The following is an 899,554-nucleotide window of genomic DNA, read 5'->3' as shown; positions in this document are numbered from 1 at the left end:
TCCCATCCTTTCTTTCATCCATCATGTTCAACAGGAATGAAGGACCTCCTGTTTGCTGGGTACCATGTTCCCCCCTGGGGAGTATACAGAGATACCCTGAATGCTGTTCTCCCTCAGCTCACACTCCAAAGGGTAGCCAACCTGAGAAGCCCATCTGTGGGTCACCCAGGGCACCTGTGCTGGGTCAGCTGATTGAAAATGTCCGTTCAGGCAAGAATCCTAAAAATAGGTTAACCTTGATTAGCTTGTCTTTTCAACCAAGGCCAGGTTTTTTCGTCTGCTGATTGTGCTGTATTATCCTGCATAGACATCTCTCATTATCCATCTTCTGTGGTTCTCTGATTCCTTTCCTTGAAGGGCGAGCAAGAACTTAAGGACTCTTACAAAGCAGGTGAAGGACAGTCCTAGATTTTTATGGTCTCTCACCCACAACTAATCTGACAGCCACTTTTTAAGGGACTTTTTTTTTTTTTTTTTAATCAAGTTGTCCCAAAGCTTTGGCTTGCCTTTCATAGAAATAGCAACTCTTTTTGCATTCTCCTAATTCAGAGAATATTTGAATACATACATTTCCACTTACATTATAAATAAAAGTGGCATCAAAACACATTTGGCAACACACAGCTCACTGTTGGTAAGCATAAAGCTCACTCTGTAGGAGCAGACGTACTCCCACATCCTACCAGACAGGAGCTTACCAGCCTTGGGCATCTATCCTGCCCTGGGTGTCAGTAGAGAAATTTATGCTAAGAAGAGATTGGTTAAGGACACAACTAAGGGAAAAGTGGTTTCACTGACAAAGGGGAAGAAGCATATGGGCTTTTGGAGCCAAGCAATCCCTTACACTCTAATGCCTGTTCGACCTCTTACCAACTGAAGGACTTGTATAAACCACGTACATTCTCCCCATGTCAGTTATGTTCTTGTAAAATAGAGGCCATGATTTTTGGCCCTGTTATCAACCAGGCCCCTTGAGTACTCTGTAGAAATGCACTTGACTTTTTACTTCAGTCTTTGTGTTTCAAAGACCTTCATTTTTATCTTTCAGTCCTAAAGCTTGATGACTCAACCTTCCCTGGCTGAGTCTTAAATAAAAAGAGAAGGACCCAACGGAGCATCTTTTTGTCTTTTCACCCAGAGCACAAGCTCTTAGGAGATGAGCAAAAGGGCTGTGCATTGGCTGGGAGAAGGTAGATTGGGAGGGTAGCTGTGACACTGTGTTCTAGTCTTTGAGTCTTCAGTAGGCGTTTAGAGAAGGAAGTCCTGGCCACAAACAGTGGGTGATGGTCAGGAGATAGCAAGCAGGGCGTCCAGTCCTTGCGTCTATAAGAGTTACTGGAGCCCCAGGGCTGAGTAAGCCACAGCTCCTGGCTCTCAGGAGGGTCACAGTCTAGTGAGAAGCAAGCATTAAGCAAACAGAAGATTCCAAGTACAGCCTGCTAAATGCTGCAGTGGAAGGAAGTAAAGGGGGCCTGGGAGAACCGGAGGAGGCCCCTCTTGGGAGAAAATGTGATGCAATCTGTGTCTTGAGGGATTCTATAGGATGTCCAAGCTCAGTCGTGATACCAAGTCTCTTCCTTCCTAGTCTTCTGCCCTCACGTCATTCCTCAGCCCCCAAACACCCTTGCCACTCCTCTCCCCAGTCCTTCTGTGTAACCACTTTTTTTCCCCTGAATATGACCCTAGAGAATGGGAAGGAGCAGTAACCCCCATGCAAGTTAGGAATAGTGAACCGGGGGCTGGTAGATACTTGCCTAGCAGGGACCACAGCAGTGCTCCAAAAACATCTGCCCGGAATGCACTGATCCTTTCTGGGATTGACAGGAAATGCCTCTCAGAGGAAGCAGGCTGTGGCCAGGACCTCAAAGGATGACCTGGAGTTTTCAGGTGGATGGGGTGGGGGTGGTGTGCCAGGCAGGGATCACTCAATCTTTACAGAAGCATCACGGGCTGAATATTGGTCTGTTTTATACATTGGAAAATTAGGGATCATATGAATGAAGTCACTTAGTTGCTTGCCCAGAGTCACACAGCAAAATATGACAGAGCCGAGGTTTGAACTCACGTTGGCCTGACCCTAACTCTAGAGCTCTTTCCTCCGATACAGGGCTGAGTTCCCACCTTAATATAGTTTCCCAGGAAAGCATTTTACGTGAGATAATGCTTCTGTAGGATTATTCTATGTGAGCCCTCTTTGCATTCAATGGCTTTTTGAGGGCTGACCCCAGAACAGAGACTCTCAATATAACATTGCCTGCTTGAAAGAACATTTGGATTTTAAGCAACAGAGTCAGAGACTGGATTTTTGACTGCCATCCATTCATACATTGGGAGCTGAGTACACTTAAAAGAAAAATCCTAAAGAAGAGAAAAACCAAGAGAAAACGTGCCATCCATATGGAGAAACGATGCATGTGCCTGGAGGCAATCTGTACCATTTGCATAAAAGGAGTAGCACATAACTCAAGTTTTAAAACATTTTATAATACTTAGAGAGGTGTCAGTTTTCACATCTTTTGAGGAAGATGAGGGGCTGCCGTGCATTAGCATACTGAGCGTGCCGTAGCTGAGCAGACTACAGTGAAAAATGAGGCCGGGGAAGCCAGAGCGAGGGTAATAAGAATGATGAACGGTAAGGTTGATTTTGGAAGATTAGGATGGATCAGGAATAAAAAACAGTTGCTGTGGGGGAGAAGATCTAAAATCTACAATTACCACCTCCCAGCCAGACCTCTCTTTACTCCAGGCCAGGGCCTGTTCAGTTTCATCGCATGACTCTAGTCCAAGGGGCTATGTATAAAGCAGTTGGTACCGAGCTGGGAGACACATAGTAAGCCTCGTTTCCTTCTTACCAATAATTAATAATTAGTAATGTTCCCACTCTCTCTTAGAGTCGTTTTCAGTCAGCTAGTGAGCATGTAAACAAGGGATCTTCTTCCTCGTCTGTCCCAATGCCCTCATTTCACAGACCAGAAATAGGGACCTGAGGAGAGAAAGGGCTGTCCCCCGAGATTAAGCCCTGGTTTGTGGCACTTGGTCCTGGGCCCTACTAGTGTGCTGGAGAATGGCATACCCAGTGTCGGAGACTTTGGAGAATTTAAGTTTTTGGTCTTTTGTCTTCCTTCAACACTCACCCATTCTTTGCTCATGAGGTGATTTTCAGAACTTAACTCCTTTGGGTGTTAGTGATTTAAGTTATCCATCATTGGCTTTTGTTATACGTAGCTGATGAAGTTGAGATGCAATTATTCCTGGAAACATCAACAACATTCCTAGGAGCAAGGTGTTGCCTCTGGAGGGTCTGCCCTATGTAGCACTGTTTGGGGTATGTATCCAAACAAGTCTAAGAATTGTTAATGGGATTGCTTTAAACAGGGGGGAGCTGGGGAGGGCTGCAGAGGGGGAGTTCTGTGTACTGTGTATACAAAATAGCACATTATGAAGTCCTGCAGTAAGGAATCCTGATGGGATTGGTGGACCCTCAGCATTTCTGCGTCAACACACAGAACAGATCCCTTTGATCATAGAATATCTTGTGGGACTGGTTCCTTAAAAGCCCACTGTAAGAAAACACTTTCCTAAATAGTCTGGGCTCTCGAATGAAAAAGATTTTGAGAGAGGGAATTACCAATTAAGCAATATTGGGTGGTTGTGGATATCAAACCACTGAAATTTCTAAGTATGTTGAAATGAGAGTTTTGATAGGTAGCACAGCATTTTTTTTTACCTCAAAATCCCCATAACAATGGCAACAGTTTCAAACATTTACTTTCTAAAAGCCCTATCTATATCACATGTTCTTTCTAAAAGTAGTTACTTCTCCATTCATTACCTTGACATTGAAGGGTCAGATTAAAAGTATATTTTTTTTTTCAAAAGTACGAGATAGCATACGAAAGATAACCGGGTTTGTTTGTTTTTTTTTTCATGAAAACATGCATAAATCACCTTTATGTATGCCTTCTAAAGGGCTTTGCTATGAACTCTGTATTTTACAAAAGATATCCATTGTCGTTCCTGGTATCATTCCCAAGTATTGTAAAAATTCTATGATATTTTCAGTCTTGCCTTTATAAAAGTAACCAAATCAGTGACATTCAGTGTGCAGCTGGCTTCAAGGGCTTTGTTGCAAACTTTACTTCACTAATGCGGTGAAAGAATTCAGTATCACTTTGTAACCTTACTTGGAATCTGGTTATTCCAATTAAAGCAACTGTACCTTTCATACATGCACTTTCCATAAAAGCACTGTCATCATGAAAGCAGGAAGTTGCTGTTCAGATTATAACTTGTCTTTCTTTCAGTGCTCACTGGAAGGTTGGTCTTTGGGTATTTCGTTATTGAAACAGAATCTTGCAAATAGCCTAAGCTGACACACACCGGGATCCTCTATGCTTTGATTTAACTCGGTAGCAAATCTCCCATGTAATTTGTTCTCCTACGTGTATCTTCAGGCCTTCATCATTTGTTTTCGTGACTCTTCTCACAGCATTTGCTGACAAAGGAATTTACTTCATTTGTTACTGTATTATCTTGTGTATTTTTTCAGCCATTTTTGCCTAGGCAGGAAAAACCAGTGTTTCCCTTATTGGATTTTATTATCTTTCATTGTTACGTATAAATCCCCAAAGGGACTGCTAAACTTACTTTTCATGGGGGTTAGTGGAATGTTATAAAGTTCTAGACTGACTTTCACAAGACTTTAAACATCATCAAAAAATTATGGAGGCTTGTCTTCATATTCTGGATGCTTTGTTTTTAAATGTCTTGCTAATCATGCCTCTTTGTACTAACATCAAATGGTATCTCGAGGCATTATACACACTTGGGGTGAAGCTCTTCCTTAATGATAGTGGTTGTAAATCCATATTTGAATTAAATTTTTTTTTTTTTTTTGTAGCTTCTTGTCAGATCTAATGAGGTAGACATTTCTGTACTTGGGAATGTAGCTAGGAGGTGCTCATATTGGAAACAGAAGCATCAGCTTGGCTGTTTTCTTGCTGGTCACCTGAACTTGTCTCACTGGTGTTCTCGATCAGTCGATGCTTTGTAGGACTGTGTTTTGTTTTAAATATTTTTTTTTATATATATTTGAGAGAGAGAGAGAGTGTGTGTGTGTGTGAGGGAAGGGCAGAAAGAGAGGGAGAGAGAAAATCTCAAGCAGGTTCCTCACTGTTCGCGCAGAGCCCGATGTGGGGCTCCATCCCACGAACCGTGAGATTGTGACCTGAGCTGAAGTCGGACACTTAATCAACTGAGCTACCCAGGCACCCTCTCTTTTGTTTTTAATACACACTTTTGTTTGGAAGGATTTTTGAAAGAAAAGGTTGTAAAAGCTGTGCTGAGAGTCCTGTATCCCCAGCCATCTAGTGTCAGTTTCCCCTAATGTTAACATCTTACAGGATAATGGTGAACTGTCAAAACTGACAAACCCACGTTGGTAGATTGCTCCTCACTGAACTGCAGGCTTTCGGTACATTTTGCCAGTGTTTCCATTAGTGTTCTGTTTCCTTAGTCTCCTCTAGCCTCTGACACCATCTTAGTTTTCCCATGTTTTTCATGACCGACCTTGATAGTTTTGAGCTGGACTGGTCAGGTATTTTATAAAATATCCCTCAAACTTGGTTTGTCCAATGTATTTTTTCTCATGATGAGACTGAGATTGTGAGTGTTTGGGGAGAGTATCGTACAGGCTAAGGGTGCCCACCCCCACAAGGGCATCACATCATTTCAGGGAGGACCTGAGTTTCACACACGACTTCACTAAGGGCTCTCTCTGTACTTGGTTAGGAGAGCGTTTCCAGGTTTCTGTACCACACGGTGATTATTTTCCCCTTTCATGCGTCATTTTTCGGAAGTGAGTCCCTACACCCACCCCACACTGGAAATGGGGAGATTAAGTTCTACTTCCCAATAAGGGATTCGAATCTACATATTAGGGCTGTTCTGTAAGGAGATCTGCTTCTCTCCTCCATTTATATTTATTTATATCCATGTAGACGCATGTATATTTATTTTATACTTTGGGCTATCATGCAGGACTCCTTTTAAGCCATTTTTTCCATTTTGTGAGGGATATTTTAATTAAATATTGATATTATTAAATATTATTAAATGTACTAGCAATAGCTGTTAATGGTTGGTGGAACGCTTACGCGCACACATTTAAACTCCAATACGTCTCAAAATGTGACAGCTCCACATTCCGCCCTCTGCACTGACACCGCGAAATATGGGCGCTCACATGACATAGGAACTCATTCTCTCCCTTTCTCTGTCTCTCTCGGGCTGCCTGTGTTTCCGCAGGGTAACTTTTAGCAGTCCCCCCACCGGTAAGTGCACAGAACTCAGTTCTTCAACAAATACGTGCTACATGTGTGCGGTAGACCAAGCACTGCCCTGAGCACTGGTTATACGGTAGTGAGTGAGACTGCATAGGCCCTGCTCTCCGTGAGCTTATGTGCCAGCACAGAATATAGATACCAAACAAGAAAACAGACGGTCAAATGGGGCATTCCAGGCAATCGAACTGGCTATGAAGAAATCAAAGCGAGTGATGTAACCATGACTGGCACTCATAATCCCAGTGTGGAGAAAGAGACCCTCTTTCTCTCAGTGCCTCAGCTAAATGACTCTGTTGATGCTTCTTAGGACACATGCTCACACCTGAACCCAACTGTTTGTTCTTAGGGATGGTCAGGAATGGCTCATTGGTCAGTGTGAGTCACATGCCCATGCTTCTGGCATATGGGGCATGACTGATAGTCCCATGAGAATCATCCGAAGAGGACCAGGTCTGGTTCTGTGATGGAATGATGTAGGGCACAGAGAAAAGCAATAGCCATCACGGAAGGTGTCTGCTGGGAACCAGGAAGCCAGCTGCCTTTCCTGGAGCAGAGATCCATGTGGTGCCCGCCCCTAAGGACATTAATTACCCCCTACGGGCAAAATCCCACTGGACTACAAACCCAGCTGCTCCTCAACCAACCTTGGGAGAATCCCTCCGCTAAAGATTCCATGCTGTCCCTACAGGTGGGATCTGCTTCCCTCTATCCTCCCTGTCCCCACATCAATAGACACACTCCCCAGGAGGACACTGTGAGAAGTCTGTGAAATGTGAGTCAAGTCCTAGTAATTAGTTAATTTCATAGAGAGGAAGAATATGGGGCCAGTTATCATCCACAAGTCTTAAGTCAGATGTCTGCAGAGAAGCCACATTAAGACAACACTCACTGAGGGACTCTTCAGTTTGGACGGCTTTGCCATTTCCTGCCATCAGTGGTCCATCAGGAATTCCCCACACATACCAAAACCCAGTTCAAATTGATTAATACCCCCATTTTATAGCAAAAGAGAACTGAAAACATTGAGCGTGATGAACATGAGAGAAGATGGCTAGACCTTCTCATGGATTCCTGACCCTGTCGTCCCTGAGCATTAGCAAGGGTGTCCATTTTCCTATTGTTATTTTCCCCCTCCCTATCCTCTCCCTCCTCAGACAGGGAGAAATAATGTTACAGAGACAGAACAAGAGATGGAAGGATGTAGGACAGGGCCTCGGATTCATGCAGGAGCCTACGTGTCTACCTTCTCCAGATGAGGAGACTAAATAATCACTGAATTTGTTCTGTACTCTGCTCCTTTCATGGGTAATGATGCACTTTTGTCTGGGAAGAATTTTTTTTTCTTTCTGGGATTTGTAAGAACCAAGGAGCAACAAAGGACCTGTGTAAAAAGGAGACAAAGAGTCAACAGAGCCTTTGCGGCTTGAAATCTGAGTTTCAGACACACTGTTTTTGTTTAATAGCTACTCCCAGTAATTGTCAGGAATGGGAACAGAGAAGGACGAGAGCTGGAAAAGAATCTTCGACAGTTGGTGGGGGCAATAAAAGAAGTGAGGTGGATTCCATTGTCAGTCGACAAACATTGGCCAAGCCTGTCACTGCACATGCGGAGGTGGACAAACACAGGCCTCGCATTCAGGGAGCCGGCAGTCAGGCGGTTAGAGACTGAGGGATAGCGTCACTTTAAAGGACATCCCATGGGAACAGAGTGTGTGTGTTCCACGCGAACTGAGCGCCAGTCTGCTCCAGACTCTGCAGTGGGGGCCTTGACACTTCTTGTCTCGTGGATCCTCTGAAGCAGGCATTCTTATTTCCTTGTATCGGATTGGAAAATCGAGGTTCATGCACATCAAGTTGTTTAGGGGACAGAGTCGAGAGGAAGCAGAGGTGAAATTTGCTTTGTTCCTCTGCCCATCAGCACTGCTCAGTGTCCGCTCAGTATGTTAAACCTATTTGCCTTACTGAGTAGTCCCTCTTCAAGCCTCTCCGTGTGGTCCAGCCAGGACCGCAGCTTCTTCTCTGGGCTGTGTCGTCCGACCCATCCTACCCTTCTGCCTCAGCCTGCGACCACCTGTAGTCCCCAGCTTCCATTCTTGTTTCTCGTTCCCCCTTCCCACACAGAGACTCCATTTTCATCCAGCCTTCCTAGTTCGTAAGGTGGCCATTTTGTGAAATCCAAACCCAGATTTCTTTTGTGACTTGAGGTGCACATGCGACGTACCTTCATGTGCATCGATCCATCGGTTCTGGGCTTGATCATGAACTACAGGGTGGTTTCTGTGACAGCCCTTTTGTAGATGAGGGGCTGTCTCCATGGTATTAGGCAACTTAGCACAGGCCAGCCGCTGATGGCAGCCGGTGTGTGGGTGGGTCTGTGTCTCCCCTCTCTCCCATGCAGCGTAATCCTGAGGATGACAGGGAAAAGGACTTGTGAGACTATCATCCCCTCCTGGAAATACCAAACAAGGGGGGAGCACAGAGGGAGCTTCAACTCCTTCAAGAGAACATGACAAGCTGTTTGGCCCTTAGACAAAGAAGAGGGGAATATATTTCTCCATCCTAAAGTCCACATTAATAGGGCTTTTATAAATGATTTGCTGTAGACAGAATGTGAAGATTATTGAGAATGTCATCATCATGATTTCCATTCTTGAAGCAAAGGGCAGCGATTGAATACTAAGTACCTGCCAGGCACTGTGGCACTCAGGAAGAATAATAAGTCATGCTCCCTGCCAGCCCAGAAATTCACATTCCATTGCTGCCAGGTGCAGGCATGTAAATAAATAACTACAAGAGTGTGCAATGAGTCCTCCATAGAGTTAAGTGCAAGAATTCTATGGAGCATTGAAGAAGGGCCCAGCAACAGCCCTAGGTGTTACATTAAGAATGCTTACAGGGGCGCCTGGGTGGCTCGGTCGGTTAAGCGTCCGACTTCGGCTCAGGTCATGATCTCACAGACCGTGAGTTTGAGCCCTGCATCGGGCTCTGGGCTGATGGCTCAGAGTCTGGAGCCTGCTTCCCGTTCGGTGTCTCCCTCTCTGTCTGCCCCTCCCCCGTTCATGCTCTGTCTCTCTCTGTCTCAAAAATAAACATTAAAAAAAAAATTTAATAATAAAAAAAAAAGAATGCTTACAGTGAGAATCAGAAAACCCAGTATGCAGGAGGCTTAAACTAAACCCCCTATATTGGGGGAGTTTAATTTCTTAGCTAAGAATACTGCAGTAGATACAGACATTGGTTTGTGGATAGCAGTGCGTTGAGCTCTTTCTCATAGTCACAGGATGGCTGTCATGGTTCCAGTCATCACATCTCTGTTTACTGCAGAAAGGTGAGTGGGGTGGGAGGAGAATGGCACTTTAACTGAACCTTATTATTAGGAAATCAAATATATGCTTCCCCGTGTATCTTTTTGGGCAATCCTGAATCATACGGCCCGCCTTGGCTGCAAGGGAGTCTGGGAAATCAGAGAACAGGATCATCATGTTTAGCTTAGATCTTAAATGGATCATGATCCATTCACAGGAGCTGGCAGTTGCAACTACAGAGTTAGTGTTCTGTCAGGAATGAAGAATGGGTTGGAGAGACAGACCTACTGGGAGAGAACCTTCTGCCACAAGCGGTCAGGCAGAGATTTACAGAAGAGACATGCATTTGAACTCAGCCCTTCAGGACGAGCAGGTCTTCGCGTGAAAGAGAAGAAGTAAGGACTTCTGGGGAGGGGGCTAGAGCATATGCAAAGGCACCAAGTCATGAAAGACAGGCTCAAGAAATACCAGGAAATTCTTTTAGCCTGGAGATAAGAGCAGGAATTGTAAGTGGGAACCATTTTGCAATAGGCTTAACTACCAGGCCAAGGAGGGTAGGGGTTATTCTGTGAGTCATAGAAAATCAGGGGAGGTCTTGAGACACATACCCACTTGCCAGATACCCCTTATCCCCGTAAACTTGGAAGACATAAGGCCCATGTTCTTGCTCACCTGGCACTTGCATGCAGGCTCTGATGTCTTAGCATTTTGGTACCATGCGTTATTTTTATGAACCCTCTGGGTTCTGAGTGCTTCAGAAGCTGAATTTTTGAGCTCTTTCCATAGCCTTGTCCTTGTTTTGAGGTCTCGTTTCTACCTTTAAAATGCCTTTTCCTTGATGGGCAATAGAGTCTCCTGTTTCTCCTTTAAACAAGTTGACTTCTGCTGTCTTCCCAGATGATGTTTAAGTTTCCCGGACAGTAATCAATTTCTGTCAATTTCTCTAGCTCACTCCAGGCTGACTCCAGGTCTGCACATACACTCAGCCTTTACAGACATTTCAGACCCAAGCAGATCACGCCCACGGGGCCCCTCGGTGCCGGGCAGCTTCTGCAGCCCACCTGGCCTGCAACCTGGGTACCTCCTTCTCTGCTTCCTTCCAAGCTGGAGGTTCAGCCCCTGTATCTGAGAAGCCCTAAACCATCCTTCGGCCTCAGTATCCCAGGGATGGGTGAGGTCCCTGTGCTTGGAAGGGGAAAGTAGGCTTCTTTTATGATCCTATAATTTTTCAGTAAAACTCACGTTCATTGCTGTGAATGGAGTCATTTGATGATTATAGACATGAGAGAAATGAGAGAGGAATCCCTAATGTCTCTCTCCCTCAGGTTCAAATCCTGACTCTCCTGTTTCCTAGCCATGTAACTTAGGGCAATTCGATGGATTTTCCTCACCTGTAAGATGGGATAAGGAGACGATCACTTGTAGTGTTGAATGCACGTGTTAAGTGAGCTATGACAGCAAAGTATTCAGAGCAGTGCCATGGCACGTTCGCAAGCCTCCCGTATATGTTAGCCGCTGATACTGAGTATTCTTGCCACGCCAATGTGCCTCAGTGAGTGGAGTAAGTTATGATGGGTTTTTACCACAAGTCTTGGGAGACTCACACGCACTTACCAGCAACTTGCAAAAATCTAATTTTGGGACACATTCTCCAGTGTCACTCCATCTCATGTGTGAAAACTTGTCACCAAATGTCATCTACACCGCCAGCTTGCTGCCCCCAAGCCAGCAATGATGGGTGATTCTGTCCCTCAAGGGACCAGGAAATGACATTTCTCAGTCGTCAGACAAGCGCTGATCAAAATTACCAGCAATACTAATCCTGAGTCAGATTTTCAGAGGCAGGCATATGGTTTAGTGGAAGGAACAGTGCCCCAGGAGACAGATCCTGGGCACAAATTCTCCCTCTGCTGTGTGGCTCTGGACAAGTCACTTTCTCCCTCTGGGCCTTGGTTTCATTATTATAGCTCAGGAACCATCAATAACCGCCTGTCTTTAACATGTCTTTAAGAGTACACATCATACCTGTAATTTAAAATGGACAGCTATGTAATATCTGCCTCTCTCTCTCTCAGTTGTAAGTTCCAGAAAGAGAGTCATGATCTCTTGTGTTCATCTCTGCATTCACGGCCCCTCTCAGTGCCTGGCACACAGTCAGTGCTCATTTTTAATATATATTGAATAAATGAATGATGTGAGAAAAAGAAAAAGATTTGGGAGCACGACAGACCTGATTTTGCATTAGGATTGGTTACTTACTGAGTGACTCTGTGTTAGGCTCAGCCTCAGAATTATCATCTGCAAAGATGGGGATAATAGAAATAACTTTACCAAGTTGTTTTGAGGGTTGGATGTGAAAACGTCACACATGCACACACACGCCAACCGTGGCCTAATGTCTAGGGTATGATGGGTATTAGATAAACATAGCTATCATTTACTTCTCTGGAGCCTAGCACAGGGGAAGGGAGTATGCTGTGTCTAGCTGATTAAAAACTAAGGAGAAAAAGGTAAATCCGAATATACATTAAGTTTCTCCCCGTTGAAGAGGCTCAAGTTTTTTGAGTCAGATGTACATCCCTCAGCCTTCCTGCTGGCTTAGCACTTGGCAAGCACCAGGATCTTTGGGTGAGCTTCCCTGTCACAGGCCACCCAGGTGGAAAGGGTTTCCCAGAATCCCCTTGGCCTGCCAGTGTCACCACTGTCTTCTCCCTCTAACTTTGGCTAATTTTTATAGAACACCAGTCACCAGTATTTACCTGGATGCAACAGGCAGACCTAACTCACTCTGCAGACACAGAACAGAGTGAGGCATGATGGGTTAAGAGGTGGCCTGGAGTGGGTCGGGGGCATCTGGAGGCCTGGGTCCTCACTGTAGCCTTGACTGAATCCATACTCACCACGTGATCTTGGGCAAGCCACCTCCTCCATAAGCCTCACTGTCCTTGTCTGCAAAGCTCTCAGCCCACAGCGCCGTGTGTGATAGCAGTTAGGAAGCTGGGGTTCGGGTTTAGAGCTGGCTTCGTGTCTCAGCTCTGCCACTTACCCGCTGTGAGACACGGGCAAGTCAAGTACCATCTCCGTAAAATGGACACTAGGACCCAAATGGGCTTATTTGGGGGATGTGATGACGCAGTGTCTCCAAAGTGCCTGGCAGATTTGTGCACCGAGAGTGAAGATTTGTTTGTCTGGGGACACAGAGGCTAGCCCTGATTTTTACTTAGTGTAAGTTTCTCCCTGTTGAGGAAGTTCAGGTTTCCTGAGTCAGATGCATATCCATCAGCCTTCCTGCTGCCTCAGCACTTGGCACACACCAAAATGTCTTGCAGCAAAGACATGATCCCCACAGGGTGTGAGTGACACCAGCTCGTACGCAATTATTTTAATGTGTGGCCCAGGACCTTCTCCTGCCCGGGTTGTGTGTTCTCAGGGGAGAGCCTTCCCTCTCCTTCCCTCTTGCATCCTTCAGAAGGCACAGGAAGAGAACGCATTGTGCACACTCCTGCTTCCCTGAAATGCAAGTGCCACCAAGTGGCCTCATTCCAGGAAGGGTCTGCTGGCCGTTCTGCACTGTCCTGAATGCTAAATACTCTCTTCCTGACTTACTGCTCCAGTGGACTTCAGGCTGGCAGGAGGAGAAGGGAGGGCAGGATGCCAGCAGGCAGGCTGCTGCCACCGTCTTTGAGGAGAGAAGAGAACCCACATAAGGTGGGCCCACCCCGGCCTATAGGCACTAGGCCAGGTAGGCATCTGTTTAAACCTCTTAGCTACTCTGTGGAGTCAGGGTTACTGATTCCCACCTTGCACACGAGGAAACTGAGGTCCCAAGAAACAAAACGAGCCGCCCTGGGACACACACAGCTAATGAGGAGTGTAGCTGAGATTCAAACCCAGGCTGGCCTGACATCCCGGGTTCTTGCTCTGCCATCACCCCATTCTGGTCATGGGAGGGCAGGGGGTGTGGTTTGCACCAGTCAGGTCTCCTGTTGTTCCCTTTGCCTTGAGAGAGGGACTTGGTCTTGCAGAGTATTTGCCCAGCCAGCCTCAAGGGCTGTGGCTGCCATACCTCCAGAGGACCCTGAGAGAGCGGGCAGGGGGAAGTAGGCCTTCCAGACCTCTCTAAATGGCAGCCTGTTGAGGCTGATGCAGAAAGAATGTGGTTAAAGGAGGAAGCCAGGAAAAGACTGAGCTCTGACACCCCATTCCCTTCCTCTGTCTCAGTGTCAGCTCTGCTGGTCCCCCCACCACGTGAGGCGAGTTGGAGAAAGGTGAGAGCTAGTTTATTTCTTCTGCGATGTGACAAGGCATCAACGGGGAAGTTTTTACAACCTGGCTTCTCCTGTTCTCTGCCCTGTGGACAGAAGAACGTGGGCTTTGGAATCAGGTTTATTCAGACTTAGGTTTGAATCCCGGCTCCCATGTTTACCAACTCTGTGGCCTTGGGCAAGTCACTTCTCCGGTTTCTTCTTTACAATTGCATTCCTGAGATGCCTGGGTGGCTCAGTCAGTTAAGCATCTAGGAATCTTGGTTTCTGCTCAGGTTATGATCTTGAGGTTTGTGGGTCCCAGCCCCGCATCGGGCTCTGCACTGACAGCATGGGGCCTGGCTGGGATTCTTTCTCTCTCTCTCTCTCTCTCTCTCTCTCTCTCTCTCTCTCTCTCTCTCAGATAGATTTAAAAAAACATTTAAAATTGCATTCCTTGTTCAGGTCACCATAAGGATTAAAAGACGACAAATACAAAGCTGATGGTGAGGGGTCCCCCCTGCCAAGAGCATGAGCTGTGCCTGCTGGGAAATTCTCCTAACTGGCGTCACTTGCTGCCCGTCCACCCTGCCACTCCTGTCTTGTCCAGTATAGTCAGAGGATCCTACTCAAACATGGAGTTAGTAATTTCCTCCTCTATAAAATCTCCAGTGCCACAGCTGAGTTCTGAGCCTTCATGGAGCCAGGCTCTCCCTGCACCCTGCTCACCTCTGCAGCCTCATCTCCCACCCACCCCACCCAGAACCTGGGCTCCGGCTGCAGCACGTGACTTCTCATTTCCCACCGGTCTTCCCTCTGGCTGGACTGTGCCACCACCATCCCCTCCGTGCCCGCCCCTGCCTCCCAGGAAACTCTGCTTCATCTTTCAGGCCCCAGCAGGTGCACCTCTGGAGCTCCTCTTCTAGAGCTTCCATTCTCCACGCCCCTCCCTCCATGGTCACATTCTGAGTCCTGTTTGTGGATGCCTCTCCCGCCCACCGCCAGCCAACCAAGGGCGAGCACTGTCAGCAGGGGGCGCTGCCCCTCTCCCAACCTGGTACAGGGTTGGCACTTACTAGCCAGCCTTTATTGAGCGCTCACACTTGGCCAGACACTCCTTACATGCTTTACATGTATTAACGAGTTGAAGGCAGCTCTGAGACGGAGCATCCCTCAGTCCAGCTGGAGGCAGGAACCATACTAAATATTTAAACAGAGAATTTAATTTTTAAAAAATGACAACTACACATAAAGTGTTGATTTGGTAAACTAAGAAAAAATAGAAACTCGCAGGAAACCATTACCACCCCCCGGGGCTGAAGGAACAGAGGGAGAGGTGGGGGGATTCTTACAGCTTGGGGCTGGAACCCAGACCTGGGCTGGGGAAAGCAGGCAGCTCCAGGGCAGACGAGGAAACTTGTTCTTAGTGTTGGGGAAACTGCAGAATGATTCTAGCTGCTGCTAAAGGGAGGACGTGCCACTGCCACCTTGAAGAAAGGAGGGGGGTGGGGCGCCCTGGTGGTTCAGTCGGTTGAGCGTTGGAGTTCGGCTCAGGTCATGATCTCACGGTTTGTGGGTTTGAGTCCCTCGTCAGGCTCTGTGCTGACAGCTCCACGCCTGGAGCCTGCTTCAGATCCTGTGTCCCCCTCTCTCTGCTACTCCCCGGCTCATGCTTTGTCTCCCTCTCAAAAATAAACATTGAAGAAAAAAAAAATAAAAATAAAGGAGGTAGGGTGATGCTTGCAGAAACAGGAAGCAACAGGAGGGCCACATTCCTTTTTCCTTCTCCCAGATTGTCAGTCAGTCTCCCTGTCACGGCCCCTGCTGGCAGCATCTAATGGGAGGCGACTGGCAAGGCAGAAATAGGGTTTGCAAAGTCCCTGCCTCAGCATCACAAAGCAAGCTTGGAGCTGAGAGACAGAAGCTAAAATGCTGGCACGGGCGGCAGCTGTTGCTCTCCCCATTTCACAGATATGGAAACTGAGGCACAGAGAGAGTAAGTCACTTGTCCAAGATGAAGGAGCTACCTAGACCAGAGCCGGGATTTGAACCCAGGCAGTCTGGCCTTCGCGCCCTTCCTCTTCAGCACTGTACCATAGATGGTGAGTGAGTGAGTGAGTGAGTGAGTGAGTGAGTGGACAAGCCACCAACACTGCTTAGCCCGGCGCCCAGCCGAGTCTTTGCACAGTCCTCCCGGCCTGACGGCCCCTTGTCGCCCGGGCAGGTCATTCACTGGAACTCCCCCAAGAAGCTGCGGGTGAAGAACAAGCACGTGGAGTTTTTCCGCAACCTCTACCTGACCTTCCTGGAGTACGACGGGAACCTCCTGAGACGAGAGCTGTTCGGCTGCCCCAGTGAAGCTGATGTCAACAGTGAAAACGTAAGTGGCTCGTGGGGCCTGGGGGTGCAGGGCAGGGCCCCCGAGATACACAAGCCACCACCCTTGCCCCAGGCGGTGGGGGAGGCAGGCGAGTCAGCACATCCCTGCCATGCTCCCCACTGTGGGTGTAGAAGGGCCGTGCCGGCCCAGACGGGGTGAGGTCGGAAGTGAGTGTCCAAGCAGAGGAATCAGGATGAGCCGAGCGCCAGTGAAACAACAGATGCCGTGTCTCTCCATAGCCAGGAAACTCTGACATCCTTGTGGACCTGGCAGCCACAGGGGAGACCCTGGCTTCAGTGGTCAGTGCCCGGGGGGCATCAAAGATTTGCACAAGTAGCTGGCTCCTTTAGGGTTAACAGAGGTGAAGAGAGTGTTAGGTACATGGCATGGCTAACACCTCTACTTTCCTGTCTCTTCACTGTTTATAATCGTTTATATGTTCTGTCTCCTTTGATGTTTGTAGAAACCCTCTCCCCGCCCCCCATCAGAGTCGAGAAGTTGAGGCACAGAGAGGTTAAGCAGGTTGCGCACAGCAAGCAAGGGGCGAAGTTGACAGTGACTTGAAGTTCTGGGGAGCAGGAAGGGGGGAAGCAGCAAGCTGTCATGGAAAAAGCAGGGCATGTAGGGTCAGGCCGACCTGGGTTTGGCTTTAACCCCTTCCAGTTACCAAGTATGTGACCTCTGGCAAGTTACTCGACCTCTCTGTGCTTCCGTTTCCTCAACCGCCAAATGGGGACAAAAACCTTAGAGGCATGTTTGAGACTAAGCACGAAACTGCATTTGAAGCACCTGGTTCAGCGTCTGCTGTGTTAGACGCTCAATGAATATTTCCTCCCTTGCCTTGACCCTTAGTATTAGACACAGAAGTAACTTGTTCATGTAGTCAGTCGACAAACATTTACTGAGGGCCTTCTTATGCTGAGCACTGAGTATTCATAGGTAAAAAAAAGGACGATGGTCCTTGCTCTCACTGTGCTAATATTCTCATGGGGGAAACATAGTTGATAACTACAAGAACATTCAGGAAAAATGATCAGCCAGTGGGAAATACTACATAGTACTGAGCATATTAATGACGAGCTGGCTACTCCGCTGGTTTGCAGGGTCTGGAGGGCTTCTTTGAGGAGGTGATGGTCCATCTGAGACCTGAGTGACAAGAAAGAGCCAGTCATGGAAGAGCAAGGGATCAAAGCCACAATGAGACCCCTCCTCACACCTGTTAGAATGTCTATTCCCAAAGAGCAAAAGGTAACAAGAATTGTTGGGGACGAGGAGGAACCAGGACGGTTGGTTGAACGTACAATGCTGTGGCCGCTGTGGGAATCAGTATGGCAGTTCCTCAAGAAATTACAAATAGAACTGTCCCATGACCCCGTAATCCCACTCTGGGATGTGTCCAAAAGAATTGACATCAGGATCAGGATCTCCAGGCAGTGTCTGCATTGCCGTGGTCGCTGTGGTATTACTCTTGACGGCCAGAGGTGGAAATGGCCTACCTGCCCGTCGACAGACGAGTGAATAGAATGTAGTGTATATATATGATAGAGTATCGTCCAGCCTTCAAAAATAAGAGGAAATGTTAGCATTCGTGACAACGTAGGTGAACCAGGCAGATATGATGCCAGGTGAAGGAAGTCAGTCCCAGAAGGATAAACACTGCATGATGCCTCATGTATGTAGATGCATCTAAAATAGTAAAAGCTGGAGATGTAGACCACAGAATGGTGGTTACCAGGGGGCAGGGGGAGGGGCCGTGGGGAGCCATTGTTCAGTGGGTGTAAAGTTAGTTGCACGGCATGAATGAGTCCCAGAGACTTGCTGTACAATGTAGTGCTTACAGTTAACAGAGTATTGGGCACTCAAACGTTTTAAGAGGGTAGACCTCATGTTACGTGTTCTTAACACACACATACACATACACACGCACTCAAAATCTAAGAAGGTTTTGGGGGTGATAGATTTATTACCTTGATTGTAGTGAAAATACATGAATGAATGTAGTGTATGTCCAAAGTCACCAGATTGTTATCATTATGTATAATTTTCTGTCTGTCAATTATACTTCAGTAAAGCTGGGGGGGCAGGGGTGGGAGGGCAAAGGAAGTACACTCCAGGTGGGGGAAATAGCCAGTGCAAAAGCCCTGGGGTAGGGCCAGGCCCACAAGAGGACCTGAAGGATGGCCAGAGTGGCCAGGGGCTGGAGGGGGAGGAGGAGAACACGAGAAGCTGAGCAGCAAGAAGGCAGGAGGCAGATTGGAAGGATGTTGTAGGCAGGCTAAAGAGTCAGGATTTTATTTTGTTACTATTATTGTTATCGTTTATATTCTTATCTTGGATATCATGAGAATTCTTTTAGGCTCCCAGTGGCAGGGGAGGGTGTGTGTGGAAGGTCTGGAGGATGCGCTCGGCTGGACCTTTATCAGGACAACTGGTCCCAAGGCCCCCCTGCCCTCTAGTATTTGACCCCTGAGTCACAGTGGACTCCCCTCAAGCTCTGGCTCTCCTCTGCATCACCCCATGCCTTTGTCAGTGTCTGCCCTTCCCTACCACTGGCAGTAGAGGAAAGAAGACCATTAAGCACTTGAACTCTGGCTTGGATTCTGGGAAGCACTTAGAGGTTTCGACAGACACCGTGTTCTGGTTTTTCCTTCCACTCTCTAATCAGTATTTGCCATCATTGTCAATATCTAAGTGCCCATTCGGCACTTTTGTCCCCAAATACTAAATGGAAACTGTTCTCTTGCCTTTGTTTCTTCCTGCATAGAAGAGGCTCAAATAAAAAGCCTTGCAGGATGAAGCCATCGGTTAGCTGTCCCTATCAGTGAGTTCCCCAGGTGCGCTCTTCTGTGTTTTAGGAGGTGAGACTCCCTTTATAAATGACCCACCTGGTTCTCCTACCACCAGCTTCCCCCGGAGGGTCATCAGGGTGCGGAAGTCGTCAGTGGTCCTTCTCAGAATCTGTAGCCGCATTTATTTGCTCGACAAGCAGGTGTGAATGCCAGCCATCTGCCAGACCATGCAGGACACCGGGGTTGAACTCAGAGGCTGGCCCAGTCCCTGTACGTTAAGTCACTTGCTGTGCAACAAGTGTTAGTGCTGCCAAGGGGGTGGTCTCTCCGAGTAGAGGGAGGGCCACAAAGGAGAGAACAGCCCTCTCGATTGCTCACTGCAGCTGTTGTCCCAAACACTCTGCCCTTGACTGTGCACTAGCCACACCCACCTCCTTCTGCTCCTTCTGCTCCAATCTCCTTCCCATGGCAGGGCCTTTGTGCTTGCTTCCTTCTGCCTGGAACACCCTGCCCCCAGGTGCCCAAGTGTCTCAGATGTGGCGTCCTCAGAAACTCCCCTTGACCTGCCCCTAACCTCAAGTAATGCTTCAAGTCACTGTCTGTGATGTGCTCCATTTTCCTTTCATCTGAGCACATGCTACTGTCCACAATTAGTTGGTTCATACAGTTGTTTCGTTTTTCTTCTTCTTCTTTTTTCCCTAATAGAAGACCAGAATATAAGACCTTTAGAGACTTTGTCTTGTTGTTCCTCTCTTGGGACTCCTTCCTCTAGCAGAGAAGCAAGGACCTCATAAGCACTTAACAAATATTTATGGAATACTTGAACAAATAAGAGAGATGAAGGAAGTCCCAGGTAAAGGACAGAGCGGATAAAAAAGCAGGGCACTCACAGAGAACGTGCAGGCAGCTGGTATCCTGGAGCACAGACGTGTTGACAGTGATGAAGAATGAAACCGATTAGAGGGACCTTGGCTGTGCTTAGGAGTTTTGACTGACCTGTCAGTAGTGAAGACCCACTAAAGGGCTTTAATCAAGGTCACATTTATATTTGAGAGAAATCGCTCCATATAGAGAATACAATAAGAGGGACAGGCTGGAGGCTGGGAGGCCAGTTAGACCATTGCCACATCCCAGGCAAAAGTGGAGGTGGGGCTCTGACCTAGGGCAGCAGCAGCAGGGACCGAGGGAACAGCTCAGAACGAGGAGCAGTAAAACTAGCACTCTAAGTCAATAGGACAGGTTCCTGTGCCCTGCAGCTGCCAGGTTCCTCTGGCTGAGCCCGCCCCCAGTGGCAAGGGCGGGGGCAAGGAGAGAGGCTGTAACATTGTGTCCCTGGAAAGGCGTCCCTGTAGGGAGTTCCAGCCCTGGCCCTCTAGCATGTCAAGTGTCACCGGCAAACACAACTAGAAGGAAAGGGTAAGATCTTGGACGTGGGCCGAAGCCAGATACTCCCAGCTCTGTGGGAAGAGGTCATTAGTAGAGCTTTGACAAGTGCAGTCTTGAAGAAATGAAGTCGGGAACCTCTTCATGGGACTGCAGGTCCCAGAGGGGAGAGGGCTCCAAAGGGAGTATCTGCTGGGCAGATAGTTGTTCAAACAGTCACCGGCCACAGGACTAGTGATCCAGGGGGAGTGTTGCAAATCGCAGCCTGTTCTAGTGAGGGATGCAGACACGCAGGGGTCGTTCTTCAGTGTGAGAAGTGACAGAGCAAGGTTGTGCTTCGATAGTACACGAGAAGGCCATTCCATACACTACAGGAGAGCAGGTGCATCAAGGAAACCTTCCTGGAGGAGGTAAGAGTTGAAGGCCAAAAAAGGAGGAATGAGGGGGTACAGAGAGTAGACCTGGTGGGAAGGAGGGAACAGCACAGGCAGTGGAGACCAGAGGTGAACACAACAGGGCACATGTAAAGGAAGGCAATGTGAGAACATAAAAAGCCACACGAATTCACTATTATTTCTTCACCGGGGCGGTGATGAGAAGACAGTGGGCTCCCTCATGACAGATCACTCATTCAGCGGACATATGACTCAGAGAATTCATGCAAGGCCTCCGAACCTCAGTTCACCATCAGACAAGTGGGGACAGTGATGCCTTTGTCACAGTGTTTTATGCATAATTTATGTTAAATCACCAAAAACGGGACTCAGCACCAGGAACACAGCATTCACTGAGGTGCATTTTTTCACCAATTGCGATTCCAAATCCCTCTGATACTGAGTCCAAATCTGTTGTTCCACAAATGGTTTTCAGATTTTATGAACATTTTTCCCGGGCAGGCCTGGCAGAGAGAGGAACACAGCGTTGCTTAGAGCCCTTGCTGTAAAACATAGCAGGGGACTATCACCTTTGCTCTGGGCCAAACAATCCCAAATGGATTTCCCACCAGGTAGGAGATTCTGGGTGAGAAGGAGAGCCCATTTGGCTGACTTTGCTGCCAAAGAGTAAATACATTCAGAACCCAATGTGATGGAAGGAGCAGACCCCCATTTTAGACTGTGTTTGAGGTTCTTGCTTGAGGACAAGATGGTTTGGTTTGAAGAGCAGGTTCCATTTGTGGTTTAGATGAATAGCCAATGGGACACACGGTCTCTCCTGTCCCATAACATCTCTCCCTGGAACCAATAATTTATGTAATGCAGTAAGCATTCAGTGGGCATTGGTTGTTATCTGAAGGTCCAGTGGAGTCCAGAATTCTTTACCTTAGCATTTCCGTCCCTTTTCCTCAACAACCCCGTCCCTCAAGTGTATCCAGGAAACCCTGGGGCTCCTCAGAACACAGTTGGATGATCACAGATACTCCCCACCCCTAATCCATGCAAAAATCCTTCTACAGCAACTCTAACAGGCTTGCATCTGGCCTCTGTTGGAATCCTCCCAAAGACAGGGAGCTCATCACCTACAACAGCTTACTCCACTGTTGGAAAGCTCCAGATGCTAACCTGTTCTTCCTTATGTTGAGTGTAGCCTTCCCTTCTGAGTCCTGTCCTCTAGAGCAATGAAAATAAGGATACACCCCTGTTGTCCCTGACAGCCTACCAGATAGGGTGGCGTGTTTCCATACATTGGTGATTCAGAAACCGGCAACTCTCCCTAAGCATTGCATTTGTAAAGTGATGTTTTATCATCAAGAGTGCCTTGTTCTACCTAAGGGAATTATCCAGATAAAGGAAGCTCACCTTTTCAAATGCAGAACCATTAGAATACAGGTGTGTTCATCAGTTTGGATGGCAATCTTCGTAAAGTACACGTGCTTCCTTTAATAACTAAAGTATACTAACCTCAGTTTACAATTTTCAGTGACTAAGGCGGCCCTGACTAGACTGAGGAGGCAGGAATTGGCCAGAGGAAGGAGGATGCTGTTTATCCTGGCAGGAAATGGCCTCAGACTCTCCTGCTTATTCTGCAGATTCTTTTCTGACAGCTGTCACTTTGAGTTTATCAGCTTCAGAACAACCTTTTCTGGGCTCACCTCCCCGTTCATCCTTCCCCTGGCAGCTGAAGGAAAAAAAGTAAAAACAATTATATGTAAGTCAGAAAGACCCTAGTAAAAGAATCACACATTATTGTGTGAGAAGTTAAATTATGAAACATAGCAAACATCCACAATGTGCCAAAAAAAGAAAAAACAACAAAAAACTGGACACTGATGAGTTTTCACCTTTATGTGGAATTGTAAGTCAATGGACATTGCAGACTTGGAGCTTCCTTAGCACATGTCCACAGCAGACATCACTAATCAATGACCCCTCTCTTTGTACTTGGGCTCAGCCCCATCCCCAGCATCCTCGCCAGGACAGCGCTTCAGGAAACCAGCACCGGTCTCCAAGTGATGACATAAGAGATGCTGGAGCCTGTTGAGTCTCCCTGTGCCAGGCATTAGTCACTCTAGTGTCTCCTAAATGGGGACAGCTCTCTGTGTGGCTTCAAGACTTTTATCTGCTTTTTCTAGCAGCCTCTGCCAATTGGGGGTTTCCTGCAGAAAGGGAAATGCAGCTTTAATCTTCACTGCAGTCGAGGGAGGTAGGCTTTATGAGTCACATTTCACAGATAAGGAAAGCAAAGCTCAGAAGGGATGAGTTACTTGCTCAAAGTCAAACAGCTCCTAAGTGGTGGGGCCATGATTGGAAACCAGGTCTGTCTTACTCAGGAGTGATGAACTGGGGCCGTGATTCCCATGTGGATGGAGCTCCGTATAGAAAATGAACATAATGAGAACTGCAGGTTATTCGGTGACTGTCCTCATGGTTTTTACTTATCACCACTTCTTACTCTTAGGCGAACCCTGCAAGGTCGTTACTGTCTCCATTTCTGGAGAAGGAGGTAGCGGGTCCGAGGAATCAAATCATGCAACAGGTTGATGGCAGCGCTGGAACCTGTATGCAGCTTGACCCACAGCCGAGTGGCCCTTCTACAAGTATTTAAAACACTCCCTGATCCACAAGTGTAGTACCTGCCCTCTACCCCAGCATCCCTGTCTCCCAGGGCTCCTGCCTTTATTTTTCCCCACAGCACTTCTCACCACTAGATATATTATAATCTTGACTTTTTTATTTTGTTGATTATGTCTCTCCCCACTAGACAGGAAGCTCTGTGACTGCAAGGATTTTTGTCTGTTTCATTCATCAGTGTATCTTCATGCCCATAAACGACCGCCTGGCACCTGGTATGTGTTCAGTAAATTTTGGCAAACACATGAGCTATTATAAGTCCTTCTCTGGAAGCACCTGTGGTGTACTGGAAGGACCCCTGTGCTCGAAATCAGAACAACTGGCCTGAGGACTAGATATGGGGCTTTAGGTATAACTCTCACCTCCCACGGCCTCAGTGGTCTCACCTGTAGAATGGTCCATAATAAATAAGCCCAGCTCAGGCTGTTGTGCGGGTTGATGGGTTTAAGGTGTGTGGAGTGCTGCACATCCACAGGAGGCCAGGTTCAGCGCGCTGGCCAGAAAGCTTGTCCTGATACCTTCCCTTCCAGCTGCTCTGAGAGCGCCCCCTCACCTCTGAAAGGACAGTTTCCAGACTCAACGCCCTCATCCTACGAGGGTGGCAGGCTGCCTGTGTGGGCCACGTTCCCTCATACCAAGCCCACCAAAAAGAAAAGACCACAGCATCACCGTGGCTCAATTAGAAGTTAAAAATAAGACATATATAAGTGGATTCTATAAACACTTTACAGCATCCGTCTGCGCGACAGGGCCGGGGAACAGATGGCTCTGGAAACAGCTGTATCCCAGAGAAACCCCAGAGGAAAAACCAGAATGCATTATTGCCCTCACGTGCGAGCCGCATGTCACCAGCTCTTTGCTCACGCGGTGGGCAGAAGAGCCCTTGGGTGGATGGCACCAGGGCCCTAAGACAGGCTGCCCAAGGCCAGCCTCTGGTGGCCCTCCACGGGCATATTCCGTTCTGGAGGAGCCCGGAAGGATCACAGTGTTTGCCTGGGAGGCGGGGGCAGGGAGAAGAGGAGGAGCCACGGGGTCCTGGTGCTCAGGGGATGTGTCTGGGTGCTAGGCACGCCATGGTGGCCTATCTGCTTTGTTCCCATCCGGCTCCAACTTGCACACATCCCTCCTTCCCACCCCAAGGCTCTGGCTGGAATCTGTCCCAATGTGCCAGGTGCTCTCCCTTCATGTGCTTTTTTTTTTTTTTCCATGTGTATTTCTTTTTGAGAGAAAGAGAGACAGAATGTAAGCAGGGGAGGGGCAGAGAGAGAGGGAGACACAGGAGACTAAGAATCCAAAGAGGCTCCAGGCTCTGAGCCGTCAGCACAGAGCCCGACGCGGGGCTCGAACCCACAAGCCATGAGATCATGACCTGAGCCGAAGTCGAAGTCGGCTGCTTAACTGAGTAAGCCGCTCAGGTGCCCCTCCCCTCGTGTGCTTTTGCAGCAGCTCTCTGCCTTCTTCTCCTGGACTTTTTCTCCACTGGCCAGCTCCTGGTGCCGTACCTAATAGGGCAGCTCTGGAGCAGGGTTGCCACATGTAAAATCTTTGGAATATTAAATATGAGATTTCAGGCCATTTACTTAAACTCTTTGTGCCTCAGTTTTCCCTTCTGTTAAATGGGCATCATAACTAGTGCTGCCTGATAGGCTCAGTGAGAACTAAATACAAGAGAGCTGAGGAACTTTGGGCAGCATGGCACACAGCACATGCACCCCCCCACCCCCCCCCCCCACACACACTAGGTTTTGTTGGTATTTTGGATACACAGCATTGTAATTGCTAACTTGCTCATTTATTTCCCCACCCAGACCCTATGAACAGTTTAGATGTAGAAATGGGTTCATTCCCCATTCCTAGCACACAGCTTGGTGCATAATAAGCGCCTATTCATTGTGTGTGTCACATACGAATTAATACTGATAACCTGGGTGGGAGACCAGACCTTTTCCTCATTATTTCCTCAGAGCCTGAGCTCTGGGAAGACTCCCTGAATAGACCTAAACCCATGCCTTTCCCATCCCACAAAAACAGGAAAGTGGCACATGGGTTTTTTTCCTTAGTAGATGTTTTGAGTTCCTGGAACTTCGTTGATTAATACACACTGCAGGCAGCCAGTGTGAGCTAGTAATCTTTCTCTACCTGTCTGTGTGGTTTAATAAAGCCTAATTGCTTCACGGAAAACCACAGGGAAGAGCCTTGAGGTAGGTTTCAGGAGACGTGCATTAGAGTCCAACTTCTCGGAGCAAATCTCTGGGGCCCTGGTTTCCTCATCAGTCACCTGAGGGCAATAGGGCAGCCCCGCCTGTCTCATTCAGAGATTGAGAGGAACACATAAGGCCATGGGTGTCGAGGCCATAGAATACCGAAAGTAAGTTGAAAGTATAAAGCAACATTCTGGAGTGTTATTTTACCCACCAGGTATTTCCACCTGTGCTGCCAAGGCATCCGAAAGAGAAGTGTCCTAAGAAGGAATAGACTTCTTACTTGGTCTGTTGGATTCTGTCTTCATCACTCAGTGGCTAGAAGAGGCAAGTAGGCTTGTTAGTTAAAGTAACACAAGCAGTTGTAAAATGGGTTCAGCATGCTAGCTGTTTATTACTTACGAAAGTCCAAATGGATGTTTTTGATTGGCCGTTGTGTTTTTTCCAGGTTTAGGGACCCAGACTCCTTCCATCTTGTGGCTCTTCCCTCCGTGGAGCTTTGAACTCTACTGGATGCCCTTGCTCTCTCTGACAGAGGTGCATAAGTTAGCCTCGAAAGTGGTGCCCACAGTAGCCAGAACCTGCCCACATTCCACTGACCAGACTTTGCCATGCAGTTAGCTTACCTGCAGGAAGGTTGGGAACACAGCCTGGTTGTGCACCCAGGAAGAGAAGAGAACATGAATATTAATGAATGCAGAAGGCCTCTGCCACTGTGGGGAATACATGTGTTCAGTCTCCTATAGTCACAGAACTATCTAGCATTAGAACTAGAAAGAGTCCCAGAGATTGATTAACAAGGTATTGTAGTGACTTGATTACTTACAAGGACTCAAAGGAAGTACACCTGGAGGTAATATCCCAGCTCCGTCCACTCACTGTGTGACCTTGAACAAGTGGCTATACCCTTCAGATGATGAATGCTTTCATTTGTAAACAGGCAGATAGCTGTCCCTAACCCATGGAGTCTGTGTGAGTATTAAAAGAGAAAGTGTCTGCAAAGCTCCCAGCACGTTTGCTGACCCTAGTGAGCATTTGATCCTTGAGAGCTCTTTTATGAAGCCCAAACTCTTGGTCTTATGACTCGGGGAAATGACTTGGTCAAGGTCACATAGAAAATGGATGTCAGAGAGATTAGGTCTCAGTTTCTGGTTATCCCCATAACCTCTCTCTGTAGTTTTGCCTGACTTTGAACAGAAGGCCATTAGGCCAGAGCCACGGACGCACTTGCAACCCCTCTGAATTCTCAGGAATGACCAGCCGTCATCTCTGACAGCTCAGAGGTCAATCCAGGCCACTGTCTTTAAGGATGGGAAGAAATAAATGCAAAGTGCTTAAAGGGCCATTTTCCCTTGAGTCCAAATCTCCCTGTGCCTCAGCTGGCTGCCCAAAGAAGCAATTTAGCAAATGCATTTTATCTCAGGAGAAATCTGTCTTTTGTTTCTGTGACTTGCTTGTCAGGAGCCCCCTGCTCCTTCCCCCGTGGCCAGAGTACGGAGTGCGGGCGCACTCAGGCCCTGTTAATGAAAGCCCTCCCTCCAGCCCAGCATCTCCCTGGAGAAATTATGCCTACCCTGGGTGAAAAAGAGGTAGTTTTAAGCAGTTTTTAAGCTGTTCCAGTCTTCCCCTTGAGATAACATCAACCATGCAGTCAGCACTAAGAATTCCTAGATTAGAATTTGGAAAGGTACATAATGGAATCATAATAACATTGCTTAGGTTTTGTGTAGCACTTTACAGTTTATAAAGCACTTTTACGTGCATTAGTTCCTTTGAGAAAATTGCAGGGAATTTGTTAAATACAGAAAAGTATAAAGAAGCTAATAAAATTCACCTGTGAATCCACCAGTCGAGAGAAAAGCTTTAGTTAACATTGTAATGTGTTCCCTTTGGTCTGTTTTCTGTGTGGCTTTTTGTTTGTCTTTTTGCTGTATTGGGATCGTACTGCATACGCATTTTTGTGGCCTGCTTTTTCATGGAGGACTGTGTCTTCCACCATCTCCCTTGATCCTTGTATCTGTCCCCTGGAAGAGGAGTCACCAAACTGCGAAGATGTCCCTGTTGTGAGGTCTGAAGACTGGATTCTCAGTCTGGACTGCTCCTTAGCTGTGTAACTGGCAGATAACTGAAACCCTCTGAGCCTCAGTTTCCTCCTTGGTAAAACGGATGTGTGCTGAAGGATTAAATTAATAAAACAATCCACCTGAAAACATTTAGCACCGCACCTGGTCCAGAGCGGGTGTTTCACTCCTGTTAGCTGAGCAAAGGTACAGACCACCATGTTGATAATGAAGAGAACATTAAAGCTCAAGGAAGGCAACAGTATTCCCTAGACCCTACCCCTTAAGCCACAGGTGACCTAGGGATGGATGCCACTGAACCACATTGTTGTTACTATGAAGTTCATAGAGGCTACTTATCCCTCAGGACTATTGGTAGACCCTCCCAACTTGGTCAGACCATGCTTTGAGAGTTCTGGAAGCGTCACTGGTCACTGTTCCCTTTTTTAACCTGAGTACATGGCTATGAGTACATCTAGTAGAGACTATGTGAACATTCAGGATGCTCTAGATGTTCTAGGTACAGGAAATTCAGAGATGAATGGGCTACAGCCCCTGCCTGGAGGAGCCATTTACCTTGGGATGGTTTTTGCCCCTAACTCAAGGATATGTGCCTGCATAAGTAAAGAGAAACCCCTAAACACCCATGCATTTCTTATGTTCTGCCCACTAATTTCCTTTCTCACATGATCAAAATAACCTTCTCTTTTTAAAGCTCATCAAAGACGCTTTTCTCCATGCACACGTGTGTGGCCACCCTTACACACATGTCCACACCTATCCTCACATGCGACCCCACACCTGTCTTCACTGAACTGGAAGCCATGCACTCCTGTCAACACATTAAAAAACACCACACAAATCAACCCCCACCCCCGCCCCAAACAACCCTGCTTTTGCAAAGAACTTTGCAGATGTATATTCTCTGAAAGGGAATAATTGCTTGTGTTCTTTTGCAGTGTGGGTGGGAGAGGAGGAGGATATGAATTGGTTAAGTTTCCTCTTGGGGGGTGACACTGTGGTTTCTAGGTATATTTGGGTTCCTCAAGGAGGAGGAGGTAGGGACTGTGTTTGACAGAAGTGCTATCCAGGCTCACCCAGCCCCTGCCTCCCCTGCCCTCCCTGTACTGTCTCCTTCAGGTGGTGGTTGAGGATGGAAAGAATCCACCCACGTGTCTCCCTTTCCTAACTGTGATAACAACCTTGGTAATAGACAGCGTTGGCTGTGTCTTTACTTCCCTCCAAACACTGCACTCTGCATATGCAGGATCTCTTGGAGTCCTCCTACAGCCCCCTGGGGTAGTTACTATTATCAACCCCATTTTACAGTTGAGGAAGTGGAAGCTCAGAAGGGTTAAGCAGCTCACCCAAGATTGTAGAGGCGGGAGTGGGATAGAACCAGTAGCCTCGGCCACTGTGCTGCATCTGCTTCTTGACCCAAGGCTGAGTGAGCATCCTTCCCGGAGAGGCAGCTTGGTGGCAGACCCCGGTTCGGCCTCCCTGAGTGACCTCAAGATCTCGAAACTGCTTTTCATCTGTCAGATGAGGCTGTACATGCCTCATTGGAGGGCTCCAAGGGATCACATGCACCCACCACCTTGCAGAGAGCCTGGTGCATGCTTGTTTGCTGTCCAAAACGTTTTCAGCCATTACAGACCCTTGAACTGCAAATATAGGAGCAAATAAAGGGCTTAAGGAGGATCACCTTCTATGTATAGCATTAGAGGATATGGAAGGAAAATTAGAAGGACAAGCCTTAATGCACAATGATTACAGTGTATGTGCAGCAAACATTTCTCATTTGTGCAGCACATGAATATTAAGCACCTGTCATGCAATGGGCACAGTGCTAAGGGCAATGGTAAAGTGTCACCATGGTCCCACGGAAGTTACCCTTGATTAATTTCGGTTCAAACTAATGAGTGCTTTAGCAGAGTTATGAATCAAGTGCTCTTGGGGCACAGAGAAGTGGACCCAGCTCTACCTGGCAGGGCCAGCTAGGGTCTCACAGACAAAGTGTCCTCCGTTTCCATCCCCCAAAAAGCTTCTCTCCTGCTTCTGCCCAGTCCATCTACTCTGCCCCCACACGTCCACTGATCTAATTTCTATCCCTGCTGAAGTTCTTTTACTTTTCATTGTAAATCTTTGTCAGTGAAGTAGACACAGTCACCCTTGCCTGGGAGGGACATGGTGGGATTGGCATGACATGGTTGTGTGTCAGGCAATTGTGCATCCTCAGACAAATCTGGATATTGTGCATCTGCATCTATCAATGTTAGATGCTAAGTCTTTGGTTCCCTATTGGCAGGTCAGCCTGCTCTTACACACTGGATTTGGAAGGCAAGTAGAGCTAAGAACTTCTACAGGCAGATTAAGAGAGCACAACTTCCTGAGAGTTAGAAAGAAGAAAGAAGAGTGGATGCCAAGACTCTGATTAAACTTGGATAGAATGAAAGAAACAGATTTTTAAATTTTGTTTGGGGTTGGTTTTGCTTTTCTCTCACAATAGCTGGTATAGAGCTCTAGGCGGGAGAAAAGCATCAGCTCACACAAAGGCACTGCTGCATTTGGATTTCAGTACATTCTGCCCTGTTATCTGAAATTGTTGTACTAGGTCATCTACCAAAACATTTTTCCGTTTATAAGAAGTTTGTGGTTGCTTATATGTTTGTTGATGATAACCACCATCATTCTCAGCTGAGAGAGGCTTGTTTCTCAGATCGTGAGATCTTCATGGCCTTCATTTCTTCATCATGGCCTTTATAAAATTAAATTGCCAAGGAAACTAAAAACAGTGATCCTGTCTTTCTATGTGTGACCCATCAACAATGTCTAATGAGTAACCACCTCAGGCAAGGGCAGGCTCCTGGCTCCTTGGGGCTTCCCTTCCTGGTCCCATACCCCTTTCTTCTATCTTTCAGCTCCAGAAGCAGCTCTCTGAGCTGGATGAGGATGACCTGTGTTATGAGTTCCGGCGAGAACGATTCACTGTCCACCGAACTCACCTGTACTTCTTACACTATGAGTATGAGCCCGCTTCAGACAACACGGATGTCACCCTGGTCGCTCAGCTCTCCATGGACAGGTATGCACATGGGCCCTGCCTTCCCCACAGGGCCCTCCCTGCAGCTCTATACCCAGTCATACGGAGAAGGGAGAGATGGCTTCACAGGCTTAGGCTCAGGTCACAGCCCTCTCCAGCCCTGAAACCCAAGGGCTCTTGTCTTCCAGTGAGGGTGGTGGTTTTGAGGATAGAGTAAGAAGAACAGTGCTCTACTCAGACTATCTCAAGGAAGAAGGGGTGTGTTATAGGGAAACACATATTCTGGAACCACTGTCACTGCTGGAAAGCAATTGCTGTTCCTTTTCCTTAGTGGATTGATGCAGCAAACATCCATCAACCCCTTATCAGGAAGTACTGACATGATTCCACCCTTATGTGGCTTACACTCTAATGCACTGATTCTCAACCTTGGCTGGGGACAAATTGAATCATTTTGGGAGCTCTTAAATTCACCTTCAAGCTCTGTTGCACACCATTTAAGAATATTTGTGTGGTAGAGACCTTGCATTGTTTTAAGTTTGAGATGTGCAGCCAGGGTTGAGAATGTGGGGATAGTGGTATAAATAGCAACAAATAGTTGAGTAAAATGATTATAATTGTGATACGTGCTTGGAAGGAAAAGAGATTGATAATAACTCTGATAAGAGAGGGACCTTCTTTAGGTAATGTGGTCAGGGGAAATCTTTATAAGGACGGGACATTTCTGCAGGGATCTAAAGGATGAGAAAAGGAGGCAGGTATGTGGGTTGCTGAAAGAAAAACGTTTCCAGGTGGATAAAATAGCGAGTGTAAAGGCCCTGTGGTGAGAAGGGTCTTGCAACATTCAAAAACGTGATAGAAGAGCAGTGGCTGAAGCCTAGCAGGAAAGTGGCATGAGAGTAAGATTATAGAGCATTAGAAACTCACAAAATATTCAGATTTTATCCCAAGGGTGGTGAGAACTTAGTGAAGACATTTATACCAAGTTATATGATCCAGGTTAGGTTTTTGAAAATCTCTCTCTCTGGCTGCCAGGAGGTATATGGGTTCAGAGTCCTGAGGTCACGCATTCAAGGCTATACTTTTCTTTGCCTGGGTGTCCTATGTGTCTCCTTCCCACCTTGAGTGATTGGCTTTCTCTTTGATTTACACATGGCCCACAGTGGCTCCCTAGCCCCAGCCTCCTTCATATCGTTCCCCCTCACCTCCCACAGTTGGGAAGGGAATTTGATTGGCTCACTCTGTCTTTGAGTCACCTTGGAGATGCCTGTCCAGCCTATGGATGAGATTCCATGAGGTTGTTTTCAGTATTAAAGGAGTTAATGCCTGTTTTCAGGATTAGAGTTAAAACAGTACTTGGCACACTTGTTAGGTGTTCAATAAATGTCAGTTGTTATTAGTTGGGACTGATTGAAGACTGTACAAGACATGAGAAGGTTCACACATCGTCCAAGGAGTGAGTGAGCGGAACCTGGCATCGAGAGACATCTGGAATGAGTCGAGTTCAGTGTGGCTTATGGAAGCAGGCTTCTCACTGTGGGAGTGCCACTGTGTGTTGGTGAATGCTTGCTTGTGGAATTAAGTGGCTCCATTGGTTGGGTGTTTCCTGGAGATGCACAGGCTCAGGGCTCCTGTGCAGAAATACACAGAACTTGCTGAGCATAACAGGTGGCAGGTAGAGATGAACTGGGACTCAAGAGGAGAGCACAGAGGTCCTTGTACCAGCTCTGTCCTGACCTACCGTGTGACCTCAAGCAAGATTTTCCCTTCCTATGGCCTCAGTTTCCTAATCTCCAAAACTCGTGTGACCACTCAGCAAATATTGTGTCGGCATCTACTCCTGTGTTGTACCAGGCTTTTGTGAAGCTGGGGATATTTATGAGAAGACCCCATGTTTGCCTTCAAGGAGTGTATAGCGTATTCATGGCTCAGACGGTGTGTATGTTATCTATTGTTGTAGAACAAACAACCACAGATGGAGCAGCTTAAACAGATACTTAGTATCTTCCAGTTTGGGAGATCAGGACTCTGGATACGGGCTGGCAGGGTCCCCTATTTGGCTCTCAGGACTGCAATCCAGGTGTTGGCTGGGGCTGTGATCTCATGGGAGTCTGGGTCCACTTCCCAGCTCATTTGGCTTTTGGCAGAACTCAGTGCTAGGACTGAGGTCCCCATTTCCTTGCTGGCTTTTGGGTTGAGGTCCTTCTGAGCAATAAAAGGCCACCCCTAGGTCTTAGCCTTGTGGTTTTCTCACAGCCTGGCAGCTTACGTCTTTCAAGCCAGCAGGAGACTCTGCAGTCTGTTATATCACGTAATCCATGGGAACAATATTCCATCCCTTTCTCTGGGTTTGGCTCACACTCAGGGAGGAGGTTATACAGGTCTATATGTCAGGGGGGCAGGAGTTGGGGAGCCCAGCTTAGAATTCATCCTTAGAATTCTCACTATAGAGAAGATGCTATGAGAGGAGCCCCCATCCCAGCCTGGGGGCAGAGAAAAGAAGAGACAGGGAGTGCATCCGAAGGGAGGTGTTGCCTACATTGAGCTGGAGGCTGAGTAGGTGGGCAGGAGAAAGCGCACAGGGAAAGAAGGAGGCTTCCCGAGGTGGAGCTAAGTGTATTCATGGGACAAAGAGGACCCCAGGCCCATGGGGAACACACAGGCTCAAGTGTGGTTAGAGTTTCGGGGGTTGGTGAGGAAGAGGAGATCAGATGAACATGGCCAGGTAGGATTACAGAGGGGGTTGGGGATGCCAGGGCCGGTGCCCCCTGCCCCTGCTCAACCCTGTCAAGCTCCCTGTGAGGCTCCATAAGGGCCTGACCAAGACCTGAGCCCCACAGTCACCCCTAAACTTCTCTGTCCCTTGAGCTCCTCACCCAGCCTTCGGTTGGGGTATGCACGCTCTCCCCTCACCAGGCAGCACTTTAGTGAGTGACATGGCCATTCCAGTCTCCTCATTTCTTTTTCCTTTTCCTCTATGCCATTTAAAATGAAAATAAAATCTAATCCTTAATAATCATGCTGAATGATGTTTGAGATTGGCCTTCTATATTCTTCAGGCAGCATAAACGCATGTCAGGCCCCTCAGATGGGTTCCCTGAAGCTCAAATACTGTAATCTGCCCAGGTGAGTGAGTTTCAGACAATTCCAGGTTCTCAGCTCTCAGACCATCCCTGGTTTTTCTTGGTCCAATTCATGCCTCCTGTTAATACATTCAGTTTATCAACAAAATATGCTGAATCAAGATTAGTAGCTATCTGGTACCTCCAAACTCAGGAGAAAATGAAAGAGGTAAATCTGGCATCCTTTCTAATCTGAATAAAGTGGTCTGACCTTGAATAATTTGGTCTCAGGAATCAGACACTGTGGGGTCTTGGTGGTACTGCCACTTCTTGACTTTGACCCTTGAACAAATCACCTCTTTTTTTTTTTTAATGTTTTATTTATTTTTGAGAGAGACAGAGTGTGAGCGGGAAAGGAGCAGAGACAGAGGGAGACACAGAATCTGAAGCAGGTTCCAGGCTCTGAGCTGTCAGCACAGAGTCCTATGCGAGGCTCGAACTCACGGACCGCAAGATCATTACCTGAGCCGAAGTCGGACGCTCAACCGACTGAGCCACCCAGGTGCCCCTGAACAAATCACCTCTTAAGCATTGGTTTCCTCATCTATAATCTGGGAATGCTAATGACAGTAGCTCCCATCTAAGGTTGTTGTAATGATCAGGTGAGATAGTACATACCCAGGACTTAGCCCTGGTGTGTGGTCAGAGGCTCCTTATCATTTGATAGCACCGTTGGCCAAAATCTTAATATTTGTGGTAATGCACAAAAGGACACTCGTCTCACAAAGAGCTCTGGGTTCAAATCCCACCAACTCCATTACTCTTCAGCTGGTGATCTTGTGCAAGATCACCACTTGCACTTTGGTTATCTTTCTCCTTCTATAAAAAGAGTTAAAAAAAATATTTGCCTCATAGGGTCCCAATTAGGATTAAATGAGAGACTGTCTGTGAAAGCCCTTGGCATATATTTGCCTTCAATAAATGCTTACAGATCTCAAAACCCTGACCACAGCATCTGCACATGGTATGTATTTAGGACAGGTGAAGTGATGTGGGAACAACAAAAAGAAACATGTGGGTTCAAAGCCCATTTGCACCACTTACTAGCTGTATGAACTTGGGCAAGTTACTTAGGCTTTTTGAGCCTCATCTTACTTATCTGTGAAGTGGACAATACTGTCAGGGTCACAGATTGGTGTCAGGTGTTCTGAAATAAGAGGCTCTGGAGTGCTCAGTGAGATGTAGGTCTACAACAAATGCTAGTTTCCGTTTCCTTAGGTTGTTTTGTTTTTTTTTTTTTTTTAACCTCTATGCTAGCTATGGAATTCGCGATCTGGAATTTATAGACAACTAGAAAATTGTTTAAGTGATTAACACCCCACAGCCATCCTTCTGTATGCAGTAGCCATCAATAAAAGGATCCAGGCAAAACAGAACTGCTCCTGCTAGTGCTGGCTGGAAGCATCCTCCCAGCTGGGGCTGCAGGACCCCGGCAGGCCCCCCTCTCTCAGCCCTCTGAAAAGAAAACCCTGGCCCCTCTCGCATCTGCCACAAACACTGACCACAGAGACCTTCCCTTCAAAGCACGCACATCCCTCGGCATAGCAGGTGCATGATCCCCTCCTCTAATGTGTTGTGACAAGTGTTGCCATCCTAACAATACCCCAGAGAGCCCAAGGAGTTCCACACCCTAACGAGAGATGCTTAGCGGGACATAATAAAAAATTATAGAGCAGTACCACAAGCCGATGGAGACGGTAGGAATTCCTCCTTCCGCTTCATCCTACACATCCAATTATGATGCAGCAGGCTGACTGGTGCCTGTTGGATTGATTCTTAATTGAAGAAACATTCCGGGTGTGTTTGTAAACCTTTGAGTCAGAAGTAGGCCCTACGTGAACGCCACAACGAATTAGGGGAGCCGGCACACAGGCTCCCGTGTCCGGCTCCCTCTAGAATTCCGTTCAGAAAGAATGAATGTCGCCTGCCACAGCTATGAAACTGGCAGGTTTGCTCTCTCCCAGCACACGGGAGATATCCCTCCCGTCCTAGCAGCACACGAGAACGGTCGATAGGAGGGATTCTGGTCACAGCATCCTTGCCACCTGGCCAGGAGAGCTTGCTCTTTCGTGTTCCTTTGACAAAGTTATCGACATACTGAATATAGCTCCAGGGAATCCTGTGGTTGATGGGTCTTCTCTGCCTTCTGTGAGTGGAGGAAGGGATGTTAGCTGAGGTGAAGGGGGCCCTGCTTTAGATCACCCAGGAGCCTGTTAGAGAGACAAATTCTTGGCCCCACCCAGACCTAGCCAACAGCAACCTCTAGAGTGGGGCCCAGGAATCTGTGTTGTAATAAACCTCCCAGGTGATCTTGAACATGCTTAAGTTTGAAAAGCATCGTTCTAGAGAGTGGAAGGTAATCCCTTCTCCATGTAACAGCCAGAGTGATCTTCTAATACAGATCTTCCTTAACGTCCAGTGGCTGGGGCTATAGCTCAGTAAACCCATCATAAGCTGAAAAGATCGTAAGTCAAACATGCATTTAATACACCTAACCTACCACACATCCTAGCTTAACCTCGCCAACCTTAAATGTGTTCAGAACGCTTACCTTGGCCTGCAGTTGGGCAAAACCATCTCACACACAGCCTATTTTATAATAAAATGTCGGATGTCTCATGCAATTTTTGGAATAGTGTACCAAAAGTGAGAAGCAGAATGGCTGTCTGGGTACAGATTGGTTGTCCGTGTATCAGTTGTTGACCCTTGTGACTGTGCAGCTGACTGAGTGTCACAGCCACGGCTGCCCAGCATCACGAGGGAGCATCACACTACATGTTGATACCCCGGAGAGGAAATGCAAATTCTAAACCCCGAGGATGGTTTCTACCGAATGCACCATCATAAAGTTTAAAAATTGTTTTTTGTTTTGTTTTTTAAACAATTGTTCTAAGTTTATTTATTTTGAGGAGGGGCAGAGAGAGAGAGAGAATCGCAAGCAGACTCCGCGTGGTCAGCACAGAGCCTGATGTCAGGCTCGAACCTACCAACCGCGAGATCATGACCTGAGCTGAAATCAAGAGTCAGACGCTTGACTGACCGAGCCACCCAGGAGCCCCAAGTTGAAAATTTGTCAAGTCAACCCATCATTAGCTGGGATCTGTCTGTACATCAGGTCACCATCTTTAAAACTCTCTGATGATTTCTCACCACATTCAGAACAGTATTACAGCAGCCCACCGTGGCCTTCCGGGCCCCGCGTAACCTGGCACCTGCCTACTCCCCAGCGTCTTCTGACCTTCTGCCCCTCACTCACCCATCTTCCCTCTCTTCTTGCTTGAACATGCTATACCCAGTTATCCCAAAGACTGCTCCCTCTCCTTGGAAAGCTTCTCGCCCTGACTCCTCAAGGCTGGGACCTTCTCCTTACCCAAGTCTCAAATTCATGTGCCCATCAGGCCTTCCCCGGCCAGCCGTCACAGTTACTCCATCCTGTTTCCTGTCTTGGTTGCCTTCTTTAGCCCTTCACTCCCTCAGAATCTACTTTGGTTTGTTCTGTCTTTTCCCTCCACTGGAAAGAAGCTCCAGGAGCGCAGGAACCTTATCTTTCTTGTTCATCGCAGGGCCCAGCACGTTCACCTGCACATTATAGATAATAAGTATCTGTTGGCTGGGTGCATGTTTGAAAGGCAGAAACAGAACCTAAGGAAGAGTACAGCTGCCATATATTGACTACCTGCTGTGTACCTTGCTTTGTGCCAGACGCCTCATAGAAGCGTAGTAAGTAGGCTTGTCCCATGGTGGTTGTCACAAAGCTAGAGGCAAGCCCCACCATGTCAGCACGGTTTAACACCTGTGTTTGTGTCCTGTTGGAAGCAAGTCACGTGGCCATCCCAGAATCGGTGTGGGGAGTATTAGCCAAGGGTGTAGATTGAGAGCGAGGAATAACTTGTAGCCCTTTGGTGATCTACAGAGGTTATCACTGTCCACGCTGTGCACGTGTGGAAATGGAAGCTCAAAAGAACCATCATGACTTGCTCAGGGATACTGACACAGCTCAGAATTCCCACCCAGTTCTGACTCCAGAACCCACGGTTGCACTGCCACACCATGCATCCTGCCTTGCTCTGGTGAACCAAATTGGCTGTCTTGTAGGGAGTGAGTTCCCCATGTCAGCAGAGGCCGACTGGCATTCTAGAGTCCCTTCCAACCCAGTCTTACAGGTTTCTGACCTGGCTGTCTCCTTGCCTGCTCCCCTGATTCTAGACAGAGCACACGAGGCTTCCTGTCTCAGTAGGACTCCCTGGGGTGGCCCTGGCCTCAATCTAGCCCTTCCCGCCATCTCTTTGTCCTTTCCTGAGCCTTTGCCCTCCCCTTCCAGACATGAAGCAATGGTGGAAGTGGAGAAGAGCATGGGGCAAGAGAGTCGGGACCATGGGTCCTAGCGCTAACGAGCTCTTCCATTCGCTCACTACATGCTCGCCAAGCCAAGCCCCTCTCCGAGGCTGAGCTCTTTGATCATAAAGATGGCATAATCTAAGAAAACCTCTATGATTCTTGCCAAACTGAAAATTCCATAGTTTCAGAATGAACCTTTGTCTCTTGAACCATTCTCCATTGTCCCCAGTCCTTGCTGTGACTTTATCTTCCAGTGTAAGAGACCAAAGAAAGAGCAACTCAGCACAGAACTTTGTGTGGACAAGAGCTGCACAGGGGGACCCTAAGGAACAGGTGTGGGACATGTAACCAGGAGGAGGGTCAAGAGAATGGTGGGGTCTTTGAGACAGACCCAAGACTGAGGAGGAGGAGGAGAAGGAAGGAAGGAACGCATAGAAGCTGACACCAGGGGAAGAACACATTCATGTTTGGGGAAACAAAGAGAAGCTGCTTGGGGACATTTGTCTCAGCCTGCCAGCCATCCGCATGGAATAACCATCTGTGTTCTACGCCCTGGAGTCCAACAGACCTGGGTGTAAATCCAGCTTCCCCACTTTGCAGCTACGTGACTTGAAAGAGGTCCCTTCACCTCCTGAACTTCCTTACCTGTAACACAGTGGTTAGAACCTCAGCTTTAGGGGTGCCTGGGCGGCTCAGTTGGTTAAGCAGCCGACTCTTGATTTCAGCTCACGTCATGATCTCATGGTTCGTGAGTTCAAGCCCTGAGTCGGGCTCTGTGCCTGCTTGGGATTCTCTCTCTCTCTCTCTCTCTCTCTCTCTCTCTCTTTCTCTCTCTCTCTCATTAAATAAACCTTAAAAATTTTTTTAAAAGAATCTCAACTTTATGGAATTAGTGTGAATGTTAAAAGCCAGTAACTGAAAATGTGGCCAGCACACTGGAAGCAGCAGAGAAATGGTGGAGATTTATTGTATCACAATCACATTTTCCGTAGTATCATTATGATAGACCTCAGTCTCCCACTATTGTTCAGGTCCTGCCAGAAAGCTTAGTTTTGAGGCAGGAGAGGTGGGAAAGCTTAGGGCTGGTGGCGGACAGGCAAGGAGTGGCTGGGTCATTGTTACTCTTTGTTCGCTGTACCCTTTATAGTAAAGCCCATGTGGGTGTGATGTATACCACATCAGCAGCACCTGAGAACCTGGAGTATTTGTGTCTCTGTTCTCATGCTAAACCTTTGGCAGAGCTGGCTCCCCACGCAGAAAGCTCAGAGTCAAAAACCCAGGCAGTGGGGGACTCCACCACAGGAACTGACCTCTCTTCCCAGCAGACACGCACGCCTCCCACATCACTGTCCCTCTAGCAAGCTCTTCCTTCCACATGTTAGAAATTATTCTTGCCCTTCACTCCCCAGATCTCAAAGGATTTGTACAAACAGCTGTCCCTTCCAAATGCACGGTCCCCGCCCTGCTTCACAGATAGCAACAGTGCAGTGCACGTGGGATCATTCAAATTCCCAGGTTCTCTGAGCCCAGTGGAGAACAGGGTCTGTGGCTTAAGCCAAATGCACATTTCAGGGAAATCAGGCATTGTGGAGAATGCAGACCCTCTTTGAAAACTGGCTGTGGTCAATTTGATTAGTAAGTAAAAAGTATGAGAAATGGAGGGCATTTTATCCTAGTGAATATCTTAATCCCCTGTCATGAAAGAGGAAGCAACTCCAGGCAATAGCAATTCACAGAATTACTGAGAGGAAACTCTGAAAGTCCATCGAGAAAGCCATTGACACAAGATAGGTGTGCCTGTTTTCTTTTGTTTAGAAGCAGGGAAATGCATGGAATCTATTTCCTGGTAATTGTCCGAATAAAGTGGGCATCCGACCAGGAGACTGCTGATTATGTACCTCTTGCTGGGCAGAGAAAAAATTGAAATAGGCTATTGCTGTCTCTTAACCATAGATCCTATCTGCCAGGCACTTCTAATGCCTTTGGGGGGTAAAAAATCTTTATAGATTTCTCTTCATTTTTGTAGAATCCTCTCCATTGGAAGCACCTCTTGTTTTTTCTCTGGGCTTTCTTCTTCCTTGCCCATAATCCTTGGCTTGGTGCCTGTCATGTCGCCTCGCAAAATTGGCTCAGACCCTGAGGCAATAAGGACTCTGACAAATGAAGACAGCGTAACTCCAGGCAAACTTTTGTCCCTGGCATTCACATGTTTTTCCGTTCCCAGTATTTGTTTCTTCTCACTGTCTCCAAGGCCCTGTCCCAGTACCCATCTGTACGGGTCTGGTCCACATCCAAGAATCCAAGCTGACTGGACATCTGGATTCCCCGGTTTCTCCATCAGAGAAATGATGGTCATACACAGGGTTGTTGAGGGAGTTCTGGAAAGGGTCTGGTGCATAGTTAATGAGTCGGTGATCATAGTTGTTATCACCCCTGTTTTAATGCTCCTTGTAACTTATGACCCCAGTTTGGCTAAATCTTCTATGGCTGGTCACTGCTTTAGCAGAGCAGTGTGGCTCTTGTACATCTTTGCTGAGAGAGGAGAGGCAATGGAGTTTTGAGCTGGAAGGGGATCTTTATATCATTTAATATAATCATCCCCACCCCTGTGGAAAGAGGAGTCTGAAAAGAGAAGGCTGATAGTAGGATATGACTCTGTCAGTATCACACCTTCAATTGGAAGCAGATAAAGACAAGAACCAGAAAGGTAAGTGTCTTTATGGCCATTTTATAGATAAAGGAACTGAGGTTTGGGGATTTGCCCTCATTGCACCGTGATTAATGTTAGAGCAGGGATTTGGATTGGGAGCTGGTTGACCAGGTGTCTGTGGAGGTGGAGTTGCCCCCACCCCCTCAGGAGGCTGGGTGGATGGTGTGTGGACCAGGTCCCCGTGGCTCACCTTCCCTGTCTTGTCCAGGCTCCAGATGCTCGAGGCCATCTGCAAGCACTGGGAGGGACCCATCAGCCTGGCCCTCTACCTGTCGGATGCCGAGGCCCAGCAGTTCCTCCGCTACGCACAGGGCTCCGAGGTGCTCATGAGCCGCCACAATGTGGCCTACCACATCGTGTACAAGGAGGGCCAGTTCTACCCCGTGAACCTGCTGCGCAACGTGGCCATGAAGCACGTCGGCACACCCTACATGTTCCTGTCAGACATCGACTTCCTACCCATGTACGGGCTCTATGAGTACCTCAGGTGAGGACCATGGGGACATCAGCTCGTGCAGGATGGTCCCTAGGCGCTAGTCCAATCCTTCCCTCTTAAAGATGGTCCTCTCGGGTTTGGAAGGGCCATCAGGCAAGCCAGCGTCTTCATTTTCCTGACGAGCAGGCTGGAACCCCACTTTGCATACGGAAATGTTAGTGGCAGAGCTTGGTCTCAGAAACATCTCTTGTGCTCCCAGTCCAATGCTCTTTCTGTAGCTGCTATGAAAACGTGTCGTCCCTCTTCCAGTTTTGGATCAGATGACCTTCATCTAACCATTCTAGAAAGATCACTGCCTATTCTGTAAAACAGATCAGAGTGATAGTGAAGGCTAACATTTATTGAACTGCTTGCTGAGTGCCAAGCGCGGTTCTGAGTGCGTGACAAGTAGTTCATTCCCACCCCCTGCAGTCCCTGCGCTGGGGACTATTATTATCTTTATTTTCCGAATGGGAGTGTGTGCAGCTGAGATCGCGAGCTGTTAGCACAAGGTTATACACCTACTGCGGGAGCTGGGGTCAGCCGGCCCGACTCCAGAGCCACGTGCTGAATTTCCATCTTGGCTGCCTCTCTGACTGTCCAGTGACCCTTTCCAGAAGCTCTGCCCATGTGGAGGGGCAGGCATCCAACAGCTGGAGAGAGCCCTCGGCTCATGTCAGGCATAGATGGCTGTGTGGGGAATGGCATTTATTATGAAATAACAACCAATCTGAACTGAAAGGGACTGTTGAATTCATATAGCCCTAAAGTCCCCATGTGAGAAAACTAAAGTCACAAGATGTAAGCGGTCAAGCCTTTTGTTTTAATTCTTTACTGCTGGCTTTTGTCAGCACGAATTATCTCTGCTACCCAGTGAGTGTTTGCCTGGATCCAGGTACCATGAGAGGTGGTTTGCACATATGAATTATCCCGCTGGAGCCTCACATCAAACCCAAAAGGCAGGCATGGTTACCCTCCTCAGACTGTGGGCAACCGTGAGGCTCAAAGGGGCAGAGTCCTCTGCTTGCTCCAGAATTTGAACCAGTGTCTGTTAAACTCCAAGTGGGCAAGCCTCCCTGCTTCATACATGCCTGGCTACACCCAAACCAGGTAGGATCTGAATCCTTTCTCTCCTGCTCTCTTGCCCTCCCTCCCTCCCTCTGTGTGTGTGTGTGTGTATGTGTGTGTGTGTGTGTGTCCATCTGCCTCTGTCTCTCAGTCTTTCTCTTACTGTCTCCATCACTCTTTTTTTTTTTTTTTTGAAATGTTTGAGAGAGAGAGAGCACGCACAAGCTGGAGGTGGGACAGAGAGAGAATCCCAAGCAAGGCTCCCTGTTGTCAGTGCAGAGCCCGACATGGGCCTCGATCTCACGAACCGTGAACTCATGACCTGAGCTGAAATCAAGAGTCAGATGCTTAACCGACTGAGTCACCCAGGTGCCCCTGTTGCTCCCAGTGTTAAAAAAGCCTCTTCTTCCAAAACACTTTCAGCCATTTGTCCTGAAGCCAAAGCACAGGTGTGATCTAAGCTCCCTCCCCACCCTACTCTCTGGAGCAAGGGAAGGCAGCCTGTGTTCTCTGTCCACTTTTCTGAACCAGACTTCCTTCCAGGGTGATCTTGGGGTTTCATAACTTCAATCCCTCCCCTATGCACAGGAGGAGCCCCTTCCAATCTCCCTCTGTCTCCACCAGCAGGGTCTGCGACCCTGAAGCAGCATAACCCTCGGCCAGGGAGGATGGGAGGTGTCTTCCCGAAGAGCATGGGCTTTGGGGCTCCAGGAATGGATCTGTCCTCAGGCTCTGCTCCAGCTGGGCCTTGGAAGCCCAGTGTGTGGGCTCAGGGTGCCCCCGTGTGGCCAGACTGTGTTCTCAGCGCCTGAGTCGTGTAGATCTGAAGCTGCTGCAGCCTGCAGGCTCTGGGAGTCCCTCAGGAACAGACAGTGGTCGGGCCGCCCTCCACCAAGAAAAGAGAGGAATCAGGGTTAGACTGCGGGGCCCGTCCTCCCCCTGTGGAGCTATTCTGCGGGAGCACCTGAGGGGCCTCCATTCCCAGGAGTTAAGGTGAACTGGTCCTCTCTTAAGAGTGTGTGGTCTGCTCCCCACCTCCAAGCACTATTTTATTATCTTACCTCATGGGCATAACGGTTTTAAAAACCATCACACATGAACAGATATGTTTCTATGTTGTACTCCTATGTTGTACTGATCAAAGACTCTATTAATCTCTAATCAAGACCTTACTCAATATGAGGTAAGCAGTGTTGCCCGCTAATTAACATTTTCTTAACACCCAGTCACCTGAGGCTTGGTTGACCTTTGCCACCTTGTTACAGGAAGGTGTGTGGTCCCCTCAGGGGTTTTGAAATAGTGCACATGGCTTCTACTGCTCTGCTGCTCTCTTCACAGGCCCTTTAGCAGCCCAGAGACCCTACCCTGAGTGAGAAGAAATGATCTTGTCCAATCTTTTTTTTTATTAAGTTTTTCATTTTAATTCCAGTATAGTTAACATTCAGTGATATATTAGTTTCAGCTGTACAATACAGCGATTCAGCAGTTCTGTACATGACTCAGTGCTCAACATGATAAGCATATCTTTAATCCCCATCACCTATCCTCCGTCCCCCCACCCACCTCCTCGCTGGTAACCATCAGTTTGTTCTCAATAGTTAAGAGTGTGTTTCTTGGTTTCTCTCTTTTTTTTTCCTTTGCTCATTTGTTTCTTAAATTCTACATATGAGTGAGATCATATGATATTTGTCTTCTACTGACTGACTTATTTCGCTCAGCATTATATTCTCTAGCTCCATCTATGTGTAATAAATGGCAAGATTTCATTCTTTTTTATGGCTGATTAATATTCCGTTGTGGGGCATGTGTGTGTGTGTATATATGTATATATATATATATATATATATATACACCATATCTTTTTTACCCATTCATCTATCTGTGGACACTTGGACTGTTTCCGTATGTCTATTGTAAATAATGCGGCTATAAACATTGGGGTGCATGTACCCCTTTGGATTAGTGTTTGTGTATTTTGGAGGTAAATACCCAGTAGTGCAATTACTGGATCGTGGGGTAGTCCTATTTTTAACTTTTTGAGGAATCTCCACACTGTTTTCCAGAGTGGCTGCACCAGTTTGCATTCCCACCAACAGTGCAAAAGGGTTCCCTTTTCTCCACATCCTCACCAACACCTGTTGTTTCCTGTGCTATTGATTTCAGCCATGCTGACAGATGTGAGGTGGTATCTCATCACGGTATTGACTTGCATTTCCCTAATGATGAGTGATGTTGAGCATCTTTTCATGTGTCTGTTGAGCATCTGGATGTCTTCTTTGGAGAAGTGTCTGTTCATGTCTTCTACCCATTTCTTAGTTGGAGTATTTGGTTTTGGAGTGTTGCATTGTATTATCCAGTCTTCTCTTTAAAGTATACATGTGGAAACTGAGAACAGGGAAGCTGTGACTTGCCCGTCTAGAGTGAAAAGACATTATGACTCTCCTGATTCTTCTTCCCCTCCATCTTGTCATTCATTTAGTGTATGAACTTTTGTAAGGCACCTACTATGTGTCCCCATGTATGTGAGCCACACAGAGAGGAACTGTGAATCCCAGCATTTACAAGCCAGCAGGAATGACCATTAAAGATGTAAATTCTTGAGGTTCTGTGAGGGACTGTGCCCCCTCCCAGTGGAATTCACCTAGTCTGGGGTGGGAGGAAGGATGTCCTGAAGAAGATAGATCTAAGCGGAGGCTGAGTGGGAATTTGCTGGTAGAAGTAGCGATGTTCCAGGTAGAAGGAGCTGTCCATTCCAGAGGTGCAGGGTGGTGAGAGCCTTGATGAAGAGAACAGCAAGAGATGATGTGGCCAGAAATGTAAGCCAGAGTGGGTCCCGCAGAACTTCGTGTAAAACATGCTGAGGAGTTTGGACTCCGTGAGGGAGGAAAGCAATGGAAGATCATGGAGAGAATGGCCGGATTAGATGTTCATTTCAGGAGGATCATTCTGGTTGCTTTGTGAAGGATCTCAATCAGCAGGGCCAGAGGAAGGGGGATAAGTGAGGGGACGATTGCATTAATTCAGGTGGGAGGCACTGAGGGCCTGACCCAGGGATCAGAAGCAGCAGGGCGACAGTTAGATGGACCAGTGAGGGATCCTGCAGCTGAAATCAGTAACTTTCTGCAAAGGTGTCTAGACGTTGAAAGGGAAGAGGAATCTCTTCCAAGTGCTGCCACCCAAGTCTTCCTTTGCAAAGCCTTCACCCAGAAGTCCTGCCTGCTTTGGCCCACATGCTGGCCACCTGTTGATCTGCTGTGCCCATTCCTTCCAGGACTGGGCAGGATATCTTGGCATTGACTTTGAGTGTTATGGTGGACAGGACGCTGGCTGAGACCCAGGAATCCTGTTCCCACTCACCCCGTGTGCCGTAGTGAACTGTGTGACTTCCAGCAATCCTATTTTTAGCAGCCTGTTTCCGCATTGTAAAATGAAGAAATGAACTTTTATCAGGAGGCAGAAATGCAGTCTTGGCCTAAAAGAGCCAAGAATGCTGAGCCCAGCCCCCACCTCTGGCTGCTGGCTTCTCTCCACCCTAATTGTGGCATGATTGCTTTGGGAATGGGGGACAGGGCTGAGGTCTTCATATTTTTCAAGAGAACCTGGAAACTTGGATTTTTGTGTTTTGATTTTTAATGTTGACAACTAGTTTAAAGAACAAAAACAAAAACACTATTGAGCCCCAAATCAAATATGTCTTCAGGCTGAATAGAACTTCCCACCCCCATCCTGTGCCACCAGTTTGTGACCTCTGACCTAGGTAATTCCTAGGCACCAGAACTGGGGGGACTGGTCAGGAATATGATTCTATCAGGAGCCCCAAATAAGCACGTACTGTTCTTTTCATGTGAAGGTAACCATATTGGCTTGCCATCAGCTTCTGGAAAATTTTGTCCCCAGTGAACGGGATGAATGTGTTTCTGATCCAGACACTAAAAGTGGATGTGCTTCGTGACCAGTATTATATCACTACTTTGGGATGAGGTTAAGATTATATCATTACTTTGGGATGAGCTTGCCATGAGAGTTGTGGACCCCAACAAGGCCGGCGGACCCTCTTCGAGACTGACTTCTTCAGCATCGATTTCCAACAAAACGCTCTCCCCAAACTCTGTTAAAACGTTAATATTAAAAATGAGGATAGTTACAATTTCTTGAGCCCTTAACATGGGCCAGCAAGCCTGCCAGCTGCCTTGTTATACGTCACCTCTCTTGTTCACACTTCTCTGTGAGGTAACGGTTATTACAGGTGACCAAACTGAGGCCCCAGCGAAGTTAAATTTTAGTGTCAGCGGAGGAAGGTGGGCTTCCCTCTGTGACAGCCTGCTCCCTAATGGAAGGGGCCAGACCACTCTCAGACCCCGGGACACCAGCACAGGCTGACTGGCAGGCCTCTCATTGGACCCCCCCAGACATTCGTATCGTCCTTTTGGGGGGACCTTTCCCCACACAGTCCAGCATCATGGCTCCCCTCAGCAGTTGCTTACCAACCAGCTAATATTATAGCAAAAACAAACAGATCAATTGGAAAATAAGGAAATCAGTTATTCGCACGGACACAGCTGCAGGATTTCACTGAAATCTCTCCCCCGCCTCTTCGCCAGTTCCTCCTAAAGGAGCTGGTAGATGTGTGGCTTCCGCTGGATCTCAGAAGCGTCAAGTGGGATTCAGCGGGGCGCAGCAGACCTGCATCCGAATCCTGGTTCTTACCAGGTGTGTGACTTGGGGCAGTATCGTCTGTCCAATCCTATGTTTTCTCAATGAATAAAGGGGCTAACGATAGCCTCGTGTGAGGGAATGGTCAGTATACAGCACTCAGAATTGCTCACAACACTCAGAATTGGACTTCATTGCCAGGCCCCCACCCCCACCCCTTCCCACTGCAGACTGCCAGCTTTGGTGCCCCCGGGTGACTTCATATAACCGTCTCCACTTTTTTCCTTATAAAATGAGAAGCTGTGTAGTTATATTCACTTATTCAAAAAAATATTTAGTGAGTACCTATTATGTGCCAGGCAGCGTGCTGCATTGTGACAGTGCTGTCCCCGGAGTCATTCAGACTTGCCTTTCTTTTTCTTTTTTGTTAAGTTTATTTATTTTTGAGAGACAGAGAGAGAGGGAGTGCACAAGTAGGGGAGAGGGAGATACAGAATCTGAAGCAGGTTCCAGGCTCCGAGCTGTCAGCACAGAGCCCGACGTGGGGCTCGAATTCACAAACTGTGAGATCATGACCTGAGCCAAAGTCAGACGCTTAACCGACTGAGCCACCCAGGTGTCTCCAGCCTTGCCTTTCAATTCTGAGTACGCTTTACTCAGCTTTTAGTTGGCCTCCAGAAAGGTACTTAACTTTCTGTAACTTTTTTTTTTCTTCATTTGTGAAAAGGGGATCATATTATTCCTTTCCTCTTAAGGTCCTGGGAAAATTAAATATACTAGTATTTGCACAGCACCTGGCAAAATGCCTTGGAACGTGCTTCATTCCCCGAATTGTCATGGCTGCCGCAGCCCTGCACTGTTCCAGGTGCGGGGCTATCTCGGTGGGCAGAACAGGCCCCGTAGGTTCCTGCCCTCATGGGGTTTACATTCTAGGGGCTACTCTCAACTGTTGTTGCTGTTGCTGTTCTTGTTACGGGTACAGACAGACAGAGAAGATCCAGGAGCTCAGACTCACAACCAGGTGACCCAGTGTGGTGGACAGGGGAGGCCTCGAAAAGAGTTGGGTAGTCAATAATGGACTTGAAGGACTAACAGGCGTAGAGGCCTGATACATCCTGGCACTTTCAAGGGCTGTTCCGGAAGGTAGAGGGAGATCCATGAGACTGGGCAAGCTTCCCGCCCCTTTCACTAATCCTGAAGAATCCTCATCTTTGTTCACTGCCTGAAACTTAAAACATCTGCTTTGCAAATGTTGCTTTTGCTTTCTAGGGGACGAACATGCCACCCTACGCGGATACTGTATTCTGACAGCGTGCAGGAATGACAGATTTCAGTTTTATTCTGTTCTCTCCAGGATGATGTCTAACCACCTTCCCGCATCAAATTTCCCTTGGCACGCATAGCTTCTCTATAAATACTTGTTGAACGAGTGCAGAAATCTGAAAAGACCAGGCCGAGGTAGCACCAAGCAAGGCCGACTGGCTGCCTTCCAAGAGCCATGACTACATGGCACTTCCTTGGGTTAATTCATCATTTAATCCTGCTATCTCGATGACATTTAACGTTTATTGAGCACTTACTATGTGCCAAGCACTGTTACCAGCACTCTGCCTGTATCTTCTCATTTCACCTCATCACAACTCATTTTAGAGACGAGGTGGGTTAGATTAAGAAGCATGCCCTCAGGCACAGCATTGCCAAGGGGACAATTCACTTATCTTGGGCTTATCCCAAGGGTTCTACGCTTATGCTGTTTATTGCTCCCATTGCCTGATGGGCCCATGTCCACCGCCATCATGATGGCCACGCCCATCATCACGGGTTGTATTTGTCAAGTGCTATTCCATGCATTGGAGAGCTGTCTTCACCTCTACATGAGATAACCCATTTAAGCCTCACAACCGCCCCCCCCCCCCCCCCACCACACGCACAGAGAAGAGAAAGCTGTGGCACGACGGTGTAACTTGCTCGAGAGCACAAGCTGGTGAGGGTCCAGGTAGGATGTGAATCGGGCAGCCTGCCCCAAAGCTGCCCTCCTAACTTCGGGGGTATTGACTGCCCTCCCATAACCCACAGCCAACACTTAACAAAGTGCCCTCACAGAGAAAGCGCTCCCCGAAGTTTAGCCCTGATTGCTAACAGTAAATATGGTGGCCATGGGGTAGTTAAATAGGGGTCGGTAGGGATGTTGAGAATTAACGTGAGGTGGTGAATATGGAGTCCCTAGCGTGGAGCGTGGTGTTGTAACTATAGCTATTTCGTTGTTTAAAAATTTGCCCCCAAGACTCATTTTCAGCTTCTCTTTCTTCCTGACCCCTCTCTGACTGACAGGTTCTCTCTCTGGATATGTTAATGCCACCAATTTCGGAGCCAGGGGATCTTGCTGGGGCCTGGGAGCCCCCTGGCTCTCCAGACCTCATCCATTATGTGTGTCTTTTACAGTCGCATTCTCTGTGGGCAGCCTGATCACCCTCATTTGCAAGTCTTTGCTGTTGTCCCCACATACCTCCTGGAAGCCTGTCTGCCAGGAGCTCATTTCCTAGGCAACTGGAATAGGGTCTGAGTCCACCCTGTTACCTGCCTCCCTGTTCAGAGAGGAAGCAGGGCTGGCTGTGTGGGGCCTGCCTCTAAGGTTATCAGCACAGTAATCAGGACAGCGGCACTCTGCTCCTGCCTTCCCCCGCCCTGAGGGAGGCTGCTGAGCCCTCAGAGATGCGGTTCAGGTGAACCTGAACCTGGTTCAGAGCCCCAACACTCTGGTTAAAGCCATGCTTACATCTAGTGCTACTGAAGCTAGGTGGTTTAAGGGGTGGGGGTGGGGGCACCTGGAGACAGGGGCCTTTCCTAGCCTCCCTGAGACACACACACACACACACACACACACACACACACACACACGATGGGGTTGTGGAGTGGTGGGGGTGTGGAGCTGATGGCCAAGAAAGAATTCTTGAAACGTCTTTGGTGCAAAAAAAGGTGATTTTATTAAAGCACGGGGACAGGACCCTTGGGCAGAAAGAGTTGCATTATAAGTGTGAGGGGTGACCATTTATATACTATGGAGTTGGGGCGCCTGGGTGGCTCAGTCAGTTAAGCATCTGACTTCGGCTCAGGTCATGCTCTTGTGGTTTGTGAGTTCGAGCCCCACGTCGGGCTCTGTGCTGACAGCTCAGAGCCTGGAGCCTGCTTTGGATTCTGTGTCTCCCTTTCTCTCTGCCCCTCCCCTGCTCATGCTCTGTCTCTCTCCCCAGAATAAATAAACATTATAAAAAAATTGTATACTAGGGAGTTAGGGGAGGTAAAGACAAAAAAAAGGGTGGGGGGAGGAATTTCCAAATGAGCTTTCTATGCTAAAGAGGACTTCTAGGATACTGGAGACCTTGCTATTGTCAAGTTAAAGTTGTTTTCTCTCTAGTAAGACATTAGCGTTGGGACAGGAGGGGGTTGCTGGAGAAATGTGTGACTCTGTTCTATCTCAAGTATCTATCGGTGGGCTGCAGGTTATAAAGCAACTTAACTTTACCTACCATTCCCTCCTTGCCTGTTCCCCACATCACTGTGGAGGGGAGGGTGATTTGGGGGCTCCAGGAAACTAAGTCTGAGGATTTCTGGAGATTAGGCTGTTGAGAAGATTGCCTTTTTCTTGTAGTTTACTAAGACATTTGTAAACTAATGAAGACATGGGTCCTGCAGGACTGTGATCTCTATCAGTTAACCATTTGTTTTCTTTCCTTTCCTGTGTCCTTGGGCAGCCAGGAGTGCCTGAGTACTATCACACACATCCCACGGAGTGGGGGAGGGGTTGCGAGGTGTCAGCTTGCCTTATGCTCCCTCACCACACACACACACACACACACACACACACACACACACACACGAATGCCCTTCCTTGCCCCTACCCTGTTGGTTACACTTGTGGCCACACTAGCCTGCTGCTTCTCACCATCTGAGCTCACTTAGGGGTTTGGTTTGCACCCTGCCCACCCACTAGCTCCAGGAAGAAGCTGAAATCAGGAAAGGGTCTGAGGGTGAGCCTCAGACGTGTGCCTCAGCTTTCTCTTCAAGCAGGGACCACCTCAGCTGTGCCCACGTACTCCTGGAGAACATCACCAGAGAATGTGACCGCACAGCAGTCTGCGAAGGAACAAGGAAGGAAGGAGCGTTTTACAAGTGCCTTCTGTGTACCAGGCACTGTGCTACGTGCTCGATAAATATTCTCCTTTTTATGGCGACCCAGTCAGTGCACAGGGCTTCCATTCCCGTTATCCAAGCGAGAGGATGAACGTGCAGAAGATAAATGTGCCCAGAGGTCCTGTGGATTAAGGGGCAGGACCAACCACAATTTCAACCCAGTTTTGGAAACTCCATCATTTCCAAAGGATAACCTTCGAAATATCATCCTCTCCTCCATAGGACAACCATAGACGAATTCCTTCATTCTCTGTACACTTATTGAGTGCCTACTGTGTGCCAGAGCTAGATACACAGCCGTGGACGAGGTGCGTCCCTGACCTCAGGCCTGGCAGAGCTGACAGGTTACACACGCAGGCTGTCTGCATGCTGTGACAGCTGCCACCTCCCACCATCTCTAGCGAGCAGAACTGTCCAGAACCACCTCCCACGATCCCCAGCGAGCAGAGCTGTCCAGAAGGAAGCAGTCCCCAAGAAGATGTGGGCCCATCATCCGAGGGATGCGTCAAGGCCAGCAGAGGTGGGCAGGAGAGGTGCAAGGGCAAAGCTCCTCCTGCCGGCTGTGCACAAAGCCTTAAGAGAAAGCGTGAGGCCGTTCTGGGGTTTCAGAAATAGGTGCACACTCCAGCATAACTTTCCTTCCCGCCTCCCATCCCTTTTGAATATGACTTTCACCTAAGTCCCCAGGAGCCCGTAAGAGCTGCTTGGACTCCTTACAGCTCAGGTTTGATTAAACAGCATGCTCTCTGATATCGGAGCTGCCGACTGGGCTGTGCAAATGCAAGGCTCCGAGAGCTGATGAGCCTCCTCCTTCTCTCCTGGCATTTCGACGCCAGCCCCAGTGCCTTCAGCCCGTGGTTCCCAGCAGTCTGTCACTGGTCAGCATTGGCCCCAGCCATTCATCGCACTGCCACAAAATACCAGCTCAGCCAATTCTGTTATGGGAGCAGAAGTTCGCACGAGCAGAAATCAAGGATTCCCCCCCACCCCCACCCCTGCCCAAAGGTAGACAGAACAAGAGATATCCAAATGGTAACCAGCACCACAAGGGCTGATGCCCAAAGCAGTTCCCCGATCAAAGCCGACGCAAGGGGGAAGCTGCTGTCCAGAAATTCTGGGATGGAGTTCTCCAGCTGAGGGTAGAGGGCGTGGTCTTAGCACCAAATGAGAGAGGAGTCGGGGAAGATGGAAATGGAGAAGTGTCAGATTTGACAATGAAGGGACACCACTGATCGTGGCCAGATCCGGGGCCTCGATGGCAGACTCCACTTGTTTGAAGAAAGGAAATCGCCAGTGTGGGAGGCTCAGTAAGCCAGCACATCGGTGCTCACGTCTCCAGACACCGCCTGCGCTCTGGCCTCTGCCCCACCTGGCTGCTGTGAGGAAGGGTCTGCCGTGAGGATAAGCATACGGGCTGTAGCCACCGGTGTCTCCCTCCTTCCCGTTCCCACTGGCTCTTCCATCAGCTGCCTTGACCCATGGACTCCAAGAGGCTCAGTGCTCCAGGTGTAAAGTCCCCACGTGAACAGAGTTGGCTGAGACAGATCCCATGATTATTGATCTTTCCCAGTTATTTCTAAGCTGGTGCAGCCTTAACTAAAACAGTGATTGTCATCACCTTCACTTGATAATGATGATGTGATGACGGTGATTGCACCTGCCAGCTGGGTTATAAGGCAAATTGCTCAGCCTCTTGGAGTCTTAGTGGCTTCATCAGTAAACTGGAAATACTGGTGCCTGTGTCCTACATGGCAATGATTCAGGAAGTGAAGCATATAAAGTGTTTAAGATGCTTGGTACTGAACATACATAAGCATTCTTTACTACCGTCTCTTAACCACCTACAGTGAATGTACCAGGCATTTCTAAGAAATTCAGTTTCCCCAAACCTTATGTGTTTTCTCATTTTCAGAGCTTTGCAAATATTTAGAGCCCCCTCCCCTAACCAGGTAACTCCTGCTTCCTCAAACACAGTGGTGGGAAACTCTCTGTGACTCTGCACCAGAGAGCCCTGCACTCCTGTCTTCCTCCCCCCCCTGCACTTTGAGCTCTGTGCAGACAGAGGTTATATCTGTTCATTCAGCTCTCTACTCCGTTTCTATGCCTGGTTTCATAAATGTCCATTAATTAATGAGTGTAGTATCTCAGTTCTGTTAATAACCAGGTCTGTGAAGTGTTTATTATCAAGATAAGGAAACAAAAGCCCAGAGAGTTGAGCTAATTGCCCCGATTGTACAATTAGTGAAGGGGTAGAGTTCAGATAGGATCTCTGTCATCTAAAAGATCACACTTGGGGCGCCTGGGTGGCTCAGTCAGTTAAACGTCCGACTCTTGCTCTTGCTTAGGTCATGATCTCAAAGTTCATGAGTCTGAGCCCCACATCAGGCTCTGTGCTAACAGTGTAGATCCTGCTTGGGATTCTCTCTCCCTGCCCCCTTCCCCTTCCCTTGCAATCTCTCTCTCTCTCTCAAGATAAATAAACTTAAAAAAAATTTTTTTTTAAATAAAGATCACGCTCTTTCTTACTATTCAGCCTCCTTCAAACTGGCACCCCCCTGAGGGAGATTCAGCCCTCAAATGCATTGAATTTTAGCTGGCTCCTCCTGAAACTTCAGGCTACCTGGCCACAGGGATGCCACAATGCCATGTGGCTACCACACAGCAGGAGTTGAAGAGCATCTCAGTGAGGGGTGTGGGTCCCGGTTCATCCCATCCCCTGCCCTTTCCCCCTTTTGCCTGCCCAGCACTGACACCTGATGTCCGCTATCCTCCACCGCCCTGCCTGCCCTGCGGCTGTGCCCCCCTCCCTCCCACCCAATATAGACCGAAACAGGCGATAATTCCAAAACCATTTCTTCCTATTCAAATTTGACTGTGTTGTCTCCTTTTTAAAAAATTTTTTAAGTTGTATTTATTTTGAGAGAGAGAGAGAGAGCATGAGCAGAGGAGGGGCAGAGAGAGGGAGACAGAGAAAATCCCAAACAGGCTCTTCACTTCAGCATGGAGCCCAATGCAGGGCTCGAACCCGCAAACCGTGAGATCATGACCTGAACCAGAATCAAGAGTCAGATGTTTAACCGACTGAGCCACCCAGACGCCCCTCTCCTTTTTATGTACATTGGAGATAGATTATTTTTCTCATTTTGTTTTCCTAAAAATAACATCAAATGGGGTTGGCAGTGCCTAACCCCACACCCGTGAGAGAGGAAGCTTTTGTTTCAGGGAATTCTGAACAGAGCAGAGTGCAGGTAAGTAGAGAGGAAGGAGTTAGCTAATCCTTTGAGGGAAACTGGCAAGTAACTCAAGTCCCATTTGCAGGCAAATCGTGACCCTTTGTGGGACCCCTAGAGGGTCTAAATGGAAAACTTGGCCTCCTCTCCTGGCTCCCAGCACACTGTTAAGAGGTCAGGTGTCAGTGGGGAGGTTTTACTTATTTCCTCTCCACCGCACCATGCCAGTCAGTTCTTTCCAACCTCTAATCACATAAGGTGAAACTAAACATTTTTCACAGCAAAGATACTCATGACAACAAGGTTGTATGTTTTTGCCAAGTGTAAGGTCCCATTTCTTGGCGAGTGACCCTGGCCTCTCTGAACACCCCTGCTTCCGCCATAGCCAGCCTCTTCTGACCATCAGCGTGCATGATGGGTGGGGGACGAGGGGCCAGCATGGTGACGTGGATCCCGCTCCTGACAAATGATTTGACCCTCCTCTTACGTTGATTTGGTTCGTTTCTGCAGAAGTACGGGCAGGCCGTGCCAAATGGCCATGGCTCTCACACCCACCCATTAGCTGGTCTTGGCTGCTGCTTCGGGTCCAGGTGGCAGCCAGCAAGGGAGAAACCACGTTGCCAAAATCCAGTGGTCAGTGCCCGCTTCTCCTCTTCACTCCTCCACAGCATTTGACCGCTGATGGCTGCTCCATTTCTTTCTTCGTGGCTTACCAAAGTACATCCCTGTCTCCCGGTGGTTCTTGACTTTATTAGTCCCTCTCTGTAATTCTCGTCGCTGGCTACTTCTCTTCTCACTCCACCGTCCCTCTGTGATGTTCAGTCTTGTGGCTTTAAAGGCATCTGCCACTGATCCCCAGTATAGCTCCACCCAGCCCTGTCCCTTGACCTCAAAACTCCTATGTCCCAGTGGCCTTCTCGGTGCCTCTGCTCAGTTCTCCCATGAGCATCTCAAATGAACTGTTCAAAACTGAAGTCTCATCTTCCCCCAAAAGCCCACACCAGCATCTCTGTTGATGGCAACTTGTCTTCCCATGATGCAAGCCAAGAGCCTTGGGTCACCTCCTGTACTCCACTTTCACAGCCCACGCCCAGTGGGTCAGGAAATCCTGCTGGCTCTAAAACCAGGCTAGTCTTTTTGCCTTCATTGTTACTAGCTTGGTCCAAGCTAGCTCACCTGCATCACCTCAGGAGCCTCCTGACTGATCTCCCTGCTTCTGCCTGTGCAGCACTGGAACCTCTTACCAACAAGGCAGCCAGAGAGACCCTTCTTTTTTAGAGAGTGAGAGAGAGAGAGAGAGAGAGAAAGCAGGGGAGAGGGGCAGAGGGAGAGATAGAGAGACTTAAGCAGGCTCCACTCTCAACACAGAGCCCAACACATGGCTCAATCCCATGACCCTGGGATCATGACCTGAGCTGAAGTCAAGAGTCAGAAACTCAACCAACTGAGCCACCCAAGCACCCCTGGAGGGATTCTTTTAATATAGAAAGCAGCCCATCTCACCCCTTAGCTCAGAGTCCCCAGTGGCACTGCATCTCACTAAGTAAAATCCCAAGACCTCTGTATTGGTCTCCTGTGGCTGCTGTCACAAATCACCACGAACATACTTGAAAACAACACAAACGTATTATCTTACAGTAGTGGAGGTCAGGATCGGAAATCAGTCTTTCAGGGCTGAAATCAAGGCACCCCAGGCTGCGTTCTTTCTGGAGGCTCTAGGGGAGAATGTCTTGCCTTCTAGGGGGATCCACATTCTTTGGCTTGTGGCCACCTCACCCCTACCTCTGCTTCCATCATCCCGTCTTTCTTTCTGACTCTGACCCTCCTGCTTCTGTCTTATAAGGACCCTTGTGATTACACTGCACTCACTCAAGTAAAACAGGATCATCTTTCCATCTCAGCATCTTTAATCACATCTGCGAAGTCCTATTTGCCAAGTAAGGTTGCGTGTTGCCAGGTTTCTGGGATTAGGACATGGACACTTTCGGAGGAGAGGGAGTGCCGTTCTCTTGCCCACCTCAACCTTCAGTGATCTACACGACCCCATGTGACCTGCAGCACCCCTTCTTCCCTCGTTGCCTCTCTGGCCCCACTTTTAGGGACTCTCCCTGTTCCTTATTGTGCTCTTGTCGTTAGGACCTTTGCACTGGCTGCTTCCTTAGCCTGGAAAGCGCCTGCCCCAGATCACATGACTGCTCCCTCACTTGCTGCTCACCCTTCTCCGTTAGGCCCTCCTGGACCGCCCTATCTAAAACTGCCACCCACTCCCCACCCCTGGCATTCCTAATAACCCTCACCCAGCCCCTTCCTCTCTCACAGAAATTCTTGCTTTCCAACAGTAATTCACTTACTGTTGTGTCTCCGTCCTGGAAATGTCAGCTCCATGAGGACAGGAATGTCTGCCTGTTGTATTTACTGATGTATCCCAAGTGCTCACACAGCCTCTGGCACGTGGTGGAATAAGTGAGGACATGAACAGATGAGTAGCAGAGTCAGACCTTGGCCAGTGCTGGCGCCAGCCTTTGGGACCCCAGTCAAGCCGCTGTGAGAAGATGGGTGGGCAGTCGTGCTAGTGGCCGTCGTGCATGGTGTGGTTACCGTCTGCAGGGCTCTGTTTAAGTGCTGTGTGGTCCTCACAGACCCCCTCTGAGACTAGTGCTGTTGTCACCTCCCCTGTGATCACAGATACAGAAACTGACAGAGAGGATAAGTGATCCACCAGGATGCAATGCTAGGCAGCCCAAGCCCTTGTCCTCACCACTGATGGGGTGAAGTGAGAAGAGCTCTGCAGTGCCCTGCTCCTTATTTCTCTGAGATGCTCTTCTGTAATCTCTTCGTGCCTGGTACCTGTTTCCCTGGTGACAGAGACCTGCCTCTTGGGCAGAGGATGGGGTGAAAAGAGGTTGAGAGAGATGGAGGGAGGGGTGTATGTGCTTGTGTGTATGGATGTGCACACGCATTGGTCAGGACCAGTCTTGGGGTTTGGTCATTCGAAACCCTAGGAAGCCTGTCTACCTTACAGGGTACCCTTTCGTGCTGTTCCTTTGACATGACACTGAGCCCGGGTGAGCCTACAGTCCGCTCTCTGCCACCCCGTCAGCTGGTATAGGAATCCTCACTGCTCATGTCCTCTCCCCTGCTCACCACTTTTCCCAGGCAAGAGCAAAGCAGGCGGTATTTGTAGACTTGAGCAGGCTATGGGGAGATGCCTAGGGAAGATGTGCAGGAGAGAGCACTAGTAGGGCTCGAAGACAGACGCTATCCGGCGCACGGTCTCCCTCCCCCCCCCCCCCCCCCCCACCGTCAGCTCGGCCGGATCAGACGGGGCCAAACTTAATCTGCCGGGAACACCTGACTTGTTTTGGACATGAAGAAGGACCCAGAGAGCTGGCTGGAGACAGAGATCTAACACAGTCTGTCTCCGTAGATAAGCAGCTTGGCAGCCAGAGTCCCGCCCCAGGTGTGAGAGTGTGTTGTATTTCCCGCCTCCACTGCACTCACGCATCTCCTGCAACAGGCCCATCAGTAAGCTGAGCCGGAAAGGGGAAGGGGGTTGTTTGTGAAGCAGCTATTCTAAGTCAGGCACTGGGTCGGGCTCTAGAGGGACTGTCCTGCTTCATCCTTTCAGCAGCCCTGTTGGTAAGAGTCATCATCTCCACTTTGTAGACGGGGAACCTGTGAGCAGGAGAAATGGAGCATCATGCCCAAGGTCATAAGAGAGTGGCAGGCAGGATTTGAACCCAGTGCTGGCTGGCTCCAGGTCACTTGCATGTGCTGCACAGGGTTCTGAACTACTTCAGTAGAAGCCTAAGGTTTCTTTTAAGAGTCCCTCAGTCCAGGGGCACCTGGGTGGTTCCATTGGTTAAGTAAGCATCCCACTCTTGATTTCGGCTCAGGTCATGATCTCACAGTTGTGGGTTCGGGCCTTGTTTTCAGGCCTTTATTTCCAGTCAGCTGATTGTAAACGTTAATTATATCCATGAAATATTTTCATTGCAACACCTAGATGAGTGGTTCCACCAAACAGCTGGCAGCATTGCCTCCCTAAGTTGGCACATAAAAGCAACCGTCATAGGCTGAACCATCACATATGCAGTGCTTAACGCGTGCTAGGCATGGCACCAAGTATTTCCATATGCACGTGTGCTTTTCCTCACCAAAATATTTAACGAGAGCATGAACTCTGAATCTCAGAATGGTTCAAGTGACTTTCTAGAGTCAGAACTAGAAGCTAAGTGTGTCTGGTTGCTCCTGTACCAGACTGCCTTCTAGAATCTTCAGTGTTAATCTAGATTTAGGATTCTAAGAGGAATGAGTGAAGTCACCAAAAGTCACTCAGCCTGTCAGGGCTGGCTCCAGAACTCAGGTCTCTTGGCTCCCGGTCTAGCCTTCTTACCTCAACTATATTGCCCCTCTGTTCCCTGAAGATTCTGCATTGGAAACACTCATCTCCTGCAGGACTCACTTTCCAGGTAGATAGTGGAGGCATGCTGTGCATCCCTAGGTGGTCCACAAACCCCCAGCAAGGGAAGGAAGCCGTGTGGAAGGATCCAAGCTGTCTTTGCCATGTCCATGAGCAGATGTGCTCAGAGTCAGTATCCTGGAACCACTTTACTGCTGCAACAACTTCGTAATGAGACCCATTCAGGACATCAATATCAGAACCTCTTTGAACTGAGTCTGTAATGGGCCTACCTAGGGACAAACCCATCTTTGTGGCAGTGCGTGTTTCAGGGAGATTAAAGGGAATTTGCAGAAAGCACTCCAGAATCTGATGCTCTCTATGCAGGGAAATAAGGCTTTCTCGGGCTGCATTTTGTGAAGCATGCTGCTTACTGGGTCTGCTTACTCTGGGCCTTGCAACTTATCGATCAGGGTGGTTTGGCTGCAAGCAACAGAAACCAATGGCAGGCAGCTTAATAAAAATGAAAAGAAATCAAAGGAAAACAAGACAAAAACTAGTTGAGTGGTATTTCTTATGGAATCAAAGTAGAATCTGGAAAAAACAATACCTGAGACCATAATTAACCTGGGCAGCTCTGGGCCCCTCTGCAGCAGAAGTTCAGAAGCCTCGGGGCGCCTGAGTGGCTCAGTTAAGCATCCAACTTCGGCTCAGGTCATGATTTCATGGTTTGTGAGTTCGAGCACCACATCAGGTTCTGTGCTGACAGCTCAGAGTCTGGAGCCTGCTTCGGATTCTGTGTTCCGTTCACTCTGCCCCTCCCCTGCTTGTGCTCTCTGTCTCTCAAAAATAAATTAAGATGTTAAAAAAAAATCTTTTTCGAAGTTCAGAAGCCTCTAGAGTGCTGCCTGACATTAGTACATGTCAGCTCTTTGGTTTTCAGTCTCTGCATCTCCGTTCAAACTTCCAAGAGTGAGAAACTGATTTGCTCAGCCTGAGTCAAGTGTCTGCCCCTGAACACTGCCCTGGCCGTGTGTTCTGGGAGCTGCTCCTCCACACAGGGACGACGAGAAGGGGAGTCATCTTTGAGCAGGCAGCCTGAGAAGTGGTCACCGTGACTGTGATTATAAAAGTAATAGAGATAGACACACGTGCATTCCTGGATCTCTGTTGTGGCTGTGTATGCACGCTTCGCCCATCCCTTTGTGGTTCAGAGCTACTGGCCTCCCACGCTTTTTCCAATTATCTTAACACAATTATCTGCAAATGCAATCTTGGGCTTTTAGCATCCTGAGATATTTGAGACGAGAATGTAAATACCAGGCAGGAAAGATGCGGCCTATTTTGTTCAGCCTGTGTCTCCCAGTGTCTAGTGTGGTGCCTGGCACATAGTGGGTGTGCTCAGTGATTGTTCAATAAGTAGCAACTATCTATCCATGCTGGGAGGGGGGGACCTCCCAACCCCTCCTGCCTGGTAGTTGCAGGGGCTCTGCTACCTGGTGAGTCCAGGGAAATTCTGTAGATCCATGTGTCCCATCCTCAACACCCAGAACCAGTAGATAAGGTATCTAGTTTTCCTGGAGGAAAGGTGACGAGCCTCAGTTCTGCTGATGTCTAATATAGGATTGATATAGAAGAGAATGCTTGGCCGTGGATGAGGGAATCTTTGGTGTTTGAAGCCATGAAGTCATTGTTCAGAGACACAAAGCAGGAGAGGAACGCAGACCAAAGCTGTCTGACTCAGACTACTTGTCCTCCAACTGGCTAAATATAGCTCACCCAGATTCTATCTTGGTGTCACCCTCTATGAGTCTCCCCAGAAATAGTGCCATCGGGACCATATATGATTTGGTATATAGTGAACATAACACGAGCCTAATTCTAAAGAATGAACTACAAATGATATTCAGAGCATTCTAAAATGACCTTCTGGTCCATCTCTCAGCCACCTCTACTCAAGGGGACACTGGTGCTACCCCTTAAGCAAGGGTAACTTCTGAGACCTGTCCTTATTCTGACCTCATCATGGATGGATACCAAGCCCTGCCTCATCCTTCTCAAACTGCGGCTCTGTTCTTGCCCCACGCTGGCCCGGGCTAACAGTTTCTAAATGGTAGCATGACTTCCCTTTGCAGACCAGTCCCTGCTTACGCATAGGCTCAAAGTTGTGTCGAGTGAAGTGACTTTAACAATACGGTGATTGTATTGCTATGGAACTGCTGCTTCCAGTATTTTGCAAAATGCCTTCCAGTGCCTCGATTCCCCCAAGGAAGACTTCAGAGATAATAAGCAAATAGCCCTTGCTGGTATTGAGACCCGAGAGTCAGTGGTCTGAGCAGGAAGCCAGAATGAAGTACCATAGTTGTGGCCAAAAGGGCTCATAGGAAGACCAAAGCTGGAATACTGATGGTGTCGTGGCAGAATAGTGACCTTTTGTTGCTACAAGTCAGCCATGTGCCGAGTGTACCGAACAGCATTTGTATTTATATTACCTCGTTCAGCCTCCACAACAGCTCCAGGAGGGAGAGATCATTGCCCCGTTTTAGGGAGGAGGAACTGAGGTAGTAAGAAGCTAAATTACTTGCCTGGTACAAGACCCATCATCTTTCTGTGCCCATTACAAACCTCCTGCTCTTCTCCCCTTCAGAATGGTGGCCACAGAGCTAGGCAATGGCAGACGAATTTAGAAGGGCAGGAGCTGGGTCTCAGGGGAGTCGAGCAGAAGGCCAGGGTCAAAGGTAGGAGTGAGTAAGAGGATGGAGAATGTCCCACCCTTGCATGGAATACCAAAGTTCTATTGTATTGGGTGCTGGCTGCAAGGGGCAGGCCTGGCTAGTTTAAAGGTTCAGGGTCTGGGGGATTCAAGGGGTTGAGGAGTCCAAGAGAGGCGACCCAGAAATGCCCAGGTTGGTGATCACGTCATCAGCTTTACGTCTGACGATGCCATGTGGCCAGTGGCACAGCAGGAGTGTGCGGCCAGCGCAGTGGCTCCTGCAGGCTGAGCTCCAACCCCCCGTGAGTCCTTGGAGACCTGCCTTCTGCACTTGGCTCAGAGGTGACATTGCTTCTCTGGACTCCTGAGTGGTATTGGACTGGCTGCTTGGCCTCCCCAAGCCTCGGTTTCCCCATCTTTAAACTGAGAGTTTGACTTGGGCTTTCTGTCCTCCACCCCCTTGTGCCAACCCTCTCCCTGTCCTCACGTGGGAAAGGCCTTTGCCTGGTATCATGAGACCCTGTTTCTGCCTGCCCTCTCTCTTCAGGAAGTCTGTCATCCAGCTTGACCTTGCCAGCACCAAGAAAGCGATGATTGTCCCTGCATTCGAGACACTGCGCTACCGGCTGTCTTTCCCCAAGTCCAAAGCGGAGTTGCTGTCAATGCTGGACATGGGGACTCTCTTCACATTCAGGTGAGTTGCCCTCGGTGCCATCCCTCCTGGGGGTGTCCGGGACCTTCTTGGAAACCCAGGCACCAGAGCTGCTGGCCCAGAAGTTTGTTGCTACATTAAACCATTTAAAGGCCAGAAGAAGCACCGTTGGCCCCCGCTAGGTCTTTGGAATATTCTTTCTCTTCCCACATGCCGTGTGCTCTGTTTTGCACATGGGTGGTGGACATCATGTGTCCAGATGGAAGGATCGGGTCATCAGGTAGGAAGTTCAGCTTACACTTGATCCCATCTCCTCTCTCTGAATTCTCTCTTTGGTTTGTTTGTTACTTCATTCATCTGGGAAATGGGTTCGTCCTGTTAGCATGATGACCCCTATTCCCCCTTTTCCTTTTTCTGTGAGTGGTCTGGTCTCCAAGGTCCTCAGGCCTAGGATGGGCTCATGTAGCTTCAACAACTAATGGCATCAAGGTGACTGCAGGGTCAGATATAGCAGATGGGGCCACTGACTTTGCTATTGCCCAAGTGACAGGTCTGAACAAGCCTCTCATTTGCCTGACTTTCCAAGTTCCCAAAGTCCTGCAGGAGCATCGCAGGGGAGCTGCCCTGCCACCTGTCCACAGTGCCCAGGGAGCGTGTGCACCTGCACAGGTGGGAAGGGGCTCCGACTCCCAGAAACAGGCTGTAAGTATAAACAGTAAGTGTAGTGCCCTTGGGGGAAGTACGAGTCCTCCCCGGTCTCATGACAAAACAGTCTGAAGACAGAGCCACTGCTCCCATCTCCGATTTTACAGAGAAGCCTCTGCTTTGAACAGTGTAAGAATGGCCAACGCCACCTTGGAGTGAAAAATCATACATTTCTAGGCAACCCGAATTTTACCAAAAAGATTGTAATAGTGGGGCACCTGGGTGGCTCAGTCAGTTCAGTGGCCAGTTTCGGCTCAGGTCGTGATCTCATGGTTCATGGGTTCAAGCTTTGCATCGGGTTCTGTTCTTACACCTCAGAGCCTGGAGCCTGCTTCAGACCCTCTGTCCCTGCCTCTCTCTGCCCCTCCCCCACTAATGCTCTGTCTTTCAAAAATAAATAAACATTAAAAAAAATTTTTTAATAAATAAATTTTTTAAAAAGATTGTAATAATAACTTAAGTTTCCATACTACTACTAAGTTACTAGAAGTTTCTAGAAGGTTTTCTCAAACAAGTTTTATTTTGGGAAAGTACCTTCATGAGATAGGTTATTCATTCAACAATTCGGAGATGATCCTTTTACACATTTTATACAGATAAACTGAGGAGTGGAGGGGACCTGCTTATGCCAGGACTTGAACCCCAACCTTCTTCCGGTATCCAGAATTCTGGAAAGTGATCTGAAATCACTTGGTTTAATACCTGCCCCCCCAAACGAAGACTTCTTTCTTCTTGGAGAAAAAATAACAACAACTACCAGGTTTTGAATATATAACTTCTGCCAGACACTGTCATCAGCTCATGGAATCCTCACAACAAATCCATGAGGCAGATAACTGTTATTCCCCTTCTACAGATAAAGAAACTGAGACTCTGAGAGGCTAAATAACTTGCCCAAAGACACATCGCCAGTACGTGGCAGAGCCTGGATTCAGACCAGGTCTTAGGAGCTGCACAGCCAGTGCTTTTAAGTCTAATACCATTGGACTGGGTCCTGAATGTTCCCACCAGTCAGTGTCAGAAGATAAAGGTAAACATGGAGGCACTGAGACCAAAATCAGTCTGAGTTTCCTACAGATGCCATAGCCTCATGGCTCCACGCCTGGTACATTTCCAAGGCATCTTTCCTTCCATCCCCATCCCCAGGTGATCTGAGAACTCATTTCAAGGCCATGTCTGTGGTCACGAGAGCTGAGGTTTGGCCTGCTGTGTCCGTGATTGCTGCTCTGGCCAACAGCTCACAAGCCACAAGGCCAAGTGCTAAATTATAGACCTTCCCTCCAAGAAATTGCTTTTGTCACCTTCCCTCCAAATGATGACCTGTCAAGCCTCCTTGGACAAGTAGCATCCAGCATCCCCTGGAAACTTCCAAGTGCCAATTCTCAAGCCCTATTCCAGATGTAACTGATCAGAGGCTCTGGGGGTGGAACCCAGTGATTGGTTAAAAAAATAGTCTCCTAGGTGATTCTGGTACTCAGCTCAAGTCTAAGTACCACTGCTCAAAGCAGAAGGCCCCCAGATCTCTCAGAAGTAGCATCCCACATGCTATATCCAGGAAACCTCTCTCATCTCTGTTTCTTTGGAGGCTACCTGGTGCTGATGGTCCCAGAGAACAGCCTTGAAGTCCAATGTCTACTGGACTCACGGTAGGTTCCTTGAGCGAGTATTCAGGCTGTGATGTGTTTTCATGGCAGGTGAACTGTAATATCACCCTGTTCTGTGCTGACCAGCCACTCAGTATGCTTGTCAGTGTTCCTGCTGAGCTAAGGAAAGCTGCCTTCCCACCCAGGAGTAGAGGACTGAGCCAGCTGCCTCCCTCCCCCATTTCCTCTTTCTCATACAGTAGGCCACGAGTTTATATTCTAAATAAGAAGGCTATTGATGCATTGATATCCCTGGGAGTAAGACCACTGTGAATTGACATTGTAGTTAGGGCAAACAAGGGGAAATAATGAGAATATTTTCATTTTTTGAGGAATTATTACATATCAGGCACTGCTCTGGATACTTTATGTGAATTCACATAGTTGTCAGAAATTTATGAAGTAGGTATTAGCATCTCTGTTTTACCTATAGAAAGAAATGAATCATATTAATTATTATTTATTAATAAATTCACCTAGAGAAAGAAATGAAGGAGCAGAGGAATTCAGTAAGTTTTCTGCACCTGCTAAGTGACAGAATTCAAACCCAGACAGAGAGGCTCTAGAGCCATTGTTTTTTTTGTTTTGTTTTGTTTTTTTACATTTTTTTTTAATGTTTATTTATTTTTGAGAGAGAGAGAGACAGAGTGTGAGCAGGGGAGGGGCAGAGAGAGAAGGAGACACAGAATCTGAAGCAGGGTCCAGGCTCTGAGCTGTCAGCACAGAGCCCGATGCGGGGCTCGAACTCATGGACCGTGAGATCATGACCTGAGCTGAAGTCGTACGGACGCTCAACCGACTGAGCCACCCAGGCGCCGCTAGAGCCATTGTTTTCAGCCGCCTTGTTAAAGTGCCTCTAGGGAAGGAGCATTTATTGAACGCCTGCTGTGTGCTAGCACTGTGCCAAGCCCTTTATAAACATTTTCTCATTTCAGTTCCTGAGCAGTCCAACAAGATAGATACTCTTTTCTCCAGTGGATGCAAGAGGCAAGTGAAGCCTCGTTTAAATGCTTTGCTGACCGAGGTCCCCAGCTCCTAAGTGGCGGAGGTGGGTTTTAAACCCTGGTGTGGTGGTCCCACTGTGCCATGCTTGAGCCTAGTGCATGTTCACAGCCACCGGTCGTGCTGGGCTGGCTCTGTGCAAGTCTCAGATGTCAAGGCTGCCTGTTGGGCTAGTTCACAGATGGAAAATCAACTCCTTCCCGGCCTGATTTTTTGATTAATCCCGACATCTCGCAGTATCTCTGCTTTTCACACTCTGTTAAGGTGATGTGACTCAGCCTTTCACTTTTCTTCCCATTGTGTGACTGTGGTTTAGGTGGCAGTTGCTGAACTGGTAGAGCTGAGGATTCAAGTCCCTGCTCTCTGCCAGCCTGGCCATGTCGCCCCACAACACAGCTTACTGAAAGGCCAGTGCCCGCGCACTGGGGAGTTCCTCAGGCTTCAGGGCAGGCCCAGCCTCCGTCAGGAGGGAGCAGAATAAGTAAGCGGCCGCCTCCCCTGCCAGCAGGGCTCCACTGACCACCCACTCTCACTTAAACCTCACTCGCTTTAGGGGCGCCTGGGTGGCTCAGTCGGTTGAGCATCTGACTTTGGCTCAGATCATGATCTCACGGTTCCTGAGTTCGAGCCCTGCACTGGGCTCTCTGCTCTCAGCGCCAAGCCCGCTTCGGATCCTCTGCCTCCCTCTCTCTCTGCCCCTGCCCCACTCACATGCGTGCTCTCTCCCTCTTGCTCGCTCTCTCTCCAAAATAAATACCCATTAAAAAAAAATCTCACGTGCTTTAGACCCTCCCTGCGTGGAGGTGGAACCCCCAGACCACGAGCTCCGTTCTCCCTGTAGCTCCCTAAGATGTTACGGTCCTACCCTTCAGTCTCACTTTCGTTTTATCTTCTACTGTGTTCTTTGTCCCTAACCCCTTGCTCTTGGGCCAGGTCTGCTGCCTTCACTAGGCTCCCAGCCTCCTGCCATCTCTTTGTAGCTTCCAGAGGCAGATTCCTGCCCTACTGTCTGCCCTCTGTCTTAGGTACCCCTCAGGTTTTTAGGTTACTCGTTAGTTAGTTATTCAACTTAGTGTCTGATTATTGACTCTCTGCTGTGTGTATAGACCAGAGAGTGTGGGTAAGAATGACACGGAAGAGAGATAACCTAGCATAGTGGTTCAGGGTCCTGGCCCTTGAGCCAGGCTGTCTAGGATTGAATCTCAGCCCATCCTTATTATTTGTAACTTGGTATTAAGTTATACCAATTTAAAGCTATAGATACAGTATTTACGATATAACTGGTATATAGTAAGTGCTTAATAACTATTAGCTTGTTAGGATTGTTGTTATATAGTTGTATTCATTTGCTGTATAACAAGTTGCTACAAATTTAGAAGCTTTAAACAATACAAATTTGTGACCTCACAGTCCCTGAGGGTGAGAGATTGGGGCATGGAATGTCTGGATTCGCAGTAGGGTCTCACTGGGCTGAAATCAAAGTGAGGGCAAGACTACAGTTCTCCTGAACTCTGGGCTCATGGACTTCCTTTCCTTGCACTTGGAAGGCCACGGTCACCATTTCCCTGCTGGCTCTTTGCCACGTGGCCCCCACAGGCAGCCCACACATGGCTCTTCACTCTCTTCCAAACTCAGATCTAAAAGTTCACATGATTTGGCCAGACCCATCTCAGGAATCCCGCTTTTAATTAGTCCAATGTCAACTGATTGGTCAATTTAATTACATCTATGAGGATTCTACAAGGATCCCTTTTGCCATATGATGTAACATACTCACAGGAGTGACACGGTCACAGGTTCAGCCTCAGGGGGGAGAATGTTATACGAGGGCAGGGGCACCGTGTTCTCTGGTAGGATCAACAAGCACACGCTCACCTGCAGTTCATTCCATATAAATGATACACAAATTCACCGATCCCTTCATTGTGAGAGTCTTGGCATTAGTGAAAGATGTACATAACAGACTGGGTTAGTTTCCTAAGGCTGCCATAACAAAATTGTACAAAGCGGGTAGCCCAACACGGCAGAAGTTTATTCTCTTGTAGTTGTGGAAGCCAGAAATCCAAAGTCAAGGTGTTGGCAGGTTCATTCTTCCTCCAAAGGCTCTAGGGAAGAATCCTTCCTTGCCTCTTTCCAGCTCCTGGTGGAGGCTGGCCAACTCTGATGTCCCTTGGCTTGTGGGAGCATCACTTCCATCTCTGCCTCCACCTGTCCATGGCATCCTCCCAGTGTGTGTCTCAGTGTCCACATTTGCCTCTTCTTATAAAGATACCAGTGGTTGGATTAGAGCCCACCCTATTCCACCATGATCTCATCTTGATATATCTGCAAAGACCCTCTTTCCAAATAGGTCCCATTCACAGGTACTGGAAGTTAGAGCTTGAACATCTTTTGGGGGGGACACAGTGCAACCCACAAGGACCGTATCAGCATAAACCTTTCCTTCCTTCCTTTTGCCCAATGGCTTTTCTCTCTGTGACCTAGGTACCACGTCTGGACAAAAGGCCATGCTCCCACAAACTTCGCCAAGTGGCGGACTGCCACCACGCCTTACCGTGTTGAGTGGGAAGCTGATTTCGAGCCATATGTTGTTGTGAGAAGGGACTGCCCTGAGTATGACCGGAGGTTTGTGGGCTTTGGATGGAACAAGGTGGCTCATATCATGGAACTGGATGCACAGGTGAGACAATGGACTGTCATGGCTGTGAGGAAAGAAGCAGCCTAGACTTCAGGGCTGAAAGGGGACCTTGGAGGTGAGAAAGCAGAGCCCGAGAGGGAACAAGACATGGCCTAGGACCAGAAGTGAGAGAAAGGCAATGCTAATTCTTAGGGCTGTTGATTTCCAAACCTTCTTTCTCTACATTTGGGTGAGAGTTCGATTCCTGACCAGGACCCAGGCAAGTGTGAGTGTCCTGTGACAAAACATTCCACCCCCCCATCCTTACCCAATTTAATGATGAGGATGAAAAATCGTCACTTAGCGTTAGAGCCATATAAGTGGCCCAAAGCATTTTAGGAGTTCCAAATGAGTGACACAAGGCTTGAGGCTGAGGGGCAGCTCATTATTGTACGTTATAACTGTAAGTGATGGTCTTTAGACTGTATTTAATTGTGAAACACTTTCATTCATTCAATAATACTTATTAAAAACCTGCTTCAGAAGAAATCAGTCGAATTCCAACAGGTTAAACCAGGAGTCTGCAAACTTATTCCACAAAGGACCAGATAGAAAATTTGGGGACTTTAGGGGCACCTGGGTGGCTGTAGATTAAGCGTCTGACTTCAGCTCGGGTCATGATCTCATATTTTGTGAGTTCAAGCCCCGCATTGGGCTCTGTGCTGACAGCTCAGAGCCTGAAGCCTGCTTCAGATTCTGTGTCTCCCCCTCTCTCTGCCCTTCCCATGCTCATGCTGTGTCTCTCAATAATAAATAAACATTAAAAAAATTTTTTTTGAATGGGGGGCTTTGTGGGGCCTACAGGTCTCCTTCTCAACTACTTAACTCTGCCTTTGTCATTCAATGGTAGGCAGTATCTAAACCAATGAGTGTGGCTGTGTTCCAATAAAACTTTATTTATAAAAACATGCAGCAAGCCGGACATGTTGCAGTTCATCAGCCCCCGTGTTAAACAAACAAAAGTAAAGTTGATCTGGTTAAGTTAGGAGAAGGATTCCTGGGCCTCTCAACTCCACCTTTTTCTCTTTGTGTCTATTCTCCAAGGCACCTGTTCATGGAGCACAGTGCACATACTTCTCAACAGGAGCACCAAATTCATAAAAAAAAAAGCAAGGTTGGATATGCTCAGTGCTGCCTGGCCTGAGAATCACCTGGAGAATTTTCCAACAGCTCGTTATATTTGAGAGCAGTCCCAGGTGGTTTTAATAAGTATCTAGGGTTGCAAACCACTTGTGTAGATGGAAGGTTGTAGACTAGTGTCCATATTTAACAACAGAAGCATGACTGATAGTATTCATTTTGTCATTGATACTTGGAGGTAGTCTAGTGCTACTCACAGACAGAAATGTTTAGTCTGCCTCAGCTTCTGCTTGAACAAAAAGAAAAGTACTATTTTTGTATCCAGCAGTGTGGTGAAGTGAACTGGTTCAAATAAAATTAATTTTTCCAGCACTAAAACCTGGGCTTTGTTTGTTTTAGGCAATTTTGGTGGGATTCTTGAGCATTTCTTGCTTATTTCCCTTTTTTGCCAGTAGCACAGCCAATTTTGCCCTTTCCAGTGATTGAAGGAAATAATGAGGTCATACCTGACAGGTAATCCAGCCACACCTACTGGGGCTAATGGGATCGGTGAGCTTCTTTGTCCCTGTAGGAGATGTCGCAACAGCTAAGCGCTGACAGTTCTTGCATTTTCTTTTCAGGAATTTTTCTTCTCCTTACCATCACCTGTCATTTCTTGCTGCGGTCAGTGTTCTTCCATCTGTAACAGACGCCTTTCTCCATTTTTTTTTTTAATGTTTATATATTTTTGAGAGAGAAAGAGAGACAGAGAGAGTGAGAGGCAGAGAGAGAGAGAGAGACACAGAATCCGAAGGAGGCTCCATGTTCTAAGCTATCAGTACAGAGCCAGAAGCAGGGCTTGAACTTGTGAACCACAGATCATGATCTGAGCCGAAGTCAGACGCTTAACCGACTGAGCCACCAGGCGCCCCTACCTTTCTCCATTCTGATTTTCCCTCTCATAGTTTATTCTGATCTGTTCTGGGCCGGGAAACTAGATGATCAAAGCCTATCAGACATTATGTCCAAAACCAGAATACACAGAGTCTGAGTGAAGGTGCACTGGATTCTCCTTTGTTACACGTTCTAAATTTATGTCACCCATTTGGGCTGTTTGGAGACATTTTATTTTTGGTCTGAGTTTCTGTCTGTATTCTGCCAAGCGGAGGCCCCTGTATGGTGATGTGACGTGTAAGAAGGATAGGTAGGCAAGAGCTTTGTTCCTAATGAGCTTTCCATGAAAGCTCATGGAATCTATGAGATTCCATTTGGGATCTTTTTTTTTATTATTCCTTTTTTGTCCCCTCTTGTGTACTAGTATGTTAGTCCGTCACACCTCATCAAGCCCTATGAGAAATCACATAAACAGACATCATTTAATTGAGCAACAGAGTCTCTCGTGGCTTATGTCATTCTAGAACAACCACGTGGGCATGTGCTCACATTTATCAAGAACCTTTCATGGGCCATGAACTCTGCCCAGCATCATCCACACATTATTAGTCATCTTTCAAGGTAGGTATTATTACTTTTATTTTATAGATGAGAAAACTAAGGCATAGAGAAGCCAAGAAGTTTGTCCAGAGTCAGGGAAACAGCCCTGCTCTGTCCCTCTCCAGCCTGGCAGGCTTTCCATGGCCCCACCCTCCTTGCTGACATCATTCCCCACTTCATTCAGTCACTTTGTCATTTGGTCATGCACTTGGGCATTCATCATGCATTCTGGAGGGTTCTTGCAAGCGCTCTCACACTACTCTTGTCTTCCAGGAATATGAATTCATCGTGCTGCCCAATGCCTACATGATCCACATGCCTCACGCCCCCAGCTTTGACATCACCAAGTTCCGGTCCAACAAGCAATACCGCATCTGTCTCAAAACCCTGAAGGAAGAGTTTCAGCAGGACATGTCCCGCCGCTACGGCTTTGCCGCCCTCAAATATCTCACGGCTGAGAACAACAGCTAGCACCAGGAAACCCACCCCTAGGGAGAGACCTATTCTGCAGGGGAAAAGCCACTTTGCTATTTGGGGCCCAGCCTTCAAACTCAAAATTTGAGCAATGCTTTTTTGGTTTGTTTTTATTTGTCTCTTTGGCCCAACAAAGCCGCCCACATTACAGAGATCTGGGACAAGGATCCAGCCAGCTCCTCTCTGCTCCACAATCTGGCATTCCCAGAATGTGGAAGAGTAGCTCATCGACACAGTCTCTTCAAGAACGGGACACAGGGGTGTTAGAGGGAGCAAAGGGGTTATCCTACTAAAAAGCCACAAAACCGAGCTGGTCTTTAGGGATGTTCTTGTTGCTTTTTAAGAAAGGGAAGTCAGGGTGCTGGGGGTTAGCGATCCCAGAAAATAAAGGCAAAACTGTCTTTTTGTCCAGAGGAAACTTTCTTTTGTGTCCTGCAATCTAGCTGTGTATCCAAGGTGGGGGCCATCCAATGATCTGAACCAACCATGTGGAAAGACCCAGTGGGGACATTATACCTGGTGGGACCTGGAGGTGGGGTGGGTTGGTTCTTTATCCTCAAGGTCGCTCTTGTTTTGCTTTGATTTGTTTTCCTTTGAGGGGATTTTGTTTGTTTGTTTGTTTTTGGTCTGGGAATCCAAAATTGAAAACTTGATCTTTTAAGTCTCTGAAAGAGAATCTGCTGCGTCAACCAACATCCCCTTATGAGCAGTGGCCCAGCAAGGAGGACAAGAGTCTTCAGCCAGTATTTAAACATGGGCAGCCCTCGTCAGGATTCTCACTGAGGCCCCCGTGACCTTGAATTCCCTACTCTCCAGAATCCAGGGGCTAAGACGGGGACTGTGGAAATAGGAAGACCATCCCGTCTACAACCAGTCACATTTTCTATTGGCAGTGACCGCTTCCTGAAGAAAGGGCTCTGAAGGGGCTGCTTCGGTGCACATGAAAGGTACGAACCTCCCAGGCCTTCAGAAGAACTTTAATAGTTCACACATGCCCAATTCCGAAGATTCACATGTCCCTTTGGAGACCTTGAGGAAGAATGTGTTGGGTTCCTCCGACTCCGACTCCGTGCTGCTTCGCTGCGGGTGGGAGGAGGTCACAGCCTCAGGCTCCCTCTGGGACCTGTCCAGAGGGCAGGCAAGCACCTTTACCATTACAAGGATTGAGGAGACGCTGGACTTTTTACCCATTTTCTTGAATCTTCAATATTAATGTTGTGTTTACATTGATGAGAACAAAAGTCCACGCCCTCCTCTAGGCTGGGCTGTTTGTATTGAGTTGCAATGTGACCAGCGAACGCTGCATTCAATAAACGAAAGTACGGACTGTGTCTCCCCCGCTCCCTCCCTCCACTCGTGTAAGAAGCTGCAGAGGGTAGCTCCAGGGTAGAGAGCAAGATCGATAAACAGCAACTTTACACTTTGTGTTCTCCCGTTTTGTTTTTCTCACCATTTGAACCTTAACCTTGTTTTCTCCTTTTCTGAGGTTAGATCTCACCACACCCTCTGACCCTCAAAGCATCTTCAGAGTCTCCGTCCAGCTTCTGTCTCGGCACGGAAGCCAGATGTTTTATATCTCAGTTGCTAGCACGTTAAAACCTGGTCGTCAGTAGCAGAGTGAGCCTCTAAGACTCTGTCCTGGTGGCCATGTGACACCCCACCACAATCTGACCTATGAGACCCTTCCATGTGTTATATGCCCAAGGGGAGATTTCACTCAGGTTGATTTTTAAAAACTTAGGAAAACAATCAGTAAGACTCACCCTCACACAGATACGGATAAGTTTGTGTGTCTGTAGGCATGTGTGTATGTCATGGTATTACATACATATAGCATATAGGTAGCATGCATATCACAATATATGAATACTGTAAAAAGTAGACTATCACAAAAGTATTCAAAGTACATGGTAAAGTCCCCTTTCTCCATAGGTGTGTGAGAGCCAGCCCCGACCAGCTGATGAGGACTTACTGTGTGCATCTTTCTCCTACTCTTGTGTTTGAAATTGGCCATGATGGAAGTATTTACACCATGGGAAATCTGAAAACCACAAATCAGGGCACCCCCCCCCCCAAGAGCTGATTGTTAAACATTTACCAGCACACCAGTGCCTTTTTATTTTCGTTGTGTACACACACACACTCATTCACTCACTCAAAAAGTCTCTTTTCTAGAGAAGACCATTGTTAATAGATGTAATTTTTAATTAATCACTACCAGCTACTTGAGCCAAGTGAGAATATACAGTAGTACTAGCTCTTTGATGTTAAAAATCAATTTTTAATTCCCTAAAGCCTTTTATGTTTAAAATTTTTCACAGCCCCTGGATCCTGCCCAGCCACCTTGCTTTTACTTGCGTTTCTATGGGTATGCGAATGACCGTATCACTTACCGTGCAGACTGGGTCACCTCTGAGAAGAAGAGAAGGTACTAAGTGCTTTGAGACAATAGGTATAAATTGGAGGACAATGTAGCTTCATGCACACTGAATTTATTAAAGCCCGAAACTGACTCTCCACACCAACAGGAGAAAATCCTATTCCCCCAAAGACAGGTGCCTGACACAGTGAAGCCGGTCTCACTTAAGGCTAGAGCTCAGATGCTAAGGCCCAAGTTCAACACAGAGGCTGCCAAGTCAGTGGAGGCTGAGGTCTGCAGAGCCAACAGAAGGAACTTCCAGAACTTAGCCCACAGCGGCATCTCACTGCACATCCCAGTTCAAGGGTGGGGGGCGCTGCCTGTGGGCAGAGGCGATCACTATCGATGTGGATTCCCTAGAATCAGTTCCCCAGGGCAAAACAAGCTTATAAATGGGCCACACGGATGTTTTCATGCCTAAAGAAGCCAATACCATCTTGGCTTTCAGCTGGGAGGAAAAAAATGTTCTTCTCATTTAGCCCCCATACTATTCCCTGGAGAGCTAAGATTTATCAAGTAACTACTATGTAAAAGGGCCTTTGCATGCATTAGCTCATTGAATCCTTGCAGCAAGGCTGCAAAATGAAAATTACTGCTTATAGATGAGGAAACCGAGGGAGCTCTGGGAAATTAAGTAGCTTACCTGAATTCACATCAATAATATACGGCAGAACCAGAATTTAAACCCATGCCTACTTGGGTGGATCCAAAACCACATAACCTGCAATGCTCCTTCCTTCCCCAGTAAGAAAGAAATCTATTAAATATTGGCCAATGAGAGCATTTGAACCTATATGGAAAGAGTATTAGATTTCTAGACTTTCTCCAACATCCATCCAATAACACTGTCTAGACAGCAATCTCCCCTAGAAGCTCTAAATCTTGCTATGCTCATGGACTTCCTGAAAATTCATGTGAAATAGGCCCGGCAGTCTATAATCATATTTAGACATGGCTGGGATCAACTCTAGGAAGCAGTAATTCGTTCCCTGAATGTGTCTCCTGGGTTACCTCCTAGATTACATGGCACAGGTCGAGACACTATGTTTTAATCTCGCCCTTAGACCCGAACTCAGCTTGCTGCTTCAAAGTGATCTGAGTGTTGAGCTGATTTACAGAGCACATATTTGCCGAGTTGACTAATAGCTTCTTTGTACCCCATCATGAAAGGACAGACCCTACTTTAATTCTGTTCCTTTCAAAGACTCTACTGTCTTTGAGTTAAGGCTTCATTTGTGGTCACCCGGCCTTTAGGGAGCTCTGTGTTAGTGGAAGAAACGTGATTAAAATCCCCTCCAACACGGCTCCTGCACGCTCTCGGGGAAGATAAGAGCCACCATTTACTGAACTAAGATTTCTATGGTAGTTGGCACTGATGAATCTTCACAGTGGCATAATAATATAAGGAAGGTTTGACTATCCCTACTCTTTAGCTAATGGAACCAACCCCTCAGAGCAATTATGTGAGTTGCCCAAAATCACCCAAGTTGTTCATGAAGGTTCTGGAATTTGAGCCAAAATCTGGCTGACTTCAAAAACCCATGTCTTTCCACTCTGTGCTGCTGTCTCCCCATACGACATTGAAATCAGTTTGGCTACAGGCTTATGCAGCCACATCATCATGTAGTTCATGGTGATAATGCTTTTTTTTTTCCCTTGCCTTATTAATCGTGTGTTTATCTTCAATTTAATGCCATTGAAGTTTATGAAATGTCAGTTATCCACTAAGTGCATTCTAAGTAGTTTCAGACCCATAGAATCTAATGTCAGAGATACCATGGTTTTTGTCTTCATTCATTTAACAAAAATGTTCTTAGTAAGAACCCCCCCCTCCCCTGATTTCAAGGAATGATTGGTAATATCGGAAAGGAGATAATGGGGGCACCACAGAAATGTTGGGTTTCTTATTGTGACTATTTGATGGAGTTGGTCCTTGTTTTTTTCCAACACAGTCTTGAGAGATGGTGTTTTCTAGAATGAAAGGAGGTCGGTCAGTTTTGGGAAAGTGTTTCCCAAGGTTTGGGACCAATGAGGCTGGGATGATGTCATGGAATGACTGACAGAGTTTGCCCAGAGAAGAATTGTCAAGAGATTCCTGGGTACGTTATGCTGCTGAAATTCTGAAGGAAGGAAGGAAGGGCTCCAGTGGTGGCGTCAGAGTAATTTCACTGTACTAATATTTCTGTCTTCATTCCACAAAGAATTTATGGAGCATCTACTGTGGGATATGCACTGTGAATGCAGCAGCGACCCAGGCACAGCCAGCTTTCAGGTAATATATTTACCTGGAGAGCTAAAAAACATACAATGATGAAATAGGTTTTATTTTATTACATTCACGTCAACAATTTTAGGTTTTTTGGTGTTTTGTTTGTTTTTTTAGACAAAGAGCGCAGGAGCGGGGGAGAGGGACAGAGGGAGGGAGAGACAGAGAGAGAATCTTAACCTGGGTATGGAGCCTGACTCAGCTCAATCCCACAACCCTGGGATCAGGACCTGAGCTGAAAGTAAGTCAGATGCTTAACCGACTGAGCCACCCAGGTACCCCAGATTATTTTTTTTAAACTTACACTTGCATATAGAAGAGTTGTAAGAATAATACAAAGAACTGTATGCCCTTCACTTAGATTCAATGATTGTTAACATTTGACCACTTAGGCTTTATATCTGTCTATATTTTTTCTGGAACCTTTAACAGTGGATTGTAGATGTCACGCCCCTTTTAATCTGAATACTTTAGCATGTATTTGTTTTAAAGGACATTCTCATATAACCATGATGCAGTGATGAAATTCAAGAAAAGTTTGCTACAATATGATAATCCATTACACAGTCTACATTCACAGTTTGCTGATTGCCCTAATAATTTCTGTGTCACAGTAACCACATCCATCCCACCTCTAACTCCAGGGTCCAATCCAATCTAAGACACATTGCATAGTTGCCTACAGTCTCTAATCAGGAATAATTCCTGGGTCCTTTGCACTTTATGACAATGACATTTTTGAAAAGCACAGTCATTTTGCAACAGTTTAGTGTTTTGAATGAGAAATAGATATACATATACAAAGCAATTCATGAAATAGGTACATATGCATGTGTGACTTTCTAAATTCATTAAGATTATATAGTATATTGTATAACATAAAATTGTATGGCAAATAGTGTTAAAGAAGCCAGTCCTCAGAAGGTTCACCATCAATGTGTGTGCATGTGCATTGGTGAGATGGTCCAATAGGTGGGATGCTATGGCAGGCAGCACATGCAGCCATGGGGACACATCACTAACCCCACTTAGTTATCTTATCACCAATGAAAGTGATCATTTTCTACTTGAAATTTAAGTAGTGACTTTTAAGATACACGCATTAGTCGAAATGCTTTGTGTGTTAGGATGAATGCATATTACGTGTGGATGTAAATGTGGACATTTTTAGCTCAGTTTCTCAGATCTACAAGAGAAAAGATAAAACAATTCAAGAATTCTTACCTTCTCCCCCGACTTCATTATGTATGGACCCACATTCACCAACTTATTAATATTTTCAACCTCCCCAAAGATTATTTAATACTTAGGTAGAGCTGTGCAACTAGGTTTCCTTCCCCATGAATATTAAGGTCAACATCTAGTAGGATCAGAAATGTCTTCCAAGTAGGTGAGAGAAGACTGACCCACTGATAACCAACACCCTTGATGTGGAAGGACAATGAGCCCTCTTTGTATACCCTGGCTTGGTAATCTGGCCTCAAAACCAAAAGCCCCACTCAAAAGTGCCTGTTTTCCTGGTAGTCCCTGGTCACTGTGTTATACCAAGCTAGCCACTCTCAGATTCCAAAGTCCCAGGGGCCCCTCCCTGAGGCACCCTGCAGTCCTGCGTGGCTTGTCTATATGCCTAAACAATGGCAACCCCGAGCTTGGGCATGTCATTAACTCTGAGTTCTTTGAATATAAAAAACCTATGTCTCGCCCAGAAGAGACTGATGGGAAACCTCCAGTTAATCCTATCTGACAACAAATCCACTTCAAACATTCTAATATTGCTCAGGGCTACCTGAAGCCATCCCAGCTACCATTTATGTGGCACTTATGTGCTGGTGTGCTAAATTTCTTCTGTGGTCTGGAGGAATCCCATGAGAGGAGGGATTATTTTCATAGATGGGGAAACCAAGGCTCAGTGGAAGTACTTGGTAGGGCCACAAACCAAACACTATTTTTCTGACTCCACAATTTTGGTGGATGGAAGTAAATGTGTATGGGGTGGGGGGCGAATCAGTGGACAGGAGTCTCTCTGCTGGTCTCCCGCAGCATTCCTGAACCCAGTGTACATAAAGCTAGACCTCATGGTCTCCCTCCCCGAGAGTCCAGGTCCTCTTCTGTTGCTTGGTGTTGTGAACCATTCTGAACGATGTAGGCAAGAATCAGAGCTGGGAAGGAACGGGGTGGACAGACATTTGCTGACTAGTATACAATTTGCATTATTTTATTTAACCAGCAATAGGTGTCTCCTTGTTAAAGGTAAGAAAACAGAAGCTCAGAGACGTTAAACAAGAGCCGTGAAAAGAGCCGGATCTAGGTACTCCAGAGCTCATGATGTTGCCAGTTGTCTGCACTGTTTCCCAGGGATTTGGCTAACACAAGGTCGTAGAATCTTTGTTTTTCAAAGGACCTTAATAATGAGAAAAAGCCTAGTCATCAGTGGGGTGTGTTTCTTCTTTGGCTTATAACTAGTGCTTTTCCAACATTAACGTGCATGGATTGTGAGCATTTATTAAAAGCTGATTCAGTGCAGGGCGCCTGGGTGGCTCAGTAGGTTAAGCATCTGACTTTGGCTCAGAACATGATCTCGCAGTCCATGGGTTCCAGCCCTGCGTCGGGCTCTGTGCTGACAGCTCAGAGCCTGGAGCCTGCTTCCTCTCTCTGTCCCTCCCCCACTCATGCTCTGTCTCTCTCTCTCTCTCTCTCTCAAAAATAAACATAAAAAAAAAAAAAAGCTGATTCAGTGTGTGCATCCCCAGATTCTGCATTTCTAACAAACTCCCACGTGATGCGGAGGCTCCTGGTCCACACACGTGATATGGTCTCATGCCTTTAAGCATCACGCACTCAGCTTCTTTTCAAATCTTTGTGGAACTCTGACAGCATGCCTGGCAGGCATCACTAGATACCTCGGAAAATTGCCGTTCAGGAGATTGGTTCATTTTTAAGAAACAGTGACTAAGGTTCAGCAACTGTGCCAGGTGGTGGTAACTCAAAGATGAATTAGACACAGTCCTCAAGCTCATGGAACCACCCTCCCCACCCTCCCTCCCCGTGTCCAGTAGGAAGAGAGGCGTGTGATGAGTGACATACGGGGAAGTATCGGGAGAGGGGCTGAGGGTGTTGTGGGAGCTTGGCAGAGAGGAGCTCACTCCAGGCTGGGCTCCTGGAAGGCTCTCAAGACAGATGACTCCTATTAAAGAAAAATTATTGATTGACACATGTTAAAATGGTAAGGATGGCTTTATTCAGGTGTTAAGACTGTTGCAGTAGGGGAGAGATACTGAGCTCAGCTCCAGATACAGGGGGGATTTATAGACAAGCTGAGTGGGGTGGCGGCGGGGGGGGGGGGGGAGGGCGGGGCGGATTGGTAGAAGGAAAATCACCAAGAGGAGACCTCAAGGGTAGTGAGAGTCTAAACCAAATTAGCAGGATTCTTGCCCGTGCAGATACAGGACTTATGCATCAAAGGCAGGGGTGAAGAACTTGGTCAGATGTCAAGGCTGATCATCTGTCAAGGGTAGAGGATTCTTACTAAGCTAACTTGTCAGCAGGATTCTTTGCTACAATGGGCTGAGCTCACCGCAGAATGGGAACAGACCATGTCACGAAGAGGGCTCAGAGGAGCCCATACAGAGTTGGGTCAAGGAGAGAGTCTTTGTCACATCTGACAGAGGACAATCACTGGCCTAAAGAACAGGAGGCAAACCTGATTTAAGTGGCCCGCCCAGCAGGGAGAGACCTGAAACTGGCTTGTTTTTCTTTACCGTAATTCAAGTCTGATTTTGCCGTGAATGGATTACAATATGATTTTATCCTGTGGGCTCCAAGAGCCTTACCGTCAGGACTAAATGTAGTTGGTGAATTTCAAACCGTCCCTCTGACCTTGAACAAGACATCTCTTGAGCTCAGTTTCTGTGTTTATAATATGAGGCAGTTGGTTGTGTGTGTCTCTGAACACAAATTCTGTTACACCATTTTGGTTTTGATTTGCTAATGATTTTAGGAAGCACTTGGGTAGTGCTTGCTATGTATCATAATTCTAAGCACCTTACATTTAGAAAATTGACTAGTAAATTAGTTTAAGTAGTAACCTTAGGTAGGTACTATTACCAGACCTATCTTGTGAAGGGGCACATTGAGGCACAGAGAGGTTAAGTAGTTTGCCCAAAATCACACAGTAATTAGCAGAGCTGGGATATGAATCAAGCAGGTTGGCCCCAGAGTTCACATTCTTTTTTCTTTTTTTCTTTTTTCTTTTTTTTTTTTAAATGTTTTTGAGAGAGAGAGAGTGAGAGAGCACACAAACAGGGGAGGGGCAGAGAGAGAGGGAGACACAGAATCTGAGGCAGGCTCCAGGCTCCAAGCTGTCAGCACAGAGCCCGACGTGGAGCTCGAACTCATGAACAGTGAGATCATGACCTCAGCCAAAGTCAGACGCTTAACTGACTGAACCACCAGGTGCCCCCAAAGTTCACTTCTTAACCACTATGTGCTACTGCCTCCCTGATGGGGAAAGAAAGATGCAATTATAACAGATTCCTCATTATGCATTTAATATCTTTGCTGGGTGTATCAGTTTTCTATTGCTGTGTAAAAAAGTACCACTCACTAAGTGGCTTAAAACAATACACATTTCTTATCTCACTGTTCCCAAGGCTCAGGAGTCCAGACATGGGTTGGCTGGGTCTTCTGATCAGGGTCTCACCAGGCTGCCACAGAGATGCCAGCCATGGTATGGTTCTCATCTGGAACTCAGGGTCCTCTTCCAAGTTCACTGTTTGTTGGGAGAATTCAGTTCCTTGTGGTTGTACGACTGAGGGTGCCACTGTCTTTTTTTTTTTTATTATTTATTAACTTTTTAAAAGGTGTTTTTTTTTTTTTTTTTTTTTTTTTTTTGAGAGAGAGAGAGGAGGGGAGAGGCAGAGAGAGAGAGGAAGAAACAGAATCCGAAGCAGGCTCCAGGCTCTGAGCTGTCAGCACAGAGCCTGATGTGGGGCTCAAACTCACAAACCATGAGATCATGACCTGAGCAGAAGTCAGATGCTTAACCAAGAAACCCAGTCTTAGGTGCCCCTATGCTTTTATGTTTTTAATTAAAGTATACAGTGTTATATTAGTTTTGGGTGCACAATATGATTCCACATTCCTGTACAGTACTCAGTGCTCAGCACAATTGTACTTTTTTTTTTAATGTTTACTTATTTGTTTTGTGAGCGAGAGAGAGCAGGGGGAGGAGCAAAGAGAGGGAGAGAGAGAGAATACCAAGCAGGCTTCATGCTGCCAGCACAGAACCTGACACAGGTTCAAACTCACAAACTGTGAGATCATAACCTGAGCTGAAATCAAGAGTTGGCCACTTAACCAGCTGAGCCACCCAGATGCCCCTAACTATACTCTTAATCCCCTTTGTCTATTTCACCCAGCCCCCACCTCCCCCCACCCCCCCACCCCTCACATGCCCTCTGGCAACCATGAGTTTGCTCTCTGTACTTATGAGTCTGTTTCTTGGTTTGTTTGCTTGTTTGGTTTTATAAGTTCTACATTTAAGTGAAATCATATGGTATTTGTCTTTCTCTGTCCAACTTACTTCTCTTAGCCTAATACCCTGTAGATCCATCCATGTCGTTGCAAATAGCAAGATCTCATTCTTTCCTATGACTAATATTCCATTGTGTATATAGACCACACCTTCTTTATCTAGTCATCCATCGATGGACACTTGGGTTGCTTCCATATCTTGACTATTATAAATGATGCTGCAAGATCCCAGCTTTCTTGCTGGCTGTTGGCCACGGCCACTCTCAGCAACTAGAGAACACCCATCATTCCCTGCCAAGTGGTCCCCTGCACAACATGCCTGTTTCCTTCTTTGAAGCCCTTGAGAGGTAACCTCTCCCTCCAGCTTGCTAAGACAGAGTCTATTATAAGGTAATATAATCATGGGAGTGATACCTCATCGCATCCCCAAGCCCTGCCCACACCCGGGGCAGGGTAGAGTTCTACAGGGTGAGCACACAAGGGTATGAAAAACTTCAGGGCTTCCTTAGAATCCTGCTGTCACAGAGTGGGAGGGAGTGGGGGATTCCGATGTGAATTTGTGGTCAGAAGGATTTCTGCGGAGCAAGTCCACTGCCCTTGAGGGAAAAGGAATTAATCAGTTATCAGCCCAGCTGAAAGGCACAACATTCTGTGGGAGCATGGAGGGGCACCCACCCCAGGCTGAGCGTCAGTTCCGGCTTCCTAAGGAGATTACCTGTGAGCTTCACACTGAGAGGTGGGTAGGACCCTAGGCCTTCATGCAGAAGAACCAGGCTGTGGGAGAGATGGGATGGCCTGTGTCTCCCCACTGCAGAAGAACCAGAGGTGACACCAGCAAGGATGGACTGTAGGCCTTTAATAGAGAAGAATGTGACTCTCCTGTCTACCCCCTGTGCCCCAGAAGGGGTTTGGCCAAAAGCAAAGGAGGAGGGAGAATTTTCCAGAAGTTCTTTTAGAATGGCCTGGTCATAAGAGCTCTGTACTTGAGATCAGACCCGCATGAGCTCCTGTGTCTCCCAGACCACTTCACAGCCAGGTGATGGTGAAGCCAGTTAGCATCTCTGCCCTGGGTTCACTCAGCTGTGAAGAAAACACTGAAAAATCCTGCCTGTCTCTTAAGATTTTTGTCAAGATTGAAGGCATCAGCGTGAGTGGATATGTTTTACCCTCAAAGCACTCCATCCATACAAAGTATTGTTTGCAAGAAAACTCTTCACGCATTTTTTTTTCCCTGTTCAGTATCTGTGCTTTTTTGAGTGGGAAAAAGGAGCCAAGAGGTTAGTTATCATGAATATCCCTGAAATAGAGATTCTTCTGGGGCATTTTTCTGAAGAGCTGGGAGGAGCTGCCATAGCCATGGTGGAGGTTGGTGGCCACACAGTTTGAGTCTCTGCTCTAGAGGGCAAATAAATCATTTCAGGGATGAGAAGACAGAAGCAAAAACACAATGAATTCTCAAACCCGTGACAGAGAAGACACAGTCCTTTATTCAGGATTCATTTCCTTCACACTTCAACACACTGACAGGACGCTGGGTGTAGAAGCATGTCGCTGAAATTTTAGAATCAACAACAGGTTTGAGTGTTTGTCTGGGTTTGATTTTGGCTCAGGGGTTGTTGGTTTTGTTCTGTCTTGTATTGCATCTTAGCCTTGGTTCATTTTTTTCCTTTTTCACACTTTTTATAAAATAACCAACCTTTTCACACATTCTCCTTCAGAGAGCCACTTTTGAATCACAATTTGAATTTGGGACCCAGAAAAACGGTCCCAGTGCCTTTAGTCAACAGTAGCCCCTAAGGCCGTCTAACGAGTGAGCAGAGGTAAATTAGAGCCAAGAGCCTGAGACAGAACCGCAGAATCCCAATTCTCATCGCTCTCTAGCCGTTTAAACATTGCAAAACTTGTGAGAGAAGATAAATCCAAAGAAAAAGTCCGAGTATCAATTACAGTGTCTTGTGGAGAAACCTCCTGTTGGCACAAGCAAGGAGTCACGTGACCCACCTCTATCCGGGCCCGACTGCACACTCCTTGAGAGAGAGGGCTGCCACTGAGTCCCATGACTGGTACTTTGTCCCCATAGCGGCACTCAGTCCTTGCTCAGTGTAAATCACCTGATGCCACAGAGACCGTCCTGCTCGTACTCTGTTGACGCCAGGCTTGGGCAATGCCAGGCATGGTAACAACATGCACCAGGCACTAACCTTTCATTTTGAAAACACAGACATCCGAAGGGAGAAACCCCTCCGTTCCATGACAGGTATCTTCACTCCCCGTTCGCTGCTTCATGATCGTTTTTCTCTCGTTCTCATGTGTGCATTCTCTTCCCAGGGTGGGACAGGGATGTTCTTTTAATTAAATTAAATGCAGCATTCAGTGAGAATGTGTGTGTGCTGGCTTCAGCCCCACAGGCTCTGAAAGAGAAAGACGAGGCTCACTGCTTAGTGCAGGAGATGAGCACACAAAAACCATCAGTCAAGTAGGAGAACACAGGTGAATCAGGAACAGCAGCGACCCCAAGGCGGAGGGGCGGGGGGGGGGGGGCAGTTTCCTTCCTGGGATTGGCTGCATGGGAGCATTTTTATGATGTGACTGCGGAGCAAGACGTCATAGGAGTCGAGAGCTCAGGCTCAAAAAAGTCCTCACTTCCCAGCTAGTTATTGCACATCTGTGTCTCCTGTCCTCACTTGTAAGGTGATGACACTAGGATCCCCATTTTCCAGGCCTAAGAGGTTTGCATGGGACAGCACCTGGGACGTAGTGAGTCTGCACATGTGCCCCCACCTGCACACACACAGTTGATCCTTCTCCCTTTTTCTTCCCTGTGGTTTTCTCTGCCCCCTTCACAGAGGTTCCCTCTATGAATCCTCGAGATAAGGGAGAAAGGAAGGTCTTTCAGGCTGGACTCAGAGCCACAGGGCAGGAATGGGAGGGGGAAGGGAAGGGCTGGGTGGTAGGAGGCCTGGATGGTAGGGGACAGGATATACCTCCAATACCAAGAAGGAGGTCAAGAGACACAGAAGAGGAAAAACAGAGGGTCAACCCTGACTGCCTCTCGTGTTGTTCATGATGGTTTTTGCTAGTGTCCTATCATTTCATAGGGCTTCACAAAACGGTACTAAGAGGCAACACAAGCATTTTTATCCTGACTTTACAAAGGAGGAAGTGAAGTCTCCGAGGGGTGAACTATTGTGCCCCCAGGCATGCATGAGAAGTAGAGTCAGAGCTGGAACCCAGGCCTGTGTCCCTGGGAGCCCTCTTTTGACAGGCTTGGCAAGAGAGTGGCTAGAGTGAGTGCTGGGCCCAAGCAGTTCATGAAAAACACCCTCTCCGAACCTGTCAGTCTGCAGGGGGCTTAGGGAGGGGGAAATAAAAGGCTTTGGTTGGCTGGAGGTTAGCAAATAAAGGAAGCAAAGGTTGAAAAGCTTACAATAAATCATCCACGGATTTTCTTCAAGGTTCCCGGTTGACTGAACAATAAAACCGGCAGGCAGAAAACAGACAGCAAAGGAGGCTCTCAGATTACTGAAGGGAGGGGGGGGTCTATCACGTTAGGCAGACACCAGGTGCTGGATTCTGTGCTAGATGCATGGTCTGTATTATCTCATCCAAGCCTCAAGCAACCTCTTGAGATGACTGTGTGATCCTGGTTTCTGTAGGGGGTGGGCAGGGCGGTGGGGGGGGGGGGTGTCAAGGGGGTGAAGCAGCTGGTCCCTGGCTCCCCAGGGCTATTGACTCTGGTCTGCCAGGCTCTGAAATCTGTGTCTTTCCACTAACACATACCCCAGGGAGGCAGAGGGATCTCCCATGGGATTCCTCAGAAGGGAATGAAAAAGAGTCTGAGGAAGATGCTTGAAAATGTAGGTTTTGTTTGTATTCAGACATGATGAGGCCAACAGGTCAGGGGATTTTTTATTTTATTTTATTTTATTTTTTTATTTTAAGTGATCTCTATGCCCAACATGGGGCTCGAACTCATAACCAAGAGTTATGAGAGGAGAAAGGAAGGGGGAGAGGAGAGCACACCCCTCCACCCCTCTGACTGAGCCCGCCAGGCACCTCAGGAGAGGACTGTTATTGAAAAGACAGTTTGTTACTCACAGTTGCCAAGAGAAGGGGTGGGGCACATCATGCAGGGCCACATGGGGAGATACCAGGGTCAGTTAGAGGCAGACGTGATGGAGAAAAACACTGGTAAGAGCCTTTATTATGGTTTCCAGGGAAGGGACTCGTGAGGCAGGGTAAGTGGCTAGTTTGAATAACTTCAGTGGGCTCTGGGGTTAGGGCCCAGAGTTGTCTGGTACCCAGCCCTCTGGTGACTGGAGTAGGGGAGTGGCCCACAGTGTAACAGCCAGATACAGAAGGTGGTGGGGGGTAAGACCTTTGCATTGGTTGATTTGCATACGGAAGGTGGGCCCTGGGAGGGACAAGCCTCTCCAGGGTCAGCAAGGTCCCAGATGTCAGAAACTCATGGTTCTTGCAGAAAAGCAACATTCAACCAGGCAAACAGACATCACAAACCTTTCAAAGTGGCTAATAATGATGCTCCTGGGTGCTTCTCTGTGTTCTGGAACCAGAGAGTGGGACTCCCTAACAACAGGAGAGACCTCTCAATTGAATTACCATCATTTGGAGAAGTCAGGATGGGCATTATTCTCAGCGCCCTGACAGCAAGTAATTGCAGATCAAATGACCCAAGTGGATAAACTAATTGGAATTAAATGAGATTAATCAGAATAAGCCCTGTTATTCCTGTATCGGGAATGTCAAGACATTGTTTGCTAAAATGAAGAGGTATATGTAAAGCGGGTGTGTGTGTGTGTGTGTGCGCACGCATGTGTGTGTGCGTGCAGTGCACACACAAATCAGGCTTGCAGAGAAACAGAAGGCATCTGACTGTCCGGGTGGCCAGGAAAGTATGATGTGGCAAGGGATGGAAGCCATATTTTTCCAAGTGTATTTTTCACTCTCTGGATGGTTCATGGATATAAATAGAAATTGAATCTGCCTCCTCTATTACTTATCTTTAACATTATTTGTCAGTGTGCTTAAAGGTAAGGAATGGAAATAGGAATCAGATAAACCTTTCAGTGTTTCTTAGGATGAGGATAAAATTTCTTATCGTGGCTTATAGGGAGCCGCAGACTCTAACCTCCACCTCCATTTCTGTCTTCATCTCACACCGCACTCTGCCCGGCTGCCTGAAATGCCCTTTGCTCTCATCCAGCCACCTGTCAGTCATTCGTCCATCGCCAGCGCTAAGGAGCGTGCATTGATCTCTCCGTCCAAGTCAATACCTCAAACTGTGCTGTCATAGCACCGAGGACTTCTTCAAAACACCTGCCACTGCTGAATTTCACAGTTGTGTATGTAGTGATTTGTTCAGTGACTGTCTCTGATGAGGCTGGAGGCTCTAGAGAGAGGTAGGGAAGAACTGAAACTGGTTTTATTCACCAGGGTAGCTCAAGACCCTACCCTGTAGTAGATGTTTGGTAAATGAATGAATGCATAGTTGAACTTGGCTTCTCTTCCCAGACCCATCTCTACACAGCTTCTTATTCTCACTTTCCCTCTCTGAGCCTTCTTGTCTCCATCTGTGAAATGGAAGAACTGATTGCAAGGATTTCTAAGGCCTCTCCTGTTTCTATGTTGTAATGGGCTGTTCAAAGGCTTTCTGTGTCCTGCGGGGGGGGGGGGGGTGTTACTTTCTAGCGAGGTCTATTTCCTCCTCATTGCAAGGAGAAAAGAACTTCTTTAAGATATGGGAAGGCTGTGGGGGAAGAGGGGCTTACAATGTCAATGGGTGGCCAGGGAAAGCCTCACTGATAAGATCAGAGACTTAGAAGAAGAGTGAGACATGTGGAAATCTGGGAAAGAGTAATCAGATAGAACAAAACAGCCAATGCAAACGCCCTGAGGCAGGAGAATCCTTGGCAGGCTAGATGATCAGTAAGAAGGCAAAGATGGCTGAAGCAGAGTGAGTTGGGGAAGAATGAGGAACAGTGAGGAATCCAGAAGGAAGGACAGGAAGCATAGAACACACAGGACAATGGTGGGCCATTGTAAGACTCTGGCTTTTACTCAGAGTGAGATGAGAAACCATTGGCGGGCTTTGAGAAGAAAAGTGACGTGAATTTAGGACCTGACTGGGTTCCTGGATGACAGTGAACAGATTGGCTATCACAAGTGCACCTCCGATGCTCTAAAGGTATAAATTCCCTGGAGTTCTATTTCCATAAATCTGTGTCAGGTCATAAAGATACTTCCATTGCTGAAGAAAACAAACACAAATAAATGCCTTAGAAAAAGATAGCCTTAGAGTTCCAACCTCTCCTTCCCTACTCCCTTTCCTCTTTGTGTACAGTATATCACAGATGCCCCACACAGTGTGTACAAACACACACTGGCTTTGGAGTAAACCTAGAACTTGAATTTTGTCTCTAAAAGTTACCAACTATGAGACTCTGAGTAAGTAATCGCTTCAATTCCCAGAACCTGGGAGGGAAGTCTGCAAAGTGAACACAAAAATGCATGTTAATATACGCCTCATTGGGCTGGTGGGAAAGTTAAATTAAAATGCACATGTAATTGGAGTGCATGGGTAGCTCAGTCGGTTAAGTGTCCGATTCTTGGTTTCAGCTCAGGTCATGATCTCACAGTTTGTGAGATCGAGCCCCGCATCAGGCTCTGCAGAGCTTGCTTGGGATTCTGTCTCGCTCTCTGACCCTTCCCCCACCCCTCTCTCTCAAAAATAAATAAACATTAAAAAAATGGGGCGCTTGGGTGGCTCGGTGGATTAAGCTTCCAACTTCGGCTCAGGTCATGATCTCGTGGGTTCATGACCTCGAGCCCCACATCAGGCTCTGTGCTGACAGCTCAGAGCCTGGAGCCTGCTTCAGATTCTGTGTTTTCCTCTCTCTCTGGCCCTCCCCTGCTCTCTTTCTCTCTGTCTCAAAAATGAATACACGTTTGAAAAAATGAAGAAAATAAAATGCACATGTAATTAATATGGGGATGGAAGCTGGGATTGAGAGCACAGTCAGATCATAACAATACCACACATTTAAACAGAACTAATCATGTTTCCAAACCCTGCACCAGACAATTTTGTGAGGCATCGAGAAGAGAAATAATTATCCCCATTTTATAGATGGAAAGAGTAAGCCCCAGTGAGTTCGAGTGGCTTGTACTGGATCACAGAGTGAATCAGTGGCAAAGCTGAGGGGCTTTGCATTTCATGCAGGAGTTCTGCTCTTGCCCGTTTCCCCCGTGTGCTCTTTCCAGTTGCTTCTCTCCAGTGTTTGGCTTCAGTTTGTTTCAACAGCCAACCAGCATCAAAGAATGTGGGGCATCTATGAATGGCTTAAATAACAAAGGCCTTCCTCAGAGGTGTTATCCAAGCTCTGCCTAAGAATCTCTTCTGTAGTCCTCTGCACTTGTAAAAACCACATTTGAAAGATTCAAGGAGCCTGCCATCCTTAGGTAGGTTAATTCCTCTGGAAGAATTACCGCTGATAAGCTGATAAATTCTTGCCTTGCCTCGCTGACAGCTCCCTGCCCAGCTGGTAGAGGAACCGGCTAGAACTGCCATCCTGGACTTGATTTAGATCAATAAGGAACAGCTGACTGTCTGGACATGACCAGGAAGAGAACCAGGTTGGCATGGGGTGAAGGGAGGGAGCCCCCCTCCCCAGGCCCGAAACTTTGACAATGCAGATGTCAAATGTGAGGCAAAAAACGAACATGATGCCAGGAACTGACACTTCACCAAAGCAAACCGCTTTAAGAAGGAGCCTAAAAATGAAATCTGACAGTATAATTTAAAGTATCCCTAGCCAGAGATGAAAGAAACACCTTAAGAAATTAATGCGTTTGCACAGGTAGGTCCTGTGTCTTAGGTAGGGTCCTTTTGGGTGCGAGGAAAGAATCACTTTGAATTAAGTTTAAGAAGTCAAAGAGGAATCTATTTAAAGGGTCCTAGGGTAAAGCACAAAATCCCAGGGTGGCTGTTAAACCTCTTTAATCTCAAACAATAAACTCAGATAACGTGAGGAATACTACATCAACTTCCACCTGGTTTGGATTCTCCCATCTTGCCATGTTGGAGGGATATAAAATCTTGGTTATCTGGGGGACCTCCTTGCCCACTTTGTCCAAGGGGGCTCCAAAGAACAGAAGAGCCTCTCCAGGTTTTGGACAGCAGTCCTGGGCTTACTTACACCCATTCTCCTAATTGATAGTTCAGGTCAGGAAGCTCCGTCACTTTCGTGTAGAAGCAGACAGGATTAGCTTTGGCTGCATAAGAAAATGAAAAACAAAATAGCAAGGCTTGATTAAGATGGAAGTCTCTTTGCCTCTCATTCATAAAAAATCTAGCCACTTTGACCCAGGAGGCCAGCTAAAATTTAGCAGGGAGAAGGAAAGAATAGCATTTGGGAAGCAGCTAGCAGTCTGTCATCGACGCCAGCTTCTGGGTCCTGGGAGCAGGGGTCTGCTTTCTCAGACTCACGAGGCAGCCCTCCTGTCTGAGGTCCAGCGCATCCTCCCCAGACACTGTGTCAGAATGTCGTAGGAACCACTGCTCTTCCAGGCCATTCTAATCTCTACCCCACCTGGCCGGCTTCCCCCCGACACACTCCGTGTCCTCAGAGGTGCTCCTCTCTCTGTTTTACCCTCTGGGACACAGAGCACTGCCCTTCAACTAGTTTCAGGCTTTGGAGGGAAAAAAAAACAAAAACAAAAACAAAACTAAGATAATAAAAATACCTTGCACGTATTAGTTTCTTTGTGACATGATGGTAATTGTTCTAAGAATGTTACATGTTTAGCTAATTGTCATGATAACCCTACAAGGGATGCAGCATTACCCTTATTTTACAGATGGGACAGCAGGGTGATTAAGCCACTTGCCTAGGTTCTCACAGCCAGGAAGTGACACAAGACTCTTCAAAACCAGATGGCCTGGCCCGAGACTCTTGCTCTCACCCCTGCAGCTCTACACTGCTTCTCTGTGTTGCCTTTAAGCAGTGTTTGCTTTCTGCCCTGTCATGTGGACAGTCAAGGAAATAGCAGTGGTCTAGTTCCTGCCTCATAATGGGAGCAGGAAGGAGCAAGAATACAAATTGAAATCTCCAGAGATTATCCTGCCATGATTTGCTAGGACCTGGGAAGTCGTCAGGAGCTCATCTCCTTGGCTCACTGCCTCCAGTTCATTCTACACATCTGTCCATTCTCCTCTCACCAATTCATTGTGTACAGTCTGCCTATGCTCCATTTCATAACTTCTGAGGTCCTAATCTCTCCACTCAAGTGGCCAACCTAGACTCAAATAGCAATCCCATCTCAGCTCTGAATTCCTGGGAGAGAGAGTCTGGTTTCCCAGATGTTCATTCTTTGCCTAATCAACTGTGGTCAAGGAAGATGATGGCTTTGCATGAAACTTAAGTCTGGCAGTGGGCTCTCAGAGAAAGACAGTGACCTCAAGAAGGGTCCTCTAGACTGTCTTTTAAATGAAAGCATGTGTACAAAATACAGAAGAAAAGGAGCACCTGTGTGGCTCAGTCAGTTAAGCATCCGACCCTTGGTTTCGGCTCAGGTCATGATCTCATGGTTCATGAGTTTAAGCCCCGCGTCGGGCTCTGAGCTGGCAGCACAGAGCCTGCTTGGGATTCTCTTTCTTTCTCTCTCTCTCTCTCTCTCTCTCTCTCCTCTCTCTCTCTCTCTGCCTCTCCCCTACTCATGCTGTCTCTCTTAAACACACTCAAACAATTTTTTTAATTTAAAAAAAATACAGAAGAAGGGAACCATAGCCAAACAACAAATTATGGAACCCATAAGAATATTGCCAGAAAAGCAGAGGCTGGCAAAGTTGTAAATAATACTACAAAGGAGACAAGGGTATAGACTCAGTTCTTAGGGCCGATATTAGAATGTTAACGCATGAGAGAGAGAAAAGCAAATGGCTCAGTTCCTACTTGCCTTTACCACCAAGGGGAATAATTAATAAATGCTAGAAACGCTATCTCCAACCAGATACTTCCCAGAAGATAAAAGATAATAAAGAGAGGATTTAATATGCTTTAAATGAATTCAAATTCTCACAACCAGAATAATTCTACCTCAGGGCACAGGATGTATTAATAAAACGTGTCTCTGTTGATGGATCGACATTTCTGCTCTTTAAGAAATGATCCAGAAAGAGAGCTAGGCTGGAAGGCCGGGGGAAGGTAAATACTGTTCTGTGTTACCACGAGGTAAAAAGGAGACCCCCTCCTTTTATATATGCAGTTTGAAATTAGAACAAGAAAGCACTGAAAGAATGATCATTAAAAAGATGGTCTGTGAACACTCACAACTTAAAAAGATAATTATTAGGAGTTAGCAATAGTTTATGGGACTGATTAATGTATTCATTTGTCAAAACATTTATTGAGTATGCAGTACGTGTGAGACACAGAGGTTATAAAAATATAGAAGGCTTTGCTTTACCACCAAGCTAGTAGCATTTACTAACAAAAATTCAGAACTAGCTTCACTTTCTTTCCTGAAACTACCTGCCAGTCTGGGGGAACAGGAGGATGCATTCAGATTTCAGCAAGCTCTCTGAAATGGACTCCAATAGCTTACAGACAAGATGGGGAGATTTGGACTGGCTGGTACTGGCTAAATATTTCCATCACTGGTTAAATCACCAGAGACTGTTGACTACCTGTTGGTCTTAACCATAGTTTGAGCTTCTCTGAGACCCAGGCATGCTGTTTCCCAGCAGGTGGGGAGGAGAAGTGAGCTGAAACAGTGTGCACCTTCTTTCTGTCCCCAAGGCAGGACAGCAGTGGAGAAAATTGATCCAGCAATAGAGGCTGGTATTAGAATTTGAGCAAAGCTAAGTAATAGCACCTCCTTTTCTAACCCTTTGAGTTGGGGGAGACATGTGAAAATAATAGGCAAAGAGAGCCAAAGTGCCACTTGTACTACCAAGAGAAGAAGCTGATATTTGTAAATGTCACACATCTGCAGGCCAGCTGCTGATACTGATACTGAACCCTAGAATAGACAGATTCATCCATCCTGTCACAGGTTTTATATCCTGTCATCATCCATCATTGGCCAGATTGCCAAGTGACAGCAACCCCTGTTCCATGTTTGGCACAGTCCCAAGGGGAAACAGGAGGAAGGCGCTGGGTTACCAAAGCTATTTCTCCTTCAAAACTCATAAATCTGATAAGCGAGGATAGTTAAGGCCAGGGGCATTTCACTAGCTGAGACACTGCCACATGGAGGGACTCATCAGGAGTAAAAGAGAAAAGAAGCGTGTCTTTTTTAATGAGCTACAGAGGGAGCACACAGGTGAATTCTATTCAAAGGAACACAGTAGTCTATCTTACTACCAAAGCTCGAGCAACTGGCTCTAGGATATTCAACATAGTAGGGCACGTAGGGAATCAAGGGTCCAGGTAGTGAGCAAAAGATACAGTCAGATAGAGTCATGGGTCAACAATCAATGATGAGGTTCCAATCTTGGGAAAAAAGAAATGGCAAAAATGAGGACTGATGTTAGCTTAGTCAACACTCTGCGATTCAGGGTAATTCCCTGCTCTGGGGGTAGGGGTTTTCTGAACCTGGTCAGAATTTCTGGCACAGTCTTTCAATGCCTGAGCATTTGCAGACCACTTCAATTGTTGCAAGCTGACCACCAATTTTAGTTTATATCCAGCTTGACAATGAGTAGCTCAAGACATGTCCAGGTGCTACAATCTTTATTCCTTCTAAATTGAAAGATACCAATTTACAATTATAAAGATAGTTAGATAATCCTGGATATTCAAATAAAGCATTGCCTCAGAAAGAATAGATTTATCACTGAAGATTGCTTTCCATGTTTCATTAGACATAAATACATCACAGGCAAAGTTTTAACTTTCAGAGAATCCTTCAACTTGAAAGATGAAAATACCAATTCATTCTTTGGATGAATGTGTCTTTGGAATATATTTCTAAATGCTTTGTGGCAGCATTGGGTGTGATTTTTCAGACATTATCAATAATATATCATCAGTTTCTCTCTCTGACACTGGAGGAAAATCATTAGCCATAATGATTGAAGGATTTCTTCACAGTCTGATCTTCTTAAGAAATCCTAATATTGTGTCCTGAACACTAGAAATTATAATCGTTTAGCTCTGAAATGACAGATTCCCTTTATTCAAGATACTGACTCCAACTTTGAAATATATATTAGTACATTCTAAGTAATTGAAGTGATCAAGTCACAAAGAAATGTTTTCTTTTTATTCCTAACTTTAAAACATCCATTTTTGTTTTTTATCAACCACTATGTGTCAGTCTATTTCTCAACACGTTGCAGTGAAAAGATGCACATATACTGGCTATGATTCAGTCACAGTAAAAATTTCCACAGGTTTTTCAACCTTGGATCAAAATCGAGAGGCATATTGTTGGCTACTAATGAGTCTCTGTGAATAAAATATTCAAGAAAATATGCGTGCACTATTGGTATGGGTCCCAGTGTATTTGTACTGTCCTCCTCTTGGCTCACAAAATCGTTTTAACTTAAATGAAAAAAGTCTGCTGATGGCACAGGCTTTCAGTGATAATGAGCTGTTGAACATATCTCTGTCATATATGCCCTACACACATTCAAGGGGTTGATTTACACTCTGCATATGAGTGGTTTGATCTACATGTAAAGCAAAATATGTGCCAGAAATTCTCATGTAGCAATTTCTCTTCACATTTTTTTTTTAGGATTAATAGTATGTAATACCCAAAAGCATTAATTGGATTAAAGAATTTTGCAAAATTTTCACTAACTTTTCGGCTAGTTTATCAGGTTTTCCAGCAATGGACGCCTCTGGAGTGTTGGACTCTCTTCTACATCTGGCTATACAATTGACTTAAATCATACTAGCAAATATTATTTGGTGCAAGGACTGGGGGAAAAAGTGACTGGATTAACAAAGAAGTTCCTACTTTATTTGAAAATGCATAGCATTTCTTTGGCTACCTGTCAGTATTTGCAAAGATTTAAAACTGACAGTTCCTGGGGCAGCAGAAGCAAATGGATTACAAGCCCAATAAAATACATTTTTAGATACTTATTATTAAATTTTATATTTATATTTTTTTGGCTGGAGATTTATTCCTTACTCTATGTTATATGAAGACCTTTCCATAATTTGTAATATTACTTTACATTTCTCTTTCACCCTGTATTGTATGGAGATCTTTCCACAGTTTACATTTATAATATTATTACTATTTTTATCACTTTTATGTTTCAAAAAAAAACTCCTTGGAGGCAATGACACATTTTTTAAAGAACATTTTGGAACATAAGGTAACACCGTAGAGTAACATTGAAAAGTGAAAATTTTATAAATGAAAACAAGCACATTGATAATGTAAATGATGTACAGTATTTATACCATGGCCATGTGTGGCATGCATAAAACTTATAGTGAATGCAATGATTTTAAGAAACTGAGATTTCTATAAAAAGCAGAAGTAATTATAATTCATATAAAATATATGAACAAAATTATTTCCTTGCTTTTATCTACCACTACCAAACCACTTGCAAAGCACTGACTATTTGGGGTGGGGGGGTGTACTCTTAGCACACAGATAGGGATGTGATAGGGTAAGGGAATAGTCAAGTCAGGATATGGAATGTGATGTGCCACGAAAGGGGCATGTCCACATGTCATCTTAAGGTCACCTTCATAAACAGGGGAAGAAAGAAGGACGCAAAAGGCATGACTAGGCCGTGAAATCCCAGAACGTGAGAGCAAGATTTAGTAACCAACCCCACCAATGAGACGTGATGGGAGAAGCCTAGTGAATCTTGCTCCAGCCTCTATCTTCTTAGGAGCTTGAGACAGGTTAAAGCTGGCATTGGCTCAGTTTTCTCCACCTGGAGCCAGCAGAATCAAAGGAAACAAAGTAAGGCTATTACCTTGGTCGCTGAATCTCAGATCTCAGAAGAGATGCTTATCAAATCTAATGAAAAAGAGCTAACGCGAATGACAAAAGCAGAACTCAAGGTTATCTTGACAGACTAGAATGAAGCATCCAAATCAATTAAGTAAGAAATGTGTAGGGTAACACGAAATGTGTCCATTTAATTTCCAAAATTCAGCTGCATAAGTGCAGACTGGAAGGAGACCTAAATGGACAGAATTCTTATGAGAACAAAAGAGAAAATATTTGTAGGACCACATATGCAAGTAAACCAATTCAGCATCAGAGTATTAATGAAACTACAGGCTACGCTAATCATTGTGTCCAGACATAAATATGTAAGAAAGTAATGGTAATAATAATGGCTTATCATTTCACAATATACTATTAGCAAAAGCATTTCATTCTCTTTGTGTTTTCCCACTGCACTCTGCATAATTTCATCCAAAATGGAATAGTTCTTGTCACTTTTTAAAAAAGATGACAGCGGGGCGCCTGGGTGGCTCAGTCGGTTAAGCGGCCGACTTCAGCTCAGGTCATGATCTCACGGTCCGTGAGTTCGAGCCCCGCGTCGGGCTTTGTGCTGACAGCTCAGAGCCTGGAGCCCGTTTCAGATTCTGTGTCTCCCTCTCTCTCTGACCCTCCCCTGCTCATTCTCTGTCTCTCTCTGTCTCAAAAATAAATAAACGTTAAAAAAAAAGTTAAAAAAAAAAAAAGAGATGACAGCACTCTGAGTTGTTTTCATGAGGTTGTCATAAATAAATTAGATAGGATATGGGAAGCTAGCACAGAGCCTGGCATACAGCAGCTCCATAAATGATAATAGAGTCTAAAAGATTTGAATCCATAGGGGTAAATGAGAGCACAAGGATAAAATTTTTCTAAATTATTTTATCCAGTTTAATCTTCCTGATAACCCCTAAGGTTCTAGGTGCTACTCACCTGGCAAACTGTTATATATTCTTAAGGGCTTACATTAAATGTTACTTCTCAGGGGAAGTCTACCCCAGTCCCCAAACAAGTTTTGATGATTCCGTTCCATGCTCACATTTAATTCTGTAATTTCCACCTCCTGGCACCTGTCTCAATTTCTTGTTAACACTTGCTTAATTATCTTCACTCCTCACTGGATTACCTGCTTTATGAATATAGTGATTATGTCTGTGTCATTCAACGTTATATTCCTAGTATCTTGGACAGTGCTTGGTTAAAAAAAAACAAAACAGAGCTTAATAAAGACTGGTTGAATGAATGAATGAATGAATGAATGAATAAAATTGAGGTTCAGAGTGTTTGAGATGCTAAAAATCTCATAGTTTACAGGTGGTGGGTACCCAAATTATTTTCCTCCAAATGGTTTGGGCACTATGTCCTATGTATTTACTTTAGGGAAGATCTAAATTTTTTCAAATCCTTGAAAGTGTGTTTTATACAAGGAGTCAAGTTATTCTGTTACATCAGTGGACAAATCTGTATCTAGTAACCTATAGGGCAGGTAATTTCAGCTCCAAATAGGAAAACTTTTTTTAATCAAGTAGAATCATCCAATAATGGCATTTAGTAACTCTGGCATTTCTTGTCGCTGGATATTTTAGAGTATAAGAGAATACTCACCTATCAGAGACACTGGGAAAGAATTGATGTTGGTGGGAGTAGGGATCCAATCACTTAAAAACATTTTTTTTAATTGTGGTAAAATACACATAACATAAAGTTTAGCATCTTAACCATTTTAACTGTATAGTGCAGTAGTGTTATGTATACTCACATAGCAATGCAACAGATCTCCAGAACTTTCTCATCTTGCACAACTGAAACTCTATATTCATTAAACAACTCCCCATTTCCCCCCACCCAGCCACTGGCAACCACCACTCTACTTCTCGTTTCTAGGAGTCTGGCTACTCTAGGGGCCTCATATAAATGGAATCACACAGTATTTGTCTTTTTTTGTGGCTGGTTTATTTCATGTAGCATACTGTCCTCAAGGTTCATCAGTGTTGTAGTGTGTGTGTCAGAATTCCCCTCCTTTTTAAGGCTGAATGATATTCCAAGGTATGTATGTACCACATTCTGTACATCCACTCACCCACAAATGGAGAGTTGGGTTGCTTCTACCTTTTGGCTATTGTAAACAATGTTGCTGTGAGTATAGGTGGATAAATATCTCTTTGAGGCCCCGTTTTCAATTCTTTTGAGTATATCCCCAGAAGTGGAATTACTGGATCATATGGTAATTCTATGTTGAGTTATTTCCATGGCAGCTTTACCATTTTACCTTCCCACCAGCAGTGCACAAGTGTTCCAATTTCCCTACAACCATATCAACACTTGTTATTGTTTTCTTTGATAATAGCCATCATAATGGGTATGGGATGATACTTCATTATAGTTTTGATTTGCACTTCTCTACCGAGGTTGAGGGGGATCCAGTTACTTTTATTGTCCTTTCCAACTCTAAGTCTATGATAGCGGATTCTTTGATACCCATGTTATATGTTAGGGGTACCCAAACTTTCTCTAATTGAATTTCAAGTGCATAAATATAATAGGAAGTGAGGGTTGAATTTGTAAGTCACTATCAAGAATAGGGAGTTTTCTCATTTATTTGTTCATTCGTTTCTTCACTTACGCATGGAAAAAAATGTACCGACCCTAGTATGGCAGATCATAGGAAAGCCCTAGGAAAACAAAGATGAATAAAACATAGTTCCAACTAGTTGATGTCAGTCAAGAGTTTTCTTGAGATGAACCAACAGATCAGAGAGTTTACCATAGGCTAGGTACTGTGCCAAACTCCCTAACTCATGTTAACTTATTTAATCCTTAGAACCTAGTTAAGAGGCAAGATATTTGTGATAGGCAGAATGGCCCCCTTAAGACATCCACAACCCAATCCCTGGGACCTGTGATTATGTTATGTTACACAGCAAAGGGAGATTGAGACTGCAGAAGGAATGAAGATTGCTAATCAGCTGAGTTTGAGATGAGGGATTACCCTGGAATATCTGAGTGGACCCAATACAAACACAAGCATCCTTATAAGTGAAACAGGGAGGCAGAAGAGAGAGTTTCAGAGTGATAGGATGTGAGAAAGGCTAGCTGGGCCGTTACAGGCTTTGAAGATGGAAAGGCTGCAAGTCAAGAAATGCAGGCAGCCTCTAAACACTGGGCAAGGCAAGAAAATGGTGTAACTTCTAGAACTTCCAGAAAGGAAGGCCACTTTGCTGATTTTAGTCCAGTGAGATCCATTTTGGACTTCTGACCTCCAAAACTGAAAATTAATTGTTGGTTTGAAAATTGGCCCCCATACAGAGGGCAAGGGGTGACCAAATAGAGGCAGACCACTCTAGATTGACAGGTGGCTATTCTAATAAGCAAGGAAATTTACACACAAGGCTTGTCCTAGGCAGCTGCAAGAGGGGTCATATATGTAACCACCTGCCAGAATCTTAAAAGTTTATATACAAGCCTTAATTAGGCTCAGTAATGTATTCAGTCCAGATGATCTCAATAACACCTTACTCTCTCCAGACTATGTCTTTGAAAATGGCTCCTATTGTGGGGAGGTGGGCAGAACGTACAGTCCAAGGACAGGGGAAGGACTGAGAAGACTCTGTTGGGGTTGCAGGTCAACCAAGGGTCACATCCTCTTGATGACCTCCTTCAACAGTAATAAATCTGTGTTGTTTTAAGTCACAAAATTGGTAGCAATAGGAAACTAATACAGCATAATTATATATTTTAGATACAGGTAAACTAAGGCTTTGGGAGGTTAAGGAAAGTCACGAGAGACCACAGCTCTGAGAGATGGAGTTCTGGTCAACGTCAGTGGCCTGCCTCTTTCTTCAGTCTCTCCCTGCCCTCTGAATGCAGGGACCATTTTCAGATTACACCAGGGAAGCCCCTGGGAGGGTTACAAACCAACATAAAAGGAACAAACTGCTGATGAACACAAATATTACAAATGTTAAAACAGATGAATCTCACAGATAGTATGCTGGGAGAAAAAAAGCCAACACTAAAGACTACACACTATTATGGGGCACCTGGATGGCTCAGTTGGTTAAGTGTCCAACTTTGGCTCAGGTTTGATCTCACGGCTCATGAGTTCAAGCCCCATGTCAGGCTCTGTGCTAACAGCTCAGAGCCTGGACCCTGCTTCGGTTTCTGCCTCTCTCTCTCTCACTCTCTCTCCCTCTCTCTCTCTGCCCCTCCTCCCCTCCTTTCTCTCTTTCTCTCTCAAAAATAAACATTAAAAAATTGTTTAAAGACTACACACTATTATATTCCATTTATATGAAGTTCTAGAATAGGCAAAACTAATCATTGGTGACAGAAATGAAATCAGTTGTTGCCAGAGCAGTAGTTGGGGTGGGGGATATTGACTAAAAAAGAGGACCAAGAGAAATTTCTGGGGTGATGTAATTGTCTTATATCTTCTTGATAGTGGTAGTAGTTACATAGATTTATACATTTATCAAAACTCACTGAACTGTATACTTAAATGTATATTATACCTAAGTGAAGTCTATTTAAGGTTATATTTTGATATAAAGCCTTTCTGAGGTTTTCAATGGCTAGGGTTAATTGTCTTGTTGAGGTGAATTGTATGTCCCACCCCCCACTCCCAAATTCATATCTTGAAGCCCTAACTTCTGATACCTAGGAATGTGGTGATTTGGAAGTAGGGTCATTGCAGGTTTAATTAGGTAAGTTTAGATGAGGTCATACTGGAATAGGCCAGTCCCCTCATCCAATACCACTGGTGTCTTATAAAAAGGGGTAATCTGGACACAGAGGTATGCACAGGAGAACGCCGTGTGAAGGTGGAGGCAGAGAGATCAGCGCGATGCTTGTATAAGCCAAGGAACGCCAAAGATTGCCAGCAAACCACCATAGGCTAAAACAAAGGCATGAAACAGATTCTTCCTCACAGCCCTCAGAACTAACCAACTCTGCCAATATCTCAGACTTCTAGCCTCCAGGAATGGGAAACAATATATTTTTGTTGATATGCTGCCCAGTTTCTGGTACTTTGTTAGGACAGCCCTAGCAAACTAATACATGTCCCTAGAGTTGTTTTCAGCCTTGCTAATTGTTAAATCCAACTTATGTTTATTGAATGCCATCAAGGTGTTTCTACACTATGTTAGGTAGGCCCTGTGGGGAAAACACAAGAACAGCCTTCCATGGGGAACGTGTATATGGAAAAAAAAAAAAAAAAAAAAAAAGGGAAAGAAAAACAGTTCTTTCAGTTCCCAGCAGGAGTTCTAAGATTGTATCCATGTCAACCAAAATAACATAAGATTGCTTTAAAAAACAGAAAAACAAAAACTCATTTACAATGTGCACTCTATCTACCAGTAGGCTAAGAATGTATCCACCAGCAAATACATTTCCGCCCTAGTTTAAGAAATCTACTTGGAAAGTGCATTAAGATTAGAAGACTGATCGGTGCATAAAAATTGAATATGGATAAGGGATATTTTTAACAAGTGCTGGGAGCAGAATGAGTCATCTGTCTCTACCACAGGTACATAACTGCCATGATGTCTTTAGTGAGTCAGGGTTCCCATCCCCTAGGAGTATATAATGGATATACTGACAGCGTCTACTTATTATTAATTCTTCCATTTATTCATACATTTAACACATATTGATGGAGAGCTATGTGCCAGGCAACGTGGTAAATGTTGGAGGGGCACCTGGATGGCTCAGTGAGTTAAGTGTCCAACTTTGGCTCAAGTCATGATCTCAGGGTTTGTGAGTTCGAACCCAGCAGCGGGCTCTCTGCTGTCAGCACGGAGGCTGCTTCAGATCCTCTGTCTCCCTCTCTCTCTGCCTCTCCCCAGCTCACACTCTGTCGGTCTCTCAAATAAATAAACATTTAAAAAAGTTAAAAAAAAATAGATGTCGGAAATTCAACAGTGAGAAAGACCCAGTCCCTGCCTTCAAAGGGCACAGCGTAATAGGGCTGTTATGATGAATTGCAGGCTATTGTTATGAGAGCTCAGAGAAGGGCATCTAAACCAGCCTTGAAGAATCAGGGAAGGTTTCTTAGCTAACAGGATGGGGATGGGTGTGTCTGGGGAGGGAAACATGCTTCAGGAGGTAGTAATAGGATATGCAAAGGTCCAGATGAGAGTGTGTGTGTTCAAGGAACTCCTAGTGGTTTATTATGGCTGAAGGAAGAGCACAAGATAGTAATTTAAGTGATAAGGCTAGAGAGGTATGAAAGAGCTTGACCATGTGAGGGCTTGTATGCCACGTTAAGCTATTCAGAGACTTGGTGTCCATTCTTAGGAGTACAAGGCATCCCATGGAAGCTGGAAATGAGAATGCCTTGAGTACATAATCTGAGCAGCACTCACCCAGGAAGAAGGAGACAAGCCATGAACTTGGATAAGTTATGGGTTGGTAATTAGAGGAGAATAAAGGCATCAAAGGAAGAGATAGTACTAATACAAACTGAGTTTAACTGGAGGTTCAAACACAGAAGAAGGAAATAAGTAGTGTCACCTAGACCTAGGGCTAGCAATGGACAAGACAGAGTTCATCAAAGTAGATGGCTTTATGACCAATATATAAGAATGTCCATTCTCCTCAAATTGGTTCATAAGTTCAATGCAATACCAATCAATACCCCATTGACAAAGCTCATTCTAAAATTTATTTGGAAATACAAGGAATTTTGAAAACAATGTTGAAATCTAAGGAAAAAGTTGGAGGACTTACATGACCTGATTTCAAGACTTACAAGATTGAGACAGAGTGTTATTGACAGGAGAGACAAGCAGATCACTGGAAGAAAACAGTCCAGAGATATACTCACTCATATAAGGTCAACTGACTATTGGCCAAGGCAAATTCAATCAAACAAGGATGGGAGGTCTTTTTAACAAATGGTACAAACTGAATATTCTTTTGGAAAGAAAAAATGGCAAAGGATTCATACCCAAAATGTAAGAATGTAAAGAAGTCCTTCAAATCAATAATAAAAAGGCAAACACCCAATAAAAATGGGTAAAGACTTGAAGTGACATTTAAAAAGTGATTTATGAGGGGGGCTTAGATGGATCAGTTGTGTAAGCATCTGACTTCGGCTCAGGTCATGACCTTGCAGTTCGTGGGTTCCAGTCCCTCATCAGGCTCTGTGCTGACAGCTCAGAGCCTGGAGCCTGCTTTGGATTCTGTCTCCCTTTCTCTCTCTCTGCCCCTCCCCACCCTCTCAAAAATAAACATAAAAAATTTTTTTTAATGATTTATGAATGGCAGTATGCAAATAACTAGTCTTCAGGAAAATTTAAATTAAAACCACAAGAGATATTTCACGCTCTCTATAATGACTAAAGTAAAAATGACAGACAAAAATCAGGGGCGCCTGGGTGGCTCAGTCTGTTGGGTATCTGACTCTTGGTTTCAGCTTAGGTCATGACCTTGTGGTTTGTTGGATCCAGCCCCAGCTCAAGCCCCACATCAAGCCCCATGTTGGGCTCCATGCTGTCAGCGTGGAGACTGCTTGGGATTCTCTCTTCCTCTCTCTGCCCCTCCCCCACTCACTCTCTCACACGTGCATGCTCTCTCTCTCAAAATAAGTAAACTTGAAAAAAGAAAGGACAGACAGAATCAAATGTTGATGAGAATGTGGAGCAATAGGAACTCTCATACATTGCTGGCGGAGTGTAAAATGATACTACCATTTTGGAGAATGGTTTGGCAGTTTCTCATAATGTTGAATGCATTTCTGAATTGTGATACAGCCTTTTCACTCCTGGGCATCTATTTTTTAGAAATGAAAACATATGTTCACAAAACGGCTTGCAAATATATTTTCTCCCATATCAGGAAAAATTTGCTTTGCATTTAATTGCCATAAGATTGGTGTCTAGAGTTTACAATGAGCTCCGACAAATCTAAAAGAGAAATGTAAATAATATTCTAGTAAAATGTGCAAAAGATATGAAAGGGCAATTCACAGAAAAGAATATATGGAAATATTGCCAACTTACTAATAGCCAGGAAAATGCAAATTGAAACCACTGATAGACCATCTCATGCTTATCCAGCTGCAAAAAAAACCCCAAAACAATAAATAACAACCTGTTGATACTACATGTTGGCAAGCCTATAAATAAGTGAGTACTACAACCCCCTTTTGGAAAGCCAGGTGGCAATATGTATTTAAGTAGAAGGTATATACATTCTTCAACCCAGAAATTTTACTAGGTATATACCCCTTCCCCCAAATTCTGATATGAATAAACTACCAAGAATGTTCAGTACAGCATGGTGTTCTCTTATGGTTTAAAATATATGCAGATCTGTCCACTGTTTTTCATTTCTATTAGAATTAATTTTTGTCTTGTTAATTTTTTGTTAATCTTTTGTTAATTTTTTGTCTTTTTTATCAATCTTTTGTATAATTTATTAGTCTTTTGAAGATAATTTTGATTTGGTTGGTCTTATTGTTTCCCATTTCATTAACTTGTACTCTCATTCTTACTATTTATTCCATCCTTTTTCCTTTTGTGATTATTCTGTTGTTTCTATCTTTATTGTAACAGCTAGCTAAATATTTTCAGAATTCCTTGTTTTTCAATATACAAATTTAGTTATAAATTTCCCACAAAGTACTATATTAGCAATGCCACAAAGTCTTCTGAATATGCTCATTTTGTTACACAGTTCTAAATATTTTCTTTTTTTATATTAAATATAATTTATTGTCAAATTGGTTTCCATACAAAGTTCTAAATATTTTCTAATTCCCATTATATCTTCGAACCATTAATTATGAAGATATGTATTTTCAGTTACCAAGTGTGGCTTTAGCAGACTGTAATTTTGTTATTGATTTCTAATTTTATGGCACTACAAAATGTTTATTCTTTGGTATTTTCCAAGATTTTACTTAAGGGCTATTTTGTGGTCAGATTTTGTACTGGTTTTACATGAACCAGAAAACAAATGTATTCTCTGTGGTGGTGGATTTCTCTATTTGTCCATTAGCTCAAGGTTGCTTATTAAATTTTTCAAATGTTCTAAATACTACTCATATTTGGTCTTTCAATATATCAGTTTTTAAGAGAGATGTCTTAAAACATTTTTTTGTGACTATGGATTTGTCATATTTTCTTTGTAATTATGTCAATTTTTGCCTTATGTTTTGAAGTTCTTTGGTTAGCCACAAATAGGTTGAAGATATATTTTGGACCCTCTCATTCTATCTTCAATGTCTAACTCTTATTTCACATTTTTTCTCCATATCCTTTTGTTGCATTCTAGATAATTTTCCCAGTTTACTTGTTCTGTCTTTAGCTGTATCTAATTTAATTTTAAGCTAACCACTGGGTTTTTTCATTTCAATAGTTCAGTTTTCACTTCTTGAAGTTTTACCTGTTATTTTTAAAAACACTAAATAGCTTTTTTTCAGTCCCCCATCTATCAGTATTTTTATTTATTCATTTTAAATATACTTATTCATTACTTTATTCATTTCAAATATACTTACAGCTTTTAGAATATTTTTTTTAACGTTTATTCGTTTTTGAGAGACAGAGCGTGAGCAGGAGAGGGGCAGAGAGAGACCCACACACAGAATCCAAAGTAAGTTCCAGGCTCCGAGCTGTCGGTACAGAGCCAGATGTGGGGCTTGACCCCCTGAACCATGATATCATGACCTGAGCCAAAGTTGGATGCTTAACCAACTGAGCCACCCAGGCTCACTTACACTTTTTTAGATTTACTATATTAGTTCCAGTTTAATGGAGTGGGGGGCAGATAATTTTCCTATTATCACATGTTTTCATGAAGATTCATTTGCTCATGTATTTTGTAATCTTTTTCCCTAGTAAACTCAAGCTTTGGCAGAATGTTTTTTACATTTCCTTTTTGTTTGGGAATGGGAAGAGCAAATTATTACCTTGTATTATGAAAATGTTCCCTCAGGTAGTTTTACATTTAATCCTGCTTGAAACCTGTCCTATGGTTTCAATCATCTTGGGCTAATTTTATTTTTGGATTCTCAACTTGGGCCTCTCGTCACGCAGGTTTAATTCTTACATCCATGCATAGTAATGGAACTTTGCTATCTCACAGGTGACTTTCTCCCCACCTCCTCTGCCTACCACCAAATTATCTGGACAGAGAGCAAACTTCCTCACCACTGAGGGCTGGGCCTGTAACATGTTTATATGGTAGTGAATTTCCTGTTAGTGGAGGCATATGGTAGAAGGATTTGACACTAAGCATCCGTAATAATCTCTGCTTTTATTTGTTACATCTTTCAAAGCGTGTCCATATCCACTGTCTCAGTTCCCAATGAGATGCCAGTGATTCCATGGTCTTTAAGCTTCAAGCCTTAAATCTCAAATTCCTAGGTAACAGCTGGAGAACAGCTTCCTGAGGCATGTTCAGAAGGCACAGGAGACTTGCAGAAGCCTCTTCAGTGCTTGGGACACACTCCTTCTTTTCAGACCCATGAGTAGCTGTCAATATGCCCAGGTCCTGTGGTCTTCTAGCTTTGGGCTGGGTTGGCCTTGGTGCTTTGTGTGGAGAAGTGGCAGCAGCATCCACCAACCCCTTGGTGATTAACTATGGTTCCTTGATCTCAGCCACAGCAAGAGCTCAGAAATTGTCAAAGCTGTAGCTCAATCTTTACATCCTGCTGAGAAAAAGTTTGAAATTCAGTCCAGCAAAAAAAACAGTGACACTCACGGGTTGAGGTGTAAGCTGTAGCCCTAACCCAGGGAAAAGACTGTTGTTGGTTTGTTCACACCCCAACACTTTCCAAAGAAGATACTGGAAGATACTGGGAGCCCTACAGCAAGACACACACACACACACACACACACACACACACACACACACTCACTCACATAAACACAGAACATACAAATTATTAAAGGAAGAAGAAACCAACCTGATAGCTCCTGAGACTATTACCCTGTTTGGGATATGAACACTAGTAGCAGGTGGTACTTTTCCCAGGATGGCCCTGATAATATCCGCCATCATTGTTTTTCTCTTCTGCAATGTGACCGTCACATTCCTCAGAAGGAGGAGTTATTTCTCCGCCTGTTTCTTAGTTTTCTAAGGCTGCTGTAACAAATTACCACAAATTGAAAGTCTTAAAACAACAGAAGTTTATTTTCTCACAGTTCTGGAGGTCAGAATTCCTAAATCAGGGTGTCTGTAGGGTGGGTTCCTTCAGAGAACTCAGGGAGGATGTTCCCTGCGTCTCCCAGCTTCTGGAGGCTGCTGGCAATCCTTGCTGTTCCTTGGCTCCCAGTGCATTGCTTCCATCTCTGCATCTCTGTCTCTGTGTCTCTCCTCTAATATGGATGCCAGTCACTGGATTTAGGACTCATCCCACAGTCACTGGATTTAGGACCTACCCAATCTGGTATGACCTCATTTGAACTTACCTAAGCACATCAGCAAAGACCCTACAAGATATGGTTACACTCCTGAGATTCTGCATGGACCTGAATTTGGGGGAACACTGTTTAACCTAGTTTAACCCTCTTGAGTTGGGCCAGGCCTTGCCATTGCTTTGACTATTAGAATATTGTGGATGTGATTCTGTGCTAACTCCAAGCTAGTTTCTGTTTTCTGCCTCTTGGAATGTTTGGTCCAGGACATTCCCTTTTGAAACCCCGCTGTCACGCTGTGAGAAGTTCATGCTACTCGGAGAGGCCATGTGTGATATGGAGAGGGCATAGGTGAAGCCCCAGTTCAGCTGTCAGCCATATATATTGAGTGAACCATCTTGCACATCCAGTCTAGTGGATCCTTCATTGGACTGTAGCCTCAGCTGACATCTGACTGTAACTACATAAGAGGTCCTTTCATTTCCAAGCTTATCTTGACCTTGAGGCCTTGGAACTAACTGTTCTTTTTGGGCCAAATGCCTTTTCCTTCAAACATTCACATCAGTGGCTCCTTCTTGTCATTTGTGTCTGAGCTCAAATATCACCTCCTTAAAGTAGCCCCTTTATCATGTAACTCTCCATTTTCATCATATTATTATTATTACTCAATATCTTCTTGTTTACATAGTTGTTTCCTTGCTTTTTATTCTGGGTCTTCTTCCCTTATCCTAATTTAAGCTCCATGCAGGAGAGACCTTGCTGTATTCTCAACTTCATTATAGTGCCTAACACATAGTTGGCTCTCAGTAGGTAACTGTAAAATGAATGAATAAATGACAGCATGTGTTTTAAAACTGGAAAGGTGTTGGAGCCAGGCAGACAAGGGTTCAAATCTTAGCTGTAGTATTTGGTAATGTCCTCATGCAAGTTACTTACCGTAGCTCAGTGTCCTTGTCTATAAAACAGGAATAAAATATCATCTTAAAGTGTTTTATATAATTATTTGATGAAATAATTTAAGTGTTGTATATATAAATATCATTTGAGGAACCCAGGTATTTTTTAAATACAATTACTTAATGTTATTAGAACTTGATTTTTTTTATTATAAGTCCCCCATGTCAGAAGCATCATCTCAGAGGGTGCCTGGGTGTCTCAGGGTCAGTTAAGTGTCCGACTTCAGCTCAAGTCATGATCTCATGGTTTGTGGGTTTGAGCCCCATGTTGGGCTCTGTGCTGACAGCTCAGAGCCTGGAGCCTGCTTCAGATTCTGTGTCTGCCTCTCCCTCTCTGCCCCTCCTCTCTCTCTTTCTCTCTCTCTAAAATAAACATTAAAAAATAGAAAAAAAAAGGGAGCATCGTCTCAGAACATGTAGGATTCTCAGCTTCCATGTGTTGTCACTAAGTGCTGGCCATGTGGGTTGCTCACCCGTGCTCTGTGCCAAACATTTCTACTTTCTTTCTTTTAGACACATGTAGGATTGGCCCCTTTGAAGATAGGCATGACCCTGTGATTCACATTGTCCACTGAAATGTATGTGGACATGACATATGTCACTTCCTGGTAGGAGAATTAAGAGTCAGCATTTGATATGCCACAGTCTGGTTCTCCCTTGGTATCTGTGTAAGCACACCTTAGGGTGGAGGCTTCATCAGCTGGGCCCCTGAGTGACTATGATGAGCAGAGACTCTTTGCTGACACATGCTGGACATGTAGCATGAGCAAGACTTTTTAGATGAACCCACTGGCTGTGGGGGTTGTGGCTACAGCTGATCCTGAATGATGTAATGTTTCCAAAGCATTGGTGGGGACATTCTGGCCCAGAAGAAGCAATATGATACAGGGGTATAAGGCAGGACTAATGTTCAAGATATTTAAAAACCACTATGTGGTTTGTATATACAATGGAGTACTACTTGGCAATGAGAAAGAATGAAATCATGCCATTTGCAGCAATGTGGATGGAACTGGAAGGCATTATGCTGAGTGAAATAAGTCAGAGAAGGACAGATATCATATGTTTTCACTCATATGTGGATCTTGAGAAACTTAATATAAGACCATGGGGGAAGGGAAGGGAAAAAAATAGTTACAGCGAGGGAGGGAGGCAAACCACAAGACACTCTTAAATACAGAGAACAAACTGAAGGTGGATGGGGGAGGTGGGAGAGAGGGGAAAACGCGTGTTGGGCATTGAGGAGGGGAACTTGTTGGGATGAGCACTGGGTGTTGTATGTAAGCGATGAACCATGGGAATCTACCCCCAAAACCAAGAGCACACTTTACACACTGTATGTTAGCCAATTTCACAATAAATTATATAAAAAAAAAGAAACACCACTATGGCACTGGGTCTCATCAGTCTGAATGGGACATGCAGAGCTGGAACAGGAGCCTGGCAGACCCTGGAATTAATTGTTAATGTGGGGATTCTGTTCTTGGGGTCCCAGGGGAGGGGTCTTGGTGGACAGGGCAGCAAGAAAGCATTAAGGAGTATTGGACTACCAGTTGTACGCCAACATATATAGAAGCATTTGATATTTTTGTGATCAGTGTGGATATATTGTTGGGTAGTGATTAATCTTTGTTCTGGTCAAGAGCTTGGCCTATGGCTTGAATTCTGGTTCTTCACTTCCTTGTCTGTAACCTAGGGCAAGTTCTCTCTATGACTCAATTTTCTCATCTGTAAAGTGTAATAATAATAGCTATTTTGTAGGATTGATGATAGAATGAAATGATCTGATTCAAATGAAGCTATAACCTATAACAGAACCTGGCATATAGTAAGTGTTACACAAATGGCAAGATTGGCTATTAACATCTATACATGCTGATATTCTCTGAGATATCCTTGTTCGTATCTTAGGTAGAATGCTATTGTTTCATTTTCCCTTTTTTCTGATGACAGAGTTTTTTAGAGCCTCTACCTATCTGTGCTTTGTCTGACCTGCTCTTCGGGACAAAGGGCTTGGCCACTCTGGATTTGACAAACTTTGTGAGGTGAGCTCATGCCTTCCTGCATAAATACAACACACAGCCATTTCTACTATTGGGTCTTATTGCTTTGCTATACTATTTGGGAAGAGAATCTAGCGAATCCTCTGTACTTTCCCCTCTTTCCCCAAACTACCTATGGTTTTGTTGTGCTCCTTGTCCCTGAGACTGTTGTTATGGGCTGAATGATTGCCCTCCAAAGTTCGTACGTAAAAGCACTAACCCCCAGTATATTAGAATGTGACTGTATTTGGAGATAGAGTTTTTAAAGAGGAACTTAAGTTGAAATGAGGTCATTAGGGTAGACAGTAATCCAAAATGACTGGTATCCTTATTAGAAGAGGAAATTAGGACACAGACACACACAAGAGGAAGAAGACACAGGAAGAAGACAGCCATCTATAAGCCAAGAAGAAACTAACCTCTCTTCTGGGAGGCCTCAGAAGAAACCAACCCTACCAACACCTTATCTTGGACTTCTAGCCTCTAGAGTCATGAGAAAATAAATTTCTGTTGCTTAAGTCCCCCATGGTATTTCATTATGACAGCCAAAAACTTAGTGAAAATACTAAGATAGCCAGCTCTCAGGGTGTCCAGCTAGAAGACTCTTTTCTTAGAGACCCTCATCAATAGCAAAGCTTTGTGTCCCTTCTGAAACTCTCCCTCCACTCTAGTCTGAGAACTCTGTTTTCATCTGCAACCACACCTCTATCTCAGAAAACCTGATCATGTATTCTCCATGGTCTGACCCTCCCACAAACCAGACTTTTCAATCCTGAAGCCTAAAATAAAAAACAGGTAGGGGACTGAAAACACAGTATGTAAGATGCCAGAGGGAGGAGAAAACACATGACACCTGTTGACATATGACACCTGTTGCCTATGAAGGCTCTTGGCATGGACTTGGCATAGAGTAAATGCTCTGCAAGTAGGAGGGGCTATTACTGTCATCGTTGTCATCGTCATCACCATCATCACCACCACCACCATGTAGGCTTCTAACAGCCTGCTGTAGGCAACTCCCTTTACCTGGAAGTTTACCACTCCTACACCCTTATTATGCTCTCTCTCCCTAGAGCCTCTCAGAATTCCTCCTTGTCCCCTTTGTCTGCTAAGATGCTGGACCTACCTTAGAAAAGCAGCTCCCGATAAGATTTAGCAACCCTGTGGAAAATGAGAATTTGAATGAGTTGTAATAACTCAGAATTCAAAGCACATCCTACCTTTGAAGCTCTGCAGAGGTTTCCAAGGCCTGTGAATTCCCCAGCCCAGATGATGGATCATGCATAGAAATGCCACATGAGGCATGAGCGTGGGCTCCTGCTTCCTGCTCTCAGAAAGGTGGGTTACATTTGGTGTGCAGTCACTTGCTCATTTTTCTCCATCATTTTGAAGCACAATTGCCAAGTTCTAAAAGACTTATGAGTCCATAAGTCCCGCACCTTGCAAAATGGCTACCATCACTCTCCCGTTTTTCACACTGCCTTGTGAATAGACCCCATTTATCTGTGGCTTCTGAGCTGCACACACAGCTTTCTTCTCCCCTTTACTGCTCTGCGTTCTTGTCAAATAGACTTCAGTGAGGCTCTCATCTTGGGATGCACTTCATCAAAATAATTATGCCAAGAGCTGGAACAGAAGAGCCAAAGTAAGAAAGCTGAAGTTTCAAGGCTTTCCAAATACCAAGAGAAAGACAGGACTTATCTAATCTAAAACTAATCTTCAGGCCATCCTCTGCCAGATTTCCAGCCCCATGGTGGTTTTATCTTGGTTGTTTTTTTTGCTCCCCTTTTCCCGGCAGATGAGCCTGACAGAGCTCATCCTTGCCCTTGGTCCCCAGATGACGTCCACTGACTTGTCATTTGCAGGAAACATTGCAAGTCAGGGGGTGCGCTCCACTTTGATGCTGTTAGAGTTCTTGGAACAGAGGCATCTGCTGGGTGTAGAAAAAGCCATCAGCCTATGCTTTTTTCTAAATCATTGAAACTCCACTGGCATTTTGACAAATTGGCACCAATCATCAGGCTCAGCAACTGGGAGCAATCTGTTTTGCAGGCTGAGAGAAACAGCTGTAAAACTGGTAAAAATCTGTTCTATTGTGCTCCAGTACATTTTAGGTAGAGAGGCAGGTTGGCAAAGTGGAAAAGGTATGGCCTTGAGAGCTAGCAGGATCTAGGTTTGAATCCTGACCCTTCTCCCCACTGGCTGTGAATGTTGAACAAGCTATTTAGCAATTTCCTCATCTGTAAAATGGGGAGAGAAATATAATTCTTGCAGAGTTGTTATAATGACTAGAGACAATCCTTTTTTTTTTGAGAAAATACTTTTTTTAGAGTGTTTGGCACAAGGCTGGTGCATCATAAATGATTTCTAGTGGGGAGGAAGCAATGATAACACAACAGTGGCATTAGTTATGGTTGTGATAATAGCAATGGTTGTCAGGTAAGTATTATCAGTGGAGTTGTTGTAAAAATAATAATGAAATGATGAAAGTGCTGGTTATAAGCCAGGAGACCTGTATTATACCAGTGATAGAGTTGATAGAATGAAGGGTAGATTGAGGACCTGGTATCTAGTCTCAGTAGTTACTCTATATTTTGAGAATTGGTGTAGAATTATAGGAAATTGGAAGATTGCATGGTCCTCTCCAAATCTTCATTTAGATGCCCTTCTCTTACCTGCAATAATACATAAATCAAATAGCAGATGTTTCTTCCTTGTTCTGCATTTAAGCATTAATAAAAATAATGGCAATGCATGCTAACTTATATTAAGTATGTGCCAGTTATCAGGCACATTTTAATTTTACATATATTGCTTCATTAAATTCTTGCAAGTACTTTATGAGTAACGCCTTAATTTTATCCCTATGGTTTGCTATCAAGACGGAAAGAAATTAAATATCTTACCCAAGGTCACAGAGCTAATCGTAGAATGAGAATTAGATCTCAGGAAATCGGTCTCCAAAGCTGGCATCTAAACTTCTGTACTATACTACATGCTTTAACGAAAAGTTGTTGCAACCTGGAGGTTAGGTCACATGGCTTTATAACAGAGATTTCTCTTTCTATGTATAACCTGATTTATAATCTGTCCACAGCGGTTTAGCACAACTGAAATGTCAAGACATAAGGAGATCTGAATTGCTTTTGTGACTCAACCAGTCAACTAATCAACCAACAAACAGCCCATATTTATTTAACATGGGACTTTAATTAAAATGGGACTTGTTTTCAAGGGTTAGTGAAGAGTCCAATCATTTGGAGGGGAGTGTTAGCTTGGGGAGTAGTGAAAGATTATTTTGGAGAAGTTATGACAGGACATTATGGTGAAAGACATAGACTGTTAAGCTAAGTCTGAACTACAGACAATGAGGAGTCGGCGTCTTCTCTCTGAGTGGCCATGGCACCCCACTTCCCACCTTTAGAGCACACCCACTTTTTATAACAATTATAAATTACCTATTTCATTCAGTATCCAATAAGCTCTTGGAAACTGTGACAATTTCAGAGTTTTCCTGACCAATGCAGACAACTATGTGTGTTTTCCATCAGGAATTCTCAGGCCAGTTCAATCACCTGCCTGTAATATGAACCCAGCTTGTCTTGGAGATTTGTGTTCAGAGGCTGGAGTAGGTTAAGAACCTAAAATCAGTCCTAATGGATTTCCCTTCTTTTTCTAGAAAGAAAAAGATGATTCTGTTTTCTTTTGGGAAATTCTAAGTCCACGAATATTGGTTTACAGGGATTCCCAGCATCCTTTTAATCTGCTGCTCCATGGGACCAAGGCTTGGACTTAATCATTCTAGAATGCTCACCAGTGTAGTGTTTCACCACTGCTCTTGAATATGAGAGCTGGCACTGAATTTCAGGATGGCAGTTATTTTACTAAGAACTTTGAAGACATCATTTTACAGTTCTTTGGTCTCTTTTGCTGTTTATAGGAACTCTGCAGTCAATCTAATTCTAATTCTTTGGTAGGGTCATAGGGTCTTTTTTTTCTCTCCCATTGCTTTTAAGGTTCAGAAGTTTTACCATGGCATGTAAAGGTATAGGATGGTTTTTATTTTCTCTTCTCAGGACTCAGTGTGCCTTTCAAATCGTCTTTGAAAAATTCTCAGCCATTATCTCTTTATATATTGCTTTCTTCTCATCCTTTCTATTCTTTCCTTCTGAAATCTTTATAGTCACTCTTTCTGAAATTTCTATTACATGTACACTTAAACTTTCTTCTTATGTCCTCACTTAAAAATGGCTTATAATTTTATTTCTCTATGACATAATCTACTTTATTTCCTGAGGTTTCTCTTCTGGTTTATTGATTCTCTTTGCAGCTGTATCTAATCTTCTATTTAAACTCAGCTTGCTGTTTTCAATTTTAATGACTATATCTTTTATTCTTCAAAGTTTTATTTGCTTTTTTTCAAATATGCATATTATTTTGTTCATACTCCTTATTTTTAATATGATTTCTGATTCATCATTCTGTCTCTATTTTACATATTATCTTTTTTTAAGCTTGTTTTCTTTTTTTTTCCATGTTGTGTATTAATTCTTTTTATTACCTGCTGGATTTCTCTGTGATAACTTTGTTTTTTAATTTATAATTTAATTGGGAACTTATGTTCAGAGATATATATATATTTTTCCCCTGTGGGAGACCCATGTGTCCTGGAAGTATCCTTGCAGAGTGGTTTTGGATTTTTAGCTACTAAGATCCTTGTCGTCACACTAATTCCAAAACAAATTTTGCCTCTATTTCCTATTTGGGGTTTTTCTGAATTACAATAATAATGGGAATTCTGGTCATCTACTACACGTGCTTCAAGCTTAACATTTTTCTATTTCTTATGGTGACTTTGTTTTCTCACAGTTATATAGAAACTTCCATGAAATGGAGAATGAAGTTTTATCTCCTTTTTGTGGATTCTTTTTATGTTCCTTTTTATAGAATAGCATCCAAAGTTCCCAGCCTTATGCATGGGGCTTAGTTACAGCTCAACCTCTCTCTCTCTCTCTCTCTCTCTCTCTCTCTCTCTCTCTCCAAAGCCAAGTCTCTTGGCCTTGTGTGGTTGTAAAAATCTCAATCACTAGCTCATGTGACCTATATATAAGACCAGTAACCCTGTGGATGAGTACAGCATTATCTCTTAATGCTTTTGCCTTAATTTCTTATTTTGTTTCTAGCACCGAGGTATTTCTTTTTATACCGTTAGCACTCAACATAAAGCCAAGCACATGGCTGATGTGAGAAAGTGTATATATTTAAAAGACTATGTATTAGTTTTTTTCTAGTTTTAATTTAGCTAGGATTTGTCGCACTAAGGAAGTCCTGCAACATGAGCTCAGTCTGACATATTGTCAGAAGTTGCCCTCTCCCAACATCATGGACTCTTAATTTTCACCTAGAGCCAAGATTGAAAAAATATGCAGATAACTTCAGCATTGCTTCCATAGGATCCCTCTGATTTTGAGGCACTGGTCAAGAGACAGTGCTGGGTAAAGTTTTATTCCCACATAACGTTTGCTTAACCAAGTAGCAGTCATAGTTAAGGATGCACGTTCATCTCAGTTATGATTTAACTTGAGTTGTGGTCACACTACATTTATTTTTTATTTGTGTCACCAGTACCTACTGTTATGGTTGGCAAATTATAACTGTAACAACTAACATTTATTGAGCTCCTACCTATATGCCAGGCACTGCTATTAACACTTTACATATGTAATTCCGTTTTATCTTTACAACAAAGAATTGAGGCACAAAGAGGTTAAATAGCTTGCCGATGGTCACATAGCTAAGAAATGGTGGGCTCAGTATTCAAATCCAGGCATCCTGATAGATGAGCACTTCCAATGAGCACCTAAATAAATATCCACTGGATGAACAGGGCTGTTGAAGGTATTATTATTACTATTGTCATCACCATATTTGGAGGAGATGAATGCCTTTGAGAGAGATCCTCACTGGCTGTGAGCGAATGGGAGGTCGATGGGCAAGAGAACCTGGAGGCAGAAAGCATGTTAAGGAAGATGTGTAGGAATGTGCCTGGCCCAAAGACTTACACTCTAACTAGAACTATGGCAAGTTTCTTTTTTCCTTCACACAGAACTCAAACACATCACTTATGCAGTTGATCACTGCGTAAGCTTTTCTTTGAAATCTAGTTTTTCTCCTTCTGAACTCTTCAAGCCTTACTTAGCATTGTACGTAAAAGATTTAAAATGAGGCAAGTTAAAAAAAATACTATCTTTAGTAGCATCATATAGATACAGTGCTCTGTATGGTGGAGAGACCATATTTTTTTATTTATTTTTATTTTTTATTTAATTTTTAAATTAAAAAAAATTTTAATGTGTATTCATCTTTGAGGGAGAGAGACAGAGCGTGAGTAGGGGAGGGGCAGAGAGAGAGGGAGACACAGAATCTGAAGCAGGCTCCAGGCTCTGAACTGTCAGCACAGAGCCCGATGTGGGGCTTGAACCCTCAAAGCGTGAGATCATGACCTGAGCAGAAGTCAGAGGCTTAACTGACTGAGCTAGCCAGGTTCCCCTTTAAATTTTTTTTTAATGTTTATTTATTTTTGAGAGAGAGAGACAGAATGTGAGCGGGAGGGGGGCAGAGAGAGAGGGAGACACAAAATCCAAAGCAGGCTCCAGGGTCTGAGCTGTCAGCACAGAGCCCAACGTGGGGCATGAACTCACCAATCACAAGATCATGACCTGAGCTGAAGTCAGATGCTTAACCAACTGAGCCACTCAGGCACCCTGACAACATACGTTTTTTAAAATCAGCCAGGTTTGGGGTCAAATCCAACCTCCACTGCCTACTGTGCCTCAGTTTTCCCAATTGTAAAATCAAGAGAACATACAATGAATAGGGTTGTTATGAAAACCAATTTGGATAATGTAACTGGGGGCTTTAAGACAACAATATTTCTGAACCTTGATGGTGGGAAGAGGGGACACACCGGACAGCAATTCTTTTCTTATGCCCCACTGTATAAGCTTGGGCTTGTCTTTGGGACTAGGTCTCCCTCAGTGCGGATGGGGACCACTGCAGAGAAGTATGGTCAAGTAGTTAAGAACCAACTACAGAGCCAACTGACCTGGTTAAATCCTGCTCTGCTCCTTGCTGGCTGTGTGATGTCAGACAAGTTATTCAGTCTCTCTGTGCCTCAGAGCCCTCATCTGTCAAATAGGAGTGAAAGTAGACACTATCTCGTATGACTGTTACACAGATTAAAGGAGCTAATCTTTGCACAGTACAGTGCCTGGTACTCAGCAGGTGTGATGCAGGTCTACTAAATAAATGAATACATACATAAATACAGAAATAATTTAGTCATTCAGAGGTAAAGGCAAATGGCAAGATTCAAATGCATATACTTTAGACAGGATGGTCAAGCTTCCTGTTTAATAATTAAAGGGCTGTCTTCATCACAGGTGATCTGTCTCTAGAGAGTTGTTTTTACCTTTTAAAAATTTTTTCTACTTCCTCTTGTGGGGTCCTGAGGACAGGGAAAAACAGAAGGGGGCTGGAATTATAAATACAGGAATTTTGAAGGAGGATTTTTGTCTGGGTAGATAAGTGAGCCCCTATGTCATGCCCTGAGGTCAGCAGCTATGGGTGACAGTGACAGGAGTGGGTACCTGGGAAGGGGCAGGGCTGATATGTCCTAGAAGCAGTGACAACAGATGTCCAGCTACAGTGTAGTGTCCTCATGTCACTCTTACACTCTGATCAAACACATCTGGCATGGCAACCTTGTGTTTGCTGTGCTTTGGGGCTTCAAGGAGGACTCTGCATCTACTCTGGTGGTGAGGTGTGTGTGTGGCAATGTGCAAAGTGGTCTGAGAGACTGGACTGTGGAGACATGATTTCGACGCAGCCAACATGAATGAACTTAAATTCAGAAGGCACCCCAGAGGAAAGCAAATGGGTTTTGGGAACATAAAGCTGTCTTTGAGAACTCTCAGAAATGCCTGGGAAATTCCCTGGCCTTCCAGTAAGTTCAGGATGAGTGCTTTATTATTTGGTTATTTACAAATAAAGGCTTGCTCTAACATTTTGTAAAAGATGGATATACAATGTCTATCCTTACAGCAGCCAGCACAGTGCCTAGCGCATTTTCTTCCCCTTATTTTTCTGATATTTTTGGTGGACTAAGGTATGTCCAAGGCACCCCACAGTTAGAACCAAGAGGGTGGCGTCTCCTCTAGCCCTGTTCCTGGGCCCAGAATGGCCTCCATAGCTTTGCTAGGCAAGTCAGCCTCACCTGCCTCTCCTGACTGGTGTTTATCACACCCAGGACAGTACCACCCAGAGACACCTGTTCCCTGACAAGCAAGCAGATGTAGGAATGCAGTGTCTTCTGTCAGGATGCTGAGCAGAAGCTTTCTCACTGAGCCATCGGACAGCCCTGACAACTGATGCCAAGGGGACTTCATCGGGAAGTGCAGAGTCTGGAATTATCTGGGTTTCCAGACAGTGACTTGGCAGGTGCTAGCCTGCCCAGCAGGGTTCGTGCTTACCTAAGCATTTCCTGCAAACTAAGAAAAAAGTCTCTTTCCCCTTCCAGACAAATGACTCTGAATAATTGTTCTGATTCATTTCCTCTGGCTGGCAGGCGTGGCTCTGGGTTTTTTGTTTTGTTTTGTTTTTTGACAGGGTTGACAGCTTGCGAGCCTGTGAGCCTATGGCCAACCTCTCCTGGTGCTACCAGCTCTCCCTATCCTATTGCTAACAAGTGTCACAATGTGTACTGCCTTTGACAAGGCCTGCAGGTTGCATTATTCAGCTGGCATCTGGGAGTTTGTTGCATCTTGATTCAGCTCCTGGTGGACCCCAGAACCTAGGGCAATGCTTCCTGAGTTGTGATATTTGCACAATAGTCACTACGTAACATGTTTTTCAGTGGTGTGAGGTTTGAACATTTTACCATAGCACAAAGATCCCGAGATACTGTTTTTCACTCGATGAGGATTTTTACTCAAAAGATTTAAGGGAAAAAGTGAGCCAATTTAAAGAACACTAACAATATAATAGTTCTGGGGAAAGGCACAAAGGCGATATATGAATGAATACGTTCTAGACAAACATGACTCAGAGAGGATGCTGTACTATGTATACAAATGAGGAATTTATCCATTCATTTATTCATTCACCAGCTTTTTGAGTACCCACTATGCTAGGCTGTTGTGGAGATGGGGAAGACTGAGTGGTGATTGCACAGGAATCCTGGCCCGTGGCTGGCCTGCATAAGCATTAGTGAATTGTTTGGGGATTGGGTGACTGGTATTTAACAATAACAAGCTGTAGGGTCAGGTGCTTCTAAAAAAGATCTGGTATCCGAGACCTAAAATAAGATAATGTTAGAGGCTGGTTCCTAGAGAACTCAGATATCTTCAGATAGATATAAAAGTATGGTTCCTTGAGCCCAAACTGAGTCACAGACAGGGCAAGACCAATCCAGTAAGGAGCTTCTGAGGGCCCTATTTACTCGAGGGCTTCTTGCACTGAGTGAGGAAAGAAGGAACTTGGTGTATGGGTGTCCCCATTTTCCCAATACGGTGTAGGACACCAGCATTTACTGGTGCTGCCTGCAGGACAGGTAGGGCACTGCACAACTCTGGAGGGCACCAGTCTCAGCTTAGACATCCATCTGCACCCAAAATGTGGCAATTTCCAGAAGAATGATAGCAAACTGTCTCATGCTATGCAAATCAGTATCTTATGACCATTTTCTGGTAGATGGAAGTACAGTGTCTTAAGGAAGAGGCACCTTTGGCAAATGCCCAAGCAGTTTCACACCAGGCATTGTGTTCCTTTTCCAGGTAGACCTGGATTTGGCCTACCATCAAAATTCTTGGCCCATTTTCTGCTCATGGCTCTGCCTTGCCCTTTTAGCATTGATTGTTTCGAACTTTTAAGAAGTGATTAAACAACAGTCTGCTTTCTCCCCCTGAAAGATGGGCAAAAAAGTCAGGTAGATAGAGATAAAACTATCACCTTTATTACCGATGAAGCTGGAGAAAAACGGACCAGGCCTGATGTAACGTGGTCTTGCTAATTAACCCCGAGTCAGACGTGCTTATTTATCCTGACACTGGCACAAATTGTTCATAGTCACATGCGTCCCCTGATAGGGGCAGCAGAGAGCAGATGAGAAGACACAGGTGGACAGATCCCAAGTAGCAGAGATGGGGGGGTTTGAAACCTCCATCACAAGTCATTTTGCCTTCTGTGGGGAAAAAGGCCGGGAATGTTGTTCCAATGTCCCTACTATACACAGTGATGTGCAGATTCAATGTCATCCCTACCAAAATTCCAATTGCATTTTTCACAGAAATAGAGAAGACAGTCCTACAATGTGTATGAAACCACAGAAGACCCTAAACACCCAAAGCATCTTGAGAAAGAAGAACAAAGCTGGAGTCAACACACTGCCGGATTTCAAACTATACAAGAAAGCTATGGTAATCAAAACAGTATCTTATTGGCATAAAAAGAGACACATAGATCAATGGAACAGAATAGAGAGTACAGAAACAAACCCATGCATATACATATGGTGAATTAATTTATGACAAAGGCACCAAGAACATACAATGGAGAAAAGATAGTCTCTTCAATAAATGGTGTTGGGGAAACCAGATGTCCATGTGGAAAAGAATGAAACAGGACTCCAATGTTACACCATACATAAAAATCAGCTCAAAATGGATTAAAGTCCTGAATGTAAGACCTGAAACCATAAAACTCCTAGAAGAACACAGAGGGGGGTCAGCTCCTTGATGTTGCTGTGGGCAATGATTTTTTGAATTTGACATCAAAAGTAAGGGCAACAAAAGCAAAAATAAACAAGCAGGACTACCTTGAATGATACTCCTCTTTTATAATTAACATCTTTTTTCATACAGAGAAGAAGCAACATTTTTACCTCAAAATTATGTCCTGACCTCCACTCGCAGGTAGCTCCTTGCAGGAGAGTATCAAGACTGGCAGGGGAGAGAAAGAGAGAACATAAGAGAAGAAGAGAGGGCACAGTCATTTCCCCTGGACATTCATAATTGACCCTCCTAACGATGTGAACAACATAATATTCGCAACCAGAATCGTATGTTGAAATAACCTTTTCACTTAATTCCTTCTTGCTCTCCCCTCTCTCTTTTCAACAAGGGCAAAGCGCTGAGCAGAAGAGAATACGTTGTAATACGTTTCCTAACAGTGGGAGGATGTCCCATACTTCTACTTCTAGGGGTTTGTGGTGGGGAGCGGAAACCCAGAGGTCCCATGGGACAACGTCCTCCCTGACCTTCCAATTTTTCAGTGTCTCACCCTCGTATGGGAGAGAGAGAAAGGAGAGTGGGGCAGATCAGAGTCCAGAATCCTTGTTCTTCCCTCACAAGCCTGGGTACCTCTGCCCCTAAATAGCAAAGGGATTACATGCCGCGGTGTTTCCTTTTTTTCCTTTTTAATGTTTATTTATTTTTGAGAGAGGGAGAAAGCACTAGCGGGGGAGATGCAGAGAGAGGCAGGGTACAGAGGATCCAAAGCAGGCTCTGTGCTGACAGCAGAGGGCCCAATGCTGGGCTCGAGGGCTCAAACTCACAAACCGTGAGATCAGGACCTGAGCCGAAGTCGGACACTTAACCGACTGAACCACCCAGGAGCCCCATGAGGCTGTATTTCTGAGACAGCGAGCATGAAGGATTCAGCTGAAAGCTTTTCCAGGAGATGGTGAGACACAGAGGAGGGCAGCCGGCATGGGCCGGACAAAGGCACAAGTCCAGAGATTTATTCTTCTGTGGCTGCACCCTCTGCTAGACAGCATTAGACTTACAGTAGTCTCTGGGGGGTCTCAGTGTTGTGCTCAGGCAATTTACAACTTTCTAAGATTATCCCTCAATACCTGTTTCAGGCTTAGAGGAAAGAAAAAACAGGGTCACTGACAATTTGGGGCGGGGTCAGGACAGTGCGAAGCTTACGCCGTACTCTCTTCAAAGGAAAAAGGAGGGAGGCAGGACCTAAATTCTCTTCCCCTTTCACTCTACCACATTCTCTCATGTGTGAATATACTCTGCTCACTTGCTCTTTGCTGACTCTCTACTCCCCTCCTTTTCTTTCTTTAGTCTTTTTTATTTGGTGCAATTTTTCATCTCCCTTGATTTCCCCACATTTTCAACAACCATTAAACCAAAACGAAAAATAAAGCTGACAAAAGAGCAGATAAATATTGTTTTATAACCTAACCTCTGAGCTTCTAACAATATTAGCATAATATCTCTCCCTTGAGAGACAGTCATTTTGAGAAAACAGCTTGAGCTGGCAGCAAACTCTGTAAATTCCATGCTGCCTGAGCTGTGCCTGACCTCACAAATCCAGAACTGGCCTTTCTTTGTCCCTTTCCATTAAGAGAGGTTAGAAGTTACCCCCCAAGAGCCCACGGTAGTAGAATTCAGGATTGAATTCAATCCACCATCAGCTGGATGATCCCAGGGGTTATCAGCCCTTGCAGAACGCTCCACAGAAATCAAGCTTAGCACAGACTTTTATTAGAAAGTAATCATAAAGTTGTCTCTCTTCTCAGGACAAAGGCTATTTGAGTAGGAGGATTTCACTCTTTTATGAAAGCTGTTCTTGAGAACAACTGTCCCTGGTGACAGTGGGGAGTTTGACCTTAACTGCCCCTCGAAGCTTCAGGCCAACCACCTGCTCCGTGGACAGGCTGGGCAATGAGTCCAGCCGGCGTGGCATCTGAGTTCTGGCAGCTTGCAGAAAAGCCTCCAGAACTGAGAACAGCAGAGGCCCATTTCCAACAACGGCTTAATGCCTTCCTAACTTAAGGAATCCCAAATGGTGCTCTCCAAGGGGGTTTAGGGAAACAGCACTGGATTTGGAATCTAGAAGATATGGAAGATGTGGGGTCCCTTTCCAAATAAATGCCTTATTGGCTCATACTTTTGTTCACCGACGTAGTCAATGCTTTTGGATCCCCATTCTGTGCAAAGCACTATTCTAACTATTTGGACAGCATAACTTTAAAAAAAAGCTCTCAATATTTATCACATACCAAATTCTCCTGAGGAGACTTGCTTTTAATTTTTCTTTAAATGTTTATTGATCTTTGAGAGAGACAGAGCATGAGCTGGGAGGGGGGTGGGGAGGGCAGAAAGAGATGGAGACACAGAATCCGAAGCGAGCTCCAGGCTCTAAGCTGTCAGCACAGAGCCTAACGTGGGGCTCGAACCCACAGGCTGTAAGATCGTGACCTGAGTCAAAGTCGAACGCTTAACCAACTGAGCCACCTAGGCACCCCAAGGTTATTTTTTTAATGTTTATTTTTGAGAGAGAGGGAGAGGTGGGGGGAGTGGCAGAGAGAGAGGGAGAGAGACTCCCAAGCAGGCTCCACACTGTCAGTATAGAGCCCAACATGGGGCTTGAACCCACGAACCGTAAATCAAGAGTCGGACACTTAATCGACTGAACCACCCAGGTGCCCCTCCTGGGTGGGAGGGAGATTATTAATGATGCAGGTTCCTTGTCACAAATACTAGAGACTTTAATTCAGAGAAACTTGGGTGAGGTCCTGAGCTTACACCTGTTACAGACACCTCAGACGTTATCCCTTTCACAACTCTTACCATTTTGAGTTTTTAGAAACTATTAAAAATTTAACAATAATTTCCCATTGTGTTAAAGCCATTTTTACTTATGCCTCTTATAAAAGCCCTGTATTATCTATATCAAGTACCAGGCCTCACTCGGTTTTATACTTCTATATCCTCTTGTATATACTAAGTACTTAGGGTTGGCTATGTGGAACTGATCTGACACAACACAAGGAAGCCAAATCAATGTCCAGCAACTTCTCATTGTGCCTAAGCTTGGTGAAACCAGAGAAATTCATATGAAAGATGGGCACCACTAGACTCTAGAAAGAAAATCTTACATGAAAACACTTCAGTAGGGAGCACTATCTGAAGGAAGTAGGAAGGAAACGGGGTTGTGTGACAAAGAAGAACAGAATGCATTACTGAGCTGGCCACAGCTTTTTAAGGGGCCAAAAGGTTACTTGGTCTCCAAGGTCAAGCTCAGAGAGGCTGCCTAAAATTACTGTGTCTCCAAACAGTCAACAGGGAAAAAGGGAGAAGAATTTATCTACTGGATTCCATCTTGCATATTAGCTAAACATGCTGGTCACTGGCTGAATTGTGTCCCTGCCTCCTTAAATTCATCTGGTGTAGCCCTGACCCCAAGTACCTCAAAATGACTGTATTTGGAGATGAGGCCTTTAAAAGGTGATCAAGTTAAGATGAGGTCATTAGGGTGGGCCTTCATCCAATATGACTGGTGTCCTTATAAGAAGAGATGGGGACACAGACACACACAGAGTGAAGACCATATAAAGACACGGGAAGAAGTCAACCATCTATAAGCCAAGAAGAGAAGACTCAAAAGAATCAACTGGATAACACTATGATCAAGACTTCCAGCCTCCAGAACTGTGAGAAAGTAAATTTATGTTGTTTCAGCCACACAGTCTGTGGTCCCTTGCTATGGCGGCCCTAGTAATCCAATATAATGCCCACAGGCATCAACTCCCCTACATTTGCTGGGAGCAGCAGAGGTATCGATGGAGGGAGGCACAGAGCATGAGGGGGGCCTTTGAGCACTTGAAAATCAGAGACCACCCCCACCCACACCCCCTGTCTGCCTGCCACCTGAGGGGCCTGGCCAGGTGAGCCCATGTGCACACAAGCACTTAGTGCCAATGGGAGTGAAACAGGGAAAGCTTGGCATGCTTGCCAGGCTTGAGGCAAGGGGCTGTCAGGCTGTGCCTGTGAGTGATAAAAGGGCCATGAACAGTAGACCTCTTGGCAGGGTGGGCAAAGCACCCTGAAAATGAAGACTGAGTTCAGCAGAGACCAAAACCTCTCCTCTGTGGTTTCCAAAAATGCAGTTCAGCCTGGTGATCTTCCCAGAATGTCATCAGTTACATGGGACAGAAAAGCACGGGTTAGCCAATGCAAGGATGTACACAGATCAGGTTCCACTGGTGACTTTCTCTTGTAATTTTCCAGGAAATGGGACAATTGACAAATTTATTTTCACCACTAGATGTCACCCTTGTGCCACCCAGGCTTCCGTCTTCACTATGGCTGTGTTAAACAGAGGGGCAAAGATCAGGGTCCCAGAGGCCTACGGAGGCTTGAGGTGGGGTGGGGTGGGGTGGGGGCAGGGTCAAGGACCAAGGATGAGAAGGAGTTAATGGGAAAAAGACAGACTCCTGGATTTGGAGCACACAGTTCTGGATTACTTTACAGCAGTGTTTCTCAACTTTGGCTGCATACCAGAAACTTCTGGAAAGCCTTAAAACAAAACAAAACAAAACCTGAGGTCTGAGTCCCACTCTCAAGATCCTCTGTGTAAATGGGTTGGGTGTGTGGGCATGGGGAGCTTTGAAATCTCCCTAGGCATTTTTCAAAAAATATTTTTAACTGTTTATTTTTGAAGAAAAGAGAGACAGAGCATGAGTGGGGGAGGGACAGAGAGAGATGGAGACACGGAATCTGAAGCAGGTTCCAGGCTCTGAGTTGTCAGCCTAGAGCCCAATGCGGGGTGAACTCACCAGCTGTGAGATCATGACCTGAGCTGAAGTCGGTCACTTAACCGACTGAGCCACCCAGGCGCCTCACCCTAGGCATTTTTAATGTACAACCAAGGTTAAGATGGGGAATCACAGCTGCAGGCTATTATTGTGAATCCAGATATTGTATGTAAAGCAAATATCCATGAATTGAATCATCGCTGAAATGCACTCTAGGAACTTGCTTTCATGAGCAAAACAGAATAGAGGAAAGTCAGTAGAACTGACCTTCACACTATCACATCTTCCTATGTTTGAATTCCACTTGAAAGATATCTAGTAAGTGCTTGTTTTAGGTCACATTGTGTATGGGTTACACAACACACTATGGCTCTGAAGAGTACCAGTGGAGGAGGCAAATTACTATAGATTTCCATCTGCTACCTATGTAGTCGTCAGCTCTGGAAAGCTGGGGTTGTGGACAAGAACCATAGAAAGGCACTTCAAACTGGGAACTGTAAAGAAAAGAGGTGACTAGATACACAGTGGTCTTTTTTGGGCATATGTTCTCTTGCCATTATTTTTCCAGAAGGACACTCGTAGGCTTCCAATGGCCATCACACTAGGAAAGTTGGGAATGCAGTGACTACAAAGAGTAAAGGTTACAAAGAACTACTACAAAGAATAACGAGGAAGAATAATGATGTAGTCACCATGTACTCCTCCTGTTACCTGCTAACTAAGGAGCCCACACAGCTTCAAAATGCTGGATTGCTTGATACTTAAGACACACACGCAGGGGGAAGGGACAGACACATCCTTATTTTCCTGGAGCTAAATTATCAAGAGACATCTTCCAGCCTGTTCTACATGGTTTGCAAAATTTCCTTAGATCTCATTTTCTTGGTCTTCCATTTCTAAGATCCTCACATTTCTTTTTTTCTAGACCATCTGCATCTATACAGGTATAACAGAAACCACAAGCTGATGCCCTGAAACTGAGTGGAATCAGCCCTGAGCATCCTGCATTGTGAGCACCACACTCCTCTTCAGGCTTATTATGATGAGGCCCCTCCAGTACTATGATCAACACCCATCCATGCTCTCTCCTGTCTATAGAGAGAAAAGACTAAAAATTTGACAATGATTGCCTCAACTAAATGGAATTTGTTAGAATATGGAGTCATTGCTTTCAGGGGGAGAAAAGCTGTTTTTTTCCTTCTCCCCTCTACTCTTTATGGTATTCACTCCCACCCAAGTCAAACTGGGGGGGGGGGTGCTCTGAAAGGACCACTTGTAAAGCCTGTGTGTACCTGAAAGATGAAAGCCCAGCATCCCTTTGCCCTGTGGACATCTGTTGGAGTAGTGGCTTTGCCATCTTCCCTCCACATCTGTTTTTCCTCCTATCTTTATTGAGCTTTAATTGACAAGTAGGAATTATATACATTTAAGGTATATAACTTGATATTTTGATATATGTATACATTGTGAAATGATGACCACAACCAAGGTAATTAACACATCCATCACTGTACATAGTTATCATTTCCTTCCTTCCTTCCTTCCTTCTTCCTTCCTTCCTTCCTTCCTTCCTTCCTTCCTTCCTTCCTTCCTTCCTTCCTTCCTTTTGTTTGTGTGTGTGTGGTGAGAACGCTTAAGATCTACCCTCTTAGCAAATGAGTGCATAACACAGAATTGTTAACTATTGTCACCATGCTATGCATTAGATCTCCAGAAGTTATTCACCCTACAGAAGTGAAACTCTGTCCTCTTGACCAGCATCTCCCTGTTTCCCTCCTCTGTGTATATTTGAGTAAGGGAAAAAGGAAGAAATGGACTGGTGGCAGGGGGAAGAGAGGAGCTGGTAGCAGAGCAGCCTGCATCCTCACTACCTGGTGTGGGTCTCTTGGAAATCAAGAGTTGGCCACAGGTGAGACTGTCTTGCCAGCAACCCTCCTTCGCATCTGCATGGATCCTGGCCAACAGGTGAGGCTACCATAGTAATAAGGTACTCTGGAGTATGTATCCCCTGGGGCAGGAAGGAAGTGGTTGTTTGGAGAAGGTCAAGTCACAAGGTTCCTCCGCATCAAGAAACCATGCAGTGAGGAACCCCATGGACTTCCAGAAGCTCTGAAATTTGCACCTCATATGGAAGTCCACCATAGCCAGGGAAGAACCATCAACCAGACCTGTGAAGAAAAAATGATTTTACCACTTTCCTCGAATTCCTCCTTTCAGATCCTGATCTTGGAGAGGTCTGAAGCATCAGAAGGAAGAGAGAAGAGGCATGAAGGAGAGGCAAAAACAAAAGGGTCCAGTCCCCAATGAGCAAGGCAGGTCTTCGCTGATGGAGAGAGGAGATACTTTGAGTTGGATATAAGAATAAGATTTTAGACTGGCCTAGCTGGCCTGGAAATTTTAACATGGGCAAGTGTCTGGAAAGCTGTGACATCTGCCCAGTATGCCACAAAGGAGCAGAAAAGGAAGAGCCAACAGCACTTGTTTGAAGACTGATGGGCAAAAGATAATAAAAAAATTTTCTCTTGTACCCCACCAAGCACAGGCATATCTCATTGTATTGTGCTTCACAGATACTGCATTTTTTTTTTTTTTTTGTAAATTGAAGGTTTGTGACAACCCTGCATCAAGCAAGTCTACTGGTACCATTTTTCCAATAACATTTGCTTACTTTTGTGTCTCTCAGTCACGTTTTGATAATTCTCTCAAAATTTCAAACTTTTACTTTAAACTTTTTTTCATCATCATTATATTTGTTATGGTGATCTGTGATCAATAATCTTTGATTTTATTATTGTAATTGTTTAGGGGCACCACCATGAAGTGTGCAAATATACAACAGTGAACTTAATAAATGTTATGTTCTGACTACTCCAAGTGTCTGTTCCCCCTTCTGTCTGCCTCCCCTTGGGCCTCCTTGTTCTCTGAGACATAACAGCATTGAAATTAATAACTTACTTTATTTATGTTTATGTCAATATAATTTATGCCAATAAATAACCCCACAAAGGCCTCTAAGTGTTCGAGGGAAAGGAGGAGTTGCATGTCTCTGGCTTTAAATCAAAAGCTTGAAATGGTTATGCTTAGTGAGGAAGACATGTTGAAAGCTGAGACAGACTGAAAGCTAGGCCTCTTGAGCCAAACAGTTAGCCAAGATGTGAATGCAAAGGAAAAGATTTTGAAGGAAATTAAAAATGTTATCCCAGTGAACTCAAAAATGATAAGAAAATGGAAGAGTGTATTGCTGATATGGAGAAAGTTTGAGTGGTCTGGGTTTAAGATCAAACCAGCCACAACATTCCCTTAAGCCAAAGCCTAACCCAGAGAAAGGCCCTAATTTTCTTCAATCCTGTGAAGATGGAAAGAGGTAAGGAAGCTGCAGAAGAAAACTCTGAAGCTAGAAGGGTTGGTTTATGAAGTTTAAGGAAAGAAGCTGTCTCCATGATATAAAAGTGCAGGGTGAAGAGCAAGTCTGATATAGAAGTTGCAGCAAGTTATCTAGAAGGTCTAGCTAAGATCATTAAGGTGGCCACACTAAACTATAGATTTTAGTGTAGATAAAACAGCCTTATATTGGAAGAATATCCCATCTAGGGCATTCATAGTTAGAGAGGAGAAGTCAATGCCCGGCTTTGATGTTTCAAAGGACAGGCTGAATCTCATTCGGAGCTACAGCAACTGGTGACTTCAGGTTGAAGCCAATGCTCATCTACCATTCTGAACATTCTAGAGCCTTCAGAATGACACTAAATCTGCTCTGCCTGTGCTCTAGAAATGGAACAACAAAGCCTGGATGGCAGCACATATGTTTACAACATGGTTTCCTAAGTATTTTAAACTCACTGTTGAGACTTACTGTTCAGAAAGAAAGATTCCTTTCAAATTAGTACCACTTGTTGACATTGGACCTAGTCATTCAACAGCCCTAATGGAGATATACAATGGGATTAATGTTGTTTTCATGACTGCTAACACAACACCCATCCTACAACTCATGGTTCATGGAGTAATTTTGACTTTTAAGTCTTAGTATTTAAGAAATACATTTCGCAAGGTTGTAGCTGCCATAGATAGTGATTCTTCTGATGGATCTAAGCAAAGAAAACTGAAAACCTTCTGGAAAGTTTTCACCGTTCTAGATGTCATTAAAAACACTTATGATACATGTGACTGATGTAAACAGGAGTTTGAAAGAAGTTGATTCCAGGCCTCATGGATGATTTCGAGGAGTTCAAGACTTCAGTGGAGGAAGTAACTGCAGATGTGGTGGGAACAGCAAGAGAACTAAGATTAGAAGTGGAGCCTGAAGATACGACTTCATTGCTGCCATTTCTTGATAAAACTTTAATGGATGGAAAGTTGTTTCTTACGAATGAGCAAAGAAAGAGGTTTCTTGAGACAGATTCTATTCCTGGTGAAGATGCTACGAAGATTGTTGAAATGACAACAAAGAATTTAAAATATGACATAGGGGCACCTGGGTAGCTCAGTCAGTTGAGTGTCCAACTCTTGATTTCAGCTCAGGTCATGATTTCACAGTCGTGAGATTAAGCCCTGTGTCGGGCTCTGCAGTGAGTGTAGAGCCTGCTTGGGATTCTCTCTCTCCCTCCCTCTCTCTCTGCCCCTCCCTGGCTTGTACTCCCTCTTTCTCCAAAAACATATAAAGAACATTTAAAAATATAAAATACTGGGGCACCTGGGTGGCTCAGTCGGTTAAGTGTTTGACTTCAGCTCAGGTCATGATCTCACAGTCTGTGAGTTCGAGCCCCGCATCGGGCTCTGTGCTGACAGCTCAGAGCCTGGAGCCTGCTTCAGATTCTGTGCCTCCTTCTCTCTCTTCCCCTCCCCTGTTCATGCTCTGTCTCTCTCTGTCTCAAAACTAAAAATAAAAAAACATTAAAAAAATTTTTTTAAATAAAAAATAAAAAAATATATAAAATATTATGTAGACTAAGTTGATGAAACAGTAGCAGGGTTTGAGAGGATTGACTCCAACTTTGAAAGAAGTTCTACAATCCTATCAAACATCATCACATGCTACAGAGAAATCATTCATGAAAGGGAGAGTCAGTTGATGCAATGAACTTCACTGTTGTCTTATTTTAAGGAACTTCCACAGCCACCTTAGCCTTTAGCAACCACCACTCTGATTGGTCAGCAGCCATCAACATCAAGGCAAGGTCTCCTACCAGCAAAAAGATGACAACTCATTGAAAGCTCAGATGATGGTTAGCATTTTTTTAAAGCAATAAAGCATGTTTCAGTTAAGGTATGTATATTGTATTTTTAAACACAATGCTATCTTGCACTTAAAAGACTATAGTATAGTGTAAACATAACTTTTATATGTACTCGGAAACCAAAAAATTCATCAACATGTTTCATTGCAACATTCACTTATTGCAATATCCGTTTTATTGCAATTGTCTGGAACAGAACCTGCAATATCTCCAAAGGAGGCCTGTATAAGTGTTCTGAGTTTTCAGTTAGTTGATAACTTTTGCTAATTATCCAAGATGTAACAATCTTGAAGTGGATCTTATCATACCCTCCCCCTTATGATCACCCTAGTCCCCTCTACATTCGTGGCAGGAAAGTGGTTGTTCTTTAAGTCTACTGAGGGACAGGAGTGCTGTGGAAATTTAAGAGTTGGGTACGAAAAAACCTGAAGATTAAATACTTGGAGATAGATTTTAGAATTAAAATTGCTCTCTGTGGTCCACTGCGCTTGAATGAGTTTTTCCCTCCCTTCTGATGATTGAGCAGGACATGTTGCCTGGACAGTCAGAGGAGGGAATTCAGGCACATACTTGGTCCTAGATCTGAGTCACTGGCATGTCTGGAATTCACTAGAGATTCATTGATGGCCCCACTGGAACACTGTCAACTGACTACCTGTACTCAAGAATAGGAGTGAATCTTTTTGTGCATCCTGCGTGGCTCCCTATCTTCAGATACACCTGGGGATTTGGACATATAAGAGAATGCAATCAGAAAAGCGCATTACTAGGGAAGGGTGGGTTGAGAAAAGCTGGATTCTCCCTTGTGTGTTCCCTCCCTCCACATCTCACTTGCTCCTGGCACATTCACTTTGCCCCGGCAGCTGCATAATGAGGAAAATCTATCTTCTTTCAAGAAGAGACAAATCCCTCTTCTGTCTCTAGAGGGTGCTCAGAATCCACTGATCTAGACTCAAGCAGCTTCAGAACATGACGTAAAGAACACTGAAGAGCCAGAGCAGGAATAACACAAAGAAGAAGCTGAGGGAGCCCCTCCCCCCCGCCCAAAAAAACCTCACACCACCACCAACAAAAAAACCCTCAAAAAACAAAAAAAGACCAAAAACCAGAATATAGAGCAAAATCCTCCTCCTTCTGAGGAAAGAATCCATGACCATTGGTTCTCTGGTTTGTTGGTCCACAGTATTTCAGTGAGCACTTGGCCTTCACCCAGCAAGGAGCTTTGTAGACAGAAAGGATCTCTACATTCTTCAGTGCCAGACGCCAGCGGGACAGCAGTATGTAAGAATGGAATAAATATAACTACCATTAAATGTATATCCATTTTGTGTGTTACTCTCTTCAAGATGCTTTACCCACACACTATTTCTTATCCTCACAGCAACAAGGCGGGATGAGTTTTATTACATTCATTTTTAGAGACACGGAAATTCAGTTGCAGAGAAGGTGAACAGCCTGCCCCAAAGGAACACAGTGTTTTGGTACCGGAACAAACTTCAAATCCACAGCCTCTCCAATACACCACTCAGCCCTTTTCTCAAGGTCTCAGGAAGTCCATAATTGAGTGAAGTAGGTAATGATTTACAGACATGATGCAAAATAGCAATACATGATACAAATATTTAAATGCAGCATATGGAAGATCTAAAAGTAAGAGAATTTCAGGGCTACCTGACCTCAGAGGCCATTCAGTCCACAACACAAATCAAGGAGTCGATTTTCATCGCGTATTGTGAGGGGCCTCCCCAGCTTCTGTTTGAATGACTCTAATGAGAAGGAATCCACTACTTCACAAATATTATCCTTCCACTGATGAACTACTCTGCCAGAAAAATCTGCCTCCTGTGAACCCAAATCTGTTGCTCTGAAACACCCAGCAATATCCTAAAGCCATCCTTTGTAGCCACACAGTACGAGACTATTCTTCATTTTAAAAACATGTTTGTTTGTTTGTTTGTTTGTTTGTTTGTTTGTTTAGAGACAGTGTGCTCATGAGCATGAGTGGAGAAGGGGCAGAGAGAAAAAGAGAGAGAGAGAGAGAGAGAGAGAGAGAGAGAACTCCAAGTAGGCTCTGCACTGTCTGCTCAGAGCCTGATGCAGGGCTTGATCTAGCAAACCGTGAGATCATGGCCTGAGCCAAAATAAAGAGTTAGATGCTTAACTGAGTCACCCAGGCACCCCCAATCTTCATTTTCTATAGCAACATTTCACAGGCTGCATGCCTATGAAGCTGGCCCTACTCCTGGAATTTCTCATCTCTAGGTTAAAAAACAAAATCCAAGTTCCTTTTCTATTGCCCTTTATGGTTCAGGTTTGAGGTTTTCCCACTTTTCTAGTTGTCTTACTCAAAACACATTCATAAAGGTGGCACCAAGAATGGGCAAATATCTATTAAATACACACATAAAACAACTCTTCTGTGTCCCACTCATTGCAACCCCTTCCCAGACACCCCTCTGTAAGTTCCTTGTGCCTTTCTCAGAACAACTCCTCTTTCTAGAGCTAAAACGGCATTGTAGCACGTCTGGGTTGTAATTATAATTTCACATCTGTTTCCTTAACAAGAATTTGAAGGCAGGAACTCTATTCATCTTTACAGCCTTAACACTGTATCTGGAACATATTGGGTGCTCAGTGAATGTTTCAGCTGTCTTATGGCAGAGATTTTGTCTATTTTGTTCACTGATGTGTTCTCAGCACCTAACCAGAGCCTGGCTCTGGTTCTCAAAAAATATTTGCTGAATGACTGTGTGGATAACTCAACATAGTGTTCCAGAAAGAAAAAAAAAAACATTAAATCATAAATTATTTAAGTGATATCTGCTGAGCATATACTATATGTGTAGCATTATTCAATTCAAAATAATTCTATAAATGCAACCTAACATGGCATTCCATTATTTTCACTGTTCAATATGTTCAACAGTCTATGTTGTTTACAATAAAGACAAGGTGTTAGTCTTTTTTTTTTTTTCCCAAGAGTCCTCGGTTAAGCCATCCCTCTCACTTACCTTCACAACAGTGTGTGGAGGTCTAGAGGCAATGTTTTAAATTTATTTCCAGCACAATTGAACTTGCTCTTTTCTTCCCTTCATGCCAGGCTATTGGTAGTTTTGTCAATCCCAATTCTATTATACAATCCATTTGTTTTTCCCTCAGCCTTGGTCCATCCTCAGATTTGATTAGAGGGCCATCAATGCTGTCATATGAGACACTGATAAAAATCTTGAATGGGACAAGACCAGACAAACCTGGAGCTCCTTCACAGAGATCATTTTTCTACATTGACATTGATCCACTAGTGAGCATTGTCAGGACACAGCCATTCAGCTTTCATTCCACTCAACGATGATGCCATCAATATTTGGTCATTTGTTCACAGAGGCATAATGAGATTTTAGTAAATGCCACACTAAAACCCACATGCCCTGTGACTCTAGTAATCCCCCTCAGTAATTCACTTAGGAGCAAACAAACAAATAAGGCAAGTTTGGTATGATTTGTTCTTAGTAAACCTCTGATGTTTCTTTGTAATCACAGTTTTATTTTCTGAGCCCTTGTGTACTATCTTCTTGGTATTCTTACCTAGAAACTCTCCTAAAATTTCCATCAAGCTCATCAATGGTAGTTCATGACATCCATTTTCCTCCTGTATTTGAAAATGGAGACATTTTCCTGTATCTCCGGGAATCCAGTCTCAATACCCCCATGATTCCTAAAGCTGTTCAAACAAATTAAGCTTCCTTTGAACCTTTACATGTCAATAAAAAAGGAGGGGAGGGGTATAACCTGAGAAAAGTATTTATAATATCCATGACTGAGGGCACTGTTTGTATCATTTGTCCAACATCCTCTCCTTTGATAATCTGCATCAGACTATCTGCTGGCAACTCAGTGCCATCACCTGCCATTTCCCCTCTGTGCTCTGTGTCACAGGGGCCAGAAAATGTGAAGGCAGACCACATATCCCAGAGTCCCTGACAACTAGTTTGCCAATGTGAGGAATTTTCACAAAATTTGGAAGACTGGAAAGAATAGAAAGATAGATGATAGATAGATAGATAGATAGATCATAGATAGTCACTGCTCCTTTGGAAACAGAAGATCTGTGGGTTGCAGCAGATGTGAGATTTTGAGTAGCCTCCAGGCATTTTCTTGCCACTCACCCACCACTGCACTGAAGATGTTTGTAGTCACCGCCAGCAGCTTCCTGCTGAGGTCCTGCGCCTTCCTGATTGCTTGAAAACTAGCAGCTTAACTGAAAACTAGCTGCCATCTTCCTTGGCTTTCTTCCCCTCTGGCTCTTACTGTAGTTTTATAAGCATCTAATTTTCTATATAAAATCCCTTACTGCTGGAGCGCCTGGGTGGCTCAGTAGGTTAAGCGTCAGACTTAGGCTCAGGTCATAATCTCACATTTCTTGAGTTTGAGCCCCACGTTGGGCTCTATGCTGTTAATGCAGAGCCCACTTCGGATCCTCTGTCTACTCTCCCTCTGCCCGCCCCCAAAAGTAAATAAACATTTAAAACCCCTTACTGCCCACAAAACAGGGAGTGTTTCCTGTTCTTCTAACCAAATTCTGATATAGGAAGCAATCCACCCCCACTCTATGTGATACTCATGGAATTGACAAGCAAGGAATCTTTTTTTTTCCTACCCCAAGAAGAGGTATGTGCCTCAGACTTGCCAATGTACCCCATCCTCTAGTACAATGATTGATCTAGAGAGAAGTATCTAAACCAAGCAGAGAAAATCAAGAGTATTTTAAGTTTTCCTGTTAGGTCATTGGAAAACAGATTTCCTCTCACCTGCATAATGGACTGTATGGATGTAGGGCTGGGAGTGCCCATGGGTATCTGACCTGCTTCACAGAAAGATCCTACCAGAAGATGAAGCCAACACAAGAGGAAGGTGGATCTAAAATATAGAAAGAAAAGTGTCCTGACATCATGGAAGCCCTAAATCCAGATGATTCTGAAGCCAGATGTGTCCTGGGACTTCCAGTTTATATTGTCAATGCCCTCCGGCCAAAGATCCCCAGTGACATACCTGTAATTGAACAAGTTGGGGTTACTGATGATTGTGGTAGAAAATGAGGGACAGGAGGAACAGTGGACCTTTTCAGTAAAAGGACTTAGGAAGGACTTAAAAGATTTGGCTTTGGTTGGGTGATTTGGGAGGGTTATAAGGAAGTAGGTTTTGCTCTGAATTAGAGAATGTCAAGAAGCAGGGGTTATTTTCTGCTTGGATATCTTAATAAATCTTATCTATAGGAAGGGGAGACAGGAGCAAGATTTAAGGGGTAATTGGAAAAGAAGCAGAAGTTACTCACATTACTCAGGATGTTTGGTTATTTTTGTAGTGATGCTTTTATCTTGTTCCATGATAGTTACAGAGTGACTTCACCTACTATTGGCATTTCTATGAAATTGAATGAGTTCAACAGGCCTAGCTGTGAGTTTCAAGTTGGCTCCTAGAACATCAAGACCTCTCTGCCAGCACCTGGCCAACTCATAGACATCGGGATTGCTTTTCTTTTTCTCAACATGCACTCCAGTAACACATGATGTTTACTGAATGCCAACTATATTACAGATACTCCTGGATATCGACATTCTCTGAGAGAGACATATAATATGTACACAAATAAAATGTAATCAGTAATTACAGATTTGGTTAGGTTCTATACAGGAAGGAACTAAATAGCAGGACCTTCAATTAGCAAGTAACTTCCAGTGGCCACTTTAAGTAAGATGGTTAGGGAAAGACTCATTGGGAAGGTGACGTATGGACTGAGACATGAAGCATGAGAATGGGGGAGATGTTTCAGGCAAACGGAATAGTAAATGAAAAGTCCCTGGAGTGGGCAAAGCACTGGGAAGAACTCAGGAGGGACAGAAAGGAGATTCACATGCCTGGAGGGAGTATGGGGAGCAAGAAGGAGGGGAGGGCAAATAAGAGAAAGAGTCAAGAGGCCAATTATGGCAGGTCTTGTAGGTTCTCAGTAGGCACATTCCATCTTCCACCCCTGTGTCTCCACAGGATGCACCTGGAGTAATAGTTCTGGACTCTTCGTCCTTCCCCCACTCTTCCTTAGCAGGAGGAGTGATTTATCCAATGTGTGACTTTTAGAAAATGAACCCCAGCCTTTCCTCTCTCCTCTTTAGCATCTAAAGTATCTCCAGGGGAGAGCTATTCTCGGTTCCTCCTTGCCATAGATCTTATACAGTTAAACCCTTAGGGAGGAAGCCTGAGGTTGTCTACATCTGCCCATGAGCCTATAATCAAACTATTTCTTGGGTGCTGTCTTAGTAAGCCTCCTGTATTAGTGCCACCATAACAAAATACCACATATTGGATGGCTTAAACAACAGAAATGTATTTTCTCACAGTTCTGGAAGCTGGAAATTCTAGATCAGTATGGTCACATTCTGGTAAACCCTTGGTTTGCAGATAACCATCTGTTTGAGTGTGTTTACAGTCTTTCCTCTGTGTGTGTTCATGTCCCAGTCTCTTTTTATTCTTTATAAGGAAGGGTCCTGCCCTTATGAATTCACTTAACCTGATTTAGCCTTTAACAACCCTGTCTCCAAATACAGTCACACTGAGAGTCAGGGCTTCAACATATGAATTTGGGGAACACAACTCAGTCTATAATTCCCTCAGATTTCAACTTATTTTTCCACATACTAATGCCATATACTCCAAACAAATGTACGAAAAATATTTACCTATAGCTTCATCAGTTCTGAATTCAAGTGGAGAATGAAAATAACATTTTCCAGACCACCAAAAACCCTCACATAGACCAAGGTAAGGCATAAGAACAGGAACATTTCATGCAGTGGAACACTTCAGAGTTTCAGCAGGAAAACAACACAATCTGATTTATAAGGATTACTCTGGCTATTGTGTGGAATATCTATTTTAAACCACTAAGTCTTTTTTAAACCTATGTGACAAAGCTCAGTTATAAGTCTCTTAAATTATTGTATTTTGTCCTTACTACTACTCTATGAGATGGATGCTATTAGCTTCATTTTTGCAGATGAAGAAACTAAGATGGAGGCAAATAGCCTACCTAACGTCATGTAGTCTATATACTACAACCAGAAATCACGCCCACTACATTTACCCATAGTTAAAAGTGAAAATCACACAGAAACAAGTTTATATGCTTGTTTCAAAAATACAGAATGGGGCACATGGGTGGCTCAGTTGGTTGAGTGCCCAACTTTGGCTCAGGTCTTAATCTCATGGTCCATGAGTTACAGCCCCATGTCAGGTTTTGCGCTGATAGCATGGAGACTGCTTTGGATTCTCACTCTTCTCTCTCTGTGGCCTCCCCCCGCTCATGCACTCTCTCGCTCTCTCTCTCAAAAATAAACGTAGAATAATAAAAAAAAAAAGTACAGAAGAATGCAAGAGAAGCTGTTAACAATTTCTACCTCTGTGTTAGCCACCATAATGTAGTGTGAAGAAGCTATAAACAGCAGTTAAAAGCACATGTTCTGGGGCACCTGGGTGGCTCAGTTAAGTGTCCAGCTTCGGCTCAGGTCATGGTCTCACCGTTCCTGGGTTCGAGCCCTGCACTGGGCTCCGTGCTGAATGCTTGCTCAGAACCTGGAGCCTGTTTCAGATTCTACATCTCCTTCTCTCTCTGCCCCTCCCCTGCTCATGCTCTGTCTCTCAAAAACAAATAAATGTAAAAAAAAAATATTGTTTTAAAAGAGAGCATATGCTCTGGAATTTATAGATAATAAATAATGGACATCAGCACTTAACTATTTTTCACAGCTGAGTGTTTTACAGGTGTTAGCCCTTTCATTCTTCAAAATAGATCTGCCTGCCCTTAAAATCCCATTCTTTTCCCTCTAATGAACCTTGCCTGGATAACTGACATTCTCCTAGCAAAATAGCCTAGGAACACTGCTACAACCAATAATACTAATATCAGTTAACAGTCACTGTGTACCAGGTACTGTTCTAAGCCCTTAATGTGTATTAGCTAATTGGATCCTCATGGCAACTGTGAGTACTAAAATGGTATTACCATTTTACAGAGGAGTCAGTAGGGCACATGGTTATGGGACTGTCCCAAAGATGTAATGTTATTGGAGAATCAGGTTTCAAACCAGAGCATGGTCCCATTGTTTGAATGCACAGATTGGTTGTTACCCTTCCTCAACAAGTGGAAACAACCAAGGCTTAGGGAGGAGGTGAAATAACTTTCCTCAACTAGCAAGTCATGGACATAGCTGAGTGCCTGTGGGCAAGTTGCTTATCCTCTCTTGGCCTCAGCTTCATTAGCTGTAAAATGGGTAAACACTACCTGTATGATAAGTTTGGGGTGATAATGAAATGACACAAATACATATAAAGCTCTATGCCAACTTCCTGCCACAGAATTAGTGCTCAAATAGTCCCTATGGATATTTTGAGAGTTTTATAATGAACACACATTCCTTCAGAATTAGCAGAAACAATAAAAACAATCCCATGTTGAAATGAATGTCTAAACAATAAGACTTGTATGCATTTAACAGAACAAGACCCTCTCTCAACATTTTCTATTTCCTCCAACCAATTTTAGCTCCCACTCACCTGACTCAATGATTAATTTTCCTGACGGGGAGGACAGGGGCAAAGAGGGCTCTGGTAACAGTTATGCTTTTTCTGTGGACTTTTTTTTTCTTAATTTATTTATTTTGAGAGAGACAGACACAGCAAGAGTAGGGGAGGGGCAGAGAGAGGGAGAGAGAGAATCCCAAGCAGGCTCCACTCTGTTGGCACAAAGCCTGATGCAGGGCTTGAACTCATGAAACTGTGAGATCATGACCTGAGCTAAAACCAAGAGTCAGATGGTTAACCAACTGAGCCATCCAGGCGCCCCTCTTCTGTGGACTTCTTGTGCCAAACTAAGAATAGCCTTCCTACCAACCTGGGTGTTTCTTTTTCCAGACCCTCTTCAAAGGGGCTCGAGCCTGCCCACCCCACTTGCCACCTTTTGGACACCTCCTATCTGTGTCCTACTTCTCAGGAAAGCTCACCACCCAGGTACGTTGACCTCCTTAGACAACAGCTCTCTCCACCTCTCGACTTCCTTCACACCAGAACCATTTGTACCTTTTAACCAGGATTTCATTTTCTAAAGGGCTTCTTCTTGTACTCATTCATTGGTTTCATCAGTTACATTCTCTGAGTGCATCCTGTGACCAGAGCTGCCACTGCTAATGATGACAATTACCCCTTCCACTCACTATGTGGCAGACACTGTGTTGTGTCCTCTGCATGCATGATCTCATTTAATCCCCTAATAGCTCTGGGACAAGGCTACTTTTACTATCCTCCATAATGGTTGAAAATCAAAGCATAAGAAAAATGAAGGCTTAGAGAGGTGCGGTAGCCTGCCCAAAGTCACAGATTGAGCAAGCAGCACTGAGTTGTCCACTTTTCTCTAGACCCACCTGCACCTCCCCAGTCAAGCCTACCACTCCATCACTTGACTGGTTCCTCAGCCTCCTAACTGGGCTGTCTGTCTCCAGCCTTGACACTCTACAGTCTATTCTCTACCTCAGCAAGGTGAAGCTATACAAACATACATAAGCCACGTTGCTCCCTAGTTTCAAATCCTTCAGTGGCTCTGCATTTTTATGATAATGTGCTAAATCCTTATATGGCTTTGAACTATCTGGATTCCCTTGAGCTCTCCAGACTTAATTTACCTGCCCTCATTCTTAGTCTATGATCCAGCTGTACCAGACTTTGTTTGTTCCTAGGCTTTGCATGGTCTGTGCCCTCAGCTCAAAAAGTGTCCCTTGCCTTCTGCCTTCATCTCTGGGAGAAGATAAAGGCATCTCATTCGCTTCTCTGCTTCAAACTTCCTCCAAAAGCACATGAATTCCCAGGCAACTTAATGCATTTGCCAGATTTCTATTGCATCATTTAATTCATCCTCAACCCTCTACAGATGAGGAAACTGACCTCGAGTGATCTGCTCAAAATCAGAGTGGGAGCAAGCAGTAGGGTAAGTGTGCCAGCTCATGTCGGTCTGTCTCCAGACACTGATCTTTCCTCTGAGCTTTGTTGCCATGACGTTTGTGGAGGTTAGAAACAAGGGCAGGTAAACACAACTGGAGGGAGGGATTGTCTGTGAGGCTGGAACTAATCTAATAAATGGAGAGAAAAGGCATCTTAACCTATGCCCTTAGGGGTGGGAAGGTCAGGAATTGAGCCGCAGCTGGAGAGTGGGGTCCTGCTTTTTCACTGAGAGTAATTTCCTTGTCTACCTTTGTGTGGCTACAATGACAGGAGCTGATTTATTAATGCCGTTGGCAAAGCCCAGCAAGATTATCTGTCCTTAGCAACGAAGGGGTAGCTGAGGTCGGTTCTAGGGAGTCAGAGGCTCAGCAGGGAACTTGCGAGAGAGCAGAAAGGAAATTTGCCAGGGAGGCAGGGATCCTGAGAAGCCAGGGTTCCAGAAATCGGCTCCAAAGAGTTCTTATCACCTCTCCTTCACCACTCTTTCACCCTGCACTCACTTACTCACTTGAAAACCCTCTAGGAAGGGTGGGTCCTCAGTATGTCACAAAACTCTTCTGAGTTCTTGCTATGCTATGGGGCTCTCATGCCCCATCCCGCCAGCTTTAGTTTCCTCATCTGTAAAATATTAATACAAGTGCTGCTACTGTAGAGGGTTCTTGTGATTTCCTTGAAATCATTATATTAAAAGGGACTATCACAGTGCTGGAACATGGACAGGCTTTTGTTTTTTTCTTTAACTTATCTATATGTTGCCACTGTCCTACACCTACAGAAATGGAATTAAGAAAATGCATGAGATTCCTGTGTAGGATGGGATGCCCAGAGCTTTGGGCCTAAACCTCCATCTAACTTGCCTGAAAGACCAGCGCTGATCTGAGCTCCCTCCTCTCCTATCCAAGTGTCAGTTTACTCACAACCACTGAGTGTCCACTATTTGCCATGCACCGAGAAAAACAGAGATGCATGTAACTGCTCATTGCCTACCAGCCCAGCAGATGGACAACTGTCCTTCTCATCTGCTAGGGCTCTTGAATCTATTAGGTTCCATGGAAACAGGAGCTGGGGGGGGGGGGGGGGACGAGCTTCCCAAGTGTCTAGGGAAATCCTTGAGATCTCAAATACAAAATTATTGGCTCTAGGGGCACCAATAACCTCAGTCGGTTACGTGTCCCACTCGGTTTCAGATCAGGTCATGATCTCACGGTCCTGAGATTGAGCCTTGTGTCAGGCTCTGTGCTGACAGCGCAGAGACTGTTTGGGACTCTCTCTCTCCCTCTCCCTCTGTCCGTCTTCCTCACGTGTGCTCTCTCTCTGTCTCAAAAAAATTTTATAATATATATGTATATATATACATACATATATATACACATACATATATGTGTGTGTGTGTGTGTGTGTGTGTGTGTGTGTGTGTGTATGTAGGGCGCCTGGGTGGCTCAGTCAGTTAAATGTCTGACTTCCACTCAGGTCATGATATTGCAGTCTGTGAGTTCGAGCCCTACATTGCACTCTGTGCTGACAACTCAGAGCCTGAAGCCTGCTTCAGATTCTGTGTCTCCCTCTCCCTCTGCCCCTCCCTTGCTCGCATGGTCTCTCTCTCTCTCTTTCAAAAATAAATAAACATTAAAAATATTTTTAAAAGAGCAGAATGGACTCTCCGGAGCCAAGCATAGACAAGAGGCCCACAGAAGAGGGTAGGAAGGGTGGAGAGGTGGTGGGTGCTACACAGACTGGTGGGAGGGAGCCAGGCGGTGGAGGGGCAGCCTGCCCCGCAAGACAGAGCCCCCGAAGTCTGGCTTGCAAAAGAGGAGAGTTCTGACAGCCAGCGGGACCTAACATCTGGAATATTAAAAGTCAACAGCTCTGCTCTCGGAGAGCAGGGAGGGCGAGAGGATGCCAGGAGGGAGAGTTGTTAAGTCCCAGAAGGACAGAGCTCGGCGGGGGAACAAAAGCGCTGGCCAGCGCCATCTCCCTCTCCCATCCCCCAGTCAAAATTCCGAAGGGAACCAGTTCCTGTCACCGAACTTGCTTGCACCATGCAAATGCCCAATGCTGTGCTTCTGTGGATCTAACCCTCTGACAGGCCTGCCTCCCTCCCGGTGCTGCAGGGCCTCTCCTGCAGGGGACCACTGAAGGCAAAGCTAGCTAAGCTTGCCCCTCCCGCCCCTGTGCACCTTGCGGATCCACCCCTTCTAATATGCCCTTGGCCAGACAGATCCCATTGAAGCAGCACCACAAGCCTGGCAGTGTGCAAGCAGCCCAGACAGGGGCCACACCACTCCACAGTGAGTCCTGCCCCTGGGAGAGGGGAAGGTACACACCAGTCTGACTGTGGCACCAGTGGTGGGCTGGAGGCAGACATCGAGCCTGACTGCGGCCCCACCCACCAACACAAGTTTCTCCCGACAACACCAGGGAAGTGCCCTGTAGTTTGGAGCTACCACAGGGATTACCTGAAATGATGAAACGGAAGCATTCTCCTCAAAAGAAACTCCAGGAAGTAGCAACAGCTAACAAATTGATCAAAACCAATTTAAGCAATATAACAGAACAAGAATTTAGGATATAGTCATAAAATTAATCGCTGGTCTTGAAAAAAGCATAGAGGACAGCAGAGAATCTATTGCTACAGGGATCAAGGGACTAAAAAATAGTCATGAGGAATTAAAAAATGCTATAAATGAGGTGCAAAATAAAATGGAGGCAGCCATAGCATGGACTGAAGAGGCAGAGAAGATAATAGGTGAATTAGAAGATAAAATAATGGGGGCGCCTGGGTGGCGCAGTCGGTTAAGCGTCTGACTTCAGCCAGGTCACAATCTCGCGGTCCGTGAGTTCGAGCCCAGCGTCAGGCTCTGGGCTGATGGCTCAGAGCCTGGAGCCTGTTTCCGATTCTGTGTCTCCCTCTCTCTCTGCCCCTCCCCCGTTCATGCTCTGTCTCTCTCTGTCCCAAAAATAAATAAACGTTGAAAAAAAAAATTAAAAAAAAAAAAAAGAAGATAAAATAATGGAAAAAGAGGAAGCTGAGAAAAAGAGAGATAAAAATCCAGGAGTATGAGGGGAGAATTAGACAACAAAGTGATGCAATCAAACAGAACAATATCCACATCATAGGAATTCCAGAAGAAGAAGAAGAAGAGAGAGAAAGGGGCTGAAGGTGTACTTGAACTAATCATAGCTGAGAACTTCCCTGGTCTGGGGAAGGAAACAGGCATTGAAATCCAAGAGGTACAGAGAACTCCCTCCAGACGTAACTTGAATCCATCCTCTGCACGACATATCATAATGAAACTGGCAAAATACAAGGCTAAAGAGAATTCTGAAAGCAGCTAGGGATAAACAGGCCCTAACATACAAAGGTAGACACATAAGGGTAGTAGCAGACCTGTCTACTGAAACTTGGCAGGCCAGAAAGGAATGACAGGAAATATTCAATGTGATGAACGAAAAAATATGCAGTCAAGAATCCTTTACCCAGCAAGTCTGTCATTCACAATAGAAGGAGACATAAAGGTTTTCCCAAACACATAAAAACTGAAGGAATTCATCACCACTAAACCAGCCCTACAAGAGATCCTAAGGGGGACTCTGTAAGTGAAATGTTGCAAGGACCACAAAGTACCAGAGACATCACTACAAGCATGAAACCTAGAATCACAGTGACTCTAAACCCGTATCTTTCAATGATAACACTGAATGTAAATGGACTAAATGCTCCAACCAAAAGACACAGGGTATCAGAATGGATTAAAAAAACAAGACCCAACTATTTGCTGTCTACAAGAGACTCATTTTAGACCTGAGGACACTTTCAGATTGAAAGTGAGGGGATGGAGAACTATCTATCATGCTACTGGAAGTCAAAAGAAAGCTGGAGTAGCCATACTTATATCAGACAAACTAGACTTTAAATTAAAGTATGTAACAAGAGATGAAGAAGGGCATTATATAATAATTACAGGGTCTATCCATCAAGAAGAGCTAACAATTATAAATGTCTATACAGTGAATACAGGAGCCCCCAAATATATAAAACAATTAATCACAAACATAAGCAACCTTATTGATAAGAATGTGGTAATTGCAGGGGACTTTAATACTCCACTTATAACAATGGATAGATCATCTAGACACAGAATCAATAAAGAAACAAGGGTCCTGAATGATACATTGGATCAGATGGACTTGACAGATATATTTAGAACTCTGCATTCCAAAGGAACAGAATATACTTTCTTCTCGAGTGCACATGGAACATTCTCCAAGATAGATCACATACCGGGTCACAAAACAGCCGTTCATAAGTATCAAAGAATTGAGATCATACCATGCACACTTTCAGACCACAATGCTGTGAAACTTGCAATCAACCACAGGAAAAAGTCTGGAAAACTTCCAAAAGCATGGAGGTTAAAGAACACCTTACTAAAGAATGAATGGGTCAACCAGGCAATTAGAGAAGAAATTTAAAAATATACGGAAACAAATGAAAATGAAAATACAACAATATAAATGCTTTGGGATGCAGCAAAGGCAGTCCTGAGAGGAAAATACATTGCAATCCAGGCCTATCTCAAGAAAAAAGAAAAATCCCAAATACAAAATCTAACAGCACACTTAAGGGAAATAGAAGCAGAACAGCAAAGACACCCCAAACCCAGCAGAAGAAGAGAAATAATAAAGATCAGAGCAGAAATAAACAATATAGAATCTAAAAAGACTGTAGAGCAGATCAATGGAACCAAGAGTTGGTTTTTTTGAAAAAATAGACAAAATTGATAAACCTCTAGCTAGACTTCTCATAAAAAAAAAAAAGAAAGAAAGGCAGAGGACCCAAATAGATAATATTATGAAAGAAAATGGAATTATTGCAACCAGTCCCTCAGAAATACAAGCAATTACCAGGGAATACTATGAAACATTATATGCCAACAAACTGGACAACCTGGAAGAAATGGACAAATTGCTAAGCACCCACACACTTCCAAAACTTGAACAGGAAGAAATAGAAAATTTGAACAGACCCATAACCAGAGAAGAAATTGAATCAGTTATCAAAAATCTCTCAACAAGTAAGAGTCCAGGACCAGATGGCTTCCCTGGGGAATTCTACCAGACATTTAAAGCAGAGATAATACCTATCCTTCTCAAGCTGTCCCAAAAAATAGAAAGGGAAGGAAAACTTCCAGACTCATTCTATGAAGCCAGCATTACTTTGATTCCCAAACCAGACAGAGACCCAGCAAAAAAAGAGAACTACAGGCCAATATCCCTGATGAATATGGATGCAAAAATTCTCAACAAGATACTAGCAAATCGAATTCAATAGCATATAAAAAGAATTATTCACCATGATCAAGTAGAATTCATTCCTGGGCTGCAGGGCTGGTTCAATGTTTGCAAATCAACCAATGTGATACATCACATTAATAAAAGAAAAGACCCATATGATCCTGTCAATCGATGCAGAAAAAGCATTTGACAAAATTCAACATCATCTCTTAAAAAAACCCTCGAGAAAGTCAGGATAGAAGGAACATACTTAAACATCATTAAAGCCATTTATGAAAAGCCCACAGCTAATATCATCCTCAATGGGGAAAAACTGAGAGCTTTCCCCCTGAGATCAGGAACACGACAGGGATGTCCACTCTCACCGCTGTTGTTTAACGTAGTGTTGGAAGTTCTAGCATCACAGACAACAAAAGGAAATCAAAGGCATCAAAATTGGCTATGATGAAGTCAAGCTTTCACTTTTTGCAGATGACATGATACTATACATGGAAAACCCAAGAGACTCCACCAAAAGTCTGCTGGAACTGATACATGAATTCAGCAAAGTCGCAGGATACAAAATTAATGTACAGAAATCAGTTGCATTCTTATACACTAATAACGAAGCAACAGAGAGACAAATAAAGAAACTGATCCCATTCACAATTGCACCAAGAATCATAAAACACCTAGGAATACACCTAACCAAAGATGTAAAAGATCTGTATGCTGAAAACTATAGAAAGCTTATGAAGGAAATTGAAGAAGATGCAAAGAAATGGAAAAACATTCCGTGCTCATGGATTGGAAGAATAAATATTGTTAAAATGTCGATCCTACCCAAAGCAATCTACACATTCAATGCAATCCCAATCAAAATTGCACAAGCACTCTTCTCGAAGCTAGAACAAGCAATCCTAAAATTTGTATGGAACCACACAAGACCCCAAGGAGCCAAAGTAATATTGAAGAAGACCAAAGCTGGAGGCATCACAATCCCAGACTTTCGCCTCTACTACAAAGCTGTAATCATTAAGACAGCATGGTATTGGCACAAAAACAGACACATAGACCAATGGAATAGAATAGAGACTCCAGAAGTGGACCCACAAAAGTATGGCCAACTAATCTTTGACAAAGCAGGAAAGAATATCCGATGGAAAAAAGACAGTCTCTTTAACAAATGGTGCTGGGAGAGCTGGACAGCAACATGCAGAAGAATGAAACTAGACCACTTTCTTACACCATTCACAAAAGTAAACTCAAAATGGATGAAGGACCTGAATGTGAGACAGGAAACCATCAAAACCCTAGAGGAGAAAGCAGGAAAAAACCTCTCTGACCTCAGCCACAGCAATTCCTTACTTGACACATCTCCAAAGGCAAGGGAAGTAAAAGCAAAAGTGAACTATTGGGACCTCATGAAGATAAAAAGCTTCTGCACTGCAAAGGAAACAATCCACAAAACTAAAAGGCAACCGACAGAATGGGAAAAGATATTTGCAAATGACATATCAGACAGAGGGCTAGTATCCAAAATCTATAAAGAACTCACCAAACTCCACACCCGAAAAAGAAATAATCCAGCGAAGAAATGGGCAGAAGACATGAATAGACACTTCTCTAAAGAAGACATCCAGATGGCCAACAGGCACATGAAAAGATGCTCAACGTCACTCCTCATCAGGGAAATACAAATCAAAACCACACTGAGATATCACCTCATGCTGGTCAGGGTGGCCAAAATGAACAAATCAGGAGACTATAGATGCTGGAGAGGATGTGGAGAAACGGGAACCCTCTTGCACTGTTGGTGGGAATGCAAACTGGTGCAGCTGCTCTGGAAATCAGTGTGGAGGTTCCTCAAAAAATTAAAACTAGATCTACCCTATGACCCAGCAATAGCACTGCTAGGAATTTACCCAAGGGATACAGGAGTGCTGATGCATAGGAGCCCTTGTACCCCAATGTTTATAGCTGCACTTTCAACAATAGCCAAATGATGGAAAGAGCCTAAGTGTCCATCAACTGATGAATGGAGAAAGAAGTTGTGGTTTATATACACAATGGAATACTACTTGGCAATGAGAAAGAATGAAATATGGCCTTTGGTAGCAACGTGGATGGAACTGGAGAGTGTTATGCTAAGTGAAATAAGTCATACAGAGAAAGACAGATACCATATGTTTTCACTCTTACGTGTATCCTGAGAAACTTAACAGAAGACTATGGGGGAGGGGAAGAGGGAAAAAAGTTACAGAGAGGGAAGAAGGCAAACCATAAGAGACTCTTAAAAACTGAGAATAGACTGAGGGTTGATGGGGGGTGGGAGGGAGGGGAAAGTGGGTGATGGGCATTGAGGAGGGCACCTGTTGGGATGGGCACTGGGTGTTGTATGGAAACTAATTTGACAATAAATTTCATATCAAAAAATGTTTTAAAAACTAGAAAGAAAAATTAATGGCTCTGAAATATGAAAGCGGTATAATTTAAATTAATACATGTTTTGATTAGTGTGTCTGAAATGCATTATATCAATTTTTATAGTTTTATAATTTATCATATATAAATTCCATCTAATGTGGGGTGTGGGGGCAATTTAATATGTTTGAGGTAAGGAACCAAAGTCAGAAGGCCTAAAGTTAAAGAAGGCCTTAGAACAGTTGCATTAGGATCCCACAGTGGACAAACAACTCCATTTCCTGATAAGCCTTCGCACATTTGGTTTTTCTTTCCAGAAATGACTGCTCCCCACTTTGCAGTTAGTGCTGACTGACACTGGGCAAGGCCAGTGACCTCCTCCCCTCCTCAGAAGGCTGACCTCTCTTGGCTTCAACACCCCTCCATCACTCTGCCAATATGGTACAACCTCACAAACACTGAGCCTACCCCTGGGTGTTAGGGGCTCTCTTTCCTCATGCAGAGCTTCTCTATCCCTGAAGATCTCACTGATGGGTGAGGGAAGTGGACAAATCCACACAAAAACACAGCATTAAACCAAACTTCTAATGGATGGCAGGTATCCTCTCAGGCTTTCTCGGTCTGAAAATTACATGAACTTTTAGGACCTCTCATTAAAGTTCTAAAATTGAAGTGCCTGGGTGGCTGAGTCAGCTAAGCCTCTGACTTTGGCTCAGGTCATGATCTCACCATTCGTGAGTGCAAGCCCCACTCTCTGTTCTTAGCATGGAGCCTGCTTCGGAACTTCTGTCCCCCTATCTCTCTGCCCCTCCCCAGCTTGCACATGCTCTCTCTCTCAAAAATAAATAAACATTTAAAAAAAAGTAGGTCTAGAATCTCTCTTAGTTGGACCCATTGTCTTCAGAAGCTGTCTTGATTAGGACATTTCTCTGTAAGGTCCTCTATTGACAGGGGGAAATCAGGGAAGTTTGATAATAGCTACAACAAGCTCCTCCTAATTAATAATCAGGTCTCCAAGGGAACCTATCACACACTAGTGCGTGATAAAAGGCTCAGCGCCTTGCTCTGTCTTTGGCCCAATTCAGTTTAGCATTTTTTAAAACATGCCAGACGCACATCATACAGCTTTATCTTTATATAAGCCTTCTTTTTTAGCCGAGCTTTTTTATCTCTGCCTCACATGGAATTTTCCCCTTTGTTGTTTTTTATTATCTAAGCAATGCATATTTATTATGGGAGAATTAGACCAACAGATAAACAATGACTCAAACCACCATTACTTTGGCATTGTGACTGATGATCAAATCTGCCACTACAGCAGAATGCCAAAAGCCTTCTGCCAGATGGTAAACAACTTGGGTAGAAGAGCCATGCCTGCAGCCAAGCACTGTAGGAAGGCATGGATCGGGGAGTCGCCCTGGTTTGGACTTGCACTTGGAGCCCAGCTCTCTGTTTTGCTGGCTGTGCAGAAATTCTTAGTTGGACTGGTTGGAACAATAAGGACATCCATTGGCCCACATAGATGGTAGTTTCAGGGTTAGCTTCATCTGGTGGTCTCTGTGATTCTCTTGGCCATGCCCACCCCCTGCCATGGTCATCCTCAGGCTGACAGTGAGAAGGCTACACGACCCCCAGACCTCAGACCCACACACAACGTCAGAGGACGAGATTGTCTCCTGCTGAGGATTTCTCGAAAGAGTGGAGACAACATTTGCAGAAGCTGCAGAAAATTTTCCCTCACTCCTTTTTGATCCAAATTACACTCATTTCTAAGCTAATCCTGTGGCCAAGAGAATGCTCTGCACTAATTGGCTTAGGACCGGGTTCTCCCTCTGGAAACTAGGATATGATTTCCATGATTAGCAGAGATGAATCAAGTGCTGCCCCTGCAGATGGTGTGGATTGGACGTTGGGAAGTCAACAGCAATTCTGTGGTCTTGGACAAGTTACTCAACTCCTCTGAACACGGACACTGTCACTCATAGAACTGGAAGAGTCATGCACATTGTATGGTAGAGAGCACCTGAGATAATTCACCATGCTTGGCCCTTACTAGGGGCTTAATAAGTGAATAAATGTTTGATCAATCCATTAATTAATTAACCAGGGTCTTGAAGATGACAATGGCAAAGTAGATTCACATTCCCATTTGAAACTAAAATTTGCAACTTATTCATAGTGTGACCTTGGAAACGTGACTCTCTCACCTGAAGCCTCAGTTTCCTTCTAGGTGAAATGGGTCAATAGTGGGTCAACACCCATTAAACATCATGGTTTGGACAGGCATTGTTCTAAACAATGTACAGGTAGAATCTCATTTAATCCTTTCTACAACCCCATCATCCTGGCACTTTTATTACCCCATTATTAAAGGAAGAAAACTGCATTATGGAAAGTTACTTGCCTAAAAGTACACATTTAATTAAGTGTGGAGTCAAGATTTTAACCCAAATGGTTTAGCTTCAAAGCATGGCTTCATGATAATGAAATTCTATGGCTTCTCAGTAATAATAGTATGTATCTTAGCAGACTTTTGGGGTGGTTAAATGATACAGTGCACATACAGTGCTCAGAAGGCTCTATAAATATCATGAACTATTATTATTTGTCACATTCAGTGATGAAATATACCTCTATGTAAGCCCAAAACTTCCACTCCACTGTCACAATCATCCCTCTAAATTTGATGAGCTTATAGGACTCTGATGATTCTCCTGTCCCTCAAGGAAAATGTCCCGCTCCTTCTTGGATTCTGCCCTCACCACAGTGCACCACAAGCCTGCTCACCAGGGCCTCCACACTCCACTCCTGGTGTTCCCCGTGGTGGAACGATCAGCTCCCCTCCCCCATGCTGACTGATGAACTCTGTCTGCTTCTTCAGATGAATCACTCCTTCCCCTAGGTCCTGGAACCAGGGCAAAGAGCTGTCCGTTAGCAGAGACTGTAATTTATTTGTTTCATCTATTTTCATGTCTGTCTCCCTCTTAGTCCTGGAAAGGGACACCATGTGCCAGCCAGCTTCCTTCTTCAGTGCTTGATACAGAGCTGGCACGTGACACAAACTCGTGGATGTTTGTTGAATGAATCGCTAATCACAATTAGGATGAATACCTACTGAGCTCTGACTGTGTATGAGGTACCTCCCTAGGTGCTTCACGAGCTGCATTACAGCTGTGGTTACAGACAAGAAACATGTGATTCAGAGACGCTCAGGAAAAGGAGGGGAATCTATAGGATGATATAACCTGACTCGTGGTTTTATAAGTATACATACACATATACACATATATGGTTATATATATACATACACACACATATATATGGTTATATATATTATATATGGATACATACATGTTTTATTCAATCTTCTGTATGCCTGATATTTTATTCATTGTCCATAAGTATATATCAAATTTTTCTTATTTAATTTTTAAAGCATCAAAACAAAAACTTGAAAGCAAAAATAATCTAATGAGAAAACCACAAAATTAAAAGAAGCCTCGCAATATTTGGAATATTAAAATATGTAATTAAATTTTAATACATGTTTTAAACGTGGTTTAAGATTCAATGTCTTAAATAAATGTTTTAAGATGACTGAAAGGCATATTGGAAGTCCTGGTTGTGGTAAGTGTATTGGATGATGAGCACAGTAGGACTAGAATCTTAACTCCTAGGCATTATGAAGTCTCCCACTCTTGGGCTTAAAAGTTTTCTCAGCTGAGGGGCCCCCATCACTGCATGTGAATGATTTTTCTCTCAATTTTGGAGAATTATCTCTTTGGGATGGAAACCATCCTGAACTATTTTTCCTGTCTGGAGAACACTATATGGATATTAAAATGTTAGATAATCTGAAGAAAATGAATTTTGACCTCTCTGGTCATTTCATACTGACCTGTCTCTCATTAAAACCTTTAGTTGAGGTGGGGAAAATCTAGTAACAGATTAAAGCCCCCTTCCACTGGGACTACCATGGACTGTTCCTCATTCTGAGCACTTTGTATATATCATACAATCAGGGCTTAGCAAAGCTGTGTGCTGCTGACAACCTTCTTGTCCATATCTCTGTGCACACCCTTATCTGCCGGACGGGTAGCTCATCAGGGAGACTTTCTCTTTCACTTCTCATCCCCAGCCGTCTCCCAGATGCCTGGCACAGTGGAGGTGCCCAATCAGTGCATGCTGATTGAGCCTGCTTCACATGAACAACGTCAGCCATTGGCCATGTGGGCGTTCCTTTCTCCACATTTAACATCTCACGCCGGTCCAGGAGACCTGACACTTGGGAAGCTGCTCAGATAAACTGAAAGAATTCGAGTCAGAGGGAAACTTGAAAATCATCTGGACTTACATTTTTATCTTGCATCTGACTAAAAGGAGACCCGGAGGGGTGAAGGGTATATTACCTGATTTGACATAGCTCCTCAGCAGTGAAGCTGGGACTAATCCTCATGTCACCTGGCTTCCAGCCCAGGCTCCTCCTCCCTTGTCACCAGGCTTCCCCAGCTCAGATGGATGCCCGCCCCTCCTTTATACTAGCACAGAAAGTTTCCATGCTATGAAGCACCCTGCTATCTCCAGGAAGGGGAGCTTGCTGCCACCCTGTCTTAGGAGAGCTCATTTCTCAGACTTACAGCTCTTGGCATAAACAACCCTGGGCCCACGGGGGACGTTTCTTACAAGGAGCTGCAATGCAGTGATTGTGCCACTCTGAAAGCTCTGACTCACCCCTTCCTCAGCCCCTGGGCTTATTTTAGCCCCACTTTCTGGAGGAGGAAATGAGAACATGATCAAGGATCCTGTGGGAAGAGCCCGGGGCCCTCCAGTTCTTATTGGGAGCCTCCAGCAGCAACTTGGCAGCTCCAGCTCCATTAGAAATCCAACAGCCAGAGGCTCCTATAGAATTAGGGCTGCCAGCCTGGCCAGGTCACAGTGTCCCTGCTTTAAGAAAATCTGCCATCTGGAAATGAGAATTAGGCAAAAGGGATGAATGTGAGGTTGATCGTTGACCTAGCAAAGAGTTTCTTTTCTTTCTTCACTGAACATGGAACAGTAGAATGAGCAAGGCTGCTGGAGTTTCTGCTTCCGGGCTGGGGATTAGCCTTTCTGAGACTGGGAAGGTGGGGGTGCGCAGGGAGGAGCCTTGGGCTGGTCTTGAAAGACAAGTATAGTGAAGGAGGAGAGGGAGGCACAGCAGGCGGAAGGGCACATGGAAAATTCCCAGAGGTATGAAAGTACTTGACCTGTGCAGGGAACCATTCGGATCCTTCTCCTTCTCCCCAACATGCTCTTACATGTTTCCTTCAGTCAACCCCTTCACCTGGACGCTTTCTCTGATCTCTCCAACAGCCACATCCTACCATCCATGGCACGGTTGGGTCTCTTCTTAGGGTCTCACATGGCCAAAATCAAGGGGTCAGCCAGGCTGTGTTCCTTTTTGGATGCTCTGGGGCAAGAATTCACTTCCAAACTCATTGGAGTTGTTGGTCCTTGCGGTTGTAAGCCTGAGGTTTTCCTCATCAAGGGCTTCTCTGAGCTCCTAGAGGTCACCCCCATTCCTCGCCATTTGGCCTCCAACATTGTTTGGTTTACAAGATGGCTGTTGTTTCTTCCTTAGGGCCAGAAGGAGCACATCTCTCTCACTTCTTTCTTAGTGACCAAGCAGAGAAAACTCTCTGCTTTTGTTTGCTTTGCCATATAGTTTATTATTTTTTTTAGTAAAGCACATTATAATTATACACATTGTATAATTGTATACAAATACACATTGTACACTATATAGATTATAATTTGAAAATTAAAAATGATATATATATATACATATATATTAATTTTAATCTTTATTCAGTGATTTGTGTCTAAGAAGGTTATACCAATCCCTATTACCATTTGCAATGCTTTTTAAAAAATTTTTTTAATATTTATTTATTTTTGAATGGGAGAGAGAGAGTGCAAGCAGGGGAGGAGCAGAGAGAGGGAAACACAGAATCTGAAGCAGGCTCCAGGCTCTGAGCTGTCGGCACAGAGCCCGATGCAGGGCTCGAACTCACGAACTGCGAGATCATGACCTGAGCCGAAGTCAACCATTTAAGTGATTGAGCCACCCAGGTGTCCCTGCAGTGTTTGAGAACGTGTGTCTCCCCACATCCACACTAACTACTGAAGACGAGGGTTTTAAATGTTTTGTTTGGAGAAAAGTGACTGTATTATTATTTTATTACATATTTTCATTTTACTGTGAAATTTACCATTTTCACATGTTTCTTGGTTATTTGCACTTATTTAAATTGCCCATTCATCTTTTTTACTCATTTTTCTTTCGGGTTATTTATCTTTTCTTGTCCACTTGCTAGAGCTCATTTTTTAACTGTAGATATTAATCACTGAAGTCTCATTATGTGATCATTTTTTTCAACTTATCTTTGGTTTTGTTGGCATCAAACATATCTACATGTTTTTAATAACTTCTGGGTTTCCAATCTTGGTTAATATCTCCCCTGCATGAGATTATACACATAGTCTCTTAGATTATACTGTGAAACAATTTTATTATTACTACATTTATGTATGTGATATATCTAGAAGGTTTCTTTTAATGGTTTGAGGGCAGGATCCAATTTTATTTTCTTCCGTTTGGATAGCTAGTTGTTAGGACCATGTATTAAATTACCCACACTTTTTGATTTTGTAAAATCACAACTTTAGTCAAATATTAAATGATCATATATGTGAGGATCTGCTTCAGGATTCTAAATTCTGTTCTATGGACTGATAAGTTAGTCCATCAATGTCATATATGTGAAAACCCTCTGCTTTTATTTTTATTTTTAATTTTTAAAAGTTTATTTGAGAGAGAGAGAGAGAGAGAGAGAGAGAGAGAAAGAGAGCAAGCTAAATGGGCCAAGGGAGAGAGAGAGAGAGAGAGAGAGAGAGAGAGAGAGAGAGAGAGAAGGAGAGGGAATCCCAAGCAGGTTCCACACCCAGTGTAGAGCCTGATGTGGAGTTCAATCCCATGACTCTGGGATCATGACCTGAACCAAAATCAAGAGCAGACACTCAACCGACTGAGCCACCCAGGCACCCTGAAAACCCTCTGCTTTTAAAGCACTCACTTGATTATATCAAGCTACCCCTGAGTGATCTCCCTTTCTTGAAATCAGTAAGCATGTAACACTCACCACAAGAGTTTGAATCTAACATATTATAGTCCTGGACATAATGGAGGGTGTGTACCCCAGGAGGTGAGGATCTTTGGGAACACCTCAGAATTCTGCCCCCATACATTCCATGGTCTCTTTTCTATGAAGGAAGGAGTTTTGCCTTCAGGGTCAGTTTCTAAGCTCTCCTCTGTAACCCGAGAACTGGACAGATGTCCACCCAGAAGCAGTGAGAGCTACAGCCACACTTCCTCTCCCAGCAAGATGTGGAGATGGCCAGGAGTGCAGGCTTTCTGGAAGGAAGTGGGCCTGTGGACATCAAGACAGGAGGAGGAGGAAGTCATAGGAAACCACTGATGAGTGAGGGATGGGCAGGTGAGAGAGGCAAGGTTTGGGTCCTCTGTGTGAGGGGGGAACAGCGAGAAGGAGGCAGGAAAGAATCATGGACTTGATTTCAGGTAAAGATTTGGTGGGAGATGAGAATGAGAAAGGGCATTGGGAGGAACAGGGGAAAAAAGATCCTAAGAAGCACTGTTATAAATTACCTCCTCTGAGACACTCTTTAAGAGGAGCCAATAAAAACATGCATTTGTTTTTAATATTGTTAGTACTGGACTGTCTTTCCTTGACTATGACTCTGTGCAGAGACTGGGCCTGGTGACATATCTTCCAATTGCATATGTAGGTACCTTATCTTACTGGTTAAGCTACAAGCAAGGTTGCCCTACAATGTCAATGAAAATACCAAGCAGCGGAATAAAAGAGAAGCATAGATCTTTATAGAAATGTGCCATCTAACATCATGAGACATCTTTTTCTTATTAAACAAAGGACATAACATCTCATTCCCAAAGACCTATACAAATGCCAGACATCTGCAGTTTTACCTGGGAACCCTTCAAGATAAGGATCACTACTGTATCTCCTAGTCCCTAGCATAAATACATGGGGAAATATGCCTTGCAGCAAAACCTATTTGATTTATAAATATAATCACTAACACTTACAAGACACTTCCAGAGTTTCAGACATTGTAAGATATTATTCTATTTTGATGATAGTCAGAAACTGAGGCACAGAGAGGTTAAGTAACTTGCTTAGGTTCACACAGCTAGTAGATTCTAAAGCCAGGAATTTAACATAGGCATTCTGATTCTTTAACCCATGCACTTGTCTGTAAGACATGAATTTCTAGTAAGGGACAGTGGGACTAATATGCCTCCACATCTTTTACGTTGGAGGGAGACATAAGACCCAGGATGGGTGTGTGAGGAGCTACTGTAGAAGCTCCCTGGGCACCTCTCTTTCTTATGAGTACTGGAGAACATTCCCTGACTTCTAAGTCCCTGCTACTAAAGGTGGCTGGCGAACCAACAGCCTCAGCATCACTAGGGAGCTTAATAGAAAGAAATGCACATTCTTAGGTGCCACCGCCAGACCTAATAAATCAAAATCTGCTTTTTAATAAGATCCCTAGGCAATTTATATGCACATTCAAGTTTGAGTAGCATTTGAGCCACATTACCTAGGCCAGTGCAGTCAGAGCATATTTTCTGCAATGATGGGAAAGTCCTATATCTGCACTCTCCAATGTAATAAGAACTGGCTACATGTGGCTAGTATGAACAAAGAAGTGAATTTTTTTACTGCTTTAAAAAAAATGTTTATTTATTTTGAGAGAGAGAGAGAGAGAGAGAGAGAGCAGGGGAGGAGCAGAGAGAGAATCCCAAGCAGGTTCCACACTGTCAAGTGCAGAGCCAGATGTGGAGCTCGATCTCAGGAACCAAGAGATATGACCTGAGCTAAAATCAAGAGTGGGATGCTTAAAGGACTGAGCCATCCAGGCACCCCATGAATTTTTATTTTTATGTAAGTTTGATACATTTACATTTGAATAGCCACACGTGGCTAGTGGTTACCTTTTTGAGCAGAACAGATTCTAGACTTGTTGTTCCCCTAAGTTTATTTCCCTGTGATCTCATAACCTTTTGTGAAGTCTCTTTAAAAGAGCCTTGTGTTGGGGCACCTGAGTGGCTCATTTGGTTAAGCATTTGACTCTTGGTTTCAGCTCCAGTCATGATCTCATGGTTAGTGAGTTCAAGCCCCACATCAGGCTCCATGCTAACAGCACCAAGCCTGCTTGGGATTCTCTGATTCTCTCTCTCTCTCTCTCTCTCTCAATATGTCCCTTCCCTGCTCATACTCTCTCACTCTCAAAAACAAATAAATGAACTTAAAAAAATAATCCTTATGCCAAAGTGGCATATTTGGGGGCAGCATATTTTGATCCCCTACACATGCTTTATATTTTACTTGCTAATTTGTATGGTCTCACTTCAAAAAAGCTTCATGAAGGCAAATACTAAGTGCTAGGGATAGAAAAACAAAACATACATTCCATGGATTTCTTGTACCTAGTTATCTATTAATAGCTATCATATAATTAAGTTTGCCACTATATCCCATGACCATTTGAAGTACTTGACAAACATTACGTCATATGATAATTTTATAGTAACTCTGAGAGAGCAGTGGTATTATTTTATTTTATTTTATTTTTTTAACGTTTATTTATTTTTGAGACAGAGAGACAGAGCATGAACGGGGGAGGGTCAGAGAGAGGGAGACACAGAATCCGAAACAGGCTCCAGGCTCTGAGCTGTCAGCACAGAGCCCGACGTGGGGCTCGAACTCACGGACCGTGAGATCATGACCCGAGCCGAAGTCGGCCGCTTAACCGACTGAGCCACCCAGGCGCCCCAAGAGCAGTGGTATTATTTTAGATGAAGAAACGGACAGTCAGAGTAAGTGCACCCACCTTCCTCTTCTTTGACCTAACCTCTTTAATTCTTTTTTTTTTAATTTTTTTTAATGTTTATTTATTTCTGAGAGAGAGACAGAGCACGAGTGGGGGAGGGGCAGAGAGACAGGGAGACACAGAATCCGAAGCAGGCTCCAGGCTCTGAGCTGTCAGCACAGAGCCCGACGCGGGGCTCGAACTCACACACCGAGAGATCACAACCTGAGCCGAAGAGGCTCAACCAACTGAGCTACCCAGGTGCCCCACCTCTTTAATTCTTGAGTTAGCTATGCAAAAGATACCAAAATATCTTCCTGTAGGAGGCACTGAAGCTCCTTATGCTAAGGTTCAAAGAAAATGAGTTAATTCTCTTGGATAGAGGTGTCTTTAGAGGTCATTAAGATACAGTACTCTGTCCTGACTTACGCTTTTTTTGGGAAAAAGAATCAAGTTAAATTTGATTATCTCTTTTGCTACCCCCTTCCTCTATATTAGTAGTTTAATCTGCATGATAAGTGTTGGATGTGCACCAGGGGGCTGTTTACAGCAACTGGTGAAGTACTTAACATTCTAAAGAAATTAACTGTCTGGTGAAGAGGACTCCAGAGACAGAAGAGCAAGAGACAGAAAGACAGAATGTCTGATAATGCTGGTGTCCTTCTGTTACGAGGATAAATGAAGTAGCTTTCTCCTGGTTCTCCTCCAAACTCACTGACCTCTTTCATTTTCTTTCACTATTATTTCTTTCTTTGTTGACCTCTTAAATGTGGATGTTCCCAAGGTTTATGTCCAGACACCCCTTCTTCCAGTGCTGCGTTCTCTCCATGGGCCTTCTCATCTACCCAGTGTCTCAGGAGGCAAGGTTAGGAGGCTCAGGTAAAGAGCATAAAGAACCCGAGACACATGGGGTGGCATTTAAAGACACACTTCCCTCCCCTTCTCTCCCTTTCCTTTCCTTTCCTTTCCTTCCCTTCCCTTGCCTTCCCTTCCCTTCCCTTTCTCTTCTGTTCGTTTCCCCTTCCTTCCCCTCCCCTCCCCTCCCTTTCCCTCCTCCTCCCCTCCACCCTTTCCTTTCCTTTCCTTTCCTTTCCTTTCCTTTCCTTTCCTTTCCTCTCCTTCCCCTCCCTTCCCTTCCCTTTATCTTCCATTCATTTCCTCTTCCTTCCCCTCCCCTTCCCTCCCTTTCCCTCCTCCTCTCCTCCACCCTTTCCTTCCCTTCCCTTCCCTTCCTTTCCCTTCCCTTCCCTTCCTCCCCTCCCATCCCCTCCCCCTCCCCTCCCCTCCCTTCCCCTCCTCTCCCCTCCCCTCCCCTTATCTTTCATGTAGGAAATCCAGGAATTCCAAAATTATTAACCTTAAGAGAGTTCTTTGGGGGTGCCCCAGCCTTGCCCAAAACAGAACTAGAATCACTTGACTCCAGAAAAAGAACTGCGATCTGAATATGGCCAGTCATCCCACTGAATGGACTCAGATACTTTCAAAACCCTGCAGAACTTCCAGAAGGCTACAAACCAAATGAGTCTAAAATCCGGACAGTTCTTGGGGATGCCCTGGCCTTGCCCAGCATAGGTTCTAAAACTTTGTCCTCCGAGTCTGGACGAACTGATAAAATATCACGAATAAGTGATGGATGGACAGCATGCTGCCACCATCTAGAAAGAAAAAAACGTGCTTGGAATAAAGCCAACATACAGAAGGAAGCAGAGCAAGGAGAGTCGCAATAACAGCATCACTGGGACCCTTGATCTAGCCATGCTTGAAAAAGACTTACCTAGGACTTTCTAGTGATATTGTTAGTAAAATTCAAAACTCCATCTTTTTGTTTTTACTGTTTTGTTTTAAGGTGCTTTGGATTGAACTTTCTATCCATTACCATCAAATGAATTGTAACAAATTTTTCATCTGTATGTAGATGATCTCCAAATGGACATCTACCTATGTCTGTTTCTGGAGCTTCAGACCTGGGTATTCAGTGACCTACTTATCTGGATACTTCTCTGGAGATCCTTACAGGTCTCTCAGCTGTACATGGCACCAGTTGAATCTGCCATCCCTTCTCCCCTGTCCTTTTGTCTTTCAGTCCCTCACTCCCCATCACCTGCTTCTGTGTCATTTATTGCCCCAGCTTCTGTTCATTTCGTTGCCCATTTTCATCTCCCACACACAACCATTCATTGGTTTTAGAATTCATCCTGTCCTCTTCAATCCTACTCATAGTTCCGTGAGTCAGTCTATCATCACCTCTTACTTGGCAAAAGCTTCTGAGTTGGTCTGCACTCTCCGGTTTTTCCTTCCTTTTTTTTTTTAATTTTTCTTTTAACGTTTTATTTATTTTTGAGACAGGGAGAGACAGAGCATGAACAGGGGAGGGCCAGAGAGAGGGAGACACAGAATCTGAAACAGGCTCCAGGCTCTGAGCTGTCAGCACAGAGCCCGACGCCAGGCTCGAACTCACGGACCGCGAGATCACAACCTGAGCCAAAGTCGGCCGCTTAACCGACTGAGCCACCCAGGCGCCCCATGGTTTTTCCTTCCTAAGTGTAGCCTGCAATTATCTTACTCTGCAGATATTAAACTGTGTTTCTCTGACCTCACCCCACAACTTTAGAAGTGTTCCATGTCACCCTGTAACTCTCAGGATGAATTTAAAACCCTTTAGCCTGGCATTCAAAGTCACTTATAACCTTTCCAGTCTCCATCTCTGGCTACTGCACCCACCCATCCCCTCCATGCTTTGTGGTCTCGCTGTTCCCAGAATATTCCATGCAAGTTGGCACCTCCGTGCCTTTGCACAGGTAAAATTGCACCTGTCACCAGTACCTTCTCTCTGCAGGCATCTCTGACTACATCTCTAAATCTCTGAGACAGAATTAATTGTTCCTTTTGTGCTCCCCAAAGAACTATATGTGAAACTTCTTTAATGGAACTTTCCCCACTGGATTATAATTAATTTCTGTCCTATGTTTATCTCTTTCACTAGACTTCTGGGAGTTCCTTGAGCAACTGGACCAGGACTTAACCACTTTTGTATTCATGAACTTAACACAGTGTCAGACATAATAGATGCTCAATGAAAAATACTGACTTAAATTGAAATTGAGGGTGCCACTGACATCTGCTCTCAGCCTCTCCTGTTCCCTATTCACAACCAGCCCTCATTTATTTGCCTGTCTTTGTATTAGGACATATACCTATTTGGAAAATTGTAATGTGCTATACATTTAGGGCAGAATCATAATTATAACTTATTAAGCAAAACAAAAAAAGAACATTGATCAGCTGAGTGTTTGATCACACTCTCAGGCCCTGACAGAGCAGAAGGAATACTAAATAATATTTAGTTCCTGTACCATATCTACCATTTACTAGCTGTAGTAGATTACAAAGATAAACACCAATCTTCCTATCACTATATTCTTGCCCCGTTGGAAAGTGACCTTAAAGCTCCTCCCATCAAAAGGTGGATGCAATTTCCCAACTCCTTGAATCTAACTTTGACCTTATGATTTGCATTGACCAATGAAATAGTAGTAAATACAATCAGTGCAAGCACAGGTTGTAAAACACTTGAATATTAGTTCTTCCCTTGTGGCTCTTGGAAATTCTGTGAGAGCTGCTATATGAATAAGCCCAGGTTGATCTACTGGAGACATGGCCCAATCATTATCACTCGAGCCAACAACCAGCACCAACCCCAGTTAACAACCAGGCATCTGAGTGAGACTACCCTAAAACAACCAGTTCTCAACTCCATGAATGAGCCCAAGCAAGACCAGCAGAAGAACTGCCCAAAGGATCTTAAGTTAGACTGTCAACCTGCAGGAACATCAGCTAATAAATGAGTGTTGTCCTAAACCACTAACTGTTGCAAGGGCTGTTATACAGCAAACACTAACTGATAAACTAGCCATGTGACTTGAGGAAGTCATGTTACTCTCCAAACCCAAGATTCTTTATAAATAAAAGGGCACAGCATCACCATCCTGGCTCACAGGACTGCTGTGAGGGTCAGCTGACATATGATTTTAAAATCCCTTTCCAAGTTAGGATCAATTTATAAGGCTAGCAATTATTTTGATATATTTTATTTATTTATTTGTTTGTTTAATAGTTTATTTTTGAGAGAGAGACAGAGCACGAGTGGGGGAGGGGCAGAGAGAGAGGGAGACACAATCTGAAGCAAGCTCCAGGCTCTGAGCTGTCAGCACAAAGCACAATGAGGGGCTCGAACCCATGAACCATGAGATCATGACCTGAGCCAAAGTCGGACACTTAATCAACTGAGCCACCCAGATGCCCCTATTTTGATATATTTAATTAATATACATATTCAGCACTGCTTCAGGCTCTTTCTACAGATTCTGCAAAGTGTCTTAGAGAGTTCCCAGAAGCCAAGGCCAGTGTTTTATTTGCTCAGTAGCATAGTCTGAAGAAAGAGACTCATTAATAAGTGAGTATGGTACTAATGATGAGGTTTAGGATATCTGAAGTTACTGGACTCCAGTATGTCTAAACTCTGGGGCCTGTCTAGAAGGAAAGTGGGGTCTGCCATTCTTTCAGAGTCCTAAGGGAATATTTTAAAGCCTACTCTTGGTAGAGCCACAAGAACAAGCACCAATATTCAAATGCTTTTCAACCAAGTGCTGGCATCATATTTGCTACTGCCTTATTGGTCAATGTGAATCACATGGTCAAGGTGATGTTTAAGGAGCAAATGGTCTCTGCCTCTTGATGGGATCACTGTGCAAAGAAGTGAGGACACAGGGATAGGAAGAATATGTGTCAAAATACATTTTGAAAACTAAATAACTAAAAAATTACTTCCACATCCACTATCTCAGCTACCTCAAGATTGGGTATTATCTCCACTTCATAAGTGAAGGAATAAAACTCAGAGCAAAATAGGGGTGAGAATTGGGGACTTGCTTCAAAGAGTCTACAGGTTTATTCTCTGTATAGAGGCAGAGAGTAAAACCCTCACTGCTGCTGAATGGGAGCAGGACCCAGTGATCCTCAGGTAATGGGGGTCCCAGCTGGATGCCCACACCCCTGAACTTACTGCCAGGAAGGTCCTCAATTATTCATGAGCACTCTGGCATCAGAAACACTGGTAGATCTATTTAAAGTCCTTACTTGGGGTGAGCTGAGGACTGTAAAAGACATGGCCGGGGAGCTCAGGCACTTCACGGGGAGGAAGTGATGGCAGGGGCCACATCTTACTCTCCTCTGTAACCTCAGCACTTAGCATAGGACCTAGCCTGGATGAAGGCACACAGGGAATGAGTGTGTATTGAGATGGCTTATTTTTCCTTTATCATTTATGCCCTCATCATTTAATGAACATTTTTATGTATCTCTTATATGCCAGGCAGTGACAATACACAAATACATAAAACCTAGCATTGTAGGTTGAATTGTATCCCTCAAACAAGATATTTTTAAGTCCAAACCGTCCTCAACCTGCAAATGTGACCTTATTTGGAAATAGGGTCTTTGCAGATGTAGTGAAGTTAAAATGAGGCCATATTGCATACAGTGGGCCCTAATCCTGTGACTGCCATCGTTATAAGAGAAAGGAGAGGGAGATTTGGACAGAGGCACAGGGAAGAAGGTTATATGACAACAGAGGCAGGGACTGGAGAGATGCACCTGTAAACCAAGGAATGGCTAAGGATTGCCAGCAATTGCCAGGAGCTAGGCAGAGACAAGGAAGGATCCTTCTCCAGAGCCTTCAGAGGGAGTACAGCCCTGCAGACGTTCAGACTTGGAGCCTCCAGAACTGTGACAGAATAAATATCTGTTGTTTTAAGCCAGTATGTGGTACTGTGTTACGGTAGCCCTAGGAAAGTAATCTCAGTCTTTTTTTTTTTTAATTTTTTTAATGTTTTTTATTCATTTTTGAGACAGAGAGAGATAGAGCGTGAGCAGGGGAGGGGCAGAGAGAGAGGGAGACACAGAATCTGAAGCAGGCTCCAGGCTCTGGGCTGTCAGCACAGAGCCCGACACGGGGCTCGAACTCACGAACTGCGAGATCATGACCTGAGCTGAAGTCAGACGTTCAACCGACTGAGCCACCCAGGCGCCCCATAATCTCAGTCTTTCTATTCACACTCTAGTGGAGGAGAAGGTGAACACATCATTGTAATACAATACACCAATTATAACGCAATGCAGCTATTTGAAAAGTGTTTTAAGAGCATGGGGGAGGGAGTAATAAACTCTTCCTGAAGGAACCAGGAAGTCCTCCTAAATAAAGTGATATTTGAGTAGGATCTCGAAAAATGGATGAGAATTCAGTAAGAAAAAAAAAAAAGTGGAGAAGTTTATTTCAGGCAGAATAGCACATACAGAGGGTTGGCTGGGACTTAAACAGTATTTTTAGGGAATGGCAAATAATTTTGAAAGACCACAGCTAAGAGTGGGCTGGATATGAGGTTGGGAAGTTCCCCTGAAACCACACAGTTAAGTGCACAGGAGCCTCCTGATCACCAGGGGAGCTGTTGAGAGTGACGTCATAATCAGATCACAGAGACAACTGAAGTGGAGAATGGAGGCAGGGCCCTGGTTAGGAGATTGCTAAGTACAATGCTCCAAGCAAGTGATGAGGAGCCTCTCAACCAGGATGGCAGAGAGAAAGGCTCAGTTTGGCTAAATACCAGTCCTCATGTTGGCCCAGACATGCTGCAGCCTTTTCCCCAATGCCCCACCTCCCACACCAGAATGGCTACAACTCTTCAGGGGCAGTGTCTGTCCTTATCCCTCAGCCTCAGATGGGCAATGAAAGTCATATTCATTGCAGAGCTGTGTTCGTGGTGATGATAGAGAGAGAGTTCTAGTTACATTCTTTATATCATATTACAAAGAAAGAGCCTGCTCTCCTGGATTTAGAATAAAAGCACATTTTATTTGTTACAAGGTTAGGCAGCCAGAATGTAGGTGATCACTCCATCTACTCTTTCTTATAGTACTTGCCCATGACCCCCTTGAATAACTCCCCAAACCACCTCTACAGCCTCTGAGGAGCTGGGCTTTGGGCCAATGAAACTGTTGTATTTATTAATTTTGGAAGGAAAGAAGGGGAAAAAACCTTAAAGACTCTACATATCTCTTATTAAAGAACTAGAAAAAGAGCATCAAGAGTATTTCTACTAGGGACTTAGGAGGCCGTATTGTATAAGATCTGGCTCTGGGAATAAAATGCTACAACGGATGTGGAGAGAAAAATGTTGTCAAAGGCACAGAAGAGATTTTCAAAAAAATCAACTTCACACCCTTACAAGGTGCCAGGCAACCATAAACTCATCAAACTACTAATTCTTGCAACACATCTCCAAGGTTGGAATTACTATCTTCACCTTACATATATGGAAACAAAGTTCAGAGAGACGAAACCCTCTCCAGAGCCACACAACAATGAAGGGGCAGTGCTGGGATCTGAACCCCTGTCTATTGATTTCAAAGTCTTTCTCCTTCATTACATGACTGCCAGGATGCAAGGCCAAGCCCTAAGCCAAGGATGGGATGGCTCTGGACTGTTATTCTCCAGCCAGGCACATCTGGGCTCCCTTCTGGCCATTGAATAAATAGAGCCAGAGCAGAATCAGAGGAGAAAGAGCAGAAATTGCATACATTTGTCATATGAGAAATGACAGGAGGAACTGGGTATTGGCATGGGGAAGAGAAAACTCTAAGGATGTGGCAGCTGTCTTCAAATATTTGAAGGGCTGTCATGATGAAGAAAAATTAGACTTATATTCTGAAAGGCCTACAGAGGGTAGAAATAAAGGTTATGGATGGCAGTGACAGACAGTCAGATGTCAGCTCGATCAAAGAGAAAATCTTCCACCAGGCAAAACTAGAAAGATGGATTGCCTTGGGAAGATGGGAGTTCTCTGTCACCAGGGTCCCCATGAAAAGGCAAGATGACTCTATGGTGGCAATACTATGGAAGGAATTCATAGATTGATGAGCAAGAAAACTCAATTCCCTTAAAGGTCTCTAATAGCTCAAAGAATCTGCAGTCTATTTATACTCTCAGTGCCCAAACTGACTTGAAATCACTATGCAATTAGCAAGGCCAGGCCACACTCTTCACAATGTCCTACAAGGCCCTATGTGTTATGGTCCCACCTCTGTCAGTCCATTCCAGACACATTGGCCTCCTTAATGTGCTTTGAACAGGCCAAGTGCACTCCTTAGGTCCGTTCTAGTGGCTGCTCCATTTCCTAGCATTCTCTTCCCCCAAATAACTCTGTGCTTCTTTCCCTGACCTCCGTCAAGTTATTTGCCCCCAAACTCTATTCTCAATGAGGTTCAACCTGAGAATTCTTCTTAAAGTTATTTTTCACCTCTATATCCTACAGTTCCAATCCTCCCTAGACTGTTCAATTTTTTTTTCATAGTGTTCATAATTTTCTAACATACTGAATATTTTGCTTATTTATTATGTTAGTATTTATTGCCAGTCTCCTTTCACTAGGATGCAAGCTCCAGGGGGGCAGGATTTTTTAAAAAATCATTTTGTTTACAGTTGACTCCCAAGCACATTTAAATGTCTGTACACAAAGTAAGTATTCAATAAATATTTTTGGAATGAATGAATGAATGAGATTTTCCTTTCATTCTTATTTTGTCCTTCTTTGGAAGAGATTCTTTGGTAAGCCTTAGTAAAGAGGTAGAAACTGCCTAATGAGATAACACAGCTAAATTCAGCTATAAAATATAGTCAACATCAGCAGGAAGACTTAACAGATATTTCATTCTGCAGAAAATGGAAGACTTATTGTCTCCTCTAATGATGAGCTGGATCTTAAGGACTTGTGATTTTTTTTTAAATCTTTTACTTTTTAACGTTTATTTATTTTTGAGAGAGAGAGAGAGAGAGAGACAGAGTATGAATGAGGGAGGGGCAGAGAGGGAGACATAGAATCTGAAGCAGGAACCAGGCTCTGAGCTGTCAGCACAGAGCCCGACACGGGGCTCAAAGTCACAGACGGTGAGATCATAACCTGAACCAAAGTCTGATGGATGCTTAACTGAGCCACTCAGGCGCCCCCTCTTTTTTTTTTTTAATGTTTACTTTATTTTTAAGGAGGAGGTGGGTAGGGACAGAGAGAGAATCCCAAGCAGGCTCCATGCTGTCAGCACAGACCCCGATGAGGGGCTCAAACCCACGAACTGTGAGATCATTTCACCTGAACTGAAATCAAGAGTAGGACTCTCAACCAACTGAGCCACCCAGGTGTCCCAGGACTTGCGATTTCTTAACTTAGAACCAGGACACTGTGTGAAGGACAGAGAGATTAGGGAGGAGGTAGAGAGACAGAAATCAGAAAAAGAAGGAAATTCCTGGAAAAGACAGTCTCTTCAATATTGGGAAAGCTGGTCAGCTACATGGAAAAGAATGAAACTGGCCCACTTTCTGACACCATATGCAAAAATAAACTCAAAATGGATTAAAGACTTAAATTGAGTCCAGAAACCATAAAACTTCTAGAAGAAAACAAAGGCAGTAATCTCTTTGACATTGGCCTTAGCAACAATTTTCTAGATATGTCTCCCAGGGAAAGGGAAACAAAAGCAAAATTAAACTACTGGCACTACACCAAAAAAAAAAAAAAAAAAAAAAGCTTTTGCACAGCAAAGGAAACCATCAACAAAACCTACCAAATGGAAGAAGGTATTTGCAAATGACATATCCAATAAGGGGTTAATATCTAAAATATATAAAGAAGTTATATAACTCAACACCAAAAAAAACCAAATAATCTGATTAAAAATGGGCAGAGGACCTGAACATTTTTCTAAAGCAGACATTCAGATGGCCAACAGACACATGAAAAGGTGCTCACATCACTAATCAGGGAAATGCAAATCAAAACCACAATGAGACATCACGTCTCACCTGTCACAATGGCTAGAATCAAAAGGACAAGAAATATCAAGTGTTGGTGAGGATGTGGAGAAAAAGGAAACTTGTGCACTGTTGGTGCGAATGTAAAATTGGTGAAACCAGTGTGGAAAACAGTATGGAGGTTCCTCAACAAAATAAAAATAGAAATACCCTATGATTCAGTAATCCCACTACTGGGTATTTACACAAAAGAAAAAATACTAATTTGAAAAGATATATGCACCCCTGTGTTTAGAGCAGCATTATTTATAATAGGTAAGTTTGGAAGCAGCCCAAGAGTCCATCAATAGATGAATGAATAAAGAAGATGTGGTATGTGCACAGTGGATTATTACTCAGCCATAAAAAACAATGAGATATTGTCATTGGCAACAACATGGATAGATGTAGAGGGCATTAATTAGGCGAAGTGAAATAAGTTAGAGAAAGACAAACACCCTATGTTTTCACTTATATATGGAACCTAAAAAACAAAACAAATGAATAAACAAACCAACCAAAAAATGGACTCTTGAACACAGAGAACAAACTGGTGGTCACCAGAGGGAAGGTGACGGGGGAGATGGGTGAAATAGATAAAGGAGATTAAAAGGTACAAACTTCCAGCTATCAAATAAAGAAGTCATGGACACGAAAAGTACAGCATAGGGTATACGTCATTAATATTGTAATAATGTTCTATAGCTGCACATGGTGACTACAATTACCCTGGGAGCACTGAGTATTATATGGAATTGTTTTTTTTTTAATTTTTTTAACGTTTTTATTTATTTTTGAGACAGAGAGAGACAGAGCATGAACAGGGGAGGGTCAGAGAAAGGCAGACACAGAATCTGAAACAGGCTCTAGGCTCTGAGCTGTCAGCACAGAGCCTGACGCGGGGCTCGAACTCACGGACCGCGAGATCGTGACCCGAGCCGAAGTCGGCCGCTTAACCGACTGAGCCACCCAGGCGCCCCTTATATGGAATTGTTGAATCAATATGTTGTACACCTGAAACTAATATTACTTCAATAAAAAAGAATAAGAAGAAAATTCCTACGTGTTCATCCACAGTACACTTGGCATGCATGATAACTATCATTAACTATTTACTGAGAACTTAATATACGTCAGTCATTCTTTAAAACAATTTATATGGGTTATCTCATGCTGTAATCAACTCTAGGAGATAGGCCCTAATATAACCCCCATTTTATAGATGACAAAACTGAGGCATGGCAAGTTAATTTATGTGCCCAAAGTCATACAGCTGCCAAATCCTAAATCCTAAATCTTTAAATCCCCTAGCAGCCGGGTAGTCTGCTAGGAGCTAGCAGGAGCCTGGACTCTTAACTATTTTCCACTGCTTGGAAAAAAAAAATTAACAATTTAAGCATTAGTCTCTGAATTGTATGTGTCCCTGTGCTTGGCTAATAGTAAGACACCTCTGTGGTATCCACTGTGCCTACACATATTCTGCCAGCAGAATGGGTTTCCCTAGCTGCTTAACAGAGCTTTCTATTGACACAGATATTTTCTGATTGGTGTGGCATTCAGCCTGAGACAGATTTCCCACTGGCACAGACAAGACAAAAACACTAACATTTGGACAGTGTTTTAACATTTATAAATAGAAATATTTTTATTTGATCCTCACAGCAAATATGTGAAGTATTGAAAGCAGTCTCTTTTAAAGAGGAGTAATCTAGGGGTGCCTGGGTGGCTCAGTCAGTTAAGCAACCAATTCTTGATCTCAGGGTCATGAGTTCAAGCCCTGCATTGGGCAGGGCAGGAAGGAAGAAATCTAACACACCCAACTAATGAGCTAGGGAGTGGAAACTACAATCCCAGTCATTTGGCCTTAAGTCTGATGATTTTCTCCATTGCACCATGCTGCCTTCAACTACACATGGTTGTCTATACTACTCCAACCTCTAGGATCTCCACTGATCCGTTAAAACTTGAACAGTGTCTCCGTGCCATTGATCTTAGAGAGGAGTTGAGTATGATGCAACTCTGTGTAGGTCTTAACTGCCAAGGTTCAAATGTAAAGTTGGGGAAAGTTATATACCTGGGTCCATTAATTCAAAAGATAGTTGTTGACTAGATACAATGTGTTAGGTCTGTGCTGTCCAGGGCAGTAGCTCTTGGCCACATGTGATTTTTGAGCAGTTGATACGGGACTAATGTCAGTACTGAGGTACTGAATTTTTAATATTGTTTAATTTGTATTACTTAAAATTTTAATTTTAAAATGGAAATACTGTAAAATACTTTCTATTAAACACAGCTTTGTTTCAGTAAAAGAACACTTCACTTTAGCTTTTGTATTGCATAAGACAGTACTGTTGTATAGTAATGTATTTATTGGGTACATGGATTGTTTCCACTAATATATATAAACGTATCACTGGTCTAGTTAAAGTTGATGGGTTGATTCAGCTTGAATGATTCTTTTTCTATACATGCAATATGGTAATGTGTTTCTTAGAATATTTTATGCTGACAGCTCCAGCCACTGTAAATTTCATTGATAATTAAATTGAAATCTTGCTATTATTTTAATTGTAATACAATTAGATTTTTCAATATAAAAAAACAGGTATGGACAAATTTAAAAATTTTAAAACAAAAGCAGACTACTGATGCAGAATTAAGTGGAAATGCAAAAGCTAACACTATGATCAGAATAGAAAAGAAAAGAAAAGATTGGAAGAAAAGTTTACAATGAATGGCAATTGCAATTTATTGCAGTAGAATAAAAAAAGATCTCTATTTAATTAATAAAAATAATAGACAATATTAGGAAAATTTACAGCAATATGATGAATTTGATGTTTCTTCTCAACAGTCAAAAAATAACTGACTAAATTAGTCACCTAATATCAGAATTAAGCATTAATCAAAAATTTTTAAAGATTTTTAACAGAATCTGAGCTTGTAATTCTGGCCATAAGACAAATTCTTACACATACATACACAGAACTGTTTTTTGATAGATAGTAAAATGAACTATTATTATACTTATGAAAATTTTTTCAGAAAATTATGAGGAAAATACTAAAAATGATACTTCACAAAAAGTGGAAGATCTTCAATTAAGCCAGCAAACAATTGCCTAAGGACTGTGTAAGATCATTCTAACGGTATCAAAATCATTTAATCCAAAATTTGTAAAATTTAAAGTATTGTTTTCATCTTTCAATGAGTTGGTAAATGTGAGATACCGCCTAATTAATACTTTGGGTACATGTTGTCTCAGATTTACAATAAATGTTGTTAATACAGAACTGAAAATATGGAACTTATGGCATAGATCATTTTAAATCTTTTGTATCTGTCAAAGAAGAATTTTACTTAGATGTAATAAAAGTTCCTATTATGATGGATGATGCTCTAGCTTTAAAGTGTTTTTTAATTTAAAACACTTTATTTTTTTAACTTTTAGGTTTTTAGAGAGAGAGCATGAGTGGGGTAGAGGGGCAGGGAGGGAGAGAGAGAGAACCTTAAGCAAGCTCCATCCCATGATCCTAGGATTGTGACCTGAGCCAAAACCAAGAGTCAGACGCTCAACAGACTGAGCCATCCGGGTGTCCTGATACTTTATTTTTTTTCACTGTATGATATACATTAAAAACATACGTAAAAAACATACAAAAAATGATATACATTTTTCACTGTATGATATACATTAAAAACATACATTAAAAAATTAAGCTTCTAAAGCATACTCTATGAAAAGTGTTATTGTTTACAGTTGTTAAAATTCTTTAGTGCATGTATGTAAATGTTGTGAATCATTGCCAGTTTATACATCTGTTGAACAAAACAGAAGACAATGAAGTCAATTATCTGGTGGGGGGGTTTGCCAATACTTATCAGTTGAGTTGTTTTGTAAAAATCGACTCTATTGTTAACTCTAATTCAAGATTTTTTTGAAACAAAATTCAGTAAGTCAAAGACAAAAATGTCAATCTGACTTAACTTTCCTAGCCAATATGACACTACAAAAGAACAGGCTAACTTTGAATTTTAGTGAAAAGGAAAAGCTTATTTCTGACCCGGCATGACTAGTATGAGAATTTGCTGGAATTAAAAATTCCAATATACAGATCAATAATAATTTTATGTATTTTTCTAATGGGAGTCAATATGCAGAAGATTGTCATTGCAATTAACAAAATTATGTACATTGGCTATAAAAATGGCAAGAAAAATTTGAAGAATTTTTCTGTTACTGGTAAATTTAGAACTGCTTTTCAATTTATGCAATACCCTTTGAACCCACTGCTAACATTGAATTGACAGAAGAGTTGGTGAATCTATTGTGGACATAGTTTTGAAATGGATATGCTTCAGCTTGAAAGTCTAATTGTTCTAAAAGTAATAAGCCAGTTTTGTCAATGTGGACTTGAATATTAAAGGAAGATGATATTTTTGTATTTATTTCAGTTTTTAGAAAACTTTTAAGTATGTTTGGAACAGTTTGAGCATGTGGTTATACTTTGAGAATAAATTCTGTAAAATCTAAACATAGACCAAGTATTTCTGATGGAAATTTAGTTTCTGCGTTGACATGGCTGTAAGCACAAAATACTCGCCAGATTTTGAAGACTTAATGTGATAAAAAGATTCTGAAACATCTCGTTGATTATTTTCTACATCAATTATGTGTTGAAATGGTAATGTTTTGAATATATTGGGTAAAGTAAAACACATTATGAAAATGAATCTCATCTGTTTCTTTTTACTTTTTAATGTGGCTACTAGTAAATTTTAAATTACATTTATGGCTTGCATATATGTATATGCAATATACATATATATTTCTATTGGACAGTGCTGAATTAGGCAAAGAGGATATAGAGGTGAATACGATCTAGTTCCTTGCCTCAAAAAGAAAATGAAGCACAAAGATATCTCATGGTAAAACAGTATGGAAGTCAAGTGATAGGATCCAAAAGATGTGGAAAAAGTAACAGGGATTACTTAGGAATCTAACAGGAATCTAACTTAGACTGAGGAAAACAAGGAAGGCTTCTTAGAGGTGGTGATAGCTGGATATGACCACACCAGGTCTATCTGGTCCCTAACCAGAGGATTAGGGATTATATAAGTGAGAAAAAATTAAAATGGCTTCCCAATGTAGTAGTTATTATTAGCAAAAGCCTGAAGGGGTAAAACAGTATACTCATGTGGGGAATGAAAAGCAATATGGCTTATAAGGGTGTAAAATGTGAAAAGGGTGTGGCCAGAGATCTGGACTAGAGAGGTCAGTTGGATCATAACGGGCCTAATAGAGCATGCTTGGATTGGGACTTATTTTGTAGGTGATGGTACACTCAGCCAGTAAACTATGTAGACTCTAGTCCCAGGAGGTTTTTCTTTCCTAATCTGTTTCAATGCGGACATGGGAACGCTGATCATTTTTACTGGTTCACCGAACAGAGTTAGTTGCAGGGACATTTCCTGAGAGATGAACTCTTATAGGGCAGCTGGTTTCATGTCACTAGAATATAACATATTTCAAACTCAAACAGCTGATGTATTTCAGAGCCTGAAGCCTCAAATTTCAGCATTTACTTATTCCACTGATCACTGTCTGATATATTATATATTTGCTTGTGGCTCAGATTTCCCCAATGGAATGGAAATGTCATGAAGCAGAGACTCTGTCTTGTTCATGACTATATCCCTAGCACCTATAACAGAGCCTTTCATATACTAGGTATTCAGTAAATATTTTTGAATATGTAGTGCATTAGATACGATAGTGGCACCTACTGGCAACATGTAGTATTGCAACCTAGCTCTATTGCATATGTAGGTACTTGTGTAAGACACTAAAGAAGCCAAATTCCACCAATATGGTGTCATTATTTCTGAACGATGATGACTTTACTGGCTCAAAAAATTAATTTCAGCAAGTAGAAAGTCAAAGGAGGAAAATGCATATCTAGAAAAATGAGGCAGCCTAGTGTTGTGGAAGAAAAAAAACTTTAGACTCTGACAGATTTCAACTCTCAGCTCAGGCTTTTACTTGCTGTGTGACACTGTGAAAAGAAACTCACATCTCTGCGCTCAGTTTCTTCATCCTGAAAACTGGGTGATAACACCAATAGTGTTTTGACATTGGAAATAACATAGAGTGTGTTCTTTAAAGGATAGCTAATATTAGCTTTAATAGAAGGCTGTAAGAGGTAAGAAAATGGAATGAATGGTTTGCTTATCCTCCTTCACGTTAGTCTAGGAGGATCCTTCCACTCATTCTCATGCATGTGGTTTTTCAGAGAAGGTAGTTTCTTTGCTCATCACATTATAGATCATTTCCTGGCCTCATATGGTAAGTGAATAAGGAGACAAACAGATTGCTCAGGCTGCTGAGACCAGAAACGTCTCTCAGGAGGTTTTTCAGGCACTAGAAATCAATATCTATTGTCAAGCAGCTTCAAAGCTGATTATCTTGAAATGAATGGTCATGCTTCCTTTTCAGGTCACCATCCTCCTCTTGTTTAAAGGATTGGCTGTAATACATTAGGTTCCTAATTAAGAAAGATGATGCTTGGCAAATGAGCTTTTTGAGCAGAATACTAAACCACTGGAAAACTCTTGGAGCAGGTCTTCTGGCATTCACACAGAGAGAACATATGTGGATAGAGTTGGTGCTGCCTTAATTGGTAGTGGTGTAGGGATTATATTTCACTGCTCTGCTGGGAGTAATAAAGACTGACGTTATAATCAGTGTGGCTGTAAAGAAATAGAAACAGAATCTGAGCTGCTCTGCTATTCAACTAGAGCGAGCTGAAAAGGAAATGGATACTGCCTCCGCTGGTTGAAAATACAGACCCTTCACCTAATAATAAAAATACCCTTGGCAGAATGAAACTGGACCCTACATCTAATAATAGTATCTCTGTTGTGAAGCCAACCTCAATTCAAATCCTTTGTCTGTCCTTTACTACCTGGCTAGCCTAAAGCCTATTGCTTAGCCTACCTGATACCTGGCTTCATCATTTATCAAATGAGATTTTGAAAAATATGATAAATAATTTATCACAACTGGCAAAGCTTCTGGCACAGAGAAAGCTTGCAAACAATGTCAGTTTCTTTCTCCCTTCTCTTTCCCTATGTACTATTCAAAACATCTTTACATCTTCCACAAGTTTCCAAACTGTGGTCTAGATGGACAGGAGAGTTGGGGACTGTGAAACTCCTGATACTATATGTAAAATGTTCTGTGAGTGTTGTCTTTTCTGGTGAGCATGTCTGTGGTTTTCAGCAGATTACCAAAGGGATTTTTAACCCAAAAACAAGGTTTAAAACTCACTGGTCCATATCTTTCTTTTATGGTCTCATTCCTGCCTCCCTCTGCACCTTCATTACCTGCCATTTTCCTCCTCATTCATTATACTCAAACTACTCTAACCCGCTCTCTGTTCTTTACACATGCCATGCTCATTCCTGACTCAGAGCATTTTGCTTATTATTCTCTCTGCTCCCTAGATGTGCACATGATAAACTCAGCTCAAATATTACTTCTTGAGATGGTCCTTCCCTGATCTCCCACTCTAAAGAGCACCTCTCCCACCCTGTGCCTTTCTATCATATATATAATCAGTCTATGCAGGATATAGACTGCTGCATAGACTGGGTGGCTTAAACAACAGCCATTTATTTCTCACAGTTCTGGAGCTGGGTAAGTTGAAGATCAAGGTGCTGGCTGATTCAGTTTCTGGTGAGAACCCAGGTTTGCTGATGGCTGCCTTCTCACTGTGTCCTCACGTGATGAAGAAAGAGTGATCCCTCTTTTCCTCTTGTTATAAAGCTACTAATTCCATCATGAAGGATTCATCCTCATGACCTCATCAAACCTAATTATTTCCCAAAGGCCCCATCTGCAAATATTATCACATTGTGAGTTAAGGCTTCAATATATGAGTTTTAGGGGGACAAAATCCAGACCATACAATATCATTGTGTTTTATTTACCTCACAGCATTTATCCTTGCCTTGTTCATTAATCCATTCCCTTATTTTATTTTTACCCAATGTTTCATACGGTATAGAGGAATGTACCCTCCACAAGCATAGGAACTTAGTCTTATTCACTACTGATTCACATCAATTAGAGCAATAATTGGCATGTCAATTGGCATGACAATAGGCATGTCAATTGGCATGACAATAGGCATGTCAATTACTGCAAGAATGGATGGATGGATGCTTGGATAGATGCCTGGATGGATGACTTCTGAGTGTACCCTTGTGAGATACGGAAGAAAGCATTTTTCTCCCCATTTTTGCAGATGAAGAAACAAATTTAGACAGATTCAGTGCCTTGGAAAAGGTCTATGCACAGTTATTAAGAGCAGTCTCTGGAGCTGACCACTAGAGTTGAAATCCCAGCTTTACCACTTAAAAACTAGGTAATTTGAGGCAACTTACTTAACCTCTCTGTTTTTCAGTTTTCTCATTTATGAAATGCTGATAAAAATACTATATTATGGTAACCCTAGAACTGTTCATCAACATTCTGGTTCTCTTCTTTCAGACACATGGTAAGATATCTCTTCCATACCCAGTTGAAGTTAGGTATGGCCATGAATTGTGTATTGAGTAACTGTGTCGTTTCCATATGAGAGTTTTTAAGAGCCAATGCGTAACCTGTCCTTTTCTTCTCCCTGACATGAAATGTGAAACATTCCAGATGGAGATTTCTCTATTAGCACGAATCCTGGGGTAAACATAGTGTGGAACAAAATTCCCATGGACCTACAATGAACATACATGAGTTAGAAACAAACCACTGAGATTTGTTTGTTATCACAGCATAACTAATTTACCCTGACCAATATATATACCAAATCACTAAGCTCTTGTGAGGATTAAATGAGTTGATGATGGGCACCTGGGTGGCTCAGTCTGTTGAGCATCTGACTTTGGTTCAGGTCATGATCTCACAGTTTGTGAGTTCAAGCTCCACATCGGGCTCCATGCTGACAGCTTAGAACCTGGAGCCTGCTTTGGATTGTGCTTCCCTCTCTCTGCCCCTCTCAGCTCATTCTCTCTCTCTCTCTCTCTCTCTCTCTCTCTCTCTCTCTCTCTCTCTCTCTCTCTCTGAAACATAAACTTAAAAAAAAGATATCTTTGGGGTGCCTGGGTGGCTCAGTCAGTTGAGCGTCCGACTTCAGCCCAGGTCATGATCCTGTGCTTCGTGGGTTCAAGCCCTGCGTCGGGCTCTGTGCTAAGGATCAGAGCCTGAAGGCTGCTTCAGATTCTGTGTCTCCCTCTCTTTCTGACCCTCCCTTACTCTGTCTCTCTGTCTCCCAAAAATAAATAAACATTAAAAAAATTTTTTTTACATAAAAAAAACCTTCAAAAAATGAGTTGATGAAAGTATCATGTGTAGAACGCTGTCTGGCACATGGTAAGCACGACATAAGTGCTTATAATTATTATTACTTAGTTAAGATTAAACCTAGGACTGGAACTCAGGTTTTCTGAGTAGGATTATGACAGGATTTTCACCTATGAAAATGTTACTCTACGATCTACAAAAGAACATTTGAGAAGGAGAAGAGATAAGCAGAAGTCTTATCCCTACCTGCCAGCTGCCTCTGGTCCTAAGAAACCTAGTACTAGGAGGATGGCTTCTCCTGAAGACAAGTTCCTGAGCATTGGCCAGAGTGGGTCACTCTGGCCAATGATTACAGTTTGGGGAGAAGGGCAGTGACTCGTTTCGATGGATTTTTCCTCCAGCAGAGCATCCATCCTTTCCTCTCCTTCTTTCCTTGTGGCCCAGAGTGAAACTGTGCCTTGAATGGAAATTTCCAAGAAGCACTAATTGCCTGGGATATCCTCAGCAGAACAGACAGTTCAAGGTTTGAAAGGAGAGTAAGGCCACTTCTTGCCAATCTGTTTTGTGAGGGAGACTTGGTTTGGTAACAGTTGATGCCTCTGGAAAGCTGGGACAGGCTTGAAAGGAGATGACAGTGTGTGGTCCAGTCTAGTTGGTATGATCTTTCATATAACAAGGAGGAACAGGCACCAAAAATAATAAAGGTTGTGGGTAATAAGAGTGATAACTAACTACTATGGTGTGCTTTTTAAATAAATATGCCAGGCCCTTCTCTGAGTGATTTGTGGACCTTAACCCATTTAATCCCACTGCACTATCAGGGAGTTACTAGTTTTGTCATCCTTCTTGTATAGATGAGAAACTGAGGCACAGAGAAGCTAAGGAGTTTGCCAACCAGTCACGAGGTAGAGCCAGGATTCAAATCCAAGCAGTTGGGCTCCAGGGTCCGTGCTTCCAATCACTATGAGTTACTCTCACCTGTCTCATACTCCCATGCCTTTGCATGTGCTGTTTCCTGTGAATTTTTAAAACTTACATCCGGGACCATCTCACTGTGGAGCTGGCTCTGAGTTCTAATCCCATCCTCCCATTTGAGGGAGGTTTTCTTTCTTTACTTTCTCTTCTGTGAACTCTATGCCTTGATTACAATAAATTTCACATTAAGCCATGAGTGCCTTAGAGACAACATCTTAATAATCTTAGCATCTTTGGTATCTGGCACAGTCCCTGGCACAAAATAAAAGCTAATTTATTGTTAATGAGTTGACGTGCAAGGATTTGAAAACCATGAGCACATAGAAGACAGTAGAACATACCAATGGAGAGTACAGACTCTGGAGTCAGACCACTTAGCCTCAAACACCAGCCATCAATTTTCATAACTCACAGGTATGACCATGGGAATGTTTGTGGGGTTTTTTTTGTGCCTCAGTTTGTGTGTCTATACAATGGGAACAATAACAATATAAACCTTAATGGGTCACTGCATGGATTAAATGAAATGATGTAGCAAAGAACCTAACCTGGGTCCTGGAACGTAATAAGTTAATGAGTGTATGCTTAATAAATGTTAGCTCCTTCTGCCTGAGCATCCTGGTACATGCCACAGTGAAGGTGCATTATAGCCATGCCTATCACTGACTAAAAAGAAAATAGCTCAGATGAACAAGGCTAAATGATGACAACTTAGCAGACTACGGGGTATAAACCAATCTATCTGTAAAGCCGCTATACTCTAGTAATTTAGTACATGCCCAACAGCAATCAGCACATGCTTAACATTTTCCATTCAGATGGATGGAGGTTGCGCAGTCAAAAATGGGGAAAAAAGAAATAACCCTGAGAAAATTGATTACACCATTACCAGTTATCTTCTGGGACCATAATAATGTAGCTTTCATTATTTCTTTTATATGCCAGTCTCCTACTGCAAATTGAAAATAGTACATGCAATTCAGATATCTCTGAAAAAGAACCTCGTTTTGAAAAGAAATGGAAACAAAACAATGGTGTAAAAGCACATCCATCCTCACTGGACGTGAACTACAATTTATTATACTCAGCATGCAAGCAGAATTTCAGGTGAAGAATATTCAGTATTCAAGTTTACAATATTGACCCAATAAACTAAAAATGGGTCATTGAAATTATTTTAATAACTGGACTAGAGGTGAAGACAGTCAGCCAAAAAGCATAACATGTTCTAATCTCTGAGTCAAGATTAGCTGATAAGATATACACAGCATATGTTTAGGATCGACATGCTAATTGTGTTCATTGGAAAAGGAATGGAAAAAATACCCCTTTCCTTCCTATCTCCTCAAGGAAAAAAGACAGAAATGTTGGAAATTCATCATGTTTTCTGTGAGGTTAGTAGTATGGCTCAATACTGAAGGAAGATTTTTAGCTTAAAAAAATCTTTGAGCCTGCGAACTCTCTTTGAGCCATTACCTTCTCATCTACAGAAAATGCTGCTTCCAGACACAGACTGCCCTCCATATCACCAACTTGGGATATCAAAAATATTGAGAAGCAGTAAAGTGTTGTGTTTAAGGGTTCAGATTTTGGGTCTAGAGAGCCTAGGTTCAAATCTTAGTGTTTTTTGTTTTTGTTTTTGTTTTTGTTTTTTTAACATTCAACCTTCTGAGTTTTTTTTTTTTTCAACGTTTATTTATTTTTGGGACAGAGAGAGACAGAGCATGAACGGGGGAGGGGCAGAGAGAGAGGGAGACACAGAATCGGAAACAGGCTCCAGGCTCTGAGCCATCAGCCCAGAGCCTGACGTGGGGCTTGAATTCACGGACCGCGAGATCGTGACCTGGCTGAAGTCGGACGCTTAACTGAATGCGCCACCCAGGCGCCCCTCAAATCTTAGTTTTAAAATTGCTATGGGGCCATGGGAAAGTTACTTAGGTTCCTCACTTTATAATGGAGATAATAATAGCGCTTAGATCATGGTACTGTCGTAAGGAATTAGTAAATTAAAATGTTTCTTGCATAATAATCTCACAATAAATTTTAATTATTATTATGTGTCTAGAATATATTATTCATAAATATCCTCAACAAAAGGAATGAAAAGAAGTATAATAACAATAATAACGCATAGCACTTTCAAATAAACAAACATTTTTTAAATATTTACAAAAAAATAAAGGAGAGCCTGGGTGGCTCAGTCGGTTAAGCATCCGACTTCGGCTCAGGTCATGATCTCATGGTTCCTGAGTTCGAGCCCCACGTTGCGCTCTGTGCTGACAGCTCAGAGCCTGGAGTCTGTTTCAGATTCTGTATCTCCCTCTCTCTGCCCCTCCCCTGCTTGTACTCTGTCTCTCTGTCTCTGTCTCTCTCTCTCAAACATAAATAAACATTAAAAAATTTTAAAAATAATAATGCAGAGCACTTTCAATGTTACAGGTTCAGTTTTGAACAGCTTTTGTATATTAACTCTTTTTTTTTTTTAATTTGAGAAAGAGAGAGAAAGCATACAAGCAAAGAAGAGGGGCAGAGGGAGAGAGAGAAAATCTTAAGCAGGCTCCATGCTAAAAATGGAGCCTGACACAGGGCTTGATCCCACTACTCTGGGATCATGACCTTAGCCGAAATCAAGAGTTGGATGCTCAACCGGCTAAGCAACCCAGGGACCCCTGTATATTAACTCTTTTGTCCTCCTAATAGCCTTTGAGGTAGTATTATCAGGCAGTGGTGAAGCAACTTGTCCAGGGTCACACAGCTAGTGAGTAGCATACCAGGATGTGAACTCTGACAGTCTCACTATAGAGCTTGCATTACTTTCCTCACTTCTATCAAGGGGTTTTATTTTTTTATTTTTACTTTTTAATATGAAATTTATTGTCAAATTGGTTTCCATACAACACCCAGTGCTCATCCCAACAGGTGCCCTCCTCAATGCCCATCACCCACTTTCCCCTCCCTCCCACCCCCCATCAACCCTCAGTCTATTCTCAGTTCCCAAGAGTTTCTTATGGTTTGCCTCCTTCCCTCTCTGTAACTTTTTTTCCCTCTTCCCTCCCCTGTGGTCTTCTGTTAAGTTTCTCAGGATGCACGTAAGAGTGAAAACATATGGTATCTGTCTTTCTCTGTATGACTTATTTCACTTAGCATAACACTCTCCAGTTCCATCCACGTTGCTACCAAAGGCCATATTTCATTCTTTCTCATTGCCAAGTAGTATTCCATTGTGTATATAAACCACAACTTCTTTATCCATTCATCAGTTGATGGACACTTAGGCTCTTTCCATCATTTGGCTATTGTTGAAAGTGCTGCTATAAACATTGGGGTACAAGGGCTCCTATGCATCAGCACTCCTGTATCCCTTGGGTAAATTCCTAGCAGTGCTATTGCTGGGTCATAGGGTAGACCTAGTTTTAATTTTTTGAGGAACCTCCACACTGATTTCCAGAGCAGCTGCACCAGTTTGCATTCCCACCAACAGTGCAAGAGGGTTCCCGTTTCTCCACATCCTCTCCAGCATCTATAGTCTCCTGATTTGTTCATTTTGGCCACCCTGACCAGCATGAGGTGATATCTCAGTGTGGTTTTGATTTGTATTTCCCTGATGAGGAGTGACGTTGAGCATCTTTTCATGTGCCTGTTGGCCATCTGGATGTCTTCTTTAGAGAAGTGTCTATTCATGTCTTCTGCCCATTTCTTCGCTGGATTATTTCTTTTTCGGGTGTGGAGTTTGGTGAGTTCTTTATAGATTCTGGATACTAGCCCTTTGTCCAATATGTCATTTGCAAATATCTTTTCCCATTCTGTCGGTTGCCTTTTAGTTTTGTGGATTGTTTCCTTTGCAGTGCAGAAGCTTTTTATCTTCATGAGGTCCCAATAGTTCACTTTTGCTTTTACTTCCCTTGCCTTTGGAGATGTGTCAAGTAAGGAATTGCTGTAGCTGAGGTCAGAGAGGTTTTTTCCTGCTTTCTCCTCTAGGGTTTTGATGGTTTCCTGTCTCACATTCAGGTCCTTCATCCATTTTGAGTTTACTTTTGTGAATGGTGTAAGAAAGTGGTCTAGTTTCATTCTTCTGCATGTTGCTGTCCAGCTCTCCCAGCACCATTTGTTAAAGAGACTGTCTTTTTTCCATCGGATATTCTTTCCTGCTTTGTCAAAGATTAGTTGGCCATACTTTTGTGGGTCCACTTCTGGAGTCTCTATTCTATTCCATTGGTCTATGTGTCTGTTTTTGTGCCAATACCATGCTGTCTTAATGATTACAGCTTTGTAGTAGAGGCGAAAGTCTGGGATTGTGATGCCTCCAGCTTTGGTCTTCTTCAATATTACTTTGGCTCCTTGGGGTCTTGTGTGGTTCCATACAAATTTTAGGATTGCTTGTTCTAGCTTCGAGAAGAGTGCTGGTGCAATTTTGATTGGGATTGCATTGAATGTGTAGATTGCTTTGGGTAGGCTCGACATTTTAACAATATTTATTCTTCCAATCCATGAGCATGGAATGTTTTTCCATTTCTTTGCATCTTCTTCAATTTCCTTCATAAGCTTTCTATAGTTTTCAGCATACAGATCTTTTACATCTTTGGTTAGGTGTATTCCTAGGTGTTTTATGATTCTTGGTGCAATTGTGAATGGGATCAGTTTCTTTATTTGTCTCTCTGTTGCTTCGTTATTAGTGTATAAGAATGCAACTGATTTCTGTACATTAATTTTGTATCCTGCGACTTTGCTGAATTCATGTATCAGTTCCAGCAGACTTTTGGTGGAGTCTCTTGGGTTTTCCATGTATAGTATCATGTCATCTGCAAAAAGTGAAAGCTTGACTTCATCATAGCCAATTTTGATGCCTTTGATTTCCTTTTGTTGTCTGTGACGCTAGAACTTCCAACACTACGTTAAACAACAGCGGTGAGAGTGGACATCCCTGCCGTGTTCCTGATCTCAGGGGGAAAGCTCTCAGTTTTTCCCCATTGAGGATGATATTAGCTGTGGGCTTTTCATAAATGGCTTTTATGATGTTTAAGTATGTTCCTTCTATCCCGACTTTCTCGAGGGTTTTTATCAAGAAAGGATGCTGAATTTTGTCAAATGCTTTTTCTGCATCGATTGACAGGATCATATGGGTCTTATCTTCTCTTTTATTAATGTGATGTATCACATTGGTTGCTTTGCGAACATTGAACCAGCCCTACAGCCCAGGAATGAACCCCGCTTGATCATGGTGAATAATTCTTTTTATATGCTGTTGAATTGGATTTGCTAGTATCTTGTTGAAAATTTTTGCATCCATATTCATCAGGGATATTGGCCTGTAGTTCTCTTTTTTTGCTGGGTCTCTGTCTGGTTTGGGAATCAAAGTAATGCTGGTTCATAGAATGAGTCTGGAAGTTTTCCTTCCCTTTCTATTTTTTGGAACAGCTTGAGAAGGATAGGTATTATCTCTGCTTTAAATGTCTGGTAGAATTCCCCAGGGAAGCCATCTGGTCCTGGACTCTTACTTGTTGGGAGATTTTTGATAACTGATTCAATTTCTTCTCTGGTTATGGGTCTGTTCAAATTTTCTATTTCTTCCTGTTTGAGTTTTGGAAGTGTGTGGGTACTTAGCAATTTATCCATTTCTTCCAGGTTGTCCAGTTTGTTGGCATATAATGTTTCATAGTATTCCCTGATAATTGCTTGTATTTCTGAGGGATTGGTTGTAATAATTTCATTTTCATTCATGATTTTATCTATTTGCATCCTCTCCCCTTTTTTTTTGAGAATCCTGGCTAGAGGTTTATCAATTTTGTCTATTTTTTCAAAAAACCAACTCTTGGTTTCATTGATCTGCTCTACAGTCTTTTTAGATTCTATATTGTTTATTTCTGCTCTGATCTTTATTATTTCTCTTCTTCTGCTGGGTTTATGGTATCTTTGTTGTTCTGCTTCTACTTCCTTTAGGAGTGCTATTAGATTTTGTATTTGGGATTTTTCCTGTTTCTTGAGATAGGCCTGGACTGCAATGTATTTTCCTCTCAGGACTGCCTTCGCTGCATCCCAAAGCTTTTAGATTGTTGTATTTTCATTTTTATTTGTTTCCATATATTTTTAAATTTCTTCTCTAATTGCCTGGTTGACCCATTCATTCTTTAGTAGGGTGTTCTTTAACCTCCATGCTTTTGGAGGTTTTCCAGACTTTTTCCTGTGGTTGATTTCAAGTTTCATAGCATTGTGGTCTGAAAGTGTGCATGGTATGATCTCAATTCTTTGATACTTATGAAGGGCTGTTTTGTGACCCAGTATGTGATCTATCTTGGAGAATGTTCCATGTGCACTCGAGAAGAAAGTATATTCTGTTCCTTTGGGATGCAGAGTTCTAAATATATCTGTCAAGCCCATCTGATCCAATGTGTCATTCGGGGCCCTTGTTTCTTTATTGATTCTGTGTCTAGACGATCAATCCATTGCTGTCAGTGTGGTATTAATGTCCCCTAAAATTACCACATTCTTATCAATAAGTTTGCTTATGTTTGTGATTAATTGTTTTATATATTTGGGAGTAGAGCTCCCATTTTTGAGCATTAACTCTATCTTCACTTCTTTTGAGCACTATGCCTGAATTTATTCACTATTCACTCAAAATATATTCACTGAGAATCTACTCTGGGCTAAGTACCAACCCACTTTGAGATATATTGCTAAAAAATAGAGACACAGAGTCTTTCCCTCACAAATATTTAATATACTTAATATATATTTGTTTCTTTTAAGTTTGTACATGTTCATTTTGTTCATATGGATAATACTATTTCCAGGTCTATAAGTCTTTATGAAGTCTAAACATTTGGTTTTATTTCTTTTACCTTTCCCCTACCAGCTGAAAATATACACATTTGGAACCCTAATGTCTTGTACAATTCAGCACCAGGGACAGCAGACAAAACCTATTAGAATTAGGAACATCCTTCCTCTCAGAATTCATAAAGATTTGATATTTCAGAACACACACACACACACAAATTAAATATCCAGAAAGATCTTAGGAAGAATCCTAGAAATTACCAAATACAAGTCCCTGGAACAGAGAGGGAAATTTGCATACACGAGGCCACACATCTGAAGCCAAGAACTAAGTTCCTAGAACTAATCTAGTTATAATTCATCTCAAGTGTATTGGTATCACCAAGCAGAAGAATTGTGTATATATTTAGTGACATGCGTATGGCATGCAGTGACAATTCCTTAAACAGGAATCAAGAAAGAAGTCAGGTACTCTGGTTTTAGCTCCAAAAGAATCCTTATTTAGTCAGTTAGCAAGATTCATTTCCTAATATTGTTATTTACTATCTCCTATCCCCTATATCCTTCCTAATATATTTGAATTTGAAAGCATGGGTGGAAACAAGTTTCAAGGTTCATTAGAGGAGAAACAGATCCAAGTTACTACCGACCCTGATTCAGACACTGCATTTCTTTGACATCATTGAGTACATTAGAATTCTTTCCGGCCTATCAGTGTTTATTAGATTTGATGCTGCCTAATTCTGATGTCCCAGAGGAAGGTGACTCACTCCCAGTAAGCATGTTATCAGTCTCTAAGGACATGTCTAATCTGGATGACATCATCTTGTCTGGAAGATACATTTTAGGTAGATAGTTCTCAGAGCTCATGAAAGGAAAACTTTCCATTTGCGTGCTTCACTAATCCCATTCCATTAAAGCAGCTATGAGAGGCTGAAAGGGAAAAGAATGTGCCTCTGTGAAGGAATACAGAATTATAGATTTAATCACTGAAGACTACATTTATTATAATAGTCAGTGTAAAGGTCTTCAAGGAGTCTCTATTGATATAAATAAGGATCACCCTAAATCTTTCTCCTCCAAGATGCTTCCAAGAATTATTCAAGTACGAGCTATGTAATCATGGAAAGTTACTCAAGTCCTCTGAGTCTCGGTCACCTCTTTTGTATAATGAGGACTGTCTGACTTGTGATTCCTCACTGGGGCACTGTGAGGAATAATGAGATAATTTGCCACCACATGGTATAAAACAGTGGCAGGCAGAAGCAGAGGAAATGGGGCACAGGTGACTTACTCCCCTAAGGGGGCTGAAATACATTTTTTTTATAGAAAAAGCATGAAGGAAATCTCCATAAACACTGGCATAAAGATTTTCCTTGTCACTGCCAATGAATTTCTTCAACCGCCCAAATGTTAAAAAGCCATGAGATCTGAAGTCAGAATTGGCCTCAAACCTCATATCTAGCATAGATTAGCTACTATTCCTCCCTTCTTTCCCAACTTTTACTTCCTCAGGCTACAAAAACATAATTATTGTGCTGGAATATAGCTAGCTGAGCCAGCTAGGCCGGTAGAGCATACAACTCTTGATCTTGGGGTTGTGAGTTCAAGCCTCATGTTGGGTGTAGAGATTATTTAAAAATAAAATCTTTTAAAAAAATTAAAGCAAAAAGAATCAATCTAGTTACCTGGATTAAAAGATGGATAATAATTCAGGGTCTAGCAGTGGTTTGGCTTAAATTCTGACTCTACCAGTCACAAGCTGAGCGACTTTGGGCAAGTATCTAAATCTCTCTGATCCTGGATTTACACATCAGTAAAATGTGGATAATATCAACAACCATCTTATGAGGATGTTATGACATTGAAAATTTTAATAGGTATAAAGCATTTAGAACAGTATCTGACACATAATAGGGGCTCAATAAATGTCACAAGATAGAGAACATGCCAACCAGACATAAAGTAGCTAGGCCCTTCGAGTAGGTACCCCTTTACTAACTTCCCAGACAGAAGACTAAAGACAGGATTTTTTTTCTCTTCTGTAGATCTGCTTATTATGAAACCATATCTTATTTTTCATTTACATATTTTTCTTAAGGCCATTTTGTGCAGTTGATAACTGTGATCATCAGTATGGGGGAGATCTCATCAGAGATATTTTATTCTACATCACAAGGATGTGTGAAGCAGTGAATTCTATGGAAGGAAAGGAAAGGTGGGAGGCGGTCTGAATGAAGGAGCAAGAGACCCAGGCATTAAAGAAAAGTGAGGAAGAAGGCTTGAAACAAAGCTTTGTCCTCTCCTCCTAACGTTTACAAATGCTAACCTCAACCTTGCTTGATTCAGCCAGCTCACCATGCCTTCTTGTTGACATGAGTTCACAGCACAGAAACATAATAGGAATAGCTTGAATGAGCTTGTTTATGATGAGAAGGGGAGAGAGACACAGTAAGGAAGCCTCTAGTTAGGAGAGACAGGAGGTCCAAACGTCCTCAAGCTCTGTGGGACAATTATAGGAATACCATAGGAATATCATTACAGTGGCTGTCTATGGGACTATGATCTGTAGTACAGATGATACCCCCAAACACACATGTGAAAGACACAAGATTTATCAGCATGTCTAGGTTCCCAGCCTCCATATGCTCTACATCAACCCCATTCAAACACTTTTGTTTTTGTTTTTTTTTTACTCTTCAGCAATTAGTTGAGTTTTGGCCTACTATTCCTGTTATTAGGGTTTTATGACATAAGTTCAGAAGAATTGAAAGAATGTGAATGGAGAGACAGGTCTAGAGATCCAAAAGGAAGGAAAAGAGAAAAAAAAAACTATAAAAGCTATAGGGGCTGGGTGTTAGGGTCTGAGGCATTTCATGAGAATGGATTCTGGAGCACCCATGGGGGTGAGACAGAATGGAGAGGAGGATTGAAGGGGATCTTAGAGAGTTGCTCTAGGTTGTAAAATGGACTCCTTTTATTGGTCCTCAAGAGGGCCAAGTATCATTTAAAATTCCTTTAAAATTCCTTCTGATTGCTAGATTGGACTTTCAAAAATATGACTTTATTTAGAGATTAACCCACGGTCCAGTAATCAGGGTTATTTACGGGCAAACTTCAGTCTAGAACTTCACTCCCACTCACTAAAGACGTGGGTTAGGACACGCAAGCCCCTTTATTCCATTAAAGGCAAACCACTTTGCTCTTCTAAAGAAAGACTTGTTGGTGGGGGCACCAGGGTGGCTCAGTCAGTTGAGTGTCCGACTTCGGCTCAGGTCATGATCTCAGGGTTCGTGGGTTTGAGCCCCATGTCAGGCTCTGTGCTGACAGCTCAGAGCCTGGAGCCTGCTTCAGATTCTATGTCTCCCTCTCTCTCTGCCCCTCCCCTGCTTGCACTCTGTCTCTCTCCCTCTCAAAAATAAATATACATTCAAAATTTTGAAAAAAAAATTGTTGGTGAAGGCAAGTGAGAAAATATCAGCAAGTTTTATTTAAACTTTGGGAATAACGTTTAAAGGGAATAAAACAAATCCTCAGTCTTTTCTTGAGCAGAAGGAGGAGGCATTTTGCTACCATCTTTAACTCCTAAGGGGAAGAAAAGCCAGTCAATAGATGACCTGTTTAAATTGGATGAGAGTTGACATGATGCTTACATCATCAGGGAAATTAACAACTCGAAGAATAGGAAACGCATATCCCTTGAGACAGTTGCAAGAAAAATTGCTCAGAAATGTCTGTGCTGGGGACTCATGGGAGTGCAGCTGGAACAGAAACCAGACCCGGAGTTTCCTAGACCAGTGTGTGACAGCCAGGATAGTGAGCAGCCTTCACTGGCACAAGCAGGGCCCAAAAGAATGAAAAAGGATCTGGGGTTACAAATTGTGGTCTGGGATGGTGAACTTAGAGCTGGGCAGAGAGAATCAGAGCTGACTTCCTGAGAGGAGAAGGCTGTGCCTGGCTAGGAAGCAGTCCATCACCCAGCAAACCTTAGCCCAGCACCTGCTAGTCAGATTACATATCAGAATCTCTAGGGACTATCTTTAGAAATGCACATTCCTGCACCTTACCTGTGGAGACCCTGATTAAGAAGATCTCAGATGAGGCCTGGGCATGATTTTTCATTTTCACATAATTCTGGTGAAACTTACTCATATGCCAAAATTTCAGAACTGCCAGTTAAGGCAACCACAACTATTCCCTTTCTAACCAGACCATTAAAGCAATGATTCCACTTGTCACAAACTAGTCAATCAGGGACTTTTTTTTTGTTTTCATTTCCATAGTAAACTCTTTTCAGGACAAAATGAAGAAAAGTCTCACAATCTCTCCTAAAAGACCATGCAACTTCTCTTCCTCCTCCCTTCTTCTTCCTCCTCCTCCTTCTGCTGCCTCCCATCCTCCTCCTCCTTCTTTTTAATTTCACACCAAAAACAAAATAGAGCTATAACGTGTACACAACCTACATCAAAACATAAATAGGTTTTGCCACATAGCTGTCTTCAAGCAGCTTTTGAGAGACAATCAGGTAGACTCAGGAATGCATGAGGGAGTCATGAGTGCTTCAGAAAGAGTACTGAGAGGCGGAAACAAGAAGCAAACATCTCATTCAGTGTTTAGAGATGGTTCCCATTAGGATTTGGGCTATAAAGGACCCATAGCACTCCAAGCTCAATTCAGAGGATTCTAGCAGGATCAGGAAAGGCAAGGTGGTGGCTCAGGGGCAATGAGACCAGGGGCTTCGAGGACCCAAGTGGCAAGAATCAGGAACAGCCAGTGTCCAAAGGTTGGGGCCTTGATGTCAGCTGGCCAATCAAAGACACATCATCTGTGATTGACAGACAGCACAGTGCTTCCCAAATACCAGCCCCTGGACATCAGAAGTAGCCAAGGAACTAGCTTAAAATACAGATTCCCAGGCCTCACCCCATTATGATCCTTGCCACTTTCTGTCTTATTTATGGTAATCATCTGCTCAGTCCATAAACATGTATAAAGTGCCTACTACATGCTCACTAGTCTGCTAACTGCATGACAACAGGAAATGCATCTGATTTGCTCAGCCTCCATGGCTAGTACAGTGCCTCACTAAAAACAACATCCGTTCATTCAAAAAAATGCATGGAAGTGCTTACTATCTGCCAAGCTGAGCTAGGCACTGGGCCACAATGATTAATAAGTATGCTCGCTATACCAGGTCCAGTGGGGGAGACAGCCCAGTGGTCAATAAGTCACATCAACTTGACAAGTGCTTGAACAATACACATCGATATTTCTTACCTTCTGAATCTACCCCACACAGGAGCCAAGGAGATTATCCTAAAACACAAATCCAGCCATGATACTGCTTGAAGAAAGTCAATAGTTCTCCTACGATTCCTCTTCCCAAAGAAGGTCTGTAGACTCCATGTAGACAGATGTCTAGAAAGGAAGTTTTCATGGTCAAATAACTGTGGAAGACTCTGGGATAAATTAAGTTAAATGAATCAAGTTTATTTTTTTAAGTTTATTTATTTATTTTGAGAGAGAGAGAGAGAGAGAGAGAGAGAGCTTGCTCGCATAACTGGGGAGGGGCAGAGAGAGAGGGAATCCCAAGCAGGCTCCACACTGACAGCACGGAGCCCAATGCAGGGCTTGAACACACGAACCATGAGATCATGACCTGAGCCTAAACCAAGAGTCTGACGTTCAACTGACTAAGCCACCCTGGCGTCCCTGAATCAAATTTTTTTAATAAAGGATTATGATACTAATGAGTCTTCTAAATCTCTAAAAGAGGGGATAAGTAAAAAAAAAGGGGGGGAAGTAATATTCAGCACATTATCATTCTTAGTTGACTGTGGCCCTTTTTGGGCACATCTTAAATAACTGGTGCTTAGAGAACAGACTTTGGGAAATTCCGGCTGGCCACATCATGCCCAACATTCGCATTATGTGTCATAGGGTTCCCCATGACCTCCTGCACAAGCCTCCTGCTCTGGTTCCTGCACTTTACTAAAACCAAACTCCCTCTTACTTCTAAGACTTTATGCATGTTGCCTGCCCCCCAACACGCACACACGCACACACACACACACACACACACCACACACACACACACACACACACACACACACACACACACATTCTTCAAGCCCTGGAACATCCTTCAGGGCACACAGAATTTGCCTGAAGACAATACATGTCCTTGAAGAGTCAGCTCAGACATCAGTTCCACCAGAAGTTTCTGCTGTTCAGCTGCTTCTTCTGTATGTCCTCAGAGTCCTCTCTCATGATTCCCACACAGCACTCAGTGTGCTATGTGATCATGGTCCTGCTAGACCATGAGTTTCTGAAGGGAAGGAGTCTTTATAAGGTTTTGTTTCTCTCCTATACCAGAATTTCTCAACCTTGGCACACTGGACATTGGAGCTGGGTTCTTTGTTGTGAGAGGCTGTCCTGGACACTGTAGGATGTTTAGTGGCATCCTTTGCCTCTATCTATTAGATGCCAGTAGCCTCGCTGTCACCTTACCCTCTTCCCCCAAGTCACAAGAATCAAAGATGTCTCCAGACATTGTCCGATATTTCCTGGAAGAACAAAACCATCCCTAGCTGAGAACGACTGTTCTATATCTAGTGCAGTGCCTGGCACTCATGAAACAAATATTTACTGAACATGTACCTCTTGTCAGGCCTTTTCCAGACACAGGTAATAATACAACTGTGAACAAAACACCTGCCCCACCTTTAAGCTGCAGGAGTCGAGAAGTAAACGGACGTGATTACAATTGTAATAATAAACATAGTTCTATGATGGCTGAGAAAGACTTGTCTATTTTGTTCATTTTTATACCTCCCAGCTCCTAGGACAGTACCTAGTACATCCTGAGAGCTCAAATAAATATTTGTTGATGAATCCTATTACCTAAAATTTATAGAGCACTTATTATGTGCCAGAAACTGTTCTAAACATTTTATGTATATTAAATTATTTTAGCTCCATAATGAGCCTATGAGGGTCTATTACTATACTCATTTATAGATAAGCAAACTAAAGCATAGACATTTTAAATCACTTGGCAATGATCATGTAATGAGTGCAAGGCAGGGTCAAGGCTTGAACTCTGGCAAGGTGCCTGGTTCCAGAGTCCAAGCTCAAGTGCCCCACATGTTTTTACCAAGGATGACCAATACTGATGGAAACTTCCTTTGGACAGGCTTAAGACAACAAAATCGAGTTATTTCTTTTATCTCATCCTTAGCACCATTTTGAGAAAACTTGAAGCACAGAAAGGTTAAGTAACCTGAATTCTCCCATAAATGGTAAGTGCCTGAGCTGACTTTTATGCTCTGACTGTGGGACCTGTGCCCTTAACCACTATGCTATACTGCCCTAAATATGGAAGCATAATAAGCATAACTGTTAGATGACTGAGGAAAGGTCTACATGCCTTCTGCATCCCCCACACCACTACACAGAGAGCCTAATATACAGATGGTGCCTCATTAATGATTTTTTTTTTAATTTTTTTTTTCAACGTTTATTTATTTTTGGGACAGAGAGAGACAGAGCATGAACGGGGGAGGGACAGAGAGAGAGGGAGACACAGAATCGGAAACAGGCTCCAGGCTCCGAGCCATCAGCCCAGAGCCTGACGCGGGGCTCGAACTCACGACCGCGAGATCGTGACCTGGCTGAAGTCGGACGCTTAACCGACTGCGCCACCCAGGCGCCCCTCATTAATGATTTTTAAATGAGGACAGTGAAGTATAAGGGATGGAACACTTGGTTAGGGATCAGATCTGACTTGTCCTGATTCTGCCTTGGAGTTGCTGTGCGACCTTGAAGACTTGACTCCTACACAACCAGGCCCCCACTTAGCTACCTAAAATGGGAGGTTTCAAATTTCCGGAGTTCCCTTCAGCTCTGATGAGTGAACCCAGAGAGCCCTCTTTCCATCACCGAGGCCAACCAGGTAAAACTCCTCCCCTGACCGTCCTGATTGGTTTGCTCACCTCCTGATGCAGGTGCTTTGGTTGCCTGGTAACATGATGATGGAGATTGCCAGTTCCCAGAGGAGAAATGAATGAATGATTAGAGATATTCACACCAGGAGCAGTGGCCACAGCCAGAGAAGCACATTGTAGATTTCATAACTCCACCTGTCTGGAATGTGCTTTTCATATAATGCTGATACAGCAGCCTCATGGGGAATCTGGAGGTGGCAAAAATCCTTATGCATGGTCTTATCTGCCCATAAGGACGTGACCCTATCATATAAATCATAAGCACAGAAGTGTATTTTAGTATCACTAATAAAAGATCTCCCTCTGCTCTCTTCCATGTAAAAAACTACTGTTTCCTGTGCTCCACCTGCCTTTAAATGTACATCTAGGTTCTGGATTACTGGACAGGTTGTATACAGTAGAACTGATCCCCATGATCACTCTGAAAAACAGACAGAACTGAAGTTCAGCAGATAGGGAATCCTTCAAAAAACTTAAGAGCAATGCTTCTGAAATAATGTAGATCTGGGTTTAATTCCTGGTTTTGTTACTATAAACTGTGCAACTTTGAGTTAGTTTCTTAGCTCCTCTGAGCCTTAGTTTCTCCATCTGTAAGTTGGGGATATTAATACCTATCTCAAAGTGTCATTGAAAGAACTAAGTAAGATATTAGAGGTTGAAGCACCAGACCAGATGCTGGTACATGTGCACACAATTTTTACCATTATTATTGTTACTGTTTAGGATCACACACCACTTAAATGATAAAGCTGGGGTTTGAATACAGGTCTCTGGTAATGCCAAGGCCAACTTTTGTTATTATTACTTCATTCATTCCCTGAAAGAAAAAGCCATAAACATGCATTCTTTCAGCAAATACTTATGAGCCCCTATGTGATGGTGCTGAAAATGATACCTAACTCTTACACAGCAGTTTTTAGATCAAGCTGTGTTTTTGCATGGATCCTCTCACTTAATATGATGGTCATTTCCCTGATGTCTAGATGGAGATCGTTTTGGAGAAGGCAATGGTCTGTCAATGGTAGAAGTTAAACTCTACTCTTTTCTCAGGAGCTCGAAAGCCAGGAGGGGGAGCCCCATCCCCCAGGGCAGTGGAGCCAGCCCAAGGGCATGCTGGCAAAGGGCAATGAGTTACCAGCTTAGGTCCCTGATCCCGTATGTATGAGATATGGGATCTTAGCAGGTTCATGTACCACTGTAGGCCTCAGTTTTAATAATCTGTAAAATGGGAATGTGTTTATTATGCTTACTTCTCAGAGTTGTTGGGATAATTCAGTAAGCGGATGACTGCAGAATGCTCAGCCCAGTGCTCCCCATGGCAGCTGCCACAATGATGATGGCGATCACTATGCCATCCAGAGGCCTGCCTGTACCATGGGTACCTGCCAGGGAAGATGGGCCTAGGTGGAATGCCACAGCCAGCCCCTAATCTCTAAGGGTCAGAGGAAAGAGAAGAAAGTGAAAGAGGGCGGAGAAAAGGACCACACTTTACTGTCTTTATAGCTGACTTTGAGAAGACAGGGACAGAGGTGGATGCCACACACGGTGGATGCTGTTGTAAAACCCATGGTCCAATAAAGCAGTTGTAGTCTGGGACAAATAAGATAGAGACCAGTAGTGCTTAAGGCTGGGCTCCACACCTCCGGGGCACACTCCCTCATAACTCGGGGATCAAGGGGTCTGCTCATTGTCTGAGCTCTAAGTGGTAAGATTTATGTGTTTCTTTTTTGGGAAATCTAAGAGTTGATCATTTCAATGCAAATAAAATGGGGAACACTTGAAGAACACTTATTATATACCAGGTACTGCCCTAATTTATATGTTTGAATAGATTTCACCCTCATGCAACTCCCGAAAGTAATTATTATTATTACCCTCCTTGGGTAGATAAGGAACCTAGGCAAACAGCTTGCCCAAAGTCAAAAACTAAGAAGTAGCAGAACAAGGATTCAAATACGGTATAGTTACAGCTTTCATGTTCTCAACAGCTAAAGTTATTGCCTTCCCATGTAGTTAAAGGGGAAAAAAATCCATTCTCAGTGTGGCCTGGCTATTCCTCTGGTGATTGAGCTCGGCTGAAATGACCAGGGTCTGTTTAGAGGCCAACCGATGCAGCATCATTATTATGTGGGATTTAAGATGGAAGGAAAATGACCTGGAAGGGGGGCAGGTCAGACAGAATCCAGACCCTCAAAGTGGTAGAAATGGAGAGCAAGGGCAATTTTAATCTAAAAAATAAAAAAATAAGAAAAAATAAAAAGTGGGTTTCCGAATTCCATGCTGGTTCTAAGTCAAATGCAACTAATATTGAAGTTATGGTGATGGTCAGGCACTTTCATGTTTAAGCCTCACAACTGTCCTGCAAAGCTAGTTCTATTACCTTATTTTATAGCGGAAGTACCCAAAGCTTGGAGAAGTGAAGAGGCCAGTCCAAGACCTCACAGCCAGACAGGAAGCTGTGGATGCAGGACTCAAAATCAGCTCAGCAGTGCTCAACCTTGACTACACAATGGTGTCACCTGGGATGCTGACAAAATATATACCTACTAGTGAGAATATATGCCAAAATATATACCAGCAGTGAGAACTACTGCCTCGGTGTTTTCATTGCCCACTCCAGTGGACCTGGCACTCTTTCTGCCCTACTACAGCTGCTTCCCAGTGAGTTGTGGTGAGGGCAAATGTATTAGAACACTACCTTGAAAGTGACTTGATCAGCTAAAACCTTCAAGCACCCTTAATTGCAAAGGAACACCCACTGACATCTGCCTCCCCTTAAGGGGTACTCCAAGGATTTGGCAACTTATTTTTCTGGTTACCATGACAATTTTTTGCAACATCAGCAAAAATGTTCTATGCTACAAACAAGCAACCATAAAACCACTCAAAATCTTTAGCTCAGAATCCACTTCAGCTCCAGACTATGCCGTGCCCCTTCTGAGCATTTACCTAGGGATTCTAGAAAAGAACTGTAGATGTTACAGCATTCTAAGCACTCCCCTCATTTTACTAGGTAGGGCTCAGAGATGAACTGAATTGCCTCATGTCAGGAAGTAGATTAATATTTTCAGCTTTTCTTTTATTCTATACCCCACCTCCTCATCTTTCTAAGATGTTTTTTAATCCAAAGATGAAATTTATGAAACAAAAAAGTTCTCTCACTTTTACTTTTTTAAAATTTCTTATAATTCAAATTTATTTTTTAATGCTTTTTAATTAATTTATTTAAAAATAAAATTGTATCTATTTAAGGCATAGAACACGATTATTTGCATATACATAGTGAAATGATTACTACATCAACCCTTTTTGGATAGATTCCAGAGCCCTTTTATTCTTGCACATGATAAGACTTTGTGTCTTAACCCTCGCAGGCTAATTTGCCCTTGTACCCCCTAATCAATCTTTAATTATAGCAATTCATCTTTGTGCAGATTTTAGGCTCCCTGATAGGTAGAGAGGAGGAAATATTGCAAGATCTTTCTTGTGAGCTTAAAACTCTTGCCATGGATGGATAACAAAATTAACTTTGCCCTTGTTGGCAACTGTGAAACTTTCCTGACTCAGGACCTAGGTTCCCACGGCAGCTCTGTCATTCACCAGCTGTGTTATGTGACACGAAGCTGTGCGTGTTAAAAGCAAATATGGCTTTCGTTGTCAGACAGAATTTTGAGTTCCCACCTCAACTATGTATCATCTAAGTGACTTTGTACAAGTCTGTTTCTTTCCCTATGAAATGGGAATAACATCTCTTTTTAAAAAAAATTTTTTTTAAATATTTATTTATTTTTGAGAGAGACAGAGAGACAGCACGAGAGGCAGAGGGGCAGAGAGAGGAGGAGACACAGAATCTGAAGCAGGCTCCAGGCTCCGAGCTGTCAGCACAGAGCCCGATGTGGGGCTTGAACTCAGAGAGTGCAAGATCATGACCTGAGCTGAATTCAGCGGCTTAACCAACTGAGCCACCCAGGCGCCCCGGGAATAACATCTCTTTAACAGTGTAGGCCCGTGGGTATGAAAAGCATTTAGCACAGTGCCTGGTCACAAAAAGTATTCAATAAATGATAGCTACTATTACTCTAATCCATGAATACTATCTAATCTGCCTACCTCACAGGAGGGTATATGAAATGAGGGACTTTGCAAACTATAGAATTTACATAAAAAGGACTTATTGCTACAGTTGTTTTGTTATTATAAGAACTTGCTCATCTTTTTTTAGATAAGAATAGCAGATCTGAGTTCTTCTTATCAAAAATAAATATATTTTTTAGCCTCCACCACCACCACTCTGTGGGTTTGGATTTCTTACTGAGTTGTAAGACAATGTGTACACCTGTCACTGTGGGTGCATCCATATGCACGCAAATTCCTGAGCTGAATTGTTCCCCAGGGAAAAGATCCTATGACAATATATTTCTTTCCTTCCTGGACCCATTGGGAGGATTCTTGGTTAAAAGCAAGAGAAATAATGTAGGCTATTTAACACAAGAAGGGAATTTAGCAGAGATGGACGATTCACAAAATAAAATTAGATGGGGGACAGGGATGGCATGAAGGATCAAGTTTGCGAAATGAGCAGAAATCAAAGGAATCTTAGAGGTGTGCCAACAAGATTCAGGACTAAACAGGAATCACTGGTCCAGCCTCCTTAGGCTGCTGCTGCTGCTGCTGCTGCTGCTGCTGCTGCTGCTGTCATCATTAGTCTGATCAATCTCGTGGTCAATCTCTCTCCATCCTTATCACTTTCTGGAGAGACAAAGTCCCAGGAGTGAAGATCTAACTGGCCCAACTCAGGTGACATCCCTCCCTCAAGTATTTTTGGGGACTAGGAGTTAGCATGTTTTTGAAGGATCTGGTCCTGGGAATTTCCAGGTCTCCCCACCGTGAAAAACTCCCCCCAAAGAAATGTGGAGGCATAAATACAAATATCTTCTAGGAAGCCATCTTTGGTCCAGCTCTCATTTCATTGATGAAGAAGGTTCAGAGAGGTTATCCCATAACCAGGTGTCAAGTCTTCTGACTTGCAACCCCACATTCACTCTCATATAAAAGTCAGAAATTTATAAAGTCATGAGCTGTTTCTCCAGCTTTAAACACTATCTCAGGGCGGGGACAAAAGGGACTGACTATGGAGAGTCATTATCTGTTTCCAGGCTCTTTTCATTGCATAAGCTCAGCACATAAGAATAAATAATTCTGGAATGCAGCTGACCTCCAATACATGACGGGAGAATCTCATTATTGCTAAACCCTTGATGATAAATATAGAGAACTGGCTATGATACATTGAATTTTCAATAGAAACCACTAAGCACTTCTGCATCTAACTGCCTTTTATCCCCCTTATTCACAGTGCAATAAAAAATAATTTTCCATGCCATAATTTGCCTGGTTTCTCATCTACGCTTTTATCCCACTAACCATTTCCTCTTTTCTTTCTTTGTTTAAAACTGATACTAGTGAAGTTTTTGAATTTATAGGCCTAGACAAGAACATCCTTTCCATTTTTCTCCAAGCAACTCTCCTGTGCACATTTGAAGGCCAATATTCTTAAAAAAAAAACAACAAAAAAAAAAACTACATATAAGTCCAAATCTTAGAGTTGAGAGAAGTCAGAGCTGTTCTCTGACCTCATTTCACAGGTAGGGGAGACGGAAGCTTAGAAAGGATATTCCAGGGTGGGTAGAGGCAGCGATGGGGCAAAAATCCATGCAGGGTTTATGAGCTGAGATTTCCTTGATCTTCTTCATCTTCTTATGTCCACTACTGTCATTATCCATGTCTGAATAGAAACTCAGGAAGGATCTGAGGTACTGCCTGATCCAGAGGTGGAAAGTAGTAGCCAAAGGGGCAAATCCTGTCTATGCATGGGTTTGATTTTGCTCAACAATCTTGGTTCACACAGTCCTTTACATTTTTTTTTAAATTAATCGCCAACATTTAAACACTTGCAGATGTAACATAATCTGAATTTTTCTTAATGAAAATTTAATGAAAATCAGATCATCTGGCAACTCAGGGTCCCTACTGCTATACGGCAAACATGAGTTGTTAAGTAACAGCCTGCCTGCCCCTTAGGCAGGTCTACACACACCTCAGTACACCACAGTCTCTACCCCGCCCTGTTCTATCACACCCTGCCAACTTCACTTATTACATTATTGCCCGTCCCCAACAGTATTAAAGTTTGTGACTCCTGAGCCAGTTTTCCTCCCTTGGTTACTGAAGTCGGGTTACTCCCTCTTTTTGACTGAAGTCACTTACTAAGGGCCATGCAGTAAGCAGAGATGTTGGAAGACAAACTTCCAAGGGCTCTCAGTCCTTGGCTCTGCTTTCTTCTCACATTAGGTGGTCTCATATGGTCCCAGGTCAGAACACTCCCCAGTGCATATCTCCAGCCCCAGGCTCACATCTGTGCTTTCTACCTGGGTAACCAGCCCTCACTTTGGGCAAGTTGCTCAATCTTTTAGTACCTTCATTTCCTCCACTGTGATACGGGGACAATGAGAGTCCTTTTCCACCACACAGTTACTATAAGAATTATGTATACAATTGGTTAATATATGTAAAACAATTTGAAGAGAACCTGGTACAGTTGTTGTAGCTTGCCTAATGGGTTTCTCAAATGTCCATGGTGGAGCCTTTATTTCCATTCTGCTTCCAACCTGTCCCTTCCTAGTCTTTCCCCATGTTGGTAAGGGCACCATTATCTCAAGGATGGCTCAAGGTGAGCACCTGGGAGTCATTCTTTATTCATCTGTTTTCCACATTTCTTAAAACCAACTCATCACCAAGGCTTTCCATGATATTCTAAAAATGTATTTCAGTTGGTCCACTCTCCCTATCTCCACTGTCACCACCTTGGTCTAAGTCACCATCATCTCTTGCCTGGACTCCTGCAGTAGACTCAAGTTACACACTGAACTATGCATCCCCCCCCCCCATATGTTGAAGCCCTAACCCACGACAAGATGGTATTTGGAGACAGAGCCTTTGGTGATTTAGGTGAAGTCCTGCAGGTGGGGACCTCATGATGGGGCTCGTGCCCTTCTAAGAAGAGACAGGAGAGAACTTGCTCTCTTTCTCCCTGCCTTATGAGGACACGGGGAGAAGGCAGTCATCTACAAGCCAGGAAGAGAGCTCCCACCAGAAGCAGGCCACGCTGGCACCTTGACCTTCACGTCCAGAACTATGAGAAAATAAATGTCTATTGTTTAAGCCAACCAGTCTATGGTATTTGGTTATGGCAGCGTGAGCCGACTAAGACACCTCCTAACTGGTCTCGCTGCTATTTCATTCTCTCTTCCAAAATCTATTCTCCACACAAGCAACAGTGGTCTTTTAAACATGTCGTAGCCTCCCTTCGATGGCTTATTTTTGTTTTGTCCTTATAACGAACCGAAGCTATTCAGGCTGCCCCCCACCTCCCACCCCTCCGGGTTCTGGGGAAATCGGCCCCACGCACTCTCTCCAGCCTAGCCCACCTCTTCCTTGCTCAGCACTCTGGGCTATCCTAGTCTCCACTTGTGGCCTCAGAATCACGGTGCATCTACTGCCCCCTGCCGGCGATGCTCTCCTTCCAGTCCTGGAATCCCTTTTCTCTTTCAACTCTGTTCAACTATCACCTCCCCAAGTGGCCGCAAGAAACCCTCCTATTTACAACGTCCCAAGGCCCCTTTCTTATTTAAAATCACCTCTCCCTCCCATAACAATCTGACATATCTTCTTCGTGTACCTTCATTAAACCTGCCCCCATCCCGACTCCACGCAAACTACAGGAGGGCGACAGACTTTGTCTGGTTCCTGTTGCACCCCCCCCGCGCCGAGTGACCGGCACAGTACCTGAGACGCGAGCAGACAGTGAGGCAGGGTTTCTCTGAGGCACCTCCTGAAATCCTGGAAGGTCAGGTGCCTTGCTCAAAGCTGGCTTCCAAGGACGCTGCACTCTTCGCACTCCCCAAGGGGCGTAGAGACGCTTTTGGGATCGGGAAAGATCACTGCACTCGGCTGCCCGAGCCGGGGGAGAGCTCAGACTCAGGAAGCAACTTTCCCGCGTGGAGACGTGAGGGGCGCCGTGGTGGGAGGCGCGGGGCGGGGCCCCAGGGGGCGGGGCCTGGCCGTCCGAGCCAATGGGGCGGTGCGGCGCGGCGGGGAGGCCGGGCGGCGGAGGGGAGACGCTGGAGCGCGGCCGGGTGCGGAGGCTGAGCTCGCGGACCCGGAGCGTATCCGCAGGCGGGCGCCGCGGCCGAGGCACTCCCCTGGCGCGGGTTTCCTGGCGGCTCGCACGGTAAGGGGAGCGCCGCCGCGAAGTAGACTTTGTGGGGTTTCCGGAAGCTGGGAGCCCCCCCCGTCCCCGCCCGCGGCCCCTCAGACGGGGCTGCCGGTGGCGTCCTCGTCCCCGGCGCGCCGGCCCTGTGCCCGTGGGGTGCGGGCGCGCGGAGGGCCCGGGAGGGAGGCGACGAGCCGCCGCGCCACTCTCCCTCCACAGGCTGCCGCAGCCCGGCCCCGGCCCGACCCTGCGACGGACAGGTCGGCGCGCGGGAAATGCCGGGGGCCCGGGAGCCCCCGGCCGGACATGCGCTCGACCCAGGTCTTCAGACCCCTCAGGACCTGTTGGCCTGGGGCTAGGGGTCAGATTTGTCACGCCATTGCCTTTTTCCAGTATTTCTGAGGCGCAGGAAGAAACCTCCGAGCGGCTCCCTGGCCGAGCTCGCAGCGGGGACTAGCCTTGATGCCGCGCCCCGTGTTTATTCAGCATTTATCGGCTCCCCCGCCGTGTGCTAGGCACTGTGCTGAGCTCTGGTGGCACGAAGACGGGCCTTGGAGGGGCTCCTGGGGCCAAGAAGGACAGTAGGAGGAACAGTTTCCGAGCACCGTAGTACAGGGGACACGAGGTGTAGAGGAGGCGTGAGGCAGCCAGGACGGCTTTGGAGCGGAGGCGACCTTTGAGTGGGGACTGGAGGAGGCGGAGGGTTTGCCCCGCTGAAAGCTGGGGGGAGGGGGCCAAGGGGGAGGGCTGCTGGGATAGCGGGAATTCCAGAGAGAGGTAAGGAAGCTGAAAAAGTGTAGTATCCCATTAGATAATCACGAAGGACCAGGGCTTACTGTGGGTAGGAAATGAGCTGTCGGCATGGCGGGGGGCTAAACCATGCGCAGACCTTAAAATGCAGCCTTTGACTGTCTTGAATTTTGTCCTGGGGTGGAGTGCAGTGGAGGAATTCTGATCAGTGACCAGGTAACTCTGGCACCTCTCTGGAAAATGGGTGGAGACTGGAGCATCAGAGAGCCGGTAAGTTGTAGTTGCTATTCGGACTTGGCTGCAAATGCTCTGGGCCCGGAAAGCAGCCCCAACTGCCCAGGAGCCCTGCTCCCTGGCCTCTGGACAAAGATTTGGGCCAGGAAATGTTGCCTCTGTGATACTTGCTTCTGCAACCTGCAGGTCATTTTTGTATTGTTTCAGGAGGCTTTGACCTCAACCTTGTCATCAGGCATGGACCCTGGAGGATTGGGAAGGGTACCTCTCTCCTCCTCTTTCTGCCTTGCAGAGGCACAGTCTTGGCAGTTAGAGGCTGTAATAAAAAGCAAGGTGTCACTGGGGAGTCAGGCCAGAAAGTCACTTTAGCTGTGTGCTTTGGGGACATTAATCAATGTTTCTGAATGTCACTTTTCTGATTTAAAAGGAAATATCGTAACTACCTTTAGAAGATCAAATTCCCTGGTAAAAGACTCAGAGATTCTGAGGTTTGTGTGTAGGGGGACTTGGGGGGAGTCGTCTCACTGTCCAAGGGGGTGACAGGTGAGGAAAACAGGATTGGGCAGAGGGAAGGTAGATCTGTGATGCAATGCAAAAGAGGCCTTAGTTGATCCCCTGAGGCCTGGGGGCCAGGCCTTGGAAGCCCCATGTTGGCCAGCCAGTGGATGCAGGGAAGGGCATAACTTTGGTTGTCCCTTCAGCAAGACAGTTCCTGAAGAGGGACTCAGCCAACGGAACTGTCAGTAGGGCCCAGGGGAGGAAGGGGTGCCTCTGTCTTGGAGAGGGATTGAGAGCTGTCCCACAGCAGCTACCTCTGCAGGATGGGTTTGGGAAGTAAATGTGATAACTTGACAGAAACTGGTTTGCACTGAATCTGGTGCAGAGCAGGTATTTAAAAAGTGTTCATTTCTTTTGCCTTTAACCTTCTTGACTGCATCTGAAAGTAGATTTGGGAATTAGAGTTGGGTAAATAGGCTTTAGAGGAAAGGATCTTTAATAATAATAGCTACAATGACTACCACTTCCTGTTATTGAGTGCCTATTATCTATATGCATTCTCTCCTAGTTGTCTAGTGGTATTCTGAGTCAAGTACTTTAACTCTTGTTTTACGGTCAACCCAGTCTTTTTTCTAAAACCCAACAGAGTATGTGTCCTTTTGCCATAAAATAATAGCAATAACAACAAAAGAAGCAATCAAAATGATATGATTTTTTATAGTCTATGAGGTGATTTCTTTGGTGGTCTGATTAATTAATTTATTTACCAATTATTAATTCAACAATGTGCATTGAGTGCTTCCTAAATGATAGGGCACTGTCCTAGGTGCTGGGGATACAGTGCAGTCTGTTAGGGGGGAGAGAGAGACAGACATTAAATGCTTTGATTCTTCAAGAGCAAACATTGAATGATAGAACATTCCATTGCCAAACCCTCTTGCGCTGTTGGTGGGAATGCAAATTGGTGCAGCCACTCTGGAAAGCAGTGTGGAGGTTCCTCAGAAAATTAAAAATAGACCTACCCTATGACCCAGCAATAGCACTGCTAGGAATTTACCCAAGGGATACAGGAGTACTGATGCCTAGGGGCACTTGTACCCCAATGTTTATAGCAGCACTCTCAACAATAGCCAAATTGTGGAAAGAGCCTAAATGTCCATCAACTGATGAATGGATAAAGAAATTGTGGTTTATATACACAATGGAATACTACTTGACAATGAGAAAGAATGAAATATGGCCCTTTGTAGCAACGTGGATGGAACTGGAGAGTGTGATGCTAAGTGAAATAAGCCATACAGAGAAAGACAGATACCATATGTTTTCACTCTTATGTGGATCCTGAGAAACTTAACAGAAACCCATGGGGGAGGGGAAGGAAAAAAAAAAAAAAAAGAGGTTAGAGTGGGAGACAGCCAAAGCATAAGAGACTGTTAAAAACTGAGAACAAACTGAGGGTTGATGGGGGTGGGAGGGAGGGGAGAATGGGTGATGGGTATTGAGGAGGGCACCTTTTGGGATGAGCACTGGGTGTTGTATGGAAACCAATCAGGCAATAAATTTCATATAAAAAAAAAATCCATTGCCTAGCCAGGAAGTGATAGAGAGTAATAGGCCCTTTTCCCAACTGAATCTTTTAGTATAATCTCCACAGCAAGGCCTTTTGGACCATCTTGTGTAAGGCAGGTCCCCTCCCTTTTACTCTCCCTTCGTAGCACTTGTTCATTCATTTTATTTATTTCCTTGTTGTTTGCCGCCCCCCCCCCACCATTAGACTGATGGCTCCAGGAGGTCACATATTGCTTTATCCCAAGAGCCCAGCACAGTGATTAGCACATACTTCTTGAATGAGTGAAATGAATGAGGTGTGGATCTGCTTAACAAGAGTGGCCAGGGAAGGTCATGTTGAGGAGTGATATTTATCCTGAGATCTGAGGGATGAGAAGGATCCAGCAATGCTAAACAATGCCAGGATCAAGAGGCAGAAAGAACAGCTTGTTCAAGGACCAGGAGGTGGAGGAATGGAGCCCAGTGTGATTGGGGAACAGCCTGAGATGAGTTTGGAGAAGTAGACGGGTCCTTGGAAGGCCATGCTGAGCTTGGATTTTATTTGAAGTGCATTGAAAGGTCATTGAGGGATTTTAAGCCTAGTAATGACTTGAGGTTATACTATATATTTGTTTGTTGTCTGTCATGCCTCTAGGATGCAAGCTCCATGATGCAAAGTGTTCAGTAAATATTGCTAGAGTTGATGAATGATCTGGTTTATGTAGCTACCTGGTGAAAAATGGAGGAGGGAGAGGAATGGGATTTTGTCACCAATTAAGAGTTAGGTGAGAGGGATGTTGGTGTCTTGGCTGCAGAATAGCAATGGTATTGGAGGAAAGTAGAAGGATTAGAGTTATATTTGGTTACAAAATGGACAAGGACTTGCTGATAGATTAGATGTTGGGAATACAGTAAACGGAAGAACCAAAGATGACCCATGGGTTTATGGTTTAAGATTAGGTGGAGCCAAATGTCCATCAACAGGTGAATGGATAAACAAAATGTGGTATATACTTACAATAGAATATTACTCAGCCATAAAAAGAAATGAAGTACTGATACACGCTGCAATGTGAATGAACCTTAAAAACATGCTAAGTGGAAGAAGACAGACACAAAAGTTCACATGGTGTCTGATTTCATTTACATAAAATGTCCAGAGTAGATCAATCCATAGAGACATAAAGCATACCGGTGTTTGCCAGTGACTTGGGGAAGAAGAGTAAATGAAGCATAACTGCTTAAAGGGTAAATAGTTTCCTTTTTGGGTTGATGAAAATGTTTTGGAACTAGATCGAGGTGGTGGTTGCACAACATTATGAATGTAGTAAATGCCACTTAGTTGGACACTTCAAAATGGTTCGTTTTATGTGATACGAGTTTCATTTCAATTACAAAAACAAAAATAGATAAAAGCTTGGCTGGATGGGAGCACCAATAACAGAGTGGAGGAGACTAGGTGGGGAGCAGGTTGTGGTTCGGAGAGGAAATTCACGTGCTGTGTTAGAGATGCCTGTGAGATATCCACGTGGAGCCTGGGGTGGGGAGGAAGTCTGGGCTAGAGCTATAAATATGGGAGTTGTCAGCACTTAGATGTCAGCCAACAAAATGGATGAGATCTAGGGAGAGACAGTGTAAAGGAGCACATCACAGCCTGGATCATTCTTTAATTTGATCCTCATATCTACCTATGAGGGAGGTGCTGTTGTCTTCATTTTCAGATGAGGAAACCAAGCCCTCCCCACCCCCTCGACCCCCAGGACATGAACTTGCCCAAGGTCAGACACTTTGTTCATGTGTATCCCTTGGCCTCCAGTGCTTTGCCATTCCCATCTCAGCATGATGCCATTTAGACCTTCAGCAAGGGCCTTCCCTCCCCCTCCCTCCTCGTCCTGATGGAGTACTCACATGTGGCAAGCACTGTGCTGGGCGTATGTTGGTGGAGAAAGTGGAAATGGCTCTAATTTTATGGAGTTTACCCACTAAGCAAGCAGCTGCAGTCCACTGATACAGGGGACCTTAGGAGCCTGGAGCAGGAGAATCTGCCCCAGATTTGGGAGTGGGAGGAGGCTTCCTAGAGAAAGTGACAGTGAAGCTGAGATTTGCAGCAGAAGCAGAAGAATGGAGCCTGAGAAAAAAAGGATTCTCTGGAGGGTTCATGATCCCCAAACACCTACTATGGGAATTCACCATTCTCTTCATTCCACCATTCTTCATAGGTTACTGGCATTTTCCAACTCATTGAGAGGGTTTTCTACATTTTCTATAACCCTGGAGGCAATAAGCAGGCAAATGGCTTAGTTTGATTTCAAGTGGGAGCTTCAGAGGGGGAATGAGGTAGGGTGCAAACAGCCGAGCTCTTAATTTTTTTTTTAATATTTGATTTATTTTTGAGAGAGTGCAAGTGGAGGAAAGACAGTGAGAGGGGGACAGAGGATCTGAAGCGGGCTCCATGCTGATAGCATCGAGCCTGATGTGGGGCTCGAACTCAAGAACTGCAAGATCATGACCTGAGCGAAAGTTGGATGCTCGACTGACTGAGCCACCCAGGTGCCCCAAACAGCCTGGTTTTTAAAGCCAGGTCCCATCTCTTGAGCAAGTGACTTATTCTCTCTGAACCTTACTTTTTATACCTATGAAATGGATCCAGTAGTGTTCATTGCTTAGTATAGTAAATAAATTAAATGATGCAGTAAATATTAGGTACATAATAAATGCTCAGACAACCGATTATCTCTTTTATATTTTGGAGAGGAAGAGTTTCTGAATAGACCAGTAGTCCTCACATTCTGTACACTATTTAAAATACAGATATTCGTCTTCCCTCTGAAGGCTTTCATGGTTCTGGATGAAGCACAGAGATCTGTATGTTTAGAAAGCAGCCCACATGATCCTGATAAAAGGAAGTCCAAGAACCATTGGTTTGACCAAATACTTGAGTCATTGCTATGGTGAACATGAAAGGGTTAAGCACCTAGAAGCAGAATTTTGCCTTCTAGGAATTATTAGCCAATGACAGTGCTGACCGATGATGTAATGTCTTTGGCTGGCACTCCATTGGTTAAGTGTATTGTTTCTCTCGCTGCTTCAGCTGTGTGAGGAGCAAAGCTGGAGCCCAAGGGTTAATAATTCTGTGGCAACAGATCTCTTTTTTTTCCCCATTCCTCTTCTGCTAGGTGTGAGTATATAGCCCAGCTCAGCAGATTGCTGCCCTTCTTCCAATAAACAGCTGCATCTTCCTCCTTACCTCCTCCCAAGCAGAGCACATGTCTCCGTAGTACTACAGAGGAGGAGGAAGGGGTAGAGGGAGTGGGGGAGGTGGAGGAGGAGGAGGAGGAGGAGGAGGAGGACCAGGATCGTTTAGGGAAGAGAGAGCCCTTTCAAAGTTCCACGCTGCAGTCTCTCCTTGCCACTGGGGACGGACACAGCCCCCCGCTGCTCTGGCCTACAAATGTCCCACTGGATGCATTGCTAAATTGCCACCTGCTTCTGAGCATTGTTCAACCTGGCAGGATCCTCAGAACCAGGAGGTGAGCCCAGGGTTTTGGAAGAGGGAGTGGGCCTAGCAGAGAGGAGCTCTAGACTGGAGGTCTAAAGGGAGGGAAAAGCTCTAGACTGAAGATCAAGCATAGGCTCCATCCCATAGCCCTGGCACGTGGTATGAGCTCGGGCAGGACCGTTTCCCTCTTTGGGTCTATTTGCTCAAGTGCACAATGTGAGGCTTAGATTAGGGCCCTCTGAATTCTGGGAGACACTGACTGGGGAGTGTGCTGACCTGAAGCTGTAAACAAGCATACTGTTGGTGTAGCTTTCTGTCAAATGATCTGTGTAGATACATGCTTTGCTCTGGGAATCTTGGGCAGCAGGGGAGTGTCAGGTGAGGGCGGTCTCCTTGGAGCTAGCTGTAACCCAGGCTCCTCCTTATATTGTCTGGACTCCCTCTTCAGTGCTCCCACGTGGCCAAGAAGCCCTTGGTAGACTCTGGGCTAAGGTTTCTCCAGAAACACCTGAACGGTCTCAGGGACTTTGATCATGCCCTTTGGGAGGACCTTAGGGCCCCCGACCCTTGAGTTATCAGTGTGCCTTAATCAATTCGATTAATTGATTAATCGAATTGATTAATTCCTAGTTGTCCCATGCTGGAACTTCTAAGCAGAGGAGAATTATTTTTGCTTTATCGAGTAACTTAGCTGTGACAGTTTTCTTGTGTGTGTTTAGTGGGGCATGCATTATTGCCCCAGCCTGAAACATCTCACCTTGTCCAAACAGGGTCCTAATGCAAGTGTATTAGCCTCCAGGTGTAAACTGAAAAAAGGACAAATGGGGTGGGGTGAGGGAGATTGGAGCAGAATAACTGGGAAAGGCTGATAGCAAAGAAGTCTCACCTTCAATTCATAGGTAATTCAGTTTGAAAGCCTGCGTTTCACAGACAAGCTATGATGCTACTTCTCTTGCAACACTCCAAAAAATATATAACTAAAAAGTTCTTTTATTTTTCAGTATTTAGTGATGTATGGGGAGTTACCAATTTCTTTAGGTAGAGTGGAGCCTGCAGTGTTCTCTCTGTGTCTTGTATGACCCTTGGTGCCTGCTGCCCTGTGTTCTGGGTCAGGCTTTGCTGCTGAAGAATATATGTATAGGCAAGTTACTGAGTCTCTCTGAGGTTGTTTTCTTCATTTGTCAATCACAGGGCTGGAGGGAGTTGGACTTAGCTGACTTTTAAAGCTCTCCTAGCTCTGGCTCTCTGTACTTTGGATTGTAAAAAGTCTTTGGAATCTGAGGTTGTTGATTAAGTGGGCTGGATAAAGAATCTTTGAATAAAGGAATATGCCGCATGTGCCCACTAGGTGTGAGGCTGTAAACATTTTAACATTTTGCCCCCTCAATAGCTCTGGAAGTAGGTGGTGTTTACCCCACTCTCCAGATAGGAAATTCCCCCAAATCATCATACAGTAAATGTTGATACTGGTATTTGTGCAGGTGATCATACTGGGATAGCGGTATGTGTCAGGAGAATGGAATGGCTGGAGCTGGGGTCCTTACCTACCCTTGCTTCCATGCATGCTCTTCTTTCTACTATAAATCAAGCGCTGATTTTAAAATTGACTAGTTCAGCCAGATTGATGTGAACTCTCCACATTAATATCTGAGACAGCAGAAGATTGGGGGACTCTGGATCTAAAAGGGACCTTACAGTCCTGTGGACCAGGCCCCTCAATTTATAGCTGAGAAAATGGAGGTCCAGAGAAGTTAGGTGACTTGTTTTCTGTCACTCAGTGAGTCAATAGATGGCAGGGGATGGAGTCCAAGACTCTGATTTAGGTGTTTGAAGGTATATTATTATTAATGAGTTTAAAAAAAAAATACCTTCATCTGAGAAATTTGGGATCATTTGAATTTAACTGTTCTGAACATAACCTTTGTCTGTTCTCACCAGGCCCCTTTGAAATGCCAAAGGGTTGAAGTAAGAATCATTGGACACTTAACCCATGCTTGGTGTTGTGGCAGGTGTCTGAAACATGAAAGGAGGGTGGGGGTGGTAGGCAAGCTGAGTATGAGATGTGAGACATGGTCAGTCTCCTTCAGGAGACTCAGGATGAAAATTGTATTTCCTGAGAATCTAACTCACAGGTCAGCAGTCTTTCTTAGTGGATGAGCTGGGACTCTGACCCTTTTTCTCTGTGTGTGACTGGCACCTAATTTATGCCACTATAGGAATACCTGCTACACAGCATGTGGTCTCTGTTCTTTTTCTTTCCCACTAAGCTGCATGTTTCCCAAAATGTGGAACTTAATCGGTGGAGCTGCTTAATGGGGAGGTGGGTGTCAGTATCTTGGATGTGCAGAGATGTACACTCAGAAATAAACTCCATCAAATAATGATTAAAAAGCACAATGCAGATACTTGACTCCCTCCTTGATCACTGTAACATTAAAAAGGAATCATCTTAATACCAGGCTTCAAACATCCTAACGGTTATAGGAAAGAGGAGTTATCATTATTCTGCAGGACTGAAGAGCAAAGCTAGCAGCAATGGGTGGAAATTGGAGGGGAGCAGATAGATAAATAGAGGTAGAGTGTACTGATGGTGGGGGCTTTGCAATGGGTAAGTCCACCTTCCACACTCTTGTCTTCAGAAGAGGGTGGTAACCCTTGGGGATTACTGCCCTGGCCAAGAGTAGCACTTGGTAGCCTCTAATGCCCCTTCTAGACATAAGATTTGTTGATAATCTATCTACCAAGCAGGAGTAAATGAGAGGAGGCCTAGAGTATAACAGAGCTGCCTCTTAGTCTTAGTATGGGGTGGAAATCATTCACAGTCCAAACAACCGTTTAAAATATTTTAATTGCCAAAAAATTACATTACGTATGTTTTTTTGTGTATGCAATCCTGAACAGTAATTCGTATGCTAATTAGTGTGTAAAACACTGATTTAGGCTAAGAGAAGTAGCAACATAAAGCCTATATGCTGTTATTTGGGTCTTTCTACTGTTCTATCTTTAAGGTAACTAAAATTTCTCACTTGCATGGGGTAGGGGATGGAGAATTCTCAAGTGTCCTTGCTTCCTTGTATTATGCTATTCTGTTTGATAAACAATCTCTAATACCATTAAATATGGTATTGTTTATAATAATACCATTAACAGGTTTTTTAAGTGATATTAAAAATTAAATGAGATAATGTATGTGGAAACCCCGAACCCAGGAACTGTTACAGACAGAGTAGATGCTTAGTACATTTGTACCGGAAGGAAATCAGCATCTTGCTTTAGCATACTTGTCTCTGCTGGTCTTTGAAAAGTTTTGGAGAAGAACCTGGCCACCTGTGTCCAGGCTGGCATTTCCTATTTGAGATTGGCATGTCCTGTTTGGCTCCTCCACACAGTGCTCACCCTCTTGTCCCTGAGTAATGAGATCGGAAACTTCACAGACCTGAATTCAAGACACCAGCCCTTACCTATCATTCTGTGACATTGGCCATGTTACTTAACATCTCTGTGTTTGTTTTTTTCACTTCTGAAAATTGGATCGGTAGGCTCACCCTGAAGGGTGGATGGGGGCTTAATTTAGAACCTTTAGAAAGGGACTGGAACATACATAGGGTAGGTGTTCTATAAATGGCTACTTTCTTTCTTCTCCACCGAAAGGTGTTAACAGAAAGGTGGTTTTTTTTCCTCTTTCACTCTCACCTCAAACTTATTTGCCCACATTAGTAGTATTTCTAGATACTTTTTTCTAAATGTTTATTTATTTTTGAGAGAGAGAGAGAGAGCCCAAGCAGGGGAGAGGCAGAGAGTGAGGGAGACACAGAATCCAAAGCAGGCTCTAGGCTCTGAGCTGTCAGCGCAGGGCTCGAACCCACAAACCACGAGATCATGACCAGGACCAAATTTGAACATTTAACCAACTGAGCCACCCAGGCACCTCTGTTTCTAGAGAATTTTGTACAAACCTTCAGGAAACCTCTTGACATTGCTCTAAGAATGCATTGTCTTGCAGCCTTGTCCCCTTCTAGCTCATGTTCACGGCAGTCACCTAACCAAACACCAGAAAGCTGCACTCAGAAGGGAGATGTTGCGCTTAATCCATTTTTTAAGTTTATTTATTTATTTTGAGAAAGAGAGAGGGAGAGTGCATGAGTGGTGGAGGGGCAGAGAGAGAGGGAGAGAGAGAATCCCAAGCAGACTCTACATTATCAGCACAGAGTCCAATGCAGGGCTCAAGCCCACGGAACCAGGAGATCACGACCTAAGCTGAGATCAGGAGTCAGACACTTAACCGACTGAGCCACCCAGGTGCCCCCATTTTTAAAACCCCAGTAGCTGATTTAAATATGTTTTACTCAGGGGTCAAGTGGACAGGTAATTTGAAGCGTGCTTCAGAAGCCAAAGTATGGCTCTGCATTCAAAGCATTAGAAATTTCATCACTGAATTTTCATCCCTTGGGTTTATTTATTCATCCATTTAATAAATATTTATGGAGTGCTTATGCTGTGATAGGCAGCATCCTAGGTGCTGGGGATATATCAATGAACAGTGTGGATAAGATCCCTACCCTCGTGGATCTTGTATTCTGGGGAAATAGAAAATAACCACAGAACAATTACATTGTGAGATGTCAGTGGTGAGGGCCATAAGAAAAACAGTATAAGGGCATAAGAAGATGCCATTATAGAAAAGTCCATCAAAGGGCTCTAAGGAGTTGCTATTTCAGCACAGTGGGGAGGAGGAGGGGAGATTGAGAAGGTAGAACTAGAGAGGTACCCAAAACCAGGTCTGGTTGGGATTCATGGACGGTGGAGTGAGGTTTGGACTCTACTCTTAGCTGGAGGTTTTGAGCAAAGAGTTTACATGGTTTGGCTTATTCTTTTAATTGGTTTTATTTTTTAAACTGCCATGTGGTAAAGTTGACTTTGTTTTGGTGTTCAGTTCTATGACTCAGCACACGTATAGACTCATGGAAGTACCAACATAACAATGGGGGCACAGAACAGTTTCATCACCCAGAAACCTCCTTCCTAATGTCCCTGTGTAGTCACAGACTCCCCACTTGTAACGTTTGGCAACCACAACTCTACTTTCCATTGCTACCATTTTATCTTTCTGAGGACATGATACCAGTAGAATCATACAGTATGTAGCTTTCTGAGGGTAGCTTCTTTCCCTGAGCATGATGCCTTTGAGATTTGTCCATGTTGTATCAATAGTTTGTTCGTTTTTATTGCTGGCTAGCATCCCACTGTGTGAACATACCGCCGTGTGTCCATTCCCTCACCCTTGAAAGACACTTGGGTTGTTTCCAGGTTTGGGCAGTTATGAAAAGAGCTGATATAAACATTTGTGTTCAGGTTTTTGTATGAACACACATTTTTGGACCTCTAGGGTAAATACCCAACCGTTGGATTGCTGGGACATACAACAAATTTACACTCAACTTTATAAGAAACTGCCAAATGATTTCCCACGTGACTGTACCATTTTGCATTCCCACCAGCAGGGTGTGAAAGTTCCAGTTACTCTGCATTCTTGTCAGCACTTGTCATTTTAGTACTTTTTATTTTAGCCACTCTAATCGTTTAATTATATCTTGCCATGGTTTTAATTTGCATTTACCTAGTGGCCAGTGATATTGACTATCTTTTCACATGTTTCTTTGCCATCCTTATATCCTCTTTAGAGAGGTGTTTGTTCAAGTCTATTACCCATTTTTAAAATTGCTTTTGTGTTTCTAACTGTTAAGTTTTGAGTATTCTTTGTATCTTCTGGATATCGGTGTTTTCTTGAACATGTGATCTATAAATATTGAACTTGTTTTTAAGACATCATTCTGAATGCTGTGTGGGAGGGAAGCTCTAGTGTGGAGGGGTGGAAGCAGAAGGGTCAGTGAGTAGACCATTGCAGTAGTCCATGGGGAGAGATGATGGCAGTTTGAATGGAATTCATTGGGGTGAAAGCGGTGAGAAGTGGTCAAAATCAATGAAAAATTTAAAAGTAGAGCCATTTGAACTTGGTGACGGGTGGAATTGGAATATGGGGGAAAAGAAGAGTCACAGATAAGATAGCCATAGTGCTATAGTGCTGGAGGGGCTGAGAATTTAAATGTAATTTAGGCATGGCATCTGCCCTCAAGAAGCTCACCATCTAGTGAGAGGAGATTTACTATACACAGTTCACCTGGAATACATCCGGGTGTGCTCTCAGAGGTCTTGTAGAAAGAACTGGGGGAGCTCAGCTGATGGAAAAATGACTGAGTGTAAGGTTTGCAAGGCCTGTGCTCTTGGCAGCCACTCTCAAACTTTCATGTGTGTAAGAATCAGGTGAGGAGTTTATTAAAAATGCAGCTAGGGGCGCCTGGGTGGCGCAGTCGGTTAAGCGTCCGACTTCAACCAGGTCACGATCTCGCGGTCCGTGAGTTCGAGCCCCGCGTCGGGCTCTGGGCTGATGGCTCAGAGCCTGGAGCCTGTTTCCGATTCTGTGTCTCCCTCTCTCTCTGCCCCTCCCCCATTCATGCTCTGTCTCTCTCTGTCCCAAAAATAAATAAACGTTGAAAAAAAATAAAAAAAAAAAAATAAAATAAAATAAAAAAAATGCAGCTGGTTAGGCTCCTGCCCCAAGAGTAAGAGGCCTGTGGATAGCAACACCACAGATCATTCTGTGCAGGTGATTGGTTGACCAATGTGAGAAACCCTTGGAGGAACTGAGAGGACTTCAGAGAAGAGGTGATGTCTGCGGTCGACTTTCAGCGTTTAGTGGGAATTCTGACTTGGAGAAGGCTGTGGGAAGGGCAGCCAGGCACGGTACAGTTTTGTGAGGGAAGAGCGAAAGCAAAGGGTTGGAAGAATGATGGAGACTGGCTGGATCCTAGAGTAGCATAGGTGATGAGTGGGAGTCATGTGACTTCCTGTGCTCAATGAGTCTAATGTGATTACCACAACCTAGCAGCTCCCAGGTACTAACAAGGAGTCTGCCGTGGTGAAATGGACCAGGCAGTCCAATGCTGGGTGTGCAGAGTGGCTGGCTTTCGAAGTCTCATGTGACCACGTGCCTTTGAGGAGAGCCACTGCCTGGGGAACAAGCTGGTTGGGGGTGCTGTGTGCAGAGGTTTGCAGAAGGATGCCCTGTCCCCAGGACCACTTTGGGCCTTCCTTGAAGTTCACAGACTCTGCCTCTCCTTTTCATACCTCATCATGCCTACTTCCCAAGGATGCTGAGCCACATCTTCCTGTGGCATAATTACTACTCACTGTGTGCCACGCGTAGTTCAAAGCACTTTACATGGATTAACCCATTTAATTCTCCCAACAGCCTATGGATGAGAGAGAACAGTTATTTCTGTGTTACGATGAGCAGCCGAGTCACAGACTGGCTCAAGGGCTCAGTGCTACAAAATAGAAGAGCTGGCATATTAACCCAGGTGGTTTTGACTTGAGCCCACGCTTTGAATTGTTACGCTGCATCCGCCCTCTAGGGGCATCTTTAGAGGATGAGTGGCTGCAATAACACAAGCACTGAACTTACTGCAGCCCCGTCACTGTTTTGCGGCCTTCCTGGGGTTATTCCCTGTAGAGACTATTTCTTTTTTTTTTTTTCTTATATATTTTTTAATGTTTATTTATTTTTGAGAGAGGGAGAGAGAGACAGACAGACAGACAGGGTGCAACCAGGAGAGAGAGGGAGACACAGAATCCGAGGCAGGCTCTAGGCTCTGTGCTGTCAGTACAGAGCCCTACATGGGGCCGAACTCACAAGCCGCAAGATCATGACCTGAGCCGAAGTTGGATGCTTAACTGACTGAGCTGCCCAGGTGCCCCTGGGGACTATGTCAATAATACACTTTTATGTTGAAAGATTTTTCTTTTTTGATTTTAGCTTTTGGGTTAAAACTTACTATTTTTATTCTTTCTTGCCAGGTTCATAACAATACGGTATATCTTTTGTGAGGTATGAAATAGCAACATAAGGTGTTGTGGTATCATGATGCCCCTAAAAGTTGTTGTTATGTGTGGAACTTTTCGACCTTATGCTGAAATGGCCCTAGGGTATTAAGTTTTTAGAGCTCTTCTAATTCTGTCTTTCTCCTTAACTTCCCCTGCTTCAAGCAGGTAGTGTACTTTCCTGTAGCAGAATTCTTTCTGATTTACCACATCTAGTTGGCTGAAGTCAAAGAAAGCAAATGACCAAATATATGTGGATTGCTTCCTAAGGAAGAGTCAACAGGCTCTGACTAAAGGGCTTTTCTCCTTTTCTGTAAAGTTCAGAGAGAGGTGTTGCAGACTGATGGGTCTGGAGGCCTCTTCCCCTTATTTCAAGGTTCTCAACTGTGCTGGCATTTGTAACTTCAGGCTGCTGTAACCGATTACTGTAGACTGGGTGCTTAAACAACAGGCATTTACTTCTCACAGTTCCGGAGGCGGGAAAGTCCATAATCAGGGTGTCAGTGTACTGGGTTGTGGTGAAGGCCTTCTTCCTGGTACGCAGATGGCCATCTTTCTGCTGTGTCCCAGCATCTGGAGAACAGGGAGAGAGGAAGTAAGCTCTCTGAACGTCTCTTCTTAGAAGGGCACTAATCCCATCCCCGTGAGGAGGGCTCCTCCCTCATGACCGGATTATCTCCCAAAGGCCTCATCTCCAAAGGCTGGGGATTAGGGCTTCAATATAGGAATTGGTGGGGTGGGGGTGGGGGGGATGCACAAACCCTCAGCCCATAGCATGTGGGTAGCTGAGTGTGCTATGCAAGAGACCTCCAGACAGCGCAGAACGAATACAATGTGATCTAGAAGAGTTTTGAAGTTTCTTTTGGCAGAGGTAGAGAGGGAGCTCTAAGGAGGTTTTTGGAGCCTAGAGCTCAGTTTTGAAAGATGGAGTTCACTAATCCAGCGGGGGTAGGGAGGTGCTTAGAGAAGGATAAAACAGGATGCCATTCCAAGAAGCAGGAAGAGCATGTGCAAAGGCATATGACCACATGGCAGGGAAGCAGATACGTGTCAGTGAGTGTAATGGTGCCGATGAGGCTGCAGCCCAAGCTGGCACCGATCAGAAAGGGCCCCTGTGCTGCATGGAAGGGCTTGGGCTTACATTAAGGAGCAGCTGCCTCGTTTAAGTAAGGTAGTGACATGGTCAGATTTTTGTTTTTTAAAAAATGTCTCTGACAGCCTATGCTGTGGAAGTGGATTTGGAGGACACCTAGCTGGATGCAGGGAGGCCAGGAGGGAAGGTTCTGCAGTGGTCCATGCAAGACATTATGCTTTTCTGAGCTACAGGCTGAGAGAGGTGAAGCGAGTGTCAAAGCTTCCCTTTATTGAGTCCCACGCCCAGAATAACCCCCTTTTCCTTGTGAAGGTGAATTTGATATGATCCCTGTCCTCAAAAAGTTTATAATATAGAGACATCTCAGAAACCATTGGCAGTACGAGAGATGGGTTCATCAAGTTTCTTTGATTCACAAATATCTTTTGAATGCTTGCTGTGTGCCAGCCCTTTCTGGTCGGTGCTCAAGATACGAGAGTGAAAAAAATCAACAAAATTCTTGTCCTCGTGGGGTTCCCATTCAAGTTGGAGGGAGCACAGAGGGGAAACACTGCAAAGGTAAGACAGATAATGTGTTAGATGGTAGTGGGCATTACAGACAAAGGAGGGAAGGAGGAGAGGGGTGTTGGAGGAGGGGCTGCCAGTTTTTAAAAGGCAACTTTTGAATAAAGAGCTAAAGGGGGGAAAAGGAACATTATCCTAAGTATACACATATAGAGACAAAACTACCTACATGGAGGCATCACAGTATAGCAACTTTGAACATGACCTTTGGGGAAAGGCAGACTTAAATCTGAATCCTGGTTCCATGCCATACTGGCTGGGTGACCTTAGACACATCATTTTACCTCGCCTCCTTGAACATGGCTTTTCTGATCTCTAAAATGGGATACAGTCCTGGCACGCTGAAAATGCTCACTATATGGTATATATTCATAATGGTGGGGATGATTCTGGCAGGGCATCACCAGGGCTTTACAGGAAAGGGGCCCTGGGAGGTACAGCAGGGGGGTTTGAAACAGATTTCCTGACCAGGAATCTCTACTGTGCCTTTGCAGGCCCTGCAGAACCAAGTCAGGGGGCCTTAGGGGCAGAGAGGCAAAAGTCCCCAAACAGCCTCTTCGATAAAGAGGACAGGAGAGCCATGGGACCCAGTGTCATGCCTCGTGCTGTGGTCCTTGAAAGTCTCCATGCATCTTGGGAAGAATTCTGTCCCTAGGCAGGTCTCAACCCCCTGGGAAAGGATGTGAGAAAAAGCTTTTTGTGATTTAAAGAAATAATGGAGGTAAAAATTGGTGGGTGTGAAGGTGAGTCTGGCTTCTCACCTTCTCTGAAGGTGAGTAGTTTTACCTGTGAGCCCAACAGAAATGGCTCTTTTCTGCAGGGGCTGGAGGAGGCAGCTGCCAAGGCCGCCATTCCAGTCCTGGCTGTGAAAAAGCCCTTCCATGCCTGCAAGTGACAGAGGAGAGGGCTGCTCTCTGGAAGGAGTCAGCAGCAGCTGCTGGGGCTCCCTGGGTGGAACACAGCTCTGCTGCCCGTGGTGCTTCTCTTTCCTGTCATGTGTCATCAGCCATTGGTGTCATGGTGCCTGCCTGAGGGGGCATTACTGCCGCCTGGCTAAGGCCAACCACTTCCCAAGGCTGCTTTTGGGGGAGGGTCTGGGGGCAGCAAGCCGCTGCCCAGCAGGGGAGTGAGTGAGAGCACAGCATTGATTGGGATTCCTGTAAGACGTTCCTTTTTCCTTTTTTCCTTGTCTGAGTCTTCTGTTTTCTTGTGTGTGTGTGTGTGTGTGTGTGTGTGTGTGTATTCAGTTTCATTATTTAATTCATCCACCCCCATTCTTTTTTTTCTTCTTCCATCTATCCTCATTTTTTTCTTAGATCTTTCTTTTTCTTCTCCCTTCTTTCCTTCTTTTCATCTACTCATTTGTTAATTCATCATCCATCCATCAAGCATGTTCTCTGTGCAGCACTTAGCCCAGTGCACAGATAACACCTTCCCTGCACTCAGAAGCTTAGTTGCTGCCGGAAGAGGAGAAATACACAGGCAAAGTCTGTAGTAAGTGGTCTAATCTCTGGAGTCAGACAAACCTGGTTAGAGTTTGGCCACATCCTCAATGTGTTACCTTGGGCAAGTTACTGAACCTTTCAAGTGAGCCTCAGATGCTTCAGCTTTCAATCAGAGTACTAGAACCTTCTTCCTAGGATTGCTAGTGATGAAGTTTTGGGGTGATGTGGGGTTCGTGGTGTCCAGAGATGATGGCCAAAAAAGAATTCTGGTAGATGTGTTTGGTGCAAAAAGGTGATTTTATTAAAGCATAGGGACAGGATCCGTGGGCAGGAAGAGCTGTGCTGGAGTCCTGATGTGTACCTAATTATATACCCTCAGGTTGGGAGGGGGACAGGGATAGAGTATGTTTCTACGGAATTTTGTAAGCAAGTTTTCCAGGACCTTGAGGGGCTAGCTGTTGCTAGGGAAACACCATTTATCACCATTTAATAAAACCTCAGTCATGAGACCCCCCCCTCAGATGCATATGGGGGGGGGCATAAGCTTGGAGCATGATTGCCAGCATATATCCTGGGGCAGTTGACATAAAGGAAGTAGACTTCTAGGATCCTTGAGGTTGGAACAATGTTAAGCCAATGTTCTCCTTTGCCCCCAGCAAAGTGTCATCATCAAGGGAGCTGAGCTCCTAGAGGGAGGTCACTCTGCTGGTTTCAAGGACTTGTCAATGGGCTGTAGGCAGTAAAGGAATTTAATTTTTCGTTTGTCTTAGTTTCCCACATCACCACGGCAAGCACTTAAACCCCCTTTCTTTGTTCTTGGGTAGCTGGGAGAGTCCAAGGAATATCATACAGATCCCACCTGGGGTGGGGGTTGGGTGCTAGCTTGTGCTTTGCCCCTCTGCCTGCCTCATGCTCCCTCATCACTAGGAGTATAGGAGGCAGTATAGGTAACATACTTAGCCTGGCATGTAGCAAGAATTCAGGCAATGTTGTTATGAATACAGTCTAAGGGGCGCCTGGGTGGCCCAGTCAGTTAAGCGTCCGACTCTTGATTTTGGCTCAGGTTGTGATCTCACAGTTCATTTTGTGGGACCGAGCCCCACATCAGGCTCTGCACTGGCAGTGAGGAGGCTGCTTGGGATTCTGTCTCCCTTTCTCTCTGCCCCTCCCCTGCTCGTGCGCTGTCTCTCTCAAAATAAATAAATAAACTTAAAAAAATATATAATCTGACAAATATTATTAGACATCTGGTAAAATTAAATTTCCTTATAACCTGCAGCCCATTGACAAATACTTGAGGCAGGCAGAGTATGACTTTCCTCCAGGAACTTCCTACTGTCTTAATGTTAATGCTTTGTTAGAAGGAAAAACAACATTAGCTTGACAATAGCTAGGCCTTCAGTATCTTGTGAGTCTTCTTTAGCATATGAAAATTGATACGGAAACTTCCCTTTGACTTTATCTCTCCCAGCTCGCAAGTATATAACTAGTTTCTCCTCACAATCCCCAGGGTGCTCTTCCTGCCCATGGGTTCTGTCCCCGTGCTTTAATAAAATCACCTTTTTTGCACCAGGAAAAAAAAAAAAAAGACATCAGTACAAAGGAAGGAAGAGAAAGAAACCACTTTTCTGTGTTTGGTTCTTACTCGTGGAAGTGAGAATCAGAGATGTGCAATGGAGTCCCTCCCATCTGAGCCCCTCGTCTTATAGGTAAGTGAAGAAGCCCGTGGATAGAGAGGTGACTCAGCCTAGGGGGTGCTGATAGTGTGGAGTCCAAACCATCTGGGTTTAGTCCTCATCCCACACAGAATCACGGTGGCGACTGTGCAAGTTCCTCTCCCTTTCCAGGCCTCAGTTTCCTCTGTGTGTCAAGTGAAAGATAACAAACGATTACTGTTAGGACTAATTGGTTTAATATATGAACAGAGCTTAAAACGTGCCTAGATCATAGGAAACATTGTATAAATACTAGGTGCTGTTAACACCGTAATTAGTATTGCTGTCACTGTCACAACCACTGGTGTTAGGGTCACACAGTGGGCCAGTGGTGGTAGCCACCGACCGCCTTTAGTGGGAATGCATGCTAGTCTTGCCCACATCTGCCCCTTTACGCAAGTGGTGAGGCTGACAGCTTTCCTAGCCGAGGAGAGGGAACCGTGTCCCTATAATTGCAGCTGAGACCGCATAATTGAGCAGTTCCCAGAACCTTCGGAGCCAGTGCCTGGGCTCAGGCTCTCTGAGGCGAAGGGCACTGCAGGGTCCATCACAGTGCTGCCCAGTAGGTGCCAGGTTATAAGCAGTATCCCACTGACGTTGAGCACCAGGAGAGCTGAGGGGAGGGTGGGCCAGCAAGCCAGGGCGTCACAGTGGTTGAAGGGCTGCATCTGGGGATGGACTAGACTGATACAGAGGCAGGTTTTAATTCTGCCACTTACCTGGTACATGATGCTCCGCAGGTTGCTTCACCCCTTTCAGCCTCAGTTTTCTCATCTGTAAAGTGGAGTTAATGGTAGTACTTGCTTCGTAGGATTCTGTAAGGATTAATGAGACAATGCTTGTAATGAGCTCAGTGCTAGTAAGCAGTGGGCTGCATGAGGGCTATTACTTTCTGCTATTTAGGAGAAAAGTGCTCCCCATTTGGACAGGGTGAAGTGAGCAACTGGCAAGTATGTGCTGATTTCCAGAGAATCCTGTATTTTAATTGTGGTAATTTTGGAGTCAGGAAACAAAACAAGACAAAACAAACACACACTACCTGCAGACTCAGGAGACCTGCGTTCTGGGCCTGGCCTAGCTCTACTTCACAGAGTGACCTTGGACAAGCCACTTCCTGGGCTGTGCCTGGTCTCCCCATCAGGCAACAAAGTCGTGGGAGCAGAGCAGCCACAGTGCACAGTTCCGTGTGTTTCCAGGGGTCCTCTCCAGGTCCAGCCCCTCCAGGTGACTGTCTCTGCCAGGGCACAGCCCACACCCCCCAGAATCCCAGAGTTCTTCACTGGATCATTAGTGAGTGCCCAGCGTGCCAGTCTTGCATCCATGTCCTGTACACGGTGCCAGGATGAGGCCTGGGTGGGCAGGGTCACCGGGGAGTCTGGCAGGAAGTGAACCCATTCTCAATATAAAGAAACTGCTGCAGGATAATGGAAGAAGGTGTGCACTGGGCCCCCCTTCCCGCGGTTTTACTTTCCGCAGTTTCAGTAACCTGTGGTCAACCTCCATCTGGAAGCAGATGGTCCTCTTTCTGAGGAATCGTCAGAAGGCCACCGCAGCCTTTACGCTGCGTCACAATACCCGTGTCATCCCCCTCCCTTCATCTCACCACATAGCCGTTTTATCCTCTCCCATCATCACAAGAAGGGTGAGTACAGGACAATAAGATATTTTGAGAGAGGGAGGGAGGGACCATGTCACAAACTTTTATTACAGTGTACTGTAATAATTCTATTTTATTATTAGCTGTTGTTGTTAATCTCTTATAGCACCTAATTTATAAATCAAACTTTACCATAGGAAAAAACTTAGTGTAGAGAGGGTTTGGTACCGTCCGCGGTTTCAGGCACCCACGGGATGTCTGGGAACAGACCCCTCATGGATAAGGGGGGAACTGCTGTAGTTGGTGGGGGCCACTAGGGTCAACATTAAATGGAGTGGCCAGGAAGATCTCTGAGGAAGTAGCATCGGAGGTGGGGCCTGAATGACAAGGAGGTGGCAAGGGGAAGAGAGAGGGCAGAACATTCTGGGCAGTGGCAACAGCAAGGGCTGAGGCCCATGGTGGGTGGGGCAGGGATACTGGAGAGTGAGGTCAGCTTGTGTGAGAAACAGAAGGGCCAGTTTGGGTGTAGAAAACGAGTGAGGGAAAGGGAGTCCAGGTGATGTCCCCCCACAGGCCATGAAGGAAGCTTAAATGCCATCCAGAGCAGAGGGGTGTGAGTTGTGGGAGGGGAGCGGGTGCGGAAGCAGGGAGGCCAGAGGGGAGCTTCCTCCTTGGTCCAGGTCAGGATATCAGTGGCTCGGACCCTGGTAGTGGCTATGGAGTCGGAAGAAGTAGATGCACTGGGAGGCTGGGTTGGGGAGGAGGGTTGACGGCCCGGGGGTGGTGCTGCTGGAGAGGGAAGAACAACCAAGTGCAGTATTTACTGAGATGGGAAGATGAAAAGGGGCAGTTTGGGATGGGGGAGGACAGGAAATGGAGTTCTGTTTTGGACAGGATACATTTAAGATGCCTAATAGCGTGCCTTTGCTGCTCTGCAGAGTGCACTTGCTTAATTCCTCATTAGGGCGGCACCTGCCCGTCAGAAGCACCGCCAGGCTGGCTGTCTGCCCACTGAGCTCAGGCAGGGGGCTGCGGGCAACTGAAGGGGATAAGAGTGACTGTGCAGCGCTCAATCTGCTCTCATTGGTGTGCTCTCTTCCTGTGTGTCTCTCTCTGTCTCCCTGTCTCTGTGCATCTCTTTCTGTGTGTCCTTCTCTGTCTCCATGTCTCTCTGTCTCTCTTTTTGTGCATCTCTGTCATTCCCTGTCTCTCTCATCTCTCCTTGTCTCTCTATGTCTCTGTGTGTCTCTCTCTGTCTCTTTCTCTCTCTGTGTCTCTCTCTGTGTCCTTCTTGATCTCCATGTCTCCCTGTCCCTCTGTGTGCCTCTTTGTCTCTCTATCTCTCCCTGTCTCTCTATCTCTTCCTCTCTCACCTGTCAATAGCTTCATTCAGATGTTCCAGGTAGTCCCTCATTTCAGTCCTTCTTCCTTTGCCTGAGGGAGCCTCCCAAAAGTCTCCTGTGTCTCTAGGAAGAAGGTTACTTATTGGGCTCTGTGTGTTTTCTGATCTGGCAGAAGAAAACACCATGTCTGGTGCCTGGACCTTCGCAATGCTGGCATCTTTCTTGACTGGGTTCCCACCTGTGTCTGCTACTGTTTCAACTCAATGAGCCCGTCGCCAGACATGGTCCCTCCCCCAAAACCATAGGGACAGGTGTGCACAGGTCTTTGCAGGGACACAGAGCAGCTCTCTAATCCCAGTTGGTTGGTGAAAGTAGTCAGGGAAGCCTCCGTAGGGGAGAAGGGAATGAGCTGTGTCAGAAGTAGCCAGCTAAAGAACATAGGAGAGCAAAGGGAATGTCATGCCAGGCAGAGGGAACAGAGACGTGAAACCATTGCATGGGGGCCAGGGCGTAGGTGACCAGGAACTCTAAGCAGCTCTGTATAGCTAAGCTATATTGTCAGGACCCAAGAAGCCAGATTCCAGGCTCATGGAGGCTCAAGGTACCATGATGTGATAGAAAATCAATAGGCCCTGGCCCCAGAAAGACCTGGGTTTGAATCCTAATGCCATGAAGGGGCAGTGCTCCCTAGTGATTAGGACCATGCCCATAGGAGCCAGGTTGCCTGGGTTTGAATTGAAGCTCTCCCACTAATCAGCAGTTTAACTTTGGGCCTCGGTGTCCATGTCTGTGAAGTGTGGATGATAATAGCACACCTACCTCATAAGGCTAGAGGAAGGATGGCATGAGTAAATATGTGTCCAGTGCTTAGAACAATGCCTGGGTGGCTCAGTCGGTTACGTGTCCAACTCTTGATTCAGCTCAGGTCATGATCTCACGATTTGTGAGATCGAGCCCCAGGTTGGGCTCCATGCTGACATTGTGGAGCCTGCTTGGGATTCTCTCTCTCTCTCTCTCTCTCTCTCTCTCTCTCTCTCTCTCTCTTTCTCAAAATAAATAAAATAAACTTAGAACAAAACAAAACAATGCCTGACAGAAGCTGTAATGATTATTTACAAGTTGAGTGATCACGAAAATTACTTGTCATCTCTGGTCCTCAGTTTTTTCCCTCTGTAAATTACGGGTGATGGCACTTTCTGAGCAGGGTATATCCTGCAGACGATTGCACAGTGTTTGGCACTTCACAGGTGCTCAATAAATGATAGCAGTTAGTTTTACGTTGCAGACTCCTTAGAAGGAAGTTCTGTATGGAGTAAGAAATAGTATCAACTTCCAAGTCCCTTTCATATTCTAAATTAGTTTCTGAAAAAGCAGCTCTGACTTAATGGAGAAATGGAAAATAAAGAATTAGGAAGGAAAAGAAGGAAGGGAAGGAAGAAGAGATGGAGGGAAGAGGGAGGGAAAGACAGCTCAGATTCTAAGAAGGAGCCTCCGTGGAAGTGCTCTTTGTAAGTGGGACAAAGACAAGAAGGTTGGAGTTGATGCAGCCCAAATCAGAGCAATCTCAGAGCAGGTCCACATGCAAGATGAGGCACCAGGAACTCTGCTGGAGGAATCAGCAAGGATCCCCCACTGCATTCCCCTGCTCCCAGCCACACTCTGTTCCCCACTTGCATACCCAAACCGCAGAATTTCCTGACTTCATAGAGAGATGATCCAAATGTTCTGTTTCTTGGCCTGTTGCTGCACAGTGAGGTGTGGGCAGGAGGACCTTCAGGCAGATGCCTCTTCAAGGGCATCATCACCAGGGAACACAGACACACAGTGATGTGTTCGGAGACTCAGATGTTCCCTTGGATACTAATTTTTTCTGATGTATACAACAACCTGGTTTTCTCAACAAAATCAGGACATAGGGGCTTTCTGGGTTTTCACTGGCAGGGATCAAGGGAGCAGAGCATTCTCAGCTCTGATCCTGGAAGTGGCTAGGACTTGGCTTTCCAGCCAGGTAGATGGGCATAACAGCCATAGTTCTAGGAGTTGGAGATGCTCTCCCAGGAGGTGGGAAGTGGATTCCCCTCTCTCCCCACCAGAGGTAACAGGACCCCAGCAAGGCCAATTTTTGAAGGAGGGCTCCAGAACTCTACTCATGCATTCAAGGCAGACTGGATACTGGAGTCTTGTTGGATTTCTGGGGGCTGGTGAACCAGAGAGTCCAACTGGTCATAGAAAAGAAAATAGCCTAAACCAAGGTCAGCCCTTGGGCCACTCAGGTATTTAATGTTAGGGGTAATAGGAAGTGGTATTTTGACCTCAGGATTCATACAGAAGCCTGGGGTACCCTTGGACAAGCTCTGCATATGACTGGCAGAAAAGGTGATCTGGGGACCCCAGGAACCCCAGCCCTTGAAGTTGGCTTTAGAAAAGTGAGTTAATCCTAAATCCTTTCAAAAGGGGCCACAGAGAGTATTTATTAGAATTTTTCTGAGGAAATAGAGAATCTATTAATTAATTAATTAATTAATTCTATTATTTACTGAGTTTGCATAAGTGCTATGGATGCAGAGCTGAAATACAGCCCTTGCCCTCAGTGAGTCAGATCTAACCCTTCATCACTATAAGTAGGAGCCACTACTGTTACAAACAATCACAAACTCATTGGTATAGTTGATAAGCATTTGTTTGGCTCATGCATCTTCGAGTTGACTGGGAACTGACTGATCTTAGCTGGGCTCATCCGGGTGGCTCTAAGGTACTGCTTGAGTCTAGGTCTTCTCCAAAAATATCCTTCTCGGATCCATGGGACGTGTTCTCATGGCACTGGCAGAGGTACAAGAGGGCAAGTGGAAACATGGTGTCTTTTAGGTCTGTGGCTCAGAACTGGTGAGCTGTCACATCAGCCCAAACTGGTCACATGGCCAGGCCCAAAGTCAGTGGGCAAGGGGAGTCACTCAGCTACTAGTGGAAAGAAAGAACTCCAGAGTCACTTGATTTTGAACTGTGTAGATCCTGGGAGGAGTACAGAATTGAAACTATAGAACTGCTCACCCCAACATAGGTGTGTTCATCTATGTATAAACTATGAATACTTTACCAATATACTGTAACCATAAAATGTACACACAAAAAAGAAATTTAAGGGTGAGATTGAAAATAGGGAAATAAAAGTTCAAACAATTTTTTCCCTATGCTCCAGTGCATCATTTTGAAAAGCCCTCGGGGATGTGCTTCCTACTTTGGAGACTCTGGTCTGGAAAAGTATTTCTCAAAATGTGACACAGAGATCAACTGGAGCAAATCATTTGGATCATTTGGAGAGCTTGTTAAATGCATATTCTGGGCTACTTTTCCTGCCTACAAAATCAGAGCCTCTAAGAGTGAAGTCTGGGAATTTGTATTGTTAGGAGCTCCAGGGCAGGTGGGTGCATATTGGAGTTTGAGACTTGTAAACCAACAGAGCACTCAGCCTCTGATGGAAAGAAACCCAAAAGGGGTTTCCGAGAATACTGGAACCACCCCCCTTGCCCAGCCTGGAGTGTGCTGGGGGTGGTTAGGAAGGCCGTCCTGAATGAGGGGTGTCGGAGGTGAGTGCTGAAGGAAGGAGACACTTAACCATGATGTGTGGAGAAGGCTGTGCCCACCAGAGGTCACTGCATATCGAAGAGCTGTCCTTGAGAGAGGACCTGCCATGTTCAGGGGTCCCCCCATGTAGTACATGTGGAGCAGAGGACCAGGGAAGGCATCCTGAAGAGTGAATTAACAGACAAATAGGATGGAGCCAGAGAAAGGAAAGGAGCATGGGGGTGGGGACAGGAGTGGTCTATTCCAAGCTGGAGGGGAGAAGGCTGCAGTTTCCAGCCTGAATGTGAGGGACCTTAACTTGGAGACCATGGGCAACCACAGGAAAATTTTCTGCAGGAAGTGACATGATCACGTCTAGTCTGAGTGCCCAAGAGGTCAGTTGGTGCCACGTGGGCAAGGAACTAGAGGTGGAAGCAGGTGTGTAGGATGTCACTCTTGCACCCGAGAGAGAGGAGGGTGGCCCGGCATTGCTGGGAGATGAAATTGGATGCCACGGCCATTTAGAGACCGAACCCATGGAGCACTGGAGAAGCAGCAGAAGCAAAACTGGGGAGGTATCTTCGGGGGTTGAGCCTGACTGGTGTGAATAGGAAGTGGGGAGGGAGGCAGAGCTATTCACCCTCAGCAGTGGGGCTTGCCCAGAGGGGCCTGTACTCTAGACGGTCACCAAAGTGGGCACCTTTCTGGCCCCAGTTTAGAATGAAACTCCCTGGAAGTAATGTTGTGAAACATACCCCCCAAACCATATGTGGTTTGTTTTACAGTAAGGTAACATTGCTAAAAATCACCTGTATTTACTTAAGGGCCTATCATGGGCAGCCATCACAGAGGAGCCCAAGATGGCCATTTAGCTCCAGACCTCAGGTGATCAAGGGCTTCTGTTTAGATTTTTGACATGACCTTCAGATGAAGGTCTAGATCAATCAGAGACAAGCCAGTGTGATTGTCAGATAACACTAAGCTTATGTCCCAATCCTACCTGGTGCTGCCTGGAGAGCTCTATAAATTGTCTGTAAATAAACCCTGTGGTTATTTTCTGGATAACAGTTATAGTTGCTTTATAATTTAGGTTAAAAACTTGAACTTATTTGGGGCGCCTAGGTGGCTCAGTAAGTTAAGTGTCAAACTTCAGCTCAGGTCATGATCTTGCGGTGAGTTGGAGCCCTGCATCGGGCTCTGTGCTGATAGCTCAGAGCCGGGAGCCTGCTTCAGATTCTGTGTCTCCCTCTTTCTTTGACCCTCCCCCACTTGTGCTCTCTCTCTCTCAAAAAATAAATAAACATAAAAAATGTAAAAAAACGAACTTGTTTGATGTAAGTGTTCATGTACATGCATATTTTTTATGACCCTATTTTGGCATTTCTCTGTTTGAATATATTTTGGATTGGGGTGGGTGGTCGGTCTCCAATAAATGGAAGATACTCACTTCTCTTGAGCCCTGGGAGACTCTCTCCCCTAAAATTTCCTGACACCCCAAGGTGCTCTCCAACAGGGGGAGGGGATTGTTGGTGAAGCCTGTCTCACCCACAAATCCTACCTCTGAAGCCTGAATCCTCCTTGGCTGGGGACCCACAGTGTCCCACCTGTGGGAACAAGAACGTTGCCACTCACAGGAGATCAAGGCCTGTGTGAGTGGATTTGAACTCATCAAAGACAGCACACACTTTCATGTAGATGTGGCTGGAGCAGAGCTCTGCAGATGAAAGGCCTGACGGGTCTGTCTGTATGTGGAGACAGAGCTGCTCCCTCGGCAGATGTGGGTTTGACCTTTTTTTCAGGAAGTTAAGTGTCTCTTAGCTATGCAACTTGAGTGGCACAGCCTCTCGCTTCTCGGCTCACCCTTGATTCCCACACTGCCTGTGCTTATCAGTATATTGATGAGGCCCAGCCCATGTTGCCTGCATGAATTTTTAAACTTTCTGCTCATGCAGAAGGGGTTTTAGCAGCTGTTAACTACTCAAATGCTCGTTCCTAATGGGTAAGGAAAAGGAAAATCTTTCAACACACACTGAGCAGAAGATGGAGAGAGAATTTATGAGGCTTGGTGTGTTTCCGTGAGGGAGGAGCTCACTAGAAATTAAGTCAGAAATCCCTTTGCATTATTCCAGCTATGATTCAGCTTAGGCTTATGTGTCAGATGCTGTGATAGCTGCCTTCTTGTATATAATCACACATTTAGTCTTCACAAGCAAAAGGTAAGTGTGGTTTAATTTCATTCATGTTATTATATTTTTTTTAATGTTTATTTTGAGAGAGAGAGAGAGAGCAAGCAGGGAGGGGGCAGAGATAGAGAGAGGGAGAGAGAGAATCCCAGCAGTCTCCATACTGACAGCCTGGAGGCTGATGCAGGGCTTAAACTCGCACACTGAGAGATCATGGCCTAAGCCAAAATCAAGAGTCGGTCACTGAACCAACTGAGCCACCAAAGCATCCCTATTTTGTGTTATTTCATTTCATTTCATTTCATTTCATTTCATTTCATTTTATTCTATGTTATTTTAATGTTTATTTTTGAGAGACAGAGACAGAGAGAGACAGAGCACAAGCAGGGGAGGGGCAGAGAGAGAGAGGAGACACAGAATCCAAAGCAGGCTCCAGGCTCTGAGCTGTCAGCACAGAGCCTGACGTGGGGCTGGAACTCACGAGCCATGAGATCATGACCTGAGCTGAAGTCAGATGCTTAATGAACTGAGCCACCCAGGCACCCCACTCATTCATGTTATTTTAAACAGAGTCACTCAACAAATATTTATTGAGCCCCTCCTACATGCTAGGCACTTTTCTAAGTGCTTGGGATACATCAGCAAACAAGTCAGAAAATGCTCTCTGTTCTTAGGGGACTTTCTATCAGAAGGAGCAGAGAATCAACAAGCCAGGTAGATAAGTATACAGTTTTATAGAAGGTAGTGCATGCTATGGAAAAAAAGAACAAGTAAAGGGCGGAAGGAGAGATCCAAAGTGCCAGACGGTTTAACATTGGGTGGTCAGGGGAGGCCTTGCTGGGAAGGTGACATTTGAGCAAAGATCTGAAAGACATGAGGGTGTGAGCCCTGCAGGTTTGTGTAGAAAGAGTGTTCCAGGTGAAGGAACAGCCAGGGCAAAGGCAGCTGGTGAGCAGGAAGTTCAGTTGTTAAAATTCATCTTCATTTATTTTCTAAGAAATGTGCTGGGCCTTGAATGTTCCTTAGCCCATCTCCCCGCTATAGGAGATCCACGTGTTAGCCCATGAAACATTATGCCATTGACATTTGCAGAGTACTTTAAAGATTAAAAAGCAATTCCATGGGGGGTGATGGAACTGTTCTGTACCCTGGTTGTGGTGATGGTTGCATAAATGTGTTAAAATTCATAGAACTCTATGCCCAAAAGTCTGTTTTACTCTATGTTAACTTACAAAGTAAATATTTTGAAAAGCATCTTAATGCATATTATTTTGATCTGCTCAAAGATCTGTGGAGTAGGAAGGGCAGGGATTAGTGTACTCCTGCTTTTCAGATCAAAAAACCGTGGCCTGGATGTTACTCAGCTGCAAGGGTCTCAGAGCCAGATCCTTTCCAAAGCCAGTTCTCATATAAATACTGCAGTCCCTCCCACATTGCCTCCCAAACTAACACTGACCACGCTGCTCAGACCTTCAGGCAACGGGACACATACACTGTCTAAAAAGCAATCAGAATAGTAACAGCCGCTAACACAGATTGCTCATCAAGAGCTGGCACTGTTCTAAATATAAATATAAAGTTACTTAACACCCACAAGAACCCTATGAGGTAGATACTGTTACAATCCCCACTTACAGGTGAGAAAACTGAGGCTAGATAGGTAGTAGGTAGCAGAGCTGGGATTAAGAACACAGGCCATTTGGCTCCAGGGTCTGTGAGCTTAACCTTCAGGCTTTACTCCCTCTGTCCTGCTGTGTCCAGCACCAGAATGCTGAGGCCATCACGGTTCTTAGCCTGGGTTTGGTAGCAGTCTTGCACTTAAGGACCCCCCCCCCTTTTTTTTCAGAAAGACTTTTTTTTTTTTTTTAGTTTAAGTTTCTCAACAAATTAAGGGGAAGGTACAGAGATTTCCCATATATCCCCTACTCACACACATGCATAACCTTCCCCACTATCAACTTCCCCACCTGAGTGGTACATTTGTCACAAATGATGAATCTACATGACACATGATAATCACCCAAAGTTGGTAGTTTACTTTATGGTTCACTCTTGGTGTTTTATATTCTATGGTTTTGGACCAATGTACAGTAATATGTATCCATCAGTATGGTATACAGAATATTTCTGCTGCCCTAAAAATCCTCTGTGCTCTGCCTATTCAATACCCACCCCCTTGCCCCAGCAACTCCAGGCAACCACTGACCATAATTTTGCCTTTTCTAGAACGTGATATAGTTGAAATTATAATTATACTGTATGAAGCATTCCAGCTTGCTTCTTTCACTTAGTAATGTGCATGTCAGGTTCTCCATGTCTTTGCATGGCTGGATAGCTCATTTCTTCTTAGCACTGGATAGTACTCCATTGTCTGGATTACCACAGTTTATTTATCCATTCACTACTGAAGGACATCTTGGTTGCTTCTAAGTTTAGGCAATTATGAGTGAACATCCTAATATAAATGCCCCTGGCAGGTTTTTGCATGGACATTAAGTTTTAAACTCCACTGGGTAAATACCAAGGAGCATGACTGCTGGATAGTACAGTAAGGGTGTTTAGTTTTATAAGAAACCACCAAACTGCCTTCCAAAGTGGCTTTACCATTTTGCATTCCCCTCAGACATGAATGAGTTTCTCTTGCTCCACATCCTTGCCAGCATTTGGCGTTGTCAGTGTTCCATTCTAATAGGTGTATACGAGCATCTTATTTTAATTTGCATTTCCCTGATGATATTCACTGTGGAACATCTTTTCATATACATATTTGCCATCCATCTTATCTTCTTTGGTGAGGTGTCTCTTAAGGTCTTTGGCCCATTTTTAAATATAGCAGCATGTGAACCAACACTATGGTAAGAATAGTGGAGAAGAGAGGATGATATTAAAGATGTTGGGAGAGACAGCATTGACAGGGTCTGGTGCCTGGGTGGCTGACATGGTGAGGTTCAAAAGGGAGCGAAGTAGGAGACTCCAGTTTCTGGTCTAAGTGAGTGGATGGATAGTGGTACTTCTGGGAGGAAGTGGGTGGGGGAGCAGGCAAGTGCATAAACTCTTTTGAGAATGAGCAAGGAAGTGAATCTGGGGTGTCTGTGAGACATCTGAGCAGAGATGTTCACTCTGCTGTCCAGGCTGATCAATTGCTCATCTCTTCCCAAAGTAGCTAGCTGGTACTAACTACTGTGGAGCGGCTCTCATTGTTATGGAGTCTTTCCTGTTTTGACGCAAAACTGTGTCCCTATGATTTACACTTTACTTCTGTCTTGTGGCTCAACCAACAATTCTGAGAACTATTCAATTTTTTTTTTTTTACCCTTCCCAGTAAAGTCTTGCCACAGCCTCCAAGAAGCAAGCTTGCAAAGTTGCTTTCTTTAAAATGTTTTTGTTGTATTTTTCCTTTCTTGTGTGGCCACTCCTGCCCTCTAGTGGCGACTATTGGGGCAGCATGGCCCGCTAAGCTGGCCTACTGCATTCTGTCCCAGAGAGACTTCCTGCTCCCTCTTCTTTTCTTCCTTGAATCCCTCTCATCCCCACTTTGTCTCTCTATCACAATACTTTGGGCACTGAAGTGATATCCACTGTCTAATAGCACAAGTGAGTGACTTACAGAATAGGAAACCACCTTGCAAATCACATAATCCATGTCTCTTCTTTTATAACCAAGGACCCGAAATGACTGCAACAGCCTCCTAACTGGGCTGGCTGCTTCTGTCCACATCTGCAGTCTGTTTTCCACTCAGTGGCCAGGTGGACTGGATCGTGTCTCTCTCTCACTCACTTTCACACTGGGATTAAAATCAAAATTATTCTCAGCATGGTCCTTCCTGATCTTATCCCTCTACTTTTCGAAACATTTTCTTACAAAAATATCCTTCTTCTTTCCTAGTTGCGCTGGCCTTCCTTCTGTTCTCCAAATGCACCTAGCTCTTTCCTACTTCAGGGCCTTTGCATACATACTTCTCTTTCCCCTTATCCTTCACGTCTCAGCTTAAAGGTTGCCTTCCCTGCCCCACCGCCACGTTAATCTTTGCAACCGCACTCTGTGTATTCCGTACTAGCACTTGCCCCAATCCGTGAATATGTGTTCGCTTGTTTATGATATGCCTCCCTCTGCCAGACTGTAAGCTCCCACTGGGGCCTGCAGTGGGGAGAAGTTACAGGAAGAGCCTTTGACTAACATTGGAGTTGGTCAAAGGACACTGAGGTGATTCTCCAGTAGGTGTGGAATTCCCACCAGCATAAAGATTGACCAGAGCTCCTAAGACTGGGTTGTTAAATGATCTCTGAAGTCCTGTCACCTCTAGTATTTTATTAACCTTTCTATCCAGTATTTTAAAAATGGAAGAGTTCAGACTTAGTAATGATTTGGTAGCTTGTGTTAGACTGAGCTCTCATAGATGATAATTACAAACTTGTGATAAAATATTTAAAAGAAACTAGGTTTCTCTAGGTTCCCAGAGAGAAGCAAAAAGTAGGTAGACTCTAGAGGGGATTTGACACTTGAAAGAAGCACTAGGTGAGATCTACATTTATGTGACTCTTTCTGAGAGCAATCCCCAATTCACGTGACTTGGAGCAGCTAAACCAAAGCAGAAAGCTGCAGTTGTATTGGTTTGACAAGTCAGCAGAGTATAGACTAACAAAGTGGCCGGAAAATGAAGGAATCCAAAGAGATGCCCAGCTCCCTGCTCCCAGTGAGATTGACTAACACTTCTGTTAAAACTGTATTGCAGCTCAACTCATTTCTGCTTTTCATACTTGCCTAGAGTTAATCTTGGGAGCATTCTCCAATAAACTTCCTGCTTGCAAATCACCATAGCAGGAGTCAGCTTCCTGGCTGAGGAACCTGACTTACAGCAATCTAATTGATATTTATAGAACATTACACTCAACAACTACAGAATATCCATTCTTTTCAAGTGCAGAGGGAGCTGAGCCATATATATACTGAACCATAACATTAATCTCAATGAATGTCAGAGATGTCAAAGGATTAAAACCTTATCGACTATGTTTATTATTCACAAATGAATCATATTAAAAGCAACAATAATAAATTATCGGAAGGAGTACTGGAATTTGAAAACTAAACACATGTTTAAATAATACATGAATCAAAAATAAATCACAAATTAAGAATAATTTGAATTGAACAATAATGAAAATAATGAAATGTCAAATTTCTGAGATGCAGCCAAAGCAGTGCACAGAGGGAAATACATTGCTTTAAATGATTATATTAGAAAAGAAAAATGGTTTAAAGTTAATGATTTACATTTTTAAGAATCTAGAAAGAAGAACAGTTGAATTCTTAAACCCAAAGTAAGAAGAGAGAGAGTAGTAAAGACCCCAATACAAATGAAATAGAAAACAAACAATGGAGAAAATTGAAAAGTCTGCAAGTTAGGTCTTCACAAGATTAACAAAATTTATAAATTCTTAGTAACACAGATTAATCCATAAGACAGACATAGCAAATTTTCAGTGTCAAGAATATCAGGGAGGAGCTCCTGGATGCCTCAGTCAGTTAAGCATCTGACTTCAGCTTGGGTCATGATCTTGTGGTTCGTGGGTTCGAGTCCCGTGTCCGGCTGTGTGCTGACAGCTCAGTCTGGAGCCTGCTTCAGATTCTGTGTCTCCCTTTCTCTCTGTCCCTCCCTTGCTTGTGCGCTCTCTCTCTCTCTCTCTCTCTCTCTCTCTCTCTCTCTCTCAAAACTAAGTAAATAAACATGAAAAAAAAGAATATCAGAGAAAATCACTGCATATCCTAAACTGATAGGATAATAAAAAATATTATGAATAATTTTATGCCAGTGTATTTCATAACTAAGATGAAATGGACAAATTGCTTGAAGTCACATATTGCCAGTACTGAATTAGAAACAGAGACTGTGAATAGATACATAAAATAGATTGAGTTCATTATTAAAAACTTTTCCACAAAGAAAACATGAGCCCCAGATGGCCTCACTGTTGAATTCTTCAAATAATTTAAGTAAAAAAGACAACACCAAATATTACATAAACTCTTTCAGAAAATAGAAAAGGCAGGAACACTTTTCAATATATTTTGTGAGCTCAGTATTACACTGATACCAAAATCTAGCAAAGACAGTACCAGAAAAGAAAATTTCAGACCAATGTTTTTCATGAACACGGATGCAAAAATCCTCAACAAAATATTATCAGATTAAATACAGCAATACATGAAACCAGTAATTCACTATAACCAACTGGGATTTATCTCAGGAATGCAAGTTTGGTTTAACATTGGAAAATCACCACACTAAACAAAAACTATAGTCTTCTCAATTGATTTAGAAAATCGCTGGGCAAATTCAACATCCACTCATGATAAAAACTCTCAACCAACTAGGACTACCAGGGAGCTGTCTCAGTCTGATACAGTGCATTTACAGAAACCTATAGCTATCATCTTAGTAATGTGAGATGGTAAACATCTTCTCCCTAAGATTGGGAAAAGAAAGGTGTCAACTTTCTATTCATTTCTATTCAGTGGTGGAGGTTTTAGGCACTGTAATAGAAGAGGTGAAAGAAAGAAAGGCACTAAGGTTGGAAAGATGTCTCTATTTGTGGATGACATGATTACTTAAAAAGAAAATCTTGGGAAATCTATAAACAACCACTAGAAACAAAAACTGAATTAATCGCATCAGCATATTGACAATAATTGGCAAATACATGATACTAGCAGCAAACAAATAGAATGTGAAACTTAGAAAATGGGTGTCTTTTAAACTACAATAAGAAAAATACAAAAGAAATTATTAGGAATCAGTTAAATAAATATGTACAACACTCCAAAGTTTGAAAATGCAAAATATTCTGAGAGAAACTGAAGATTTATTTTATTTATTTACTTATTTTTAAAACTTTTTTTAAATGTTTGCTTATTTTTGAGAGAGAGACAGAGACAGAGAGCAAGCTGGGCAGAGAGAGAGGAAGACACAGAATCCAAAGCAGCCTCCAGGCTATGAGCTGTCAGCACAGAGCCCAACACGGGGCTCGAACTCATGAACGTCAAGACCATGACCTGAGCCAAAGTCAGACGCTTAACCAACTGAGCCACCCAGGTTGCCCCGAGAAACTAAAGCTTTAATAAGTAGAGTGCTCTACCATGTTCATGAAATGGAAAATTCAAGTGTTAAGATGTTACTTCTACCCAAACTGAGCTGTAGATCCTATACAATCCCAAATCATATCCCAAAACAGACTTTTTCATACAAGTTGATTTTAAAAATGCATATGAACTTAGGACCTAGATTAGCCTACACAATCTTGAGAAAGAAAATCTAAGTTGGAGGACTCATTTTCCATGATTTTAGGTCTTTCTATAAAGCCACAGTTATGAAGACTGTGTACAGACAGACAATGGAGCATAATAAAGAGTCCAGAGATAGACCCATACAGATACAGTTGATTGGTGCCAATAAAGCCACCAAAGCAATTCATTAGGGAACAAATCTTTTCATAAATAGTGATGGAAAACTGGATAAATGAACTTACCTCACACCACTCAAAAAATTCAAGTTTGGGAGCACCTGGGTAGCTCAGTTGGTTAAGCATCTGACTCTTGGTTTCCATGCAGGTCATGATCTCACAGTTCATAAGTTCCAGCCTGGCATCCGGCTCCAGGCTGACAGCGTGGAGCCTGCTTGAAATTCTTTCTCTCCCTCTCTCTGCCCCTCCCCCACTCACGTGTGCGTGCATGCATACTCTTTATCTCTCACTCTCTCTCTCTCAAAATAAATTAATTAAAAAAAATCAAGTTTGAAGGATTATAGACCTAAACAGAAAAACTAAAACTATAAAGTTTCTTTAAGAAATTAAAAGACAATATCTTCATGATCTTGGGGTGGGCAAAATTTTTAAAAGCAGATACGGAAAGGTCTAATCATAAGAAAAATCTGGTACTTGGACCTCATAAAAATTTTAAATTTTTGTTTATCAAAACATCTGCAGATATATATAACAGATTTCATATATGTACATATAAATATGTATACTTATATGTGTATATATACATTTTTGTATGTATATGAAAATATTCTTAATAACCAAGCTATGAAAGTATAGTCTTATCCTATGATACAATTTTTTTTCTCATTAGGATGTTTTTATTTCAAGTAAACAACAAACACTTTTTGTAAGAGTTATTTATTCTGTCAAACTTCTGTTCATGAAGGAAATGAAGTGGCAAACCAAACACTGAGAGAAAATGTTCATAGTATGCATATCTGACAAAGGACTTATATCCAGAATGTATGAAGAACTCCTAGTCAGATAATCCAAATCAATAGTAAAAATATAAACAACTCCCATTTTAAAAATGGGCCTAAGACATCACAATCCTGTACTTCAAGCTGTATTACAAAGCTGTGATCATCAAGACAGTATGGTACTGGCACAAGAACAGACATTCAGATCAGTGGAACAAAATAGAGAACCCAGAAATGGACCCACAAACATATGGCCAACTAATCTTTGACAAGGAAAGAATATTCAATGGAAGAAAGATAGTCTTTTCAGCAAGTGGTGCTGGGAAAACTGGACTGCGACATGCAGAAAAATGAACTGGACCACTTTCTTACACCATACACAAAAATAAACTCAAAATGAATGAAAGACCTAAATGTAAGACAGGAAGCCATCAAAATCCTCGAGGAGAAAGCAGGCAAAAACCTCTTTGACCTCAGCCACAGCAACCTCTTACTCAACACGTCTCCGGAGGCAAGGGAAACAAAAGCAAAAATGATCTATTGGGACCTCATCAAAATAAAAAGCTTCTGACAGCAAAGGATACAATCAGGAAAACTAAAAGGCAACCAACAGAATGGGAGAAGATATTTGCAAACGACATGTCAGATAAAGGGTTAGTATTCAAAATCTATAAAGAACTTAAACTCAACACCCAAAAAATCCAGTGAAGAAATGGGTAAAAGACACGAATAGACACTTCTCCAAAGAAGACATCCAGATGGCCAACCGACACATGAAAAAATGCTCACATCACTCATCATCAGGGAAATACAAATCAAAACCTCAATGAGATACCACCTCCCACCAGTTAGCATGGCTAAAATTAACAGCTCAGGCAATGACAGAGGTTGGCGAGGATGTGGAAAAAGAGGATCTCTTTGGCACTGCTGGTGGGAATGCAAACTGGTGCAGCCACTCTGGAAAACAGTATGGAGGTTCCTCCAAAAATAAAAATAAGACTACCCTACAACCCAGTAATTGCACTACTAGGTGTTTATCCAAGGGATACAGGTATGCTGGTTCGAAGGGGTGCATGCACCCCAATGTTTATAGCAGCACTGTCAACAATAGCCAAAGTATGGAAAGAGCCCAAATGTCCATTGATGGGTGAATGGATAAAGAAGAAGTGGTATATATATATATATATATATATATATACACACACACACACACACACACACACACACACACACACACAATGGAGTATTACTCAGTAATCCAAAAGAATAAAATCTTGCCATTTGCAACTACGTGGATGGAACTAGAGTGTATTATGCCAAGCAAAATTAGCAAAAGACAAATATCATATGACTTCACTCATTTGAGGACTTTAAGATACAAAACAGATGAACATAGGGGAAGGGAAGCAAAAATAATATAAAAACAGGGGGACAAAAATAGAAGAGCCTCTTAAATATGGAGAACAAACCGAGGGGTACTGGAGGGGTTTGGGGAGGTGGGATGGGCTAAATGGGTAACGGGCATTAAGAAATCTCCTGAAATCATTGCTGCACTATGTGCTAACTAACTTGGATGTAAGTTAAAAAAATAAATAAAATTTTTTTTTAAAATGGGCCAAAGACCTGAACAGACGCTTCATGAAAGAAGATATATTAATGATAAGTAAACCCATGGAAGTTGCTCAATCTCATCAGGTATCAGAGAAAATAAATTAAAAACACAATTAGACACTATTTTACACCCTCTGGAATTGATGAGGGAAACAAAGGCAAGAGAAATGTAGCTCAAATTAAATCTCACAGCTGGCAAACCCACTGACAGACACCTGAAACATGCAGAATGTGACATTCCTCAAGCGACTCATGGCTGCCTTACTTCCTTAATATTTTTGTTTATTAAAGACTAAAAGCAAGCGTATCTTAATAGCAGCTAGCCCCTCAACATCCTGCAAGCCTTGCTTTGAAATTCCTTAGAAACTTAAGATATCCCTCACCCCCCACTAACTTAAAAGTATATAATCAGTCACTCCTTACAAGCCCAGTGCAGCTCTTTCTGCCCATGGGTCCTGTCCCGTGCTTTAATAAAATCACCTTTTGCAACAAAGACATCTCAAGTATTCTTTTTTAGCCATTTGCTCAAGAACGATCAGAATGGCTAGATTAAGACTGACAATGAAATGTTGATAAGGGTGTAAAGCAATTGGAACTTTCAAATAAAATGTGAAAACAACATAACCACTGTGGGAAACTTTATGACAGTTTCTTGTAAAGGGAAACATGTTTCTACGCTATGATCCAACAAATTCACTTCTAGATATTTCCCCGAAGAAAAATCTCCCTCTCACTCTCTTTCCCTCTCATTCTTTCTTTTTCCACAAAGACCCTTAAATAAAAAATCCTTACAACAATTATTTTCATAATACCCCCAAATTGGAAACATTTCAAATGTCTATCAAAAGGATGAGGGTATAAAAATTTGTCATTTATTCATCCAGTGGAATGAAAAACAGAATGACTCTTGATACATACAGTCTAGATAAGTCTCAAACCACTGTGTTGAGGGCAGGAAGCCCTTCACAAAAGAATCATACATATGATTACATTTATATGAAGTTCAAGATTAATATATGGTGACAGACATCAGCAGTGCATTTGCCTATGGGGATGTGTGGATTAACTGGAAAGGGGCACAAGACAACTTTCTGAGATGACATAAGTATAATAAATCTTGTACCGGTGTATTCATTATCATAACTCAAAGAATATACACTTGAGGACTGTGCATCTCAGTTGAAGTACATTTTACTTCAATAAAAATATAAAATCTCAAAAAAATATGAGGGGTCTAACTGCATCATTTGAATGATCATTTTTCTCAGTGGGATATTTCAATCTCCAATGAATAATCTCTTGTTTTTTTTTAAACTTATTTTCTTCTGTTCAGAAAAACTGTACATATGTGTATTAGTCTGCTTGGGTTACCATAATAAAATACCACAGACTGTGTGACTTAAACAACAAATTTATTTTCTCACAGTTCTGGAGGCTGAAAGTCTGAGATCATGGTGCTACCATGGCTGGTTTCTGGTGAGGGCGTCTTCCTGGCCTGCAGACAGCTTCCTTCTCTCTGTGTCCTCGCCTGGCGGAGCGAGAGCAAGCTCTCTAGTGTGTCGTCTTATAAAGCCACTAATCTCATCATGAGGGCCCCACCCCCATGACCTCATCTAATGTTAATTTTTTTTAATGTTTATTTATTTTTAAGAGAGACAAAGTGCAAGCAGGGGAGGGGCAGAGAGAGAGGGAGACAGAGTGTGACCAGGGAAGGGCAGAGAGAGTGAGACACAGAATCAGAAGCAGGCTCCAGGCTCTGGGGTGTCAGCACAGAGCCTAACACAGGGCTCAAAGCGAAGAACTGTGAGACCATGACCTGAACCAACATCAGACGCTCAACCTACTGGACCACCCAGGCGCCCCCCTCATCCAACTTTACCTCCTTAAGTTCACCATCTTCAATTAACAGCACATTGGGGGTTAGGGCTTCAACATATGAAAACTGGGGGACGCAGTTCAGTCCCACAGCAATATATATTCTAGAAAGTCTTGAAAAGATAGGTTAAGTGGAAAAGAATTAAAAAAGCCATGTAATTACATTATCCCCAATATAATTGTGGTTAACATTCCAATGTATTTTCTATTCAAAGTTATGTCATTTCATCTTTTATGTGGTTGTAGTCATTCTGTACCTATAAACTTGTAGCATGATCTTTCAAAGTACAACATGAAATTTTTTCTGTGGTACTAAAAGCTCTTTTTATGTTCCCTCTTTTAATAGCCACAAAAATTTTCACTGAGTGTGCTGTAGCTTATTTATTCATTATTTTGTGACTAAAGATTAAAGTTCCTTCCAATATTTGCTAGTGTAAATAATGCTATGAAAAATATTATTTGTGCAGGAGGCTTTTTCTGTAACTGAGATTCCTTTCTTGGGGGAGAATTCCAGAAAATGGAAATTGTAGGTTAAAAGTTATGCTCTGCTTACATGTTGCCAATTCTTTTCCAAAAAGCTGTCCCACTTTATACTGCCCCAGCAGTGGGGCAGGAAGGCGCCATATCTGTTTGCTCTTACAGGGCAGAGGTCATTTCCACTAATGTGTGTGTTGGCCTGTTTCCACAGGTTAGCAAAGACAGCTGAAGCCTACTTGGGCAGGATTCCCCTGGCTCTTCCGGCTTAAGACCCTACCATCTCCTATCCCTGGCCGCCTGTGTTCTGGGCATCACCTCGACAAGTCTGTGTGGGAACAAGCCACCTCTTCCATCTGTAGCCATGAATTCCTCCGTCGGCGCCTCTCTGAACAGCAGCTTCGTGGCCAACCTGCCTAATGGCTACATGACAGACCTGCAGCGCCCAGACAGCTCTACCAGCTCCCCTGCATCCCCAGCCATGGAGAGGAGGCACCCCCAGCCCTGGCAGCCTCCTTCTCCTCTCCAGGATCCAGCCTCTTCAGCTCCTTCTCCAGTGCATGAAGCAGACCTCAGCAGCCCCCTCAGGGCTGATGGAGCCTCCGGGTCCCTCTGCTCCCGTTGTTTCAAAGGCCCAGGATCCTATGGTGATTGATGATGCCCCACAGATTGGTAGCTGGAATCTGCCTGGGGGCAAGAGAGGTGATGGGGGCTTATCTCACTCCTGGGGGAGGGAAGAGAGGGGAAAGCTGAGAGGTTGATCAGAGTATCAGAGACTGCCAGAGGGCAGGAAACTACATTTACTATGTGGCTACTGCATGCCAGGCACCATGGCACCTGTTTCGTGCTTTACGTTTACAATCCCAATCCCTTGCCAGCAAATCCAAAAATCCAAAAAGCTATGAAAACTGGAAAATATTTTATAATCCATGTGGCATCAAAGCCTGATCTGAGGGAAAGTGAGACTCTAACAGTCTTCGTTATACCATTCACTGTGTGTGACCATAAATGATTTATGGCAATCCTTGATTAACATCTTTTTTTTAAAAAAAATTTAAATGTTTATTTGTTTTTTGAGAGGGCAGAGACAGTGTGAGCAGGAGAGGGGCAAGGAGAGAGGGAGACTAGGATCTGAAGCAGTCTCAAGTCTTTGAGCAGTCAGCACAGAGCCCGATGCGGGGATTGACCCCAGGAACTGGAAGATCATGACCTGAGCCAAAGTCGGATGCTTAACCAACTGAGCCACCCAGGCGCCCCCTTGATTTACATGTTAATACATTTGCAATGGGGTACATGCCTCAGAGCTCACTAGAAGTGTTATATAATATATGGTATACATCCCATATTAACCTTTCCTAGAATGGAAAACTTTAAAGACCCGAATAACTCAGGCAAGTTGCTTAGCCTCTTTCAGCCTCAGCCATCCTCCATCCATTCAGTAAGGTGTTATGAGGGTTAAAAGAAATGAACAGAGACCCACAGTCCTTATCTAACACCCCTGAGACCAGAGTGCCTGAGTTTGTCCAGAACCTGTTCTCTTAACATCAAACATGGGCAGAAATGATATGCCTTCCAGTCTCTTGTTAGGCATGCTGATCCATGGTAAGCTCTCCAGAGTCAGAGATTGGACATGTCAAGGTCATTGAAACTGTTCTACAAATAGTTACTGAGCACCAGTGGAGTGCAAGTCACAGCCTTAGGTGCTCAGGTAAGTGGTGAGCAGACCTTGCTCACATGGATCTGAAGTTGGAAGATAGGTCTCTACACCAAATATTTGGTGGAGAGCGTGCTAAATATTATCAGTCCTAGTTGGGGACATGGAATTTGCAGTCTAGAAAATAATGCCAAGTGTGGAGACCTGGAAGCACTCCATCCAGGGCGGTTCTGACAGTGGACTCATAAATGGTCATGGGGCTGGAGAGCAAGGTTGCACGCGTGTGTCTTCAAAGGCTGCCACGTAGTAGGCACATCATAGGCACCTGGTAAATAGGTCTTAGGTGAATAAGTTAATGCATTCAGTTCACCGAGCATGTCACAGGCTCTGTTATTCTAACATGCATGTGCACACTCACATTCACTTGAGAAGTTAACTCAGGTTGGGAATGACTGACCCTGTACTTTGGAATGGGAGATATTTATAGTGTATGATATTCAGTACAGTCAACATGGAAGCATGTTCAGCAGGTGTAGACAGCAGTCTTTACTTTCCTGCTAAAAAGTTAGTTCATCTTAACCAAGGTGAGATCATGGGCATGGCCTCTGTTTTGATCCAGTCTGCATTATCTTCAGTGTTGCTGCTTGCTTGAAGCCTCTCATCACGAAGCCTTGTTTATCTGTTTATGCGTTTATGTAAAGCAGCATCTTTAGGTTCTGAATTTAGTGGTTGATTTCTGCAGAGATTTTGCTTCCAGGCACTGCTGCCTGTGCAACCCTGCTGCTTGTCTGCCCACTAATCAAAATGCCTGCATGGCCTTTGCAGTCTTCTTGTTTCTTTTCAGCCCCATACTTGACCTTGGTTTTGACCGTACCGTGCTGACCATGTTTCCTCGGCCTCAGCCAGGGTTTGCCATGATATGGCAATGGTCAGGGGTTATTTAAAAACCTATTTATCAAGAAAGTTACTTTCTGTTTGGAGGGTGAGCTGATAAATGACAGCACCGTACAATGGTGAGGAACACAGACTTCAGAGCTAAGTTGTCTAGGTTCACATCCCATTTGTATACCCCATAGTAGCCAAACGACCTTTGCAAGTTACTGTACCTAAATGGGAATAAAATAGTACCTACCTAGTAGAGTTAATGCATGCAATTGGGTTAAAATCTGAGTTAATATAAAAGTGCTTAGGATGTGTCTGGTAGACAGTAGATGCTACTTACGTGTGTGTTGCTATTGCAGACTTTTGTGACCTATGCGACATTAATCATCTTGATGGCAGCCCCTCATAATCATGTTTATTTAGTCTCTTCATCCCCAATAATGGGCAGAGTGGATTAGGATTTATCCTATTGTGCAGTTTCTATTGGTCACTTGTGCCTGTTAGCTCCTGAGTAATAAGGTTGGGTCTTATTAATTAATCTCTGTCCTCCCGGTGCCCATGCGGTATGTAGCAGTATGGTGTGGGGGCACAGCAAACGAGGCCGAAATGCAATGGCCTCACCCAAGTAACGTTTATTATTTTAAGTCTTTATTTTAATTCCAGTTAGTTAACATACCGTGTTATGTTAGTTTCAGGTGTACAACATAGTGATTCACCAATTCTGTACATCATCCTGTGCATCATGACAAGTGCATTCCTTAATCCCCATCACCTATTTCACCCATCCAAGTAACATTTAAATTTGACTTGGTTTCCATCTCTCTAATCTGAAGACCATGTGTGAATGTGTGAATTTTAGGCTGTGTATGCTGATGGGGGGCATGATTTTGGCCAGAGGAGTGTCTCCCAGTCTGTGTCAATCATGCCTCTTATACCTACACTTTAATTAGGTCTCCAAACAGCAGTATTTCTCTTGCCCTTCAGTGAGTAAACAAGGGGAGAATGGAGAAACTGAGGCACATTAACTTTCCTGGAAACTGGTTCTGCATCCACTGGATGTTTGTGATGGGGACTTCCTGCCTGCGGACACATCAGCTTCTGCAGAACTCCATCCTAGATTCTTCTTCAGCTTCCTAACCTCTCTGAATCTTAATACATTCCCAGCTTTCTCCAGATTGATGCTGGCTGCCTGGGAAATCCCAGTCTGCCCCTGCAGAGTTCCGAAAGATGTTTGTTCCCCGCCACCAGGAGTGGCCAGCAGGTGGCGGGCCAGCCCCACTGTCCCGGGCAGCTTTGGCAGAGTGTGGGCTGCCTGGGTCAGCCCCCACCCAGCCCCTCCTCCATTGTGCAAACTGTCTCCTGAGAGGAAGAAGTTGTTAAAGGGGAGAAGCCAGCTCACAGGGCCCCTTTTTTACCCCCCTTTGAGATGATAATGAAGGGGGAGATAGCCACTGTCTGGACTGAGAGTGAACCCACCAGGAACAATGCTGCTCCCTTTTCTCTGTTCTCAGTCCCACATCCTCTGTCTTCCCATTCTGGGTCTTGGGCCTTCCTGCAGAATCAAGTTTCCTTGTGCTGAGGGAGTTTGCAGGAAGCCCCCACGCTCCCCCTCCTGGCAGAGGCCAGCTTGCAGACTCTCTGAACCAGCCTGGGTCCCCCAAGGACTATCTGTTACCTGCTGAGTGACCCAGGGAGAAGGACTTCTCATCCTCTGAGGAGAAATAGAGGGCCCCAAAGCCACCTTTGCTGGGAAAAACAACTCATGGCTGAACTTTGTAAGATCCTACCACCTTTTGGGATTGGCCATGGAGGTGAGCCCAGCTACAGCAGTGGTGTTTGGGGAACTTTGGGCCAGCCTCCATAAAGCCCAGTTCAGTAACAGGTCTGAACTCAAGTTGGTGCTATCCTCTGGGATGAGGGGAGACCAATCAATCTTGAAGAACCACAAGAACCAAGGGAAAGGAGAAATAAAATAAATGAATCTCAGGCTCAGTATTCTTCAGCCTTATTGCCTGCCCAGTCTTTCTCTTGCCTAGAATTTTCCAGCAGCCTCACTGGTCCCAGACCTCTAGTCTTGACCCCCTGGCTACCTTCCATGTTACCATCAAAGGGTCATTTTGTGAAACACAGACCTGATCGGTTTGCTCCCACCGTTCATCCCCTATTATAACCCTCTGTTGCTGCATCATTGTCCTCAAGTTCAGATTCATTCATCAGCTTGCCTGCCTCCCTCTAGTTCTGTCTCCAGCTCCACTTCCTGCTTTACAAAAAAACAACCTATGGTTCTCAAACACATTTGCCTTAGCACATTCTGCTTCCTGCTACCTGGAATGCCCTTCCCTATCTCATTCACTTGTCCAATTTCCATTCATCCTTAAAAGCCTGCTCAGGTGTCACCTCTTTTGTGAAGTCTTCCCTGACACCCTTGACCCTGCCAACGTTGCTAACAACCACCTCCTTTATATAACGTAAAGTGTATTTCATGGTGCTATAGTAATTTCACACTGTATGATCATTGGCTAGCAGGTGGCTGTCTCTTGTGCCAGAACAAGGCCTGTGTCTTGTTCTTCCTTATATCCTTGGTGCTTAACACACAGTAAATGTTCAATTAGCATACCATTGCCCCCACTCCAGTCCAATGAGGATAACTTTTAATGAGCATAACGGGGCCTGAAAGTCACCTTACCTTAGGACTCAGCAGTATAATACATGCAGTCGAGGGGTGTCTGTTTTTACTCACCTATGTGTAAAATCTTGGCTCTTTATTTTCCAGTATGTGAGGATAACTGTAAGGCTGCTATTTGAGATTGTCTAAAAAAAAGTTGGCACAAAGTTTTATTATTGCCCACAAAATATACCAGAATTCCAGGTTTGATTTCAAAATCAAAACATTGAGTGTGACCAAAAAAAGATTGCTCATAATCATGCTTGGATTGAGTGTACCTCCCTGCTCATGGTTTTACCTACAAAATCTCCAGAGGCTGGATGGGGTTGAGGAGCAGGGTGTTGGGGTGAGGGGGATAGAAGCGGCTAAGCCTTTGCCCCCAATCCCTCCCTCCAATGGCCTGTGGAACTCTGGCTCTCCTCCCCTCTTACCTCACCCATGGCCTTGTTCCCAGAATGTCTGCTATTCCATTTCAACAATGATCTATTGTTACCTTCCCTTCTATTCTCCACCCTTCCCTGCGTTTCTTTCTTCTTTTATTTGTTGGGGAGGAAATGAAAAGGTATTCTTGATTTGAAACACCCCTCTGCTACTATCCTTCCAGCCTGGAGTGTATCAGGCTACGCTGTCCTACTCAATAATGGTCAGTGGTACCCATCCAAGCACCTTGTGCATTTCTAGATTCACCAAGAAATGTTGTATAATAATTTGTGTCCCTCCTACGACCACCCCATCTGTCCCACTCCCAGGTGGTGTCTTTGTATCCCAACACCTACAACGGGGCAGGTAGTTTGTTAGGAAATGTCTTTTGATTGAATGAGTAATTTTGGAGGTGATGAGTTATTGGTAATGATGGATGAGGATGGTGACAATGACACTTAAGGAGGGACTTGAGTGACATTCTGAAATCCTCTTTTTCCCCTTTCATACTCAATCCAACAGAAAGTCACAGTGGCCACATGAGAGCATTTACACCATGGAAATTGGCAAATGCTACAAAACAGGGCTTTCAGTTCTCCCCAGAGAGCTGGTTATTAGTCATTTGCCAACACAGCTCTGGTCTAATCGCTTGCCAACATAGCTCTGGTCGTAGGCACTTCTTGATTGGCCTGGAGGGCAATTGTACAGGTGAGGAAGCAGAACACAGAACACAGGCCCCTGCTCAGGGAACCAAAAACAGGTGGGTGGCTAGGTTGGTACTTGTTAAAAGGCATTTCTGACGGAGTCACAGCTCCTGCTGACCCCTGCACAGGACTTCAGTGTTTGGCAAGAGATAGATGCTGAAAAGTCTTGGTCAAAAAACGAATGAACACACAGATGAATAAACCATGAGCTCTTTGGGGTTGGGGTCATGTCTTCATCATTGTCATGTGGCAAACACTTGTGTACTTTGTACCACCAAAAAGGTTTCCATAGATGCTCTAAGTCAGTCCTCCCAACAACTGGATGGAGTACTTTCACTGCTCTCATTTTATACGTAAGGAAAACGGAGGCCCCGAGCCCAAAATCGAAACAGATGTCAGTGGCATCTGGGAATCCAGCTCAGACCATTCTGGACACCCTGTTCTCTCATCATTTTTCCCACCTGAATACAAGCCCTCCCGTGCTGTGTGTGAGGGCATTGGCCGGCAGAGCCTGCTCAAGAGAGGGTCACACATGCACACACACCCGCACACACCCTGTGTCTGAGAGCAGTGGGAGGAGACAGGGTGGCAGGACTCCATGTAACAGCACTGCAGCCAAGCACAGGATCCCGGTGACCTCACCCTCAGAGGAAAGTGCCCCACCTCAAGCCAGGCAGCCCCACCCTGCTGGAGCCCTGTGGGCAGCTGGAACGAGAAGATGCCAGGAGGAAAGGGGGTTCCTGTAGCCATCCAGACACTCCTGGTCTCAGGTTTGGGAATTGGATCCTTCACAGAAATTGCCTTTGGGCTATTTTCCTCAGTTTCAGGCTCCAACAGGATGTTTTCTGCTCTTTCCCCCTGTGTTTTGATATTAAATATGTGATTTCCTAACACATGTCAGACATGTTTCCTAAGAGAGTTAAAATGGGAAGGAAAGTAAAATGCAGAGAACTCAGGGCTGGCTGGTGGCAGGTTGGGGTTGAAGTCCCAGCTCTGCCGCTTACCAGCTCTTGGCCAAGCCACCTTACCTTTCTGAGCCTCAGTGTCTTCATCTGTAAAGTGGGGACCATAATGCCACCACTGTCACCATACCAGTGAGCTCACAGGAATGTTCCAAGGCTCCAGTGAGAACACGCTGTTCCTCTCCCTTACAGGCGTTTTTCCATGTGTATGGTTTCTTTGCCTGTGCTGTGGTCCTGGGCTAGAGCATAGGCTCCAGGAGGGTGGAGTTTAGGCCTCCTTTGCTTGAACACCGTATCCTCAGAGGCCAGCACAGCACCTGGCACAAGGTAAGATAGGAAACACGAATGATTTAATTAACAAACAAATAGATGCTCTTGCCAAAGGCTGATCTTATTATTAAGGGAGAGTTCGGGATCGAGGATGCCCTCGGGGAGAGTCTTTCTCAGAAAATAGTCAATTGCCCTGGAATTCAGGAAGAGTACCTGACGCCCATGCTTTGCCCAAGCTCCCTCCCCACCCCCCACCCCTCATTGTTCAGCTGGTAACTCTGAGGCTCCAGCCTCCACTTGAGGAGCTGAACTGCTTCCGGCTGCTTTGACTGAAGGCATGAGGACTTCAGGGCATGTTGGCAGGCCCCTCAAAGCCTTGCAGTGGGCCTAATTGGCCCCATGGTGACCAGGACATTCTGCTTCCTACTTTGTCACCTACAGAGGGTATTTGAACGCCGAGCTGCCCTCACCAGCAGTGGCTTTGGGGCAGGGTTGCTGGATTCCACTCAGTCAATACTTGGATAAGCAATCAATTTATCTCCTGCAATATTTGGTATAGATTTATACTGTCAAATTGTTGGTTGTTATCCCAAATTCGAATTGAACTGGGTGACCCATCTTTATCTAGATACCCTACTTATGGAGGATGGCAACGAGAGACAGTTGCCACCATCTGAGCCTGCTAACATGGGCCCAAGTGAGAGGCTGGTCTTTGCACTCTTGCTTCCTGGTCAGAGAACCAAAATAGGCCCCTCAGTTGACCCCATTCTCTGCTTTCCCTGCCTGTGACAAGGACTGAGAGTTGTCAGTCACCAGCAGAGAGGAAATAAAACTAGTAGACAGTCTCAAGGCAGACTGCCCAGGTCTCTTCTCCCTCTCACTTACATGACCTTGGGAGGTCTGACCTCTGAACCTCACATTCCAGCCTGTGAGGTAGAATCATGGTATATCTTTTGTGAAGGGTCCTTGCCAAGATTAGAGATGATGGCACGGGTGGGGCTGGGACAGGGCTTAGCTTGTCATAACAGGCACTGAAATGGTAACTGTATTAACAATTAATTGCAATTACTAATTGCTGATGAATATAATAGTGCTGGAAGCCAGGGGAAGGAAGCCACTTGGCATGCTTCTCAGTTCAGCTGGATATGCTTGAGGGCTGTCTTCCAGAAGGCCTGGAGGAGGGGTGTCTGGATGCTGGTAAGCTGGCAGAACTCTACTGTGAAGATGACAAGATGGAGGCCTGAACTGGTCCCCTCCTCCTAGAGTTACTCGGGGGTCTCCCAACTGAGACACACACCTTTCTGTTGGAGAGACTTGGCTCTGGGAAACAAAATCTTCACATCTGGCCCCACCACTTCCTCTACCCCCAAACCTCTCCTTGAACAAGGCAAGCCTGGGCTGTTTCCTATGGGGAAACACAGGGATGGAAGGGAGAGGAAGAAAGGAAAGGCCTAATGTCACCTTCCTCCTCACTTCATTCACCAATTCACACAGGCCACCCAATAGCACCTAGAGTGGCTCTGGATGTCTGGACTCACCCCTCCCATTCTGGGCACCTGCCCTGCACTCCTGCCCCTCCCCCTCGCTTCCCTGGCCCTGGTGCCTGGGGGAGGGGAGGGGCCTTGGGCATTCCCCAGCAGCCTGCCTAGTCTCCTGGAGACAGGCTCCGTTTTCCCAGGCCCGGCCCCTTTTATCAGGGAGACAATGTACGCACACAGTGAGGGCCTTGTGTGGCACCCAAGCCCCAAGCCCTTTGACTTGAGGAATTTTTCAAGTGCTGACCTCTTTCCGTGAGGTCTTCCTGCTGTCCAATCCTGAGGCCTGGTGCCCCTGCTGCTTCCTACCCAGCTCTTTCAGGGAGAGAGAGAGGGAGGGGGAAAACAGTGAAGAGCTGTCTCTCGCCCTGGTAGAGTCTTCACCCTCTGAAACTGGCTAGAAAATCTGGGGGAAATGTCTTTGAGCAGAAGGGAATGTGGGGAGAAATCTGATAGATGCCGTTTCTTCCAGATTCCTTCCTTCTCTGTTGATGCTATGGGATCATAGTGGAGCCACTTTTCTCTTTGGGCCTCGTTTTTCTCATAAGTCAAATGATGATGGATTAAGATCATGTTCCCCCAAAGACCGTTTCTATCAGAACAACATTCAGATTCCCAGGAACCACCCTACACCTTCTGTGTTAGATAGAGTTCTTTGTTTGCAAGAAAAAGGAGTAGACTTTGGCAGACTTAGGCAAAATGGGGATGTTTTGGATGTGGAGGCTCACAGAATCAAAAGAGAATATGAAGACTCAAGTCTCGGAGAGGCTGGGGCCCAGGGCTCCCCTGGGATCTAGGAGGCTGGGACTTGTGTAGGCAGCTTTTTCTAGAGAAGCCAGCTCGTGTTTCCTCCCAGCCATGTGCCTCTTTGCCAACAAATCCAAACCTTGGGGAAACACAAACCTGGCTGGTTCCACAGTATGTCCTGGGACAGTTCCACCAAGACCACGTGCAAGAGAGCTGCTTGGTTCCATCAGTGCAGATGCAAATGGAGGTGCTATTACTGGAAATTCAGATAGGTGCAGGACAGGCCACACTGCAGAGTGCCCTTAGAACTACTGACTCAGAATATCCAAAGTAGAGCTTGGGAAATTGTTTTTGTTTGTTTGTTTGTTTTTGTTTTTAATGATGATGAGCCAAACTTAGAAACCATTGAGTTGCAAGACTTCTTTCATTACAAGACAAGACCTGGGAACAGTGGGGCCAACTAAGCAGGAGAGGTATTTCAGCTCAATATATAGAATGGAAAGTCATCCAAAGATCAAATGGGCTTCCTAGTGAGGGAATGATCTCCCCATCACTTGCAGGTGTTCGAGCACAACTGGGCTGGCCACTTGGAAGGAAGGAGGCAGAAGAGGCTCCAACTATAAAGAGGTTGGCTTATAAGCCCTCGAAGGAGTCTTGAGCTTAAAGCTTTTTGTTTTTTACTCTATGACTTTATGTCTCAGTCACTTCTCTGACTTTGCCTTGCTTTTCTCTGAAGAATTCAACTGTTTACCTTGTGAGTTTCTCCTCTTCCTCCAAAACGTGGTTTTCTCACCCAGGTCCTCTGAATGACCTTTCAGGGAGTCCCTGAGATGCCATGACTTTCTTAGCAATAGCTGTTCCAGTGCTTGAGTCTACAGACTTCACCCCACCTGGTTACAGCCTTGCCCTGGGGGAGGCAGGTCACTGGGCAGATGCCAGCCTCATTACAGAACGTCTCTTCTCCTGGGGCCTGTGGAAGCCTGCCTAGGACATGTTTCCTTGGCGGGAGGGAGGCTATCTGTGATGGCAAGAGAGAAGATGGTGCTTTGTGTCCATTTTCCTGACCACTCACCCTGGATCTTCAGGAAGGGTAAGGGTGTGGGTTTCCTGAAAATTTGCACTGAGCTGATTGCCATCTTCAGAATGGAATTAGTTAAATTAGGGGTTGCCTGTGCAGCTGCTCACAGGAGACAAGATGCTCTGTGAGTGAAGGGGCAGGTGGTAGGAAAAGGCACAGGCATAGAGAAATATTTCCCTGCTGTAAGGAAAACAACAGCACATGATTTATGACAAATGGTGTCTGCCACTTGGTTTCAGCTTCAACAAAATGACAGAACCATGGGGACTGTGTTGGGTGTAAGAACTGATGTCCCCTCTGAAGGCAGCAGCTTCAGTTCACTCACCTAGTTGTCACCATGCAGGAATAAGGGCCTGGTGTTGCTAAGTCATTGATTTTCCAAGGACAGCCAGAAATCTGAATGTTTTATATGAATTTTCTATTGTAAGTAGTCAATTTAAGTCCAAAAATAAGACTGTGGACCTCATGAAGTTTACCAGTTGGCAACTTCTGATAAAGAAGACAGGAGTCAGGATAAATATGTATTCTAGTTCCTCTTCTGGGTCTGTTTCCCAGATAGACTGTATATACTGCAATGGCAGGAGGGCTGTTTTGTTTAGTGCAATACTTCGGGTCTAGCGCAGTGCTGGGCACATAGGGGACCTTGGGTAGATGGGTGGATGGATAGAAGTATGCATGCGTGAGTAAGTGATTGGATGGATGGATGGATGGATGGGTGGATGGGTGGATGGATGGGAAGGAAGGAAGGAAGGAAGGGTAAATAAATGGATGGATGGGAGTGAAGGAGGGAAGAATGGATGAAAAATAACTTCTCTCAGCCTTTTCCTTCTGTGCCCTGCCCTTCACACCTTGAAAGGCCTCATATCTTGTATGAGCATGCATGCTTCTATCCATCCACCCATCTATCCAAGGTCCCCTATGTGCTCAGCACTGCGCTAGAGCACAGTATTGCTCTGTGCACTAAACAAAACAGCCCTCCTGCCATTATGGTACATACAGTCTAGCTGGGAAACAGACCCAGAAGAGCTAGAATACATATTTATCCTGACTCCTATCTTCTTTATCAGAAGTTGCCAACTGGTAAACTTCATGAAGTCCACAGTCTTATTTTTGGACTTAAATTTTTCTATTTGTTTTAGAGAGGAAGAGAGTGTGCATATGGGGGAGAGAGGCAGAGGGAGAGAGAGAATCTCTCCATCCCACAACCTGGGGCTCCATCCCATGTGGGGCTCCAGGATCATGGGATCATGACCTGAGCTGAAATCAAGAGTTGGACTCTTAACCAACTGAACCACCCAGGCACCGCTGCCCCCTAACCCCCAGCTCCACCTTTCTAAATCAAACACTCAATATTCTCATGGTCCCCTTCTCATCCTCCTTATACCATCTTTTCTTATACCCTTTTCTGGAATGATCAGATATTAGTCACTTGTACCTTGGTATGAATTATTTTTCAGTGTATTACCTTTCCATGGGCATTTCCCCAGCTTGGGCTCTTAGCAGATGCTCATTAAATGTTTGCAGGGGATGGGGGTGGCGAATGGCTTAGCCTTCTAAATGTTAACTAATTCTCTTTGTGTAATAAAGATTGTGGACTTTCAAATATCTGTAGGAATGAAGGTGACACAGTGTAGGGTCTTTGGCAAGGAGAGGGGTAAGGACTGAGATGACATTCTAGCCCGATTTCTGCAGTCAAGGTAAGTGGGTGGCTGATGACTTTGTGTACCCTAAAGGCCTATACTGGGGAGGAAGAGGAGATCCCAGGGAGAAGTCCAGGCAGGTTTCCATTAGGCTAGACATGAAGCAGGAGTTTCATTTAGAGCAAGGAAGATACTGCCACCTTCCTCCTCCTCTTGGAGAGAGAAAATGACATGTCACTTCCCCAGGGACACACCCAACTGACTTCAGCCCTCTTCCCATCCTGGTGAAGGTCAGGAGAGAAAGAGAGGGACATTAAACATCTGCCATGTGTCAGGATATCATTCATGGGCACTTACAAATGAAACTGGGGCTTGGGAAGGTCGGTGTCTGTCTGAGGCAGTACAAGGAAATAAATAGAGCTAGACAGGACCTGGATCTGTCTCCAGTGCTAGCAGTGCCCATCTACCTCTTTACCTGGAGAGGTGAAGTTCCACCCTCGCAGCCCACCAGGGAGTAGCACACTTGCTAGCACGTTTTTGGCAGGTTCCCAGAGTCCTTCAAATCTGCATCCTTATGCTAACCTGTGGGTAGATCTTCCTATCCCTGTTCTACAGATGAGAAGGTAACGGCTTGTCCAAAATCGTGTAGCAAGTATCCCAGCTGCCAACTCAAATCTAGGTCTTCTGTACCATGCCTGCTACTCATTTTTCCTGCACATTTAGGACATGCCCCAGGAAGATTTGTCCCCTCCCTGAGTACCCCCAGCATCTGCCCAACTCATTTGCTCTTGTCTGTGCCTTTCACACATACACACACATCCAGAGCCTCTCACAGTCATCTTTGTAGCCTTTGGCCTTGGCAAAGAATAGGCTCCAAATACTGGATTGGTTAATGGATGACCTGGGCTACTTTACCAAGGAAGTGGCTCCTGACCCTTAGACTAGGTTGGGTGTCCCTTCTGTGGGCTGACCTGATCTTTGGGCTGGTGCCCTGTGTGGTCATTGTCCATTTATGAGTCTCTCCCTCCTGTTAGGTAGTAAGCTCCCTGAGGCCAAGGACTATGTTTTCTTCATACTTACTTCCCTGGAGCCTATAGGCTCTGGCCCATAGTAGTTGATCAATAAATATGTGTTAAGTGTCTTTTGAAGAAGGCTTTCCTGACCAACCTGAGTCAGATCTCCCCTGCTCTTCACATCTTATCATCCATTGTGCATTTTATTCATACCATTTGTGCATTTGTGCATTTTATTCTTACCATTTCTTTTTCACCTAGTTAGTTTTCTGACTTTTCTGGGAGCATGTGAGCTCCACAAGAGCTGGCACTTGTGGAGCAACCTTTCCCCTTATGCCTAATAGGGTGCCTGGTCTATATGAGGCCCAGCAAATGGTGGTTAAATAAGGGAGTGAATAGTGACCAGACCTACTCATGAAAATCTCCTTTTCTATTGCTGTCAGAAGCCAATGAGGGGCCATTTGTCATATCCAGTGACTTGGGGCTCTAGTTTCTTACCTCTAGAGATCCCTGTGTGGGTGCAAGGGGCCTTGTCATCCTCAGAGGATCCCTCCCCTCCCTAACTCACTGGAGTTCCCTGAAGGTGGTATGGAGAGGCTGCCCCACCATTGGAGGGTCCCCGCTGGCCGTGGGAAGGGGCCAGGCAGGTTAGTTATTTTTTTCAAGTAAGTAATGGAGCTAGAATGGATCTCTGAATTGGACCTCTGTATTCAAAGGTCCTGCTTTTGCCACACCTCCATCCAACCGGCATGCCATGTGATTCTCATCTTGCTGACTGGGAAAGCCCTGAGCCTGTCTACCTTCAATGATTTCCTGCATGATCCATAACCCATCTCCCCCTGCTTAAGTCCAGGCCACAAATAAGCAACCAATATGTTGCATCAGAAACATGAGACTCTCCTGGGCCAGATCCCTGCATCCCTGCCCTCCCTCCCTCCCCCTACTGGGGGACCTGTGGGAAGAGGGCTGTGCCTGAGACAGAACATTCCTGACCCCTCCTTCCTGGGAAGGACATAGCCAAGGCCCAGCCACATTGACTCTACATCCCAGACACATTTATTAGGAGGGTGTTGCTTGGACACAGGTGGATCCTGTTTGTGCTAATTCTCCTCTTCCTTCTGCCCCTGCTGTCGCCATGAAAGAACTGAGTACCCGCTCCTCATAAATCTCATTCACACACCACATCCCGCCTCCCCAAACTTGGGATTTCCCACCCCAGGCAGCGCTGGTTTTATAATATTCTCCTTCCTGGTGCCTCTGATGTGGCAGTAAAATATGAGACCACCCACAGAGAAGGAAGCTTCCTGGAATCAAGAGTTTCCCCCACCCTCTTCCCAAGGCCAAGGCCTTGAGTGATTGGCTGGGATATTCAGGAGCTCATTATAAGAATAAACATATTGGGGCATTAGGAAGAAGTCTGCATTAGGGAGACAGCCTTCGGGCACAGTGAGGCCGTCCGTTTTGCCTGAGGTCAAACAGCCACGCAGTTACAAAGGCAGCAATCCCAGCCCCCAAGGCATCTAGAATTCCAGACCATCCCTACCCTTCCCTCTGCCAGACAGAACTGTTCAGAGGCAGCTCAAGCCTGAATGAGCCCCCGGCAAGGAGGCAGCAGTCTGTGTGGCCTGTCAGGAGACAGACTTCTGACTCCCAGCCAGGCAGGGGGATGGACTGCCTGACCCTCAGCTTCAGCCCAAGTCTGTCTGCCAGGCTCTGCAGTAAACATTCCAGAGATGGGCAAAACAAGTGTTTTTCCTGGGAAGGTGAGGCCTTGTGAAGGCTAGAGCTGCTTGGGTGGTATTCGTATGGTATAAAGTGCTCTGGGTTCTGGTTAGAATCGAGTTGAGGGCTTCCAGTCATTCAGGTTGGACACTGTACAACGACCCCACACTGTAATCAGTGCAGATTTGTAAGTGTATTACAACAGTGTGCCAGTAGATGACAGTAAAGTGTCTTGAGGACAGGATATGTTATGGCTTATCCTTGGAAGACTGTTCATTTACCCAGTCAGCAAACATTCGTTACATGTGCCTTGTGCCCTGGCACTCTGTGCCAGACACCGAATTCATTGAGCACTGACACAGTATCAGGTTTCCAGGAGCTCGTAGACTAGGTGTATTGGGGCAGGGTACAGACAAACACTGTGCCATTACAACATGGACTGATACATCCTGTAAAGTACAGGATGCTGTGGGAACCCCAAGGAGGAACACCTAACCCAGCCTCATTAGGGGGGCACTTTCAAGGAAAACTTGATAAAGGAGGTGAGCGAGGATCTTGGAGGCAGCCAGGCAGAGAAGAGCAAGAAGCCATCCTAAGCAGAGAGAACAGCGGGTGCAAAGGCTCAGTGGTGTAAAGTGTGGGACATGGCTAGGGAGTTGCAGGAAGCTGAGTGTGTCCGTGAGATGGATAGAAAACTGGAGGAGAAATGGCCAGTGTCAGCAGGGTCCTGCTGAATCCTGAAAATCTTGAAGCACAAGATCTAACTCACTGGTGCCACTTAGAGTTTTTATGTATCTTTGAACAGGGACTTCTCCATCTGGAATGTGTGGGGACTGATCCCTGCCCTACCTAGTAGGGTCTAATAGGAGGAGGGATATGAAGGTACTAGCAGGCCTTATATACCAACAATTTTAGGCCCTGGGCTGTATACATTGGAGCTGACTATGTGCAGGAACTGTTCTCAGTGCTTTATACATCTTGTCTCAGTTAATCTTTACAACAACGCTGTGAGATAGTTACTGTTACTAACCCTACTTCCCAAATGTGGAAACTCAGGCACATGGAGGTTGAGTAGAGTTACCCAAGGTTTCACAGTGAGTGAGTGGTAGAGCTGAGAGTCCATCCATGTGGTTGCCCTGAGTCTACTACACTCTATTGCCTTGTTGCATAGAGGATGAGGTGAATTGATCACTACAGGCTTGGCTGTAGATGTTATGACCGCTTGACAAATGAGAAGACCATGTCCTAGAGGGGTTAAGTACCTTGGCTTAGAACATGTGGTGAGTGAGTTGTATGGCTCAGACTTTGCCCAAACCATGCTTTTTCCAGTGTACCAGTGATTGTTCTTATTAGTTACTATTATGAGGTCCCAGGCCCACCTAGTACATCTTTTAAACCTAAGCTAGGGGGAACTTTGCCTTGAGCCACACAGCCTTGACTAGCTGTACCCCTTCTGACAGCAAAGGAGGGCCCTGTGCCAGGACCCCACAAATTGCACCCTTATACCATGCAGTGGATACAAAGAACCCTAGAATTCTTTGCCCAAAGGGACCCTGGCCCAATTCCATGCCCTGTGTAGGCCAGTTCCCTGGTCCATCCTTGGAAGGCATGGCCAAGGAAGAATGGTGGATGGGGGAATGAGTGAGGAGATGGAGTGTGGCCTGTGGGCTGAGCTATCCATGAGCCTGCACAAGAAGCCCAGGTGATTCAGGATTGAGAGAAGGGGGGAGGAGAATCAGGGAAGACTGTAGGAACCAAGAGAAGGCAGTCCCCATGCCGCCTGGCTCTGGGTAGAACTCTAAGAATTCCAAGAAGTTGAAGTTCTGACCCCTCCAGATCATGATGAAGTTGTCTTTGTCAAGGAAGGAAGAGAGGCATGTTTTATTTAAGTGTTTGCTAGCTTTGTTTATCAATTGTAAATATTAGACATATGATGCACAGGTGTCCATTTGTTCTCTTGCCCCAGGCCCCCACAGGTATGAGAGGTGGACTTATCCCAGTGTCTGAAGTTTGCAGACACTACCTTTAAGGATTCGTGATAAAATTCACAAACTATGTGGAAAGGTTCCCTTTGTATGAACCTCACTGCACATTTTGTCAAACACCATGTCTGGGAAAGATAACAAAACCATCCTTTCAAGTCACAACAACAGCTCCTATACCACTAAAGTTTTGCATGTCTAAGCCTGTCAATCTAGTAAGAAAAAATTATCTTAATATTAGAGCTATCAGTCAGCGATTTGGGCAGTCTTGGAAAGAGGTGAACTCCACTGGCATCGCCTAAGTGTAGATAGAGACTCTTTGGAAGCAAACAGACTGAAGCTTGGTCAGAGAATCTGTAGGAAGGATTCTTTTTTTCACAAATGGAAGGCTGAAAAAATAGATGGTAACATGGATGTTCCAGGAAAAAGAATAGAGGAAACTAAGAAGATTCTTGGATGTACTACTTACAAATTATTGATTAGAACTCAGTCACATGGCCACCCCTAGCTGAATGGAGAGTTGGGATATTCATTCTTGTGTGTGTGTGTCCCAATCTGTAAACTCTCTTATTGTGGGGAAGAGGAGAATGGGTATTGGAACAAAAAGCTGTCTCTGCCCCAGAATGGTTTATGGAAATGCTTAACACAGTGCTCGGTTTACAGCAAGTGACTAAGAACTATTAGTTTCTCCATACCAAAAATCCAAAAGAGCAAATGGAAACTTTTATTACTTTTGCCTTGTGTGTGGGAGGACATCTAAACCCAGAGTACCCCAACATTTGCTGCTTTTTTTCAGGGTTGAGCAAAAACATAGATGTGGAATTAGAAGTCCAGGACTCTAGTCCCCCAGGCAAAATATTTCGTTTCTCTGGGTTTCAGTTTTCTTTTTTATAGGATGGAAATAATAATGCCTTCTTCATGGTGGTGGTTGTAAGCATTAAATGAGAAAGACTATATATGCTCAAGCCTACAGCACAGTTTCTGGCACAGAGTAAATACTCAACAAGTAGGTTTTTTTTCCCCATCTATCTGCACTCATTTATTCATCCAGCAAATATTAATTGAGCTCCTACTCTGTGTTAAGCACTCTGGTAGGTATTGGGAGTATTTGTGCCTTACTCTAAGTAGTTGTGTTATAGTTTAGTGAGACACAGGCATTAAACACAGTTACCAATTATAACTAACTATAATTGTAATAAGTACTATGAAAGAAGAGTATGAAAAGAAAGTCTATATGAGAAGAGAGAGGAAGGGGGCCAAGATTATGGTGCTTACTGAGAAAAATGGGCATTTGGATAGATTTGGGAAATAACTAGAATGTAGAATCAATGGAGATAGGGAGAGAGAAAGGGGTAACAAGAATGATGTCTGTGTTTCTGCCTTGAGCAATGGGTAGATGGGATGCTATTTACTGATAATGAGAAGATAGAAGTAGGGATATAGAGGAAAGATGATGGATAGATGGATGGATGGAGGATGGATGGATGGATGGATAAAAGGACAGATGAGGGCTGCTTCTTGGACAGATGGACAAATGGAGGAATGGGTGGATGGATAGATCATTTATGGAGTATGTAGAGTATAACTCAATACAATAATAAATAATTCTGTATTATTTACTTTTTGTAGGATTCTTATCTCATTTGATCTTTAAAATAGCCCTTAGAAGTAAGTCACACAGATATTATCTTCCTTCTACAGATTATAAAATTGAAACAGGGTGCCAAGTAGAAACAGAACCTGAGTCTCCAATCTTCCCATCCAGTATTCTTTCTCCTCTTTGCACATAGTATATACAAATAATTAGAAATCATAGTATATACAAATAATAGAAAATACAAATAATTAGAAAATAATTAGAAAAATAATTAGAAAAGTAGTCAAGGTGGGAGGATAGAGCATGAAGTTACAAATGTGTCTGACATGTGCCCCTGGGGGTAAGGATTTTGAGAGAAGGGAGGAAAATAATAAAGCAGTCTGCATCCTTACTCAGTAGTTTTCTTCCTCTCTTTAACAGGGCCAAATACTTTCATGGAAAGAAGGTGAATGGAGAGATTGAAATCCGAGTGGAGCAGGTAGGTTGGAGCTGGGTCTTTCGTGCTGTCGCCCTGATGTTTCCACAGCAGGAGCCATTCCCAGGAGCAGCCTTGATCCTCATCTTATGTGGCTACCATGAGCCAAGATTACTAGAAAATCCAGGCTATACCTGGGAATTTTATTACATTCTTTAGTTTAATGTTTTTTTTGTTTGTTTTAGCATCATAACCTTCTTCAGAGGAAATCTCAAGTAGGAGCCCATTCTACAAACTAGAGACAAGTAGATGTTCTCTGACTAGATGGGCATGGGTAACCCAAAGTCTGTCTGCTCCATCCTGCTCCACCTTCCCTATTCTCCCCATGGCCCCCAAGGCATCTCCTTGGAACCAGTTGGACTAGGGAACACAGTGGGTTTGAATCCCAGCTCTCTCATTTAATAGGTAATGGGCAGGTGACTTCTCGCTCTGTGCCTCAATTTTCTGTATCGTTGTTGGGATTAGATGATTTAAAACCTCAAAAGAGGCTAGAATTATGAATACTGACTCTTGTTGTTACTGTTAATATCAGCATCCAGGTACCTCATTTTATGGGGAAAGAAATACAGACTTGTGAAGGCTATAGGAAGTCAGTGGCAGAATTAGGACTAGAACTTGTGATCTCCAGATCTAGGGCTCCTTCCGTTCATTCAGTGAACACTTGTTGGGGGCCCTACTAATGCCACGCATGGTGCTCAGCCTTAGGAGAGCACATCAGAGCATGGGCTCTGGACCCAGAGTCGAGGTTTGATCCTGGTGCCACCCTTTGGTTTGAGCAGTACTTAAGCTCTTTGCAACTCTGTTTATCTATACAACTGATTGTTGTACAGCACCAATTTCATTGGTGTAACTCATTGGTGTAATAGCACCAATTTCATAGGGTGACTATGAGGATCAAATGAGTTAGTCCATGAAAAGTACTTGGAACAGCGCCTGGCACATACTGGGCACTTAGTAAATGTTATTCATTTATCATCGTCATAGCATCATCATCATCAAAGACAAATGTTAATAAGATAGACAAGGTCTCTACTATAAGATGAACTCAGAAAAGTGCAATAAGAAAATAGAGGGATGTGACATTTTCGCATTCTTTGAGTTTGGTGTGTTGGAGGAACAGAAAGCCTTTCTGAGCATCCAATTTGAGTTGGCTTAGTATTAAAACACCTTAAACTTGAATTTCAATTTGATCCTGTGGCTTTCAAGTCAGTCCAATGTCTACTGGTTTTCCTTCCATGGCAAAGAGCAGGTTATTTTTGTTCACTTAACAAATATTTGTCAAGCGTCTGTCTACTACGCTAGCTAGCTAACATGGGGAATGAGGATATAGAAACAGAGGCTCTGTCCCCAAAATTTTGTGGTCTAGAAGGGAGGCAAGATAAGTCTTCACAAGAACCTCATTACAAGTGAAATCCAAGAAAGAGAGGTCCAAATTTGGCGCTATGGGCAGCAGAGACCACAACTAATTGAGGGAGTCAGGCTGGCTCTGAGGAGAGGGTGGTATTTGGAGGGCATCTTAAAGGATGGGTAGGATTTCCACAAGTGGAGATGGCAACATGAAGAGTACATGAGAAGGAAGCAGTGTGAGCAATTTTAAGGAGGCTGGAAGTACAGGTTATGGGATGGTAGGAGTCTAGTTTGGTTGACTTCAAAATAGGACACATCATCTTCCCCTAGCCCCAACCTACTTGTCCTCCCAAGTTCTGTCTCTCAATAAGAGTGGCACCCTCTACCTTCCACATTAGCAGAAGCCTGTACATTCTCCTAGGTGCCTCCCCTCCCCCTGCCACTACACTATTCAGGGACCAGAACCTGTTGACTCCACAACCCTGTCTCCAGTCCATCTACTTCTTTCCATCCTTACTATCTAGATCCTTGGCTGAACCATCATCAACTCTCATCCAGTCTACCTAATCAATAGCCTTCTAATTCTATCTTTTCACCCACTTCCCATTTATTTTAGTACTAAGCCAGGGTGATCTTTCTAAACAAGCAAATAGATTCTTTAAAGTGTTCACTTTTTTTTTTTTTTTTTTTTAATTTTTTTTTTTTTTTTCAACGTTTATTTATTTTTGGGACAGAGAGAGACAGAGCAATGAACGGAGGGAGGGGCAGAGAGAGAGGGAGACACAGAATCGGAAAACAGGCTCCAGGCTCTGAGCCATCAGCCCAGAGCCCGACGCGGGGCTCGACTCACAGACCGCAGAGATCGTGACCTGGCTGAAGTCGGACGCTTAACCGACTGCGCCACCAGGCGCCCCTAAAGTGTTCACTTTTAAATCTCTTCCTCAAAGACTCCTTCTCTGAGCCTCACACCTGGATCTAGATCAGCTAACCTGGTTATTCCTATCAATAACATCCAACTTGGCCTTCCTAGCCCTTATCCATATATTTAGGTGTGGGATTATTTGCATGAGTGTAGGGACAATGACTATTTGGAACTCTCTTTGTTAAGTAGCACAGGGCCTGGCACATTCTAGAACTGAAGAAATATTCTGCAGATGAATAACTGATAGATTCCACAGATTCAGGCTGCTTGGCAGTTTCCAAGGAGATAAATCACTGTTCTTAATCTTCTCTCAAAAATCTGGGTTTTCCATAAACCATCTGGTAAACGCTCAGTTGCCAATTCAGCTAGCCCTGTCTCCTCCCATTTGTGAAACCCCAGAGGCATGTTTTAATTTTACCCCACTTATCTCAGTGATGCCCCTAGACCCACTTATGGGCACAAAATCTATGAGTAGGAGTCATCAGGAGCATCACTAAGAATTGCCCTAAGAATAACTCACTCAGGGGCTCTGGGGACACTCAGCCAATCAATGAAGGCTACAATCATTCTGGAAAATGTTGGCTAATTTAGAGTCATCCTGATTTCCAGCCATCCCCCTCCATAGAAGCCGGAAGGGAAATTAGCCAGGCGACCAAATAGCAGGTTATTTGGGCATTTTTCCCTGAAAGACATGCCTTCCTAAACCCATCTTAGAGTCCGAATTGTTTGCCTTTTCCATCTGGATGAATAGGTGGGACACATAAGCAACCCCCCAGGAATCTCACATGTATCCTCTCGCACTTGGGAAAAGTCTTAGGATGGAAGGCACTGTTTAGTCTGAGCTGGCCTCACATTTTGGAAGTCTGTCTCCCAACGAAGGGCCAAATTAACCAGATAATTGCACTGTCTGGGTTTTGCTGGACAGAGCGAATGAGTTAGTTGTGGTTGGCCTAGAGGAAGCCTCCGCCCCTTCTCTCCACCCTCTTCCCCCCAGTTCAAAAACTGCTTGCCTCAGCTCTTGCAGAGCCACGAATCAAGAAACTCTGGGGAGGCCAAAGGGGGGACTGCATCATGTTGCATTCTATTACCCAGAATGCCCTATTGACTCTGTGGGGCCTCACAGCAGTGTCCTCAGAAGGTCTTGAGACGTTCCAGCCAGGGTGCCGGCATGTCAATTCTCCTCTATTTATATTTGAGGGCAAAGGGTCTTTTTCTCCCCAGGTACAAGTTACCCCTCTGTGGGACTAAGCAATGAGGTTGATGAATGGATTAATATCAAACAGACTCAGTTCTGAGAAATTAGCAGACTAGGACTTGGTGGGACAGAGCCGTGGGTTTCATTCCTTTCTAATAAAAAAAGGCTGCAATTACAATGGTGAGACTTTCCTCCGTGATAATAGACGGTACCAAGGCATAAGGAAATGCCAATGTCTGCTCTAGCAGATGGAAAGAAAGGCAAAGAAGGTAAAGAATCTGCCCTTGACTCTAGTGAAGGAAGCTGGACAAAGCCACACATTTACATACGAATGCCAGTGGCTCCCTTTGAGTCCTGCCTTTGTGTGATTGTAGGAGTTGGGATGGGGTTCCGTGGATGTGTTGGATCCCAGAAAAGGCTCTTGATTCAAGTCCTGTTCATCTTCTGCTCTTCATATATTCCTCAACTCAAATGTCTATGGAAGCAAAGGTGGGATTTTTCTCTTAAAATAGTTTAAACACTCAACAGCATCATGTATATATTTTGCATACCCACGTCAGCCTTCCATCCACAGTTCTTTATGGGACAACCTTTCTTCGAATGGGACCTTTGCTGTAGAGATTAACTGTAAGACCATGTGACATTTCAAGAAATAATTATCAACAAGATACAGAAATGAAGGTTGAATGTAATTCAGATTGGTGAGTGGGAACAGGTGAACAGTACGCGGACTAGGAAATGATTACTTGGTAGAGATACACCTGAGAGAAATACATGTAATGGCTTGCTTAAGGGCTGTGCCCTTGGCTTTGTTCTGTTTCCTTAATAGAGACTTATCAATTACATTTGCTGATGGCTTGAAGCTAATGAGAGAATATGCTATATAAATTAGATACAATCAAATTTCATATGAAAACATGGAGTTTTCCCTATGGAAAGACTCAGCGGAAGAAGAGCAAGACTAGAAAGACTTAGCTTACTAAAATCACATGAGGAAAGGAAAGGACCTAAGATTTGAACAAATTCTTAATATTTGGGAAGAAGTATAGAGTGGAGGTTAAGACTGGCTTCAGGGTGGATCTCAGCTGTCTGGAGATGAATCTCAGCTCTACAGTATTTTAGTTTGTTGACCTTCTATTTATAACATCTCTATGCATGTTTCCTCATCTGAAAAATGAGGATAATAATATCTGCCCCCTAGAGTTTTTGTGTGGATTAAATGAGTCCGTGTAAATTACAAACTTAGCGTGGTTTCTGGCACATATATTAGGTTCTCGATAACTACAGCTAATGGTTGCTGCTCCCCCAAAACCTGATGCTACTTCAGGCCTGGCATTATCAAAGTACAGCATTTAGAACCCAGGAAGGCGATGGTACATAAGCACACATGCGCACATACGCACACAGCTCTTTCACACACGGCACATGCACACCCTGTCTCTGTCACAATACACTCTGTGGACACACTCACACGTGCATGCACACACATACACACACGCAGATACTATGCTAGTCAGACTCTAGTTGACAGATCCCATTTTCGGTGGTCACACCATAAGGAGGTTATTCCATGGAATACCTTCTGAGGAGAGTGATGGTGTAAGTGGAGTCTGACATCCCTGAGCAAGTGGACCAGATAAGGAACTGGAGACGTTTAGTGTGGAGGCAGAACAGGCTTTGGTAGGATCCCATTGCTCTGTGCAGAGTATCTGTCATACTGAAGGAGTAGGTGAGATAGTAAGTACTGTATGTTGAATACTTGCAAGGTAAGGCTGAATGCTTTTCATTGTTGGGATGACACTGTCATTGCCTCCATCTTACAGAAACTAGGCTCAAAGGGAATAAGTAGCTTTCCCAAGGTTGCCCGACTTTTAATTGGCAGGATCCTGTCTTTGAACCCAGGCAGCCTGACTTCGGAGCCCTCCTACTGTCTATTCATTTTTCTGCCAGTGTGCAGATGTCAAGGGCAATAACCAGATATGTTGGTTAAGTCACTTCACATGCATAACCTTATTTCATTCTCACCACCACCCTGTGAGATGGCTGCTATGAATGACTCCCCCATTTGGCAGATGAAGAAAGTGAGGCTCAGAAAGGTTAAATACCCTGTTTGAAATGAGTGATAAAGGAGGAATTTGAACCCAGGCTTCATGTGCAGGTGTGCTGAAAAACCACCCTAGATTCTCTCACTAGGATTAGAGTTCAGTCTAATAGTACAATTCTACAAGAACATGGATTTCAACTTGCTTTAAACAGAAAACTATTAATCAGTAGAGTAATGATGACTGGGCCATGCCCCTTGGGTAGGTGGGGAGTTCCAGCAGAAACTGGGTGGTTATGTTGGGAATATTTCACAGGAAATTTATGTACCTAATAGGAGATGAACCTTTATTATTTTTCTCTTTATTTTTATTTTGGGTAAAGGTAGTATATACATGTAGCCCAAAATTGAAAAGGTAAAAAATGGTATCTGATAAAAGTCTACCTCCAACCTTGCCCCTACTAATCTGTTTTCTTTAACCATTATTAACCAGTTCATTTAGCCACTAGTTTCTTGGGCAACTATCTGTTTTTTTCCAAAGTGTATTTTTTTTTATTTTGAGAGAGAGGAAAAAGCATGAGTTAGGGAGGGACAGAGAGAGAGGGAGAGAGAGAGAATCCCAAGCAGGCTCCGTGTTGTCAGCATAGCCTCCAATGCGGGCTTAAACCCACAAACCATGAGATCATAACCTGAGCCAAAGTCAGATGAGATTTTAAATGCAATGATCAAATATACATATATGTGTATTTCCTTGTTTTCATAAATAGCAGTTTGTTCAAAAAACATTAACCACTATAGATATTTCAGAAGAAAATTTAATGGGAGGATTGATTCCAAATGGTTCAAAAGGGAAAATCATATCTAGAGCCACAGCAACCCTACATTCACTGCTGCTGTTGTCACTACCACTATGGCCAGTGGAGAACCCAGAGCCTGTGCTCCCACTGATGCTGTAGGAATTGCCACCAACCTGCTGTATCTGCTGAGGCTGGTGGGGAAGCTTTCATAACTACCACCAGAAGCAGAATGATTGCTACCTCCTTCCTAACTTCAACTCTTGCATAAATGGCTCCCATTGGTAGAAATTAACTGGAACCATGTGGCAAAAGAATCTGGGAAGTATAGATTTAGGCTTTCAGCCCGCATAGTGCAGGAGACAAGGATGGGTGTGGGACTGGGTGGCAATAGACAGTGAGCAATAGTCTATCCCTTTAGCTGTTCAAAGTTCACATATACTTATCTGTACTGTTCCGTACCCTTTCTCACTTAATGTATCCGGTTGTGATTCCGCAAGAGTATGTGCAGAGCTGCCTCATTCTTGTTAATGATTGCCAAGGGTGCTGTCATATGGATATCCAATAATTTATATTTCATAATTTTACTAATACAAATAATGCCGAACTTATGTCATTTCAAACATTTGGTAGCATATCCATAGGATTCCTTCCTGGAAATAGAACGAGCCCCAGGAGTATTGTATGCCGTGGGTGCTGTAATGCACCTTGAGGAATAAAGGACTTTCCCCAGCTGCTGGCATTGCTACCAGAAGCCAGCTCTCAGCAGTCAGCCCTCTTTTGGAAGTGCCTCAGGTGAGGAGAGCTGACTTGTCCAAGCTCACATCTCTTTCCTGGTGGCAGCCACATTCAGTGACTGGACAGTATGAAGACCTTGCCCATTTACCTCAGCTTGGGACAACTCTGAAGGAGTTGAAGCTCCCAGCTTCAGAGCTCTTTGGTGAGATGGCAGTGCAGACTGCCTTCTCCTTCCCCCCAGTGCTGCTTTCTTCCTCTTACTGCCCATCCAGTGATGGTGATCCTCGGAGTGTTCCCTGATGGACCTCCTATGGGAGGCTAGTGTCTGTCTCAGAGTGTACCTCCCAGTATAAGTATACACTTACCATTATGATAGCTATTGCCAAGTTGCCTTCCATAGAAGCTGTATAGATGATCTGTAAGACCCTTCTGGTGTGGAGTTCTAGGAGTGTGATTGATCCATGGTTTCTGGGGTCCTTCGTGCACAGAATGCTCTCCTGGTTTCAGCCAAGCATTGATGCTGAACTCTGAAGTGCTCCATATTTTGCTCTTCCTATTTGACCTCCTTGTGTTTGAAATTCACCAGAGCTTGGCATTTCTCTGCAGGGCCTGAGTCCGGCAGAACCCTACCCGCTCTGATCCACTAAGCCTTGTTTTGTTAACACAATCCTGCAAGATTTATTTGTTTGGCTTGGCTTACCCTGACCTCAGACGTTCTGTTTTGTATTATTGTTAAAAGCGTGCAGGTCTCCATGGAGGCCTTTTTCTTTTCAAATCTAAGAACCAGCTGGGGGAATGAAAAAAGCAGGTGGGACACTAGGGAGTATTAGCTGAAACATAACTCATTAGAGGAGCAAGTGTCTCTCTTTTTAACCATGGCATTGATTAACATGGGTGAGTTTATCACCATCCTGGCTCTACATTTAGACTCACCAATTTAAGAAGGCCATAGAGAAATGGAGAAACAATAGGAATGGTGATGGTGGTTAACTTTGAACATTTTCTGTATGCTGGGTGTCATGTTAAATGCTTCCTGTGCCTTAACTTATTCCACACATTGTGCCTGTTGGTGAGGAAGCTGAGGCTCAGGGAGCTTAAATAAATTGCCCAGCCAGGTCACATAGCTTGTATGAATGTCCTGCAGCTGGGATCTGAACCTGGGTCCAGCTGACTCCAGGGTCCTGCTTCTTAACCAAAGTAGATCTATCAGCGTATATGTTGGGTCTTGAATTTGTCTTCAACGAGTTTTTTTGTATTTCCTCTCTAACCCAGGTTCCTCGAGCACGTAATCCCACCGTCCTTTCCCATTTCACCCTACTCTTTTGATCTGCTGGGTAAATTACAAATTAAGAGATGTCCTTCCAGCCAGACTCTTCCTTTCCTTACTAACCTGGGTGGCTCTTACTTATCATTTGATGTTTCTGGCTTATTGCTGGATAGTTCCCCTGTTAACAGTTCTGTTTGTTCATTGTTCCCCCTGCCCCAAGAGTAAATGTTTACTATTTGTCTCTAAGTGTAGCTGTACGCTTTGGACTACACGAAGTGCATATTAGCTCCAACTGGAGCCAGACCACCTGGGTTTGAATCCCAACTCTGCCACTCCCTGAGCAACCTTGAGCAACTGACTTAACTTCTCTGTGCTTCAATGTCCGCATATGTAAGATGAAAGTAATAGTAGTAATAATAGCAATCACAAGATGTACCTACAGAGTTATACGATCAAAGTAAATTACCACATGTAGGGCACTCAAAGCAGAGCCTGGCATATAGAAAGTGCTAAGTGTTAGTAGCTAGTCTTACAATCATCTTTACATTGTTAAACACATCAACAGAATAATTTCTAGGTGTCAGTCTCTGGGATTATTCAGAAATGCAGAGTATATAATCCATGCTTAAAGAAGTTTGCTGTGTAGTTGGAGGGGTGGGATAAGAAATATAAAATGTCCATGTGTGTGTGTGTGTTTTTTTATTATTTACATATATGTCCAATCATATTTCCCCAAAACATAATGGCATTCAACTGGCATCTGGTGCAAACTTCTAACTTTTCCTTGATAGCAAATATCCTGGTAGAGGTGTTCAATAAATGTTGAGTAGATGTGTGAGTGAATGGGTGGTGTGGTACAATCATAGTACGGTGGGACTAGAAAGAGACCTTGGGGATCATCTAATCCAACCTGCTTGTTTAACATCTGAGTTTCAGAGCAGGGAAGTAACTGTACACAGCACACACATCACATTATGGCTGGAGTCCAGTGTAGAGACAGCAGGCTCCCGTCTCCCATGTCACCATCTTTCCTATTACATCTCCACCTGCCAGTGTTATTTTTGTCTTCCGCTTTTAAGAAGCCACTAGGCCCTTCTGATGGTTTTGGTAGCAAACAAGTTAATCTCATTCTCTAGTTGTGAAGTCTGTATTTTCCACATTTACCTGCAAAAGGCCTTCCTGTGGGGGCAGCCATGTCTAGGTTGGATGCTGAGCCAAGCCACAGGGGATGGCCAAAGGCGAGCCCCAAATGAGGGCCGGGGCGAGTGGATATTGAGGGGGTGGGTGGATATTGAGACTGTGGCTGCATGAGCCCTGCTGATTCTAAATACAACACAGACTGCTTTATCACTTTGCGGCCCACCTCCCTGGTTTAGCTGTACTACTCAGTTCCTTAATCAACAATGAGAAGGCAGGAGCCATGAGAATGGAAGCAAGTCGATCTTCTCATGCTGGGCAATCCAGCTCATAGTTCTGTAGCCTCTACCTACTATGTGTGGTCACTTACCCTTCCTCACTGCCACCTCCCTCCATCAATATCTCCTCTGCCCCCTGTTAGTATCATGGATGAATGAGACTCCAGTGGAAATTAAGGAGCAGTTTTGAAGGAGAACTAAATAAACCCTTTAATTTCTTGAGGGCTGTGTATTAAAACAAATACACACAACTTGACTTATCTCAACCCTCTCCTTAATTCAAGAAACACATACTGAGCACTTGTTCTGTCCTTGGCCTTAATGACAGAGCTTTCCACTCTCATAGTGGAAGGATAGACAGTGGGGGGCAGTGACTGTAATGTGTCAGAGACCTTTGCAAAGCCTAGTGAGCACAGAAGAGGGATCACCACCCTTGCCTTGGAACATTCTTAGGAAAGGTTTCACAGAGAAGCTAATACTCTGTGGGGGGTTGGGGAAAATAATTAGCTTTGTGTCAGGCTGCAAAGGAGGGAGATGTGCATATCAGGCCTGCCAGCTAAAGACTGCATTTTAGGGGCACCTGGGAGGCTCAGTCAATTGAGCATCTGACTCTTGATTTCAGCTCAGGTCATGATCCCAGGGTCATAGGATAAAGCTCTACATCGAGGCTCCACCCCGAGCACAGAGCCTGCTTAAGATTCTCTCTCTCAATCTCTCTCTCTCTCTCTCTCTCTCTCTCTCTTTCTCTCTCTCTCTCTCTCTCTCTCTCTCCCCCCCTCTCTCCCCCTCTGTCCCTCTCCCCCACTTATACACTCTCTCTAAAATAAAATAATAATAATAATAATAATAATAATAATAATAGGCATGTTTTAAATCTTAGTTTGTTACAGATGGGGAAAATGACCAGACTATAGGGTGCATGAGAAGGGGGAATGGGAAATAAAGCTAGAAAAGAAGACAGAGAATAGTTTCATCAGGATGGGCTTTGTGTGGCATGGCCTACCGCTGGAAATCACGTCCTAGAGTCAGTGAGGACATACTTGTTAGATTTTTAAGTCATGGAGTGATGTGATCAGGTCTTTGTTTCAGGATGAACATGCTGATAGTAGTTTGGAAGATTAGCTGGGTAGGAGTGGTGGCCTGAGACTGGAAGCAGAGAAACTCAGCTCTGGGTTGGGTGAAAAAGGCATCTTATCCTTGAATATTGTGCTTGGGGCTGAGGTTCAGGGAAAGGACTTGGTAACTATCCAGTGAATGCATGTCAGTCCCTGCCACGTGGTCTTTAGCTTCATTCTGTACCTGCAACTTGCATTTGAAAGGGGAAGAGATGACCTATTTTTTCTTTAAAGCAGAGAGGATGGAACCAGAACCACATGATGTGTTTGCACTGGCATCCCATAAAAGCAAGCGCTGTCAACCGCTTCTTATTCACCACCTTTGTCAGCCACTTGCCCTGACCCATTTCACCCCCACATTCCAGTTTGCTCTCAGTCTGCCTAATCTCTGGCCTTGTGATGCCTTTGACTGCTTATGATCTCCCTCCTCTGCCCCCTCCTCCCGACTTCTGCCCCTCCTCATACCCTCTCCAGCTTTGACCTTCAGCTTTTGCTCGGCCACTCTTTACATTTACTGAGCCGGCTCTGCTGTTCTGTCTACCATTTGGGGTCTGGCCCACTCCCTGATGAGAGGACCTCCCCCTGGCTTTTCACCCTGACTCTGCCAACAGCCCCTGCCCGGATGTGCTTACACACAGGATTTCAGCCTTGCATTTTAGTAGAATCCAGGGTTATTAATTAACCCAGGGTGGAGCCTATTATGAAACATCCCAGAAAGCTGGAACAGACCAAAGGGACTTCTGAACTCGCAGCAGGGAAAAATGCCTTTAATTGACTGGGATGACTTCACCACAAAATCTGTCTAGCTGTTATGCTAAACTGGAAACTAATCTATTAGATTGTCTAAGGAATCTCCCAACCCGCCCTGACCAGAATCTCCTGAGGAGAGAAGCCAGGCCCGCACATAAACAGGACTTCTGCTTTGAAATGGATTCTTTTGGATCCTACCCAGACTGGCTACATTTTCCAATCCTTGAGTAAAAGAGGGGATGCTGATACCTGAGAATGAGTTCATATGTCCTACCATGTCTACCTTTAAGATCACATAGGAGCTGTTCTAAGGAGCTGCTCACTTTAGAATTCAGCCCAGGCTGAACCTATCTGGGACCACTTCTCTCAGGAAGTTTAGAGAGTGACATGAACGAATTTCCATGGATGGTGCTGTTCTGGGCTTGGAAGGGATCGATGGGAATAGCCACTGTCTGATCCCATGCTTACATGGCATGTGTACACTAAGCACTTCATATGGATTAGTTCATTTAATCCCCATCACTTCCTGTGAAGGTAGGTATTAACATGTTTCCCCATTCTCTAGCTGAGGAAACTAAGGCTAAGAGAGGTTATAAGGGGGCACAGCTTACAAGTGGCAGAGGCGGAATTCACAGTTATCCAGATGCTATTTTAAGGGGCAAGGTGTATTACAGAGAAGTAAAGTCTGGGCAAAACGTGGTGAATTTCTTCTCATGTGTAAAGGGCCGGCTTGTGTCTGAGACTTGTTCCATGGGACTCAAGCTTGGCCTCCAAGGTCCTCTGTGAGCTAGTCGCTGCCTACCTTTCTTTCTTCATCCCCTTCATTATCTAACTTAGGCTGTAGTCCCGGCAAACCCCTGGTAGCTCCCCACCGATCCTAACACTACCGTCTTCTGTCTACATCCCCATCCATGCCTGTGCTTATGAAATCTCTCCTCCTAGGACATCCTTTCCCAAATTTTGCTGCAACGTCTTCAAGATTTAGCCTTGGCCTTGTTTCTGTTCTGCTTCCCCTGACCACCCACGGGAGGCAGGACCAGTTGCCCCTTATCCATGCTCTCACACAAGCATTTCTACCATTTTCTACCATTGCACTTACCAGATTGCTTTGAGGTTACTAGTCCACTGGCCTGTCACTCCCTTTAGAGAACATGGACAGTATGTTTATTCATTCTATAAATATGTATTGAGTGCCTACTATGTGCTAGGGCTACAGTGGTGATTGAAAACAGATGTGGTCTCGAGGAACCTGGCTGGCTCAGTCAGTTAAGCCTCCGAATTCAGCTCAGGTCATGATATCGTGGTTCATGAGTTCAAGCCCCACATCGGACTCTGTGCTGACAGCTCAGAGCCTAGTGCCTGCTTCAGATTCTGTGTCTCCCTCTCTCTCTCTGCCCCTCCCCTTCTCACACTCTATCTTGCTCAAAAATAAATAAACATTAAAAAACTTAAAACAAAAAACACATGTGGTCTCTACTGGATAGAGCTTAAAATCTAATGGAGGAGACAGATACGAATCGCATAATCAGTCTCTCTCTCTCTCTCACACACACACACACCATAATTACAAATTGATTAGGAGCTGTGAAAGAAAGATACACAGTGTTACAGTAGCATGTGGTGGGTAGGCTACCACTGGGTACTTATTCAGGTACTTAGTAGGTGCTCCAAGTACCCAGATACATAATCTGTCATCATTTCATATCTCTCTAACTTCTCTGAGGTAAGGAAAAATCAAACAGTGACAGGGAAAATATTGGATCCACCATAAGAACTTCCCCGGAGATAGACTTACCAAAATACCCTATTGTCTGGTAAATGACACAGGTAAAGCACTAGTCTGACATGAATGATACATGTAAAGCAATGATACATTACAATACAGGTAAAACGTGCTTGAGTGAGCACGACGTGCCTGCCACTGTCTGAGAATTCATGTAATCTCCCCACAACCCCACCAAGGAAATACTGATGGAAATAAGACCCGACAGGGTAAGTATCCTGCTGATGGCCCCACAGCTGGTAGGCAGGAAAGCTGAGATATGGAGGCTCCAAAGATGCCCTGGAGCCCACACTGCTGACCCTACATCTCACTGCCTCTCACCCTTCTGTAGAACTGGGGCTCATCAGGCACACTTCCTCACCCAAGGTCGTGGTGCTGGTGATAGAGAGCCAAACTATGCCCACCCTGTCTCTTCTTTTCCAAGTCTGGCTTTGGAGTTTCTAGGGGAATGGGCACCCGGGTGGCTCAGTCAGTTAAGCATCCGACGCATGATTTTGACTTAGGTCATGATCTCACGGTTTGTGAGATTGAGCCCCATGTTGGGCTCTGTGCTGACAGCATGGAGCCTGCTTGAAATTCTCTCTCTCTCTCTCTCTCTCTCTCTCTCTCTCTCTCTCTGCCTCTCTCTCTCAAAATAAATAAATAAACTTAAAAAATAAAAAAAGAATGGAGTTCGCAGGGGAAGAACTTGGCAGTGATAAGAAGGCAGCACCAGAGAGGAAGCGGAACTGAGCCTCATCTGGGGGCATCAAGGGTTGCGCTTTGGAGGTTCTGAGTGCGAATTCAAGGAAAGAAGGAAGATTAGTTACTGCAGGTCAGCTGTGTGCTCCTCGTCAGCCTCATGCTTCCTGCATGCTGCTGTATTCAGCCCTTCAGCAGTGCCTGTGGTGTGAGTCTCATTATTGTCCTGATGAGGAAACTGAGGCCAAGAGAAGTGAAGTAGGTATTTGTGTAGTTAGTGGCAGAATTGCTACTGGAACCTATATCTGCCTGTTCCAAAAGCCCATAATTTTCCCCTTAACTCACCCATTGCCCAGCCAGCCTGGGGAAAAAAAAAAAAAAAGGCTTGCTACGTCTGGCTTAATGCAGTTTTTCAGATTGGTTTTCTTGGAGACCATGGATAGCCCATGTGGGTTTTCTGAGCTCCCTGTATCTGTGTTGCTGGTACCTTTCTTTGCTCCCTGAGCAACAACCCTGAAGTTCCCCTCATGGGCTTCTGGGTGGGTTCTCAGCCTGTTTAAGATGGAATTGAACCAGGTGACCTCCCCACCCACCCCACCTCAGGGCCTACATTCTGTCCAGACAGGGAGGAGACCGGCAGCCCACCCCTCTGGCTGCCAGGAAAAGCAAGGGAAACAGACGGGTGAATCTCCCCTGGCGGGGCCAGCCACACACCAGGAACCCTAACTTTGCATTCATTGGACAGAACCAGGTTTTGATCATTTGTCTTAATTTGCTTATTCTCGTGCAGCTGCGTTGGTCTGTCTGGCTCCCTTTGCCCTCCTCGGTCCAGGCTCCTCCATGTCTGTGGGATGAAGGCCAGAGTCCTTAAGCAGCCCCATGGCTCATCCCAATCAGGCACCGGCCTGCCTTTCTCACCACCTCTCTTTTCCTCTTTCTGCTCAGTGGTGCCCCCGAGAGTCCTTGGAGGAGCCAATATTTAATTTCGATGGTCTCTTGTTTACAGCAGCTTTTCTCTTAGGTTCCACATCTCGCTTTCCAAAAATGTGATTTCTATGAATATCTATCCATCTGTCTCTTCTTCCATTCCTATACCTTTTTATTTATGTGTTCACCTTCTCTCTAAAACCTAGGTCATGCTCCACTCCTTTTTTGTGGTCTCTAATAGAACTAGCCTTCTTTCTCCTAAACACCTTCATGAAATTTAGTATTTCATAGTACCAATAATAGTGATAATATAAGGACTCCCATATATTAAGCATTTGCTGCATACACACACATACACACACGCATGCCTGACACTCCACCAAGATTTGCTATACATACCCTCCCTTCATCCTCACAGTGGCCTTGTAAGTTATCTATTACTATCACAGGGGAAGAAATGAGGATTCAGAGAGGCCCAGCAGAGCAGCTTTCAGTTGGCAGAGTCATGATTCGACCCCTGGTTCCCAAGCAGCCCATACCCTATTCTCCTAACTCCCACTGCAACCTCACCCCTCATTTTGGGGGATATGAATCTACTACTGTCCCTTCTGGTTTCTTCTAACCCTGACTTTAATTGTCCTTCGCTATATATTTATTGGGAAATGACATTAAGATTCTGAAGTAAACAGGCTCATTTTTACTAATTCTTATTACTATTCTGTATTTTACTCACGTGGAGGAAAATTTTTTGTTGCCTTAGAAGAAAGAAGAAATATTTTGGGGTGCATGGGTGGTTCAGTCAGTTAAGCATCCGACTTCGGCTCAGGTCATGATCTCATGGTTCATGAGTTCGAGCCCCATGCCTGGCTCTGTGCTGACAGCTCAGAGTCTCGAACCTGCTTTAGATTCTGGGTCTCATTCTCTCTCTGCCCCTCCCCCACTCCTGCACATGCACACACACTCTCTCTCTCTCTCTGTCTCTCAAAAATAAATAAATTTTTAAAAATGTTTTTAAAAATAAAGAAGAGATATTTTGAGACAATTTGGTGTGATGGATGAAGCTATGCCTCAGATCAGAAGAGCAAAGGATCAAGTCCTGACAGTGCCTCTTATTACCTGTGGGACTTGGGGGATGTGACTCAAGGTTCTAAACTTCAGTTTCTTTATCCACCAAATGGAGAGATCATAGCACTACTACTGTGTTTAGCACACTGTAAAAATGTGGTCCATTTTCATTAAATCAGAGGGGACCCTGGATCTAGGTTGATTATTTGTAAAAGGAGGAACTGGCCAATGTTTGGAGCGCTTTCTACCTGCCAGCTCTCCTCAGCCCCAACAGATACCACTGCTCAATGAAGGCATGCTTCCCAGCCGAGCTTAGGGCAGCCTCATTATTCTCCACACAGCAACCAGAGCTGGCAGTAAAATGAAACCCATTGGGTGACCCCAAAGGAACTTTCAGTTCTCACATTCTGTGGGTTTGATACAAGCCTACTTAAAAAGGATTGTAAATTAGGGATAAGATGGTTGGATCCTGGAAAGATAAGCTCAGTTAATAAATATACGATGGGAATGAAACCAAGAATACTGAACAACAGACCTCTGAATTTTCTTCTGGCGATCTGTAACCTGGAGTTGTCTACAGGAACAACTGTTTTCTGGTTATACCCCTTAGACCCATAGTGTAGGAATACCTGGGGGCGCAAACTACTGAGCATCTTTGGAAAGGCGGGGGAGGGAGGGAGGGAGGGAAGGAAGGAAGGAAGGAAGGAAGGAAGGAAGGAAAGAAGGAAGGAAAGAAGGAAGGAAAGAAGGAAGGAAGGAAAGAAGGAAGGAAGGAAAGAAGGCAGGCAGGCAAGCAGGGAAGGAAGAGAGCTTAAGTCATTCCTTCTTCTCTATCAAGACTTCCGAACCAGGGGCGATTTTGCCCTCCGAGGGACATTTAGCAATGCCTGGAGACATTTTTGGTTGTCACAAATGGAAATGCTGCTGACGTGTATGGGTAAAGGCCAGGGACATCTTACAATACACAAAACAGCCACCTGCAACAAAGAATTATCCAGCTCAAAATGTCAAGGTGCCAAGGTGGAGAAACCCTGTTTTAGACAGAAACAACTCAAAGATGACCTTTTGTGCAGGGAGCCCCATGGTTCCCTAAAGACAGGTGATAGCAGTGTAGTGTATGATGGTGTGGGTTTCCCAGACCAGACCTCTCCAAAGAAGCTTCACCTTCACACTCCCTTTCAGTCAGCACAGTAGCATTGGGACAAGGACATGGCAGGGACCTTCTCCCCCATTCTTACCTGACAAAGACACTGAGGCCGAAATTCCTGTGATTTCCCCAAGATCGCACAGCTGAATGTTCCAAGAATGGAATTGGACCTGGGTCTCTCTTAGCCCATGCTGTGTGATTTTGCAACACAACCCCACATAATAAATGTGTCCCCTGGCTTGTACCAGTAACCCAGCAGAGGCCTAGAGTCTGTTGAAATCCTGAAGGGCTAGACCAAGCCTATTGTAAAAGTACTCAGGATTTGTTTTAGTTAAGTATGGAAAGATGACAGAAATAACCTACATGAAAGATGAAGTTCATTGTGTTCATAGTCCCCTAAAAGCAGGAGGCATAGCTTGCCACGTTTGGGGACCACATGAGGAAGCACCATGGCCAATCAGGAGGCAGAGGGAGCTAGGCGAAAATGTGGGCAAGAGCCTTTATTATGGATTTGCAGGAAGGAAAGGGCTAGCAGGGCAAGCAGCCTTAGGACTGACTAGTTGGAATAATTTCAGCAGGCTCTAGGGTGTAGGGGGCTGTCCCTGATTGTCTGGAACCTAGCCTTTGTTGGTCTTAGAGCAGGGGGATAGTGGCCTGGAGTGTGAGAACCTGGTAGAGCAGGTAGTTAACCCACGGGCTCTGGATTGGTTTCGGCTTGCATTTGAAAGAGAGTTGTTTACCATCTCTAGGAATTGGCTAACTGGGAGAGGCAGTCTTTCCAGGGTCAGCAAGTCCTCAAGATGTGAAAACATCAGAATATAGAAAATAAGACATGGCTAATACACCTGTCTAAGTCCCAAGCCTCATCGCACTGTAGTTTTTTTTTCATAGTATTTATTTTATTTGAATTATTTTTAACGTTTATTTATTATTGAGAGAGAGACAGAGCATGAGCAGGAGAGGGGCAGAGAGAGGCGGAGACACAGAATCCAAAGTAGTCTCCAGGCCCTGAGCTATCAGCACAGAGCCCAACTCGGGGCTCGAACTCACAAACCATGAGATCATGACCTGAGCCGAAGTCGGACGCTTAACTGACTGAGCCACCCAGGCGCCCCTTTTTAATAGTCTTTTAAAAACAAACTCTTTTATTTCCAATTAAATCTTATATAAAACCCCCAAATTTAAGCAAATTAAAACATAAAAATTACTGCTCTGTTTGATTCATAGCTGGAAATCCCTGAATCCTTTGAACCTCCAGAAGGTGAGTAAGGCCCCTCCTTAGACTGCCTCTTTGGAGGTAATTCTCCTGCTGTCATCCTACCATGACCTCCAGGCCTGCTGTTCCCCTTGTCTCAGGTACTGCTATGGGTTGCAAGAAGCCTAGTGAAGTAGCTAAGAGCAGGGACCCTGGAGCCAGACTACTTGTGTTCACCTGGTCTGTAACCTCCCAGCTGTGTGACCTTGGGAACTACATGTAATCTCATTGCACCACTATGCTCCCAGGTATAAAGTGGGCATAATAATTAGACGACCTCCCTTAAGTGGTTACTGCCCTTCGAACAGTGCCTGGCACATAGGAAGTGCTTAAAAACTGTGATACATTTTAATCCTAATATAAGTATAATTAATGATATGAAATCATAAATATCATTATTATATTGCCACCGGAAATACCAATTGTATTCATACAGCTACCTCATCTAGTCCTATTACAGTTACTTTTGTTGGTGCTTCTCCAAAGACTACAATCACTGATTCTTCTACTTTAGCCTTTGTTGCTGCTGCTTCTCCTACTTTTGTTCCTACTGGGATAAACCATTTTCATAAACCATTGGACATTACTACCGCCAAGTGAAAGTAATGTCAGCCAGGTTCTTAGAGTTAAAGCAGGTGTGAAGGTGTAGAAAAAGACATGAGCCATCACTGCTGGGCCACCACGGACACACTCATCCTGTTTCCCTTCTACCTTTGTCTGTATTCTCCTTGCTGTTGGTTTAGGGGGAGTTATTTATGAAGTCATGTGGGCCACCGATGAGGTTGTATGTGTGATTCTAAGCTTATGAGGTGTTTTCCCTGAGCCTGCAAAGTCAGAAATGACCCATTAAAATTCTTGGTAGTGCCTGACATGTGTGTGAGTGCCATTGTGAGTCAGCAGCTCAGAGGGCCACTCTGCTCCCTGGAAGTGGGCAGAGAACCCTCCTTGCCTTGGCTTCTTGACATGGAAATGCCTTGACTGCAGGTGGCTCTTTTCCCTGACACTGTCCCTTGCACTCCCCATTTGGGGATTCGGTTCAGATTGGCTCTGGGCCTTATCTGGATCATGCTGTCTTGGAACTACTGTGGCCTCTTGGGAAGACAATGATCATCTGAGAAGATGAACTTGGCCTCTAGAAACAAGAGTCCCTATTGAGGAAAAGGAATCAAAGAACAGCTCCTTTGCAAGGAGAAAGTGGCCCTTGGGCTCCCCCTTTCCTGAGCCCTGCCTTAATTTGGAGATATTTCACAGTGGAGTTTTGAAGGGGTGACTGGTTCATACCAAGCTGCCTTAAATGCTTGGAGCAGAAGCCTATGGGGACTTGCAAATCAACCCCGGGAAGAGAAATTAGCTATGTCTTGTCTCAGAACTCCCAAAGCCTGCTCCAAAATAAACACATAAGCTGTGCCGGCAGGGAAAGCTTAGGCCTTTTTTCTTCTTCATTTTAGAAACTCCATGTGTGCATTATTCTAAATAGGCGCCAGCACACGAGGCCCTTTTAACAAGATTGAAAACAGATGGGGCCTCAGGCTGTTCAGTAGCTCTCAGAAACGAACATGGGAAGTGCTAAGCCATCTCGTGTCCAGGCGACGTTCATCTTCTTCTTGAAGCACAAGTCCGCCAGGCCTCTCCTGCGCAGGGAAAACGAATCTGCTTCCTGCGTCAGGTCTGTCAGCCAGGGGAAGGAAATCTCTCCTTTCACTGCATTTACCCGTGTTTGCATTTACTTAACCCTTTGGCAGCTTGGGAGAAAGGAGGATGGGGCTACCCTTGGAGGCCCCATGCCTCTGGAGCTGGGAGCGTTGGGTTTACCTTCCTTACTATAAATGGGAAGATGACCTTTCATGGTTCACATCTCTCTGAAGGCTCCCAGGCTCACTCCAAGTATTAGCCAGAGGCCTTCCCACAGCTATAGGCCCTTCGTGGTTAGACTTCTCTGGCATTCTTCCTGCCCTTTCCTGCCTTGTCTTCCTTGCTTACTCTGAGCTAGGCATGCTGACCTTCTCACTGTTCTCTAAAATCCAGTGACAGAAAACAAGTGTTGGGGAGGTTGGGGAGAGATTGGAACCCTGCGTGCCTTGCTGGTGGAGTGTAAAATGGCACAGCCGCTGTGGAAACCAGTGTGGCAGTTCCTCAAGTTAAACACAGAATTACCTTATGACCAAGCAGTCCCACTTCTAGGTATATGCCCCAAAGAACTGAAAGCAGGGACTCAAACAGATGTTTTTAAATCCATGCTCACAGTGGCATTATTCCCAACAGCCAACAGATAGAAGTAACCTAATGTTCGTTGACAGACGAATGTGTAGACAGAATGTGGTCTATCCATACAATGGGGTATCAGCCTTAAAATGGAAGGAAATTCTGACAAATGCTACAACATGAAATTTGTAGACATAAAAAGACAAATACTGTATGATTCCACTTATATGAGGTCCCTAGAGTAGTCAGATTCAAAGACACAGGAAGTAGGATGGTAGCTACCAGGGGAAAGGGGACTGGGGAGTTCTTGTTTCACGGGTACACAGCTTTTGTTGGGAATGATGAAAAAGTTCTGGGGATGGATGGTGGTGATGGTTGTACAACAATGTGAATATACTTAATGCGTCTGAGCTATCCGCTTAAAAAACAGTTAAAATGGTAAATTTTATGTTTGGGTATGTTTTACCACGATGAAAGCAAACTTTAAAAAACAAGTGAGCGCACTCTGCCTCATGGCCTTTGCTCTTACTGTTCTCTTGGCCTGGAACCCCCTTCCCCAAGGTGTCCTCACTGTATTCCTCACTGAGGTTCTTTGTGCCAGTGTCACCTCCTCAGCAATGCTTGGCCACTCTCCCTAAAGTGACACTCCCCCCCGCCTCCATGCACACTTCTCAGTCACTCTGTATCTCTTCACCAGCTTCATTCTCCTTCACAGCATTTAGCACCCTGAGTCCTAAAATGCTGATCTTCCCAAAGTATCTGGCACCAAGCTGGAGGTGCCTTAGAACAGCAGGGCCTCTGTGTCCAGGGTTCAAACGTCACTGTGTGTCCGGGGGCCCCCGTAGGAGGAAGTGGCAGGTCCTCATCTCGGGGTGCAGACTGGATTAATTGAGAGAAGGTGAGACACAGGGAGACAGCTGGGAGGCAACTCTGGGGAGAGAAGGGGAGCAATGGGTAGGAAAAGAAGGTTGAATGCTCTTTTCTTTTAATAAAGTTTATTCATGTATTATTTCTGAGAGAGAGAGAGAGAGTGTGTGTGTGCACAAGTGGAGGAGGGGCAGAGAGAGAGGGAGAAACAGAACCCAAAGTAGGCTCCAGGCTCCAAACTGTCAGCACAGAGCCCAATGTGGGGCTTGAACTCATGAACCGTGAAATCATGACCTGAGCTGAAGTTGGACACTTAACTGACTGAGTCACCCACGCGCCTCTGAATGCTCTTTTAATTTCTATAACCCTGAAAATGGTTTTGTACCTTCCAAAAGAAAAAAAAAAAAGTGCATGAAGGCAGGATAAGAGCATTTGGATTTCTCAAGAGCTTTGATGGATAAGACGTTCCTGCCATCACATTACAAGTTTCAATTTGGAGAAAGAAACTATAGAAATTAAATGCCATCAGCCTACTTAAGTTCTTTCAGTGTCTCCCCTGGGTTGTTCAGGGTCATGTGTGCTATGACATGTCAACTCTTCTGACCCCAGACAGCCCCTCCCGGAGCTCCAGCCATCCAGTTTCACACATGCCTGTGATACAACTGGACACAGCAGCTGCCCAGCAGTGGCCTTTGCTTCCACATCCCAGTCTCCAAATCCCCAAACTGTCCATCGTCCCTCTGGAGAAATGTGGGGAGACTTTCACCCCTGGTTTGCTTAATCCTATAAACACACTTTTCTGAACATTCAGCCAAATAGTGTTCAAACGTGTGGAACCAGCTCGGCCAGGAAGAGAAGTAGATGTCTAGCAGACATTAACCATCATTTTTTTTCTGTGTAGTTAAGGTGTGGTCTTAAAATTTCTGAATGTTTGCCCCAATCTGTTGTAGGTAAGAAAAGTTTGTTGCAGGTGGCAAAATTCTTTCCTAGGTCTCTCAACCTTAAAAGCTTTGGAGGCTATGGTGGTCCCACCATTTTGTCCCCCTAAAGGCTTCCCCTGCCTCTCCTTCCCTTCTCTGCCTTTCCCTTCCCTTTCCCTTTCCCTTCCCTCCTCTCCTTCCTCATTTCCTTTCTTCCTCCAAGACATTATCAAAAGCTCTCCTCACCCTTGAAGCTGACCTGACAGAGGGAAAAGGACAATGGATGCAAAGGATGTTTTTCTTTGATTCTCAGTTGCTGTTGTTTCTTGTGGGTACAGCTTCCTTGGGAATCTGAGCAGGAAGGGGTGACTGTCAGGACAGAACTAGGGCATGCCTCCGTGCTCTGGCTTACTCTCTACCAAATGTACATCTAGGCTCTGGAGAACAAAACCTGGCTGTTAAAAAAATTCCTTAAAAATGAGAGTGCCACATTTATTGGTGATTTTTTGCAAACTTGGCTTCTTGAGTTCTCTCATTGCCAAATGTGATGGTGGTGGTGGTGATAATGTTAGATCTTCATCATGATCTTCATTGGCCATGTGAAGATGATGATGTTGCTGAGGAGGATGGTGATGGTACTAACATCTTAACCCTCTCATCCAGAATAAAATCCTTATCATGATGGATCCACTGTCCCCTCTCTGACCTCATCTCCTTCCACTCACTCCTCACCAGCTCTTTTACAGCCACACTGCCTTCTTTGCTGTTCTTTGAGCTCTACACATATACTCCAGCCTCAGGGCCTTCTTCCTTGCTGTTCCCTCTGCCTGCAAAGCCCTTCTCTCTCTTACTGTATGATTTGCTCCCTCACTTTGCTTATAACACTGATAAGTGCCACCTTCCCCTGACCCGCCGCCCCCTTATTTTACATAACACCTCCCAGCACTTTGTCCTCTTACCAGAAGCTGTGTTTCCTCCCCTGACATATTGTTTATTGTTAATGGTCTGTCTCCCTACTAAATACAAGTCCCATAAGAACAGGGAATTTTGCTCCATTTGCTGCTATGTCATCAGTCCCTGTCCTTGACATAGTAGTTGTTAAGTGAATGAATGAATGGGTGAATAGAGTCAGGGTCATAGCTCTCTTGCTCAGTAGTTTTGTGATCTTGGCTGAGTCATTTGTTCTCTCTGCTCTTCAGTTTTCTTGTCAGCTGATGAAGATGCTAATACTTAACCCTCTTATCAAGAAGTTGTTGTAATGATCCAATTAAATACCGTGATAGGTAGCATTCATTATGTACTTATTTTCACTTACATGCCTTGCTAAGGGCTTTTATTTTATTTATTTATTTTTGAGTAAGGCCTTTTAAAAAAATTGTTTATTATTTATTTTGAGAGAAAGAGAGAGAGAGAACCAGTTTGGAAGGTGCAGAGAGAAAGGGGGACAGAGGATCTGAATTGGTCTCTGTGCTGACATCAGATAGCCCAATACTGGGCTTGAACCCACAAACTGTGAGATCATGACTTGAGCCCAAGTCACACACTTAACTGACTGAGCCACCCAGGCACCCCATTGAGTATAGGCTTTTAAACTGATTAATTCATTTAATGCTCACATCCACCCTCGGAAGGCACCATTCTTAGCCTCATTTTACAGATGTGAACTAAGGCGTGGAAAGGCTAACCTGCCTAGAGTTGTACAGCAAGTAAGACGTAGAGCTCAGATTCAAACTTGTAGTTTGGTTCTGAAAACCACTCTATACCAAACTCTTTGTAAACTGCAAATCACTGTTGATGATTTGTTTTGTTTTGTTTTTAAAATGTGGCTAACTCCACCTAATTTTGGATTTTCCATTACTTGAACATTTAAGAATGTAGGTTTGTCATTGCAATCTTTTTCTATATTTTTATATTTGTTTTGACATGTTTTTATGTATTTATCGCTCCCTGCCCTGCCTTCATGCATGCACGCGTGTGCGCACACACACACACACACACACACACACACACACACACGAGTATTATGTTTTGATGAGCAGAATATGTCTTTGCATCTACCTGTCATAGCTGGGTGCTCGGCACAGCCTGACCCAGTGGCCCAGGCCTTCACTGAGCACTGCTCCTGAGTGAGATTTCCTTGTCTGGAAGGGGCCACTCAGAGAGTCTGCAGACTCTCAAAGCCTCTTTTGTCTACAAGGTGAATCTGAACCGGTGGAAAAGACTTCAGATGCCAGCCAAGGAAGTCACTGAGCCCACGGGGCCCTCAGAACTAAAAACACAGCCTGTGCCGGGAAATCTACAGGAAGCAGTTCTTGCCGACAGCAGGCCTTGGGCCACCTGCCAAGTGTTTGCAGCAGCGGGGTATTTGGAAGAGGCAGAGTGGTGAAGGAGGGGTAGGGGCCCGTGGGCTTTGCTGACGGATGCCGCACACTGATGTGGGAAGGTATGAAAACAAGGGCGGTCGCAGCACAAGGAAAGCCCAAGGCTGGCCAAGTCGCCCTTTAATTGACCTAGCTCTGTGAATTATAACACGCATCGTCTCCAGCGAGCCACTTGGTGCCATGTGGAAGGTATCGGCCTGGGTTTGGGTCCCAGCTGATGTAATTACCAGGTTGTAACTTTGGGAAAGGTCATTTGCCTCCCTGGGCTCACCTTGGACACCTACAATAGGCATTCACGTATTTGAGCATTGTGCTGTAATGCAAGGTATTGGTTGGATGCTGAGATAGAGCCATGAACGAAACAGACATCCCTGCCCCCTGGAACTTCTATTCTGGTGAGAGAGCTGGACCATTAAATATTAAATTGGGATGGATGTAAATCATGTCATATGCGGACAAATGTACAGTTTTGTCAGTGGGGATGAGTTCAAGCAAGGAAACAGGGCAGGGAGTACATCAGGTGCTCTGTGAGGAGGTGCTACTGGGGGCTCCACTGAGCAAAGCTATGAGTGGAGTGAGGAAGGTGGCCTTGCTGCCATCTCCAGGAAGCTCTAGAGGTTTGGGGACTGGAGCAAGCCCGGAGCTTGCTCAGTGTGTTTGACAATGGAAAGGAGGCCAGTGTGGGGCACAGGGGATGGTGTCAAAGAGGTCATCACTTCATCAGTGTCTAAATCACACAGGACGTTAGAGGCCAGGCAGGACTTAGGTTTTCTGTATTTAGTGCTACTTTATTAGTATTGTTGTTGTTGTTTGTCCTTCTAATGAGCCTCTTAGACCCTGAGAGACTCTGTGAAAGAACTTAAGACGTGAAGATCACAGCACTTGCAGAATGTTGATTTTTTTTTTTAAAGAATTTGTTAATGACACAGTTTTGTTCCCAAGAGTAAACATAACAGTCTGTTAGGGATTAGAGTGGAATTTTGATGATAACTTGCTGGAGGATGCAGGAATGCCCTAATCCTACCTTGAAAATCACTACCAGCACCCCTGTTCTAGGTTCCTAAGGTAGCCAAATACACAGGGAGGAATAGCAAATAAGAGTAGAAACACCACTGAGCATTAGCCAGCCTAGGTCCCCCAGCCCGAGGGCAGGGCTCTCTGCCAGAGCTGGCGTGAGTCCTGTAGATTTGTGGATGTTACTTACTAAATATGTGGCTGTTATCACTAAACAGTTCCAAGGTACAACAAACACGATTATGAAAAGAGAGAGCAGGACATCTGGGGCTTCTGGGAATCCGAATTGATGGTTGCCAACTCATGGAAGAGAGAGCAGCAGAGGGAAAGATGGGTGCTGAGATGAACCCCTTTGAGGAGCTACAGGCAAGGGAGGAAGTTGACATGATAACCATGCAGACCAGCAGGCACTCAGCTACAGAGAAGCCAGAATCCCACGCCGTTGCCTGCCTTTTCAGCCTAGCAGTGACCCTGCCTGCTGTCAACTGTAGCATTGTGATGTCCTGACCCATAGGTTAACAGTTCCTCTTTATGGGGTGTAATGGGAAAGGTTGGAGAGCAAGGCTGAGTGTCAGAAGTTGACCTAGCATTAGAAAAGGTACTGGATGGAGACTGCCCACCTTCTCCTATACACTCAGTATCTGTCTGTCTGTCTCTTTCTCTCTCTCTCTCTTCTCCTGAAAAATCTATGGAATACCTAAGGCTGTACAAGGGGGCACACTCTCAGGGTTTAAGAGTACAGTCTGGGCCAGATAGATTTCACAAACTGACAGGAATTTCTAGTATCTTATCAGCCACCCTCGGATTCCAGAACAGTCTGTCTGCCAGCATCTTGCCTTTCTCAGGACTCCGGACAACATCTTTTTGTGTCGAAATCCTCCTTTAGTCAGGCTTCATGGTCAAGGCGGATAGCTGCTACCTTCACATTCCCACACATTCTTGGTTTCTTGGGTACATTCTTGTCAGTCATCCAAATCCAAGCCCCATTTTCAGTTTCTTTCCCATTGATCTGTTGACCTAATAGCATTCTTCAGCTTATCGTAATTATGATTACAATCACCATTTCCATTCTGTCATCAGATGTCATTATCATCACAAATGCAATTACTAGTAACTAAACATGAATACCCCATGCTTTCAGTAATATTATCTACTTGGCATCACATGCTCGCCAGGTGCCAGTTCCAGTGACAATGCAGCCAAAGACCCTACAGGAAACTGAATGCATTCCATCCTGTGTGTGTGTGTGTGTGTGTGTGTGTGTGTGTGTGTGTATGCATGCACGCACCTGCGTGCATTTGTGTTTTGGAACTGGATGTGAGTTTAATTATAAAAAGGTGCTTCTATTGCCTTCTGATCTAGGGGGCTGTAGAGGACATTTTGTTAGTGGATATGATTCCAGCCATATCTAGTGCCTATAACAGCTTGGAAATTAGAAAATTCTGCAGAAATATTTGTTGTTAAATATGTAACCACTCCCCTCATCTGCAGCCTTTCCTGTTTCACAGTAGCCCTCCAGAAACATTAATGCCTAGAGCCTGTGAAAGTGATACTCAAAAGGGACTCTGTAGATGCGACTGTAGTTATGTACCTTAAGATAGGGAGAGTGACCCTGGTTATCCAGGTGAGCCCACACAAGCCCTTAAAAACTGAATTTACTCTGGGTGGAGACAGAAATGTGGCAGGAGAGGAAGTTAAAAATGTTTAAAGAATAAGAAGGATTTAATGTGCCATTACTAGTTTGGAGATGGAGAATCCTATGTGATGCTGAATGCAGGTGCCCATAGCTGGCTGGGGGAGGCTTCCAGGGGACACCAGAAAAGACAGGACCTCAGTCCTACAACCACAAAGAGTTGAAGTCTGCCAGCCACCTGTACAGCCAAACTGTATGGAAACAGTTTCTTCCCAGAGTCTTCCAGTAAAAGCTTAGATGCTTAACAACCTTGATTTAGGCCTCGTGAAACCCAGAACAGAGAAACCAGCCGAAGTCACGTGGACTTCTGACCTACAGAGCAGTGAGATAATACACTTGTGTTGTTTGAAGTTATTTACCTTGTGGTAATCTGTAATGAAGTAACAGAACTATGAGTAACAGAAGATAAAATGCACTATACAGTGAAATTCATGTTCCTTCACAGAAAGTTCAGGATCCTCCTGGACTGGTCTCTGACCTACCTTTCTAGCTCTTTTTCCTATTCTGTTCCTCCATTAACTCCATGCCCCAGCTACTAAAGACATCTCACCATTCCATTGACCCGATAGCCCTGTATTTTTTACCTGTGCTTTTGTTACTAGCAACTTAGATTGGGCCTTTCCCCTCCTCTGTGCCTGGAAACATTCTCCTCAGTTTTGTGGTCTAGTGAATCTGGCAATGGACAGAGTTTCATAAGGCATGCTGCATAGCATGCATAGGTATCTGCTCATCAAAAATAAAAATTACACTTTATTCAACAAATATTTTTGGATACCTACCGTGTACCTAGAACTGTGTATAAAGCAGTGCCCAGCTTTCTAATAAAAATATTAGTGCATGGCATTCCTTTTTTTTTAATTAATTAATTTATTTTGAGAGAGAGAGAGAGGGAGGGAGGGAGGGAGGGAAGGGCAGGGAGAGAGGGAGAGAGAGAATCCCAAGCAGAATCTGCACTGTCAGCACAGAGCCCAATGCAGGGCTCAAACTCACAACTATGAGATCATGACCTGAGCCCAAACCAAGAGTCAGACACTTAACAGACTGAGCCACCCAGGCACCCCAAAAATAAAAGTAACACTTTATTTAACAAAAATTTTTGGATACCTGCTATGTGCCTGAAGCTGAGTATAAAGCAATCAACAGCTTTCTAATAAAAATATTAATGCATAGGATTCATTTTTCATAAGATGTGATGATAGATTTTGCCTTCAGTGATAACTGGGGGACACTAGTTGAGAAAGAAAGATATTGACTCTATTGATTATAACGCTTTCATTTACTTTTTTTTCTTTTTTTTAAAGTTTATTCATTTTTTTTTCTTGAAAGAGAGAGAGAGATAGTGAGTGGGCAAGGGGCAGAGAGAGAGGAAGAGAGAGAATCCCAAGCAGGCTCTGCAATGTCAGCCTGATGCAAGGCTCAAACTCATGAACTGTAAGATCATGACCTGAGCCTAAGTCAGATGCTCAATCTACTGAGCCACCTAAGGCTCCCCTTATAACTCTTTCATTTTAAAGTCAAAGAGAATACAAGTGGAGAGTGAGGGGTCTGCCTGCAGTCATTGTTATTGGGTCAAATCCAAGGTTTAGGTCAAATCCAAGGTTTAGGTCCCTGGTCCCCAGACTTAAAGACCAATTCCTTTTCCACTATTCTTTGATTCCTCCATGTACATGTTTTAAAAAGTCACAAATAGGAAAACTCAGATAATCCAGCACTTTCAGGTATCATTGAGGTCAGTGACAAAAACCTCCCATACCAGGTACCAAAAGTAACAAGAGTAACAAAATCCAAAGTCCCTGTATGTGCCTCATATTGCAAAAACCTACCTGTCTTTAATGATGTCTAGAGAAAATCTCCCACAAATGTGTAATATGACAGTTTTCCCTTTCAAAACAGAATCTTCACAATCAAAATTACACACAGACTTTCTTCATTATGGTGTTATTTTTTTCTGTTAAAAAGAAGGGAAAGAAATTCTTTAAAATTCCCCCTCATAGCAGCAGACAGGGAAAAAGTAATGCAGATGAGATAGCGGGCTTGAGCTTTCAATAGGGTGTACAGAAGCTCAAACAAAAGATGATGTTTAGACCTGTCCTGAAACCCTAAAGTTCATTTATAAAGCCAAGAGAAATTTATGGGAGCAGGTGAATATGGCAATAGAATGCCACAGGCGCCATTTCTCAGTACAGGTAAGACTCAAAGTCATGGAAGTGCTTGCTTCTCCATTTATTAGCCTCTCAGCTGGCCTGCCACACTGACAAAGCTGAAGGGGCTGAGATCTTGATTTTTTTTTTAAACCTTTAAGAGAGGTGGGAATCCCCTGAGGAGCTCTTTGAGAGGTCTGGCCACGATGGTGGATTGCAGTGTGAATCAGGATAGAACACATTCTGTTCAACCAATCACATTACTAGGGAAATATTCAATAGGTTTATTCAGGATAGAGCCTTTGAGGTCACCTCGTTGCCCAGTGACTGTATTTTGGAGTGGGTTAGTAGGAAAACTTTTGATCTGCTTCAGCAGGTTGAGGAGACAAGAGGTGTGGTCTTGTCTTTGAACCTGTTATCACTGGAACCTAGTTGGGCTGCTTCCCTCTTAGAATATTATACTACTTGATACCAAAACTCACTGTAAAGCTGCAGTAACTGAGACAACTTGGAACAGACTCAAGGATAGACAAATAGATCACATGTGAGGTGACTTGATGTTTGACAAAGACACCAGCGCAACTCTATTGGGAAAGAAGAGTCTTTTAATAAATAGTGCCAAAGTATTTGAATAACCATATGGAAAAACTGAACCTTGGGTCTTACCTCCGATCTTACACAAAAAAACTAAAATTCTAGATGGATTATGGATGTAAATGTGCAAAGACCCAATTTCCAACAAACCCACATTTGTGGGTATCAGGGCTTAGGATGTGGCCATATCTTTGGGGGGAGATAGTTCAACCTACTACAGTTTCTGTGAGAGTTCTGAGGCTCTTCAAAAACAGCTGCTCTTTGAGATTCTCCTCTCAGTAGAATCACTACCTTGAAGGAGAAGTGCTTGGATACCTCTGAGTTCATTTCCAAGTTTTGTTTATTGAAGTTTTTAAAAAGTAAAATACAGAAGAGAGCCCTTTCTTCACTACCCTCTCTGTACTTGATCCAACAGATGCTGGCTACCCTAACAACCCAGGTATTTGCCTCCTATAATTACTCATAAACATAACTAGGAAATAATTCTAGACACCTTGCTCTGAACACCATGAACTTCTAACTTGTATATCCAAGGCTGAGTGTGTCTTTTATCCAGATTATCTCTTTCCATTTGGGCAGCAAGACAGCCCCTGGGGCTTGGCCACCTCGAAGTTGGAGATTCTATGATTCAAGATTCTTATTTGCTCCCTTTCTTCAAGTTTTTGGTGCCCAACTGTTCTGTGTTGCAACTTTCTTCTAACATCTTTTTCTCCTCACACTCAAGCAACAACTTTTATTGCTAATTCTTCTTTGTAATCTCGCCAGTGGAGTATCTTAAACATGATGGGGCTGAATTTTTAAGACATTAGACTTAATAAACAGGTCATTACCACTATTTACTAACCTGGACTCATTAACAGAGCTCTTTGCTTTTCACCTTGCCACAACATAATGAGGCTATTAATTAAAGCAAGAGACATAAGCACTCTGGGTTTCCTTTAATGCCATCTAGGGAGATGACTAGGTCTTTGGTCTTAATTCTGTTAAATGTTTCCAAGGGGATACATTTAAATCACTATGAAATGATATTTCCTTTCCATATAAACTTGGTTTTCTCTTCAAATGGGCTATTTTTAGGTCCCCAAAATTCCCAGTTGTAATCCACCCAGTGCCTTATTCAGCTAAACAGTGGGAGGAGTGGGGTGTAGCAGTCAAAAGCATAGGCTGGAACCGGACTGCCTGGGTTTAAATCCTGGCTCTGCTACTTACTGTGTGATATTGTGCAAGTTATTCAGTCTCTCTCTGCCTTGTTTTTTTTTTTTTTTTTTCATCTGGACAAGTGTGAGGATTAAATTAATTCATACATGTAAAAAGCTTAGGACAGTATCTGGCACGTAGTTGAGTTTTTCATATGTATGAGAAGTTATTTTCATTCATTTAATCCAGAGAAATGGTTTTTGGCATTTACTGTGTGTATGGCACAGTTTGTTACTATGCATTTTCTAACATGGGGTTACAAGTTGAACTGTGCCTCCCCAAGATACACACGTTGAAGCGTTAAGCTCCAGTCCCTCGAATGTGACTTATTTAGAGAGAGGGTCTTTAGAGAGTTACAGTGAGGTCATTAGGGTGGGCTCTGGTGCAGTATGACTGGTTTTCTTGTAAAAAGGGGGTCTTTGGATACAGAGACACGTGTAGAAGGAAGACAGTGTGATAAGACATAGGGAGAAGGTGGCCATCTGCAAGCCAAGGATAGAAACCTGAAACAGATTTTACCTCATAGCCTTCAAAGGAACCAACCCTACCAACACCTTGAGTTTGATCTTCTAGCCTCCAGAACTGTGAGAAAGGAAATTTCTGCTGTCTAATCCACTGAGTGCTGGTACTTTGTTATGGCCACCTGAGAAAACTAATACAGATGGTTATAGTACCATGGAATCACTATCCCCAGGGAGTATATAATCTGGCAGGAGGGATATCTTCCATAGGACTCTGGTCACAAGCAAAAGAAATGTAGCAGATCTTGCTTAAGCAAATAAGAAAAAAAAGAAGATGAGTTTATAAAGATATGGAGGTATTGCATAACACCCAAGGACAGGATTGTAGCTGGCACATAAACATCAAGAGTGCTCCCCACCTCTTGCCTCTCTGCCCCTCTCTTAGTGACTGTGACATCCACCCACCCCCACCAGTCCCCTTGTGTTCTATACTTTCCCAATCTAGATGGCAGAACACATGGTCTTCAGTTGTACTCAGGTTCTATGTATTAAATACAGCCCCTAGAAGGAAACTGCATGAATCACTCAGCAGTTCCAAATTCTAATACAAGGGGACCTTATTCCTCCACCCTGGGTCAGGTGCCAACCCCATCAGCTGTGACTGAGGGAGCATTATTTCAGTGTACAGACATGGTGCTTCTACTGTAACCATGTAGGGGGGTGAGGGGAAGGGCCATGACCAAAAGAGGTAAGAGTGGGCAGAAGACGAGGAAGCCTCCATTAACAGTGATAAGTGATCACACACCTGAAGCTGGAGAAATCTAGGGAAAATGTCATACTGAACAGCCTCTGGCCTTGTACAGTGCTGAAGCTAGAGTTACTTCTTCCACTTTCAAGGAAGTAGAAATTAGAAATGGTTAAAAGCATAGGTGCTTGAATCAGAGACATGTAGGTTTCAATCCAACTTGGCCTTTTATTAATTATGGGACGTGGCACCATGCCTCTACACCTCAGATTACTCACGTTTCAGAAAAGGAAGTAAATAATATCACCAACTTCCTAAGTTTTGGGCAAAGTATAAATGTGTACTTGGCACATAGAAGTACCCAATAAATGTTAGCAGTTTTTAGCATCGTTAGTTTTTGATGAATCCTTTTTTGTTTTCCTTTCTCCTTCAGGCTGAATTCTCAGAGTTGAACCTAGCTGCCTATGTTACTGGGGGCTGTATGGTGGACATGCAAGTCCTGAGAAATGGGACCAAGGTTGTGAGGTAAGGAGCACTGAGATACAGAAAACCGTCATTTGAGAGGCGTGTGTGGGATGTCTCACAGAGCTACCCTCTGTCTGTTGCCTCTGACCCAACTCCTGCACTCCATGTACTTTTACATACCAAGGGTTACTTCCAAAGGGTTTTAGGTATCGTTGCGATATGAGTCCTGGGTTTGCAGAGAAAAGACCAGGTTCCATTTCTGTCTTTGTGACTCTATTTGGGTGTATTATTTAGTCCTTCTTACCCTCTGTTTCTCATCTGCAGCGGGATGATTGCAGCACTCAAGTAAGAGCCATGTATGTGAGAGTGAGTGCCCTATTTCTTCTAAAGCACCATAAAATGTAAGGGTTTATGAGAATGAGCTACTGCTTGCTTCCAGCATATGGCAGCCTAAATGTTCAAAGCCTCCCCTCTCAGGACATCAAACCTAAAAGTACTGGATATAACACTTTCCAAAGAATCTGTTTAGAATGTATGCTGAGCTTGAGGGGGAGTGAGGGAATTCTTCGTTAGCTGAGAAAAGTCAAGAAAGTGCAAATCCACAGAAGAGATAAAGTGTTGTATTAATATATTTCTATCTAGTTAAGCAACCAGAGTAACACAGATCAGGTCTTGTGAGGGTTTAGCTGGGGAAGAAATAGGATTCAGATTTGGGGAAGTAGAGAAAACAGGAAGAATTTTGAGGAAGAGGTGGCCTTGCTTCTAAGCCTTGTCAGCGGTGGAATATGGGCATTCTGTGCATCGTAAGAGTAGGAAGCAGTCTTTGTAAATGCAGACAGGCAAAAAAAAAAAGCATGTTTGGGAAATTATGTTAATTCAATTTATTGAGCCATTTTTGTCTTTTTTTGAAAAATGTTTATTTTTGAGAGAGAGCACACATGTACGAGCAGGGGAGAGGCAGAGGGAGAGGGAGACAGGGGATCTGAAGCTGACTCCATGCTGACAGCAGAGAGCCTGATGTGGGGCTCAAACTCACAAACTGTGAGATCATGACCTGAACTGAAGTCAGATGCTCAACTGACTGAGCCACCCAGGCACCCCAGCCTTATAAAAAAAAATTTTTTTTTTTTAATTTTAGAGAGAGAAAGGAAGAGAGAGACAGCAGAGGAGGGGCAGAGGCAGAAAGAGAGAATCCTAAACAGGATCCACACTCAGCATGAAGCCTGATGTGGGGCTTGATCCCACAATCCTAGGATCATGACCTGAGTTGAAATGAAGAGTCAGAAGCTCAACTGACTGAGCTGCCCCAGCACCCCTTATTCAGCCATTATTTACTGAGTACCTACCATGTACCAAGACATATGTAGCTTTCTGTTTCTAATAATGATGGCCTAGATGATTTAGACCATCTTTTCCACTGAAAACAACTTAAAAACTGATTTTAAATAATGATCACCTTGAAAGCCTTCAAAGAGTTGGCATGACAGTAAGGAATTACGAAGAAGAGAATGATGCAGAAATGGAAACCCAGAGAGATGAATGAGTACAAAAGTTACCTTTTTCCTAAGAGTATTTGCTAAGTCTGGCAAATTTAAAAATGGTTTGATAGCCTAGCAGGAGCAAAGGAGAAAGATATGAATGTTCAGGGACACTCAAGGTGGGGAACGTAATGATAGGCTCTCTCCACAATAAGCTGAGACCCAAAAGGACCACATCTTCAAGGTGAATGTGTTTTATAAGTAGATGAGCCCTCACAAGTATTTGCAGCTTGAATTGCAGTTTGATTGATCTTCTGGGAGCCTCAAGCATTAAAATTGGTTTATGGTGATCCCAAACATGCTAGAAATGAAAGGAAATCATATATAGAGGGAGGTACTTTCATCCTAGGCTTCAAATAATTTTTTTTTTACAATAGCTAGCACATAGTCAAAGATAACCAGGCACAGACACCATGAATGAGAAGAAACAGAAACAATAGACAGTAGAGAAAACCCAGAAAGATATCAGATATTGGACTTATCAGACACCAATTCTTAAAAAAAAAATACTTATTAAGTAGAAAAAAATCAGGTTTGAAGGTATCTTCCAGAAATAGAAAACAATAAAAAGTGACACAACCATTTTTTTTTTTAATGTTTATTTATTTTTGAGACAGAGAGAGACAGAGCATGAACAGGGGAGGGGCAGAGAGAGAGGGAGACACAGAATCGGAAGCAGCCTCCAGGCTCTGAGCCATCAGCCCAGAGCCCGATGCGGGGCTCGAACTCACGGACTGCGAGATCGTGACCTGAGCTGAAGTCAGACGCTTAACCGACTGAGCCACCCAGGCGCCCCAACACAACCATTTTTTTAAGAAACCAAATAGAACTTCTAGAAATGAAAACTACAATCACTAAAATTATTGGATGTATTCTATTTAGCAGCATATTACACATGACTGAAAAGGTGCTAATGAAGTGAAAGGTAGAGCTGAAGAAATTATCCTAAATAAAGCACAAAGAGAAAAAGCTTAGAAATGCAGAACAGTTGATTAGATTTTGTGAGAAAGTAACATTTAAACAGACTCTTGAAAAGAGAATGGAGCAGAGGCAGCATTTTAAGAAACGATGGTTGTGAATCTTTCAGAAAGATACCAAACCACCAAAACCAGAAGCTTAACAGATTTCAAGCAGGATCGATAAAAAGAATTATACACGAACACGCAATAGTGTCAGTACAAAAAGATGAAGAAAAACATCCTTAAAATAGCGAGAGAAAAAGGCTGATTAATTTTATTGGAGTAACAGACTGATGGATCACAGGCCACAGTAGTAGAATGACATCTTCAAGGTTCCAGAAGAAACTAATTGCCAAGCTCTAATTCCATCTTCAGGGAAATTTTTTTTTTTTATGAATAAGGGCAAAATAAAAACATTTACATAAAATGTTTTTACATAAAATTTTTTTTACAAATTTTTTTTTACTTAAAACATTTACATAAAGTTACATAAAATAAAAACATTTAGTGAGAAGAATACCCTTACTAAGGAAGATTGTAAAGAACATGCTTTAGGCAAATAGACAATGATTCCAGAATAACATAGAGCTGCAAGAAGATATGTAAGACAAAGAAGGTGGTAAATGTTAATAAACACTGTCTCCAAATAATAATAATAACACCTTATAGATTTAAAAAATACATGAAGAATTAAAATGCATGATAGTAAGATAGTAGTGGTTGGGAAGAAATGGAATTAGGGTGTCCTGAAGTTTTTGTATTTTCAGGGAGGTAAGTAAATGTATTGATTAATAACAGGCTTTAAAAAGTCAGAGATGCATGAGGTAATTTCTAGGGTAATTACTAAAAAAAAAAAAAAAAAAAAAAGAATGTAGTAAAACTTAAAAGCTACAAGAGAGGGAAAAAAATAGTAAAAGACATGAAAGGAGAGAAAAACCAACATCGAATGGATATTACAAATAAAATAAGGTGGTAGATTTACATCCAAATGTATACGAAGACTGATAATCATTCTAAATGACTTGCACAGTTGTACTGGTTATTAAAATGTTGAAAATTTTCTATACAAGTTGGTAAATAGCTTCTGCCCTGAGGCAAATGAATGCCCTCAGCTACTCATAACCCATGGATAGGCATGACCATTGGATTGCTCTTTTGTCCCCCAGTTCACCAGACTTCTGTCCCCCAGCCCATATCCTTTGTTCTTCCCGTAGTCAGAGAGTGCCCAAACATTGTAGGGGATGCACACCTTGGGAAGCAATGGTGGAACCCCAGAGAGAATGTGCCTGGTTTCTTCTGTCCCTTCAAAGCTGTAAATGCTTATGAGTCCACTGGAGTCGCCCTCTCATGGTCACTTGTGAGAACTACAACCTCCACAAAGTAGAGCTATGAGTTGTTAAGTATTTATCATCACCAATATATATCATTACTTGCATTAAGTGTAAAAGGACTGAACGCTCTACTTTGTGGAGCATCTACATTGAATTTTTCAGAGTAGATTTTTAAAAATCCAGCTATATTCCATTCAAGATACTCATCCAAAACATAACAATATAGAAAGTTTGAAAGCCATATGTATACATATACACACATATGTATATATGTGTATACATATATATATGGCTACTGGTCAAAAGAAAGCTAGCTTATGTAGCTTACTAATATCAGGGGGAAAATAGACTTCCAGGTAAAAAGCATTACTAGGGAAAAGAAGATAATTCATTATGATAAATATAAGGAAAAGATAAAGATTCTAAATTTATAAGCACCAAACAAAACTGCCTCAGACTATACTTCAAAATTATCAAATTTATTTGTGCTTCTGTCCTGCTTCTTTATCTGGAAAAGGAACCAAATTGTCTTATTTTGTAATATATAGAAATGAGAACATCCATCCCATTAGTCTTCAAATTTGGCTACAGATGAGAATCACCTGGGAAATGTTTTAAAATCCTGATGGTGAGGAAATATGCACGACCAATTTCATTAGACTCTCTGAAGGTAGGATTTGGGCATCTCTAGTTTTAATTCTCCAATGGGCAGCCTGATGGAGAACCTCCCGAGATAGCTATCACATCATCCCTGCACTGGGGCTGGATCAGCTCTAAAGCTGAGAACCCCACTGGGTGTGCTGCCTGAGCAAGAATCCCCTTGCAAAATAGATATCCCCAAGCCTCATTCCAGACATGCCATCTTCTTCCTGAATTTGCAAAATTGTTTGCAAAAATAAATTTTCAAAAATGTTCCAGGTGTTTGTTAATCAGCTAGTCTCCCAGTGTTTAGGAATGGCAGGCTTTGAAGACAGTTGTTTTGGGTTGAATTGTGTCCCTTCTCAGAAGATGTATTAAAAAGTCTTAAACCCCTAGTTTGTTAGAATGTGATCTTATTTGGAAATAGAGTTGTTGTAATTAGTTAAGATGAGGTCACACTGGAGTAGTGTGGGCCCTTAATCTACTATGACTGGTGTACTTATAAAAAGAGGGAGATTTGGAGGGCGCCTGGGTGGCTCAGTCGGTTAAGCGTCCGACTTCGGCTCAGGTCACGATCTTGCTGTCTGTGAGTTCGAGCCCCGCGTCAGGCTCTGGGCTGATGGCTCAGAGCCTGGAGCCTGCTTCCGATTCTGTGTCTCCCTCTCTCTCTGCCCCTCCCCCGTTCATGCTCTGTCTCTCTCTGTCCCAAAAATAAATAAACGTCAAAAAAAAAAAAAAAAAGAGGGAGATTTGGGACGCCTGGGTGGCTCAGTTGGCTAAGCGTCCGACTTCAGCTCAGGTCATGATCTCGTGCAATCCATTGGTTCAAGCCCCGTGTCAGGCTCTGTGCTGATAGCACAGTGCCTGGAGCCTGCTTCAGATTCTGTGTCTCCCTCTCTCTCTGCCTCTTCCTCACTTGAGCTGTCTCTCTCCCTCTCTCTCTCCCTCCCTTTCTCTCTCTCTCTCTCTCTCAAAGATAAATAAACATTAAAAAAAGAAAAAAAGAAGAGAGAGATCTGGACACAGAGACACAGGGAAAGTGCCGAGTGATGGTGAAAGCAGATTCAAGTGATAAGTGTACAAGCCAAGGAATGCCAGTAATTGCTATCAATAAGCTAGGAGATAGGCATGGAACAAATTCTCTCTCAGCCCTCAGAAGAAACCAGTCCTGCCAACACCTTGCTTTCAGATTTCTGTCCTCTAGAGTGGTGAGAGAATACTTTTCTGTTGTTTTAAGCCATCCAGTTTGTGCTACTTTGTTTAGGCGGCCCTAGAAAACTAATACGTAGTGCTTTTCAAATTATAATATGCATATAAACCCCCTGAAGATCTTGTTCCACTGCAGATTCTCATTCATCAGGTCTTCAGGTAGGACCTGAGATTTTGAATTTCCTATGAGCTCCTAGATGCTGCTGGTGGTGGTGGAAGACCTTACCTTGAGTAGCAACAGCCATGAGAGCAGTGCCAATTTAGCCAGAGACCTGGCATCAGGGGTCCATGAGGCTGTTGAGATTTGTTGTATCCACGCCCAGAATGGTGCTTACCGTCTCACTAGATAGCTTGTTTTGGCAAGCCACAAGTTACAGACCTGGGAGAATGTGCACACAAACCACGTAGTTCCAGCCCAACTCACAGTGTGTCCTACAGACAGGGTGTCAGTAAGAATCTTCCCCAGGCAGGTAGTGCTGTTTCGAGCCCTAGCTGTTGGTCTCCCAAAGTAGGAATGTTGAGCAGTGCGCTTGACTTGCAGTATATGCTTTCAAAGAGACTCAGGTGTTGCACTGACAATGCCCTTGATCATTTATTTCCAAGTTTGCAGAACGAGCAAGGCCTACGTCTTCTGAAGTCATGTTCATAGGAAGTTCCTTCGTAAAAGTTGACCAGGATGCGTGGTAGAGCAGACCACTGCTGGTCTTCCCCAGCATTCGTTTTTTCTACTTTGGGGAACGGGACCTAGATTCTCCACTCGGGTGACCCCTCCCCAACTTACGGTCTGTGTGGTGTCTGGAGCTGATGCCAGCTGGTGTCAGACTGAATCAGAACACTGCAGTGGGATGTAAGCCAAGCCAGGGAGAATCCATTGTGAGATTTTTACTGGAACCCTTGGCTGGCAGAAACATGTGTATTCTGCTGGGGCTACTGAGCTGGTGGGATGCATACCTGGAGCTGCTGGTGGCCATCTCTTTTTCCCCTTGAGGGAAGGCTTTGCTGAGATTGAAGCCGAGGCAAAGGGAAACATGGCCAAGAGAGAGACAGTGAATGAATGACCTGATGATGTTATTCAAGGCCCTGGATCCAGATTCATCTCCAAACCTTAGCCAAAAAAAAATCCCTTTTTGATTAAGCCAGCTTGAATTGCACATACAAAATTCATGAATTTTTGTTTATTTAACAAACACTTTATAGCATTTCCTACGTGCCAGGCACTGCTCCAAGCACTTAACATGTATTGACTCATTTCATCCTTTCAACAACTCTGTAAGGTATGTACTATCGTAATCCACAGTTTCTAGATAGGAAGGCTGAAGCACCAACGAGTTGGGTGATGGAATCAAGGCCTCCAGCCGGTAAGTGGCAAAGCTAGTGTTCAAACCTAGGCAATCTAGCCCCAGAGCCTGTGTGGGGCACCACTGCCCTGGACCACCTCTTTAACAAAGGAGAGACTGTCTCATAGTAGGAGCTGCTTAAAAGGAGGCAGTAAGTTCCTCATTAGGAGTGGTGTGCAAAACTTCAACAGCCATTTGGTAGAAAATATTGAGGGGATCCAAGCACCTGACTTTTAGTCGTGGGAATTTAGCAAATGGAAGGATACTAATTAGTAACTTGAAAACATACGAAAGTATAAAAATTCATTGATAAAGGTTAAGTGTCTGGTCAGATGTAGAATACTGTAATTGTGTAATGGTGGTGTGTAAATCACTTTTAACTCTAGTATAAAGACAAAATACTTTTATCTTTTAAATAACTATAGAACTATGCAATAACTATGGCTATAATGATTTGCTAATGAATACAAAGATGTAAATTGCGACATCAAAAACATAAAATGTAGTGGGGGAAGTAAAGGAATCTGTATGTGATTGAAGTTAAATAAGTATTAGCTTAAAATGAACTGTTATAACTTTGTTTTATGTAAGCCTCATGGTAAGCGTAAAGCAAAAACCTATAGTAGATACACGAAACAGAAAAAGGATTCAAAGCATACCACTACAGAAAATCATCAGATCACTAAGGAACACAGCAAGAGAAGAAACAAACAAAAGAACTACAGACCAGCCAGAAAACAATTAACAAATGGCAATAGTTAGTCCTTATATATTAATAACTACTTTAAAAGTAAATGGATTAGGGGCACCTGGGTGGCTCAGTCAGTTGAGTGTCCAACTCTTGATTTCTCCTCAAAGTTGTGATCCCAGGGTCAGAGGATAGAGCCCTGTGTCAGGCTCGTTCTCTCTCTCTCTCTCTCTCTCTCTCTCTCTCTCAAATTAAAAAAAAAACAAAGTCAATGGATTAAATTCTCCAAAAGGCACAGAGTGGCTCAATGAATTAAAAAACAAAACAAGAGGGGCGCCTGGGTGGCGCAGTCGGTTGAGCGTCCGACTTCAGCCAGGTCGCGATCTCGCGATCCGTGAGTTCGGGCCCCGCGTCGGGCTCTGGGCCGATGGCTCGGAGCCTGGAGCCTGTTTCCGATTCTGTGTCTCCCTCTCTCTCTGCCCCTCCCCCGTTCATGCTCTGTCTCTCTCTGTCCCAAGAATGAATAAACGTTGAGAAAAAAAAAAAAATTTAAAAAACAAAACAAGAAAGAAAAAAAAAACCCAAGATCCAGCAATATGCTACCTACAGGAGACTTTAAAAACACTTACTTTAAAGACACGCATAGGCTGAAAGTAAAGGGTTTGAAAAGGATATTCCATACTAATAGAAATCAACAGGGAACAGGGTCACTATACTTATACCAGACAAAATAGACTTTAAGTCAAAAACTGTAACAAGAGACAACAAAGGACATTATATAATGATAAAGGGATCAGTTCATCAGGAGGATATAGCAATTGTAACTGTATCTGTGCACCCAACATCAGAGTACCTAAATATATAAAGCAAATATTAACAAGTCTAAAGGAAGAAAAAAGCAATACAATAATAGTAGAGAACTTCAGTACCCTACCTTCAACATTGGTTACATTGAGACAGAAAATCAGTAAGATAACATTGGACGTGAATTACACTTTAGATCACATGGACCTAACAGACATACACAGAACATTGCATCCAATTGCAACAAAATATACATTCTTCTCAAGTACACAAGGAACATTCTTCAGGATAGATTATAAATTACAAAACGAGTCTTAGCAAATTTAAGAAGATTGAAATAATAATATCAAGTGTCTTTGCAGACCACAATTATATGAAACTAGAAAAAAAATATAACAGAAGGAAAATTAAACTAACACTAAGAAACTCTTCTTGCACAGCAAAGGAAACAATCAACAAACAGAAGACAACATACAGAATGGGAAACTATTTGCAAACCACCTGTCTGATAATGGGTTAATATCCAAAATATATAAGGAAGTCATACAACTCCAGAGCAAGAGACCAAATATCCAATCTTTTTAAATGGCCAAAGGGCCTGAATGGACATTTTTCTAAAGAAAACATACAAATGACCAACCAGCAAATGAAAAGATGTTCAACATCACTAATCAGGGAAATTCAAATCAAAACTACAGTGAGATATCATCTCACACCTGTTTGGATGGCAAAGGATAGAGAGCGTTGGCAAGGATGTGAACAAAAGGGAACCCTCATGCACTATTGGTGGGAAGGCACATTGGTGCAGCCACTATGGAAGACTGTATGGAGGTCAAAATTTTAATTAAAAAAAATTAAAATAGGGGCGCCTGGGTGGCGCAGTCGGTTAAGCGTCCGACTTCAGCCAGGTCACGATCTCGCGGTCCGTGAGTTCGAGCCCCGCGTCGGGCTCTGGGCTGATGGCTCAGAGCCTGGAGCCTGCTTCCGATTCTGTGTCTCCCTCTCTCTCTGCCCCTCTCCCGTTCATGCTCTGTCTCTCTCTGTCCCATAAAATAAATAAATGTTGAAAAAAAAATTAAAAAAAAAAATTAAAATAGAGCTATCATATGATTCAGCAATCCCACTTCTGGGTGTATATTCAAAGGAAATAAAATCACTATTTTGAAGAGATATGTACACTCCCGTGTTTATTGCAGCCTTATTCACAGTAGCCAAGATGTGGAAACAACCTACATAATTGTCAGTGGGTGAATGGGTAAAGAAAATGTGGTATATATACAATGGAATATTATTCAGCCTTAAAAAAAAGAAGGAAACCTGCCATCTGTAACAACATGGATGAACCTAGAGGACATTATGCTAAGTGAAGTAAGCCAGACACACAAAGACAAATACCACATGATTTCACTTCTATGTGGAATCTGAAATAGCTGAACCTATAGCAACAAGGAATGAAATGGTGGTTATTAGGGGCTGGCAGATTTGGGGGAATGGGTAGACTTTGGTCAAAGGTACATGCTTTCAGTTATAAGGTGAGTATGTTCTGGGGACAATGTACAGCATAGTGACCGTGGTTGATAATAACGTATTGTGTATTTGAAATTTGCTGAGCACGTTGATCTCAAGTGCTTTTAGCAGGAAGAAAACTGGTTAACTATGTTTGTTAGGTGAAGGATATGTTAATTAACTTGATTGTGGCAAGGATTCCGTAAAGTATACATATATGAAAACATGTTTACACCTTAAATATATGCAATTTTTATTGGTCAGTCACATCTCAATAGAGTGAGAAAAAAGGAAGTGGCAGGCAGCATTTGGGGATTTGAACCCGGGTTTCTGGTTCTATGCCAAATGAGTTTCCAAATGTCTTTAAATCCTGAGATTTTGTTAATCTCTTCCTCACTTTACCCCTGTCCACTCCATGGCATTTGTCCCTCTTGAGTCCACCCCAGGCTGGCATGCGTGGACTCAGAGTCTGTACAGCGGGCAGCAGGCGTCAGAGATTTCTCCAGGGCGCTGAGTGTGGTACAGGCTCATCCAGGGTATAAGATGAGTGTGTTTTGCTCTCCCTTAGAAAATCATTGCTCAGATCTGAGACCTTACCTCTCTGTGCCTTTACTTGTTTATCTGTAAAATGTGATCATATTATTTTACACTGTTTTTGCGAAAAGTTTGCTCATTCATTTCACAAATATTTATTAAGGGCCTGCTAGGTTGCAGGCTGTTTTCCAGATATGGAGCATTGTATCAGACAGGGGCTAGGCAGAAAACAGAATTCATCCCCAAATGGTTTATATAAACATTTTTGTGAAGGAACCACTTAACAGAGGAGTGTGTGGGGCTAAGGGAACATGATGCATCCAGTGTCTAACAACAGCAGGAAGCCATTATCATCCCCAGGAATGAAGGGGTGGGAGAGGAAATAGAATTAGTAGATTTAATCTAGTAGGGTTCACCTGGACTTGAGCAGGACAGTTAACGTGCTTGAACCAGCAGTGGTGGAGGAACACAGCTACCTCCAGAGTCATAGTACTGAAGCAGGGTGGGCACTATCGAGAAACATCACTACCTTTCCCTCCCCTGCCCTCCAGGCTTCTGTTGGGGCCTCATTTTGGCCAAAGCCAAGTAGAGATCAGGGAGAAAGAGAGCCGAGTCGATGCCATCTACAGATACCCCACAGAATGGGGGCAGGAGGCACAAAAAGAGATTAACTGTCTTAGGAAATTACCAGTGAACAAAGCAGATCAAGTCTCTGCTCAAGGTCAGATTCTAGCAGTGTTTTATAAATAGCAAAGTATTGCACACAAGTTGGTTAAATCATCAGTAATTGCAGCAATTAAAATGATAGAGTCCCTTACTCTGGTTTCTGTCACACACCCAAACTAAGGGTGCACTGCCAGGCAGCTCGAGGTGCTTAAGAGCAACCCAGACATCCAGGTTCTCAGTAAAGTTGCAAAATTCTATTTAGAAAGCAGAGCAGGGGCCATCCCAGGGCATGTTAAGATTCATGCTTTGTGATGGCCGTGGCCATTCTGGGCCCAAATTCAACATTGGCTCCACAATGGAGTGATAAAAAAAAAAAAAAAAAAAAAAAAAAAGCAGTCGTGCCTATACAGACAGATGGGATTAGAAATACAGGACAGGAGAAATCAGGAATGAAAAATACCCAAGGAGGCAGACGTTAATGAGGCCCCAGCCTAATTACACAAGCCCTACTCTCAGTTTCCAGCATTAGGCAACACTAAATTACAGGCACCCGTTCAAACCACAGAGGCTGATAATGTGCATCCGCTCATTAGAAGGTCAGACCTCAGAGTGGGTTGAAGAGAGGGAGCCAGAAAGCATAACACAAGACCTTGAGGAAAGCATCAAAGGCTCAGATATTCCCCCTGGTACCCGCCCCAGTCTTACCGTTTCCAGGGAAGATGTTTGGGGCAAGTTGGAGATGTGTGGACCTGTCCCAGAGGAGAGGCTATTTTATAAAATCTTAGAGGTTCAGAGTTAGAAGAGTCCCTCTTCCCTTTTCTGTGTGTCCCCATTTTACAGATGGGAAAATGGTGGCCAGGGAGGCAGGGAAGAGGGTGACTTTTTCAAACCTCCTAGCACATTAGCTCCTGAGTCACAATCAGCTGTCAACTTCCCTGTCTCTGTCCTGGGAACTCTCAAACATCCCATCAGAGCACATTCTAAAATAATGTTCCTTTACTCTTTATTTTACACATAGTTTCCTAGAGTCTTCTGAACTTCATGAACCTGGAATTTAAAATTCCAGATATTCACTCATTCAACAAACATTTATTGAGCAAATTCATAGTGCCAGGCACACTCCAGCATGTGTTAGGAAATGCAGTTTCTGCTCTCACCCCAGTGCCTGTGTCTGTTCGGAAAAGTGCTAACCTCCCGAATGGTTACATACCCATCGAGCTCTGCCTGCTCTCTTTTCATCTCTTCACTAAAGATGTGCCAGGCACAGAGGATGCAGCAGTGAACAAAACAGACAATAGCCCTTGTGGAACTGAGGTCTAAATTGCAGAAAATGGAAAACAAACAAACAAATGTGCATTCTAATGGCAGGTTATGAGAAATGGTGGAAGCAAAAGAAGACAGAGGGACTGGTATCTGAGGAAGGGTGAGCAGGGAAGGTGACTTAAATAGAAATCCAAACAAACAGAGTGAGCCCTGTGGATTTGGGGGAAGAGCGTCCCTCTCTTTTCTCGTGACTGCAGGCAGGTGCACAGGTAAGGGACAGCCTTGGGGCCGGAAGAGGCAGAGAAGAAATGCTGAAGCCTCCCTTGGCTTGGTGTGCTTCCCATGTCCATCAGAGCCATGCTCCCACATCCTCTTCTCTGCCTTCTGCCCTGCAGTTGAATTCAACGCCCTCTGTGCTCACAGCGTCTAGGACTTGCCTGGGTAGATGGCATGGCTTTCAGGTGGAGAGCCCACCTATCCCTATAAGAAGCAGAGCAGACTACCTGGGGTGGGTCCCAGGCCCATCTTCCACAAGCCTCAAGTCCCTTGATAAGTCTGTCTACCTTTGTAGCTCTTGGTTTCCCCATCTGTAAAGAGGGAAGAAGAGTGATTTGTATAGTGTCTGACGTACTGTCTTTGTACTGGCTTTCTTTGTCCTAAAACGCTTCTGCAGTTATTACCACGCCTTAACCCTCTGACTTCCTTTCAAATTTCTGATCAAATCCTGCCTCCTCAGGGGGACTTGCCAGAACATACTGTCTCTGCCCCTGAGGCTCAGCTGTGCATTTTTTGTTCTTTAAGCATTTATCACTGCTTGAAATTATGGATGGATGATAGGTACCTAGCTATCTAGCTAGCTAGATAATAGGTAACTAATATAAATATGATGCAGTTTATTTTATTGTATTGTTTTCTACAACAGAAGACTATGTAGGCAGGGACTTTGTTTTGTTACCACTGTATTCTCAGGCCCTAGAACAGTGCCTGTCATATATCAGGTTCTCAATGTCTATTTGTTCAGTGAGTGAGGGAACGAACCAGCCCTTAACCCATCATCATTGTTTACTTCTCATGTCTCCCACTGGACTGGACCTTCCTTGAGGATCAGGTTAAGGACTGTTTTTCTGAATCGTACCCCTAGCACCTGGCACAGTGCCTAAATCTTTGCTGAAAGCATTCAGGACCAGCCGACTCTTCGAATGAATAAGAACCCCACAACTTTGCAAAGTAAAAAGCTCAGGACTGAGAAGACTCCAGCCGTAGCTTGCACCGGGCGCGGACTTGCTGACCGACACACCACCCACTGCCTCCTCTCCCTGGGAGGGGATGGGGTCTGGGAGGCCAGGGACAATGAATCATTGAGGGTCCCAGCAGAGCAGCCTTGGAGCGGGGAGGCCCCAGTCTATCTCTTCGCCCAGGGCCTCTGCCCTCACCACTGCAGGAAAAAACAGGATCCCTGGAGACTTGCAGAGGTGGGGCGTGGGAACGGGAAGAAAGCTGTACAAAAAAGAGACAGTGAGAGTCTGTAAAGAAATGCCAGGCTCTGCTGCCCATGCGTCTCCAGCCAGCGGGCCAGCGACAGGTCTGCCAGCTCCCCCAGGAGAAAGAGCGGCACTCTGACAGAGAAAAACAGTGTGGCTCCTGATTCCCAGAATCATAGAAATTGGGGTTGGGAGAAACCTGTGAGACCACCAGCCAGCCCTGCAGCCCTCTGCTCCTTCCCACGTGCTGTAACCACTCCTGGGAACAGCTCCAGCGCTGGGTTCCATTTCCCATTCCCTCGGGGGACTCATTCCCGACCTAACACAGTCCACTGTGGAAGAAATTGCCCCGATGGTCACTTCACCCTTTTGACTTTGGCATCCTGGCCTTTTTTCATTCCTAACCAATTACACTTTACTAAAAGGCTACTGGGTACCCAGTACTTCTCAGTGGTAGGTAATTCCATCCCCTTTTGAAAGACATGGACACTTTCCAAGAAGGGGAATGCCTAGTCTGAGGCCACACAGCTAACGAGTAGAGGAGTGGGGTGCAAACTCCCCGTGATTTCGTATCACACTATCCTACCACCTGATTGGCACATCTATACTGGGAGAAACTCTAGGGCTGGAGTCACACAGTCCTGGGTTCCAATCTTCACTCCCCACTTGCCCTTTGTGCGACTACACAAGTAACCCCACCTCCTGATTCCCAGGCCTTTCAACTGTAAAATGGAAATAATGCCTTCTTGCAGGACAAAAACAGGGAAAGCCCGCCAGTGCCTGGAGCAGTGTCTGCTCTCCAAAAGTCCACTCTGCCCCTTCCTCACCCTGCCACCCCACCACTCATCTTGCACACGTCTTCCCTTCCTGGCCTCCAGGACAAGCCTGGGAGGGGGACGGGGAGGGGGAGGAGGAGACTCTAGGACCGCTTCCCCACCCCACGCGACACGGTAGAGCAAGAGCCCCAGAGCAGGGATGCAGTGATTCATTTACTTCGCAGTTAAACTGTTTTCAGACCCTCCCTTCATTTAAACGAGTCCATCTGCTTCCTGAGGGTGTGTTGATCCACCAATTCAGTGACTTTCAAACTTTTCCATGAAGGCAAACAATTTAGGAACCTCCTGTCCTACTTACTAAAATACAGAGGCCCCATTACCAGAAAGCCTAATCTCTGGGTGGAGCCCAGGAATCTGCATTTTGTCGATCGCTATCTTCAAGATTCTGATGCCAATTTCTTGGACCCCGCTTTAAAAACCATTGCACAACTAGGGGCGCCTGGGTGGCTCAATCGGTTGAGCATCCAGCTTCGGCTCAGGTCACAATCTCACAGTTCATGGGTTTGAGCCCCACGTCGGGGCTGTGCTGGTGGCTCGGAGCCTGGAGTCTGCTTCGGATTCTGTGTCTCCCTCTCTCTGTGCCCCTCCCCTGCTTGCACTAAGTCTGTCTCTCTCTCTCTCTCAAAAATAAATAAACATTAAAAAACTAAAAAAAAAAAAAAAAAAAACAACCCAGTGCACAGCTAGCCTATGGAGAGGAGCAGGAGGCAGGCAACTAAAACACAGTATGTAGCGGTTTTTTTTTGTTTAGTTAGCATATAGTGCAACAATGATTTCAGGGGTAGATTCCTTAATGCCCCTTACCCATTTAGCACATCCCCCCTCCCATAACCCCTCCAGTAACCATTTGTTCTGCATATTTAAGAGTCTCTTATGTTTTGTCCCCGTTTTTATATTATTTTTGCTTCCCTTCCCTTGTGTTCATCTGTTCTGTGTCTTAAAGTCCTCATATGAGTGAAGTCCTATGATATTTGTCTTTCTCCAGCTGACTAATTTCGCTTAGCATAATACCCTCTAGTTCCATCCATATAGTTGCAAACGGCAAGATTTCATTCTTTTTGATTGCGGAGTAATACTCCATTGTATATATACCACTTCTTCTGTATCCATTCATCCATCGATGGACTTTTGGGCTCTTTCCATACTTTGGCTATTGTTGATAGCGCTGCTATAAACATGGGGGTGCATGTGCCCCTTCAGAACAGCATACCTGTATCCCTTGGATAAATACCTAGTAGAAACACAGTATGTAGTTTTAAAATAAATGTAGAAATTTTAGGGACATATACTAAAAAAAATTTAAATTTGCTGAGAGAAGTTACAGGTTCAAGGTGTAGCTCTACCATTTCCTGCCAGTGGGGCTTTAGAACGTTGTTTCCTCTGTGAGTTTGTTTCCTCATTTATACATGAGGATGGACAATTGGTAGAATCAAAAGAGGTAATACGTATGCACCTACCTGATAAATTACGAAGTCGTGTATAAACAGTAGATGTTATATTAAGATGAACAGTTTTGTTTTTTTTTCCGGGGCATTTTTCCATTTTGCTAATAAATAATATTTCTGTCCCGTAACCCTATTTTCTGGCAGTCTGGAATGTGTCTTCTGTGGTGTTTATCCTGATGGAAGTGACGTGTCTGACAACCAAGTCAGCCCTCAGACAATCGGTCCTTCCTCGAAAGAAGTAGCCTCAGACAGGGAACCAGTGCCAACACCATGGGGGGTGTAGGGTCTCCACAGCCCAGAGTTTCTCCCACTGGTGATGATGATGATGTGTGTGTAACTTTCTCTTGCCTGCATTTTCTGATTCTCCCCTGCCATTTCTTCCATAGGCCAAGTCACCTGTCTCTCTCTCCTGGATTTCTGCAGTCCCCTCCTCAGTGGTCTCCTTGCTTCTGCCATTACTCACATCTCCATTGCCATGTAACAAACTTCCCCAAAAGTTAGTGGCTTAAAACCACAACTGTTTTATCTGCTTCCCGTCTGTGGGTCAGGAATCTGGGCAGTTTTCCTGCTATGTGCAGCTCGTGGCTTGGCTGGGCTGGAAGGTAGGCTTCACGCTCATGCCTGGTGTCTCAGTGTCCCTCCACGTGATCCCTCTTTCTTCATGCGGCTGTTGCACTTCCTTATAGCAGTGTGGTCTCAGGAGAGTCAGATGGCAGCTGGTTTTCAAGAGGGCAGGTTACAAGAGGGGTGGAAGGTGTCAGTGTGTTAAGGCCAGAGTTAGAAGGTACACAGCATTACTTCTGCCACGTTCTAATGGCCAGAGACAGACCTAGGGGAAAATTAGATTTAAGGAGACCACACCTCTCAATTAAAGGAGCAGCAGAGAGTTTGAGGACACGTTAATCCACCATGGCCCCCTTCAATCCATTCTCTGAACGGCAACCAGAGTGATTCTTCTAAAATTAAATCAGATACCAAGCCCATGTTAAAACTCCTCCAAGGACTTCCCATCCTTCTTAGAGTGAAATTCACAGTCCTAACCATGTCTGCAAGGCCCCTGTGGAAAGTGTTCCTTGCCCATCTGCAGCATGAATATTTAAGTTCTTTGGGTACAGGGATCTCATCTGCTTTGCCAGTCACTATATCCCTATAGATATAGATATTCTATCCCTATAGAATAGCTGGCACTATTTTGGTTGAATGAGTGACTGATTCTTACATCCTGCCTTTTGTTTATTTTCTGCATTTGAGCCTACCTCCCTCCCACCACACTGAGAGGTCCTCAAGGGCAGACATCATGTTTGTTTTTTCATCCTTGCAGCCAGCAGCACCTAGCATGGTACTTGATAAACATTAACTGGGTGTGGGTTGGGTTGGAGCCTCACCCCTTGTTTGAAGCCCTAGGCTTTACTCTTTCAGAAATTCCTATTGTCCTCCTTTGCTCTGAAACATATATTGAGCTCTTAACTATTTTCCATATAATGTGATGAGTTGTGAGTTATATGCATTTTATCATTTAATCATCAAACAATTCCACATGATGTGGCCCGTTACTATCCCCCTATTACAGATGTGAAAACTGAGTCAAAGCATAGCTAAATAGCTTGCCCAAGGTCACACAGAAAGTGCACGAGCCAGGATTTAAACCCAGGCAGGCTAATTCTAGTGCCATGCTCTTAATAGCTATACCGTACTGTTTCCCATGTGATTTAATCTTTAATCATAGCTAGTCTGTTTTGTGCCATTTTAAAGCTGGTTTCTGCTGGCACAGCCTATTATTTCCCCGGTTCACTCAGGTTTGCATCTTTTGATCCTCTTTTAAGCCAGCTGTCACTAACATTGGGCAGACTGATGAACTTTCCCATGACTCAGTTTCCCCAGATACAAAACAGAGATAGCAGCAGTACCTAACACAAGGCCTGGTTGAGAAAACAAAATGAGCTTAATCACATAAAGCAGTTACAACGATACCTGCCACATAATTAGCACTCAATAAAACTTAGCAGTTACTATTATTGATTGCCCCCAAAGCACAGGAACACAGCGTCAGCCCTGGGGCATGCATTCTGATAAATACTTTTGCCTCTGCTAATAAACAGTGAGATTTTTTTACCTGCTATGCAGCTACCTGTGTTTTACCGTCACAGGATGTCTGCTAGCCCCCACCGAGACTTTTTGTGTCCTTACACATTTTGCATTCTTTCCATGGCCACCCTCATTCTTCCACATTTAGCCAGTGTGAACTGAGTGCCCACCTTGTGCCAGGTTTTCTGTCAGGTGTTTCCTATACACTGTGTCACTTTATATGTTTGTCCCCATATCACAGATGAAAACCTGAAGTTCTCAGAGCTTATGTAACTTGCCCCAAGGAACTCAGCAAGAAAACAGAAAAACCTAACTTGTCCGCCCCATTCTCCCTGCCCACCTCCAATCCATTCTCCACACAGCAGCCAGTTTTTTTTCTTTTTCTTTCTTCCTTCCTTCCTCCCTCCCTCCTTTCTTTCTTTCTCTCTCTCTTTCCTCCATCCCTCCCTCCCTTCTTCCTTCCTTCCTTCCTTCCTTCCTTCCTCCCTTCCTTCCTTTGCTTCTTTCTTTTTTTTTTTGTAATTAATAGACTTTACTTTTTTAGAGAGGTTTTAGGCTCACAGCAGAATTTAGTAGAAGGTACAGAGATGTCCCAAATACCCACTGTCCCCACACATACACAGCCTCTGCCACTATCAACATCCCCCCTCCCCCCAGAGTGGTATATTTGTGACAACTGATGAACCTATACTGACATGTCATTATCATCCAAAGTCCGTAGTTGACATTAGAGTTTACTCTCGGTGTTGCCCATTCAATGGATTTTGACAAATGTATCATGGTGTGTATCTACCAGTATCCTACAGAACAGTTTCACTGCCCTAAAAATCCCCTGTGCTCTGCCCATCCATTCCTTCCTTCCCCTCTCCACCCTTGCCAGCCACTGATCTTTTTATGGTCTCTATAGTTTTGCCTTTTGCAGAATATTGTATAGTTAGACTCATGCAATGTGTACTCTTTTTAGAATGAGATTTTAATACTCTGATTTGATCATGTCACTCCATCAGTTCAAACCCTTCCTGTGGCTTGCATGTGCCAGTCCTTGCCTACCTCCCTGGCCTCCACCTTGCTCTGAGTCCGCCACATCCACTTTTCCTTAGGTCTTCAATCCGCTCTTTCCTACCACAGGTCCCCACATATTCTGTGCTCTCTCCCTGTGAAGTTGTTTCCTCCCTCTTTCACCTAGAAAATTCCTGCCTATCTTTCAGATCTCTGCTCACGTGCCATTCCCCTAGAGAAACCAGCTAAACCCTCCTGTAGGATATTCATTCTGCCTGGTCCTCAGGGGGCTTGCAATCTTCATTAATTATGTGAAAGAACTGATCTGTGTAGCTATTTTAAGCACTTACTATGCCTCAGGCACTAGGCTGGGCACTTTGCATTTGTTATTTCTTTTTTCTTTTTTTTAATATTCATTTATTTTTGAGTGAGAGAGACAGAGCATGAGCTGGGGAGGGGCAGAGAGGGAGACACAGAATCGGAAGCAGGCTCCAGGCTCCGAGCTGTCAGCACAGAGCCCAATGCAGGGCTCGAACTCACAAACCGTGAGATCATGATCTGAGCCAAAGTCAGATGCTCAATTGACTGAGCTGCCCAGGTGCCTCTGCATTTGTTATTTCCAATTCTTACATCCTTCCTGCCTGGTCAGTATGACAAGCTATATTTTAGTAGTCGGGAAATTGAGACTCAGAAGAGGTTCAGTATCTAACCCAATGTCCAACAACTCGCAGGGGGTGGAGTTGGTGTTTGAATCCAGCTCTGGCTGAATGTAGACTATGCTCTGACAACTATCCCACACCCCCTGCTTTTCCTTAATGCTGGAGCCAGTGCTTGGCCCTCTGTTGGTGGCAGGGCACAGGGGCTCTCTGGGTGGGTGGGCTGGTGACTACCCATTTCCATGGGTCAGGGGTCAGGGGAGAGGTTGTTGCCATTTTAATAACACGCAACAGCAGCTCTGCAGTTGGGCAATTGGAGCATTTGTTCACCATATGACGCTTTGGCTCCTATTCAGCTCCCCAGAGAGAGCCATACAGCCATCTTTTATTACTGCCCTCCATGCTGAGAGAAAGAAACATAAAGAGATAAAGTGACTGTGTGGCTTGCCTTTGCTTTGGGCGATCAAACAGAGATTCCTGACTACACAGCCTCCATGCTCCCTCCTCTCATCCGGGACTACCACATGCATCAGAGCAAGGCAAGAGACCATTCTTTATTTCTCACCCAGCCAAATTTACTTAAGAGTGAGGGTCGTTGTGTAAGGGTGTGCAGTTTGTGTACTGCTTCAAAGGCAGATGGTACCCTCCAAGTGGGAGCCGAGAGTCTGGTATTCTCTGTTCACTTGTAGTCTACCTTGGGGCTGCCTCTTCCCTTTTCCTAATTTACATGAAGATGTCTTATGTGTCAGGAAAGGCTGGAGAATGTGACTTGGAGAAAGGACTGTCAGTAGACTTGGGCTCTGGCAACCACACACTTCCCAGTCTCTGCTTGGGACTCGCATTCACTAAGATGCCCAGACTCCAGAGGCTGTGATACCAAAACTCCTAAGCATAAATTACCATAGTCATCATTAACTTCCCTTTCACTTAGAACTCCTTAAGTAAATTACTACAACCAAGACCCTGACCTCTAGGGTCAAGAGCAAAGCAGTTTCGTCTGTGTTAAGAGCACAGGCTGTGCAGTTGAACAAACTTGGATTCAGGTCCTCCTTCCATCATTTCTTAGCCGTGTGACTTAGGAGCACTCCCTTCACCTCTCCATGCCTCAGTTCCCTCATCAGTGAAACAAAGTCGTGCTTATAAAGATTACATTTAATAATTTATGTAGTAATGATAAAATGGCAAACATCAATTGCTTACTATGTACCTGCTGCTGATCTAGGTATTCTTACAGAGATTAGTTTATTTAATCCTCTGAACAACGTGTTTTCCAGATGAAGAATCCGAGGCATAGAGAGATGAACTAACTTGCCCAAGGTCACGAAGCTCCTAAATTGCTGAAGCTGGGATTTAAGTCATGGCTGTCTTTGAACTCTCAAAGTAAAGCACATCCAGCCCCTGGCACAAAGAAAGTTCTCAATAAATAAAAGCCATTACTTTTATCAGCAGTGGCAGCTGTAGCTACCAGGGTCAGAGGTTGCCAGGACATGAGATTCTGTAGATCTGCTATCATGTCATGTATGTTTTTTATTCTTATTTTTTGAACCCTGTTCCACACAGGTACCTCCTGGTCTTTTTCAGATTGTCCGGGGTGGGGGCTGAGTGGACACGATTCCATCTCCCCCCTTCCCACAGCCACCGTCTTCACCCAGAGAATCAGTTCCACTTTTATCTATTTATATATATCAAAATTCCAAGTGACACTTTGTTTGAAAAAAAGCTCTGCTGCCAAGCAAGAGTTTAAAAACACACGGCCCACCTTAACCCATTTGTTTTTAAGTAAATATGCCATAGGGAAGGCAAGTATCTTGCTCAAAGATACACAGTGAGTTGAAGACCGTGCCAGGGCAGAGCTTTTCTTGATTCCCAGAGCAGTGGCCTTTTGCTGAGCCTCTTTCAGGGTCTTGTTTTTTTTCCCTCAAGTGGCAACCTGGAGAATGCATTTTGCTCCCATTTCCCAGAGCCCCTCATTCCAATACGCTTCCTCACTATCTCTGAGTACACCTCCCATGTCTGTGTCTGACCTGGGCGCACCCCCTCACGCAAATGCTGACAGGTGCCCCCCAGTCCCAAGCAGACTGACCCTGGCACCACCCTGCTTCTCAAAGGCAAGTCCAGGAGGCTGACTTCACACTGCTGGCCCCATCTCTCGCTGTGCAGGTCAGACCTGAGCTCAGAGAGGAGGGAGGGCCGACAGGTTCATAGTGTTAATGGGATACATTTGAGAAATGCTAAACCGACAGTGTTTGGAAATCCAGGCCAACAGCCAGGCACAGAGCCGGCCAAATTTCAGTTGGGGTGGGAGGGGGTAGTTTTTCTGAGGCAGAATTAGTGTCTTTTAAAAAACTGGATGAAGACATTGTTTATTCAAGACCTTGGGAGCACAAAGATAAAACATGCATAATGGATTTGGGGTCTTTTAGCAGACAGCTCTCCCAAACTGTCTCCATCACAACAAAGAATTGCAGCCATCCTCTGAGGCCTACTCAGTGGCCTGTGCTTGCTAGCTATGCATAGATTCTTTCCCTGCAATGAATTGTGTGGCACAGGTTGGGAGGCTGAAGTTCACAGAGGTGAAGGAACGCACTCAAGGTCACACCGCTGATGGGTGAGAAGGAGCCAGGATTTAGCCAGGTTTTTCCAGCTCCCGGATCCCCACTCTTGATTGAGACAAGGTCCTAAGACTAGGACCCTGAACTCTAGTGCCAAGGGCACAGCAATTTAAGTTGAGTGTTTAGACTAACGATTATATTTCATTGGAGACCATTGAGATTCTCTAATCTGGGATGGACAGCAATGCTAGGTACAGATAATGAAGACATCCTCAGAACACTTTAAGCCTACCAATCCATTTAGGCTATTGGGACAGATTACCATAGCAACAAGACCTCAAGAGTCTTGGCTCCTAATGGAGATAATAGGAAGACTGGATATTCCTGGGTAGGATCCGCCTAATTGTTTCTCTAGGCTTGATCACAATATGATATCCTAAGACTCGACCATTCATTCATTCAGTGAACATTTGTGGAGCACCTTTCCTGGGCCAGGCACCGTGTTAAGCTCTGGGAAACAAGGAGGCATTGGCATTCATGGGGGAGTACATAGCCAGGCAGAGATTGAAAAGTAATGGTCCTCAGAGACACAACTGGGTTCCTATCCCATCTCTGTTCCCTTCTAACTGTGCACATAACTTTACTCTCTGAGCTTCTGTGCTGATCACAGGTTATTCCATAGTAGGTAAGGGCAGCGGTTATCAGACTTTTTCTGTTAAGGGTAAAAATAGCAAATATTTTGAGCTTTGCAGCCCATATGGTCTCTGTCACCACTACTCTACTTTGTCGTTGTGGCATGAAAGTAGACCTACACAGTACATGAATGAGTGAGTATAGCTGTGTGCCAATGAAACTTTATTTATAAAAACAGATGGTGGGCTGGATTTGGCCAGATTTGGCCTGTGGGTTGTAGTTTCACATATATACTTATTCTTCTGGTTAAGAGTATAGCCTTTGGAGTATGGCTGCCTGGGTTCACATTTTAGCCCTTCCTTTTACTGGTTGTATTGACCTTGGACAAATTATAAAACTTATTTGTGCTTTACTTTTACCATATGTAAAATGGGATGATGATGACCCTTTCTTTACAAGGAGGTTGTAAGGAATAAAATAATATTTGTAAGGTACTTATAAAACAGCATCTGGCATGTTGTCAGCCTTTATAATCATTAACTTTTATAATCATTAGCCACCCATGGGGAGGTTAGTGTAGGTGAAACAGTAATGATATTAATACCTGCCCTTTGGGGCCATTGTGGTAAAGATTGGATGATATCATTCATGTGAGCTCCATTAGGGTATGAACGTTTGAGTGTTTTTTTTTATATTATCCCTCTCTAATAAAACTTTATTTACAAAGACAGGTGGCCAGCCCATAGACAGTTTCTTGATTTTGGTTCTTTAAATATTGAATTTAAATATTATTTACCTTGGTTACTGAATTTTGGGTCACCTCTCCCTCAAATTTTGTGCCCAAGTTGAATACTTCACTTACTTCATCCTGGTCCCGGCCTGGCCAGACCTTGCTTTGAACAGTTCCTGGCACATAGAAGACATTCAGTGAATGTCTGTTTAATGCCCGAAGTGCCTGGGCAAGGCGTCTGGCACCAAGTGGGTCTTCCATAAATGGAATCTCCCATAATGCTTGTGTGTCATAGGGGTTAAGAGCTCAAGTTTGAGAGTCAGATCCTGGGTCCATATTTGGACCAGCCACTTACTGTGTGACTTCTTAAAGTTTCTTACCCTTTCTGTGCCTCATTTTCTTTATATGCAATATGAAGCTAATGATAGTACTAATCTTATAAGGAGGCTGTGAAGATTTTAAATGAGTTGGTCCATCTAGTGCTTAGAAGAATATGGGACAGATGATGAACACTCAGTAAAAATTAACCTTTTTATTATTTTTCTCCTGGGGTTAAGGATCACTGATGGACAAATTGGCAGAAATGAGTAGTGCATCTAAGGAAGAACTGGGTGTAATTGTTTCAGAGAAGTGAGGATTTCAGTTGTTAAACGTTGGTGAGCTTCAGAACCATCTGATGAGTTATTCTAACATGCAGATTCCTGTTCCCCCTTCCCAGGGATTTGGATTCATTATGTTTGTGACCTGAGAATCCCCTTTTTCCAAAATGCCAGGTGCACATGATGCAGGGGGTCCCAGGAGCACAGATTGAGAAATGCCAGATCTTTGGTTTCCAGGGAATGGCTTCTCTCAGGCCTTGTGGCTTCCTGAGAACAAGCAGATCAGCCACTTCCTGTCTCCTTCCCTCCCTCCTTGTCCCTGGAGGGGGCTCTGCTTCCAGATGGGGTCAGTTCATTTCAGCTGCTCCCAGGCCTTTCCCCAAGGCCTCCAGCTGTGCAAACCTCTGGCTCTCTTGTCTCAGGGACTTCTCAGCATGTGTTGGGGGCTATGCTGAGGATGCCTACCCTGCTGCACCCCTCAGCTGAGAATGGGACCTCTCTGCCAGGGGTGCCCTGCAAGCTGAGGTCTCCCCAGGGATCTGGCTTTGTCACTCTTGACCATCAAAGGGCAGGATGCCAGCGTCTCTTCTTCAAGAGCTGGAGAAGCCAGAACAACTGGAAGGTTGGGACAGGGGAGGGCAGAGACACAGGCCCTGCAGCCACACACACCTGTTCAGATGACCTGTGTGGGGGCCCTGGGCCTGTACTTAATATGCATGTGCCTCTTGTGTCCCTCCTCTTTGAACACGGACAGTCATGCCCTCCTGGCAGAGCTCCTGGGAGCGTGAAATGAAACATGAAGACAAAGCACCCAAGCAGCGTCTGGCCTGCAGCAAGTGCTGAGTGCAGTTGTGTCTGTAGAGAATCAGTGATTGGAGGTGGGCGGGGCGAGGTGGGGTAAAGCTTTCCCCCCCTGCTACCTGACCATCTAGACTCTGCTCCCTACTCTCTACCATGTTTCTGGGTTTTGCATGTGTGGTTCTTGTCTTCCCAGCCAGGTTGTAAGTGCAGTGAAGTCACAAGCTCACATAATACTCTATGTCAGTTTGCCACCCACCTGGACCTTACTGAATACCAACTTCGTGGAAGGCAGCTGGCAGTGAGGAGTTCCAGCTGCTCTTTTATTCCCCCTGCCCCAAATCTTACTCCTCTTGGTTTCACAACTGAATGAAATAATGTGGAAAACCTGTCTGACCCATCCTAGAACCAAAATATTGCCTTTTTTTTTTTTTTTTAATGAGATTATAGAAAGTTACAGCTGGCCAGAAATTCTCAAGTTCATCGGATTCCACCCTGCGGTGTTAACAGATGAGAAAACCAAGACTCAGAGAAGGGAAGTGCCTTGCAGTTGGGGGAATCCTTCTCTGAACCACAGCACACAGAAAACTCTGTGAATGTGTACTTTCACAGTTCTTCCAGGCCTGGTACATAACTTGTACCATTATAGATGGACAAGAGAGAAGTTAGTTCATTACATACAAGGGATGCCTTTGGATTTGGGGGCTTAATTTTGTCCCAGAACTAGTTGAGAAGGGTACCTGCTCTTGGGTAATGGGTGCCAGAGCTGTGGCTAGCCCCCACACCTTACCCCATTTGAAAACTTCCCACAGTGGGTGATAGTTACATCCCGGTGGTTAGTGGTGTGGAGGAAGAGCCCGGCCCATTACTTGTCCAAATGCTTTGTAAAATCCAGAGGCCCTACAAACATAAGGGGCTTTGTCTGCTTGTTTGGAAAGAGGGTGGGAAAACACCAGGTGTAGAGGCCAAATGCCTCTAAAATCCATGTCCTGGTTTTACTGTGTATGTTAGGGTAGGCTAATTGTGGGAAAACAGCCTCCGTGGCCTAATACAGAAGAAGCCCATTTCTCACTCATTTAAAGTTCCGTGTGGCAGAACTTCATGAGTTACTCAGAAGCCCAGGTGGGCCCCTTGCATCTTGTGGCTCCATCATCTCTAGGTCCTCAGAATCCTCTGCAGGCTGTCTGCATCTGCTAGCCGATAAGAAAGAGAGGGAAGAGGATTGCTTGGAAAGATTTTTATGGGCCAGGCTTCTTCATCATTCTCACCAGTATGGCACGTGTTCCAGCGGCCAGAACTCAGTCACATCCAGCCCCAACCACAAAGGCTGCTGGGAAATGTAGTCCAGCTGGGTACTCAGATGGCAAAGGAAACAAGTTTGGCCAACAGGTATCTAGTTTCTGCTGTGCTTGGTAATTTCTGCTGTTACCTGCCTTTACCCAGGAAATAAGGCCTGCTTGCACCGTAGGGTTGTGCCAAGGATCAAGAGAGATAATTGTTGTTATAGTGTGCAGAAGCAGTACAGACAGGTGAACTTCATTACCTCCTAAATGCCTGGCCCAGAGCCGAATATATAGTAGGTGCAAAACAAACCATTGTGCAATTGATGGTCTTCCCACCAGCCTCCTGAATGTATGCTTTGCCTCCGCTAGCTGGCATTTGATTCACACACACATCTTTTCGACAACTCACCCATTGCAATCAGTCATTGCCGATTGCCTCTGCCAGCTATGAGCTGGAACACAGGAAGGGTTTTATCTGAAGCTTGAGACATCCTGAAAGGATGAGGCCTCCCTTCTTGGGTCCCTGGAAGACTGCCCGTGGCACCTCACATTCTTTTCAGCCTAGCGGCCGGTGGTAACCATGAGCTCACTGAGGGGCTTTTGCAGCCAGCTGTGAAGGCTGCTGCTGATGCATGAAGCTCGTGGCTTATGGCCTGGAGATGTTGGTTCTTTTCCCCGATCCCTCCACGGACCCTGTTTTTACTCAAAAGGAGGAAGAAGAGGCTGCAGAGATGCTGTGCATCAGGGTGTTCCTAGCTCACCATACCATATTTAAGTGCGCATTAAGACAAAGTCATTGGTCAAATAGTAACAATAGTAACAGCTTACACTTATATAATGTTTACTGTGTGGTAGGCATGTTAGTTTCCAAGATAATCCTATGAAGTAGGCTTAATTATCATGCCCACTATACAGAAGATAAAAATGAGGCACATAACATTTGCCGGCCTTACCCAGGATCAATCACAGAAGCATTCCTTTAGTTAAGGCATGGACTCTGTAGTTCACCATAGTCCCCACTACTCCCTAATGTCTCCCAGACCTAGAGGCTGAGTGTCAGTTGCCATTGCTCTGTACAAAAACAGTAGAGAATGTGCTGCTTTAAGACCATGGACGTTGAGTCCAGACCAGCATTGCTTAAATTCTGGCTCTGCCACATTTTAGCAATGCAAACTTGGGAAAGTAATGAACCACTCTAAACCTCATCTGTAGAGTTTGTCTAAAATCACTGGTTCTTGGGATGCCTGGGTGGCTCAGTCGGTTAAGCGTCCGACCTTGGCTCAGGTCATGATCTCGCAGTTTGTGAGTTCAAGCTCCGCGTCAGGCTCTGTTGCTGACAGCTCAGAGTCTGGACCTTGCTTCGGATTCCATGTCACCCTCTCTCTCTGCCCCTCTTCTGCTCATGCTCTCTCTTTCTCTCTCAAAAATAAATAAACATTAAAAACAAATTTTAAATCACTGGTTCTTTTTGCCTCCAGGGGCTGTATTTAATTCAGGCCACTGATGTGCAACTTCTGACTTGAGGCATAGTCAGATCTGCTCTGTTTGCCAATAGAAGTGAAACTGACCCTGAGGCAGATGCCAACACATGTGGAAATTGGAGCTCAGAAAGTTCAAGTAGCCTTTCCCAACCACGGTCAGTGACAGTACCAGATCTTCCATTAGAAGCTGGGTCTATAAGGGTCTCTAAATCTGCCCACTAGCGCCCTCACCCTTTGATGCACCTGTTTCATAAAAGCTTCTATTCTCAGGTGTGGATGCTTTGGAACAATTACTTACTTGCAGAGTGACTTGAAGCAAGGTGCTTCCTGAGCCTTCATTTTCTTACCTGAAAAATGGGCTAATAAAAACTATTTTCCATAATAAGGCTGTGGTGTCGAGGTGTCCGCCATTCTTGCCTGAAAAACCTGTTTTGCCACCTTCAGAGAACCCTTGGCATGGCCAACTCCCACCCTTCTTGCTCATTCCCTTCTAATGCTTGCATTTAGAAGCCTCACTGTACGTTCTCCTTCAGTCAGCTCAGCCTGGGACTTGGGAGCTGCATGGGCTACCCTCACAGCACTGTTTTGAATGGCCCGTGTCCTTGTTTGTCTCCCAACACCATCCTGTACTCAAGGGCAGCAGATGTCTTGCTCAAGAATTTATCTCTAGCACCACGCCCTATGCTCATGCAAAAGAAATGTGTGTTGGGAACAGCAACAACCCAGAGGGTGGCGTGGGATGTGCCTTCTTTCCCTTCCCATTGGTGGGGAATTCAGAGCAGAGCTGGAATACCCTCTTTGACTAAGCCATACAACCTCCCAGTTCTTATAGGGGTCTACGGGCCTCTCCTAACAGCTGGGCTGCACTATTACATGGCTCTGCTCACTTCAGAAGAACAGAGATGCTGGGAGGCAGGAGCCCACTTGTCCCTCCCATAAGCAGTTTCAGCTCAAGCTGGCAGGGCTGCACCTGGCTCAGAGAATGATTAGTGGACCTTGTGAGGCAGAAAGTCAGTGTGGCCCTCGGGTTCCAGAATGCAGCATTCAGTCAGACTGCCTGGGTTTGAATCCTGGCAGGACCACTTCCCAGCTGTGTGCCCTCAGCAAGTTACTGAAATCTCCTGGCCTCAATTTCCTCATCTGTAAAATGGTAACTGACTGCAGAGGGTTGTCCTAGGAACTAAGGAATTAAAATCTGCAAATTTCCAGTTACAAGATAAATAAGGACTAGGGAGGTAGTGTACAACCTGATGATTATTCACCACTGCTTTACACTATATATGAAAGTTGAGAGAGTAAATCCTAAGAGTTCTCATCAGAGGGAAAAAAAATTTGTATTTATATGAGATGACTTTATTGTAGTTACCATTTCATGGCATATGTGAGTCAGGTCATTATGCTGTACATCTTAAACTTATACAGTGCTGGATGCCAATTATATCTCAATAAAACTGGAAAAAAAATCTCAAGCATTTAGAATAGAATATGGTACATAATGAATATAATAAAAATACTTGTTAAATAAAAATCTAAACAGGAAAAGTAGGGTATATGATCAGTCCCTGTGAGAGAAACAAAAGGTAGGGACAGTTAAATGGGAGCTGTGTGATGATAAAAAGAAAAAAAAAAAGGTTTGCTGAGACAAAGGAACTTGACTCAGGGCTGGAGGATGTTGTGGGTCTGCTTTAATGGCAGGAAACAGTAAGAGCTAACACTTGTGCACCTTCAACTAAAAGCCAGACACTATACTATGTGCATAACATGCATTTGCTCATTCAGGGCTCATGTTTCCAATGAGGAAACAGATGTTCAGGTGGGTTAAGTATCACCCGAAGACTCAACTCAGCTAGTAAGTAGCAGAAATGAGATTTGAACTGAGATCTTATTGGCTCCAAAGCCCATTGTCTAACGTTTAATCTGTTAGTAGCGAGAATGCAGCCCTTTGTCGTTCACCGCACCATTTTAGCTGACTGTCAGGTGCTTGTTACTCTACTGGAAGCCCAGCTCCCGTTCATAAGTGCCTTCTAATAAGCACATGGTATCTACTGTGCTTCTAGGACCCGCCTAGACTGATTCGCACTGAAGACTGCAACTCGCATGATTTTGCATCTCCTGAGTTTGCCCCTCCGTTCCCCAGTACTCATTCATTCAACATGTTTGAGTGCTGTGTGCTTAATACCTATATCAGATGCTGTTGCTACATCAGTAAACTAGACAGACCTATCTCTTGCTCTCGTGTAGCTCATAGTGTAATGAGCAAGGGGAAAATATTAATCAAATAATCAAACATGCCATCTTAAAATCTAAGTAGAAAAGTACTAGGTACTGAGTCTTGTCCAGAAAAGATACTCAATACTTAATAAATGCCAGTTTGTTGTTTGGGATGGAGTACTAATGACGGCATTATGTGCTCCTGGTTCTTTATATCATCATGGGAAAAAGTGTATCAAGTGTACACCATCTGCCAGACATTGCAATGGAGAACTAGGGATGAAGGAAGGAGTATATATAGCCATTGTCCTCATAGAGTGGACAGTCTAATAGGAAGGCTGACGTGTAATTTAAACCCTAATTGTGTAAATACAGACATCTGTGCAAAGGGCTGGATAGAAAACACCTTCCACATTAAAATAACAGGGCGTAGATTGTGTTTTGTTCACTGTATAGCGTTTAGAAAAGTGCCTGGCACATAGTAGGTATTCAATAAATAGTCACTGAATGACTAAATGTCTGTGATATCTACACTGGGGTTTGAAGGATAAATAGAAGTTTGTGAGGAAATTTGCCTAGAACTTGGCAAAGACCAAGATGTAAGGGATTCCATCAGGGCTGAAAGATGGAAGAGGATCTTCTCAGAACAAGGATCTATGAAGATGGCCCTGGGCTGAGTGGCTGCTTAAGATCTATTCCATTTCAACCCTCTCTTGATTCAAGTGCATCGTTATGTACTGGTCCGGGTTTTGATTGGAAAGTTCCATCAGAGACAGAGCCAGAGACAGAAGGTCACACCCTTTCAGAGTATTTTAGCTAAAAAAGGCCTCAGAAACTGTTACATATCTAACTTCCTCATTTCACCTATAAAGGGACTAAGGCTCAAAAGGGGAACTGACTTGTTCAAGGTCTTGGGCTGGTTAGTGACAGGGCCAGGACCAGAAGCCAGGTTTTTAACTCCAGGCCTGTGTTCTTTCCATTATGTGAAGGATTTCCAGGCCTTTTAATTTTATTTATTTATTTTTATTTTAAGCAACAGAACTTTTTTTTTCCTAAGTAGAAGCTCATGTGGGTAAATGCAGAGCTGCCCTGGACAAAGCCTCACGGAGGGCCCGTGGTGGACCCATAACCTCCATCACAGACCAGCTCTTCCCTTTCTACAAGCACAAGAGACAGTCAGCATTTTCTCTGTCTTCTGAGGGTATATGTAAATGCTGTCTCGATGCCCTAACCCCATCCCTGCTTACAAAAAGACTCCTTCTCCTAAGTCTCACTTCAAAACCAGTGCCTTGTTTTAATGAGAAAGCTCTTACTGCAGTGCCTGGCACAGAGTAAGTGCTCAATAAGTGTTCATTATTATAATTTTTATTGTGCATTTGGCTCAATCCATACAAATCAGAGGAGTGGAGAAGGGAGCTGCTGTGTGTGGGCCACCAGCTAGGAAGTGGGTGCAGGACTGGATACTTACCATACCTGTCTTGGTTGATCTTCCTAAGCAGGTCAGTTCCACCGTCAACATTTTACAGTGGAGGGCACTGAAGTTCAGACAGGTCAGGTACTCACTTGTGGTCACACAGGTAGTAAGGACTAGGCTAGGAAACCAGCCCATGTTTCTTGAGATTCCAAATCCCTCTTTAAGACACACAGAGAGACCTAAACACACACACACACACACACACACACACACACACACAGTGAAATTAGGATTCCTTGTCAGACCAGACTGCATCTCATCATTTCATTCAGTCCTGACAGCAATACCATTCCTCTGTCAAATGAATGTGGAGCACCTACTATGTGCTGGGCACTCTAGTCAGCCCTGCTGCGGGCATATGCAGCATGAATGGGGACAGACATCAGATGAATAATTACAAGTGTGATGAGTATTACCAAAGGGAGAAAAGAGAGTGAATTCAGCATCGTGTTATTACTCCCCATTATACAGATGAGGAAACTGAGGCTTCAAGACCTGCTCAAAATCACAGGACAAAAATTGCTGAAATTCATCATGTGCTAACTACATGCCAGGAAGTTTTCATGAACTCACTTAAGCACTCTTAACAACTCTATGAAGTACTGTTACTCTCTTCTGAGTCACAGAGCATGAAAGTTACTTGCCTAAAATCGTAGGGCTCGGAAGTGGCTAAGTGGGAATTTGAACCCAGGCAGTCTGGCTCCAGAGCCTACTTGAAATCCAGGTCTGATGGACTCTACTGCTGCCATTTCTGCAGGAGGAGGGAGCTAGAAGTAGTTTCAGAGTCCCCACCTTGTGGGCGTCCAAGTGTCACCGTGTAATTGTCATGACTGAGAGCTCTGCTCCTGGAAAATAAGGATGCCCTTTCCTGGGTGAGACAGCTCCAAAACAGCATCCTCCAGTGCAGCCTGGCCCTCCTTGGGGTGAAGCACCTCCTTGAATAAGTGGTGCTCCCCAAGGGTGGGCCTCAGATCGCAGGTGTTTAGAGGCAGATTCATGCTTCAGGAATCTGAGACTTTAGAGGAAAGGAAAGCAATGCCGTCAGTGCACCTTTACCTCACACTGGCAGGTGCCAGGCCCAGGCACTCACATTCCTGAAGGGCACGGTGCTCAGAGGTGGGGCAGGCGGCTTGGCTGAGGTGGGGTCAGATCAGCTCCTTCACGACCTGCCTGAGAGAGTCTAGAGACCCAGAGAGAGCCAGAGAGAGTTCTCTGCGAGAGAAGTGTGTCAACAGGGCCCTCGGGAGGGTTGTGGGCCCCTTGCAGGGGTCTTGGAGGGGGGGTAGGAGTATAGGTTCCCAAACATCACTGGAGAATATATGATTTCTGAGCTACCACGTGTGATAACCTCACACATTTTTAAACACCTGTTTTTGAAAAGTTAGAGTGTATTCACTTGCTACATCGCACGTGAGCGTCACAGTACCCCTGTGGTCTCTCATCTGTAAAACCAGAATTATGTTCATTATGTAATGCAGTGAGGATCAAAATTTGAGACCAGGTTTGGGAAGAATTTGACATAGTAATTGCCCTTTCCAAACACAATTGTTCAAATTCATGACAGTGCTTTAAAAACTGTTAAAAAATGCTATAAAGTATTAGCTTTTGCTATTTAATATTGTCACAATTAATGTCAAATCCTGAGGTTATCCCCAAATGCCTTGCTTCTTTTGTTAGCACATGGTTATGGTTTTGTCATCCACCAACTTATCTGAATCTTCCTTGAAGGCCATTAAGGTTTTAGCCTCTTCTCTCTCAGGATAATGAGCTGCTAGGTTTACTTTAGAGTGGAAGAAGAAAAGGGATTCTCCCTTTTTTTTTTTTTCAATTGTGAATGTTCATCTTTAAAGTTTCTGTGTCGTGTTTGTATGTGTGTGTGTTTCTTGACTTCCAAACTAAACTCCAAACCCCCAAGGGTCTGACCCATGTCTAATTCTTAGCTACATGCCAAGCATTGTTTGAGGTGCCTTCCGTGAATTCAATGAATCCTCCCAAGAACCCCATTAAACAGTTCTGTTATGATCCCTACTTTACTCCCGAAGAAACTGATACACATAGAGACTAAGTAATGTGTTTAAATGGGTGGTGGGGCTAGGCTTCCAAGCCAGGAGATCTGGACCCAGAGTCCCCACTCCTTGACACTAATGCCTTTGCCTCCCTGAAGCCCCTTGCTCAGAACCCTGCATTCGAGGGCACTGGAAAATGCTGTGGGTTTCATTTAAGGCCATTCCCTTCCCCTTGTCTTACTCTGTGTAGCTGAGGAAATGAGGCTCAGAGATGTGAGATAATTGGGTGGGTCAGGAATGCTTTCACTGCATGTAAGAGAAAACTTGACATGTAGCAGCGTAGGCAGTAAAGACGTTTTTTTTTTTTTTTCCCTCACATAATCAGAGTCTAGATGGAGGTGTTTCCAGATTGGGTGCAGCGAGAGATTTTGCTGTCAAGGATCCAGGTGCTTCTTGTTTTTCTACCCTGCCGTACTTAGCATGTTGGCTTTTTATTCTCATGGGGGAACACCTCAGTGTCTGCATTAGTCCTGGTTCTCTGGAGAAACAGAACCAATAGGAGCAATATGTAAATATGTATAATACATATATTAAATATTACGTACAAATACATAAAGATTACAAGGGTTGACTCACATGATTTTGGAGTCCAAGAAGTCTAAGATCTGCAGTCATCAAGCTGGACCCAAGAGAGCTGATGAGGTAGTTCTAACCCAGGTCCAAAAGCTTGAGCAGCAGGAGAGCTGATGGTAAAAATTCTAGTTCAAGTCCAAAGCCAGGGGGAGACTGGTGTCCCAGCTCAAAGTCCAGCAGAGAGAAAGCATTCTTTCTTATTCAGCCTTTTCTTCTACTCAGGCCTTCAACAGATTGGATGAGGCCCACCCCACACTGGGGAGGGCAGTTTGTTTTACTTAGTTTACAGATTGAAAAGTTCATCTCATCCAGAAACACACACCCACACAGACGCCCCCCCCCCCCCAAAATACTATTGAACCAGACATCTGGACACCCATGGCCCAGTGAAGTTGACACATAAAAGTAACTGTCACAATTTGTCCCAACTTGGCTGCCTGTAGTTGGAGGAATCGTGTCAATGTTTGGGTCAGGAAGAAGAGGTCCCAGGTGGCCCTTCTCCTCTCATGCCTCTTCTGTTTAAGGGAAGTAGAAACACCCCAGAAGCCCCTCCCAGATTTCCACTTTTGCCTTGTTGGCTAGAATTGGGTCACATGGCTAGAACTAGCTATAAGGGAGGTTGGGAAAATTGAGGATCTGACTTTTCAGCCTCAACAGAAGGCCAAAAGAGAAGGTTGAGTTGTTGAGGTAGCGACTGGCCATCCACTGGCCATCTATCATGGCAACCTGTGCCAGGGGCACAGGATCAATAACAGAAAAGTTCAAAGTAGGACCTTGGACCATTTCCCCCTTTCTATATAATATGTAAAGGAGAGTAACATTCTATTCTCTAGACTACAGTTTTGCATCTGAAGCCCTCACTCCACACTTGTTTCAATTTCTGTTTCTCAGCAGTGACTCACCAGCCCCTACCTCCCAGCCTGTAAGTGTTACAAGATGAAACTTTCAGAGGGTAAATACACACAAGCAGGCCAGTAACAGGGGCCCAGGATCTAGTCTCACTCCAGAATGAGACTCGTCCAGTTGAACAAACACTTACTGAGCACCTAATATCTGACTGTCACAATAATGGGCTGTGATAATATTGCAAAAGAGAAGGTACTGTACGTACTCTGGACGTGTTCCCAACTGGTGGGAAACCAAGTTGTGAAATAAATGTGTGCCACTGGGGGGCTGAGGGCCATGAGGGAGAAGTGTATGAGATAACAGCAGAGCACAGCAGAGAGAGGCCAGCTCCCCTGCAGGGCTCAGGGAAGGCTTTCATTACCAGGAAGGTAGTATTTGAGCCAAATCTGAAAGGATGAGTAGGTATTTGTCCAGCAGGCCAGGCAGAGGAGGCCAAGGCAACAGCATATGTAGTACGGGATGAACCTGTCAGGTTCCCTTGACTCTGGAGTGAAAATGTCCCCTCCCCACACATGTATAATCAGGAAGCTACAAAATGCTTACACTTGCAGTCTCTCCCCGCAGTGCCTTAATTTCCAGTCTCCTGCACTTAAGCACCCAACACACCCAATTTTTAAGACTCTGCTCAAGGGTTGACTCCTTCAGGAAACTGTTCCTGGCTGATGTAGGGCTCCCTTCTCTGGGCTTCTGTGTTCTCTCTGCCATTTCTTTATCATTTTAGCAGTATCAGTGTATATGGGGGTCTCTTCCAATGCTCCCTGAGCTCCTTGAGAGCAAAGACTGTGCCTCGTTCATCTCAGTAGCCCAGTGCCCGGTGCTGCGTCTCGTACCAGATGAGCCAATAAGTAGCTGAGGAATGAAGAGAATGGGCATCCCTAGAGGTGGGCGTAGCAGACACGCTTATGCCCACAAAGAGGGGAAGGAGCGGAGCTTCAGAGCATTAGGCCTGTGGCCTCAGAGGTGGTAAGTGACACAGTGGGACCAGAACCTAGCTCAGCTGATCCAGTTTTGTTCTATTTCACCATGCTGCGTCCTGAAGGAAGTAGGGCCCAGTTTTCATTTTGTGAAGACCAGGAATTGATTCCAGGTTATCAGAATTCCTGGCCATTTCCCAGTATCCCAAGCACATGCACCTCCCACATGTTTCTCTAAATTCCAATTTCTCCACTTCTCTAAGCTTCTCCTCTCCTTTTTCCTTAAACTCACCTCTCTGAGTTATTGCCACCCAGTCATCCCCCAACCCCAACTCCACTCCAGCTCTTCCCAGGTAGTCTCCAGTCCCTGACAAGTTGGCATTCCTAAAGCCCCCACAACCCGAGGGCAGAGAGCTCCTCATCATTGTCCTGGCCAAGACCTGCATTTCCACTTTCTGAGGATCTGACTTTCTCATCAGAAGGATAGATATGGATGGGCATGGGAGATGGGCGGGGGAGATGATTCTGAGGGCTTAGGGTGGCTGGGACAAATGATCCTAAATGTCCAGTTATCAGAAATGAATTCCTAGACCACTTCTTTTTTTTTCATTCCTGATGGGTTTATTGAGATATAATTGACAGCATCGTGCAAGTTTAAGGTGTATATTGTAATTATTTGATATGCATGTATATTGTGAAATGATTACCACAGTAAGGTCAGTTAATACCTCCATCACCCTACATGGTTACTATTTTGTGTGTGTGTGTGTGTGTGTGTGTGTGTGTGTGGTGAGAACACTTAAGATCTACTCTCTCAGTAACTCTCAAGTATATAGTACAATATTGTTAGCTATGGTCACCACGGGGTCCATGGCATCCCCAGAACTTAATTGTCTTGTAACAGGAAGTTTTCCCACCCCTATGTGAGCATCTGGTTTTCACTTCTTACAGACCCCCAACTATTTCCTTCATAGCACTCAGCACTATTTATCATTGTATGTGTGTGTTCACCTGGGTTGGTGTGCCCACCCCCTCTCCCATAAGAGCAGGGACCACATCTATCCTGTTCACCTCCATAACCTCAGCTCCCAGCACAGTACCTGGCACATAATAGGTATACAGCAAATCCTTGTTGAATAAGAAATGACTGTGTATTGTGTGGCTTTTGTTCTTAGCTAAGAAGTAGTCTTCAAGCAATGCCTGGTCTTAGGCCTAGAATTTACTTCCAATTGTACTGTCTCCTCTGATGGTCACAGCAATTCTGAGAGGTAGTTATTAGAGTCCCTAGTTTGCATGGAAGAAAAGTGAGGTTCAGAGAGCTTAGTAACCTGCCCAGAGTCATGCTAATACAAGGAAAGGCAGCTCAATGCATTATATGGAGGAAAGTACTGGGTACCTGCTGCTTATCTGAGCATGCATGGCTCTGAGAACAGTCCCCTGCATCAGGTGTTGTCATCCCTATGGTATGATTTTTACAGATAAGCCAACTGAGGCATCTAGAGTGTAAGCAACTTGCTCAAGCAGGAATGGCTGAGCCAGGATGTGAACCCAAGCAGGATGGCAAACTCATCCTTTTCCGTTATATCACTTGGAAGGAAATCTGCATATAAAGAATTACATAAAGCCTTAGAGGATGCTAGAGACACTGTAGTAAACACCTGCAGAGAGGAGGGGTGAGAAAAATCCCAAGCAAGTACAAAGAAGTGGTAGGATTTAGAAGCCATGGGAGATACTGGAAAAACTATTGGAATTCAGTGCTGGCAGCAGAAAATATTGTAGGAATTTTTAAGCAGAAAGGAGCTGGCTATAGGAATTTAGGTATGTAGGCTACCATTGACAGGAATGGAGAAGTAGGCTCCAGGCTGGGCCTCTGAGAAGCTTCTGGAGTACCGCAGAAGTGACCCACCAGATGTTTCCATTCAAGAGCACTCTGACGTCACTGGGATTCAGAAAGCCAGAATCTGGAAGCTTCTGCCATCTCAGCGGCCTCTCAGCACCCAAGAAGCTGGAGAAGGGCCCTGGAGAAACCACATTTATGCCTCCAGAAACTTGTCTGCCAGCAGAAAACAGACAGAGGGGGCAGGGAGATGATCACCACCTCACTTCTACTCTCCAAATTTCGGCAAGTGCTTCCAGTTGGCCAAATCTGATTTGTATTCAGAATCTTAGCCACAAGAGAGTCTGAGAACAGAGTTCCCAACATTTCATCCTCTGCAGGACAAGAAGACACTCTAGCAAGAGGGTGGACTGCAAGTTGTGTGAGCATCCACCCCTGGTGGCACAGAGAAGCTTTGATACATCTCACACCAGTGGGACAGTAAGGGCCAGTAAAGCTAACGTGCCTCCTGGCTGCTACCATGGACCTCTCTGTACCCTCAACCCCATAGCTCCCTCGGGAGAAAACCTCCTGCTCAGAGAAAATGATAGATGCGGAAAAAATACTGCAAACTATGACAAAGGATGACTACTCCCATATTTAAATAGTTCTTATAACTTACTAAAGATGAATATCCGAATATAAAAATAAACAGGGGATATAAACCTAATTCGTTAAAAAGAATGGTCTATGAACAAATAGGTAAAAAGATGCTAAATCTCAATAATTATCAAAGGAAACATGAAGGAAACTCAGAGACGTGTTTTTCAGATTTAAAAAGATTAAGAAGATTGATTTCATGTTACTGAGGGTAGAGGAAACTGGCCTTCCAACTAACTGTTCATGTAAGTGAAGATTAATATGAGTTTTCTGGAGGACAGTATACATTTAAATGATCTTTGACCTGTAAGTTCCCTACTAAAGACCTTTGGTAAGGAAAAAGTTAAAAGTCCAAAGAGATAGAGTAATAGAGGCATTCTTCCCAGGGTATTTTTTTGTAATAATTTTTAATAATCTAAATAGGCAGCAAGTATACTGTGTAGTCAACAAAAAGGTTTAGATGTTTACATTTTGGCATGCAAAGATCTCTGTGCAACAGCAAGTGTAAAGAAAGATTGCAAGATAGCATGTTTGTATACTTCCATCTTAGTTAGAAATATGTGCATTTATAGGCATGTTTACATATTGGAAATATGGGAGGAAATACTTTGGAATGTCAACATTGTCTCTGGATCTTGGGGCTACTATATTCTCTTACCCTGTTCCTTGTATGTTGCTGGGCTGTGGTTTGTTTTTTTTTTTTTTTTTTTTTTTTCTTTTCTTTAAGCACATGTCACATTTATTAGCAGAAAAATCCCTATAAAACTTTTTTTCTCCCCTTTGAGAGAAAATTTGGGCTTTGAGAAGCTTATTTGGCACAGTCATTGCCTTTATTGCCTTCTCCAGATGCTTTAGAAAATCAACCTTCTGAGGCCCCTTGAAGCAAGGATGTTTAGATCTGAGGCCTGGAGCTTGGGGCCATGGGATTAATTAGAGCTGGGTCAGGAGGAGCAGTGAGGAAGGAGATGTGCTAATTTTAGCATCTCTGATAGAGAGTTGTTCCAGGATTCCTGTGATGTCCCCTCGCACGTGCTTAGCTCTGTCCTCCAGCCCCCTTCCCAGTGACTGCAGGGCCAACACACAAAGTAATACACTTTAGCTTGCAACAAAATGATCAAAATCTCTGCTGCCTTAAATAGAGGTATTTGGAACCCTTTGGATGACAGGTCAGGGGGGCCCTCAGCACTCACCCCAGTTTGAGGCTCTGCAATGAAGCCCCTCCGATGCCAGCTTTCCCTTCATCCCCGACATCTTTAAGACAAAGCTCCCCCACCATCCCTAAACTGGACAATACCTCCTGCCCATAAAGTCATCCAGCTCAAATCCTAGGGGCTCTGGCGTTTCTGCTCCTCCCCCACTGTTACGTAACCTCTTTCACTCTTTCTCCTCTTACCCTTCTTCAGGACAAGGATTTAGAATACATTATTAAAAGTATACTTTGTGGGCTCTTTATAGAATCATAGAGCTTTATTTCTTAAGTGATGTTAAAGATAGCATAAGTCATAATAGCTTTCTTTTATTTGGTGTCTATTAAATGCCAATCACATTATACATGTATTGCTTTCTTAAAACAAGATGTTGGGATGGCAGTATCGTAAGATTTAAACAGGTACTTGGCATGGGGCACCTGAGTGGCTCAGTCGGTTGAGCTTCCGACGTTGACTCAGGTCGTGATCTCACAGTTCGTGGGTTTGAGCCCTGCATTGGGTGCTGTGCTGACAGCTCAGAGCCTAGAGCCTGCGTCAGATTCTGTGTCTCCCTCTCTTTCTGCCCTGCCCCTACTCACACTGTCCGTCTCTCTTTCTCTGTCTCAAAAATGAGTAAACATTAAAAAAAAATTTAATCAGGTACTTGGCAAAAGAAGATACATTAAAAAATGGCTAATAAGCCCATGCAATGAGGCCAGACATTTACTGTCAGGAAAATGCAGATAAAAACTATAACGAGATATCAAATTTAAAAGACTGACAATGCAAAAACTTTTGTCAAGGATGCAGAACAACTAGAACTCTCGTACATGGCTAGTAGGAGTGTGAAATGGTGCTGCCTCTCTGCAGAACAGTTTGCCAGTTTCTTGTAAAGTTAACTATATGTCTCATATAATCCGTCCATTCCCCTGCTAGACTTTTCCCCAAAGAGAAATAAAACATGTCTACTAAATGACTCATACGAGAATTTTCATAGCAACTGTATTCATAATAACCCCAAATTGGAAACAATCCAAATGTCCATCAACTGATGGATAGATAAACAAAATGTGATACATTCACATAATGGAATGCTTCTCCGTGACAAAAAGGAACAAACCACTGAGAGATACATATTAGTTTTCTACGCTGAGTAGCAAATCCCCACAAATGTGTTGACTTAAGATAACACCTATTTATCATCTCACAGTTTCTGTAGGTCAGAAGTCTGGGCACAGTGTAGCCATGCCTTCTGTAAGACTGAAATCAAGATATCATCCAGGGCTTGGTTCTTATCTGGTGGTTTGACTGGCAATGGAACCACTTCCAAGTTCATGCAGGTTGTTGGCAGAATTCTTTTCCTCGTGGCTTTAAAACCAAGGCTTTTTGCTGGTAACCAGCTGAGGCCACCCTCAGCTCCTGGAGGCTGCCCACAATTTCTTGTCACATGGTCCTTTCCATAAGCCCTTGAACAATATGGCAGCTTGCTCCTTCAAAGCAAGAGAAAAAGAGAGTGAATCTGCTGGCAAGACAGAGACTTATATAATGTAATGCTGTCTTGAAAGTGAAAGCCCATCACCTTTGCTGTATTCTAGGAACAAGTTCCAGGTCCTGCCCATATTTAGAGAAGGGGATCATATAGGTGCATGAACACAGGAAACAGGAGTCATGTTGGGCTATCTTCTGGTCCATCCTCCATAACACGTAACACAGAATCTCAAAGATATTATGTTGAGCAACAGAAGCTAGACACAAAAGAGTAAATACTTTATAATTCCATCTGTATGAAATTCTAGAACAAGTCTAAGTAATCTATAGTCACTGAAAGATCAATGTTTGCCTAGGGAACAAGGGAATGGAGGAGGTTGACTACTGAGGGCACAAGGCAAGTTTTCTAGTGATAAAAGTATTTATCTTGACTGGCGTGATGGTTATATGGGCATATACATTTGTCAAAGCTCATCAAACTATACCTTTTAAATAGATACATTTTATTTTATGCGACTCATACCTCTGTCTTGTTTTTTTAAATAATTTTTAAAATGTTTTTATTTATTTTTGAGACAGAGAGAGAGAGAGCGAGCATGACTGGGGGAGGGGCAGAGAGAGAGGAAGGCGCAGAATCTGAAGCAGGCTCCAGGCTCTGAGCTGTCAGCACAGAGCCCAATGCGGACCTCGAGCTTGTGAACTTGAACTTGTGAGCTGTGAGATCATGACCTGAGCTGAAGTCAGATGCTTAACTGACTGAGCCACCCAGGGGTCCCACCTCTATCTTGTTTTTAATGGCCTTATGAATCTCACATTTTTATCACCATTAACCTATGAGGAAAGTGAGATCCAGAACTTTCCCATAGTCACACAGCTAATGAAGCTAGAATTCTGAGCCAGGTCCAACTGCAAAATCCATTCCTCTTTCCTCTGTCCATAACATCTTATTTTCCTCCAAGCTGCCAGTTTCACAAAGGAGAAAAGCAGAGGCTTGGGGGGCCGAGGAAACATTTGCTAGGTCTTGCCTAGAGTGGCAGAGAGTCTCAAACTTGTGTTTTCTGATTCCAAGTCAAGAGTTCTTTGTACCACTAGGTCTGCCAGACTTCATTAAAGCCTTGTAGCAGATTTTAAGGGTTATTAATGCATTTTTAAATTTATCCATATGTGTCATTGTAAATACACTTAATAATATTGTTCTCTGAAAACACATAATCCTATGAGCCAATTCCTTGAGAGAACAACATATGGTCGTCCATGAAAATAAAGTTTTCAGAAGATATGCTGTATGCTATTGGTTTCTTACCTTCTTTCTTCCCTGTCAAATCCTGAGTCTGTTCAGATATTTGGTGGCCATATGTTTCAAGGAAACATAGGCCCCTCTCCGGTGCCAGGGGATGAATCTTGATTTCTTTAAGCCGGTTGTGGTCATTCTGTTCCCACTGAGAGAGATGTGTTTAGGTAAGAGCCCAAGATGCAGTTCCAACCAGTGAGGTCTGAGAGGCATCTGCCAGGGGATTCTGGAAAGTCTGTCAAACTTTTTAAAAGCAATGCAAGAAAGGGGCCCTTTCCTGCAAGCACAGAGAGCTTGGGCGCTCACTGATAACGTGAAAGGGCAGTACGAGGACTAAAGCCCATCCCTGAGAATAAAAGGACAAAGCATTTAGGTCCTTGAGGATGGTGTTGAGCCCCTGATTTACTCACTTCTGTGACTCCCTCATTCCAGTTATATAAGTAATACACTTTCTTTATTGACTTTGTCATCGTTCTTATTTGTAGCCCAAATCATCTTGCATACACAAGATATAAGCAGATACTGTCAAACATCTTTTTCTTGCACCCAACTCCATGGCACATAAAATTCTTATAAGCACTGATTGGCACTACATTACATTCAAAGTTGTATGGCAGGAGGGACATCTGAGTGGCTCAGTCGGCTAAGCATCTGACTCGATTTCGGCTCAGGTCATGATCTCATGGTTCGTGAGTTCGAGCCCCGCATTGGACTCTGCACTGACAGCATGGAGCCTGCTTGGGATTCTCTCTCCCTCTCTCTCTGTCCCTCCCCCACTCATGCTCTCTCTCTCTCTCTCTCAAAATAAATAAATAAACTTAAAAGTTGTATGGCATACATTGTGTGAATTAGATTCATTCTCAGAAGTGTTTTTTGATAGCTAAAGATTAGAAACAACCTGTCCATGTGGATTGGATAAACAAATTAGCAAAAAGCTATGTAATGAGATACAATTAAAACTAAAGAAGTATATCCACTTGTACCGATATGAAATGATTTCTAAGGTGTGCTGCTATGTAGAAAAATGAGTCAGAGCAGTATAGAGAAGACTCTGAAGTCTCTGGCCATGGAAAAGCATCTGAAGTTCATTGCCAGGACTGGTGGTACAGGCAAGGAACTTGGAAGGTAGACATGACCCTAAGCAGAATTTTCACCAGGGATGGGACCCTGAGGTCCCCGAGGTCCCTGAGGTGTTAAGTGATAATGGCACTGTGAGAAGCATGTTACTAACAACAGCAGGAAATCTGTGAAACCCACGGGTGGAGCTATAACATGGAAACAGCTGGCAAGATCAGCTTCTGGAAGGCAAGCCTCAGGGACTGGGCGGGCACATAGCACTGTTGTACGTGTCTCATGTACATGAGTTTTCTATGTTTAAGGTATTCAAGAAATTTTTTAACAAGTCATACTCATAGAAACTCTGCCAAATGTCACAAATGCTACCTACCTATCAGCATCAATGTTTAGCTAAGATAACATTTTTAAAAATTTTTTTTGAAGTTTCTTTATTTTGAGAGAGAGGCACAGAGAGAGGAAGAGAGACAATCCCAAGCTAATGCCAGGCTCGAACTCATGGAACCGTGAAATCCTGACTTGAACTCAAACCAAGTGTCAGATGCTTACCCGACTGGGCCACTCAGGCACTCCCGGCTGCCATAACATTAATCAAGGGCTCTCTACGTGCTGGACTGTCAGCCTCAACTCTATCTGAATTGGCTTCTTTGATCTTTGTAGCAACACTGTGAGGTGCATGCTATTATTAATCCTATTTTTTTACAGCTGGGTAAACTGAGGCATCAAAATGGTAACTACTGTTTCAGGATCACACAGTTGTTAAGTGGTAAAAGCAGGAATTAAGCCCAAAGTCCATACCCATAACATTCCACTTATTGACCTCTAGGGTTATTGGAGGGATTAAATGAGCTCATGTGTGCTTAGCCAGCATTTGCCTTAACCAGACATTCTCAGAGAGTAGTCCATGCAACAGCAGTGTTAAAATTTTGTTGGAAGTATATTTAAATACTTAGATACATTGCCCAGGTCAGCCAGACTTGGCTTTATGTGATCACTGCATGCCGACATGTCTCCTGAACAACACTGAGTATATGAAGTGCCCCCCCGCCCCCCAGAAACCGGGAAAAGAATAAATCCATGCCCCGCTGAACCTTGAGGAAACATACCTAAGGATTGTATATATAGTTACCACCTTGCTTTCTTGTTCCACTGCCACTTACTGACCATCACTATGGACTCAGCAGGGAATTATCCTATGGTCAATCAGTGGTAGCTGATGTGGTCTCAGGAGGTAGTCAGACCCAACCATTCCTAGTCTGGCTTTGTGATCTGTGCACACCAAAACTGGCTGAATAATTCTTCTGCTTTTTTTAGCCACTCCATGGGACAGAAATCTCAAACTCCTTCCTTCCTCCATGCCTGTCACATAATAGATGCTGAGTTAAGGTGCACTGAATGAAGGTGCCTTCACAGCTCACCTAGTGGCAGCTGTCTTTTTTGCAAAGAGCACCTAACAGTTCTCAGCCCTGGCTGCCCATGATATCAACCTGGAGAGCTTCTAAAACCCTCCAGCCCCAAGCCAAACACACCAGAATCTCTGCGGGTGGGGGGAGGGGGGCTGAAAAGAGGGAAGAAGAGGTGTGAATGGTTTTGAGAGCTCCCCCAGGTGATTCCAATGTGCAGTCTGGATCGAGGGCCCCTACGCCAGAAGGAAGAAGCCTCCGGCAGCTGCCAAACCAGCAGAGTCACAGTTTGAGATGCAATGGGTAAAGCCCAGATGGCTTCCTCGAAAGCTGCTTCTACCCTCTACGTCTTTGATGGGCGTGTGAGCTGGGCTGGAAGCAGCCAAGATCCTGTCTTAGGAAGTTTCTGTGCACAGCGAAAGGTGCAGCTGGAAGCATTTATGCTGGAAACCCTGACTGGGTGATAGTCCTAAAAATCATTGCCATATGTCTCCAGCAGGGAGGGCAGGGCCCACGTTTGTTCCCTCCACCCTCCACAGCGTTGCCTTCATCCACTGCTCAGTCCTCACCCAAGGGGGCCCCTGGAGAAGCTCCATTCAGTTTAACAATTTTGTGGAGCATCTAGATTGCCCACAATAGGCCAGGCCCTGGAAATACAGATATAAATCCAACATCACCCCTTCCCTGGTGGAGTTCACAGCCCAGAGGGAGAAACGGGAAATAAATCTACAGCTCAGATATGGTATGATAAGAGCCATGAGGGGGGATAGTACAGAGAAGAGAGATTAGAGGAGGCGGGTTAGGAGGGGGCTGGAGAAGGCTCCCGAAGGCTTCTGAGAAGTAGTAACGACACTGAGGGGTTTTTTTCTTTTTCTTTTGAAATATTCATATATATTTTTTAAAGTTTGGAATAACTTTAAACATGGATAATTGAACACCTCAATCTAACAAATATTAACATTTTGCCATGCCTACTTCAGATCCTTTAAAAAAACAATTCTAGGGGTGCCTGGATGGCTCAGTCGGTTAAGTGTGCGACTTCAGCTCAGGTCATGATCTCACGGTTCGTGGGTTTAAGCCCTGAGTTGGGTTCTGGGCCAACAGCTCAGAGCCTGGAGCCTGCTTCCGATTCTGTGTCTCTCCCTGTCTTTCTGCCCCTCCCCTGCTTGCACTCTGTCTCTCTCTCTCTCTTTCTCAAAAATAAACATTTAAAACAGACAATTCTAAAGTATTTCAAGCATTAAAAAAGTACAGAGAATAATATAACAAACACCCATATACTGAGGTACACCCATTTTGGAGCCAGGCTACCTGCCTCTGCAGTGTGACATTGGAGAAGTTACTTAATATCTCTGTGCTGCTGTCTTGTTTTTAAAAACATCTACCTCAAAAGGTAATTGTCAACATTAAGGTCAATTTTTTAAAAAGACAAAAGGTCCTCACACACACTATGTGCTTAATAAACACAGTTACCTCTGTGTTCTTGACCCTGCTTGTTGGAATCTTAACATTCTGCTGCATTTGTTCTAGATTTTTTTTTATATAAACAGAAGTATCATAGATACTTTTTTTTTTTAATTTTTTTTTTTAACGTTTATTTATTTTTGAGACAGAGAGAGACAGAGCATGAATGGGGGAGGGGCAGAGAGAGAGGGAGACACAGAATCGGAAGCAGGCTCCAGGCTCCGAGCCAGCAGCCCAGAGCCCGACGCGGGGCTCAAACTCACGGACCGCGAGATTGTGACCTGGCTGAAGTCGGACGCTCAACCGACTGAGCCACCCAGGCGCCCCCATAGATACTTTTAAAGAACCTTCTGTACACCCCTCCCTGCTCTGACTGCTAAAGTAGAATAAATGTTAGCTGGGAGGTCAGCGTGGGCAAGTCCACGGCAGGGCACGGGGCAGGGGAGACCCTGGCTTCTGAGGACTACCTCCAGTCGGGTCAGAAAGGAAGGTGGGCTATGGGCAGGGGAGAAGACCGGAGAGATGGCCGGGGCTCGGAGGACCATGAAGAGCCCAGGTGTTGTCCATGAACCCTACCTGGGAGCCCATTTCCCTTCACAGACCTCACGTCCAACTCTCCCCTGCTGGGAAATCCTCAGGGTCCCTTTTAATGGCTCCCTTCAAAACATCATCTGGGGCGCCTGGGTGGCGCAGTCGGTTAACCGTCCGACTTCAGCCAGGTCACGATCTCGCGGTCCGTGAGTTCGAGCCCCGCGTCGGGCTCTGGGCTGATGGCTCGGAGCCTGGAGCCTGTTTCCGATTCTGTGTCTCCCTCTCTCTCTGCCCCTCCCCCGTTCATGCTCTGTCTCTCTCTGTCCCAAAAATAAATAAACGTTGAAAAAAAAATTAAAAAAAAAACATCAACAAAAGACAAAAGATAAAGAAACCTCAGCCACCACTCTTGCTCCCCAATCTGGGAAGTTCCGCCATGTATGGTCTAGCTTTGAGGAAAGAGGGGAGATCCAGGGGAGCAGCAGGAAGGGGACTTAGCCTTCCTGAAGCCATTGCCACCTGAGTGCCCCAGTGGCAGGAAAGAGTGATTTAAGGCTGTAGCCCAGCCAGGAGCATCTAGCTTCCCTGGGCCCCAAGACGCTTGCCCTGAGCAATTAGCTTGGGGAAAGAGGCTTCCTGGGAACCGTGTGCCCCACCAGGTGGATATTTCGTGCCGAACGAGCTGATAAGAGGGCCCCCGACTTGTTGGATCATTAACCTGACAGAAGCACATATGTGGCTTGTCAGGCATGGATATTTGTGGAGAAGCCTCGGGTACAAGTACTCACTACCGCCCAGCCCGGGTTGCAAATGCGTTCTCCCGTCACCTCCCCGAAGTACCATCATTTTTTATCTCAAAATGGGCTGCCCCCACCTTCCCCTCCCCTCCGCTTCTCCAGCATCCGGTCCGGCCGCTGCAGAGGAACAGCTGCTCTGAGGTCCGTCTCTCATCAGCTGCCTTATCTCCCTGATGAATAATGTTCCCCTTCCCTGAGCAGCAGCCTGGCAGGAGGCCCACCCCGCATGGAGCAGGCCGCTGACAGCCGTCGGAGCACAGGCAGCTGTGGGAGAGCGGGGCGGCCCCCTGGCCCCTGCACGGGGTGAGGGCCGAGCCCCCACCTCACAGACACATGCCGCCCCGGGGCCCCCCAGCGCCAGCGAGCCGCAGCTCCCAGACTCCGCCATTCCAAGCACATCTCAGTCCCCAGTCACCAAAAACACAGGCACATGCATCCTGCCCCTCAGGGATGGGGACTGTTTATGGGAGGTGCAATTTGTACCTAGCAGTACAGACCTCTACACTGCATAGTTCTGTGACCCTGAGAGCATGTCTAGTCACTGCAGGTCTCAGTTTCCCGCATCTGCAGAATGGGTTAATGACAGTGATGTGTGGACGCTGTGGTTCTCCGACCCGCTTTGCCAGCCAGTGCTCCCATCCCCCAGCACTGTGAGTGCCATGGTAACAACTGTGCCACCAGCTTCTTCAGAGCCTTTGGCTGAGGGCAGCTGTATCCCTGAGAGAGCCCAAAGGCTGACTCCCTCTGTTACCCTTCCTCCTTTTGTCAGGGGACTTGGTAACTGAGTGATACTGAGGACGTAAAAACCCAGGCCTCTCTCCTTAAGGTGGGACAACTTCAGAGCCCTGGAGATTAGGCCAAGACTGGACTTTACCCACAACTACACCTCTCCTTGGCCCCTTCCCCTTCCTCTCCTGCTTCCCTCACTCCCTTACAGCTTTGCCTCAAGAGCACACCCTCCCTCCGTGAATCAGAGATTTTTGGAAGCTTGTTTTGGGCTTGGCTTCTAGGGGACCCAGCCCTAGATAAGTACCTACTTCACAGGGGCTTTATGTGAGGATTTGATGAGATAAGGCTTGAAAAGCCCCTTGGAGGTGCCCGGCACTCAGCAAGTACTCAGTAGCTGGTAATCTCGATTCTTACCAACTACTGCTATGTGACAGAATGTCCCAAGAGAACTCGGACAGACACAACAGAGGGGTGGGTGTTGAAAGCCTTGGTTCTGAGTCTGGAATTGGAGGCAGCCACCCCAGGAAGGGCCCTCAGAGGTCGCTCAGCCCAACTTCCTTTGTTCCAGTGAGGACGCTGAGGCCCAGAGAGAAGCAGCAGGTTCAGAGACCCACAGCAAGTCAGGGGCTGAGCCGGACTAGGTGATGTCTTGCTTTCTCCCCTCATTCTGCCTGCCATTTTGGCGTCTTCACATCCTTTTCCCCTACTAGTTGCTGAAGTGTTGTTGACTTTAGATGGTCCAGAACCCTGAGAAGTGAAGTCAGAGAACACCAATTTTTGTGGATCTCTTTAGCACCTACTATGTGCCTCAGGCACTCAGGGAAGGATCCACAAATGTATACACCAACCGCTGGTTGTGGCAGAGAGCTCACCTGTTTTCACATGTGTATTTGGGGGGAGGGGTAGTGGTTAACTCTAACTTTCCCAAGAAATGAATAATGCCAGCCCATTCTACAGGGGAGGTATTATTAAAAGAGCAAGCTTTGCAAGACAGTAAGAGCAGGCAGGTAGGCCTGCTGGACTTGCTTTGTTTCCATTTTAAACACTTAGGAATATTCTTAATTTCCACAGTGCTCTCTCTGAATGCCACTTTGACATCCCCTTCCTTTTCCCCAAGCCTACAGAGTTACAAACATGAAACAGATCGTGTCTTCTCAGGGGCAACTGTGGTCCCATGTGATTGGAGTATATAGTACCCCAGGGGATGGCCCTAGTGGAACTCAAGAAGTAGACCAAAACCACAGCGAATGCAGGACTTTCTGTGTCATTCAAAAGTATTTGGGCTTCAGTCTACAAATAGCGGGCAGCCTCCACAACCCTTTGTCGAGGACAGTGACACACTTGGATGTGGGTCCTACAAAGATCTCTCTGGGCACTGTGAAGAGGAGACTTGAGAGGCAAGGTGAGACCTCTGTCCCCAGAAGGAGACACCTTCAAACAGGTGAAGAGTTTGGTAGGAGGCCACAACTTGTGAGCTGCCAGGAGACACCATGTGGGTAATTTCCACATGAGTAAGACCCCCTGGGGGTGCTAGGAATGGAGGGTAAGGAGAAATCACTGAGGAATTTGGGGAGGCAGTTCCTGAGCATGGGGAGTGGCATGGACAGAGTGTACCATGAATGGATGGAAGATGAGTGTGGGAGGCAGCCGAGCCAGTGGACTCGTGCAGAGGAGATGGAGCTAAGAGGAGGCCCAGGCGACGTTCTGGGGGAGCACTGAATGCCAGGTGAAGAAGTAGGAACTCCCACCGGTACGCAGTAGAAGCCACTGGAGGGTCTTGAGCAGCAGAGTAGTACGAGGAAAGCAGGATTTGAAGATCCTTCCAGAAGAGGCATGCAGAAGACATTGCTGGCAGGAGAGCTACCTCCCCAAGTTGGAGGTCATGCACTGACCACTTACAGGCCACACGCTCTGTCCAGACAAGTTGGGTTTGCCTACTCAAGGTGGTCAAGTACTTTTAAAAAGGGAGATTTCATGTGAAAGATTTCACATGAAAGGCAGGTTTCTAGCTTCATTTGAAAAACAGGATTTGGTAAGACTGGACCAAGTATTTCTACAGGGCCACCACCTGCTAGAGTTGGGTCACCATGGCCCCTTTAGGTACCGCTTTGAGTTCCATGAGAATTTTCCCATAGAAATCCTGCTTCATTTATTTTTGGTGCCAGTCTGCATGGTGATTTTTAAAACTTCTCTTGAATGAGTCATCAAAATTTTAGTTTTTGAGAATTTCATTTAAATATCCAGATTTGGGCTTTAAAAAAAAGTCATTAGGGCCATCTGGGACCTCATTCCTACGTGGCCATAACAACTAGAGCTCAGGCTGTTCTACCATTCACCAGCCCTCTCCATTTCCCCCTGGTTCTCTACAGAGACCTGTGTTAGCTGCCATTTATCTAAGGGGTTGTCTTTGCCTACAGAAGAATGAAATGTTTCTTGAACTCAAGTCATTATGAAAAGTGGGAAAATGAAAGATGGAGTAAGTTGTGTGCAAAACAGTCCAGAGACAACATTGTGGAAATTAATAATAATCCTATGTGTTTACTACGGAAACAGAGAGTGTTAGATGCCACCGAAGGTCGTACTAGAACAGGCTAGCGCACTTCATCCAGCCCTGAGGTCACCCACTTGGGCCCTGTGGCATTTAACCTGGAAGTCCCTGGGGTAGAGGCAGGGAAAATGAGTAACACTCAACAGTTTGGACTCTGAGCCGGGACCTGTGCTACAGAGAGGAATAAGGTAAGGGACTGTGACCCCAGGGACTAGGAACTGAGGGTCTATTGAGATGTCCTGGGAATGAGGCAATGAGAGGAACACCAGAGGGAGAGGGAAACTCTTCTGGAGGGGAGAATCAGCAACACTGGTGGCTCTTTGCACAGCTGGTGTCAGAAGAAGAGTTGCAGCTGACTTTAGGGTGACAGATCCTGGGCTTCTGGGAGCATGGTGGGTGAGAGAGAGAGAGAGAGAGAGAGAGAGATCCCATTTTGAGGGAGGCTGATAACTTGAGGAGCTGAGTATTCAGGTGAGTGGATGGTGCTGGTTGCGGAGTGCTTATGCACGTTGTCTTTGAATCACTCAAGTCTCATGTGGACCTTGTTCTTGCTGTGCTTAATCTCTCTGTGCCTTAGTTTCTTGAAAATACTCTCCTCCAAGCAGGATCCTGGTGGGGATTAAAGACAGCACAATTAAAAGCTTAAAACAAAAAAAATCAAAAGCTTCCTCCTGGCTCAGAGGAAGTTCTAGGTAAATCCAAGTCATTTTCACTCTTGCCTGTGAGGACAAGATGGCCAACCCACTGAACGGAGATGATTCCACGGGCAAAGAAGCAACGTGGAGCCTTGGAGAAGAGGCACAGGAAGGGAGAAGATGGTGAAGTGAGGGGCCAGGAAGAAGCAGCTGGGAGAAAGGAGAGAGGGAGGAAAAGGTTTGGGAGGGAGGAGCGAGATCATGCTACAGAGGCCACGGAGGAGCCTTATAGCAGGGGTTCACCACTGGAGGAAATTTGCTCCCCAGAGGGCTCTTGACATGTCTCCAGACATTTGTGGTTGTCACAACTGGGCTTGGGGATGCTATTGGATCTAGCGGGTAGTGGCCAGGAATTTCCGAACACCCTACACTGTACAGGACAACCCCCCACAACAAAGAATTATCCAGCTCTAAATATCAATAATGCCGAGATCGGGAAGCCCTGCTCTAGAGCCAGGAGGCTATCGGATTTGACTCATGGGTACACCACTAACAGATTTGTGATCCTGGCAAGTTTTTTAACTGCTCTGTGCCTCAGTGTCCTTATCTGTAAAATGGGGGTGATGATAATACATACCTTGTGGGACTGCTGTCGGACTTACATGAATGAAGATGTCCACAGGGCTTGGAATAGAGACTCATAGTACATTAGGCGATTATTAGAAATCAGGAAAAGGGAGGGCATAGCAGCTTCATCTCACTTTGGCATTTTGGAGTGACCTCAGTGAAGTTTCACGAGGTGGAAAGAGGCTGGGCCAGATGCAGAGGGTTTTGGAGATGGTATATGGGAATTGGGGCTAGCAGGTATAGACTTCCCTGTCTAGCAGTTGTAGCAATGGAAGGAAGAAGGGGCTAATTATGACTGCCAGGCCAGTGTGGTTCACATCCATTTATTTGTTGATGCCAACCTAAAGTTTTGATTAATGCCCAAACCGTTTTATAGTCAACTCCTGAACATAGAGGGTGTTACAGGTGCTGATCCCCTGCACAGTCCAAAATCTGTATATAATGGTTGACTCCCCCAAACTTAAGTACCAATAGCCTTCTGTTGACTGGAAGCCTTACCAAAATAATATAAACAGTCAATTAACACCTATTATGTATGTTATACGTATTCTATGTTGTATTCTTACAACACAGTAAGCTAGAGAAAAGAAAATGTTATTAGGAAAGGAAGAGAAGATACATTTACAGTGCTGTACTGTAGTTACTGAAAAAAATCCTGTTTATAAGTGGACCTGAGCAGTTCAAACCCATGTTGTTCAAGGGTCAACTGTATAACAAAAGTGGAAAATTTCAAAACAAAAGAAATCACCTGCAGCCTCACCACCTTATCAAATTAGGAATTTTCCATCTCCTCTTCCAGGACCATAATTTTTACTGTGTTATGATGGTCATAACACAGATTCCCTTTTCTGTTGTTTTATGTCACATGAAATTGTCCTATAAGCATTTTCCATGATGTTACATCATTGTTATATTTATCATTTTTTCCAAGATGAAGATAGCCTCATTGTTTTTTCCTGGTTGTAAAAATACTCTGTGCCTTTTGTCTTTTTTAATGCCAAGAGTACCAAAAAGTCTGAAGAAGAATATGATAACCCCTGTTTTACATCCCACTCTTCAGAGATAACCAGGGTAACATTTTGATAAACATCCTTCCAAGCAAATCTCCATGCATTTATTGATGTGTTGATTTGTTCATTCTTTTATGTAAATACGAACATTTCTTGTCAGTCCATCTTTAGCCTTAAAGTGGAAGTTTCTTTTTTGTTGCTGAGTAGTATTTCATTGTGTGTGTGTGTGTGTGTGTGTGTGTATTATATATATATATATATATATATATATATATATATATATATATATATACACACCACATCTTCTTTATCCATTCATCAGTTGATGGACATTTAGACTATTTACATAATTTGGCTATTGTTGATAGCGCTGCTATAAACATTGGGGTCCATGTGACCCTATGAATCAGCACTCCTGTAATAAAATCTTGCCATTTGCAACAACGTGGATGGAACTGGAGGGTATTATGAATAAGCCAGTCAGAAAAAGACAGATATCATATGTTTTCACTCATATGTGGGATTTGAGAAACTTAACAAGACCATAGGGGAAGGGAAGGAAAAATAAGTTACAAACAGAGAGGGAGGCAAACCATGAGAGACTCAAATACAGAGAACAAACTGAAGGTTGATAGTGGGGTGGGGGGGTTGGGGGAGAAGGGAAAATGGGTGATGGGCATTGAGGAGGGCACTTGTTGGGATGAGCACTGGGTTGTTGTATGTAAACGATGAATCCCGGGAATCTACTCCCTAAGCCAAGACTACAGTGTATACACTGTGTGTTAATTAATGTGACAATAAATTATTTTAAAAAATAATAATGGACACCTGGGTGGCTCAGTCAGTTAAGCGTCTGACTTAGGCTCAGGTCAGTTAAGCGTCTGACTTAGGCTCAGTGTCTGACTTCCCCACCTCATTGTGCTGTGTGCTGACAGCTCAGAGCCTGGAGCCTGCTTTGGAATCTGCGTCTCCCTCTCTCTCTCTGCCCCTCCCCCCCCTCTCAAAAAATGATAAACATTTAAAAAAAAATTTTTAAGTGGTAGTTTCTTATTGTTGGGTGGGGGTTGGGGTTATTGTCTTGGGAAGTGGGGAGGCAGCAGGGGATAAGCACACCCAAGAGCGAAGGAGGCCAGGAAGTTCTGAAAGTGGCGAGGAGGAGGAAATACTGGCGATGGGCAGTGTACCCATTTCCTGAGGCTGCTGTGGCCAAGCACCACAGGCTGGGTGACTTCAGCAGGAGAAATGAATCCTCAATATGGTGATGGAGGCTGGAAGTGTGTGATCAAGGTGTCAGCAGCACCATGTTCCCTTCTCAAGGATGTAGGGAGGGTCCTTCCTGGCCTCTTCCCAGCTTCTCGTGGTTACCACCAATTCTTGGTACTCCTTGGAGTGTAGACCTGTCGTTCCAGTCTTTGATTCCTTCATCACATGGCATTCTACTCTTCCTCTCTGTGTGTCTGTATCCAAATTTCCCTCTTCTTCTAAAGACACCAGTCATTGGATGAGGGCCTAGTCTACTCCAGTATGACCTCATCTTAGCTTGATTAAATCTGCAAAAACCTATTTCCAAATAAGGTCACGTTCACCAGTAACAGGGATTAAGACTTCAGTGTACCTTTCGGGGGGACACAGTTTAACGCATAACATGTGGGGCTCCCCAGAGTGACGGAAGAGGAGGGTGGAGCAAGGAGAGAGCAGCAAGGACTCCTTCTCTGAAATGAAATGAGAGGCCAGGACAGAGAGATGGAGATTCTGAGTCTGAGAAGGGAGATGAGGAAGCCCACTTCCTCCAGCAACTCACGTCTGTGTTTTATTAACCTCCTAATGGTTCACAAAGGGGGCCACGGGATTCATAAGAGAGCCCGGCCGTCCAAAAGCCCCACTGGGCCCCTTCCCCACCATCATTATGCTGCGCCGCTGGCAGCTGCCGTGCGGGCCCCACAGCCTTGCTGCAGCATCCTGTTGTCCTCTCCTTGCCAGACTGTTGGTTGGCTGCCACCTAATTTCTTTTCAGCCTGGACTAATTTCTTGCAGTCCTCAGGCTGGTGGGAAGCATCCCTAACTCCCAAAGTCCTTCCATATGGCTCTCCGTCTGCAAAGTGTGCACATCCTCTCTGTTCTATCCTTGTCACAACACGGTGGTCCATAGACACTCAGGGGTATGGAGACCATTTCAGTGTTTTGAACTCCCCCTGTCCTTTTTCTCTGGACACCTGTTTCTTCTGGTTTTTATCAGTTCTGTTGGTCTCACTTCTCCAGATTTGGTACCCAAGGTTGAGTTTTCAGATAGAGAAGGATTAAGGAGTGTGGAGACACTTCAGAGGGAACCTGAAGCCTCTCTCTGCTGGTGAACACCTATGTCAGAAAGTCTAGAGCCTTCCCAGGCACAGTTGAGGTCAGATCTGGGTGTGATGGGTCAGCATGGCCGAAATCAGCATCATCATCACCCTTTGTCATCCTGACCCTCAGGGAATGAGGGACCGTTACAAAATTGCAGTCAAGTGGCTGAGATTAATGAGGCTTCTGCTTATTAACTTAGGTCCCAGGCACAGCCTAGCCAAGATCTGTTCTTGCCACCACAGTTTCTGCATATTCGAGGAAATCATTACACTTCTTTGATGGTTAAAAGTCACTCAGGCTTTGCCCCCTGCCTCCTGACATTGCCTGAAGCACCCAGTCATCTCCCAGCAGTGCATCACCTGTCCCGTCTCTACCATTTAATTATATGTTGTCCTTGGTTTTCCTCTCCAATACTGACAACCACTTCTGAGAAAGCTCTGGAACCAGGGACCCAAGTGATACAGCTCATATTAAGTCTAAAGCTGAAATAACGAGAAAACCCAGGCATAGGCTCCAGCTGGGATGTGCTGATTTGTATGGTATTGAAGGAGGCCGCCTTGCCCAGGCATGAAAGATGCAGGGCTTGCACCCAGTGGGACCGTGGAGACAAGGGGGCAGGAAGGGGCTCATGAGAGCCATTGAGTCTTTTTACCCAGCCTCATCTCTTGCCACCACCTCCTCAGACCTTATATTCCAGCCATGTAACCAATTGCAAACTTTGCCACTTCCTCCCAATATTAGTCAGAGCAAGAGTGATGGCAGGCAACAGACCCAAGTCAAGCCAGTGTAGGCATCAAAGGGAACTTAATGGTTCATATAACTCAGAAGAAAAAGATGGTTACAGGTGCCGTTCCCTCTACCTGGAATACCTGCAAACCCCTGCCCACATGGCAAACCCCTACTTTCCTGTTAAGACCCAAGCCTCCTGGTACACACTTATCCACACCCACCCCCAGACAGAGTTGAATACACCTTTGGTCCACTTTCATACCTTGTACATGCCTCTATTTCACTTACTCATTGGTGCATTTCGTGAGTCCTAGTCCTTTAGAATTGCACTCAACTCCTCATGGACTGTGGGTTTCCTGAAAGCAGGGATCATGTCCCTGTCATCTCAGGGTCTCCGGCCTCTACCAGGACTTCAGCCCACTGTCAGGGCCTGAGAACTGCTGGTGGCCACATTCTTGGATGTTGGGGTGACATCAGGGCATGGCCATTCCTTGACTGGATAGAGAGGCTGAGGTGCTAGGTATGGAGGGCAGAACTTCATGCCACAGGTTACCTGACTCAAGTCACTAATTTCTCTGCATTCCTTGCAAATCCCTCATACCACAAGCTGTCAGGAAGGACCCTGTGCATTCTATGTAGCAATGATTGGCAGTATTCAAACCATAACATGTGCCTGGTTTGCCCAGATATATCACTCATATTAAGTGTTTGTTTTTCCACATATTATACTTGAGAATGTTAAGAGGTCATGGGGTCCATCTTGAATTCCCTGGGGTTAAAACTTTCTTGATGATGCTAACATATCTCCAGAAGTATAGAACATGTTACCTTGTAAGGCAGTCCCTAGTTGTTAGGGGCCACATGCTATCTCCTGGAAATTCTGGCTGTCAGTCCCAGTTCTCTTCACTAGGACCACAAATAAAGAGGTCCCGCCCTTTTCCAGTGGTCAGTTCACCTCATTCTCATTCATTTGTTCACTCATTTATACATACGTTCATTAATTCAGTCATTCATTTAAAAACATTGGTATGGTCTATTTTGTTCAAGACAAGCACGTCCTCTGTTCTCATTGAGCTGTCATCTTTAGAGGGAAGAGACAGCAATAAAAGACTAAACAGATAAAACAGGAGAAATAAAATTGCCACAAGAGCTGTAAAGAAAGGAAAATAGGGCAATATGGGGTTTGGGGCAAACTTCAATAGAGTGAGCAGGACAGGTGTCTTTGAGGAAATGCATCCAAGCTGATGAGTAAGTGAGGAGATCGAGGCCCCCTGGGCACCACTTGGGGAGGAGCATACAGGGAGAGAGTTAGAGGAAGAGAAGGTGTCAGTGTGGCTCAGGGGAGGTGAGGGAGGGAGAAAGGTAGAAAGTGAGGATGGAGAGGTGGGCAGGGGCCTTGTTGCCATGGTAAAGAGCCTAGGATCTGTTGTCAGATAGAGGGAGCCTTCAGAGGGCTTTCAGCAAGGAACGGCTGTATAATTTTGAAAGAGCACTTTGAGTACATCTTGAGGTAGGTTTCCAAATCCTTAAAGACAAAGAGGAAGTGACCGCTACTTTTATTTCAAAGAATCAGAAAGATTCCAATTTAGAGGTGAGTTCTAGAAGTCCTCGAGAGAAAGTGCATCATAATATCTGGGACTGGAATTGGAGTCTCCCAAGATAGGCCCTCAGATACTCCTCCTGGAAGATGATCTTGGAAGGGCACCCTCTTTTTCTAGAGAGCCAGATCTGCTTCCCAACCCCAGCTCCGCCCCACCAGGCTATGTCTGTCTTATGAGTTCTCCACAAACAGTGAAAAACTGGCAGGCTAGCCAGCATGAGACCTTTAATTATTTCCCCCTGGGCAGAGTGGAGTTACCCCTAGTAAGACACCAAGTTTGCTGCCACTGTTTTCTCTGGGGAAAGTCATGCTGCTGGGTGTAAGAGGTGTCTCATTGTGAGAACCAGGGCCCTAGAAGACCCTCTGATCATCAAAGCAGAGAAGTAAAAAACGGAGAGACTCATAGTTTTGACTAAAAGGAAATAGAAAATGAATTTATATGGTTTTTTGAAGGTGCACAGCCATTAAAAAGAAAAAAAGGCAAGCAAACAGCTAGTAAAAATTTTGCCACACAGGACAGTGTGATAAAGGGCAGCATCCTATACACAGAAATCACGTCAGTAAAGAGATGTGGGCAGAATTTTACAGAAAAGAAAATGCAAATGGTTAATGGAAGTACTCAAACTCACCTAAGTCAGAGATATGCAAGGTAAGACAGCTGTGGGGATACAGAGTATCTTGGGGAAAGTTGCTTATCAAATTTAAAACATGTATTTTTTTGAATGTATTTAAAAAAAACTGCTGTGCTGGTGGGGCTGCCGTGATACAGACACTGTCATATACAATAGGTGGTATACACCTTTAAAAGATATGGGTACGTTTGGGTACTTTAAAGAAATAATTCATACCCTTTGAGCCCGTAATCCCACTTCTTAAAATCTATCTTAAGGAAATCGCTAAAAAGGAAGGCATTGATTTGTGTGCAAAGATATACGTGTGTGAAGTATTGGAAGTAGCCTACTTGATAATAGTGGATGATAACTTGACTTAATTATGGTATATCCATTCAGTAGACGGTTAGGTGGCCATTAGAAAGGATATTTTTGAAGATATTTTGTTAGTAGGAGAAATGCCTACACTATAATATGTGGAAAATAGGAAAGTAATAATTAATAGAAAGCATGAAGTCAATTGTGAGTATGAATGCATATTATATACATTAAAAATAGATCATTGGATTGTAATGTACATATAAGGAAGTACATACAAGGTTATTAGGGATTTTCTCTGAGTTGAGAATTACAAGTAATTCTGTTGACATTTTTGTGTTTTCAAGGGTTTTTTTTTTTGTTTGTTTCACACAATGAACATGTATTACTTTTACAATCAAATGAAAGCAGAATATGGCTATATTTTGTCAGTGCTCTGTATTGTCATCAGATCCCTGTTAGAGACCCGCCACTCGCCCCTTCTTTCCTTCCCTCTGTTGCTGTAAGAGCCAATGAAGTGGAGCACAAAGAGCAGGAAAGCCAGAGGAGGGACCTGGGTGCGACCTCCTGCTCTGGCATGGTTTTGCCTGGTGTCCTGGGACACATCACTGCCTTGCTATGGGCCTCAGTTTCCCCATCTGTAAAATCCATTAGTTGGACTGGTTCAGCTCTAAGAATGCAATAAGGATATAGGCGTAATAATTCCAAGCCTCTAACCCAACTACAGAGTGATGTGATTGACCATTTCCATGAGCCCAGTGTCAGCCATACCCAAGATGTCAGCATCCACATGTCTCCTCTGGGATGAGTTACAACTTCATGGGCGAGACCCTTGCCATTTCCTTTAGGGACGAGGAAATAAGATTCATGTACATCATTGATTCCTCCAACACATACTTACTACACCCCGTGTATGCTCCATGGTGCCAGGCCCTGGGGTGTACAACGAGACCCAAGCTCAGAACAATTTGGGAAATGTCTGCACCTGCTGCACATTCTTTCCTTCTGTCTCCACTGGGACAAGTCCTTCCCATTTGACAGTTATTTTAACTTACATTTGAATTATTTTAAAGAGAAACAGTTTATTTGAAGCTAAGTGTCTTAACTCTGGGTGAGACAAACAGATCATACCATTTTGAGTGTAAACCACCCACCCATTGGGAAGCTGATTATCTCATGTGAGCTAGAAGTGAGGAATCTAGGAATAGATGGAACCTTGGCAGTGTGAGCAAAACAGTGTGTGAATCCACCTGGAGCCATGTGATGGAGGGAAGAAGAGTATATGGACTTGGAGTGAGATCAGCTGAGTTCACACATGGCTCCCCTGCTTCCCAGCTTTGTGACTTGGGGAAGTTTATGACTTCTCTGAGCTGTGTGTTCCCATCTGTAAAGTGGAGAAATAGTCCCAACCTTACCCAGATCTGCTTGTAAGTGCTAATCAGGATCATGTCTCCAAAGGGGCCCAGCAAAGAGCCTGGCATGTTCTTGGCCATCATATTAATACTCTTGCTGCTTTCCAGAGGTTGCTACTTAAAAGGGACATGTTTGAAATATACAGGGTATATATAAATATATACATATTACGTATATATAGGTATATATATATATATATACATACCATGCTGCATGGTAGTTGAGAACTAGGGCCATGAGGTTACACGTATCTGACCCTGCTATGTACCTGCAGTATGTCTTTTTGAGCAAGTGACTTAATCTTTGTGAGCCTCGGTGCTATGCACATAAAAATGAACAAACCTTTTGGAAATTTCTTTAAAAAAAAAAGAGAGAGAGAGAGAAAGAGAGAGTTTTGTTCGAGCCCCAGTTACAACAGCTGCCAGGGACACACGGTTTTTAGAAACAGGAGAGTGCTCCAGTAAGGAAACATTTGATGGAGAGCTATATGCATTTTTTTTACATAAAATTTACAAATTATTAGACAAAGAACATTTCAGAAAGTTGCAGGCTTTATCTTAAGTTTCTAATAATTGCAGGGCTGTATGACTTTAATCTTACAGAAACCAGGGAATTTTCTTACTTTTTCCTATCTTTTGTGTTTAGAATGCTCCTTTTTTTTTTGGTTATTTTCTTTAACAAAGCAGATATACACAATGTGCACTCAGGGCAGAAACAGATCCCATGCGTTGAGGTTTTGCTGAGTCATTTTGACCTTGGTAAATGTTAAAGTATAGCTTCCCTGGGAGCCTGGAACACACAAACGTAAAGGTGAAAATTCCCTTTATCGGTGCTCATCTGTAAAATGCAGTTGCTGGCAGCAATGCCCGCGTCCTTGGGAAGCCATGAGGATTCAGTGAGGCAATACGTGCTGCCTAGTAAAAACGGCAGTGTATTCACTGAGTTATTTGATCCATTTTCCTCTGATTGTAAATGAACGTTTGTTCAACGTAGAAAATCTAGAAAACCACCTAAAAAAGAAAATGGATAAAATGTGAGTTGTTTTCAGCCCTTTGATTCTGTAGCTGCTGTGTGTTTGCATCCAACTGTCCCCCTCCACACTCCCCCACCCCCTCCCCATTCTGACCTGAGAGCTCCCTGCTGGCAGCAACCAGGCCAGGTCAGTGCTATCCCCAGCAGGCTGTGGCCTGATGCCCTGGCCTTCCGTCAATACCCAATGTGGTGACACTACTGCCAGCCCCTCTCTTTGCAGATCCTTCAAGCCAGACTTCATCCTGGTCCGCCAGCATGCCTACAGCATGGCGCTGGGCGAAGACTACCGAAGCCTGGTCATCGGCCTCCAGTACGGAGGGCTGCCTGCTGTCAACTCCCTCTACTCCGTCTACAACTTCTGCAGCAAGCCCTGGGTGGTAGGTGATGGGCCAGGCTGACCTGGAGTGAGGTGGGCGGCAGTGGGTGGCGTCCCAGCCCTGAAACGGGCCCGTCCCATCCTTCAGCATGGAGGCCTCAGTAATGAGTCTTTTTTAAGCAACTCAATAAGCAGGCCTCTTCTTGTAATTGTTGCCTAAGGAATACGATATAACAACATGGTACGATACAGTGTTATCTTATAAATAACATTAGTGGTAACATTAAGGTACCTTACTGTTCTTACTTATATTAAATCATATCACTTTTATTAACAGTAGGCATTGTTGAGCACTTACTGTGTATTAATCTGAAAATCGTGCTGCCTGGTGCTCAAACTATGGCTATCATGTGAAGTGGACATTACTTCATTTTACAGAAAAAGAATCTCAGTTTCTGAGCAGCTAAGGAACTCACCCAGGGTCATGTAGCCTGGGAGGGGTGAAACCAGACCTTAAAGCCATGTCTCTTCAACCCCCAAGACTGATTTTCCCTGCTTTGTATTCATTAATTTCATTTGTCCCTTGATTTATTAGTCTTCATTCAAATGTTACCTGTAAAAGAGGCTTCTCCGAGGATACCGCTCCCCCAAATACTCTCAATTCCCTTACCCTGCTTTATTTCCCCCCAATACTTATCTCCATCTAGGATGATATATTTATTCATTCTTTTGTGTATTATCTGTTTTCCCTACCAAAGTAATTCATTCATGCAACAAATATTTACTCAATGCCTACTATGTTCCAGGCACTGTTCTAAGTCCTAGGAACATGGCAGTGGGCAGATCAGACCCAAATCCCTGCCCCATGGATCTTATATTCTAGTGACCAGGGGCACATGCAGTCTATTAATAAATATGCCCAATATGTAATATGTCATAGAAGTGGTTCATAAGGGAAAATTTTTGAAATTTTGAAAATTTGAAAAATTTTCAAAAGGGAAAATAAAGCAGGGTAGAGAGATAGGAAATGTGGAGGCTGGGGGTACGTACTGTAGTGTGCTCTGTGAAGCTCTAAGCCATCTTGTCTCTTGCTTTATTTCCCTCTGCTTGGCCTCCTGGTGGGAGGGCAGTGGTCGAGAACATGGGCTCTGGAGCTGGATTGCCTTAGTTCCAGGAGCCTCAATTTATGAGCTGTATCATCTTGAACAACTTGTTTAATCTCTCTGAGTTTATTTTCCATATTTGTAAAATGATGATAATAATAGGGTCATCCTGGTAAGGTTGTGAGTTAATACAAGTGGCTGCCACAAAGTACACACTCAATACATGGTGACAATTATTATATTCATTCAGTAAATAGTGAATGCCATCAAGGTCTCTGCAGAGTTGGCGCTCAATATTTATTGAATGGATATATACATTAATTTGTTAGATGTAGATAGTTTTTAACCACTGCTATCATGGCTCTGGTCTCTTTATTCTACCCTGAGATTTTTGGCCTATGGCATCCCAGATTCTGGAAAGGGACCTAGATAGCATTAGCCCACACCCCCTACCTTGTTTTTCCACATAGACATTGTGATGGTAGCAGCTACCATTCAGTAGCACTGTGTGCTATGCTGAACTCTTAACATACATATTATATTTGATCTTTAGAACCACCCTGATGAGTAGATTTTGCTAATGTCTCTATTGTACAGATAAGGAAACTGGAGCTGGACATCTCCAAAATTCGTGTGCTTGATCATAGAGTTACATATTCTCTCTAGACTTCAGCATCCTTATCTGTAAACTGAGAGATCATCCATCATTTCCCATATTTCTGAGATCCCTCAAACCCTCTAACTGGACTCCACGTTGCATCACACCTGCAGACTATACCCCAGGAGTTTGCAGACCAAGTCTAGTTGTAGAAGGTTCTTAAGTTACCCATTCTCTCTGAGCCATTAGTGTTGACTTACTCCCAAGTCAAGTCTGGTACAAGACTTGGCATGCCTTCTAGCCATTGGACACCCACCATAGGCCACAAATTGTAGCATTCTTAATCCTGATCAGAATTTTCCATGCCCTTCCCACTTATGTCCACCAGGAGTTCCCTTTTGCTTTCTGGATAAATTCCAAGGCTCCCAGGGATCTGTCATGGATCACCCTTCGTCCTCCTCTCTCACTGTCCCCTGGATCCAGGGCCACAGCTATGACAGCCACTGAGGGTCTCCAGTGCGTACCTGAAGTGCCCTTCCATCTTCTCTGTGTCATCTGCTCCAGGGAGTCATCCTGACCCCTTCTCTGTTCCTCTTCTAGGCTTCTCAATCCCCTTGCTTTCCTCCAGCAAGGCATTGTTATCTCAGCCATCTGCCCACATTGTCTCCCCTCAAGGCCTGGTCTTCCATGCTTAGCTTGTTATCCCAATATCAAAGCACAGTGCCAAGAACAAAATGAGCTCCCAAGGGTGCTGGGTGGTGTGGGCTGATGGAGAAAAATTTAAGCTCAAGTCCTGCCTTTCAGAAGCTTACCACCCAGCTCTGGAGATGTTAGCAACCTCTACGGTGAAACCAGAAAGTGCTAAAGCAAAAGGAGCCAGGTGTGGAAGGGATGCTGCTCGAGCTGCTGGAGAAGAGCGTGGTTGTAAAAACAGAGAAATCAGAGATGACCCTAGAACAATGCAGGAGTTGGAATGCCAACTCTGAAAATCTGTATAACTTTTGACTCCCCTCCCCAAACTTAACTACTGATAGCCTACTGTTGACTGGAAGCTTTACCAATAATATACATGGTCAATTAACACATACTTCATATATTATATGTATTATATGTTGTATTCTTACAATAAAGTAGGTGAGGGAAAAGAAAGTGTTATTAAGAAAATCGTAAGGAAGAGAAAATACATTTACAGTACTGTACTGTATTTATCCAAAAAAAAAAAAAATGCATGTAAGTAGACCTGCACAGTTCAAACCCATGTTGTCCAAGGGTCAGCTGTATTTATGACAAATAATAATATCTAACATTCAAGTGCCCCTAGGGACCAGACACAGCTTTTAATACGTTGCATATTTAATCCTTACAATATTGGATCTCTTGCTTTCTCCACTTACAAATGAGGAAACTGAAGCTCAGAAGCCTGGAGCAACTTTCCAGGCTTATGGGGCTAGTTAAGTGGTGGAGAATTTGAATCCAGAGTCTACACCCTAAACTGTTAGGTAGTACTACCTCTCTAGAAAGAAAGACTTTGCAGGCTGGAGACATGGCATGAGTGTCAGCACGTTGTGCTTGTGTGAAATGTTGAGGGGGTAGTAAATGCTCGTCAAATGTAAGCGAGCTGAACTCAGCGGCCTGGCAGGAATGAAGGGCTTATGCAACCAGATAATCGAGAGGATGAGATTCCAGCCAAGGAATCTGGTCTTCATCCTGCAAACAGGGAACAGCTACTGCCGCTCAGCTCAGAATAGTCTGATACTCGGGGCGCCTGGGTGGCGCAGTCGGTTAAGCGTCCGACTTCAGCCAGGTCACGATCTCGCGGTCCGTGAGTTCGAGCCCCGCGTCGGGCTCTGGGCTGATGGCTCAGAGCCTGGAGCCTGTTTCCGATTCTGTGTCTCCCTCTCTCTCTGCCCCTCCCCCGTTCATGCTCTGTCTCTCTGTGTCCCAAAAATAAATAAACGTTGGAAAAAAAAAAAAAAATTTAAAAAAAAAAAAAAAAAAAAAAAAGAATAGTCTGATACTGGAGGTCTGGGATCAAGTGGGAAGTTCCACCATACTGGATAACAAAGATTGACCAATGTTCTTTCCTCTTCTCTCCTAGTTCTCTCAACTCATTAAGATCTTCCATTCTCTGGGTCCTGAGAAGTTCCCACTTGTGGAGCAAACGTTTTTCCCCAACCATAAGCCAATGGTGAGTGCCCTTTTTGACTCTGATTATCTTAATGGTATGGAATGAAAACAGATGTCCATGTTTTCAGTCCCGTTGGATGAGGAGTGGGCTGAGGGCCACTCCCTGATTGCCTGGGCTCTAAGGAAGAGTTGTGATGTCCTGTGAGAATACCTGGCTTTCTTAGGGAAAGAATAAAGTCTTCAGGTGAAATTTTAGGTAGCAGGACAAATGACAAAGGTGGATGGCATCCCTTGGGATATTGGGAATTTTCAGCAAATTCGGGGACAACTTGAGCTGGCATTTTGGAGCCAAACGCTGATAATAAAGATAAAAGATGTTTCAAAAGTTGGATGTTGTTTCCCTTGAGCCCTGGGCAGAACCTGGTTCCAACTTTTATTTTGATAAAAGCTGTTGTATTTGGTTTGCATTGATCATCGAAGGGCACTTTCCTTGTGTGTTCCCTTTGCTTTCTGACTTATGGATGTACCTGAGGTTGTCTCTGGGAAGTGGTTGGAGCTTAGCTTGGAGCACATGGTCGAGCCCATTCATAGGACAGCTGGGTGGGAGGGGTGACATCTTCCTGAAGAGGTGGAGAGCTCTTTATCCCACAACCAAAAGAAGTTGGGTGGAAAGAGTTCTGGGCAGCTGGAAATAGCCTGTGATATATCTGCTTGTGTGTTTGGTGGTCTTCTTAAACTGGTCAAAGGAATGCAGGGCCATGTCCCCATGCTTGCCATGTAAGGAATGTGAATCTTGGGCAACAGTGCAGTTAAAAAGGTATCCGAATGTCCCAGCTGGGGACTGGCCTGTTCGTAGAATCCCACGCTCAGGCTGCTGACCTGGAAATTCTACCACACGAGTTGTAGGACTGCAGGCCCCAGGTGGGGGCAGTCTAAACAGGCAGAGAGGTTTTTCCATTGATTATCTTTCCCTTATATCTGATCCAATGAGAGTAATAGAATCCAAGATATGCTGGTTGGAATAAGAAGGATAAGTGGAGGGACGCCTGGGTGGCTCAGTCAGTTAAATGTTCAACTTTGGCTCAGGTCATCATCTTGCAGTTTGTGGGTCCAAGCCCTGAGTTAGGCTCGCGCTGACAGTGTGGAGCCTGCTTGGGATTCTCTCTCTCCTTCTCTCTCTGCCCCCCCCCTTTCAAAATAAATTAATAAAATTTAAAAAAAAAGAAAGGTAAGTGGAACCTGGCATATTCCAACAAAGTATGAACACTATAGAGAAAATTCAGGGATTATCATCAAACCAGAATGAATTTAAATCCTAGTCTGCCAGCATACTAGGTCTTGAGCAATGAGTTAACCTGAGTCTTGGCTTCCTCAGCTAAAAACTATGGATGATAGTGGGACAACCTCATTGGGTTGTGGAAATTTAATGCAATCATGTGTGTAGAGTGCTGTGCCTGATATATGATAGGTGATCAAAGTAGATTAGCTTGAAATAGGGGCAAAAGCTATACCTGGAACATTGTCAACAATGGGATGAAAGTTGGGTGAGGGGTCTGCAGCCAACCCAACTCATTGAGGATGACAGGTCTAGCTGTAAGCTCTAGGAGGGGCTTACGGCTATAGTGGGACCTCTTGAGTTCCTAGCATTTCCAACTAGGCCAAGCCATACTTGGAATTTCAGGCAGGTGTTTGGCATCAGGTACTGATGTTTGCAACCTTCCCCTCTCAGTTTCATGGTGTGAGATTCTTAGATGAAAACGGAAAGCCAAGTCAGGGCTCCAGTCTGGGAATACTTGAACTACTAATAGTTAATTCGATAGGAATCCAGATTCTGTAGAGCTATGGAGAACCCTGGCCATAGAAACAGGGAGCAAGGTCAGTGCTGGATTAGCAGTTGGGTGCAAATCTAGAATGCCTGCTCCTACCTTGGGAAAGGACTGGAGCAGGGTGGGCTCAAGCCCTAGAAGTGAATGAAGGGAGGGGAATATTCATTTGCCTGCAGCCAGGACAGGTGGGACCAGCTTCCAAGGCCCTCTGCTGTCTATATTACCCCCAGTGGCAGTCAGGATATAAGGAGGCAAGGGACTACAGGTGTGTGATAGAAATAAAACCATTTTACTGTTTAGAATAAAGGACACACTATAAAAAGTGAACATTATGCAACATTACAGACAATATACATTCACGGAATATAAAATTCATAAATAACATGGAGGAAAACTGTAAACAGTGCTACAAAATTTAGCAACAAATACATTCCTTCCAGACAGGGTTTTCTCTGGTTGGTTTCTCTCCATCACTTCTGGGTCTCAGGACAGCAGACTGGCTAAGGGGAAAGGTGAGGGCATGGGAGGATCTGTGAAGCCCTTCCCCCGAGAGCACGAACCGGTCTTAAATTCTTTCCCTCCTCATGTCTCCCAAATGCTAATTTTTGGAGGCTGTTGATAACCACCTCCCCTACATTCTCACACTTTGTTTTGCTTCTATCATCAGATTTTTAAAGTGTTTTCCTTGTGTAAAACTACTGTAGTGATATTTTTGCTTTTGGTAGCCAGGAGCCAAACCCTTGGGTGCCATCTTGGGGTAATCCATATTGATGATCATCAAACACAAGATGAAAGGCTGGGCAGGGGAGGGTACTTGTCTCCTAGGGGCCACAGTGTTTCTGAGACAGAGCTGTTCCAATAAGTCATTTGTTTCTTTAACTGTTCAAGAACCATCATATGAAAAATGATATTCATGGGCTGTACCATGACTGCCATGATGTAGTTCTGGAGCTGGGTGATGGTAAAGGATGGGAGTCTCTGGTATTATCTACCCAGACAGATGGAGCACAGGTCTGAGAGGAGAGAGCCCCAGGTATAATGCTTTTTGGATAGGGAGGCAGAAGAGATGGCCAGATGAGGCCAAGAGGTCTTGGAATCACAGCTCCCATGGCCCTGGGTTTTTAGAAGAAATCATGGCTTCCCAATTGAGTGGTCAAAAATAAGGGGGGAAAAAGAATGGGAATGACCAGCAGACTGCCCAGTGCCAGCTGATACAGAGCAAGGACATGGATGAACTTGCTGTTTTCCCTCCTCCTTCCTACTCCAGAAAGCACTGGGATGCTGATAGGGAGGAGGAGGGATTAGTGTCAAGTGGTAGTTCCTTCTCATTTCTCCAGTTCGCCAGTCTAGCTGCCTGCACAGTAGAAGTATTTTACCCTCCATTCCACTTTAGAATTTGATTCAGGAAAATGGCGGCATGTGGGTTTCATTTTTTTTTTTCTCTTAAACACAATGTACACATATTAAAGCCTACACATGACACAAGATTTAGCAAAATAAAACGTTCACGATATGATTGAAATACGGAAGTGTCTCAGCTACATAAATGACTTTAAATTATACAGTAAGTGAACAGGTGAAATAAACAAAGCTATAGCTTATAGAAAGCTCAAAAACCGCCCTCTGCCAACATCGCTTTGCAAAGGACCCTTCTTTGCCCAGGACCTGCTATTCTCTTTGACAGGGCCTGACAGATGGGACTGTGGTTCCACCAACATTTCTACAGGGAAACTTCAGATGATTCATGCTCAGGCCTCACCCCAGGTCCCTCCTTGTGTGAGTGGAGGTGACCCCATGAAGGACCAAGAATAGCCAATGCTTCATAGAGGGGATGCTGATGTCCAATTGTGAGAGGGCACTTGTGTGGTTGGGTCAGAGGTTCCATCTTGTAAGACTTGGAGGTTGAAATCAAGAAAATCTCAGAACACCAAGGACTTGGGCTTACCCTTTAAAGACCACTGGTCCGCTGACCTCAGCTCCTTTTGCTTACACAGCTGCGTTGAGAGGGCAAAGCCTCCCGTTTCCCACCTGCCAAATGGCATGACCATAGGGTGAAAGGTACAAGATAATCCAATGAGTACCATGGAAACTGGATGCCTGCACTGCCTTCCCACTCAGGAGTTCTGCCAAATACCTTGCCTGGGTATTTGCATGTGTGTGTGTCTGTGTGTGTGTGTGTCTGTGTGTGTGCAAGACATCACAATGTGTTGTCTGCTTCTTTTTTTAAATCCTGTTTCAATTGGCAGCTCTGTTTCCTAAAGTGGAATGAACTGAAGATACAAATACTAAGAGGAAAATAGCCATAATCTGAAAGAAGAGACAGAGTGATCATGTTAAATGTCACCATCCTACCACCCCCAACTCTGTGAAATATGCATTATCACCTACTCTTGGCATCTCACTTTCAACACTTAAACTGAAAATAATTTTATTTAATCAGAGAACTTATATTATAGTTTTATTTCAAAAAAAAAAAAAAAAAACAAAAACACAACAAAAACCCTACAGCTGATTGCAGAGTCAGGCTTCCCTAGTGACCACCGATTTTAATCCCATGAGGTGAGGACCTCAGGAGATGGTGTTCGCCCACCAGTGAGCTGGGAGAAGAGCAGGCTGTCCCAAAATCCAGGAAAGTGGCTGTCTAGCCAAGGCAGCTTTCCCTCCTGTGCCCAGGCCCCTGACCCATACTAACTCTCATTTCTTATCTGAGCCAAGCCAGTAAGGCAGTTAAATGAAGGCCCCAAACATGAAGCAGGAGAAAAGGAGAGGGACAGAGGTCAGATGACCTCAGTTAAAGGGATGTCGAGGGTGTTCAGAATTTCAAATTTTAATTAAAATGAAAAAAAAAGTCAACTTGGAATGTCATGATTTTCTTCAAACAAGCAACGACAACAAAATAGAAGAGATTATACTACTGGCATATTTAACAGCATTGAACAGAATTCTGTGTCCTGTAAAAAATTAGCTTATGTCCCCGTGTGGGTATATGCAAATGTGTATACAAACACATCCCCCTAGGTGAGCTAAACCCTACTTTGGAAATAGTATTCTCTACCCAGCTCTACTTGACTATATCTGTGGATAGTGTACGATGTGTGTATTCCTCCGATTTACATAAAGGCAAGCTCCCGGCCAAATCTACCAGAGTTTTCCAGGAGGAAGTCTTGTGGGAGATAGAGAGAGGAAAGACATTCATCTCAGTCTTTCACCTGAGCTTTTGTACAAGGAAGGCAAATTGCCTCCTGACCTCAGGCAGATGTTTAAGTCTTCATCAACTAAGAAAGTTCTGTTATTCTGTCCTGGCTGCTTGCCGGACTCAGAAACATCTGGTCAACCCCAGCATCACTGGGCTGGGGGGAATTGAGTGTGCTGCACCCTCTCAGACCCTCTCCTGCAGTTTCTTCCTTCCCTCCCTCACTCTTACGTGCAGACACAGACAGACATAGTCTGGTTGGACAATGCAGTAGCATCTCCTCAGTGTATATGGTCTTCTGCGTACCTTGAGTCTATCTGCTTGCTGCCCTGGACTCATCCTGAAACAGTTGACCTTTCAGCAACTTCCTTGTCTGTGTCTTTTATGTACTGGGATGGAGGACAAGGGTCGAGGGAAGCGGGTCTGGGAGATGGTGAGGTGGGGGAGAAGAGAGAGGGGTAGGTGTTACAATGCCCAAATGGGGTAGTTTTTCGGTTTCTGTTTTCCTAAAAAAATAGATTATATCATCACGAAGAAGAGGAGTGTGCATTCCTCATTCTTTCTGGCATGGCACCAAAAATTCCCGCGTGGAAATGGGTGATGTCAAAACCAAAAAGAAGGGGCAGGGTGGGGCCAGGAGGATGGTTCCAAATAAACTCCATATGACAGCATAGACTTTTCCTTAAGTGTTCGAAGTGCTAAATTTGCAAGAAAACAGGCACTAATGTCATTGTCATCATCTGGGAAGAGTTAGTGTCCGAGGGAAGCTCAGCGGGAAGGGAGGGAAGGGTGGGGAAGGGTCTGGTGCTCAGGGGTCTGTGGCATTGATGATGCTTTTGTCCGGGGGCGCCCATCCTCGGTACCAGCTGCAGTAACCACCCTTCTGCCGGATGCAGGCATAGTGTTTGGACTGGTAGCCAGGGTAGCCGAAATTGGAGAGCATATCGGTCCAGAGGCACTCGTTCTTGGAGGTCACAAAGCAAGGCAGGTAGTAGCAGGATTTGATCTGCAATTAGATAACAGCCAAAGGTTGGTGGGCTCTGCCATGGTGGCCCCAGTCCTGATGCTTGCTCCAGTCTGGATTCAGAGCACTGCAGGTGGAGCCCAGCCACATCAGTCCCTTGGTGAAAATAATGTAAGTAACACCCACTAACACCTACCGAGTGCCACTGTGTAGCAGACATCCTGCTAAGTGCTTCTATGCTATTCTCTTTAGTTCTCATAACAGATCTATCTCCCTTTACAGATAAGGAACCAGAGGCTCAGAGAGGTTAAGGAACTTGCTCTGATTTACACAGCCAGAAAGTGGTGGAACTACACATTTGAGAAAACTCTTCTTTCTCAAGTGGTAACAAGCAAGGATGAGAGATCTCAGCTGTTGTGGAAATTGAGGAATTAGAAAGATTAAAGCATAAACTTTGGGCATCTAGCTGCCATCGACTAGAAATCACATGAGCTGTGTGAAATTGGGGAGCTGTGTGACCTAGGGCTTGTTACTTAAGCTCCCCGAGCCTCTATTTTCTTATCTGCAAAATGAGCATAGTAGTAATAAACACTACACAAAGTTGTGAGAATTCAGTGAGAGAACTGCCCAGTTCCCTCCCACAGCAGGCAGGCTGTGTGCCATGACCTCTGTGCTTGAGTCAAGGAATTGGCCCTGGTTAGACCTTCCGCAGCATTTGGTATCAGTAGTCCTGTGCCAGCTTGCCCATCAGTGAGGCAGCTGCCCTGGTGAACTCACTTGGGACTGCTTGCAGGACCTGCCACTATAAGGATCTGGTACCTGCCACAACCTTGAGCCACAGGAGAGGCCAGGGACACTGATGAGTCCTCATGCCCCAGCTGCTGCCAAGTGGGCAGCCTCGGGTGGACAGATTATAGCAGAAAGGCATTCTTCCCCCACCTTCTTCACCACTCAGCCAGGGGGCAACATTCCTCACCACCCCTGTTCACACCCGACCTTCCGCTCTGGCCCGACATGCAGACCCTTCTCAGCACAAGGGCCCAGTGCCCAGTACAGCAGGAACTGATGTTTCTGGGGGCCGTGAGCCAGCACCTCCCCTGCCTGCCCTCTCCGGGGATTACCTTGCAGTTACAACCCAGGTGATACCGGTAGTTGAGCCCCTTGCGCTGGGAGAGGGTGAGCTGGTCCCACCTCTCCACGAAGTTGCACAGTCCTGTGTACATCTTACCATCGTAGACGCGGCCTAGAGGAGGAAAGAGGACAAGAGGAGAGTTGTTGTGTCCAGAGCCCAGCCACAGGGCTGGTGAGAAAGAATTCTCACCTACGGAGAACACACCTTAGACCAGGTACTGGGCTAAATACTTTCCAATCCTGTGATTTTACTTCATCCTTCCTGATACGTTTTAGGGAAAACTGTGTCCCCATTTCCCAGGTGGGGAAAACAAAGCTCAGAGAGGTTAAATGACTTGCTTCTTAAACCCATGAAGCCCTAGAGTTGGGACGGAGATCAACCCTTCCCGTTCCCCATCAGTGGTTTCTTGGTTTTGTTCTTGTTTTTTCCTTTCCTACACTGACTGCCTGTAGGTGGGTAACTTTCACAAACAGACCTAATAAATAGGTTGACTGTGGGGGTATAGAGGAACAGGTCCTAGCAATCCCTTTTGATTTATATAGTAAAGCTGAGAATGTGTCAAACTAGACAAAACTCCATTTCCGTCACAGGGCCAGTGGTGGCGTCCACACTAAAACCCAGCTCAGTGTAGAGCCTTGAGCTCCTACCATAGGCCAAGCCAAGTGCACTCAACACCAGACAGTCCTTATAATTCATTGGGTGAAAAGCCAAAGTCCTAAGGACACCTCTGGGTCAATCACTCCTTCTCTAGCCTTCTGAAGTGAAGGACTGCTGGACCTTGGCCAAACCCTGACCTAAATGCTAGAGTTGGCTGTTACCTGTCAGCAGGTACTGGTACTTGTTGACTTCTAGCTTGAGGCCACAGAGACTTTCAGAAGCTTCTGTGTGGATGTACTGCACGTGGGGCATCTTGGTGAAGCCTCGGTACATCTGTGGGCAGAAGGAACGTCATGAGAGCAGGACCAGGGCTCGGAGAGCCTGCTGTCATTTGTTCTATGGGAATCTGACTCCCTTAATCCACCATCGTGTGGCCACTGACCTCCCCAGCCATTTCTCCTCCTCTTGTCTGAGCCACGGTGGTGCCATCCTGGAGAAACCTTCCCATACAGCCAGTCACACCTCGCGTTTTAACACACCCACAGCACGGCACCAGACATATGCTTTTCTCAGATCCCAAACCTTTCTAGAAATCCATGCAATTTGCTGTGAAAGAGGTCCTTGCCCACCTCACCAACCTTGACCCCCACGTGCCGAAAAGGTAGATGGCCAGCATTCTGATGACATCTCCATGACATTTTTCAGTGTATAAAAGCATTCCATTTATATTCCCCTCACTGTCTCCTCCTAAGAACCCAAAGAGGTAGGCATTCTTGTACCCATTTTACAGACAAGGACTCAGAAATTGTGTTTGGTTGGTGGAAGTTGAACTCAGGGCCAGGGTTCTCCATGCTTGTATCTTTCTGAGCATCTGTTGAAAGCACTGGTTTCCTTTACCCCAGGCAAAGCCTACAAACATGTATACAAAATTTCTAGATTTTTAAACACTTTATAATTGTTAAGTTGAACTGTATGAAAATGCTGATATTTGGCCATTTTTATCTACAACATCCTCTAAGACGGCGGTTCTCAACTGGAGGCAGTTTTATCCCCACCTCAGGAGACATCTGACAGTGTCTGGAGACATTTTTGATTGTCACAAACGGGAGGGGGTGTGGCTGCTACCGGCGTCTGTGGGAAGAGGCCCGGAATGCTCTTAAATATCCTGTAATGCATGGGATAGCCCCTGCAGCAGAGTTATCTGGCCCCAAATATCAGTGGTACCAAAGTTGAGAAATCCCACTCTAATATTAACCCCCATAACGTCCCCATGAGACAGGAACTATTTATGCCCATTTTATAGGTGAGGATCCTGGGCCGCAGGCAGGTTAAGTGGCTAATCTAAGGCCTTATGGTTGCCAAATGGCAGAAGCAGGACTCCAGATGGGCACATCTGCTCCAGAGCCCATGCTCTTAACCATTATCCTGTGGTCTCTCTTCCTGTGGCCTCACAGAGTCATGCCCAAGGGCCTCTGATACAGGCAAATGCTATTTATGGCTGTTGCACCTCCTTTATGTGCATGTGCTCAGAGCCACTGGTATGACCATAACGAGGCTGGACCCACTTGGTGATTCCAGGTCATGGCCACGAGTCTTACATGGGTTCAGATCTGTCAAGGAATCTCTGTTAACTGTGTGACTGGGTGAAGGTAGAAGGGGGCAGCGAGGTGTTGCCCAATCCCATTATCCTCCCAGCTCTCAGAGCACACAGGCCCTGGATGGCTGGTGGTCTCCAGGGGTTTACAACAGGACAACGTCTCTCTTTTAGCTCTGGCATGCGTTATTAATTTACTTATGGTAATTAATAAAAAGCTAGACATCGCCTCATTGGTGTCTCATCTAAGTGCCTCCATTTGTACTAATGGGCCGGGTTTCTCCTTACTTCTATTAAGTGGGGACTGGATGGTGGGGGTAGGTGGTCCACGAGGACCTCCACCATCATAGAGTGTTCTGTTGGACCCACAGAGTTTGGGAGCCTCTGCCTTTTAAGGGGAACGCTGCCCTAATTGTGTGCAACCATCAGTGCAGATGGTTTTAATTTACCTGGCCTCTCTTTTAGCCCTCTTCTTCCGAGAGGCTCACCAGCTGAACGAGGAAACGCAGCCAAGCACTGTGAGAAGTGCTGTCCACACTCAGTTTTCAATTATGCCGCGGGGGAGCAGGGGCGGGTCAGATCGTACCCCCCACTTCCTCAGTGATGGATGGTGCCTCTCTGGCTTTAACAGGAACCATGCTTAAGAGCACTGCTGTGTGCATGCCATCCAGTGTGGCCTTCCAAGAACATTCCCTGCACTCCCTCTGTGCCCATCAGCTTCTCCTCTGGTGTGGATGTTCCTTGAGTTCCTGGCAAATGTTTCAGCTTAGTCCTCGCTCTGAGATATTGCAGACCCAAGGCCATCAGAGCCTCAGTACATCCTTGTTGGTATTTCCCCTTCATCTCCTTTCTGCTTTATGAGTGAGGATCAGTCCCTGTCTAGGGTCCAGTGACTTCAGCTGCTCAGTTCTCACTACTTTGGAATTTGAAGGAATCTTGATTTTAACAGGGCTTGTAGCACTTGCATGCAGTATCAGAACTTTAATACATCGTAAGTGATTGGGTCTGACAGACACAGCACTGCCACTTAGCGTCACTTTTGAGTGTGACAATATGGTAAAGGCAGATGGTACTCATTTCGTTATCTTTTCTTTATAATGATCCCATCTTGACCTAAATATCGATCCTGAAAGTATCATTAGGTCTATATGCATAGAGACTGAGAATTGGTTTGACAAATTTAGGAAGACTGTAATACATTTGTAGTGTCCTGCAATCAGAGAATCAGAGAATCTCAGAATTGGAAAAGATGTTAAAGGTAATCAAATCCAGTCAAAGCACTGGAGGATTAATGGTAAACTCTGGTTCTGGAGACAGACAGCCAGTCTGATTCTTGTCTCTGTCACTTATTAGCCACTTGGAAAGCTACTTTACCTCTTTGGGTCTCAGTTTCTTCACCTGTAAAATGGGGTAACGTATTACTCCATAAATGTTTTTGAGAATTAAATGACTTAGAATAGTGCTTGGAGCACATTATTCACTAAAAGTTAGCTTAAAACTAGTTCTACTGAAATTTCTATCAGCAGAGGGAAAGGTTTGTTCTCTTCTTTCCATGGCTCTTTGCCCAACCTTATCTTTTAAAGCAGAGATTTAAAGCTGGATTGAACTTCAGACTAGGCAGGTTGTTTTCTGTCTCTCTCTCTCTCTCTCTCTTTCTTTCTCTCTCTCTCTCTCCAGCTTTAGTGAGGTATGATCAACAAATAAAAATGCATATATTTAAGGTATACAACAGGCTGTTTTGATATATGTATACATTGTGAAATGGTTACCACAATCAGGATAATTAACACATCCCTCACCTCCCATAGTTACCTTTTGTGTGTGTGTGAGAACACTTAAGATCTGTTTTCTTAGCAAATTTCTAGTATTCAATCTGGTATTGCTATTATTATTTTTAACATTTATTTACTTTGGGAGAGACAGAGGCAGCGATGGTGAGACAGAAAGGGGGAGAGAGAAAATCCCAAGCAGTCTCCACACTGCCAACACAGAGCCCGATGTGGGGCTTGAACCCACGAAAGCATGAGATCATGACCTGAGCTGAAACTAAGAGTCAGTCACTTAACCGACTGAGCCACCCAGGTGCCCCTCAATCTGGTATTATTAACTACAGTCACCATGCTGTACATCAGATCTCCAGAACTTATTCATCCTGCAGAACGGAAAGTCTGTACCCTTTAACCAACATTTTTCCTCATCTCCACCAACCCCCAGCCCCTAGTGACCAGCATTCTACTCTGCTTCTGTGATAGGTTCAACTGTGAGTTCAGCTTTTTTAGATTCCACATAAAAGTGAGATTATGCTCTATTTGTCTTTCTGTGTCTGGCTTATTTCACTTAGCGTAATGTCCTCCAGGTTCATCCATGTTGTCAAAATGAAAAGATGTCCTTTTTTAAGGCTGAATAATGTTCTATTGTGTGTAGACACACACCACATTGGACTCTATGAGCCTCTGGGCCTCCCCTCTTGGTAGTATGTATACAAAAGTTCTAAGAAGTTAGTTTCCCTTGGGGTAAAGAGACAAGTAATGTAAGAAAGAAGTTTCTGGATCTGGGGGGCTTTGAGTATTTCTTATGGAATGCCTGCTCTTCACTCTACATTGACAGCATGAAATGTCATCACTATGTCAAATAATTCTGGCTTGGCTGCCAGAGATGAGAACTGTGCTGGGTGCTGTCTTACATCATGAACTCCTTTCAACCCACAACTTATTCTCCTTTGCAGACAAGAACCTGAGTTTCAGAGACATTAGATGCTTGACTGAGATACCAAGTGTACAGCCTTTCTCTTACAGAACAGGCTGTCTAGCAAGGGGTGGGGGGCAGAGCACATGACAACGCAGGCAGTCTCTGCTGAGGGCTGGGACGAGAGACCCAGACCAAGAAAGAGTTACAGGCATTGAGAAGAGAACAGTTCCCTGTGGGCTGGAGGGTCAGAGAGGCTTCCAGCTGAGCTTCAAAGGCGAGACCTTGCTATAGTGCTCATTTGATTAGACAGACCACTGAAGGAAGGAAGTCCCCCAGGGGCAAGCATTCCAATTGCCAGCAAATCTGTCCTGCCCAGAGTCAGGACATGCCAAGCACATGACCAGTGGGCCTCCCCATGGGACCCTCCCGGGACCAGCTGGGACATAATGTTCCCCACGTGTTGTCCCCCGCTGCGCCAGCCCTGGGAGCATGTCTCCACCTGTACAGACCTGCAGCTCCTGGCAAAGCAGACCGCTTTCTCATGGTCCTGATGGAGATAAGGTCCCTATAGATTAGAGCGACCAATTCTGGAAACTTCCACCTTTGCACTGCAGCTCAGTGCCTCTGCTCCAGCTAATCTCCAACCTTAGGCTTGCAGTAAGCCCCCTTAACATTCAAATGCCCCCCCCACACACACACACCTGTGGGTCTCTGCACACTCAAGAGGGGCCTGCAAAGTGGGACCAGAGGTTCTGGAATTAGCATATGAGAGAGGGTCTGCCTGCCTTTCATCTGTGTAAGAAGTTCCAGGGGAGGGGGTGGGAACTCTGAGACAGAAGAGAGAGGTTAGACAGGATGGCTCAAATTCTCACGTTCTCAGAGTTCCTTCAGTCCTGCTCTAAGGGAGCCCTGGCTCACCCCGTCTGACTCTCTGGGGTAGACTCTCTAATCCACTAGAACAAAGCCACCCAGGGACCAGTGCCAAAACTCATGCAGGCTCGCCTCCCTGGCCTCTCCTCCTTCCCTCCTACAAAGAGTTTTCAGTACACCCTTTGCAGGATGTTGCAAGTCAAGAGCTACACTGCTGGAAGATAAACGACAAAGCCAAGCTAACGTCTTTTTGTTCCCTGGGGGAACTACATACAACTGGGGTGGGGTGGGCAGGAGTGATGAATGCAGCTCAGCTGTTCTATAATCTCCTTGTTGGCAAAGGCTCTATAGCTTCCCTCCAGTCTGCCACTTTCTAGTGGTATGAACTTGACTATTACATGACCTTTCTAAGTCTCAGTTATCTCACCTGTAAAATAGAGAATAATGTGTGTCTGCTTCACGGGGCTGTTGTGAGGACTGATCCATGCAAAGGCTTAGCAGAATGCCGGGTACATAGTAAATGCTCAAAACACGTTATTTGAATAGAGTCTTATTTTCGTTATAACAAACGTTATCTTTCTATCCCAGGCCTGAAGCATAGTGTTCAGCACAGAGAGAGGTGAGAAGGCAAGGGGAGCGGGGAGGGACAATTGGATGAACTACTCCAGTTCCTACATCCCACACCTGATTAGCCAACTGCTACCTGGAGACCAGCAGAATTCAGTGGCCTCTCAGGATAGAACGGCAATGACCCTTCCAGGAGTAATCTAATATTGGGCTTGTAGGAGGGGCAGAGTTAATGAAAAGGCATTAGACAGTGATCAATGATCAAAGCGACATGGCAGGGAGATTTGAGGAGTCATGTAAAGAACACACAGGATTGGGAAGGAATCCCAACACCTTAGCTTGGGAACCAGATCTGTCTTTAATTAAATGCATGACTGGGCAAGTCATTTCCCCTCTGAGCCTGTGTCAGAAGTAAAACAAGGAATTTTACTTTCCCATGTCTAGCACCCTGGTTCCATGAACCTGGGTGAAGGATAGTGAACGGACAGTGTGACGCCACCAGCCCGGGAGTGAGTGTGTGCTCTGAAGCTGATGGGTGAACAAATGTAACTTGGCCTCTGAACACCCTGCAGAGGCTGGCCTGGCACCAGCCAGGGGGAAGTGGGACATTTTGCCCACAGGAAGGGCCTCTCATCACCCTGGCATCCGGGCCCTGAAGGAAGTGGGGAAGCTGGGCAAGCTTAGGAACCACTGCCTCCCAGCTTTTCCCTCAGATCTGCTGGCCACAGAGCGTCCACAATGTGATGGATTGTTCCAGAGCAGGAGGGGGGTGTTTCCTGAACCTCTGCTTTGCCTAACATGCTTCGGCGTTTGCTCACTGGCTGCCGGGGGCTGTACAGTGGGGGTTTCTTTGGTTGTTGTTGATCTCGTTGGTTTCCCCCCCTCCACACTCTTCTCTCCCCATGGCCATCTGAAGACATAAGCTGGTCCCATGACCAGGCTTGGGCAGCCAAGGGCACCTAGCCAGGGCTGACTCTGGACATTACATAACCAGAAGGCTGTGGATGTTTCCAAAGTTGAATCGAAAGCAACAGGTTCCACAAACTTAGTACATCAAACCTGAGGCCTCAGGACGCAGGAATAACAAGGCCTGGAGGTCTGCCTCCAGAATGGTTGGGTACCACCCACAGGCTATCACTACTCTCATTCAGTTCTACCCTGGGGCTCAAAGGCTTGTCTCCTCTGGGGAGTTTTCAGGCCAGTAGAGTCCCACCCTCATTTCTCCATTAGATGGATAAACATCCACCAAGTCCCTGGTGCGAGTCTGGTCCTGCTCTAGTTTTTGAGGACACAAATATGGGCAGTGAGTAAAAGGGCTGGCAGTCCCCTTGGACCTGAGCACACCCACCTTTGAACTTCTGCTTAGTCACGCACATGTGTCTTCTCTCCCAGCCTGACTATACTTCCTAAACATGGGAACCCCATCTTTCTCGTGGCTTCCAAGGCTCCTGACACAGAGTGCTGCACATAGGGAGGTGCTTACAAAGGTGGGTGTGGTGGACCAGCTGTGCTCTTCAGGGTGAGTAAGTGCCACCAGCCCTCTCTGCGAAGGCAGACATAAGTACCCCCCTTCTGGCACCCAAAGCAGCTCCTCCTTAGATGTAATACCACCAGTGTCCCAGGGCACTTAGAATCCTGAAATGCCTGAGTTGGAAGAGCTCTTAGGGGAACCTAGCCCAACCCCACACTGTTAACAGATGGCAAAACTGAAGCCCAGGAAAGGGTGGTTCTAAGGGAAGCAGGCTAGTCAGGAGTGGAGCTGAGACAAGGAAGCAAGTTCTGTAGGTTTCAAATCTGATGTTCTTTTTGTTAAGATGGACCTCCTTAGTGTGCTTCATGGTGCAAATATGCTCAGGAATATGTTCAGTTATAGGAGGATGCTTAATAAACAGTGCTAACCAGCTGGAGGCACGATCTGGGAAAATAGGGAAAGCGGGGGCAGTTTCCTACACCAGGATAAGGTTCCTGTGATCAGCAGAAGTTCAGTGTAAAGATTCAAGGACTTAAACATAAGTTGTAACCTCAGCAACTGCATAAGACTGGTAGGAACTTTTGAAACTCAAAAGTCAGAGCTCAGAAGAACCCATAAGACAAGCTAGTCACATCCCCTCATTTTACAGATGGAAAGACGAATGCCCAGAGAGGGGCAGTGACTTGGCCAAGGTCTCACAGTTGCCAGGGAACAAGGCTTTCTGCCGTGTGGTTCCAGAGTGGAGCCTCTTAACAATGGCCTCTGAGGGACTCCACCTGTGCTGGCCCTAAGGTGAAGCAGCCACCCCCCATCCCCGCCCTCACCTCCTACCCATCCCTTTCTTCTGCCTTAGCAACACCCTCTCCAGCAGTGGGGAGGGGCTACATACACCCACCCTGCCTCCCCTGGCCAGGACTCTTCTGGCAAAAAAAAACACACAACAACCCAGGAACTCTCCTGGTACGGGCTTCCGTCACTCACCTTCATCTGTTTGATGGTGTAGACCAGCGTGCCAAAGGGCCCCTCCTTCACCAACTTCTTCCCTACCACCTTGGCCCGGATCACTGCAGAAAAAGGCAAGACGCAGACGGAATGAGGTTAGGGAGGCTTGAACCACATCAGGGACCATGTCTCAGGTTGGGCCATCCAACCCCCAGGGTGCCTGGAATTGCTTTCTTACCTCTGGGCCAAGTTGAATAGATGATTGTGTTTATAAAAGCAAGAATTCAGATGAGAGACACTGGGGGGTGGGAGAGGAATGGAGGAAAGAAGGCAGGCAGTCATCATTCAAGTTAATTATCCCAAATGTTCACAATTGCCGACCCTGGAAATTCCTAGGCTGCACTCACTCCTGGAGGAGTTTCTTGACTCTGTGGTTTCACCATAATCGAAAATCTACTTCTCTTGTTAAAGTCTCTTGCCTTTCCTCCACTGTCCATCTAAGCATTGCATGGTCTCCCAGACCTATTCTCTCCTACCAACGCATCTTTCTGAGTGCTGTCTCCTTTGGGGCTCTTCCTCTGCATGTCCTGACATGCCTGCAGGGTTGCAATGCATGTGCACCCAGCTTCCTTCCATGCCCAGTCAGCATTCTGAGCGGGCCCTGGGTACCCAACACTTAGATGGCATGGCACAGTTAGGATGTGGTGAGGGATGGAGCATATGGGAAAAGGGAGTGCCCAGGAGCCCAACCGAACTGTTCTAACCCCAGCTCTGCTTTTATGGCTATTAGGACCTGTGGATAAGTAACTTTGTTTCTGGCCTCCAATTTCCTCTTCTGTAAAGCTAGGATGATAATGGTACCAATCTCTTTAATGAAAGGATTAGTTAAGATGATGCACATGAACTCAGCAACTGTGTCTCAGACTTGGTGTATGCTACATAAACATGATTAATATCATCATCATCATCATCACCAAAAGCGGAATGGGCCTGACCATGGAAGGACTGCTGCCATTAGAGAGTCACTCCCATTTGTCACACACCGACTATGTGCAGTAGTACAACCTCATTTATTTACTCTTCATGACTGCCTTACAGGGACACTATTAACATCCACATTACACAGACAAGAAGGACAGGGAAGGGAAGCCACCTCCTTTACTGAACCCCAATTTTCTCCTCGTAAAGAGGGTGTGACTCTACCTACACTGAAGAATTGGAATAAGGATTCAACAAAAGATATTCTGAAATTTCTTAGTACAATGTCTGGCAGAAAGGAGTTGCTCAGTAAATATTAATTGACTATGAACAAGAAAACAATTAGACAGACCCAGTGTGAGGAAGGCTGGAAGAGAGGCATTTACTACATGCCCTGAGAACACAGAGAGGGAAGGGATTTACTTTGAGATTATAAGAGGCTGTGTGTGCTCTTTATATTTTAAGTGAAGAAGTACCCAAAAGCTGTCTTAAAGTATTTATAGAATGGGCACATGGAGGAATAAATGGAGAGATCTTAAAGACACTGCAGAAATTGCAGAGAAGTTGTATTCATTGACTCAACCAAAAATGTTCTCTAGTAACACAACTGGCAACAAGAGATGGGGAAGCTCCCATAGGGACAGAGAGTGTCTCCATCAAGGGAGTCTGGATGCTCTCATGCTAGGACCTTGCCCAGGATGGAATGGATTTTGCACACATTAGCAGCCATGCGTTGAGCCACAAATTGAACCCTTTCAGCCCTAAGATCCTGTCACTCTTTCTTATCTCCAGTTGTACTTAGCCCCCCAAAAAACAAGCACTCAATAAATGTCTGTTAAGCAGAATACCTTTCACAGACACACACACACACACAGCCCTGCCCATTCTGGTAGTTTCCATTATCCTCCATTTTGGATGTCCACAGTGTTTCTCAATTCATTGGACTCTAATCTCTTAAGTTAAAACAAAATAAAACAAAACACCTTTATTAGGGACCAATCTCCCCCATCTCAACTGGATTCTGTCCTGTTCCTCCCCAAACGAATTTGGATCCTTCTCTCCCAGTCAGACGTGATGTCAGGACCCAGATGAACCAACAGACCCTCTAGACCTTCTTGCCAGGGAGGGGTAACACAGAGCCCATTGGCAAAGTTAACAATTTAGCTGAGGCAGTGGGAGGAGGCGAGTGTCTGTTTCCAAGTCTGCTGTAAAATAAGAGGTTGGCAAGATCCCAGGCCAGCTCCCTCAAGATTCTGCTTCCACCTCTGTGTCTAACTTTGTTGCAGCATCCTCGGCAGGGAGCCAGCCTCCCAGAGGCCCAGGGACTATTTCCTCTACAGTAACTCCCACAGTCAGGTTGTAACAGCTTAACTGTTGGGCAGAAAGCATATCTGCCAGGACTTTACTATTGATTCTTCCTGAATTGATTTGGCTCCACCTTCTCCTGCTTCATTAACACAGAAGGTAAACTAGCAAGTGAGTCTTTGCCTTAGGGGAGGAGAAATAGCAAAAGGGGCTCCTTTAATAGTAACGTCTACCTTTTCCTGGCTCAAAAATGGCTTGACTTCATTTAGACATAACACGTCATAAGCAGACCTGTCCCATAAAGGTAGGTACTTCTGGAAGCTTCTGCACACACAGTGAGCCAGTTCCTTCCTTACCCTGAAATGGCCTGAGCTTGGAACATTTTCATCTGAGAATAGTTCTTTGAAAAGGGAGTAAGTTTTTGCAGTCAGGAAGCCACATTTCAATTCCACCATTACCGTGTGGCCTCAGGCAAACCCCTGTGGACTGCCCTCCCCACCTCTTTTCGCCTAAATATTTCTGATTGTCTTGGCCCAATGCCCATTATGTGGCTCACAAGTGATATACTTAATTCTAGTGGAGCAGCAATATGGCAAAGCACTGAACAGCCAGGGCTCTGGAGCCTGACTGCCCTGAGTTCAAATCCCAGCACTGGTGCTGCATGGCCTTAGGGAAGTCATTAAACCCTTCCGGGCCTTCATTTCTTAATCTATAACACTTCCTCCTAACCCTCATGCTGTGAGGGTTAAGTACAAACACTGAGAACAGTGTGTCTGCTGTCACTGCTGTTACAGTACCACCACCACCACCACCACTGTGACTTCTGTTGTTCTTTGTCTATCTAAGCATCTTCAGCTTCTAACATACACTGTAAGCAAAGGCCTAGGGGTTCTCTCTGGGATGGGAAGAAAGGCAAGCCCCTCAAGATATCATGCAGAACTTCATGGAGATGTGGGTGGACACACATAAACTGGTCAGAACAAACGTACAAGGTGTTTTTAAGTCTGGAGTACCCACCTCATCGCAGGTACCTATCCTATCTCATCACCCACATGTAATCCAACAGCAGCCAACCAGGACCAAATGAGATCACATGGTTATGGTCCAGAAAGACAAGCAGAAAAGGCCCAGCACAGAGACCACACCAGTGTTTTCTTTATAAAAACAAAACTGCACCCAACTGGACTAAAATTAAGTAACTTTCTGCTCTCCCAAAGAGATCCACAAAGTTCTTCCACAGTAAAAACACCAGCCAACCTCAAATCTGCTATTAGGTCTATGAATTAACATGTCTTTATTGCTTCGGTTTCTCTCTCTGCGATGCAATGTGTGCTATTTTGTACTTTCTTGTTTGGCATTAAGGGTGCTTCCAAGGCATTCGCTGGCCTGGGGGCCACAGTGGACAGGGGAGGTGTGGGAGGTCACGGTTCTCCAACAACAACAGAAGACAGTTTCCAAACTTAGAGCTGGCAGCATGTGGGCCGTTCCTGCCACCTTGGTGTAGTGGCTGGAAGCCAGATTTATAGAGGGGCTGAGCTAGACACAGGTTTTCTTTATGCTCCTTCAGGCTAGAACATGGCCCCACACCGTCTACCCAGCGTCCCCCAGCAGCCAAACCAACATGGGCGTGAGCTGGGTTGGTGTGCTGGCGGGGTGATGATGAGAAATAGAAGTCCCATTTCCTACCTCCACAGAGCACACCTACTGGGGAAGACAAAGTTTAAAAGTTCATGGCTAGAGGGCTAATCTCCAAGGTATGAAGGCATCAGTCAGAGAAGGGGGGAATGACGAACAGCCTGACTCTCAGTCTTGGAACCTCTTATTTCCCCTTGTGAAAGGAACCTGGCTTCCAGAGGTATAGAGGTCAAAGGAAAACAGAATAACAGTATTTTCACTTAACGTCTATAACAAGAAACTGACCAGGCTATGTGTGCTTATGTAATTGGTACATAGATCTGTAAACATATGTAGGGCCCTTTTAAATATATCATACACCTAAGGATCCAGGGGTAAAGGTAATATCTCTATATCATATTCTTTCTTTAAATATTTTTTTTTGTGGGGAGGGCTAGTAAGAGCTTGCAAAAACAAAAAGAAACAAGGCACCTCCCTTCCAGAAATATAATTGTGTGCTCTCTGCCCCCACCTCCATCCATAGTAATGTAGACCACAAGTGGCACAAGTTTGAGCAAAAAAACAATTCCAGTGGCAAACAAGATTCGGCTTCTATTGCAGCTTACTGCTTGCTTGGTCCAGAAACTGCACATCCGCTATTCATCAGCATAGTCAGAGGGGGACAAGACACCCATGAGAAACCCCCTGCCTCACCCTTTCCTACTACCCCCCATCCAACCATCTTCAATCAAATCCAGACATTTCTACCCTGATCCGAGAGTTGAAGTTTCCTACTAGTAGGTTGGAAAACTGAAAGTTTGGCTGGATTTTGGATCAAGGATCCCTTAACTGAATTAATGTATACCAACTTAAGACTATGGATTCTACCCATGTTAGGATCCTGTTGAGAACACTACAAATCCTCCCCACGGTAGAGGAGGTGATTCAGCCATCTAGTGAGTATGATACTTCCAGTGCCACACACATGCACACCCCCCCCCCACACACACACACTCCCATTCCTGTCTCTCTGAAGGCCCTATAGAATGATTTTGCTGGCTTAAGGTATGATTTTTAGGAGGATAGCAGGGCTAAGGAAGGCCCACCTGGCCAGCAGCTAGAACGAATTTCTCCAAAAGCAGAAGTCACTGTTAGTGTCACCCCAGGGAGGGGAACATTCTTCTGACAGGACCCTAGCAGGCAGGTCTAGGTAAGCAGAAAGGCCTGCACTGTGGGCTCACTTGCCTTCCCAGACTTCACTTTCCTTCCAGGGAAAGAGGGGTCAGGACGTCTCTGATACTCATTTGATGGTTATTTCCTGGTTGCCATCCACAGGGCCTTTCTGAGGCCGAGAGCTCCTAACAAAGACAAGCAAGGGACCCACCGCAAGGCAGGCCCACAGACCATCTGGCTCAGCCCACTAAGCAATTCCCTGGTCCTGTGCCCCATGGAGATGCTGCATTTTAGCCTGTCCAAATAGGGCAGGGTCAGGCTCTCTTGCTTCTCCAGCTGCCCACCCACTCATTAACCATTAGCTCCCTGCATTTCGTTGCATCACACCAGTAAGTGTAGAGGAGAGGGAGGGTCTAGAACACATTGATAACACAACCATCATTTTTTAAGCCCCTCCTGTGTGCCAAGCAGTGCATGCAATGCAATCCTGCTCTATTCTCATGATAACTCTATGCAGTGGCTATTGTTGTCCCCCCATTTCCCACTATGAAAAGGAAGTCAAGTCCCCTGAGGCTGGTTTTGCTTCCTAGTGGAACAAAAGTTGGTGGTCTCCCAGGAAAGCGACTGCTGAAAACCTTTTCATGGGATTTGTACTGATTGAAAACCAGTTCGTAATTTCCTCCACCTCCCCACACCCTGTCAGGTCTGCTAAGGATCAGAGAGGAGGATTGGTCCCTAGGAGGAAGGCCCCCTGCTAAGCCCGCAGTGACCCCCCCCTATCCTTTGGACCACACCACTACTCTGTCCCAATCACTGTCACACACTGCCCTCTGATTAGTAACAAGAACCTGTAAGTAATCACCGTCAGCAATATAACAGAATATCATCTGTTTAGCATACTATGCTCCTCAGCAAGCTTTTAAGGAAGAAAATAAATAATTAGAAACCACAAAACCTGATGATCCCTGAGGTTTCTCACAACACCATGAGTCTGAGGTTAATTAGGCTGATTAATTAGATGAGACATGTATATATAAACAGGCACGCTGTAACCCTGAAGCTAAACAGATGCTATACTGTTATGTTGCTGACGGTGATTACTTGTAGGCTCTTAAATGTGCTAATCAGAGGAAGCAGCAAGAGACCCGACTCAGCATCCCCCCTCGGGAATCTTTCATATCTACCTCCGGTGACCCGTTTCCGAGTTCTTTTCAATTACCTGCTGCCTCTTTGAGGACGCTTGATGATGTCCACGTTTGAGGAAAGGGCCTTAAGGATTAAGGTGGAGGGCAGAGACCTAAAGGCTCTAACTGGATCTGTCTGGTTTCCACCCCATTTGTCACCACAACCTCAAGCCCCAAAGCCCCTCTACAAAAAACTCCGAGGCTGAAAGGGCAGATCAAGCAAACCCCTGGAGAAGTGGCCATGATACACTGGAATGAACAAGCATGGAGCACGTGAGACCTGGATGCAGTCACTGTCCTGTCACTGTGTAACACTGGGCAAGTCACTTCCCATCCCGGCTTACAAATTGGGGTGATGATTGCCAACCTTGAAAGCTTCTTGCCATGACCTCAACTCCCTCTTCCACTCCACCAAAGCAGCTTTCGTCAATGCCACCCATGACCTCCACGGTGCTCAATCCAGGCAGTGGTGGTTCCTCGTCCTCCTCTCACTTATACCCAGCTTGTGGCTTTATACCATCTGTACAACTGGCAGCTGCCCTTTTTGCAACCTCCATCCCAGAACATCCGCGACACAAGTCTACACGTAGTATACGTTTATGCTTGGAGGTCTAATAAGACATTTCCAACTCAAGCCATCCAAAACTGAGCTCCTAAAAATGCCCCTCACTCACCCCAGTCCTATTAACCCTCCTGCCCTTTGGAAACGGCAACTTGCTCTGCTCTGGGCCCCAGCCCCCTACCCCTTGTTCACCTCCCCTTTGCCCTTAAAGTTCCCCCGCTGGAACACCCTTCAGTGGCCACAGGGCTCCCTCCCTCACCTCTTTCGAATATCACCTGGTCAGGAGGCCTCCACGATCCCCCATATCCCATCCTCATCCATTCCCTATAGCCCCTGGCCAGCCTTACTGTGCTCCACAGCACTGGCCGTCATCTGACATAGCCTATGTCCCTGTGCTTTTCACTAGAATGCAAGCCTCACCAGAGGGCAGGTTCTTTGTTTTACTAACAGCTATAGCCTGAGCAACCAGAGAGCCAGGCACAAAACAAGTCCCTAATATGTAGATGCTGAATACATGAGTGGGAAGTGCCACATACGTGAGGGTGATTTAATAAAAAAAAAAAAAAATTAGATAAATAACTCCTCTGGTAGCTCTGCTATGACCAAGTCTTTCTGAGCTTTATCCATCAGAAGGGGATAATAGCAGTTCTCAGTTCACAGGGCCAGATAACATCTGTTCACAATCATTTATGGAGTACTGTGCTAGGCTCACGGGACCGGAGATAAATGAGGCCCTGAGGAATTCAGGGGCCAAGTTATAAAAGGCAGGCAAGGAGACAGGTAAATGATATTCAAGTATAGCAAACACCGCAGTATGAGCGAAGAACAAATTGCTGGCATGGCACAGATAGGTTGGAGGTCTGTCCATGGGGAGAGGCATCTGGAACTCCCCTAGAGGCCGAGCGGATCTCGGCCTCAGCCCACTCGGAGGAGAGACTCCATTTGCTTTATCTGAATCCAGAGGAAGCAGAAGCCTGGACCAGATCTGGTGGGGAGGGTCTACGGAAGGAGCTGGGAGTGAGGCAGAGTCCTGGGGCTCTGATGGGAGCCAGGACCTCACCTTTCCAGGAAGAGGGCCCTGGAGAACATGAGGGGGACAAGGAGGGGCAGCCTGTTCGAGGAAGAATGCCCCTTGGCGAGGTCTCACAATAGGCCCTTCCTGCATCCTACTCTGAGGGCACTTCTCTAGGTCAGTTTCAAAGGGCTTTTTCCTTGCTGTGGAAGCCATGGCCAGACAGTTAAGATGCACTCCCAATCAAGATAGGGAGTCTCCAGTTCAAAGCCTGTCCTGACTAACTCTTTCCGTTAAGTAAAATATTAATCTTGGTTTTATTTAAGCAGGTTTTTTTGGCAAGGAACGAACCCCTGCGGCTAAAAATAAACCCAAATACACACACACACTCAGAAAAATCTGGAGCTGCAAATCATTTTAACCCAAGTTTCCATCTCAGGGAAAGCTATTAAAGGCAGGAGGATATTAAAACCTCTCTCTGCACAGAGCCTCTTTTCTCAGTGCCCGCCTTGTGCCCTAGGGTCCTCAGACAAGGCCAGCCGGGGATGCCCTGTCCTGGACCTCCTGGCCAAGGGGGAGGGGGGCACGTGCCAGCTCCTAGCTCCCCTCACCTTGGAAGCAAGTGTGGCTTTCTGCTGGAGCAGTCTAGGAAACATGCTGGGGCCCCAGCTGACGTCGGTTGTGTATGAAATGAAGGGGCCCAGAGAGATGAGCAAAGGGAACACAGGCCCAGAAAGGTCAAGTTGCCTGGAACTTTGAGATTATCCAAAAGGAACACAAGCAAAACCGACCTCTCACTCCCGCTTTCCCGTTTTAAGTGGTGATCTCAATTTTAAACTATTAAAGACAAAATTTAAGAGTCACCACCTAGGCATACATCTGGACTTGGTATTATTACATTTCATTCTCAGCATAACCACTTTTAGAGTCAGCTACCCTCAATTTCTTCCTGTAGTCACAGCCAGCTTGGGACAGAGCTGTGGATCATTTGACCCAGGACAGGGCAAAAGTCGTAGGACTGGCTGGTTCCTGGATTCAGGACTGACTTAACTTGGGGAGTGAGGACCTTCTGAGAAGGCAGGTGGTGTTCCTGTGGTCCAGGTTTCTAAAAGGCTGGTAAGGCAACTGCCCCAAAGTGTTCACCAAGCATGATTAGAATTGCTGAGGCTTTTGTTCTGCAAAGGGTGGCCAGAAGGGGAATGTCAGCACCCCAAAGCACAGGAAGTAGGAAGGGAGATCCTTTCCCCATATCCCCCTCATTCTCCCAGGAAGAGATGGAAACAGCAACCCTACCCACAGCAGCTCCTCCTCAAGCCTCCCTTGGTTTTGCAGCATAAGAAGATTATTTTGAATAGCTCATTGACGTATACAGGGCTCTCTGGGTTTCAGGCCTCATCTCAAGTCCTACAACTGCAAAGCCCCCCCACCTCACTACACTATCACTCCCCGCCCCCCCCCCCCTACACTGACCTGTCCTGTGATGCCCCTTGTCTCAGTAAGAATGACTTTCCCCTCAGTCATCTGCCTACGTGTCTGTTTCCCTGTAAGACCCACCCAGCTAAAATGCCACCTCCTTCAGGAAGCCTTCTGCCCATCCCAGGCCTCACTAAATCTTTCCTGTCTTCTTGGCTTCCTTTCTTCCCAAACACATTCTACCTTAATGGTCAGTTCCTTGGCACTCATCAGCCTGACTTACAAGACAATAGGACTGCATCTGTGACCCCTAGTGCCTGGCCAGTGCCTAGAATGTGCCAAGGGTTCTCAAAATGTTTCTTGAATGAAGGATGAGGCTACAGGAGGGAATCGAAGGTAATACAATAAAGGGAGACAGAGATGGTTTCCTGTTTAGCTCTTGTAGTGCAGGTCAGGAGTCTGAGTTCCTAAAGGTCATCCAGAGAAGAAGAGGGAGGCAGGTAAAATGTGATCTGAGATGCTAAAATGCAACCCTGATCTCCATATGCTGAAAATTCATGTCTAAAAAGGTGAGTCATGGGGTCTTGTTACAAGAGGCCTCAGTTCACAAATGCCTGTGGAGTGACAGCACCCATACTCCACCAACAGATGACAAACCCAAGGCTCAGCATCAGAAAGGAGGTCAGTGGTGCCACCTCCTTATTCTCCTCCCCCTCCTCCTGTTCTTCCTCCTCCTTCCTCCACCCTCCTCCTCTATCCTTGTACCTCCTCTATCCTCCTCCTGACTCTCTTCCTTTCTCTTTCCTCCTGACCCTCCTCCTTTCTTCTCCCCTCCTCCCTCTCCTCTTCCTCCTCCTTTCCTTCTCCCTCCTCTATCCTCCCTGACCTTCCTCCTCCTCCTTCCTCCTTCTCCTCCTCCTTTCTCTTCCCTGACCCTCCTCCTTCCTCCTCCTCCCTCCCCCTCCTTTTCCTCCTTCTAACATGAGTACTTAGAATTAATTCACTCATTCACCATTATTTCACAAGTGTTTGACTACATGCCTCAGATCCTGTGCTATGTCTTGGGGATCCAGTAGTCAGCAGGTGGACAAGGCCCTACCCTCAAGAAGCTTATTTCTATCTTAAGAAGATCAATGGTTATAGCCCAGGGAGCCACCAGAGCATGTATCAGACACACCCAACCAAGCTAGGCACTTTCTGTGCATTGGGGTGCTGACATTCCCTTCCTGATCACCCCCTGTGGAGCAAAGCCTCAGCCATTTTAATCAAGCTTGGTGAGCACTTTGGTAGCAGAAGTTGCCTTACTAGCCATTTAAAAGCCCAGACCACAGAAACACCCTCTCCCTTCTAAGCTGGTGCTTACTTCCTAGGTAAGACCCTGGTGGTGCTATATAGATGTGTGTTGTAGAGAGACATCCTGCCTAAGCTGGGATCTGAGAAATCACAAGTCAGCTGAGAGAAAGAGAGTGAAAAGGTCTTCAGATGGGGGAGGGGGCAGAGGCAAAGGCCTGGGGGCTGGACAGCCTAGCCCATCACAGAAACAGAAAACAGAGTGTGTGACAAGGGGCAGGAGAACAGTGGAAGCCAAGGGTAGGCAGGGATACCCAACTTTATATAGGCTGGGTCTTGCCCCAACACATGACATTTCTCAGGTGGGCAGGGATAAACTCATCACTTTGTCCCTGCCAACAGCCCTTAGGATGATATCTGCCCAAATGGGTGCCCGACTGGTCAGCTGATTGGAGGGTGCCAAAGCCACAAGAAACCCCTAGAAACAAGTCCAGGCCTTGTTTGCCCCACTTTGCCTGAGACCCACCAATGGTCCAATTCCAGTTCACATCCTGTTTCTGATCTTCAGAGTTAAGATTTAAGGAATCCCTGTGTCCTCCAACATCCCCCCCCCCTTAACTTCTCCCAGAGGTCTTACCTTGGGTGTTTTGACTGGCTCAGCTCAGCATGTGCCAGAGCCTAGGAGGCACGATGACCTCTAGAAAGCTCTACTCCACTTGGTTCAGAGGCACTGACCTGCTCACTGTCATGCAGGCACACACAGGTCAGGGGTGCTCAGAACACCCCCTGCTGAGCTCTCCAGCCCTCCCCAGGGGCCCATGGGAAACTTTATCCCACACAAGAGGCCACCAGAATAGCAGCCTGGTCTTCAACCATGGCCCCTTTGAAGCAGTGCCCAGAAAAATACCGTGCCGACGAATGGTTCTCAGAACTTAGAGCTTTCAGGTCAGGTCATTTTTGTGAGACCAGAACAGCTGGCAACATCTCAGGAGCTGTCTGTAGTATTTATTTTTCTACTAATTGGGATTTTGTTTGCTAGGAGAGCCGAGGGACTCCAGGATAGGTCCAAGAGTAGGAAACCCAAGGAACTGTTAAGCAAAAGGACTTCTTCACTCGTTTGTACAGTAGACCTGCAGATGTGTCTTTGCAGACAGACAGCAAATCTGTTCTCAAAATGCAGCGAGGATGGGTGGGGGACTTTGTTGTGGTTTGAATAAGAAGTAATGTCCACTCTCTGTCTCCGGGGATTATATAGCACAGATGCCAAAAGGAACATGGTACATTTGTAACTTACCCTTTGGGTAGCTTTTAAAACAGTCAAGACTCCCCCTTTCTCTCTTTAACTTCCCTAACTTCAGCTAGGAAGACTGTGGACACCAGGTGGACACAGCTCAGAGGCTCTTTTCGAAAGCAGTCTCCGCTGCTTCTCCTCTGCTCCGCTTACTCAGAACCTTCCAGTCAGCTCAGGACCTTCCAGTGGGCACTCAAGCAAAAACAGATATGAAGAAGAACAAGGCCAGACTATAGATCTTCAAGCCCCGAGGCACTTATCAAAGGTAGCTAATGTTGAGAGTGTGGAGGGATGGCTGGAGATGAGATACAAGTGCCTTTTAAGGAAGCCAACCTTTGTTTTAGAAAATAAAGTGAAGAATGCTGACGGCTGCCCTCTTTGGTCAAAGTGGGTAACAGCAGAATTACAAAGCTTATGTCTGGCATTTTCGAAAGGCCTGCCCTGACCTGACAGTGTCATAGGAAATGGTGTCAGTGGTAAAAAGGAAAAGACTGCCTGCCCGTGGAACACCTTCTTAACGTAGTCCATGGTGCCTGAGCCTCTCACACATTCAGTAAATGTTTCTTGAGTGACAATTATGTGCCAGGCACTGTGTCAGGGTGGTGGAAACACACAGTAAAAGCAAAATAGACACAGCATCCAAATATTATAGCCAATGCTTAAAACTAACTTGCAAAAGCACTGTTTCCATTGGGACCAAGAAACAAGACTCTGGATATAGGTAAGAAACGTGTCACAGGTCACACAGCCAGAAATTAAATCCACATATGCCCTGCCAGCCTGCCCACTACTTGACATTTTGTAAATCTGAAACAATTAGCCAAGTCCAATGCATCAGAAATGCAGAGTAAAGGAAAATTCTCAAGGCTTAATTATCGAGGACTCACATAAGCCATAGATGGTAAGAACCTTGAGGTGAGGTTAACTCCCCAAAACTGAGAAGTCCAGCAATCAGCCTAAAGCCCCATGGTTTAGGGTAGAGAGCACAGGCCTTAGAACCAAGGAGAGTGACAAAGAGGAAACAAGAACTTTACTGGACACCTGATTGGCAGCTCTGGTTTAACTCTGCTCAAGTGCAAAGCCTCAGGGCCTTTGAACATGTCATTCCCTCTGCATAAGAGCTTCTTCTGCTCCTCTTTACCTAGCAACTCCTATTCAACCTTCACATTTCAAGTCAAAGGACACTTTCTCAGAGGAAGCTTTCCCTGCCCTTCCCTCAACATCAGACTAGAATAGGACTCCTGCCAGATAGTCTCATATTCCCCAGTTTGTAAGTTTGTTTGTGAATTCAGTTGAATAATGTGTCATTTCCCAGCATTACACACTAGACTGGGATCATGACTTGTTTGTCTCACACAGTGCCTAGAATGTAGTAGGTGCTCAGTAAATAGGTGTTGGGTGAAGAAAGAGGTCTTTTCCACCCTGGCACCCACTGACTGCCTCTCAAGAGCCTCCAACTCCATCTTCCTTTCCTGCACAACTGCTGCACCCACTGTATCTAGCTGCAGCTGTCCAAGGCCAATTCTATTACCATGATCTGACCAAGAAGAAATGTGTTGAGGTTTGAACATGGAAAGAAAACAAGGGGGACATTCTAAGCAGTGGAAAGAAGTTAAGCAAGGCCATAACAGTCAAACTGAGTCTGGAGTGTGAGAGGTCATATAGCTAATGGACCATGGAGACCCCAACTGGCAAGAGCAGAGAGGCCCATTAGCTCATCCTAACCCAAGCAAATGTCAGTTTCCTGGGTGATAGGAGCTTCAATGGGGGGACTTTTCATGACTGTCTCATGATCCGGGTCTGTAGACAAAGATGCTGCTTCTCTGTACCTGGGATCCTCAGCCCCCAATACCCTGCTTGGTCCAGTTCTGATAACCTTACACTGGCCATACACAGGCTCATGGGGGTCTTAGAGAATGGACTTCTGAACCCAGCCCACTGACTCATCCCAGCTGGGCAAGATGGTTCAACTCTTCAAGCTTCATTTCCCTCATTCTGAAAAAAGGTGATTATTTTATGAAGATGAAAAATAATGAAAATGGAAACAACCTAGCACAAGTTTTCCAAATAAACCAAGCCCCGATTTCCTTATCCTCCCATTACTCCCCAATGTGCAGGCTCCTTCACTCCTAACAGAGTTGCCCGTGAGCCCAATGCTCCTAACACTGTTAAGAACATAGATGACCCCAAAGGCAGTTTCCACATCTCGTGGGGACCCCTATCCAGCTGCTGGGATGGCACCCTGCATCTACATGCCTTGAGTCACGTTTTCTGGTTCTAGAACCACCCAGAGTGAGCCTCTCCCGACAGAGCAGGGGTCCGGCTGCACTCCACAGCTCTCCTCCTCTGAAGATGTCTGGCCAGATAAACAGTGCTTGTGCCTGGCAATAGCTAGCCCTGTTGCTGCATGCTGGGGGACCGCAAGGCCAGTTTCCATGCCACAGAGCATCTGCAGAGCATTCCCAGCACAAACGACCACCCCTGACCACTTCTGCCGTACATCTGAGGGCTGGCAGGGCTTTGCAGAGTGACCGCTTGTGACCCTGAGCTTCTTAGTCTGTCCACGGAAAGCTCATACCGAAAGGTGGGCTGAGATAGACTCTGAAGCACAGCCTCAACCAGTGCCCATAGATGTTCCCAACTGGAGTAACACAGAGCCAACAGGGACAGGTTATCCATGCTCTCAGAGAATAAGTAATGAGAATATCAGAGATTAACACATTTGGCCAGACATTGCCACAAAAAGCGGAATGGTCACTGGGGCAGTGCCCACCTTTCCCTATTGATAAAAATACTGCTGTCATTGACTATAATGCTGATTCTAAGGATGTCATTAATTATAGTAGATGCCATCATCTAGCAAGCACTTACTATGCACATTCAGTGCCAAATGCTTTACATGGATTATTCCATTTGAGCCTCATTAAAACCTTATAAAGTAAACGCTGTCATTAGCCCATCTCGTAGAAACTGAGGCATGTAGAGAGTAAGTGACTTTCCAAGATCATGTAACTAGGAAGTGTTGGGCCCAGCATGCCGGTCCAGGGAGCCTGACTCTGGAGCTGCTTCTTTTCCCCAGTGGGTCCTATCTCCTTTCCAGAGCACACATTTGACTTCAGTGCGGTGGGCTCAGTTTGCAGGCTTGAGGATCTAGGTGGAGTGGGATCTTCACAGCCACTCAGTATAACCTCCCCTGAATTTCTTCTACAGTCCCAGCCCAGGATTAATCTGGCAACTATGCAAATCTATGAGCCAGATCAGCTTGTTCCATGTTGAGCCATATTTTGACTATACCAAAATTCTTCATACTTCCTCTCTGTGGCCTTCCCTCACCGGTTGACATCTTAGACTTACACAAATGAGGTATTTGAACAGTATGGTCATGTTCCCTAAACCATCTGCAGAATAAATATTTTCATCAATGTTGATGGTTCCTTCCCCACTGTGACACACGGTCCCAAGCCTCCTTCCATCTTCGTCTCACTGGGGACCCTTAGCTCTCTAATCTGTTGGTGGGCATGAATGCAAGTTTCCTGGGGGTGCTGCCCAGCATACAAAGTTGAGAGAGATTCACCGTCCTCCCTCTGGATCCTTTTACTGCTGGCAGTGCAGTCTAAGACACTTCCACCATCCATGAGAACCCCTAGTATTTTCAAAACAGATTCGTCTTTCAGCTTTGACATGATTTAATAAATTACCTACTCCACTAATATGGTACTTATTTGGGTTTGGAAGTAAAAGAGGTTTCTTAGGAAAAAGAGTCTTATTATATAGAAAGTATTGACTAGTAGGAGGTTATTCTGGGCCAGGAGGTGGGAGCTGGGTTTTCTTTCTGGTTTTCCTTTCTATCCATTTGCTAGGAGTTTGACAAATCACTTCCTCTTCAAGCCCTAGTTTTTTATGGCTGCAAAATGGAGAAGTCGGACTGGATGTGTTCTAGGGTTCCTTACAACCTACAGGTCTCAGAAGGTGCCCTTCTCCTTCATATATTTCCCCCACGTTCTACTTTCTCTTCATCAGCAATGATCCAGGAGGTCATGTTCTCCCTGTGTTCTGGGTCTCCAATCACATCTCTGAAAAGTTAATCAAACTTAAATAAGTGATTAAGGTGCTTCAGGTGCCTCCTCTGGCCCTGTCTTAAGGGTCTTCCATCATAAGCACCTTCCTGATGTCTGTCTGTCTGATTTGCAGTTGCCCAAACTGGCAACAGCGGCAAGTACACAGTTGGCTCCTCAGTCACCCCACCTGGTCCATCAGCTGGACGGCTTGAGCAAGCCATCTGTTTTCTTGATCAGCCACTGTCTGTTGTTGCTGTTGTTCCTGCAGCAGCAGCAGCCTATTTTTGAGGCTGGCAGTCCAGCTAAGAGTTCATTTCCCACATTTAAACAAACCTGGGATAATCTCAGTGGTTATAGCACAGTGTATGGGAGCACTGGACGTTACTGGCCAGGTAGGGTCTCCTGCTCGGCATGTCCCCGTATCTACCTACAGGAGAGTTCTAAAGAATGCCAAGCAGAGGGCTTCTGTCTGTAATCCCCCGATTGTATTAATCCGAGGTAATAAAAATGGCATCTCCATAGGGACTATGCTCTAATAACCTGACACATACCAAGTGGGGATATGCCATATGCTTGAAGATAAAATCCAGCCACCCTTGCCCTGATGAGTTAGTTTAACAGCAGCTAAGACAGTGATGGAAGAGCTACATTGATTCTCCAGTCCACTCCAGTGCTCTGAGTAACTCGAAACCAGTCACCTCCACTTCTCTGGGACAGGGCGCCCTCTGCGCCCGTCATCCCTGGATGGCTTATCTCAAATGCTCCTTGAGCTCCTCGGAAAAAGCTGAGTTTTAAAACAGGAGGGATCTCTCTTTTCTTCCCAGGCTTGTCCCCCATTACCTCCTGAAGGGTATACTTTGAGGCATAAAGGCAAGGCTGCCACCTTGATCCCAAACTTCAACCACAGCCCAACCTGAACTTGCCAAAACGCATCCCAGCCCCAGAGGTTTCCATCTTTGAAACAGAAGTAATAGTCAATATTTTTCACTCTGTCAATATTTTTACCTTCATTTGCCTTCTCCTCCCTCCTACCCCCATGCTCCTGGTTGGGGGGGTGGGAAGGGGGGAAGGATTTTTTTAAGGCCAAACAAAACAAAACTTGGTCCAGGCTGAAGCCAGCAGATCGTGATGTTCTGGACGGATTTTGCTACGTGCCAACAAAGACTGTCAGCAAGATCTACAGGAAACACCTTGCAGAATCCATCGGGGAAAGCAGAGGCCACCAAGAAGTGCAAGGCAGATATACTCTTGGTCCGTGTGACTGGCTTTCCAGGCCGGGGTACAGGAAGTGGCTGTGGGATTCCAGGCCTTGGGAGGGCAAACACACAGCTGTGGGGGGCCTTGCAGGTCCCTCTGGTGTTTTCCACTGGGAGTTCCTTCAACTCCCATCTGAGTGTGCATGATTGGTGCTGAGGGGACCGAATAAGAAAGGTCAAAGGCAGCTTCTCAAGGGTTCCAGGGTTTAGCCAAGCCACGTTCTCTGTGAAAGAGGGATGCACAATTCAGTGGCCAAGAACATGAGGACTTGGGCACCAAAGAAGCTGGGATTGAATCTCAGCTCTGACTTGTCCAAGCTGTAGATTCTCAGGCAAATCATTTAACCCCTATTAGGCTTGAGACTGGAGATGTGATCATCCCTGCCTCAAACGTGAGACACCCACGGTAATCTCTCAATAAACAGTGGTGATGTTTATTATTTCATGACAGCCCCACCCCTTTCCCAAGGCAGTGAAGAAGCTAGAGGGCAGTAGGAAACAAAGCAGTTCCAAGAAGAGAGAAAAGAAAATGCAAAGTACTAGCTGGGACCCATATGGGGCATTGCAAGCTCCCGGCCTGGCTGCCAACCTTCTCCCCTCGTGAAGTGTCGGCTGCCCCACTTACTCTTGTTCAGGGCATTGCAATTTCAGGTCAGGTTGAAGCGAAGGACATTAACTGGTATCAGTCCAAGTGGAATGAACACCCCAGAGCAGTGCAAGAGACAGGGAGAGAAGACATTGCTAGAAATGCTAATAAATAATTAAGCCTTTCAGGATCACATCTTGGTCCTGTTCTACCCAGGGACAAGGAGAGTTTGGATGGGCCCAAAGTGGTCTGTCAGAGCGTGTGGGTAACCCTCCCTAACCTTCCTTGCAGAGAGGCCATGGGTATGGGAAGCCGGCCCTGATGTGCAAAGTGAGGATTGAGAGCCATGGAGTTGGCAGGCCTGCCCGGGTCTGGGTCAGCGGCCAGAGCCCGGCATTGTTCTGGCCGGAGGAGGGAACAGCCAGAGCCAGCATTCTGTGTGGGGGGGGGGGGGGGGGCACGGTAGAGTGAAGGCCAGATGCAGTGCAATTAGGATATGATGGAAACCAGGGCTGTTTTTCATGAAACAGGAGGCAGGCGGCCCTGCCATGGTGAGCATGCTGGCTAGAGGAGCATCTCGTTAGCACCCATCAATCCCCAGGTCAAGCAGCAAACCTGCGTGTGTGTATAAATGAAGTGCCAGGGGCCCTCCTATCCTGTTATAATGAAGTGCCAATTGGGAGCCAGTGGGGCAAAGGGGGCATGTTTCCTTGCTCCGTCCGCTGTTTGGTAACGATTATGGGTATTCTTTCAGCACTACTAGGAACAGTAAGCTGGGGGAATTCTTTGAACCACCAGGGATGATCAAGAAAGGAAGGTTCGTATCAAAGAGGGTACCGGTTTTAATGTTCAACATAACTTGTGCCTCTCTGGGTTGGGACTGGAGTCAGTATTGGTGGTAGGGGCTGCTAAGCAGTGCCAAGCTGTATTTAGCAGTTCCTTTTTTATCCCTGCCCCCTCTTCTTCAGCAGTACACTCTGGCAGGTGGAAATGGTGCCAGTTTCAGTTGGTCCCTTACGCCAGTTCAAGTCCACTATAGGGAGCAAGTCAGTGGTCTCCTCCTATCCCCAAGGCTACCTCTGGGGCAGTGGGCCAGTAAGGACTGATTTGCCTCAGAGAGCCTTATTTTTTTCCTCCACTTTCCCATCATGGGGACCCCTAATAAGATAGGAAGAGTGTGAATTTCCTTATGTGACTATCTCCCTCCAACTTGGCCAATGGACACTTTGGCCCCAACACCACTCCCCTTTGTTGGCCCCAGTGTTCAATCTGGGAAGGCTCAATCCAGTGTGCTGATGAGCCAAACACATGGAAGCAATGTGTACGGAAGGGTGATGTATTCTGTCCCAGGGCCAGCCCCAGCAAGTCTGAAGCGGGTAGACAAGAAGTCTGGCTAAGTCAGGACACCTTGGTTCTGGCCACCTGGACCACTAGGTCGGGGTAGCCTTTTGGGCAAGTTACTTCCCCGTCACTGGGAAGCAAAGAGATTGAATAAAGGTCCTTAAAAAATCTGTGAGTCCATATGCCCCTCTCTGTGGTCAAGAAAACTTATCTAGATGGGCAGGAAAAGTTTCTTTAAATGCTGGTCCTTCCTTCCTGGATGGGCACCATTTGGCAAGTGGCTGGATTGCTGACCTCCTTCTGAGGCTCTCTAACACATCAACCGACAGATGGCAGAATCTCCCAGAGGCTTGTAGCCCTGAAAGATCTGCTGCTTCACATCAACATAAAAGAATGTTGCCCTGAGAGGCTGTCTGCTCCTAAGTGGCCCTGGAAGAACTTTCCTTCTTGGGTTTCACCCACTGTAGGCTGGAACATAGGAGCTAAGTTGGAGTCCAGCATTGCTAGTCACTAGCTGGGTAAACTGGGACAAGACCCTTCAGCAGTCTGAGCCTCAACTTCCTTGCTAGCAAAGGGATTCATTCATACATTTAACAAATATTAGAGTTGCAAACATATTTTAGGCAGTAAGACAAGTGATGTCTCTACTCTCTTGGTGCTTAAGTAATGATGTACAAGACATCAAACAATAAACAAATACCCAATTTGATGTCAGGTGCTAGGAGAAAAAAGATGATAGGATTGGTGTTAGTGGGTGGTGATATTTAAGATAGGGTAGCCAGGGAAGGCCTCTCTGGGAAGGGGACAGTCAAGGTGACACCATCATGATGACAAGGAGCCAGCCAGTGAAAATCTGGGGACAGTGTGTTCCAGGGAGAGGGGGACAGCAGGTTCAAGGGCTGTGAGATAGGGACAGACTTGGAGACTGGAGCATTCAAGGAACAGGTAGAAGGCCAATGTAGCCAGAGCAGGGCAAGAGGAGAGAGAGGCCAGATCCCATAGAGCCTTCTAGAACTCATGTAAGGAGCTGGGAAGCTTTGAGAAAGGCATTGAGAAGAGCATTGTTGAGACCTGAATGACATTTTGAAAAGGTCACTCTGATTGCTTTTTGGGAATGGACTGCAGGGGGGTGGCTGGAGTGAAAGCAAGGGAATTCATACTAGTCACAATCACCCCTTCCCTGCCCACCACCCAGGGTTACTGTAAGGTTCCCATGAGATTCATGCTGACACCTAGAGAAGTCCAGAGGCACGGGAGGAGGTACGTATCCTCACATGTTTTTAAATCCACTTCTACAAGTAGAAGCTTGCAGAGCCTGGCACCAGCTATTTGGAACTGTGTTCCTGTATGGATTTCAAGGAAACAGGGTAGGGCGGCAGATTCTTCCCTGCCTGAGCTATGCAGCTGTCCAGGCCCAGATGAATTCACATATTTAAACCCGGAGCCACGCCTGGCTCTGCTCTTGCTGGTGCCGGACGGCGGTAAGCTAATACCCAGCAATGTGGAGAAGCTGACACTCCACGCAAACTCACTCGCTGAATTCCTGGCAAAAGCTCATCTCTCCTGGCCCCACTTGTCACGACCGGGAAGGAAAGAGCAAAAGAAAGGGAGATTCGTTCACTGAGGGACTTTTTATTTCAGAGTGGCCCCTTGCAAGGACCATGGTCAGCCAAGCCCTGGCACCCGAGAGAACGCATCCCAGCGCTCACAGCAACAGGCTTGAAAGCGGGATGGGTTCCAGCCCACTTCCTTCTGCTGGGGTTTGGAGCACCAGCTTGGAAGCCGGAGGTGTGGATCCAAATCCCATCTCTGCCTCTAGGTTTCCTCAGTTGTCATTAAGACACAAAGTCCAGCAGCAGCAGCAGCCTCTGAAGGCTGTCGTAGGGACAGCAAACGTGAGAAAGCCTGGCTGAGTGCCTGGCTCCATTCACGTGGGCTTCTTCCCAGTGACAGGTTTGGGACTGAACAGTGCTTAGTAAATGTTTGGGGCATCTGAAGATGCACAGGAAATTGCATTCCAGCTAAAACGTAATACTATCTAAAGTGCCAGGAAGCTCACAGAAGAGAATAATTAACAGGGTGACATGTACCAAGTGTCAAGTTAAAAAAAAAATTGTTAACTTCTCAGAACCTCAATTCTCTGTCCTCTCTAGAGGAACGATGTGGAAATCTAAGGCCTCACAGCTGGAATTTGACAAAATGAGATCAAAGTGTCTTTTTTTACTGCACTTCCTGGTCCACACTCTACCTTTTTGCTTTCTGGGACTTTCTCTATGATTTTTATTTTCGTGTGTTATTTCTTTTTTACACAAGTAATCCAACTTTACTTAAGGAAAGTAAGTTGGGAGGGGCACCTGGGTGGCTCAGTAGGTTAAGTGTACGACTTTGGCTTAGGTCATGATCTCACCGTTTCTGAGTTCAAGCCCCGCATCAGGCTCTGATCCTCTGTCTCCCTCTCTCTCTGCCCCTCCCCTGCTTACATGCTCTCTCTCTCTCACTGTCTTTCAAAAATAAATAAACATTTGCATATATATACATATATATGTAAATATAAGAAATACATACATATAAGAATGTATATAAAAGAAAAGTAAGTTGGGAGAAAAAAGTGCTTAAAAAAAGAAAACTACATTTTTAAAAAATTGTCTAAATTACCTAAATTCCTACTACCCACTTATAACTATGCTTCGTACTCATATGTCACCTTCAAGACCTTTTTCTGTGCTTACATATCCCTGTAATATATAATAGGGTCACATTCGTATAGAACATACTTGTTGGCGATCCTGGGTTTTTTCACTCCTAATTTGTTAGTTCATATAGTTCTGCCTCATTCCCTTGAATAGCTGCATTATTTTCAGTTGCATAGGTACATAGCAGTTTGTTTGACTTTTTCATAAATAACTCTGTGATAAACATCCTTGTGTGTTTGTTTACCTACAGCATACACATATATAAATGTTCGTATACACATACATCCAAAAACACATTATCATATCCATCATACATCTTAGCATACTTTCCTGATCATTTCCTATGGATCTAGAATTTTCAACACTTTTTAAACCTGTCATTTTAATATTAATTGAATCCAAGTCAGCAGACCCTTCCACTCATGAGCCAGGTAGCTACTCTGGAAACACCTAAGTTTTGCACTAAGCATAACTGGTGAAGCATTGGGCAGTTTCCTACAACTTACTCCTACCTACCCGCCCCCCACCCCAACATCCTCCCACCCACAGCCCCTGTTCCTACCCCACCTAGGCCAGCTAGTGATCAAGCCTGAAAGAAATTCTGTTTGCCTGAGTTCCATCCCTTTTCTGCCTTACTGGACCCAGGCTGCTATTTCAGTTTTTACAAGGTCTGAGTAAACATCCCAGGACAGGCAGGACCAAGAGGAGTCCGATCTTTTATGTCATAAAGTCACTAGTCAAAGCCTCCTCCCCAAACAAGGTCTCTTCCTGCCTCTATGTGCCCCTTTCTACTTATAAAAGGTCTCGCTTGTAATGGGCAGTTTTAGTATGCTGTACGGGTAGGGGGCATCCCTTTTGTCAAAGAGTGAATGCAAACTGCCTTCCCTTCTCTGTGCTTAGTATCAAAGGCATTTGCCTCAGACACTGGTCCTGAAGCAAAAGAATGACATCGAAAGGAGAGGAAACAGATCAGAATGTTTTTTGTAAAAAAAAAAAAAAAAAAAAAAAAAAAAAAAAAAAAACTATGAGAATAACACATTCAACTAAAAAAAATAACTTCTATATGTGTACAGGGAATTTACACCATACATGCACACCTTTAACCAGTCTGAACTCAGTGATTCTGTTTGGCATAACTTAAATATATTTTATTGGAAAAAATATATATATAATACCTATTCTCAGTTTTAAAAGGTCTGGCCAGTTCCTCCCACCCCTGATTTCTAAGTGAGCTCTGCCAGGGATCCTCTGCCTCAGTGGTGGCAGACCCTGTATGGCCAAGGAATTCAGAGACACAACAAGTGATTATCTTAGGTTGGTCCCTTCCCTCCCATTCCTCCAGAAACAACCCAGCCCCTCTATCCGAGGCTGAATGGTGATTCGTGCAAATGCTGAAGGAAGAGCTGGCTAGATGGAATTATTGAAAGATAGCACTGTATTTTAGAGGGATTGAAGGGCTCTCAGACTTCCTAAATGTAGCTTTTTGCCTATGTGGTGACTTCCTAAGGCATCTCTCCATTACCTCTACATCCACAGGTGCCAGAAGACTTTCCCCTACCATCACCTTGCACACAGGACTGTAGGGACACCAGTTTCCTAGGTATGGAGATGGGAGCTCTGAGGTAAAGTGACTTGCCTAAGATCCCACAGACAATGGAGGATTTCATTATTTCTTTTCCCTCTGAGTGGACCATTCACTCCCTGCCCCTGAAAGCCTAGCAAGTCTCTTCTGGCCTCAGCCGGTCACCAGGCTGCATGTCCAGAGCCCAGCCCTTATGGCCCAAGTTTCTCGTGGTGATGCTTCTCCTTCCCTCCAACTCTTCCTCCTGCTGGTGGTCGCTCAGCCAGTCCCAGACCCCACCCTGCCACGCTTGGCCAGCTCTGTGCCAGCCCATGGCACCCTTGCTGTTTCTGGACTGGGACAGGGAGGGTCCACTGCATCCTGGTTTCTCAGAGGTTGACACTCTGGCAAACCCCCAGGTGCAGATCTGGCGCATCTATTTAGAAGAGAAGTAGAGGAAACCCACCCTACCCACAGCCCACAATGGGAACACCCCCTTCCCACATCCCCTTTGGCAAGTGCCAGCAGCCCTGCTCCCACCACCACTGCAGGTCACCCAGAGACATGGGGAAATCCAGCACAGGTCCCCGAAAGCAGGACAGATGAGCGGTAGCGGCTCCCAGGGAACCCATGAGGACAGAGTGGCCCCCACCCCCAGGAGCCAAAGTTGAGCACCCAGGAAAGGGGCAGGCTGCTACTGGCTTCCCACAGCAGTACTCTAGACCCAGTCGAGGGGTTCAGCTGAGTCCTTACTTTCCCACCATTGTTTTTTTTTTTTATCTCATTATAAAAATAATGTGTCACCATTGTGAAATTTCATTTTCCTGAAAATAATGGTCAGAAATAAAACCACCCCAGATCCCACAACTGAGAGGTAATGAGGGCTGATATTTGGTATATAGACATTCAGACTTTCTTGTATACATCTGTACTCATATTCATACCTTTTTTTAACTGTCTTCTGTTACCCAAAACTGTCTTCTATTACCCAGCAGCATGGAAATATTCCCACATAAATATATAGGGACTACTTCAAGCTATTTTATGGCTACCCAGTTGTCCACTGTATGAAGGCACCGTAATTTAAGCAATCCGTTTGTGATAGACATTGAGATTAATCCTTTGTGTGTGTGCAGGATGAACAATGCAGCCATGGACCCTATTGCTTTATTAGTCCTTTGGACTTAATCTCTAGAAATGAGACTGCAGGTTAAAGGGTATGCACAATTCTGAGATTCTTTTTTTTTTTTTTTTTAATTTTTTTTTTCAACGTTTTTATTTTTGGGACAGAGAGAGACAGAGCATGAACGGGGGAGGGGCAGAGAGAGAGGGAGACACAGAATCGGAAACAGGCTCCAGGCTCTGAGCCATCAGCCCAGAGCCTGACGCGGGGCTCGAACTCACGGACCGCGAGATCGTGACCTGGCTGAAGTCGGACGCTTAACCGACTGCGCCACCCAGGCGCCCCTGAGATTCTTGATTCTCAAGGCCACATTTTCCACCAAAGAGGCTACACCAGTTGCTTTTCTCATCAGTAGCGTGAAGGTGAGAGACCCAAACTCTATGAGGGTAGACAAGTACAAGTGCCTGGATTCCCCACACCACTGTGCCCAGTCCGGGGACCCTATCCAGAAATCCCTAAAGACATCAGCACACAAAACAAACTAGATGCTGGCAGTCAAGGAAAGGACAGGCAGGAGGGGCTCCAAAGTGCTGGGGGGCCACATGAGGCTCCAGTTTTCTCCCCAAAGTGTCCCTCCATTGGGTGGGGCATAGAGTGACAGGAGGGACTCCATGGGGCAGTGAGATACTTGGCTCAGAAATGTGATCACCGGAAGCTGCCTCCCACTCCTCAATCAGCCCTGTGACCCCTGGGAAGGGCCTCACCTCTCTGGGCCTCTGTTTCTCCATCTGATCTGTCTGACATTCTTAACTCTTTGATCTCAGAACTAGCTTTAAGACTAGAGCAGAGGTCTCCACCCCATTTTCTCTCCATTCACCAAGTCATTTGCCTTTCTTTGATCTCTTCGCTATACCCATTTATATAAACTACCTCCATGAAGAGCCACACCAACGTTTTTTGGCTTCAGTTTTTATTAGCATAGCACTGATGACATCTCAGTGGTTTGCAGGAGAGAGAGAGCAGCTCTTCATTGAAAAGTAAAGAACATGCTTTTCAAATTCAGCTTTAGCTCAGCATTTGCTGAGAGCCCAGGTACCGCTGACGGGGCTCACCCATCTTCCCATAGGCCCTGCATTGTAAATGGGGTTCTTCCCCTTTGCAGTTGGGAAAACCAAGACTCAGAATTTACATTGTGATTAAACTTATCCCATGAGTAAAAGGCAGAGCTGAGATTCAACCTCAAGTCTATTTGACTTCAACTTCCATCTCTTTCTAACGCCTTCCACTGTCTGTCCAACCAGCCCTACGGAAGGTTTCTTCATGTTCAGAAATATGAAGTTCTCTAGTGTAGGGCTGAAAGCTGGAAAAGCGTGAAGTCACCTGGATTTCTCAGATTGGTCATGCTTGGCTCAGGACCTCCAAGCCAATTAACGTGTCTCTCCTTTCCTTTTATCATCCATAAAATGAGCAGTGAGAGAATTAATTAGCAGTGTCTGGCAAAACCTGTTCAGCCTCTTAAACCTTCATGTAGTACTTCTCATCCAGCAAGTAAGCAGGAAGCCTCCTTTCCTCCTTCCAAGAACCAGCATCTACAGCCCTGGATTACAAATAGGTGTTACAGCCCTGGATTACAAATAGGTGTGAGCAAGCTTCTGTGATTTCTACCCCAGAACAGAACCCAAACCCCAAAATCCATTCCTACCCTGGTCCCAGGTGCCTCCTGACACCTGGAGGTAGCCAGGTCCTGGTGATGCCAGGACTTGAACTCTCTGGGGACTGTTTTCATCTCTAAGCAAGACTGTTCCAATGAAATAAGAGTCAGGACATCTCAGGCTGACTCTGAAGACCATCTCTTATCCTAAAAGTAAATGGGGTGGATTAAAAAAAAGTCAACAAGCTAGATGCCCATTGGTCCCTTATGCCAGGCCTTGTCCCTGGGCTCAGCTTTCTCCGGCCACCAGGTAGTGCCAGGGTCTGCAGTGGATGGGACTTACAGGCAGAGCAGACACGTGTGTGTGTGTGTGCGCACACACATACACACACACACACACACAGTGGAGAAAGAAGGAAGACTGGGGAATGACATGTGGTCATGCTCAGAAGGAATGAGGACGGCCTTGGGCATAGAGCCAGCCTCAGAGAGGGCCTGGCCAGGAAAGAGGTCTGATTCATTGCCCTTGTTAAGCCAGGAGCAACACGTACCCTGTACCTCATGTGAGTGAAGAAAAGGCACCCCTCTAGGTGTGAGCAGCCTGCACCCCACACCACCCCAAAAAAATACCTCTAAGGTCCAGTGCTCTTGGGATCCAGAAAAAAAAATAAGTTTATGGTTTCTAAGGAAGCCACATGGTCAGATGGGTACCACAGAAAACCACTGTGGCGTGGTTGCAAGAACTCTCCATGGGCCCGTGGGCAGAAGAGAAAGTTGGGCAATGAGTGGGCTACAAGAGAGTTGATACACTGGCTGCTCCAGAAACCCCTTTTTTTGTTTGTTTTCTGAAAACAAAAGATGTGGTGGGAAATGGGGGCCCTTGAGCATGCGTCCTGCATGTCTTCAGTTGTCCAACCTGGAGCTGCGGGGAAGGGAGGGCAGAGCCACAGCAAAGAGGAAACAGGCCAAGCTGCAGCCTTGGGATGGGTCATGGGCCTATTCACCTGTGTGACCCTAGTACCTCTCCCTGTGCCTGGTATATAGTAGATACTCAATAAATCTTTGCTCAAGGAATGGATGTGCCCAGAGCAAATGTTTTCATGGGACCTTTACACAGTCAGGGAAACCATGTGCCCAGCAGGGCAGGAGGCAGCCAGATTGGAAGATGATGGTGATGGAGGCCCCGTGCCTGGTGTTCATAATGAATGACGTGGCTGGTGGTTGAGGAAGAAAGTAGAAATTGGGACACAGATTTCTGCGTGTTTGGCCTCCCACATGGGGCCAGGCTGGGCTTGGGAAGGAGGCTACAGGTCCTGCCAACATGGCACCCAGCCCTCTGAGTATCCTGAGATGCCTTCTCTTTAAGCCTCTCCAAGCCCTGTGGCCCCGGCATCTACAGCCTACAGACAGACAGCTCCTTGCAGGCGTAACCCAGCACCAGCCCAAGGGAGGTCAAGCCTCCTCAAGCCAACACAGATTATTTCCTCTTTCACTACCTCACTCATGAGTGGAAAAAACAAGAAAACAAAATTCCCCGGAGCAACCTGAAACCTTGTGACCCTCTGGCTAAGTGGCAGGACCCGGCTCCACCTTCGTCCCCTCCACTTTCCTCTGGCACACCTATGCTTAAGCCCAGAGGCCAGCCTTGGAGGTTATTTATAACTGTGTCAGAGGAGAAGGAGGCAGGAAATAGGAAATTATGAAGGAGGGGGCGAGGAGGAGTGGCAGGGGCCAAGTGACCCCGCTGGCTTGGATCCTCTACCCGCCTGGCCTGTGGCGTCATGGCCCCATGACAGGGATTTTCCCCACACTCCCCTGGCCCTACCTGCTTCTCTCTGGCCAGACACTGCCCTCTCTCCAGGCCCAGGTGGAAGCAGTTTCGTCCTGAGGCTTCTCTGTCTGGCCACAGCCCCATGGGCTTTTCCAACTAGCGTTAAGGATGCAGGGGCTGGGGGGTCAGTCAGGAGACCCAGAGCTGGGCGTGGGTTAGGCCAACACCCAGCCTTTTGCCTCCTCCAGCCCCACCCTGCTCTTTCCTTCCCTCTCTTGTTTAAATACCTTGAAAGCTAGAGTCTGAATGAATGGTCAAGGCTCAGGACCCAAGACTTCTCATTAACTGCATCAAGGGGCCTCAAAGTGGAGGTGACTCACCCAGAATCACACAGCCAGAGGGAGCAGAGCCAGGCCTGGGGCCCTATTCCTTGGGGACACCAACCCCTTTTTCTGTATCCCTATGCTAGCCCCCAGGACCCCTAGCCAAGACTCTTCTGGCACAAATGTGAACATACTCGATGTGCTGCATAGGCTGGAGTGTCCATACTTGCTTAGCCCAGAGCCATGGACTAGGAGATGGAATCCCGGTTGGGGGACTCAGATCCTGTGTGGACTGAGGCAAAATATTCAACAATGAGTTCATGCACCAAAACATTCCAAGCAACTGTTGAATTTGCGGTGCCACTAACTTTCAGACAATTTTGGATTAAGTTAGGTTATTCTTGTTTTGTTTTGTTTCTTACTTTGTTACTTCGTTTTAACACATCATCATTGACTTAGTGATTTTCGAAGACAAGTGTTCTGAACTGGGTGGATGGGAGATGATTATAGATGGCCTTCAGGAAGGTGTCAGAAACCCTAGAAATTTGTATGTATAGCTTTAATCAGATTCTCAGAGATGCTCCCATCCATAAACTGATTAAAATGCCCATCTAAGAGGGGTGCCTGGGTGGCTCAGTTAGTTAAGCATCCAACTTCAGCTCAGGTCATGATCTCACGGTTCGTGGGTTCGAGCCTCACATCAGCTCAGAGCCTGTAGCCTGCTTTGGATTCTGTCTCCCTCTCTCTCTGCCCCCCCCCATCCACGCTCTGTCTCTCTCTGTCTCTCAAAAATGAATAAACATTAAAAAAAAAATTAAAATGTCCATCTAAGAGAAGCATAGGCCAAGGAAGTGAGAACTCAGGCTAAGACCAGGGGGGCGGGAACCAAGGATAGGGACACATTGTATAGCCCCTCAGCTGCCCATTACCTTCTCTCCACAGTACTTTTCCCTGGACTTTCAAGTCATAAATACCTCACATTCACACCAGCTACAGTTACCTTCCATAAAACCCCTAATGGTATAAACAAGATATCAGGATTTAAAAATCTGTAGCATGCCCAGAACTGAGCCAAGTAAGATTGTAACACAAGTCACGGACTGAAGATCGATCCTTAAATCTGGCCAATGTTTGGCCTTGAAGGTCACTCCCCTTCCTCCTCCTTCTTCCAGCACCTGTAAAGGGCCCACTCACTGATGCAACCATTCTGTTTGGCATCCCCAGATGAGCCACTTCCCTGTGCAATGCAAACAGTCTCACTTTCTGGAGACTTCCCCCCTCAGCAATCACAGTCCAGGCAAGTGGGCAAAAGTAGTTTCAGTGGGCAAAAGTAGTTTCAAGTGGGCAAAAGTAGTCCTCACCTGGGCAGGGTCTCACCAGTGGGGCTTAGAGATGTTTCTGGCAAAAATTGGTCTCTTGATCAGGGAAGCACTGGATGAAACAGAACTAAACAGGTTGCCGCACAGCAGGACTTCGCGGAGCCTTTACTATGCTAATGGTCACTGTGCATCTCCAAAAGGGAGATACAATAAACAGCTTTCCTAAATGTGTTGGCTGAAAGAACATCTCTTAGGGCTGGTGTTCAGAAGATCACACCCTGGGAAACACTGCTGTAGGCTTTCCCACAGTACATGGAAACCTTCCTTGCCCCTAACCTCACAGCTCATCTGATAAATTACCAGAGGTGGCGTTGCTGAATTTCTGCCAGGAAGGCAACCTCAATTCTTCTGAGCCAGACAAAGAGGTAGCTAGCCTTCAGGAAGGACCTAGGAACTCGGTATCAGAGAATGGATAACAGTCTGATGACAAATTTGGAGGTTCATGTCTTGAGGCTCCAAAGAACTAGAATCTGCAAAGTGTTCCAGAGAACACTAAAGTCATGATGATAGAACAAAAGGAAGGAATTCACATCTTTCTAGCCTGGTGGGACAGCAGGCAACCAGCAAAGTGAATTTGTCTTCTCTGACATTCTCATTGTCTGTTGTTTTCTGGCCCAAAATAAAAGACATTGGCCTCAAGACAGCAAAAGTAGACAAGTAAAAGTAACATAGGTCTCCATTCTGCAGGGAGACCCAAATAACCTAAGTCTGAAGTTCTTTTTATATAGAGCACAGCCTCACTGGCCAAGGCCCCCCCACCATGACCCGTTTTCAGTATTTGTTTATTCCTGTAGTTCACCCGCGTTTATTGAGCACCTACTAGGTGGGATGGCCTGTGGTCAGGAATACCCATCAATTTCCCGGCAGCAAGGCTATTCTTAGTTTTCTGGTGTCTATTTAAAGAGCGCTAATCCTCTCTGCCTCCCCCCCTGCAATTAGACGCATACCATTTTCCAACCTGGTACGCTGACCTCGCCCAACTGGGAAGGCAGAATGGACAAGTGGCCTCATGCACCCTCTTCCCACCCTCATGCCCTGGGCCAGGAATTCGGCCTTTAGGGGCTCAGGCAGGCTGGGAATCAGCCAAGCCAGAGGAAACATGTGCCTGCTTTGGCTGGACCCTCAATCGGTGCTGGAGTCCAGATCCTCCCTGTTCTGGTTCTCACTGGCAGCACAATGAGGCAGAAAGTGCCAGGAATCAAGAGGAGTATGATGCAGGCAGTAAAGCAGGGTGAGAAAGAAAGACTCTGGACCAGGGAACAGATCTCTCTGCTCAAATATCAGCTTTGCCATTGCACAGCTGGCTGACTTTGGGCACAATTTGTAATTGAGAGCTTAGACTCTGGGCTCAAATCCTGGCTCCATCATGTACTGGCTGCATTTTAGGCACGTTACATAGCCTCTCTCAGCCTCTTTCCCCATCTGTAATGTGGAATGACAGTGACCATAATGATGATAATTCCTAATGTGTAGGTTTATAGTAAATAATAGAATTAATGTATATGCATATGAAGTCCTTAGAATAGCTGTCAGTAAATATTAGCTGCTTTAATATTTAATTCCTCTGAGCCCAGATCTCTTTATGTACAAAATAGAAATAAGAGTGCCTTCTCATTGGGTGGTTATGAAGTTTAAGGAGATAATACACGAAAAAGCTCACGTAATACAAAAGTGATTCGATAAGTGTTAGATATTTTATCAGATACTATTATTTTTATTGTCTTTCCAGCTCTCTTAGGCCAAACTACTCCACCTCTCTGGACCTCAGTTTCCCATTTTGTCAAGTGAGAGAGAGCACTAAATCACATGGCTTCTCCAGTATCAGAGCATAGGGGCCCACTGAACTGGGGGTTCAGGGGTCCCCTGAACTGGGGACCCATGTGGCCTGAAAGTCACTCGCAGCAAAGCACGAAAGTCACTTGCAGCAAAGCAGAGTCAGTAGCCTCAGAGCCTTGATTGGCCCAGTGTACCTCCAGTTCCCCCACATTTCTGTGCATAGCTCATTGAACAACTGGAAGGAGGAAAAAAGATGCCTTGCCTTTGCACGTATTATCTTGACCTGCACCATCCTATTAACACAGTGGCCCTTAACCACAGGTTCAGCACTCAAAATATGACTAGGCCAAACTTAGATGAGCTGTGGGTGTAAACTACATACCGAATCTCAAAAACTTAAAGATTTTAAAACCTTACTATACTTTTTTAACTGACAACCTGTTGAAATGATAATACTTTCGGTATATTGTGTTAAGATGGCATTAAAATTAATTTCACCTATTTTTTTACTTTTTTTAATGTGGCATTTTAATGAGAAAATTTAAGATTACATACATGTCCTGTGTTTGTGGCCCTCGATATTATCTCTCCTGGTTGGTACTGGTCTAGCCTTAGCTTCTCTGTCTCCCTACTTATGAGTCGCCTAATAAGAAATTCTTCTCCAAGGGACGCAGAAGGAATTTGAACTATTTGGGGTTAACTTTTTTAAAACAAAATAAAACACAGATGTTGACTATCCAGGTGGGGCATTAAATTTTAAGAGCCTCCAGGAATCTCCTTGCTTAAAGGGGCCCTGAATAAATATTAAATCCGCCAAGCCGCCAAAGCATCCCAAGATGTTAGCAGACTTATGAGCACCTGAGGTCTGACATCTGGACTCTGGCTGCCCAACCCATCTCTTGTCTTCTCTGTTGGAAAAGGATGGGCAACAGCTTTGGTTTCCTTTTAAAAGACAGTCGCCACTGTTGAACACGCATAGCGGTGTAGGACGGCTTTTTCTTACGGAGCCAGTCAGCGCTTAACACGTGAAACCGATTTCTCTTATCTCTGTCTCTCTGTGATACACCCACAGAGCTGGGTGCACTATTGCCTGGGAAGGCTGGAATGATATCTTCTTCAGATGTCCTCATTCATTCAAGGTACTCTTTTTTTTTTTTTTTTTTTAATTTTTTTTTCAACGTTTATTTTTTGGGGAGAGAGAGAGAGACAGAGCATGAACGGGGGAGGGGCAGAGAGAGAGGGAGACACAGAATCGGAAACAGGCTCCAGGCTCTGAGCCATCAGCCCAGAGCCTGACGCGGGGCTCGAACTCACGGACCGCGAGATCGTGACCTGGCTGAAGTCGGACGCTTAACCGACTGCGCCACCCAGGCGCCCCTCAAGGTACTCTTATCTCATGCCTACTACGCATCAGGCAATGAGCTGGTAAGACATGACTCTCTGTACTCCAGCTGGCTCACCATCTAGGAGGGAGGCACCAAGTAGTAATAATCTGATGGTTGACATTTATCAAACCCTCACTACATGCCAGGCAATGAGCCAAGCCTGTGACTCCCATTATCTCAATGAATCCTCCCATAACCCTATGAGGTTGAGTACTGTTACTCAACCAGTGTGGTCCATTTTACAGCTAAGACCAATGAGGCTGAGGATGACTGACTTGCCCCAGACACACAGCGAGCAATCAGTGGAGCCAAGGTTTGAACCAGGCATTCCAGCTCCAAACCTGTGCTTTGAACCTCCTCAGAAGCTGCAGAAAGTGTGATAACAAACATATAAGCAGTGTTCTCTGTAAGACAAGAGAACAGGGTACATCATTTTGCCTGAAAACAAATCAGTTGGTCTTATTCACCTAGAGATCCTACAGTTCAGATTATCTAGACTCAGTGTCACCAACTGGTAACTCACAGGGCTGAACCTGGCCCAAGGACATTTTGTTTGCCTCACACACATGTGTGTGTTTCTCTTTAATTGTGCCAACATTTAAAAATCAGAAGATTTCACATTAAAATTTGGGGTATCTAGGGGTGCCTGGGTGGCTCAGTCAGTTGAGCGTCTGACTTCGGCTCAGGTCATGATCTCGCAGTCTGTGAGTTCGAGCCCCGCATCAAGCTCTGTGCTGACAGCTTGGAGCCTGGAGCCTGCTTCGGATTCTGTGTCTCCCTCTCTCTCTGCCCCTCCCCTGTTCGTGCTCTGTCTCTCCCTCTGTCAAAAATAAATAAACATTAAAAAAAATTTTTTAATTTGGGGTATCTAGCTTCTCTCCTAGAAGACTGGCAATCTGGTGATACTAGGCTCAACCTTCTGAGAGACTGGAGCACCAGCTGTCCCTTAGAGAAGGCACATGGACACTTCAGCCCACCACAGTTGCCACTGTGCTCTATTGCCTTCCCAACTCCAGTACCAATGATAAACTGCTACTTAACATCACATTTGTCCACTGTTTTTCTGTGGCTTATAATAAAGAAATATTTTTAGTACCAAAGTGGGAAAACAAGAGACCAGGTAACCCCATGTACATTTTTTGGTACAAATGAGGCATGTTTCCATATGTTTCCCAGGCAGACATCAAGCTTCTGTGATGGGTGACTTTAGGCATTAGGGTTTGTGATCTGACCTAGATGAGAGGTAGGAAGACCTAGGCCAAGAGAGAATGAACAAACAAACTGGAACTCACACCTACACTTGCCTGTTTCGGGGGTAGCCTTTTGCTTAGAAATGTACCCCAAGAGCAATATGGATATTGGGGCTCTCTTGCATCTCTCAGTACTTCTGGTAAACATTTGTAGCAAGAAGCTACAGTCATGGGAACCTGGAGTCTCTGTCCTATTGTTGGGGAGGGGAGTGGACTATGATTGCCCAATAGGGCACATGTTTGATCTGGGTCTTCTTTATTTTTTTTATGTTTATTTATATTTAGAGAGAGAGTGTGTAAAAGGGGGAAGGGGAGAGAGAGAGGGAGACAGAGGATCCGAAGTGGGATCTGTTTTGGCAGCAGAGGGCCTGATGTGGGGCTCGAACCCATGAGCTGTGAGATCATGACCTGAGCCAAAGTTGGACACTTAACCAACTGACCCACCCAGGCGCCCCTTGATCTGGGTCTTCTAAACCCCTTCGTCTTTCATGTAAACCAAGTTCCATCAGATCGCACACATTTGAATCTCAAGTCTTCATCTGAGCCAGGCCTTCCCAAGAGAACTCTTCTCAGCTACAGAGGTTTGAGCTGAGCCATTAGCCACATTTCCTGGAGCTCAGGTAGACTGTGGATCAGGAAGACCTTATTTTAATGTGTATTGAATCTAAATCCCACCTCTTTTCTGTCAGCTCCAGTGGTGGTGTTAGTGGGGATCAAAAGAATTTTTACCAAGCTTTCCAACCATCAATGACAGACACCAAAGTGACCTTGATTTTAAATTCCAGCCACTGACTAGGTCTGCAAGGTTGCTATCTGTTTGGCACATCAACTCTTCTCCAACAGGAAGTTTGATGGCCAAATATGTCATCCGATAAAGCATGTCAGCTCATTAGCGGTTTTGTTCAGTTGCAGCCCTCATCCGCTTTTACAACCACAGAGATCCTGGCTCTTATCTTAATAGACCATATTTCTAAAGAAGTTACCTCCTGAAAGGTGTTGTTGATGGATTTAGGTGCCCAATTATTCAGCCAGACTAGAGATCCCCCTCGAAGGGAACTTGACACGTAGTAAGCATTCAGGAAAATACCATTACTAGAAGTATTTGTGGAAGAGGTGCATACATACCACAGAGAGCCAATCCTGCTATTTTACAGAGAGAAGCCTAAAATCCAGAGATGCTGACATCACCAAGGTGTTTCCAAAATCAGGTGGTGACCCAGATCTAGACCTCAGGTGTCCTGATTCCAGTGCTCACTCCTGTACACTGCACATCTCCCAGCCCCAGGATAGACGGGGTAGATGGGGGCACAGGATATGCACCCTACATCCAACTTCAGTGTCACTGATCCATTTCCCAGGCCCTCCCATTGGCCACCCCAGCATCTTCTACCTGTGCCTGTCAGAGTCTAGGAGTATAGGACTTGGCCTCCCAATTTCACATGCAGGCTGTGTGGCCAGGTTCTGGAACCACACCAGTTCTGACTATCCACATCTGTTTAATTGGAACAGTGACCCTCACCATCCTGTTTTCCTGGGTGGGGTGTTGTGATCATCAAATAAGATCAGGTGGACTTAAGACTCTAAAGTAGGGAACTTGGTTGTTCCTCTGTTTTGTGGGAGTCAGTATGGTTGAGTGGGAAAACATTAGACTGAGGAATAGGGGCCAAACAACCATGGTTTTGAAACTCAGCTCTCTGTATGTGACCCCAAAAAAATCATCTCTCCGAGCCCCATTTTCCATACCAAAATTAAGTGAGAACATGCATTCTGCCATATAATATAACAACACTATAACTAAAAGCCAATATTTATTGAGTTTTTAGTCTGTGCTAAACATTCTCCTTGAATTATTTCACTTATTTACCAACCCAGTGTGGTACTATTATTCCCCCTTATGAGGAAATTGAGGCCAGAGAATTTACCCAAGCTCAGGAACAGCAGAGCTCACAAGAGCTACTATGTTTCCAAATCTTAAAGGCTATGAGTCTATTCATGGTGATCAAGTCTAAGTCAAAAGGGAATCCCTCCTAACTTCTGAACCACAAGGATCAGCCAAACACTGGTGATCCTTCAAGTCACAAAACCATGTCCTCATGAAGTCTGACTTGGGTTGCCAGGCTCACCTTCCCACGCTTTAATCTGGGGGATTACAGAAGCCCTGAATTTCTGAATGAAACCATCCTTCTCTGCAAGCAACTGGGCTATCTGATGCCTAACACCCCCATTCTGAGACAGATCAAAGATGGAAGGAGAGGAAGAGGGAGGGAATAATTGTCATGCACTATTTAAGGTCTCTGGTTCCAGAATGGTTCTGGTCTGCTCAGGATTTCCTCTCCCTCCATCCCCTGCCCCGCTGCCCATCCACCCCTGTCATTCAAGGGTTCTGTTTTTCCACTGGCTGAACTTTACCTTGGGCTTTCTGAGGACAAATCTCACACCTTTCCTTCGCTTCCCCACCCCCACAAAAAGCCAGGTGGCCACAGGCCTGGGAATACTTAGCGTCTCTCCTCTCTGTGCCGTGAATGCCACTGTTAGGGGATAAGGTTTACATGCACATAAATCAGAACTGGGTGTTGGGCCACATGGACCATTCTTTCTGTGGCAGCCAAACCATCCGGGGCTCACAGATGGCTATAAGTGCATCAGGAGAGGTTCTTTAGGTCCCCTTCCCTCCTCCAGACATTAATATTTTAGCCACCGAGCAAAACATCCTCTTAGTTCCACCACGGCTGAGATGGACACCTTGTAACCTCCTGTCAAACACTATTTAATGAGTCCCTTTAGCTAGAATCAATACATACCGGTCTACTCCAGCCTGTCAGAGATTAACATAGGAAAACAGATCCCTGAACCCACGTAACCTCTGAGAGGGTATACAACTCACCCAGGACGTGCTAGTGACCTGCCAGCTCTTCCAGCCCACTCCTAGCACTGTGGGTAACCAGGAAGATGGTAAGGGTAGTGAATGCATGGGCCTGCCCACGTGGAGAAGGGATGGTAAAGTGGTGTAAAGCTAAAGAACCACTCTCAGAAGAGTGAAGAATAGTGATCTGCTATGGTCCATGAGCTATTTTTAGCACTTCAGTAAGCCAACCCAAATCATACAATAAATCATCCAATAAGAAAGCTTCTCAGGCTTAAGAAGACACCAGGTTTCTTTGCTTTGGGCTGCAATTAGTTTGTGTGTTAGCTAATTATGTCAGAAAAATGACTGGCTCGCATCGGCCATTATAAATATCTTTTAACTGGTTTTTGTGGAAAAATAATTGACACACAAAAATGGGATGGTTAATTTATCCAAACATGGAGTCCATGGAGGGAAAGGTAATAAAAATAGTCCTTGGCATTGACAAGGCTGGAATCGCTGGTTCAGTGGAAGGAGCACTGGCATAGGGATCAGACATAGGGTCTGAGGCTTGGTTTTGTTAGGACCATACGGCAATAAAATCGGGGGCAGCAGGGGAGGACAGAGCTGGCGAGGCTGGCTATGGAAGAAAACCAAAGAGAAGCATCCCGAGGGGAACCCTGGCAGCAGGGAGTCCAAAAACCCATGTGGAGGAAGCTGCAAAAGGAGAAGCTCCAAGGCTAAGGAGTCCTAGCCCTTGGTCTACACCGATTCAGAATACAACTTTTGCATAGACTCCATTTCTTAGAGGTATGATCTTGGACAAGCAATTTCATGCCTCTAGCATCAGATCGCTCCCCAGGCAGCTGGGATGGGTGGTATCCACCTCACAGGGTGACTGATACGCACGCAAGGATTTTGGTGCAGTGCCTGGAGCATAATACATACCTCTCAGGGAAAGGTAGTTGTCATTTTTGGTGATCCTCTTCTGAAGTGACATTTAGAGTCTCCAAGTTTTTTTCCTCTGGAAGCATGATGGAGCACCATGGTCAGAAGATGGGACTGGACTTAGCAAGTAGTGCAGACAGCCCAACAGGTCCTTCCCCTCTCAGAGGGGTTAGATGTGTCCCTCTGGGTGGTACACAGCCCTTAGGTCTCTCCCAGCTCAAGAATGACTCACTCTGGGAATTTCCCATGCAGCTTTGGAGAATTTGATTTTTACTAAAGATGGTGTTTCAGCATGTTCACAATTTGAGCAAGGTGTGACTATTTTGCACCAGTGCTAGGGAGTGGGCAGGGAAATGGGACCAAATGAGACCTCAAGAACGGGAAGTCACTGAGGGTGTTCAAAGCTGAGGGGACAGCATGGGGCAAGACCCAGACAGAATCTGAACAGCAGGAGCTAGAAGGGCATGGTGAGAGGGTGATGAAGAGGGAGGCAGGAGTAAGACTGGCCCTCTTTGGAAACATTTATGACACTCCATCCCAAGAGTTCAATGAAGGGTTTTAAGCAAGACAGTGAAACTGTCTCTTAAATCAGCACTTCAAGCTCCCATACTGACCCCAACATGTTTCTTGACTAGAACCCACCATGCTTGCCTCTCCGCAGTCCATCCATTCCCAGCCACGCACCATCCAAATGCACCAGCAAGGGCAGTAGGGCGACACAAAGGGAGGAGTTCTCTCACTGTCACCACGAGTCTGGCCAGGGCCAGGCAACGAGGGGACATCTTTGAGGCAGCACGTGTCTTCAACATACAGCCACATGTGTCTAGACCTGAGCTCATGACAAACCCCAAAGCCAAGCAACTTAATGTGATGAAGGGCCCCTTGCTTACTGTGAAACCAAAAAAATAAAACCATCTTCAACTGAATGACTCCCAAGCTGCAACAAGTCAAGAGCCATGGCTTTTGGGGGCGCTTAAGCCCTTCTCTCCCTATAAAAATGCCCCCATCAACTTGGTCCAAGTGGCCCTAGTTTCGCTCCCTTTCAGAGGGACAAAAGGATAAGCAAAAAGGAAAACTTCAGACAATCACTAAAAATGATAAACTGTGTTGCCATTTGAGAGAAGCATGAAGTCTCTCCAGCACAAGGCTGTAATAGTTCTTCTATCCCTTCGTGTTGCACATCTGAAAAGAACCATGTGAACAAAGCCACTCTGGAGGGCAAACTGGCAGGTGCTGTTAAAATGTAAAATGCACCTACCTATGTCCAAGAATTCCAGTTGCACATCTGCCATGAAGAAATATTTGCACATGTGAACAAGAGAATGAGACATCTATCTATTGCAGTGCTTTTTGTAAACATGAAAAGTTGTTAGAGGGGCGCCTGTGTGGCTCAGTTGGTTAAGCGTCCGACTTTCAGCTCAGGTCATGATCTCCCCGCTCATGAGTTTGAGCTCCACGTCAGGCTCTGTGCTGAGAGCTCAAAGCCTGGAGCCCACTTCTGATTCTGTCTCCCTCTCTCGCTGTCCCTTTCCCACTCATGCTGTGTCTCATTCTCTCAAAAATAATTTAAAAAAAATTTTTTAAACATTGTTAGAAACCTAGACATCTGTCAATAGGGAAATGGCCAAACAAATACATCCTACAGGGATATATATTATAGTAATATAATAGTATACAGTAATATATAACATATAGTATGACAAATGATATAATATAAGGCAATTAGCATATAGTATAGTAGTTGATTATACTTTAGAGCCAGGCTGCTGGATTTTAAGTACAGGCTTTGCTACTATCTTGAACAAGTTACCTAATTTTTCTAAGCCTCAGTTTCCTCATCCATAAAATGGAGATGACAGAATAGCACACCTGCCTCATAGGATTATCGAGAGAATTAAATGAGTTAATGCACGTTACCTCCTTAGAATGGTGCCCAGCATACAGTAACCACTCTATGCTTGTTAGCTTTTTAATTATAATGAATTGCAATCCCTTGGAATACTATACATAGAATGAAGCAGATCTATATGTATATTTGCTGAGAACAAGACCTAATACATATTGTTCGGTTACAACAAGCAGAATGCTATATGCAATATTCCACTATTTATGGTACTCTACTGTACCTGTGTCTAAGGGGAAAACTACTATACATTTTCCTTGGGTACCTACATATGTAAATGCATCAGGAGGAAAAGATCCAGAGAAGCTAGAATGAGAGAAAGTGCTCAAAAAGGACGTTACCCTTATATAATTTAGACAGATGATAGATGATTAGATAGATAGATAGATAGATAGATATGGATTGATGACTGGCGATGAATGGACGATGGATGGATGGATAGATGGAGGGATACACATGTACACACAGATACATACATACATGGGTGTAGAATGTATTTACATAATACTTGTGACTTTTAAAATGTGGAGAAAAAAATTAAAAGGCCAAGGTGTTGCAAATTATTATTCCCCTTTTATAAATGAGGAAACCAAAGCTTAAAGACGTCCAATAACATGCCTAAGTGCACACACCAACAAGCCCCAGAGGAAGGATTTAAACCCAGCTCTGCCCACCACAAGGCCTTTCCACCACCCCAGGCTGCCTCTCAAGGCCACCCAGGAGGTGACGATGACAAAGGCTAGAAGAAGGGGCCTCCTTGTCCATACTGGCTGGAATGGTAAAAGCCAAATGCAATGGAGAATTGTGTTGTTGTTTTTGTTTTTAATTAATGAACCTGTTGGAATGTGCCATTCAGCAGTGGAGCTGAATAGTTCCTGCTGTTCCTGCAAAACAAACAAAAGTCCCTCCACCCAAGCCACTTCTGTGGCCACTTTTCTAGCCTTATCTATCCAGGGACTGTGAAAGGGACACAGAACCGTGGGAGAGGCACCTTCTCCAGCCAGCCAGGACCCAGTCTCTGGTGTTCCTGCCACCACACCAGCCATCTACATAGAGTGGGCACCTCATCCTGGGCAGCCCCAACTCATCCCCATCTAGAAGAGGAAGGGTCGTAAAGCCCAAGATGTCTGGTCTCCATTAGCTTTACTTCTCCTGGGTCTCAGGGCGATAAACTGAGTCATTACTTTACTTGACTTGGTGGTTTTGAGGGTCTCTTTCATAGCCAAAGAACATTAGAAATTTTTCTTTATTTTTGTCTATTTATGCCCTAAAATGATAACAATAATAACAATAACAACAGTAATAATAATAATTTCTCCCTCCTAGAAGATGATGTTTACTTAAAACCTCAGGTCATTCTGGCTCTCTTCATACTTTTTTTTTTAACTTTTCTCTCTTTTTTAAAAAATTATTTAAATTCAAGTTAGTTAAAACACAGTATTGTACTGGTTTCAGGAGTAGAACCCAGTGATTCATCACTTACATATGACACCCAGTGCTCATCCCAACAAGTGCCCTCCTTAGTACCCATCACCCATTTAGCCCATCCCCCAACCACCTCCCCTGCAGCAACCCTCAGTTTATTCTCTGTCTTTAAGAGTCTCTTATGGTTTGCCTCCCTCTCTGTTTTTATCTTATTTTTCCTTCCCTTCCCTTATGTTCATCTGTTTTGTTTCTTAAATTCCATATATGAGTGAAATTATATGACATACTTTTAGTGACAACTTCCCCAAATTAATAAGTAAAGCATTCTTCAGATATTAACCCTTCATTCCACTTCAGTCCAAGGAAGGGTCTTTTGCCTTAGAATATCAAGAGTAAATGACATTTAAAAAGGTTTTGAAGAACTGCATGACTAAGAAGGAATTAGCCTTAGCATTTAGTAACTGGGTGACCTTGGACAAGCACAACCTTTCCCAGACTTGATGTTTTCCATCTGAAAAAATGGGTGTGATACCTACTCTTAAGGTTGCTGGGTGGATGAAAGACACAGGATCTGTGAAGTGCTTGCACCTAGTAGGGGTCTGGGAGATGTCTCTTCCTTCCTATGTAGTGCAGTTTCCTCTTTCTAGAGTTCCCGAGATTCAGAAAGCCTGGGTCCTCTCCCCAAGTGGCTGGCTCCTCTCTGAAGTCTGAACCTTTTTATTTTCCTTAGGTCACAAAGCCCAGTGAGGAGTGTAATTGTGTGTGTGTGTGTGTGTGTGTGTGTGTGTGTGTGTGTGTATGAGAGAGAGAGAGAGAGAGAGAGAGAGAGAGAGAGAGAGAGAGAGAGAGAATAGATCTGGCTTCTTTGAAAATGGCTTCTTTGCTAAAACCACAACCTCAGATCTGATACCAAAAGAATCTGCTGGCATTGGTCCCTGTCAAAACAATTTGGAGATATCCAGAGACTGTCCTCCAGGGCTGGCAGCGGGCCCCCAAGCTGAGCCTCACTCTTGAATTCCCAACAGTCTCAGGAGGCAGGCCCCAACACTCTATGGCACAGCCCCATTCCTCTATGCAAAGGAGGCTGGAGAGAGGGCTTGGCATTCTGAAGCAAAATTCTCTCTCTCTATTGCCCGCCCCCTGCAGAAACCACACACACACACACACACACACACACACACACACACACACATCAATTTTCAGAAGGCTCTTGGCACTGCCTGCCCCTTCCTGAGCTGGACCGAGCTGCTGGAGCAGGATCTAGCCAGCCAAGGCTGCCTTCTTCATTCCCAGCCCTCCTCTCCTCCTCCAGAGTCAAGGTTTTGTCAGGAGTTTCAGGGGCAATGACTGGTGGGGAGGGGGCCACAGACCTGGCTGCTGCCAAGTCCTTTTCTTTCCCCCACAGTATGTTTTATAAGCCAGCATGTAGTTTATTCTTCTCCTAAACACTTCACTAGGGTGCAGGGCCTGGAGTTGCCATAGAAACACCTTTTAACTCCTCCCCACCAGAAAGCAGTGCCAATCCCCAGGGTTTGGGGGGAGAAAGGCAAAAAGAGACACCTGTGGATGAGGAGAAAAGAGAGGGAAGACCATGGGGGATTCTTTAGACAGGGCCAAGTCAGGCATGCGGCGCCCTTTGCCCGGCAACATGGCAGCCGGCCACAAAGAGAAAACAGCCAGGAAGGTTCTGGAAGAGGAAGCTAGTGGTCTGGCTTGAGCGTCTTTAATGGGCTACAGCGTTGATTAGTGGGGTCGTAAGGGTCAAGAAGGATGGGGAGCTTCTACACATCTCCTTCACTGAGAGGACAGGCAGAGCTGCAACCCAGACTGGAAACCAGAAAGGCCAAAACAAGAAAAAACTGGGAGCCACCTACTGGACACCGGCAGAGTAGTGTAAGGCAGTGGAGGTCAACAAGCAAGCAGCCCACATCCACACCTCCCATTTTTAAAAGCATTATCTCATCCCCACCACTAGTGCAGTGCACCAAAGCTAGGCAGGACGATTTGGAGTGGTGCCAGCATATCGAAGATTTTTTGTTTCTTTTTATTTTTGCTACCACAATGTTCTGGTATGTGGGTACTTCCTGGCAACTTAGCCTTTTCTCTGGGCAGTTTTTTGAGGGAGGAGATTTCTTGAAGAAATCCAGAGGAATCACAAGAAACTTTCTGCATCAGCCCGGACCCACAGCAGGAAATCTAAACAATAAACAGAGTCCATCAGCGCAGCCATTAAAAGCAGGGTCTCCTTGCTGCTCTTTCCACTGTTTTCTGGTGAACTTGCAGGGTGAAAACTCAAAAGCCAAGGGCAAGGGGGAGGCATGAGGTCCCTGCACACCAAAAATCCAAGTGAACACACCCAAACCATTGTCAAGCAGAAGAGGACGCCCTGACTCCACCTGTCAGCCTCCTGGACTCCTTACTAACCCAAACCAGACCCCACCAGCGGCAGCAAGAGTGACTTCCAACACTACCCAGGTGGGAATGTCACCAAAGGGGTGAGGATGGAGGAGGGACAGGCCAAGTGGAATTTGGGTGGGGGCGGTCAGAGGAGAAAGAGGAAAACCTTCCAGGTCTCAGGCAGCCCGAAAGAATCCTTCAGGCAATCCACAAACCAAGGGGCCAGCCAGATTCCCCGGGGAATGGGAAGGGTGCACAGCATGGGCCCCAGGAAACTCTAACAAGGGTGACCCCAGGTCACAAAACACCCACGCCTGCCAACTGGACTGACCTTCTGGTCACCACAGCCACCTCCCTGACTTCTCCTAGGCTCAGCGGGGCCCACCAGCAGTGCCCCTCCCAACTCTAGCTGCCTCCCTTGCCAGGCTCCTGTCTCCTCCCCCTCCGCCCCTGCAGCACACTTGTGGAGGCCCTCACCCAGGACCCAGTGGAAAATTTTCCTTCTTCTTTATGACTTAAAAACACACGCTCCATTCTTCACCTCTGAATTGACACAGGCAGAGGGCAGCTAGACTGTGCCCCACCCCATCCCAGCCCAAGTACACACACACACACACACACACACAGCAGGGGCCACTGGACTTGCATGCTTTATGAGCTGGAAAGGAGAGGAGAGATGTTTTCCAGCTGCTACTCCCCCTCTGGCCATCCAAACACAAGTGTCCCAAAACACTCCCAAACAAGTTCTCCCAGGACACTCGAAAGGCCCTGGATAGAAACTGGTTCTACTTCTTACTGAGTCTCTAACCAAGACACTAACTCCAGTTTGGAATCATCACCATGATGTGACCCTTGGCATCTTTGTTCTTTTGGTGACAAATCTGTTTCCCACTGCTCCTTCTCCCCCTCCCCACACACAGTCAAGGGGGAAAAAAAATAGCCTTCCTGTGAATTCTCACAGCTATGTGATAAGTGATCCCTACACACGCCGCCTCCTGCTTGCTATCAACACTCTCAAATACAGTTCCTCCAGGGAAGGGTCAACCCCACAGCTTTCTTCTCATTTTCCCCCCTTAAATCCACTCAAACTTGGCAGTCCAAGAAGCTCGGTTAGCAGTTGCTTGGGAAGTGGGAGACTGCGTTGGGTCTCAGTGAAAGGAATGAACTTCATGGGTGCAGGAGAAAATGCAAACTCAGAAAACTTCAAGATTCTCCTGCAACTTTGTGCACATGGCTGGCAACTTTTTTTCAAACTATTGAACATCCCAATACTTTAGTTGGTTGGCATTCCAAGTTTTAGGAATCCTTTCCCACCCTTCTCCCCCAGCACTGCCTCTCGTGATAGTGAAAAGGGAAATGTTCCAGATGTCAAAAGGACCAACAGGAGAGCAAAGGCTGCAAGGGGTTCCCTCAGCCACCGCGGGTTTTCTCTGCAGGGCATCTGCGCCTTCAGCCGTGCCAGGTCCTCCGACCGAAGAAACTGGGTTTTGCCACCCCACCCCAAGCTGAGGCAGAGAAAAGGAGCCGGGCTCGCCATGCCACCCGGAGCTGCGCCGGGGTCAGGACTGCAGCGCGAGAGCGGGCACCGCGGGGGCTCTGGCGGGGACACCCGGAGCGCTTACCGATGTCAGAGTTGCAGAAGGCGTCCTGGGGGTGGCTGGGCGAGCATGTGCACGCCTCGGCGCCCCAGTGCCCCAGGCTCCAGCTGCCCAGGAGCACGACTAGCCCGAGCCAGGGAGTCATCGCCGCTGCCGCTGCTGAGGCTGCTGCTCGCCTCTCCAAAGTTGAAGCGCGCGCCGCTGGAGGGGCCGCTGCAGCCCGAGCTCGCCTGCCCGGCCGTGCGGGGCAACTTTGACCTCGGGCGCGCTGCCCTCGGAGTGCCCACCGCACGGGATGGGGTGCAGCGAGGCTGCCTCGGAGCTGGCGCACGACTCTGCGGGCCGGCGGTCTCTCCGCGAAGGAGCAGGAGCTGGGGCGGAGCAGAAGGAGGAGAAGCCGTCCGAGCGCCGCCCGCTGCCCGCTCTGCGCCGCTGCCGGGCGGCCGAGTGATATAGCGCGGGTCCCCCGGGCACCCCCTCTCGGGCACGCGGGGCCCGCCCCCACCGACCAATGGCAGAGCCGCATTACCTCATCGGCCCTCCGAAGGGGGCGGGGCCGGGGGCGCGGGCCGACGGGGCGGGGCCGCCCCGGACCGTTCAGATCCTTATAGGGAATAATGCGGCTGTGGGCACAGGAGTGGGTGAACCCGAACGCGCTCGGGACCTACGCTTCGCGGAGGGGCCCCCGGAGCGGCGCTCGCGTGTCCCCATCTCTCTGGTACCCTGACCACACACCCACCCTTCTCCCTGCGCACTTCTGATCCAAACCACGGTCGACTGCCACCAACCCGTCCTCGGGTCAGAGGCGGTCCTGGCCTTGGAGACCCCGACTGCCCCTGGTGGAAAGGCTAAGGAAAAAGGCCAAATTCTCCGCCTTCTCTGGAGAGAGCAGGGTCAGAGGGGAAAGAGCCAGCTGACGACCTACGCCCCCACCCCCGACTTTCCTGGATGTGAGGAAGCCATCTGCCCTTTGGAGCTGGCTATAATGGACTGTGGTTTCTCCAGGCTCACCCAGAGTAAACCGTGAAGGCATTCAACAAACACTGTTCTGGATGTTGTAATGAACAAAACAGATTCCTTGCTTGCGTGAAAGTTGCAGGCAATGCATCAGTGAATTCACGAATGCATTGGGTAATGTTCTAAGGTGATAGTACCATGAAGAAACAAAACTTAGTAATGGGTTAGAAATCACTGGGGAGGGCACCGCTTTCTATGTGCCAGTAAGAGAAGGTATCTCTAAGGAGGTGACGTTCTAGCTGAGATGTGAGCAGGGAAAAAGGAGTGGGAGGAACTCCTGTGGAAATCTGGGAGGAGAGAACACCAGTCAGGGAGAACAGCAAGTGCAAAGGCCCTGAGTTTATTTGAAAAGCAGTGAGTAGAAAGGGCAGGAGGAATGGTAACCCCACCAAGGCCAGACAAGTCTCCATCCTTCAGAAAGGAATTTGGGGGTGAACTGATCCCACCCTGCAGTAACACCAGATTCTGGAGAGCTATCCAGGATCCTAGACTACTAGCTGTAATGGATAATTGCCGGTAACTAATACTATAACTATCCTGATTATTGAGTAACATCTTGATTCTGCCTTATATTTCCATGCCACACCTCATTATATCTCACAAAATTTCTTTTAGATAGGAAAAGCACAAAGTATTATTGACACTTTCCAGATGAGGAAACTGGCACAGAACGGTGGCATGACTTGGCAACCAGCCAGGAACTCAGTTCATTCATTTGCACCGAAAGAAAGGCTTGATTTCCCTGGACTTCAGCAGCAACTAGCTGTCACCACGCAGATGCCCTTTTGCAGCTGGAGTCTTCTATCTTTCTCTTCGTGCTCCCTCTCTCCCTTTCTCTCCTAACTCATTCTGTTTAGAAAGACACTTGAATGTTTTGGCTATAGAAATGTTGAAAATTTGGAACAAAATAAGGACCGGGAATACTCCTCAGAAATGCAAGTTCAACTTCTTTCTCAGAAACCCTATTACATCTCAGAGAAGTGATATTGGGATGACAGAAGCAGAAAATTTCATTGAAAATGGTATTTCTGGGGTGCCTGGGTGGCGCAGTCGGTTAAGCCTCCGACTTCAGCCAGGTCACGATCTCGCGGTCCGTGAGTTCGAGCCCCGCGTCAGGCTCTGGGCTGATGGCTCAGAGCCTGGAGCCTGTTTCCGATTCTGTGTCTCCCTCTCTCTCGCCCCTCCCCGTTCATGCTCTGTCTCTCTCTGTCCCAAAAATAAATAAACGTTGAAAAATAAAATAAAATGCAACAAAAGTTTAAAAAAGAAAAAAGAAAATGGTATTTCTAAGAACATTTTTTAAACTCCTTCATCCCCTCCCCCTTAAGAATTGTAGCTATAAAGAAGGAATTAAGTTTTCTACATTTTTCTGCCTTATCCCCTCCCCAGCTTTTAAGCCCCTTCCCACCTTAACTCTAGCCATGGTCTGGCCCAGATAGATCTTTCCCCTCTTTCAATGTTTACCTCAGCACTTGGCTTACAGTTTCATGGAATATAATTGTATCATTTCCCCCAAGCACACAAAATTTTGTGAGACCTGAGATATTTGGCCACACTGTTTTTTAGCCCTCTGAACACAATAGGGTCCCAGGAGACTTGGGTGGGGGTATGGCCAGCAGCCCATTGAGTCTGGAGTAATGGACACTCCAGAGTCCACTCCAAGGATCCAGGTTGAATAAGGGCATACTTGGTGGGATTTGAGAGTTTTACTTAACCTTGCATGATGCCAGTCATGTGGAAGGTTTTAGAAGCCTTTCCAGACCAAGTCCACTTTGGATAAGCATCTTATGTGATAAAGGCTCTCTCTTCCTTTTTTTTTCTTGTCACTTTACGGTTTTGTCCAAAATGCCAATATTTCTCCAAGGGAAGGCTTCCCTCGAGCACGAGTATCAGGCAGGTAACTTTGGTTGAACTTCAAGCAGTAGGTTCCTTATAGGAAGAATCTGAAGCATTTGATTATGGCAGCTACTTAATTATGTAAGCACCAGGAGTAATCTGATTGTTTTTCCAGCTGAAAGGTAATGAAATTGCCTTTTGGTTTATTTCCTCCTGCTCCCTATCCTAAGCTGGTTCACACAGCCTTTGGAGTTCAGCTTCCCTTTCAGTCAGGAAGTTGCCCATAATGTCGAACTCCAGGGGACTCCCCTCAGCCCACCCATGAGAATTCAGCTCAGTCCTCTCCCCGAGGAAGAGGTGCCTTACTGCTAGGGTCAGCCCCGTCAGCAAGCAGACCTCACAGGCATCAATCTGGATATCATGGTGTCCATAGACCTACATAATAATATGTAAGAATTACTTTTTCAAGACTGTTTATAAGCTAGATGGAGTGGACCTGTGGCTGGTGGGAACAATGACCATACCGGACCTACTTTCCCTTGACAGCAAAGAACAGTGATAGATTTGTAAACCTTGAAAGAACTGCAGAAGTCTCGAAATCTCTCTGGCCTATCCTCAAACTTACCAAGCTTACCTGATATCCCCTTTCCTGGAACTTTTCCAGGGAAGGTGGGTCCACGTCCACCCCTTTATATCTAGTTACAGGATGCTGGAATCTATGAGAAGTCTCTCACAGACATTTAGAGGTCCTATAAAAGGACCCAAGAGACTATCCATCCTAATTTTATAGGTGGGGAAAGTAAGGTGATTCAGACAGGTGAAAAAACCGCCCAACCTATCACGGTCAGCTAGTGGCACAGCCAGAATTGGGTTGCAGCTGCCTAATTCCTTACCTGGCTCTCTCCCACACACTCATGGGTCTCAGTTCCCCCAATCTGCAGCACATGACCTAATGCTTACACCCTAGTCATTCGAAACTCCAACCACTCGTGGTCCTGAATCTGCATTTCAGATCTGTAGATGAGTTTCTTTCAGAGTCTCAGAGACTCTTTGCACAGTCTGTAACATGTGGAGAATTCCTCCTGCCACGTGCACTGGCTAAATGGTTCTCTATTATGATAATAATCATCTCTGAGCCAATCAGAATGCATACCGCTCTGTTCTCCCCAGAGGTTTATGTCTTGTGTGTTTTTTTTCCCCTTTCTGTATTATTATTTAATACTTTTTGAAAACATTCCAAACATATTACTGCAAAGTAATGCATGAAACTTTATTTCTGGGGGACAAAGAGAGGCTGGGTGGAAGAAAAAAAAAGCAAATGATGTGAGATTGGTTCCAAAAGTCACTACAGAAGGACAGGTGTGTGTGTGGACAAGTCACGTCACCTGTCCAGACCTCAATTTGTGTGTTTATTGGATGAGAGCTGTAACTTAATGGTCCCCAAGGTCCCCCTTGGCTCAAAAAGTCTAAGATCTCTTGGGAAACTCTCAAGGGCAAGGAAGGGAAGATAGATCTTGCCATTTAAACAGGTTTGAGACAAATCAAATGTGCCCAAGACTGAAGCACAACCATCAATCTCTCAGTCAACACTTATTGAGTTCCTATTCTGTGCTCTCCTTCAAGACTCAGGCTGAAAACAAAGATGGTGATGGTGAAGTCATAGGAGAGACCGAAGCTCTTGTTTCTGACAGGGCCCCGTGTAAACTACTTGTTTATCTGTCTGTTTACCTCTTAGATGTTAAGCATGAAAAGGTCAGGAAATATGTCTCTTATTGTCTCTATACCTTATTTTCAAAATTCATTGAACCACTGTTGCAGTCGAAATGTCACCTCCTCCAGAAAGCCTTCTGTAATCTCCTCTCCCCAGTCTTCATCAATCAAGTGCAGTGTATCCCCACAGCACCCTATTTCTTTCACACCACTTAGCTGACTACAGTGTTATTGTTTACCATCTGTTTCCCTTCCAGGATAGAGGAAGCCCCTTGAAGACAGTGTTAGTAACCAAGACGTCAGCAAGTATGGTTGAATGAGTCAAAATGCTTGGCCCCACCAACCCCTTCCCACTTTTCAGATAGGCAGGTGGTAGCTCCTTGGAGAGTTCACAGAGCCCTATCCCTCCGGCCAGTGCTAGGGGGCGCTGTAGGCCAGAGAACACCCATTCCATAAGCCCGCAGTCTCTGCCAGTCTCTGAGAAGGCGGGAGAGGCAGTTCCACACTAGTCACCCACTTTGAGTGGGTGAAGCTAACCCCTCCCGTCTGCAAGGGCCACAAAGCTGTCAGTCAGCATCCCGTCTGGGTCCGCAGCTGCCCTGCTCCTCCACCCCCGAGCTGACCACATGTCAACCCAAGGGAGATGTGCTCTCAGAAAGCTACATACTTGTGAATCATGGGTTTGGAGAGATCGGGAAGATCTGGGAACACAGCAGACAATGCCACGATCCCACTCTCTCGGGGCAAAGCTAGCCTCTGAAAATTAAACCGGGAGAAGGTGCTGACAAGACATGTGTCGTTTCTGTTGCCTCATAGGGAAACACCTCTTTTCTTCCCTTCCCTTTCCCCTCTAGACCCTAGCCACAGTGCCTTCCTCCAAACCCACAGACCTCATCTGAAAGTCATTACATTCAAAATAGCCTTTTCCAAGCAACAGACAGCCCTGGTCCACCCATCACCATGAGCCCTGGCCAGACCCTCAGTGGGGTTGCTGCCCAGCACTGGGAATTATGAACCTGAGATGGTAAGCACTTCTGGTTCTCTGTGTCTGGCACCGGCCGGGAGTAAACACCTTTTCTTATTTCCATCTGGAGCCAATTTCATGGCAGTAAAGTTGCACAGCGCCTCTTACCCCCGCTCCCCACTAGTCCTGTCATGGAGCGAAGACCCCCTCAGTAAGAGTCTCTGACTGCATTCACCTGAATCCTCAGCTTTTCACATTTCTTTCCACCCCCAGCTACTCCAGGGATTTTTAAGCCAGAAAACACATGTGTGCTATAGAGACATTTTGTGCCCCATGTTTTCTGGTGGTGAGAGCTGGGGAACAGAGTTAATATTCTAGCTCTTGCTTTTAAAAATTATTTTTTATTTTTTTGAAATGACTATGTGCTTACTCGGTCAATTATTTCTGTGAAAGGTAATATTAAGTGGAGGGAGACCTTCTCCTCCTCGACCCTGTCTTAATGTCTTCCTTATGCCAGTGGAGTTCATGTGTTTTTCCTTTAAAAATGAGTAGCTCCTTTGTGGTTTCTTTGAAGGTTGCATGTGCAGCTTCACAGAGAAGACGCACGTGAGTGTCTCTGCCGGGTTCTCTCACGGCTTGGAGGGAATGGGGTGGACGTATGGCCAGTCTTCTGTCCAACGGGGCTGGAGATTCAATTTCTGGAAAGGCACTTGAGCTCTCCTCAGCAGAACCTGCTAGAACTGAAAACGACCCATCCTGTGTGGCGGGGAGGATCCAGAGAGCATTTGACGCCATTGACCACATCCTTCTTCAAACTTGGCTGCTGAGACTCCAGTCTCTCTGGGTTTTCGATTTCCACCTCTCCAACTGTACCTTTCTCAGTCTTCTTGGCAGACCCTTTGGACTCTTCTTGTCACTAAAATGTAGGTGTTTCCCAATTTTCTGTCCCTGGCTGCCTTCCCTTCCCTTTTAGCCTCCACGCTCTCCCTGGCTAACTCTCCCCCCTGGTTTTAGCTACCACTCTGCTGTGTGCACAGGAGTGGACACTGCAAGCAGCAATATCCCTCTGAGTTCCAGTCTATATCCAGCTTCCCCCTTGGATAATTTCATTTGGAGGTCCCGTCACCTCCTCAGATTCCACTGTCTTTCCCCTGCTATAGTGTTACCCATCCCTGCTAAGGGCACCACCTTTAACCAAGTCCTATAAATTCTCACTCCACATATCTCTTCTTACACTCTCTTTCTCCCCATGCCCACCATTTCTGCCTTGGATCAGGCCTATATAGATTCTTTCCTGACAATTTCAATAGTCGCATAATTGGTCACCCTCTCTAGAGTCTTTCTCTGTCAAATGCAACTTATGCCCTGCTGCTTGTGTAAAGTTTTTCTAATATAAATCTGAAATCATGATGTCCTTTGCTTAAAATGATTATTTGTTTCCATGGCTTAAACTCCAAAAGAAAGGCATACAAGGCCCTCTGCTGTGATCTGGCTCTTCCCAGGGCCCCAGAGTGGAAAACCATTCCTGTAGAACACAGTGTGATTGCAACAGCAGACCCTGCTAGCTTATCTCTCCAAACCTATGCCCTCATTCCCATCTTCCAACCCAACATGAAGTTCCAGCTATCCATTTCCTGCCTCTGAGCTTATTCACACTATGCTCTTTGCCTGGAATCCACCTTCCACTAATGTTTTCCTCCACCCTTCTCCATCTCTTCTGTAAGGATTCTCTTATCTTTCAGGATTCAACTAGAGTCACCACCTCATGGATGTTTTTCTGAGTCTCTCTTCCTGAACAGAATTGACCACCCCTCCTTGGCCTCTCCTCCCTCATTCCTTTCCCAGATTTACCCAATGATTCCCACACTCTGTTGCCCCTGGTGGTTAATATGTCTTTCTCTCAAAAACCTAGCACAGAATCTGCATAAGCACTTACTAAATATTGAAAGAAAAACTAACCATTGAATGGCAGGGAAACAAAGAGGGAGGTGATCAGAATATTTCCTTTACAAACTTACCATTACAGAGGTTCTGGAATGTAGCTTCTTAAATACAGAAACTCAGTTAGATTCAGTTCCCAGACTTGATCAGTCCCAGGGATACTATGATTCATAAGAGACCAGTAAGCCGGTCACAATTCCATTGTCTTTGCTTCCAATGAAATATTTAATTGTGACATAGGTTAGTACATTTATATCAATGTGCCCCCCATGTTTTCCTCCTTAGAACCATAGAGAGCTTTGTGTGAGGCTAGTTTCTCATCAGAATGTTGCTTTGGTGTATATGGAGTCAGAACACAGGGACTGAGGTCGTCATAAGTAAAGTCTTTCAGTTGAAATGCTGTAGAACTCTCCTGACCGAGGCAAAGGCTTTTCTAAGAGAGTAATGTTGCTCACAGTCACTAGCAAGAGCCCCACTAATAGCAATGCCGGATACACACTGCCAACTTTGGACTCTTCGGTCTTCCCATTCCTCTGCTCCAAACAGGCCACTCTTCTCTTCTTTCACCCAGACTTTTTCTTCACTGGGAATATTATAATCCATTTGGTTTCTGTGTTTTAGATTACAGTCACCACCAATGATTACCTTCAGGTCAACTAGTTTGGGTTCTAGATTTTGAATGCTTCCTTTACTGTGTGTTAATTTGCTACCACAGATGTCCAAGCACTTGTGTGGTGTGTGAATTTATAGCTTCAGAGCTCAGTAGACAGATAGCCTTCTTTCCAAGTTGTGGGCGGACTCTTCATTATCATTTCTCCACCAACAGCCTCTATTTGCCTCACAAATTGTTTGTCCCAGTGTGATTATCAATTCTTTGGAAGAAAGGAACAAGATTGTCCCCTTCCATCCCTGCTTCCTTCAGATATTCCCCCAGATATTGACTAAGCGTCCACTGCTACATGGTAGGCACTAGAGATCTGACAGTGAGCAAGGAGTGCCCTCAAGGAGTTCCCAGTCTAGTGGGAGAGAAAGACATGAAAACAATAGTGGCTTGTACAAACTACAACAGGAGGATCAAGGGTGCCAGGAGGTCATAGCACTGGGTAACCCAACGAGGGAGTGGGAAGGATGTCTGAGAACCCATATCATGGTAAGAGCTAGGAGAGAACTGTAGGTCACCAAATCCAACCCTCTCGTTTTACAGATATAGAAAAAGGCCCAAAGAGGTGGGCTTTTATATGATCACATGGAATTATTGGCAAAGGCGAGACAAGAAATCAGACTCTTTAGTACTTCATCGTCCTCCCATCAATCTAGGCTTCTCTAATTTAATGTAAACAATTATTTCCCTGCCCTGTAATACACATCAACCTTGAGTTGGTAAGCTGAGAAAGATTTCTAAGATAAGAAAAAGGGAAAGGGACTTACATTAGTTGTGTACCAACCATGTACAATTAATTTCCAATCAAGTATTGTCTTCAATCTTCACAACCCTTAATAATAGGTACTATTTTATGTCTGTTTTATAGTTAAGAAAACTAAGGCAAAAACATTAACTAAAAAAAATATGCACGCCTATGTTCATTGCCACATTATTTACAATAGTCAAGATGTGTAAACAACCTAAGTATCCAATGAGGGATGAATGGGTAAATTAATTGTGGTGTATGTATATGATGGAATATATTCAGCTGTAAACAAGAAAGAAATCTTGCCATTTGCGACAACACGAATGGACCTTGAGGGTATTATGCTGAGTGAAACAAGTCAGAGAAAGACACCTACCATATGCTCTCTTATATGTGAAGTTAAAAAACAAACAAACAAAACGAAACAAAACAGCTCATAGATACAGGTAATGGCACATAGATATTGGGGGGATGGGAAAATGGGTAAGAGGGGTCAAAAGGTAAAAGAAAGAAATCTGAGACTCAGAGAAGTTAAATTGCACGTCTAATTTCTTTCAAGCAAGGAGAAGCAGAGATGTGATTCAGTCCCAGATATCTCTTCAAAACCATTAGTATTTCTGGAGACAGAAAGTCCTATACCCTTAGGGTCATCAGGATATTGGAAAGTGCTAGTGATTACCTCTTTGTCTCTTGGGTTCTCTTTGAGGGCTCAGAGCTCTTGATCATTGTTGGAACCAAACAGAGGGAGTCACAGGACCTCCCACCAAGGACCCAGAGAGGGGAGCTTTATCAGCAGCAGGTGAGATGCATCCCTTGTTTTTCTGGTTAGCAGTGGAGAGAAGGCAAGAGCTATCAGAGAGCAGGCAATTTCTGGAGCGTAGGTGTGCCTTTCCTTACTCAGGATTTGGATGGATGCCACAGGGGCATTACATTTTATTACAAGAAAGGGACCACAATCCAGAAGCAAGCTGATAGAATACTGATCAGTACATTTTTAACAGCTGTTGAATATGGCTTCGTTTCCTCTTTGAAATTTCAAGCATGAGATTGAGTCATGTACCAGGTTTTCTTCTAGTTCTGCAACACAAAATATCTGGGTGACTATGAGTAACCAATGAACCCCTTTTCGTCAAATGTAAACCAGGGGTTGGACTTTATGATCTCTCAAAACTCCCAGTGAGTATTTTGAAAGGAGACTGACAAAGGGTCAAGGACCAGGCCTGTGACATCAGTAAAACTGGTTTTATATCCTTCACTTTTTCACTATGACCTTAGAACAGTTCTTATCTTCTCTGAGCCTCAGATGTCTAGTGGTAAAATGGAGGAGAGGTTCATACCTCATTGGATTTTCTTAAGGATCAAAGGTATGGTGAGTGAGGGCACTTGGCTCAGTGCCTGGCACATAATAAATTCTCACTGAGAACCTGTATGTACCAGGGTGTATATACCTATAGGTATAGAGGTGAATGAGGCCTCTACCTTCCAGCAGCCTATAGTCTAATGATCTGTGTTGATTAGGGATGAACATAATCCCTTATCCCCTTTGACCATAGTAAGTAATACCCAAAAGAAGGGATGGGGTAAAGGAAGAGGAAAACAAAACAAAACATTGATAGTAATTGTTAATTCTTATAGCTACTAGGTGCCAGATGTTATCTTAAGCAGGTTGCATATATTAATTCATACAAAAACTGTGAGGTAGATGGAATTATCCTCACCATCCGTGTTTTCTTTGGATTTGGAAACAAAGATACAGAGAGCTTATGTAACTTGCCCAGATGACATGGTCAAGATGCCTGCAGTGCTGGGTTCGATGCCAGAAGCCCATGCTCTCAACCACCCTGCTAGCCTCCCTCGTCCCAGAGTAAGGGAACTCACAGAAAGTAACAAGGATGCAAAAGGCAGATGCCCATGCCTGTCACCAGTGGGTCTTCTTTCCCAGAACACCTTGTGCCCTCAGATCAAGGAATGTGAGAACATGAATCAGATGTGGCCCCTATCGGAGGAAAGAGTGAGGGCAGCAAGCACCTTGCGGGCCCTCCTGGAGTGTAATACTCAATAGGTTCAGTGTGATTTCCAGCCCTCAGGAAGAGCACTGAAGCTAGTGAATCAGACCCCTTGTTCAAGTCCCATCTTGTCCATCTACTAAGTTTCTCTCTAGCTTACAGTTATTCTGCTAAAAGGGAAGACAAACATCTAATTTGCAGAGGTATTTTCAAGGATTAAGCAATAACTAACATTGAGCACTTCTTACGTGCCAGGCCCTGTTCTATGTACTTTAGGGATATAAATCTATGTAATTGTGCCAACTGTACAACACAGGGGCTGTTATTATCATGCCCATTTTACAGAAAGGAAGCTGAGGCCAGAGAGGTTCAGTAACTTGGCCAGACCACACATTAGTAAGTGGTGGAACCAGAATCCGAAGTTCAGTGTTAGACTCTGTGCTTCCTCACCACCTTCTGGACTCTGATGGACGGTCAGAAACATTTTGTAAACACTAAATGGTATTGTTGCTCAATTCTCATGTCGTGTCTTAGGTCTTTGTCCGTGCTGTTTCCTTGTCCTGGAGTGCCTTTCTTCCTCTCACCTGGCCTGCCTCTTACTTGTACAGAGGGGTAAAGAGAGGGCTTCTGATGCCGGCCTGCTGGAGCTGGCTCACACTGGCCTATGAGCGCCTGGTTGTTAGGTTTTCTAGGAATTTCGAGTCCATTATTAAACACAGCCATTATTAAGAATTTAATTATTTGAACATATAATCAAATTGTATTAATAACGTGTAATGAATACGTGGAACTCATCACTTCCTAGTGACTTCATTACATCATATTCTCACCTGTGGTCGTTGAGGGTCTTCCAGCTATTGTGTCTGTGTGGGGGGGTGTTGTATCATGGTGTGCTGCTACTCATTCTTCCCAACTCTGCATTCAGTGACGTCACACTGGTAACTTAACGTTGGCCATAATGGGAGTATTTATACCACAGCATTCAGGAGATGGCACCAATCAGGCTTCTTCTCCGGGACAGCTAGGTGGTAAATAACGCACCCACATGCCACTGCCATTTCTCGACTGAGATCTTGGACAAGTGATCTTCCCAAGCCTCAATTTTCTTATCTAATAAAGTAATGACAGCATTAGTACATTAGCATATCTCACAAAGTTGTGAGAAGCAAACAAGACGATACATGAAAAGGATTTTAGCAGAATGCCTGGCATAGAGTCAGCCATCAATGCATGGCCACTGTCAGTATTAATATTAAGACAACGTTATTAGGAGGTATCATCTCCTACACGTAGCTTTTCTTCCACCCAAGCGGGGTGAGCTACTGACTTGATAGTTACCACACTACATTAGGGTTGTCTGTTTCTGTAGCATTTTCCCTCTTCAGAAAGTGAGCTAATGACAGAGGCTAATTGAGTTTTCTGAGCACTTACCACATGCCTGACACTCAGTAGGTCCTCAGTAACTATTAGATTAAATTTTGAGGAAAGAAAGAGTTCAGTAGTGCCAAAAAAGATCACTAAAAGTCAAAATTAGGGAGGCACCTGGGTGGTTAAGCACCCAACTTTCACTCAGGTTGTGAGCTCACGGTTTGTGAGCTTGAGACCCGTGTCAGGCTCTGTGCTGCTGATAGGTCATAGCCTGGAGCCTGCTTCAGATTCTGTGTCTCCCTTGCTGTACCCCTCCCCCATTCATGCTCTGTCTCTCTGTCTCTGTCAAAGTGAATAAACATTAAAAAAAATTGAAAAACAATAAAATAATAAAAATTGAAGTCAGCATTAGGAAACTTGGAAGCTTCTCTAATCACATTACAAACTTTAAGAAGTTCTCCATATCCAAGCATCAGTGTAGTATTCTGTTTTGGGGTTCGTAGCCTTGGAGTACCTTATAATGAGACCATGTTGGAATTTCCAAAACTAAAAGCCCCCTACTTGGTGCACCAGCCAGACCCACCGCACACTGAACTGTGTTTTACAATGAAGGTCTCAGTGTGTGTGATTGAGCCCTTATGACAGTCTCAGTGTGTCAGTAGGGATATGACCAGTAACTTTCCAAAGCACTTGAAAGGTAGCTGGAACTGCTTCATGCCGGTCAAGTATTTAGGAGAAAAAAAAAACGATCTTGATGTCACATCAACAAACTCTGAAAGAGATTGACATACCTGAAGTGCTTTTCAAGGCCTGGGGCCAGTGTTGGAGGGCAATTTTCCGGGGGAAAGGAGGGGGAGAGGCTGAAGGCATGTTGAAAAATCATTTTTTGTCTGTTGTTTCCTTTGTGTGAACCGGTTGCTGGCTTATGCAACGCCCAGTAATTAAAAATGGCTGGAATGCTTTGCATTTTACAGCAACGTGAGGCGGCTCGGAAGCCTGCAGCTAGAGCCAGATGGAGGGGGGCCCAGTGATCCTACCCTGGCTGCCCCTTGGCTTGGCAGAGGTGGCTGGCATCTGCCTTGGGGTGGAGAGGGTGGCAGGGAGGAGGGAGGAAGTCAAGCACTTAGGAGTAGCTCCCACTACTCTCCCCCTCCCCTTGCAGGTGCATCCAGGTGCACTGCCTCTAGAATGAAGATATTCACTGGCCACCCACCTTCTAGAAGTCCATAATGATTAGTGATGCTGCCTAGGAATGATAAACAACGATAAAGCTTTCCTTTCTTAATGTCTACACTGTGCCAGTCCTGCACTAACAACATTGCATCCATTATCTGCCTTCACACACACACAAAATCAGATCATGTCACTCTTATGCTTAAAAGATCCCTAGTGCATTTAAAATGAATTCTAAATGCCATCACCCTTGCACCGTCAGTGTGCTACAGTCCCTGCCGTCACGGCCCTTATATCTCCCTCTCTCCTCAAGCTTACCGTGTTCCCATCGCGCTGGGACCATGCTTTCACCAAGCTGATCTCACTCCCTTCTCCAGGGCTGCCCTAGACCCTTCCCTAGACCTTCCTCATGTCTTGCCAACACCGCTTTCTTCTTATTCAGCTCCCAGCTTAAATGTTTGTCAGCTTCTCAGAGACTTCTGCCATAGCTTCAGTAGCACACCCATCCCCAGTCACTCCCGGCTCCCATCGTGAAAATTTGTCAGATTTTTTTTTTCAGTACTTATCACTATCTGGAAAACCCTTGTTTGTTTTTATGTGTTTTCACTGCATTTTCAACTAGAATGGAAGGTCCTTGAGGGCAGAACCCTCATCTATTTTGTCCAGTTCTGTATCTATAATACCTAGATCAGTGTCTAATAAATATCTGTCGAGATAGTAGATCTTTACAACAACCCAGAAAGCCAGACGTCATTGTCCTCATCTTCCAGATGCAAAACTGAAGCTCAGGAGGTTAAGTCACTTGCCCAAAGGTTATCCCATAGGAATTGATGTCACTAAAGGTCCTAACTCTGAAATCCCTGTTTTAGGGTAAGTATGCACAAACCTTCCCCCATGGGACATCTACTTTAGAAAATAGTGGAAAGATGGTGTATTTCAAGAGAAGGAACCAAGACTCAAGGCTAACTATTAGCCCTTTAGTAGTATAATGAGGTGGCACCAAGAAATAAGAATGTAAGCACTTGATGGAAACCCGCGACACTGGTGTTCTTCTAATCTCAGTTCTGCCACCTGTGTGACCTTAGATGAGTTAATTACCCCTCCTGGGTGCTTTTTTGGAATGTGCAGAGAATTTGTTCTTCTGCTTCCCCAGGGGACAATTACATGACAGTGTGTGAAGCCCCAGCACTCAAATGTCCCTCTCCTGTCCTGGATGGAGAGGCTGGGGTGTTGTATGGATCACTAGAGCAGAAGCCATACATTGGGGGAGGGACGCTTTCCCTGACCATGGGCATGAGCTGGCCTGGGGGTAACTTCAGAGTAAGCAGCTGGATTGAGAAGTTGGCTTTAAGCCTGGGGAGTATTAGAGGATGGGCAGGCAGGGTTAAATGACGATGTCCTCGCCACTCGCTATCACTGTTTCAGCATCGTCTCCCTGAGAAAGCCGGACTGCCCAGCCTGGCCTTTTAGGTCCCAAAGTCCTGCCCCAACATAACCCCACCACCTGACTTGTTCTCACTAAGCAGGAATCTGTACCTTCCTCATCATGATGCAAATTGCATCTTCTTCCACCATTGGCTTTTTTTATAAAAGTTATTTATTATTTTCAGGGAGAGAGAGAGAGAATCCCTAGCAGGCTCCATACTCAGCACAGAGCCAGATGTGGGGATGATCTCATGAACCGCGAGATCATGACCTGAGCTGAAATCAAGAGTCAGACGCTTAACTGACTAGAACCACCCAGGGAACCCTACTATTGGCTCTAAAAAATTTTTTAATCCTTATTTATTTTTGGAAAGAGAGAGAGAGAAGATGAGAGAGAGAGAGAGAGAATGCAAACAGAAGAAGGCAGAGAGAGATGGGAGACATAGAATCCGAAGCAGGCTCCAGGCTCTGAGCTGTCTGAACAGAACCCAACATGGGGCTCGAATTCATGAACCATGAGATCATGACCTTAGCCGAATTGTGGACGACTAACCACTGAGCCACCCAGCCACCCAACCCACCAGTGGCATTTAAAAGGCATTTTATTTTAACGTAATTACAATTTACGGAAAAGTTGCAAGAATACTTCAAAGAATTACCAGATACCTTTCACCCAGATTCCTCATTCATTAACATATACTGCTTTTCCACTTTCCCTACTTCATTTCTCCCTCCTCTTTCTCCCTCTCTCTCTCTCTCTCTCTCACACACACACACGCACACACACACACACACATAACTTAAGAGTAAGCTGCAGACTTGATGCCTTTTTACCTCTGAATATTTCAGCTTTCATTCCATAAAGGCAAGGCCACCATCGGCTTTGGAAATGCAGAGCAGCTCAGTCCCTAGGGCTTGCATTCCAAACCCCAACTCTGCCTGTTACTAACTGTATGCATTTACGCAGAAGATTTCACTTCTCTTGACCTCAGCTTTCTCATCTATAAATTGGGGACACTAAGAGTGACTAACTCATAAGGCCAATGTGAGAATGAAATGAAATACCCCATTTTGAGGGCTCAGCACTGTACTTGGAACATGAAAAGTGCACAGTAAGTAAATGGGACTGTGTTTTGCTAGAATGCCTTCTTTCTTTCTTTCTTTCTTTTTTTTTTTCCTTCTTTCAAGTGGTTTGGATTCTTCTTGTACTTCTTCTCCTTCAGGCCAATTCTCATAGGAAAAAGCAAGACAGGTTCTATCATTTCATTCACCCCTTATTTACTAAGCACCCATGCTGGGTGTGCCCCTGTTCTGGGTGCTAAGATAGGGCAGGAAACAAGACAGATGTAGTCCCTGTCCTTAGAGCCTGTCTCTATGGCAGAGACAGAGAGTAGACATAGAAACAAATAGATGAACCATTTCAGTTTAAGTGCAATGAAGAGAAAACCTGAGTGGGAGCAGGGAGCATCCAAGGAACTCCTTTGGTCAGGATAACCAGAGAAGACTTCTCAGATGAGGTAAAACTTCTACTAGATACTTTTCATCTAAGAAAGTGCCTTCTGGGAAGATGTCAGACACAATTCAATTGCTCAATAGATGTTTTCCTCATGATCAAGTTCATGGTGGGATGCATGCGAGTTAAATATTCCCATAAGAACATAATGATAGGAGCATGCCCTTCTCTACCACTTGTTTGGAGCCATGCACTTTCCATATATTATCCCCTCAGCCTTCCTGAACTCCTGGTGAAGCAGGTGTTGTTAGCCTCATTTAATAGATGAGGAAACTGAGGTTTAGAGAAGCAAGTTCATCTGCCCAAAAGCAAAGAGAAAGTAAGGAGGGGCCCTCTGACAGCACATAGCTCCAAACTCCACAGTGTCAACCTCCTACTACTCTCAAGTGAGAAATGAAAGGTTTTAATTGAGAAAGAGTGCTGCACTATGTTGGAAGGCATGATTCAACCCTGGCTTTTATTTATTTATGAGCAGTGGAGTCTTGGTATAAGCCTCCATAACACAAAGAGGCACTGTCTGGTCCCTCATGTCCCCTCCAGCTGTCACAGGGGAGTCCACCTTTTGTTCTTTTGTTTTGTTTTCTGTTTTTTTTTGTTTTGTTTTGTTTTAGTTCCTCTGACTCCTCTTTAAAGGAGAAAAGTTACACAAAGAGGGAGGAGAATTAGGAGGAAAACAGATGAGCTGCAGGTATCACCTGCCCAGGTAATCACTCGTGGAGCCAGAAGGCGGGTTTGCCTTGGAGGGTCATGTGCTCCTCTACCTCATGACATCCAGCCCAGTATCTTCACAGTATAGGCTCAAGGCCTGCTCTTGTATGAACAGGTACCTTTGTTCTCTTATGCATTAGAAAAGCCGTGAAGTTATTTCATGGCCACACCTCATGCAGCATGCAAATGATGCCCCCTGTGATATGCTGTTCTATTTCAGGACCCTATTTCAAGTAGGCCACTGACATATTAGAGGTTTCCAATGTAGGGTGAATGTGGGAGAACTACTGTTGTGACTAGTTGACTGTTTTAGTTGTCTGTTGCTGTACAACATTATCCCACACTTAGTGGCTTGTTTAAAATGACACTCATGGATTCTGTGGGTCAGGAGTCCAGGCCTGGCTTTGCCGGGTCCTCTGCAAGGCAGCAATCAAGATGTTAGCTGGGGCTGCAGTTTCATCTGGGACTCCACTGAGGAAGAATTCAGTTCGCAGTTTCTTTCAGGCTGTGGGCTGGAATTCACCCTCAGGTCCCTGCCATGTGACTCTACAGGCAGCTTACTGTATGGCAACTTGCTTCTTCAAAGCCAGCAGTAAAGCATCTCCTCCCAAGATGGGCATTGCAGTCTTATACAATGTGGCCACATGGACATAATCACGTACATCCTGTCACCTTTGCCATATTCTGTTGGCAGAAAGCTTTTCATAGGCCCTGCCCACACTCGGAGTGGGGAGGGATTATGCAAGCATGGGAATACCAGGAGGAGGGGATCAGTGGGAGCCACATTGGCTCACCCTCCAAAACAGAGTGATAGAATGTTGAAAGCCCTAGAAATCATGGAGTATGGAAAAACAGTTGATGCACTTGAAATGTTAACCTAAGAAGAGGAAAATAATATAACAAACACTGAGGATTTTCATATATTGGTTCTCTCAGCCCTTCATACAGCCCTATAAGGTAGATACTATTATCATCCCCCATTTTAAAGATTAAAAAACTGAGGCACAGGGTATTCAAGCAACACCTCAAGGTGGACACAGCTACTGAATAGTAATTGCTGGGAAGTTGAACCCAAGCAGCCTGCCTCTAGAGTTCATGTCTAGCAAAGACTGTCAGTCCTTAGAAGATGAGGTTGAGTTTCCCCCAAAAGACTCTAGGACCAAAGGCTAATAGCTATTAGGTGGTAGATTAGGGACCTATGATGATAAAGAGCAAGTAAAGCTATGAGTTCAACACTTTTGTTTTCATCTTCTTCTTCTTTTTGATGTAATCCACAAATGTTCAGAAAAATTCAGATTTTCAGCTTCTCCTGAAAAACCAGACGCTCTGGGTCCACATTTCCAGGGCATAAGTAGCAGGTGCTGAGGAGCACCTATCCAGGTTAAACTAGGCAAATGTGCACACCACAATCCCCACCGCTCCCTGCTGTATCTTCAGCTGAGGCTACAGGTCTGTTATTTCTCATCCTGGCCTGTTTTCAGGACCCCAGATGGCCACCGTAAACTCCCAGGCTAAGCATTCAGGCCATCTAACCATGGTCACAGGAGGAAGCAAAGGAGGAGGAGGTAGGCCCTTAGTGACTATGAGAAGCTCAGCTAACATACAAACGTATCAGGGGCTCAGGCCTCTGCTGGGAACTGAGACTAAGCTCTTCACTTCACTGGTCCTTAGCTTCCTTTCCTGTATAATGGGAGACAGTTCTGGTCCCACAGGTCCTTGGGAAGATCCAGTGAGATCCTGGAGAATAGGACTAACTCCTAAAACAGCCTTTGGGGCCCAGATCCATAGCCTAAGGAAAGCCAGATTTTTTGTGTGTTGGAACGACAAGACCTGAAAACCCATTTGTTTTCCTTCTTATTCTGGAAATTCCTTCAGAAATAGTTACAAAGGGGGGAAAAAAACCCAACCTTTGAGAAAATAGGAAGGGGAGGACTCCTAGAGAGAAAACTTCACTGTGAGGTAAGGAGTTCTTTGCTGATGCTTTTTTGTTCTGTTTAAAAAAGAAAGCTATTCTTCAAGAGAATGAAAAGGGAAAGGAGGGAGAGAAGCATTTTCTGCTGCAGATCTATTCAGAACTTTAAATCTCTGCCCAAGATTCCCAAGGCAGCCCCTGGAGAAAGGAAAATGCATGAGAAAAGGAGCTGGGAAACCCTTAAATAGCAATTGTGCCTTGGGTCCACCTTAACCCAGCAATAACAATAAAGATAGCTGACACTTAAGTAGCCCTTACTATGTGCCAGGTACTAACAGAAGGACTTTATTATTGATTCTTTAGAGCTCAGCCCAGCTCTGTGGGGCAAACACATTATCATAATCCCATTTGATAGGTAGGGAAATTGAAACTCAGAGAGGTTAGGTAATTTGCCCAAAGCCACACAGCCCATCCGTGGCAGAGCCAGGATTCCAATCCTTGTAGTCTTGCTGTAAGATTTACGCTCTTAACCACAACCTGGTTGGACCTTCAAGCACTGATTGAGCAGGTGCATGGGAAAGGCATCATGCTAGGTACCAGTGGGGTGAGAAGGAGGAGGAGGGAGACACGAGGAAAGAGCAAGACCCTGGTTGAGTCTTCTGAGGCAGTCCACTTTCTGGCTATGGGACCCAGGCAAGACTGTGAGCAACTGGGTTTTGCAGGTCTTAGTAGTTTCAGTGCCTTATACAATTAAAAAACAGTTTATGGAAGGAGGGAGTAAGAGAGAGGAAAAAGGAGGGGCGGGGGAGGGAAAAAGAAAGAAATAGAAGCAATAACCAACAATAGCAGCCAGGTCTTATCAAGTGTTTATTAGGCCAGATACTGCTAAGTGCTTTTACCCGCATTGTATCATTCATTGTATTCTCATAATAACGCTCCTATGGTTAATATTATTACTTCCATTTGAAGGATAAAGAGACTGAGGCATGGAAAGCTCAGTAGCTTGTCCAAGGTCATGCAGCTGGTAAGTTGGAGAGCCAGGATTCTGACCAGTCAGTGTAATTGTAGTGCCCAGACTCCTAGCCGGTAATGAAAACAGTAAATATTTGAGGTCAAGGTGTCATTCCTCCCACTTGCAGGGTACTTGGTGGATTACAAAACTCTTGTGGCGAGGTTTCCAAGGGTGGAGATATGAACAGAAATTTCCGGCAACTTCTGGCGAGACTCAGCCAGCAATTCGTAGCTAACATTCAGGTGCAAAATGCCAAGGCTTGCAGAGATGTGAAACAGAAACCAGAGCAGCCGATGGTGCACTGCTCAGAGGCCCACTAGTGGCCTTGTCCACTCAGGCACCGGCCCATCTTGCACAGCAATACTCTGGTCATCTGTAGTTTTTACCCTTCAGGACACACTCTTGAGATCCCATCTCGTTTGCTTCCTCATCCCCCCCAGGACCAGCTGCAGCCCAAGCAATTTCAGCCCAGTTCAGCAAAGCACAAACCAGTTGCAGTGTTCCACACTAGTGAGCGAGCAGCTGCTTAATTTGCACCCAGGCAGGTAGGCAGAGGAAAACAGAATTCAGGGCAAAAAGCTTTAGGAGTTCAGTCATGGCAGCCATTTCCTTCCCATGTTGGACTCGGCAATGTTAGAAGCTGAACACTGAGGCATGCGCAGTCTTACCTGAAGAGGGAGCTCTGTGTTCCGACTCCCTCTGCCATGTTTCATTCCTCTGCCCTGGTTCTCCCATTGCAAAATGGAGCCACCAGTACTTGCCCAACCTGATCATTGCCACTGCTGAGGATTGAAGGGGTGGACAGAGATGACACCACAGCTCTAAGCTGCAAAATAATGGCTGGTAGGGGCGCCTGGGTGGCGCAGTCGGTTAAGCGTACGACTTCAGCCAGGTCACGATCTCGCGGTCCGTGAGTTCGAGCCCCGCGTCAGGCTCTGGGCTGATGGCTCAGAGCCTAGAGCCTGTTTCCGTTTCTGTGTCTCCCTCTCTCTCTGCCCCTCCCCCGTTCATGCTCTGTCTCTCTCTGTCCCACAAATAAATAAACGTTGAAAAAAAAATTTAAAAAAAAATAATGGCTGGTAATACAGCTAATAGCCTTTTTTCCTATTTAATGCATTTCCTGGAGAGGCAGTGTGCCTTGAGGGGGGAAGCACAAAGTGAAGGTCACACAGACCTGGGTTTGATTCCCAGTTCTGCCAGTAGCCAGCTCTGTGCCCTTGGGTAAGTCATTACGCGTCTCTGTGCCAGGGTTTCCTCTCTTGCCAAGTGGGAATATAATACCCACTTCAAAGAGCCACTGTGAAGATTGGCTAAGACAGCACCCAGCTCATGGAAGAAACTTAATGAAGAGTAACTAGTAGTTCCTTGCCTCACATCCCTAGTTCTCTACCATTGTCCTGCTCCTAGGGCAGCCTTCTCTTACCTCCAGCACCAAATCACAATCCACTGTTACAAGCCAGCACCATATATCAGTTCTTTGTAGTATGCATCACACTGTGCATTTATTTGGATGATTATTTGATTAACATCAGCCTCCTTCATTAGCCACATGGAGGCAGAGACTGTATCTATCTGTCTTAGGCCCTCACCATAACCCCACTGTCTAACACAGGCTTGGCACATAATAAGTGCTCAGTAAATATTTGCAGAGTAGATTAATACTATTAGTATCCCAATAGACTGGTGTGTTCCATTTGTTTGCAAGGTAGTGTTACAAATAAGTTTTTGTTAATAATGAAAATCCCACAGTTTGCTGCTTATTTCCTTTTTAAGAAATAATTAAAGCATACTCAAGATTATCTGTATAATGGTGTCATCCTCTTTTGCATTTTTTTTGACCTGTTTTTCTCTCGGGTGGTGCTGCAGTTAAATGCAAGCCCTGGGGATTACATTCCACCCGGCGTAAACCCATGAGAATGTCTCCCACGGGAATGTCATTTGTCATTGGGTCTGATGGAAGCAGAAGGTTGAAAAATGTGGTCTTACATCACAGATCCCCTCCACTTGTAGTCTCTAGAAAACTGGTCTAGAAAATTGGAGACAAGAATGGCCTCTCTCTCCCTCAGATGGCGGGAACATTGAGAAGTTAATGCTTCTGAGATCCTGGGGTGAAAGCATAGAATTATCTGCTTCCTGCCATAAAACTTCCTGCCTTGAGATGCTGCTTATCAAACCGTTAACCCTAATGTGTCTTGACTAGCCGTGACCTGATAGGAGAAAAGCATTTTCCTCTTGATCTGGCAGCCTGCAGACCTCTAATGTAGCACGTATCACCCTCCTTTGCAATAATTTACTGTTTCCCACGTTTTAGGCAGTGTCCCCACGAACTTGTTATCTTACAGTTAACTTTTCAGCACATTATGTGGCATAAAAAATTTAACTAGCAAATTAAATCCACAAATTCGTGGTATTGCTTAAATAAACCCAGAGCTGGCACATAATGAGAAAAAAAAAATGAGTCGGTTCAAAGAAAATGCTAAGTAAATATTAATAGTAAACTGTTATAAGGAAATGGCAGAAATAAATGTGAAAAGCTAATGTATGAGTTTCAGGATTGCTGCAGTTATTTATTTATTTGCCTCTCTTCCTGTTAATTTATGAATTTCTTTGGGGGAAGAGACTGTCTTTTGCTCTTTACATCTCAAGCACTAGCACAGTCCCTGACACATTGGAGCTCAACAAATTCAGTGAATGTGGGATGCATGGATGACTGAAGGGTAGGACAAGCTCGGCATCTTGGGCCGAGTGACAAATTCACTGAGGTTGGGGTCTTCCCGGGGCATTGGGAGCAATAGTATTTGTGTGTGATAATGATCGGTAGAAGAGTGTTGGGCTGGCTCCAGGCCATGAAATGAAAGCTAACGTGCCCAAATGCCAGCTTACCCCCTTCTTGGATTCTCCCCACCAGACAGAATTCCCAGCTTCCTGGAATGAAGGAGGAGCCAAGAACATCAAAATCGACAGGCACTTTGGACAGAACACACTTGCTGTGTGGCCTTGGATAGGTCACTGAATGTCTACTTCTCTGTGGACTAAAGGAGTCATTACAGTGAATGAAACTGTACGATTCTGGGAGGGGTTGGTCTCAATTTGAAAAATTCAGAGAAGGCAAGTCAGAGGAGATACTGATAAGCTTAAGGCAGGGCTCAGGCTTGAAAAACTGATGCCTTGAAGTCCAGTGATCACCTGCAGGGTTGGCATCATGGGGGCTTTGGGGGTGACATCTGTGAGGTCACTCATGGGCACTTCTGCCCATGGGTCTAGAAACTTCCCTGTGTATGTTCCAGGGGTCAGGGGGTGGCTTCCACTTCTGGGGGCCCCACCTACCTCAGAGCAGTGTCCAGGGCAGCCTCGCCAAGCCCAGCCGGTAAGCAGATTTGCTTCTCCTTTGAATTCTTATGCTTCCCCCATGACTGCATTTTGTAGTTTACCAAACACTTTTCCTGTCCGCTGTCCCATCTGATCCCCACAGGACCCCAGAGGAGGCCACTTAGTTTACTGCCACTTAGGAAAGTGGGAATCAAATGCTCAAGGCCATGTGGTTCAGTAGAAAGAGCACCATTGGGGGCAGGGAGCTCACCACAAGGTGGCCCAGGACGTGGAACTTGGGGCCAGACCTCTGTGTTCAAAGGCCAGCTCAACCAGGTGCCGGCTGTGTGACCTTAGAAGAGTTAGATCTCTTCTCTGGGCTACAGGTTTCTCATCTATAAAATGGGAAGATAACAGTATCTGCCTCTCAAGGCTGTTGTGAATACTGAGTAAAAACTCTCTGGCACATAATAAGTGATCAGATTTTATTACCTCCTGGTTACTTTGAGGATTTATTAAGATTTATTTATTATTTATTAAGATTTATTAAGATAATGGGTATGTTCATTTCCTAGAACTCCCATAACAAAATGCCACAAACTGGTGGCTTCAAACAACAAAAGTTTGTTCTCTCACATTTGTGAAGGCCAGAAATCCAAAATCAGTGTCATTGGACGGGAACCAAGGTGTCTGCAGGGTTGAACTCCCTCTGGAGACTCTAGGGGAGAATCCCTTCCTCACCTCTTCCAGTTTCTGGTTGTCGCCAACATTCCTTGGCTTGTGGCCGCATCTGCCCAACCTCTGTTTCCATCTTCACGTGGCCCCCGGGGGAGGTTGCACACAGGCACACACGTGCTCGTGTGTGAGTGTTAATCCTCCCTCTGCCTTCCACTAATAAGGATCCATGTGATGACGTTTAGGGCTCACCCAGCTAGTCCAGGATAATCTCCCTGTCCCAAGACCCTTATAACTTAATCACATCTGCAAAAACCCTTTTTTCAAATAAGAAACTACAAGTTTTGGGGATTATGATGTGGTTATCTTTGGGAGACCATTTTTCAGCCTATCACATGGCCCTTTACAAAGTTTGCTGACCCTGTTCTAGAAGGATAGGGAAGCCACTCCCAGACTCGTCAGCTCCCACCCCCTGATCTGCCTTCTAAGGCCCCACATCTCATCCTACATCTGCATTTGGCCCACATCAGGGTTCGCCATTTTGTAAACACTTCCAAGGACTGCCTATGTCTTCCTCACCCCTGCCCCCACCCTTTGCAAAAAAATAATAACAAAACAACACCAACGTCTGCAACATTTTTTGATCTTCGGGTCCTACTTTTATCTCTTCTGTGGCCCTACACTGTCTTCAGGCACAGAAAGAATGAGAAAGGTCTTTAGCAAACAAGTTCTGTTTTCTAGCATAGGACCCTTTCTTTACCTTATTTTGCAGGCCCGATGGCCTTTCCAGATGTCCTAGGAGGATTTTGCCCATCCTCTCTGGGCTGAAAGTTCTCTCTAGACATCCTAGTCCATTCTTCCCAGCAAACAACTACCCTTCCCAAGGTGAACTTTCTCAAGCAGCAGCTTGCTAAGAAATGTACTCTACTTCCCCTTTCATTGTCCGGTCATGGAAACAGATGTTAGTTTCCAGTGACCTCGTTGGCTGGTAAAACTAGCACAAGCATGGTGATCAGTGAATGTTTGCTGTGGGAATAAATGAATACCTCACAAGCCCACGGGTTCTGCTTCATGTGGACTGGGCATCCTTTTTGCACACTCCACAAGTTTGAAAATAAACAGAGGACATTGTTCATCTTTCCGTGGGGTATTTGAAATGGCTAATCATGTACCCTGAGTAGGGGCATCAGTTCTGGAGATCAGTATGTCATGTGATCCTCCCCTGCAAGGAGGGCAGACAGATGATATCTTCATTTTACAGAAGGGAAACTGAAGCTCAGAAAGGTCGAGTAACTGGCCTAACATCAGTAGGTGGCAGGCATTGGTCCTGGAGCCCATTCCCCACTTAGTATGGTTTCTGCTGGCCTGGGCAGGGTCCATGGTATAACAGGCAGAATGGAGGGTGTCCCAGGAGGGTGGCCTGGCTTGGGAGTTAGAAGGCTGCTTCTGGTGTCTTGTCCATCACTAATTCTGTGGGCGAACTTTTTCTCTCTGGTACTCAGTTTTCAGAATTTTAACATCCATGTGGGGAACAACTTCAGGAGGCCAGACTAGTTGTATAAAATAATAATAATAACAGTAATAATAATAATAATAATAATAATAGCCATCATTGAATTGAGCCCTCATTATGTGCCAGGCACTGTTCTAATGTTTTACATGGATTAGCTCTAATCCTCACAGCATCCTTATGAATGCTCTTATTATAGCCAGGGGAGAAAACTGAGATGCAGAACACTTACTTAAGAACCTTGATTCAGGCCACACACATAATAATTGGGGAATATAAAATGTCAGGAATAAGGAAGTTGCTGTATTATATAGGAAGGTGAGGGAAGGTCTCTCTGATGAGGTGGGCACATGAATAAAATCAGGAGAGAGCTGTGTGAATATCTAGAAGAATTTGTAGACTAAGGGACTATCAGGTGGAAAGGCCCCGAGATGAGGGTGTTCTTAGTGTGTTCAAGGAGCAGCAAGTGAGCAAAGGGAGTGAGAGGGAGAGTCGGGAGGTGAGATCAGAGATAGGATGGGCGTGAGGAGTGGCAGGTTGTATGGGACCTTGTAGCTCATGATAAAGAATTTCACTTTTGTTCAGAGTGAGATGGGAAGTCATTGCAGGGCTTTGAGCAGAAGAATGACATCCAACTTATGTTTGAAAGCAACACTCTGTCTGCCCTGAGGAGAAGAAATAGTGGGATAAGGGCAGAAACAGAGAGAGTGGACAGAGGTGATTGCAGTGATCCAGGAGAAGTGGTGGTGACTTGGTCCAGCAGGGGTTTGCAACAGATATGGTAGACTGTGGTCAATTCTGATCTTACTTTGAAGGTGTGGCTTATGGAGTTTGCCAATGAATTTGATGTGGGGTATAAGAGAAAGAGAAAAGCTAAGGGTGACACCAAGGCTTTGGGGCTGATCAAATAAAAGGAGTTGCCATTCACTGAGATGGGAAAGTCTACATGTCAAGCAGTTAGAGAGGTTGGCTGCTACCATATTTCACTAGCAATGCCTTTTGGGCATCTGAGTGGAGATGTTGAAGACGTTGAACCTGGGGTAGAGAAAGAGGATTGTGTGGGGATACAAATTTGGGGGAGTCTTCAGTATGTAGGTGATAGTTAAAGTCACAAGACTGAATGAGATCACTATGGGAAGGAGTGTGGAGTGAAAAGAGCATAGACAAGAGGACTTCAAAACTTAGAGATCAGGAAGATAAGGAGGAATCAACAAAGGAGATCAAGCAGTGGGTGAGAATCAGGAGTGATGTACCAGAAGCCAAGTGAGGAAAGTGTTCCAGGGAGCTGGAGTGATCGACTGTGTCAGATGCAACTGTTTGTAAAGTAAAATGAGAGTTGCAATTTGGTCATCACATTTAGCAATGTGGAGGTCATTGAAGACCTTGATCTGTGGAGGGATGAGAGAGAGTTCAGGAGAAAATAGAAGAGGGGAAGCGGAAGTAGAGATTTTGCTATAGAGGCGAATAGAAAAATAGGCTGGTAATTGGAGGAGAATATAGGGTCAAGAAGAGGGTTTTCTGTTTAAGGGAGATACTACAGTAGCATGTTTGAATGACAACCGGAATGTTTCAACCATAAAAGAAAGGTAGATAACAGGAGAGAAAGGAGAAACTGGTGGAGCAGTGTCCTAAGATTGGTGAAAGGAAGTGATATCTGGGGCACAATGAAGAGTTCCTGTTGGTAGGAGCACAGAGTTCATCCAGAGGAACCTAAGGGAAGGCACAGTGTATGGTGACAGGTGTAAGGACAGTGTAAGGTGAGTAGATGTGGTGATGAGAACTTCAGCAGATCTCCTCTGGTTGCTTCTCGTGCAAAGCAAGGTCTTCATTACTGAGAATCTAGAATGAGAAGATGTTAAAGGTGTGAGAAGAAAGGGTACAATGTTAAATAGTTGCCTAAAAGAATGGGACAGTGAATGTTCTAGGGAGTATACTAGGATGACAGCAGTCCTGAGTCCTCAAACTAATGGTCTTATTCCTCTCCAGACATGTTCAGACGTGGTATATTCAAATCACCTTTGCAGCTGAGACCAAAATCAGATGAAACAGAATGACATGTGTAGTAGGAAGGCAAGATCAGTTTTGAACACATGTTTGAGTGCCTATGGGTTTAAATGGCCACGAAACAGATTATGTGTGTGATCTGGAGCTTAGGAGAAGGTATGGGATAAAGGTAGAGTCATCAGCAAAGAGGGAGTCATTGAAACTGAGAAAGTAGGTGTAAAGTCCAAGAAAAGAAGTATAAAGAGAAAAGTATAAACTTGGGAAACACTCCCATTTTAGGGAGTGGAAAGAAGAAAGTATTCATCAAAAAAGGCAGAGAAAGGTGCTGAAAAATCAAATGAAGCATATTCTTCCTGAAGCCTATAAATGAGACAGTTCAGTGAAAAGGAGGAAAAATCATTCAGGGAGGTGAGGGAGAAGGAGAAATACTTCTGGGTATGCCCAAAAGGAAGCCAGTACTGGATTACCTCAGAGCACTTAGTAGAAATGCAAAGAAAAGGAACTTGTGAGCAAAATATAAGGGGCATGAAAGAAAAGACCCAAGAGAATTATATACAAATAATAGGAGCTTTGGAAAGAGAAAAAAGTAGTTCCTGGAAGAGAAGGGATACTTTAAAGATAAAATAGAAGAAAATGTTCCTGAACTAAAGAAAGCCCTGAGGCATCTGATCAAAGGGGTTCTCTGAGTCCTCGAAAGATTGACAAAATAAATACAAAGACAAAATCTGATGATAAGTCTGAGCTGCAGAGTAAAGAGAAAAACCTGAAAAGTATTCAGAGAAAGAGAGATTACAGGCTACTTACAAAGGAAAGGGAAGGAGACTGACAATAGACCACTCGTCTGCAGCGCTGGCATCTCAAAGGCAGTGGAACAGTTTTCTCAGACTGAAAGAAATGCGCATTATACAGGATTCCCTTGCCCGGTCACAATGTCATTCCTGTTAGAGGGGCTCTAACATGCAAGGACTCAAGGCATACCATCCGTATACTCTTTCAAAGGGAATAACTTAGGGATGTACTCTAGTGAAATGAAAATTTAACCAGAACAAAGATCTCAAAATGAGGAAAGAACAAACGTGCAAATAAATGTGTATGCGTGCGTGCGTGCGTGCGTGCGTGTGTGTGTGTGTGTTTTAAAAAGTCACCAGCAATTCTTTGAGAGCACAAACCTAGAAAAGCAGTTGGATCAGAAGCTGGGTTGCAGGGGGTTGTAAAAGCAATAGTGAGAGAATACTCATTGAAGAAATATGGAGATGAAACAAGAAGGGAAGATTACTTAAGGGATAAAAAGAATACTTTGTTTATAAAAGCAAAGCTCAAGTGTGTTTGTAGGCAGAGGAAAAGGAGTCGTGAGCAGGCAGAGGTGGAAAGTGCACAAATGTGGGACAGTCCTGAAATATAGTAGGGACTAAGTCATTGCTGATGATTTGAAAATAAGATCCCTTCTATTATGGATGGCACATGCCTTCCACTAGCTTGCATTTGAGAAGGAGGCAGAGATACTGGAATGGCCAGAAGAAGGAAAAAAGGAAGAAAGGGTGGAGGAGGGGAGAGAGGAGAAAGAAACCATCTTCTACAAGTACCCAAAGATCTATCAGAACTGCATGCACAAAGCATGTACATAAAACCTTAGATTGCAAGTAACTTGTTCTGTGAGTGTTCTGCAAGACAAGCAAACATGTCTAACAAATTTTAACTTGATAAACAAGCGATGTCTTACTTTATGAAGAGTATGTGATGCTGAATGTCACATGATCACAACTGAGCCACTGGTTCTTGAAATTCGCTTTGATACACAAGTGCTTTGGATTGCAAGCATGCCTCCAGAATGAATTATGCTCATGAACCAAGGTTTTACTGTATTTTAGTATACATGTATTTAATTCTGCAGTCTAGGAGTGTAGACCAGTTAATGCATCATCCAGCTGGGATTATTACCCATAAGCCACATAGCTAGAGTGACCTCTGAATGAAGAGTACAAAGGACTGATCAGTGTTTGTTTGTTTGTTTGTTTGTTTGTTTGAGGAAGGATTAATTAAAGCATATCTGGAAGTCATGGACTAGGTTGGGTACCTGAGGAAAAGCATCAAGACATTTGGTTCTCAGTGGTATGGCAAAAGTGTGGGAGCCCCATGGAGGCTGAGATGCGAACCCAGGACAAAATCGCTTAACTTTATAAACAGTATAGCATAAGGATGAGGCTGGCTACGTGATGCGTTGGGCATGACCTTATGAGCCACAGGGATTCAAACCTTGGCTCTTACTCGCTGTGGGAGCTTGAGATAGATAGATAGATAGATAGATAGATAGATAGATAGATAGATAGATAAAGAGGATAATACAGGCCTTGCAGAGCTTTTGGAAGATCACATCCACTCAACACTTTGCTTTGGAACCATGTGCCAGGCATTATTCCCAAGGCTGGGGATACTTTAGTAAAGTAGACATTCTGTATTTCTCCTCAGAGTTTCCATTCTAGGTGATTGTGAGGAGGAGAGCAAGAAAAGCTGCCTTTGGCATGAAAAGGGCAAAAGGTGCTCAATAGATCTCACTTCCACCCTGTCCCTTCCCATAGAGGCTTTCAGAAAGGCTCCATTGCTCACCCACACCCCTAGCCCTTCTCCCCATGGCTCTGAATACCTCCCCCAGTCTCCATACCACAAAGATGCAAGATTCCCTGGGTTTGAGCAAAAATCCTTGGAAACCAAGCTCTCCCATTTGGACAAGGAGCTGGAGGAAGAAGCCTAGTGCTTGGATCCCCTGGAACTCCGGGTCCCAAGTCTCAAGTCTAGCTTGTAAAGGATCACTCTACCGGTTGCCTCTCCTGGACATTCTTCCCCATGGCCTGCGATTGGTACATGAGCTCTAGTCACTTAAAAATACAGGATCACACACTCACTAGTGTATGGTCTTTTCCAAAACAAAAAACAAACAACAAAGAAAACCACCCAATTGTATGTATGCAAAGGGGTGCACACAGCACAGCCCCCAGTTTCCCCCCCTTCCTCAAGCTCTTCTCCAGTCTGCTGCCCCTGGTCAGTGTGCCTGCTGTCACACACGTGCCCAGCTCTCCCAGGGGGCCTTCCCGCGGGCCCTCCTTGCCATGTGACCTTCCTGCACTGTCACCCCCCCCCCACTTCAGTGGGCCTGTCATTTTCTCATTATGGTCACCACCCCAGACCCGAACTTGTCCTCCTCTTTCCTGTTTCCAATTAAACCTTGTCCTATCAGGGATCCTAGGCCACGTTGTTCTGCGGTCTCCAGAGAGGAGAATGACAGCATGGGAGGAGAGTGGGAGGGATTCCCACTGATTGGCCTGGTGAGCCAGCCTGGAGATATTTTGGGGGTGGGTTAAAAGCTCTAGAGACCCCAAGGCAGATGGCGTGGGCGAGCAGTGTGCAGTGGGTGTGGGCAGGGTGCATTTTCCTTCCTTGTCTCGTGCTTTCTTTTCACAGCTGCAGTTCCTTGGAGCCCTAACATTCCAGTTCCCAGAGCTAATTTTAGGTTCTTGGGACTGGCTTGTTGTAAGTGACCCTGGCCCCCGCCTTTCCCCTTTGCTCGGCATATTCATTCCGGACCTCTGGCTCACACAAGCCACGCTCTCTTGCTGGCTCTGGAATCAGTGAAGAGCAATTGTAGTCCTGGTCCCCCACCAGCTGAAAGACCCTCAGGAAGCAGGAAACTGAATAGGGGGGCGTGGAGTGGGAGTCCTGGGAGTGGACAGAAGAGGGTGGGGGTGGGGAGCAGCTTCCTGCCTCCCAAATAAGGAGATGATGTTCATCGCAGTCGTGAGCTCAGGACTTCTATAGAGCCTCTAAGAGAGAGCCTTTAAGAGAGAGGACCAAGGAGCAGGAATGCGAATGAGGCCAGACAGATGGATGCCTGCCATTGCTCCGTCCACCACCAGTGCCCATTCAGTATTCGTGCAGCAGGTGAACCTGGGCCTCCTGGAGTCACCATGTTCAGAGTCTCACCAGGTTCTCCACTCATGACATAGACATTCATGGAATTTTAAAGTGTAAGCCACAGATGTTATCTTCTTCATGGCTCTAATTCCACAGTGGGGGGATCCACAGCCCAGAGAGGAGATGCCACTTCCCCAGGGTTGGGCATGAGTACCATGTTCTGTGAAGCCAGAGGTGGGAGCAGGACTTGAACCAGGGCCTCCTGCCCTCCAGCTCAGAGCTCTTTCGGGCACCAAGCTGCCTTCTGCTGTGGTTCTGTTCACTTCCTATCATTTGGGGGCAGGTCGCCAATTCCTCCATCACCATCAGCGGTGGGGCAATTGGGTGCCTCCCAGACTTTCTTTCTCACCCCAGCCTTGGCCTGCCTCTTTACTGAGGGTGTAATGGAAGCTCTGGGAAGCAGTGCTGTCCCCAGGAAAATGAGTGCCACCTGCTCAGGGTCCCAGCTGGGGGGACCATGCCCACTTAGAAAGGGACAAATTCCATGTCTGAACTTGATCTGTGTCTCTGCCACTTCACCAGAACAGTTGATCAAGAACTGGATTTTCTTTTTTTTTTTTTAATTTTTTAATGTTTGTTTATTTTTAAGAGAGAGAGAGACAGAGTGAGCAGGGGAGGGGCAGAGAGAGAGGGAGACACAGAATCTGAAACAGACTCCAGGCTCCGAGCTGTCAGCACAGAGCCCAACGTGGGGCTCAAATTCACAAACCATGAAATCATGACCTGAGCTGAAGTCGGACACTCAACCGACTGAGCCTCCCAGGTGCCCCAAGAACTGGATTTTCTACATCAAATTTTAGAGCTATCAGTCATCCAAAACCCTCCCTGGCCATCAGCAGCCACTATCCCCTTGGTTCAAATCATTGCTTCTACTGCTTGAACTGCTCCTACTGCTTGAACTTGCTTTCCTAAGACTTGTTCTGCCTCCCACTTTCAGCTGCATTCATTTCCTTGCCCTCTGTTTCAGACCCTGGGCTCTCCTCACCTGGGCAGGTGAATACTAAATTCCCCCTGAGCCAGAATCTTCCAATGGCCTCTTGGGGACCTCTCAGTCTCCCAGCCACTCTCCAGCCACTCTCTTGATGGACTAGATCCCTGAAGCAGTACCATGTGGCTATCAGCATGCAGTGTTTGCATCTCAGTGTGCCCCAGTTTCCATATCTGTAAAATGGGAATAAGCAGTGTAAGGCTCTTAGTGAGGATTCAGTGAGTTCACATGATATATACAAATGTACAAATTCATTAAGCAGTACTCCTAAGATGAGAGCACTTTATCAATTTGCTGTGTATGTGATATACTTAAAAAAAAAGATTGAGTTTATATACTTAAATTAGTTTATACATTTGCACTCAGGGTGGCAGAGAGTAAACCCTCCATAATAATACTTGTTATAGTAGCTGCTATTATTTAAATTTGGGCTCTCTGAGGACTAATATTTCTTCCTCCTAAGTATTAAAAAATTTTTTAATGTTTATTTTTGACACACAGAGAGAGAGAGAGAGAGAGAGAGAGAGAGCGCATGAGCAGGGGAGGAGCAGAGAGACAGAGGGAGACACAGAATCCGAAGCAGGCTCCAGGCTCTGAGCTGTCAGCACAGAGCCCGACATGGGGCTCGAATTCACAGACCGCAAGATCATGACGTGAGCCGAAGTCAGACGCTCAACCGCCTGAGCCACCCAGGCACCCCATCTTCCTCCTAAGTACTTAGAGTAATGATACCTCATATTTTTCCCATGCTTTCCCATTTATGAAGCACTTCCTTGTGCATTCTCTCACTTCCGGTTATCACAACAGCCTTTGAGATGGCTATTTCCCCCCATTTTGTTTTATTTCTTTTAATGTTTATTTATTTTTGAAAGAGCGAGAGAGACAGAGCATGAGTGGGGGAGGAGCAGAGAGAGAAGGAGACACAGAATCTGAAGCAGGCTCCAGGCTCCAAGCTGTCAGCACAGAGCCCAATGTGGGACTTGATCATGACCTGAGCCCAAGCCGGACGCTTAACCGACTAAGCCACCCATGTGCCCCTATTTCCCCCCATTTTAAAGATGGGAAAGCTGAGGCTCAGAGGCACAGAGTTGACTTGCCCTAGATCATGCAGCCAGTAGTGGAGAGATGAGACTCAAGTCTGAGTGACTCTTCGGCAAGGACTTCCACCCCACCTTGCTCTGCCCATCAGCACTTCTGTTCTCAGATCTACGCAGACTTCCTGCTTACAAACACCAGGTTTCCCTGACCTCGGGCATTTCTGTGTCCTTCGGGAAGTGACCTACACAAGGTCCCATGGCTTAATAAACCAAAGCTGAAATAGAACCCACATCTTCTGAATTTCCAGTCTGGCACTATTTCCTCCACAACCTTTTATCTTGTTGGCCCGATTCCAATTTAGATGCATTAAAGACTTTTTTGTTTTTCCCACTGAATTAAGGGAACCAAAGCATTGCATCAAGAATTAGGATATTATAGCATGGGTGAAGAACATACAGACACAGGCAAGAAGGTTCCAATTCATATTCCACTGCTATAACCGTAGTGCCTATCACTCAAGTCACTTATCTTACACTGTAGAGTTCAGACCCCAACCCATTCCTTCTTCAGGAAGATGGCCCCCTCTAGAATCCGCAAGGTGGGAGAAACCAATGATAAGCCCTTGCTGTGGAGAAAAGGGACGGGCAGCTGTTGAGAGTCCTCACTCCAGTTACCTGAGTCCTTCAGGAGCCCCCAGGACTCTGCCTTCAGGTCTCCTTCCTCCACCACCCCTCCCTGGACAATCTCCTGATGCAGTTATTTTAAGGAAAGTTCCACAAGGCAAAAACCTCACAGGATCACTGATATTTGAAGGTTTGGTTCTTCCTGCCTCCCAATGGAGACTGGTTTTGAGGTTGTTTTGCTGAATCACTAGGCAAAGAGTAAATAAATAAATGGAGGAAGGAAATCTTGCTCAAAAGGAATTCTGTTGGTTCTCCAAAAAAACAAAGCATCTGTCATCATCAAAGGAATCTGTAGGACCTAGCCTCTCTGGGACTAGACTTCATCCTAGGGGTTCTGAGGCACCCCCACCAGAGAAGAACTTGTCCAGCCCCTCTCAGCAGTGCTCAAAAATGATGCCAACCCTCAAGGGCAAACTGGCTACATCCCAAGGCCTCTGGGTGGCCTGACCTTGCTCTTGTCCTCTGTCCCCCACCAACATAGGAGAAGAACCAGGAGTGAACTGCCCCTAGGGCCTGATATTCTGTGAATGTGCTGCCTTTCCTTTGGGGGTCACCACCTCTTCTGGTGCATGTGGCTTCCACCATCCACCCCTAGACTCTAGCTCATGTTTTGTTACTTCTCTGGACGCCTCACCCCCATAAAGATAAAAGGAGAGTTCTTGATAATCCATTAGTCTAAGCGCATCATCTTGCTGCCATGGAGGCCAGGGCCAGGAGAGCAGCAGCTGACCCTGGGACACATAGCACCTTGTGTGCAAAGTCAAAGTAGGAATTGAAGCCAGAGAGTCAGTGGACCCCACCATCTAGAGGCTGGCAGAGCTGCCATACTCTGGATGGGAGAACTGGCTGGGCCTCCCTGTCCCCTGGGAGCTCCCAGAGTTCCTGCTGGAATGAAAGAGTAGGGAGGTGAGAGATTGAGAGAAACACTCAAGGAGAACCCTCGCAGCCACCTGACCAGTTTTGAAGTCTCCTGGTTCATCACTGGTGGATAGAGTCTTCTTAGAGCATCTCACTGAGAATCTTTTGCCCTGCTTGAGATCTTTCATTGCCTTAGTCCCAGTCCATCCCCATTATCCCTGGCATTCAAGGCCTTCTGACATGTTCCCCATCTTCTCTCCCAGTCCATCTTAACTCTGTGCCTCTGAACCAGTGGTGGGGAGCAGAGGAACCGCACTCTGTGCCTGGTAAATCCCAGGAGCTGGGTAGTGGGAAGTGGGCAGGCTGGGTGGACATATCCACGGTGCTCTACATGAGCCTCTGTCAAGCTGCCCCACTGTGATAGAAGGAAAGCCAGCTCAAGGAGGCACCACCCCACATTCACTCTAAGATGCGGGGCGAGTCACTCACCATCTCTGAGCCCCGGTCCCTCGTGCGTGGGACATTGCTCCCCACCTCATCCCAACTTAAGATCTAATGGCATAACTTAGGGGAAAATACAACTTCTGGTATGTAGGATGTGCTCAGTAAATGTTTGCTTCTCTCCTTCACCTGAACAACAGGGTGGAGGAGTAGAATGGAGGGAGCTCACTCTCCTGGAATGTTGGAGGGCCTCGGGGATGTGCAAGGCACTGGCCTGTGGTGGGCAAGTGTGGGTGGCAACGTGGCTCCTCACCACCGCCTCTGTCTAGACAAGGGCCTCAGAATTGCTGAGTCTCAAGGTTGAAAGGAACCACCTATCCAAAAGGTCAAGTAGTCTAGTCAGATGCTGATTTGAAAACACTCATCTGTTACCTTTTCCATGATCCAGAATTTCATCCCAGCCAGATCATAGCAGGACTTTGATTTTTATTGTCAACTAATTGTTGTTGAGCTCATTCTACACATCTCCAGCCTTTCCCCTCTTTGTTCATTTAATCTTCTCAAATTGAAGCCCCACAGTATGACCAGCATTTCACTGTGAGGGCATTGAGGAAAGTTAAAAAATTTTCCCAAAGTCACACAGCTAATAATTTCATTGCACAGATATTTGTTGATCAGCCAGTATGTACCAGATAGACCTGGAAACACAGCAGCAAGCAGTGTAACCTGGATTCCTAACTGATTCTGGATCTTTCCACCTTCTTTTGCTTGCAGCCTTTTCCATCCAGATGCCACAGCTAACTCCAGGGCTTGAATACCTTAGAAAGATATTAAGAGGTTGGGATATAATCTTTGAGTAAAGCAAGATATTAAGAGGTTGGGATATAATCTTTGAGTAAAGCTTAAAAATATGATCATTGGTTCTCCACGGGGGCAGTACTGTCCCTCAGGATGCAGTTTGGAAACTTTGGGTTGGCCCTTACTGGGAGGGTGCAGGGATGTGCCTGGGACAGTCCTGTACCCCACAGGTCCATTGACTATCCCACCAGACACCACACAGATGAAAACCCATTTATAATAATCTAAGCCTAGGACTGAACTCCACATTATTTTGCACACAAAGCATTTCAACAGGGAGCAGTTTTAATATATGCTCCCCTGCAAATGCAACCACCATGTAAATTCAGGGCAGACTTCACTTTGTGTTGTTGGAATCTTACCAAGAGTTGTTTCAACAAATCATATCACCAATGGCAACCCCACTCCTGGCCTTTGAGTTGCTAATGAAACATCCAAATCAGTCCACATTTGTAGATGTTAAGATCATGGCTATTTTATGCATAAATGCAAGCATCAGACTATTTCATTATGTCTTCCAGTGTAGTCACAGGAGAGTGTTTATAAATGGAAACATGTTATTTTATTATAAATTATTTTTATTTAATTTTTATTAGGAATTATTTCTACTTGATTTCTCATATTATATTTAGGGCACCCTATTAATTTTTTTTTTATTGTGCATGTAGGTTAACCAGGAATTTCATTTCCACATAGTAAAAGGGCATTACACAACATTTGTTAAAGAAACAGCATGGGTCTGAGAAGGTGGGGGTGGCATGCTACAGTGAGAGAAGGGTTACTACCTGCAACAGAAGGGCCATGAGCCCTTCCTTGCCACTCTGTCACTCCATCATTCCATCAAGGACAGAATGGCAGCTGTGCTTCCAGAACTTGGAGTAGACTTGGGCATGATTACCTGGCCTTGAAAGCTGTCTGTTGTTAATGTATATAACTGAATGGAAAGGGCAGAGATTGGTGTCAAAAGACATGAACCTGAATCTTGGTTCTGCTAGTTCCTGAAAATGAAACCAACCAAAACCTCCCTGGCCTTTGTTCCTACATGATAGAGGGAGTACTTTGAACCAGGATGAAGGTATCTTGTGGTATAACATTCCATGGCTCCAGGATCAGTCTTTGAGGGCTCTCAAGGTTCCTTATGCTTCTGGAAGAGTGCATCAGTACAGTGGGTCTGGGGGCAGAGGTGGGGTGGAAGTGATAAGACATCTACCAGGTTTGAACCTGGATATGCCACCTTTGGGAAATGCCAAAATGACCTGTGGTATTTTATTTCTCTCTTAGCTTTAGTCTCAGTAAAATGGGAATTAGAATGGTCTTACCTTTTGGGGGTTAAGATGACAGTTGGGGTGGTAACAAATAAAATCTGCAATGGGTGCTGGAGCTCAGTAGTTGTCTGTAAATGTTAGATGTCAGTTCCCTTCCTCCAACCTCCACACCTTCCTCAGCCTCCCCAGACCAGTTCCCAACCTCTGCCCCCTGCACTGTTCTTCTGTCCCTCCCATCCCAGGATAGGGCTGGGAAGGGAAGAGAGTGGAATTGTGCTGAGTCTCCATCTTGTCCCTGCACAGAGAGCAAAGGTTAGAAGTCCCCCCACACTAGGGAGTTTCCACTTCCCTCTCTGGCCAGCTGTGGGGTCAATGGGGAGAAAAGTGACTAAGATAGGGAGAATTTCTGGAGTCCCTCTGGCCCTGATTCAAGACCTCACCCACTGGGAAAAGCAGAGGAAAGTAGTTTCTCAGCCTGGAGATTCTGGACAAGGGGTTGGCCGATAGGAAATGGAGACTCTCACCTCCCTTTTAGCCAATGTTCAAGGTGCAAGGCATCGAGGTGTAAAACTGTATTGTATGCTCAGAGAATGTTTGAGAACTTGCTGGAATGTATAATGTAGATGCAAAGGGGGAAGGGAGATCCAGGTGGAAGAGCTGAGACAGGCCAGATATAGAAGAACCTTGTTTGGTCAGAGCTGGAATCTTCACATGGCAGGAGGCCTGTGGCAGCAGAGGATGGCTCAGTTGGCCATCTGGGACTGGGGGGAAACTAAACTGTATGGAAGGGGAAAGAAACACAGCCACCTTCCCCAGACAGCCCCTCTCCCACAGTGCTCCCTAGAGGGCATCCTTGGCAGCAAGACCTTCAGACAGGAGCTCCTCCTTACCCAAGCCAGCTCTGGAAAACTTGTTCCCATGGAGGTATGAGTGATTCAAGCCAGCTCCTCCAGAAGCCACTTTATTTCAACAGGCACCAAAACTTTCTTCCAGGGGACTGGTTTTCCAACTATGCCATGCCCTGGGGAAGCATCTCAGGACAAAGGGGAGGTTGAACCGACAGGCCCTGATCCTCTGACCCAAATCACATTGGACATTGGTGACTCAGACCTGAGGAGACAATGGTGCTCACAGGGGCCCACCTTTCAGTAGAGACCAACAATCAAAGAAGGCCATGAGCAACTCCAGGCAAGGATATGGACCTGAGGTGTCTGGGAGTAGGAGGGGCACCTCTGCCAGCCCAGGGAGGAGGGGGTGTTGAGGTGGTGAGGAAGAGAAGGAGGAGGTGAAGTTGAGAAAAGCCTGGAGGAACAAAAGGGGATCAGCTGGTTAGAGAAGAGGTGAGGAGGCCATTCCAGGCAGAGGGAGCTGCTCATGCAAAGCCCTGGAGGTATGACTCACCACCACGGTCTAGGGGCTTCAGGTGGCTACAGAAAAGTATAGGGATGGAAAGAACTGTGTTGGAGTTAGGCGTGTCCGTGTTCAAGTCACTGCTCTGCAGCCCAACACCTCTCTGAGCCTCAGTTTCTCACCTGTAAAACAGGGATGATTCCTCATCAGAGTGTCCATGAAGACAGGCTCCCTGTCGCTCTTGTTTGCCCAAGGCCTAGAACAATGCCTGGACCAGGATGATCCCTCAGTCTGTGTTTGCTGAATGGATGAAGAACATAATGCCTGTGAAGTGTCTGGCATAAAATAGATGTTCAAGAATAAAGATGTCTTTGAAGTTGGGGTCATAGAGCATAAGGTTGTAGATAAGAATGGTAAGGTGGTGAGGACCTTGGATGCCAGTGATCCAGACTTTTTTGGTAAGCAGTAGGGGCAATGGAGGATCTGATGGGCCCCAGGGTCACTAGTCATAAGCCCCTGTTGGGGAGTCTGATTGTGCCTGAGGCCCTCCCTGAAGTGGAGCCAACCCTTCCCAAGACCCTTCCCCTGGGAAGCTCTCCATGATTCATTGTCACAGGGTGGTCAGGGTCTTCCAGAAGCTCCTCTGGAGACAGCCTGAGTCAGGGATTGGGAATTTCTGGATGTGATCAAATACTAACCCCTGGGGTTGGTCCTGCTGCCTGACTTGAATGTCACACACCGGCAGGACCCATAACCTTTGACCCTTCCATGCACTCTGACCTATTGACCCTGCCTGGCTCTAATGTTTGGTTTGCTTTGCAGAAGGGAGGGCTTAGGCTGAGATGGAGCAGGGCAGTGCTGCCCCCTATAGCATGTCTTACTCAGGGGTCCAGAGGCTCCTGTTGGCCTCAGCTGGAGGTTCTGGGACTAGGCTCAACCACCATAAGGAAATCCGTGTTGTTCAGGGCTTAAACAGCCCTGATTCCGGGGGAGGCCATGACTTTCCCCAGAGTTCGCAACTTCTCCCTTGAGTCCTGGGGCTTTGGCTCACCTCCCTTCATATCTCTGCTCCCCCCTCTACCCCTCTGTCAGCAAAGCCAGCTCGTGCACTTCCTACAGCAAAACATGGCATCCACTGCCCCTGGCACATCAGCCATGCCCGTGTCATCTCTGTCTCAGACCCTGTTCTAGATGCAGAAGAGATTGACAATGGAATCAGGACTCCAGAAGGAATATAAATTATTAGGCAAAGGTGCTGACTGCTTGGCTGTCTGTAAGCTAGGAATAATAGAGCACTTCTGAAGGTTGCCGTGAGGATTAAGTGAGACAATGAAATACTGGGAAGAGATAGTGGAGAGCTAACCCATGGCAAGCACTCAGTAAAAAGACAGGTAGTAGTAATAGTAGTAGTAGTATTTGAAATAGTAGAAGAGGCAGCCACAGCAGTAATGGTGTTGGTGGTGGTGGTAGTAGTAGTAGTAGCAGTGATGGTGGTGGTAGTAGTAGTAGCAGTAGTGGTGGTGGTGGTAGTAGTAGTAACGGTGATGGTGGTGGTGGTAGTAGTAGCTCCACAGTTTTGCCTTTCCCAGAATATCATATAGTCAGAATCATTCTGTATGTCGCTTTTTCAGACTGGCTTCTTTCACTTAGTAATATGCATTTAAGCTTCCTCCTCATCTTTTCATGGCTTGATAGTTCATTTCTTTTTAGCACTGAATATTCCATTGTCTGTATGTATTACAATTTATTTATCCGTTCACCTCCTGAGGGAGATCTTGATTGCTTCTAAGTTTTGGCAGTTGTAAATAAAGCTGCAATCTGTGCAGGTTTTGGAGTAAACGTAAGTTTTCAACTCCTTTGGGTTAATACCAAGGAGCATGGTTGCTGGATCATATGGTAAGACTATGTTTACTTTTGTAAGTAGTCACCAAAGTGTCTTCCAAAGTGGCTGTACCATTCTGCATTCCCGCTAGCAATTTGTGAGAGTTCCTGTAGCTCCACATCCTTGTCAGCATTTGGTGGTGTCAGCATTCCAGATTTCAACCATTCTAAGAAGTGTGTAATGGTATTTCATTGTTGTTTTAATTTGCATTTCCTTGATGACATATAGTGTTGAGCATCTTTTTACATGTTAATTTGCCATCTGTCTATCTTTTTTGGAAAAGTGTCTGTTCAGGTCTTTGGTCCATTTTTTAATCAGGTTGTCTCTCTTCTTACTATTGAGTTTTAAGAGTTCTGTGTTTGGGATAGCAGTCCTTCATCAGATGTGTCTTTTGGACACTTGCCTCCCTGACTCTTCCTTCTCAGTCTCCTCTATTCTTTCACGCTGTCTGGGGTCTGGGGTCTGTCAGGACTCAGTGCTGACCTCCTCTTTTCTCTACCCGAACCCACGCCTCTATTCCTTTGTCAACCTCACTCAGTATCATGATTCTAAATGAGTTCCAGACTCATGTATCCAAGACTGCTATGTATTAGACATCTCCTCAGGACATCCAACAGTGATTCAATTTCACATGTCAAAACTGAACTCTGGTCTTTCCCCCAAATTTGCCTCCCCTCAGCCTTCTCCCATTTAACTTGGGAAGCTCTGTTTTCAACCTCAAACCTTAGGGTCTTCCTTGAGTGTTCCCTCCTTCACTACCCCTTCTCCCTCCTAATCAATCCATCAGGAAATCTATAATCCTTACTGTCAAAATCTATCCAGAATCCAGAATCCTACCATCTCTCACTTAGCTATTGCAGTCCCCTTCTAACTGGTTTTCCTGCTTCTGCCCTTGCCAACTTTCAGTGTATTCTCAGCAGAGCAGAATGGCATTACAAAATGTGGGTTCACCCTCAGATGAACACAAAGGAAGGGAAGCAAAAATAATATACAAACAGGGAGGGGGACAAAACATAAGAGACTCTTAAATATGGAGGACAAAAGGGGGTTACTGGAGGGGTTGTGGGAGGGGGGATGGGCTAAATGGGTAAGGGGCATTAAGGAATCTACCCCTGAAATCATTATTGCACTATGTGCTAACCAACCTGGATGTAAATTTAAAAACTAAATTAAAAATATGTGGGTTCACCCTTCCACTGCTCCAAACCCCCAGTGCTTCGGGCTCTGTGCTGGATGTAGAGCCTGCTTAGGATTCTCTCTCCCCCTTCCTCTGCCTCTCTCTCTCTCTCTCTCTCTCCCCCTCTCTCAAAAACAAAAACAAATAGATGCCTATTTGGCCCTGACTAGCTACCCTCAAGAAAAGCTCAACATCCCAAGTTTGACCTGGGACCAGTCACTTTGTGTCTGTCTCCAGCTAAATTTGAAACCCTACCAAATTAATGTTTATCATTTTCCAGAGAGAGGCTAGTATGGTGTTTAGGCCTATAGTATTGCAAAGCAAGGATCTTTACATAATGCCAAAGTGACACAGTCCAAGAGAGATAAGCAGGGATAGCTATTTGGAGAGGGAATTAGGGGGAGGGTACAAAATGTTCCAGAGGTTTCAATAAACCACAGTGCATGGAAGCTCAGGAAAGGGAACCCAAGAGTGTCGTCCTAATAGAATTCTGGTCATCCAGTAAGCCAGAACAATCCCATGGAATGGCTCAGGGAGGCCAAGGGAGACAGGGGCTATGAGTATTCCTGGGGAGCATCTGAGCCAAAGAGCAGGGGCTGCTGATGTTCAATCTGAGGTGGCCCCATGACATCTAAGCCTCTGTGCTGGTGGAGAATAAGGCATGGGTCTGCTTGACTACAGCTGTTCTGTTCCTTGCTTGGCAAGGGCACTTGGCACATAGTTCAGTCTAAGCACCTTCCAAGTTGTATCATGATTATATCTACATGGCAGTCAGTCTTCTCCTCAAAGTAGGGAAATCCTCAGAGCTCATTTTGGTATCCCCGGGAATAAGCCCAGGAGCTGTAGTGTAGATTCCTAAATGTTGGATGCATGAATCAGTGAGTGAATGAATAGATACACTCATTTCCCACTCCAAAGAATGGAAAAGGGAGAATCAACCTTATTACTGTTGGTGTTAGATGCTCTTCATTGAACTCTGATTGTACCCCAGTTCCTGTTTCACAACAATCCCTCTGAAGGTAGTTGCTGTCATCCTTCTTTTATTGATGAGAAAACTGAAGCTCAGAGAAGATGTCATCTGCCCAAGGTTACACAGCTTATCACTGGAAGAACGAGCATTTGAAACCAGAGATGTCTAACCCCAAGCCCCATGCTCTTTCTCCTGGGCCACCCTCTCTTGAATAAAGAATTATTGAGTGTCCACTGTGTGCAGGCTACTGCCTTAACACACCTCAGGTGGTTTGCTGTGTTTGGTCTCCATATTATGAGACTCATATTATTATTTTTTACGAATGGGAAACCAAGGGTCAGTAAGTTTACCCACCTTGCCCAAGCTCATCCATCTGCTAAGTTTAAGAGATGGATTGGAACCCAGATTTGACTCCAACATTAAGCTCTTTCCCCTATGCCACAGCGCACAGCATGCAAGGCAGTGTCCAGGCTGGTTGACTCCTAGTGATGGGCACAAGTTGTTGAGAGAAAGGCTTCAGTTTGCTTCTTCCTTGTGCCTGTTAGCTTGGGGCTGTCCGAGCTCTGCAAACTGTGGCCACTATACCCTCACCCTGGCCAGGCCCCAGGAAGAATCACAAGGATCAGTAGTCAGGGCAGGTCCAGGACTGTCAGTTTCCACGTCTGGGGAAACAGAGCCAGCACCATGCCTCTCCTCTGACAATGGCTCCTGCAGGAAGCTACTTACTGCATGATTCCTCGTTAGGTGCTGAGGATTAGATCTTAGCAGTATGGTGGGTGATTAAGAGCTCAGGCTCTAGAATCTAAGTTCTTGGGTTCAAATATAGGCTACTCACTGGCTGTCTGGTCTTCATTTGGTTCTTCATTCATTCTGAGCTTCACTTCCATCATCTGTAGAATGAGGTTAGAAGTAGGACCTATCTCATAGGGTCACAGTTCGGGTTAAATGAGATAACATGAATAATATGCTTTGAACAAAGCACTTTAACAAGGTTCCATCAATGACAGTCCCACTTACAACCACTTTTTAGTACACGTGGGTTAAGAAAAACTGAACAATTCATTAAGCCACAGTGAACCAGAGCAGTAATCTAGACTTCTCTCAGATATCACCCCCCACCTTTATCTTGGTCTTAGAAGGACACTGGATTCAAAGTCCAAAGATTCAACTTCAGATCTGGCTCTGTGGCCTCCAGCAAGCCACCTCACCTCTCATCCTTGTTCTACTCATCCAAAAAAGAGAAACAGTGGTATTAGAACCTGCCCTACTTAGCCTTAGGATTCCCGTGAGGTTTAAACAAAATAGTGGATGTGGAAATATTATGTAAAGCGTAAAATGCTGGAGAAATGTTAGCTATTGTGTTAAGACGGCTTTTCTTTCTTGTCCCCCACCGCACCCAGGCTCTCCCCAGCCAGGAAGTCTACCTCCCACCCTTTCTGGCTCTCAGCTACCCTGGAATCTCAGTTGGCTCCCAGAAAGGATTCAGAGCACAGCACAAATTGTCCAAAGGTTGCTTCCAAAGCCTCCGGCAGCTAAGCCTGGCCCCAGCCCTTCCTCCTTGAAAATGTCTGGCCTAATGGGAAGGAATGTGGGCTGGCAGTTGAGTCTCATTCATATCCACAAGCATCCATGGAGTGTCTGTTCTGTGCCAGGCCCTGGGCACTGAGGACCCAGTGGTAGAGCAAGATGGTCTCTGCCCTCAGAAGCTCATAGTCTAGTGGGGAAACAGTCACATCACAGATGAAGACAATAGGATAGGGTAGCACTGTGTCCAGAAGCCCAGAGGAAGGCACTGCGCATGATATGGGAGAACCAGAGAAGGCTTCCTGGAGGGAGGGGGAGCATCCAACAGGAGCTCAACCCCCACCAGGTCACAAGTGAAGCCTTCACATCACCAGTGCCTCCTCATCTTGGTGGTCACAGATTTGTCAACACTCTAAGCCAGAAGAAGCTTTAAAATATTCTTTCATTCAGGGGCACCTGGGTGGCGCAGTCGGTTAAGCGTCCGACTTCAGCCAGGTCACGATCTCGCGGTCCGTGAGTTCGAGCCCCGCGTCAGGCTCTGGGCTGATGGCTCAGAGCCTGGAGCCTGTTTCCGATTCTGTGTCTCCCTCTCTCTCTGCCCATCCCCTGTTCATGCTCTGTCTCTCTCTGTCCCAAAAATAAATAAACGTTCAAAAAAAGAAAATTAAAAAAAAAATATTCTTTCATTCAGCTGTCATTCTTAAGAGGCCCAGAGAGCTGAGTGGCTTTCTCAGGTCACCCAGGTAGGTCTATGAGACACATTAGGCAGCTTTTTTGTGAAGATCCGTGTCTCTTGAGCACCCATTTCCAATCAGATCAGCTCCCTGGAAAAGGACACCAGCTGGTTTTGAAAAAAAATCCAGAGGGGGATTCTTAGAGCTTCCTTTTCTTCTGCCCATTGTCTTTCCACAGCACTTTACAGTTTACACAGCCTACCATATGCCTCTCAACCTTCCATGTGAAGCCACTATCGTTTAACATATTTTACAGATAAGGAAACTGAGGCTGGACGACAATCCCTAAAATGTGATTCTGGGGCTGGGAAATTGATTTCAGAAGTTAGGGAGCCCTTAGTCAACATCATGATTTGACTTCTAAGTCCATTTTATTACTAAAAGTATGTAACTATTTCCTTGCCCTCTTCTCTTTTCTCTTCTTCTTTTATGATATTGCCTTCTAGAAGCAGAAATTACTGGTTGGCATGCAGCTGAGTGTCATCTCTGGACAGGTTCTATCCTTTCTGCCTTTTGGCCCTGCCTCTGTCATCCTGGTCTCTCTCTCCATAGCTACTGTCCTTCTCTCTATGTCTCTCTGAGTCTTTCTCTCCAGTACTTCTCTGTCTTGCTCTCTGTCTCTGTCTCTTTCTCCCCTATTCTCTTCTCCTTCCCTTCTCTGTTTCTCTCTTTCCCCCTCTCTGCCCTGTCTCTATCTCTGTCTTCCTCTCTGCCTTTCTCCCCTACTCTCTCCATCCCTACTCTATTTTCTCTCTGTGGTGTCTGTTTCTCTCTCTTTCTTTCCCTCTCTCTCTGCTCTGTCTCTCCGATGCGTGTATGTCTGTCTGTGTGTCTCTGTCTCTGTCTCTGTCTCTGTCTCTCCTTTCTCCCCTCCTTGCCCCTTCCCCTGTGCAAGAAGGCTATGCAGGTACTCAGAGGCACCACGTAGCTTTGCTCTGACTAGCCCAGGGCTGCACAGCAGCTGACTCTTGCAGACCTCTCTGGGTTCCCAGCCTCCAGTTCCTGGGCCAGTGGGAGGAGATGCTGCTGAGATATCTGACAAAGCCCCTGCCCAAAGCTGCACATTCTCTTGGCAAGAAAGGAAGGAGAAGTTTCAGAGAAGAGACAAACAGGAGGCATCAGTCAGTGACAGTCCCTCCCTCGAACTTGTGGTTTGAGGAAGGGTGGAGTCCACCCCTCCAGATGTGCAGCAGTTTGCAGGAATAGGCAGTGACTTCACAGCCAGCCTAAGCAAGGGGAACGGAGGGTGTGGATGGGGAAACTGGAGTCAGGATTAGTAAAAAAAGCAAAGTCCATGCTGTCTATCTGCTCTGGATGAGGAGCTGGGTGCTGGGAGCTCGGGGTTTAGAGGAAGTACTTCTCTGTCTCACTCTTATCCCCACTTAACTGGTTCCAATCCTGGGTCCTCACACTGTCCTTTTCTGGCTCTTAATTCCTTACCCATCTGATGGGAACCAAGTTTCTTCCCTCATAGAGCGACCATAGCAGTCACTTCTCTAAAATACTTAGCACAGAGTGTGGCAGGGACTGGGCACTGGGAGCACACCAGTCCCTTCCTCCACCTTCCAGAAAGTCTTTCTGGACAAGCCCAAGTCCCACTGCAATCCCACTGTCTGCTCCCTCCAGCCCTTTGTTGATCTGTATGGCCCAGCAGTCTCCCGCCAGACCTCCTTGCTGCAGCACAGGCAATAGCCACACCATCATCATCACCGCTATTCCCATTGCTATCGTTAGTCCTCAGACTGTTGTCTGCTGACACCTTGTTTCCTCGCTCACACAGGGAGCCATCACTTCTTGGTGACAGTGCTGAAAGGGAGGCACTCACCACAGAGTATTGGGTGAAACCGTGGGCTTTAGGGTCAGCTAGATCCAGGCTGGGATTTGACCTTCTCTACTTCTTAGTCATGTGCCTGGGCAATGACGGAACCTATAAAATGGGCATAGTGACAGCAGGATTGGATTCTGAAGATTAAATAGATGAAGAGCTTAGCACAGCAGGCACCCAGTAAGCCCTCTATGAATCAGGGTTCTGTTTGAGCTGTTATTACATGGCATTTTAGCTCCCTCGGTACCTAGCACAGTCCTGAGTACAAAGTGCTAGGCATTCACTAAGTAGACATGGAAAGAATGGAACAGCTGTCAAAGAGCAATGACTTCCATTGGTGACTTTGCTATTACAGTTTAGTTTGGTGGGGGGGCGCTGCTGGGAGTGCTCGTAGTCTCAAACTCAGAAGGATTTCAGGAAGCAGCTACCCATTTCCACATTTAGAAGGAAAAGATGAGACCCCAAAGAAGGAAAGAGATTTGCTTAAACTTCTGATAAACATGTTCATAGACTTGCTTGTTCTCTATTACAGTGAAAGGACATAGCATCTGGACTTCGCTGGTCCCTAACTTTTGAGGGTAGGGGAGTGATGGACAAGCCACTCTCTGACAGCTGGTTTGCACAGAAGAGAGGGAGTGGCCTGGGAGGACCCCAAGTGGGTCACCTCATTAATAATCCCTTCGCCACACTGGCAAAGTATATCCTAGTCTTCATTTGCTCAAGATCACACAACTGGGGGTGCTCACAACCACACAATTCAAGATTCCAGCTGGTGAGTCAGGATTCCAATCTGGGTATGTCGGTCCTCAGAACTGGGTTTTTTATGACACCTGCTCCCCCTGGATACCACCTAGTAGGAAAGGGGCCCCAAAGGAGAGGCTTGGACCCCAGGAAGACCAACTCACTGCCTCCCACACACACCCAGGGGTGCCTCAGGTAGCTTGGAGTCCAAGAGGGAAGGAGCAGGGCAGAGGTGGGAAAGGTTGACAGTCCAGCTGGGCATTCAAGTTCACCTGTGTCAATTGGTATCTGTGGTGAGGAGGTAGCTGAAGACTTGTCACCTGCGACCCAGGGATGCTGAAAGCCCTCTATCTGCCTGAGGTGGGATAGTGGTTGATCTGCGCAGCTTTTATTTTCAAACACGTGAAGACTTTGGTGAAATTCGTGGAATGCATGAGGTTTACATCTTTCCAAACAGGTTGGCAACAACCAGCAACAGCTGGCTTAGCCATCAGCTTCTCTCTTCCGTCCCTCTCTTTCCCTAACACTCCCTCCCTCTCCTCTGCCTTCAGTCATGCTTCCCTGTGTGTTCTGCCCCCGGTGAGAAGGGGATCCAGGCTACTAGCTGGCTTGGGGCACCAGGATAGCTCAGAGTTGTCTGCAGAAGCCAGCCAACGATTGTACTGCTGATGAGATTTTTCCAAAACAGAGCTGGCTATTAAGCATTAGACACTGTGACTTCCAACATGGGCCCCACCCACCCAACACCCTCCATCAGCCCATAGGAATCCATCAGCAATTTCCTATATTTCCCAAAGCCACATGTGAGTCATACCTTTATACTCATGCAGGGGGTCACTGAAATAGCCTTAAAAATACTGATCATCTCAGGGGCCTGGGTGGCTCAGTCTTTAAGCATCTGACTTCAGCTCAGGTCATGATCTCGTTGTTCAGGAGTTCGAACCCCACATCATGTGAGCACGAGCCCCACTCTGGGTGAGCACGAGCCCCACTTCAGGTGAACATGAGCCCTGCTTCAGGCGAACACGAGCTCCACTCTGGGTGAGCCATGCATCTCTCTCTCCTCTCTCTGTCCCTTCTGGGATTCTCTGTCTCTCTGCCCCTTGCTCACTTGTGCCCCTTCCCTCTTTCTCTCTCTCTCAAAAAAAAAAAAAAAAAATACTGATTATCTCATATTGATCAACTGATAGATGATTGTAGAAGTCTTTGATTAACCCAAAAGGTTTTATTGACTTGCAGTTATTCATTATTATTTAATAGGCAGTTCGATGTTACTTTAGGTAAGTTACTTAATGTCTCTGATTCCTCCTCTATAAATGGAAGTTATCATACTTCACAGGGACTTTGTGAGGATTAAAGGAACTAATACTTGTAAAATGCTTAGATCACTTCCGGACACCTGGTAACTTTCCATTGCTAGCTGTTTTTGTGGTTAGTGTTGCTGTTAATGTCATGAGTAGATGGAGTATCTTAAAGCACACTATGCATTGTGGGAGAGTTGTCAATAATGTAGACTGCTCAGTTTGCAGATGAGAAAATCAACCCAAAGAGATGAAATGGGCTTTGAAATCAGGTAGAGCTACATTCTAATCCCAGCTCACCTGTTTCCTCACTGGGCAACCTTCAGTGGCTTGCTTTTCTTCTCCGAGCCTCTGTGTCCTTATCTGTAAAGTGGCATAGAACGTGGCTCTGCTTGGTCCAAGAATAGCATTCAAACACCTTCAAACAGCTTCCATGGTGATGATTATCACATCACTTCCCATTCCCCCTGACCTTTCTCCCTTTCCTTCACTGCTGAGCTAGCTAGACAGTTTGCTTTGACCAGGTCTTTTGCCCTTTCTGTGCACTGCTTTTCTGAAAGTTTCTGGAAGATCCCATGAGAGTGCAAGCTGAGGCATAGGAGCCATTGTGGGCTGTGTGGTCAGGTGCCTAGAGCTTTAACTTCCTATCTGGTAAAATGGGAAGTTTTAAACTAGCAAGATAATTATGTGGCTTAAAAAACTAATTTCATATTTGCTTTATCATATTTATCAAGTAAGAGTTTGGAACCCTTGGCTTGGGTCACTGCTATCATCTGGTTATTACAAACCTTGGAGGGGACACCTGGGTAGCTCAGTCGGTTAAGTTTCTGACTCTTGGTTTCAGCTCAGGTCATGATCTCACGGTTTGTGAATTCAAACCCCGCATCAGCTCTGTGCTGACAGTGTGGATCGATCCTGCTTGGTATTCTCTCTCTCTCTCTCTCTCTCTCTCTCTCTCTCTCTCTCTCTCTCTCTCCCCCTCCCTCCCTCCCTCCCTCTCTCCCACTCTCTCTCTGCCCCTCCCCTACATGTGTTCTCTCTCTCTCTCCCTCTTTCTCTCTCCCCAAAAATAAATAAACTTAATGAAAAAATTGTAATTAAAGAAATAAAATAAAAATAACATACCTTAGAGAGGATGTTCCCTAAAGAGACCCTGTGAGAAATCCACCCATAAAGTGAATTCCATCTCCTGCTAATTTATCTGTGGGCAAATAAAGGTCGGTACTAATGCTGAGAGTTCTGTTTAATAATAAAAAATAGAAGCCTGTCCCACAAGGGCAGAACTCACACTATTGTGGTACAGTTGTTGAGAACTGAGCTCTAGAGTTAGAACCCTTGGGTTTGAATCCAAGCTCTGGCACTTTCTGCAAGTTGCATAACCTCCCTCTGCCTCGGTTTCCTCATCTGTAAAATAGGCACAGTTTCATTGTGGGGGCTGAATGAGCTAACCAACATAAAATGCTGAGAACAGTTACCATGTATGTACCAGCCTGTCATTGTCACCTCTTCTCCATGCCCCTCCTCCCCAGTGAAAGACATTTGGAACCTATTCTTGATTCCCAGAATAAAGACTAGACTCTCCCTTGTTCTCAGCCACATGGAAATAAAATTAGCGGTAGCCAGAATGGGAACATTTATCTACAGAACCACCATAGTGGGCCCAAACCTTCTCCTTCCATCCTTTGCTGCCCCTCCCAGGACTGTTATCTTTAGTTCTCAGAAAAGCCCAAGGTTGTAGTGGATTATCAAGGCCATCACATCTGACCACTTTGGTTACTGGGTTGTGTTTGCTAACCTCCCTTCAAAGCCACCCTCCCATTGGCCCTTGAGTGCTTTCAATGACAACAATTTGTCACAACCTGCCCTTTCCTCATTCCCCTTGGGACTGTGTCCTTACTCCTCAGACCCCCTCACATTGTCTCCAGCTGCACCTCTATCCCACAAGCCTTATATTCCAGCCACAGTCCTGGTCTCATTGTAAATGTTGCACTGTTTTCTGGCTCCATTACTTTGAATGTGCTATTCCCTCTCTCTTCCATTCTCTGACAGCCTCCTACACGTTCCCTGACTCTGATCAAAACCTGTCTCCTCCAAGAGCCTTGCCAGGTCTCCCAATGGGCTTCAGGGTTTCCGAGCTCCATTCTACAAATTTCTCCAACACTTCTGTTTACTTGTCTGTCTCCTCCATTAGTGGCAACCTCTTAATTACTTTCAATATCGTTGGGGCGCCTGGGTGGCTCAGTCAGTTGGATGTCCAACTTCGGCTCAGGTCATGATTTCACGGCTTGTGAGTTCAAGCCCTGCGTCAGGCTCTGTGCTGACAGCTCAGAGCCTGGAGCCTGCTTCAGATCCTGTCTCTGTCTTTGTCTGCCCCTCCCCTGCTTACACACTGTTTCTCTCTAATACAAATGAACATTAAAAAATTAAATTAAATTAAATGTATTTTCAACATCGTACCCCCCAGTCCCCAGACCTAATTTAACACCTGCAAAGAAGAGGTACCTGGAAACTATTTACCCAGTGACCACATGAGGGCTGAATTGGTTGTTAAGTCCACCAATTGGTGCAAATTCCATCTCTCTTCACACAGCTGCCCTTCAAATATATGAAGATAGTCCTCCAGGTTCCTGTAAATCTTCTCTTCTCCAAGTTGACATCCCCAGTTCTGCATTCCTTTCTTTATATGATGTCATTTCAAGTCCCCCTTCAACCCTGTCACTCTCTTCTGGACAAATTCTAGGTCTTTCCTGTCCTTCGCAAGTCTGTCTTCCAAAGCTGAACCCTAGTCCCTGTGGTGACCTGGCATGTGCAGGGGTGGCAGGACTGTTTTCCCATGTCTGGGTATGAAGCAGCTTATAGTGTGAAAGAGTACAGGCATTAGAAACAGTTGGATGTGGGTTCAGACTCTGCCATTGGTGTCCATCAGCCATGTAACCAGGCTGATGTAACTCAAAATATTCAACAGCTGGCATGGCCCAGGAATTCACCAGTCAACTATAGCTTTATAGAGAAGGCAGAAAGCCCCTGCTGTGCCTAATGGTATCGTTTTAGCTTTTGAACCACAGGATGGGAGTGAAGAGGAGGTAGTCAGAGTGGTAGCTAATTAATAACCACTACAGAAATACCTAAATAATGTAACAGTTAGTACAGCCATACCTGCGTGTACCAGGTGGCTGTGAGTCCTGGCTGTCACCAGATTCAAATTACTTCAATGCTCTGAGCCTTGGTTTCTTCATCTGTGATATGGAGTGGGAAGCAGTACCTATTTTGGGGTCTCTGAAGGGACACAAAAAGTAACACCCCTCTTTTCTGACAAAATTCAGAAGTAATGAAGGAATAAGGAAAAAGAATGAGCAGATAGCAATGAAAATATCACCTTTACTACTCTGAGAATGGCTAGAAGGTTGGGCTTGTATGTGCAGGTGAGCGGGCTCCTAACTGACCCTAGGATTAGACCCATTCACCTTCAAGGTTACAGGCTGCACCAGACCAGGTTCAGCCTCCCCCAACAGTGCAGCCAGCACCTAAGACTCCAGCTCTGCCTCTGTCATACCTTATGCTCCAGCCACACTGAGCTTTCTGACAGTCTCTAAACATGCCAAGCCCTCTAAATAACCCCATGCCTTGCCTACTGTTCTTTATGGAACGTTCTGTCCTTCATGTCTCTGGCTAACAACCTCTTATTCACTTATTAATACTAGCTTACATGTTCCCTCTTCCAAAGCCTAAGCCTACCTATAAACTTAAATTGGGGGCTCTGGACATCACACTTCATCCTGAGTGCAATTGGGAGCAAGCTATTCGGAATAACCTGATGGGATTCGTTTTTTACAGGAGATCAGATTCCAGGAAGAACTTTCTTCATATTCATCGTCATGCAGCAAGAGCTTCCTTTTGGCACCCTGCATTTACTAATGGGGAGGGAGAGAAGAAGTCTCCTTGGGGCCCCTTTTCTTTCCCATCCAGTACATTTAAAGGCCTTTCGATTTCTATTTCCCATGTGAGCCCTGTGTTTCTTGCCCCTTGATGAAATAAGTGTGGATTCTACTTTCTTCAGACTTGTTCAAATGTTTGTATTATCTCTGGTAAAAGAATTGCTTAGGCCTGAGAATTCTGCCTCCAAGGGAAAGTCTTTTTGGCTCATAGGTCATTAACAAATCCAGAGCCCACTGGAGCCTGCGTATCTCTTAAGTATGTAGATAAACTAGAAAGGTAAGAAATTTGAGGAACTGTCAGATGTAGAGTGCTTAGTGCACAGTGCCTGGAGCAGAGTAAACATTAAATGGCATTAGTTGTGGTTATCATTACTGTATTAGTCAGGACAATTGATGCTCAAATGCTACAACAGACTAACTCTTGAAATCTCAGTGGCTTACCACAATAAAGACTAATTTCTTGCTCATGTGACCTCTGATGTGGGTCAGGCAGTTCTCCCCATCTGGTAACTACACCATGTAGAACAGGTAGTCTCTACAGTCACCACAATAGGAAAGAAGGGAGAGATGGAGGAGGTACCTCAGCTCTTAACTGTTTCCACCCGGAAGTGATGTCCCAAACCCTCTGCGCATAGTCTATTGGCCAGAACTGGTCCAAGGGCCCAAGCCTGGCTTCAGGAGAGGATGGGAAATGTGGGGAAGCACTGGGGTATTTGATGGTTAATAGCATCTCTGCCATAATTATTTAGGTGGGTTAGAATAGGTTGTTTCCTCACCCCATTTCAAGGACGATTTGGGAACAATGAGACCATGTATAGAAAAGATTCAAAGGGCTTTACTCAGTCGCGGTACTTAGCCCCACTATTCCTTAGTTTCCTCTTTGGCAAAATGGAAAATACTAAGAGTACCTACCTCAAGAGATTGTTCTGGGTGATGAATATAACAATATATAGGGTGGGGCTGACCTATAATGATTGCTCTGTAAAAATATCAGTTGGGTCTGGAGCTCTTTTTGGGTCTGTAACATCATTGAATGTGTTAAATTTAGCATACACATAAACCCTGAACTGTTGTTTGTAATTCTCTTCCTATGCTTCTGTAGCTGTTTTTTTGGATCCATTGATTTATTTCCAGAGAGCTATGTCTGCTTGCATAATGATGTGACCAGGGCCTAGCACATTGCCTGGCCCTAATCTGGTAATCAGTACATGTTTGAGTTTGGCATTAAAGAATGCACAGGCTTCAAGCAAGTAAGAAAGGGACTGGCTGGGTCTTTGAGCCTCTTTCAAAGGAGCTACATGGTATGCTGGAAATCTGGGCCCTTGGGTTCCCAAAATATTAAATACTCTGCTTCTGACTTGCAGCATAATGCTGACCAAATTGCTTCCATTCCTGCCTCTGTTTCTCTATCTGTAAAATGGGAGATAGTAGAGCATGATTCTCAAGACATAGATTCTAGAATCAGACTGCCCTGATTCAAATATTTGTTCCAACTTTTACACTGTGTTTGGAGGCAATTACATGATCTCTCTTGAGCCTCAGTTTTCCTATCCATGAAAAGAGCATACTAATAGTACTTATAAGATTGTTGTGGGAATTTGGGAAGAAAATCTGTACAAATTATTAGCATTCTGTACAAATTATTAGCATGTATTGTTTTATAAGTATCCAATAATGTTGGGAAATATTATTAGAATGGGGGGGGAGGTATTCTATACTACAGAATACTATTCAGCAACAAAAGAGAATTAACTATTGATACAAGCAACAATATAAATGAATTTCAAAAACTAGGCTGAGCAAAAGAAGTCAGATGCAAAAGTACAAACTAATTCTATTTTTATGAAACTCTAGAAAAGACTAGCCTAATCTACAGTGGCAGAAAAACCAGGTAAGTGCTTAAGGCCTGGAGTATGCGGTCTGTGATGATTAATGCTTTGTGTCAACTTGACTGGGCCAAGGGATGCCCAGATAGCTGATAAAACACTCTTTCAGAGTGTGTCTGTGAGGATCTTTCCAGAAGACATTAGCATTCGAATTGGTAGACTAAGTGAGCAAGATCCCGCAAAAAGGCAGAGGAAGGGGGAATTTGTTCTCTTTACCTGAGCTGGGATATCCTTCCTCTCCTGCCCTCCTCCTTTGGCGCTCCTGGCTCTTGGACATCCAGAATCGGATGGGGACTTATACCATCAGCTCCCCATGTTCTCAAGCCCTTGGACTTGGGTTAAATTACACCACTGGCTGTCCTAGGTCTCCAGTTTACAGATGGAAGGTTATGAGAGTTATTGCCTCCATAACTGCATGAGTCAGTTCCTATGATGAATTTCCTTTTATGTCTATCTGTATATATCCTATTGGTTCTGTTTCCCTGGAGAATCCTGACTAATATGGGGTCTCACTGTAAAAGGGGCACAATGGAATTTGGGGGCCATGGAAGTGTTCTATATTCTGATTGTGAGAATAGTCACATGGATGGATCCATTTGTGGACACTCCCAGACCTGAATACTTAAAATCAATGCTTCTTTCACATGTAAATTGTACTTCAGCAAAGTAGATTTTAAAATTAAAATAACGAAAAACTTTAAACAGTTGGGCTAGATGAGTTCTAAGTCCAATTCTCGGAGATCCTGACAGGTATGGCCCCTGTTCCATCCTCCAAATAGGACTTGCAGGCCAGGAGCCCTTTTTCTCCATCCTCCCTTCCTCTGGGCCACCTCTGCACATCTCGGTCCCATTCCCTGCCCTCAGGTCAGCCAACTGCAGCTCTCTGCTGTTTCAGTAAACCAAGATAAGGATGCAGGCTGGAGCAGTATGAGGCCTTAGACATGAGTCGGAGACCCAGCTATTAGCTCATAATGGCGATGAAAATGTTTGCAACCCCTACTCACCAGTGGGCTGGGGGACCCAGTGACCCTTCTGGCTGCTAGAGTCTGCTGACCATGATTCACGAGCCAGCGTGGGAGGCAGCAGAGGAGTCAGCTGATGGTGACACTTCAGGATCTGGCCTTCTTTTTCTGATCATTAGCAACTATGTTGGGAATAAGACAGGGCCCCGTGTAGCTAATCAGAACTTCCAGGGCTAGATATGGAGAGAAGCTAGAAAGGAGATGGGAAGGTACCAGCCTGTGCTAGGTGATTTACACAAATTATTTTGCTTCCCACTGTGACATTATGGGTTTGAACTACTAATTGTAGTAATCATAATAACAGCTAGCATTAATTGAGGATTTACTTTGTGCCAGTCCCTTCCTTAAAGGACTTTATATTCATTATCTCAAGCTAACTTATATAACAATTATATGGCATAGATACCATCGTTATCCTCATTTTTCTGGTTAAAAAATTGGGTCAGGTTTTGGGTCAGGGCACAGAGAGAGGGCACTTGCCCATCTCACAGCTTTTAAGTGGCAGAGTTGGGACTTGAACCTACTTCATCTGATGCCAGAGCCTGAAGAACGCAGATGTCTTGATGTCCTATCCTTCAGCACATACAAAACAGGTAACCAGAACCAGAGTCCTCTGTGAATGCTTCCACAGAAAGATACAGGAATGTGGCCTTCCCCTGCTTCTGCCTCCCAAATCTTGTACAGGTGCACATAATCAGGGAGACCTAAACCACACTTAGACTCTAGCTCAAAAAGATGTCTATGGATATAGTTTTAGCTTTTCCTGATTCTTTCAGAACAAGCAAACACATTAGAATGGACGTGGAATGGATACGAAAGACCCTATCTACCCTGAGAGTCAACTTTGAGTGCAACTTTGAGTCAAAGACCACGGAGGGGATGCATGGAGTATTAGGTGGGACTCTTGGATAAGAAAACACAGAAACCAATGTAAGGAAGCATGCTTAGTCAGAGATTTAGCCTAAGACGCATAGGGAATATCTCATGGAATCCAGAGACAACAATAATTTCAGAAATGGTCTAGAATCAGGCAACATTCTCACCTCTGGTCTCATCCCTGCTCTGTGCATTTGCTTTATCCTTCTTCTCCCTTGAAGATGGGCTTCCTCTGCTTCTCAGATCCATGCAGCATGAAGCATGCCTGCCCTTGCAAGGCCAGCCTCATACAGTAATTGTCTGTTTGTCTGTCAGTCTCTCTCTCTCTCTCTCTCTCTCTCTCTCTCTCTCTCCCTCCCTCCCTCCCTCCCATCCTCCCTCCCTCCCTCTACCAATTCCAAGTGCCTAGAGTATTGATTTGGTTGAGCTTGGGTCAGTGCCTGCCCCTGATCATATGTATGAAAGCTGGAATAGCTGGGAATATATTGTGTATAACAGCAGCTGCCCTTCCCCTCTCCCCACCTATTCCCTGCTTCTGGAGATAAAGGTGGGCAGTCAAGATGGTGGGGAGGGAGAAGTTTTTGGTCCATAGGCTACAAACACTCCCCCAAATATATCTTACATATATATATCCACTATACACCATTCACTGGCCTAATCAAGGCTCAGGGATTTTTTAGATTACTCCTATGTGAAAAGATGCCCCCAAGTTGTTGACATTGAGACACCAGACAAGGGATTATATCTATTCACCTAGCTCAGGCCCTTTAAGGCAGCAGATTCAGCCACTCTGTATACACCCGCAGACCATGGCAGCAATAACCCTAGAGAATCTACGTTTACTTTTGGACCTTTTCTCATTCAAATGACATCTCTGGAGTCTTGGCGCTTTGCTCAACTCAATCCTGGCTTCTGGCCCTTTAGACTAATTGTCAGTTTTTGGTCTCCAGACTGTACATTTCTGTTCTCTCAACCAGGCTTTGACTAGGCTTGGCCATGTGCTCCTATAGTGTCCCTCCATGTCCAGAGTGTCTCCAGGAAAGCCATAGCCCACTACCTTAAAACTAACCTCCAGCTCTTGTTGTCCAGCAGCCTGGCTGGACCAGTCTGAGATGCCCAGGTTGAAGACCTTAAGAACATCCATGGGCTTTGGCCATTTGTATTTAGCCAAACTCTTGGGCTTTGGTTCAGCATTCTGTGAGTTTGAAATCTACACCAAACCCTGTGCCAGATGAAGGAACACAGAGATATAGAGAATCTTATAGAGAGCCTTATAGAGAATATAAGGCTGTTGCCTTCAAGAAGATCACAGATATGGCAAAGGTGGAGCTCCAGCAGGCACTGACCATGTTCAGCATTGAATAGCAACCAGAAGCCATCTACAAGGAACTGCTCCCCTATGCCCAGACAGCCAAAGGAGAACTCACGAAGGCCCAGAATGTCAGAGATAATTCTGATTCTGGCATAAGAAGCTGGAAGATAAGAAGTCTTTGTTAGTTCCTCCTTCATGGGTACAATGAGGTATTCATGCTATTCCCCTCGGGACTTGGGAAGTCTTTTAGGCCCAAGAAAGGTCTGTGCGTCATCATAATTGTGTAATATGGCTGCCCTCTTTCCGCCCCACCCCTTGACATATCCTGGTCAGGCAAGTTAAAGTTCTGTTGATGCGCTAACTGTTGTGGCCACCATCAATCACACTTCCTTCAGTGGTCTTTGATATGGTCTTCCAAAGAGCTGGAAATCTGGGGACCACTTCCTTCCATCGATCTCACCCCCTATTTTCTGCCACCATGTAAAGGGATTGATTCCATTTAAAGGCATTGTGACGTGAGGACAAGGCACAACCTCAGAAGTTTAACTGCCCTGAGTCTGAATCACTTACCAGCCATGAAGGCTTGGACAATTTTCTTAACCTCAGAACCTCAGGATTTTGTTTTGTCTTGTTTTTGTCCAATGTGGAAAATAAGACTTATGGAACAGCTTCATAGAGTTGATATCCAGATTAAATGGAACAGCATAGGTAAAATCCCCAGCACTTTACTGACACCTAGCCGATGCCCGATAAATATAGTTGCCATTTATTGGTTCTAGGAAGGTTTGGTGAAATAAATGGACATATCGAGCCCCACGTTGGGCTCTGTGCTGACAACATGGAGCCTGCTTGATATTCTGTCTCCCTCCCTTGGTATTCTGCCCCTCCCCCACTTGCCCTCTATATCTGTATCAAAATAAATAAAAATAAAAATTAAAAAAAAGAGAGAAAGAAAGAAAGAAAGAAAGAAAGAAAGAAAGAAAGAAAGAAAGAAAGAAAGAAAGAAAGAAAGAAAGAAAGACGTGGTCCCCACCTTTGAGAAACTTAGGGTCTTTTCTCCATATTTATGACTGTCTTCTGTTTTGTCCCCCTCCCTGTGTTTATATTATTTTTGTTTCCCTTCCCTTATGTTCATCTGTTTTGTCTCTTAAAGTCCTCATATGAGTGAAGTCATATGATTTTTGTCTTTCTCTGACTGACTAATTTCACTTAGCATAATACCCTCCAGTTCCATCCATGTAGTTGCAAATGGCAAGGTTTCATTCTTTTTGATTGGGCTAAATGGGTAAGGGGTGCTAAGGAATCTACTCCTGAAATCATTGTTGTACTATATGCTAACTAATCTGGATGTAAATTTTAAAAAATAAAAAATTAAATTAAAAAAAAGAAACTTAGGGTCTTTATCATAAAGATAGGTGGTTCCTTATCATAAATATGAGTGATTAGGCCCACCTGTGTGAAACATCCCCATCTGTAAATTGGGCAATAAGATCTACCTCATATGATGTATAGACACTGTTAACCCCCACTTTACCCATAAGATGATGAAGCACAGAAAGACTTAGTGACTCATCTGTGGTCATGGAGCTGGGAAGCAGTAGAGCTAGGATTTGAACCTGCTCTCTGGCTCCAGAGCCCATGTTCCTGCCACTCCTTTCTGCTACCTGCATCATCTTACTGAGCTAAGTGAATGGGAGGAGTCACCAGGAAGCAGAAGGTGGTGGAAAGAGAGTTGGATTTGCAGTCAGGAAGGTTGGAATCTGACTTCACAATGATGGTGGCTGTGGGCAGATCACTCCATTTCCTTATTAGCAAATGACACGAATAACAACTTATGCCTGAGAGTTCCTACATAGATCTCATTAGACCCATTGGTTCAACACATGGTTGTCAGAAGCCTGCAGTGTGTCAGACACTGTCCTAGGTGCTGGGGATGAAGCTTGAGCAAGAGACAGGAGCTGGTCTCAGATCAGGTCCCTGCCCTGCTGTCTAATGAGAGAATAAGATCATGTGCTTGGAAGTGCGTCCTAAACACAAGTTTGTCGTTAGTGTTAAGCAAGTGGAAAGTGCTTGCAGCTCTTCTGATTAAAACAAAACAACAATAACCCTAACAGGTACAATGTATGAAGCATTTTCTCTGCACCAGGCACTATGTTAAGCTCTTTGTGTGGTTCTTCTACAGCAGTCCCCTCAAAATATCGCATGAAGCCATCATAATTGGTTCCCATTTTACACAGGAAAAAACTGAGGCCTGGAGAGGTTATTAATTAACAGCCAGTTAAGCACTGGAGCCGGTTTTCAAACATAGGTGGTCTGCCTTCAGAGCCTCTAGTCCTAAATATCACATCCTGTGGCTTCCACTTCATGTTACTGCTGCTTCTGGTTATTTGTATCTCAGGAATATATTTAGAAACATCTGGAAGTCTTGTAAAGGGCTTTATCGTTAAGTATGGGGTATTTAGCCCACAAGCCTCCATCGTCTAGTCAAGCCTGGCCTTGATCCTGCACCTACTTTAGACATAAAGACAGATGCTCAGCTGAAGGGCTGGGGAGCAGAGCGCCATGGCATTCACTGGCGAGATCTCCCAGCCTTGGCAGTTACCTCACCACTGGCCTTTACATCACTGCTGGCCAAGCCAAGTGCCTGGGTTGTGTCCTGAATCTAAAAGCCTGACCATAGGCTTTTATGAAGCTGTATCTTGCTGAGAACTTCCTGGGCATTACCTCACTTGTCCTCTATCAACTTCCCCAGAAACTGTGGCTGGCAGCCTCATCCTAGATTTATAGATTGTGGAGCAGTAGCCTCCAGAAACAGGAAGTGACCTTTTCAAGGTGTCCTCGTACAGGTGGGTACAGGGATGTGACTCTTAATCCCCCAAATGTCATCCACAGCATTAATGGCCAGAGACCTCAGATCACACCACTAGGGGCAGCAGAGGTCAGACAGGAAGTCTGTGGAAGCCTCTTAATCCAAGACCCTCACCCTGCATGGTGTTGCATTCATTCTTTTACTGCACAGGTATTTATTGATCACCTACTATGTGCCTCGGTAGGCACTAGGGATAGCAAGGTGGATAAGGCCGATGCAATTCCTGCTCTTACAGAACTCAAAAGGCCAGCAAGGAATAGACCTGGTTAACGAGTAATTACAACTGTGATGAATATTATGAAGAGAACAGCACAGAGGGCTCTGGGACCACACATTAGGTGACATACCTTGTGCAGGACATCAGAAGAGACCATCGTCGAAAGTGGTGTTTGTGGTGACACATAGGATGAGGGTGATTGTTTCAGGTGAAGAGGAGAGAGAACTCCAGGTACTTGAATATGCATCTTGAGAGAGATTCATGGAAGAAACTGAAACATAATAAAAGTGGCAAGAAATGTGACTGGTGTGGAGGTACAGGCAAGATGAGGAAGGCTTTGAGGTCTGTATTAGTTTCTGTGCTGCCTAACAAATTACCACACATTTATCAGCTTAACACAACACCTTATTACATCACAGTTTATGTGGGTCAGGAGGTACCAGAACCTCCTGATTCTCAGAACCAGGTTCTGCAGAACTTATCAGCAAACCCTAAACAAATACACTATTTAGGTGTGGGTTAACATGTTAACCAGACTCACAGCATTATTGTATAAAACTGAAATGAGAACCATATAGTTAACACTTAGATCGGAACACCCTTGAAGACATCATCAGTTCATCTTCTTTCATCAAAATATGTAGGAAATTTAATTGCAGTCATAATGCCAATCTATTGGGGCACCTGGGTGGCTCAGTCGCTTTAGCATCCAGCTTCGGCTCAGGTCACCATCTCACGGTTCATGAGTTCAAGCCCTGTGTCGGGCTCTATGCTGACAGCTCAGACCCTGGAGCCTGCTTCGGATTTTGTGTTTCCCTCTCTCTCTCTCTGACCCTCCCCTAATCATGCTCGCTCTCGCTCGCTCGCTCTCTCTCTCTCTCTCTCCCTGTCTCAAAAATAAACATTAAAAAATTAAAAATAAAAATAAAAGAACTCCAATCTATTAATTCATAATGAGAAAATCCACTGAAATGATAAAATTCCTGGAATCTTCATGTCTAGCCCATCCTCTGAAAGCAGAAACACATGGGAAGCCATAGCATACTCAGGTGGCTGTTTAGCCAAGTGTCTTAGAAGTATATGAGTGAAGGGAATTAGTTCGATAGAACCAGACTAAGACATCCTGTTGCAGCCACTTTGCAGTAGATTCAATTGGGCCAATGGGATGGAACATTTTGGAGGTATACCCTCAGTAAATGCCAGCCACTAGGACAATGACTATTTTTTGTCTTAATATCACTGTCTAAGGACATTAAGTTCCCTTATGGTGCTAATGTGCTGTGATTCCAAAGGCAACTATTACTTATCCTGGATATAGTCCAGAGCCTGAGCACATTGCCCTCCTGAACAATATAAGCCTTTACCATCATCATCATCATCATCATCATCATCAGTCGTAGTATGGAGAATGATCATTATCTAGGGACTGATGCCTACATTTAGGACACACTACTAAGTGCTACTGATGTTATCCTATTGAATCCTCACAATAACCCTACCGGGTAGTTGTTCTCACTCTCAACGTGCGGATGAATAAAGAAGAAACTGAGGTTCAAATAGGTATTGTTGTTTGCGCAAAGTCACCAAGCAAATGGAAGAGAAGGAATTCCAACTGCCTTCAGCACACTGCTGTTCTGCCACACAGATAAAGTGGATCATGCTTTGCATGGCTGCTGAGCAAATAAATGCATGCTGTAAATTCAGCCTCTTCCCTCCCATTCAAGAAAGTAGATTGTATTGAAAGTCTGTGAGAATGATGTCACTATAGGGGTAACCTTGAACCTACTTTAATTTATTAAAAGAGGAAGTGTTTGTACAAACATTGGTAATCTTACTAATATGACTGCTGGCTTAAAAGTTCCCAAACACCTAGTAGTCCCAATAGGTGTAGTCCCCAATAATTCTAGAGTGTCCCTCAAAGATACCTCACATCTACCCATAAAACAGCATATTAACTGTTATCATATGTGGGTATCAGTTACCTTTTTCTCTCTGTCTCTGCCTTCTACTTGTTTATGTCCATCATCCACATGGCGACCTGGAGTCAATTTCCTACTGAACCAGGACCATGCTTTTGTACCAAGGTCATGTATCAGCACTTTCATTTATTCATTCATTCATTCATTCATTCATCCATTCAACTAATATTTACTGATGCTCTACTTTGTGCCAGGCACTGTTCTCAGACCTGGGGAAAGAATGGTGAATAAGACTAATAGGTCCCTGCTCTTGTGTAGCTGATGTTCTAGTTTGGGGTATGAAGAATAAACAATTAACAAATGGGTAGCTGAATAATTAAGAAAATTTTAGATAAATATAAGAAATATAATGAAAATAAGACTGCCAGGGTAGAGAAGCACTAGATAGGATGGCATAGAAGACACTGTTGAAGCCCCACCCCACATCTTCTTGGCCCACCTTGGACTTCACTAGCAACTGCAATGGTCAACTACCAGGCACACAAACATTGTCCCACATGCCTCTCTCCATCTCTCCTTCTGAGGGTGTTTTCTGGTGCCGTAGGAGTGTGCCCCAGCCACACATAGAGATTGACTGTCCCTAGGCCAACCTTTAACCAAGGAGGGCAATAGCCAGTGGATAAATACTCCAACTTCTCCATCTCTTTGCAGGACAATTCTGAGGCATGTTCTCCATGATATCTCAGAGGTCTCCAGTGGGACCAATCCTCGGTTTCCTGAAGAAGTAACCAACTCAGTAACACACCCTGCCAACATTCCCATCTCTGTCATGACTCCCTCACTTAAGATCACCTTGCAAATAAGTCACCAAGTCTGTCTTCGTGTCTGGTTGTAGGGAACCCAACCTGAGCTATACATTCAAGGACAGGTCACTGAGAAAGTGATGTTTGAGCTGAGACCCAAATTATGTGAAATAACCAAGATGTCAAGATCTGGAGGAGAGAATTTTCCAAGGAAAGGGAGGAGCAGGAACCAAAGCCCTAAGACATGAAGGAGCTGGAAAACTCAGGGAACAGAGAAGGCTAGTGTAGCCTGAGCACAGGGACAGATAAGAGCTGGTAGGAGATGAAGTCAGAGAGGTAGGTAAGGGCAGGCCATGACACGGAGCTTGGATTTCACTCCAAGTTTAATCGAAGCATTGGAGAGTAGTAAACAGGGAAGGAACCCCACCTGATTTGCATTTTTGGAAGATTCCTCCTGGTGTGTTGTTGAGAAGAGGTTGTAGGATAGTAGGAGAGGAAGCCACAGCTGCTTAAGAGGCTGGTTCTGCTGTGACTAGAGTCTCAGAATCACTCTTAAATGGTTCCATTGGGGTTTGCCTCTAACACCCCCTCTCCTTTGAGGGTGCAATCCAGACAGAGACCAGACAACCCCTTGGATCTTTAGATCTTTTGTTTTCCTAACCATGCCCTTCCCCCACCCAGTACCCTCCACCTTGCAAGACATAAGCTCCCATCTATGAGAATGCAGACTGACATAGGTGTATATGGTGGAGGAGGGAAATGTGAGCTGTATCAACAACAGCCAAACCACAATGTCTCGTGTATTGTTAACCTGGGTGTCACCTACCTTTCTTCCAAGTCCTGTGTCACACAGTCTGCTATCATGGCTGCCATACATGGCCCCGTGATGGCAAATGACACATGACACTAAGGTCAACATGGATACAGACTTCAGAGCCCCTCTGGATATCTCAAAAGAATCCACATGGGCTTCTTAGTGAGAAATCTAGACTTCATTGAATATCTCGTGGGAAAGGTGGAAAAGAAAGCTCACATTGCACACCTGTGTATTCCTGTTTCCCCCCAAGACCCTGTCCTAGGATAAGAGAGAGGTGAAAAGGAGACAGGTGCCAGGGAGGAGCCAGATCATGCAGGGCCTTTTATGTCATGCTCAGGAGCACTTGTGTTTTGGGGAGTTATGCTAAAAATAAGACCCAAACCACATATAACAAAGGACAAGGCTGAGGTGGCCAAGGTCACATTAAAGCAGAATCAGGGCAAACGTTGACTACATGTATGAGTTTCTTGTGGCTGCTATAACAAATTACCACCAACTTAGTGGCTCAAGCCAACACAAGTTACTGTCTTGCAGTTTGGGTGGTCAGAATTCTAAAATAGGTCTACAGGGCTGGTTTCTTCTGAAGACTTTAAGGGAAAATCCCTTTCCTTATCTTTTCCAGCTCCTGGAGGCTACCTAGATTTCTTGGCTTATGGCCCCTTTCTCACGTTACTCCAACCTCTGCTTCTGTCATCTATCAGTCTCTGCTTCTGACTCTGATCCTCCCCATATCTGAGGACCCATGTCATTACATTGGGCCCATAATCCACAATAATCTCTCCATCTCAAAATCCTTAACTTAATCACACCTGTGAAATCCATTTAGCGGTGGAAGAATGTATTCACAGGCTCTGGGGATTAGTATGTGGACATCTTGGTGTGGGGAGGAAGGGGCATTGTTCCGACTACCACCACACTAAGTGTGTTTTTAGGTGTAGAACTGGAACCTAAATTTTGTGCTGTGCTTCATAAGAAATAGATTCTGGTTTTGGCCTCAGATGGCATCCCAGCACTAGCCAGACAGTCAAGGTAGCAGGCAAAAAGAATAGGTCTGTGCAACATGTCCCCTCTCCTGGGAAACGAAGACATCATATTCAAAAGCAACAACAACAACAAAAAAACATACAGCAGTGGAAAGAAGCCCCTGGACCTGGGTTCTGATCTATACATGTAACACATGTTTGGCAAATATTGGCCCACTCTCTTCTCGGGGTCTGCCTGCTCTGTGGGGTCAGGACCTTCACCTGGGTCATGGCATCCTGCTTTCTACTATCAACACATTTTTAGTAATATATCAAAATTTACTTTCCTGTTTCTCCCACTTGACTGAGCATTTTGGGGGGAAAGTGGCTACTGCTAGGTATTTAATACATTAAAAATAAAAACTTTATTAAGCTCTTACCATTTGTCAGGCACCATACCAAGAGTTTCACCTGGATTATCACATTGAATCCTTCCAGCAATCCTATTAGATAAGTAGTCTTATTATATCCAATTTTATTTACAACAGCAAAAAACACCGAGGCACACAGAGGTTAAGTAACTTGCTTAAGATCACCAGGGTAAGAAAAGGCAGAGCTGAGGTTGAACACTGGTCTTCTGACCCACAGTTTATGCTCTGGAACCAAGGACACTATTAACAGAAAGGGTGAATGAGTATTGCACAAGAGCAGAGAATTAGGTACTAGAAGATGTAAGCTCTTTTCCTGCTTCATCACTCTTTGCTGGGTGACTTAGGAAAGTTGCTTCCCCTCTCTGGGCCTCTGTTTCAACAGATAACAACACGAGGGGTGTGCAAAGAAAAGGGCAATTTTGCTCAAACACTAGCCTTCCATGTTTCTAATGCTGGTAGCCCATCTGACCATCTCACCTTGATTTGACCTGAAAATATCATGCCCACAAGACATGGCGTTTGCTGTCACATGGCCACATACGATCAGCAGCACCAGGGCCAAGCTCCTGAGGCCCCTTCACGTGGCGTGGCCAACATCTTCCCTATCCCCGGGGCCTCGGGCAAGGATGCAGGCAGCAGCCGGCAGCCGCAAGCATGTGCTGTTGCTGTGGTTTCTACTTAGAACAGTTTCCTATTTCAACCTGCCAGTTCCTTAAAAGCATTAGGCTGAGGTTTTGCCGAATGACTCCACTCTATTTTCATAAAGGGGTGGAGGGGCTCCTCCTGGGAGCCAAGCCCAGAGCAGAAATTCCACATGAATTAAGGGTATAGAAAGCTTGGAAGTCTGACTCCTTAAGAAAAAAAAATAGCCTAGTGGGTGGTGACTTTCAGAGAGTAAAAAGAGTTTTTCCACCAGCCAGGTTCATGGGCCCAGTTCGCTTAGGTGGCTACCCTCTTCCCTTCTCTGGTCCTCAGTTTCCCTGTTACATGAGGGGCTTGGGTTCTCCCTCTAGGTTCTAAGCACCCCCAGGTCTCTCAGTTAGACTGTTCAATATAGATTAAGGTAATTTTAACAATAGTAGTCAGCACTTCTATGGAATTTTCTGTGCTGTTCTAAGCACTTTATAAGTATCATTTCTCTTAGCACTCATAATAACCCTCCAAAGTGGGCACTTTTACTATCCTTATTTTTTATATGGGAAATAGAAATAAGGTTGACAAGTCAGGATTTGAACCCTGGCAGTTTAGCTCCAAAGCCCATCCTGCTAGTTCTCTTAAAATAAGACCTTTCTGGAGGCAGACAGCTTAATATTGGGAAGAATGCAGTCACATCAGTCTCAGAGGGCCCAGATTTGAGTCCTGGACCCATCATGTGGGTGGCCTTGGAGGTGTTGCTGAATTCTTTGAAGCCTCAGTTTCCTCATCTGTAAAATGGGGCCATTGGCCCCACACTGCTAATCTCCCAGAGTCTGTGAGGAATTTGAGATGATGATTATTCATCAAGAAGCTCAAGAACAAGATAAGCAGTCTGTTAGCAGAGGTTATTACCATTGTTATTATTCCCATAGAAGTCTCTACCCACCTGTGCCTCCACCCCCACCCTCACGTAGGGCTGCCTCTACTTGGGAGGGCGGGGGGAGGGATCTCCAGGAGGAAGGCCCAGTTGACATCCTGTCCGTTCCAAAGCCCCCTCCCCAGCCTGGAGGTGGGAGGGGAGCAGTGTCTTCTCAGCAGTCTTGAGTCAGAGTCTACAGCCCTGGGAGGGCCGGGCGTCTTCCCCAACCCTCTGAGTTTATGCACAGGCGTCTGTGTGTGTGGGTGCCTGTATGACCAGCCTTGGCCACTGACTCCAGACATCTGTCCGTCTGCCTTCTGTCTAACAGGCATCTCCAATTTAATCCACCCAAACAGAACTCTTGATTTCCCTCTTGAAATTGCTCCTCCCAGTCTCCGTCTTAGGAAGTGCTCCAACCGTCTATGCAGACTGCTCAAGCCAATTAACACCTTCCAGCCCTTTCTTCTTTCATAGCCCATATCCAGTCCACAAGAGAATTCTGTTGACTCTTTGACTGTGTCCCCCAGTGTGCCCTGACTCTGCCCTATCCTGTCAATCGTGATATCACCACCGTGGGCCAGGGAAGGCATGGTGGCCTCTCTCCATCTCATGTTTTGTCTACCCCAGTAGCCTCCAACAGGCTTCCCTGTGTGCACCTTGCCCCTGCCTCTTTTGAATCTGTTCTTGACATAGCCAGAGGGATCTTTCTGAGAACACAAAACACGTTCTGTCAGCCTTAGCTTAGAACCTTCCTCCTCCATGGCTTACATAGTCAAAAATGAAAGTTCTGACATGATTTCTAGGCACTTTGGGAGGTACTTAACTATCTGGCCTCATCTTGTACCACTCTCCCTCTTCTTATTCATTCACTCCTGCCATACTGTCCTTCCTTCTGTTTCTCGAACAAGCCAAACCCGTTCCCACCTCAGGACATTTGCACAGGCAGTTCCTCTGCATACAATGCTCTGCCCTCACATGTTTCTGTGACTGACCTTTTGCCTAGATTTCAATTCAAATGCTACCTTCTCAGAGAGACTCCCCCAACTACCTTGTTTAAATGTGTTTCCTGCTCCACAACTACTCCTCTCAGAGAGGTGCCTCTGTTGGTTTTGTTAGAGCATTTACCATCATCTGACATTATTGTGTTTATTTATTCATCATTTACCATCTGCCCCATCACTAGAATGATCATGAAGGCTGAGGCGTGTGCATTTTTTTGCAGTTGTATCCAGAATGAACCTCTAGTAGGAGTGGGAATGGGGATCTGGCATGTGAAAAGGACTCAAAAACTATTTGTTGAATGAATCTAGGAGCTTGCTGTATGACCTGGAACAAGTTAACTTTTCCACTTCAGTTTCCTCATCAGTAAAATAAAGGAGAAGGAGACATTCTTAAAAAACTGTTTTTAAGTTAGGGTGCCTGGGTGGCTCAGTCGGTTGAGCATCCGACTTCGGCTCAGGTCCTGATCTCACAGTTCATGGGTTCGAGCCTCACGTTGGGCTCTGTGCTGACAGCTTAGAGCCTGGATCCTGCTTCGAGTTCTGTGTCTCCCTCTGTCTCTGCTCCTCCCCCGCTCATGCTCTGTCTCTCCTTCAAAAATAAATTTAAAAAAATTTTTTTAATTGTTTTTAAGTTTATTAATTTTGAGAGAGAGAAACAGGGAGAGAAAGAAGTTTAGGGGGAGAGAGAGAGTGAGAGAGAGAGAGAGAGAGAGAGAGAGAGAGAGAGAGAGAATCCCAAGCAGGCTCCACACTGTTAGCACAGAGCCTGATATTGGGCTTGAACTCACAAACTGCAGGTTCATGACCTGAGCCAAAGCCAAGGGTCAGACACTTAACCGACTGAGCCACCCAAGTGCCCCCATTTCATTTTCTTAAAAGATTATTTATTTATTTTGAGAGTGAAAGAGAGCGTGTGTGCAGGAGGGGCAGAGAGAAAGGAGAGAGAGGATTCCAAGCAAGCTGCACACTGTCAGTGCAGAGCCTGACATGGGGCTCCTTCCCATGAACTGTGAGATCATGACCTGAGCTGAAATCAAAAGCCAGACAGTTAACTGACTGAGCCACCCAGGCGCCCTGAGACAGATCATTTCAAAGGACTCTCCTGGTTCTGACTCTGGACTCTCAAGTTCCCATTGGGATGTATGGATGATGAGTGGTAAGTGGATGGATGGATGGATGGATCAATGAACAGGCAGATGGACAGACAGATGGATGATTTCTGGGGTTTTATTAAAGCCACCCAGGACAAAGAAAGTATCAGGAAGAAGATGGGGACAGGGAAAGAGGGAAAGTCCAGTGGGACTTCGCTTCTTTTACGCCAATTGAGAGAGGGGCGTGATCCCCTCCTTCCTTTCTTGCTCACCCTACAGACCACCTTTGCTCATGGCTGCCCTGGGAAGATGGCAGTGGCAGCAGCCGCCTGCCCAGAGCTCCACCCAGGAGATAAAAGGAACCAGAGGAATGTGCTGGCAAGGCTGGCGTCCCTGTCCTCTCAGGGGTGTAAATGGCTTTCCTGCTCCCACAGGTTCAAAGAGCACTTCATTTCACAGCAAAAGTACAGCTAATGAGAAACAGATTTTCTGGCTCTGGCCACAGCCCTGAGAACCCAGGAGGCAAAGGAAAGCCCCCAAGAACCTGGCTATGAACGTCTGTACTGAAGGGCCTTTTTCCTCTCTCTCTCTCTGGGGCCATGGAGCTGTCTCAGCAACAGAGGAAAGGGGCTGTTGATAAGTGGGGGTTGGGGCAAGAGCAGAATTCACATATAGGTGGTTGAGAGGGGCCCTCAGGAGAAGGGCTTTTGAACTGTGGGCCTTCCAATCATTCTTTTCTTTCTAGGTCTGGAAGCCAAGTTGGGCAACACCTAATAAGAACAATAGCTTTCTTGTTCTGGGGACTGCCAAGGTGCCAACTGCAGGGTAGCCCAGTAGGAAGGCCATTGGGTTGGAGGCCACAAGACCTGGTTTGTGGACTCTGGGCCTTAGTCTTCTCAGCTGCGCAGTGAGCACACTGATGGTGATCAGTGAGAATCCCAACATTGCTATCTATTATACAGTGAAAATAGCACTAAGTTGAGGCCCAGAAGACCTGGGTTCTAGCCTTGGTTCTGCTGGGTGTGGACTTTCGGCAATGCAGGCTGGGACAGTAAGTCTTGGATGATTAAAAAAAAAAGAAGGCCTAAGTTCAAATTCTGGTTCTTCCTTTCACTTTGCCAGTAGTGCTTGGGCAAGTCACTTGGCATCTCTGAACCTGTCTTGTCATCTGTAACCAGTACCAATAATATCAACCACATGGGCATGGGTTCAAGATTAAAAGAGAAGAGACACAAACTACTAGCACTAAATAGGTGCTTAAGGATAAGGGTGGAAACTTATTTGCCCAAAGACCTTAGGAGGAACAGGGAAATCAGTGACCAAATCAGAAGACAAATCCAGGCTGGGCTCATGGCTAAACAATACAATAAAGGTAACAATAGTAGAGTGATTTCAATGTCCCATGCTCTGTTCTCAGAATCTTAAGTCTCTCCAAAACAACATGTGGGGCAAGTACTACTGGTTTCCCCAAAGAACTAGAACCAGGACTTAAAGAAAGAAGGTTGGGGGTGCCTGGGTGGCTCAGTTGGTTAAGCGTCCAACTCTTGATTTCAGCTCAGGTCATGATCTCACAGTTGTGAGTTCAAGCCCCATGTGATGGGCTCCATGCTGGGTACGGAGCTGGCATAAGATTCTCTCTTTCCCTCTCCCTCTGCCCCTCCCCCCCTCAAAAATAAAAGAAAAAAAAAAAAAAAGAAAGAAAGAAAGAAAGAAAGAAAGAAAGAAGAGAGGGAGAGAAGGAAGGAAGGAAGGAAGGAAGGAAGGAAGGAAGGAAGGAAAAGAAAAGAAAGGAGGAAGGTTGGTTGGACTTTAGAATATATGCCAAGTCACACATCTCTTCTTCAAAGTTTCTTCCTTGTAGCCTTCTCCCCTCTTCTCTGGGTGCCTGCCTCCCTCTGAGGGCCCAACCTGTGTCCAGTCTTCAGTGGGCACAAAGTTCCCAATCCAGATTGCTAGCTGGTCTCTTTTGCCCACCTTCCTCTCCAGGGTATTAGAAGGAGTGTTTCCCTCCTTTAACAAAAATTTTCTGAACACTTGTTATATGCTGGGCATTTGAGCCACAACAGCAAACAGAACAGAAAAAGAAAATCCCTGTCTTCATGGACCTTGTATTCTGGAGGGGTGGTGGAGTATAAAAAGAACAAGTGAACAAATAAAAATATTAAACATTAAGTCACAGTTTCACTGGTATGAGTTTACTAAAGATTAGTAAGGTACTCATCTGTGGGGTCCTGAAATAATTTGGGTCTTGCATTATTCACTACAATATTTAATAGAGACTGTGTTCCAGGCATTATGCTAGGAACAGAGATTTAAAAAAAAAAAGACGAATAACACATGTACCTTGCCTTTGATGAAGGTCTATTCTAGAATGAGAAATTGAAGTATTAAACAATTGCAATACATGGTGCTAAGAACTGTCTTAGAGAAATTTCCCCCAGTTTTTCAAAAGAGATGAGGAAAGAAACAGGAGAAGCCTGAGGAAGGCTTCACAGAGAAGGTAACCTCTGAGCTTGTCCTTGAAAGACAAGGATGAATTCACCAGACAGAAATGTAGGGAAATACTTCCTGGAATAAGGACAGTCATAGAAGCAAAAATATGCACAGCATGTTTGGGAATGCAGAATATACATTCCTATGTAGGTAGAGCAGAGGGTGAATGCAGGGGAGAAATGAAACTGGAGACGATTATAGGAATTTGGGGTACCATCAGGTAAACAGTGAAGAGTCATAGGGGATTCTCTATCTCACACGTGATTTACTTACCTGTCTTCATGATCACTAATCCTTTCTTCAGCTATGTCTAAACTAATGCTAAGCATATCTTTTGGGTGCTTCAAATGGGTTATTTCATCTTTCAGTTCTAGAATTTCCTGTTGATTTTTTGTCAGTTTCATTTCTCAGTGGAAAGTTTTCATCTTTTCCTCTATTTTCTTAATATATTCATCAGTTATTTCCCAGTCTGTGGCTGATAACACCAATATATGGATCACCTATAGATCTGTTTATATTGCCTACCTTTGTTTTTTCAGTCGTTTGGTCTTGTCTCTTAGAATGCTTGGCTGCCTTCGGGTCAGGTGTCCATCAGTAATCACCTCTTGCTCAAAGAAGCAGCCTAAAGTCTTTACATTGGCAGACCTTTGAGGGCAGAGTAGCATTCCTCCAAAGGGCATGGTGGACATAGCAGATACCACGATTGACATATTTGGTGGGGCAGAATCTGGGGAGATTCTTATGGGGAGAGTAGGACAGCAAGGAGGGTTCCATAAAGGGGATGTGGAAGTATGTGGGTGACAAGGGTGTGGACTCTCCAGCCTGGGCCCCCTCCATAGTAATTGCCTACCAGCCAGACTGGGAGTAGTACAGCATCAATCACTTTACCCTCCACCCTGCTCCAGCTGGGAAAGACATCCTGGCTGTGTAAACTAACCTTATGAGTCTAATTCCAAGAAGGCCAAGGAATTTGACAGGAAACAACACAAGCTAGTCGTCTTAGATCTCTGTCTGGGCTTGACGTGATTGGGTCTGAAATAGCTACAGAGAGCCTCCTTATTAAACGTTTTGAATCCACAACGACACACACACGTTTGCATGCACAAACAGGAAGGTTTAAAATGAGGCCACCAGGGGGGTAAGGCCATAGAGGCCTCTGCACAGGAACTGAGACCAAGGCTTCAATTTCAAATCAGATCCCCAGTGGAGGGTGTTTGACAGGCCTTGTCACTCAGATTCCAAAAATCCGTCTCCACAGCCAAGAATCCTTCATCTCTGTCCCCACTCTCCATCTTGACTATTCTTGTGCGTTGCAGGCGGCTCAGAGGTGGCTGTTTTCAAGTACGGAGCGAGCCATCTCTGCCAAGAGCTTGTCTTGCCAATCACTTCCTTGGCCTGGGCCCTCGGCTTGTCCAAGTCTGACATCACCCTTAACCCCCACCACCACCCCCAGAATAAAGAGCCACCTCAGAGGCTGTGACTGCCAGACAGAGTCCCAATCTGCCCCAGACATTTCTAGCCGACAAATCTCAGAGAGACAGGATCCCTCCCAGCCATATGCACAGCTCTCACTGATCAGGGTGGTCTGAATACTCCAAATCTACTCTGCTGGGGGCTTGATCATCTGATATGGGAGGGAGGGATGGTGTATGGTGCTGGTCCCCCACAGGCTGAGGGGTTCTAGCCCTCATGCACCCAGGAGCCTCAAGGGGCCTTACGGGGATCTTTTCTCTTGCTGAGTCTGGGGTGAGTGCAGTCTTAACCCTGAGGGAAATTAGGAGGTATCACATCATGGGTTCAGAGGTCAGGTCTTGCTGACTTCATATACTGGTTTTGCTGTTCCTAGCTCTATGGCCTTGGGCAAATTGTGTAACCATTTCTTCATGTTTTCATTCATTATGTAAAGTGCCAATAGTTACCTTGTAAGGCTCCATTATGATGAAAGGAGTTGATACATGTAAATCTCTTAGAACCGCGCCTAGGATCTAAGGAGTCGTCAGTAAGTAATGTCAGGAGAGGCAAAGGGGGAGTCGGTAGTTAACAGGGACAGAGTTTCAATTTGGGGAGATGAAAACCCCTGAAGATGGATGGTGGTTATGGTCACACAAGGTGAATGTACTTAATGCCACTGAACTATAAATACACTTAAAAATAGCTAAGATGGTACATTTTATATATGTGTGTGTTACCATAATTTTTTAAAAAAGTAACAGCTGTTATTATTCCTTGATGGGGCTACCTTCAGCTCCTCATGGAGACAGACCTAAGGTAAACATGGTATTTTTGCCCCCAGGAAGGAAGAACAGCATTCTCCTCCAGTATGGAGTTTAGGTTCCTCGTTGGGCTCCAGCACCTTCTCCCACTGAACAGAATTAAACTCTCAAGTCCTCCAGGGGTTCCACCAAGGAACTTGGTTACCTAAGAAGCCCTCTGAATTGCAGACAGTTAGACACGCATACACACAGACATATCAAAGAGATGGACACATAGAAACATGCCCAAGGAGGCAGACAGGAAGGGCTGCGAAGAGATGAGGTAATCTAAGAAAGGACTTTGGTCTCTGGAGATGGGTCCTCCAGGTAAGACCCTGAAGGAGACTGGATGAGGTGCAGGTGGGGAAACCAACCGCATGGTCATTACGTTGTCCAGGCCTTGGTTCAGACTCTGCCTGCTTGGAGCAGCCACTCTGATCCTCTTCAAACTCTTCCAAGCCCTCCCATGCTCTCAGCCTTGGCCAATGGCTACCTCCAGCAGAGCCCCCCCCCCCACCTCCCCACTTCTCTACCCTCCTAAGGGCCCATTCTCTGTGCTGAGCATCAAAGCCTCAATGTACTTCTCAGCTCTGGCTCAGCTGTTGTTCACCAATTACTTTGTGTATATGTCTTCCTTAAAGATGGGAGCTGTGGCTTTTCTTCTCTGCACTCCTCTGCTTTCACACTATACCTAATTGTGCAGACTTCACTCATACTTTTTTTAACTGATGGCATATTGATGAATTTGTTTTCGAAAACACACAAGCACGTGTGCACATGAGCACGCACACACACACACACACACACACACACACACACATCAGTAGTTCCCAAAGGAATACCAGTTCTGTGGGCTATCAAGCGGTATTATGAGAAAAGAGCATTCCATAGTCTAATATATTTGGGAAACAATGACCTAAGTTAAGTTAAACAGGTTTATTTATTATAGGGCATAGCAGAGACTATAACATGCTAATAATTATTTTAGTAGTGTCTTGGGACTGGCTCTTACCAGCTCAAGAGAGCCAGTTCTGTACATCTCTTCCCAATTTCACAATCAATGATGTAACATTGGTAACTTGAATCTGCCATGGTGGGACTATTTGCACCACAGAAATCAGCAAACACTACAAGTTTGGGGTTTTGTTTTTGTTTCAGAAAGCTGGCTTACCCGCACATTACTAAATACCACTTCAGGAAGAGACTATTTCATGCAGGTTTTCCTAATGTATTTGACCATAACATTCCTTTGTCCTCCGGTGGGAAACATCTTGAGGGAAGTAATGTTCCACAGAACATTTTGTGGGGGAAGTTGTCTTATGCAAAAGTACTTTAACCAAATGCCAAGGGAGATGATTCAGAAGGACTTATATTAATTAAGCCTCTGCTGTGTGCTCAGCAAGATGTTGGTGCTTTTTGTACATTATCTCATTTAATTCTTACAACAACGCTGGGAAAGCTATAAATATGACCCACATTTTTAAAATGAGAAAACGAAAAATCAAAGAATTTTCCCAACTTCACACAGCCAGGAATTGGCAGCACAAAGCCCATCTCAATCAGGGATCACAATGTCTAATGGGGAAGTATTTGTAACAAGACTTAAGTAATTTTAGAAGGGTTTATTAAGTGATTAGTAGACAGGTCATGAGCTATACTTAGAATGTAGTCATCTAGAATTGCCAGAGACACTTCTAGAAAATAAGAGAAAAGTTACTCAAAGTCTCAGCTGGCCCACATCTTGTCTTCTTCCTACTTGTCATCTGCCATGGGCTGACACTGCAGAGTATCCCAGATTTCAGAATCTCCAAGGAATTTAAGGAAAAATTCCAGTACCTGAGCTCCACCCTCTCAAGGGAATTGTAACCTGCAGTCAGGATTGAGAACACTGAAATTAATATGGAAAGGCCCTTAGAGACCAGCCAGATTAACTCTCTTCTTATATATGGGGGAACTGAAGCCCACAAAGGGGAAGTAGCCTGTCCAGAGTCACACAGCAGTCAGTTGCAGAACATTAGACCAGAGCCTGAGCTTCTTGGCCCCTGGGTGATTCTTTTTCCACTAAGCACAAAGGTCTTCAGAACTCATTGCCTAAAAGAGATATGTCAACTGAAACCCAAACTTACTTTTGATAACTGAGGGTTGGTTACTTTGCCACCAAGGAAAAGCTAACCTTATCAGCTAAGGATGTTCCAAGGGCAAACCCTTCCGTGGGAAACCACGGAAAGGTTTCAAGCTGGCAAACCACACCAGATGTCCTGAGGAAATACATCAGAACCCCAGATCACAGCCTTATAAGCAAAGGAGCTCACACCTGGCCGCCTCAAACTGACCATGGTAAGACCAACCCACCTTTGCTGCAGTGACTTTTCTTCCCATCATTAATTAATTAATTCACTCAGTCCATCAGTACCTGCTCACCTGGGAGGCATTGTCCTCAACAATGGGAATACAGTGAGCAAACCATACCAGAGAAATCCCAAGGAGCCTGTATCTAGTGGGGGAGACAAACAATAAAAATTAATCCTATAATATGAAATTGTAGTAAATTCTACAGGGAAAATAAAACAGTAATATTATGAAGGATATATGGGGAGGTAGGGGGAGGAAGAAGACACATCAAGTGAACTGGTCAGGGTAGGCTTCTCTGAGGAGCTGATATCTGAGTTGAAACCAGAATGAAAAGAAGCCCCTGGCCATGGGGTAAGTAGAGAGTGCTCCCGGCAGAGGGAAGAGCAAAGACAGACCTGACTGGAGGGTCAGGCTGAGGTCCTTCCTGCTCAGCTACTCTGAGTGAGGTTATCAGACTGGGGTTAAAAAGCCAGAAGGACCAGGAGATAGGACAGGAGCCCACATGACCACAGTCAAGTCACCAGGCCAGAGTCCGTGCTGGAAAGGGGAGCAGGTTGCCAAACTGAAGAGCCGGTATTGAACACCCATCAGAGGATCCAGAAATTCTTGTCCCGTACCTTATTCTTCACCTGCCCCTGGCCCACAAACTAATTTCTAGAAGCATGAATTTCCAAGAAGGTGTTCAAACTTGTCTTATTCAAGATATGCAAGTTTTAACATAATTAAATGAGAAGTCCATTTTGGTCAGTCAGGTTGATCGAAGATGAGAATGATGGGTAGTATCCAGGAGTATTGAACAGCCCCTCTTTGACTTGCAAAGAACTGAGATCCCTTCAAGAGAGTTTCTAAGAGGGCATAAGCTATTATTGTGAGGATATTTGCACAGGAACTGAGAGGAGAACCAGAAAGCCCTGGGAAGTACAAAAACATTGAAGAATCTTGTTTCTTTATTAACACCACACAATGACTCTGCTCCCTTCTCTGCCTCCTACAACCATTAGTTTCTTACTCCTACTTTTTCCTCCCACATTACTTTGGCTGGTGCTTGGCTAACTCACCCTTTTTGTCCACTCTTTAGTTAGTGAACTTTCAGACCTATTTCCCACTGCTCACTGATACATTCTTTCTCTATTCCCAAAGCAAATTCCCAAAAGAAGTCTGATTGGCCTCAGATCATCTCTTCGTGCCAAGTGATTAGATGCCCTTGGTCCAGGTGTCCACTCCTGGCCCAATCAGCTGTCGCTAACCTCATGACTGGAGCCATGTGGGCTCTCAGAAAAATCCTGACTGCACAGCTATCCAGTGTGCGGTGACCTACTCATCCTAGTTTTCTCAGGACTTTCCAGGCTTCAAAACTGAGTTATGTCTCAGGACCCTCCTCAGTTCTGAACAAACTGGGACAGTTAGTCACCCTATGGTTGTGGGTGGGATGGTTCCGTTTGGAGTTCCTGGAAGGGCAGATAGAGTAACAGACATCTTCAGCATGTCAGTGGTAGACAGGGTATGAGAAAATCAGTATTTCTTACCCACTGATGGTAGGAGTGAAAATTGTTATGACCTTTCTGGGGGAAAATCTAGAAATATTTATGAAAAGTAAAAAATAAGTATATTCGTGACTTAGAACCATTTTGATGATTTCTCCAAAGTAATCAGACCAGAGTGCAAAGATTCATGAGCAAAGCCATTCACCAAAGTGTTATTTGTAAAAGTAAAATAATGGATGTACCCTAAGTAACTACAAATAGACAATTAAGTGAAATAAACCAGGATATGTCCAGTGAATACTTTGTGACCATTAAAAATAATGATGTGGCTTTCTAAATATTGATGTGGAATTTTTCTGTGAGTTATTCTTAACAAAAAGGAGATTTATCATTCCATAAATAATCACATGTATGTAAAACAAGGTGGGGGGGAAGCACATTGAAAAATGTGGAAATATTCCAGTGGTGAGATTGCACATGAATATTCATCTTTTAAGCTGTTTCACTTTTTCTGAATGCCTTTCAATGTGTAATTATTATTTCCATATTTGGGTTTTTTTTCCCATTTTTTTAAAAAATATAAAACATCCTGGTCCAACAAAATCTGATGAAATGGTGTTTTCATTCAAAGATGTTTTTATTTTCCAATTTTGTTCTGGTCCATTAATTTTAGGACACACAGAGGTTTGATTCAGGTTCCAACTGATCCAGTTGGGTTTGGTTTTATTTAAAAACAAAAACAATGTTGATTCCATCTGAATTGCATTTATAGAAAATAATATTGGGGTTTGGTTTAGGATTCAGCCTGTCGAGTAGTTGGTTGCTATTCTTGGTTTATAGTATATGTAGTTCAAGTCACTCCTCAGAATCCCCACAAGAACCTTGAATAATTGGAATGAAGGCAGAGAGAGGTTTGGAAGCCTGAATTATCCAGAAAATTGCTGTGTCTCTCAGCCTGGAAGGGCCTGCAAGCAGCCATTTCCCAAGGGCACAGAACAAAGCCACAGCTGGGACATTTCCAGGAGGTCTGTTGGCCCTGACCACTATGTGGCCAGAGCTGTGCTGCCCCAGGACTTTGGTGTCACTGCAGCTCTTACCCTCTGCTTACTCCCATGAGGCAGGAACTGGCAGGAACAGGCGGAACTGGCCCCACTGCCCAACAGTGCCTAGGGGCTTCCCTCTTCCAGGCCAGGCCCTGCACGGTCACCCAGAGCAACTTGATCTGGGCTGTGCAGCCTGTGGTGACATTCCTGCAGCATGAAGCCATCCTTCAGCCAGAGCTGCTCAGACCAGGACATGGCTTCCTCGAGGACAGTGTCAGTGGTGACCAGAGCTCCTCACCAACAAAACCTCCGTCCTGCTCCTTTTTAATGCTTTTTTAAAGGTGGGCACCCTGGCTCTGTGGAGGACTCTTAGAATAAGCAGAGGGAGAGACAAATGTGGTGATGACAACTACTTCCATGAAGTGGCTGGGGCAGCACGCTCACCCAGCCACCAGACAAGCACCCCCAAAGGGCTCTGGTAGGACCCCCCGCTCCTTTGTTGCTTTCCTAGAAGAACCATCAAAGCCTCACTGGATGGTTTTAAGAGCCTTATTCCCTGCACCACTAGGTAGGTGACTTGGGCAAAGGATCTTTCAGCTGTACCTCAGTTCCGTAGTTGTGAACGAGCAGAGAAGGCATACGTCTCTCCCGGTTGGCTAAATGTTTATATGAATCATCTTCCTGGAATTACCTGCTCCACAAGCCCACCACCCCGCCAGCCCAAAGAGCAGGGGTGAATGGTCCACCTGGGGTGCAGGCTAAAAGGGGCTGGCAGTGCCTGTAGATAACTCACAAGCCATTATAAATCTGGCTAAAATCTGGTCTGCCTTGTATCCCCACACATCAACATTTCTAAACAACGCCAATGAGAAATACTCTGCATGTTGACTGCTTCAGTCACCCCCAAACCGGGCACACCATTGCCTGCCACAGGGGGCACCCTCCATGAATGGCACACTTGTATTATTAGATGTTAGGAGCAACTGTACATAATTGGCTCTCATTCATATGCAAGAATAATCCTTTTTTCAGATATGAGTACTGAGCCAGAGTATGATAGATGGAAGAGATCCTGAGAAGATCATCTAATAGTCCTAAATGTTAGTTTCTCTGCGTCGCGGAGCACTGGCCACATACAGAGTGTTTTCAAAGGCATAACCCCTCCTAATGCTCACATGGCCCTTTGAGGTAGGTGCAATTGTGCCCATTTTACAGGTGAGACCAGCCCAGGGGCATTTATGGAAATTAGACACAGTGCCTCCAAGCCCCTTCCCCACCAGCCCTCTGTGGGGCCCAGGGTCTTAAAGCACTGTCCCCAGAGATGATCAGTAGGGAGAGAACAGAACAACCATAGCAACTCGGAGCTAACTGGTAAGAGAAAGGGAAAGCACTGCTGTTTCCTACATTCATCATTCATCTCGTTTGGGCATCACAGAAACCTCAGGGGCAGGTCCTGTCTCCCCAGTTCACAAGAAAGGGTACCACATCTCTGGAAGATAAAGTTTACTTCCCTGGGGTCGCACAGACAAATAAAAGTCAGAGCCCAAAAGTGAACCCTGGTCAATGTGAAACTAACCGCCTTCCCCCTCCCTCTTATCCCCCCCCCCCCCGCCCCTGGGGCGGGTTGGGGGGGCGCTGAGCAAAGGATGGGCCTGAACAGCATGGCTGACCGGAAAGAGGTGAGGATTCTGAGCTTCTGAGCAAGGAGTATCTGGGGAAAGGAATGCTGAGTCCCATGCTTCTCAGAATCAGTGGTTCCGAGATGAGGGCTAGGGGCAAAAGGGATGACTCAGGTTTTCTCCATGTGGCCTGGGTTTTTCCTGCCTTACACTACCACAGATCCCAGATCAGTTGCATGCAAGTGCCCCTAGCTCCCAGGGAGGCAGATGTTCATGTCCGCATCCACTCACAGATTCTTTTTTCTCTGATGTTTATTATTTTGAGAGAGACAAACAGACAGAGCATGCAAGTGGAGGAGGAGCAGAGACAGAGGGAGGAGATCCCAAGCAGCCTCCGTGCCGTCTGTGCTGAGCCAACAGAGGACTTCAACTCACAAACTGTGAGATCATGACCTGACACTCACAAATTCTAAACTTGTATCATTTGAGAGAGTCTGGAGACTGAGAATCTTCATTCATTTGTCCATTAGTTCATTACCCGTCATGGGTTTTATCAAACAATATTATTATTGTTTACTATTATTATTATTAAAGTAATACATGCTCATGTTAAAAGTTCAAAGATACCTGGGGCGCCTGGGTGCCTCAGTCATTATGTGTCCAACTTCGCTCAGGTTATTATCTCACAATTTGTGGGTTCGAGCCCACATTCGCTCTGTGCTGACAGCTCAGAGCCTGGAGCCTGCTTTGGATTCTGTGTCTTCCTCTCTCTTTGTCCCTCCCCCACTCACTCTCTCTCTCTCTCTCTCTCTCTCTCTCTCTCTCTCTCTCTCATAAAAAGAAATAAATAAACATTAAAAAATTTTTTTTAATTCAAAAGATACTGAAGGGAGGACAGCAAAAACAAGTCACAGAAGGAGATCGTCTTAAGGGAGAGTGAGATTCCAATATGGGTGGATGGCAGAGGAAGCAGCAGGAGGAAGATGGTCTCTTGAAGAAGTGAGGCAGGGAGGTTGGAGAAGGGTGCAGACCTCCAGGGAATGACAGAGTCCAGGGAAGAAGGTCAAGGGTCAGTAGAGCTATGAAGTGAGTGATTTTGGAGGGGAGAGGAGAAGAGGGAGCAGGTTGGGACAGATGCAGGACTCAACTGGAGAAGGGGCAAAAGCAAACAGTGGGGGTGTGATAAGAATGACTGATCAGAAGCCAGAGAAAGCCTCAGCACCAAGGGCTCTAAGTCCATGAAATAATATGACATCAATTTGCTGCAAATTAACTCCTTCTTCAGTATCCCTGCTCAGATCCTTCAGTCTTCCGTCAGTCTCTTTTTTATCTCTTGGTCTCCCTCTTTCTGCCAGAAGACTTCCTTTAACATTTCTTTTCATACAGATCTGCTAATTATTAATGAATACCTCGGCTTTTGTTGATGTGTAAAAGTCTTTCGTTTTGCTTTAATTTTTTAAATATATTTTTGTTAGGCACTGAATCCTAATTTGACCATTTTCTGTTTCAGCACTTTAAAGACATTGTTCCATTCTTCTGGCCCACATGGTTTCTGCTCCCATTTAGCTCTTCATCCCTCTGTACTGAAGGTGTCTTTTTGCTCTGCTTCTTAAATGTCCTCTTCTTCACTGGTTTTTCTGCACTTTGATTAGAAGTTCCTCAGTATGGTTGTCTTTGTGGGTTTTTTTTTCTTTTTTTTAAGTTTATGTCTTTATTTTGAGGGGGGAGGGGCAGGGAGAGAGGGAGAGAGAGAATCTCAAGCAGGCTCCACACTCAGCACAGAACCTGACATGCAGGGCTCAGTCCCACAAACCGTGAGATCATGACCTGAGCTGAAACCAAGAGTCAGACGCTAAACCGACTGAGCCACCCAGGTGTCACTGTTTTATTTTGTTTGCTTTTTATTCCCTTCTATTTGAAGTTCATTGAGTTTCTTGTGTTTAAAATTAACATCAAATTTGGAAAATTTGTCTACTTATTTCCAAAATTTTTCCTGTACTCATCCCTTCTTCTGGGATTCCTATTGCACATATGTTAGACTGCATGATACCGTTCCGTGGCTTGCTGGGGCAGTTTTCTTTTTCTCTCGGTGCTTTAAACAGGATACACTCTGTTGCTACATCTTCAAGTTCACTAATCTTTTCTTCTGCAGTTACAATCTTCTCTTAATCCTTTTTAATTTTTTTTTTTCATTTCAGATATTTTATTTTTTACTCTAGAAGTTCCAAGTACATCCTTTTTACATCTTCCCCTTGTGTCTTCATCACATTCATGGTTCTTTTAATATCCTTGGACATTATATAGAAGACTTATAGCAGCTTTTAGTAGTCCTTGTCTACTAATTCATACATCTCTATCATTTCTTTATCTGATTATATTGATTGGTTTTTATCCTGGGCACAGTTCATGTTTTCCTGCTTCTTACTTATCTGGTAATTTTTTACTGGATAATTGATATTGCAATTTTTTTTTATTGGGTGCTTGGATTTTGTTGTAGTATTTCAGAGCAGTGGATTTTGTGCTGGTGAGCAGTTAAATAACTTAGGGTCAGTTTTGTCTTTTAGGGGGTTTAAGCTTTGCTATGACATATCCAGATCAACCTTTATTTGGGGACTAATTTAGTTCTCATTATTAAGGTGTTACACTTTTGAGGACTCCATTCATGCCTCTGAATTACAAGGTTTCTCTGTTCTGGCTGCCAGGAACACAAAATATTCCCATCCGTGTGTGAGCTCTAAGAATTGTTTGGCCTACTGCTTTCCTGTGTCTTTTCCCCTAGTATCTGGTAGCTTTCTCTCATGTGTGCTCAAGTCAGTATTCAGTTAAAGACTCAAGGAGATTCCTCTGAAGATCTGGGGATTTTCTGTGTTTCTCTCTCTCTCTCTCTCTCTCTCTCTCTCTCTCCTCTCTCTCTCTCTCTCCCTGTCCCTCCCTCCTCTGTGTGTGTGTGTGTGTGTGTGTGTGTGTATACAGTGTCCTCTTCTTCAAGTATTCTGTCCATAAATTCTAGCCTCAGCATCCCCTAACTTCACTCTCTGTCTCCTTAATTCACTGAGACTGTCAGGTTCTGTTCCAGTCCCCCAAACCCTGTGCTGCAGCCCAGGAACTGGCTCCAAGCAGTAAACTGGGACAATCATATGGCTCCCCTATTTGCTTCTTTTTTCTCAGGGAGCATGGTCCTGTGCTGCCTATTGTCCAATGTCCGAAAACCATCGTTTTATATGTTTTTCCCAATTTTCCACTTGTTCGTGGAGTTGCTAGAGCAACTCCTATATTGATTTAAATCTTACATGGGCGGAATCACAAGTCTCCACTGAGACTTATTAAGGAGGAGTGTGACCAAATCAAATGTGTGTTTTGAAAAAAAAAAAAAATCAGTCTTACTGCTCTGTGGAGAGTGAATTGGAAGAAATAGTGGATTGTAGATGGCCAATTCTGAGTCTGTTGAGGCAAGAGATTCTGTTGACTTATACTCAGGGAAGCAGCAATTGAGATGGGACAATAGGTGCATATTTAATATGTTTTGAATTGATAGGACTCAGTGATTAGTTAAATGCAAGGGGCTGATGAGGGAGAAGCAATTACCAAGAATGACTCCCATTTCTGGAAAAAGCAACTCAGTAAATTATAGTGTCATGTACTCTGATAGAACAATGAAAATTTTGGGGTGAAAGACCAGGAGTTCTGTTTGAAAAAGTTATGTTGTCTGTGAGACATTCAAGCAGTTGATGCTATTAGAGTCTGGAGTTCAAAAGAGGGATCTAGGAGCTGCTGGAGGATGGCAGAGACGTTTTTCACTTAGTGCCTGGAAACATTAGCCATATGAGTGTTTATCCAATCCATTTAAACTGTGAGGTTTCAGGGGGCAGGCTTGGTTTATTTTCTACTTTGTATCCCCCAAAGTCCCTGGTAAATTGGTTGCACATGGTAGAAGCTTAGTTGGTGTTTGTGAAGGGGACAATGACAATCAGGGACTCCTTCTTTCATGCTTTGAGCTTCCCATTGCCTCCTTGTTGTCTAAAAGGTTGCCTGAAGTTTCATTGTCCCTGTTTGTTTTTCTGGTTGCAGGCAGATTTTTCAAATTAGCATGTTAGTCATCAGTAGAGGGTCGTGACTCTCTTGTTCATAATAAGGATTGTGTCATGTCAACTTGGGTCTCATGTCCTATCTTGGAACTGAAGTTGGGACCAGTTATGCAGAAGGCCACATTCCTTCCAGGGTGGCTGCTGTCCAAGGTTTGGGCTGCTTGGGGGAAATCTTCTGGAGCCCCAAGGGACACTTATGCTTTGGGTTTCACAGATTTCACATAAGCCTAAGACTGTCAGTCTCTTTGGTCAATCTGAGTTAACCCTGAAAGTTGCCCAACGGAGGAAAGAGCTAACCTCATTTTAAAATATCTGAAAGCTTTGGAATTCAGCCTTGGAATTGCAGAAAACTTCAACTATTAAAAACAGTTTTATTTGGGGATGAGAGATTCTGAATTCTGGGCCTGCGATTTGTTGTATGATATTGAGAAAATAACTTCCTGTCTCTAAACTCCAGTTTCCTCATCTAAGAGGCAAAACTGAAAAGATTGGACTTGATGACATCTAACTAACCCTCCATTTCTGACATTCAGAATAATCCTGTGTGCTGGGCAGTATGAATCATAGGCCTTGCTTCAAGATGCTTAAACTCCTAAAATTGAATTGAGAGGTGGACTGTCCCTCAGATATCTGAATAAGATATCCTATCTCCTACAAATATGCTTATATAGAAATCTGGAGAGGACTTGTACATTAAAAACAAAAATCTCATCTTAAACTTCACAACCAAAATAGCTCTTAGAATCTTAGAACTTTATCCTGAAATGAATCATATATATATATATATATATATATATATATATATGTGTGTGTGTGTATGTATATATGTATATATATGCATATGTGTATATATGTATATATATGCATATGTGTATGCATCTATATGTATATGCATATGTATACACATCTATATGCATATATGCATGTATATGCACATATACATATATATGATTCATATATCATTCATATATGTGTGTGTATATATGTATATGTATGTGTGTATACACACACACACACACACACACACACATATATATATATATATGCATAATCTATACTCATCTTTTTTTTTTTTTTTTTTAATTTTTTTTTTTCAACATTTTTATTTATTTTTGGGACAGAGAGAGACAGAGCGTGAATGGGGGAGGGGCACAGAGAGAGGGAGACACAGAATCGGAAACAGGCTCCAGGCTCTGAGCCATCAGCCCAGAGCCTGACGCGGGGCTCGAACTCACGGACCGCGAGATCGTGACCTGGCTGAAGTCGGACGCTTAACCGACTGCGCCACCCAGGCGCCCCTATACTCATCTTTTGAAGATGAAGAAATATGACATGTCCAAGGTCACACAGTGAGTCTGTGATTGAACCTAACCCAGCATCCCTTCCCCTCCCCTAAATCCCACAAAGCTGTTTCTCCACCACCCCCTCCCTTTTGGCACCACCTCCTGTCTCTTCAAGCTCTGCTGTCTCTGCAGTGGAACATTCCTGCACATAGGGGATTAAAAGAGCAGGGGTGGAATGCTAAATCTCCCTGCCCATTGGCAATAGCTTCTCTCCTGAACTGAGCCCAGCGGGCCTTGGCTCAGGGGAAGCCACCAGCCCATGTGCAGCCCTGGGTTGTCAGAACCAACTTCAGTCCACATGCCAGAGGCTGTCCATGCACTGCCCTCTGTCAGGTAAAGCCCCCAAAACAACTGTTCTGTGGTGGGGACACTGCTGAGTTTGGGTGTTGTCCTGGAGCCTTTCTGGGCCAACTCTGTCAGGGTGCCCCGCCAAGCTCAGTGGAGCCATTGGAGACCCCGGGCCAAGCTTTGTGTGAAGGCAGGCCAAGTTTCAGAGTGTCCAGCGCCGAGGCTCAATGTCTGGTTCAGCGGAGAAAGTAAGAGGTCCAGATACTTGTCTCCAGTTGACCTCTTATTGGCTTTCTGACCTTGGACCTCAATGACCTGTTGGGGCCTCATGACCATGTGTGGATAAAATGGATACAATGTCACCTTGCAATCTTAGAGCACATTATCCATATTACTCCATCTTATGTCACAGAGTATTTACGTAAGTGTAATGTCCTATATCTTCCTCATGTGCACAGAAGATAAATGTTTACACTTCATAGTTAGCTCTCAGTTACCCATTAAAGAGTAGTATTGAGGATATGCTCTAAATTTTTAACAATAACATTGAGTATTTCCAAACCCATTTACTAAGTGCCTAAAATGATCCAGGAACCTTGCCTAGCTAACCTTAGCTTAGCTTCCACTAAGGATAACAAAATTAATAATGCACCATCACTGCCCTTGAGGGGCTTCCTAATAATGAAGAAAATCAAAGAATATTATTATTTTTTTATTTCTTTTAATGTTTATTTATTTTTAAGAGACAGAGACAGATCATGAGCAGTGGATGGGCAGAGAAAGAGGGAGACACAGAATCTGAATCAGGCTCCAGGCTCTGAGCTGTCAGTACAGAGCCTGACACGGGGCTCGAACTCATGAACTGCTAGATCATGACCTGAGCCAAAGCTCGATGCTTAACCAACTGAGCCCCCTAGGCACTCCAAAGAATATTATTATTTACAGACCACTGGCATCTAAGGAGGATAGTTCCCACAGACAGAAGAACTGTGCCAGGTACTTAGGTCTGGAATATGTGGAACAAATCCAAATTATTCTATGGAAGGGTGGGAGATTTTAGGGAAAGGATGAACAGATGGGGAAAAGAGTAGCTATTACCTGGCAGAATAGTGTCCTGTGTGAAAGTAAAGGAGAAACTTTGGTTAACATTTCAGCCAAAGAAACAGGAAAGAAACCATATTAAGTGGAAATTCATGATGTGATGTGATGTGATGTGATGTGATGTGATGTCAAACTCTCTTTAGACTTTCCCTTGAAATCCTCAGTTAAATCTACCATATGATTTTTTTTTTTCTGAGAGATGTGAAGAGGTACAACTTGAGGCCAAGACAAGGTATATCAATTATCCATTGCTACAATAACAGTGTGTAACAAACCACCCCCTCCAAACCTCAATATACAATAGCAATTGCTTATTGCTTAGCAATCTGTCATCAGCTAGGCTTTTGAGGCCCTTTTGATCTTGATTATTCTTGCTCACATGTCTGGGTCAACTAGGTGTGGGCTGATTTAGAGTAGCCTTGATTAAGTGACCAGAGCATCTTGGCTCTGCCTCACATATCTCTCTTACTCCAGCAGGCTAGTTTAGGCATGTTCTCATGTTGATGACAGAGTTATAAGAGCTCAAGAAGAAATATACAAGTGCTTGTTCAAGTCTCTACTTGTTTCAAGGTTCTTAACATCCCATTGGCCAGAGTAAGTCAGATGACCACACTCAGACTAAAGGAGTGGAAAATATACTTTGCCTATTAATGGATAGTGACTGACAACATTTCAGGTGGTGCCGGTTCCACTGGCCTGAGGATTACTTGGAGCAGAATCCCCACCTGACCCTCTGTGAACATGTAGCGTGAGCAAGAAATAAGCCTCGATTTTTTAAACATGTGAGACGTTGAGGTTTTGTTACTGCAGTAAACCTACCAAATCTAGCCTATCATTACTGATATAATCATCTTATATTGATTGCTTATAATGTGCCAGGTACTATGTTAAGAAGTTTAGGTGCATTTGGTATTTATTCATTCAACAAATATTGAATTTCTCTTTCCTATCTAATATTGAACTCAATTCATCTTCATAACAACCCAGCAAGATAGATATTATTTTATTAATGTTATAGATGAAGAAACTGAAGCTCAAAATTGCTTAAATAATTTGTCCAAGTTCATACATACAGCCTGTAAATGGCAGAGCAAGATTTAAATAGAGGTGTGTTGGATTATAATGATCAAGCTCTTAGCTACTCTATTCTACTATTTTTCTGTTAATGCCCCTTTCTGGGGACTGTCCACTTTAAAAAACAAGAACTTGCTATGAGGAAGTGGATTTGAATATATTGGACCACTTAGGTCAGGGCATTTAAAGCAGGGAAGAGTCATTTCTGTGGTTAGTCTTTTTCTCCTCACATATGTTTGATCCACACCCTAGCCCCACTTAATGTGCATGACTTTTAACACCAGCTGGAGTGGTAGCACACCTGGTGTCCTCACCAGAGAGTTATGTTTCCCCAGACAGGGAGCTTTTCTTTCCCCGGCGTCAAATCTTACAGCCAAGTTGCAAGGAAACACATTGTTAAACATTGCCTTGGCAGAAAGAAGCCTGCTGAGCCACAGGCCAGGCTCTAACTAGACCTCACCCAGGGGAAGGTTGAATCAGTGCAGGGAGACAGGAGACACAAGCCTTGAGCCAAACCATGAGGGGAAGGGAAAGTGGAGAAGAGAGAGTGGAGCAGCCCTGAGAAGAGAGAGGGCGTAGGAAGATTAAGTTGAGAATAAGGAAGATAAAAAGAGCAGTTTTCACCCAGACAGGAATTCATTTTTCATCCAAGAAGCATTTATTGAGCATCTACTCTGTATCAGCCATCATGCTGGGTGCTGGAAAATATCAAAAGTCTAAGTCATGGCCCTTATTTAGAGAAGACCACAGATTAGTAGGAGAGATGGATGTATAAACAAGTTACAAGATGTTTACTGTACTCCCTTCTCTGAAACCCACTGAATACAACACAAAGAATGGAAATAGTAAAGAAAATTCCATCTTCAATTAGGAAATCACTGTGGGGCTGAGATGATTATCTGCTTGCCAGAGTTCATTCTTGTCTTTCCATAATAGAGAAGAGCGGGTGGGGAACGGCTGCCTAGGCAGAGACCACATTTCCCATCCTTTCCATTGCGTTTCATTGAGCCATGTGACTAGTTCTCATAGTTAGAATATGAATAGAAGTGATCTGTGTCTCCCTTCCGGGCCAAGTGGTTAAGATCCCTTCTCTTCTCTTTTCTCCTCTCCCTCAATCTCTCTCTCCACCTCCCTCTCTCTCCCCTTCCTCTTGCTGGATAGAGGGTCCTCTAAGACCCCACTGAATAGAAGGAGCCCATGCCCCTGAATCACCATGTGGCAGGCTGCCCACTGACCAGGAACATCTGCAGTGGACTCTTACACAAATAAGAAATGAATTGGGATATCTGGGAGGCTCAGTCGGTTGAGCATCCAACTCTTGATTTCAGCTTGGTTCATAATCCCAAGGTCATGGGATCAAGCCCTGCATCAGGCTCCATGCTGAGCATGGAACCTGCTTGAGATTCTCTCTCTCCCTCTGCCCCCCTCAAAATAAAAAAAATTAAAAAAAATTTTTAAAAGAAATGAACTTATGTTAAACCATTAAAAATGGGGGGGTAAGGTTGTTGTTACAGAAGCTAATGTTATTCTAAATAAAACAAGCTAAAACCCACATTCAGTGAAGCTTGGACTTCACCAAAGGAAGACAATAAAAGGAGTCACATATGTTGCCAGATTTCCTTGAAAGTAAGAAAGAGGATCATTTGCTGGAGAGCAAAAGAACAGAGGTGAGGGTGGTCCAGGGAAGAGTGAGGTCCCATATAGTGACTCAGGTCCACAGGTGGGAGGGAAGAGGAAGGGGAGAGAGAGGGAGGTGGAGAGAGAGATTGAGGGAGAGAAGAAAAGAGAAGAGAAGAGATCTTAAACACCTTGGCCCAGAAGGGAGACATAGAGCACTTCTATTCATAGGGCCAAAAGAGGCTCTATGTAGGTAACTAGTATTATCCTTTCATCCCTGACTCTCATTCCTTAGATGTCTTAGAGGTGAAGTAGAAGAGAAAGAGAGAAGCAACAATTAACTTTGCAGCTAATCACCAGAAGAGATACATACACATAAAATGACCAGAGGATCAGTGAACTTTGGTTCTTCCTCATGACCCACACTGACCTTATCCATGGAGGGATGCTTGAAACCCCAGGATAGATGCATTCCCAGGACAGAGCATACTTGGGTAACAGATTCTAAGATAAGAAACTCAAAGGTAATCTGCTGGCAGCCCCAGCTCACTCCCCCATCACACCACATTATATCCCTGAGAAAATAACAGACCACACTAAAACATTTCCAAAGAAAAACTACAAATAAGCAGATAGGACCCAATGTAAAAAAAAAAAATTGTTAAATAAGGGAAAAAACTAGTATCAGTAGGGTGTGGAATTTATTGAGAGAAGAGCCAATAATACAGAAGGCAGGGATAAAAGAAAATGGAAGAAAGGGGGAAATAATAAAGACAATAAAATAAAATAGAAGGTGATACCTACAAAATACAAAGGATATTCAAATATGCATACCAGGCATTCTTGAAGCAAAGAACAGAACAATGGGCTACAAACATATTCAAAGAAAACTTCTGAACTAAAGAAATGCCTCAATCTATAGAATAATTAAGGTTATTAATATGTCAATGGAATTTTGATGGAAAAAATAGTAAAATTAGGATATATTCCAAAGGAAAAGTCAGGCTGGCCTATGACTTTATCCTTTAGCCCCAAAAGACGGGGTAGCAACGGATACAAAATTCTGAAGGTAATGAGTTATGTTCTCAAATTTGGTAGCCAGTCTGGTTGTCTTTCATGTATAAAAGTAGCTGAAAGACATTCACCAACACATAGACTCAGAAAATGGCACAAAGCACTCAACTTTATGGGGAAGGTCAGGAAGTAGGGGACTTGATAATGAAACCTAGTCCCTCCTCAAAATATATCAAAATCACCAAGTTAGGAATGAAGAAGATGAAATACATGAGATGGTGGTGAATATTATATTCGTTTAAATATGGAACTAAGGCTGAACAGCTGTGGAGATTATGGTGACAGCACAGAATGTAAATGTTCCAAACCACAGCAGTACACAAGGAAAAGTTAAGCCAACAACAATGGCAGAGAAAGGATGCAAGGATGTATACATGTCCCAATTTCTATATCTTTTCGTGGTGGAGAGTGTGTTGATTGGATATGGAACAAGACTGATAAATCCAGATGTTTATGTATACTGGTTAAAGTTATAAGGGTGATGACTTCAAGGATTAAAAACAGACTATAAACTTCCCGAGCCATTCGAAGAATAGAGGGGATAAAAACCTCACAACTAAAAAAAACAGGAGTGAGGAACAGGGGGAGGAGGAGAAAAGAGAGAGGAAGGACGGGACGAAAGAAGAAAAAGGAAGAGATTACATAGCAAAAAAATAAAAAACAAAGTAAACATTGTATTAAAATAAATAAAATAAGATGACAGATTTTAGGTCAAATATATCTGATAAACCATTAATGTGAATAGTGTTTTTTCCACAAAAATAAAGATGTCCAATAAGGGAAAGGTGCAAGTTGCAAAGCAATAACTATGTATGACCCATTTTGGATCAAATAACTAACTATACATCCCCACATCCTCATATATGCTTACTTCTAGAAATTTCTGGAAGCCTTCCAAAGAAATTGCTAATAGGGATTAGCTTTGGGGGAAGGTACTGGAAGGATGGGGGGGGAGGGGGTCTTCACTTTATACAGAAAATATGTGTGAGATCTGTGTTTTAAAATGTAACTTAAAGTCAAGCAAGTAGAATGCAAGTAGAAATGCCATCATGGCAGAATGTACAGAGGACTTTGGGAGGTGACAGGAGGGAGGAACCAGTTAACGCCTGGAGTGTTGGAAAAGGCTTCAGAAAGTGGATGACCTGTGAGCTGGGCCTTAAAGAATGGCCATCATTTTTGAGTACAGATCAAGCAGACAAGGCAGAGGTTGCCGAGTCAGAGAAGTGCACATATTTTTCACAAATGAGGGATTTTCCTGGGGTGGTGGGAGCTCACTGCGTGTGGGTCAGAGCTAGGGTCTGCTCCTCCAGGGGTCTGAATGCATGCTAACTGACAAGCCGTGTAGAAGTCTCAAAAGAGAGCAACGGAAAGAAGGGGCAGCTACTCAGGGAGGTGGAGGCCAGCCATCCTCTGAGCTCTGGCAGGAGGGCAGGCATGTGGAGGTGGATTCTCAGGGCCTCCCTGTGCCCTTGGCTACACCGCCCTGCCACCCTCAGGAGCAGGCGAGCTGTGCAGCAGTTTCTGAAGGGGAGGACCCACTAACTTGTGTATTTGGTCAAACTCTTGGTTGCAGGTCTGCTTCATTCTTTTCTCTCAGCAACAGCTTTTTCTTATTTTTGTCTATTTTTCATTATTATTTTAATTTTTAAATTTTCATTTTATTTTATTTTTGCTTCTCTGTACCAAGGGCAAAAAATGGCCACTCTTACCCACTAGTTTTGCTGGTTTTGTTCCAACTTCTCAAGAGGGACTATCTGATGGACCAGTAGGAGTCAAGGATCCAATCTGGTTCAGTTGGCTATAGCCAGGGGCCTAAAGCCCAGGGAATAGAAATACGGCCCCAGGAACCGGCTCTTTATACACGAAACTGAGGAATGGTTTTTGGAGTGAGGGCCTAAATCTGTCTTCTAACTCTGTCCCTATTGATGGGCATGTTCACAGGTGGCTACATCCCTTCCTATTTGGACTGGCTCTCTGACCCTGGCTGCACTTATGTTTAGATACCCCTTTACTCTCTCAGACTCACGCCTGGCTCACAGCATTCTGGAGGCAGCTTCCCCCATAATTACCTCCTACTCTCTTTGTCCTAGGTTTCAAGTGTTCCTGCAAAGTCTCCCTGTTCCTGGCTCTGCCATCATTGGTATCACTGAGATATCCTAAGATTATGAGAGGGTGGATATAGACATATTCACACTTTTCCAAAATGCAAAAATCTATTTCTCTTGTGTTACACATGACCTTACCTATATCTTACCAGACATGTGAACACCTGGCTTCCTTTTAAAGTCTCCCAGAAAAGAACAGCCCATGGCCACTCATTTTGGGATGCATCCACTTCTAACCAGTAATTCAAGAGGGTCACTAGCTGCCTCTAGTGCTGCCTTCACAGTGGCCTCCTCCTGACCAGTCTGACAAGCACAATGCTGTCCTGGAAAGAGTTTTCTTCCTGATTTTGAATCAAGCCATGTTGATGTTCCACAGAGTCCAGAATATGGGTTAAGGAGCTGGAGCCCCCAGCAAGGCACCCCTTGTCAGACTCAATGAGACTGCAGGAAGTTGGGGGGAAATTCTGGAGGAGACAGAAGAGGGCACAGCCATGGGCTGAGAAGGCAAATGTTAAGGAGGGGCTCATTCCACTGGTGCATCAACCCCAGCCTCCCTCTCCATCACCATTTTGGCTTTCCCTGCAGTCTGAGCACACATCTTCCCCATTTGGTGGGGCTCAGATTTAGTACCACGTCGCCTTTGCTGGAAGTCCAGCCTTCTGTCTCTGTACAGTTGCACATGTGGGTGTCTCTGTCTCCTTTGGAGGGAGCAGCCACATGAGCCCTCCCACGTGGGCAGAGGAAATGGAGGTACATAGCCTCTGTCCTGAAATCAGACCCTTCCCAGGGGCCCTTCGCTGATAATCTATGACTTCTAACTCCCTGCCTTCCTGGGAGTGCCTGATCTTCCTCTGCTTGCCAGAGCTCCCACCTGGTGGAGGAATGCATGGAAGGTAGAGAATCCCCTCCTCCAAATCCCTGCTTGACATGCTGGGGATAGTGCAGAGAGTGAATCTAGGACACTGAGAGCTGGAAGGGGCTCCCAAGTGCAGGACCATAGTGAGACTGCTGCTCCCTTTGTGAGTGGCCAGAATCCAAATAAGGTCATAGCAGCTGGCGTGAGCCCATCTGAGCCCCAGGAATCCAGGAAGTCCAGACCAGTGAGAATGGGGTCAGACAGGAGGTTGGTGTGGGGGAAAGCCAGACAGTCCACTCCCTCATCAACCTGCTTGGTGACCTTGGGCAAGTGACAGTCTCCAAGTTTGAGTTTTCTCCCCTATAAAAAAGAACTAAGAAGACTTGGAACTCAATAAAAGGTAGTTGCTGTAATGTTTGTTCTTTAGGAAACAGGGAATGCAGGTAGGTATGGATCCCAATTCCTATCTGTGCCTTGCCAGGGAGATGCCCTGAAACAGGTTCAGAACCGGGTGGCCCCCAGGCCTTTAGGGCGGGAGAAGACACCAGAGCAAGGGTCACTGGGCAGGGTGAATGGCTTCCTGTATATTAGCTGTATGTTTGCTCCAGTCCTCATGATGCCCTGTGACATGGGGATCATTGTTCCTATTTTACAGATTCATCAACTGAGACTCAGACCAGCTGACATGCAGTCACTCAGCTATTAGGTAGCAGAGCTGGGCATTGAACCAGGTCTGTCTAGCTCTAATGCCCAGAGGCCATTAACTTTCTGCCACCCACTGGCACTCAACACCCAAAAAGGGTGCCTTCCCTACTTCTCTAGACTCGACGTCTCAGCTGCCTGAACTTAGCAGAGACCCTCCCCTCCCTAACCCATGTCTCTATCTTTTATGTCCACCACCCACCCATCCCCACCCCCAGCCCTACCAAATGCTAGAGGAGGAAAGAAAATCATTTTTTAGTGCCTATTATTTGCTGGGTTTTTCTACCACTAACCCTAAAGGAGATATTATTATTCCCACTTTACAGTTAAGGAAATTGAGGCCTAGGGCCTTAGGTCAGTTGCCCAAGGCCTCAGCATTAACACAGGAAGAGCAAAGACTCAAAGCTGGCTTTGCTCACTCCCAGGCCATTATCTGAGTCTGCCTCTCCTGGGACACCAGCCCAGGTACGTTGCCTGCTGAGGACTGCCTCAGGATACACACAGGACTGAAAATACAGAAGCAAAGCCCAGCATGGAAACAAAGGGAGGCTTCCACTCAGTGAGTAAATTGGGAAGCAAGCATGGTTAGACAGTCCCCAGGTGGGGAATTGAGAAGGAATGGGGGCAACGGGGGACAGGCCTCTGCCTGAGGACCAGGTATAAAAAGTCTTTCTGAAAAACTGGGTATAGAGATTTGGGGATAAAACATGGGCTACCATCCAAGCCTCGGGATTTAGGAGTTGTTTTCCAAATTCCTATCAGAAATCCCATAATTAAACAGGATTGAAAACAGGTCATTACATTCAAAGCAGCAGACAGTGGGGATCAAGAGTTTTCAGGCTGCCCAGAGCCAACTAACAAAGGGGAAAATATTTCTCTTTCCCCAGATGCTAACCAAGTAGCATTTCCCCAGGGCAAGTCTTCCTGCCACTGAAAACAAAAATGTGTATGTACGTATGTACCAATTTTGAATCAGGACATAGCAGAAGTCAAAAATCTATCTAGCCATCAGAGCCAGAAGCACAGGAAAAGACACTAGGCTAAGGACTTAGGGGTAGGGGGGGATTATGTTCTCATGTGCCACAGACCATGGAGTCATTTATTGGCCCCATTGATCCTCAGTTTCTTCATCTGTAAAATGGGCAACATGGAAGTGGTATTGAAGGCTCCACTGGATGTTCTGCTGGATACAGGTGTACAAATATAAGCAAGTATTTACTCAGCATCAGTGAGTAGATATTTATTGAATGCTATATGGACTCTGACAGTCACTGCAATAAGGAGGTGAACAAGACAGACATATTCTTTGTTGTGGGGTGCCTGAAGTCTCATGGAGGGGTTAGATAAGAAACAAGCAAAAGCAGTTTGTTACAGAACTATAATTGTACTATGAAGGTAAGTCACAGGACAAGCTGACCAGGGAAGGAGTCCTCGAAAAGGTGGCATTTGGCTGAGATGATAATAGTGAAAATCATAATAGCTGTTACTTATATAGTACTTAGGGTGGGCCAGCACTGTTCAGAGACCTGGAAGATTAGTTGGGATTAACACCAAGAAGGAACATGGAGAAAGAATTCCAGACATATGGAATGGCGTGGACAGAAGCCCTCAGAGGAGAGGAAAATGGCGGGTTAGAGGGGCTGAAAGGCTGGAGGAGAGAGATCCAGATTAGGGTCAGAGAGGGAGGTGGGGCCATTCTGGGTCTTATAAAACTTGGAAGGCAGAGGAGAGATGAGATTAGAGAATAGTTAGGAAGCTACTGCAGTGGGCTCTGCAAGAGATAAGAAGGGCTCAGACTGATGGTAGCAATGGAAAGGGAGAGAAATAGGATGGATACAAGATGTACTCCAGGGGAAGACTTAATTTAGGGTCTTCATGCTTAATCCGTGCCAAGGATAACACCCAGCCTTCTGGCCTTGGTACCCGATGGGATGCTAGCGCCAGTTCCCTGAGTTGGGAAAAGTGAGAGGAGGCCTGGGATGGTAGCAAGAATCCCATTCTGTAACAGCATGGTCTGAGAATCAGAACTCCTTTGCTCTGGTTCTGGCTCTGCGAGATTTAGCTGGGTGGCCTGGGGTTAGTCATTTCACAATATTGAAGTCATATGTAGCAATTGGTCTAGATTACCTGCCACTGTCTTTTCCAGTTCTAATGTCTCATGGTTTTTCAGCAGGCATTTCAAATGGGTAGCTTAGGGGCTGGGTTCAGGCCACAGGAGTGTTTTATTGGGCCCACAGATAGTTTAATCACTGGTAAATTCCCATCACAATCCAGATTTCTGGCTTTTCTTGAAAAAGAAAGAAGATCCCCTTCACTGAGTCTGAATCCCCATGTGGTGACAGTGAGCCAGAGCTGAATGGCAGCTACCACTTTGGAGTGCCTAGGCTCTGCCTCTCACCCAGTGCCCAAAGGTCCTGTCCCACTCACTCAAATGCATAGGCTGCTTCAGGACTCAGAGTTCAGGGATCATAATTCAGTGCATTAAAGTGCAGGGAAGTTCTTTGTAAAGTGCCTTGTGCTATAAGAGTCTTAATGGCAATATTTAAAGATGATATGCTTCTTCTTTTTGAAAAAAGCTTGATGATTATGGAAGGCAGCAGAATTCATAAACACTTTCAATAGAAAGTAACAGAATATTCACTTCCAAGTAGTTGAGAGTAAAAGGAAGTTCACTTGTTCCTGTATCTCAGAGGCTCAGAGGGTAATGGCATCAGGCACAGCTGGATCTAGGGCCTGAAACGATGTCACGAGGGTGCTTTCACTTTCCCTTCTCTCTACTCTGCTTGTCCCTCCATCAGTCTTTATGTGGCAGACCAAAAAGTCCTCTGCCAGGCCCAATTGAGTTCAAACAAAAGGGAGACACCGTTATGGGGCACCTGGGTGGTTTAGTCAGTTGAGCATCTGACTTCAGCTCAGGTCACGATCTCTCAGTTAGTGAGTTCGAGCCTGGCATCAGGCTTGCTGCTGTCAGCGTAGAGCCCACTTCAGGTCCTCTGTCCCCCTCTCTCTGCCCCTCCCCTTCTCATGCTCTCTCTCGAAAATAAATAAAACATTTTTTTAAAAGGGAGATACCCTTTTGATACCCTATTTCAAAATTTTACAGAAGGACTCTGATTGTCCCTTATTGGGTCGTGTGCCCACCACTGGATCAATTATTGTGCCCAGGGATATACAACACTCTGATTGACCACTATTGTCAGGAAATCTTCCATCATGCTTGATGCTCCATTAGGATCATATGGGGTAGGAAAGGGCTTGTTCTCCTTGGGAATGAATAATAGCTACCAAAAGACCACTATAGAGAAGGACATTATTATGAATTGAATTGTGTCCTCCCAAAAAGATATGTTAAAGTCCTAATTCCCAGTACTTCAGAATGTGACTTTATTTGGAAACAGAGTCATTGCAGATGTAACTAATTAAGATGAGGTCATACTGGAGTAGGGGGAGCCCCTAATGCACTATGACTGGCATTATTATATGACGGTCATGTGATGCACCCCAATGTTTATCACAGCACTATTGACAATAGCCAAAGTATGGAAAGAGCCTGAATGTCTATCGACTGATGAGTGGATAAAGAAGATGTGGTGTGTGTATACACACACACACACACACACACACACACACATATATATATATATACACACACACACACACCATGGAATATTACTCAGCAATCAAAAAGAATGAAATCTAGGGGTGCCTGGGTGGCTCAGTCGGTTAAGCATCCGACTTCGGCTCAGGTCATGATCTCGCAGTTTGTGAGTTCGAGCTCCACATCGGGCTCTGTGCTGACAGCCTGCTTCCGATTCCGTATCTCCCTCTCTCTCTGTCCTTCCCCCACTCACTCTGTCTCTCTCTCTCTCCTTCAAAAATAAATAAACATTAAAATTTTTTTTAAAATAATGAAATCTTGCCATTTGCAACAATATGAATGGAACTAGAGTGTATTATGCTAAGTGCAATAAGTTAGAGAAAAATATCATATGACTTCACTCATATGTGGAATTTAAGATACAAAACAGATGAACATGAGGGAAGTGAAGCAAAAATAATATTAAAACAGGGAGATAAACCATAAGGGACTCTTAAATACAGAAAACAAACTGAAGGTTGCTGGTGGGGTGTTGGGTGGGGGGATGGGCTAAATGAGTGATGGGCATTAAGGAGGGCACTTGTTGGGATGATCAGTGGGTGTTATATGTAAGTGATGAATCACTGAGTTCTGTTCCTGGAATCATTATTACACTATATGTTAACTAACTTGGATTTAAATAAAAAAATAAGTTCACAATTCATTGGGGACACAGATATGTACAGAAGTTATTGTGCAAGAGGCACCTGGGTGGCTGAGTTGGTTAAGCAACTGACTCTTGATTTTGGCTCAGATCATGATCTTACTGTTTTGTGGGTTCGAGCCCCACATCAGGCTTCATGCTGACAGTGCAGAGCCTGCTTGGGATTCTCTGTCTCCCTGTCTCTCTGCCCCTCCCCCACTTGCACTGTCTCTGTCTCTCTCAAAATAAATACATAAACTTTACAAAAAGAGAATCAGTGTGATGGATTAGTTGTTTGGACCTAAATGCTATTAAACTTGAAAACATGTTAATTACTTTAATTTAAAGAAAAGATGGCCATGGGAAAACAGAGACACAGGAAGAACACCACGTGGTGGCAGAGGCAGAGAGCTTGGAGTGATGGAGCTGCAAGCCGAGAACACCCAAGATGGCTGACAAACCAGGGAAGCTAGGAAGAGGCAAAAAAGGATTCTCAGATTTCAGAGAGAATGTGACCCTGCCAACACCTTGATTTCAGACTTCCAGTTCCCAAAACCGTGAGATCATAAATTTCTGCTCTTTTAAGCCACCTAATCTTTACAGCAGCACTAGGAGAATATTATAGTCATTCTAAGCAGAAGAAATGACTTAAGTAATGGTTGAGGGGATAAAAAGTATGGCCATAGAAGCCTTGAGAAGAGAGTGCTCCAAGAAGTAGGGGCTCAGTCAGCCGGATCATCTACCCTAGGATGTGGAAGGTGATAAAGATGGGGAAAAGGTACATTAGCACCAGTCCTGTCACCAGCAGAGGCAGACCAGGACCATAGTATTGATGTGACCATGGATTATGCCATTGGCATGACTAAGACAAGTTCACTTGTCATCACCACTTAGTATGAATCACTGTTCTGGAATTTTATTGGCTCGGCTTCTTGCTCTCCTGCAATGCTCTGCCCCCGCCCCCCCGCCCTGCTTATATCTGCTTGTCTGATCTTGTATGTATGACCTTCCAGTCTTTGGAGGAAAGACCCTAATATAGACATTTTCAAGTACTTGGCTCTGCTAGGAAGAATGGCATCAACTCTTTGAGGTGCCTGGTGCCAGTGTCTATTCTTAGCAGAATGTGTAATAGCCTCATCAAGACACCTCCCAAGGGCATGTTTGCTGAATGACAACATAAGGGGACCACAGGAGAGTTCCACCTGGGTGTCTCCAAGAGGTTTTTTCATGTGCCTCTGGAAGGGCATGTGCCTAACCTACAGCCAGGCCTCTACTCTCTTGGTAGAGAAATAACATCATCCAGAACAAATCTTCTGAATGGTCAGAAAGTGTGAAATAAAAACATTCTCTTCTTTCTGTCCAAACCCTTGCTTGCATTCAGGGATGTGAAACTAATTAACTCCCATCTAAGTGTTGGGGCTAAGAAAGATCAGATACAGTGTAAAGTGATAATGAACATGAAAGGTTGGCACCCTCTAGGTGCTCAGTAGTGTTACTTCTTTTTTACCTGGCTTCCAAGACCTGATACCCTAGAGGGGGATGGGTCACCCCAGGGATGTGGTAGTATGGTACCTTGTCACCATACTGGTATGGTGTCACCTCCAGGTTGGTCTCCCTAGTAGTCACCAGGGGTATGGTGGTCACCTCCAGGTTGGTCTCTGCTTCCTCCCTTGCCTCTTACCCACAGCCTATTTATTCTCAATACATCAGCTCCTTTCAAAGTGTAAATCAGATGTCACTCCTCTATTCAAGATCCTCAACAGATGCTTCATCTGACTCATAGCAAAAGCCAAAGTCCTATAAGGCTCTGCCCCAGAGTTTCTCAGTCTCAACCCTATTGATATTTGGGGTGGGATAATTCTTTTTTGTAGGGTGGTGAAAGGGCTTTCCCATGCATTGTAGGATGTTTAACAGCATCTTTGGCCTTTGTTCACTAAACACCAGTAGCATCTACCCTTCCAAAGTTGTGACAACCAAAAATGTTTCCAGACATTGCCAAATACCCTCCAGGGTCAGTATCACCCCTGGTTGAAAACCACCATTCTACACAACTGCAACCCTTGTGGCCTCATCTCCTATACTTTTTCCTCATTCCACCACACTACATTGGCCTTCTTGCCATTCCTTGAGCCATCAGGCGGGCTCTCAGCCCAGAACCTTCGTATCATCTGCCTGTTTGGAATGCTCTTTCCCCAGCCTGAGTTCCTCAGACTCTTTCACCAGCCCCCCATGACTAACTCTTACATCTTTCAGGTCTTTGCTTAACCATCGTCTCAATGTAATTTCTCCTCAACAACTGTATTTTGAAACTGGATTTACTACCACATGCTCTCGGGACTCTTTAGCTCCCTCCCCCTGGTATTTTTTTCCATACCACTTTTTACTTTCTATTATTTTACACCTTTTTTATTCTGTTCATCATTTTTGTGTATCTCCCTCCACTAGAATATAACTCTCATGAAGGCAGAGCCTTTTGCTACATTCACTTGTATATTGACTCCTTAGAACAGTTCCTGTCACATATTGAGGTGTTCGATAAATATTTGTTGAATAAAGTGATGTGCCACTGAGAACGGTGAATTGAGTCAGCAGCTGTGACAGCTTAATACAGTAGGAGTAGCACAGTCTTCCCAGTCAGGCAGAGATGAACTTCAATCTTTCCCTGGTTGCCTCCTAGTTGTGGTCAAGCACTTCTGCTTCTGTGAGTCTTGGTTTTCTCATATGGCAAATGGGATGCTATATAAGTTCCATGGCTGTTGGGACGATCAGAGATTGTATAGGTGAAAGCATTTACAACAAGGTCAGGCACATAGTAGGTGCTCAATTATTGCAAAGATTATTATGACAAAAGTGATAAGTGAAACATGGAAAAGACTACAATGTGTGGGGCCCTAAAGGATAAGTAGAATTTGAGTGAAGATGTATGGAAAAGCGGAGGAACCATATTTAGCTGAGCTTCACAACTTTCTTCTAGAAAGGGAAGGAGTTATTTTGCCCAGCCTCTATGTCTGGAACTGGGATATTTGATGTTACTGATAGCCTAGATATGGGGAAGGAACCTGAAAAGAGGAAAATTAAGTTTGGAAACCCTTCAGTTCTTGACTTTAGATGTTGATTTTGAAATGTAACATGAGCCAAGAGAAAGCAATGAATGGAGTTGGATTTGTGGTTTGGACATTGAAGTTTACAACTCTGAATAAATAAGAAAATCTAAATCCAAAAGGATGAAAACCATCTAGCAAGTTGAGTAGAAAGTATTGCCTTCTGGAACAGGGAGTCAACTTTGACCAAAGGAGGCTTTGTTGGGCAAGGTAGGTAAAGGAGTTGGCCAGTCTACACAAGCAGTGCTGTGAGGGTGCTGTCAACCATATTCCATCCCATTCAACAAGGTACATTGAATTGAAATACACAATGAGCTCAGTGCTTGGAGGATACAGAGAGAAGTAGAACATGGCCTCTGTCGTCAAGACATTTGCCATCTGGTAGTGGAGACAAAGAAGGAAGTAACATATTCTACTGTTACATAGAATTTAAAAAGTGCAATAATCCAGGCTGAGGCAAAGTTTTCAGGAACATGGAGAAGGGAATGAAAAATTCTTCCAGAAAGAATTAAATAAGACTGCACAGAGAAGGTTGCACTTGAGCTAGAGCCACAGAAAAGCAGGAGAAATATTTGAGGACTTGGCTGGGATGAGAGATTTGTCCAAGGAACCACAGGGAGCTATGGTTTAGAAGTAGGTAATCCTAACATCTCCCTTCAGACATAGATAGAGCTCAAGGGTCATGTTTTCATTTATTCGGTTATAAAATATTTACCAAATCCCTCTTATGTGTAAGCACTGAAGTACTGAGGATAAAGTGGCAAATAAAACAGACTGGGGCTCTGCCCTCATGGAGCTTATATTCTAGTAGAGGAGAGAGAAAATAAAGATGTGGACAAATGAACAAGATAATTTTGGAGAGCAGTATGCATCAAGAATACTACTGTGGAGGCTGAACTCTTCTCCCAAGCTCTCCAAGTAGCATTTATGTAGGACAGAATTAGGAGTGGGGCAAGAAGCTCATAATATTTCAGAAATGTCCCTCCTTATGTCAACAGGAATAAAGAAGAAACATTCTTTGGCCTTTCTCACAAAAGACTAGATAAGATTGCCTGGGGAGAGTGTAGAGGGCTCATGATCATATCTAAAGCCGCCAGTATTAAGATTTCAGATAAGGAAAGAGAAGCCAGCAAATAAGATCAAGGCCAGTGTGAGAGAAGAAAATTCGGGAGAATATCCTATTATGTAAGTCAAGAGTGAAAAGCATTTTCATGAAGGAGGGCATGACCCCTGAATCAAACACTTCTGAGGGAAGAAGGAAGAAGAAAGAGAAAGTCTTTGGCTGACATCGATGATCTTAGCAAGAGCTCTTTCAGTAGAGCAGTAGGGACGGAGATGTGGTTGTAGCTCATTGTCTTGCCTGGGCTAATTGTTAAAGGATCTTTCCTGGGTATGGCATGACTATCATGTGGGATCTGACACCCCACATTTTGAGAGATTTGGGAATAGGAAAAGTCTAGGGAGGAGAAGAAACTCTGGGAGTCCTCAGTGAGTCTGTGCTAGAGCCACAAATGCCCAGACTCCTGGACATTTCCCCTACTTCACCACCCGCTCTCTCATTCTAGGTCCAAATTAAGTGTCAACCCTCTCTCTACCACTGACCATTGCAACACCAAATCCTTGTTGGAACCTTGAGTCTCCCCAGCTCAGGCCAATGCCAGAAGATGTCTGTCCAATTGCCAAAGTAAACCCTAAACTCCAGCCACACCCGCTTTTCAACTCCTGGGAACCTCCTGCTTCCCACTGAGGGCTCGCCTTCCTTATGACACTCGAGCAGAACTGAGCTCTTGGTAGTTCCCCTAACAGTGGTTTACATCTCCTTGACTTTGACCATACTCTGTCTTCTGCAAGGAATGTGTACGGATATGTGTGTGCGCACACACACATTCAAAACAGTTCTGCAACTTGCTGTTCACCCAACAAATCTTACATCATTGTGATGTAACTCTAACCTTCTCTTTTTAATGGTTTCAAAATACTCCTTGGTGTGATTGGACCACAGTTCATTTAGCCATTCTGCTACCAATGAGCCTCCCAAATCTTCTGTGAACAAGGGTGCAGTACACATCCTAGAATGTATGTTTCACACACTGGTGCATTTGGAAGGTACTTCTCCTGGCACATTTCTACTCATTGTTCAAAAGTCATTCCAAGAATCTCTGCTTCTGAAAAAAGCATCACTGATTACCTGGGAAGAGTGAATCCCCACTCCTCTGCTCCTAGTCCTGTATGCTTACATCTCTATCGTGTTTTCAGGGGTGTGTTGACATTTCTAGTAAAAGTCTATGTGACAGGAAGCAAATGAGTGCCAGGACAGTGCTATTTATCTCTGAATCCCCTGAGGCTGGCACAAGATGCGTGTCTGATAAGTATCTGTTGAATTAAATTGCAAAGAATTTGGGTTTTTGAAACCAGACTGGCTGGAGGTTGAATCACCGTGGTTCTGTCATGCACTAGCTGTGTCACTTAGCCTCTGAGCTTAGTTTTATCATCTGTGTGTAAAGGGGAAAAATAATCTCCAAATGTGTACAGTTGCTGGAAGGATAAAATGAGATCACGTAGCACTCGGCCTGGCATATGGATGGTGTTAAAAAATGGGTGCTTGTGGGTGGGGAGCACCTGTGTGGCTCAGTCGGTCAGGTGTCCAACTCTTGGTTTCAGCTCAGGTCATGATCTCACGATTTGGTTCAGGAGATCGAGCCCCACATCAGGCTCTGCACTGATCCTTGGGATCCTTTCTGCCTCTTTCTCTCTGCTACTCACCTGCTCACATTCTCTCTCTCTCTCTCAAAATAAATAAATAAACCTTTTTCAAAAAGGATGTTATGATTGTCCTTGAGAAGGAAGCCAGATTGAGATTGAGTTGGCACTGGGCCCTTTCCATGAACCTCCAGGGTTTGCAGATAGGGAACCTCCCTAGAACACGTTGACATTTCCCTGACAAATGTCCAGATAAATCTTGCAGGTGCCAAGCTGTCTGGAACCTGTTGCCTCTACCCGTTCTTCTAAATACTGAAGCAATAAATACCTAGGTGGAGATGACTGGCTTCCAATCCCCGTGGCACACCTTGATGGGCAAACATTGTGGACATGACCCAAAACTTCTCTCCAGGCCAACACACTGAGCTGTGAAGAGGGGGCAATCAGTATTTTTTTTTGGTATAGGCATAACTGGGGCAGGAGCTGGGGAGGGGTCCTCGGGGAGATCTTAGGCTGGTGCAATCTAAGATAACTGTCAGGTATTGATTCAGATGAGGCTTTCCGGTTTTTTTCCTGTTTCACTCCACATTTTCCTTAGAGTCTATTCTGGGGGCTTAAGAGTATCCTGGACCATTGAATAGGGATTGATCACACAATGGCAATTTGGATCAGAGCTGAACAATGTCTTGGGGACAAATGTCTCCTTCTGCTGGACAATGTACCTGGGTCCTCATGGGACAGCAAGATAAGGTTACCTGAACACTGATTCAGCTTCTGACCCCTCATGGGGCTTCCAGGGTAGAGGTGCCAGTCTGCCTCCCTCCCTGTCTGTGGTCTCACTTCTGTCCTCATCACTGTCACTGGGAAGTTTTCATCAAGTCTGCAGTAAGAACAAAAAGAACACAAGCAGGCAAGTGAATGTGTCAGCCTTCACTTAACTTAGCCATCTTTTAGCTTAATACTCATAAATGTGGCACCTTCAGTCTCGGGTTCCATAATAACCCTCTTCCCCCAAAGATGTGACTCATCTCTGCAAAAGGTGTCCTTGGGTGTGAGAGAAGAAGTTCAATGTTCTGGGGCCAGAGTGAGGGTGGAGAATTATGTGAAGCACACTGTTTATAACATCTCCAGAGTCGCCCCAGCCTCAGCTGCTGGACAAAAATTCCAAGTGGTCACCCTGTGACCCCTGCAGAGAATATCCCAGGCACCTGCTCCTGGCTCTCCTCAGTGGGGTACTCAGAGTTAGAGTGGTTTTATAGAGAAACTAAGTGTTGTGTTAGGTGAGGGTTTCTTGGTGTTTTGTCAGGTTTGGAAACTGTATGACAAGGCCTGCATGTAATTTCTTGATAAAGAAACCAACCAACAAGGTGCTACTTTCCGCTAACTGCTCAGATGGGCCAGGGCCCAAGCAGATTTCTCCAGTCTAGTTGGACTTTAGTAAACCTAGAGTTCTCTTGGGACATTTCAGGGCTTTTTCTCTGCCCGTAGTCTCTGCTGCAACCATATGTGTATTTTTATTTCTTACCTGAGATGGGAGCTTGGATTAGGGGAAAGGTGGCCTTAGAATCAGAGAGACCTGTGTTCATAGCAGGATCTACTCTCTTGAGCTACTCTAATAATTGAGGTCATGTATATAAAGTGCCTATGAGTTTGGTTCCTGGTGCACATGAAGGTCTCGGTCAAAGCTGGGGATGGTGTGGTTGTTGTTGATGGCAATGATGCTCTTACTCAGCTATCACTGTGTGCATATTTACTTATTGAATACCTGGGCTATGTACGGCATATGCTCATTTGTACATAGAAATGCCACCATCCTTGTCCTCCTCTTGTTCATTTCCCCCATCCTGGCCACCCTTTGATTAAAGAGAATGATGAAACCAGAGTCATTTTATGACATCTCTGTGACATCTCAAAGGAGTCCAATAATTTCATCCCACTAATTGGAATGGCAAATCTCCTGATGCTGTGTCTGTAGCCTCCACCATTTTTCCACTGAACAAATATTTTTTGTAAGTCTCCTGTGTGCCAGGCATTATTCCAGCAACTGGGATACAACAGAGAACAATACAAAGTCTACAGTCATGGTGAGAACATTTTAGTGGGGAAGACAGATGATAAATATGTAAACCATAGTCTAGTCTTTATGTCAGGGCCACTGTCTTTATGGGAACATCCCTTCCCCTGCTCCCAACCCCAACCCCAGCTGCAGAACCATTCCTCAGGGACTCATGAGCTGCAGACTTGGCTTCATCAGAGCTATAAAAGTACAATTCACAGCTTGGAAATCCCAATCTCTACTGAGCCAGAAACCTGGCATCACCTTTGCCTCCTCTTTCTCCCTCCCCATCACCCTCCAGAGCCAGACTCTTCCTTACCCAGGGTCCAAATCCCACTGCCACTGACAGTTTATGTAATGCTGGGATGAGTCCTGAGCTCAAGTGGCACGGTAAGACATCTGCCTGGTCAGGCCCAGGTTCGTTTCTCTAACATCATACCATCTTTCCTTGGCTCACCTAGAGTGAAATCTTCAGCCATATTGAACTCCTGGAGCTCAACTTCTTTCTGTCACCACCAAGCTTTTGTATGTGCAATTCCTTCTTTCCAGAACACACCCACCCCTTGTTCATTTGACTAATCCCACCTCATCCTTGAACTCTCAGATTCCTCCCAAACACCCTGGTTCCCCAAGTCTTGAGGAGGCTCACCTGCTAGGACCTGCACAGCACCCTGTGCTCCTCTATCATGGTGCTATATCATGTTTGCCTGTTGGCTCATCTGCTTTCCCTACTGGACGGGGAACTCCTTAATTCAGAGGAAATCTCTCTCTCATGTATTGTGTCTGGAACATGGAAGGCAGACCCAGTCATTTCATCTATTTGCAGTGACAAAACAGCCAGTGCTTTGCATCAAGGCCCATGATGGTGAAGGTCTTAATTTGGCAAACAACCCTTGACTCATGTTACTGGGTCCCTTTCAGGAGGAGGGGACAATGATGAAGGAAAAACAACCTGGCTCCTCTCTCTCCATTTCTGACACAGTGTCCTATATATGGAGATCTCCTGTCTTCTCTTGCCCTCACCAACTCTCCATAGAGCAACCCCCTTTCCAAAACATGATCCCCACTTTGCCAAAGAACATCCCACCCACCCTCAATCCCAAGAGATTTTGTTTGTTTTGCTAAACTTCCTCTACATCCCCGGAGGAAAAAGGAGTATTTTTTGGTTATTTTACATCACCCAGGGAGCCACATCAGACTCTCCATGGAGGTCCATTTCGTGCCCCACTTACACACTCCAAGGCCCTCAAAAGGGGATTGTGCCCCCGTCTAGCCAAGTGTAAAACAGCCAGCCACTTTTCTCTGCCCCCATCAGTGTCAGGGGCCAATGAGTCTTGGCCTGATGGGAGGGGCTCTCTCCCAAAGCTCTCTTTCTCTGGCCATTTCTGCATTATATAGAATTCCCAGGGAGGGGCCTAGGTCTGGCTCTTCAACCAAGGCCAAAGGGCTCCCCAGGCCCCACCCAGTTTCTCAATGTGGGAACCACCCAGCTGGCTGCCTCCCTGGCTCACAAGCTGCAGAGAGAAAGAAAGGGCCCTTGAGAGTGGCTTTGAGTTCCCACGCAGGAAGGTGCCAGCTCGAGACAGCATGGCTTTGTGCTTGAGAGAATCTGTCTTCTTACCAGGCAGAGGGGAATCATGTCCTGTGGAGGGATCAAAAGGATCAGTGAAGGATGGCAGGGCCACCCCTGCCCCAAGCGACAGACAAACTGGAAACATACCTGCTTAAGGGAAGAAGACTCCTGACCCAAAACCTAACTCTGAGAAAAGCTGTTCCCAACCTTCTCCAAGACAATCAAAACCCCACACACCAGAGTTTCTCTACTTTAGTTACTGTTCACTCAGAAAATAGCCTCAAACTAAAAAATACCATGCATCTTAATTTTGTTCCTAATCTATATATACTTAAAGGTAGAAATAAGGATAGAGATACCCAGAGATGAGCAAGATACTGTGTATAAATAGGGCTTATGCAGACCTTTTTTTTTTTTTTTTTTTTTTTGGTGAGTGCAGCTCCTTAGGGATCTACAGATTACACTTTGCCTTCTGCCTCTAGTGAGAAGACACAGGCTATGGCAAATAGGAAAGCAAACGCAAAGGAGAGTAGAAAGTCCTACACATGTGTTTGAACCTTCATAATTATTACTTTTCTCTGTATCAACTGCTGTTCTCTAGAATTTTAGGTTCAAAGCCTCAGACAGTTCCCACTTTTATAGACTCATGAACATTTAGAACCTGTAAGGGACACTTGAGGTCATCCAATCCAGCAAACTCTGAAGGACAAACATGATTCATGGTTCACCATATGTGTATATGTGAGTGTATGTGTGGGGTTGGGGGGTGTAAGGTGTGCGAGAGTAAGTACACATGAGTGAATGTGTTAATGTGTGTGTGGGTATGAGGATTTTGTTTTTGCAGGGAATGGAAAGAAGGCCTAGTGAGGATCCCAAAAACCCTAACCAGTACCCCCAAGAACCTCTGTAAATAAAAAAAAAAAAAAAAAAAACCTTTGAAAACAAGGGAGCAAATTGAAGCTAATTTAACCTCATCACTGTATAAATGTGGAAACTGCAACCCACTGAAGAAAGAGATGTGCCAAATAGCTTTATTGTCAGGGCTACGAATCAGGTCTCCTGACTTCCAGTTGGTCTACTATGCTTTGCTCCGTTAGCAGCAGAATTACTCTCCCCATTCTTGAACATCTGCAGTGGTCACCCAAGGTGTGTGCTGTCCAGCTTCATCTTTTTAGAAAGTGTGCCCACTCATTTATGCCTTCCTACTCCCCACTCCCTACACTTATCTCACTGCTCCAAAAATTTGCCTCATCGTTCATTATGAGAGTAACACATACTCAATTGTGTAAAATTCAGCCTCCACGTTGTATGAAATCCACATATACACATTCTGCAGGTGTGGTTCTCTTGCGTAGCATGCTTTCTGACAATGAGTCTCCAGGGAGAGCAGCTGAACCAAGATGGGCCAATCAGGGTTCCTCCCTGATAGTACTGACAACAGAATGCAGAGGGTCATCCCTTTCTTGTGAAACTTGTCTTGTGTTAAGAGTCGGTCTGCAGCAAGAGACTAAATCTGAAATACAGAGAAGTCGGGTTAAAAGACACGAACAAACCCTGTTTCCAGCTTTTCTGAGGTCCAGTTTCATCTCTGGGCATCCTGTAGCTTGAATGTTTAACCTTCCCTTGGATTTTGTGAACCAGTACACTCTCCTTTGCATTTAAATTAATTGATTGAAGGGAGGTCTCTTACCCCTTGTTACCCAAAGCCAAAGAACAACAGTATAACCATATCCCCTCAACCTTTTTGGCATTCACTTCTCAAATCTCCATTCTTCTTTTAATCAGATATATTTTACCATAAAAATCAATGCATGTGAAAGAGCTATATTTAGTTCTAACTTCCAGGTTAGGAACAGGAGAACTTAGAAGCATATAAGAAAACAGAGGGAAAAGTGGAAATAAAGCAAGTCTTCTGACTACCAATGTAGACTCTTTCAAAGAAACCGTGATGATGTCTATTAATTGGTATGAGTAACAGAGAGCCAAAACATTATGCCTTAAATATGATGAAGGTTTAATTTTCTTGTGCATTGAGGTCCCAAAGTAGGCAGTCCACATCTGGATGGCTCTGCCCCATGAAGACCTGAGGACCCATCTCCTTCTAGCTTACTGCCTTCATTCCACTCTTAAGTTTCCTTATCTGCAAAATGTAGATATTGATATATTATGGCCCAAGATGGCTGCTTCTGTCTCTACCATCACATCTGCATTTCAGCCAACAGGAAGGAGAAAAGGTTGAAGAAGAGGGAAAAAATATTTGTGTCATCTCCCCCTTAAGGAAGTTTCTCAGAGGCTGCCATATGACTCTTTCACTTAAATCGCAGTTGCCAGAACATAGTCATATGACCACATCCCATTTGAAAGGAGCCTGGGAAATATATCCTTGAGTCTGGGCAGCCATATATACAACTACAAATTAATAGTTCTTTAACCATGGAAGAAGAGACTGGATGTTAGAAAACAATGTGCCCACCATTATTGTTATAATTCTTACGTTTAACAGTTCTGCCATTTTTCTAGAGGTTACTCTAACTGTTGCCAAGTGGAAAGCGTGGTTCTCTCAGAACCTGTTCTCTCCCCACTGTCCTCTTTACACATATTGCATCTTTATGACTCCAAGTGGTTTGCAGAAATGGGGAAAGTAGAGTGAACCTCACTTGGAGTTTGGGGCCAAATGGATCTGTTAAAGAATTCTGGAACAGAACCTATGGTTCAGTTTGTCTCTTTCCCAAAGAATTTTGGCCCTAACCCTAGCCAGCCTGCCAGCTCACAAGAGATGACAAGCTAGAAAGTGTGAATGACTCAGTTCCTACACATGCTACTCCCACCCCCATTTTATTAGAGAAATATCTTCTGACAAGACTTTTTGTAAGGGCAAGTCTGATCCACTCATCATTCATTTATTTATTCAACACATAGTTTTCAGAGGCAGGATGGTGGTTAAAAGGACTGTCCCTACAGTCTATCTACCTGGCTTCAAATCCCAGATCTACAGGCTCAGAGAAATTACTTAATGTTTCTATAACTGGGTACCCTTACCTTAAAAATACAGATTTATGTACCTGTTTCATAGGATTTTTGAGAAATTACAACAGGTAACCCAGGTCAGGCATGTAACAGTAAGAGCTCAATAAATGTTGGCTATTTTATTAAGTGCCTACTATGTGCCAGGACTGTGTTAAGAGTATGGGAAATACAAGAGTGAGTCCTTGCAGTTATGTGGTTCCTGGAAACACAGGTACCATGAGCTTGGACCCACTGGATCCCATGGGAGCAATTGGTAGCAGCGTCTGAGCACTGAGACCTTTAACAGAGCAGAGAGCAAGATCCTGGAGGGCAGAGGGATCATAGGAAGCAAAACCCCTACTTCCTTTTTCTTTTCCCTGCCCTCCTCCCAAAATAGATCACCTAAAGCATTTTTGTGCATTGTGTGTTGTGTTGGGATCGTCTTAATTCCATGCCCAGGAAGTCCCTTTACATCAGTTCTGCAAGGGTCTTGCTGCCTCCTTGAAATACTAGCAGCTTCCAGCAACAACAAAAGCCACGGAAAGGAAAGAAGGAACAAGAGAGGGAGAAGAGACAAAGCTAATTGTCATTTTCATTGAAAAGCCAATAACAATTAACAGTGTCCCTTTACCCCCATGGTAAACAATTGATTACTTTTTTTAAAAAGCTAAATTAGAATCTTGACATATACTTTATTTTCTGCACCTACAAGGTGATTTTTCAAACATTTATCTCATTACTAATTATAAAAGTAATATGTGCTCATATAGAATTCAAACACTGAAAAGGAATAAAGTAAAGCAGATGACACACACATACATACAGTAGTCACACCAAACACATATTTAATGTGCTCAGAGAAAAGAGACAGAAATGGAGAGTGACAGAGACAAGCACTTACATAGTGCAGGAGTTCCTTCCCCATTTCCCCTCAATGAGCATACACTCCAGAGGAGGCCCAGGAAGAGAGATGCATCCCTCTGTTCCCACAGGAACTGATACCGGACTGAAGGGCATTTAGCATTTTACAACACAGTGGGTAGTTTCTCATGTAGCATAGACCCAAAATACAGTCTAATAATTACTTTATCTGTGGTCAGTGGAAAAACAAGGACTCTGTTCCAGTATTGGAGGAAAACATTGAACCGATGATCAGAACTTTTATACTTCCTCATTATAGGTAATATTAGGGGTTTTCCTAGGGTAATTTTCCCCAACTATATGTATTCATTTTGGTCTTATACTTTAGAATCACAATTCTACAACATACAACAGAACCAAACAAACAATCCCTTACTCCCTTCCATCTGCCTGTCCGTACCTATTCTTCCTCTTTCCTTCCTCCATCCTCCCTCCATCTTCCCTTCCTCCTTCCTTCCTTCCTTCCTTCCATCCATCCTCATGCCCTCCCTTCCTTTCTTCTTTCCTTTCTTCCATCTGCTTCTTTAATACCAATGGGATTAATGTAATGCATATGTTGGTGCAGTTTTCACCTCACAAATATCTTGGCATATTTTTCCATCAGCATGGAGTAGTCTATAGAAATAAAATTTATTAAAACCGGCCCCTGCTGACATACAAAAGTGCTACAAAGTCTTTGCACACGTTCTCTGTATACTTGGTGAGGATTTTTGTAGGATAGTTCTTTGAAGTGCATTGCTGGATCAAAGGCTATGCACATTTTAATTTGTTAAATGGCCAGTTGCCTTCCAGATATACACCAGTGTATACTTCAGTGTGTATTCACTTTCTTCCCCATAAACAATCATATAAAGGCTATTCACCTGTTTCTTATTTTGCTTACTTTTCTGTTAGAGTGTAGTTAAATCAAGGTGAAGGAAGGTGAAGGTCAGGGAGGGCTTCTAAGAGGATATGACTGTTAAACCAAACCTTGAAAGATGGCCTGATTTTTCAACCAAGATAAATTGGCAAAGGACACTCCAAGTGGAGGCGAGAATATGAGGTCAGAGAGGCTCATGGGGCATGGCTGAGTGCTCCATTATATCTGGGTAAATCATTGGCCGTTGGTCATCTATGATTTAACTCTCATGGCAGGTTCAGACACTTGAGTAAAGTGCACAAAAACAGACAAATAAGCAGCTACATTCTAACGAGAGAAAACAGAAATTCCATAGCATATAAAGCCAACTACATGGCATGATAGATGGTGATAAGTGCTACAGGGAATAAAGACCAGAGAAAGGGACAGAGAAATGTGCCTACAGGCTTCAGTAGGTGATCAGGGAAGGCCTTGCGAGAAGGTGGCATTTAATAACAACGTGTAGGGAGTGAAGGAGTGAACCTTGCAGATTTCTGGGGAAAGAGCATTCCACAGAAAGGGTACAAAAGGAGAAAGGCCCGAAGGTGGGAGAATCTCAGGTGAATTGGAGGAAGAGCAAGGAGGCCACATGACTGGAGCAGAGCCAGCGACTGAGGGGGATAAGTGAGGGCTAAGGTCCAAGAGGCCCCAGGACTGGATGCTGGCAGGTTCTGCAGCCATTATAAGGGTTGGGCTGCTTTTCAGCATTAGATGAGAAACCATTGGGAGGTTTTGAGCAAAGGGGTGACACATTCTGGCATATGGTTTAAGGAGATCATTCTGGCTAAAAGAAAGATGAGGGCCAAAATGGGGAGACCAGTCCAGAAGTTATAGGAATAATCCAGGTGAGTGATGATAGTGACTTGGACCTCAAAGCAAGGCAGTGGGGTGGTAGGAAAGGGTAAAATTCTGAGTATATTTTGAAGGCAGAGCCTTTAGGATTTGCCCATGGATTGGACATGAGATATAAAAGGTTTTGACCTGAGCAACTGGAATGATTAAGCTGCCATTAACAGAGGTGGGGAGCACTTTTTGGGCAAAGAGGTATCCAAGGGTTGATTTTTTTTTTTTTTTCTTAAATGTGTGATTCCTGATAGACATTGGAGTGGAGATGTCCAGTAGGCCATCAGATATGTTGGAAGGAATTCGGGGAGAGGTCAGGGCTAGAAATATAAATAGATGAGTCATTAGCATGTAGATTGTTTTAAGGCTCATTAGACTAGATGAGATCACTAAAGGAATGAGCATGGACATAAAAAGAGAAAAGGTCAGAGAACTGACCCCTGAGACACTTTAATGTTACAAAGTCAGGAAGGTGGAGACTAAGGGAGGTGGAATGTGGGAGGCCAAGCAAAGCAAGTGTTTGATTGAATAGTGTCTGCTAAGTCAAAAAACATGAGGACTCAAACACTGCCCACTTGATCTTCCCTAGAACACATCTTACTTTTAACCAAGTGCTAGTCCAGCCTCCCTGGCCTTGGATCAAAACCATATTGGTTTGCATATCAATCCCCATGTACTGAGCAGATGGTTTGACCTCCATAGGAGTATCTTATTTCCAACTCCTAAGGTAGGATTCCTCACAGACGGAAGAGCACATATCATGTGCAGAACACTAGACTTAAGAAAAGAATGGGGTTGGGACGCCTGGGTGGCTCAGTCAGTTAAGCGTCTGACTTCGGCTCAGGTCATGATCTCACGGTCCGTGAGTTCGAGCCCCACGTCAGGCTCTGTGCTGACAGCTCATAGCCTGGAGCCTGCTTCAGATTCTGTGTCTCCCTCTCTCTCTGACCCTCCCCCATTCAGGCTCTGTCTCTCTCTGTCTCAAAAATAAATAAACGTTAAAAAAAAAAAAAGAAAAGAAAAGAATGGGGTCACGTGACCTGAGTTCTAGCCCTAGCTTACCCATTTGCATCTCGAGTGACCTTGAGACCACTTCTGGCTCTCAGCTTCTTCAAATGCAATATGGTGGGTGATGAACAGAGAAGGCCTGACCAGGGGACCACTGAGATGCTTTTCATATCCACTACTCAAAGCCAAAACTCAAAGACACTTCTCTCTCTCTCAATCCAGGCTAACTACATAATTTGCAAGGTCCCTTGTTCAAAACGCAGGGGAGATGTACCATCAAAGGTACAAAATATAAAGCTTTTCCTTTTTCCCATGGTCTCTCTCTCTCTCTCTCTCCCAACTTGTATTTTTTTTAATTTTGCTATTTAATAGCATTCTAACTACAAAAAGTTAATAAACAAATTTTTAAATCATAAGCATGGACTTTACCACTTGCTTTTAGATTGTGCAATGCCAAATTGATAGGAAAATGTAAGAGCATTTAACTCACATACAGAATCAATGAAATTCATATTTCATAGCCCACACATGTGTATTTCCTTTTTACCAGAATATTAGAAAGGCATCACAAAACCAAACATTTTATTCCACTTCTCAATATGTGTGCAGTCTACCAACATTCTCTACTTTTGGCTTATTGATGGGTAGGGAAAGACTGGAAGGAGGAACTGTGGGTTGTCTTATCTTTCTCTTTCCTTCAGCATAAGTTTTTGGCCAATAGGAAAGACAAGGAGAGGACTTCTTGGTTGTTTTTCTTAGGACACCAGTGCCTTCTTTCTGCATTTGAGGCAAGTGCTGGTTCGAACAGCAAGTATAGCACTTCCTACTTATTCAGCTGTAGATGTTACAGACTTAACTTGTGCTTGCTATGAGTGTCAATGAACTCTCATGTGTCACAGGCCCACTGGGATTCCATTCTAGTGGGGCTATGTAGGAGGCTGTCTGTGAATGGGATGGCAAGGAACACAGCAGAGGACACACACATGCACCATATCTCCTTTCCTAATGTACATGCTCCATTATCACCAATTACTATACACAGTCTCACAATCTCACAGTCTCAAAGGTGAGATTATAAGACCTTCAAGGTGCAATAGCATAGAATTAAACCAAGCAGGGGGCCCTTTTGAGTGTGAGGCTCTGTGCACCTGCCTAGGTCATGCATCCAGGAAGCTCACCCTACTGTCAGTCTCCCTCTGCAAACACCATCATGGCACTGATCACATTGTCCAAGAGGCTTGTTTTTTTTTTGTTTTTGTTTTTTGTGTCCATCTTCCCCATTAGACTGTAAGGCATTTGGCTCAGTTATAGTGCCAGTATCTAGCACAGTGCATGATACATAGTAGGTACTCATCAAATGTTTGTGGGATGAATATTACTACAAGTCATTCTCTAATGCCCTGGCCCACAACCACTAGTGGATCTTTTCCTTGACAGTTCCCATCTCCTCTCATGTTATTCATTCATCATCTTCAGAAGCTCAGTCTGGAGCAAGAATAGACATTGAAATAGAAAATTCATTCATCCCTTAATGCAATTCAGTACCAAGCACAGTGCCTGGCACACAGAACATGTTCAATGAGTACTTGTTATGAGTAAGACACAGTAAAGTCTAATGGAGAAAGGAGATAATTCAGCATTGAAAATGGAGTCCAGTGAGTTATGTTACAGAAACTTATTGAAGGCACCATGGAGACACAAGGAAAAGACAACTAACTCAGCCTTCAACTTCCAAGAAGGTTTCTCAGGAGAGGCATCTTCTTACGGGATAATGTGCCCTGAAAAGAAAGGCCTTGCAAGCAGAGCGAGCAGCACATGGGAAGACCTCAAGATATGTAAGAATGTGGCTATCTTGGGCACTTGTATACTGTTCGAGCCGAGTGTGATGGGAGAGGCAGTGCGAGATGAGGGTAGAGAGGGAGCTAATTAGGACTCAGTGTATGCAGTACCAGTGGAACAAAGTGCTCTATAAGAACAAAAGAATGAGCTGCTAATTTCTCATAAGGGCAATGACAGTTGGACTCAGTCTGATGGGTGAGTAGGAATTTGCCTGAGAGAAAGAGTATGAATAGTATCCTAAATGAGGAGAATGGCCTGGAGTAATAACAAAAGGGCCTTTTGTCTTTAGGAAATGGTAAGGATTCAGTGTGGCTCAAGTGGGGAGGGTGCTGAGATGCATAATAAAAATAACAGCTCACATTTATTGAGCATTTACTATGTGCCAGGCATCGTGCTAATGCAATTGAATTAACTCATTTCCTCTTAATGGTAGTCTTATGAAGTAGGTATTTTTATTATCCCCCATTTTACAGATGGGGAAATTGGAAGGTTAGGTAACTTGATCAAGGCCCCATAGCTAGTTAAGTGGCATATCTGGGAGTTGAGCCCAGGTCTGTGAGATTCCAAGGCACATGCTTCAAAGCATTAACTATAGTCTTCCCATCTTGCTTGGCAATAAAGTCAAAGCGATCAAAGAACTTTGGAGGAAAATGGTGAGTTCAGTTTGGGGCATCCAGCGAAGATGCTGAGAAGGCAGCTGTACATACGTTTGTAGCTCAGATCTGGGAGTCATCAGCTCATTTTTAGGCACTGAAACCATGAACATGTTTATGGGCCTAGGACAGAACCTTCTGCAACTTGGACGTTTGAGAGCCAGATAGGGAGCAAAGGGTGCTGAAAAGGAGAAGCTAGAAAGGTAGGAAGGCAAAACAGAGGGGTGCTGACTGGAAGCCAGTGGGCACCAGCGTCACATACTGCAGAGACAGCCAGTCAGTCAAGGACTGCAAAACGGCCTGTGGATTTTGCAAATGACCTCAGAAGTGACCCTATGCAGGCCAGTTTCCTGAGACTGGTAGATAAGGGCAAAGGGACAATTGATAGATTTATAATGAAACTTAGTATGACTTCTCATTTTTCACTACTCATGAAAAAAAAATCCATCCTTTGTCAAACTACATTTCCTGATTTGGGGTACAGGAAAATGCAGTCACTGAAGCAAGACGTCAGATATAACTTGGCTGTGGGATCTTTGGCAAGCCACTTCCCTTCTTGGGGCCTCAGTTTCCTCATCTGTAGACAAAGGTATTGGAAGAGACATACGCTAAGATTTTCTCCCGGGTCCAAAATTTGATTCTCCTCCATTCCAGATGGCCTTTGGGGATGCTGGTGTTGATAGGGAAGGTGAAATAGGACTCAGGCACAGGAAAAGAGAAGCCTCCCCCCCCCCCCTTAACCGCTGCAGTCCCCTCGTGGGACTTGTTCCCTCTCGGTCTTATTTTCTCCCCAGTCTTCCAAGGCAGCTATTGGAGCCAATGATGAGAAACACATGTTTCTGGGCAGCCCTCGTGTTGCACAGTGCCGCCATGGGGAGGGCAAAAAAGAAAGGAAAAAAAAAGAGGAAGGAAAGAAAAGAGCTTTGGTATTCACAGCCTCCACAGACAATTCCCCCATTGATGTGCTGTGAGTCACGGCGGGCCGCCAGGCCATCGCGGTTTCTGAATCACTTCCTCCAAGAGGGGCTCTCCACTTGTTCCCGGGCTGGCGTTGGCCAGGGCGGGAATGCAATGGGCCCTTGGGAGTGCCTCTGACTGCTTTCCTCTCTGCTGGAGCTCCAGCAGCAGAGGCAGAGGTGCCAGGAAGCAGGGGTCAGGGCCTCGACCGAAGGTGGCAGAGAAGCAGGTTGAACCTGCTTGTTCCAGTTGGTGGACCCTCTTACAGTGCTAAAACTCATGCCTCCCTCCCTGGGTAGAGATGTAAGTGAGGCAGAAACCCAGTTTAAAGGCCACACTTTTCTCCAACAGGCACCAGAGTCAACCAGATCTGGATTTTCCATCTTCTCTACCTTGACTTTCTGGCTATGTGGACAAGGCTGATCTCTTTTGGGCAGAGGTAGATGTAAAGTTGATCCTGGCCATTTCCCCAACAACTCACATTAGGATATTTTGGACTGTATCTCTTGGTCTCCCATCTTTTTAATTTCCATTTTTGAGGACAAGGATATTAATGGCCCAGAATGCCCTCACTAAGGGTCATGGTAGTCAAGTGAGAGTCTGTTTTAAGTTCTTGCTTAGGATAAACTCCATTCATTCAACAGAGGTTTGTCTTCATTCTGAGCCAGATTCTGTGTAGGCATCAGGTGTTCTGATAGGAAATGGATATGGTCCTAGCTGTACAGAAGATAAAGACTGATAAATCAACAATGCAAATTCAATATGGCAGGTGCTCTGGTGGAAGAGCCCAGAGGAGATCATCAAACACAAATTTAGGGATGGGGGAGCCCAGGGAAGGCATCCAGAAAGATCTTCTGGATTGAATAAAGTGACATTTAGTGTCATTTTCCTTTGTCAGCCACCATTGCTTCCCGTCCCCCCCAGGACTTTCCAGAAGGTCAGTACTTTGACTGAACACTGGAGATGAGACCTACTCTCAATCCTTCTAAGAGATGAAGTGACCTCTCTCCTCCACGTCAACAGAGGGCACTGTTCCCCAATGGCCTTAGCTGTTTGGGAATTTACTAGAATGCCGCCATCTTGTGGGCACACTGAGCCATATTCATTTTACAGCTCTACTGCTCCTGGGGCACTTAGAGATGGGTTGACCCTGGAAGCAATACCCAAACGAAACAGGTCCAGTATGGCTACTTATCTAATTGTAAACAAGATCTTTTAAGTAGTCCTTCTGTCCGTATTTAGCTGGCTGGTCTCCCCTTAAGGAGGTGCTTTTGGATGAAAAGCTTCTTTAGAACAGGCACTGTATCTTAACCTTCTCTATGTCTCTCATAGCTTCTACAAAAAGATCGGGAAACTAATAGGTGCTGAGCACATAGATGTTAAATGGAAACAATTGCTGTAAACAATCATCCTGAATGATAGCAAGGGCTGTGTCTGTCTTGTACCACTGTGTGGTACATCTAGCACAGTGCCTGGCCCTACAAAAATATGTTGAACAAATGAGCGAAATCAGACACGTGAAAGTAAAGTTCCAGAAACAGCAAACATTGTTTGCTGGAGAATGGAGATACTGTCTACATTGTCTGATAGAACCCCCTTTTTCTTGGGTGCATCACAGAAAGGTGCAATGCCTTGACCAAGGTCACACAGCTAGTCTCAGAGCTGGGACTGGTGGGCATGTCAACTGACTTGCAACTGTGGTTGTCTGGCAGGCTCAGCCCACGCTTACATGAGGAACAAAGCAAAGCAGCCCATTTGTCTAGACCAGGCACTTGTCTAGAGTTATACCTGGTGGAAGAGCTTTCCAGGGAGAATTCTTGAAATACCTTTTCAAGGACTCTCATACTGGCCCATGCTTCTGGGGAAATAAGGAATCCAAGATAGTGTGCTGAATATAGAGATACAAGATGTCTGGCAATCCAAGGAATATAGAAACAGCTAAAACACAGTCACTGGACACAAGAGAATGTGATGCAGAAGGTGCCACAGCCATATCTTAGGGTCACATGTGTCCCTTGCCTCCCAGGAGAGCTTGTGAAATAACATAACCCATGTGCTGATGGTGTGTGAACTTGAACTTCAGGGTAAGTGGTGGTCATCCAGATGGAAAGAGCAGCCTGGTCCACATATAAGAACAAAGAGTCTGGCTGTCTCCCCAACACACCCCCAGTGACCTCATTCTCTCAAATTCACCCTCTGCCTGGTGCCACACTGATTTTTCTGACAATTCCCTGCTTAGACCATTGGTGCCCCCCCCCCCATTGCCAGTAGGATAGAATCCGAATCCCTTTGCCTTGCTTTATCATTTGGCCTCACTCCACCCCCCTAGCCATATGTTTCCTCCCTAACTGCCTAGCCCTTGACACCTTGATCACACTGTCTGCCTGTCTTGAGTGGATTAAGTGGAGTCCTAGCCTCACCACTCATTATCACTGTTACGTTAAGGAAATCACTTAACTCTCTGTGCCTCCATTTCCTCATCTGTAAAATGGAGATCCCAATAGCATCTACCAGACTGGGTCATTGTGAGGATCAATTGAGTTCAGCTTGTGAAGCCTCTAACCAGTGCTTAGCACATGTGTGTTGTCAGTATATGTTAGGAATAGTTACTATTATTATCCCTAAATCCACCATGCTTCCTCATGCTCCCATCCCTTTCACATTCTATTCCCTGTGCCTGAAAGGTCCTTCCCTACCCTGTCCCTCAGATGGACAACAGCTCATCCTTCAAGAGCCAGCTTAATGGCCCCTTTGTTAGCCACAGATGAAGTTAACTTCACCCTCATCATTGTATACACTCTATTGCATGTTCATCAGAAATTCCATTGACACCTTGAAACTCCCCATCAGTCACATGGGGTAATGGCACCTGTGGATCATGATGCCTCGTGGATCAGATGGGTGACTCCGTAGTCATCCTACAGGCTGTGCAAATTACAGAGCCCTTGACAAGCATGAGAGATGTATGTTTTTGTAATTTCAGAAGGGATGTCAGCTGCCCTGCTTCTGACCTTCCATGGCAGGACCAACCAGTCCCTCACTGTAGTGACCCAAGCCCCAACCTCCAGCAGTGCCCCCTCCCTCTGCAGCTCCCTCTGCACTCCTGCTCACCCACGCTTGCTTCCCAGGCGCTGGCAGCTCCTGCCCACCCTTCCAAGGAAGGCATAGGCCGGGGAGCCCTGGGGACCCAACATGCTCCTCACCCACCTACCCCCTCTGGTTTCTCCCCGACTCTGGGAGCCACCCTGACTGCCCTCCTCTCTCCAGTAAGGTTCTGCCTTAACTTTAAAAAGTAAATTCTACTGTGTTTACCATAATAATGTAAAGGCCACCTCCTGGGTCCCCACTAGCTCTCCCTTGTTCCTCCCTCCTCCCCCGCAGCTTGCTTTAATGTCCTCAAATCCATCTCAGGGCCTTTAGCAAGCCTTCCTCCGTGCACTCATCAAGCATTGTGTGAGGCACTTACTCTCTGCAAGGAATTGTGGGAGATTTAGCAATGAATAGATGTAAACACCAGGCTGGGGGACAGAAGGGGATGGCAAACATGTGTTGAGGGTCTGCTCCTTACCAGCACAATGTCAGATACTTAGGTTATTCCCCTGAATTTGCACCGCTCGGGGTAGGTTTTATTACATAATCCCCACTTCACTGTGGACACAGCTGAGATTAGGGAATTTACCTAAAATTAGTAAATTTTATCTCTGCCTACTCACTGACAGAGATAAAATTGAAAACTTGCCTCATTTCCCTAAGCCATGCTCTCATACAGCAGACAGCACATGCAATACACTGGTAAGTGGGATACAGAGCCCAGTGATAAGCATTCTGAAGGTAGTGTCAGGGCAGATACGATCTTTGTCAACTGTCATCACACATGCCCAAGATTGCTGAATGTCTCCCATGTTCTTTAGCCCCAGACTTGCTGGGGTAAACTACAAATCTGTCATTTGAGTTGTATGATGTCTCCCTGTTCCCTAAACCAGATACCAGGGGACTGGGTGGCACAAGGAATGCTATAGCAAAAACTTACAAAGAATGTGTTACATGTGAGAGTTTCATCTTTATGTGCACTAACTCAGTGCCACAACCTGATGAAGTTAGTACTGTTGTTATCATCATTTCAGTGATAAAGACACAGGCACAGAGAGTGAAGGAACTTGCCTAAGATTACACAGCTAGAGGTGGCTGAGCTGGGACTTGAGCCCACAGAGGCTGGCTTTGGAGTTTGGGATCTTAGTGACTTTACTGTACTGCCTCTCAATGATTTAAAATGCAAATACCCTCTGGGCAGGGCACTTGCTGTGTGCTGGACACCATGCTAGATGCAGGGGATACAGTGGCAAGGAATTTTGCATGCTCCATGCCCTAAAGTAGCCCAACTTCTGAGGAGGGAACCAGGTAGCTATAAAACTGGCAACTTCAATACAGTTCTGCCAGTGTCCTGGATGCCAAGGGGTGCAAGGTTAGGAGTGGGCTCTAAATTCTGTCCAAGTTAGAATCTCTGTTCCTCCACTTCCCAGCTGTGTGATCTTGGGCATGTTAACAAACATCTCTGTGTCTGTATAATGTCAGCATCTATACCTCAGAGCATCACTCTGGGAATGATTAAATGAGATAATATGGAGAAATGGGTTACCTTAGTGTGACATACTGCTTAGGTTTGATTCCTGATTCCATCAATTCCCAGCTCTGTGACCTTGAGCATGTTACTTCTCTGTGCCCCAGTTTCTTCATCTATAGAGTGGGAACAATAGTATCTACCTCACAGGGTCCAGTGTAGAATGGGTTAATGTAAAACATGTAATCTAAGCACTCATTGTAAAATAACTGTCATTAATAGTTAACACTCTCTCCTCCCAGGAATCACCAAGTGTTACCACTAAGTATGCCCTGCTTCCTCATGCTTCCATCTCTTTGCACATGCTGTTCCCTATACCTGGAATGCCCATCCCTACCTTCTCTCTCAGATGGACAATGGCTCATTCTTCAAGGTCCAGCTCAATGTCGCCCTTCGCTGCCTTTCATAGCCCTGGGGAAGTTAATTATCTCACCTCTGCACATACCCTTAGTTTCACCATCCTCCTTTGTGCCTAGCAAAGAGATGTGGCTAAATTCTGAGGAGTCTGTGACACTTTTTTTCTATTTCTGCATTGAATTGTGTTGCTTAGGATCACAGAGGACTGCTGGTGGACTCTAAAGTTTAGTAATGAGCTTAAAAATTAGATGTCATATGAGGGAGTTATCAGAGACTATCCCCAAATATAGTGCCTATCTATACTGAATATGCAGTTTAATCCATATTTAATATTACCATTAGTCTGCTGTGCAATGTTATATATTGGCTAATGCTCTAAAGCATGTTGTTTTCTAACACACCTCATGTATATTCTGCTGGGATGTATTTTGTTTGTTCCTGAGACCCTGAAGAAAGAATTAAAACAGGTATTTAGTAGGAACTGAGAAACAGTCTTACAACGAATCCTACATTCTTTCATGTACTCATGCTTGCATCCGTTCATTCACAAGGACTTTTTATTACTTCTATAACACAAGGTGCTATAAACACCTTTTCTAACAATTATATATCAGGCTGACAGGCTTTAGCTACACTCAGATGTAGAAAGGAATTGTTCATTCCTTATTTTCTAGAATTTCATAGGCATCCTCACCCCACGGATAGTGGGTAGAGAAACTTAGACTTGTCAATTAGTAATATCTCGGCCTATTGTGGTTTGGATAGTCTCCTTTCAGTTTATGGGCTCAGTCTATCACAGGTATAACTCCAACAGAGCTGGGCTAAGTGGTGTCTTTGGGATGACTAGATCCCTTTGGATAAATACTCAATCTTGCAAATTCCCACCTCGTTCCCAAGACATGTCTGGGTATATTGGGGCTTACTGTGTCTTTGGGGCAAGGAAGGAGCAGGGGGGAGAGAAGGTGGGGTTCTTCTGACCTCATAATGGTCTTTGGCTAGTCTGGGGGTGGGGGAGGGCTGTGGGTCTGAACTTGGGCCATGTTTGGTTGGCAACTGAGGCAATCTTCCTCAGCAAGAGCCCCAGCCAGAGCCTCCACTAAGTTCTAAATGCCCCTCAGGTACTTATGGAAGCCCCTGGTTCCTTTCCACGTCACAGGAGAACTGAAGGTATCTCCAGAATGCAGACTCAGGCTCTCTCAAGCTGAGGCTGACAGAGTGGGAGTGAGTGGGGGTGGGGAGGATGCCCATGAGGGTGTCTCTTCCCGGAAGTCCAAACGAGAATCAGGCAGAAGCCCCCTACCTTCCTCATCAGCTTTCTCCTCAACCCAGAGAGGTCCTGTGAGACGGCACTTGAGCTCAGAGGCGATGTTGGCACCTAGCTTCTCACCAGCCCCTCCCTCCGCTTTTCTCTCTCCCTGTCCTCCACTCACAGACCCTTGAAGTGGAGAAAGCCAAGTTTATTCTTCCTCCTCTCTGGAATTAACACATCATGTCGTCCTCCCGCAGGCATTTGCCCTTGTGGTTCAGCCCCAAAAGCAACCTATACACAAGTAACTACAGTATGAGGTAGAAAGTATAAAAGTCAAGAGAGGACAAGGGACAGGCACTGGGAAGTTCCAAGGGGTGGACCCCAACCCCAGCACAGAGAAGTAAACAGACGAACAAGTAGGAGAGAACTAGGCCCGGGGTCTTGGGAGAAGCATGCTTTACTGGATATTGACCTATGATCAGAGGCCCTTCTGAGAGCAACACAGCAGGGCAAAAGCTCATAGAAAGGCATGAGGCAAGTTTTCCTTTTAGATGGCTTGTGGAGGACATGATGGGGACCAGATCACAGGAGGTTTTGAATGTGGAGTCCAGGAACTTGATTTGGGGGTCCCTTTTTTTTTAACATTTATTTATTTTTGAGAGACAGACAAGGAGTGGGGGAGGGGCAGAGAGAGAGGGAGACACAGAATCCAAAGCAGGCTCCAGGCCCCGAGCTGTAAGCACAGAGCCTGACACGGGGCTTGAACTGATGAACTGTGAGATCATGACCTGAGCTGAAGTCAGACTCTTAACCGACTGAGCCACCCAGGCGCCCCTGGGGGTCCCTTGAGGAAGTCACCATTGACAGATACATTTTCTAAATCAGGTATGACTGGAGCCAGGCTTTGAGAAGGTGAGAAGGCAGCAGAGTGAGCAGGATGGAGCTGAGACTAATAGCACAGTCCAGACCAAACGTAGGGTGAGGGGAATAGATAGACGGTAAGGAGGGATGAAGAATATGAAACAGACAATAAGAGCTCTAGGCAACCAGGTGGGTCCAGGCTGCTCCTCACAGACTTACCTCATTGCTGTGACCAGTCTTATCTCTCAGGCCTGGGCCTAGCAGCAGCCATCTGGGCAGTGTAGCCCCCAGTATGGGTCCAAGGGGCTGGCATTAAAGCCAGGACAGAAAGGTCCTCTGCACAGTCTAGGCAAGCAGTTTCTAGAAGAAGTCATGGGCAAGGTCGGGCAGGTACTGAAGGTTCAATGTCACTCGTTCACAGAAAATACCTATCTCTTATATTCCATGGGCCAGAGATCAAAGGTGGGGGTGGGGCACCTGGGTGGCTCAGTCGGTTGAGCATCTGACTCTTAATTTTGGCTCAGGTCATGATCTCATGGTGGTGGGATCAAGCTCTGAGTTGAGCTCCATACTGGGTGGTGCAACCTGCCTGGGATTCTCTCTGTCTGTCTCTCTCCCAAAAACAAACAAACAAACAAACAAACAAACATCAAAGGGTGGGAAAGGAAGCAGGGAGGTAGAGACATATGTTTATTGAGCACTCCCTCTAATCTTCGGGTACTATTTGAAGATTAAAAAAATTGAGGCTCAGAGATGTTGAGCAATTTTCTCAAGGTCACAAAGCTAGCAAATGGCAGTGTAAGAGTGTGCACCCAAGTCTTTCTGACCAAATCCACAGAGTATACTGTCTTCTCTAAAGCACACTTTTCCACCTCCTGACCCCTAACCTTTCTCTCCTGTGTCTCCTGATTGGAAGCTGTCTGCCGTGTAAGAGCAAACTAAAATTGTCGCCTACTGGAATACCCCCATAAAAACACAGCTGCTCCCTACAGACCCTGTGCCGGGATTTGGCTAGAATTAGGGTCCCAATATTTGTGTCATAACTTGTTTTCTTACCTTCTTCTTACTTTTTTCTTACCTTGTTTTTTAAAGGAGAGAGGGAGAACATGTATGGGGCTTGGAAAAAAGACAGTGGCGGGAAGGCAACTTGATAACTGATGATTTTCTGAGTGCTTCAGCCTGAAGGAAACCAACAGCTGCAACATATTGGTTACATGGAAATCATTAAGTCATTCTGGGAAGGAATGACAAATGTGTGTGCCTGTGTATATATGGTAAACATGTGTTTACGTATGGAGCAAGGCACCCACAGAAGGAGTGGCTTCAATGCTCTCTCCAGGCCAAGAGAAGAAAAAAGAAATTCAATTAAAGCCCCATTGCAGGAGATGATTCTGAAAATCAAATTCTTGTTCAGTGTGAAGCTTGAACTTAAAAGTTAGGCGGAAATCATCTATGCCTTGGCATCTAATCTGATAGGGACTCCCTTTCACAAGAGACGTCATGGTGGGGTAGAACTAGCCTGGAGAGGGTGTGAGGAGCCCTCAGTTGTGACTTTTCTGTCACTAAGATGTGATGCTGAGGAAATTTATCTTCCCGTTTGGGTCTCCATTTCTCAAATATAAAGTGAGGGAGTTTGACAAGATGGTCTCTGACATCACTTCTTGCTCTGACATTCTGTCAATGTGCAATAAATTTTTGTAGCATAAATTCTGAGATTGAGCTACCGCTTCTTAGAATAGAGCTGCCTGTCCCCCCACCCACCCAAAAATGTGTTTCGTTTAGTAAAACCAGATTTTTATGTAAATCTCATTTGCCTAGTTGAATGTACCCATTTACATTCACAATTATGTTATGCCCCAAAACTAACTCCCCAGGGTATAAGATGATTAAAGCAAAACAATTAGTTACTTCCAGCAAAGGGGCTCACATCCCAGACTTGGGTGCATAGAAGGGCTGAAGCATGTCATGGCTCATGGGACAAAGAGCTAGTTTCTCCAGCCTTGGCCTCTGAACTAGTAACACATGGCCCTGGAGGCATCTGAACCCACACGAGGTCTGTCCCGGGGCCATGGAGAAATCTGGCTGTCCACACTACTTTAAATGTGTGTGTTGGGGACTACAGGGAAGAGAGGGTAGGAGCTAGTTGTTGGCCAGACCCAGTTTGATCCCCTTGACCTTGAAGGTAGATAAAATTTTCATCTCTGTCTTAAAGTAACTGGCAGAGGCTGGACCCAAACCGTTCTCCTACATTCCAATAAATATACTCTTAACCATAACACTCTTATGCCGGGTCTCTCAACCTCAGCATCATGTGTATTTTAGACTAAATAACTCTTTGTTGTGGTGTGTTATGGGCTCAATGTTTGTGTTTCCCCAAAATTCATATGTTGAAGCCCTAACCTCCAATATGATGGTATTTAGACATGTATTTGGACATGGTATTTGAGATACCCTATGAGATAATTAGGTTTAATTAGGTCAAGAGGCTGGTACCTTCATGATGGGATTAGTGCCCTTATAAGAAGAGAAAAAGAGAGATTTCTCTCTCTGTTCACACTCACACCTGGGAAAGGCCACAGGAGCACACAGCAAGAAAGCAGCTATCTACCAAGCAGGAAGAAGGCTCTCACCAGGAACTGAATCTGCCAGCACCTTGATCTTGGAGTTCCCATACTGCAGAACTATGAGAAATAATGGCCTGTCGCTTAAACCACCCAGTCTACGGTATTTGTTATAGTAGCCCGCGCTGACCAAGACAGGGGGCTGTCCTGTGCATTGTAGAATGTTTAGAAGCATCCTTGGCCTCCACCCATTAAATGCCGTTATCAATCTCCCTAGTAGTGACAACCAAAAATATATCTGGATGTTGCTAAATGTCTGCTGAACAAAAACTGTCTCAAGGTGAGAACCACTGTTGTAATGTCAGCCCATGGTAGGAGGAGAAAATGGCAGCCATGAGGCCCATACAGCACCATGCTCAAATTCAAGTCTAAGGAATGAGTCCAGAGTTACAGCTGGGTGTGGCATCAGTAGCAGTTAAGAAAGCATGAAGCAGGTCAAAAACAGGGCAGGCAGGTCCACAACTTCAGATATGAACAAACTGAGATATCCAGAGCACCTCCTTGTGATAAGATATTAAGAACGGCTGAGTTGATGGAGCACCTGTCTGGCTCGGCATGCAGCTCTTGATCATGGGGTCATGAGTTCAAGTCCCACATTGGGCACAGGGCCTCCTTAAAACACACACATACACACACAAAGAATGGCTGAGTTGGCATACATCTGCACAGGCACTGTTGACCCTTGTTCAAAGCCCTTTCATTCATTCATTCAAGAACCATGTGTCAAAGGCCTGCTCAGTTGCATACACTGAACTGGCCTTGGGAAGCCAAGATAAATGAACAGTGCCTTCCAGAAGCCTGCATTCCATAGAGAGGGAAAGGAATGTTAATAATGGCATTGGTAATAACAACCTCACCCAGATGTCAGATGGAGATCTCCTGATCCTTTAGGATCTAAGGAAAATTCCTTGGCCTCCCTGGGATTTTTGCTAATCCCTAGTGGGCTCATCTTCTCTAATACCCACAGTCTGCGAAACTGGCATCTCCAGGGCCATCATCCCACAGCACATCAACTGTAACATCAAGTTCAGCTGCTTCTCCTGCTCCCACCACAAACAACAATCTCTCCTGCTGGGCATGGTCTGTTTAACAAGTGCACTGACAGGGCGCCTGGGTGGCTCAGTCGGTTAAGCATCCGACTTCGGCTCAGGTCATGATCTCTCGGTCCGTGAGTTCGAGCCCCGAGTCAGGCTCTGTGCTGACAGCTCAGAGCCTGGAGCCTGTTTCAGATTCTGTGTCTCCCTCTCTCTCTGACCCTCCCCCGTTCATGCTGTCTCTCCCTGTCTCAAAAATAAAATAAACGTTAAAAAAAAAATTTAACAAGTGCACTGATGACCTTAATCAGGTCCCAGGAAGGGGTCTCATCTCATGACAGAATCTTCCTCTATCTTGTTGCTCTTTCTTGCCCTCCTATCTTCATCCTCAACTCGCTCCAGTTCACCAAATCCCTGATTTCTTCTCATCTTCCTGTGCAGGGCATTTCCTGCCATGAGGCCTTGGTTCCAGCTGATGCCAGCTCCTGAGGTGGTTCATCTTCCATCCCAACCACTCACTGAAGTATTTTCCCCACAAAAAATTCCCCCCCTAAGGAGAACTATGGAAGCAGCTATTAGAAGGTAGTAAGTAAATTCATATCAATATAGGACTTGGTATTAATAAGAATATTTGGGGATCTCTCCCTAATGTTGGACCATGAGCTAAGTGCTTGACGTGCATTATCTCATTTAATAATAGAATCAGATCATTACAAGGCTATGCAGTAAACACGCAGCATAGTAATTCAGACCCTACCCTCCAGCATTAAACTCTCAGCCTCTCAATAGCTGTACGAGCTTGGGTTTTTCACTTCACTGTGCCTTTTTCTTCTTCATTTGTAAAATGAGGATAATAGGAATATCTCCTATTCCTATCAGGGTTGTAGGGGAGACTGAGAGAGTAAACAAAGGTATAAAGTGCTGAGAACAGTGAACAGTGTCTGGCACTTAATACGTGTTCTGTAAATGGTTGTGATTTAATCACTGAAGAATGAGAGAGGGATTTGGGATTGAGTTGGCCTATGATAGGGACAGATCTCATGGCAGGGGAACTAGGGAAGAGTTCTAAAGGATGAGCAAGAGTTTGCTCCCAGGAACATGTGATGCCTGAATTTTATGAAATCAAGCCCTGCTGGCCATGCCTTCTCAACCTGGTCAGCTTTCCCTCTCGGCTTTCCCCATCAATTTCTCATTCCCACAAGGCTCCGTGAGACACTTGGGAAAATATTTTCCAAAATAAATTTTAGTCATTATTTGACCCAAACCACCCCACTTTGCGACCCAGCCCTGTCTACTAATGTTACCACCCTGTCCCTATTTAGACTGAGGTTTTATAACCGCCCAGCCCTTCAGCAGGGCTTCCCTGTCCTGCCACCTCCTGTCTGAATCATCCTGTGATGTCACAGTCCTAGATTTATGATGTTGGCCAACATGGTCTCAGGGATGACTATAGATGGGACCAGCCTTCGACCAGGCTGTGAAACCAGTCACATTGTGTTCTACCTCTCACCATCCCAGTCTTCCATGAAGTAGTGAAAAGAGCACATTCTTGAAGTCATGGTTGCCTCCAAGTTCTGCTCTTTTCTCTGTGCAGCCGTGGACCAGGAGGGTTTTCTCCAAGCCTCAGTTTTCTCGGCTTTCTCCAAGCCTTAGTAAATGGGGATGTTTGAGGATCAAATTAAACAACTAAGAAAAAGCTCCCGTACAGGTGCTTAGTAGGGGGTCACCAACACCAACACAGTTATCGTGCATTAAAAGCCACCCTATAGGTGCATGAGTGGCTCAGTCAGTTAAGTGTCTGACTCTTAATTTCAGCTCAGGTCACGATCTCAAGGTTATGAGATTAAGCCCTGCATCTGGCTCCGCGAAGGGTGTGCAGCCTGCTTAAGATTCTTTCTCCCTCTCCCTCTACCCCTCCCCCATTAGCACGTGCTCACTGGCGCTCACTCACTCTCTCTCAAAAAATAAAAATAAATAAAAAATTTTAAAAAGCCACCCCAAAACTCAGTGGCTTAAAAAACAACCATTGGGTGGTTAGCTGATGCAGACTGGGCCTAACAGGGTTTGGCTCCACAGAGACTAGCGAGCTAGCCAGGCAGTCCTCCACTGTCCTGTCTCTTCGACAGAAGAGCCCCCACCTAAGTGCACAAGCATATATTACCCCACTGTTTGCCTCATGCCAGCTAGTATCCCATTGGCCAAAGCAAGTCACATGGCCACGCCCAAAATTAAGGGCAGGGGATGTGTACATCCTTCTGTAGTGGAGGAAACTACAAAGGCACCTGGCAAAAGGTATTGATACAGAGAGGGGTGAAGAATTCCTAACAACAGTGCAATCACCTCACTGACAATATATGGCCAGGAAATGTTTGTTTCCTTATTTCCCACTCTCTTCCACACCCAAAGCCTCTTGGTTTCATTTCATGCTCATCAAAACTCACTGGGGGGACAGGGGAGGGAGAGGCGGTGGGGAGCAAAATAGGTCAAAGGGACTGAGCCGTACAAACATCTAGTTATAAAATAAATAAGTCACAGGGATGAAAAGTATAGCATAGGCAATATAGGCAATAGTATTGTAATCATGTTGTATGGTGACTACACTTATTGTACTAACTATTGTGTAATGTATAGAATTGTCCAATCACTATGTTGCACACCCAAAACTAATATAACACTGTATGTCAACTATACTTCAATTTTAAAAAAGGTTTTAGGGGCACCTTGGTGGCTCAGTCGGTTAAGCATCTGACTTTGGCTCAGGTGATGATCTCACAGTTCATGAGTTCGAGTCCTACGTCGGGCTCTGTGCTGACAGCTCAGAGCCTGGAGCCTGCGTCAGATTCTATGTCTCCCTCTCTCTCTGCCCCTCCTCCACTCACGCTGCTGTCTCTCTCTCTCTCTCTCTCTCTCTCAAAAATAAATAAACATTAAAAAAAGGTTTAAAAAAATTCACTTTGAGGAAAGAATGCAAAATTTGTGCTCATCACATAAGCAACCTTTCCTTTTTTTTTTTTTTTTTTTTTTTTTTTTTTTTTTTTTTAGTTAGTTAGTTAGTTATTTTGAAAGAGACAGCACAAATAGGGGAGGGGCAGAGAGACAGTGAGAGAGAGAATCCCAAGCAGACTCTGAGCTGCCAGCCCAGAGCCCGAAATGGGGCTCAAACCCATGAAATCATGAGCGCATGACATGAGCCGAAACCAAGAGTCAGATATTTAACCAACTAAGACACCGAAGCGCCCCCTAAAGGTGCTTTTCTAACAACAACAAAAATCATAATTGCTCACCTTAGTATTTACTGCAGCCGGCTCTGTGTTCAGCCTCTGCTTTGTGTGTATTATATCATTTGATCCTTGCAGCGATCCTATGAGATAGTACATTCTGAGTTTATAGCTAAAAACAACCAAGCCTTGGGAAGTTAATCAGACTTCCCCAAGGTCATGCCCCAAAGAGGCATGACTCAAAGAGTCAAGTCTCAAGTGCATATACGTTGCACCAATGCTTCCAATATACCCTTGAGGGCAGAGTTCTTACTAGGGACAACTTCTGGATGTCCCCAGACTTCAATCATCAGTTACAACCAGTACAATTTTTACTATATTTATTAACTTTCTATAACTATAATTCACATAATTATTGGTTCTTCTTTAAATCTCGTCCATTTTAACTTAAATGTATTTTAAAAGAAACTATATGACTACCATACATGGAAAACCAATGCCATAAACAAAAGAAGGTAACCACAAAAATGTTTACAAAAACAAAGCAACATTAGGAAATTCATGCTAGAGACCTTTGTCTGCTATGAGCTCCAAGAGCAAGTTAGAATTTGGCAGGTGTGGGAAGGTAATAAAGGGCACCAAGCTGAGACTTGTCTTTGATGGAATCTGAAAGCTGGACAGTTACTTTGAAAGGGAGCAACCCTCTCATGATGTGTTCCAGTCTATTAGCTACTATATCCAAGCATCACTGATATCCTTGCAGGGGCCACCAGGAACCCCAGCTCAGCTTCATATGCCTGCAGCCTTCCAGGAAGAGCCCTCAGCAGGTTCAGAAAAAGACCACCAAGCAACCTTCTTACAGGTCCTTTGATCCCTTTCCTGCTGATGTTGGGTTTGGTCTCCATAGACCTGGAGAAGGGGCATTCTTGATGGGGTCTTCCAAAGGCAAAGGTCAGTTTCCTCATTACATTGAGAATAAGTGGAAGAGACAAAGCCCAGACAGACAAAACAGGTGACCAGACCAGCTGCAAGCCTGTAGCAGTCCCAGGGCTATGCATACCTGAGCTGATTCAAGTCCAAGAGGGGTCCACTTGGTTGCCCAGCCACACAGGGCAAGGACTTCAGGGAAGTTAGCCCTTGTCTTCCACCCTGAGGGCTTCTTGCTGTCCATGCAGAACTGCTCACCGAAAATCCCTCCCAAAAGCCCAGAGGGTCTCCACTCGCACCACCTACTCCAGCTGAAATACCCACCATTAGCACATCTCTGAAATGGAACCACAAAGGGAAAGGGGCAGAGGTATGTGCTGTCCCTGTTTTCCTCCAGTATCCACCTCCATTCTTTGATTCTCAGACTTTGCTCACAAAGTGCAGTCCCATCAGAGTGCCTTTCACTCAAACCTGGGAAAACCTTACCCAGAGTTTGCAGAGCCTGGGGGAGACCTTCTCAAGGTCTTCCTGCTTCTGTAGCACTGCATTTGCAACCCTCCTGAAGCACCTCTTATAATACATTCTTCTCTGTCTTTATTCATCTATTATCCCAAAAACATCTAGCACAGAGAAATACTCGAGAAATGTTTAAAACTCAGATGTAAACCTTTATTAAAACTGCCAACACTAAGCAAGCATGTGAGTATGAATCTTTTCTGCACCATCCCAGGATGACTCAGATGTAAAGAAAGGGAACTGGATTTTTCTAGGGTTCAACTTATTTTCTATTTTCTCTTTCAAGCCCTGCCATGGACAAAACCCAGTCAATTTGTGGTTCCCTCTCATTCTCCTAGAGTTGTGCCAAAGTTTGGAGCTTCAATTAGTTCCAAGTATTGGGAGGGAACAGTCAGTGTCAGTGTCATTGGTCCAACTGGCATCCACTGAGATGTCTATCACCTTGTGTTCCTGAGTTAACAGTCCACACAGGCTGAACCAAATCAATTCCATCCCTATGGTCCTTTTTCAGGTCTCTCTGCTGCTTCTGTGTCCCTTTTGGATGCACAGGAATCTTTCTGCTCTTCTAAGACCTCTCATTAGGCACAAGAAATTCTGCTGGAGGCTCCATCTACCTAGACATTTCATGCAACCATTTCCTCTCTAGAGCCTTGCTGCCTCCCCAGTGATATTGTTCTGCCAGAAAAGAGTATACAGGTCCCTCTGCACCTGAATCCCACAAAACTTCCTTGGGAGTTGCCACCTACTCCAGGGCCCATGCTCTGGAAACAGGGTACAGCTCCTTTTTCTCTCCCCACAAAAATCCACATTTATGGTTTTACCTCTTCATCTCACCTTTCCCCCAGACAGGGGGATTCTTTTTCTCATCTTAGGGGTGAGATGCTTTGCTCTCACTCGCCCTATTTCTCCCACATCTATGGCCTACTATGCCAAGAGTGGTTTGGGTTTTCCTGAGGACTTAGCTTTTGAAACTTGAAGGCCAGAAGACACTTCCTTTCCTCTGTTTTTTACCGTCACATCCCTTTCCTGAGGCAGTGACCACAGAACAGCCAAATGTCTCAAATCAGGGAGGATCTCAAGAGCAAAAGGAAAAACCAGAGGAAAGAAAAAAAAAAACAGTTAATTTTTCAGAACTATCATCCAGCCTCACAAACATTAAACAAACATGAAAGTGCATATTACTTTTACAGCAAATAGTTTAAAGCAGCCAAGTTTAAGATACAAGGAGGCATTTTTCTGCTATTCCTAGACACTTTGCTCTCTTTTGACTCTTCTTTGGTTTTAGGAAGAATCCTGAGTCCCTTGTATTTGACTCTTAATTTTTTTTTAATGGTCTTTATTATTTTTTTTAATTTATTTTAGAGAGAAAGAGGAAGGTGCAGAGAGAGGAGGAGAGAGAATCTTAAGCAGGCTCTGATGTGTCAGCATAGAGCCTGATGTGGGACTCGAACTCTTGAACCGTGAGATTATGACCTGAACTGAACCAAGAGTCAGACACTTAGCCCACTGAGGCACCCCTTGACTCCTTGATTTCTAATAAAAATGTTCTAGAGGAAGGAATGTCACTGTCAAAATACCCCTTTTTACCCCTGAGCCCTTTCCTGGTTCTGCTCCATCTGTATTTTCTTAGAACTGGAAACCTCTTCTCCCCACCCCACTTTGCCATCTTCCTATCCCCTAATGGTTTCACACCCTGACTTTGGAAATCATTCTCAAGAATCGAGCTGGGCTCAAGTTGTGAGGCTCAGAGGTACAGAGGCTCAGTGATTCTGGAGACCCGAATCAAGTTCTCCCTTAGTCTTCGTCACTGGGAGGCCCCCAGGCAGCCTCCCCAAGAAAGGAAGGAGAGAGGAGGCCAGGGGTGGAGAGAGGCTATTCCTGAGCGGATTTCTTCACTTCCTGGCAGGCTCCAGGACACAAACGTGTTTGTTTAGGCGAGAAAGGAATGTCATTGATTGCCCCGTGGTGGTGATGAGGGGAAAACAAAAATAATCTGCCCAGCAGTTCGCTCTACTTCCTGTGCATGTGTCTGTCTATCTGTTTGCATGCCTGGCAAACTCCCTGCTTGTTTGGGCCAGGAAGGATTCATTTGGGAGCATTAAATGGAGCCAGGGCCTGCTGAAAAGGCAACCCCCAGGTACCTGACACTCACCTGGAGGACAGCTCCTCTTGGCACCCAGGAGATGGATAGCTTCTGGGAGTGGAGGAGGCACCTCTCTCCCCCTCCTCCATTCTCCCCGCCTCCTTCCCTCCACTGTCAGCATCTGGATGCTGACCCTCTCTTTATGTCTCTTATCTCCCCTGTAAACTGTAGGCTCCCTGAAGGGTGGTAATTCAGTCAGATTCCCCTCCGTATCTCACTCTGGGCACTCAGTAAGTTCTGGCACACAGTGGGTACTCAATATATGTTTGAGGAACTGAACTTGGTTTCCTACCTGCCTCCTTTTGTTTCTTCAATCACATTCTCCCAGTTAATGCTCTGCACAATCCTGTGAGGTACTGTTATCCCCATTTTACAAATGAAAAGGCTAAGCTCAAGGTCGACTTCTCCCAGCTAGTGAACTATTGGAGCTTTGAGACATTGGGATGTGGACATGAGTCCTTCTGATTTCTTCAGCTAGAGCTTTCCCCCTTAGGCCCTCCTCTGATCTCCAGTTGTCCTCCCCCCACATTTTTTTAACGTTTATTTATCTTTGAGAGAGAGAGAGAGAGAGAGAGCAAGCAGGGGAGGGGCAGAGAGAGAAGGATACACAGAATCTGAAGCAGGCTCCAGGCTCTGAGCTGTCAGCACAGAGCCTGACGCAGGGCTTGAACCCGTGAACTGTGAGATCGCAACCTAAGCCAAAGTCGGATACCCAACTGACTGAGCCACTCAGGCACCCCTCCAGTTGTCCTCCCTTTATGAGCCTGACCTGACTACCCACACATGTATCTTTAATTCCCCTCCTAAGTATTCTTACACACCTTGATTGTTGGTTTCAAAGACACTCTGGACCTCCAATCGCCAGGACGAGATTAAGTGGCAAGAAGAAAGTGTGAGCATAAACTTCATGCAGCTAACTCAAAGATTTCCCTGTTCCTTTTCAAACGCACCTTTTAAAATGTAAATTGCATGCATATTTGATCATGCTCATAATGGATCTGCATAGTAATACAAGTACAATTTTTAAATACATAAACACAAATAATGTCATACATTGGATATATGTGCAAATTGTTTTCATTGGGCATCTGATCAAAACAGCTTGGGATGGAACATTGACCATGGTTCCAGGCACCTCACAGTTTTGTACCTCAGATTACCCTTCTAGAAGATGGAGGAAATCCTTAACTAGAAGCACAGGGAGAAACTTTCCAGAGGAAATGCACTGCAAATAGGGGTTCCCATCTTTGGAAACCAAGGAGGAGCAGTCCATACCCCTTGAATCCAGCGCTGCTTAATTTGGGAAACCAGAAAAGGGTTTCTCAAACAGTGGGGGCCCCCCCACACTCCCTCAGAGGGTGTTTGTATGGCTCTTCTTCTAACAACTCTATGGGGATGTAATTCACATACCAGATAAGTCATCCATCTAATGTATGCCGTTCAGTGATTTTTAGGACATTCACAGATCTGTGCAACCATCACCACCTTCACTTTAGAACATTTTCCTCACCCTGAAAAGAAACTTCATAGCCATTAAACTCTCTGCCCCTCACCTGCTCTTTCTTGCTCTCTCTCGCTCTCTCTCTCTCTCTCTCTCTCAAAATAAATAAATAAACTTAAAATAAAATAAAACAAAATAACTTTCGGAATCACAAGTCAGAAGGAGGCTTGCCCTGCCTGCCGTTCTGTAATTGAATCACCACTCACCGATGTTTGTGCACAATTTATTTATGCTTTTCTTATATGTGATGATGCCATGAAACCAACTGGTCTGAGAGACTAGTATGATTGCCCCCAGATTGCTGTAAAGAGACAGATGAGCCAATGCCCAGGCACAGCTAGCTATAAAAGCCACAGTGGCAAACCAGCGCTTCCTGACTTGAAGTCCCGTGCTTGTCCATAATACCTCTTCTGGCTCTGTTTTCTAAACCAAGGATGAACACATGTGCTCTGACGGGTATGAGTATATTTATGGAGACTGTGAGGGGCTAGAAGTCCTACCTGCTCAACCCCTTCCCTATCCCATCAGTGGCCCCTGCAGCCTCTTAATGGAACCCCTAGTGCTCTGAGGAACACAGTTTGAAAACCACTGGTCTAGGAATTCTAAATCATCCTTCAAGGAAGTTTTAATCTAAATGAGATAACCATTTTATTAATTTACTAAACATTTTTAAACAGCTGCCTTGTGCCAAGCACTGTATGTAGTAGATTCTGGGCACATTAAAAAAAAAAAAAAAAAGTTCCCAAGGGGCTAGCAGGGGGTCAAGTAACAATATAAGTGATAAATTTGTGATACCAGAAGTTCATACCTGGGAGTATGGGCAGAGGAGGCAGCTAACGTGGCCTGGGGATGAGAGGGAAGGCTTCCTGGAGGAGGTGAGGCCTGAACTGAGACTCAAAGACAGAATGGTCCTTCACCATGCAGAAGAGTGCTCTGATTTCCTGGATGTCTTTATTTCAAGTACAGCAAAACCTTGGTTTGCAAGCATAATTCATTCTGGAAATATGCTTGTAATCCAAAGCACTTGTATATCAAAGCAAATTTCCCTGTAAGAAATAATGGAAACTCAGATGATTTGTTCCACAACCCAAAAATATTCATATAAAAATGATTACAATACTGTAATATAATATAAAATAATAAAGAAAATACAAAATATTAAGAAAATGAAACAAATTAACCTGTGCTTAACCTTTGAAAACCTACGTGGCTGGTATGAGGGAGACAAAAGAGGAGGATGATTGTGTAGGACGACTTTCACTATCACTAACAGAATCACTGTTATCTATTCGCTTGATGGAATCTTTTTCTACTTGGGGGCCATTGTATACGCTCATGCGGATGTTGACTACAGTACAGTATAAATAAACTCTTCTCATACACTGTACTTAATGTAACTGGCAATAAGGCAGCAGAGGAAAGGGTCTAAAGCCTGACCTAGAATGAAGCAAAGCATTCCTAAGCTTATTCTTGGATGGAAAAGCAAAAGACTGTCCATAGGTGCTTTGAAGAGACAACATATACACTAGTGCCAGTTGTGGGCACGTTCCAATGTTCTGAAAAATCATTGATTAAATTTCTGCCAAACACCATGGCCCGAGACCCAAGCATGGGAGATGATCACCCACAATCCTGCAGAGAGAGAGAGAGAAAGAGAGAAAGAACCATTGGCTTAGTTGTGATCATGTGACATTCGGCATCGCGTACTATTTGTATTGCAAGACATTGCTCGTTCATCAAGTTAAAATTCAAGTTATTAGAAATGTTTTCTTGTCTTGCAGAACACTCACAGAACAAGTTACTCGCAATCCAAGGTTTTACTGTATTTGGCTTCACTGTCTACAGATATGCCCTGATTTGGGTTGAGAAGATGAAAGTCAGTGGGGTGAAGCAATATCACCTATGATTAAATATCTCTATCAGAGTCACTGGGAATTCTGGTCCATTTATTTCAGCCAGTATCTATGGATCCCCCAATGTGTGCCAAATACAGTACCAGATTCTGAGGATGAAGAAAAAGAAGATGGAAGATAGAAAATAGATAGGTGGATAGAAGATGGATGGATGGATGGATGGATGGATGGATGATAAATATGGAGCACAGAGTTGAGAATATGTGAGCACTCCTGATAAACATCATTTCTGCCCAAGGTGTGGGGTAGAGGTGGGCAGATAGTTCAATGGCATCAAAGAGGAGCCACAGAACCCAGCATGGGGAAACCATGGAGGGCTTCCTGGGGAGAAGGCAATGCCTGGGGGCAGTCCTGAAAGATGAGTAGTAGTTAGATGAGGGAAAGGGAAAAAGGAGAACAGATGAGCAAAAGCAAAAGCCATGAAACCCCTTGGGGTAAAGAGGAAACCACCATCGCTTCTGTTGTTGGATGCTGCCTGGTGAATTTAACAAGGGAGTGAAGCGGTCTGGTTTGTATTTCAGAGTCTAGCTAAAAATCCCTGTCAGGGATTTCTGTGTCACCTCTGTGAACAGAGATTCACAGTATTTTTACTCAATTCCATAGCATGTAGCAGATGCTGAGAATCATGAATTTATCTGGATAATCATGCTGCTATTGAGTTGGGCTGTATAGCATAGTGATTAAGAACATAGATTCTGGTGCTAGACTACCCACCCAGGTTTAAATCCCCGGCTCCTCTCTATTCATCAGCTATGTGGCCTCAGGCAAGTTACTTTTTCCTTATCTATGAAACAGGGATAATATTGATCCCTATTTGATAAAGTGATTGTCAGAATTTAATAAGTAATTATCTATAGGCTGCTCAGAACAGCGCCTTATAAACATTAAGTAAACATTAGCAAGTGTTGCTTCCATTCTTGTCTCCTGCAACTTTCTTCCAAGAATGCTCTGCCCCAAGTAGCAGCACCTTGCATGCTGTCTAAATAGGCTAAGTCGTTCTTGAAGTCAGGCCTTCAGTATTGTCAGCGCCCTCCCATGATGCTCTTTCCTCTCTTAACGCCATGGGTGTCCAAACCTGCTGTCTTCAGAGTCCCACCCAGGGCCTTCCCCAGTCACCAGGATCCCCCTGCTTTTCTTAATGCCTAAGCACTTGTTCTTGGGGACACTTCATCCAATACTGCCTTATTATTCCACAGAGAGGTCAGGGCCTTGGAGGACAGTGAAAATGGCCTTGGTTTCAGAAACTGGGGGATTGAAACCAAGGGGCTCTGCCACTTACTAACCATCTGAGCCAAAAACAGGGGTAATAAAACCCTGCCAGCTTGGCAGAGTCGATAGGTGTGTGAAATCAAAAAATGAGTATTAAAGGGCACCTGGCTGATTGAGTAGCTAGAGCATGCGACTCCTGATCTCAGGGTTGTAAATTCAAGCCCCACGTTGGGTGTAGAGATTACTTAAAAAATAATAAAATCTTTAAAAAAGAGAGAGAAAGGAAATGAATAGGAAGTGTTTTGTATAAATAATATCCAATACATTAGATATTACCATGGGCCTGATGCTAAATGCTTCACATGATATCCTATCAATTAAGCCTCACAGCAGGCTTATATGCTATGATTGCTCCCATTTCACAGATAAAGAAATGGAGGTACAGAGCAGAAGAGATAATTGGCCTGAAGTCATACACCTCTCTGTGGAGGACCTGGGATAGAATCAGAGGGTTGTAACTTCACAGCCAGCACTCTTGACCACTGTATAAACTGTCAAGTGCTGGCCAGGGGACGGGCTTCATATTATTATCCATAACTACTCAGCGAACAAATGGAAGTGAGTGCCAAAGTCATCCACGGCAGTCCCTTACTCTTGCAAGTCCTGCGTGCATTACATAAATAGAAAATGAGATTAAGAAAACACAGTGAAGCAGTGATTGCCCTGGCCTCTTGGTTTATTTCTCTATCAGTAATATAATCAACCCTTGAGCCAAACTGAGAAATAGGAAGAAGGTTAAGGAAGGTTGTTTTGTTGTTTTGTTTTGTTTTGTTTTGTTTTGTTTTGTTTTGCCAGACAGCTGTTGAATGGCTTCAGAAGACTTTTGCCCCAGCACTGAGCTTCCTGCCCCAAACCCCTAAGCACAGGACTGCAGATTCAGTCATAAAATCTTAGCGCAGGAAGGAACTTTGGAGATCATCTGGCCCTTCCCTGATCACAGATTAAAAAAACCTAAGGCCTCAAAGAGAAGGTACCTTGCTCAAGGTCACAGTGCTGTTTCCTACTAATTTAGGACTAACCAAATATTGCACACACATAAATATAGTCGCATTTACAGATGAGACCCTGAGACTCTGAAAGAGGAAGTAATGTGCCTGAGGTCACATAGCTGCGAAATGTCAGATCTGGGAATCCAAATGATCCAGCCACCGTAACACACTACTCAGAGTAGAACCGCACGTCCAAGTTGCCATTTCAAGTCTCTTAATGCCAAACTGCCGCCTCCAGTGTCCTGAGAGAGCCACCACTCCCTATTCCTCCCAAGTCACAGAAGCCAGCGCTGGAACACCCACAGCCCCATGATGTGCCTCATGATATGGGAGCACTCCCACTCACATACCCCAATGCTCCCACACTGTGCAATGATCCCATCCATCCAAGTGATGCTGTAATACCTTTATCTGTCCAGGGCAGCCCCCATCTGCCAATCTGCAACATCTCTCTGGTGCCTGGTGAACCAACAGAAGGGGTGACATGATCCTGGCCCTTCGCTATCTGACTTGTTTTTGTAAGAAGTAAAAGCAAGAGCCAAAAGCAAATGCCTCACTTCCTAGACTATTAATTCGCTGCCTTTGGTGGTATAAAAAGGGCTCTGACTTGGGCAAAGCAGGGTTTAGAGTGGAGATGCTGGAGTCTGATTACTCCGGGTTCAAATATTACATCACCTTTTGTTGCTGTGTGACCTCAGGCAAGTCACTGACCCTTTCTGGGCCTCAGTGTCTTCCTCCATAAAACAAAAATCTTAACAGTGCCTACCTCATAGCATGGCAGGAAGATTAAATGAGATTATGAATATAAAGCATGTTGATGCCTGGCACATAGTAGCTGTTCAATAAGAAATGTAATGACTACTGAATCTTAGCAAAGACTCAGTACCTATAAGATTGCCCATCTTTGAAAGCCTAGGGTTGTGTCAGGTGGTTTCCAATGGTCCTTCCTGCTCTAAGGATCTGTGACTTACTTGACTCCAGGTAGATTTTAAATCTCTTCTCCTTGCCTCTGGAAGAACTTCAGGATCTCCAGTCTTAAGCCTGAAGCAGAGCTATGCAGAAGATGTGTTCAGATGACTTAAGGGCCCAGAAAGCTAGGGATTTCAAAATAGGTGTACAAAGATCATCTGGCCTTTGAGGGCATTTGAAATTGCTCTCCAGCTAGGGTTAGAGGTAGGATTGGGATCAGTGTTGCTGTTGAATTCAAGGTCAAGTTCTGCCTTAAGAGTCTCAGCAGTGGGATATGCTAGACAGAGTGGAGTTTTTAGGCAAAACATACCTGTATCTGGCTTCAGACAGAAAGGTAAGGGATATACCCGCAGCCCAGGAAGGAGCCAGGACAAAGAGGTCTGATCTTTATCCTGGAAGCAGTAAAAACCTATTGAAGGGTTTTAAGCAAGAAAGGGGGTTCTAAGAGGGAACTTTCTGGAGTGCTAGAAATGCCCCATATCTTGATCAAGTGGTAGTCACACAGCTGTGCACCTATGTAAATGTTATGTGCACTCTTTAGATATATTCCTTTTACTGAATGCAAACTATACATCAACTTTTTAAGAAAGAAAAGTGCCCAGCTAGTAAGAGGCAGAGCCAAGACTCAAATCCACAAAGGGCCAGGATCAGGGTGAGGCAAGGGAGGCAGGGTCATACAAATACAGGGTCAGATTCTGCCTTTATTTAAAATGTCAGTGTTTTGTTTGTCAAGGAGTTACTTGCATTGAATTTTATTTTTAAAAATATTACACTACATTTTTATTTTGGTTGCTGAGTTTGGGGCACCCCCTTACACTTTGTATCTGAAGCAAGTGCCTCACTCTCCTTACACTAGTCCAGGCCCTGATGGTCCAGCTCTGGCCCTCTCCAGGGTGCATGTTCTTAGCCACCCCATGGGTGGTCTCCCTTGCCTGGTCAGCCTCACTATCATGGTTGGAGGAACTTTTAAGAAGAAGATGCCAAGAGATACTTAGACTGAGGAGCTGGTCAAGAAGGAAGATTGCAACAGAGCGAAATATACAGAAAAACATTTAGAAAGTATCTAAATAAACCTGTGGATGACAGAAAAGAAAATGAGAGGCAGAGGAGCTGTTTAGAGCCAGGCTGGTAGGGGAAGGTTAGCTGCTCAGGGAACAAGTGAACTTCCACTGGCCAGTACCTCCCGCGCGCCCCCCCCCAACCAACCCCCACATCATGCTCAACAAAACCCAAGCTGGGGGCACCTGGGTGGCTCAGTCAAGCATCTGACTCTTGATTTTGGCTCAGGTCATGACCTCATGGTTTGTGAGTTCAAGGCCCGCATTGGGCTCTGTGCTAATAGCTCAGAACCTGCTTGGGATTCTCTCTCTCTTTCTCTCTTTCTGCCCCTTCCATGTGCTCTCTCTCTCTTTCAAAATAAATAGATAAACTTAAAAAAAAAAGAAAGGGAAGGGAAGGGAAGGAAGGAGGGGTAAGAGGAAGGGAAGCAAAGCGAGGAGGAAGGAAGGAAGGAAGGAAGGAAGGAAGGAAGGAAGGAAGGAAGGGGAAGAGGAAGGGAAGAGAAGAGAAAGGAAGGGGGAGGGAGGAAGGGAGGGAGGGAGGGAGGGAGGGAGGGAGGAAGGAAGGAAGGAAGGGAGGGAGGGAGGGAGGGAGGGAGGGAGGGAGGGAGGAAGGAAAGCCAGCTAGAGCTGGCTGTCCCAGGAATCTGACCCAGAGAGTCTGCCTTTCCGACCCAAAGAGTTCAGCCTCTTTCCTAGTTAATGTTCATTATTGTCAACCACTCAACACAAACATTTTGAGCATGATTTTTGTGTGTGTTAAACAGGATAGAAAATGCTTCTTTGCATTACACAGTGCTTTAGAGTGTGTAGATGCTTTGACACATGTTGCCCAGATGTTGGTGGGGCCTCTTTCCTTGCCTCTCTGAGATCTAGATGTAATTTTCTTGAACCTCCATCTGCTTCACAACCTCCCAGGAGATTTATACCCAGGAGGACCAGGGGTGCTACTCTGCTGACACTGAGCCAGGGCCCTCACTGGAACCCTAAGCGATGCCTGAGTATACTGGCCGTCACCAAAGATTTGAGGGGCACCCTGGAAAGGCTCACACCTGGGGCCTTCATCTTCCATCTCCCAGGCCCCACCCTCCCAGGCTTCCCAGATTTCCTGGAGAGCTCCAGATTCCCTAACAGGCAGAGCCATGACTCATCTGGGTCTCATCCCCTCCCTGGAGGGCCCCATAGCTCCCCTGGGCCTCTCTTCAGGGAGAAAGGAGCCTCTTTCTCCAGAGAAAGGCCCCCTCTTTTCCATTTCAGTTAGAGGAATGGAGGGCACACCAAAGCCAACATTCCTAGTGATAGCACAGGTTTTAGAAGGGAGAGTCAGGCATCTCTCAGCTGGTAGTTAAAGATTCGAGTGACTTTTCATTTTCTTTTCTCCTTTTGTCTTCAGAGAGGTTGTGAAGCCCACCCCTCAGGTCTTCTCTTCAAGCTTCTTTTCTCCAGCCCCTTTGGGGCTACACTTGATCAGCACAATGAGAAATGTGCATGAGCTGGCTGCTCCAACCAGCCCCCGAAACCTCCTCCTCGCAAGGCCTCTCCCTGCCTATCTCCTCTCACCTCTCCTTAATCATAAAGAGTTCACTTTGTGAAAGAATCATAAATTAAATGAGGACACTAAGTAGGACATTCTAAGAAACACAAATGCTACAGGGAAAGGGGGAAAGGCGAAAGGACTTGCTCTCTGCACCATGGAGCCTTTGGAAACTGTCTTGCCTGCCCACTGTCTCCAGAGGGCTGAGGCCCAAGGCTGAGTGAGCATCAGGGGTGCTGGGGCAGGAGCTGCTGATCTCCTGTCTTTACAGGGGCAGGGGGCCAGCAGGCTCCCCTGCCCCTCAGAAAAATATTCCTCCGTGTTTGTACAAGGGGTTCCTAGGGAGTAAGAAGAGATGAGTGTGTGTGTGTATGTGTGTGTGTGTGTGTGTGTGTGTGTGTGTGTGTGTTCAGTCTGTGAATCTCTCTGTGAAAATGGCTAGCTCAGAGTTTCCCAGTGAGTCTCTGTGTGTCCGTGTGTCTGGTGTGTGTCTCAGTGCATAGGGATCTCCACGTTTCTAGGTAGATGTGTGTATGCTTTCGTTTGCTGTCTGCATGTGTAGCTGTCCCTCCATTGTTAGGTTTGGGTGGTGTCTACATGTGCAGAAGCCTCAGCTTCTGGGAAGTCTGTGTCTCTGTGTGCCTGAGGCAGGTGTAGGTCAAGGGATGTGTGTGTGTCTGGATGTGCAGATACACACATGTGAACAAGGACAGGAGTGCATTAGGACTTACAGAAGCCACAGCAACTGTACACGCTGTCTTTGCAAAGCAAGCCATCTGTTTTCCTGGTTTTGTTTTTCTCCTCCCCGTGGGCTCCAGACCCCACTTGAAAACAAAGGGAGCTTAAAAAACGCAGCCCTTCCTGTGTTCCCAAATGTTCAGAATGCTGCGGTGAGCTCAAACGGTGCCAGCTCGGATGCCCAGCCCTGCCGCTGCTGCAGGAAGTCACCAGCCTGCTGGGCTGCCACCACCCACTTACATAACCCTCCTGGGAGGAGAGTGGGCAGGAGGGAGGGGGCACACCTCCCCTGTACCCCAACTCCTGAGCCAGCACTAGGGCCCACATGGGAACTGACAGCCCACGTCGAGGCATAAGTATCTATGGGGTCTTCATCCAAAGAGGAGGGCTCCCTGGGAATGGTAGGAGTGGAGACACATGGAAATTTTTACCAAGCAGGTGTCCAGGGGCCTAACTTTCCCATTCACCAGGTCAGTTCTAGGCCGAAATCAACATTTTCATCATTCCAACAGACATTTACCAAATACCTACTATGTGTCAGAAACTGTGAAAGAGAAGACTACTCAGTTTTGCACTTTCAGGATTTGGGTCCCCCACTCCTCCTCCCCGGGGCCCTCGGCGTCCTCCAATGTAAAATGAGTAGGTTGAGCCAGACACCTCCAAAGCCTCTTCCAGATGTGAAATGCCATGATTCTTAGTATGGCAGCTTGATGACTCCATGCTCCCATGCTGCTTCTCCCTTCACCGTTCCCTGGTCCCCTTCCCTCCCACCTCTGCCCAGGTGCCCATCTGCTTTCCTCCCTCCCTTCCTTCCTTCTCTCTCCAAAACAAGCTGTCAGTCCTTCACTTGGAGGTATGAACTACTGGGATGCCTCTCCCTTGTCTACGCTTTCATGGGGCTCCCAACCTTCCTCTAACCAAGCTCCTGCCAGGGCAGTCAAGGCCTTCTCTGGCCTGGCTCCAGCCATCTTTCCAGTCTTAGGTCACACGTCGCCTCCCACCAACCTCTTCTCAATCCAGTCCCTTTGCTTGCCCAGAACACTCCTTCTTCCCCACTCCAACCAATTCCCATCTTTTGAGATTCTAGTGATCCTTCAAGTCCTATCCCAAACACTTTATCCTTTATCAGGCAGCTCCTGATCCCTCCTGTCCCTTCCCCAGCAGATGGGAGCTGTCCTTTTTGAAATCTTTCCTATGATGTAGCATTTTTGGCCTTCACTTTTGGTCATCCATGTCACTGTCTATTGCTCACAACATGACCCAGATCCTTGAAACAAAAAGTCAGAACATGTGTCTCATGCTTGAATCCCCACACAGTACTTATCACAGGTGTCGAGCAAATGTCTACACAGTGCAGTGGTCTGGATGTGGCACTTGGCCACAGAACATTAGGAGCTGGGTATCCTGGACGGAAAGAAGGGCATTGCTAGGGAAGGGGGTGGGCAGAGAGGAAGGATAGGAGCCTCAGAAATCCTAGCCTGACAGTCAACCAAAGACTGTCTCTGTGACGGGCCTGAGACCTTGAACATCTCCCATACCCAAAACAGCCTGAACTTGGACAGAAAGATCATGAATGCTGAAGTGGCCTGATTATTCTATCCAGATCACAACTTTTCCAAGGAACAAAAAGCAACTGAGTGTCATGTGGCAAGAAGACTCTGGGCCAGGGGTGGTGAGCCGAGAATGGTGGGCCAAGGGTGGCAACCCTGAGCACCTCTGGGCCAGCAGATGATGGAAGCCAGCTGGAGAGATGGGAGTGGGTAGTGGCAAACAGAAACACATGCCCTATCTAAAAGGGGCTGGCCCTTCCTGCAGAAACATGGGCACATACATGGCCAAATCCCTAACATTATTCAAGAAAAGCCTTGTATCCAAGTTTTTATACAAAATCTCCCACTTTGGCAACTTATTTAATTTTTAAAAATCAACAACACCGAGTGGGCCCAATGAAATAGATCTGCAGGCCACATTCAGCCCATGTGCTGCCAAATCGAGACCACTGCCGAGGCCCATGCCAAGTCGCTGAGTAACGTGATTATGACTGACTCTCTGCCGAGGCGAAGTCTCACACCCACTCAAGCTAGAGAAAATGTCTACTGTTCTGCTAAACTGACCATGGGTGCAGAAAGGGAGCCAATGATGGGTAGAAGAATGCTTGGAATGTCTTCAGGCTCTTTGAAGCCAAGATATTTGCTCGCCTCGGGTGTCAGGACGATGATACCTCCTCCTTTCCACTGGCATCAGTCTCTGATGGGCTTCTCTGAGCATTCAGGTTTGCTGTCCCTGCCCCAGAGTTTTCTCCAACATGGCACCATCTTTCTTTTTGTTTGGGAGAAAGTTGTGCTCTAAATGGAATATATAGACCACCTCACTACCTGTGATCTCTCTCCCCAAGTTCAGGCTCTTTGGGTTACCTTGGGTATCATAACCTGAAGGACAGACAGAAGGCTTGGATCAGTCACCAACTTGCTATGACTTGAACAAATGACTTCCCCCCCTTCTAAGCTGCAGATAGATGACTTCTGCACATAGAATGGACTGGACTAGAGCATCTCTAAGGTGCCTCCCAGCCTCAGGCAGAGGAAGTGTTCTCCCTTGATTTCACAAGGACCGGGCCCCACAATGGTAAGAGGGAATTCCTGTTAGTGGTGCCCAGGCCCTGCCCCAAACTCACGTGGTCATGTGTGCCTACAGGTGTCTGGCCACCAACAAACCAGCCAAAGTCCTCACCTCCCTTTGCAAGGAGTAGTAGCCACACTTTATCTGTAGTGTGGCACTGGCATCAGCCATCAGAGGGCTGCTGGCCAGGGCCTGGAGGGGCTCGGTGGCAGGAATTGTGAGGAGTTGGCCCAGGGGAGAAGCCAGGGCATCAGGGTGGCAGGGAGACACCCCAGCAAATGATTACCAACAGGAATGAAAGTTTCCCAATATTTTAACAACTGGTGTAGCCAGACAGGTGCGTATCTACCGATACGTACTCAGCCCTCATCAGAATGCTGCCCTTCCTCTGCACAGCAAGGCAGACCCAGATGCCGGCAACAGATTGGAAAGTGAATCCTCCTCCCAGCCTCTGGGGACCTCACGGAGTCCACTCCTCCCTCACAAGCTTGCTTCACTCCAGGGCCCCCACCCCAGGCCTCCCTGGGCATTGGCAAAGAGCAGGCACCATTCCAAACCCTGACTTCATGCTGACCATCAAATCCCCAAGCCAGGGAGGGAGCAATGATGTCATTGTCCCTGTGTTTCAGAAAAGCAATAATCAGACTCGGAAGAGGATCAACTTTCAAGGCAGAAGGCCAAACAGTTTATCTTGGCAGAGGCCTCCAAGGATTGCCTCATAGAAAGAAAGGGCTGGCATGCTCATGAGCATCATTTATTATGAGCTGGGAATCTGCAGTGTCCTTGGAGTCAGGAAAACCTCGGGGACCCTTTTGAGATGGAGGATGTTGAATCTTAAACAAATGACCATTAGTGTCATCTCTTCCCGTCAGAACCCTCTCTTGGGGAGGGAGGGGGCACCTCAAAGCTCAAGGAAGAGCCTCTTTCCACAGAGCTGTGCCACCGTACCCTGGGCTGGAGTCCCCTCTTATTATTACAAAGATGTCACTGGTTTTCTCAACTTGAACAAGTTCCATGAAGGCAGAGACCTTGTTCACTACCATATCCTGGCATCTGGTATGGAGTTGAGAAATCAATTCGTAGTGGCTGAATGAAGGGCGAGGAGGAAAGAGCAATGAATTGGGAAGTAGCATTTCTGGATTCCAGGCATCCGGGGGCATATCCAGGTTCACCAGCTGGGCTTATGCGGGCAGGTTGAGGAGGAGGGGTTTTGCCATTGATCAGTGCAGGTATGTGTTATATATTTTAAAGTATTTATTCTTTGACAACCTTTGACTCCCTTTACCCCTGGATCATAAATCTTGTCTTTGCACTTCTGCTAGAGTCTTTAAGCTCACTCTATAGCTATCTGGTCGACCCTCTGTGGTTAAACACTGTGGAAAAGGTCCCACTTTGGGCAAGTATGTTCAGGAAGAACAAGTCTCCCCTACCACCAGTCCCAAATTATACTTCTTCTGGCCTGTAATCTGAGCTCAATCACTTCAGTGACCTTGAACATGACATTTTCTCTTTCTGGGCCTCAGTTTCCCCTTCTACAAGAAATACAGATAAAGCAGAAGTGTTCAATGTACTTAACTTAAAGATGGGCAGTGTCTCAGCCGCCTTTTAGAAACAGAAGAAGCCCATGGAGCCTCTCCTTGAAAAAATGCAGTTCTCACACTTAGAGAGGGACATTTTTGCACCTAGTTTCTGGAGGTCCACAGCCCCCTTGCAGCTGGTGAAGGAGCCCAGGGTCAGAGCCTTTTGGACTTGCTGAGCTGTAAGTCCCTCCTGGCTCTGACTCCCTGGAATGTTAACCCAAGTGTGGCTGTGGGAAAACACATTCCAGCTGCCCTTCTCCCAGGTCACCTCGAGTCTCCCTCTGAGCTGCCCCTCAGGAACAAAGAAGCTTGGGCTTCACTAGTGGCCCCCAAAACAACCTCTACTTCCTCAACACCCAGGCCTCAAATCAATAAAGGTAGGCCTCAAAGAAATGAGGCAGGAAGCAAAAGGAAATCCAGGCAGCTCAGCCTAAAAGGAATTTCCTCCTCTCTGCTTCTCCTTCCAATGTGGACTTTCAAGAGTTTGACAGAGATGGGGATGGGGGAGGGAAAAATGCTGAGATTTTTTTTTTGATTGAGGCCCTGAGAAGGAGGTGGAGATGGGCCACAAAATAGAGAGGTCAGTCATGGGGATACAGGGCAGGGGACACTGACGAGAATGGGTGGGGCCTCAGCACATTCTCCAGGACAAATTGGACTTTTCCAGCCCACTGATTTCTGAAAGCTATTTCCGAAGCTGGACTAATCCAGCCCAGCTGTGAGATGATAAGTAAACAGGGCCTTTTGTGGAGGTTCAGAACACCCCTTCTTGTACTTACAGAGCTGACTCCATCCTTTCTGCAGGGAAGGCAATGAGGTGTCAAGGTCACGCAGGTAAAGTTGAATCTGAGTCCAGGACTCATCCCTATCCGTCACCACTCTGAAACCTGGCAGGTCTCACCTGGGCATCAGGATGGTCACACAGATTTGAGTCAAGATGCCTGCTCCCCTACCCATTAGCTGGGTAAACTTAGGTGTGCTTCTTAATCTTCCCGAGCCTCAGTCTTCCCGTCTGCAAAATGGCCATAGTAATACCAACCTTGTAAAGTTACAGGACAGAATAAATGAGGAAATAAAAGTGAAAGTGCTCAACCCAGAGTTGGTTCCCAGGAGATGTTGCAAGCCTCTCTTGACCACCCCCGTAGCCCCTATATCCTTCTCTCTGGAGTAGAGATTAACATATGTGGAGACCTTGAGTGAATTAGGAAAGAGGCACCCCCTATGCAAGGGGGGGGGGGGGTGACTTGGAAAAGGTTGCATTCCTTCAAGCTGAAAAGCAGTCCCCACCCCCATGTGCATACATGGCTTAGCAAATGGAACATGGGCTGGACTGGGTCCCCATTCTTGCCCCTCGCAGCCCCCCACAGACCACCACTCACACAACTGTGTGTGAACAGCAACCACAAAATCCAGCTGTCCTGCGGCACTTGGGCTGAGATATTGTTTTTCTATTAGAGCTCCAGGCCTTTAGCTAAGTCACTGATCCCTTTTTAAAATTCCTGGCAAGGGTTAAAAATGGAGAAAGGCATTTTCACCTTTGTATGAATGAGTTCTTGGTTCCTTCCTGCCCTAAGAAGGAGGCAGAAAAAGACAAAGGTAGCCAGAACCCAGCCTTACCTGGCCCTCAAGACAGAGCTGCCCACCTCACTATCCTGAAGGGACAGCAGCTGTCCTTGAACACCAGGGGCACCCCAAGGGAAAGCCTCCCTCTTCTCACATGCTGAGCCCAAGCACACATGGCTCAGGACCCAGCGTCATTTTGTGGCCCTGTCTTGGCCAAAGAAAGTCACAAGACCATCCCAGATGCAAGGGGTGTGGAAAAAGAGTGCATCTCTTGCTGGAAGGACCTGTAAAGTCACATTGTAAAGGATGTGGATGCAGGGAAGCCATTAATTGGGAACATCAATGCAATCGATCTGCCATCGAGTTGGGACTGTGTCTGATGCTGCTGGAGCCTGTCTTTTCTAAACCTGAATCTGAGATTTAAGGGTTGATAATGTGACACAGTAGTTCAGAGGGGGCTGTCTGGGAGGCATGGTCATGCGTACACCTCCACATCACCCAAACACAGCCTGGCCCCATAATCTCCCCTAACCACATGCTCACTGGTTACCTGGCCAGTTCAAAACCTGGTATTTTAGAACAGGGATGGAACTTTTGGGGGTCAAAGACTGGTATTTGTTAGCAGGACTTGGACTTTATAGGACTTCAGATCTAGAAGCCATTTAGATTAATACCTTTTATTTTATAAATGAATAAAGTCAAGAGGTAAAGTGACTTAGCCGAGATCACATGGTCAGAGAAACCAGTGTTCCTCAAACCTTAACATGTAGACAAATCACCTGAGCCAAACCTTAACATGTAGAGAAATCACCCGAGCATCTTGTTAAAATGCAGATTCTGAGCGGTAGGTCTGGGATGAGGCTGGGGTTCAGCATTTCTCACAAGGGCCCAGATGATTCTGAGGCCGCTGGTGCCAGACCCACACCTTGAGCATCAAAGCTCAACACATCACAGATTCCAGAGAGAGGCAAGCCACAAAGAGATAGGTAGACACCTGCATTTAGATCCTCTTTACTCTTTTGCATTCCTTCACTTAGACCCATTTTACCAATGGGTAAACTGAAGTTCAGAAAGGAAGTATCGGCATTGGACCATCTCCCTGACACTTTGCAGAAGAGGACCCACTTTCCTCCATCCATAAGCAGCTGTCAGAGAGGTGAGCTCAAGGAGGTGTGGCCCACTTTGAATTTCCAGTTCCTCGAGGTAGGGGTGGGTGTTCTTCCCGGCTGAGACCTCGGGCTGTGGGCCATCTTTTCACTTGTTGGGGACTCATGGTGCTGGCCCTGGGATCTCTAAGTCCCAAGAGCTGAGATTGTCCTGTCTGGTTAGTGATTTAGGAGCTTGGCAGCCTCTGTTGTTCTATTATGTGGCCTGTGAACATTCCGTCCAACGGCCCTTTGGCACACCACGCATTTTCTAAATGAAAGGAGGAAAAAATGAACATTGCCCTTGCTCATTTGCCTAATTTAAAAGCATCAAGAAGCTTTTTTTAGAAGGGGGAAAAACACCATCCATCTGAAATGGAGGAAGCAACCCATCAAGGAGCCAAGAGAGAGATGGAGACATAAGTTTCAAGGGCTGACATATTAATGGGCAAACCCTGTGCCCGGCTTGTTTTTTCCCATCCCCTTTCAGCTTAGAAACCACGGCCTTTTTGGAAGCTCTTGTGCTGGGAGGAAATTGCTTTCTCCTAAGAAGAGATCTGAACTGTCCTCACCCACCTTGGGCACCGGTGTCCTGCAATTTCACATCAGTTCAGACCAACCCACAGACATTTACTGAGGGGTTACCGTATGTCAGGTGCTGTGCTGGATTTATTCGTTCATTCCTCAGAGATTTAGTGATCAGAGACCGGCCCGTGCTGTACAGTCGTCCATTCACTCAGCAGTTGGTGATTGCCAGGCATCGTGCCAGCTCTGGGATAAGGAGGAAGATGGCTTGGTCTGGCTGTACCTAGTCTAGCCAGGGAGACAGTAAGTAATTCTTATTGGCCGATTGCAATAAGTAATTACTTGTTGTGACAAGGAGCCACAAGAGAGCCCGATGCTGCGGAAACAAAGTTAAAAGAGGTCTTGTTAACATCCATCTCTTCTTTCTGTCCCGTGGCCACTGACTTAGCTTGGGTCCTTCCTGGTGGCACGGCCTGGGGACAGTGTGAAGGGGAAGCTGACCTGCTGTGTATAGGCCTCGGGCTAGGGCCTCCACCTGCCCCCATCTCTTCTCCCCAAACACCTCATACCTCTCCATCTTCCAGACACCAGCTTTCCCAAATGCAAATCTAATGGCGTCAGTCTCCTGTTACAAATGTCTTCCTGGGCTCCCTGTCATTTGCAGGATTAAGTCCAAACCTCTCAAAACAGTTTATGAGGCTTTAAACAATTTGGCTCCAATCTACTTCTCAGCCCTTCCCCTTCATTCATCCTCTCTCACGACAAAGGATATCCAAGGAGTCCCCAAGACCACTCAGAGTAAGGGAGGGGGGCCTCTCTGAAATATGTTGGTTTTGTTATGGAAATGTTCAAGCATACACAAAGTAGAGAAATATGATGAACATCCATGTACCCATCACCCTACTTTAGTACACACCCAATCTTGTCACCTCTACATCCCCATCCCATGTTGGATTATTTTATTTTATTTTATTTTATTTTTTTTTTTAATTTATTGTCAAGTTAGCTAACATAATGGTGTATACAGTGTGCTCTTGGTTTTGGGGGTAGATTCCCATGATTCATAACTTACATATATCACCCAATGCTCATCCCAATAAGTGTCTTCCTCAATGACCATGACTCCCACATTGGATTATTTTAAAGCAAAGCCAAGATATGGTGTCCTTTTATCTGAAAATACTTCAGTGTGTATTTCTGAAAGACAAAGATAGTCCTTTTTTTTTTTTTTTTTTTTTTTTTGAGACACCAGGTTTTTTCTTTTAATTCCAGAACAGGGTAACCAAATTTGTGGTGTTGTTTTAATGTATACATTAAAAAAACATTGTTTTGGGGTGCCTGAGTGGCTCAGTCAGTTAAGTGTTCAATTTCAGCTCAAATCATGATCTCACAGTTCATGGGTTTGACCCCGTATGGGGCTCCATGCTGACAGCTCAAAGCCTGGAGCCTGCTTCAGATTCTGTGTCTCCCTCTCTCTTTGCCCCTCCCCCACTTTATGCTCTCTCTCGCGCGCGCGCACGCTCTCTCTCTCTCTCAAAAATAAAACATTAAAGAAATTTTTTTAAATAAAAAATTAAAAACCATTGTTTTTGACACACGTGCATACACACACACAGATACACACACACACAACAATGACTGTGTATATCCTCATTTGGAGAAAGCATTAGATATCCCAAATTTGAGGTCCATCTTAAATGTGAAGCCCTGGCCAGCCCTCTTATGCCTTTTTCCTTGTGGACACTTCTGCCTACAAAGTCATTTCCTCCACCTGGAAAACTTCTGCTTGACCGCCAAAGCCCAGTGCAAATGGCCCATTGTCCGACTTCTTCCAAAAATCCCTCTCCCTCACAGATGACACTCACTCTTCCTTGCTTCTACAGAATTTTCCTCATAATTTTCTTGAATGTTTACACTGTTGTATTGAAATCACTTGTTTATAGATCCATGTGAGCCCCCCACCCCTACCCCACTAGGGCCTAGGTGCTCTCTGTGTACCTGGAACTGATGGGAAAGACAGTGTGGTCCAAATCATGAACTCTGGCCTCAACCAGATGTTTACAGCAGTCTTGGTTTTCTCATTGGAAATCAGAGATAATAGTCGCACCATGACAGGGCTCTCATAAGGATTAAATGAGATGTGTCTATTCAGCTGCTGTGGAGCCTGTCTCGTGTAGACACTGAATAATTGTTGGCCTCTATCACGGGTGGCCAGCTTGACTCCTTCCTTAAAGGGGGCCCTACATCCAGAGACATGTTTTGCCCTTTGGCTCAGGTCCTGATGGTGGTCCCCTCCGGGAGAGAGGGTGGAAATTTCCCTGCTCATCCTGACCTACGGGCCCTGCAGTAAAGGGCTTCGTAACAGCTCCCTGCAGTGCCGCCCTGAGCTCCTGCTCACCCCTCACGTTCTGTCTCTCCACGCAGAAGAACAAGTCCTGGGAACCCTGCCCCTTCCCGCAGGGTCCCCTCCGCCTCCCAGCTGGGTACAAACCAGTGCTCCCTCCTTCTCCCGCTTGCCCAGGACTCTCATCATCCAGCATTCCCTGGAAACCTCAGGTCCCAGGAATTGCCATCTTGCAGGCCAGTCGTGACCCTGCATGGCTCTCACAGCTTTGCCTTCAGCTGCATCCTCTTGTACACCTTCAACAGAGGGACTTATGGAGACTTCCAGTCCCTATTGCACTCTCCCGAAAATCGTTGAGATGCTGTCCCAGTCCTGCCTGGGCACCCACCCCTTCTCCCAGCACCCTTGAGAGGTGTGAAAGGGAGGGTGAGAACAAGCCCCAGAAGGGCCCTCCCCTCCCCAAATCTCCACTCCTGCAGGCAAATGGACGTGGAAAGTCCACCTTATATCTTCTCTGAACACTGGGGTGACATTATCTGGGTTTAAAACTGCCTAAAGGCCAGTGTTTGAGACCAAGATCATTCCTTTATCCGAGTGAGTCCCCTTCCAACACTCCTCACACAGAGCAGCATTTCCACCTGGTGGCTGTTCTCACTTCCTCTGGAGCAGGCAGAGCTGGATGGAACCGTGGCCTTGCGATCGCTGTGGCTGTGACGGACTCTGTTGTCTCACCCCCTTCCCTGTCTGGCTGCACGTCTTAAAGGTTTTTGTTTGGCTCCAGTGGGAAATGCACATCAGCATGGAGTATCTGTCTCTGGCAACCCTCAATAAAATGCAGACGCAGTTTTAAAGCTTCCCACCATTCTTCCTCGTGGAACAGTATTTTTTTTTCAACATTTGTCTGAAACTTGCAGAATGAAAGGCTCCTTGGAGGCAAGGAGCTGCTTCCCTGCGGCAGGCACGGCATGTGTTCCATAGAAGAAACTTTTTTTTTTTTTAAGTGGAGAAGACAGGGGCTGGGGCAGAAATACCTCTGAATTGGCTAGAGGCCTCAGCCCAGAGTTCAAGGCTTGGTTTTGTAGCCTTGGGTAACCACCCTCTCTCTAAACCTCAGCTTCCTTATTTGTAAAGCAGAGGCAATTGCCTCCACCTTTTGCATCCCGTTAATAACCACGGAGGTCAGAGCAAAGTGGGGGTTGAAGGGTGTTAGCTGGAGACGTGACTCTGTGCAGGGTCTCTGCCTCTCTGACCTATTTCCTCATACAATGAAGGAGCTCTGTTGTGCTGAATTGGTCCCTTCCCACGTCTGACCCCCTTGGGTAGGACAAGGTTCCTGTCAGATCAGGCAGGAGATGTGGTATAGTGTGATGAAGAAGAGTGGGCATCTTGGTGGCTGGGGTGACCCTCAAGGGCAGAGCTCCTGACTATAGGCAAGGAAAGGGCTAGAATGACACTTGTCCATCTCTGTATTCAGGCTGAGTCATCACCTCAGGACATCCTTCCCCATTGCCAACATACATCCATGGACTGCAGAGTTTGGGCATTGTGGGTAACTCATGAAACCCTTGCCAGCCTTTACCATGGAAACCTAGATTCCTCTTGGCAGGTGTCACCTTGGAAAGCCTGGAGCAGTGAGAGAGGAAGACACAATGGCTCTTGGAGAACAGCAAGAGGTTAATAATAACACCGACAGCCAGCATGGTTCTGGCCCCTCCCCACATTCACAGCTAAGTGCTTTGCATATATTAACTCACTTTAAACTCTGAGGCAATCTATGTGGAACATAATCTTTTTAGCTGTATATACCAATGCAGAAATTGAGGCACAGAAAAGTAAAGCAACTTGCCCAAGGACACAGCTCGGTGATGGTAGAGCCCAGTTCTCAGCCCAGGCAACTGTACTAATGCAGCCTACTCCACAGATGGAAGGAAGCAGGGTAGAGAAAAGGAGGGTGAAAAGGAGGGTGCCCTGGTGGGGTCTGTACAAAGACAGAGATATCAAGAGAATACTAGGCACGGAATGACGGAGGTTCAGTACAGGGGAGAGGGCACCTCTACAAGTGGCTCAATCAGTACATGATGATAACGATGATCGTGGGTCATACTGATAGCACCTATCATTGACACAGCTCTCAGCACTCTGTTTCTACATTCTTGCAGTGAATTCTATCAACAGATGCTGGATACCTGCTGTGTGCTGGGCCAACAATGAACAAAATGAATACTGGCCTTGCCCTCATGGACCTCAACAAATAAACATGAAAATAAACATATAAGGGCAATCACAGTTTTAGCTTTGTTGATAGGATTTTAAAATCCACACGTCAAGGCTTCCTCTCTGAATGGCTTCAAAGTTAGTCATGAGCATTTGGAAAAAGAAGGTCATTTTCAGAAGGGAAGTGATAATGGTCTGGTAAAGGGGAAGGAGAACCAGGGTTAATCTCTCTTATTCTGCTCAAGGATACCCAATACTGGCATTTCTTGAAACTTTTTTCTTTGACTCCCAAACATTCCTCTATCTCAGCCCTTGTCTTTATCAACTTGTTTGTGGGACAACAAAGTCAGTAAAAATTTTCTACAAGCTGAGGTCTTGCTGTCTCCAATGATCTGGCTCAGGCCCTGTGCTTGCAAGGGCTGAAGAAAGAGTGGGGGTGAAGCAGACAAGGTTTGATCCACCCAGGAGGCAGATGCCTGCAAGCTGGTGTTGGTTTGCCAGTAAAAAATCCTCTTCCCTTGCAAATAATTATAAATTCATGAGATGCCCAGCTGGATAATTCGTTCTGATCCAAAGTATTATCCTTGTTCATTGAAACTTGCTAAGACATTCATTTGCCCTAGTGGTTTGCAGTCCCTGGAAATACACATCCAGGCCATTCCAAGATGTATGGGGGCGCCTGGGTGGCTCAGTCGGTTAAGCATCTGACTCTCGATTTCCGTTCAGGTCATGATCTCACGGTCATGAGATCGAGTCCCACATGGGGCTCGGCGCTGAGCGTGAAGCCTGCTTCGGATTCTCTCTCCCTCAATCTCTGCCCCTTCCCTGCGTGCTCTCTCTCTCTCTCTCTCTCTCTCTCTCCCTCTCTCTCTCAAAAAATAAAAATAAATAAATAAAAATCAGGCACTGACACCTGATGGATGAACCTGAAAACTATGATGCTAAGTGAAAGAAGCCAGTCACAAAAGGTCACATACTGAATGATTCCATTCATATGACATTTGCAGATCATGCAAATCTATAGACACAAAGCATTGGCTGCCAGGGACTAAAGAGAAGGATGTCTGGGGAGTGACTGCTAATGGGCATGGGGTTTCTTTTTGAGTGACAAGAATGTTCTGGAATTAGATAATAGTGATAATGGTTGCACAGCTCTGTGAATATCCTACACTGAATTGTATACTATGAAATGTGAATTTTATGGTCTGTAAATTGTACCTCAATAAAGCTGTTATTAAGGAAAAAAAAAAAAAAAGCCAGGCACTATCACTGCAGCTATGATGGGTCAGATCTCACTGTTTGTTTGTTTGTTTGTTTGTTTGTTTGTTTGTTTTTGAGAGACAGAGACAGAGCACAAGCAGGGGAGGGGCAGAGGGGCAGAGAGAGAGGGAGACACAGAATCTAAAACAGGCTCCAGGCTCTGAACTGTCAGTCCAGAGCCTGACACGGGGCTCAAACCCACGAACCATGAGACCATGACCTGAGCCGAAGTCAGATGCTTAACCGACTGAGCCGCCCATGTGCCCGCAGATCTCACTGTATTAAATAGAAAACTATGTAATATTTATAGGATAAAAAACAGGCAGCATGCAATCATGAGAGGTTGAATTTATTTCCGCACAAGAAAATAAGTATATAGAGTCATTCTTTATATAAGGAATATCAGAGTGACCCATTAATCAATTTCATGGTAATTTGTAATTTCAAGGCAACTTTTTACAATAAATAGTACAGAAATGAAAAATTTAAAAAAAACTTCATAATTGCATCCAGTGGTAATTAGGGATTGTTTTCTTCAATTGATTTTAAATGAATGCTAGTTCAAATGATCCCTGGAGAATTTCTGGCTGGGATCCAGCTGTTGGTAGCATGTATTTGACATACAAACTCAAATCTTCACAATTATTTAATTGCTGGTGTGCCTCTTCCCATTTACAGACAAAGCAGCCAAGACCCGAGGGACTAGGAAACTTGCTCGAGGGTGCACCTATAGGAAGTGACACCAACAGTATTTAAACCCTAGTCTGTCTGGCTTCAAAGCCTGAGTTCGCTCTTCTTCCTTACGCTTCCCTGAACCGAAGAAGAGAGTATGTCCCTTTGCTTATAGCCCCAAGTAAGCAGTACTTATTCCGGGTACCAGCAGTGTACCTTTAGCCAAAACTTTAGGTTTGTCTTTAATCTTAAGACATTGCATTGTGAGCATAAACTGAAACAAAGAAATGCAGGTACTAGAGCTGTGCAAATATGATATTTAGCTATTTTCTGAAGTGACTAAGAAGAGGAACAATATTCAGGATCGTCAGACTTGTAACGGTCCCACCTAGAAATGGAACCTGGAACAGCCTCGAATGGAAGAAAATTACACAGAGAGGCCAGGGGGTTGGAGCTGCTGTGGCAGCATGTGTCCACGGGATTCAGAGTGGTCTTAGACACTTTGAGCCATTCAGACCATCCCAGAGTCTCCCTGGGGACACTGTCTGAGCGGTGAGCAGCGCCCAGGAGAATCCTCACGGGAGACAGGCTGGCGGCCGGAGCCTGTTCTGTGCCATAAACATCACAGGGGCAAGAACAAGAAAAGCCTATCTGCGGACAAATATTGCCATCCTATCGCTTTGTTTATTTTTGACGATTCCGTTTCTCAGGGAAACAGGAAATGTAAGAGAAAGGAATGTTTGTATTTTGGTAGGGCAGGTTTAGTTAAATTCTTCTAAATATGCCACCAGTATTTTTCCAAGACACGCTAACTGTAGGAGGACTGATGCAGAGGGTTCAGAGGTGGGATTCCAAGGGCAGAGAGCGTTAAGCAAGGGCGGTGAAACCACAGACCTCACTCAGCAAACATTTCCAGGGCCCCTCCTGTGTGCCAGACCTGGGTCTAGGGCAGTTGTGAGAATGAAGAAGGCAGGCGGGGCACCTGGGTGGGTGGTGGGGCCACTGACTGAGGTTAGGAGAACAGAGTATTTTGGAGGGGAAGTTTATGAGGTTGCTTGGAAATGTTGAGTTGGAGATGCCTGTGAGACCATCCCAGGGCTGGGTTCAGGAAGAAGCAGGTTTATAATCCAGGAGAGGCCTGAGGGTTCAATGATAAGCAACAACAGACACAGACCCACAGCTCCTTATGGAGCTTATAGTCCAGTGAAGGAGTTACGCATTTGTCCAACAATTACACAGATAAGTTAAAAATGGCAGAAGTGCTAAGAAAGAGAAAGACGTGAGCAGCCATGACTGAAGCAGGGAGGTGGGAGCCAACTTTTTGAGTAAGTGACATTAGAGATGAGATCTGAAGCATGGCTCGGAGGAGCAGTGACAGTGTTCCAGGCAATGAGAACAGCATGTGCAAAGACCCTGTGGCTGGAAGGAGCAAAGCCAGTATCAGGGTCAGAAAGAAATCCAGCAAGGCTGGGACAGAGAGGCTGATAGGGGAACATGGGTGAGATGGGGATGGGGAAGAAGACAGGGACCAGAATCCTCAGAGCCCTGTAAGCTGTTATCCCCGCTTGTTTCAGTCATCTGGGTGGTAATTTATGGGTTTGTCACAACATTATAAAATTGGAAAGGACTGTCAAAGGTCATCTTATCCATTCTCCTCTCTCCAGACAGGAGTGTCTTTGTGTGCAGTGCTTAAACTCCGAGGAGATTCCATCAGATACTACATACCAAGGTTAAGATTATCAAGCAGCTGTTGGGATACTGCTACTCTCTCGAGTGAATCTTTTTTTTTTTTTTAATGCCCAAAACAAACCCCATTTCTGTCAAAGTCTTCATCATGCCCCCTACTCACAACCTGGGCATCAGGCTTCCCTCCCCTGTTTTCTCCCCTTCCTGTATCCGAGGACTGACTGAGTCCTATCGATCAGCCTTTGACATCCCCCTGCCCAAGGACCCCCCAAGGTCCCAGTTGTGAAGGGAATAGGAGCTTGTGTGGTTTGCTGTCCTATGTTCCAGCTTGGACATCTCCTAACTCAGTGTAAGCCTCTTCACTGGCAGCGACTGTTTAATGACTGACATCTGTTATAATGTCAGTTCCTCGAGGATCTTCCAGCTTGGCGGATGAGCAGACTGAGTCACAGAGTGGTCAGTGACTTGCCCAAAGTCTCACGACCATAGGTGCTGGAGCTAGATATGAACTCTAGGGTCCTCTGGTGCCAAAGCTCATGCTATCCCTGCATGCTGTGTACTGCTTGCTTACTGCAGTAGCAGGCTGCTGGCCCCTGCCCACCCACCCGGTCAAATCAAATGAGCGGACAGTTCTGGGCACATGGGAAGCAAGCGCTCGATGGTGCATAGAATGATTATCCAGAAGCAGCACCATGTGGAAGCAGGGTGATGGGTTCTGACCAAATCCTAGCTCACCTGCTTTCTTGTTGAGTAATCCTAGTCAAGAAACTTCACTTCTGTTGGCCCTCATTTCCTGGTATGTAAAATGGGGCTAAAAATAGGAGCTATCTCAAAGAAGCGTCAAATTACTTAAATGAGGTGATATATGTAAAGTACTTAGCACCATGCCGGCTACATTCTAAGTGCTGCAAAAGTGGGAGCTGCTGTTACCATAGCCTCCAGAAGAGTCTTCCTAAACGTGTATATGTCTACCGTCTGCACACAAACCCTCAAGGGCTGCCCAGTGCCCTCAGAATGCATCCCAACCTCCTCTTTCTGGTGTAAGGACCCCCAACCTTGCCACTCCCCATATTTCCACCCTCTTTCCCACTGCTTTCCCAACAAGGCTCTGCTCAAACCAACTTCATCAGCAACTTGTGCCCAAAATCTTTCTGACTCAGCCCTTCTGCACATGACATCTCTCCCTGTCGTGGGAGGCTTTGTCTAACACCCATCCGACAATATACTGCATACCCAGCACCTACTATATGCCAGTCCTTGTGTGGAGCCTGGAGGTACGGTGGTAAACAAAACAAGCTAAGCACCTTGTTTCGTCAGAGCACCTACAGGGGAGCAGAGAGAGGGACACAAAGGAAATAAACACATAATCACAGTTGCTGCCTAGCACTATGAAGGGAAAGTTTAGGGTGTGATAGAAAAGACAACAGGAAGCACCTACTCTAGACCAGTGTCCAGGGGAACACTCTGGGGACAGAGAATTTCAATTGAGACCCCAAGTATGAGAAGGGATTGGCCTTGTCTTAATCTTTTTTTTTATTTTTTTATTTTTTTTTTTAATTTTTTTTTTTTCAACATTTATTTATTTTTGGGACAGAGAGAGACAGAGCATGAACGGGGGAGGGGCAGAGAGAGAGGGAGACACAGAATCGGAAACAGGCTCCAGGCTCTGAGCCATCAGCCCAGAGCCCGACGCGGGGCTCGAACTCACGGACCGCGAGATCGTGACCTGGCTGAAGTCGGACGCTTAACCGACTGCACCACCCAGGCGCCCCGGCCTTGTCTTAATCTTATGTGTGTCCTTCACAGCACAAAACACAGTGCCAGCCTCATAGTTCTCACTCAATTTGTGCCCACTGAATTGATTAGAATTAATATTATTTTATTGATCATTAGGTAGAGTCTTTTGGAGATGGAGATCAGCATGTGTAAAGGCCCTGTGGTTGGAGGGAGTGTGGCCCATTCAGTAAAGAACTGAAAGGCCTGTGGGGTGGTACATAACTGGTAGGCAGGGGTTGAGGTGGGGAGGAGGGAGAAACACAAGATGAAACAGAAGAAGTAAGCAAGAGCTAGATCAGGCAGAGCCTTGCAGGCATGGGATGGAGGTCCATCTCCTCACTGAAATCTTCCCAGACTTCTTTAGCCCTTGATTTCCTCCCCCAGACTCTTCCAGGACTCGTTGTCTCCACTCTTAACCAGGAACAGACACTGAACGCATTGAAATCTCCAGAGCATCATGAATATAGAGGGGATTTCCTCCTTCAGGGGGAAGCTGAACCAGACCACTCAGGCCCCAGCTCTCCAACCCCGTGGCTTGAAAGTGAGGTTGATACAGCGCTGATCTGGACTCACTCTGCCCTGACTCCAACCCCCCAAGGGAACGGCCAGCATAAACCCTAGGCCACCCCCACTTATTCTGGCTTCTTGGGAGACTTTTGAATAGGGCCCTTATCAGGGTGGGGATCTGTGGTTTCAAAAATTGATCTGCCCCTTCTAACAGGATGTCGGGCCTCTCACGCCATTGGACGGTGCTGAACTCTGGAGCACCCGGGGCATGTGAGCGGGACAAGGAGCCTGTGAGAGGCTGGTGCGGCCTCCCATCCCCAAGGGGACTAAATAAAGCTATTGTTGGGAAGGGAAGAGAGAAAATAGCCGACAAGATGTTTTTTGTCCTCTGTGACCTGTCTGTGTTCAGGGGAGGGGCCGGCATGTTGCAGATGAGTGGAAATGGGAATGGCCTCTGAAGCCCATTTGAACAGCTTGGGAAGGGAAAGATGGAAAGGGGAGGGAACATGGGAGGCGGTGGAGAAGCCCCACCAGTCCTTACCTGTCTGACCCTGGACAAATGGCTTGCCTCTCATCTCGTCTCTGTCTTGTGGGGAGGGAAAGATGCTGCCATACATAAAGTGTCCAGCACCATCCCTTGTTGTTACAAGACACTCCATACATGCAGTCGTCATTAGCCAGGGAGATTATATGGTGGGCGGTCTCACCCAGGGTGCAGTACCATGGCACCACCTTCATTTCCTGAGCTCTTGGAAACCACTGGAGAAACCTATCAGAATGTCTCCATATTCTGCTGATGGTCCCCCGTGAAAAGTTCTTGGCCTGGCCTCTAGGAATGAAGACACTGGTTTGTAAGGACACCTGTACAAAGATATTTGGTGTTCTTGCCTGCAGTAGCAGAGACACAGAGACAGAAACAGACACACAGAGAGAGAATGTTACACAAATGTCTACTAATAGGAAAGCAGCTGATTGTGGCACTGTGTCCTGTAGAATATTGTGAAGCTTCAAACCATTGGGTTAAGGGTGTACCTGCCATCCTGGGAGAGGGAGTGTGCATGGCATAATATTCAACGAGGAGAGCCATTTTTGAAAAAACAAACATCAGCCTCAACCATGTATGTCCATATGTGTTTACAAACCTGAGCATGACAAGCAGTGGGCAGGAGAACACATTAGATACACCAGGCAGGTGAGATCAGTTACCTGGGCTGGGGAGTGGGGAAGGGATATGAGAAAAATAAAAAAGATTATGGCAAAGTAAGAAAAAACTTAGAGAAGACAGATGCAAAATTCTATCTCTAAGATGATTGCAGAATATCCCATTTTTTGTTTTTTTAATTTATTTAAATTCAAGAATATCCCATTTTTTAATTGGAATTCTAAATGAACTTTATAAAGGAATATGGACCGATACAAACGTTGATTTGGTTAGATGATGAGGTTGTGGACCATCCTCATCTTGAATTTCTATGGTCATTTGAAGGCTATTATTTCAAATTTTTAAAGCATCACTTTATTTAATTTTAATTTTTATTTTTATTTATTTTGAGAGAGTGTGTGAGCAGGGGAGGGGCAGAGACACAGAGAGACAGAATCCCAAGCAGGCTCCATGCTGTCAGTGCAGGGGCCTCAAACCCACAAACAGGGAAATCATGACCTGAGCTGGAGTTAAGAGTCCAATGCTTAGCCCACTGAGCCATCCAGGCACCCAGAGAGCCTTCCTTTCTTACGGAGACTTGCTCATGACTCCACCCACTCCAGACTTGCCCACCATGCCACCCTGTTCTGCTCGTTCATTGCACAGCCCACCCTCTAAAACAAGAGATCTTGTCTCAATCTTGTGTCCTGCACAGCATAACGCATAGTGTCACCACTTCGTCCTCACTCAGTTCATGAATTGATTTGATTTGATATTATTTTATCGGTCGTTATAATTAAAAGAAAGAATTTATTGCACTCTAGATATGCACGTGGTCCCCAGAGAAGTGTGCCTTGATAGAGAGGGTGCTTGACTGAGAGCCAAAACTCATGGCCTTGACTTCTCGTTCTGTTGTATGGCACGAAAACAATCACTTTTTACTCTTTGGGCTTCAGTTTCTGGGAGGACACACACATGTGTTAGTTTCCTATTGCCACGCTAACAAATCAAGCACCTGAAAAGAACACCTCTTTATTACCTCACAGATCCGTAGATCAGAAGTCCGGGATGGCATGTCAAGGTTCTCTGCTTAGGGTCTCATAAAGCCAAAATCAAAGTGCCAGCATCCTGCATTTTCTCCAGGAGCTCAAGATTCCCTTCCGAGCTCATTCCTGTTAGGGCAGAATCCAGTTCTTTGCCACAGTGTGCCTCTGGTCCCCACTTCCTGGCTGCCTATCAGCCAGGGGTCACCTTCAGCTCCGGCAGGTTGCCCACATTCCTTCTCAAGTGACCACCTCCATCTCAAAGCAGGAGTAGTGTGCTGAGACTTTCTCATGCTTTGAATCTGTCTGCCTCCCTCTTCCACCGGCCTGCGATGGTTCTCGCTCTTAAGGGCTCATGTGATCTGATTAGGTCCTCCGAGATAATCTCTATACTTTAGGGTCATGTGTGCCATATGATGTAAAACAATCGTTGTAAGACTTCATATGATGATCTCATCAGCCTCCAGAGGTTAGAGGGGGACATCTCGGGGAGAATTCCTAGAAATTCTACCTACCACCACATGGCCACGTGGGGGTATACAAGATGATTGCTAGGTTCTTCCAGATTAAAAGTGCCACAGCCTTTAATTATCTCTGATTATTCCCTCTGGCATAGCCCCCCCGATTTTCCTTTGTTGGATTTCATTTCCCCCTCTGCCATACTATCACATACTACCAAGCAGCAGCCTCTAGCTCTCCTTCCTCTTCCATCAAGCCTTCCTTCATCTCCTTACCCCACAGAGCAGGTGTTAGCCCCTTCCTCTGCTCAGTCCTGTTCTACACTTTGAGTTCGAACCTCCCCTTGGCGCTAAGCAGTTTTACACCCCTCATTTCATTTCTTCTTCCCCCCACACAGCCACATGAGTCAGGCATCATCATTCCCACTTTGCAGATCAGAGAGCTAAGTTCTGAAGAGGTTAAATATCTAGCCCCAGATGAGAGAGTAAGTTTAACTGCAACATCCACATTCTTTCCAGTACCCGTCAGTGTGTGGGGAGATAATCAGGCCGGTAGAAGAGGAGGGGGAGACAGAGCACACCCATTCCCCCTCACCTCCTGTTCCACCTTACAATGACATGGAGATGAAGCCCCAGTAGTGACCTGGGCAGTTCTTGGACTGCTGGAGGTCTCCAGGGTCTGTGAGTGGATGGCTGGGTGTGACAGCTCTACTGGGGAACAAAAGCCACTTGGTGAAAATGCATCGATTCATTTTACTTCACATCCCTCGGGTTGGTAAAATGCAGGTCTTTCCAACCTCAAGTGTTGGGAGCTCTTTCCCTGCCTGTGAGAGCATAGTCAGTACAGCCACTTTGGCGACCAAATTTGGCAATATTTGGCAAAAACGAGAGGAGCATTGCCCGGCCCCAGCAATTCCAGTCCTGTTACCCCTGTCCCAGAGAGATTCCCCTGCAGGTGCAGAGGGGATCGAGTTCAAGAATGTTTGTACTAGTCGAGGGGCACATAGGTGATTCAGTCGGTTAAGCTTCTGACTCTTGGTTTCGGCTCAGGTCATAATCTCAGAGTGCGTGGGTTCAAGCCCCGCATCGGGCTCTGTGCTGACAGCATGGAGCCTGCTTGGGATTCTCTCTCTCTCTCCCTCTGTCTCTGCTTTCTCTCTCTCTCTCTCAAAAATAAATAAACACTAAAAAACAAATGTTTGTACTATTATTATTTATCATTGGAAAAATAGAAATTGCCTAAACGTTCATCAGCAGGAAGTGAACAAATGGTAACGTGTTCATAAAATAGCAATAAAAATGAATCCACACTAGATAGATGGGCACACGTGAATCTCACAAACATAATGTGCGAAAAGGGTTGTCAAGAATAGATTCTTTTGATGCCACTTACACATAAAGTTTAAAATTGTGGAGTGTGTGTTGTTTGAGAATCATATGTAGTAATTAAAATATGAGTAAATGCAAGGCAGTGATAAACATAGAATTTGTATAATGATTATAACCTCTGGGCAGGAGGGAGGGAGTGTGATAAGAAGGCATATCACGGGCTTCATCTGTGTGGGCAGTGGTTTATTTCTTAAGTGAGGGGGTGTCCATGATATTGCTCCCTAAGTCTTTTTTCATCTGTGAAATATTTTATAGTAACTATTAAACTATCAAGTAATCACCACGGGGAAGATGGTTATCACAGAACAGTAAGTGGAAGGAACAGGAAGCGAAATTGGGTATTCACTATACTCACAATGTAGAGCAAATGAAAAAAAATATGGATTTATAAAAAAGAAGATCAGCAGATAATACACGTCTGAGGGTGATTTTTATTATCTTCTGTGTAATAACAACATAACACTTTATTATATTTTCCAAACTTTTTATAGTGAGTACATATTGCTTTTGGACTCAAAATCAAATATTGCTCTTTAAAAAAAAAAAAAAAAAACATGCATTGGTTCTTTCTAGGCACCAAGATATGATCAATGGTAGCCGAAATTAAGAGGGAAATTTTTTTATTCAACATCTACTGCAGGAAGCCCTGAGCCAGATCTTAGGGGAAACAGTTCACATCAGGCTTAGAGGTCTGACAGGCCCAAGTTCAGGTCCTAATTCCACCCTTTCCCAGCACCTACCTTGAGTCTCAGTGTCCTACCTGTGAAATGGTGATTCAAAAAAACATACCTCCCCTGCTTGCCTGATGGAGCCCCTGCGTGCGTAAAATAAGACGAGGCCCATCGAATGGCTCTGGGACCCACAGCGGACCCTTCCATGGCACCTACAGCCTCACCTCCAGGTCAGACTAGACTCTGGGCACCAAGAGAGAAGAGCCAGGTTCCTCCTCTCAAGGCACCCAGAGGGTCAGGATGGACAGCACTGTCAGGAGACAAGCCAGGACAGAATGACCAGCACCAGAACAGACAGCACAGAGAGTAACATGATCACCCCTGGCTGGGTTGATCCAAGTAGGGGGAGTGATATTATTACTAAATAACTAAAAGGGATGACCTTTGCCCTCAAATACCTTCAAACAGACTTCCCGACACCAAACAATCACATCTCAAGCAACGTAGGAACAGAATGAAGGAGGAGATGCCTAGCCTGGGTTTGAACCTAGTGCCCTCACTTCCCAGTAGAGTGACCACGGGTATGGATAGGTGAGCACCTAATGTTTGGAGTGCCCTGTCTTCCTCTGTGTCATAAGGAGAAGCATGTATGCCTCTAATAGGTCTTGCTGAGAAGACTGGGCACCTTCCCTGGGTCAGGCAGTGTTCTTGGAACTGAGGATTCTATAGGGAGCCAACTAGACAAGTAATGTGGCTCTCTAAAGGAGATGATACAGGACAGTCACTCAGAACAGCGCCCAGCACTGTGCGGCCAGTAAATGTGTGTGCCCATGTGGGCATGACCACTATTAGTAAGACACCCGCTAGGGTGGCCTGGATAGGGACTGGGGGAGGGAATGAGTTTCCAGATACTTGAAGGTTTTTTTCAAGGATAACATAAGGCAGAACTGTGATGGAGTAAGGAAGCTTTCATTCGCTGAGTACTTACAATGTAAAGATTTCCATGTAATAGCTTGTTTGATTCTCGCAGTAACCCTATGGGATGGATACTCATCATCCCCATTTTACAGATGAGGAAACTGAGCCACAGATCCTTGCAGAGCTTGTCTGTGGTTGCACAAGTGGTAAAGCCAGGATCTGAAAGCTTCCTACTGTCTCTCCAGAATGGTGGGTGCCCCAGGCAGGCTGGCTTTAAATACTCAGAGCTTCCTTTGGAAGCCCAGTTCGCTGGCATGTAGGGTGTTTGAGCAGCAACAGAATGACCATCTGTCAGAGCATTCTTGTGGGGATTCCTGGTAATAGCAGATGACTGAATCTTTCTCTAGAACAGGTGGTGCCCAGAGTCTTGCTTTGGGATGCTAATGAGCGATTTCCTCTGGTCTCTTACAGCTCACAGCCCCACACTTCCCTGTGGTGGTCAAGCTGGGACACGCCCACGCCGGAATGGGAAAGGTATGAGAAGCAGCTCTTAATACTCACACTAATATTCACACAGCCTCCCCAGACTACTTGTTACCCTCTTCCTCTGTCCCCCTCCAGCCCCACCTTAGCTCAGCCACCCAGAACAGTGTTAGAGGAGCCCAGGATGCAGGATGCACCCCCTCCTCCCCACCCCACCTTCCTCTGAGCTTGGAGCCTCTCTCCAGCTCGGCCTGTACCTGCTGAACCCTACCTGGATTTGCCAGCTTAATTGTTTCCTGTGATGGTGCATTTGGGGAAATGGATGTGAAGCATATTATAGACGATGATGCCTTTGTTCTGTCATCATCTCCACAGCTACTCTCTAAGCTCATGTCTTAGTCATCTCCCTGCCACTTACAGGGCTAGTACCTAGAAGGAGGCGAATATGTATGGCTCCGTGGAGGAAACCCCTGGAATCACTTAGCTTCTGCAACAGTAAATCATATATTGGACACAGTCACAGCTGACATAGCATGACAAACTATATTGGTCAGATTCTTTCAGCTGCAAGTATAGAAACTCAAAATCAAGAGGCAAAGGATAATTAATTGGTTCAAGCCACCAGGAAGTCTGGGATAGTTCTTGATAGGTTCAGGCAGAGCTGGATCCAGGAGCCCAAAGGATACCATCAGAGCTCAGTCTCCTGTATTTCTTGACCCTGTTTATCTCTGCCTAGTATTTACTTCAGGTAGTGAAGGTGGCTGTGGGCGGCCTACCCTGGTCCCCAAGCTCACTGTCCCAGAGGAAAAAGGACCTTGTCTCTTTCCAGCGTCTCTGTATAAATCCCATGGAGGGACACTGGTCAGCTTTGCCTGGGTTCCTGAGCCTAACAAGTGCATGCGGAGATGTTTGCAGCCCCACTTGAACTGTGTGGATCAGGGTTCCCACAGGAAAGGGAGATGTTCTCCTAAATAAGAGGGGTGGGAATGTGGGGAAGTGTGGGGGCTACCACAGGCCACCTCTCAAGCCTCTGGCTCAAATAAATACAAATCTTGATCTGGGTGGGCCCGGCCCAGCCATCAATAATCCTGCACCTGGTACCTTTGTTCTTTTCCACCCTATTATGTCTTCTGTGCCATCTGTTCCCACCTAAAGTCCACCTCCTTCAGGCAGCAAAGAGTGCGAAGGGCCAGATGGGTCAGGGCCTGACCCACGGCTCTGACATTGGTGTGAACTTGTACCAGTTGCCATCTGACCTCTCTTGGCCCTTCTCTGTCAAATGGCAATGATCCTAACAACCATCCTTAAAATGAGTCCTCCTTCTAAAATACTACATCTTCCAGGGCGCCTGGGTGGCTCAGTCGGTTAAGCAACTGACATCGGCTCAGGTCATGATCTCACAGTTCGTGGGTTAGGGCCCCGCGTCGGGCTCTGTGCTGACAGCTCGGAGCCTGGAGCCTGCTTCGGATTCTGTGTCTCCCTCTCTCTCTGCCCCTCCCCTACTTGTGCTCTGTCTCTCTCTCTCTCTCTCTCAAAAATTAATAAAATGTAAAAAACAATTTTTTACATATTTTTAAATAAAATAAAATACTACATCTTCCTGAAAATACACACCATGAGCGCAGGGATATTGCCTATGTGTCCACTACCATCTCCCAGGGCCCAACATGGCCCCTGGTGCCCAGTGGCCCCTCAGCTTTTTGGGCAAGTGGATAGATGAGTGACTCCCTCTTTAGACACCTGCCCTCCTCCCGATCCCTCCTGCACCCCTGCCACTGGCTAGAGCCCCTCCACTCCACTGAGACTGCCCTCACCATAATGCTCAGTGACCCTCTGCTGCTGAGTCAGCGGGCACTGTTCTGTCCATATAAGAGCTGACCTCCCTGTATCACTTAAAGCTGCTGGCCACCCCTTCTGTCCCAAAACTCCTTCTCCATTGGCCTCTGACCCATGCCCCTCTATCTCCAACTACCCCTCACAGTCTCCTTCATGTCGTTTTCTTGCTGCACTATCTTTCATGTGTCTGTGCCCGCAGCACACGCGATCTAAGCGCTCGTCTGCTCTCTCAGCTTCTGCGGCCACCTGTATGCCAAGTCCTCCATCCCATTTCCCAGCCAGAGCCCAAGCTCTTATATCCAGTTCCCTCCACTCCATCCCCACCTTGTCTCCCGTGGAAACCTCAGGCTCTAACTGTCCCGGCAGTGTGCTCCCTGTCCTGGTCTTTCCCCTCTTCCTCCTCCTCCTCTTCCTCCTGGGGCCGTCTCTGCAGCAGGAATTGCCAGCCCCTCTGTTGTCTCAGAACAGAAATCTTGGAGTCATCTCCCTCCTCCATTTCCAAACGGTTGTCAAGTCTTGTCATTTGCCATTGTTAAAGTTTCTCAAACCCGTCCCTTTCTTTCTGCCCACTGCCACCATCTTGGACAATTCTGGTAGAGTTAGAGACTTCCCAAGAATTAAATTTTGTTTCTAAGACTTCAAATAATCCCAGACAGGAAATACTTAAAGACACTGATTCAATGCTTGGGGGAAGGGGTGCTCTGAGAAACTCAGGCCCAAAGGGATTCCCAAAACATGGAAAGGAAGATGCATACATATCCAAGGATAAAAAGTGCCACCAGCTAGAATAAACCAGGGTTTGCAGAAGTGCTGACATCAAGGGAAAAGGGCTTTTCTCCTTCAGTTTGGAATGAGAAAACTATCGGGAAAGGCCTGGACATGCCGACTGAGCAGATGATGTCATATTCATGTCTGAGAGGGAGAAACACAAAATTGGTACCTTCTGTGGTAGTTTGACTTCTCTCAAGGAAGAAGATTGTCTTCCTGGAGACCAGCAAGGAGAACGTTCCTAAGAGGAAACTGGTAAAGAGGTTACCAATGGACTCAGTGTTGTTGGAAATCCACCTAGGTCCCCACTGACCCATCTTCAATTATATTTTGCTCCTTTGATCATATATATTGATTAGCACCTCCTCAGTGCTGAGAGTCAGAAGATGGACAGGACCTAGTTTCTGCTGTCAAGGAACTGGGGAGACAGGCACCTCAATAGGTAAAATGTGTGTTGCGAGTCTGATAGAAGGGTGTGCAGTGAGTATGGAGATTGAAGAAGAGAGCTTAATTCCACCTAGAGGATGGAAAGGTGGAAAGAAGTCCCCTGCCTGGGGAACTGTACGTGGTTTGCTGTGCACGGAAGTATAGGGAGTTCTAACAAACAAGACAAGAGATGGACTGGTACTCTCTTACAAAGAATAGAGGCTGTCACAAGGCACAGAAATCAACAGGTAGTGAAATGCTATGCAGTCTGGGGAGCACTCAGGTAGGAGGTAATCATGGGGAGCACCCTGAATTCTTTAGAAATCAGGCCAGACCAGTGGTTCTTATGGGGGAGGGGAATCCTGGCTCCCAAGGGGCACTTTTGGTTGTCACAACTGGGAGCAGGGGCGGGGGGGGGGGGGGATGGTACTACTGTCATCTGGCATCTACTGAGTAGAGACCAGGGATGCTGCTGAACATCCCACAACGCCTAAGACAAGCCCACAACAAAGAATTACACAACCCAAAATGTCAATAGTGTCAAGGTTGAGAAACCCTGGACAAAACTAATTTCATTTCCTTTGTTGAAAGCTTTACCAGTCCAGAAACCAGAGGAAGCAGTGGTTATTACAGAGTTCAACATGCTTCAAAGTCTGTTCCAGAGAATTATAATTATTCAGATGTTAAAGCCTATTTTGGTCAAATAGGCTTGGAAAATGCTGTGTTAAAGTAAGTTTTTAGTGTGGAACTTAAGAGTCATAAATTTGCTTATATACATTGTTGTGGTAAAAGAACATGAAAGGCGTGCTGAATTTCCCAGACGTACTTGACCCCAGAAACCTTTGACCATTTTTTGTATTGTGTCCTTTTGTTAATTTGTAAGAACTCTTTACTTACTCAGTACCTTAATCTTTCTCATACTTTGCAATTATTCTTCTCCATTTGACAGTTCCATGCCCGTTTTATTATTCAGTCTTTCAGCATTTTTTTTAAGTTATTTTTTAACGTAGCCAAACGTTTCCATGTTTGGGAGGCCACGTGTTATAGTGGCTAAGGGTATTGATGTGAATCTAGGTTACACACCTTGTTATGAGACCTTAGGTAGGTTACTTAGCCTCCCCCACCTTAGTTTCTTCATATGTATAATGAAGATAATAACAGTAGCAACCTTATAAACTGGTTGTGAGGATTAGGAGATGTTATGCATGTCAAGCACACAGCTCAGTGCCTTGGAACACAGTGGGACTCAATAAATTGTAGCTGTCATGAGTATTAAGAATGTTTAGGGGTAGGGCGCCTGGGTGGCGCAGTCGGTTAAGCGTCCGACTTCAGCCAGGTCACGATCTCGCGGTCCGTGAGTTCGAGCCCCGCGTCAGGCTCTGGGCCGATGGCTCGGAGCCTGGAGCCTGTTTCCGATTCTGTGTCTCCCTCTCTCTCTGCCCCTCCCCCGTTCATGCTCTGTCTCTCTCTGTCCCAAAAATAAATAAAAAACGTTGAAAAAAAATTTTAAAAAAAAATTAAAAAAAAGAATGTTTAGGGGTGTCTGGCTGGTTCAGTCAGTAAAGCATATAACTCTTCATCTCAGGATCATGAGTTCGAGCCCCATGTTGGGTGTAGAGATTACTTAAACATTAAAAATTTAAAAAAAAAAAAAAAAAGAATGTTCAGACCTGCTCTGGGGACCCAAAATCCAAATGAAGTCAATAAAGGAGGTAAGAGTAACCAGCATCATCTGTCAGGGACTCTAGTTCATTTGGCTGTAATTTCGGTATGAGTCAGATCAGTAAGGAGTTGCCAAAGCCTCTAATCCATAAATGGACAATAAATAGATGAAAACGGGCTCACCCTCATTAGTCATTAGGGAAATGCAAACTAAAACCGCAGTAAGATGCCATTGAATGACCACCAGAATAGCTAAAGTTAAAAAGATTAATAATGCTAAGTGTTGGCAAGGACATGGGAGAATTGGAGCATATACACACACAGCTACTGAAAGGGTGAATCTGTACAACTGCTTTGGAGTACGGGTTGATATCACTCACTGAGAAGTTACGTAAAAGTTCTTCTTTTAGGGATAGCCAGCTTAAATGCATGCATGTATACACCAGTGTTTACAACAGCTTGTTCATAATTGCCAAAACCCGGGCACAGCCCATGCATCCATTCATAATAGATTAGATAAATAAATTAAAGTATATTCAGACAAATAGAAAGCTACCAGCAATGAGAATGAATGAACTACAACTATATATAACAGCACGCATATATCTCACATGCTTATTTCATTGAGTGAAATAAGTCAGGTACAAAAGAATGACTATTTACATCCTTCCATTTATATAAAATTCAAAAACCAGGGAAACTAAACTGTAGTGTTAAATGGGGCACATATTTAGATTTTAAATTTTTTAAGAAAATTATTATCATAAAAGAGTAGAAGTTACCTTTGTGGAGGACGAATGAGTGGTATTGGGGATGAGGCAAGAGTGGGCAAACTTCAGGGCCTTGACTTGAGTGATGGTTATGTGGATGTGTGCTTTGTGATAGCTCGTTGAACTGTTGCTTTTGTTCTGTGTATATGTGGTGTATTTCAAAGTAAAGTAAGGTTTAAACATTGTAATCCACTCTTAGGACCTATTAATGGAGACCTGATACCCAGAACAAAGGGAGAGTCCTGCACTGCCCTGGTCAGTCCATGGCCAGAAGATTGTATTGGGTTCTGGGCTGTACATCCATTCTGGATGTTTGAGAGAGCCGCTGACGAATGAGTGTGTCCTGGGAGGAAATGCACTCAGCGGTGAAGGCAAGGGGCATCTAGCCTGGAAGCACTAGAGACAGTGTCGCCAGCATCTTCAGAAATGTGGAGAATTGCCATGGGAAGATGGATGGGACCAATTCGAAACTGGGATCAAAGTTAGGAGGAAACAAACAAATGTCAACTGTGTCGATGACACAGCTTTGTGAACATTAATGAAATGGACGGTCCTTTAGGTAAGAGGTCCCCATCAATGCAGAGTCGGAGCAAGGATGAATACTTACTGGGAAGTTCCAAGAGAATTTAAACATCATGTGAGATGTTTGAAACCCCTGAAATTGAGTCAGATCTGTGTATATGTTTGTGTGCAGATATGGTACGAACTTTCTAGGTGGGAAGGGGTCCATAGTTTCTTTCAGCTTCTCACCCTTCCAAAGGTTAAAACACCTTGAGATGATTCCTACATACCTTCCAATGATGAGAATCGGTGGTTACTGTCAGAGGATTAGAAGTCAACTTCAAGGCCAACTGCCAGTATAATGTGGGGGTAAAGTTTATAGAATCTGGAATCAGGGTTTTGGGTTTGGGTCGAGATTTACCGTTTCCTAACTGTGTGTCCTTGGGGATGTGTTCAATATCTCTGTACCTCAATTTTTCCATCTCCAGTATAGGGACAATATCGCCCTCCTGGAGTTATAATGAGGATAAAATAAACCAATCAAGCCTTGGGAGGGTGCCTGATAAACACTCAGGCGATAGGAACTTTTAAAACCCACTACAAATATAAACTGTTATTCTGATTACTTAACTGCTTATCTCGGCAACATCCCCTGGAGAGGCCAAACTGACAAGCTAACTCCACCCTGGGACTTGCCTTACCCTCATTTCATAAAGTCACAGACTCCCACGGCTTGAGTCCTGACACCTCATCCAGAAGATACAAATGTGGGGCCCCAAAGAGGAGAAGCCTCTTGCTCAAGGCCACACAGTGAGAGAGCATCCCCAAGAACAGAACAGGAAGGGGAAAGAAAGACCTTTGAGATTCTTTGAGCCTGTTCCTTATCTTTAGAGATAAGAACAGTAATAACAACAGTAACCTAATAACCACAGTAATGATAAAAGCTAATGCTTTATAGAATTTACTCTGTGCAGGCACTGTTCTAAGTGCTTCTTATATATTCACTTATTGACCGTAGTCTTTAAAACTACCCTATGAGGTAGGTACAGTTGGTATCCCCACTTTACAGATGAGGAAACTGAGGCATGGGAAGTAAGTGGTGGAGTTGGGGTACAAGCCCAGTCTGGTTCTAGCACCTGAGTTCACAGAGGTGAAGGACATTGACAAGGTCATAGGCTAATAAGCCCAGATATTCTAACACTTCCCCAGTGTATACAGAGTTTGCTGTCCTTCTCATTCTGGAGTGGGGAGTGACAGGGTTGAGGTGTCCCTGCATCTATCTGGTCTGGAGGATCGAGGTGGCAGCTCCTAAACTTGAGGCTCCCAGAAGCCAGGCGGCTTGCACACCCCTCTTGGCTACGGCTGCTACTGTCTGCAGCTCTGAACAACCAGGACTCTGGTATCATCTCTTGGGCTGACTCACTCAGTAAGCTTCCCCCAGTACCATCCACTTTTCAAGTAGGAGTAGTGGGCCAATAACACTGTCCGGAGAAGGAGGCTAGAAAATGAGCAAATGGACAAATGGAACCCAGGGGAACAGTTAAGAAACCAGAAGGTTCCCCAGCACCTGGGAGACTGCCAGAGAGCTCAGGAGAAGCCAAAGTGGGTGTGAGCAGGGGAAGGGAGCCAGCCAGCAAGGTGTTCCAGGGAAGGAGTGTTCAAGGTCCCTGCCCGACTATGAAGGGGGACAGGGAGGGACCCTCACCCACTGCACTGTCCTCTCTGTCAACTCCCACCTCCCCCATGTCCTCTCTTACCTACCCTGCCACTCCCTTGAGACAGCCACTGGCTTCATTTATTCTCTGCTTCTCTTGAGCAAAATGGGCCCTTAGCAGAGGGTCTGTCAGTCCTTTACACATGAATAAAAATCTCAAGCACTGAGCTCCTTCTCACAGCCTCTGGCATGAGGTTGTCCTCTCGACAAGCACAATATATACCGCCATTCTCATTATTCATGCATTCCATGTGTACAAATTCACCCACTCACTAAAATTTATTTGTAATCCCAAAATCAGTTATCATGGCACTTTCATGGTCATTCACAGACATGTGCAGAGCAGCAAATAATGAGCTCAAACAAGGCAACACTCTGCCTTATTTCAGTTCTGGTACTGTACACAAATGTCCTCTTCTCCATCTATTTGGAGCCACGCTTATACATTCTTACACTTTTTCATAGTGATTTCATTGTTTAAAATACCCCCCCCCCACACACACACACACAAGTGTAGGGCTGAAGTGCTGTCTAGTGCAAGAAGTCCTAAGTTCAAGAAAGCTGTGATGATTCTTATTGGGGGAAAAGAAAAAGTATGTGTTAGGTAAGTTTTGTTCAGGCACGAGTTATAATGCTGTTGGCTACTAGCTCAGTGTTAATAAATCCACAATATATGTTAAATAAGATGGTTTTAAACAGAAACACACATAAAACAAGGCTATGTATTGATCAGTTGATGAAAAGGCTTGTGACCAGAGGCTTTCAGGAACCCTGTATGTCCCCTAGGAGCGATAGTTCAGTATTCACTAAATCAGTATTTGCTGCAATGTTATAGAACATAACTACCACAAATAATGAGGTTCAACTCTGCGTGCCCGTGTGTGTGTGTGTGTGTGTGTGCGCACATAGTGTTTGTACATACGTGTGTGTATCACACACACATACGTATATATTCTGTAGAGTCCTAAAGGTCTCTTTCTTCTTTTGGATGCCAAAATGCCAAGATTCTGAGCACAAACAGAAGCAAACTAAAACAGCCATTTTATGACTCTGTCTACCCTGACGTTTGTCATGTTGAAGGCAAAGTCACCTGGGTTATCAACTCATTTTTCTCATGAGGGCTTAAGGCTTAGATCTCTACTGGTGGCATTTCCCCTGCCAATTCCCACATCCCTGAATTGCTCTTGGTTGGCCTGGGTCCTCCAGTCAGCCCGCATTTCTGAGGCCAGCAGCATCCACCTGGGCAAGTTGTTGAAACACATAAGTGCTGTGTCAAATACGTGAAATAGTCCTGATTTTCCTCACCCCATCACTTGGAAGAGCTAGTGAGTAAAAGCATTAAAAAGTAAGAAGCCTCATATAAACATGAGATGGGAAGGTACGCAAGGGAGTGTATGGGCTTTGAACTTGGACTCCCTTGGGTTCTCATCTTGACTCTGCCATTTGCCAGCATTGTGACCTTGATCAGATTATGCGATTTCTCTGGGATCACTCATAACTGACTAGGCGTGAGGATGGACAAGGACGAGAGAGGGGGTATTAACAATTCCAAGTGCCCCTGAGCCAAGTTATGTGCCTTTAACATCTCCTCTGATCCCCAGAGGCACCCTGAGAAGTATTTCTGATCCCAGCTTTGCAGAGTTTCCAAGAGTTGTTTTGCCCAAGGTCACTGTTAAGTGGTGAAAGCAGGATTCGAATCAAGGTCAGCAGGCCCTTCAGCCCTTTCCTCCAGGCTGCCTGGGACAGTTGGGAACACGCTGGTGGAATCATCTCTTCCCTTTGATAAGGCGACCCGCCAACTTAATTGGAGAGTTGATTTATAAAGAATTTCACAGGGCTCCACCCAAAAAACATGTCAGTACCTTGGAGACCAGCACTGACCTTTTCATATGAACTGCTCTTGTCTGGTGGACTGATCTCACCCCAGGCCCAAAGCCAAGACCAAGGACACTGATGCAAGACAATGAGAAGGAGAAAAAGAAAACTATTACTGTTACCAGGACTGTGTTTTAAAGACAGCGTGCACCCCTACCACCTACAAGACCCATTTTGTCAAGAGGGACAAAGGCCCAGGAACAGATTCATCTGGAAAGAATCAATTATCTGTTCTCGTATGCACTCACCATACAACTCCTCCATGAAAAAGCAGAATATTTTTGGACTGGCAAACATTGAGAAGCAGTAAGATTTCTTTTTTTTTCTCTTCTCTGTTTTCCTGGTCCATTGACCATTGTCCATTGACCCATCTTGATATTGTATGTAACAAAGATCAGAGAAGTCATCACCTGAGGAGCCCCTCAGAAAGAGGAGGGCGCACATGCTGCCTGTTGAGGTGGGGAATGCTCTGTATAATTTACCACAGTCTGATTACTTGCTCCTTACTTTTCCCCCAGCATCAGACGGTCACATACAATTTATAAAATACATCCACAATGGAGGCCTGTTCAGGCTCCAGCAGTCCTTTGAGGTGGATAATGCTACCATGATACCCATTTTTCAGATGAGACAAGCAGAGATCAAGGAGGCAAAATTGTTTGCACAAGGTCGCACCCAGCATGCTGCGAAGGCTGCATATTCTTTCCACTGTTCCTGGCACCCAGGCCAAGAGGACACTGCCTCCAGACAGTTCCACTGGGAGAACAGCCTACGCATCCACTGAGGCCTCCCTCAGCCAAAATGTGCAGGTGCAACCTATTCTTACTATCGCAGGCAAGACAAGCAATGTCTTGAGGCAAGCGGAGGCTGCCTACCTCCCTGAAGCTGTGGCACAGGGCAGTCTCCCACCCAGCTTCCTGGAGGTGAAACCAGCCACACCTCTGCCTTCTTGGAAGTAGGTCCGTTTAGGGGCAGCCGGCATTGCTGCTGACAGGTGGCAATAGCAGGGCTGTTTGTGAGGGAAAGCAAGCGAAGGGTGTAAACAGTGAGCTTAGTACATTTTGGAGTGTGCACCTGTGTGTGTGTGTGTGTGTGTGTGTGTGTGTGTGTGTGTTTGGGGCAGAGTGAGCAGGCATCTTAAACACAATTTTCAGCAGTCTCTGACAGCCTGCAGACAAATGAGATGCTATTGGCAGACCGTATCCTCTTACCTCAACTCCTGGCCTCCAGTTCCAAGAAACCTTCACACCAACACCCCATATTCCAGGATCAAGGCCAGAAGATGCTACTAAGGAGGCAGCGTGGTGGGACTGTGAATGCTCTTCATGCCTTTTCATGTCGTGATACTTGTAGGAAATGATTGTCGTTAGAGGAATCAGTGGAGTCAAGAGCAGAGGCTGCTGGCAACTGAGGAAAAGGGCCGAGGGGTTCCTGCCACCCTAAGGGACAAGGGAGCAGAAGCGAGAGCACCTGTCCAGATGCTCTGGCTGATAGGCCAAGTGAGTGTAGCCCTGAAGTCAGGCCTGAGCTCCTCAACAGCCCAGCTACTCACAGTGGACTCTCTGGAAGGACTGGCAGCTTCAGCATCTCTTGGGAGCCCCTTAAAAACAGAACACAGGCCTGTCCTCAGACCTGCTGAATCAGATGCAGCATTTTAACAAGATGCTCAGTGGTCAGTGCAGCTCTGTATACCCAGAGGATGCAAACTCTGATGCCCACTGGCAGTCACCAGAATGAGTCAAGAGCCCAGCTGGGGACTGTAATGACCCAGAAAGGCCAGGCCAACCTGCATGAGCAATCACAATTCAGCCCCAGCGGGAAAGCCCTGAGATACCATGCAGCCAGGGCAACCTGATCATCTGATTCTAATTCTCTGGGTCTCTGATATGAATTCCTTTGATTTTAAAATATTGGCAAGTAATTTTCAAATATTTGAAACACCATGTAGGCCAAATAAAACTTATCAGTTGGCCACTGAACACCGTGGGGCACCAGTTGGGTGCCTCCAACTTCCGATGGTGAGTGGGCTCTTGCCCTCTCTTCACTGGGGGCCATGGAGCCTAATAGTTAAGGCCACAGGTTATGCAGTGGACCCAGAAGTTCATCCCAGTTCAGCCTAGGTATATAACTTTGGTTGAACACTTCACTTGGAGTCTTTGATTTCTTTTCTGTAAAATGACCTTAATATATATCTCCCTAGTGGGTGAGGGATTCCCCTGCTGACTGCTTGAGATAAAGCACTTGTAAAAATTTGTAGATACTTGGGGCGCCTGGGTGGCTCAGTCTGTTAAGCATCTGACTCTTGATTTCAGCTCAGGTCATGATCTCACAGTTGTGAGATCGAGTCCTATGTCGGGCTCTGAGTCAGGCTCTGCATCAGGCTCTGTGCTGGGCAGAGAGCCCACTTAATATTCTCTCTCCCCCTCTCCCTCACTTGCACTTTCTCTCTCTCTTTCTCTCTCTCTCAAGAAAAAAAAATATGCATAGATACTTAAGATATCGATTCACTTCCACTAGCACCTAAATGCTTCCTACATTTCCAGCTGCTTACAGATCACTTAGGGACCTTACTAAAATGCAGATTCTGATTCACTAGGCTTGGGTGGGGCCCGTCCGGGAGTCTAACAAGCTCCCAGGTGATACCAGTACTGCTAGTCTGTGTCAACTAGTCAAGCTAGTCAGGGCTCAGCAAACTTTTTCCATACAGAGCCAGATGGTAAATATTTTAGGCTTTCAGGCCATATGGTCCGTTGTGACTACTCCCCTCTGCGCTTGTAGTACGAAACCGGCCCTAAACAATACGGAAATGAATGAGCATGGCCGTGCTCCAATCCAACTTTATTTATGGACACTGAAATTTCAATTTTATGTCATTTTCACGTGTCATAGAATATCATTCTTCTTTTGATTTTTTTCCCCAACCACTTAAAAACTGTCCTATATTCGGGGGCCGCACAAAAAATTGGCAGTAGCCCTCAGGCTGTGGTTTGCAGGCTCCTGTTCCGGGTCCTCTTAAAATCTGAACCAAATCAGCTTCCCCTGCTGGATTATAAACTTGCCAGGTGCACCCACTGCACCCACGGACTCCACCTCCCCTCCCGGCCGAGGCCGAAGCCCTGGACAGCGGCAAGTCCCTGCCTTCACCCTGTGCAATGCACGAGAGCCTGGGAAGCTGAGGTGTGCCCTTCAGAGCTGACACTTGTCAGTTGCCTCCCTTCCCTTCCACTCAATCTCACGGTCACACTGTTACTTTATAAACATGCAGGCCAAAGAATCAGTGACCTGGGAACTCGAGAACAACAGAAGGAGTTTTGATTTATTACGGGGAAGAGTAAAGGAAAGGGACCAGCCAACTGATAAGCAGAATAATTAGGCAGTTGCCTAAACAGCCCATCACTTGTTCTCATCACTTCCCACCACTCCTTCTGACCCCTGGCAACACATGACCCAAGCCAGCTGGGGCGAGGACATCCTTTGGGCCCTGGGTCTCAGCCTTCAGAAGGATTGGAGGAGGGGCAGAGGCTTTCAAAAACTTGAGGCCAAGGGCTCTTGTATTCATTCAACAAATGCTAATGGATTTGGTACTCAGCCATTCTGAGTTGGGGACTCCATAAATGTTTATTGAATATTCTGGCAAATATTTACGAACGTGTGTTATGTGCAAAGAGTGGGCTAGATTCTGGGATGGACGACTCTTGGTTAAGATCCAGAGATGAAACTAAAATAACCTTGTATGTTAACTACACTGGGATTAAATTTTTTTAATAAAATAAATAAAAATCTTAAAACAAATAAATTTTTTAAAAAGACCCTGGGGTGTGGGGCACTTGGTTAGCTCAGTCGGTTAAGTGTCTGACTCTTGGTTTTGGCTTCGGTCATGAACTCACGGCTTGTGAGTTCAAGCCCCACATCGGACTTCGTGCTGATGGTGCAGAGCCTGCTTGGGATTCTCTCTCTCTCCCTCTCTCTCCTCCTCCCCTGCTCTCTCTCTTTCTTTCTCAAAATGAAATGAATAAACTTAAAAAAAAAAAAAAGACCCAAGATGAAAAAGACTTGGCTTCTGAATGTAGGGAATTTATACACAAAACACATAGGCTCACACTAGACTACAGTCTAATGCAGGGCTTGGCAAACTACCACCCACAAGCCAAACCCAACCCCTGACCTGGTCTTGTCAATAAAGTTTTATTGGAACATAGCCCTGCCTACTTGTGTACATATTGTCTATGGCTGCTTTCATACTACAACATCAGAGTTGAATAGTTTTTATGGTCTGCAAAGCCTAAAATATTTCCCATTGTACTCTTCATAGAAAATGTTTGCCAATTCCTGGTCTAATGCAATGCTTTTCCAAAAATTTGTATAGCAAAACATAATAAGTAGTAGATTTTGTCTTGCCTACTGATTCCCAGATATTAAACATATATTGCAATAAATTTGAAAGAATAAAACTTGCTCTATGTGCAAGGCATTCTGATACATATTGTTCCAGTCTATTTCATTTTTTAATTTTTTTTGAGAGAGAGTGTGAGCAGGGAAGGGGCAGAGAGAGAGGGGACAGAGTATCCAAAGCGGGCTCTGTGCTGACAGCAGTGAGCCCAATGTGGGGCTCAAACTCACACACTGTGAGATCATGACCTGAGCCGGAGTTGGACACTCAACTGATTGAGACTCCCAGGTGCGCCCCATTTCATTTTTTAAAATGTTGTTTGTGACCCATTAAATTCATAACCCATTTCAACCCACAGTTTGACAAGCCCTCAGTCACTGGAAAGCTCAGCATGTTTATTCATTCATTTATTCAAGAAACATTTATTGAGTGCTTTCTACATGCCTAGGACTATTCTGGACACTGGAGATGCAGTAATGAACATCCCAAAGTCCCTGTCCTCATGAAGCTTACATCCTATGATGGGAGGCAGACAATAAAAGAAGAAACAAAACTAAGACACATCAGGTGATGAGAAGGACTCTGAAGACAAAAGAAACAAGATGAGCATGATGGTGGTATTATTAGGGAAGCCTTTCTGTGAGTTGACATGTAGAGGAAGGAAAGAATGAGCTATGTGGATGTATGAGAGAAGAGCACGTACAAAAGCCCTGAGGCAGGGCCTCTGTGTAGTCCAAGAATGGGCAGAGGGCTAATGGGGCTGGAGTGAGTGCTTGAGGTGACAAGTGACAGGAAATAAGTCCAGAGAGTTGGGGAGAGGTGGTGGAAGGTCATGTAGACAGCTGACTACAATCCAAGCTGAATGAAGTAAACCCTACAGCAGAAATACCAGCCAAGTGCTAAGGAGGGAGTCCAGATAAAACTGAACAATGATGTAGGGGGAAATTTCATTGATCTACTCATTTGTCCTAAAAACCAGGCATGTGTAGGCACTGTGCTGAGGCAACAAATAAACATGGACCCCCTTCAGGAATCTCCCTTTCTGATAGAGATGACAGCCAGCTGATGAATAATTAAGTTGTGATTGAGGGAAATGTCAGTGGGAGTGGGAGCACCTGCATGGGGTACCAGGAAAACTTCCATGAGGCAGGAGCTATGTTGTGTCTCAAACAATAAGGACACATACAGCAGGTGGATAAGGCTGAGAAACGCACACATTCCAGGCAGCAGGACCCACACACACAAAGGTGTGATGCCCAGGAAAGCATCACAAGCTGCCAGGTATGGTGGGGACAGTGGTCGCCAGGCTTAACAGTGCCTTGGAAGCACCCAGGAAGCTCTGAAATTATACCCTTGCTTGGGGCCCACTCCCAGAGACTCTGCCATGATTGGCTGGCATAGGGCCCAGGCACTGGCAATTTTTGATCCCAGGTGATGCTAATGCAAAGGCCAGTATTCCAGAGCTCTGGGCTGGAAGAGTAGGTGAGGCTGGGGAGGAGATAGGGCCAGACCCTAGATGTACTTTCTGCTGCACTCTAGAATTTGCACTTTATCTTCCAGCTGAAAGCGTGCACCACTGGTGGGCTGTAAGCAGACAATGGGCATGTTTGGATTTGTAAGGCAGCAGTGTGAGAACAGAGAGGAGTGGGGGTGAAGAGGGGGAGATCAGTGCCCCTGGGATCCATTAGGAATAAACTGTAGCAGGTGCAGAGAAGAAATTAGGGGCTGAACCCAGGCGGGAACCAAGGCAGTGAGGCATGAAATACGGATGTAGGCAAGAGAAATGGGAAAGCAGATTTGGAAGAATGTCCTGAGAGACTGGATGCTGGGCCGGAGAGGATAATGGAGAATATGATGATTCCATCCACTGAAATGCAAATTCGGGAAGGATGAGCTCAGTTTTCAACATTTTGAGTTGGAGGTACCTATGGAAAAGAATAAGGGTAAGAATGGCCTCACACCATTCATTGAGCCCTCATGAGTGCCAGGCCCTGTGTTTTATTTGCATGTCTTGTGTGATTATCACGACAGCTCCATGAGGTGGGCAGTCTGATTATCTTCGTTTTGCAGGAGGGAAGACTGAAGCCCAGAAAAGCTAAGTCAGTGGGAAGGTGATGCTGTCTGTGATTGTACGCACATTCCACTCCACACTGAGCTGAGCACACACTGAGTGCTCAGAAAACGTCACTCTTACCAATTATTACTATCTCCTCTCCCCCATAGGAAGGAAACACAGGTCAAGTCTGCGGAGAGGGGAGCCAGTCGTATTTTAGAACCCTCTGTGTGTGTGTGTGTGTGTGTGTGTGTGTGTGTGTGTGTGTGTATGCCTTAGTGGGTGTATATATATCACTAGACCCATACCCAGTCTGTTGCTGCTTTTTATTTTTGGCTCTTTAATTAGACATCTCAGATGCTTCTTGATCTTACTCATTTTCAAGCTCTATCCCACGCCCACCCCATAATTATTTCATTTTTTTTTTAAATTTCTTCTCCCAAAGTTAAACTCCATCTACTCACATTTGTTCTGTTCTGTGAGGGAAATTGTGTGGCTGGCCATGCAGCCGGACTGTTTTTTTCTTGTGGAGAGAAGGGGAACTTTATTTACTTTTTTAATATAGCTCCTCTCGCCTGCTCCAGCGCCAAATAAACAAAGCTGCTATTCATTTCAGCATCTCCCCATCTCTGTCATGCCCAGAGCCATTCTATCAGCAGAGCCCCTTGGGCATCTCTCTGAGAGCCTGGAACAGCAAATAAGAATGTTCTCGAAATGAGTGCTGTGAAAATAGAATCCCACTTAATGAGGCCACCAAGAGCAGGACTGTTGCTTTCTCGGGAAGGGCAGGAGCCAACATTATGTTTAAAGTCGTGGTTGGAAAATGCTGTGGCCTCAGCAAAAAGCCTATCACTAGTTTGTGACTCAGGGGCAAAGATCTGAGACAGCTAGAAGAATTAACTTAGAATCGGGTCACCACTCTCCCAAAGACCCCCGTCCTCATACCTGGGACCCCCAGATGATATGTCTGCCATGCCCTGCTCTTCCTGCTAGCACCCCTCAATATCACCCCCCCCCCTGTCTTGTTCATGAACCCCTAAGTATCAAGTTTGAAGGTCTGGAGCCCAAGCTTCTACCCAGATGACCTGGCCTTGCTCTTTGGCCTCTGAGCCTTCTGTCCAATGAATGATGAAAACACTCAATATATAAACTATTTCCATGTGGGGCCATGAGGATGAAGGGATGAGATCTAGAGTCCTACCCAACTAGTCTCCTTGTATGGTCCCATCCCCAAAGAAGGGGCCCCCAAAACTTCTCTGTGGTGTCCAATTTGAAAACCACTCCCTTAGGTCAAAAGAGTGTTCAGAGACCATCCATTTGTTCACGTATTCATTCAGATAATAGTTCCCAAACACCTACTATGTGCAAGGAGCAAGGGATATGGTAGTGAATCTAAGAGACAAGTCTCTGCTCTCTTGGAGCTTCATATTTTTGTAGATGTTATAGACAACTACAAGATCATTTGAGACTATAAGTGCAAGGAGAACACAAGCCAAGGTGATGTAATAGAGTATGACCAGGGAGTGAAAGAGCTGCTTTTGGTCAGATGATCAAAAGAGGCCTCTCCAAGTAAGTGACAACAGAACAGACACAATGAGAAGGTGCCAGTGATATGACTGCAAAAAGGGCTTTGCTGACAGAGGGACTAACAAGTGCAAAGATCCTGGGGCAGCATTGAGTTCAGCAAGTTCTAGGAACTGAAAGAGGCAGGAGGCAGGTGTCAGGAGATGAGGTCAGAGAGGTCAGCAGGGTCAAGGCATGTTGGCCCTTGTAGGTGCAGACATGGGTTTACTTCAGATGTTTTTGGCACCCACCATGATGGTGATGTCGTCCCCTGCCGAGATATTGAGATTGGGACACATTCCCTTGTCACAAAGGAAAGATGGTGGATGGGGGATCCAAGAGCCCTAACTCAGAAAATCCCTTCCCTCCCTTCCAGGTTTTCCTCTCTTCCTTTTTCTTTCTGGGAGCTGCACCACCAGAAGTGAACCTGTCCCTCTGGGGGCTTCAGTTTCCTTTTCTGTAACATGAGTTGACTGGGTGACATCAGAACTCTCCTTTCCGGTGAAATCCTATGGAGAGCTTGAAATTATAACAAACACAAAAGTAGTATTGTATTAGCTATAATTTTATTCTATAAATTTTAATTTAAAACATTTATCACCACATCGATCAGGAGAACACTGAAGGTCTTTCGATGAACTTAGTCTGTATCAGCCTCGGCACCCAAAGTACCTTTATACTTTGTGTCCTCACAGAGCACAGTTTTGAGAAAATCACCGGCCTCATACCTGCTTGCTCTGCAATCTCAGGTTACGTTCCAAATAGACCAAGATGGAAAGAGAAGTCTTACTCTGAGGGCTCCACAAAAAACAACTGCCCAGACAGCCCAAGTAAATGTATACGAAGCATCCGAGTGTGCTTTTTGCATGCTTTAAAACCATACTTTTGAGGGGCGCCTGGGTAGTGCAGTCGGTTAAGCGTCCGACTTCGGCCAGGTCACGATCTCGCGGTCCGTGGGTTCGAGCCCCGCGTCGGGCTCTGGGCTGATGGCTCAGAGCCTGGAGCCTGGTTCCGATTCTGTGTCTCCCTCTCTCTCTGCCCCTCCCCCGTTCATGCTCTGTCTCTCTCTGTCCCAAAAATAAATAAACGTTGAAAAAAAAATTAAAAAAAAATAAAATAAAAAAAACCATACTTTTGAATATTTTACTTTAACCAAACAGTAATCCAGTGTTGATTGCAACACTTCATATCCTTCCATGGGACGCTGAAAGATGGTCAGCATAAGCTGTCTTCCAGCGTGCTGGCAAACTGATTGTCTCAGGGGGTCGGGTGGGAGGTCCCTAATTTGTAGTGTCTGCCAATTTCTGGGGTGTAAACACTTCCACTGTGGACAATTTCAAGCTAGCAATGGTTTAATCACTGGCTCACAATATTTGTATTTAACAATTGCCTCTCATAAGACAGTATGAGTCAGCTCCAGGACACCACCACTCCCAGCCCTCATACATAGTTGTGTTTCTGAGTAGAGTAGAGCCCCCTTGAATGCCATCACCCCAAAATAACACCTACAGTGGCAGGCACACAAGACCCTGAGGCCTTGGGCTGGAGCCCAGGAGGGGCAGCTAGAATAGGGTGGAAAGAAAAGAATGGGAAGCCCAGGAGGCTAGTTTTTTGTCCGAAATGACTCAAGTATGACCCCAGGGACAGGCAGAGGGACACTTCCTTAAGTGAAGTCCTCCCAAACCCACTTGCACTTCATGCATTTGAAATCATACATTAAGATCTCTCCCCCTTGGGACTCATGCTTCTAGGCTTGGCGAAAGCAACTTCTCCTCTTTAAAGCCTTCTCTGTCTTGCTCAAGCATGATGACTTCTGCCCTCCTGCCCTCCTGCCCTCCTGCCCTCGTTTGAGCCAGATCTAGACCTAACACAGCTCTCTGTCATTGTGCCATCTTGCAGTCCTACAGTAAATGTTCTAGGCTAGACCTTGTCAGTGTTCTAGGCTAGACCTTGGAGCAGAAACCATGACTGGGGCCTGACTTTTTGTTAATTTACTGAATAAATATTGATTGAGCCCCTTCTATGTGCCAAGCAGTGTTCTGGCCACTCTCACTGTTCTCTCAGTGGAGAACAAATGAAAAGTCCCTGCCTTCATGAGGGTTTTGATTCTAGAAGACACTCAATACACATTAAATTATTTTCTCATAGCCATCTATGATCACTGCTCTTAGGAAGACTAGGAGAGGAGGGATTTCGTTTATTTTATCTTAACCCCAGCAGAGAACTGGCACATAAATTAGGGCCACCCATCACAGTCTTTTTTTTAAATAGACTTGATTTTTTTACAACAGTTTTAAATTCACAGCAAAAGTGAGCAGAAGGTACATTTCCCACATACCCTCTCCCCCCACACATGTATACTCTCCCTCCACAATAAACATCCCCCACGGGAGTGGTACATTTGTCACAATTGGTGAATTTTATTCAGTGCTAAAAAGAAATGAGCTATCAAGCCACAAAAAGACATGGAGGAAACATAAATGCATATTACTAAGAGAATGAAACCAATCTGGAAAGGCTACATATTAAATGATTCCAACCCAATGACATTCTGTAAAAGGCAGAGCTATAGAGACAATAAAAAGATCAGTGGTGTCAGGGGCCAGGGGGAGGAAGGCATGAAAAGGCAGAGCACAGAGGATTTTTTAGGACAGTGAAGTTTTCTGTATGATGTTATAATGATGGATACATGTCATTATCCATTTGCCAAAACCCATAGAGTGAACCAACAGTGAGCTCTAATATAAAAACTATGGACTCTGGGTGGTAATGATATGTCATTTTAGCTTTGTAGTCTTTTGATTTTATTTTTTATTATGACTTTGGTATATCTGAAGGCTATTAATGTACCATTGTCATAGACCAGGGTTTGTAGGAGGAAGCTGCTGATTACATATTTACCCACTGTAACCCCTTAATATCTTACGCTGGGTTGCTTCACAGGTTAGGCAGCTCTGGCAAGAAAGCAGATGGGGTGACCTTGAAACTCCTGGAGACAGGATGAGAAAAAGGCCCCAGGCTCTGCTCCCCAGCAGCCAGGACCCTGTATGAATCCCAGCTCCTGGAATGGGGAAAGCTCACATATTAGCCCAGGATCAGCCATTCTCACTGCTCACTGGTAATTCTGGGCGTTGGGGATCAGAAGGAAGAAGACAAAGTAAGGAAGGTGAAAGTATAATGATAGGATGGTAGGTGGTGGAGAAGGGAATATAAGGGGTGGGGGCAGGAGCAAGGATTTGCTCCTACACAGACTAAAATTACCAAATTCTAGGAGAACCTAAAAGGATCTCCCAGTCTTCTCCCTATTGTACCATAAGCTCTAAAGAGAGGGTGGACTATAGTCATGATATATAACAACCCTACTGGTTACCTCCTGTTCTGTTCCTTATCCAACCTTTTAAAAACAACCCCCCCCCCAACACACACACATACTCTGTCTTTACTCAAATAAATGTATTTTTAAATGACATTTTATATGGGGACACCTGGGTGGCTCAGTCAGCTTAGCGTCCAAATCTTGATTTTGGCTCAGGTCACGATCTCAAGGTTCATGAGTTCAAGCCCACATCAGGCTCTATGCTGACAGTGTGGAGCCTGCTTGGGATTCTCGCTCTCTCCCTCTCTCTTTCTCTGCCTCTCCTTGCCTCTCTCTCTCTCTCTCTCTCTCTGTATCTAGCTAGCTCAAAATAAATATATAAACTTAAAAATAAAAAGAATTAAAATATTGAATGACATTTTATATGACTAACATATATTATGAGTTTTATGGGCCAGATAATTTTGCCTAATATATATTGAAACAAATACCTGTTAAAATTTAAATGTTCATCTGTGTGCCCTCTAAGGCATCCTGTGGACCACCAGTGTCATGCACAGTGCCCTGTGACACAGCTAGTAGAAAGAAGTCAGCATCCCTGGTGCTCTGCAGACTTGGAGCCAGTCTTGGTCTTTGATTTATGAGCAAACCATGGGAAAGTCACCTGTTCCCCTCTGTGTGTCCACTGTTTCATCTATAAAATTAAAGAGTTGGCCAGATGCTATCTCAGGTCCCTTCACTGAGGCTCTGAGTGGTTCACTCTATAAGGGTAGAGTCACTGAAGGTGGCACGCCTTGCCCTCCCCCCTCCCTCTTCGGGTTCCCCCCACCACCCTATCACACCCCCTTTCCCTACTACAAGGCAGATCTGCATGGGAGACAAGCCTGCACAGAGCCAACCCCCAAAATTAAAAGAAAGTTGGTAAATTAGAAGAAAAACACTCCAGATTTTCCAAACCTCAGCACAGCCCTCTTACCCCTTTAAATTTGGTGAAGTGAATGACACCCTTTGCCAGGGAGGCACATCCCAACCCACACAAAAGAAACCTCTTATTGTTTTTGGAAAATGTTTACAATGACCTTTAATGTCTCAATATTTCACAAGAGAGCCAGACAGACGAGGAGTCTAACCATTCCCAGCCAGGACCCCTACACTCAGCATCCTCCTCCACTGTCTGGCTGTAGACAGACACACCCCCAAGCCCTTCAGAAAAGCCAGCACATTTCAAAGCCTCCCTAAAAGGGCAGTGGGTGGAGGGAAGGGATTTAAATACCGTGTTTAATCGACCACAGAATCTGCACATGAGCAAGATTAGGTATGGCATCACTATACCTAACACGCCCTCAGCATAGCCCCTGTTAAAAACCTCTTTACAGACAGCTGGGAGAGAGGCCTCCACGCCCAGAAAATGTGAGCCACCAGGTCCAGAAAAATATAAGGAAATAGCTTGAATTCTATTAGTGTTTATCGGATTTTACGAAATCTCCAGATACGTTATTATCCATGAAAGTCCTTATAGTCAAATGATGAGCAGCCTATACGCATTGCTTTGTGCCAGGCTCTGCTGAAATTGTTTACAAAGTTTATTTCACTAAATTTTTGTAGCAACTCTGTGTAGCACGTACTGTTATAAACCCATTTTACAGACATGAAAATCGAAGTGTAGGGAATTTAAGAAATTTTCCAGGGTCACACAGCGAGTAAATGGTAAAGCCTGACTCCCAGACCCATGCTTGAAGCAATTCCTTCCATTTGTGAGTCATTTTGTATTTTTTTAGATCTCTATGCATGTAATAGTAACCATCACTGAGAAAAATTGATGGATTTTAGATTAATAGATTAAGACAGATATATAGAGAGATATAATTTCTGATCCTCCCGATCCTGCAAGGAAGGATATAGATAGACATTATCAGCTTCGTTTTACACATGAGGAAATTGAGCCCCAGAAAGATTGAAAAACTCTTTCCAGGTCATGGCATTTATAAGTGCTTAAGCCAGGATCTGAACCTAGATCAGCCTGACCCCATAGTTTGTGCTTTGGCTATACCACCTGCAGAATTTCATCTGATTTTTTTTAACAACGTTGTAACTTATGTAAGGAAAATAAAAGTGTGGTTTAGTAAAGCCCAGATCCTATTAAATGGAATTCTATAAACCTAGCCTGATTGATCAGCTTCAGAGGGTCCCTAAAAATTCAATCAATACCCATCTTCTATCACCTTCTGGCTTGTGTCTTTCAAAACACCTGCACACTAACTGCTTCTTACTTGCTTCTTACCTGTCTATACATCTATCTAATATCTCTTTATCTGTCTGCTTATTTATTCTCTACTTCCCCAACTAAAATATACCCTTGTATCTGTCTTATTTACAAGCATCTTTCCAGCTCCGAGCACAGGACCCTCAATAAATATTTGGGGACTAAGTGAATGAGCACATGCTCAGAATGAAATGACTAGGAAGTACCCCCCAAATGGTATAGAGCCCTGTGAGAATTCAAAGGAAGAAGAAACCCCTATGAATTGGAATGAACTAGAAAGGCTTCCTGGAGGAGGCAATAGGTTTTAGGGCTTTGATGGGTGAATAGGTATTAGGTAGAGGATCAAGGAGAGCATTCCAGGAAGGAAGGAGACCAGAGCAAAGGCACAGAGAGAGCAGACTGGCATCATCCAGGACCCTGAGACAGAAGTGCCTCCAAGAAGCTAGAAACAAAGTCTGACCATGCTTCTGCCTTGGTAGCCCCAGGAAGACCCTAACAGCCTGGCCCTTACCATGAGAAGCTTGAATCATTCAGAAGGTTTCTTCACCTCTGACTGTCTACTCCCCTCTGGAACTGGGGATCATCCTCATTAGCAAGCTTCCCCCCACCCGACCTCCATCTGTGTATAAAATGGCATGGCTCTGGCCCAAACCAGGGTTGACAAGGGAGGGAAGAGGGAACAGGGAACCCATGTCAGCAAGGGACTCAACAAACCTGTTCTTCCTGGGGCTTTGTCAATTTGGGAATATGGAAAAGTAAAAGCAGCAGGCTCTGGGCCCAGTCTTCCCACTTACTGACTATGTGACCTCAAGCTGGTCACCTGCCCTCTCTGTATCTTGTCAGTCCCATCTGGGGATCAGGCAATGGCAATCCCTGCCTCCATGACTTCAGGATCAGGACCCGCTGTCCAGAGCAGCCACCTGCTCCCCCGGTCACACAGTGGGCCACATCAACTCCACATGTGAACTGCTCAACTTCAGTACATCCCAGTCTTACGCCAATCACACTGAGACCCAACACCTAACACTTCTCTTTCCCTTCCGTGGGAAAAACCAACTGAGAGTGTGGAGAGAACTATTCCCATCACACACCTCTAACTTCAAAGACTTACGTGCAGAAAATGAGAGCATAATGAATCTCATTACTAATTTTTAATAAAGGTTACACCTGGAAATGATCAAAAAAAATTACATATGAGATTAAATACAGTATGTTCTTAAAATTAATTTCATCTGCTTTTATTTTTTCCTTTCTAATGTGGCTAGAAAACTTAGAATTGCACACATGGCTGTAGGGATAGCAATGCCTTAGACAATCATGTCCATGCCCATGGGCCCACCTATATCACAGGGACGCCCAAGGCATTTCAGCATAGTGATAAGAAGTGTGGTCCAAGAGCTCCACCGTTAGGTTTGAATCACAGATCTACCACGTACTAACCTAATAACCTTGGGCAAGTTACTTGGAGCTATGCCTGCATATGGAAAGCACTCGATAAAAGTTATTTATTCTTACAGAGAGACAGCTCTGTGCAGTACTTATAGCCGGGAGCTCTAAAACCAGACTGCTAGTTGGGCATCCTTCCTTGCTTACCAGCGGTGCAAACTTGAAGTTACTCAACCCTCCCTGGGCCTCAGGTTCTCCATCTGCAACATGGCAAGAGTCCCAGTGTGAATGACTCCCAGCCTCAGCTGCCATGTGGTCAGCATTCAGCAATCGGTTCTGTGGTCTGACTCCCCCGTGGCCCCTACATCCACCGAATGCATCTCCTGCATTTCCCCGCCTCCTGTCTCTTCCCACTGCCTCTCTTCTGTCTAATCTGTAGCAGTCACTGTCTAAATGATCTCCAGCCTCCTGGTTGGCCCCTTCCAACCATTTCCACTGTAGCTGCTAAAGCGCAGGTCCTAAATCCTAGAACTGGCTACCTCACTCCTCTGCTTAAAACCCAACAGTGGCTCCATGTTGTCCACAGGTAAAGCCTGTGAGATCCACCAGAGTCCACCAGATCCTCCAGGCCCTCTCTCAGCATATACCCCTTCACACCCAGGGTTCTGGCCACACATAGCCCCTCTCTAATCCCCAAACATTCCAGGCTGTTCCAGGCCTCTCTGCTTTTCCCTTCTTCCTGTATCTTCCATGAGTGCCTCACACTCACATGTGTCAGCCCCATCAATACCAGACTCAGCTCAAGTTCAAGAGTTTCCTGAACTGCCAAAGCCCCTCAGTGGATGTCACATGCCCTCCCCCAACTTTGTGCCCATGCCGTGTTCATGCAGAATTCTGCCCCGCCCCGTCTGCAACCCACTAATGCACTTTCAGTTGGCATTCCCGACTTCCCTTATAGACAGATGGTAAGAGTCTTAGGAACACTGGTTATGATCATGAACTTATTGACAATATGCTCTGTGCCAGCACTCTGCCTGAGGACCAGACATGGTTAACTTACTTCTCTTACCTATAGCACCTCTCAGTTGGGTACTAATTACCACCTTATAGTTCAGGGAACGGGAAGACAAAGAGATGGAGTAAGCCCCTGAGTATTAGGTGAGTCAGAGTTCAAAGTCAGGTGACCTCACTTCAGAGACCACACTCTTTTTTTTTTTTTTAACATAATTTATCATCAAATTGGCTAACATACAGTGTGTGCAGTGTGATCTTGGTTTTGGGGGTAGATTCCCGTGGTTCATCGCTTATATACAACACCCAGTGCTCATCCCAACAAATGCCCTCCTCAATGCCCATCACCCATTTTCCCTCCCACCCTCTCTGTTTGTAAATATTTTTTCCCCTTGCCTTTCCCTATGGTCTTCTGTTAAGTTTCTCAAGTTCCACATATGAGTGAAAACATATGATATCTGTCTTTCTCTGACTGACTTGTTTCACTTAGCATAATACCCTCCAGTTCCATCCATGTTGCTGCAAATGGCAGGATTTCATTCTTTCCCATTGCCAAGTAGTATTCCACTATATATATATATATATATATATATATATATATATATATATGCCACATCTTCTTTATCCATTCATCAGTTGATGGACATTTAGGCTCTTTCCATAATTCAGCTACTGTTGAAAGTGCTGCTATAAACATTGGGGTACATGTGCCCCTATGAATCAGCACTCCTGTATCCTTTGGATAAATTCCTAATAGTTCTATTGCTGGGTCATAGGGTAGTTCTCTTTTTAACTTTTTTTTTTTATATTTTTTTTTCAACGTTTATTTATTTTTGGGACAGAGAGACAGAGCATGAACGGGGGAGGGGCAGAGAGAGAGGGAGACACAGAATCGGAAACAAGCTCCAGGCTCCAAGCCATCAGCCCAGAGCCTGACGCAGGGCTCGAACTCACGGACCGCGAGATCGTGACCTGGCTGAAGTCGGACGCTTAACCGACTGCGCCACCCAGGCACCCCTCTTTTTAACTTTTTGAGGAAACTCCACACTGTTTTCCACAGTGGCTGCACCAGTTTGCATTCCCACCAACAGTGCAAGAGGGTTCCTGTTTCTCCACATCTTCGCCAGCACCTACAGTCTCCTGATTTGTTCCTTTTAGCCACGCAGACCAATGTGAGGTGGTATGTCAGTGTGGTTTTGATTTATATTTCCCTGATGAGGCGTGACGTTGAGCATCTTTTCATGTGTCTGTTGGCCATCTGGATGTCTTCTTTGGAAAAGTGTCTATTCATGTCTTCTGCCCATTTCCTCACCGGATTATTTGTTTTTCGGGTGTTGAGTTTGGTAAGTTCTTTATAGATTTTGGATACTAACCCTTTATCCGATATGTCATTTGCAAAAATCTTTTCCTATTCCGTCAGTTGCCTTTTAGTTCTGTTGATTGTTTCCTTTGTAGTGCAGAAGCTTTTTATCTTGGTGAGGTCCCAATAGTTCATTTTTGCTTTTAATTCTTTTGCCTTTGGAGATGTGTCGAGTAAGAAATTTCTGTGGCTGAGGTCAAAGAGGTTGTTGCCTGTTTTCTTCTCTCGGGCTTTGATGGTTTCCTGTCTCACATTTAGGTCTTTCATCCATTTTATTTTTGTGTATGGTGTAAGAAAGTGGTCTATTTTCATTCTTCTGCATGTTGCTGTCTAGTTCTCCCAGCACCATTTGCTACAGAGACTGTCTTTTTTCCATTGGATACTCTTTCCTGCTTTGTCAAAGATTAGTTGGCCATACATTTGTGGGTCCAATTCTGGGTTCTGTATTCTATTCCATTGGTCTATGTATCTGTTTTTGTGCCAGTACCATACTGCAGAGACCACACTCTTAACCTCAGTGTACTTTCTTTTAATCGAGATATAATTGACATATAATTGACATTGTGTAAGTTTAAGGTGTATGATGTGTTGATTTGGTATATTTTGTATTGCAATATAACTGCCACCACGAGGTAGCCAAAACCTCCATCACATCACATAATTATCATTTCTTTTTTGTGGTGAGAACATTTAAGATTTTTTTCTTAACAACTTTGAACTACTTGATATAGTACTGTGTCTATAATCGCTATGCTGTGCATTAGATCTCCAGAAATTATTCATCTTCTAGTTGCATATCGGTACCCTTGAACATCTCTCCAGTTCCCCATACCACCCCCAGGCCCGAATAACCACCATTGTACACTCTATTTCCATGAGTTTGGCTTTTTAAGATCCTACATATAAGTGAGATCATATGGTATTTGTCTTTCTGTGTCTGATTTATGTCACTTAATGTAATGCCCTCAAGGTCCATCCATGTCACAAAGGGCAAACATGTCCTTCTTTTTCCTAGCTGAATAATTCTCCAGTGTGGGGGGGGGGGGTATGTGTGTGAGTGGTGCATGTGTGTGTGTGTGCTGTGTGATGTATGTGTGTGTGTGTGTGTGCATGCACACATGCACAAAACATCTTTATCCCTTCCTCCAAGGACAGACACTTAGGTTGCTTCTGTAACTTGGCTATTGCAAATAATGCTGTCCTCGCCTTGCTTTTCTAAGCTCAGCTAGCATGGTTAATTCTTGAAGCCAGGAGTCCAGAGAGGGAAGGTTACTTGTCCAAGACCACCAGGGAGATCCCCTCCCAGTCAGAAGTGGGGTCTGAGCGTCGCGGTTCTGAGTGTTCTTATTCTCATTTTTTGATTGGCCACGTGTCCTTGCCAGGAAAGCCCAGGCTGATGCACCCCAACAACGAGGAGGAAGGACCCTGGGTGCTTGCCTGCAGACGTGGCCTGAAGCAATGCAGTGTCCACAGTGAGACTGAATAGTAAGCACAGCGGAGGGGGCATCTTCTTTGCTTGCTTGGCTTGGTGTGTTTTCATTACAAACAGTCTGGAATCTGATCCCGCCTGGGAGGCACAGAGGCTTCCTTTATTCTCCTGTCGGGCAGAAAAGAGAGTAGGGTGGGGCAGCTTAGCTAAGAAGTGCTGACAGGGAGGTAGAATGGGTCAAGTCCAGGGTCGGGGCCCTCCCTGTGGAAGCCCAGACGGAGCAGGGGCTGGGCAGAGAACCCTGGCAGACAGGCTCCCTGTCAGGGCCTGTCACTCAGGGGGCTGATCATTTCACGGTGAGTAATGCCCCTCCAAGCCAGCTGAGATGATGCCTTGCCTGAAGGTCGAGTCCTCAGGCCCCAAAAGGGAGATTTACTAAGCATCACGTTGGGCAAGAAAAGAAATCAAACCTTAAAGAGTTCTGAGAGAGAGGGCCCCGCTGCCTTCTCCTTAGCCCAAAAAGCAGGGCAAACAAGGAAGATAGGAAAGGGCAGGAGGTTCCAGTTGGGCCAGGGGAATTTTTGGAGACTTTTATAAAACCACTGGTAATAGCTCTATTTGTTATTCATTGTGCAAGCTCTCTTCTGAGGAACCACTAAATAAATGCCTTTCGGAATCAAGAAAGTTGTCTCTTCCACAGGACTGGGCACTTCCCTTTGTCAGATAACAGAATCTTCGGGTGTCAGACTGGAAGAGACGTTAAAGGTCATCTGCCCACCTCATGCTTGACCTTGCTCCTACAACCAGTCAGCCATGTTGCAGGTTCTGTGTGAGGCATTGGGGTATAGTAAGGAATTTGAAAAATAAAATGTAACACCTTAGGAGGAATAAAGATATCAAAGAACGTGGCTTTAGGTATGCAGACAAATGGGTTTCTCATTAGTGAACCCCCGAATTGGGCTTACCTGTCAAACACAATGTGGCTTCCCCACAGGGGAAGTTTTTCAGGGACCTTGCCTGAAACACATGATCTAGGAAACATGCAGCAAATATGCTGTTTGTAGGAAAGACAGCTCCCAAAGAGAAAGGAAAGGAGAATGGGCTGGGCTACGATGTTTGCCCCATTTCTCCTCCAAACTCTCTGATCAGAGTAGGTCACTCCCTCTGAGGAGGGGTGAATGACCCAGGGCAGAGGGGCCACGGGTGTTGCTCCCCGCACACGGAAGGAAGCCGCAGTTTGGAAATAAGAGATTTACACACACACCGACTGCTTTCCCCCACCAGAAGTATACTCTGCTGCTAAAGAAAAGAACTCAGGCGCCCCAAGTCCCTTCAGAGTGAAAAATTCTCCCTCAGACAGGAGCTTCAGTAAGAATACCTTCCCTCAGACACACCCACGGGCCAGCAAAGCAGGTTTGGGCAGCCAGTAGCCAGTAAATGCATCCACCCAGTATCAGGATTATTTTGGCAGCAAATAGCAGAAAATTCTACCTCGATCTGACTTAAACACTCTGAAGGCCTGGGGTTAGCATCTCGGTGAAGGCATCAAGGTCGTAGGCTCCTTCTGTCTGTGCCGGCTGGCCTCAGGTTCAACTTCCTTGTTGTACATTTCCCGCGTCCCATGCAGGCGCCTGCGGCCTTCTGAGTTATATATTTCCTGCTTCCCTGCTCACATCCATCATGGAGTAGGATGTTCTCTTGTGTCAGATTGGGCCAGGTTATTCACGTGTCCATCCCTGGGCCACTGAGAGAGGAGGACTGTGTTTTCTGATTGACTTAAGATAATCAGTATCTGCCTTTTGTGTCGAGAGGAGGGTCAGTTCTGCTGAAGCCCATGGCTGGCTGGAGAGAGTAGAAACCTAAACAGAACTGGAGTTCTCTTAGGATGGAGGAAGTGGGGAAATGGATGGTGGGTAGAATCTGAGGTGGGAATTGAATACGGGTTGTTTATTGGGGTCTGTTCCGGGATGAGTCTGCACCTGGGAACCCCAACTTGAGAAGTGAGGGAAGTAGGATGGGGAGGGGAGGGTGAACTTCAAGGCGGTGACAAGAGGGACCTCAGCTAATCCCACAGAGAGTTTTCAGAATGGTCACAAATCGTGGCAAGAAAGCCAGGCCTTTGAACTCCTGCATCAGTCAGTCACTGCACATGGGCTACCCTGGGAATGTGGTATAATCTTGGGCAAGACCTTGTCCCTTCCGGGAGAGTCACTCAGCCACGAGCCACACCAGACAGCTGGGGGAATGAGCACTTCCATCCTGGAGGGGGGGTCCCAGTAGCACACCATGGCACCCAGCGCAGAAGGCAGCCACCACCGTGGAGGACCTGTCTTGGCCTTGCTTCTGTCCCTGCCGGGAGGGAACCCAAGATGGAGTCTGGGGATGACATGGCAGCCCTTCCCTGATGTCCTGCTCTGAGCACCTCTGGCTTGTCCTCAGCAACCTCAGGAGAGAATTGTACAGGAAGGTGCTTTGTAAACCACACGAGCACAAGAAATTCTAAGCTTCTGGACCACTTTTTGTTAGGATTCTTATCCTAACTGATTTCAGTTCATTGTTTCTGGTCTGCCCCTTTCCTCAACTACATTCACCCCCATGCCTAACACGGTGCCTATCACAGAGGAGGCATGAGAGGGCATAAGAGAAGGTGTAACCCTGTGTTTGGTGAAGCAAGGCAGGGGACGATGAAGGGTGAAGCAAGGTGAGGGGCGGGGAGAGAATGGAAGGAAAGGGTGAGAAGGGGGCAGATGAACGATCGCATGGCCCCTGAACGGCCACCCAGACCCGTTCTCCTGGACGGAAGTTAATGGCTCTGGGGTCCCTAAGCCCTGCTTGGCTTTCCAAACAGGATGGTGCTGCAGAGAGCACTAGGGCTCCTAAGGTTCTCCTCCTAACCCCTTTGCCGTGCCTCTGCTAGTTCCCTCTGATGTCCCCAACCTCTAACTTCTGGATCCCCCTCCAGATCTCATCCCTCTCCATAGACTATTTCATTCGGTTCCACAGCTTTCTATACCACCTGCACATCCATGACTCCTGAGTCTTCCCTTGTGAACTCCAGATTTGTATGTAGAAGTGTCCACCAGGACATCTGACAGTGGACGCAACTAGGCCCTCAGGTTTTCCACAGCCTTTCCCATCTGAGGAGGGAGCAAAGAGAGAGTGGGGGCAGGGGGACCCATCCTTCCAACTGCTCTAACCGAAACCCTTGAAGCCATTCTTCAGTCCTGCATTCCTCTGGCACCCCACATCCTACCCAGCAGCAAATCCTTTCCTCTCTGCCTTCAAAACCGTTCTAGAAACTACCACCCTGGTTTAAGCCCTGTCATCACTGTATTATTAAACTAGCTTTTCAACAGATCTCCTGCCTTTTTAGCCATTGCGTTAGTCTCCTCATAGCAAAGTGATCCTTTGAAACCATAAGTCAGATCATGTCATGTCCCTACCCAAAACCTTCCCTGGGGCCCCATGGCATTCAGAGTAAAAACTGAAGTCCTCACGTTGGCTCTGAGACCCTATGTGACTTGTATCCCTTCCCCACTGCCCTGACCTACATCCACCCCTCTGGCCTCAGCCCGTTGGCTACAAGCACACCTGCCTCCTCATAACTCGTCAAGTACACACAGTCTCAACCCTTGCTCTTCTGTGCCCAGGGTAGGCCTGTAACTCGTTCCTTCATTCCCTTCAGGCCTCTGCTCAATGCCACCTTCTTAAGGAGGGCTCAAAAAACCTCTGTGTGAAATAACATCCCCACCCTAACCTCCAGTAAGCCCTACCCACCTTAGCTTCATTTCTTTTCCCCGTAACACTTGTATCCGCCTAACATGTCATGTATTTGTCTATTGATTTCTCACCCAACCTCACCATTGTAACAGTGCCTGGCTTGTAGTAAGGGCTCGAAAAACATTTGTCAAATGAATGGCTGGGCTTCGGAGTCCGAGAGACCTTGGTTAGTATCTCAGCTCTTCCACGTGCCAGCCCTGGGTCCTGCAGCCAATTACATAACCTTGCTGGGCCACGGTTTTATCATGTGTGAAATGGGGAAATCATTGTACTTACTGCATAGGATTGTAATAAAGACTGAGTGAGTTAATACATAGTTGTTAGAATAGCACCTGGCACGTAAAGCACTCACTAAAGGTAGCTGTCATTGTGCATTATTGTTGTTACTACAATCATCATTATTATTTATTCATAGGATGAGACACACAGTCCCAGCCCAGGGCCCCACCCCAGCCCCCCAGACTCTTCTTTCCAGCCAGAGGTGGAGCGGGTGATTCAGGTGGTGGCAGACTGCCCTGTGACTCAGCCCTGAGCCTCAGCCACACCGGGGTCCCCTGGCATGGGCTGTCTTGGCCAGAGGGCTCTTGGGTTGAATCATCAGGACCATGGTTCCAGCTGGGGGATACCTTGGCTGTGGAGTTTGGCTGGTAGAGCTTGCCCTCCCTGGGTCCTTCCAGGAAGAGACTGGCCATCTGCCCCACTGTGCTCTCAGGAACTGTACTTTGCCAGCCCAAATCCATCTGTCAGTAGAACTTGAAAAAGAGCCAGACAAGGATAAGTGGGGAAAGGAAAAGGTAGGAAAAGAGAAAAGTCGCTTCAATCCTTTGCCATTAAGCAGGGCAGGGCAGTGTCATGAACAGATCATGGGGTTCTGAACTCAGCAGGCCTGGATGTGAGTGTCCATCCTTCCACTTACAAGCTGGGGGGTCCTGGACAAGTCGTTCACTTCTCTGAGCCTCATCTGTAAGAGGGGGAGGACAACATCTCCCTCTCAAGGTTACTGGGTGGCGGGGGCGGGGGGTGGTATACAGTGGACACATGCAGTCTTCAAGTTCCAAATCCTTCACGAACTTTTCAGGAACTTTTGTAAAAGGAGAGGAGGAGTTCCTTGTGTCTCCATCATCTTCCTCCTAACTCCCTGATCCCCCATGTCCCCCCAGGAAGGGGAGGGGACGATCTAATGTGTCCTTCCTCCTTCCCTTCCTTCTTCCCTTTATTGAACACCTGCTGCATGCCAGGTGCTGTGCCAGGTATAGAAGTCATGAGCTAGAACAAGAGGCAGACAGTATATAAATGAGCAGATGATAGCTGATTATAAACTGTATTCAGTACAAGGCAGGAGAACAGGCTGTTAAAAAGGAAACCAGCATGGTGGAGCTCTCAGAGAAGATGGAGGTGGCGCCATTTAAACAGGGGCTTGAGGAATGGCAGCAAGCCAGCTTTGCGAGAGGAACACAAGGAAAGAACCTTCCGGGGAGGGAGAACAGCATATGCAAAAGCCCAAAGGCAGGTCGTGTTTAGGAGGTGCCAGGAGACCCTGTGTTGGAGCGTCACGGGCCAGTGAGAGTAACAGATGAGGCTAGAAAAGGGGTCAGGAGAACATGGGTGCCCCCTCTGACTTGCCCTTCTCTCAGGGACTGCACCTCATTAGTGCCTATTTCCACTGCCTCAAAACAGTCGCCTTGTACATTTTTTCTAGCTTTATATGTCTTTACAGAGACAGGGCTTGTGTGGCTACATCATGGCCAGAAGCCCTTAGGGTTGTTTTTCCAGAGCAAATGACATAATATATGTAAGCTGTGCAGTACCGTTCCTGGCACATAGTTAGTGCTCATTAAAAAATAGGTAAGGTTTCTCGAAAGACTGAGCAATACAATATGGAGATAAATAAAGCCCGATAACAATATCACTGTGAACTGTTATTTTGCCATTTAAAAAAGAAGACAAGAGGCACCTGGGTGGCTCAGTCAGTTGAACATCTGAATCTTGATTTGGGCTCATGTCCTGACCCCAGGGTCATGGGATCAAGTCCTGTGTGGGGCTCTGTGCTGAGCATGGAGCCTGCTTGGGATTTTCTCTCTCTCTCTCCCTCTGCCCTCTCCTCAGCTTGCTCGCTCGCTCTCTCTCTCTCTTTCTCTCTCCCCCTCTCTATACATACATGCATACATACATACATACATAAAATAAAGAAGACAAAACTTCTTTTTTTTTTTTAATTTTTTTTTAACGTTTTATTTATTTTTGAGACAGAGAGAGACAGAGCATGAACAGGGGAGGGGCAGAGAGAGAGGGAGACACAGAATCGGAAGCAGGCTCCAGGCTCTGAGCCATCAGCCCAGAGCCCGACGCGGGGCTCGAACTCGCGGACCGCGAGATCGTGACCTGAGCTGAAGTCGGACGCTTAACCGACTGAGCCACCCAGGCGCCCCAAGAAGACAAAACTTCTAATTTAAACCCAAAAGAAGATAAGACTTTGAACTTAAACTCATCCTTCTCCCCATGATCATTACAAAGAAAGTCGGGTGGGTATCCAGCCCCTCATCTGGGAAACCTTTCCTGCCCCCCTCACCCCAGAAGGTACCCGGGTCCCTCAGCTACACGCCCAGGGCAGCCCTCTGTTGAACTGTCCGTGTATCTGTCTCTTCCATGGACAATGAGTTCCTCAATGACAGGGACTAGGCCTCAATTATCTGTTTAATATGGCCCTTGGATGACATTTTATTTTATATCAGGTATGTTTAAGGACTATTCTAAATAACAAGCTTACTCTAAACCACCTATGCACTAAGAACATGGGCCTTTTGAGCCAACATACCATCTTAAAAAGTGTAGTACCCTTTTAATTTTCCTAAAGCGTGGACTGGGTTGAAGTATAGATTGGTTCATTGGATATTTCCACCCCCATTGGTTACCCAGACCTCCATTTTCCATGAGAAACAGGCAGGCTTTCGCCAGGGATATTGCACCAGAGATTTGTGTTATTTACTGCTGGGGAGAATGCCAAAAGTAGTAACATAGGTCCACAGATCCTAAACCCTGCATTCAGACGCCCTGGGGCAGCACGGTATATTTTGAATTTTCAAGGGAACATCAATTCTCGACATTTGTCAGACATCATGCAAATTACTAGCCGAGGTAGTTCGCAATTTCAACATCAGATTACAACATGTTCTGTTCAGTGACATCACGTCTTTGCAAAGCTGGGTTTTTGGTGGTGGTTGTGCTAAAAAAGCAAGTACCATGTGAACATCAGTGTGGAACAGGAAATGACGGTAATGGTGTCCGATCCAATTCCAAGGTTTGAGGATTTGTGCAGTGCCCAACAAGCACACATGTCGTATTAATAAGTAATTGTAGTTATTTTAAAGGAAGTAAAAACATTATGTGTGTTTTTTTCGAACCATTACCAAGTTGTTAGGAAATAAGTACTTAGTAAGCTATTTATCTCTAAGTACTTAATAATTAAAAGTGCTTGGTATTTCTTTTGGCCTAGGAATGTCGTGAAATAGTTCCTAAGATGGAAGCCATGAACCCAGAAAGTCTGGGAACTTCTCCATTAGGTTATAGCAACTCTTACCTACCTCTTTGGAGCTTTCAGTGCCTACCTCGGGAATTAATTCTGAGCTAACCTGTAAGCATGGCCTGACATTAGCGATACACGCACAGAACCTATACTTAATCCTGCCTCGAGAGTCCAGGAGCTGCAAGACTGGTAAAAATTTACTGGGAGGGAAAACGGAGATTCAGCCCGTCCCTCTTCACCCCATCTAACTAGTTTCTTAATGAGTGAACGCCAGTCTGGAATGAGCTGGATGTATGCCTTCCTGTTATAAACACAGAAAAACAAGCATCCATTTGTGCGCCAGGTTACGGTTTATTATCTTAAGCTAGGAGTGGCCTGAATGTCCAGCTGGCCCTGCTAGCTGATCATCGCCAAAAAGAGAGACCACAGAGCAAGTGTTCTGAAGCTACAGTTATTACTTCTGGTAGCTTTCCTTCCAACTTTTAGCTTATTAATAAATGACCTGGTTCTGTAAATTGCCTCATGTAGTTATTTATCTTTGTTTGAAGAAACCAAGCTGGTCTGGGCCATCATACCAGGAAGAAGCATGTTCCACACCGGGCCTCCTATGGGAACTCAATGGAGATGGATCTGGCCGGGGTGAGCCCCTGGTCACATTTGCCTGAAATGTTTTCTAGGCTATTGAAATAGGGCAGTAGACTTCAGTCGCTCATGTGTCTCGGGTCGATTCCAGACCATTTTCTGGGAAGGGTCATGACCCCATTGTTTGTGTTCATCTGTATAGGGAGATGGGATTGCCCCTGTTCAAAGCATGAAACCCTATTAGCTCTCAGCTTCCACAAGAAGATGTTAAGGCCCAATTATCTGTTGTTTGTGAGTCTCTTTTCAATAAGTACCATCAGCCTCAGGGCTATTGCACTTGCTTTTTCCTGCTGCCTAGACTCCCTTCACTCAGCTGTTACCATGACAGGCCCTTCCTTTGCTCTTTCAGCAAACATTTGTTGAGTTCCTACTGTGTGCCAAGCACTATACTGGTTGTCAAGGGTACAAGAGGGAATGATAATAATCATAAGAGCTTAACATGTATTGAATGCTTGTGAGGGACCAAGCATTCTTCCAAATCATTTACATGTGGCATCTTACTTAATGCACAACAACAATCCAATCATGTTCAATAGCAATCTGGCGAGTGATCCACATTTGAGGTGGAGTGACTACTTTACATCAACAAGTTATCCAACATTTTGCTGATAAGGAAAGTGAGACACAGACGGGCTAAGTTACTTCCCCAAAGTCACACAGATAATAGATGATGAAGCTGGGATTTGAGCTTGCATTATATATATATATATATATATATATATATATATATATATATGGATGTTTGTTTGTTTGTTTGTTTGTTTTGAGAGAGAGAGAAGCTTAAGCAGGCTTCACGCCCAGCGTAGAGCCCGACACAGGGCTCAATCCCACAACCATGAGATCATGACCTGAGCTGAAATCAAGAGTTGGTTGTTCAACCGACTCAGCCACCCAGGCATCCCAGAGTTTGCATTCTTGAACACTGTTATATTGTCTCTCTAGCCAGACACAGAAGGTCCCTGGTCTTGTTGGTTTACATCTTTTGCAGAGGGGAGAAACAATAAGCACATTAGCAGATAAGTAATTTCAGATAGTCAAAGATGGTAAGAAAAGAAGTAATAGTAATAAACCCGGGTAATTTGGTAGAGACTTCCTAGAGTGGGCAAGGAAGGGGGCCGCTTTATGTCAGAGAGTTGGAAAAGCCTCCACTAAGGGGTCATCTGGACTGAGACCTGAAGAGGCAGGCCATTAGAAGGTATTCAGGAAAAGTGTTCCAAGAGGAGGGAACAGCAAGGACAGAGGCAGTGAGGCAGGGACAAGTTTGTCTGGGTGCAAAAGAGAAATAAGCAGGACCCAGATCACATAGTGTCATGCTTTGCAACCTGGGCTGCACACAACTGCCTGGGGAGTTTCCAGAAATACTGATGCCTTGGCCCACACCCAGAGATGCTAAAGCAATCGATCTGAGGTTTGGCTTGGGCAAGAGGAATTTTAAAAGAAGATGATTACAGTGGCCCAATGAGGTATGATGGTGGCTTGGACCAGGGTGGTGACATTGGAGGTGGCGGTATCTCCTCTTTAGCCAGTGCTCCCTCCATGCAGGATTTTAAATGGCTCAGGGCTGGCCTCTCTCCCACACAGCTCACCTGTGGTTAACAGGAAGCACTCATTTTCCTAGCCTGGATACAGCATCGTCTGGGATGCTCAGCCACAGGTGGCCTGGGAGGGCATCAGCTCCAGCGCACCAGCCCTGTCTTGCTGCTAAGACACATATCAGGCTTGCTGAGCGTCCCACTGCTGCTCTTACCAGACGTATCAAGGGGAGTAGTAGGCTGACACAGCTTTCTCCAAGGAAATCATCACCTCACAATCTTGACTCTCTACCCACCCAACCTTGTTATATCAGTGTGTGTAAGTCTACCCTATAGTTGGCCACAGAGGTCTCTGTCCCAGCTTACTTTGGAAGGTGGCACCTTTGTCTCTTCTTGCTTCAGCTGTAACTGAAACAGTGCATTTGTCCAGAGAGACAGAAGCAATAAGAAGTGTATATAGGTAGACAAAGAGGTTTATTTTAAGGAATTTGTTCACACGATTGTGGGGGATCAGGTAAGTCCAAACTCTGCAGAGTAAACTGGTAGGCTGAAGACGCTGAGTTTTGATCTATTCAGGCCTTCAGCTGATCGGATGAAGCCCACTCAGGTTATGGAGGGCAATCTGCTTACCTCAAAAGCCCAGCGATTTAAATGTAAATCTCCACATAGTATTCCATTGTGTATATAAACCATATGTTTTCACTCTTATGTGAATCCTGAGAAACTTAACAGAAGACCATGGGGGAGGGAAAGGGGAAAAAAAAAAGGTTAGAGAAGGAGGCAGCCAAAACATAAGATACTCTTAAAAATTGAGAACAAACTGAGGGTTGATGGGGGGTGGGAGGGAGGGGTGGGTAGGTGATGGGTATTGAGGAGGGCACCTGTTGGGATGAGCACTGGGTGTTGTATGGAAACCGATTTGACAATAAATTTCATATTTAAATAAATAAATAAATAAATAAATAAATAAATAAATAAATGTAAATCTCAACCAAAAGCCCCTCGCAGAAACATCCAGAATAATATTTGACCAAATATCTGAGCACCATGGCCCAGCCAACTTGACACATAAAATTAACCATCACAGACAAGAAGAGACTCATCTTACAGCCTCGTACACTATTCTATTCGTAGAATATTTCCAGAAGAGTACAAAGAGATCTTTTCACCAGGGGGCTTGGGGTTTAGAGTAAAAGACATACTTATTTTTTCCCAGATTTCATTTTTACATCTTTGACATTTATTTATTTATTTATTTATTTATTTATTTATTTATTTATTTTGCTGTGTGTGTATACATGTACTAGTTTTTCAAATAAAAATAAACTATAAAAAAGGGATCAAACTGATCATTGGATTGCACTTATTGGCCATCTGCACAACTGCTTTCTTCAAACCACACTTTAAGATGACATAAGCACATGAGCCTCCACTAAGGGGGATCATAAGAAACAGCAAATATCAAGAGAGCGCTGTTGACGTTTGTTACACATCACAGCGCCCCCTATAGGAGGGCCCCAGGAGATTTCACCTGGACTTTAATTCCAAGAATGGCTGTAATTCTCTCAGGCACCTGGTTTCCTCTTAGGGAGACTGAATTCAGTAACTGACCAAAGTTTCCTACAATGAACACAACCAAAGGGGGTCACACACCCCTAGCCAGGTATTACCATATGGCTTGTAACCTCATTTGAAGCACAATTTTATGTTCTCACTTTTTGTCTTTCTCTTTTAGTCCTGCTTTTTTTTTAAACACTTCATTGCAGAAATTTTCAAATACACATAACAGAAGAGAAAATGGTAGACTGTATCCCCCCTGTACCAATCACCCAACTTCAACCATTATTCACTAATGGTCAGTTAGGTTTTACATACCTCTCCACACTTCCTCGCAAATGCCACTCGATACTTTTTCATTATTTTAAAATGAGATATAATTCTCATTCTATAAAATTCATCCTTCTAAAGTGTACGATTCAGTGGTGTTGAAGTATATTCACAAGGTGGAACCATCACCATCATAGTTCTAAGAAGTGTTTATCAGCCCATATCCAGCAGAAGTCATTCCTCATTCTCCCTTCTCCTCAGCTCCTGGCAACCACACATCTACTTTCTGTCTCTATGGATCACCTGATTATTTTTTTTTTCCATCTGGATTCAAGTTTTATTTTATTTTATTTTTTTTCCCAGTCAGCTTTATTTTTTTTTCAATATATGAAATTTATTGTCAAATTTGTTTCCATACAACACCCAGTGCTCATCCCAAAAGGTGCCCTCCTCAATACCCATCACCCACCCTTCCCTCCCTCCCACCACCCATCAACCCTCAGTTTGTTCTCAGTTTTTTAGAGTCTCTTATGCTTTTCACCAAATTATTTTAAAGCAAATCTCAGATATCACATAACTTCACCTATAAATATTTTAGTATGTGTTTCCAACACATGAGGACTCCTTTTTTTTCCCCTTTAACAAAGACAGATACCACTAGGATACAAAAAAATTAGTAATAATTCTTTAATATCATCTAATACATAGTCAGTGTTCAACAGTTCCCTGTTAACTAATTTACTCTCATTGTATCCAAACAAGGCCTTCATACGTGATGTGGTTGGTATGACAGAAGTCTCTTTTGATCTGTAACAGTTCCTTTTCCTGTGGTTGGTTTGTCACTTATTTATAAGGAGGAGGGGGGAGCTCTTTTCTCTGTAGAATTTTCTACAGTCTGAATTTGGCCAATTATAGATCCATGGTGTTCTCTTATTGTCTGTATGTCCTATAAACTGGTGGTTGAATATAGAGACTTGATCTGATTCAGGGTCTGGGTTTTGACAAGAATATAGCTGGTAGTGGGTGTGTCTCTTTCCTATCTGTAGACACAGTCATGTCTGTCTTTTGAGATTTACGACTGATCTGTGAGTTCAGGTATTGTCTGCCTGATCCACACATTAGGAAGTTCCCCATCAGCCTTTCCCAAAGGTCTTGCCTTGATCAATGTTGCCTAGATCCATTATTGCATTAGGGAGATCATTGCAGAAGGATGATGTCCTAGTTCTGCATTTATTAGCTAGAATTGATCTGAAAAAGACTTTTCCTCACAATTTGGGTGATTATACAGGAGATAGATCTTGTAGCTAGATGAATAATTATGTAAATAACTATATAAAAAAGTATTTATTGATGGTTCAATGTCAACAAAGAATCACAATGATTATTTAATTAAAGAGAATGATCTTTTATTGAGTACCTACTAGGTGCCGGGCACTATGCTTCATAGGTCCGTTGACATTCATACTTTCATTGAAAAATCATAATCCGAGGCACCTGGGCAACTCAGTCAGTTAAGCATCCAACCTCAGCTCAGTTCATGATCTCACGGTTCATCAGTTCGAGCCCCGCGTCGGGTTCTGTGCTGACAGCTCAGAACCTGGAGCCTGCTTTGGATTCTGTGTCTCCCCCTCTCTCTGTCCCTCCCTGCTTGCATTCTGTGTCTCTCTCTCAAAAAATAAATAAACATTTAAATAATTATTTTTTAAAAATAATAATAAATCATAATAATCCTGCCAGGTAGTTGTTATCACACTTAACAGATAAGGAAACGAAAGCTCAGAGAAGTGACTTAAATAAGATCAAACAGCTGGATCTAGGTGTGGGAAGGGTGCACCAAAACCATGAATGGAGCTGAGAGAGATAGTTAACAGGTTCGATGACAGAGTAAATATTAGAAGATGACGGGATCGATGAAAACATGAGAGCCTTACATTTACAGCGGGAAATATAAAGTCCTGCTCTGGGACTAAATCCACTCAAGTACACGCTCAGAGAGATGTGAATGATCAGGATCTTGTGTTTTAAAATGACCTCAAGACATTAGCTTAGAGCAAGCCCCATATGGATCTTAGAAAAACTAACATTGTATGAAGGTACATTAATAGGAGCAAGTAATGAATAGGTTCAAAGCTCCATTTGGATAAAAATCATAAATCTCTTTTTCCCTATTGTACCCCCAGCCTCCAGCATAGTATCTGGAAAAACAGTCAGTAATGATCTGGATATAATGGGCACTCCACACATATCTGTAAACACTTAGATGTATTTATTCAATCATTAACTGAATCTATCGGGTGCTTGTTGTTCCCTAAGTGCTGTTATAGGTGCTTGAAATCCAGCAGTGCTCTTGCAAGGCTTACATCCTAGTAGAACAGTAGGGAAGAGAGACAACAAACAAATAAATAGATAATGGTGTGAAGTGTGGTGGAAGCACCATGGACAAAAATTAAGCGGGGTATGATGGATGACAAGTACTGGGTGGGAGGAGTCACCCCACATCTGGTGGTCAGGGAAGATAGCTCTGCACAGGTAATGTGCAGCAGAGACCTGAATGTGAGGGTGTGAGCCATGCAAGCAAGGCACAGCAGGTGCAAAGGCACTGAGGCAGGACTATGCCAGATCTATTCCACACAGAGGGAGGTACAGTCTTAACCAGTCTCGGCTGGTGATTCCGGGCACCACGTAGTTTAAGACATTGTCAAATGAGAGCATCTCAAGGTAGCAAAAGGCTCTGGAACCTGCTCACATGAAGGTGAGTTAAAGAAGAGTGACTTCGGCATACCTGACTGGCTCTCCTCAAGTGCATGAAGAGCAGACACAAGGCTGAGGGCTGAGAATTACCCTGTGTAATCAATAACTGGGACCATTCATTCACTCTGGCTGTAATATACCGTAGAACAAGTTCCCCCTTGCTCAGTAATGAGCTCCCTGTTATTGGAGGTGTTCAAGCAAATGCAGGCAATCTACCAAAGATGGAGAAAATGACTGGCCCATCTTAGGCTGGAATAGGAGACCTCTGAGGTTAAGCCCGTCAAGGAGATTCAGAACTGTACCCTGACCCCCTCTCTCCAGTTTCCCTCCCTTTCCGCCCTCTCTGTTTCCATGCTCCCACTTTGCTCACCCTCAGGATGAAGCAAATGCATACACACAAACACACAACAGCAGGTAGAGCAGTGTAGGGGAGAGAGAGCAAAGACCAGGAAGGCAGAGAAAAAGGGAAAGAAGAGAAAAGACAGGGAAGGGAGAGGAGGGGAGTGGGAGGTGGGGACGTGGGTGTGAGGCTTCAGAGTCAGGGAGTCCATGGTGACCCCACTGCAGGTTCCCAGAGCAGCAAATGGGTAATCTTGAATCACAGCTCATTTAGGACTTCCTGTTTTCAGCTTGTCTCTGTGAATATTTGGAGGGGTTTCCAGCTAGTAAATAAAGCAGAGTGCCAAGACTCCCTCCCCGGGCCAACAACCATTTCACCATCCCTGTGGCTGCCCGTCCTCAATTCTCTCTGACCCCGCCTAGCCTCTTGCCTGAGGACCATGCCAGAGTCCCCTCCAGCACCCACCCACCCGGCTCCAGGCCCCCTGCCCACTTCTCCTGAGGTTCTGACTCAATCAGGTTCTCATGACAGAAGGACAAACCTCAGAGAGTGCAGGATCCAGGCCGAGCATTTACAGAAAAATTCACCTTGAAAAAGACACGTGTTCCTGAGACACATTTTCTTGGCCTTTTCCCAAACTCCCACATCCTTCCTTCCATTCTCCTGCCCCCTCCCAAGTTACAAGTGGATCTTTATCCAGCCTTCTTAAATGTGATCCCGCAAACATGTTTGGCACATCTGTAACGTGCCAGGCACCTGTGTTATGACTGGGAGGGAGACACATCGTCTGTCCTTCAGAAGCCGACAGTGTGATGGGAGGCAGACATGGGTGGAGCCAGGGGTAGAACTGAGCTTTTTTGGGGCCCAGACGTCACACAATTCGGAGGCCCTCTGTTAGGAAAAGACCATAAAATGGCAAGGCACATCAAGTCGGGGCTTGTCCTTGGGTGTTAGAAGAGCCCATATACAAGAAACCTGAGTTACATCCTCACTCCTGGAGAGGGGAGGATGGGCATCCCCCACCCCGAAACACTCAAAAAGGAGCACAAAAAGAGGTTGGGCTGACCACTAATTAATTAGCTAATTAATTAATTAAACCCTTATGTCTACACTGTCTCTCTTTGTGCTCTTTTGTCTGTCCTGTGACTAAATAAATGCATGCTTGAAGCATTCGGCAAATATGTACTTAGGGCTCCTGTAATAATTGGGACAAAGCTCAGCTGTGTAACAAAGACCTAAGGTGGCCTCAATAATCCAGGACTTTCTCACACAGTGGTCTGGGCAAGAGCAGCCCAGGGTTCCTGTGGAGCTTCCCTGGTTTTAAGGACCCAGGCTCCTTCCATCTTGTTGATCATGCGCTCCTGAGCTGTTGCTTTTCAGCCACAAGGTAATAGATGGTCCACACTCCAGCCAGCAGGAAGAGGAAAAGCCCTGCCCTTCCCTTTAATGATAGGCCTGGAATTTCGGACCCCACTTCTGCTCACAGAAGCAGAAAACATGATCACATGGGCACACACAGGCGCCAGGGAGATGGGGAAGTGTGATATTTATTCTGTGAGAGGTCATATGCCCCCAGGTTGGGTGCTTCATGACTGTAGAAAAGAAGGGACATTGTGGACAGCTAGAAGTCTACGAGACACTCTGCAGTGTATGCTGTGCTGTCTAGGAAACCAAGGAGCAGAAGAAGTTCTGGTCCTTTCCAGAGCCACCCATTGATAGAACTGAATTAAACAAGCCGTCTCCCACCCATTGTTTTATGTTGGTAACTTTAATTCTTTCTACCGGATCACAAATGTCGGCTGAAGAGGAAACACTCTGATCCTTAAAGGGGAAGTTGGAGGAAGAGGAGGCAATAAAGTGAAGAAGTTGGTGGGAAAAAAGAGAACCAGAAGAGAATAGTGGGGTAGGAACCGAGTTTCAAAAAGCTCAGCAATTTCGGATGTCATGGAATGCCCAACGGGATGCCAGTCAAAAGAATGCTATTGGATTTGCCAGTGAGGAGGTGACAGGTGACCTTTGCCAAATCGGTTTCAGCGGAATGGTGGGGAATGAAATCTGAAGACGGTGGGTTTAGAGGTGAGTGGGAAATGTGGAGGGACACACCGAGGACAGTGAGGCCCCAGGGTATTGAAAAGCAGGAACAATTCGAAGAGAATCTATGATTCCCATGATCATGTCGACCCAAAGGATAAAGCATCAACAGAGAGTCAAAGATAAAGATAAGGCAGGAATGTAGTGTGACTGCCTCAGCAAACACCAACATAGCAGCGACTTAAACAAGATTAAAGTCTACTTTTTCATGTAAGAGTCTGAGCATGCTCAGTCAAGGGCAGATTTGGGGACTCCATGGTGTTGGGAATCCAGGCTCCATCCACCTTATTACTCAGCCATCTTCAACATGCAACTTCCATCCTGGGGTCTGAGATGCCAGGTAGAAGAAGGAAAAGAGAAAGGGGAGATTCCCTTTGTCATAAAGGCAGCACTCAGAGGTTGCTCACAGCAACTACCACTCGCGTGTTCATTGACCAGACTCTGAGACTTGGCCATATCTACCTGTGAGGGAGACTGGAACAAAGCTGTCTTTAGCTGAGAGACTAGATACCCAGATGAGCTTAAGGGTCCTCCTGCTGCAGGAGGAGGGGCCAGTGAGCAATCATTCTAGGAAGACCTAGAACAAGGGACAGGTTCAGCCAGGGTTGGGAGGCGGCACACAGCCACCTGGAGGAAGAAGCAGAAAGCTGGTGAGCTTGGAAAGGAATAGAAAATAGGAAACTCTTGCTTGGCCACTTTTATCTTCTCTGCAAAGTGGGACTCAGAGTCATGGCTGAGAGGCTGGGACTCTCCGAGAGCCAAAAAAGGGAAGGTGCACCAAGCCTCACTCCCCGTCATTATTTCCCATCTGTGGGGGTGCAACAGCAGGTATGCACCTGTAGATACCCTGAAGATGGTTTGAAGAACAGTTGTGCTCTTGGAGTCCCGAGCTTCGTTCCCAGCTCTGTGCTTAGCTGCCATATAGCCTTAGACAAGGCAAGAGATATGTTTCTGTATCTGTTAAATGACCATACTAATGCCCATGCTGCCCACCTCGCAACCCTATTCTGTGTCCCAGGAGAGAACTGTGAAGCTGTTTTGTAAGTTGTGGGCTGTAGGTGGGCATCGTCCTGGAGGGATGGAGTTGTCAGGGCACTGGTTGAGCCTTGAGGAGAGACCGTAAGGACAGAACAGCACCCCCCCCCCCAAGCTTCCCGGCACTTGGCCAACCCCCACCAGGGAATTTGGGCTCTCCCTGCCTCTGGCCCAACATCAGAACCCTCTGCTGTCCAGGCGGAAGTGACACGGGAGGGGGCGGCCCTCCCAGCTGTTCATAGCCAGTTGCAGTCAGCCTCTGTTCTGTCTTGAGAGCACAAAGAGCCTTGGCTTGGTCCCCTGCATTTGGCCTTGGAAGTTCTCCTGGGATCTCTCCTTGACCCCAGGGCCCAAATTCGTGTTCCTGGCCTCAGCTAAGTAAACAGTGCGAGTTTCTCTCCCAGGCCTTAGGCCAAGCACAACTAACCTTGTCCAGTGTATACACACGCATGCACACATGCACACACACTGCTTGCACACACGAGCACCACATACAACACACATCTTACACATGCAAATACACCACAAATACTGCACCTGTGTGCCACACACATGTCCCCCACACACTACATGCATGTCTCCCACAAACTACACATACATACAACCCACATGCACACACCCAGCACATACATACCATGTGCACATATACATACAGTCCCTTTTTCCTAACTGGTCTCTATCCCATATCACATTCAACCCTCCATTCAACCCACTATATAACTACTTGAGGGATTTTTCTAAAATACAGTGAGGCTACTTTCTTGTTTCAACTCCTCCAATTCTTCCAGTGGTTTTCCAGACCCTTCAGCCTCTTACCAAAGTGGCTGAAGTCCCCCAAGGCCTGCTTCCTGACAACCCACTTCAGCCATCCCTCACCATCCTGCCCTGTCGGCCAGTCTGAACCACTTGCCCATTCCTGCTCCCCAGTGGTTCCCCTGCCTCTGCTTTGCCCGCCCTCTCTATCCTCCAGAGAAATGCCCCTCCTGAAACATGTATTTATTCTTTCAAACTCTGTTCAGAGCTCACCTGTTCTATAAAGATTCTCCTGACCAGCCAGATGGAATGTTCCCTTCCTCCTCTACATTCTACTGGAATGACTAGTTTCCCATGTCTTTCTCTTCTGCTAGGCAGGTGACTTTCTGAAGGTCACTATATATGGAACCCTGGGTCTTGGCGTTGGGTAGGTGCTCCATGAACGCTGGGCAGGTGGCACTCACCCCCTCATCTTCCCACACAGATCAAAGTAGAAAACCAGCATGACTACCAGGACATCACCAGCATGGTGGCAATGGCCAAAACCTATGCCACCACTGAGGCCTTCATTGACTCGAAGTACGACATCCGCATCCAGAAAATTGGATCCAACTACAAGGCTTACATGTGAGTCCCTGGGTGGGGGCTAGGGGGCTGGGAGGAAGGGTGGGAGGAGAGTGTAGGAGGAACAGTGATTAGAGATACATGTTCAGGCCAGTCTCCTCCACCCCAGGGCAGAGACCCTTCAGCACATCGTTATTCTCCCTTTATGTCTCCTTACTGCCTTCCTCTCTGGTCAGTACAGCTAAGCATCCCAGGGTAGACATCTGTCTACCCAAAAAGAGCTGTTTCTCCCAGAGCAAGTCAGACATTTGGCATGTTTGAGGGAACTTTGAGTATGTATGGGATGTAAGCCATAGGAGACCAAGCTGAAAGAGAAACCTGGGGACAAATCAAGGAGGGTCTTGAATGCCGTGCTGAGGGCTTGGGGCTTTTGTTCTATTCTCTTCTGAGCAGAGAAGTGGCATCATCTGACCTGTATTTATAAAAAGATGGTTCTGGAGCCATGGGCTGCAAAGGGGTTCTCTGGAACTAATAAGACTAATTAGGAGATTACACCAGATCTCTCCAGCTGCAGGCAACAATAACCACATCTGACTAACCTGAGGGAGTTTTTCAAAGGGATTTTATTAGAAAACCATGAATGATCAGAAACTCTAAAAACAAAACCATGAAACTATCAATTTCAGAAAGATAAGGATCCAGGGCAGCTCCAGGAATCTGGGTGGCCAGAAGCAACAGGCAATCTTCATGGCACCCCCACTGGGACATGAATCTGCCCGAATCATTTTCAGTGCTTAACTCAAGGTTGTGATTCCATGGAAACAGTGCTGATTAATCCAACTTAGGTCACATGCTTACTGATTAGAGAAAGGCAGAAAACCAGTATGGAGAGTCCCACCAAGATGAATGCCGTTTGGGTGGGGTCATTCCCCCAGGGGAAACTGAGGTGCCATGACAAAGGAAGGAGGAATGGATGCCAGAAAATCCAGCACACGTTCACCCCAGGGGTAGTTCTGGCAAAGGATGACTCACACTGGAGCTGCTGCAGTCACAAGTCCTTGAATAGGTGGGAGGTCTTATCTGCTCCAAGGCCTCTCTGGGTCTCACTTTGGAATGTGGTTGTTGGTTCTGCTTAAAATGACAAGACCCCAGAGAGCCAACCAGTGCCGGGTTGCCAAGCATTAATGGAGCGCTGACTGTGTGCATGGCTCCATATGTGAGGACGGCAATGGCTAGCCATGGACAGTTGGAAATCTCTCTGTATGCTGCTATACAGTGGAGCTTGTGCTCTAGGCCAGGGTCAGCAAACCACAGCCCACAGGCTAAATCCAGCTGCCACCTATTTCTGTAAATAAAGTTTTATTGACCACAGCCAGACACATCCATTTATGTATTACTGAGGGTTGCTCTGGCACTACCTGGGTTGCCTAGACTAGGGGTCAGCAAACTTTCTGTGTGAAGGGGCCGGATGTTAATTTTAGGTTTTGTGGGCTGCACGAGATGCTGGCAGTTGACCTGGTAAAGAAAGATTCCCAGAGAAGGGATGGAGCCCGTTCTCCAGGAATTCTTTTGCTCTTTCTTCCACCCATGAGCCAGGCCAGACCCGTCACTGCTCTCAGATCCCTCAGGGTGATAAGATTGGCTCTTCCCTGCCCCCTCTGAGTTGGGGAACGTTCCAGTGCAGCAGTCCAGGGCATTCCTGAGGCCTGCAACCAATCCGTCATGATATCACTTCCCTCCTCTCCTCATTGTTCGCATTTCCACTTGACATTGACGACACCTTGTCCCAGTTTCTCTTCTTGAAGATTAGCTCATTGCCGCATTCTTTATGCTGAGCCTTTCTGCCCTGGCAGCTCCAATTTGTCATTAGTTATGGCTTTTCCTGGACCCTGGGTTGGCCCCGGTCCGAGGGAGGGGGTTCATGTCAGACCTCAGCATACAGCATCCTCTCCGCCCCCAACCTCCTTTCTGGCCCACTTCCTGCCCTGCACACAGGCCTTTGCCTTGTTGCTACTGGGCTGTCATTGTTTCCAAGGCCTCTCAGCAGACAGAGCTAGGAAATATACATGTGTCCCTTAACCCCTGTATGCTCACGTATCTGTAATTATTTCTATATATAACCAGCTCTATCTAAAGCTAGAGAGAGTTCATATCGATGTGTCTGACTCTCATCTAGTACCACATGAATCATCTCAGCCTTTCCAGATTGCTTATCTAGAACTTCCCAACCAAACAGGGAAATACCTGGTTCCTACCATCTGCCATCTATTTACTTATTTGTTTGATCCCAATACAATTGCAGAACCATTAACTTGGAGCCCCGTGGGAAAGAGCTTCATCCAGTGCAGTACAGTGTTCATATATGGCTCCTTTTATATCTAGTCATACAGCCTCCACTCACAACCAAGGTTACTTGGGGCCGCACCTTACCACCCACCCCCACTCTCTTCAGCAAGGGAGTCAACATCATACATTTGGAATAAAGGTAGATTCTCCTGTCGAAGTCTACATTCTGTCCTACATTCCAGCAGGTGCATCACATTTGGACCAACTGACTCTTTTCCCCTAGCCTGTGATGGGTTCCACCATGGAGAGTCATGGTGCAGAGCACGGAGTTTCTCATATATGGTTTGGTGGCTTCTGTCACTAAGTGGGAATGATAATAATAGTAAGTCTTCCTCATGAGGTTTTGTAAGCCTGAAATAAGTTAGTGCTTATAGAGACCTTCGACCCATGTCTCAGACATAGAAAACATTCATTGAATAGCAACTCTCCCTATCATTATTTTCTTGGAAGGAGAGCAATCTGGCTTGTGTTTCTGCTCCTTCTGGCATTGCAGTGCCTTCTTCTTGTGTCTCTGCTTACTAAAAAACAATAGTAGCACCCACTGTACTAAGATATTTACGGGAATATTTCCTTTAGCCCACACAATATATCGGGATGGAGATCACTCTCATTTAAAGACTCAGAGATATGCATGGTTATGCAGCTAGAACATGCTGGAACCAAGATTCAAACTTGCATCTGTCTGACCCACGTCAGTTCTTACCTTCTCTTACCACCATACAGATCCCACGATACCAACCCTACCATCCTCCAAGGCACATTCCGTGGTTACCTTCTGGGGTCACATTGAGTGAGTCTGGTTTCCCCTTTGCTTTCCCAGGGCTCCCCGCTCGCTCCTCAGGTACGCTGCTAACCTTACCACACCTCCACTCTGGTTTCAAACTAGTCCACCCTTCCAGGTAGAGACCAGCCTTAGGATGGGGTCATCTCTGCACACTGAGCCTAGTCCAGTATCCAGGACATAGGGTGGCCCAATGAGTGTTTGCCAAATTGAATTGGATCAAGATGGGCTGAACTGAACTGGCATAAAGCTTATCGATGTCACTGCACCCCTTAGCAATTCTAGCTCCTGTTGGCCATTATAAATTCTCAGCATCTGTTGTCTTCAGATGCATTTTATTTTCTCTTCTAGAAGGGTATATTTGTGTAGCAATTCCTCCTCCCAGTTCACCCTTTCACTTTAACCACATGCCTTCCCTTGGCCACAAAACAGAAAACTTCACCTCTGCTACCTTGCTTGCACCCATTTAGGCTTTACTGAGTCCAGATCAGCCCCTGGAGATCATTTGTCTCGATTCTTCCCCAATATACACAGTTCCTCACCCAGCAGTTAGCTACTGGGTACCTACTACATGCCGGGTCCCGCTGGACACTGGGGGGAAAGGGGATGAGTCAAATATGCCCCTGCCCTCAGGGAAGACTGGACATGAAAGCAGTCATTCCAAGTGAGATAAGCATTACTAAACATTGGTATAGGCATGTCTACTCTTGTCAGGGAGGTGGATAGTTGGGAAGCCACATACCACGAAACGTGAAGGATGAGTAGGTTTTAGGGAGGCAAAAATGGAGACAAAGACTGGATCAGGCAAAGGGAAGAATATGAGTAAAAGCCTTGACAGGAGAAATCTGTGGCATTGGAGCACTGCAAGGGAGGTCAGCTGTTGCTAGAGCAGAAAAGGCAAACGAGGGGCACTTGGGTGGCTCAGTTGTTTGGGCATCCAACTCTTGATTTTGGCTCGGGTCATGATCTCATGGTTCCTGGGTTTGAGCCCCATGTCTCATCAGGCTCCACACTGCCAGCACAGAGCCTGCTTGGGATTCTCTCTCTCCCTCTCTGTCTCTTCCCTTCTCCAACTCACACGCACATATGCACACTATCTCTCTCTTTCTTTGTCAAAATAAATAAATAAAGTTAGAAGAAGAAGAAGAAGAAGAAGAAGAAGAAGAAGAAGAAGAAGAAGAAAAGGCAAACAAATAGAGAGGGTGTTGAGGCCAGGAGGCCTTCCTGCCCTTCACCGTGAAAAAGTGATCACTTCTCTCCATGGATCATTTTTCCTACATTTTGGAGCCCTCAAGAAATTCCAGGATCACTAATGGCTCTACTACCCTAGTTCTCCTTTACAAAACCAAGAGGCCAAGGTTTGGGAGATTTCATTTGATGGTGTAGGCATTTTTGAAACTTAAATCTTAGATATCAGAAGTGGCTTAGAAGACAAATAAAGTCCAACAAGTAAAGAAAACAACAGCATAAAGGAAAATTTTAAAAAGGCAAATAAAGCTGGGGACAAGATGTGTACCTAATAATACATGCCATCATGTGAGCCACATATATGAATCGGTGCCTCCTAACAGCCAAAACAAAGATGGAAAGCAGAGCAGTGACAGGTGTCCTAATGCCCTCAGTGTTATTTTTCTGCTACAGGAGAACCTCCATCTCTGGAAACTGGAAGGCCAACACAGGTTCTGCCATGCTGGAGCAGGTGGCCATGACAGAGAGGTAAGAGAGGAAGGAGGTGTAATAGGGCGACGCACCAGCCACAGCAGGAGGTGGGTGAGGGATACAACAGGAAGTCTGTAAGGAATGCCACCTCACCCTCTGGCAGTGCCTTGCCATGCACAGAGCACTTTCCTGGGCACAACAGCTCTTTATTGCACAACAAGCTGCAGGGTAGATGTTTTATAATCCCACTTTACAGATGGGAGAAGACAGTTCAGAGAGGGAAAGTGACTTGTCCAGGGTCACAGAACTCATCAATGACAGAGCTGAGATGTCTTAACCCCAAGTCCAAGGGTCTTTCCAGCCCTGCCCAGCTACTGCAGAGATAGCAGAGAGTCCTCACCAGTCCCCTCTGTGCTCTCACAGGTACATGAAAGCATCCTTATTAGGGCACCAGAGCTACTGGAATGTCCACTCTTCTCTCTGACTTATCTCCATCTCAGTGTCAGGAGGGAGAGGGTATTTCCAGTGAATCATGAATGTGGTATGTGCACTCTGGCTGAAGGTCCCTCAGGTCTTTCTGCCTGTAAACACTCCTGGGAGCTCCCTTCAGCTGAGGAAGGGCCAGTCACCTACGACCAGGGCCAGCAGCACACACACGTTCTTTCCTGCAAGCCAGCTGACCTGCGTGTAGGCATGCAATGAGAGTGGATAGAGTGTGGGCTTTGGAGTCAGAAAGATCCATTGAATGAACACTTATTGAGTGCCTACTGCATGCCATGTTGTGCCAAGCACTGAGGAGGCCAAGATGAAAAGATCCAGCCCTTCCCTTTAGAGACTGTGTGACCTTGGCAAGTGTCAGAACACAAACATCATTTGTCAGAGACAAAGTGGGATTTGTTGACTTGTGGCAATGAAAATTCCAGAGGTGCAGCACTAGGTAAGACTTTAAAGCTCATTCTACACACCTCAGTTCAGCTTTGTTCTATGTTGGCTTCATTCTGGACAGTACACTCATTTGGTGGCCCATAGTGGCTCCAGGCTCCCATCCTGAGTGTCAAGTCCCACAGGACAAAACTCCTCTTTCTCAGACATTTCAACCGAAAACTGAAATTGAGCCTTATTCACTGATTGGCCTGCCTTGAGTCACATGACCATCCCTGAACCAATCCCTATGGCCCAGAAAACTGTGATTCAGTAGGCCTCTGTCTCCTCTCTGCCCCCTGGAGATTAGGGTGGGATCAGGTGGCTATAGCAGGAATGACTGAGGGAGACCGGAAGGGGTATGATGCCAAGGAACATCAGGAAGGATAGGAGGGAAAATGAATGTTATGCAGACTAAAACAACAGTCCCGGCTCCCCAGTCAAGGTAGAGACAGAGTGTGGTATGTCGGGGTGGAAGCGAGCTTTAGGTGCTTGCAGAGGGAGCACAGAGAAGGGGCACCCAGTGCAAGAAGGGGTGAGATCAGGGAAGGCGTCCTGAAAGAGGCGGAACCACAATCCCCTGTAAAGAATGAGTAGGAATTGGGAGGCTTTCCTTCACTTCTCTGTCAGTTATCCATTGAGCACCAGCTGGGAGCGTTATTGAGCTAGGCCCTGGGAAAATGGTGGCAGACAGATGGACATGGTCCCTGCCCTCGTGGAACTTATGGTTCTGGAGCTCTAAGAAAAAGCAGGATGTGAACAAAAGTGAGTGGTCCTGTCCCTGCCAACTTATGTTCCCTAGGGTAAGTTAACTTCTCTGTGAACTTCTGCAACTGTTCAGTGGAGGTAATAAGCCAGAGTGCTGAATGGGAGGGGGTTGTTCTGTGCCTAACACAGAAGTGGTCCATGGCAGCCCCAGGTGGCAGTTGCAGCCTTCAATCTTGGAACCCACCTGTGCCAACTAGTCTCAGGGAAGGGGAGAGTGTGCTCATTACTTTGCACAACTGAATCATCTGGTCTGAGGCAATCATTTCCTTCCCCCAATGAGCATTCATGGGACATCATGGTCCTTTTCTCCGTGACCTTTCCAGATCGTGAGCCCAGCCTTTTGCCATGCCTCATGAGCTGCTCACAAATCACCCCAGAAGGCCACCATATCCCTAACTGCACAGTTCCAAGCCACTTGAGCTATTCCTTCAAGAGCCTACAATAGGCATGAGTCCACTTAGGCCTGAATTCACTTTACCTTCTGTAAAGCCATGGGCAGTACTCCCAGAACCTGGGACAGAACTCCCCAATCCCACCTCCACAGGGGAAAATCTCTGGGAGCCCATAAATTTCCCCTGGCCCTCTTTCCACCTGGCCTGTTTGCCAGGTAGCCTGACTCCTTGGCAAAACCAATAATATGGCTTGGTTGGTGCTAGTCCCACATGGCTGGAGGGGACTATGGACCCATGTTCTCCAGGCTCTCCCACACTGCTCCACCCTTGAAGTCCCTTCCTTGAACCTGGGAAGGTGGAGAGTGGGGAGAGCTGTGCCCCATGGGATGCAGCCAGTAGCTATTCCAGAAACTCATCATTTGAAAACAGCCTCTAGAAACCAGTCTTCTACAGACTGGTCTTGGTCCAGACTTCCATCTTCCTTTGAAAAGACACCTGATTTGGGAGTGTGTCTTAGGGCACAGGTCTTCCTAAACTGGAGTTAGCCATTGGTGCCAGATACAGGAACCCTGGTCAGAGAGCCCGGGGAGCTCTTAGAGCTCTGAGGACCAAAGGTTATTCTCAAATTGGGGCTGCACATGAGAATCACAGGAGAAATTTTAAAAACGTACAGAGATTATGCTAACATAGGGCAGGGCCCCCAAATCTGAATGTTTACTCTGTGTTTTTGTGCTCAACTCTCCTGGCGACTCTGATGCACAACTAGAATCATACCTAGACCTTCCCATTTTTCAGATAGGGAAACTGAGGTTTCAAGAGGAAGAGGCTGACCCAAAACTATTGAGGAAATTAATAGCAAGACCCCAGGTCACTGGTATCCCATGCTAAGGGAGAACAGGCTGCAATGTGTCCCAAGGGAGAGGAAGGGTGGCTTGCTTGGACTGTGAAATCAGACAGACTCTAGGTTTGGAAGCCAGTACAGTGGCTGATTAACCTCTCTGAGCCTCAGTTTCCTTATCAGTAAGAATGGGCTAAAGCTTCCTGACAGAGTTGTGTTTGGGGTTAGAGGGAGAAAGAAGGGTCAACCCCCGCAGAAGGCCTGTAGGGGCTCAATAGCCATGAGTTTCCATCCTTCCTTTTCTTTCTGTGATCTCACATGCTCCTTGCTACAGCTGGATGCAAAAACTGAGAGCTAGGAGCCGGGAGATCCGTGTAATCCTGGCTCTATTACTGTCTTGCTGTGTGGCCTGGCCAAGCCACTCTCCCTCTCTGGGCCTCCATGGGCATTGGCGGTTAAGATGAGAGAGTTGGTTCTAAGAGCACTTCAGCCATGATCTCTCCTCATTCCAGGCCTTTTGGCTCAGAGACACAAATAGATCTCAGAGCAGGAGTGCCCCGTGTGACCCTGGAGGGTGAGGAGAGAAGCAAGAACACTGACACAAAGTCCCCTGTGACTCCCAAATCCAGCCACCACAAGGGAAGCCAAGTGCAAGCCGGGGAAGACTCTCCAGATACAACCATCCCCTTGTTGCAGGGTCAAAGTCCAGCGTTGAGATCTTTCCCCTGCAAAGCAAACTGGCCTTGCAGCCATCAAGTGGCTGGAAAGGGAACAAAAGCACTGGGTCCGGAGGGCCAGGCCCCAGCCGCGAGAGCAGCCTGCCAGGCTCCCCTGTCTGCCCGCCCCAGGATCCGGGGAGAATGCACCCTTTGTCCCCCCTAGGCTCTCATCTAGCATGGTCGCCGGGGCTTGGAGGGCGGCCTGGGAGGGATTGCTGAGCCCTTCAAGCAGCGTTCCCAAGGGAAAAGGGCTGCAGGAGTAGCTGGGTGTCCAGGATGGCTCCGGATGGAGACCGGGTAAGCTCTCCACTACTGGGGAGCCAGCAAGGTCCTGGGGTGGGGGTGAGGGGCAGGTCTCTGAGATCTCCCCCACCCCTCATTCCTTCTTACCTTCATTCTTCCTCTCTCTTGCTTCCTGTCTCCCTTTGTATTCTCTCTCCCTTTCTCTGTCCCTTTCTCTATCCATCTATGTCTCTGCTTTTTTTCTATACCCATTCTGTCTCTCCCACTGCCTCTCTGTCTCCCTCTGTGTCTCTGCCTTTGTCTCTCTTACTGCATCACTGTCTCTTGTTATTTCTGACCATCTCTCTCCATCTCTGAATGGATACATATGTGTCGCTGTCTGTACTGGGACCTGTTGGTCCATGTGTCTCTCTGTGTCTCCCTATCTGTCCCCGCCTCTCTCTCTCTGCTCCCTCTTCCTGCCCTCTCCCCCCACACTCACTGTCTGTCTGTCCATCCCTGCAGGTACAGGCTGTGGGTGGACAGCTGCTCAGAAATGTTTGGCGGCCTGGACATCTGTGCTGTCAAGGCCGTCCACAGCAAGGACGGCAGAGATTACATCATTGAGGTGAGGGATGTCCTCCTGGCCTGGTCCAGCTCCTGGGCCAGAGTGCCAGAGGGAAGAAATCCAAGTGTGGTCTCCAGCATGGTTGGCTGTGTCCCAGCTCATGGCCTGGGCACATGTGGCTCCAGAGGCTTCTCCCCCACCAGCCTCACACCCCTCCCCATCTCCACCTGCAATAGCGTTTAGAGTCTCTGTGCTCCGGACATGAAGTTTGACAACCCATGGGCCTCAGGGTAGGGAAAGAGCATTACCAAGAGTCGGCAAGACTGTGTCCCATTGGGTCTCTTAAACTCTCTATGTCCAAGCATATAAGAAGGACACACTCCCCTCATCACCATGCAGAGAGTCCATCGTCTGTTCGCTCAACAAACATGTCCTTAGGGGCTCCCCAGGGCTAGGCATGGGTCTGGTTCTGGGGACAGAGCTGTGAACCAGACCGACATGCGGTGTCCAGGCTGGTGGGGAAGAAGGATGAGACACAAGCAGTAGAGGACGTTGGAAGTTAGGAAAGGGAACTCAGCCCTGCGGGGCTGTGAGTGAAGGAAAGACGTAGGGAAGTGTCATTGTCAGAGAGGGGCTGGAGACCGGCTGCGGGTTCCAGAATCTGTCCCACAACCCCTGCCGCCCTCCAGGACTGTCACCTACCCACATACCTCTGGCCCCATACTCTCCTTCACCTCCGACTTCCTGTCCATGCCTCCCCCAATCCACAATCCCCTCTCTCATGCAGGACCCTCCCTGCCCCATCCCTCCGGGTCCCACAGCCTCCCCCTTCACCCCACCTCCCTCCCCTGTCATGCCTCCCCCCGACATAGCTGTGGCTCTCCACTGCTTTTCCCTGAAAATGCCCCTCTGGCCTCAGAGTTCTCCCTTCTCTCCCCAACATCTCCCCAACATCTCCACATTCACACTCCCCACGGCCCCTTCCGAGGCTCCCTTTCCATGGCCTTCTCTTCAAACCACAGCGGATGGGCGGTGCTGACACAAGGCCAAGACACGTGAGGGAGAGCCCTGCGGCCACCCCCTCCCCGGGTTGTGGGCGGCTAATGGGAAGCACATGGCTGGGGTGACCACAGGAGCCAGCCAGTCCTCCGGGCCCACGTGCCTGCCACTCCCCCGGACCTGCAGCGCGGCAGGCCCAGGTGACCCCATGGGTGGGAGTCCCGCTGTTTACTGCCGGCCGTGCCAGGAGGGCATCCGCACCGTGCCCAAGGAGTGGCCACCCTTGGAGGTGAAGGGGAGGGAGTCCAGGATGGACTCAGTCCCTCCACCCTCCCCAGAGAGGCCAGGAAGCTCCCAGGATGAGTTGCGTCTCTATTTGCAGGTTCCATCCTGCTCCGGAAAACAGCTCTTCTCAAGTCCAGGAACTGCTTTCCCTCCATAGCTGAAACTCCTCCAGTAGCCCCCTCCCAGAGGAGGCCTTGGAGGAGCCAGGAGCAGTACTGGTGCGCAGACTTGCTTCTGAGCCAGGCTGCATCCGGGAGGAACGAGTGCCCCGCCTTCCTGAGGGTGCCCTGGGAGCTTTGGACCAGGGGTGGACGAAGCGCCCCCCACCCCCACCCCCAGCCTGAGAATTTGCATCTGTTGAGACCCTTCCTGTCGCTCCTGCCTCTGCATCAACTCACAGGGACCACCAGCCATGAACTCACGGTGGCACTCAGTCGTTCATCCATCCTCCGCTATGGAGCCTCTGTGCGGGGCGCGAGACCCCAAGCCAGGTGGTGGGGATAGAGCAGTGAACATGGTCTCAGGGATCCTTCCTCCTAGAGCTTCCATCCAGAGAGGCGACAGCAATCGTGGAGGAAGGACTCCTTGACTCCCCTCCCCTCTCTCCTGTGAGCGTAGCCCCTTTTCTCCTGCATTCTCTCTGCCCCGAGAGCTCTTGCCTATCTTGAGTTTCCTCAACTTTTGTTCTTAGGAAACAAAAGTCTGTACTCGTGGGCCCAGGCTCCCTGCCTCCAGACATTCAGAGGGTCAGGGATGAAAGCCCTCTTACATTTTTTTTTTTTTTTAAAGCAAAATTAGTGGGTTTGGACTTTAAAAAACAAGAAAACAACTTCTCACAATGTTCCAGGAGGAAAAAAAAAAAAAAGATGACTTTTCAGATTGTTTTTTCTCTCAGAAACATTGCAGAGTTGTTTCCCTTGCTTTTGGGTTTACGGTGGGGTCAAGGGAGACGAGGAACTTTGCTACCACGGAGACAAAAGGTATTTTTCCCCAGTCGAGAAAAAAAAGGCAGAAGAGACCCAAAATACTGTTTGCTTCAGCCACCTCTGTGGTGAGAACGTGAAGTTTGTACTTCATGTTTTATGAAGATCCTCACAGTGAAACACTCGGGGGAAAGACCCTTGAACTTGTCCTCCATGGCCTGTCCAGGGAATGATACTGCTCACTGGAAAAATGTTTCCCTGGGGAGACCAGAGTGTCCACTTCCTTTGGCTTTGTCCACCATGGGGATTCCAAAATGCTCTGACCTCAGGTTCCTTGTGGCGGCTGTTTTCCACTGCAGGGAATGTAGGAAACAGAAACCAGAACAGAAAAGGGTGGGTGGGGTCAGGGGGAGAAAAGACAGGCCTGTGTACATTTAGACAGACTCCACAGTTAGAACTCAGTTCAGCCCACATAGACCGAGAGGCTGTCTGTGTGCCGGGCACTGAGATCTGGGGTGCCAAGAACTCAGGCCCCAACCCACAAGGAGCTCAATTTGAGGACAGTTTTCAGGACTGTGCTAGAATCAACATACGCATCCTTGAGTTTGCTTTTCAGCTTCCCAACCACAGTGGGTACTTTACACACAGAGCCCTAAACGTCCCAGCCGGAAGCATCTTCACAGACCCCTCAGTTTACAGTTGAGGAAAACATGGGCCCACCAAGGAAAAGTGACCTGCCTAAGATCACACAACAAGTCGGTAGTAGAACATAGGCTCGGATTCCAGGTTCCCATCCCGATTTTCACCCCAGAGAGCTATTTCAGTGCTCAGTGACAAAGGGAAGGACTGTGGCTTGTTAGTCCTGTGTCCTTGAACTTAGTACTCCTTTGACCCTCAGTTTCCTCATCATTGTGATGCAGATACTAATAGTACTTGCCTCCAAGAGCTACTCTGAGATTTGTATGAGATCCTCCACACCCGGTGCTTGGAACAGTGCCTGACACATAGTAAGTGCTTAATAAAACATAGTACTTATTAGTATACTTATCGTGATGAGCAGGACTTACTGCAAGGATCTTTCATCCCTCCACTGTAGTCTTTATTGAGGGCATATCTGTGGAACAGGACACAGGGCCCATCCCTGACCTCAGGGACTCACAGTCCGGTTGGAGAGACACAAGTAACCAGGAGATGTCAGCACTGTGGGTGAGCTCCCCACCGGGGCAGCCAAAGTGAGGACAGCAGGAGGACAGATGAGCAGCCAGTCAGAAGTTACTCAGAGAGAGGAAGGGCTTAGCTGCCCTTCATTATTCCCTGAAGAATGAGAAGGACTTAAATAAAGAGTGAGAGAAGAGAATGGTATACACAAGGACCTGGTCAGAAGAGAGAACCTGGTGAGTCCAGAGCTTGGGAAGAGGGGAAACAAATGCAGTGCATTTGGTGGGCATGGGATGAGTGAACAGGCTAGATTCCTACAGTGGAGGAAGGGAGAGAGAGCCCACCTAGGCCTCACTCCCCTTCTAGCCCTTCTACAGCTGCCCGTGCCCAGGGAATCACCTGGATGGTTGGCCTGTGTGACTTTGGCCAAGTCCCTTCCCATTGCTAGGCCTCAGTTTCCCCATCTGCAAAAAAAAGCAGGATGAGCAAATAGGATCTCTCAGGACCTCTCTCAATATAAGCACTTTGCTTCCTTTGAGAAGAAGGCCATTCCCTCCAGGCATATGTCCTCCCAGAGCCTCTGAAAACAGGCCTTTCCTCATTCCTCTTCTCTCTGAACCCTGGGTCAACTCCAGCCCATGTCATTTTTTGGTCATAATTGAGCCCCCACCTTCACTGCTTCCGGCCTTGTGAAAGCCTTGACCTTGGGCCAAAGTTCAGGAGGTCGGCCCCAAGCCTGGGCAGGAGCCAAGGTGGGAAAAGAGGGGGCGGAGACTGGCTCCCCAAAGAAAAGAGCAGAAAAGGTCAGCAAAGCCTTCCTGGCCCTTGGTCACATTTCTGTAGCCCAACAAACGTAGGCTGAACTGCAGGGATCTGGGTGTCTCCACAGGAATCATTCCCAGCTGGAGGCACTGGGCTGGGTGTTTGCATGGACAACATCACCATCTAGTGGTCACTTCTGTCCTGAGCCGTGCCAGCCCTTCTGGGACGCACTGCCCCAAGCCTCCTTTCTCTCTGCAGGTGATGGACAGCTCAATGCCCTTGATTGGAGAGCACGTGGAAGAGGACAGACAGCTGATGGCCGACCTCGTGGTCTCCAAAATGAGCCAACTCCTGATACCAGGGGGCACAGTGCCCTCGCCCCTGAGGCCTTGGGTGAGGTTTCCGGGAGCGCAGGAGACATCATGGCCATGAGAAATGCTGGGCTCTCTGGGAATGGGGAGCCCCTGGATCCAAAGGAGATCCCCTAGAATGGAAGCACTCTGGGGAGAAAGGAATGGGGTGTGGATGGAGGCTGGGCTTGGACAGCTTGCACCCTGCCCCGGACAGGGGAGTTTGGGGGGGTCCGAGGAGACCTTCCCCCATCCACCATCAGAGGGAGGAAAGCCTTGTCACAACCGCACTGGTGGGCAGAGATTATGGACATAAGAAGCCAGTTGTCCCTTCTGTGCCCTCATTCCTGGGCCTGCGCAGGGAGCAGCGGGCACGTGTGGGTGTGTGCGTGCACGCACGGGTGTGTATACACACGTGCCCTTTGTGTGTTCCCAGGGCCCCGGTCAATAGAGACTATTGTGTCTTCTGTTTCTCCGTGCCCCAACCTCGACAAGCTCCCTCGCTCATTCTCCAAAGAATTTGCTAGCTCTCAGCTTTCTGGAAAAGCAAATCTCAAAACCTGCTTTCCCCCACCCCAACCCCTCCCCCACGAAAACAAATCCATGATAATAGCTGTGGGAAGGATGGTTCTACCGGAGGGGGTTGCTGGCTGGGAAGGGGCATGGGGTAGCCGTCTCCACTGGAGGTTCTGTCCTGACTCGGGTGGTGGTTACACAGATGTATACACATGTAAAAATCCGCTATGCTGTGCACTTAAGAATTGTGCACTTTATGTAAGTTTTACTCCAATAATAAAAAGATCTTTATAAATCCTGCCCTCCCACCCGGGAAGCAAATGGCTGCGGCAATCCCAACAGGCCTCTCTTCTCTCCTGCTCTAGGCTCCACAGATGAAACCAGCAAAATCGCCGGGGCCAGCCCAGCTGGGACCTCCACTTGGACAGCCCCAGCCACGCCCACCCACACAAGGTAAGCCCCATGACAAGTCAGCAAGAGAAATTATGTAGTGAGGATGTCCAAATGCACTGAGGGATCCATGTGTGGTTTCCAGAAGGTACTCTGGGAAAATCCATCCTAACACTTTATCCACAGAGTATGTGTGCTCACTCTGTGCAGAATGAGTGAGAATGTGAGGTCTGTCACCCCAATAAGTCAGGAATGAAGAAGGGAAAGACAGGTGAAGTCACTGAGTGCCTCATAGGTGCCTGGCACTGTGCAAGGGACTTTCCCCTCTATTTTCCTTTTTTTTTTCTTTTGTTTTCTCTTTTATCTCCCAATCACTCCCCAGTGAAAACCATCAGTATTTCCTTTTTGCAGAGGTGGACATGGAGGCTTTGCCCAAGGAAGCACAACAAGAAAATGCAGGTTTACAAATATGGCCTTTCAGATCTTTGAACAAGCATCTGTTTCTTTTTTATAAAAAAAAAAAATGTTTTAATGTTTATTTTTTGAGAGAAAGGGAGAGAGTGTGAGCAAGGGAGGGGCAGAAAGAGAGAGAGAGAGAGAGACACAGAATCGGAAGCAGGCTCCAGGTGCTGAGCTGTCAGCACAGAGCCCAATGCAGGGCTCGAACCCACAAACCGTGAAATCATGGCCTGAGTCAAAGTTGGCCGCTCAACTGACTGAACCACCCAGGCGCCCTGCAGGTTTCTGTTTCTTAGCCATCAGTGGTACCTGGTTGTAGATTTATGAGCAACCAGCCAGAGTGAGAAAGAAAAACGGAATATTATATATAACTGTTTATTGAAATTATTCTTCCTCAAAAAATATTCCAGCATTACTGTCTAAATGTTGCCATTTATTAGAGAATGGGTGAACTATTGATGAGTTTATGAGAGGAAGCCGTGGCAATAACTGTGTCACAAAATGTCGTGACCTGGGCGTTCTCACCTGCGGGGCCCGGAGAGAAGACCTGCCCGCTGCCTCTCTTGCAGTCAGAACCTTCCAGACACCAAACGCGTTCACTGCTCTAGCGCCAGCTTGGATCTCCGGGGCAGCTCTACAGCAAGAAGCCCGCCAGGCAGTTTCACGGCAATCTCTTTAAGAATATGCTAGGAACCTACCAGAAGAAAAAGCTTTACTCTCACATTTTGTGGCCTTTCCAGTCGCTGTTACTAAAGTAACATATTCATTGTTTCTTAGAAAAATCGGCCTTGGGCATTAAATGGCTTCCTCTTCCACAGGTCTTAAAGCACCCCATCCATCCTTCCTGTGTCTGCTTCTCTTCCCAGAAAAGCAGAAGGTATTTAAGAAAAGGGAAATTGTGTAACTTACATAACCGTGTAAATGGACATGGGGTTTCTTCTCTAGGCAGATAAATGTGTTTTTGTTTTTAATGTTTATTTATTTTTGAGACAGAGTGTGAGCAGGGGACGGGCAGAGAGAGACAGGCGGGGTGGGGGAAGGAGGGGAGACACAGAATCAGAAGCAGGATTCAGGCTCGGAGCTGTCAGCACAGAGCCCGACGCTGGGCTTGAACTCACAAACTGCGAGACCATGACCTGAGCCGAAGTCAGACACTTAACCAACTGAGCCACCCAGGCGCCCCAACAAATGTGGTTTTGAATCCACCTCTACGTCTCAGTACCTTTGCAGTCTTAGGCAAGTTACATGCTTTCTCTGAGCCTTGGTTTCCCCAGTGATATAACAGCTCCCTCGTTTAGTTATGGGCAGCTGTCCAAGAGATAACGTAGGTGAAGCACTTAGCAAGGTGTCTGGCACAAGGGAATGCTTAGTAGGTGTTAGTTCTTACTACTAATAGTTTACTATTAATAACTATGTGACTTTTACTGTTAAAAACTTACTATCAAAAACGTGTCTTATTAACAATTAAAATATACATGCTGCTCTTAATGATCATTACCATTAACAATCCTTATAAGCAGCCCCAATGCCCTCCTGCCTGGCGATAATTCTATCATTATAAGTGTTCAAAAATGATCTATTCATCCCCCTGCCGGGCTCCTGGCTGTGCCTCTGCCCTGCCCTCTCCTTTCCTGCTCTGCCCCAGGACTTACTTTTTAAAACACATTTGAACAGAGCACTTTTAAAACAGAGAGCTACTGTATTCTGGTTTCCTCTCCGGCCCAGAGTACAGACATGCTTGATAAAGAGATATTATTTTAAGGGACATGAGGCTAAACACACTATTAGTGAGTTGAAAAACAATCCATTTAAAGCCAATTAAGATAATTAAAGCAAACGCTCATTGGATTAACACTCAGATTAAAAATAACAAGGCTAGTTAATTAACTTGTTTTTGAACTCACCGTAAAAAGTGAACTTTTCTTTTAGTGAACCTCATAATTTTTTAGCACCAATCCTGTGCTTCAGCAAATACTTTCTCTGTATAAGTCAGTGGTTTTCTGTATGTGAAATGAAAAATACAAAATTGTTTGCTTTGCCAAGAAGCTGAAAGAAATAAGTAGAGTGTCTCTTGAGGAATCCCAGGTGGATAATAGGGACTCAACAAAGAGTTAATAAATGAATGAACAAGGATCCAGATTTTCCAAGATATTACTTGCCCTGGGGTAGGAGAGAGGACAGGGAGAATTAAGATAAAAGTAGAAAACAGATGTTTTCTTTGACCTGCAGTGGGGTTATTTTTATGTTTACTTATTTTTGAGAGAGAGAGAGAAGGAGGGAGGGGCAGAGAGAGAGAGAGAGAGGGAGACACAGAATCTGAAGCAGGCTCCAGGTTCTGAGCTGTCAGCACAGAGCCCGACGAGGGGCTTGAACCCACAAACCGTGAGATCATGACCTGAGCCGAAGTCAGACACTTAACCGACTGAGCCACCCAGGCATCCCCCCCCCCCAATTTTTTTTTTAATGTTCATTTATTTTTGAGAGAGAGACAGAGGGTGAGTCGGGGAGGGGCAGCGGAGGGGGGGCGGTACACAGGATCTGAAGCAGGCCCCAGGCTGAGCTGTCGGCACAGAGCCTGATGTGGGGCTCAGACTTACAGACTGTGAGATCATGACCTGAGCCAAAGCCGGACACCCAACCGACTGAGCCACCCAGGCACTCCTAACCTGACACAGGTTTCAAACATAGAAGAGTAAGCCAGCATTTAGAAACCAGGAGGTTTTGCACAAATATTTCCATTCCCAGGTTCTCTAGATAGAGCAGAAGCTCTAGAAACAACGTGCCTGTGTCCCTCCTCAGCAGCTGCCTGCTGACTTGCAGTCACTGGGCTCCCGTGAACAACAGGACTCCGCCATTCGCCTCCGGCCCTGCTCCTCCCTGTTGTCTCTTTCACAGGGCTGTAGCATCAAGTGCAATTTTCTTCAGCTTGCGCCTCTTTAGAGTTCCCTGAACTGTGTTTTTATCTCAAGGAAAAAATGTTAAAGCCATATGGTTTTTTGGACACCTGCCTGCTTCATTTATTTATGTACCTGCCTGGCCCTATAGGTGTTTGAGATCAATGGGTTCTCCAACTCACTGGGACATACAGTGACAAAAGCGGCGAACAGCAGATCAAGGCCACGTGCAATCAGTTGCTAAATTGATACTTCAGTTCAATCCAATGTAGAAAGTGCCGCATCAGCCTCGCAAGAATGTTCACATGGGGCCGGATGTTCGGTGGCTGGTCCGAGGGCCTCATTTTACAAGCCAGGGCCCAGGAAGCCAGAGAAAACTCAGTCAAGTTAACGCAAGACAGGAGTTAAGAACTGGGGCTCCACGAGCCAGTATGGTGTAATGTGCCAGCTGCGATGATTGAGGGCAGAGGTCAGCGGAAGTCAAGTCCGCCCTTCCTCCTGCACCTGGCTCAGAGATGTCCTCCCCTGGAGGAGAGTGCCTTTTTTTCACTTGCACAAAGATGTGAGGACTCAGGGCCACCCTGCATGGCACGGTTTTGTGATTTTTGTTTGGGGTTTTTTTGTTTAAGGAAAAAAGAGAAAACGAAACAGAGCGTTTGAGTCAGAGAGATGTAGGTTTGAATCTTGGCTCGTCCCCTTACTGGAAGTGACACCTTGAGCAAGTCGCAGCGTATCTGGGACTCAAGTGGGGATGATGATAATGCCTAACTCACAGCACTACTGTGAGGAGGCCGAGCCCAAGGCCGGGGACTCAGGTGTGCTCAGTAAGACTTGTAGAAATCAGCATGAGCAAAGGGCCACAGACACAGGCTCCAGCCCCTCTGAACTCCCAGTCTCCTAACCTGTCCACAGTGATCTCAACAAGCACAGCAGGGAGAGCCACGGGGTACCCCGTTCTCCCAGGAGCAGGTCCCAGTCTGTTTTGGCAAAATGCAATTCACAGCAGCCCTGACACTCAGGCTTCGCAGATGAGGAGAGAGCGCCTTGCTTGCTTGGAGCCTTGGAACCCTGCTCGAAGTCATTTCTGGGCGGCTAAAATGTCCCCAAGCCTGTGATGCCCCTTTGCTTGTAGGTGAAAGTCTCCATGCTCTGTGCGGTGAGAGGGAAAAGCCAAGACCCCTGTGAGCTCTTTGCAGCTACTCTTTTCTCGTTAGGAGACCTTGAGGAGGCTCAGTTTCCAGCTCTATGTGACAAGAAGGATGGTATCTTCCCTACCAGCCTCTCTCTAGATCAAATGACATATTGCCTTTGAAAGTTCTTAGAAAAGTTTAAAGAGCTATCAAAAGGGAAGGGGTAATCTATTGTTTCAAGAGTAATGCATCTTCAGTGTGGAAAACATCCGTGAGCAAAAGAAAGAGAATTAACCCCACCACTTTTGTAATCATTCAGCACTGACTCATTACTCAAAGCGTGGTGAGCAGAAGCATCAACTGGGAACTTGCTAGAAATGCAGAATCCCAGACCCCATCTGGAGCAGTCTGCCTGGGTCGCCATAACAAAATGCCACAGAGTGGCTTCAACAAAAGACATTTATCTTCTCGCAGTTCTGGAGGCTAGAGGTCTAAGATCAAGGTGCCAGCAGGGTTGAAAGTTCTCTCCATAGCTTGCAGACAATGCTTTCTGTCTTCCCATGGCCTTTCCTCTGTGTGGCCGCTGGGGTCTCTGTCTCTTCTTCTAAGGACACAGGTCCTATTGGGTGAGGGCCCCACCCTTATGACCTCATTTAACAATAGTTAGTTTCCGTAGGGCCCTGTCTCCAAATACTGTCACGTTGGGGATGAGGACTTCAAAATATGAATGGGGGGGGTGTGGGGGTACACAATGCAGTCCACAACACTCTCCCGGACATACTGTATCCTAATCTTTATTTTAACAAGATCCCCCCAGTGATTCATGTGCACGTTAAAGTTAGAGACACACGGTTTGAGTGGACAACTTTCCAGTCTTTATTTTATTAATTTTTTAACGTTTTTATTCATTTTTGAGAGGCAGAGTGCTAGCAGGGGAGGGGCAGAGAGAGAGGGAGACACAGAATCTGAAGCAGGCTCCAGGCTCGGAGCTGACAGCAGACAGCCTGATTCAGGGCTCGAACCCACAAATCATGAGATCATGACCTGAGCCGAAGTCAGATGCTTAACCAACTGAGCCACCCAGGCGCCCCTCCAGTCTTTATTTTTTACATGGCTATATACATATGTGCTAAAATGGAATAAAACCGTATGTTGTTTTGTAAACTGCCTTTTCTGTTTAGCAGTATGTATTTAGCATATATTATCAACACTGTTCTATATCATTTAATATATGATAGCCACAGGGTATTCCATTACATGGATGTATCTTAATGTTCCTGATCAGTTCTCCGACTGGGCACTTACACTGTCTTCAGCTTTTCGCTGTTATAAAAAAAACTGCAGTGAACATCCTCGAAGCAATATTTGTGCACAGCCATATTTATCTTAAGAAAAACTTGAACATAATCATTTTTCTCCCTGCAGGGGGCCCTCGCCAAACTCAGTCTCCTCAGCCCCCGCGAACCGGGAGCCCCTCCCAACAGAGGCTCTCCCCGCAAGGCCAGCAGCCCCTCAGCTCCCCGTCAGGGTCTCCACAGCAGCAGAGATCGCCAGGCTCACCACAGCTGTCCCGGGCATCCAGCGGGAGTTCTCCAAACCAGGCCGCCAAGCCAGGCGCCCCCCTCGCCTCACAGCCCCGGCCCCCCGTTCAAGGCCGCAGTGCCTCCCAACAGGGGGAAGACTCCAAGAAGCCAGCGCCACCCCACCCTCATCTCAAGTAGGTGCTCTGGGATCCGGCAGGGTAGAGGGTGGGGTAGGGGTGCGGGCAGAGCTGGGCTGACTCAGGGGCTCAGAGACCAAGGAAGACCCACTGAGGCCTCACCCAGACTCTCAGTGGGTCGGAGGATGGAACTTGGATGGCAGGCAGGGCCCAGGAGGTCAGAGTACAGCTTGGCTCCCACCACAACCCTCCAGATACATACTCATCAGTTATCTCTTGCCACATAACAAACCTCCCCCAAAACTGCAGCTCAAGCAAACGACCATTTTCTTCGCTCATGGTTTTTGGTCCAGCAATTTACTCTGAGTCTGGATCAGCTGGGAGATTCTCCTGCTGGTCTCTCCTGTGGAGTTGCCAGGTAAAATACAGGAGGCACGGTGAGATTTGCATTTCAGATAAGCAATGAATAATTTTGAGTATAAGTATACCCTCAAATATAGCATGGGAGATACTTATACTGGAAAAAGGATTTGTTTTTCAACTGAAATTCAGATTTAACTAGGTATCCTGGACTTTTATTTACTAAATCCAGCGACACTACCCTCCTGGGATCATTCAAGTGGCTGCAGTTACCTGGCATCTTAACTGGGGCTGGATGGTCCAAGATGGCCTTCCTTACCACACATCTGCTGTCAGCGGGGCCTGTCTCTCCATGGGCCACCAGCTCCGGCAGGCTGGACCCAACTTCCTCGCATGGTAGAATCCCATCCCAGAAGAGCAAAAGTAGAAGCCTCAAAGGCCTGGGCCCAGCTTTGAAGCCACACAATGTCATTTATCCCATCACGTGTTTTGGGTCAAAGCAACCTATGTGGCCATATAGACTCTTGGTAAGAGGGCCTCCAAAGCACATTGCAAAAGGCTAGACCCCAGGAGGAACCACTGCCATCACGTCACTGTCTGTAAACGACACATCATGACACACACCCGTCCCCTTCCCTCTGAAGCCCATCTCTCGCTTTGAGGTCAGAGAGTCCCAGCTGTGTTTTCTTGGGAAAGCCCCTCCCTTCCTTCACTGCCAAGCACTAACGTGCAGAAACAGAGCCTCGCTCCTAGCACCCACTGTCCGCTTACCACCTGCCAAGCACTTCACTTGGTTGGGGTTTTTTAATTCTCACAAGTATAGGGGTTAGTAACTACTACTATCCGCATTTTACAAACGAGAAGGAGATGAATTGCCCAAGCTCCACTGTTGGTGAGTAGAAGAGCTGGAATTGAACACAGGGCACTCAGCCCATGGATCGGGCTAACCAGGATGCGTCTAAATGGGTGATGCATTCACACGGTTCAAAGATCTACACGACATCAGAGGTACACACTGAAAAACCTTCTTCCCATCTCATTCCCGGCCAGTGCTTTCCGGCCCCCTGCTCCCCAGGGGTGACCACATTTGTTAGTTCCTTGTGTATTCCTCATGCAAGTACAAAAATGTATGTTGCTTCCCTCCCCCACTTTTTACAAACGGCAGTACTTACTATCCACACCATTCTCCTTGCTTTTTACATTTAACGGTAAATCCTAAAGCTCATCCACTGCGTCCATTGACATTTTCCCCTTTTCACAGCTGTATCGTATGCCACTGTATAGTTGTACTGTGATCGAACCCACCACAAAGAGAAATTTGGTTTGCTCTTACAGAGAAGCCGGCAGCAAACAACCCTGAACACACACTGTTTGTCATGTGTATAGGCTCAGCTGTGGAGAAAGTACCAGCGATGATATTGTAGGATCAAAGGATGAATGCATTTTCCATTTGATAGATATTAGCAAGTGTCCCTCCAGGCAATATGGCATCGTGGTTGACAGCACAGACTCGAGTCAGACTGCCTGGGTTCCAGTCCCAGCTCTACCACTTAAAAGCTGCATGACCTCAAAAGCATTACGCAACTTCTCTGTGCTTCTACCTGTATGGTGATGGCAAGACCATGTGTGGATCTCTTAAGCTTGGGGCCTATGTGTATCACCTCTTCCTGTGTCTGTCACCTCCACTAGAATGTGAGCCTCCTGAGGGCAAGGCCCGAATCACATCCCTCTCCACAGCCCTGTCACCTAGCACTAGGTTGGCACAAAGGTTCAAATAGTGGACACCTTGAGAATCCCCAAGCAGGCCAGAGGCTGCAGCAAAGGCTTGATGGGAAAGGCAGGAAGTGAAGCCCAGAGTGACAGAGAAGAGGCCTGAGGGTGGGCTAGACCAGCCCTCCCTTTTTAATAAAATTTTTTTTTAATGTTTATTTTTGAGAGAGAGAGAGAGAGAGAGTCACAGAGTGAGAGCGGGGGAGGGGCAGAGAGACAGAGAGGGAGGTATAGAATCGGAAGCAGGCTCCAGGCTCCGAGCTGTCAGCACAGAGCCTGACGTGGGGCTCAAACCCACACACCGCGAGATCATGACCTGAGCCAAAGTCGGACGCTCAACCGACTGAGCCACCCAGGCGCCCCAAGACCAGCCCTCCTTTTTACCGATGAGGTGAAAGAGGCCCTGAGCAGTACGCCACCTGCCGAGGCCAGAGGGGTCAGATGGCAGGGCGGGGTCCAGAACACGGGCCTCCTGATTCCCAAACTCGTGCCAGAAAGTACAGGAGGAGCAGCCACCACCCGATGCTGATACGGCACTTTACGGTCGGCCCCACAGGCTTGTGCGCGGAGGCACGAGAGTGCTCAAGCTGCTATCTAGTAACACCTGCCAGCGAGCAGCCCGGCTTGCTGGAACGAATGTGATCCTCGGGCACTCCCCTGCTACTCACTGAGAGCCCCAATTTCTGTACCTAAAATTGGAGGATACTGATAACCACCTTGCAGGTTAAAGAATGTGTGTGATGCACTCAGCATCATGTAAGCGTTGGGATGCCAGGTTTCCGGTCATCCTATCATCGTGATGATTGGGCTCACCCAGCTTGGCTTCCCGGCAAGCCCTGTGACTCATTTCCCAGGCCTTGTCACCCCCAACCCCCTTTGCCTTTCTGTTTCAGCAAATCCCAGTCCCTGACTACCAGCCTCAGTACATCTGACACCTCTCAGCGCGGGACCCCAAGTGAAGACGAGGCCAAGGCCGAAACCATCCGCAACCTGAGGAAGTCCTTTGCCAGCCTGTTCTCTGACTAACCTTGTCCGGGCTGGGACAGGGGAGCGCTGTTACACTCCCCCTTTTCCTGCCTCTCTTCCTTCTCGGCCTTGGTTCCCGATGGGAACAGAATGGAGGGCCTGAGAATATACTCTCTAAATGCCTTTGATCCAGGAACTGAGTATCTATATGTGTTCCCACCTCCCTTGACCATGACATTCCAGCATCATCGTCCGAGTGGTGGGCCTTTGAGAGCCTCCGGGTTCATCAAATCAGGCCCTAACGGCATCACATCACCCTGCCCACCCAGATGCTTGCTCCCCTGCCTCAGATAACCAAGTGAAATGTCTGTGTGTGGCTAGTTTTCACATTTCTTGTTAGTGTTTTGCTCGCCTTCAGGTGAAGGTCCCCTCCAGGCCTTGCCTCACCTCCATCAAATGCAGACACTATAGTCGGACCTCAGCAACATAGGAGGCAATAATCTTTTGACCATGTTTTGCAAACAAAAGGAGAAAAGCCCAGCCAGGGGAACATACTACCTACCCATGCTAGCTCCATCCAGGCTCAATCACCCCTCAGACCAGAAAGGCAAAGGTCCATCACACGTGGCTCCCGGTGGGATCTTAAGAACAGTGGAATGAAATCAGATCCTGTGTAACAAGTGGGGCCTTTCAGAACTCAACAGAAATGGAGAAGAAATCCTGAAGTGCTGCTCACCCCCAGATTGGACAGCCAAGAGCAGACGACAGTTCTACGAATCATCCCTAGTTCCCAAAAGAAGATGCCCTCAACTTCCCAAGGAAGGAGTCAGGTCAGGGTTCCTCCACCCATTCTGCATTACACCACCAAGAACTCCCCGAATTCCCGCTAGAAATGTTCCCTCCTCAAGGACATATGAGGAACCGGAGAGAATCAGGAGATCAATAACACAGGCCGAGAAAGCGAAGTGGTGGTAACTTCCAGGTTGGCATTTCACCAACGGTTTGCAGCAAGGCTTTGGTAGGTGACTCAGGTACGAAAAGGGTCCCATGGTCAAACATGTTTAGGAAATACTTTGTATTTCTTGTTTTGAGATGGGTAGTACACATTACGTGTCAAAGGCTCTTGGAATTCCTGCAGTGAAGAAACGAGATTGAACCTTGCTTAAGCCAAGCTTACTTCACAGAACAAGTGGGCTACAGGGCTGGGCAATGCCGTGACTCCCTTTCCAAAGCTTTTTCCCTACATCGGACTGCTTCCCATGACCAGATGGGGTGCAGGGCTGCCCCCAAATCACCACGTGCCTGGTGCTAGAAACATTGTAGGTGCCAGAACCAGCCTCCTGGTCCCAAAAAGAGCCCAGGACATTTGAACGTAGCCACCACACTCTCCCCTTACAGCCTACATTGCGACTTGAGACATGTCTCTCCCTCCCTGGTCACAGAGAAGGAGAGAGGGAGGTAACAATGAACGTGTCCGTGGCGTGGAGCTGCATTCTGAATAAAGGAGCAGGGACAACTTATAGGGCAAGGTGTGACGTCATGGAGGCATGTTTGGGGAGATCAAGAGCATAGAAAACACCTAAGGCAGCCACTGCTCTTGTACATTGGAGATTAAGGTCGGAAAAAGTCAAGGTCACCTGATTCTCACATAGTAATAAAACACAACTGGAAACACACAACAGAGTGGTCATAGGCTGGACAAAGTTTCTCAAAGCGTGGGCACAGCTAGCTTCAATTCAGAGCAAAGGAGGCAGAATTCTGGTCATAAGGCCCAGACCCTTGTCTTTGTCAATCTCCCCAAGTATTTTGCATGCAAATTGAAGTTAGACCAGCAGCCCTGAGCTGAGCTCAGTGGGAAGGCCCCCTGCATGAGATCAGTATTGGTATGGGCTCTTTACAGCCAGGCACCCACTCCTTCGCTGAGCAAAAATTCGTGGCTCCGCCAACAGTGACTGCGCGGCTTACATTTTCCCACTTTCTTATATTCTGTCCCTTGTCCCTAAAAACTTCTCAACATTCAAGCTGTAACTCCCAGATGCTCCCACTACAGTAGCACAAGATTTTTTTTTTTTTAATCAGACCAGGCATCCTGATATTTATAACCGTGCACACATGTGATCCATGACATAACACTAGTTTATAATCGGCACACTTGAGTCAATTTCCCCACTGGTCTGAGTATGAATGTAGAGAACAGGAATGGTCTTGCAGAGACCATAGACCCCCAAAATGGACTGTTGGCACACATAGGCTAACACGTGTTCCTTCCAAACACTTAACCTTTAATAGCTGTGACATTTTTGAATGGGAAAGGGCAAAAAGAAGGGAGTAAAGGAGTCACTCTATAGAGATTCTGACAGGTGGTTTGGTTTTTGCTTTGTTGCACAACTTTGACCCAAAGAAAGGCTGGCATTTTCCCTCCAGGCTGACTTGGTGAGGCTGAACCATGGGTGCCAAGGGTGTAGCACAATGAACGGGGATTTAGGGATGCAGCTTCAGGGGACACCGCCACCAGCCAGAGAAAATAACTCGGTCCAGGTCTTCCCCCTCTCACCATGACAAGATGGTGCTGTAGTTTAATTAGGTGTGAAGTCAGCTTTCCAGGGACACTGAATATGCATATCCTCGCTCTTCCATGGCCTCTCTGTGTTCTCTCCATCGTTACCGCACTCCCTCCTGACGTTCAGTCCCTGCTGGTGGGGTAGGGAGGAAGGGCCTTCACTCACATGGTAACAAATACAGTGGCACAGCCCAGGAGCCTAAACACCAGCTACCCTCTGAAGTTTTCATCGGAGTCTGCAGTGGAAGGAGTTCACGGGGAAGGCAAGCCGGCGTGGGTACCTCGTGAATTTGCTACGTGAGTCAAGCAGAGGGCACATTCCTCGGCACACAGGTGTTCAGGACATGTTTTAGGTTGGCCTTCCTAGAAAACTAGGAAACTAATGAAATGTACACAAAGTGTTCAGGCTGGAGAAAAGGGCTGTCTACAAGAGTGTCAGTGTGAGGAAGTCACTTGCCCAGGAACAGAAGTGAACCCATATAATAGTAAAATGAGATAAACTGAAGAAAATCTATGGCGTTTTTTTGTTTTGTTTTGTTTTTTTAAGCCTCAGAAAGAGGTCTCGGATTCTAAACTGAGTGTGAAAAGGAACGGAGGTGAGCAGAATCAGGGGGGCCAATGAGGCATCCCCTGTAGTGCACTTGACCATGGAGGTGGGGGGCCTCAGAGCCACCACGGCTGGGAGCCAAACATCAGCCTCAGTCAGAAGAGGCTGTGGCGTGCAGGCCAGGATGATGCCAAGGCTTGTACAGCAAAGACCCAGGGCCGAGGAGCCCCTTCCAGACACGGCACACAGCACACACCAGAGCTTCACAAACAGCCCTGGCCCGCAGATACACCGCCTCCTTTCGGAACCCGGCCCCTCCCAGGTCTGGGGAGCAGACAGCTGGTGTTTTATTCAGCTACATAAAGCAGGTCAGTGGTTCGTTCTGCTTTCAGTGCTTAGCGCTGGTGAAAGGTCAGAGTCAGGGTTTAGGCCGGTTAAGCCAGCCTGGCAGATCCAAGCAGTGGCTGAATTATATGGAGGAGTAGCTCAGGGCCTAAGAGCACTTTTCTCATATCGCATGTTTTTCTTTTTCCTGGAGAGCACGCCGGCTGGTTACTAACTGTACCGACAGATGTCAAAAGCTATCCCTGACTCCCACACAGTCACTGATAAAATTCAGACTTTGAGTCTAGTATTAAGACTCTCAGAGAAGGCAGCCACTTGGGGTTTGGTTGGAGACAAATTGGAAGTTTGGGCAACAAGCAAGTCAGATCGGTCCATTAACCAAACACAATGCATAAAGGGCACAGAGCCTCCCTTGTGTTTCCGCAGACAGAATATGCAGCCCAGCTAGATGAGACTGGGACTCTTAGATGCTGGGTTCAGAGCTCTCTCTCTTTCTCGACTGGCCCCGGCTGAGAGAAAGATGAAAATGGCTGGGACATGGTTCTTGGAGTCAGGGGGGTGTCCCTCGAAGGGAAGACCAATCAAAAACTGCTCCTTCTACAGTGCGTGTGCGTGAATCTTTTAAAATCCCTTTTGTTTCCCATCATTTGTGTTTTGATTGGTCCTCCTGCTTGTAATTTCCGTTTCCAAACTCCTATAGTTGAAGTATTTGCTGTCTACGGTCTTTATGGAGTCTAGGGCAGAAGCAAGTTGGCTCTTGGCAGCTACTGCCCAGGTAAGGAGGAAAGCCGATCTTGGCCCCGGGCCCCCAGCACAGGGAGCAGAGGGAGGAGTGTCCAGCTCCATCAGAATAAGAATTACAGAGATACGGGGCTAAGCAGTGATCGCAGGAACTGGAGCACCAAGCCAGACAGAGAGAGGACAGAATGCAACTGCCTTTACATGAGGAATCCCAAAACCTTACACTGGAAGGAGAGGATACCTCCCATGATTTGATGTCCAGCCTTGCCAAACCATAGCTTTCACTTATAAAGAGAAGGGGGAGAAAAAGGGCAAGCTCCCATTAATAAAAATAACTAAAGGGAAAAACACGGGGCCACAGAAAGCCGTTAAGACTACAAGCCAATGGAGAACCGCATCTTCCCAAAACGCTTACCGCGGCGCTCTCAACGAGCTTGCCTCCACAACATTCTCAGCGATGGTCACAGAGTCGCGCAGGGGACGTGCTGCTGCCAAACCATGACTTCATGCTCGTGACGCACCAGCAATATATAAAGCTCCACAGTCTCAGCCTAATGAAGAGGATGTAGGGTTTTACAAGCTTCTAACCATAACTTTAGGTGTCCAAGAGGAAAAGCTTTGAGGCTGTTTTAAGAATTTAGAACAAACTGCTGGAGGATTTAGGCGTGTGGCACACACCGTCAATTAAGAGATGTGTCACACTGGCCAGGAAGTCCCAGGTGAGGTGTCAGAAAGGAGCACCCACATCCGTGAGACACCAGCAGTTCCCAGACCTCTTGAGAACCATTCAAAAAGGACACTTGGCAGACTTTGTTTTACAGGATTTGGTGCTTCTGGTCATCACTACATCCTCCCACCGCACACATACCCACACAGTGCAAACCTAACAGCACAGATGGCCACGGAGGGATGTAGAAGTAGAGAAGGGTGGACTTGGGCCCACTGAAGCTTCAGGTGATTCTTTCAGCCCAGACCCAGTTAAAGCCACACAGCATCTAGTGGACACTGTTTAAAAAGCTGTCCTACAGCTCAGACATTACAAAATACCACAGAAAGAAATGTCAAAGCCCCAATCCTTTGCCTATACACAGTAAGCTACTAAGGGTGACATGGCCTCTAGAGAATCCTAATACTGACTGAATTTTCTTCACTGTGATGGAAATAAAGACTATATGTGTAGCAAAAAAATACCTTCACGTGTATGTAGGACTCAAAATATTCTTGCAGCATATAACATTCCAAGCCATTTCCTTATATGCAAAACAGATTTTTTAAAAAGGAGGAAGACATCGGCAATATTCCTAAATATTGTCTGCAGATATAATAGTGTTTTATTCCTGGGTTGCGATTCAGATTTTTATTTGTCACGATAGCATGTTTCTATACTGTATGATAAGACATTTGTGTTTGGCCTTTTTCTTGTATGAAGAATAAATCTTGAATTTTGTGTATTTTAAATCTTAAAAGCAAAATGTTCTTCCAATAGAGTAGTTAAGAGGCGACTTTGAAGAACAAGTACTTGACCAGCACTCAAAGCAGGAAAACTTTGTTGAAAGAGGTCATCTATTTAGATTACAAATTAGGTACCAAGCGTTGCAAACACAAGGAAAAAAAATCGTAACTCCACTCCAGAAGCAGCCAGAAACAAGAGTCCCCATAACCCCACAGTTGTCCAAAAATGCTGCTTCAGAGCCCAGAAGTTTCATCACAGGGCCCAGGAAAGAGCTGCAGAGAAAGGAGGTGGGTTGAGCAGGTGGGTGTCTAAGCACCCACCCTAGCTTGGCTTCATTTTATAAATCATGCTTCCGCAAACAGTTTTGTTTGAAGAAAGGGTGTAACTAAAAAATAATTAAAAAAAAAAAAAAGTGCAACAATCTGATGACCCTGAATAGGTTCTCTATCATTCTGAAATTGCCAAGTAATGTTGTGAAGCTGTTCTGAATATTTTATCCCATTATCTTTCTGTAATAAAAGTCAAGATTGCCGTATAATTTATACTTAATTTTTTTTAATCTGGTGCAGAACATTATCAGTGAACAACCTTCATCCTAGAGGGAAATTCGGGGGGGGGGGGGGGGGGAGGTCAGTAGTCAACTATTTCCAAAGCCAACCTGGTCATACAGTGACCTCTGGGCCCTACCACCCCTGGAGCTTTAGATATATCTACCGAAAGGCCACCGTGTGCGTTCCTCACCATGGCACTCAGAACACACTAGAGATCAGCACCCCCAACAAGATGACATCTGCAGTTTTAAAAAACAAAAACCAAACAAGCCCCAGAAGTGAGATTACAAATCAGTCACATGAATGGCAGCCGGCTGTCGGTGGGCCAGCCCCTACTGGGTCTTAAGGGAAATCTGTCACCGGGGCCACCTCGCCCTGGCAAGATGGGATTAGGTCCTGGCAGCGGGCCAACTGGATCAAAACGTGGTCTGAGTGGAGGGAACTGGCCGGGTGTCTCCCCAGGCCCAGGGATGAGTGAGTTGATCGGGTCCCCGACATAAGGAAGGGTTAGTCTTTCATCATATTCACCACCAATAATTCCCGGAGGAAGGAGCGAGCTGGGAGGAAAAGGCCTGGGGTGCAAGGGGTTGGGGTAGAATGGGAGGGGGTGGGGCGACGATGGAATGAACATCACATGCCGCCCTCTCTGAGCTTCTTTTCTTTGTTTGTACCTCTTCCTGTACAGCTGTAGAAACACAAGAACAAGATATGGTAAGCGATCTGGATGTTTCCCCAAAGTTCCAATTTGCTTCCACTGCTTTATCTACACTTTCCTCTTCCCACACTATGGAGCAAAGACACCAGTGCACACAACAGGAATTTTACCAGTTTCCATCTGCACGACTAAGGCAGTAGCTCTGAACACAATGCCGAATGAACTGTACTCTTTAACCACAGTGCAACTGAACAACTGTGCCAATTCAGGGAAATACTCAATCTAAAGGAAGGATAACTGAGTGGAATGTGCTTTCAAGGCTGCAATCGACAGCTCTTGAGCTAATATGCAATTTTAGGCCCACCTTTCTTGAAAGTGGAAAATTTAAATATCTGTTGAGAAAATCAGGCCACATAATATAAAGTTAAGGTACTGGGGGGAAGGGGAGCAGCATTTAAATTCACTTCTTCACCTGAATCATGTTCCTAAAGGATCTCAATCTAAACAGCAACAAAAAATAGAAGCCCATTTCAGAGGACAGAACATCTTCCTAAGGAACAATGCTGTTCACTCAGGACACATTTGAGGACCCTTCTCTAGTCCACCCTGTTTCTCAGTCCTGTCAATGTCTTTTAGAGTAGGCGTCTGTACGTAAAACAAGCATGCACTGTTCCAACTAGCTGGACAGCTGAAGACCACTCTCTCACAAAAACTCAGCTTAAAAATTGTTTTGCAACAGAGGAAGAAAGAATGTTTTATATTAAGTAAAGTCAAAAAACAATCGCTGTGTTAATAAGACTTCTTTTCCTGTGTAATTACACAAGAAAATAAGGACTGAGTCTAAGATGAAAGTTAAAAATATTTTCACTTACTGAAAATTAGCAATAAATTTAATTACATCATAAAGAAAGCAAATTTCATTACATCATAACAAAAATGATAATATGGCCTTAATGTATTAATTCACTAGTTGCTTCGGCGCTAATACTAACATTAGCCTTGATATTTAAAAATACCTACTTCTTTCCAATCTGTGTCTCGAACTCTCGCAGTACCATCTACAAAGAAAAAACAAAAAGTAAGAATTTAAAATGCTTCATTCATCCAGGTTAAACAACAATCTTGCTTCTGACCTAAGGAAACTGAAGCTTACACATGACGCACACGCAGGAACAGGAATCCTTTGTTCACAACACGCTGCATCCCTTGTAACCCTCCTGCACCGACGCAGACCTCTCTTGCTGGCAGAAGGCAGCTGCTGCCGTTCTGTGCTCGTGGGGACACCAATTGGTGACGCCCTCAGGAATATGGAGGACCGAGTGGCCGCCATCTCTTCCTCAACTGCCCCACGCTGCACTGCACCTCCTCCGCCAGTCTCAGCTGAGAGTGACAGCTCCTTCTAACCTCAAATCTCTGCGACAGTGGGTGACCATCTCTTTGTATCGCAGCCCATTGTTACTGGAGGTAAAGCTGACTTGAAGTTCTCTTATTTGGGTTGTTTTCTCCCAACTTTCATCAGTATGACTGCAACAACTAAGTATTTTTTAATATACTCATTTACTTGAAATACATGAAATGAGGAAAGAGAAACCTCTTCAACTTAAATCTAAAGAAGGGGCGCCTGAGTGGCTCAGTCGGTTAAGCGTCCGACTTCAGCTCAGGTCACGATCTCACGGTATGTGAGTTCGAGCCCCGTGTCAGGCTCTGTGCTGACTGCTCAGAGCCTGGAGCCTGTTTCGGATTCTGTGTCTCCCTCTCTCTCTGACCCTCCCCCATTCATGCTCTCTCTCTGTCTCAAAAATAAATAAAAACGTTAAAAAAAAAATTTTTTTAAAACCTAAGAAGAGTTGAGATAAAAGAGATATCTTCCCTAGAAGCTATTATATGGGCATGGAAGGAAGATTTTATAAAAGCTCCGGGCCTATGACGTTACATCCATAGGGAGATTCGTTATAAGATCTGAACAGCTTACAGATGAGCTTGTGGACCATAATCTGGAAATGAGAGAGAGACTGACTGTATTTTAAATCCAAATTTGAGTATGTAAGTAAAAAGGTTTTTATGCCTATTTTTATCATAGCCTGTTTTTTGGTTCGTTTTTCTATATACTTTGGTCATTTTGTCTTTTCATTTCGACTATAATTTTTTTTTTTAATTTGAGATGACACTTGCTGCCTCCTAGAACAAAATAACATTTGAACTCTGCAGAGGCATAGAGGAATCAAGGAGGAATATGAAAGACCAGATCATTCACTGCTTCTATCTGAGGTTTTAAAGGAAAAAAGTCTTTAACAATCCTAATGACTCTACTTAATATTCTTATTAAAAAAAAAAAAAACAACAACGAAGGGGATCTACCAAGATTTTTACAGTTCCCAAGATGTTATACATAGCACATCAATTTTTTTTTTATGTGAACCACAGTGTTTTTTTACAATGCAATGCAGTATATGCTTATATATACATATACCGAAGTAGAAGTTTACTCCTATTTTGTAAAAAAAAATACTGATTTTTTTTTAATGACCCAATATATTGATTTCATGACCCACTCTAGGGTCAAACCAGTTTAAAAAACAAAACAAAACACTGATACACAGAAAAGAAATTCTACAGTCGGGCACTAGGCTTCTATCCGGAAATCTTGATACAAAAGGCAAAGTGCTTGTACATTTGGGGTAACTTCTCTCCATCCCCAAGTCCCACTGCCATCACTGCTGCAACAATCACCAGGTCATCATAAATGTGACTATACAGAAATAAAGCTTCCCCGGCAATTTACCACAGGGTAGCAAGCAGGGCGCTCCTAACTGGTACACTGGTCACAGCCATGGACGTTGTTTAGAAATACACCAAACTGCAGAGTCAGATATGGAGGATGGTCTAAGAGAGAGAATAAACCTGAAGTTTTTCTATCCTGAACTATTTTCAGTCTACTGGGATATTTGCATTATACAGCACACAGAAATGAACGCGAAGTTTTCGGGATATAGGCACAAGTATATGAGGCTTAGCATCTCCTTCCAAAAAGGCTGCAAGTTATGATTACTTGAAACTCTTAAAGAGCCTACAACTAAAAACTTTTGGCAAGCTGAGTAATTCAGACCTCAGTAAGAACGAGTCCTTTTCCTGTTAACATGTCACTGTGGCAATTACCTCGAAAATCCCGCAGATATAAACACCTCCACAGCAGTTGGTCATTTGAAGCAATAAAGAGATCACGACAAACTGCAGACAAAGACAGAACAGAACGAACATCCAAAAGTCGGAAGATCCGCAGTTTCAGCTCCAACGGCAGGACCACCAACCCGAATACATCCGGTAGGTTCAGCGCTATAAAGAAAAAGAGAACAGGTAGTGAGTAAAGAACATCTGGCTTTCCCCACATATTTAACGGAAGTTACCAACTTGTTCCTAAGTGACAAATTAGATGGTAGTTTCAATTACCCAAATATGCATCACCTACAACAAAATTTTAACCCCAGGTTGGCTATATTGCTCTACTACTAAGTCCCTTATTCCCTCTATGTTTTAGGGGAAAGACAAATACTTTTTCATACAAACCAATGAATCGCTATGACAACTTCCAAATATTAGCCAATGGCCTTTGTTTCGAGCAGTATTCGATGAATGCAACAAAAACTTCTGTATTCAATTACAGAAAATGGATGCTTTGTTGGCTTTTAAAACTGGTTCCCAATACTGCTACTTATTAGCTGTGTGCCTTTGGACACTTGGATTACTTAACTACCATTCAATTTCCTTACCTGTAAAATGGGTTAGGAGTACTACCTAATTCATGCAGTTGAAAATTAAGTGTGTGAATATATACAGAGTGCTTAGAACAATGCCTGGCACATAACAAGCACTCAAGTTTTCGCAATTAGTATTCTCTGAGGTCTAGCAGGCTGAAAAAAAAGGGAGGTAGATAAATATCAGAGGCAAGCCAAGAAAGAAAATTAATAACATATAATCAAATGAGATTTATTAGCTCCTTTAAATATCTGTGATACTAATCTCCACTAGCTAAGACCATCAAAATCCAATAAAGCATTTTAAAATTCACATATTTCCCTTCCATCACCGGCACATGAAGAAGAAAACTATGGTGACAGCAGCCTAGGCACATGCAATTGGACACCTAAAATACAAGATCCCTACATACAAATGGCAAATAAAAGCCACATATCTATATGTATAAACCTGAAGTTCTTCTCCAGCTAAGGGATTGTGGTAGATGAGGATTCTCATTTTCTAGCTTATAATTATGCTTCCCCTGATGGCCACACTGCCATCAGGCTTGGCCATTTTGTTGCGTCCAATAAAATGTGAGTGCATGTAGCGTATCATTTCCGAGCAAAAAAGCCGTAAGAACCACCGTGTGGCTCGGTCACTGGGCCTTCTTTTCCCTCTGCTCCAAGGAGAGCATGTCCTGAAGAAGGACTACTCCTTCAGCCAAAACTCACCCCCCCACACACACAGCATGCATATGAATGAGAAATAAGTGCTTTAAGTCATTGACATTTTAACATATTTATTACACCACAAATAAGAGCCAACATAACAATTCTGAATGAAATATACACCTCACTGAATTAGTTTCATCATCTATAAAATGAGGATGAAATCCCCTTCAAAGTTGTTAGCACTAAATAAAAATCCATGTAAATATCCAAAGGAGCTAGCATAGAACCCCAAGAAATAATGTTAAAAAAAAAAAAAAACAAACTGAGACCTAATTTACAGACTATACATTACTTATATATTTGTCAAACACCTATTATGGACCAGACCCTATGTTAGGCCATGAGAATACAAAAGTGGCTAAGACATAGTCCCTGCTTCCAAGGTATCTAAAACCTTAGGAGGTGGAAAGAATGCGTATCAACACTTATGATACACTGGAAGAAGAGTTACAACAAAGACATGCCCAAAATGTTGTCGAAATACACACAAGAAGTAAATAACACTTGAGGAATTAACATTAAAGCTTAGTTTTAAAAGAACATAACTTCACTAGGGGAAAAGAGGCAAGAGTCATATGTCAGGGTCACAAGCATAAGACATAAACTTTTACTAGTCTTTCCAGCCATCTGACCTATGATCATTTATCGTCTCTCACCTTGTCGGGTAAAAGCCAGAAGAGGATACACCAGCTGGTCTTTGAAGAGACGAGAGAGCTTCTGAAGATCTTTGTAGATCTTGGCCACATTTTCCCCTAGAGTATTTTTTTTTTTAATGAAAAATCAGAACAAAATCAAGTGGCAAAACTTGAAATGGCAACCTTTACTTCTGCCAAACAAATCAAAGTTGTAAATTTTCATAAGTAATTCTTATATAGACAGACGTGAACCAAAGTCTCTAGTAGAAGTACTATATGCTGTGTGGCTCTGAAAACTCAATCTTAGATGTAAAGATAAAAATCTCATGATTTCAAATTAATAGAGCTGTACCCAACCTATATAATTCACAGACTACAGTTATAGTAGGAAAAACTGTGGTGAGAGAGCTGTACACACAGCATGATTTACTGAGCACCTGCCCCAAGTGTCCAGGCACTGGGGGTACAGTGGGGAACCACTCTCTGGATCCCAGTGGAAGTAGAACAGTATTTGTCACATGACGACCAAGTGTCGCCAAGTGTATTAAACATTCTTCAAAACATTCTTCAAAGCTTTCTTTCACATCAGTGGTTCTCCCTAAGAGAGAGATACTCTGACCCCCATTTTAAAAACAGGACAAGATAATGGAAGCCCATCCAAAGCTTCAGAGTAAGTGGCAGGGCAGGGTACAAACCTAAGTCTGGCTCCAACGCACTCACTTTAGCCACTAAACTGCTGCTCAGAGTGTGGCTCACAGATCACCAGAACTGACATCATTTGGGAACTGCTCGGAAATACTGAATCTCAGGCCCTACCACAGACCTACTTAATCAGAACCTGCAATTTCATAAGATCCCCTGATGATTCACCTGCACAGTGCAGCATGGGAAGCACTGCCAAATACGACCTCAAGTTCCCACTGCAATTCCGCCGTACTGTGACCAGGTGTATGACCTTGAACCCTCGGATCCGCACCTGTTTGCTCACCTATATCAAGGGGATACATACCACCCCGCACCAAAGAATGGTTAACGTAAAGCACCACACACAGTGCCTATGCCCCATTCTGTAACTAGGTACTCCGCTGAGAAACAAAACACTATCACCTGACTGATAACAAACAAGAAAAGATATGCAGCTAAACTTTAAATCCTTGTCACACGAACTACAATCTTGACTTGAAGTCAAATGTCAAGATATCTAAAAAGTCAATTTGGATAAGGCTTTTCAGTGTGAAAAACGATTTTTTTTAACAAGTTTTTTCTTTCGGTTATCTATTACAAAAGTAATCAGAAACTTACAAGTATAAAGACAAATAAAAACAAATATGCATTTAAATAAGTATATACTAGGTACTCTACTATAAAAGCCACCATATAAAGTAACTAAAATTACTTGTCAAATGGGCAGCATAACCCTACCCAACATAAAAATACTGTATTAAAAATATTTAATACAGCCCATAAACTTACTGTAATAGAACATTATGAACTTTCTTCTTCCTTTCACTTCCCTTCTCTTTATTTAACAAAAACCACATAAAGAATACGAATCTGGGGGCACCTGAGTGGCTCAGTCGGTTAAGCGTCCGACTTCAGCTCAGGTCATGGTCTCACAGTTCGTGGGTTCATGCCCCTCACTGGGTTCTGTGCTGACAACTTGGAGCCTGGGGCCTGCTTCATATTCTGTGTCTCCCTCCCTCTCTCTGCCCCTCCCTCACTCATGCTCTGTCACTCAAAACTAAATAAAGGTTAAAAAAAAATAAAAAAGAATATGAATCTAAACTACATTCCTATAAGTTATTTTTAAAAAATAGTCTGAGGAGTCAAATCTATTCCAATTCTAGATTCCACCATTTATTAGCTCTGTGACTTTGAAGCACTTTAACCTCCTCTAGACTTGTCTCCTAATCTGTAAAATGGGCATAAATAACCTCCACTACTGTGGAGTGGAGTGTATTTCTAGCCCCCATAGCAAAGTACTCCCTAGTGTGGAGAGAAACAGCATTGTGGCCAAGAATTTCAAGTTTTCCTGTTCCCAATGGTGAGACATCTTTACACATTTATCAGTCTAGTTCATGCTCCTCAACAGGGGCAGTGCCACCCACAATGGAACAAAAACTGGTTCTCGGAAGGCAGAAACAAAACAAACCCTAGCTACACCATTGGTTTGTGACCCTCCAAAGGGCCACAGTACACAAATGAAAATACACTATATATCTATGGTATTAAAATTTCATGGAAGAGAATGGAAGGGGGACAGATTTTCTACAAAGGTTCCTCAAGGGATGGATAAGAAAACGAAGGTTAAGAAACACTGGTGTAGTATGATGTTAAATGTCCAGAGATCATTATAAATATGTATCCAGATGTCCCCATTTCCCATCAGTTTTGGTTCACGGACGTTCACAGAACTCGGCCTGATCTGCCTGGGAAACTAACAAGAGTCAGTCTCTAGGCCTTCAAAGCAAAGACCTAGCTCCAGGTAGCCTTCCCTTAAAGACATCACTGCCAATGCCACCACCCCATGACACCACATTTAGATTTTAAAACCCTCCTAAGTTACTAGAAAGACGAAATGGAATAGCATCTGTCAAGGCACGTGTCCAGCACAAAACAAGCGCTTAGAGATGTGAGTTCTCTCTCCACCCATCTCCTCTCCTTGAACCACCTACCTGCTTCTCATACTTTGAATTTAACTAACAAAATAAAAAGGATAACTTGTCTTTGCATCTATTAGTAATCTTACAGAATACAAGCAAAACCATGCCTAGAATGTAAACTTTTGGTAAATCTGATCAAACAGCAACCAAATCTATGTTGGTTTAAACTAACATTCTGAGTAGTTTTTCCTCCAATAATCTTCAATAATGAAGTTGCACTGTATGGTTTCCACAAAATGCAGACCCTCTCCATACTGATTAAATACGAGAAAAATCCAAAGATTAATTCATAAATTATGAAGCATCAACATCACAAGTAATGAATTACATACTAGTGTCGTTCCATAATGGCAGCATAAATATAATTCAGCATTCCAAGAGGAAAGCAGGAAAGAAACAGATACTCTGCAACACTGTCTTAAATTTGCTTTAATCTCATTCAGAAATTTTCAGTCACTCAAACATTACCATTTAGTTTTGTTAAAGCAAACCTCTCAAAGCTTCATCCCAAAAGTTCAACCATACTTATGTTACCTGGTTCTGTTTTGCAAATAAATGACTCTGGCAGCAGCTGCAATCTGTTCACACTTCTGAGCTCACTGTTAATCTTTAGTGTAGCTGTAAATAAGCAAAAGAGAGACAAATCATTTTTGTCAGTTCCTCAATTGCCTTCATTATCTAGCATGGGCTTCCACTTCCCTGTCCCAACATACGAAGGACACACTATACAAACTGCTCTACGCTCATTTCCTTCCCTCACAACAAAGTCCAAAGTGGAAACCTGCCATCACATCAAGTAAAATCACTCTAAAACAAACACCTCTAAAAACCAGAGTATGCACTTCTATATAAAATCCAGTAGGTATTACCAACAACAGCTTATTACTCATTGAAAGATATGCAGCAAGGTTAATAGGTGACAGTTAAACATAATAAAACCATTATTTCCAACAAGGTCACCAAAAACTCCATTTATTTTTTTTATTTAATCCTTGGCAATGAGTTTTGCCTTGTTTACTAAAAGAATCCTGCTAGTTTTCACAACATCATCTCTTTCTAGACCCAAAGGACCAATATTCTTGACATCACCAGAAGGTTCCATTTTAATCATATATACAAAGGCTCACTTCATCTCATGCCATGAAAGAGCCAGTGACGTGCTCATGCACATGTGCGCTGAGCAGGAGGTCTTGGGCGAAGGAAAAGACTTAAAGACACACTGCTCCTTTTCAAAGAACCAAGCCTGGAATGGCTGGCTGCCACACAAGTCTGCAAGTAGCTGATCTGCCAGGAGCAATAAAAGAACAAAATATCAGCAACTCAGATATCTTTGAGACATTTAACAGCCATTCTCTTTATGTTATATATCTTGAAACTAGTAAATAGAGATTATCACACGCGTTGTTAAAGTGCTTTTGTAAGAAACGGAGGCAAAAATGAAGTTGGTAGCTTCAACCTCGCACATTAGGATGTGACGGGGCAGGACGCCTGCAAGGAGGCAGAAACTGCGGGCTCTCTGTGTAGGAACACCCAACTGAAAGGCGTGCTTGCTAACTGTGATGAGTCGCTGAAGACACGTGGCTAGTCCACCTGCCATCAGACACATTCTGACCGGCACAGAATACCACCAATACTGGTAAAGCTGAAATTTGAGACTTTTACGGAACATCGCAAGGAATCTAGTGACTAAAAGGAAATACCACAAATTACATCGCAGGGGACATGGAACCACCTTTCACTTCAAAGATCATGACCATGTATGCCAGTGGTTTTCGAAGTGAATTTCTGCAGAACAAACATGTTTCAAACAAACTCCAGAAGGGACCTTGATAACGCAACAGAAGAACATGGTGCCGCTCAAGGTGCACGCGGCAATACACGTTCCGTGAAGCCTCCTCACTCATCCATCCTGGCGGAACCAGTGCCACAGAGCACAGGAAACCACGAGGCATCAAAGTAACTGCCTTTGCTACACAAAAGGTGAGCTGCACTGAAAAACCAAAAATGCAGCCATTGCAACCCCACCATGCTGTCTTAGCTAGCTGAAGGATAAAGAAATCAAAAATCAGAACAGAACGGAAATGAAAGATTCTAGTCACTCAAATGGCTCTCTAGAACACGTGATTATGAGACTATTCCATAGACCACTGGTAGATGTACAGACCTCTGGGTGGCCTCTGAGCTAAAATGAAATACAAACAAATACAGGCACTGCTATCCCTGTGAAACTGCCAATATGAAAGAGAACTAGAAAAAGAAACTAGTCAGAGTGACTTTCCTGCAGGTCGAGGGATCAAGCACACACATACTAAAGCAGTGCTTAGCAATGTTTCTATGCATTACTGTTCAGAGACGCCAAATGGGATAAAAAGTGACCCCAGCTCAATCTCACCTCTTACCATCTCTCAGTTCGAGATCTCTGTTAAAAAAAAATAAACATAAAAAAGTCACCCACAGGCACAAAGTGCTCGAATGTAACAGATCATCTCACTTCAAAGATCACAACACTCCCCGCAGCAATAACATCGCAAGGTTAAGACAGCTGAAGGCTACGACTGCCCGGAGAGAGAAGGCTGCCAGCCTAAACATCTACCCACACATTCTACAACCTTTCAGGCTCGGGGTATCAGCGGCCTAGAGACTCAACAAAGTTGAGAAAGATGCAACTGTATCACGAGAGCCAATCACTGAAGCAGCTATAGTCTGGAAACATGTCAGTGTTGGTAAACCAACAGCCCTCCATTACCATTTATGACAATTAGGTTTCCCAAAGGCACACAGGTGAGAGCAGCAGAGCCGCCCTCGCAGAGAGGGTGTGTATACTGCAGCTTGTACACACCGCCCGACCTCCAGTTCTCTGGCATGGACATGGCTTTGGCCTCAGGCCCCTGGGGAATGAAAGGAAAGAGAAACAAATAATGAAGAGAAGTGCTACTCTCAAAAAGGATTAAAAATCCAACAGGCCCCTAACTTGTCTGGAAATAAGCATTCCGTACAGTCCCCTTAATAAAATCTGTCACATCATTGCTACAGCTAGTAATAAAATTTTGATAGAAAAACGTTTAAATGTATTCTCCTCCATCAAAATGTTCAAATGGATAAAGTCACATCAGAGACAGGGATTGTTTCTCTCCTCAAAGACTTACTTCTCTGCCTAGCAAAGCAGTATCATTATTGAAGACCATACCTCAAATAGCAGTGCATTTGTGAGGCCTTTAAAAAAAAACTCCCGTTTGTCATTCCCTTTTATCCCCTAACATTCTGTTCTTATTTCTATTGTTACACACTTCTATTGTAATACATTGTAATTTTCTTTTTATCTACTTCTCTCCCCCACTTATGGACTCCTCAGGGACAAGGATTTGTCCCAATATCTTTATATCCTAATTCCTGGCTCAGATCATGGCATGCTGCGGGTATTCAATGATCACTGCATTGCTCTACATCTTTGTTACTTATAATGTGGCCCACAGACCAGCAGCATTACTATTGTGTAGGAGTATCCAGAATCTCAGGCTTTACCCCAGACTTACTAAGTCAGAATCTGCATTTTAGGAAGATCCCCAGGTACTCTTAGGCAAAGGTTTGAGAAACTCTAATTGTTCCTCTCCAGGACTCTCTGGCATCCCGTATACATATACGTCTCTCCTAGAATTTAACCAATGTACTGATGGTTCGTAGACTGTCTCTCTCCCCCACTCCTGGACTAGAAGCAACCTGAGAGCAGGGACAAAGCACCGTACCTGTCAGTGGTAGATACTTACCAAACAGAGAATGAATGAATGAAGGAAGGAAGGAATGAAGGAATGAAGGGAATAATGTCCCTCTTCCTAACTGAATCTTTACTAGATTACTGACAATTCAAAGCCATTAACATAAAAAATAATCCAGTGAGCCATCCCTCTAGACATGCCCGCCCCACACTCTTGACCACAGTTCATTTCATATTATCATAATCTTTTTACCATAATTGCCACCACTTCTATAATACAAACTGACAAAACTGACAACAGAAATGAAGGGAAAAAAAGAGAGAGGGAACGTTTATTGACCACCTACTGTATACCCATCACTGCATTCAGCACTTTACATTTAACACTCAACTGCATTTAATATAGAGATCTAGAGTTCCACAACACCCTAGTGATGTTTGTTAGTACACCCCCATCCCCAATGGGAGGCTGAAACCCCAACACGATGTATTCTGTTTGTAGCCTCACCTGAGGTATGTAACCTGACTCCAGCATGAGCAGATGTATTGACACTATCAGGGCATCACTGGGACTGGAACAGTCGGCTGAGTGATACAGGACCTCTAATGAATGTGGCACTTGCCCCTCCACCGACTCACTGCAGAGCATCGGTTCTGAGGGACAGACACCTGTGCCCTCTTCCATAGCCACAACATCTTGAACTGACTCAGTTTCAAAAGTTTGGCTAGGCCCCGACTGAAAAAGATAACAAATCAATGAATTCATTAAATAGACTTTTATTTTTACAGTTTATTGTGTATCCTGAAGTGAACTCAGATTAGTGCCCAAAGCCAAAGCATGTTATTAGCTTCAGAAATGGGACACATTTTAAGTGAGCCCTCCTAAATAAATGAGCTGGCAATCTATTCCCCCATCCTGAATTCCTTATCTCCGTTCATCCTGGCCAGTATGCCAAAAACCGGAAATCAACCTAGCCTCCTCCCTCTACCTCACTAAACTCTACTTTCGTCGTGATCAAAGTTCCACTGAATCTATGTCCAAAATACCTCTAAAATCTGCCCCTACTACTCCAGTGGTACTTTAGACTCATTTACTTCTTGACATCCAGCAATAGCTTCCCCAAGGATCCCTGACTCCGTTTCGTCTTCCAAGACACCCACTGCTGCGAGAGTTTCCGACAATTAAGAATCCAATTATGGGAGGGCCTGGGTGGCTCAGTCGGTTAACCATCTGACTCTTGGTTTCAGCTCAGGTTATATATGATCTCACAGTTTGTGGGATCAAGCCCCGTGTCGGGCTCTGTGCTGTGAGCAGAGAGCCTGCTTGGGATTTTCTCCCTCCCAATCTCTCTGCACCCCCAAACCCTGCTTACATGGGCTCCCTCTCAAAACACATACATAATCTTTTTTAAAAATCCAATTATGTCCCATAACCAAGCTTAAAACTTGCCAGTATTTCCCCAGTGCAGATCGCACCATTCCCCTAAATTGTGCCTTGGGATGTGACCCTAGATGTCCTCAGGAAAAAAGAGGTCTACAATCAATTAAGTTTGGAAAATACTACATGCTATAGCCACCGAACCTCACCCTCCACATTCACAAAATACATCGTGGCATTACAGAGCTCTGAGAAGTCCAACAATAATAATGTGTGTGTAATATTTAGCCAAGAAACACTACTCTCCTTCCTTAGTACCCAGCATCCTCAGAACACTTACTTATAATCTAAGGGAAGAAGTGTTTCATAGAGGACATGCTGTGAGATGCAGGCCTAGAAAATGAAGTCCCAACTCCTAAACGCCTTAGCATACAAGGTCCTTCATCACTTCATCAGATCCCTGACTCTCAAGCCCACTTCCTGCCAGCCCCTTCCTCTCCACGCCAGTGTTCCCCACCTCTGCAAAAGAGGCAGTACAGACAGACTACCACCCTGACTTGCAAAGGCCTTGACTACTGCACTTTCCTGATTTCACACCTATATCCTACCAGGACTGCAAGCTTAGAAAGGAACAGAGTAGGGATGCCTGGGTGGCTCAGTCGGTTAAGCGTCCAACTTCAGCTCAGGTCATGATCTCACAGTCCGTGGGTTCGAGCCCCGTATTGTGCTCTGTGCTGACACCTCGGAGCCTGGAGTCTGCTTCAGGCACTCAGATTCTGGGTCTCCCTCTCTCTGCCCCTCCCCTGCTCACACTCTGTCTCTTTCTCAAAAATAAATTAACATTAAAAAAAAAAAAAAAAAAGGAACAGACTACGTGTCACACACTTTTCTAATCCCAATACAGTACCTGGCACACAGCAGGTGCTCAACAAATGCTTGTTGAACCAATGCTTAAGAACAGTATCTTAAAATTTCATAATTTGGTTTTGTTTTCAGTGTCTTCTCATTTGTACCATAAAAAAGTCTATAAAACAGTAAAGTCAGATGATGTTGCCCTTTCATACATGCTGTAACTGACTCAGATTAAGTAACACAATCAAGGTTACCAGCTAATAAAAACCTGAAATGAACCAAGATCTCCAGACTCACAGTTCAGACCTTCAGACACAATACACTGCTTCAATAAGACTGTGTTACTTGTATTAATTTTGCTCAGAAAGTTTGTCTCCTAAGCATGTGCTCAACTCTTAATGCAAAACACATGTTTCTTCAAGATCATCGTTCCATTAAAGAAAGGGTAGAGGAAATTAAAATTACATAGGATAAATGAAAGGATGGAAAAATATAAGAAAGCAAGAGGCAGTTCCTCCAGAATCCCTGAGGACATAGCCCTTATTGGCTTATGAAAAAGATCCAAATTCACATGTTAAAACCTAGAGGCCAATGACAATTCATACTACCAAAAAAAAGGAGGCTCCATAATACTTCTAGGCAAACAGAAACTACTTATTAAAACCACTTATCACCAAAATTATGAAGCCTATAAGCGCTTTGCATCTTACTTATCTACTATACCTAACTTTGGGCCATTTGCTACTATTGACGGTTGTGTGGGAGAGAATCTATGTGGAGAAAATATTTTTAAAAAGAGTTACTCTAAACTGATAAAGCCATGGGAGGAAGGTATCAGAACTCCCTGGTGAGCTTATCAAACCCAACTCCCACTCCATAACAACCATTAACATTCTGAGCCATTCTGATAGGATATGAAATATCTATGATATTCTTCATACATGTGGAAATCAGGAGGAAAACGCTCAGCACCACCTCTTTATTTTTTTAATGTATATTTATTTTTGAAGGAGAGAGAGACAGAGTATGAGCAGGGGTGGGGCAGAGAGAGAGGGAGACACAGAATCCAAAGCAGGATCCAGGCTCTGAGCTGTCAGCACAGAGCCCAATGCAGGGCTCGAACTCACAAGCTGTGAGATCATGACCTAAGCCGAAGTCAGACGCTTAACCAACTGAGCCACCCAGGCACCCCACAACACCACCTCTTTAAATAAATCATTTGTCATGTCATGTACAAATGATGGCAATAGGTGATTAAAATGCACTTTAGGGCTAATATTAGAGTCTGATACCACATTATTCCCATTTCCCTTAAAGATTCAACAGGTACTAGAATTCCCAAATAAATGAAAATAAGAAAATTACACTTAATTTTCAAATTTTACAAGTAAAATTTTCCTATTGTTTCCAGTTTTACCCATCTATTTTCCTTTGTTGTTGTTGTTGTTGAAAGACAGGGCATGAGCAGGGGAGGGCAGAGAGGGATGGAAACACAGAATTTTAATAAGAATCTGAAGTAGGCTCCAGGCTCCTCAACATGGGGCTCGAACCCACAAACCGCGAGATCATGACCTGAGCTGAAGTTGAGGCTTAACCGACTGAGCCACCCAGGCACCTGTCTATCTTCCTTTTCTAATACATCATTCCACATTTAATGAGCAGATCATACTGTTTCAAGTACTTGAAGCACACTTAGGAGATTTCAAGCTTACTTACTTCAAGATTACAAGCTTAGTCACCCTATACAAGTCTGAGAATACAAAACAACATGCGTTTAGAACTAGAATTACTAACTTGAAGCAATATTAATTTCTCAAAATTTTTCAAAAGGAAACTAGTAAAGTAAATATCACATATATTATGAAAAGTTCCATCTTACTGGACAATTTTATAAGTATACAGAAATAAAAGGAATAGACCCTTCCACCAGAATCTCTGAATGCATCTAACAGCAAAGATGATTCAGAAATATAATTTAAACATGTAGCTAAGTATTCTTACTTATTCCCTAAATTACCTCCATGAGACAGAAACACAGAGATACATAATACTTCCTAAAAAAAAAATCATAAAAATACTCTGAGCTTTATAAAGCCTTGTTAAAATTTTTTAATTTCTCTATATACTATTACTAAAAATCTCAACATATTACCAATCTATTAAAAAGCATTTCTTCTTAGTAACTGTCTATACTTATTGAGGTTACAGGCACAATGAATACTTATATTCATAAGTGTTTAAAGCCTGAAAAAAAAAACAAAATAACAACTAAGCTTAAGTAGTAAGTATACACACAAAAAACAATTAACATGATTGCATATGTATTAGTATTAAAAATTCAGTAATAAATTTCATCATTTGTGCCACACAAGAAATCAAAAGGCAGGGTAATCACTAAGGGGGTGTTTACAAGGCAATACAGATGATCGATAAAGAAATTAAAGATGATCATTGGGGCTGTGGCTGGCAGGGCCTTGGAAGATGGGCAGAGACAAGAGAGGTAGGAAAGGCCGTGCATTCCAGGTTGGGTGAATGGCAAGAGCAAAGACGTGAAGCAGTCACCAGTCTGTGTGTGTGTGTGTGTGTGTGTGTGTGTGTGTGTGTGTGTACGTGCGCAAACACATGAATGTGCTGGCTGGCACAGGGAAAATGATAAGGACTCTGATCTGACTGCAGGTGACAGTTTACTGAGGGAAGAACAGAAACTGGCCCTGAAAAGCCTTAAAGACTAGGGACAGCATTTCCTTCCTCTGTAGCATGTCAGGGTTAGAAATATTTGGACTTTTTCAGCTCAAAAATTGTAAGCACTGGTGTATCAAGGACACACAGCTACTACAGAACAAGGGAACAACGAAGTCAAAACCGTGTCGGGAAAAGATGAACGCAGAAAATAGACTGAAGGACAGACACTGGAAGCCTGGAATGGAAAGGAAACACTGACAGGGCTTGTTAAGGGGCTGGATAGAAGTAGACAAAAATCATTCCAGGGTTTTAAGCTCAGGAAAACAGTGGTGCCACTGAGAGAAAGGGCAGCTAGTTTGGGAAGAGAACATTAGTTCATATTTCCAAATTTATGTTGGCACAGAGTCTGAAGTAACAACGTTTAAAATCCAGGTATAAATGTCCTGCAAACAATTTGGAAATAACTGCACTCTATATAACCTTAATGGGTGGAGCAGACCAGAGAAGCTAGGCTGGGAATCATGAGCTCAGAGGCAACAACAGGAGCCAAAGGACAAACCATCTGAAGGAGTGAGTGTCTGAACAAAATAAATAGGTAAACACTGGGCTCTTCAGATGGTCCAACCATTTAGCAGTTTAAAAATTTCTACAAGAATACGATCCGCAATCTACTAACAATAATTACCCTGATACAGAATTCAATCGAGGTGTTCAGTATCCTTTATCAATTACCCCTTTTCTCATCTTGATGTTAATACCTACCATATTTTCATCATTCCTGACATCAGTTTGGGCTGCCTGTCCTTGGAATGAATCACTTGGTTGTTCATCCTGTACGATGGACTGATTGGAGCTGGCGGCCAAAGAGGGTTGGTCATTATTCTGGAGTGAGGAATGCTCTGAATCTGTGGATGAAGGTAAGTTAGGTGCTGGAATGGCATCTTCAAGAATCAAACATATCAAGTCCCCAGAAACAATCCCATATGAAGCCAAGGTCTCTTCATCTCCAGTGAGGGCATCCTTGTTGTTCAATGTGATTGCAAACCGGGTATCAGAACTGCCAAGAAAGATGGATAAGGATAGTAAGAGCTACCTACCATTACCCATAGCTACCATTACCTTCAATACACTAGGAACATATATAAGATACATGGTATAGTCCTAGAAGAAATAAGTAACAAAAACAAACCAAAAATAAAAAGGAAGCCAACGTTTTACAAAAAATATCAAAATTATTTATCACCAAGTGCCTAAGTTATAGATTTCTAATGGCTACAATTCTAGCCTGGGTGATAGGATACGGTAACTCTCTATCATTAATCCATGTTTTCATCAATTCTAAGATACACACTTTACATCCTTTGTAACTTGGATATCTTTGAGACAGGGATGCTTCTTAAAACTCGTAACACATCACAGCTTAACTGACATTTTTTTTCCTTTAGTGTTACATAAAACAATACGCATCTTAAGAATGACAGTATCTGAGAGTCAAGGAAATACACTCTTTTGAAAATTATGAGGGGTGCCTGAGTGGCTCAGTCAGTCAAGCATCCAACTTTGGCTCAGATCATGATCTCGTAGTTTGTGGGCTCAAGTCCCGCAACGGGCTCTCTGCTGTCGGCACAGAGCCCGCTTCAGATCCTCTATTCCCCTCTCTGTCTGCACCTCCTCTGCTTGCACTCTCTCAAAACTAAACATTTTAAAAATAAAAAAATTTAAAAATAAAATACAAACTATGTCACATGATTCCTCTGCTCAAAATCCTCCTCCAGTGACTTGTGTCTGAACTTGGAAAGGAATCTTTAACATGGCCTCCAAAGCCCAACATGTGACCCCCTACCCACTTCTCCTATCTCCTCCAGCCTTCTCTTTACTGTTCCCTATTAACATAAGCTTTCCATCCCGTTTCTCAAAACAGATCAACCTCATTGCAACCTCTGGGCCTCTACATTTACTCTTCCAGATCTTTAAAGGACTGACTCTCATCATTCTGTCTCAATTCAAATGCCATCTCTACAGAGATGCCTTCTGCCTAACCTCCACCACTCTATTCCATTTTATGTTTTATTTTTATTGTAACATCACTATGTGAAAATTCCATATTTATTGACCATCTCTCCTCCACCCCCACCACCAGAATTTAAGCTTCATAACATCAGGTATCTCATCTATCTAGTTCAAAACTGTATCTCCAGCTCTTGACAAATAAAAGTATTAATGGAATAAACGCAACCAATAAAGAGTAGTTGGGAAAATGAAAATGAAACTGAAATCGGGGTTACCTAGTCCGTGTTCTTACAGGACAATCAGCTTATATCTGCTCCAAAATACTAGACCCATGTCTTAAATGAATATTCACAATCACAAAAAGATGAGTACAAATACATCCCTCCTGCTGATAAATACAAGGTCACCTTTCTTACTGATAACCTTTTATAGTAAGAATAGCACAAATCTAAAAACTCACTGCTAAACAAGCTAAGAGCTCAAATTAGCCTGAAGCAATGAACTCTCATCCCTTCCACATCACAGACTACCTGATTTGAAAGAATAACCATCATTTCACCACAAAGTGGTGAGGGGTAATTAACAAACCATTGCAGAACTTTTTACAAGACATTTATACTCGGCAATGCTGACTTCATTAACTTTTTGAGAGGTTAACCAAGGATGAACTTCTTTGAAAATCATGTTCTATTTATTCTTACAATGCTGCATTTTCACAAATGTTCACAATTCATTTTTCTTTCACAAGTACATTTTTTTCTTACCAATTAAAGCACCTTTGGTAGAGAAATTACTGAAGTTCTAGAACCTACTCCTGCTTATCAGAAAATAAGTAGCTGTGTTTCTGTTTTCAAAGAATGTTGAATATCTGCCAGATGCCCCAAAAAACACCATCCCGACTTCAGCAGAAAAAAAGAAACACACTTCAAATGAACTATGTTCTTATGGATCTTCTGTCACAGCAAAAGTGTTTTTTTTTTTTAAATAGTATCTAATACAATGTTCATTCAAACATCTCCCTGTAGAAAAACTAAAGAACTGTGTCATTAATAAAAATGCTGGCCTTCCCCCCACCCCAACCTTTAGAAAAAGGGAAGAGCTATTTCTAAAGTAACATAGAGCTTTCCAGGGGAGGAATTAAAAACTGGTGTTCTGAAACTGAAGAAATATTTAAATCCATCAGGAAAAGCCATCCTAGAAACACCAAGCCTTTTAAAGATATTTTATAGCAATCCCAGATCCACTTGCTCAGAGAAGACATTTTAAAAATAATAATGTCATGGACGTATTTTAAAACTGCCTATATATTACAAAATGAACATACTTTCAGAAGAACAAATTTACTTTCACAAGCTGAAGCTTACATTCCTTCCAGTTAACCAGCCTCAACTGTAAAAACAAACCCAAAGGAGAAACTAACTTGGGCTCTTAGATAAATAGTCCTTTCAAGACGGTCTCTCCTAATTAAAATAATAATAATAAATATACACATATATATGAAAAATCTTTTAGAAAGAAGTTACTTTTGAAATTGTCTGGTGGGCTAATGATACCAGCATACAAAACGCTTAGGTTTTAACACCAATAAATAACAGCAAGCATGTCACTTAACATAATGTTCAAAAGTTATTATGTCAACACCCTCATTTTTAATTTGGAGAAAAACAGCCTTACTTTTAATATGGTGTTTTACCCTGAAAAATGAAAGGGTGAGAAGTTCATAATATGGCCTCATTTTACTGAATTCCCCCCAAATGAAAGTATGTAAGTCTTATAAAAAGGATCCACTTAATTAAGAGAAAGGTCTTCTTATGAACAATTCACCTAAAAAGCCCCAGCGAACACGTTTATTTTTTCTTAGCACACTCAAATTCCAAATCTGCTAGCTCAGCAAGGGAAAAGGACTACCCTTATTTCTGTCCCTCTACTCCCAGTTTACTGTCCCCAGAAAATTCTCCCTTGGAAGCAAAGCCATCTCATTCGCAACCTCATAATAGCAAAATCTGACCCTTAATTTCTCAATGTCACTGTCCCCAAACTGCAAGCTCTCCAGGGACATCCCAAGGCCAACGTTTATCTTAGTTTTGGCAAAAACACAACATCTCGCCCAGGGAAGTAAAAGGAGATGACAAATGCCGACCGCCCGCAGTCTGTAAAACTCTGCAGAGGGCAAGCCAAAGTGCTCGCCGCGGCCCAGCACGTGAGCACTCAAAGCGGCCTCGAGGTTACCGCGGCCCCAGCAGGGCCCGCTCACAGGTGGCCTCGACGGAGGGCCGGTTTCTAACTTCTAGAACTTTCCAGACTTTTCCCTTGGAATACTGCGACAGCTGGGGACGGTGAACTTAAATCCCAGAGAGCCTGGAGAGGTCTACCCCACACCAAACCCCTCATTTCCAATTTCACACTTTAAAAGGGCGCGAGAAGTCTGCGCCCCGGCACGTCCCCGGTTTCTTCTGCAGCAGAAGCGAAGCGAGGGCTCACCCTGAAGGGGAACGGAGCCCCCGGGACGCCGGGCCATGTCCTCCGCGAGCCGGGAGCCGACGAGCTGCAGCCCCAGCGCCCGCGCCGCGCCCGGCCTGCGCGCGTCACAGTCCCGGACCCGCTACGCCCCGCTGTCGCCCGGCCTCACGTGACAGCCCGGGGCGGGAGCGCCCCCCCACCCCCCGCCTACCTGAAGCCCCACGACGGCAGCAGGGCCTGGCTGAGGTGCGCGCGCAGCTGCCCCAGCGTCGGCTCCGCGTCTGGCATCTCCACCGGCCAGGTCCTCTTCCGCAGCCGGACCCGTAGCTTCATGGCGGCGGCGGTAGGGCCCGGAGGCCCGGACGCGGTGGCGGCGACGGTGACGACGGCGCGGCGGCGGGCCCGGAGCGGCAACCACCGGAGCCGTAGGGGTGCCGAGGAGCAGCGGAGTGAAGGCCCCGCCACGGCCCCTGCCGGCCGGTCTCTGGAACTTGAGCGCCCCGCCCCTCTCTTGAGGGCGCCCCCTGGAGCCCACCCGGCGAGCGGGCGGCTGGCGGCCTGCGCCAACCCAGGCCGCTGGGCGTCATGCGATCGATGACTCGGCGCGCAACGGCGCCGCCTGGGAGCGGGAGGACCACAATGCGCAGGCGCCGAGACTGCCACGGCGAGCGAGCTAGGCGATGGTAGCCGCTATTCTGCGGCCGGGCCGTGCCGACCCCTTCCGGGCGTGCGTGGAGAATGTTAGCGCCGAGAGAGAGGCTGCACAGTATGTGACTCGCCCCTCCGCAAGGCCCAGGCGTGCCTGGTTCTTACCCCACTTCCTCCGTGGCGCCCAGCTCCAGCGGCAGGCATCTGTTCCGAGAAGCCTTAGGTTGAGCCCAGGCTCTGGTAGTTTCCTCGTGTTACTGCAAAATATGAAACAGCTTTTAGTCCGTCACCTATATCAGAGGGTATAGTAGTAATCTGCTGCATAGCAGTCACCCCAAAGCTTAGCAGCTTAAAACAACGAATAGTTATTGTCCTGTAGATTCTGTACATCAGGAGTTTGGGCATGGAGTGGCTGGGTGGTTCTGTCTCGGTATCTCGTGACATTGCAGTCAAGATGCAGGCCAAGGCTGCATTTGTCTGAAGTCTTGACTCAGGCTGGAAAACCTGCTTGCAGGATAAGCTCACTCACAGTCCCGTTGGCAGGAGGCCTGTTTTTCATGGCACGGACCTCTTGAGTGTCCCCAGGATATGGCATCTGGCTTCCCTCAGAACACGTGATCCCAGAGAGACCAAATCAGAAGCTACAATGTCTTTTGTGATGCAGCCTCGGAAGTCACACATCACTTCTGTCATTCTAACCAACCCGTCAGTGTGGGAGGATCAATCGAAAGGCATGAATACCAATAGACAGGGATCATCGGGACCCACGTGGGAGGCCCGCTACCGTTGAGGGTCTGACAGTGATGATGATGATGATACCTTGGAGAATCTTAAAATCTCATCTTTGTATGATAGCCGGTTGTCCAAACTATAATAAAAGAGTCAAATGAAGTTTCTTCCACTAGGTGGCAGTACTTGTCCACATCCTGACCTTCATGAAATAAGCACGTGTTGGACACCGACTTTCTGACAGATACTATTCCAGGTGCTGGGGTCTCAGAGAACGGAAAAGGCATGTTCCTACCGGTGCAGAATTAACAGCTGAGTGAGTCAATTCTTGTAGTAGAGCATAATAAGTGTTTTGTTTATGATAGAGATCAGAACAATGCTGGGCACAGGGGTACCTAGAGAAGGGTTGTGCCAGTAGGGTTCTTGATTGGCAAGGAATATGAGATTGAGGAAGGGTGGCAGGACCAGAGTGGCTCAGGTCCTGAGAGAAAGACAGAAAATGTGGTCAGAGAGAAAGACAGTGTGTACATCTCAGATAAAGAAGAGCCTTGAACTGAGCAAAGGATTTGGGACACATTCTAGAATGTTTGGGAAGTCAATGAAGAGTTTTAAGCAGAGGATTCTTTATCAGACGTTGCTTACTTCTGAGCAATAGAGACTAGCTTTGGCTAAGAAGAAAAGGAACATGTTTAAAAGGATTCTGGATAGCTCAGGGAATTTGGGGGAGGACTAAAGAAGTGGTTCCTGGATAATTCCAGAAATGGAACTGAACCACACTGCAGAACTGGCCTGATGAGGAAACTATCATGATTGGGATTGCTGCTGCTGCCCCACCCGGCCCCGGAGGAAACTGTCACCCTGACAGGAACCACTGTGGAATGGCTGCCACCTTCATATGCCACATGTTTTTGCAGCCTCCTGCACCAACAAAATGCCAGGCTTCCAAAAGAACCTGTTTCCTCACTTTGCTCACTTCTAAATCAAAGGCTCATAGGGATGCATCTGCTTGAGGGAGATCGAGTCCCATGTCTGAGTCCTGGCTACAAAGGAGAATGGGATTGGGAGTCTGAACTCCTTCCTTGGGAAGGCAAGACTTAAAATAATTGGAATTTCTGCCAGGTGTAGACAGGCCGTTCAAAAGATGATAGGAAGCCATGAGTCTGACAGGTGTACACCACAAGGGGCATAGGTCAGATCTGAAAAGTGAATCTATCACTGGTCAAGTACAGGGGATACACCACAAGGGGCATAGGTCAGATCTGAAATGTGAATCTATCCCTGGTCAAGTACAGGGGATATATATTAGATCAGAGTTCCTCAACCTTGGCACTGTTGACATTTGGGGCCTCGTAAGTCGTAGTTGTGGAGGACTATTCTGTGCCTTGTCAGATGTTCAGCAGCATCCCTGGTCTATCCACAAATGCTACTAGAAACCTCTCTCTCAGTTGTAAGAGCAAAAGATGTCCTCAAACTTTGCCCCATGTTCCCCGGAAGGCAAAATTGTCTTGAAATTAGGGACCGGCTCAGTTAGGAGACTCTTTTGGTAACTGAAAGAAGAAAGCAATTAGCGGGATGACAGTAAGAATGTAGACAATGGGTGAGCAGGGATGATGTTACAGAGGTAGACATAATAGAAGTTAGAAAATGGCTATATTTGGAGGCCTTATTGGTTAGGATACAGCTTCAGCTACCCTAACAGAGATCTGAATAGTAACCTAAAAAAGATAGAAGTCTGTTTCTCTCTGAGATACCATTCTTGGAGAAAACAGTGCAAGGCTAATATGGTGGCCATCTTTAAAGACCATCTACCACAGTCCACCTCTCAGTACTGTGTAACCCTGGATAAATTACTACCTATAAAAATGAAAATAGTAACAAGAATGTATCAGACAGCCGTGTTGTAAAGGTTAAGTGAGGGAATACCTTTGGTTGTCTTTTGTTTTAAGCCACTACATTTGAGATCATTTGTTAAAACAACCGAAAACTAATCTACCTGGGATCCTTGTCTCAATCATTTGCCCAGTAGGGTGTAACCACTGGCATGGCAGAAGTAATCCAATCACAGGGATTTAGCAGGGTCCTGGAAGAGAACCAGAGCATCTCCAAGGCACTGCCAAGATTTAAGGTACTCTAGAGGATGATCATCCAAAACCTCAAAGATCCATGACAGTGATCTCTCAACTATTTCTCTCCTTGAGAATTTTTTTCTCTTACAGATCCCACTTTAATGTCTGCAAGCAACAGTTACTGCAACTTTCAAAGAGTTCAGAAATGTAAATTTCTTTTTTTTTTTAATGAGCCATTTCATAGAATACTACAAAGGGATAATGTCAGTCTTCTGTGGGAATACATTGGCTCACAAGGCTTCCTTTTTTTTAATGTTATATTTAAAATGGTTTTAGGTTTATGGAATGATTCTGAAGACTTATATACCACATACTCAATTTTCCCTATTAATAACCTCTTAATGTTTATTTTTGAGAGAGAGAGCACAGTGTGCAGGGGAGGGGCAAAGAGACAAGAGAGACAGGGGATCCAAAGCAGGCTCTGTGCTGACAGCAGAGAGCTTGATGTGGGACTCAAACTCATGAACGAACCATGAGATCATGACCTTAACCAACTGAGCCACCCAGATGCCCGGTTGATGCATTTGTATTAACCAAAGTCTATACTTTATTCAGATTCTCTCTGTTTTTTCCTAATCTCCTTTTTCTGTTCCAGGATCCCACCTAGGAGACCACATTACACCTAGTGTCATCATGTCTCCTTGGGCTTCTCTTGACTGTGACAGTTTCTTAGACTTCCTTTTTTTCTTTTTTTTTTTAAATGGCCTTAACCGTTTTAAGAATTACTGGTCAGGTATTTTGTAGAACATCCTTCAATTTGTCTGATATTTTCTCATGATTAGACTGAGGTAACGTGCTCCTGGGAGGTAGACCACAGAAGTCCAGGTTCCATTCTCATGTCAACAGTGCATACTGTCAATATGACTTCTCGCTGTTGATGTTAACCCAGATCACTCGGCTTCTCCACTGTAAAGTTACTCCTTTTTTCTCCTTTTTATATTGTATCCTTTGGAAGAAAGTCACTATGTGCAGCCCACACTTAGAGTGGGAGTTATGCCCTACCTCCTTAGGGGTGGAGTGTGTACATAAATTATTTGAATTTCCTCTATACAGGAGATTTGTTCTGTTTTCTATTTATTCAGTCCTTTATTTATATCAGTGTGGAGTTACATTTCTTTTATTCTTTGGCTTATAATCTAATACTACTTCATTTATTTTTTTTGCTCAAATTGTTCCGGCTTTGACCACTGGGACATCTTTCAGTTGGCTACTGTATCCATTTGATATCACTGTGGATTTTTGTTCACTTGTTCTGTGTTTTCTTTTTTTTCTGGTTTTGAGCACTTTCTTATTTTCTGTTACTATAAGATGCTTTAGGACAATTTTGTATATATCCTGCCCCAACCTTAGAATCAGCCATTTTTTCACGGTGCCCCAGTTCCTTTTACTGAAGAGTGGTATTAGAAACCAATATCTGGGGGGCGCCTGGGTGGCTCAGTCAGTTGAGTGTCCGACTTCAGCTCAGGTCACAATCTCACTGTCTGTGAGTTCAAGCCCCACGTCAGGCTCTGTGCTGACAGCTGGGAGCCTGGAGCCTGTTTCAGGTTCTGTGTGTGTGTCTCTCTCTCTCTTTGCCCCTCCCCCACTCATGCTCGCTCACGCTCTCTCTCTCTCTCTCTCTCTGTCAAAAATAAACATTAAAAAATTAAATTAAAAAAAAAGAAACCAATATCTGGGTGCTAGGTGTGCTCATTGCTGTTGGGGTATTATTGCTTCTAAGCCTTCTCAGCTGACACATCTGAGAGATATGTATATGTACATTTTCCATACGTAACCATCTATATCTATATATGAAGCTGAGCATGAGTTCATTCTCATGTTGCCAACTCTAATCCATTGCCACATGATCATTCTGGTCACCTTCTTTGCTTTGTCTGTAAATTCCCAATCCAACTGTGACAAATCTAGCTCCACCCCATCCACCATCCATTTATTTAAGCATTCATTTCCAGTATCTAGCAGTTTCACAGTTCTTAACCCATACCCTTGTCAAAAACAACTTTGTCAACTGCAGTACAGTTCTTCAACAACAGTGCCTGTAGCCCTTCGTCTTACAGACTCCATTCTTTCCCAAAGTGACCCAGGTCACCATCTTGTTCCCCAATCCCCTTCAGCAAGGTTGTTTCATACATTTATAATACATTTAGATTCTTTTCTCACATTCTGCATTCTGTCATGGACCTCTCAATCTCCTACATGATTTTTTTTTTTTAAGTTTACATACATTAAGATTTACTCTTTGACCCGTAAAGTTCTATCAGTTTTGACAAATGCGTAATGTCTTGTTTCACCAACCTGAAACATCCCCTGTGCTTCAACTTACTTCACCACCACTCTTACGTGCCCCTCCCCCCCGCCACCAAACCTCTGGCAATTACGGGTCTCTTTACCATCACTTTACTTTTGCCTTTTCCAGAATGACATGTAATTGGAATCGGAATGTGGATAGAATTTTCTGGCTTCATGACTGGCTTCTTTTACTTAACAATATGTGTTTAAGATTAATCCATGTCTTTTTTGGCTTCATAGCTTATTTCTTTTTCATGCTGAATAACATTCCACTGTATGGTTGTATTATACTTTATCCATTCACCTATTGATAAAATGGTTGCTTCTAGTTTGGAGCAATTGTGAACAAAACTGCTATAAATATTTGTGTTTGTGCAGGCTTTTATGTGGACCTAAATTTTCAAATCAGTTGGATAAACACCCAGGAACACCACTGCTGGATCATATGGCAAGACTAGGTTTAATTTTGCAGGAAAGTGCCAAACTGTTTTCCAAAGTGGCTGTACCACTTTGTATTCCCATTAGCAGTGAATGAGACTTGCATTAATTTGTATTGTCAGGTTGTTTTTGATTTTAGCCATTTTAACAGATGGTATCTTGTTGCTTGAATTTGCAATTCCTGATAATGCTGAGCATCTTTCTGTATGTTTATTTGCCATCAATACATCTTCAGTGAGGTGTTTTCAGCTCTCTTGCCCACTTTTTTTAATGTAATTTATTGTCAAGTTGGCTAACATACAGTGTATACAGTGTGCTCTTGGTTTTGGGGGTAGATTCCCATGATTCATCTCTTACATACAATACCCAGTGCTCATCCCAACAAGTGCTCTCATCAATGCCCATCACCCATTTTCTCCTCTCCCCTGCCCCCCCCCCCCGCCATCAACCCTCAGTTTGTTCTCTGTATTTAAGAGTCTCTTATGGTTTGCCTCCCTCCCTCTCTGTTTGAAACTGTTTTTCCCCTTGCCTTCCCCCATGGTCTTCTGTTAAGTTTCTCAATTTCCACATATGAGTGAAAACATATGATACCTGTCTTTCTCTGACTTATTTCACTTAGCATAATACCCTCCAGTTCCATCCACATTATTGCAAATAGTAGGATTTCATTCTTTCTCATTCCATTGTATATATAAACCACATCTTTATCCATTCATTAGTTGATGGATATCTGGGCTCTTTCCATAATTTGGCTATTGTTGAAAGCACTGCTATAAACATTGGGGCACATGTGCCCCTATGAATCAGCACTCCTGTATCCTTTGGATAAATTCCTAGTAGTGCTATTGCTGGATCATAGGGTAGTTCTATTTTCAATTTTTTGAGGAACCCCCACACTATTTTCTAGAGCAGGTGCACCAGTTTGCACTCCCACTAGCAGTGCAAGAGTGTTCCCATTTCTCCACATCCTCACCAGCATTTGTTGTTTTCTGAGTTGTTAACTTTAGCCACTCTGACTGGTGTGAGGTGGTATCTCAATGTGGTTTTGATTTGTATTTCCCTTATGATAAGTGATACTGAACATCTTTTCATGTGTCTTTTGGCTGTCTGGATGTCTTCTTTGGAAAAGTGTCTATTCATGTCTTCTGCCCATTTCTTCACTGGATTATTTGTTTTTCAGGTGTTAAGTTTGGTAAGTTCTTTATAGATTTTGGATACTAACCCTTTATCCAATATGTCATTTGCAAATATCTTCTCCCATTCCATCGGTTGCCTTTTAGTTTTATTGATTGTTTCCTTTGCAGTGCAGAAGATTTCTATCTTGACAAGGTTTCAATAGTTCATTTTTGCTTTTATTTCTCTTGCCTTTGGAGATATGTTAAGCAAGAAATTGCTGTGGCCGAGGTCAAAGAAGTTTTTGCTTGCTTTCTCCTCTAGGATTCTGATGGTTTCCTGTCTCACGTTTAGGTCTTTCATCCATTTTGAGTTTATTTTTGTGTATGGTGTAAGAAAGTGGTCCAGGTTCATTTTTCTGCATGTTGCTGTCCAGTTCTCCCAGCACCATTTGCTAAAGAGACTCTCTTTTTTCCATTGGATATTCTTCCCTGCTTTGTCAAATATTAGTTAGCCATACATTCGTGGGTCCACTTCTGGGTTCTCTATTTTATTCCATTAGTCTGTGTTTGTTTTTGTGCTAATACCATACCGTCTTGATGATTACAGCTTTGTAGTAGAGGCTAAAGTCCGGGATTGTGATGCCTCCTACTTTGGTTTTCTTTTTCAATATTACTTTGGCTGTTCAGGGTCTTTTGTGGTTCCATACAAATTTTAGGATTGTTTGTTCTAGCTTTGAGAAGAATGCTGGTGCAATTTTGATTGGGATTGCATTGAATATGTAGATTGTTTTGGGTAGTGTTGACATTTTAACAATATTTGTTCTTCTAATCCATGAGCATGGAATGTTTTTCTATTTCTTTGTGTCTTCTTCAATTTATTTTCACAAGTTTTCTATAGTTTTCAGCATATAGATCTTTTACATCTTGGGTTAGGTTTATTCCTAGGTATTTTATGGTTCTTGGTGCAATTGTAAATGGGATCGATTTCTTGATTTCTCTTTCTGTTGCTTCATTATTGATGTATAGAAATGCAACCAATTTCTGTACATTGATTTTGTATCCTGCAACTTTGCTGAATTTATGTGTCAGTTCTAGCAGCTTTTTGGTAAAGTCTTTAAGGTTTTCCATGTGGAGTATCATGTCATCTGCAAAAAGTTAAAGTGTGACTTCTTTGCCAATCTGGATGCCTTTTATTTCATTTTGTTGTCCGATTGCTGAGGCTAGGACTTCCAACACTATGTTAAACAACACTGGTGAGAGTGCACATCCCTGTCATATTCCTGATTTCAGGGGGAAAGCTCTCAGTTTTTCCCCATTTAGCATGATATCAGCTGTGGGCTTTTCATATATGTCTTGTCCAATTTTTAATTATATTTTTCTTATTGTTGAGTTTCCTTTAGTTTCCCAAATATAAACCAAATTTCTTTGCATGATAAAAACCCTTCATAGTCCAGCTGGAAACCACTTTCTTCAATCTTCCCAATGATCCCTATTCACACTGCACTAATCCAAAATACATCCCCCCTGGCCCCCCACTTTACATCCTCTCCCACAAGTAAGTTTGTGTGCCTCTGTGATTTTGCACATGCTGATCCTTCTACCTGGAATACCTTCTTCAAAGAAAAGTGTGTTGCTCCTTCCTTTTGCTCCAAGAGCACTTGGAACATACTTTTGAATGTTATCCATCATATCACAGTGCAATTATTTGCATATCAGGCTTTCTCTAGTCTTGGGTTATGAGTTTCTTAAAGGGACAAGGCAGGTTTTATCCATCTTCAACAACATCCAGTCCCCACCTCCATTGTTAGGCCCGGTTAAGCAAAATTTAAAATGGTATAAAGATATTCATGCTTATCTCTGAGTTCTTGGTATATCTGTTTGGAAAGTATGATCTTCATTCTGTCTCTACCTGAGAATGCCAGATTGGGCTTAGTTTGAGTGTTAACTTACAAATCCAATACATTTTCCAGAATCTTGAGCTTTAATTTACAGTTTCTAATTTAGTAGGTCTGGAGAAGGACTTGAGAGTTTGCATTTCTAATGATTTCCAGGTGGTGCTGCTGTGAAACTACACTTTGGGAACCACTGGTCTGGACCATGTGATCTTGCTGTGGTTGTTTTGGGTTGTCTTAACAGTACAAAGCACTTTGAGGTAGGTGTGCTTGGTAAGAAATTGAAATGGACCTTAAATAAGTGTTGTGAGATGAAATTCGGACCATGCAAGCTAGAAAAAGCATCTTCAGAAGCTGTTAAAATGATTAAAACCCTATCCAAGGACCAAATTGAGATATGTGGAATCTGTTGAAAGAAACAAAATAAAAATATAAAAATATTCTTGGAAAGCAAACTAGAAAGAAGCATACAGAAGACAGGGATAAGGGATGGGAGGAGCACCAAGGATTTTCACCATTTGCTATGTAAACTTCAGTCTTGTTTGAATCTGTCACCTCTGTCATCAAGAGAATGTTTTCAAATATGTATTGTATAATTAATAAAAATATTATTAGGAATATTAGAATCTGGCCCTCAAGAGGAGCCATGTTCTATAGCAAGGGCTAGATAGAATACTTGAATATACTTTATTTTCTTGATTCTCAACCAAGGCTGTCCAAGGACATTAGACAGATATAGACTGGAGATATTTTGGTCACAACTAGGGTAGGAGAAAATGGTGCTACTAACATCAGGGCAGAGGCCAGGGATGCTGTTATATGTCCCACAGTGCACAGGACAGCCCCCACATGAAAGAATTGTATGGCCCAAAATGTCAATAGCACTAAGGTGGAGAAACCCTTGTCTGTGTGATATGGGCTCACACTGATGGTTCTCAGACATTTCAAAGTTGTATTACACTATCATGAGTGTTTGGTTCCACAATATCCCTCATGTCTCATAAGGGTCATGTATGTACATTTCAAATTTAACATGAATTTAAATTCACTTTGAACTGCAAATAATAAAATGTAGTTCCCTTTCACACAACTGATAATAAGTAGAGGTAAGTGGGTAAGTGGATTTGTTTATTTTTCAAAACCAGGAGGGAGATAGTGCCATAAACCATTCCAGAATGTGACTGGTGGGAGGGCCATGGTCTAGATCAGTCACCACAGGCATCAGGAGAGGGTGGCCTGGGACAGATCTGGGAAGAGAGGGGGAGATGCTTCCAAGTGATAAGATGATTCTGCCAGATGTCTCCTCATCCCTTCCAGGGTGAACTGTAGGGTCACTGATCTCTCTTGAGAGCCACACAAATTCCAGACAGCTTCCTCTGGTCAGGAATAGGCTAGCAACTTCTAACAAACACATGTATCTGTGTCACTGTCACAGATTCAGTTAGCAACTTGGAAAAGCAGATGTATAACCTAGCAACAGCATCCTTCTCTCCACCTTCCACGTCCCCTGGGCTGTGGGCTGCCCTTTAACCACTTCCTGAAGAAGCAGTTTGGCATAGTGGTTAAGAGAACAGACTCCGGGAGGTAGGACACCTGGGTCCTGAGTCCTGGCTCTACAGCCTTAACTGTGACACCTAAGCTTAGGCATATACTTAACCTCTTAGTTTCCTCATCTATAAAATTTAGATAATATTAGTACCTCATGCAGTCTTGGTGGTGATTTAATGAGGTAATATATGGTTGGTGCCCAGAGCATAACAAAAAATAGATGTTAGCTCTTATTTTTTCCTACCTCCTATTCCTTCTTCAGGGTGTCCTTTTAACCAGATTTCACCAATACAAAATGTTGGCACATCCCCCCCCCCAAACCCATATACAGATGATCCCTATCCCTCTCACTTTTCTCTCCTGCAAAGAATAATATGATTTGTCTTCCAAGCTCAAATGAAGTCTGGTATTCAGACAGCTTTTTTCTATATGGGAATAGCCTGGACATTCTAAGAAGCAGGATGCCCAGTTCCTTAACACTGTTAAGGAACACTAACATCTTGACATCTTTCTTTAACGAACAATTATTCTACCTAGTTAATTATAATGTTTCTTTGGAGTTTTAATTAAAAGCGTCCCTTGATCTGTAGAGACTAAGACGCAGTCAGCCATTAGCAAGTGAAATAATCAATCTTGCCTTCTAGATTGCCATCGTGGGTAGGCTGGATAATCAGGATTTCCCAGCAAATTTTCAGTTAAATCTGAAAAACTAAAATAAATAATGAAACTGGGCACAGTGCTACTGGCTTTGTCATGATGACAAATTCAGCAAATTTGCCCTAAAGCAACTCCTTTAGCAGAAAGGAGGCTAACTGAGCTGACTTCCCAGGTCCCTTCCAAATGAAATAAAACACACTAGCTGCACTCTCTTCTTCCATCTTTGTTTCCTAAACTCGAATTATTAGAGCCTCCTTTTCTAGCATTATTCCATGTCCCACCTGAGTTGCACCATTATTTCATTTTCCCTATAAACCAACCCACTTCTTAAACTATATGTACATTTGTTTAAAAGGGGAAGCTATATAAAGGGAAAACATACTCATTTCCAAATAGAGAGTAAATGTAAAAAATAAATACCATAGAAACTAAACTTTGTATGTTTTTTTTTTAAAGTAGGCTCCACACCTAATGTGAGGTTTGAACTCACAACCCCAAGATCAAGAGTCTCACGTTCTACTGACTGAGGCAGCCAGGCACCCCAACTTTGTATGTCTCTCAAAAGTTGTTTAAAATATCTTTTAAATTATTAATTTAAAACAAAAAAGAGAAAATATAGTAGTAACGCATCTTATTAACACTGTATGAAAAACTATGTGCTAGCTCATTCAGCTTAATTGCCTCAGCGACTCTGAAAAGTAAGCATGGTCTCCACTTGTACAGAGGATGGTGGAGACCCAGACAAGTGGAGTAAATTGTCCGGGGTGCCGGGTGGGGTGGGCAGGGCAGGTCCCTGTGAGGCGAGAGCCCTGGAGCACCGCAGGACAGAGACCCCTGGTTCACTTTCTCTAGGCCACCCTTCCAGAAAACTCTCCTCAAATCCTGCACCAGATGCCCCAGAATACACAACAGTGACTCAGGTTTCCACCAAGACTTTCAGATCTTCTAGGACAAAAGGAAAAATTAATACTTGCATCAGGAAAAGTACTGCTGTTTACAACGTTCAGCTTTCCTGTAAGTCTAGCAGATCCTGTGCAGCTGGTTAATGGACAGGAGAGGCACATAGGAGGCTGAGTGGATTGGGGATCTTTGTGACAGAAAAAGAATGGGGCAGCAGGAGATGAAGGTGAAGGCAGGCAGCCGCTCTGGGCAGGAGAGATGGGAGGAAACCTGGGACCATGAGGGAAGAGAGAGAGAAAGAGGAGAAACAGGCACTGACACCCAGGGAAGATTCTGAGGAAAGAACAGAAATATGAATCGTTTTCTATGTGATGTGTGATGTCACTCCTCTTCTCCCATGTCTACTTTTGCATTCTTTTTCCTCATGTGCTAAAAACAATCACAATATAATTTCAAGTGTTTAAGTTTCCAGCTCCTGAGATGATCCCACATCCCTCCAGTAGCACATGCACCATGGGAAACCGCCTCTCACATGCACCTGTCCACTTCTGTGGCTTTCACTTCGCCTCTAGGATGATGACTTAGAAATTCATTATTTCCAGCAGACCTTTCCCCGAACTCCAACTCCCCACGTGACACTGCTGTTCAGATGTCCAGTATTTCTGCCCTTCCTACATCATAGACGCACAGCCCACCTTTGCTGTTCCCTCCACCCATTCCCTTCTGTGCTTTGCCCACCTGGCTTCTTGTGCTTAGATCTCAGCTCAAATATACCTCCTCAGAGAAGCCCTCCTGGACCATCTTGCAAAGTAAACATGCCTCCACCAGTGACATCACCCTACCAGTTACAAGACAACCACATTCCCTATTTCCTTCATAGCACATGTCACAATGTATACATTTTTATTTATTTTGTTTACATATTTATTTTGTGTCTTCATCTAATAAACTCCACATGGACAGAGATTCTGTCTTTTTTACTGAAGAGGTCTTTGCACACCGTAGGTGCCCAATATTTGTGAATTTAATGCATGGAATCTGTGATGACAGACAAAAGATTCTATGAGGAAAATGTCTTCCGGCTTGTATCGCCATTGATAAGGCCACATACTAATACATATAATTTTACAGCACTTTACCATTTTAAGAGCAAATTCTTACGGCTTATTGCTATGGTCTGAATGTTTGTGTCCCTCCAAAGTTCATATGTTGAAATGCTACTCCCCGAAGGTGATAGTATCTGTAGGTGGAGATTTTGTGAGGTGCTCAAGTCATGAAGGTGGAACCCTGATGAATGGGATTAATGCCTCATAAAAGACGCTCCAGAGAGATCCCCGCCTCCTTCCACTGCGTGAGGACACTGGCAGAAGAATTCACTGGCTGTGAACCAGGAAGATGTGATCGTGCTGGCTCCTTAATCTTGGACTTCCCAGCCTCCAGAACTGTGAGCAATACATTTCTGTTCATACACTGTAGCAGCCCAAACAGACTGATGGTTGACAGCACTTTCTTTCACCAGAACCTATCAAGGTAGATACTATTCTTACTCCCATTTTGTCCCTAAGGAAACGCAAGTTAAAAAGGCAAATGTAACTGGAGGCACACTAGATGAGAAACCTGGAAACGTGCCTGTTCTTATTAGGGTTCCCAATCTCCTCGGTTTTCCCAGGACTGCCCTGGTTTTAGTACGGAAAACCCTGCATCCTGGGGAACCACGGCAGTTTGGTCATTGTATCTTACCCTGAAAACTGTAAGTAAGATGTTAGACACTTTATACAAGCAGATTCCCTGGCCATGTAAAATGTAATGAGTAAAATATGGGGGATGGGAGTACAGACGAGGTTTAGAACCTACAGATGTGAAGTCACATGGTAGTGGCTGCACCCACCCAACCTACCTCAAAGGAATGCTGGGAGCGGAAGGCACTAACAACCTGAAAAGGAACAGACACTTAGAGATATCATCTGTGCTCCTACCCTGCAAGATAAAGGTGGTAACTAGATCAGCCCGGTTACCAAGCCTCATGCTCTCAGGCTGAATCTGATCCACCAAAAGTCCAAAAGGTATTGTGAGCAGTGGGGGGCCACCCACTACAGGGACCCTGACCAGGAAAAACTCGCTTATTTTCCCAGAGAGGAAAATTCTTCCTCTTCCAATTCAAAATAATTTGACACTTTTTCCAGTATCCTGGAAGTCTCAACTTAATCATTCTGGTAATGTAGTCGTAATAATTTCGTGTGTGTGTGTGTGTGTGTGTGTGTGTGTGTGTGTTGGCAGGGGGTAATCATTGCATGGGTGGCATTGTCTACTCATCTACGTAGAGGCTGTAGTGTTCATTCATGTTATTGGGCAATTGAAGTGTAGCAATTATACATCACATTTTGAAAGAGGCATTTAAAAAAAATCCACCACTAGATGATTCAGACTTAATTATCTTGTCTTTTCAGCAGCTGAGTTCAAGGCTCAAGTGGAGAACACATAGCTTCAAAGGCAGAAGGAATCGAAGGTGCTCCCCAGCGTTGGATGCTTCCTCCACTTGAGGTAAGAATCATGAACAAACTTCTCTGCCAGCACATCTCCCAACAGGGATTACCCTCTTACTGGAGATGCCCCGGATCTGGTAGAACACCTTGGACAGTCAGCTGTCACATAGCCTGAGTCCTTACTGTCTGCCTAGGTTTTTCTGTTTTGTGTTTGTTTTTCTGTCACTCATGCCTCCCCCAGAAGACTATGAATAGGCCTAAGAAAGAAAAGAGAGCTTGTTTGGAGGATAAACTTAGTTTTGCATCATTCAGCAATGTTGTATTAAGATGGTCGCTCAATTGTCTGGACTTACTGATGCCTTCATTTCAGTGAGGAACCCAGCTCAGTGGCAGAAAATTCTAGCTTATCTCTGAACTAGCACGGATGTAAGAGTAAGGAATTGCTGTGATCTCTGTGCTTTGGGGCCAGGTCTTAAACCACATCAGTGACCTACATCTTGCCAGAGCAAAGGACACTCCCACTTGCCCGAATTGTTTAACCTGTTTGTGTTAAGTATAGAGTTTGGGGAAGACTAAGTAAATTTTCAAGGCCTTGTCATTAGAGATCTTGGTAAAATTGGATGTGTTGGCTGAATCCCTTGAAATTAGTCCCCAGTTCTGCCCATATTCAATACCTGTTGGTTTAGACTCCTTACATTCATTTTGTCTTCACCATTAAGTTGGAATATTCTGACAGCCTAGGCTTCTTTAAACCAATTGGCTTAATTTTTCAACCTTTCCCTTGTTTTAAAGGCTACATTTAATTCATTTATCATTCATTTAACTGATTTTTCCAAAGTCTATCAAAGGTCCCCTCTGTGAATACTTATGGTAAGTCAACCTGTCTCAGGAATTTTCTAAGTTGTCCTGGAGTTTTCTTATTTCTGGTCATCAGAATGGCTTAGGCAAAGGTCATCTAATATATTTGTGTTTTTATTTATTAAGTTTTAACTTTAATTCCAGTTAGTTGACATACAGTGTTATATTAGTTTGAGGTGTATAAATAGTGATTCAACAATTCTACATGTCACCCAGTGCTCATCACAACAAGTGCACTCCTTAATCCCTATCACCTATTTCACCCATCCCCCCCACCCACTTCCCTTCTGGTAACAATCTGTTCTCTTTAGTCAAGAGTCTTTTTCTTAGTTTGTCATGTACATATGACATATATATTATATAATATATATAATCTTTTTTCCTTTGCTCATTTGTTTTGTTTCTTAAATTCCACATATGACTGAAATCATCTGGTATTCATCTTTCTCTGACTGACTTATTTCCCTTAGCATTATACTCTCTAGCTCCATTCATGTTGTTGTAACTGGCAAGATTTCATTCTTTTTTATGGCTGAATGATATTCCATTGTGAGTGTGTGTGTGTGTGTGTGTGTGTGTGTGTGTGTATACACCACACCTTCTTTATCCATTCATCTATCAGTGGATACTTGGCTGGTTCCATAATTTAGCTGTCATAAGTAATGCTGTTATAAACATAGGAGTGCATGTATCTCTTTGCATTAGTGTTTTTGTATTTATTGGGTAAATATCCAGTAGTGCAATTACTAGATCATATGGTAATTCTATTTTTAACTTTCTGAGGATCTTCCATACTGTTTTTCCACAGTGGCTGTACTAGTTTGCATCCCTACCAGCAGTGCATACATGTTCCTTTTTCTCCATATCCTTTGCCAGCACTTGTTGTTTCTTGTGTTGTTGATTTTAGCCACACTGACAGGTGTGGGGTGATATCTCATTGTGGTGTTTTTTTTTAATTTTTTTTAATGTTTATTTATTTCTGAAACAGAAAGAGACAGAGCATGAGTAGGGGAGGGGCAGAGAGAGAGGGAGAACACAGAATTCGAAGCAAGCTCTGGGCTCTGAGCTGTCAGCACAAAGCCCGATGCGGGGCTCGAACTCACAAACAGTGAGATCATGACCTGAGCCAAAGTCAGTCATTCAACTGGCTGAGCCACCCAGGTGCCCCTCATTGTGGTTTTGATTTGCATTTCCCTGATGATCAGTAATGAGCATCTTTTCATGTGTCTGGTTGGGCATCTGGATGTCTTCTTTGGAGAAATGTCTATTCATGTCTTCCCATTTTTTAATTAGATTCTTGTAAGGTTTGGGGGTGTTGAGTTGTATATGTTCTTTATATATTTTGGATACTAACCCTTTATCACATATATCACTTGCAAATATCTTCTCCTATTCTATAAGTTGCCTTTAGTTTTGTTGATTGTTTTCTCAACAGTGTAAAACCTTTTTATTTTGAAGTAGTACCAATAGTTTATTTTTGCTTTTATTTCCCTGCCTCAGGGGACATATCTAGAAAAATGTTGCTATGGTAGGGCCATCTAATTTAGAAGTGTTATTCTGTCTGTTCATTGGTATAGAAATTTAATGAGGTTTTGAATCTTGGAAAGAAACAAATCCTTAGAACCAAAAAAATAGGTAACTTGTTGGCAGGGTATATAAGTCATCTTGGATTCCTTCTTTTAGGGCAATTTATCCTGCCCTTACTTGTCAGCCAAATTACTTAACCTTTTAGGACTCATCTCCTTGCTTGACAAGGTTCCTTCCCTCCCCTGTCCATAAATTATCATCCTAACAAACAATTCAACTGAAAGTTACATACAGTCTATCCTTTTATAGCCCAGTAATTTCATTCACTCATAAAATTTCTAGAGGAAAAATGTTTTTCTATGTGCAGTTTTGAGTTCCTGGATCTCCATCGAAGTAGACCATTTCAGAAATGTCCTTTAACCAAGAAGATAAATAGATTTTTGCTGCTGGAAGGGAATTTAAAATTCCATTTGTGCCCAAGAAAATACAAAAGCATTTGCACTTTGGTGCTTGAAAATTTCCAGATGCTTAATGATTTTTTTTTCTACATAGAAAATGGCATCACATAACTCATATTTAAAGTTCCCAGATGAAGGGTCGCCTGGGTGGCTCAGTCAGTTAAGCAACCAACTTTGGCTCAGGTCATGATCTCGCAGTCCGTGGGTTCAAGCCCCATGTTGGGCTCTGTGCTAACAGCTCAGAGCCTGGACCCTGCTTTGGATTCTGTATCTCCCTCTCTCTCTGCCCCTCCCTAACTCACACTCTGTGTATGTCTCTCTCTCTCTCTCAAAAATAAATAGATGTCAAAAAAAAATTAAGTTCTCAGATAAAAATGAAAAATCTAGCACTTATCAAGTAATTAAATTCATAAACACTAACATTTGGAGCCAGAAGAGCAAGTTGTGATTGCCAGATGCCTGATTTACTACATGGTCTCAGATAGGTCACCAGACTGTCTAAGTCTCTGTGTCCATATGCCTAAGATGGAGGTAGGATAATAGTAACATCTACCTCCAAGAATTGTTGTGAGTTTTGTAAATGGTAAAAAAAAAAAAAAAAAAAATACAAATTTGTTATTTTAGTTGTTACTCCATTAATAAGTAACAACTCTGCTTTGGCTTATTGTGCTTTTTTACTGTAGTAATGAAGAACTATTTAGATGATGGTTTGGTTTTCTCATTTTTTTTTTCACACTTTTCTAGAACCTTTCTTAGTTAACCAAAATCTTGTAAGCCAGTCAGTTGGTCAGTTAGAAAATATTTATTGAGTGGGGTGCCTGGGTGGCGCAGTCGGTTAAGCGTCCGACTTCAGCCAGGTCACGATCTCGCGGTCCGTGAGTTCGAGCCCCGCGTCGGGCTCTGGGCTGATGGCTCGGAGCCTGGAGCCTGTTCCGATTCTGTGTCTCCTCTCTCTCTGCCCCTCCCCCGTTCATGCTCTGTCTCTCTCTGTCCCCAAAAATAAATAAACGTTGAAAAAAAAAATTAAAAAAAAATATTTATTGAGGTCCTATTATGTGCCAGGCAGAGAGATCATTTCAACCTTAATCTGGATACAGTGGAGTGTGTATAGAATTTTTGGCCTAACATTTTTTTTTCCTTTTGCTTTCCACTGCTTTGAAAAGGTTTCCCTCTTTTTAAAAAATCCCTCTCGTGCCTTCCTGGGTATATGGCACATCCATTTACAATTATTTGCCCACAGCCATGTCAGTGTGCCTGCACATCAGCATGGCTTCACCATTTGTGAAAATGTGGAAATACTTTCATACTAGTTGGTGAACAGTCATTAACCTCAGCCCCAGGAGTGTTCCCCTCACCCCCACAGCTTCATCCATCTCTGCCTGTCCCGCTCTCTGAGACCCCTGGACAACAAGGATCAAAGAGGGCCTAGTACAGATGGCAATAGGACCTAACCCCTGCGTCCATTCTAACTGAGTATAAGACGTTGATATCACCATGCTCCCGCTTGCTTGTCCTACTCCCCACATTTCCTCCAACTCTCTGACCAGAGATCAGCCCCCTACTCGAGTCCCTCCCCCTTGGCTCTTACTGTCATTGCTCTGTGCTTCCCTTGGTGTCTTCTGCACCCTGACTATCCCCAAGCCACCCCTCTGTAGCCCTGCCCCCACCACTGCTGCCCCTTTCTGTACATTGTCCTGTACAACCAAATCAACTCTATAGGGCCGAAACATCACACGGAGTGCATAAGGCCATAGCAGTGTTAAGATATTGAAATGCCTCAGTTACTAATAGTAAATAGTCACTGTGAGTCCCTCACCCTATCCCCAGTACCCCAACCACACTGCCCAGTCCATCCAAGACTTCTCCTGTCCCCATGATCCAGTACCTACCCTCCCAACCCTGCCCCCCAGACTGTGCCAACATCTGTTTTAATGGGTGCATATGCTTCACTAGTGTACAAATGCTTTGTTAATCGCCTCTGCAAAGAACTGTATTATAATTCAGAGCGAGGTAAGGACTCTTCTTTCATTTAGAATTCATTGATTCATTCTACCAATGTTTACCAATCACTCTGTATCTGAGACATTAAGCCGGCTCTAGGACCTCCAAACCAGATGAGGTCTCTGCCCTTATGGCACTTACATTTTGGTAGGAGAGACAGACAATATGTGAGAAAATAAATGTACACACATGAATAAATATGTATATTGACCAAAGATTCCTTCTCATTCAGAAGGAAATGAGATTAATTAATTTAGGGAAGTCAGAAATGCTTCAGAAAGAAGGCTGTGTTTAAAATGGACCTTAAGGAAGGGCGCCTGGGTGGCTCAGTCGGTCCGACTTCGGCTCAGGTGGCTTGGGTCATGATCTCGCAGTTCGTGAGTTTGTGCCCCACATCGGGTTCTGTGTTGACAGCTTGGAGCCTGGAGCCTGCTTTGGATTCTGTGTTTCCCTCTCTTTCTCTGTCCCTCCCCTACTCATTCTCTGTCTCTGTCTCTCTCTCTCTCTGTCTCTCTCTCTCTCTCTCTCAAAAATGAATAAACATTAAAAAATTTTTTTAAAATAAAAAAATATAAAATGGACCTTAACGATGCACAGGGTTTCTGCCGGCCTAAGTGAAGAACAGTATAAGCGTGGGCATTAGGCATGAAGCATGGTGGGTGTTTAGGAACCAGGAGTCCAGTTTGTCTGGACAGTGGGGTACATGGAGAGGGCTCCTGGGAGATTGGGTGAGAAATGTAAACATGTTGACTGAGCCAGGCTCTTCTCACACCTAAAGGTGGACTTACGCACCACAGAACAGAGAGGTCAAGATCCCAGTTCTCAACTTCATGGCCCTCCAGCAAAATACCCACATGACCATTCACTAATCTGAACATAGGTCCTCTGTGTAGGTTGGGCAGCTTGTGCACTAGACAAAATGCCAGCCTAAGGGATGGGCGGGGGGGCAGCTCCTGCTCTCCCCACCAAGCTGGGCACACTGGTGTGGGATTTTCCTAAAACATTTTCTGCTGGCCCCTTTGTGCCAGAAGGCTGGTGTATCTCCAAAGGGCACCTTTTCCCATTCCAAACAAAAGACCAAGGTAGGCTAGCAACAGCCTTGCTTGGACACTCCTTTCCCTGGTCAGACTGCTCTATTCCTCTCAAGTAAATTCTCTGGAATACCCCCTTTGTCTACATCATTCTATTCCCACCTCTATGGCCTTCTCCATAAAGCCCACACAATCCCCTTTATCAAACCTCTTGCTTGTCTTGGCCAAGCACCTCCCACACACCCCTCTCAATGATCTTTTCCTTCATGCAGATTGCTCCTGAATTCTAGCCCTTCTTTAAATCCTTCCCTGCTCACCTGTCCTGACCCCTCCTTTTGCATGACTCCCACACCTTCCTCTTCCTTGACACCCCCACAAATGCTTCCCTGGTTTGTTTCACATTTGTATGCTAACTCAGTGGGTATCTGTCACCTGTGGGTCTTTGGCACATATGAATGCAGCAATAGTCGCTCAGCCAGATTGTAAACTCCCAGAACTAGAAACAAGACTTATGAATGTATTACTCACTCCGATGTCATTAAAATAACCCATGTCACTGTTGCTGTTGGTAACCTGTGTTTCATTCATCAGGAAAATGGGCTGGCATTAATTAATTGAGTCCATTAATTAAATAAGTATACATTGTATATTTAATATATGCCAAGCAATAGCAATATAGCAGTGAAAACATGTGGTCCCTCTCCTTGGAGATGTTGATTTAAGATTTTTTTGTGTGTATCTTCTATGTGCCAAGCATTGTACTAGACTCTGGGGTAAGCCAAGCATGTGTGTTAAGGAAGGAAGTCAATGAGGAAGTAGAGGTGTAGAGAAGGGCAGGGCCTTGCGGCTGGCCTGCAAGCTTAAACCCCGTCCTGTGGGCAACAGGGAGTCATTAAGGGTCTTCAAGCAGATGAGTGATTGTTTCACACCCACTGAAGCCACCTTTCTAAACTACTGACTCTTGTTCTAAAACTGTCAAGAGGGGCGCCTGGGTGGCGCAGTCGGTTAAGCGTCCGACTTCAGCCAGGTCACGATCTCGCGGTCCGTGAGTTCGAGCCCCGCGTCGGGCTCTGGGCTGATGGCTCGGAGCCTGGAGCCTGTTTCCGATTCTGTGTCTCCCTCTCTCTCTGCCCCCCCCCGTTCATGCTCTGTCTCTCTCTGTCCCAAAAAAAAAAAATAAACGTTGAAAAAAAAATTAAAAAAAAAAATAATAAAAAATAAAACTGTCAAGAATCCCGAATCTCCACTCCATTATCCTTTCCAAGGCATATCACAGTTGTTACATTTACGGCAAGGCTCTTGTGTTGCATTGCATTATGTTGTGTTGAGTTATAATCATCTGTGTGTATGTGTGTGACTCACCCACTAGTCTGTGGGAAGCAGAGGTTGAGAGCACACATAGGTCATCTCTGCATCCTCAGCACCTAGCACATGTTCTGGTGTGTTCAATAAATGACTACTGGATGGGTGGATGGATGGATGGATGGATATATGGACAGATGGGTGGGTAGAGTGAATTTTGGAAGTAAGCAATGAAACAAGAAATCATAGAAAAGTTGGATGGAACTAACCAACAAAAAAGTCAAGAATAATAAAGGAATCATAAATGTTGGTTGATTGCAGATGCATACAAAGATAGTCGGAGTCCTCTGGAGATGTTTCTTCCTGTGGAATCTCTACACTTCATCCGCCCAGACCATTTACCCTGGCATCAAGGCTAGGGCTACTCAGCGGGCTCTGGACTATGGTGAGTGGGGTGCTCTCAGCCCTCCAAACCTGAAAGCTCATTCTAGACTGTCTCATGACTGAGGCAAGCTTTACTGCAGGTGATCCAGCCCCTAATACACAGGCTGCTAAGATGGCTGGGAAGGAAGTGGTGTCTAAAAAACAGTCATATTGGGGCGCCCGAATGGCTCAGTTGGTTAAAACATCCGACTCTTCATCTCAGCTCATGGATCTCCTGGATCGTGCATTCGAGTCCCACCTTAGTCTTTGCACTGACAGGGCAGAGCCTACTTGGGATTCTCTCTCTCCCTCTCTCCCTGCCTCTCCCCTGCTCACGTGTATGCATGCTTGCTCGCTCTCTCTCTCTCTCAAAATAAATAAATAAACATTTTATAAAAATAAAATAAAAGGACACCTGGGTGGCTCAGTTGGTAAAGCATCCAACTTCAGCTCAGGTTATGATCTCGCAGTTTGTGAGTTCAGGTTCTGCATTGGGCTTTCTGCTATCAGCAAGGAGCCCACTTTGGATCCTCTGTCCCCCTCTCTTGCCCCTCCCCACTTTGTGCACACACACTCTCTCTCTCTCTCTCTTAAAAAATAAATACACATTAAAAAAAATAAAATAAGACAGAAAACAATCACCTTGATGGTAGACCTATCCAAACACAGCCACAGATATTCATTCTCTCCCCTCCCCCATGTCTACCCCCCATGCACATACAATGAACATCTCTGCTCTAAGGGAGGATACATCATAGGACAGAGGGGAGGAGATGTGAGAGTGAAAGTAGCAGCTTAGAGCTTCAGAAAGGTCTTGATCCCAAAAAGAACTTAGAGTCCCCTAAAACTGTGCCAAATTTAATGTGGATGATGATCATGTATTTTTCTTGAGAGAAGCTCCTTGCATTCATTAGATGCAAAAAGGGGCCTGAGATGCTGAAAGATGAAGAAAAACCCCTTCAGAGGTATTTATAAATGTTGGGCAGAGCTGGGGCGAAGGCAGATTGTGTACAGCAGAGGGACTGCAAAATCAAAATGTGTAAGCCGAGTTTTCTCCTGTAAATTTTGGCCTGAGGTTAGCTGAATACGGGCAACAGAAAACTCCATCCCTTCTTAACTAAAGCACTGCTAGTCTCACTCAGAAATAGCAAAGTGTAACCAGGAAACTCCTCACCTGCTACACCAGAAAAGAAGTACAAGAAGGATGTGGGTGCCTGGGTGGCTCAGTTGGTTGAGCGTCTGACTACTGATCTTAGCTTAGGTCTTGTTCTCAGAGTTGTGAGTTCAAGGCCCACACTGGGCTCCATGCTGGGCATGGAGCACACTTTAAAAAAAAATACAAATGATGGAAGAAAGGAAGGGAGTGATGGAGGAAGGAAAGACTGAGTTTGTGGCAAATCCTTGTCCTTCCTTCCCCCAGTACCTCATGTGGCACAGGGAATCTGTATGATTGTTATAGGAGCTGGCTATAATGAGAATTACATACCAGGTATTCCCGTGTGTATCCACATGTATATATGTACATATATGTGTATCTTGTTACTCTATTAATATACTAATATGCACAGAAATAGATATCTTGAAACTGTATTAAAATTGTGAAAACAGCTTATTCCACCCTCAAGATCAGAGCAATTAAAAGAACAGAACTAGTCAGTCCACATGGGTATGAATCTCATTCAGTTCTGCCCCTTTCCTCAATACATAGTGTTGGGCCAGTGGGTTTTCTCCTCTGGAAAACAGAATGGGGGGATGACAACAATGGTGCCCCTGTGTAATAACATGAGGATCATGTGGGATCATCTGTAGAAATATGGCATAGAATCAAGAAGGACAGGCTTTAAAGTCAGAACCATTTCTTGGCTATGATTTCTATCAGAACCATTTCTTGAGCCTCTATCATAGCTAGGCTCTTTGATATGTGTGTTATGGGCTCTGGGTTGATTTAATCCCAACAACAACCCTACAAAGAAGGGATAGTCATTTTACAGAGGAGGAATCTGAGCCTCAGAGGGGCTGAATTAAATTTCCCAAGTCACACACCAGTAAGGGGGCAAGGCAAGATCAGATCTCAGGTTTGCTCTGCCGATTTCAAAACCTACACTTCGTTCTCTGCTCCCTATTCCTCCAAACTGTCAATAATGACACTAAGTACCTGTGAGCTCTTGGGCAAGCTGGTGAACCTCTCTGAGCCTCAACTGCCTCCTATGTGAAAAGGGATAATGATACCTATGTCACTGGGTTGCCATAAGGATCGAAGGAGAGAATACGTGTAGAGTATGAACAGTCCTGGCACATATAAGCACACAAACTAGCTATTCTTATTAATTCATCAAATATTTATGTTGCCACATTTTTCCAGAAAAATGTTATGTCCCTATTATCAGTAGTACCTTCAAGGTAGTTCTTAAAATGGTGGTGATAATGATAGTTCCTACGCATGGGGCTATTGTGGGAAACACATGAATTTACATAAATTTTGGAAGAGGGTCTGGCAATAGCAAATGCCCAACAAATATCAATTACTGTTATTTTCACATGTGTGAACAGAAGCTTCCACAGTTACTAATGTTCCCATGTTACAGATGAGGAAAGCAAGGGACAGCAAGATTTTGTAAATTGCAGAGTCCTGCAATGCTAGTGACAATGTTAGGATTCGAAACTAAGCTGTCTGATAGTGCCTTTGGTTCCATCTTTGTATCCTTTACACTCTACCCCTGCATCCCTATATTACAGTATTATTCATGGTATTACAGAAGATAAAATCTGCTCTTCTCCGTCTCCACAAGGACAGCCTAAGTGGAAATGAGCTTAAGCTGCAAAATAAGGCATAAGGGCAAAGCTTCCTCCTTAAGAAGGTTAAAATGAAGGGGTACTTGGGTGGCTCAGTCGGTTAAGGGTCTGACTTTGGCTCAAGCCATGATCTCACTGTTCCTGAGTTTGAGCCCCGCATCAGGCTCTGTGCTGACAGCTGAGAGCCTGGAGCCTCCTTCAGATTCTGTGTCTCCTCCTCTCTCTGCCCCTCCCATGCTCATGCTCTGTCTCTCTCTGTCTCTCAATAATAAATAAACGTTAAAAAAATTTTTTTAATAAAAATAAATTTTAAAAAGAAGGTTAAAATGAAATCCTGTTCTTCATTTACTATGTAAGTTACTTTTCTCAAGCTCTTTATGTAGAAAAGGGCTCTTTCTCTCCGTGAACTCAGAAAAATGTGTCCTGGGATACTACCATGTAAACCTGGGACAGGTTTATTCCTGAATTGCACAAAAGCAGGGCTTACTGAGGACATTTTTGGGGTCCCGGGATCTTTTGAGAGTCTGAAGCAAACATGGACCCTCTCCCCTGAAATATGAGATACAAATGGACGCATACACACACAACCTATTCATGGTATTTTACTGGAATTCCAGGAGGGTTACGAGCTCCCAACAGCCCATGCTGTTGCTGAGCTTAAAGAATCTAGGGGAAAAGGGAGAATGTGGAATAACTACCTAATAAGACATGGAGTCTGGAACCAAACCGCCCAGATTTCACTCTTGGGCTCCCAGTTCTTGGCTGTGTGAATGAGGTGCGAATTCATGCCTTTTAGGTTCAGTTTGTTCATCTTTAAAATGGGGATAATAGGGGCGCCTGGGTGGCGCAGTCGGTTAAGCGTCCGACTTCAGCCAGGTCACGATCTCGCGGTCCGTGAGTTCGAGCCCCACGTCAGGCTCTGGGCTGATGGCTCGGAGCCTGGAGCCTGTTTCCGATTCTGTGTCTCCCTCTCTCTCTGCCCCTCCCCCGTTCATGCTCTGTCTCTCTCTGTCCCAAAAATAAATAAAAACGTTGAAAAAAAAATTAAAAAAATAAAATAAAATGGGGATAATAATGATAATAATTTTGTACTTTCCCCCTCACACTGCCTGTAGTAACAGGCCTTTAGTCTTGGCTACATAATGAGAATTTCTCATACAGTTAGTTCTGGGGTCCTGGGGTCTTCACTAGCCTCTCTGAGGACCAGTGCTTTCACCTGTAAAACAGGGACAGTAACATCCACTTTGTAGGGTTGCTGTTTTCTAAGTTTCTAAGAGCACGTACTCTGTAAATTTCATGCGTATGTTTAATGGCGCTATGCCATTATCATCTCTGGCATGATCAATAAATGCTTTCTTTGGTTCCTTCATAGGCATTCAAGCTGGGATGGAGATGATTGAGCAAATGCTTAAGGAAAAAAACATCCCAGACTTAAAGGGTTCTGAATCTCTGGAATTTCTGAAGGTTGATTACGTGAACTACAATTTTTCAAAGTAAGTAAAAAAGAACATTTTTAGCCGTGAAATTAATCTTTAAAACCTTAGGGTTGTGGATATGCCACCACGTCTTCTGGTGTGACAGCAGGACCTGCACAGTAGAAGGTAAACCAAATTTGGTAAGAGGCTTATCAGATGAATGACCCAAGAAAGAGGGGTCATGAAGCTGACAAAGATTGTGGCATTTGGGTCAGAACACCTGGGTCTAAGTCATATCCCTGCTGCACACTAGTTTTGTGTGTTGTGTCTGATGAATATGGTCAGAGTCCCATGTCCTTGCCTCTTTCCTAAAATGAGAACTCCTTGCCCCTTGAATTTCTAAGTGAAATTCTTGTCCATCCTATTGCTGACCCCACACCCTAAACCTAGATGTAGGATTCAACCACAGTCTCAAAAACAAATCTACTCTCATCAAGGCTTTCCTTACTTTAGTAAAGTTTGGTTAAGGTTTCAGAGGTCGTAGAAATAGGCCACACATAAGAAGCTCAAAAGTAAGACTAGAGAAATCCTTTGGAAGTCCCATGATTTCATCAGAACCCAGGCTTCTTGTATTTCTCTGCCCCACCATCCTTACTTCTGGCTTCTGTCCTCAAAGTTGTCTCATGGTCCAGTATGGCCACTGCAGCTCAGCCATCAAATCCGTTTGTCAAGCCTGAGAGGGAACAACAGGCAAGGGTGAAAGGGTTCTTGTAAGCTGGGTTAGTCTCTTCACTGAGTTTTTTTCTGAAGCCCTGCTCTAATAATACTCTGCCTATACAATAATAGAACTTAGTCTTATGGCCATACTTATTAGCAAGAGGGACTGGAATATTCATTTTCTACCCAGACACCTTTGACATCCTGAACAAATTCAGGGACGGTTAGGAAAGAAGGGGAAATGGCTGTTCAGACAACAACCGGCAACCTCTGCCGCAGTTGCCAACAAAAGCCCCAAAGACGGTGTACAGAGAACATGTCTTTGTCCATCTGGAGGTCAGTCTTAAAGGTAAAGCAGAGAGTCAAGATTTTATAAGGAATTATCTGTGATTCACAATTTGCCCCAAGGCTTTATCAATCCACTGATAATGCCCTGCTGGCTCCAACCCTTTGGAGTAATAATTTCCCTGCTATCAAGGATAATATTCTATAAAATCATGAGTTTTTTGGGGCATGGGGTAGGGAAAAGGATGGTAATCTAGGTAAAGCTCCTGGCAAATGCTCTAGTTGTTAATAAAGGAAGCCATTCAACAAGTGTTTATTGAGGACCTACTGCTGGATACCAAGGCTTTGTTTTAGTGATTGGGGATATTACAGTGAATGACACAGATATATCTCCTGCCCTTAATGTCCAGTAAGAGAGATGGACATGATATATTTACAGAATGAATGATTTAATTACAGTGATGATAATCCCACAGCAGAAAAATCCAGGGTGAATCATATATTATGAAGTGTGGTGAAGATGAGGAAAACAGGTATCCTCATGCGTTGCTAGTGGGAGCAGGTGAACTGGTACAGTACTTTCAGATCTGTGCTCCCCACACAGGAGCCACTAGCCACGTGTGGCTACTGAGCACTTGAAATATGACTAGTGCAATGAAGGCACTGAAATTTTACGTATTTAATTTCAATCAATTTTAATTTAAAACTTGGTACTCAGTTCAGTTATTGAAAAGCTTTTAAGTATGTGTGGGACAATTTACGTATGTAAGTTTATCAGTTGAATATTTTATCCAATCAAATATAGGTCAAGTGTTTCTGATAACACTTGATAATTCTGATAACAAGTGTTTCTGATAACACCGATAATTCAGTGTCCACCTTGAGTCATATTATGAGTGTAAAAATACAGACCATATTTTGAAGTTCTTTTGAAAAAAGGAAAACAAAATATCCCATTAATCATTTTTATATTGCCTATGTGTTGAAATGATACCATTTTAGATTATGTTGGGTTAAGTAAAAAAAAATACTAATAAAATCACTCTTACCCATTTCTTTTCCCTTTTTAAAATGTGACTACTAGAAATTTTTAAATTACATATGTGGCTCACATTCTATTTCTGTTGGGCAGTGCTATTTTAAAAGGTAATTTACAAGGACCTTTTTTTTAATGCATGCCCTTTGACTAATCCCACTTCTCAGCATCATCACTAGAAAGACACACATGTAAACAGCATGTAAGAATGTTCTGTGTGTCATTGTTTATAACACAGAAATACTGGAAATAACGTAGGTGTCCACCAACAAAGAAATTATCTCTTCCATGATACATCCATAGCTTGAACATAAAGAATGGGCTAGGCCTATAGGTACCAAACTGAAAATATTTCTAAGATCTGTTAAATGAATCTCTACCATCCTCTTCCCACAGTGGGACTCAGGGTGTGTGACAAAGAACAGGTAGGAAAGGATGCAAAATACAAGAAACAGTAGATAGGCATTTGTTATCAGCTATCACATTTACCTTTTACATTTTTCCTAACCTTGGTCAGAACAATGTCTTTCTCCTGTGCCACAGTTATGCATAGATGATCTCATTTTGTCTTCTCAGCCTACCCATGAGTAAACCTTCCTCTGAGTGATTGCCTGAAAGAGGTTAAGTGCCTTACCTAAGTTTGCATGGCTGGCACAAAACTCATCTCCAAGTTGAGTGCCCCTTGCGGAATACATGAAGTGGCATAGCCCGGTGTTAAGCACACAGTCTGAAAACAGATTGAGGAGGGCTCCAGATCTGGTTCTACCACTTACATATGACTTCAACCAAGTGCTCATGACTTCCTTATCCTCTCATCTCTGAATTGCAAATTGCAAAACCAGCAACAGCTTCATGGGATTATCATGAGGACTAAAATGAGCTAATGCACGTAAAGTGCTTACCATGGTGCCTGGCATGGAGTAATCACTCAACACATGAGCTATCTACCTATGTAGATTACTTGTAGCCCATTGCCTCTTATGCTCAGAGAATCCTAGGGAAAGTTAATACTCTAGGGAAGATTCTGCTCTAACTAGGGAGGACTCTAACTTTCTCAACTAGGGAAAATTCTGTCCATATAGAGGGCATCTGGGAATAGGAGAAAGGCACCCTTGCGATTGTCCAATGATGGGGGAAGGGCACTACTGGCGTGTAGTTGGTACATATGCCAGGTACCCTAAAAAATAAAGTCCTCTCCAAAACTAATTGTCCCACCCAAAATACTAATTTCCCCACCCTGTTGAGAAGCACTGGAACAGCTGAAGGAAAAAATGATGGCGATGTTGTACTCGTATTGTATTGTCTTTAATGAAACTAAAGAAATGTATTATTTTCACATTTGTTTCTAAACTTGCTCACTTCCCCCTCAATTAGAAACAAGGGACTTCCTGGCAAGGACCAAAGGGGAATTAGAAGGCAATGCCCAGAGGCACCGCAGACCTGAGGTTCCTTCCTCTACAGGAATTAGGGGTTCCACAAACCTCCTTTCTGATTTTTGCCTCACTTAGAGAAGTGTTAGAAGATATGCACTGACCTCTCTGTTTCTTGTTCTACAGCATAAAAATCAATGCCTTTTCATTCCCAAATACTTCATTAGCCTTTGTGCCTGGGGTGGGGATCAAGGCACTGACTAACCACGGCACTGCCAACATCAGCACCGACTGGGAGATCAAGTCTCCACTCTTGTGAGTGTCCCACTGAAAAAAGTCTGCCGCTATTCTGGGAAGAAATGGAACAAAAACTGGAAGGACATAAATTTGGTGATGTTTTTGACATTAGGCTTATTTCCCTTAGCCATTAGCAGTCTTTCTCAAGAGCATTTTTTTTTTCCAAGAGAGATTTAAATCAGAATATCTCTGTTGGGGGCTGGCAGTGGGGGGGGGGGAGGTTGTGGGAGGACGGAAAAGCATCCATCCCCTGAAGGCAGAGCAAAATGTCATTTAAGATTTCCTAAGAGCTAGAAGGAATGAACACGTACTCAAGATTTCAAACCTTCAGTGAGTCTGTAGGATCTCAGGTGATTCCACATACTTCCCCATCCACAGGGGCAACTGATTAAGAGATGGGACCTTCCTACCTCACAAGGAAGTAAGAGGATAATAGTCAGCTGGAGCCCAATTGCATTCAAGAGAAAGGAGGTATCACATTCAAGGTACACTTGCAGACCACCTACTACATGTCTTGGGTGTAATGTTTAGGTCTGCCTTGGTTGGCACCCCAGAATGGCACATTCACTCATCCACTTGGTCATTCAACAACCATTTATTGAGTGCCTACCAAGTACCATTTATCCCCATCTCAAGAACTCCAGTCCTGTAGACTGTAGAGGAATGATATATTCTGGCATAAGTAACATAGATTCAGGGTTCATTCATTTCTTCACTGACTCATCAGCCACCTATTAAGTGCTTATTCTGTGTGCTTATCCTGGAGACAAGGGAATGAATAATACACACTCCAGTCCCTCAGAGAGTTCATAGACTACGTCTGTCACATCCCCATCAGTGCCTGTCCTAAATAAGGCTATCCAGTGTTCTCTCTCTCCAAGCATTGTATACACATAGTGCTTAATAGGTGCTCAGCCACTGTGGGCACCAGAAAGCACTCAGAATAAAAAAGCTAAACTAACACTGTCACCACTGACATATTCATTGCTTCATTTGTTTAGTAAATCCATTCAGCACCTACTCTGCTCTGACCCATTATTGGTGCCAGGAATCCAGAGGTGACAAAGCCCTCCAGGAGCTTAGAGGCTATGAGTAGTCAGAGAAATGATCCCTCTCTCCCCTGCCCAGGCCTGGGTAACCTTGCACTTTTTCTCTCAACAGCCAAGACACAGGAGGAGCTGATCTGTTTCTCTCTGGGGTCTACTTCACCGGTATCATTGTTCTTGCCCGAAATGACTTTGGTCACCCAATCCTGAAGCTCCAAGACTGCTACGCCCAAGTGAACCATGCCCACGTCTCATTTTCCGGAGAACTCAGGTGAGTGATAGCACCGTGGTAGGCGGTCGCTAGTCTGGGGCTGGATTCTCCAGCAGCGCAGGAAGAGGTTTATAACCGGCAGATAAAGTTCCTGAATAAGCCCATATTTTCTTTCTTCCCCAGTGTCCTGTACAACTCCTTCGCTGAGCCCATGGAAAAACCCATTTTAAAGAACTTAAATGAAATGGTAAGTCTTTAGAGGTGACATGGCCACAGTAAAATGCTCAGCAGCAGTTCTGCCATGCTTTACTTACTTCTTACTCAATAAACCTTTATTGAGCACCTACTCATCACCTAGGCATCATCCAAGGCACTTTCACACACATCCTCTGCAATTTAAGTTTCGCAAATGCCTACCATGTGCTGTGGTAAGTGCTGAGGATGCAGAGATAAATAAAACAGCATTCCTGCCTTCAAGCGCTCACCACAGGATGGGGCAACAATCAGCAAGAGTTTATTTACTGTGTACCTACTGCATGCCCAGCACTAGGCTACAGGCTGTTGGGAATGTAAGAAAGGTTTTTAGGAAAACCCAACTCAGTCTTGTGGAAAAATAACTGAATGAGTATTTGAATTTAATACATAATTACATGATCAGTAGATTGAACTGAAGAGGCTCAGAGAAATGGAAAGATTACATCAAAAGGACCTGAAAGTTTCCTGGGGGGGCGGAGGGGGCAGGGGTATTCTTTAGAGGACGGAGGACTTGAACTGGGCCTTGAGGTACACATATGATTTCGATAGGTAAGGAGTGGGGGAGAAGAATGGTTATTTCCAGAAACAGTGTAAGTGACAAGGAGGTGCTTAATGAATGTCAGTGAGGAAATCAACATGCAAGCACATTCAGCAGCTCGTCCAAGGGAATTACCCAGCTGGTCGAGGGACTCCGAAGTTTCACGGTCTTTCTCCATCCTCACTTGACTGGTGCTGAGTGCCAGCGCACATGTGTGTTACAGAGTGACTGGGAAAGTGCTGTCCCATTCACAGGTCCCACACTCCCCATGGTTCCTCTGTTCGAAACAAGACATGGTTCTTTGGCCTCTGACGGAAGCCACTAGTTAAGCTGGCCTGGAGTTTATGTATGATTTAGAGACCACGGATGCTTTGCTTCTAGTATTCCCTCTGTGCCACGGGAATATAGAAAAGAATGCTCATGCCACAACTATCTAGATTTCCAATCCTAGTAATGTAACTCCTGGCAACTCCCGGAGACTCTCTAAGCTTTGGCTTTCCCATCTGTGAATAGGCAACAGTGGCACCCATCTCTCTGCACCATTGTGAGGCAATGGGGTTGAAACACAACAGCTGACATTTACTGAATACTTGCCATGTGCTGGGCAATTTTACACGGATCACCTCAATTTCTACTCACAGCAACATTATTGAGTGGGTACAATTAACATCCCCATCTTTCAGATGGGGAAACTGTGGACAGAGTACAAACAACTTTGCCAAGGGTGCCAACCCCAGATGGTCAGGCTCCTGAGCCTCTGCTTGTAACCACCATGCTGAGAGCTTGGCACACGCCTGGCACACGGTGGCTTCGTAAAGATGAGCTTGAGTCTGATTCAGGATTGATTTGCCAACCAGAGGGATCTCAAGCCAGCCAAGTAGGAAAGTGGAGGCCCTGGCTGTAGCCTCTCCCAGCAGAGCATGGCACAGCAGGAAGGCAGCTGTTCCAGCAGCAGGTTTCTCAGGTGTGACCGCACTAGCAGGTACCAGGCACATGTCCCATCATGCCTCAGAGAGAAAAGCCAAGGCCTCATTCTTTTATGGGGCTAACTGGGTGTCGTCCTGGCTGCTCTGAAGTTTAGCCAGCATTCACTGACATGCCAGCCATACGTACGTAACGTGAGGCCCAGGGGCATCGACTAATTTCAGTAAAAGTCCTGGTGACCAAAGGGAGAATGTCTCCTAACCAGAAGGCCTTTGTTTGCAGGGCCTAAGCCATAAAGAGAGGTTTCAAGTGCAATATGATAACCTGCAATTTTTTTATTCCTATTGTGGCCAGCTGTGTCCCATTATCATGAATGAGGTGGAAGCCCTGAATGCCAACCTCAGCACGATAGAGGGTGAGTCCTAGAACTGCCTCTTTGGGATGGGTCTCTTCCCACCTTCACACTCTGGTGCTCTCCAGGTTTGCATTTCAATGTGAGATCCCCCAGCTCTCCTGCCCGCTTTACGCTCTGCAAATTTGAGCCACGGGAAGCCTGTGTATAGGGCCTGCTCTTTTCTTTTTTTATATGTAGTTTTTAAAAAGTTTTATTTTTGAGACATAAAGACAGAGTGTGAGCAGGGGAAGGGCAGAGAGAGGGGAGACACAGAATCTGAAGCAGGCTCCAGGCTCTGAGCTATCCGCACAGAGCCCGACGCAGGGCTCAAATTCATGAACCATGAGATCATATCCTGAGCCAAAGTCTGACGCTCAACCAACTGAGCCACCCAGGTGCCCCAGGCCTGCTCTTTTCTGCTGCTAACCAACTTCAGAGCAGGAGGCAGGGGGCTGCTGGCGACTAGGTGTGGGTCAGAGAATTAAACTGTCTCAGGCTTCAATCCCAGCTCTGGCATTAAATCCATCCTCTTCAGGATGATTAATGCCAATCTCGACTGAGTTATACACCCCTGACCCCGTTCTAACCCCTTCAGTGGCTTCTTTCTGCCTCCGGATCAAGTCCAAATGCTCTAACATGGTCTACAAGACCTGCCCACCATGCTCTGGCTAAAGTTACCTCTCTCAGCCTCATCTTGCACCTTTCTCTGCTCCAGCAATCAAACTGCTTCTACCGTCCCCGAGGCCCTTGCTTGGCTCACACTACCCCCCCCCCGCCTTCCCCTCCCCTCCACCCATTTATTCATTTAATAGATATTTATCGAACACCCATTTCGTTGCTAGCACTGAGCTAAGCCCTGAGGGGTCCGGTCCCTTCTACTTGCTGCTCCTGAGCCACCCCTTATCCTGTCCACTCCTTGTTATCTTTTAAGGCTCAGCTCAGACATAGTCTCCTCCAGCAGGTCTTACCTGATAGCCTGTACCCCAAGGTTTTGCCTCCTCTATGCTCACATGATACTTTGGGTGTATCTCTCTCTTTGCACTCTATTTGTTCATTCACCAAAGTTGTCCTGAGAACCTGTTACAGCCTGGATGCTGTTCTTGGTGCTGGGAATGCAGCAGTAAGCCCAGGAGACAGAAATCCCTGCCCTCTTTGGACTAGTCAGAGGAGACAGACAGCAAGATGGGGACTCGTCAGAGGAGACAGACAGCAAGCAAGATAACAAGTAAAATCTATGATACTGATACAATAAGTGATAAGAAGAAAGGTAAAGCAGAGAAGGAGCTGAAAAGGCATTTCTGTTAAAAGAGCACGGCCAGGAAAGACATCACTGAGCATGCGACATCACAGTAAGAATTTGAATGGAGTAGGGAGTGTGCCACTCCCAGATCTGGACAGAGAACACTCCAGGTAGAGGAAACCGCAAGCACAGAGGCCCATGTGGGAGCATGCCAAGTATGTCGGGGGAACTACGAGGAGGCCATACTGGGAGTAGAGGGTGTGGGGGGGAAGGCAGCCAGAGATGAGGTCAGAAAGGGAGAAAGCAATGGTCAGACCTTCCAAGCTCTGCAGGTCAATACAAAGGCTGGCTCTTAGTCTGAGATGAAGATCTTTGGGAGAGTTCGGAGCAAGGCTTGCATGATCCGACTTACATTGTAAGAAGCTCACTCTGGCTTCCATCTATTAACAACAGACAGAAAGGGGGCAAGGGTGGAAGCAGGGAGACCACTTAAGAGGCTCCTGCAACGACCTATGTGAGTAATGATGGCAGTTGGCCTGGATGGAGTAATGAAGATATAGGACACATTCAGGTTCTGGATGTTCTTTGAAGGTAGGGACAGTGGTATTTGCTGACACCCTGAATATGCATCATGAAGGGAGTCAAGGACAACCCCAGGTTTTCACCTGAGCAACTAGAAAATTGGAAGAGTGGAATGGCCATTTACCAAGGTGGGGTAGACTGTAAGCATAAGTCTGTAGAGGAGCTCGGTTTTAGACCTGCTCTCACTGTATTGTAATTTCCTGTTCATATGTGTGACTCTTCCCTCAGACGATGAGGTCCACAAGCACAGGCACTCTCTGACGATGTCCCCAGCACTAGGAATAGTGCCTAACCTGCACTCGGTGAATGAATATGAGGCCAATGAAAGGATGCATGGTGGTTGAACAAGTGGATCAATGTGGGTGCAGATGGATGAAGATTGGGGAGGTCAGGAAAGAGAAAGATGTAGTAAGGAAAGAAGTGGTCAAGGACTCATGTTCTAGCTTCCCATGGGCAAGTTTCTCTATTCGCGGGAACCTTACTGTCTCACCTGTAAAATGGGCATGGTCCTGCTCCCCTCCTAGCATGGTGATGGGATCTGTTCAGACTGTGAATTTAAAAGCATTTTAGAAACTGTAGTGACATAGGGCAGCATTAGGCCCTCATCTTGCAAGTCCCTTCATCTCTGCTTGTTTCTTATCACCACCCATGGAATAAACCAAGCATGGCGTGCAAGAGGAGAAGATGTGGTTCTCAGATGCCTTCCTCTGGAACAGGGAGGAGGTCTTTGTATCACAGAACACAAGGTGGTGGTCAGGAGAGCAGCTCTCCCAGGCCAGGCTGGAACCCCGAGCGCCACACCCCTGTGTGTACAACCTGCCTCAGACTCTGAGATCATGCTTCCTGCGAACCCCACCTACTGTCCCCTGGTCCCCTGGCCTTCTGCTGTGCTCTGAAAATTATAATACAAAACATGAATTGAATTAATAGATTCTGCATGAAAATTTTCTTGGCCTCTTTAACTTAGGGAATTTTATTCCTGTCTATCTGTCTCTCTCTCAATATTTCTTTCTAAAGATTATTTCTAATTATAATAATAATAATACATATTCATTGTAAAAACTTAAAGTTCTAACTATATAGCAGGCTATAATATAGAACTTGAAAGCCTCTCTTTATACCAGCCTAATATATGCAGTTTAATATTAATAAGTGAATTTTATTTGTCTTATTTTCTTTTTTTAATGTTTTTTTTAATTTTATTTATTTTGAGAGAGAGAGAGTGAGCAAGCAGGGGAGAGGCAGAGAAAGGGGGAGAGAGAGAATCCCAAGCAGGCTCCACTCTGTCAGCGCAGAGCCTGATGCAGGGCTTGAACTCACAAACCACGAGATCATGACCTGAGCCGAAATCAGGAGTCAGACGCTTAACCAACTGAGCTGCCCAGGCACCCCTGTCTAATTTTCTCTTCTAAAAAGAAGTATGTATGCATTGTGTTCATGTGTGTGTGTGTATGTGTGTATGTGTGTATATAAAAGGCTATACTTGGGGTGCCTGGGTGGCTCAGTCGGTTAAGTGTCTAACTCTTGACATTGGCTCAGGTCATGACCTCACCATGTCGGGGCTCTGCACTGACAGTGCATAACCTGCTTGGGATTCTCTTTCCCTCTCTCTCTCTCTCTGCCCCTCCCCTGCTACTGCTCACTCTCTGTCTCTCAAAATAAATAAATAAACTTAAAAAAAAAAGGCTATCCAACAACATTTTACTAATGTTTCCTTCAGTGTAATGTGATTAAGAAGGGTTTTTACTTTCTTCTTTTGACTTACCTACTTATCCTGTGTTTTGAAAAGTGAGCATGTATTACTTATAAATAAGGGTAATCATTATTTTGAATAACAGAGAATTAAAATTATGTTGTTCTGGATGGATAATAATCATTTGCTATACTATGGTTTTAATATAAATTTTCTTTTGTATTTGTTTGTTATTTAGTTTTAACCAAGATAGACAACTATACTCTCCTGGATTATTCCCTAATCAGTTCTCCAGAAATTACTGAGAATTACATCAACCTGAATTTGAAGGTAACTTTATCATCGTCAGAATTCTCATCCTAGCTCTCAACTGCCAATATTCAAAGAACAAATATTATGTGCAAAAGGAAATATAACTACATATCTTTCATATAATTTAATTTCCCTTCAAGCAATTCCCTCATGCTTATGCTCTTTCAAAAGACTATTCAAGGGGTGCCTGGGTGGCGCAGTCGGTTAAACGTCCGACTTCAGCCAGGTCACGATCTCGCGGTCCGTGAGTTCGAGCCCCGCGTCAGGCTCTGGGCTGATGGCTCAGAGCCTGGAGCCTGTTTCCAATTCTGTGTCTCCCTCTCTCTCTGCCCCTCCCCCATTCATGCTCTGTCTCTCTCTCTGTCCCAAAAATAAATAAACGTTGAAAAAAAAATTAAAAAAAAAAAAAAAGACTATTCAACATTTTCTTGATTGTATTACCCAACACGTGTCTAGTGTTGGGTATCATGGAAAGTATCATGATGCCTTTGTCTCTGGGAACAGGTCCGACGCTAAGGGGCAGGAGGTAGAGTGGTTCTATGTGTATCAGAACTTAATACATCAGTAGATCATATGTATCGATACTCCTATTCCTGACCGGTTAGTCGATTTAACTGAGGGATGTTGACCTTGGTCAGGCCCATTCACAGATGAAAATGGTGTTTGCTGATTCTGGAAAAGAGATTAATTGTCTTTATGTTTAGTTTTGCCCCAAAGTTAATATCATTGTTTTCTTAAGTGCATATGACTTTATTTCAATTACTGAGAGTCGTTCAAATCAGTTAAATGTTACTCAAGGCACATTTTGTGATAACACCACATAGCTAATGAGGGCAGCATTAGGAATGCCACAAAGATGCTTTAACCCATTGAAAGTCCTGGGTCCTTCTGAGTCTCTCTGTGACACCCCAGATGCTCGCTAGTCATAGAGTTTGAAGGTGGAGGGTTTGGTATCTCTACGTGGCACCTCAGGAACTATGCAGAGCTGTATATCCAGTTAAATTCACCTGCCTTCCTTTCTCTGGGAGAAGGTCACATCCCAGGGTGGACAGACATGTCCATATCTGTTCAAGAAGTTAGCAGAGCTGCGAAACCGAAGTCACTGGTCAGGGAGTCAGAAGGCCTTGTCGTCTTTTAATCCCCAGAGAGTTTCTGGTATTTTCCTGATTCTGACATGAGTGGACCCACTTTCTTTAGTGCTGTATGTCTGAGTCTTCACCTGATACACTGATCTTTCTCTCTGTTTTCCCACAGGGCGTAGTCTACCCACTGGAAGACCTCACTGACCCTCCCTTCTCGCCAGTTCCTTTTGTGCTGCCGGAACGCAGTGACTCTATGTTATATGTTGGAATCTCTGAGTTTTTCTTTAAATCTGCATCCTTTGCTTACTTTACAGCTGGAGCCTTCAACGTCACTCTCTCCACGAAAGAGGTGAGGAGAGTTAATGGATGGTGACAATCAGCGCCAGCATTTAGTCTTATTATAAGTAGCCCATTACAGGAGTTTTAAGTCATAATTTCTATTTCCTGGGCCTTTTTAGACCCTCAATCCTACCAGCACATGAATGAAGTAATTGTTAATTTAATGTTTTTATTAACTGGAAGTTGTTGGGTTTCCAGTTCTGCTATTTTCAGTTTTGTGTGATACCAGGCCACTGTTCTAGAATGATCTTAAATAAGGCCAGGACTCTCCTCACCACTTATGACCTGTGACTTCAGGCACTTTCAATTTATTTAACTTCTCTGTGCCAGAGTGTCGTCATTTGGAAAATGGGGATAATAATAATTCCATTCTCCTAAAGTTGCTGTGGACATTAGGGAGGTTTAAATATACATAAAGCATTCAGAGCAATGCCTAGCACAGAGGAAGTGTTCTATAAGTGTTGCTTATTATCTTTATTGTTATTATGGCTTGTGTTATGCCTACACAAAGAGGAGAAATTGTTGGTAATTGCAACCGATTTGTCTATAATGACCGGTAATAGTACACATGCTCATGGATTCTCTTTGCCGTGCCCCTCCCTTTTATGATGAGAATACTCTCTCCAGTCAACCAACAACTTTTATCAAGCATCCCTTACTAATCTTTTTATTCCATGGGTCCTAATTATACAAGTGGTTATAAAACTTGTGTTCAAAACAGTAGGTGTGGCCACACCAGCTACCATAGAGTGCCGAGAATTAGAGAGGTTTAGCTTCAGATTTGAAAACCATTCATCTGTGAAGATAAATTACTTAAGCATCCTTTGTCTCGGTAATCTCTGAAAAGGTGGGCAATAATACAAGACTTATTGTTAACCACTGTAGAATGTTTACACATGGATCATACATGTATGACATACACAGTGTTGCCAAGGCTCAAAAGGAAAGTAATTACTCCAAAGGAACATACTTCTTGTGTGACCTTGGACAAGTTACTTTATTTCTCTGGGCCTCAGATTTCCTGTGGTTGGGCTATAAAATGATAAGCTACCTTTAAACACTAATCATTTGTTGGTATAACAATTTCATGATTCCTAAAAATATAAGGAAATATAGGTTTTCCCTGAAAAGAGAACCCAGGTAAAAATCTTACAGTGACATGATGGTCTTGATTTTCCAGATTTCCAACCATTTGGTTCAAAACTCTCAAGGTGTTGGCAACGTGCTCTCCAGGGTGAGTGCTGAGGGTTCAACTCCTAGATAGTTCTGGAAGGTTCGTGGGTTCTTTCTATTCCTTTCTGGTCCAAACCTGAATCCATTTTTCCATTCTGAAGAGGTTTTCTTTTCTTTTAATAAAATATCCACAAATATTTATGAAACAAGTTAATATTAAAGGCATTATAAGTTTACAAAATAAATCAACTCTCCCTTCCATAAGGTTCCACCACACATCTGAAAAATTGGCTTAAATGGGAAATGAGGGAATAGTGCCCATGTTTGTACCTTTAGTGAAGCAACTATTAATCTCGTGCCTTTGTAGCACCTGCATTTGGACATAGTGTACTGAAAGGTTCAGGTTTGTTCTGAGGACAGAGAGATGTTCATAGAGCATCCTGGCTTTAGAGCAAGGATCTTGAGTCAGACAGTCCTAGATTTGAATCACAGTTCTTCACTTGGAAGTTAAGGAAATTATTTAACCAAAGAAGACTCACTGTCTTCAGCTATGAAACAGGGATTCTGATAGAACCTGCCCACAGGGACTTTGTGAATATTAAACCAGATAATTCTGATATGTTCAGTGAATGTCAGCTGCTGGTATTCTTTTGTTTTTTTGTGTGGTATTGTTATAATTATTGAAGAGATTTGTTCCTAACTGCATGATGTAAGATTTAATCACCCCCATGCCACCCTGAACTGATGATTTTCCCTCATCAACTCAACCCCCTTCTCCACTTCTTTCCCTGGACATTTGCAGATCGCAGAGATCTACATCTTGTCCCAGCCCTTCTTGGTACGAGTCATGGCAACGGAGCCTCCCGTGATCAGTTTACTACCGGGTAATTTCACCCTGGACATCCCTGCCTCCATCATGATCCTCACCCAGTCCAAGAACTCAACTGCTGAAGCCATCGTTTCCATGGACTTTGTAAGCCTGTGGGGGCAGGAGGGCAGACTGTGGACACGAATCATGTTCCTACAGTGGGCCACTGACCAGCAGTGTTATACTCATTGTTTAGGGGCATGAGATCTGATGCGTCAGTTAGTGGTGAGGACAGGAGTGAGACTGGGGTGGGGGAAGTGTGGGAGGCCAGTGCTCATACCCCCTATGTGGTAAAATACCTCTTCCCTTCCTCAGCTTCCTGTGTGCCATTCTCTCACTTCAGCTACGTTGATAGCTGACTTTCTTTTTTCCCCAAAATAAGTCAGGGTGGAAATGAAGGTTATTTAAGCAGATGAAGGCCAAATGCAACCCAATGGAAATGGACTAATACACTGAATCCAAGTGAAATGTCACACACACACACATATACACACAAACACACGCATGCACACACAAACACACAGTACATGGAGAAGAGAGATTGGGGGAAAATAGAAAAATAATTTAAGAGAGGTCCCTAAAAAGTCTTTATAGGGGCGCCTGGGTGGCGCAGTCGGTTAAGCGTCCGACTTCAGCCAGGTCACGATCTCGCGGTCCGGGAGTTCGAGCCCCGCATCGGGCTCTGGGCTGATGGCTCAGAGCCTGGAGCCTGTTTCCGATTCTGTGTCTCCCTCTCTCTGCCCCTCCCCCATTCATGCTCTGTCTGTCTCTGTCCCAAAAATAAATAAACGTTGAAAAAAAATTTAAAAAAAAAAAAAAGTCTTTATAATTAGTTTCCCTACCTGCAAGACAGCATTTTCAGAGCTATTTTTTTTTTGTACCTCTAGGAATGAAAGGGAAAGTAGAGCTTACAATATTTCCGTTTCTTGTTTCCAAATAAGAAATGATATTTGTGGCCAAAACAGACAGATTCAGTTCTCTTAGTGATGAATGCTTTTGTTATCTCCAGGTTGCCAGTACCAGTGTTGGCCTGGTTATTTTGGGACAAAGACTGGTCTGCTCATTGTCTCTGAACAGGTAAGTTTAATTGATTTGAGTGTTGAAAACCTTAGTAATAAGTGAGTCAGCAGACCATAGAGACAAAGTGAACATTAACAGAGCAAGTGAAGTTACCATTGGCTAGAACATGAATCACACAGGCACTTCTCCTGTAATGACCCAGATAATTTCAAAGTATGGGCTTCACTAAAAACTGTGCTGTGGATTTTTTCTTTTTCCTTCCCATTAGATAATATTCAGATAAAATAGGGAGCCATATAACTGTAAATATAAATCCATAATATAAATTCACGTTCTAATGGTACACCAGTATAAATTAATGTTCCTCTTCAACCATTTCAGAAAGTATGCTGTTGAGGAAAGAGCATGAAACTTTGAGGTCAAGGAACAAAGTGTCAAATATCTGGTCATTTGTTCCATCACCATGATCAAGTCAGTTAACGGCTTTGAGACTCAGTCTCCTTGTCTGTAAAATACTGACGTTGGACTGGGGCATTGCCGAGGTAGTTTCAGTCTCTGAAACTCCAACCCCATTACTAGAATGTAGAGTTTAACAAAACCATGCCCCATAGCCTAGCTGGCTCTCAAATGAATGCCATGCAGTGTGAAAGGGATTCGGCAGGTCATATACATAGACCATTGGACAGTAATTCCCATTAGGAAGAACTGTCTGCAAAGCCCATTTTCCTCTGCCCTGTGAGGCAGATAGTTGAAGCCATGAATCAAACTTCCTGGGGGGAGGGGACATGATATTCGGAATGATCAGAGGGCCCAGACTAAATCCATGGAAGGAAGAAGAAAAGCTATAAAAAGGCCAGAGAAAGCAGAGTCTGGGAAGAACAGGAAACTGGCAGAGGGGAAAAGTAAGTCAATCACCATAAGTCAACTGGATGGTTATGAAGACTATTGCAGAAACATAGTAGATGCTTTCAATAAAATGACACTAAATGGAACAAACAGAATACAAAACTGCATAAACACAGCAGTCAGCTGTGTAAAATAACTTTCCATCCGGACAAGAAAGTGAATCACAGATGTAGAGTTATGTTAGGATATGAGATTGAGTGGGTTTTTCTCCTTAAAATTTTCTCTGTAACTATATTGTTTTCGCAATAAAAGGAACAACAACAAAAAAGGTAGTATGGTTTCCCAGAGAGAAAACAGTTCAAAAAGGCTTTATTACGTTTTACCCAGCTCTGCAATGCAGGACTGATATTCTGTATTAGTCTCAAAAGGCACAGATCCTAGAGCCCATGGATGCCTTAGAGACCCATGAAAATGTTTTGATATATTTTGAAAGAAGAATTAGAAAATGAATACAATCCAGGTTGGATTATACTTTATAACAACACGGTCTTCAAATATGATTTTTAAAATTTTTTTATGGAGGAAGGGCTCCTGGAGGCAAAAGTGCCTGAGGGCCCCCGAAGTCATAACTTGGTCCTGTCTCCACAAGGTCAAGGCTGATGAAACTCTAAACCTTGATGGGTCATCTTTGAAATGGCATCTTTTAATAGCTGAGGGGCTGGAAGCCAGAGAGCAGGAGAGGAGGAGGGGGAGGGTGGCAGCTGAGGGGTAGGAGCTAGGCCAGGAGAAAAAGCAGAGAATTCGCACTTCAGTTTGCCTGCGCAGCACTGCCACAAGTACTGGGGAGCCCTCCGTCTGCAGCCTGAGGACAGGGCTGCTAGGAAAGGGGGCCTGGAAATCTGGGGGAATGGGGAAGAATGGGGGCAAGGCCACTAACTGAGGCAGCAAGCTCTTGAGAAGGGAGAAACCCCGTTTGCACTTGAGCAGGACTTTGGTTTACTGACAGGATTTGGAGGAAGGGTTTAGTAAGGATGGGGCCTCAGGCTTGTGGCAAGAGGTAGGACAGACCTTAAGGAGCAGAGAGACTAGGTTCACTTCTCTGCTTAAATCGTGCTGACTCTCATCTCCAGTGTTCCTACTGGTAAGAAACTGCACGTTCGGAGGACATTAGGTTTATTTATGGGGAATAACTGCAAAAATGGATTACAAACTGCTAAGTTCACATCATCCAAAGAAACATGTGGATCCATTCTCCAGCTTCCTACAGCCCACGAGCGAGCTTTGACCTGGCAAGCACAAGCTGAAATCAAGGCTCCTGCCTTCCTGGAGTCTCACCTTCCTCCCCACCTACCCCCCACCCCCGATGACCACCCCATTCCCCTGCTATCCCTATTAGATTTTCCTGCTGGGGAGGCTTCTTGCACCTTAGGCTTCCTAAGGCCTTAGTGGGGTCTGAGCAGGACTGGATACATAATTCGCAAAGCCCCACACAAAATGAAAATGTGGAGCCCCTTTCCAAAAACTTATGAAGAATGTCCAGATGGAGACAGCAAGGCATTAAACCAAGTGTGGGCCCTTCTGAGTGAGGCACTGTCCCACTGCACAGGTCACCAGCATTGAGTCTGCAGGTGGCTCCTGCAGGGGGTGCCATGGCAAACCTGGGGCGGTCAGAAGACAGTGGGCAAGGCGGATGGGCCAGGCATCACTCAGTCCCAAGGCAGCTGATACAAGGCTTTGCAGAGGAGCAGAGTCTGTGCTGAAGGAGTGCCCTGGCCTTTGGCTACGAGAATGGCAGCCCGACCTCCCCCACGTCTGCCCCAGCCAGCGCCTCCTCTCCTGGTTCCACAAGCACTGCTTTTCCAGATGGAAGGCCTGATTTGGTCTTAGGTGATTTCAGAGAGACACAGCACTGAGAGGTATAAAGGAGGTAGAGATCAGTGAAGCATCCCTGATAAGAACCTGAGAAACAGGGTCTACAAAACAGGCTCCCAGAACACCAGCCCCCAAAACATCTTTCTAAACATCCTCTGCCTGAACGTGTCTCCTTCTAGAGCTGCTCACTGCTGGCTACGTAGACAGGAGACACAGAAATTGAGGCGAATCCAGTGTGGTGAGTTTAAAGAGGCAGTGAGAGGGGTGCCTGTGTGGCTCAGTAGGGTGAGCGTCCATCTTGGGCTCAGGTCATGATCTCACAGTTCGTAGGTTTGAGCCCCACATCAGGCTCTGTGCTGACAGCTCGGAGCCTGGAGCCTGCTTCGGATTCTATGTCTCCCTCTCTCTCTTGCTCCTCCCTGCTCACTCTCTGTCTCTGTCTGTGTCTCTGTCTCTGTCTCTCTCTCAAGGATAAATACGCATTAAATTTTAAAAAATAAAATAGGCCGTGAGATCACAGGCTTTGGAGTCAGACTAGCTAGTTCAGATCCCCACCCTGCCATTCATTAGCTGTGGGATCTCAGGCAAGTTACTTAACCTCTCTGGGCCTCCATTTTCTTCTCTATAAAATTAGGATATAATGCAAACCACTTCAGGGAGTTATTGTAAGGAATACATGAGTTAATACATGTAAAGTGCATGTGAAGTGTTCAAGAAGGTTGGCTATGGCTATTATTTAAAATTTGGGCTGGCCTCAGCCAGGGGAAGGTAGGTGCTCAATTAATGAAAAATCATTTAAGAGCCAGGAAACACCTCATTGCCCTGTCCTCCTGACCACTGATGGCAAATTGGAGAAATTGCCTTTTATTTTACTATTCATGGCTACTTTTTTAAATTTTTTTTAAATGTTTATTTCTTTTTGAGAGAGAGAGACACACAGAGCACAAGTGGGGAAGGGGGCAGAGACAGAGGGAGACACAGAATCCGAAGCAGGCTCCAGGCTCCGAGCTGTCAGCACAGAGCCTGACATGGGGCTTGAACCCACAAACTGTGAGATCATGACCTGAGCCGAAGTCAGATTGCCTCAACTGACTGAGCCACCTGGGTTGCCCTATGGCTACTTATTATTGAGGCTTTGCCATCTACTGGTCCAGGCCAACAACTTCACCTGTATTACTTCATTTAAACCTCACAACCCTGTATCTCTAGGAGCTGGCACAGTGTTCAATTCATGTCTGAGACTGAATGAATAGACCTGGAGGAGCTTATCACCCCTGTTTACAGTTTGTAGAGTTTCACAGGTCACAGAGCTATTAAAGAGCAGAGCCAGAACTTGAACCTGGGTGAGCGGTTTCACACCCATGAGTGTTCAACTTAAGACATTATACTGCCTTTGATGTGGGCATAGCCAAGACTTAGAAGATTTAGACAGCAAGTACCCTTGTCCAGAAGAGGAACCCATGCATGTGGAGTCACACAAAATTGAAGCAGGCAGTGTGTCCTTTCTCAAAGTTAAGAATTGATAACAGAGAAGCCGCTGGCATGGGTTACCTTTGATGGAAAAAGCAACACCGCCCTTTTCTCACTGCATTGAGAAATGGAGGTGAAGGAAAAAATAAAGAAAGCAGGGAGTACTAAGTAATCAACTTGACCTCTATGGGTATGTCTAAACTAAGAGCACAGCCCCGTGGTCAGGCATATCTGATTGTGAATTCCACCTCACTCATTTGCTAGCTGTGTGAACCCTGAGCAAGTTAATTAACCTCTCTGTTTTCAGTTCCTCATCAGCAAAACAGAGCACCCTATCCACAGAGCTATTGTATGGGTAGATGAGAACCCATTCAATGAGAAAAACACGATGTTCTGCACATAACTGGGACTCAAATATTCGTTACTACTAGTGGTGGTATTCTATTCTCTTTCCACCTTCTAAGATCAAATTTGACCACAATAAGAGGGAGAAATTGATCCCAAGAGACATGACAAGTCAGGACAGCCTTAAAAGCTATAGAATTGGCCTTCACAATCATAAACCAAATTTGTACTGGTCTATCTACAACTGAGACTTTTATTCCAAACACAGTTCTATTTCAAACACTTTTTTTTTTTTGTCCCCATACAGGTGACTTAATCCTAACCCTTTTCTTAATCACATGCAAAGCTCAAGGCAATCAGGTATCCATTATTGTTGAACCATTTAGAACGTTGGAACAATTTTGACATTGACACGACTGAGGCATCGGACCTCTCCCAAACTGCACCTCACACCAGTAATATCAAACACACACACACACACACACACACACACACAAACACACACCACACACACCCCCACAACCCTCCCAGCCAACACCATCAGAGAATGCAAATATAGCTGGCCACAAGCAGATAGTGTCACCACCAGTCCTACCCCTCACATCGGGGCAGATAAACATTTCCCAATGTGAGCCCTCTGGAGAGAAACCCAGAAAAGAAACAGGTCTGGAAGGATGATTCAGTTTCTGTTGGAACAGTGCTTTCAACAGTCCATCAGAGCGGGGGCTTGGCACCTGGACTGACCGCATCTCCACCCCTTCCTCTGAGGTTGTGGGGAAGCCTGGGCACAAGAGCGCCATAGGGGAGGCCCTGTCAGAGGAGGAAACCCCAAATGACTCCTTCCCCTTCTCCCAGACTTGTTGGGGCAATTGCCAGTCTGCAGAAGGCAATAAAGATAAACATCAGGGAACTCTCCTCATCAAGAGCGTTTCTACAAACTGGAATGGCTCATAAATTCCTCATCTTAAAATCTTTCATTGTTGGTTAAATCCACAGCCTGGGGTTGTCAAGCTCTCTTCAACTACCTTCCAAGCCAGCCAATCTTACCTCTCACAGCTCCTTAAAATGAACATTCTGCTTTAGACTGGCTCATCCTCAGAGTGACCCCCAATTCCAATAAACAATTCCCACCCATCCTTTATCTGCTCATTTATCTAGTCAATGCAATGAGAATTTATTGAGCACCTATTATGTGCTCTACACTGTTCTTGATACAGGGAGTAGAGAAAAAGGCAATTGTTTCTTACCTTCCATGTCCATAGCCTGGTAAGAGAAACACTCAGATTAAAAGGCAAAAAAATGGGTGGTGGGGAGGGTGCCTGGGTAACTCAGTTAACCATTGTTATAAGATTTTGAATGCAAAGATCGATTTTCAATGTCGGCTGTGGCCACAGCATTGGAGGACTGGCATTATGAGTGCCCGTACTTTGGTCCACTTGAACTTCATTCTGTCCTATGTGCTATATCGCCCCAGATCACGACCCCACCATCATCTGACATCCTTAAGATTTGCACTTTTGCTCTGGTTTTCAATAGGGCAGTAAACCTCCAAAACTTTTTAAATAGGCTCTACTCTTATATGTCTGCAAGGTAGGGCTATTTGAGCTCCCTTTCTCCCCAATTCTGTGGTTCTGTAATCGAAACGAGTTTCTAGCAGGGGCACCTGGGTGGCTCATTCAGTTAAGCGACTGACTTCCTCTCAGGTCATGATCTCACGGTTTGTGAGTTGTAGCCCCGCGTCGGGCTCTGTGCTGACAGCTCAGAGCCTGGAGCCTGCTTCAGGTTCTGTGTCTGCCTCCTCTCTCTGCCCATCCCCGCTCACGCTCTGTCTCTGCCTCTCTCTCAAAAATAAATAAACATTTTAAAAATTAAAAAAAAAAATTAGTTCCTAGTAGTTGTGCTTTAAGCAACAGGTTAGGGGCCCCCTAACAGATGAAAGGTCAAAACTCTGAACTCGGTCGCCACCTAGTGGCCGTTAGTTGCGCTTGCGTGTTTTTCAGAACGAGGGCCCAGCGTTTTTGCTCTTTGCTCCACCTGTTTCTCTGCAGCTAGTAAGACGTGTCCATTAGCAAACTAACCTGGTAAGTATGCCTAGAAGAACTAGGAAGCAGATAGAAGAAAGATGGCCCTTAGGAGGAAAGGGTAATCAGTTCATGGGAAACTCCAGACAAGCTCTACTCACAGCATGTGATCCTGAGACAGCCAGTTGTGGCTTGAAGGTTGTGATGACAGAAATTCCAAGCGTGGGGCTCTGGCTGGCTCAGTCAGATCATGCCACTCTTGATCTCAGGGTTGTAAGTTCAAGTCCCGTGTTGGGTATAGAGATAACTTAAGGATTGCTCAAAAATAAAAGTATTTAAGAAAAGAAAAAAAAGAAAGAAAAGAAAAGAAAAGAAAAGAAAAGAAAGAAGAAAGAAAGAAAGAAAGAAATTAATTTACAGTGTTCCACCTCTCAGTCAGATGACTTTCTAAAACCTGGCCTAGGTGCCCATCATAAATGGCAGTTTGGCCAGAGGAGACACTCCCCCCTCACATTTCTCCGGCAATGCCTTCAAGTGTTTGTTCAACTGCTCACCTTCCTCCTTTAAAGATGCCCTGTATTCTGGTTTCTCTTCAGATCGCATAAATCTTTCGCCTTTTACTAAAGATGCCCTAAGGATTCTGGTCTTCACTTCCACTGAGATCCACTTGAGCCACGATGCCACTGATGCCATCTCTGATCCCTGTCAGATCTAACCGTCTTTTTTGGTTTTTACTCTTGCCTGTCACTTTGAAGCAATCTCAAAACTTAATTCATAATAACAGGATATTGGCCGATAACAAGCAAGCTTACCTCTTCTATTAATATCTTTCCGCTCCTTAAATGTAATAACATAAAGATGCCTGGAAAAAGTAACACTGGAGTTAAATCTTAAGCAATTAAAAGGAGTTAACCAGTCAAAGAAAAGGGGAGGGCCAACTTCAGAAAGAGGGAACAGCATGAGCGAAAAGCATGGAGGCCAGAAACATGGAATATGCAAGGAAATACTTTACAGTTGTTTTAAGATCTTTATGACCTATCTACTCTAATTTTGGAGAATCCAGCCCAAAATATGTTGCATATATTCAAGTGCATTATTCCACATTTAATGTCATCTAAATTTACCCATGAGTGGAGTTGAGTTAAAGTGCTGAGTGGCCATAATGTTACTGGTTGTGGGCATGTGTTAATTTTAGTTATTCACGATTTTTTGTTATGTGTGCTAAAGCCAATATATTTTTTAACCTCAGATATATGGTGCCTGATTAATAAAACAGCATAGCACTAAGCAGTTCAGAGTTCTTGAATATAAAGTTCAAGGTGGAGAATGAACAGAAGTGAGAGCAGAGAGGTAACTGGACACCAGAAAACAGAAAAGCTTGTGTGCCATATAAGTGAGTTGAACTCTATCACAAGCCATTAAAGAATTTTGAACAGGAGCGTGTCCTCATCGACATCCTTCTCATATAGCTGACTCTGGGCATGGTGTGGAAGGCAGATTGGAGAAGATCAGACTGGAGACAGGGAGAGGCATTAGAAGGCTGATGCAGAAGTAAAGCTCTATACCTGGGCAAAAGTGAGCCATGGAAAGCTAAGGGGAAAAGCAACGTAAGACAATATCCTACAATGGAAGGGAGGTTTGGGATGGCCATCCAGAGATCTGACTTCTGGTCCTAAATCTGCCATTAATATTTCCCCTCTGTGGGCCTCAGTTTCCCTATCTTTGAAATGATGGGATCCTCCCTGTTGACTACTGCTTCATATTACTATTACATGCACAGAAAAATTCAAATGTGTACTCTGGGAGTTCAGACCAAGAAATTGTGCACGCTATTTCTCCCCACCAAGTACTGACCAAGCCCCACCTTGCTTAGCTTCAGAGATCAGATGACACCGGGCACATTCAGGGTGGTATGGCTGGAGACTGAAAACTGTTTCTTACGACTGTGCTGCATTAGAGTTGCCATCAGTAAGTCCCATATAGCAAATGCACTTGAGAAATCCATCCTGGTTACAAACCTAAGCCTTCTGCTACTCCTGCTCTGCTTCTTAAGTAGCAAATACAGGGATAAAGATGTAATAGAACATTATATCCTTACAAGTCTGTGCATTTTTTTTTTAAGTAGTGGCTTAGGGACCTTTAAAAAAATGCCCTTTCCTTTTTGTTTCTTTCTACTGAGATGGTCGTTTTTAAATCTTCCATCCTTTAAAATTTTCCTGTTTGTTTTGTTTCAGATTCCGCCTCTCTTTACCAGAGTCCAATCGCAGCAACATTGAGGTAGGAGTCAAAGCTCTCAGGGTTCTCTGTCAAGGGAAAACTGAGAATTTTCCTATATTGTAGCTGGATGACTGTTTTCTAAGCCCCTGAGTACTTAGTTTCCCCTTGACATAGGTTTTAACTTTAAAATTCCTCGTGTAGCTACTTGTCTACCATCCCATTAACTTTTAAACAGACAGGAACTCTCCGATTCACTTTTATCCATTCAGAAAGACTTAAAATAACTTTTTTAAACTAAGACCTATGTAATGTTGGGAGAAAAAAAAAAACAGGCATTTTCAGGGATATTTCATGGTTTGGATAAAGAATCTTTAAGAATTAAATATAAGATCCAAACTCCCAAGATGAGGCTATCTGTAAATTCTTAGGCCATGATTAGTTTGCTCTTTGAAGCCTTTCTAGCCATCTCCTAAAATCGTATCAAGGCTGGTCGTGCAGATACCTTTTTGGGGGCCCCAGCCTGGTGACCTCCTGATTGGAAGAGTATTATCTCATGGAAACAAGCCCCTCCCCAAACTTCCGGGAGATCATCCAAATCACTAATTGATGTCCCTATGCTCATGGTACACATAATCCAGAGCAGTGGTTCTCACCTAAGTCCAGTTTTGCCTCCCCCCGCCCTGGGGACATTTGGCAATGTCTGAAGACATTTTTTGGTTGTCACAATCTGGGGGGTGTTATAAGCACTTAGTGAGTAGAGGCCAAGGATGCTGCTTAACATCCCACAGTGCACAGGACAACCCCCACAGCAGAGAATAATCCTTCCCAAAGTGTCAAATACTGCCAATGATGGGCAGTCCTATTCTAGAATGTACGTGTGTGAGTGAGTGATTGTGCGTGAGTATGCGTGTGTCTATGTAAGTGAGACAGGGGTAGGGTGAGACAACAAGCAAATTTATATTGGTATGTGCTGAAAAATATTATAGAGAAAGACAAGTCAGGGCAAGAGAATCGGTGGTGCAAGGAAACATGGAGGTGGTGATTACAGCATTGGGGTTGTTGGGACAATTAGCTGGATTATATACGAAATTTATTTAGCACGTTGAACACATGGCAGGTATTAAATAAATGATGGCATTGTTTTCACAAAAATTCATTTTCAGTTATTACCACCTCTGTGTCCAAGGGGCAGTATAGCATAACGGTTACCTATACAGACTCTGAGACCAAACTGCTAAAGTGAACTCCCACTTATTGGCTCTGTGGTCTTGGCCAGGTCACTTAACCTCCCACAGGGCAGTCCTGGGACACAGTAAGTACTGAATTTATTACCATGTTCACCAGAAAGCAGCCACTAAGAAAGAAATAGAACTGCGGAAAATAGCGAAGAAACCAGAGAATTTATCCGGGAGACCAGACAAGATGTTTGTTTGTTTGTTTATTTAATTTAATTTTTTTTTTAATTTTTTTTTTCCAACGTTTATTTATTTTTGGGACAGAGAGAGACAGAGCATGAACAGGGGAGGGGCAGAGAGAGAGGGAGACACAGAATCGGAAACAGGCTCCAGGCTCTGAGCCATCAGCCCAGAGCCCGACGCGGGGCTCGAACCACGGACCGCGAGATCGTGACCTGGCTGAAGTCGGAACGCTTAACCGACTGTGCCACCCAGGCGCCCCTGTTTGTTTAATTTTATAGGAGCATCCTGATTTTCAGGTTGGGAACATGAGGAGCCAGTGGCAACAGTGCTGGAATAACATCTTTCATGCCAGACACTGAAATTTACCAAGATTGTCTCATGCACCGTGGGTTAGCACCTCCGTGGCATAGCTCTTTGGTAGAAGACAAACTATAGTCCGTGAGAAAGTATAGCTGACTTTCTCATGAATATTTCCTGAGCCTAGAGAAGGCAAATGAGTCCCAAGTCTTCTAGGAAGACCCCCCAAAAAACTGCTTAGGATCAACAACAGAGAATGCTAACAATGACATTTCTGAAACAAATGACAGTGGTTAATACTGGACATTTTACATAATATTAACTTGTTTAAACATGAGACCAACCCTGTGACATTCGTGCTGTTTATCTTTATTTTACACTTGAGGAAACCAAGACATAAAGAGGTTAAAGACTTCCCAACATGACCTAAGTGGTAAAAACAAGAGGTAAACCTAGGAAGGCAGCCTCAGAGCCTCCTGCTAGGCTGCATAGCTTGCTTAAGCATGTAGGATGTTCAAAATATATTCATTGAGTGAATCGATGTTCATCATGTCCATTTATTTTTAATACCTGAACCTTCCCAGGAGCTGACGCTCTGCTAAGATTTACTACCATAGTTTACTCAAGATAACTGGATGTTCTGGTGAGACCTGTTAAATATAGAGCATAACATAATGCAACGGACCTCAATTAGGGCAGACTACTTACTAATTGGATATTTATCAATTGTTTAGATGGCCTTACTTGGTAAATATCTTAATTGCCATGTTTGCTGCCACCATGTGGTCCCCTCTACATTTGTTGTCACCATGATCTAGCATACCCAAAGAGCAGAAATGTCCATCCTCAAGGAGGAAAAAAGATTGGGAAACTGTTTAATATGCTTTCCTGCAAAATAGTGTTCAGTGTCTGGAAAGCGAGACTGTCTCTATGGGGAGATTGTAACTATCGCCCTCTGTCGTGATAAGGTCTGGGGAAGTGCACATCCAGGCCAGGCATGGTACTTTCAAAATGCCAGGATTTGGCAACTGATTTAGTATCCCCTTTCATTTTAGGTCTTGAGGTTTGAGAATATTCTGTCCTCCATTCTCCACTTTGGTATCCTCCCGCTGGCCAACGGTAAGACATTCTGGGGAACATGTGACTTTGAGGTAATCAAACATTGGGGATCGTTTGGGACTTTCCACCCCAAGGCCTGTACTTGTAGCACATTATTTTGTAAATCCAGGCCAATGCCAGAATTTACAGTTTGTCCCATCAATGATGTGATTGCAAAATTAGTTATTCCAGTCCAAGCCTTGTTAACAACACTACCTGCAGAACTCAGCAAGAACAGTCAAACTCTGGTTGAGTTAAAGAGATTGAAACTGCCCTCCTGAGGCAGTAAAGAATCTCCTTCAGGTCAGGCAGAAATGAGACTATTCTCCCTAGAGGGCATCTCTGTGGTTTTATACACAGACCACCATCTGGATAGACAGTTTTAATGAAGGACAATCCTAGTCCCTCTCCCTGTATGCAACCATTCACAAACTGCAACATCTTGAGTTTGTCTTGGTTAAAATACACTTTGTATCAGAGACCAAAATGTTCTCAGACCTACAAATTACGGAATTTTCAAAATATAAACTGGATAAGTTGCCAGCATTTTTCTGCCATCCAAATGTACATAATTGCATGTGCATTTTTATTAAGCACTTCGTTAATTAAGTAAGCATTCATCTAGGAAAATGCTAGGGACAAAGAATGAAAACACAGAAATCAGGAAGAAGGAAAATATATATTATTTAAAAGCTGCTTATTTGTCCTTTACTAAAAAGTTTGCTAAAACTGCTGTGTCTGTGCCTAGTTATCTTACACCTTGTTCTATATTTTAGCAAAATTGCAGCAAGGATTTCCGCTGCCCAACCCACACAAAATCTCCTTTGTCAATTCAGATATTGAAGTTTTTGAGGTAAGAATGTGAATATTCTCCTAACTGCCCAATTTCTTTCATACTAGAATAAGCCTCTTCCTAATTTGCTTCCTCTGTTTTACGCTACTTTGTTCCACTTCGTGTGTTTCCAGCCCACATTTTACAGACAAAACATTTAGCTCTTAAAGTTTGCAGTCAACTATGAAAAGCATTTAAACTTGAGTTGAAAAATCAACCCGAGTCTGATTTCCTTTCACAGCCAGACCTATTCACACCACAGTACGAGACGGTACACTGTGGTGTGTCTGTTTCATTTATTCTCTCATTGAACTTTTGCCTGAACCAAAGACCCTCCTCTAGGTTCAGGATCTGTTGTGAGCTATTTCTTCATTAATCGTGATGAACAAGCTTCAGAACACTTTTTTCTTCCATTTTGACACTTCTGGGGGGGGGGGGACGGGGGTGGAAGTAAGATTCTGATGGAATTTTCCAATCCTGTACACTATTGCCCACCCCCTTCCCTCCCCACCTCTCCTTCTATAGTCGCTTAAGTCTCATAAGGTGACAGTTATCCCAAGTGGCCTGCTCCTATGTCTGAGGCACTCACAAGGGGATGGGGGTGGGGTGGGTTTGACCCAGAAGCACCCAATAAAGAGACCATCTCTCCCTCACTCCTCAGCAAACTCAGATAGCCCATGGCTGCGGGTCCACAGAGTGTGACGTTGTCTTCACCCTTGCATCCTTTTCAGGGTTTCCTTTTGATTTCCACCGACCTGAAGTATGAAACGTCCTTAAAGCAGCAGCCAAGTTTCCATGGTTGGGAAGGTCTGAACTTCATAAATGGACAGTGGAGGGGGAAGCCAGCTGCTTGATTGTCTGTTGGGAGTCCACTTCAGGAAGTAGATGGCCCTTAATCCCACAGCTACTGTAAACCCGGAAGGGGCAGACAGTACACACTGGGTTGTAAGCCCTAGTGAAATGCTTAGGCTGACAGTTTTCTTTCTCAAACCCTCAGGGAAGAGGGAGGCAAACTGGGTTAAAGAGCTAAATCAGGGTGTGTGTGTCTCCACGTGTATGGAGGGGTGGGTGTTTGGATGTGTGTTCGTGTTTGAACGCACATTTGTGTGCTCCTGTGTTAATAAGGTGCTGGGGCCAAGAGCTAGGCCTGCGCTTCTGAGGAGGTGCCTGAGAAACTCTGATTTGCGTGACAGCTCCCTTGAGCTCTTTCAGCAACCCAGGGTTTCCCACACTTCCCCGCATATTGGATTTTATGTTTTATATTTACTGCTACTGTCCTCTGTTTTTAATTAAACTTGTTTTCTATCAATGTCAACCTTGTCTTTTTTTTGGAAAAATTCCCTGCCTTGGATTTTTTTTTTAAATAAAATAAGACAAAGATGAGAGAATTAGCATCCTTAAGTTGATGAAAAGTGAGATTGTGCAGATTTCAAGGTTTGAAAAGGGAATACTTTAGGGGGCCTGGGGGGTTCAGTCCACTAAGCATCTGACTCAATTTCACCTCAGGTCATGATCTTACAGTTTGTGAGTTCAAGCCCCTTGTCAGGCTCTGTGCTGATTATGCAGAGCCTGCTCAGGATTTTCTCTCCCTCTCTCTCTGCCTGCGCACACTTGCTTTTTTTCTCTCTCTCAAAATTAATAAACCTAAAAAACATTTAATAAAATAAATAAAAGGGAATACTTTGCCTCTTAGATGTTTCTGGTGAGAAACAGTGGTCATAGGAGACTCTGGAAGTTTAAGTTTTAGGCTGTTTTTCCTGCCACATTGAATGAAATGACAGTGCAGAGTACCAAACTTAGATCGTTGGTAGTTGATGATATTAAATTGTTAGAGACCTAATCATCGGGTGAAACTGAGGCAGAAAAGGAGGAAAGGAGAACCCATATGGATAACTTAAGAAATGAACAGAAGCCGCAACTTCGCCTTTGTGGCTCTGACAGTCCAGCCGAGGTGTGGAAGAGAGCCCTTTCCTGGAGTGCCTACCACACCCCGTGCTGGTTACTCCACGAGTGTCACTCATTTCACAGACACTCTCAAGAATTGTGGTCCCATTTTACAGATGAGGAAACAAAGGTGAAGAGAAATGAATCACACAGGCTGGTAAGTGGCAGAGGTAGAAATTGAATCCAAGTCTTACTGATTCCAAAGTCACTGCTATTTACGTGAGGTAGGACTAGAAGCCATAATCATGTAAAGATCACTTACTACTGCAAGTGACACGCGTATAAAAGAGCATGAGCATAGGGTCCCTAGTGGTCCCAGAAGGGAAGCCTGGCTGTCCACAGGGGCTTGGATTTACTCATCTTTGTCGTGCACATGGGCCACAGTTACCACCCTCATCAGTGTTTGGTGGAATAAATGATAAACTGTCACTTTCTTTCTTTGGAATGTGCGTTTCCGACAGAAAAGTTACTTCATTTGCATCCATAAATTCATTGAAACATTACAAGTCTCTAGATATAGAGAAACATGTTTCTTTTTTTTTTTAATTTTTTTAAATGTTCATTTATTTATGTGAGAGAGAGAGAGACAGAGTGTGAACAGGGGAGGAGCAGAGAGAGGGGGAGACACAGAATCTGAAGCAGGCTCCAGGCTCTGAGCTGTCAGCACAGAGCCCAACGCGGGGCTCAAACTCACGAACCGTGAGATCATGACTTGAGCTGAAGTCGGACACTTAACCAACTGAGCCACCCAGGAGCCCCAAGACATGTTTCTCATGTCTAGATATCTTCTTCCCCTCTCTGCTGGGAATGTAAACCCCAGGCAGATATTCACTACAGCAGGTGGGCCCGATCCAGACAAGCACTTCCAAAACGAAGGATGACTAGATCTCACTTAAAACGACTGCATTTAGATGAGCTTTAAACCTGGAAGAGAAGGACAAGTAAATATCCGAAAAGGTAAGCACTAGAGGGCAGTCTAATTTTAAGCGAGGAAAGCGATTGTTCCCACGAGTTTCGAGCCTCGGCGCTTGCCGTCGCCGGTCCTGCGGCGGAGCCGGCCGCGCCTGCGCGTTGACTGCGCGAAGGTGGTACTTCAGGCTGCGGGACAGCGCGGCAGTAGCTCTTCAAAGCGGAGCCGGGAGTTTTCGCCACCGTTGCCGCCGCCATGAGTCGCAGCTATAACGATGAGCTGCAGTTCTTGGAAAAGATCAATAAAAACTGCTGGAGAATCAAGAAGGGCTTCGTGCCCAACATGCAGGTGAGGCGGAGAAGCAGGAGCCGGTGGGGTGGCGGGGCCTTCTCGCCTGGGGGCCCGCGGCGCCTCCCTGCCCACCCGGCCCGGCCTCCCCGTCGCTCTCCCTACCCCTAGCTAGCCCCCGGGCCGCCCCTGCCCCCCGGCAGTGTTCCGACCGCCCCCACCCCCACCCTCCGGCCGGCCCCACCTCCCGGCCGGAACGGTCCCTAGGCCACGAGGACCAGCAGAGCGGAGCGTGTCTGGGAAATGCACGTGAACACGAAATCGGCGCTTGCGAAGCGCTTTGACACAGAAGTCTCAAAAACGCCCCGTAAGATGTTACACTCCCGAGCCTCAGGGACGTTAGGGTTTTTTTGTTTGTTTTTTTTTTTTACCCGGTGGCACAGCCGGTCCGGGCTGGAGTTGCTGGGACACGAACTCCGTTCCTGAGTCATGCTGGTCATCTGGGTGACGTTTACAGAACGCTGAAGCAAGTTGTTAGCCTTCACTGTTCTGTGTGGGTTTTTAATGAGACGTTTTTGTGTCTCACAGCAGTTTAAGTTCACAGGTCAGGGTAGCCTGTTTTTAATAATCACCTCGCTAAGGATCGGGTGGTGACACGGCTTCCTCTACCCCCCCCCCCCCCCAAGCAAGAAGCCCAGCCAGGACTCGATACCCATTTTACTTCGCTTTCCTCTGGCGGAGTGATGTATTCCCGACGGAGACTTGGGGACCCAGTCCCAGGGAATGTGAAAGCCGGGGCTCAACTGTATCTTTCGGGCTTCATTGCCATTTGTGTGTATTATCTTCCATTAAAGTGAAGGAAAAAAGGCATTTGTAAGGTTTTGGTGCATATGTTATTAAATAGCTTCTGAAATCCCTTAAGGTACCTTGTAAGTGTATTGAAGGTTTGTGATTTGGTAAAAGTTCCTGATAGCCATTTCACTCTTTTACTCAACATCAAAACTTCCTGAGTGTCCTCCATTGAGCAAAGCACCTAGCTAGACGCGGAGAGGAGAGGAAAAAGCTCCGGTCCTAAGATTCTTTTTGGCTGTTTTCCATTTAGCCAGTTCCTGTTGATGGAATCTGGTTCCCTGAAAGAAGGAATAGGAACTAACCATGGCATGATCATGGTAACACACTGTCCGTGTCTGGTAGTGATTCTGGCTTGACCTGTGATACACACGCGGCTGCTGATTCTGCCCAGGAGCAAGTCTCATTTTGCTAGGCACTTGTGGTTTAACTATTTGTACAACAAACACTTCACCACCACTTCTCGCCTAAGTGAGTTGAAATCTCCATATACTGCTCCTAAAAAGATACAGATTCTGCTAACCCTGAATTGTATTCCCATTCTCATTGAGATTAGTGACTTCACAGAGATTGCCCCATCCTACTTAAATCTCCGTTCCTCCATTAAGACCCCTGGGCTACACTAAAAATTCCTCTTCCCTAAAACACCCCCCTCCCACCTTTGTCATCTTTGTGCCTCCTTTGTCTCCTAAGTGTCTCCTAAGCTCAGGTCATGTCCCTGTTCTTTGAATGCTAGTTCAAACAGTGAACACCTGTGAAACCTCTGCGGGCTCGCTAGGCTGCTGAACCACTTCTGCATCAGTTTCTCCCATGGGACGCACCTGTCATGGCAGTTGCCTCATGGTACTCTTAGTTTTCTAGTCTGGGCTGCATCCTGGACTGGAAATTCCTCAAAAATGGGATCTTTCATATTCTTTGTTTCTCCCCTAGTGGCCCAGTACAGTGCCTGAAGCATGAGTCCTCGGTAAATGTTTGGTGAATTAATAAATGTGGCCCTTATGGGGCACCTGGGTGGCTCAGTCAGTTAAGAGTCCGACTCTTTTTTTTTTTTTTTTTTTTAACCGTTTATTTATTTTTGAGACAGAGAGAGACAGAGCATGAACGGGGGAGGGGCAGAGAGAGAGGGAGACACAGAATCTGAAACAGGCTCCAGGCTCTGAGCGGTCAGCACAGAGCCCGACGGGGCTCGAACTCACGGACAGTGAGATCATGACCTGAGCCGAAGTCGGACGCTCAACCGACTGAGCCACCCAGGCGCCCCAAGAGTCTGACTCTTAATTTCATCACAGGTCATGAGCTCACAGTTCATGAGTTCGAGCCCTACATCGGGCTCTGCACTGACAGCAGAGGATTGGGATCTCTCTGACCCTCTCTGGCTTATGCACATGCACACACACACTCTCTGTCTCTCAAAAATAAATAGCCATTAAGATATATGTGTATAAAAATAAATGTGGCACTTAGAAAACTGTACTGGAGACATTTTCCTTCAACTAGTAGTGTTATTCATGGAGAAATCCTCTTATAAAAGAAAGAGATTTGTCCAGATGATTAAGTGTTAAGTCTTTATCCATTATCCATTAGTGGGCAGCTCCTTCATAATATTTGATCTTTGATAAAAATGTTCTGGCCTTTGGTGTTACATAATTATGTCCCCCATTGCCTTTTTATGTTCTATTATCAAGCTTTTTTATCCTCTTAAAACTAACTATATAGATTATAGAACTAAACACACAGCTGCGTAGCTACATGTTAAATTTTTGCTGTTTACCTAAGTATAGGTCTGTAGATCAGCATAGGACACAATAAAGTGTAATGTGCTATTGTCTTAAGCACGAGCAAAGTACACTAAAGTCAGATGACTGCATTTTTATGTTTAGAACCTTTTGGTTTGTTTTTTTTTTTATTATTCATCTATTTATCAAGACCCACTGATTTTTAGAAGCACAAGAGCAGTAGGACTTTTGACCTTAGAGCATAGTTGGAAGACTGTGCTTTATCACACATGCAAAAAATATTTTACCTGTTGAATTTTTTTTTAACATTTATTTTTGAGAGAGAGTGAGCAGGAGAGGGGCAGCGAGAGAGGGAGGATCTGAAATGTGCTCTGTGCTGACAGCAGAGAGCCCGATGCAGGGCTCAAACTCACGTACCCTGTGCCCCTCACGAACTATGAAATCATGACCTGAGAGGAATTCAGCCAACTCAACCACCCAGGTGCCCCTACCTGTTGAATTCTAAAATATGGCTTTGAGAGTAGGAGAAAAAATAATTTGTGAACATTGCAACATTAAAATATATTTAAAGATAGGAACATCTTGTAATCTTTGGAAGTTTTCTGCTTGCTTAAGGTAATGAGGAAGTGTTTTATAAAGAATAAAGCAAAGTAAGTATTATATACAATATTTATATTCTATCCATTGCCTAGACACTGGGCATGTGCTCAGACATAGTTTTTCCTTTTCTTTGGTACCAGGTTGAAGGAGTTTTCTATGTGAATGATGCTCTGGAAAAATTAATGTTTGAGGAATTAAGAAATGCCTGTCGAGGTGGTGGTAAGTACATTAGAGTTTTACGTGTGGCCACATAAATAGTGTCTTCTCTGTGGTCTGAAAATAGTAACTCAGTGATAATTTAAAATACAAAAGTATTGTAGCTGATGATCAAGACTTAAATTTTTTTTTTTTTTTCCAACGTTTTATTTTTTTTATTTTTGGGACAGAGAGAGACAGAGCATGAACGGGGGAGGGGCAGAGAGAGAGGGAGACACAGAATCAGAAACAGGCTCCAGGCTCTGAGCCATCAGCCCAGAGCCCGACGCGGGGCTCGAACTCCCGGACCGCGAGATCGTGACCTGGCTGAAGTCGGACGCTTAACCGACTGCGCCACCCAGGCGCCCCAAACTGATGATCAAGACTTAAATGAGACCAAAACCTGTTACTTATTTGTGATCACATCACATTGTTAGCCACCTGGCTTTCTAGAAACTATTTGGAGCTGGGTGGACCTGGTTGGTTTCGCAGCTAACCTTGGGCAATAAAAGCTACCATTTATTGTGCACTTACTGTGTGCCAGGCAGTGTACATAGATGATCTCATGTAATTCTTAGAGTCACTTTAAGAGGAAGATGTTATCTCCATTTTACACATGTGTAAGTCAAGGCTCAGTGACATTAAGTAGTTTCAATTTGTCCAGGATTGCAGAGCTTCTTGGTAACAGAGCCAGAACTCAAAGCCAAGAGTATCTGATTCCAAAGTCCATACTCTTAACCAAGTACACTGAGTAGCCTCACTGAACTTCAGCTAATCTCATCTATAAAAGAGAATTTTATTACATTTATCTTGCAGAACTGCAGTAATGTTTACAGATAAATGTATAAAGCTCTAATATAACGCTCTAATGGTGGTGATACAAAAATGGAACCTAGTTTTAACCCTTTTATTTTCAGCTCGACAAACTAAATCCCACTCCTCTCCCCACCAGGACATCCTGACTTGCCTACAGTGACACAGCAACCAAGTGACAGAGCTGGGCCTAGAGCCCCCTATCCCCTGCCTCTCAATGCAGTGTTTTCCCAGCTTGTCCACATTGCCCTTCTTTGTCTCTTACAGTAAATCCAGTGTTGATTTTTTTTTTTTTTGGTAAATAATATAAACTGTTGAAAGAATACATTTTTTTTACATGGGCAACATAAAATTTAATAGTTGTTTTACATTTCCCAGTACAGTGTTTGCAAGTACCCTTCTCGTGGTATGCACAGAACACTGACGCCATGTTTCTAATCCCTGTGATTGACCTCACTACCTTCCTTCGTGTGTGCTGCCTTCCCCCTTCATCTCAAACATCCTTTCATGTTGTGTTGTTCTGGTAGTCCTAACCACTACCCTTCATTTCATGCAAGCTAGAAACATGAATATCCTGAATGCTAAAAATCAACCGTGTCTCCTTTTCTAATATTGAATTTTTGTCTTCAGGTGTTGGTGGCTTCCTGCCAGCCATGAAACAAATTGGCAATGTGGCAGCCCTGCCTGGGATTGTTCATGTGAGTCCACGTTCAGAGTTTTAATCATTTATATTTCTCTTCGTCTAAAAACTTGCTGAGTGGATGACTGGCCACATATAACTGATAGTGGTGTCATTTAGACAGTGACTTTCAAACATGTAGAAATAACCGTGGGACTTAAGTAATTGAGTCTGGGTAACATCTCAGTTTCGGTTCCCTTTTGCTAGAATCTGTAAGCATTCAAAAACCTTTGAAGTAGTGTTGTTTTCTTGTTTCTTTGTCACAGTCCATCATTATTCCTGGATCAGTGTACCAACATTGAAAGTTTCACTCTGGCCCCATTCGAGAGGATGACTGGAGAAAGAATGGACGGAAGTTTAAGGGTTAGGACTGTGGAGCAGAAAAAAGGACAATGTAGCTGTTGTAGACATGACTGGAAAAGGAGGGTGGTGGCGGTAACAGGGAGGCCCGGTGGAGCTCCAAGTGGGGCCCCCTCCACAGTGTGACATTCAGGTTCTACCATCAGAAGAAGATATTAAATCCTTACAACAGACTTTTTTTGAGGTCTTTATACCATTTACTGTGCTGGCACTTGGCTTGTGCGTTTTTTAAGTGTCTAGGTGTCTCCATATGTCCTGACCATGTTTGACCTGCATTCTTCCTGGATCAGGGCCATTTCCAGGCCCCAGATATAGACAATATACAATATGCCTACCATCAAATGGATTATACTTTCCTGTGATTGCTTAAGCACTAAGGATCTGTATAAATCAGATTATTTCCCTTCATTTAGCCTGACATGACCGCAATTTGTCCGTGTCTAAAGATTATCTTTAAAATGTAACACTACCTTAGGGGCACCTGGGTGGCTCAGTCGGTTGAGTGTCCAACTCTTGATTTCAGTTCAGGTCATGATCTCACGCTTCATGAGTTCAAGCCCTACATCAGGCTCTGTGCTGATGGTGCACAGCCTGCTTGGGATTCTCTTTCCACCCCCTACCCCTCCCCTCCTGCACACTCTTTCAAAATAAACTTAAAAAAAAAAAAACGTAATACTACCTTAAAGTTAGTATGTGGCCATCCTATATCATGTTACATTGAGGCTTTTCTGCTTTCTGTTACCTCAGTTAATGGTCAGAGTTTATTAAAAAGAGTTTTTTTTGCTATAGCTAGCTTTATGATTAGGAGACTTTACACTTCTTTCCACCAATAGAGAAGATTTCCTGAAAACAAAATCTTGATTTGGGAAGACTTTGGCCTATAACCTATTTGAGAATTAATATGACTTGTCAGGCAACCAGAGAGCCAGGTTGAGAAAGCTGGATTTCATTTTCTAATTCTCTTTCAGCGATCTATCGGGCTTCCTGATGTCCACTCAGGTTATGGGTTTGCTATTGGGAACATGGCAGCCTTTGATATGAATGACCCCGAAGCAGTGGTATCCCCAGGTAAGGTCACACTGTGCACGTCTGCCATCAGGCGTGAAGCATAGCCCTTCTGGAACAGTATGGACATCTCTCAGTCTCATCATGTTCTATCCTTTCTTGTTTTCTCATTTACTGAGGGAATTAATTGTGAGCACTCAGAAGCTATTAAAACATCAAGTAAAGCATACATTTATTGAAAATTATTTGGGCTCCTCCTCTGTGCCAGGCACTTTTTAGACATTGGCTACAGAACGAACTGAAACACTTCACTGGCAAATTATGTGTCTTCTTTGTGTCCCAGTTAACTCTTGGGAAAATTGGAGCCAGTGTTATTTCCACGTAGCATCACCGTGAGGATTGAATGAGTTAAGCTGTGTAAGATACTTAGCACAGTACCAAGTACATAGGAAGTGTTTGGGACGTGTTTGCCCTCATCGTCATCATTATGATTGATGTCTAGTTGTATATATCTTTTCTGGTGTGGGGTGCTTTCACTGAAAATATTTCACACCAGATAATGTCTTTGCTTTCAGAGTCTGAAAAAGAAATGAAAGTTTAAATTATATCTGGAGAGTTCTGCCTTTTGCAATGGTGGATAAGCTTGTTTCAGAGCAATCCTCTGCCAAGAATAACAAGAAAGGCTGAATAAAAGTTTTAAAACAAAATAAGAGAGAAAAACACATCTGATTGGAAGCGTAGGAAAGCTTTTGAAACAATAAGAATTTGTGAGGCAAAGACCAGAGAAAAAGTGCAGATACGTGAGCGCTGCATTTAGCTCTCTTTTTCTCCTGAGGTAATGGCAGATTTCAGTCAGTAAAGATATAGATTTGAACAATCCAGTTAGCAAACTTGACGCCTTGACCTCTAATATGTACATGTGGTGTGTGTGCACACATGTCACAGTGCATCCTAGAACTGTGGAATACACATTTTTCCAAGTGCACACAGAATGTTCACAAAATTGGCCACACTGCTGAGCTGTAAATCGGGTCTCAAATTTTAAAGCATTGAAATTAACAACAAACAGTTCTCAAACTTTTTGGACTCGACCCCTTTATCCTCTGAAAACTGATTGAGGGCTGTTCTCAAAGGCTTTTATCAGTATTTACCTTACCAGAAATTAAAACTGAGAAATGTTTAAAACAGTAACACACAAGTATGTGTTTCATTATCCATCATCTGTCACGTAGCCTTTGGAAAACTGCACAGAAGAGAAAAGTTTAAAATGTAAATAATATGTTAGCATTATTTTTAAGTTTATTTATTTTGACAGAGACAGAGTGAGTGGGGGAGGGGCAGAGAGCAAGGGAGAGAGGATCCCAAGCAGGCTCCGCACTGTCAGCATGGAGCCTGATGAGAGGCTCAAACTCACGAACCATGAGATGATGACCTGAGCCTAAATCACGAGTCGGACGCTTAACTGACCAAGCCACCCAGGGGCCCCATAGCATTTATTTTTTTTAAGTAGGTAGGCTTTATGCCCGGCATGGAGCCCAGTATGGGGCTTGAACTCATGAACACGAGATCAAGACCTGAGCTGAGATCATGAGTTGGATGCTTAACCAACTGAGCCGCCTAGATGCCCCAGCATTATTATAGTTACTCTTACAGACCTTAAAGCTTTCCTGGACCACGCTTAAGTACTCCTGGTACCGAAGGTATTACCTATTACAGTGGAATTAAGTTAGAAGTCATTAACAACAACAAAAACTAGGGGGAAATCTCATATATTTACGAAGTAAGCATATGTGTTTAAATAACCCACAGGTCAGGGGCGCCTGGCTGGCTCAGTTGGTTGAGTGTCTGACTCTTGATTTTGGCTCAGGTCGTGATCCCAGAGTTGTGGGATAAAGCCCGGTGTCAGGCTCTGAGCTGAGTGTGGAACCTGTTTAAGATTCTCTCCTTTGCCCACCCCTCATGGGCATGCATTGTCTGTCTGTCTGTCTGTCTCTCTCTCTCTCTCTCTCTAAAAAATAAATAGGGGACCTTGGGCGGCTCAGTCAGTTAAGAGCCCAACTCTTGGTATTGGCTCAGGTCACGATCTCACAGTTTGTGAGTTCGAGCCCTACGTCGGGCTCCGTGCTGACAGCACAGAGCCTGCCTAGGGTTCTCTCCCTTTCTCTCTGCTCCTCCTCTACTCTCTCTCAAAATAAATAAACTTCTAAAAATAAATAATAAAATATAAATAAATAACCCATGTGGTCCAAAAAAGATCGTAATGGGAACTACAAAATAATCGTAACTGATGTTAATAAAAAATACTGTCTAAAAACTGGGTTATTATTAATGCCAAATGTAGATAGAAACACATGGTCCTAAATGTACAAATTAGAAAAGAAGAAAGGCGGAAATATCAGTAATCTAAGCATCCATCTCAAAAAGCTAAAGAACAACAAACCCAGAAAAGATAGAAAGATGGCAATAATTAACAAAATTAATGAAATGATATATAGTAGAAAGGATGAACAAGGCCAAATATTGGCCCTTTGAAAAAGCTAATAGAATTCATAAACCCCCAACAAGAATGATACACAGAAAAAGAGAAGCACATAATTCCCATTTTAATCTCTAGCCTAGATGACACTCATTGTTCATTACCACTTTCCTGGCCCACCAAGTACCTGTAGTATGTACATCATTTTAAACATCTTGATGCCATCAGACTTTACCTACTTTGTGGGTTCCTTAAAAAAATAGTTAACCTTGGGGCACCTGGGTGACTCAGTGAGTTAAGCATCTGACTTCAGCTCAGGTCATGATCTCGCGTTTGTGAGTTTGAGCCCCGCATCGGGCTCTGTGCTGACTGCTCAGAGCCTGGATCCTGCTTTGGATTCTGTGTCTCCCTCACTCTCCGGTCCTCCTCTGTTCGCACTCTGTCTCTCTCAAAAATAAAAACTAAAAAAAAAATGTTTTAAGTTAACCTTTGAAAGAATAGCTGTCTTTCACACCCTGTATTATTGGTGAGAAACCACAGATAACGTTGTTCAACTACCTGGTTTTGCTGATCTTTGACTAACTTTTCTCTGTTTTATAGGTGGTGTCGGATTTGACATCAACTGTGGTGTCCGCTTGCTCAGAACCAATTTAGATGAAAGCGATGTCCAGCCAGTGAAGGAGCAGCTTGCCCAGGCTATGTTTGACCACATTCCTGTTGGGGTGGGATCAAAAGGTGTCATCCCCATGAATGCCAAGTAAGAAGACAACTTTCCAATAAATAGAGTGAGAAAGAAAATAACCACAATGACCCTCGAATTCATATCTAATGTAGGACGCTGAGGAGATGGGGATTATTCAGTCACTTTTTAGGAAGTGGTAATGCATTGTTCTTTTAAGCATGAGGTCCTGCCCATATATTAGAGACATTAGTCAACAGATGTTCATTAGAACAGCTTTTGACGTACAGAATTTATAATAGAATAATACCAACTGACAGTTATTGAGCACTTCCCACATGGAAGGCGCTGTGCTATAGTGTACGTATATCCTGTCGTTTCATCTAGATAGTAAACCTGGTATTATTCCCAATTTACACGAAAGGAAACTGAGGTTTAAAGAGATCATAGTAAGGGTGCCTGGCTGGCTTAGTCATGTTGGGTGAGCGTTCTTAAATAAATAATTTCTTTTAGAGTGTATTTATCTTGAGAGAGAAAGGGAGAGAGAGAATCCCAAGCTCTCTATCCTGCTGGCACACACTCTCACTCTCTAAACAAAAAACAAAACAAGCAAACAAGAAACAACTTAAAAATTTTAAAAAATAATAAAACTATAATATCTCTTGTATGGCACTTACTATTTTTTTTTTTTTTAATGTTTATTTATTTTTGAGAGAGAGACAGAATGCAGGTGGGTTAGGGGCAGAGAGAGAGGGAGACACAGAAGTAGAAGCAGGCCCCAGGCTCTGAGCTGTCAGCACAGAGCCCGACGCGGGGCTCAAACTCACAAACCGTGAGATCATGACCTGAGCCAAAGTGGGATGCTCAACCAACTGAGCCACCCAGGCGCCCCGACACTTACCATTTTATGTTGCAATTATTCATGTAAGTGCTTTCCTCAAAATACTGGAATTGCTGAGAGCATAAACTTTGCATCCAGCACAGTGTCTGGTACACAGGTGACAGATAGTGAATGGGACTGCTTCCCTCTACCCTGTTGAGATGTGGTCATCGTAGCTTTTGCTCTGCCTTGGCTGTGAAATGACCAGACCTTATTACTCTCTCAGAGACTTGGAGGAGGCCTTGGAGATGGGTGTGGACTGGTCCCTGAGGGAAGGCTACGCCTGGGCTGAAGACAAGGAGCACTGTGAGGAGTACGGAAGGATGTTGCAGGCCGATCCCAATAAGGTCTCCGCAAGGGCTAAGAAAAGAGGCCTTCCTCAGGTAACACTTCGGAAGAACAACATGCTCATTTTTACCATACATTTTTGTTGAGGGCAAAAGTTGTCTTCTGTGTGGCAAATATAATCCCCAGGTTTTTTTTTTTACAGTATATCAAAAAGAACACAAACTTGTTTATGTTTTGTTGTTACTCTTTTGGAAAGGTATTAGGATCTCGCAGATGTTCATAAAATAAAGCAAAGTGTGCTGAATTAGAAATGAATGTGAGAAAAGTGGGATATGATTATAAGGCTTAAAATGTATGCCCAAATTGCGTATGAGCATACTTTGACAATCTGCAGATTTGGCTGAATTTTCTGGAGCCTAAAGTGAGAAGACATACGTTGTCAATTTATGGTGTTCATGAGATCAGAATATACCACATGTTTGAAATCTACAGCTAATTGGGATGGCTTGCTACTAATTCGCTGTGACTGTGGGCAAGTCTCTTTTGCTTCTCTGGGTCGGTTTTCTTATCTGAAAATTGGAATAGTTAAAACTAGACACCCTCTAAAGACTCTTCCAGCACTTCTATTCCATGGTCCCTACATCTGTTAATTCCAGTTATGGAACATATTCTTTCAGTGGTGGATAGTGGTAGGTGTCAGTGAACTCATTGATGTTTCAAAAAAACATCTGAATTTGGACCTTGTGTAGGAGTCCACATTCACCAGAGTTCATCCCAAAATTTGACCTTTCTCTCCACGATGTTTAAAGTGTCCTATGAACCCTTTAATGGTCTGAGTTTTGGTTTATGAAGCTTTTTATATGTGCGTACCTCAAGCAGATAATGATACAGTAAACTTCAAGAACTACTGTACCATATTTTTTACTGTGTATTGCTTTAAATGCATGAAGCATTTCTAAGGCTCAGAAATGTCTTTGTTATATAAAACATTGTGATTATTTTTTGTTACTGGTTGTTTTTACCTATTTGCTTTTTAAATGGATTTTTTTTTTAAAGCAGAATTGAAGCTATTTTTATCATTCTTACTTTTGCAGTTGGGGACCCTGGGAGCAGGAAACCACTATGCAGAAATCCAGGTTGTGGATGAGATTTTCAATGAGTACGCTGCTAAGAAAATGGGCATTGACCATAAGGGACAGGTGTGTGTGATGATCCACAGCGGAAGCAGAGGCTTGGGCCACCAAGTAGCCACAGGTATATTCTGGACCTGAGTTTTGACTTAATGCTCAAACATGCGTTTATGGAAATAGAGATTTAAGAGAGAAAGCTCTCAAACCATACTGTGTAGGTTTTACTATTTCACGTCACGTTGAAGATTAAATGAAATAGTATATGTAAAGTGTTTATACATTTATGACATATACAAATATGTCTTAACGTACCTATAGTGCAAGATTAAGTATCACGGTGGATTCACTGAGGAAATGGGCAAGGACCTGCCCTCAAATTATCTCAAGAAAGAGATGTCATGTTGATTAAAATGAAAAGATAGTAGTTGATAAAATGCTATAGAAGAGTCGATCTAGAGTCTGTAGGAAAAAGATTTGGGGAGTGGCGTGAATACATACTATTGCAGTTTGGACAATCACGCACAAAGGACATTCATGGCCAAAAGACAACACGGACAAAAGAGGAAGCAGGGGAATAGCAGCAAAGTCTCTGATGATAGTGTGTGTGAAAGGATTTATGAATATGTGGAAAGGTATGTAGACACATGGAAATTATAACTAACCTTAAGTTGCATGTTATATAGTTCATCCTCTCTATGCATGTTTCATCCTATGGGAATTTAATAATTTGGGCCAGACTGACCCATTAGAATCTTTAATCTAACAAATATATGGAGCATTGACTAGTAATACTGAACTTTCTACTGAGTATTCTGAGCACTTCGTCATGAATTTGGTTTTTCTGCAGTCCTAGCAACCTGTCTCCAACTCTTTTCTGTTAAGTCATTGAAAGATTATTTTTAAAAACCATGATGGTAATAAGGTGTACTTTACTGCTTCTATTCATACATTCTCATGCCAAGAAAGGAATAACTAAGATCATATTGTTGCTGTTTGAGTGCACATCTCATTCCCCTTAAAAAGTTCCTGGAGGGAAGGTGTTGTCTTTGCAGCCCACGTAGCTTCTGTCACACAGCTCTGACAGAAGATGCCTAATAAGTATGTCTTGACCAAGATGAACTTAGAAACACTTCAAAGGGAAAGTTGCATTTTGCTTTTCAAAGAATGGGCTTGAGTATAGCCTGCTTTTCTGCAATCTGAATTACAAAGGGAAAACTGGCTGGTTCAGACTTGCTTCTCTCTTGTCCAGATGCACTGGTTGCTATGGAAAAAGCCATGAAGAGAGACAAGATCATAGTCAACGACCGGCAATTGGCTTGTGCTCGGATCGCTTCCCCAGAGGGTCAGGACTACCTGAAGGGAATGGCAGCTGCTGGGAACTATGCCTGGGTCAACCGCTCTTCCATGACCTTCTTAACCCGTCAGGTACAGTTGAAGTTGCTCTTCTGTTACTCACGGTGAAGTTTAAAACAGAGCTTATAGAATTTGGTTTTCAAAATGTAACAAATATTGGAAATATTGGGAATGTCCAGGCTCTTGGTGTCTCCTGAAACCAAATCAGCAGGGAATCAGGCATGGGGAATGAGGGAAGAAGAGAGCCAGAATTGTTCCTAGAGTTTGCCTTGAGCAGCAGAGAGGATAGAAGTGCCATCCACAAAGACTAGAAGGCTGAGGAAGAAGTTCTGAGGGTGGGATCAAGAGTAGCCCAGCAGCTTTTCAACCAGCATTGGAATTTACAGAGTGGCATTTGCGATGTGGTGTAAAACATGGTTTTTGTCTTTTATGTGAAGATTAATAATACTGCTGTATTTGAGCTCTTAAACCCCTCACTCCCTTCAGAAACAGATGAGCTGATCTCGGAAGCTAAGCAGGGTCGGGCCTGGTTACTACTTGGATGGCAGAAACAGATGAGCTGAAATCAGTTAGCTGAGTTCTAAAAAGCTGGTTCTGGCTGCTTTTAACAAAAGCTTTTGCCCTTAGGCTTTTGCCAAGGTCTTCAACACAACTCCTGATGACTTGGACCTACACGTGATCTATGATGTTTCTCACAATATTGCCAAAGTCGAACAGCACGTGGTGGATGGAAAGGAACGGACACTGTTGGTGCACAGGAAGGGATCCACCCGAGCTTTTCCTCCTCACCATCCCCTTATTGCTGTTGATTACCAAGTATGTACTAAGCCATTTGTGGTTTCAAGCCATGGGGGCATGATTTAGGTGGCTCTAAACATGGGTGAATTTAAACAGAAAGGCTGGGGTGCCTGGGTGCTCAGTCAGTTGGGCATCCAGCTTTGGCTCAGGTCATAATCTCACAGTTTGTGAGATCGAGTCCCGCATCAGGCTCTGTGCTGACAGTGTGGAGCCTGCTTGGGATTCTCTCTCTCTCTCTCTCTTTCTCTCTCTCTCTCTCTCTCTCTCTCTCTCTCTCTCTCTCTCTCCCCCCCCCTCTCTCTCCTCCCCTCCCCCCCTCTCTCTAAATAAATAAATAAACTTAAAAAAAATAATAAGGAGAAAGGCAGCAGTTGTGAAAAGAAAATCTGTCATCCATGAGAACAGTGATTTCTAGTCTTCTCTGAAGCAGTGACTCCCCCTATCATCTGCTTGCAGTGGACTGTCTAAAAAGTCCTGCATGGACATTATTTTACTCCATAAAGGTGATCTTTTCAAGGCCTTTGAATGATTGGAAAGCAAGATTAAAATTAAAAGAAAAAAAATTTTTTTTTCTTCTTCTCTTGCTGTCTGGCTGTGATAGAGGTAGAAGGGCCCTTAATCTGCTCCCATTGTACAGATGAGAAAACCAGAGCTTGAAAAGGGCAAGTGCATTCCCTGGGATGGTTCTTCCTAATAACACTTCCCCAAATGTTTGGATTTGGCTTTGCTCTTACATTGTGTGTCTTCTGCCTTCCTGGCCCTCACATTTTCACTCCCTTCCACTTCTCTCTTGATTATCAAAGAGTTAAAATAATTTCATAATACAGTTGTGAAAACAATGTATTTAGAGGCCCAGGTTTTTCCCACAGTCCTACAATGTGAGAGGAAGTGTAAATCTCAGGCATAAAAAGCTCATGCTTTTCTAAATTATATTTGATTCGTGTATCCTCAGCTCACTGGACAACCAGTGCTCATTGGTGGCACCATGGGCACCTGTAGTTACGTTCTTACTGGCACTGAACAGGGCATGACTGAGACCTTCGGAACAACTTGTCACGGAGCGGTAAGGAAAACAGAAACTTAGGTAGAAATGCTCTCTTCCATTTAATCGTCTTTTTGCATTTCGATAGGTAAATGTATTTGAGCATTAACAAAGTTGAAGTTTGGGTCTATCTTGTTTTCTACCTGAATTTATTCCCATAGTATACACTGTCTAATGAACTGACTAAAGTCACATAGTGTCTCTACTTTAGTGAAGTCATTGTAGCGCCAGGGACTGTTCCTCATCTCTGCAGGTCTATAGAATCCAGACAGAAATTGTCAGACCAGCACAACGGATATAACTTTAACTGATGCAAGTTTACATCAAAGCTTATCTCAGTGATTCACTGGACCTAGTCATTTGCATAATTTGCTCCTTACTAGGTAGGTCCACTCAAGATTTGGGGGATTTGCAAATCACAGCCCAGGCATAGATGGCATACACACCTATTTACCATATCGCCTCTTTCATTCTAAGTCAGATGTCGGTAAACTTTGTAAAGCATCAGGTGGTAAGTATTTTAGACTTTTGGGCCATGGAGTCTCTGTAGTAACTATTCCCTTGTGCCATTGTAATGAAAAAGTAGCCATAGACAATACATGAACAAATGGGAATTGCTGTGTTCCAATAAAACTTTATTTACAAAAATGGGTGGTAGACCAGATTTGGCCCACAAACCAGTTTGCCAACCCCTGTTCTAAGCCATGAGAATGCTTAGCTCATGATGGAGTAGAAAATGGAAACTAAAGTATCCTTTATAGGACAGACCTTCACAAATAATATTTAAATCCTCCTTTTTCTCTGATCCTTTCTCATGTCCAGCTGCCTCCCAATTCCTAATTTTAACCCAGTGATCAAAACTAGCACATCTCACACCATACATTAGCAACACCTGGAAGCACTTTTTTAATTGTCACAGTGAGGGAGAGTAGCTTTGCTGCTGGCGTTCTAGTACAGGCCAAGGATGCTGCTGAACATTCTACACAAAGAAGTATCTGGTCCAAAATGTCAGTAGTGTTGGGGCACCTCGGTGGCTCCGTCGGTTAAGCATTCACCTTCAGCTCAGGTCATGATCTCATGGTTCGAGCCCTGCTTTGGGCTCTGTGCTGACAGCTTAGAGCCTGAATGGAGCCTGCTTCGGATTCTGTGCCTCCCTCTCTCTCTGCCCCTCCCCCTGTTCATGTTCAGTCTCTTTCTCAAAAATAAATAAACATTTAATAAAATGTCAGTAGTGCTGATGTTGAGAAACTGTTTTAAATCACAAAGCATAAAGTTTTTGTGATAATAGACATACTGTTTATATTAAAATCAATGTATTTATATTGAATTGATAATAGTAGTTAGAAACACAAAACGGAATCTTTAAATACTGAATGTTTTGTATAGGTGGAAATTTGTTTTCCAGAAGGATATGATGAGACTTGTAACAAAAGACACCTAATAAGGTTGAGAATACAGAAAAAGATTGTTTTTTTACTCTTTTTTTTTTTTTAATTTAAAAAGAAGTCAAGGAAAAGGCATATAATCCCAAGGGCTTAAATAATTGCTGGAATTGAACATAAATTGTAGCTCAGAATTTATAAAGTGAAGTTCATTCTGTCCCCAATCCAGGGCCGTGCATTATCCCGAGCAAAATCTCGACGTAATTTAGATTTCCAGGATGTCTTGGACAAACTGGCAGATATGGGAATCGCAATCCGCGTTGCCTCGCCCAAACTGGTTATGGAAGAGGTAAGTGAAATTTTGATAAATATTCAGCATAAAACTGTCTCTGATTTATGCCACTACACAGAACAATTTTTAGTATTGCTGTATTACGTTTGTTTGTTTTTAAATAACCTCAGTTATAGTTTATCTTTGTCTTTTGTGTGGAGATTAAGTATAAGCCAAATACATAAGAATGATTCTTACCTTTCTACATATTAAACTTTAAAAATTGTTTGAGCTGACTCATTTTAACTTTTCTTTTGCACAGCTGTATACTTAAATTTGAAAGCTGGGCACCTGGGTGGCTCAGTCGGTTAAGCATCCAATTCTTGATTTTGGCTCAGGTCATGATCTCACAGTCATGAGATCAAGCCCCACATTGGGCTCCGCGCTGGGCGTGGCACCTGTTTAAAATGTTCGTTCTCTCTCTCCCTCTCCCTCTCCCTCTCCCTCTCCCTCTCCCTCTCCCTCTCCCACTCCCACTCCGTCTCTCTCCCTCCCTCCCTCCCCCCTTCCCATGTTTGTGCACACTCTCTAAATACATTCAATACATAAATAAAATAAATTTGAAAGCACTTTTGAAAAGGGAAGGGTAAGATGTTTAGGGAAATAGTTTTGATTCAAAAGGGAGCCAAGATTTTGTTTAAATTATATGTATGTTATGTACAGATATGTACATATTGGAAATAGAAACAACATAACTTTTTTTTTTTTTTTTTTGGAGAACATAACTTTTTTTTAAACATTTACATTTTTTAACTTTATTTATTTTTTATTCTTTTTATTTTTTTAATGTTCTTATTTATTTTTGAGACAGAGAGAGACAAAGCATGAGCAAGGGAGGGGCAGAGAGAGAGGGAGACACAGAATCCGAAGCAGGCTCCAGGCTCCGAGCTGTCAGCACAGAGCCCGACACGGGGCTTGAACTCACAGACTGTGAGATCATGATATGAGCCAAGGCTGGACTCTCAACCAACTGAGCCACCCAGGCGCCCCAACTTTTTTTATTTATTATTGAGAGACAGAGCATGAACATGGGAGGGGCAGAGAAAGGGGGAGACACAGAATCTGAAGCAGGCTCCAGGCTCTGAGCTGTCAGCACAGAGCCCAACATGGGGCTCGAACTCACAAACTGCGAGATCATGACCTGAGCTGAAGTCAGACGCTCAACTGACTGAGCCACCCAGGTGCCCCATAACTTTTTTTTTTTTTAAGCTTAAAAGAAAGGTAGTCATCCAGAAACTCAGTGCCCTAACACAACTGTTACCTCCTTTTTTAGGATGCTGACTGCCATTTTTTTCCCTAAATGCTTTTTTTAAAACTAATTATAATCATAGTTTACAAACATTTTGTAGTCCTTTTTTAAATTTAGCACATTACTGTAGTATTGCTTGTAAGGATAAAAGTTATTAATGATTGCCAAATCATTAATTAAGTTATTTTAATGATCAATTTAATAACTTAATCATTAAAATAATTGAATTAATGGTTGCCAAATAGTCTCCCAGTTAAGTACCATGAGTTTCTGCCCATATTTGACATTTAAGTGACTTCCAGATTTTGCTATTATAAATTAAGTTGTAATGTGTGTTTTCATGCATGAAGCTTTTTTCCAGTTGTTTTAATAATTAGAATGAAGTCCCAAAAGTAGGTTGAGTCACAGAGTATTACAAAGCCTTATTTTTTAATAACTATTAATTTTTTCTGATTTTGAGAATAACACCTGTTTCATTAAGAGATTTTGGAAAATGCAAAGAAGAAAATAAGCCATGTAAAAATCCACCAGCCAGAGATAACCTCTATTAACAGTTGGTATTTTCCTTAGTTGCATGTTTTGCATATGATTTTTTCATTGACTCGGGAAACACTTATTAAACATCTGCTATAGTTAGGTGCTGCTCTAGGTGCTGCAGAGAACAAAACCAACAAATCCCTTTCTTGTGAAACTCAGCACACAGTAAAAGATGTAGTGTGTTGGATGACAGTAAGTGCTATAAAGTACAAATGGGATGGAGATAGGGAAAAATCAGAAGTGGGTGTAGTTTTAAGTAGGGTGTAGAGGGTGATACTTGAGTGAAGACCTGAAGGCAGTGAGGGGGTGGGCCGTGTGGGTATATGTGGGGATCTAGGGGCAAGCTTTCCAGGCACAGAGAACAGCCATGTGCAGAAACCCTAAGGCGAGGTTATGCTTGGGTGTTTGAGACATAGCAAGGAGGCCACCACGAGGGAGATGAGGTCAGAGAGGCGGGGGCACCAGATCATGTGGGTCCTTGCCTTTTCCTTTACAGAAGGACTTTTGCTCTTCTTACTCTGAGTGAGATGATGGGAAGACATTGGAGAATTTTGAGCAGAAGAGTAACAGGGTCTGGCACCCTGATGAGAATATTCTAGAAGAGAAATTGATAACGCAGGAAAGCAGGGGGAATTACTGGAGCAGTGTCCTTGGGTAGAGGAGAGGAGATGGAATCGGATGTGCAGGTGGTTGGGCTTGGTTTTGCTAAGAGCTCAGATAATGAATTATTAATGAAAGGACAGAAGGTAGGATGCAGGTAGTCAGGGAGGATATGGTGAGAGTTTGTGGAGATTCTATTCTGGCTGTTTCTCTTGTTTTCAGTGTATAGAAAGTAGTACCAGCAACTAGGAATAAGGCTGCAGGAGAAGGTAGGAGATGACCATTTAAGAGAAATAGTAATCAGCCTGGGGAAGTTTTGGGTGGTTGCCAGGACAGCAGCAGGCGCCTACTTGAGCTAAATTCAGTGATGGGGCGTTTTTCAACTACATTCAGCCGTGCAGGTGCAGGCGTGAAATAGATGTTGAACTAACTTTAACCAGGTTTGCAAGTACGGTGCAGTGGGAGAGAAGCAAGGTTGTTACGGGTGTTGCAAAAGGATTATAGGTCTTGTTGGAGATGAAGCACAGGAGGGGAGTGAGCTGGAAACCTAGCTGTCGTCACCAGCATGACATGCTTGAAATTGAGATTATGGAGGAGTTGTGATCACTGGTAATGATAAATTCTGGGGTATGGCCCTGGGTGGGAGTGAATGGCCAAGGTAAGCACTGAGGGAGCAAAACTCGGAGCGCCTGGGTTGCTCAGTTGGTTAAGCATCTGACTCTTGATTTCGGCTCAGGTCATGATCTCACGGTTCCTGAGATTGAATCCCCACGTTGGGCTCCGTGCTAACAGTGCAGGATTGTCTCTCCCCCTCTCTCTCTGCCTCTTCCCTGCTTGTGCGTGCTTGCTCGCTCTCTTTCCCTCTCTAAAAATAAACTTGAAGAAGCAAAACTCAGGGAACTAAGAGGCCAAGATACTGAAAGGATCCTCTTCCTAGATACTGAAATCCTTTGGAATTATTAGCAGGAGAGAGGGACACTGAGCCAGGATCAAGAAATCTTCAGGGAATGCTAGGGAGTGATTCAGAGTCTAGCAGGGAACTACATCAAGAAGGGGTAGAAAAATGTTATGACTGTGAGACTCAGAGCTGAGAGTACTTAGGGAGGAAGGAGCACGAATGGTCTGGAAAGAATCAAGAACAACAAGTCTGAGCCTAATGATAGGACCCCATTTAGGAGGGAAAACAGCTACTACTTCAGAAAGTTGGAGGTGGAAGTAATATCCCTAGGGGAGATCTGTATTTCAGCAAGAATGGGAAGGTAAAGGGAATGTTCAGAGAAGAGGGGAAGAGGGAAAGGATTCTGCACATGACTCTCTGGAGGGAGTTCCAGAGGCTGTGGTGGGGAAGTTAGAAGTTGGCAGGGAATGGGACATGAGCTAGAAAGGGCTATGTGCAGAGAGCCCTGTGGGAGTCAGCGGGAGGCCTGAGTGTCTGTGCTAACATGACCAGGAAGAAAGGGCATGTGTAAGGAAACTGGTTCTCATGGTGGCAGGACAGTGACCAGGTGGGAGGGATGGGTGGTGGTTTTGCTGGAAAGTCAGAGATAACAGTGTGTGTGTACATGTGTACCCATGAATGTGTGTACATACACTGACAGTAACATACATGCATTGAACAGAACTTTCCCTTATTGTGAAGGTAGTATATGTGTGTTCCAGAAATTTTGACAACTGCAGAAATATATAAAGAAAGAAAATCAAAATGGCCAGTAACTACCATCCATAGATAATTACCACTAACAGGATTGTTTGGTGCGTGTCTTCTCTGTCGGGTATTGGTGTATATGTTTTATTCAATTACTGCTTTTCCTAGTAATACAAGTAATATATGTTCTATGGGGAAATTATGAGAACTACAGAAAAAATACAAAACAGGATGGAAGTGTTTATCTTACCATCACCCTTACCAACACTGAGCTCGTTCATCATTTTAATCCTTATTTGACAGACAAAAGAATACTCAGTATTACTTTAATGTGCATTTCTTTAATCCCACATGAAGTTTAATGCTTTTGACGATTCCATTTTGATAGACTTTGATGATGTTTAACTCCTCCCTTGCAGGCTCCTGAGTCCTACAAGAATGTGACCGACGTGGTGAACACCTGCCATGATGCTGGGATCAGCAAGAAGGCCATTAAACTGAGACCAATTGCCGTGATCAAAGGATAGAGCACTGACCGAAGCTGCCGAACGCCACTGCCTCTCACGGAATGGAGGTGGACTGAAATGCTCCTCAGACGCCAGACTCAAGACCTGACGGGTTCCAAATTGTGCAGCTATAACTGCCTGTTGCAAAGTAGCTGGTGGGCGGCTGCTGCTTTCAGGAGCCAGTGTTGTAACATTACCTTCTGGGAGGAGTCCCACTGCCCTCCTTTGGAAAGGGTGGATATACTTCCTCCCTGATTGTCCCCCAGGTTTTAGGAAAATCTGTTGAGGGGTGCAGATAGGCCAAGATACTGCCTGGCTCAGTCCTGTAAGTCTTTATTCATCAGAATGAACCTGTTTACACCAAGTTCTGTTTACATTCTGAGAGGTGTTGTGAAGAGCATCCTATTAACTAAGAGTTTTGAAATGTTTTCCTTGCCCTCCTCCTGTTGTCAGTTTGTCCATTTATCCACACATCTGCCCCCTTCCCCTGAACCCAGCAAAACCCTGAACACCGCTCTCACTTGGAAAGTACCCACGGAGTCCTACCTGGATATTAGATGAATGGATAATGGGACACATTGAGCAGGGAGAGTGTATGGAGGTGTAGGAATAGGAGCCCAAAAGAGGTCATAGTTTTTCATAGACTTGCTACTTTTCTCATTCTAAATATGAGGCAGAGTTTTGACTTCCCTGCACAGTGGCACCTGCTGGTATCTGTCATTAATTAGGCCTGTCTAGTAAACTGTTGTTGGGTGATGCCTTGCACAGCAGCAGCAGAGAGCCCTCACATAATACCGAATGTCTTACGTTTGTGATTGAATTATTATAAAAACATGACATGACCACAGCTGCGATGTCAGTGGGTGCCGTGTGACAGGTTGACTGGTCTTGTGCCACCCAATCAGATTTTGTGTTCTGTACTGTGACACCTGAGGTGTTAAAGTTACAGGTTACTAAGGCCTTTCTTTGTTGAGTCCAAACAGCCAGTAAAATAGAAAAATCTAATAAAGTTACAATATGTTGTTTATATTTTGTGCTTAGTAGTTTATAGCCTAGGACAAGTAGTATTTTTGCTTGATTCACTTGGGTTAGCGTTGCTGTTCCCTCATTTTTCTCGCAGGTTACTTTCAGCAACTCACTCCAAAATATCGTATCCTAAAACTTATCCTTCAACTTGTAATAAAAACCCTCACTAGAGTATCTTGTACATGCTGCCATTTGGAAGGCTGGAGAAGGTAGACATCCTCTGAAAAATGGATGTTCTGAAATAGCACGGCATGTCTTTACTCTGAGCACTCAGTAATCTAAATATTTTGATGGTAGAGTTTGAAAATAAAGCAGTTAGGAATCTTAATGCAGTAATTCTAGGTTACTAACGCCTTCAGTCTGGCCTAGCCACTGTTGTGCACAGATGACAAGGATGCAGGTTACTGGTGAGCACTGGAGGGCACTTCAACATGAGGAACAGGCTTCCGGCAGGCGCTAGACTCTAGAGGTGAGACAGTGTTGAGTGTAGACTCCCTCCCTCTAACCAGGCCTTGCTTGGTGACATGTCATTTGAAACTAATTCAAAGCAAGATCACCTCCCAAAACTGATGTCATTGCAAGAAATGCTGTGCATCATCTTAAATACGTATGTTGAGTTTTATTAGATGCTTTGAAAGTTACTCTTCAGAGAAGTAAGAGGAGGAACAGGTAGGAAAACTACAGAGAATCCTTTATGCGATGGCATTTCTGCTGTATAAGCTTTCCTTGTCTGCCGCATTTGCAGTGAGCTTAGCTCTGTTAATGACCATAGGGGGTAATGGTTAATATTTTGAGTTCAGAAAGAAAGACACAGATACTGTTTTCCTTGTTCTAAAGATGTTATTTTCCCATTTGAGGCAGAAAGCCACTTAAAAATAAATGTTCAAATGAAGCGGACATTACCAGCTGTTTCGCCCTGAGTAAAAATACCCTAGGCCCGTCCCGTGCTCACGCACAGCCAGAACACCCTTTGATAAGGCACCGTGTGGCTCCTTCAGGCATGGAGAGGAGTCATTAGCACTGCACATCTTGGTCCCTCACTGAGGACCTCTGAAAGTCAGTCTGTTTATAACGAATATTCTCAAAACCTCACATTGGTTGTGATGTATATTGGTACATCCCTGTCGTCAGTATATGGTTGGGAAAACCATGGATGTTAGCAAAATAGGAACAATCGTAATTTTCTAATGTTACAACTTTCCTGGGGCAGCAAAGAGACGAAGGTTTAAATACTGAATTCATCTTGCAAATCCCACTTTGATCTCCAAGTTATACTTCATATAACCTTCAAAAACCACCGAAGCACAGTGTTTTTTTTTTCTTTTAGCTTTTCCTGTTTTTCCTGCTTGAGACTGCGTATTTTTTCCCCATGTTCATGATAAAGTTTTCCTCTCTCCTATTTCTGAAAGCTCCTCGCAGACCTCACCTGTGTTGCTGAGACACATGCCGCTCCCTGTGCCTATAATTCCAGCACACAACTCACACATCTGTACTTACGTCTTAACTTCCATCATTCTTTTTGCATCTGCTCCAGTGCTCGACTATGTGGGATTTTTAGATCCAGAGAACATGATCCGTGGCCATCTGGATTTGCTGATTATGAAGATGCTGTTAATCACGAATCAGGCACATCGGGAATACTGCCAAGTGGTTTTAATAGATCTGGATCTTTAAAAGCTGTTCTAAAACTGGTATCTGCTGTGTGAAACACCAGTGATCCAAGGAGAGGCGAATGTTATGGGAGAGGGTCATGTCCAGAGAAGTGAGTGGTGATTTCAGTTGTACCTCACAGAGACGCAGTGCATAAGCCAAGTGCCAAGCATATAGTAGGTACTTAACAGGTTAAAAATCACCATTCCTGCTCTGTAGTTAACCCAATGCTTTTATATAAAGTTTTAGTTCTTACTGAGGAAAGAAAGGATGATTATGTGAGCCATTCACTGGAGTTTAATGAGGTTGGCAATGTAGGTATTATCCCCTAATAACAAATTAGAATATGGCCTCAGAAAGGTCTAGCAGCTAGCCCAAGGGCACCCAACTAATGACAGAGGCATAGAGAACAAGGTCTTGTGACTATCATGTTTATGCTGTTTTCCTGACGTCACACTAGCTCCTGGGACCATTTTGTGCTGCTTTTCCTATTCAATACTGGAACCAGCCAAGTCCAGTCTGGAACTTTTAATGTGGAGTACTCACAAACATCTCTTAAATGGGATTGCTCGGCCTTGCTGAGGCAGGTCAGAGATTCTGACCACCATTAAGGATTCTGTGATGAACTATAAAGGCTTTATTCTGCTGGATGAATGTGTGAAACAGGCCTCTCCTTTTGCCTTGTTTTATAGTCCACATGTCCGTAAAATACAGGGAGCCTCAAAATACCAAGCACCTCCAGGGACTCCAGCACCGTGGAACCATGTTCCCACTTTTAGAGTGTCAGCTTTAGAAGGTCTTCTGGACTTGCCCCACCTCAATTGCTGCACGTTTCTTTCCCAGAGTGGGAGAAAAACCGGGTAGTCTGGCACCAAGACAGGTTACTGATGTAAGGATACCCTTTGCTCCAGTTCAAAATTCGTGTTTTATCAATTGACAAGCATTGTATTTTTACTGTGCAGAGTACCATTCTTGGTCCTAATGAAGTTCATACAGTCTAGAGGAGCCTGGGTGGTTCAGTTGGTTGAGCATTTGACTCTTGATTTTGGCTCAGGTCATGATCTTACAGTCACGAGATCAAGCCCCATGTTGGGCTCCGCACTGAGAATGGAGCCTGCTTAAGATTTTCCCTCTCTCCCTCTGTCCCCCCACTTGCATGTGTGCTTGCTCTCGGAGAGGAAAGAAAGAGGAAGGAAGGAAGGAAGGAAAAGGAAGGAACGAAGGGAAAGAAAGAGAAAGAAAAAAAGTGGGAGGGAGGAAGGAAGGAAGAAAAAAGAAAGAGAACTTGGTCTAGTTCAGAATGTAGAACAGATGTGCATATGCTTAAAATAAAAACTACTAAAAGCAATTTAAGTGTTGATTGATAACCACAAAGAACGCATGCTTTAGGGGAAAGACATTATATTCTGGCCCATCTTCCATCACAGCCAAGCTCCTTCAGAGGAATACCTTTGCCCTAAGCCTGTGCTTCCTCGGCTCCCATCCCATCCTTGATTCTGCTTAATCCTGGCTTGTGCCATTACCATTCCAATGCAACTACTCACCAAAGTCACCAGTTATTTTGTAGTTGCTAATTAGATGGACCAATTTAGTTTTTTTTTTTTTTTTTTTTTTTTTTTTTTTTTTTTTTTTTTTAATATATCTCACATTTTTTTTTTCAACGTTTATTTATTTTTGGGACAGAGAGAGACAGAGCATGAACGGGGGAGGGGCAGAGAGAGAGGGAGACACAGAATCGGAAACAGCTTCCAGGCTCTGAGCCATCAGCCCAGAGCCTGACGCGGGGCTCGAACTCACGGACCGCGAGATCGTGACCTGGCTGAAGTCGGACGCTTAACCGACTGCGCCACCCAGGCGCCCCGGACCAATTTAGTTTTTATATACCTTCTGTAGTATTCGAGGCTGTTAACCACTCTTGGCACACTCCTTAAAATGTTTTCACTGGGCTAGGTCTTCGCCATCTTCTCACTGTGGACATTACATTCATCATGGCTCATTTTCACCCATTTCCATGACTTACCATCACCTATGGCTGGTGACCCCACGTTCATCTCCAGCCCACATCTGCTGGATATCTCTACCTAAGGATTCATAAACCTCAAACTGAACATGTAAACTCAGTCATCACTTCTCCTCCTTTAAAATATGTTCCAGGTCTGGGGAAAGACGTTACCACCTACTGATCACCTAAGCCAGAAATTAGTGTCATCTTGGATTCCTGCCTCTCTCTCACCCTCATACAAGTTTGTCAGTTCTAACTCCTGGATATCTTTAAGATGCTTCTCTTCGTTTTCTGTGCCCACATCACTTACCTGCTCATCCTCATCTGTCATCTCTCAGACTGTGGCAGGTGTCTCCTTAGCTGGTATCCTCCCCCACATAAGTCCTCTTTGTTCCTGGTGACAGACCCATATGTTTCTTAGACAACCACTCCACCCCCAGTCTCTGTTCATGTGGTTTGGATGAATCGACTCCACCGCTAGGCCCGGACCTGGATACTCAGCATCGCTTCCTCCACCTCAAGCCCCCAGCCCCAGAAACTGAGGAATTTGCACATGATCCAGTTAGAATAAAAGCTAATCCGGGGTAGGGTTTCTGTATTACCTGACAACAGGGTGCTCTCTTTCCCCTGGTGTTGCTAGGAGGATGTGATGGAAGCCCGGACTTGCTGACAGCCATCGTGCGACATGGAGCAAATTTGCCTAAGAATGGGACCCACATAAAGGAAAGCAGAGCTGAGGGGTAGAAAAGCAGGAGCCCCTGTAACTTTGGACTGGAACTCCTGGAGTCATCTGTGTGTGGAAGCAGGATATCCTTGGATTTCCCAGTTATGTAAGAGCCTAAGCCAGTTTGAGTTGAAATTTCTTGCAACCAAAAGATTCCTAGCTCATACAGCAATAAGACAACGGAAGTGTAGAAAGACAAGTTGACAGTGAATCCAGGATTTTGTGCCCAGGGTACTGAACACAGGTGGTCCCCCTCTCAGAAACCAGGAAGTGCTGGGAAAAATTGATTTCCTAAGGGCTGTGAGTTTGGAGTTAGACCTGTTGAATTTAAGATGCTACAGGACATCAAGGCGACAGCTGAAGTTGTATTACAGGAGCTCAGAAGAGAGACTCTAAACAGATCATTGGATTTCAGAGAAAACGAGGTTTGCAGGAGAACCAGGTTGGAGATGAGAGGGCTGCAGGTGAGTCTTAGGGTACAGCTCTGCTTACTGAGGAGAGGAGAACGAGAAGTCAAGGCCAGGACACAAGACTAGCAGAACTGTCTCTGCCTTGGTGGTGCTCTCAGTCCTTCGGCAATTCCTGAGAACCACAACGAGCCGGCCTCTGTCCTGATTGCTGGGGCTGGTGACCTGGTTCTTACCCTCAAGGCTCAGTCTGCAGGGACTGAGCAGGAACAGATCTATAGACTATTATAAAACAGCGTGGCCACAGAAATGGGAGCAAGTTTCTCAATTAACCTCGTTCGGTGCTGCAGAGAAACGAAAATCTGAGAGTCGTTGGACTTAGTGACCAGCAAATCACTAACCAGTTTCAATAGGATATTTGGGCAAGTGACTATTTTGATAGCAAAACAACAGCTACCATTTCATAATATTTGCTGTGTCCCAGGCACTGGTGACAGACTTTTACATGTAGTTACTCCCTTTCACCTGAGAACAACTCTATGAAATAGATGCTATTATTCCCATTTTTCATACTATTCTCATTTTATTCCCATTTGCCCTAAGAAAGTAAATATTCTCCTACCAAACTTGGAAGAGCGTGTGCTGTAAAGATCCTCAAAGTAACGCTTATGTGATTCTCACATGACTTATGCCCTTAACAAAGATTTCATGTCAGTACAAACCCACTGAAAATCCCCAGGAAGCTTAACTTGCTCTATGTAGGTTCAACTAAAGAATCCTTTTTGGTGACTCATGGGTGCCTCCGTCAGTTAACTACCCAACTCTTGATTTCCACTCAGGTCATGATCTCATGGTTTGTGAGATCAAACCCCACATCAGGCTCTGTGCTGACAGCATGGGGCCTGCCTGGAATTCTCTCTCTCCCTCTCTCTCTTTCTGTCTCCCTCCCCTGATCACATTCTGTCTCTCAAAATAAATAAACATAAAGAATGTTCTTTGACTACTTTATGCCTCTATTTCTTTAATTGAGGTATAATTGACATACGAAACCTATTAGTACAAATCAAAACTACAATGAGATACCACCTCACACCTGTCAGAATGGCTAAAATTAACAACTCAGACAACGACAGATGTTGGTGAAGATGTGGAGAAAGAGGAACCCTCTTGCACTGTTGGTGGGAATGCAAACTGGCATAGCCACTCTGGAAAACAGTATGGAGGTTCCTCAAAAAACTAAAAATAGAACTACCCTACGACCCAGCAATAGCACTACTAGGAATTTATCCAAAGGATACAGGTGTGCTATTTTGAAGGGGCACATGCACCCCAATGTTTATAGCAGCATTATTGACAGTAGTCTAAGTATGGAAAGAGCCCAAATGTCCATTGACAGATGAATGGATAAAGAAGATGTGGCATATATACAGCATATGTGTGTGTGTGTGTATGTATATATATATATGTGTGTGTGTGTATACATATATACACACAATGGAGTATTACTAGGCAATCTAAAAGAATGAAATCTGGCCATTTGCAACAACATGGGTGGAACTAGAGTGTATTATGCTAAACAAAATTAGGGAAAGACAAAAATATCATGACTTCTCTCATATGTGGAATTTAAGATACTAAACAGATGAACATAAGGGCAGGGAAGCAAAAACAGTATAAAAACAGGGAGGGGGACAAAACATAAGAGACAAATATAGAGAGAAAACAGGGTTGCTGGAGGGGTTGGGGTGGGGGGATGGGCTAAATGGGCGAGGGGCATTAAGGACATGTGTTCGGATGAGCACTGGGTGTTATATGTAGAGAATGAAACACTGGATTCTACTCCTGAAATCATTATTGCACTATATGCTAACTAACTTGGATGTAAATTTAAAGAAGGAAGGAAGGAAGGAAGGAAGGAAGGAAGGAAAAGAAAGAACGAACCTGTTAGTATCAGGTGTACATCAATGATTCAATATTTTTATACTTTACAAAATGATCCTGATAAGTCTAGTTGGCATCTGTCACCTTACAAAATTATTATAATTTACTTTTACCATACAGTATGTTTCAGGTATACAACATAGTGGCTGGTTTGACAATCATATACATCATGCAGTGCTCACCACGGTAAGTGTAGTCACCATCTGTTACCATAAAAGTTCTTACGGTATTATTGACTATATTCCCCATGCTGTACTTACTCCCATGACTTATTTATTTTATAACTGGAAGTTTGTACTTCTGTTTTGTCTTCCCCAGAAGAATGTGAACACCATGTAAGCAGGATGGTGTCCCCCGGGTTCACTGTGTCTGCGCTGTGTGAGTACTGTCCTGGGTCCTGGGGACCCAGCGGAAGACAAAGGCAGACGAGGTCCCTTCTCTCAAAGAGGAAACAAGTTTAAATGGTGTTCTTCATTTACACATGGGAACAAGATAAACATTTGCAAAGTCAACTATTGCAGGAACTAAATAAGGTAGAGTTACATAATACTGACTGTGACAGCCCATAATCCAGCTGCCTGTGACACATGAGGAAACAAAGCTCAGAGACCTCAACTAATTTGTCCAGCTTCGCACAGCAAGTTGCTGAGGGGCTGGGGCCAGAGTGAAGGGCTCTCGTTTTTGGTTGAGAGCTTTTCCTACACCTCACATTGTCTTACATTTGACAGCAACAGAATGCCTAATCCTGCCTGTAGGAAGCTTCCAGTAAATATTCTGTGAAGTGTGATAAAGTGAAACGAACCCCACCAAACAATTCACAACTCATTGAAGATAAAACCTCACATGCTCTGGCCTTTCAGGAAAGAGAGAGCAAAATCGTCTCGGGTGTGGGATGTGTAGAAGAACACGTATTTTCCCATCTTAACTGAAAGAAACTAACCACTGACAGCCTAGGGGACTGGGAGGGTGGACACTGAAGCAGCCAGGACCATCTGGATAATTCCACGGGACATCTTCGCATGCCAGGGCTGTCCCGGTGCTGTGTTGCTGAGTTCATAACACTGGAGAAACCTCTATTTGGGGCACAGTGGGAAGTAACACCCGCCTCCTCAAGGTCCAAGTGGCAACATTTTTTTTTTTTCATTATCTTTACTTCACTAAGTTCTACAACCAGTTGGACTGGAAATTCCACTAAGATACTCAGGACTCAGACTCTGAATGGTCTAGCCCCCCACTGCCAGCAGAGGATCCTCCCTCACAGTCTTAACAACTAACATTCACTGAGCATTTCCCATAAGCTGGAGACTGTTTTCGGATGGAAGTAATTAAGGTAGCAAGAGGGCTAAAGCCCCTCCAAGCTACCTGATGATAAGAAACCTGAAAAATGGCTGATCTGAAAAAATCACTAGGAATTCCTTGAGGTATTAGTGATGGTTTTTAAATTTTCAGGGGCACCTGGGTGGCTCAGTCGGTTGGGTGACCGACTTCGGCTCAGGTCACGATCTTGCGTTCCGTGAGTTCGAGCCCCGCGTCGGGCTCTGGGCTGATGGCTCGGAGCCTGGAGCCTGCTTCCGGTTCTGTGTCTCCCTCTCTCTGCCCCTCCCCCGTTCATGCTCTGTCTCTCTCTGTCTCAAAATAAATAAACGTTAAAAAAAATTTTTTTTTTTTAAATAAATTTTCAGAGGTTGGGGACCTTCTCTGAGAATCTGATTAAAGCCAGGCTCGACTCTCTCCCCAGAAAAATGTACACTCACACAAACGTTTGCATGTCATTTGTGGGTTTTAATCCTTGTTAGGTTTGTGTGTGTGTGTGTGTGTGCACGCTCACACGCACATGTGTGTGTGTGAGAGAGAGAGAGATGAGAGTCATCTTGTACCAGAAAATAATCAAATGCTCAATTAATGACAGGACATGTCAAAAGGAACCAGTTTGAAGGGGCTCCTCCTCCCCCAGTCAAATTAGAAACAAGTTCAATAACTAGAAACAATATTTGTCAAAAATAATAAGATTAATATGTTACAACCCTCTGGAATGAGTCCAAACTGATAAAAATAAATGAGTAAATTAATAACAGAGTAGGGGAAGCCCTTCTTTATAGAAGAATGTCAGCTAATAAGTATGGAAGGACTAATGGAAATGGAGAATCATCATTTGGCAGCCACTGTGGGGATGACTGGGGCAAATGGGAGTTATCAGTGAACACCAAGGCTAATTAATTGATGGGGGTCTGGTGAAGAACAAGATATTGGCATAATATTGGGCTACCTCTCTCTACCCAAATACTATTCAACTACAAAGAAGAAGAAGGTGAATTTGAGGTAGAGAAACCAGAGCAGACACCAACATAAATAGGTGGTCATGGTTAACATGGCCAACGATAGGACTAGTCATATCTCCTGGCATGAGGCACTGGGAAGGGCACAGCAACATCTCTGGGGTGTTCTCTACAGTGCATGGCCCGAGTCTGGTCATGAGCAAACATTAGATGGACCCAGGCTGAGGGTCCTCCTACAGAATGAAGGTATGTACCCTCAAAACTGTCAAGGAAATGAAAGACAGGGAGAGGCTGTTCTTCAGACTGAAGAAGTCTGAACAACATGACAATATGTATTCCTGGATAGGATCCTGGACCAAAAAGGAAAAAACTGACATCCTTGAGACAGTGGTGAAATTTGAGCAGAATCTGTAAATTGGTCAGTAGTGATATATAAATGTTGACTTCTTTTTTTTTTTTTTTTTTTTTTTTTTTTAATTTTTTTTTTTTTTTTTTCAACGTTTATTTATTTTTGGGACAGAGAGAGACAGAACATGAACGGGGGAGGGGCAGAGAGAGAGGGAGACACAGAATCGGAAACAGGCTCCAGGCTCCGAGCCATCAGCCCAGAGCCCGACGCGGGGCTCGAACTCACGGACCGCGAGATCGTGACCTGGCTGAAGTCGGACGCTTAACCGACTGCGCCACCCAGGCGCCCCTAAATGTTGACTTCTTGATCTGGTGTTTATGCATGTTAGTATCCTTGTGTGGGGTTGTGATTTATAATAAGAAATACATATTTGGTCTCCATCCTGGTTTCTGGCACAGAGCTCCTAAAACCTTTGGAATTTTCTAAGACAATTGTGATAAAGGGGTCTGTTATTCATAACAAGCCCCTTTCAATCACACCTAGGTTTATGAGGGGACTTTGGAAAGCCCCAAAGGACAGGGGTGGTTGCCAGAGGAACCATCCAGATGATCAGAGGGTTGTAACTTTCAGCCCCACCTCTGATCTCAGGGAGGGGAGAACGGCTAGAGATTGACTTCAATCACCAATGACTGATGATTTAATTAATCATGTCTATGTTATGAAGCCTCCATAAAAACCCAAAAGGACAGAGTTCAGAGAGCTTCCAGGTTGGTGAACCAGAATGCAGCCACATGTCAGGAGGGCGGACCATCCCAAACTCCAAAGCAACAGAAGCTTCTCTGTTTAGGACCCTTCCAGACCTCTCTATGGATGTTTTCATGTGGCTGTTCATTCATATCCTTTAATATTCTTTGTAATAAATCAGTGATCTAGTCAGTAAACTGGTTTCCCAAGTTCCGTGAGCCACTCTAGCAAACTGATTGATGAGAAGAGGAGGGTCCCCCTCTGAAGAGAGGAGTCAGAGGAACCTCTGATATACAGCCAGTGAGTCAGAATCACAGGCAACAACCTGGACTCACAGTTGATATGTGAATTGAGGGCAGTCTTGTGGGACTGAGGCTATCTCCAAGTAGTTAGTATCAGAATTGAGTTAAATTGTAGGACACACGCTACTGTCCATTGAGAATTGGAGAATTGCTTGGTGGTGTTGGAGAAAACACACTTGAGATCTCATTTGCGAAAAATATGTACTGGAGTGCTGAAGGGTGCTGGGACATCATGTTTGAAGATTCCAAAAATGACTAAAGATTATTAGCACGTAATCAGAGTGGGCAAAAGAAAAAATGCAGTAAAATATGAACAATTGGGGGATGTGGGTGAATGGAGGTATGGGAGTTCTCTGTACTGTTCTGGCAGTATTAACGTAAGTCTGAAATAATTTAAAAATAGACTGTAATGACATATAAAAGTATTGGTTGTAGGGATGTCTGGGGGGCTCAGTTGGTTGAGCGTCTGACTCTTGATTTCAGCTCAGGTCATGATGTCATGGTTGGTGAGATAGAGCCCCGCATCAGGCTCTGTGCTGTCAGCTCAGAGCTTGCTTGGGATTTTCTCGCTCCCTCTCTCTCTGCCCCGACCCCACTCGTGCACACTCTCTCCCCCCGCCTCCAAAAATTACATAAATAATAAACATTTTTTTAAAAGGTATGTGTGGTAGGTCAATCACCAACATGGCCATGAAAATTTCTCCGACCCTGGACACCTCTCTGCAGTCTCTCCAATCTGCACTGGCTTTCTGACTGGCTTCGGCCAAAAGAATTCAGACACTGTGTGACTCCTGAGCCTTGGCCTCCAGTGCCTGACAGCCTCCATTCTCCTGTTGCTGCTCTGAGATGATCATAGAGAGAAGCCCAGACTTCCTCGAGGATGAAGGACCACATGGAGAGAGGCCGTGTGGGGCCATCGGCAAGTCGGGCTGCATTCTGACAGCAACCGTGAGCCTCAGGGAGACCAGCAGATGAACCTCCCAGTCAATCCCACAGCCTCAATGGTGAGAGATAACAAGTTGCTGCCATCGTTAAGTCTAAGAATGGCTCGTTATACAACGTTAGAAAACCTAGTACGTCACCATATCCATCATTCTACTTCAGAATCTCATCAACCGACTTTATGTTGAAAAGAATTTTCCTCAGAGTGGATAGAGTAGCTGTACTTCTCTGCGAAGCTATCCCTATCTTCCAGAGAACGGACTTGCATATGGCTAGTGATGACAGCACTTTCTAGTTTATAGGAACCTTTCACTTATGTAGACTCATTTCCCCTTTACCACAGCCCTATGAGATGGAATAGGTTCTCATCCTTAATTTTACAGATGAGGAAAGAAGTCCAGAGAGGTAACGTCTCTTGCCCAAGGAAACACAGTCAGTAAGCACTGAAGTTAGGACTGGAATCCATGTTCTTTCTACTCTGTAAAGGTGAAGTCATGGGCCTTCTGTAGAGAACGCTTTGCTCTCCCTTCAGAGCTCAAACGAAAATATAGGGAAATGTTCTACAGCCCCGCATCAAGCTTGGTGGCTGTGAATGTGAATGGCGGCTGATTGGGATCCCCTGGTCAGGCAGGATCCCAAATACACTTTACTCTCTTGCCCCTCATTATTATTCTTTTTTTTACATAGATATTCAGCTGTATGGTAACCATGGGTCTTAAACAAGAAGAGTTTACTTAATGTCAGTCTTCAGATTTGCTGTTATGATTCAAAGTTATCCAGTTGTTTACGTCTACACGGCCCTGCTTCAGCACTGTGAAGATGTGTTTCCTGAACATAAGGATGGAAAGTAATTGAATTACAAAAATCTTTGCTCTATTTTTCTTCTTAGTCATTATCACCACCTGAAACATATATTCACGTTTGTTTATTGACTCTCTTCCTCCATGTAGATAATTGATGTTTGCTAATTGATGAATGGATGGATGAAGATGGTTTGCTACCACTTTTCTTTTTTTTTTTAATATGAAATTTATTGTCAAATTGGTTTCCATACAACACCCAGTGCTCATCCCAACAGGTGCCCTCCTCAATACCCCTCACCCACCCTCCCCTCCCTCCCACCCCCCATCAACCCTCAGTTTGTTCTCAGTTTTTAAGAGTCTCTTATGCTTTGGCTCCCTCCCTCTCTAACCTCTTTTTTTTTTCTTCCCCTCCCCCATGGACTTCTGTTAAGTTTCTCAGGATCCACATAAGAGTGAAAACATATGGTATCTGTCTTTCTCTGTATGACTTATTTTACTTTGCTACCACTTTTCTGTGTACGTTATTTAACCTCTGAGCTTCAGTTCCTTGCCTTTTTTAAAAAAATGTTTATTTATTTTTGAGGGAGACAGAGCGAAAGTGGGGGAAGGGCAGAGAGAGAGAGGGAGACACAGAATCCAAAGCAGGCTCCAGGCTCCCAGCTATCAGCACAGAGCCCGATGTGGGGCTCGAACTCACAAACTGCAAGATCATGACCTGAGCAGAAGTCGGATGTTTAACCGACTGAGCCACCCAGGCGTCCCATGTCACTTCCATTTTAAAGATGAGGAACTGGGGCCCCTGGGTGGCTCAGTCAGGTAAGCATCAAACTTCGGCTCAAGTCAGGATCTCATGGTTTGTGAGTTCAAGCCCCGTGTTGGGCTCCGAGGTGACAGCGTGGAACCTGCTTGGGATTCTCTTTCTCCCTCTCTCTCTCTGCCCCTGCCCCCCCCACCAAAATAAGTAAATAAACTTTAAAAACATAAAATAAAATGGGAGTGATACACAATACATACCTCGTAGGATGATTGTGATCAGGTGAGAATACTACATATAAAGGGCTAGCCTGCCGTCTAGGAAGGCCCCCAGGAAATGTTAGCTGGTGGAGAATTTCTGTCAATTAGAGGTCTTTTAGGAGAGAAGAGATACGCTTTGACCCTGCACGGTTTAATCCTTCATTTCACTAAAACCCCTGGAGCTGCATTAGGACATTTTCCAAGGCTCTTTCTAGTCCCATGACCCGGGAGATAGGATTCCTCCTTCAGAGAGGTTTTTCCCCCACTGTCAGGGAAAGGAGAAATGTCTTCAGGAGTGGCCCCCCTCAAGGCTTGCTGTGGAGGCAAAAACCAGTTTGGAGAGTTTTTATCGTCTGGACGCACTTCCTTCTGTAGCAGCTGTGGTTTCACTTCGGCCATGGTTAATGACAATGAGTAACCCAACATGAAAAGGCTGCTGACAGGCTTTCACCAGAGGACACAGCTAAATAACTACGGAAGGATTAAAAACCCATCTCACCACCCAGGGAGCCTGCCAGTGAAGCTCATACACAACACAGCGATAATAATCACAGAGCTAGAAATGGTTCTATGGTTTCACGGGCCAATAAGGAAAACACAAAGCCCTTTTAGGCACCTCTGCTGTCTCCCAGCAGCCTGTGTGCCTGACGAGCAGACGGCGGGGTTGGCGGTGGCTGACAGAGAAGGGTCCAGAGAGCTCGCCTAGGGAAAGAGTCTGCCTTTCTAGCGATGGCTCTGCAGAGAAGGACTCCACCAGTCCACATCTCCATCAGAAGTCTCATTGCCACCCAGTTTTGGAGATGACAATGATAACTTTGGAAGCTCTGAAGAAAACCTTTGTCTAGACAGAAACAGCTCAAAAGCTTTTGAGAGGCACCATCTGAAACCTTGTTTGGCTTGGTTGTAGCTGGGTAACGCTGACTCATCCCATGAAATGCTGTCCTTGGCCTCGTGGGACTTTGCTCTCAAATTCCACTAAGAGCGGAATAACCCCTGGAGTCAAGACAATGAGAGGTAGGTTCAGGTCGCCAAGGTTGACTTTATATTCCCCACAGATCAAAAACTGTTGGCCAAAAGAGCAGACACTATCTCTACGCATCTGGCTAACTGAAGGGCATCCCAATTCTACTCTCCAGACTCTGTTCTTTTTCCCTAGGCTATTTTTTCTTTTTTAATGTTTTTAAATGTTTTATTTTATTTTATTTTTTTTAATTTTTTTTTTCAACGTTTATTTATTTTTGGGACAGAGAGAGACAGAGCATGAATGGGGGAGGGGCAGAGAGAGAGGGAGACACAGAATTGGAAACAGGCTCCAGGCTCCGAGCCATCAGCCCAGAGCCCGATGCGGGGCTCGAACTCACGGACCGCGAGATCGTGACCTGGCTGAAGTCGGACGCTTAACCGACTACGCCACCCAGGCGCCCCTGTTTTATTTTATTTTTAAGAGAGAGAGAGAGACAGACAGAAACATGAGTGGGGGAGGGGCAGAGAGCGAGGGAGACACAGAATCTGAAGCAGATTCTGGGCCCTGAGCTGTCAGCACAGAGCCTGACATGGGGCTTGAACTCACAAACTGCGAGATCATGACCTGAGCCCAAGTTGGACACTTAACCAACCGAGCCACCCAGGAGCACCATCGCTGACTTTTTTTTTTTTAATGTTTATTTATTTTTGAGAGAGAGAGAGAGAGAGCATACGCAGGGGAGGAGCAGAGAGAGGGAGACACAGAATCTGAAGCAGGCTCCAGGCTCTGAGCTGTCAGCACAGAGCCCGACGCCAGGCTCTAATTCACAAACCATGAGATCATGACCTGAGCTGAAGTTGGATGCTTAACCAACGGAGCCACCCAGGCGTCCCACAAATATCATTTAAAGTGTTATGTCATCACAGAGCGTTTTGTGCAACTTTTTAACCAAGTCGTTAAACACCATTATCTCAATGCTTTTAAAGCCAGGCAGTACCTAAGGATCAATACTAAACCCAGTGTCCTACTTCCACACAACCTTTTTCTCATTTTATTTGCCATTGTCTACACCTATTCCATCTTTTGAGAGACGTAAACACCTACCTTAGTCTTAACTTGTTACCTTCCAACCCCCTGCCCTTCCAGTTCGTCAATCTTCTTCCAATTCCTAGGACCCTCCCCTTACTTGAGATTCCTTGAAGCCTTGTCACCTATGAGCCTCTGAATCAACTAGAACTCTTTCACCTGTCAGACCGCAGACTCAGAGCTGCCTTTGATACACCATCTTTTCCTCCCTTGGCTTCCCCTTTACATCATTCCAGCTGTGTTTTTCATTCGCTGAGAAGCATCTTGAAAGGGCGGGCTTCAACCTCACCTCTGCTTTCTCTTCCCGCCCCTGTTATGCCCTTACAAAGGTTTCTAGCCATCTTCTAGTGGCCGAATCCAATCAGTGCCCCTCACACCTAAACTCCCTGACTCCTCTGATTTATAAGATGCTGTCAGCCACTTCTTCCTTCTTATAAAATGATGCCTGCTTGTAAAAAAAAAAAAAAGAAAAAAAAATGACACCTGCTTGTAATTGCCGTGATCTCACACTAGCTTGGTTCTCCGTCCAACCTCTTAGTCCTCTTCAAAGCCATTTCTTCTTCTGCCCCTCCTTCGGTGAGACCTGCCTCAGCTTTCTCCTAATGTTCCCCTCAGTCTCAGCCTGGGAGCTCGAAGCCACTCCTCTTACTGCCCAAAGGTGAACGACTCCCAAATCCACAGCTGTCTTGGTCTTCCCTCCCGACCTCGACACTGGCATTTCCAGCTGCTTGCGGACAGAAGTAGCCTGTCAGTGTTTGTAATCCAGCATCTCCAACAGACAACTTTTACCTTTTAAATCTGCTCCTCTTGGGACGCCTGGGTGGCTCAGTCGGTGGTTAAGCATCCGACTTCGGCTCAAGTCATGATCTCGCGGTCCATGAGTTTGAGCCCAACTTAGGGCTCTGTGCTGACAGCTCGGAGCCTGGAGCCTGCTTCAGATTCTGGGTCTCCCTCTCTCTCTGCCCCTCCCCCATTCATGCTCTGTCTCTCTCTGTCTCAAAAATAAATAAACGTTAAAAAAATGTAAAAAAAAAAAATGAATAAATCTGCTCCTCTTTCTGTGTTCCTTGTTTCAGTTGATGGCAGCTCACAGGAGTTATCTCTAACTTCTCCCTCTTCCCTTCCCCCACTCCGAGGGGCCACACCACATCCCCTCCCAGCCCGTCCCTCCTCCCCATTTCCAGGGCCACTGTGTTGGCAGAGACCCTCCCTCCCTCTCTTTTCATTACTGTAATATCCTGTTGGTCTGCTGATTCCTGCCACCACACTGATCCTCAACCACAGTACTGAACAGTTCACCCTCTCTCCAAGAAAAAAAAAATTCAATAGTTCCCCATTGTCTAAAAATTAAAGTTCAGCCTGGATTTCAATGCCTCCTAGAATCTTCCTAGTCTCCTGTTACTCAGCTTCTATTCTCCAAACATAGTTCCTGCCTCCAAGGCACCTGTTTCCTCACCCTTGGATCTTCTGCCTATAATCCTCATTCCGTTTCACCTATCAAGTGCTGCACCCCCAAAAGCATTTCCTCCTAGTTTTCTACTCACTTGAAGCTGAAATAACTCCCTCTCTTCTCTGTATCCTGATAACATTTTTCATTCTTTTTTTTTTTTTTCCAAGTAGTCTCCATGCCCAGCACAGGGCCCAGTGCAAATCTTGAACTCATGATCCTGAGATCAAGACCTAAACTGAGATCAAGAGTCAGATGCTTGGGGCACCTGGGTGGCTCAGTTGGTTGAGTGTCCGACTTTGGCTCAGATCATGATCTCTTGGTTCATGAGTTCAAGTCCTGCATCGGGCCCTGTGCTGACAGCTCAGAGCCCGGAGCCTGTTTCGGATTCTGTGTCTCCCTCTCTCTCTGTCCCTCCCCCATTGTTCTCTGTCTCTCAAAAATAAATAAAATGTAAAAAAAAAAGTTTGTTTTAAAGAATAAAAAGAATTGTGCGTGTAACTGACAGAGCCACCCAGGCATTCCTGTACCCAGATACCATTTTTCATTTTGGACATCAGATATACCATGTATACCTTTTTTCATACCACTTTTCCCTCCAGATTGCAAGGTTCTTCAAATTCCGTTCAACAAAAAATTATGTAGTTTTTGTTTTGTTTTGTTTTGTTTTTGGGCATTGTAACAGCAACAAGGACTCAGAAAAGAGTAACTGCTGCTCTGGACCTGGATTTTTCTAGCGGGAAAAGATGATACAGAAACTGTCCCCGCACTATGTAGCAGGAAGCAGGCATGTCTTGCCGACACTTGTTTCCTCAAGTCCAGACCCGGCACATGTTAGCTGAATGGCATCCTAGAGCTGGAAGAGCCTAAAAGATCATGCAATCTAAACTTCACGTGTCCTAGCATAGAGAACTGAGACCACGGAAGTCAGGGGCTTGCCCAAGGTCACTGGGCTGGTGATGGCAGTGCTGAACCACGCCACAGGCCAGGCACACTCTGCCACAACCCACAGCCTCCTCCTTTGCACCCTCAGGGTGGTACGCTGTAGGGTGTCACAGAGATTCGACTAGTCAGAGTTACAAACCACAGGGAATATTCTAGAAGAAATACAGTATAATCAATGGGTATGTCTGGGCTGAGTGGCAAAAAAAAACCCAAAAAAAACCCCCAAAAAAACAGGAAAGATCTTAAAGGACATGTAAATGTTTCTTCTTTTGTGGATGCACTGTTTCCATAAAACTCTGCTTACCACATTGTTTCTACTTAACTTTTTTGTAATCTATTTTGTCCTTGTTAAGACTCAAATTGTCTAATGGTTAATTAAGCATTCATCCACAGGAAAAGGGAAGATCGAACATATTAAAGGTCTCATTCCTGGGGCACCTGGGTGGCTCAGTCAGTTAAGCGTTGACTTTGGCTCAGGTTATGACCTCATGGTTTGTGAGTTCAAGCCCCACATCGGGTTCTGTGGTCACAGCTCAGAGCCTGGAACCCACTTTGGATTCTGTGCCTCCCTTTCTCTCTGCTCCTCCCCTGCTCATGCTCTCTCTCTCTCTCCTTCAATTTTTTTTTTTAACGTTTTATTTACTTTTGAGAGAGACAGAGTGCGAGCAGGGGAAAGGCAGAGAGAGAGGGAGACACAGAATCTGAAGCAGGCTCCAGGCTCTGAGCTGTCAGCACAGAGCCTGATATGGGGTTCAAACCCACAAACCGTGAGATCATGACCTGAAGACACTTAACTGGCTGAGCCACCCAGGTACCCCTGGTTTTTCTTTTAGAGAGAGAGAGACACAGAGCAGGGGCGGGGGGGGGGGGCAGGGGCAAAGAGAGAGAGAGACACAGAATCAGAAGCAGGCTCCAGGCTCTAAGCTGGAGCCTTCAAAATAAATAAACATTCAAAAATAAATAAACATTCAAAAAAAATTAAAGGTCTCATTCCTGGATTAGTGCTCCTCCTATAAGTCATCAGGAAGGTTCCAGAAAAATGGCCTGATTTTTTTGCTCTAAAAAAAGTTTTATGATTTTGATGGAATTTTATTGCTTTTTTTTTTTTCCCCCAAAAGGCTTCTCAAAGTCATTGCCTTATTCTCAGTAGGGCTTTGAACAAAACCACATTAAAAATCTCTCAAGGCATTTTTATCCACAATAAAGTTCTCCTTTAAAACTGCCTTTGTCCTGGGGCGCCTGGGTGGCGCAGTCGGTTGAGCGTCCGACTTCAGCCAGGTCACGATCTCGTGGTCCGTGAGTTCAAGCCCCACATCGGGCTCTGGGCTGATGGCTCAGAGCCTGGAGCCTGTTTCCGATTCTGTGTCTCCCTCTCTCTCTGCCCCTCCCCCGTTCATGCTCTGTCTCTCTCTGTCCCAAAAATAAATAAATGTTGAAAAAAAAAATTAAAAAAAAAACAAAACTGCCTTTGTCCTTTTCTTTATAAACCGCTCATCTCAGCAAGGTATATTATATTTATTCACACATTTTACACATTTATTTTAGAGACGTGGATGAAGAAAAATCTTTATTTCATTTTCCCACATTTAAAAGCAACCACGGTATCCAGATTAAACAAAACATACTCTTTTATTGTTATTATTCCTACTGTAGAAAAGAGAATGTCAAGATGCTGATCGTGGCTAGAGCAGAATAAAGGAATGGAGAGTGTTATTACTGCTCATCGAAGACCCCTAAGAAGTTTCTCAAGGTTATGAACAACTTGGTTAATTAGCTGTTCCTCCAATCAAGCCAGGAAGTTTTCCAGCTCCCTCCCCCCTCCCAGTAGTAAATATATCTCATTTGGTCTTGCTTCACTGAAACCTTTATATAGAATAAGAACCTGCCTGGAGACCAAAACGGATATATTACAGGTGTTGAGAGGCTGTAACTAAGTAACGGGTAATAGCAGGGTTACATCTTGTCCTTCAAACTAAAAGACTCCATGTGGTTCTTAAGAAAAAGTAAAGTGGGGCACCTGGATGGCTCAGTCCATTGAGCATCCGACTTCAGCTCGGGTCATGATCTCACAGTTCATGAGTTTGAGCCCCACATCGGGCTCTGTGCTGACAGCTCAGAGCCTGGAGCCTGCTTCAGATTTTGTGTCTCCCTCCTTCTCTCTCCCTCCCCCACTTGTACTTTGTCTCTCTCTCTATCTCTCGAAGATAAACATTAAAAAAAATTTTTAAAAGAAAAAGTAAAGATTTGTTGTGAATCACTGCAAAGCATTTATCTGTGCAGCCAGAAACACAGACACCACTATAACCCATTGTTACAAATACTAGTAATTACATGTTTTAACATGGATTCAGTTTCCACAGGTCAAGTCTTGTCCCCTGGAACCTTGCAATAGAAGGTAAAATCCTAATATAATGTGGTTACTCTGTCCTCTTTCTGACACACTGAAGAAATCACACTAATTCCACCTAGAGATCATTGAAAAAAAAATTTTTTAGGGGCGCCTGGGTGGCTCAGTTGGTTGAGCGTCCAACTTCACCTTGGGTCATGATCTCGCAGTTCGTGAGTTTGAGCCCCGCGTCAGGCTCTGTGCTGACAGCTCCGAGCCTGGAGCCTGCTTTAGATTCTGTGTCTCCCTCTCCCTTCCCTGCTCATGCTCTGTCTCTGTCTCTCAGAAATGAATAAATGTTAAAAAAATTTTTTTAACTTTTTAAATGTTAATTTTTAAGAGAGAGAGAGAGACAGACAGACAGATGGACAGAGCATGAGCAGAGAGAGAAGGAGACACAGAATCTGAAGCAGGCTCCAGGCTCTGAGCTGTCAGCACACAGACACAGGGCTTGAACTCATGAACTGTGAGATCATGACCTGAGCCGAAGTTGGACACTTAACTGAGCCACCTGGGCGCCCCCACCTAGAGATAATTTTTGGTCAGGCTTTACTCTCCATAGAACTGAGTAATAGTGTTTTCTCCAAAAGATGATACACTACTAACTTACCATTGATTAGTACCTTGCAGACTACCAAGGTATTCTATACCCTCTCCTGTGAAACAATACAGAAGAGGAAACTGAGTTGCTCACAGGTTAAGAAATGTTTGCTCTGTCACTCAGCTAGCAAAGGAGGGAGCAAGGGAGGGTATAGAAAGGGACACAGCAAGCCTGGGCTTTAGGGTCAGACAAACTCAGCATTGAGTCACAGCTCAACTAACCATGGCAACACAAACCTGGACAAGGCCTCATTAAAAACAGACAAACAAACAAACAACAACAAAAACCTTTATTATATATTTTGAGAGAGAGAAGGGGCAGAGAAGGAATGAGAGAGAGGAAGACAGAGAATCCCAGGCAGGCTCCATGCTGTCAGCACAGAGCTCAACCTGGGACTCAAATCTCAGGACCTGTGAGATCATGCCCTTGAGGCAAAATCAAGAGTCCGAGCTTAACAGACTGAGCTACCCAGGCGCCCCTCATTATTTTTAACCACAAAATATGTGTAACATCCACCCCCAGATTTATGAGAATTTAAAAGAACAACATGTAAAAAGCACACACACAAAAATTCCTGGCACATAAAAGATACTCATTGAACATTAACTTCTCTCAGTTGATACATCTGTAAAAAGTTGATACATCTGGCCTACCTCATGAGCCAGTGTGGGGGATGAAATCATACCCAGTTTTCTCTCCTTCCTGTGTCCTGGCGCCACTCCCCACCACCATACAGGACTGCCTCTGTGGAAAGGTCAATCCAAGTTATTAGAAAAGAGCTTTAGAGGGGCACCTAGGTGGCTCAGTTGGTTAAGCCTCCAACTCTTGGTTTCAGGGCAGGTCATGATCTACCAGTTCGTGAGTTCGAGCCTTGCATCAGTTTATGAGTTTGAGTCTTGCATCAGTTTATGAGCTGTCAGCACAGAGCCCGCTTCCAATCCTCTGTCCGCCTCTCTCTCCGTCTCTGCCCCTCCCCTGCTCGTTCTCTCTCTCTCAAAATAAATAAATAAACTTAAAAAAAAAACAGCTTTAGAGAGAGGAAGTTTATCTTCATAGGTCAACAAGCACTTGACATATCTACTTAAATCATAATAGTTTCTAAGACAAAAATGACCAGAATTAAATGTTCTTCAAAGACTTTTGAGAACAAAGCCAAAGTCACTGGGTAATTCCAGTACATCTAGAAGCCCTCATGGGGATGAAAGTCTGAGAACATACCAACTTCAGTCCATCCTGTTCCACCATCTATGCATTTCTTTTTTTCTTTTTTTTATAAAGTCAGGGATGTCACTTTAATTTAACCAAAGGTTAGGTGGAGTGAGAAGTGGGGAGGGGGAAAAGGAAAATGAAAAACCAGTGGACAAAAACAACGGAGAGGAAAATAAGTTTTTATACAAATCTGAGTTCTAGCACACTAACATATGTTACTATTGCCTAAATGCTACCAAGTTTCCAAATGGCCACTTTAAGAAGAAACTTTTTTTTAATGTTTATTTACTTTTGAGACAGAGAGAGACAGAGCACAAGCAGGGGAAGGACAGAGAGAGAGGGAGACACAGAATCAGAAACAGGCTCCAGGCTCTGAGCTGTCAGCACAGAGCGGGACGCTGGGCTCGAACCCACGAATCGCGAGATCGTGACCCGAGCGAAAGTCGGACGCTCAGCCGACTGAGCCCCCCAGGCGCCCCCCAGATGGCCACTTTCTGATAAAACCGGAAGTATCAAATTCAGCGCGTGGGCCGCACCACCACCACCAGGCACGAACTCGGTCCGCAGCCTGCGCTGGGCTAGCAGCGGGCTCTGTGTGGGTGCTCAAGTGCCGGCTTGGAGTCCCCTTCACCCAAAATGACCGTGTCAATTAAATTTCAAATACAAAACTCCCCAAGGAAGGAATGCAGGAAAAACCTTCCTTTCGTCTTAAGGGCTGTCTTTTATTTATTCATCTTTGGGAAGTTCTTCGGTGAAGGTTGGCTTGAAGTCAATATTTATGTGCATAACGTACCCACGGCGCTGACTGGGAAATTCCAATCGCCCTCTGAGTTTTTAGAGTGAGGTGCTCAGGATCCGGTACAGTGTGCATTTGAGAAGTACCGTTGGAGAGTTTCCTTAATAAGCACCTTTAAGTCTGCAGGCACATACCCAGTTGGGGCCTGGGTCGGGGGGCGGAAGCCAGAAAGGTCAGAAGACACGTTCCCCGCCGGAAGACTCGCATTTCTTTTTCCTAAAATTTAGCCCTGGATTAAAAAACCAGCTCAAAAAATGCAAACCACCCTTGCAGGGGCTCCAAGGCTGCAGCGGGCGCGGAGGGCCGGGGCCGGGCCGGGCGCGCGCTAGCTGCCCGCCTCCTCGGGCTCGCTGCAGGGCGAGGGCGCCGACGAGGCCTTGGACTCGCCGTCGCTGTTGCACTCGGCGGCGCGCGGGGGACGGGTGCCGGCGGGGCCCTCCTGCCCCCGGGCGTGGCGCTCCAGCAGCTCCTGGAGGTGCTTGATGTAGCCGATGGCGGCGCGGAGCGTCTCCACCTTGCTGAGCCGCCGGTCGGCCAGCTCGCGGGGCAGGTGGTCTCGCAGGCGCGCGTACCCCTCGTTCACGCAGCGTACCCGCTGCCGCTCGCGCTCGTTGCGCCGGCGGAGGAAGGCGGGCTCGAAGGCGCGGTCCAGCGGCAGCGGCGGGCACGACCGCCTCGCGGCGCAGTCCTGGGGCGCCCGCTCCCAGCACGCGGCGTCGAGACGCCACGAGACCCTGAAGGGGTCCCGGAGGGGGAGGCGGGGCAGGGACCCCGGCAGGTCCAGGGGCTCGCCGCGGAGGTGGCACGACCGCAGGGGCAGCAGTCCGGACGGCTTACGTTTCTCCATCCCTCGCCGGGAAGCAAACAAATCACCCCAGAGACCGATCTCTTGCAAGACGAGACTTCAGATCTTCACAGCGTAGGTGCTGGTCCATTCAGACAGCCTGGCACAGCCGGGCTTTTAATTTCTGGTTCCAGGACAGACTGCAAGGAAACTTTGCATGATTTCCTAAATTCATTGCACTACTCGATCATTTATAATGATCCACGCGGAGGTGATAAGCAAAGATTTAGGACCTCCTAATCCATACTTCAGATCCTGTCTTCCCCTCTGATCTTATTTCAAAAGGTGACAAAAGGGGTTCCTCTGCTCGGTCCCCTTAGCCTGGAAATGTGAGCGCACACCACACAGAGTAATCTTTCAAAACCACCCAAGCTTTTCAATTACCGTAATCCACCGCTCTGGGTCTTCGAGAGTGTAGGAATCTTCGAGGTTTCCAAAGAGCCCCTCCCAGGAACCAACAGGTCTGGCGGCTGGGCGAAAGTTTAGCGAAGGCTTTCCCCTTGAAAATCAAAACTTGACTGTCCTTTGCGGTTTCCGGCGTCCAGGGCTAATGGAAATCTCTTTCAGACGGTGTGCAAACTTACGCTTGTTCTGCCATTTCTGTGGAGGTGGAGGGAAGACCTCATCAAAGGAAAGACTGCTCCCTTGTGGTTGTAAGATGTGTCCAGCAAAGGAGGACCTCCGGGCAGGCTTGAGGGTTTTCTTCTCCAAAACCAAATCTTTTAAAAGCCCAGTTAGACATGTTTTGAAGAGAAGAGGAAAGGGCTATACCTTAGCAACGAGTAGATGGATTCGAATGTTGTGTTCCCGCTTATGTTGATCGCAAGGCGTTTTATGGATTTGTGCTACATTTTAAGAGCACATCAAAAGGTTGAACAGTAACAAACACTTTCAGCCAGTTATTTCTCACAGTGCTTACTGTAAACACAGGTTAAACACTGCTTGCCGACCTCTTCTAATCCCACCCAGGATAGAAGAACATTTTTCCATAGTGCAAAGAATGTATTTCTATTGTGTTCTTCTTTTTGTCTTAGGAAACAAAGATGCAACTTATTTTCTCCCTTGGGGGCAGGAAAGCAACATTTGAAAGGTGGAGATCCCCAACTCCAAGGATCAAGGATGATGGCTTTGAAGACTTGTCTTTTTAACACACAACCAAAAAAAAAAAAAAGAGAGAGAGAGAGAGAGAGAGAGAGAGAATAATTAATCCATCCGTGTTGGTGAAGGGCTTTGAAGATAAAAGTGTCATTAAAAATCCAACAGTGGTTAATGTCAAAAAATGCGTTATCACGCTGAAAATCAGATCTCTTGTTCCGCAAACCAGCACATTAAAGGCAGCCTCTACTTTTAAAAGTCCAACTTAAAAACAAGAGAAGCAAAAACCCCCTACGTTTACGATCAGACTTTCAGCCTGTTCTTCAGGAGCCGGGGTGTCGCCCTAACATGTTTTTTTGACAAGTGCTGCGCTTACCTGTTTACCCTAAACGATCTGCCCCAAGCAACTGCAAAAACACCTCCATCAAGGCAAATGAAATAGAAATAATGATTCCTTTTAGGCATTAGTTAGTCACATTTTAAAAACTCCCTGGGAGGCTTGTACCAGGAAACAACCTAATGTGTCACCTTGATTTCTCAGTAGAGTTGAGAACAATCCATAGAAAAGTCCTTCCTGTTGGAAGACAAGCCCACTATAGAGACAGAAAGACTATTAGACCACAAGATGCTTTGGGCCATGTTAAGGATTTTGCCCTTTGTTCTAAGAGTGAAGGGACATAGGGGCGCCTGGGTGGCTCAGTCGGTTAAGCGTCCGACTTCGGTTCAGGGCATGATCTCGTGGTTCGTGAGTTCAAGCCCCGCGTCGGGCTCTGTGCTGACAGCTCAGAGCCTGGAGTCTGTTTCAGATTCTGTGTCTCCCTCTCTCTCTCTGACCCTTCCCCGTTCATGCTCTGTCTCTCTCTGTCTCAAAAATAAATAAACGTTAAAAAAGAAATTAAAAAAAAGAGTGAAGGGACATAAATGATGTATTTTAAGCAGAAAGGTGACATGGTAAGATTTTGATTTTAAAAAACATTACTCTAGGGGTGTCTGGGTGGCCCGGTAAGTTGAGCGTCCAACTTCAACTCAGGTGGTGATCTCATCACTTGTGAGTTCAATCTCCAAATTGGGCTCTGTGCTGACAGCTCAGAGCCTGGAGCCTGCTTCAGATTCTGTGTCTCCCTCTCTCTGCCCCTACCCTGCTCTCTCTCTCTCTCTCTCTCTCAAAAATAAATAAACATTTTAAAAAAATGTTTTAATTACTCTATTTGCAGACTGGAGAATAGATTAGAAATGAGGACAAGAGAAAACAGGTAAGCAATGCCATTTTTCATCCTCAGATTGGAAAATGTAAAAGGATTGTTAACATCCAGGGCAGGCAAGAATTTGGGGAAGGGGCAGAAGCGTAATTGCTACAAGCTTTTGGGAAAATAACTATTAAAATTAATAGCATACATCACATGTCCTTTGACCAAAAGATACTACAGAAATAAATGCACTGGCGTGAATTTACCTGCACAATAATATCTATTGCAGCATTGTTTGTAGTGATTCTTAAAAGGAAAAAAAAAAAAAAAAAGGAATAGCCTGAATGTCCGCCAATAGAGAGAGGGCTGGGTGTGCCTGGGTGGCTCAGTTGGTTGAGCGTCTGACTCTTGATTTTGGCTCAGATCTCACAGATCAAGCCCCATGCCAGGCTCTGCACTAATATTGTGGAGCCTGCTTGGGATTCTCTCCTCTCTCTCTGCACCCCCCTCCCCGACCTGTCTCTCAAAATAAGTAAACATTTTTTAAAAATAGTGGGAGGACAAGGCACCTGGGTGGTTCAGTCGGTTAAGCCTCCGACTTCAGCAAAAGGTCATGATCTCATGGTTCACACATTCGAGCCCTGCATTGGGCTCTGTGCTGACAGTTCAGAGCCTGGAGCCTGCTTCAGGTTCTGTGTCTCCCCCTCTCTCTGCCTCTCCCCCACTCACACTTTATGTGTGTGTGTGTGTGTCTCTCTCTCTGTCAAAAATAAGTAAACATTCAAAAAATTTAAAAACAAAAAAAAATACAGGGCTAATACTTTAAGAATATTATGCTATTATTAAAAATAATGAGCTAGAGCTATATATAAGAACTTGCAGAGCTATACATAATGTGTTAAGTGAAAAAAAAGCAAATTAAGGATAATATATGTGGTGTGAATTTAAAACAAACTGTTCTACATGATATATATGTCTTTATATGTGTTTATGTGCACACAGAGAAGTGGAAAGATTCACAGTAAATTTCTGTCATTCGTTGCCAAAGAAAGGTGGCTTTGGGGAGAAGGGGTGTTATGCATTTTTCTTTATGGATCTTTCTACTGTTTAATCTGTTTCCAAAAGCACATATTACTTTTGTATTTATCATTATAATGTAAAGGTGTTGGGCCAGGTTTTCTGGCTCCTTATAAATTCTGTCTCTGAGGAATAAATACCTACAAGACTTTTTTTTTTTTCTTTTCTTACTGAAATGTCATCAGAAAAAGTCAAATCCTGGTTCTCTACTCATCCTTAATAGGGTCCGAATACCGTTATGAGGTATGGACGTGTTCATGAAGAATGCTTAGTCTTCCTTAGGCTTTTTGAAGGTGCGAGTGCATTTGAAATAGGTAGCTTCTTCAGTGAGAAAAACGTTGTTTTGTTTCACAATGTGAAGTGGGGAGGGGCTGCGTTCTTGTTACAAAGGAGATCAAAAGAGGAGGTTCTGACTCCCCATCTCTCTGGTCAGTTTTGACCCAGACAAATGTTCTCTCCAACTTTAAAGATGTCTCCCATCTAGATCAAGTCTAGGTATGTTATAGTTATGTCTAGATCAAGGGACTAAACACTAAACCTCCAAGGACAATTGAAACTATGTTTGGTTGTCCTACTCGGATCTGCCTGTAAAAGGGGAAATGGAGATTCACTGAAGATCAGGCTCAGCAGATTCAAAGGTATCTCTAAGGCCAAGGTAGACTTCCACCCCTAAAATTCAGGCGGGCCCTTGCCACCTGCTTGAAACACGTGAGATGAAGACTTAGATCGGCTCTTCTTCCGAAATGTCTGATATCACATTATAGATTCTGTTTTCCTAGGCTGGTGGCACAGAGGTATTACATACCTGTCTGTCCCCATACCTGCAGTCTGCATCAGCTGCCATAAGGGGACACAGAGAAACACATGTTATGACCTCATGATAGAAACAGGTGCAGATAACCATGATCAAACTGATCACGGAATCCGATTCTATTCCGTCGGTCCTGTTCTACATAGCTCAGGTATAAGCTATCTGTATTCTCATGTGCAACATCCTCGAGGGGTATTCTTAGATACAACCAAACACGGGGACTCATTAAGACTACGGGGGCCGCATTTGACATCAGATTTTCTTGGAAGGATATAGATCAGGAACAGTGCTTGGAGCAGAGCAGAATTAGGCATTCTACCTCCCCAGGAGTCCTTGTGATAATCTGTGCAGCAATCCACACAGGTGCTCCTCCCAAACCCCCTGGAGCCAAGTAACAGCTCAGACGCAAGGAAAGAAGACTCACATCAGACCCATGTGGCCAGCTGTCCTGACTGAGAAGTCGCACACCCCTCAGGAGCCAGTATTTCTTGTAACGACCCCACAGGTGTAGCTTCCAGGGACCTGTCACAGGGGCCAGTGGAAGAGGCTTCACATTCTGAAGCCCAGAGCTATACTCCCCCATCCAGTATTTATAGTTGTGCCAGTCCAGATGCAATCTACCAATCAGGTGATTGCTTTAATGTAAGTTAAGGTTGCTTAATGACATAGCTGACATTCTCTCTTTATCATGTTTCAGAGGGCCAGAAAACAGAAAGTTAACTGAAGGTCAAATTGTCATCCAAAAGGGTAAAACTTTCATGTATCCTTTACCCACACCATTCCATTCTATTTTAAAGATAATTTATAGCAAGAGGAGCGCCTGGGTGGTTTAGTCGGTTAAGCCTCCACATTCAGCTCAGGTCATGATCTCATGGTTCGTGGGTTAGAGCCCTGCATTGGGCTCTGTGCTGACAGCTCAGAGTCTGGAGCCTGCTCCGGATTCTGTGTCTCCCTCACTCTCTGCCCCTCCTCCGCTTGCACTCTGTGTGTGTGTGTGTGTGTGTGTGTGTGTGTGTGTGTCTCAAAAAATAAACATTTAAAAAAAGATAACTTACAGCAAGATTTAAAGAAATGCAAATATTTAGGTACAATTTATTCCCAGCTTTTCTGTCCTTCTCAAATACTATTTGCATGTTAACCTTGTCTATGCACTCTTTGGTCATGCAACAATGTAATATTTTGCTGTAGTCAAATACATTCATCCTTTCCTTATGGCTTTTATCTTTTTTCTCTTCTTTAAGGCTACCTTCTCCTGCCCCAAGTTTCGCAAAGCCTTTTCCTTGTCTACATCTGGCAGCTTGGTGTGAATTAGAGAAAGGGGACAAGCACAAGGCTTGGTGAATAGATGGCTGACCGCCCAATTCGTTTGGAGGAACAATTGTTGAACAGGAGGTCTAAATCTGGAAAGAAGAACAGAGAAGGTAACATGCAATTTTGACATTGTAAGGAGACACAGAAATAAAATTTGGGATTCTAATTGGGATTGTGTTAAATATATGAATAATTTTGGAGAGAACTGACTTTCTGAAACATTGACTCCTGTATGAACATAGTACAATTCCATTCATTCAGGTCTTCTTTTTTTGTCCTTTAATAAAGTTCCACAGATTTCTTAGTGTAGATCTCTTTTTCTATGTATTTTTTAATGTTTATTTATTTATTTTGTGTGAGAGAGAGAGACCAGGTGGAGGGGCAGAGACAGAGGGAGACAGAGAATCCCAAGCAGGCTCTGTGCTGTCAGTGCAGAGCCTGAGGAAGGGCTTGATCCCATAAACCTGGAGATCATGACCTGAGCCAAAATCAGGAGCTGGTGACTTAACCAACTGAGCCACCCAGGCAGCCCCTTAGTGCAGATCTTATGTGTTTCTTATTACATTTATCTCAAGACATTTGATAGGTCTGGTTGCTATTGTGAATAGAACTTTCTTTTCTGGTTTTCAAAGCTATTGATTTATTGCATGTTAATCTTTTTTTTTTTAAGTTTATTTACCTATTTTGAGAGAGAGAGAGAGCATGTGTGAGTGGCGGACAGGGAGGGGCAGAGAGAGAAGAAGGGACAGACAATCTCAAGCAGGCTTCATGTCACCAGTGCATGGAACCTGGCAGGGCTGGAACCCACGAACTATGAGATCACGACCTGAATGGAAATCAAGAGTCCTACACTTAGCTGTCTGAACCACCCAGGCGCCCCTGAATGATCATCTTTAATCCAGTCAGTTCACTGACCTCTTATTATTTCTACTGGTTTTCGGTTGAGACAAAATCTACATACAGTTAAATGTACATATATTAAATATATAATTCAATGAGTGTTGATAAATGTGTTCACTTGTGAAATAACATCCCACTTAAGATAATTCTAATGGTTAATTTTAAAAAATGATTTTCTAGGATTTCTTAAACTATAATCATATTGTCTACTAACAATGATAGTTTTGTTTCCTCTTTTTAATGTAATTCACTTATTTTCCTTTTCTTTTTTCTTTTAAGTTTATTTTATTTATTGGGAGGTGAGGGCAGGGATAGAGAGAGAATCCCAAGCAGGCTCTGCACTGTCAGTGAGAAGCCCGGTGCAGGGCTCGAACTCATGATCCATGACATCATGACCTGAGTTGAAGTCAGATGCTTAACTGACTGAGCCATCCGGGCACCCACCCACCCCACCATTTATTTTTCTTATTAAATTTCACCTCCTGAGAAACCCAGTCCAATGCTAATCATAGTAGTAATAGTTAACATCCTTGTATTTTTTATGGGAAGGCTTCTAATGTTCCACCGTATAGGAGATATTCTTTATCAAATTAAGGACATTTTCTTCTATTCTTAATTTGCTAAGAGTATTATCAGTATTTAATGCCTATTAAATTTCATCAAATGTATCTACAAAGATAATCATGTATATTTTCTTCTTTATTGTTGCCATGAATTATGACAATAGATTTGCTATGGTTGAGCTGTCTTGCATTCCTAGGATTAAACCTTATGGGGTCATAATTCTTTTAGTATACTGCTGGATTCAATTTGTTAATATTTCACTAGAAAAATTTTTTCTACAGTCCCAAGTCATATTGGCTCATAGTTTTATCTTCTTATGTTCTCCTTTTCTGGGATTTTTAAGGATTTTCTAGGATTATTTCGAACTCTTAAAATTTTTTTTGAATGTTTATTTATTTTTGAGAGAGAGAGAGAGAGAGAGAGAGAGAGAGAGAATGAGGGGGGAAGGGGCAGAGAGAGAGAGGGAGACACAGAATCTGAAGCAGGCTCCAGGTTCTGAGCTGTCCACACAGAGGCTGACACGGGGCTCGACCACAAACTGTGAGATCATGACCTAAGCTGAAGTCAGATGATTAACTGACTGAGGCACCCACGCGCCCCATCAAACTCTTAATAAGCTGAGTAGCTGTCCATCTATTTCTAGGCTCTGGAACTATTGGTAAATGGTGGAAATTATTCCTTGAAGATTTGGTAAAACCCATATTAAAAAACCACATGGTGGAATTAAGCCTGGGTGGCTCAGTCAGTTGAGCATCCAACTCTTTGTTTCAGCTCAGGTCATGATCCCAGGGTCATGAGATTGAGCCCTTGCTAAAGATTCTCTCTCTCTCTCTCTGTCTCCCTCTCCCTCTTTCCTTCTCCCCTGCTCTCACACACTCTCTCTCTAAAACAAAACAAAACAAAACAAACCCCCCCCCAAGCCAAAAAACAAACAAACAAAAAACGCACGAACTTCTTTAGAGCTGAATTTTCAGGTACTTTAAAATTTTATTTTATCATTACTGTTGGAATTTTTGGAGGTCATTAGTAATGTTCTTATCTATTCCTCCCCAGTTTCCACCCTCCTTCAATGGCAACTATGACTCTTTTGGGTATCACCCTAGAATCACAGTCTAGTTTTTGCCCCTTAAAGATCCATAAAATAGGGGTACCTGGGTGGCTCAGTGGGTTGGGCATCTGACTCTTGATTTTGGCTCAGGTCATGTCTCATGTGTTCGAGCCCTGTGTAGGAGTCTGCGTTGACAGTGCGGGGCCTGCTTGGGATTCTCTCTCCTTCAATCTCTGTCCCTCCCCTGCCCTCTCTCTGTCTCTCAAAATAAACAGATAAACGTAAAAAAAAAAATCTCTAAAATAGATCAGAACAATACATTAGTTAAATGAACCCCAGAGCCTGGTGTGCTAGGGTTAACTCATTCCTGAATCTTTTCCTTTCTCTAATGGAGACCATTCCAATATAGCTTGCTGGAGGTTATATAATCAAATAAATAATCAGTAAGAGAATACTGCAAATTTAAAAAGACATCTTCCATTATCAAATTGCTAGGGATAAATTAAAACCCAAAGTTTAAATAACCTTAGCCTTACGCTTATAGGTTAAAATTTGAAGGTAACATCAAAATTTCTTAGGTTAAACTCCACAGATCATTCCCCCCAGTTTCTTCTTCTGCTCAGGCTCACCTAGAAGGGTCTTCCACCAAAGCCTGGGCAGAGTCAGGGTTCCTTCATCAGGCACAGCCTAGATGTTCCTGCACTGAAACTAATAGAGTTCTTTCAGATCTGAAAAATTGAATTCGTTCAGTACCACATGTGTTCTGCTTCTGAGGTCTCAAGAGTTAACAGAACACATAGGATTATGTCAGCTCCATTCCTGCATCTGCTACCTTTGGAAAATAAGCCATTCTGCACGTTATAGAGTACCTCCAAGATCCTGCGGGTTCAGTTCCAGACCACCGCAACAAAACGAACATCACAATAAAGCAAGGCAGATGAATTTTTCCCAGTGCTTATAAACGTTATGTTTACACTGCAGGCTAGTAAGTTTGCAATAAACAGCATTGTGTCTAAAAAAAACCCAATGTACATACCTTAGTTAAAAAATATGTTATTGCTAAAAAATGCTAACCGTCATCTGAGCTTTTAGCGAGTTACAGTCTTTTTGCTGGTGGAGGGTCTCGCCTCAATGTTGATGGCTGCTGACTGGTCGGGGCAATGGTCGCTGAAGGCTGGGGCGGCTGTGGCAATTTCTTAAAATAAGACAACCGTCAGATTTGCCACGTTGACTGACTCTTCTTTTCATGAACAGGTTTCTCTGTAGCATGTGATGCTGTTTGATAGGATTGTTGAACTTCTTTCAAGATTGGAATCAGTCGTGGGGCAGCTGGGTGGCTCAGTCGGTTAAGCGGCCGACTTCAGTTCAGGTCACAATCTCGATCTCATGATTCACAAGTCTGAGCCCCATGTCGGGCTCTGCACTGATAGCTCAGAGTCTGGAGCCTGCTTGGGATTCTGTATCTCCTTCTCTCTCTGCCCCTCCCCCACTCACGCTCTGTCTCTCTCAAAGATAAATTTAAAAAACATTAAAAAATTGTTTTAATAAAAAAAAAAGATTGGAATGAGTCCTCTCAAACCCTGCTGCTGCTTGGCAACTCATTTGATGGAATATTCTAAATCCTTTGTTGTCATGTCAGCAATCTACATGGCATCTTCATCAGGAGTAGATTCATCTCAGTAAACCACTTTCTTTGCTAATCCATAAGAAACAACTCCTCCTCCATTCAAGTTTTATCATGAGATGGCAGCAATGAAGTCACATGTCCAGGCTCCACTTCTAATCCTGGCTCTCTTGCTATTTCCACCATATCTGGGGTTACTCCCCTCCCTGATGTCTTGAACCTCACAGTCCTCCATGAGAGCTGGAATCAACTTCTTCAAACTCCTGTTCATATTGATGTTTTGACCTCTTCCAGTTAATCATGAATGTTCTCTTAATGGCATCTAGAATGGTGAATCCTTTCCAGAAGTTTCTCAATGGACTTTTCCCTGATCCATCAGAGGAATGATTGTTTATAGTAGCTATCACCTTATAGAATGTATTTCCTAAATAATAAGAATTGAAAGTTGAAATCAAAACTTGGCCCATGGGCTGCAGAAGGGATGTTGCATTAAGCAGGCATGAAAATAAAATTAACCTGGTTGCCCATTCCATTGGAGCGCTTGGGTGACCAGGTGCATTGTCAATGAGCAGGAATATTTTGAAAGGAATATTTTCTTCTGAGCAGTTTTCAATAGCGGGCTCAACATATTCAGTAAACCACGCTGTAAACAGATGTGCTGTCATCGGGCTTTGTTTCTCCACTTATTGAGCCCAAGCAGAGTAGATCTGGAACAATTCTTCAGGGCCCCGGGATTTTTGGAATGGCAAATGAGCATTGGCTTCAACTTAAAGTCACCAGCTGCATTATCTCCTGACAAGAGAATCAGCCTGTCCTTTGAGGCTTTGAAAGCAGGCTTTGACTTCTCCTCTCTGGCTATGAGTCTTAAATGGCATCTTCTTCCTTCCAACATAAGACTGTTTTGTCTACACTGAAATCTGTTGTTTTTTTTTTAATTTTTTTTTAACGTTTATTTATTTTTGAGACAGAGAGAGATAGAGCATGAACGGGGGAGGGTCAGAGAGAGAGGGAGACGCAGAATCAGAAGCAGGCTCCAGGCTCTGAGCCATCATAAGCACAGAGCCCGACGCCGGGCTCGAACTCACGGACCGTGAGATCGTGACCTGAGCTGAAGTCGGATGCTTAACCGACTGAGCCACCCAGGCGCCCCTGAAATCTGTTGTTTACTGGCGTCACCTTCATTAATGATCTTGGCTAGATCTTCCGGAGAGCTTGCTGTAGCTTCTACATCAGCACTTGCCTCCTCACCTTGTCCCTTTTGTTATAGAGACAGCTTATTTCCTTAAACTTCATGAACCAACCTCTGATAGCTTCAAAATTTTCTTCCAGAGCTTCCTCATCTCTCTCAGCCTTCACAGAATTGGAGACTTAGGGCCCTGCTCTGGGTTAGGCTTTAGCTTAAGGGAATGTTGTGGCTGGTTTGATCTTCAGTCCAGACCACTCGTACTTTCTCCATATCAGTGAAAACTTTCTCCATATCCACTTTCTTACCATTTGTATGTTCACTGGAATAGCGTTTCTTAATTTCCTTCAAAATCTTTTCCTTTGCATTCACAACTTGGCTAAGTGGTTCAGGAGCCCTAGCTTTTGGCCTGTCTCAGCTTTCGGCATCCCTTCTCCACGAAGCTTAATCAATCCTAGCTTTTGACTTAAAGGCAGAGACGTGCAATTCTTCTTTTCACTTGAAAACTTAGAGGCCTTTGTAGGATGATTTATTGGCCTAACTTCAATATTGTTATGTTTCGGAATAGGAGGCCCAAGGAGAGGGGGAGAGAAGGGGGAAGAGCTGGTTGGTGGAGCGGTCAGAACATATAACATTTATCAGTTAAGTTTACCATCTTATATGGGTGAGGTTTTGGCCCCCAAAACAACTACAATAGGAGCATCAAAGATCACTGATCACAGAGCACCATAACAAATATAACCATAATGAAAACTTTTGCAATATTGGGAGTATTACCAAAGTGTGACAGAGACACAAAGTGAGCAAATACTGTCAGAAAAATGGCACCAATTGACTGACTGATACAGGGTTGCCACAAACCTTCAATTTGTAAAAAAAACATGGTATCAGCAAAGTGCGATAAAATGAGGTATGCCTGTGCTTGAACATTAACCCAAGAGAAATAATGTTCCAAATACTAGAGCTGAATCTTTCATACCCGTGTAACAGTTTCCAAAGATCGTGGCAGAAAATCAGTGGCATCCAAGGAAAGGAAGCCAGCCTCCTTCAGAGTGGCCACCAAGTTTACTATCCCAAGGCTCAGTAGCTTAAGACAAGGAGTATTTATTTAGTTCTTGAGCCTGAAGGGCAATGATTTAGGCTGAGTTCTAGTAAATGTCTGGTATGGCCAATCAGAATCAAGGGGCAGAAACAAAGGATTCTACTTGATACTGAGATGAGCTGTGAAGTCACCTTGCAAAGAGCGTGGTCTCAAGGAGGAGTACAAAACTGGAGCCATCAACACAGTGGCCTCTATTTTACTCTCTTGCCCTAAAATAATTACACAATTTGAACTAGGTACATTTTAGGGGCTTAATAACCACATGTGGCTAATGGCTGCCATGTAGGAGGTACAATTCTAGTGTCATTGGCATTCTTGCAATTCCTCAAACCTGCCAGACATTCTCTTGCCTCAGGGTCTTTGCATTTTCCCTTACCTCTGACTGAAACTCTCTTCTTCTAGATGTGCACATGGATCATTCTCTCACCTCCTTTGGTTCAAATTTGACCTTTTTCAATGATGATTTCTCTATGTTATTTCAAATTGCAGCCCCTATCTGCCAGCACTTTCTTCCCTACCATACTTTTGTCACGGTATTTATTGCCATCTAGAATGTTATATGTTTTAATTAGTTACTTGTTGGTTAGCTCTTTAGAGAGAGGCATTTTTTCCCCCTGTTTAATTCACTGCTGTATCCCCAGTGCCTAGAGCAATACCTCGCATATAGTAGGTACTCAACAAATGTTTTTTGAATAAATTCTAGCTTTCCCATGCCTTTCTGCAAATATTAAACAAGGAAATGAGTCAGTTAGAATCCGATACAATAAATTATAATTGTTTCAGGCATATAGGGAGCATCTCAAAAAATGCCAAAGAACAGGTGTATCCACATAAAAAGTCATACTTCCAGACTGTCCCTAACATGAGAGGTCAGGAGCAGGGCTTTATACCTTAATTAGAGTTAAGTGAAAAAAGAGATATTCTGAGCAGCCCAATCCAGGCCCCAATTTACCCATTCTTGTCCATATCTTTAGTGATAGAAGATAATGTTTAATTTGCTTTCTGCCTCTTCCTTTGCCATCCAGCAGAAATGTGAATGGTTGTTATCTCGTCTCTTCTTTTTAAAATCTTAATGCTTATTTATTTATTTAGAGAGAATGAGAGAAAGAGCATGAGCGTGGGAGGAGTAGAAAGAGAGGGAGACACAGAATCCAAAGCAGGCTCTGAGCTGTTAGCATAGAGCTCCATGTGGGACCTGAACCCACAAACTGCAAGATCACAACCTGAGCCGGTCAGACGCTTAATCGACCGAGCCAACCCGGGGCCCCATCTTGTTTGTCTTATATACACTTACCTCTAGGGTTCACTCTGTGGTTGCAAACCTACATTTTTTGTTCCACAGTCTTTTGAACACTTGGGTCCTGAAAGAACAGCTACACTCTTCATTTCTATTGATCTGATAGATCAGTAATTCTCTCATTGTTTTTATTGCTTTACTGGGTCCTTGCTATCTCCTTAAAGTGACAAGTCACCCTAAATCATCTCTTTAGGCAACCTTTGGGCATTCATTGCTTTGGGCATCGTCCCAAGGAAGGCGATATGCAAGTTAATAAGCATAGTTTAGGATTATGCCAGTTTGACTTTCATTTATTAATCAAATATTTGCTGAGCACCTAGTATATGTCAGGTGTTGTATTATCTCATATAGCATTAAATCAGATAGATATGGATCTTGTTCCCAAAACTTAAAATCTACTTGGCAAGACAGAAAATGAAACAAGTAATTACAATCAAGATAAGAATGATGAGAGAGCACACAGTGGACCTAATCTAGTCTAGGGAATAGGGTTAGGATCCTTCAATTTTTGGTGACCATGACTTACTTACTTACCTACTTACTTACTTATGTATGTATGTATGTATGTATGTATGTTTATTTATTTTTGAGAGCGAGAGAGAGAGGCACAGTGCAAGTGGGGGAGGGGCAGAGAGAGACACACAGAATCCGAAGTGGGCTCCAGGCTCTGAGCTGTCAGCACAGAGCCCTCCACGGAGCTTGAGCCCATGAGCCATGATTTCATGACCTGAGATGATGTTGGACGCTTAACCAAATGAGCCCCCCAGGTGCCCCATGACATCACTTTTTAAAAGTTGACTTTTTGAGGTATTTTTACATACAGTAAAACTCACCAATTTTAAGTGTGCGGTTTGACAAATTGTTATGAGTGGACACAGTTGTGTAACCACTACCACAATCAAGATAATTTCCATCGCCCCTAAAAGTTTCCTCATGCCTCTTTATAGGCAGTCTCATCCTTCCCACTCATCCCCAAATCCTGACAATCACTTACGTGTTTTCTATTACAATAGTTCTTCCTTTTCTAGAATTTTATATAAACGGAAACACAGAATAGGTAGTCTTTTGTGTATGAAGGATGAAATTCATCCACATATCAATAGCGTGCCCCTTTTTATTGCCAAGTAGTGTTCCACTATGGAGATATACTCCAATTTGTTTATTCGTTCACCAGTTAATAGACATTTTGGCTGTCTACAGTTTGGGACTATTATACTATCAAAGTTTCTACGAGCATTTGTGTACAAGTCTTTGTACATCTGCTTTTATTTTCTCTTGGGTAAATACCTACGTATGTGATTACTGAATCATATGGTATACAGAATTGCTAAGTTGTTTTCTGATATGGCTGTAGCATTTTGCTAGCAAAGTGTGAGAATTCCAATTCTGTATCTTCACCAACAGTTGTTATAGACTTTTAAACTTTGCCCATTTTACCTTATTGTGTTTTGATTTTCATTTCCCTAATAACTAATTCTGTTGGTCATCCTTTTGTGTGCCTAATTGCCATCCGCATATCTTCTTTGGTAAAGTGGCTACTCAAATGTTTTGCCCACCTACAAAATTTGGGTTGCTTGCCTTCTTATTATTGAGTTTAAAGGGCTCTTTTTATATATTCCAGATAAGAGTCGCTTGTCAGATATTTGTTTTGCAAATATTTTATACCCATTTCTGGTGTGACTTTTTATTTTGTTAATAGCATCTTTTCAAGACAAAAAGCTTTAATTTTGATGAAGTTCAATTTGTCAATTTTTTAGTGGTTCTTGATTTTGGTGTCTTATCAAAGTTACAAAGATTTTCTTGTATATTTTCTTCTGTAACTATTATAGTTTTAGGTTATATGTGATCATGTATTATATGTAATCATGACTTTTTACATGAATTTTACATCTCTGAAATTAATAAAACTGTTCAAGGGGTGACTGGGTGGCTCAGCGGTTAAGTGTCCTAGTCTCAATTTTGGCTCAGGTCATGATCTCCCGGTTTGTGAATTTGAGCCCTGCATTGGGCGTCACACTGTCAGTGAGGAGCTGCTTGGGATTCTCTCTCTCCCTCTCTCTCTGCCCCTCCCTCCCTCAAAAATAAATAAATAAACTTAAAAAAAAAAAAAAGAATAGGCATGGAAAACCAGAGTGAAATTATTCAGCCTTTTATAAGACACATCATCATTCTCTAGGTCCCAGGTTTGAAGTGGCATTTTACGGAATACTGTGTCTCATACACTTGTGATATGATAACTTTCCTGATTTAGACTTCTATTTGTTGTTACCAAGAGAGCAAAACCAGTATGACCTGTCAATGTTAAGTGCTTAGTTTCCTCATTTGGAATGTGTTTTCTTTTCATGAGAAGGTAAAGGAAACATTATATTGAGTTGAGACCACTCCCACCTCTCATCCAAAACATTGTGCATGCCTTTGCCCTTTACCTGGGATTATATTTTCAGCACCCACCAGTCTCCACTAGACTACAAGCTGTTCAAGGTTAAGACCTAGGTCTTTTGTATTACTATGTTTGAGATGAAACATTCAGTAAATGTTTCCTGAATGAAAGGAGGAATTCCTGGGTCTCTGCTGCTCTGCTGGTGTGGAAGCTACCAGGCCGCTTGTTTGTAGTTCTAACGTCAGTGCTCATGAACTTGGCTTTAGAGAAAAACTGTCCCGCCTCAGTATTCCCGGAGCTTAGCACAATGCTTGGCATGCAGGAGAGAAGAAGGGCAAAGAGACAAGGGGAAGAAAATTTGTACAAAATCCCACACACCCCTATTTATGACTTGAAGCAGGGAAACTGGGCAACCTTCAGGTGTAACATAAGGTGAAAACTGTTCAGGATAGAGTCCCAATTCCTCCTGGGCAACAACGCCAACATCTTTGGGCTAAGTCCCTTACTTCGAATCTTTTGGGCTTGCGTGGACCCACGCTTCCCTAGCAGGAGAACGCTACGAACACTGAAACCGAGTCTGAGGATTTAGGGGACTCAGAACCCGCTCAATACATGCTCTGCAGCGCTGGATGCCTAGCAACTGTGGGTCGATAGCTCGGCGCTCGACGCAATCCAGCCGGCCTGAGACGCGACGCTCCCTCCGGAGTCTCTCCGGGCCCCGCACCCCTCGGGCCTGGGTCCTCTCGGTGCGCACGCGCGGAAGGGGCTCGGCTGGGGGAGGGGCGCCGGAACGCAGTCGCCGCTAGCGGGCCACGGCGGGGAGGGGCGCACGCACGAGGGGCGGAGCGGCAGGCGCCCCGAGTGGCTGAGGAGCCGGAAACGCGCCTTGGAGGGTGCGGCCCTGAGGAGTCGGCGGGCTGGGCCGGGCCGGGCGGGAAACGTTAGGCCAGCGGCCCCCGGGGCGCGGGGGTCGAGCGGGCGGGGAGGGCCCGAGGCAAGCTCTGCCCGGATGAGGAACAAAGCGGTGGGGCAGGCGCGCGCGCCCCCCGCGCGGCCGGCAGGTGGGCTGCGCGCGGGCCCGGCCGGGGCTGGGCGAGGGCGGCTGGGCCTGCGGGCCTCAAGCCGGCGGGCGGGCGAGTCAGTCGGCCGCCCCTGGGAGGCTGTGTCCGAAGCGCCCGGGCGCGCCGGTGGCGAGGGGAAGGGGACTGCATCCACTCCGTTTTGGTGACCGCCCTTGTCCTCTCCTCCCTCCCACCCCCAGGTTGGGCAGCCCCCCTCCCGAAGTTTCTGGAGGAAAAGCCCCGGGTGTCCCCCGGCATGCCCCATCTCGCGGCGGGGTGCGCGGCCGCCGGCCCTCGGGAGAAGTTGGGCGGCCCCGGGCGGCCGCGGGGCCGAGGGGCCGCGTTTGTGCAGCGGTTGTAAGCAAGATGCGGTAGCACGTGACCCTGGAACGCAAACCCTGATGCCGGTTCCCCGCCGCGCGTGTGTTCTTTTCTCTGACACTTGGCCCCAAGCAGATGCATCACAGGTGAGTGATGGGCCCTGTGCTGGTGACATCTTTGGGAAGCGTTTGGCAAATCAGAGTTCAGAGTGCCTTTCTTTGGTTTTGGTGCCACGAGGGAGGTTACAGGTGCGATTTGCAAATGATTTATGTCCCAAAGGAGACCAGAAATCCAGAAACCAGAGTTGGGTTGAATCCAGCCTCATGCAACCAAATTTACTCCAAATGCGAATCGTTTTAGATAGCCACACGTTGATTTTTGGCTCATTCACACCTTTTCCCTGTGCCTTTGAGTTATTTGAGCGTTTAATATCTTGATCTGGATTCCAGAGTGTATTTTTAGCTTAATACCATGCTTCACCTTGAATTTTGCTGGTTACCCTGTGGCTCAGATGGTAATGTGGGGGAATTAAGTTCTTAGTTTTGCAGGTTTCATGCAAATATTTCAGGTACTTGATGATACCATGCCAGTACAGATCGGTGCCAGATAGAGTTACATTTGGCTGTTGTTTTGGGACCCTTTCATAGGCTGTACGTTTAGGATGAGGAAGACGAATTCACTGAAGTTGCTGAACCTGTCCATGCCTTTTGCAAAGTGGGTGCATTTCAGTTAGCTTTTTATATGTCATTCTAAGAAAAAGTTGTAAGATTAGCAAGTGGCAAATGGTTTATTCTGTAAGTCAGTTAGAAACACACACATACAAACTGCAGAAGTGTGAAGGAAATGATTTTACCAGGAATGAGTAGGGAAGAAGAGAGAGCTTGGTATCTTAATTTTTAGCTCTTCTTCCAAGCTTGCTTCCTAGAAACCCGTATGAAAAAGGTAGGTAGAATAGAATTGCACTTTAGAATGAGAGTCTTTGGATCTTATTGTAAATTCCCTTCATCTGCTTGCTTTCCGTGGGATATTTGTTACCTTTGGTTTATGGCTGCTGAGGTCATCACATTTCAGTGACTCACGACAAAGCAGAAATCTGCTGAGCCTCACGCTAAACTCTGGTTTGAACTGGTTTGAGAAGAAGGCCTAGGAGTCAGCCCAGAAACACCATTTTGATTTTTATCTGGAGATTAGGTACACAGATTAAATTCAGGAATTTTTAGACTGAGATTTGAAGCTATAGACTTTTAGCTTACTTAAAAAAAATATTGTAGCCATTTGTTATAGGTTATTGCTCTGGTGGTTGTAGAGTTTTAATTACATTTATAGCTGTAAGAAATTACAGGAAAAGTCCATTTTAAACAAACTCACCTAGAAACTTTCAGAATTATAGGTAGCTGTTGTTTCTTTAGGCTATAGGATTTTTTTTGCATTCTTTTATAGCATAATTAAATACTTGTACTGTTATTAATGTGTTGTCCTTGATGCACCTCATTTATCCTATGCTTCTAGTTGCCTTTCTAGTAAGGATGAAGATGCATTGCTTCATCCAGATCACGTATTTCAAAAAAATTTTTTTTTTACATTTATTTATTATTGAGAGACAGAGACGGACAGAGCATGAGCAAGGGAGGGACACAGAGAGGAAGAGACCCGGAATCTGAAGCAGGCTCCAGGCTCTGAGCTGTCAGCACAGAGCCTGATGCGGGGCTGGAGCTCTCAAACCACGAGATCATGACCTGAGCTGAAGTCGGACGCTTAACCGACTGAGCCACCCAGGTGCCCCTCATTATTAATAATTTAATTCAGACCCAGTATCACTATAACTCCTGTAAAAAGAATTAGTAAAAATTCTTTTGAGTGAATTAAACCAAACCATCTACAAAAGTCTGGTTTGAAGTAATAGGCCATTTGGAGAAAATACTGTGAAAGAAAAAGCTTGGGTATTTAAAAAAACAAAAACAAACTCTTATTGCCATGTGCTCTAAGGATTGTGCTTTGCTTCAGGTAGTGTGCGTAGGGTTTGAAACAAAGCACACCTGAGTTAAATCATATTTTTGCTTTGTGACGTTGACTGAGTTAGCGTCTCTGAATCCCAGAGTTTTTATGATTAGAAAGAATATGACGTTCGCTGTCTGAGAGCTGTGAGCATAAAAATGAATTAGTAGTTGGTCCGCTCTCATTTCCCTATCCTGATTGCCTCAGGTTGTGCAGTACCTTAAAACGGAATCACTGAGGTAAGATTTTGCCTAACTCGTGTGTGCTCTTTCCTAGGATGAATGAAATGAACCTGAGCCCAGTGGGGATGGAGCAGCTGACTTCATCCTCTGTGAGCAATGCCTTGCCAGGCTCAGGGAGTCACCTAGGGTTGGCTGCCTCACCCACTCACAATGCCATCCCTGCCCCAGGTGAGTGGGAAGGGAGAGCGACTGGATTTGAACACTTAATTGTATTATCAGTTCTAAATGGAGCCTGCAGGGGGTCAAAGCCCCTTTACGAGTGTGAAGGGGAAGCCAGGCAGGTGTGAACAGCAGTTCCACGAGTGGCAGCATAATGGAAGGAATGTTTTTGTGGAGTCCTGGAGTTCTAGTGGACAGGAGTGGCAGCTTTTTCTGATTAGTCCTCTTGTGGGGTGGGTGGCCTGTTACCTAGAGCTGTAATTTGCTTGGCATTTTTTTCTAGGATTACCCATTCATCTGGTTCACTCCCTTGGCGCTCTGTCCCTGGGTTAATAGAAGAGAATGAAAGTTACTCTATTAAGTATTCTCAGTAAATAGGAGGAATTGAGCTTTATTTTCTATTACATCCAAAACCGGGAACAACCGCAAATGCATGAGGCTGAGAATTATAAGAGGAGATGCCAGAGACAGAGCTCCCAGGTAGGGCTCCCCGGGAGCCTCAGTATCCAGAGAGGAGTTGTACAGAAAAAGCTCCCATTTTCTCTATCACTGTACATTTAAAACCTTTTTATCTGCTTTATTTTCTTTTTTCTACTGAAATAGAAAAGAGATCAGCTGTTCGTTCTTACAGTGGTAAGCTAGTGGTCATTGAAGATTTGTGACATCGTAATGGACTTTATCGAAATAAGAATTAATGTTTAGGGTATTTTTTTCCCTAGAATTTATTTAATGTTTTTAAAATTTATTTTAGAGAGAAACAATGCAAGTAGGGAAGGGGCAGAGAGAGAGAGGAAGACACAGAATCGGAAGCAGGTTTCAGGCTCTGAGCTATTAGCACAGAGCCTGACATGGGGCTCGAACTCACAAACCGTGAGATCATGACCTGAGCTGAAGATGGATGCTTAATCGATTGATCCACCCAGGCACCCCTAAGGATATTTTAAATCTATAAGTTGTTTAAATAGTTCTCTGTAGGGAATTACCTGCTTAATTACTACTGTGCAGCAGTTAAATAAATTCATCTGAACTAGGGTCTCCACATTCCTTTCAGTGTCCACAAAAGAAATTAAACAATTTATTAGTGAGTTCATTTGATTATCTCTTAGGCATTCCTTTTAGTGAACACTCTCGTTAAGGAGGAAAAGCCTATTAAAAAATATTGCCATGGGCAAACATAAATCACTGCTCAAGTTGGTCAGTATTCATTATCATACTTAGGTACAGTAAGAGTCGTTTCCACACCTTGCAGATATAATCCAAGGTAGATACAATCTAAAGTTTGAATTTTTTTAAATCATGAAATACAGCATATGTACAAAAGACTGTATTTGTACAGTTTTGCACTTCCAAGTAGAAGCATATCTAAGAAATTTTATTTAAAGTTTTTTTTAAGTCTATTTATTTTGAAAGAGAGAGAGCACGTATGCACACACAAGTGGGGGAGGGACAGAGAGAGAGAGAGAGAGAGTGAGAGAGAGAATGCCAAGCAGGCTCCATGCTGTCAGTGCAGAGCCTGATGTGAGGCTCGATCTCACAACCTGTGAGATCATGACCTGAGCCAAAATTAAGAGTTGGATGCTTAACTGACTGAGCCACCCAGGCACCCCTCTAAGAATTTCCTTTTTAATTTTTTTAATGTGTATTTATTTTTGAGAGAGAGAGAGAGACATAATATGAGCAGGCAAGGGGTAGAGAGGGAGACACAGAATCCGAAGTAGGTTCCAGGCTCTTAGCTATCAGCACAGAGCCTGACTTGGGGCTCGAACTCATGAACTGTGAGATCATGACCTGAGCCTAGTCAGACGCTTAACGAACTGAGCCACCCAGGCGCCCCGGCTAAGAATTTTTAAACAGTAAAACATTCTCACCATATAAAATGGTAAATATAAATAATGAGGTTAAAAAAAATCTGTAGGGGTGCCTGGGTGGCTCAGTGGGTTAAGTGTCCGGCTTCAGCTCAGGTCATGATTTCACACTCCGTGAGTTTGAGCCCCGTGTTGGGCTCTGTGCTGACAGCTCAGAGCCTGGAGCCTGCTTTGGATTCTGTGTCTCCCTCTCTCGCTGCCCCTCCCCTGCTCATGCTCTGTCTCTCTCTCAAAAATAAATAAAAACATTAAAAAATTAAAAATCTGTAATATCATTACTCAAAGACTACTCCTGTGAGCTTTGGTATTTTTTCCCATTTTTATCTCTGTATGATTTGTTCTTTTAAATTTTATTTAAACTAGGTTTTTAATTGTAATTAAATGTTTTAGTACTTAAAGGCAATACAGACAACTGGAGGATCAACTTGGCCATTTTAAAACTAACTTGAGAACTAACTTTAGGGCCTGTTTGTGGATATTTGCACAACACTTCCTGTCTGGGGATATAAAGGGCTTTTAGGTGAGATTTTTCCCCATTTGCAGAAACTTTCTTGAGTTTAGCTAGTGATTATTGAGAGAATTTTTAAGTACTTAACTTTCTTTTAATTGAGAAAAAAAACTTTTTTGTAGGCCTGCCAGTGGCAATTCCAAACCTGGGTCCCTCCCTGAGCTCTCTGCCTTCTGCTTTGTCTCTGATGCTCCCAATGGGTATTGGGGATCGAGGGGTGATGTGTGGGTTACCCGAAAGAAACTACACCCTACCTCCACCACCTTACCCCCACCTGGAGAGCAGTTACTTCAGAACCATTCTACCTGGTAAGTATTATAGTTATTTGGGAAATTTGAAGAAAGAATAGAGCCTCCTATTAACTTCACTTCTTGAAGACTTGAATAACCCAATTTTCTGTTTGTCAGTATTAGATATTAATCTCTAGGTGGGGAAAAAAAATCTTTATATGTTTTTGTACTTTTCCTTTTAGCGTATACAGATCACACATTATTAATATGGCAGTTTGACTAAGCATAATTTCTTTTTTTTTTTTAATTTTTTTCTTAACGTTTATTTATTTTTTGAGACAGAGTATGAATGGGGGAGGGTCAGAGAGAGGGAGACACAGAATCCGAAACAGGCTCCAGGCTCCGAGCTGTTGGCACAGAGCCCGACGCGGGGCTCGAATCCATAAGCCGCAAAATCATGACCTGAGCCGGAGTCGGACGCTTAGCCAACTGAGCCACCCAGGCGCCCCAGACTAAGCATGATTTCTTAATGACAGATGAACAGTTTTTTTCCTTTCTCCTCCAGTGTTTCCTTGATTTAATTTTCATAATTTTGCAGTTGTAATTCCTGTCAACCACACGTCCTGCTAGTGTCACTATTTATTATAAATTAAGGTTTACTGGTTTTAAGTTTATTGACTTCTTATTCTCAGTGTATGTTTCAGAAAATTTAGCAAATGGGGAGAAGAACCACCAATAGTCCTATCATCCATCTTCTTGGTGTACTTTCTTCCTGTCTTTTATTTTGGTGTATAGATTTTTACTGTTTTTCATAACTAAGACTGTACTTTCTATATGGTTGTGTGTCCTTTTTTCCACTTAATATTTTCCTGTGTTTTTACATAGTTATTTTTCCTAACTTCTGCATGGTTTTTGTAATTATTCTTTTTAATGCTGCATTACAGTCTACTGAATGGATATTCCATCGTTTGTTATTATATTAATCTTTATTGTTGGACAGTTTGGTTTTTTTCCAGGTTCTTATTACTATTATAGGAATGTCTTTGTGTATAATATTTATGAAATGCATTTAGTGAAGATTACCATTAAGTGGAATTTCTTGTGCAAGAGCCTATGAAAGTGTTTTTGGGGTTCATATGCTCTTGCACATGAGTATATGTATTAAGTATGTATGTACTTGTATATATTTAATTTTATATATATATCTAAAAGTATATGTATACTTTTATATATTAAGATATATATACTTTCCAAAGAGGTTTTAAGTAATTTACATTCCCACTGGCAGTGCAGCAAGTACCATTTGACCACATCCTTACAAGCATGAGTGTTTAAATGTTTCTTTTGGTTTTAATAAAGCAGATACAATTGTGACTTATTTTGAATAGACCGTAATGTGTTATGATAGTTTAATAACTTAAAACTTAGTTGTATTTAATTAAATTTTATTAAATTAATTAACATTTTCATGTGGAAGATCTGCTTTTAAATCCTTTTACCTTTTAACTATAATAGAGGAAATTTCAGTATCTTAGGTTTCAGGAATTCCAACTATATATATATACATTAAAGGTGTCATTTAAATGCTCAATTTCCAGTGACTTCAAAGGAACATAGTTAAATTTTTTTTTTTTTTTTTTTTTTTTTTACGATTTCTGAGTTTCACAGGGAAAACTGAATTATGGTATATGAATGGTGCTATTTATAAAGTATATATCAGTTAAACCAAATAGGTAGGAGATTATTTTATGGCCTATTTATGTTGCTATTTTTAAAGTTTTTTTTTTTTTTTTTTTAAGTTTTTATTTATTTTGAGAGCCAGAGCAAGCATTAGTTGGGGAGGGGCAGAGAGAAAGAGGGAGACAGAGAGAATCCCAAGCAGGCCCTGCTCTTCAGTGTAGAGCCCCAACACAGGGCTGGAACTCATGAACCATGAGATCATGACCTGAGCTGAAATCAGGAGTCAGATGCTTAACCAACTAAGCCATTCAGGCACTCCTATGTTGCTATTTTTATAAAGCATATATGTTAATTAAACCAAAGAAGTAGATAAGAGATCAATTTAGTTACATTTTTAAGGAAAGTAGCTTCTAAGATTTGGAATTCCTTATATTTAACAATGTACTAAAAAGTCTCTAAAATCTCATCTTCTTCTTTTTTCAGGCATTTTATCTTATTTAGCTGACAGACCACCACCTCAGTATATCCACCCTAACTCTATAAATGTTGATGGTAATACAGCATTATCTATCGCCAATAACGCTTCAGCTCTAGATCCCTATCAGTCCAATGGAAATGTTGGATTAGAACCAGGCATTGTTTCAATAGACTCTCGCTCTGTGAACACACATGGTGCCCAAAGTCTTCATCCCAGTGATGGCCATGAGGTGGCCTTGGACACAACAATCACTATGGAGAACGTCTCTAGGGTTACCAGCCCAATCTCTACAGATGGAATGGCAGAAGAGCTTACAATGGACGGAGTTGCAGGCGAGCATGCCCAAATCCCAAATGGCTCCAGAAGTCATGAACCTCTGTCTGTAGATTCTGTGAGCAACAACCTTGCAGCAGACACTGTAGGACATGGTGGTGTGCTACCCATTCATGGGAATGGCCTGGAGCTCCCTGTGGTCATGGAGACAGACCACATTGCAAGTCGGGTCAACGGGATGTCTGACAGTGCCCTCAGTGACTCCATCCACACCGTGGCCATGAGCACCAACTCTGTAAGCGTGGCACTCTCTACCTCACACAACCTCGCCTCCTTAGAATCTGTTTCCCTCCATGAAGTTGGCCTAAGCCTAGAACCTGTGGCTGTCTCCTCCATCACCCAGGAGGTTGCTATGGGGACAGGTCATGTAGATGTATCTTCAGACAGTCTTTCTTTTGTACCACCTTCACTGCAAATGGAAGACTCCAATTCAAACAAGGAAAATATGGCAACCTTGTTTACAATTTGTGAGTGTGCTTAGCCTTTTTCTTTTGGAAATATTGGTAGAAAGGGCTATCATCTCTAACAGATTTAATCACAAAGTCAGGTGTTGATTAAGGGAGTATAGAAAGTAATAGACTTTGGAATTTTTCTTTGTGCATTGTCCGTTATGTTAATGGCTTTTTCTTAAGTAAGTCAGATGACATACAGTCATTTTGTTGGTTCTTACAGTATCCTGAAGTAATGAAACCATAGTCATTTCCTTCTGTATTTTACAGATACTCTCAGCCCCGTAATCAAGATCTATCCCTGTGTTTCAAAAATAGAGTTAATTATAGAACTGTAGTGAGGTGTTCTCTGAGGTATTCTGTGTGTCAGGTTGTGTGCTTTTTCAACATAAGATTTATTAGATCACATGTACTTCTTTATCCCTATGGAAATAGTAGGTAGGTACAAATGCAAATTTTATTTTTGCTCAGATTGCGTATAAATTACTGTAGTTGGGCATGTAAAAGTTCTTTTTATGGGTCAAGAATAACAAAAAGCAATAGAAAAACTGTTGGTTTGTTGGTGTCATTACATGCGTCATTCATGCAGGAAACATGTTGAGTGCTTAGTATATGCTGGCCTCTGTGCCAGACACGGGGTAGAAAGCAGTCTGCAGCAGAGGACAGCTGCCTTTAACGAGCTTATAATCTGATGGGAAGCGTGGGCAAGTAAAGGGGCTGTCGAGATATGGTATGATAAGTGGGAAGGTGGGGTTAAGTGCCAGGTCTAAAGGAGCCTGAGGTGGGCATCTAACAACGCCATGGGAGCAATAGGGAAGACTTATCAGGGGACACTGTGTATGTGTTAGCACAGACTCAAAGGACATCAAAGGTGTTGGCAGCAGAGGATCAGGAAGAACAGCATCCCAGACAGGAGTTGCCACCCATAAGTGCCTAGAACTAAGAGAATGTTACATGGTTCAGAATTGCTGAAGCATAAAATGGGGGTGATGAGAAAGAAGTAGGAGCCAGAACACAAAGGATTTTCTAAGACCAGTCAAGGATCTGAAGGAGTGAGGTTTGGGATGGGGGTTCTGCTGCAAGGTGAGGGCTAGTTTGTTAGAGGCAAGTAGCAGGTAAAGGAGATGATGCCGTAATTTAAGTGAAAGGTGATTTTCTAACCTAAAATAGAAGGATTGATGGTGAGGAAAAGTGGGGTATATTTACAGAAGTTGGGAGAGAAGGGTTAAGGAGATACCCCTGGTTTCTGGCAGGAGACTAGGGGGTAGTGGTACCACTCCTTAGGATAATGAATGGCGGAGGAGGACTGTTGTTTTTTATTGTAGTTTTCTATTTTTTGTTTGTTTTTTTGAGGAGTGATGGTGAGTCTGGTTTCAGATCTGTTGATTTTAGTGTCTATAAGATACCCAGTAGAGGTGTTTAGTGAGAATTTTAATCTGGAACACAGAGATCTGTCTGCAGATATTTAGGGATCCTCAGCATTAGGACGTTAATCACAGCCATGGAAGTGGAGTGAAATAAGCTCCTAGTGCGAGTATGGCATATAAGAGGGTTAGGGATTTTAAGATGCGATGGCAGAGGAAGAGCTTCCAAAGTAGATTGAACAGGAGGGTCAGAAAAGTAGGACAGAGCTTCTGGTGCCTCAGAAGGCAAGCAGTGAGGAGGACTTTTAACCTTTTAAAGTCTGAAATTTATAATTTTGAAATAATTTAGGAATGTAGGCTCATTAACTTAGCAGAAGTTAAGAGGTGGCCTAAATAAGCCTATTGATCCTTTTTTATATGGGTATGCAGAACCTCTTGCTCCTATGTGTTTTTTTTTAATTCACATATACATTTTAAATTGTACAATTTAGTGGCTTTTAGTATATTGACAAGGTTGTGGAACCAGCACCACTATCTTATTCCAAAACAATTTTATCACCCCAGATACCCCACTTAGCAGTCACTCGTCATTCCTTCCCTTCTAACCCCTCCTCCCCTCCTCCTTTCCCTGCCATCATTCTCAGGCATCCATTAATCTTTCTATAGATTCACCTATTCTGGACACTTCGTATAGTGGTAGCATACAACCTGTGGCTTTCCTTGTCTTGCTTCTTTCCCTTAGCATAATGTCCTGGCTCGTCCATGTAGCATGGATCAGTACCCCATTCCTCTTTATGGTTGAGTACTACTCCATTGTGTGGTGATAACCACATTTTGTTTATCTACCTTTCATTCTCGAACATTTAGTTTCTACTTGTGACCGTTAAGAATAATGCTGCTATGAATATTCATATGCAAGTTTTTGTGTGAACATGTTTTTAAGTCTCTTAGATACATGTTTAAGAGTAGAATTGCTTTGGGATGCCTGGGTGGCTCAGTCAGTTAAGCGTCCGACTTTGGCTCAGGTCATGATCTCATGGCTTGTGAGTTCGAGCCCCTCATCAGGCTCTGTGCTGACAGCTCAGAGCCTGGAGCCTCTTCAGATTCTGTGTCTTTCTCTCTCTCTGCCCCCCCTCCCCCCCAACACTCTGTCTCTCTCTGTCTCTCAAAAATAAATAAACATTAAAAAAAAAAGAGTAGAATTGCTTTACGTTTAACTTTCTGAGAAATTGCCAGACTGTTTTCTGAAGTAGTTGCACCATTTTCAATTCTCAACATCAGTGTATGAGTGTTCTAATTTCTCCACATCTTTTAAACACTTTCTGTTATAGCCATCTTAGTGGCTGTGAGGTGGCATGTCATTGTGGATTAGATTTGCATTTCCCCAGTGACAACAATGTTGGACCTCTGTTCTTATTTGCCATTTGTGTATTCTCAGAGAAGCCTTTAAGCATTTTTCTGGTATGAAATCTGATCTCATTTGGAGATTTAACATGGATTCTTCAGTGCATTGGAGAATCAGTTCTCACCAACTGTAGGGCATCTTTAATATTCAAGGAATTTTTAGTCAAGTAGTAGTTGAAGTAAGATATTATCTCTGCTTTGCCTAAATATGAAAACTTTGATATTTTATGTCATATAAGTGGAAATGTGCAATGATTGCTTAGGAGAAAGACACTTTGATGGCTGTGGTTCTAAGGTTTATGTATTCCAACTATTTGTGGACGAATTCGGAAAGTTTGAATATAATCATTGACAAAAAGGGGTCATGTATGCTCTTCCTTAACAGAAATAAAAAAGCAGAAGATTTACAGAGAATGACACTTGTTGTAAAAGTGAAGTTACAGTAAGCATAGAGATCAGTATATAAAGGCAGCACCCTTTCTGACAATGCAAAAAAGAAAGACAGTATGAACAGTAAGAAATTAAGAATTTTAAGCAAACATGTCTGCAAGAATCTGATTCTACCTATCGTCCCAAAGAGCATTTTTTGCCCCCCGCCTTTTTTTAAAAAGAATCTGTTATAAAAACCTGGTTGACCAATTTGTTGATAGTGAAAGAAAAGTGAACAGTGGTGCCGCTGTCTCTGACTCTGTTGACCTGTATTGTCCTCTCCATTTTGGCCTTGCATGACAGCATTTCAACTCACTGTCCTCATATAGTTGGGTAGAGTTGGAATCTTGGGACTCTAGATATCATATGTAAAGGTATCTACCTAATGTAAGGAATAATGTAATTCATTTTTGAAGTAATCTAGTGTAATCTACTTTTACTAGTGTAAAAAGTAATCTACTTTTCAATCAGTCTCTTATGGACTGAATAGTAAAATTGTCCTGTGGGATTAAAAAAAAAAATTCAGATCCTGTCAGAGATCTAAGACTGGGATATGTATTTTAGTGTAAGAAAGTGATTGTTTGATCAGAATATTTTTATTAGAACTTTGCTTTTTATTGGTTATGTTTTAGTAATTAGCATTTAAATTAAAAAGCAGGTGGCAATTTAGGCTGCTTGAACTAACCCCGTTTGTGTCTCTCAAATTTCCCATCCATAGGGTGCACGCTCTGTGACCGAGCCTATCCCTCAGACTGCCCTGATCACGGACCAGTGACTTTTGTTCCTGACACTCCAATAGAGAGCAGGGCGAGGCTTTCTCTCCCAAAGCAGCTTGTTCTTCGCCAGTCAGTTGTGGGAGCAGAAGTTGGTAAGAACCTTGGAACTCTCAAAGCCCATCAGTTCTCTTCTTTCTCTGTAGTGTAGAGTTGTAAAAGTGGATAGGTGTAATTTCATCACTATTTGGTTGATCAAAAGTTAATTTATGGCTTAAGCATTATTCTTTTAGGAACATTTGTGTAGTAATAGCAATAAATCAAGTTGAAACTTCATTGAGAAAATTCCCCTTTCTTAGAATCAAAATTGAATAAAGGAGAAACTCTTGGCCTGAGTCTGAAGACTTTGATTCTTGGCTGTATCATCCTCTAACAATTATGACAAAACACTCCTCGAAACTTAAGTTTCTTCTCTAAGACATGGAAAATTCACCACTGATAACCTTTGTCACAAAAAAAAGATCAAGTGTTTTTAAATTTCCTAATACTCCTTAGGAGAAAGGAATAAGAAGTGTAGACTGCCAGAGTTTGGTTACCCATATTTGAATTTAAAATGGTTTCTAAATTGCTGTGCCTTTTCTTTGAAAATACCGAACTAGGTTCATTATTTTTCAGCTGTAGTTTGGGTATGAGTCAGTTGAAAGCATTAAAAAGCTTAGATAATATAGAGCAGTGCTTTAAGCACAGATGATTTCATAAGTTTGACTTACAGTAATTGGTCTATGTTTTTATCATCAAGTAATGTTCTCTAGTCATTTGGGAAGGACTTGTTTTGGTTCCTTGTGTATAAAACTGGGTTTAGGAATTTCTGATAGTGGTTCTTACTCTGCATATTTCTTCTGAGTTCCCTTTAATCTGTTGATTACATTTTCCATATTTATAGGATAGAACCCATAAAACTTAGCTACCTCACAGGAGTGCTGGAGTATCAGTTAGTTCTGGTTCACTGAGGATAAGATTCTTTACGTGAGCTAAGCTACTCTCTATTGTATATCCTATTAGATGTTTAAATCATTGACTGGGTAGTTGGTGTCTTTCCCCTGCTAGGTGTATGGACTGGAGAAACCATTCCTGTGCGGACTTGCTTTGGGCCTCTCATTGGCCAGCAGAGTCACTCCATGGAAGTAGCAGAATGGACAGACAAGGCGGTTAACCATATATGGAAGGTCAGCATTCATGAAGTTCTTCTGTGACTTTTGGATGTTTTTATTACAGTGATGTAGTTAAAAGTGTAAAAGCAGTAGAAGTGACGTAGTAAAAGTCAAAATTGGGCAAGACTCATACGGTGCCATTCACCTGTCAGTCATTTGTTTAATATTATGTCCTTTTTGTTCTTTATAACCAAATTATAATATTTAGCAAAATACCAGCTATTGAATTTAGAAGATAAACTGTTTTTAGTCTTTCTTTTGTTAGATAATCCAGTAATTCTTCATTCTAATTACTTGTGGCAGCTGAGGCCATGGACTTTGTTTATATGATGAAAGTCTTATTTTGTAATCAACGAAAACATTTCTCAAATAGCTTGAGAAACAGTTCTGGGATTGGAAGCTGAGACCATTTCTCTAGTTTTCTAATGGGAGGGGCTGGAAATGCAGGGTTTTGACATAAATAGCTATTCCTGTAACATGTTTGTAGAGATTCACTTGTAGTCAATAGATTGGGAATGATGCCTGCAGAATTGGAGTGAGAGGAAGGTTGGTCTTGTGATCAGTGGAAAGGTATGGTGTTGCTGGCACTGGGGACTTGAATTTTGGTTTCCAGGAAGAACACAGAAGAACGCTAGGTCCAGTGGAAAAAGAATGAGAAGAGATGGTTCTCTGACCTTTTTGTCCATTCAGTGATCCACCTCCACCATGTGGTAGGTGATGAAGACAAGTAGACTGTTTCTGTGTTTTCCAGTCAGGCCAAAATGTGAATAATCAAAAGCAAGGTCATTCTGTACCTTGAGCACTGTCAGTCTCTGATGGTATTTATGACGTTGCTGGAAACGGGGGACTAGTGGAATGACAAACGTGTGAGAAGGCAACCATGGATTTCCACACTGACTATGAAAGCTGAGATCTACTGCAGAGTAAATGCGATTGTTGCTAGCCTAAGTTTAATAGCGCTTTGTATTGTCTGTTAGTTCATTTGATATGTATGTTTACCTTCTGTTGACAGATATACCACAACGGTGTCCTAGAATTCTGCATCATTACAACTGATGAAAATGAATGTAATTGGATGATGTTTGTGCGCAAAGCCAGGTAAGAGTAGTCTGGATGAAGAAATAGTTACGATTTGAATGTTTTTCAGTAGGTAGCTTTGCATAAAATAGGGAAGAGTCAGGGTCCAGATTATACTGCTGTCTGAACATATGTTAAGGCCTAAGGCTTTTTACCTTCTTTCCTCCAGTAGTTGCTGATTAATGGCAATTGTAAGTCAAAACATAAGAAACTATCCTTTTTTAAACTAGTTTATTTAAACAATAAGGAATGATACAGTTATCATTGAATTTGCAAGTGGGTACCTTCTTTTTATATCCACTATTAATCAACCCTCAGGCTGTTGTAGTTCTTGTTCAGTTCTCTATCTCTGTGTCTTTGTCATATGCTCTTAATACTTCATTTTATTAACTTTTTTCTGGTGAAAGACTCTCTAGTGTTTCTGACTATAAAGGGCAATCAGCTGATGTACACAAGTATGAATTTTGTTTCTATATGAGTCCCTCCTAATCACTAGGGTAGGGAATTGGAAAAATAACCTAAAAAAAATAGTTATGTCTAAGTATTCATGTAGAGTTTTGTTCTAGGGATATGATGTGTTTAGCATATATTTCAAAATTGATATGCTTGATCTATTAAATGTGATAACTTAGGAACCGGGAAGAACAGAATTTGGTGGCTTATCCCCATGATGGAAAAATCTATTTCTGCACTTCACAAGATATCCCTCCTGAAAATGAACTGCTTTTTTATTACAGCCGGGATTATGCTCAGCAGATTGGTAAGTTACGGTAAGACTTATTTCTCCTGAAGCTAGCATGGTAAAAACAACAAGGACCAGAAGTAGTTTTGGTAATGGTTTACATGTTAGGTGAACCAAATTATATACGTTCGTATATATAAAAGTAGGATATTACCCTATGTTAGAAGTGTTGAAATCTGTGAGGTTCTTCATAAACTGAATGTTACTGATTAAGCAGTATTCATATGAAAGGAACTTTTGCGTTAGGATTTTGATTTGGGGTATTTGAAGTTCCTGAGGCTGCTTTTTGAGCCAGTACCATTGTAATTTAAATTCATAAAAAACAGACAATCTCCTTTAATGGATTTAATCTTCATAGTCTTTTACTTTGCCCTGTGTCATGACGACAAGTTTAAAAGTTTGTACTACCAAAAAAATTTTTTTAATGTTTATTTTTGAGAGAGACAGAGTGCGATTGGGGGAGAGGACAAGAGAGGGAGACACAGAATCTGAAGGCTCCAGGCTCTGAGCTGTCAGCACAGAGCACGACATGAGGCTTGAACTCACGAGCTGTGAGATCATGACCTGAGCCGAAGTCAGATGCTTAACACACTGAGCCACCCAGACGCCCCACTAAAAAAATTTTTTTAACAAAAAAAAATTTTTTGCCTGGGAAAGATGTATTACAATCCAGTGTTACCAAGTGCTTCCTTTGTGTCTGGCATGCTCTGTGAGATGCTGGGAGTATTGAACAAGACATTTTAGTTTTACAGGTAATGGGCAAGGTGGAAATTTTGGTAGAACGGAGAATGCAAGCAACATTATTAATACCCAGAACGAGTTTTAAAATTTAACTACGAGAAGACATTGAGTAATTTTTTTTTTTTTTGAAGGTGTTCCTGAACACCCAGATGTGCACCTCTGTAACTGTGGCAAGGAGTGCAATTCCTATACCGAGTTCAAAGCTCACCTTACCAGCCACATCCATAACCATCTTCATAGCCAGGGCCACAGCAGCAGCCATGGACCAAGCCACAGCAAAGAGAGGAAGTGGAAGTGCTCCATGTGCCCCCAGGCTTTTATCTCTCCTTCCAAACTTCACGTCCACTTTATGGGTCACATGGGTATGAAGCCCCACAAGTGTGATTTCTGTAGCAAGGCTTTTAGTGATCCTAGCAACCTGCGGACCCACCTCAAGATACATACAGGTACGTTATATTGGACCATCAAAATGGAATTTCACGACAATTAGAAATTGCGGTAGTAAAGAAATTGGAACAAGATAGTCTTGCGGGTATAGAATTGAGATATTAGAGAATGAATCCAGCTGGCTGTCAGCAGGACTTCATTGGGTGATAAATCTGGGTGGAATAATTGTGCTTCCTCAGAGAGTGTTACCTCCAGTTATTACAGTGTTCCCCATTCCAGGTCCCCCCTCCCCACCCCATAGTGTGAAGGTGACTGGGAAAATGTACTGAATTAGAAAGGTGATCCATGTTTGGACTTTTTTTTAAGTTTATTTATTTTTGAGAGAGAAAGAGCATACTCGTGCACAAGCAGGGAAGGACAGAGAGAGAGGGGGAGACCCAGAATCCAAAGCAGGCTCCAGGCTCCAGGCTGTTAGCACAGAGCTCAACACAGGGCTCAAACTCACCAACTATGAGATCATGACCTAAGCCGAAGTCACTTAACCGACTGAGTCACCCAGGTGCCCCTGCGTTTGGACGTTAAAGCAAAGGGAATTCTAAGGAAACACTCTGAGCCTTCATGAGAGCTCACTCCTAGACACCAGTCAGAACCAGTTTCTCTCCTGTGAATATTGCTCAGTAAACACTGCCAAATTCTATTTTTTGAGGTTCTGTTTTCTAAATTCCATGTAAACCAACCCCTTTGTTTTAACACTTTTTAAAATACATACTACAAAATATCTGATGAAGTTTTAGTTTTGTTGTCTGAGTCATTGGTTCTCCAAATCTTTGAAAGTAAAATTCTTTCTTGTCCTTTGCATTAAGACTGAGTAGTCATAACAGAGACTGGCCCACAAAGCTTAAGATACAGACTAGACTTTAGAAAAAGTTTGCCATCCCCTGACTTAGAGTAATCTTATTTCTGCATTCTTAGTATTTTATTTCATCCCTGGTTTATGAGGTCATATGTTTAAAAAATGGAAAACTATAAATTTAGGTTGTAAAAGTATGTTTGTCGACAGGTGCTAGAATTTATGAGGTTTTTTAAACATAGTTGAGTTAGGTTGGTCTCTAGGCTTATAAGTAGTTTTTTTTTTTTTTCAGATTTTATATCCTGTGTCAGCTATAAACAGTAAAAAATTATTTATATACATCCAGGTAAGTGGTCCTAGAAGGAGGTCAGATTTATTAGCTTCCCTGGCTTTAGTCACAGAATATAAGTTCATATTCTCTGACTGGTTCTTGGTAGACAGCCCTAGAAAGTGATGTTCCGGTTACCAGTCAGTTCTTTCATTTCTGCCTCTGCCACATGCCCATACATGTGCCTGTTCATCTTGGGAGTGCTAATGATTGTGTTAGTCACAGTGTGGCAATTTGGGTTCATGTGCAGGTCAGAAGAACTACAGATGTACTTTGTGTGACAAGTCTTTCACCCAAAAGGCTCACCTTGAGTCCCACATGGTTATCCACACGGGTGAGAAGAATCTCAAGTGTGATTACTGCGACAAGTTGTTCATGCGGAGGCAGGACCTCAAGCAACACGTACTCATCCACACACAGTAAGTCCTCCAACAGCCAACGCGCCCCTGGGGTGGTGAACTCGAGTGCTCGCTCGCACTGACCCGTTGTGTGCCTCCTGGCTTGGCACCCTGGTAGCCACTGCTTGTGTCCACACAGCCAAGCAAAGGTTGGAAACCTAAGTTTTTGGTTTTATCCTGGAAGGTTTTACTTGTTTGCTTTATTTTTCTTATTTTTCACTTCTCTGTATTTGCTTTTTTCCAACACATAGTCTGATTTGATTTAACAAATATTTAAGTATCTCCTTGATGTCCAGCATTATGCCAACTGGTGAATATACAGAGATAAAAGACACAGACCTTGTCTTTAAAGAGCTCGAAGTCCGGTAAGAGAAGCAGAACAGTACAGCACTACCATACCATGCTGCAGTCAGAGTAAGCATCAGATCCTGAGAGGCTGTGGAAGAGGGTCACCGACCCGGCCAGGGTGTCTGGGAGAGCCTCCTGGTAGTCTGAGCTAAGTATTAAAGAAGATTAAGTTAGAATTATTTAGGGAGGCAGAGAAGGATAAAGGATGGGAATAGTATTCTAGACAGAGGAAAGGCATATTTAGAAATACATGTACGAGAAGGACTGTGGAATGCAAGTGGTTCTTTACAGTTAGAGCACAGTGTGCGTGTGAGAACAATGGAGAGAGAGGCGGCAGTAAAGTCAGGAGCCTTTTATCCAACTAGGAAAATTAAATTTCATTCTGGAGGTAATGGGGAGCCACTGAAGGATTTTACCTCCCCATGTCGCAGGCACCGTTCTGTGCCATGTGTGTGTTTTAATTATGGTAAAAACACATAAAATTTACTGTCTTAACCACTTTTACGTGTACGGTTCAGTAATGTTAAGTGTATTCACACTCTTATACAAGTGTTGAAGGACTTTGAGGAAAAATGTCAAGGTGAGATATTCCATTTTATAAAGGATTGAAGGAGAAGGTCAAATATTAGGAGACTCATTAAGAATTTATTGCATGAGGGGCACCTTGGTGGCTCAGTTGGTTAAGCATCCAACCTCGGCTCAGGTCATGATCTCATGGTTCATGGGTTCAAGCCCCATGTCTGGCCCTGTGCTGACAGTGCAGAGCCTGGAGCCTGCTTCAGATTCTGTGTGTGTCTCCCCAGCCACCCCCCTCACTGCCCCTCCACTCCTTATGTGCGCACGCACGCACGCGCTGTGTCTCTCTCTCTCTCAAAAATAAACAAACATTAAAAAAAAAAAAAAAAAAGAATTTATTGCATGAGAGGCGCCTGGGTGGCTCAGTTGGTTAATCGTCCAAGTCTTGGTTTCAGCTCAGGTCATGATCTCACAGTTGTGAGATTGAGCCCCATATCAGGCTCTGTGCTGATAGCATGGAGCCTGCTTGGGATTCTCTCTCTCCCTCTGCCCCTCCCTTGCTCCCACTCACTTGCTCTCTCAAAATAAATAAACTTAAAAATTTTTTTTTTAAAATTACATGAATCCAAGTGTAATTAAATGTCTGGGCTTTGGTAGTTACAGTATTGGTAAAGAGAAGAGAACAGATTTTGTGGTCCTGAGCTTTTAGTAAGTGTCAGAAGGAGAAAATATTAGCTTATATTATGGGAGGTACTATTTAGAAAGTTATGTTCAATGGAAACTTGATATTCTGATAAGGCTTAGTAAAGATATTAGCTCTTTTGTCTGATTCCTAATCAAATGCAGCCTGAGACACTAAAACAAGGAGTCTAGGTCTACATTTATAATGCTCAAAATGACTTTTTAAAACAAAGTCTTCATGAAATAGTTTCATTATTAGTGTGAATTTTGGAAATTAGAGACACTAATTATCAAATACTGTATAGAATATACATATTAGCACTGAAAGAGATCTCTGGCGTCATTTAATCCAGCTGCTTATGTTAGTCAGCTTGAGCTGCCATAACAAAATACCTTCTGGAGACTGGAAACCCAAGATCAGGGTGCCAGCATGGTTGGGTTCTGATGAGAGCCTTTTTCCTAGCTTGCAGATAGCTAACTTCCTGCTCTGTCCTCACATTGGGGAGAGAGCAAGCGAGCTCTGGTCTGTTTGCCTTTTCATGTGACACTTACCCATCATGGGGGTGCCATCCTCGTGACCTCATCTAAATCTAATTGCCTCTCATAAGCCTCATCTCCAAATACCAGAACATTGTGGTTTATGTCTATAACATGAATTTCTTGGGGGGTGGGGCACACAGACATTCAACCTGTAACACTGTTCATAATAATCACTTAGAAAATGTGAAAACCAGTTGGTGCCAGGACCCTACCTCCAGGGATTCTAATTTAGTTGGTTTGGGGGAGAGGCCTGGACTTTATTTTTTAAAAGCTCCCCAAGTGACTCTGATGTCCAGCCAGGGTTGAGAGCTACTGAGTTCATCCAAATGCTCCACTTGTTTCCACAGTGTTTCTGACGAGTGGTTAAATAGTTTCTTCTTGAATACCATACAACTGATATACTTTGAGGGAAAGTTTTGCTTGAATCAACTTATGTCAGCCTCCATTCATGCTACATCTGTCTTCTGGAATGATACCCGTAAATTTAATATGTCTTTTAATTCACAGACTTTCATACTTGGGATTGCTGTCATGTTCCCTTTAAGCCCTCTTTTCATCAGCCTTCATGCCTCTAATTTCTGCAACTTTCCCTCATCACCTGGTTTCAAATTTGGTACCCAGAAATGAACATTAATAAAGTGGAGTTATTTTCTTCATTGACCTTGACCTTCTCTTCTTTCACGTGATGCCTGAATTTGCACTTGCTTTTTCTGTAGCCATTTCACAGCATAATGCAATATGTAAAGTATTTTTTTATGTTTATTTATTTATAATTTTTTTTAAACATTTATTTTTTCAGAGACAGAGTATGAGTGGGGAAGGGGCAGAAAGAGAGGGAGTCACAGATTCCAAAGCAGACTGCAGGTTCTGAGCTGTCAGCACAGCTCCTTTCCTATGGAGGTCATTGGTAAAATTTTCAGATGTTTGTATTTTTACCTTTAGACATTTCAAAATGGATATAGTACTATTAGAATGCATTTTATCTTCTTAGAAGAAAACCCGGCTACAGCCCTAAAGCCAAATGCAGGAGGAGTTCCCTCCCACAGTGTGAGGAGAGTGTGAGGCACATAGCAGAGACTGACTTCGCCTGTCCTTTCAGAAAGAGGAACTTGAGAACAGGAGCAGGGACACTTACTCCCTAGGCCATCTTCTTAGTCCCATTGGTTTTTGGATATCAGCTTTAAGATTTATATCTCCAACCTTCTGTATCTAACCATTCACCATCTCTGAATTTTGGATGTCCACCAAAGCAATTCAAAGCTGGTGTGTTCAAAACTCAGCTCTTAATACTACCTCCACAAACTTGATTTTCCCCCAGTGTTCACCAGCTCGGTACATGGTACCACCATTCATCCTAGTGGCTCAAGTCCGACACCTTGGAGCCATCTTTAACTCAGTCTTCCATTCTTCATTCAGCTTTACCCAGTCCAGACCACCAGCCTCTTTTGTATGGACCATTTCAGTAGTCTTCCAGCCACCCTTTCTGCTCCTGCTCTCTCCTCATGCATTCCCTAACACAGTTACGCAGGCACACACACACATAAAAACACTGTATTCTGTCATAGCAGCCACAGTGATCCATTTATTTAGCTTATTTTTATTTTTTTTAAGTTTATTTATTTTGAGAGAGAGAAAGTGTGAGTTGGCGGGGGGGGGGGGGGGGGTGGGGGGAGGGTAGAGAATATCCCAAGCAGACTCCTCGTTGCCAGCCAGCACAGAGCCTGATGCGGGTTTCAAACCCACAAAGTTGGTTTGAAGTCGGATGCTTAACAGACTGAGCCCCCCAGGCACCCTCGGAATGATCCATTTAAAACACAAGTCAGACTGTTAACGTTCTTTGCTCATAATTCTCCGTCGTTCCCATCATACTTGGGTTAGAAGGTTTTTACCATAGTCTGGAAGTCCTTCATGGTGTGGTAGTGCCGTGTCTCCCACTTCATCTTCATTACTTTTCTCCTCATATTCTGCAGTAGCCACATTGCCTTCCCTTTGAAGATACTTTAGCATACTAAACACACTTCAGTCTCGGGGCCTTTGCACTGAACTGTTTGTGCCTAGACATCCCCCCACCCTAGACATCTCCCTGTCTTTCTGTCTCATTTCAGGTTTTGCTCAAAAATGTTGTCATCTCAGAATAGCCTTTCTTGACTATCTTATCTAAAATAGAACTCCATTGCTCTTACCTGGTTTCATTTTTTCATAGTACTTTTTACTGTTTGGTATCATGTTTCTTATTTTTGTTTATGGTATAACTCCTCTATTAGAACATAAACTCCTTGAGGGGTGCCTGGCTCAATCATTTAAGTGTTAGAATTCAGCTCAGGTCATGAGCTCATGGTTCGTGAATTTGAGCCCCACATTGGGCTCTCTGCTGTCAGCACAGAGCCTGCTTTGGGTCCTCTGTCCCCCTGTCTCTCTGCCCGTCCTCCACTAGTTCTGTCTCTCAAAATAAATAAACTTCAAAAATTTTTAAAGAAAAGAAAAAAAAGAGCATAAACCCCTTGAAGGCAGGGACTTCGTTTTCCATATCCTGTAGCTACACAGAATCCCTCTGTGCCCTCTCCTGCTGGGAGAAGGTGGTAGAAATGCTAACGGGCTCAGGCTTCAGAACTTCTCACTGCACCCTACCTCTTCGAGGACCTTAACCTTCTTTTACCTGTTTTGTATACTGAGCCTTTGTTAAGCCTTGTTCAACTAGATTTAAAAAATTCGAGGTTTTCATGATCTCTGTTTTTTCTCTCTCAAATGTTTAAGCCAGGATTACTCAAACCTTGATACAACTGACAGTTTGAGCTGGGTAATTTTTGTTGTATGGGATACAATTAACACCATAGTGAGATCCCATTATGTATTGGCCAGGTGGCACAAATGTTCAAATTTGAATCTTCCAGCTGTTGAGAATGTGGGGCAACAGGAGCTCTCAAGTGGCTGTTGATGGACATGTATATTCGTACTACCACATTGGAGGGGCACCAGGCTGGCTCTGTCAGTAGAGCATGCAACTCTTGCTCTACAACAGCAAGAGTTGTAAGTTCAAGCCCCATGTTGGGTGTAGAGATTATTTAAAAATAAATTATTACTTTTTTTTTTTTTCTTTTTTTGAGGGAGAGCTTGTGAGAGTTTGCGCACACACGCTTGAACAGGGAATAGGCAGGGGGGAGACAGAGAACCTTAAATAGTCTCCTCTCCCAGTGCCTAGTGCGATGTGGGGCTTGATCTCATGAGCATCATGAGATCATGATCTGAGCTGAAATGAAGAGTTGGATGCTTAACCAACTGAGCCATCCAGATGCCCCTAAAAATAAAATCTTAAAAAAAACAAACAAAAAAACACAACCCACCACAGTGGAGAAGAGTTTAGCATTATTCAGTAAAGCTAAGGATGTACGTATCCCTTCATCTAACTCTAGCGCCCTGAGTACGTGCCCTAGAGAAACTCGTGCATATGCAGAACAACATGCGAGTATAAAAATATTCATAGTACTGTTGCCTGTGATAATAATTGGAAAGCACCCAAACATCCATAAACAGTAGACAAATCCAGTACCACAGAGAAGTTGTGGTATATTTGTAAGTAGCGCACAGCAGTGGAAAGGAGCAAAGTACTCGTTCTCACAGCAACTTGAATGCATTTCATGAACATTAAACACAAAGGAGATACATACAGGTAGGCAGAATCCATCTCTGCTGTTTAAACTGTACAAATGTTTTATGACTCTGCTGTTTGCTATGAAAAAAAGCCTGATTTCCAGAAGAGTAGAGCTCCTCTAACAAAGACGTGAGGTTGTGCAGAATAATTGTGTGCCTCGGTTGTCGTGTGTAACCCCAAGTCAAAGATTTTTCCTTGTGTTCCTCTTAGAGAGCGCCAGATCAAGTGTCCCAAGTGCGATAAGCTGTTCTTGAGAACAAATCATTTAAAGAAACATCTCAATTCTCACGAAGGAAAACGCGATTATGTCTGTGAAAAGTGTACAAAGGCTTATCTTACCAAATATCATCTCACCCGCCACCTGAAAACCTGCAAAGGTCCCACCTCCAGTTCATCAGCACAAGAGGAGGAAGAAGAGGATGACTCCGAGGAGGAAGAGCTAGCAGACTCTGTGGGGACAGAAGACTGTCGAATTAACAGTGCTGTGTATTCAGCAGATGAGTCTCTCTCGGCACATAAATAAAAGCCAACTATTTTGGATGGAAAATGCAAAAGGGAAAAACGTACAACTAGTTATCCACTACAGTGGTTTTTGTATAAAATGGTTTCTGATTTTTTGTCCAGCCGACAGTCAAAGCAGACTGGGAATGGATAAAGCACTTAGAGAAGAGTATCCTAATGCAAACACTTTAGAACAGATTGGGAAGAGAGAGCAGGTAACCTATTTTTAAGTGATGTATGGGGAGGAAAGCGTCAGCTTTTGAAGTCTGTTCTTTATTTACATGGGAAACTAGGTGGTGCATTTATACCTGAGTCAGAGCTGTCCTCTGCCCAGACCGATCAGATTTATTTTAGATTCTTCCATTGTTCCATTTTCCTCCCAGCCCCATGACTTGGTCCCTGCCTCACAGCCATCCTGATTGCTGATTGTGGTTCCGGTGTTTCGTTTTATGTAGACTATCGTGACTTAAGTCATCCCAGAGTGGATTGGAACACGGCAGTGTAAGCTTGTTACTTTGCAGCTAACAAGGTTAAAGCAACACCTGCCTTAATCTCTCTTGGCTTCTTGGGAATTTAGGGTAGACCTTGCTTCCCAAAATTTCAGCAGATGCCTAGAGAGGGCAGATTAAAAAGGACTAGCCAGGCAGCAGGCAATGGTGGAGAAGAGAAAAGGAGAGACACTTGGGCCACTGTCCAGAAAACTAGCTTTGGCAGAAGCCAGGTTGAGCCACCTGGTTATTATTCCTTAGAGATCCTTGTACGTTCAGACATGTGTCTGTCTCCAGTAAAGCCTCCAGCCTCCAGACAAAGGGGACCCGGAGGTGTAGTGAGCCAAGTAATGCCTGCTGGATGATCTCCTGACAACAAGCACATGCGGACTCAGCTGGCAAAGTGGTATCTTGGACCGTGGAAGGAATGAGGGAAAGATCCTTTATATCTGATTTATGCTATGAAAAAGAACAAGACACCATGAAAATGTTGCCAGCACGGAATGACAAATGATTCCAAACACATTGGGGCACTTGCAAGGTTAGACCTCAGTTGTCCGTGGTGAAGGATCTCCTCTGTTAAGCATGGCAGGTGCCACAGGATTTTGAAGGTGTAAGAAGGCTTAATGGTCACCACATGGGTGTGTTTCAGGGTCCCAGCTTAGTTAGTTCATCCCTCCGGTCCTTCACTTGGTCTCACATGTGTATCCTGTTTACACAGCAAGAGGCAGACACATCCCTGAGCTGACGGTTGCTAGAACGTGCGCCTGCTCTAAGGTGCAGCCTTGGGGCTGGAGCAGAGAGGACTCTGGTAGGAAGGTTTTGCTGCTAATGTATTTATGGAATGAATGTATTTCATTCAAATCTGTATTCCTCTAGGAAGGATTAAAATAAAAGCCTTTTTTAAAATACAGGATTCTGCTTGTAATCTCATTTTGTGGAGGAAGAAGAATGAGTCATTTAGGGAAAAATCAGGTATAATTTTTCCCCCCTAAGGTTAGAAGTGGAGAAAGTATTTCCTAAGTAGTGTAACTTTGAGATAATGTATTTCTGCATAACAGGGCTTGATCAAACTATTTTTCCTGTGTTTCCCACTCTCCTCTCCTGCTTCTTTCCTCCCCGAGGGTCCCTTACTATGCTGCCTCCTTGGAGAACTGTGGCAGGTCTACGGTTGAGGGATGGGGTGAGGGCTGGCTGCTGATACTGGCTCATGAAGCCTCTGGCAGGCAGCACTGGTGGGACTGGGGCAGCTCCAAACTCAGCCTTTTGCTGAAGGCATCCTGGTGGCCGGCCACCTCTGTTCTCAGGAAACTGCTGGTGCTGGAACTACAGGCCCCCTTGCTCCTTCTGTCTCGGGAGCTCAGGCTGGGTTAAATTCCTTCATTTCCCAGCACTGGTTGAAATGCCAAAACAGATAGTTAAGCCTGGTATGAAAACAGGAAGCCTGGAAAATAGTTTGAGAATGTAGCTGTTGCTTATTTACAACTGTCTCTTCCATTTTTTACCTTTTTTTTTTTTTTAATCTTTTTAGTTTCTTTTGAGAGAGAACATGAGTGGGAGAAGGGCGGAGAGGGAGGAGGAGAGAATCCCAAGCAGGCTCTGCAATGTGAGCGTAGAGCCCAGTGTGGGGCTCAAACCCATGAACCGTGAGATCGTGACCTGAGCGGAAATCAAGACGCTTAACCAACTGAGCCACCCAGGCGTGCCGCCTCTCCTTTTTTACCTCTTCAACTTCAATGGCACGTTCTAAGTTGTTCCCAGAAAATGAACCGCCTGGTAACTGCCCTTTTGACGAGAGTTTACTCTGCCTTCTCTACCTATTAAAGGTGGCCTCATCTGTTGCTGCTGCTGGGGTCAGTCTGTTGTTGGAAGATAGTCACATTGAGAGACAGGATAGGAGTGTGGGCTCTGGAGCCCTGCTGAATGTCTGCAGCGTGGGCCTTGCTGCATGATGGTTCGTATCCTTAGCCTAGTTTTGCAACCACTTTATGCCTGTTTACTTAACTGTAAATAGAGAATAATAAGAGTTCCCATTTTATAATACTGTTCGATGTTAAAGTTATTTAATACTAATTACTAGTTATTTAATGTAAAGGGCTATTATAGTGCCCCACATACAGAAAGCAGTGTTAGCTAATAGTCTTTCAGTTTTAAATTAGCCACACATAGATTTCTAGCCTTAAAGTCTGTTGTTGACTCAAGATGCTCCAGGTTTTAGTGAAACAAGTAAAACTGGCATGATTGGAGTCTTCAAGGCCACGCCTAGAAGCTGGTTTAGTTTTCTTGTACGTGAGTGTATATAGTACTTGGTGTTTCCTTCTTTAAAAGGTGAGCTGCTTATAACCTTGTGTGTGTGAACTCGGGTCCTTAGCACATCAAAGGGCAAAGGGGTGACAAGAATTTGTTTCCTTCAACCGCTTCAGCTTGTTGGCCTATATATACACTTCCTCTTTTTTTGCTTTGTTTTTGAAGTTTGTTTTTGAGAGAGAGAGAGAGAGAGAGACAGCAGGGGGACGGGCAGAGAGGGGGAGAGAGAATCCCAAGCAGGCTCTACATTGTCCATGTGGAGCCTGATACGGGGCTCAAACTCACCGTGAGATCGTGACCTGAGCCGAAATCAAGAGTCATATGCTCCACCGACTGAGCCACCCAGGTGCCCCATACACGCTTCCTAGTAGACCCTCCTTTGTGTCTTGAGCGTACCAGAAGTGGTCAGCCTCTCATCAGGTTTGTAAACTTACGGTATCTGATCACCAACGCTACCCCGTAGAGTCAAATACTCAATGAGTCTTCAGGTATACCAGTGATTACTATTATGGGTTGAATTGTGTTACTCCAAAATTTCATATATTGAAATTCTAACCTGTAATACCTCAGAACATGAGCATATTTGGCAATAAAGTCTTCAAAGAAGTGATTCAGTTAAAAGTGAGTTCCTTCATCTGGTATGACTGATCCAATTAAGAAGAGGAAATCTGGATACAGGGAGACCGTGTGAAGACACGGGAAGGAAACCACTCGTCTGTAAGACAAGAAAAGAGGCCTCAGAGGAAACAATGCTGATCCTTTGATCTCGGACCTTTGGCCTCCAGAATTGTGAGAAAATTTCTGTTGTTTCTGTCCCCCAGTCTGTGGTACTTTATTGTGGCAGCCCTGGCGAGCTAGACACTGTCCACCTGAAGGTATCACCTTTATGATGGATGCTGAACGAACAGCTTTCAGTACAGTGATTATAACTATAACCTTAGCTTTACAGTTTATCACTCGCAACATGAATGGCAGCGACAGTTCGTAGTGGAATGTATTGCCGCTAGGCAGGTTTCTGTACTTCTGAAAGGGATAGCATCACTTCTCAGCTATGTTTTTGTTCCTTCATTTTTCTCGCGTATACACACTTGAGAGTCCTGGAGGCCCCCAGGCCTGTGTAGTCCTCACACAAGGACAACTTTTCCAAAACCATTTATTGGGGCGTCTGGGCGGCTCAGCTGGTTAAGCATCCGACTCTTGATTTCGGCTCAGGTCATGATCCCACGGTTCATGAGATTGAGCCCACACATGGGGCTCTGTGCTGACGGCATGGAGCCTGCTTGGGATTCCCTCTCTCCCTCTCTCTGCCCTTGCCCTGCTCATGCTTGCCCTCTCTCTCTCAAATAAACTTTACAAAAGTAAAAAAATAAAAAATCTTTAAAAACAAAACATTTATTAAGCGCCAGCACAGTGTAAGGCTTTGTAGAGGACAACAGAACAGCCAGGACTCTGCCCTTGCCCCCTGGAACTCAAAATGTTAGAGACCTGATTACACAGTTGGCTCACCTAAGGAGCTAAACGATGTTGAGTGTCTGGGTCAGCCCCAGACCTACTGATGAGTCTCCTGGACTCCCCAGGTGATCCTGAACCCGTCCGCAGGAGTCTTCTATTGGAGACCACAGAAGATACAGTTGTAGACGTCTGTACCTGATGCAAGCCATACCATGGTGAGTGTTACAGGTATAAGTATTATTAAAATCTAAGATCAAGAGTGAAAAAGTCGTAAGAGAAGCCTAGTAAAACGGGGGAGAACTGGGTCTAGGTGTAATAAATGAAGTGGGGCGATGCATTTGAGATCCAGGACTAAAAATTTTAGAGAATACCTAGCTTACCAAATCAATAGCTGCTTTTTGATTATTTTATTTTTGATTACAGTGATACTGTTTCCTTGTGGCAGGCATTGTTCTAAATGCGTTAGAAATAACATTTACTCTGCACGGTGACCTGTGATTATTTTTACGTAAGAAGAGGCTGAGGTGCAGAATTATGTGGCACACGGTTCCACGGCTAGTAAGCGGTAGTGTGTGCCTTGTTGGTGCTTCAGCAGTGGCTCGGTGAAAGTTGGGATCTCACCATGGCATATATCCAGGTTACAAGTCTTGCAAGGAAATCACAAAATCTAAACTATTCCACTACACAAAGCATATGTGTATACACGAATTAGGGAGCTCATGAAAAGCATGCTTTGCTCTCTGGTCTCTGCTGGAGCACCTCCCCCTGCCCTTTTGTCCTGGCTGCGTACCTCCTGAGGCACAGGCTGGAGATGGGCTTTGGGGTAGGACAAACATATAATCAGTTTATAGCCAGAATAAGAGAAAATCACTTAAGGAGAAAGGTACTAATGTTAGGAAAAGTTGGTCAATAGACAACTTACAGCCCTTCTTAGCTAACATGGTCCTAGGGCATTTTGATACATTTACTTGTACATCTAGTATGTAATAGTACTAGTGTATTTTATTAGGTTTTTCTTCAATGTTTATTTCTGATAGGGAGAGAGGGAGAGAGAGAGAGAGGGAGAGAGAGCGAGCGAGCAAGCGGGGGAAGGGCAGAGAGAGAGGGAGACACAGAATCTGAAGCAGGCTTCAGGCTCCAACCTCCAGGCTCTGAGCTCCAAGCTATCATCAGCACAGAGCCCGACACGGGGCTCAAACTCACGAACTGTGGGCTCGTGACCTGAGCTGGAGCTGTGAGATCATGACCTGAGCTGAAGTCGGATGCTTAACCGACTGAGCCACCCAAGCACCCCAGTAGTAGGCTATTTTAGTTTAATGTTTGTTTAGTCCTTAAGGAGCGTTATGAAAGTGGGTTTTACCCCATTTTATAAATGGTGAAAATGAAGTTCAGAAAAATTACGATTTTCTGCATTTCATATTCAATGATTTGCTACCTGGGAGCACTTCTTAAAACGTGTATATTTCTCGGGGTGCCTGGGTGGCGCAGTCGGTTAAGCGTCCGACTTCAGCCAGGTCACGATCTCGTGGTCCGTGGGTTCGAGCCCCGCGTCGGGCTCTGGGCTGATGGCTCAGAGCCTGGAGCCTGTTTCCGATTCTGTGTCTCCCTCTCTCTCAGCCCCTCCCCCGTTCATGCTCTGTCTCTCTCTGTCCCAAAAATAAATAAACGTTGAAAAAATGTGTATATTTCTCTTCTAGCTTCTTTTTCACGTTAATCTGATGATGTGACTGCTCATTTCAGCGGGCATCACACTCTCCCTGTAGTAGTTGTATGTTTACCCTGGGGTTGTGAAATGCATTTTTATAAACAGAGAATGCCTTTGTGAGCCACTGTTCTTAATTGGTTTAGAGAACTGGCACTCTATGAAAGATGAATTATTCAAAAGCGTGGGAGAGGACACAGTGCTCTATTAGGGACTTTTTCAAGATGACTGACTCAGATATGCTGCAGCAAAAAGAAAGTAAACCAGGCTATTTTGTATCTGAAATTCCACAAATGCAAGTAAGCGTGTCAGCATGTATACTCTTTGGGAAAGGAACATGTTAGACCTTAAGGGTGGCAAGGGGAGAGGTGCATGTGTAAGTAAAAACAATGGCTCTGACCAGGAAACCCAATTTCAAGCTTCTAAAAAGGAAGGAAAAAAAAAAAAAACATATGGACAGCATCCTAGGCCTTTGTTACAGGTGTGTGGTTAGGATGAAGAACTACATCATTGTTTTAAACAGTAAAGATGGAAGAAACCTAAGTATCCTCCAGAAAGGTGATGTTGAGTAAGTTATGGCACATCCATATGAAGCAATACAGTGCTGCTATCTAAAAGGATGAGGTAATCCATATGTTAACATAGAATTATCTCCAAAATATATTAAGTGAAAAAGTATGCTGTCTAACCTTCTATTATCTATCTATCTATCTATCTATCTAATACTTAAAAAACCCTGAATTGTATAAAGAATATACTATAGATTGTCAGTCCCGTTTTATACTTTCCTGTGCTATGCTAAAGCTAAAACCTGCTTCCCAGACTCCTCCAGAGCTAAGATGCCAAACAAAACCAAAGTTCCTCTGATCAGATGACTTGTATGAGATTTTGATTCAGAACTGAGTTATGTGGGGAGAGAAGCAAGGCCTGAGGCATCTGTTTATTATGCAGGCTTGGCTCTTACCAAGGGTGATGTGATCTGGGAGCTAGTGGCTGTGATGGATGGAGGTTTTCTGATGTGGCAGGTAGCTCCTTGGTCATAAAAGCAGCTGTTGCGCCTGGTGAGTTTACTTCTACAGTTATGGGATTGGGAGTCATTCCTAGAATTCAGCCTAGAATCCTATCAAACGTTTTCAATGATACTGTGAGTTTACGATACTGCTTAAACTAGATTGAGGAGATTCTGTTGTTTGAAAATACAAATATTGATTAAGTAATTGGTATCAGAAATATTGCAGGAAACATATCCTCAAGGAAATGTGATCTTAGTTTTAGTTATATGACCTGGGTGCGTTTCAAGGCAGCGAGAACCCAGCTACTGTTAGAAGATGGGACACAGAATTGTGCTGGAATGGTGTTAGACCTTCACCTTTGATCACTTGCTATGAAATGTACTCAATCAATTCAGCTTGATCTAAACTATGTTTTTCTTCCCCTGGCTTGTATCCTCAGAATTTTTTTGACATGTATTCCTCAAGAGCTAGAAAGTTGTTGCAACTCTTTTAATATGTCAGCCTTCTTTTCCAGGGTTTGGCTTAGTCAGAGGTCAGAGGCAGTAAGAGGTGTATGAATGGTAAACGAGAATTGGAATTTTATTTTGGTGTGGTCATTAGAGGGTATTCAAGAAAGTCAACCATTCTCATTAGATAGGGGAGGAGGAGGAGCTTCTGTTGGGGTACTTGGAGTTACAGTATTGGAATTCTCTCAAGTATCACCATTCCCTGTTTTGGGATTGTACTTTTCCCACTGAAATATAATAATTTTCATTTAAGAAATCTGTTGAAACTGTGAGTCCAACCTGTGCTGTAAATCAGTAACTGGCTCAGACTCTGCTTCTGGTTTATCACCATATCAGCCTTATGGCTACCAGAGGGAAGATACTAATCGGGACAGTCATGGATAATTCCTGGTTCTCTGACCTAGCGTATATGTCTATTAGGCAGTTGGATAGGAATATGAAGTTTGCCTCAATATTAAGGTTTTCCATTTTTTCTTGTATCAGTTCTAGTAAACTATGCTTTTCTAGGAACTTGCCCATTTTCTAAACATGTTCAGATTTAGTTACATGCAGTTGTTCTATATCTTATCAATGTCTATAGGACCTGTAAGGTCCCTTTTTTTTGCTCCTGATGTTGATAACGTGTGTTTTTTTATGATCACTACAGCTCATAAGTTTATCCATTTTCTTAGCATTCTAAAGTATCTATTTTTTGCTTTGGTGATTTTCTGTAGTGTATGTTTGTTTTCTATGACATGATTTTCTTCTCTTTATTATTTCCTTCTCTCTACATTTTTGGATTTAAATTGCTGTTCTTTTTCATCTTATGAGGACTACTGAAAACTGACTTTTCTAATAGGCATTTGAGGCTGAAAGTCATCTCTTTGATACAGTTGTAGTTACATTCTACAAGATGTTACGAGCCTTACGTTCATTGTCATTCAGTTAAAAATGTTTTCTAATTTCTGCTGTGCTTTCTCCTTAGACAGTCTACTTAGATTATTTATACATGAATTCCTGAATTTCCAAATTTTCAGGAGTTTTCTAGTTTCTTTTCAAATTGATTTCTAGGTTAATGCCATGATCAGAAAACATACTCTGAATAATTTCAGTTCTTTAAAATTTGTTTATATTTGCTTAATGGCCCTGTATTGGGACTATTTTGGGAAGTGTTCCTTTCATACTTGAAAAGAATGTGTGTTCTGTTATTCTGGGGTACATTGTTCTATGAATAGCTGTTAAGTCAACTTGATAGTTAACTTGATTATCAACTTACTTTTTTGTTTCCTTGTTAAATCAGTTACCAAGAAAGGTATATATTAAGTTCTCCCACTCTGATTGTACGTTTGTCTATTTCTCCTTTTAGTTCTGTCATTTTTGCTTTACGTACTTTAAAACTGTGTTTCTGAATGTTTAAAAATCTAGAAATGTATCTTGTGGGACCAATCTTTTTATTGTTATAAGAAGGATGCTGTCTTGGGGTGCCAGGGTGGCTCAGTTGGTTGAGTGTCTGACTTTGGCTCGGGTCATGATCTCACAGCTCATGAGTTTGAGCCCCGTGTTGGGTTCTGTGCTGACAGCTCAGAGCCTGGAGCCTGCTTTGGATTCTCTCTCTATGTCCCTCCCCCACTCTCACTCTGTCTCTCCCAAAATAAATAAACATAAAAAAATAAAATAAAAAGGATGTTGTCTTTATGATGTGTCTTTCCTTAAAGTCTATTTTGATAGCAAAATAGCCATACCACATTAATTTTGGCACTTGCATAATATATATTCCTCTACTCTTTAAGTTTTTAATTTTAATTCCAGTATAGTTAATATACAGTGTTGTGTTAGTTTCAGATGTACAATATAGTGATTCAACATTTATACAGTTACTCGGTACTCATAATGATAAGTGTAGTCTTTAATACTCATTACCTATTTCACCCATCCCCCCACCCATCTCCCCTCTGGTAACCATCAGTTCTCTATAGTTAAGAGTGTGTTTTTTGAGTTATCATGTTTTTATTTTGTTTTTGTTTCTGAAATTCTACATATGAGTGAAATTGTGTGGTATTTGTCTTTCTCTGACTTATTTGCCTAGCATTATACTCTCTAGCACCATCCATGTTGTTGCAAAAGTAAAGATTTTATTCCATTGTGTGGTAGAATATTCCACTGTATATATGTATACCATATCTTCCTTATCCATTCATCTATCAACAGACACTTGGGCTGCTTCCATAATCTGGCTATTGTAAATAATGCTGCAATAAACAAGAGTGCATATATCCTTTAAAAATTCTTTTTAAAATATTTATTCATTTTTGAGAGACAGAGACAGAGGTGAGCCGGGGAGGAGCAGAGAGAAAGGGAGACAGTATCCCAAGCAGGCTCTAGGCTCTGAGCTGTCAGCACAGAGCCCAACATGGGGCTCGAACCCATGAACCATGAGATCATGACCTGCCTGAGCCGAAGTCAGATGCTCAACCGACTGAGCCACCCAGAAACCCCCATATATCCTTTTGAGTTAGTGGTTTTTGTTGTTGTTTTGTTTTGTGTTTTGGTAAATACCCAGTAGTGTGATTACTGAGTTGCAGGGTAATTGTTAACTTTTTGACGAACCTCCATTGTTTTCCACAGTGGCATTCCCTACAGTACATAAGGGTTCCTTGTTCTCCACAGTCTTGCCAACACTTACTGTTTCTTACGATTTTGATTTTAGCCATTCTGACAGGTCTGAGGTGGTATCTCGTTGTAGCTTTGATTTGCATTTCTGTGATGATGAGTGATATTGAGCATCTTTTCATGTGTTTCTTGGCCATCTGGATGCCACCTTTGGAGAAATGTCTGTTCATGTTTTCTACTCATTTTCAAATTGGATTATGTGTTTTTTGGGTGTTAAGTTGTATAAGTTGGTTATATATTTTGAATACTAACGCCTTATCAGATGTGTCATTTGCCAATATCTTCTTCCATTTTGTAGGTTGTCTTTTTTGTTTCATTGATTGTTACCTTTGCTGTGCAGAAGCTTTTTATTTTGATGTAGTCCCAATAGTTTATTTTTGCTTTTACTTCCCTTGCCTCAGAGACATACCTAGAAAAATGTTGCTATAGCCAATGTCAGAGAAATTATTGCCAATGCCCTTTTCTAGGATTTTTATGGCTTCAGGTCTCACATTTAAGTCTTTAATCCATTTAGAGTTTTATTTTTTGTGTATGGTGTAAGAAAGTGGTCCATTTTCATTCTTTTGCATGTAGCTGTCCAGTTTTCCACCCCCATTTGTTGAAGAGGCTGTCCTTTTCTCATTGTATATTCTTTCCTCCTTTGTCAAAGATTAATTGACCATATAATTCTGTGTTTTCTTGCCTGTTCTATTGATCTATGTGTTTTATTTTTATGCCAGTACCACAGTTTTGATTACTACAGCTTTGTAATATCTGGCTTCTTTTTTCTTTTTCAAGATTTCTTTGGATATTTTGGGTCTTTGGTGGTTCCATACAAATTTTAGGATTGTTTATTCTAATTCTGTGAAAAATGCTGTTGGTATTTTGATAGGGATTGCATTAAATCTGTAGATCCCTTTGGGTAGTATGTCAGTTTAACAATATTCTTTCAATCCATGAGCATGGAATGTCTTTCCATTTTTTTGTGTGTACGTTGTCTTCAATTTATTTCTTTTTTTTATGTTTATTTATTTTTGAGAGAGAGAGAGTACGAGCAAGGGAGGGGAAGAGAGAGAAGGAGACAGAGGATCTGAAGCAGGCTCTATGCTGTCAGCAGAGTCTGATGTGGGGCTCAAACCCACAAACTGTGAGAGCATGACCTAAGCCAAAGTAAGATACTTAACTGACCGAGCCACCCAGGTACCCCATCTTCAATTTCTTTCATCAGTGTTTTATAGTTTTCCGAGTACAAGTCTTTCACTTCTAATTGGTTAAGTTTATTCCTATATATTTTATTGTTTTTGGCATAATTGTAAATGGGACTGTTTTCTTTAAAAAAATTTTTTTTACATTTATTTATTTTTGAGAGAGAGAGAGAGCAGGGGAGGGGCAGAGAGACAGAGGGAGACACAGAATCTGAGGCAGGCTCCAGGCTCTGAGCTGTCAGCACAGAGCCTGATGTGGGGCTCGAACTCACAAACAGAGAGATCATGACCTGAGCTGAAGTCGGATGCTTAACTGAGTGAACCACCCAGTTGCCCCTTAAAGTCTATTTTGTTTGGGGGTGCCTGTCTGGCTCAATTGGTAGAACATGGGACTCTTGATTTCAGGGTTGTGAGTTCAAGCCCCACACACACTGGGTGTAGAGATTACTTAAAAATAAAACCTTAAAATAAGTATTTTGTCTGAGAGAAGCATTGCTACCCTGGTTTTCTTTTGACATCCATTTGCATGATAAATGTTCCTTCATTTCCTTACTGTCAATCTGCAGGTGTCTTTAGGTCTGAAATGAGTATCTTGTAGGCAGCATATAGTTGGTCTTTTTTTTTTTAAATATCTTTTGTCACCTTATGTCCTTTGATTGGAGTGTTCAGTCCATTTACATTCAAAGTATTTTTTTCCACTATTTAATTTTTTTAAAAAGTAAGCTACACACCCAACATGGGGCTCGAACTCTGACCCTGAGATTAGTAGTCTCACGTCCTACCAACTGAGCCAGCCAGGCACCTCAAAGAAATTGATAGATGTGTATTTATTGCCATTTTGTTACTTGTTGTGGTTTTTGTAGTTTTTTGTTGTTTTTTTTTTTTCCTGATCCTTGCTCTCTTTCATGGTTTATGGGCATTCTTTAGTGATATATTTGGACTGCTTTCTCTTTATTCTTTGCATATCTATTACTGCTTTTTGATTTGTAGTTAGTATTAGATTTGCATAAATCTGCATTAGCAGTCTATATGAAGTTGATGGTTGCTTAAGTTCGAACCCATTCTTTACTCTTTTCCCCTACGCCCACATTTTAGGTAGATGGCATCATATTTTACATCCTTTTATTTTATGAATCTGACTGATTTTTACAGAAATGTTTATTATTCCTGCTTTTGTGTTTTTTTTTACCTTTCATACTCTCACTTATGGTCTTCCCATTCAAAGAGTCACCTTTAATATTTCTTGTAGAGCTGGGTTAGTGGTCATGAACTTGTTTAATTTTTGTTTGAGAAACTATCCTTCTAATCTGAATGATAGCCTTGCTGGATAGGGTATTCTTGGCTGCAGATTTTTCCCTTTCAGCACTGTGAACATATTCTATCATTGCCTTCTGGCCTGCAAATTTTCTGCTGAAAAAAATCCACTGATAGCCATATGGGATTTCCCTTGTATGTAACGGTCTCCTGCTACTTAATTTTTTTTTCTTCGTTACTGCTTTTTGCCATTTTAATTACTATGTGTCTTATTGTGGACCTCCTTGGGTTTTTTGTTTGTTTGTTTTTAGGGTAATCTCTGTGCCACCTGGATATGAATATCATTCCAGATTAGGGAAGTTTTCAGCTATTATTTCTTCAAATAAATTTTCTGCCTCCTTTTCTCTCTCTTCTTCCTATAATGCAAATGCTATTATGTTTAATGGAGTCACTGAGCTCCTTAAGACCGTTCTCAATTTGCATAATTTTCTTTCTCTCATTTGCTCAGTTTACTTTCCATTATTCTGTCTCCCAGGTCTTTAATTTATTCCTCTGCTTCCTGTAGCCTGCTATTTATTCCATCAAGTGTATTTTTAATTTCATTTATGGTGTTCATCTCTGATTGGTTCTTTTTTATCTCTTTGTTAAGGATATCACTCATGTTCTCTACTCTTTTCCCAAGTCCAGTAGTATCTTTACGATTATTACTTTAAATTCTCCATCAGGCACGTTACTTATATCTGTTTTGCTTAGGTCTTTTGTGTGATTTGGTCCTGTTCTTTCATTTGGGACATACTCCTCTGTCACCTCATGTTGTCTACTTCTCTGCTTCTGTGTGTTAGGAAATCAAAAGATGGAGATCTTTTGCTCTTGAAAGTAATGGCCTTATGAGGACGAGGTCCGGTAGTGCCTTGCCATGCAGTGTCTCCTCTTCCCCAGTACCCGGCACTTCAGGGAGTGTCTCCTGTGTGTGTTGTGTGTGCCCTGCTGTTGAGTCCTGGCCTCTTTTCTTTCAGCCCAGTTGTCTTCTGTGGCTCTCTTTGCCTGTTGTGGGCAGTGTTTGGTCGCTGGCTGCGTTGGGCCTGTTTTAAAGGAGTATATTGGCCTGCTTGTGAAATACAACTTGCTGCCACCACTGCTGCCATCACTGAGGCCATGCAAAAGGCCTGGGTCAGGAGACGGGGTGTTGCTTGATGTCATATTCCTGAATCACACAGGAAATATTAATGGTTCATGGACTGATAGCTCTTTTATCCGACTAAGTTAGGATCGGGTCCCCTAAGAGAACTTTTGTCCCTTAGCTAGAGAGCAAAGACTTTTCTTATTCACACTGAATCTCCCATGCTCTGTATGGCACTAGGCACAGGATAGGCATTCGATGTTTGAGAATGAATGTACAGTCTGTTTTTTAAGGTTTCCATTTACGGATTGTTTGTGGCGATTTTTGTGCCACAACAGAGTTAAGTGTAGTGACAGATGCAACTAGATAGCTAAAAGGAATGTCTAGTTTTTGGAAAATTTTTGGAACTTTGCCAACCCTTGTTTTAGGTCAGAGTAATCAGGAAACACCTTATGGCTAAGTATACTTCTGGGCATTTTCATTCTTTGGTTTAACGTTTCTCTTTATTGTAGAATTATTTTTCTTTCGTATATTTTAATATTTGCCTGTTCCACTTACTCTGATGTGGGTCTCCTGATAGGAAGTACTCTCATTTTATTTATCTGAAAAAACTTTCACTTGTTTTCATAAAGCATACTTTGACTTAGTATTAAAATTTGGCTGCTATTTTTTATAGCACTTTGAATCTATACATTATCTCCCAACTTCCATAGTTTTGTTAAGAAGTCATCCAGGAGTTGAATTGTTGCTCCTTTCAAGATAATACACTCCTTCATGCTTCACATGGCTGTGCCTTACCTTTGCTTTAGCTTTTAGTTTACCACAGTACGTCTAGATGTGGTTTTCTTTGGTCTGTTCTATTTGGGGTTAGTGGTTCTTCCAAATCTGGTTTGATGTCATTAGTTCTGGAAACTTTTTAGCCAGTATTTTTACACATATCTCTTCTGTACTATTAGCTTTTCCTTCTCAGAGAAATTACATGGCCTTTTGCTTTTCTTTTCAGTTTTATCTAATTTGTTGTTAATGCCACTTACTGAGTTTTCCATTTCTCATATTATACCTTTCAGTTCCAGATTTTCCATTTTAAAATTAAATTTCTAGTTTTTGGTCAAAATGCTCAATTTTTAAATTTGCTTGACCATATTGCAAAATATGTTTCTGGTAGGGCCTTTATTTAGATCTCTTGTATGTTCCTAGTGTCTATATTTTTCAGTTTACAGTTGTGTTTTATTTCCTTATGTACATGATTATTTTCATGCCCTGATTAGTACATGTCAAAAATTATAATAAAAGTGTGTGGCCCAATATGACATTTTCTTCCTCCAGAGAAGATTTACATTTTTGGTAGGCAGCTAAGGGTAATAGTAATCCTGGATTACAGTAATGAATTATAATTCAGAAGATTTAAAGCTGGACTTCTGTTTGTGGGAGGAACAGTTTCTAGTTAGTCATAAGCTCTAGGCCAACTCAAAGCCTTGGAGGGGGGGGCGGGTATTCAAGCACCACCTACTTGATCCTTCTCAATACCGGTTTTGTTTCCCACTAGCACTGCATGGTTAAAAAAAAAAAAAAAAAATCTATACTTTTTTCTCAGGCCCTTAGCCACTTTCTGGAATCCACAAGATTCTTAAGGAATAAATTGTCCCAAATGCCAGGTTCTTTTCTGGGTTTTATGTTTTCTCCTGACTATTGGTGCATTATTTTCTCAATGACTTCTTTCCTCAGTACCTCTGGGCTTTCTATGACCTGTATTTCCATCCAGCATCTGTGGAAATAGATGTTGAACTGTGTAATGGATGCTGGGATGTACCACCTAGAATCCTTTTCATGAATAAGCTCTTTCCAGAGGTACCACATACACTGGCTAGTGACTGCTCACAGCTGAATTTTTCTCTGGAAATGGCTCAGTTTATGGCAGCTGCCTTGCCTGGGAAGATAGCCTGAACTAAATGATTAGTTGAGATGGGAGTATGTCTCAGCCACAGTGACTCAATTAGGACTTCTGTGAAGGGTCATTTCAGCTTTGGAACTAGAGATCTGCAAGGGACATCTGTTGAAACTTCATCATGGTTCAGCTCTTCCCTCTGCCCAGTTCTGCTTTTCTGATTTCCTTACAGGTTTTGTTTTAGAATACTTCCCAATTAATCTACTGTAGAGTTCCCGTCTGTTTCATTTGCTTTTTTTTTTAAATTTTTTTTTTCCTTTTTTCATCGTTTTTATTTATTTTTGGGACAGAGAGAGACAGAGCATGAACGGGGGAGGGGCAGAGAGAGAGGGAGACACAGAATCGGAAACAGGCTCCAGGCTCTGAGCCATCAGCCCAGAGCCTGACGCGGGGCTCGAACTCACGGACGGCGAGATCGTGACCTGGCTGAAGTCGGACGCTTAACCGACTGCGCCACCCAGGCGCCCCTCATTTGCTTTTAATATAGTCATCATATACAATTTTTTTTGGTTATATTTAACTCATTTGGGGGGAGAGGAAGTTAGTGTTGGAAGAAGTAGTTCATTTGAGAGAAGTAATATAGTTTGACCTTGACAGAAGCAGTTAAGATATACTGTCTTTTGCTTCAGAGAGCAATCTTTACTTCGTTTCACATTCACTTTTTAAAACTGAGATATAATTGACATATAACATTATACTGGTTTCAGTTATAGGACATTAAGATTAGATTTTTGTACATATTGTATGCAATGTTCACAGTTCTAGCGAATATCAATTCACATACATACTTACAAATGTTCTTGTGATGAGAACTTTCACAATCTACTCTTAGCAACTTTCAAATATACAATACAGTATTATTAACTATAGTTACCATGCTGCACATTACATCTCCATACTTTATAACTGGAAGTTTGTACCTTTTGACCGGCTTCACTCATTTCACCAAACCCCCACCGGTAACAACCACCAATCTGGTCTCTGTATCTGAGCTCAGATTTAAATTTTTTTTTTTTTTCAACGTTTATTTATTTTTGGGACAGAGAGAGACAGAGCATGAACGGGGGAGGGGCAGAGAGAGAGGGAGACACAGAATTGGAAACAGGCTCCAGGCTCTGAGCCATCAGCCCAGAGCCTGACGCGGGGCTCGAACTCCCGGACTGCGAGATCGTGACCTGGCTGAAGTCGGACGCTTAACCGACTGCGCCACCCAGGCGCCCCACTGAGCTCAGATTTAAAAGAAAAATTAGATACCACATACAAGGGAAATCGTATGGTATTGTCTTTCTCTGACTTACTTCACTTAGCATAATTTATGCCCTCAAGGTCCATCCATGTTGTTGCAAATGTCAAGATTTTCTTTTTTTTTATGGCTGAATAATATTCCAGTGTGTATGTTATAAAGCTGTTATGAACATGGTAGTGTAGATATCCTCTTGAGTTAGTGTTTTTGTTTCCTTTGCATAAATACTCAGAAGCAAAACTGCTGGATCATGTGGTAGTCCTATTTTTTATTTTTTGAGGATCCTCTAATGTACTGTTTTCTATAGTGGCTGCACCAAGTTACATTCTCATCTACAGTGCACAAAGAAAGATTCCCTTTTCCCCACTCTTGTAACCCTTATTTCTTTTTGACAACAGCCATTCTAATGAATGTAAGATACTGTCTTACTGTGGTTTTGATTTACATTTCCTTGATTAGTGATGGTGAGTACCTTTTCATGTACTTGTGGCCACCTGTATATCTTTTTGAAAAGTGTTCAAGTGCTCTACCCATTTTTAAAAAGTTCTTTTTAACATTTATTTATTTTTGAGAGACAGAGAGCAGGAGTGGGGGAGGGTCAGAGAGAGAGAGGGAGACACAGAATCCAAAACAGGCTCCAGGCTCCAAGCTGTCAGCACAGAGCCTGATGCGGGGCTCGAACTCACGAACTGTGAGATCATGACCTGAGCTGAAGTCGGACGCTCAACTGACGGAGCCACCCAGGCGCCCCTCTACCCATTTTTAAAGTTTTCTTGCTATTGAGTTGTGTGAATTCTTTATATATTTTGGACATTAATGCCTTACCAGATGATTTGCAAGTATTTTTTTCCCATTGTGTAGGTTGTGTCTTCATTTTGTTGGTTTCCTTTACTGTGCAGAAGCTGAATTTGATGTTATCCTATTTATTTTATTGTTGTCTTTGTTTTTGGTGTCAGATCTAGAAAATCATTGCCAAGACCAATGCCAAGATTACCACCTATGTTCTAGTTTTATAGCTTTAGGTCTTATGGTCAAGTCTCAATCCACTGAGTTGGTTTTTATATGTGGTAGAAGATAGTGGCCCAGTTTCTTTTTCTTTTTTTGCATGTAGATACCCAGTTTAACCAACACCAATTATTGAAGAGACTCTTTTCCCCATTGTATGCTCTTCTGTTTCTAATTTTTCTATTCTGTTTCATTGATCTGTATACCTGCTTTTGTGCTCATACCATATTATTTTGATTACTGGAGCTTTGGAATATAGTTTGAAATCAGAAAGCATGATGCCTCCAGTTCTTGTTCTCAAGATTGCTTTGGTTGGTGGCTCCTGGCTGGCTCAGTCAGTGGAGTGTGCTACTCTTGATCTTGGGGTTGTGGGTTTGAACCCCATGTGGGGTGTAGAGATTACTTGAAAATAAAATCTTAGATTGCTTGGGCTATTTGGGGTCTTTTGTGGTTCCACACAGATTTTAGGATTCTGTGAAAAATGCCACCGAAATTTAGAAAGGGATTGTACTGCTGTAGGTTACCTTGGGTAGTGTGGACGTTGTTATAGTTTTCAGTGTATAGGTCTTCCCGTTTGGTTAAATTCCTATTTTGTTCTTTTTGATGCAAATGTAAATGGGATGAAGAAACTTCTCTGCTAGCTCATTGTTAGTGTATAGAAATACAACTATATTCTATTCTGTGTATTGATTATTGTACACTGGAACCTTACTGAACTTTATTAGTTTCAGGTTTTTTGGTGGTCTGACCTGGTTGTTTTACTTTTTCCAAAGTCTAATTGCTCTGGTAAGGGCTTTCAATACTATGTTGAATAAAAGTGGGGAGAGTGGGCATCTTTGTCTTGTTTCTGATCTTAGAGGAAAATCTTTGAGCTTTTCACTGAACATATCACACTTGTGATATATGGCCTTTATTAGTTGAGGTATATTCCTGCTAACCCACTTTGCTGAATTTTCATAATGGCTATTCAATTTTGTCAGATATCATTTCTGCATTAAGATGACCCTGTTTTTATCCTTCGTAATGAGGTGTATGATTAATTTGTAGGTATTGCACCACCCTTGCATTCCTGGAGTAAATCCCACTTGATTATGATGTCTGATCCATCTAATGTTGAATTTTGTTAGTGTTTTGAGGACTTTTGCACCTATGTTCATGATATTGGCCTATAATTTTCTTGTGATGTCCTTTTCTAGTCTAGTCCCAGGGTAATGCTGGTTTTATCAAATGAGTTTGAAGTATTCCCTCCCCTTCAATTTTCTGGAAAAGTTTGAGAAGATTACGCTTATTCAAATGTTTGGTGGAATTCACGCGTGGTGTTGTCTGGTCCTTGATTTTTGTTTACTGGGAGGTTTTTGATGACTGAGTTGATCTAACTAGTAATTTGGTCCCTTTAGATTTTGTTTCTTAATGATTCAGACTTGGTAGGTAGTATATTTTGAGGAATTTTCCATTTCCTCTAGGTTGTCTGATTTGTTGTACTATATTCACAGAAGTTGCTTATGACCCTTTGCATTTTGGTGGCGTATCAGTTAACTTCCTTCTCGTGTCTGAGTTTGCATCCTTTTTCCTTACCTTAGTCCAGCTAAAGGTTTGTCCATCTTTTCAAAAAACCAGCTCATGGTTTTATTGATCTTTTCCTGTTTTTGTTTCACATGTTTCCTCCCTGATCTTTATTCCCTTCCTTTCTACTAACTTTGGGCTTCGTTTTTTTTTTTTTTTTTTGTAGTTCCTGGAGTTGTAAAATTAGGTTGAGAGCTTGTTTTTTTGATATAGGCATTTACTGCTGTGAACTTCTCTTAGAGCTGCTCTTGCTGTATCCCTGAAGTTTGGGTATATTGTATTTCCATTTGTCCCAAGGTATGTTTTAATTTCTTCTTTGATCTATTGGCTGTTCAGTAGCCTGTTATCTAATTTCCACATATTTGAAAAATTTCCAGTTTGCTTCATGTAATTTTCTAGTTTCATACTATTGTCAGAAAAGATACTTGGTATTTCAGTTTTCTGCAATTTATTCTCTGTCCTAGTGTGGAAATTATTTTTTATTAAAGCTTTCTGTGGTACATGTGATGTGTGTGCCTGGGAAGAATGTGTATTTTGTTACTTCTGGAGGGAATGTTCTGTACATGTCTGTTAAGGCCAAAGTCCCCTACTATTGTTGTATTACTATTTCTCCCTTTAGGTCTGTTAATATTTGCTTTATATATTTAGGTTGTTATATTTAGGGATGTTCTAGCCTCTTGTTGGACTGATACCATCATAATGTTGTGCCCCCTGTCTTGGATAACAATGAATACCATGCTGGGGGTGGGGGGGGGAAGGCAGGCCACTTTTAATTTAGTGATTAAACTTTACGGGTAGCATAGAGAACACTTCTAAAATCATGAACATCAACTGGAGAACAATCAACTCAGGAAGAACAATTCCTGGGTGTTCATGGCTAGTGTGAAATCTTGGCCAAATCACTGTTCTTCTAAAATTCCATAAATGACTATTTTACAAACCTAGGTTACCTATGACAGATGGCATATTTAAGGAATTATTTTTTAAAGACTTTTTTTGTTTTTATTACCCTCTTTAAGAAATGCAGTGGGAGCCCTAAACACCACATTTAAAAGGCAAGCACAAAGATCAACCCTGTTTGTGCTGCCCCATAGCTGCAGGAGAATGTCTGGCAGTAGGAGATGAAAATTTGTTTCAGTCACTACATGGCTGTAGCCATACATGGATGTTTTTAGGCTAGCTTTTTAAAAAACGGAGTTAAAGTAATAAAAAGTTTATGATCCTCATTAAGACTCCATTGGTGTGTCTGAGCTCCTGCTCCCAAAAGGGCCACTAATAGATGAACTTCTTGTATTGCCGAGAACAAGCCTCTCTCGTCTTCCAAATGCTTCATTTACTAAAACACAAACAGTTAAGAAATTACCAGATCAGAAGATTAAGAACCTATAATATAAAATAGAGATGTAGAGATGAACAGTATGATTCTCTGCCCTAGTGTGGAAATTAGTTTATGAAAATATATTTAATGCTTTATAAATGGGAAATGAAATTACCAAGAAGTCCAAGGTAACATTCTGAATGATGTTAATAGTGTTTTAGATTGGTCTACCATTTATTCTGTGTTTTATCTTGTCCTGGATTATGTAATCCACCTTGATAAAGTGTCTCTTCTTTCATCTTTCTCTGCATCATAACCAGCAGAGATGGATTTAGGACCTTTTCTCCACATGGAAGATTCAGGAATCAGTGGAGCTATGTCTTCTGTGTTTATAGGACAAACCAGATTAACTCCAAATAATAAATAAGCGGCCAGGTTCCCCTGAAGGGAGGTGAGTGGTCTCTTGAGGAAGGCAGGACTTTGTACGAAGTAGTTGACAAAAGGCAGATGATTCACACTGGGAAGGGGAGGGCTGTTCTTTGAGACCATGTTACATTTCCTTCCAGCTTTTCTAGAAATTCAAATTTTGTCATATTTTTAAAGCAGTTTACATTTAAATTATGAAGACAAATTTATTTGTGAATATGAACATCTCCAAATTAAATGTGATCTTGACTATTTCCCAAGCAGACTATATTACAGGATGAACACTGGATCTACCGAATATACTCGAGCCACACACTCTGTGTTAGCCCACAGAGAACTCGTTCAGAAAAAGGAAATTAAGATTCTTACCTGATGAGACTGTGCTTATATCCCAGACCCGAAGTCCTTCCTTCTGACCTCCAAAAGCATAAATAAATGGCAAATCGGGGCAACAGGAAGAACAGAAGAGAACTCCCTGGGAAGAAGAAAACAGAAGGTTAATGATTTCAGTCTTTCCAAAAAACCCCAATGTAAAGCCCTGTTCCTATCTATATGAACCTATCTGAATGGTAACAGAGAACCAATTCACCGGTATCTCTTTTAAGCCTATGAAGTAGTTCAGAGTCAAGGTGGAAGGAATATTACAAAATGAAGCCAGACAAGTTCGGCATGATACGGCTGTTCTGTGAGGATATGTGCACTCTGACCACTCAGGTCTCTAATCTCAGTATTCCCAGAAACTTTATTTTCCCTTTTAAGCAATGATGTTACCATGAGTCACCACTGAATCATTTTTTAAACTTCTAATTTTTTTACCTTTATTACTAGGTAATGCATATACATTATGGAAAATATAAACACGAAAAAGTATAAAAATCACTAAGATAATCACCATCATGTTTTGGGACAAGGTCTCATAAGGACTTAAGCATTTAAATATAAGCATGGGATAGTACCATGTAATTGTGTCTGTAACCTACCTTCTCACATACATTTGTAAACATCTACATATGCAATTATATAACTCAGTGCCTGGCATTTAAATATTTGCTAAATGAATTCTGGTTATTTCTGAATTTTTCCTACTACATGCTAATCAATTTCAGTGTAGTCAAAACTAGTTATGCAAAGAGGCAGTGCTTAAATAAGCTGACCCTAATAGCTGCAATGCCCTAACGGTCCAAGCTTTCCTGGGATGGTCCTCAATTTAGAGTTAAAAAAAAAAACCATGGCCATTCCACTTGAGTCCCAGACAAGCCTCTTTCCACTCTTCTTACCAAGCAACTGTTAATCATGTCAGGTGGGAAAGGAGCCAGATAGGGGAAATCAAAGATTAAGTCATAAACCTGGCACCAAATTGAACTAAGCTCAAAATTAACTTCCCAACAAATCCACATTCTTTAATGCAGTGATTCCTAGGGAAAGATGACAATACAGGTCAAAAGCAGAAAAAATGCCCAGAGAGAGTCTTACCATTTTCATGTCTCTAGAGTGAACCAGACTTGGCCTGTCTCCTAATATGTCCCAGATTTTCACATATTTGTCTGCTGATGCTGTCACAAGACAGCCCTTGATTTGACTACTTAGATCAAGACCTGAAGGAAGATAAAAGATCAGTTCAGACTCTGACATAAAGATTTACTTTATCATTAAGTTACAAGAAATGAAACACTATTCTTGCTCACCGGAGATTTCATCATTGTGTGCATTGAGTGTAAAAACTGGCTTATCTGAACGTGCATCCAAATTATACACAAAGCCGTCATCTGTGCTGGCCTGGAAAGAGTAGAAGATGGGCAAGATCATGCTACATGGCAATAAAACTTAGCAATGGGTAAACAATGTAAGTTATAATGAAACCCAGCTATTACCTGAGGAGCTTATTACAAAATTTACTTGTGGACAAGCTGAATTTGTTCCTACGTGAACTAATCCACCTCTTAGACAACTCTGCAGTTGGGTGTGAGGACAAAGTGCTGGTCATGGTATGGACTACAGTTAGAGATGTGGAAGCAGAGGTGAGATCCAAGAGAACAGAGGCCTGGGGTGGGGGGGGGCACAGTCATTTAAGGTACATGTTGAGGAGGAACTCCCAGAAGAATTGGAGGAGGGCATAACAAAGGTCAGAGGAGCCAAGGAAATTGTGTTTCTGAAGAAAAGTGATGAACGGTGTCAACATTTTGGTGGAAAGGTTTAATCTGCTAAGGACTGGAAGGCAGCAGGGGGTTGTTACACTTCCAAGAAAGGGACAGACTAGGTAGAGACAGACCTAGTCAAGGATGGGAGAGACTTGAGCCTATATATGGGCTGAGGGCAAAAGAGCCATTAGAGGAAAAGGAGAAAAAAAGGACAAGTGACTCAGTCTTGAAGCCAGGGCTGCGGAAGGGGACAAAAACAGAAGAGGACAGAAGTCTCATCCTTGGGAGGCGTGGGAAGGTGGTTACACCATTTTATTGTAATCCCTTCCCATCTTCCTAAATATTTGTGATTTTAGTACCAATGACAACTTGTCAGCAAATAACCTCAGGAAATGTGTGCTGGAGTGTCGAGAGCCAATGTACAATACGGCATTCAAATACAACTGGGACCTCACTCCCGATCACAGTTAAGTGGAGTCTGGCTTCAGGTAACAGCTGGGAGCGACACTGCACCTCTGAGCACCTTTGAGATTAAATGTTCTCAGAATCACTGTTTCAGGAACCTTATTAAAACTGTCCACATGTTTAAGAAAGCGGTTTTTCTCTCATTTATAAAGCACTAGATATGTACTTTACGAAAGTTAGGAACTATTTGGATGTGCCACACTTTCTTTAATCTTCTGGATGAAAGCTGGGATGTTATTTCTCCATGGATTGAAATGTCAGTGGAATATTATTTTTATCTTTAGATCTAAATACTTCACAAGATTTTTTTTTTTTAATTTTTTTTTTTCAACGTTTATTTATTTTTGGGACAGAGAGAGACAGAGCGTGAACGGGGGAGGGGCAGAGAGAGAGGGAGACACAGAATTGGAAACAGGCTCCAGGCTCGGAGCCGTCAGCCCAGAGCCTGACGCGGGGCTCGAACTCCCGGACCGCGAGATCATGACCTGGCTGAAGTCGGACGCTTAACCGACTGCGCCACCCAGGCGCCCCAAAATACTTCACAAGATTAATACAGAAAAACAGGGCAGGCTGAGCGGGCAGAGCATGCCAACTCTTGATCTCAGGGTTATGAGGTCAAGCCCCATGTTGGACATGGAGCCTACTCAAGAAAACAAAACAACAGAAAAAGCTTTTCAGAAATTCTCTCTACAGTGGAATTAAAATGAGTCGTTACTAGGGCGCCTAGCCTACGTGGCTCAGTCAGTTGAGCGTCCGACTCTTGGTTTCCACTTAGGTCATAATCTCAAGGTTCTTGAGTTCAAGCCCTGCATTGCATTAGGTTCTGTGCTGGCAGTGTGGAGCCTGCTTGGGATTCTCCCTCCCTCCCTCTCTCTCTTTCTGCCCCTCCCCCCCATAGTCTCTCTCTCTCTAAATAATAAACTTAAAAAAAATAAGTCATTAGCAACCTGGATAAGCAAAACAGTAGTATGTAGTCTTACCAAAAAATGACAAGGTGAAAAGTGATTCCAAGTCACTCTCTCAATCTGCCCACTGAAACGCCACATCCGATGGCTTTCATCTGGACTTCGGCAGTCATACAAAGCCACTGACCTGAACACAGACAAGCAAAGTCAGGGTTTTAAGAGTTCATTTCTTCTATATGTTGTATGTTTATTTATAATGAAATGGTAATAAAACAACCCTGCGAACTCGAGATCCAATTATTTACAGACAGTTTTAAGGTTCTAAAAGCAGAAAAGAGGAATTGATTTTCACTAACTGGCAGACTCTGGTTCTATCACTTGAAGGCATTGGTGGCTCTGGATATCACAGTAGCCTTAACTGTCTCCAGGCTGAACCCTCCACTTACAAGATGAATCCTATCTGCAAAAGACAGGACAACTTCTTAATTTCCCCTTTCCCAGCAGTGCTCAGAGCCAGATAACCCATGTTTGAGCTACATTTACTCTCTATAAGTAGGTTTCTGTGCTGGGGGAAGCTAATGGATATACCTTTGTGATTCTGAATGAATCCCAACCAAAAAATATAAACCTATCACTCTTCAAAAAAATAAGGACCCCGGGGCTCCTGGGTGGCTTAGTCAGTTAAGCATCTGACTTTGACTCAGGTCATGATCTCTTGGTTTGTGGGTATGAGCCCCACGTCGGGCTTCACGCTGATAGTATGGAACCTGCTTGGGATTATCTCTCTGCCTCTCTCTCTGCTCCTTCCCCAAGTACACTTGCTTGGGCTTGCTCGCTCTCTCTCAAAATAGATTAAAAAAAAAAAAAAAAAAGAAGAAGAAGAAGGAATCAAAGACTGCTAATTGGTTTCTGCTTCTATTAGCTATCTCTACCTTCAGACCCAATCCATAAAAAGATGCAGACACATGACTAGAAACCCTCCGTGATGGACTGTAATGGGTCTAACTCTTCACCTCTCCCTAAATCCATGCCCTCGGTCAATAATGTTGGAATCCTTCCATAAAGGCAGAGTTCATTTCCTGCTCCATGTGATCTCGTTCGGCCAAGAAAGCAAGACAGAAGTATACCAGTTCTGAGCCTAGGTCTCAAGAGGCCTGGTATCCCTGCTTAAGCTTCTGACCTCAGCCTGAGAACATGTGTGGGCTAGCCCACTGGTCGCACGAGGATGTGAAACACAAGGAGAGATGAATCTTCACGGCCCTACTGAAACAAGCCAAGATTAGCAGACCTCCGATTGAATCTAGCCTAGATTAGCTCAATGTTGCAGTGGTATAGGAAATACGTGTTTATTATTTTAAGCCACTGAATTTTGGGATAGCTTGTTTCGTAGCAATGGCTAACTCATACACCCTCTAAAAATCAAAGTAGCTGCTAGTTAGGAACTACATTATTATGACAAAAACACATTCCCATGCAGACTGAAAGAACCAAAGCTGAAAGGGAAAACTAAGTATTAATAAAAGTTTAAACACTCAGTAATATATTCTGAGCATCAAGTGATACTTTTTAAATCATATCCAGAGGATATAAACAACAGGGATAACTCCTGCAGTGTTTTCTTACTTATCATAGGATCCAGAAATCAGAGTCTGTGCTTCAAATGGATGAAACTGCAGAGTCTGGACCTAAAAGAAGGAAACATAAAAACAGATCTATGTTTGTTTGGTTTTGGTAAAACTGCTTAATAATCAATTTGGCAATGTTTCCATAAATTTTTCCTTTGAAACGTAGTACTATTTAAAGAAACAAATGTACTACATAGTCAAAAGGACAAAACACATTTTCAAATAAAAGCAGTCACTTAAAAGACATAATGCAGCATTTCTCAAGTTGTGTTTCACAGAATGCACATGTCCCTCAAATGCTAAATATGTGCAGAACAAAACAGGGAGTGGCCAAGCTTACCTGGACAACTCCACACACTCTGGAAGCCCCACAATGTACACCAGCACATTAGATCCCCGAGTTCTGCAGTAACACATCTGTTACATTCTTTAACCTCATCTGGTGACTGACACCCCTGTCTCTTTTTAGGGTCTCGGTAAACATGCTATAATGTACTAGTGTTTCCAGTCACTTCATCTTTTTGTCTTCATGTCTGCATCTCTAAGGTGGGTAATTAATTATATCATACGGGGCTCTGTGAGGATCCACTAAGACAGTATGTCAAAGCATTCTGTAATTCACAAAAAGCCATACATAAATGTTTGGGATTATTTGTAGCCAATATGTGTCCCAGATTTTTTTAGAATCCATTTTTTCCACTCAATCACCATACCTTGTCTGTGTGTACAGCAAGGCTAGCTGCTGGTTTCCCCAAGGACATATCCCACAGAATTACAGTGTTGTCAGCTGATGCACTTGCCAACACGTTTCTGAGAAAGGGAGGAGAAAAATCAGGTAATCTTTTTTTAAAGTCAAGAGCACTAAATGTAAGAATCCCATTTTCAATAACGACAAAGGGAATGAAACACTTAAGAATACATTTTAAAAAGAATTCAAATTTAAAAAACTAAAGATTACTGAAAGAAAGAGTATCTAGATGAATGGAAAGATATCCCATGTTCATGGATTGGAAGACAATGTTGCTAAGACAGAAATTCTGCCATCTACACACTGATCTAGGTTCAATTAATCCCTTTCAAAATCCCTGCAAACTTTTTTTTTTTTTTTTGGCAAAAAATGAACAAGCTGGTTTTTCAATTCATATGAAAATGCAAGGGACTCAGAATAGCCAAAATGATCTTGGAAAAGAAGAGCAAAATTGATAAGCTCACAGTTTGGATTTCAAAATGGACTGAAAGCCACAATAATCCTAACAATGTGCTACTGGCTTAAGGACAGACACACAGGTGAACAGAATAGAATGAAGAATAAACCCTCAAACTTATGGTCATTTGTTTCTGACAAGAAGGTTTGTATCATTCACTGGTCAGTGGGGAAAAGAACAGTATTTTCAACAAATAGTTCAGGGACAACTGGATATCCCCACACAAAAGAATGAAGTTAGACCCCTATCTCACACTGTACTCAGAAGAGATCATGGACCTGCCAAGGTAAGAGCTAAAACTATAGAACTCTCAGAAGAAAAGAGGTATAAATCTTTGCACCCCGGGTTAGGCAATGGTTTCTCAGATATGACACAAAAAGCCTAAGCAACAAAACAAATGAAACATCATCAACATGAAAAACTTTTGTATTGCAAATGATACCATCAAGAAATTGAAAAGACAATCCACAGAATGGGGGAAAATATTTGTAAATCATATATCTGATAATAAAGGACTTGATTCTAGAAAATATAAAGAACTCTCAACTAAATAGAAGACAAATAACACAATTAGAATATGGGCAAAGAATATGAACAGACATTTCTCGAAAGATCTATATAGCCGGTGAGCATGTGAAAAGTTGTTCACTAGGGAAATGAAAACATGGGATACCATCACACTCACAGGATGACTATAACGAGAAAGACAAACAAGAAGTGCCAGCAAAACAGAAAAATTCGCTACCTTGCTGGTGGGAATGTAAACGGTACACACATTACCATATGTCCTAGCAATTAGGTATATATCCTAGAAAATGAAAACACAGGTCTGTGCAAAAATCTGTTCATGAATGTTTACAGTAGCATTATTCATAATAGGCAAAGGGCAAATACAAACCAATGTCTATTAACTGGTGAATGGATACACAAAATATGGTATATCCACACAAGAGAATATTATTCAGCAATAAAAAGGAATGATGTACTGATAAATGCTACAATAGGATGGACCTTGAACAGATTATACAAAGTAACAGAATCCAGACCCAGAAGGCCACATATGGTATGATTCCATTTCTAGGAATGTACAGAACAGTCAAATCCATAGAGACAGAAAGATCAGTGGTTGCCAGGGGCTGGAAGGACAAGAGAATGAGGAATGACTGTTAATGGTTTGGATTGCTTTTTGGATAAAAATGTTAGGGAATTAGACAGTGGTGATCGTTGTACAACTTTGGGAATATACTCCAAATCACTGAATTGCGCACTTTAAAGAGTGAATTTTAGGGGCGCCTGGGTGGCGCAGTCGGTTAAGCGTCCGACTTCAGCCAGGTCACGATCTTGCGGTCCGTGAGTTCGAGCCCCGCGTCGGGCTCTGTGCTGACGGCTCAGAGCCTGGAGCCTGTTTCCAATTCTGTGTCTCCCTCTCTCTCTGCCCCTCCCCCGTTCATGCTCTGTCTCTCTCTGTCCCAAAAATAAATAAAACGTTGAAAAAAAAATTAAAAAAAAAAAAAGAGTGAATTTTAGGACATGTAAATTTATACCTCAACTTTTTTTTTTTTTTTTTTTTTTACAAAAAAAGCATTAAATGCTATTAATAGGAAAAACCAATTTGCCTATCTCTTAGGGATCAAGCACTAATAATGTAGTTCTACAAGTGAACACAGGCTTGGAGCCCAGGAAACCTGAGACGGATTTCTGGTGCTGCCATTTATTAGCTATAAGACTTAGCTAAAGACTTAAAAGTCAGTCACACCCCCTTGCCTACCAATGAGAATGCTACAATCAATTTAAAGTTATTACTATTCAAGCACATGGCTGAATGACCAGAATACAGTAGGCCCCTGATGTTAGTTGCCTGCCTTTTCTCCTTGTAAAAATATAGATATTCCTGAAATTGAAAGCTCATTCTTCAATATCTAGTTTGACATGGCTTGATACAGAATCAAGTCATTAGTGATAGTAGTATTTGTTCAGAAAACTAGTATGCTGTTAAAATGTCAATGGGTTCATTTTTGGATATTATTTCCTCAAGAAGTATTTCCATTATACAAACTGCTTTCAGTTTTATTACTCCCATTTGAGTGACACGGGTAGGGTTCTCTTTAAGATGATCATGTGTATTCAGATCATGTTAGCTTTTTCCCCTACTCAATGAATTTCAAACCTTCTAACATTAAGTCCCATAAACAAGCCATTAATGTTTTAAGTCCTTGGCATGTCACAGACTAAATGTTAAATTCCCAATATTTTATTTATATTCAATGATTGCCAACAGCAGAAAGTTAAGAATTTTACGGTACATTTGCTTCTCATCCCAGTCCTTTCTCAAACATCTGAGATTCCTTCCACATTAAAATTCTTCTTGTATGAGGCTTAAAAATAAACACCCCCACAAAACTCCCAATTGCTACCCATTCCCAAGAAGAGCACTCTTCAATAAGAGTAGGAGCAGAGAACATGCATTTGGTCACTGGGAGCATTTTAGGAGAAACCAAGGTCCCCAACAAAGACAACATCGGCATGTTGTTCTTCACCATGATCCCAAACCCTATGCACCAGAAGATGGAAAGTATTTAAAAGCATTCTGCACCTTTTTGGTAAAGAAAGGGTAAAGGAAGACCCAGGTCTAAAATAAGATGGAGAAAGCAGAAGAGTTTCGGGATGAAGACACATGAGGCACTGCAGTGAGGGAGACGTGAGCGCAGACGGGGCGGGACAGGAGCAGGGGGGCTGGCAGAATGTGAGCGGGAAAAGGGAGCCACCGTGGCTGGGGACAGGGACTGTGGAATCAGCTTGATGATGAGGGGCTGTTCCATCAGAACAAACTTCCAGTTACCCAAAGTAACAGCTGCTATATAATAAAAATTTAGTTTTTGTAATTACTGTGACAGCTCAGATCTGTAAATGAGCAGGTTCCTCAAAGCACGGTACACTCATATTCGATCTCTTATTTATCTGCCCATTCATCAGGAACAGGCCCAATTTAGACAAAGCCTGGAGAAGCTTTCAGAAACAAAATAAAACAAAGCACAACAGATTTTTGGTCCCTTGCTCCTGATCTGACTCAATCTTGAGAAGATGAGAGCCTAGAAACTGGTACCTTAAAGGGTCACCCAGAAGATTCTGACTGGCAGGTTAAGTTTGGGAGATACTAACCTACATAACTTTCTTGGGTCCATTTCACCAAAAGGTTCTAACTCTAAAGAGGTCCGAACACAAACAAGATGCAGATGTCCCTTGGTAAGCTAGCATGCTGGGATCCTCCCCAGAATGCTCACAATTCCAAAGTATCCTGTGTAATAGAAATGCTAAGAAAATGTGCCTCGGACAACCCAGTTTGTTTTTACCCCTCAACCTAATGCTTACCTTCTTTGCCTTAGTAGCCCCTCAAGCCGACTATGCTATTAGGAAAATGGTCTTTTGGGGTAACTGTTAAGGATGAATATAAAGGATATGCAGATGAAACATGCAAAAGAAGTAAGTGGAACTCTTACCTTAAACCATATGTAACAATTAACTCAGAATGGGTCAGACACCTAAACCCAAGAGCTAAGACTGTAAAACTTTTTTTTAAATTTTTAACGTTTTTATTTATTTTTGAGAGAGAGAGAGAGAGAGAGAGAGAGAGAGAGAGAGAGAAATGAATGAATGGGGGAGGGGCAGAAAGAGAGGGAGACACAGAATCCGAAACAGGCTCCAGGCTCTGAGCTGTCAGCAAAGGGCCTGACCCAGGGCTCGAACTCGTGAACCGTGAGATCATGACCTGAGCCGAAGTCAGATGCTTAATGGACTGAGCCACCCAGGCGCCCAAGACTGTAAAACTTTTAAGGGAAAAGCTTCATGACAAGGATTTGGCAAAGACTTCTTGGATAGAACACTAAATGCACAGGCAACAAAAGTAAAAATAAATGGACTACATCAAAATTAAAAACTTCTGGGGCGCCTGGGTGGCGCAGTCGGTTAAGCGTCCGACTTCAGCCAGGTCACGATCTCGCGGTCCGTGAGTTCGAGCCCCGCGTCGGGCTCTGGGCTGATGGCTCAGAGCCTGGAGCCTGTTTCCGATTCTGTGTCTCCCTCTCTCTCTGCCCCTCCCCCGTTCATGCTCTGTCTCTCTCTGTCCCAAAAATAAATAAACGTTGAAAAAAAAAAAAAATTAAAAAAAAAAAATTAAAAACTTCTGTGCATCAAAGAACACTATCAAAGGAGTTAAAGGCAATCCACCAGATGGGGGGAAATATTTGCAAATCGTAAATCTGATGAGGGATTCGATCCAGAATAAAGAATTACAACTCAATAAAAAAAAAACCCTAACAACTCAATTCAAAAATGGGGCAAAGGACTTGAGTCAGCATCTCTCCAAAGATATACAAGTGGCCAATAAGCACTTGAAGAGTGGTCCTCAAAAAGGTAAACAGAATTGCCACATGATCCAGCAATTTCACTTTTGGGTATATACTCAAAAGAATTGAAATCTGGGACTGAAAACACATATTGGTACACCCATGTTATTTACACCAATGTGCAAAACAGCAGCATTATTCACAACAGCCAGGAGGTAGAAGCAACCCAAGTGTCCATGGACAGATTTATGGACAAACAAAATGTGGGCTATATGTACAATGGAGTATCATTCAGCCTTAAAGAGGAGGGAAAGCTGGCCACATGCTACAACATGGATGACCTCACGCTAAGTGAAAGAAGCCAGTCACAAAAGGGCAGGTACCGGGATTCCACCCGTATGAGGTAATCGGAGGAGTCAATTCAGAGACACACAGTAGAGTGATGGGTCGTAGGGCTTGGGGGTGGCCAGAATGGAGAGCTGGTTTCAAGGGCACATAGCTTCTGTTTCGGAAGACGAAAAAAGTTCTGGAGTTGGATGGCGATGATGGCTGCATAACAATAAACCATACACTTAAAACATAGTTAAAAATGGTAAATATTATGTATATTTTACCACAATTACATAAATTTTAACAAATGTGGGTGAGATTTTGTGAAAACTAAATGAAGTGAGGGCAACGTCTCCCAGGAAGAGATACAGTTTGGCACCGTGGGTGCCGCAACACACACAATTTTTCCAGTGGTGTTGGAGAGGGCACCTGGCTCGCCACGTATGTAGCGAGCCCAAACGCCCACCAAGCGTAGAGCTGGCAGGTGGTGTGGGGGCCGCAAGGATACAGACAACAGAGCTCTTGCCTTCAAGTGGACATACTGCAGGAAAGGGAAAGAAGACATGGACACAGAGACCCGCAATGCACAACACAGAGACAGGTGTAGGCATGAGGTGAGAGGACAGTGGTTACAGTCTCTAACAATCCTCCAAATGTTATTGCTTTTTACCTGATCAGCTTATTCCAAGAAAGGTCCAGGACAGCATCGGTATGCCCCTCTGCTGAGGAACTCTGTAATAATTGTTTAGTTACTTTTTGTATTAAAGTGCCCCCTGTAATTGATGGGTTAATTTGAAAGATTCTTTCAATCTTAAGGTTATTGTTCCATCTTAAGCAAACTTGCTTGAAGACCTAGATACAGGAATACCTTGTCTTCCTATTAGAGACCCATGATAAACACTCCTTACAGAAGAGAAACTGTAGTCGTTCTTAATCTAGGTGGTACAGTTCTATAAATATCACCCCCCACCCCCAAAGTCAAGTTTTCAAAGCTACAGGAATTAATACCATGGGTATTTGGAATTCAACATACTAAAGGCTAAATAGAAATTTTTCAAAAGTTCAAAACCAGCATATTAGCACGAATAATTACCACCTATCAAAAAGGATCATAACCAAAGAGTAAGTAAACTGTTTTGTGTAAGGATGTATAATGTACCAATGGAAGTTTTGTGGAATCAGAGATCAGTTTTTCCTTGGATGGGCTTTTTGAAACCAGAAACTACAGTAACTGCATAACTATCTGTCCTGTTGCACCGAAGTGTCTAATTGAAAAAGTGTATGCTCTCTTCGCCCCCCAACCAGTAAATTTATCTCTGTCATTGGAGTTTTAAGTAATTAACTTGTTTACCTTCTTTCCTTTCTTTTTCTTCTTTTTTGATAGTTTACTTCCAAGTGTGAAGACTGGCTCTAAAGAGTCCACTATATCAAGGTCCCACACTTCAATAACAGGAGTCATATTTCCCACAGCAATGTAATTTCCTACAGGAGGAAACGAGGTGTTTGATTTAAATAATTAAAAATACTGTACTGCAGACTGAGTAACGGCTCAGAGTGGTTTCTCTCAGACTTCCATATGCATGTGTTACCACCTGAATATTGTTAAAATCCATATTCTGCTTCAGAAATTCTTGAGCGGGGGGCCCTAGGTCTGCATTTCTGACCAGTTCCCAGGTGATGTCAATACTGTGCTGCTGGTCCTTAGACAATAATTTGAATAACGAGGGCTCAGTCTCTTGGCCCAGGGTCCTCACTTAAGTCAGGAGAACAAAAACCCTCTGCCACCTCCACCCGTGTTGTGAGGAGGAAGATCTAATCAGATCACGAATGTGAATAAGCTTGGCCAACAAGATGTAAGGTAGGAGTATTACCAGATTTCACCTTTCTTAGGGAGAAGGGGGTGCAACTAGTAATGTGCAGCTGTGGCCAAAAACACCAATATGAGAACCTAATTCTCTCTTCATTTTGGTTTTACTTGATGTTTTCTGAAAACAGTCACGCCATTAAACTCCTGGACACTTCATGCTATTTTATGCTGGGCTTTTTTTTTTTTTTTTTTAAACTTCACCCAGTTCTACAGAGGCTAATGCTGTCAGGCCCTGTTCTTCTGCCCTCAGTGGAGCAGCCACCTCTTTTTTATCTGATGTCCAGACACATGCAGACTCAAAACAACTAAGTGATTGTGTTTTAAGAACTATGTAACTTCATAAAGTAACATTAACTTCATAAAAAATCATCAACTGTGAAAACATTCACACAGAACACATGACTTATGCTATGGAATCACATACAGGACCAGGAAACACTGAGCCATCTGAGTTGTTCTAGTTACCTGTAGAATCATCTGGGCTAGGATCAAAATTCAGCCATTCCACGCTTAGAGGGTATGCAGACAGCAGTATATCATGATGCACATAAAAAGAATCTTCTTCCTGATTATAAACTGAAAATATTGGGATGAGACTTTATCGCATGAGAATAAGAAATCACATCCCACTGAACAGACTCTCCCTATTAAACCTACCGGAGCCATGGGCTTAAAGTGAGACACATTTGATGGCATTAAAAGGAGCCTCCAAAATTGTTACTGCTCAGCAAAACTTGTGCAAATCTCATATATTCCTGTCATCTGGTGCGCTCCAAGGAGCCAGGAGCAAGGACAGAGAATGGACATCTGCCTGAGCACTCTGCATGCGCACTGTTCACACGGTCCTACCTTCTGGTCTGCCCGCTACAGAAAACACTCATAAGGGCTCCGTAGGGAGTACTTTACGATCTTTTAGAGGTCTGCTTATAAGAAGAAACAGAAAATAATACTGGAGAGAAAGAACTCGTACTTAGAAATCTCAAAGCTTGTCGAAAATTACTTACTTTTATTTTTTAAATTGCTTCTTTAATATTTAGAGACCAACAATGTAAATAAAGCTCTTGAGACTACTATTGGAATCGGACAACTAAAAGAATCAGCTCCTTATCATTCGCAGTTATACTGTTAAGGAGCAAAAAATACTGTTAAAATCAGTGACTAAAAAAGTCTTTCAAAAATTATATAATGAAACACTGATAAAATAGAACCCAATCAGAAATTCCTCCAAATATGCTTTTTATTAGAAAGAAGCATTATTAAGAGAGGCCAAGGATTTTTTAAAAAGATTCCTCAGACCACTTTCCAGGTATGTCTCCAGAGGCAAGGGAAACAAAACCAAAAATAAACTACTGGGACTACATCAAAATAAAAAGCTTCTGCACAGCAAAGGAAATAATCAACAAAACTAAAAAGCAGGGGCACCTGGGTGGCTCAGTTGGTTGAGCGTCCAACTCTTGATTCTGGCTCAGGTCATAATCCCAGGATTGTGGGATTGAGCCCCATGTTGGACTCCGCACTAAGAGTGGAGGCTGCTTAAGATTCTCTCTCTCTTACTCTCTCCCCGCTCTTGCCCTCTCTAAAAAACAAACAAACAAACAAACAAAACAAACTACAAAGCAACCTACAGAATGAGAGAAGGTATTTGCAAATGACGTATCGGATAAAGGGTTAGTATCCAAAATATATAAAGAACTTATAAAACTCAACACCAAAAAGCAAATAATCCAAATTAAAAATGGGGAGAAGAGATGAACAGATGTTTTTCCAAAGACATCCAGATGACCAACAGACCCATGGAACGATGCTCAACATCACTGATCATCAGGGAAATGCAAATCAAAACTACAATGAGGTATCACCTCACACCTGTAAGAATGGCTAAACAATGATGTAAGAAACAACAGGTACTGGCGAGGATGTGGAGAAAGGAGAACCTCTTGCACTGTTGGTGGGAATGCAAACTGGTGCAGCCACTATGGAAAACAGTGTGGAGGTTCCTCAAAAAGTTAAAAATAGAGTTACCCTACTATGATCCAGCAATCGCACTACTAGGTATTTACCCAAAGAAAACAAAAATACTAATACAAAGTGATACATACATGCACCCTGGTGTTCTGTACAGATGTTGTGTGACTTATGCATTTTTGCCTGGAGCTGCACATACATAGTCACGGGGGCTTAGTTGGCTTACACTCTGTATCTGGCCTCAGGATCAAAACTGGCCCTTCTGTTCCTGACACTAAGAGGGATTAACGTGCCTCACATTCTTCCCTGAGCCAGACCAGCCTGTCCCCCTGGAATGGATCAGGGAGGGAAGAGGAATATGCAGACACCTGGGCTCCTAAGATTGTTGATACCATAAGAGAAACAGGAAGAAACAGCTTACTTGGGACTGCACTTAGGCAAACTTAATGACTAAACATAAGTCACACCCGAGTGGTGTGTGTGTGTGTGTGTGTGTGTGTGTGTGTGTATATATATATTGCCCCTAGGGAGCAGCTAGTTGGAAATCTCACCTGGGGGACACTCTGCCCAGGAACCTCAATTGGGACTCCAACTAGGCTGTTCGCCGCTGGGCTTCCCCAGCCAGAAGGTTGGCTATTATAAGTACCCGGCTTGATGTATTAAGCCTTCTCTGTTCTCTATACCTCTCCCTCTTTGTTTACTGTAATTCTCTCCCTCTTGTTTACTTATACTTCCTTTTCCTTATAATTAATAAAGTCTTCCTCCATGAAACTGAAAGTGCAGCTATGGTGAATTCTTATTATTTATAACACCTCTTGTTTATAGCAGCATTATCTACAATAGCCAAATTATGTAAACAGCTCAAGTGTCCACTGACTGATGAATGGATAAAAAAGATATGGTATAGGGGCACCTGAGTGGCTCAGTCGGTTGAGAGTCTGACTCTTGATTTCAACTCATGATCTCACGTTTTGTGAGACTGAGTCCCCACAGAGGGCTCTGTGTTGATAGCGCGGAGCCTGCTTGGGATTCTCTCTCTCCCTCTCTCTGCCCCTCCCTCGCTTAAAATAAACTTAAAAAACCCAAAAGATGTAGAGTGTGACACACAATAGAACATTACCCCACCACAAAAAAGAATGAAATCTTGCCATTTGCAGTGACATGGATGGAGCTAGACAGCATCATGCTAAATGAAATATGTCAGATGGAGAAAGACAAATACTGTGTGACTTCACTCATACGTGGAATTTAAGAAACAAAACAAATGAGCAACAGAGAAAAAAGAGAGACAAACCAAGACTCTTAACTACAGAGAACAAAGTGATGGTTAGCAGAGGGGAGGGGGGGCGGGGAGAAAGGGTAAAATAGGTGATGGGGATTAAAGAGTTCACTTGTGGTGATGAGCACCAGGTATATGGAAGCGTTGAATCACTATACTGTATACCTGAAACTAATATTATACTGTATATTAACTGGAATTTAAATTAAAAAAGAAAAAAGTCCTCAAACTTCTGCATCTGGGATAGATCCTGGGATCAGCAGATTCCATGTCATGTGACTTCCGTATGACTTCACATTGAGATATATGTTCAAAATGATAAGCTTGTGATCCTGCAAGAATCTCAACTATGGTCAATGTACTCAGCTTACATTTTAGATAAAAAGGATAAGGATGCTTCAAAACAATCTTCTTTTAACCATGTCAAAGCAACATTCAGATCAGCGTTAGAGTGCAATTTTGAATTCTTTTTTTTTTTTAATGTTTATTTTTGAGAGAAAGAGAGCACATGTGCATGAGCAGGGGAGGTGCGGAGAGAGAAGGGAACAGAGAGGATCTGAAGCAGGCTCTGCACTGATGGCAGAGAGCCCACTGTGGGGCTCCAACTCACAAACCGCGAGATCATGACCTGAGCCAAAGCTGGACCCTTAACCGACTGAGCCACTCAGGCGCCCCTTGAACTCATTCTTGATTAGAGATATGCTGAATAATTTGGAGATCCAACCAAATCCAAATATATCCTTATTGACCTAGCTTAGAAGGAAGAGGGAATGCAACTGCTTTATTTAACTTAACTCCTGATACTAAATTCAAAGGAATGACTCCAGTAAGCTCACACAGAATGTATAAAAATCGATGGCAAATGCGAACAGTTTCAATTTTCTGAAATTAGAATTGGTCTTAAAAAGAGAGAGAGATGGCGAGATATAGCTGCACAGAGCCGACATTTAAAAAAAAAAAAAAATGGTCTTTTAAAAATTTCACCAACATGGTTTTCATTTGAAATACATAAAGATCAAAGATCATTAGAAGAATAACTTCACACTGAGGTATCTGCTATTTAAAGCCTTTTCATTTTATAAATAGATCCACAATGAGCTATGGGATTAAAATGGCTTAATCTACAGGCTTCCTGCAGGCAGCCTTAAAGAGTTCCAGAAATCCAAGCTACGAAATCGAATAAGTGACAAAGTAACCTAGAATATGTCAAAAAACATTAAACATAAAGATCTTAATTTTTAAAAAAATACATATATTTTAAAATGTTTACTTTTGAGAGACAGAGAGAGTGAGGGAGAGCATGTGCGTTCAAGTGGGGGAGGGTCAAAGAGAGAGGAGAGAGAATCCCAAGCAGGCTCTGCGCCATCAGCACAGAACCCAATGTGGGGCTTGGACTCACAAATTATGAGACCATGGCCCGAGCCGAAACCAAGTCAGATACATAACTGACTGAGCCACTCAGGCACCCCTAATTTTTTTTTAAGTTAGTTAGTGTGTGTGTGTGTGTGTGTGTGTGTGTATTTATTTAGAGAGAGAGAGATGGAAGGGCAGAGAGAGAGAGAGAGAATTCCAAGCCAGCTCTGTACTGTCAGTGCAGACCCTGAGGTGGGCCTTGAACTCAGGAACCATGAGATCACGACCTGAGCTGAAACCAAGAGCTGGATGCTTAACCAAGTGAGCCACCCAGGTGCCCTAAAGATTTTAATTTTTGAGCTATGCAGCTATGTTTCCTATAATAAAAGGCCTTTGCCTAATAATATCTGTAGAGCTTCGAATTTTAAAGACAGATGAATAGAAGACTGTTGGAGAAGGACAGACATGTCTGAGGATGTGTGCACGGGAAAAGGGGCAAGAAAAACAAAAGGGAAAATCTAGAGGCAGAATATTGTAGACATCTTGAAGGTCTATTTTTTAGAAAACAGTTATTTAATGTTTGTTGAATAAATATCAACATTAAATACATCTGATATAAAAATCCAAATGAAAATGAAAAATTCAAGTCAGTGCCTACTTCAGATTCAAAGCATTCACCTCCGGCAGTGGTACAAACATTCCTTGAACTGGGAAAGGTGACCAGAGGAATGGAGACCTTAGCACTGAATTATTGTGAAGAAATAAAATGTTTTGCAAAAAAGGGAAATATTTGAATTGACTGTGGAAAGTAGGATAAAAACCTGTCTTTTGAAGGTAATCTTTACCACATAGAGAGAAAATACCCAAAAAAGAGAATGCAGTAAAAAACCAGGGCAACAAGTTACCGTAGGGTAATGAGACTATAATTGTTTCCTGCATTTTCATTCTGTTTTACTTCTAGGTTTTCTCCAGTGGGGGGTGGGGGGAGGATGGGAGGAGGGGAGTGAAAAACTGGCAAAAATGTTCAGATAAAAGATTTAAAAACCCCATTAGCACCTTCCAGGAGACCTATTTCCATAAATAAAGCCAGATACCAAAGTGACAGACCAGACCACACACGCCCAGGCACAATGACCAGAATTTCTGTAGACTATATGTAATTAACCACGTAACTGAAACGAAATCTAGCAGGACCTGGCACCTAAAAACTCATAATAGCAACTATTATAGTGATTATTTTAATCTTAGAGGACCTTTCTGCAAGCGATGTCCCCCACTTACCATGCACCTCTAAATTGCACTGGTCTTGTTCAGCTCTGCCACAGACTATGAGATTGTCACTGGGCTTGATCAAGAAATCTTCACGTTCATATTGTTCCTAAGTGGGAAGAAAAAGTCATTAACTGGAAGCATATATTTGGTAAGGTTCCCAAAGACTTACTAAGAAGCATAATTAGAAAAGCCATGTAAGTATTTACCGTATCCTTCAGAGTAACATAAGGATCTTGATCATTACTTCCATAGACTGTAAGACCCAAAAGAGACTCACCAAGAGTTTCAGTATCTGTAAAAATTCATAAATTGAAACCAGTAAGTCATTTTGACAAAAGCATTTTCCTACAGTATCCAATATTTAAACTCCAACTGTCTATTTCATAACTAACTGGATCATCCCTAGTCAGGAAAGGAAATACTGAGTAATCAACAGGAATTTAAAAGCCATTTATATGTGATCTTGGACTGCGTATCTGATAGTCTTGGTATTCACAATGTTCCAACAAAAGAATTAAACTGTGAAGCCCTCTCTTAGAAAATATTACAACTCTGCTCAGATTCTCTAACTTGCTCCTTGTAGTCATTATTAAAAAGTGCTACAGAGGGGCGCCTGGGTGGCGCAGTCGGTTGGGCGTCCGACTTCAGCCAGGTCACGATCTCGCGGTCCGTGAGTTCGAGCCCCGCGTCGGGCTCTGGGCTGATGGCTCAGAGCCTGGAGCCTGTTTCTGATTCTGTGTCTCCCTCTCTCTCTGCCCCTTGCCCGTTCATGCTCTGTCTCTCTCTGTCCCAAAAATAAATAAACGTTGAAAAAAAAAAAAAAATTAAAAAGTGCTACAGAGAGGTGGCCTTGAAAATGTGGAGATAAAATCACCCTAAAACACTAGAATTGATACAAATAAGGGTGGCCTGGCCAAATCAAATTTAAAAAATGATGAGTTTCACAAAGTTAAATGGGCTTCTTTATTGCAAGATTTCTGAGAACTGCTGATATGCTAATTTGCCATATGACTCTGAAAGAACCACTACTGTGCCTTTTCCACTAAACGTACTTCCAACTGGCATTCTCTTATGGCATTATCTGCAAGGGTGACACAGAGTACACCCCAAATAATGGAAAACTCAGGAGAAGAAAGATACTCTAATTGCTGGGGGAAGCTACTTTAAGGAAGAGGACGATTCAGTCTTGAACATTTGACCGGCAACAGACATGGGAATTTCAACTGGATGAGAAAGAGCCAACAGTCCACATAGTGTGGGGATAATGAGGAAGCAGTTTCTGAATGCCATTTCTGCAGGTTGGGTTAGCTCTTCCTTTCTTTGTATTCCCATGGCACTCTGTCCTAGCAGGATGGGAGCAAGGTTAGGGGCCCACAACCCCGAGTCCGAAGGAAAACACTATTCTCTGCATCTAATGAAGCACACGGAGAGAATAAAGGCTTTAGAGCAAGAGAATGTTCAACCCTCAGCTCCACTGTTCAGCAGCTGCGTCACACTGGTAATGTTACTTCATCTGTGTAAGCCTCAGTTTTCTCTGTAAAATGGGGGTAATAACTCCTCTCTCATTAACACGAAGAGAAACGAGTTACAGATTAAAAAAATTTTTTTCTCATTCAGGTATAGTGGAAACACAGTATTACATTAGGTTCAGGTGTACAACACAGGGATTTCCCATCTCTTATACATCATGCCATGTTCACAAGTGTAGCTACTGACGGTCAGCATACAATGCTATTACAGTACCTGCGACTATATTCCCTATGCTGTAACTTTCATCCCCCTCCCCATGACTTATTCATTCCATAACTGGAAGCCTGTATCTCCCACTCACCTTCACCCATTTTGCCCATCCCCCAACCCAAGTTACGGGTTATATTCACTACTTACAATAAAATATATGATACTGTGTTTTTTTTTAGATTTTAAATCAGTGGGTTAGCTTATTTTCTAAACTAGTTTAGGAAACACACGATCTTCCCGAGCCTTGAGCCAGATTATTTAACTGGCATAAAGGACAACGAAATCTCACAGTAAAGGTCTGCAACACTAGAAGCATGATCTAATACACGAAGCTTGTGATTAAAAACCAGAAGAAGTGAGTGAATTCTAACCTGGGTCACCTTCCTCATCGTATTTATCTAGGTCATACTCGGCCAGTTCATCATCATCCAACGTCCTGTCGTCCTCTGGGTCACCATCTTCCAGGGGTTCCCTTGGTCGTGCCTGGGTACGTGCACTCTGCATGCCATCTTCCGAAGGATCGCCTGTCTCCTCTTCATCACTGCCACCTTCTTCTCTATGCCAAGGGAACAAAAAGATAAAGAAATCACCCAAATGGTACCATTCAATAACAAGACCACCTGTCATCACTGTTTAAGACTTCCACTTCACCTAGACTTTAAAGTCTACCTAAAGTAGATTATCAACAATCTTTTTATTTTTCGAGAGACATAGAGAGACAGAGCACAAGTTGAGGAGGGGCAGAGAGAGAAGGAGACACAGAATCCGAAGCAGGCTCCAGGCTCCGAGCTGTCAGCACAGAGCCCAATGTGGGGCTTGAACTCACAAACTGTGAGATCATGACCTGAGCCGAAGTCGGACGCTTAACCGACTGAGCCACCCAGGTGCCCCAGATTATCAACAATCTTAAACTTACTGTAATTTTTCCTTTGCTTCAGCAATGAGACGTTTTACTTCTTCTTTACTAAGCTCTACCTGTAAGAGAGCAAACATTTCATTGAGACATGGCTAAGGAAATCATTTTAAATCTCTGAATTACAAAGAAGTTTGCAAACTAATGTAAAATATAACTTCAAAAGACATCAAGAATTAAACTTCAATCTAGACTCTCTAAATTCACTGTAAATGGGAGTTTTCACATGTCTTTATGTAATTAAATCCTTTCCTACCCCAAACTGTTAAAAAAAATTATGCTCAGTCTACCTCTTCCCAGACTTTCCAAAAAAGAGTGACTTGCATAAACTGACTTCTATGATAGCCCATCTCATTTCTTTTAATTATTCTGTTTTCTTCTTGGTTACTTCTCATTTTCCCTGTGGGTATTCCTAAACAAACCATCCTTGCCTTGCTCCCCTGCTCGTTTTCTGGTTCTCACTGCCAACGATTCACTCATCATGCTGTTGCTTTCTTGTGAAGCTCATTCATTCTGAAGACTAAAACTACCACTTACAAACGGATTACCCCAAACTCCCCCTTCTCTAGCCCCACACTCCAGTTCCATCTTTCTAGCTCCTTTAAGACCCTCTCCACTTGGGAGATCCTGTACAAAATTGGAATCACTCTTCAAAACCGCAGTCTTTCGCCTAATCAGTGCTTCAGTACCCTTTAAAACATCCCATCAGTGCTAAACTGTAAGCTCCCTGAAGACAGAAACCCACTTGTCATTATGTGTTTATGCATATAGTTCAATGCTCAGCTTATGGTAGGGATCCTTGTATGAATCGGTCACTCACTCAGTTTGCACTAAACCACCTCTAGTAATATGGAAATCCTCGAGGGGTGACATTCCATTGTTCCAGAAACTAAGGGTTTTTAAGTTTAACTAAATGATAATTCTTTTTCTTTCTTTTTTTTTTTTTAACGATTATTTATTTTTGAGAGACAGAGTGTTAGTGGGGGAGGGGCAGAGAGAGGAGATGCAGAATCCGAAGCAGGCTCCAGGCTCTGAGCTGTCAGCACAGAGCCCGACGAGGGGCTCAAAAACTCATGGACGTGAAATCATGACCTGAGCTGAAGTCGGACTCAACGGACTGAGACACCCAGGCACTGCCCCCCCCTTTTAAGATACTTATTTTTCTAATTATTCTCATTGATCTGGGTTTCTCTGGGATTTTGTAGCATAAACTCACCTCTTCTTCCTATAAACTCTTCAAGCAGTTCCCAAACATGTTGGCAATTAGAATCACATGGGGGAAATCTTTTAACACTCCAAACCAATTACATCACGTATTTGGGAGTGGGGCACAGTCATCGGTATTTTTTAAGTAAGCTCTATGCCCAATAGGGGGTGGGGGACGCTTGAACTCATGACCCTGAGATCAAGAGTCGCATGCTCCACCAATTGAGCCAGCCAGACATCCTAGGCATCAGTATTTTTTGAAGCGCCCCCAAGTGGTTCCAGTATGTTGACATGTTTGGAACTCATATAGCCTTTAAAAGCCTATATATCCCTTTTTACTAACAACTATTACCTCCTTCAATAACTTCTAATGAGATCATTTTCTGGCCCCGTTATAAATATGCACTGGAGCCAAACACTGGTGAATAAAACAAGCAAGTCTGTGCCTTAGTGGAATTTACACCTCCCGGGGACTATTCCAATCCCTCATTCCTGTTAATTGGACGTCCCAGCCACTTACATTCCTATCACTTCTCATCTCTGGTCATCACCGGCCCAGTTACATTCAATCCAACGCCCCGCCCCTTCCTTTACTCCCACTGACATACATGCACTTGTCAACTCCATAAAGGACGGGAATCTTTCTGTTTTGTTTATGCCTATCTCCAGACCCTGAACAATGCCCAAAACGCAGAAAGCACTTGTCAGTATCAGTTGAACAACTTAAGTCACACCTCCACTACAGACTCATTCTGTAACTTCTGTAGGTTTTTCCTTCATAATGTGTCACGTTTACCTCTCATCCCCCACTGCCGCATCAACATCTCACTTGGATCGCTGCAGGAAATTCCTCATTCAACTCCGGGCCTCACGGCATCATGGTCTCCACACCACTTTTCCTACCCTACACCTCTCATCCCCGCTCACTCCTCCGAACGCAGGAGTGGAAAGTGGTTTCACACACGTGCTCCCTCTTCCCGTTATGCCTGAAAACGCACTGGGGTGTGCGCGAAGCCAGGGTGCTGTCAACAAGGCTTTGGGGAGATTTCCCACTCTGAGGAATACCCCGCCCTCCTCCCACCGAAGAGGTCCACGTGCCGGCCAATTCGGGGGTGGGGCTGGACTCGGGGGAGGGGACCGTGAGGGGGCGCGGCCCCCAACTCCCAGGCCTGGGGAGCCTCGGGCCTCCTCACGACAATCAGGCCAAAACCGGCCTCACCCCGTCCAGTCACAGCAGCCAGGCCAAGTCCGCATGTAGAGGGTCCCGGTTCTCCAGGCGGGGCTGACCGAGGATGCTGCGAAGAGGCCGCTCCCCCTACCTTCCAGCGACCAGGCCTCACCTTGTCCGGAGTCTCTTTGGCCACGCCGCAGCGGACCCAGGCCACGCACGTCACCTGGCGGCTGCGGTTCATGGTCTTCAGCTCAAGGGCACCTCACGCTACAGACTCGCCCCCAGCAGCACTGGGACTCCCGCCGACTCCCAGCCGGCACGCTCAGCGCCCAAGCCCGGGTGCGCTGCCTGCGCAGGGCGCACGCGCGGGCTCTGGTTTCCGCGAGTCCGCGCCCACGTCTGACGTCATTCCAGGGCGCCGAATTGGAAAGGGGCGGGGAAAGGGGTGGCAGCGGAAGCATCCGTGAGGGGACTCCACGTGGGTGGGTCGCGCTGTGTGACCTGAATGGGCTTTTTAGGACTGTTCCGCGGGGGACGGTCTCTGCAGGCTTCATGGAGGCAATAAGTAAAACTGGAACTGTAGGGGTCAGAGGCGGATTTTCATAGGTCTTTATTTTGCCTGAAGTTCCATAGTCTTAAAGCTGACAAATGGTAGAAGTTTGTGGTTTTCTTCTTTTAAATCTTTCTCCAAAACGGATTTGTCATTTCAAGGAGATACTTCCGCCATTACATCTCACCACATTCTTGGGTGTTACTTCCTCAGCTTAAGACATTTAGCACTTATTATATACTTAAGTACACAGTAGTGGTTGTAGCAACGGCAAACATAAAACGCTTGTTATGTGCAAGGCACTTTTTAAAAGCCTTCTGTTAATTTGCTTACTTAGCCCCATGTGGGAAGTCTTATTCCCACTTTACCCCTTGGGGAGAATTAATGATCTTTCCTAAGGTCACATAGCTGATGTAGTTAGAGTATAAACCCGGGCAGTGTTGAGTGGGGAAAGGGTTAACATTAGGCTGGGCGATATCAGGGATCTTCAGGGAGGCAGGCTGCAGCTGCAAGCGGGAGGCTGAAGAAGAAGCGGGGTTTGGGGGGGGGGGGGAAAGGGTAAAAGTATTCCAGACCCACCATGCATGGAGTCTCACAAACTTTCTGATAAGGTCCCTATAGAGTCAGAAACAGAAATCCTCTGTGGCTACCTACTTGGGACCCTACTTGGGCTCTCACTCTAGAGCTTCATACTTTCCCTCAATAAACTCATCTCTTTGCTCACTGTTGTCCGGGAGATTCATTCTTCAGCTCCATGAGACGAGGACCAGCATTTTGTCCCACCCTCCTGTAACTGTGTGACTCTAGAAACTTGCTGTAATCTGTGTCATGCTTCTCAGCTAAAGTCAGAGTCACCTGTTGTAGAAAATGTCAGGGGCTGGGGCACTGTAGGATGGCAAGTCTTCGCATCCCAGAACAATCTGGGTTTTGACCTTTGTGGGCTGTGTGACTCCGTTTAGGTCATTTGCCCTCTGTGAGCTTCCATCTGCCGCTCCTATCTCTGAGATGGGCAAGCAAAACCAGGAGAGGGGCTGCAATTGGAGAGAGAGGTGGCAAAGATAAACGGGAAATACATGGCCTTCACCTGTTGCATTGCTAAAGTGGGCTGTCCACCTGGGGGTCAATTTGTGGGCATTTTTGCAACCTACTTGTCTTCACATAAAATATTTTACTTGGTTCTCACAACAACACTGATGAAACATGATCAAGAATTACCTCCATTTTAAAGATGAGGAAGTTAGAGTTCTCGGGGGTGAAAAGCCTTACTAGCCTGAGATTACACACAGTTGGCAATTGATAGAATTGATAGAATTGCAACTAGACAGGACCATCTCTCTACACTCAGCCTAATGCCCTGGGTGCTCTACCAGCCTGAGGAGAGATCCTCTCAGGACTTCATTTCTCAGACTATGTATTCATTAAGGCCTCTTCCACTGCTATTTCTCTAAACTGATTCTTCTGTGATTTCTTTGCTTTTGACCCATTTAAAAAGGTGATTTGGCAGATTGTATTTTTCCAGAAATGGATGCAACAATATCTTCCTTCACACGTGTTTTCCTACAACGTAATTTGGATAGTCCCCCAACAAAACACAGACTCTAATTCTTACCCACCTCCTAACCTTGAATCTGGGTAGTTTTATGGTTGCTTTGAGCAATAGAGTATGACGGTAGTGACATGTCCAAGGTTAGGCCATAAATGGGATACAGGTTTTGCCTTTCCTTGCTCCCTTTTTTGGAAATACTCATGTTAGGTGCTCTGAGCTATCCTATAAAAAGTTTCAGTATCCTGAGGCCACTATGCTGTGAGAAAGCCACAGATGAAGAGGCCATATTTGGGTGCTCCAATAGACAGTCCCTAGTTTTGAGTCAACCCAGACATGTAAATGTGAGAGCCTTCAGATGATGCCAGCACCCAACCACTGATTCACCCACAGCCTTCAAGTTTTCCTAGCTGAGACCCAGACACCACGGAGCAGAAATCAGCTGGCCCCACTGGGCTCCACCCAAAGTTCTGACCCCCAGAATCCATGAGCTTAAATAGTTGTTTCAAAGTGTTGTGTTTTTTTTTTTTTATCCTTCCCTAGGTTTTTTATTATGGTAAAATACCATTTTAACCTTTTTTAAGTGTACTATTCCATGGCATCAAGTACCAAACCACTAAATTTTGAGGTTTTTTAAATGCAGCAATAATAACGAACAGGCAAGAACCTGTGCTATATTTAGGATAGGGCACATGCACTGATTTATTAGTAGAGGCTGATTTATTAACACTTGGTTGGGCTCAGTCAGGTGTGTGCATGGGAATACAAGGAATGGGTTTATGTTTGAATATTTGCTTCTGGATCTATTCCCTCTGGGGGCTGCCCTCTTAGGAGCCAGCTGCTGCTGTATGATGGTGTTTGGTGCAGAGTGGGCACTTGGTAAATATTTGTTAAGCGAATGAGCAAATTAAATCACAGAAGGTGGACTAGGTCTCGGGTTATTTTTGGCCTGCTAAGCTTACACTCATATACTGGGCTTATTTAAGCCTGACATACTGCCTCTTCAACCCAAGTTGTGAATTCCCTTCAAAAATAATCCAACTGTGGTTGGCATTATTAATTCTTTGGGTTTTTTTTTTTAAGTTTATTTATTTATTTTGAGAGAGAGAGAGAGGGAACGCACTTGTGTGTGAGCAAGTGGGGGAGGGGCAGAGAGAGAGAGAGAGAGAGAGAGAGAGAGTCCCAAGCAGGCTCCATGCTGTCAGTACAGAGCCCATCTTGGGGCTTGATCTCACGTTCGTGACCTGAGCCAAAATGAAGAGTTGGATGCTTAACCAACTGAGCCACCTGGGCGCCCTGACATTAATTCTTTGTAACAAGAAATGAAAGCAATGGACCTTAAGAAGCTCTGTTTCCAAGCCTGATTCTTGGGAACACTGATGAGCATATTTGACTCAAAAAAGTCTCTTTGCCAGAGGCCAGAAAAAATGCATGTTGACTATTCTTAGAGCTAAAAGTCCCAAAGGATCGGACCCAGGCCCAAGCGAGGCTCTTGTACACTCTCTAGCTCAGTGCCATGTGTAATTAGGCTCATAAACATTATATCCGATTGGCTGTGAGTTCTGGGAGGGAAGTGAAGTCTGGGTACCCTCCTCCCCATTGTACTAGGCCCTGTTTCTCGCCCCTCCTCCAGCTCACCCCACGATAGTAGCTGATGAGGAGTGGAAAGAATAATAACCCTTGCCAGTTACCAAGTGCTAGAGACTTGTGCCACAAACAGATTTTTACAAAGTCAGGTATGCAAAATGTAAATTTTCTTTTCTAGGAGTGAACTTCATTTCCATTTTCATGAGAACAGGAAACTTACCACAGAAGAGTCAACACCTAGCATGGTGTCTGGCACAATTAATGCCAGTGAATATTTGTTGGATAAATTAATGGTTTCAGAGTTCTAAGCTGAAGTCCAGAGTCATCAGGCAACTTTCCCAGCATCACACAGCAAATGGCGAGACACTGTCTTGGCTCCCAGCGCAGAATCCTTTCCTCTGTGCCAAAGTTTTCTGGTAGATTCATTCATTCATTCATTCATTCATTCGTCAGGACTGTTTTGGATGCAAGTGACAAGTAATTCTAATTGTCTTAGGCAAGAAATGGAAATTATATGCTCATATAATTCAAGAATCCAGTGACACAAATGGCTTCTGATTCAGCTGGATCCAGGGGCTTAAACCATGTCAGCAGGACTTGATCTCTCTCATCTTCTGTCTCCGTCTTCCACTGTGTTGGCTAATCCTAGGCCTTCAGCACCTTAAAACCTGCAGCGTCCTTATGTCTTGCAGCCTTAGCAGAAGAGCACTTGTCTTTATCCCCACCTCTGTCTCCTTTGTCTCCTCAGTTCTGGAATGGTCACTTGCCCATTCCTGAACCAGTAAGTGTGGTCAGGAGAAAGGGATGTTTTGCCTGGCTAGCTCTGAGCCATGTGTCCAGCTCTGGAGCCAGGGAGGGAATCGGCCCTTATGTGGAGCACAGGGGTGAAGGTGGGGAAGGGAGCACGCCCTAGGAGAAAATTGGGGTGCTGCTACCAGGCGTGGCTGGCAAGAAGGATTGTGGCTCACAACACTCAGCAGACGTTGTCCCTGCCATCATTGTGCAGAGTTCTGTTCAGGAAGACAGGGAGCTACGAAGGAGAACGTGTCACGGGAGTTTAGACTCTCACAGAGGATCAGACCTGTAAGTTCAGGGAAAACCAAATAAGATGTGCAAGCAAATGTGGTCACACCAACCTGACTGGGGACTCACTCACCTGTTCACCATCTAGCTACGGGGCAACAGCTGAGGTTTCTGACCATTTAGCTTCCACCAGAAACAGCGTTTCTGCAGTTCTCTGCTCCTTCATGCCACCCCCATCTCCTCCTGTTAGAAAAACTTTTCTCCGCCAGGTTCCAAGAGTAGTTTCCTGTCTCTCCTAGCTCCTGGGTATCACTTCAGTATTCATCTTGAAGTGAAACTTCCTAAGATTTCTGGCTCAGGTTCTGTCTTGGTTTTCGGCTCCAGTCTCTCTAGAGACGACGAGCTGTGTGGTCCTCGCGTCACAGTCCCAGACTTGAGGCTGGCACAGTGTGAACAAAGGTAAGACAAGCAGAGAGGTGGCGGGGAGCCAGACGGTGCCCAATCTTGCAGTTCGTGGGAAGGAAGGTGATTAGGGGTATGTGGCAGATGAAGGACTTATGTTTTCGTGTCATTTGATCTCCTGCGTGAAATGCACATATATTGGGGGCAGAGTGACTGCGGGAGAACCACTGGCAGGCTCCTTATGGCTAATCCAGGGGAGATGATGTGGTGTGGATTGGAGGATGGCTGACTCTGGGATCGAGGCAAGTGGGGAAAGACACCATCTCCTGCTGGGAAGGTCTGTAATTAACTGGTGCCCATATTTAGGCTACCACAGACGAGAAGACTGAGGCCAGAAAAAGGATGTGACTGATTCACGACCACACGTCATGTTGGGCTCAGAGCCCGGGCCTCTCAATATTGGTCTATGTGGTTCCATCTACACCCATGCAGACTCTCTTGGAAGGGGAGGCAGAAATGTGTGCCCAGGGAAGAGTGCACGCTTTCGTGTAATCCACCTGTAACGAAATCAGTTTCATTCTTGCCATTTCAAGCCTCACTTGGGTGGCACTAACAGAGATTTCTGAAGGGAGGGGGACAGCAAATTGGAGCCAATTATTGACAAGAAGCAGAGAAAGGATCAAAGGTTTTGATCTCCCCCTTCAGGATGCCCAAGGAGAAAGGACATGAGTTTATTTTAAAGGATGTTGAAGATGAGTTCTGGGCTCCTCCAGCCAGCCTTTGCAAGTATCAGTCATCCTACAGGCCATGCTGACCACACAGTAGCCACATGCCTGCCTCTTCCATTAGACTGTGTCTGATCTCCCTTACGGTTCCCAGAGCCTGGTGGAGAATCCATGCCAAATAAATATTTTAAGAAGAAGTGGGAGAATGACATCACTGGTCCCCTGATCACAATGGAGTGAATGGAAGGATCAAGTTGTTGCCTGGCTATGAGATTCATTACAGAAGCAGAGAAATTGTCAGGTTCTAATTACACTGTCCATAGCTACAGTGTTTATGTTGTATCATCGTGCGTAACACAGAGTAGGTGCTTAGTAGATATTTACTGAATGAATGAATGACTGAGCGAATGAGTGAAACCTCAGTCCCTCACGTAAGTGCCAAATTCACACTTACCTAGAAGTTTGGGCCTCCTTGAATGCAGCAGTGTGGCTCCACCTAGTGGATTATGTTTGGAATTTAAACATTTTTCCCCACTTTTTTTTTTTTTTTTGATGCTTATTTATTTATTTATTTATTTTGAGAGAGAGAGAGAGAGAGAGAGAGAGAGCGCAATCGCGGTGTGTGTGTGTGTGTGGGGGGCTGGCACGTGGGCAGAGAGACAGGGAGAGAGAGCATCCCAAGCAGGCTCCATGCTGTCAGCACAGAGCTTGACTTGGGGCTTGATCTCACAAAATGGGAAATCGAGAGTCGGGAGCTTAACCAACTGAACCACCCAGGTGACCCTTTCCCCACGTTTTTTGAACTGTGTAGCTTCTATGATTACTTACTCCCATTCATCCAGTTTGGCACAGATCACCAAGTATGACAGCATAGCCCTGCAGGTGAGAGGAGCCTATCTGGAGCTCTGAAATGGGCGATTTGAGAAAGACACTTAGGGGATGGAGGGGGCCAGATAGATGAAGTCGCTTAGAGCAGCTGATGTGTAAGGAACACTAGGCCAGGTATTCAGAGGCCCGTCAGTACTTTGCTGTGTGGCCTTGGGCAACACACTTGCTCTCTCTGAGCTTCGGTTCTATCATCACACCACTGTGTGCCTCTTGTGCTCCTGGGATAATGCACAGATCCCACCACAGTCTCATTGGACATATGGGGACACCACACTGCAGCTGAGGAAAGTGGCTTTAAATTAAGGAGCCCAGGACTCACAGTGAAGGGTCCAAACCAGAATTTGAATTCAGAGCCATATGACTCTAACACCTGTCCTGTTGGCACTGCATCTCCTCTAGATGCTTTCTAAAGCCCTTTTATGGTGCTACGTACACATCTTCTTGAACCTGTGTCTCTCTTTTTGAGAGGCTGTATATCCACAGAGTTACAGGTGTGGTCTCTGGAGTCCAACTGCCTAAGTTTACTTACATGACCGATTCCACTCACATATCTAGTTATAAGGTATGTGACCTTGGGCATGGCTTCATTTCTCTCCATTTGGGTTTTCCCATCTGTCCAATGGGATTAACAACAACAAAGTATTGAGATCACGTATACGTGTGTGTATGTATATGGATATTTAAAATTTTTTTTAATGTTTATTTATTTATTTTTTTTTTTGAGAGAGAGACAGAGCATGAGTGGGGGAGGAGCAGAGAGAGAGAGGGAGACACAGAATCCGAAGCAGGCTCCAGGCTCCTAGCTGTCAGCACAGAGCCCGATGCGGGGCTCGAACCCATGAACTGTGAGATCATGACCTGAGCCAAAGTCGGACGCTCAACCGACTGAGCCACCCAGGCGCCCTGTATATGTATATTTAGATTATATATATATTATATCATGCACACACACACGCTCAGAATACTACCCAGGACAAGAACATCTAATAAGTATTTGTATGTTTTAACTATAAGTACATAGTTACACATATATAAAAATATATAAGTATTTCTGTGTTTTAACTACTATGCCTTGCCTTTGGACTTTCGCTGCTCCTTCTGACATAGGCTCAGATAGCTGTACGTTTAGATCTTTAATATTATTCCAAGTAAGCCCTGTTCATAGTCACAGGGACACACTGGTGGGACTGAAAAAAGGAAAGCTTTCACTGTGCCCTTTCCAGGTTGAATCCCATTACAGGACCACCCTGCCTGTAGGGCACTATGAATTAATATATGAAATTTATAGATACTGCAGTTATATTGTACAAATATATTGATTCCATTATTTGGGGGTAGAAGTATTAATTTCTCATTTGCAAATATTTAAAATAAATTGAAATTTTTATAATCTTATTCTTGCCTTTCTTCATTTTTATACCTGGAGCTTCCAAAATAGACATGACCTTGGTGGGTTTCTCTTGACCTCCCAGAGGCCGTGCTCTATGCCAAAGTAGGAAGGCTGGCAAAAGAGTAAATCTTGGAAATCCCCTGGAAGATGAAAATATAAAGCGGGCTCTGCTGTCTGAGGAGGCCCATGATGACCCAGCTGGATGTGGCTGGACTTGGCTCCGGGAGGAGGAGAATCTGAGCTCATCGCTGGAGACTGTGTTGACTTTCCTGTGATCCAGGAAACTACGGGGAAGAAATGCTGACCCAAATTCCTTCCAAACCACCGTGCTGAGCAGTGACTGGAGACCCAAACCCATCTCTCCAGAACAGAGCTTCTCAGCCTTGGCCCTGCTGACACTCGGGACAGGGTAATTCTGTGAGCCAGAGCTTCTTCTATGCATTGTAGGATGTTTAACAGCTTACCGGCCTCTGCCCACTAGATGCCAGTAGCATCTCTCTCCGTCGGTTGTGACAACTACAAATGTCTCCAGACGCTGCTAAATGGCTCTGGGGGCAAAATCCTTCCCCCTCCCCCTGCACAAGGCAGGTGGCTTGCTAAACCAAGTCCCAGTCATGTGGTTAGTGCCCCTGGTCAGATATTTTTGGTGAAGGCCATGATGATGGTTTGTGTACAGAGAGGTAGCTGAGGTGGAAGGTTGGCCTTGAATTATCTAGATAATTGATCAATTCTCCTTCTCTATGTTGCATTGTAGGCAAAGCCTTGGTCTCCTTGGGATGAAAAGGTCACGTTTCATTAATAGGGATGTAGAGACAGAACCTAAGGACTGAAGTCCTAGGAGTTTGGGGCACTCTGTAAAAATCACAGTTTTTTCTTATAACCTTCATGCTCTCAAAGACATTTCTGAGAAAGCCATTTCAGATTGCCACATGGTCCCCTCCGTGTACCATTCAAACATCGTTTTTCAAGCCTTCACAATTCTTGCTGTCTACCCTCTTCTCTATTCCTGCCCGTCGTGGCCTGTCTGTCCCACTTGGGACACAAGCTGCTTTTGGCACACCGGACCCAAGTGTATGTGGTTTTACAAACAGCCCTTAACTTTCTGTTAACTTTCTGTTAACATTTTCCCCCAGAGTGGAATGACTTTTATCTAATGCTTGATAAAGAGTGGAATGATTTTTATCTAGTGCTTGATAAAGAAGCTAATTCCTAAAGTTGTCAGCAGAAACAGGTGGCTGGAAATAGTGATTGCCTGCACACTGTTCCAAAGCTTTTGACACAACGTCCCCCCTGGTGAGAGACAGCAGGAAAGAAGCGGCAGAGGGTAAGGTAATTCACCAGACATTCACCGGCAGCTGGAGAAACACCTCCCACGTCTAGTCAGGGGAGAAATTGTTGGCGGGAGAAGAATGCACAATTGAGTCTCTGAAACTCTCAGAGAACATGGCAGTCTTCAAATGACTCATTATGGCCTAATGCACAAAACAGCCTAAGGATCTTCCCCCACAGCCCACCCCGCTTCTCCCCGGGTCCTGATCCTCTTTTCAGGCATGTTTTCAGTGTCCTTAGGAGACAGAAGGGCCTATGGCAGTCACAGCCTTTCTCAGACCCTCCGTGTGCTCAGCAGTCGTCTGGGCCTCCGGTTAAAATGCAGATTCCAGGGCAGGAGGTCTGGGGGAGGGGGTGAGATTCTCCCTTCCCAACAAACTCCCAAGGAGGTCGATGCTGCTGTCTGTGATCCCCACTTTGAGGAGCAAGTGTCAGCAGAGCACAGGAGCGGACTGAAAAAGCCCGGGACAGACCTGGGTTGTGTTTTGTTTTGTGTTCGTAAAACCAGGAGATAGGTAGCTAGCTCTGGTGTCGTCGAGGCAGCGGGAAGTCGGGACATTGAACAACCCACGGTCTGGGCCGTGGATTTGGAGGGTCGGCCGTGTGGCTTTCGGGAGCGCCAGACTTGAGGAAGACCGTCTGGCCTTGTTTAGAATCTGTCGTGTGGGGGTCGCTTCCCTGCACCGATGTCACATACGCACGTGTTAAAGCCGAGTAGTAGGCAGCCGGTAGGTCGGATGGGACACGAACTGAGTTCTCTGATTGGGTGAAGTCCTTTAAACTGTCCAGCGAAGAGGTTACAGCCCAGCTGCTGCTCCTTCTGGGGCCTCTTTTATTTCAAAGAAGAGAAACAGACCAGCAGAGACTTGAACCCTGGCTCAGGAACCAAGCGCCAGCCCCACGTCTCAGGGGCCCTCGCTGTTGTTGGCACCTGGGGGCAAGGCAGGCACTTTCTCTGCTCCACCGCCACTCCTCCATCCATATAAGCATCCGTGGCCTTTCCTAAGAGACGTGCTCTGCTCCCTTGAACATACCCACGGAAGGTGAAGATGCTGTGTGTATAGTCTGAGACGGGAGCAAACAGAACCGGGTTGCAGCTCAAACTGGCTCATTAAAGAAAACACAACCCGACAACCCTGGAAAAACTGAGGGTCCTGAGCTTGAGGACTTTCTGGTGGCTTATTTTTGTGCTTCTGGAAGGTTGCAGCTGAAAGTGAAATTTGTTTCTCTAGCACCGTGGCAGGAGAAAGCAAACGAACATCTTGTCCTCTGTGGGGAGGCCACTAGAAGAAGCCGGGTCCATGCACTGCAGGCAGAGGCCACGGGGTTCACCTTCTTCCCCCTCAGGAGCGAACGAGGGAGGCCTCGCTTTGCAGGCTCTGGGGGCCTTTCCTCTTTTAAAAAGCTGGATGGGGGCGCCTGGGTGGCTCAGTTGGTTAAACATCCGACTCTTGGTTTCAGCTCAGGTCATGATCTCATGGTCCATGAGTTCGAGCCCCGCGCAGGGCTCTGTGCTGATAGGGCAGAGCTTGCTTGGGATTCTCTCTCCCTCTCTCTGCCCCTCCCCTGCTCACATGCATGTGAGCACGTGCGTGCTCTCTCAAGATAAATAAATTTAAAAAAATGCTCTATGAAGTTGTTGAGTGTTTGAGGTCCTTCTCAGCTCTAACAAGGGACTAAAACCCAAACCTCCCACATTCAGATTATTCCCTGTGGTTGTGTTAATGCTGCTCCCTGCATCCCGGGTTGACAGAGCACGGATCTGGGAGGCCAGGAGATGCCTCCTAGGTGTGTGTGTCCCTGGTTCAGTGATGCCCATCACTGAGCTGCTGTTTGCGGGCGAACTCAGCCATTAGGAAACTTCCCCCTGATGCTGTCTCTACTTATCAGCAAAACTGAGGGACCCAGGCTGGTGGGAACTTGGCCCCATAAAAGCGAAAAACCTGAGACAGGAAACATGTGGACTCAGAGGCGCGATGGACCAAACGTGTCTCCTGTCTGACTCATGGCCTCACTGAGCATGACCTTGACAATCAGGGCCCATCTGCCAAAGAGGTGTGGGGGTGGTGGTAGGGGTGGTGGTCACTTCACACCGGGAGTCGGCCTGGCAGCAAGTCTGTCCCCAGGCTGTGTCTGTGTGTCAGGGAGCACTTCGAGGGACCCAGTTACCTCTGTCCCCAGTGACAGTCAAGACCCATTAAATATTGGCCCATCTGAACTGAACTTTTATACCACTCAACACCCCTGTCTCGTCCAAACAAAACTCACGCACACACAAAACTGCATGTGGAGGAAGCTGACCTTGGCATAACAGCTCACCACGGATGCGCACGATTAACCTTCCCCTGAGCCCGGAAAGCTTTTTCTTCCTCTTCTGAATATGTGTCTGAATGGTCATTTTTTTTTTTAAAGCAGCAGAGAGGAGAAAAGCATTTCATTCCCCCACCTCCCTGGAAAGGAAGCATCTTATTTGTTTTTTTAATTAAAATTCTTGTCTTCCTTTTTCAGATTTTATTTTTAAGCAATCTCTACACCCAATGTGGGATTCGAACCCACAACCCTGAGATCAGGATTCACATGCTCCTTGGACGGAGCCAGCCAGGCGTCCCAAAAGGAGGCATTTTATTTTTTTATTTTTTATTTTTTTTTTATTTATTTTTTATTTTTTTTTATTTTTGGGACAGAGAGAGACAGAGCATGAACGGGGGAGGGGCAGAGAGAGAGGGAGACACAGAATCGGAAACAGGCTCCAGGCTCCGAGCCATCAGCCCAGAGCCTGACGCGGGGCTCGAACTCACGGACCGCGAGATCGTGACCCGGCTGAAGTCGGACGCTCAACCGACTGCGCCACCCAGGCGCCCCAAGGAGGCATTTTAAACAAAGAGGACGGTGAAGGGTTAGAGCTTGCTCATTAGTCAAGCTAACACAGTCTGCACTCAATCCCAGCACTGCATTTACGTTTCGCCTTGCCGTCTGCACCTCAGCTTCCCTATCTGTAAAATGGGAATACAAATCCCTATCATAGAAGAGGATGGAGATAATAATGCATACAAAGCACTGGGTACAGTGGCTACCACATGATAGATGCTCAATAAACGTTAGTTCTGTGATGTCCGAGTCAGAGCAATGTTGGATTTTACTTGTTTTCCTATTTGTATACACTGCAGGGTGTCTTTCCACAGCAGGTATGTACGGGATTGAGCTGTGGCGGGCCTTCGTCTGTCAAGATATCATTCTCTAAAGCCGACCCTGTCCTTCCCTGCCAATTTCTGCACTCATCGATGTAAAAGAGGGACTGGAAATGACATTTCAGTCAGAGAAGCATCTCGAAGCAGCACACAGAGGTGTGATGCTCGGCACTGTTTCCATGGCCTCTGGGATGAGATGTGGCAGCCGGCTGACAGTCACCTAGTAGAATTCCCTACTGGCGAGCTCAGAGCAGGAGATGAACAAAGGGCTGGGGTCCCTGGGGGCTGCAGGGAGTGAGGCTGTCAAGGGAGCGTCATGAATTAAACTGGACCCTAGTGTGGTAGAAGGGGAGCTGTTAGGCTGCCTTGGGCAGGATGCTGACAGAACCTCTGCTGGCCTCCGGGGAGCTGAGGCTGCCGGTAAGGCTGAGGTGGGGTAAGCCAATCAGCCTTGAGACTGGTGGCAGTCGCCCCAGGGCAGGAGCAAACCCAGCTTCCCTCCTGCTTCTCCCTGCCTGGCGAACAAGGTGTGCTGCATTTTGACACAGCCCTCCCTCTCACATGGTTTCAACCACGCCTCCTCTCTCCCACCTGCTGTGGCAACGCAGTGACATCCCCATTCGATAGGAGGGAAGACGGAGGCTGGAAGGGAGGGGCTCACTCACCAGGCACCTGTGGCCAAACTAGTGCACGACTCACGGTTTTTCTCTGTCGAGTCTGGTTTAAAAAACGCACAACGGATGCAGGGTTGACATGTGCAATTTCACATACCTGGGTTTCATTCTACTGTCAGAAATGGCCCTTCCCTAACTTGATTGCTTTACTGAAATCCATTTTTTTTTTTTTGCCTTTATAAAAAGAAGTCCCATTTTTCAGTAACTGAATTGCTCCTAGCTACTTTTTCTCTCCCCCAGCTGGTGAGGTTTTGTAGACCATTTCTCTTCCTCCTGTATTCGATAAGTAAGAGTAGTGAATTGATCAGCTGCCTCACTAACATGATGAGGATAAATGATGTGGCAGGCTTTAATAAAATGCAGCACTGGCAAAAAATGAAGGCAGGGAGGTCATCACGAATTCTACGTAAGGAGGTGATCACAAATTCTATATCAAGATTGATTGGTTTTCTGAGGCCAAATAGATGGATTAATATCAGAGGGAGAGAACTGATAATGACAATATCTGAGTTGTAAGGACCTTTAAATTCTACCCCCCACCCCCGCATTTATTGCTTGAATCTCTATCAAGTGGTTGGCCAGTGTTTTTTTTTTTTTTTTTTAATTTTTTTTTCAACGTTTATTTATTTTTGGGACAGAGAGAGACAGAGCATGAACGGGGGAGGGGCAGAGAGAGAGGGAGACACAGAATCGGAAACAGGCTCCAGGCTCTGAGCCATCAGCCCAGAGCCTGATGCGGGGCTCGAACCCACCGACTGCAAGATCGTGACCTGGCTGAAGTCTGACGCTTAACCGACTGCGCCACCCAGGCGCCCCATGGCCAGTGTTTTTATTGAATGCTTCCTGTGGTGGGGAACTCACTACCCCTGTGTCATCTCATTCCACCTTTGGAAGGCTTTGCTCTGACTTTTAAACGTTCTTATTTATGCTTTGATGAAGTCTGAATCGAAGAGTGCATCATTAGAACAGCTCTAATCCCTGCAGCCATACTGAGTGAGGCTAATTCTTATCTACAAAACCTCTCTGGTTATTTTCTTCTGATGAGTCAGTGACCTTCATCAAGTGTAGGGGACATCTATCGAGTTCATGGCTACCCCTCCTCTTTCTCCATAGGAATGCTGTGGTGTTTGTCCTGTCTCCCTAATGCAACAATAAGAACCGAAGCCCCCAGCCACGCCCACAGCTAAGCACAGTCACGTGACTGAGGTTCTGCCAATCGGATGTACTGGAATGAAGAAACTCTGAGAAGCGGGCACGGTGAAGGAATGGAAGCTTCCACTTCGTGGTGCAAGTGGAGGTGGAGGCATCGCTCTTTGTGGCAGGTTGAATTCCTGAGGCAGGAATGGTGTTGGTGCTTGTGGCAGGAGCAGTCACGGGAATCAAGTTCCTGGTCACTGTGGAGCTGCCATCATGGATTTCTGCTTTCGTAGCATTTGGTGGCAGCAGTGACTTTATCAGGCCTTTCCTGTGTCATGGCTTGTAAGTTACTCCTAACAGCCCTGCCTTTATTTGAGTTTTTTTTTTCTAAGTTTCTTTATTTTGAGAGAGAGATCAAGAGATCCTGAGCGGGGGAGGGGCAGAAAGAGAGGGAGAGAGAGAATCCCAGGCAAGCTCCACACTGTTAGCGTGGAGCCTGATCAGGACCCCATCTCACGAACCATGAGATCATGACCTGAGCAGAAATCAAGAGTCAGATGCTTAACCAGCTAAAGCTCTGCCTTTAACATGATTTCTCTAGCCCATCGACAATTGTATGAGTTGTCTAATATCTTTGAATAAATCCCCTTTCTTCTTAAATTAGCCAGAGTTGCTTGCTGCTGGGAACCCTGACTCATACAGGCCCTAAACCGAATGTACCACTCCAGGAGGGATCTCTGCAGTGCAGAGAGGAGCACCATCACCTCCTTATTCTAGTGATCATGCTCCTATTAATGTAGTCTATAGCTAAATGAGCTCTTGTAAGCAATGATATCACATAGCTGATTTTCATTAAACTCCCTGGTCAGTTGAAACCCTCACATGTCAGGAGTACAGACAGATTCATTCCCTGGTCTAAGGAATTTATAGAAAAAAAAGACTTTATGTACTTTCTTATTATTTTCTTATTATTTGTTCAACAGAAAACAATGTCTGAACGTCCCCCAACAATATTTAATGTGTGAGGGTGACTCCTTTGAAGTACTGGAAATGCAGTCATTCCCTTGACAAGGAAAGAGTAATTATGGATAAAATCTGCCCCTCTTTCTTCTTGCCACCCACTCATTCCCCACAGCAAACGACAGACAAGTCTCAAGGTCACCCAGCAGCCATTTCGAACCAGATGCTTCACTCAGCCCATTCCACCATCAAGGTAATTTTCGTGAAGGTGGAAGAGACAGCTGTCTTTGATTGTCCCTTCTTGATCCTCCTGTGTGTCCCTGCCACTCTCAGGAGGCCTTTGGGAGTGCAGAAAGAAGTCTCGTAAAAACAGTCTTACAATAAACAAGAGTTTTCTTCTTTGCTTCTCTGGCCAACACAGTAGGGAAAATGAAAACCAAAGCGGGAGAGGTTGGGTGCTTTAAGTCATAGCAGGGAGGCGGGTCCCACATGTATGCTAGGCCATCAGTAAACACCCGTGAAATAAATACATTTGATCTGGACTAAAAGCAGACCAGGAAAAGTGAAGGTGGAGTGTGTGAATAATTCCTTAGGCTTGTGTGAATAATAAACACTCCACCTAGGAAAATATAACTTGAAATGATTTCCCCAGATGTATTCCTTATTTATTTTAAAAGTTTTGTCATGTTTATTTTTGAGAAAGAGAGCGAGAGAGAGCAAGCGTGAGCAGGGGAGGGGCAGAGAGAGAGGGAGACAGAATCCGAAGCAGGCTCCAGGCTCCAAGCTGTCAGTCAGTACAGAGCCTGATGGGGGGCTCGAATCCATGAACTGTGAGATCATGACCTGAGCTGAAGTCGGATGCTCAACCGACTGAGTCACTCAGGTGCCCTCCCCCCAGATGTATTCCTAAAATGTCTTCATGGTCTGGGATGAAAGGAAAGGCTCGTAACAACCCACAAGGTTGAGATTCCAAAGAGGCAGGTGACAAGATGAGAGCCACAGGTGAATTCTGGCAGCAGAAAGGATTGGAGATGAATCTGTGACTTCCATCCTTGACACCTTTGCTATGGGAAGGGTGGTCCCTGGATGGGCATCATGAGCACAGCCTAGATGCTTATTGGGAATGTGGAAGCACAAGCCTGACCCAGCCCTACTTAATCAGAACCTGCATTTCAACCAGATCCCCAATGATGCGCATATAGAGTGAGTCTGAGAAGCACTTCCCTACACCATCCGTGAGATGTTTGGAAAAGCCAGTCAGTGGTAGAAGGACCTCACTGCACAGCTGAAAGACCATTTAGACCAAGTGAGAGCAGTGGTCCTCCGTGATCCATCACTGACACCGAAGTGCTGGACTAACAGCACAGAACGGTCGCACCCGGATGCTGCAGGATAAGAAAGTCCTGTCCAGCTCTCAGGAGACGTCACTGTTTTCTGGGAGCTATGGGTGGAGAATCAGCTGCCAGAGCCAAGCTGTCTCGCTGCCATACTTCCTGACATGCACATGCATTTCATTAAAAGGAGAGGAGACACTGGGGAATACTACTCAGCAATAAAAAGGAACAGACCCGTGATACACGCACCAGCATCCTTGGACGATCTCAAGGGCATTGTGCTGAGTGAAGAAAGCCACTTACTCTACAGTTCCATTTATAGGACATTCTCAAATTGACAGAACTATAGAGGTGGAGCTCAGATCTGTGTGGCTGCCAGGGGCTGGGTTGTATGGGAGCAGGAAGGGGGTGGGTGTGACTAGGAAGGGGTAGCACAGGGACACCTTTGTGGTGTAGAACAGTGATTGTGGTGGTGGTAAAATGGATTTATACATGTGATAGAATGGCATCGAACTGGACACATGCATTGTTGCCAATGTCAAGCTCCTGGTTTTGATATTGTACTAGAGACCCTTAAGATGCAATCATTGACGGGGAGTGGGTGAAGCGTACAAGGACTTCTCTGTACTATCTTTGCAACTTCCTGTGAATCCGTCATTATTTAAAAACAAAAAGTGAAAAGAACAAAACAAAAAGGAGACGGTGGTCATGGGGCTATGATTTGGCGAGATGCATCCTCGTAATAAAACATCCTTGGAACCTTGTCGTAAGGCTTTTACTGGGTTTCTTGCTTTTTTTTTTTTTTTTTTTTTACCCCAAAGACATTGTACACTGAGCTCCCTTTTCCTAAGTCCTCCTGGATGCCATCTGGAATGTTTTATCACCCTAAATGGTGTTACCACAAGGTTCTGATACGTGAGCGTAGCAAGAAAAGTGTGACATGTCCAGTCTAGGCTCACAGAACATCAGCTCGGAAAGACTTTCATTTAGAGTTGAAGAGACAGGTGCAGAGTGGAGAAGAGGCCTGTCCAAGGTCACCAAGTAGCCAATGGCAGCAACAGGACCAAGGGCAGTATCCGCTGCCCAGTGCAGAGCCCCTTCATACCACCCCCCCCTCCCCCCCGGCAACTCTTCATCCCAGAGGTTCGAGGTGGCATTAAAATTCAGAACTCATCCGAGGTTAACTCTGAACAGCAACATCCAAAGAACGCATCAACGGCATCAGGGCATCTCTTTTAATTGCCTATTCACGCAGACAGATTGTCTTTTCATATTCGGAGCTAAACTTGGAGGCACGTCCTTTCATAGGGCACTTGTTATCCCACTGCCTCATCAGTAATGGGAACTAATGTGCAACGTGATTGCTGAGTACAAATTCTATTTTTTCCTACCAAGCAGGAAGTTTAAAATCTGCGGGGTTATTTTTAAAGGGGGTGAAAAAATAGGCATCGTACCAGCTTCCCAATAGTCCTGTCCGAAGGCACCTGCTGCTTTATTCAAGGCATTGGTCAGGTTGGGAGGATGAAGTTTCACCAGGGGGATTTCTGGGTGGAAGGGTAGGAGAGGAGTGTCCACACACTCAAGTGGCAGGAAAGGATGTGGGCTGGCTGCTGGTTTGATGAGGACAGCGACCCCAGATTTTTCTGGAGTTGACATTCGGTATTGATTTCCTTTGGGGATTTGTGGCTACCTACCTTCTCTTCAAAGAGCCAGGGTCCCCAGCCCTGGACTGAGAGTTGGGCCAGTGGGTCTGTCGCTGCTCGGTCATTTGTGGGACAGCCTTGGACTCATGCCATATGAGTCACAGAAATGTGAGTCTCACGTTTCTGAGTAGATGAGGAGTTTGAGGAGAGCGAATCCCCACAACCCTAATATTTAACAAATATAGTAATAACGTGAAAGTATTTTTAGTACTAACATTTAGTGTTTACATGAAAATATTTTGTGTGAAATATTTATAGTACTTACATGAAAGAAATCAAGTTGAACTTGGCTTCCATTGACTTAAACATTTCTTGATCACTCACTTTGTGTGAGGCACCATGCTAGGAAGTAGGATTGCAATCGAGTTGTTTTGGGGGGAATTTCTCCATATCCCCTGGACTAAGTACCACAACCCTAGAGATCACACACCTCCGTGGGTTGCTGCAGAATGGCTACAGGAGAAAGTTCTAGAAACAAAGGGCAAACTTGTTAACCTTCCCTTCCTTGTGTGAATCATCAGTTTCTCCTTCCCTCTGCTTAGTTTTAGAAGTTTGGGAATTACTTTCTCTGCTACTAACTGTGTAGGACCTGTGCAAACTGTCTCGCTTAATCTTTCCAATGACCCTTTTTTAAATATTTTAGAGAAAGAAATGTGGGTGGAGGGGTAGAGAGAGAAGGAGAGAGAATCCCAAGCAGAATCCACGCTCAGTACTGAGCCCGACATGGGGCTCGAACTCACGAACTGTGAGATCATGACCTGAGCCGAAAGTAAGAGTTGGATGCTTAACGCTTAACTGACTGAGCCAGCCAGGTGCCCTGAAACCAATTTTTCAAAAGAGAAGAACAACAACTAGATGGAGTGACTCATCCAATATCTCGGTTCCAGTCAGGGGCTGTACTGGCTTCGTTATGTGAAAGTTTCCAGACTTGCATCGGAGCCTGAAGCCTGGCAGTGGTGAGTATCTCCCTGACTTGAACCCTCACGCCAAGAAGCCCAGGAAACGGTCTTGGAAAGGGTGTCTGGTAGGGCTGGTCGGAAAGGGAGTCAGAAGTGGTGGGAAGCGGATACTTCCGTGCCTGTCCACCTGGGACACAAGCTAGCGACTGGCAAGGCGAGGGGAGGAGGGAGCGAGCGCTGAATTTAAAGAAGACAGGGAACCCAGGGCCGGTGAAATAAAAGTTTTTCTCAAACTGCTGTCTGGGACGCTGACCCGATTATCCATCCTGCCAGCGCACGCTGCCGGAGGTTAGTGAAACACTGCTCAGCCACAGAGCCTTGGTAACACAACCCTGGATGAGATGATGCCTGGCTGGAGTAACACTTTTTGCCTCGGGTTTCACGGGAACAAACAACGTGAGCAGGAGAAACAGATCCCAGAACTACAGACTCTCAGGGGCGGAGATCTTAGAAGCCCTTCTTCTAACTGGACCCTGAGGTATGCCTACGCTGTCTTCCAGCTTCTGCCTCCTATGATGGGCGCTCCCACCTTGTTCCCCCATTTTGGGTGCATGGGTGACATTTAAATACAGTACAGAGAAAACGAATTACACGTGTGCGCATTGGGGGCAGAAGCCAAGTCGAGGCCCTTGTGTTTATTCAAGCGGCTGCTCGACCACCCTCCTTCCAGTTCCTCATTGTAATGGAAGCAGTAGAAGGAGCTTTGCGGCTGGCTCCTGTCTCCCCCCAAGATGCTAAGGGCCTCAGATGCGACAGGCTTCACTGAAGACCAAATGACAACGCTGCCCATCGACAAGTAAAAGACAAACGTGGCAGCATACGCTTTATCTTTGCAAAAGGAATAAATCAAATGATGTACTCACCCTGAGGCTACACAGGATACACAAAAATAAATCGACCTTCT

At 44.6% G+C, this 899,554-nt stretch overlaps 9 protein-coding genes and 1 long non-coding RNA gene across 14 annotated transcripts in view; 5 read left to right on the top strand and 5 right to left on the bottom strand.

Annotated features, from left to right (window-relative positions):
• Window positions 1-72,845, top strand: part of LARGE1 (LARGE xylosyl- and glucuronyltransferase 1) — a 512,482-nt gene extending 439,637 nt beyond the window's left edge. Inside the window, exons 9-14 of the mRNA XM_030322309.1 lie at window positions 16,118-16,273; window positions 30,696-30,859; window positions 41,196-41,474; window positions 62,267-62,413; window positions 68,206-68,401; window positions 71,225-72,845. Coding sequence (XP_030178169.1) covers window positions 16,118-16,273; window positions 30,696-30,859; window positions 41,196-41,474; window positions 62,267-62,413; window positions 68,206-68,401; window positions 71,225-71,422 — 1,140 coding nt within the window. The 3' untranslated portion in view covers window positions 71,423-72,845. The remainder of the gene's footprint in view (window positions 1-16,117; window positions 16,274-30,695; window positions 30,860-41,195; window positions 41,475-62,266; window positions 62,414-68,205; window positions 68,402-71,224) is intronic.
• An 11,166-nt stretch (window positions 72,846-84,011) lies between these two features.
• LOC115518501 lies at window positions 84,012-121,002 on the bottom strand. 2 transcript variants are annotated; one of them, XR_003970289.2, is made up of 3 exons: window positions 120,932-121,002; window positions 111,213-111,618; window positions 84,012-84,053 (listed from the first exon to the last, which is right to left on the bottom strand). It is a non-coding gene; the product is annotated as an uncharacterized LOC115518501 (long non-coding RNA). The 2 variants fall into 2 exon arrangements; XR_003970288.2 differs by lacking the exon at window positions 84,012-84,053 and adding an exon at window positions 105,895-106,285.
• A 121,030-nt stretch (window positions 121,003-242,032) lies between these two features.
• On the top strand, window positions 242,033-662,981 carry SYN3 (synapsin III). Its single transcript, XM_030322308.1, is given in 18 exon segments — window positions 242,033-242,041; window positions 242,209-242,382; window positions 242,384-242,492; window positions 242,495-242,542; window positions 242,545-242,649; window positions 242,652-242,661; window positions 261,281-261,338; window positions 294,426-294,517; window positions 356,177-356,333; window positions 360,072-360,161; window positions 591,645-591,707; window positions 638,738-638,880; window positions 643,586-643,660; window positions 647,989-648,091; window positions 652,417-652,551; window positions 653,390-653,477; window positions 659,323-659,614; window positions 662,581-662,981. Coding segments are annotated over 18 exon segments (1,884 nt in total). The 3' UTR covers window positions 662,714-662,981.
• Window positions 362,195-421,460, bottom strand: TIMP3 (TIMP metallopeptidase inhibitor 3). Its single transcript, XM_030320499.1, has 5 exons — window positions 421,060-421,460; window positions 375,984-376,066; window positions 368,034-368,145; window positions 367,205-367,326; window positions 362,195-366,125 (listed from the first exon to the last, which is right to left on the bottom strand). Exons 1-5 carry the CDS (start codon window positions 421,178-421,180, stop codon window positions 365,928-365,930), a joined length of 636 nt encoding a protein of 211 aa, XP_030176359.1. The 5' UTR covers window positions 421,181-421,460; the 3' UTR covers window positions 362,195-365,927.
• A 5,853-nt stretch (window positions 662,982-668,834) lies between the features above and the next one.
• FBXO7 (F-box protein 7) lies at window positions 668,835-691,512 on the bottom strand. Of its 2 annotated transcripts, none has more exons than XM_030320488.1 (9): window positions 690,575-691,512; window positions 686,656-686,950; window positions 681,490-681,717; window positions 680,016-680,157; window positions 677,804-677,887; window positions 674,628-674,723; window positions 672,662-672,838; window positions 670,526-670,563; window positions 668,835-669,535 (listed from the first exon to the last, which is right to left on the bottom strand). In XM_030320488.1, exons 1-9 carry the CDS (start codon window positions 690,694-690,696, stop codon window positions 669,146-669,148), a joined length of 1,572 nt encoding a protein of 523 aa, XP_030176348.1. In that variant the 5' UTR covers window positions 690,697-691,512; the 3' UTR covers window positions 668,835-669,145. The 2 variants fall into 2 exon arrangements, with proteins under 2 accessions (XP_030176348.1, XP_030176349.1); XM_030320489.1 differs by lacking the exon at window positions 690,575-691,512 and adding an exon at window positions 690,385-690,473 and having other exon boundaries at window positions 686,656-686,798.
• On the top strand, window positions 691,512-746,155 carry BPIFC (BPI fold containing family C). 3 transcript variants are annotated; one of them, XM_030320497.2, is made up of 19 exons: window positions 691,512-692,056; window positions 699,760-699,860; window positions 703,936-704,149; window positions 705,153-705,246; window positions 712,687-712,810; window positions 716,954-717,074; window positions 720,591-720,719; window positions 721,863-722,018; window positions 722,142-722,205; window positions 724,030-724,090; window positions 727,823-727,914; window positions 729,151-729,327; window positions 730,498-730,551; window positions 731,293-731,463; window positions 732,368-732,435; window positions 741,167-741,209; window positions 743,920-743,983; window positions 744,739-744,815; window positions 745,526-746,155. In XM_030320497.2, exons 4-19 carry the CDS (start codon window positions 705,229-705,231, stop codon window positions 745,646-745,648), a joined length of 1,542 nt encoding a protein of 513 aa, XP_030176357.1. In that variant the 5' UTR covers window positions 691,512-692,056; window positions 699,760-699,860; window positions 703,936-704,149; window positions 705,153-705,228; the 3' UTR covers window positions 745,649-746,155. The 3 variants fall into 3 exon arrangements, with proteins under 3 accessions (XP_030176357.1, XP_032449924.1, XP_030176358.1); XM_032594033.1 differs by having other exon boundaries at window positions 691,512-694,013; XM_030320498.2 differs by lacking the exons at window positions 691,512-692,056; window positions 699,760-699,860 and having other exon boundaries at window positions 703,894-704,149.
• A 1,642-nt stretch (window positions 746,156-747,797) lies between these two features.
• On the top strand, window positions 747,798-770,987 carry RTCB (RNA 2',3'-cyclic phosphate and 5'-OH ligase). Its single transcript, XM_030320487.2, has 12 exons — window positions 747,798-747,996; window positions 751,262-751,340; window positions 752,760-752,827; window positions 754,137-754,236; window positions 757,250-757,406; window positions 758,435-758,591; window positions 759,591-759,750; window positions 760,876-761,051; window positions 761,607-761,795; window positions 762,730-762,840; window positions 764,431-764,550; window positions 768,983-770,987. The coding sequence occupies exons 1-12, from the start codon at window positions 747,904-747,906 to the stop codon at window positions 769,088-769,090; spliced, it is 1,518 nt and encodes a 505-aa protein (XP_030176347.1). The 5' UTR covers window positions 747,798-747,903; the 3' UTR covers window positions 769,091-770,987.
• Window positions 770,988-793,008: 22,021 nt separating this feature from the next.
• Window positions 793,009-794,156, bottom strand: ASCL4 (achaete-scute family bHLH transcription factor 4). The gene has a single exon (XM_032593757.1). The coding sequence runs from the start codon at window positions 793,528-793,530 to the stop codon at window positions 793,009-793,011; it is 522 nt and encodes a 173-aa protein (XP_032449648.1). The 5' UTR covers window positions 793,531-794,156.
• A 15,876-nt stretch (window positions 794,157-810,032) lies between these two features.
• Window positions 810,033-835,707, top strand: PRDM4 (PR/SET domain 4). Its single transcript, XM_030320484.1, has 12 exons — window positions 810,033-810,167; window positions 810,368-810,634; window positions 812,760-812,893; window positions 815,380-815,565; window positions 817,651-818,445; window positions 822,343-822,492; window positions 823,445-823,563; window positions 824,561-824,646; window positions 825,258-825,385; window positions 826,240-826,554; window positions 827,924-828,092; window positions 834,016-835,707. The coding sequence occupies exons 2-12, from the start codon at window positions 810,624-810,626 to the stop codon at window positions 834,326-834,328; spliced, it is 2,406 nt and encodes an 801-aa protein (XP_030176344.1). The 5' UTR covers window positions 810,033-810,167; window positions 810,368-810,623; the 3' UTR covers window positions 834,329-835,707.
• Window positions 835,708-853,824: 18,117 nt separating this feature from the next.
• On the bottom strand, window positions 853,825-879,632 carry PWP1 (PWP1 homolog, endonuclein). The gene is made up of 15 exons (XM_030320483.2): window positions 879,428-879,632; window positions 876,885-876,943; window positions 876,340-876,524; window positions 874,435-874,520; window positions 874,238-874,334; window positions 868,825-868,935; window positions 867,844-867,974; window positions 867,163-867,224; window positions 861,328-861,424; window positions 860,613-860,674; window positions 859,065-859,176; window positions 857,167-857,257; window positions 856,955-857,076; window positions 855,851-855,956; window positions 853,825-855,073 (listed from the first exon to the last, which is right to left on the bottom strand). Exons 1-15 carry the CDS (start codon window positions 879,497-879,499, stop codon window positions 854,964-854,966), a joined length of 1,503 nt encoding a protein of 500 aa, XP_030176343.1. The 5' UTR covers window positions 879,500-879,632; the 3' UTR covers window positions 853,825-854,963.
• Between the last annotated feature and the right edge of the window lie 19,922 nt (window positions 879,633-899,554).

This window comes from Lynx canadensis, chromosome B4, assembly GCF_007474595.2.
Source record: "Lynx canadensis isolate LIC74 chromosome B4, mLynCan4.pri.v2, whole genome shotgun sequence".
NCBI classification, from domain to species: Eukaryota; Metazoa; Chordata; class Mammalia; order Carnivora; family Felidae; genus Lynx; species Lynx canadensis.
Note: the sequence above shows the minus strand (reverse complement) of the source record. Positions and strands in the feature narration are given on the sequence as shown.

What these genes read in the sequence shown, in the direction of transcription:
- TIMP3 (XM_030320499.1), bottom strand. Translation starts at nt 421,180, where the DNA reads ATGACTCCCTGGCTCGGGCTAGTCGTGCTCCTGGGCAGCTGGAGCCTG. An exon ending in CTTCTGCAACTCTGACATCG is followed by an intron (nt 376,067 to 421,059) that starts GTAAGCGCTCCG and finishes CTTTTTCTGCAG; the next exon opens with TGATCCGGGCCAAGGTGGTA. An exon ending in GTACCAGTACCTGCTGACAG is followed by an intron (nt 367,327 to 368,033) that starts GTAACAGCCAAC and finishes TTCCTCCTCTAG; the next exon opens with GCCGCGTCTACGATGGTAAG.
- FBXO7 (XM_030320488.1), bottom strand. Translation starts at nt 690,696, where the DNA reads ATGAAGCTACGGGTCCGGCTGCGGAAGAGGACCTGGCCGGTGGAGATG. An exon ending in AGTCAGGTTACATACCTCAG is followed by an intron (nt 680,158 to 681,489) that starts GTGAGGCTACAA and finishes TTCATTCCCCAG; the next exon opens with GGGCCTGAGGCCAAAGCCAT. An exon ending in ATATCTGCGGGATTTTCGAG is followed by an intron (nt 670,564 to 672,661) that starts GTAATTGCCACA and finishes TTTTCTTTGTAG; the next exon opens with ATGGTACTGCGAGAGTTCGA.
- BPIFC (XM_030320497.2), top strand. An exon ending in TCATTTTCCGGAGAACTCAG is followed by an intron (nt 722,019 to 722,141) that starts GTGAGTGATAGC and finishes TTTCTTCCCCAG; the next exon opens with TGTCCTGTACAACTCCTTCG. An exon ending in TTGGCAACGTGCTCTCCAGG is followed by an intron (nt 730,552 to 731,292) that starts GTGAGTGCTGAG and finishes GGACATTTGCAG; the next exon opens with ATCGCAGAGATCTACATCTT.
- RTCB (XM_030320487.2), top strand. Translation starts at nt 747,904, where the DNA reads ATGAGTCGCAGCTATAACGATGAGCTGCAGTTCTTGGAAAAGATCAAT. An exon ending in GGGCCACCAAGTAGCCACAG is followed by an intron (nt 759,751 to 760,875) that starts GTATATTCTGGA and finishes TCTCTTGTCCAG; the next exon opens with ATGCACTGGTTGCTATGGAA. An exon ending in GAACAACTTGTCACGGAGCG is followed by an intron (nt 762,841 to 764,430) that starts GTAAGGAAAACA and finishes TCCCCAATCCAG; the next exon opens with GGCCGTGCATTATCCCGAGC.
- ASCL4 (XM_032593757.1), bottom strand. Translation starts at nt 793,530, where the DNA reads ATGGAGAAACGTAAGCCGTCCGGACTGCTGCCCCTGCGGTCGTGCCAC.
- PRDM4 (XM_030320484.1), top strand. An exon ending in ATGTTTGTGCGCAAAGCCAG is followed by an intron (nt 824,647 to 825,257) that starts GTAAGAGTAGTC and finishes GTGATAACTTAG; the next exon opens with GAACCGGGAAGAACAGAATT. An exon ending in CCACCTCAAGATACATACAG is followed by an intron (nt 826,555 to 827,923) that starts GTACGTTATATT and finishes GTTCATGTGCAG; the next exon opens with GTCAGAAGAACTACAGATGT.
- PWP1 (XM_030320483.2), bottom strand. Translation starts at nt 879,499, where the DNA reads ATGAACCGCAGCCGCCAGGTGACGTGCGTGGCCTGGGTCCGCTGCGGC. An exon ending in ATGTTACTCTGAAGGATACG is followed by an intron (nt 874,335 to 874,434) that starts GTAAATACTTAC and finishes CTTCCCACTTAG; the next exon opens with GAACAATATGAACGTGAAGA. An exon ending in ATTTCTGGATCCTATGATAA is followed by an intron (nt 859,177 to 860,612) that starts GTAAGAAAACAC and finishes GTCTGTGTTCAG; the next exon opens with GTCAGTGGCTTTGTATGACT.